Source organism: Gopherus flavomarginatus, chromosome 11, assembly GCF_025201925.1.
Source record: "Gopherus flavomarginatus isolate rGopFla2 chromosome 11, rGopFla2.mat.asm, whole genome shotgun sequence".
Classification (NCBI taxonomy): Eukaryota; Metazoa; Chordata; order Testudines; family Testudinidae; genus Gopherus; species Gopherus flavomarginatus.
In genome coordinates, this window is record NC_066627.1 from 43,534,195 (window position 1) to 44,672,940 (window position 1,138,746).

General features: G+C 42.3%; 7 protein-coding genes across 15 annotated transcripts; 4 read left to right on the forward strand and 3 right to left on the reverse strand.

The window, feature by feature from the left end:
* Positions 1 to 70,660: 70,660 nt before the first annotated feature.
* Positions 70,661 to 789,312, forward strand: CDH4 (cadherin 4). Of its 2 annotated transcripts, none has more exons than XM_050917772.1 (16): positions 70,661 to 70,801; positions 73,987 to 74,098; positions 534,261 to 534,484; positions 549,742 to 549,921; positions 637,015 to 637,170; positions 647,495 to 647,639; positions 665,808 to 665,980; positions 716,572 to 716,709; positions 742,581 to 742,766; positions 753,851 to 754,104; positions 758,499 to 758,641; positions 767,368 to 767,601; positions 769,120 to 769,353; positions 778,483 to 778,622; positions 784,514 to 784,678; positions 786,306 to 789,312. In XM_050917772.1, exons 1-16 carry the CDS (start codon positions 70,742 to 70,744, stop codon positions 786,510 to 786,512), a joined length of 2,751 nt encoding a protein of 916 aa, XP_050773729.1. In that variant the 5' UTR covers positions 70,661 to 70,741; the 3' UTR covers positions 786,513 to 789,312. The 2 variants fall into 2 exon arrangements, with proteins under 2 accessions (XP_050773729.1, XP_050773730.1); XM_050917773.1 differs by having other exon boundaries at positions 549,745 to 549,921.
* Positions 789,313 to 877,014: 87,702 nt separating this feature from the next.
* On the reverse strand, positions 877,015 to 949,747 carry TAF4 (TATA-box binding protein associated factor 4). Its single transcript, XM_050917768.1, has 16 exons — positions 949,411 to 949,747; positions 946,207 to 947,424; positions 913,822 to 913,994; positions 913,143 to 913,262; positions 911,143 to 911,259; positions 909,951 to 910,073; positions 908,228 to 908,317; positions 905,281 to 905,523; positions 900,318 to 900,465; positions 898,534 to 898,648; positions 896,939 to 897,108; positions 895,256 to 895,386; positions 892,762 to 892,887; positions 891,383 to 891,439; positions 891,162 to 891,281; positions 877,015 to 878,548 (listed from the first exon to the last, which is right to left on the reverse strand). Exons 1-16 carry the CDS (start codon positions 949,733 to 949,735, stop codon positions 878,381 to 878,383), a joined length of 3,444 nt encoding a protein of 1,147 aa, XP_050773725.1. The 5' UTR covers positions 949,736 to 949,747; the 3' UTR covers positions 877,015 to 878,380.
* A 26,278-nt stretch (positions 949,748 to 976,025) lies between these two features.
* Positions 976,026 to 991,677, forward strand: LSM14B (LSM family member 14B). 3 transcript variants are annotated; one of them, XM_050917803.1, is made up of 10 exons: positions 976,026 to 976,359; positions 981,488 to 981,651; positions 982,085 to 982,220; positions 982,947 to 983,063; positions 985,363 to 985,518; positions 985,713 to 985,790; positions 986,627 to 986,788; positions 986,985 to 987,135; positions 988,876 to 989,061; positions 991,055 to 991,677. In XM_050917803.1, the coding sequence occupies exons 1-9, from the start codon at positions 976,239 to 976,241 to the stop codon at positions 989,045 to 989,047; spliced, it is 1,257 nt and encodes a 418-aa protein (XP_050773760.1). In that variant the 5' UTR covers positions 976,026 to 976,238; the 3' UTR covers positions 989,048 to 989,061; positions 991,055 to 991,677. The 3 variants fall into 3 exon arrangements, with proteins under 3 accessions (XP_050773760.1, XP_050773761.1, XP_050773759.1); XM_050917802.1 differs by having other exon boundaries at positions 976,033 to 976,359; positions 985,363 to 985,530; XM_050917804.1 differs by lacking the exon at positions 982,947 to 983,063 and having other exon boundaries at positions 976,032 to 976,359; positions 985,363 to 985,530.
* Positions 991,678 to 995,218: 3,541 nt separating this feature from the next.
* On the reverse strand, positions 995,219 to 1,005,391 carry PSMA7 (proteasome 20S subunit alpha 7). The gene is made up of 7 exons (XM_050917823.1): positions 1,005,229 to 1,005,391; positions 1,000,953 to 1,001,079; positions 999,326 to 999,450; positions 997,789 to 997,911; positions 996,490 to 996,609; positions 995,775 to 995,837; positions 995,219 to 995,441 (listed from the first exon to the last, which is right to left on the reverse strand). Exons 1-7 carry the CDS (start codon positions 1,005,322 to 1,005,324, stop codon positions 995,349 to 995,351), a joined length of 747 nt encoding a protein of 248 aa, XP_050773780.1. The 5' UTR covers positions 1,005,325 to 1,005,391; the 3' UTR covers positions 995,219 to 995,348.
* A 406-nt stretch (positions 1,005,392 to 1,005,797) lies between these two features.
* Positions 1,005,798 to 1,035,486, forward strand: SS18L1 (SS18L1 subunit of BAF chromatin remodeling complex). Its single transcript, XM_050917805.1, has 11 exons — positions 1,005,798 to 1,006,129; positions 1,011,878 to 1,011,954; positions 1,014,306 to 1,014,390; positions 1,016,278 to 1,016,422; positions 1,021,109 to 1,021,306; positions 1,022,359 to 1,022,523; positions 1,023,964 to 1,024,065; positions 1,024,686 to 1,024,778; positions 1,030,579 to 1,030,698; positions 1,032,920 to 1,033,047; positions 1,033,326 to 1,035,486. Exons 1-11 carry the CDS (start codon positions 1,006,061 to 1,006,063, stop codon positions 1,033,350 to 1,033,352), a joined length of 1,209 nt encoding a protein of 402 aa, XP_050773762.1. The 5' UTR covers positions 1,005,798 to 1,006,060; the 3' UTR covers positions 1,033,353 to 1,035,486.
* Positions 1,035,487 to 1,039,223: 3,737 nt separating this feature from the next.
* Positions 1,039,224 to 1,080,168, forward strand: MTG2 (mitochondrial ribosome associated GTPase 2). Of its 6 annotated transcripts, none has more exons than XM_050917798.1 (8): positions 1,039,224 to 1,039,264; positions 1,039,983 to 1,040,195; positions 1,043,494 to 1,043,641; positions 1,047,661 to 1,047,776; positions 1,049,111 to 1,049,329; positions 1,051,148 to 1,051,286; positions 1,051,706 to 1,052,055; positions 1,075,570 to 1,080,168. In XM_050917798.1, exons 2-8 carry the CDS (start codon positions 1,039,989 to 1,039,991, stop codon positions 1,075,735 to 1,075,737), a joined length of 1,347 nt encoding a protein of 448 aa, XP_050773755.1. In that variant the 5' UTR covers positions 1,039,224 to 1,039,264; positions 1,039,983 to 1,039,988; the 3' UTR covers positions 1,075,738 to 1,080,168. The 6 variants fall into 6 exon arrangements, with proteins under 6 accessions (XP_050773755.1, XP_050773754.1, XP_050773753.1 ...); XM_050917797.1 differs by having other exon boundaries at positions 1,039,240 to 1,039,297; XM_050917796.1 differs by lacking the exon at positions 1,039,224 to 1,039,264 and adding an exon at positions 1,039,366 to 1,039,800.
* Positions 1,080,169 to 1,093,781: 13,613 nt separating this feature from the next.
* HRH3 (histamine receptor H3) lies at positions 1,093,782 to 1,100,479 on the reverse strand. Its single transcript, XM_050917801.1, has 3 exons — positions 1,099,578 to 1,100,479; positions 1,096,990 to 1,097,156; positions 1,093,782 to 1,095,658 (listed from the first exon to the last, which is right to left on the reverse strand). Exons 1-3 carry the CDS (start codon positions 1,099,822 to 1,099,824, stop codon positions 1,094,765 to 1,094,767), a joined length of 1,308 nt encoding a protein of 435 aa, XP_050773758.1. The 5' UTR covers positions 1,099,825 to 1,100,479; the 3' UTR covers positions 1,093,782 to 1,094,764.
* Positions 1,100,480 to 1,138,746: the final 38,267 nt, after the last annotated feature.

A 1,138,746-nucleotide genomic window follows, 5' to 3' on the forward strand; every position in this document is an offset into this window, starting at 1 on the left:
CAGCCTGGCTGAAAATATACCCCCTAAATGTCTGCTTGCTTTGACTCATTTATTTATACAAGGCTTGAACCAAAATCCACTGATGTAAATGGAAAAACTCCCACTGATCACAATGGGCATTGGACCAGGCCCTTATAGAAACCACAGTATTAAGATATCCTTTGTAACTAATGCATATCCTTCTAGAGATGCATGGCTCATCCATGCTCTTCTAGAGCAAACTGCATCATTGGCCTGAAAATGGGGACTGGTGGGTATAAATAAAGACTTTATTTATAAAGTCTTGTACTTTATATTTTCTGATGTTTTTTGTCAGCTGGGAAATTATTTGGTTCTACAGTGATCATTGTATTATGTATAACTTCTAATTATTTCTAGTCCCCAAGCATATTTCATTCTCTCCTCAGCTGCCAGGGCCCGTTCTAGGGCTGGGCAAGGGCAGTTGTCCTGGACACCAACTTTATATCTTTTTTTTGTCTCACTCACTGATTAGTTTTATTTTTTATCTGGATTGGCCAGCCTGCCACCCCTCCCTCCCCACCCCCATTTTGTTTTGCCCAGCCATTCCACCTAAATCATTTTCTGCCCTGGCAAGCAAAAAGCCTTGGGCTGCTCTTTTCAGCTGCTTTAAAGTAACTTTAGTTATATCCTTAACAAACAAAACAAAATAATATGACTAAATACACTAATTCCTCCTCCATATTTGACATTTGTGCAGATATTGTCTGTGTAAGGCATTAGTGTGCATTACATATCTCCATGCTATCTGTGTATTCCCATGTGTTTTAGCTGCTTTAATACCTCATCTATGCAAGAGTTATTTTACAATAGGCAACATTGCTTCACTCTGAAATTTCTGTCAGCTCATTTGTCTGGTGGGGTGAGTTTTGTTAGCCAAGCTTCTCTGCAGTGGTTATTGGGTAATATTAATCTACCTATTGTACAGGCCATGCTCCTCACTCCTGTCTTTCTGTAAGAGTCAATGGGCTTATTTGTAGTTTCAGTTTACTGATTCATCACCAGGTGTTAGAAATTCCCTTCTGCACTGGAACTTTGAGGCTCCTATCAAAATCACTTCTTTGGTGGGTTCCCCTGTCTTTTTAGAGAGGGGCTGTGTTTTGGTCTCGGAGGTAAGAACCATTGTTTGTTGTTGGGTGGGGAGGAATCTAGAGATGCAAACGAACCAAAAATTCCTGAGGTAATGATGTTCTGCCTCATCATTTTACTGCGCTGAGCTTTGTGTTATATCTTCAGTTTGGTCTTCATGTAAATGTGCTATCTGCTTGTCTATTCAATGCACCCATTGTCTATAAAGGAAGCGTCTTTGCTATCAAGTTACATATGTTCATGACATTATGTGCCTTCTGGCACATTATTTCAAGTTCACTTTGTCCTTAGTTCCACAAAGAAAACTAAATATGAAAGGTCAGTCTACTTTCAGTGGCTGCATCAAAATAATGTTGTGCTACTTTTTCTTGGAGCGGAAACCCCCCCCCACACACACACACACTTCATGCATTTTTTCGACAGCTTTAGAAATGCTAACATGCTAGCTTGTTTAACAATGATTTATTTTTCTCTTTCAAACGAACATCATGTTCTGAACAGAATTTGCATTTGACAGCGTTGTTAGAATTGTATCACTTGGGGGAAAGAGTGGGGATTAAAAGAGATTCTGGATGGCAAAGTGCCATCATGTTAAATCTAAATGGTACAGTGTCTGATTGTATAACAAGTGAAGCCAATGGGAAGACTCCCAGTGACTTCAATGGGCATTGGGTCAGGTTCGTTAGGCATGGCCTCATCGCAATGTTCTGTGAGTTTTACGTTCTTTCCAAACCTCAATACATTTTTGAATTGCATACAGATGACGTATGGTGAGCAAATTTGAAAATCTAGGTGTCTAAATGAGAGCTAAATTCTTTGGAATTTCTGCCCCCATTTGTGGCTACTAAGCCCTCTTGAAATTCTGTCCTAGTACGTGCAAAACTGAACAGTTGAAATATGGTTGAAAACTAAGTGACTAAAATGCTTAAATGGGAGGCTTTAAGGATGTCTCACTTTTATAAGCTTTATTCCTGTGCCCTGCAGGTTTAAAGCTTAAAACAAGTCACTGTACTATCAGAGACCATTGGCTGAGCCCATGGTTAGGCTTTTGTATTCAATTTTAGCTGGCATTTCTATTTCCAGGAAATCCAAAGCAACTAGAGATTGAATTCAAGCTCTTGAACAAACCAGGAAGAGAATTATGACTGAAGTTAAAATTTAGGGAGAAGTGAAAACTCACATAGATACGGTGAGCAAGAAGTTCTGAGCTATTTGCTATTTTCAAGTAATCAAAACAAGTTCTGTAGTATGAGTGTCATTATTATTGCAGACTTTTTCTAGTACATCATGTATAATAGATGAGGATCCTTTATCGTAGTGGAGACATCAGAATTTATATATTTTATTTTGTATTCCTATTCCACTGACTGTTATTTTCCCCAGCATTTCAGTTGCTAAAGATGTCAGAATCCGTTAGTATGTTGTATAATATGTACAAATTCCTTTCTGTGTGACTAAGTCTGAAATAGAAGCTTTTTTTATATTTTTATTTTTTTGATTCAACTAAATTGTTCTGAAATGGTAAACAAATGGAGTCTTTGGAATAAGAGGAAGTCATCTGAGAGGCATGCAAATGTGTTGTTTATTATTATAGCAAGAGATCAGGTATAAATGTGACAGTTAATCCTTGACATTCTCACTCCGACTCATCTGGAAATTAAATAACTGATGAGTATTTGCATTCACGTTTGAAAAGCATTATCATTACTAAGTTCCCTCTCTCCTATGCAAACAACATGTTGGACATATTTAAAATATAGCTATTAAAGCACATCTCTTAACAGTGAAATGGAATTACACTGTAAGAAATTGTCCAGTCTCTTTGTGCATCACCGTTATTGACTGGAAGAAATCAGAGCTGTACAACTGAGTGTCACTGGTGGATGTGGGTTCCATTTCAGCTGATGCCATAAAGTGTCATAAAGGGCGAAATCCTGACTCCTTTGAAGTCAATGGGAGCTTTACCTGTGAGTCCTAAAAGACTAGGGTTTGATGATTTGAAATAGTTCATGCTATGCATAGTTCATGCTATGCATAGTTCATGCCTCACAGTCTAACACTGATAAGGAATGAAAGGTCTAAAAAGATCTGTAACTGGCACAGGTGAGCCCTTAGTAGTAATCAAATTATTCTTCCATTTTAATTTCCATTGGATGGGATTTTAGCCTCCTGTAAGGACTGCAGGATAGGGACCGCTTTTTAAACATTTTAAAATATCAAAAAATCATCTAGTTATTAAAATTATTACCTGAATCTAGAGCCTGCTGTTAAGACAACCATAATGTTTAGTGAGATTGGGTTAAACGTTCAGTTACACTAATGTAATTATATAATTGTGAGCAGAAATATTTATTTTAATATATGCTAACTAAACATTTCTGGCTTTATAGATTAATAGATAATCCAATCTTGTTTCTTGTCTTTAAAAGAAAAGAAAAAATGTCAACAGACACTATTTTCTAAAAGAATGTGCTAGGTCAGTTAATGTTTATCTGCAGTATGTGCTCCTCTGATGTCTCCATGCAGGGAATGATTTGTTTAAAGTAGAAAGGAAAATATACCAAGGTACATAATGATGTGAAAAGATGAATCATTTTACTGATGTGTATCTAACGGGATACTCTCCAAGGGACACTCACTCCCAGCCATGAATGCAAGGGTTACATCTGGCTTGTTAGCCATGCATGTGTTTCATCTAATGTTCCCTTGAACACACTAAGCCCTGGTCTACACTGGGGGGTAATCAATCTAAGATACACAAGAATAGCGTAGCTGAAGTCGACGTATCTTAGATCGACTTAGAATCACTTACTTCGCATCCTTGCAGCGCAGGATCAACGGCCGCCACTCCCCCGTCGACTTTGCTTCCGCCTTTTGCAGAGCTGGAGTTCAGCGTCAATGGAACAGTGCTCGGGGATCAATTTATTACATCTACACTACACGTGATAAATTGAGCCCCGATAGATAGATCGATCGCTACCTGCCAATCTGGCAGGTAGTGTAATCGTACCTATGGATGCAATGACTTCCCTGGGTGAATTGTTCTGTTGCCTGATTGACCACAGGGAAATATGTATAGAATTGTTTTTCTGATAGTGTATCTGAATTTTCCCTTTTCTGATTTAAAATTAAGGGCCAGATTGTGTCTTCCCTGTCCACCCAGGAGAGTATGGGAAAATATTTACTCCCATTACAGTCCTGTGTCTTGCATCTAGGAGTGGAAAAGTAAGTAGGAGCTGCACACCCACTCAATCTCTGTGTGGAGCAGGTAGAAAGTGGGGCAAAAATGGATGGAAACTTAGCTCTACCTCCCTCCTGCCCCCATATTCACTAGCTAGTGCAGCTGAGCCAATGTGACAGGGCACAGGAGTGTTATAATTTCCTCCTGGTAAAGGCCAGGAGCAAATTGCTGTTCCCTTCCCTCCAAAGTAATGAGGTGGGGAGGAATTGTGATTTGGAGGTAAGGGGGTCTGTGAGTCACTGTACATCCTGCAACTAGCTTAGGTAGCATCCCTTACTCGGGGCTTTGCATAAGGCTACAGTCTAGTTCTAAGGAATCTATATCTTGCCCCCTTTAAATGCCCTGCTCAATTATTGATAGTTCTCTTATCCCCTCTTTGTCACTGCTTTTCTACAGTTACATAGATATGTGCATATCCATTTCCTTCAGCCTGTCTTGCTAGGACATGCAAGGTATCCACTTTATCATTTTCATTGCTTTTTTTTGAACGGTCTCTAGTTTATCGATGCTCCTTCTACAATGAAGCTCCCTAACACAAAGATACTATGTCAGCTCTGGGCTAAGTTCACATAAGTAAGAATTATGACCTCCAGGGTCTTACAAACCCTAGTCCCAAGGCTTCACAGTGCTGACCACAACCTCCTGTCAGGGGCTGAATGCCCTCACCTCCCACTGAGTTTATTGGGAGTTGAGGGTGCTCAGCACCTCACAAGGTTGTGTCTTAATGTAACCCCCAGGTTAGCATTATGCTACAAGTGCACACTCTGCATTCATGTTTAATTTCCTGCTGATATCCCCATTCTCTCATTTGAACTTTCTGTTTGGAGGGATTTTCCCTTCATGAGTATTCTCCGTATTAGAAAAATTAGGTTAGGTTGTCTGGATAAGTCATAGCTGGAACACAAAAGCAGATACACAAGTTCTCCTGCTCTTCAATAAATAAATAAATAAATACAAAGAGTTCCAGCCCAGAAGCCAAAGGAGGACGACATAGGAGGGAGAGAGGGACAAAAGGAGTCCCAGAGAGGGACAAAAGGAGTCCCAGAGAGCCTTGAAATAGACTGGAGCAATGTCTCATGGAGTTGCAGTGCTTGTGCTTTAACAGTGCATCAGCAAGATGACATTGAACAGTAAAAGTGTGAAGGTAGCATTGTAATGTCAGAAGGACCTTCCATAGTAGTGACTTTGTAGCAATTTGCAGCTCCCCTTCAAAATTGAATGGCTTTCGTTCTGCAAAGCTGAAGATCACTGAATTGGATAGTTTACCTGTATGAACATGAGGGTTGAACATGTAGTTGCTTTTCTTTTCATATTTCCCTTCTAGTGTATTTTCTTTACATTTTTCACGTCTAGTGTGTGAATAAATAATAGCTTAGGCCTTGAGCCAATGAATGCAAAAACTGGCTGGATTTGGGCCCTCGCCCAGCTATTCCAACTAGTGTCATTAAATGAGATGATTGTAAAATTAAGTAATACACCAGGACGTTTCTCTAGTTCTTGTACATTGCAGATGTACTCCTCTGCACTTTAGTATAGTTCTGAAATGTAATATTAACTGGGAGAGGTGCAGAATGCTATCAGCAAATGATTCATAATATTAAATGCTAGTCCAGTATTACAAAGCAGCATCTCTTCTAAACTGTTTTTTCCTATTAGTAGCATTAACATGAATTGTAAGCAGAGTCAGTGCCATGCATGCAATGGTTTTTATAGAATATTAGCTCCATCTCATAATTAAATGCTCTATTTTCTTGTAAACAATAAGTCCATACAAAGATCATAGGAAAAAAATGTCTGAGCATAATTGTTTATATAGCTATAGCAAAAGGATCACAGCATTATAAGTCAGCAGTGCTAGAAATGTTAGGTCTTTTGCGTTGTCCTTAACCTGATGGTGTAAAGCCACAGTCAGCTATGGGCTTTTGAACATAACAGACTGTCTCTTCATAGCTTTTGAACACTATACGGCCAGGACCCGCCCAGTTAATGAAAGCAAGAATGCATTTCTCTCAGTACAAAGGTACTTCAAAAAGGGAGGGCTTTTTTGTAATCAATTTAAAAGCTAGACCTGAATGAGTATTAGATTTTTTCCTTATGCTTAATTAAGTCTAATGAAACAATGTATATTTCTTCCTGTCACCTGCGGTGTGATTATGTTAAATATTTAATTCTTGTGAAGGATTAAGCTACACATCTAATCTATATCTAGCAATCTGTTCCCTCTCTGGAGTATTTTTTATTTAGTTCTGCTTTTGTATAATGAGTTCCATTTCAAAGGAAATTGTTAAATACATCGACAGGAAGGGGAACATGTCACACATGTTTGGGGAAGAGAATACTGCTAACTAGGCATGCAACATGTAGGCTTCACTGCATCGGCAAGATGGTGCAGCATAGATGCTTCATTCTGCCTTTCCACAAGGATAAAATGACTCTCACACACCAAAGACACTAAATCCAGACTCTGTGTGTGTTTTAGGATCTTCAGTAGGCTCTTCCTGCACAGCACAGCCAAATGATTAAGGACTTTGAAAATAAGAACACAGGGTTCACATTGAAAATATCCCTCACAGCATGCACACATTTCAAGGTTGCACATTTCTTAGACTTGTTTTCCCAAGGCGCTGTCAACTGTGTAATAGAAAAATGTATTTGTACATCTCTTCCCCCACCACCTCATGCTGCTCTGAAACTAAACAATGCATTTCTACGTATCCAGTCACCCCTTGGGAAGAAATCACTTTAAAGGAAAGGCCAGGGACATGTTTATGGAAGCAATCTCTTTATAATATGGATGTTTTCAGCTGGTCTTAATGGTTTCCTCTGATAACAAGTAAAAGGGGAAAAAACAACACTTAACATATTTATTACAAATGGACTAAATATAGTATTACATGTCCTATTAAAAACAATGTGAAAGTAGTTCACTGGGGCTTTGTTTGCATTAGCTATTGTTTGCATCTAAGGACAAAAGACAAATTCACATAATTATTTTCCAACTGTATGGGTCTGTGTGTGTGTAATGATTTTTTCATAGCATATAAAACCCTTTCTCAATAGACCTTAGCAGTAATAGCTACTTCTTATTTACAACTCAGGAAGAAGGTCCAGCAACCAGATTTTATTATGCACAGTGAACTTTTAAAAATTAAATTAGCAGGACTAATGTGGTGGCTCATAGTAAATTAATTAGTTCTCAGACTTTTGGAAGAGATGATATCAACTGTTCTAGATTTCATAACATCTCTCTTAAAAAATTTCAGGTAAAAGTTTACTGTTGTATGTTAGTTAAGCAAACACTTGCTTTATGAAAATCTGCATTTTCCTAAGGCAACAAGGCTAAGGTGACACCATAAGAGGCAGCTGAAAATGAGGAAGGAACCCTCCAGTTCAAATAGAAAACCCAGTCAAGTAAACAGGAACTTTTCATTTGCTACAATTTTAAGTAGTTTCAACATTGTGCTCTGCATTTAAACCCACATGTTTTGATCTACAAAAACATTCCGAGAGGGCTTCATTAAATGGAGCTCAGTAGCGTAACTTCAGTCAAACAATAATACTCAAACAAATGAACACCCCCACTGGCATGCTGCTGTGGAGTGGTGGGGAGAGGGGAGTTGGGGGAGTTACTGCAAGAATGTCTTCCTGGCACCTGGTAGGCTAGAACGTGTATATTAAACAGCCTAACTAGCTTTTCAAAAGTAACTTTGCACTTATGTAAAATTAATAGGGTATTCATTATAAAATCCATGCAGCATCTTATTAAATGTGCTCTGTCATTGAAAGTAGAAGGTGGAGGCTTTTTAAGCTAGGGTTTTGTTGCCCTCTAGTGAATGAGGTCAGCATTATGCATGTGAAATTATTTTGATCACTGCATAATTAATGTGCAATGAGTTGGTACAAAAATGCAGTTGAATTGCCTCCAATTCTGGCATGAATTAGTTAACACGTAGAAACCCTTTTTAATTTTTTTCATGCCTTTTTCCCCTTTCCTCCGTGAAAATGCACAGTTGTGTGGCTATCACGATAAAGCAAGCTAGCCAAAGACAAGGAGTAAATCAATAAAACAGATCTGCAGCACAGTAGCTTTCATACATTGGTATATACTTAATATGTCTCCTGAAAAGAATGCCTAATTATACTGTCATGCTACAAAATGCATTTTCGATTGTGATAAATTATGCCATCATTTACTTTCAGGGAGCACACTGAGATTTATGAAATATTACTGCAAAATTATCTTGCCAGGATACAAAAAAAAAGCCAAATGTAGTCATTGGCACCAGGGAAAAAATAACACAGTAGTAAAAAAAGAAGAATTTGTAAAATATTACACAGGCTGAAAATGTGCAGTCTTGGGGTCAAATTCTGTTTCACATGCCCTCCTCTGTGTGCGTCTGCGAAATGGCATGAATATCAATGATATTGCTGCAATGCTTGGAAAAGGATGACCGCCCCAGCCCTGGCAGTTGTGAAAACCCACTGGGCCTGAAGTTCTCCACTGCCTTGCACCTGGTATTTTCATTTACTGCTGAGTGTGAAATTGGTGCTTCCAAATCATACAGAGGTAGCATTTTTTAATTGTTCTTCTTAACCCCTGAGGACAGGACAAGAAGCAATGGGCTTAAATTGCAGCAAGGGCAGTTTAGGTTGGACATTAGGAAAAGCTTCCTAACTGTCAGGGTGGTTAAGCACTAGAATAAATTACCTAGGGAGCAGAGCCGGCTCCAGCTTTTTTGCCATCCCCAAGTGGTGAAGTGGGGGAAAAAAAAAAAGATAAAGAAGCGATCAGCGGCACTTCGACTGCAGCTCTTATCATGCGATTTCTTTCTTCGGCGGCAATTCAGCAGCAGGTCCTTCCCTCCGAGAGGGACTGAGAGACCCACCACTGAATTGCCGCCAAATATCCGGACATGCCGCCCCTTTCCATTGGCCGCCCCAAGCACCTGCTTCCTTCGCTGGTGCCTGGAGCCGGCCCTGATAGGGAGGTTGTGGAATTTCCATCACTGGAGATTTTAAAGAATAGGTTAGACAGACACATGTCAGGGATGATCTATATAGTACTTAGTCCTGCCTCAAGTGCGGGGGACTGGACTAGATGACCTCTCGAGGTCTCTTCCAGTTCTATGATTCTATGATTTTAGACTCGCTTTGCACAGGTGTAAATGACTATACGAGATTCAAGGCTGTTAGAGGTTCGGGCCTGAGAAGAGATCTCTCTGTAGGCACTTAGGGTTGTAAGGCATTGTTGTGGGTCTGCCAAGGAGTCATGGTCCACATCTTTGTAATACTCATATTCTCATTAACCTGAAAACGGTTGGCTTCCCACAGCCCCATGGACAGAATATGTCTACTCTGGTCATGGGCTGTCTACATCCAGAATATGGGCACACATTAATGCTGCTATTATTGCACATATATGCCTGTTCTTTTATTTGGTTGGCTTTGGCATGAATTGTGATTCCAGAGCTTTGACCCATAGTCCTCATTTCTGCCAAGACTTTTTCTTTTTAAAAGTAATTTTCAAGGCTTAACCCTGTTTTGTGGTTGTCAATCAAAGCTGCTGTTTGCATAGCTCATATGAGATCACATAATGGCTTTATTTGTAATTGTAGAGAATGCTCCACCATTATGAACCCAATCTGGTGCCATTATGGGCCCTATCTTTCAACCATTCCTGCAGCATTTTCTCCTTCGGAATGTGGAACAGCTGCACAACTGAGCATGTACTCCTTTGTGTTGCTGTGGCATAAACAGTCCTGAATGTAATCAAATAAAAATCTTCACTTCCCTCTGCAAACCATCATATATATGCTCCAAAGCATATGCCCAAATGGGCAGGAAAATCAATTTTCCCATTGACTTCAATGGGCTTTAGATCAAGCCCCATATTCCTGAGCAAGGCAACAATAGTCTTCTCTATCTGGTTAGAGAATACAGTATTGAAGCTGACACTGTCAAGGACAGAGATAGTCCAGAGTGGTTTGGAACTAGGCCAACCAGAGGATTACAGCTTGGGATATGGAGCACAAAATGACAACAAAGCCCTTTATTGAATAGTCTGGAAGATAAAGAGAAATGCAGAAACAAGGAGATAAATGAAAAAGGAGTAGTATTTGCTGTGCACCGTGAGAAACACAGAAAAGAAAAAATGAATATTCTCCACATAGAACAGGACCAAGCTAAGGGGGGAAATGTGGTTCTTCAGACCACTGAGAGGATGTTACAAATAGTGGGCCAAATCCTGAATACTCCACATGGGCTAGACTCTCCTCTCAGATAATTGATGCATATGTGAAAGGTTGCCACTGAATCCAACGGAGTTACTTCAGGTTTACATATATATGCACAAGTAAGTGTAGAATTTTGCCCAGAGGCTTCAATGAGAGTTTTGACTCAGACAGGATTTTGGCAAGGTATACGTAGGTAAATATCTAAACTGACAGTGTTCATCTCATGAATGTGTGTGTGTGTGTGCTCACACAAGGACTATAACTATAGTGTTGCTTTTTATGTTGGTTTCACTGAAGTTCTATAGTACTCTGAGGAGGCTAGCAGTGGGTGTGGTGGGGGGAACCTTTGATCAAAGGTTATTTATTATATGCCAGATTCTGACCCAGTTCCTCTGAGCACTACCTTATTCCATGAATGGTTTCACTGATTCCAGGAGAAGTACCCCAGGGGAAAAGGTACTATTCAACATAAGGGTGGTTTAATTGGTTCTCCCTAAGTAACAATCCATTCACCGAAGAGACTTCTCACCTACATCCTCCTAAAATTAAAGTACATCTGTACCCTGTAAGCATCTGAAGCAGTTGTTACATGTGCCATGGCAAACTCAAACAACTGAGACTTGTTCCATTCCCCTTTCAATAAAAAGTAGCTTGCCTTGTCTGTTGCACCATTGGGAGAATTCCAGAAATGACACAGAAGTCCCATTCTAATTTCCCACCTATTGGTTGTTTTTATTTGCTCAGCTATTCATTGTAACAGCATTTCCACTACTGCCACACAGTAACAGCATTTATTATGATATAGTACATAGTATAGAGCTAGTAATGTCAGTATATGAATTTCTTTTACAGAACCTATAAAGGAGAAGTAAAATATTACATCTAGTATTGACTTAATTAAATGTTAAACCAAAGAGCAAGCCCTGATCTTAGTTATACCATTATAAATGTGGAGTAACTCCATTGACTTTAGTGGAATTCCTTGAAATATGGATAAATATAACAGATCAGAATATGGCACATTTTTTATTTATAGTTAGGCTTCTTTTTCTTTTGATTTAACATTGGCAGGCCAGATTCTGTAATCTCTAATAGCCCCATCTAACCTTAATGAACTGCTAACAGATTAAGGTATTACTTGTGATGGAAGTGGAGCTGCTCTGTAAAAATTTGTCATTGCTCTTTGTTGACCTATTAATTGGGAAGTTTACTATATGAATATATTGGTTTAGTTTAAGAAAGCGTTGTGAGGAAGGGGAAAGAAGTCTCAAGATAAGCCACTAATCAGCAAACACTTCAGGGCTGTTAAGTGACAATGGCAAAGCCATTGGCTCTGGGGGCTCTCTGATTCAATCTCTGGCTGAGCCTATAGGTCTGGTTTTCTCCAGAAAGGCACTTCCATTAAAAAAACTGAAAACCAAAAAAAATGTATTTTGTAATGCCAAAACTGGAAACATTTTCATTGCCAAACACTGAAAATTTTGAGCATTTGATTTTTTTACAAAAACCCAAAATTTTTGAGGGGGAAAAAATCGGTCCCTCACCAGCTCTAGTGTGTTTCCAGTTCCTAGCACACTAGGTCTCTGGTCTCAGTTGGGATCTCTAGGCACTAAAGTAGTACAAATAAATAATAATAAATGATTGTGCCATCTTTTAAAATCACTACTGTTAACTTCATTAAACTCCATGAGAAATTTTCCGCAAAGGTTCATATTTAGTTCTCTCTCTTCTTGCAATATTTTTCAGCGCTTTATGCCAATTATTTATCTTTCTTACCTGGAACTCGGAGGATTGTTTGAACTTGATCTAATTGGTATTTTTTATTATAAATCTAGGGCAAAATATTGCTCCCAGCTACACTGGTGAAAATCCAGAGTAAGCCTACTGAAGTCACTGAGCTTAATTCAGTTATGCACTTCTGTAACTGAGATTTGAATCTAGTTTTTCATTTATCATTTTAACTAAATTCTAGCGCTGGTCAGAAATTTTCCAATGGAAAAACATTCTTCTGTAAAAAAAGAACAAAAAAGTGGATTAATCAAAAGCAAAACATGTCAATTTAGACAAAATTTTGTAATGACAAAAAATCAGAATGGAGCATTATTAAAATATTAAAAAATCAAAATCAGGATGAAATCTTTCAGTTTTATCAAAACAAGACATTTCCATCAATACAAAAAGGACTTTTTCCTTCTTCGTTTCTTGAAAAAAATGCTTTTTTTGTTCTTTTTTGGAACAGAAAAAAATTCAGAATTGTGAAAAAAAACCCATAAAATGGAAAATCCATTTCCTGCCCATGTCTACTGATTTCCAACTGCTAGAAAAAGACTAGGACTCAAAATAAGGCACTGTCTCCATGGTAAGATGCAGCTAAACCTTATATTTTTCAACCAATAACAAGAGAATGACTTCATTTTGGCATTACTACTTTCCAGCTTTGACAGTGAGCTCCCTACCTTCTTCATCCCCACCTCCAATCAAAACCACACAGCCTGCATTTTTTCAAAAATTCAGACTTTTGTGTGACCTATTTAATGATTCCCCAGGATGGAAATGGTATAAATTCTTGCATGCACTAGATGCACAGTCACGCCCCCAATTTTCTTTTAAAAACAAAGCCTCATTTTTATCGGACCCTACCCTAGCACATGCCAACTCTGTTTTTTACAATGTGGAGTTGGATATTCACCATGATAATAATGAAGCTGTATTCCCTCAAGGAAGTAGCATGTAGGTCTGTGTCTTATCTGACAGGTAATGGTTGCATTCATTAAAACAGGTTATTCAAAAACAGCATCCTTTGACAGGAAAGATTCTATAAACAATGCATGTCAGCCTTCACTGTCTGTGGCAGTGCAAATGCATCTCCTTCCATGATTGACTCCAACTCCCTTATATGTGCTCAGATACTATAGTGATGAGAGCAATATATATAGAATAGAACAGAATCAAGGAGTGTAAAATAATGAATACGTTCTAGTCACACACACACACATATATATGGATGTATATATAGATATATATGTGTATATGTACATAGAATCTTAGAAAAATGGGGCTGGAAGGGACCTTGAGAGACTGTCTAGTCCATCCCCCAGTGCTGAGGTAGGACTGAATAAACATTGACCATCCCTGACAGGTGTTTATCTTACTGTTCTTAAAAACCTCCAATGATGGGGATTCCCCAGCCTTCTTTGGTAGCCTATTCCAGTATTTAAGTATCTTTACAGTAATAAAGGGGTTCCTAACATCTAACCCAAACCTCCCTTGCTACAGATTAAGTCAAAAACTATTTATTTATCAACCTATAATCCTCAGAATTCTTGCAAATTTTTTATTCTTTTGGTTCCAATATTTTTCCAGGTATCGACATTAGGCTGCATGAGCTATAATTCCCCAGATCCTTTTTGACAAGTACTGTATTTGTTCTTCTCCAATCCTCTGGGACTACGCTGGTTCTCCATGAGCCTGGGTGGTGGGTATATTAAGCCAGGGGAGGCTCAGCCAGAGCCCTGTTTGCGGGTTTGTTCGGGAGAAGTTTTTGCTTTATTATGCCCCATTCAAGTTCCCAGGCAGGTGAGGTGGCAGTATGTGCTTTCAGCTTCCTGGGTTCATCAGTAATCTTCCTGGACTCCAGAGAGATTACTGATGAACCCAGGAAGCTGAGTAGCAAATACGCCTCCACGGCTGCCTCAGAACCTGAGTGTGCTTTGTCGGGACGAGAGTCAGACGCTTTTCCCTGGGGCGGCTTGGGGTCTGGAGAGGGGAGGAGCAGCGTGACTGCAGCTGGCCCTGGGTTCCTCCGGCTGAGGGGAGGGGTGCTTGGGGCTCCTCTGAGAGGGGGAAGGAGGCTCGTGGCTCCGGCCACTGAGGGGGGTGAGCTGAAGGGGTGGAGCCGGGGGCTAGCCTCCCTGAAAGGGGGCTCCACTCACCACCCATATCTATCAGTTGTTGAAGACAATCACTGACAGCTCTAAGATTGCTTCAGCTAATTCTTTAAGAACCCTAGAGTGAATTTCATCAGGATTTGCCTATTTGAATACATCTAACTTATCTAAATAACCTTTAACCTGTTCTTTTCCTATTCTGGCTTGTGTTACTCCCCCCTTGTTCATATTGTGTTAAGCATCTGACCACAATTAACTTTCCTAGTGAAGATTGAAGCAAAATAGACATTAAACACCTCACTTCGTGTCATGTTATTAACTCTCCTGTCCCACTAAGTAGTGGACGTACACTTCCCTTCATCTTTCTCTTGCTTTTAATGTATTTATAAATCTGCTTCTTTTGGCAATTTGTGTCCCTTGCTAGCTGTAACTCAGTTTGTGCCTTAGCTTTTTCTGATTTTTCTCCCTTCATGCTTGTTAGTACATATATAATTATAGCCATTTATATCATGGCGGAGTGCAGCTGAGGCCATAGTTGCATGTGTGTGTGTATGTGTGTGTAAAATAAACCTACCATGTAACCATCAAGACATGATTCAGCTTCAAAGTTACTGCATTCTTATATTGCCTTCACTCTCACTGTCATTCTCCCCTACTGCATGTTCTCTCCATTTACTAGGGGGACGCACTCAGCTTTTGTCTTGTAAATCATCATGCGAATTCATACTGCTATATAAGTGGCACTGGTAGATTGCTGTGGCCCATGTATTGTGAGCGATGTGCAACATTTCATTGTTGAAGCACCAAAAAGAAAAAAAAAAAGTAAAGAATGTGCAGTATCATTTGGGAACTGGCACATAGCAATTATATCATCCTACATCAATGGGGAGTGCAAGGCCCGCACCCACATGTCACTTGTGGAAAAGAAACAAGAGCATTCGGGGCCCATTCTTCTGGAACTAATACCCAAGATTTGCCATCAGACAAGAACAAAAGAAAGAAAGTAGGAAGGGAGGGCTCCTCAGGGTACAGGTTTTAGTCTAGAGAGGATAGAGCCAGTCCTGGGCACTTTGTAATTTTGCTACATAAGATACAATAATAGAGGTGTGTGTCCCATAACACAATAAATACCAGGTTGGATGCACTCTCAAATCACAATTAATTACTCTTTTTAACCAAGTTTTCTGGAAGTAACATTTGTAGACCAGTATTGGGAAAGGAAGACAAAGATGAGTGACCTAAGTGCTGTGACCCTGCCTATTGATCCATAGCCCAAGAATGATTGTTATTGACAAAGTTGCAGATAGATGATTAATGAGCTTTTTCTTTCTTTTTCATTCAGAACCAGAGACTTGGCCACTTGAGAGCTCTTTTATCCACCGTTTCCCGAAAGGAGGCCTTCCTTCCTTTAATATGCATCAGAGCCTCAGATCTATCCATGATGTACTCAGAATAATTCAGAGAGGCGAGGTAAAAGTGACTTTAACATTCTCTAGAGGCATCTGCCTCTGTTGTGCCTGTGTTTAAAGAAAATCCAGATGGCGCTCTAGACAATTTAAACATACATTTATTCCTGTCAAATTATACATGATTATATCCAAGAAACGTACACCGCATTTTTGTGGTTTTAGGGCAAACCATTTTTTTAAAAAATGTGTTTTAAAACATATTGGACTGAAAGGTACACAAGATATGTAGAGAGATAGATATAGTTTGTCAGATCGGATAAATAGGGTCAGCTCCCATTTAGGCAACAAAATAGGTAGCCAAATTTTCAAAAGAGCTGAGTGCTAAATGGAAACTGAGCTCTTTTGAAAATTTGGAAAATTCAGCTCTTACTCCAGACTCTTTTTTATTACTGTAGTAAGAGAGGAGAAGCAGCTTACCATAGCTGTATTTGTCCTCAGACCAGACTATCCAGCTATCTCTTGTTGGCAAACTGATTCATGAGAAGCTAGGACAATTTTACTTCTTATACAGATAGAAATGAAGAAACCCATCTTTGCACTGATTCCTAGCCTCATGCTTTTCCTGAAGATAGTTTATGTTGTTACTGTTTATGAATATTGCTGCCTGTCCTGCTTTAATAATCCATGCCATTAATCAGTGCTGCTCACCTTCAGCTATGTGCTTATATCTCTGTCGGCCATCCACGCCCATAAATATCACCACTGTATATCACCATAAAAACCCCCATAAATCAATGCTGCCAGTCCATCAGTTCTGAGAGAGGTTTGTTCTGAAATCCAGCACTCAGTGTGGTTTCCAAAGGGCAAGTTCAGGTTAAAGCAGGATAAACTCACAAATTTAGTAACTGGAATAGCTGTGAATTTCACTGTTACAATAACTATAACATTATTTAAGGAAGAAGACCCAGAACTGAATCCAAAACCCACTGAAGTCAATCGAGTTTTTCCATTGATTAAATGGTCTTTGGATTAGGTTCCTAGAAAGCTATCCATTGTGGGTGCTGTGGTCTTGAAAATTTGGTGCCAATGGTTGCTATGGGTGCTGAGCATTTTCAAAACTCTGGCCTCAGTTTTGGGTGCTGAGTACTTAAAAATCTGACCTTATATACAGAGAAAGGGAGACAGAACTAATCTGTGATATCTGTGAACGATAAACAGTTCTTGTATATTGAAAGCTGTGCATCATTTTAAGTTAACGGGATTCCTTACAGGCTCTGTAACGCTGGGTCTTCAGCAGTCAGTCTGCAGTCTGCAGAGAGCCAGTCAAAAGCGAGGTGGGTTGAGAGTGCCTTTTTGCCTTAGGGAGCAGCCTGCTTTGCCTTTCTCTGTTTTTGGTTCTTGTATGTTAGGGTTCTGGATTCTAAGAATTAAGTATGATTACATTGCAACCTTCCAGAAAGATTATATTATGTTTTTATCCAACTTCTCTGTGTGCATGCTTTGAACATAACACCAGTATTCCTAATAAATACATGAAAGATTGTGAGGTGCTCAGAAAGTGTGGTAATGGGGACCATATAATTACTTAAGATAGATGGCTAAATTACACAGGTTTCTTTTCTAATGCAGTGGGTTTTGTTGTTGTTCCTCATCTTCTTTTTAATGGAAATGGGAAGTTAAGTGATTCATCTTTGGAGAAAGAAGAAAAGATTGTTGTCATCAAGACTGTTTAGATATAGCATTTCAGAAGTTTGCAAAACATCAAACTCCATGAGGTTGAACCATCCACCGTAAAAAGTGAGAAGCAACTCATGACAGACCATGCTTGAGTGATTGTGATGTTAAATAAAGTCACTCTGAAACCTATCACAGATTGCCTGGTAAGTCTTTGGAAGAATACCTGACAAGCCAGATTGACAGAGGTTACTACATGTTGAGTGCTATTAATTCCTTGAATATAAAAGGGCTATTATTTTCTAGTGTTATTGTTGCAAGAAACTGTGTATTGTGGTCAGAATGTCCTGGCTTTGGAAAGCTGCTGAGCTCTTTTATTTTCATATTAATTTACAATGTCCCTTTTCTATGGGGAGATGGTTTTATTTTGACAAAGTACAGTAACACTCAAGAACTCCTAATATCTAATGTATAGAGAAGGTCATGAATTCATATCCAAGCAGGTGCAAATATTATAGTCTATATGCCAGAGATGGATGGCACTTACTTGTGGTTACGCTACACTGCTAAGGAAGACGCTAATCATAAAATGTTACTTCTCAGCTTGCTGAAATTGTAAAATGGATGTAACATTTCTTTCCATTGAAAGATCCAATTAGGGATGTGGAAGTGCATGCTATACAAAGCTAGGTTTCCCAAAAGCTAGAATAGCTTCTCCGGAGGAAGAAAATGTAGCACTTGAGACTTGGAGAACAAATAATATTTGCAAAGAAATTAATAAAATGTTGCGGCTCTCCGTCACCCTCTCTTTGTGTTTTCACAATGTGCGTTCCCGTGGATGCCAGATTAAAAAATGAGCATTTCCTCTGAAGTTGCTGCTAATGCATCACATCACATTGTCCCTATTGCAGGTCAGGCCCACAATGTAAGGGCTGGCTTTAGGGTTCCAGAGAATCACAAGTGCGGTTATTCTTGGAGGACCCAGTGGTCTTTTCCATCTCCCACTCATTACCTCAGTCTGCTCGAAGGATGTATGCAAGCAGCCTACATTGTGTTTCTCCGACATTTGCCTCTCATCCAAACCACTTTACAAACAACAGGGAATTAAGTCTCATCAAAGTCCTGGAAAGTAGCTGCTGGAAAGGCAGGTGAGTAGGGCTGAAAATGAGAGTGATACGTGGTATTCAATGGGAGGTGGGTCAAGGGACAGGGAGTCTCTTCCACCCCAGCCAAAGGCCAGGATATTTTGTCTTTTATCACTCCCTCACTGTAAATCGTGGAATAGATAGGCCAGTTGAAACATACTAAACAGAGGGGTTTTTTTAATAAACATGATTATTTCTCTGTTCTCTCTTTCTCTCCTTCTACTCTTACTTCCTCACTTCTTTCTTTTTTTCTTTAAGACCTCTCCCTCTCTGTCCTATATTCATTCCCTGCCTCCTTTCCCTCTTTCCTCTCTTTCTCAGCCTCTTTTGTCTTTTCCTCCTACTGTCCTCTCTTGGAACTCTCTTTCCCCAGAATACATCCAGCCTGGATCCTCTCCTGTAGTGTATAGGAATTGTGTGATATCCCTTTAAATCATTTGTAGTGTGTTCAAACTATTTAAAGGCATGCTGCTGTATTACTATACACTACAGCTTCCCTATATTATTTTCCTCCATGCAGTGAGGAGGAGGTGCAGCAGCAAGGGAGAGCAAAGATTTGCTGCGGAGCTCTCTCCCCTTTCAAGTGAGGGAATGTGCTCTACCTGACTTACTGAAATGCAAGGTCGGAGGAACTTGAGATACGAACTTGTGTGGGAGAAAGGCTGTTCCTTAGCTAGCTATCAGGTAAAGAGTTGTCCCACTCTCCTCATTTACATACATAGTGGGGAGAAGGAAGGGGTTGTCAGAGAAACAATGTAGCCCACTGCTTAAAGCAGGATTCTGGGAGCCAGAACACTCTTCCCGGCTCTGCTACTGAGATTAAGATCGTCTCACTTTGTGCCTCATTTTTCCCACCTGCAAAATGGGGATAGCAAGAGCTGCCCAACGTTATAAAACTCTTTGCGCTCCTCTGATAAAAGGCATAAGTGCAAAGTGTCAGCATCAATGTTTCATTTGCTGACCTGATGATGAGGTGAGTTCAGGAAGCAGTTTAGCAATCATTGCTTTTGTGGGATGTCAGACCTTTAACATTATCTTAATAAAGTTGTGTGGTTTCGGAGAAAGTAAAATATTTCAGATTAACAAAATCAATGTGGCATCCATGCACTATGACTGGTAGCACATTAATTTTATTAATACCTTGGTTAAGGGGGGAAAAGACCTCAAGCATGTTCTATTCTGGTCAGATTGCAATAATTTCCTTTGACTTCTTTCAGAGATATGCACTCTTTGTTTCCTTTTTGCTTAAGATTGCAGCGAATTCACTTTGTGTTTAGAATTTACAGATCTTTAATAGAACGATCAATTTTTTCTCCCTTCAATCAGCTCTCTCCAGCATCCAAAATACTGAAGGATCCTGGATATAAAATTGCCTGCAATGCACAAATTTTAAGCATCTGATTTTATATTGCAGCCTCTATTTGCTGAAACAAATAGGCACAAAAAGAAGCTGCTGCCACAGGCAATTTATGTCACCGGTTTCATTCCACATCTCCATGGATAATTTATAAGGAAATTCTTTAAAATTGTCTACATAGTGCCTACATTTGGGTATGTACTTTATATAACTTGATGCTATTTTAAAAGTAACAGACCCCCAAACTGTATAATACTTACCTTTTGGTGAATGAATCAAATGAATTCACTTGTGAGATTAGAATAGAAAAGAAAGACAAAGAATATTAGTCAGCAGGAAAAGCGACCAGCTTCCTGGGAAACAGGATAGGTGTTTGTCTTGTGGTTGGTGCAAGGGTATGTCATCTGGCAGTGAAATGCAAAGTAGCTGCAATATTAGTTGGTTAGGCAGTTAATATTTGTGACTCAATTTAACAAAGAAAATACATGGCATTAACAGTGTTCAAGGAAAACAATTGTATTTTAGACTGATTGATTGAATAATACGTCAAGCAATGTTCACATCAAACCCGCAGTACAGAGCTATACTTTTTTAGGGTATGTCTTTGCAATCTGCAGTAGCGAGCCTTGCAGCCCCAGTCAACAGACTGGGGCATGTGGGTTTCACGGGAGCACTCTAAAAATAGCTGTGCAGATAGCACTCTAAGGTGGCAGCTCAGGCTCTGAAGCCTACCCACCTCCCAAGGCTTCAGCACTTGAGCTCCAGCCCAGGCCACAACTTCCAAATGCTGCCTACACAGCTCCCTTTAGAGCGCCAGCGTGACCCCACTAACCCAAGTCTCTTGACCCGAGCTGGGAGACTCACTGACGTGGGCTGGGAAGACATACCCCTAGAGTCGTAATGTTTGGTCCTGAAATAAACAAGCCTATGTCAAGTAAGGGCTTGTCTACATGAGGCAAATTTACAGGCATAACTATTCTAGGATAATTATACTTTCAAAGTGACATAAGTGACTGGAAAAAGGTATTCTTTTTCTGGAATACAAGTGAATCGTGGGGAGTTAGGCCCATATAACTTTAGTGGTATAATTATGCCAGCTAATTTTCCTCTCTAGACAAAGTATCAGGTTCTCTGTCTACTACTTAGGCCTGCTCCTGTTCCCATTGGGTAGGCTGTATTATTTAGGAACATATCTGTGCTGGGGATAAGGCAGACCTGCATCACTCAAAGGAAGGACTGACAGCATTCTGCCACTGGACACTCCAGGAGTTTCCTGGTGTGTGGCCAAACATACATACTCTTACACCCTTTAAAGAGGTGCAGTGTACTTTAGCGAGCTGGCATGTAAGGAGACAGGAACGTGGCTCTGTCTACTCCTGTCCCTTTGGGAGCATCTTGGTACTAGATCTGTGCCACCTCAACTCCCGTGTGTGTCTCACTCACACACACACACACACACACACACACACGGATTGCATGTGTCTCACTCACACACACACACACACGCATGCACGGATTGCAGTTCTGTCTGGATCTCACATGCCCTGCAGAAGGTGAAGGTAGGCTCCTTACTTCTTCCCCCATCACTATGCACCTGCATGAGGACCATCCAAAATCTTTTCCTGTGTGATTGTGATCAATGTCAAAATTGCCATGGACAGGCCTGGTGCTACCATTTAGGCGACTGAGGCAATGGCCTAGGGCACCAGAATTTTTTGGGGGTGCTATTTTGCCGGGGGGGCGGCACGCGGGTCTGGTGGACCTACTGTAGTCATGCCGGTGGACGGTCCGCTGCTGGAAAGGCTCCGGTGGAGCTGCCACAGTCATTTCGGCAGACGGTGTGCTGGTCTAAAGGCTCCGGTGGACCTACCGCAGTCATGCCTGAGGCAGGTCCACCAGAGCCTTTAGACCAGCGGACCGCCCGGCGGCATCACTGCGGCAGCTCCACCGGAGCCTTTCCAGCAGCGGACCGTCCGCCAGCATGACTGCGGTAGGTCCACCGGACCCGCGAGGGGTGGCGAAATGGCCGTCCGCCTAGGGCGTCAGAAACCCTGGCGCCGCTCCTGGCCATGACATTTTTGATGCAGGATTTAAGTCCTAGGAATGAGCAAACCTTAAAAAATTACCAGTTTGGGTGAGGATTGGAAAGCTTGAGTGTTGATCTGAACCATCCAAAGCCACAGAATCTGCATATGTAATATGATAGCTTACGTACAATTTGCCTTGCCATGGTACCAGAGGCAAAGTCACTGTATTGGAGAATTCAGTCGCTCCTAGGCAAGGGTGTTGGAACAATTTGTATAGTGGGGGTTCTGAGATCCACTGAACCAAACTGTAAACCCCGTATCTAATGGAAACCACTTCAAGCCAGGGGGTGCAGCAGCACCCCTAGTTCCAGCACCTAAGCTCGTAGGCATTCGTAGTGTTTGGATTTCTTTAAGGAATGTGCATTTCTTGGACCTGTTGTGGAATGCCATAAAAAAAGCATTTTCATTTCCCACTGCAGACAGTGAACAAACACTAAAACCTGATCTATATCTGCTCTAACTACTGTACTTCAGTTAGGTGTATGAGTGGTTTTTTTACTGAAATAGTTTTATTGCTACATTAGTGTGGGTGCATATATACTCTTATATACCAGTATAGCTTATTTCCTCTTCTCTTACAGAAATAAGCTATATCAGTATAGTGTCTTCCACCACATGCGGTTTTCCTGCTTTATTTACACCAGTGTAATTAAACCAGTACCATTTTTGTATGTAGACAAAGCCTTAGCAGATGATTCAGAACTTAAAAAATGCTAGGTTCCAAATGAGGTTCTTGTTTTATCTGAACCAGTTTTTCCATCTGAACTGCTTCCAAGTCTCAGTTTACTTGTAAAATAGATCTACAGCAAACCTAAAAAATAAATAATTTAAGCAGCATTATGTAAAGATTCAGTGCCAAATCATGAAGTAGATTGTTACTTCAGGTGCTTCGTCAAAAGCAGCCGACTTGACAACCAGAAGCACACTAAATATTAATAAAAAGCTCAAATATGTAATATGCAAAATCTAGTGCTACCCTTGCCATAGTTTTTCCAAAGCAATTAATCTGGCAGGTCAGGAAAAATCTATTATATTGTTTCTGCGTGGTTAAGCTGATAAACAATATTTAGTTGCTTTTGGATAAAATACTTAAGAAACAATATAGCCCATAACCACAGTTTTCAGAAATGACTATGATTTTGTGTCTCAGTTTTGGGTGCCTAACTTGAGACAGTTTACAGGGGCTGGATTTTCAGAGGGTGAGATCTCAGCACTTTCTGAAAATCAGTTTCCTTTAAGGTATCTCACGTTGGGCACCCAACATCATTAGTCGCTATTGAAAATCTTAACAAACATTGGATGTGAGACACAGTGCTAGCAGCAGCACCCTGATTACTGATGTTGTTTCCCCACTGAGAAGGCTGCAGGCTGAGCTGGGAGCAGTTAACCACTTTCTGTTGGGGTATTACGAGCACCTGGGTGGTAATTACTAGGCTATTGATACAACCCGCAGTAATTGGGAGGACAGAAGTGGGAAGAACAGGACGTATGAGAAAGGAGCTCAGAGAGAACAGTGTGAAGAAGAGACATGGTATGGAAAACTCTTGCTGGAATATGGCTGTATCATGTTCTGTTTGAAAAAGAACTATGGCGTAAAAGGTACATGTGGTGAAGAGAAAACAGCCTGGGTGTGTTTATGAGTGCGTGGTGGTGGAAACAGGCAGGGCAGAGTTACCACACTGGGCAGTGGAAGGGGCACCCTTAGAAGAGGGTGGTAAATTTTCAATGAGAATACAAAAATAGTTTTTTTGCCTATTAGTTGCCCTGCATTTCTCTGTGTGAGCAGGCACTTACAGGTATACAAAATGTACTTTATGCATAGACCAGTGCCTCATTTGCACATGCAAATGAGTGTGTTTTGCCGCTGCACATGCAAAAGCGACAGCTATATTTTAGAGAGAATGTGGAAAATTTGTCCCATAGAATTTTTATGGTTTTGACATGTTTATATACTATGACCTTTTTTAAATTATTGTAAATGTATAAAGATTATAGGTGTTTGTGTACACTATACTTTAAAAGGAGAAAATCAATTTTTCATTCCACCGGAACAGCTCGCAATACAACTGGAATATTACCTGAACCAAGTAAACAAAATTATCTTCCAACCTGAATAAGAAAAATGTAGCAGAAAGTCTTTATCTTTCTATTTTCAACTTTATTATTATCTAAGTTTGACTGGGATTTAAAAGAAAGAAAGGAAAAAAGAATTCCAACCAACTAGAGCATTGTTGGAGGAAAGCTAAAACGAGCCCTGTAAAAGACCTAGTTTAAAATTTAGAAAGGGAATGTTTTTCAATTTAAATTACCCGTTTTGTGTTGGAGCGCAGCAGCTGGGCGGCTGTCATGAAAATTGTGCTCCTCATCAGTACATTCTTTCTGTGGTCCAGGCTAATAAATGCACCTTTTCTAATGTACTCTCCCTATATACCTATCACTTCAGTCTCTGAGCCCCTCGCATATTAATGAGTTTATCTTCACAACCTCCCTGTGAGACCAGGAATTATTGTCCTCCCCGTTTTACAGATGGAGAACTGGAACACAGAGGGTATGTCTACAAAGTCCATGGCAGCGAGCCTCACAGGCTGGGTTGACAGAGTTGGGCTCATGCTAAACAAGCTGTGTTGCTGCTGTGGCTCGAACTCTGTGGCCTAGCAAGGCTGGTGGACTTCAGAGTCCAGGCTCCAGCCTGAGCTGCAATTTCAAAGCGCTGTCTGCGCAGCTATTTTTAAAATGATAGCTTGAGCCCCTCGACCTGGGCTGGAAGGCAGGCTGCTGCAGACTGTCGATGTACCCAGAGATTGCAACTTGCCCCAGGGTCACGCAGGGAGTCTGTAGCTGAAAGGGGAATTGAATCTCACTCTCTTGAGTCCCTATCCAGGGCCTAAATCCCAGACCCATCCCTCTTCTGTATGTTTTTTGTAACTTGTTAGCCTGGAAAGGCTCAGCTCAGCAGTAGCACCTCATGTTCAGGCTGTGGTCTTGATCTGACTGTTTAAGTGCCTCAGGTCCACACAAGTTCCAGGACTAATTCAGAAGTCCACAGGATGAGTCAATGGTTCGATTAACCAGCCTTCTTCTTAGGGATGTTCTGCGCCCAGGTCCAAATAGAGCTCAAAAGTGGGGATTTTCTCTGGCATTTTCAGAATCAAACATAAATTATTTGAAATCTGCCCCCAGGGCAGCATGGAAGCTGTTGGTCTTTCTGGGAAAATACACTCTAGGAATGGAGAAAGCCAGAAGCAAAAGACCTCAATGACTGCTCCTCTTTTGTTTCTTAAAGTCTCCTTCAAGGAACTCTGTATCTGAAGTTTCAGAAGGCCTGTGGGTGCTGAAAACAGTACAGCAGAAGAAATCCTCCCCTTATGATGTCTTCTAGAAACCCTCCCCTTCTGATGTCTTGAGGTGGTTTCCAGTCCTGGACTCTAAAAGCTATTGGGACCAGGCTTCACCGTGCATGAGGCTGGGCAGAAGTGGTGGTGCCCAAAAGCAAAATATATTTGTTTATACAATTTGAATGGAAAATATGTAGTAGGAATAGTGTGCAGCAACAGCACCTAATATTTGGATCCTGCTAGATTGCACAAACTCCTTTGAGGGGGTCAGGTCTGATCGATACTTTTTAAGAAGCCTTCAGGAAATATCAGGGTTCTGTGGATTCAGAAGGTGGCAGTCTTCCTTCTTTGACAAAATTGCCCCAGTATGACGCATGTAGGTGTACCCCCACTGGTTAGTGTGTATATGTGTCCCCCTCTCTGTGCCTGATCTATAGAGGAGGATGGATCTGTTACAAATGTCAGACTTGGCTTTTTAGCTCAAGTTGTAGAGACACTCATGTGTTCATCTCTGAAGGCCCCTGCTTGAATTCCTGGTGTTGACCCAGCTGGTGTCATCATATAGGCCCTGTGCTGGTAGAAGTGCCAGAATTCAGATCAGGCCTCAAAATGAGGCCTTGATGGCTTCTGAACATGCAAATCCCCTGCCACATTTTTCTAGGAGGGAGGTTTTAACTGTATTTGGTTAGTAGTATGTTTGTCTCATTAAATTTCCCATCGTACTTTCAGTGGTATTTGCTACTCTGCATTTCCTGCCCTAAATGTTTTGGAATGGTAGTAACTACATTTCAATAGTGAAGGAAACCAAAAGGATGACTTGTTTGTGACATTATCAAATTTTGATGTTAGGACTACAGGGCCAAATTCTTGGCATCAGTTGGCACAGTTCAAATGACATGAATAGAACTGCACCAGTTTATACCAGGCATATCTGCTCATGGAATTGTGTGACAAATACCATGTCAATGCCTCATGCTCCAGAGGAAAATTGCTCCCTTACAATAATTCACCTGGCCAATTATGAGTTGCTGTCCATAAGATGAGAGGTGCAGAATTCCTGCTGTGATCAGATACACCTCAAAGCATAATGTGATTACCCCTATCCTGCCATGTATGACTCCATAACCTTTTGCCATAGTGAATTCTTCAGGCTGATCTATAAAAGCGAAAAAGTGTATGGTTTTTTTTGTTCTTAAATTATACATGGGAAATGTCGTTTTGGTCCCTCTGTATATCAGACAGTTTCTAAGCATGAACTGTGCATAAAAAGGTCTATGAGCAAGATTTGTGGTGATAATACATAACGTTCAGCAATTATCTTGGTATTTCTGCAGCAGTTAACCATATAGACAAAGAATAAATACTAATTAACATGCATCTTACGTATCTAAAATTGCATCTCTTAATGCTTTGAAATTATGTTTCACATCCACATTTGTTTTGACTTAAACATTTCAGTACAGAATTTGTTTTTCTATCCTGTGTTTCCACATGATGGTTTCACCCCCATGAGCTTTTTGTTTCATGTTTTGCCTTGGAGTTGCTTTTGGATTGATGTGAAGAGGATGATGGTTATAAAAATAATTTAATCGAACTGCAGGCTATTTCCTAGACATATTTTTAAAGTGATTATTTTTACACAAAAATAATGTATTCCACTAGTCAGCAAAAGTTTGTCTGAACTTATTGTTCTTTTGTGCAAACTGTAAGCATCTGCCTCCTTGCCCTGTTTTTTGTTTAAAACAAACAAGCAAAAAAACCCACCATCTGCTTCTCAACACTCCAAAGGGGACATCACTGTCCAGTGGGATTTTTATCATATGTTTGCCTGTTTTATGAACATCTAAATAGTTAGATAAGAGCCAAGTGCATCTATTTTTGTCCTTAAAATAGTGCTTTCATTTATACATTTTTTAAAAAAAAATCTTGGGGTTGCTAGGTGGTGGTTATGAGTTTTCATATATAAGGCCGGGCACTTATTGTATTCTAATCGGAAGTCAAGATTTTCAGAAGTGACTAGTGATTTTAGGTGCCTAATCTGAGATACTTCAAGCAAACCCAGTTTTCAGCATGTGAGTACTCAGCACTCTCTGAAAATCAGTCCCTTTAAGGAAATCAAGTGAGTACTCAAAAATACTAACCACTTTTGTGGGGGGGGAGATAGCTTAGTGGTTTGAGCATTGGCCTGTTAAACCCAGGGTTGTGAGTTCAGTCCTTGAGGGGACCACTTAGGGATCTGGGGCAAAAATCAGTACTTTCTCCTGCTAGTGAAGGCAGGGGGCTGGACTCAATGACCTTTCAAGGTCTCTTCCAGTTCTAGGAGATAGGTGTATCTCCTATTATTAAAATATTGGTATATCTCCTATTATTATTATTATTATGAAAATATTGGTCTAAAGCATTATTTTCATTTTGAATCTACTACAGTTTGTTCCTTATCAAAACTGAATGCCTCTTGACTTTTAAAAAGTATTCACATACTACTTAATGTATCTTTTGGTACCACCAATTTCATCCAGATTTTTTTCAAAATGCAATTGTATTCAATTGCGCATTTTGGGACTGATTCTGCAACCTTTATTCACATAAATATCCCTTACTCTCACTGATTTCAATGAGACTTCTTATGTAAAGAGTATTTATGCAGGGGAGAGCTGGGCAATATTATTCAGCTGAATTTTTTTTCCATCAATAAATGCAGATTCGGTTGATCCAAAAATATGCAAAACATTTGGGGGGGGGGACCTGATTAAAAAGCAGAAAAGAGCTAAGATTTCATTTATGCATTTTGGAAATATTTTAATATTTCAATTCAAATTGACTCTTCATTTCAATAGTTTTTAAAAAGCTTGAAAATCAAATGTTTTGTTATGGGTCGATCTGCAGCTAATTTTTCATTCAATTTTTCAGAATTGCCAGGAACCAAACCTAATTGTTCTTGAAGCTGTAGAGTGAGGAAGAGTTTGAAGGATCAAGTTCTTATATTGTCATCTTGTTGTTAGTTGGGTCCCAATCCTGGAAACACTTAGGCCTGGGCATAACATTCCTCGCCTAAGTAATTCCACTATAATCAGGCTTCATTTCAGCATCTCATTCATATTCAGCAGTGAATTTAAGCATGTGCTTAATGTCTTGCTGAACTGGAGCTTTGGAGACTAATTGGACTGAGTAAAGTTATGTATGTGCTTAAGGTCTGCCAGGATCAGGTCTCTGGAGATAATCAGCACTGCTTACATGAAAGAGTAAAAAGTAAAACTAAGGGAGCCTGATGTAATTCTGTGCTCCAGATACATGAATAAGAAATATGACTTGCTGCTTTTAAAAAATGAAACTTATATTTGCAGTGGCAGATTAATGCACTGGCCTTTGGGGCCTGTGCCCAAGGGCCCCAGCCAATTTGGGGGTCCCTGGCAGGAGCACTGGAATCTTGCCCCACCATCCTCTTTCCTCCCTTGCCCCCCAAGGCCCTGCCCCCGGCCATGCTCAAAGCTGTGAGTTGTGAGACCCACCCGGGCTGCTGTAAGGAGCCCCAGATCCTCCACCTGCCCTGAGTGGGCGGCCAGGGGGCCCTAGAGGGGCCCCCAGTCCATGTCCTGGCTCCCAGGACACACCACCCAGGACATGTGGAGGGTCTGGGGCTCCCCACAGGGGCCTGGGCTCCCTGGGCAGCTCTTACCACTACCTGGCTCCAGGGGACAGTGCCTCAGGGGGAAGAGGAACTGGGTCCACAGAGAGGGAACGGGCATCCTGATGAGGAAGATCTAAGCCTCCTCCCCCCTACCCCCTGGCTGCCAGCATTACTCTACACCTACCCGTGGCTTGCAGTTTGGGGGAGCAATGCAGCCTCCTGCCCAAAACTATGCCCAGGTTAAAAAGTGGGTGGGCATGGTTTTGTAATGAGGTGCGGAGGCCCCAAAAGTTCTTTGTGCCCAGGGCCCCAGTAAATCTTAATCCGCCTCGTATATTTGCAATGTATGAGGTCTGCTACTATAATTACTACTTTAATACAATATTTTATTGCGGAAGTATTGCAGTAATGGGTAAGGTAACTGAGTGCTGGCCAGTTCTTTAATAGAGGTCATAAATCTACCAGAACACTCGCTTCATCTGATGGCCCAATACTGCCACTTTGTTTTCCTGCATATTTAACATATGCCAGATAACATCTCTAAATTGTTGTCCTTTTTTAAAAGACACAGCCAAGACACAGCCAGGTAAATGCCCTTATGGGTGGAATTTTGTTGATTAATAGTGACATCTTGTGCTCAGTGAGGTGAATACATATTCCTCTCGGATCATCAAGGGAAAATTCCCACAATCTGCTCTCTTCAAAGAGGTGGTATGAAAAATAGTGAAGCTATTTATTTTGTGAATAATAATTTTGTGACTCTCACTCATACACTCCTACATTGTCAATATACAATGTTTTAGACATGTGACCTGCTTACGTATGTGTATATTTTGTATGTGTATAAATATAAATATTGTATAAACACACACACTCATTCAAGCACCAAATCAAAACAGAGCAAATTGCTTTAAGTCCCATGAAATCTCACTATCATTTGGGAGGGGGGGAAGTACCAGAAAAACAAGTTACTATATAGTACTTAATTCTTCCTTGTTATTTAAAATACAATTATATCTGAGCACCTGACTCAAACATGACTGTAATACAGTGAATGTTAGGGGATTATTCATATTAAGGTATGACTTCACCACATAATATCAATAAACCTGTGTGGTCCTTATTTTTACTACAGGTGTTAAGCAGGTGATTAAGAAGTTAAGTAGGATATACACCAGTTTAGTGACATTCTGTCAACAAGTGCTACAGAATCCAAATGGCTCAGATGAATCCTGTTCCTTTTAACTTTTCAGGTCATGTCATTCCTGTCTGTCAGACAAATACAATAGGAATTACTCAGTTTAATGCCGTTTCATTTCTAATTGAATTCCATTTGGTAAATCCTGAATAAATACATTATAACTGCTGCTTTGGTCAAACAGAGAGAAATAGCCATCTTTTAATGACTCCCCTGTGGATTTAATGCCTATTCTATCTGTTAGAATAATGATTCCTACATCACTGGAATATATTTAAAGTATAATAGTTATTTAAACATGCCAAGTCTTTTTACAGCAGATAAGTATTTTTAATTTGCATTTATGAAATCAAAAAGAGGGCCAGAATAACCAGTTGCACTGATATTGGGGATTTCTTTTCCCTTTGATAGCCATAAACCCAAACACTTGTGTGGCACCACACAAGTGTAAATCCAGAGTCATTTCACTATAATCAGTGGACTCTCACTGGTGAACATGGAAGTGGATTCATTTTCACTGTGGTTAGATCCCCAGACAAAGTGTGTTTCGTATTATCTGTTTCTGGCTGTGCCATTGACTCTGACTTGTGTCCAATCACTTAATCTCTAAGAGTCCAGGAATCAGGGCTTGCAGTAGAGCCCATCTCTGGGCAACCTTATGTGCACAGCTGGCCTGTAGTACACCAGCTGCCTGATTTCCCACCACTCAGGTTGTGTAACCAGAGTTAGCTGACCAGTTCTTAAACTCCGCAACAGCAGCAGCAGTTCACTGGCTGTTCAAAGCTTTTGCCCATGACTGTTAGCTCCTGCACCTGCTTGTCCCCATCCTTGTTCCAGCCCTGCTCCTGTCTTCCGTGCCTCACTCCAGGTAACCCGTCTCTGACCCTTGGCTCCAATTCCTAACTTCTGGCTTTGACTCTGACCCTTGGCTTTGGCATCTGACCTTGGGCTCCTATTTCTGGCTACCAACTCCTGTTCCAACCACTAGGCACATATGCCCTTGTCCTGGTTTCTGACCAATTTCTGCCCTGCCCCGCTTCTCACAAAGACTCATAGACTCATAGACTCATAGACTCTAGGACTGGAAGGGACCTCGAGAGGTCATCGAGTCCAGTCCCCTGCCCTCATGGCAGGACCAAATACTGTCTAGACCATCCCTGATAGACATTTATCTAACCTACTCTTAAATATCTCCAGAGATGGAGATTCCACAACTTCCCTAGGCAATCTATTCCAGTGTTTAACTACCCTGACAGTTAGGAACTTTTTCCTAATGTCCAACCTAAATCTCCCTTGCTGCAGTTTAAGCCCATTGCTTCTTGTTCTATCATTGGAGGCTAAGGTGAACAAGTTTTCTCCCTCCTCCTGATGACACCCTTTTAGATACCTGAAAACTGCTATCATGTCCCCTCTCAGTCTTCTCTTTTCCAAACTAAACAAACCCAATTCCTTCAGCCTTCCTTCATAGGTCATGTTCTCAAGACCTTTAATCATTCTTGTTGCTCTTCTCTGGACCCTCTCCAATTTCTCCACATCTTTCTTGAAATGCGGTGCCCAGAACTGAACACAATACTCCAGTTGAGGCCTAACCAGCGCAGAGTAAAGCGGAAGAATGACTTCTCGTGTCTTTTATTTTGCAAATAGTCCCACTGAATTTAATACATTTCTCATGAAATAAGGGACTGCTCAGTACAAGTAAGGATGGTAGATTGGAGCCAACTATCTTGTTTTCACCATCTGTAAAATGGTTATAACGCCACCTGCCTCAGAGTGGTGGTATAGATCCTCATGAGAGCTAGTTGAAAATAATTCCCAACAGAACAGTTTTTTCCACTGGAAAATGCTTGATTTGATGAAATCAAAACATTTCATGGGAATTTATCAATTTCATCAACATTTTCAATGTGAAATTATTGAGGTGCATTATAATTTATATTAGTCATAATATATGTCAAAATGATAAAGATGAAATGGTTTGATAAAGTTGTTTTGATATTTCTGAAACACTTCTATTATTTATTTTAGAAATTTCTTTTCATGGGCAATTTGGATAATTTGGTACAGAAGGAAATTTTTAAAATGTTGGAATTTTTCATGGAACGGAAGTTTTGAATTTTGATCGGCTCCAGCCTTCATTAATTCACATATCCAAGTGTCTGGGTGAAAGATGCTAAGTACAAAGTGTTATTAAGAGATTACAGACCTTGTGTGGGTGTTCCTTTATGCTGATGGCATGGATTAACAGCAATTACAGGCATCTCACAAATATCTGTGAGCTTGTAAGAACAGCATGGGATAAAAGTAGATTGCAACCTTTTGCAGTGAAACATTGCCCTATTTAGAGGAGGGGGTTGCTGTCAGATGGTGACAGATTGCTGTCAGATGGCAGTGCAGGCATGAGCAGGGAGCACAGAGAGGCACTGCAGACCACAATTTTACAATGTGGTCCGAATCAGCTGTGAGCCCGTGTAGATTGCAAAGACCAGATTTGCATATTTTCATTGCTAATTTTAAATAAACTGTAAATAAAATAAATATAATGAAGTATTAATGTAGGGTTCCAAAGGGTACAGCTATTCACCCTGCAGGAGCAAGTCTCAGAGCCCAGGTCAGCTGACTTGGGCTCCTACTGCGGGGCTAACAATAGTAGTGTAAACATTCCAGTTTGGGCTGGACCCTGGTTCCAAAGCCTGGCGAGGAGGGAGGGTCTCAGAGCCTGGGCTGCAGCCAGAAGCCGAATGTCTCCATTGCTATTTGTAACCCCTCAGCAAGAGCCCAAGTCAGTTGACCTGGGCTCTGAGACTTGCTCTTGTAGGTTTTTTTGTTTTGGTTTGTTTTTTTTGCTGAATAGCTGTACTCTTCGGAAACCTACATTAATACTTCATTATATTTTTTTGTTTGTGGGTTGTTTGTTTGTTTGTTTTTTGCTGCCTTATAGCCAACATGGTCTCAAGATGTATTGATGCCATATGTTTATTCACCTTGGGTGAAATTCATTTCTGGGCCGGTATGAGGCCTATGCATCAATTAAATCCCACTTAAATCTTTGTTTGAGGAGAGAAAGGAATGTAGTTCCTGGCTGTGTGACTTTGGACAAATAACATAAGTCTCTTCTTGCCTCAATTTCCAGCTGTAAAATGAGACCAATGCTACTTTTCTACCTCCAAAAGGGACTGTGAGGAGAAATTCACTATCTGTGAGGCACTCAGTCCAGTGATGAGGACCACAGAAACTCGTCTACTGTTTTCACAACACTTCCTCATCCAAATTAGCCAAATTAGTCTTTGAATTTTGCTTTGTAATGTTCTTCATAATGAATCTCTTTGCTCATTCTGCTGTAATAAAAAACAGCTCTCGGTAATGGAGAATCAAAGAATGATGGTAGATTTGTTCTCAAAATGCTGCTTCAAAGGCTAACTGCATACAGAGTGAACTGTAAAACTGTGTATGACACATCAACCAAAACAAAGACAGTGAAGCTACATCCAAACTACTTTCACAACACCTCCAGATATGTTTTTTTCTTTCTCCCCCTCTGCCTTTTGTTTACTACTTTCTGAACATTTAACAACTCCTTTGAATTTTTTTTTTTTTGCCTCCAAGGGTTTTAATCTTTTACTTACGTTCTAAAAGCAGATCACAAGGAAGAAATAATCTCTCTCGGAATTAGCTACAGTATAACCGTAAAAAAAATATTGTGTACCAGAAAATACTTCTTATGAACAAAAAAGGCTTTGACTGATTGTGATTCATTCCATTTTGGAGTCCCTGCTCAGTCGTTTGGAGATAAAGGTTTAAATGTGTCTAGGTGGCAAAACAGCTCATGCTCTCTCTGCCCATATACATCTTCACTAGCCAAAGGGTGGGGATAATTGTTTTAAAAATACATTTATTTTTAATGTAGCGTGACATATTTTTATCATGGCTTTCAGCAAACTGTCATATTTTGAAGCTACAAGTTTCAACCATGCTGGTGGTTCTGCTCCATTGCCAGTGGTACACGTGCGGACATACTGAGGTAACCAGGCATGTGTTATTGATTAGCTTAATTTGTCATTTCAATCTTAAAAAGTGAAGGATTCCAGCAACTGGTTTTTATAAATTTTTTACGTTTTGAGCTGAGGATACTGCTGATATACAGGATCCTGATCCTACTCCCATTGAAGCCTATTGGTACTTTTCACTGACTCCGGTGACACCAGATTCAGATCTGATATGTTGAAAATAAGCCAGTTTTTCCCACCCCTTCTGCTAATACCTGGGCCTTCAGGGTGCATTTGGTAATTGCTTCTACATCTCCTGTCTTCAGGGCTTGGCCTGGGAGAGTCTTCTGAGTCAGAAGCCAGAAAAGTGCCTGACTTACCCATCCCTCAGGGTTCCTTAGCAACTAGATGCTACTAGGTGAAGCCTCATAATTGGAGCACATAGTTGCTAGGAACTCCTAAGGGTTCCTTAGCTACCACACTAGACCTTAGTGCCTGCCTCTGGTGTCAGTGGGAGAGGGAGGGTTTTCTCCTGCTGCTGTGGCCTCCCCATTAACCATATTAGGAGATCTGCCTAATAAACTCCCTCAAAGAGGGGAAGCCATGAGCTGCAATGCCGCCTCCAGATTTAGGAGGCTATAGAAGGTGGTAGGAAACTACCAGCTCCTGCTGAAGATGACAATGAGGTCTGAGTTGGTCACAGAGCCTGGTAAATGACAAGAAGGGAAGGAGAGATGGGGAACTCAAACCTCCAGTTGAAAATTCAGAGCTTGGTTCATGATCATCCCTGTGTGAACTGAACAGTAGGGCTCCATCCATGAACACCATAGCAAAGCAAACCCGACCAGACTTGCACAGTGCTGCTTGTCCTGCCAGTGCCTGTGCTGCATCCCTTCTGTGGATAAAATCTAAGGCAGAGATGGGCAAACTATGGCCCACAGGCCACATCTGGCCTGCGGGACCCTCCTGTCCGGCCCCTGAGCTCCTGACCCGGGAGGCTTTCCCCCAGCTCCTCCCCTGCAGTTCCCCCTCCCCACAGCCTCAGCACACTGCGCCACCAGCACAATGCTCTGGGCTGCGGGGCAGCGCAGCTGCAGAGCCCAGCCTGACTCGGTGCTCTGTGCTGGGCTGTGGCGTGGCTGGCTCCAGCCAGGCGGCGCAGCTGTTGTGTCGCCAGCCACTGGTGCTCCAGGCAGTGCGGTAAGGGAGCAGGAGGGGTTGAATAGAGAGCAGAGGAGTTCAGGGTGTGGATAGGGGTCGGGGCAGTCAGAGGTGAGGGAACAGAGGAGTTGAATGGAGGCAGGAGTCCTGGGGGCAGTCAGGAAGGAGTGGGGGCGGCGGGGGGCAGTCAGGGGCAGGGATTCTGGGAGCAGTCGGGGCAGGGAGCAGGGGGGGGTTGGATAGAGGGGAGGAGAGTTTGGAGTTTGGATTGGGGTCAGGGCAGTCAGCGGGCAGGGAACAGGGGGTTGAATGGGGGCAGAGGTCTCGGGGGCAGTTAGGAAGGGGGGGCTTGGATGGGGCAGTGGGGGGCAGTCAGGGTGGGGGTTCCGGGAGTGGTTAGGGGGCAAGGAGCGGCGGGGGGTGGTGGATGGGGCAGGAGTCCAGGGGGACATCAGGGGGCAAGAAGCAGGGAGGTGGAATAGGGGCCAGGAGCTGGGCCACACCTGGCTGTTTGGGGAGGCACAGCCTCCCCTAACTGGCCCTCCATACAATTTCTGAAACCCGATTTGGCCCTCAGGCCAAAAACTTTGCCTGCCCCAATCTAAGGGCTTGTCTTCACTGCCCTGGAGTTCTGACCACTGGGAAACGGACAGCAGTGCACACCAAAGTTCTGTGCTATAACTCCCATTCATGGACGCTGCATGTGTGAACTAAAAGGTTCCTATTTCACATTAATATAATCTCCTTCAAACATCCTCCAAACTGCGGGACAGTGTCGATCTAGCTCTAAGTATTGAAGGAAAAATCATATGTCTAAGTTGCTGTCATTGCTCACAAGTGTTTCCAGTGTGGCCTGGAGATGGAATGCTGTTAGTCATAGTTACAGAAGATTCTTCTCTAAATGCTGCAGTATTTAGGACCACCTGTCTCCCACCCGTCCCTTAAATCCCGTAACAAAATGGTGGCAGCATGTTATGTTTTGTTAAGGAAGGCTTTGTGAACAGCAGTCTATTAGTTTATATAGTTTGGATTGCGTGTCTCCCAGAGTTTAAAAACCACTGATACGAAGAGGTCTTTACATGCAATGGTAGGCTATTGCTTCTGTTGAAAGGTAGCTGGTGTTTACTGAGGGCTGTGGGGGAGTATTTTTTTTTCCAGGGTGACCTTAAACAGTTATGAAGAATTCTAATCTATGTAGATAAAAAAAAATTCTTCAAGCTAATGAAACTGTGAAAGAAACCCTCCTAGACTTGTAGCATGGGATACTTTATGTGCTTATGAACTGAAATGCCTTGGCAGCAGCCCAAAAGTGTCTTAGAAGATAGAAGCAATTATTGATCAAGACCTTTTGTACTAGGAGACAAAGTTAATAACATTTTATATCAAAATCAACTGTGAATCTTGAAGGCTAGAGATGTGTTCTGAAAATGTTTACTCACCCTTTGCTATCAACAAGATTGTGCTGAAGTGGTTCATATTCACCAGTATGGGACGGTACACATCAACAGAGCATACAGTCTACACTAGCAAAAAGTCCTTGACCAGTCATTATTTGTTTTTTCTAACTTATTGTGGCAACATGTAACTAGTTCTCCAACTATATTGTTTGTTTTAAATTTGATACAAAGAACAACTTTCACAAGAAAGAACAGAGAAATCTTTCTGTGAAGAGGGCCAGATCCTTCCCTCATGTGTTCACATCAAGGGAATCACCACAAATTGTAGTGGGATTGCTCCAGATTTGCACCGTGATAAATGAGAAGAGAATCAAGAACTTAGAGTGCGTTTGCTCACAGATATCATCTGAAAATCAGGCCCTGCCAATACTCACTAACAGAAGATGCATGTGTTTAATTCCCAAATAACTTGTTTGTGCTTCTAGACTTTGTGATTCTCTAGAACATCCAACTTCCTGTCTCCAATATTATTGCCCATAATGGCTGAAACACTTGCATGAATTTATTTTCCATTTCAAACCCTTTCTCTTGGCTACTCACTGTCTGAAGACTGTCATCTCAAATTAAACAAGCTTGCACCTTTCTAGAATTTTAAATCTTTTGATGGGATGTTACTCCTATAAAGTCCCCAGGTGTAATGCAATGCTTCTGGATGGAGAGGTCTGACACAATTTTTCCTTAATGAATTAATTTTTAAAAAGCCTTGCCCTCAGCCAGAAATGAATTCTTTTTTTTTATTTTAAATTGTGTGAAGAATATTCAGCATCTTTTCCTCTGCTTACTTTTTGTGACCTTTGCTAATTGTACTGCAGGATTGACCTTAGCCTTCTCTATGTTCAGTAGGTTTGTGCCATTTATACTGAATACTTTAATGTAGGATTACCTTTAGGAGAGGTTTGTAGCAAAAGGAATTGCTATTCTCCCAACAACCCACAAGACTAAGAGTTTATTTTGTTTGAACATTCTTCAAAAGAATTTTTGCCTTACTATAAAAGAATAGCATTTCTTTGAAAGAAGAATGGCATCTAAGGTTTCTCTGGTAGTTTTTGGAAGTTCTCCCAGATACTTGAAAAATATTGTTTCTTTCAGAAGAATGAATTACAGAAAATTGATCACTTTTTGTGATCTTCATGTTGGAGAACTCTGAGCAGAATGGGCTTTGGGTAAATCAAAAACATCTGAGACATAGGACCCTAGCTCCCATCGAAAATCAATGGGATTTGAGTTCCTAAGTCACTTAGGTGCTTTGGACAAATGTGCCTTTTATCTCATCTCCTTCCCCCATTTCATTGATCCTTTCATTGTACTACCCATTTTCTCAAAAGGCTGTTTTTATAATAGACAAATATGGAGAGGAGGGTTTCGTATTTTTCACCTATCATTGAGTGTATAACACTCCATGAGTGTCACAAGGCATCTTCCAAGTGCCAAGAGGCTCCCAAAAGAGGAGACTCTTCATCCTTCCAAAAGAGTCCAAGAGCAGAGAGACAACTGTGTTCCTTTAGCCCTCAGATGTGTTCAGTTTCTCAGAAGTCTCCCACTAAGAGAACCAAAGGTTTTGCTGCTGAGCTCATTTTGAACCCAATTAACATCTTAGCTTGTTAGAAGATTTTCCTCAAGGCTATTTCACTAGTTCATTTGCTCAAGACCGTGCACAGATATGGATCAGCTTGCCATACTACTTTGACCTGTAAATCTTTCTGCTTCTCTGAGCCCTCATTAAAACTCATAACAATTTAATATTAAAATAGGCATGTTTTTGCTGTGTCAGAAACCAAATTGCAAAGATGTAACTTTCAATCTTTAGAGGTGTTAACGGAAAATCTGTTCACACTAGGCTTTTCCTACCTTGAGACTTAATTTGAAATCTGCCTCAACCTCTTGTGAATATGAAGATCCACATGCAACACACTTGATCACCTGGTAGGGTAAAGAAGGGATGAAAGCTGAGATTCTGGAATGTTTCTAGGACTAGTTATTGACCTGGATATTTGGAAAGTTGAATTTAGATCATTGATTATGACAATTAGGTAGGATTGCCCTCTACCAAACACACAGATAGGACTGCTACATCACTCCCACACACACTCCCGGCACATACACTCTCTGCTAGATTCTGTGCAGAAGAGGCTCCACAAGTTTGAGGAAGAGGCCAGAAGGGTACACCAAAGAAGCTGACAGCCTTTCCGGGGCACCATCCCCTGCTCAGCTTCAGGAGACAGCTAATAGTTGCAGGGCTCCCACAGGAGCTTTTACTGTCTGGAGGGAGTGGGGCCAAGCTGGATGGCGCCTATGTCCATGGATCTGGGGGTGAAATTTCTGGGTTCTTCAGCCTGGCTACTTGCCAACTTAATTGGCCCTGGATCCTGTTGAGAGGATGCATGTTGGAACACTCTGAGATGAAATTCAGACATCTGCCTCTCTGCTCCCCTCTCCCAAGTTTTTACACAGGCTTATGGCATATTCAGAAAAGTGCGCACACACCTGTGCACTTCATTTGCACAGGCACTTCTGAACATCTGGGCCAGTGTCTGTAAGAACAACATGCTGCTTTCCAGGTCCTGTGCTGCTTTATAGTCTGTAGTGTTGAAGGTAACCTGAAGTTCCTCTTGATTCCACAACATGCCATTGGCCATCACAGAGCAATTGTCTCAAGAAACACCTTGTGCATGATATTCAAGAAAGAAAATAGAGAAAATGTAAGATGTTACCTCATTATAAATTATTTTAAAGCGTATTTCAACAATAGCAACGAATATTTGAGGTGAAGTTGGGGTTACTATTAAAACTATTTCGCACAACGTCTGCTGAGTCTTGCCCCATCAAACTCAAATCACGTTTGGCTTTGGGTAATTCACTTTATATACTTGAAAATCAGTCTGTTTCCCAATGAGACTCATAAAAACCTGGGAGGGGGCGGTTGTGGCTAAGTGTCAGATTTTCTTCTCCCTCCAAAACATCTTCTTATAAATAAAAAATCACATTGATCTAGAGAGAAACTTGTAAATACCATTTGATGTTTGTATTTTATAAGATTATTTCTGGAAGTGGATAAGAACTTGGGTAGCCAATTTTTTGTCTGATATTCTTAACTGTGCCTGTAAGATTTTTTTCAAGTGTGTGCTTTATGTGCACATTTGGTCTTGTCATCTCCTATTTCTTGAGTGGAAAAACAGGCTTTGGGCATAGATAATGAACACACTCCCAATTTTGCAGATGCAGTAAGAATCTGTGCTGAAAATCTGAACCTCTGTGTTCATCAGGGGTAGCATACAAGGAGCATCAATAATTATTTCATTGTAACTCACATTAAAAGATTTGAAGCAATACTCACACAATCGATTTCCGTGGCATGGAATATGGAGCTTTTAATACTGACTATTGTAAAAAAAAACTTTAAACACAGCATATATATCTGGCAAACATACTGAAAACCTTTAGTGGCATAAACGTACCATCAAATTAGTGATAAATCCTTATTCTAGCTTTTTAAATTACATTTGATTCAACCAATAGCATAGGGTGGTGTAATTGTGTCAGTCCCAGGATATTGGAGACACAAGGTGGGTGAGGCAATATCTTTTATTGGACCAACTTCTGTTGGTGAGAGACAAGCTTTTGAACTTACACAGAGCTCATAAAGCTTGTGTCTCACCAATGAAGGTTAGCCTTGACACACCTTGTGTATCAATTAATAGTAGGCTTTTAAAAAGATAACTTCTCTAATATATTTGTCACATGATACATTTGTGGTGTAAATGAAATGCTGCACAGTAGCATGTAGAACAATTATATTTGAGTTGTTAGGGGACAGAGGCGCTGATTCTTCTCCTCATTACAGCCACTTAGTGCCATTCCAACCAACTCAGAATCAGGGAAGCTTTGAGTCACCTTTGCAGGCACACCTGCTCAGTTGCACTGATAATTCTTAATGTTTCCATGATTGTTTACAAATGGGTGTAATACACTCATCGTGGCAAAATTCTGAAAGCTGCAGATAGTCCATGATGATGTGCTGCAGAGATACACCTTCAGGCCCGGTGCACCTCCCATTAAAGTTAATGTCAGATCTCCCACTGATTTCAATGAGCATTGGACTAGCACAACCCCTCCGCCCCCATGTTAAAATGGATGCCTCTTGCCAACACTTTCAGATTCATTGTTTTGCTTTTTTATGCCTCAGGGAAATAAAAATAAAATATTTAACAGGACACAATGACAGCGCCTTGGTGACAAATAGACATATTAGCCTGTGACCTGAAAAGACCTGTGTATAATTAATATTGAAATCTGGTGTATGCCTTATATAAGAAAAAATATGTATTCATTGCAAAAGTTCAGAGGCTGATCTGCAAATGGCTCACCATTTTCTGACTTCAATCAGAAATGTAATTTCTTCACTTAATAAAATACTCAACTCAACAATCCTTAAATGCTTGGTCTTTAGAAGTGACATCTCCTGCTGTGTGTGTGAGAGAGAGAGAGTGGATGAAAATCTTAAAGCTTCAACTGGGGAAACGTGCACTAATGGGGAAATAGATCCTTGCACAGCCAGATAGACTGAAAAGCTGTTCAGAAGCGTGAGGATTTTTAGTGAATAGAATTCAGTTTTTCAGTATCTTTTTTGAGTAAGTATGGACTTCTAGCTCTCTGCTGGGTGTAAGTAACAGATACATAATGAGCCTCCATAAAGTAAACTACATCTTAGATGACAGGTGAAAATTAGCCACAAGTGAGCTATGAGTGGCTGTTCATATCACAGGGCAGGTCATTATACATTATACCAAAGGGAAACAAAAGTAAAAGCTAATTCTTTATACTTCACGTTAAATGCTAAGGATTCAATTAAATTCAAATGATTTGTTATGAAATCTGACAGCACTGTTCCCATCCTGGTCCTTGTTTTAAATAAAGAACCTGAATAATTATAGTGCAGTTAAATTTTTTGTTAACATTCTACAACTTGCACTTCTTTGGAGCTGAAGTTTGGGATCTAAGATACAATTTTCATCATGATGAATAATCATAAAAACAGTTCCTAAGCAGGAGGCATTGAATTTTCACCTCAACTGTAACCATCAAGAGATGGGTTTCCCATTAAGGCACCTAACCTTCTTTAGCTTTAATTCTGACCTTTGCAATCAACACATTGCACTACTTGCAGTGTTTGGCCAGAAACTTAAGTAGTGCTGAATGTAGTTATTCAGTGAATACAGTCTCTTCCTATTCAGAAATTATTCATAAGTTGACTTGGTTTCTTTACAAATTCCTTTCTTTTTAAAAATCACAACTTGGAGATGCATACATGACAAAAATATCAAAATATAAGAGATTGGATTGTAGTTGTTTCTGATGTGCAACCTATTCAGTATTTTTGTTCTTCAATATGTCGTGGAAGTGGTTGCATGATAGACTAACAGGTGGCTGGATGTTGAGCAGTCATTATTTTGAGCTGTGATCTCATTAGCTCAGCAAAATTTGATTTGGATAATACTTGAATGAAAGATCTTCAGGGAACACTCAGATAGCTCTGAGAAGTGAGGTTTTTGGGTTTTTTGGGGGGTGGGGATTGTCATCGACTTGTGACAAAGTGACTCAGCAGATACTGCGCCGCTTTGGCTAGTGGTGTTCCAGGGTTTTTCCTTTGTCATCATGCCAACCAGGTCTGCTGGTGGAATCCTTTTGCCTTGTGGACATAGCTCTCTAGCCAGTTCACCTTTGCGGTGGTGTAGCCAGGTTTTAAGTGTAGGGGGAGCAAACATAAAAAAGGCGCCCCTTGGCTCCTCCCCTGGCCACACCCCTGGCTCCTCCTCTGGCCACGCCCCCTGGCACCTCCTGTTTCCCCCCCAGATTAACCCTGGAGCCAGCTCAGGACTCCTGCGGGCTTCCTGGGGGTGCGGATACCCTCCCATCCCCCCCGCGGTCCCGGGAGAGTCTCTCCTGCCCAGCTCTGCAGGTATCCCCTGCTGGGCTGTGCCGCCTGGCCCCACCCGCGAGGTCCTGTCCCCCCCACCCCAGGCTCCAGGCTCCTGTGCCGTGCCAGGGGCCCCTGTCCAGACAGCAAGGCCTGCGCCCCTGCCCTGCAGGCCCAGTCCTGGGTAGCCCCTCACCCGGACCCCCCAGTGCAAGGCACTGGACCCCGCCCTGCTCACCTTCCATCCTGTGCCACTGCCTGTCCCCGGCCTGCTCCCAGCACTTGGTGTGCTCCATGTGGGGCTTGCCAGACAGGCAGCCTTAAAGGCGCAGAGGTTCTTTCGCCTCCCCCTGCCGGCTGCATTAGCAAGAGGTGGGGAGCATTTGGCCGCCGAGCCCTGAGCCGCCACCACAGAAGGGGGTTGTGGCGATGTTGGGGCCGCACTGAGTGTGGGGCGAGCTGGCTGAGGAGCCAGCCCCCTCGCTCCTCCGACTGTGCCTGCTGCCCCACCATGGCTCCTCCGGCCGGGCTGCTGCCAGTGCTGGCCCGGCAGGTGCCACTTTTTGAAAACATGCTGAGGGGAAGCGGCTGCTTCCCCTGAACCCCGCTAGCTACGCTACTGCACCTTTAGTCTCTCCTCTTTTGGGATAAAGCAGGATTTTCACTCAGTAGTTGTAGAGCCTCACGTCAGGCCCAATAGTCCTGGACCCTTGTGTCCAGCATCTTCCCACTCACCTTCACAGAGATGCTGAAGGGGAACCCAGTCCCTCTCTTTTGTGTTTTTTAAACTATCACAGACACTGCATACTAGGCATTGTACACATAAGGAGGCATGGTTGTGGTCCCAAAGACCTTACAACCATAAGGCACCCAAAGGTTATGAGGAAAGGATATTCACAAGAATATTCACAATGGAGCTGGCATTTCTTCTTGGGCATATGCTGGTCACTGTTCTTACATCTTGTGGACCCTTGGATTCTCTGGGTCAGTCTTCCTATGAAATTCAGAAAGCAATAGCTCTCCCTAACATTTATGTTACATGTTTCATGTGGTTTATGTTATTAACAAAAGTGCGGTATAATGAAGACCCATTTCTAGTGATGACTACAAGAATTAAGCTGTCTAATAAATGGCAGGGCTGAGGAGTCACTGGGGATAGTCTTGTAACCAATTGATCTAATAAAAATGTTTGTAACTTACTTTTTTTCAAAAATTTGACCCTTCCTTCCATTATTGAAGAATTTTGAACAGCTGTATTACTGGTATCAATTTTTTGGGGGAGTGGGGGAGGAAAATATCTCTTGAAAAAATCCAAAATTTTGACAAACTGAATCAAACTTGAAACCTGGAAAATTTTGACCAGGTTGAATATATAATAAAAGTCACTTTCAAGATAAGTTCAATCATTTTGACAACTTCATTTGAATATTTAGGCAAAGGCATCACAAAAAAGATGCTCAGTATCCTTGTCCAAGACCAAACAGAACTAGCCTATAAATCCTTTCATTTCATACCACCAACTTCAACACTGCCTGTTTTCACTGAGGTCTTTGGCCCTCTGACCACCACATCCAGGTTAACTGTTGCTCCTTGCCTCCCTTTCTGTGCTGATTTAGCTTTGAGCTGAAATAATAGTAGGGCCTGGTCCAAAGCCCACTGAAATCGGTGGGAATCTTTACATCAGCTACGGTGGACTCTGGATTACGTTTATCGTAATAATCTTCCACCTTAAGCAAGTTGCGAGGTTTTATTTGTTTGTGGGCTTTTTGCATTCTAAAATGTGGCTATGGCAGTTTATTTTTAAAAAATGCTACTAGAAACTTGTTGCAAAATTTGCTGTGAAGGTGAAAAGCACAATGGCATGGCAATTCTGTTCACTTGCCTTTTACAAACCATAAAAATACTCAACTGATTCGTCTATCCAGCTCTATTGTTAAATATTAAGCTCTAAACAAGGATGTCTGTCAATAAACATTGCTGCAATTTGGTACTTTAGACTTGTCAAAAATTGAATACTATTTTTTGTTAAGATACTGCAAGCTACTAGTTGTACACACAATAAAGTTTCCAATGGTAAAATTGCCAGTTACGTGTAGTAATTCATTCACTGTCTGTCAGGCATGTCATGTAGCAGAAAGCTAGGTCAGTTGAATTGGTTTTTAATGGATCCATTCAAAAATAAACATTTAGAATCTAGAATTTGCTTCAACAGTAAAGAACTGCATCATTTGCCTATGTGGAACTAGCAATGTTTTTATTCCTTTTAACCAATTTATATTTTATGATCTCTAGAACAGTAACTTAATTTAAAGTTCATGCAATTATTTGTAAATTTCTCACTTTTTGAGAGAGTTATTAAAATTACAGTTGGCCATAGCAGGACAGAGCTATGCATCACTGAAGAAGTTAGTAATTTACGATGCAGTTGCAACTTCACATTAACATTCTAGGCTGTAATGAAGTTTCACATCAAACAAATTCAAGAGCAATTTTATGATTAAATACTTTGATAATGCTATAAAAGTTTGCATTTCTCTCCAGATTTTCAGCATAGTTATTTTATTTCATGGTGCTTCATTAATCAAACCCATGTGAGCATTGTTGGGGCATGTTCTTTCCAGTGCCTGTCTCTGTCAGTGTGTATACCCTGAGCACTCTGTTCAGAAATTTCAAAGTCATGCATGGGAGGTTTTTCTTGCTTAATATCTAGAGGATTGGGTGCAAATGCTGCCCTATTGTAAAGTAGTCAATTTTCTGAGTAAATTTAGACAGACCAAAACCCATGCAGAATTGAAATATGTAAGAGCTGAGTTCTGCTGTTATTCTTCACTGTAATGTACCGCTGTCCAAACCACTAACAATTTGTGTAACACTGTACTTCAAATACCTTGAAAAATACATGTTAAAGAATTAGACAGTAAAGCAACACTAATGCCTTTTTGAAAGCCAACCTTCGCAACTCTTGGTGTTGAAACAATGGCAAATGAAACTCACAACACTTTGGGTGTAATTTGAGGAATACATAATCCATAGTGCAAAGTCAGAATGTCAACATGCAATTCTGCTTATTTTGCACAGCAATGAACATGTAGGCGATAATGTTAGCTATAGGAAAAAATTAGAAATGACTCGTAGTCAACAGCAGCTAGCCTTCTCAATAGTAGTAAAGAAGCTGAATTCAGTAAAAATCTAAACTACACCAGAAGGGCATTAGGAAGTATGAAAAAGAGGTGAGGAGGGATAAGCAAGATAAACTCTGTTTTATGTGACTAAGGATGTCTGTCCATGCTATCTAGTATCAACTAAAGGAAAAGGGGAAGTGCATGAAAATAACCTATGTGCCTCCGTCATATTTATCACAATATTAGCATCATGGAAAAAAATCATTAAGGCCATATATTTTCCCTTTATCACCTACTTGTCAGTGAATTCAGTGCCTGATTCTGTGCCATTGATTTCAAGGGGTGCAGGATAAAACCCTGAGTGCACAAAAAGGTGAAGGACTAATACCACCACTATCTTGAGTCAAGGAAGGCTGATGAACTAGATGACCTCCTGAGGTTTCTTCCAACCCTAATCTTCTATGATTCCCCTCAGAATTTGTCAATGCAACTCTGTCATTCACAGCAGAATGCCTGCTTTTTGATTCATAGTTTAAGGCCAGAAGAGACCATTAGGTCATCTAGTCTGTGATCTACAGAATGTCAGATCATTGAATTTCACCCAGGTACTCTTGTATTGAGCCCAATAATGTCTGTTTGGCTAAAACTTTTCTTCCAGAAAGGCATCCAGTTTTGAAGTGAAGACTCCAAGAGATGGAGAATCCACCACTCTTTTGGTAGCTGGTTCCATTGGTTAATCTCCCTTATTGTAGAAGTTAGGCACACATTTTTAACTTTGAATTTGTTTGGCTTCGGCATCAATCCAGTGATTCTTATGTCTTTCTCTGTTTAATTAGTCCTTTAGTTCTCTATTCTCTCAGTGAAGGTACTTATACCCTGAAATCAAGTCATTGCTCTGTCTTTTTGATAAGCTGAGTTGATGAGGCAGGGTTTGTCTACACTGCAATTAGGTCAGCTGTGGGTGTCTGTCAGCTGATTCAGGCTCTCAGGCTTAAGGGGCTGTTTAATTGCTGTGTAGATGCTCGGGCTGGAGCCCGGGCTCTAGAACCTTGCAGAGTGGGAGCGTCCCAGAGCTTGGACTGCAGGCTGAGCCTGAATGTCTACACCACAATTAAACAACCCTTTAGCCTAAGTCTGAGTCAATTGGCATGGGTTAGCCACGGTGTATAAATGCAATGTAGACAAAACATAACTCTCTCACAGTAAGGCATTTTCTCCAGTCAACAAACCATTGTGTGGCTCTTCTGGACCCATTCTATTTTTCCACATCCTTTTAAAAATGTGGACACTAGAACTGTACACAGTATTCCAGTATCAGTCTCACCAGTGCTCTATACAGAGGTAAAATTGCCTCCTTACTCCTACTCCCTAGTCCCCTGTTTATATATCCAAGGATGGGTGTTAGCCCTTTTTGCCACAGCCTTGCACCAGGAGTTCATGTTGAGCTTCTATTCTACCTTAACCCCTAAATCTTTTTCAGAGTCACTTCTTTCCAGGATACAGTCTTCCATTTGGTAGGTATGGCCTGCCTTTCTTATTGCTACAGGTATAACTTTGCATTTTCTTTTAATAGGGCCAGCTTACAAAGCATTCTGTATGCCCCCAGTCTTCCATCATTTACCATTCTGCCAAACTTTGTCTCATCTGCAGTGATTTTTGTATTTACTTCCAGACAATGATGAAAATGTTGACTAATATCAGGCCTAGTGTGGAACCCACTAGAAACAACTCCATTTGATGATGATTCCCCATTGATAATTACTTTTTGAGATCAGTCCATAACCAGTTCTTAATCCAATTAATTTGTGACTTCTTTCATGGTTTTTTTTCTTCTGAGCAGAGCATGCCAATAGCACTTAATGTTAAGAAAAAATGTGGTGTTAAAAAGTGGGTATCTTTTTTTAAGGGTGCCTGGCCTCCCTTTTGCAGAACAGTTTCCACCCACAATATTTGTTCCTGCAAAATGAAAGCAAATTAGTCCCTGCTGGAGGAGGAGAGTAGAAGAAGCACAACATACTCTCAGTTGGATAACAAAGTAAGACAGACCATATAAATAGATGGAATTGATTACATTAGATCGATGGCTTGAAACTAGAAGTCATAAAGGTCACAAACAACTTCAGGAAATCACTGAGCCCATGACGTCAGTGACCCCTGTGACAAACTTCCTACCGTAGCTGTGGTGTATCTCTGATATTGTTAGCACTGTGGCTAGTTCCTGTTGCTATGATGATAATGCGAAGATGAAGCACTGCAATTATCTACGTTAAGGGTTTAGTTATATAACCTATAGTGATGATAACTCATTGCTCTAACTAGGAGGAGTGGAAGCGTTAACCTTTTTTTTGCACAGCAAACAGGGAATTAGGTGTGCAACAACCATTAACAATAATGGGAGTCTCCTCCAATTTTCCAGTATCATTTTTTAATTTGGTTTATTAAATAATACTGCACTGTTAAGTAAGTAATGTTAACATTAGCAGGCTGCATCTTCAATAAATAATTTCCTTAACTAAGAGCTAGATAACTAGTATATTTGACAGGTGCTGTTTATCAGCTGTGATGTAATTGTTTCAGACATATAAGAGCTATTTGATTAATAATAAACAAGGTCAAAAATATATACTTTTTATTAATTTAGCATTCTTTAGAATGTTGTACCCTTCTCGCACACCCACTTTTTGAAAAGGGGAACCAGGAAATCTAGAAAAGAGAAGATGGAGCCTTAGGAAGATGAGGATAATCTCACAGCACTAGCCTCACAGAAATGTGTCATGCTGTTTGTGAATTCAGTATGGGATTTGTGGGCACTAGGAAGCAAACGTTTATTACACAGACCAAGTGCTTTACATGTGGCACTCCCAGTGTCCTTTGGTGTATGTACAGCGTTCTGAAAAGGTAAAGTGCAAAATTGTTCTGCCTAAAGTTTGTGGAGCGGAAGTCACCATGCATGATGTTTTGGCTCAAGAACTGTTGGCCCTGAGAAGGAGATTATATGTGGCCAGTTCTGGTATCTTGTGGCCAGATATTTTTTTTATGTTCAGGCCATCACACTATAGAATACAAGATATGATTTATAAAGCAATACTAGGTACCCCTGTTGTCTTTATGCATGTGTTGTATTCTTCCATGCTCCCTCATCAAATTTTGAAGGCACAGAGCCTAAATATCTCTTAAGTACTTATATAGCCCTCATTACCATAGGGTCTGAGTGCCTTACTCAAATGTATTTATCCATGCAACATCCCTGTGAGGTAGAGAAGTGCTATTATCCCCATTTTATAGATGAGTCAGAGACTAGGTAACTTGACCAAGATCACACAGCAAGTCTGTGTGGCACAACAGATGGTTGAACCCAAGTCTCTGAATTATAAGGCTGGAACTCTAACCAGTGGTCCATCCTTTCTCCTAATCAGATGAATGATTTGTACAAAGTATGGAATACATGTATGAACAATAAAGGCACCTGCAAATGTTAGCTAGGAAAACACATGTAAATACAATTTTGTGCAATTAGATACTGGATTAACATATTTAAATGTGGGTTTTCAGGGCACAGGTCCTTGGGCAGGATTTGTGACCACAATTTAGGCATCAGTCTTTGAAAACCTGGCACATTTAAAAATTAATGCTCAATGTATTTTCAATGCAGTAGAGCTACTGAGGTCATTGAGCTCGCTGGCTGCAAATCCCATTAATATCCACATTCTCAGTATTGAGATGTGTGAAACTGAATTCATCGTTCAAAATTTGTACAAACTCCTCAGTTGTCTGATGACCAGACACACAGCTGAGTTAGTCTATTAGTAGAGATCCTATTGCAAAGTGGTATGAAGCACCTTTTCAGCTCTAGCCAAAAGAGAAAACTTTCCCATTTATGTTACTAGGAGCCCTATATGGTTTGGGGCTGGAAGTTTCTCTTGGACATATTGTTTTACTTTATAAGTACCTTAGTCTTTGGTGTTACAGTAACAATATCTCCATTATTCATAAAGCCAGATACATGAAAGGGATATTGGATAGATATTGTTTGATATTTGACATGACTGGCATTTTTATGTTGTATCTTCCAAACTGTAATCAATTTTTCCTGCAGTATCTTGTGGTATGGTACAGAGATGAATATGCATATAAAATATATAAATTCTACAAAGGAAAAATATCCACTTCATGTCCTATTCATAATTCAAACTCATTATTTCTGTTTTTCTTACTTTAAGCTTCTTGCAATTTTAAACTAAAGCTTTCAAGTTTTTTATCCATTTCAGTCACTGTAGCAGGAATTATGTCGACTGTTTAAATAAGTTTTAGTAAGTGAGACTAGCACTGTTTGATAAGTAATATCCGAGTCTCTTAGTAGTGTAAAACCATGAAGGTCTTTAGCTTCCTGGGATCTTCTCTAGATTCCTCCTTAAACATAAGTAGTTGCATTTGCCTTTCTCTGATTCATTACTAAAGGTTAAACGAACTACGAAGTTGGTTTCTGGAACATTAGAATAATGGCTGCCACAACAAAAGCCACAGAGGTGATGAAAGCAATGGAAGAATATAATGTCGAAATTTGTGGAGTAAACGAATGTCAATGGTGACAAGCTGATGAAAAGAAATTAAACATTGAAAATAAAGTCATAATATATTCACAGAAGCAAAATGGTTACCACTCGGACTAGAATTAATTATTTCCAAAGCAGAAAAATTGCTTAGACTGGGAGCCAATTAACAGCTGGTTGCTCCGAGCTAAGTTTCAAACACAATACACGATGATAAGAATTATACAATGTTTTGCACCAAAAGATAACTATAATGATGAACAAAAAGGTCAGTTCTACAGTTGCCGGCAAATTCTGACAATGTGTAAGTGTGACATCTGCTTTGCAAAGGCGGACTTCAGTGCCTGGTTTGGGGATAACAACCGAGTGGGGAGAACAACCGGCAAGCAGGGTTCTGGTTCCCAAAACCAAAATGATGGAAAGACTGATAGAATCAGACCTGGCATCATTGCCCATATTTGGTGGAATACTATTCCCCCATAAATATATCCAGACTGACCATCCATGGATTGTAAGGAAGCTTAGATCAACTCACCAGGATGTCGAAGCACAGTTGGAAGTGACCACAATACGTGTGGCAAGACAGAAGAATCAAACTTAAAAAACAAAAATTCCAAAAGCACTGGGGAAAAATTAACAGCGAAGGCTAACAGACAAGATGTTACACCAGCAATTTCGAAGTGAACTGAACAGATATCAGGTGCTACAATACTTTAGTTTCACAACAAGACATCCATGTTGACATGTCATGGCCCTTTCTGCTGACAGTATCATAGATGCAATAACTGTACCTGGTTTCCAGACAAGCAAACCTAAAGACTGGATAAGTGAGGAAATATGGAACTGTGTGAAAGAAAGGAAACAAGCCAAAGGAAACCTCAACTACTCAGACACCTTTTAGAAAAAGAATTTAAAAGATATTTATAGAATAAAGGACAAAGTAGTACAAAGCAGCATGAGAAGAGAAAATAGAGGATAATATGGCCAAAGAAACTGACACTACTGCTCGTATTAGCTCACCAAAGTTGTAACTGGGAAGCTTACATCAGCCAAAGAACCTGTTAGAGTCTTTCCTTGTTTGCCCTTAGCAACACAAAAAAGAGAGTGATGGGAAGAGCATTTTCATAAGGTGCTAAGCAGACCAACACCACAAGATACTACAGTATAATTCCCATTATCTGAATTCCCTTCGTCGGAAAATACTAGCTATCCAAATCCACACCGAGTCCCCTGTAAAGCCCTATGTTAGTGAACAGCAGTGCTGTGCATCCAAACACTCGTTATCCAAATTAATGTGTACTGGATTGATGTTGACAAAGAAATGAAGAACCCAGAACTAAACATCATAACATCCCACATCACAAAGAAGTGAAAGGTGCAGTAAAAAAACATTGAAACCTTAGAAGACTACAGATGAAGACCAAGTCACCACAGAAATTTTGAAAGCTTGTGATGATGAGACCAGCAATTTAAAACCACCACATTTTTCAGCCAAATATGGGAGCAAGGAAGCCTCCAGAGAGAAATGGCTTTAGAGTCAAAAGTGTACCTTCCCTTTCAGTTATAGTCAATGTCTTCTGCAGTATCATCTCAAACAGAATAAAGGAAATGATATGAGGCAAGGCTAAAAGGAGGGCAACCTGGAAGATCATGTGTTGACTAGATTTTCATCCTCAGAATAATTATCAGAGAGAGCACTGAATGGCAAGAGCCACTCCAAACTTCACAGATTTATGAAAGCATTTGACTACCCGCATTGTGATTCACTCTGGAACATCCTGAGTATTACAGTATGCCAACAAAAATAATTATCAAGATGCAACTTCCACAGTTAAAGTAAATTAGTCTTGAGTGAATGTTTCACCATGGACACGGGTGTCAAACAGGGATGCATTCTCTGTTTGGCATTGCAATTGATTCATTATGAGAAAAAAGTATAGACAAATGAGCTATGCAATCACTGTTTTCTAAGAGCACACTAGAACAGTGGGTCTCAAAGCCGCTCCACTGCTTGTTCAGGGAAAGCCCCTGGCGGGCCAGGCTGGTTTGTTTACCTGCTGCATCCGCGGGTTCAGCTGATCATGGCTCCCGTTGGCTGCGGTTTGCTGCTCCAGCCCAATGAGGGCTGCGGGAAGCGGCGCGGGCTGAGGGATGTGCTGACTGCCCTTCCCGCAGCCCCCATTGGCTTGGAGTGGTGAACCACAGCCAGTGGGAACCACGATCGGCCAAACTTGAGGACATGGCAGGTAAACAAACCGGCCCAGCCTGCCAGGGGCTTACCCTGAACAAGCGGCAGACCAGCTTTGAGAACCACTGATGTAAGTGACATTTGATGGATTCAGATTTACTTCATTGGAAACCTCCCAATTTATCACCCAAGAGGCTTTAATGGAACTCCCTAAGGTAATGCTGTCTCGGGGCTAGAAAACTGAACTGGGGATCAGAGCTGTATTCTATTCCTAGTTCTTCCACTGACCTGCTTTGTGACCTTGAGCAAGTCACTTCATCTTTGCCTCTGTTTTCTGGACCATGCTTTGCCTATTTTAAACAGAAAGTAGGAGACAGTGCTTGTTCGAAGCTATGTGTTTGTGCCTACTCTGTCCCCACCTTTATGTACTAACATTGAAAGAAATATTAATTTTGTGGTTTTATATATTTTATCATTGTTTGAGAATAGAAGGATGACTTATAAACAAAGAGAATCTAAAACCTCTGCTTGTTAATATAATTTCAAGAATGGAATTAACACATAGCATTAAAAATAATCACATGGAATGAAAATACAAAATAAAGAGGAACTACTATTGTGGTTTAACACAGCCCTCCTTAGTACACCCTTTCTAGAGAACTACCAAACAATCAATGAAGAGTCAGTTTGTTTCGGTGAAGTGTACTGTAGTAATCCACTCTTATACAGCAGGAAAACAAATACCCGCTCAGCTTTCAACTCCTGATCTAAATTTATTACAAGGGGGAAATTGTACCTAAATATCAGTGTATTACGCATACAATCCATAGAAAAGCCTGCTGCTCTATCCAGAAATTCTACCTCTTTCTGAAGGTGATTTGGTTCAGAAAACAGACCAACACTGGTGCACGTGCAATCAATGCTGGAACCTGCACCTAGGAAGCACCAAACCAAGCATCACTTTCCCCACCTCCTCTTTCCTTGTTGAAGAAATGTTTGACACGGAGTGTGAGACTTGTGAGCCCTGTCAGTTCTTCCATGCATCACACCATTGGGCTCCACTGTCACAGCCCTTACTCAGGTGTGCAGGAGGGTTAAGGGGGAGTCAGGCCTTCCTTTCTTTCTCAGATTGCAATTGCAGCCATGGTTGGGAGAGCAGGGCCTACTCTCCCAATGCTCCTCATAGCATTAGCAAGCAATTAGTTGGGGTAGAGGAGGGAAGAGTAGGCAGTGGGGAGGGATGTGTTCTGTTCCTGTTAACCCAGCTCACTAGTGGACAGAATGGCAGGTAGGGCACACAACGAGGAGTAAGCTGCTTCACAAAAAAAGGAGTGAAATAACTTCTTCCCTAGAGTAAGAGGGGTACGGGGAGGACTTGTGACATAGTCCATTCGCTATTCTGCTTCTGGGGTAGCACAGTTACATACTGCTCTTACTCAAGGCATACTGCAAAGTGCAGACACAACACTGTGCAAGGTTGCGGAGAATCTCTTGACTAAAACCTGCTGGTCATCACACAAAGGATTGACATCTCCTTTAGTATCCCTAATGACCTTGAAAACAAACCCTGGATTAATCTAAAATCTTCCTGACAGTTCCTTAACCATTACTTTCAAAAGCCATTTTGCTAAGGAAAGTATTTTGACTACCTTTCCTTGTTTATTACAGCTAAGCTCTTTGCCTTCACAGGGGCTATCTGTGCTATACAATACACATGGAAAATAAACATTGTTCTCCAATAGCAACCAACTCCAGATTGTCAGGTAACAGGAATTTAAACTTCCAGAGGAAGATGTTACAGCACATTAGCAAATGGCATAAGAATTCTGTATCCAGCTGCCTTTTCCTTGTGGACTTGACATCCTCAACAGAGAGGAGAAAGAAGGCCAGATTTACATGAGAATGCACTCATGCAAAGAAATTGTCACACTCCTCATCACGGTGCTAAGAACTTAATTCTGGGATCAAATGTGTTGTAGGGTAATCCAAGCAATGTTTAACGCAACTAGGGCCATGTCTACACTTAGAGTTTTGCAGTGCTGGTAGTTACAGCTGTGTTCGTACAGCTGTGTAGGGCCAGCGCTGCAGTGTGGCCACACTGACAGCTACCAGCACTGCAGTGTGGCCACATTTGCAGCACTTGCAGCGCTGTTGGGAGTGGTGCATTGTGGGCAGCTATCCCAGCATTCAAGTGGCTGCAACGTGCTTTTCAAAAGAGGGGGGTGGAGTGGAATGTGACAGGGAGCGTAGAGGAGACAGACAGAATGGATTTTTGGAGTTGACACTGTTCTCAGCTCCCTGCCTTGCAAGTTCTAAGGACTGTGCCTACCTTCAATCATTTTAAAAGTTCTAACTCCCTTCCCCCACTCCTCTCTCATTCACTAAATGCAAATTATGTACTTCTAAATACCCGTCAGACCAGATCAGCAACTGCTCAACACGGACTTCCCCCACCCCCCCTGCCGTGTGAGAGTGCTGTTTCTCTCTTCAAGCAAACAGCTGTGAACGTTCCAAAGTAATTCCCCTGCCTGCCTCCGCTCGCTCAGCAAACAGGAGCTGTGTTTGTTTTTTAAATAAGCAGTCTGGCTGAACTCCAAGCTCTCCCTTTCTTCCGGTTTGTTGTGGACAGGAATTCTGGGATACCTCCTTATACCCCGGAGGTCAATAAAAGCGCTGGTGGGCGTCCACACTTGCTGACCAGCGCTGGATCACCAGCGCTGGAATCCCTACACCCGAGGCTCGACCGGGTGTACAGCCAGCGCTGCAACCAGGGAGTTGCAGCGCCGGCCATGCTTTGCAAGTGTGGCCACATCCTAAGTTGCAGCGCTGTAACCCCCTCACCAGCGCTGCAACTCTCTAGTGTAGCCATGGCCTAGAGGTTACTAACGTTCTAGTCCAAACTCCTAAAGGGGTGTATCCACTCAAACAAATACCAAGTCCATCAGAGCAAAATTTTCTAATTAGAGTCAGTACTATCTGCATAAATGTGTAATTATATAAACAGCCTGCAAAACCCTAATGTCACTAAAATAGCTTTGGACTGGGGCAACATTATATGTAGACTAAACTAATTAAATTGCTTTTAACTGATACATTTAGTTGTGTTGGTGTAAGTCTGTGTATACACTCCAAGTAAGTGTCCTTTCTGATTTTCTTTAACTGGATTTTTTTTTGTCAACTTAAATCACCCATTTCAACTTTTGCATATTTAAAAATGAGATTTTTTGACTGATTTAGAAATAACTAACAGGGATTGAAATGTAATTGTCAGTGTGATTTTGTATGCGGACGAGGCCTTACAAACATTTAGACTTGAAACAATGGAAAAAGTAGAATAGGATTATCCAAGACAGGTTTTTCTTAAAAAAAAAAAAAAAAAAAGCTTTAAAGCAATTTTCTGTAGTTCTCTGCCTCTGATGCTAAATGCTATGCCCCAATCTTTGCATTTCTTTATTCATCTGGACTGTCTGTTTTTCCTCCTGATTTATCCAGTACCACAGAGAGATTAAATCAGTATAATGGACACTTGTTAAATGCCTGCATCAGCCTAATCAGCCTGACAATGCTCTGTTTTTCTTCTCAGTTGTGGTATCATAAAGATGCTGTACTGTATACAGCACCACTCAGTGGCAGAAAGCCTATTTCAAATCCTCCTTTCTGGAATCTAGTCTAAAAAAAGTTTAAGTTTAAAAAAACAACTGGTTTTTCACACTGAGATTAATGCTGCAAAAATGTGTGAAAGGGAGACTCACAGTAGCAGAAGCAATATGGGTATTTGAGCAACATATAGCATATTTTCAGCCCCGAGCTGTTGCATGTCCGCTTTTGTGAACACAGTGTTGTTTTCCCAAAGCACCATTTTTGCCTGTACACGTCTGTGACCCAAACACTTGGTTGTGCCATTCTGTGTCTTGCACATGCTACAGGGACACTAGCCTCATTCGTTGCCAGTATGGTCAATTGCACATACAACAAAGAGCAGAAAATTGGAAGCTGACTTAATGCAGGCTCAACATTCTGTCCTATAGCCACAAAATAGAGTAGAAAAGACCTGAAATAAACAAACATGATCAGAAAAGATACATTTTCATTGCAGGGTATTGACACTGTTCAGGGACAGAACTCATATGGTTTAACGTCCAAACCGTGAGAGAATTTCCTTGTATTACACTGTTGCATTTTTAAATATTTTACATAATAAGCTTACTATCTGTTGGGAACAGAGTGAACTAACCACAGTTATGGGCCAGTTCATGTTGTCTCTGCTGGAGCTACCAGAAAGATTTCTAGTGGTGGTGGTGTGGACTTTTTGTCCACTAGGAAATGAACAAAGGGCAAGTGGTTCTTTATTTCAGCAACTATCAAATTGGATCCAGATCCTGCAAACACTTAGGCATGTGGGGCTAGATCCACAAAAGGACTTTGGCACCTAACTTCTACTCTAGGTACCACTGAGATCCTCAAAACCCCTGCTCAGCTGCTGCCTAACTCTGTAGGCACCTAAAGTCTCTTAAGTACCTAAACTTCCACTGTTACAGTCCCCTAGACACCAAGATTTCTGTCATGGAGCATGTGCACAGCTGCCTCAGTCTATGGACGGTGTTTGGGTGCCTATCTCACCCCTAAGCCTCCATGGGATCCGGTCTCCCCTAGAGCTCTGTGCAGGTTGGTGTTCTCAGGCCATGCCTATCTCCACACACAATGGTCAGAAGAGGAGGCAGTGCTGCTGCTCCCACTATTATGCCTTTTAGCCTAGTGGTTAGATCACTCACCTGGCGTGTGGGACATGCCTCCACCCTGATGTGGAGAAGGGATTTAAACTTGATGTCCCCTCCCTTTTCCCTCCTAGGAGAGTGCTCTAATCACTGAGCTATTCCTGTGGAGGGATGGGACACTCAAGTTCAAATCTCTTCTCTACATCAGGAATAGGGGGTGTCCCCCACATTCAGGTGAATGCTCTAACCAGCGAGATAAAAGTTACAAAGAGTGTATGGGATGTGTGTCCTAACTCTCCCCATGTATTGTGTACAGAACCTAGGCAGATAACTCACGGCTGTGGATTCCAGTGAGTGGCAATGCGCCTAAACTTTCAGTGTTACAATATCTAACTCTTTGTGGATCTAGCCCTTAAAATCCTACTGACTTGACTGGAACTACTGCTTGTGCTGACCTTCTGCATAGGTCTGAATTTTACCCTTTACGCAAAAATCCTATGCACCACTTCAGTCTCATTTGCACCCTATTTTGAAGTTAGGTGGTGCATAGGTGCAGAAAGGTGAATTTCATCCTTTATGCATGTGAATAGTGAGTCCCCTGGGCAGGCTGTGAACCATCCTAGAAAAGAAATGCTGTATAGCCCATTCTCAATGCCCTTGGCTATCCGGTCCCCATGAACTACACTTGAAATTAGAATTGGCCCTTTTGAACTTCCTGGTGACAACAGCCAACTTCTTGACAAACTGCATCATTTATAGCTTTAGCAACAAGGGAGCCACTGGGGGGAACCCTTTGGGAAACATTGCAAACATATTCCAACATTCTTTACAACTAGTTTTACAATCAGGAGAGAACTTTAATGCCTGAAAATATAAATATATGTAAACTTTATTTTTTAGATATCACAAAACAAATCTCTTTTTAAAAAAAGAGCCAAAGCAATATCAAAATTGTTTTGCAATCTGTCGTAAAGCTTCACTCTTCAGGCACATCAATGTCACCAGCTAAAGGATAAGAAACATTGATTTAAATTAAAATCATTGTCAGGTTCAGAGATGTATAGATTTTAAGGCTAGGAGGAATCATTATGATAATTTCATCTGACCTCATGTATAATATAGGCCATAGGACTTCACCCAGTAATGCCTCCATCAAGCCCAGTAAGTTCTAGTTGTTCTAGCACACATCTTTAGAAAGATATGTGATCTTGATTTAAAGACTTGATGGAAAAGATATCCCATTACTTGGTAAGATGTTTCACTTGTAAATTACCCACACAGTTAAAATTTTAAAATGTACATTATTTCCAAAGTGCTTATTTTCCAATTTCAACTTTCATCCATTGGATCATTTTATGCCTTTCTCTGCCATATTTTGTTCAGGTTTTCTAAGGAGGAGAAAATAGTTCTGGAGTCATTTTAAGCCAGTTTTAAAATAGCCTTCTCTGATAAAGTGTCTCTCTGACATTTAAATTCTCACTCATTTAAACTTTGCAGCTCAAAAGCCCTGTTTTTCCCCCGGTTTCTGCTTAGTGGAAAATGCTTCTTGTCATGTGAGCTTTCAGTTTGCTGTGCTGAGTAACAAGTAAAATATTTGCTTCTGCACCCCTTGAACAAAAAGGTCTCATTACATTCCAGACTTTTTTCCCCTTTAGTGATGGCACTATCGGTTCATCACTTCAATAGATCACATTATGATTGTAAATAAATTGGAAAAACAGTAGTAGAAGATACTGTACTGTAAATCCCAGTCTTGTTGTACAGCACATAGTCTTTTAATAATTCCTATCAACATACTGCATTTCCAATCCTGTACTATGCATCAATTGTTCCTACGCAGATTTGTGTGTACAATTACTCAGATTCCATGCATGCACTGGGTAAATTCTCACACAAATGCAACTAATTAGTCATTTGTACATTAACCTTGCTATTTGTATGCATATTCATGGAAATTCTGCATGCAAATTAAGTAGCTAATATATATTAAAAACACTCTCTCATTTAACAAATAAAGGCTGCAACACATTTGGAATACAACAATTTAGTTGTCTAAGAATATACAGTGGCTTGCATATGGATCCTTCCAATGACCGCAATGTGCAATTGTTTTCCGAACAAGATTTAGGCTCTACCTATTGCAAGAGAATTCAGAATAAACTGCTAAAATGAAATGTCATCAAAATCCCCAAATGACTAATAGATGGATTCCAGGATCTAGCCTGTGGCTTGAACCAAACAAAATTTTGGATCATTGTTAAAGGCAAATAATTTACTCATTTAAAATAATATGCATTCTCAAAGGCTAAAGTGCTGTAAAGTATTTTTGTGTCCCTATGGTCTCCTCATTGGTTAGCACAGCTAGCAGAGTCCAAAGAATACTAAGAGTGGCCTGAGCTCCATGTAACAGAATCACCTGTATTTATTACAGTAAGAGGGTACAGAGGCAGCTCCCCTTATGTTGCTGGTACAAACAGTTTCCCCTAGAGCTTGCAAACACACATTTTGAACTTCCTTTCAGAGATACTTCCTGAGACAGGGGTCCTTCTCATCTCTCGGGAGTCCCAACTTTCTAGTGGCTGTCCGTGGATCTCTTACAAAGGCATATTACCCACATTTTATTTTCAGTTGTGCCCTTCAAACCCTTAGGCTTGTAAGTTCCTTCGTGTGAAGTACCTTGTCTTCCATATTGTTTTGGGCTAATGATGTTGACAGCTTCAGAAAATTACTTCATATCAAACCAAATAATGGTAGCTTCCTCTGTGCAACTCTTAACATCAGCTCTTCACAATAAATGCATTTAGAAACCCTGCTCTGGTGCTAAATTGATTGATGTTCACAGAGGGAAAGATGTTAAGGCTTAAAAGCCAGTGAGTTGCTGGACACCTAACTCCCATGTGTGGCTTTGAAAATCTCCCTGAGAAACCACATATAATTTTCAGAGAGGAAAAAAAATATTTGTCATGGATATTCTAGGTCTGGTCTACACTTACAATTTGATATCGGTTAGAGGTGTGATTCTTTGCCAATATAGCTATCTTGTTAAAAGCCCTAGTCTAGGGGGGAGGGATAGCTCAGGGGTTTGAGCATTGGCCTACTAAACCCAGGGTTGTGAGTTCAATCCCTGAGGGGGCCATTAAGGGAACTGGGGTAAAAATCTGGGGATTGGTCCTGCTTGGAGCAGGGGGTTGGACTAGATACATCCTGAGGTCCCTTCCAACCCTAATAGTCTATGATTCTAATAGTCTATGATTCTAAAAGTGCCTTATACCAGCAAAGCTTATTTCAGTTCCCAAACTGGAATAAATTATACCCATATGAGAACTCTTATGCTGGTAAACGACAGCCACACTAGATAGGTTTACCACTTCAACTATACCAGCAGAGTTAAAGAAGCGAAACTTTTAAGTAAATACTGGCCCTTATTCTCCTAGCTGAATCTATTACATGTTCAGGACATGCAACACACATGATTTTTGGAAGAATCTTTCATACAAACTGGGAGTGGTAACAAAGTCCTATAAGAACACTGCTTCTCAGCTTGTACCTGTAAATGGGTTTAGAGCTGGGCACAGCAGAGAAAGCATAACCAATCTAGACTGCTGTGTGGATGGGAAACTGAGGCACCCCACCTCGGCATTGGTGGGTAAATGCGAAGACACCTACACTTAATGCAGATATCAATGTATTTTAATGTTCACAATGCTACACACCAAAATGGTTTCAGGCAACCTGGGAACAGAAACCCAGGACTTTGCAAAAGCACCTATGGATACCATTACAGTGTTTGGTAACACTTGGAGGTTGTATAACCCAAGCCAAAAAGGGATTTAGGCATACTGCCTCCACATTGGTCAGTGACCAATCCTCTGGCAGTAATCTCTGGGGGAAGGTGTGATGTTTCGCTCCATAGTCTTTACAAAAATATACTTATGATATGAATATGACATAACTGAAATGTACTTCATGCAAAATCGGTCTTTGGAAAGGTTTCAAGTATCAGAGGGGTAGCCGTGTTAGTCTGGATTTGTAAACAGTGACAAAGAGTCCTGTGGCACCTTATGCAGCTGATGAAGTGGGTATTCACTCATGAAAGCCTATGATCCAATATGTCTGTTAGTCTATAAGGTACCACAGGACTCTTTGTCGCTTTTTATTGGAAAGGTTATAATTTACTGAATGTGATTATCCAATTTGTATGCCTGTATCATTTCTGTATCTGAAGTTAGGAATATTGACTATGTATCTGTATTTCAGCTATAATAATTTGGGTGACGCCCATTGCTAACACTTCAGGTATAACAATGGAAAAGCCAGACAGGACTGATGACCCATCAGTGAGGACAATGGACTGTGAAAAGGCTTGGCCTTCCTGGGGATGCTCCATACTGCCAATGACTCATTATTACGGAATCAGGTGGTCTTGTCACTTGATACTAAACATTATCTGAGACTTCTTGTAACTTTCCACTGGAAGGGAAGGGGGGGTCAAGTTTGGGAAACAAAGGATTCCCGCCGTGTGTAAATCCTATTTAAGGGTGGGGAGGATGACAAACGGGACTCCTCCTCTCCATGGCCTGTCTGCCCAAGAAGAAAGACTGCAAAAGCCACCGGAAGGGACAAGGGGGTGGGTAAGAGTCCAGACTGAGAGAGGGGTACAGTCTGAAAAGAAATATAACTGGAACTCTGAACCACAGAACCTTTGCAACCTAAGATAACATTTAGGGTAAGAAATTACATTTTGTAACCTGTTTCTTAAGTATATTGAGCTTAGCTTGCTCACTTTGGTTTATTTGCTCAGTAATCTGCTTTGTTATGTCTTTTATCTCTTATATTCACTTAATATTTATAGTTAATAAACTTACTTCTTGTTTATAATATAACCCAGTTTATGTAGTTTCTAACTGGGGGAGGGGGCAAGATGTTGTGCATATCTCCCTCCACGTTGAGGGAGGGGGCAAATTTCACAAAACCTTTGGGTTTGTACCCCTTAAAGGGAGTGGGCATCAGAGTGTTGGGGCAAGCCCCTAAGGCTGAATCTTTCCAGAGCAGATCTCTGTCTCTCTGTGCAGCTGGGAGTGGCCGTGCCTGTGTGATTGGCTGGAAGAGGCTTGTGAGCCTAACCCAGCAAGGCCATGTAAAGGGGACCCAGGCTGGCAGAACAGACTGACTCAGTGGAATCCCTGCACGTCAGGTAACACCTCAAAGGGCCCAAACCCGTCACAATGTCCTTCTCTTTTCTATTGCTACTTTTTATCGAAACTGTCAGTTTGACCATAACTTGGGGCGGGGGAAGACTGTAATTTCCCATGATGGTGGAAGAGGCTGGTTGACAGCCATGTCTGCGTACTGAGGTTGATCCCCAAAGTCCTTTTCGCTTAGGGAAAATCAATTAAACAATTGTATGTTATCTTGACAAATACCCTTCCCCACTAAGGCTATTGTTACAACATGAAGGCTACTGTGGATTCCCAGAGTTTTAGGCCTATGTGATTAGCTATTCTGATACAGCTTTGTTTCTGAGGTGACGGCACAAGCAATTCCTTCTTGCAGCCTACTTGAGAGCACTTTTTCTATCAAGCACGGTTTATGATGAGTCAGTGTTTTGGTGATATTTGAGATAATCAAGACATCTCTTTAAAATAAATTCACAGATATTATTCTGTTTTACTGGCTAAACATCTTAATTGTCGCCCTGAGTAAAGGGAAGAGAACAGCATCCCTGAGCAGCCCAGGAAGCAGGTTGTAACCTGTTGCGTGGTGTACACCTGTAGCAATATATTTCTTGCAGTGTGCTGGTACAGCATTTGGGGCATGTGGAGCGGAGTCAAAGCTCCACCCATTCTCTTCCCCATCCTGCCCATTCACAGAAGGAATAGGGATCATAGCAAGCATGGTGGAGTCGCTCCGGGTAGCTGGTGTGGAAGGGCGCCTTACTCCCCTTTATCCCCTTGCACAGTGGCACAAGCCCAGCCGTAATCTAGCTCTTAGCAACATGACCAGGTGCACTAACATGAATTAAAATTACCTACGTGGCCATTTTGTTTTCAGTCAAGTTATATCAACTTCTGGCTGTAGTGAGCATATTCAGGTTTGCCTGAGTGGCTTGCAGAGGAATCTTTTCCAAAACTTTTATTTCATCCCCAGTGCTAGAGGGACATGGGGATAAAAATAGCCTAACAACTTACCTTCGGAGAGCAAAACAAATAGAATAGCTGGCTTGTAAAAATATCACTGCTTTAAACTATAATCTGTCATAAGGTTACAGATCTGAAACAAGTACTGTTTTGTCTGCCTTTGGCTTATTACTTTTTTTTTTTTGGTGGAGGGGGAGGGTATCAGAGGAGAAGGAGGGGAGGAGTGTAAGGTGATACCTGATTTACAAAACTAATTTAAGTAGAAAAAACAAGATCGGAAATTTTACATTTTTGCAAGCATCATAATTTAATTCTACATTATGTCCATATTAAGTATGTTGGTGTGTTACTTTACCTAAGGTGAAAATGAGTTGGAAGTAGGGTTTTTTAATTGTCTCTAATATAACCAGTGTTGGAATACTGCCAGGCAATACCTATACTCAGGGTGGATTAACGCAGGGGCTTTAGGGGATGCAGCCCAGGGCCTCAGACTAAGGTGGACCCTGCAAAAATAAATCCATAATTATATCCAATTCAGTCGGCACCAACCTGTTGATTGAGATCGACTGGTTGATCCTGAAGCCTCTGCCAATCGATCGCGATCTCCGGCTGTTAAAAGTCCAGCAGCACAGCAGAGCTCAGGCAGGCTGCCTGCAGGCTGTGGCCCAATGCTGCTCCCAGAAGCAGCCAACTGCTGGCACATCTCTGCAGCCCCTGGTGGGAGGGGGACAGCCTGTCTCTGTGTGCTGACCCTGCCCACAGCACCATCCCTGCAGCCTGGCTAATAGGAGCTTTTGGGATGGCGTTTGTGGGCGTGGGCAGAGCACAGAGATACGCTGTTCCCCTCCCGCCAGGGGCGCGCAGAGACGTGCCAGCAGCCGGCCACTTCCGGGAGTGGTGTGAGGCCATGGCATGCAGGCAGGCAGCCTGCCTAAGCCCTGCTGTGCCGCTGGCCAGGAGCAGCCTGTGATAAGCCAGAGCCTACACCTCACACACCCCTGTCCCCCAACCCTCTGTCCCAGGTCAGAATTCCCTCTTGACCCAAACTCCCTCCTAGACCCTGCACCTGCTCCTGCACCCCAACGCCCTGCCCCAGGTCAGAATCCCCTCCTGCACCAAACTCCCTCCCTGAGCCCACACCCCTCACTTGCTCCTGCTCCCCAAAACTCTGTCCCAGCCTGGAGCCCCCTCCTGCACCGAAACTCCCTTCCAGAAAGAAACTAATATAACAGCTGTTCTAATGTAAGAAGTCGGCTATTCTGATTTAACTTAACTACATTCTACATGTTTTCAGACTGAAATGTAACTACATAATAGCTTTATGTTAATTAAAAGGCAAGTTTAGTATAGCATTAATATCCTCAATGCCATAATTATGATCATTTTGTTTTAAATTAGGAACAAGACTTGTATACGAGGGCCCTACAAAATCTAATAACCCCGGGCCCACAGAAGAGTTAATCCAGCCCTACCTGTATTGTTCAGTAAGGAGACCACAGTGCCATTCCTAATAGAAGGCCACCATCAGTCCTTGGCATGGTTGTTTCTCTGGATCTCCAAACTCCTCTTTCCTTTGTTATTGCTTTTGACATGGACCAAGGTTAGTAGCGATGTCTCTCCAGATCACATCAGGACTCAGCCACCTGTCTCATACTTTCAGAACGTGAAAACATCAAATTTATATGAGACCCAAGGTCATGATTGCACATTGTATTAGACTCATAGACTCATAGACTCTAGGACTGGAAGGGACCTCGAGAGGTCATCGAGTCCAGTCCCCTGCCCTCATGGCAGGACCAAATACTGTCTAGACCATCCCTAATAGACATTTATCTAACCTACTCTTAAATATCTCCAGAGATGGAGATTCCACAACTTCCCTAGGCAATCTATTCCAGTGTTTAACTACCCTGACAGTTAGGAACTTTTTCCTAATGTCCAACCTAAATCTCCCTTGCTGCAGTTTAAGCCCATTGCTTCTTGTTCTATCATTGGAGGCTAAGGTGAATAAGTTTTCTCCCTCCTCCTGATGACACCCTTTTAGATACCTGAAAACTGCTATCATGTCCCCTCTCAGTCTTCTCTTTTCCAAACTAAACAAACCCAATTCCTTCAGCCTTCCTTCATAGGTCATGTTCTCAAGACCTTTAATCATTCTTGTTGCTCTTCTCTGGACCCTCTCCAATTTCTCCACATCTTTCTTGAAATGCGGTGCCCAGAACTGGACACAATACTCCAGTTGAGGCCTAACCAGCGCAGAGTAAAGCGGAAGAATGACTTCTCGTGTCTTGTTTACAACACACCTGTTAATGCATCCCAGAATCACGTTTGCTTTTTTTGCAACAGTATCACACTGTTGACTCATATTAAGCTTGTGGTCTACTATGACCCCTAGATCTCTTTCTGCCATACTCCTTCCTAGACAGTCTCTTCCCATTCTGTATGTGTGAAACTGATTGTTCCTTCCTAGGTGGAGCACTTTGCATTTATCTTTATTGAACTTCATCCTGTTTACCTCAGACCATTTCTCCAATTTGTCCAGATCATTTTGAATTTTGACCCTGTCCTCCAAAGCAGTTGCAATCCCTCCCAGTTTGGTATTGTCCGCAAACTTAATAAGCGTACTTTCTATGCCAACATCTAAATCGTTGATGAAGATATTGAACAGAACCGGTCCCAAAACAGACCCCTGCGGAGCCCCACTTGTTATACCTTTCCAGCAGGATTGGGAGCCATTAACAACTACTCTCTGAGTACGGTTATCCAGCCAGTTATGCACCCACCTTATAGTAGCCCCATCTAAATTGTACTTTCCTAGTTTATCTATAAGAATATCATGTGAGACCGTATCGAATGCCTTACTAAAGTCTAGGTATATCACATCCACCGCTTCTCCCTTATCCACAAGGCTCGTTATCCTATCAAAGAACGCTATCAGATTAGTTTGACACGATTTGTTCTTTACAAATCCATGCTGGCTATTCCCTATCACCTTACCACCTTCCAAGTGTTTGCAGATGATTTCTTCGATTATCTGCTCCATTATCTTCCCTGGCACAGAAGTTAAACTAACTGGTCTGTAGTTTCCTTTCATTTCTCTCCATATGTCACTTTCTTTTTAGTATAGGCTATTTTCCCGCTAGCACCTACCCTGAACTTCTTACTCAAGGAAACCTCTCACTGAACTCAACCTCCCATGGAAGTAAACGAAGTAACTGGGTGGAAGTCTTTCCTGAGTAAGCAATTCAAAGCTGGGTGCCTGGATTGGGACAGCATATGCCTCTTGGCTTTGTTTTCCCTCCTCCTGTCCATTTAATTTGTTGTTCTCATGCTTTTACATATTCGATGCCTGCCTGACAATGTAATTGTGCACTGTGGTGTCCCTCCTCGTCGATCACATCTTCCTGTATCTCATTTTCTGCCCTCAGTAATGCAGCTTACAGCTGATACTCATCTTCTTTACTCAAGGTTCCATTGTCCCCTTGAGATGCACGTGTGACTCCCATTGCTGTCAATAGGGAATTACACGTGGGCATCAAGGGGAGACAGATCCCCTGTGTACTCCATTCTCCTCATTATCTTGGCACAGCCAGTTCTGTAAATGTCTCATCTCTGAGTCTTTTATTCTCTTGAGTGTTGTGTAGTGTAGCAAGCTGGCTCTCAGGATCAGCAGTCTTGCTCCTGAGGTGTTTAGCAAGTTAATTTAATGTGCACGTGTACATTCTTGAATACCTTCATCCGGCCAAACCCATGTCTTGTACTGTTCACACATCAGATGATAGATTTTTCCTATTTCCCTTTTACACAGGAGTCTTCTTAACTAGTTCCCTGCAACAGACTGAAGGGGGGGGAGGGAGAAAAAGGAGGATAATACAAAAATATAGTTAGTAAAGCTGAGAACAGCCCCTTGAAATTGCACACTATCACTCTCCTTTCTAACCCTTAGATTCAAATAAGTGATGGCAGTTCAATAGATATAAACAACTTAACTGGATGATTCCATTTTCCTAACGATCTGAAGGGTCACCTTTTTATGGACACTTTAAAATTAACAGAGAGGAATGGAGGTAAAAACAGCTAATCTGGTTCTAAAACTTACTAAAGAAATTTGAGGTAGGGAAATGCGGGGGGGGGGGGGGGGAGAAGACCCAGACACTATCTGCACTTGCATTGTCTATACTATACTATGTATGTATTCTCCTTCCATGATCCCTCTGAAAACACTAAATATGGCCCTAAGAGCCAAGATAAAGAATGGATCACACAAGTCAGAGTTATAGATCCCTAAATGGAAACTATTCCAAACAGATTGTTGGGTGAATTAATGAAAAATTCCAGTCACAGGAATTCCAGTCACTGTCTCTATTCCTCAAGTATAGAGACAGTGGCCACTGCTTAGAAATGAAGGTTGGCAAACATGAATTAAATGGGATATGAAAAGAGGCCAGGCTTTGCAAGCAGTGTAATAGTGCACAAATTGAAACAGTGGGGCACTGCATTCTTCCAGATCCAAAATGCAAGGAGGTTAGAGAAGTATTTTCTCAAGTCATTTAAAAGAGCAGAAGACACTTTGTTAAAAGCAAAGAAGAAAAACTACCTGTTAGTTCAGGTTATAAATTAAAGAAGCAGCAGTAGATTTAAAAAAATGAAACATGCCATCAGATTAGAAATCTTCTCTAACCATATTGGGGGGAAAAAATCTGCTCTGCTTTTCTTCATGATGAGTTGTGGTGTTAGACTTATTTTGATAATACTGTGGAACTTCAAATGTTAATAATATGCTGGGGGGAGGGAGGAAGGAATATGGACACAGCAACAGCTGTAGTCCAGTTAGAGACAACAGTATGTAGATATTCACAAGAGAATATTCACATTTTAGCAATGATACAAATCCGCTTTCTTAAAATCTTAGAAGTAAAAACAAGCTTGTCTTCAGGGCTCTTTAAACTTTATGTAGCAGCAGCAACAACAGCCCATGACAAAATTATGGAAGGGCAAATTTAGACTGTGTATGTTAGGTGAGATTTTATTTTTTTTCCCCTACCACGGGGTCATGTGATTATGGAATATTCTGCCAAAAGTAGTAATAGCAAGTGCAAATTTAAAGTAGCAGTGGATATTTACTTGATGTTACAAAATATATTCAGATTATCTCCTTCAAGCAGGGTAAAGATTGTAACCTACTAAGATGGGAGGAAGGGACTAATTTTCTTTATATATGTATACAGAGGTTAACCTAACAAAGCCCTGGTCTTTGATTAACATGATACTAATAAACATACCCAATAGCAAAGGATGCACTAAGTGGACATGTGTGTCTCTTTCTTATACGTGTATCCAGTGGAACTGTTTAAGGACTAGACTTTGAACCCTGCATTTTGCACAAGCAGCTATTGGTATGCAACTATGTGTGCAAATCAGGAGGTCGGGTGCCCAGCTATCCAATTTGATCTTGCAAACACTGGTCAGATCTGCTCAAAATGTGTGTCTGATAACTTTCGTTTTATGTGCAGTTGAACTGCATGCACAAAAAAGAATGACCACAGTTGGATGCCTGGTTCAAGCTGGCTGAAAATAATAAAATAATAAATGATAGTGCTTATCATTGCTTTACATTTTCAAAATACCGTACAAAGTTTCCCTCTTCTGAGGGAGGCTCCCAGGGCCTGATTAAATTCTAGTTTTACAGCAAGGTAACTCCACTGAATCAGTGGAGTAAAGGCTAATGATATCCAAATTAGACCAAATGTACCAGTTTCCCTTAAAATTAAGGAAATAAATAAGGGGCTTGTTGGAGTTGGTCCCAATCAGACCCGCTGAGGATCTGGCTCAAGACTTATTACTTTAATACCTGGTTTTAGAACTGGCTTTCACACAAATTACTTTGATCACAGGAATGAACATGCCTATTTTATTCAATCCCCCCGTCTCTACCATAAATGTAATTAGAACAAGCATAGGGCCTATGCTTCCTCTAGACCTGGGTCTCCAGCCAAACACAATGGATGAAACCTCAGAATACCTGAGTTAATAGTAATGTGTTTATCCCTTTGCTAAAACTGAATACAGACAAACTTTACTCATTTGTAAACTCAGCCCTTCTTTTTTCATGAAGTCTCTTCTTTTGGAATTTCTAATATGGCCATTACCACATCATCTTAACTGTACCTATATAACATTTTTTCCACTCTCAAAATATTTCAGTATAAGCAACCACTCTCCCAGCTTTGCAGGAAGGGAAGCTATTCCCAACCGGTATTTGTACTGTGATTTCTGGGTCTGGTGGTTTTTCTTCTGTTTTCTTGTAGAGAACATTACACTGTGGTGCATAACCATTAAGGAGGGCAGGTTAACCTAATCCTTTCTCAGATGCAAGCTGGACTTCTGTGAACACAACTGTGTGCTTTGTTTGTTTTTCTTTACACAGTGCAGATGCTTTTAAAGTGGTCCTAGACTTTTGTAACAGCCAAGACAGAAGTACATTGTACTTCCATTTAGGATACTGCCTAACTTCGAACGCTAGTGGACTTGTGTTGAAGGTATTCACCTCTACCAGACCAAAGGCACTTATGCCCAAGTACACTGAATCGTATTTAGGGACACTGCAGATACATCCTTTAAATACCAGTGGTTTCATAATGCTCAGTGACTGTGTGATAGCCATTCCAATAATGAAGTCCTTTGGGGCTCCTGCGTGGAGGCTGGCGCTCCCCTGGTGATCACTACTCTTTATTCTTCCCACCGTCGCTTACCCAAATGATCCGGGTGAGACCCAGCAAGCCCTATATCTAGTGCAATGCACACGTGGAACAGGCGTGCCTCCTGCAGGGGTCAGCCTGGGCCTCGGTGCACCGCGAAAGCTGCCCAGTGCTACCCTCGCCTGTGTCGGGAGCAGAAGGGGGCTGCGGAGCGTGGTCCCGGCTCTTCGCTCCTGCCGCAGGTCAGCGCGGGGAGCAGAGCGAGGCGGCTCCTTTAAGGCTGCCTGTCACTCCGAGCCGTGTGGGCCGGGCTTGGGAGGCGGCGAGTCGCCAGAGCTGCACCGAGAGCGCTTCACCTGCAGTTCAGAGCGGGCGAGCGGAAGGGGGGGACGGGGAGCCGGGGGAAGCGAGGCAGGGGCGCCGGGACTGCCCAGGCAGGCTGGAGGGAGGCAGCCCGGGCGCTGGGCAAGCGGCGAGGAGGAGTGCCAGCCCAGAGTCGGAGCGCAGCCGGGGAAATGACAATTGGCTCCGGAATGCTACTTCTGCTGCTGCTTCCCTTCTGTGGCTCGGAGAGGGTAAGTTGGGTGCCCGGCTCCCACGCCGCCGAGTGGCCCAGAGGATGCGGCTGGGGAGCGGGGGCTCGCCCCGGGGTGGGCTCGCCTCCTTCTGCCATGGGGGGCAGGGGGAGCCTGTTGGAACACACACACACACACACACACACACACACACACACACTATATATATCTATCTGCATACAGCTGGGGAGATGCGCGTCTGGCTATCCAGGCACAGAGCTGCCTGCAGCTAGCGAATCCCACACGTCTCTCTGTGTGTGATTGTGTGTGTGTGTGTGTGGTTCATCTCATGTTCGGAGCAAGTGGCAGCACCTGGCTTGTTGCAGAGAGTGGGTGCAACAATGTCAGGTCTGTGTGTCTCATGCCGGAGCGCAAACACACACACACACACACGCATTCACACGGCTCTCTCCCGAGCCATTCATAGGCACTGGCAGACAAAACCTTCTGTACGAGGAGACTACATGGAAAGTGAGGGGGGGGGCTGTCTGGCAGAGGGGTAACAAGGTACCCTTCGGGCCAGCCGAAACGAAGATCCCCATCACTTCCAGCTCAGTGCAGCCAATTCTTCTCCGGGGGAGGGGCAGTATTGCTTTAATTTTGCAATAAGGGGAAGGCTCTGTTCTAAGGCGACCAAATGCGGGAACTTCAGAATTGAGGCTCAAACGGGCGCTTGGACCCCAGCATTTCCCCCTCTCGGTGTGTGCCTGGGTGTTACAGCGACTCCTGAGCGAGTGAAAGGCAGGCAGTGATCAGCGGCAGAGAGAGGACCAGGCACAGCCGGGTGGGCTAACCGGGCAGTGGAGCAGCATCCTTAACTTCTGAGTTCCGTAGCTTCGGTGGAGTGATGTCCGCTGCCTTACAGCCTTTGCTGTGTGCCATTTTTATGGCGTACTTCGCTTAATTTCACATCTACCATTTGTCATTACAGGGCTCCTGTCAGTGGAGCTGCTGGGGGTGGGGGGATTGACAAAATTTGCACAGGCTTTAACGTGCCTTTCCGACGATAAACTTTCGTGGCTTGTGTGCGCGTTACTGTTGTGTTGTGAAACAGCCTTCGTTGTGTCCTCCGGATCTGCAGCACAGAGCTCACTCCTCGGTGTGCTCCAGAGCATTGGTAACGCACATGATTTGCAGCAGACTCTGTAATGGAGTCTTCCGAATTGAATGTTGTGGCTCCAGAGTGCTGAGCGTGGAGTCCAAATCCTCCCCAGTCGTTCCTTTGCCGGCACGGGAGCTGTTTTTATAACCTCCCTGTGCCGGCTGTGTCATTTACGGTACATTTTAACTGGGCCTGGTGTGTCCCACGGGCTAATGGCTTGAAAAGTTTGTTTTCCATTTCTCAATGCGATCCTGTCAAATAGACAAAACAAACGAACCGCTCAGACTATATAATATATAAAGCATCTGTCGATCACATGGATGCATTCTTACAATGTTGCCTGGAAAATGTTGTTAGTGTGGGGTAGGGCTTGTTCTAGAAGCCAGTGGCATTGTTTATTTTTCAGGCTGAGCGCCTATGTGCCAAGTTCAATCTGTGGGAAATGTCCATCAGGTCCCAGTTATCAGCCCCGGGGGCGGGGGAGAGGCTGGGAGGACAGTGGCGTACTCCCCACTGCAGCGGCACTAGCAGGCACACTTCTAACAACTGGGCGATTTTAAATTCAAAAGCTATTCTCTTCACTTCAGTCAGCCCCTTTGAAATGTTTCCTAATTGCAACATCTTGCCGGAGACTGTCGGAGTCCACAGAGCTGCTGCTTTCTTGCACTTCGCATGCTGGAGCTGGCATCTGTCTCCCAAGCGTGATTTCTATCAGAGATTACATTGGCTTTTCTTTCTGCTTAGTAAGCTCGTCTGAAAGGACAAGCCGAGTGTGTTCCCTCCCCCTTCTTTTTAAATGCAGCTTTCTCTCAGTTCATAATTATTTAAAAATCCACCTTTGTGGAACTGATCTCATTTCCTGGCTTGAGGGGCTCCGTCTGCATGGGATTGTGTGTCTGTGTTAGGATGGAAACCCTGCCTGGGTTAAAAGTTACACGTTCCCTGGGTATCTGATTAGTTGGTCTTTAGCCCTGATCTGTGAGAGCCGAGAGCCCCCTGGGTTCTTACTGTGTGAAATCCATATCCATTAGCTAATGCTCGGGAGAGAGCTTTTCTTTGCCCCAGAGCTTCAGACTGTCCCTTGCCACCTGCATTTAATTGCAGACAAGGAGCTTTATGGGGGAGTTGTCCCGGCCGATGCTTGGTGCTTTGGCCGAACCTGAGCAGGGGCAGTTATCCAGCAGTCCGAGAGCATCACATCGCCCCCTTCCCTGCCCTAGATTCGGGGTAATGCAGGGAGCACCGCATCTGGAGCCCAGTCCTTCGTCTGCAAAGAGGAGTGAAGGAAAGAGAGAGTAGCTTGCAGCAGCCAAGTTTTCAGGCGGCCTTTCCCTTTAAGGCGGGCAGGTTTGGGGCTCCGCAATGCTAATAGGCTGCCTTGGCTCGAGGCAGCAGGTGTGGGGTCATCCTTAGGGGGTCTGTTCTCGATTAACCTTCCTGTGCATGTGCTTGTGTTTCAGGCTTGCGTGCACCCTCGCTCCCTGCGAGGTGGTTATTGCTCAGCAGTTCTGCCCTCATTTGCTAGGCGAGGTGCCCGGTGCTTAACGTCTCAAATGCAGAGCAGCCGCGCACTGTAGCTTAGCTGAAACTTGAAGAGACTTTAGGGGGATGGGGTGGAGTTGGTGGGCAGGGTAATTGTCAAATTCAGACGAGTGCTCCTCTTCCCAGTTCTTGCTGAATTAGTTTTAATCACATTCCAGTCCGATAGTGTGGTGCCCCGATCCTCCTTAAGCAAAACTCCCACTGATCTTTAAGGTTGCAAGATCAGGGCAAAGGATTGGAGCACTGTTGTCATTGATGAATTGCTGATCCTCCTCTCCACCCCTTTTAATCATACCCAGTAAACCAGGCTTCCTTTGAATAACGATTCCTTATTGTATTTCATGCCACTATTTTCTGTTCAGCTTAATTTTTTTAATATGGTCTGGGTCCACTCCTATAGACTCCTTGTCAGGTTCACCGGATCCATCTTTTATTGCACATTGCTTTGTTGTTCAGGTTCCCCTGCTCCTCAACACTTGAACAACAATATCATAACAAACACAAGTCATGTTGTTTGTTTCCCTTTGGTTGTTCTCTGCAGGCGCACAATGGGGATCTTACAGTCAGACCCACTTGCAAGCCTGGCTTTTCGGAAGAAGATTACACAGCTTTGGTTTCGCAAAATATCATGGAAGGGCAGAAGTTACTCAAAGGTAAGTGGAATGAAATGATTCCTAGATGCTGTAGTGAAAATCTTTTATGCTCATTCTTTTTTTTTTCCTTTCCTTTGTGGGGGAGAGGCGCTTAGAGATCTGAGAGGCAAAAGGTCAGAATTTTCTGGTTTTGCTGGTGAAATTAGAATATCCATAGAATAATGTTTGTAGGAGGATGAAGCATGAAGTGATTTACCTGAGAGTAGTAGTTTGTGAATTAGATGAATCATTCCATGTCCACATATTGTCTGACTCAGGTGAATTATTGGACGTCATCCATTTCACATCTTTATCTCCCACTCCCCCATCATTTTGCTGAAGCTTTAGATTTGTTTTTTTACAGAGTATTTTTATATATGAAATTCAAAGATCCTTAAATTATCTCTACTTTGAAATGCATGATAAAGCAGACGTTGTTGTTGGAAATGTGGTAAACAAGCCTACAGACATTCTGTTCACAAATGTGGCATTCATTTTCATTACTGCCCCTGTGACAACATGAAAACACAAGCAGGAAGAAACTACCGATTAGCTTGATAGTAATTGCAGGTTTATAACCACTTTTGTGATTGTAAACTCTAAAACATCTTCATAATCCAAATGACAATAGATTATCCTGTGTATTGATCTGTTTCCCTTTAAGTTAAAAATAATTTAACTTTATATTTGCATGATATAGGAAATGTATCCTTGTTTTACTGCAGTGGCAATTTTTTCAAGACAAAATATGACACCTCTGTACACTGGTAATCTCTTACAGATGCTATATAGGAGTTTTGTAATCATGATACATTGAAAAGGGCTAAGCAGCACAGGGGGATTTTTCATTAGAGATACGGGATAGCTGTAGTTCTCTTTCTGGCTTCATCGTCTGGAACTGAGCATTTTGCTTCAGTGATATAACCCTTTTACCTCTCCATGGTCTGGCAGTCAGTTTGGTTTTTCAGCCTAGTTGTCTTAGTTCCGCTGTGCAGGAATTTACCTGGCTGACCCTGGCATCAATTAGCAGATTTTTAAAAAAATTTATTTGAAGGATAACTATACAGAAACGTCACATAGGCAAATCCAGGGATACCATAAGGCATAAAGTAGTAGAGAAATGCTACCAGTTGTTTACATAGCTAAAATTCTTTTTTTTCCCCTGCTACCAAAACTGTAGGATTTTGTAGATCAGTCTGTGAGCTGAGCATTTAGATTTTGACCCTTTGGCTAAGGGAACTCGTTTTAATTTACAGGGTTTTCCAAATATTTCTCTCTACTTTTCATCTTATTAAATAATAATGTCATTAGTCTGCTACTTTGGAGGAGTATTTATGACAATTTGATGTTGATGAATTGTACTGCGTATCGTGTAGGTGAACAACAGGGATGGTGCAGAAGGTCAGTTTAGAAGAGTGCAAAGTTATTGCCAGCTAAGCCAATGGAGTAGCTGTCATTTCATTTCAATAACAGATGTCATCTCTAAATAAATATGAAATTATATTTACACAGTCAGTCGAGTTGAATAAAAAACATGTATAGAATGAACCCTGGTTTTGTCCTTTAGAGTCCAGTTGAGCTCCCACTGCAGTTATGGTAAAACTTCCATTGACTTGGAGGAGAATTGGCCCTCAATATGTTATTTAAATATATATGTAAACATATATACACATCATATGTAAAATGTGTGCCATGTAACATTGCCAGGTGTTATGTCAGTTGTAGAACATTTTGTCAGCTGTAGGAGAGAGGAAAAAAGTGCAAATATTGTGTTTGCCAATAGTTAAAGTGTCTTCTTTACACCTTTGGAATTGTACACTCAAATACATGCTGCTGTTTATCATAGAAAAACAAATATATCTAATTAATTTGTATAATTGAGGGGAAAATCTGCTGCATAAAATTCCACTTTGTGCTTATGTTGTTCTTATATATACTCAAGCATGCAAAATTGGTAGTTTTCCAGTTTTCATTTAATTTTACTTCCTAACATTCTGTGTCTGCAACATAAAATGTTTACCTCTTTCTTTCCATCTGAGTGAAGTATTCCACAATAGTTCAGCCCAAAAATGGGTTCCTGTTGCTTATATTAATGTGTTTGATGGATTGGCATATGTACCATTTCACACTATCTAGCCAAGCAAAGCTTTTCTGCCAGTTACCACCATCTTGTCAACAGTATTCAGCAAGTCTTCAGGCTCAGTGGGACTGTTTGTGTGAGAAAGGCATTTAGATTTTGGCCTGCCAAGATTTTTGGGGAATCAGGGGAGGAAAAGAAAGTTTTTTTTTTTTCTTTTCAGGTGACTGTCAAAAGATGAAATGTACCTCTATGACGACCAACGCAAATTCTGCTTAGCCCCAGGGGGTAGATTATCAACTGATGTAGTTTGCATTTGACTTCCCTGGAGCTCTGACAATTTACACCATCTGAGGATTTACCCCAAAGGATTTATGTGGTCCAATAGGCCTTGTGCTGGACCTCAGAACAGGAATGAATTTCAGCCAACCTTAATAAGATTCAGTGTTAATAAATGAAGCCTATTCCAGGCTACTTAAAAACGGTGAGATGATAAATACAGCATTTACGTGGTAAGCTTTGTAGTACATGGCCCACAAATATATATGTTATGAATACATGTATCAAAATAAAAGTGCTCCTAGCGTTCCTGGTTTGAATAAAGTTAAATAGATAATGACTACTTATTATTGAATTATTCCAATGGAAATAGCTTAGCCTTAATTTGACAACAAAAGCTTTAACAGAGTCCTTGTTTTATTATCAGTATGTCATAAGATATTAACTACTACTTTGTGGCTCATCTTATTTGCCTGAGTCAGCTCTCTGACTTCCTCAAAACACACAGATTCCAGCAGGAATTATTTGTTACACAGTAATTAATATGTTTATGATAAATGGATGGAAGAAATGCCATGGCATTTTTGTTTTATGTCTAAATGAAAAGCATTTGCATTCTAAAAATTTCATGGTAATTAGGCTTTAAATAGTTTTCCCCAATAGGGCTGCAAATACTCTATATGGCAGCCCATTGCAAATGCTGTAGCTTAATATGGGGTATTAGCTGATGTGATCTGTAAAGCCAGTGGTTCCCTTAGAAATGCTGCTCCTTTCTTTTTTACGAGTTGTTTAGATGCAATCATATATATTTTTGTTGTTTTTGTTTTCAGGATAATAAACTTACGGTCATGATCACTGTTGCATGATAATGTCTAAAATAGGATGGTTAAAGTATTTTTCCTTAGGCTAAAACTGAACCATCTCAAAGCTGCAGTGTAGCAGAGGACAATTACTGTGCTGGTATCTTTTTCCTCTGCTTTGTTAATAATTAATGTTAACTTAAACTGGTGAGAACATGTATCCGGAGGGGTTGGCGGCACTGAGATGCACTGCTACCCTGGAGGCTAAGTTCAGGAGCAACCAGAGGGGTTTGATCCCTGGGTTAGTGGGGGTCAGGTGTATTGGGGTGGTAACCTTTAAGCCTCGTAGAGCAGGCGGCGTGGGTAGCGAGTAGGGTGCTGGTAATAGTGGGCTGTGTCATTGAAAGGTGACTTGCAAAAGTAAATTAAAAAATTGGTCTGGTGCCCTTTTTTATGCTTCTTTATAAAGTCTGAAAGGTTGAATTGTGCTTTTTTTTTAAAAAAAAATCTGGGTTTTACATTAAAAATTCAGGCATTGTCTGCACTGTGAAGACTCTGCCTCAGAAACTAGTGGAATGATGACATCACAATTCTAGTCTATTTAGGTTCTTACACAGCCTGCACCCCTGTAGCATCTGAACACCTCCCAGAAGCACGATAAGTTTCACGAGTAGTGTCTGCCATGTGTGATTCTCACAAGAGTTAGGAGGCTGAAAGCAGAGCAATTGAGAAAGAACAGGAGTTTTAGTGAGACTGTTTAAAACTCCTCCATGTTTGTTGTTGTTCACATCTAGTTAACTTCAATGACTTATGTCCTGTCCACACACCACAGCTTATGTCAGCATAATTTATGTTGCTCAGCGGCGTGAATAGACCACCCCTGTGAGCTGCATAAGGTACATTGACACAAATGCTCGTGTACACAGTGCTATGTCGGCGGGAGAGCTTCTCTCCCCCGACACAGCTTCTGCCACTCATGGAGGTGTTCTTTGTATGCCCGTGGGAGAGAGCTCTCTCCCAGTGGTGTAGTGCATCTTCCCTGGACACGCTGCAGCGATGCAGCTGTATTGGCGCGGCTGTGCTGCAGTAGCGCTGTACATGTAGACATTGTCTTATACAGATCTCGCTTATATCCATGCGGGAAGAGGAATAATCTGTACCACTACAAGACACCTTTTTATCAGTATAACTGGATCCATACCAGGGCTTTGACTGGTATAACTATTTTGATTTTTTTTTTAAAACCGCACCCCTAACTGAAATAATTAAACCAATACAAAATCTGTGTGCAGGCCTGGCCTAAATAAAAATTTGGATAAAGTATGTTTTTCTTAAAGGCTCTTACTCTTCACACATTCATTTAAGGTTTAAGAGTTCCTAATAAACATCTCTAAGACACCCCCCTCTTCCCCCAAAGTCTTCTGCTAAACCAGGGAAGATCAGAATTCACATTCCTGATATTTTCAAGGTGTAAAACAAGCAAGAGAGAAAAAACATAACAAACCCATCAGGCCTCCTTTAAGTAATAGTAAAAAGCAAAAATGAGCAAATTCGCAGTTAAAAAATTTCCAGGTCACATTTCAGACCAGCCTCTAATGTGCTTGCTCCAAACTCCTGTGTATATAATAGATGTGGGGAAGAGAAGGTGGGTACTCTAGTGCTAATACACAAAACAAAACCCTACCAAAACAAAACCCTACTAGAATTTGTTGAGAATTTTTTGACACACAAAGCCAGTTTGTCAAAATGAAAGCATTTCTATGACAATGAATCAAGTTTCAGTTCACGTTTCATCAGGGCAAAACATGTGGCTAGTCAGGGCACTCATGTACGATGTGAGAGATTCAGGTTCAAGACCCATCTCTGCTTGATTCAGAGCAGGGGTGTCATGGTACAATTCCCCACTCTGAGCCTTACATCCAAAAGATGGGGTACCAGCATGAATTCCTCTAAGCTTAATTACCAGCTTAGAACCTGTAGCGCTGCCACCAACCAGGAATTCCAGTGCCTGGTACACTCTGGTCCCCCCAAAACCTTGCCTGGGGAACCCCAAGACCCAGACCCTCTGGATCTTATCACAAGGAAAGAAAACCCTTTCCCCTACCGTTGTCTCTCCCAGGCTTCCCCTCCCTGGGTTACCCTGGAAGATCACTGTGATTCAAAACTCCTTGAATCTTTAAACAGAGAGGACAATTCACCTTCCGCCCTCCTTCTCTTTCCCCCTCCCAGACTCTTCCTGAGAGAGACAGTAATCCTGACACAGATAGAAATTAGCCTCTTTCTCCCCACCAATTCCCTGGTGAATCCAGACCCAGTCCCCTGGGGTCTCACCAGAATAAAAAAAACAATCAGGTTCTTAAACAAGAAAAGCTTTTAATTAAAGAAAGAAAAAACAGTAAAAATTATTTTTGTAAATTTTAAAAAAATGTAATAGGTACAGGGTCTTTCAGCTATAGACACTGGGAATACCCTCCCAGCCTAAGTATACAAGTACAAATTAAAATCTTTTCAGCCAAATACATATTTGAACTTCTTCCAACCAAATACACATTTGCAAATAAAGAAAACAACCATAAGCCTAACTTGCTTTATCTACCTAGTACTCACTAGTCTGAACTTATAAGAGCCTGTATCGGAGAGAAACCTGGTTGCACGTCTGATCCCTCTGAGCCCCCAGAATCAACAACATCCAAATTCTAACAGCACACATAGAAACTTCCCTCCCTCAAGATTTGAAAGTATCCTGTCTCCTGATTGGTCCTCTGGTCAGGTGACAGCCAGGCTTACTGAACTAGTCAACCCTTTATAGTCAAAGAGATATAAAGTACTTCTGGGCTATTAACTTTTCTTATCTGTTTATGACAAGGGGTTTCCCCTAATTATCAGGCTTTTGTCTGTTCTGGGATGGGGGGGGTGTCTCATAATCCATTGATTAGATCACTCACTTGGTGTGTGAGAGATGCAGGGATTTAAAGCTGAGACTCTCACTTCCCAGGTGAGCATTCTAACCACCGGCTATTAGCTGTTCCAGGGTCTGTCTGTCTTTCTGGCTCTCTTTTCTTTTTCATAAAAAAATGTTGAAAGGTAACTTCAGTTTTTTCCCCAGTGTGGAATGGGGAATAATTTTGAACTCTTGAAAATTTTCTGTGAATGGGAAAACCACTTCTCACCCTGCTGCATAAAGCAGAGCAGACACATTTCTCCTCTGGGGGAAAGGATATGAGGGGGAAGGGGAAACGGCTTCACACAGCAAATATTAGGCATGTTTCTGAATGCGCCACTGGAAGGAGCTAAGATACTGTGGTGATGGTATAAGAACCTGGATGGAACAGAACAGTATTCTTGGGGTGAAATATATAGCAACGAGTATATGCCCAAGGATTCACTGGGCATAGTGAGAGGGAGTGTGTGTTTAAATGTCTGGTGGCCTCATTGCACGACAAACATTGATGAAGACATTCTTGTCAAAACTCAATAATTTCTGCTCCATTGTCTTAGGGTAGGTGTAAACTGGAGCTAGAGGTGGAATTTGGAGCTCGGATAGACATAGACACATTTGCTCTTATTGATGGCAGCAGGAGGGGCTATCTGCCCCAAATACTATTCTGTCTGACCCCTAGTGAGTACTCAGGCAGCTAGTCCCTTCTGCCACTTGCACTGCTGTGGCTACGCTTCTACTTTTAGCATGTCTCCTTGAGCTGGAAATTACCCTCCAGCTCCAATGTACTGTAGATGTTCTCTTAGTTTACAAGGCTTTTATAATTTTGTGCTCTGAATGTGAATAGGTGACATACATATCTTTCCTATTACTCCGAATTTAATTGAGTTCACTGAAGTCCATTCTACTGTCAGTCACTTTAGTCCAATCTGAATTTAATTTATATTCATTCCCAGTGCCCAATTGCCTGGTTTAGACATCAGTGAGCCAGTCAGTCTGGCTGAAATCTAATGCTTGGGTCCTGCATGGGTCCCTGCCCCTAAATTTCCAGTTCAGCTGGATAAGCCAAGGCCAAAATGAGGTGAGGGAGTACATTCAGGTATTGCAGGGCTACCTAGGAGTCCCGGATGCTCTCCTACCGTTTACTTAACAGTGCTGGCTTTTCAGTTCTCAAAGGACAGTTGTCCCTGGATCATAACACTCCCTAACTTGTGAGCTGACTCTGCTTTAGGATTTTCTGGCTTGAGTGGGGTTGCTGTATTTTTGCCTAAATCCTTTGCATTAGTTCTTTCTTTCAAAAACAGCTTCCCCCCCCCAACTCTTTTGTTCGCTATCAGTCACATCTAGCTGCTGCTGCTGGAAAGATAATAAGAGCGATAAGGATTGCAGCTGTAATATTCCATAGCCCCTGAAATGTTTTAACATTTAAAGGACTTGGCTTCATAGGAGTCCCTGGGCCATAACCTCCTGTTGTAAGGCGCTCTGTTTAATTACTTTTTATCGTAGGCAATTTTATGAATCTGCTCATTGGTGAAAGGAAACTACTAACATAGTGCAGTGGTTTGAGCATTGACCTGCTAAACCCAGGATTGTGAGTTTGATCCTTGAGGGGTCCACTCTAGGGATCTGGGGCAAAAATCTGTCTAGGGATTGGTTGTGCTGTGAGCAGGGGATTGGACTAGATGACCACCCAAGGTCCCTTCCAACCCTGATATTCTATGAACATGATATGCTGGAGGCACTTAAAGCAGTGGTTTCTTCCATGCCTCTTCAGAGGAAAGAAAGAGATGAATTTGACCAATGTTTTTAAAAAATGGAAACAATTGTTTAGCTGAGGCTTTTAGACTTTTTGTGAATGCTTTGTACTCAAAAAAATAAAAACCTGTGAATGCAGCATCTCCAAAATGACTCCTGGGATTTGAAGTTGTTCATGTGCATTGTGGCTTCCTTGGTGGCTTTTGGCTTCTAAAGCTTAGTGGGGAAGGAGGAGTCCTGGCCCACTGTCAGTTTCTGGAGATGTTCTGCCCATGAAGCTGAAGACAGGTAGAATGCAGTTAGTGCCACTGAGGGTGGGTTCTTAGAGGCAACTTCCACAACACCTTCTGGAAGTGCGGCATATATGCCTCTTTCCCCCTCCATGCCATCAATTCGTACAGACAGGTACACAGCCATCGCCCCATCTTCTGCCATGTCATATTATGTCCCCTTGATGTGTCTGGTGCTAGAATTTCCAGGAAGCAAGGGGAGGGCTACTTGGTCCCCTATTCAGTACTAGCCACAGTCTGCCCTAGTGTGTTCAGTGGGGAATTCCACTACTGCCTGTTCTGTTTCCGATACCCCATCTGGTTTACTGTGACCGTACCTTCCTAGTGGACTAGGCTGCATGCTCCCCATTTGGAGTGTATTTGAACAGAAAAGAATCCAAACGTAAGTGGGAATTATTGAAGATGATCATACCCCGTCCTAATACATTTTACAAGGTTTTATATTAAAACCTGAAACCAGGTGAATGCTCGGTGAGCCTCAGGACTCTTTCCTACATGTTGACTAGTCTTCTACCTTTACATTTTGGGAAGGGGACTGTTTGTTCATCCCCCTCTTTCTTGGTCTAACTGGTAGGCAGTTGGATGGCCACTTTTTCTCCTGCAGTCTTCAAGGCACATTCCAATAGGCAGATCCCCTCCTCCTTCAAGCCCAGGGTTTTCCAGAAAAAGGTGCTCCCCACTTATCCTACCCAGAAAATGCTTCTCCAGCCACATAACTGCCTCTTTAAAGGTATTTATCTTCACCTGGGATTTGTTGCAAGTCAGAATGCACCACACAAATAGGGAATTCAAGGGAAGATGCAAGGCTGGGGCCAATACATTGATTCACTGAATATTTCAGGATGGAGGCTGCCATTGCATTTTATCCATATTGCACATTATGCTTCAGATCATAGACCTAATATGAAAATTGTATATCAATTTAATGAGACCAGATTATTTATTAAGAGCCTGCAGATTAAGCCTCTTTTATTGTTAAATGAATATTACTTTCCAGATCAGAGTTTCAAATCTAAGTAAAATCAATTTTGCTCAAATTCTGAAGAAGCAACTGATCCTTATCTGAATGACTTTGCTTTTTTGACAACAGACTCAGCTTTTCCTCTTTTTCTGTAATTTGACTATTCAAGAATTGCACTGCTTCAAAGTAGTTATGCCCGACTAGGTGATATTTAGGAGAAGGATGAAATGAAACAGCAAATTCTGGTGAAGAAAATTCTGTTTGCAGCATTTTTTTTCCTGGTATGCTGAGATGGGGTTTAGTTATGCCTGGGACAATATTGGGACAAATTTGGGATTTGATGTTAACCTTTATAATATGTGTTTTTTTATTTTGGATGTCCAAGTCACTGACATCAACATCTTCTAGTCTCAAGAAGACATGGTTACCATAAAGCTACATCTGTATTAGCAAAGTGACCTGTTGCTGACCATGTTACTAAGCAGTGGTCCCATTGAACTGCTGCTAACGGTGCGGAATCTCTAGAATGCTTTCTCAAATAGTGTATAAAATGTTATTGTTTAATCTATCCACACTAATAGTTAAACACTTTTCTCTCCCACCAGTTCACATGGACCCATTGCTGATTCCTATTGTCTCCTCCACAGACATCCTGTGGGATGTTGGGCAAGTCGTGTAGTCTCTTGGTACTCCATCTGCTCACTGGGGTTGATAGCACAACTCTGCCTCAGAGAAGTATTGTGAAGATAAATGCATTAAAGATTGTGAGGCACTTGAATGCTGTCACAATGGGGGCCATATGAGTACCTTAGATAGATAGTCACCAGTGAGTCAATTTACTAGTGTTACTAGGGTTAAAAATCTGATTCAGAAGAAGTATTGATGATGGGATTTTCTAGGGGAGCCTCAATCATTTTATTTTTTCCATAGACCCAGAATTTAATAATACAGAGGAAGAAGGGTACCTACATTTAGTTCAGTTCATGGATACTGGTAACACGTTGGAGCACTATGCCTAGTCCTAAGTGTTTACAGGATTGTGTCTAGAACATGCTTTGGATAGAAATGGTAAAACTCCAATTTTGCAATGGCTCAGTGAGTTATCCTTTATAAGGGCCAATGACTAGAAATGAAGTTCTGTATGGGCCTGATCCTGAGCAATTGAAGTCAATGGGAGTCTTCACGCTGACTCAGAGGCAGAAGGATCTATCTCTGTGTATTTTCTCTATATGGAACTGTATTTTGTAATTGTAAAAACCCTGTGGTTAACTTTTTGATTATATTTAGGTACTTCCATGGCCCACATCACCCTTGTATCATATAATGTCAGTTTTTTTTCCTGATACTATGAGACATTTAAAGTTTTTCATTTGTTTGTTTTGTTTTTTTAAATTGGCAGAAGGGCTTTGTGTAGATCAAATAGTTTTAAATAGAAATATTGGAACAGCCTGCAAAGATAGATGCTAGCAGGCGAATGGTACTTGTCTAGCTTCTAGCAAGGGTAACTTCTAGCGAGGTAATAATTTAAACACAAGGGACTAAAATTCTGCTGTGCGTCACCACTAAAGTCCAGGGGTAACTGTGGGCATGATTTGTCTCCCAGAGTAAAAGAAACATCAGACTTAATCAAGAGCATGCAGCATAAAGATTTTGTTTTGAACTGAATTAAAAGGAAAACATCTGTTTTTCTCCAAATATTTGTCAGTAATACTGGCTGCTTTATTTCCTTCAGCAGAATCATTCCCAAGTGAATTTCTGTGAAATGCATAAAGTTGTTAGTTGAGCAGAATTCCTTTCTGCTGCAGTCTTTAATGTTGTTCTTGCTGATATTTGTCTGCAATAGAACTGCATTCATGGCCTCTTAATGTTGCTTATTTATTTATTTTAAATTGCAAGTGCACGGAGGGAGAGAGGAGAAACAAATGTTTTGGCATCTGGACCATACAGTCATTAGAAGCTGAGATTTTCAGCTACTACTGCTGCCCTCCCTTCCCAACAGATCACATAACTCCAGGACACTGACTTTTTGCATGCCAGCCCTGTCTCTTACTTATCCTCTGTTCCCATCTGGTGCAAATGCTCAATTATTTCTGCCTTACCATCACCTGTCTCCTGCCTCTGCTCCTATTTGTCACCCTTTGGTAACACCAAGAGCCAATAACAGGGACTAGTTCAATGCTCCATTTGCTTTGTTGGGGCTAGGTGCTATGCTGAGGGTCAGGTATGCTACAGCCTGTTAAAATTTCTACTGGTGTAGCAGTCATTTTCTGGAAGGCCCAGTTGAAGGGCTGGAAATACTCATGTAGGGCCTGGGAATCCATTTGTGTCACCCATGCAGCGGAAAAATAAAAGTATAAATCCTTTCCATTTAAATCAAGAGCCAATCTGTGTGTTATATTGGGATTCAGAAGCATTGCTATCGTTAAGGCTTTTGCCATTTCCTTTATAAACCACCATTTTGTAGCTGTTTATAGATGAAGCATAAAAATGAGTTCCAGCCTAAAACTTTGCTGGCCTGAGTTCGTCTAGTAGCGATCAGCTCTTTTATATTTCCTTTGAAATAATTATAAACATAGCAGTTAGTCAAAGATAAAAAGCCAGGATTACAAAAATTGTCACTTACAAAGCTATTAATCGGCTAAACCAATCAATCAATCCCTGCTATGGAAAGTCGACAGAAAGACACCACAGAGGCATGTCAAAGAAGCAAATAAAACTGTTTCTTGTCTTAGAGGGTAATGTAATTTGGGATTCTTGGCATGCAAAGCAAAACCACCAAGAAATATAGTAGCAAGTGCTTTAATTAAATACAGAATCATGGTTTAGCAATTCTGTGTTTGTATAAATGTGAAAACCCAAACACTTGACTAAGCGGTTGCACTTGAATAAGTCCAAATCAGTACTGATTTACGGCATAAAATGTAGCAAGCTATTTATCCAGGATCAACTTATTCAGGAAGTAAATAAATAAAATAGCTGTGATATAAATCAACCCTAAGTGCTTGCTCCTACATATGCTTGCTACTGTGGCCAGTCCTACTGTGAGAAGTCCCATTGACTTCAGAGAGACTATTCATGCACAGGATCAGGCTCTTAGTATGACAGCAGGTAACCATCATCTGGTGGCTCTTCATTGCCTTGTGGAATGCTGGGCTGGTTTGGATGATGCTGCCAAACGTGCTGCCACTCAATGGCCCATCCCACTGCGGACAGGCTGGAATGTTCATATGGTGTTTGTCTTGTGCTTCGGTGCCATGGGGTATGGGGTGGGAGCTCCACCTCGTTAACTGAGCTCTGGCTTGTTCAACAGCTTGGATCAAGACCACTTTCCTCTTTATTGTTGCCCTTGCACATTCCTATCCACCTCCCTCTTTCACGGGACACCTCTATCAACTAGTTCTCTAGCTTCCTCCATAAACACATTTGCCAGTCTCAGACACCTTCCTTATTGCATCACACCCCTGTCCCCAAACACACAGGTGGGACTAATTCCCCACCTGCTTATTTGGCATGACATAGAAGTTTGGTAAAGAGGGAATGGGGAACTTTTCACAATGAATATTGGCCGTATATGTCATGGTGGGAGGGGAGATGTCTGATCGTAGTGGGCAATTTAACAGATTCTCCCTATCTTCCCCTAGACCACACAAATTTGGATTTAGTGAATCTAAGGCTGCACTCCCTAATGACCACTGCTTGTCCTAGAGTATGCCAGATTTGAATTCAGCAGGGACTGGCTTTCAGGATTTCTGGGCTCTGCCACAGATTCTTCAGTGGGAAGTTGGAGCCATATACCTAGCCTGGGAAAGGTATAAAAATATTTGTTTTTATCTGACTATGGTGTGGGGGAATAATTTGATTTGGGGATAGCTGTTTATCAAGTTCATTCTGCTCCCCTATCTCTGAGTAGTTATCCCATTTCTAATAAATTGTCCTGTTAAGTAGGAAATTAGTGAGAATGTGTTACCATACATCTATAAATCCTCTGCACAACGATGAGTGAACAGATCATTCTCTGCACTTCCATTATAGGAGCAACCAAACAATTTGGAGCTAACTTAAAGAGTGCAAGCAAGAGCATATTGAAGAAACTCACCTTAAAATAATGAACCCAAATCTGAGCTATTTGTATAGGGAAAATATCAGCTGACTCCAAGTCAGAGAGCCCACCATCAGGCCAAACATTAGGTGTTTGATCTAAACTGTGAAATCAGGAAATTCAGAGTTCAAGAAAAAACTCCATCCAAAGTATGCTCTGTTTTACTACCTCTGAGAAACCACAGTAATTGCTGTGTGGCTTTTCTTTTTCTTTCTTTCTTAAGCCTGCATTCCTGGGACCCATCAATATCTCAGTGTTGCTGGGTTGGTAAAGAATGGAGTTTAATCCTCTGTCTGCTGAATTTTATGTTTGGTCAATTTCAATTAGACCATGTTGCTTTTAATGTGCGTTAGTATTTCTCTATACCAACTCATAGTACCTTGGTGCACCAACTTATGCTTGGATTTAGGTAGACTTAAGGTAAGCTTTTAGAGAGAGATACAAATCGTAGAAAGTGGGAAATGCAACCTCACTTAGATAAGAACAGTGCAGATCCTTAACTTGAACATGTGCTAGGCCTTGCATATGAGCTCCACATGAACTGAAATAAATCCAAATGTCAGGTTACATTTGTCTTTGCTTTTCATGGGTTTTGTAGGGCCACAGTGACACAAAATGTGATCTTCTCATTGAAATTTCACTATCTAGAAACACACATCCATGAGAGGCCCCAGATTGTCATTTCAGCCTCATGAATTGCACTCTCAGCCTTTAAAATGCCTGCAGAAAACCTAAAAACAGATGCAAATATTTGCAATATAAGTACACCCTCCTAATATGCACATTACTTTGTTCATGAAGACATACACAAAACACTTCACTGAGAGGTTGATATTGTGAGCATTTTTCTATTAATAAAGAACCAATGTACTTGCAGTTTCATCATTCTGAGATTGTAAATGAATAGCGAAGACACACTAGGATGGTGTTGTACTGCTGGTACAAATGTATACGATCCTCGGGAGGATCTGTTTTATAATACAATTGGTGTCTTAAATGAAGTTCAGGTGAGAAGAGTGGAACAAAGCAAAGCATTTCCCTTCTACCCAAACAGCAAATGAGACATTCGGGTAGCAGTGTATGTGGCATTTTGTATTACAAAGAATGGCATAAAACAATTCCACTGTCAGGACAGTGTGCAGGTAACATTTGTTCTCACTCTGCAATCCCCTTCTGTCAAAAGGGAACAACAGAATTAAGTTGTGGCTTCTCTACATGGCCCCTCAGTAGGGTGCAAAGCCATGGCTGGAATTCTGGGAGCCATTGTACCCCCTAACCCTAGCTGCCAGGTGTGCAGAGAAAGGATTCCCACCGCCATGTGCACTATATGTTTGCACAACACCTACCACCAGGGGCCCCAGCTTGATTAGCCTCTAGGTGCTACCGCAATATCTGTTATATAGTAGTGATATTTCTAAAAGATGTGCAACTCTTAGCTGGTTCAGAGGGCTACAGTAGCAATGGTCGTGCCTGCTCCACACCTTATTTTTCCATGATCAAAGAGAAATCTGTGCACTTAGGAGAGATGGGAGCACAGGCAAAGACTGGGATTGTGTGCATGGGGGAGGAAGTGTGCATAAGAGAGGCTGCTTTTGAGCCTTTGCTCACCATACTGGACCATACTGAGGATTAGAGCTCAAATAATCCTGTACAAATATGTGGAGATAATTAGCTATCACAGGGCCCAGCCTGTTCCCAGGATTCGCCTTTGGCTGAGCCAGCAGGGGAAGATGTGTCTCTCTCTCTCTCTCTGTATCTTTATGGGGCCTAGGGAGGAGCTGCCCCTTGCTCCCCGTTTTCTTCCCCCTCTACCTTAGGTTACATGTTGAGCTTCCTCTCTTGCTGGTGGGAAGGGAAGAGCAGTCCCGCTCTGTCTTGATTGGCCAGTTTGGATGCTGCAAGGGCTCCACTGATTGCTTCTCTGAGAGCATAAGAACAGCTGTTCTGGCATCGGGCACCATTCTGACCAGTTCCAATTGCCCCCCATCAACCTTCACCTCTGATGGGTGTGGGTTCTGGATGGTTGTCCAGGCTGTCCTGCCTCACTGCCTAATTTCTTTAAACGCTCTGGTTTAGCGGATTGCCCGTTTGGCATTGTGAAGTCCTTTTCCCAGTCTGGGTTTTTCACTTTCCCCAAATCCGAATCGAAGCCTAACCAAGGGGAGGATATTTGGATTGAAGGAGCCATTATTTATCTCAACATCCACTGATAGCCATTTGATTAAATCAAAGCCAGATCCCATGGTAGTGTGTGGGCTGGGAGCATGTATGCCTCTGTATACAAACAGTGGGTGGTACCATTGGAGGAGTGAAGGGCACAGCAATGAGAAATGGGTCACTGGGGACTTTGACATTTGCCAATAATATAGAATATTGAGCACCAGAGAAACATATATGCAATGTAGTGTCTTGATGGCAAGGCATTTTCTCTGCATTGGACCAGTTATCTGCTACGTTGCTTGTTCTCATCAGACCTTTATATTCTGTAAGCTTTATAACATTCCTGCCTGTGTTTCACCATTACACTGATTTGTGCCTGTGTCTCATTCACCTGTTGTAAGTGTGTTCTAGAGAATGTTTTTTAGCAGAAGCTCACTGCTCTGTTCGTTAAAGGGGAAAAACTCCCCGTTGTTAAGCTCTAGAGACACTCATTTGAGGAGAAAAAAGTAGGGAGAGTGGTTTTCCAGATGGAAAATTATAGAATTTTCTTGCTCCCACTGAAAGTACTCTCCTAGGGGAATGGGAGAAGGCAGCGTTTCAGGTCCTGAAAGTATTACTACTTGTCTTTCAAGAGCCTAATTTTTGCTGGCTGGTTGCTTCGCTCCCCCGAAAACAGAAGGTTTACACAATTACATGTAAAAGGCAACTGTTACGCTTGTCTCCAGAAGGCTTAATTTTTTGTTCCTACATTACAGGGGTGAATTATTCTTTTATTTGTTTCTCCTACCATGGGACTCTAAACAGTTTTCTTTTTTGGTTGACTCCACGTCCCTTTTGGCTTGTGACCCTCCCAGAAGGATAGAGGAATGTGGGTAAATGACATAAAAAGAATTGAGTTTGAGTTTTGTTTTGTTTTTTGTTTGAGGCTGAAGGAAGATGTAGTGAAGAGTTACTAATATAATGATGAGAGTAAAGATCAGGGTTGGGTTGAATTTAGTGGTGAAATCCTTCTTCCCTGAAAGAAGGTTGCCATTGAAAATTGTCAGAATGCACCAAAACGTTTCTTGATGGAACAGCCCGACTGCAGCAACAGACTAAACCAGAGAGCTCTTAGTGTTTAGCTCAGTAAAGTGAATTGTGGGACTTTCCAAATGACTCATTCAAATGAGTTGTAAAAAAGCTACATAGTGGACAGATGCTATATACCATGAAAGAGAGCACACTCCATTCCTCAAGGGAGAATTTGACCCCTCCTGAGTAAACGCCTAAGTAGTTGAGTGTTTCGGATAGGGAGGTCAGAGGGGTTCAGAGACTGGACTGCATCCTAAGTCTCTTGTGGCTGCTTCTCCACTATTCTACACTGGAATGGAGGTCACTATCTTTGTGAATCCACAAGGAGGGTGGGAACTTCCATATAGATAGATGCAGAGCACTTTCCTCTGACCCATCCCAAGCAGAATCCTCCCTACTGGTTTAGGTGTGTTCTGGCACAGAGGGCCCCTGCCAGGCTATCAGCTTGCAAAATACAAACATCAGCTTCTGAATGAGGCTAGCTCAGACTTGAATCTTGTCCCATTTTGGAAGCTATGCACTTGACACATCGAGGAAAACCCTGTGAAAGTGATTCAGGAAGTGGGGCTCGTGGCTCGGACTCAGTACTGAACCAGCATTCTAATATAGTGGTAGGGGTCAGTGTTCTGTCAGAAGTGCTGCCTTTATGGTGAGACATAGAGCAGGGTCCTGAGCACACATGGTCATTTACGAGCCCACTACAATTATTACGGCAGTATGGATATTAACTCCAACACCCTGGCAGAACCCCATGGCCGATAATGGCATTTTCTCTCTCTGAATTCTCCCTCCATTTTCAGTAGAGTGTGGTATTCTTTTCACTTCCTGCCCTAAACTCCTACACAATGCTGCTGTGTGCTGTTCAATAGCTGCCATGTTCCACCCCAGAGCAGAGCACTGGTGGAGGTGCTCGCTTCATCTTTGTGACGGGGTAGCACTTCCACTGTTCTAAGTTCTCCTCCCAGTACCTATAAATGTTTATGATGTAGTCATTCCCCCCTTCACTGTTAGGGTTGCCAGCTTTCGACTCACACAAAACCAAACACTCTTGTCCCATCGCCGGCCCCTCCCCTCCGCGGAGGTCCTGCCCATACCCCGCCCCTTCTCTGAGGCTCCACACCCGCTCACTTTATCCCCCTCTCCCCGTCGCTTGCTCTCCCCACCCTCCCTCCCTCATTTTCACTGGGCTGGTTCAGGGAGCTGGGGTGTGGGAGGGGGTGAGGGCTCCGCCTGGTGGTGCAGGCTCTGGGGTGGGGCCAGGGATGAGGCATTTGGGGTGGAAGAGGGGGCTCCAGGCCAGGAGTTTGAAGTATGGGAGGGTGCTCCGGGCTGAGGCATTGGGGGTTGGGGTGTGGGAGGAGGTACAGACTCTGGGCTGGGGGTGCTGGTTCTGGGGTGGGGCCAGAAATGAGTTCAGGGTGCAGGAGGGGGTTCTGAGCTGTGGCAGGGGGTTGAGGTGTGGGGGGTGGTGGTGAGGGCTCCGGCTGAGGTTATGGGCTCTGATGTGGGGCCAGAGATAAGGGGTTTGGGATGCAGGAGGGGTGCTCTGGGCTGGGACTGAGGGGTTCGGAGAGTGGGAGGAGAATCAGGGCTGAGGCAGGGGATTGGGGTGTGTATGGGGGGGCAGGAGTGATGGCTCTGGTTGGGGGTGCAGACTCTGGGGTGAAGAACCTTTTTTCTGTCATGGGCTATTGACCCACAGAAAATAATCAATCGCAGGCCACTCTGCCACTTGGGGCGTGGGCAGAGGCTTGGGGCTTCCCCTTGCAGTGGGGTGGGTTAGTGCTTGTGGCTCCAGCCCCATGAGGGCGAAGAGGGTGCCGAGACTCAGGGTTTCCCCACCGCAACAGGGCGAGCCGGGGCGTGTGGCTCCTGCCCTGCGGGGATGGGGGGAGCGGGTGCGTGCCATGGGCTGGATGAAATTAACCACGGGGCCCGATCTGGCCCATGGGCCCTTGGTTCCCCACTCCTGCCCTATGTGTAGGAGCCGGAGCGGGGACATGCTGGCTGTTTCCTGGGAGCCACGTGGAGCAGAGGCTAGCAGGGAGCTGCGTGGTGCCACCGCCAACCGGACAGTCCACGGCCCAGTCAACAGTGCTGACTGGAGCCGCCAGGATCCCTTTTTGACCGGGTGTTCCAGTCCAAAACCGGATACCTGGTCACGCTATTCACTGTAGCTTGAGTGGTACCCCTTCCAAACCCAGTTCTGTCTTCTAAGAGCAAGAATTTAGCACTTAGCATATTTTTGTTTTGTTGAAAAAAGACATGTGGCGATGAATGCCATGAAACTGCGTGCACCATGAAACTACTGAATCTGTGCTCGGCTACTGATTTCTAGTAGCCTCCGTGATAGGCTAGTTGTAGTACAAATATTTTTGCCCCAAAGAGTTTACAGTCTAAGCATAGAGAAGCTTTGTGAAACGATACAAACACTTGTTTTTTTAAAAAATTGGGCAGCTCAAGCATGCATCCAAAAAACCTAGGTCACATGCTCAAAAAAAGTTAATATGTTGTAAATGTCAATTTAATGCAACCCCAGCTAATAAAAATACCTCTGGAGGCATAAAATTTAATGCCCTTAAAATTAGAGAAGCCTTTGAGGACAATTTAAAGATTGGAAGGAGGGGACTTAAATGCTCATGTTACCTGTTTGTTGTTGGATGCTAACAATGGATGGAATGAGCCTACACATTTGAGTGACAAGGCAATTTGGCTTAAATTCTTCTTTGAGTATAATTTTTAATCACTTATTTTAAGTGCTTATGAAATGTGTCAGACTTACGGGACTAGTAAATGAATTGCCCTATCTATCAGGGGTGTGATCCAAAACATGTTGAAGCCGACGGAAAGACTCCCATTGACTTCAGTGGGTTTTGGACTAAGCCATTACACAACAGGAGCAGCGTGAACGATTGTGCAGTATTTCTTGCCGTGCCCTGCCAATGAGCCCTGTTACCCTCAGGCTGTAGTTGTGTTGATCATTTAAAAGTTTTGTGCATACTAAACTTTTTTTTTTTACTTGTTTTTTCTCTCACATATACAGGCATGGCTCTCACTGAGGTCAGTAGGAGATGCATGCATGTTTCTGGGGGCTGAATTGGGCACTTTTTTCTTGTCTGCTCTGCTGCGAACTTCAAAAAGGAATGCCAATATTAGTGGCAGTCTGAGATATGGGCAATTAGTAACTGGGCTGTAACCAGCCACACATGTCACAGAGCTCACTGAAGAATCATCAGTTGGTGACAAGACTTTGCCCCGTTTGGCTTGACACATGACAAATAGTTGTATTTCAAATTCCCCTTTTTTGCCCAGTGGCAATCCCATTTTTTGGCAATTTTGTGGAAGCACTAGCCATTGCAATTAGGAAAAAAAAATCAAGCAAACTGTGACCTTTGTGTTGGCCCCAAGTATGACTCATTACTATTGATAGCACGTATGCTGATGATTTTTCATTATATACAACCAGATTGGACGAAGAAATTCATTAAGAATGTTTTTCAAGAGAGATTTTTTCCTCTTTGTGTTTGAAGGAGGGAGGGATTTATTGCAAAACTGAAAGTTCACAGGCTTAATTTGCCCAAGAACAACAGTTGTTCCTCTTGCATCTTTGATATGATCATGTATGCATTGGAACCTCCTGTAAATGTGGTTCAAATGTATTTTAAAGGGCTTCCTTTTATGCTTCCTTTTCTCATAATCTTCAGAATTATCTCATCCAACAGACTGTCAAAATTACAAATGGCTCATTGCCCTTCCCTTTGCACTCCAAAACTCATCCAAGATCCCTCCCAAAACTTCCCAATGCTAGATCACTCTGTTAATTTAAAACAAAAATAAAAATATGAAATTATAAGGCCAGATTCTCAAGTGATGTAAATCAGTGTAGTTCCTGCTATCAGTGAAATTAAGTCACTTTACATACATAGAAAATTTGGACTATAATATTCCTGCCGGTATTTTGTCCTAATAGTTACTCTATGCTAAGTTGGCATGACTAACAGTTCTTCCTCTTAGTATCTGATAGAAGGCAGCATGGTACCAGCATTGCTGATTCGATACAGCAAAGGCCATTTTCCTGATTTCTGTGTGTGCTGGATTAAATTACTCTGCAGGCTGGATTGGAGCCACGGGCTACAGTTTTACAATATAGTATTCTAGCCCAGGGCATCTAAGCGCATCTCCCTACTTGTTTAAAAAGCTTAATTTTATTGCACATAATCTTTTTAGAATTTGTGTGTCAGTCTCATTATAAACATAAAGCTTAGAATTATTAAAAATAGTTTGATAGTCCAGTGAATACTCGATAAAATGATCTATTAATTGAACAAGGGACCATAAAAGGGTTGTGGTTAACATGAGAATGCCATTGGGATTTGGTTCTCGTGATAGCCTTATCTTTAGATTTCCTTTTTGGAAATTATAAGATAATAAAGAATGCAGAGAGTTAATGGAAGCTACTTGGTGTTATGATATTTCATATGTGAAGTGCAACATCACTACTGAGGAGCTACTCCTCTGGCATATATGATAGCTATTGTATGTTTGATATTGGAGCTATTGTCTAAAATTAATGGGAAATGGGCTTCCATATCTCCTGTGTGGCTTTGAAAATCGCAGTGGTAATTTCTTGGCCACTCAGGCTAGATTTATCATCAAAGCAACATTAATAAAACACCGAGGCAATTTTTGCTATAAATTACAGCTGTACAGTACAGTATCTAGGGAGTAAGGGTTAGTGGGGTTGGTTAATGGCCCCAGAAATAACTGTATGGATTTGGGTAAGGCCACATTCTTTTGTGCACTTGCAAGAGTGCTGGCTAATTTATTTTAGGGTGTATCAAGCTCCATTGCCAAGACATGAGATGTCATTCTAAGATTGGATAGCCTTCTGATGTCAGCGGGCAAGTCTCCACTTGTGATGGTTCATAATCAGCACTAATGATATGGGATCATGGGATAGCTCACAAATAACAGATGACCTCAGAAGCATGCTGAAGAAGAATAATGTCCGAGTGATCTTGTCTGAGATCCTTCCTGTACTGCGAACACAGGAAGCTAGAAGACAGAAGATTCTGGAAGAGACCCGCTGGCTAGGTAAGTGCTGTAGAGTTTTGGTTTTGTGGGACATTGGTCCACCTGCCATAGGTAGAGGGGGCTGTATAATCTGGGTGGCTTCCACCTCAGTAGAAGAGGAGCCAGTCTCCTCAGGAACAGACCGACTTGGGTAGTCAGAAGGATGTTAACCCAATAACAAAGAGGAGGGTAAAAAGAGTGTAGATATGAGCATTCATTTAGCACAGAATCAAGATGTTGAGAACAAAGTTAGTCAAGGAACCAACGGACATGAAGAGAAGAAATGCTTTAATTGCCTATACGCCAATGCTAGGAGCTTGGGTAACAAAAGAGAAATTGGAATTGCTCTTTTTGATTTTTTTGGGATGAGATTACAAGTTTGGTTGATAAAAGTAATAGCGTTGATGTAATATACTCAGACTTCTGTAAGACATTTGACTTGGTAATACATTTACATTTTGAATAAAAAGCTAGATCAGTATAAAATTAACTTGGAACATATTAAATGGATTAAAAACTGTCTAACTGCTAGATCTCCAAATGTAACTGTAAACAGGGAATTATCATTGAGCCTCTGTCTTTCTAGTGGAGTGCTGCAGGGATTGTTCTTGGCCCATGCTATTTAACATTTTTATCACTGACTTGGAAGAAAACATAAAATCATTACTGATAAAGTTTGCAGAAAACACAGAAATTGAGTGAGTGGTTTATAATAAAGAGTTCTTGTCACTGATATAGAGTGATCTGGATTGCTTTGTAAACTGAGCAACAGTATGTGTTTTAATATGGGTAAATATAAGTTATGCATCTAGGAACGAAGAATGTAGGCCATACTTACAGGATGGGGGACTCTAATCTGGGAAGCAGTGACTGAAAAAGATTAGAGGATAATGATGGATAATCCTCTGAACATGAGCTCCCAGAGCAATGCTGTGGCCAAAAGGGGGAATGTATCCTTGGATGAGTAAACAGGAGAATCTCGAGTAGAAGTAGAGAGGTTATTTTACCTCCATCTTTGGCAGTAGCATAATCGCTGCTGGAATATTGCATCCAGTTCTGATGTCCATAGTTGGAGAAGAATGTTGATATGTTGGAGAGGGTTCAGAGAAGTGTGCTGTCTGCCGGGGGCTGAGTGTGCTGTCTGCCGGGGGCTAAGATACAGGATGTGGACTTGAGCCTGAATACGATCTTAGCGGGAGCGGGAAAAAATCCATTGATTATCCTTCATGTGGGAACGAACGATACAGCTAGTTACTCACTGGACAGTATCAAGGAGGACTATTTCAGACTGGGGAAGAGGCTTAAAGACATCGAGGCTCAGGTGATCTTCAGTGGGATTCTGCCGGTTCCTAGAGCGGGGCGACGAAGGAGGGACAAGATTATGGCGATCAACAGATGGCTCAGGGAGTGGTGTTATAAGGAGGGCTTTGGTATGTACGGTCACTGGGACGCATTTACGGATAGACGACTGTTTGCTCAGGATGGACTTCATCTCAGCAAGGAGGGAAATAGGATTCTAGGATGGAGGCTCGCCGACCTCATCAAGAGGGCTTTAAACTAGAAAGTTGGGGGAGATGGTTGGGAAATGTTCGGGAGATCTCCACGCCAGAACATAACCTGGAGAGGGAAGTAAACAAAGTGAGCGGGGATACCCTTGTGGCCCCAAGATTTGATCCAAGGAGGAATAGTGGAGTAGAAACCAGAGTAACGGGTGGTGCTGGTGGCAGACAGTTTGTGCACGACGGGGGAAAGAATGTCACTGACGCCAAACACCGAAAATTAAAAGGTTTGTACACTAATGCGAGGAGCCTAGGTAACAAGATGGAGGAACTGGAGTTACTCGTGCAGGAAGTCAAGCCGGATATTATAGGGATTACCGAAACCTGGTGGAATAGTACTCATGACTGGAGCACGGGTATTGAAGGCTATGTGCTGTTCAGAAAAGACAGGAAGAAAGGCAAAGGTGGGGGAGTAGCCTTGTACATCAATGATGAAATTAAATGTAGCGAAATAAGATGCAATGGAATGGATAACACGGAGTCCGTCTGGGCAAAAATCACGCTGGGTAAAAAAGCAACTAGAGCTTCCCCTGAGATAGTGCTTGGGGTGTGCTACAGACCGCCGGGATCGGATTGGGATATGGATAGAGACCTCTTTAATGTCTTTAATGAAGTAAACACAAAGGGGAAATGTGTGATTATGGGGGACTTCAACTTCCCGGACATAGACTGGAGGACGAGTACTTGCACGAATAATAGGGGTCGGATTTTTCTGGATGTGATAGCGGATGGATTTCTTCATCAAGTAGTTGAAGCACCTACGAGAGGGGATGCCATTCTAGACTTGGTGTTGGTGAGCAGTGAGGACCTCGTAGAAGAAATGGTGGTAGGGGACAACCTTGGTTCGAGTGATCATGAGCTGATTCAGTTCAAACTAGATGGAAGGATAAACAAATGTAGATCTGCGATTAGGGTTTTTGACTTCTCGAGGGCTAATTTTAAAGAGTTAAGGAAATTAGTTAGGGAAGTGGATTGGACGGAGGAATTAGTGGATTTAAATGTGGAGGAGGCCTGGAATTACTTTAAGTCACAGCTGCGGAGACTGTCGGAAGCCTGCATCCCGAGAAAGGGGAAAAGAACCATGGGCAGGAGTTGCAGGCCAAACTGGATGAGCAAGCAACTCGGAGAGGGGATTAGACAAAAGCAGAAAGCTTACAGGGAGTGGAAGGAAGGCAGGATCAGTAAAGAAAGCTACCTTGCTGAGGTCAGAACATGTAGGGATAAAGTGAGGAAGGCTAAAAGCCGCATTGAACTGGAACTTGCAAAGGGAATCAAAACCAATAGTAAAAGGTTCTACAGCCACATAAATAAGAAGAAAACAAAGAAAGAAGAAGTGGGGCCGCTATACACTGAGGATGGAATGGAGGTTAAGGATAACCTAGGCATGGCCCAACATCTAAACAAGTACTTTGCCTCGGTTTTTAATAAGACTAGTGAGGAACCTTGCGATGATGGAGGGATGATAAACGGGAATGTGGATATGGAAGTGGATATTACTGCAACTGAGGTAGAGGCCGTACTTGAACAGCTTGATGGGTCGAAGTCGGAGGGCCCGGACAATCTCCACCCGAGGATATTAAAGGAACTGGCGCGTGAAATTGCGAGCCCGTTAGCGAGAATTTTTAAGCAATCGATAATCTCGGGTGTTGTGCCGTATGACTGGAGGATTGCTAATGTAGTTCCTATTTTTAAGAAAGGGAAAAAGAGTGATCCGGGTAATTATAGGCCTGTTAGCTTGACGTCTGTAGTATGTAAGGTCTTGGAAAAAATTTTAAGGGAGAAAGTAGTTAAGGACATAGAGGTCAATGGTAATTGGGACGAACTGCAACACGGATTTACTAAAGGTAGATCGTGCCAAACCAATCTGATCTCCTTCTTTGAGAAGGTGACGGATTACTTAGATAAAGGAAATGCGGTAGATATAATTTACCTAGATTTCAGTAAGGCGTTCGACACGGTTCCGCACGGGGAGCTGTTAGTTAAATTGGAAAAGCTGGGAGTGAATATGAAAGTTGTAAGGTGGATAAGGAACTGGTTAAAGGGGAGACTCCAGAGGGTCGTATTGAAAGGTGAACTGTCGGACTGGAAGGAGGTCACCAGTGGAGTCCCTCAAGGATCGGTCTTGGGACCGATCTTATTTAACCTTTTTATTACTGACCTTGGCACAAAGAGCGGGAATGTGCTAATAAAGTTCGCGGATGACACGAAGCTGGGGGGTATTGCTAACACGGAGAAGGACAGGGATACTATTCAAGAAGATCTGAACCACCTTGTAAACTGGAGTAATAGAAATAGGATGAAATACAATAGTGAAAAGTGCAAGGTCATGCATTTAGGAATTAATAATAAGAATTTTGGATATACGTTGGGGGCGCATCAGTTGGAAGCGACGGAGGAAGAGAAGGACCTTGGGGTACTGGTTGATAGCAGGATGACTATGAGTCGCCAATGTGATACGGCTGTTAAAAAAGCAAATGCGATTTTGGGATGCATCAGGCGGGGTATTTCCTGCAAGGATAAGGAGGTGTTAGTACCGTTGTATACGGCGTTGGTGAGACCCCATCTGGAATACTGTGTGCAGTTCTGGTGTCCCATGTTCAAGAAGGATGAATTCAAACTGGAACAGGTTCAGAGACGGGCTACGAGGATGATCCGAGGAATGGAAAAAACTGCCTTATGAAAGGAGACTCAAAGAGCTTGGCTTGTTTAGCCTGGCCAAAAGAAGGCTGAGGGGGGATATGCTCGCCCTATATAAATATATCAAGGGGGTTAACGTTAGGGAGGGAGAGGAATTATTTAAGTTTAGTACTAATGTAGCCACGAGGACGAATGGGTATAAACTGGATATTAGGAAGTTTAGACTTGAAATTAGACGAAGGTTTCTGACCATTAGGGGAGTGAAGTTCTGGAATAGCCTTCCGAGGGAAGTAGTAGGGGCAAAAGACTTTCCTGGCTTTAAGACAAAGCTTGATAAGTATATGGAGGGGATGTTATGATAGGATCGTCATTTTGGGCAATTGATCTTGAATTACCACCAGACAGGTCTGCTCAATGGTCTGCGGGGAGATGTTGCATGCGATGGGTACTGAGTTGCTGCAGAGAACTCCTTCTTGGGTGCTGGCTGGTGACTCTTGCCCACATGCTCAGGGTTTAGCTGATCGCCATATTTGGGGTCGGGAAGGAATTTTCCTCCAGGGCGGATTGGCAGGTGCCCTGGAGGTTTTTCGCCTTCCCCTGCAGCGTGGGGCACGGGTCGCTTGCTGGTGGTGTCTCTGCAGCTTGAGGTCTTCAAACCATTTTTGAGGATTTCAATAACTCGGTCCTGGGATAGGGGTTGTATAAAATTGGATGGGTGGGGTTCTGTGGCCTGCCTTGTGCAGGAGGTCAGACTAGATGATCAGATTGGTCCCTTCTGACCTATGAGTCTATGAGTCTATGAGTCTAAGATCCACCAGAAAGTTGAAAGGATTAGAAAACGTGCCTTATGGTGATACTCAAGGAGCTCAATCTGTTTAGTTTAACAAAGAGAAGGTCAAGGGGTGACTTGATCACATGTAGTTGTTCCCCATGTAGGTATTTACAATTTTATAATGGGTTCTTTGTGCTGCAGAGAAAGGTATAACATGATTCAGTGGATGGAAGGTGAAGCTAGACAAATTCAGGCTAGAAATAAGGCATACCTTTTTTAACAGTGAGGGTAATTAACCACTGGAACAATTTACCAAGGGTTGTGGTGGTTTCTCCATCACTAGCAATTTCTAAATCAAGAATGGATGTTTTTCTAAAATATCTGCTCTCTGGAAATTGTTTTGGGGCAGTTTTATGGTCTGTTGTACAGGAGGTCAGACTAGATGATCACAATGGTGCCTTTTAGTTATGGAATCTATGGGCTCATAGCAAAATTTTGCACATTCTCATTAGCTGGCCATGGATACTGCTGTGATCTACTTGCCTGTTACCTGGGTTTCCCACCGGTCTGAAAGAAAACCCAGCCCTGGTGAAAGAGGACAGAAACACTGTTAGTGAAAACACAAACCGTGGCTAGAGGCATTAGTAATGATAGTGAAAACTCGACTCCTTCCAGCTTGAAGATGAATCTAAGTAGGTGCTGCTTAATCCACATATGCAAATGAAGTGAAAACCAGGCTTCAGAAATTTTAACAGATGGAGTAAAACTAACTGTATCTTTCTTCCCCAGCACAAGTATCTAATCACATTGTTTTCTCACTTTAATGGACTTGTATTATATCAGAAAGACAGCCCAGACTTGAGGTTATCTTGGTGTTCCCTTATTGCTTTTCAGCTCTATCAGTGTATTGAAAAAACCATTTTTTCTCCCAGCTTAAGTACAAAGCTGACCAAAATTTTACAATTAAAAAGTGTTATCAAGTCAGAATAATTTTCATTGTGATAATCCCTCATGCGATATAGAAACGTGGTTCATTTGATGGTTTCGATTACAAAACAAAAGGTGACAGATCGGGGGGGAAAAATGCTTTTTAACAGTTCACTCTGTTTTCTAAGACTTAGTTCCAGTCTTGCAACATCAGCTAGTGTTGCAGAGCAAAAGGCTTATCTATTTATTTCTGAATATATTGTGGTGGTAATCTAAAACTCCTTCTCTCAATGGAATCTCTATTCGGGAAGCTGTAACCTATCCCTAGCAAGTTACTTGATTTCTGAAATTTTTTTTTTTTAAGAGACTGATTTGTTTGTATTTTGATAAGTTTGATCTTCTAGTATGATAAACCGCGTTCTTCATCCTCGTTTGTTGTGGATGAACAGTGCAGACCAGTGATATAGGACATGTGATGAGCACTACAGTTTTGCTATTTAAATATAAGTTTAATGTTTTACAATGCTGAAATGATAACCTATTTAGGGGAAAGTTGTAAAACCAATCTCTGTCACATAAAAACCCAAACATGTTAGAACAGCTTGGGTTGTATCATATAAATCTGTTTTGTTTTTTGTTTTTTCAACAGAAAAAAAACCCATCATGCTTATGTGCTAACCATTACGCTAGAATTTTATTCCAACAATGTAGCTATACGTGTTTCCTAGTGTAAAGGTATAGCAGAGGGAGAAAAAAATACCACGCGTAAATTCTATAGGCTTTGCACATCTTTAAAATGATCTTAAAATATTTGTAAATGAAACCTTTCAGAACAGATTTACTATGAGGTAGAGGGAGAATAAGTAGCTTGATCTTGGTGTTAGTGAAATTTTGTTAGCGACATAATCCTTGATTAATTGGAATTGAGTGTACGAGTAGGAGTTATTGCACTACAGCAAATACTCATAGCAAATGCCTTTTGTCTTTTAATGGCTGTGGGATCAGCTGTTATCTTAGCCTCTTGGGTCCTGTGCAGGGTGCTGACTAGCAGAAGAAAATAGGTGAGAGATAATTGGATGAAAATGGGGACAAAATGAAAAAGCAGAAATATTTTTAACCTTGCACAGGTGTTGGGGCTCAGTCCTTCTCCCATAAAAGTCTATTGGCGATTTGCCTTTCGCTTCGGTCAGAGCAGGATTGGGCCCTTAATAAGATTATACTCATTTATTAAGCCATTATCAAATTAAATCAAAGAAAGTGGATTTGTGTCTAAAATGAGCTTTCTTTTGAACTTTACCTGCCTCTGCAGTACTGTAGTTGATTAGCAATGACAATGATTTCTTCCTGTGTGTGGCGGTATATTTGCTGTTTTATTTGTCCAGGAAATGCAACTCTTTAGAGATGTGTGATTAATCATAGGAATTATTATATTACATGCTCAGATGGGAAGCTGGAAATTAAGGGTATGCATGAGGAATTACATGCATATATGATGGAATATTAGATTGACTTTAGAGTTTGCCTATGTCAGTATTATTTTGTGTTTCTTAAATCCTTGTGAGAGGGCCAAGTTCTGTTAGCCTTACTCAACAGCATTTTCTCCTTTTCTTAAGAAGTGATTGAGTAAAGTGGGCAGAGACTAACCCTTATAATAAGACTCATCTTTACATGCAGTGAAAGATCAAATCCAAACCTTGCTTGCTTTACTCACCCAAATATCCTGTTGAAGTTGGGGGCGGAGAGAATAAATCATGCAGGATTAGTCCTAGTGAACCTTTTCAGAATAACTTAATTTACCAGAGCTGGGGCAGAGAACTATTAGCATTTAAGATTGTGCTAAAGATCTGTGGTTCTGAACCAAAATAATAAAAAAAAATTGTATTCTGTTTTTTCTCTTCCCCCATGTAGAAATAAGTGCTTTAGAATTTCTGAAACATCCACCAGTATCATTTCACTGCTGAGAACTGGGTAACTGTGTAAAATTATATTGACCGGAGGGGACTGAGATATAGAAGTGGCCATGTGCTTAACTGTGCAGGAATCAAACTGTTTTACTGATAACATTTTATTGATTCATCTCCTCTCTCTGTTACAAGTAGCCTGAAGCTGCTCAAAATGAGCTGGCAATGTTTTTGTATTGTGGACATTGCAGCATTGCAGTTCCTCATAGGTATTGCAATTTTATATATGGGCTTGCAAACTCACATAATTATCATGATTTGTAATGACTGAAACTGCAGATGGGGCTTCCCAAGGTTTCAGTTCAAGCTAGGTAGCTGGTAATTCCTCTTTTCTGTTTAAGAATCTGTTGTCCCTCCTTTACTCTGCAGCTGTTGACTTCTTTTGCTGTAAAAAGTGGAATCTTGTCCCTGACCTTTTTAATGAAGATGGCTAACATGGTTGAAATCAACTTAATAAGGCAGCGTTCAATACACAGTACCAATGAAAAATGTTTTCATATGGAAATGTTTTGAGATGTTTGCATGTTCTACAAGGGATACTTTGTCTTTTTCGTAAAAGAATTGTGGTGTTTTACTAGAGTGTTTTTTTTAAAAAACCTTTTTATGGCACATCTTTAAGAAAACGAATGGCTTCACAAAATAACAATGGCATATTGTGAGTTCAACCTGCATGCATTGACTAATTAAATTCTTCTGGAGGAGCTAATTTGGTGTATTTTATTTAATGAAGGCTTACTTAAAATTTTAATGATGTGTGGGTCTTTTCTTTTCTCTACAATGCCATATTGACACATGACATATTTTTACACAGGCTTCATTGTAGCATGAACAACAGTAGTTGAAAGTGTGAGCACTTGATGAAGTATCATTAAATTAGCTTATTGTAGCTGCAGATGTTCAGTTCTACTAGTTTACTGTGGTATGAATTGATCATGTCATACTCAATAGTTTTTCAATCTACACTATTCTTATTGATTATACTACTTTCTCTCAGGTGTTTTATCAACCTGCTGGCAAGCCTGTGTCTTTTGCAGCTCGATGGTGAAACCTCCTTTGCCTGTTTTTGTTGGTTTTTTCGATTGTAAATTCATTGAGAAAGGGACTGTGTTTGTACAGTGCCTAGTGCAATGGGGCTCTGATCCTTTGGCACTACTGCAATAGAAATGATAAATAATAATGCAAACAGATACAAGCTGCTTTTGAACATGATGTTGCCCTCCACTAATGGACACCCAGACAAACTATAGGACCTATTACTACTGATAGCTATAGGACTGCAGCTGAAATACTACAGACCTGCATTTGTGGAGCAGAAGAAACAGGGTTCATATCCAGCTTGTTTGATACAATTGCCCATCTCCAGTAGCACACAGAGTACTTATGCCAGTGGCCCCCAAAGCAGTGCCCGTGGGTGCCATGACACCCGCCGGGGCATTTATGTGCACCCGCCTAGTGCCTAGCAGAGGAGAGAAGCTGTGGCCCCACACCTGCCAGGAACAGAGAACTCAGGCTGCGGGCATGGTGTTCTCTGTTCCCAGCAGGTGTGGGGCCTGCCTAGTGCCCAGCAGGAGAGAGAAGCTGTGGCCCCGTGGCTGCCGGGTACAGAGAACTCCGGGGCTGTGGGCACCGGTGTTCTCAGTCTCTGGCAGATGTGGGGCCGTAGCTTAAACTGGAGAGAAGCCGTGGCCCTGCGCCTGCTGGGGACAGAGAACTCCAGGGCTGCAGGCGCCGGTGTTCTTGGTCCCAGCCAGGCGCGGGGCCATGGCTTAAGTCAGAGAGAAGCTGCGGCCCTGGGTCTGCCTGGGACAGAGAACTCCGGGGCTGCAGGCCGGTTTTCTCAGTCCCAGGCAGGCGCAGGACCCACCTAGTGCCAGGCAGGGGAGAGAAGCCTCGGCCTTGCGCCTGTTGGGGACAGAATACTCCAGGGCTGCGGGCACCAGTGTTCTCTGTCCTTATGGCTTCTCTCTGGCTTCTCTCTGGATTCATATAGTATGTAATATTAAATATGATAGTGTTTGTATTATTTAATGTAAAAATACAAAACAAGCCTTGAAAAATTGTTGGCGCCCACCACACTCTTCTGAAAACATGAATGTGCTACTGGTCACAAAGAGGTTGGGGACCACTGACTTATGCCATGAGTGACCATAGGGAATGGCAGGGGAAAATGGTAAGCGACTATTCCTCAGGCAGCAAAACTTTCAGCTCATTTGTCCCATTAATTCCAGTGGGAGATTTGCTGTGTAAGGGCCAGAGGGTTTAGACCTATGTAAATACTAAATCTGTTGTGAAAGGGACGCAGGACTAATACATCTAATTAAACCACTGAACCAACGTTGGAGGTGCCATTTTCCAAATGAGGCATAAAACCAACGTTCTTGCTACCAGTGTTTATTGAAAAAAAAATGGGTCTTTAAAGAGCATTTAATTTTAAAAGGAATCCTATGGCTATGTTTACAAGTATAAAGGGGTTGCACTGTCATACTCTAATTTGATTTACTAGTAATGTTTCAGTATATTTTGCAGACCTAAATGCCCTCTGGTGTTTCAACTGCGTATGGTATTCCTCATTTCCAGACCTAACCTATCATTGTGCTGGTAAGCTGCTGCCACATTTCACTCCAGAGGTGGCTGCATTGCAACTGTGGGTGACGTGATTTGTTTTACATTTCGTGCAATCAGTTAGTAAAGTTTGCAAAGAAGCCATCGTGATGAAGTAAGATGTAAGAAGTTCATTATCATAAAATTGTATCTAGTCTCTGAGTTCAGGTTCACATACCATGTTGCTGCTTGCTGTGTCTCTCCACTCTTCAGTCTAACGGAGAAAGTTATAACAAGAACCAATGGCTGGAAGCTGAAGTCAGAAACTGAAATTAGGCACTTTTTTTTTTTAACAGTAAGGGTGATTAACTACTGGAATAAACTACCAAGGGAAGTGGTGGATTCTCTAAGTCTTCAGACCAAGCCTGCATATATTTCTGGAAGTTATGCTTTCACCAGGCGTAAGTTATTGAGCTCAATACAGGAGTCTGGGTGAAATTTAATAGCCTGTCACCTATTCAGCAGGTCATACTCGATGATCTAATGGTCTCTTGTGGCCTTAAATTCTGAATTTGCCTGCCTGCCTGCCTGCCTCCTGTCACCTGAGAGTTCAGAGTCCTGCAAATGTCAGTACCTTGCTTCCACATAGGAATGGAAGAGAAAGTGGACAATAGAAAGTGGCTTGGTAAGGATGGGTGCTTTGCATGCCAACGTTGGGGCACTGGTTAATGCAGAGTACCATAACTGTGTTAGGAAACACAGTAGAGTTTTTGAATTGATCAGAAACTTGAAGAAAATGGTGTATTTCTATATCATAAGTTCGCTTTTGTCTTGTCCCCTTTAATTACCCCTTTTAACAAAATACAAACCAAATCAAAGACTTTTGAAACTTACTTTTTCATCTGCATGGTCACAGAAGTGAGTGAGGGAAAAATACTGCTTGCTTCAAACATTTTCCTTTCGAATAAGCCATCAAGTATGGATTTGGGACAGCTTCTCTATTTTAGTATGAGGAGCTTCTGTTTAACTAATGTAGTTGGAAAGGACTCAGTGCAAGGATGTCCTTCATGACTCAGATATTTCCTTTAGCTTTAGGATAAAGGGGTGGAGAACGTGACATAGTGATGGCTTTATCTTTTTTATCATAGTAAAAAAGATTCCAATTAGATCTTGAGGAACACCTTAAGAAAAATATCACTTGACAGTAGTTGGTAGGCAGTTGGTGGACTGAGACCAGCGCCTATCATGTGACTAATTGTCTCATTGTTTCTGTATGGTCTTCCATTTGTCTGTATCCATCTTTTGTCTCTTGTCTTGTGTTTAGGTTGTAAGTTCTTTTGGGGCAGGGACCATCTTTTTGTTCAGTGTCTGTACAGTGCCTAGTGCACTAGCCCTAGGTGCTACCACAATGGAAACTAATAATATTTGTTATATTAATTAAGGGAGTGGCCTTGAGATGTGGTTCTTGCCTTCCTGTTTTTTTGACATTCTAACAATGGATAATCTCACACGTTTACAAGATGATGTAGATGCATTACAAGAGAACCAATGGTCAATGCAAAGGACCAATCCTGCAATTCAACGCAATGGGACTGTCGTCGTTGTAGTACACTCAGTAATATTTGCATGATATTTTCATGATTAAAGACCTGAATTAATCCCATGGCACTTCCTGAGTCTACAATTTCTGAATTAATTTTTTATTAATATTTTAAACTGTTTTCACTACTGCTTCCATCTCCTCTGTTTCCTCCCATTTGGAGCCTCGAAATGTGCTTTGGAGGCGCCAGTTTAATCTTGTGCAAATGCATCAACTCCCATCAATATCAGTGCTGATAAATCATCAAAAGTACAGTTGCTGTGGTTATCAGCTGTTCTGTACCATCTACTGGGAATGACTGGGAGTCATTCCTATTTTTACCCGGGTGCCTCCAGCCAGCCTCACTTGAGGCCGGCCAGGAGCACTCACGGGCTGATGATGATGACAGATAGCAGTCATATTGTACCGTCTGCCACCGGGGAGGGGAGGGGAGCGGATACTGCTCTTCACTGCCGCAGCATCGTGTCTACCAGCAGCATTCAGTAGACATAGGGTGACATTGAAAAAAGTCAAGAAACGATTTTTTCCCTTTTTTTCATGGGGGGGAGGGGGTACATTGACGAGCTGTACCCTGAACCACCCCGGACAAGGTGTTTGACCCTACTGGCATTGAGAGCTCAGCCAAGAATGCAAATACTTTTCGGAGACTGCTGTGGACTGTGGGATAGCTGGAGTCCTCAGTACCCCCTCCCTCCCTCCCTCCATGAGCGTCCATTTGATTCTTTGGCTTTCCGTTACGCTTGTCACGCAACACTGTGCTGTGGACTCTGTATCATGGCCTGGAGATTTTTTTCAAATGCTTTGGCATTTCGTCTTCTGTAACGGAGCTCTGATAGAACAGATTTGTCTCCCCATACAGCGATCAGATCCAGTATCTCCTGTACGGTCCATGCTGGAGCTCTTTTTGGATTTGGGACTGCATGGCCACTCATGCTGATCAGACCTCCACACTGGGCAAACAGGAAATGCAATTCAAAAGTTCGCGGGGCTGTTCCTGTTTACCTAGCCAGTGCATCCGAGTTCGGATTGCTGTCCAGAGCGGTCACAGTGATGCACTGTGGGATACCACCTGGAGGCCAATACCGTCGATTTGCGGCCACACTAACGCTAATCCAATATGGTAATACCGATTTTAGCGCTACTCCTCTCGTTGGGGAGGAGTACAAAAACCGATTTAAAGAGCCCTTTATATCAATATAGAGGGCCTCGTGTGGATGGGTACAGCGTTAAATCGGTTTAACGCTGCTAAAATCGGTTTAAACGCGTAGTGTAGACCAGGCCAAAGTATTATGTATAAATATTAATATTAACACTGAATATGTGAGACAAAGAGTTAATCTGTGGGGGCTGGCTTTACATGTTCTGACTTTTCTTTAAAAATGAAGTGTGATCCTGGAATCCGAGCAGTTTTATGTCATAATGCTTAACTGTCTGTATAATGTTGCATCTGATGAAGTGGGTATTCACTCACATGCTCCAATACATCTGTTAGTCTATAAGGTGCCACAGGACTCTTTGTCACTTTGTATAATTCTTAATATTTGAATAAAATTGTGATGTGCTGTAAATTTACATTGTGCTTTACAGAATGTGGACAAGAGATGTTCCCTCTCATGAAGAGTGTGTAGCCTAAATAAGAGAAGAAAAACACAACACACAAAAAGACACAACCAAGACTGAAGACATCAGAAGAGAGAGGACCTGGAAATTCCTTGAAACACCACACCTTGGGAGCAGGTGTTGCATCTTCTGGGAAGAGTTACAAAAGTTCTGCTGTTGCCCACAGACCCAGTACAAGAACTTTTCTGTTCATTTCCTCTGACACATCTAGCACTGGCCACTGTCAGAAAACAGGTTACTGGGCTAGGTGGACCATTGTTCTGACCCAGTATGGCTGTTCTTATTTTTTTTATGTTCGACTGTGGACAGTGCAGGGTTTAGACTTTTTTTAGCTGCCTTTGGGAAAGGCACCTCTCCAGAGGAAGATCTGAAAGAGGTCAGTTTTACGAAAGGATTTGTAGCAGGAGAGAGAGGCCATTTGGCTTGATACATGAGGACAGGAAGACTCAGTTGGCATGGTAGAAGGCACTGAGAATGGGAAAATATGAAAAGAGGATAAGGCTCAAAGATTGTCAAGAGCGTAGAAATGGTTAGGGTAGGGTTGCCAACTTTCTAATCATGGAAAACTGAACACCCTTTTCCTGCCCCTGCTCACTTCCTCTCCCTCCTTACTCTCTCATTTAAACCAGGCTAGAGCAGGGGTTTGGGGTGCAAGCGGGGTGAGGGTTCTGGCTGGGGGTGTAGGCTCTGGGGTAGGGCTGGGGATAATGGGTTTGTAATGCAGGAGAGGGCTCCAGGCTGGGGCCAAGGGGTTCAGATTGTGGGAGGGGACTCAGGGCTGAGGCAGGGAGTTGGGGTGAGGGAGATGTTGCAGCATGACATACTGTTTGAAATAAACGTAAGCAAGAAACTCCAAGGTGTTGACCTTGATATATCTGAAGCAATGGAACAACTGGACAAAGCAAAGTCATACCTACAGTCTTACCAGTCAGATGAGGGATTTCAAAACATTCTGAAGAATGCACTGAAGTTGGCAGAGGAACTTCACACTGGAGCTATTTTCCCACCCCTTCAAGAATACAAGAGTCACTGTAGAAGAAGAAAACATTTCAATTACGAGGCATGGAATAATCCCATAAGAGACCCCAAGCAACAATTCTAAGTTGAATTCTTTAACCAGGTGTTAGATTGTGCTATACAGTCAGTTGAAGAACATTTCATGCAGCTCAAGGAACACAGCAGTGTATTTGGGATGTTGTATGATATTCCAAAACTCCTCGCTATACCTAAAGAAGACCTACACCAGCAATGCAGGGCACTAGAGACAATGTTGACACATGATGACATGCGCGATATTGATGCGAGTGATCTAGGTGATGAACTGAAAGCCGTTTCAAGATTCATTTCAGCAGGATCAACTCCATAGGCTGTTCTGGAATATATGTGCACAAATAAGATGACCACCCTTTTCCAGATGCTTTTGTTGCTCTGCGCATACTTCTAACACTTCCTGTAACAGTTGCCAGTGGAGAACGCACCTTCTCCAAACTGACATTAATAAAAACACATCTACGCTCCACAATGACGCAGAAGAGGCTGGTCGGCCTTGCAGCCATCTCAATAGACCATGAGCTGGCCCAGACTGTGGACCTTCAGGAAGCAGTTCAAATCTTTGCAATCAAGAAGGCACAGAAAGCACCACTTTGATTATTCAAAAAATGCCAGTGTTTACTATGCAGACAAGAAAAGTTACTTTTTCTGTTCAGGCATTTGGAAGTTGTGTTACTTAAAATTTTTGAATAAGATATTTTCAGTTGTTAGCTCTCGTTTATTGGGGTAGGTAGCAGAGCAGTACTATGAGAGGAGTAGAATAGGAAGAAGACAGTATTGAGACCTTTCAAAGTTTTTGGCCCAAGTGAGGAGACATGGAGGCATGATTTGAGCTCCCCGCCTCATGTGCCAAAATGTTGTGGGCTGGCCCTTTTGGCCACTTCCCAGGAGCCATGTGGAGCCGGGTAGGGAGCCTTTTAGCCCCACGCCAAGTGGACCTTTAACGGCCTGGTCAGCAGGGAGCCACCAGGGTCCCTTTTCGACCAGGAGTTCCGGTTAAAAACTGGACACCTGGCAATGTTAGGTCGGTGTGAACAGGGGGCACAGAGGTATGCAGGGCCTTGTGAGTGAGGATGAGGAGTTTGAATTGATGTGTTAAGACACAGGAAGCCTGACGCAGGTGAAGCAGTAGCAGTGAGAGATGACTTTAGCAGTCACATTTTGGAGATATGAGTAGGGCATGGCCAAGGGCAGGGAAGGCACACCAGAGAAAGTTGCAGTAGTCGAGGCAGGAGATCATTAGTAAAGTTCAACAAAGTAAGAGCTCACATGTTATCAGCCTCTGATGTACATCTTACTCCGTCCCATTTAATGATTTGTAACTGAAAATCTTTAGTTAAATGAGCTGGTTTTTCTATTCCTTTTCTCTCTGCTCTTTCTAGATGAGGAAATGAAAGGATTACTTTATAGACATGTAATCCAAGTGTCAATGTTCTGGTTTATTAGAGAAACCAGCGCACAGTTTGTACTTTTTAGTAGACTATCAGAGTGATACTATTCTGATCACCTGCTCAGCCGTGCCTTTATCAAGCACGGAAGCGTCCTTAGTCTGAAGGGAGATAGGATTTCCAGAGGTTTGAAAGCCTTACCTGGATCTGAGGCCTGTGACTGATTTTGTTTTGAATACAGTCCAGACATTAGCCGTCATTTCTGTGCTGATTACTTTGTTTTAGGTGTTAGTTTACATCTTGCTGACCATTTCCGTTAACATGTCAGTGACAGGTTGTGTATGTGCCTCAAAGCACGGTGTTTGCAATCAGTCAGAACAATGGGACATGGATTCATCATGGTAAATGTGTCATTTAGTAAGTGCCTACTAATCTTAAAGTGTAGGTTGAAAATCAGATTGAAAATTGGGCACTCTAAAGTGTATTGGATTGACCAAAACCTGATTTTTTGGAACCTTTATTTGAAATGGCTTTTTATAGAAAGCTTTCACTGAAAGTCATTCAGATTTGTGGGTTGTCTCCTGCCCCCTCGCCCCACTTTTTTTTTTCTTTTTTTTGCACTATTAGGTCAATACTTAGACTGACTCTAGAGACACTTTTAAAAAAATAGCTAGAAGAGCTCAGTTAAGTGTATTTCTTGCATTTGAGAGCTGGTTTAATTGCTGATGCAGAGTTCTTTTCTGCAAACCCATTGATGTGACCTTAAAGGAAACTTTTCGGGTAGGTGATCTCCATTTCTGAGAAAATAAATGTACGTCGCGTGTGCCCAATTTACCCTGAGAGGTGGGTTCTGTTGAGTTCTGAGGCTAACGTGTTTATTTAAGGGCAAGAGTTCTGAGATGATACTTCTTCTGTTTAGTAAGTTTATGAAAAGAAACGCATGATGGTGTAAAAGCTTTTTAACAGCACTGCGCATTGGCTTGGTTCGGGAGACATTAAAAACTGTAACAAAAAAACAATGAAAAAAAGAATGTCTGCCAGATTGCATGCAAGTATCCCTGGATAGCTGATTGGTTCATTTTTTACATGTTTATGGGCAAATTACAGAGGTGCATCTGTTCCTCATCTATATAGAGTCAAGCATCTCTAGTTTTTAGGACACTCTTTGACATTCTTTGAAGATTTAATGCGGAGCAGAAGATTGGTTACAATTACAGATACCCTAAACTTTCAGTGAAATGTTCCTGACTGAAGACTGTTTTACTTTTGCTCCCAACTTCAATGAGGCACAATATAAAAATCATAATAACTGAAACAACACACAGCCACAAAAGCATGTTAACACATCTTTAATATGAAACGATGTTTGTTATTAATGAAGACTCATTTGTACTATATTTCTTTTGCTTACATGCTCAGGATATTGTCTCCTTATGGGAACCATAAAATAGTGGCAGCATTACAGTGCACTGATGACTAGCACATGAAACAGAACAAGAACATTTTGGCTGGCCACAAGCTTATTCTTTTTAAAAGTCAGGTATACATATGCTGTTATCGCAGATACAAACTAGGCAATTGCAATCAAAGAAGGACCAGTTGCTACTTGTGTAGTTTTGTGCCTGCAGTTAATAGTGAGCACAAATACTAGCCTTTAGGTATCAGACAGCCTGGTTTGCATGTGCAGTCAGGCAGTTAGATAACCTCCAGCTAGCATTTGCAACAGCAAATTAATTCTGCCTCAATTTTGTGCTGACAAAAGTAGAGGCTTTTCTTAAAAATCACACCCTAAACGTGAATGACTTTAATGCTATCACGCTCATTTTTCTAAGTTCAGTCATATAGTCCAGGAAAATACATAAACCCTTCTGAAACTGCAGCCAGAGGAAGCTGACAGTAGCCATCAGTTAGTGGATTTTATTTAGTAATTGCTTCATCTATTCAATACTATTGAAAACACCCTGGAGCAGAATATAGCTGCAGGGGAACAACACTCTAAAGCAGCCACCTAATTAATGAATCTCATTGCCACTTAGGCAGCATTATACAATTTGCCTTGCTTGTCAGAATAGATCTGTTCTTACCAGGTTATGTGCTTGCTGTCCATAAAAGTAATACTATTGTTTGAAAAATTAGTGAAGTGGATTTGAAAGACTGGTATGTTAAAGCTCCACAAATGAAGAAGATTGTGTCTCTGGCTTGTGTTTACATTGCTGACATTACAGGTAGCTGAAATAATATACAGCTGCACTACACAACAATTGAAAATATAAGCTAGCTCAGCTTTATCTGTATTGCAATGTCCAAAGTTGTTCATTGTATTCAGATGAAGGGAAAATAAAGCCATCTCAACCAGTGGTGGAAGGCAGGTTCACTGTTTTCTTATGTAAGTAAGGGAAAGCAGAATAATGCATTTGAGTCAGAAAAGTAAAAGGAAAGCTCCTGTGGATTTTAAGATTTCCCCACTCAGCTAAGAAAAAAAGAGAGAGAGAGCAGTCAGATTATGGATTGTATCCAGGTGTCATGATTGTTTATGGCAGAATGAGTAAGGCAGTAGTATTGCTGTGAATGAGTTGCTTGCCTTTCCCTATCTGAAGATGGTTTTAAAAAAAAATGTCTAATGAAAATCGTGAGGTCTATAGCCAATTGTGTGTTAACCGCTAGCGTTAAGAAAATCAAAGTCATGCTTAAAATATCAATGCCTGAAATTGCCCTCTCAGCAAAAATTTAACTCTTGCCATAAGGCAGAGCTAATATTTTTAATTGCATTAAAAAGTGATGTATCCCTTTTTTTTCCAAGTTACAGTCAGAATCATTTAGTGATTAATACATGCAAAGGTGTTTTATAGCTATCAGATTTTTTTTCCTCATGTAAATTAATGGCTATGATAAAACATCAGACGTCTAAAGTTCTTGATCACACTAGGCACTCTCCCTCACCCATATCTGTAGGCCCATGAGGGCACATGGTACAGTCTCTGCTGCATAAGGGCCCGATACCCTCTGCAGTTTGAAGGATTGAATTTCCTTTCAAGTTTGTGACGGCTTTGACACTTGTCTCCCTGGTTCTGTGTGGAGCTTCACTGAAGTCATAGGAGCTCTGCACAGGCTCAAGGCATCCACCCATGCAGAGCTCATTGCAGGAGAAGAGCTTTAATTTGAGCTCCTCTGATTGAGAGTTTGCCCTTTATCCTGGCCTGGACTCTGGCCACTTTATTCTGTTCCACAAAGTGGCCCTAAACTTTGTATTCTTTTCCCCTGGAGGATCTTTCCTGCCTTAGGCAGCTAACATAGTGCTCCTCTACTGCACTGCTGTCTCTGTACCCTAGCAATCCCCATATGCTGTATGAGCCATTTGGGAATGACCAGGCTTATGTAGGTTTGCCCCAAGATCGGGGGGATCAAGAAGGACCCTTTGATGCTTTTCTTCCTCAACTGTGTCTAGCACTCCTTGTCTACAGCTGGGAATCTTTTTACCTCGAGGTAAACCTAACACACTTTCTGTCGCCATTGGAATAAAAAAATAATAAAGGTTTGAAAATGCTGATACGTTACATTACATCCTGCAGAATCACAACTATGTTAAGTAAAGCATTTTAATGCACTACTAATTATTACTTTATTCTGGTGTGCATTTTTTGTGTGATAACTACAACAGTAGTTTATGGTATAATCTTTTAATGTTTCCCAATGTTTTGGTGGGTTTTGAAAGCCAACTAATATGTGCATGTGGCTGAACTTTGCCTTTCTCTTTAGGGAAAACAGAGTGAATATATTAAAGCAGATGTGATATGAATAATAATTAAGGAGTATTAATCTGGGGCTCCTGAGATTCCTCTACTGTCAGTAAATTCCTAGTTCATTTATTTATCTCTACTCTGAGTTACAGGTCAAATACAAGAGGCAATACAATATTATTCTGCTTTGTTGCTTCAGTGTTGGCATATAATGTTGCACATATATGAAATTCTAATAAGAATTTTAACATCAGAAAGTGGTACCTGTACCAGTGATTCCAATAGCTCACGTAATCAATGAAGCATCCTTTGCCTATGATTCAAGTAATAGAAGAAATATAATTTAACATCTGTGGTTATGTACTAGGAAATGATATTTTCCTACTGTATTCAGTCACTATATTTCTGTGGACATGAGCACAGTTGCTTTTAGCACTGGGCAACCTTTCTCAAGCTAACTAATGTCTGGTTTGGTTATTAGCTGGTTGAGAGACAATTAATCTGTGTGTGTAGGTTGCCAGGGTCAGATTAAGGTACATGGACTTGAATGATCAGTTGTCTTGTACAATTAACATTCCCTACCAGCACCCCCAGAAGTTATTTCCCTCCCCCTCCCCCCAGTTATTTCATGCATATCTTGAGTCTGGCCAGCAGTGATTATAAGTTACTGTGTTTCAGAATTCTGAAATTTGATAGGACAACAAGCTAATATCAATAACTAATAAACTGTTGAAAAGTACTGTTACAATTATCATGCCGTGTAGTACAAAATAACCATTATTTTTATTTGTCTTAAAGTGATTATTATGCTTCTAATTATAAGGCTCACTAGTCCATTTAACAGTACTCCAAATAATTAGAATCTCTTTGTAGTTCTTTTCCCTCTGTGTATTTTCCTACAATAATATAAATATTTTGTTGAATGATTGATTGCCTGTATGTGTGTGAGAACTGTATTTCATTGTACTCTAAAGGTTTCCTTTTTTTTAACTTTGGCACAAACACTATGTTGGCAGTTTTTTGGGGACAGTGGTATGGTTTTATGTGTACCAGAGAAAATTCCTCACATAAAGACGGATGTGGATGAAATCCTGGCACGCTAAAGTCAATAGCAAAGGTCCTATAGACTTCAACAGGGTCAGGATTTGTTTTGTATGATGCATTTTGCAAGAGTGATTCATGGTAGTCTCAGCACTAGAACCAACATGGTGGCTTCTGCTATTCACCTAGGAGTATCTTCTACATACATGATGGTCAAAATTTTCTAAAGTACCTTTTGCCTCTGGTTGCCTAATCTGAGACACCTTAAAGAAGCCTGATTTTTAGATAGATCAGAGTACCTGTCCCCTGAGAATCAAGCCCTTCAATGGTGTCTCTTGTTGGGTACCCAAAAAATGAGGTACTCAAAGTGAGGAGACACTTTTAAAAAAATCTTGGCTGATGTCCATGAAAGCACAAAAATGCAAAGGGAGGGCGGGAGAAACTGTAATGCTTTAAGAAATTGAATGAGATCAGTGATTGCTCTTTGTTTTATAGTAACGAAAGTAGAGTTGTGAGCATCTGAATCAATAGGTAAGTTTGCGTAAGTTCAGATAGTGAAAATGCTTGAAAAGATTCAGCACAATGTCATTAACTGAAACTTTGAGATAATTTCTGAAAATAACAGGTCTGCCAGAATGTCAGTATTTGAAATGAGAAGATTACTAAGAGGGAATTGGCAAGTAATAAGGGACCTAAAGAGACATGAGAAGTTAGCAGTTTCATTTTACTCTGAGATAGGAAAAAATTGCTTAGCACCACTTATGGCATCTTTCTTTCAAGAATCACACAGCTAGATGAACCAACCATCATCTCTTGAAGGTAGGTAAAGGTTAATAATCACTTCATTCACCCAAAGTGCAGCCAGCTCTGTGGTGGGGCATAACCGTTCAGCAGCAGACATCATTACAGCACAACAGCTCAAGACATGAAGTGCAGGAGAATAATCTATTCAGCTGAAACTGTAGGAGAAAGCTTTGGAGGCAGAATGTACTGAAATGCAATTAATTAGATCTGGATACTGCCACTCCTATGGAAAATTCTATAGGCTGGATTCCCTTACTCTGGACAGCCATGGTTAATAGTACTTAGGCATCTTTGTTGAAGTCTGAGTTTGATTAATTGCCCCAAAGAGTATCTCAGATATCCAAAACCCTAAAGCCAGGTGGCTGTGTTATCCACTTGTAATTTTCTCCTGTAAACCACATACAACTGCCTTAAAGTGTTAGAGATTCCTAAACCAGTCTGGAAAATCACTAGTGTGTTTTACAGTGAAGACAAAATGAACGAAAGTGCTTCATGGTTCTGGATGATGGAATCAATGGGCCTTGGTTTTTCTCATCCATTTTTAACACCAGTGTGTTACATGGAGGAACTGCACATTTACATCACCGTGAGGAAAAAATGCACAATGTATGCAACTAAGTAAGCATTATATGAACTCATGGTGATATAAATAATTACATCTCTAATGGTACTAGGAGCTACTGCTGTAGATGACAAAAAGTTCTGCGAGTTTGCAGTGTTGTAGCCCTGGTGTTCCCATCATATAAGACAGACAAGGTGAGTGAGGCAATATCTTTTATTGGACCAACTTCTGTTGGTGAAAGACAAGCTTTCGAACTACACAGATCTGAAGAGTTCTGTGCAGCTCAAAAGCTTGTCTGTTGGTGAAAGAGAAGTTGGTCCAATAAAATATATTACCTCACCCACCTTGTGTCTCTAAAGTACTGTGAGAGTAGCGTTGAAGCTTTTGCAAACATAGATCCTAGCCCCACAGAGTTTATGGTCTAAGGCCTGGATCCTAAAAATGGGCCCCTGTGGGGAGGATCTGTTGCAGGATCAGAATCTAAGTTAGAAAAGAGAGACCAACACCCAGGGAAGCAGTTCACAAAGATCAGGTAAAGGGACAGGCAGTAAGCAGAGTATTCCCTGTGATTGCTAGAAAACATTTTCAAGGAAAATATTATTTGCTCACCCTGATGTACAATATCATAACATTTTAAGTGTGGTAACTACATTTATACATAACTCCTTGAACTTCAAGAATGAGGAAGTCTTCTAATGCCCTGTTAGAGAATACGAGCAGATAAACCTCCAGATATTAAATTCACTGCTGTTTTTCCACTTGGTGCCAGACGGCTCTCAATAGATCTCAATGCAGCTCCAACGGTTTATGCTGTTTAATAAATCTAATCTGCAAACCAGGTCACGTAAAAACTAAAAACTTTTCTTCTAATTACAGTAAGATTTTATTGAATGCACATTATACATATAGATCATAATACTTATTAAAAAAAGACTTAAGATTTTACAGTTCAAGATTTTACAGGCAATGAGAACAGTGGAAGTCTAATGCTTTCTGAGAATCATATCTGCATTAGCAAGATAAAGGACAATTTAGGAAGATTACAAAAGCAATGATTTAGAGTACAACATAAAAATCTGCTGAGAACTAATTCGCAATGCCAGCTGCTGCTAAGCTTCTTAATCTTTATCTAGTTCAATTAAAATCTGAATGTTTGGGATTTCATTAACAACTGGGGACTTGGAAATTACATGCACTTTTACACTGTATTCAACTGCTTATGCACATTATTGGAAGTTTCCCAAAATGTCTTCAGGTAGACTGAGATATAATTAAAACTTAAGTACTTAAAGGATAATGCAGAAGTAAAAGCGGATTATTTTAATTTTCTCTGTCAGATCCAATTGACAAAAAAATCTTGTGTATGTAAAAATGAGTTGTGGACCAATAAATATCACAATGTAAGTGAGATTTGTCAATGATGTGCAGTAGCTATGCAGAAGGAGATAGGATTCCACTGGAAAGCTAAGGAAAGTTTTGGAATATCCTAATTGCTTCCTATACTCTATGCGTTTTTTTTTCCTTTGGCGATAGAACTTTACACCTACTGTTTGCTTCAATAGATATGTAACCACCTTGCTATTAATTAATTATGCATTTCAAAGGATCTGCAAGTAGGCCTTTCTAAAATTAAGCAAAGTGATGAACAAGCTTTTAATCACTTAATGCTGTGTATAAAAAAAAAGTTAATTTCCATTAATTCCTCAAGAGTAAGTCTTTAAAAAAAATTCAAGGTTAAAAGGAACCTCAGTTTTTATTCTCTTCTCCACCTCAGTTGTCTTTCTGTTTTCAGTGGGAGGTTTTACATGCTTTGACACCAACCATTTCAAATAAGTGAAGTGAAAGACACTTTGGAATGTGCTCTCATTGCACACTGATTTTGGCTGAGGCCCTAAGCTGTCCCAAACTGCAACAGCAGCCTGATCTAAAGCCCAGTGAGGTCAGTGTGGGCAGGAATGAACATTCTTTCCAAGCACCACTATGAGTTCTATGCTTTCTTCTTCATCCCCTCCCCTTGCACCTGGGGCCAGCTTCAGCTTTTTTTCCGCCCCAAGCGGCGAAGCCAACAAAAAAAAGATAAAGCCACGATTGGCGGCACTTTGGTGGCAACTCTACTGCACCGCTTAATTCTTTGGCAGATATTCAGCGGCGGGTTCTTCACTCCAGAGGGAGTGAGGGACCTGCTGCTGAAGACCCAGGTGTGCCGCCCCTTTCCATTGGCTGTCCCCAAGCACCTGTTTCCTTTGCTGGTGCCTGGAGCCAGCCCTGCTTGCACCCAATCTGTGGAGGGCAGGATCTAGCCTTAATGATGCAGTCAGTCTGAAGAAATATTCTTCTAGAAGAGCTGTATAATCTTATCCTACTTCTGTAAAATCTATCCATCTATCTTGGGAGTTTATACTTCTGCCCATCACCATAGCTTCTGATCGCCTTCCATGAAAAAAGATGAAGCAAAATCCTTAGTGGGAAGCTCTTTACCCTTTCTGGGGTAAAAATTCTGTATGAGGTATTCTTCTTTGGCTTGGTTGATTTTGTTTGTTACAAGTTTGGGTTTTATTTTAAAACATTTGTAGGGAGGAGAAGTGGGGTATAAGGAAGGCTGTTGAATATGAAGCAGTATCCTATTAAACTTGACTTTATTTCCAGTGTGGGTGCTTTACTATTTTGAAAGCTCTGAAAACAGTTGATTTTTTTTTTTAAGCTTGCCTACATCAGTGGCAGGAATTTTTTGTGTTTGGTTCATTTGGAAATAGGATGCTATGAATTCAAACAGGCATGAGATCTTATACTGTCCATTTTGTGACATTATAAAGAGGTTTCCATCACACTTCCCCTCCTTAATACCACTATCAGAACACCAAGTTTCTCTTCACTCTGCGTGTGTGTGTGTGTGTGTGTGTGAGAGAGAGAGAGAGAGAGAGAGTTACACATCAGCTATTCCTTTTGCATAGATATTTTTTGAGACTTATCAAAGTTTCATACTGAATATTTAAGAGGAGGCAGTCAACTTGAAATCTGACTTAAAAAAAAAAAGAAAAGATCACTTGCCCTGAGTCCTCCTGCCAACTGTTGTGGCTTCACAGATACATTTTCTTATGCCTGGCCTACACTAGGAATTTACATCAGTATAGCCATCTTCTAGGGGTGTGAAAAATCCACCCCCTGGAGAGACAAAGCTACACCAATCTAACCCCCTGGTGTAGACCGTGCTAGGTCAGTAGAAGATTTCTTCTGTTGACCTACACTGATGAGAGAATCCTTCCTGTCGGCACAGATAGTATCTACCCTGAAGCACTACAGGATTTTAAATGTGAACAAGCCCTAGGTTTTTTAAAACACTTTCTCCTCCTCTGTTACTGATTGAAAGCCCCAAACAAACAGGGTGACATGAAAATGACTATACACAAGTGCTCTCAAATGCATAAAGTATACAAACTGAAAATAGAGAGCAATAGTTTCTCTCTCAACTCCCTAGTTCCGCTGTTCTGTGGTGTGACTTGCAACAAGTGGAGAGAAAATATTTTCAGAAATAAGAGTGATGTTTAGGTAGATAATATTCCTCTCTGAAATATTTAACAAGATCAACTACAGGAGAGAATTGGTGTAAGGCCCAGGAGTGCTCTGGACATACATGATATGTTCTGCCCTTGATGAGTTTTAGGACAGTATGTCAAAATGACTGACTGAAAAATAATGTAACTCTTCTTAATGCATTAGTTGTCGTTATACCAGTTCTTGACATAGGATGTTTAAAAAATGACATTTCTGGCACTGGATAATCAAGATTTTGTTTCCTCTCCCTTTGCCTGGGTTTTTGGTCCACATTTGTGAACGCATAGGGGAACATTCAAGCACCAAGGCGATTGTGCAGTTTGACTGCAGAACACAATTCTGTTCAAGTGAATGCAAGTCATTCTCTGTCCCTTCCTCCATCATTTGTCTTAGTGGAAACAAGAAGTGGCAGGATCACTCAAAAGAGACAAGCTCTGCTTTCAAGAAAGAAACAGTCTTTCTATTCAACACAAAGTGTAAAGCAGAGTTCTGTCACCTGGGGCACCTAGACTAGAATTTTAGCTATTGACGGGGGACACTGGGCACAAATGCGTGATACTTTGCGATTCAGTAAACATTTGTAGATAGCACTGGAGTCCTCCTTTCCATGAAATATGGACTTCCTCTGAGATAGTCCTTTTCTAAACAAGCAGATACCATTAAGTAATGCGTTCTCGTATGTGAAATGATGAGGACAAACGTTTGTAAATGTATTTTATTTTTTTCATATATGTTGGGGTTTTGCTGTGTGAATAGTAGTAACACCTGCAATCTTATTAGGGCACCAGCTAGTTTTTGCTATGGATCAGGGCCAACGTTTTCAAAATTAAAGTTAGCCACCTACATCCATAGTTGGGCACTAGTGTAAGAGTGGTTTGATTTTCAGAGCTGCTGAGTTCTCACCGCATAGAATCATGGAATTGTAGGACTGGAAGGGACCTCGAGAGGTCATCCAGTCCAGTCCTCTGCACTCATGGCTGGACTAAGTATTACCTTAGACCATCCCTGTTATTATCTAGCATCCCTAGGCCAAGACATACTCTCCCTCCTTCTGTTTGTATAGTTCCCCACTATCCTGTCCTTGTGTGATGACTGCAGTTAACTAGTATTTTACAGTTATATAGGCATTTCTTACAAAGTATACTTCAGAAATGACAAGCTCAGTTACAGCAGTTAGACCTAGAGCCACAGTAAGGGTAGGGGAAAAACACACTGTGCAAGCAGCCGTGGTTGGAGGCAGTACCCCTGTATATGGGAGATTAAAACATAGTGTTTGTAGTTGCACGGAGGAAATGCTTGCTGCTGGCTACTCTTTGTCAAAGGTACAACATGCTTCCCCTGTGCCAGCTTCCAGAGACAGACTGGTGTGGGGAAAGCTTTGGATACACCCCAATCAAAACATGACCACTTGTGGGGCACTGTGAGCTGTCAGCAGTGCTATTGCCCACACACGTTGCACAGAGGGAGTTCAGGTAGCCATATAATGGGTGTTTCCTGCATGGAAGCACCAGTGGGAGAAAGACTTGCCTATATACCCCTTCTTCCCCAGCTCTCTAACGCACCCAAAGAGGGGACCATTTTGGCTGAGAGCCCCAGTGCAAACTCTAAAAAAAGCACCATGGCATCTTCAATGTCCACACAGAACAGATAAAATATTGGTATAGAATATCTTGCCGTAAAGACCCTTGTACAGTGGACTGCATGGAGTGGAATGTATCCGTATTGCAGTGCTGCAGCGAGCAGTCATTTCTATCTGGATTTGACAGCGTGGTTTGAGGAAGTGGTGGTCATGCTTCCGGCTCACTCTGTTTGTCATATAGAGATGCTTCAGCCTCATGATTATTTAGCTTTCATCACTGCTTTATACCCCTTACTCCTTTACATTCTTGCTTAGATTGCTCCGCACTCAGAGCACAGAGGCAGATGGTATCATGTTCCCATACAGCTTAGTTGTCTAGTGAATGTACGCTGTGAGGGGAGAAGGTAGGCCACAGTTTCCTTTTAATTGGCAGGTGACCAGTGAATAGTTCATGTAACATTTCTGAGCACATCTTTACATATAAGCTTTTATTCTCTGATTTTATAAAAGGCTTTTAAGCAGCTACTGTGACAATCTGGATATGCCTTTTGACTATTTGGATTTACCCCTTTCAGAAATCTAGGAGCTGTATCAAAGATTTAAATAAGCCATTGTGTATTTTCCTTTTTGCAAAGAGAAGACAGAAATAAATAAAATGAAGGATGCTGATATATCACAAATGGATACAGTAAATGTGTCGCTAGGGAGACATGTGGGAGTTCAGCCCTGGAGATAACTACAGATATGGTAAGTATCTGTACATTTGGTTTCAAATATAAAAATCTGTGCCACAGGTTGATCCTGTAGGAGTAATAAATACACATTATCTGTAATTATACTCAAACTTCGTAAACGTTGCCTTAATAACATTCATTGCACAAAGTTTTTTCTCAGATATTTTATTTTCATTACACTGTCAGGCATTTTAATTCCAGCTGCTCTGAATTTTGTTTTAGCTGCTGTTTCTGTCAGGAATGCATGGCAAGCTGTCCCACTCCTATTCTCCCTAGGTTAAGTCCATCATTTTCTTACATTGACTTTGGAGAGTTTTAGAGGCAGTTTGGAAAGATTTTTATTTCTGAGCCACAGTTGAATGAATTATTTTGGAAGATTGCAAGCTAGGAATGTTCAGCCTCTTTTTTAAAAGTACAATTTTGGAAGCCCTGGCGCTCCATCCATTTTTGGGTAAAGAAGTCACTTTATACCAAAAGGAGAGCTATGTTTACACTAGCATAAATATTATGACTTTTGAGTGCAACATTCCTTCTAAGTCATGGACTCATTTCTGTAACAGAATTTTAGAAGGGCTCCCAGGCCTAAAATTAGCATCCTATTGGGCTCCATTCTGATCTCACTTATACCATGTAAGTTAGGCATAATGTCAGTGGAGTTATACCTGTGGAAAAATGGTTTAAGGAGATGAGAATGGATGTACTTTTGTTTATGTGAATTGCAGGGAAGCTGTTTTAATATGTTACACAGTAAGAAAACTAAATTTAAAATGTTTGTTTACCCGTATACGTTACAAAATGTATTTTAATGTAGTCTTTATGCTAAGTGTTTTTTTTAAATATAAACCTGTGATCATCAAAACTCTGTTGTGAAATAAAGTAACCATCACGTTTGGATGTGTTGGACAGTAAGCATCACTTGTTGTGGGACAATAAAGCAGGTGCATCAGCTTTCAGCATTTCCATGACTACAGAATGAGCAGGTGTCAGCCGGACCTTGAAATTGTTACTGGTTTTTTTCTTTGCTGAAGTGAGCTCACATATTATGATGTCCCAAGGTCTTAGGCAGACAAGAGTTGATATTAGCAGGGCTGACAGTCTTCTGAAGCATGGTACTCAAATGCAGACCCCAAGACACATCGCTTGTGCCCATTCATGTGTTGACCGCATGGTTTGCTCTAGGAAGGTACTCGGTTCTTGGTTCAGTAAATATTAGACCATATATTTTCTGTACTTCCTCAACAGCAACAAAATACTTGTGTGAAGGAGAATTGCAACATAAGCTATTGCATTTGTCCACTCTTCATATGTCTCTCCTTCCCATAAGTATAATCCATCACCTATTCTTCCCTTACAGAACAAGCAATGATGAAGGGGCAGGAATAGGGGAACAGCAACTCAGGTGCAGGGACAGGAGAACCCCAACATATGGTCCATTAAATCACAACACCTGGAAAAGGGGCACTAATATGAAGACAAATACTGTAATTTAGGTAAAGCCCTGCAGATTTTAATACTCCACAAACCTTACAGGCAGATTCCATGTGAGTGTAATGTGCTGGTTTATCTGACTTCAGTGGAGCTGGGCCAGTTTACATGACCAGAGAATTAAGTCCCTATTCTTAAATAGAGCTAAAAACAACCATAAACAGAGAGAAGCAAAAAGAATTTTGGTTTAGGGACAAATCCTGGAGCCCTTACGCAACTAAAACTTTCATTAGGAACTATGACAGACCCATAATGTTGCAAGTTGTCCTTACTTTATACTAACATGTCCAGAGGTCTTTAAGTAGTAGGTATCTTTATATCCTGATTGTTCTCTGTTAAAATACAGTATGTGCATAGTGAGGTAGATTAAGGATTGTAGGCCAAATTGTGTTCTGGAATACCTTGTGCAGTCCCAGTCAACTTCACAGAAGGTAAATGGAGGCAGAATTTCCTCCTCCTCTGCCTCTATTTATAACATTACTTTTAGATTTCCTTGGTCTATTAATTTATCCCAGATTATTAATATTTATAGTTAATTTAATTAAATAGGGTTAACTTTAACAAAAAAAAATAGTTCTTAGTCAATTTTTAAAAGCCAGCTCATAGGAAGAATGAGAGTTGACAATATTGCCAACAGAAAATTGTGCCAATTAGGGCTGTTAACTCATGCTATTCGCTAAAAAAAATTAATTATGATTAATCGCAGTTTTGATCGCATTGTTAAACAATAGAATACCAGTTGAAATATATTAACTATTTTTAGATGGTTTTTCTACATTTTCAAATATATTGATTTAAATTACAATTTAAATTACAGAATACAAAGTTTATAGTGCTCTCTTTATATTATTATTTTGATTACAAATATTTGCACTGTAAAAAGGATAAACAAAAGAAATAGTATTTTTCAGTTCAACTCAGACAAGTACCATAATACAATCTCTTTATCGTGAAAGTGCAATTTATAAATGTAAATTTTTTTTGTTGCATAACTGCACTTAAGAACAAAACAATGTAAAACTTAAAAGCCTATAAGTCTACTGAGTCCTACTTCTTGTTCAGCCTATTGCTAAGACAAACAAGTTTGTTTACATTTACAGGAGATAATGTTGCCCTCTTCTTATTTACAATGTCATCTGAAAGTGAGAACAGGCATTAGCATGGCACTTTTGTAGCTGGCTGTCATAAATGGATAGTTAAGAGTAATGGAACAGAAGTACTTCATATCTCTTTTGCCTGGAAAGGGTTAACAAGAACAGTGAGCCTGGCTGTCACCTGACCAGAGGACCAATCAGAGGACAGGATACTTTCAAATCTAGAGGGAGCGAAGTTTTGTGTGTGCTGTTAGTTTTTTGGTGGTGGTTCTCTCTGGGGGCTCAGAGGGATCAGACGTGTAACCAGGTTTCTCTCTAATCTCTCCGATACAGGCTCTTATATGTCCAGAATAGTGAGTACTAGGTAGATAAGGCGAGTTAGGCTTATGGTTGTTTTCTTTATTTGCAAATGTGTATTTGGCTGGAAGGAGTTCAAATGTGTATTTGGCTGGAAGGATTTTAATTTGTACTTGAATACTTAGGCTGGGAGGGTATTCCCAGTGTCTCTAGCTGAAAGACCCTGTACCTATTCCCTTTTAAATTTACAAAGAATTTTTACTGTTTTTCTCTCTTTAATTAAAAGTTTCTTGTTTAAGAACCTGATTGTTGTTTTATTCTGGTGTGAGACCCCAGGGGACGGGGTCTGGATTCACCAGGGAATTGGTGGGGAGAAAGGCGGGAAGGGGGGGAGAGAGGCTAATTTCTCTCTGTGTTAGGATTACTGTCTCTCTCAGGGAGAATCTGGGAGGGAAAGAGAGAAGGAGGGGGGAAGATGCATTTTCCTCTCTGTTTTAAGATTCAAGGAGTTTGAATTGCAGTGATCTTTCAGGGTAACCCAGAGAGGGGAAGTCTGGGAAAGGCAATGGTGAGGGAAAAGGGTTTACTTTCCTTGTATTAATATCCAGAGGGCCTGGGTCTTTGGGTTCCCCGGGCAAGGTTTTGGCGGGACCAGAGTGTACCAGGCACTGGAATTCCTGGTTGGTGGCAGCGCTACAGGTTCTAAGCTGGTAATTGAGCTTAGAGGAATTCATGCTGGTATCCCATCTTTTGGATGCTAAAGTTCAGAGTGGGGAATTATACCATGACACTAGCATTGTGAGGTATTTATGTGCCAGGTAGGCTAAACATTTGTTTACCCCTTCATGCTTCGGCCACCATTCCAGAAGGCATGCTTCCATGCAGATGACTCTCGTTAAAAAAATGCATTAATTATATTTTGAGTGAACTCCTTGGGAGAGAATAGTATGTCTCATGTGGGTAAAACAGAGCCGTCTGCCATATTGTAGCAGTCTTGGATGATGACCCAGCACACATTGATTATTTTAAGAACACTTTCACTACAGATTTGACAAAACGCAAAGAAGGTACCAGTGTGAGATTTCTAAAGATAGCTACAGCACTCAACCCAAAGTTTAAGAATCTGAAGTGCTTTCCAAAATCTGAGATGGACGAAGTGTGGAGCATGCTTTCAGAAGTCTTAAAAGAGCAACACTCGATGCGGAAACTACAGATCCCGAACCATCAAAAAAGAAAATCAACCTTCTGCTGATGGCATCTGACTCAGATGATGAAAATGAAAATGCGTCAGTCTACACTGCTTTGGAGTGTTATTGAGGAGAACCCATCAGCATGGATGCATGTCCTCTGGAATGATGATTGAAGCCTGAAGGGACAAATGAATCTTTAGCGCATCTGGCGCATAAATATCTTGCAACGCCTCTTAAACAGTGCCATATGAATGCCTGTTTTCACTTTCAGGTGACCCTGTAAACAATAAGCAGGCAGCATTAGCTCCTGCAAATGTAAAAAACTTGTTTGTCTGAGTGACTGGCTGAAGTAGGACTGAGTGGACTTGTAGGCTCTAAAGTTGTGCAATGTTTTATTTTTGAATCCAGTTATTTTTTTGTATATAATTCTACCTTTGTAAGTTCAACTTTCATGATAAAGAGATTGCACTACAGTACTTGTATGAGGTGAATTGAAAAATACATTTTTTTACAGCACAAATATTTGTAATAAAAAATAAATATAAAGTGCGCACTGTACACTTTTGTATTCTGTGTTGTAATTGAAATCGCTATATTTGAAAATGTAGAAGAGAACCAAAAATATTTAAATAAATGGTATTCTATTACTGTTTAATAGTGTGATTAATCATGATTACTTTTTTCCATCACTTGACAACGCTAGTGCCAATAGGCGTTGTGAACAGCACCATTCTACCTGTATTTTTTTCCCTTATGAGTCATACCAGAAAATATTTAGTTTGAGAAAAGTGGTCTGTGTGTCAGGGGTAAAAGCATAAGTAGCGTGTGGTCTGGGAGTTGTTATCATACTATAATTACTCCATCTTTATAGAATTGTAAAGTAAATAGTCACGTCAAACCTGTGCAACTTGCTGATGCATTAACTAAAGCTGCCCTTGGGCTCCATTAACATACGCATGCTATCCTTATTGATTCCCCTTCTACTATTTGTGCTGTATTTGGGGATTTGCTGCACTTTATCTTAGTGCACATCTTACCTACTTTCACCCTAAGTCTCAGATTTAGCTGTTTTGCTCGTGCGCATAAGAGAGATTGATTTGCAAACAGACAAAAAGCATATTGTGCATTTAAATCACAATGTGAATTCTGCATCCTTTGTAGGTCAACTGCATGAAGTAAGTTAAACATATATATATAGCTCCTTAGCTGACAGACATTGGCATTGCTCCAGTTATGTCAATGGAGCTATGCTGATTTGCACCCACTGACAGTTTGGCCCATTGTAGTATTATTGTTTGTTTGTTTGTTTGTTTTGTCCAGGGTGTGTTCTTGGCATATCAAGACAGTTGGCTTTCTACCATTCATTCGCATATGCCTCTGTATTTCCTTACCCCTGCAGTGTACATGTGGGTGCATGTGCTTCTGTCTGTAAGTAGGAGAATGGAAGAATAACTATGGCATGAGGCCAGTGTTAATGATGCACTATGAATCTATAAACCGATGCAAAGGTGAAGGCAAAGGGAGAAAAGTAGGATGAGAATATGCAATTGTCTCTCTCCAGCAGATTGAGAGCTGACATACAATAACCTCTGCAAGCCTTAGATTCATGTTAACGTGACTTCTCAGGTAAAGTCTATTGTGTTAGGTGCAGGGGCGGCTCCAGGCATGAGCGCCCCAAGCACATGCCTGAGGCGGCAAGCCGCGGGGGGAGGCCTGCCAGTGGCCGTGAGGGCGGCAGTCAGGCCGCCTTTGGCAGCATGCCTGCAGGAGGTCCACCATTCCCCCGGTTTCGGCAGCGGGTACGCCAAAGGCGCCGGAACGGCGGTCCTCCCACAGGCATGCCGCTGAAAGCCGCCTGACTGCCGTGCTTACATACATAGAGCCGCCCCTGGTTAGGTGCATCAGCAGTCTAAGCCAATCCATTAAACCAGCTTGCTATTATTTCTTTTCTCTCATTAAAGAAAGCATTTGTCTCAGATTTTCACCCATCGCTAGATAAATATTGGCTTTTTCAATTTTTCAGTGCACAGAGATCCTCTTGGGAGTCGAGCACTCGTTCCCTATCCTCCATAAACTCTTCTCTAAATAAATGCGTGTTTACTGAGCAAAATGGAGAAAGCTGTTAATATGATGTGTGAATTGACAATAAAACAAAGTCATCTGATTGGCAAGACAAACGCATATTGTTCATGAAAGCTCTGAGTAAATGCCACGTAAGCCCAATTTTATTATGGGTAATTTTAAATATTGTTATTGTGAGCGGTCAGTCCACTTCCTATTAGAGTAGAGTACAAATGGCAGTCAATCTCACTACTATGGTGGTGGTTAATCGCAGATCAGTTGGCATAAATCATGGAAGACAAGTCCTTGTTCTTAGGGAATGAGCTATTTTTTAGTATAGAAATTATACTATTCCAGTTTCCTCTATAGACCGTAGATGTCTCATTGCTCTTAAGAAGTGCAAGGTGCCCAGGATGGCCCATAATACCTTTCAGCATCATTGGTCTTATTTACTGTAGAGTGAAAATTGCCTGATTTACATGAATTAGCAGAGGATTATGTCTAAAGTATCTAACCTGCAAGGTTGCCCAGAAGTACTGTCAAAATACCCTTGGGGAATTATTTAGGGCCCAGTTGTGCATTTGAAGGGTCAGTGCATAGAAGTGATGCCTCAGCAGCAATGCAGGGAATAAATCATGTTTTATGCAGGCATGAGTCCTTCTCTGCTTCCCACTTTTGTTCCAAGCGATAAACTGACCAACAGTCACCAATTCTCTCTTTCCCCCCTTCACTATAATGGCTCAGCCATGCTACCAAGGACATCAGGAGCTCTGTTCTTTGCTGCTACTCCTCTCACACATCTACTTGGGGTGGAGAGTAGGGGGTGCACAAACCCACTTTCCCCTATACTCATAGACACAGGAAGGCCTGCAGGGGTATGATAGTGAGGTGCTACTTCCTGTTTTGTCCCCGAGTGACGGCCCTGGTCCATCACTTAAACTGGACTGTCTGGTATGTCTGAACAGTTTGACCAGATGGTAGTGCTTGATCTTCCATTTTTTAATTACCCAGAGCTCCCATTGACCTGAGTGAAATAGGCTCATAATCATGTAGAAAGGAAGGATTGTCTGACGGCTAAGGTGCAGGCCTGCCAGGGACTATCTTTTTGTTCTGTGGTGTTACAGTGCCTAGCACAGTGCAGTCTTGGTTCATAACTGGGGCTCCTGGGTGCTACAATCATACAAATAAATAGTGTGTGTAATACGATTCCAGGAATGCCATGCTGAAGCCTAAAATGTCTATACAGTAAGTGTTTAGTGATGGAAACAGCTACAGTTAGGGTGACCAGACAGCAAGTGTGAAAAATCGGGACGGGGTGGGGGGTACCAGGAGCCTATATAAGAAGAAGACCCAAAAATTGGGACTGTCCCTATAAAATCAGGACATCTGGTCACCCTAGCTACAGCCATGGCTGAGAGTTCTTTTCATTCACATTATCATAAGGTTTAATCACCACTGGGTTTTGCAGTCTTTTACTACCCAGGTTTTAAGTTCTCAGCCATTTCTGGCTTTTTTTACAGCCATGACTTTACTGATTACACCTCTGTGGCAGCATGGGCTTGGGAGATGTGGGTTCATTTCCCTGCTTTGCCACAGATTTCCAGGGTGTCCGTAGGCAAGTCACTTAGTCTTGGATTTGGTCTTTCTGTACACCTGTTCCCGCTCTGAAAAATGGGGATAATGGCATTTCCTTTCCTCACAGGGATGTTATGAGGATAAATACATTAAAGATTGTGAGGTGCTCAGATACTGTGGTGATAAGGGCCGTTCAAGTACCTTGGATAGAGGAAAGTTCTTCCATTCTTATGCAAGGTGAGTAGTATATTACTCCATGAGTAAGTCCCATTGACATCAGCATGAGCTAACATGTCACAAGGTCATTCTTAAAAAGGCATCATGCAAGTCATTCTTCCTCTGTGATTTCTGTGGACGTTGGGATTAGAGAATTCAGGCCAAGATCCTTGGGAGAGTCTCGGTGACACTCAAGCACAAACCCACAAGTGAAATATTAAATTCATATTTCCCTCTTTATGAAAGGATATTTTTACAGATTATGGCTGCTGTTATCTAGGTTGCCCCCCAAAATCATCCTCTGAAGGAAGGGACAAGTCTTGCCTACTAGAGGAGAAGGACGAGTGTGTGTAATCAAAAGCTGACCTTCCTGGTTAAAAAAGCCTGTAATTAACAAAGTTTACGACTCAACACAATTGTCGGGTGTTACAAAGAAAGGAAGTTTGTCCTCCTAAATCAAGTCTAGGGTGACAAAACAAATTTATTGTTTCAAGTGAGACTGAATACATCTTTGGGGGAGGGAGAGGAGGAGGATGAACTCATCAGCCTCTGAGCTATTAGATTTTTAAAAGATTGCCCTTTTTCATCTAATACATGCTGCCTCTTGTGAGGAAATGAATCGCTTTATCTGTTAGAGGTAGAGTACGTTGTCTCTGGCTATGGTAACTTAGTAGGCTGAGTGATGGTACTTGGATTTGGTTGAAACAGACTGGTTCATAAGTACAATTCAGTGCTAAACTACAACGTTAGAGTGAGGCAGTGCAGCAGCATGTGCTTTTTCCTTGTTGAAGAAATTAGCGAAAACAATGAGACAGACCTAATCCAAAGCCTATTGAAGTCAACAGAAGTTTTTCTGTTCACTTCAGTGGACTTTGGATCAAGGCCAAAACTGTATACAGGATTTTGCTTGAGTTTTTCATTAGATCGTGGAAATTATGTGGCTGATTATATGGTTGAGTTAACCGAGAGAGAATAATTTCTATAAACATTCTATAAGCATTTATCAAAGACTGGGGGAGGGTGAGGGTTAAAGGCAAAGCAGGAGCTCAAGCCCCCTACCTGAGCCAAGCAGAAAAAAGTACTCTCAAATACCAAAAGCTTCTTGCCATAGTTTTTTCTTTCTCATCATCCCATCAGATGAATGGAAATGTAGCTCCCGTGGCAGAGAGATGTGGCTAGGAATCTAGCTCAAATCTTGTAGGTTGCCTACAGCTTGTTTCTTGATGTGCTCTCTGGGCATACCTCTTGGTTCTGACATCATTGCTGACTCCCATGCTCTGTCCTCCACCATGGCTGCACATGGCCACCTCTAGGTTGCTAATGTGGAGGGAGAGTTGTGTCCTAGAAGCATGAATGTTCACAGACTTTCAGCCCTTTCTCAAGAGTTCATATTGTGTAGAGCAGTTTACCACTCTGCTGTCCATTACTATGGAGCATCCAGTGCACAGTATTGGAACAGTGGGCAGGTTTGGGGCAGTTACTTACTAAGTTGCTGCTTCTCCGCTCCAGATTGGTCTCTCCAGCCCAGTGCTTTGCCCTCTGCTGACATAAGGGGAGCAGAGCATTGGACACTTGAAGACATAGATCATTTTAGAGTTATTGGGAAGTATACTCAAATTATTCCTGTGGTGACTGAGGCCTTGGCTACACTTGGAGGTCTGCAGTGCTGGGAGTTAAAGCTGTCTTCGTACAGCTGTGTAGGGAAAGCGCTGGAGTGTGGCCACACTGACAGCTACCAGCGCTGCAGTGTGGCCACATTTGCAGCATTTGCAGCGCTGTTGGGAGTGGTGCATTATGGGCAGCTATCCCACAGAGCACCTCATCCCATTTTGGGGACAGAAGGGTACGGGTCATTCCGCTTCCTGTCCCAACACCCCATGATGCATCGCTTTACATCCCAGCAGTCGCTGTTTTTCCGTCCACGTTTGGCGCCATTGTGACTCTTCCAATGGTTTCTGTGCAGCACGATTTCTGTGGGAAATGGAGCCCGAATTGCTGAGGAGTATGCTGACGAGTCTTGCCAGCACATCACGTTTGGCAGTTGAGTTATTCCTTAAGCTCCAAAGTGATGAGGAGTCCAACGATGATTGCGAATCGCCTGACACGTACGACACGACATTGCTTGTGGCTTTCACAGAAATGCTCAGCACTATGGAACGCCGCTTTTGGGCTCGGGAAACAAGCACTGAGTGGTGGGATCACATTGTCATGGAAGTCTGGGATGACGAGCAGTGGCTGCAGGACTTTTGGATGAGAAAAGCCACTTTCATGGGACTGTGTGCTGAGCTCGCCCCCACCCTGCGGCACAAGGACACGAGACTGAGAGCTGCCCTGCCAGTGGAGAAGCGGGTGGCTATTGCAATCTGGAAGCTGGCAACTCCAGACAGCTACCGATCGGTCAGGAACCAGTTTGGAGTGGGAAAGTCGACCGTTGGAATCGTTTTGATGCAAGTTTGCAGGGCCATTAATCGCATCCTGCTAAGAAGAACCATGACTCTGGGGAACGTGCAGGACATTCTGGATGGCTTTGCACAAATGGGTTTCCCTAACTGTGGAGAGGCAATAGATGGGACACATATTCCTATTCTAGCACTACCCCACCTAGCATCCGAGTACATTAATCGGAAAGAATATTTCTCTATGGTTCTTCCAGGTGCTTGTGGATCACTGTGGGCGTTTCATTGACATTAACACAGGCTGGCCTGGAAAGGTGCATGATGCACGCATCTTTTGGAACAGTGGCCTGTTCAGGAAGCTCCAGGCCAGGACTTTTTTCCCAGACCGGAAGATCACAGTAGGGGACGTCAAAATGCCCATTGTGATCCTTGGAGACCCCACTTACCCCTTAGTGCCTTGGCTCATGAAACCGTATACAGGGAAGCTTGACAGGAGCAAGGACCGGTTCAACTACAGGCTGAGCTGGTGCTGAATGACTGTGGAGTGTGCTTTTGGCTGTTTAAAAGGGCGCTGGCGATCTCTGTATGGGAAGCTAGACTTAGGGGAAAGCAGCATCTCTGCGGTTATATCCACGTGCTGTACCCTCCATAATATTTGTGACGGGAAGGGTGAAACATTCAGTCAGGCATGGACCTCCGAGGTTCAACGCCTGGAGGCTGAATTTGCACAGCCAGAGAGCAGGGCTACTAGAGAGGCCGAGCACAGGGCTACAAGGATTAGGGATGCCTTGAGGGAGGAATTTGAGGCTGAAAACCAACAGTAATGTTTGGTGCCTGGCACGGGAATGAAGTGCAGTGGTTACAATGTTAGTAGGAATCTGTTTTTCCTAAGCTGATTTGCAGTGCCTGTTTCTTTTCCTGGGCTAAGGTATCTTTGACTTTCTGCAATAATAAAGACTGTTTTCAAAGCCAAGAATTCATTTATTGAAAAGAAAATAACTTTTTTGACAGACACACAACATTTTGGGAACCTAAAGGGGTAGGGGGGTGGAGTGGTGAACTGTACAGTCACAGGTTTGAATATGTCCTGTCTGGAGTGCTGTGCAATGACTGCTGCACTTCAGGATGAAAATACTGCATGGTGATGGGGGTTGAGTGCAGAGGGTAAGGTTCATAGTTCTCAGGGCTGACTGGTGAACGTACAGGTGTTAGAGGCAGCTGGTGGTGGTAAGAACCTGGATGCTGGGGAAGGGGGTTTGGAGCTGACATTGGGGCACAAGGGAAGGAGCTTGGGGACGGTGCGGTAGTGCTCTGCTTGCATGGCTACGAGCGCCTGGATAGAGTCTGCTTGGCAAGCCAGGATGCTTATCAGCTGCTTTGTGCTTTTCTTCCTGGCCTCTGCGTTTCTCTGGCGGATCCTGCTTTCCCTTTCCCTCCAGTTCTGCAGTTTTTTATTCTCTCTGGCAGAGTGATCCATAATTGTTTGCAGGAGGTTGTCTTTGCTTTTTCGCAGCTTCTTCCGCAGGTTTTGCAGTCTTTGAGCTGCTGTTAACATGGGCAGTTGAAAACTCAAGGTCGCTTGTGGAAAGGAAAAAAAGGCAACAGTTAACAGAAGCAGCATTGTTTATATCTCAGACAGTTATTCCCACACAGTGAAGGAGTTTACAGTCTTCATTTTAGCATAATTTTCCCATACCAAAGAGAGCACACGTAACCCACAGGAGCCCCGAAATGGTGAGTAAGGGGGACTGATTGCTTCAGGGCTGTGCAGGGGTTTCTGTGCATTGGGGAAAGCAAACTGCTGCAGGGGGCAACTACAGTGAACAGTCTCCCAACATTTTCCACAGGAGTTAATCCTGGAAGATATCTCGCTGCTGCGGGTCACCTGGGAAGAGCAGGAGGGTCTTCTACAGCAATGCGGATTCTGCCCTGGCCCCTATGCAGCTTGCCTGTGTGCAGCAATGGTCCCCCCACCCCTCGCGGCACAGTGGCACGGACGCGTTAGCCTGACTGGGACAAGGACCACAGTGGCTCTCCCTATAAACTTGTGCAAGTGCATTCCCCACGCTCTGGCTGAAACTTTTGAAGAGATTACCGAGGCCGATTACTGCGACGTGATAGACCACATCAATGGGCTGTTCCACATCTAGGCATGCGTGCATGCAGCCCTAACCCTCCCTCCTCTCCCGAAACATTTCCATCCTGAAAATAAAAGCCACTTACCAGGAACCCGCTCCTCTGCTTGTCCTTCACCAAGTACCAGCTCCTGCGACTGGCTACCTTCCTCCTGGCTTGAGAAGAGCCCCTGGCTGCATGCCTCCTGGGACTCCGGGGTGTCTCACTCCACCCCAGTACCCTCACTCTCGGTTTCCTCCTCCCCTTCCTCCTCCTCCGCCTCCACCTCCTCTCCCCACTCTGAAGTGTCCATCGTGGTCCTCGGATTGGCGGTGGGGTCACCCCCAAGTATCGCGTCAAGCTCTTTGTAAAAACGGCAGGTCGTGGGGGCAGCACCAGAGCGGCGGTTTCCCTCACGGGCTTTGCAATAGGCACTCCACAGCTCCTTCACTTTAATCCTGCACTGCACCGCGTGCTGGACATGGCCCTTGATATCTGCCCATAGGTAACATAGTTCCTACGGCTGGAGCGCAGCTGTGACTGCACAGCTTCCTCTCCCCAAACACTGATGAGGTCCAGCAACTCGCCATTGCTCCATGCTGGGGCTCGTTTGGCGCGTGGAGGCATGGTCACCTGGAAAGATTCACTGATTGCACTCCACACCTGGCTGAGCAAATAGGAAGGGGATTTTTAAAATTCCCAGGGCATTTAAAGGGCGGGTCACCTGAGGCCAGGGCAGTAGAGTGCGAACTGATGAGCAGAGTGGCCGAGCAGGCATTCTGGGATACCTCCGAATACCTCTGGAGGCCAATAACAGCGCTTTTGGTGACCACACTGGCGGAGCAGTGCTGCATCACCAGCACTGCAGTCGTTATTCCCCAGGCAGAGGTGGAGTACATGCAGCGCTGTATCCAGGGAGATGCAGCGCTGTATGCACCTTGCAAGTGTGGACGGTGAGTAAGTTGCAGCGCTGTAAAGCCACCACCAGCGCTGCAACTCTCCAGTGTAGCCAAGGCCTGAACCAAACTGTAGAGGGGCCACTTCTGAGGCTGTGATCTTGAGGGCCGGGAAGAGCATGTAGCATGCATCTTAACTAAAAGGGAATGTATCCTTGTGAGCTGCTGGAATGACTCTGCAGAAAAACAACAAATATGGTCGCAGTCAGCAAGGACTCTCTCTCGTAGGAATGCTTTTAATGAGAAATCCGAGTATGTTAATGTAAGGCGTGAGGATGGCTTTGTGGCTAAGGCAGTGGTCTGGATTCGGAAGATCTGGGTCTGCATTCCCAGCTGTGCAACAAACAGACCTCAGGCAAGTTCTTTCTATGCATCAGTTCTGTCTGTAAAATGGAGAGGATACAATTTATGCATGCCTGCAAGGTGCTCGGATACTACCATAGAAGAATCTAGTTGCTGCTGCTTTTATTGTTATAGTAAACAAACCATGGCAATTCCCCATGTTGGGTTCAACCCAGTCACATGACCCTGGGAGTGCAGTCCTGCCTTCCTAAAGGCATTTTCCCAAATAGCCCTCCTGCAGCCCTTCCCTTGAATACTTGGGCTAGGGAGGAGAGAAGCTTCGTTTAAATTAACCTCTTACTCCCTGGGGCTATATAGGATCTTTACACCTTGTCACACCACGTAATCCGTTCTTCCTCCCCTTTCTGTTATTTTATGCAAGCTGAATAAAATATGGTATGTGTTCTGGCAAGTCTCTAGGCTCCCTTGTCCTAAATTCTTTCAAACAATACTTGGACTGCAATGTCTATTAGTAAGCTGAGATCGTGGGGTCTGACTGGACAAAACAATGTTGGGAACGGCATACCAGAACAATGAAGTGTATTGCCGGGTTGACCTCATTAGCTGTAGTCTCGCTCTCCATTGCTGTCTCAAGGATTTCACCATGGAGAGTATATTTCTGTATGCCAAAATCTGTCAGTGCAGTCAAAGAGATTCTATTGCAAACTTCTGAAAGAATGTGTCCAAGAAAATGGGAACAAGTCTTAATTGCTGATAACCTAATGAGCACAAAATATTTCTGTGCACATTCTGGTTCTGGACAATACAATGCTTCAGAACTGTCAAACTTTTTTTTTCTTGCATGCTTAAAACTGGGAAGACTAAGAAATTTAACGATGGATGATCCACTCAACCACAGACTGTGATGTGTGCGTGCGCACATGCGGGTGCATGTGACTGAAAAGCTGTGTGTGACTGAAAAGCTAGTAAACACTAATGAAATGCATTTGGTGCCGTTGGTGAAATGGCTAAATATCAAAAGAGCAAATATCAGGTACTGATATTTATGGAGAGGTAGTGCTGAGAAATAGAAAACTCCGTGTCAGAGAACACTTGCCTTTCTGTGTCTGTTACGACTTATTTTAGGTTGCTGCATTGCTGAAAGAGAGACACCTGAATAATGGCACCATAGGTGTTTTCTTTGGTAGGAAAAGGGCACAGCTTTATAGAGGCATGATTCACACAAACTAAAAATGTGCATATAAAACCAGCTTATCCTGTCCCTTAGAAAACTGTATCTGACACTGGCATGCCATTCAGCAAGCCATAGACTGTGTTCCTGAAGACCTCTGTATCCTGGGTGAGTTCTGCTGTGAACAAGATCCTATCCCCCAGAGTAAATCATCTCAATCAACTTGCCTTGATCTAAATCTATGGCAGGTGGGATTTCCACCTCAGTATATCCAAAGGTAGGATTCAACCTGCTGGGTCTGCATTTCTGTAGCCATCCCCTACCTGCATCCTGAAGAACATGGGGCTGCTTCCTCACTGCAAATTAAGATTCCTGTCCATACCAATTGGTTTGTACGGCCTCTGTTCTCCTACAGAAAATCAGCTTTGATGAAAGATGTGCTGTGAAGAGTTTCTGACACCCACGTTTATTGCTTTAAAATTTTTCATGTGTTGCAGCCTTGTCTTAAGAGCAGGAAGATGATGGCATGGGCTGGTGGTAATACTGTGAGGTGGGTATTGCGATTGTATAAGTGGGGAAGCCGAGGCACAGACTGGGGTGAAATGACTTCCTTTGGTCTATCTGTGAAACTGCAGCAAAGCAGTGTAGACCCAGCCAGATCTCATGATTCATAATCCTATGCTTTTACCACAATAAGCATCAGCTTTGATGGCAGTGCTGTAGTTTGGATAAATATTATGACTACTGCATGCTGCAAATCTGTCACTGTCATCAGATATAGGTGCAGACCATCCAAAATGGGTTCAGTCTCATTCTGTAATGTGGGCTAACTGCTCACCTGTTTACTTCTAATCCCCTAAATTGGTTTGTTGTCGCATTTTCCTCCAGTTTCCAGAAGCAGGACACATAGCCTCCTGAGAGGCTGCTGTTGGTTCCACTCCATGTATTAGACTGTAGGGGCTGCTGTAAGAGTGAAGCAGTGAGCATTTTGCATCTTCTGTGGAAGCCGAAAACATTGCCGCTTGGATATGCCAAGACCCTAATGTTCCTGGGAATTACTGTTCCAAGGTCACTTGTATACAACAACTTCACCAGCATAACATGCTCCTACGTGTGTCAGGTCAGCAATATAATGACCCAGGATTTTGAAAATATAGCACAACACAACTCTCTTCAAGGATGGCTCATTAGCTACATAAATGAGGTCAGACAATATTTGGGTGTCGCTACCATTATAAGTGAGATACATGCATTGTTTGAAAAAAAACTTAAAAGGCTAAATATGGGTCAAAGCTTTGTTCAAAGCATCCAGACTAGGGAGAAAGAAAAAATAATTAAGGTGACACTGTCACAGACAAGAAGGATCCTAAAACCTGTTGTCCAACAGGTAAATATGGTTGCTTCAACTTGTTGTAGCCAAGTAGCTGTATTTTAAGCTGCATTGCATGTAAGTCCTCTTGGTCTGTAAAGACCTGTGTTTTTATTGTTTAGCTGAACACTATGCTTGTCTTTTTTCATTTCCTAATACGTAACACCGTAAAGCTTAGATTCATGAACATGTATTTCATAATGAATGATCTGCTAGCTATCAGAAAGGATTCATTTCACTGCAACAGTGCTATATGTGTCTTTGGTGACTTCTTTCAAATAGGCTTTGTGGAGAAATTTTTCCTCCACCATTTTTTTTATCCCCAAGGTCAACGGGTGCTGTGACAGGTTTGGGCCCTTTGGGGTGTCATCTGATGTGCTGGGGTTTAACTGAGCCTCCTTTCCTTCAGTGGAAAACACACTGAAGATAATGGTAAGTGTCTGCTTATTAAAATTGATCATTTGTAATGTATTCTGTCCATTGTAAATATGTTTTTATCATTCCTGCTCTGAATATTTACTTTTAGGGTCTGACTATTCCTCTAATACTGAAGAAGAAATTCAACAATTGTAACGATAGCTTAAAGCAATAAACTGCTGTACTCAGTCTGTGGCCTGGTCTACACTACGCGTTTATACCGATTTTAGCAGCGTTAAACCGATTTAACGCTGCACCCGTCCACACAACGAGGCCCTTTATATCGATATACAGGGCTCTTTAAACCGGTTTCTGTACTCCTCCCCGATGAGAGGAGTAGCGCTGAAATTGGTATTACCATATCGGATTAGCGTTAGTGTGGCCGCAAATCGACGGTATTGGCCTCTGGGCGGTATCCCACAGTACTCCACTGTAACCGCTCTGGAAAACAATCTGAACTTGGATGCACTGGCCAGGTAGACAGGAAAAGCCCTGCGAACTTTTGAATTGCGTTTCCTGTTTGCCCAGCATGGAGCTCTGATCAGCACGGGTGGCGATGCAGTCTCAAATCCAAAAAGAGCTCCAGTATGGGTCGTACGGGAGATACTGGATCTGATCGCTGTATGGGGAGACAAATCTGTTCTATCAGAGCTCTGTTACAGAAGACGAAATGCCAAAGCATTTGAAAAAAATCTCTAGGCTCTGATGCAGAGTCCACAGCACAGTGCTGTGTGACAAGCGTAACGGAAAGCCAAAGAATCAAATGGATGCTCATGGAGGAAGGGAGGGGGGACTGAGGACTCCAGCTATCCCACAGTCCCCGCAGTCTCTGAAAAGTATTTGCATTCTTGGCTGAGCTCCCAATGTCTGTAGGGTCAAACACATTGTCCGGGGTGGTTCAGGGTATATCTCATCAATTTACTCCCCATCCCTCCCCGTGAAATAAAAGGGAAAAAAATCATTTGTTGACTTTTTTCAGTGTCACCGTATGTCTACTGCATGCTGCTGGTAGACACGGTGCTGGGGCAATGAACAGCAGCATCCTCTTCCCTCCCTTCCCCGGTGGCAGACGGTACAGTTCAGTAGGACTGGTAACCGTCCTCGTCATCAGCCCGTGAGTGCTCCCGGCTGGCCTCAGGTGAGGTCGGCCAGGGGCGCCTGGGTAAAAACAGGAATGACTCCTGGTCATTCCCAGTAGATGGTACAGAACGGCTGGTAACCGTCCTCATCATAGCAATTGGGGGCTGAACTCCATCAGCACCCCCCCCTTTCATGTCTAAAGAAAAGATTCTGTACTGCCTGGACTATCATAGCAGCAGGATGCTGTGCACCTCTGCCCTCCACCGTTTAATGCCCTGCCTGGACTATCATAGCAACTGGAGGCTGCCTCCCCCTCATTTTATCTCACTAAAAAGTCAGTGTTGCTTATTCCTGCATTCTTTATTACTTCATCACACAAATGGGGGGACCCTGCAATGATAGCCCAGAAGGGTTAGGGGAGGAAGGAAGCAACAGGTGGAGTTGTTGCACAGACACCCCCTAGAATGCCATGCAGCTCATCATTTCTGCGGGATCTGACACGAAGCGGCTGTGCTCTCTGGTTCTCTGATACGCTGCTTCTCTAGTACACTTGCCCCAGATTCTAGGCAGGACTGACTCTATTTTTAGATACAACATAAAGGAGGAAATGATCCAGGGGGTCATTCCCATTTTTGTCTTTGCGCCCCCGGCCGACCTCAGTGAAGGTCAGCCAGGAGCACCCATGACAGCAGCAGACAGTACAGAACGACTGATAACTGTCATCTCATCGCCAATTTACAATGGCACAGCAGACGGTACAGAACGACTGATAACCGTCATCTCATCGCCAGTTTTCAATGGCACAGCAGACGGTACAGAACGACTGGTAACCATCTCTGCTACCCTGCAAAGGCAAATGAATGCTGCTGTGTTGCGCTGCAGTACTGCCTCTGTCAGCGGCATCCAGTACACGTACAGTGACAGTGACAAAAGGCAAAAGGGGTCCATGGTTGCCATGTTATGGTGTCTGCCAGTGCAATCCAGGGAAAAAGGGCGCAAAATGATTGTCTGCCATTGCTTTCATGGAGGAAGGAATGAGTGACAACATTTACCCAGAATCACCCGCGACACTGTTTTTGCACTATCATGCATTGAGATCTCAACCCAGAATTCCAGTGGGCGGGGGCGACTGTGAGAACTATGGGATAGCTACGGGATAGCTACCCACAGTGCAACGCTCCAGAAATCGATGCTAGCCTCGGTACATGGACGCACACCACCGAATTATTGTGCTTTGTGTGGCCGCGTGTATTTGACTTTATACAATCTGTTTTACAAAACCGGTTTATGTAAAATCGGAATAATCCTGTAGTGTAGACGTACCCTCTGTGTGGTATCTAAAGAGGGCCATAAGAGCACAATCTCCACATTGGAAGAAAAAAATAAACTGACATGCTTTGACTCACTGTCCATGCCTGTATTTTCTGACAATTTATACATGCTAGAGACAGGAGAGAATAAGAATAACCAACAAATCAAATAACAGAACATTGAAAAGGTCCAATTAATACATTTTTACAGCCATCTCTCACAGAATGGATGAGTCATTAAAATTCTGATTATATGTTCTCATGAGAATGATTGTAATGAGAACAGGAACCACCACATTATAAATCCATTCTCCTGGTGATAATTGTAACTAGAACAGTAACTGGTACAAATGTAATTCATTAATTCATTCTTATGACATTTTAAAGACTGCAATTTTGGTTGTTATTGCATGCCCATTTGATGCAGTATCTAGGACTTTTCTTGTGTTTATGAAGTTAAAATTGAAATAGATTGTAACACATGTAAACTTCTCAGGATTCTGCCTTATCACAATCACCTTTCTTTGTAAGTTTCTTCTTGCAATTAAGATCAGGTTGAAATAATGTAAAATATTAGTCTTGATTTGTGGTGCTCAGGTCAGATGGCTAGTTTAGCCAGTCTGAGATCAATTTCCTATTGGACTACATCCAGGGATCCTTGTTAGTCTAATGTCTTGATTCAGTACTTCTTGAAAACATCTGATCTGAGTAGCACAAGTAATTAAAAGACAATCTCAAACTGAAAATATCTATTAGGGTGAGATTTTAGTCAGTAAAAGAGAGTAGAGAGTTAGTTACACTGAGTTTTTGTACAGCTAACAGTAGTAACTGATACTATGTACAGTGATATTTTTTTCCTGCTGTTTTCAAGTGCTTTATAAAAAGAAGACACTGTTACATACCTGCTGGTCACAAAATTTATTGCGATTAATTTAACAAAAGAGCGAAGAGAGGCATTATCAGATTTTAGGAGGTAGAAGTGTCTAATATTTAGGGCTATGATTCTTGATGTTGTCTGCTGTTATCCTTCAAGGGCCTGATCCCCATCATTAACTGATGGTCCACACTATTTCACATAAGATAAGTGTAATTTTGATAGCTAGCATTGGACATGGCTTCATTATATTTTATTTTTGACTGTAACAACAAAATATCTTACATTTCTCTCTTATTGGTGGGTCAAAATGGCAATATAAAACAGAAGTAATTACAAGTTTTCCTTGGGATGTTATGCAGTATGATTGGAGAAAAGGGAATGTACATCAAGTAATTATGATTTGACCCATTCCCTTTCAGTGGGAAAAACTTGCAGACCTTTGTATGACTCTTCAGTACCAATACAGATGTAAGAGTAAAATCCTAATTCCATTGAAATCAATGGCAAAACTCTTATTCCCTTCAACGGGAGCAGGAAATGTAAAAAGAAATTTACCAAGAAATGCAGAAAGTGTGTGTAAACAGAAGGTCCATGTTTCTTAACCAGGTCTCTTGTTTAGAATCACATGTACTATTTTTGCCAAATTGCATATAATACATGGAATTCTTCCCATGCTCTTTGTTCTCTTCTGCAGCTGATAAATTCCATTTCCTGTATTAGTTCATGCTTTACTACTGCAACCAGCTTTCTCCACGTTTTCAGCATGGAAAATGTATCCTGTACGTTGTCCTCATAAACTCCTCCATGAGTACAGAAGATGTTGTAAAAACAGATTTTGGATTTGACTCTGAGCTGTGGTGCAGTAAATCCTTCCTGCCACCAAATATAGAAAAATACTAATGATCTTTAGAGAGATAAGTAGCCCTGATATTTTTATAATCATCAGACTGATCAGAGCAGTTCAAAGTTTAGATAGCACGTTCATGTCTTTTTTTGGTGCTACCAGGAAATATTTGAAGAGACCCAGATATTTCTTTAAAGATGTGTTTATTGGAACTTTAGTGGCACTGCCGTTCTGAATTATAGTGTTTAGACATTAATTGGCCTTGTTATTAAACAGTAAGGCATTCCCATGAAATGCCTATTTGTTTTTACCTTCCTAAAACCAAGCATTCTTCATTCTGTCTAGCAGTATATTGAGATGTCAATCACTTGAATAAAATACTCTATTTGGAATATAGAAGTTTATTGCTCCTAAAACCAAACAAACCCCCGTCAAACTGAAGAAATTCTCTTCACGGCTTCATAGCTTTTCTATTTGTAAGGATTTTTAATACTGATTTTTTTTTCAAAGGAAACAGTGGAATAAATGAAGCTACAGTTGTGACAATTCCTGGATGCTATTATTAAAATTCCAAGAGTATAAGCAATAAATTGGTACCCATGAGCCATAGATTAATGGAACACTAATAGTAAGCTATTCTACAAAAAAGGTCATTGAGTAATTAGGAAATGCTTAGTGCAATGTCAAAATGCAGTTTAGGTTGGTTAAAATGATGCTCCTGTTGCAGCACAACCATTGAAAAATAATTTTATGCACAGACCTGCCCCTGTGGGTAGTTTACTCTGGCAATATATGCTAGTTGATGCTGAATTAGTAGTTAAAGGGGCTGAACTGTTAAACTAGAAAAATGGAAGCAGCTGTTATGTGCTGTGCTTGGATAGCATATCAAAGTGCAGCGGAAACAAAGTGCCACCCATGATTCTGCTCAGGTCTCAGGTTGATATTTCAGTGGAAATGTATAATATTATAAAGTTTTATAGTCCCTGTATCAAAGTGACTAAAAATTAAACTCTGGGCTGTTGGGGAAGCCTGGTGTGAAAGCATTACTGCATATCACTAAAATTCTACCCATTAGGAGTGTGCTTGTTCTACAGAACATATGACTCTGTTACAACCCAAGTTAGAGAACCATGGCTCTTTAGCTGATGCATTTAGCTTTGCAGATGTGCACTGCACACAAAATTAATACTGAACTCAATGAATCCTGTAGGATCATCAGAGGGACTTTGAAACTGACTTCCATGCTGCCATTCTACTGCCTGATGGGGACTGCACCATCATCAGTGAGGTGGGAGGGCTTTAATAAAATGGAGAGACAGAAACAGGTGCATAATCCAGGACATCCATTACATGGACACATTCTGCTACCTAAGAGGCTGAAGTCCAGAAATAGCTTTGCCTCTAAAAATCTCTTAACCCCAAAATACCACTGTAGAAGGCTACAAAGTAACAAAATGGCAGGAAGTCCCACTGACCTTGGAGAATCTGTTTTCTTCAGAACAACCCCTTCAGACACAGACCTCAAATCAAAACACTGGTATATTCTCAACTGAACAAGAGGTTGGGTGGCAAAGACTGGGAGGCAATATGATCAAGCTGAAGCTGAGGAATGACCCCTGATGTGAATGTGGAAAGCGTAAGCGAATGCTTGAACGTTGCCTGATGTAGTATGCTCTTTCAACTTCCTGCACCCCCCGAAGAACTATTCAAAATAAGAGACACCACCAGGTCTTGACTGTGGTTTTGGAGTGATAAGTTATGAAGATGAGCGCTGTAGGTCTTCAGTTCAATTCTCAGTGTGTCAGTCAAGATAGAGGCCATCACAACATTGCATGTGGTATTCATGTGTATTAGGTGAAATTAATTAATATAAGAATGACATGGTAGCAGAGGGCATTAAATTAGCTGAATGAACCCAGTGCCTGATTGCTAGTTGCTCAGTGCACACACACAGCACTTCAGAATATTAGGAAATCTAATCAGTTGTTTTAAGGACTATCTTCCTTGGATGCCTGGTGTTAGATATTGTTGTTCTTACAATACAGAATTGTATTTGTCTTGAGATTTAAAAAAAATGCAGTAGTCTTTTGTCCAGCATGGTCTATATGCAACTTTCCTAGCTGCATAAGCTGTGGGTAGCTGTAGATTCTGCCTCTGTAGGAAACTGACCTATTCAGAACAAAGGCCGAGTTCTGAAAAGCGAAAAAATAAATTTACGGGACAGTCACATAGCCTGGTGCTGTGGAACAACCCAAAAGTAAAGGCTTTCTGTTACTTATCCTCTGTTATATTGTGGGCCATATCCTCAGCTGGTGTAAATCAACCTAGCTCCACTGAAATTCATATTTTCCTGATGAAACCAGAGGGAACTACTTTAATGGTTGGTTTTGGAATATCTTGATTCTGAGAATCATCCGGTCTAAATTCCTGCAAGCTTTGCTGAGTTCTTGTGAACTGGCAAGGACTCAACCAACAAGTCAGGTGCATAGGAATTGCTAATACCAGAACAATGTAGTGATTCATCTTATCTAATCTATTGCTATTGTTTTTATGAAGCTACAGCAGAAACCCTGTTTTACAAACTAACTGAGGTGTTCATAAAATCAAAAAAAACAAAAGTGTACATCTCAAAATTAAAGTAGGCATGGTGTACGGCATTGCTTTCTTCTTGTCCTTCGGGCCACTGCAAAGCAATTTTCCAATGCATTGAAGGCATCGGAATGCAAAGGAATGTCATTTTGTTCTTTGGCGACATCACTTGTGTTACGTGGCGTTTTTTGCCTGGTCTGGAAAAACTGGTCATTCATAAGATTGGTATTCATAAAATTGAGGTTCACTCTATTAAAATAGCAGATCTTCACTGCATACTATTTTGATGCCTTTTAATATGAAGACTTATGCAAAGCTTGTTACTGCCAAATGCAGAAAAGATGTGGGAAGTGCCTGAGTTATCACATAATGTTAACCTCGAGAGGCTTAGCATCTGGGGTGAAAAGTCCAAATGCTGCAGATTTTACCAAGGCAAATCTCTTATGGACTTCAAGGGGACACACAAATAGTCCTTGTGCTAATAAACCTGATGACTGATACTAAAAACTAATGAGATAAAGAGATTTTGTTGCTTAATGTTATGATAATATATTAGTCACCATAATAAATATATCTTGGAAAGTCAGCAACACTAGACAGATATGACTGTTGAAAAATGTCATTGTATTTATGTGATTTGATATTTATTTATATACAGTATGTACTGTGTAATGTTTTAGGCAATTTGTTAACGGATAACTAAAGAAAATGGCCAGTACAATAACTACATGATTAGGTTTTATTATATAATTAAGATATTGAATAAAAGGTTACAGTTTACTTAGTTACAGCAAATCAGACTTACATTTTTTATTTAGGTGTGGTTTTAGGATTAAGTCACAAACTCAGCATGGCAAGGTTGGCGAATTTTTGATTTGATGATACATAGCACCTTTTATATGAACACACAAAATGTGATTATTGGTATCCTGAAAAAATCACACCTCTGGGAGATTACCAGGCATGGGAAACAGCTGGAACACTTCTGATCTTCCACAGGTGTGGTTGTCTGTGAGTAACAATACCCAGTCAAATGTGTAACAATACCGTTATTGTTTCTTTATTATACAAAGAAATTAAATAAAACACTGATCATTCAAAAACCAGCAGTTAAAAAAATTGTCCTCAAGAAATGTACCAAAAGTTAACCATGTACAAATGAATACCTGGGGCAGAAAACTCGAATTTCCTTTGTTTAGGCATCTATAGAAGTTGTTTTTATTCATGAGTGTGGGGTGCTCTGTAGCATTTTCCTCACACTGACAAAGGCTTAGGGTTAATTAAGGACTTGTCTACATGAGAATGTTGCATCATTTTCACCTAAAGTGTGAAATTAAACCAGTTTACTTAAATTGATGCAAACCCCTATATGGACACTTATTTTGGTTTAGTAGTGGCTTTTTAGGTTTGCTTAAATCATTTGGGAACAGGTTTAAACTAAACCAAAATAAGCCACTCCTAAACTGAATGAGGAGTACACACATGGGGTTTGCATTGGTTTAACTAAATTGGTTTTAAAACAGGTAAATTAACTGCTACAACTTTCCTATGCAGAGAAGGCCAAACTTCCATTCTTAATGTAGTGCGAGCAAAAGCCTCTTTACAAATGTTCCGTTCTATTTAGTATGTAGCCAACAGAAGTGTGCAGATCTTAGCCAAGTCCATCTCATCACTGACCTCACATCTATGATAAGATCCTGCTAGGAGTATGGCCTATGTGGGCATCATGCAGAAGTCTAAATCCACATTTTTCTAAACTATAAACCTGGTCCATACTTGGTAACCATCAAATTTCTTTCTTAAAACATCTTGTCAATTATTCCTCTTCGTTGTGGCTTCTTCCTTTGTATTAGTTTCTTGTTGGTAAAGTCAAATGTCCAAACGCTTCCAACACAGTGATTTGAAATAGATCTTTCTGATATGAGTCTATTAAGAATGCTTGTGCAGACCTCAGTGCCCAAAACTGTATCCTATGTTCATTTGTAATTACACTGCATTACATTGTTTATGTTGAAGAAAGCATTTCTCTGGGTGCCAATTATAGAATATCAAGCTTTTATTGCGTTGACACACAGTACAATGGAGCAAAAATTACTATTTTCAATCAAGCATTCTGCTCCCTGTTGACTGGAAAGCCCTAATGTCACATTGCATACTGCAGACTCCAGAAATGTTGCAGAGGGATATTTTTGTCTATTCAAATACTTGCTAGAGTTTTTCCTTATTTTGTGTTCTTATCTGTCAGCTGTTTCAGTATGTTAGCATATTTTCAAATGCAGCTTGTGTCACTTTATACTGCAATCCTAATGGATTTCACAGTGTAAGTGATGTTGGTCCAGGTCTGTATTTTGATGGGACATTTCCAGGGAACACACCAAAAGAAATTATTGAGACACTAGATCAGAGGTTGGCAACCTTTCAGAAGCAGTGTGCCGAGTCTTCATTTATTCACTCTAATTTAAGGTTTTGCGTGCCAGTAATACATTTTAATGTTTTTAGAAGGTCTCTCTGTATAAGTCTATATATTATATAACTAAACTAGTGTTGTATTGTAAAATAAACAAGGTTTTCAAAATGTTTTAAGAAGCTTCATTTAAAATGAAATTAAAATGTTGATCTTACGCCGCCGGCCCGCTCAGCCTGCTGCTGGTCTGGGGTTCTGTTCACATAGGCCGGCAGCGGGATGAGCAAGGCCTGCCACTGGGACCCCGGCTGGCAGGGGTCCGTCAGCCAGAACCCCAGACCAGCAGTGGACTGTGCAGGGCCGGCAGCCAGGACCCAGAGGTCTAGGGCTGGGCTGGAATCAGGGCTGGGGGCTGGAAGTGTCAGGGCAGAGAGGGGGCTAGGTATGGGTGGGGGTGCCAGAGTCAGGGCTAGGATTGGGGAGGGATGAAGGAGTCAAGCAGAGGACTGGGTGTGTATGAGGGAGGTACAGGGCTCAGGGCAGTATCCTGGGGGGTGTGCGGGGCTCAGGGCAGAAGGCATGGTGTGTGTGTGTGGAGGGGAGGGTCAGGGCTCAGGGGAGAGGGCTGGGTGACTGCCCCCCCTGAGAACTCCCAACCCCGCTGGCCCTTGTCCTCTGACTACCCCCTCCTGGGACCCCTGCCCCCAACTGCCCCCCAGGACTCCGCCCTCTATCTAAGCCTCCCTGTTCCTTGTCCCCAGACTGGACCCTACCCCCTACCTGTCCCCTGACTGCCCCGACTCTTATCCACACTCCCATCCCCAAGCAGACCCTCCCAGGACTACCATGCCCCATCCAACCGCTCCCCGCCCCCTGATAGGACCCCCAGAACTCCCGACCCATCCAACCCCCTGCCTGCCCCAACCCCTCTCCACACCCCTGCCTCCTGACAGGACCCCCAGAACTCCCGACTCATCCAGCCCCCCCAGCTCCTTGTCCCCCGACCACCCCTTCCAGAGACCCCCCCACTCTAACTGCCCCCCTCAGGACCCTCCTTGCTCCCGGTCCCCTGACTGCCCTGACCCCTATCCACCCACTGCCCCCTCACAAACCCCGGGACTCCTATGCCCCATCCAAGCCCCCCTGCTCCCTGACTGTCCCCTCCAGAGGCCCCCGCCCCTAGCCACCCCTCCTGGGATCCCACCTCCTCATCCAACCCACCCTACTCCCTGTCCCGACTGCCCCCACCCCTTATCCAACCCCCACAGCCCTGGGCCCTTTACCTTGAGGCTCCACACAGAGCCAGACACGCTGCCCCGTGGGAGCGCACAGCCACGACCCTCAGAGCGCTGCGTGCGGTGGCGGCATGGCTCCAGTTGAGCAGGGAGCGTGTCTGCCTCCCCGTGGAGCCAAACGCTGCCCCGCGGGAGCACGCAGCCCCAACCCCCAGAGTGCTGCGCGCGGCAGCAGGGCTCCAGGGGAGGGGAGAAGGCAGCGGGGGAGCCAGCAGCTTGCTGCGCTCAGCACGGCGCTCCAGCCCCGGAGCGCGGACCCCGCGGCTTGCCGTGCCCGGAGAGTGGGGCCATTTGCCCACCTGGTGCGCATGCCTATGCTTCTGCTCCGTGCCCCCCGCGGGGGGAGCAGAGGGCAGAGGAGAGCGGGCTGGGCTGGGCAGGATTTTTAATGGCATGGAGTCCCGGCACGCTCCAACGTGCCATTAAAAATTGGCTCGCGTGCTGTCTTTGGCACACGTGCCATAGGTTGCCTACCCCTGTCACTAGATAGACCTCTTCCTGCTGTCTGTGCTCCAATATGGTGTTATATTCATGCAGCTAGAGGCACTAATTGAGATGTTTAAAGTGGACTATGGGACTTAGCCACACAGTTCTCAGTTAAATTATGGCCTTTATTGCTGAGCCCTGAAACCAAACTCTTGACCAGTTATGAGCATTACAGATCCTCTAGCACTTTTTGCAGGAGAGGAGCAGTTCAAGAACCAGCCAGCCAAGCATCTAGAGAGAGAATACATGGTACCACCATACAGCCCTGTCCCACCCCACCCAATATCCCATCTCTGTGGCCATCCCTGATGCTTCAGAGGAAGGAGAGTAATAAAAAACTCTCTTATAATACATTGGGGAGATCCCTTCCTGACCCTTGCCAGTTGCCAGCTGAAACCCTGATGCATGAGCTTTAGGAACATAAGACATAAACCAGCAGTGAGCCCCAGGGCTGTTGAGTCTGCCCCCCGACCATCACAAGAAACCCCCTCATACAATTGCACTCATAAATTTGTCCAACTGTCTCTTTAAAACTAATTAAGTTGTTCGCCCTCACAGTTCCTATTGGGAGGCTGTTCCTCACCCCTCTGATAGCTAGGAGCTGCTTTCTAATTTCCGACCTGAATTTGTCCATGATACTTTATAGCCATTTATTCTTGTACCAACTTTGTCCTCTAACTAAAATAGTTCTGGTATTTACCCCCTAGTGTATTTTTAGAGAGCAATCTTATCCCCTCTCATCCTTCTTTTTGATAAACTAAACAACTCAAGCTCTTCCAGTCTTCTCTCATAAAATAGGCCTGCCATTTCATTGATCATTTTAGTAGCTCTTCTCTGCACCTGTTGTAAATTCATCTTTATTGAACTTGGGTGACCAGAATTGTACACAATATTCCAAATGCGGTCTTACCACTGATTTGTACAATGGGATTCATCAGGGTTTCTCAAACAGGGGTTGCAGCTTGTGTAGGGAAAGCCCCTGGCGGGCCGGGCTGGTGTGTTTACCTGCCCCATCTGCAGGTCCGACCGATCACAGCTCCCGTTGGCCGCGGATCGTTGCTCTGGGCTAATAGGAGCTGCTGGAAATGGAGGCCAGTATGTCCCTCAGCCACGTCGCTTCCCGCAGCCCCCATTGGCCCGGAGCAGCAATCCACGGCTAGTGGGAGCTGTGATTGGCTGGACCTGCAGACGTGCAGGTAAACACACCAGCCTGGCCCGCCAGGGGCTTTTCCTACACAAGCGGTGACCCCTGTTTGAGAAACACTGGGATTAATACTTTTCATCCAGATTTTTCTCTATAATATTCCAATCCTCCTTTGTATTCATGATGCCTCCCAATTTTGTATCATCAACAAATTTCATCAGCACACTCCTAATTTTTGTGCCAAGGTATTTAATAAAAATAATGAATAAGGTTGGCCCAAACTGATCCTTGAGGAACTCCGCTAGTAACCACTCTTCAGTCTGATAGTTCACTTTTCAGTGCAACTTGTTGCCTTCTCTCCTTTAACCAATACCTTATCAACCTTCCAATGCTTGTACTGATCCCCATCTTCCTGAATATAACAAATATTTTTCCATGTGGCACCATGTCAAATGCTTTCATGTCCTCTTAAAACTTTTTACTGAGAAGATATCTTAGAAGCTGCCTCAGCAATTTTTTTTTATTGAGAGTCTAACTGCTATCTCGATTTCTGTTGTCATTTTTATTTCATTGTTTTAGTTTCCTAATGTGGAAATACAAAATATAAATCCCTATTATACTAGTTATTTCTAAAAAACATCTGATAAAATAATTTCTGGTATATTTTACATTTCCTATACTGAAATGCTGTATATAGTCACTGAATAACTATTCTTGCATTCAGTACTGCAAGTTTAGTATTTTTAAACTGACATTTATTGCTTTCATTTTTGTAAGGAAGTATGGCTGCTATTAATAAAGAATAAAAATTATAGTCATCGTTTGAGAACTTCTGAGGAAAAATTTCTTTCGGCAGGTAGATGTGTCAGAATACAGAGAACACAGGAATGTTCAATTGTATTTCCTCCTCTTACCAAGTTTACACACTATTATTAGGGATAACTAGTTGGTAACTGCTTTATGGCATGTTTTGGGGGAAGTTATATTATCGAATTTAAAGGTCATGGCCATTTAAGGAGGGCTTTAAACTAGGTTCGACAGGGACAGGTGAGCAAAGCCCACAGGTAAGTGGGGAACAAGACCTGGGAGATGGGTTGGAAACAGGAGGGAGCACGGGCTATAATGGCAGAGAGGAAGGAGGGTCAGGGCAAAGCTGGGAGGCAAGATCAAACCAGTATCTTAGATGCCTTTATACAAATGCAAGAAGTATGGGTAATAAGCAGGAAGAACTGGAAGTGCTAATAAATAAATACAACTATGACATTATTGGCATTACTGAAACTTGGTGGGATAATACACACGACTGGAATGTTGGTGTGGATGGGTATAGTTTGCTCAGGAAGGATAGACAGGGGAAAAAGGGAGGAGGTGTTGCCTTATATATTAAAAATGTACACACTTGGACTGAGGTGGAGATGGACATAGGAGACGGAAGGGTGGAGAGTCTCTGGGTTAGGCTAAAAGGGGTAAAAAACACAGGTGATGTCATGCTGGGAGTCTACTACAGGCCACCTAATCAGCAGAAGAGGTGGATGAGGCTTTTTTCAAACAACTAACAAAATCATCCAAAGCCCAAGATTTGGTGGTGATGGGGGACTTCAACTATCCAGATATATGTTGGGAAAACAACACTGCGGGGCACAGACTATCCAATAAGTTCCTGGACTGCATTGCGGACAACTTTTTATTTCAGAAAGTTGAAAAAGCTACTGGGGGGAAGCTGTTCTAGACTTGATTTTAACCAATAGGGAGGAACTTGTTGAGAATTTGAAAGTAGAAGGAAGCTTGGGTGAAAGTGATCATGAAATCATAGAATTTGCAATTCTAAGGAAGGGTAGAAGGGAGTACAGCAGAATAGAGACAATGGATTTCAGGAAGGCGGATTTTGGTAAGCTCAGAGAGCTGATAGGCAAGGTCCCATGGGAATTAAGACTGAGGGGAAAAACAACTGAGGAAAGTTGGCAGTTTTTCAAAGGGACGCTATTAAGGGCCCAAAAGCAAGTTATTCCGATGGTTAGGAAAGATAGAAGATGTGGCAAAAGACCACCTTGGCTTACCCTTGAGATCTTGCGTGACCTACAAAATAAAAAGGCGTCATATAAAAAATGGAAACTAGGTCAGATCACGAAGGATGAATATAGGCAAATAACACAGGAGTGCAGAGGCAAGATTAGAAAAGCAAAGGCACAAAATGAACTCAAACTAGCTATGGGAATAAAGGGAAACAAGAAGACTTTTTATCAATACATTAGAAGCAAGAGGAAGACTAAGGACAGGGTAGGCCCACTGCTCAATGAGGAGGGGGTAACAGTAACGGGAGACTTGGAAATGGCAGAAATGCTTAATGACTTCTTTGTGTCGGTCTTCACTGAGAAGTCTGAAGGAATGTCTAGTATAGTGAATGCTTATGGGAAGAGGGTAGCTTTAGAAGAGAAAATAAGAAAAGAGCAAGTAAAAAATCACTTAGAAAAGTTAGATGCCTGCAAGTCACCAGGGCCTGATGAAATGCATCCTAGAATACTCAAGGAGTTAATGGAAGAGGTATCTGAGCCTCTAGCTATTATCTTTGGGAAATCATGGGAGACAGGGGAGATTCCAGAAGACTGGAAAGGGGCAAATATAGTGCCCATCTATAAAAAGGGAAATAAAAACAACCCAGGAAACTACAGACCAGTTAGTTTAACTTCTGTGCCAGGGAAGATAATGGAGCAGGTAATCAAAGAAATCATCTGCAAACACTTGGAAGGTGGTAAGGTGATAGGGAATAGCCAGCATGGATTTGTAAAGAACAAATCGTGTCAAACTAATCTGATAGCGTTCTTTGATAGGATAACGAGCCTTGTGGATAGGGGAGAAGCGGTGGATGTGATATACCTAGACTTTAGTAAGGCATTTGATACGGTCTCGCATGATATTCTTATAGATAAACTAGGAAAGTACAATTTAGATGGGGCTACTATAAGGTGGGTGCATAACTGGCTGGATAACCGTACTCAGAGAGTAGTTGTTAATGGCTCCCAATCCTGCTTGAAAGGTATAACAAGTGGGGTTCCGCAGGGGTCTGTTTTGGGACCGGTTCTGTTCAATATCTTCATCAACGATTTAGATGTTGGCATAGAAAGTACGCTTATTAAGTTTGCAGATGATACCAAACTGGGAGGGATTGCAACTGCTTTGGAGGACAGGGTCAAAATTCAAAATGATCTGGACAAGTTGGAGAAATGGTCTGAGGTAAACAGGATGAAGTTCAATAAAGATAAATGCAAAGTGCTCCACTTAGGAAGGAACAATCAGTTTCACACATATAGAATGGGAAGAGACTGTCTAGGAAGGAGTATGGCAGAAAGAGATCTAGGGGTCATAGTGGACCACAAGCTTAATAGGAGTCAACAGTGTGATACTGTTGCAAAAAAAGCAAACATGATTCTGGGATGCATTAACAGGTGTGTTGTAAACAAGACACGAGAAGTCATTCTTCCGCTTTACTCTGCGCTGGTTAGGCCTCAACTGGAGTATTGTGTCCAGTTCTGGGCACCGCATTTCAAGAAAGATGTGGAGAAATTGGAGAGGGTCCAGAGAAGAGCAACAAGAATGATTTAAGGTCTTGAGAACATGACCTATGAAGGAAGGCTGAAGGAATTGGGTTTGTTTAGTTTGGAAAAGAGAAGACTGAGAGGGGACATGATAGCCGTTTTCAGATATCTAAAAGGGTGTCATCAGGAGGAGGGAGAAAACTTGTTCATCTTAGCCTCCAGTGATAGAACAAGAAGCAATGGGCTTAAACTGCAGCAAGGGAGATTTAGGTTGGACATTAGGAAAAAGTTCCTAACTGTCAGGGTAGTTAAACACTGGAATAGATTGCCTAGGGAAGTTGTGGAATCTCCATCTCTGGAGATATTTAAGAGTAGGTTAGATAAATGTCTATCAGGGATGGTCTAGACAGTATTTGGTCCTGCCATGATGGCAGGGGACTGGACTCGATGACCTCTCGAGGTCCCTTCCAGTCCTAGAGTCTATGAGTCTATGAGTCTATGAGTCTATTTATCACTACATATTTTGACTTTTTCTTTGAGATAACAATCCAGCATTGGCTGAGGGATGGGCTATTTTATCTAATAGTTTTTTCTATTTTTTAATTTCTCTGGTTTTATGATAACTTGGGTATTTAAAATCTTAATGGGCTGGAACTTTACATGCCAGCTGCTAGACTACTCTTAAATTCTGTTCTGGGACCAATAGTTCTCTCATCTTACATTTTATTCATATACCGTTTTTATTCTATCATGTTCTTTATTTTTTTAATGTTTCCCATTTCTTGCTTTCCAAATTAACGTGCAAAATAATGTGTCTCTTGGAGTCCTTATTGGGCCACCCAGATGAGAGGAATACAGAAGTTAACCTTCCATGTTTTAATAATAATAATAATTAATAATAAATACATAATTTGTCACCTCCTAATTTTTATATTATTATTATTATTATTATTATTATTATTATTGTTTATTAATTTGTATTGCAGTAGCACCTAGGAGTCTCAGTCATGGACCCCATGGTTCTGTACAAACACCGAACAAAAAGATAGTCCCTGCCCCAAAGAGCTTTCAATCTAAGTATAAGACAAGAGACAACAGACAGATGATGGTACACAAGAGGAGAAAATGAGACAATATTGGAATATGAGTTTCTGTGCTGTTGGATTTTATTGTTCAAGTGATAGGAGGATAATTGTTAGCATCTGGGAAACTGCTCAAAGCCTCAGACCCTTCAGTAGGAGGCTTCTCTAAGAGGCTTATTCTTAGGGGGATGGGAAGGCCCTTTAAGAAGCCCAATGATGATTTGGAATTTCAGCTTTCCTAATACATTCATGTTTTCCTTCATTCACATTGGGCCATCTCTGGAAGCACTGGAAAAAGATTGTGGAGCTGGAGAGAGGGGGCTTTAGTCTAGAGTTGCAGGAAAGCAGTAGAAATTGATTATAGTGACTTGTAATCCACTGATACACTGGAAGACTTAATCAATGGTTACCTAAAATTGCTTTTTTCAAGACATGGCACTACAATGTAATAAATCACCCTCAGCTGGATTGTGAAGGGGAGGCTTTCATGGATCTCACTTACAGATTCCACACCTTGCCCCTAAAATCTATATACCGTTCGTGCACTTTTTCTAGATTGCCTGTGTGATTGAAATCCGTTGACAATGTCTGCATTCTTTAACAATCTGGGGGAATATTTGTGGATATACAGTTTCCCTGTAAGTACTTAACCCAATTTTGATCAATTGTTGAGCAGAAAGATTTTCTGTGTCTGTTGTTTGGTTTGTGTAAGAAACAATCTCGTTCAAATATCAGCTATATACATATGCCTGCATTAGTTAGTGTTTCTGAGTGTCATTAAATTTTATTGGCTTATTTAAAGTAATAGCAATGAATGGTTTGCTGCTGTGAAATCTTAAATGGAATCTTAAATGAGTGCAACACTGTCATAAATGGATAGTTAAGAGTTAATAGAACAAAAGTTCTTCATGTCTCTTTTGCCTGTAAAGGGTTAACAAGTTCAGTAAGCCTGGCTGTCACATGACCAGAGGACCAATCAGGGGACAGGATACTTTCAAATCTTGAGGGAGGGAAGTTTTTGTGTGTGCTGTTAGTGTTTGGTTGTTGTTCTCTCTGGGTTCTGAGAGTGACCAGACGTGCAACCAGATTTCTCTCCAATCTCTCTGATACAGTCTCTTATATGTCCAGAATAGTAAGTACTAGGTATATAAAGCGAGTTAGGCTTATGTTTGTTTTCTTTATTTGCAAATGTGTATTTGGCTGGGAGGAGTTCAAATGTGTATTTGGCTGGAAGGAGTTCAAATTTGTATTTTGCTAAAAGGATTTTAATTTGTACTTGTATACTTAGGCTGGGAGGGTATTCCCAATGTCTATAGCTGAAAGGCCCTGTAACATATTCCATCTTAACTTTACAAAGATAATTTTTACTGTTTTTCCCCTCTTTAATTAAAAGCTTTTCTTGTTTGAAAACCTGATTGTTTTTTTTTTATTCTGGTGAGACCCCAGGGGACTGGGTCTGGATCCACCAGGGAATTGGTGGGGAGAAAGGAGGGAAGGGGGAGAGAGAGGTTAATTTTCTTTCTGTGTTAGGATTACTTTCTCTCTCAGGGAGAGTCTGGGAGGGGGAGAGAGAAGGAGGGGGGAAGGTGAATTTTCCTCTCTGTTTTAAGATTCAAGGAGTTTGAATCACAGTGATCTTCCAGGGTACCCAGGGAGGGGAAGCCTGGGAGAGGGAATGGTGAGGGAAAGGGTTTACTTTCCTTGTGTTAAGATCCAGAGGGTCTGGGTCTTGGGGTTCCCCGGGCAAGGTTTTGGGGGGACCAGAGTGTACCAGGCACTGGAATTCCTGGTTGGTGGCAGCGCTACAAGTACTAAGCTGGTAATTGAGCTTAGAGGAATTCATGCTGGTACCCTATCTTTTGGACGCTAAGGTTCAGAGTGGGAAATTATACCATGACAAACACGTTGGATGTTTTATGTCTCATATTTTTTCGTGTGATAAATGGGACTGGAGAAAGAGGGTCAGGTTTCAGGAGGTACCGAGTTTGATGTGATACCAGGAGCTCAAGAATAATAGCTGATAGCCAGGCTGCTACTGAACAAACGCAGGCCTCTTAGCATCTAACACTGGCTTCCCAGCATGTTCAATAAAGATCTTCCCTACAGTTCTGCCTGTTGCAACAATTATTGTGCCAACTAAACAGATATGGCCTTGTCTACTCAGGTGTTTCGGAGTGTCTCCCACCATTCCTGTGGAACAGCTCAGCCAGGCCTAGTAACTGCAGGAGTATTAGGGTAGACTGACTCCTAACATTTTTACCTCAGTGTAGTGTAAACTTACAGGTATTCTGCACCTGCTCTAGGATGCTATGCCAGACAGAGACACAAACACAACAGTGCACAGCCCACGTAGTACTCTCAGGGAATGCTATGTGTGGATGTGGTGCACCCAAAATTGGATGAATAGTGTAAGCTCTCTTTACCATTGCTAATTGCACTGACTCAGTCATATGGATATTTTGCTAGTGTAGATACAGACTAGATGCTCCCTAAAGGTTTCCGATCCAGTTACGGCTCTAACTCAGCCTAGCTTAGTTTTGTGTGTTCATCCGTATGGCTGCAAGCTGTGGTTTTTTAATATGGTCTTTTAACAGCGAGACAGACAAAAAGAATTCAAGCCTCTACGTACCACTTTAAGCAAAAATTCTATAGCTGGGAAAACACCTGATGCTATGGTGGTGTTCTGGTTTTCAGTAAACTCTTATATGAAAAAACTTAGTACACAGTTTAAATGGAGAAATCCTTCCAGAATACAGTTCCTTGTGAGATGTTTACAAAACAGAGATTGTGGCTAACTCTGTACTTCCCTCATTTGGGATTATAGCAATGACTCTCTTTAAAAGCAGTGTATGGGTTTGGGGTTTTTTATAGAGTTGTGTGGAGGGGGAATCCTGTTTAGGCTGCTGCATGCTTACCCTTTCTCATAGATTCTCGGTTTCCTGACTCTGAGATTGTGGGAATTGTACAAACTATAGCACTTCCACTTAGAGAGAGTGGCATTTTCTTCATGTGTTTTCAGACAAATAAAAGATGAGCTGTTTTATATTTTTACTGGGAGCAGGGAATTAAGAAACTGGGGAATAGGTTTTGGTAAATACTGCAGACTGACAACTATGGAATTGACGCACACTGTCCTTTTCCATGACTGTAAATATCTTCATGCTGCTTAATTCTACAGTACTGTTAATAGGAGACTCGTAAATAGAAAAAATCCACAGTATGTGTGCTAGACTCATCAGCTTCTCTCTCTCTTTTGTTTTTTTTTTTTTTTTTGACTGTTTGCAGCAAACGCCTTCCCCCCCAAAAAAAAGTTAGTTCAAGGGTAAAGAATAGTCAACAGTAATGGATCTAAAGCTGAGAGCTTAGATTATAACATTCAAAGCCCTTGAATTGGAGAATTTCAGGATAAGGAGACTTGACATAAGGGCTAAGCGGGTTTTGGTTTGTTTTTTGTGCCCACAGCATCAGTAGATGGCAGGGTGTTTGCCAAAGTGAAGATATTTAATCCTGGAGTCTTGAGCTCATAAAACATTTAAAAAATGCAAAGGCAGCACTCAGTGAATGCCCTTTGGCACCAACAACATTGTGTCAGGATTATGGATTGCTGCCAGTCGTGCATTTCAATCTGAAAAATTGTTAGTTATAACACATCGATTGTAAGGTCAGGCCATATCACTTATACGACTTATATCAGTGTTGTGAAAAAAGGCTCCCTGATTCTGATTATCCACACTCTGCAGTTACCATTTTCAGCATAACTCTCAAATGATTTCATAAAAGAAAGAATAAAAATAAAATTGTAGTCCCCAAATGAATGTATATGCAAACGAGCATGTACACAGTTGCTTACATCCAATGGTTTTCCTGTTTATTGTTCCCTGAGACTCACAAGTCGGCATTTTACGAGGCCAAGCGAAGATTATCACTGAAGGCAGAAAGAATCCTAATAAGTCATAAAATGCTTTCCTTAACCCTTGACTTTGAAACCTATATTTAGCAAGGAAAATAAAAGGTATTAGTTGATATGAAAATGCAGGCAGATTAGGGGGCAGAAGTGACATTTGCAATAGCGTCTTAGACCTTTAAAATAATCAGGCTTGTAGCCCTTGTAGGAAAGAATAGCAGTTTTACGCTCCCATGTAAGTCAGTAAAGAAAGCTTTGCCTGAGTTAAGGTGTCAGGATCTCAGTGAATAAGAGGGAAGAGTGGAATGAAAATAGCTGGAGCAATGGCTCTGCTTCCCCCTGTATTGCTGCTCAGCTCTGCATGCCAGCCACTAGGAGGGAGAAGGAATAGGATGATCCTTTAAAAGGGTATCACAAATTATTTCTTCCCCAGACATGTTGGGAATGCCAAGAGGCATTGTGCTTTACTCTTGGCTGTGCCTGCAGGAGCGGCGCCAGGGTTTTTGATGCCCTAAGCGGGGGTCCTTCTGCGCTCTCAGTCGGCGGCAATTCGGTGGCGGGGGGGTCCTTCCGCGCTCCCGGTCTTCAGGGCACTTCAGCGGTGGGTCCCGGAGCGAGTGAAGGACCTGCCGCAGAATTGTCGCCGAAGACCCGGAGCGCGGAAGAACCCCTCGCCGCTGAATTGCTGCTGAAGACATGGAGCGTGGAAGGACCCCCCACCGCCGAATTGCCGCCGAGGGCCGCAAAATGCCGCCCTCCCAAATCCTGGCATCCTAGGCGACCGCCTAGCTCGCCTAAATGATAGCGCCGGCCCTGTGTGCCTGACAGGCACAATATAGCCCATAATCTTTTTGAAATGGAAGACTACAGGTAACCTATATGTTTGAGGGAAGGTTTAAGAATATGTTGTTTCTTTAAAATGTACCTGACATCTCTTCCAATTCACATGTTTAATAGAGAGGGAAAAATGTAACATAGGATGTGGACTCCCACGATCCATCTCTGTGCTGACTAAATATAAATATCTACGACAACTTGCGCAAGGATGCTTTAATGGCAGCTGTCAGAGATGTTTAAAATGGATTAGCCCTTTTCAATTTTCCCTCTAATAATGAATATTTAGAGAGAATTTTAAAGCTGTTAGCTATTAATTATAGTACCTAAAAATATGATCACGTTCAGTCAAGGAGGAATCAGCACACATCTGTATGCAGAAACACGTTCTGTATCCAGCTCTTGTGACATACTTTTATTGTTTTGTATTTTCTTTGGAAATAAAATAGAAGAATTTATTTTAATAACACCAACAGTAGTAGAGCAGCATTACCCTTAAATGGCATAGCCATACGGAGAATATTCACAGTTTGGAGATAAAATAATAGATAAAGGCCAAGACATTTGTCTGTTAACGTTACATTTAGTAAAACTGAATTATCACAAATTTAATTCCATTGCAGACTTTCAAATTTCTGCTCACAAACCAATATTATTGTGGAAATATAAACTTAGTCTTTAGATCACTAACCGTGTATTCCATAGTCTTTTTATTATTATTATTAATATTATTATTCTTTGTGCAGATAAGAAAAATTCTCCTTCTCAATTCCTTTATACCACTGAGGGTTACTTGCACACACTGGAAATAAATAGGTTATATTTCTACAGTTAAAATAAATGTTGCTTCTGTGGAAATAAATGACTTATTCCAACAAAAGAAAGCTGATTATACTATTGATAAAGAGGCTGTCAGTCAAGTAATTCTCATTTATGTATTCAAAAATCGTAAGTAATAGCAGAGCAATAACAAAATGGCAGTAGCTCTATTAAATCTTGCTCTTCAGGATAATTTTTTTTAACTCTCTGCTGGAAACCGTCTTCTCTCTGTATCTTGCAGTTGTTCCCCTGAATAAGTAGTTTCCGTAGATTGAGGGTGTTTCTCCCTACCACCACCAACATACATACTTTTGGCATATCTGGCAAAATGACATATGGTATCTGCTCAAATCCAGCTGACCCATATTATACCTTTGGTGTATATCTACACTGCAGTTAAAACCCCGCAGCTGGCCTGTGCTAGCTGGTTTGGGCTCATGGGACTCAGGCTATGGGTTTGTTCAGCTGCAGTGGAGATGTTTGGGGTCAGGCTGGAGCCCCTCCCGGAGCTTGGGCTGCAGCCCACACCAGAACTTCAGCATCTCAATTAAACAGCCTCTTATACTAGGAAGAGAGCCTAAAACAAAAACACGCACATGCAGCCGAACATCTTTCCACACCTCTGAGCCTGAGCCCCGTGAGCCCGAATCAGCTGGCACAGGCCAGCTGTGGATGTCTAATATCCTCACAATAGTCCTGGGAAGTAGGGAAGTGTTGCCAAATAGATAGAGCGCTGGACTGGGACTAAGGAGACCTGGGTTCTCTTGATGGCTTGGCCAGAGGCCTGCTGGGTGACTTTGCACCACTCACCTCAACTCTCTATGCCTTAGTTTTCCCCATCTGAGAAATGGGGATAATGATACTGACTTCCTTTATAAAGCACTTTGAGACCTACTGATGAGAAGTGTGATATAAGAACTAGGTATTATTATTATTATCCCCATTTTGCAAATGGGGAACTGAGGCACAAAGAGGCTAAGTGACTTTTCCAAGGTCACATGGGGAGTCTGTGACAGCAGGAAATTGAGCTCTGGTTTCCCAAGCCATAGGCTAATGCCTTAACCATTGACCAACTTTCCTTTCTTTGACTCAGCACAGTCTATGGCTATTAAACCACACAGTCTCACAAGAGGAACATGGTCAGACAAGTCATGACTCTTTAGCTTTCCTGCTGCCTACTCACCAACTTCAGTGTGCCCCTCGTACATACTGGATAATCCCCAGCCTTTCAGTCCGACAACTAAGACACCTGCTAATTAGGTTGTTTGGGGAAAGGCAGAAAGCTGGGCAAATCTACCAGGTAGGAGAAATTCCTTCTCAACTCCAAATATGGCAGTTGCAGTCACTGGTTAGAGTAGTGGAGATGGGAACCCAGAAAACAAATGCAGGACTAGGCCTTTATGCTGATCCTTCAATGAAGCACATCCTAATAGTCTTGTCAGGGCCATACCAACATCATAAAGCGAGGAAAAGGGGATGGAAGAGACCTCCCACTTGCCACCTACAGATCTGAAAATGCTCCCCTTGTAGAGCTGGCACTAGGAAGTAGGAGAAACTGAGAGCAGAGGCGCAAAGCAGAAGGGTGGTGGAGAGGCAATATTATGTCACGGTCCCACTTACACTTATTATTTTTACTTTAGATTTGACATTAATAAAAGAACTCCCATCCCATAGCTCAGCCTGCACTGATCATTACACTTACAATAGCCATCCAGCAGCAGCAATACTAATGCACAATATATTAACTGCACGAGCCACCAGCCTTAAATAATCAAAAGGATCAATAGATTACTTCGGCCAGCAGTCAGTAAGAAGAGAGAAACTCCCCCAAAGCCTCTCTTCTCCAAGTCCTAATTGTCAACCTGCCTGCAGCTCCCACTGAAGATGATGAGTGTTGTGTGACTGCAGGGCTGGCCGAGTGGCTGCTCTAGATCCAAATGGGTTTATTTTTGTCCAGAAGGCTTTTCGAGAATGAAAGAGTTAATGCTTCTCTTCCTTGAACATGTTACCCCTTAATTCAAGGCACTGGGTTTTGTTACTCCTCTGTAATAGTAAGCTATTGTTATTATGCACGTACTACACAATTAAGTTTAAAAACAGCCCACACAAAAGAAATAGCAAGTCACGATGTTTCATGTATAAACTAAATATGCTTTGGGAGGACAAAACCTGAAATTAAAAAAATGTGCATGTTAAAAAGACATCACTGTCGGAAAAAGAGTAAAAACAGTAACATGCTGACTTTGCCAAAAAATCCTACTCATTTAGCCAGATGGAGGAAGCTCTGCAGACATATCAGTTGAGGATCTGGCTCATAATTCCAAAATTAAAACAAAGCCACAAAAGTTTTTAATTTTAATAATTTTGCAGTTTTGTAACTTCCTAAAGGAAACGTTCCACTGCCTACTTTAATAGAGTCATGTTCAAGAAACAAAGTCAACATAGCAGTGCTGCTAGAAAGAAACCTTGAGGTGCTGAAATGGCAAATAAGAGATTGTGCTCAAGTAAAGATCTGTGACCTGTAACAGATGTGAGGGACTGCATATGTGACGTACTTTGACTTCACATCATAGACTGGAGAGAACCTTGCTGAGCGCTAATTAATTGTTGGAGTTTTTCCTAAAGAATTCCTACCTTCAAATGGCCTTGAACAGAGATTTTCTACATCTTTCAGTGAAGTCAAGTTAGTATTCAAATAAAACTAAATAGAACAATGGCTAATTCCATGGCTTGAGCCCTGGAAAACTGCGAGTTTTGGCTTTAAATGATATAGTGGGAAAAGTCTGATTTGATTTTAAATGAAATCTGTCTGTTTTGATGCATTAATTGTACTATAAAGTATATTATACTATGTTAATAAATTTCTAAGAAAACATTTTCTGGTGAAGTGAAACTTTATTTAAATATATGTTAGTGCTGGTTGGAAAATGTGCATCAAAAATGTTTGACAAAAAGGCGAGCAAAAGAATATTCATCCTGTACCTCTTAATCTTTAATATCCCAAATAAGCGACAGTATGGGCCAGACTTCCAAAGAGTTGTAACTTGTGCCCAATGTTATGATGTTGATGTGCTCCATTTGGGAATTGCAGAGTGAGCAAATGACCACAACCAGCTGTCTGTGGTTGGAGTTACTCCATTTGTGAATACAGCCATGATGCTTGCCCACACAAGGCAAATAGCATTGCATGTACACTTCACATATATCTCCACCAGGTCTCTAGGCATTTTCACGGAATCAAAAATATAATAAACAACAATTCTGATTAAAGAATTATTTGGAAATTCACAACTCCGTCACTGGGAAAGTGAAAATGCAATGTACTCATCGAGCTAACAGTTATTGTAGGACTTACACAAAATTGTTTAGTGCGCTTGTGCTCCCTCTGCTGGCTCTTAACATAAAGTAATGTAATTACCTAAGGTTTACATGTAGCACTTGGTATCTAAATGTTGCATAAAACCGAAGAGTACAAAAGCCCACAACTAAGAGGTACTTTTCCTATTTCTGCTTCTCTAAGCCTAGGAATGTGTGTGTGTGTGAGAGAGAGAGAGAGAGAGAGAGTGCGCGCCAGGCTCAGTTCAGTCCTCTGCAAGAAGCTCCATATTCTGGATTGTATCACTAGGAATACTCTCTCAGTGCCTAACAGCTAGACCTTGGCTGCATCGTAGCTTTGGGGATCGTGAAGGGGCTCTGAGGTATGTTATGTTCTAGACCTTTGTGGTTTAGGATCAGGCCATTGAAACCTGCTCTGAAGCAAATGGAGAGTCAGTAGAGTTTGCGAAACACACGTTATGTGTCTACATCATCTTTTGTCACTATTGACATTTGCTATTATGTGGTATGCCAGCTTCAGCTTTTCTAACTGAGTTGTGGTCTGAGTGACTAACAGTCCTTAATCTGGAACAATGATGGACTGAATCCCTGTGGCTAAGTTCTCAACCCAGAAGGGTGGATGCAGCCTGCAAGCTCTGAATGAAGGAGAAATAAAGTGAATAGATTCTGAGGCCCGAAGGGACTATTGGGTTATCTAGTCTGACCTCCTGCATAACACAAGCCATGGAATTTCACCAGTTACTCCTGTGCTGAGACTAATAACTTGTTTGACTAAAGAAAAAAAAATACTGTATTGTGGCAATCTTTGTGTCCATGGTAGAGCTGTTTGAAAAATCCAGTTCTATTTCCACAAAATTTTGAACACAACAATTTCATTCAACATTTTTGTCAGCAAATACTGACTTTTTGATGGAAAAACATTGAAACAAAAAGAAAATTTAACTTCAAAAGGAAATAAAATTTAAATTCAACACACAATGACATTTTCCTCTTTTTTTCTTTTGTTTAGAGCCCTGTCATCGAAAAATAAAAATGTACCAAAACTGAACAACATTTGCAAAATATTTTTATTTCAGGAACAACAAAATTTTGATCCAGAAATTTTGACCAGCTCTAGCTGAGGGTTATTGGTGAGTCCAACAAAACCAAGAAGCTCCACACCATCTTGACTCTGTGTGATCTGATTCCCTTGTTGACTCGTGGACACACATTGCCATGTTTCTCAGAATGTTTGTCCCTTCCGGCCCACGTCATTGGTGACGCATCTGGCATAAGTTCAGCCCAGAAGAATTTCATCGAACTGCTGGTTTTTTTGGGTTTTTTTGTCAGGCACTGGTAGATAGATGGACACATTATCAGAAATCTAGAAGAGTCCTTGACTTTGAGTATTTGTGAACTGTACAAGAAGATATGGCAGACAAACCAATTTTAGAATTTCACCTTTAAATGGAGTTATATTGATTTAAATAACGCAGTGTGTAATAGTCAACAGACTAGACTGGCACCATAAATATGTTCTGTCTCAATATAGTTTATGACTAAGATTATCAAAGTCAGCTATGGGATTTCAATGCCCATGTGTGTAAATCCTTGAATGGTTGATTTGAAAATCCCAGCCCAGCTTTGGAGTACTCCTCTGTGTTAAAGACCACATGGAAGTTTAGACAATAACCCCTACGCCTAGGTCAGTATTTTATCTGTCAGTAAAACCAACTGCAGAAACAGATTTCCAGAAGTGTGAATGCCTTTTTGCACATGTGCAGTACCTGTTGCTCACACAGAAATCTGAGATGTTAACATAGCCATGTTTTGGTCTTCAATGGCTGACAGTCTTCTAAATTTGAAAACATTTAGCTTTCAGATACATAAATGCTGTAACAAACATAGCTCATACTGAACGCACCAACTCACTGCACAATCTTGGCCTCTCCGGTCAGTTGTTTTCTTTCAGAAGACAAGCTGAAAGAGCTGGTGTTCCTTTTTATCAGTCTTGGAATTTAAAAAGACGTTATTAATAAAAAATCCATTGGTTTAGTCTTATTGATGCTTTATTTTATTTTATTTTTGCTGACGGTGCTAGTATTTTGATTAGCACTATGAGAGAAGAACCCAATATATCTGCACAATAATTTTGTTACAATACGCAGCACTTGAGCTAGTACCAGGACTTAAAGCATTGGTTTGTTGTTTTCCACATGGACTTTGAAAAGACGTGAGCATCTAATTTACTGCAGGAAAATGGTCATTTTGCTGAAAATTATAAAAACTAATCTCAGTTTAACAAGTTCTTTATTTAACAACTTTATTTAGTTTTCAAAATCACACCTGCTGGGTCACTTCTTTTTGTTCAAGGAATGATAAAACACTACAGATTTTGTGATAAAATGGGCTCAATGTGCTATATAAATACAAAATGCCTGCATATATTTTTAAAGAAGGTTCAAGTAGTGCTATTAATAATAAAAGGATTTAATTTTGCAAAATTTTGATTTTTTCCCCTTGCATAATTCCCTGGGGTGTAGTTTTGGCACTGAAGAATGTAATCTGCAAAAGCCAGCCAGCAAGCTCAGTGGGGAGCTGCCAATGGGAAATGCCAACAAGAGGGGTGTGGCCCGATCTCTCAAGGGATTTGGGCATCTGTCTCCATTTGGAATTCACAGTTGTGAACCTCTGTTGGAGTTAAGTGCCTGTAACAAGGCAGCCTGCCTTTAAGGGCCAAGAGGCCTTGAGTCAGTCAGCTCTGTTCAGTAGACCCCCATCCTCCATTACATGTGTGCAGGAGTTAGAACTTAAAAGGAGGAAATGCTGCAGTTGAGTGCTGGCTGTGGAGGCAAGAAGCTGGGATTGAGCTAGGAACTCACTGAGGCTGTGGCTTGCCAGGGGTTCTTGGTAGGAGAGTAGACCTGACCTGGATGGCTGGGAGGATTAGAGCCCAGGAGGAGCTGGCAGTGAGACAAGTTGTTGCTATGGGGAGCTCACCTGTAAGGAAGGGGGCTGAAGGCTGAGCCTAGTGAGGGGCCAATTACTCTTTGTTTTGTTGCTGTACTGGACTTGGACTAAGGGAATCTATTACCTCAAAAGGGGTTGAATGCTTTAAAGTGCCTTGGCTGGAGGGTCAGCTCACCTCTACAGCACGAGTGGGCTGAAGATCGTTGTGGGGAAATTGAGGCGGAAGTGCTATGAATCTTGCTGCAAGAGGATGCTCTGGGACGGTGAGTAACACCCTTTCTTTGGTGGGGAGGAGCCTACAGTTGAGGAGGAGGAGGCGGACTTATAACCATTAGTCTAATGATAAGAGCACTTGCCCAACATGTGGGAGACCTGAACCCAGATCTCCACTCTGCTTCATTTGGAGCAGGGGTTTAGACCCTTGCCTCCTGACCCTTAGGTGAGTGCTCTAACCACCGAGATGTGGGATATTCTTGGGTGGATGGGTCTCCTCCGTCTCTTCCGTTGAAGCCATTCTACCTTGTATAACTATTTATATACACATAGGGCCGGGGAAAGAGAGAGAATGACCCTATAGCCCAGTGGTTAGGGCACTCACCTGAGGTGTGGGAGACTCAGGTTAAGTCCTTGATCCAATAATTTCTAGGCATCTAGGGAATTTTGTCGGTAGAAGCATGGACACCTGCAGGGTTAGATGGCAGCTGAGCCGAGTAGTGAGGATCTCAGTTTTGGATGTAGGTGCCTAAAGTGGCTGTGATGTGCCTATATGTCTTTGCAGATCTAATCCTAGTTCAATCCTGGCCTGTGCATGCACAACAGGTATGGTGCTCTGCATGTGTTTCTGAATGCATAATAGTTGCGTAGGTACTTCCACTCTTTTATCTAACTCATTCCCTTTAAAGTATGTAAGGGGTAGGACTGTACCTGAAATAAAAAAAGATGTCCTAGAAATTGTAATTGTATTCTATTACATGGATTTACTATTTATACTTGTTTAAAACATAATTTGCATTGGACTGTATATTTTAATTCAGGGTAATTAACTTGCCTTGAAGAACAAAAATCATTTTAATAGAAATCTTGTCTTTGTGGGTCTGGAAGCACAATAGTTCATTTCATGAAAGATTTTTGGTGGAATGGATAAAATGTTTATATGATAAAGTTTTGCATTTAATTAAAACAAATCTGATTTTGCACATGCTGGTTTTGAGGTAAGAATTTTAATATTTACAAAAGTGAAATGTAATTATTTGCCATTTGTTTCAATTCTATATTTCATTCGATCTCCTTTGAAATGAAATGCCATGGTTATAAAGAAAAATATTTTGCTGCTTAAACAAATCCATCATTTTTGTTTCCAGGGCTGAATTCTGGGCCCTACTGGAGTTAATGGGAGAGATAACATTGAATTTGATAGCACCAGAATTTCACCCCAAATTCTTGGGTGACTGTATCTGTCTCTGCATGCATGTTCCTTCTAGATGTCTGAAATAAATACTTACAAATAAACTAACAGTGCAAAAGACTGAAAAGAATTAGAACAATTTGTAGTGAAGCAGGCTCACAAAAAGCATAGATAACTTGATCAGGGGAAAAGAGGCAATGCACGGTTTTAAATTTTTTTTGCTTGATTCCATTGTATTGTCAATACCATGGTATTGTCAGCACTTCTGCCATGCATGAGGCCTGCATTTAGTTTGCCAGCAACTATAGTTTCAATTCTCCTGAATCTTCCTGTATCTAGTGGGTGCAGCTAACTTACCCGCACCTTGACGCAATGACTTTGTTTCAGCATATCTGCCCAAAGCCCAGCAGTCTAAATAAACTAATTGTCAGATGATCACCGTTACAGATCCATTAGACACACTTTCAGCCTAACCTTTATAAGAGTAAAGCAAGCAATGTGTATGTTGGAGGCCGAGGTTGATTCTTTGGCTGGGTTTATAACAAGTACAGGGCAAAAAGACACCAGCTTTAGACAATGCTTACTCACCTTTTAATTAGGCTTTTATATTTAAATGATGAGTCTAGACTAACATATTTATGGTTGTATCCTGTTTGAATCTTACTTCATCCCAAATGCAAAACAGAATTAGTCATTTTAGGTAAAGCTTCCAGGTTTAGTTTAGTAAATGTGAAAAAAGAATGAGTTCATGAACCAAATCTTGTATAGTCAGCTATCTTGGGAGTGAGAGAGAACTCAGATTTAGTCCTGACTACAGATTTCAGTGTTTTAGAGATTAAAGTAAATTTAGAATTTGCATTATGGTTTATTTACATCTCTTAACATCTGGACTACTGCTTTCTCTAGAGAGAAATGCAGTATCTTGAATTCCGAAAAAGTGTGATCAAATGATCTTCGAAGAAAATTCTTGTGCAAACATTAGAATAAAGCCTTCTGAGGTTATTACCTGTGAATTATGGGGTGTACCATTTAAAATCAAAGTGTGTGTGTCACAGGCTGGCTGGCCCTTTAAGGAGAACTGGGCCCAGCATCACCTGTGAGGGATCAGCTACCTGCCAGCTGAGACTGATCAGCTAGGGAGCAAAGGATTATAAAGGCAGCAAGTGTCTCCCTGGGGTAGAGCGCTATCAAGAGCAGAGAGGCTGTGTTAAAAAGCTCTTGGGTCAAGAGGAAAGAGCTGCAGGAAGCAGATTGGCACTTGTGGCAGGCCTTGGAGCATGGTGGCTTGGACTGTCTCCACAGCAACTGGGAGGTGTATCAGCTCAAGTAGACGTACACGTGCTAGCTTTGCACGAGCTAGTGCCTAAAGTGGCAGAGTGGTCATGGTACCATGGATGATGGCTAGTACAATCCTGCCTGATGCCTAGATACATTCTCAGGGGGCTAGCCCAAGCCACTGCTGTGCTGCCATGGCCACACTGCTACTGTTAGGCACTAGCTCAAGCAGAGCTAGCATGTTTGCCTATTTGAGCTGGGAATCGCCTCTCCCAGCTGCTGTGTAGACATACCCTCATCAAATGACTGATAGGGTGGGTACACGTGTAGGGAATAGGTAGACCCTGAGTTAGGAGAGAAGGGACAATTGATATGCTGAAATTGTGGTGTATAGAGGAAATAAAGCTGAAGCCTGGAGAAAAAAGAGCTTGCAGCAGACTTTTTAGCTTTGATCCCAATCCTTCCTGGGCTGGAGAGACAGGCCAGCAGTCTACAGCGTGACTAGAACAAGTGACTTTGTTTCATCCTTGTGTTTTCCCAGTACTTCATTATAGGCATGGGTTGGTGATACAAAATTGGACACTACCAGCCTCCAGAACATAATTCTATTCTGAATACATGCAAAAAAAGAAACTAAGTTAACGTTTATCAGTTGAGTGCAATAGAAAGTTTCTGTAGTCATAGCGTTGAAAACTACATGAGTGAAATTCTGGTGGCAGTAAGTCAGTGAGAGTATTGCCATTGTCTGCACTTGGGCCAGTGCATTGGCTGAGAGCAGGGAGAGGCTGTCCCCAGGGTCTGGCTTAGGACTCTTCCCAAATTACTAACTGAAATTAGTCTGGCTCCAGTTTGGCCTGGATTTCTTGATTGGCTTAAGTTTGCTTGATTTGGTTCAAATAGTTGTTTTTAATAAAATGGCAGTCAGTTCGACCTCGTGTTACATGTGCCTTCATTTGCAGCCTGGCAGTCGGCAAAGAGCCAACGATCCAATAATTGAAACTCCCCCGAAAGGAAAAATTTTCTGCAGCTGCCACTTTTCTTTTCTTTTTTAAAATATGGCATGAGTACTGAGGTGCAGTGTTTTGTTGAGCATCCCATCGTGCTACCAAAAACCATCTCTGAGTGTTAATTAGAATTGGAGAGGAAGGATTGTTCAGTGGTTAGAGTGCTGGCGTAGGTCTTGAAGACCCTGGTTCAGTCATCTGCTCTGGCACAGACTTCCTGCGTAGTCTTGGACAAGTCATGTAGGCCCAAATCTTTGAAGGTGTCAAATGCTGAGTGAATCTCTCTCTGTGCCTCAGTTCCCCATCTGTAAAATGGGGATAATAGTGCTTCCCTACGTCATAGAGTGTTGAGGATAAATACCTTAAAGAGTGTGATGGGCTCAGGCCCTGGGGTAATGGGAGCTCAGGCACTAGGATAATGGAGACCCTAAGTAACTCTTGAAAGCTATTGAGACCTTGCTGCATCAATGAAGGGATTTCTAAGATGTTAATATTTATATTTGGAAATCTGTTTGTACATTGTGAGAGCAAGACCTTTCAGCAGAGAAAGAGAGAGAAAGAGTAGCCGCCTTTCAACCCTGAAGAAGATTAGTACAAAGGATTGAGCATTCTCAACTCCCATAGACATCTCACAGCAGGGTGAACTTACAGGAATGGGCCCTGGATGTACAATAGGTGGAATGGTTTCTGCTTTAGAGATATATCTAGCTTTGAGAAAGAAAGAAAGAGGTGTACTTGCACAAAAGGCTGTTCTCCCCTTCTAGCTCAAGTTGGAATCATGAAACCGATCTGCGAGACAGACAGCCATGTGTAGTTGTTATAATTTAAACGGAGAAATTTGCCAACTTTTCCACCTTCTAAAAGTTTAGAGTTGTTTGTAATCCCTTGCAGAAAATCTCTTTTGTTCCCCCAACAACTCTTTTAACAGCAGTCGTTTGATCTGTTGTCTATCTAAGCTTATGGCTAATTACTCAATGAGGAACTTTTTTTCCCAAGGCCTTTTTCCTTTTAAGCATCATTTCACAGGGGTGAAATTTCTTCCTCTTTTGATTTTGCTCCATCACAGCCTAGCTTTCATCAAGATATGCGTCAGAATCTGATGGGAACAGTTAGTGCAAAACGAAGCCTGAATTTTTTTGCCTTGCTTGATAAAGTTGAAAGATGAAGCTGTCATAAACAGATAAGTAAGAGTTAATAGAACAGAAGTACTTCATATCTCTTTTGACTGTAAAGGGTTAACAAGATCAGTGAGCCTGGCTGTCACCTGACCAGAGGACCAATCAGGGGGCAGGATACTTTCAAATCTTGAGGGAGGGAAGTTTGTGTGTGTGTTGTTAGTTTTTGGTTGTTGTTCACTCTGGGGGCTCAGAGGGACCAGACATGCAACCAGGTTTCTTTCCAATCTCTTTGATACAGTCTCTTATATGTCCAGAATAGTGAGTACTAGGTAGATAAGGCGAGTTAGGCTTATGTTTGTTTTCTTTATTTGCAAATGTGTATTTGGCTGGAAGGAGTTCAAATTTGTATTTTGCTGAAAGGGTTTTAATTTGTACTTGTATACTTAGGCTGGGAGGGTATTCCCAGTGTCTATAGCTGAAAGACTCTGTAACATATTCCATCTTAAATTTAAAAAGATACTTTTTACTGTTTTTTTCTTTCTTTAATTAAAAGCTTTTCTTGTTTAAGAACCTGATTATTTTTTTATTCTAGTGAGATCCCAGGGGATGGGGTCTGGATTCTCCAGGGAATTGGTGGGGAGAAAGGAGGGAAGGGGGAGAGAAAGGTTAATTTCTCTGTGTTAAGATTACTTTCTCTCTCAGGGAGAGTCTGGGAGGGGGAGAGATAAGGAGGGGGGAAGGTGGATTTTCTTCTCTGTTTCAATATTCAAGGAGTTTGAATCACAGTGATCTTCCAGGGTAACCCAGGGAGGGGAAGCCTGGAAGAGGCAATGGTGAGGGAAAGGATTTACTTTCCTTGTGTTAAGATCCAGAGGGTCTGGGTCTTGGGGTTCCCCGGGCAAGGTTTTGGGGGGACCAAAGTGTACCAGGCACTGGAATTCCTGGTTGGTGGCAGCGCTACAAGTACTAAGCTGGTAATTGAGCTTAGAGGAATTCATGCTGGTACTCCATCTTTTGGACGCTAAGGTTCAGAGTAGGGAATTATACCATGACAGAAGCATTTGGGAAAGAAAACGATAGCTTTAAACCCCTCACCTCCATGAGGAAAAGCACTAAGGGCCTGGCCAATGCAGGAGAAATTTGAGCTGCATGCTTCATTTACTACTTTGTGTAGATGCAACAAAGAACTTAGTTTAGGCCCCCTTGGTGTCCTCACAACCCATTGCGCTGTAGGCAGAGTGAAAGCAACAAGCCCAGTGTTTACAATAGAGCAGTGAACTGGGAATTAAGGTGGTTTAAAGACAAATGCTTGTAGAGGAATTGTGCAATATGATCCCAGGTTTGTTTGGTTTCAGGTATCCTATTTCTTGCAAATGGGACTCTGAATAGAATGTGAGTAAAAGAATCTCCTTGACTTAGCTTGGAAAAAGGAAAACAAAACCCAAAACCTCCAAAACACAACAATTGGGTGAACTGTAGTTTTCCTGGATGGATGCTTACAAAAGACACATTTAATTATTCAGTATCTTTAAAAAAAAATGTCCTGTCCATCACAGTGGACGATTCAGGGTATTTATTTTTTTTCAATGAGATGAAAAGATTGAGAGTAGAAAGTCACTGACCTGACTTGGAATTAATGAACTAGCACTATTATAAAATGAAAATATTGACATGTTGCTTAGCTTAAGCTAAACTTCTGAAGTCAATTTTTTCTTTACATGCATTTATCTGATTCTTGGAGAGAGGAAAAAAATGGAATATGAAAATTGAAAAAATAAGGTAATGAAAGGACCCTGAAGCATTATGTGTAGGTGAGTGAGTAGGAGGGACTGTAATGTCCCATGCTACGTAGTCTTTATACCTCAGATTCTGAAATCCACAGTTTGGTTCATCACAGTCATTTACATAGCAGTGTGCTGTTGCATCAAAATAAATTCATAAACAAACAACGGCAATATAATTAACGTAATGGGACAGGAGAAAAAGTCTGATTTAAAAGCAAAAGCTTCTGTTTGTACAGATCTGTTTACAGTGACCAGAAGAAAAAATACTGAAGAAGCACTGTAGCATTTAACTGAGTTTATGAGAAATGCCCAGTTACACTTAGGCACAACTAATCTGGGTGTGCAATTTCAGTAACCGTACATGCTAATTAGGTGTGTACTTGGGCTTCTGTCCATTTGGAAAAAAATCAGATGCTTGATGTTTTTTATTGATGTTACACTCTCTTGTTTTGGTTTAGAACGTAAGTAAGTGACGGAACCATGTTCTTCCGTATCCCACTCAGAGGAAATACTGGTGCACCTCTACCCCGACATAACCTGAATTCAGATATAACGCGGTAAAGCTGGGGGGGGGGAGCTGCGCACTCAGGCGGATCAAAGCAAGTTCGATATAAGGCGGTTTCACCTATAACACGGTAAGATTTTTGGGCTCCCAAGGACAGCTTTATATCAAGGTAGAGGTGTATAAACAGATGTTTAATACCATAAGAGTTAGAATGGATTCAAACCCTAGCACCACCACCTGTACTAAAACAAGGTGCCATATCATGTAGGCTAAATAATCTTAAACAAAGGGGTGGGGAAATCATGGTAAATTAACAGACGGAAGGAGAAGCCCTATGAATGCAACGGAAAGATCAAAAATAAGTTGCTTAAAAACTAATGTTCAGACTATATTCCCTAGTTCATAAACATTCACTGTGCAGCATACCAAAGTTCAGGCTTAATTTTCTTTGGGCTGCATTATAGCTTTTAGCTGGAGCTCTGAGTAGGTGGTGTTAAGGAGGTAGAGGGAGCAGAGTATACCCACTATTATACTTCTTCCAAGTGTGTAACATGCACTCCCCGGCTGAAGGGTGGAGCCATTCCCCACATCCTTCCCAGTGGCTACTGCCCCAGAGGCAGCTATGATGGATTGCAGTTGGAGTAGGGAGGTTCTTCAGAAAGAGAGGCTTCTTCAGCTCTCCGTGTTCTTTGCACACATGCACTGCCTCAGTCTAGCACTTGGTCTTCTATTCCTTCAACAAAAATGAAAGAATTTTCCTCACTTCAGGGTATATATTTTGCACACATATTAAAAATAATATTTTGGTATTCTATGTGTAGATGCTGCAAAGAAAAATATGAGAACAATAAAGTTTCTATGCTGGGTATTGTCAGCGCAATGTTATATATTCCTCACCACTTGAATTCCCAAAGGGCTACACTGTAATCCCATAATGGCAGTGCTCTTTTTCTCATTTATATAAAACTATCCCATAACTCTTGTTGCCCCGTCTTTAGATTATGTATTATTTATATTGAATACTTAAGAATTCCAGTAATCAATGGGTAAACAATGGGGGACCCTATTTTGAAGTGAACATCAGAGGTCTGTTCTGGTATATTTGGGGGTGCAGAGAGACTCCCTAGCATCCTTTATCTAAGAAGTTGACAGCAGGTTTGCTTCAAGAAAAAGGCATCTCAGCCAGGCTTGGTTGAAAATGCTGGAAAGCACTTTGGGAGAGAGAAATTTCTTTAGACAGGAGCATAAACTTGTTAGTTAAATTTAGGCTCAAAAATCCATGTTATGATTTTGTTTTATATATAACCATTTGTTCCCATCTCTCACACTGGGTTTTATTTGAATCTCTATTTCTTAAATGAATTTTCTGTTTTATAATTGAAATCAAGTGCTGTGCATATACCGGATCAGTGATCAGGGACTGGATACCACAGAGGGACCCTTTGGTGGTGGGGGGATCAGGATGCATCTATTGTTGATCTGTAAGGCAAAGACAAGGCTGGTGTAGCACAGAGTGCTTGAGCAGATGACAGACTGGTTGTGTTAGGGAGCTAACACCCTTGTGCGAGAGGCAGGCGGTAATAAGATGAGTCACAGGCACAGCCGTAGGTCACAGTAACTACAAGGATTGCAGACCATGGACGCTTGTGAGCACTCAACCCTCACTCCATCCACCGTAAACGCACACATTATCAGATGCCTCTTGCAGTCTTTAGCCTTGGGTATTCATTTCTGACCACTCTAGAGTGAGCTTTCCTTCCTATCTTAATGTTTTCATAACATTACAGATTGACTACATATAAAAGATGCACAAGAAACTGAGATACAACCATGGCATCAAGATTGCAGATCAAATGCCAAGAAACCATTGAACCTCCAAAGAAGAACAATAAAAACATGATTTGTTTATTCCTGTTCTTGAGAAAAAGGCTACACCTTGGTTAATTCCCCCAAAATGAGAACTTGCAACAGAAAAGGTTTATTTTGATTTAATGGCTTAACATGTATCCAGAGATCTGCCATATACAGTGTGTGTGTGTGTGTGTGTGTGTGTGACTCTAGCAACGGCAGATATGGTCTGAAAGCTGCTTAGTAAAACTGTTATGGAGGGAAAACCACCATGTCAACTGTACAAGAATTCTGATTATATCCTGCAGTTTTTGTTTTGACTGTATTATGCAAGCCAGTGCATACACTGTTCTGCATGATTGTTAGCTGCAGGAAGCTGGTATTTTCATTTATCTGCATGCTACCAAGTTTCTCTCACACATTCCACACCTGCTCTAGCTTGTTCAGTCACTGCAGATTAGTTAAAGCCAATTTTTGGCCTTATTACACTGGGATCTTTCCCTCTAGGGTTCTTGGGCAAGAGGTTATGAGAGAGTCCAAAAGCCAAAGGTCTGCAAGTTACATCCTTACAGGAAATTTGAGGTATTATCAGGTATTTCCCAAGTGGAAATGATTTGACTTGATGGAGAACACTGGGGGGACAATATTTAAATAGGGGTGCATTAATAGGATCCTATTCTTGAATGCTTACATCAGCATTTAAGAAGACTTTCCAAAGCACTAGACAGAAGTGCCCATGTCCTACTGACGTAGATGAATCTTGTGCGTCTAACTCACTTGGACCTTAATTCCACTTTTAGTGCACAGATGCCCATTTTATACATCTGTGCCTGTTGGAATACTTTCATCCATTTGTACATTCCAAGGCCAGAAGGGACCATTGTGATCATCTAGTCTGACCTCCTGTATAACACAAGCCATAGAACTTCCCCAAAATAATTCCTAGAGCAGAGCTTTTACATGTCTTCCTCTCTGAATGGCTCTAAAGGCCCAAGCTGGTTGACTCAACAAACCAGTATTCCTCTCCTTAAATTGCCTCTCCTCCACTTTGACAGAAGAAAATGGGGGGATTTTGTTGATGAATGTCATTGATTCATCAGTAATTTATTGTCTGTGCAATAATTAAGTAAAATACAAATGACATTCCCCCCCTAAAAGGGGAGTCAGTGAAATTGTGCATACTGTGGGATCCTTTATAATGGCTCCTAACTACCTGACTGCTCTCTGTAAACATCGTGGAGTTAAGGGATTGACTCACCAATATAGTTTTTCCAAAATGACTTATTTTTTTGTTTCAGAGTTTAAAATGATTTTAGTTTGAAATCACTGATGTTGAATGGTGTGGTCATGATTACAAGTATGGTCCAAAATACCGATTGCACCAGTTATTTAGAGCATAATTCAGTGATGCGTTTTAACAATATTGTTTTACCAGGAATATAATGAGAGTATTTTTTTTACATAGACATTAAACCCTTTAATGAGAGAACAAAATGTAATTACTACATAAAACCTAGTGTAAAACAAGCTGTGTTGGAATTAATACTACATTAAACTAGTAAGTTTTTCATTAAACAGATCAACTGCCTCCTCACCAGAGCTGTGGAAGGAGGTTATTGCAATTTTCTTTATTTTATATGTATCCCTGGATCTCAGCTTAGTCAGTTTATGGCCCTGTTGGCTTTAACCCAACATGTTCCACTGTGGAGAAAAAAAGTCATCAAGCATTCTTACTTTACAATATGCACACCTTTTAACTGCCCTAGTTGTTAAGGAATTAGTTTGTATTTCATTAAAAAAACAAAACACAGGATGGCTGCTGATGTATATAATCTGTTTTCGGTGTATTCTTGGAACAGGAGTGTAATGCTGTGTAGTCCAACAGTTATTGGAGTGGCCCTGTGTTTCTCACTGTTCTTTAAAGATAATATAAAGGTAGAAGAAAGCAAAGGTGTTTGTCAGCTTGCTTCACTTGTTGCATTGCACTAACGTCAGGGTGGTGTTGCTATTACTGTAACATTAGTGTTGAGAAGGCTCTTTTGTTGTGAGCGCTGTCTTTGGATGCATGTGTGTACCATTCAGACTGGAAAGGGACATAAATAAGGTAAGAATCAAACTCCATGTTCTGATCTCCAATGGCTCATAAATTTTTCCAAAACTTACCTTTTGGGCTGAAAATTCTAATGCTAAGCCTCCTTCCAGAAGTGACTTTTTTTTTTTTTTTTTTAGTTTGAAGAAAATCCATTAAAGCTGCATTTGACGTATGATGAGCGTGACAAATACTTTCTTTCCATGCTTTCGTTAAATTGTTCAGATGCTTGTTTGTATTCAGAAATTGCTTGGAAGGAGTACTGGATGGCTCAAGGGATAGAGAAATGTTCTCTTCTAGGTCAGGGTTTCTCAACCAAGCATCTGGGGGCCCCTGTGGGGGCTGCGAGCAGGTTTCAGGAGGTCTGCCAAGCAGGGCTGGCATTAGACTCACTGGGGTCCAAGGCAGAAAGCCAAAGCCTCACCGTATGGGGCTGAAGCCCAGTGCTCTGCGCTGAAGCCGTAACCTGAGCAACGTAGCTTCATGGGGAATTGCCCTGCTTGCTGCCTCCTAATCTTGGCCCTGGCTTTTATATGCAGAAAAACAGTTGTTGGGGGACAGATGGGCTGTGCAGTTTTTATAGCATGTTGAGGCGGGGTGGGGGGGGGGCGCACCTCAGAAGGAAAAAGGCTGAGAACCCCTGCTCTAGGTAACTGCTTTAAATCCAGTGCAGGCTAGGAGTGACTGAATGTTAGTGCCATTTGATAGCTAGTAGTCTATGTTAAATGAGTTTAGTGGCCTCTGTTCTCAGTAAACATGTACTCACATCACAATTAAAACTAATTGGTAACCTTGTTGGCATTCTCAGCAGTATTTCCTATACTTAGAATGGGAAGTACAGAAAATATTGTGGTTAACTGAATGACTGCACGTAGTAAATGTCCATTGTTAATGGTGCTTACTGTAACTGAATTTCATCTGCGGAATATCCAGTGATCAAAATGCTGCTACAAGCCTTTCCAACAAATAACTCAGAATGAGTTGTAACTAGGGCTGTCGATTTAATTGCAGTTAACTCATGTGATTTACTCAAAAAAAGTAATCGAGTTTTAAAAAATTAATCACAATTAATAGCAGTTTTAATCGCACTATTAAGCAGAATACCAATTGAAATTTATTAACTATTTTGAATGTTTCTCTACTTTTTCATATATAATGTATTCTGTGTTGTAACTGAAATCAAAGTGTATATTTTTTATTACAAATATTTGCACTGTAAAAATGTTAAAAGAAATAGCATTTTTCAATTCACCTTGTACAGGTACTGTAGTGCAATCTCTTTGTTGTGAAAGTACAATTTACAAATGTAGATTTTTCTTTTTGGTTACGTAACTGCACTCAGAAACAAAACAATCTAAAACTTCAGTGCCTACAAGTGCACTCAGTCCTACTTCTTATCAAGACAATCAAGTTTGTTTACATTTACAGGAGATAATGCTGCCCTTTTCTTGTTTACAGTCTCATCTGAAAGTGAGAGCAGGGATTTGCATGACACTTTTGTAGCTGACATTGCAAGGTATTTACATGCCAGATATGCTAAACATTTGTATGCCCCTTCATGCTTTGGCCACCATTCGAGAGGATATGTTTCCATTTAAAAAATGTGTTAATTACATTTGTGACTGAACTCCTTGGGGGAGAATTGTATGTCCCCTGCTCTGTTTTATCCGCATAATACCATATATTTCATATTATAGCAGTCTCAGATGATGACCCAGCATGTTGTTCATTTTAAGAACACTTTCACTGCAGATTTGACAAAATGCAAAGAAGGTACCAATGTGAGATTTCTAAAAATAGTTACAGCACTCACCCAAGGTTTAAGAATCTGAAGTGCCTTCCAAAATATGAGTGGGACAAGGAGTGGAGCATGCTTTCAGAAGTCTTAAAAGAGCAACACTAAAGAACCCAAAGCACCAAGGAAGAAAAACAATCTTCTGCTGGTGTCATCTGACTTAGATAAGGAAAATGAACATGTGTCGGTCCGCACTGCTTTGGATTCTTATCAAGCAGAACCCATCATCAGCATGGATGCATGTCCCCTGGAATGGTGGTTGAAGCAGGAAGGACATATGAATCTGTAGTGCATCTGGCACGTAAATATCTTGCAATGCTAGCTACAACAGCGCCATGTGAACACCTGTTCTGACTTTCAGGTGACATTGTAAACAAGAAGTGGGCAGCATTATCTCATGCAAATGTAAACAAACTTGTTTGAGCAACTGGTTGAAGGAGAAGTGGGACTGAGGGCCCTTGCAGGCACTAAAATTTTACTTTTTGAATGCAGTTTTTTAAAAATAATTCTGCATTTGTAAATTCAACTTTCATGATAAAGAGATTGTACTACAGTACTTGTATTAGGAGAATTGAAAAATACTATTTCTTTTAGTTTTTTTACAGTGCAAATACTTGTAATAAAAAAAGGCTATAAAGTGAGCTCTGTACACTTTGTATTCTGTGTTGTAATTGAAATCAATATTTTAAAATGTAGAAAACATCCAAAAATATTTATATAAATGGTATTGTATTATTGCTTAACGGTGCAATTAATCGTGTTTAATTTTTTTAATTGTGCAGTTTATCTCGATTAATGTGTTTAATTGTTTGACAGTTCTGGTTTTAATGGATTAGTGTGTGTATATATATAAAAAAATCTGTGAAATCCACAAGATTCAGAAGAGCAAACAAAGGCAGCTGGAGAGGGTTACTTATGCATTTTGCAAGCCATTTTATAGCTGCTGAATGGGCACCATACAATAAAACTTTACACATTGCATTCTAAACTTGTAAAAATACCAAGTTCTGTGGGACATTGGAGGGAATATATGCTTGTTTTATCATTATTTCACTCCCTTTTTGCATTGAATTTGTAGTGCTTCTGGGAGCCAGTGTTCAAAGCAATCAGCTTACTCTGTTCGGTTTGATACAACAGCCTGGCTCTGTGGCTGTCTGCGGTTTCTGCCCTCTGTACTTTCATTTTCTGAACTTATCTCTCTCTTGGCTCCTCTGGGTCAGTTTTCCCACCACCCCCAAAATTCATGGGGAGTCCATGAAAGGGGTATGTATTCCCCATGCACCTTGGAAGATAGCTCTATGTGGGGAATCCCACTGCCAGGAGGTTATTGGGTGTAGGGAAGGCATAGAGTTACCAGCTGTCCGGTTTTTGACCCTGATGGCTCGGGTCAGCACCGCTGACCAGACTGTTAAATGTCCTGTTGGTGGTGCTGCAGGACTGAGGCTGGCTAGTCCCTACCTGTCCTGGCTCCACACTGTGCCCTTGAAGTGTCCAGCAGGTCCGGCTTCTAGGTGGTGGGGAGGGGGGGGGGAATGGGACTCCGTGCACTGCCCCTGCCCTGAACACCAGCTTTGCACTCACGTTGGCTGGGTACCGCGGTCAGTGGGAGCTGCAGGGGGGCAGTGTTTGCAGGCGAGAGCAGTGCATGGAGCCTCCTGGCCCTCCCGCCTAGGAGTCAGACCTGCTGACCACTTCTGGGGCGCAGTGCGGAGCCAGGACAGGGAGGGAGCCTGCCTTAGCCCTGCTGTGCCACTGACCGGGAGCTGCCTGAGGTAAGCCTGCACCCCAACCCAGAGCCCCCTCCTGCACCCCAACCCCCTGCCTCAACCCACAGCCCCCTTCCGCACTCTGAATCCCTCATCCCCACTCCTCAGACTGGAGCCCCCTCCTGCATCCAAATCCCTCATCCTCAGAGCCCGCAGATCCTGTTGGAGCCCTCAGACCCTCCAGTACCCCAACTCAGGGCCGTCCTTAGGCATAGGCAACATAGGCATCTGCGTAGGGCACCTGAAAATTTGGGGCATCACTGGGTCTTAGTGTCCACCCACTTGTTTTCCTATCCCTGTTCTGACCTTTCCTGCAGGCTCCCACAGATGGCTGCACTAGCCTGGTGAGTCTTCCTTGGGAGGGAATCTAGTAGTTAAAATTGAAAAAACCTCCAGCCTGCCAGACCTATTAGCACAACATTGAAACTGTTAAAGAGACATTCAAGGGGTAATAAAGCCATTTAACAGGCATTTGCCAACCCCAAGGTATATACTGACAGATTTCAGAGTGGTAGTCCTGTTAGTCTATATCAGCAAAAACAAGGACGAGTCCTTGTGTCACCTCAAAGACTAACAAATTATTTGGGCATAAGCTTTTGTGGACTAGAACCCATTTCATCCGATGTCCATGAAAGCTTATGCCCAAATAAATTTTTATACTGTCAGTTTCTGACTTTACTGACAAAAACAGTTGTGCATTAATGTAATATTTACACAGAACATGTCAGTCTACAGGACCTTAGTTTAAAATTTGCTTTAAAAATATTTCATTAGTGAGCTGGTGAAGATTATAAAATCACATTTCTAAAAAATGCTTGCATAGAGTTTTAGATGCACAATCATCTTTAGCCTTAAATGCGTGGATCTTCAGACATACAGTTTTTTAAATAAATCCTTCAAAAGACCTCCCTTATCTAAAATACACATTTTAATTACTATAGTTAAAAAAAAAAAGTGCTTCCAAGTCTTCCTGTCCTTTCTGTCCACCCCTTCACCACCTCTCCCCCCACTCCCCACTGAAGAGAGCCCTTAAAGGGACAACAGTCCTTCCCTTCCAGATAGCTGGACAAAGAGTTTCCCTTTCTTTACTTCTGACTATCCGAAGAACTAGTTTTAAAAGAACCCTCCAGCAAAATCAGTACCTTAGTAAGACAAAATCCTTGTTATACCTAAAATCTTTGGAAACATATTTTTTTAAAGTTGGTGAAATTTCATAACCATGTCTCTTGTTATGGAGATCACACAAAGTAAATTACTGTTCCCTTTTTCTAAAAGCAATGAACATTGTTATGAACACACTAAACCTCTCTGATTAATTTAAAAGAATGTCTTTGTTTCAGTGAATTAAATATGTAATAATCTGGAATGCTGGCTTAAGATTTGAGTACATTTAAAATATAAATTCAACTTAGAAATACTGAATAAGAAAATGTAAAACAGAGAAGAGCTGCATCATGTATTCCATTATATGTAATGTTTTATTCAGCAGGACAGCTGACTCACCCTTACTATGAAGTTTTTGCAAATAAATCTCTGACAAACTTCAGGGCATATCAAAAAACCTGTGACTGACATTTTTTATTCCCAAATTTTAGTGCTTTTAATTAGGTACTTTCTTCATGTCCATTCTGCATGAGGGAGAGGGCATGGAAGTCTCTGCGGGGAACTGTGACTCTCCGCCACCATGAGGCAGGCCGGGCATCTCATTATCCTTTGTTGTCAAGTCCCTCCTCCCCCTCCCCCACCAGGCTGTGAGCTTGGGCTGCCATCTGGCACAGGGGCACCAGTTTAATAATACTGCGTAGGGCCCCATAAATCCTAAGGACGGCCCTGCCCCAACTCCCTACCCCAGCCCAGGGAAAGTGAGTGAGGGTGAGGGAGAGTGAGCCACCAAGGGAGGGGGAATGTAGTGCGTGGAGGCGGGGCGTTGGGGAAGGGGCAGGGCCTCAGGAAGGGAGTGGGGCTAGAGTATTCGGTTTTGTGCAATTAGAAAGTTGGCAGCCTTAGGAAGGCATGGTCAATGAATCCACAAGTGTGACTTTACTCTGGATCTCACCAAATGCACAGCCTCTCCTTAAGTGGAACTTTCACCTTGAAGCACATTGGTATGAAATTAATCTTATATTTAAGAGAAATGCCCTGCACTTGGACAATATCTTTCCAAACTGCTTTTGAAACTATTGCTCTTATCTGTTTGAATGAGTTTTGTTCCTCACAATTCCGCTTGTTCTGTGTTTTGGTCCTGCAGTTAAGTCTGTTTGGTGAGGGAGGATGTCTTTTGGTTATGATGCTGGATGGTACCTTGAGACCTGGGTTTAATTCCCAGCTGCACAACTGACTTCATGTGTGACCTTAGGGCCAAGTCATGATATCCTTACTCGTGCGGAAAAATGTCTTATTCCACAAATAGTCAGACACCGCATCCACATAACTGTTCAGCCCATGTAACTGATCAACCCAAGATAAGGGGGTTCACAACCTAGCCCTTAATCTTGCTATGCCTCGGTTTTCCATCTGTAAAATGGGGCTAGTTCTTCCCTCCTACAGAGGGGTATTGTGGATAAATGTGAAAGAGAAACATAAATTATTATTAATAAAATCATGTCCAAAACAATGTATGATATATCCTTGATATATTTTTAAATAATTGTAAAATCCTCCTTTTAATACCTGGCAACGTATATTCACTTGCTCCATTTCAAAAAGTTAAGATCAGTTAAGATTTTTAATCTTTTCACTTCACACCCCTTGCTGTTCTTCTAATTTCTGCTTTTCAAGCACTTATAAAAGTTTGAGAATAAAGACTAGAAAAATAACAACAAAGCTATTTTCCATCTCTGTAAAAATCCTTGATTTTTTAATTGTGTGTGTGTGTTGCATTGGATGAATGTGCATATTGCCATTGCAAATGCCTCCTGGAGTTAAATGGTTGCTGTTCTCTGCAGAGCACTAGAAGCTCTCTATTTTCCAATTACAAATGGGAGAATCCGCAGGGTGATATTGGATTAATTGACAGCCAGCCATGCATGAGTGATCCTGCACTTCCAAATGTAAATCACAAGTGCTTCGGAGCAGTTAGTAAAGATTTTTATATTTATTGAAATTAATCCAAAATTCAAAACTGTGTCTGTGCACAGGGAAGAAATAGATGATTGTTAAACAAAATTCAAGGCTCCATCTATGCGGCAGAGAACTTCAGTGCTCGCCTTTTTAAAATCATTAGTAGAGTAATTGGTTTTTTCCCCCCTGCTTTAGCATATATCTGCTTTAACATCACGGTCTAAAATGGGAAGAAAAATGTGCCTTAAGTGTTTTTACTTAAGTAATTACATAGTTAGATGTCTAATTTAAATAAAATTGCTTGATTTGTTAATAAATTGTTTAAATTAATAGAAAAAATGCTCCAGTGGTTCTTTTAATACTCTTTCAGTTTAAAATAGTATATTACAAATACCTGCTGTTGAACATACACATACCATGTTTAATTTGACAGCTGAACTTCTGGAAGTAAAATGCCAACAAAGATTTTAATTTAAAAAAAAAAGAGAAGCTTGGTTAGAAGCATTTCTCTGCAAGAATAAATCAGTTGAAAAAAATCACACTATATCTACAATACATATAAGATTAGACTTTTTATTGTACAGACTAATTTGATATTCTAGAAAGATGTACATTTGAATATTTAACAATAGCAACAATACAAGTGAATAGATTACATTAAAAGTATTACTTTTGTATAATTTGTGTTCATTGATGCTGATAGCATGCTTCATTTCATCACCCGTTTATACAGAGACTGCAAGATGTTTCAAATCTCATTAAGCTATTTATTCATTATAATGAATGATTTTAATGTACTGCATTAGGGTTATGCCATGCTGCACTGTTCAAATATCCATCTTACTGTACATATTTTAATGTTTGCAGCCAAATTAATACCTTTATTACTGCCTCAGTGGTTGAGTGGACACTGTTTGTACATTAATCATAGTTGTCTCAGCTTCACCCACTCCTTCTGTGCTAAAGTTTGTACTGCTGCATTTTGTGATACAGATATAATAATCTAGCTGTCCTGGCTTTTGCATGTACAGCTAACTTTCTGAAGCCAGTAATCGTGTGTCATTCAGGCGTCACCAGATCCACAAAAGATATGGCATTTCACTTCACCTTACAAAAAAGTGCAACTGATTCTTCAAGTGAAATCTGCAGTCCTCTGCCCAAATCGTTTAAAATGTTGTCTGCACACAGCAGACAGGTGATAATATCTTATTGTGGGATATTAGGCTGTTCAAATAAAATTCTGTCATTCATAAATCCAATCTGATCAGCAAATTATATGTATTTTTAAAAACATATATACTGTTAAATGCCAAAATCTGGGTGGCTGGCATGGGTAGTGTACCATATTAATTGTTAACATTCCAAAAAGGGGCAGATGTCAGCTGGTGTGACTGTACTGGTGCAAAAAAAGTGTTCCGTTGATACAATTTTAATATACCTCTACCCCTATATAACGCGATCTGATATAATGTGAATTTGGATGTAACGTGATAAAGCAGCACTCGAGGGGGGGCGGGGGTGAGTGCTCCAGCGGATCAAAGCAAGTTCAATATAACGTGGTTTCACCTATAACACGGTAAGATTTTTTGGCTCCTGAGGACAGCATTATATTGGGGTAGAGGTGTAACTAATGTGTTTTGATTGCCACTTCCTTCCTTGGCTTTTTAAGACTGGTTCTCTTCCACCCACTCAGAATGGCACTGGAAATACTGGGACTATATAAGAGATGATAAGAAATAGTTCAGATGAAGATTAAAAATAAGAGAGAGCCAGAGAGAGAGGTAAAGCACTATTTGATTGAAAAACTCAGAGTTTTTGTTGACTAGGCTTCAGATAATAGCTGACTATAGCTGCAGTTCCAAAACGGTACAAGGTCTTCAGGGGAAAGGTTCTGTATGCTGAATAATCTGATTATCTCCTGGTTTTGTCATCGGAAACTCAAAAAAACTAAATGCAAAAAAACTAGCATTGATAGTGGTAAAATTGTGCACTCAAATGTTCTTAGAAAAAGTAAAGTCTCTCCTATAATGTTCTCAGCCTCATTATTGCTACATCTTTGCATTTCATAATTGTTCATTTAATGACTGTGAATAAGTCTTTCTATGTAACACATACCTCTTATAAAAATAAAGGCATTTTTTCCTTTAAAAATGTATTTTAACTCAGTAAAGTAACAATGTAGAAATGTAGGCAGGAGCGGCGCCAGGGTTTCTGGCGCCGTAGGCAGAATTCGGGGGGGGCAGCATTTTGTGCGCTCCCCACGGGGCGCACGGGAGCTTCCGGTTCCACTCCCATCGTGCCGCCGAAGAAGGACCCTCGGCCGGAACGCCGCAGGCGACAGCAGCAGTCATTGAGCTGCTCAGTTGCCTGCTGCTGTTTTCCAAGGCACGTCGGCAGAAGGTCCTTCTTCGGCGGCGCAACGGGAGCGGAACCGGAAGCTCCCGTGCGCCCCGTGGGGAGTGCACAAAATGCCTCCCCCTGAATCCTGGTGCCCTAGGCGACCACCTAGGGTCGCCTAATGGAAGCGCCAGCCCTGAATGTAGGCAGGAAATTCCTTATATTTAACAGCAATCTGAGAAACAGGATGCTTCTTTCATCCAGCCACCGGTGCTCCAGGCAGTGCGGTAAGGGGGCACAGAGCAGGGGAGGTTGGATAGAAGGCAAGGGAGTTTGGGGTGGTGGTCATGGGGTGGGGGTGTGGATGGGAGTTGGGGGGAGCAGGAGGTTGAATGGGTGTATGGGTCCCGATGGGGCAGTCAGGAAGGAAGGAGGGGGGGTTGGATGGGGCAGCAGGGGGCAGTCGGGGCAGGGGGTTCCGAGGGAAGTCAGGGAACAGGGAGAAGGGGGTGGCTGAATGGGGCAGGGGTCCCGGGGGGGCTGTCAGGAATGAGAGGAGGTGTTGGATGGGGCGGCGGGGTCAGGGGACAGGGAGTGGGTGTGTGTGGATGGGGCAGCGGTCCCAGAGGGGACATCAGGGAACGGGAGTGGAGAGCAGATAGGAGGTGAGCCATGACCCCTTCCCCTAACCAGCCCTCCATACAATTTATGAAACCTGATGTGGCCCTCAGGCTAAAAGTTTGCCTGCCCCTGCACTAGACTATGTAGGATTCCAGTCTGTACCAACTCAACTTTTTGAAGGCTTTTTCTCTCCCTAATGCCTAATAGGCCCTCCTGTATCTAGAAAAGCTCTTAAAATCAAATAATTATTTATTTATTTTTAGGGATGGGGAGATGTAACAAACATGGCTTTAAATTACAGGCTGACAAAAATTTCTCTAACTCCAGCTCTATTTTGAACCCTGAAGCCCTAACCCTTGCAAAATAGCTTGATACTCATAAAAGCTCTGATTTACCTCCAACTCTAGCTTGTCAACTAGGGATGTCAGTATGATGTCCTGTCAGAGTTTAGATCAAAACGACCATGAACCCTTAGCACTTTCCAAATGAAGTGTGAGCCTCTCTTCCCCCTTGTCCTAGTCTTCTTTCAGTAATGCCACCGAAAAGTCAAAGAAAATCCCTCCCATCAGGAAAGGAAGATGATGTTGTGTTCTCCTTAGTGTATTTGTAAGGTGTTTGGATACACTGGTGATGGACCCAGTGTAAAAATCTAGAGAAAGGGGTGAGGTAAGTTAGAACCATTGTTATTTATTTATTAAAGGCCAGATACTGCAAAAATTAGCCTCTGCACTTTTGCTAGGCTACTCCTGATATAAAAGCAGTTCTGTAAAGTTCCATTAATGGGGTTATAGGACTCTCAGCACCTTGCAGGACCAGGCTTTCAGAGGGGGAATTTATATAGGACAACTGCATGTAGCATTGGCATTCCACTGAGCATGGTCAGGGATTTCCTAGAAATCCTATCACTGGGGCAAGTTCTTCCCTAGGTGACAGAATGTCAGTGAGCCAGGGAAGAAATGTAAGGAGGGTAGCATCTCAAAATATGGTCCTCTTCCAAGCTGACAGCTTTGTTCAGAGGTCAGCTAAGAAGAGCAAAAAAGAGGTTATGTGGCCTGAAGATGGAGTGACAGATAAAATTTCTTTTTGGTTTATTGAATTATAATGTCAGTTTTTGTGTCCCATTAATCTTATGAGATTGGAAACCTGCATTTGAAATAGGAAGAAAAGTTTTAAGGGGAAAGGGCCAAAATTTGTGTTCACATTCACCCTGTGCAGCTCCATTAACTTCATTTGTGTTGCACTGAGTGTATGTCAGTGCACAATTTGGCCCTAAGTGATTTAAGAAAAAAATAGCTTACCACACTGTGTAGAAGCTACATGAATTCAAGTGCTGAGAATACAAGTCATTAGTTTTCCCCGGAGATGAATTTATTCAGCAACCAATGCTGCAGTCCACAAACAAAGGAGTTTGTTTAGCTCAGCGGGAGGTACAGAGATTTCTGCTGCGGCAGTTTGCCAACAAAATGTGGGGTGTATTTTCTGCTGAGATTGGGTCCTGCATTTGAAAGAAAATCAGAAATACAGGCTTCATGCATGTATTTTCAAAAGGGTTGCATGACTGTAATTATTATGGAATGGATTTTTAGGTCTCATGTTTTCTGTGTGATTTGTTTCATTTAGGCTCTTTGCTACATCTGCAGCAAAAAGGTTAACTTGCTTCTTTGTGACCTACAGTTGATGGTACACCGACAATTTGACTATCTCGTATCACTAGTTACAATCAGAAACCTTACCTATGTAATCAAAGAGAAGAAAGTTCTTTAGAAAACTGTACCAACTGTACACGATTATTTTTGGTGTGCATTGCGTTAAACAGAAATAATTGGCTTTTTCATCTTGTCAACTATGTGAGAATTCTCTCTTTTTAAGTTTGGAGGAGAAATGCATCTAAAGCAGTATCTACATTTTGCTATCTGAGGTGGTATTTAGTGGTTTGATAATGGGATCTGAGAGATGGGAACACCTATGGGAACACCTGAGTTCAAATGATGGCTCTGATACTAATTTCTACTGTGGCCTTGGGCCAGATATAATCCTTCTTCCTCAATCTGCCCCCGTCTGTCAAATTGGGGTGATACTTTCAAAGCTGACTAGAGTAGTGTGAGGGATAATAAGATATTATCTAAGGGCCAAATCCTACCACCCTTACTCATGCTAAGTAGTACCTGCTCCACAAATAGTCCCATTGCAAAGGACTGTGCATGCAGTGAGGGACTACTTAACGCAGAGATAGCAGGATCTGACCGTAATGGTTTTGAACATGAATGTTCTATGTATGTTTATTAGCAGTTATTATGATTTGCTCTGGATTGGCTGAGGTAACGGCAGACTAATTCTTTATTGCTTATATTAGAACAAGCTGCCAGAATTAATACTACATAGATGCACAGTATGTTGAATCTCTTGACAGACCCATTATCAACATTTGAGCTGGCTGTCCATTAAAACAGCAGTGAAAAGAAAGGAGAGTTCTGTTAGCAAAGTGGATATTACCTGTAAATGGTAAGAATAAAATTTATGAATTGGAAAAAAAATCAAAACCATAGTTCTTTAAAATCTTGGGGGAGTGGGGATCTGTAGTGCTAAACATATAAATAGGAGCAGGTCTGAGAACCTGATTCAATTGAGTAATTAAAACCAACCTTGGATGGGTGGTAATTTCTTTCTATAGGGCTATGTCTACACTGGCAACTGAACAACAAAGCTTTTATCTTTCAGAGGTGTTTAAAAAAAAAAAACACCATCACCCACGAAAGACAAAAGTTTTGCCCAGGACAAGCGCCGGTGCAAATAGCTCTTTGTCGGCAGAAGTGCTCTCCTGCTCACAACGCTAATGCCACTTGTCGAGGGTGAAAGGTTTTTGTTGTCAGGAAAGTCGACAAACAGCGGCTACACTGCACACCGTTCAGCGACACGGCTGTAGTGATACAGTACTAGGAACATATCCTATACTAGTTAGCTGATTTCCTTAAAGTTCTACCAGTTGTGTCCCTGGACCTGATCCTGAACTCCTTGACATCAGTGATTTCAATAGGAAATTTGGGTGCACGCGATATGCAGGTCTGGGTCACTTTCCTCTGCAGCCTGGGGCATGTCACCTGCTGTTTTAAACTAGAGTAAAAGGTGGATTCTCTGTAACTTGAAGTCTTTTAATCATGTTTTGAGGACTTCAGTAACTCAGCCAGAGGTTATGGACCTATTACAAGAGCGAGTGGATGAGGTTCTATGGCTTGTGATGTGCCAGACTAGAAGATCAAGTCTAGATCAGACTATATGATCAAGATGGTCCCTTCTAGATTTACAATCCATGAATCTATGTGAGATTGTTTAATTTGTTAAATGGTGTATGTATTCTCTCACTTTTTTTTTTTAAATTTGAAAATTTCATGCCAGCTTGTTACCAGGTAACCAGGCTCCCATGCAGGGGAGCAAGAGAACATTTAGCTCCCATTTGCTGTCCTGTGTTGGCTACCTAGATCAAAAATAGCCTTTGTGCTACGCCCCATCTTGTATAGGTGAGTGGGGAGTCCTTCCCCCATCCACTGGCCCATGTAGCTCAGCTGGTGTGATTGGGGAACTAATCTGCACCAGGCAAAGGCTGGCACAGATTACACCATTTTAGAACAAGCGGAGAACCGGGAATTGGATCGTGACTCCGAATCACAGATTGGTCCCTGGTCTGCTCTTGGAACAGTGCAACGTGTGCTGCCCCTTGCTCAGGGCTTGTGGCAAACCCACAGGTCATTCCCTAATGTGGAAGGCAGGTTTGTCATATTTGGCAACCTTTTTTTCTAATTAAACATCCTGTTGTTTGTTTGTTTGTTTTTTTTTGTTTATTCATTTATTTTATGAAAATTAGTCTATTTCTGCAGCCTAAACCAGGAACATAGAGGTAAAAAATCTGCCATCTCACTTTTATTTCTTTCCTCACTTTCAAATGGAGAGTCTTGCATTTTTGCAAATAGCTTTCATGGCTACTCCATGCTGCTTCTGTGCCCCACAGATATGGATGCTACTCCTGATGCTCAAGTGGGAAATATTTTCTCTTCTGCTTACATAGGGACAGTGTCATGGCGACTTTAAGCAATCGTCATCTCCACAGCAAAAAGTCTGGACCAAATTCATCTCATTTGCACTAGTGCAAGGCCCCTGAAGTCAATGGAATCCCTCCTGATTTAGAGCAGGATAAGTGAAAACAGAATGTAGAATGCTCATTCAAATCAGTGTGTCTTGGGGATAACCCTGGCACTTGGAGAATCTGTGACAGATGATCATGCAGTGAATTGGTGGGTGCTGGGTTCTTTCAAAGGTTGTTTTTAACATCAATCATCCAGGCAATAGCTTTCAAGCAGCCCTAGTTTTAAATGGCCAATAGGGCCATGAACCATCCTCCCTTTCTGAGGGTGCGTTCATAACTATTGGGCACAGGCCTACTGAAGACTGTTCAGAGTCAAACAGTAGGTGTGCTTCAGTGCGGCCCATACCCATTGCTACACCCCCTAAAATGGACACCCCCTTTTGTGGCTACCCTAGCTGTGCTGCCTGGTGAGATAGGGCCTCAAGGCCATAGCCCACTTCCTCCCTGCCCCTGTTTTGGAGTGGTTCACTGTCCTGTGTCGCTAGCAGAGAGTAAGGTTGACAACTTTCTATTTGTACAAAATCAAATACCTCTTCCCCACCCTTTCCCTGAGGCCCCACCCTTAGCCCGCCCCTTCCCTGAGGCCCTGCCCCCACTCACCCCAACCCCCCCATCTGTTGTTTGCTCTCCCCCACCCCATCACTTTCAGAGGGTTGAGGTGTGGGAGGGAGTGAGGGCTCCAGTTGGGGGCGGGGCTCCAGGGTGGGGCCAGAAGTGAGGGGTTCAGGATATGGGAGAGGACTCTGGGCAGGAGGTTGGGGTGCAGGAGGGGCTGAGGGCTTTGGCTGGGAGTGCAGGCTCTGGGGCAGGGCTGGGGATGAGGGGTTTGGGGTGCAGGAGGGGGCTCCGGGCTGGGGTAGGGGGTTGGGATGCAGGAGGGAATGTGGACTCCAGCTGGAGGTGTGGGCTCTGGGGTGAGGCCAGGGATGAGGGGGTATGGGTGCGGAAAGGGGCTCAAGGATGGAGCAGGGGCAAGGGGTTGGGGTCAGGGCTGGCTCCAGGTTTTCTGCCACCCTAAGCGGCACAAAAAAAAAAAGCTGCAGCAGCGCGATCGTGCCGCTCCACTCTTCCGCGGCAATTTGGCGGCAGGTCCTTCACTCTGAGAGGGTCCCACCGCAGAATTGCCACCGAAGAGCCCGACATGCCACCTCAATAGCGGCCGGAGTGCTGGTATTGGCTGCCCCAAGCACCTGCTTCTTTAGCTGGTACCTGGAGCCAGCCCTCTTTGGGGTGCAGGCTCTGGGAGGGAGTTTGGGTGCGAGAAGGATCTCAGGGCTGGGGCAGGGAGTTGAGGTACGGAGCTTCCCCGGATGCCCCGCACCTAGGAGTCTTAGGGACATGCTGGCTGCTTCTGGGAGCTGCACGGAGCCAGGGCAGGCAGGGAGCCTGCCTTAGCCCCACTGCGCGGCCAATCAGACTTTTAACGGCCTGGTCAGTGGTGCTAACCAGAGCCACCAAGGTCCCTTTTCGACCGGGCAGTTCGATCAAAAACCGGATGCCTGGCAACCCTAGCAGGGGGCAGTCCTTGCACTTAGGTAAGGACAAAGACTGCAATTGTGCCTGGACCCTACATGTAGGAGAGAGTATGTAAGGAGGGAAGGCTCCTTGCTGCTTCCCCTCCTTTCGGAGACCAACTACAGTCTGACCCCAAGTCACTGAGCAATGATCCAGGTTATTTAAAATTTAAGTCAATGACCAAACTCCCAATAATTTCAGCGGGGGTAGGATTATCCCTGCCTAAATCTACCTGCTGCAGAATCAGGATCTGTGACCTTGAGCTTGATTCATTTTGTTCTCACTTAAGATGGTGTAAATTAAGTATAGTTCCTCTGAAGTAAATGAAGTTACTCTTGACTTCCAATAGCATAGAATCAGCCTCTGACTGCTTGGGTAGGAGGAAGAGGGGCTGCAGATATTTTCTATTGGAATGAGATCTTTTGAGCCAGCCTTAAATTCTACTTTCAGTCTGGCACTGGGGAAAGTATATACTTTTTTATGGTCACAGAAAAGTTCCAGTTATTTTGCTAGGTTGATGTCAGCACATTGTTGTTTTAAAGCTAACTTGACTATTTCATAGTTTTATATCTAAAGATCAGCTAAAACCCCATGTGAGCCAACACAAACCAGAACACCCCAAAAGAGGCATAGGTTGACGTAGTTACTCTATTATCTTGCCAATTTGCAGACTAAATGTATCTGGTAAAACAGTTCATCCAAATAGAACCAACATCATTTAGAGTGGGGGAAGGTGCAGAGCACATTTATTAAAGGAAAATGGAAACTATCAGTGCTTTGCTTGGGTACCTGCAGAACTCATTAAATCTGACAACTGCAGCTGATAAAGAAGGCCCAAGTGCAAACATGTGGCCCTACTGGATTGTTGAATGAACCCTGCTGGGAATAACAACAGTTTTCATTGGTGACTGATTAGGCACGGCACTTCTGTCATGTCTTGTAATGGACCAGAATGACAGCCTCCTATGTCCCATAAAAAACAAACAAACAGTTAAACGTTTTTAGCAGACTGAGAAAAATTTAGGAATCAATGAAATGGTTTCTCTGAAACCCTGGATGCTGTTTGTATAACCTTTCAGGACAAATGATCTGTATGGCACTGGAGACTCAATAGCAGTTTGTGGCAGAGCTCCTTTTCCTTCTTGAAGACAAAGGAAGTATATAATTGACAGAGTTTTTTAAATGGTTTATGTGTTTGCATCTGGTGGGTCTGTGGTCAGTGCAACTCAGTGTGTGCTCCAAAGGGAAAATAGGAGAAGTACCTTCTCTATGTAAAATGTAAAAAGCATTGTACAATGGCATGTCAGACTATAACAAAGAGGATGGTGCTTGTCCAACGCACATCACACATCTGGCTTGCTATTTTAAACGAATAGGTGCATTTTACTGAGACATGCTCCTGAGAGTGCAAAGAAATGTGGCATGGAAGAGGTTAAATCAATATACAGATTTTTCAGAAATCTATTTCAAGAAGAATTGCAGCAGGTTTTTTTTCCATTTTCTAGAAAGGTAATGGAAAATAAATGGAAAAACTACGTAACACTTCAGGTATGATAACTCAGAGGACACATGCACACATCTTGGGTAGGTTCTGAAAGCATTTAGGGATAAGCATATCCAAAATCGCGGGGAATGTGAGGGGCACTATGTAAATTTTTATACCAGTACATTCAGAGATGTTCCTAATATTTGCTAAGATCTGAGGCCTCCTTATGTGCATTGTAGTAAACATTTTGGGGGTTAATCTAGTAACCACTGAGAATTCCATTTCTCATGGCACTCTTCTTGTCATAAACAGATAGCTAAGGGTTAATGTCTCTTTCACCTGAAGCACCTGACCAGAGGACCAATCAGGAAACCGGATTTTTTCAACTTTGGGTGGAGGGAATTTTGTGTCTGAGGTCTTTGTTTTCTGTCTGCCTGTTTTCTCTGAGTTTTGGAGAAGTAGTTTCTGTTTTCTAATCTTCTGTTTCTAAGTGTAAGGACAAAGAGATCAGATAGTAAGTTATATGGTTTCTTTTCTTTGGTATTTACATGAATATAAGTGCTGGAGTGTTTTGATTTGTATTCTTTTTGAATAAGGCTGTTTATTCAATATTCTTTTAAGCAATCAACCCTGTATTTTGTCACCTTAATACAGAGAGACCATTTGTATGTATTTTTTCTTTCTTTTTATATAAAGCTTTCTTTTAAGACCTGTTGGAGTTTTTCTTTACTTCAGGGAAATTGAGTCTGTACTCACCAGGGAATTGGTGGGAGGAAGAAATCAGGGGGAGATCTGTGTGTGTTGGATTTGCTAGCCTGATTTTGCATTCCCTCTGGGTGAAGAGGAAAGTGCTTTTGTTTCCAGGACTGGGAATGGAGAGGGGGAGTCACTCTGTTTGGATTCACAGAGCTTGTGTCTGTGTATCTCTCCAGGAGCACCTGGAGGGGGGGAAGGGAAAAAGGATTATTTCCCTTTGTTGTGAGACTCAAGGGATTTGGGTCTTGGGGTCCCCAGGGAAGGTTTTTCAGGGGGACCAGAGTGCCCCAAAACACTCTAATTTTTTGAGTGGTGGCAGCAAGTACCAGGTCCAAGCTGGTAACTAAGTTTGGAGGTTTTCATGTTAACCCCCATATTTTGGACGCTAAGGTCCAAATCTGGGACTAAGGTTATGATACTTCTATCACTGTTGTAAGACACAAGTCCCTGTTGTTTTGTCTTCCTGTCCAATGTCTGCTCCCTATACCAAGAGGACAGATGCACAGACAACTGTAACTTGTTATTGGCAGACTGGTAAAAGATTCCCCATTGTGACCCTGATACAGATTTAACTTTCTAATTTCAAAAGAGTATATATTTAATATTGGTAATTGCCAACATAGACATTCACAACCTTAATTTCCGTGATATGTCCTAACTTCCGAGTGCTTGACTTTGCAATCTTATTATTCTTTTCTTGCACAGTCCTTTGAAGCAGTATTGTTGAGTGATAATCCTATGGCATAGTTAAGCATTATTTTATCAGCACACAGCGGATGGCCAAGTGGGGGCCTATTCTAATCAATGGCAAGATGAAGAGGGATATAGGGCAAAGTCCTGGCTCTACTAACGTCAATGGCAAAACTGACTTCAATGTGGGTAGGATTTCACAGAGTGAAACTCTGAAGAGTTTAGTTGATTAATAGCATGCAAATAACTTGCAATTAATACATATAAAATCATGTTAGAGCAAATGATTACTGTTAGAGCAAATCAGAAAATGTTAGTTAAAAACATACATTGTAGGTGGGGCAGGAAGTTCTGCCTATTATTAAGGTTGCTTGACATATCATTAATAAGACCCTGTTTTCAGTTATGACTTTGTCAAACTTTAACTTTTAGGGATGAAAATTTCCATGTTTGGGGGTAGGAAAATCTAAACGATTTGCTTAAGTATTTCTGAAATGAAACATGTTTACTTTCTGTGAAAGATGTTTTGTTCTGGAATTTTAATTCTTTTTTTAAATAAAATTGAGGGAAAGTTGTTTTTTTTTAAAAAGCTCTCAAACAAAATGTTTCATTTCAGATTTAAAAAGGTTTGTTTGATCCCTCCCCAATTTTTTGTTTTTTGGACCTGCATCTGAACCAAATATTGAGTTATTCAGGCAGCCGTATTTGCCTTTTGCTGTCCTCATGAAAATCCATCCTCATTTGTCCAAGTTATAAGCCTTTGAAAAATTGTGGTTCGCACATGCTTACTAGAGACTTCTTAGATTGTGGAAGCTAAATTCCCTTAAGATTCTATCGCCACTAAGCATGCTCCAGAATAATCTGTTCTGACCAAGAGACAGTCCTTTCTCTTCCCACAATCCCCTGCATCATTCACTACATGCCTTGTAACTTCTGCAAGAAATGAGGTAGAGGTTCTGTGGCCAACAGCTTCTTGTACTACAAAGCCCGGATTCGATCTTGTGCACTGAATGAAGTGGGTTTCTGGGGAAAAAAAATATGTGAACATGTAATTGCAGACTGTATCATAATGCATACACATAAGGGGGCAGAGACAATCGAAATTCTGACCTTTCCTAACTTTTGTGTGCTTGACTTTGCAACCTTAATAATGTTCTTTTAACATAGCTTATTTTTGTATTATATAGTATGTCGGAAAAACTGTGAAAATTTTCCAGTGACACTTTATACAGAAAAAGTTTTTTCCCCGTGATTGCTGACTCGAAAATTCTGAGAAACAGTTTTTCCAGTAAAAATTTGGCAGGAAAAAAATACCAGCTTTTAAACCAGTATTCAGTATCCACATGCCAGAACTACTGCAGTCATGGCAATCCTGTCAGATGAATTGAGTTTTCCTAGTTACAGTTTTGGCTCTGATTCTATATATTTAATTGGTGTAGGATCTTATATTGTACATGTCTCTAGCATCTGATCACTTAGTCTTTTAATTTAATGCTAGTACTCAGATCATCTATATACACTTTTTTTTCCCCACTGAGGAGCACGAATGTACAATTAGTACGGTGTTACTCATCTGAAGGATCATCACAAATTCTTCTCTTGTGTGAATTTTATTCATTAAGCTGCTTCCCAAAATCTTCACCTCCTGTGTGATTAAAGAAAGCCTTCTAGAGAGCTAGAACCATTTTATAGATAGGGCTATTTATACAAATCCCCATTAATAGTCTAGAAAGAAGGGATCACTGTGTATTTTTATTAAAAATTACATTGTACTTAATGAAAGCCAATCATTGTGATGTGAATTTAGAAAATCTGACACCTTATTTTTAGGAAATGAAGTCCCCATGAATATTAAAATTATCATTTTTCATAACAAAAAGTGATATAGTCCATTGAAGTAGAGCTGAATTTATCTTATGATTGTACTTGTCATGGCCTTGAGTATTTATTGAGTGGTTTTAAAAGTTCATTAAACTCAAGAGATTAAATATTGCTCTGAACAGTGCTCCATAAAAGAAAAAATATAGGGCTATTACTTTGTAAAATGTTGTGCTATGTTGTTAATTTAACTCCCCTGAGTTCTCATCTTCTGATTCAAAAGACATTTCCTCGTGCTGTTAAATTTGACATTTTCAAAGAATCTCGGACTGTTTCTCAAAGCATTCACCAGAAATTCAATATGGCACATTCATTTCAGATGGAGGGAAAATTCCACTTCAGCCAATGGCTCTTCTGAAATGTCAAGTGCATTAATCTCCTCCATTTATCCAGCTACCATTTTGCCATGTCATTTTATTTACTGAAAACTGGTTGTACACCTATCATAACCTTAGTCCCAGATTTGGACCTTAGCGTCCAAAATATGGGGGTTAGCATGAAAACCTCCAAGCTTAGCTACCAGCTTGGACCTGGTACTTGCTGCCACCACCCAAAAAATTAGAGTGTTTTGGGGCACTCTGGTCCCCCTGAAAAACCTTCCCTGGGGACCCCAAGACCCAAATCCCTTGAGTCTCACAACAAAGGGAAATAATCCTTTTTCCCTTCCCCCCTCCAGGTGCTCCTGGAGAGATACACAGACACAAGCTCTGTGAAACTACACAGAGTGACTCCCCCTCTCTGTTCCCAGTCCTGGAAACAAAAAGTACTTTCCTCTTCACCCAGAGGGAATGCAAAATCAGGCTAGCAAATCCAACACACACAGATCTCCCCCCTGATTTCTTCCTCCCACCAATTCCCTGGTGAGTACAGACTCAATTTCCCTGAAATTTCCCAGTGAAGAAAACTTCAACAGGTCTTAAAAGAAAGCTTTATATAAAAAGAAAGAAAAATACATACAAATGGTCTCTCTGTATTAAGGTGACAAAATACAGGGTCGATTGCTTAAAAGAATATTGAATAAACAGCCTTATTCAAAAAGAATACAAATCAAAGCACTCCAGCACTTATATTCATGCAAATACCAAAGAAAAGAAACCATATAACTTACTATCTGATCTCTTTGTCCTTACACTTAGAAACAGAAGACTAGAAAGTAGAAACTACTTCTCCAAAGCTCAGAGAAAGCAGGCAGCCAGAAAACAAAGACCTCAGACACAAAATTCCCTCCACCCAAAGTTGAAAAAAATCCGGTTTCCTGATTGGTCCTCTGGTCAGGTGCTTCAGGTGAAAGAGACATTAACCCTTAGCTATCTGTTTATGACAACACCAGAAAAGCTTTCCCTGTTGTCGGTGTAGGGAGAATTCTGAGAAGTTAATATATATCTGCTACCAAAAATTGAGCCTTCTTGAACCAAGAACATTTTTCATTCTGTTGAAGCATTAACAAAATACAATAGACGATTAAAAAAAACACCAGATTATGCTTTCCAGCATGATTAGGCTATGATATTTGCCATTTATTTTACTTATAGTTTCTCACAGAGCACATCTGAATCTCCCTTGGAAAGTCCTCTTTATCAGCTCATTTAATAAGGTGGGGGATGTTCATTTCATTCACATTGCTCATTCTTTGTGACAACCACAATGTTAGAGTTTTATTTACCTGCAAGCTGGTTTTGGAAATGCATACAACCCTTGTATATTACAGAAAGGGATTGCCTGTATTTCAGTCTAGGGGGAAAACAACTTTTTAATCTCTTGTCCACAAGCAGCTTCGACTTCAGATTTGGCTGTTCAGCACAAAATCTGAGCTGTCCAAATCTTCCAGTTGTGCTCTCATTCTCTCAAATTGAGTGATACGAAATATTATTCTACTGTGATTGTCTTAAAGGCATTTCTCTGCATTTCTTTTCTTGCAGACTGTTGTATGCCAGGGTTTCTCCTTTTTATTCTCTTGTTGTCAGTGTGTCTGATCTCTCTTAGTTTTGCATATTTAAAGTTGTTCTCACTTTATTATAAGAGTGAGACTGGGAATCAGAACTGAGACTGTGATATTATTTCAGATTCAGGTAAAAATTCTAATCCCCAAAGAATAGTTTGCGTAATGCCCACATGGTTTGTAATCTCTCTGGTTACAGAGAGTAATTCTAACCTGATCCTCTACTAGTGTTATGTGCTGTTGTTGTTGAGCATTCCCTGAGGATGTGTCCATAGACATTCCTGGTTCTTCTACAGGCTAATAGAGAATAGTCTGATGGGGTTGAGGAACACTCTTATCTTCAGTAAATCCTAGAATGTTCTTTGTTCATAGGCTTCTTTTCATGACGTTCATGGTAGATCCACTTTCTATCACAGCATTGCTACAGGGTCATTGAGAAGAATATTTCCACCCAGAGGTATCTATCCTGAAATATGGGTGGCCTGGTGGTTAAAAGCTTTGTTGGATATGCATGCGTGCTGTCACTTATTGTGTATTTTATTTTGATATGAGGCAATTTTACAGACAGCTGCTGGAGTATGGTTCTCTTATTTTTGTCACCATTCAGTAAACACCTGTGTAAAGTGGTCTACCAGATAATTAGTAGTTCATTGTAATGAAGGGCCAATTCTTTTTTTTTTATCACTTAGTCATTGTTTAAAGCTGAAATTCTGGACCCATATGAATGCATTACTGAAAACTGGTAAATCTGGTGGCACTGGGGGTCTATAGATTTGCACGTATAGATCTGATTTTTCTGCAACTTTGCCTGCAGACATGGAAATGTTTCCAACTTGCAATTTGCCATCCCCAGAGGTAAGTTTTCAGACACGGAGACCAGGTTTGTCTTTTTTTGGTGTGTCTTTTGTCATAGCATTTTCTAGCTTTTGCAAAGCCTCAAACAAGAGATCATCTTCTTACAAAGTAAGGAAAACTTCAGTCACAGTGAAGCTTAATTATTTGTGTATACAATGTATTTAATTAAACTTCTATATCTTGAGCTTCTTAAGAATTCCCCTAGCTCAAGTACTTCACCCCCTGCCTCAGTGTTCTCAGTATGTTACAAATGGGTGGCACTCACAATTCTAAGCATTACCTCTGGCCTGAGAAACAACCCGCCATAGAAGATGGACACCTAATCCAAAGCTGACTTTATGGCATCAGAAAGTTGACATAATCTTTTAGGACTTGGATAATTAGACTTTGAAAATGTGTTTCAAATTAGATTCAACTTTTAAAAGTAGGGATGATCTTGTGTTTTGGAAGCCCGAATACCAACCTCAAGGCTGTATCCACAGTAATACCTTGGCCAATTAAATACTCTTTGGTTTCTGCATCAGCCAAATACAAGAAACTCCAATGAATTCTTCTGCTTTTATCGCATTCCTTAAGTGGCCTTTATTCCTTGTGTGGTGCCACCAGCTGTGCTATATTTTGAGTCTATTGTGTGAATAAGGGGGGTACATTTCCCATCTTGCACAAAACTGTATGCAGACTCTTGCTTATCCCTGGATCTCTCAGATTTCTCTGCAAGCACAATAAAAAACCTGTGACACTCCCCCAAGACTCTGCAATTGTCTCTATAGTTTGATCCAATATAAAGGCTATTTCAAAATTTTTCAAACTAAAATTGTGTTCCATGACCGTGGAAGTAATTTTAAATGAAGTGGCAAATTTTGGGATCTTTTCAACATGCGTTTTACAGAGCACTCTTGTAAGCACTCTTCTTACGGACAAAGTTACACATTTTCTGCTTCTATGCATTTCACATGAGCATTAGAACAGTCATGTGCATGTAAGGAATCAGTTCCAGTTACAAAAGACTGCCATTAGCTGCTCATGGTTTGTGCAAATTATATAAAACATTTAATCTTTTTGACATGAAACCCATGAATATTTAGCTTTCCACAAGTTCTGGAAAGTATGTTTACTTCTAAGTTTTTAATATTCATTAGTGTAAATTTTCTGTGCCATGTTCTTTACTTTTAGTTAGCCCAGAGCTTTCAATATTACCCTCTATTTATTCAAGTTGATGGAGGATTTTTTGTTTGTTTGTTTTTACCCTAAGATCAAACTGAGTGGTTTGAAGTGCGTTCCAGACCCTTTTCAAATATATATTTGTATATCAACCAAGTCTGGGTGTATATAGCTTTTATACCAATGTATGTAAAATTACTAGTGTGTAAATCAAGGGTTGATTTGAAAATTAAATTGTGAGCCCCTGGCAGAAGCAGCAAAGTGTTCAATTCCAAGACTATAATGAAGAATTAGAGAAAGGCCCTTCCTCTAAAATCAAATGAAATTGTGTTTTGCAGCAAGTAATCAAATTGTAGTTTATTTCACTACAAAATTTACTGTGGCTTGGCTGGCAAATTAAACTATCATTTGTCTTGCAAAAATAACTGCCTTTGAACTATTTGAATGAGGCTTTTTAGTTGGCCTTGTTTTCCCTCTTTTGTTATCAAACAGTGTTTTGCAGAAGCAGCTGCTGCTGAGTTTGCAGGCTCTCAAATTTACTACAGGGCCTACTCTGGCTTGGCTAGAAAATTTAAACTGTTGCTGTGTTTTCTGCCTTGTCAGTTATAATCAGGCAGTTACAAAGTCCAGACTCATACCCAGTTGTGCAGTGAGAAGAAATCCTATTAGATAGGTTTGTGACAGCTGGATTGAAAAGATGGAGTTTGCGTTGGATAGAAGAATAGTGATTAATCAACGCAATTAAAATAAAGATGAAAACTGTATGTTGTCAAAGTTGTATAGCCTTGCCTTTGGGTCAGATTGTATGCATCCATTCTCCAAACTTACTGCTTAAGTGAAAGAGGATTTCTCCTTTAAATGAATAGCTGCCCCAGGCTGATAACTACTATAAAAATATTTAATTGGGAACCCAGGAATAATCTACTCGTTATGAAAACTAGAAAAAAATGAATTGCAAATATCATGACATGTTCCCATTTCAGATTCTACTGTGTATTGTTAGCAGTTATGTTTCTTATATGCTTTATTTACTTCCACTTCACTGAACTGAGGGTTCTTGTTTGTAAAAAGAAATTATTTTGAATGTTTGAATATACATCTCCCTTGGAAATTTCATATATTAATCAGATGTTACCTTTTTTTGTGACAAAAGAACTGTGTGGTAGTCTAAATTGTTTCAATGTTGTGATTGTAAATATTTGTATCTCCTCCTTAGTTCATTGGGTAAGATGTTGGGCCCTATGTAAGACACCAAAGTGATTCTGAAGGTTTTGTTGTGTGACATTTAATTGCTATTCTTATTTCTTAAACATTCAAGTGCTGTCACTTCAGAATACCATTGCTGCAGTGGCCCAATCCTGCAAGGTGCTGAACTCTTTGGGGCTTGATCCAGCTGTCAGTGGGTTCTTTGATTTCAGCAAGTGTGGCATTAGGCTCTCAGCATCTACCAGGATTGGACCATTAATGCCTATGTCTTAATTGCTCTTCCTGATTTTATAAGGGTTTTATAAGAGTTCTGTGGAATTCAGTTGGCTGACAGTTGAGGAGGCTTACAAGAATGGTTTGCCCCTTCAATTTGGCACCAGCCAATAGTGTTTAGCCTTGTAGAAGAGTGAGATGCCATTGGCCAGCGCTACATGCCCCTTGTGAGTGGCTCACTTTGGTCAATCCTGTAGCTGGCCGCATTGGATAGAAGTGCTTCTCACTCTGTGACATCCAGTTGCATGTTCCTATGAACTTTCTGCGTATAGGGTTCATTTCAAGGCTGTTTCTAGTTGTCCATCATGTTATTTACTGTCATGCTTGTGAATCTGGCTGAAGCTTTTTATTATGTCATTTTTCATTTTTACCAATGCTCACTATTGACTGAAATGTTGGGCAGAATGGGTACAAACATATTTTTCCTTTCTGTAATATACATTACACATAATGTTATGCGTTTTGGTAGCATGGGAGCAATTTCCCCATCTTTTGTCACTCCTGTAGCTACTGTGTGTGGAATGTAAGATGACAGGTTGCACTTCTTATGTTTGTGCAATTCCACACATCCCATCAAATCTCACTTTATTTGCCATTTTAGTAAGTGATTGTTTTTAGTTTGGAACGATGACAAAACGCACACATTTTCATGTTTTAAATGCAGAATTACATGGAAACTACTTAAGCGGTGACCCACGTGATTTGTGTGCAGTCCACTGTTGCAATTTTGCATACGGGTTTGGAGCCTTAGACAGTACAATGTAATTTCCATCGAAGAAGCTGTTTGATTTGTTGCTCAAGGGGATTCTGAAGGCTGTTCCTGTTGCAATCAATGGACGTTTGGCCATTATTCAGTCTGAGCAATTAAGCCAACAATGAACGCTCCTGAAAATCCCACTCAGTGCTCTACCATGCAGAGAAACTGCTTGGAACTTCCCATTTCAGATGTGGTTGGGGTCTAGGAGGCATGAGTGAAGGTTACAGAAACCCAGAAATGGTTGATGTGAAGGAAAAAAAAAAGGCACTTTCTCCTTTATTAAGCACTATGACTGTTTAATTCACCGTAAGTGCTTCTGCTTCTGACATTCAAAATAAATTAATACATTTATCCATTAGACCTGCCTTCAGCTTAAAAAAAATGAAGGTGGTGGGGGATGAGAGAGTTTATATTACATGTAATTTTTCAGCATTCCTTTAAGCTAATAGATTTGCTTCAGATGAACTGTACATGAGGCTGTGAGGTTTGCCATCATGCTGGCTTAGAAACATTATAATTTTAGATTCTGTTTGATGAGAATTTAGTGTATCTAATAGAGAGGATTGGTATGTGAACTTAGTTTCGTTTCACTCGACATAATGATCCATTTCATCTAGGAAGTCACATGGAACTTGATTTACAGCCATTTTTCCCCACCAGAAAAATGATTAAAGTTTGCTTTAGAAATTTGAACTTTGCCCATTGTACAGGAGAGAGAAAATAATTGTCCAGTTCATCAATTGCCATTATATCCATTTAATGCCTTTTGCAGAGTAAAATGTATTTAGCAATTAAATTTGATGCTGTACATAATTCTTTTATCAACCAATTGCCCTTTCCTTGGTACTAATGCGTTTCTGAACCTCTAATATGTTTATCAGTTGTGGGGAAATGTATCTGTCTGTACAAATAAATATGAATTTTAGCCTTTAGCAAGGTATTTCAAGGGGAGGATGAATATATGTTGAAACTTACTGATTATGCAGAAAATGGCAGAACAAAACTGGACAACAGTGTACTACTGGCTTTGTATGTGTTTGAGAGACATAGCTCTTTAGCTGCTGCTTAGGATGGATGCTGTTTAACTATGGAGGAGTGTGTAATGTACTAGCTGTGTGTGTGAATGAATGGTGATGCCCTGTAGTCTAGGGCAGCGGTTTTCAAACTTTTTTTCTGGCGACCGAGTTGAAGAAAATTGTTGATGCCTGTGACCCAATGAAGCTGAGGATAAGGGGTTTGTGGTGTGGGAGGGGGCTCTGGGCTTGGGGTACAGGCTCCGGGTGGGGCCAGGGATGAGGAGTTTGGGGTGCAGGAAAGGGTTCTGGGTTTGGGAGGGGCTCAGGGCTGGGGCAGGCAATTGGGGCGTCGGCTTACCTTGGGTGGTTCCTGGTCAGTGGTGCAGAGCGGGGAGAGGGGGAGGGCCTAAGGCAAGCTTCCTGCCTGTCGTGGCACTGTGTACCGTGCTGCATCTCGGAAGTGGCCAGCAGCAGGTCCAGCTCCTAGGTGGAGGTGCGCAAGCAGCTCCACGTGGCTCTCACCTGCAGGCACCGCCCCCCGCTCCCAGCAGCAGATGCAGAGCAGATGCTTGGGGCGGGGGCAGTGCGCGGAACCCCATGTCCCTCCCGCCTAGGAACCGGACCTGATGCTGGCCACTTCCAGGGTGCAGCGTGGTGTCAGAGCACGTAGGAACTAGCCTGCCTTAGCCAGAGCCGCCATGACCCAGTGCCTTCCAGTCCATGACTGTAGTTTGAAAACCACTGGTCTAGGAGATGTCTCTCAGAGAGGTTATGAGACCTGCAAGTACTTTCAGACTCTAGGAGTCATTGTTCAGCTCAAGAGGCAGAGGGCTTATCATTCTGTAGCTGAAGGTCAGAAGGTCTGTAGCTGAAGTTCCAGCTCCTTGGGGGCCAGATTGTGAACTGTAACCGCCTACTCACCTTGGTTAATAAGTAGTGCCACTGGAATCAATCGGACTACCTGTGTGAGGTGGGAGCTTACCAGAATGAGCAAGGACTTCACAATCCATCCTGATCGCGTGTGTGTGTGTGTGTGTGTGTGAGAGAGAGAGAGGCTCATTTGTACTTGTATGTCTGCAGCACATGGGTTTGGTACAAAACATATTTACTCTTATTCCATAAAAAACTGACAGGCAAATTGTTGCTTTTTTAGGCACCAATCCTGCACAGACTTGTGTATGTGCTTAGCATTAAGCTTGTGAGTAGTCTGACTAGATGCTTAATGATCAGCAGTTGCCAAAATTGCTGTAGGATTGAAGCTTTTGTTATCTGTTGTGCTGACTGCCTTTATGGTGCAAAGCAGTTTTAGACAGAGAGGGTTGTGACATTTTACAAGCATGGTAACTGTAGCATAGGGTAGACACTAGACATGTTTCCAATCAACCAGGCCTCAATCCTACACCTAAAACCACATTGGAAGTACTTCAGTGATGACCCACATGGTCTGTGTGCTCACCAGAATGATTCTCTGTGAAGTTTTGGGGCTTTAGACAATACAGTGTTGTTCTCCCCAAGAAGTTGTTTGATTTATTGTTCAGAGAGAGTCTTTAATTTTACTGTGTTTTCTACAATTCAAATTTTTTTTTATTCTTGGTTCTTTGAAATAAAAATAGGACTCACCAGAAAGCTTCACATTACATTGACACTGAGGTTTTGCCAATAAATTTGGGGTTTTCTCGAATTGGCCATTTGATTTTGCTAGAAGATTATGGGAGTGAATTAAAGAGACATTTTCAAAAAAGGGCATTGATCCATTCACATGAAGGATGGTTGGATAGATATAGCTGTATTGTAAAGCTGGTTGAAAATGTTCCATCAGAACAGTTTTTTTCTGTTGGAAAATGCTAATTTGATTAAATCACAGTATTATGCGGAAGCATATGTATTTTGTCAAAATTTTCACAGCAAATTATTGAAACATTTACTTTGACATTTTGATAAGGTTGACTGTAAATGAGGTAAAAATGTTTTAGTTCGGTAAGGTCTAAATTTTTTGCTTTGACTTCATCTTTTTGAGTTTTCTGTTACATTATATTATGAAATGTAATACAACAAAGCCAAAATGGTACAGTGAAAGCTATATGCTTTGACCCTATCAAAACAAAATATTAAAATTAGGTTGAAACAAAATATTTTTGGAATATTTCATTTCATGTAAAATTCCAACATTTCAGCTTTCCATCCCAATTTAAGAGGAATCCAAAAATCAAAATATTGTAAATTTCCATGGGATGGAAATTGTATATTTTGACCAGCTCTAATAAATTGGCCACGCTATTTACATCTGTCCTAAACAGATAGTTAAGGGTTAATGTCTCTTTTACCTGTAAAGGGTTACAAACAGTGAACCTGGAACACCTGACCAGAGGACCAATCAGGAGACAAAATACTTTCAAATCTCCGTGGAGGGAAGTCTTTGTTGGTGTGTTTTCTTTGTCTGTTGTTCTCTCTGGGTTCTGAGAGTAACCAGATGTACCTACAGGCTCTCTAATTTTCTGTTCAAATAGTAAGTACAAGTACAAAGGCGGTTTAGTCTTTTTGATTGTTTTCTTTATTTGCAAATGTGTATTTTGCTGGAAGGATTTTAATTTGTATTTGTGCTGGGGGGAAGGCTTCTCTCTAGTGTCTATAAGCTAAAAGACCCTGTAACATTTACCATCGAAATTACAGAGACAACTTTTACTTTTTTTCTTTCTTTTATTAAAAACGTTTCTTTTTTAAGACCTGATTGATTTTTTCCCCTTGTTGAGGCTCAAGGGAATTGAGTCTGTACTCACCAGAGAATTGGTGGGAGACAGGGAGAGAAAGAGGATGGGGGAAGGTGCATTTCCCTTTGTTTTAAGATTCAAGGAGTTTGAATCACAGTGATCTTCCAGGATAACCCAGGGAGGAAAAGCCTGGGAGAGGCAACGGTGGGGGAAAGGGTTTACTTTCCTTGTGTAAGATCCAGGGGGTCTGGGTCTTGGGGTCCTCTGAGAAGGTTTTGGGGGGACCAGAGTGTACCAGGCACTGCAAGTCCTGGTTGGTGGCAGCACTCCAAGATCTAAACTGGTACTTAAGCTTAGGGGAATTCATGCTGGTACCCTATCTTTTGGATGCTAAGTTTCAGAGTGGGGGTTATACCATGACAACATCAGATTTCTTTAGCCTGTGGCACCCAGTTGCAAACCTTCCAACTCAGGATTCAGAGTATTTTGTCAAATGATCTAGAAATAGCAGTTGTAGTATCCTCTACATATACATAGTGAAAGTTCTAGTTTAAAATTCAGAGCACAAAACCGTAGAGTCAGATTGCATCATTTCAATTTTCCAGGGTCACATATTTGTGCTTCAGGTATAGTACCATACAGAAATGCAGCTTATTCAGATCTAATTTAAATGCATTTATAAATTTTCCTACCTCAAAATTAATTTTCATATTAGATGTTTATCACTCAGTGTATTTGTACAGGTAAATTGTAAATTAAAACAAACTTTGGTAGATCTAAAACATAATGAAAAAATTTACTATTAGGGAGTTATAAAAATCTTAATAAAAATCAGTGGAATCTGGAAATTGTGTGTAGTCTTCAGTTAATGTAAATATCTCCACATGTTATTTTTAATTAATGAAATTTTATTGATGCAATTAAGTGACTTATAACCACCGTTAAACTGAAGTAATAGGGACATCATGATTTCATTATTATTGACGAGAATGCCTGCAGAGTTGTGATGTATACCGGGACCTCAGAAATCTACAGGTTTGAAAATCAGAAGCACATTATTTATAAGCTCACTAGCTTTATTTTTGTCCCCTGATTTGTCTTGTCTTGTTCATTCTTCCATTTTCTACATGGTACTAACAATAAGACATTTTTTTTCCCTTTGAGTCACTTTTTATTTTAATATCTAAAAAAACAATGCTGACAGCTGTTGAAAATCCTTAACAACACCGTCTCTTTTGAAGGTTGGGTTAATTTGTTTAATTTTCACACCCATCACTCTCTGCTACAGTGGTGGTTTACTTTTGCATCAAAGCATCAGATACATTTCACACTTCTTAACATTTCAGAAATGACCAGTGACATTAAAACAGTTTTGAGTTCATTCTTTGAGACTTGATTATAATTATGAGGGTTGAAAAAAAAAAAAAGATTATTCTTGACAGAGAAATGGCAATGCTGCCAGGTGTGAGATGGATTGGGGGAAAATGTTGCTTTGTCTTCACCTGGTTTCTTGGAATCACTAGGTGTGAGTGCTCTTTCACAGGGTCAACATAAGAGGCATTACTCAGAGTTTGTAATCAAACTTCCCTATCCTGCAAAAACTGTATAGTGTTTAACATTACACGTATGGACAGTCCTGCCAAAGGAATGCACATAGACAATTTTCACGGGACTGGGCTTTAAGGCCCCAGTCTTGCAATGAGCTCCAAGTATACGGATCCCTGCACCCACGGAGACACCCATTAAAGTCAACAAAACCCTGCATGGAAGTCATCTTAGAAAGCTCCGATGGGTGGGAATCGCCTCTCTTGTTCTGTTTGTACAGCACTTAGCCTTGGTCCCTGACTGGGGCTCCTAGGCACCACCACAGTAAAAATAAGAAGTAGCAAATCCCTTCATCTTGCTCACTGGAACTTCAGTGGAACTACATTGGTGAGTAAAGCCAGTAGAGTTTAGATCCATGTTAGAGCAGAGCAAAGGAAAGAGGCAGCATGTGGAGAGGATGTGGATTATGGTAGTGAAGGACTGTGAAGTTTTCTTCTTTGATCTTCTTTTTCTTGTGTCCCCTGTCTTCTGTCAATATGTTATGCTGAAAGGGGCTAATGGCTGCCATCAAGAGGCAGGGGCATAGCCATAGGTGGGCTGCCCACCCACTTAGCATCCAGGCCCAAATCTGAGCAGGGATGTAGTGCTGCCACAGCAGCCCGGAGTGTCACTCAGGCACCTGAAATCCAGGACGAAGCTATGCGCCTACCCTTCAGAAAGCTACGCTCCAGCAGCTCTGCCCTGCCATTTTCTGAGCCGCCCCATGCATGTGCTCAGCTCAGCAGGTGAAGCCCTGTGTCTGGAGGCACCAGGGCTAGGAATAGAGTGTGGCGTCAGGGGAGAAGCTGAGCGAGCACAGTCTGTCATTGCCCGTCCACCCGAAAGTTTGAGGCCCACCCAAATTTCCAATTCTAACTATGCCACTGTCAATAGGGTCTTTGATTGGAAGATAATCGCAGATCTCATTTAATACAGTGGGTGCCAAACATTCTCCTTCAGGCTCTGTGGAAGAAGCAATTAAGTCCTTTTTATGTAGTGAAAGGGCTGTGAACAATGGCACCCCTTGCCTCAGGCACTGGTTTGCATGGCAGGTCAGAACGGAGGGATTTCCCTGGTTGGAAATGCAGGGGCTTGGATGTTGGTTTGCATGCTTGTGTGTTAGAAGCTGAAAGCCAGCAGAAGTAGTTGTGAACATGACCCTCAGAGGAAACAGACAGACAAAACTTCTTGGGCCCATAACTCAATGGAGCGGCAGCCTTTGGGATTTCTGAGTAAAGAAACTGCTTTTTTGTTCGTTTCTTATGTGTTCAGGGGAACAGGACTTCGTGTACATTTTCTGGAAACCAACACGATTACACCAATAATATTCCTGACTCACATCATGATTGATTTCTCATCCTAATGGAAACAAGGCTCCAAATATTGGCTGACTGCTCAGGCTAAAAGGGCAGCAATATGATAGACAGAGCAAAATCAGCCAAAAGGGCATGTTCGTGGAGAGGTTATCATTGGAAGGCTAATCAAGAGAAAAGGGGTTTGAAGGAGGAGAGTATGTTTTCCTGGCACGCAGTATGAGTGAGGGCACTTCAGCTGTAGCAGACAGCATGGAAAAAGAGGCACCAAATCACTTCTGGGGAAAATCTAGGAAACAGAGTCTCGAGTTCACAGGGTGGAGGAGACAAGCAGGGAAGTGACAGAAAACCAGAGAAAAGATGTAGGCAGGGCAGAACTATGGGGAACCTGGAAGGTGAAGTTGGGAGTACGATTTGTTCCAGCAGATCTGATGTGATCAGAGCAGTGGACGAGAGTTGACTCTCGAAGCAGCATGTTAGGTGAATTGGTACAAATTGAGTATCATATCAGGAGTGGCTGCAGTAGTTAAAGGGGGAGAAGGTCAGGGGATGTGGTGAGGCTCTCATGGAATTGCTCAGTGTAGTAACTTGTGTGTAAAGTTAAACGTGTGTAACTCTTTGCAAGATCAGGACCCAAACTTTTAGAAGAAGGGATACATTTCAGCAATATTATGTAGGAAGAAGTATCAGGATTTGGCAGCACCATTCCCACTGCAAAACTGTTAAGCAAATGTCTGTTAGAGAAGTAAACCTGTGAAAAATAAAACCATTTTCTTTGTACTTCACCGAACCAATTAAAAAAAACAAAGAAAAAGAAAAAAGCAGGGAACCCTTCCTACATGTATTAGAAATCTGTTTTAAAATCTGTTAACTTCCTTCAACAGAAAATATATACTTATGTTGCTATAATGTTTTCTCATTCGTTTCATCTAAAATATGTGAAACCTGCTGTTTCCTAAATAAGTAAAAGCAGATGGGGCAGACTTAAGTGCTAGGTTTTGCTGATCGCTTCAGTTCTGTTAATTCAGTTCTCACCTACTTTAATGTCATTATGTTTGAGATCTGCTTGAAAGTCTCAATTTGGCAGGCCTCACAGCTGCAGCATAGACTGGGAGAGTTGATAAAATAGTTTTTAAAATAAATTTTGAGAAGTAGTATAAGTTTTATTTCATCTTACCGATCTTTGTTCTATTTTGCTTTATTTTGTTTTTGACCAGAATCTTAATTTTGACATGACATATAACACACCCATGTAATGTATATTCCAGTATGGCCAACCTCAGGATTTCAAAAATCGTGAGATTCGTTTAAAGATTATTTTAATAATAAATTTGGAGTGATTCTTATTTGTTTCCTGGTTTCCAAGTCTTCAGAGTGTGGTCACTTCATGTTCTAAAACAGTGTTTCCCAAACTCGGAACGCCGCTTGTGTAGGGAAAGCTGCTCCAGGCCAATGGGAGCTGCAGGAAATGGCAGACAGTACCTCCCTCAGCCTGCGCCGCTTCCAACAGCCCTCATTGGCCTGGAGCAGCGAGCCGCGGCCAGTGGGAGCCGTGATCGGCCAGACCTGCAGACGCAGCAGGTAAACAAACCAGCCTGACCTTACAAGGGCTTTCCCTACAAAAGCATCATCCCAAGTTTTGGAAACACTGTTCTAAAGCCTTTCTTCGCAATTCAGAAGGCCTAGAAATGTACTTTTAAAAAAAAATGAAAGAAAGAAAGAAAGGTAAGATTTTCATGCAGTCTGTCACGTTCACGAGCTGTCGTGACACTCACTATAAGAGAGCTAACAATACTGATATTCAGTAAGGCTAACGGAATTCTGTGGAATTCAGTTCTTTAAATGGTTTTCTGAACCAAACCCTGCAGTTGTATTTTCAGGGCCTGGAGACAAACGAGTCCTTTTACCTTTCATTGGATTGCTGAGTTTGTAACAAGCCCCAGGACCACCTCTTTTTTTTTTCTTTTTTTTGTGATGTCTTTGGAGAGGGATTGTCCTCAGATGTTTTGGAAAGGAGTGGACAATGGTCTATGGATGGAGAAAGGCTAGCTGCAAGGAGGGAGTGTCACTGGTTTCCCAATTTTATGAACAACCCCAGATCTAATGTTTCATGAGCACAGATATATTGAACCTCAAATCCTGGCCAGAGGGAAGTCTGTGGCCAAATCCCCATTGACTTCAGTAGGGCCAGGATTTTACCCTAATGCTCAATTAGAATGGATTTGAGCTTTGATGCAAATATCTTGTATGGGGTAACATTGATTCAGAGACCTTGGGTTGGGAGGGCGGGGGTGTCACCTTCCTCTTCAGCATGGAATATGCATCTTCTGCTAGGATCATCTGGGCATCTCTCACTTAATCAGTTCCTCACCAAGGCAGGGGCCTTGGGCATTAGTGCCACCTCGGTTTTGTCTGTTCTGCCTATGGCAACACAACAGTTTTATCTCCTGAGTAACAAAATCCTTAACTCAAATTATTGGGTTCAATAGAGGGGTATCTGGGTAAAACTTAATGACCTGTGATATACAGGAAGTCAGACCCAGATGATAAAATGGTCCCTTTTGGCCGTAAACTCTGGGAAATTGTGTTTCTGGCATTATGATGGATATGACAATATCTTGCAATATCCTGGGACAAACCTTATGAAATTAAGGTAAACCTCACTGAATTAAGTTGAAGTATTTTCGGAATCCATTGTATTAAAAATGCAGGTGTTTATTTACTGTTGTGGGATTGCATAGGATTTATTTAGGAGAAAGGACAGGATTAATGCAATCTCTGGGAAGTATTAGGCACTTCAGTGGACTTCTGGGGACAATACGTCTGAAATGGATTTCCTGGGAAATACTTCAGGTGAGGGGAATGCAAATTACCCACTCTGGCAGAGGGGTCCTTTGGAAGCTGTGCTTTGAGCAGACACCCATTGTCTGACTCATTGCCTGTTCATGGGCTCATCAAGGACCCAAACTGAATAAGTGAGTGACTCAGAGTCATGAGTGTTCTTGTTCTGAGCAAAGGATGTTATAGTCAGGAACAGAGGACGGAAGAGGATAATGTAAGGGCCGGATCAGATGATAAACAGTCACATAAAAAAGAATCTGGCACATCAGAAAAGGGCAGACCAATAAACAGGGACAAGTTTTTAAAGTGCTTGTACACAAATGCTAGAAGTCTAAATAATAAGATGGGTGAACTAGAGTGCCTTGTGAAAAAGGAGGATATTGATATAATAGGCATCACAGAAACCTGGTGGACTGAGAGCAATCAATGGGACACAATCATTCTGGGGTACAAAATATATCGGAAGAACAGAATAGGTCGTGCAGGGGGAGGAGTGGCACTATATGTGAAAGAAAATGTAGATTCAAATGAAGTAAAATTAAACGAATTCACGTTCCATAGAATCGCTATGGATAGAAATTTCATGTTCTAATAAAAATATAACATTGGGGATCTATTATCGACCACCTGACCAGGACAGTAATAGTGATGATGAAATGCTAAGGGAAATTAGAGATGCTATCAAAATTAAGAACCCAATAATAGTGGGGGATTTCAATTATCCCCATATTGACTCGGAACATTTCACTTCAGGACGAAATGCAGAGATAAAATTTCTCGATACTTTAAATGACTGCTTCATGAAGCAGCTGGTACAGGAACCCACAAGGGGAGAGGCAACTCTAGATTTAATCCTGAGTGGAGTGCAGGAGCTGGTGCAAGAGGTAACTATAGCAGGACCGCTTGGAAATAGTGACCATAATACAATAGCATTCAACATCCCTGTGGGGGAAGAACACCTCAACAGCCCAACAGTGTGTCATTCAATTTCAAAAGGGGGAACTATACACAAATGAGAGGGTTAGTTAAACAAAAGTTAAAAGGTACAGTGGCTAAAGAGAAATCCCTTCAAGTTGCATGGGCCCTTTTTAAAGACACCATAATAGAGGCCCAACTTCAATGTATATCCCACATTAAGAAACACAGTAAAAGAACTAAAAAAGAGACACCGTGGCTTAACAACCATGTAAAAGAAACAGTGAGAGATAAAAAGACTTCCTTTAAAAAGTGGAAGTCAAATCTTAGTGAGGCAAGTAGAAAGGAGCACAAACACTGCCAGCTTAAGTGCAAGAGTGTAATAAGAAAAGCCAAAGAGGAATTTGAAGAACGGCTAGCCAAAAACTCCAAAGGTGGTAATAAAATGTTTTTTAAGTACATCAGAAGCAGGAAACCTGCTAAACGACCAGTGGGGAAACTAAATGGATTCTTTGCTTCAGTCTTCACGGCTGAGGATGTTAGGGAGATTCCCAAACCTGAGCCGGCTTTTGTAGGTGACAAATCTGAAGAACTGTCACAGATTGAAGTGTCACTAGAGGAGGTTTTGGAATTAATTGATAAACTCAACATTAACAAGTCACCGGGACCAGATGGCATTCACCCAGGAGTTCTGAAAGAACTCAAATGTGAAGTTGAAGAACTATTAACTAAGGTTTGTAACCTGTCCTTTAAATTGGCTTCGGTACCCATTGACTGGAAGTTAGCTAATGTAACGCCAATATTTAAAAAGGGCTCTAGAGGTGATCCCGGCAACTACAGACCAGTAAGTCTAACGTCAGTACTGGGCAAATTAGTCGAAACAATAGTTAAGAATAAAATTGTCAGACACATAGAAGAACATAAACTGTTGGGCAATAGTCAACATGGTATCTGTAAAGGGAAATCGTGTCTTACTAATCTATTAGAGTTCTTTGAAGGGGTCAACAAACATGTGGACAAGGGGGATCCAGTGGACATAGTGTACTTAGATTTCCAGAAAGCCTTTGACAAGGTCTCTCACCAAAGGCTCTTACGTAAATTAAGCTGTCATGGGATAAAAGGGAAGGTCCTTTCATGGATTGAGAACTGGTTAAAAGACAGGGAACAAAAGGTAGGAATTAATGGTAAATTCTCAGAATGGAGAGGTGTAACTGGTGGTGTTCCCCAAGGGTCAGTCCTAGGACCAATCCTATTCAATTTATTCATAAATGATCTGGAGAAAGGGGTAAACAGTGAGGTGGCAAAGTTTGCAGATGATACTAAACTACTCAAGATAATTAAGACCAAAGCAGATTGTGAAGAACTTCAAAAATATCTCACAAAACTTAAGTGATTGGGCAACAAAATGGCAAATGAAATTTAATGGGGATAAATGTAAAGTAGTGCACATTGGAAAAAATAACTCCAACTATACATACAATATGATGGTGGCTAATTTAGCTACAACGAGTCAGGAAAAAGATCTTGGCGTCATCGTGGATAGTTCTCTGAAGATGTCCACGCAGCACGCAGAGGCGGTCAAAAAAGCAAACAGGATGTTAAGACTCATTAAATAAGGGATAGAGAATAAGACTGAGAATATATTATTGTCCTTATATAAATCCATGGTACGCCCACATCTTGAATACTGTGTTCAGATGTGGTCTCCTCACCTCAAAAAAGATATTCTAGCACTAGAAAAGGTTCAGAAAAGGGCAACTAAAATGATTAGGGGTTTGGAGAGAGTCCCATACGAGGAAAGATTAAAGAGTCTAGGCCTCTTCAGCTTGGAAAAGAGGAGACTAAGGGGGGATATGATACAGGTATATAAAATCATGAGTGATGTGGAGAAAGTGGTAAGAAAAAGTTATGTACTTATTCTCATAATACAAGAACTAGGGGTCACCAAATGAAATTAATAGGTAGCAGGTTTAAAACAAATAAAAGGAAGTTCTTCTTCACACAGTGCACAGTCAACTTGTGGAACTCCTTGCCTGAGGAGGTGGTGAAGGCTGGGACTATAACAATGTTTAAAAGGGAACTGAATAAATTCATGGTGGCTAAGTCCATAAATGGCTATTAGCCAGGAAGGGTAAAGAATGGTGTCCCTAGCCTCTGTTCATCAGAGGATGGAGATGGATGGCAGGAGAGAGATCACTTGATCATTGCCTGTTAGCTTCACTCCCTCTGGGGCACCTGGCATTGGCCACTGTTGGTAGACAGATACTGGGCTAGATGGACCTTTGGTCTGACCCGGTATGGCCGTTCTTATGTTCTTATGAAATTGAAACAACAGGAAAACCATGTTGGGGTGTGAAGGAGTGCTCATCTGCCAGAGCCCATGTTGGAGTTGGGGTGATCCCTGGCAAATTTATTAGCATGCATGTAGATTTATTTACTGTTTTAGTATGTTTTCTCTCTATTGCCATTACCTTAAGAATAAAATGTGCTTGCTTAGAGAGATGTATGTGATAGATTAACTATGGTCTTTACACAGTCTCTGATGAGAAGGCAAGAGAAGTCTGCTTAGGCAGCCTGTCTGTTGCTAGAGTTATCACAGTATAGAGAGGGGACTGTGTGGCATGGGAATACCTTGGTCAGAAAAGAGAGAGAGACGTGTGTCTCCACTCAAGAGACGCAATGTCTGGGAGCCGTAAGCTGAGAGTGAGCGCCCTTGCTGGATCATAGAGGGAGAATACGGGTGCAGTTGCCCTGAACTGTGGCACGCATAATCAACTGTGAATGAAATGAATATCTATACTTTTTATAGAGTAACATTTTTTGCTATTTAAGCCTTCCTCTGTCTTTATATATGGTGGATCAAATAAATTCCCAAATTATTTTGTGCTGGGAAAATCACCCCAGAGTTAAACTATTACTCTACTGTTCTATATATTCTTTTGTCATATGTGTATATTGAAAATACTTCAGCCTTAAAATTTATCTTCCTTGAAGAATTAGTTTTGCCATCTGGTAATCATGGGTGAAACTAAGACAAACTTCTCATTCTTGCTGAGTGAACTGTGAGGGTTCTTTCCCCCACACCCCCTCCTCTTTTGTTTCAATCCAACAGTTTTAGTGAGAAAAGCAACAAATAGCCAAGATGGGACTGGGCTCCCATTAGCAGGACCCTGAATTTATCTAAAGATGTGTGATGAGAACAGCAGGGGTGGATAGCTCTGAAGTTCTCCCTTCATTGCACTTGCTGTATCTGTTCAGTTTCATTTATGTGCACAATGCCCATGGAACTAATACATTTTAAGATAGTGGAGCAACTTGCATTTTCTTAATGGGACTCGTGATAGTCAACAGTGCAGGTCTTTTGAAGTGTTAGTGTAATGAAAGCTCTTTATGATTGGCATTACATCTCCTTGGTTGCCTTAAAGGCTCTCTGCCAGATGGACTACATGGAAAACAGTTTAAAAAGGGACATGGATTCAAAATAACTAGCTATTTGATTGCTCTCTTTGAAATCCATTGTGAATCCAGAATGCTTCATCACTAGTTAACATTGCATTTAGAGTTCTAAAGTAGTTCATTATAGAAAATTAGTGGAGAGCCTTCATCTGAAGGGATCAGGCTTGAATGTTTTCAAGATATTGTAAGCTGCAAGGCACAACTTTTAGTTGCGATTAGTTTAAATTTATTCCAATTGCAGTTAGTTTTCAGCTTGTCACTGTTAAAGAGAGACTTGTCTGGCATGGGACACAATATTTTAGGGTGCAAATATTTTTCCACTACAGAATGAGGAGTCAGATTTTCCATTGATGTAAATCAGCTGAGCTCCATTGATTTCAATAGAACTGTGCCAGGTTACATCATCTCATCCTGTATTTAATAGCTTCACATGTGGAACTCAGTGAGATTATCGCACATAGAGTGGCTACAAAATCAAGCCCTTAGTTATGGGTAGAACAAATTGGTCACATCTTTATCCAAACAGACAGCAGTAAAACCGGAGTAATGCTCTTAGAATAATTTTGAACATCAGATTTGTTACTGTGTTTCTTTTCAAAGGAACTAAAATGTGGTCTCCTACTGATAAATATAAATGAGTAGGCCAGTGAATTTGCATGAAATCATACCTTTTTAAAGATGCAAATTGAAAATTAAGCCTCAAAACAATAGAATTCTCCTGGGTCTTTCAGAAAGCTTTATACATTGCTCATCAGACTCTGGTGCCCGGTTTGAAAAAAATCATTTCACAATGAGCTCCATGAGAGAGCTTCTGGAGCTACTTTCTGTTCTGGGTACAGGATACTCTGTTGAAAATATTGTATAGTCATTTTCAAAATCTGGAAAACCCATTTAGGAAAAATACCTTTATGGGGAAGGACAGTACTGTGAGAGTTGAATTGATGACACTTGGTCTGGGGCTATACATTAAAAGCCAAACATTGGCTGTGGATTCATAACACTGCTCTACAGCCAAAAGGCTTCTGAAATAAATGTAGTCCAACTTTACTAATTCTGGGTCACTGAGAATGAAAATGATGCTTAAAATTGTTGATTGACTCTAGTTTTCAAGATATGCTATTGGATCAGTATATACGACCCTTGACTTGGGAATGGCTGATGATAAGTGAGTTATAAAGGGAAGGGATCTCAATTTAAACCAGAAATGACTAAAATACATCTTTGACTGGATCCATGAATAAATCTATGACTGGGTTTGGACAGTACTTGCTTTTTAGGCAAAACAATGAATGATGCTATGACATTATTGGCATTACTGAAACTTGGTGGGATAATACACACGACTGGAATGTTGGTGTGGATGGGTATACTTTGCTCAGGAAGGATAGACAGGGGAAAAAGGGAGGAGGTGTTGCCTTATATATTAAAAATGTACACACTTGGACTGAGGTGGAGATGGACATAGGAGACGGAAGTGTGGAGAGTCTCTGGGTTAGGCTAAAAGGGGTAAAAAACACAGATGATGTCGTGCTGGGAGTCTACTACAGGCCACCTAATCAGGTGGAAGAGGTGGATGAGGCTTTTTTCAAACAACTAACAAAATCATCCAAAGCCCAAGATTTGGTGGTGATGGGGGACTTCAACTATCCAGATATATGTTGGGAAAATAACACTGCGGGGCACAGACTATCCAATAAGTTCCTGGACTGCATTGCAGACAACTTTTTATTTCAGAAAGTTGAAAAAGCTACTAGGGGGGAAGCTGTTCTAGACTTGATTTTAACAAATAGGGAGGAACTTGTTGAGAATTTGAAAGTAGAAGGAAGCTTGGGTGAAAGTGATCATGAAATCATAGAATTTGCAATTCTAAGGAAGGGTAGAAGGGAGTGCAGCAGAATAGAGACAATGGATTTCAGGAAGGCGGATTTTGGTAAGCTCAGAGAGCTGATAGGTAAGGTCCCATGGGAATTAAGACTGAGGGGAAAAACAACTGAGGAAAGTTGGCAGTTTTTCAAAGTGACACTATTAAGGGCCCAAAAGCAAGTTATTCTGATGGTTAGGAAAGATAGAAAATGTGGCAAAAGACCACCTTGGCTTACCCTTGAGATCTTGCGTGACCTACAAAATAAAAAGGCGTCATATAAAAAATGGAAACTAGGTCAGATCACGAAGGATGAATATAGGCAAATAACACAGGAATGCAGAGGCAAGATTAGAAAAGCAAAGGCACAAAATGAACTCAAACTAGCTATGGGAATAAAGGGAAACAAGAAGACATTTTATCAATACATTAGAAGCAAAAGGAAGACTAAGGACAGGGTAGGCCCCACTGCTCAATGAGGAGGGGGAAACAGTAACGGGATACTTGGAAATGGCAGAGATGCTTAATGACTTCTTCGTTTCAGTCTTCACTGAGAAGTCTGAAGGAATGTCTAGTATAGTGAATGCTTACAGGAAAAGGGTAGGTTTAGAAGAGAAAATAAGAAAAGAGCAAGTAAAAAATCACTTAGAAAAGTTAGATGCCTGCAAGTCACCAGGGCCTGATGAAATGCATCCTAGAATACTCAAGGAGTTAATAGAAGAGGTATCTGAGCCTCTAGCTATTATCTTTGGGAAATCATGGGAGACGGGGGAGATTCCAGAAGACTGGAAGGGGGCAAATATAGTGCCCATCTATAAAAAGGGAAATAAAAACAACCCAGGAAACTACAGACCAGTTAGTTTAACTTCTGTGCCAGGGAAGATAATGGAGCAGGTAATTAAAGAAATCATCTGCAAACACTTGGAAGGTGGTAAGGTGATAGGGAATAGCCAGCATGGATTTGTAAAGAACAAATCGTGTCAAACTAATCTGATAGCGTTCTTTGATAGGATAACGAGCCTTGTGGATAAGGGAGAAGCGGTGGATGGGATATACCTAGACTTTAGTAAGGCATTTGATACGGTCTCGCATGATATTCTTATAGATAAACTAGGAAAGTACAATTTAGATGGGGCTACTATAAGGTGGGTGCATAACTGGCTGGATAACCGTACTCAGAGAGTAGTTGTTAATGGCTCCCAATCCTGCTGGAAAGGTATAACAAGTGGAGTTCCGCAGGGGTCTGTTTTGAGATGTTGGCATAGAAAGTACGCTTATTAAGTTTGCGGACGATACCAAACTGGGAGGGATTGCAACTGCTTTGGAGGACAGGGTCAAAATTCAAAATGATCTGGACAAATTGGAGAAATGGTCTGAGGTAAACAGGATGAAGTTCAATAAAGATAAATGCAAAGTGCTCCACCTAGGAAGGAAGAATCAGTTTCACACATACAGAATGGGAAGAGACTGTCTAGGAAGGAGTATGGCAGAAAGAGATCTAGGGGTCGCAGTAGACCACAAGCTTAATATGAGTCAACAGTGTGATACTGTTGCAAAAAAAGCAAACATGATTCTGGGATGCATTAACAGGTGTGTTGTAAACAAGACACGAGAAGTCATTCTTCCACTTTACTCTGCGCTGATTAGGCCTCAACTGGAGTATTGTGTCCAGTGCTGGGCACCGCATTTCAAGAAAGATGTGGAGAAATTGGAGAGGGTCCAGAGAAGAGCAACAAGAATGATTAAAGGTCTTGAGAACATGACCTATGAAGGAAGGCTGAAGGAATTGGGTTTGTTTAGTTTGGAAAAGAGAAGACTGAGAGGGGATATGATAGCAGTTTTCAGGTATCTAAAAGGGTGTCATCAGGAGGAGGGAGAAAACTTGTTCACCTTAGCCTCCAATGATAGAACAAGAAGCAATGGGCTTAAACTGCAGCAAGGGAGATTTAGGTTGGACATTAGGAAAAAGTTCCTAACTGTCAGAGTAGTTAAACACTGGAATAGATTGCCTAGGGAAGTTGTGGAATCTCCATCTCTGGAGCTATTTAAGAGTAGGTTAGATAAATGTCTATCAGGGATGGTCTAGACAGTATTTGGTCCTGCCATGAGGGCAGGGGACTGGACTCGATGACCTCTCGAGGTCCCTTCCAGTCCTAGAGTCTATGAGTCTATGCAATCTGAAGCTGGTATTGCGTCATACATGATATGAATTGCATCATGTTATTCCTAGAAGTCATGGATGATGAAATCATAACGAAGCTTACATCACTCTGCTGAACATATTGCCCTGTATCAGCTCTAGAAATCATACAGTGTGGTGCTCTCTTATTTGTCAGTGTTTGATTTTGCAAAGGGACACATTTCTGTTTAGCCAAAGTGAGCAGAGATGCCTCGTACTTGTGTGAAGAGTGCAGATAACTTCTGCTATGTTTGTGGTGGAGTGACTTTTGCATCACAAAAGCACAGTATAACCACTCTGGTTAAGAAAACCTATCACCTTTATTTTGGCTGCAAAATTGGAGATCAGGACAAGAGGTGGGCCCCACGCATATGCTGCAACACTTGTACAACAAATCTTCGCCACTGGTTGAACAGGAAAAGGAAATCTATGCCTTTTGCAGTGACAATGATTTGGACAGAGCCAAGAGATCATCCCAGCAATTGTTACTTCTGCATGGTGCCTCCAGTTGGGAAAAGTGTGTCAAAGAAGAAAAAGTGGACTGTTCATTATCCAAACATTCCATCAGCTATACGCCCAGTACCCCACGGAGAAGGACTGCCGGTTCCTGATGCACCAGAATCATTCTCACTTGAGTCAGATGAGGAAGAGGAAGAGGATGAAACTTCTGGTCCTGAACCATCAATGTCACAGGACCCACATTTTCTCCCATCCTTCTCCTCTGAACCACACCTCATAACACAAGGTGTACTGAATGACCTTGTCAGGGATTTGGAACTACCCAAGAGTAAGGCAGAGCTGTTGGGCTCCAAACTACAGCAGTGGGATCTCCTGGCAGGGGCAAATGGAGCCCATCAATGCTTGCAGACTATTGCTGGACAAGAGATGCTCCATTTAATGAATACAAGAGACAAGCCAAGAAGCACCGAGTAGACACTGAATAGGACTAAACTATGTACATAATAGTTTTTTGCCTTTTGTTTCATAATACATTTTATTTATATAACCCTTTTGCTGATTTTTAAAATGTTACATAAACAGGGCAGGTGAAATATTATCATGTAAAGCAACCATAAACACATGAAAAGACCTAGGTTTACAATTTATGATTAAAAATCTACTATCTACACAATATACATAGACATAAAATGTAAAAACTTAAATGTCTTAGAAACAGTAGCCAATCAGTTATTTTAATTGTCATATTTGAATTCAGCACATCAAAATACATAATAAATAGCACATTTTATCTCTGAAGCAGACACCTTCTCAAAAATTGTAGACCAGTGTAATAAGAGAGAGCCTAATTCTGATCTCTATTTGCCCCGCAGTTGTCTCTCAAACCTAAGGGCAAATTGGTTTTTGTGTCTCCCCACTAAGAACAGCTTCCCTCTTCGCCACAGCCTTCTATGCTTTGGATGAGGATTCACTGAGCTCCTCTGTGACATCATCTAACTGCTATCTCTGTGTTTTGAGAGCATCTCCTAACATAAAATAGAGATAAGGAGGAATCTGATTTGGAGTTACTTCACTGCTTTCCCACTCCCCCCAAAAAGAGAGGATTTTAATTAAACTGAAGCAGTTCCTCAAGTGACATGCCCCAAATAGAAGAGAGACTCTGATATAAGTGTGTGAGAAATAGCCTTTTTACGGAATTATAGTCACATAGGCAAAGGGAGAAAATCCTTTAAGCTGTTTTATTCTCCTGGAAACACAGTTTGCATTAACAAGGCTCCTGTGAGGTAGCTTACTGCTGTGGTGTCCTGTTTCTTCCATTGACTGCCACTCTTCATGGGAGATGAGTGCTCTACAAATGTGGGAGTGCCGATAACAATGGATTTAAAAATGTAAATCCTGAAGGTAAACTGGAAATGTCTTACAAGCGTCCAGTTGGCCATTGGGTAAGTTTGAAATGAATCTCAAGATTGAATTTTAAAATATTCTCAGTGTTTGAGCTTTATAGCACATTGCCATTAAAATAAGATATTTAGAGGCAATGTATTTTGCTTTTGTGCAATATAAAAATTTATATTTAGTTGCACATGGCAACTGCTGATCACAGAAAGCAACTTAGCTATGAGAAAAGAAGACTTGAGTGTAATTTTGATTGTAGGTGAAAGATTCCCATTACCTGCCATGTCGTATTCATGGGGTTTTTGTGTTTGTGGATAGCTGCAGTTTATTACAAATTAAATTTAAATGTGCCCTGGACAATCTTGGAAAGAAGTCAGTAGTTAATGCTGCAAAGACTCACTAGAAAACCATTCAGCACATCTCTAATTCACATTGTTATCAATTCCCTTCATTGACAATTTGTTAATAAAAATGACCCTCTAATAGATAACTTCAATTCAGACACCAGGTAGAGTAATTTCTCTGTGTTCATCTGAAATTTTAATAACCTTAAAGTGTTATAAGTACATCAGTACATTATTGTACAGGGCTAGTAGCAATGGAGATGACTGGTTTAGTAAATGTGGCTTTGCTGCTTGTTTTTCACTGTAACAGAGACATACTTTTAACTTGCAAATTCCAAAGTCAATTCCAGGTCAAATACAGGTATTTTTACCAAATGAAAGATAAAGGGACGCAGATCTCATTTATATACTGTTGTTTTCAATAAAATAAAATGTGCACTTCAATCCGTCTTTGAAACACGCTTCTCTTTTTCTGCAGATCAATGTTTAGCTTATGTGACAGACCCAAACCAGTGGGGTACAGGAGTCTGGTAGAGGGCAAATATACTGGTCACTGGATGAGTAGTTTTCTGTTCCCTGAGTGACCAGAGCAGGGGCTGCACTAGAGTAATCAGGAACCTGCTAGAACCAATTAAGGCAGACAGGCTAATTAGAACACCTGCAGCCAGTCAAGGCAGGCTAATCAGGGCACCTGGGTTTAAAAAGGAGCACACTCCAGTCAGGCAGGGAGGAGCCAGAGGAGAGGAAGTGCGTGTGAGGAGCCGGGAGCAAGAGGCACAAGGAGCTGAGAGTGAGAGGGTGTGCTGCTGGAGAACTAAGGAGTAAAAGCATTATCAGACACCAGGAGGAAGGTCCTGTGGTGAGGATAAAGAAGGTGTTTGGAGGAGGCCATGAGGAAGTAGCCCAGGGAGTTGTAGCTGTCATGCAGCTGTTACAGGAGGCACTATAGACGGCTGCAATCCATAGTGCCCTGGGCTGGAACCCGGAGTAGAGGGTGGGCCCGGGTTCCCCCTTCACCTCCCAACTCCTGTTCAGACACAGGAGGAGTTGACCCAGACTGTGGGGAAGATCACTTAGGTGAGCAAATCTGCCAATAAGCGCAGGACCCACCAAGGTAGAGGAGGAAGTTTGTCACACTTAGGAGCCTATCACGACCCATCATCACATCCATAAGATATCTGTGTGTGAAAGTGAAACACCTCTGTGTGAAACACAATATGCTGCAGACTTCTCTTCTCTGTAACCTATCCCTGAGCACTAGGTCAAATGGCTGACTGACTCTTGGGTGCATTCAGTCAATCACAGCAGATTCCCATGGTTGAGACAGACAGGGATGGGGCATAGTGCAGCTTCCCTTGGATCAATTTCAGAAAGACTGTTTAACTTTTTAAATACTCCAATTTAAAGTGTTTAGTTTTAATGAAGTTAATGCATTGTGCTTAGAATTTAATTGACTGGGCATATGAGATGAAACCTGCTCCCAACTCCTCCCTCCACCCTCAAATGTGATTTCAAATGATTGGGGATCTATAGTTTTAAATAAATGAAACATAATAGCTCTCTAATTCCAAATGATATGTATGCCTAGAAGTTTTAAAAGGTATAGTAATAGTTCACCAGCTTTTGAGAAATATATTAAGGATTTATACATTTTTAAGGCCAGAAGGGTGTGTTAGATCGGGGGTTCTCAACCTTTTTCTCGCTGAGCCCCGACTCCCCCTCGCAATGTTCTATAAAAAACCCATGGCCCACCTGTGCCACAACAACTGTTTTTCTGAATATAAAAGCCAGGGCCGGTGTTAGCAAGCAATGCAGTTACCTAAGGCTGCATGCCACAAGGGCCTATGCAAAGCTAAGGGTGTGGCTAGACTTACAGCTGTACAGCGCTGGGAGTTACAGCTGTCTTCGTACAGCTGTGTAGGGAAAGCGCTGCAGTGTGGCCACACTGACAGCTACCAGCGCTGCAGTGTGGCCACATTTGCAGCATTTGCAGCGCTGTTGGGAGCGGTGCATTATGGGCAGCTATCCCACAGAGCACCTCGTCCCATTTTGGCGCCGTGGGTTGTGGAAAGGGGACGGAAGGGTGCGAGTCATTCCGCTTCCTGTCCCAACGCCCCGTGATGCATTGCTTCACATCCCAGCAGTCACTGGTTTTCCGTCCACGTTTGGCGCCATTGTGACTCTCCCAATGGTTTCTGTGCAGCGCGATTTCTGTGGGAAATGGAGCCAAAGCTGCTGAGGACTTTGCTGATGAGTGTCGCCAGCACATCACATTTGGTAGTGGAGCTATTCCTTCAGCTCCAAAGTGACAGTGAGGAGTCCGACGATGATATCGAGTCACCTGACGCGTATGACACTAAATTGCTTGTGGCATTCACAGAAATGCTCAGCACTGTGGAACGCCACTTTTGGGCTCGGGAAACAAGCACTGAGTGGTGGGATCACATTGTCATGGAAGTCTGGGATGACAATCAGTGACTGCAGAACTTTCGGATGAGAAAAGTCACTTTCATGGGACTGTGTGCTGAGCTTGCCCCCACCCTGCAGCGCAAGGACATGAGATTGAGAGCTGCCCCGCCAGTGGAGAAACGGGTGTCTATTGCAATCTGGAAGCTGGCAACTCCAGACAGCTACCAATCGGTCGGGAACCAGTTTGGAGTGGGAAAGTCGACCGTTGGAATCGTTTTGATGCCAGTTTGCAGGGCCATTAATTGCATCCTGCTAAGAAGAACCATGACTCTGGGGAACGTGCAGGACAATCTGGATGGCTTTGCACAAATGGGTTTCCCTAACTATGGAGGGGCAATAGATGGGGCACATATTCCTATTCTGGCACCACCCCACTTAGCATCTGAGTACATTAATCGGAAGGAGTATTTCTCTATGGTTCTCCAGGCGCTTGTGGATCTCCATGGGCGTTGCACTGACATTAACACAGGCTGGCCTGAAAAGGTGCATGTTGCACGCATCTTTTGGAACAGTGGCCTGTTCAGGAAGCTGCAGGCCGGGACTTTTTTCCCAGACTGGAAGATCACAGTAGGGGATGTCGAAATGCCCATTGTGATCCTTGGAGACCTCGCTTACCCGTTAGTGCCTTGGCTCGTGAAACCGTATACAGGGAAGCTTGACAGGAGCAAGGACCGGTTCAACTACAGGCTGAGCCGGTGCCAAATGACTGTGGAGTGTGCTTTTGGCTGTTTAAAAGGGCGCTGGAGATCTCTGTATGGGAAGCTAGACTTAGGGGAAAGCAGCATCCCTGCGGTTATATCCGCGTGCTGTACCCTCCATAATATTTGTGACGGGAAGGGTGAAACATTCAGTCAAGAATGGACCTCCGAGGTTCAACGCCTAGAGGCTGAATTTGCACAGCCAGAGAGCAGGGCTACTAGAGAGGCCCAGCACAGGGCTACAAGGATTAGGGATGCTTTGAGGGAGGAATTTGAGGCTGAAAACCAACAGTAATGTTTGGTGCCTTGCACAGGAGTGAAGTGCAATGGTTACAATATTAGTAGGAATCTGTTTTTCCTGAAATGATTTGCAGTGCATGTTTCTTTCCTAGGCTATGGTATCTTTGACTTTCTGCAATAATAAAGACTGTTTTCAAGGCCAAGAATTCATTTATTGAAAAGAAAATAGCTTTATTGACAGACACACAACATTTTGGGAACCTAAAATGGCAGGGGGGTGGAGTGGTGAACTGTACAGTCACAGGTTTGAATAAGTCCTGTCTGGAGTGCTGTGCAATGACTGCTGCACTTCAGAATGAAAATACTGCATGGTGATGGGGGTTGAGAGCAGAGGGTAAGGGTCGTAGATCTCAGGGCTGGTTGGTGAACTTACAGATGTTGGGGGCAGCTGGTGGTGGTAAGAACCTGGATGCTGGGGAAGGGAGTTTGGAGCTGACATTGCGGCACAAGGGAAAGAGCTTTGGGATGAGGGGGGCCGGCATGGTAGTACTCTGCCTGCATGGCTATGAGTGACTGGATAGAGTCCGCTTGGCACGCCAGGATGCTTATCAGCTGTTTTGTGCTTTTCTTCTTAGCCGCTGCGTTTCTCTGGTGGAGCCTGCTTTCCCTTTCCCTCCAGTCCTGCAGTTTTTTACTCTCTCTGACAGAGTGATCCATAACTGCTTTCAGCATGTCTTCTTTGCTTTTTCGCGGCTTCTTCCTGAGGTTTTGTAGCCTCTGAGCAGTGGATGATACGAGCAGTCGAGTAGTCAATGACACTTTTCGAAAGGCAAAAATGGCAACAGTTAACAGAGGCTGCATTGTTTATAATCTCACCCAGACAGTTATTCCCACGCAGTGAAGGAGTTTACAGTCTTCACTTTAGCATACTTTTCCTATACCAAACAGAGCGCACATAACCCACAGGAGCCGCAAAATGATGAGTAAGGGGGACTGATCGCCTCAGGGATGTGCAGGGGTTTCTGTGCATTGAGGAAAGCAAACTGCTTCCGGGGGCATCTACACTGAACAGTCTCCCAACATTTTCCACAGGAGTTAATCCTGGAAGATATCTCGCTGCTGCGGGTCACCTGGGAAGAGCAGGAGGGTCTTCTACAGCAATGCGGATTCCGCCCTGGCCCCTATGCAGCTTGCCTGTGTGCAGCAATGGTCCCCTCACCCCTCGCGGCACAGTGGCGCAGACGCGTTAGCCTAACTGGGACAAGGACCACAGTGGCTCTCCCTATAAACTTGCGCAAGCGCATTGCCCACGCTCTGGCTGAAACTTTTGAAGAGATTACCGAGGCCGATTACCGCGACGTGATAGACCACATCAGTGGGCTATTCCACATCTAGGCATGCATGCATGCAGCCCTAACCCTCCCTCCTCTCCCAAAACATTTCCATCCTGATAATAAAAGCCGCTTACCGGGAACCTGCTTCTCTCCTTGTCCTTCACCAAGTACCGGCTGCTGCAACTGGCTACCTTCCTCCTGGCTTGAGAAGAGCTCCTGGCTGCATGCCTCCTGGGACTCCGGGGTGTCTCCCCCACCCTAGTACCCTCACCTTTCCTCCTCCCCCTCCTCCTCCTCCGCCTGCACCTCCTCCCTCCGCTCTGAAGTGTCCATCGTGGTCCTCGGATTGGCGGTGGGGTCACCTCCAAGTATCGCGTCCAGCTCTTTGTAAAAATGGCAGGTCGTGAGGGCAGCACCGGAGCGGCGGTTTCCCTCATGGGCTTTGCAATAGGCACTCCACAGCTCCTTCACTTTAACCCTGCACTGCACTGCGTCCCGGTCATGGCCCCTTTTCAGTGTGGCCCTTGAGATCTGCCCATACGTATCGTAATTGCTACGGCTGGAGCGCAGCTGTGACTGCACAGCTTCCTCACCTCAAACACTGATAAGGTCCAGCAACTCACCATTGCTCCATGCTGGGGCTCATTTGGCGCATGGAGGCATGGTCACCTGCAAAGATTCCGATTGCACTCCACACCTGGCTGAGCAAACAGGAAGGGGATTTTTAAAATTCCCGGGGCATTTAAAGGGCGGGTCACCTGAGGCCAGGACAGTAGAGTGCGAACTGATGAGCAGAGTGGCTGGACAGGAATTCTGGGATACCTCCGAATACTCTGGAGGCCAATTACAGCGCTTTTGGTGACCACACTGGCGGAGCAGTGCTGCAATCACTATTCCCCAGGCAGAGCAGGAGTACAGCCAGCGCTGCAGCCAGGGAGATGCAGCACTGTATGTGCCTTGCAAGTATGGACGGTGAGTAAGTTGCAGCGCTGTAAACCCAACACCAGCTCTGCAACTCTCCAGTGTAGCCATACCCTCAGTTGCTCAAGCTTTGGCTTCAGCCCCAGGTGGCAGGACGCAGGGCCTCAGGCTTCAGCCCCATGTGGTGAGGCTTCAGCTTCCTGCTCTGGGCCCCACTAAGTCTAACACTGGCCATGCTTGTTGGATCCCCAGAAATTTGGACCCGCCATTTTCCTCTTTTTTTGTTTTGTTTTTGTTTTGGCCCCTGTTTTTCTTCACAGAACAGAGACGCGCCCTTAGCAAATTTGGGAGTATGAGAGTTCTTTTTAAAACTGAAGTTTACACATGTACGGTACATAATTTCACACAGATCATTTGCAGTTAGCTCTTAGTAAGGAAAATATAAATTGCCCAGTATGCAAAATACTGAAAATGTGTATGAACCAGTATTTTTATAAGCATTACTGTAAGCTACAGCTGAGGGGAATGAAATGCTGTTTAACTTTGTTACAAAACATATGTTTAAACAGGAAATCCTTCTGCATTAATTTTCATTTTCAGCTGTCAACACATACCAATCTTCACTGCCTGTCAGAATTCACATCAATATCTAACACAGCAGCAAAGGAGCACACAGTAGGCTTGGGAGATGGAATGAAACAGTTAAGTGATGGTATTATCATTATCGTTATTTATTAATATTTTATGTTCGCCTCTTGAACTGTTAGCTCCTCTGGAATTGTACTAATTACACATGCTTAGTTAGTGACATCATATGGTGTCCAAAAATGCTGGAGATGTACCATGTTATGAATATGCTCTGCAAGGTTAACTTATGTAAAGGATAGTAGTGAGAGAGAAAGCATGCCAGATTTTAAATTTCACATGCCCTGCTATTATATAAAGTGCTCTTTGTGATATCAGTGGTATTCTGGTGGCTCAGATAGGGTTGTATGATGATAAAAGCTTTCAGTGGTGCATGGTGTCAGCTGGGTCAGGGTAATAGGACGCAGAAGTAACCACAAGTTGTGGTTTGGAGGAGCAATAACTATACCACAGCTTTGTTACATGTGATGCACCATGTTTAAGCTCTCAAAGAATTCTAATAGATTAGAGACGGACCCATTTTTCTTTACAGAACCTGTGATGGTTTGTCCCTAACATGTTATATTGATAGAGGAGCCATTAACACATCATCGCACCAAGTCTGGCTAATTTGGACTGTTTCTCTGTCTTAAATTTGATGATGTTATGTTTGATGTTGCTGTCCAGAATGATGGAATATGCCCGACAAAATATGCTGCAGGTAGATTTTTGAAATCTCACATTCAGCTACCATGGTGCTACTCGCAGAAAACATTTATTGACATGAATGTGATAAGTAAGCACAATTAATAATTTAACTGACAATGTTGATAGTTTCTTGGAGAAACAAATGACCACGGTTACATTGCACCCAGTATTTCATAGAATCATAGAATATCAGGGTTGGAAGGGAGCTCAGGAGGTCATCTAGTCCAACCCCCTGCTCAAAGCAGGACCAAACTCCAACTAAATCATCCCAGCCAGGGCTTTGTCAAGCCTGACCTTAAAAACCTCTAAGGAAGGAGATTCCACCACCTCCCTAGGGAACCCATTCCAGTGCTTCACCATCCTCCTAGTGAAATAGTGTTTCCTAATATCCAACCTAAACCTCCCCCACTGCAGCTTGAGACCATTACTACTTGTTCTGTCATCTAGTACTACTGAGAACAGTCTAGATTCATCCTCTTTGGAACCCCCTTTCCGGTAGTTGAAGGTAGCTGTCAAATCCCGCCTCATTCTTCTCTTCTGCAGACTAAACAATCCCAGTTCCCTCAGCCTCTCCTCATAAGTCATGTGCTCCAGCCCCCTAATCCTTTTTGTTGCCCTCTGCTGGACTCTTTCCAATTTTTCCACATCCTTCTTGTAGTGTGGGGCCCAAAACTTGACACAGTACTCCAGATGAGGCCTCACCAATGTCGAATAGAGAGGAACGATCACATCCCTCCATCTGCTGGCAGCAATTTCATAGTCTTCAAAAAGGCTTTTCGTTTTTGGCTTTTCTTAGGTTCTAAAGGCGAAAGAACAGTTCTGGTTTTCCAGCTGATTGATATTAATTCAACCAGTATCCACAATTAAAACCACTTACAATGGAAATTTGTATAATAGAACTTTTACTGTTGCAATATCTCAACACAACTTATTATCCTGCAGCAGAAAAGGGATTGTTTAGAGTTGATATATTATAAATTGAGTCATGCCCACTTAAGTTCCAACCACATTGCAGCAGTCAGGGCCGTAGCAACAAAGAACGTGGCCCCCTCCGAACATATGTCTGGGGCCCCTTACAATGCAGAAACTGGAATGCAGTATTTATTTTATACAATATACAGAGTTCATATTATGTATACATAGGCCTACAGTGTACATGTATTCCATATTTACGCAAAGCGCTTCTTTCGAGCCTTGTTCTCCGCAAATTGGTTAATCAATGCGTCATATCCAGAGATCTGGCAATCTTGTTTTCGATTGAGATAACTGCAAGCGCAGAAAGCCTGTCATCTGTCATGGTTGAGCGCAGGATATTCTTGATCAGTTTCATTCTGCTGAAGCTCCTTTCAGCACCAGCAACAGTAACTGGTGTGGTCAGAAGAATTCTGATGCAAATGCAAAGATTTGGATATATCTCCTGAAAGCTGTTCTTGTATATGTACGTTAAAAAATTGTTTACCATGTCAAGTCCTCTCTCTTTCTTGATGACACAAATAAAACGATTCAATTCCATTATGAGTTCATTGGCATCAATGTGTCCCATTTTTCTTTCAAAATTTTTGCTGTGATTCTCCAGTTCATTTTCTCTGTGACACTGCTTCAGGCTGTTAGCGTTGTACAGAAATCCAAACAACTTATACCACTCCACGAGTTGGTCAAATCGCGACGAAACAGAAGATATGGCCTGATCAGTGAGAACAAGAAAGAACTGCGATTTGAATTTTTCTTCGGCAGAAAGACGACTCGAATCATCAGCACATTCGTAATCAAACATTCTCTTCCTACGTCGCACCCTGGTTTCTGGAAACACCTGCTCAATACCCATATGCTCTGCTATTTCACGTGCATTTGTGACCACAGAGTTATATCCTGTATTTCAATAGTCTTCCAAAAACTTCATTGTAGCACCGACTTCTGCCTGCAGTACGTCAATTGACACATCTGGTGACTGAATTAATTTGCTGGTTTTATTGACGTGAAATAGTATGTCGTACCACGTGTACACAGTCAGAACAAAAGGCCACGTAGTAACATAGTCTAAAAGAGCACCAGCTTCTGTTGCTGTATTGCCATCTTTCTTTTCGAGCGCATATTCTCGCAAAGATGACAAAGCATTGCACAATTCTTCAAGGTGATAACGCAATGGCTTCACAGCATCAATTCTCGACTCCCAACAAGTGTCCGATAACCCTTTAACAGATATTGGCATGTGTTCTTGAAGTATATCCCAAGGTGAAGGTGAAGAAGAAAAGATAACGTATATTCTGTTAATCAGACCGAAAAAGTCAACGGCATATTTCGATGACTTTGCCGCGTCTGAGATCACAAGATTCCAAGTGTGAGCTCCACATGGTACGTACAAGGCACGGTCATTTATTTCTAGCATGCGGGCTTGAACTCCTTTATTCTTTCCTCTCATATTTGCGCCGTTATCATAAGCTTGGCCTCTCATGTCAGCAATGTCTATTCCTAAGTTGTTTGCCTTTTCAAGAAACGCTTCCACTAAGCCCTCGCCAGTTGTATCATGAACATTAAGAAAACCAACAAACGCTTCACGAATATTGACACCATCTTCACCGTTGCATTCAACAAAGCGTAACACCACAGACATCTGTTCTTCATGTGACACGTCGGGAGTACAGTCCAAAATAACTGAATAATATTTTGCTTTTTTAAGCTGCGCTATGTTGGCCTCTTGAATGTTACTGGCAACAAGTTGAATCAGCTCTTTTTGGATCTGTGGACTGAGGTACTGAACATGTGTCTCTGCCTTCTTAATCCTCTGTAAAAGTTCGCTGAGGACAGTTTCATACTTTGCAAGCAATTTAAACAGTCCCAAAAAGTTGCCATTCGAAGGATCGCCGAGCTTTTCATTACTTCCTCAAAATGCCAAGTTTCTTTTGGACAAGAAAATAACGACATCAACCATGCGTTTGACAACATTTCTCCAGAAATCTCTTTCTTTCAGAAAAGCCTGCAATTCGAGTTGGTCAATAGATGTACGGTTTACTATGCCTGACCGAAGGTCAAACCATTTCACCAGACAGTCTTGATGACCTTTGCCTGTTTCATGCTGCTGAAGTCTTTTTGACAGTGCTTTCCAAGCAGATGTTCCACGACATAGCGGTATGTCGCCAGTGCCAAATAATTTATAACAAAAACAAAAAATGGCATCTTTCTGAACTGAGTACATTAACCATGAACGTCTTATTTTCTCGCCATTTGCCATGGTTTGATAGAAATGAGTACTTGTGAACCTCCGTCTTTCCTCGTTAAATGGAAATTCGTAACTTTCATTCTGCTGCGGTGGGCCACGTGCAACGTCACACATTTCCCTGTCCGATATTATAGACGGCCAATCTCCTGGATCATCAGTCAGTGGTTCAGATTCAGATACTTCTTTCCCGGCAGCAGCTGGAATATCTGTCACAGTTTGTTTGGTAGAACAACTGGCTTCACCTTCGACCTCACTTGAAGCACTTCTGGATATGAGTCGTCGCTGCTAGCGCTGTCCGTTTCATGTGCCTGTACCTGTACGTTGGATTGCAGCGCAAAATAAGTTGACAACTTCGGCATTTTCTCAGGTTCCTTCTCGGCATCTTTTGCTGCCTTTCGTTTACTAGCTCCGCTCTTATACATTCTCTTAGACATCACAAAGCACGCTTCTGCGTTGGAAACGATAAAAAACTAAACAACTAAATTAATAACATTTATCCGCTGACTGCCATTATGAACGCAAATACACATTCTTTGAATGGGTCCAACTAAAATTCGAAACTGACCGACAGACAACTGATGTAGCCAATAGCATTATGATGTATCATAATGACTTCATGGTTTTGTCAGTAAAACCGACATGGATTGTGCAATAGCGTCAATAAATGTCACTTACCTAGTTATACCTTACATTTTTTTTGCCACTTTTAGGGGCCCCCTTCCTTGCGGGGCCCCCTCTGGTCGGAGGGTACGGAGGGCGCTCGCTACGCCTCTGGCAGCAGTGTTTCATGATACTGTTTGTTAGGACAATTTCAGAGCTCAGCACTTTTCCTCTTAGGCAACTATCCAGAGGCTTCCCTTCAACATACCAGTGAGAGCTGATACCTATGGATTATGATTTAAGTTTCCTCTGCAGTGCTGTGCCACTATGCAGGATCAAACCCAGGAAGGCAGGATTCTGAATTGGTTTTGTTCATTTATAGCATGTAACCCCGCTGATTAGCAGACTCCACAATACCTTGCAAACTTTTGCAAAGGGATTTTATAACAGACATTTCACAAGATGATTTCTGACTCTTTCAGCCACGTGCAAGTGGGCTTCATGCCGGATCAGTGGCTGAGCAGTTATTTTCCTCTCCCTTGTTAGACAATCTGCTTTTGCCCACCTATGTTCTTCTTATTACTTTTTTACCGCTGCTGCTAAAGTCTTTGTCACTGCTGAACTTGTTTCTGCTACTGCTAATCTAAATCTAACCAAGATTTGGGTTTCCATTAGGGATATCTGTTTCCTCTTCCTCCCCTACTTGTTTATTTTCTTTCTCCACGGGTACGTGCCCGTTATGTCTGCTGGTTGGTAATACATTTGTGTTTGATGCTCTCTGTATTTGACAGTTTTCTTACGGTATTTAACTTGATGGAAATATTTGTCACAGTGTCTGTATTTGTTTGTCAGCTGTGTTTGTCATAGGAGATCTCTCTCTCTCTCTCATGGTATGTATCTTACTGCCTTCATTTCCTCATATGGTTTTATTCCCAGCATTAGTCTAATTTTAGTCTTATCCTTAGGTTTATTTTATATCTCTTAATGCTCTTCTTAAATTGGCTAATTGCAGACTGCTTATTCACTTGGGGCTGGATTGCCACAGACATTCCTTGGCTTCTAAGGTTTCCTGCTCCCCCCCTACTCAGCTTGCATTCAGCTCTTGCTGTTTCTTTATGTGTTGTGAGGAGAGATGAGGTTGCTTTGCTGTTATTTCCCTCTGCAAGCAAGTGGGTGGAAGGAGGCAAAAAAATAGGAGGAACCCTGGCTTTGTCCCTCCTACTCACCAGCCAGAGTAGCAGGTTGGTTGCACAGGAAGGAATAAGCTACTCCACCAAAAGCGTTGAAGTAATTTATTCTCCCAAGCTGGGAGCAGGGAAGGAATGGGGACTCTCAGGGTATATCTGCATTGCAGTAAGATGCCCACGGCTGGCTCATGTCACCTCACTTGGGCTTGCAGGGCTTGGGCTGAGGGGCCAAAAAGCTGCAGTGTGCCCAAGGATTCCAGAGCTCTGGCTCCCACCCAAGCCCAGATGTCTACACTCCAATTTTATAGCCCAAACCCCCAAACCAAAGTCAGCTGACATGAGCCTACCGTGGGTGTTTTATTGCAATGCAGACAAACCCTCTGTGTCTGAGATTGTTCTCCCGTCTGCTCCTAGGGCGGGGAAGGGATGTGCTGCCGTCCATTCAGGATAGATTTAAAATTACAACCTAGCCCAAGAAGCTCTGTCAATAGGCTGGTGGCTTAGGGTCACTTCTTATGCGATACTTGAGAAATGTGGACTCTTAGTGTTCAGCAGCCCGGTGACAAGCTCTGGCTCCTGCTCTGCTATGTCCCAGGTGTGCTGCATTGCTTTGAATTTCATTTGCTGCACATGTGAGAACCACAGAATAATGCTCTCTTACTTAATGTGTCTGTATTGTCCTGCTGCAAAAAGCCAGTGCATCTTGGCTTACTCTGCATATGCTTGCTTTTACGTGTTCCCCCAGCCTTCTCTTTTCTCCTTGTTGGGCTGCATATCTCTTTGGGGCAGGGACCACGTATATGTGTAACCTACTAGTCAGCATGTGCTACCTGTCCCCTTCTGTAACGAGTCCACAGAGAATGCAAGCCTGTTACTGCTCTTAGCTAGAGAGAGCCTGGCTCTTCAGTTCCAGCTGCAGAGACGTAGGCTTTTAGCTCCGGAGGAACCCTGGTTAATCAAGCTGATGGCCATTACATGTGTACAGCACTGAGCCTGCTTTGGTGCTATTTAAAGAAAATATATTAATTCAGAGGTCCAGCTGATTTGGGCACGTTGCATTCCATGGGATTCTTCCCTTTGAGTATTGCACACCATGTAATGGCATTCGTGATGTACACCTGCTTTCTGTCCTAGCGTGGTGCTCATTTTCCCCCATTGTGTACTTTTCGGGTCATGTTGGGAGGACAGGGGCCACGTTGCATTGGAAAGAACATGCTTTGACATTCAGCTGTTTTTCTGGAAGTTGAAGAACTCTTTATCAAAGATGGGATTTAACTCTGGAGTGACACTTGAGAGTTACAGCAAATGTAACAGTGCTACCTAGAGAAGGTGTGAAGAAAGAAGGAAATAATCATTTCATTATGAACAGTTTGTGGTAAATTCTGTTCAAATTAGAGCAAGGAGCAATGCCAGATTTAAAAACAAAAAATCTGCCAAAGAGTTAGGAGTAGATTCAAGAGGTTTTTTTTCAAAAACATCCTGGCGTGGGATGAAAGCTGTAGGGTCCAAGATGTCCAAGTTAGCCATGGCGGCAGCAAATATGAGAACACATAAGTATGTTCAAGAAAGCTAGTATTTACCTCCCCCACCATTGGATATTTACAGATCACAAAGAGGGGGAGACCCATCTTGCTGATTTTCAAAGGCACCTGATTTTATTGGGTTTCTAATTCCCTTAGGCGTATTTGAAAATTCTCACCCCACCAGGCAGGATTGACTGGGAGCAGAGAAGTCTCAGTCTAGTGCAGGAGGGGAGATCTGTGCATGGAGCGGCTGATCCGTGTTGTGTGAGCCCCCATTTTCCCCGCTCCTTTCACTTCCAGCAAGTGGATTCGGCTGCTTCATTCTCCCGCATTCCTTTGTGCTGCATGGTTGGGGAGGGGAAAGAGAAGAGGGAGTCACATGCTGCATGTGGGCTCAGGCTCTGGGGCTTGTATTGTCAGCTGCTGCCGCCGTTGAGAGATGAGGCGCTGGAGGACATTCAGGGCTGGGAGTTTGGCTCCCCTCTAGTGGAAGAAGAGGAAGTGGGGCGGGGCGTGTGTATCGCACAGCATGCAGGCCAGGTAGTCATTTCAGGCACCTTCTCTCAGCCCTACCTTTCCTACACTTGAGCTAATAGCTGGATCTCTTGTGATGCCCATGATTTGGCTGATCAGCTCTTTGGGGCTCTAGAAGGGATTTCCCCATACGGCACATTTGGCGAACTGCTATGGGGGGGTTTCACCTTCCGTTTGGTATCTAGGAGATCTGGTGTGTGTGCTTGTGTATATTAAGTTACAATTGTCACAGCTTTGGTGGTTTCCAGTATGTTTGGGCTAGGGAGGGTCCAACTGGACCCTAAAACAGAGGTAGGACACTGGTCCTGAGCAGTCACATGGCATGGTGTGAGGGGGTATGCCTTGCCCCCTATCTCTGGCACTGCTTGGGGCTCCTCTTCTCTCATCTCTCTTACCTCCAACACTGAGGAGGGGAGTGTCTTAGCATTCTGGCCACCAGTTAGGGTCTCTTGCCAGGTCTGATGGTGAAGAGAGGGCATAGACTTCACACTAAGCCTTGGTTTATCGTGCACTGGAGCCATTGGTGCCCATAGAGATCCACCCGGGAACAACTCGTTCATAAGCTGAAGTTTTTTAATAAAAAAGGGAAGCACCAGACAAGGGGGTCAGCTTATGAACGAGTATAGAGAGGGAGAGGTGGGACACAGCCCCTCCCCCCAACAGAGGGAGCTTCTGGCCATGCTGCTCTCCCCGCAACCTCCGAAGCCTCTGAAGCAGCTGCAGCTCCGGGGCTGGCAGGCTGCAGCAATGCCGCTCGGTCCTGCCCCCCAGAGTAGGCTGTGGCCACACCGCCCAGCGCACCTGAGCAGCTCCAGCCAGGCCAGAGACATCCTCCCCTGGCCCTCCCCAGATAAGGTTGGAAGAGATGGGATGGGGAGAGTGTGGGGTCCCGGGCTAGGGGTGGGGTCATGTGGGGGGTGGTCACAGGGGTTACTCCGCTGACCTCCAACTTCTCCCCCCCCAAAAAATTTCCCCACCAGTTGCTATCCTGGCCCGTCAGAGTAAGCAGCTGGTGCACTGGGACACTTTGTTTACTTAGGTTTACCTCCGTGCCTGTGAATGCTTGAGATAAAGAAACCATCTCAGCCCGCCAGTGGCTTATCCAGATGGCCCGGGAGTCAAAGTTTGCTGACCCCTGAATTATAGAGTTGACTTATGAATGGGTCATAAAAATTTTCTATTCTTCTTCGAGTGATTGCTCATATCCATTCCAGTTAGGTGTGTGCGCTGCGCGTGCACATTCGTCGGAAAACTTTTACCCTAGCAACTCAGTGGGCCGGCAGGTCGCCCCCTAGAGTGGCGCCGTCATGGTGCTCGATATATACCGCTGCCGGCCCACCCGCTCCTCAGTTCCTTCTTACCGCCCGTGTCGGTCGTTGGAACAGTGGAGCGCAGCATAGCTGACCTCTACTTCCCTAGCTACTCGTAGTTCTCGTATATAGTTATGCAGTTATAATCCTTTTATATATATATTTGTATAGTTATACGTTTTTTCTTTGCTAACATAGTTAGTTTAGTAATAGTTAGCGGGGTTCAGGAAGTAGCCCCTTCCCTGCACCCGGTGACGGAGCCCATGCATGGCTCACCGGGTTTTAAAATGGGCTCGGCCTGCCAGAAGCCGATGCCGAAGGGAGATCCACACGACTCCTGTTTGAAGTGCCTCAGGGAATCACACTTGACAGCTAAGTGCCCCATTTGCAAGGCTTTTAAGCCGAGAACGAAAAGGAGCGGGACTTTCACTTACCCCTCCACCTTTGGCACCGAGCGATGATCAAGCGGCTGGCAGAAGCGCCTCCTCGGCACTGGACCCTGCCGGTATTACCAAGGCCTTTTGGCACCGGCCGTCGCTGGCACCGAAGTCGACTCGGCACCGCTCCCTTCCTCCGAGGTCGAGAAAGCCTACAATTCCTGCTGGTGCCTGACGGCTCCCCGGCACGCGCTGTGGTTGAGCCCCCTGCTCCTGCTGTTTCCGTGCCACCTGCATCGCAGCCAGAGAGCTCGTCTAAGTCGGATTGCCCGGCACCGACACCTGCAGAGGCACCGATGACATCGGCACCGTCGATTCCAGTCCCCCAGGGCCATTGAATCCAGTGCCTGACAGCTCCCCGGCACGCGCCGTGGTAGAGCTTACTGCTCCCGCTGCTTCTGTGCCAACTGCACCGCAGCCAGAGAGCTCGTCTAAGTCAGATCGCCCGGCACCGACACCTGCTGAGGCACCGACAACGTCGGCACCGTCGATCCCGGTCCCACAAGGGCCATCGAATCCGGTGCCTGACGGCTCCCCGGCACGCGCCGTTGTTGAGCTTACTGCTCCTGCTGCTTCCGTGCCAACTGCACCGCAGCCAGAGAGCTCGTCTAAGTCGGATCGCCCGGCACCGACACCTGCTGAGGCACCGACAACGTCGGCACCGTCGATCCCGGTCCCACAAGGGCCATCGAATCCGGTGCCTGACGGCTCCCCGGCACGCGCCGTGGTTGAGCTTACTGCTCCCGCTGCTTCCGTGCCAACTGCACCGCAGCCAGAGAGCTCGTCTAAGTCGGATCGCCCGGCACTGACACCTCTGAGGCACCGACGACGTCGGCACCGTCGATTCCAGTCCCACAAGGGCTGTCGAATCCGGTGCCTGACGGCTCCCCGGCACGTGCCGTGGTTGAGCTTACTGCTCCTGCTGCTTCCGTGCCGACTGCACCGCAGCCAGAGAGCTCGTCTAAGACGGATTGCCCGGCACTGACACCTACCGAAGCTCTGACGACCTCGGTACCGTCGATCCCGGTCCCACGAGGGCCGTCGAATCCGGTGCCTGACAGCTCCCCAGTATGCACTGTGGTTGAGCCTGCTGTTCCCTCCACGCCGGAGACATTACCAACGGCGAGGGATCTCATTGCCATGACAGAGTCGATTCTGCCTGACCCCAGCACCGCCGGTGCGGGTAATACAGTCTCTTCATATGACCGTCCTCTGTCAGCACAGCAGTTCATGATCACGGTCCCGCAGACGCTCCAGGTCCCGTCGGCACACCCGACACCACTTGCAGTCCCGGTACTGTTTTCCTCATCGGTGCTGGTCACACTCGCTGCACCGGTCGGTATCCCGTTCGCCGACTTGCTACTATCGGCACCGTTCCGACTCCCGGCACCGCGACAGGTACCGTGACTCCCGTAGCCTCTCCCCGAGCCTGGAGATCTCGGTCGACCTCCCGGCACCGTTCTTGTTGCAGGTCTGGATCTCGTTCCAGGTACCGGTACGCCTCCCGGTGCCGGTCCCCGGTGCCGAGTTGGGCAAGGTCTGATAGAGTCAGAGACTCTGCCCATGCCTTTTTTTTAGTATCTCCATGGCCATCCAGACACGCATCCGTGTCATCCCACATGCGCAGATCTTATGCTCAGGACCACGATTCTGATACGCCCCCCGACAACCTGAGGTGGAGGAGGTCCCAGAGGTAGAGGACCCGGTATGGGGCCCTCTAAGGGGTACGACTACTCGTCTGTCCGCTCTCCTCTCTGCTCACTAGTCTTTCAGTCTGTTAAGGAGAGGTATTGGCATGGCCAGCGGGCGCCAGCCCCGAAACCGAAGGAGGCTTGGCGAATGAACCTACTTGGCCGCCAGGTGTACTCTGCAGAGGCCCTGCAGCTCTGGGTAGCAAAGCAACAAGCCTTGCTTAGCTGCTATAATTATAGCACCTGGGTGAAGGTAGTTTAGTTTATGGAGTTTCTCCCTCAAAACTCCCGCCAAGAGTTCGCTGCCGTCTTGGAGGACGGGGGAAAAAGATACCCAGAGCGTCCCTCCAGGCCTCGTTCGACGCAGCAGACTCAGCAGCCAGGACTCTGGCCTTTGGTGTCGCCATGAGGTGCATCTCATGGCTTCAGGTTTCAAACCTCCGGCCGGAGCTGCAGTATGCCATTCAGGATTTACCCTTTGTTGGTAAAGGCCTCTTCGCGGCAAAGACAGCCCCAGGCTGCGAAGCCTGATGGACAATAGGGTCCTAATGCGCTCTCTCAGCATGCATATGCCAGCGACCAAACGCAGGCCTTTCTGTCCCCAGCCGCCATACTCTGTGCCTAGCCAGAGACAGGACTTTGGCAAACGGCGAGGCCAAGGTGGTCGCAGACGAACGTCAGGACCCCTAAAGAGCCAAGGTCAAGGTCCCTCGCAATTACCACTGGGACCAAAGACGAAACTTCCAAGGTGCGCCTGAGGGTGGTGTACCAGTCACAGGCCAGGATCCCAATCCCGCTTTCTCCTGGCGTGGCCCCAGTTAATTTCAGATCGCTGGGTCCTGCGCACGGTGGAGCATAGGTACCACCTCTAATTTGTTCCAGCCCTGTCCCCCTTCAGGGACCCCTCTCACGAGCAATTCCTCGTACAAGAGGTGCAGACGCCGACTGACGAAAGGGGCAAGGGGGTTTACTCCCGTTATGCCCTAGTCCCCCACTCGAACGGAGGTCTCAGACCTTCCTAGTCCTGCGCAGACTCAGCCAGTTTAGGATAAGGTTGAAGTTCCGCATGGTATCCCTGGGAACCATTATTCCATCCTTGCCTCCTGGGGGCTACTATGGCGCCCTCGATATGAAGGATGCGTACTTTCGCAACGCCATCTTCCCTCCGCACAGGAGATACTTCCGCTTTCTAGCCAACCGTCAGTACTTCTGGTTTACGGCCATAGTCGCCGCCTACCTTCGCTGATGTCGGATATGCGTTTTTCCGTATCTGGACGATTCGCTTATCCGAGGAGACTCCAAGACACAAACCACTCAGCACGTGGGCATCGTCACGGTCTTATTCACAGGTCTAGGCCTGATGATTACTATAGAGCAATCCACTCTGGTTCCCACGCAGAGGTTGACTTCCTAGGGGCTATCCTGGTCTCCGACCTAGCCGGAGCCTGCTTATCACAACTGCGGTTTTAGGCGATGGCAACAATCATCCAAGGTCTGCAGACTTTCCCAACGACCTCGGCTCGCACTTGTCTCAGTCTCCTGGGTCCATGGCTGCCCGCAAGTTTGTAACCAAACACGCCAAGCTCCGCCTCCGTCCTCTCCAAGTCCGGCTCACCTCGGCGTACCACCCGGACAGGGAGCCAATGGTCATGGTAGTCACCGTTCCCTCAAGCACCTTAGGCTCCCTAGAGTCGTGGCTAACTCCCTCCCTGGTGTGGGCAGGGATGCGGTGCCATCCGCCTCAGCCCTCACTGCCCCTGACGACGGACGCGTCATCTCTCTGCTCGAGTGCTCATGGTCACCTCCGAGCTTAAGGCCTTTGGTCTTCTCGGGAGCTGGCATTCCACATCAATGCCCCAAAAATGAGAGTAGTCCGCCTGGCGTGCCAGGGGTTCCAGCGGCAGCTGCGAGGCCGTGGTATCTCGGTGTTTACAGCCAACACAACGGCCATGTGCTTCATAAATAACCAGGGAGGGACATGGTCCTCCCCCCTTTTGTCAGGAGGCCATCCATTTCTGGGACTTTTGCATGGCCCACTCGATGGAGCTGGTGACGTCCTTTCTCCCAGGCGTTCGGAACGCCTTGGCGCTTTGACTCAGCAGGTCTTTCCTGTCTTACGAGTGGTCACTCTGCCCCATGTGAGGCGTTCTGCTTTCCAGAAGTGGAGATTTTTCCTCACATAGACCTGTTCGCTCACCGCGAGAGCAGAAAATGCCAGATGTTCTGCTCCTTCCAAGGTCTCTCCTCGGGATCGATCTTGGACGCATTCCTGATGCCGTGGAAAGGCCAACTCCTTTATGCCTTCCCACTGTTCCCACTGGTTCATTAGGTCCTACTCAAACTCTGCAGGGGCAGAGCGCGCATCATCATGATCACTCCAGCGTGGTCCAGGCAGCACTGATATACCACGTTGCTCGGCCTGTCAATAACTGCTGAGCCGGGGTGACAGGAAGCCTTCCACCTGGTCAACGTACCGGGCCGAGTGGAAGCATTTCTTCTACAGGTGCAATACGCTCGATCTTGCTCCTACTGAGGTCTCGATCCCCTCTATTTGGCCTGCCTCTGGCCTTCAGCGGCAGGACCTGGCGGTATCATCGCTGAGGGTACACTCGGCAGCCATCTCTACCTTCCAGCCAGGCTAAGGTGGACGTTCCGTGTTCTCACACTCTATGGGTTCGAGGTCCCTCAAGGGCTTGGAGCGCTTGCACCCTCGGGTGCGCCGCCCAGCCCCAACCTGGGACCTCAACCTAGTTTTAACCAGACTTATGTCTCCCCCATTCGAGCCGTTCGCGACCGGCCCTCTGCTATACCTGTCTTGGACGACAGCTTTCCTCGTAGCTGTTACATCGGCCAGACGGGTCTCCAAGCTCAGAGCTCTTACGGTGGTTCTGCCGTACACTAGGTTTCACAAAGACAAGGTGCAGTTATGACCGCACCCGGCTTTCCTCCCTAAGGTGGTTTCGGCCTTTCATGTTACCCACAGCTCAACGCAATGGGTGCAACAATTGCACTCCCTGGACATCTGTAGAGTGCTCGCATTTATATTGCGCTGACAGAACCATTTTGTAAGGTGCCCCAGCTCTATCACGGTAGCAGACCAAAGGGAAGGCTTGCTTGTTTTCCTCTCAGAGGATCTCATCTTGGGTGATGGCATACATCCACACTTGTTATGATTTGGCTCATATTTCCCCAAGCCACATCACTGTGCATTCTACCAGGGCTCAGGCTTCATCTGCCACCTTGCTGGCTCGTGTTCCTACCCACGAGATCTGTCGCGCAGCTCCATTGGTCCTCGGTCCATACCTTTGCTTCGCAGTATGTCCTGCTTCAACAGTCAAGAGATGCTGTAGCCTCTGGCTCAGCAGTTTTAATTCTGCCACATTTCACTCCGACCCCACCGCCTACGTAAGGCTTGGGATTCACCGAACTGGAATGGATATGAGCAATCACTCGAAGAAGAAAAGACGGTTACTCACCTTTGTAACTGTTGTTCTTCGAGATGTGTTGCTCATATCAATTCCACACCCGCCCTCCTTCCCCACTGTCGGAGTAGCCGGCAAGAAGGAACTGAGGAGCGGGTGGGCCGGCAGGGGTATATATCGAGCAGCATGACGGCACCACTCTAGGGGGCGACCTGCCGGCCCACTGAGTTGCTAGGGTAAAAGTTTTCCGACGAATGTGCACGCGCGGCGCACACACCTAACTGGAATGGATATGAGCAACACATCTCGAAGAACAACAGTTACAAAGGTGAGTAACCGTCTTTTTTTACTTATCTATCTTGGGGGATCGGCTTATAAACGAACCAGCTTATGATCAGGTATATATGGTAGTTTTGGGTAACTTACCAGTGAGTTCAGTATTAGTTATTACATAAAGTAATATCTGTGTCTTGTTTCCATGTCAAACCCAGCCTTCAGCCTGCATGATGGGAATTCAGATGCTCCATACATTTTGAAAGTTGCAAAGACCTTAGCCTACAATGCAGGAGAGAACTGCTTTTATAATAGCAAAACGTTAGCATTCTGTGTGAGCAGGCTCTGAAATCGAAGTACAGTGTTGTGCATGTATCACCTAGTGTAATCTCTTCTGTACCATCTGCATACCTCCTGAGGCCTCTGTGTTGGAGACATTTTCTCTCTCATTTGGTGGGGAAAGGAAAGAAGTGGCTGCAAATTCTCTTCTCCTTCCACTACTGATGGGAGATTTGCCAGAGCCACTCCCTCATGATACATCGGTTTTACTCTCTTCTTGTGCCTAGATTAAGGGCAGCATCCTACTAGAACACTTATAAATGAAATGCAGCCGTGCAGGAGGCAGGGAACGGCCTGAGATGTGTTGAAAGAATTCTGTTTGCAATGGAGCAGCCTGAGAGAGATTCAACAGTGGTAGCATTGTGACTGTGAGGCTTTGGTATATCTGAAAAGCAGTCTCTTCAGCCGATTTTCCTGGTCAGTCTAGAATTTCAAGTAAACTCATTTTTTTAAAAGGGGGTGTGTATGTAAAGATGTAATACTAGAAACAGAATTCCAGAGCAAATTGTGGCTCATTCTTAGCTCATGCATGACTTTTGTCTCCTCTTAGAGGCAACTCCAGTTAAGGTTGATATAAAACTACCTGTTAATTGGAGTACCTGGGGAAAATGATAGGATTAATCTCTAAATAAATTCTTAAAAGCTCTGGAAAAAGGGTGTTTGTATGGGTTGCTTTTTTCTTTTAAATCCCTCCCCAAAACCTGAGTTTGCACTCTGCTTTGAAGATAGGCTCATCAGTGTGCGAAGCAGACTTCTGCCTTGAGGCCATTCATAGTGTGGAAACTTGTGAAGCTAAAACAGTTTGATGTGTAATTGCAGGAGGAAATGGAAAACCTGCTGAGCATGGCAGGATGTAGTGCCTTATCACCCTTTATGTGCATCCAGTGCTTGCTGAAATTGCCAGCGGATCCGCAACATCGACAGAACGGTGACATTTTTCATGGGCCGCCGTGTTCTGAATCAACACTGCAACAGTGCGATTAGAGTAGGTAAAGGAGGGGAAACAATCAAAGAGTTGCATGTGACAGATCAGTTTTTAGTCATTCCCCATTCCTTATTGCCTGCTGTCTTGTGTGATATGCAAAACAGCTTCTCCAAACGCATTACACCTTCACATTACCTGAAAATTGAATTTTATTTGGTGGCCTGCATATAATTCATAGCACTCTTCCAATGCACTTCAGTTCTCATTTAGCTAAAAGTGTGTTCTTTATTTGCTTCTGGCAGGGAAACAGAGAAATAAAACTGAACATTCGGCACCACTTACAGTAAATAAGAACCAGGCTATTGAAGTTTTAAGCTGCTTGAATACGTTATTGACAAGAACTGTCCATTCTAGAGTAAGCACATGATGTATTTGAGTATCATCTCTCAATAGTAACTAATGCACTGAATCTGAATACTGAGGCTTAAAGATACAGGCTACTTTTCATACACAAAGAGAATGAATGGCTGCCGAGTATTTCATGTAAAGCAGAGAGAGAGAGAGTAAACTAAGGAAATTTGGTAACGGATGAGGTAACAGTTCGTAACGGATGAGAAAACAGTTATGATAGAATCCTCCTTCCACTGAGCATTTCATTTTTATTAAAGAAAGACCACTGTAAATAACTTGCTGTTTATGATGTTCTGCATCTACAAATCTAATTGTTGGAATAATGAACCATATGTTTAAAAAAAAGAAGGTACTGAGAAAATATCTGAGCTGTGCACATTCCCGTATATCCTAATCTGCTGTTCGCTGTCCAACATTGTTTTGCTTCTGATGAACCAGGATTGTTATCTGAATTATATTTCTCCCTTAAATGCACCAATATGTCCAAAAATACATAATTAATATGCATAATTAACCCCAGAACCGTCTGGTTTCAATAAGGATACTCAAGCAATGGAGAATTGTCGCAAATATTTTGTAACTGAAACCTCCATAATTGGAAGTGCAAGTTTTTTTTAGAATTTAAAGTATATGTATCAAAAATATTTAGGCTCATTTTTTTTCTCTGTTACACCTGTGCAATCCCATGGGATAAGACCTTATCCAGAAAGCAAAGTGTTAATGTAGGTATATACCGGGTATCATAGGAGAGCCAAGGCACCCAAGAAGTTATCAGAAGCATGGAAAAATATAGCAGGCAGTACTAGGAAGCACCCGGCTGCTAGAGAGGAAGAGCAAGGAGAGAAAGTGATGGGAATGTGTCAGCAGTGGCCCCGGAAGACCCACGTTGCCACATCCTTGGGATGGAACACATGTGGCATACTGAGGGATGTAACAATTTTCCAGCTTACATTGGGAATCTACAAATACACTTAAAATTAAGTAAACTGCAAGGGGCACCTGCATGAAGGTCATTGGCCAATCAGGCCTCAGGAGAGCTAATCAGATCCACTCCTGAACTCAGTTACTGCAGTGTAAATATGGCTTCATTGAAGTTATTTTGGTGAAAATCTGGAATTGGCAGTGGAGTTACCCCTGTTTTACACTAGAGTATCTGTGATCAGAATTTGGCCCATCGGCTCTAAGTGTTAGTTTGTATTTTTCCTGGGCTATTTAGAGCCATATTTTCAAAGAAGCCCAAGTTGAACCCACAAAATTTGTCTGCATTTTTACACCTACAGTTCAGCTATATGTATGGTGAAAATGGGTGGGCTGGGAGGCTCACTTCGCAATCCAAAATAATTTTTACCATCTCATAAGAGACATAGGTGAATACTGAAAATAATAATAAATGCCATGCACAGGGCTGGCCCTACTGTTTTTGTCGCCCCAAGCAGCGTGCTGAATTACCACCGCTGATGGCAGGGGCAGTCCCTGCACCGTTAGGGCAGCATTCGCGTTTCCGGGGCGGCGGCAATTCGGCAGCAGCTTCTGTCTTCAGCCGGAAGACAGAAGCTGCGCCACCACACACAGCTGAACATAGAAGCTGCCGCCCAATTGCCGCCACTGCGGAAACATGCGTGCCGCCCTAACGGCACATGGACAGGCTCCACTGTCCGGCGGCAATTCGGCGCTCTGCTTGGGGGCAAAAACACCTGGACTGCTGCCCCTTGCAGATTGCTGCCCCAAGCACCTGCTTGGAATGCTGGTGCCTGGAGCCGGCCCTGGCCATGCATATTCATTTTTGTCTTTCAAATAAACTTGATTCAGTTTTCTTCTTCTCCTAAGAATACTTTATTCTAGTGAATAGGTTTTATAATTATGAATACAATCAAAAACCAAAGGTGAATCTTGAATATTCACCATAAACATTTTTTCATTGCATAACTCACCCAACAGCCCTGTGAATTTTATCTTTGAATTGAGAATGTTATCATTAACTAAGCAATTAATACCATTGTTAGCAACTTAAGTTATCAATTGTATCTTTTACCCATGAGAATTACCAAAACATTAAGTCTAATACATCATTCTTTCTTGACCAAGGGAGAAATTTTCAAAAGTGCTTAAGTCCCATTTTCAAAAGTGAGTAAGGCACTTAAGAGTCTGAATCTCATCAAAAGCCGAAGTCACTTTTGAAAATGGGATTTGGGAATTTATGTCACTCAAGCACTTTTGAAAATTTACACCCAAGTACTCTCTCTTGCCTTCTTGTGTGTGTCCTTCCCAGGCTGGAGATCACATGAACCTGAGTTACAGACCTATCTTTTTTTCCTTGTTTATGTCTATCTCCATCCCTATCAAAGAACTGCACAAAAACCCTCTCTCTCAATAGTGCTTCACCCTGCTGGCGTGCGATATGCCCTCAGAATTTTATTTGCAAAGAAGGTATCCTGTAAACTTTGTGAATCTTTATAGAGCAATCAGGCTTCTAGTGTTGTTTTTACATTAATTCCTCTGTGCTGTCTGGAGGTTCCAAAAGAGCCATCTTCTACTTTATCTTAAAGACAAAGATTTCTGCTCTTGGCACCATTTTCCAAATATTTATTTATTTATTTAGGTAAAGGAGCAAAACTGTTGCTTCAGCCCAGGGCCGGTGCAACCATTTAGGTGAACTAGGCGGTTGCCTAGGGTGCCGAGATTTGGGGGCGCCAAAAAGCGCCCCCCAATTTTTTTTTAAATGGTTGACCGGCCGCTGCTGCTGGGACAGAGAGGCAGCCGGCAGCCCAGGGTGTCCCCCGGGGCAGGGCGCCGCGGCAGTTGGCAGCCCAGGGTGTCCCCCGGGGCAGGGCGCCGCGGCAGCCGGCAGCCCAGGGTGTCCCCCGGGGCAGGGCGCCGCGGCAGCCCGCAGCCCAGGGGATCCCCTGGCCCAGGGAAACCCCGGGCTGCAGGCTGCCACGGAGGCGCACTGACCCTGGGTCAGCGCGCACCGCCGTGGCAGCTGGCAGGGCAGGGGCCCCCTGAGTCAGGGCGCTGCTGGGGCAGCCGGCAGCCCAGGGTGTCCCCCGGGTCAGCGTGCCGCTGCGGCAGCCGGCAGCCCAGGGTGTCCCCCGGGTCAGTGCGCCGCCGTGGCAGCCCGGAGCCCAGGGGATCCACCGGGTCAGCGCACTGCCGCGGCAGCCGGTAGCCCAGGGGATCCCCTGGCCCAGGGAAACCCTGGGCTGCTGGCTGCAGCGGAGGCACACTGACTCTGGGTCAGTGCGCACCGCTGCAGCAGCCGGCAGGCCAGGGGCCCCCTGGGTCAGGGCGCCGCCGTGGCAGTCTGCAGCCCAGGTTGTCCCCCCGAGTCAGCGCGCCGCCGCAGCCCGGAGCTCAGGGGGTCCCCCGGGTCAGGGCGCCGCCGCGGCAGCCGGCAGCCCAGGGTTTCCCTGGGCCAGGGGATCCTCTGGGCTGCCGGCTGCCGCGGCGGCGCTGACCCGGGGATCCCTTGAGCTCTTTCCCATTTAAGTTTGTATATCACTTGGCAATTATTGCTTTGAATATTATTACTTATGTATTCTGTGTCCAAAAATGTTCTAGGATCTCTGCAAATAAAAGAGACTCACTAGCCCAAAGAACCTGTGATCTAAATTAAAAATGACACCAAGTGATAGTGACAAACAATGGGAGCAAAATAAGGAAATGGGAAGAGGAGGATAGAAAAATCAGGTGACATAGTTACTTATTAGGTTCACATCATGTTCTGCAAAATCTGTACAGTTTTTTATATTCCCTTTCCTGTATGTATCTAAACTGTTCCCGAATTTTCTAAACTTGAAGTGATTTTCTGTTTCATTACTAAACAGACCCCTTAAAAAACAATCCATACACCCTTGTGTGTTGTTTTAAACTATTGCGTGTGTTAAAACCTACTAAGCCCCCACTTCTTAGCTTAAGAGCTCGTTTACACATATTTCCTATCTTACTTCACCGCCAACCACCCTTAGCCCAGATCCCCAACCCAGGTGACTGTAAGCCTCTCATCCTCTGATATCTCCACATCTCTTCCATCCCCAGCAATCATGTCCTTATTTCAGTCAGTATTTTCATTGCCCAGAAATGAGAAGTTTACAAAAGTTACTCTTGTTATCAGAGGCCTTGATCCACCTTCATAGAATCTCAGGGTTAGAAGGGACCTCAGGAAGTCATCTAGTCCAACCCCCGCTCAAAGCAGGACCAATCCCCAGACCTTGAAGTCAGTGGAAAAATTCCCACTGATTTCAATGGGTTTTAGATCAGGCCCAGAGGCTCCAAGAGCCACTTCTTCCTCTTCCTCCACAGAAGCCCTTCAACACCCTATGGCCTCCTGTTCCAGCACTCAGCTCAGGCTCTCTGTTAAATAATAAAGAACTTCTGGGGCTATTACCTCAGAACAGCAGAAAGTTTGTTACTCCTGTTTTATTGTCCCATTTGAAATAATTCTTTAAAATGTAGGTTTCTCTTGTGTAAGGTAACAAGTGACTCAGGATCACCATCTAGCCACAACGTGCACGATGCTGAGAAATACGTATGTGTGGTGGTTGTTTGCTGACAGGTAAAGCCCTGATTTGATACTGAATACTGGAACAGACATGAACTATTAATATCTCTAGAGCTCCCAGGCCTCTCCCATTGATGGCCTCCTCTTTCGAATCAAGCAAATGGGATTTGCATGTGAATTCTTACAATGTAACATTCAAGGATTAGCTGGACAGCTCGGAGCACCTTGGAGTTGTACCTTCTGTGAACTTTAATCTTTTATCATTCTTTCTAGCAGAGCAGCACAATAGTGGGATCCTAGGTTGTACTAGCCAGATGTTTTCCTTACTAACTTGGAAGGTTGCTCTCCTATTATTTTGTCAGATGCTTGAATTGCATCTATCTCAAGTGAGGTAAAGTAGAACAAAGCAAAACATCTTAACAGATACCTCCTGCATAAGTGATTGCAGGATAGGGGTCTATTTCTTTAAAACAAACCTGGACCACAATGCCTCTGAGAAACTTGACAACCCCTAATATGGAACAACTTTTTGATCCTATCCAGAGCAGTTGCTGTTACACCAGTAGGATAAGATCTGCCTACATCTGTGCTTTTGTTTAGTGTAATGGTTGCAACATAAACCTAACAAGGCTTGAATACTCAGGCTTAAGCTTGAAAGTCATCTTGATCTCTTAATCAATATTTACGTCAAACAGCTGATTAAATTCAAATAGTTAATTATAGTAAGTGACATGCATTCTCTATCCTTTACTTTTAATAGTGAACAAGAAAAAGGACTGATAGGAATAAAATTTCATTTTTTTTTCGTTTACAGTTGATGCAGCCTCATGGCAGATTAAAAAAAAAAGGTCTGGGGCACAATTTTGTGACCGTGTATTGTGTATAATGTATGTGATTTTGGGTGAGAGGCGCAAGGTGGAAGTTTCGCCTAGGGCGCAAAATATCCTTGCACCGGCCCTGCTTCAGCCAATACAAGATAATGTGCTTTTGCATTCTTAAGCTTAGCTCTGGAGCAGTGCTGCTGACTGATTTACTCTTTACTTGCAGTTTTTCATTATTAGACTTGATAAGAAGCATTCACTTTTACCAGCTTGGAAGCGAAGAAGTCGATCATTAGCTCTACAGCCTGGAGTGGAGGCAGCACAGTTTTCAAAGGACATCAGCAGAAATCTCAACAGTGTCGGGCCTCCCCCAAACATCCACCGTTACATGCCTGGGTACTTACTTTCTGAGGAAAGGCACAACTGGTAGCAAATTGTCACAATCTGCTAATAGTATGTCTTGGAACTATCAGTTCCCCACTGGGGGTATGTCTACATCTACAATTTTGCAGCGCTGGTTGTTACAGCTGTATTAGTACAGCTGTATAGGGCCAGCGCTGCAGAGTGGCCACACTTACAGCAACCAGCGCTGCAAGTGGTGTTAGATGTGGCCACACTGCAGCACTGTTGGGCGGCTTCAAGGAGGGGTCGGGGAACGCGAGAGCAAACCGGGGAAGGAGACCAGCTTCCCCGCGGTTTGCTCTCGCGTTCCCCGAACCCCCCCTGCAAACCGCAGGGAAGGAGACCTGCTTGCACGGGGGTTCGGGGAACGCGAGAGCAAACTGGGGAAGGAGACCAGCTTCCCCGCGGTTTGCTCTCGCGTTCCCCGAACCCCACTGCAAACCGCAGGGAAGGAGACCTGCTTGCACGGGGGTTCGGGGAACGCGAGAGCAAACCGCAGGGAAGGAGACCTGCTTGCACGGGGGTTCGGGGAACGTGAGAGCAAACCGCAGGGAAGGAGACCTGCTTGCTCGGGGGTTCGGGGAACGCGAGAGCAAACCGGGGAAGGAGACCTGCTTGATTACCAGAGAGGCTTCCTCAGGTATGCTGGGATACCTGCTTATTCCACGGAAGTCAAGAAAAGCGCTGGTAAGTGTCTACACTTGATTACCAGCGCTGGATCCTCTACACCCGAGACAAAACGGGAGTACGGCCAGCGCTGCAAACAGGGAGTTGCAGCGCTGGTGATGCCCTGCAGATGTGTACACCTCCTAAGTTGCAGCGCTGTAACCCCCTCACCAGCGCTGCAACTTTGTGATGTAGACAAGCCCTGGGTGTTGGTAGTTTAGGGTTTTGAAGACTTCTCTCCCATCCTGCATTGGCAATAAATTATTGTGTCCAAAAAGACATCAGAAATCAGAGGGCAGGTAATCAGGAGTTATATAGATCTAAATGACTTGTTAAAATTGGTACTCAAGCAGCAAATGCAGGAATGCACACTAAGTTCTACATTATCAACAGAGCCAAAAGTCATGCATTAGCCATCTTGAATTCCTGTGGTGACAGCTAAATTCCTCCCACCAAAGTCATAATTGGGCATTTTATATGTAAAGCGGTGCTGCAGCTGTAAAAACTTTGGTCCAGAGGCATGTCCCTTTTTCATCCCAGTTTTCACTTGAAGATACAATAGTAGCATATTATCTACTCAGTCTGTCAGCAGCAAAGTGAGAATATATAGAAAAGCTCTGGGGTGTTTTACTTTTTTTGGTACACAAATCCTTTGCAATTTCACACTGATTTGCTAAACAAGATTAACAGGTTCTACTTCTCTTATCATAAGAGCAATTGTAATCACATTATAAATCTCAAAAACAGCAATACGGATCACGTCTTTCCATGCTATAAGGGGTATTTTTTGGAGTTTTCTACCATTATAAACTTGGCTTTGATCAAATAACAGGAACATAAAAGGATTTATTTTCTCTTCCCAAATGTTGGCAATTTCTTTGCATTCCTATCTTGATTTAACAGTACGAGCGGATGATAATATACTTAAATAGAAATTACTGTCCAGAAGAACAGCATGGACATTGTTCCCTGGATATTCAAACTTCATTTATATTCCTGGCTAACTATAATATTGAACAACTTCTATTTTTAGTGGAAAATCAAATTAATGATATTGAATATAGAAGCTAGTTTCCCCAGACATCTATTTTTAGGTTTTAGATCCTAATCTCTAATACTTTATGAAATGCATTATAGCAGGTTGCATTTATTTAATGAATAAAACTTACCTTAAATTATGCCTTGCATTAGAATTATTCATTCCTTTGAAGATGGTGGTTCCATTTTGTCTTTTATTTCTTTTCATGGTGGTGTGAACACAGTTGAAAAAATGTATCTTCTGCAAAGAATTCCCATTAGAAATTATGGAAATCTCATGATATTTGTGTAATGTTTTCTTTAAAGATGCTAGTCGTCAGACTTTCTGTGATACTTTAGTTTTATAGGTTAGGTTTTGTTCTTCTTGAAAGTACATAATAAACCAATAGGACACACTTCATTGTAAAAGAAAATATTTTATTTGTGAAGTATTCTCTGGAAGACTTTTATTGGGCACTTGCAAAGTTGCAAAATGGCATGCTTATGGTAATAGCTTGCTATCAATGCTGCCTAGTATTACTGTGTATCATTTCCTGTAGTGGAAACTTCATTGTAGAACCTGGTATTTATATTTAAAATTACACATCCTGAAAATATGCTTTATGGAGGGAATCATCCTATGCTGTAAATTAAGCCACATACTTGGCTGGGAGTAGGCCAGATAAATTTGGAAAGTCAGAGGAATAAAATAAGATATTGGAAACATGTCTTTTAAATTGTGGCCGTGTTGTAGTCAATGAAAGTTTTGATATTGACTTGTATTGGGCCTAGGATTTTACCCTGTATTTTATGTCAGCGTTGTGAGGCAGTCAGGCTGCTGAAGTAATATCAATATTTAACTCAAATGCCTGTCCCCAGATCTTGTGAGAGATTAAAGGAGATTTTGTGAAGGAAGCCTCAGTATGCAGTGAGTGCTATTGCAAGCCGCGTGGTGGGAATGTTAGAGTAAGGGTATGGCTACACTTGAAATTTCAAAGCGCTGCCGCGGCAGCGCTTTGAAATGTGTGTGTGGTCGGAGCGCCAGCGCTGGGAGAGAGCTCTCCCAGGGCTGCACGTAAACCACATCCTCTACGGGTGTAGCTTACAGCGCTGGGAGCCGCGCTCCCAGTGCTGCGGCACTGATTACACTGAGGTTTTACAGTGCTGTAGCTTGCAGCGCTCAGGGGGGTGTTTTTTCACACCTCTGAGCGCGAAAGTTGCAGCGCTGTAAAGTGCCAGTGTAGCCAAGGCCTAAACTGGAATTATATCATTACTGATCTTTTGATTTTATTTGCATTTGTAAGAGAAGAATAAAAAACAGAATTGTGGGGAGGGGTTGTATACGTCTTTCATTACTTAATAAAAACAACAAGGAATCCTTGTGCGTAATGGGCTGCACTCGTACCACTTCAAAAGTTATTTTTCTTCCTTTGGTACCCTGCTGTTATTGATTTATCTCGTTAGACTGACCTCACACTTGGTAAAGCAACCCCCATCCTTTCACGTATTTGTACCTGCTCCTGTATTTTGCACTTCATGCATCTGATGAAGTGGGTTCTAGCCCACAAAAGTTTATGCCCAAATAAATTTGTTAAGTCTCTAAGGTGCCACAAGGATTCCTCGTTTTTGCTGATACAGACGAACATGGCTACCACTCTGAAACCTTTCATTACTTAATGTATCTCAATGTGTTTAAAGACCTATTTACATATATCTTTGGCACTGTAGCTTTGCTTTTACACATTCTCTGTGTGTGTTTGCCCTGTGGGCTAAAGAGACCTTAGTTGTTATGAACAGGTTCCCACTGACCTGAGTGGGTGCTCTGAGTGCAGAATTTAGCATTCTGTGGGTGTTGCCCACAGTGCCTTACATATCAAAGTACTTTACAGGCATTAACTGATTAACTAATCCTTTATAGGTATATCTTTATCTAGTCACATGTGTGTGCACACATACACACAGATATTACAGTCTAGGCCAAACTCAGCTCTAGGTGGAATTTAGTGGAGTTTCACATTCCTGGAGACACACTTAGGAATGCCAACTTTCAAATCCCGCAAAACTGAACACCCTTTTTCTGCTCCTTCTCTGAGGCCCTGCCCTCTGCTCACTCCATGCCCCCCCTGGTTGCTTGATCTCTCCTACCCTAACTCACTTTCACCAGGCTGAGGCAGGGTGTTGGGGTGCAGGCTCCATCTGGGAGTGCGGGCTCTGGGATGAAGGGTTTGGGGGGCTGGAGGGGACTCTGGGCTGGGGCCAAGGGGTTTGGAGTGCAGGGTAGGATCAGGCTTGGGGCAGGTGGTTGGGGTGTAGGAGGGGGTGTGGGTTCTGGCTGGGGGCTGAGGGCTCTGGGGTGGGGCTGGGGATGAGGGGTTTGGGGTGAAGAAGGGGGTTCCGATGTGGGGCAGGGGGTTGGGTGTGGGAGTGAGTTTGGGTATGGGAGGGGTTTAGGGGGCAGGCTCTGGGCGACGCTTACCTCAGGCAGCTCCTAGAAGCAGCTGGCATAACTGGCTCCAAGGCAGAGGAGCCAGTGGGCTCTGCGTGCTGCCTGCACCTTCAAGCGCCACCCCTGCAGCTCCCATTGGCTGCAGTTCCCAGCCACTAGGAGCTACAGAGCCGGCACTAAGGATGGGGGCAGTGCATGGAGCCCCAGTAGCCACCCCTGTGGCTAGGAGCCAGAGCCCGATGTACCGGCTGCTTCTGTATGTGATTTCAATGACTTTATCAATTATTAACTTCTAAGAATCACATGAGATGAGTCTAAAAGTAGCGTGGCTTAAAGAATTTTTCATGAGTGGTGTAGGGGTGCAGAAGTTCCTGAGCTATAATCTGGCTTGTGCAACAAACCTTTGGGCAAAGCATTCATGGCCATGCTCATGCCTGATGTGAAATCACTGACTTAATAATTGTTATACCAGGAATGAATTTGGCACTTAGAGTGACTATTCTGGACCCATTGAAGTCAACGGGGCCAACATTTTAGCTTTATCTTCCCCATCTGTAAAATGAAGGACCCAACATTTGAACCTAGATAGGATAGACCTTGGGGTTTGCGTTCTTCCTATTTTTTGTAGAAAGATGACCTCACAAAGAATAGTTATCTACTTTTGAACATATATAACAGAAAACTGCAGGTTCGTTATGGGTCAGATAAATTAGCTGTTCAGCTGTGCTTATTTTAGTTGCATTACACACATTGGTTACATGAAGAAATTATTTCATGTGAACTATAGACTATTTACAATTTACAAAGCTCAAATTAAAAAAATGAATAATAAGCTATTACTGTCTAGTGATTTTCCAACAGGGCTGTAGAAATACTAGTGCACTTACTAGTTAATTAAAGTGAATTTGCTGCTTTTTTAATTGACTATTGTGTGTTCCAGCATAGAAGACTCTCAGTTTAGTAAGAAAAAAAAGTTTCTTGTCTTTTTGTTCTTTGAAAAATGATGTGTGTGGGTGGAGGGGAAAAGAAATAAATGATTGAGCCGCTTCAAAAATTAAAAACATCTATTGAAGTCAAAATCAAAGCTCATGAAAAATTAATTTACAAATTTACAATTATTTTTTTTCCTCCTTACTTTGGTGTGATGGATTTATTTCAGTCACCCATAAATCTACTCAATCAGAATGCGTTTGTGTAAAAAATTTACAGGACTGTTAACACAATGTTTGTAAAATCATAAAATCTAAAATGCGGGGAAAATATCTCAAAAATTGTTTTGAACTAGCTGTTAAAGCCAGTTAAATAATGTTGAAACACTTCATTCTGTTTGACGGGGGTGATGCATTGCCTTTCTGACATGAAGATCAATCTCATTCTTTGAATACTTGACCTTGTGAATGTGCATTTATACGCATCAGCTATATTAAAAATCTCTGTTGTGCTCTTCTGTTGTGAAGTGATGCAAGGGGGGAAAACCCTAAAATGCTTGGAGCTGGAGCCACAACTTTTATAATGACACACTTGGCTGTTGAAATGAAATTAACATTTCTATCTTCAGCCTTATAGATTCCCTTTTTCCTGACTTTTTAGTGATGGTAGTATATGGAAGGACCAGACATTCCATAGGAAAGTCCTGCACAATGTAAGTCCTTGCCAAGAGCTGTCTATATATACAAGAGGAGGTGTGTAAGCAATTGCGCTTACTGCCATACTTCCCCTGGTTTCAAGTTGTGGTGTTAGAGGAAACTTCACCTCTTGTGCCACATTTTGACCACTTCCTCAGCCCTGTTATGGCCTATGTCTCTTGGTCTTCTGTGATCTGGACGCTTTGCCCTTTCAACCCATCTTTCTCTTCCCAGCCTCCCACTGGACAGGCTGTCTTTTCATGGCTCCCACTAGGCAGATACCATTCCTTCTTCCTGACGTCAGTTGTCCACAGCGAAACATAAAACCTCAGTCTCCCCACTACTCCCTCAGCTCTTTTTGCTGGAGTTTCCCAAGACTCTTTTCCTGGGAATATAGTCTCTAAACTGTCAGGTTGCTCCTTGAAGGCTTACCACACTACGCAATTGTTCCATTCCGGAAATCCTTGCATAACCCGAATTTTACATAAGTCGGAAACACATATTGTGCAAGAATTAAAAAAACCAAACAATTACAACAAAAATATTTCATTTACCTTAATCCTATTGTTACCCCGGTACCTCAAGGCTGCATTTTGTTGGTGGATGACAATGGGCTTAATTTGTAGATGAGAAAGGAAAGGAGGAGACAGGCATGATTTGAATGAAATAATAGGGTGAAATAACGGAACTACAGTATCACTGAAATAATATGAGACTGAGAGGCTGTGAGAGCTCAAAGCCTTCCTTTGTAAGAGATGCTACTGCTGTATTCCTCCCAGGGGTGAAAGTAACTTACAGGACTTACCGGTACTGCTGGAGTCCTGGGGGGGCATGGCCTCAAGATTTAAAGGCCCTGGGGCACCAGCTGTGGCTGGGAGACCCAGGGCCTTTAAATCAACCAGGGCCTCCCAGCTGCAGAGGTAGCTGGGAGGTCCCCAGAGCTCAGGAGCAAATTAAAGGGCCCGGGACTCCAGCTGCTGTGGGGAACCCTGAGCTTTGCGGGGCTGAGGCAGGTATTTAAAGGGCCAAGAGCTCCTGTCGCTGAGGGGAGCTCCAAGCCCTTTAAATCCTGGCCCCAGCCCGGCCACTGGAGCCGCGGCCGGGATTCATAGGGCTCTGGGCTGCCCGCAGCAGCGGGGAGCTCTGAGCCCTTTAAATCTCAGCTGCGGTGGGGAGTTTAAAGGGCTCTGGGATGATCGCAGCCGTGGCAGCCCAGAGCCCTTTAAATCCGGCCCCAGCCCGGCTGCTGGAGCTGCGGATGGGGGGTTTAAAGAGCTCTGGGCTGCCAGCTGTGGCGGGGAGCCCAGAGCCCTTTAAATCCCTGCAGCGAAAGCCGGTGCAGTCCGGCACAGCATACTGGCTCTTGCCGGTACTCTGTACCGGCTTCTATTGGCTTACTTTCACCTCTGATTCCTCCGCACAACATGCTACAGTACTTTGCATTCCCATACGCTATACAAAATTTTCCACAACTCAAAAATTTTATTTATGCCTTATGGAACTTTTTGTGTAAGGTCGAATTTGTTTAAGTCGGGTCTTGCGTAACCCAAGGAGCGCCTGTACTTGTCTCAGGAGCTCGGTCAACTTTCCAACTGGTTCTGCCTGTCCCCAGTAGTTCTTCCCTGCTGCTCTGGACCCTCACCATTCTTCCGAGTTCTTAACTTTGTTTATAGAGCCCTTCTGATTCCTTCCCCAGAGCTGGGGTTAGTTATTGTACTTAAGCCTCCCTAACCTTCAGCTGGGGTCAGTAAGGGTACATCTACATGGGGAGCGGCAGCCTGTGGCACCGAGTCTCAGAGCCTAGGTCAACGGATTCATGCTTGTGGTGCTCAGGCTACCATTCAAGGAATAGTATGTAGACTTCGTGGCTCAGGCTCAGAAGCTTAGGGAGGGGGTGTGGGCTTGAGAGCTTGAGCTGGAAGGTCTACAGAGCTCTTTTTAGAGCAGTAGCCCCAGCCTCACAAGCCTGAGTCTCTCGGCCCAGGAGAGACTCAGTTTGAGACTTGCTGCCATTCTCTGTGTAGACATACCTTGGTTATCGCTGAGGTGCTAGGTCACAGACAACGCTGGGCCCAGCTGCCTTGAGGGGTTAGCCAGCCTGTGACAGGCCAGTCGGATAGAAATAACATCATCTTCCTCTCCTCTGAAATAGTTGCACATCTCTTTGTGGCTTTGGAGCTAGTAGCTTAAATATAAGGATGGTGATTTATACTGGAGTAAGGAAAGAGGCCTTTAGAGGAATGGCTGCTGTATGTAGTGTCATCCTTATCTGGTCTGTTGTCTTGGGACCCGGATCTTGTTTCCTCTGTCTTGTCCGGCAGAGCTGTTTATAAGTTATTTCTGCCCCCACCCTCTACAAAACTGAGATTAAAACAACACAAGCATTATTCTTAGAGAAAAGTCTCAGATTTGCATAAAGAACAGAAGTTGCTTTGGTTTTTAATAATTTCATCAAAAATATTTGTTAAATTAAGCCAAATTTTTCAGTGAAGAAACTTTGTCAAAATATTTTTTGCCCAGCTCTAGAGCCAAGTTCTCTGCCACTGCTTGCCAGATGACGAATAATAGTTTACATGCCATAAAGTAAGTGGAATTGACTCATTTAATCCCTTCACTCCTGCCTGAGAATATATATGTATTCTGGCACAAGTTTTCCTATGAAAACATCACATTGAAGATATTGGCAGCAAAACAGATATGTGTTTTCTATTGATAAATGCTACACAATTAAGAAGAAAGACAATTCAGTACTTTCCAAGCTCAGACCTCTCCTGTGATCTAGAATTATGGTTGAAATCATATGTAGATATTTAGATCCAACATTCCACCAGATGTAAAGAAAGCTCCTGGATGTGTCATTTTATGTCTTGTCCACACTGAAGACCTGCCCTTGGACATGTGAGTTGGGTAGTTATAGGTATGATTCCTCAGTTAGGCACCCACAGCTAAAAATTTGGTCCTTTGACATCCATTATAGGTCATAATCACCTGAATTGTCAGGCTGGCTCTGATTTTCAAAAGTGGACTTCAAACTGGTGCCTCAGTTTTTAGAATCACAGACCATTTTTTCTCATTGGGCCTATTGACTCCTATGAAACTATTCAGAAGAGGAAGGATTCCGGATTTGGGCCCTAACGTGGAAGGACTCTTTCTGCATTTTGTCCCTCAACCCTCCAATTTTTATTCAAAACCACCTGAACACACTTAGATGTGATTTTATTCCGAAGAGAATAGCCAATAAGCAACATTTTCGAAATGCACTGAGACAAGTGTCAAAGTTAGAATCAGGACTCACAATTTGTCAGACCACTCTGTTTATTAGCGCAGCGCTCCGCAATAACATTCAGAATATGTGAGTGGCCATGCAAGGCCCAAACAGTCTTATTTATACAGATAAAAGAGCGGGAATTAGACAAAGGGACAAAGAAAGCAAAACAGGAAAATTCACCTGGGGCACAGCATGCATATCCTATTTCCTTACTAACTGTTATCGATTTAAGGCTAATACTTCACCAATTGCCCTTAAACGGTGCAATTGTTCTATGTTAATGTCTGTATTCCTGACACCTGGATTGCAGCATTCCAACAGTTTTGCTTAAAGGTACAGACAGCATTTCTTTAATCCTTTCTATTCTTACTATATAATTCATTCTACTTTCACACAAGGTATGTCGGAATTGCCAGACCCATGATCCCTCTAGTCCAATCTCCAGCCCGAGTGCTTCAGAGGAAGGGCCCAGAACCCTCACACAATCCGTTCTCCGTGCAGGTGTCATTCTAACCCCCTAAAAACCAGACATTGGCTTAAATCCTGAGTACTGAGTACACAGCGATAATCTAACTGTATGCCTTGCTGTCTTCATTCTGCCAGAAATTTATAATTATAATGTACCAATTGATTCATCGGTGTTCCCTTAAATAGCTATACATACTGCTTTTGGGAGAAAGAGGAATTACACTGTGCTTGATGACTGGGAAATTTATTAAATAGCTGAACGTTTACTTTGACTGGTTAATCAGGTCAACTGATAAGGAGGCATTCATCATTGTGGTCCACCGGTTATTTTCAGAGACACACCTAGGTCAGCTAATTACTCTGAGACATATGAAAGGCCATACTTCAGACAAGAGAATTAAACAAAAAAAATATGATACGCACTTGCCACACTTGTCATATCAGTTGCATTTCCAAAGATGCTTCGTCTCTAGAGTCAATATTTCAGAAGGTTCCCTTGAAAACTCCATTCATTTGATACAGCAGCTTTGAAACTTCACTGCTATTTTAAAGCTCCTCAGACATAATCTACTCTTTAGTGTTGAAACCTGCACGACTGTTATTTAACAGTGATTAATAAATGGCAGGCTGTCAGTACTGGTTGTGAAGTTGCATCAAGCATCCATTGTTCTTTCAAATTAAAACATTTAAACATTTAAATCCAAGACTAGGTCTGCAGGCTCATTTTAATTATTCTTTTTGTCTTTTGGAAATACCTTTCTTCTAATGATCACACAGCTGTCATATACATTGCCTTTAGTCAGAATACATGACAGTACTTTCCTATTAGCTGTCATTATTTTACAAGGAAAACTGAAACGACTAGAGCAGATATATTAATTTCAAAAGAAGACCCTGCTGGCAAAGTTATTAAAATAAAAATATCTGAAGACTCAAATTCATTTGATTTATAGCAAAGAGCGGCTGTGGTATCTCTTGACAGTTCAGGTGTCTGATTTTATTTATTTATTTTATCATCTCCAGAAAACCTTTCTGACACACCCCGAGTCCTGCCTATCTAATTCCACTGCATCAACTCAGGAGAGCTTGGTTCTTTTACAGCCTTCAAGATATTCCAGGATGTATTGAATTGCTCTTTCTTTTTAAACAAAAAAGTATTTTTCCCATTGAGAGAGAGAGATCGTAGTGTTAAGTGGTAATGAAATAACAGACTTCCCCATCCCCCAGTCTTGAATTTGTGCTAACTGCATTGGGTATAAAATCAACATTCTTCCCTTTTTGCTGGGCTTTAGCATTTCCCCATCAATTACTCTCATTCACAGTGGCACCAAGAGTGTATGGGTGCCCTGAAATGGCCTTTTGTGCTTATTGTGCCTGATACAAGGGGCTTTAGATGTAAACACATTTGCTTCTCCTTTATTTTCTTCCCTCTGAGACTGAACATCTCATTTTCATTGGCATCCTGGGACAAGAGAGATAATAGGTTACAACTTATAAGGCCCAGCGATATGGCTGAAACAATAAAGGAATCCTGAAAATCCTATTCTGATGCACTTTGGTGCAGACAACACATGGCCCTTGCAGGGCACTGGGCACTTTCATCTCTCATTGATTTTCATGGGAATCAAGAACTATTGGCACATCTCAGGAAGTGATCAGCACTTTCCAGACCAGGTGCATACCGAGGGAGAATGACAGAAATGAAAGATGACAAGCAGACTTCATTATCCTGCTTCTCAAAGCCCTAATGTGGCAAACCATTCCTGTTCAGCAAAGTGCTGAAGCATGTTCTTAAGTCCCATTGACTTTAATGGCACTTACCCAAATACTTAAATGCTTTGCTCAGTGGGGATAGATTTAAGCACATGCTTAAGTACTTTGATGAACTGAGGCCTAGTGCTGTTTAGTGTCTAAAGACTGGTTATCTATGGGGGAGATTGTATCATTTCTACAATTGAAAAAGAACGAGAAATATATCTTATTCCATGATACACACAAGTGCTTTCCTAATATTGGCCTTTGCCTCCTTCCTAGGGCTGCCAACTCTGACTGAAGCTATTTCAGGAGATCTTTTTTTCCAACATGTCTTAATGTCATTTTCTTTAAATGTCCTATTAAGGTCTCTCAGATTGCTTTTAATAGTCACTGGGAGATTGAAGCCAGTTCCGGGAGACTCCAGGTCAATCCTACTCCCTCCTTCACCCACTTCTTTAAATTTCTGCATCTCCTCCTCTGAAAAATAACTCTGAATTAACTTGATTTTTTTCTTTCTTTTTACTTTTTTCTATGTATTCTTGAACGCTTTCCAGGGAACCATGATTTTGCTGTCAAAGTTCTTTAAGTGGCATTGGCATCCTTTGTTAATGCCAACATGGGTGAGTCCCCTGGGTAAATGAATGAGTTTTGTGGCATAAGTTAAAGTAATGGTTCTTAAAATGGATTGCTTTGGGGAAATGTTTGTTAGGATTATTTTTGGCTGTGTGTGCATTTAACTCATTGCTGTTAAGCCACAGACTAAACAAAAGTTTACTTTTAAGCCTTGCAAACCCATAAATTGCTATGGCTGACTGTAATCCAACACATTTTATCTTTCTGCTGCATAATTTAAATAGGTTTTTTTTATTGTTTCCCTAAGAGGTTTCAGTAAGCAATGATGTGCTCTTCCACAGCAGAAATGTGGTATATGTTTCCCATGACTATGTTTTATGAGCAGAACAGACAAAATAACTATTCAAAAGAACTAAACACAAAGGCATCATGGAGTTATTTGTGGTTACTGTCCAGATCTGATTCATCATACACGCCTTTTTTCCTTTCTAATCTCCTATTGTGTGTCTGAAGTTATTGTATTTACATTTATACTTGCATAGTTTGTCTGGCTACAAACATCTATTATGCTCTCTGGAAATTCTGTTAGTATTTTGAAAGAGACAAAGCAATTGATGTGATTTAATCAAAGATAATATTTTAAAGCTTCCCCCCACCTCACCCCTTTGTTAATAGAATGCACCATAATTTTCAGTGCCAACAAAATATTTTCATTTCTACATTATTACATTTATTCTGGGAGAATGTGCCTCTTAGAGCATGAACTCTAGGATCAAAAAGCCTTAATAAAAAAATTGCAGTATGGGGATAGCTTGTGTAGGACTATTTCAGTGGTATGAGTGATAAAAATTACCTGAAAATGGAGTGTGGGGAGAAGAGAGCGCGATTTACCACCCCAGAATAGCCAAAAACCTGATGCTTTGGGCTTTGGATTGGGTCACGGGAGACAGAGTTTCAAGTCCCTGATTTGTAAAACAAAACTGTTGATTTCCAGCTAGCCCTACTATTAGGAAAACCGTACAGAGTCAGGGGTCTACACAGCCTGCTCGACTGCTATGCTGCAGCGTTGAGTCAATTTCTACTGGTTCCACAGAATAATATGCCAAGCTTAATACAGGGTAGCAATGAGTTCAGCCTAATGCTAGCCTGGCTAGCGTCTGCTGCAAAATTAGTAAGCTCCTCCGGAGGTTTCACACTCAGGAGCAGACACAAGGAGGATGCAGAGGAAAGGACGGATTTAACAGAAGGTCACTTTAGATTGCTTTAGGTGGTTTCCATCAGACTGAGAGGAGATGAAATAATTAAAACTCTTAATAATCATGTTATAGAACTCTCCCATTTTCCAAGTTCTTTGACAAGGACCATTTTCTGCTTCCCTTATTTTTCCCTATTACGTTAACAGAACATGCACAGCGTGAACAACTCTTTAAATAAAGATTGCACTGTCCTTCCTATTAGTTGTTTGATTTTAAATTGCTCGGCCTACGTTTTGTTTTTAATGTCTCTGACAAATGTAAATCATATTTGGTGTACCCTAATTTCTAGCTTTCTCTATAATACAGTAAACCACTTATTTTTCTCTAAAGAACAATTTTTGAAGCAGTTTATTGTGCTTATTACACTGTGATGTTCTGTCCTGGGAGCAAAGCCAAGCCCTGTTGTAAGCGTAGGGTATGTAATTTATTTAGAATATAGGGTTAGAAGGTGTTGGAAGGGTCATCTAGTGTAACTCCCTGCCAAGAGGCAGGATTTGTTGTGTCTAAGCCATCTAAGACAGATGGCTATCCAGCCCCTTTTGAAAACCTTCTGTGATGTTGTTCCCTACTGCACACTTCCTGCCATGGTGTTCAGGACACTGTGCAACATAATCAAAATGAATAAATGGTGGGATTATCAACAATGTTTGGCGTTGGCCTAATTCTGTTCCCATTGAAGCTAATGGTGAAATCCCATTGATTTCAGTGGTGCAAAGTTACGCTATCACCAGGCAGTTTCGAAAATCCTACTTTCAACAATTGGAAATTACCCTCCTTAAAGTCATATATTCAAAATGGCTGAAGCATAGGTGCGACCCACTAGTCAGTGTACATTACAGGTATCCCTCTGTGCCCAGTCCATAGAGAATATTAATCTGTTACACAGCACCTAGAGAGATTTAGCTCAAGATGTAACAGTTTGTATGTTTTAGCTTTGCAGGTCCCCACTTCAGTTCCCATTGTGTTGTCCCAGATGGCTGCTATCCCACAGGCTTCTATGCAATGGAGCACATTTACTTTGCATGTGCAAATATTTCAGTGTGTTTGCGAATCAGATATTTGCATACATTTACACACCCTGAACATGCAAGTTACCCAAAAGCATAACAGAGGAAATTAATAAGTATTGAACCAATGGTGGTCATTCTAAAGGCACTTCTGTAAAAGAGAGAAAGACTGAGATGTATTTCCAAGAGAAGCCATTTCCACACTTTGGGACCAACTGCAATAAAGCGTGAATTGTGTGCAAATGTAGGGCATGATGATAAGATCCCTAACAGTGGGTGGTGGATAAGCACAGATTAGAATGAGTATGACCCTCAAAACTGGTCTGGAATGTAGCTAACATATAAGAATATTTAGCTCAGTGTCTGAAATAAAGGAGCAGCAGAGGTGGTTAACCAAAAACTAACAATTGGAGCCGTGTGATTAGTTCTCGCCCTTATTCGGCACAGATAATTAAGGCACATTAATTGGAGCAGTGTCTGAGATGATGGAGTTATGATTGATAAATGAGCTAGTGGTTATTATAAATTCTTGCACTTTGTCTACTCATGTTGATCCTTATTGCCACTTTTTAAAGAGCTTCTGGGCTCTTTTTGTATCCTTGCATGAAAATATGAATATTTAAGGGCTATTGTTCATAGTGGAGGAGTTTATGGGGCTACAGACAGTTTTTGATGATGATTAAATGACAAAATGAAAGTATCAAATGCAGGTATTTTCTAAGCTGCAAAAGTAATTTATTACGTATACACTCCAGTGGTAGGAGCCTTATTCCTGTTGCACAACGTGAGAAGGAAACCTGAGGAATTGCACAGTAAAATTAAGAAAACACCGCTTTTCTTCCTGAGCATTTGAAAGGTGTAAGCTTTTTGTTTAGGACTTGATTTTGACAGCCACTTAGGGGGCTAAAATGAGTAACTCTCTAAGGGCAGAGTTAGAATATTTTCTATACTATTCTATTCTATAGGTTTTCATACTGCGCTAATCACTGTAGTATCGGACCACTTTCCTTCAGTTCAGTAAGCAAGGTGACTGCACATCTGCCTTGTTTGTTCTCTCCTCTCCTCAGGGGGAAAAGCATGTGGAATGCCTTGTTTTGGAAGTTTGGGGTGGGGAGGGTTGTTAAATATACCTGGTGCTATGTGATGATATTACATAAGGCAGGGTCAAAGAAATGTCCTTTGCACTTGGAGCAGAAAGCTGTGAGGTTTGTCATAGTCAGGGCTGGCTCCAGGCACGAGCACACCAAGCAGGTGCTTGGGGCGGCCAATGGAAAGGGGCAGCACATCCGGCTCTTCTGTGGCAATTCGGCAGCGGGTCCCCCAGTCCCACTCGGAGGGAAGGACCTGCTGCTGAATTGCCGCTGAAAAACAAAACGGTGGCGGTAGAGCTGCCACCGAAGTGCCACCGATCGTGGCACCGATTTTTTTTTTTTTTTAATTTTTTGTATGCCGTTTGGAGTGGCAAAAATGCTGGAGCCGGCCTGGTCATAGTTCTTTGTTCCTTGGGGAGTTAATGCCACAGTTTTGGACCAACCCCAGAGAAGGTGCTGTCTCCTGCACAGATGAGCTTTACTCTATTGTTGAGCGTTCCATTATTCCAGAGGTGCGAAGTTGTTGACCACAGTCTTCATCCCTGGTCTTTAAATGTTCTTTTAGGTATCCTGGGCCCAGGCCTTTGTTGTGGAACTCCCTAGGGTTGACAGCTTTGTAATATTTAAAAACCGGACACTCCAGCAGAAGTGCCGAAACCTCTGCTTCCCTGACCCGGCCCTGCCTCTTTCCCCCAAGGCCTGCCCTCTGGTTGCTCCGCTTCCATCCTCCTCCCATCACTCGCTGCTCTTCCCCCTCTTCCCCCCTGCCCCCCAGGTTGAGAGGGACTCACCATATGGGTGACCAGACATTCTGATAAAATCGGGACTGTCGCAGTATTTAACTCTTTGTCCTGTGTCCTGACGCACTGCCTGTGCCACGAACTGCGGGGGCAGCGCCTGTGGGTGGAGGCAGCACACGGAGCCGCCTGACCATGCCTCCAATGCCTCTGGCTAAGACCCAGAGGGAGATGTTGTTGCTTCTGGGGAGCCACCCAAGATAGGCCCTGCATGGAGCCCACACCCCCTCCCATGCCCTGCCCCAGCCTTGAGCCCCCTCCTGCACTCAAGGTCCCTCCCGGAGCCCGCACCCCCTTCTGCAACCCAACCCCCAACCCTGAGCCCCTCCTGCATCCAAACACCCTCCCAGAGCCCACACCCTACACCTTTTCTCATGCCCCAAACCCCTGCCCCAGCCCTGAGCCCACCCCTGCACCCAAACCAACCCCCAGCCCTGAGCCCCTCCCACACCAAACTCCCTCCTGGAGCCAGCACCCCGAACTCATGCCCCTGCCCTTAGCCCCCTCCTTGGAACGGGAACTGGAGCTGGGGCCATGCGCCCCCGACCCACAGCTGGGGCTACTCCGACCGACTAGCTGGCTGGGGCTGGCCCGGGGTTGCTCTGGTGGTGGGGCCTCGCAGGGCTGCGTGACTAGCCTCTCCAAAGGAGGGGGTCCACCCGTCATCCATGCTGCCCCCCTCCCCCCCCCAGTGCGTCCCGATATTTTATTCTTTTGATCTGGTCACTCTAGACTCGCCTATGGAGCCAGGGCTGGAAGCTGCAGCTGCCTGGTGCAGGTAAGAGGCAGTCCCAGCCGAGTAGGGGCTGGTGCAGGTTATGATCCAGCGCTCACCCCCCCTTGCCCCATCCACAGTAACCAGACTTTTGGTGTCCAGTCAGCAGATCTGACCAGACACTGTCAGGTCCCGTCTTTGACCGGACTTTCTGGTTGAAAACCGGGTATCTGGCCATCCTAAACTGAACAGATGAGGGGTTTAGTGCTGGAGAGGCAATTTCCTATCACTTCTCTTTGGGTGCATCACTCCTGGAAGGACTCAGGCCATTTTAGTATATTACTCTGGACTTCTGCCATCACTCTCAGCTAAGACAGCAGTATCTCATGATCAACAGTGTCAAACACTGCAGAGAGGTTCAGGAGGATGAGAATGTCCTCTCTCCATTGACAGACATCTATCCATTGGACAAGCATTCTTTCACATGCAAATTTCAGGAGCAAAACACGTGCATACACATAGTAAAAATTGCTAATGTGAACTTTTAATTGTTTATTCCGTGCACAAATGTCATGGTGCAAACAAATTCAACATTGCATAGATGTTAAACTATTTATTTAAAGTTCACTATCGATTGTTTTGTTTTGTTCACATGCACACTTGTGCCTGCACTTTGTTGCGTTAACACTTGCATTTATTGTGTGCTTGTTCTCTTATCTCCACGTGGAAGGGAATACACATGCATGTGTACATTTATAAAATTACATATGCCCAAGTGGAGCCTGGACTCTGAAAATAAAGCTCTTGATCTTTCATTTAAAAATTCTTTTAAAATGAAACTTTTCTAATATGTCAAATGAAGACATCTCTGTAAAAGAGATTTTATTAAGAAAGCAAATCAAAATGTGAAAATGAAATTTTCTGAGAACTAACATGTCAATTTATAATAAACCACTTAATGCCAAAAGGAAATTGAAAAATGTAGTCCGCTCAGCTAAAAATCAAATTGAGGATATTATAATAGACTAAGCAATGTCTATCTCACTTTAATATCAGAGAAAATTAGTTATTTATATTTATAAATCTAGGGCCAGATTCTGATCTCAGTTATATCAGTGTAAATCCAGAGTAACTCAACTGGTTTGCTGTCTTTCAGTGGAACAATTTCTTTTCATTTTTAGCTTTCTTAACATAAAGGTGGGAATCATAACTACATGATATTTTTCTTGTTAAATATTGGATGCATTTGGTAAGTGTATGTGTGTAGTATTAGACTAATCAATCTGGCTACAGTCACAATTTTTCTCTTGTAGCATGGCAAAAGCACCTCTCTTTAGAATTGCAGTCTTCCTGGCATTCCATTGCTGGAAACTACATCATCCTGAACTGTGTGGTGGCTTTGTGATGTGCACAAACTCACTAGGAATTAAGGTAGATCTGTTGACTGAAGGCAAAAAAAAATTAGTCTCTGGTCTTTATAGGATTCTTTTATATTTAGAATAAATATAATGGCTTTTGCCTTAAATAACCATGCCTACTGATTGGTGGAAGGTTGGCTTAACTTGTTAGTACATGCCAATTCATTGGGGTGCAATATATTTTAAAAATATCCAACAATATTTTATTATCTTTGAGTATTATTGTGGTCTTTAAAAAGCTTTTGTATGTAAGTATACATACACTCTCCCCCTAGGAGAACTCCTTGAGTTACAAGCGTGTCCCCTTCCTAGTATAAGATGCTATGCAATTGTGCATTCTTCACTCTGCTAGAAGGCAGTAACTGTAAGGTACTTTTCCCCTAGAACAGGGGTGGGCAAACTTTTTGGCCTGCGGGTCACATCGGGTTTTGTAAATTGTATGGAGGGCCAGTTAGGGGAGGGGTCGTGGCCTGGCCCCCATCTCCTATCTGCCCCCCCGGGACTCCTGCCCCATCCAACCCCCCGTTCCCTGATGGCCCTGCCCCGAGATCCCTGCCCCATCCACACACCCCCACTCCCTGTGCCCTGACTGCCCCCATACCTTCGCTGCCCCATCCAACCCCTCCTCTCGTTCCTGATGGGCCCCCCCAGGACTCCTGTCCCATCCAACCACCCCTTCTCCCTGTCCCCTGACTGCCCCCAGAACCTCTGGCCCTGATTGCCCCCTGCTGCCTCATCCAATCCCTCCTCTCCTTCCTGACTGCCCCACGGGGACCCCTGCCCCATTCAACCCTCTGCTGCCCCCACAACTGCCCCGACCCCTATCCACACCCTCGCCCCTTGACCACCACCCTGAACTCCCTGCCCTCTATCCAACCCTCCGTGCTCCGTGCTTCCTGCCCCCTTACCGTGCTGCCTGGAGCACCAGTGGCTGGCAGCGCTACAGCCACGCTGCCCGGCTGGAGCCAGGCCACGCCGCCGCCACCGCGCAGCACAGAGCACCGGTCAGGCCAGGCTCTGCAGCTGCACTGCCCCAGGAGCTCACAGCCCTGCCACCTAGTGCTTTGCGCCGGCGGTGGAGCGAACGAGCTGAGGCTGCGGGTGAGGGGAAACAGCGGGAGAGGGGCCGGAAGCTAGCCTCCCAGGCCAGGAGCTTAGGGACCAGGCAGGACGGTCTCGTGGGCTGGATGTGGCCCCCGTGGGCTGTAGTTTGCCCACCTCTGCCCTAGAACAATAATATCAGTGTCACAGACCCCAATCCTGCAAAGATTTATGCACACGCTTAACTTTACTCACTGCACTAGTGCCATGATCTCTGTGGAAGTACTTGCAGTGCATAAAGTTAAGCATGTGTGTAACTCTGTTTATGCTCATGTCCTAAGGCTGAGGTAATTTTGTACCTGCAAAATTTGTGCCTGTGTTTCTGCAACCCCAGAACAATCTTTGAATGCAAATCTGATTACTTTTGATTCTAGCTACCTGATTTGCATTCACAGTTAGGTAGTTAGACCCACATATTTTCAGATATGTGCCTGCAATTCAGTTGTGACTGCAGATATTGCAGACATAGGTTGGATCCACAAAATAGTCTATTTGTTTGAAAATTTTGCTTTCTGTGGCTGGTGGTGAGGATTGAGAGAAATAATTTTTAAAATGCAGGTGAGAATCTCTTGGGCAGCTTTGGACAGTTTCGTGACTGACATTTCAGAATGAGAACTCTTGTCTTCTGCAGTAGCAATGAGCAAAAAGTTTAAAATCTAATTAACAGAGTAAAATTAAAAATAAAACCACTTTAATAATAGTAGTGATACTTTGATTTTTATATAGCATTTTTCATCTGTAAAGCGGAAAGCACGTTACAAAGGAGGTCACTATTGTTGCATTTTCATTTTATTGATGGGGAAACTGAGGCACAGAGCATTACAGTCTAATGCTCTAAAGGTCTAAAACCCAGATCTCTTGAGTCCCAGTCCACTGCTCTAACCACTAGGACACACTAGCTCAGTTGATTATTAATTGGCAAGATAGTCTTTGTAAAGGTGCAGTCTTTTTGAGATGGGGCTCATCTTAAATATGTGTTTAGGGTCTGTTCTGATCTCAGTTACTACAGTGTGAACTCTGTCCAAGTCAGAATCTGGCCCTCATTTGAACCTGAGTATCTTGAAGACAATAAAGATGTATATGAATTTCCTGAAATGAGAGTCCGTTTTCAAATAACAACGGGGAATCTTTCTCTAAACAATTAGTCTTCACTGTCATCTGCTTTTCTGTATGTCCTCAGCTGGGCTTTCTCACATCCTTCAGAGGTTAACAATGTCTTCAATTAATTTCTATTGTCCCCACCAGGGTGTAAGTCACAGTGAGCAATCTCCAGGGAGAATAGGGCATCTTTTATTCAAGTAATCAAGCAACGTTACAAAACATGAAAGCCAGGCCTTGTGTGGCTGGGGTTCTTCACTAATGACTGCTACATAATAGAGCCACCTGGTGATTTCTGTGTTGCATTGCTCTATAGGAAACCTGAGTTCAAGGACTGTCTTAGGACTCTCTGATAGGATGCATACTAAACATGGTTGAGGAACTCGTTTGCTTTATCTCTAAGTGAGGCCATGCTGACCAGACATCAGTTTGAGTGTCCCCTAGCTCCTGACTGATGGACCAGCAAGGAAGGAGAGTCTCAGAGGAAGATGAGCATAGTGGTGAAATGCAAAATATTGGAAAGTATGTAATTGAAATAAACAGCCAGAGGAATGATGGGGAGTGTAATTTTTGTTCCTTAAGCAAAGGGGAAAAATCCATTGTATATTGTTTATTAAATTGCTGAACAGTTTATACCGTGCCTCCTTTGTACCTTCTCATACAATGAGAGAGTACGATAATGAGTGGCAATGCCTATGAATAAATACATTTAAATTAAATTCTCTTTTCTTCCTTTAGAGAACGCATTGTGATAATGACTGAACTTTGTACAGCTCATCCTGGAGTTCAGGACACCAAATATGAGTTTTAATTTCTCCACTCTGCTCTTGATAACAATTAAATGCTTCTCCTTTCCCTTTCTATAGAGATATATGAATGCCATGGCTTACTGCTGGTAGGGTTTTCAACAGAAAGAGAAGCAAAGATACAGAGGAGCAATGGAACAGTGCCAGTTTATATCAGATGAGAATGTGACCCAGTATGTGTCTATTTGAGCTGGGAGTCTCAGCTGCGGTGTAGACATACCCTTAATCTCTCGGTGCCTCGGTTCTCTATTTGTAAAATGGGGATAACACTTCACTACCTTAGAAGGGTGTTGTGAGGATAAATGCATTAGATTATGAGGTGCTCAGATACCGTGATAATGGGAGCCAAGGAAGTACCTCAGATAGATAGAAAGGCTCAGAGAGTCCCCCTCTGCTTGTAGGTCTGGAAGGGCACAGGCCCCATGTGAGTAAGTCCTTCAGGATTTAGCTCTTCAGAGTAACATTACAGAAAAAATATCTTTTGAAAAAGTAGGGTATTTTTTCCAACCTTACTTTTTATTGCAACCAGAAGCCAAAAATAGTAAGAGTATATAAAATTCACTACAGCTGAACTAACAGGAGAGGAGGGTGTTATATTTAAGCTATTCATTTTTCGGTAATTAAATGGGTTTCAGAGAGAGGATGTTGCTTCTCAAAGAGAGAATCTCTTAATTGGCAGTTATGCAGGGTTAATGAACTACATTAGTGTAAAAAAATAACATACTGAGTGTCAGAACTTGACAAATCAGTCGTTGGAGAAAGCTTCTTTAGAATATCTTCTACGGAAAAATGAAAAGTGACTTTCATTCCCCTGAAAAGAGTAAACCTCGACAAGCTCTGAGATAAGGGGTCTTCCGAAATGAATGCTAGAGAAGTATGGAAATGCTATGTAAGAAAACAGTTTGACTAGGGGATGTATGATTGTGGGGCAGTTGGTTGTATAAAAGGGGCAATACAATGCTGAAAAGTAAATAAAAAGGAGGGGCAGGTCAGCATAGGGAGAGGGCAGGTTTGATTACGCTCTTCTTTAACGTGCTGCTGTGAGGAAATTGGAACAATCACGGTTTGTGTTATTTCTGCATTTGTGAGGTTGTTCACTTAACCTGTGCAATGACCTGGAATACTCAACACCACTGAGACAGAAACAGTAACTGAGAGACTTGTGATTTCATTGAAGGATTTTATTGAACGACAGCAGATTTACTTTACACTTCACTAGTAATTGATAAGGGAGGAATTATTCAGCGTGCTTTCCTATCCCAAGCCTTGAGAGGTGGGGTGAATTTTGAGGGTGCAGAGCTCTTTACCCTCAGTCATAAAAGTAGAATCTGTTTTAAAATGAAGATAATAAATGTCCTTTCTAATAGATGCTCTTTCAGCTTCCCCCCTGCTCCTGTGAATTTCAAGTTTTTAGACTATGGTAATGTTTTTTGACAAGACAGTTGGACAAGAACAGAATACTAAACTGATTAAGTGAAGAAATTTGAAATTTACGTAGAAATTCAGAGAACAGTGGTTTTGGAAATATACATAAACACTGGTTAGGATGCGTCATCTGATTAGACCCTCTCTCTCCAGGGGCAGATATTGCTTTTTTCAGTTTACAGGTTTATTAAGGATTTTGTTCTGTCCTTATGACTCCCTCAGGCTTCACAGCCACCCTAAGAAAAAAGTACATGTCATGTAGGATTCACCTTCTCCCTTAATATTAGCTGTGCCTGTGTGGTCAGCTGGAAACTTGATTTTATTTTCTATAGAAATCTGAATGGGTTGTTGCATGCTTGAAATTCAACTTTAAAGCTGACTTAAAACAAACAAAAAACCCAGAATGTCCTAAATGGATTATCCCAGCCACTTGTATCATTAGAAGGTATCAGATTTAAAATATGAGCATTGGCCTGAAAAAACATTAAAGCAAGGAAGGGTTACTGTCTGTCACCTATTTAGTGCATATTTTTTGCGTGTACGCACACGCACACGCACACACACACACAGAACTATATATCTTTGCCTAGTTATAGCTATTGTATATGACGTATCTAGATGCATAAAGAGCAGTGATACTCAGACTGAGGCTCGGGAGCTGCAAGTGCCTCTTTAATGTGTCTCCTGTGGCGCTTTGCGGCACATGATATTAAAAAACTGTGTGATTTAATTATTAACCAATCAGGATGCTTTTACTATGTTATTAACCAATTGTAGAATACTTGATCAGTCATTTTGCTACGAGATATTAAAAAATAGCAGATGAAACAATGAATTCAGACTACTATGGCTCTTTCGGGTAATGTTGATAGCTAATTTGGCTCTTGAACTACTGAGGTCTGAGTCTCACTGATATAGAGTATCTGTATATCCTCTATATACATGGGCGGTGGATATCAAAGGCCAGGGAAGAGTGAGCCTCCCCAAACAGCCAGGCACGGCCCCGCCCACACTCCACCCCCAGGCACCCTCCTGCTTCCCGCTCTGCAGCTCTTCCTCCCCCTTGCTGTGGGTGTGGCCCGGGCTGGGGCTGGCACAGCGCATGCCACCCATCCGCCCAGTGCTCTGGGACTGGGGACACACTGCCCGCCTGCTTGGTGCTCCAAGGCTGGGGCCGCTGACTGGGGACACACATGGGGTGGCCATGATGCAGGGCTCTGGTGGGGAGCAGAAGGGGCGGGGCTGAGGCCTCGCCTCCCCGAATGGGCTGTTCATGTGCTGCCCATGTCTGTATACGTATATTACTACCACTGCACTTAAAATCAATTTGATTTAATGTTTTCCATATTTAACTTATACATGCATATATTTCTTTGCCACTCAGTGGTAGGGTTGAAAGAACAACTGAAATGTCATAGAAAAAATTAACAAAATAGCTTTAAAGGAATACAACAAGGCTGACAGGACCCCAACCTTAGTCTCAGCTCCTTACAAAAATAAAATAAAATAATTTTAAGAAACCCAGTATTCTTTAAGGAGGTAGATTTTTGAAAGGGCTGAGACCAAATCTTTCTCCCCTGCCCCCCCCATTTTATTTATTTATTTTTGCAAATGCAAATCTGACTTCCGACTGTGGTTTTCTTTCACGGTATGTGCAGACTCATGCAGACTTTACTTAATTGGCTGCACTCTGACGCACCACTGAAAAGTGTACTTGGTCAGCAAGCTTCCTTGAGATGGGCCACACATATCACACCTACAGTTGTGATAGCTATGTGGTAAATTCCATTTATCGTCAGAGGTGGCTCCAGGCCCCAGCACGCCAAGCATGTGCTTAGGGCGGCAAGTTGCGGGGGGTGCTCTGCCGGTGCTGTGAGGGCGGTAGGCAGGCTGTCTCCGGCGGCTTGCCTGCGGAGGATCCGCAGGTCCCACGGCTTCGGAGGACCTCCCGCAGGCACGTCTGCGGGAGGTCCGCCGAAGCTGCGGGACCAGCGGACCCTCCGCAGGCAAGCCGCCGGAGACAGCCTACCTGCCGTGCTTGGGGCAGCAAAATCCCTAGAGCTGCCCCTGTTTGTCATGCACCTTTTACCTCATCTCCTGCACTTGCAAGGACTTATTCTAATGTTTGATGCCCTTGAGTATCGTTAAACAAATCAGATTTATAAAAAACAGCCAAAAATATGTACTCTTTTCCTGCAAAACTGGAAAACAGAGAATATTGATAGTGTGGTGTAAAGGTTTTACCCTAACTCATCCAGATATTAGGCATAAATGGGCTTTGTCACTTTTGAGCAGCGTGGTCACCTCATACTCATGCCAATAAAACTTTTCTACCAGATATCATGTATTCTCCCTACATAGATAAACATATTCAAGCTTTGTGTAGGGCTAATAATTGTTGTTTCTGATACTGGAGGCCAAAAATTGGGAAGAATATATAAACAAATATGAATGTTATCCATTCATGAGCACTGCATACCATCCTCTATATCATATTGTACAAGACCAAACAATATGCAAAGCCTTGGCCAGAAAATTTGATGTTCATTTTTTAAAAGAAAAATATTCCATGCAGTATAGCTACCCTTAGAGTTTTATAAGAGTCCCTTCCTGACACTGACCTAGATGAGTCTCACAAGTTGCCCCTTCCATTTAAAATATATATGGGTCTTATCTGCCGAGGACACAGCTGTCATATAAGATGCTGGCTCTAGGGTTTGGTACCGCTTTTTTTTTTCTTATGGGAAATCAAATGTAAACCATAGAAAGCAGTCAAGAGAAGCATAGTAACATGCTGGGACTCAGAATATATCGGTTTGTAATTACCTTAGAGGAACTACTCTTATTATAAGTTAAACTGTACTTTAAAATGTTATATTATATTTTGTTCTCTGAAGTGAATAATGCTCATAGACTCATAGGTCAGAAGGGACCAATATGATCATCTAGTCTGACCTCCTGCACAAGGCAGGCCACAGAACCCCACCCATCCAATTTTATAACAACCCCTAACCCAGGACCGAGTTATTGAAATCCTCAAAATTGGTTTGAAGACCTCAAGCTGCAGAGAATCCACCAGCAAGCAACCCGTGCCCCACGCTGCAGGGGAAGGCGAAAAACCTCCAGGGCCCCTGCCAATCCGCCCTGGAGGAAAATTCCTTCCTTCCTTCCCGACCCCAAATATGGCGATCAGCTAAACCCTGAGCATGTGGGCAAGACTCACCAGCCAGCACCCAAGAAGGAATTCTCTGCAGTAACTCAGTTCCCATCCCATCCAACATCTCCCCGCAGACCATTGAGCAGACCTAATGCTGCCAAGGGGTAATTGGTTTGGGTAAAGCTAGAAACTAAAGTCCTTGATGTATATACTAGTTTGGGTTAGGATAGAGAGCTGTACTGTGAGATGTTTGTATCCAGCCTTGTTAAAGATCTAATACCCAATTTAGGCCATTTATCATCCTAAGGAGTCAGGAGTGTATTTGGCCCTACCTCAGATTGGAGGGGTGGACTAGATGACCTTCTCAGGTTCCTTCCAGCTCTCCATTTCTGTGATTCTGCCTCTATGCAAGCTTAGTCAGGAACCTCTTGAGCGGAACTGGACAGTCTTGCCAACTTGTGTTTGATGGGTTTTTGATGTAGCTTGGCATCCACTGAGGCTGAGCTGCTACCAGACATATTTTATTCAGAACAAAGATACTGACTTCAGAAACGTAAGAATTAATCAGCAAAAAAGAGTGGTTCTTTTATCCCAGTTGTGCATTTTACGTTTTCCCCTATTTAATAAGCTAAAGCTTGGAGATGTAGAATTCGATTCCCCTATTAGGCAAGTTCTCAGAGTTCATGTAAGTCTTAAAAAATGTATTTTTATGCCTGTACTTCCGAATCCTCATTGAGCCCCAAGAGGAACTTTGATTTTACGCATTGAAAGTTAACAAGAATGTTTGTTTAAAGACAACATTAGGGCTTTTCTTCTGGAGCATGAAGTCGAATGCCCAGCAAGAAGGCTGTGAAAGCAGGTATTTTTTTGTTTTGTTTTTAAGTGGGGTGGAAACTGCATGCTGGCATCCTGAATTTCAATCCCTTTAGAGAAAAAAATGTATATTTATGAGAGACTACATCAAGGAAATCTCATGTACACTCTTGCAAGGCATGACTGAGCTCAAAGTACTGGCAGAGATACTATGCTCTGTCAAAACAGTAAGGATATATCTACACTGCAGTGTAAGCCCAGAGTTAGTAGAACTGGAGTTAGCAGGCCCTTTGTTTGTTAACCTGGGGCTTAGGTGCCTACACTTATTTGTAACCCGAGGTTAAGAATTGTTGAACTTTGGGTCCCCAGCAGGGGTGCGCACAAGGGGGGACAAACAGGGGTATTCCCCTGCCCAATAATCATCTCCACCGCCACCACCACTACCCAGCTTCTGCCCTGGTTCCCTACCCTGGGACTCCTTCCCCTGAGCTCATCCTCCCCCCCATTTTTGCCAGAGTGGGAGCTGGGCTGAGTGTGGCTGAAGGGACATGCCTGGGAAAGGCACTGCAGCTGGTGATCCCACTGAGCCCCACTGGATGCCCCCTGGAGCAGGGAAGCCAGGCAGGCAGCACAGCTCTGCCAGCAGGGGCACGGGGAAGCCAGTCCTGTCCCTTCCTCGCCCGCAGCCTCCAGTGAGTGTTTGAAGCCTGGAACAGGGGAAGACAGGGGGCCGTGGCCTCATCACTTTTAAAAGTGGGAAGGCTATGTCCTCCCACTTTTTACAGACCTTAAGAGTGAGAGATGCGGGGCAAGGGGCATACAGGAGCAAGTGAGGGGCGAGGTCTGGGGGGAAGAGGCAGCGTGGGCAGATCCTTGGGGGAAGGGACAGTGTGGGGGCAGGGCCTTTGGGGAAATGGGTGGTGCGAAGCCACAGTTCAGGTGCTGGTAGCACCTTCACTTTAGGGAACTTCCACCACTCCTGCCTGGGGTGTGCAGGAGGGAGTTTGGGACAATGGGAGGGGAGTAGTGGGGCCCTGAGAGGAAGGAGGGGAGCCCAGGGGGGCAGTGGGGACCTGGTATGCGGGTGGAGGGGCTGTTATTTAAAGTTCTCCTTCAAAAGTAGTAACACCAAACCTGACTGTCCAGGTGGGACCTTCCACCCCTGTGGCTTCCTGGGATCCAGGAACAGAGCCCTGGGCTGGCACAGTTTGTGTTTAGATGGAAGGGAGTTAGGGTTGAGTCTTAATTTGAGCCCTGAGCTCTCATTGTAGTGTAGACATACCCTATGCTATCAAAATAGCTAAAAAACTTGCTTTTCACTGTAAGCATTTGGCATTATAGTTTAAATAAATAACTAAACCACTACTTCAATCCAGAATGACTCAGCTGACCACAAACAACTGAAGACACTTCATAATCCAAAAAACCCCGGGGAGGGGAAGGTAGTAATTAAGGAGGGGACTCCTAGGGTATGTCTACACTGAGATTAAAAAACCCATGGGACTGAGTCTCAGAGCCTAGATCTACTAACTCAGACTCATGGAGCTCAGTCAGCAGGGGCAGGGTGCTAAAAATTGCAGGGTAGATGTTTGGGCTCAGGGACTCTCCTCCTGCACAGAATCTTTTATTGTAGTGTAAACATAACCCTAAGAGGTCCCTCTTTAGTTACTCCGCCCTCTCCCTTTTTTTTTTTTAATTATGAAGTGTCTTCAGCTGTTCATGGCCAGCTGTGTTATTCTGGACTGAAGGGGTTTTGTTTTTATTTTGTTTTTTACTATAAGGCTTAACACTTACAGTGAAAGGCAGGTTTTTCAGCTATTTTGATAGCTGGTTGACTCTTCCTAAATATAAGGATTCTAATTGCTAACCTGGATAGTTTCAGATTAGATTTCTGAACATGGAAAGAAATTGAGGTAATGGATTCTTGAGTGTGGGACCACTAGCATCAATACATATGCAATTTTGGAAAAGTTTCAGGTATCTTTTATATCTCATAGGCTGTCCAGGATAAACAGGTCTTTCCAAAAAGGAGTTTTGCAAACGTGTTTAGATTACCACATTCATCCTCCCTGGACTTTGCTCTTCCCAAATATTAGGGCAAACAGGTTTTTGATTGTGTGATTATGTGGGGAGTGACTGTTGTTTGGAAAGATATTTTTACTCCTGTGCCAGTAAAGGTATTCATTCATGAATGAGCACGTGCATGAGGTCCGAAATGCTGAGCATAATCTACAGTGTTCAGTTGAGTTGCGAGACTCATGAGCACAGAGCCCAGGATTTTGTATTCTGGCCAGGTATCAGTGCTGTCATTGAAAATAAGATATTCAAGTATGACCATCCTTGATCCAACCTTAGTCCTGTTTGAATTAAACAAGAAAGATGACCTCTTAGAGTATATTTAGTGAATTCCTCAATATAATTCCAGAATTACAACCTATGATCACTGCCACGTAACATTTAGTTTTTTTTTTTACTATAAGGAACGATGTCCTTTTAATCAAGGACTGCTAGGAATCATGACTCAATCTTTCTTCCCTGGGTGGAATGTCTGTTGCCTGTGATTCTCACACAAAAGCTATCTGCTCCAAATGGCGCTATGCGTGGTAGTAGTCTTACACTGTCTGCAGAATCACATGTACAGGCAGCCGCAGGCTGTATATTTAAGGAGAAAAAGATTTTACTTAATGGGGTCAGATGTGCTAATTCTGCCTGAACCATGGGAATTACTTTATTAGTTTTCCTATCCTGATGCCATCGTTACAATCTAGTGCTCTCCCTTCATAAATGAGAAGGGTAGCCTTGTCTGTGACCTCCATTAATGTGTACAATAAAGTCTCCCTTTTTAATACAGTCCTCAGTAGGACTTCATTCTCCTATGAGCCATTCTTTGGTGATAGTTCAGGTGAAAGTCAAAGATTCCCATGAAAATTGTCAAATGTAGGTGATAACCCCAGTGTCTGAGGCTGTGCCAGCCATTGTTAAGAACATACTAGCTACTCCGTTCATTGCTATATAAAGCCCTTTAAAATAACACTCGTATGAAAGTAGCTGGATAAAATCGAACATTATTGTATCCTATTATGACATGCAAAGCACAAGGCTGTCAAAATTAGTTCTATGGAAAGGAAGCTCTGTATATGAGGGATATAGGATCAAGCTGTTTGTCCATCTTCTCTAGTATCTTGCCTAAAAGGCTAATTTTGAAATTGATACACCCAGATAGGGTTGAATTTGCAGTGCACTGTATGGAGGATTAGAGCCAGTATTAAGTGTAAGGTGATTGGCACATTTTATTCACAAGTACTTTGTGGTGAATATGTACCCCATAGTGTTGGCAATGATCCAGAACAAAACCTTGAATGTAGAGTATTCTTTTTGTTTACTACGCATACCTACAAGTGACATATTAAACATGTAACAAGCCTGAGGGGAGCACCTGCATCTTTCTTCACATGCCTAGCTGGTGCTAACTTTAATCCCTTATTTTCTACAAGTAGTTGTAGACTAGTTGTGTTTGATGGTCTGGACTGTCAAAACGAAGTATCAAGACATTTGTAATAGTAACTTTTTCACTAAGCTCTGCATTTCTTGGAGAAGATTTTCCGTTATGACAGAAGCGCTGGGCACGGCAAATCCTCCTTCGGTAAGTCAGAATGAAGTTACTGTGGAGTAAATCTTATTTAATGCCTCAAAAAATAAGAGCACATTCCTAGTTTGATACATAGGGATGAGAAATCAGGTGTCATTTCCAAGGGTAGAAAAGTATAACAAGAGACAATATGAATAACTAGTGCATATAGATTGAAGTGTTTGTCTTCTGAAAAGCCATGCTTTATCTTCCCCTATAACATAATGGGTTTACACACAATTTTATTTTAGTTCTTATTCCCTGGTGCTGCAGAGGAACTAGCAAGATTACTTCTTTACTCCACCACTCATTTGCTTGTGTTCTTGCATCCCTTCCCCTACGCTTCATGTGCTGCTTTAATGGTTAGACTGTAAACTCTTTGGGGCAAGGACCCTGTCTCCTTATAGCTGTAAAGCACCAGATACACTTTTTAGACGTATTTATATAGCAGTGACATAAGCATCGTCCTCTGTTTAGCTGGGCTAAAATATATGCTGACGGAATTGCTTCTTTATAAGGCTCCCGAAGTAATAAGCTGCCCTTTGCAGCAGACTCCTGTAATTTATCTCAAAACTCCACTGAAACCCATCATAAAGTCCCTCTTTGCAGCACACCTCTCTGTAACAAATCAAAGGTTTCACTCTCCTTCCAAAAAATTAGATTGAAACTTGCGCTCTGCAAGGGATCAGTATAAGGCCTATGCACTATGTTAATTGATCCGTATTGTATAAATATTTCGTTGTACTCCCCCAACTGTCACTTTGTAGTCATCTGTAGTCTCTTGCCTTATATGTAGATTGTAAGCTCTCTGGGGCAGGGGCCATCTGTTTTTTTCTGTGTTTGTACAGGACCCAGCACAAAAGAGCCTCCTGGCCCATAATTAGGGTTCCTAGGTACACTGGTAATACAAATAATAATAATGTAAGTCTTTATTTTCAGGACGCAAGTTGTGCTTTTGATGGTCTTGGGGATGAATTTCACACTAATGGCCAGGAAGCAAGGTACATATTTAATTGTAACAATACACATAAAGTGGGATTCTCAAAAGTACTGAGCCATTGGTCTAATGTCTCTTCTGTTAAAGTCTGTGGAAAGACTCCCATTCACTTGAATAGGAACAGAGTTAGGCCAATCCTGAATGCTTTTGAAAATCCCACCCATGGCACGTAAAGATACAAGATATTCAACAATGAAACGAGATCATTTAAAATGCCATTCATATATGCCATTATCATGGTCACCACGCATATTATGATATTGTGTCTTCGGGGGGTATGTGTGCTGTCCCCTCTGCTATGTTTTGTATAATTAATACACAATATTAACAGTAAATTATAAAAAAATTATATCCTGTGCTATGGCAATTGGTCCTTCTGCCCTTGTGCCTAATTAATTATTGTAAGAATGTTTGTTAATGTACCTCCCTTATGGAGTGGTTGGTGGGGATAAACACCTGGCAGATCCAAGGTAGAGACTACACAAAGCATGTGTGCAGTAACCTCAGTGGGTAGGTCTACACTTCAATTAAACACCCGCAGTTGGCCTGTGTCGGTGGGCTTGGGCTGCAGGGCTTTAAAATTGCAGGGTAGGCATTTGGACTAAGGCTGAAAACCCAGGCTCTCAGTAGCATGGGCAGCAGCAGCTGAGGCCTGACTGAGCTACTGCCCTTTGTTTCCAGGTGGGTTTGTACTCTGCACACTCCAGCCTTATCTCCACTGCCGCTGCCCATCCTACTGTGACTATGCTACTATTTATACTTGCTCTAGCTCTCGTTGAGCTACCATGAGTATGTTAACATGAGCAGAGGAATCACACCCTGGGAAGTCTATGAGGTTATGAGGCCAGACGCCCACTGCTTCCCTTTTCTGTGGGCCACCTAATCCCATTCAGTTACTTTTATCCATCACATCACACTGCAAACCTATGTTGGCTTTTGTTCATTCGTTTTTTTAAGCGATTCTGTTTATTTAGCTTGGGTCAAAATGCTTCTTTAGTTTTAGACTGTAAAGCTCTCCACTAATTTGTCCAATAAACTCAGTTACAGGTGTTGCTAATTCGCTTCCAGTCCACGTTTTTTATCTTATTGTTAAATTCTGTACTATAAACTACTGAGAACATTAGATCTTTCTAACTGGTTGAAAAAGACCATCAGGTTTCTTGGGATCATAGATACTTTAACGTTCTCCACTCTCTTGGTCTTGGAAAATGTTCACTTTTCTGAAATGTTCTTTTATAATGGAATAGTACATTATTATTGGTGTTCCTTGATACAAAAGAAATTCAATACCTCCAGGGTTATAAATATCATTGATTCACACAGACTAGAGAAAGATACTGCAATATTTTTTAGATTATTAAGACGTTTCCATTTACTGTAAGATGGGAAGAGTTATGAATTTTGTAATCATTATGCCCTAGGTGACTCAGGTTAAGCAATCAAAATTTCTCTTTAAAACATAATTATGATTGCCTCCAACATTTCATTCACTTTTTTCCTCCCTGAAAATATTCTTTTGAATGCCTTGAGCATTTTTTATATCGGCTTTTAACAAAACTTCTATGACCAATGCTGCAAGAGTGTGAAGTCTTGGTAGCTGTATGGCAGATTTTTATTATATTTTTTTCTCTGCAAAGCTTTAATGAAATTGTTAAGCACTTCAGGATGTCACAGCAGGAATTCAAGCCAGCAGGAAATGTATAGATTTTTTCTCCCCCAGTAAATGTGTAGGGCAAAGAACACAAAACTTTTCAGTATTCGTTTCTGGTACCTAGAACATATGTTAAAAATGTTCATGACCAGCAGGCAAAAAAATTAAAGCATATTTGCAGCTGTTTAAATGCTGTAGGCTGCCTACTCTAAAATTTGATAGATGTTTTAATAAATGGTGTAAAAGAACTACAGACACAAATCTGATGGGGAACTTATGTGTGTGTGCATATATATATTTATATCCATACATTCGTTGGGGGTTTCAATATAACTTAAAATATTAAGATCCTGCATTTCAAGAGTACCTAATTTTGGCTTCTGTCTATGCACTCACAAATAGTGGTGGGCACAGGTGTTTGCCCCACAAACCTGATCCTCCGCTATTGCTGGAGGGGGATCCTTCAAGGCACTTAGTCTGTGGATGAAATCCTGATCCTACTGAAGTCAATTGCAAAATTCCCATTGAAGTCAATGGAACCAGGGTTTCACTCCCATTTTTTTAGACACAAAGAGGCCTCCTCTAAGCTCATGGCTTCAAGCATTTTTCCTTACTCCGCCATTGTCCCAAAAGATGGTAAAGTCAGGTGAATGGTTCATGTCCCATTATTACATATCTATGGAGCAGTGGTTCGCAAATGGGGGTTCACAAAATGTTACAGGGGGTTCTCAGGGAAAAATTACCAAATGGCAGACAGAGCTGTCCCTAGAGACTTCGGGCAGCACGGGGCCAGCAGTCCAGAGCTCCTGGACTTCCAAGAGCTAAGCAGATCAAAGCAACCATATTGATCAGAGTGAAGAGATTTAAACTTCAAGACTCTTTATAAGAAATGGAAAGGGAGGTAGATATTTTTTGCTGTTTTTAAAATTAAATAGGCAACTAGCATGGTTTTTTAAATTATTATGAAGAACAAGTTTAAGCTTTGTTGTAACGTGTGTTGTTTGCCTGGACTGTTCAAGACTGGAATGCTTGTGTAGGACTAACTCTTTGAGTTGGCTTCTTAAATACCTTCATGCTGTTTCACATCTGATACTCCTTTATGAAACATAGGAGCCTTCTCTTGTAACAGACATATTCAAAGTGATACAAGCTATGAAAGTGAGATCTTGGAAGAGTGTTGCCGTTTTCATAATGTAATAAAAATACTGTAATGATAAATAATTAATAATAAATAGTGTGCAATAAGCATGTCATAAAAACACATTTTATATTTCCAAGATCACTGCTTTTATAATTTATACTCAGGTAAAGGAGAAATCCCTGGAAATATTCATTTTTAGCAGGGGGTTCATGAGACACGACATTTAAGTGAAAGCGATTCACAGGTTGTTAAAGTTTGGGAACCGCTGCTATGGACTAAATTAAGGGCTTGTGAAGGATGGGGAGCTAATAGCTCTTGTTGCAGAAACTGACTTTCCACTGAGGACTAGATTTGTATACCCTTACTCATCACAAATTGCATCTTACTCTGTGCGTGCCCCCATTGAGTAGTTTAATTGACTTCAGTGAGGGCTGCTCCTCTGAGTAAGTGCTTACCAGTAGGAGTAAGGGATTCACAGTCTGGCCCTAAACATGTACAGCCTGGGTATTTGGAATGGAAGCTTCCTCATCACTGTCCTGCAAATGGGCCTCAACCCTGACCAGAGGATGAGAGCAGGAGTTCCATCTCTGTGATTCATTCAGTGCTTGGTCTGTCTTTTCACGTTGCCCCCAAGGCTGCCATTTGTGACAATGGCTTTTATGATCTGTGGAGATGGGAGCCCTGTAGACAAAGAGATACTTGAAGCTGAGGCAACATAGCAGGTAGCAGCACAGGAGGGAAAATGAGAGGCGCCATTTTGTTGGGCCTGAACCCACTTTTTCTCACCCCCAGTTCATTATTTCATTATTCAGCATTATTTCAAATCCAAAATAAAATTCAAGAAATAAAAAAAATCTAAATCTAAACAAATGAAGCTAAACTTAATAATAAAGAAACCTAAAGCTGAGACATATATGAAAAGATAAAGCAAAGATAGCACCAGGGAAACCCACACAACTAAAGTTTTGTTCCTAATGTTTATGTTCCCTTCAAACAGGAGCCTTCTATGAGTAGACCTTTCTCTACAGGAATTGCTTATTGTCCCTCATGCATGTCAGTCATTTAATTAACCTTTCAAATGTCTCTTCAGTCCCACTCTAAAAGGGCAAAGTCCTGTGGCCTGTTTTAATATTTAAAATGAAAAACTGATGTTCATCAATGATGTTTCATTTCCTGTAGAACCATGTGCCTCAGAGCCATTTTATCTGCAGGACCTGATATGCATGAGGATGCTTCAGTTATATTAATATCCACTTTTTGACAATCCTGTACCCAGTTTAGGCTGATTAGGTTAAAAGGAGATCATCCAGAGTGTGGTGATGATTCAACATTTCTGTTATTTATCCACAGCAGGCTCAATATATTCACAGCAGGAGAGCTGGAAAAAAAACGGAGAAATATCCTGCTCTGTTACTAACAGGTTTAGGAATGCTCAGTAGGGCTGGTATCTGCAGTTTTCCTAGCACAGACATTTAAAACATTGTAGGGAAAGTGAGTACTCTTCACTTTCCCTACAATTGATTGTCTGTCTGATAAGCTCATATTGTAAAAACGACATATACAGGCACAAAGGATCAGATTTTGATTTCCTACAATAGTAAGTGAGAAAATGTCCGATCACTAAGAAAATAGGCAAATGATTAACATTTTTAATTCCTTTTAATACCCTTTTAAATAATGATTAATGCTATGAAAAATATTTTTATAGAAACTGATGTTTCTTCCTCAGATTATACCTGAAATAGCGAATCTGCAGAATTTAACAGTATAGAATGAGATTTTCAAAGCAACTGGGGGGGCTTAGATACACCTTCCATTAAATCCAATAATAGAAATATGTGTCTAAATCCCCCAGGCTTCTTTGCAAATCTCAACATAATGTATGAATTTCAAAATGTAAGTTCAGTATAATACTACTTTAGCTGTTTGTTCCTGACATATTTAATAAAAATTACCTCTGTGTGGTTCTTAATTAACTCAGCAAAAATATTGATCATTAGATATATTGCATGATGCTTTGTAAAACTCAAGACTGTATTAAAATGGGGCTTCCACCGGAAATTTGCAGATGTGACGCTAAACAAATTTGGTGTCGTGTTTAAAAGTAACAGCAGCTTGGAATTCAGAGTTAATAATAACTGACATCTGGAAAAAATAGCTATTTTCAAAGATCTTTAAGTGTCTGATGACGTGATTTCCAGTAGGATCAAATTCTTCCTTCTTTTCATTTGTGACTCTCCTATTAATGTCAGTGGAATTACCACTCACGGTTAACAAATACAGGAGTAGGGCTCTATAGGAATAACTTCACTTAGACTAAAATGCAGTCACCTCGGATGAAGGGTTTAAGTCACCGACAAGGCCACAGGAACATTACATGACAGTTCAGGAAAGAAAATGTAAACTTTATCCAGTTAAAACTGCAGGGATAACTTTATATACTCTGGGCAGAATGGACTGGATACATAAAGGGAGTTAGGAATCTAAATTCTGTTTAGGCATTTAAGTCCCAGTTTTGGCACCACTGCAAAGCATGACCTCCCCCCGCTGCCTAACTCTGCTTACACTCACTAGGCACCTACTTTTCTGCCAGTGGACATGCACGCTGCTGCTTCCCTCTTGGCATCTGGATGCCTTTCTCCCCCTCCTCTGCCCCAGAGCTGTTGAAGCCTGCTGAAGCTCTTCCACTGTGGATGATGAGTCGCTGGAGCAGGGGGACTCAATCTGGATCTCCAACAACCTGAGTGTGCTATCACCCGCGAGGCTCTGGAGTTGTGCTCATGTTTGTGCATGTGTTCTCTCTCTGCCCCAAATGACCCTTTAATTATGTATCTAGTGGAACAGCTTCAGCAAAGAGATTGAGGGAACCTAGTGTCAGAATATCCTGTAGCCCCAATGGTCAGAGTACTCACCTGAGAGGTGGCAGATTCCTCTTCAAATCACTCTTCCCCCTCTGCTGGAGGAGAGATTGAACCAGGGGTTTCCCATGTCCCAGATCTGTACCTTAAACCTGGGGCTAACAGTTCTAAGAGCGAGGTGGTTAGAGCTGCCGGTATGCATCTCATACGAAAGACTTTACCTACAGTGGCCTCCATTAAGAACTTCCCATTTGTGCTTTTTACTTAATCAACATACTCTGAGACAGTACAGGTTAAAATGAATCCAAAATCCAAAACTGGAACCATAAGATTGACTGTGAGGACATAGTATCCAGTATCGCCAGTTAATTTTGTCTTCTTCATTCCTACTTCACTCTACCATATCTCAACATACACATATTCTTGGTGAACCATGCTGCATGAAAAATTATCAGGCATTTTCAGACTCTTCCTTCTCTTCCTCTTGAAGGAGGTGAGGTTTTTTTTGAGCTTCTCTGTGGGAGGGAACTCTCCATAGAAGGTCTTATTTTAAACACATCATGGCAGGGCTCTACATTAAAGCTGCTGTATCTGAGAATGGCCACACTAGATCTCTCTAGTTATAGCTCTCTTATTCCAGAGAGCAGCTCAATTATACAGAATAAACTGGAAATATTTAATTTTAATTTGATGACTCTGGCAAAAGTTTGTTCTTCAGCAGTGAAGTGATCACCTGTGGACACACAGGCTATATGTGGAAATTACTTGAGTCAAAAAGATTTGTTCTCTTAAAAACAATTATTTTCAATTTAATTTTTATAATTAGGCCTGATTGGGAAAATCATCCAGGCTGTGGTCATCCTCTCTGTTTTCTTGTCTCCACTTATGGTTTGGTGTTGACTGCTTCCACGGGTATGTGCTTTTTAGCTAAAGAGATTTTGTACTACAATATTATTGCAATCTCAGATGTCCACAGATATGTTTTTAGGTGATGGTTATCAAATATAGATCTTACTTGTCTAAATAGCAGTGCAGTTTTCAAAATGAATTGGCATGTCCTTTCTAGGACTTCATCATTGATGTGTGTGACAGCTCCTGATGCTGTGATGCCTGAGATACCAAGTTGTGCTCTGTATTTTTTTCTTGTCTCAGCAAATGGGACAAATGCCAGCTTCCTGTCTACTTCCAGCCCTTTTTTATGCCCCACAACTGATTGTTGTAGCAAACACTTAATTGCTCGCTCTCCTAGATGTTGTGTTCTTATACGATACAGGCTGAATTAGGAGGAGTCTTGCATAAGGGTCTCCACAAATACTCACTCAAAATTATTAGTGTGAGATAAGATCAGTTCTTTTCCCTCACCAGTGCAGCCCATTGCAAATAATCAAGATCTTAACCCAAAACACAAACCAGAGAGTTTCAAAGATTGGGATAGCCATGGGGGAGACACAGCGAGTCACCTATTCAGTAAAGAAGCTTTTCTAACTTATTTAGAGACCAAAACTAATTTTAGCTGGCCCACTCTCCCTGCCCTGATACCAGTGCTTTCAAGTTGGGTACTATGTTTCTCAGCTTTCTAGAAAACCAGTTTTATACAAAATGTTAACTTTAATAGAAGTGATGGTATCTAGTCAATTAGGAAACAAAAAATGGAGTTTGATCTGAAAAAGAGGACCAGCAACCTGTGTGTAGCACAATAAAAGAAAATTTCTTTGAGATACTATTTCAATGGTACCTCACAGCAGTCAGGTTTAAAAATAGATATAGACTGAATGGGAATAAATACTGGAGAATATTTGGTGAAAGAAGAGATTTTATGCATATATGGTGATGACACCCAGTCATTAGAGGGTATTGGATGCAATCCGTAATCAAGTATCACAAATGGTTGGATGTTTATTACCAAATGATCCTTTAATAATCCTTCTGGGGCTTCCTCGTGGAAGTGGTCACACAAATGGAAACGAAAAATTAATCTTTCATCTGCTAGTAGCTGCTCTGTTATTGGTAGCCTCTCACTGGAAAAAGAAAAATAGCCCAACCATGCTTCAAAAAATATGGGAGGCTGTGGTTATGGAAAAATTAACACCAGTTACGTACCCAGCAAAATGGACAGAGAAGAGATAGATAATTAGATACTTGATTTCTTTTTAGTCAGTATTCAAAGTACATTCACCTACAAAAATACCAGCATACCTGTCCAATTTTTTAAATATTGCCATTTGATAGACATATCTGGTCTGTTAAATATGTGGATACAGATATTTCACTCAATTTAATGAAATCCCTGTAAACAACCCAGGTGTTATGATGCTCTCTGTCTAATATGGCAACACTCTGTTAAATAGAAAGATCTATTCATATATAATGTGTCTTTAAACAAAAGCTAACTGTTGTAATGATTGTTTTGTTTCTGATATTTACATGGCAAGGATTTGTAATCTTGGTAAAACTTCTTACATAAATAAAAAATATATATTAGTGTATGTACACATTAAGGACCAGATTTTCGAAGGTCCCTGGAGGCATTTGGAAATGCAGATCAAGTAATTGTGGTCTTAAGCAGCCAGTTGAATATGCATTTACTGATTTGGGTGCAAAGTTGTATGCTTTTGATCATGCATTGCCAGAGGCATGTTGAAGGTTAGTCCCTAATAAAAGTGGACCACTATTGAAATACCTGATCCACATAATGCTCCCCAAAGCATAAGTCTGAGACCAAACCTAAAAATTCATTGCCCACACCTGACAAGGACCATGCACCAGCTTGGACTAAGTGGTGCACAGATGTGTGAATTCAGCCCCTAGCAATATGTTCCCCTTTTCCCATAATAAAAGAGATTGACTGCTGGGGAAAAATAGTACATATGTCTATGTTGGCTAAGGAGCAGCTAAGGGGAGAAGTGTTAACATTTAGATATGTTTGAGTGATCCAAACACTGAGAAAGATGAATGGAACAGTAAAGGGGGAATAAACAGGATTAATGGGATGAAATTAAAAAATGAAACATTTAAGACATGAAAACCTTTCAGAGAGTCAGGTCTTTTTGAAATAGTCTTTCAAGTGGAGTGGTGGAAACTCTGTTTGTTTGGTACATTTAAGATTAGATTGGACAGAAGCACAAGCTAATGTATACTAGGGAAAAATCATGCTTTGGCAGGGAAATGGACTAGTTGACCTATCAGTTCTATAGTACCTGAATTCATTGATACTATGAAAAAAATCATTAAAAACCCTTGATTATCTGGCTCTGAAAAGGGGCATTCGTGATGCCGGATTTTAAAAAAGAAGTAAATTCCCCATCAATCACTAAACTCCCTTTAGCTGTCTACTGTAAAGATTGTAGCATACAAAGAGTTAAAGGAAAATGATACGAAGAATGCCAAAATAGCCCTTTGGTTGGTTAATTTGTACTGTCCCCACAACTGTCAGCCAAGAATTCTGCCACAGAGTAAGACACTGACTGCGGGAATAATATGCATTGAAGCTCTAATATATGGATCCTGCAGCTGCCAAAGTATCCCTTTTAGAACCCACCAGTATGCCAGTTTGCTTTGTAATTAGATTGCTATTTTAAGTGGCAACATTTTATAGTCTCCAAAATATAATTTGTATATTTGTGTAGGAATTCTTGTAGTTATGGTTTTAACGTAATTGAGTGGTTTTACTGTGTGTTCGACTCTACAAAGTTTGAGAAAAGAAATTCTCTATACACCGTGCTGCTCATATTTCCTAAAAGTCCCACCGGGTTTTCAATGTTTAGCCTTTATAGACCTAACCTGCGCAGACAGGCAAAGAAAGAGGAAGATGATAGGAGAGTGTAGGATAATAGTTAGTTTTTGTTGGAACATATATCCACATTTCTTCTGCAAGGAAAAAGCTAAACTTGTTTTTAGGCAGCAATTGGTCTTTGTTGGTAGATGCATCCTACAGGAAGGTGAATCTTAGTAAAGATTACTTAATTACAAATATCTGAGCGCTTGTCTTCACTGCAGTGCGATATCGGCTCCACTACAATCGATGCAGCAGAGTGCTCTCCCATTGACTTAATTAATCCACCTCAAGGAGAGGCAGAAGCTTTGTTGACAGGAGAGTGTCTCCCATCGACACAGCACAGTGTAGACACCACATTAAGAATATGTAAGTTATGTGGCTCGGGGAGTGGTTTTTTTACACTTGAGTGATGTAACGTACGTCAACTTAAGCAGTAGACAAGGCCTAAGTCTTCCAGTTTCTTTGGTCCATTCTGGGCAGCTGAGAATTCCCTCTTGTACACAAATCCCCTGCATAAAGCTGCAGTGTTGACTCTGTGCCATCCATTCTCCCACCCTTCAGCTATATGGGGCAATTCTGAACTTGGCTGAAGACATGACAGGGATTGAATGTATGTGCCATGGGGAAAGTGGCAAGGACAGTGCCAGATCCATAGGATAGTCTCTAGGGAGCCAATCTATACAGAATATCTTAAAACAGCCATCAGTTTAAAGTTACTCGATGAGCCAGTTCAGTTTCTTCTTGGTCCAGTGCAGTAGAATGGTAGCTGCTTTCTGCGTCTTTCACTTACTAATCGTGATGCTACACTACTGCGCTGCACTTCTCTCCAGTCATGTGCTTTACAAAGCTGCTTCTGAAGCAGAAGTCAGTGTGCAGTGACGGACCTGAGTGGCATGGCTTGTGTCCTTTCTTTATTCCTTGCTATGAGTCACCTTCTTGATGTTCACACTTTTTATAACTGGAACAAACATCCTGAATGGCAGGCATGGGGATGTCTTGTGCAAACGTCTAATAACTTACCAAAGAAAGTCCATAATTTTGTCTGCCTTTGTAGTAATGGAGATGTGTCCTAATTAATATTGTCCACTGTCCTTTTAGGAAGGGTTAAGGAAACCAACATGTTATCTTTTCCCTTAAAAAAAATTAAATACTTAAATACAGGCTATTATTCTCTTTTCATCTCCCTGTGAAATGCCTCAGGGCAAGGTTACAATAATTATATGTTATGTTACCCAGGTACACAAAGCTCCATTATAATTTGGCTCATTTTTGTAATGTGCATATCTCATAGGGAATCCGAGTAGCTATGGTAGAATGTAAATGTATTAAATGTTTCATTACAAATGGTTCTGTTATGCTGGCTTTCCGTTTTAAGGAATATCAGTTCATTTTAAGGATCTCTTCTTAAGTACAGTACTAAAAGCTGCTATGGTTTTGTAATTGTGGTAATTTTAACAGATGGTAAGTGTAAAGTGGTTTTTGTTGTTGTTTTTTTTCTTAATGGCATGTTGTAAAGTTAACATTTCTAGGTAACAAAATACATTGTATTTGTGGTATAATATTTTGTTCCAGTATCCTTCAATATCGTTTAATACTCAATTCTAAAAGAACACGTGGATACATTTTACTGATACCACTTAATGCTACTAAGTTTGTTACTCATCCAGGTTTCTACCACTTCAGTTACTCTTCTCAGCTTCTTCCCAACTGCTAATCGTGCTCAACCTTTGCCTGTATTTGATCTTAAATCTATATCTAATGCATGTACAGTGGGCACAGTCTTTTAAACTTCAGCACAAGGAAAGCAGAGTAATGGAGCAGGACCCATGTATAATGTTCCTTAGAGGAAGAAACTATATTACTGTTGGAATAAAGTCTTTTAGAGACCTTGCCCTTTCTAGATAAAAATAAACATGTCACAATGGGAATTAAGATCTTCCAGGGCAGAGACACATCCGAATAAGATTTTTTTTCTTGCTAGCAAAATCTCCCATCGTTAGGAAAAACAAATTTGAAGAATTAGAATAAAGGATTGCTTTAATTCTCATTGATTTGTTTCTTCAGACTTTGCAGCTTCAGAGAATGGATTAGTCTCTGCTTTGTTTCCCAGCTGGAGCTTTTTTCCATATAACACACGCATCTCTGTGTGTGCTCAGCAATATGTCAGAACCAGCGGAGGTTAACTTAGATCATTCCTGTTCATCCTGGCCAGACTTGGGTTCCTATCAGTTGTGTTAGATGATGATTCCCTTTTGGCTGATGGTAGGACTACTGAAGGCTTTGCTTTCCCCTGATGCTTGACTCACTATCTCAGATGTTAGAACATCTTCAAAGCTGCTAGACTGTGTTCCTGGATTCATCTCTGATCTGTGTACTTTAACTTGAGAACTGCGTTACAAATATAGAGCCCAAACCTCCAGTCCTCAGCCAATGCTATCTTCGATTTCAGTGGGAGTTAGTCTCCTTACGCTCTGCTCTTCTGACTGTTTGTAGGCTCTGGGACAAAACAGCTCTAACACGCAGTAGCACCAAAGCTCAGTTCATTACAGTTCTATTAAAAAGGAGATTATGTGGTTGAAGGCCGAGGGAGGTTGGCTTTACAGCAGAAACTGTGTTTCAGCTGGAACAGGAAATTCTATAAATGTGGGATTATTTAGACATTTTAAGTGTAATTAGTATTTTTTTTATGCTGCAGGCTGCATAGCGCTTTAACTTGATTCTTTAAAAGAGTGTTTTATGTACCTTAGATTTGCTATATGTGCTTTGACTCTAAAAGGTTTCCAATCATTGCCTGTAAAACTTTGCTGTGGTGCTGTAACTATCCGTCCAAAGCCATGAGCATTTCTACAATTTTGAGCATAATCTTAGATGCTGCACGCAGATCCTTATGCAAGTTTTCAGTTTGACAAGCTTGAGTGAGGCTGGGGATAGCCCAGACAGGAGATATTCAGCACCATTTGGATTGCCATTGGACTGTAAACAGCTCTGATATTCATCACTTACATTTTTAGGCCGAGTTAACTGTGTTTCACATAGCTTCTTTTCCCTGTGGGGTTTGTCTCAATAAAATTTCATGCATAGCAGCGTCTCTGGACAGGATGTGTGTCTGTGTTTTCACTTCTGAGCCTGTGGTCAAGCTCCTATGAAGAGAAAAAACTTGAATACTGCACCTGACTCCACTTTATATAGAGGAAAGAAAAACAAAAAGGTTTGTTCAGGATAGAGCAGTGAAAACTTGCAATAAAATACAACTCTCTGTTCTTTTCATTTTGAAGATGTTAGTCTTTAAACATTTCCATGTTATCACTGGTCCAACCTTTCAAGGTGTTTGATAAGGCACCTACCTTCTTCTTTGGTGGACAGCAGATCAGTGCAGACATAATGGTGGAATATCCCTCAGTGTTAGTAATTCTCCAGGAAGAGATGCAAACTCCATCTATGGCATTGGGCAGGTTGTGTAAACATCTGCCATTTTCCATCATTCTTGAACATTAACATGGTCCTCCATTTCTACAAACTGTGTGAAGAGGACCCACATGTGAGATGCCCTGCATTACATGTGAGCAATGTGCTCGTGGGGGCAAAGCCAAGTGTAGTGGCCACGTTGCGGGGAGGGGTTGTTCCATGGATAGAGCATTTGGAAGACCAGAGTTCAGTTCCCTGCTCCACCTCAGATTTCCTGCGTGACCTTGGGTTGGTCGGTTAGAATGAGTGCAGTGAGAAGCAGAAGTGTGATTCTATGAGTGTGATTCTCCGCTCAAGGAGATATATTCATAGCTCTCATCGAGTTTGTGTGCTAAAATTGAGTGAAGCTGTGGCAGAGGGGGAGGGACTGGTCACCCCGAGTACCTGTCAGTCTTTTAATGCCTGGAGACTCCAAAGGACTGGAGGTGACTGGAGAAACCAAAGGTCCCTCCACAGTGGAAGGTGTGATTCAAGGATCTCTTGATGTCCACTGGCAGAGGTCATAGGGGTACAGAGATCTCCTGAGTTCACCAAAAGGGGCCATGTAAGATCTCTGCTGAAAGCATGAGTCACACTGGTCATCATAATCATTGCGAGATATATGTGCAGATAATGTGTCAGGAGTTATGTACGTATACTGAAAATTATGTTCTTAAGGCCTGGCAGATAAAGGCAGGTCACTCAGAGATAGCGTGCCTTGAGACAAACATCTCCAGAGAGGATATAGGAGACACTTATCTCCCTGGTTGACCATTGTGTATCTTGCAGTGGAAGAGTCAAACGCTAATTTAATAGATTGCAAGTGCTGCAGGAAAAAAACCAAACACAGCAGGGGTTATCCTGCCTGTGAGCAAAGACAATGAATGTTTGGTGGTGTACCAGGCATGCTTCAGTCTTGGAAGAAAAGCTGTTGCTGGGCTTGATCTCAGGAGGATCTCAGCTCTCTGGTTGAACAAAAATGGGAAGAGAACTTGGGGCAAGCTATCCTGTAGAAGACGGGGGAATGTCTCGTGAGTTAAGTTTGGGCTCTGGAAAGCATGTTATGATTTTGTTTTACATGTAACTATTTGTTTCCAATATTCTCTCTTACTGTTATTTGACTCTTTGTTCTTTGCTAATAAACTAATTCTTGTTTTTGCTATGAATATATCCAAGTGCCGTGTGTTAAGTAGAGCCGGGACCCTGAGCTGAAACTAGCTAGCTGGTGTGTGCTATGCCTGTGGAGGATCTGAGAGTTCTGTGAGTGTTCTGCGGAACACAGCTCAAGCTCCCTCCCTGGCACATGCTATTGCAGTGGCTTCTCCCTGCTCCTTGCCTGGCCTGGGTCCTGGCTTCTTTTTCTGACGCCCGGCACTTCCACCCACGGTGACCTCTGAGCCGGGACACAAGGGGTGCCGTCCCTGGGGATACTGAACAATGCTGCTAATGGGCAAGGAGTATAAAATCCAGTCCACAAGAAACAAAAAAGTACATCAACACAAACACTTGCAAAAGAATGACACACCCAAGGTAACAGTTTAACAAAAGGGCCTTTATTTGGAGCAGAAACAGAGAATCTGGGGAAGGAAAGAGTTAGGGATAACTAGTAGGTCAGGGTTAGGGTTAGGGATAACTAGTAGGTGCTGAGCATCAACAAATTCCCCGCCTCCCAGCATCCACAACTCTTTCCAGGCCCCAGCTTTTTCTCCCCAACCTCCACTCATCCCAGCACCTTCCCAGGCAGATGGGAGCTGGAGATGAATGCTGCTGTAGCACAGTGAACGGCTTAAGCAAAAAGGGTCCCTCTTACAGTGTGTCCGACCCTGGTGGGGCAGGGTTCTCTGCTGGTTTCCTGGCCTGGCATCCTATGGGGGTCTCGGCTGGCTCTCTATATTGGTTCTCTGCCACTCTGATGCTGGTCTCCTGGGCTGGGAGCTGCCTGGCCCATGGACTGGATCCCAGAAAGACCCTCTTTGTGCAAGGGGCCAGGGGGAGTCAACCAGAGACTCCCTGAGCTGCTCTGCTTCTCACAGCTCCCAAACTCAGAAAACTTAGTAAAACTAATCTCTGTCCCCAAGTGAGACTGTCCTCTCTCACTGAGAGAGCTCATCACTGACCCATCAAATTGCTTGACCAGAGTACCCCTGTCATAACATTTCTTCCCAGATCTGGACCTTAGCGTCCAAAATATGAGTGTTAGCATGAAAACCTCCAAGCTTAGTTACCAGCTTGGACCTGGTACTTGCTGCCACCAGCTAGGAATTATACAGTGCCTAGCTCACTGTGGTCTCCCCAAAACCTTCCCTGGGGGACCCCCAGACTCAGATGCCTTGAGTCTTACAACAAAGACTTGTTTCCTTGTTACTTCCTCCCAGGCTCCCCTCCCTGGATGACCCTAGGAGATTCCCTGCTTCCAGTCCTGGAAACACAAGTACCGAGAGATCTAATCTCTCTTCCCCCTCACCCAGAGGGTATGCAAAGTCAGGCTTAGTAAATCTAACACAAAGAGATTTTCCCCCTGACTTCTTCCTCCCACCAATTCCCTGGTGAGCTGCAGACTCAATACCCTGGAGTCCCCACTACTTGGAAACAGAAGATTAGAAAGCCAGGAGATAGAAAAATCACTCTCAGAGCCGAGAGGGCACAGACCCAAGACAAAGAACAAAGAACTCACACCCAAAAACTTCCCTCCACCCAGATTTGAAAAAGTCTTGTTTCCTGATTGGTCCTCTGGTCAGGTGTTTGGTTCCCTGTGTTAACCCTTTACGGGTAAAAGAACATTAACCCTTAGCTATCTGTTTATGACAACCCCATGCAGAAGCCTCCCAGCTGGCCTCAGCAGGAGTAGTCCATTCTGCCCTCACTTCTGACTCCAAGTTTGCTGGGAAATGGTGTCAGAGGGCTCTGGTAGCCATTATTGTTACAGTCCATCGAATACAACCCCTAGAGGCTCAGCTTTGGTCTACACTACAGACTTATGTCAGTATAACTATGTTGCTCAGGAGTATGGAACATCTACACCCCTGCATGATGCAGTTATACTGACCTAACCCCCTGTGCAGACAGTGCTTTGTTGCTGGGAGGGCTTTTCCCGTCGAAGTGTTATACCAATGTAATAAAAACCAGCAGGATCTTATTAAGAGGGATAAGGCAAAGATGCCACATTTATTGTAAATATAATAATAAAGCAAAAGACAAAAGTAAACAGCGTTGTTTGACTAATTCCCATTACTACTTATTCCTTACACACACACACACACACAATATATATATTATGTTCTTAAGGCCTGGCAGATAAAGGCAGGTCACTCAGAGATAGCGTGCCTTGAGACAAACATCTCCAGAGAGGATATAGGAGACACTTATCTCCCTGGTTGAATCAATATATATATTCATTCACACAATCATTCATTCAAGTTCTGTATAGGTGTTACAGTTACCACTCTAAAAGTTGCTCATGCCAAGTTACTGGCCAGGTATCTTGTTCATGAGGATGGAGCCGAGTCTGTGTCAGATGCACCTGATGCTCCTGGGGGCTGGCAGCAGAACCAGAGACTCCCAAGTCCTCAGTCTTTGGAGTTCATTCTTATAGGAATTAATTCCTATGGTAATCTATGGGAGCTGTTTCATCCTGCTATTGCTGACTCAATCAGCAGATGGCACATTCCTGGTGGCTCCACATTGTCTAAAGTGGCACATTCCTGGTGGCTTTACACTGTCCAAAGTTTGTATTTTTCATCCTTTCAGGTGATGGGGTGGATCCCAGTTTACCCTCTGGGGGTGTCTGGTGGTCCACTTGACACATTCTTTGGCCGATGGATACGCGCTTTTTAGGCTGGCACCTCCGTAACCATTCATGCACATTAAGCATTCATTACCATACATTCCATATCTTAACCATATTTTAATTTACTGTCTCCACCACTTTTGGGGTGTGTGTTAATTCATATGAGACTCCTGGCCCTGTAATTACAGAGGGTGGAAGTCTGTTTGTTTACATTGTGTCAATTACAGCTTAAGGCTAGCATAGTGTTTACATCAAGAACAAAGTCAATTAACTTGTTTGTAAGTTTTACATAGTAATAGAGTATCTTTCACAGCACAGATACAATCAATATTTTCTGCAGACAAGAGCTTACAAGTTTTAACAGAAGAACTAAAAGATTTTTGTACTTGGTGAAACTGGGGGGTCTCTATCACTTGAGGGAATCACTGTTAGTACCTTCTTTAATATCCCTACAGACATATCTACCACCTTTCGGGGAGGTGGAGTACTTACGCTGACAGGAGAAACTCTCCTGTCAGTGTAGGTAATGTCTTCACTAAGCCTACAGCGGGGCAGCTGCAGCACTCTGTGTGTAGACAAGCCCTCAGTCCAGAGTTCCAGGAGCTGGCAAACTCCCAGGGCAGGGTACAGACTTGCAAGCTATATGTCCCTTAATAAGGAGAATAGTACAAAATAGAGGGCATTGCTCGGTGCAAACCCAGGCACCAATCACTGGATCACTACACGAGCTGGTAAAAAAATAGCAACTTTTTGGTGTGAGAGAGTTTTTGCAAAAAAAAAAAAAAAAAGTCCTTTTTTGTCAAATAAAATAAGAATGGAATTTGAATGTTCTGACCAGCTCTGACCTTCACGTAAGCTGACTGTATGTCTCAAAACTCCTGTATATGATATGAGAGGAGTAGCTTCAGATGGCCTAATGAACTGTTCAGGTGAATTTGAGTCATGGTTTAGTCTCACTTACTCTGTTTTCATGCAGCGTGGGAGCAGCGGTGACTTTCCCTCACTGTCCATAAAGCATTGGAGTCTAGAAAATCTGTACCACATTTGGAGTATCAAACCCCTAGATAAATCTGGCATCCAAATCTTTATGGGTTTTTGACAAATGCATCATTATTCAACTTCACTTTTAAGAGTGTCCCTTTCTGTATGAAATTCAGAATAACCAGCTTCTAAGTGAGTTCCAAATGGAGGTTTTCATTGTCTGCTGAGGAAATAATGAGTTGCTGTGGTAACAGATGTGTATACAGGACGCAAATCTATTTATTTATGAATGTAGTATATTAGCAGTAAATTTCAAAATTATATAAAAAATAAGGAAACATTTTGAAAAAAACAGTTCAGTAAAATATTTAAACAGTTTTTAAAATTTTATAATTAGGGTAGATTTTAACATTTTCTGTTATTGATTTCAGTATGATACAAGCTAACGCTGGATCTGAGTCAGAGCCTAGTAAAACGAATCAAAAGACTCACCTTTATTCAGTGAGCTTTGGATCAGGCCCATTGTGCTGTGAAATGAATGCCAAAAAGCTTTATCCTGGTGTAAGTCAAATAGTTAATAAATATTAATACTACAGTCCTTTATATTAGTTCTCAGTTATCCACTGTTTTTGGCTAAACTCTGTCCGTCTTCCACTTGGACAGAAGCAGGGAAAAAATAAACCACGGATTGTCTGTTATCTACAGCTGTTTAACTCAGATGTATATAATCCACTCATGCGAGTGAAAAAAGGTCTCATTAAAAAGTTGTGGAGGCAAAATTGCTAATAGTGTTGTATAATAATTCCCATTTATGTGCCATCTTTTGTTCAGGAATCCCCAAGCTATTAAACCTCACATCACTCCTGTGAGATAAGTAAATATTATTGCTATTACTTAAATTCATTTTATTGAATTATTTTACCCATTTCACAAAAGGAAAGTGGAGAACCAATGAACATTAGGGCCAAAATTTCCCAAATCGCTCGCTGATTTTGAGTGTCTCAGTTTGGGTTCCAGAACTGAGACATCTTGGGCCTGGTTGTCAGAATGAGTTGGGCACCCACAACTCCGGCTGACGTCAGTGGGAGCCGAGGGTGCTCAGGTGACTCAGGATGTGCACCCAATAATTGATGCACTCAAAATCAGAGGCTGCTTTTGAAATTTGGGCCTTAAATGGCTTATCTGGATGCACCTTTCTTTGAAAATCCAGGCTATAGTTTAAACTTATGGGTGAAATTCATCTCCACCTCCCTGTAGAAAACCCCAAAATAGCAGTGTCATGCTATAATTCCCCACTCTGAACCTTAGCATCCAAAAGATGGGGTACCAGCATGAATTCCTCTAAGCTCAATTACCAGCTTAGTACTTGTAGCACTGCCACCAACCAGGAATTCCAGTGCCTGGTACACTCTGGTCCCCCCAAAACCTTGCCCGGGGACCCCCAAGACCCAGACCCTCTGGATCTTAACACAAGGAAAGTAAACCCTCCCCCCCCCCGTTGCCTCTCCCAGGTTTCCCCTCCCTGGGTTACCCTGGAAGATTACTGTGATTCAAATTCCTTGAATCTTAAAACAGAGAGGAAAATCCACCTTCCCCCCTCCTTCTCTCTCCCCCTCCCAGACTCTCCCTGAGAGAGAAAGTAATCTTGACACAGAGAGAAAATTAACCTCTCTCTCCCCCTTCCCTCCAACCAATTCCCTGGTGAATCCAGACCCCGTCCCCTGGGATCTCACACCAGAATAAAAGAACAATCAGGTTCTTAAACAAGAAAAGCTTTTAATTAAAGGAAGAAAGAACAGTAAAAATTATCTTTGTAAATTTAAGATGGGATATGTTACAGGGTCTTTCAGCTATAGACACTGGGAATACCCTCCCAGCCTAAGTATACAAGTACAAATTAAAATCCTTTCAGCAAAATACAAATTTGAACTCCTTCCAGCCAAATACACATTTGCAAATAAAGAAAACAAACATAAGCCTAACTCGCCTTATCTACCTAGTACTCACTATTCTGGACATATAAGAGACTGTATCAGAGAGATTGGAGAGAAACCTGGTTGCACGTCTGGTCCCTCTGAGCCTGCAGAGTGAACAACAATCAAATTCTAACAGCACACACACAAACTTCCCTCCCTCAAGATTTGAAAGTATCCTGTCTCCTGATTGGTCCTCTGGTCAGGTGACAGCCAGGCTTACTGAACTTGTTAACCCTTTACAGGCAAAAGAGACTTGAAGTACTTCTGTTCTATTAACCCTTAACTATCTGTTTATGACAAGCAGCCTTTGTGTAGGAAACTTCTCAGGTGCTTGGGGTGACAAGTCTGCTACTCTCCAGCGCTTTTACAATAATTGGAGAAGTAACCCTGCAGATGGGTGTGCATTGTGAACTTTACTTGCATAATTAGAAGCCCACTGGGCCTACCTTGAAGCCATCACCACCCCAGCACTTGTCTGTGAAGCCTTAAGCCATCTGTGTCATTCACAGGAGATGTAGGCTCCCCATTTGTTCCCATTCTCAACTTCACACCACTGTGGTTTTCATTGGAGGTCTTCCTTGTTCCTTACATCAATGAATGAATTTCACTCTACATGTATCCATTAGAAATTTCTGAACGATTATAAGATGGTTTGAATGCTAACCCAAAACAATAAACACAAACCAGACAATGCCATTCTGTGAACACTCTGTGTGTGCCCCTCAGTAATTTGTTTACATTATTGTTTTTATTTGCCAAACAATGAAAATATTATTGGCCTAGTTTGAGAATGGAAATTAAATTTTAATAGGATATACAGTAGTAATAAAGAAAAAGAGCCCACAAACAAGGGTTCTTCCTTGATAATTAAAAATTACAAAGTCATTACTCAGGCTTGCTTTCTGAATTGCTGAGTTAATTAAACTGCTTGTTTCAGTGCAAAGTCCTTACAGCATTCTCTCATTAAAATTCTACATTGTCAAAATGGGTAAAAAAGCGTCTACAATGACTAATTTTGTTTAAACATTGTCTTTACTGTAGGTCTTATCTCATTCCACAACACAGCTCACTTTGAAGAGACTTAATATATATTTGCCGAGCTGAGAGGGCAGAGAAAAGAAGTGACCACTTTTTGTAATATGTGTTCTTTTTCATTTAGATATTGAGAAGGAGATACTGGTACTGTGGGATACTAAAGCTCTTGTACCATAAAATGATATAATAATGAAAAGTATTACTTTTTATGGCATCTCTATAGTATTAGGGAGAAGCATTTTTCAATAAATGTTAATCTTTAATCTTTATAGATTGCATTTTGTAGGAATAACTGGTCTGTAAAAGACTTGTCCTGCAATCTTAAAAGGATAAAAATATAGTAGAGTTGGTACCACAGAATACTTTATGGGGAAATATTATAAACTTGTTTAAGAAATATATATACATATGTCATGGGAAATATATATAAAAACTAGGGCTGTCAATTAATCGCAGTTAACTCACGCGATTAACTCAAAAAAGTTAATCACAATTAAAAAAATTAATCGTGATTAATCGCAGTTTTAATTTTACTGTTAAACAATAGAATACCAATTGAAATTTATTAAATATTTTGGATGTTTTTCTACATTTTCAGATATATTGATTTCAGTTACAACACAGAATACAATTGAACAGTGCTCACTGTATATTATTTGTATTACAAATATTTGCACTGTAAAAATGATAAAAGAAATTATATTTTTCAATTCACCTCATACAAGTACTGTACTGTAATCTCTTTATTGTGAAAGTGCAGCTTACAAATGCAGATTTTTTTGTTACATAGCTGTACTCAATAACAAAACAATGTAAAACTTCAGAGCCCACAAGTCCACCGAGTTCTACTTCTTGTTCAACCAATTGCTAAGACAAACAAGTTTGTTTACATTTACATTCACTTTCAGGTGACATTGTAAACAAGAAGTGGGCAGCATTATCTCCTGTGCATGTAAACAGACTTGTTTGTCTGAGCAATTGGCTGAACAAGAAGTAGGACTGAGTGCACTTGTAGGCTCTAAAGTTTGACGTTTTATTTTTGAATGCAGTTATTTTTTGAGCATAATTGTGCATTTGTAAGTTTAACTTTCAAGGTAAAGAGATTACACTACAGTACTTGTATTAAGTGAATTGAAAAATACTATTTCTTTTATTTTTACAGTGGAAATATTTACAATAAAAAATATAAGATGAGCACTGTACACTTTGTATTCTGTGTTGAAATTGAAATAAGTATATTTGAATGTGGAAAACATTCAAAAATATATAAATAAATGGTGTTCTATTATTAACAACACGATTAATCATGTTTTTTAAATCACTAGAGAGCCCTAATAGAAACACTTTGCCCCCAATTTTAGGAAGCACTGCTATTTTGGACAGCACTTAGGCAGGTACTTAAGTGCTTCCCTGAATAGGGGGCTTTGTGAACGGAAGCCAAAAATGCTGTATTCATTTTTAATGTTCTACAAGCCATAATTCCAGAATACAAAGCTTGGGCCTGATCATGCAGCCCATATCCACACATGTGCTACTGAAATTGATGGAAAAGCAGCAAAGAGTCCTGTGGCACCTTATAGACTAACAGACATTTTGAAGCATGAGCTTTCCTGGGTGAATACCCACTTCGTCAGATGCATTATATGCAGATGTATTCACCCACGAAAGCTCATGCTCCAAAACGTCTGTTAGTCTATAAGGTGCCACAGGACTCTTTGCTGCTTTTACAGATCCAGACTAACATGGCTACCCCTCTGATACTTGAAATTGATGGAAGTATTCTTGAAAGTAAGGTCTACTCACATGAGCAAAGACTGCACAATTGGGTCCTGAATCATTAAAATAAATAATCAGAAGTATAATCCAAATGTTGTTTTGTTCCTTAGTTTATCTTCCCACATTAGTCTCTCTTAACTTCTTATGTGATATCCAAATGCAGGCCTCAGTTCAGGAAAGAACATAACATGATTAAGTCTGCTATTGTCAAGTCTTGGCCTAAAGGTGGAAGTTTAAGTAAATGCTTAACACTAAGCACCTTTAAAGTATTGTCCTGAATAGGATTGCCTCCTGAATTTCAGCCTTATCTATTAATGAAGCTCCATCTTTTTGTATATTGTTTTAGTGTATATGGCTTTGCACCCGTTAAGAAAGTCTTGGTTGCACTGACATTAAGGTTCCATTTACAAATGATGAGTAAAGATTTAATAAAACTTATAAATATTTTAAGTATGTGACACGCAAGTAATGATGGTTATATGCCAGAGTTATAAGAAGCCTACTGATTTGTTGGGCTTCAGAACAATATAACAATTGATTAAGCATTCATTAGAACAACCAGTAATAATTTATTAACACTATATAAATCATTTATAAATGTAATATTAATATAATGCATGTAAAGTATTTATAACATAGAATTATAAAGTATAATAAAAAGTTTGACCAAAGTTTGTCATTTTAAAAAGCAAAAGTGAACAAAAAATGTAGCTCTGCTTAATGTGCGCTCTTCTTTATTTCTAGGTAAGTGTCTCAGGTCTTAAAGAGTATGGAAGTTTCCTTATGTACGGTAAATCAAAAGATATAAGAACATACTTCACTGTTCCAGTTCTCTGAGCACTGGAAGGTTGGATACCCTGTGGAGAAGTAAGGCCTGTATTATCCTCAGTTTTGATATACTTTTTTTTATGGTTTTTCAGTATTTTCTGAGTTTGTGACCACATGTTCATCTCCAATTTTGTGCCCAGGCAAAAGCTTGTAGGTTTTGTGTTCTCCACACAAACGCTTTTTGAGGGAATAGTTTGTGCAAAGTGGACATGTAAATTCAGAGACCAGCTTGATGCTAGCTGAAAATGGAGCCTTTAATTAGAGCGGAACAAACTTTGGAATTTGTTTTCATCCCAAAACAGGATGAAAAGTTGAAATGTAAAAAAATTTGGAACAGAAATTCTGAAAAATTTTGTTTTGATTTGAAATGTTTTGATGTTTCTGAATCAAAACATTTTGCTGTTCTGGATATTGATATTTTTCACTTTGTTGAATTGTCTTGACAGGCTTCCATTTGAGTCAAGTCAGCATTAAACAGGAGCCTGGAGTATACGGGAGAATGGGGACATCTCGCTCTCTGACTGGGTCTCCTATGATGCACCACACAGATTGGTGTACTGGGTCCACAGTGCATTGTGGGAGATGTTGTTCTTCAGGTAGCCTGGTCGCTAGGAGACAATATGGGCTTGAACTACAACTCCCATAAGGCAATACATTAGGAAAATACAGCTTTAATTTTTTTTTGGAACTGATTTGAAACATTTCCAGTCCAATTAATAAAACAAAATTCCAGTTTGGGTTAAATAGGCATATTTTGTTTTGATTTTCCTGACAGAAAATTGAAGATGTTCAGCAAAATCAAAATTTTCCTGTGGGAATGTTTGCTTTTGTGGAAACTGCATTTTCTGTCAGAAAATTCCCGACCAGCTCTACCTCCAATGTTAGAGGGAGGAGGTGGGAGGGATGGGTGTACACGTGTTTCAGGGCTTAATCCTACCAGTGGGCAAGGGGTGATTCTACTACATAGATGGAATCCACAGCTGTTCTGAACACACACTGGACTCACTGGTGAAGATCCCCAGTTGCACCATTTGGAAAGCTACGCATTCTGCTGCCATGTAGTAGAGGCCCATGTTGTCCCCACCTCAGCAAGCTGGAGAAGTGACCCTAGACAGAATCCCCCACCCTGTACTGTTGCAGAGCCATGAGCTCCTCTGTGTTGCATGCATCACCTGTCCTCTGTTGCATGGGTGGGCTTTGGTTCGTATGCTGCGAATCCTCACCGCAGCCTGCAGGGCTTTGCACATTCAGTGGTGCTCTGAGATCCATGCAGCAAGAATCAAGCCATTGTGAGTGAAAGATAATGCTTCTCTAGTCTCCTTGGTTAAAGCAAACTGGAGTAGAAAAATGGTCAGTGGACAAGAAAAAACAATTGATGTTGACTGTCCTATCTTAGAAACAGTCAAAGCAAGCTATTAGCACTATGTTATCAATATCTATAATAACCTCTGGGGGAACGTCTATCTAGTGTTTATTTTTTCCACAGTGTATCGTATGTTTGTTATTGCAGGGTGACTCACCTGAGCTGTGCTGCTGGCATTAGGGTTTTCTGTTAGACAACCACTGAAATATTTTTAACTATTATCATTTTCACTGGTGGCAATTAATTATGATAGAGGCATACAAAGTTTTTGCATGCTGCCTGTGAGTATTTTTTTTTTCAGTGCTGAGATGTACTGTTTGTTCCAGGGTAGATTAACTGGAGGAGTTCATCCCCAAAAAATTAATTTCAAGATTTTGTAGGGTGCCATGTGGTAGTTGCCATCTCGGATTGTTGTTGTTTTTTTCCAGAGAAACAGTGCGTTCACAGCCAATTCATCCTCTTTCATTCACACTGTGAGGGCTTGCCTTCAGTGCGCCGTAAGCCTAACGTATAACTCAGCTGTTGCCTCTGACCCAATTTATGTGCACCCACAAAAGTCTCTATCTTAAATTAAGTGCTGCTTTAAATTCGAGCTGGCTGTCCCATCAGGTGGTGGGGGCTGAAGGTCAAGTGCTGCTGATGCTGGAGTTAGGATTGCAGTGGGGACTCAGCTACTGTTTTCTGCTGATACCAACACCCTCACTCAAGGTAGGCTAACGTGAGTGTAGATAAATCCATCTATCACTGCAGTGAAGAATGTTGTTTATGAGATTGAATGTTAGTCCCTCCATCTTCCACTGTGCTTGGGCCAAAGACAACGTGTTCACTCAAATACCAGCAACCCAAATGCCATACCGAAACGCTGATGATATTTATTGTATTGGTGATGAAAAAGCAGGGGTAAACTGGTCCAGTAAACAGTGGCTCACTGAGATGCTACTTTTCTGTGGAGGTTGCCACCTGGTGCTACAACACCTGAGCTTTCATGTAAGAGTGTGAGTCTTTAGCCCTTGTGGTTTCAAAGATAACCACCAAATATAAACTGAGTATAAGTGATACAATGACGTCTACCTTAGTCTTCAGTCAGCCTGAAACAATATCTCTGAGAGGTGTGAATGGTTCAGAATCCTCTGTGTGGGTCATTAACAATGCAGCCTAATTATTACAATTTAAGTGTCAACACTTTCAATTGTTTTACTGCTGACTGAAGCATACAGTAAAACCAGGGGATGAACATATTATTGATATCTGCACAATCTGCTCCTTCTGGTGTCACAAGTGGCAGAGGTTGGTTTCTGAGCAGAGCCAGGCAACAATACCACTACTCTCACATGCCCCCGCTCCCAAAATTCAGCCTCTCCACAAAATATTACTAACCAATAATGGAAGGGGGGGAGGATCCTGCTGCCAGTGCTCTTAAATTCACTGCAGCATGAATGATCTGACAGGGATTGCTCCAAGGATGGAGCATTTCCTTCCTTCACCCTGAGACTGAGTTCATGCTTGCTGTAGTACTTTAGAAGATTAAAGAGCAGAAGCTCTCCATTTGCTTTTGAACCCAGATTTCTGAGATGGGTCAGTACAGTTTGCACTCAGGCTGTATAACAAATCCAGGTGCAGTATTTTGTATTTTACAGTTAAAATCAGGTGGCTATAATTTAAAATAGGCTTTGGGATATTATTTTACACAAAGAAAGAGCTGAGAGATAAATACCCTAGTTCAGCTCAGATGTAAATTGTAATTGTGGCTTTACAGTGTATGTATTAGAATATTGACCTGAATTGACACTACAAATATAATTACATTGATTCTTTACTGACGGCTATAAACAATGACATTTCCCTTGATCTCTGAACAGAGTTAGTTATAAAAGACATGCTCCACTTCTATAGATTCACGCATTGCATTCTCATCACTTTTGTCTCTTACTCCCTGAGGGCTTGATTTAGAAATGTCTGATTTAATGGAGGGAAAAAAAGGATGAAACGACAAAGACAGCAGTTCAGAGCATTCCTAATGTAAAAGAAGGTGTTTCTTTTTGATTATGCTGCTCAGAATTCATTGTTTTATATTTTAATATTTTGCCTAGTAAATATGACCTTGGGCTATTTTCATTGTTGAAATTATTTTTAAATGTATATCTGCTTTCATTCTTGGAGGGACTGTTACTGACGTTAAGGCATATTGAACTGATTTGATTTAACCTATCACACTTTAAAGTTCCCATCAGGTGAGCAAACTGAAAAGAGCTTTTCTAAGGAAGGGTAGAAATTGGACATGGGAACCTTGGAAATTGCAATTTTACTACTGGCAAATTTGAGTCATAAAAATCAGAACTAATCATGAGTACAACATATATGTTTTCAGAATTACTGCTCTCAACCTACCCTGGTAGCTTGGCCTTTCATTGTAAATTCTGTGGGCAGACCAAAGAGAATGTAAAAGTTGCAGGTAACTCAAAGTGCATGCAAATTTTACGTTCTCCCTTGCCTGTGTTTTTAGTGACGCAGAAGGTCTAGTTAACATAATAGCTGAGTGCAAAAATACTGATACATTTCAGCAGACAAGACTGAATTATATCTGCTGTAATGGGACAGATACTGTTTTATGTGATTGTCACAAAACTATTATGAAAAAGCAATAATAGACTGTTGAACATACCTCTGCTAGTAGACTTGGCCACTGAAAGAGGAAGTTTGCCTCACTATATCCTGCATGTGTTTTTCTTCTTTCTTTTTTTTTCCTGACTACCTGTGTAAATTAATAAAGGTGGGAAATTGTTGTTTTTATTATTATTATTGTACTGCATTGTAGAACCTATTATCTCAAGCTAAAATCGGGGCCCTATTGTGTTTGTTGTTGTACATGCACAGAGATTTTATAATCTAAACAGACAAGACACATACACTGTGAGACAGGAAGTATAATTCTTCTCTAGAACTAGTCAAAAATTTTCATTTTTTTTATATTGAACAATGGGGTTCCACTGATGACGACAATTTTCACAAAAGAGCCACAAACCATTTTTGTGGAGTTTTCCATTTCAGAATTATGAGACAATCCGACTTTATCACAATTGAGTTTGTTTTTTTTCTTCCCCCCTTTTATCCTGCACAAGAAAAAGACAAGAAGGGGCAGAGGGAGGGAAAATGCTTTTCTCCCTTCGGTTACTTTCATTTTCATCTCCTTCACCTTTTTCCGGGAGGAAATAAAATAAAAGAGAGTGGGATTTTTTCCCACCAGAATGAAATGAAAGTTGTTTTCAAAATTTGTTATTGAAAAACAAAATACCTAATGAAAAATCTCCAGTGAAACAAAAACTTTTGTTGTTGCTGAAATTTTTCAAAATTTCCATCAGCTCATTTTATAGTGGGAAACTGGGGCACTGAGATTTAAGGCTGGGATAATCAAAAGATTAAATCCTGTTAAATTTCAGTGTGAACTGAGGTCACCCAGAAAGACACATAATACAAATTGAATCCAGATCTCTTGAGCGCCATTCCAGAATGTGAACCACAAGACCATTCTCCGTTGTATTAAGAACAATGACTGCCTGACTAGTAATTACTTGAAAGTCTAGAAAACACCAAAAATATAGTCACAAAAGTATTGCAGTTTAATAAAGCCGCATTAGATCAATATTGGCCTGCTGCATATTATTGCCACGCGTAGATATTAATATTGGACAAATGGCTAAATACAGGTTACTTCTGATTTCTATACTCTAGGATATAAAATGTGATTGTCGCAGTTTATTTTCACCCCCATGCAATAATTTCTTGGAAAATACAAAAGTCCGGCCTGCCTGAGCTCCCAGCTGGGGAGGCTCCCCCAGCCCCCCCCCAATTCCCCCCCTTCCCGCAGAGCCCCAGCGCGCCATGCCGCCGGCACCAGAGCAGCTCTGCAGCTCCTGCCACTCTGAGCAGCATGGTAAGGGGGCTGGGTCTGGGCTGGGAGAAGGCATTGGATAAGAGGCAGGGAGAGGTTGGAGGGGGCGGTGGTTCTGGGGGGGTCATCAGGGGATAGGGAATGGGGGGGTTGGGTAGGCATGGGAGTTCTGGGGCTCTTTCAGGGTGGTAGTGGATGGGGTCGGGGCAGTCAGGGGACAGGGTAGCAGGGCGAGTTGGGTAGGGGGTGGAGTCCTGGGGGGCAGTTAGGGTAGGGGGGTCTCAGGAGAGGGTGGTCAGGGGACAAGGAGCAGGGGGAGTTGATGGGTTGTGGGTTCTGAGGGGGGCAGTCGGGCAGGACGTGGGTTGGGGTCGGATGGGAAGGGGGAGACAGGCACGTGGGGCTTGTACTCACCGTACGGTTCCCTACTAGGTCTTTGGCGGCACTTTGGTGGCAGGGCGGGGGGGTTGTCTTCACTCACTCTGGGTGAAGGACCTGCCGCCGAAATGCTGCCGAAAACCTGGAGCAAGTGAAGACCGCCCCCCACCCCCACCCACAGCCGAAGTGTCGCCAAGGACCTGGTAGGGAACCAGTTATTAGGATTTTGGGAACTCATCACTGGGTATTTCCAGCAACAATTTCTCTGACTTCTTTATAACATTGTCAGAATCATTATCCTTGAGTATATGTGCAACAAGATCAAAATAATTTGTAACTCAGCATGCTAAATATACTGTCAGTTCTAAGATTATAAGAGTGATCATTCTAGCAGAATGCTATAATCAAGCCACCATGTTGTTTAGCTTTATTTAAAGATGTTTTTAAATGTTTGTTTTTTACTCTTATTTTAGCAAGCTGCAAAAGGAGTCTTTGTCAAACTAGGTTAGAAGTTTACCAAACACTGATAGTGTCTTTTGTGATGAGACAAATGCCTCTAACTACCTAAACACAGCTGTACTGTAAATCAGTCAGCCTTTAATCACAATAACAACAGTTGCTGACAATACATTAAAGGATTTGTAAATCTCACCCATTTCAGGAGCCTGCCTGCTTATACTTTTAGGAGCACAAGTAATAAAGCTGCTGGTTGTGTGAGCTCTTGTACTGCTGCTTATATATTTTTAAAAAATTAGCAGATGTGAAAACAAGTAAAGGTAATTTTTGTATAAAAATTGGAATAGTATTTGCCAGTGCATCTCATTAGAAAGATTGTAGAGCAAAGCAGAGTTGTCTTGATTATAATAACTATCTTTCAGATAATGCAGCATTACATTAGCACTTTACAATTCTGTTTTGTAAGTAGATTTTTTTAATTATTTTTATTTTATTTTTAGTTCTTCACTGAAGTCTGAAATCTAAATGAAAATGGTCTGTGCTTTTGACTATGACAAAGAAATGCTGCTGTTTCTGTCTGTTCGAATGCTGCTTCTAGTACAAAGTTTGTGATGCTGTTGGGGGGAAGCCATCAATAACTGACACAGTAGACACTGACATGAAAAATGTAGCCAGGGAGACCTTTTATCTCCAGAAAGATGGACAGCTCTTTCTATAGCAAATATAATGGCAGATGGGGATAGAACATCTCCTGACCTTTCTGTAAATACTTCTTAGTGCTGTTGAGTATTCAGCATCTACAAATACTTTTGGCAGCAATTTCCTTCATTGTCATTTAGCTAGGGCTCTGATGGTGTGTGTCTGATATCTGAGCAGTTGTAAATGATCAAAACATGGAGACCTGGGAGAAGGGTCAGAAATTGAGGGGGAGCATGAGCTGTTATAGCAGGGATAAAAGAAAGACAAGACAAAACTGGGGTGTGTGAGTGTCAAATCAGTATCTTAGATGTCTGCATACTAATGCAAGAAGTATGAGAAATAAGCAGGAAGAACGTGAAATGCTAGTAAATAAACACAACTATGACATAGTTGTGTCATGGTAGAATTCCCCATTCTGAACCTTAGCGTCCAAAAGATGGGGTACCACCATGAATTCCTCTAAGCTCAATTACCAGCTTAGTACTTGTAGCGCTGCCACCAACCAGGAATTCCAGTGCCTGGTACACTCTGGTCCCCCCAAAACCTTGCCCGGGGACCCTCAAGACCCTGACCCTCTGGATCTTAACACAAGGAAAGTAAACCCTTTCCCTCACCGTTGCCTCTCCCAGGCTTCCCCTCCCTGGGTTACCCTGGAAGATCACTGTGATTCAAACTCCTTGAATATTAACACAGAGAGGAAAATTCACCTTCCCCCCTTCCTTCTCTCTCCCCGTCCCAGACTCTCCCTGAGAGAGAAAGTAATCCTAACACAGAGAGAAATTAACCTTTCTTTCCCCTTCCCTCCTTTCTCCCCACCAATTCCCTAGTGGATCCAGACCCAGTCCCCTGGGGTCTCACCAAAATAAAAAAAAATCAGGTTCTTAAACAAGAAAAGCTTTTAATTAAAAAAAGAAAAAAACAGTAAAAATTATCTTCGTAAAGTTAATATGGAATATGTTACAGGGTCTTTCAGCTATAGACACTGGGAATACCCTCCCAGCCTAAGTATGCAAGTACAAATTAAAATCCTTCCAGCCAAATACACATTTGAACTCCTCCCAAGCCAAATACACATTTGCAAATAAAGAAAACAAACATAAGCCTAACTTGCTTTATCTACCTAGTACTCACTATTCTGAACTTATAAGAGCCTGTATCAGAGAGATTGGAGAGAAACCTGGTTGCACGTCTGGTCCCTCTGAGCCTGCAGAGTGAACAACAATCAAATTCTAACAGCACACACACAAACTTCCCTCCCTCAAGATTTGAAAGTATCCTGTCCCCTGATTGGTTGTCTGGTCAGGTGACAGCCAGGCTCACAGATCTTGTTAACCCTTTACAGGCAAAAGAGATATAAAGTACTTCTGTTCTATTAACTCCTACTATCTGTTTGTGACAAGTTGGCATCACAGAGACTTCATGGGGTAATACGCATGACTGGAATATTGGTATAGAAGGGTATAGCTTGCTCCGGAAGGCAGGGAGGGAAAAAAGGGAGGAGGTGTTGTCTTATATTATATATTAAAAATGTATACACTTGAACTGAGGTTCAGATGGAAATAGGAGACAGACTTGTTGAAAGTTTCTGGGCAAGGACAAAAGCGGTAAAAAACAAAGGTGATGTCATGGTAGGGGTCTGCTACACACCACCTAACCACGAAGAAATGGATGAGGCTTTTTTTAAACAACTAACAAAATCATCCAAAGCACAGGACTTGGTGGTGATGGGGGACTTCAACTACTCAGACATCTGTTGGAAAATAACACAGCAGGGCACAGATTATCCAACAAGTTCCTGGAATGTATTGGAGACCATTTTTAATTTTAGAAGGTGGAGAAAGCTACTAGGGGTGAGAGGCTGTTCTAGATTTGATCGTGACAACTGTGGAGGAACTGAGTGAGAATTAGAAAGTGAAAGGCAGCTTGGGTGAAAGTGGTCACGAAATGACAGAGTTCATGATTCTAAGGAATGGTAGGAGGGAGAACAGAAAAATGAAGACAATGGATTTCAAGAAGGCAGACTTTAGCAAACTTGGAGTTATTAGTAAGATCCCATGGGAAGCAAATCTAAGGGGAAAAATAATTGGGGGCGGGGCTTACCTGATTAGGGGTCCTATATAAGGAGCCAGGCACTCAGGCAGCGGCACAGTCAGCTGCAGCGGCACAGGAGGCGGCGAACAGGGGAGTTTCAGTGGGAGTTTCCAGGGGGAGGTTGCAGGGGAGACCAAGGCAGAGGAACCAAGAAGGCAGACTAGGGAAGAGGCAGGGGTCTGCCAGCAGCCCTGCGCTTGTCGGTGGCCTGCGGTGCGGTGTGAGCTGTGGATTGCCAGGCACAGAGTTGCAGCGCTACGATGGAGGCAGAGGCAGCAGGTGCAGACACACTGAGGATGACTGGGTGCGGTAGCTGCGGCATGTACATGGTCCTAGAGGGAGCACCTGAAAGGAGTTTCATCTGCATGAAGTACCGCCTGATAGAGCTGCTGGAGGAAAAGGTAAGGGGACTGGAGATGCAAGTGGAAACTCTGGCTGAGTTTAGAAGGGGATTTGAGCAGATGATGGAACACAGACATGATGAGGCACAGGGGACAAGCTCAGACGAGCAGACCGAAGCGGAACCTAAGGACTCTGAGGAGGGACTGCTGGGTGAGGAAAGTGGACGGTGGAAGCATGTCACTAGGAGAACCAGGCAGAGGAAAAGACGGGCCAGCGATGGACAAATAGAACTCAGGAACAGGTTTGCTGAGTTGGGAAATGAAGATGGAACACAGCAGACTGCTGAAGGAGAAAGGGCGAGGAAGAAGAGGCAAGCAGCTAGTACTGCAGAAGGAGGGGAGCAGTCACTGGAGGCGACATCAAGTACGAGCCCTAGGAGGATTGTAAGGGCGAATTCAAATCAAGAGGAATCGCGGCCAGCTGCTGTGGGGGATAGACCGCAGAATCGCACTGTCACCAGGAAAAGGCAAGTCTACGTGATTGGAGACTCTTTACTGAGAAGAGTAGACAGGCCTGTAACTAGACCTGATCGGGAGAACAGAAGAGTGTGCTGTATGCCAGGGGCTAAGATACAGGATGTGGATTTGAGGCTGAATACGATTTTAGCGGGAGCGGGAAAGAATCCATTGATTATCCTTCATGTGGGAACGAATGACACGGCTAGTTACTCGCTGGACTGTATCAAGGAGGACTATGCCAGACTGGGGAAGAGGCTTAAAGACATCGAGGCTCAGGTGATCTTCAGTGGGATTCTGCCGGTTCCTAAAGCAGGGCGACGAAGGAGTGACAAGATTATGGCGATCAACAGATGGCTCAGGGAGTGGTGTTACAAGGAGGGCTTTGGGATGTACGGTCACTGGGAAGCGTTTACGGATAGACGACTGTTCGCTCAGGATGGACTTCATCTCAGCAAGGAGGGAAATAGAATTCTAGGATGGAGGCTCGCCGACCTCATCAAGAGGGCTTTAAACTAGGAAGTTGGGGGAGATGGTTGGGAGATGTTCGGGAGATCTCCACGCCAGAATATAACCTGGAGAGGGAAGTAAACAAAGTGAGCGGGGATACCCTTGCGACCCCAAGATTTGATCCAAGGAGGAATAGTGGAGTAGAAACCAGAGTAACGGGTGATGCTGGTGGTAGAAAGTTTGCGCACGACGGGGGAAAGAATGTCACTGACGCCAAACGCCGAAAATTAAAAGGTCTGTACACTAATGCGAGGAGCCTAGGTAACAAGATGGAGGAACTGGAGTTACTAGTGCAGGAAGTGAAGCCGGATATTATAGGGATTACCGAAACCTGGTGGAATAGTACTCATGACTGGAGCACGGGTATTGAAGGCTATGTGCTGTTTAGAAAAGACAGGAAGAAAGGCAAAGGTGGTGGAGTAGCCTTGTACATCAATGATGAAATTAAATGTAGCGAAATAAGAAGCGATGGAATGGACAAGACAGAGTCTGTCTGGGCAAAAATCACACTGGGTAAAAAAGCAACTAGAGCATCCCCTGAGATAGTGCTTGGGGTGTGCTACAGACCGCCGGGATCGGATTGGGATATGGATAGAGACCTCTTTAATGTCTTTAATGAAGTAAACACAAAGGGGAAATGTGTGATTATGGGGGACTTCAACTTCCCGGATATAGACTGGAGGACGAGTTCTTGCAAGAATAATAGGGGTCAGATTTTTCTGGATGTGATAGCAGATGGATTTCTTCATCAAGTAGTTGAAGCACCTACCAGAGGGGATGCCATTTTAGATTTGGTGTTGGTGAGCAGTCAGGACCTCGTAGAAGAAATGGTGGTAGGGGACAACCTTGGTTCGAGTGATCATGAGCTGATTCAGTTCAAACTAGATGGAAGGATAAACAAATGTAGATCTGGGATTAGGATTTTTGACTTCTCGAGGGCTAATTTTAAAGAGTTAAGGAAATTAGTTAGGGAAGTGGATTGGATGGAGGAATTAGTGGATTTAAATGTGGAGGAGGCCTGGAATTACTTTAAGTCACAGCTGCGGAGACTGTCGGAAGCCTGCATCCCGAGAAAGGGGAAAAAAAACATGGGCAAGAGTTGTAGGCCAAACTGGATGAGCAAACAACTCAGAGAGGGGATTAGACAAAAGCAGAAAGCTTACAGGGAGTGGAAGGAAGGCAGGATCAGTAAGGAAAGCTACCTTGCTGAGGTCAGAACATGTAGGGATAAAGTGAGGAAGGCTAAAAGCCACATTGAACTGGAACTTGCAAAGGGAATCAAAACCAATAGTAAAAGGTTCTACAGCCACATAAATAAGAAGAAAACAAAGAAAGAAGTGGGGCCGCTATACACTGAGGATGGAATGGAGGTTAAGGATAACCTAGGCATGGCCCAACATCTAAACAAGTACTTTGCCTCAGTTTTTAATAAGACTAGTGAGGAACCTTGCGATGATGGAGGGATGATAAACGGAAATGTGGATATGGAAATGGATATTACGGCAACTGAGGTAGAGGCCGTACTTGAACAGCTCGATGGGACGAAGTCGGAGGGCCCGGACAATCTCCATCCGAGGATATTAAAGGAACTGGCGCGTGAAATTGCGAGCCCGTTAGCAATAATTTTTAAGCAATCGATAAACTCGGGGGTTGTGCCGTATGACTGGAGGATTGCTAATGTAGTTCCTATTTTTAAGAAAGGGAATAAGAGCGATCCGGGTAATTATAGGCCTGTTAGCTTGACGTCTGTAGTATGTAAGGTCTTGGAAAAAATTTTAAGGGAGAAAGTAGTTAAGGACATAGAGGTCAATGGTAATTGTGACGAATTGCAACACGGATTTAGTAAAGGTAGATCGTGCCAAACCAATCTGATCTCCTTCTTTGAGAAGGTGACGGATTACTTAGATAAAGGAAATGCGGTAGATATAATTTACCTAGATTTCAGTAAGGCGTTCGACACGGTTCCGCACGGGGAGCTGTTAGTTAAATTGGAAAAGATGGGAGTGAATATGAAAGTTGTAAGGTGGATAAGGAACTGGTTAAAGGGGAGACTCCAGAGGGTCGTATTGAAAGGTGAACTGTCGGGCTGGAAGGAGGTCACCAGTGGAGTCCCTCAAGGATCGGTTTTGGGACCGATCTTATTTAACCTTTTTATTACTGACCTTGGCACAAAGAGCGGGAATGTGCTACTAAAGTTTGCGGATGACACGAAGCTGGGGGGTATTGCTAACACGGAGAAGGACAGGGATACTATTCAGGAAGATCTGAACCACCTTGTAAACTGGAGTAATAGAAATAGGATGAAATACAACAGTGAAAAGTGCAAGGTCATGCATTTAGGAATTAATAATAAGAATTTTGGATATACGTTGGGGGCGCATCAGTTGGAAGCGACGGAGGAGGAGAAGGACCTTGGGGTACTGGTTGATAGCAGGATGACTATGAGTCGCCAATGTGATACGGCTGTTAAAAAAGCAAATGCGATTTTGGGATGCATCAGGCGGGGTATTTCCTGCAAGGACAAGGAGGTGTTAGTACCGTTATATAAGGCGTTGGTGAGACCCCATCTGGAATACTGTGTGCAGTTCTGGTGTCCCATGTTCAAGAAGGATGAATTCAAACTGGAACAGGTTCAGAGACGGGCTACGAGGATGATCCGAGGAATGGAAAAACTGCCTTATGAAAGGAGACTCAAAGAGCTTGGCTTGTTTAGCCTGGCCAGAAGAAGGCTGAGGGGGGATATGCTCGCTCTATATAAATATATCAAGGGGGTTAACGTTAGGGAGGGAGAGGAATTATTTAAGTTTAGTACTAATGTAGGCACGAGGACGAATGGGTATAAACTGGATATTAGGAAGTTTAGACTTGAAATTAGACGAAGGTTTCTGACCATTAGGGGAGTGAAGTTCTGGAATAGCCTTCCGAGGGAAGTAGTAGGGGCAAAAGACTTTCCTGGCTTTAAGACAAAGCTTGATAAGTATATGGAGGGGATGTTATGATAGGATCGTTAATTTGGGCAATTGATCTTGAATTACCACCAGACAGGTCTGCTCAATGGTCTGCAGGGAGATGTTGGATGCGATGGGTACTGAGTTGCTGCGGAGAATTCCTTCTTGGGTGCTGGCTGGTGACTCTTGCCCACATGCTCAGGGTTTAGCTGATCGCCATATTTGGGGTCGGGAAGGAATTTTCCTCCAGGGCGGATTAGCAGGTGCCCTGGAGGTTTTTCGCCTTCCCCTGCAGCGTGGGGCACGGGTCGCTTGCTGGTGGTTTCCCTGCAGCTTGAGGTCTTCAGACCATTTTTGAGGATTTCAATAACTCGGTCCTGGGATAGGGGTTGTTATAAAATTGGATGGGTGGGGTTCTGTGGCCTGCCTTGTGCAGGAGGTCAGACTAGATGATCAGATTGGTCCCTTCTGACCTATGAGTCTATGAGTCTATAATTGAAGACAGTTGGCTGTTTTTTGGAGACATTTATTAAGGGCACAAGAGCAAACTGTCCCTCTGCGTAGGAAAGATAGGAAGTATCGCTTACCCAGGAGGTCTTCAATGATCTAAAACTCAAAAAAGAGCCCTACAGAAAGGGGAAACTAGGTCAAATTACAAAGGATGACTATAAACAAGTACATAGGGATAAACTTAGAAAGGCCAAAGCACAAAACGAGATCAAACATAAAAGGGTAACAAGAAAACATTCTACAAATACATTAGAAGTAAGAGGACGACCAAGGACAGGGTAGGGCCATTACTCAATGAAGAGAGAAAAACAATAACAGAAATATGTGGAAATTGCAGAGGTGCTTAATGACTTCTTTGTTTCGGTTTTCACCGAGAAGGTTGGTGATGGTTGGACATCTAACATAGTGAATGCCAATGAGAATGAGGTAGGATCAGAGGCTAAGATAGGGAAAGAACAAGTTAAAAATTACTTAGAGAAGTTAGATGTTTTCAAGTCACCAGGGCCTGATGAAATGCATCCTAGAATACTCAAGGAACTGACTAAGGAGATATCTGAGCCATTAGCGATTATCTTTGAAAAGTCATGGAAGATGGGAGAGATTCCAGAAGATTAGAAAAGGGCAAATACAGTGGCAATCAATTAAAAAGTGAAATAAGGACAACCTGGGGAATTACAGACCAGTCAGCTTAATTTCTGTACCCAGAAAGATAATGGAGCAAATAATTAAGCAATCAGTTTGCGAACATCTAGAAGATAATAAGGTGATAAGTAACAGCAGGGATTTGTTAAACAAATCATGTCAAACCAACCTGATAGCTTTCTATGACAGGGGAACAAGCCTTGTGGATAGGGAATAAATGGTAGATGTGATATATCTTGACTTTAGTAAATTTTTTGATACTCTTTTGCATGACCTTCTCATAAACAAACTAGGGAAATGCAACCTAGATGGAGCTACTATAAGGTGGGTGCATAACTGGTTGGAAAACCATTCCCAGAAAGTAGTTATCAGTGGGTCCCAGTCATGCTGGAAGGGCATAACGAGTGGGATACCACAGGGATCAGTTCTGGGTCCGGTTCTGTTAAATATCTTCATCAGCATTTTAGATAATGGCATAGAGAGTACATTTGTAAAGTTTGCAGATGATACCAAGCTGGGAGGGATTGCAAGTGCTTTGGAGGATAGGATTATAATTCAAAATGATCTGGATAAACTGGAGAAATGGTCTGAAGTAAATAGGATGAAATTCAATAAGGACAAATGCAAATGATTCCACTTAAGAAGGAACAGTGAGTTGCACACATACAAAATGGGAAATGACTGCCTAGGAAGAAGTACTGAGGAAAGAGATCTGGGAGTCATAGTGGACCACAGTCTAAATATGAGTCAACAGTGTAAGACGGTTCAGAAAAAAGTTAACATCATTCTGAAATGTATTAGCAGGAGTGTTGTAAGCAAGACATGAGAAGTAATTCTTCTGCTTTACTCTGTGCTGATTAGGCTTAACGGTAGTATTGTGTCTGGTTCTTGGTGCCACATTTTAGGAAAGATGTGGACAAATTGGAGAAAGTCCAGAGAAGAGGAACAAAAATCTTTAAAGGTGTAGAAAGCATGACTACCAGGGAGGATTGAAAAAATTAGGTTTGTTTAGTCTTGAAAAGAGAAGACTGAGGGGACATGATAACGGTTTTCAAGTACATAAAAGATTACAAGGAGGAGGGAGAAAAATTATTGTTCTTAACCTCTGAGGATAGGATAAGAAGCAATGGGCTGAAATTGCAGCAAGGGAGGTTTAGGTTGGACATTAGGAAAAACTTCCTAACTGTCAGCATGGTTTAACACTGGAATAAATTGCCCAGGGAGGTTGTGGAATCTCCATCATTGGAGATTTCTAAGAGCGGGTTAGACAAACACCTGTCAGGGATGGTCTAGATAATACTTCGTTCTGCCATGAGTGCAGAGGTCGGGACTAGATGATCTCTTGAGGTCCCTTCCAGTCCTGTGATTCTATGAAAGTTTTTAGGTTTCATAAGACTTTGTGTGACCAGTTTCAGAGGAGTTCTAAGCCGTGGTCCATTCTTGGAACTCTGGGAGACCTTCAAATTTGTGCACATTTTCTCTGCTTGTTTTTAGTTTGGGCTTTCCTGGTACTCATATATATATATAATTTCTGAAGTATTACTGGGACACAGTTCAGTATTAGTTAAATATTGCTCTTTTACATTTGATAGTGGAGCACAGAGCCGTTCACCACTACATCACTGGTTTAAATGCAGTGTGGGTCAATGAGTAAAATTTGCCCACTGCTGGTTCTTCAGTGGTAACATAACTGGCAGTCTCAGCAGAGACCAGGAATTGAATGGGATGAAATTTAGCTGTCTGTTCACTTCAGCAAGCAGGAAGATCCTATCCAGATGGTGGTTTGGGGTATGTGAGGCTGAAATTTGACATGCCCACCATCCATGCTGTGGTTTTTCCTGTGAATAAACAGAGGATTTCATTCTCCAGGGTTTACTGTGCAATCGATTCTGCAAGCATTAGTTCATTTAGGCCTTGATCCTGCCCAGACACTGAATGTTCTAGTCATGATCTGCTAAAGCACATGCTTAAACTTAAGCACTGGGAAATCCCATAAAAGATAAGCACATGATTAAGTACTTTGCTGGACTGGGTCCAGAGTGCTGAGCACCTTACAAAATATACTTGTGATGGGGTCTGTTTACCCCGCACTAGCCCAGACAGAGTTAAGCCCATAGTATTGACAGCAGAAGTCCCACCTTCCTGGCAAGACTGGGCATGTCCAAGTGCTCTAGTAGTATAAAGGGAGGGAGACCAGCTCATTCTGGGCTGGAAGCTGCCGGGAAGGACCTGTCTGGGAAGCTCCTGCGGAAGGCCAGCCACAACCCCTGACTGCGCCAGGAATTGAAACCATCCATGGCCCGCCTGCACCCCGGAGTCTGGAGGAAAGCCTGGAGACGACTGGCCCTGCCGAGCACAGAGGACCTGACATCTCATGGGAAACCCCAACAGAGACTCTGGTAGGAAGTGACCTAGGGAGGGTGACAGAGTAGTACCTCCCACCTGGGGAAACTATGTGTGTTTTGGTAGGACCCCCCTGCTGAGTCAGTGGCAAGCCGCTACGCCACTGTTAGGGCCTGGGTCGGGGCCTGGTGGAGTCAGGTGGGCCTGGGTCCCCCCTACCACGGCTGCCACACCCCATAAAGAACGCCCCAACGCTATAGGCTCTGGCCACTAGGCCATGCTGCCTTACATCAAAGCGCTACTTTATGGACTCTGGCCGTTAGGCCCCGCTGCTGTGCATCAACGGGCAGCTCTATAGACTCTGGCTGCTAGGCCACACTACCCTGCACCAAAGGGTGGTGCTACAGACTCTGGCCACTAGGCCATGCTGCCCCATGCCAAAGGGTGGCTCTCTAGTCTCTGGCCTCTAGGCCGCGCTGCCCTTCACGGAAGGGCTGCTTTATAGATTGTGACTGATAGGCCATGCTGCCCTGAACCTAGAGGCGTGGACCGTCACAATGCTCTTAAATGCTGGGAGAAAAAAGTACAGGGTGGTTTCCATTTAAGACGTAACACGGCCTTTCTATATTGATTGCAGTACAGCAAAATGCTGCAGTTACCTCAAAAACCCTGGGAGAGTCAGTCATCGCTGAATTTTTAATAGTGTCTGCTGTATTACTTTACTATGATTAGCCTTGTGACATATTCTATAGCTTTCAGGCAATCTCTTTGAAATAGATTTCCATTTTAAAAAATATAATGCCATGACTATACTAAGGGGTGAATTATCAAGTTCAGAAGTCAGGAATATCTTCACTGGCATGTCTTTTACATAAAACTTTGCACAGGCAAGTTTTTGCAAAATCTAATTCAGGCATAAAGCATTTTAGTGTAAAATACTATTTGCATTAAATTGACCCTGTCTGTGGTGTCTATGTCTTATCAGAAGTACTCTAGATGTATTTGTGTGTATTCAAGGGAGCTTTATGTGTCTAGAGGAGCTTGATCAGCTGATCAGAAAATCTGCTATTGTTCAGGGGTCCTTGAATAAATCATGAGCATCAGAATAAATCATGAGCCAAACTCAGTCAGCCCTGTAAACTGGGTTATCCAGGATTTACCCTATGTAACCGTCAGAAGATTCTAGCCCTTTAGGGATACATCAGCCAATCTGCCTCTCTCCTTCCCTGCCTCCAGTTGCACCCTGCCATGTTCCCCATTCCCATTGACTCCCATGCTTAGCGTTGCTCCCCAGGCACTTTGTCCAGTCTTAATGACCCGTGCCCTCAAGCCCTTTGTCCCTGTGTCTTTGCCAGCCATTCCTGGTCACCCGACACACACACACACATCAACTCCCAGTCTGTTTCCTTCTGGTCCCATCACCTGCCTCCAGTCCTGGCCTTCCCCTTACGCATCTTGTCCCAATCTACTTTGTCCATTTCCCCCCAGGTCATTCTTGCGTCCCCTCTGCATTTGAATCAAGCTCCTGAGTATTGTCTGGGTGCCAGCCTGAGGGTATTTAGAGCACAGGAAAGAGAGTCTCCCTTTTTACAGTTCCAGGACTTGGCCCTGGCATGGCCCACAGCAGCCGAAATGAGCAATTTCAGGGAAAGTCCCACTTAGCTCCAGGCTGGAGCATGCTCAGTGCAGATAGAATCTTCAGGGTTTGTAGTTTAAACTCTAGGAAGTCTCTCCTGAGATCAGGCTGAGATTTTTCAAAGGTTCATAACTTGACCAAATTTGAGCAGACATTCACAGGAACAGCCAAAAGCACCCCCCATCCTCCCCCAATTTCAAGTCCCTGTTCCAAACCATCAGGCACTAGACGGTTTCAAAGAAATATTGGCCAGAATTTTTTTAACGTGGGCAAAACCTGTATCTCGCTAACCTCATTCTAGGAAACAGCTGAACCATTTTGGCTGAAATTTTGCAACTAAAAAAAATATTCATCTGAAGCAGGCAGTCAGCACGGAAAATTTCAACCCAAGCAGTTAAGTGTTGGCAAAGTTATTTGCAACTGAATAGCATTTTATAATGGTGTTGGGCCATCTTGATAGGGAGTGCTAAAAGCCCCATTTACAGCACTTACACACAGGCCTAAAGTGTACAAGATTCATTGGGAAAGGTACAATCTGCATGAAATATGGACTAGACTGTTTGCAACATTAAAATTTTTTGTTTAAATGAGTTATGTTGCATAAAAAAAAGAAACTTGACTTCACTGAACTGTGACAGCAGATGTTCAGTGCACATTAGTGTGCAATGAAAGTTAAATTTGGCAAGGTCTTTGTTTTCTTACCTCTATGAAAAGAATTGATTGGTATATTTATTATTCTAATTACACAATTGGTAGGATTGGATGTAGGCTGTAGCTGATTAAGAGTTATGACTCTGTCCTGAAATACAGTCCAGCATAAAGTGCCAGCTTCTATTTCCCTTTCCAATGCAAAAAATGTTTTCTTTTCCACTCCCAGCTTGGTTTTATTTAATAATAATGAGGCAGTCACACCTGTAGTAGATTAGAATTGATTGTGTGTGATTCATATTTTGCTGGACCCTCTTGTGGCATTATTATTTCATGAATTTCTCTACATTATCTGTCATGCATTATCACTGGGTTTTGCAAACACCTGTAGCATTAGTTTTTCCTACGTCTGGCAATATGAGGCTTTTTAGAATTTGCATGGCTAAAATTGACCAAAAAAGGTAGATTTAAAAAGTACATCTTAATATACACATATTTGGTTAACCAGTGATAAGGGGGGAAGACTGCAGTGTGGATGTTTTTCCATGGGAAAAAGATACATTTTTAATCAGTTAAATAGATTAAGAGACAATCACAGATTCTGTGAGTTTTTAGTTTAAAAAAAAAATTTTTTTTTGTGAATTGAAGCACATGAAAGAAGTTATATTAGCTTGTTTGGTGTTTAAAAGGCCCTGACCCAAAGCCCATTGGAGTGAATTAAAAAGACTCTCATTAAATTCAGTGGGTTTTGCATCAGTCCCTAAAACTGTGTTATAAATCAGAGATAAAATAAAATAGGGGAGAGTTCTGTTTTTAATATTGTACCCAGAGGTACTGCATTATATGATCTTGGAGAATGTACTTTAAGGAATAATGACAAGTTAAGTTGATTGTATTTGCTGGCCCCATTGATAAGTCTGTGGGGCAAAGTAGCTATGCATGAGTTTGGATGTACTTGATGTAAAATTGAATTTGATCGACTGGAGATAAGTAACTGTTCCCTCCTCCTCTTTATGCAATTGGAACACCTGGTAACCAGTGGAAGTGATGTGGTTCTTCTGTGTGAGGGAAATATGGTGTGTGGAGAGTCCATAGACCTGTGTGCCTTGATATCTCTACTAGAGCGTCCATGGACAGGGATTTGTAGGTTGGCTAAGGAAGGGGATCTGGTGGTCTCAGACTAGATCTAGAAACCAGAAATAACTGCGTGTTAATCCCAGCTTTGACACTAACCCCTCCTGCAGCCTTCGAAAAACCTCATAGGCTCAAATATTCAAAAGCACACCCAAGTATGTGTCTATTTTGTGCAAACAGGGCAGATGCATGCAAGTGCTTCAAGGTGGGATTGTACATTTCCATGCCTATGTGCTGTGAAACATACACTTCTTAAGGCCCGGACCTAAACATCTCTGCCTTCGGTTCCTTCTCTGTTTTTTAGAGAAGATAATTATAGTTAAAATATTGTATCTCCATAGCATTATGTGAGGCTTTGTTAGCTAATGTTTAAAGATGAAAGGCATCCCAGATCATCTGTGGTGCTGGTGGTGTTGTTAAATAATAAAATTATGAATGCACTGTTGGAGCAATGAAAGCCAAACATGTAATACATGAACATTTGGAAAGTATATTAAGTTTTAGAACTAATAATTTTTAAGCATGTCCCTTAAATTTAAATATCATCTACCAACTTAGTAATTTATGAATGTGTGACAGGTTGGACTCCTTGGGATGCCACCTGATGTGCTGAGATACCACTGAGTCTGCCTGTTCTGCCAGCATGAGCCCCCTTTAACCTGTCTTGCTGAGCCAGGCTCTTAAAACCTCCTCTAACACGTACACACAGGCAGGGCCACATCCAGCTGCAGATCAGCTCTGGGTAGACTGAGCTCCTGGGACTTGATTTAGCACTCAGAAGTCCACCTCCCTTGGACTGCAGACCGAAAGATATAGTATGAAATTTGCCCCTTTCCTCAGTTTGGAGAGGTGTGCACACGTCTTGCCTCCGCCCCTGTTAGAAATGACAGAAACTGGGTTTAATAATAAACAAAACAAATTTTATTAGCTATAAAAGGCAGATTTTAAGTAGTAAAATGGGTAACAAACAGAACAAAGCGGATTACTAAGCAAATGAAATCAAACACACAAAATAAGCTAGTTTCACGAAAGAAATTGGTTTCAAATAGTTTTTCTCACCATAGATATTATTGCAGGCAGGTTGCAAGATTTCTGTGGTTCAGAGGACCAGTTATATTCCTTTTCAAACTGGACTCCTGGCTGTCTGGACTCCCCCCCCCTTGCCTTCAGTTTTTCTTCTTGGGCAGACAGGCCATGGAGAGGAGGTGTCCTGTTTGCCTTCCTCCTCATCCTTAAATAGGATTTACATAAGGCAGGAATCCTTTTTTTCCCCAAACTTGACCCCTTTTCCCTTACAGTGGAAAGTTACAAGAAGTCCCAGGTAATGTTTTAGTATCAGGTGACAAGTCCACCTGACTCTGTAGGATCACAGCGTCCATGAGCCAGTAGCAGTATGGAGTGTCCAGAGGAGGGCCAAGATTTTCACATCTGTTGCCCTCACTGATGGGCCATCCGCCCATAGGCGCCAACTTCTGCTGGCGCTGGTGGGTGCTCGACCCCCGTTTGCCCCCAGTCCCGCCCCGACTCCACCCCTGCCATGCCCCCTCCTGCCCCTTTTCCCAAAGTCCCCACCCCCACTCTGCCCCCTCCCTGCCCCTATTCCGACTCCTTCCCCAAATCCCCGCCCCGGCCTCGCCTCCTCCCCGCCGCCTCCTCCCCTGAGCATGCCATGTTCTGACTCCTCTCCCTCCATCCCAGAGCGTGCTACAGGTGTTTGGCACCGCGGGGACGCGGCATGCTCAGGGGAGAAGGCGGAGGAGGAGGTGAGGTGTGGCGGGGAGTTTGGCTGACAGAGGGTGCAGAGCACCCACCAATTTTTCTCCCCAGAGCACCCAAGAGTCAGCGCCTATGCATCCACCCTGTCTGGCTTTTCCATCGTTGTACCTGAAGTGTTAGCAGTGAGCATCACCCAAAGTAGCATAGTTGAAATACAGATCCATAGTCAATATTCGTAACTTCAGATACAGGAATGTTATAGGCATACAAATTGGATAATTGCATTCAGTAAACCATAACCTTTCCAATGATATCTCACATGAGCCATCTGGCATAAAGTAGATCTTAGTTATGTCACATTCATATCATAAGCATATTTTCATAAATAATATGGAATGACACATCACAGAATGCTTTCATACCTCATGTATGAAAAATAGTGTAAAGACCCCGTCAAGTGAATTTCACTCCAGTGCAGAATAAGGATTTATGCAAAACTTCAGCAGAACCTTAAATGGAGAGAGGGCTCTAACTGTACATATGCCTTGTGTTGACCTTCCGTACTCAGATGAATTTCACCCATAATGATGAATTTCCATCAGAGAGTAAATTTAAGCAGCTACTGAATAACAGCCAGTATCTTTCTACCTACCCTGACTGAGATAATTGGGGGAGATTTCATCTGGAAAAAAATCTACAACAGAATCATATGCTGTTACTCTTAATAGTACTCACAAAGACCAAATCTATAACCTCAGGACATTGATACTACAATACATTGGAAAGAACTATTTTCACTTTTCTTATGTATATCATGTATAATGAGTATCTGGAATGTTTCCACACTGCTGATAAGCCACCTGTAGCAAAGTAGATATAATTCATTTTATCTTGATTTCAGAGCTGTAAGACTTGTCTTCTGGGACTTCAAAACTTAACAGTAAACCAAACAACACCCTTCACATACACTGAATTTCCTTTACTTCATCTTCATACCAAAGTTTGCAAAGCTGCATTCTCTGCACTGACATATCTTTACTGGAGAAACTGTTGGTGGTGATGACTGTTATGAAGATTAATCAGTTCTCAGATTATAAAAAGGCAAAAATTAAGGACCTGATGAGAGTGAGTGTGAGAAAGAGAGAGTCTTTAAGGAAAAGAACAGTCTGATGATTCCGTAGATGGCTTTGACACAATGAATACAGAAGACTAAGACTTTGTAAAAATGAGATTCAGTCAATTCAATTGACCATATGTTCATCCAAGCAGTACATGTCCAATTCATGTAATAGGCTTCATTTTGTCTAGGGCACACACGAATGAGAGGTTAAATAACAGGGTCAACTAAAATGCACATTACGACAGTGTTACTTGTGTTATGATCCAGTTCTGCTCTTATGAGCCTTATGAAAGACAAAAGCAGACGTTCAGCTGGAGGCAGGTTGGATGAAGTAATAGTGAATGTGTTCATAATAATTTTTAAGATTTCTTATCTTGGCAGAAGATTAATTAAATGGACTTAAGCAGTTTTTTAATAGTAAATCTCAATTAAAAAGATAAACAAAGAAATACATCATGCAACTTATTATAGAAGTATGTCTTGAAAGAAATTACTTGTATTTGCTTCTTTGAACAACATGGTAGGCTAGAGGCTTGATCTGGGCCCTGCATTCTATTATTGGCTCTGTCAGCGACTCATTCTTTGGCCCTAAGCAAGTTACTTCACCGCTATGTGCCTCAGTTTCCCCAGCTATGCAATGGTGATGATAACAAGGACTCTTTGGGATGATCTGAGGATTAACTGGTTAATGTTTGGACAGTGCTTTGAACATGCAAATTTCTCTATAAGTGCAAAATATTATTACCATATGGAAGAAAGATACTGTAGAACAAAGATGAAGAATTTGTTCATTGTTACTCATCTTCTACAAACTGGCTGTTATTTAAAATGTATCATGTGCACAATTCTCCTAAAATCATTCAGGCATGATCTCTGATGCTCTTAGTCCTGTTGAATAGCACTTTACTCCACAAGGGTGGCAGAATCTGGCCCTTACTATCTTTAATAGAAAACGTTGATTAAGTCTCTAGTCTGACTCTGCTAAGAAGAAACCCTGCTCATCCTCATTGCATAGAAGAGTCAGGAAGCAGAGGGGCTGTGTAGGGGCTCTCTGTAACCCCTGCATGCCCTGCTGCCAGACTCCACGGTGACCCAGTGAGCAGGAGCATATATCATAGGAAAGTCTGTTTGCTTAGGTTGAGGGAGTTGTATTGTTTTGGCTGCTAGATCTGAGAGTTGTGCTCACCCACTCACCACTCCTGCTGTGGAATGAGTGGGCTAGACGGTTTGTATGGCATGTGGGAATTTCACTTCTAAAGAATATGTGCATATTTAGGCTTTTTTAAATTATGCAAAGTACATTTTTCATTTTCATTTTAAAATAACACAAAGCCCATGAGATTGTTCAAGTCCTGCAAGGCCCATGTGGTTAAAATTTTTGTAACTCCACATATATAATTCCACACACACAATGCATGCTATTTCATTCCTCTGTACATGCATAATTACTGCACATACCATACTTAGGTGTCACAGTAAGTGTGTGTACAAACTATTGGTTTTGTGTGCACAGATCCTGACTGGGGGCATGCAGTCATCATAACTGTGTGAGCCAACTAGGGCTTGAAGCAGTATAAGTCAGAGGCAGATGCTTACAATGCGAATCCAACTCTATGAATCTGAATGCAGTAAATCTGGTCAAATGTCATAGCGGTACAGTTTCTAATTGCTTTAAGCCATTTATCATATCAATGATGAAACAAGCAAATCAGATCCCCAGAGACTGCACTATTCCTAGTGCTTTCAGTGAGATCACTAATGATTCAGTTTGTGAAGTCCGCTGGCCAGATTCTGCCCTCAAATATGTATATGCAAAAGCCTGTTGATTACAACAGCAGCTATGCATGCATATTGCAAGGCAGGATTTGACACAGTGGTTATGTCTGCACTGCACTGCAGTTGGGAAGCGCAATTGCAGAACATATACGCAAACCCTAGCTAGCTTTGACTGAGCAAGCTTGCTAAAAATAACAGTGTAGCCACAGGGGGCATAGAATCATAGCTTATTAGGGTTGGAAGGGACCAAGAGATCATCTAGTCCAACCCCCTGCTCAAAGCAGGACCAGTCCCCAAATGGTCCCTTCAAGGATTGAACTCACAACCCTGGGTTTAGCAGACCAATGCTCAAACCACTGAGCTATCCCCCCAGGTTGGGCAAGTCCAATTCCACCCAGGGCCTAGTTATGTATTTGGGAAGCTAGCCTGTCCCACCATGGCTTTCCTGCTATTTTTAGTGAGCTAATTCAGTCAAAGGTAGCTCAGGCATGTCTACACATGCTACCATTGTGTCTCCTGGTTGCAGTTTAGACATACCTCTGATGATGGTGCAAAAGGGCAGTGGAACAAAATGCCACTGGCCTATTTTTTGTGCTACTGATCTTAGTCCTCATCCCCCCCAGTTTGGATTAAATTTTGCCATAGAATAATAATGCACCCGCACTTGCTGTTTAAGTCACTATGAATTTGCTCATAAATCTTCAGTTAAAATTTTGCCAGCAGACTTTACATTGCAGTAACTGAACAAATCATTGGCAGCAATGGTAACTGTAATTCAGGATGATCCTACCTCATTTTCTCAAGATGCAGTAAATGGTGCCTGTGTATTCCAGAACATTCTGGACTACAAAGTGTTTCTTGAAATATAGAATGTAAAATTGAAATCGTAGTCTGTTGATTCAGGTGGTTTTTTTCCTATCGGCAAAACAAAAGAACAAAACTGTAAACAACCTCACAATATACTGAGGAATGATGATTTGCTGTAATTTCCACGCTTCCCCCTTCCCCTATTTGTCTGCAAATGCCAGCCAATTATAAGTAACATTTTCCTCAGTTCTAGGTATTCTTCGTGCAGATATAATTGAGCTGTGTGTTTTAGGTAGAGATGTCACTGGCACTGAAATTTAATGGACACTTCTACATCAATCCATCTGATTCACAAGCAAGTTATAGTGCCTGCCTGATACAGGTCACAGAATCCCCCCTTTTCTGTCACCAGTGGGAAAAATAAAAGCACTACTTGCAATTATAAATAAATGAAACATAATTGCATTTGAATTTTTGTATCCTGGAAAGGAAGGTGAATAGTGGCCTATTTTTTGCCAGCAGTTTTGCCCTCGGTATATACCCTTCCAAAATTTGGATGTTCCTTTCACACCTGTATCCATTGGGATGGAGGCAGATGGGCAACTGAAGACTGGTCCCAATCTGGATTGAGGTCATGGGGTGAGGAGCAGGAGAACATGTGAGAGTCATACACAGGGTAGAAAAATTCACTACCTTGAGATTGTGAAGTTTGCACCATCCCATACTGTTGGGGGTGGTAGAATTTGATCACCGATATAACAGGCATTTTATGTGCCAATGTAGCGCACAACATTTGCACACGGGTGATATGTAAGTGCTTAGTGCCTGATTTATGCATAAAGATTGCTTTTTTGCATTAGTAAATTTGTATTTGCATCTGAAATTACATATTGAAATGAAGTGATCCTGCATATTCTGGCCAAATTTGGGAAGCAGTTTGTAAAGTGTCCCTAAAGTGTGAAAAGTGAGCATCCTCTGCTTATCATCTTGGGTCTTAGTCCATTGACTACCCCATGTTAAAAGATAAACCCATGCCTAAATGTTGTGCTGGATCCGGCATTGGTCAAAAACTCTTGCTTTTTTCCATTTTTTCCTCTCATGCTATAAATGCTAATAAAAATCAAATTGGTGGATTTCTCACCCCCTTCAGTAGTCAAAAGTCCCATTGCACTTCTTACTGGCGACAGGGTTGGCGGTAGACTTGGGTTAATAGTGCAAAAAAAAATTCAAGTATTCATTTGAATTTTTAAAAGAATTCACTTTGGCCATGATTGCATCCCTTTGGTATTTGCTTTCTACAAATGTTGGAGCAATCAGGTTTTACTGATGCAGAGCAAAGCCAAGATGCCTTTGGTACAGTGCAAATCTAACTGTACAAGCCTTAGAGGAAGAGAGAGAGAATTTTAGAAACCTCTACTAATGATCAGAAATAGCACTTCCACAGAAATCAGTGCCCTGATCCTGCAATGAGCTCTGCATGAAGTCAATGGGGCTCTGTGCAGTTCCCCACTGAGCACATTGCAGAATTGAAGCCTGATATTGTAATTTTAAGACCTGCTACCTCCAGCCCTTCAGCAGAAACGCGCAAAATGTCACATATCCTGTTAGAATGTTTGGAATCTCCAGTTTGGTATAAAGCTGCAGGGGGTGGGAGGGAGATCTGCAAACAGGAGCTAGGCTCCCAGTTGTCACTGAAAGTCACTGGATGCTGAAAGCCTCTCTCTCCTTTGTGCTTTTGAAAAACCTCCCTCTCAGTCTGTTTCCAGCCCTGTGAGATCTCAAATTGTTCACTGCCTTGAATTGATCCTAGACTGACACTGCTCACTGTGCTCCTCAGAAACTCACACCGTTGTAATTTTAGGGAGTGAAGATTTCATTGTTTTTCAAAAAGCGGTCTGCATGGATTCCTGGCAACCATGTTCCTGGTCCCTAGAATTTGCTTGCTGATTTGTTTTTGCTCAAAATAAGAATACAGTGCACACATGTATGTATTTATATATATGTAAATAAGCTGAAAGTAACAATAGTTTGCCATCAAATAATAACCAAAAGCTTTCTACCCCACGCAGCTAAATTTGCAGCTCCTGCTGTTGTTAACATTAAACTGTTTTTCCCAGGTAGTGGTCTTGCAATAAAGAATCTTACTGTTTTGGACATCTCTGACTTTTCTACCAATAAAAATGCTCTTATTGTTCTGCTAAAGGAAAGATGTCAAACTGGCTTTGTAGTGTTTAAACAACAGGCTTCTTTGATGGTTTTCTGTTTTCATCACATATATATTATTAAGGCCCAACTTCAGGTGTTGCAGCATATTATTCTGCGGAAATACAGTATTTCCCTTATTTAGCAACCTGTGCTCTGATTTTGGAATGCCACCTAAAATGCTCCAGAGTGATTGTTAGCTTGTGTGCACCATTTTCAGTGTTAAAAAAAGATGTGGCAGTAATCGTAGTTCATTTTCTCAAATGGGCTGATCAACTTTTTAACAAGCTGGAGTTCAGGCAGAATTAAAGTATATGCTTTACAATATAAAATGTGTAAAAGAGAAAGCAGTTTCTGACACCTAGTATAGTATTCATTAAAGTTTAATTTGATTTTTTTTTAATATCATGTTAAAGTGTTTCTGTCTTGGAATGACTGGATTATGGTTAGCATAAATCTGCCATGTACATTGCAGCTTCATTTTTATTAGCTTTTATTTAACATGGTAAAAGGTAATTTATTTGTATTAATGGAATCATTTCCCCCCACCCCTCAGTCTGTAACAGAGCCTCGGTTGAATATTGCACTTGTATAAAAATGTTCCGCTGAAAGCCATGAGCTTTCTGCACTTCTCACCTTTTTCCTCGCTACTGTCTGCAGTAGGTGTTTTAATTGACTGTTTTGGTGCCTCTGTGCCCTTATAACCTGCTTCACTGCGCCCCTTCTGAGATTCTCTGTAACACAGAAGATACAGGAGATAAATAGGTAACACCTAACCTTCTGTGTGCTGGTCCTTTCCAAACACCGACGTAGTTTCAAGCCAATACTGAAGCCAGCTCTTGTTGGTGTGGGCTCTGGGGATCCACGGCTGCAAGAATTCACCTGCCATTACATGTCTTGTAAGCTTGGAGGCAGAGTATTGCATGCTTTATTCAGCTGGTTATATCTGATTGATGTCCTGATATATGATACACAAATTGAACAGGAACTGATACAAGCCTACCAAATAACCTGTGATAAATTTCAGAATACTTTCTAGTACTGGACTGCACCCATTGTTAACTAGCTTTTGGATGGCAACCTTTCAGATTGCCCAGTGCATGAGCTAGACTGTTGTAAACTATTCAGGAGTGACTGATACAACTGACGGGCTTTTAGGGTAGTCAAGGCTTCTGCAAGGGAATGAGGAGATTTGAATTCTAATTGGTTTACTTTCTTGTTGAGAGAGAGAAAATGCATCGCTACTGATACAGAATACTTTACCTCATTCTGATTTATTCTCAGTATGGACATGTATGAGCACAAATAACAGGTAGCAGAAGCAGGCCAAGTATTATACTCTCCATTTTGCAGAAGGAGCAACTGAGGCAATCCAATTCATAAGTGATGTACTGTAAGGTGATGCAACTAGACCAGGGGTAGGCAACCTATGGCACGCATGCCAAAGGTGGCATGCGAGCTGATTTTCAGTGGCACTCACACTGCCCGGGTCCTGGCCACCGGTCCGGGGGGCTCTGCATTTTAATTTAATTTTAAATGAAGTTTCTTAAACATTTTAAAAACCTTGTTTAATTTACATACAACAATAGTTTAGTTATATATTATAGACTTATAGAAAGAGATCTTCTAAAAAGATTAAAATGTATTACCGGCACACAAAACCTTAAATCAGAGTGAATAAATGAAGACTCAGCACAGCACTTCTGAAAGGTTGTCAACCCCGAACTAGACTCTCTCTTATCTTCTTACCAATGTGTGACTGGGTCGTGGCCGAAGTTAGACTCCTTTACACTCACACTCAGTGGGCCAAATTCTAAGTGAAGGGCGAGGGGAGGGGAGGGGAGAGGAAAGGGAAGGGGAAATTACACACTATAAGTGGGTTTGAGTCTAAGTTTCTGCAATGTACAGGTTTGTGGCACAAGAAGGAGGTGGACAGTGGTCATCCTTTAGTATTTACCAAGTTTGCCTTAGATAAGGTTACCTCTGAAGTGAGATTGGTATAGGGAATGCTTATAATGATCCAAATACTGAGGTAACATATCTAGTCAAAGCAATTGAAATGTTTGAAGCATGACCCCTGTGTTAGACTACCTCTCAACTCATTTAGACTCATCTCTGAATTTGGCCCATGGGGAGAGAGCCTGTGCCAGAGCTGGGAATTAAACAGAGTTCCTCAGACTCCCAAGCCTGTGTTATAACTACAAGATCATTCTTCCGCTCCTTAATTCTTCTCCTCCCTAGAGTCTACTACCCAGGCTGTGATGTTTGCCCTGATTCCTGATGAACAAAGTAATGTTAGCAACTAGTATTGCACACAGTCTCACAGACTTGGAAACTGATACCCTGCAGCTTGGGGGCGGGGGGAGAATAAAGACAGGGAATTAGTGTAACTTTTCCCTACCTTGCTAGTAATTGCTGCTGGATCAATGCATTAGCAAGACTCTGCTATGAGGACAATTGCAGAAGCAGTACAGAATAGGCACTTCTACTGGGAATTGACACAGTCATAGATGTAGAAAAACTTAGCAGTAGCATAGAAAAAAGGATTACATATCTTTTAATTATAAACCATTGATTATACTTGCAGAAACAGTGTCAAAAATGAATATCATATTTTAACCTCAAAATATTGTCCTATTTCTATTAAAACAATGGCACTGTTTGTTGTTATAATTAGTAGTAATAGTTATATATATATTTTTGGTAGCATCTAGAGACACCAACGGGGTTCAGGGTTCCTTTTTGCAAAGCATTGTGAAAACACATAGGAACAGATTTAGAACCCTAAAGCGCATAAAAATTGAAATAGACAATTGGTGTAATAGTATATTGTAAAAGATTGCCAAACTGACCCAGAATCTGGGATGGGTTCTTTTTGTAGTGGCAGCGATATGGATCAAAATAAATAACTACATATTGTGATTGGATTTAGAGCTCTGCAGGGAGTATTTAAATGAAAAAAAAATTGTTTTCATTTTTTTCCCCCTGCTTAGACAGATTTTCAAAGGGACCTTAACCTTTAATTTGGACTGGCAAAGGTAAAACTGCGAGGTCAAAGTTGGACGCTGTTTTGAAAATTTGACACATTAGTATTTGGTAATCAAAAAAACTACATTTAAGGCATAAAGGCGTTGGCAGTGTCCTTTCAGAATTTGTGTAAACGGTGTTAAATGTCCTATAATAGTTTGTTGTCACTGATTATTTTTCTACATTCAGTTTTAACATTTCATTCATATTTTATATTTTCTATTAGCACCAAAGAGAATGACTTTCTGCATCTCACCCTAGTCCCTATTTGGTCCCAGCCCATAGTGATCATATAATAGGTCACAAGTGCCAGTCTACACAAGACTGAAATAATAAGGGTGTGTTAGTTCCAGATTGAGATACTGTAGTAGAGGTTTGTAGAGAAATCTGTGGAGCTTTCATTTTCATTAATACTGTAATTATCTACACATTTTGCAGAATTAAATTATAAAAATTGCTAAGCACAGGTGGTGTTTTGAAAAAATGTATGTTACACCTAATATAGGAAATACCGGCACACACATGAGGGAAGAACAGAGTAGAATCCACTTTTGTTGCATATTTGACATTTTAAAATAGTGTATTATTTCCAAACTTCCTAAAAATAACTTTTCACCAAACTGTATAACTGTACCAAGACGACTAGTTTTCTGTGAAATTGAAATTACTTACATGTCCATTTCAGTGACTAAGTTCAGAAAATTATCAAATGATGTGTTTTAATCCAATTACACTCTCAGTAGAGTGAAACTTGCCTTAGACTTAGCATATATACAGCTAAAGCTTTGGTCCCTGGCATGAATTTTTTATTAAAAACTCAACAGTGTTCAAAGGCCTGTCAAGTTATCAGTTATTACTTATTTGTAGTCTCAAAGAGAGTCTTCAGAACAGAATTGGGTGGACTTTACAACGTGTTTAGCTATAGGAAATTAAGAAATATCAAAATGTATTTTATGTAATTGTGCTAATCATCTTAATTTTTGTAGCATATGTACATAAATACTTGGGAGTTTTATGAAGCCAAAAAGAAAGAAAATTAATAGTGGAACCAACTATTTTCCTTACATGAAGTTACAACCATTTTGTTGAGAAACTTTTGCATGGATTGCAAGTTTGGCAGGGAGGTTGCCCTGATAACAGGATGTGCCTTTTCCCATCTTTAGGGAAACTGGCCAAACAGGGGCAACTCTGAGCCTCTGAAAAAATCTGAGTTCACACATGCTCTATAAAGATTTGTTAGAGTTTGGCTGTTAAATTCTCCAAAGATCCCATCTGTACTAAGCATGCTGCATTCCCTCAGAGCTCCAGTGTGTGACCAGATTGTGCATGTGTCATCCACACAGAGCAACTGAGCCAGAAGTGAAAGTAAGCCGGTACGCCCTGGTACGGCGTACCGGCAAGAGCCAGTGCGTTGTACCAGGGCGGCCCAGCTTCCCCAGGTGGCAATTTAAAGGGCCTGGGGCTCCCAGCAGTGGCTGGAGCCCCAGTCTCCTTAAATTGCCACCAGAGCCCTGCTGCCAGAGCCCTGTCGTAGAGGCGGCAGGGCTCTAGGGGTTATTTAAAGGACCAGGGCTCCCTCTGCGTCTACTGCCCTGGGCCCTTTAAATAGCCCCTGGAGTCCCCAGGTGCTGCTGCTACACCGACAGTGGAGGGAGGGAGGGAACTTACCGGTACAGGGTGGGCCAGGGATGGCTCTGACTCCCCCCATCCCTGCCCCTTCCACCTGAGGCCCTACCCCTTCCAGGGGCCAGAGTGGCCCCAACCCAGTAAGTCCCTGTTTCTACTTTCACACCTGAACTGAGCATGCTCCATCCCGGAGCTGTGTCAGGTTAGCAGCCTTTCACTGCAGTTTCTCCTCCTGTCCGACAGGGGCCACTGTGACAACCTTAATTCTGGCATTTCGTAATTTTTGCTTGCTCAATTTTGCAATCTTAACATTCTTTTAATATCATTTTGTTGGATGTAATATAAATGTATACTTCTTTTTGACTTCTCTATTTTTAGGTTATTTTAAACTATTTTTGCTAGTGTTATATTTAACCTTGGCCATTTCTGTGTTTTTAAATTGAAAAGATGTTTTGTCACTTTTGGATTTATGAATCTCCTCCTCCCCACATTTAGTGAAAAAAAGAGCACTTCATTTGCTGATATTTTTTTGTGTAATACTTTGGTAGATCCAAAACGATACACTTTTGAGATATTCAGACACTTTGGATAATGTGCAAAGGCTGTTTTCGCACAGATGTATACGGTTTCTAATATTTTTACACTGTGTCACTTACATCATAAGTTTTAAATATCCGAAAGAATTATAATGAACAGGAACTAATTAAGAAATAGGTAATAAAAGAGATTATTCAGGTGCTGCTGTTTTATTACCCTCTAATTATGATTAAATAATTCCTGTAAAAGTCTGGCTCAAAGAGAAATATCTCACAGGAGAGTTTACAGAATACTTTAACAGATTCTATTTATTGTATGATCCCAGGGTGACTATTGGATTTTATGCTGTCATATTAACTTATTGTGTCAATGCTATGCATTGTATCTATGAGAAATCTGGAGGGCTTTTTTATATTGCTGTCCAACAGACTATAGAGTAAATAGTTGGATTGAATTTTTTCAACCCCAGCTTATCTGTTTTTAAAATTAACAAAATAATATGGCGATATCTTAAGGCTCTGCTTAGAAGTAATCCTGTGTAACCTTTTCCATCATTTAAGCTTATGCTTGCAAGGAGAGAGCTGTGGGTTTTTGCCCACCGAGAGGATTGGGAATAATTGACATTTAAAAATTTTTAAAAAGTCCTACAGATCTTTCCGCCAGTTTTTCATATGCTTTGTGAGCCCTCAGCACTCTTATTTGTGTAATTTTGAGGGTCTGCCATTATTTTGCAGAACAGCTTATGAAATCTACCTCTCACAGATTCGTGCATTCAGAAATTCACACTGTGAAGCAGCATGGCAGATCAGGACGCAATGGCAAACGGATATTGCACTGACAGGTACTTTGGAGATGCCTGTGAATAAAATTAATTAATTAAAATATCTAAAGAGACAAACCCACACTCACACCCACAAACACACACCCAGTCAAGTGGGGATGGAAGCTACCAAACACATTTGCACGCTGGTGTGCCTTAGGAATTCCCATCACTTTTCAGCCGTTCTGTGGGGCATGCTGAGATGCAGCCACAAGGAGGAGTTCTCCCACAAAGTGGGATTAGGCCTAGGCCCAGATGAGTGAAGTCTCCTTTGTTTTGAGGCTGCTGTCACTCAACATGAGTGGAGTACTGAGTACCGTGATTGGGTCTCGAATGACCAGGGAGTTTGGCTGCTCATCAAAGGCACAGACCTATCCAAGCACTGCGCAGCCAATGATGCAGTTGACTGAATATCCATGCAGACTGAGGCACAGGATGTGGGTATTTCCTCTCCTGCATCATCATGACTAGTTTCTCCTCTGGTCCTGTTTGCTCCATCTGCCCTACAGTACCTCGGAATCTAGCAGTCACCCCAAAGGTGGCCATTGAGGAGTCATGTGACCTTAAACAATAATTTTAGCAACTGAAGCGAGGGAAGCAAGTCTGAGGCTGCGTGTTGTTTGTCTATTATTGCTAGCGTTGCTCTTATGGCAATTCGTTCGTAGGCCAGTCTGTTTTCCACTGGGATCTCATAGCATGGCAAATACTAACTCATTCTGGTGACCTTAGAATAAAATAAAAGCCATGCAAAGCACAGCAATCACGTGGCCAAACAAGGTCACTGTAAATAGAAGTGTAGGCAAACTGTAAAGACAGTGACAAAAGAACTTCAAAACGGCTGTGTGGAGGCTTATCTTAGCCATGTGTAGAAGACCTCACTAGCTGCACTTCAGTCTGTCCTCAGACAATCCCACCATGCCCTTCCTTTGTGTTGTCTTTGCTAGAAACAACTGGTGGTCTGCTCCCTCCTCTGTCATCTTTAGTTGATAAACACCAAGTAGCCACCAATTAGAACCATTATTGCTCTGAAAACATGGAAGGTTAAGGTGAAAAGTGCCCCCTCCCGCCATCACCCTTCTGCCACTCCATTGATGTCGACATGAAATAGTATCAAGCCACTCCCTACTAACATTTTATTTCTGAGCCCTCACAAATAATAAATCTTCTGCTTACTCTGACAATCAAAGAACCATCAGGTTGCCAACTCTTATGATTTTGTCATGAGTCTCATGATATTTGGAGTTTTTTCTTAAAGACCCAGGTTTTGGAGTCAGGTGATTTAACTCAGTTTTCATTTTTTAAAAATGTAAGTTTCTTACCTCTTTGATTGTGGAGAAAAACTTGAAATCCAGAAGGAAAAATAAAAAAATTGGGGTTCTTTTTATCTTTTTTTTTTTTTGGCTTATCTAATGGTCTATGGGAGGGAATGGGGAGGAAGCTGACTGATGATATTTGATTACTTGCGGCTGGCAACACTGCAGTGCCAATACTATGTGCCAAGCTTTAGATATAGAGGAGCAAGGCAAAGATTTGGCACAAAGACTTCACAGTCACCCTGATTGCAGAGAAATGTTTGCATAAAGTTTTAATATAGAATTCCAAATTTTGTACACTGGGAAACAGATATATTTTGATAGGGAAAGAACTTTCATTATGAATTGATTTTCCCATCTTACCAATGGTTCTGCTCAGCAATATAACTTGCCACATCACTTATAACTCCAGTAATTTATTCTTCTGTAGATCCAGGTTCCATTGTTCCCAAAGGAGGAAAGGAATGAACCATTCCTCTGCTTTTTATTTTCTAATTGAGTATTGCAGTATACAAAATAATTGTATGCTACACTCCCTAGCAGAAAGTGTATTTCAAACCCTGCATTACAACTGCATGCTGCAGTAATTTCTTTATGGGCCAGATTTAATGGCAAAATTAGGTGAGAAAGTATGCTCCAGATTTATATGCACAATCATTGTGGCTCCAAGTGCAAATTAGGGTTGTTCTGTGCACAAATACACCCAATTAGCCATATTTATATATGCAGTTACCTTGACTGTTGCCTGTGATTACTTTGATTTCACAAATTAGGTACACAGTTTTAAAATACAGCTGTACATGTGATGTAGGAAGTATTATAGTTTGGTGCTGGATTAGATCAGAAGTCCCATATCGCTCTTGGATTGGCTCCTTCTTTGAGTGATTGCTCATATACATTCCAGTTAGGTGCATGCGTGCCGCGTGCACATTCGTCGGAAAAACTTTTACCCTAGCAACACTCAGCAGGTCGGCTGGGCGCCCCCTGGAGTGGCGCCTCTATGGCGCCGAACATATACCCCAGCTGACCCAGCCACCCTTCAGTTCCTTCTTACCGCCCGTGTCAGTTGTAGGAACAGTGGAGTGCGGCTTAGCTGACCTCCACCTTCCCTAGCTACTCGTAGTCTCTTCTAGTTATTCATAGTATAGTTAACTGTTATTGTATATATATAGATATAGTTCATTAGAGTTAGTTATAGTTCATAGTTATAGTTGTTAATTAGTAAGTGTTGCGGGGTTCGGGGGATAGCCCCTTCCCCGCACCCGGTGCCGGAGCTCATGCCTGGCTCACCGGGTTTCAAGCAGTGCTCGGCCTGTCATAGGCCGATGCCAACAGGCGATCCCCACGACTCCTGTTTGAAGTGCCTAGGGGAATCGCACTTATCCGGTAAGTGCCAGATTTGCAAGGCTTTTAAGCCAAGAACAAAAAAGGAGCGGGACATTAGATTGAAGCAGCTCCTGATGGAAGCGGCCCTGACACCGTTGCCCTCGGCACCGAGCACGAGCCAGTAAGTGAGTAGAGACACCCCTACGGCACTGGGCATCGCTGGTACGCCTAAGGATTCCCGGCACCGGCCACCGCCGGCACTGAAGTCGACTCCGCGCCGCTCCCTCTCCCTGAGGTCGAAGACGGCGAAGGGTCAGACGGCAACGCCAGTGTTGCAGACAGAGACTGCACCTAAGACTGACCGCCCGGCAGCAATACCTGCCGCGGCGCAGCCAAAGCCGGTGCTGTCGACTCCAGCCCCACGAGGGCAGTTGAGTCTGGCACCTGACAGCTCCCCGGCACCGGCCGTGGTAGAGCTCACTTTACCGTCTACCCTGGAGACTTTCTCCGCGGCAAGGGACTTGATCGTTATCACTGAAGTGGCACCGCTCCTACCCCCAGCACCGCCGGTGCGGGTATTGCAGTCCCTGGGCAAGCCAACCCTGACCAGACCGCCGTCGGTCAGTGTAGCGGACCGGCACCGATCAAGATCACGGTCCCGCCGCTGCTCTGAGTCGAGACATCGCTCCCGATCTCGACGTCGCTCCCAATCCCGGCACCAGTCCTCGCCACGGCACCGGTCGGACTCCCGGCACCGGTCGGACTCTCGGCACTGGTCAGTCTCTCGCTCACCAACCCGCTACTTGCGGTACCGCTCCAGCTCCCGGCACTGTACCAGGCACCGTACCTCCCGGAGCAGATCAGGGCATAGAGACTCGAGATCCCGGTCGACCTCCTGGCACAGGGCCAGTCGCAGGTCCCGGTCTCACTCTCGGTACTGCTATGTGTACCGGCACCGGTCCCCACGATCGAGGGGTACGAGGTCAGTTGGGACTTCGGCTCCAGGCTTTGCTGCTCCACCTTGGCTGTCCAGACACATGTCCGCATCCTCCCAGGCAGACAGCTATTACGACCGGGACCGGGATACAGAGGTACCGGCGGGGATCTTCCAGGACTCTCAACCGCAGGACATAGGACCTCAGCAGTGGTCCTTCTGGACACCCTGGGCATACCACCAAGTCCAGGGTGCTCCTCTGGTCCAGACCCAGTCTGCTGCCTCAGAACATCGGGCACCAGAGGCCACCATTTCCCGCCCCCCCCGCGGTTGAGTCGGAAGAGCACGTAACACATCCTCCGGACTCCCCGGGGCAACTGGAGCAGGAACCGTCCCAGGAGCAGAAGGCCGTCCAGGACCCCCTCATTCCCGGGGTATCCTCCTCCTCACCGGATGAGGCTGTGGCAGGGACCTCATCATCAGGGCCCCCGCCGATAGACCTCAGGGCCCATCAGGACCTCCTGCGTAGAGTGGCCCTCAACATCAACCTCCCAGTGGAGGAGGTCCCGGAAGTCGAGGACCCCGTGGTGAGCATCCTCACTGCGGATGCCCCCACCCAGGTCGTGCTGCCATTCATCAAGACCATCCAGGCCACTGCCGACACCCTCTGGCAGTCTCCAGCCTCCATTCCACCGATGGCAAAGGGAGTTGAGAGAAAGTACATGGTACCCTCTCGGGGGTACGAGTACTTGTACGTCCATCCTCCTCCCTCCTCCTTAGTTGTCCAGTCGGTCAACGAAAGGGAACGACATGGCCAGGAGGCACCGGCCCCAAAGTCCAAAGAGGCTGGACGGATGGATCTTCTGGGTCATAAGGTGTACTCAGCGGGGGCCCTACAGCTCCGTGTGGCCAACCAACAGGCTCTACTGACTACAACACTTGGGCAGAGGTGGGTAGGTTCTCCGAGCTGCTACCCTCGGACTCACGCCAGGAGTTCCTGGAGGAGGGTAAGAAAGTGGCCAGGACCTCTCTCCAGGCCTCCCTAGATGCGGCCGACTCAGCAGCCAGAACCTTGGCCTCGGGGATTACCATGAGGCGCATTTCCTGGCTCCAGGTCTCTAACCTACCTCCAGAGCTGCAGTACACCATCCAGGACTTACCCTTCGATGGCAAGGGTATGTTCTCGGAGAAGACTGATCCCAGGCTGCAGAGCCTGAAGGATAACAGAGTCATCATGCGCTCGCTGGGGATGCATGCCCTCGTAACCCAGCGTAGACCCTTCAGGCCCCAAATACACTGCCCATATTTTCCACCTCGCCAGAGGCAGGACCTCAGTAGAAGGCGCGGGCGGGGAGGGCCGCAGATGCCAATCCGGTTCCCAAGGAGGCCAAAACCAGGGGCCCTCTAAGGCACCACCGGGCCCCAAGTCCAACTTTTGAAGGTGCACCCAGGGACAGAGTACCAGCCTCAGGACAGGACCCTCTCCCTCCCTTCTCCAACCACCTCTCCCACTTCCTCCTGGCGTGGTCCCAATTGACATCAGACCTTTGGGTTCTGTGCATAATGAAGCAAGGATACCATCTCCAATTTGCTTCATCACCACCCTCCTGCCCCCCTTCCCAGTACCTCTTTAGGGACCCCTCTCACGAGCAAGCCCTCCTACAGGAGGTCCAATCTCTCCTCGCTGCAGGAGCTATAGAGGAGATACCTTTAGACGAGAGAGGAAGGGGGTTCTACTCCCGATATTTTCTGATTCCCAAGTCCAAGGGAGGCCTCAGACCTATCCTAGACCTGCGGGGACTCAACAAATGGATGCTCAAATTGAAGTTCCGCATGGTCTCCCTGGGAACGATTATCCCGTCCCTGGATCCTGGAGACTGGTATGCTGCCCTCGACATGAAGGATGCATATTTCCACATTGCCATCTTTCCACCGCACAGGAAGTACCTTCACTTTATGGCCAACCACCAGCACTTCCAATTCACAGTCCTCCCCTTCGGCCTCTCCACAGCCCCGAGGGTGTTCACGAAGTGCATGGCCATCGTTGCCGCCCACCTCCGCCAGCAACAGATACATGTGTTCCCGTGTCTGGACGACTGGCTCCTCAGGGGATCCTCTCAGTCTCAGGTACGGCAGTATGTCAATATAGTTACGGACCTATTCTCCCGGTTGGGCCTACCCCTCAACACCGAGAAATCCACCCTGGTCCCCACGCAGAGGGGCAACACTGGACTCCACTCAAGCCAGGGCCTACTTGCCTCAGCCCCGCTTCCAAGTGATCGTATCGATCATACGAAGCTTACAGGCCTCCCCAATCACCTCAGCTCGCACCTGTCTCAGACTCCTGGGGCATATGGCCGCATGTACTTATGTGACAAAGTATGCCAGACTCCACATGAGACCCTTCCAAACGTGGCTGCATTCGGTCTTCCGCCTGGGCAGGGACCCTATAGACGTCCTGGTGACAGTTCCCCCCAGCCCCCTTCGCTCCCTCGATTGGTGGCTAACTCCATCCCTGGTATGCGCAGGGATGCCGTTCCATCCACAGCCACCATCGATGACCTTAACGACGGATGCGTCATCCCTCGGTTGGGGGGCCCACCTAGGTCACCTGTGTACCCAGGGCCTTTGCTCGTCCCAGGAGCTGACACTCCATATAAACGTCTGGGAGTTGAGGGCAGTCCGCCTTGCCTGCCAGGCGTTCCAACAACATGTACACGGCCATTGTGTTTCGGTGTTCACGAACAACACAATGGCCATGTACCACATCAACAAACAAGGAGGGACCCACTCGTCTCCCCTGTGTCAAGAGGCCATTCGACTCTGGGACTTCTGTACAGCCCAGTCGATAGATCTAGTGGCATCCTTCCTTCCTGGGGTCTGGAACGCGCTGGCAGATCGGCTCAGCTGGTCCTTTCTATGTCACGAGTGGTCAATAAGACCGGACGTCATCCATTCACTCTTTCGGAGGTGGGGATTTCTCCACGTAGACCTGTTCTCCTCCCGCTCGAACAGGAAGTGCCAGGAGTTTTGCTCCTTTCAGGGTCTCTCTCCGGGGTCGATCACGGACGCATTCCTCCTGTTGTGGAGGCACCACCTGTTGTATGCCTTCCCTCCGTTTCCCCTAGTGCACAAGGTCCTGTTGAAGCTCCGCAGGGACAAAGCACACCTGATCCTGATCGCACCTGCGTGGCCCAGACAGCATTGGTTCACCACACTGCTAGATCTGTCCGTGGACACTCCAGTGCCCCTCCCTCTCCTCCCAGACCTGATCACACAAGACCACGGCAGGCTCCCTCACCCAGACCTGCGAGCCCTCCACCTCACGGTGTGGCTCCTGCATGGCTGAACGCGGCGGAGTTGAGCTGTTCCGCTCTGGTTCAGCATGTTCTCCTCAGCAGCAGGAAGCCTTCCACCCACTTCACGTACTTGGCAAAGTGGAAACGCTTCTCTTGCTGGTGCGCAACTCAGGGCGTTACTCCTTCGGAGGCCTCGATCCCCACGGTCCTAGACTACCTCTGGTACCTTAAGCAGCAGGGCCTGGCGACATCCTCTCTGAAGGTGCACTTAGCAGCCATATCCACTTTCCGGCCAGGCGAGGGTGGCCACTCCGTGTTCTCCCACCCCTTGGTCTCTTGGTTCATTAAGGGCCTAGAGCATCTCTATCCCCCTGTACATCGCCCTGACCCTACCTGGGATCTTAATTTGGTCCTAACCAGGCTCATGCTCCCACCATTTGAGCCACTAGCGACTTGCTCGCTCCTGTACCTGTCATGGAAAACAGTCTTTCTGGTGGCCATTACATCGGCCAGGCGGGTCTCCGAACTGAGCGCATTCACAGTGGACCCGCCCTACACTGTTTTCCGTAAAGACAAGGTACAGCTGCGCCCTCATCCGGCGTTCCTCCCTAAGGTTGTGTCTGCCTTCCATACCAACCAGGACATCTTCCTCCCGGTCTTCTTTCCGAAGCCCCACTCTTCTCGGCGGGAGCAGCAGCTACACTCCTTAGATGTGCGCAGGGCACTCGCCTTCTACATTGAGTGAACAAAGCTGTTCTGAAAATCTCCCCAACTGTTTGTGGCGGTCGCGGAACAGATGAAAGGCCTGCCAGTCTCCTCCCAGAGGATCTCCTCCTGGGTGACTGTATGCCTCCGCGCATGCTATGACCTAGCTCATGTCCCTTCGGGCCACCTCACAGCGCACTCTACTAGAGCTCAAGCGTCATCAGCAGCCTTCCTGGCGAGCGTGCCTATCCATGAGATATGCCGTGCAGTGACCTGGTCATCGGTCCACACCTTCACCTCGCACTACGCGCTGGTCCAGCAATCTAGAGATGATGCAGCCTTTGGCGCAGCGGTTCTGCATACTGCCACATCTCACTCCGACCTCTCCGCCTAGGTAAGGCTTGGGAATCACCTAACTGGAATGCATATGAGCAATCACTCGAAGAAGAAAAGACGGTTACACACCTTTGTAACTGTTGTTCTTCGAGATGTGTTGCTCATATCCATTCCAAACCCACCCTCCTTCCCTGCTGTCGGAGTAGCCGGCAAGAAGGAACTGAATGGTGGCCGGGTCGGCTGGGGTATATATTCGGCGCCATAGCGGTGCCACTCCAGGGGGCGCCCAGCCGACCCGCCGAGTGTTGCTAGGGTAAAAGTTTCTCTGACGAACGTGCACGCAGCGCGCGCACACCTAACTGGAATGCATATGAGCAACACATCTCAAAGAACAAAAGTTACAAAGGTGAGTAACCGTCTTTTCAGAGCAGAGCCAATTGGAATACGACCTTGTGGCTCACAGTTAATCTTCCATACAGGACAGAAAATAAAAATTGAAACCAGGCAGCGTTACCACAAGTGAAAACATTTTCAAGCTGTGACGGTAGGCCAACTACCATACTTTGAGCGAATGTATTTAGCAGCTACACAGTGAAGGCTGCTGCAGGTCAATACATGTCTCTGCAGTGTAAGTAGGGTCAATATAATCACATTTACAGCTCTCCTGAGATACTTGCATGGAGGTGCCTGACTCTTCTCCTTGAAGACCCACTTTCTTCATAGTATGCTGCCTAAGAGTGATTCCATGAATTGCTATAAAGGTTTAATAGAAAAGTTAGGCGTGGAAGGATGTGTCACCTCACTGCAAATAAACACTTGTGGTAGTGAGTCTTAAAACCAGGTCTACAGACTTGGGCTTGCTCTATTGTGCTAATAATAGCAGTGTAGACATTCCTGCTTGGGCTCTGAAACCCAGCAAGGGGGGGTAGGTATCAGAACCCAAGTGGGAACATCTACACTGCTATTTTTAGTGCCGTATCATGAGCGTGAGTCTGCAGACCCAGGCTCTGAGACTTGATGCTGCAAGTTGGTTGTTTTTGTTTTGCTGCAACATAGACATGCTCCAAGTGTGCTCTAGATTAGCATGCACCATCATTATGGCTGCATGTGCAAATTCAGGTAATTCTGTACACAAATATACTTAATTAGTCATATTAGCATATGCTACTACCTGTCTTGTGCATGCAGTGACTTGGTTAAATTTAATATATGGTCCCTCTTGAAAAGCACACTTAGATCCCATTGCTACCAGAGGAAAGAGATGGTCCAATGCCATGGATGCTCCCCTAGGACTCAGGAGATGGAGGTTCATGTCCGTACTTTGCTTCAGAGTTCCAATGTATCCTTGGGCAAGTTACAATACTTGCGCTCTTTGTCTCGGTTACCCATCTGTATAATGGGGATAACGGCACTTCCCTACCTCCTTAGGATGTTGTGAGGATAAATGCATTAAACATTGTGATGCATTCAGACACTATGGCATAAGGCCATAGAAGTTCCTGGAAAAGATAGCTCCATCATTGGCCAGTGGGAGTTCAGGTTACCCAGCCCTTCTCGGGATGGGGCCTGGAGTGAATGGAAACTGGAATTCTAAGAGAGATCAAGAGAAGGCTTCATAGCTGCTGAGGTAGAGAAGTCCATTGAGCCTCATGACTTGGCAGCCTACTTGCCGAATAGAGTCTATAAATTGGACATAGTAACTTTCTTCCACTCGCATGAGTCAGAGAAGCACAACTTTTAAGAAAGGATTTAGATAAAATTGCTTATTAGTAAACTAAGGATTATCTGGGATTTTAAAGTTTGTTCTAATCCGTAGTGTTGCTCAGGCGTGGAAACTTGAGGATGTTTCAGTCCTTCACCTGTAAAAAGCTGCAGATGGCTTCACTGGAGTGAAACCTGCTTTCAGCTGAGGGCTTTTACAACTACAGCGGAAGATTCAAGTTTTCAAAATAAAACAAAACCCCACTCCTCCTACAGTGTAGACATACACCATGTGGCTATACAAGTGCAAAAGAGTAGTAGTGGTGGTGGTGTTTTCCATCAGACATCAGGAACACTCCCCCCATTTAGAAATATGACAAATAAACTTGGATTGAAGTCAATGGGCCTCCCTAAATCTATGTGCACTTCACAGCTGTTAGTTTATCAGGATAACACTTCCAAAGGAAGTGTCCAGGCAAGGCAGCTTTTCTAGTCCTCCACACTGTATAGGCTGTAAACTCTCTGCTAAGAGGCTTCCACACACCTGGAGCACTTCCAGATGGGCACCTGCAACTGAATTAATTGAACATTCAAGCTGCAAGAGGGACACTGTCTAAAGAGTCATTAACGTATGAGCATAGTGTGCCATAGGAGAGTTAAGATTCCCCCTCAGAAAATTCAGCTGAGATCTCCCCACTGCTTCCAACATATTCAGATCATGTCTCCCATCTGGCATGACATGGTAGGAGTTAATAGCGCTCTGTAAAAAGATAATAGGAGGTAGAGAGTGATACTGTTTTAGCCATGGCAGCAAAGCTGGCTAAAAAGTTAGAAAGGAACCAGCTGGGAAGAGGGAGAACAAGATTGGGGTGATCTTAAAGCTACAGCTTTTACTTCTACAGCTGCTGTAGCAATACAAGACATTTGTTATTGCTACACCCAGAGGGTCTCCTGCCTAGAGGGAGGAGCATGTTGTATTACAATCCTGAAACTCATCCTTGCATAAAACCCATCTCTCTTCCCACCTTCCCCCACTTCTGCTTCTTGTCTCTCTCTTTCTTTCTTTAAGATGACTGTACTTGGTGGCGAAACTGTTACCATTCTTCTCTGATGTTCGCTGCATTCTATACATGCATAATTTCTGTCTCCTTCTATTACATTATTGAGTAGGCATCACATAGGGCTAGAAAAAAATCTGTTTTTCAAGGTGGAAAATAGGGTGAATTTCTTTCTTTTACATGGCATAACCTAATGACATGAATATTATGCGGCTAATATCAGGAGGTTTTTTTCCCTTGCTCTCTATATTCAGTGTATGCTGTGCTTAAAATTGGAATTTTTGGAAGCATGAATTTGGTTTCTATTCCAAAAGACAGAGGGTTGGGATTTGTTTTGTAATTTGCTAGAAATTTAGGTTGATTTAAATTAAGTCTATTAGCATGTTCAACTTTAGGAAGGCATGAAATAATGCAAGTTATTGGTTTTTTCTAAAAAATAAAATAAAATTGCTTTATTTAGTGTTTGAACATAATCACCCTGTTTGTACTTCCAGCTGGACATACTGGATATTTTGAAGACATGAGTATTACACATTAGATGTAAATGTATTTGCACTGTGCCAGTGCAGTATTGCTGTGTGGATTAGAAATATTGTTTAGATTGGTATTCAAGCAAATGGTGGATAATAAGAACAAATGTGAAACTGTCTGTGTTGGCTGAATTAGCAGTGGATGAAGAAGAGTACTGCAGCAGGAATAAAAAGTGACAATACAAATGCTGAGTATGAGATATAGTACAGGCAAAGATGGAGGATATTGCTCCTAGAATAAGGCACTGCTCACTGTGAGTCTGGGTCAAAGAACCTTTCAATTACTACAAGTAACAACATGTATCAGCCTGTTTTGATAGCACAAATAAGTCTGAAGTGAAAGAAATTTTCAAATTTTGTGAAGAGCAGATTGTGACTTGAGAGACAGGCTAGATGCTACTGGGATGATTTTTATTTTCTTGTAAAATGTGAAACTTTCCCTTTACATTCCTTTTCTGCCTTGGATGTCCATTACTTAAATATAAAGCATTCAGAAAATGTGGTGCCATCTTCAGATGCCCTCCTGTATATTATCATACTAGTGAAGCTGATATGTTACAAGCATCCACATCTCCTTCAATAGTAAGAGGAACATGCCTAGAAACTGATTATGATCTTGAAGTACAACATCCTCTTATGCCTTATATTTTGGTCCTTACAGTAATTGATAGTGGCCTTTCATTGCCCTTCTTCATGTCTACATTTGACACCCAGATCTGACTGTTCAAGGCCACAATTCTGCAAAGCACCTAAGCACATGCTTAATTTTAAGCAGAATCTTAAATCAATTTTTGTTCAGCAAAACATACTGGCACAAGCTTATGTCCAGTTGATGTCAATGGAATGTAGACACATTCTTATAAGTAAAACATGCTTAAATCCTTTAGTGAACAGCAGTAGGGCTACAGAATGTCCACACCAGTGATAGTAAGAAGTAGTTCTCTCTTTAATACATGCCACATTCATAGGGCACAGAATAAAGGAAACACTGGAAGAATTTGTTGTTGCCATGGAGCAGCTTCATTGCTGTAGAATGTGGGTATTTCAGCTCCTGTGAAGGGGAGTATAGGCTGAGGTCTATGCTTGACCATTGCTCTCCAAGCTTTCTGATGATTTTGTCTATTTCCTTTATCCCTCACTTTTTCTGCTTTACCTGGGTCCCATTATACATGTGTTGGTTGTTCTCATTCTGTTGTAATGTGTGTTATTTGTATAGCACCAGAACATGAAAAATGAAATCATTGGCAAGAGAAATTGTAACAACTGAAAGAAAATGTTGGAAGCCAGCTAGTGGAATTCATGACCACAGGTCTTCAGTGAATGAAAGGGCCAGATTATTGGCCCCAGTGTGGTGCTCTGATGGCAAAAATGGGCCATAAAGCTTGCTTAACCAGCTTCTTGAGGTTTCCCTTGGTGGCAGCCTCTGGTGTAGGGGGGATGTTGGTGGTGAAGCTGGGGTGAGGGTTGTGGCTGGAACACCAGGGTGTGGCCAGAGAGCTACTCTACTCCAGCTATCTCCATGTGCTGGAATGGCCCTTTGATTTGTACAAGTGGTTGCCCCTTGATTGCACCTCCCCACAGGTTCTACACAGAGCACAGTTTCGCTGGACCCCAAAATTGGGTCCAGATACCATAGTTAGATTTGTAAAAAGCTGGATGATTTTAGGCCAAGATAAGGAAACTAAAACTTGATGAGTCCAGAGAAAAAGTTGATTATCAAAAAGGGCCTCGGTTTCCGTCTACCCCCTCATTTTTTCAGTTATTTAGGTCCTTATGTCGGGGATTGTTTGTTTTGTTTTTGGCCTTCCTGTGAAGCCAGGGACAGGACGCTGATAGAGGCAGGATATCAGACTGGAAGGGTCAATAGGTATCCCTCTGTTCTTGCTTCATGGTAATGGCAACAAGGGCCCTCTCTCACACTGACCCAGGGACAATCCAAGTGCTAGCAAATGAAGGTCTGCAGACCAAGTGCACAGCAATGTCCTGCAGCATAGCTTTTGCTGAACCTCCAGAATATGAAGCAATAAATAAAAGCATTCCCTCAGTGAGGGTTGTCCCCTATCTTTCATATTCCTCAGGAGATAACCGTTGCTATGGCAACATCTCATTTACTTTTTTTCCCCTTTTTGATAATTATATTAAGCACAGTGTAAAGCCTGCTTGTTGGTGCATATTTGTATTGCTGCCCTAGAGCTGCAGCACACTCTGCACCCACAGTTTTTAAAATATAATCCATTATTTTTGGCAGCAGACTGGCTTCTTATGCTGCCCGGTCGCACTGCTTCTTTCTTTGGAGGGACCTGCTAGTCATGGAGCCCTGTGAAATATTAAACTACAAAATGAATGTGTGTGTTTATGATTTTTTTTTCTTTTTTTGGGTCATGTGGCCATTCCCCGCCACTATTCTCCAGCCTGACCTGTTACTGTTTTATGCTCAGTCTAAAAATAGAAAGATATTATTTTTAAATCCTAAGTAATTCCTCATGTTCCCTCATACCCCTGCTCATTTGTCCCATGCATGCTGCCCAGCTAAATCCAAGGCATCTTTCATTATTATTTAAGATTTGTAGGGCTTCCTGAATTATCTCTGCAAGGGCATTCATTTAAATGCTTGCCAAAACTTGCATTGGCCTGGGTGTATAGGCAGAATATTTCCAAATATTGAAGCCAGAATGTGTAATGCAGTGCGCTCCCCTATTTGAACATGATTTAACTGTTTTATGTGCTTGCATACCCATTTCTGTAGGCAAATGCAGGTTTTTTATATGCAGGCACAAATGGATGTACTCACAAATACTGTGGACTCCTTGAAGGAGACCCTCTGAAAGTATCACAGTATTTTCGGGATCTTCTGTGTGTGATTGTACCCCTCTTGATGTTGTTGTTCTGGGATGATCTACTAATCTGGTAGTGATAGTTTCAGATTCTGTGTGTTTCTGTCCATATATAAACTAAAAGGGCCTGATTCTCATGATGCATAAATTGTGTTTGCTCTCCTTTTAAGGCCTCCTTTCGCTGCTGGTATGGGGTAAAGTGACCTTTCTCTAAATGAGAAGCAGATCCAAAAAGAGTGAGTGCTAGTAAAGAATCTTGATACGTTCAAAGAGGAGCCAAAGCAACATTAGGAGAAAGGATTCATGCTGGGAAATTTTATGGCAGAGTATAACTTTCCATATCCCCATCAGAACAGAACAGATTGAGAGGGTAAGGATGAATAAACCCGTAAGCAATTTTAAACCAATGCTATTGAAGGGAATGAAAATTGGTTTGGAATTGTCAGAATTTGGCTCTTTAACCTAACCCATTTTGCCCACATTTAAATTAAATACTTGTGTTTTATGCAGCTGAGCTAGGATCTTATCTGTCTTAGTGCTTTCCACATCATCCGACCGTCGCTGTAGTATGCAAGCACTGTACAAGTAAATGGGACTAGCACTGGGGACTTGTAGTGGATTTCATAGAGGATTCTGTTCTCCACCCATCCCATCTTCTAGGAAACTGTATGGGGCATATGTGTGGGGCGTTTTTTTAAAGTTTTTTGTTTGTGTTTGTGTATTCTGTTTGTTTGGTTTTTTTAAATCATCCAGCTATGTTGAAAGGGTCTTGAAGCATGTTCTAAAAGCTGCTTCAGCATCTGAACCTTCACTGTAGTGCTGAAGTCTCCTGGACTTAGAACTTTTTATCTCCAGCTCTCCAGGACTTTTCCTTGGCTTTGTTAGCTGCATTGTCTCAGAACATAGGCAGCAGAGCCAGAGGGCCACTTTTTGGCTGGATTAGATCTAAGTGGTGCTATGATCCTGGGCACCAGGCTGCAACACCACTCATTCAAATTTAGCCCGGCTGCCACTCACTCAGATTTGATGAACGGGTGGCTTAACCAAATTTGAGTAAGACCCGGTGTGACCTCACATGTGGGGTAGCAGAGTGGTGCTGCAATCCTGTGTGCCCGATCATAATGCCACATGCTCAGAGTTGGAGGAGTTGAGTGCAGGGGCTCATGGGACGGTCGGGAGTGTGTGTGTGTGTCAGTCTGCTGGTGGTGGTGAGGTGCCTGAGGAGGGAAGAGGAGGGTTAGGAAGGTCCCCTTGTTTTAAATGGTGCTCCACAGCTTCTGTCCCAGAGGAGTACAGCTGTCTTGTTGGAGATGTCATTGCTGTTATAACCAGCTCTTGGCCTACTAACAGTTTTTGAAGATTAGGACTCAGGGTTGGGATGAGCAATAGAAGCTATTGAGAGCCAGTGGAATGTGTGATCTTCTATTTTCTGCACAATCTGAAGCTTCTGTACTGATTCCATCCACAGCCCCAGATATAGTGAATTACAGTCTCGAGTCTGGAGGTGGTTAAGTAGTCAGAGGCTTGTCTGTAGTCAGAGGCTTGTCAGAGAGGAAGAGGCAAAGTCTCCTCACTAGAGGCTGGTCTACACAGCAGTTAGGTCAGCTTAACTACATAGCTTGAGGGCTGTGAAAAATTTCATGTGTAATGTAATTAAGCTGACCTAAGTCGCAGTGTGGGCACCGTTAGGGCAATGGGAGAATTTTTCTGTCGACCTAGCGACCACGTCTTGGAGAAGTGGATTCACTACAGCAATGGAAGAACCCCTCCCATTGCAGCAGTAAGTGTCTACACTACAGCTGTGCAGCTGTGCCTCTGTAGCATTCCTAGTGTAGACATATCCTAGGTGAATGTGGAAGAAGACATCTCTTGCCACTGATACCACCTAGGTGCCCAGTTAGCGATGAGTCCAGCAGGACCTAAGACTTCACACCATTTTCACAAATGGGTTTGTGATTGCAGCTTTTGTCTCCCAAACAAAAGCTATCTACTCTCAGCAGATGTTCTAGCAGCTAATTTAAAACATGTTTTTTGGATATTATTTCCTCAATAGTGTGTACCCATAAGAACAATGCGACTGGGTACGGGATTATTTTATATGTCTTCAGTGCCAGCAGCTAAATCAGTAACCTTAATTGGCTTGGCAGTTCCCCATTAGTACCAGAATTAAGTGGCTTCCAGATGATTACATTGACTTGGTTGCACTATTATAGTAATAATCAAACAAACAGGCCATTCCATTAAAAGCTTTTTTCCAGGCTCTTGAAACCCATTACATCTCTGAATTTCTTATGCAATGAGTTACATCAAGCGGCCTGTCAAAAAGCAAGTGAGTGTGGGAGGAGAGGAGGTGAATTTGACCATTTTCTGTTGTACCAAGTTAATTGCAGTATATTCTGGTACTTTGAAAGTTTAAAAAGGCTGTTGTCAAACTGAAAAAGTATCAAGAAAAACTGGAAAAAATTTAAGTGACCTGCTCATCTAGATTTCTTTGCTATTTACTGTAATTATACTAATCTGGACACATTCATCTGGGTTAATACAGGATTGCTGAGTAGTTCCATAGGTATTCCAGTGAGATACAACAGTAAATAATTGGAGAATATTTTAAAGTTTGATTTTTTTAAAATTACCACATTAACTAAAAAGAGCCCATTTTCATATTTTAGTGGCTACATGTTGAGCTGAAGATATTCAAATTAAATGACATTTGCAATGATTAAAAAAGTAATTATATTCGGTTTTCAAATAGCAAATGCTGTTATGTGAGAGTCAATATAGTTCAATATGACCAGGATAAGCAAAAGAAATGTGGAACTTCCTTCCAGTGGTAAAGTTTTTAGCAATAAGCTACTTCTAGTGGATGGGGAAAAATGCTAATTTTACTCAGTGTCACTTCCCTCTGTTAATTTCAAAGCCCTAATATGTTATCTTTATGACACTGCATGTCTAGCACTATTCTCTGTTTAACTTTAGAGATAAAAATAAATCTAAAAAAGTAGATCATAGTACATCTGTATTTGTTGGTGTGAAGAAAAACAGCTAAGAAATACATTTTAAATAACTAAGTAAAATGGCATCTTTACAGCTGTACAGCAAAATAACACTAACCTCACACATAATTTCCTTAAAATGCTGCTTTCCTTAACATTGTGCGATTACAAGTAATCTTGGAAGTGTAAATTGGCCTTTTGTAATGTTTATTTCAGTTGAACTACAGAAATGGCACTTTCTTTTACCTAATGCTATTACATTAAAAAGACAAACAAACCCATTTGTCATGGCTTGCTGTGCTAATTTTTCACAACTACTTGAATTATACTCCGTGTTCCTATGCAGTTGGAGAAACTTCAGCAAGGGGTTTTGACCTCACTTCCTTTCCGTGATCAGCCGAGTTAAAATTAAAATATCAAACAAAACAATTTCTGTAGCAAAATTGCAAAAGTTAATGGAGTTGAATCTGCATTTTCATTCATGTTCCTTTTAAGTCAGTTCTATTAATATTATTTTTTAAAGACAAAAAAATAAAATAAGCCACTACTCTTGATATTCTTTGATGTAGCAGATAAAAGAAAATGGCAAAGTTTTAAATTAAATCTACTGTATTCATATTTAATTTGCATTTAATGCAGTAGTTATTGTATGTTAATTAAATGAGAGATTATCATTAAAATATATTTACAGAGGCTTACCATCTTCATGTTTGTCAGTGGTGACCTGACAGATTTTGATGTGATCTTATTTGTGACACAGAGCCAAATTCTGTGCTGACCTTCACCCCAGCTAAGCTAAATTTAGTGGCTATGGGCCTGATTCTGCCCCCCTATTTTCATGCTGATTAACAGCATATCCAGGAATAATCCCAGTGATCCCCAAAGGACTGCTGGCACACTCAAGGACTGCTCAACATGTGTGAGGGTAACACAATGCCTCCATCACTTACATATATGGACTTGCTGAAATGCATGTTACTCCGTGCTTGAATTTGGCCCTATATAACAACACACCAGCAAAATATTGATGGATGTGGGATGATCCATGTACATATTGGGGTAGAGCCATTTGGTTCTGGCTGTAGTCCATGAAGTATACTCTGTGGCCAGTTGTGAAATTATGGAAAGTAGGGAGCTATCTCTGGTAAAGCAGAATGGGTTTGCGATTGAAATAATATCTGAGCTGGGTAAAACCTTGTTAGGGGTTGAGTTAAAACCTCATTCAAACTGATGTGTGAAGGCACCCTTCATAGAAACAGTTAAGAGGTAACAACTTAAAACAAGGCCTAAAAGAGTCTGTCCATATTGTGACTGTGTGTGTGTGTGTGTGGTAGGGTTGCCAGGTGTACGGTTTTTGATCAGAATACCTGTTTGAAAAGGGACCCTGGCGGCTCCAGTCAGCACCACTGACCAGGCCGTTAAAAAGTCTGATCAGCGGTGCCATGGGACTAAGGCAGACTCCCTGTCTGCTATGGCACCGCGCGGCTCCTGGAAGCAGCAGCATGTCCCCCCTTCAGCTCCTAGGCCTACGGGTAGCCCAGAGCCCCAGCCCAGAGCCCCTTCCCACACTCTGAACCCCTCATTTCTGGCCTCACCCCAGAGCTCGCACCCCTAACTGGAGCCTTCACCCCCTCCCATACTCCAACACCCGGAGCAAGCCCAGTGAAAAAGAGCAAGTGAGTGAGGGTGGGGAGAGTGAGCGACAGAGGGAGTAGGGATGGAGTGAGTGTGGGGCGGGACATCGGAGAAGGGGCTGGGCAGGCGCGGGGCCTCGGAGGAGGGGCGGGGCAAGGCTGTTCAGTTTTGTGCTATTAGAAAGTTGGCAACCCTAGTGTGTGAGTATGAGAGAACACACAGAAATGGGAACAGACAAGAAGAGAGAGATTATTGTTGTAGCCATGTCAGTTGCAGGATGTTAGAGTCACAAGGAGGGTGAAGCAATATGTTTTATATAGAAATAGCCCAATAAAAGATATTATCTCACCCTCCTTGTCTGTCTAAGAATGGAGGGAGGCAGAGAAAAATAAGCAAGAAAGCCAAGCAGTAGCTTGTGAGTACAGTTTGAGCCTTCGAAAAGGCAGAGAGCGAGCTTTTGGGTCGGTTGGCTAAAGAGGCTTGGGGCTGTAAACCAAGAGACTACTCCTTTTGATTTTGGTTTCTCCTGCATTCAGAGAAGCAGGACTTCATACATTCCTTGTAGATAACCAAGATTGCATCAAAGAAAATACCAGACTCTGTCAATTTCTACTTCCAACTGGAATATCCTCAGGGCCCTGAAATTTGACTAGCCACTCAGATCAAAAAGGGGAAACACTAATGTTCAGTCTCTATTTCACACTGCTGAGCTGAAATGATTCTAAACTGCCACCTATTACACTGCCACTGCTTGTTTCAATAGGAAAGCTAAGGGAAAGCAAACTTGAAAAGGGGCTGGTAATCTGATAATAGATATATTTTTTTAAAGATATGTACACTATGGCAAATTATGCTTGTTACAAGCTGGATCAATACTTGCAGCATACCATAGAAATGGCACTTATGGCTACTTAGTGGAGCTTAATTAGTATTCACTAAACCAATGTTAAAATGTATGCTATGCTTTACACTGTCCTGACTGTATTAACGTTTAAATACCCTATTGTGCACTCTTCTATTTCTGCTCGTATTATAAAACTGTATTCTCCAGAGTTCACAATGATTAATTTATTGTAGAATATGTACAATGCAAGGATTTAGTAATTCATTGTGTTTAATAATTACTTAGGAGCCAGGCTTTTTATTTCATATCAGCTCTTGGGTACTGGGTTATCCAATATTAGGTCAATCATTCTATTACTGCAGTAGGGCTTCCCTCCTCACCCCCTCACTCCATTCAGTTTCTCGCCAAAAAGGACTAGAAGAATTTCCAGCACACAAGTCCTGTACAAATTCATTTCACATGTCATCCTATATATTTTGGCCACTGGAACAATTGAGAACTGCATCGGGTGCTTGACATGTCATTTGACAAATCTGCACTTGGCATTTGCAGTCAAGAGTACAGTTCTGGCCTACAAACAAAAGCTTTTCTCAGCAAACTGACTTCTGTTTTTCTTTCTTTCGTTTTTTAATAACAGACACTCTTCACTTGCAAGACACATTAGCCATCACCAGCATAATTTAAACTCAGCCTCTGAATTTAGCCTATGGAAAATGTTACAGTAGAACCTCAGAGTTATGAACATGTCGGGCATGGAGGTTGTTCGTAATTCTGAACAAAACATTATGGTGGTTCTTTAAAAGTTTACAGTTGAACATAGACTTAATACAGCTTTGAAATTTTACTGTGAAGAAGAAAAATGCTGCTTTTAACCATCTTAATTTAAATTAATTAAACAAGCACGGAAACAGTTTCCTTACCTTGTCTAATCTATTTTTAAACTTTCCATTTTTTTAGTAGTTTATCTTTAACACAGTAGCGTACAGTATTTGCCTTTTCTTTTTTTTTCTGTCTCTGCTGCTGCCTGATTGCATACTTCTGGTTCCAAATGAGGTGTATGGTTGACTGGTAAGTTTGTAACTCTGGTGTTCGTAACTCTGAGGTCCTACTGTATACAGACCTCACTCAGTTGATCAGAGCATAGGTCCCGACTCCGTGGGTGCTCCAGGGTTGGAACATCCCTTGAAAAGAATTAGTGGATGCTTAACACCCACTGGCAGCCAGCTGCCCCCTCTTCTCCAGTGTCTCCAGCCTGTCGATCAAATCCTCTCCCTTCCTCCCTCCCAGAACTGCTGCCCACCGCAGTCAGCTGTTTTGTGGTGTGCAGGAGCCTCTGGGAGGAAGGAAGAGGAGCAGGGACAGGGCGCACTCAGAGTAGGGGGCGGAGCTGGATGGGAAAAGGCAGGGTGGAGTGGGGACTTGAGAGAAGGGGTGGAATGGGGGCAGGATGGGGGTGGGAGGTGGGGGCAGAGCAGGGGGTTTGAGCACTCCCCAGGCCCAGAGGAAGCTGGCACCTCTGAATCAGTATTTATGGAAAGTCCTGTATAACTCTAGGAAATAATGGTAAATCCCCCCACCCTTTCCCACCCCATATAAGCTAACTTTTTACCCTCTCCTACAACTGTGAGTAAGTTATTAAATACATCACAGCTGAGCTGGTAAAATGATTTCATCCTGCTTCCAGGCTTGAATATGATATATTTGCCTATCTAAAATATTGAGGAAAAGAGGAAAATTCTCCAAAGGCTATTGGGCAACTTTTCTGTTAGCAGGATGCTGAAAAAAAATCTGGTAGTAAAAAATGTATGTTGAGTTTGGCTTCCATGGTGTCTCTGGAAGAAGCAACCTAATTTGCAATCCCAGTCTGTTTTTTCTGAAGTAGAGACAAAAACAGTTACAGCTTGTACTCTCATCCCAGAGCCTCGCGTTTCCATCTGTTTTAGGTGCTCATATAGAACCAGTTACTATGGTATCTGAACATCTCCCAATATTTAGTGTGCAGGAGGTGTAAGGGAAGTCTGTTATCCCCATTTTACACATGGAAAACTGAGATACAGAAAGAGTAAGCCCGAGATTTTTAGTTGTATTTAAGCATTGCTTCACTCAGTGTTGCAATACCTAACTGGCCTAGGATTTTCAAAAGCAGCTTAGGTTCTTCAGTCAGTTAGGCACTGCAACGTTGAGTGGAAAACCTGGGCCAAGTGACTAGACCAAGGCCACACAGGAAGTGTGAAGCAGAGCATGGAATTGATCCCAGGTCTTCCACATCCCAGGACAGCAACCTAACTACTGGATCATTTACTTCTCTTTTCACAGACTGTAGTGTCAGCTTGCAGTGTTGCCAACTCTCATGAATTTATTGAGAGTCTCACAGGATATGATGTTTGATCTCAAAGCTCCAGCTCCTGGAATCCTTTGATTATGTGATAATCTCAGCTTTCCTTAAGAAAGATGAGACTTGCCCTCATGATTGTGGTGACAGCTTGAAAATGTGGCTAGAAGGCAAATAAAAAGAGGCACATATTTATTATTTATTCATTATTTTTAAGCCGGTCTCATGAGTTTTACAACCTGACTCACAGGTTTTTAACTCTCGTTGTTGGCAATACTAAGCCACTCAGAGAAGAGGCATTTCTCTTTTGAGAGAAGAGAAGACTCTGTTCCTTGAGCCTTAGATATCTGCTATTTTTAAGATAGTGTTTTAGAAAAGAGAGTACATTCCTAGGAGTGCTGCGGATATGAAGTTAGTGTGTAGGGAACTGGTAATGTTGCCGAGAACAGAAATAAATGAGACTGGCCTCTTTGCTCCTGAAGATCTATTTGTTTGGGTTTTTTTTTTTTAAACCTTGGCACTACTCTTCACTCTTGCAATCTGAGATCAAACGTTGTAATTTTATGCTAGCAAATCTAGCGATGGGTCTAAAGAAATAATGAAATAAAGTAATCTCTTCATTTCTTTGTTTTCCACAGTTTAGCCTTTAAACCTAGTCAAGGAATTTCAGAGACAGGAATACACTCTCATTATTGTAACTATTAGAGGCAGAAAAAAAGAGTTAGTTCTGATAGGTAAAAATGTAACTCGATTCCTTAACTATACACAGTTAGTAATTTTGACTAATGGTTTCTGGACTCGTGCAATTCACCATTCATCAGAATGCTAGTTTCCCTTTCTTTGCTGTTTCTAAGAATTTATCTTGCAATCAGATGGGCAAAGGCAAGGTAAGAGATTTACTTTGTGGGGTGGTAGTTGTGTTAAAATTAACTTTGTGGCCTCTAGGTAACGTTTTGTGCTCTAAGAAAATGCATTCTTCATAGCCTCTGTCACCATACACTGCACAGGGATTGGGAGAGAGCCTGCTGGCTGCTTAATGTGTATTGACAAGTACTAAAAGAAGCCATCTGTACCTTTCCATATTGAGAGGGATTGTGGCTCTAAAATGGGCAGTAACAATGGGAGAGTAGGCGAAGTATTTTATTTAAAGTAGGGTTTTTGTTGTTGTAAGATCCTTGTGAGTAGGTATAAGGTGCAGAATAAGCCTTATGGAAAAAATATTTATAGTCATTGAAATATTGAGAAAAAACACAGGTTCCAATCCCCACAGGTTTGTAGACCAGTATCTCTATTCTGTATGTTATGCCAAAATGTTTGACTTCAACTCTGTTTTTTAGAAAAAACCCTCATTTTTTTCCCCCCAGAAAACACACCACTAATCTGAAGTTTTAAATGAGGGTTTCAAATACTACTGCTAATGATAAAGCACATTTCACAATAGTAGTACGTTAATTGGTGCATTACAGTGGATTTCCAGCAGAAGTGTATATTATGTTCTCAGTAATACCCCATTAGCACACCATAATTAGTATTAGTGCAGTGAATTCCAAATGAATTAATGCCATCTTGCAGCTTATTTTAATGTCTCACCCCAACTCATTTGCACCTCTGGCATGAAACTGGCACAATAGTCCACAATGCTTAAGGATGTATTTTCATTGAGATTATAGCAACTATTAGCTTGGGATCAGAGCTCAAATGAAATCTATCCTGATCCTTTTTAAAAATAAAAGCTTATTTTATCCCATCTGTGGTCCATTTAGCTGTGATGAGTGCACCAATACGAGTGTCAATTAGAGCCAGCTATGGTGATGAATTTCTTAATGTACTGAGTTCACTGTCAGAAAGTAACCTCTTGTGGTCGTGACTGGCCTAGCTAGCATCTGAACTACTGACCTAAAGTTGAAAAGGGCCTCGTATCCCATTGTCAATTCCATGACCCATGCAGTGCCAATGTCGATAAAACCAGATTACCCGCTGCCTGTATATCCAAAAGGAATGATGGGAAAAGGGAAAATGAGACGGCAGGAAAACATTAAACAAGCTAGAAGTGGTTTCCCCTGATGGGCTGGGTCTTCAGTTAGTGGCACCAATGGTCTATACCGATTTATAGAGCCCATAATTTGTGTTTTAAGTAGCAGATCTGATCCAGCAGAATAGGAGAGGAAAATGATTATTCAAAGCATCAGGAACACTCTTGTTTGTTCTTTACTGGATTAAATATAAAATTTAGATCAATATAAAATATGGAAGGCGGCAAATAGGATAAGAGAACTTTATCTCTCCCTCCCCCTCATGAGATGTTTTTATCGTTCCAATTGTTCTTTCCCCATATCTTGCTTTTCAGGACCCAGCAATTTACTTAATGCAATATGCAATCCCTCTGTCACTTCTCCATGCCCTCTTCACATTTTTGTTTAAAGACGGGTAATGGAGGATCAGCAAATAGAGTGTATTCTTTTTAAAATGACCCGTATTTTAAGACCCTTGGAAGTGAGAAGTACATAATCTGCCAATTAAATACCTCAACTTGGGAAACTTTTAAAAGACCAAATGTTACCTAGTCATGCGATGCCAGATAAATAATAACTATGTGAGACATTATCATTTAACAAGTTGATCAGTATGGCTTATTTGTAATAATGAATGAGAATGGTTATAGAGCTGAGGTATTTCAGAAAATAGAAGAGATTAATCTTGTTCAAATTTACAAATGGATCCAATTTTCTATGGGAAGAGATGGCATCAGACTGGATCAGTAAAATGGCTGTTTAGACTTAGACCTGCAAAAGTTTCAAATGCAAGTACATCATATCAGAAGCAATTTTGAGTAATTGTGAAAAAAGGTACATACGGTTAGAGTGGACTAAGGGAACCAAACGTACTGTGTGAGGCTACAAATGGGATCACTTTATATGTTGTCCTCCCATTTTATGACATGGTAAAGTGTTTTACATTTTTGTTCCTTGTTGCTGGAGAAAACGTTGATTAGAAATGATTTAATCCATTTTATGTCTGTTCAGAAAAGAAAGAACATTTAAAATGTATGATTGCAAAATTCTTTACTAGAAATTCTTAAGGAAAATTATTTGAAAGCAGTCAGTAAAATGTCAAATATAGTTTCTGTATCATTGCAAGACCATATTTTAAATTAGAAGTCACAATTTTTTTAAGAGGAGGAGGAGAAAAATAAAAATAAACTACAAGGAGACATGGGAGAATGCATTCCCATTCGGAAGCCATGATGATAGTATTCTTCAAAATATTTTTTATCTGTGAGAACCCATGATCTTTCTGGCCCTTTTATGGTACTGTATAATTGCATACCACAGGGTAAATGATTCTATCCTTCCATACCTGAAAATATAAAATCCAGCTTTCTGTAATTATTCTGTTTACAAATTTTATTGAAAGCCAAAAAAAAAAAAAAGACAATGGAAAAAATTGTCATGTGACACTGAAAAGGTATAGGCTGGATGCACAAAAAACATTGGCCCTGATAATTTCCAATGCATAAATATTTATATCTGATGGTGAGATTCATAGATTCATAGATTCATAGACTCTAGGACTGGAAGGGACCTCGAGAGGTCATCGAGTCCAGTCCCCTGCCCTCATGGCAGGACCAAGTACTGTCTAGACCATCCCTGATAGACATTTATCTAACCTACTCTTAAATATCTCCAGAGATGGAGATTCCACAACCTCCCTAGGCAATTTATTCCAGTGTTTAACTACTCTGACAGTTAGGAACTTTTTCCTAATGTCCAACCTAAATCTCCCTTGCTGCAGTTTAAGCCCATTGCTTCTTGTTCTATCATTGGAGGCTAAGGTGAACAAGTTTTCTCCCTCCTCCTGATGACACCCTTTTAGATACCTGAAAACTACTATCATGTCCCCTCTCAGTCTTCTCTTTTCGAAACTAAACAAACCCAATTCCTTCAGCCTTCCTTCATAGGTCATGTTCTCAAGACCTTAAATCATTCTTGTTGCTCTTCTCTGGACCCTCTCCAATTTCTCCACATCTTTCTTGAAATGAGGTGCCCAGAACTGGACACAATACTCCAGTTGAGGCCTAACCAGCGCAGAGTAAAGCGAAAGAATGACTTCTCGTGTCTAGTTTACAACACACCTGTTAATGCATCCCAGAATCACGTTTGCTTTTTTTGCAACAGTATCACACTGTTGACTCATATTTAGCTTGTGGTCCACTATGACTCTTTCTGCCATACTCCTTCCTAGACAGTCTCTTCCCATTCTGTATGTGTGAAACTGATTGTTCCTTCCTAAGTGGAGCACTTTGCATTTATCTTTATTGAACTTCATCCTGTTTACCTCAGACCAGTTCTCCAATTTGTCCAGATCATTTTGAATTTTGACCCTGTCCTCCAAAGCAGTTGCAATCCCTCCCAGTTTGGTATCATCTGCAAACTTAATAAGCATTCTTTCTATGCCAACATCTAAGTCGTTGATGAAGATATTGAACAGAGCTGGTCCCAAAACAGACCCCTGCTGAACCCCACTTGTTATATCTTTCCAACAGGATTGGGAGCTATTAATAACTACTCTCTGAGTACGGTTATCCAGCCAGTTATGCACCCACCTTATAGTAGCCCCATCTAAATTGTTTTTGCCTACTTTATCGATAAGGATATCATGCGAGACCATATCAAATGCCTTACTAAAGTCTAGATATACCACATCCACCGCTTCTCCCTTATCCACAAGGCTCGTTATCCTATCAAAGAAAGCTATCAGATTGGTTTGACATGATTTGTTCTTTACAAATCCATGCTGGCTATTCCCTATCACCTTACCACCTTCCAAGTGTTTGCAGATGATTTCTTTAATTACTTGCTCCATTATCTTCCCTGGCACAGAAGTTAAACTAACTGGTCTGTAGTTTCCTGGGATGTTTTTATTTCCCTTTTTATAGATGGGCACTATATTTGCCCTTTTCCAGTCTTCTGGAATCTCTCCTGTCTCCCATGACTTTCCAACGATAATAGCTAGAGGCTCAGATACCTCCTCTATTAACTCCTTGAGTATTCTAGGATGCATTTCATCAGGCCCTGGTGAGTTGCAGGCATCTAACTTTTCTAAGTGATTTTTTACTTGCTCTTTTTTTATTTTATCTTCTAAACCTACCCCCTTCCCATAAGCCTTCACTATGTTAGACATTCCTTCAGACTTCTCAGTGAAGACCGAAACAAAGAAGTCATTAAGCATCTCTGCCATTTCCAAGTTTCCTGTTACTGTTTCTCCCTCCTCACTGAGCAGTGAGCCTACCCTGTCCTTGGTCTTCCTCTTGCTTCTAGTGTATTGATAAAAAATCTTCTTGTTTCCCTTTATTCCCATAGCTAGTTTGAGCTCATTTTGTGCCTTTGCCTTTCTAATCTTGCCCCTGCATTCCTGTGTTGTTTGCCTATATTCATCCTTTGCAATCTGACCTAGTTTCCATTTTTTATATGACTCCTTTTTATTTTGTAGGTCATGCAAGATATCGTGGTTAAGCCAAGGTGGTCTTTTGCCACATTTTCTATCTTTCCTACCCAGCGGAAAAGCTTGCTTTTGGGCCCTTAATAGCATCCCTTTGAAAAACTGCCAACTCTCCTCAGTTGTTTTTTCCCTCAGTCTTCATTCCCATGGGACCTTACCTATCAGCTCTCTGAGCTTACCAAAATCCACCTTCCTGAAATCCATTGTCTCTATTTTGCTGTACTCCCTTCTACCCTTCCTTAGAATTGCAAACTCTATGATTTCATGATCACTTTCACTCAAGCTTCCTTCTACTTTCAAATTCTCAACGAGTTCCTCCCTATTTGTTAAAATCATGTCTAGAACAGCTTCCCCCCAGTAGCTTTCTCAACGTTCTGAAATAAAAAGTTGTCTGCAATGCAACCCAGGAACTTATTGGATAGTCTGTGCCCTGCGGTGTTATTTTCCCAACATATATCTAGATAGTTGAAGTCCCCCATCACCACCAAATCTTGGGCTTTGGATGATTTTGTTAGTTGTTTAAAAAAAGCCTCATCCACCTCTTCCACCTGGTTAGATGGCCTGTAGTAGAGTCCTAGCACGACATCACCCTTGTTTTTTACCCCTTTAATCCTAACCCAGAGACTCTCAATACTTCTGTCTCCTATGTCCATCTCCACCTCAGTCCAAGTGTGTACATTTTTAATATATGAGGCAACACATCCTCCCTTTTTCCCCTGTCTATCTTTCCTGAGCAAACTATACCCATCCACACCAACATTCCAATCATGTGTATTATCCCACCAAGTTTCAGTGATGCCAACAATGTCATAGTTGTACTTATTTATTAGCACTTCCAGTTCTTCCTGCTTATTACCCATACTTCTCGCATTTGTATATAGGCATCTAAGATACTGGTTTGATCTTGCCTCCCAGTTTTACCCTGACCCTCCTTTCTCTCTGCCATTATAGCCCACGCTCCCTCTTGTTTCCGACCCATCTCCCACGTCTTCATGTTCGCCGCTTACCTGTGGGCTTTGCTCACCTGTCCCCGTCGAACCTAGTTTAAAGCCCTCCTCACTAGGTTAGCCAGTCTGTGTGCAAATAGGGTCTTTCCCCTCCTCGAAAGGTGAACGACATCTCTGCCTAGCAGTCCTTCCTCGAATCCCGTGGTTGAGGAAATCAAAGCCCTTCTGGTGACACCATCTTCGCAGCCAGCCTTTCACCTCCATGATGCATCTGTCTCTGCCCGGGCCCCTTTGACAGGAAGAATCGAAGAGAATACCACCTGCATTCCAAACTCCTTCACCCGTACTCCCAGAGCCCTGTAGTCACTCTTGATCCGCTCAGCGTCACACCTCGCAGTATCATTTGTGCCCACATGGATGAGTAGCATGGGGTAGTAGTCAGAAGGCTGGATGATCCTCGACAATGCCTCTGTAACATTTCGGATAAGGGCCCCCGGCAGACAGCATACCTCCCGAGATGGAATGTCAGGGTGACAGATGGGCGCCTCCATCCCCCTCAGCAGAGAGTCTCTGACCACCACTACCCTACGTTTCCTATTTTCAGTGGTGGCAGCAGACCTCCCAGCCGTAGGGGTACGAGGCTTTTCCTCCTTTACTGTAGGGGGTGATTCCTTCTCTCCTGTATCAAGAAGAGCATAACGGTTACCTATTACCACAGTGGGAGGGTTCGCAGCAGGGATGGAGTACTGCCCGCTGCCAGAAGTAACCAGCTGCCAGTGCCCACCCTGAGCCATCTCCTCCTCCACCAGTGGTGTGTCATATATTGTAAACATACTTTAAGAGGCAGTGTTAAGATGACAGTCCAATATTCAAACAGACAAGAAAGAGATGGTTCTCTCTCTTTTTCTACCAATGGGCCATACCTATCTAAAGCTCCTGTATCTGATTTACCGCTTTGTTACCTCAGAGGTAAAATCAGTGGTTACATCAGAAGACTATCAGGCTCCCTGACTCCGTGGATGTTGATCATGGAGGACTTTGGGTCCTAATTGTGTCTTTGGCACTGGCTCCACCAATGCTGGATGTGACCATATGCTCCCCACTTCACTTCTTCCAACTAGTGTCCCCTTTTATGGTCATAAAGATATGAAATCTCACAGTTTTGTACGACATTCTCACTCATAATTAGAGCCTGAGCAGGATCTCTAAGTATGAGCAGCAAGGACCATAAAGAAGATCATTCACGTAACCCTTAACTGTCTCTCTGATAAAAATGTAAAAAGGAAGGAAGAAAATGCTGGTCAAGTATGCTTTGCCATTATTTAAAAAAACATAAAAAAGTTCTGCAGCTTAAATAGCTGAGCATATTGGCAGGTCCCCACATCCCCCTCTGACTGGTGACAGAGGCTGCCATTGCAGTTAATCCGTGCCAGAGGTGGATTAATATTCAAGGTTAAAAATAAACAAACAAACAAAAATAACCCATCCAAAACCTAGCTGCCTCCAGCCAATTTCTGACTTTCCTCAATCATGGGTGAACTGGAGAGACTTGTTGACGCTGTAAGTTCACCTCCTGATTACCTCTCTACTGTCCAACCCACGTAACAAAGCATGAAAAGGCTCTACGGCCTGGCCAAATTCCTTATGAATAGGTTGTTCTGGTGAAAAGCCAGGGTCCATGGATTTATGTTGCATGGAAGGCTGAGAATTGTTTCAGATGAATGGAGCTCTAAATCATTGTGCTTTGAGTTGCAGGAGGTGACTGTACTACAGATATTAAGTGCTAGCTTTAAGATTAGTTCTTGTAATAAAGAAAACCAAGTCCATGTTCTCAACAGATGGCAAATGTTTTTGTCTTCTTTGTTCCTGACTAAATAGATGATATTCCATTTAAAAAGAAATCTCGAAACTAATTCTTGATAGTACTTGTACCAATTTGTTTTGGACTCCAAACAGTGATTATTTCATTTGTTTATTTTTGTTTGCGTCTGATTGCAAATATTATCTTAAGGGGTGTGTCTTTGTGTCTGTTTGAATATTGGACTGTCATCTTAACACTGCCTTTTAAAGTATGTTTACAATATATGACAAGATTTGAAAATGAGGTTTAATGCACCTAGTGGTCTTTCTTTTACAATGAAACAGCCCCCCACCATATACTCAGTTATGTTTGAAACAGTAAGTGTCCTGATTGGGTAAGAAGCCCATACAAATTTCTTTGTGTCCTAAAATTAATCATCAAAAGTCAAATGTAAACTTATGATACATTAAATGCTGATAGAAAAAATGATATAAAACAGTTGAAAGGTTTATAGCAATGGAAACCATATTTCCTTTTTCAGAAGTACATTCTGTCTAATAACTGATGATCAAACAGACTCTGTGATTGGTCACATATAAAGCTACAAGTGCAGAATACTAGATTAAATTCAGCAAACTGCACAATTCTAGCTGATTAGCATACCAAGGAGGAAACTGGTGAATTAATAAGTTCTATATTTTCTCTCTTTATGAAAGAGACTTTTTGCTTGCTGTGCTAGACTCTACTGTAACTTTTCTCCAGCCTGTTGAGAGCACAAATATGGCTGTGTTGTGGATTTTTTTCTTCTTTTTGTAACTGTCAAAAGTTGAGAGAGAACTGCAGAGAGTTTAAATGGCGCACAGGTTTTATGTACCCCCAAACTTGCTAATCAGTGCAAGGGATTTTAAATAATAAAATTTCCATGGATTTTAATGAAGCAATGGCTCGATCCCCTCACCCACTGCTTAGAACAATTAGGGGTCCATCAGGTGACTAATTTTTAAACTTCCTGTTTGATTCATGACAGCAAAAATCATTCCTGGATGAATTTTTTTAATATTAAATATAAATCCAGCTCACTGCTGATGGGGCTCCAGATGGTCATCATGAGAACCTTCACTTTTCACTCGTGCCTCTTCACAGAGTGCCTGGTCCCTTTGAAAGCCAATGGAGCCTTTCCATCAAATACTGTGAGCTTTGTATCAGGCCCAGTGTCCACCCTGAGTTGGGTACTGATTTTCTTCTCCGGGATTACATTGTTACTGAGTCATTGTGGCACAGAGTAAAACAGAGGCAACAACTGACTAAAATAAAACCTTGATTTAAAAAATTGCACATAATTAGTAGATATAATGGTGTTTTTCATGAATGAAGACTGATAAATGAGTTATGGCATTTTTAGTATGGTAGAAAGCATTTTGTCCCACATTAAGTGTATTTTTATCACATAAAATGTATACTTTTTAAAAAACAGTTTATATAAACCTTAAGGAATAGTCAGTATTGATTTGGAATGAAGAGTGGCATAATCTTGTTTTTTAAGAGGATTCACATGATTTGCAATTATATGACACAACTTGAAGCTATTATGCCTTCCCTGCAGCCACAGACCATAAAGATTGATTATACATTTGGAGCGCTATTAAAAGAAGATATCACGTAGATATTTTTGTGTCTTTTTCTGCTCCTTGTAGCTACACTTTTGCTTTCTCCCTTTCAAAAATACAAGTATTCATCATGTATATTTCATAGAGGTCACATGCAGTAAATACCAGTAATAATAATACTTATCACTTATATATAACTTTCAGTCTTTGGAGTGCTGTACAAACATGAATGAATCAACTCTCAGAACAGCTTTGAGAGCAGAGTTGTGTAAATATTGCACCTAACAAAAATATTCATCAAGGATCATATTTGTAACCCCCGTTTATTCACTTCCAAGAACATTTGTTCAAACAAGTTGCTTATAAGATCATTCCTGCACAAGAAAGTGTTGCAAATATACATTTGCCTGAGTATTTGCAGCAGAAGTGTTTAGTCACTTTGATACCTCTTTCTGGGGCTAGAGGGTCATCCAATGAGGCAGCTGAAACAATACCATGTGACATTAGGTGGCCAGCCTCATAGCTCCAGATATAAACAGGACATACTCAAAAGTAATAGTTCTAGCAAATAATTTGCTATGTTGGTCAGACTGGGCCATTCATAGTGATTCAATGAGCTGGTACTTTTTTCTCCACATACTGAAGCTTGTGCTGTGATCGGTGGTGGCCACAAGGTTCAAGTGTTCAGCAGCAATTCTGGAAGTTGAGTCGTATTTCATCTCACACAGCAAGGCTACCTCCAGTCAAACCAGCGGCAAATGAGTACTTGGTACATCAGATTAGGAGAATCAAAGGAGGCCAGATGTTGGCGCTGGCCATGTTGCATCCCTGTGTACAGTTGGCTATAGAAACTGACTTGCCTGATTCACGTGAGCCCGATAAGCCAAATGCAGCTTGGGGTGGACTTTGACTTTTTTGATAACTTGTCATTTTAAATCTAAGTTTTCATGTACAATTTTTTTAAAAAGTTACTAGTTATTTTGATTGCAAAGTTAACTTTCAAAATGTGAACCAAATGTCACCAGTGGTGTATTTCATAAATTACAGCCAAATTACAGAAATGTGTTTCTCTTTTCATTTCATTTGGGTTTTAATTCTGAAGAATAATGATGGGAATTGAAGTGTCAACATTGTTTACTATTTCACTGCTGTTCTAATCACACAAGAAACAGGTGGCATAATAATATTATGAAGATCTGCGGAATATGCTTTGAGTAACTTTTGTATGTACAAAAGCCACTTTTGTGCATACAAGTCATTCTTATAGATTCTGTCACTATGTGTGCACACTGAGGTGCTGGTTTAGTTCATGACATTTTCTGTGTGTATATATGGGCACTGTTTAGAGCTAGAGTTTTGAAAATCTGCCCCATATTATCTGGAGAATGGCAATTAATTTCTTAAGTGCTCTATGAACTTGTAATTGAAGTAGCCCCTGTCTGGTCCAGTGAGCACGTCATGACAACAGAAGCAAATAGTTCATTTATTGGGAGATCGTACAATTGAATTAGTGCAAGTGACTGTGTAATTATTGTATTATAACATGTTAGCTACTGCAAAGTAACACAGCAGCTGGCAGGTAGAAAAAGAATTTACTCGGGACTCATAGTTCAGAAGTTGAAGGATGTGTGGTTTATTTAACAACTGACTGCAACAGGAAAAATCTTCTCGAAGTCAAAGCCCCAAAAGTAAATGAGGAAGGATTCATGTAGTTCAAAGATTGAAGGAAAGAAACACTGTGCAGCCAAAGCCCAGTGTGGGAATGTACTAGGGAGTTCTGCCAGTTCTCCAACTATTTGTGTGTTTTCTGTACTACTGCTGCATGTTGCCTATTAAAGTTTATCAACATTCTCCCAAAAAACTCCCACTAACCAGTAACCATAGGCTTTGCTATACAGTTGTTTGAAACCATAGCATTAGCTACTGAATGCCACTGGATTCTTAGCAGTGTTTGCTGGGCTGTGTTTAGAGGACAGGGTTTTAACACGATGTTTGCTGGAGAGTGTGGAAACCATCCAACCAGTCACATGCGACAGTCTGTTTTTTTGGTCCAGTGTTTAGACACAGATGCAGTAAGTTTTACTAAGAGTTTTTAAGAATCCAGACCAAGCAGAAGTATAGTAATGGAGTAAGGTGCAAAATGTGTGTATATTTATTTGTACTGAAAATTGTCATAGAGGGGTTAAAATTACATTAAATGCTGGTTGCAGTGTTGTTGTAGCCATGCTGGTCCCAGGATATTAGACAAGGTGGGTAAGGTAATATCTTTTATTGGACCAAGCTCTCTCTAGCTCAAAAGCTTGTCTCTTTCGCCAACAAAAGTAAGTCCAGTAAAAGATATTACCCACACACCTTATCTGTCTCGTAAAGGCTGAGACATTTTTAGCAGATTCCTGTAATATTAAATTAGTCCTCAGTGGTCATTTTTGTTTATTTCCCCCAATTTATGTAAAATGTGAAAAAGTGTCTATCTTGACATCTCAGCACCTTTGTTATATACTTGAAATACAAACGCCCGCCTAAATACAAGCAAAAATACACGTGGAAGCCTCCCCACAGCCAAGGGGGTTGGTTAAAAACACTCGAATCTCAACACTTACTCAAGAATATGTTATGCGTGTGAGTTATCCCATTGAACTCAACTTCACGCACATGAATAGTTCCTGATGTGCGTGTTTTCAGGATCAAGGTTTTACTGTGCACGTATTTACATTTTAATTATTGTTGTTTAACATTTCCATTGCAGTAGCACCTAAAGGCTCCAGCTAAGTTTTATCACTTTGTGCTAGGCTCTGTACAAACATGTGTGATGGGGAGATTAACTCCAACTACAGTTTCCTGATAGGGAATATTACTGTTTTTAATAATGTGATAAAGTTGGAATGAGATTTAGAAATCAGGCTTTAGTGATATATTAACCATGTAAAACAATTGTTGCTAAATGAATGGCTATATTAGCACCAAGGTAATTCAAAAACAAATTTCAAGCTGTGACCATAAAATTGTTCTTGAAGTAGGTTAGACATGATTTTTTAAATTGGCTGGTTTGAAATGAGGACAACAAGCAGACATTTCTGTTTGAGAAGGCTGGTGTATTAATATTTCATTTCATTAAACTCCTGAAGAAGGTTACCTTTTAACATAAATTAATATATTTGTTTTGAAATAAATGCATGAACGTCAAAATTCTGCAATGACAGAATATTGAAAAATAATAGAAATGATTCAGGAGCAAAATCTCAGAATAAAATAGAAAAATGAATTAGATGCTGATCAGTTAAGTTTCAATATGTGAGTGGTCACGCTAAGTTCAGTGAGACTACACGTGTATAAAGCTAAGCAGACATGTAAGTGTTTGCAAGATCAGGGCCTAAAAAATTAACATATCGCAGAAATAGGCAATTCAACACACATAGAAATTAAAACAAAAGAAAGTAGAATGAACATGGTAATGAGAAAACTATATTGTTAAATATCCCAATATACTCCGTCGTTTAATCCTGAATTTGAAATAGCAGATCTAGTTCTTCAATATGGTAGACAGTGTCCATGTTCTAGAGCAGTGCTTCTCAAAGTTGGGCCACCGCTTGTTAAGGGAAAGCCCTTGGTGGTCCAGGACGGTGTGTTTACCTGCTGTGTCCGCAGGTTCAGCCAATCGCGTCTCCCACTGGCCACGGTTTGCTGCTCCAGGCCAATGGGGGCTGCGGGAAGCGGCGCGGGCCGAGGGATGTGCTGGACACCCTTCCTGCAGCCCCCGTTGGCCTGGAGCAGTGAACTGCAGCCACTGGGAGCCACAATCGTCCGAACCTGCGGACACGGCAGGTAAACAAACTGGCCCGGACCACCAGAGGCTTTCCCTGAACAAGCGGCACACCGGCTTTGAGACCTGACCTGGGTTGTATTTCTGGCTCTGACACTGACTTGTTGTGTGACCTTAGCCAAGTCACTTCCTCTCTCTGTTGCCCCATCTACCTTTTGCCTCTCTTGTTTAGATAGAGACAGATACTTCCTCTCACTATCCATTTGTACAGTCTCTAGAACACTGAGACCCCAATCTCAGTTTGAGTCTGTAGGCCCTTGGGTAATATAAATAATAAGAAGAATTGCAGCAGTGTTGCACTGGCAGTGACTCCCAACCTACCTCTTCCACTAGCTAAGTAAAGAAGCTCCCTTCCACTCCCCACCCCCCACCAACCCCTTGGCATCTTTAGCAACAAAAGATGTTTTTAGGCATTAATTTTATCACAGCACAGTGATCAGGGTACAATGATGGAAATCTGAGCCCTACCCCCCAGTGTTTTACTGGAAATAAACAGCATTCAGAAAGTAAGGTCCAGACTGGAAGGGTAATTAAAATAGAAAACTAATGTCTGTTTGTTGTGGTGGGGAGAGGTTGATTTTTCCCTCCTTTTCTGACTGAAAGCATAATAAATGAAACCAATGAAAAGAGACATGCTGATCAGAAGTTTTGAAAAGTGCGAGGAGGCTTTAATGAGATTGACAGACGTATTGGAGCATAAGCTTTTGTGGGTGAATACCCACTTTGTCAGATGTGCATGCATCTGACGAAGTGGGTATTCACCCATGAAAGCTTATGCTCGAATACGTCTGTTAGTCTATAAGGTGCCACAGGACTCTTTGTCACTTTTTACAGATCCAGACTAACATGGCTACCCCTCTGATACTTTAATGAGATTGTGAGGGATTATAGTCCTTCATAGCTAGAGGGTGGTTGCACAACTGGTTGAAAGACCATATTCAAAGAATAGTTATCAATGGTTTGCCACCACACTGGTTCAGGGTATATCTAGAGGCATCATGAAGGGGTCTAGACATCCTGGATTTGGTACTAGTCCATATTTTCCTTAATGACTTGGATAATGCAATATAGTGTGTTTATAACATTTGGGGGGTGTCAACAGGCTCGAAGGGGTTGCAATCACTTTGTTGGAGGACAGGAGTAGAATTCAAAATGACTTTGAAAATTAGAGAATTCGTCCAAAATAAACAAGATGAAATTCAATAAAGACAAATGGAAAGTACTATAGATACGAAGGAAAAAAATGCACAACAACTGCAAAATGGAGAATAACTGGGTAGGTGGTAGTACTGCTTGAAAGGATCTGGGGAGTTATAGTGGTTCACAAATGGAAGATGAGTCAGGAGTGTGATCCCATTGTGAAAAAGGCTAACATTATTTTGGGGTGCATTAACAGGAGTGTTGCATATAAGACACAGGAAGTAATTGTCCAACTGTTCTCGACATTGGTGAGGCTTCAGCTGGAGAGCTGTGTCCTATTCTTGGTTCCACACTTTAGGAAATATGTTGACAAATGGGAGAGAATATAGAGGAGAGCAACAAAAATGATCAAATGTGTGGAAACCTGACCCTGGAGGAAAGGTTTTCAAAAATTGGGTATGTTTAGTATTCAGAAAAGAAGACTGAGGGAGGACCTGAAAACAGTCTTCAACTATATTAAAAGCTGATATAAAATGGATGGTGATCAATTGTTCTCAATGTCCACTGAAAGTAGGACAAAAATAATGGGCTTAATTTGCACCAGGGGAGATTTAGATAAGAATATTAGAAAAAAATTACTAATTATAAGGGCAGTTGAGTTCTGGAATAGGCTTCCAAGAGAAGGTGTGGAATCCCCATCACTGGACGTTTTTTAAGAACAGGTTGGACAAACATCTGTCAGGGATAGTCTAGGTCAGAGGTGGGCAAACTACGACCTGCGAGCCACATGTGGCCGATGGGACCGTCCTGCCTGGTCCCTGAGCTCCCGGCTGGGGAGCCTAGTCCCTGGCCCCTCCCCTGCTGTCCCCTCTCCCCTGCAGCCTCTGGGCAGCATGGCTGGCTCCGGCCATGCTGTGCGGCTGCGAGCTCCTGGCTCTCTGAACGGCATGGTAAGTGGATGGGGAGCGGGAGAGAGGGGGGTTGGATAAAGGGCAGTGGGTTCCGGGGCAGTCAGGGGATTGGGAGCAGTTAGATGGGGTGGTGGTCAGAGGACAGGGAGCAGGGGGTGGTTGGATAGATATGGGATTCGGGGTGGGGAGGAGACGGGATGGGGGTGTGGATAGGGGTCGGGGCAGTTGGGACAGAGAACAAGGGAAGTTGGATAGGAGTGGGGTCCCGGGAAGCGGTGGTCAGGGGACAGGAAGCAGGGGGGTGCTGGATGGGTCAGGGGTTCTGAGGGGGGCAGTCAGGGAGTGGATGGGGGCAGGGGCCAGGCTGTTTGAGGAGACACAGCCTTCCCTACCCGGGCCTGCCATACAGTTTCACAACCCAGATGTGGCCCTTGGGCCAAAAAGTTTGCCCACCTCTGGTCTAGGTTAACTTGTCCTGCCTCAGCACTGGGGGCTGGGCTTGACAACCTCTCAAGGCCCCTTCCAGCCCTAAGTTTATGATTCCATGACGAATGACTAAAAAAATCAAACCGTTTTCTTTCTCTCCTACCTTTGCCCTCCCTCCCTTCAAAAGTCTATATTGAGTGACCTGGAGCCAAAAGTGATATTGTAGCACCAGTCACTGAAATCACAGGGCTATAAGTTATGTGTCAAGTGTGCTTTGGTTGTACATAGAGCGACTGAACGTGAACAATAACATTGCCCAGTGAGTCACCTGTCTCTAGCAGTTTGCTGACTGCTGTCCCAGAGGTGACTGAAATAGACAGGCTTCAGATGAGTGTTTTTTGGCAGCCTGCTGACCCCAGACTCTGGTACTAATATCTAATCAGTAACCATCTGTTCAATGCAGCTTTAATGACTAAGCAGTTTTCTAACTGTCAGGGATGACCTGGAGAAACTCAGCAGGGAAATAAAACCATCAGCCACTGATTGGAATAGTGATGGTCATAATTTAGTGCGGTGTAGCAGGAAACCATAGTATGCCTGCATTCCCTGGCTTGCTCCTCAGGGATATTGTCAATCTGATGTTAAAGCTTCTTGATCAATATGGAGTCAATTCTGCCACCGTTTGTTATAGGGAGCAGTACTTACTATTCGGAGTAGTCTAATGGAGTTCAGTGGTACATATCACTGAGTATAGGAAAAGGTAGTCAGATCTGTAAATGATGAGGTATTTAAAAAAGCTGATATATTCTCTTACATTCATTACATTAGTGCAAATCTGGAGTAACTTCCTTGAAGTCCATAGTTTCTCTGGATTTGCAGTGGTGGAAATGAGTTGAGAAAATCTGGGCTATTGAAACTAATTGTGTGTAATGGACCGGTTCTATATTTGATTTGTCCACTTCTTCTTTCGTTTATATAAAGGCAAAGCATTTCCCTCTTTAGTGTAAAGCCAGTTTACTCATTTCCAAACAAAATACAGACAAAACACAGACTCTCAGCAGCGGCACATCGTAAACCATGGAAGCTAACATTTTAAAATATGGATCCTTTGTCAGTTGCCATCAATTTATGAACACAATTTCCTAAACATCTGTTCAGCCATTACCATATTAAATCTAAGTTACCACAAATGTCTGCATATTAAAATAGATATATACATTTTAAATACTCTAATTGAGTTTAAACATTACTTCATTACCCACATCATAGGATACAAACACGAGGGAAGTAATTGTGCAAATTGTGAGCCAAATCCTGCTCAGTGCTTATTAGGGTCAAACTCCCACTAAAGTTTTACATAAGTTCTGAGTAAAAGCTTCGGTATTTCATCCCATATGACTGAAATGCAGCAATAGCAATAGACATGTATTCCAGGGGCTTTTTGACACAGAAGCTTTCTGAACCAAAGCAATCTCATTTTTGTAGATCAGTCATGGATATGGATGTATTTCTGGTCATGTCTGATTTTTGGAAAACATAAATGGATTTGTCATAGCGAAAGATCAGAAAGACCAATGGGACTGTATTAAAAAAAATAAAAAAAACATTAAAGATAAGTCACTTATACATCTCTGTGTTGGAACCTCATATCTTTTTAAATCTCTAGTTCAAGATCCAGATGTTTTAAACAAAGTTTACTCATGGTTTTACGGGGTAATTTATAACTGCTGTGTCTTCACTACCTTCTTTGGTAATGTAGAGATGATAGATAGCATGTAAAATAGCCTTTTCTTTCTGGTAAACAAAGAAGTTGTCCTTGCAACGTATGCAATCACTTGCGCATTTATTCCAAGATGCACTTCTATATCTATTTATATATCTGGGTATCTTTATTCTAAGTAGCTTTATAAATATTTAAGGCCATGAACATCTATTTCAACAGGACCATAACTGGTGAAAAGCTAAAGAAGGACTGTATTTTTGTTGAAGATTCCATGACCATTAGCTTATTAGGTTCCATCTACACTGTACACGTTGGTGTTGTCATAAACAGATGGTTAAGGGTTAATGTCTCTTATACCTGTAAAGGGTTAAGAATCTCAGTAACCTGGCTGACACCTGACCAGAGGACCAATAGGAGGACAAGATACTTTCAGATCTTGGTGGAGGGAAGTCTTTGTTTGTGCTTTTTGTGTTGTTCGTTGTTCGCTCTTGGGGCTAAGAGGGACCAGACGTACACCCAGGCTTTCCCAGTCTTTCTGAATCAGTCTTTCATGTTTCAAAATTGTAAGTAGTAGCCAGGCAAGGCAGATTAGTCTTATGTTTGTTTTCTCAACATGTGAATGTGTCTTTTTGCTGGAAGGATTTTTACTTCTGTTTGCTGTAACTTTGAATCTAAGGCTAGGGCGGGGGTCCCTCTGGTCTATATGAATCTGAGTAGCCTGTAAAGCATTTTCCATCCTGATTTTACAGAGATAATTTTTTCTTTTTCTTTCTTTAATTAAAAGCTTTCTTTTTAAGAACCTGATTGATTTTTCCTTGTTTTAAAATCCAAGGGATTGAGTCTGAACTCACCAGGAATTGGTGGGGGGAAAGGAGGGATGGTTAATTCCTCCTTGTTTTAAGAGCCAAGGAGTTTGGATCAGTGTGAAGCCTCTCAAGACAACCCAGGGAGGGGAAAGTCTGGGAGGAAAAGGAAGGGGATGGTTAATTTCTCCTTGTTTTAAGACCCAAGGAGTTTGGGTTTGGGTTCCCCAGGGAAGATTTTGGGGGAACACAAAGTGTGCCAGACACTAAATTCTGGCTGGTGGCAGCGTACCAGATTTAAGCTAGTAATTAAGCTTAAAAGTGTTCATGCAGGTCCCCACTTTTTGTACCCTAAAGTTCAAAGTGGGGGAAAAAACCTTGACAGATGTGTAGGATATATGTAGCTATAGACCACAGTGAAAAGCAAGCTGTCTCCACACTGCGTGTGCAGCTACACGCATCAGTGAAAGGCTGCCTCCCCACTGCTAGAATCTTTCCCCATGGCAGGAAAAGGCTTAGCAGCAACCTGTGGCAGGGGAAAGCTCCAGCAGTGAGAGTTGCCAGAGACAGCAGGCATAAAATGTTAGCCAGACACCTTGTATTCTCATATATTTTCAGGATCAGCTAGTTTGTCACACAGGGTAGTTGGTTGTTAATGTGCTACTTGTAAAGCCTAGTGGTGTGGAATGGATTACGGTGTTTGTATGCTATTTCAGATCCTTCTCTGCAGCATTCCGTTAGTGTCATTTCAGGCCAGCCATTACGTGCACATTCCCCAGTGGTTTGTGAGGGGAGGTTGGGTATGTCTATACCAGGGGTAGGCAACCAATGGCACGGGTGCCGAAGGCAGCACCGAGCTGATTTTCAATGGCACTCACACTGCCCAGGTCCTGGCCACTGGTCCAGGGGGCTCTGCATTTTAATTTAATTTTAAATGAATCTTCTTAAACATTTATAAAACCTTATTTACTTTTCATACAACAATAGTTTAGTTGTATATTATAGACTTTACAAAGAGACCGTCTAAAAATGTTAAAATGTATTACCGGCACATGAAACCTTAAGTTAGAGCGAATTAATGAAGACTTGGCACACTGCTTCTGAAAGGTTGCCGGCCCCTGGTCTATACGCGCAGTGATGCTGACACAAATATCAACCTTGCCTAAAGAAATGGATATTTTTCATAGATGTTTCCTGCTAAAGAGGCAACTTCCCACCGTTAAAAGGTCATGTAGTGCTTTGCCCATTAAATTTAGACTCATTCAGACCTGTATGCCAACTAGTCCTACTGGGTTGCCCCAGGGACTGTGTGGGGAGCCTTTCCCAACTTCACCACACACACAGTGGACTCGGGCAGAATTTCTCTAGCATCCCTCCTGACAACACAGATTAGCACAGTTAGGGCTCTGAGATCCTGAAAAGGCATGACCAGCCAAGTTAGTGCCTAGAAACAGACACAGGATCAGGAGAACTGTATGCTGTACCTTTTTGATGCAGATGTTAGCAGCACTACCCAGTGCGCTCTTCTGCGCTCTCTGGCTACAGCCTACATGCCAAGCAGAGAGACCCATGGCAGCAAGTCTTAAAGCCCAGGCCCACAGACTCGGGCTCGTGCTACAGTGCTAAAAAATAGCTGTGTAGATGTTTGGGCCTGGGCTCTGAAGCCCACCCTCCCATGCCGCCAGGCTTCAGAGGCCAAGCTCCCATGTTAACCTGAAAGTCTACACAGTTATTTTTAGTTATGTAGCGCAAGCCCAAGTCAGTGGAGTGTGCGTTAAGTGGTTAGCACACATTGTAAAGGGCCATTCAAGGCCACTTCACCTTAAATGGTCCCTTAGTATATGTGCTAACTACTTATACTGAACTATCTATTTGACCTTGTATTTAGCTGTGACACTCTGGGTACCTTTCCCAGACCTGAGGAAGAGCTCTCTGTAACTCTAAAGCAGGGACAGGCAAACATTTTGGCCTGAGGGCCACATCGGGTTTTGGAAATTGTATGGAGGGCCGGTTAGGGGAGGGGGTCATGGCCTGGCCCCAACCCTCTGTCTCCCCCCCCAGGACTCCTGCCCCATCCACACACGCCCCGGGTCCCTGTCCCCTGACCATCCCCAGAACCCCCGCCCCTGACTGCCTCCTGCCATCCCATCTAACCCATCCTCTCAATCCTGACTGCCCCCCCCAGAACCCCTGCCCATCCAACCACCCCGTCTCTCTGTCTCCTGATAGCCCCAGTAACCCCTGCCCCTGACTGCCCCCCACTGCTCCTCTCATTCCTGACCGCCTCCCCCCTGGGACCCCTGCTCCCATTCAACCCCCCTATTCCCTGCCCTCTGATCGTCTCAACCCCTAGTCACACCCCTGCCCCCTGCCTAACCCCCCAAACTCCCCTGCCCTCTATCGAACCCCCCCCCCGCCCCCTTACTGCGCTGCCTGGAGCACCGGTGGCTGGTGGCGCTATAGCCGTGCTGTCGTCACTGCGCAGCACAGAACACCGGGTCAGGTCAGGCTCTGCAGCTGCACTGCCCCAGGAGCTCACAGCCCAGAACATTGTGCCGGCAGCAGAGCGAGCTGAGGCTGCAGGGAAGCGGGAACTGCAGGGAAGGGGCTGGGGGCCAGCCTCTCAGACCAGAAGCTCAGAGGCCGAGCAGGAGGGTCCCGCGGGCCGTACTTTGCTCACCTCTGCTCTAAAGCTTGTCTCTCTCACCAACAGAAGTTGGTCCAGGAAAAGATATTACCGCACCCATCTAGTCTCTCTAATTTCCTGGGACCAACATGGCTACAACAACATGGCACATAGCTAGATATCTCCTTTCAGAAAATATGTTGTTGTCAGTTCTCATTCCATCCACAGGTTATGAGCTGTGGAATGTAGATCCTGATTAGCGACACGTGAAGCGATTGAGGCTGTGTCTACACTACGGATCTTACAGTGGCACAGCTGTACTGGTGCAGCTGCACGGCTGTAAGGTCTACTGTGTAGCCGCTCTACTCTGACAGGAGAGAGCTCTCCTGCTGGCATAATTAAACCACCCCCAATGAGCAGCGGTGGCTATGTCGGCGGGAGAGCATCTCCTGCAGACATAGCACATTCCGCACTGGCGCTTCTGTCAGTGAAACTTTTGTTGGTCAGGAGTGTGTTTTATTCACACCCCTGACCAACAAAAGTTTTACCGACAAAAGTGCTAGTGTAGACCTAGCCAGAATTTATCTTTTATCTGAGGCTAAATCTTCCCCTCAAACTGCAACTAGCCTTTCAGTGCAGTTTAATTAAAATGGTTTTCTCCTTCATTTTCAATGTTGTGCATCTCTGCGCTTCCAGTTTACCACAACATGAAATGTCAAAAGCGAGAGACTGCTCTTGCAGGATTTCCAGCCCAGCTGGAAGCAGGAAGTGCCAGAAATTTTAGGAGAAAGCCTGTTCTCACCAGACTGCCAGTGTAATTTTGTAGAACCAAGTGGTTCAGGTCGGTTGAATAAGCTTTGGATAAGTATCCAGGCTTCTGAGCACCTATCTGAACTGAACAGCCAACCTGTTTAAAGTCTGCCCATCACTGCTCGAGACTAGATGTAAACCCATATTGTGCTTGCTAAGATAGTAGGAGGTTTGGCATGCTTGTATCTACCTACTTAACAATTAGCAGCATATTAATTCCAATCACCTAGAAAATAATCTATGATTTGAAAGCAAACTAAATAATGGTATTTTCAGTAAAGAGTAAAACATTACATTTATCTTCAAATATCCTACCTTAAATTCATTTTTATCAGAGCTGAGTGAATAATTCATAACAAATATTTTGTTTGATCCATTTTCTGTTTTATTTCCTCATGAAGAATTGACCTCGAGCAAATAGTAAAATTCCAACAGTTGGTCAGTGTTCAAAATTATCTGCAAATTTCGTTAGTGCATAATTCTGGATTTTCAAATCATGTGTGGATTGTGAATATTGCCAATTTGTGTATTGTTGGGTCACTGTGCAAATCACATACTGTTGTTTCTTTTACTGGATTAGATGTTTATATGATTAAGCAGTACAAAGCAAACTGTGGAATTTAAAATCAAATTCTATAACCTGAATTTTGTTCAGGCTCAAAATTTGCTTTTTTTGGTGTGCATTAGCTGTAAAGCATGAGCATTTAAATGTTTGTTGAAAGAAAATAACTGTCATACATCTGGCTGAATTGGATATTTGTTTTCAATTTTAAATACAATTTTTTTCTCTTTCTCCAGCTATCATTTTTATTGTGTCTTAAGTGTATATATGGAATCAGAGTACATTAGTTTCAGCTATATCTGTAAATTTAGTTGTATTTACCATTCTGTAGTTTTCTACAGTGAAATTCTTTTAGAGGCATGGTTTTTAGCTATATACGGCTATGTTGAGCCCTATTCAGCTATAGTGTGTGACAACAGTTCAGAGCAGAGAGAGAGCGATATGAGATAGGGGTTACGCTGCCCTTCAGCACACAGGGAAGCACAGTTCTGTTTCCTGCTTTATATCCAAAAGGTCTCTCTTGCCATGTAATCTGTTTGTAATAACACAGCCATGTCAGGGGAGCCAATCAAACTTCCTTTCTTAAATAAATAAATGCAATTCTATAGGTTGGAAGGAAATACAATATGGAGTAGAATGAAATTCAAACCTTAGGTATGCTTTAGGCACTTCCAGAGCCTAGAACTCCTTTACTAGGTGAACTCTTGGGAAACTGTTGTCCATCATTTGGCATAATGGAATACTTGGACTGAAGTTTACAGGATCCAAACACATCTTGAATCTGGTACTTTCTAATCAGTGCCCTTGCTTGTTCTGCAGAATACAAAAAGCAAACGAACAAAAAACCCTCTTAAAAGTGTCAATTACAAAGCATAAATGGCATTTATATTGCTTTGTTCTCTTACAGGCCAATAAAGAATTTAAAAATAAAATTCCCTCTGTGTAATAAACACACTTTAGTCTGCAATGGTTGGCTCTGATTCATGTATTTTAATTAAAGGTTTTTAAGGTTTAATTAAAATGTTAAATGTTACTGTCTTCGTAACTAAAAAAATAGCATTGTTAGTTAGTTCAATTCTGTAACAAAAAATACAATCGAATGCCTATTTTCTGGTCTGAGGTCGTAACAACAGAATATCACAAATCTCTTCTAAATGCCCATGGTATGGGTAGACTTTCAAAAATTTAGGTGCACAACATTGTGCACACATTTGCATGTGTCATTTGCTTGGTCAGTCATTGCAGTTATCTGAATTTGCATGTTTTATACCATTTCTTACTTGGGCAAAGTAGGCATGCATTATATATTTTTACACATGCAGTAGCATATTCACATTTTTAAAAAATCTGGCCATACTCTGTATGTGTACTATACAAGAGCATATTCTAAGTGTCCCATATAATGTAATAAAAAAAATTATCTGGATAGTGCTGATGTTTTAGCTGCTATACTACCAGGAAGGATTTTCAGTTCCATTAACTGTGAACATATCTGATTAAACTACATGATTCTGAAGTGAAAGTTTTATGCCAAGACTAAAGACCAGAATTTTGAAGGTTGTGGACCCAATGTTCTGTACCCTCTTTTTTTCTCTGCTCCTTATTTTCCAAGGAAAATAAAATAATAACTAACAGGTAACAGTGACAATGAACAGACGTTTTCTGGGCGGGGGGGGGGGGGGGCGGTGTTTACTGTTTTTGCTGCATAAGTTGTTTGATACCAGACACTGTAAGATCTAGATGCACAATAGCCATTTGTCTTCTAAAAGAAAAATACATTTTGCAAATCTGCTTATATTTAGGTGATGCAGTGAATGAAGGCTTACCCTGTTAAAGGTATCTACAAACTATCTCTCAGGTTGTCGCTGCTTGCCTGCCAAAGAATGTTGGAACAGCAGGAAAAATTGCTGATCCTCAACTACCCACTCTCTGCTTGTCACTGAGATACCAGTAGCAGTTTTGGGTCACTTTTCTCCTTCATTTCCCTGAACTGGGCACTGTGGCATTTTGCTTATTCTCAGTTTTTCTCTTGGTAAATTGTGCACTTCCATCATCGTAACAAATTTTTGGTATTCATTAGATGATGTCATGATTTCCAGGAGCTGCATATGTTGTATTGCTAGGTGGTGTTTGGCAATGTCTGGATCCCCATCTGCTACCTCCATTTGGCACTTTGTGCCTGGACTTCAAACTCTAAAATGTTATGACATTGTTTCCTATGCTTCTGGGTGCCAGGTGGATGAAAGCCTTTCCTTGAAGGATGTGCATGTGCAGGGGAAGAGAATAAATAATTTAGAATGGGCACAAGTCCTTATTGCTAAGGATTGGATATGTTATTGTTTGGTTACTGAACACCATCCATATGCCAGCTACTTCCTGGAGTGTTACTAAAGGATGGTGCTAATTATTTATGGAAAGATGATAGCTATTTGGATACTGTTGATTGTTGAATATGATAATCTGTGTTTATTCTGGTAAATTGCACACATTCCTTACATTGTATAACTAGTGCTTTTCCATTACTGCCTCTTAATCCGTCACATAGATGCATGTTTGTATTACGTAGGCAAATTTGCCAGTATGTATTTTTAATTTTGTCCATGTGAATCATATTTTCAGTGTACATTGTGTCATGTATATACAGCCAGCATTAGGCAACCACCTGCACTTCTTTTATTTAAATGGGCCATTTGTCATATCAGTAGCTCATTTGGTAAATAAAGTATTAAAGCAGTTTTTCGTTCCTTCCCTCAGATCGTCATAATCATCTCCCTCTTCTTAGAGGTCTTCTTTATCTGACTCTCTCCTCCTCTCTACCTTGTTAGGCCCACTTTTCCCCGTCTCCTCAGCTTGGACCAGCTCCCTTCCCTCTCGCGCCCCTCCCCCCGCTACCCTGATTTCTGCTCTCACAGAAGACGTCTTCACGATCAGCCTTGACCTCTTTCATTTGTTCTTGTTTCTTGGGTACTCTCTCCCCCATGCCTGTGCTGGGATTGGTGATTTTGGAGATGAGTTTTCCAACGGACTTGCTGTAACACAATGATTGTCTATATCAGCACCCGTGCATGTTAAACACATTGAGTTAGATCCTTGACCCCTCTTCACATGCTTTATTTAATCCATCTTAACCAATCCTCTTCTGTAAGGGGACTCCCTGGATGGCACAGAGGCAGCTATATTCCAGCTCCCTTTCTCAGCAAAGGGTGCTTATGTGGGACAAAAGAACACCCCTACATCACAGGGATTCCTACTATAATATATAGTTTATATAATATAATAATAGAAATGATAAAGTCAAAATGAAAAGTTTTGACCTTATTGAAACTAAGCATTTCAATATTAGCATGTACAAGAAGTAGAGACTTCCTATGAACCGTTTTGATTTACTCGAATCAGCATTTTCCAAAGGAAAACTGTTATGTTGGAAAAGTTTTCAGCCAGGTCTATCCAAAATCATTTCCCCACAAGTGGCCAAAATCCTGTTCAGTCACATGGGTATAACGCCCCTTGCATTACTGCCCTGTGACAGAGGGCAGATTTTAGCCCACATTTTACTTTTCATGCTTGTGCCCAAAAATTAGGTTTTAAAAGGATGATGAAGTGGAGAAGCTGATAATCTGTGGTTTGCAGACAGCATGAACATTTCAGCACTGACCCATTTCCAACACATTATTTTTAGTGTATGACGTTTCACATCACTCTGCTTTGAGATCTAATGTGACGCTACTCATCAATTTAAATAAAAGAAAGAGCCCAACATTTTTTCACAGTGAATACTTCTTATACGTCTTCTGTATAGGATCATTCTGTAAGGACTGAGGGCGAGGGTAACATTTGTTATTCTTAGGCCCTGATGTTTCCCATATGATACCCATAAAGCTGTATGAATGGTTCCTATAACAAAACATCTCTAAATCATTTTATATTTTAGCAGTCACTGCTGAGAAGCCCAAGGAATTTAAGCGCAAAGAACAGCAGAATACAAGTCTGTCGCATCTTACGTGCATTTAACATGCACTATTTCAGCTTTATGCGGTCGGCAAAAAAAAAAAGAGAAAAATAACAATTTTAATACTGTACCTGTAGTGCGGGCAATTCCGCCTGCCATTACATTCAATGTAATTTTGACTATATGCGATTTTCGCTTTACGCGCTGACCGTAAGATGCGACAGACCTGTAAGGCAGATTTCTATTAATGGAAAGGACAATAGGGCTGAAAAATAGAATGTTGGGGGGGGGTTTCTGTGAGTTTTTAGGTTTGTGGTAGTCTCACGCACATCTCTTTGATGGCAAGCTAATCACTCTGACCCGGGGGCCAGCGCTAATAAACTCAGGACTATTTGTACCAACCAGGAAGAAGTTTAAGAGTGGATTGGATATTTGCAATCAGACTGTATTGGTGAAATGCTTATTAATGAATACATCTTCATGGTATATCACTACATGGCCAAATTGTGAGTAAGAACTGAAGACTGTGGGATTTTGCCCACAGATGGATACTGTGCTAATAAACAACAAAACAACATATCGCATAACCAACTAAGCAACCAACCAAACTCCTCGCTCCCCCAACTTAAACTTAGTGTGTTGTGAAGATTTTTCTTTTTTAGGGCTAGATCCTGTAGCTAGATCCATCCATTGACTTCAGTAGGGCTTCATGTGAGCACAGCAGTGCACGATCTAGGCCATTCAAGGCAGGGATTATCTTTTATCTGCACCCATTATGTTGAAGGCATTGAGGCTACACACAGTGCATAAAGTTAAGCGTTTTCAAGACTGGGATCTAACTTTGGAATCTTTGGGAGCTGTCACACTATAAATGTTACTAGTATTAATAATAATTTGAGGTCCCGAAGGCCTCTTAACAGGTGAAAGCAAAATAAAGCACAGGCTTGTTTTTCACCTACAAGGTTCTATAGGCCTTGCAGAAGTAAATTTTAACTGAAGCTAATTGAACAAAACACCTTTCCTCACTAAGCATTTTTAAAAACCTAAAGAAAAAAGGGGCAGTGTGTGTAATGGGCAAATGGAAAGTGACAGTCTTTGCCACTTGAAGTTGCCAAAGTGAGAGTGAAATGAAGTGGGATGCAAAAGCAAATCAGTGAATGATAATACCAAAAGAAAAAAAATACTGATCTTTTTATGGAAACCATTAAAGATCCGATCCAAACCTTAGTGAAATTAATAGGAGTCTTTCCAAGATATTGCAGTAGGCTTTGGATCAGGCCCTTAATGAAAAGCAGGTGGTCGGTGTCAGCACCAGTGCAGGGCAGACAGGTTATGCCAGATCCTAGGGCCCACTATGAATGCTTTAATCCACCTCAACCCCGTCCCGTTCTGTAAGGGGTACCTCCAAATGCATAGAGGCAGCTATATTCCATTAAAAGCAGAATTGGTTTATAAATGTCTGCGGATCCTCAGTCCTGATAATTTGTTTTGTGGATGCCAACATGAAAAAAGAAATAAAAAACCAATCAAACACCCTTCCCCCAACCTTATGTGGTGGTGATAATGCTTTGCAATTATACGGTGTCTCTTATCCAGTGATTTCAAGCAATTTACAAAAGTGGGGATTCTTAGCCCTCTTTTATAAATAAGAAAACAGAGGCATAAAGAAGATATATGAAATGCCTAAGGTCACACTGAGTCGGTGGCAGAGTTGGGAATAAAACACAAGTGTGCTAAAGCCCCAATTCCTGCTCTAACCATGAGACAGTTCTGCCTTAAGTAATAACCTTCACTACTTGAACTTTCACATTTTAAACAAAGTTTTAACTGCTAATAACCGGTGACTGACATAAACATAAAAACTGGAAGTCTTCTGAAGCCTCCAGATCTTAAAATTCACTTCTCTCAGCTCTTACAAAAATGATAAAAGTGAACTTTGCACATGTAAGCAGAGTCAGGATGAGCTCTACCCTGACATCTGGTGGAAAGAATTTCAGATAATGTTTTGCATAGGCACACCTACCCCATCCCAGGCTGCTGAGCTGTGGGACTGCTTTGTGACAGAAATGACTCAACCTCAGTTGGGTGGTACTTGCTAGACAAGGGACATGGGTTCCAAAACCCAGTGAATTAAGAGAGGCTGGGGACAGGTATCTGTGCCTGTTGGTGTAGACTCCTTGTGGAGCCAGAAGCACCACTCCTCTCTCCACTGTGGAATGTCAGAGTTGAGTTGATTTTTATTCCCTTAAGAATCTAGATACAGGTTACTGAGCTGAGATCACTAAGAGTTGAAATCACTAAAGAGCTGGAATTACTGAGCTGAGAGCACTGAGTACTGTGCTAACTAGTGGGGGAGCCTGAAGCTATACGGTGGAACAGAGCAGCTGGCAGAGTGGAGTGGAGCAGTTTGTGGGGATGGCTGGAGCAGATCACGGGACAGCTGGTGGAGCAGAGCAGCTGGCAGAGCGGAGTAGCTGTGGGACAAGTGGAGCGGCCCACGGAGCGAGCGGAGCCAAGCAGTTTGCGGGGACAGCTGGAGCAGCTCACAGAGCAGAGCGGCTGGCGGAGCGGAGCAGTTTGTGAGGACAGCTGGAGGAGCAAAGTGGAGTGGCTGGTAAAGTGGAGCAGTTCGTGGAGAAGGCGGAAGCAGAACCCCGCGGAGAGGCAGGGCAGTTGGCCCCAGACCACGTAAGGTGCCCCTTTCTACCCAGGCTGGGGGGAGGGACCTCTGCAGACAGACTCTCGAACTTTGGGGCTGCACTGACCCAGGAGAGAGACTTTTGGATTGTGGGACTTTTGGGACTGTGGGTGATTTGGGGGGTTGCTGGACTCAAGAGCCCAGGGAAAAGGACACGGCCCGATTTCCTGGGGTCAGTCTTTGCTCACGGTTTGGTCTATGAACTCTAGTTGAGGTGTTTTCCCAATTTAATGCTTGTTGTTTATCTCATGTAATTAAACCTTTTCTGCTACACCGAGACTCTGTGCTTGCGAGAGGGGAAGTATTGCCTCTTCGAGGCACCTAGGGGTGTGTGTAAGATTTTCCCAGGTCACTGGGTGGGGGCTCAAGCTGGTTTGGCATTGTGTTATTGAAACGGAACCCCTGGATACTGAACCTGGCCCTTGTTGCTGCCAACTCAGAGGGGCAGAAGGGTTACACACACATTTTCTTAGCAGAATTGATGAGGTGAGCCAAAATGCTGCTGTGCCAATAGAATGATCAGTAAACTGTCTGCATATTGCATTGAACTGCTCAAGATGTAAAAGTGTGATCACTCTCTTGTTTACAAACCATAGGCATCCAGGAACAATGTACAATGTGTGTTGTGGTAACTATGCCTTTCTCACCAGCATGGTCCCAAATTGTCCTGCTCTTAAATATCTCTACTTAGCCACTAAATGAAACTTTAATATCCTGCAGAACCATCTAATATCTAGATGTAGCAAGAATCAAAAAGTAAAGTTCCAATACAAAGAGAGAGTAAGGGAGGGGGAGGGGAACAACACTGGGAGCTACATACTGTCATGCTGAATTTTGTTGAAATGTGGCTGTATGGCAGGGTGCTCATGGTTTGTAAATTTCAGGTTTAGCTACACGAGATGTTGTTCAATTATTTTACGTGTTCGTGGACTATTTGATCTTGTTTCCCCAGAGCCTGGAACCCAAGGAAATTCACTCCCTGTCTTTCAACTGGTGGTTGAAATGTAAAACTCGAAAATCAGAATGAGCGTTTTCATTAGCCTTGAGATTTGGTTTTGTACTTTTTCCAGAGTTTGTTCTATACAGTTGTTAACTCTGTGAAGGAACTTCAAGGGAATAACAGAGCACAGAATTCGGACTCTGAAAGAGAATTCTTTTAATAAGGCTGTTTGGTTTTATAGTCATTACACCATTAAACCTGAGCGTTCTGCTCAGTGGGAACTGCCACCAGAACAGAGAGTGAATGCCTAATTGAATTGAAAAACTTACTAGTTTGGGCAAGAGTTGAATTGCTTCCATCTTGTTCTGTTTTATTGCTACTGTACTAAATGCTAATTACCGCTCTTCTTATGGTAGTGTAAGGGGAACTTGTGTATCCTTTTTAAAGTGCTCCAAAACTGGACATGTACAGGTTGTTAAGAGGTTTGGCGTAACTTTCCAGGAAAACATCTTATTCTCTAGTTAAAATGCAGATGGAAAACAGCATTTAATTGTTGGAAAATATATTGTGTTAGCTTCAGAGGAGGCAAATAAACCCAGCCAAATCCATGTATTTATACAACCTTTGCATTTTAAGCACAGAATATCAATTGCTTATCCCTAGATTTCTATTTTAATGTTTTATTGCTTGGTTATATAAATAACATAGATATGTAATGCCTTGGCTGTCCAAAGCCATTCTGTTCTTTCACTTCCTAAATTTATTATTTGATTGTTTGGTTATGTTTTTTGTGGATTTACTGGTAACACTTTTGCACAAAGGTGTCTCTTTGCTTTGTGTGTAACAGAGAAAACATAAAAATGTACAATCAGGAAGTTTTATAGTTGGCCAAAGGAATGACCAGCTTGAAATATGATTTACTGGTTGCTGATCTCATTGCCCACGGAAGACATGCTGCTATCCTACAAGGGATTAAATCAAATAGTTTTAAGAGAGTATCTGAAACTGAGAGATTGTAATGGCACATAACTGAATTATTGGTTATAGTTCTGAAGTTTGATACCCATTTTAAGTAGTTTATTTTACTTTTTAACTAGACCTCTGAAAAATGCACCAGATAGTCTGAGTTCCTCTTTCTCTGCTAATACTTTTCTTTCCTGACTATTTAACTACTTTAGATTTGCCTCTGAACTATTGAAAGGGCGGCTTTTGTCTGGAGGCAATAACATCCTGACATCATTGAATCAGTTCTATTTGCGTTTTGTATCTACAGTGCATTTAGCAACCATTGTGCCCAATTCAGTTCTGTTGTAAACTCCAGTGGAGTGTCACCCCACATACACCAGGACTGATTTTGGCCCATTGTTTATCATTTAGTGAGGTACAATAAGCAAAGTTGGTTCTTGCAAGAAGGACCACAAGGCACAGGGCTTGAATGGGCTCAGCTTGTACCAAGAGGTGGTGCAGAGCTACATCAGCGCCAGCAGAGTAGAGAGCCTTGCAAAGCTCCAAATACTTGGCAGCCCATTACCTAGATGAGATGAAGTTTGCTCTCTGCCTCTTCCTGCATGACTTTGCTGGCTAGTCCATGGAGGAGGAGGGGAGGATGGCTTCTCTTCCTCCCTGACCGACCCCCTTCCACGTGCTATGGTGAGGGGAGCAGGGAGGGAGCAGCCACTGTGTTTCACAGACATAGTTGAAGTTGCAATTCTCTGCACACACAGGGGAGGGAAGTAGCACCTTGTCTGCCCTGTCTCTTTTGCACAGCCAAACAAAATCTGGCCTACCATGAGAATACTAACTAGACATTGATTTCCCACCAGAAAATATATATTTCCCCTGTGTCTTTTCTGTGCTTTGCAATGTCATCTCCTAAATATATCATAATATGCTGTTTATTCTGAGATCTTTCCTTTTGGATTGCCTTCCTGTAGCACTTTGATATCCATTTGGCGATTTATTGGTCAATGTCCTGTGGGCACAAACATTGCTTTCAGTTTTAGGTAAAGGAAGTATTGTTCACTGGGTATCAGTTAATTCTTTTAAAATGATGGGTCAGGTGCTCAGCTGCTGTAAACCATTGTGAAACTATATCTGTTTATATCTGTATGAATGGAGTCATTTCAATGGACAATTGCCATCTAAACTGCTATATTTACTTACCAAATGTCTTAGGTAAAATGAAACACTAGATAGAAGGAACAGGGGTGCCTGTAGTGATATAACCTCTTATGCACTATGAGAAGCCTGAAGTCCCCTCTCCTCGCTCAGATCATCTTAAATTCATTCACTTCCTACCTTTAAGCAAGCAGTTGTTATTTTTTAATTGCAGCTGCCTATGGGTCAGATGTAGCTTGGGCTTGAGATTGATTGGGTCCTCCAGAGAGAGCCAAACTGAACAGAGGATAGTCGGCAGGAGTAAACTCAGGCCAATTAGTTCCCACTGCTATTGGCAATGCTATGGGATAGCCGTTTTTTATCAGTAAGACTGCAGCTTGCATGAATAGGCCTCCATTTCTCATAAGCAGATCAATGATGTATAAAATCTTCTGGTATATTTGGAATATTTTTCTTCTTAGCTTATTGCATGTACTAAATTTGAGAGCACCTTTCATTGGTTGTAGCTAATATTTTCATTCAGAATATTGTGTTAAGTGTTTCACCTGAAACAGTAAATGCATTTTTATGGCATGTTTCACTGCCATGCGCTTGCATGTAAGAATCAGCCAATGCTCCAACTAGCAGTCCTATATATTTTCCTGATTTGGCAAAGTAAATGATCAAGTTTTCTAAAGATGGATTGAAAGTTTTGTAATGTATCTAAAAGATCATCTAAAGCTTCAGGATGAAGACCCTGTTCAACAACTATGCTCCTCTGGCACAATGGAACTCTCAACAAACAGAATAATGTAGATGTGATGGGGTATACGTATCACACAAGCTCTGAGCAGTTTAACGTAGGCCAGAAGGAGCCAACTAACCTTAATGCTGCACCTGGAGGGAAGCCAGGGATTGATGAGCACTAATGGCAGATGAAGGCCAGCTGGAGGAGGAGCTGGGATAAGAGTGTAAAGCCAGGAAGTGAGAGCAGGAAGACGCTGCTGAGAGGAGGTCTGCAGTCATTCCCTAAGGGGACAAGTAGGAGATGCAGGGAAAGCATAAGCCCCGGGGTCCTGCCCTGGACTAGGAACATTTACAAGAAGCTGAAGTAGCCACATGAAGCAGAAGATGCTCCAGTGGTAAACCCAGGGATGGAGAGGCGGGGTAGGAAGGAGTCCAGAGAAGCAGCAACCAGGACTGAGACTGAGAAGACCTAGGTTGCGAGTCATAGGGTCTCTGAACTGGAACCCAGAGTTGTGGGTGAGCCCAGCTTCCCCCACCCTCCACTGGCAAAGTGGCATATATCTGGAGCTGGAACAGAAGACTGCCTGAGTTGGCATACAGACAGCTCGTCCAATGGGACACTGTTAGCCCAGAAGGGAGGGGCCATCTAGTTCCGACCAGGTCACAAATAGGGAGCATTCCAAGTCATGGAGAGAGGGGCCATAGCATGAGCAATCAATGGAAGAGGGCACCAGTTGAGGAAAAAGCTAATTCCCAGACGGCAGTGGGAGACAAAGCTTTCTCTGGAGGTGATCTGAGACTGTGGAATGAACTCCTCCAAGGGCCATCACAAATCTCACCACTTTTCACTCCAAATGCGTAGCAAATTTCTTTGCCCCTGCCTTCTCTAACATAAACACATAACAGGTATATTCATATATTTAAAAATAAACCCAGAACCTACCAAACAAGACACCCCACTACACATGTTTCTCCCTCTGGGGAGAGAAAGAGAGAACAAACAACATGTGACAGATGTTTAGTCACGTTGCTTAATGCACTACTGAAAGGCGCTCGAATACTACGGTGATGAGTGTGGTTTAAAAACCTTTTATAGAATAGAATGTATTACTCTCCTTTAGAAGGCATTAAAGCTTAGTAAATCAAGACAGTTGATTAAATTCAGTCCGGAATTAGTATCTGAATACTGAATACAGCTCATGATGTTTTTGTGGGAGAGAAATGTGTTGTTGGTTTCTTAAATTAAAAGGCACAGTGCTACATAAGACGCATGTACTGGATTCACCCATGACAGAAAGTGCATTTGCCAAATGGTGGGCAGAAATCCAGCTGTTGGCAGGAGCTGGTGTGGGCCAAAACTGGCTGCTGAACTTGTGCATGTAAACCCATGCAATGCAATTAATTGTGTGCCTAAGGCTGCATCCCCGCTGGGAAACTGGCCGTGGTTCTGCAATCAGTTTCCAACAACTGATCTAGAGAATGGTATCAGGTAACAGAGCACTGCTAGCAGGTGCCAGCCAGGATGTACAATGCTTTGTATTTGACAGAAGGTTGTTGAAAACCAGGGGTTCTCAAACTGGGGGTTGGGACCCCTCGGGGGTTGCAAGGTTATTACATGGGGGGTCATGAGCTGTCAACCTCCACCCCAAACCCCGCTTTGCCTCCAGCATTTATAATGGTGTTAAATATATAAAAAAGTGTTTTTAATTTATAAGGGGGGTTGCACTGAGAGGCTTGCGATGTGAAAGGGATCACCAGTACAAAAGTTTTAGAACCACTGTTGAAAACTCACCTCAAGACAAGCTGACCAGGCACCCTGACCATGCTACTTGAAGCTGTTTTCAAGACCGGTTCTGGAAAACTGTTTCAGAACATGGCAAGTTTGCAGTGGGCATGGGCACAGTGTTTAATGCACATTTGAGCAGGCAGTTCAGGCCCTGGTTTTGATCATTTGACCCTTTACGTATTATCTGCGCGCCTCCTCAACTGAAATTGAAAATCAGGGCCTTCAGCTCTGCCAAATGAGCTAAAGGAAATCCTCCATCTGACTTTACCAGCAGGAGCTGCAGCATGCTCTGCTTTTCTCAGCTGGAAGTCACTCTTACACAGCATATATGAGAGCAGATATGGCATCATTAATGCACCTCAGAGAAATGTATTCCAGTTCCCATTGATTCACAGTACAGAGAATTACTTGTCTGTTTTAAGAACATAAGAATTTCAATAAAAGGTTTATTTGCCCACACACCACACACCCCTACACTCTGAAAGAAAAAACATGTATCAGTTTATAGAACATCCTATCTCAGATGCCCTTGGCACCTAACAATAAAGTGCTTTGTTTTCATTGCAGTTTTGAGAGCTTTGCCAACCAGGCTTTTTGAAAGTGGAGGAAGTAAATGGGGAATTGATACTTAGCCTCATTAAGCAATGAGAACCCTGTGGCTGGCTTGAGGGTGCTGGAGATTGAGAGCCTCAGTTTATCCAGTAAGCTTGTATCCCTTAGAATGTGATCATGCAAGCTTCCTTATCCTGTTCATAGAATTGGAAGGGACCTCATGAGGTCATCTAGTCTAACCGCTGCTCAAAGCAGGACCAATCCCCAGATTTTTACCCCAGTTCCCCAAATGATCCTCTCAAGAATTGAACTCACAACGCTGGGTTTAGCAGGCCAATGCTCAAACTACTGAGCTATCCCTCCCCCTGGTTCTTAGCAGAACCCTGGAGAAAGTATATGTGCACCCACCCAGCATAGCTGTTGCTCTGCCAATCACGATCAAGACATTAAAGCATATTATGAAATATATTTTATGTCTTAACAGTAATGAAAGGTCACTGGCCTTAATAAGAAACTTGAGAAGACTCTTGTAGTTAACGTGCTGCTTAGGGATCAGTTCCTGGATCAGGCACAGATTCCACCTGTGATGTACAGAAAATCAGTTACCAGAGCTCATCAAAAGATGGGAAAGATTTTCACAAAAATTTCTATCACTTTTCTCATTGGGAAATTTTGAAAATTCAGCTTTTTTTCTACCATCTCTACTGATTTACTGCCTGTGCTTCAGTTGCCTACCTGCAAAACGGAACTATTTCTCTCCTTGGCTTGCCTATTTAGTTTGCAAGGACTATACGGCTGTACAGCGCCCTGTTCAGCAAGGACCTGATCTCAGTTGGAGTGCTACTGTAATACAAATAATAATAGTACTAAGTAACATACTAAGATTTTTTTTTAAATATCAAGAATTGTGCTTGTGTGTCATCAAAGTATGTATATTATATAGAGAGAAAAATGGTTATTTGAAGTGAAAAAGTTCTTTATCCCCATTATCAACCACTGTCAGTTGAAACTAAGCCACATTTTCTGTCTATCACTCACAAGAGCAAACAGACAAGGTTCAGCACTTTTTGCATTAAATAGCCTTTTTAAAAAGTGCTTCTTACTCATTTTCAAGGAGCTCTCCAATGTAATGATTTTGCTTCAGGTTACATGAATTAGGCTTTTAATGCAATCATATTATATCACTGGGTAATGATAATACTGCATTCCCAATGGAATTCTGCAGCCCTGGGACATGTGTCCCAGCATAATCAATGTTTCTGATCATTATATGATATAATTATATTTTCTACAGACCATTGGTATATAAATCTATAAAATCTCACCCCAAAATTAACTTTTTCCCCTTCTAGATAAATCTAGGATTTCAGCCAATAGGAATGACCCTGTGAATTAAGATCAGATATATTATTTTAACTATGCAGAAGATCTGTAGCTAATTTACACTTTAATGCATTGCTTTTATCATGTGAAAATAATGAATAAAATATGCACCACAGTCAGATCAGCTGTTTAATGGAGATGGTTTTCCTTGTTGACGTATGTGTTGTGCTTACAGGGTGTGATGAGCATGTTTTAATCCATTGGGCATGCTATTACCCACTCTGCAGAGACCCTATTCGGGGCTTGTGTGTCTCTTAAGTCTCACTTAAACTTTATTTTGAGCTAACGTGGGACTTAAGCATTGTCCACGCCATGTGCAAGTTCTTTGCACACAGGAGAAAGTTTTATCTTGGTGATACATAAAAGCAGGTGGCTTGACTGCACTGGAGACAAAAAGTTTCTGTTTATCCAGACATCTTGGGTGAAATCCAGGACCCAGTGAAGTCAGTGGGAGTTTTGACATTGACTTGAAGGATTTCACCTCTTCTGGATATTTATCAGAGAACAGCTCTAGGTGTAAGAAGATATGTTAGTCTTTATGCCTATTTTATCCCTGGCCTCTTTGCCAAGATTGGTAACTAGCACCATCAAAAAGCACATGGGCCTTTTGTTTTGAAGACTCTTTTGTGCCAGGAATGGGATCTGAGACCATCTACTAATTTCACATAGGGAGTGGGGTCAGAGTGTGGGGGCTGGCCCCATTCCCCACACCCACCCAGCACTCTTGGGTTGCGGGGTCAGGTCACAGGGGTTTGCCCTGCTTCGCCTACCCGGTGCTCCCCCATACCCCATCCCTGCTTCCCGGCAGGAGCACCAGATGGGTAGAGTGAGGCAAGCCCCCGTGCCCCAACACAGCTCCCTGGCAGGAGCGCTGGGAGGGTCAGCGGGGACTGCAGGTTGAAGGAGTGGGGAGGGGCCCCCACCTTCTCTGGCCCAGGGCCTCACAAACCCATAATCTGCCTCTGCCTTCAGGTTGAAATTTCTGTGAAAATGAAATGGAATGCTCATGTTGAACACACATTACTCCCCACTCATACTAACACACTCACTCATCCTCCCACATTTGAGTCATTTAGAGTCTGCTGGTGCCAAAAAGTATTTTTATAAAATAAAATGGCTAATTAGATCACAAACGTTCAGAATCTAAAAAATAAAATTGTAAAGTAAACAGCTGCGCACTTGAGGTTCATCCAGTCGTTCTGTACAAGTTGCATCATGACCAGAACAAGACTTCCAGCTCACAGTTCTTCACCCTTTCCATCCCCGATCCAGTCCAGTTAAAATGCCTCAGAGGCTCATGCCTTGCTTAAAAAAGAAGCAGAGAATTGGTAGGAAACTGGGGAGGGGGAAGACTTTTTCCATAGAAACTTCCAGTAAAAATGTATTTTTGCACCATGTTTAGTAACATTTTATTTTAATTATACCTGTTAAGCTATACTGCAATGTACCCTCTTAAAGGAGGGTCTAAGCAATTCCTTTCAACACTGGTGGGGCAAGATTATCCCCCTCTCCCATTCTCTAGGGTGCACAATAAGGTTTGGGGTTTTTTTTGGTCCTACAAAACCACAAGATGTTCTTGAACACTATCTAGTGGTACCTTATCTTTTAACTATTTACATATATACAAAAAGAGCGGTCCTGTAGCGCCCCTGTCCCTTACTATCTCTGTGTGGATCACTCACTCTGCAAAAGACTCTGTGTTCTGGGCCAAGAAGAATGGGGTCAGTGTCACAGGGGCTGCTGTTTCTACATGCGGAATGTACCTGGTGTAGAATCCAAGGGCCCCAGTCTAGTCCTGAAAGTTCAGTTTAGTCCAAACTGCTATCCACATTTGCAGTACTTGAGGGCTGGATGCCTGAGGAAATAAGTTAGCCAACAGGGTCGATTATAGCCTGGGCTGGGGGTGTCTCCTGTTTTTTTCTTGAAGTTGCTAAGCAGCTTTAGAGCTATGATAACTCCTGCTCCCTGTGTCACTCAAGCAGAAGGGATAGAGAGAGACCAGGAGCAAAGTGTACACATGCATAAGCCATTCTGCAACTCCATCCTGTGCAGTCAGGGAAGTGTCCCCTGTATGCACGTTGAGTCTTTTGTGTAGCCAGCATAGGCTCGTTCGTGGGGCTTAGGTTCTCCAGAAAGCCATTTAAAATGTCTTGAGCTAGATAGGGTTCTGCTTGAGCGTAACACCATGTCTCTTGTATACTGTGCACTTATGTCTTGTTCTGATGCAGAATACTCTTTATTCTTATTTTGTATTATCATCACCATTGATATTACTGTATGAAGCCAGTTAAATAAACAAAAACAAACCAAGCAACAATTCTGCAGGTTAATAGTGCACATTACAAGAGACCCTGGAAGACCCAATGATCATTGTCAGGTTTTGGGGTTGCTTTTTGTTTTAATTGAAGCTGCTGAAATTACAAGTGTACCTATCAGCAATGGTTAGACAAGTCTTAATTTCACACTGCAATCATCAAGTCACTCACTTGTGGTCTTTCTTCCTCATTTAAAATGTGGGTTTAAAAGGAGAGAGTCACATTTATATATGAATATAGGCCTGTGTGTATGTGGGAATTTTTTTTTTCTGTTTAATTCTTGTTGTTTGTAATACAGGATGCAAAACTTAAATAACTTTTTCTTCATTAGTTTTATCCTTTAGCATTGCTGGCAAATGTTGATTTGTTCCCCCATTACAGGATTTTTCCAACATACTTTGCAAGTTTTATTTTCCACTGTATGCTTATTTCTTTGCCCATTGATGATGTGCTGCTCTGATGATCAACACCATTGATGATGCTAATTGTAGATCTAGGCGCGGAGACTTCCCGAAAGCACTCTGTGAATAGAAATTCCATTGAAATCAATGGGAGAATCAAGACAGAGTGCTTGCAGGACTGGGCTTCGTGTGCTTATAGGAAAGGATAACATCGTGGAAAAGGATAACAATAGCTCAAACATTTCTGTAGGTCCTACTCAAATGTGTTGTTTTATTTATGAAACTAGTACATAACCCCCAACATCATAATTTCGGATGGATAATGGATATTGTCATCATTGTTTCACAGCTGGCAAAACAGAGGTAGGATTGTGATTTGCCCAAGACAAGAGGGCATTGGGCGAGCTGTGATTCAAACTCAGGTATTCTAGATTCTCAGTCCTGTGCTCAGACCACTAGTGCATGACCCTTTACTGTACTTAATTTATGAAACTGCAGGAAAACAATATGCCCCAGGTCAAGTTCTGTCCCTGTCTTCATGCAATTCCTAGTGATCTCAATGGAAGTTGCAGGTCTAGGCAAGAACACAATTGACCCATTGTCATAGGTGCTTTGGAGAAATGCAGTTTTCTTCAGATAACTCCTGGACCAATCTTCGGTTAAAAGTAATGGAGATGCATTAGAAATATAAGGAAAGGGCTAGCCTGGTGACACAAAAATGGTGGCATGATGTATTGGTTTGTCAAGACTCTCAGCTCTAGGAGGGTATATATCAAAGTAAAAGCTCCAGACTTCCTAGAGGTAGTAGTGATAGCAGCTCTGCTCTTGCTGATTGATTGCTGGAATTGAATTAACAGCCCCGGTGGAGAAGCAGAATTTGTTCTACGTGCTGATAGGTATGTGCTGTACTGAAATGAATGCAATAGTTGGATATGTTGGTTATGGAAGGAAAGATGGGTGCCGACACCCAAGGGGAGGGCAGTCCTCTTCTGTTTTTGATCCTTTGGTGGCCCTGCTGTCAAAACAACTGTGCAGGGGAAAATACCAGAGTCTTGTTGGAAAACTTAAGAGTAAGAGACAGAAGTTGATTTTTCCAAAGATTTCACACTGACACAGATCCGGATGGAATGTGTTTCTCTCTGTGTTAGGCCTAATAAGAGCATTTAGTTATTTATACAGAAAAGCTGAGATTAGTTCATAAAGAAGTATTAAATTACCACAATTCTTCCTTTTTTCTTTACAAGGAAATGTGGAAAGGAGCTCTAGGATCCCATGAGGAAGAACCAAGCAAATAAGAGTGAGGATCCCTTTCATTGCCAAAGCCAAGATTTCAGAGAAAATGTGATTTAATATTTTGATCTTGGAAAGCATTCTGCTGCCACCATGAGTGGTGCTCAGCTTTTACTATAAAAATGCTGGCTGTAAATTGTGGGATGCTTTTTCTTTCTTTTGGGGGGACATAATTTTAGGGCCAAATTCTGCAGGTACTAATGGGAGTTTTGCTTGAACAACAGGAATAAAAGCTGCAAGATTTAGCTTCACCAGGAGAACTGATGGCATTATTTCAGATCTCTCCTATTTAATTTTTCATTTCAATCCCGTATTTTACTTCTCTCTCAAAGTACACTAAGGTCAGTGGGATTTGTAAGCAGCTGGCCCCTCTTGAGAGCAGGCTGTGTATTTATTTGTTTTTTGTGGGTCTGTCTGTGTACAGATATATCTGAATTATCTATTTAAAGAACTGACCCAATTCCTATTGAACTCATTGGGAAGACTCCTTCATCTATCTATAAATCTTATACCAGGCCTTAGAACATAATAGAATATCAGGGTTAGAAGGGATCTCAGGAGGTCATCTAGTCCAACCTGCTGCTCAAAGCAGGACCAAGACAGATTTTTGCCTCAGATCTCTAAGTGGGTACCTCAAGGACTGAACTCACAACCAAGGGTTTAGCAGGCCAATGCTCAAGGAAGAATGTAAGGAGTAAGAATGACTGGGAACAGAGTGGGAACCTACCTTATGAACACTGTTTTAGTAGTTCCCTAGCGAAACAGGAAGTAAGGGAGTCTCAGGCATGTTAATTATATACAGCCTGATGTTGCAGTTCAGGAGGTCATAGAGGTGGATGAATGGACTTGGGTTCAAAATGTAACTGAACAGAAGTTTCCATGTGAATGGACCATAATTGCCTTTTTAAAGGTGAGATTCTGAATAATCTTTTCACTGGTTGGAGGCAGGGGAAAACAAGGGAGTAATATATTGTACTTTAGTGAACATTGTAATAAATAAAAAGGAGCTCTTTAGTAACTGGCTCAAGCTTATTCCGCAGTAAAAAAGCTACTACAGCCTGACTGACTGCCAGCCATTCCTGCTAATATTAAATATCATGGGTTCAAAGTGGGAGAAATACATGATACGAAAGCAACTTAAAGAAGAAAACATACACAATAATTCTGTTCTGTGTTTGTGCAGTGGCTAGAACAGTGGGGTCCCTGCTCCATGAGTGGGGCTCCTTGCTACTACCACGCTATAAATACTACTACCAAAAAATGCAGAACAGACCGAATTAAGATTAAGCTTGATAAGTTTATGTAGGAGACGGTATGATGGGATAGCCTAATTTTGGCAATTAATTCATCTTTGATTATTAGCAGGTAAATATGCCCAGTGGTCTGTGATGGAATGTTAGATGGAGTGGGATCTGAGTTACTACAGAGAATTCTTTCCTGGGTGCTGGCTGGTGAGTCTTGCCCACATGCTCAGGGTTTAACTGATCACCATATTTGGGGTCGGGAAGGAATTTTCCTCCAGGGCAGATTGGCAGAGGCCCTGGAGGTTTTTCGCCTTCCTCTGCAGTGTGGGGCATGGGTCACTTGCTGGAGGATTCTCTGCACCTTGAGGTCTTTAAACCACGATTTGAGGACTTCATTAACTCAGACATAGGTTAGGGGTTTGTTACAGGAGTGGGTGGGTGAGATTCTGTGGCCTGTGTTGTGCAGGCAGTCAGACTAGATGATCATAATGGTCCCTTCTGACCTTAAAGTCTATGAGTCTAAGATGGAATAATTGAGCTTATTGCAAAAATTTCATGTTTTCATTATTTTTCTAAATGTATGATAAATTGCAGGTATTTATTTCTGAGCCATTTAATCACAAGGGATTGTCAAGACAACCAGAGTAAAATGTATCTTTGATGAGTGCCTTTATTTGTGGCAAAAGAAATTCCAAGAAATACTCTTTCCTTTGAGAGGACAAATCATAGGAACAGAAGAGGGGTTAAAATACTTTTAAAAAATTAATATTTTTTTCAGTGTTTAAAAAGCTTAGATAGGGTCCTTCAGCACTGTGTAGGTTTTGAGAGAGCAAGAGTAACGGGAACTCATTTAAATTCCAAATGCATCCCCATCTGTGTAACCAGCTTGTTGTTATTGTACTCTGCAGAATTGCTGGGCATGGATTAATTTTGTTGACTGAATTCAGAGAGTGAATTGTGGAAAAGACTGAACTTTGTTGGGGTCTGGATTTTCCCTGTTCTTTGACAGGAAGGCAATAAATGCAGAACAGCCCTGAAAATGTTTTCACGTAAAATTCAGTGTCTGTTGGCTGAGGGCAGAGAGAGGGCACAATTTGCTTTAAGTGATGTCGCTACACTTAGCTCATGGAGGAGTGAGTGGCTGGGAAACTCTACATGGTGTTCAAGCTCCATCTTTTTATTTAAAAATAAAGGAGGCATCTGTCCATGCACGGTAGCCGAGATGGAACATTAATGAATGCAACACAGAAATCACTAGGATCAAAAATGAAATTAATCCCTTAAATATGCTATTCTTGTTCTGGGATGCTAGTCTCTGTTCCCACTTGTGTGTTTCTCTGTTTCACATAAAACAACTGGAGTTAATGTATAAGTATTGGCAGCGTTAAGACTTCCTTTTGCTCCTGAATCTTGGGGGAAAACAGCAGTGAGCTTGTGAGATTTTTCCAAGTAAGCCTGAAAAGAGCCTGTTCACCAGAGTTCTTATTCTGGTTAGTATCTATTTGCAAGTAGCCCAAGGAAGCTATGATTGAGCTACACGTACTAGTTAGGAAGGCAGAATGTCAAGTCCAAAAATGTACTTTAAAACTTGGCTGTTAGAACAGCTTGGTGATTCGGTGTGGTGCAACTAGGGTGACCAGATGTCCTGATTTTATAGGGACAGTCCCTATTTTTGGGTCTTTTTTCTTAAATAGGCTCCTATTACCCTCCACCTCCTGTCCCAATTTTTCACATTTGCTGTCTGGTCACCCTAGGTGCAACAATGCTGTGGAAAGGGGAGGGGAGTCTATGCAACCAAGATGTATTTAGCCCTCAAAAAATACCTTCAGTAAATCTTTTAGATGGAATTTAAGAACACGTTTCCTCTATATTAGCTAATTATTTTAATTCCATGTTTCTACCTACAGCCAGCTCATTTAGGAGGTGGATAATGAATGCCTGACACTTACAATGGATTATTTTCCCTGGGTTGTGAATAAGGGGATATTCAGGTAGCCCAAAGGAAATGATTTTCTACAGTGCATAATTAGCCTGTGGAACTCACTGACACAATATGTCACTGGCAAGATTCCAAAAGCTATTGGCCATTTTAAATGGACAATAAGAACATCCAGAGCTAGAACAGAAAGTACTAAAAATTAAAATATCCTTCCCCTCCCCCGCCACTGGAGTTTTGGAAAGGAAATAAATCCTGATACTTCAGTGCATAAGACAAACTTTAATTAATGGGGGTTAGGAAGAAACTTTCCCTGTTGGCAGATTGTTCCGTAACTGCCTACAACAGGGTTTATGGCGTCTTCTGGACTATCTAGTTCTGGCCATTGTGGGAGAAAGGTTGGTGAACTAGATGGACTCTGGGTTTGATCCAGTCTGGCAATTCCTACTGCTTGCTTTTAAAAATATATTTTCGGTCACTGGGAGCAGTGGCAAGAAAAACAATGAAAGCCACAGGAAGCTGAAATATTGGTTCGTAAGAGAGCAGGTCATCTCCTGAGTGCCCTCTTGTGGCCAGAGGTCGCTCTGCGGTACCTTGCCTCTGTTTTGCCCCTTAAGAACTGCATGCAGTCTTCTCTCTGGCCTGGAGCTAGTTTAATAACAGAAACAGTTCAAAATAATCCTCAGGGTCCCAAAATAAAGTCCATCACCACAACACAAAGTTCGTACTTGGCTCTGGCATTTATCACTACCAGAGCTCTTCCTGTGACTAACTCTGTTCCTATAGCGAGTCCTACCAGCTCTTCCTAGCTGGAGCTCAGCCTTTAGGCTCAGGCCCCAACCCAGTCAGGGCTTCCCACAGGACAGAGTTGCCAGGTGTCTGGTTTTCAACTGAAAAGCCTGGTCGAAAAGAGACCCTGGTGGCTCTGGTCAGCACCACCGATCAGGCCGTTAAAAGTCTGGTCAGCAGCGCAGAGGGTCTAAGGCAGGCTAGTCCCTACCAGTCTTGGCACTACGTTGTGCCCCAGAAGCGGCCAGCAGGTCCGGCTCCTAGGCGAGGGGGTGACGGGACTCTGCACACTGTCCCCATCCCGAGCCCCAGCTCCACACTCCCATTGGCTGGGAATCGTGGACAGTGGGGGCTGGGCTGATCAGTGCTTTCGGGCAAGAGCAGCGCTTAGAGCCTCCTGGCCCCCCCACCTAGGAGCTGGACCTGCTGCTGGCTGCTTCCAGGGCACAGCACAGAGCCAGGAGAGGTAGGAAGCCTGCGCCGGTGACTGGGAGCTGCCTGAGGTAAGCCCGCGCCCCAAACCCAAGCCCCAACTCCTTGCCCCAGCCCTGAGCCCCCCCCAAACTCAGAACCCAGTCCTACACCCCAAACTCCACACCCCCAGCCAAAGCCCACACCCCCTCCCGCACCTCAACCCCCTGCCCCAGCCCTGATCCCCCTCTTGCCCTTGGAACCCCTCGATCCCAGCCCAGAGAACTCTCTTGCACCACAAACCACTCATCCCTAGACCCACCCCAGAGCCTATACCCCTAGCCAGAGCCCTCACCCTCCGCACCCCAACTCCCAGCCCAGAACCCCATCCCGCACCACAAACCACTCATCTCTAGCCGGAGCCCTCCCCCCCGCACCCCAACTCCCAGCCCAGAACCCCCTCCCACACCCTGAACCCCTCATCTCCTTCCCCACCCCAGATTCTGCAACCCCAGCTCAGAGCCCATATGCCCTCCTGTACCCCAACCCCCTACCTTAACCTGCAGTCCCCTCCTGCATTACAAATTCCTCAGCCCCGCTCTGCAGCCTGGACCCCCCTCCTGTACCCCAGAGCCTGCAGCCCCATCCCAGAGCCCACACCCCCAGCCAGAGCCCTCACCCTCTCCCCCACCCAAACTCCCTTCTCCAGACCAGTGAAGGTGAGTGAGGGTGTGGGAAAGCGAGCACCAAGAGGGGGAATGTAATGAGTGGGGGCAGGGCCTTGGGGAAGGGGCGGGGCTAGGGTATTCAGTTTTGTGCAATTAGAAAGTTGGCAGCCCTGCCACAGGAGCCTCTTGCTCACTGGGCTCCGGTCTCCAAACTCCCCCACTTTCTTGCAGGAGCCATTCTCACTCCCTCGAGTTTCCTGGCTCTGTCTCAGCCAGGTCTGTTCCCTTCCAGTTCTGTCCTCACTGAAACTCCCTCTGATCCCTTGTAGCCCAGGTGCAGTCCTGCCCACTTAACTGGCCCAAAGGGGAACTTACTTTAATCACAGAGGCCAGCCAAGCTGCAGCATGGGACGTTTGCAGTTCCCTCTGCTATGAAAAGCCTTCTTTAAGGTACACTTGTAGCTCTCCTCTTAAAAAGGAAAATATGTAACTCAGCTTCTCAGTCCTCCAGACCGTTTTTCAAAATGCTAGTTGGTGTTGGCCTGTCGTTTTCATTGTTCCCGTTACGCTCCTTTGAGTGAGTCATTTGGCTCTTTTGTGATCTGTTGGTAGAGAGAAATGTTATTTAATCTGGTAAAATGCAAGGAAAATGAGTCATCCTGTAGTTTTTGTGGTGCTTGGCTGTAGGTGTTGGGATCCTAAGAAATTAACTGTTTTGTGGTGCAACCCAAGTCAAAGCTGACTCTCTCTTTGGTTCCTCAGCTCCCTCCTCCCATACTTCTGTACTTCTCCTGCTGTAGATTACAGAGCTTTTTCTGTGGTTACTAACCTCTTTCCACACTCTCAGTGATATTGTCCTGGGATCTAGGCGTCTGGATATAAGGGAAGGCTTTGGGTACTTGTGATTAAAAGGCAGGCTCACACAGCATGATGTCTCCTGTGTTGTTGGCTACTTCCAAGAGCCACAGCTCCTCCAGCCCTCTGAAATGTGGTCCCCTAGGTTGGTACCTGTCCAGCCATTGCTTCTGTTTTTTCCGGGAAGGGCAGAAGGTAGCAACGGCAACTCTTCCTGCTAAACTCCCTCCCATCCCCCACACGTTCTCTGCTCTTACACTGCTCACCCAAGCTTTCCTCCCTCAGTCATGATCCTTGCCAAAATGGAATCCTGTCTTGTCCCCAGGACATCCAGCAAAGTGCAGGAAAGCCAGACAACTACTGTGTCCAGACAAAGTGCAGGAAAGCCAGACAACTAGTGTGGAAAGATAAGGCAACCAAGCTAATGGTCACAGAATTCACTCTTCAAGGCAGATTTAATCATGCCTAGAAATAACATGGCACACACGGTTTTAATGAATGAAAAATGTGGAACAGGTTTTATAATAATTTTCTATTTGCTTTTGAGTTGTACAAGCTGCATGACTCTCCAAAGACATTTCTCTCTGTCAAGAGATGAATGCCCTTGGAATTGTTAAGGGCAACATTTTGCGAATGGAGAGATGTTAGCCCTGGGCATTTTGGCAAAAGTGCAATTTGAATAATTACATTTTGCCTTTCAGTATCCATGTGGTTTTGGAGGAGGGAGTACCGACAGAAAGTTCTTTCTCCTTTCCAGCTGATAGAGGGATGGGGCTTCAGAAGTATCAGAAATAAACTAGCCACAAGTGGCTATTCTATGCAAAGCCCTCAAATGCGGTTCAGAGAGAGTACCCTGGTACAAATCCCAGCCTCTTCTTTGGCCCTGGCGTGGCAGTGACGGGGCATTGCTCCTAGGCCTTAGTGATGGGGTCCATAACTCTCTTCTCTTCTCCCAGTGGTACATCTGGCTAGCAGGTTCTGTCCTCCAGTGCAGGCGTCTGGTATATATTTCAAGCTCTCGTTTAGCCAACAGGAAGGTTTGGTTCCTGTGCATCCTATCACAGGTCCGTTCTCAGAGCTGCTGATGAGCTACGACAGAGCAGCACAGTGAGGGCAGCAGTAATGAGCAGGCAGTTAGCTCTCAGACACTGATCTCTTATTTCTTGCAATGCCTCTCCCCATGAAAGTTAAAAATGCCATTCACTTTACACTAATGAGGAAAATTTGTATTGTAGTCTATGGACAGGGATTTGCTTATTAGAGACAGTCATTTACAGTGGACAAAAACAGACTCTCCAAACAAAACATACATTTCAATAAATGTAATGCAGCAGGTGTCCTTAAAAAGTGTCGTTTACTGCCATAACTGATCGTTTGTTTGTAATAATTCTCCATTCCAAGGGTAAGGAATACTGCAAATACCATAAATAGTGGTGAATAATAAAAGAAAAGCCCCCTGTAATTTGTACCACATCTATAATAGGTACTTTCTGGGCAATACTGGGAAAGGAGCAAATGGCAAGTCTCCAAATAAGATGATGGAGACACAGCGGGTGGATTTCCTGGGCTACAACCATGTTCTCTCCTCTGCAGCTGTGGAGGACCCTAAATGTAGGGGCAGAGCTGCAGTTCTGCCCCACAGGGGCAGGATTTTTTTGTAGCTCTGCAAGCTGCTCATCCTGATATCATAAGATGTAGAGTTGATGCAGAGGCATGTCAGAGGAGGAGCAGGATCTGAGCAAAGTCCAGTGGGTTTAACAGTGACCATGTTGCTCTGAAGGGAGTAACATTTCTCTGTATTTGAACTTGGTGTGGGTTCAAACTTCAGGATCTGACTGCTAAAAGTTTACTAAAAATATTTGATTTAAACAAATTCAACATTAAAAAATAAAGTTTACATTTAAAGATCTTCAGTTAAAACAGCTTCTCTGGACACTGATAATAGCCAAGAAAGAGTTGCCAGATTTATAATTTCACTCTTACTGTCAGCAGGAAACTTTCTTTACAAATAGTAGTGATAACCATTGTGGTGTAAATGTGGATGCAATAATTGAAATAATGTATAAAGCAAATTAAAAACTCTGTTGTGAGAAAGGAATCAAATGAAAGTATTTTTAGTAAAGCAATTTTAAATACTAGCTGAGTTTTGTTTAGCTAGTTAATAGTTAGAATAAAGAGATACAGATCAGATTTATTTTCATATACAAGCTCAAAGCTATTTTTCTTCACATTATATTGTTCATACAGGAAAATGGAATCTGGTAGATTTGATGAATTATTATCAAATGCAAAGGTGAAATTGGCGAGGTGTTCTAAAAAAAGCTATAAATACTTAAGACTGCTTATTATGCTGGTCTGTCACAGATTTGCACTTAATATAAATCTTGTTACAATTGGCCACCTTATCCAACAAGCACATTTAATTTCTGTGTCGGGAAGTACAATTTATGTTTAAGCTATGAACAGGTTGGCAGGATGTTCCTTAACCTTGTTTTGGAAATGCTAGCAATAAATTTAGCAAGTGGCTTGAATCAAATCAAGGTTTTATGGAAGTTACATCTGTCATTTTTAGAAAGAATAGAGAAGTTTGAGAATGAGGCAGAAGTATCAATTAAGTAATAGTTGAAACTAGGAAAAATGTTCTACAGGTTTAGAGTACACTGCTCTCAGACTCCTGAAGATTAAATCCAGATTGATTTAAGAAAACTTCTAGCCACTATTTTAAAACCTCTTTGGCTATACCTAGTTCCTTTAAGTAATTTGTTCATATGCTCCCCCCCATCCAACAACCCAAAACGTAATAAAATACATGCAGGACTTCCCCTGTTGGTACTTTTGTTCCATCTATTTGAAATGAAAGCTTAAGTCTACAGTTGACCAGATGATGAAAATTCAGTGTCATGTCAACTTTTAAGGTTTCAGAATTTGTTTTTGTTCCAAAACCTTTTGAACATATTTGCAAAAACAGAGTTGTATCTTTTCTGACTGAATCCTGAATTTTCCAGTTTGGGAAGATGTGTGGGTAGGTAGCATGATGATTAGGACATTGGCCTGGGATGTGCTGAATGCGGTGTGTGTGGGGGGGTGTCTTTCTCCTCCCTTCCCCCCCCCACTCCATCTCCAACAGAAACTTTGTCAAAACTGATACATCTTCATGAAAGGGCATAATTTGGTGAAATTTCATTTCACTAAAAATGTTCCAGCTAGTTCCGGTCAAGTCTTCTGCTGGCAGCAAATCTCTAGTCTTTATTTACCTCCTATATTATGAGAGTGTAAAATTTTTTGTACGCTCTTGTGTATGCAGTAGTGCAGGAAATACCAGACTCCGGACTTTCACCAAGCCTTCCATCTGTGGAATGTGAGTAAAGTAGAGGAAGAAATAGGAAAACTCCTGAAACAGTCAGAATAAAAGCAGTGGCTGACTCATTGCCTTCACAGAGGCCGTCTTGAGAATTTCTATGGACTTTAGGGAACCCAGTCATGCCTCTGATCTAGCTATCTGATTGCAGTTACCTCAGCAACCTTTTTATCTCCACTTCACTGCAAGCAGGGCTTTTTCCCAGCCCCTTAACAGTGTCATCTTAGCAGCCAGAGTTGCTCCAATAACTATTTCCATTAACTTCTACTATAATATATTGTTTCAAAAAACAAGCTATTCATTTCGGAATTAAGAGGGAATATCTGACCACAAATACTGATATACTGCTGGGTGTATGAGCCTAGGTAACAAAAGTAATTGACCTGCTCAGTCAAGAAGCTATCTGTCCATTTCCCCTGTTTTATGACCAGGCCTTGACAGACAAAGAGATTCTAGCTAACTGTAGTATTAATACCGTGTTCACAGGCCTAGCTGAATTCCAGGATGCAGGATCTTTTTTTTGTCAGCCACATGTGTTTGCAATATCATCCTGATCTTAGCATAAGATGACCTTATACTTTCTGCTAGTGAAGCTCTGTACTATTTCTGCTATAGTTGAGTTCTCTACTCCCTCTTTCTCCAGACATGCCCAGTATGCTAGGAGAGAGGCAGTGTGGAGCCACAATGTCAACTCAGCACCATCCAACTGGGCAGAACCACCAGGGAGCTGGTTTAGCCAGTTTTCAGGCTGCTTTGCAATGATGATAGTGAAGGATCCAGAGCAATGTCATTACATTGTCCAAGATTCGTCTGTACTAGATTTTCAGAGAGAGTGAAAAATGCAAAGGCATGCACAAATATATTTTGCAAGTGCCATTTTGAATGCTCACTGAAAAACACTTTATCTTATTTTGAGTGACTATTTAGACCCCAATCCTGCATCAGGAGAAGCCAGTGTGGAGTTACTGGGACTCTGCGTGGACATAGGAGTTCATGCTGCAGATCATGAGACAGGCACAGGGAGCAAAAAGTTATTGGCAGGAGTTAAAAATTAAGTTTATAAACTTGGCCAAGTTGTTAAGAAATGAAGAACCCTATGTGAAATCTATAATTCAAGGTTTTGGCAAAATAAAGTGAAGGTTCATTTAATTATATTTAATCCAGACTTTACTAAATTGAGCAAATATTTTAAACCAGCTTTCCAGAATGGGTGTCGGGAAGATTCATGTGAACACTGTCCGTGGGCCTGATCCAGTGACACATTAAGTATATGGAAGTCTTTCCATTGCCTTCACTGGGCACTGGATCATGTCCAGGAGTCTAAGAAATATTCAGAATTTGGATTTGGTTGAAATAAGGTTTTAGCAGTTTGTTAAATCTTAGTAGTTTAGTAGGAATAGTACAGAATTGTTAGGTGTAAGGTGCCTGAACTCTGCTCTTTGCTCAGTCAAAGTTACTGCTAATTCCACTGGGTGGACAGGAGCATTGTGTGAAACTACCTGGAATTAATTGGTGCGAACAAGTTCATACAAACTTCTGTGAAACAGAAATTGCAAAATTTGCATAATTCTATCCAGAGTTTAATGGCACAAATTGGGAACATGTATAAGTTTGTCACTTATAACCAACTTGCTTTTTACATAAAATTTGATAAGTAAGTGTGCTGCTTGTCTTGCTCACAATAATGGTCTACCTAATTACGATGCTACCAGAAACTATTGGTATGGGCATAACCTCAGGAAGAACAGAAATAAGATGCATATGTCAATTCAGTAAGAACATTGACATAAAAACTTCATCAAATGATTTATATCCAAGCCAAAAGCTGCCTTGAATTATATCCCAGGCACTGAAAGATTGCAGCTGAGGGAGTAAAGTTCAATTTCTGCTCTCAGTTAAACCAGTGCAAGCAGAGTGGAGTTACGTATTGGGGCAAAATTTGACTCAATTGCTGATGTTAACAAAAACCACTGTGCTATGGAGTTGTCCATGTTATAAGTTAATAAATTGTGGTCCCCAATCTATTTCCTTTGAAGTCAATGGGAGTATTGCACATCATGTGTAAGAACAGCAGTATGTCCATTATAAGGTTAAATATCAGAAGCTTTACAGTAGTTTTACATTCTAAGATTCATTAGTCTTCCAAATGCCTCCTTTAAATGTCAGCGATTATTTTAGAGCTATTAACTCACCAGATAGTTAATATTATAAAGATTTCTGTAAGAGTTTTAGATCATGTTATTACAAAGTACATGAGTTAACACCTTGTTTTGGTTTTAAAATGTAGCATTTCCAATCCATGTTTGACATGCTTGGGGCTATTCTGAGTCCTGATCCTTAGAGGGAACAAACTACAACATTAGGTTTTAATATTTTATTATGAAAGAGTCAAGCTGTTTACAAGCTGTGTAGCAAAAGTGTGTTTTGTCACAGTGCAGTGTTTCCCCCAAGATTAAGTACAAGGCTGTACATAATGGAATGGAGAATTTAGCTCCTCTCTAACAAAGACAAAATAACACAATTGAGGAAAAATTGCATGTTCTGTAATTTGAATAAAAGTGCACTGAAAATATTTCCATTGGACACGTCCTATTTTAAAGTTATAGCATGCTCCGATTTTTATTGATCCAGAGGTTAGAGTATTAATACAGCCTGTGTAATATATGCTATATTTAATACATATACACACGTATATGTTATACATCCTGATTGTATATTGACAGTGTTGAGAGAAAAAGAAAAAGCTTTTACAAACCTGATCCTGCAATGTATTTAAGCATATACTTAAATTGATGTTAACAGGATTTAAGCATGCGCTTAAAGTTAAACACAAATTTAAGAGCTTTGCAGAATCATGGCCAGATTCAACCAAGGCTTTATGAAAGGTCCTGGGTAGTCCTGAGGGGTCCTTTACTGCCACAGGGAAGGGTCCATATAGTAAGAATGGAGCAGAACTCTGCCTTTGCCCTTTTCTACACTACCACACCCCAACATACTCCCTACATCTGTATTTAGATTTGCGCTAGCATGGGATTTCTCTGATGGTGATTTGCAAACAGATTATGGCCCCTTTGTGCCAGTAGATTGGTGCGAAAGGGTTGTAACTAGGCTTCAGAATCCGACCCAGTGGCTTTTATTTTGAGGGAGGGTGGAATGCCTATATAGGACGCTGGACTGGTGCTGTGCTACTCTATAAAAGAGTGCTTGATGCATAATTTAAACATGTTCCCAGAAATGTCATTCTGGGTTTTCCAAACCAAGTTTCGATCCCTCCCCCATTTTTTTGTACACTTTCTTCTCCAGCGCACCCTGAAAGGTACATTTATTTCCCAGATAGCACATCTTAAAAAATGTATCCATGTAGAGCGGTGATAACGCTAGTTCTCTCTTCCTCCATTTCAGTGCACAGGATTGTTATGCTTTAATTGGGTTTTCTATTTAATAGTTTCTTAGGACTCAGACAGTGATTACTGCAATTTTAAGGTTGGATTGTTAACATCATCTCCAATAACTTTCTTAGAAATGTCACCACTTGATATTTTTTCCCGTGGTAATAAAGGGTGACCATTAAAAACTGAGCAAGGTTAGTGATTGCAGCACTGTGATTATATACGTTATGAATTACAGTGAGTGAATGTATAATGTATTACAATTTCAGATTTAGATAATAAAGTCTTAGCTTGGATCCCTGTGGATTACTAAGGTGTTAAATGCTTTTCTTTCTGTGATTTTCTCATATTTCAAATGTCATAGTAGCATTGCTGTCAAGATCTATTTGACATTCTATAACACTTCCTCAAACACAGCCTGTCTCTCCTTCTGACAGAGAGCATGCTTTGAATGAAAGTTCATTAGTCTATTGAAACATTTCAGTTAATTGCTAAGCTCATACCCAGAATTGTGAAGTTCATATTTCCATCTGTGCACAAGCATAGCAATAAAGAATTTTTTGGACAGGTTAATTTGCCTAAAATACCATGTAGTCAATCAGAGTAACAAAGTTGTTGATGAGAGCATCTGTCAAACTGTAGCTTTCATCAGAGCTGTCCCTCTCTGCTAAACTAACATCCCTGGCTCCCACAAGTTGGCAGAAATACAGCAAACAATAACAGCAGCTGCACTAGAATAATGTTATTCTGATGCTAAACACCAAACAGCTGGGTGTTGCATTGGTAAGAATGGTTTTATGGTTCAGCCTCTTATGAAAATAAAATTCACTCATTCAGCTATGGTATTGTTTTAATATTTAATTTAGGTAGTTTATATTATTTACATTTTGTTAATTTTACGTTTCATATAATTTGCTGGAAAATAGCACCCACTTTGAAATTTGTTTGTGCATGTGCATATAAAGTTTTCTTTCTTTCTTTCAAAAAAAATTAAATGTATAAACCAAATGTATTAAAACAAGCTTTGTGTAAAAGCTTGGAACTTTCATCCATATTTCAAAGATGTAAACTACACAGCCTGTAGTGTGCCATTAATTTTCTGACAATCAAAAACATAATTTAACAATTAGGTTCCAATCGTCTGCTGCATTTCTCTCATCGGCAGTGTGTATGGTGACTAAAGCCAATATTTGTTATATGTCAGAAATGCATCAAGTGATAATGGAGGCAGGAATAGTATAACTTTATTTTGATACTCATAGGGCTATGTTATGCTTATGTCACTAGTGTAAAACTGAAGTGAATCTGCTAGGTCACTGCACTTACCTTAGATTTACTGTACCTTGGGGTGAGCCAGAGCGGAAGTGACAAGTTGTAGAACTTAACGTTGAAGGAGAGTGCTTCGGCTGGTAGAATCCTTAATTAAGAAACTGTTTATGTATTTTTCACCTGTGTTGAGAATTACTGAGCCCGATTTTTAACAAAGACTGTGAAATGTTTCCAGTGAAATTTATGTTTGTGTTGTTTATGCATGTGAAAACACAGATACACATGCAAATGCACATCTGCACATGCACAATATGCAGTTGTGCACAAAAGTGCTCTTTTATGTGCATATTTACTAGTATTTTTGCGTGTGCAAATTTGTGGATGCAATCTAGAATGCTCCTTTGAAAAACTGACCTATGATTTTCAAGTGATTACACTGCCAGAATAAATGCTAATACTACTGCTTAATATATATATATGTCACCATTTAGCATACAGTATGCTACTCCTGGAGGAATTATGTGCCACTGTGCAATGCAGAATTTTGCAGAAATTAACATGTGTGCAGAGTTTGCTTTCTCCCACAGAAATGGGCTGCAGTGATGCTGACCACCCCTATGGCCACAGGACTCGGCAGAGCCCAGCTCACACATAGAAGACACTGCTGGGGGGAAGAGGGGAGTTAGAGGGTTCCTGGCAGCTGCAGTTCCCAGAATGCCCCGAGGGAAGGAGAGGGCAGCACACAGGAAGCTCCATGCCTGGGATCAAGCATCAGGCTGTTCCTCCCTCTGGATCCCTGGTCTTTGGGAAAAGGAGGGTGGGCTTGGGTGGGGGGGGGGAAGGGTTATAGGTATTTGGCCTGGGGGGGGGCACAGCTAGACTCTGTGGGGAGAGGGTTTGGGTGTACTGGCCCAGAGGGGCACATCACGGCTGGGCTACGTAGGGGAGTGGTTATCAGTTGTCTGGTCCCATGTCTGGGCTCTGGAAGGGGGAAAGGGGACAGAGAAACAGGAACTAGGTTGTCATAGGGGTTTCTTTAACTCTCTACTCCCTGGGGAATTTGTTGTGTGTCTGTATTGTTACAGACATACTTGCCGCCAGATATTTTGAAACAAATTACCAAAATAATTGAAACTGGCATGATCATGTAGTGTTGTTTTGACAAATAAAATTTGGAGAATATTGCAGAATTTTTAATTTTTTTGGCACAGAATTTTAAATTTTCTGGCGCAGAATGCCCCCAGGAGTGTGTACTACTACTTAGATCAGATGTCAAAGTAAAGATAATGAGTCCATGATGAAATAGGTTAATAAGTTAATTGAACATTGTAGTTCACGAGAGACACAAGGTAGGTGAGGTAATAGCTTCTATTAAGTCGACATTTGTTGGTGGAAGGTATAAGGTTTCAAGCTTCCAAGAACTCTTCTTCAGGTCTGGAGAAGACAGCTAGTCTGGCTGAACTAAGTACAAGTTGAGACAGATTGTTCAAAGCGTAAGGGGTTAACACCTGTTGTGGGAGGCCACTTGAAGTGGGCGATTGAGGGCTAGATTGTTAAGCATAAGAGTTTACACATGCTGTAGGAGACCACTTAAAATGAAGTGGGCAATTAAGGTTAGCAGACAGTGCAGTGTGTTAGATTGTCATAATGAGCCATCAAACCAGTCTCTGTAATGAGTGCATGGTTTTTAGTGTCTAGCAGAATTATGAATTTGAGTTTCCAGACTACAGTAACATTGCAAGCAACATTGTAGTTTATGGACAGATTTATGATGGGCTAAGGTAAAGCTGAGTTCCACTGACTTTTATTTTTTGTTATTATGGAATAGTTTTATTTTCTTGTAAAGAAATTCTACTTTTCTGTTTTCTATTGTTCATACAAGGATGAGCCCCTGTGATCATTCTCATACAGTAAGAATGTGTAATTTTTTTTTTGCACTTAATGCTTTTATATTGCAATTCTGGGCAGGTAATAAGGAGGCTGATATATTACCTGACATATCTTCATTGTTCACCTTTTCTCAAGGACCTCAAAATATCATTACACTAAAACAAATCTTAATGGGTACAAACTGAACTACTAACAATGTGATTACATAGTTAAAGCATACGAAAAGAGATGAATGCTAATCTAATGGAAAGTGATATTATGTGTGATTTGTTTTCAGTTGGTACAGTGCATTAAGAACATTTACAAAAGGTACATTTTAAATATCCTGTGGTAAGGCGGAGTACAGATTTACACAGACTTAATACAGCTACTTGGGCAGCTTTTAGTAATATGAACAAATACCGTGGGCAGCTTAGAGAGAACATGACAAGTTGATTAAACCTGGGGCCTCCACTGGAAATCAATCTGTGTGTTTGGGAGAACGTGTGAGCAGCTAGTTAAGATTCACTAGCTATCTGACTGAACAGTATCTAGGACAATGGGACCTTCCAGCTCCGTCATACAAGTAATAATTAATAAGAAAGACCCATGATCTGGGATGAGGCATTAGTTCCTGGAAGAAGCAGAGCTAAAAGTAAGGGGGGGAAGGGAAAAGCAGAGGAAAGTTCCCTCTCCACTCCTTGGCTTGGAGTAGCAGCATTTTTCCACAGCTCCCCTCCTCCTTGTATGAAGCAGTGAGAGCTCCCTATCTGTTTCCATCTACTTTAAGGACTAGGCAGTGAGGTAACCAAGTGGCAAGTAGTAAAGGAGAGCTGTTTGACTGAGAGGACACAAAAGACCTCTCAGAATTTTGCTGAGTAAAGGTGACATGTATTTTTTTAAAGGAATATACTCCACAGTCTCCAGGAGCATGAGTGTGTAGTGCCTAGTGGATAGAGCACTAGACTAGAACCATAAAAAATAGGCACAATACTACTTAGCTAACCGAGATCGGTCTTGTGAGACTTGATTTGTTTGTCAAAGCACTTTGAGATCCTTGGCCAAATGATGCTGTAAATGTACCAAGTGTTATTACTGTTACAGTCCCTCCGGACACACATCTTCCCTCCAGCTGCGCCCAGCCACTTTTCCATTATGGCTGGGTTCCCTGGCATTCTCTGCGGTGAAGACAAACATGTTTGTGTGTGTGTGGGAGGTGTGTTGCTCTATAACCTCCCTCCCCAGGGTTCTATATGCCTTGTTACTGCTGCATCCTAATATTGAGAGGAGAAAACAATTGAAGGCAGATTCATAGGGCTGTACAATCAATATGCCATGTGTTGTTCTGCTTATCTCCATACTTTATAGGAGAGTGGAGAGAAAACATTTGGCAGGGGAAGATTTCACCATCGCGCCATAAGAAAAGGGCACCATTCAGGAGGAATAATTTCCAACAGCTACTCAATATTCTGTAAGGTGGAATGCTGGAGGATTCACTTAATGTGTTTTTTTAATATTGACAGAACCACTCACTAGTATTACAGAAAGGTTACAATGAATATAAGAAGATCAGGAAAAATAAGAGGTTGAGAACGGAGAAAAATGGTCTGACTGTTATGCATACTTCCCTACAAATGCAGTGAGTTTAGGTCTCATTATTTCCTATGACAGAAGCGTTTGTTCTTAGCAAAGTCCATGGTGAATGGTAGAAGGCTTCTTTGTAATTGTGACTTCCCAGGAAATGTGAATTTCACTCTCAGAATGAACCTTGAACTTCTCAAATTAGAGAAGAGAGACATAGGCCCACCCGCCTCCTCAGTCCCAGCTCTCATATGTCCCCCAAAGTGCTGAGTGCACTCAGTGGGAGTGATAACTCACAGGAGTGGGCCTACCAGAAGAGAGCCATATCTTTTCATCTGTGTTCTCAGGATAATCCAGAAAACAAACATGGGGAAGTGGCGACTTTGCTGTCTTGCAGCAGCCATTTCATGTCCGTATTACAAGCATCTGCTGCTTCATAACATAGGGCCAAAGCTTTACAAAGCTTCTGACAGTGTTGCCAACAAAATTTATGATTGCATTCATTAACACATGCAGTTACCAAGTTTGTGTGTGCAAAGGCAGAGTTTTGCAGACATAGTGAATGACTGCGCATTTTTGCAGGTGTGCCTGTTGCACCATGCTTGGAGAAATTAGACAGAATTTCCCCAAGTTAAAAAACTAATAGTATTCAAAGCCAATGTGTGGTGTTACCTTATCTCTATGCTGGCGTGCAATTTCCCCCCCTTCACTTACACCTACTTTAAAGCTGTATAAGTCCATTGACTTCAGTGCACTGTTTTCTGATTTTCCTGGTTAACAAACAGTAGATTCAGTATCCTGAGCATAGAGTTGACTTGATCTTTCTTTAAGTGAAAGATGAATTGGAGACAGCTATCAATTTTTAAGGTTTATCTACAGCTTTGATTGTTTAAATTGAGTTTCATTTATTCCCTTTAATTTAAAAGTAGAAAAATTGACCAGTTGTTAATGACTAACTAGAAAAGACAGGGCTTGTCCCTTTTTCTGCTTCTCAGTCAAGGGGAGAACAGCTTCTTGTGAAACGTAGGTAACGTTGCTAATGTGTATTTTGTCTAACCCTCCCATTGGCCTTCCGGGTACCATTAAGATATAGAGCCACGGACTGCCCTCAGTCCACGTATGCCATTCCTCTTGTTTAACCTTAGGGGCTGCGTGCAGGGATTTTGGCTAGTGTGTGACAAAAGCAGTGTCAAGAGTTAGAGGTTTGGATAGATATAGCCTTATAGAACTGACCTTACTAAAATAAATACTACAGTTGTCAAAGAGACACTGAAAAAACACCAGTTCACCAAGTACTGAACTCACAAGGGCTCCAGAAATAGATGCTTCACAGCGACTCACTGAGCTAACACAGTCCAGGTAGCAAACCCATAGATCTCTGCTCAATACCGACGCATTAACTGGCTCAGATGTGATCATTTAGTGCTTATTGCAGCAGTCAGAAAGAAGAGAGCTTCACCCATGCCCATTTCATTGGGAGCAGGAGAGAGGGGATGGCATAGGAACTGGAAGATATAGTAGTTCTACACTAGTGGAGGATTCATTTACATTAGGGCAATCATACTGTCGCTGAGCTATGTCGTTGTTAAGATCTTGTGCCAGCAACTGTACTGCAGAATCTGGGCTGGTTTCTTTAAGGCAGTGATCCTCAAACTTTTTACCTCAAACCCGCCCCCCCGTACCCTTGTCAGTGTCCCCCTCCCCCAAAGCTGGGATCAGAGCTGCAGCTCCAGGAGTGGGGGGGACTCAGACGGGGTAAGGAGGCCACGGCTGGGGCCACAGCTGGAGGCAGGGGTGGGAGCAGTGCCAAGGCTGGAGGCTGAGGCCAGCAGCCAGGCCCCTGGGTGCATGGCCAGCAGGGAGTGGGAGGCCGGCAGCCAGGGTCGAAGCCAGGAGCAGAGCTTGGTGGCACGCCCTTCCAAACCCCCGTGGGGGCTGGCCTGGACCCCACCCACACCTCCCTGAACTTTCCTCTACTCCCCCTGGAGGGGGATGTCCCACAGTTTGGGGACCTCTGCTCAAAGGAGCCCAGTTTGGCTAATATATTTATAGATTTTAAGGCTGGAAGGGACTATTCAATCATGTAGTCTGACCTCCTGCATAACACAAGCCGTAGAATTTCACCCAGATACTCCTGTATGGAACTCCATAAGTTGTGTGTGACCAAAGCACATCTTTCAGCAAGGCATCCTGTCTGGATTTGAGACATGAAGAGATGGAGGATCCACCACTTCCGCTGGTGGTTTGTTCTCATGGTTAATCAAAGGCTCCACAGGCTACCAAGTGGGGGTGTGGAATCCCAGTCATTGGAGATTTTTAAGAACAGGTTAAACAAACACCTATCAGAGATGATCTAGGTTTACTTCGTCCTGCCTCAGCACAAGGGGATGGTCCCTTCCAGCCTTTCATTTCTATGATTCTACAGTCACTTTCACTGTTAAAAATGTGTGCCTTATTTCTCATTTGAACGTGTCTGGCTTTCACTTCCAGCTAGTGGTTCTTGCTATGCCTTAAAGAGCCCGTTAGTACCTGGTATTTTTTCCCTGTGACGATACATGTACATTAAAGTGAAATTGGTTATGAAAGCTTGAATTGCGTCTCATTCTAGACCAAAATGTTCCTAGCGTACTTATACATTTTGTATTATATTAGCATACACACTTTATAGATACATAAGTTTTTGCTGCCCTATTTTAGCCAAAAGCTTATTTACCTTGAGACACTAAAGGTTATGTTAGAGAAGAGTGACAGCTTTACTTCCTTTTATTGTCCATTGTGGAAGCATTACAAGTTTGATTCTAAATTAATCTTTATTGTGTTCTTAAATTTCCTCTGATTCCTTGACGTATCCTGCCATCTCAAACTTAGCTTTGTTGGCTACAATCAATTTATTATTCATAAATTCTGTTTTGACAGCAGTAGACTGGATTCAATTACTACCGAAAGGCCCAGTCATACCAGGCTACGTTGGTAGAAAATGAATTGTTCAGTGATGTGATCTGTCTTAGTGAACAATAAGTGCTTCTTTGATAATTATATATACATGCATCCACAACAAAAAAGAACGCCTCCTGTGCCCCCAGAAAGATGGTCAACTCAGGGGGAAAATCAACAGATTACTGTTAGCAGTGGTATCCTATAAAGGCTCCTAAAATCTACTGCTATTGCCATGCTGAAGTATGCCTGCAGCCGTAGCACAAACAGCAGCAGTGGACTGCAATAATACAAATACTTGTAGAAAAAGTTATTCCCTTTATTTGGATTTATGTGTAGCATTTTTCAGATAGCGATCTGTAAGATAAACAGGCTTAAAATAAGTCCTCAACATCACAGAGCACCGTGGAGAGAGACTGCACCATTTGGAAATGTGTTTTTTATTATTTTTATGTTTAAAAAGGACAGGAGTGAGTAGCTTTGAACCAGCGTAGGTTATTTTTCAGTCTGACAGATGAGAATCGACTGAAGGAATTTTGAAGGCTGCACAGGGTGTCTGTCAGAGTAATAGCAAGTTTTGCTGACAGCCTCAAATTTTCACACATGCCTGGACTCTCACACATCCTGTCCGCCAAGGAGAAGACTAAATGTTAGACTTCTTCATCAGACTAGATTCCATTCCAGTATAAAACTATTTCTAGTCAGAGCAGAAATAAGGGGGAGCTATGTGGTACAGATACTAAGCAAGTGCATAAGGCAGGGGTCGGCAACCTTTCAGAAGTGCTGTGCCGAGTCTTCATTTATTCACTCTAATTTAAGGTTTCCTGTGCCAGTAATACATTTTAACGTTTTTAGAAGGTCTCTTTCTCTAAGTCTATAATATATAACTAAACTATTATATGAAAAGTAAATAAAGATTTTAAAATGTTTAAGAACCTTCATTTAAAATTAAAGTAAAATGCAGAGCCCTCCGGAACAGTGGCCAGGACCTGGGCAGTGTGAGTGCCACTGAAAATCAGCTCGCATGCCACCTTTGGCACACATGCCATAGGTTGCCTACCCCTGGCATAAAATGTGCTGCTTGCTTCTATAGAATGTACTGGTAAAAGTCCTACTTTGCTCCTGTGTCTTTGTTTAATTTTTTTCTTATTAATGTTTGTCTTAATATTGTCTTCACTCCTTCTCCCTCTCAGGATTACGCATTCCTGGTAGCACTGCTTTTGAGAAGGCAGCTAATGCAATTTTTACAGTCCTTACAAAGCAAAGCATTTCACTCCATGGCCTTCTACTACTGTGCTTTCTGGAAGGGACAGACATTTTACTTTGGAGCTCTGTTCTTGTGAAACGATCCAGAGGTTATTGTTTTCAAGCAAGCAAGGTGTTAACTCCTTGCTTAGATTTCACATAGGTGTTACAGGGCAGAGTGGAGTGGCAGAAAGGGAACTGAAGTTCTAATTAGGCTTTCTGAGGGTGAACAGGAAATGTTATGAAATTGTTAAAGGAGGCAGAGGATAGCTTTTGAGAAGGTAGAGGTCCATGCTCATTTGTCGCACAGCTGGTTTTCTCTCCAAACTAGGGGGTGTTTTTCTTTTTTTTTAATATAAAGACATGCTGCTCCATGTTTTCAAAAATGTTCAACAGCCACAATTGGCAATGGATTTTCAGAAGAAGCTCAGCTCCTGGTTAGGCTCCTAAAAGAAATTACCAGGTTTTCACAAGTGTTCTCACTGAGAATGATGGAAACTGCTGCAAGCTTGTTTGAAAATCCAGCACTTGTTAGTTGCCTAAGTTGGCAGCTGTTGGGTGTTGAGCTCTTTTGAAATTCTGGCCCAACATTCTTCAAGCAACACATTCTCGAGAATAAAACTTTGAGGAGAAAAACTGACTTCTACTTTCTATTGCTGAGCCAATTGGTTCATTTCGCCAGTTTACAGTGGATGGCTCAGAGACCAATAATAATACGTGGCTGTTTTCATCAGTAGATATCAAAACACTTTCTCAAAGAGGTCAGTATCATAATCACTGTTTCACAGAAGGGAAAACAGAGTCACAGAGATGCAAGTGTCCTGCCTAAGGTCACCCACCAGCCCTGTGACAAGAGTGGAACCCAGGTCTCCTGTCTAGTGCTCAGGAGAGAAGTTTGAAGGGTTAATTATTCATATTCTATGTTATCTATTAATATGCTAGGAATAACAGCCGCACTATTAAAAATAAATCATTAGGGCCAACTTTTTGTAATTATTTGTGAATTTTCCCTTCATGTCTGTATCCCAGGCCCTTCTATACCCATCACTATTGGTTGCATGAGCCTTACATGAACCAGAAGATTAACAATTCACCTGGGATTCTTAGCTAGATATATTTCTGAATTTTTTTCCCTCTATTAATGTTTTATTACTAGTAGAGACAAGCCAAATTTGTGCCACGTGCTCAGTTACTTTCTCGCTATCACTCACACACACGCAAACAAACACATATATATTTTAAACCATAAAGCTTAATCTCATCTCTGATTTCAATGGATGTCTGCAAAAGAGCAATATTTGTATTTCCTAAGAGTTCAACTGTTCCTGCTAGACTTGCCTCACTAAATCATCATTCTCCTTTTTTGTGACATATTCGTTGGCTACTGTAACAACGGGTATTATGATGTCTCAAACAGAGGTATGAGAACATTCTGTGTGGAATATGCTGAAAGATCATATAAACTCTTTGATCCTTGCTGCTACTAGGATCAGAACTGTGCAAGCTGCAATCATGTGTAAATATATTTCTTGCTAGTAGGTTTTTTGCTTGTCTTCTCTGATCAGCTTGGATAGGGATATATCTGTTTGTGACCTGTGTTTGAGCTAGAACCTTCCAGATTACTAAATAATGGATGAAATTTTGAATTAAAAATATATTTAATCCATAAAATATTATTCAAGAAATACACAATTCAACTAATATTAGTCAACTAGCTCTAGTTAGAATTGTATAATAAAACCTTACTACCTAGAGTACCTGGAGGCAACCTAAGGGCTGGTTTCTATGCAAATATATTTTTATAATGAAAAGAAAGGATAGAAAATGATGAAAAAGAAATGTAGAGATAATGAATACAGTATGTGTTGCATTTATTGCCATTCTTAAGACTTCCCTCCCCCCTAGCTCTAAGTGGTGGTAGCTTATCTCCAATATAAATAGAGTCTTCCAGCCCTTCATTTTGTGGTAAACGGGTCTAATGGATATTACAAATTCTCTATGCATAGTTTGGCCTTTGCTGCCTTCTCTTTGTTTTAAACTGATTATCTTGTACTTCAAATGATGAGTTTTCTAGCTAATAAAAGGGCTTCTGGAGAGGTAAAATGGAATGTGTAAGGACTCACATTCTGCCAAAAAGGCCGAAAATATTTTCTTTCATCAGCCAGGCCAGCACTGATAAAGCTGTAGGAAAGGGATAACTGCTCAACAGACTGAGGAACAGGACATCCTGACTGTGCCTGGTTGAGCGAAGTATAATATTCATCATGTACCAAGTTGAACTAAAGTCAGTCTTATTTACCACTGAATAATCCAGTCTGCTGAACCACTGAGTCACAGGGCACAAAGAGATCTCATTTTCACAGAAAAAGCCTTAGAAAGATCCCTGAGTCCCATTTTCCACTCTCTAGGGACAAATGCTCCAGCTGAAAGGGGAAAAAAAGGGGGGAAAGGGGGAACCTTCCTTTGTATTTCCTAAGAAATTAAAAAGGGAGGTGCATTTGCCATTTTCTGTCCCTCTGAGTCCATCCAGGAACCTCAGTGACTAAGTAAGTCACATAAACACACATATACACAGATGCTTTCAGGAATTCCTCCTTTGATTCATCATCCTTGGAGGCCCCAACTAAGCACAGCAGGTCATAACTGATAAGGGAAGCAAAGGGACAGAAGGAGAAATGTGTGGCCAGCAGAGTTAAGGACAAAAAGGACAAGAAGCCGTTTTTAAAATATATTAGGAACAAATGGAATCCTGACAATTATCTGATGGAAATATTAATGTAGAAAAGGCAGAGGTGTTCAATCACTATCTGTTCTGTATTTAGGGAAAAGGCAGATGATGCAGTCACTTCATATCATGGTGATCACACTCTTTTCTTTCCACTAACATCTCTGGAGGATGTTAAAAAGAAGCTATAGTGGTAGACATTTTTAAATCATCAGGCCCAGATAACTTGCCCAGAGTTTTAAAAGAGCTGGCTGAGGAGCTTCCTAGACTGCTAATGTTGATATTCAATAAACGGTGCATTGGGGAAATTCCAGAAGACTGGAAGAAAGGTAATCGTGTGCCAGTATTTAAGAAGAGTATTATGGATGAGTCGGGTAATGACATTGATCCTGGGCAAGATAAGGGAATGGCTGATACAGAATTCAATTAATAAAGAATTAAAGGAAAGTAATGTAATTAATGCAAATTAACTTGGGTTTGTAGCAAATAAATCCTGCCAAACTAACTAGATTGAGATTACAAATTTGGTTGATAAAGGTAAGAGTGTTGACATAACATATTTAGACTTCTGTAAGGCATTTTATTGGTACTGCAGTACTTCTTGATTAAAACCTAGAATTATACAAAATTCATATGGCACACATTAAATGGATTAAAAACTGGCTAACTAATAGGTCTCAAAATAGAATTGTAAATGGGAAATGGTCATTCAGTGGGTCTGTTTCCAATGTGGTCCCACAGGGATCAATTTTTGGCCAAACACTATTTCATATTTTTATCAGTGTCCTTGAAGAAAACATAAAATCATCACTGGTAAAGTTTGTAGACAACCGAAAAATTGGGGGAGTGGTAGGACAGGTCACTAATTCAGAACAAACTGGATTGCTTGGTAAACTGGGTGCAAGCAAACAATATGTGTTTTTAATATGGGTAAATATATACATCTTGGAATAAAGAATGTAGGCCATACTTAAAGGGTGGAGGGACTTTATCCTGAGAAGTAGTAACCCTGAAAAAGATTTGGGGGCTGTGGTGCATGATCAGCTGAACATGCACTTCCAGGATGATGCTGTGACCAAAAGAGCTTACATGATCCTGGGATGCATAAAAAGGGGAATCTTAAGTAGTAGTACAGAGGTTATTTTACCTCTATGTTTGCCACTGGTGTGTCCACTGCTGAAATACTGTGTCCATCCTACAATTTAAAAAGGATGTTGGTAAATTGGAGAGGGTTCAGAGAAGAGCCACTAGAAAAATTAAAGAATTAGAAAACATGCCTTCTAGTGATAGACTCAAAGAGCTTGATCTATTTAGCTTAACAGAAGGTTAAGGGGTTTATAAGTACCTACATTGGGAACAAATATTTGATAACCTCTTCAATCTATAGAGATAGGTATAACACAATCCAATGGCTGGAAGCTGAAACTAGAAAAATTGAGACTGGAAATAAGGTGTACATTTTTTACAGTCATTAATTAACCATCGCAACAATTTACCAAGAGTTGTGATGGATTTTCCATTGCTGACCAATTTTATATCAATATGCTTTTCTAAAAGCTCTGCTCTAGGAGTTTTTTTGGGGAAGTTCTATGGTCTGTGTTATACGGGAGGTCAAACTAGGTGATTGCAATGGTCCCTTCTGGCCTAGGAATCTATGCAACTATGAACAACACAGTCCGCTGAGAAGAGGCAAAGCTAAAGCAGGGCAACACAACTGAAAGAAATTTGCATACTCCTGGAGGGAGAGGCAGCTGTCACAGTCTGAGACCACATACTGAGAGAACAAGCACAGGATGGATTCAGAAGACTATGAAGCAGTGCTCTGGACAGCCATAGCATCCCATGAACTTGGCAGAACAGGAGAGTTCTGAGGAACAGGACTGTAAATGGAGATACACATATCTCATAGAGCTGGAAGGGACCCTGAGAGGTCAAGTCCAGCCCCCTGCCTTCACTAGCAGGACCAAGTACTGATTTTGCCCCAGATCCCTAAGTGGCCTGCTCAAGGATTGCACTCACAACCCTGGTAGCTTAGTAGCTCAATGCTCAAACCACTGAGCTATTCTTGTCGCCCCTCCCCCTGTTCTCTTTATGTCTTAAAGAGAGTGAAACATCCAGGAAGTACTTCCCTTCCAGTTCCAAGCTATTGCCATGTATCCCCCTTCAAGCCACACTGGAGGAGGCTTTCAACCACATTGTTGATTAACTCAGAAGGAATGGGAAAGGGAATGGCATGTGTCCATGATGTTTTCAGTAGGACTTCTATACAGATTTTAATTTTTATATTCTGATTCATGGGACCTGTGATCATAGCTATACTCATCAATCACGTGTAGTGGCTACTATCTCCAAATATCTTCAGTCTCGTAAGTACAGCTAGGAAAAAAACTGTCCCTCTTTTTTGCCTCTTAATTTCCAGTTCTTCAGCTGACTACTCTCCCTTCCACAGATGCCACTTTCTTCCGTATACTCTAATGTAATCCAAATATCACACTGAGTTTGATGACCCACTTTGCTAGATACTGAAGCAATTCCTTAAATTTTCTGATAAGGAAATCAACATCAGCATAAAGTTGATTGCAGCGTCTGCTTTCCCCCTCTAATGTCAATGACACCATCATGTCTGGCTCCACTGATAGAAACGAAAAAAAAGGCCTGCTTCTTGTAATGTGTTTGAAGTTAAGCTGCCCATTGCTTAAGAATGGATTGTGGATATAGAATGTTGTTACTATTAGAAAAAATTATAGACACACAGCACATTTCTAAGTAGATTTACTACCTTCTATAACATTTGGCAAGTGTTCATGGAGTTCATCAAAAGCAATGAGTTGAATATGCTAGATCAACATTAATTTATAATACAGCTAGCTTACCCCTACCACACTTGGGGTAGTCAATACAATTATGATCCAGACTGTAAAGTGTCTAAAATATATAATGTGCATTTTGTGCCATCCTAAGCTAACAGTAGCATAGGCAGTTTCTCAACAGGCTATTGATAATAACCAGTGGCATTATCTACTGGTGTGGTAATTTAACATCTTATGTCTCCCTGAATTAATGGATTTCTCGCTATGGCTGTATATAATTTTCTGTGTTTTATTGTTTTCTTTGTGTCCTAGTGAGATACTTTGAGCCTTGCAGTTTCCACTATACTGCAGTAAAAGAAAAATCACTGTTAATCGAAGTGTAAACGCTTGAAAAAAGGAATGAATGTTTTTTTATACTATAATAGCCTTTACTACATTAATAATGTGATTCATTGTTGAAGCAACTCTCATCTGAGATCTCAGAGCTCAGATCTGTGTGTCCTGACTCCCAGCCCCCTGCTCTATCAAGTGGACAACTCTCTCTTTAATATGTACTGAAAAATATGGGTCAGATGTCAGCCACATGTCTGAGGATGTACAGTGTTCACAATTCAGCAGAGATGCTGCTTAGCAAAGGCTCTCTGCCGCTATTGTATCCTGCAGAGGCACTTTTCCACTGCAGCTTTCTCCATGGGATGATTGAAGGGGAATTGCCAGCTAACAAAATGGCAGGGTGAATTTCTACTACATCTCTGACACATGGCAATAGTGACCATTGCCCGGCTGCAGATGAATGTGCCTGTTCCTGCTCTCCATTTGCTGGGTGAAAATTTTCCACCCTTCACACCCACCCAGGCCATGCCCATGTAATACCTTAGTGCCAAGTTTTTTCAACAGTCTTCAAACAGTGCTGCATTAACACATGCCAGTGAACTTCTGGTGTGCTCCAGCAGGGTCCACATGGGTCAGTTAGAGCGTGACATCCTAGCACATACTAGAATTTACACTCCTCTGATGTGGATTAGCACATGGCGTAGATGAGTCCTTTGTGTGAAGAAACCAGGGTTTGTTAACTAACTTCTTAGAAAAATTGTGTCTTTGAAAAATACCAAACCTATAATATAATGCTTTTAATCTTCAAAGTACTTTACAAACATTAACCAATAAATAATATGTTACAGTTAATATATCAAAGTGAAACAAAGCTGGTGGGCAGTTCTTCTGCATCACATGAAAGGAACTATGTTCCTGGCCTGGTCTGCTCTTGCCTATTTATTTTGCCAAGCTAAAGGAAAGGATCTTGTAGTGAATCTTCAAAGAGGTACAAGTTCTTTGTTTTCTCTCTCAGTAACTTGGGGTTGTTTTTAAAATGTCAGAATCAGGTTGTGGCTTAGGGTTGCCACACTTTCTGTTTTTACCTGGGCACTCTGGGTTTCAGCCCTGATGTCCGTTTTTTTAATCTGGGGGGAAGAGGCAAAGCAGGTGCGGGGCCTTGGGAGGGAGAGCCAGGGACAAGGCTTTGAAGGAGAGGTGGAGCAGGGGTAGGGCCTCAGGGATCCGGTTACCAGCCATTAGAAAGATGGCAGCCCTACTGTGGTTGGAAAGGTCTACACTTATCCAGCATCATCTTTGTACTGTTTCAGCTGTTAGGTCAGTTATTTTACCCAAGCAAACTTAAATCTGTTCTGAAGTCAGTATCTTCCTAAAGGAATATGGGATGTGTTATCATATTGGATGGAAAACTTTGGGAGAGCTGGTGGGAAAAGAGAACTATGTATCTCAGTTTCACCTAAAACCCTTTTAGCCTCCTCAGATGTTTACTGGTTTCTGAACATTGTTGAAACCCTTGTACCTTGTACACAAAAATTAGGGAATGGCAACATCCCTAAGTAATCACAGGGAATCAATGGATCTCAAAGGCCAGCATTTGTTTTTGTTAGCTTTGCAGTACTAATCAGTCACATTAGACATTTCTCAGGTGTACTTGGTGATGAAAAACACCTTTTCAAATTAGTCCCTGAAAAAAATAACATACAGCAATTAGCTTGCTAAACTGGTTTGCTTGCCAAAACATAGTAATTCCTTTCTGACTTACTTAAAGGGCTTATATATTTTTTCTTTATAAATCTAGAAATTTATTGGCACTCTAACTCTGTGTCCCCAAACCAAAAATGTAGACTTAAGGTGGGTTATAGACAACTGCTTTCTCACTGCAGTAACATACAACTTAATCTGAGAATTTTTAGTAGCCTTGCCCTCTTCCGTAGCCCTCAAGCATTTACAAAGTACCCCACCTCACACATCTATTTTAATCTAATTTACATTAGAAGTGATGGTGAGATTTAAAGTAAAAACGATACTATCTTTCCCTCTATAATAATTGTTTTTAAAAATAGTCTTTTAAACTGTTACCTTTATAGTCTTTAAAAATATTCCAATATTATGGCACATTTAGTCTGAATGAAATTCCTTAACAGTTTCCATAAACCTTCCTATATCTTCTAGTTAAGAAAATAAAGGCTATTACTACACAGAGTTACAACTATAAGTATAAAGCTGACATAAGAGAGAGCTTGAGGGCAAATCCCTAGAAAACAAAGGAGGTCGATACTGAAAGCTCAGTCCTCAACAAATCAGTTTATGATGATCTATGAACTTCCTAAGTCTTAACAGAAGATGCTTCTGGGTCCCTTGGGAAACATTAGCACTGATACCTGAAGGAGGGGATGTTGTAACTGTCCTTTCTCTCCCAGCATGTACCCTAGTTGTCCTAGCTACTACTATTTTTTTGGTGTTTTTGAAAATACATCCCTGTACTTAGGGATATTAGAGGAGTTGGGGAGCAGGCTGTCTTATCATGAAGGCGCCTTTGCTTCTCTTCCTTACATATATCACCCTTAGCACATGGTGTTCTTCCGTTTCTCTGTCTGACAGATAGCTCTGTGGTGGTTTTTATTTTTGTGTTACACGAAGAACTCAGCTTTGAGAAGAGCAGCTAGCGGCTGGGAACCCAGCTGCGGTTACACTGAGTAGCACTTACTCATGCAAACAGACCTGTTAAAGTCAATGCGATGACTCACGTGAGTAAGTGGTACTCAACAGAGCTGAACTTAGCCCTTGTGTTGCAAGGAGAGGGAGAAGACCTTAAAATAGCTGACAGACTCTTGAGGTTAAACTTACTTTGCTCAACCAGAGAAATGTTTATATCATGGCATATAGACATGTTTTTTTTAAATAAATTCCAAGGCTTGGCACTTTAATTGGCAAATATTCAATAATTTTAGAACTGAGTACTCTTTTGAGAAGGTAAGTTTTGGTTGAGTAAAAATTCTAATTTTTTTTTAAATCAGTGCTGATACGTTTAGAGCACATCCACAAGTATATCCAAATAAATCAACTATTACCAGCACAGGCAGGTGGCTTTTCTACAGGAAGAGTTTGTTATTTCTTACCTAGCTGGAAAAAAGATGCTTTTCGTTTCCCCTTGGAAAAAAAGCAGCTCAAAATGCCTAATAACATAAAGAAAAGACATCCATTATCACATGTAAGTCAGTGGGAGAGACTCTTTAGAACAGTCTGGTAGCTGGGTTTTCATATTCAGATATTTTCCTATTCATAGAAATTCTTTCATCATCAAGTGAATGTGGTGCTAATTAATTAAATATGAACCATTGATTAATGTATGAAGAGCAGTGAAAGCTGTGGCTAACGGATTGGTCTATTTTCAGAGACTCTCAGTTCTATATTTTAACTAATAACTTCTTAATATTTTATAGTTCAGCTCTGAATTAGCAGAAATCAACAACCATTTTAAGGAGGATGAAAAGCAGCCTCAGCGAGCTGCAGTAACTGGGCACTTGTGCATGATTGTCGGGGATCTATATGGCTGTAAAGATGGAAACCAGAAATAAAGTGAAGGGAAGGCAAGATAGCACAGTGAAATAATAACTTAGCTTATGACTTTGGTTTCAAGTACAATTAATTACTTTTGGAGCATGGTGAACAGTATTAGCTAAATTATTATGGGTCAGTGTGACATTCTGGGGACTGTGTCATCACCTGCCCTGTAATGCCTTGCTGCAGTAGCTCCAAACCTGGATCGCTCACTTGGCTTACACTCTGGCTTTTACCAGCCTGGATTACTTCTGCAGGGTGATCCCAACATATTCTCAAAAATGTATGTTCTGTACTGTCCAGCCCTCTTCTGGGCAATCCAGAGATATTAAGTCTGTTGTCCCTTTAAGGGGACAATACACAACAACTTGCTACTCAGACAATTTAACTTAAAAACACTGAATTAGTTTCAATTAAAGGATAAAACAAGTTTATTTAACTACAAAGAGAGAGATTTTAAGTGAGTACAAGTAATGAGGCATAAAAGTTAGAAATGGTTACCAGAAAAATAAAGCTAAAATGCTTCCTAGTGCCTAACTCAACCAGCTATACTCGATACAAAGTAAAAGTCCTTAACACATCCTTCTGACAGCAGTACTGAGCAAACTTTTCAGGTCAGGACCCCTCGCTGAAAATCCCATGACTCTTTCTTTTGTTGTCTTAGGTACAAAGAGGGAGATGGGTGGAGGAGAGACAACTTGGGGTTTTTTGCCTCTCATTCTCATAATTCAGTCACCCTTTGAAATGCATCTTCCTGAGAGTGGCCTCTAGATAAAGTTCTTTCCAGCTGAGAGCAAGGAGCCAAGGAGTCTGGTGCGGGGAGGTTTGTTAAGTTGTTTGCCAAGATGCAGACCTGTTTGTTCCTGCCCCTTTTCTTTGCCAGAAAATGGCTACTTGATAGGTGATAGCCCGTCAGCTTTGATGACACCTGGTCAGGTGTCAGCTTGTCCTTTGTCTTTGAGAAACAGACCTGTAAATACACTTCTGTCATGATTTCAGAATATGTTCATAACTTTACATGTAATATTGTTGCATACATTTTGCCATGATATTATTGACCAGTGAGTTGTTAGTTTTCAACTGATACTTCACAAGACATATATTGTACAAAGGTTATTATAATAGTGTGTACAGTGTGAATACAGGCATGCATTTGGTCCCAGACAGTTGGCATTATCAGACCAGGTTGGAATTCCCATGAAGCTACTGGCAAAAAGTAAGAAAAGCCACTCAGAGCCAGATCCCACTCCCACTGAATTCAGTCGTTTTGATGTCATTGGGAACTGGATCGGGTCCATTCTGCCTTCTGTTATGTTCCTCGGTGAGAATGCAGGGAGAATGAGAACTCATGAAGATGATGAGGAAGGGGGAGAGGGTAAGAGGCCCACCACCAAAACAGCCTCTTTTTTTAATCAGCTGCTGACATCACACAAATTCCAGGCTTGTTCCCCTGATTTCACGTCTGTGTGAAAATATAACCCTGAAAGCAAGTTGATTGAATTGCCTGAGCATGCCAGTGGCATTCGAGGTCTTTCACATATATCCAGGAGGAAAGGTGAGAAGTGGGCCATGAGAACATTCTGCTGGCAGACCCTAAAAACTGGGATCATGGAGAGCAATCCTCCCTGCTTATCTTTTAAGAATTCTTTAAATGGACAGGTAACCTTGGGACAGAGGGGGCATATATTAGCAAGGCCACCACATGAATGGAAAATGTGAAAGCTATTAAGAGAACCTGAGCAACATCAATAACATATTTCATGTTGCTTGTCATACAGATATGTTCTTATTTGCTGATTTATAAAGTGCCATTCATATATATCAAAGTACTGTACCATCGCAGCAGCAAACAGCATTACAAAACCACTAAAGATAGTTCAAGCATGTATGTTGCAAGGATAAAATGGATTATTGTGAGCTTGTGTGGCCACTTAAGGGCACAAGCCTTGGGTTTTTTCATGCAAATGCAGGCTTTCAGAAGGGGTGCATTACTGTGGGTGGACCTGTTGCACTGTATTTAGAAAAAGCAGTTTCAAAAAATGAGTAAAATCACTGATACGGAGATCACGAAGAATGGAAATTCACCAGCACAGTATTTTGTTTAAATAAAGACTTCAGATTTTGGCCCATTGTAAAGAATGAGAGGGACTCTCATTTTCTATGTAATAGAAAGAAATTGTGCACTTAAAAATAATAGTGAAAGAATATCTAAATCAGTTCAAAACAGATCCCAGGAAAAATAATGCAGCCATCTTTTACTTTTTTTCACTGAAATGATCCACACATCCATTGGCTCATGAGTTAAAGCTATACAAATGTAGGAAACAATGCCATGAAGCCTGTATCAAATTCAGTCTGCTGCATGACCAGTTACGAACAGGGTTGTCAAAACTTAACATTACATTTAGAGCAAAAAATTTTTGCATTATGGTATTAGTGCAGTGGCCTAAAGTGAAAGCCAGGAACTACCACCAAGGAGATCTCTGTTCAAACTCCAGGTGCAGTCTCTCTGTACCTAAAATGATACGAGCCAAGAACATTAGAGAGGTGGTGCAATTAGCTTGAAGAGAGAGATTTAGCTTTGTGTTGTTCTATAATGGTACTTCTAGAATCAGGAGATCCACAGGAAAATATAATTAATTACATCTGCACAGAGGGGGACAAGAGGTTACATCAGGTTGTATGGGGTACTTTTATGTCCCAATGAAAGATGAGCCTGTGAGTACAGAAGTATAGTTCTAGAACTGAAGCAGTATGTTGAGTTCCTGGAAAAAATAAAATAGCATTGCAAGAAAGTGCAGACAGGAGGATTCATAAAATAAGCTCCCAAATGAACTAAGCTCATAGGGTCTGATCCAAAATCCCTTGAAGTCAATGGTAGTTACAGATTTTACTAAATGTACAGAGGAAAAAACAAGTCTGAAGAAATCAGTCTGAGCAATATGTGACAGTCAGTGGTTGGTTATTGGATAATAATGTACTTTGTGTTTACTTAAAAAAAAACAAAAACAATAATATGTGACCTTTTGCACATTCTACAGAATTCTCTTGGTATAACATATTCACATGTTTTTCAGTTGTTTAGAGGTCATTGTTTAACAAAAGTCTCTTCCTTTTTTAATGATTTTTGTAATAACATAAGAAAATAAATTAATAACAGTTAAACGGAAAACACTGAAAAAAATGTTCATGCCTGCTGGCCAGATTCCAACTCGTGTAATTATATTCTGCACTCTGTTATCTAAATTCTTACCATAGTTTCAGCTCAGTGCAATCTTCTCCTTCTTTAGTTCCTGGCTTAAACTTTTAATTTTTTTAATTTTATTTTAGTTTGCATTGCATGGTTATACAGCTGCTACATTTTATCACAGAGGTGGCTGCATTTCAGTTGTGTGAGCAGCGATCCTTTTTTTTTACTTTGTGTATACATCAAATGTTTTGGAATACGAAGTGCTTTTGGATCCTTCTGTTTGAAAGGCTCTTTAAATGTAATATACAATACTAAAAAACATAGTATTGATCGTTATGCTGATGTGCAGAATATAGTAAAAAGTTAGATAAACTTTGGAAAACAGAGACAGCTGTACCTGTGGTCAATGTATAGGACTGGACCTCAGGAAATCAGGGTTAAATTGCAATCTCTTCCACAAGCTTCCCATGTGACCTTTCGCAAATCACATACTCTCTCTATGACTCATTCTTCCATTTGTAAAATAAAATTCCTTTCTCCCATCTTTTGTCTATTTAGATTGTAAACTTTTCAGGTCAGAGACTGTTTCTTACTATGTTGGAGTGTAATATTTAGTACAATGGGGCTCTGATCTCAATCTGGAGCCTTCACGTGCGACTGTTATAGAAATCATAAATTAGAAATTGGGGGCTAGTAGATATAAAGAGGAGCCACAATGTATCTGATACAGGGGTTCTTTTTTGTTCTACTCTTCTGCCACTTCCCTTTGCAAATGAAAGCGAATGGTTGGCTAAATAAGAAACAATGAAGTACCATTGCAAGTGATCAAACACAAGGGCAGTTTTCTCCATGTTAATTTTCTGCTGCACAATGTGAACATCTAAAGTCTGTCTGCTGCCAATTCCTAATCCTTCTACACCCCTTCTCTATTCTTTTTTTAACTGGGGACTGCAATATGCAATGCATGTGAATGTATATAAAATATGTACAGCCAGTACCCGTACAGTACAGCTATTCCTCATGACTATCGTTCAGTTTAAGTGATGTCCTTCATGTTATTCCCAAATTAACCTCTATTGTAAGTTAAACCTGATGTTCTCTCTCTTTTACTGGTGTGAATTATTTACATTAGAACTGTTGATTCATCAAATTGAAGTTACAGAAACTTTTATTTATGCTAAGAGATTAATCCCAGATCCTATTAAGTCTTAGTCTCTGTTCTTCATTTTGGGTCTGTGAATCAAATTTAATCACCCGACTTCTAGCCTTTGAGAGACGTGAATGTAAAATACAGTAATAGGTTTGCATATTATAAGAATTAATTCTTGGGAGAGTGACCTGAGTTCAAGAACTACCACAGAATTCCTGGTTTGTGGGATATTCAGTTGATCTAGAGATGGTCCTAGCCTTGAGGTGCTATTATGGAACTGTATTTCTCCAAAATGTGGGATTTTTCATACAGAATTGTCAGTAGCTCAGCTTTATGCAGCTAGTAAGCAACACACCCACACGCTACTAATTTAAATGTGGCAGAGGTTCCTGCATGATTGTGTTTGCTTGAAAAATCATGGATGCCCTGATTAAGCCTTTTGTAAAACATGACTGGGAGAGCAAGTCCTCAGCCTTAATAGCACTCACCACATTCACCCCATTATCAGAAATGAAAACATGGGGGAGAAATGATATTGTAGACTACCTGTCAATCTTACCAGTGAGCTTCTCTGGCACATTCACTGCAGTGTGGGATTTTCCATTCTAGACTTGCAGACTGCTGCTTGCTGATGGATGCAGCTTAGTGGGCATGAAATTTGCCTGTCTGAGGGGAGAGAGAATCCCCGTGTGTGTACACAGTGGTTGTGCCATTCCCAAGGGTGTCTGTCTCTAAACAACTCTTTGTGTCTCTCTCTCTGCCTCTCCCTTTCTCTTTCCTTCTCTTGCCTACAGTATAACACTGTTGGGGAGTGGGTACAGATGACAGATTTTTTTTTCAGTTTTAATTATTTTACGTACATTTTATAATTTATTTTACATGTAGCTTCTCAGAGTCGGTGCTCCCCAATCTGCCTCCTGTTTGCGTAATCTACACAAGAAGAACGCTCACATGTTGCTGCCGTTTTCATATGGAAAGACCATCCCACAAGTATGAGGATGAGTTTTCTATCCATGCTGGAGCAAAGGGGTTGGAAAGCTGCCCTAACTAGGCAGCTTGAGGATTCACCTGGAGTGGGAGGATTTCTGTCTGGCCTAGACCCAACATAAGTGGCTTTATGGTACACATGCCACCAGAAAGGATGTACTGGGGGCATGCCAGAGGGAATAGGTGTGGCCAGAGCACAATGAATCCCAGACATTCCCAGCTGGCGTAATGGCCCTTTTAGGGGGCTATTATTACATACAGTAAGTTAGAGCAGCATTGAGGCTGCTGTAATTAAGCCGGGTGCCAAACTGCCTTTCCACCTGGTAGACCTGAGGTTTGTGGAAGTCCACAGGTGATATACAGTCATTTTTGCCTCCTTCTTGGGTCCTACACCAAGCAGCATTCAACCAGAACTAGGGATCAGGGCCATAATGTCTCTGTCCCAATTAGGGAAAGAAGAGTAATTAAAAATAAGTAGATGAAAATATGTTCACAGAAAGAGGTAAAGCTGAAACAGACATAGAGAGTTGAGTTTTCTTACCAGGAAGACCATCATCACACAATGCTCTGTATCACACATGCTCTGTGTTTCCTCATCCAACATGTTAGATTGCGTCAGCTTGAGGGCCAGATCCCGCTAAGCTTCAATGTACAGAATAAGCCTTGGGGTTCTGTATTCAAAGGCCTGCTTATTGAAGCACCGAGTTTGGTTTCATGGAATCACTAGCACTGCTTGCAGATGCTTCCCCAGGGCCTTTTCCCCTTTGTGACCCTTCCCCCACTGACACTTTAGAGCGTTGCGTTCCTCCTGTGTCCTGTTGTAACCAAAACCCACACGCTGTTCCCACCATCACTCTGGCTCACCACCTCTCTTTGAACTGTGTGTAATGGTGGTGTCGTACAGGGACGCCTCGTTTTCCTCTACACTCATACCCCAAAGGCACAGTTGCTGAGAAAGAGAAATATTTAATCATTTGAGGAGAGCCTAAGCCAAACCCCAAGATACAGCCACCCCTGAAATTCAGGGAAGTGCAGAGCCAACTGTTGCAGCTCTAGCTCCACTTTAGCCTCAGTCTGCATTGTGGTAAAATATATGTAAGCATAGAAGAACTCTGCCAAGAATACTGCCTTTGCAGTTCATATATATCCAGGGTGGGAAACATATTCTTGCTTTATCTACCCGCAGGTGTTTTTCTATTGAAGTACATGCACGCCCAAAGTCAGCATGAGGCCTTTTGTGAGATATACAGACACCCAGGCCCTGAAGCTCTGCTTCTTTTCATTCTTGCCACAGACAAGACAGTGGTGCTAGACAATTGTTGATATCCTGCAATGGAAAAAGAAAACAAGGGCCAGCTGATAAAATGCACCCTGTATATAACCATTTTTAACGTTTTAAAGAGGGAAGAATGTCACACAGAAAGATTTTCTACAACATTTTCCTCTAATTGATGTGCTAGAGGCAAGTCTTCAGTCTTTAACTTCTCCTCCTCCATGCAGTGGCACACGGCAGAACTCTGCCTTATTTCCACGGATTCACCCGTGTTTAGTAGTGGCGTATGGCACTGTTGTTGTGATAAATTCCCTAATGTTAAAGAAAATACTTCTGAGATCATTAAAAATGACGATGAAGATTGTTCAGACACTCTGATATGTTCTTTAAAGTGACTTTTGTCCGGCTATCCATAACATTATGCAGTACTAATAATGGATGGTTCATTTGTTATTGATGAGTCTGCTTTAACTGAAGTTTAGGTTTGTTAGATTTCTTTTTTAATAGAGATTCAGGATCTAGTTTGTTTGCTCTGCAACATGCAAATGAGAATAATACTTAACATATATAATGCTTTACATATTCAAAACACTGTGGAAACATTTACATTAATCCTTGCAACATCCTTGGGGAGTAGGTAAATACTGTAATTATTATTTAACCTCATTTTGCAGATGGAGAAAATGAGCTACAGTATTGCCAACTTCCAAGCATTCAGAAGTCACAAGTCAAGTCCCCCCAGAAACATGAGGTTGGCTTAGAAGTATTGAGATTTTAAAAATAATAAATTTGAGATTATTTTTATTTGTCTTCTGGCTTTTGAGCCTTTATGAGTCACATTTTCAAACTTTTCTACACAACCAAGAGTCTGGGGTGCTGGAACTGGGGAGGCTGGGGGGCCATAGCCCTCCCACTTTTCGAAAGTGGACAGGCCTAGTCCATCTGCTTTTTGCCGGGGTAGACCCCATGAGGACCCATCCCCTGCCTAGGCCAGCACAGAGCCCAGCCAGGGAGGCCAGGGAGTTGTGGGACCCGCATGGACCCTCCACCTGACCGTGGTGCACAAAGGCTGAGAGCAGCCCCCAGCCTATGTCCCTACTCGACCCAGAACAGATGGAGGGTCCATGACTCCATGCTGGCTCCCTATAGTTGCCTGCGTAGCTCTCCCCGACCTGGCTCGAGCTTGGGGACGGGGCTTGGAGCCATGGCCCATCCACAGTAAGAGCCACAACATGGGCAGCTGTGGGGCACCGCGGACCCTCCATTTGCCCTGGGTGGGGGGCCTGGAGGGCAGGGACAAAGGCCAGGGGCTGCTCTTGGAGGGCTCCCTGCACCGTGGACAGATGCAGAGTCCACAGTGGCTCCCCACAGCTGCCTGTGTGGCTTTTATCATGTCTGGGCTCTGGTTCGAAGGGTGCCCCCTCCAACCAGGGCCAGGTTCAGGAGAGCTGTGTGGGCAGCTGTGAGGAGCCTAGGTCCCTCCATCTGCCCTGGGCGAGCGGCCTAGGGGGCGGGGACATGGGCAGGGGGCTGCTTTCAGGCCCCCCCACACACCCCGGTCGGGTGGCAAAGGCCGGGCTCCCCAGCCCTGCTCTGGCTTCTGGTTTGGCTGGAGGTGGGGCCTTGGGGGACCCCCACCTCCTCACTTTTTGGAAGGCTCCAACGCCCTTGCCAAGAGTGCTAGAAATCTCCCTTTTTTTTTTTTAGTGAAAGCTGTAGGTCTCATATAATTCCTTGACTCCTGGAGCTGGGGCCCAAAGAAGAACACCAAATATCATAAATCTCGTGAAAAGAGGCTTCATCTTGCACATACTGAAGCTGGTGGAAAGATTGTTAACCTCAGTGGGCTCTGGATCAGGCTCTGATTTAGCAATAGCAGAACTGAGATTAGCATTCAGGAAAGTCTGGATCCCAGTCCTGTGCACACAGTCAATTCAGCCTCTAAATCAAACACATTGAAACCGTGGTCCTGTAGCTCTGAAATCAGAGGGATATTTGCCAGTGTCTTTAATAGGTGCAGGGTCATGATCTGAATGATGCCTATTTATGTAGCATTTCAATATTTTGATGCTTTGGCCACATTTTTAAAAAATGTATGATGTGTGTATATTGCTCTGCATAAACAGAGAACTTAAAAAACAAATGATAAACTGTAAGAGCTGGTAACACATCAAGCGCTATTGTTTTCATGTTGAATTCTTTATCATTATTATTTGGAAGACCACAATAAGTCAGAATCTTTAAATAAATTAAAAGATAAACAGTAGCAGTCAATTGCTGGTTTCCCTTCAGATTCCAGCTCTTTGAGAAAACCTTATTAAGGATATTATATGTATGCTAAAAAGGCAGGCAAAATAATAACTAGAAGCCAGTGCCTTTTAAAAAATAAACATAAAATCTAGTAAATATCAGATATTGACACAGGCTCCTCTAAATTGGTTTACAGATAGCACTGATGATGTGGTCCTTTTTACTTAATACCATTTTATAAATAGATCCCTATGTAAATCATGGACACAGTTGACAAATGTCATGGTTGGTCATGGTAGAAACATCAGATTTGATGGCTTGTCAGAGATAAATGTAAAAATTGTATTAATACTGGACAAATTATTTATCTAACTTTATAATTATTGAAGATTATACAAGTTCTGTGAAGGAAAAAAAAGAAGAAATGAATATCAGCCTACCCATTACTATGTTGTAAAAGCAGCAACGAGTCCTGTGGCACCTTATAGACTAACAGATGTATTGGAGCATGAGCTTTCGTGCATGCATCTGACGAAGTGAGTATTCACCCACAAAAGCTCATGCTCCAATACGTCTGTTAGTCTATAAGGTGCCACAGGACTCTTTGCTGCTTTTACAGATCCAGACTTAGACTTTTACATATCCCTCTGATACTATGTTGTAAATTTTTTTCACTCCAGGAGTTTGCATACTTCCCACTGACCTCCTCCCCTATATAAATATGCACATGGGTAGCAGTGTTTGCAGTAAAACTGCCATTGATTCTTTACACTGCTGCAGCCAGTATAGCTTTACCATATAGGTTATGGATTACACTGAAATTAAAATCCCAGTAGCATTGAAAATGTGTAATATATACATGGTCAGGTAGTTGTGTGCCTAAGGGAAGGCGATATGTGTAGTGTTTGATCCAGAGGTCACCTGGATTCTGTTCTCACTGTTACTGTTTTGCATTGTGCTGCTTGGGCATATCTATCTAAACTGGACATGATAACTTCCATCTTTTTAAATTGCTTTGAGAAGCTTGGATGAAAGGTTTGTAAGTACAAAACATTATTGATAATTAATTATTACCTGATATGCGGGGAGTTGTTACAATTTACTTGAGTTCATACCCCTTACAAAATTCTCTGACAACATGGAATAGATTTGGTCATATGCACACACATTTGTGATAATGTGATTTAGGGAAGCTGATAGTAAAAGACAGTAAAGCTCCCTAAGTAGTTGTGGTTATTAGGCACAAAAAAGCCTGATTTTTCTGTCTTTTACACAGTTGTAAATCTGAAGTAACTCCACTCAAGTAAATATATATAAAATTGGTGTGAGATCATAAGTCTGAGTATTTTTAAGGGGTTAGCTTTCAGAACTGGTCTTAAGAATATAGCCATGTGTTCCTCCAGGAGGTTAGTGAGAGTCATGCAGCTAAATTCCTACATACCTTTTTCCAAATATACCTCTTTCATGCAGTGTGTCTGCATACTCTGTAATCTTTCTGTCATTCAGGACTGAAGGCAGCTGAAAAGAATAGTAAGTGGAACAACAATTAGAGAAAGTGGAATTGACCGATTTGTATAGCATTGTGTGTAAGTGGCTGCAAAAGAAAATCAGAGAACAATGGTATCTTATCTGTGATGTACTGGAACACTTTATAAAATAAAACATCAAAGGGAGAGACTTCTAGTCATGGAGTTATCACATTGTGTCTACATAGATTTGAACTAATTTGTCCAATTGTAGTATTGCTATTCATGAGGCTATTCAGAGTCACAAAAAACGTTTCCAGTCAGTTAGAATCTTGACATTCCTATGAGCAGCTTTTGTTTCAAGCTAGAGCTGATTATATGGCCTGCATTACTGCAGTATCATGAGGTAGGGAAGTACTGTCATCCCCATTTTATAGATGGGAAAGTGGGACACAGAAGAATTGACTTGCTCATGCAAGAAGTCTTCGGGGGAGCAGGACATTGAATTCAGGTGTTCATAGTATCTTGCTAGTAACTAACCACTGGACCTTTCTCTCCAGTGGTATCCACTTGACACTATTTCCAGACGGACATTCAGTCTCTGACTCACTCTCTCACTCATACACACTTTGAAGTTGTTAGTTATTTTGAGTTTTTGAATAAAAAAATTGTTCCTGACTTCTGAATTATCATGTATTTTCCTTAATTAAGCCCATAATAGGGGCTTTTGGAGACCCTAACCAAGAAGCAGCAGCTTATGGGATGAAATTTTTCTGTGTTTAACTTATTGGTTATTTAATACATATTTAACTCTAAGTGGAAGGCTCTGGGAGGCTTAGTTCATCCACCATGATGATTAAAAGAAACACTCTTGTTTTACACCATAAGATACTTTCTGGACCAGTTCTGTCTACAGTGCTGAGCATAATTGGGCCTAGATTCTTGATTGGGGCCTCTCAATGCACTTAAAATATAAATACTGAATAATAAGCATAGACCATGCGTAGGTCACCAATAAATAGGGAAAAGAAATCATTCAGTTACTAGATTCTCCTATGCTCCTAACACATCACACTGAGTAGGAGCCAAATGTACCCATTTCCTGGGGTTTCTTTTATTGTAACATAAGTAACCACAAACATTGATGTGTGATTGGCTATGTCTAATGTTTCACCTTGCAGAAGCCTCCATTCACTGCTCCTAGTATGTTGCCTTAGACAGACTGTCAACCACTTATATTCTTGGTTTGGGAACTAATCAGACACATCTAGTCTTACAAGGTGAGTCAGGAGAATAGCCTCTATTGTCATTCAAGGTCGTATAACCTGGTATCCTCACAGACATTTACCGTTTTGTCTAGTCCTGGCTCCTTCATAAAATGGACAGTACTCCAATACAGCTCATTCTCCTCTTCACTTTAAAATTAAAAAAAGCAATTATCTGCAAGAGCTCAAAAAATATAAAAGCTAACCAATTCACAAATTAATATTCCCTATTCCTTAACCTGTGAGGAGTTGTTTGTATTCTCATTGAAGAGAGAATTTTATGGAAAGAGTCCTTCAGTGATAAAATAAATTAGAAAGCAAACAAAGAAAATAAAGATGGTCTATTTGTCTCATAATATCGACATTCAAAATAACACAGGTAACATAAGAATTCCTGCTGTCTAGCCAATATGGGAAAGACTATTCAGTCAGTTACTTAAAAAAAAAAATCATGCAAACCAAAATAGTGGTGTTGCATGCTGTGTGAAATGTGTGTGTCTGTGAGTATTTGATTTATATGTTCATTGTACATTACAGAGAAAGAATTCAAGGTAAATCAAAACTCCTTATTGATTTCGGGGGGGGGGAAGGTGTAAACATGGCAGAAGGTTATTTCAATCATTTTGTTTTATGATCCTCTTAACCAGTGGAAAATTAAAGTGGATAATGTGAAGAGTGCTATTGACTGACACAAACTAGTTGCTTTATTTCAGAATGGACTCTCTCCTAAAAATATGTTGATATTCCCTTGACACTATTTTATGTTGCTACATTCTTTCACTTTTTCCCTCACTTAGTAACATTGTGAGTTTAAAATGTCCTTTGAGTTCAAGAATGCCATCCTTCAGCTCATCACACATAATACTGTCCCACATAGGGGACAAGTCTGCTCCCCACTGGGAGCAGGGCCATGCTCATATTGTACGATAACAGAAACCAAATTTTGTTGTTTAAGGTAAATTCCAAATCAGCTAATCCAGTGATCATGCAGTATATGAAGAGAGGAGAGGGGATTTTTTGTTTGTTTTTGGGGTTTGGGTGGGGGGATAAACTAAGTGAGAGAGCGCCTGTAGTGCAGATTTCTGCTAGCATCCCCATGGGGCAGATATCTAATATGGTACAGTCAGTGGTGTGAAGCAGCAGGACATTCTCGGTAGCTGCCAGGGCCCATAGAAGAACTGGTAGAAAGGATATGACACAGTAGGCGTTGTAAGCCCCATCATATACCTGATATATCAGGAGACTAATATCCTTGCTAGTGGGAAATAAAGACAGACTAGCATGAAGGAGGACAGTGTATTTCAGAGGGGACAAACTCCCAGTCCCCAAGACACAGGCAGGTAAAATATGACAGGACTGAGGAAGATGGTCAAAGCCTCCTACTGGCCTTCCACGCTCTCAGAGAATAACCTATCCTGGCCTGGGTGAAAAAAGCCTGAAGGGAGTGTAAGGCAGCAATAACAGGGAAATACAATAAAGGAACACAAAAACCTCAAGACTTCTCACTGCACAGTGAAGCTGCGAGAGAAGAACGAGAGGAGAAGAGAGCACACTGTGATAATCAAACGCTGAAAGAAGAACCAGTCTCAGTAGCAGCTACAGATCTTCCCCACTGAGAGAGCTTCTAGGCCTGAAGAAAAAAATGACAGAGGAATGTAGCTAAATTCATATTGTAGGAATGAATAAAAAGAGAGCCTTACATGAACCAAAAACACGACTGGCTTAGACACAGTGAGCTGAAGAAAGACCCAGAGCTAGGCAAGTGTTAGCAACTCCTTAAGGAAAATAATTTTGCCATCAGCCATGGCACATCCCATTTTTTTAAACTTAAACTGGGGGAAAATGATACTGGGCCAGTTCCTCAAGTTCTTACTCAGGCAAAGCTCCCACTGGGTCAAATCCTGAACCTCCTCGCTCAGTTTTTACTCAGTTTCTTCCAGCTGCTTTCTCAGATAAGCTATTTAAGTCTATGAGCATTTGCTTTAGTAAGGACAGAGTAAAAACTGAATAAGCAACTCAATGTTTGGCCCAGTGATTTTAATTAGTGTTTTGATTGAGAGAGAATTCAGTAAAGACTTTGGGTTTGCGACTATAAAGAGCCAGCTCCTGAAGTCCTGACTCCATTTTTACTTGATCTTCTTTCAGAGAAAATTCTATTGACTTCAGCAAGAATTTAGCTGTGTAAGGGCTGAGTCAGGACCTCCACTCTTGGTCCACTGAGGATAACCAGTGTCTTAATCTGGTCACTCCAATTGTTTTGAAACTTCAGAGAGGAGGCATAATTGTTATTCGTGTTGACAGTTTTTATAGAAGCTTTTATTTGTCTTTGAGTTCTGCAAGGCACAAATGCATTTCCTTCCCCTAAAGTGTGGACATTATGTGTGCAGTCAGTATGTATATTGAATTGGGCCAAAGCACACAGAGAAACTTCCTGTGAGTCCAAGAGAGAGAACAATCCCCCTCCCCATTTATTTTCTTTTGTCATACATATATGCCTACCTATTTGAGAGTGTCCTTAATGGGACTTAGAAACAGCAGATGTCCAACTGAGACCGGAGAGATAGTGTTTGTGCAAAGTTGTCACACAGACACACGATTTTGTTGTTGATGATGATTTTTTACAATCAAAGCTCTTTCTTTTTACTTGTTTTAAGTAGCAAATATGAGTGCTTCCCACTAGGGACCAGAAAAATTTTGTTTAGAAACATGAATCTTGTTTTTGAGTTTTAAAAGCATAAAATGTCCCTTAAACATTTTAAATCAATTTTCTTTTCACTCTTATAATTCAAACCCCACAAAATGGATTTCTTTCAAGTTTTCTTGTATGCCAGGTTTCAGCCCAGCGGGACTTTTTATGGATGAAAATGGGGTTTTGTAATGGAATGCATGACAGATCCTTTACTACACTGTCACTAGGCACAATGCTTTAATACATAGTATGAGATTAACTCTTATTTTAATAAAGCATCTTGAACAGAGCAAAGGAAACATTTTTAAAGGATTAGTCATTAGCTTTGTCAGTTTGGTGATCCCAGAAGTTAAGAATATTCATCTTTTGTTTGTTTGTTTTTGGTATTGAAGCCAACTTTGCAGTAATTTTTTTGAGCTCATGCTCAACAAAAGAGTGATGCCTTTGTCTTTCAAAGCATTAAATATTTCAGAACTGGGCCTCCTACAAAAACTTACTTCTTGTGGAAGCTGTAGTACTTCTACAACCTTCTAGGATTCATACAGTTTCATCTATATGTCGTTCACAAGGCTTTGCAGGCAAAAAGGAACTCTATTTATATACTACTTACATGAGATTTTGGAGGACACTGGGAGAATGGAGTTTGAGTTTAAAAGGAACTGTTTAATGGCTAGTGAAGCTAATACAATAATTTCTAAAGTCACCAAACTAAATTATGGTTTGTTTCCATGTGGAATGAATGTGCAGTTACAGAACGTCCGAGCAAATGGAATTTTGTATAGACCATCACCTTTTACAGCTGAAGAATTATTCCTTCTTTGAATGGAGTCATAAAGAGCCATGATACAACCACAAAATATTACAATATCATGATGATGCAGTGTACTGTATTGGTGCCTCCTCATGGCAAGTTTAGGAGGAGTGAGCAGAGGAATCCAGAGCTGCAGGCAGAAAAAGCGGTCTTTAGTACCACTTCTTTAGAATGTAATAATGAGTCAAAAGAATCAGTTGTTGCGAATCAAAAATCTGTAAATATAGGTCTTTACACTTGGTTTGAAACTTCGGTGAAGTGCAGTATATATTCAAAAGCAGGGTTTTTTGCTGCCTCAAGTAAAAAAAAAAACGAAACAAAAAAACCTGTGGGGCAGCTGGAGCCAGGGTGCAAACTTTCAGCTAGCAGGACTCCCTGCGCTGCAGACATGCCCCAGGCAGTGGAGTGCGCACCCCAGCTAGCAGCGGGGAGGGGGAGGGAGCGGGAGGAGACAGAGAAGGGGGGCGGCCAGGGCTTCCTTCAGTCAGGGAGCTCACCACTAAGCCCCTCCTGTAGCGCTACCTGCTGGGAGGGCTCCACGCCACTCCGGTCAGCGGGGAGGGAAGGACGCGGGCTGCTGGGCTTGTTGCAGACCTGGCACCGGCTGGGGCAGATGGAGCATGCAGATGGCTCCCAGCAGGGCGCTCCCCTCCTCTGCGCCGCCGCCCCTTACAGGGCGGCCAGAGTGGCGAACAAAAAAAAAGGAAAAAAAGGGCAGCTGTGCCACCCTAGGATTGGCCAGAATGCCGCCCCTTAGAATCTGCCACCCCAGCATGAGCTTGCTTGGCTGGTGCCTGGAGCTGGCCCTGTTCAAAGGGATCTCTAGTTGCTCCTTTTCTGAACATGTGGTGAATTACTATGGCACTTGAAATTACCCTTTGTGGAACACTTTTGTTCATACACCCACCTCTGAAGTATGTGGTCCTGGCCACTGTCAGGGACTGGACACTGAATTATATCGACATCTGGTCTGGTCCAGTCTGGAAATTCCTATATAATAAAAATATTAGTCGAGTTCAAAAAGGAACCAGATATTTATATGGATAACAAAAACAGGCAAAGTTACAGCAGTAAAGATTATAAAAATAAATAAGAGTTTTTAAATAAATCCTCATGTTCAGACCAACCTTTAATTAAAGAGGGGGGCTAGGAACAACATTCCCTAGTAGGCAGATTATTTCATAATTGACTACTGAAAGCCACTTTCTTACCCTTCTTCTGAAGCAGCTGGTATGGGCTACTGTTGGAAATAAGAGTCTGAACTAGATGGACCACGGGTCTAATTTGGTATAGCAATTCTTATTTGGCAGATCCTGATCTGACATAAACTCATGTAAATCTGGATTAACTCTCTGTCAATTTATTCCAGATTTATACCAGTGTATCTGAGACCAAAGACTGATCCAAAATCAGAAGAACATGAGATTAAAAATCCTGCATACAAAATCCCACACAGGTGTTACTTTGTGGGATAGGTATTTTTTTTCTCTATTACACACTGAAGTGATCCAGCAATTTTTTAATTAATTCAGTGCTGTAAATATAGTACGATGTTTGAGACTTGTTTTTTGTTGGGGACAGCAGTGGGCAAAATACATGTGACACATTTTGCACATCTGCAGTGACCTGCACTTAGTGGTTCGAAGTGGAATCCATACTCTTATGCAAGCTTGTCCTGAAGGCAAGTATTAGCTAAACTAACTAGATGTAATCTACCTCCAAATTTCTGTATTTCTCATTTTTGTAGAAGCTGTTCTTTTTAAAGCATTCCTTAAAATAAGCACTAATTTAAATTGTACAGTTAGCTCACAGTCAAATGGCTGGTAGTTAACTTGACCTGTGGTTTCTCTTTGCAGCGCACTGTTGTTTTACTGAAGTTGTACAAAGTAATTCCCATCAGCAGGTGACTGAGAATGTCCAGGTTTTGCTTTTCAATTAATTATGAAACAATCTGTTGTCAGCATTCCCAGCAGATAGTGAGACTTTGCCATTCAGAATGAATGTGGATGAATGTGGATGTACAAAGACTCCTGGGAAGAAAGACTATAATGAAATTCAAACTGAACTGAATTGGAGAAAAGGGCAGAGTGGGAAAAAAAAGAATGAACACATTCAGATCCTGGACAAATAGAAAGGGGGTGATGAATCGTTTAATTCAAGCAGGCAGCATGGCGACTGAACTCACAGGGATTTGGTGTGTGAGAGAGAGAAGAATGTGACATCTCTCAATGTAAAATGTACATTCAGGCTCCATAAATTAAATGACTTGGAGGTGTGGGGAAGAGGAGGACAGTGTAGGTATTTAAGGGCGGCCACCACTTTCTAGAAATTGTCACCAGGAGAAATGTATATCTATGTATGTATAATATGTAGATGTGTGTATATGTATAGTGTGTGTGTGGTAAATACATACTAGAACTGGTTGAAAATTTTCAAAATATAAATTTTGTAGTCAAAAAGGGGCACTTTTTCATGGAAAAAATTCTCATCATTTGACAAATTCTAATTCACACATAATTGATGAATTGTTATAAATAATACATCTTCAAAGTGCTTTTGCAAACACTTAACTAATAGAGTTCTTACCTTGAAAAGAGATCAGACACACAAACGTAAAGGGTAAAATTTTCAGAAGTGTCTAGGGGCCAGATTTTTAGAGATATTTAGGCACGATGCAGATAGGTGCCTATGTGCTTCTGAAAATCCCACTAGGCAACTAACTCCCACTGATTTTCTGTTAGACATAGGCTCTCAAGTACCACAGTCACTTTTGAAAATAAGACTTGCGTTCCTAGGTCACTTAGCCCTTGTAACATTGAGCAGAACAATGCCTAAATACTTTTAAAAATCTTAAGGTAGTTTTGAAAAATGAATGCACACTCTGTAAGATAAATATAGCATTATTTGTTTTTAGCTGAAGTTTTCTTCTCTGTAACTTCTGAAGTAATTTTCATCCTTTATTTTCCTATGCCAGAATGTTAGTTCCTGCTCAGAAATTAGCAGAAAGCTATGAATTGCATCTATTGCTGTTTTTAGCACTGTATATTGAAATCCATAATTAAGACTAATCTTTTAAATGTGTGTGTGAAAGAGGGACACAGCAAGCTCAGAATGGACTTCTTATTCAAATTAACAAAAGAAATCAAATTTGAACAAAAAAAGTAATTGCTGAACAAAGGCTTGGTAATTAAAATTACTTTTGTAAGCCTGTTCATTTTGGTATTGAATGAATAAATAAAATTGCTGTTTGCCTACAGATCAAAATTGCTGTTCACAACAACCATTTATAATTTTGGATAAACAATTTTCCCATAGCAAACGTTGAAATGCAATGGAATATTGCTAGGTTATAAAAAAATTAATAAATAACCATTCGTATTTTTTGATACCATGGATCTAAAAGTCTTTCAAGATATTAGTCATGGTGGGGATGTTGTTTTTAAGGGCCTCAATTCAAGAGAACATTAAGCACAAACTTTAAGTCCATCCTGATTTGCAACAGCACTTAAGAAGCAAGCACTTAATTTTAAGCACATGCTTAGTGTTGTCCTGAATAAGGATACTGACTTATATCAGGGCCAGTGACAATGGTAATATTTATGGTTATCTTGAGGGGTGATGCTATTACTTTTCATGAAAAGTCATCACTTTAATTTACTAAATTGAAGAAGTTCAGAAAAGTCCAGCATTTCATCACTGATAAAACTGCTTTTGTTTCGTGTTGATGTTGCTTTTTGCCAGATCATATTGTCTACATATTTTCTGTAACAAATTGAGAATATATTTTTATCACTGTGATGTGTGTGTGGCTTTAGTTAAAAATCAACTCTGATTTTAATCTTTGTAAAAAGACATGCATGCTCAGATGTAGAATTGGGCTATTTCTCTCCTGGGTGGTACTGTTGATTGTTTTCCTGATTCTCACCTCCCTCTGCTAAACAGTACCAGTAGCTACCTCAGAGAGAGAATATCCCAGATGTATCCTCTTATCAAATGATGAATGCCTTTTATAAAATGTCCTTTCCAGGGGCTTAGGCAGTCTGGAGAGATTCACAATAATACCTGAAGATTACATTGAGGGTATGTAAGAGCTGGCAGACAAGCCTATGTTTATTCATCTTTTATGAGGCATGTGTGTAGCCAAGGAGAGCAAAGTTGTCTTATGATCCACTGGGGTCATATAATATCAAATGTGTCCATGACCTTTGAGTGTATAATGTGAAGGCTGCACTATTACTGTGTTCAAAGACTATACTATTAACTGACATTGGCTGCAATCATTTTTCCTCCTCCCCCCTTTTTTTTGAATCCTCTAAGATCACATTGGCCGACAATGAGCATTACTTTTGAACAAAAGGAATAATGATGTGGGGCAGCTACAGAGGGACGAGATTGATCCAGGCAATCATATTAGGGTAGTGGGCATGACAGAAAAGTGATTTTAACTAGGGCTGTCAAGCGATTAAAAAAATTAATTGTGATTAATCGTGTGATTAAAAATATTAATCGTGATTAACCGCACTGTAAATTATAGAATACCATTTATTTAAATATTTTGGATGTTTTCTACATTTTCAAATATATTGATTTCAATTAAAACACAAAATACAAAGTGTACAGTACTCACTTTATATTTATTTTTATTACAAGTATTTGCACTGTAAATAAACAAAAGAAATAGTATTTTTCAATTCACCTAATACACGTACTGTAGTGCAATCTCTTCATCATGAAAGTTGAACTTACAAATGTAGAATTATGTACAAAAAAAACTGCATTCAAAATTAAAACAATGACAAATTTTAGAGCCTGCAAGTCCACCCAGTCCTGCCCCTTGTTCAGCCAATCACTCAGACAGACAAGTTTGTTTACATTTGTAGGAGATAATCAGGGCCATCTCCAGGCTTTTTGCTGCCCCAAGCAAAAAAAAAAAAAAAAAAAAAAAGCCGGAGTGCCGCCCCTTGAAAAGTGCCGCCCCAAGCACATGCTTGGGACGCTGGTGCCTAGAGCCGGCCCTGGAGATAATGCTGCCCGCTTCTTGTTTGCAATGTCACCTGAAAGTGAGAACAGGCATTCTCCTGGCACTGCTGTAGCCGATGTCGCAAGATATTTACGTGCCAGATGTGCTAAAGATTCAGCTGTCCCTTCCTGCTTCAACCACTATTCCAGGGGACATGCGTCCATGCTGATGATGGGTTCTGCTCGATAACAGTCCAGAGCAGACCGACGCATGTTCATTTTCATGATCTGAGTCAGATGCCACCAGCAGAAGGTTGATTTCCTTTTTTGGTGGTTCGGGTTCTGTAGTTGCTCTTTTAAGACTTCTGAAAGCATGCTCCACTCCTTGTCCCTCTCAGATTTTGGAAGGCACTTCATATTCTTAAATCTTGGGTTGAGTGCTGTAGCTATCTTTAGAAATCTCACATTGGTACCTTCTTTGTGATTTGTGAAATCTGCAGTGAAAGTGTTCTTAAAATGAACGACGTGCTGGGTCATCATCCAAGACTGCTATAATATGAATATATGACAGAATATGAGTAAAACAGAGCAGGGGAAATACAATTCTCCCCCAAGTAATTCAGTAACAAATGTAATTAACACTTTTTTTTTTAAACAAGCATCATCAGCATGGAAGCATGTCCTCTGGAATGATGGCCGAAGCATGAAGGGGCATACAAATGTTTAGCATATCTGGCACATGAATACCTTGCAATACCAGCTACAAAAGTGCCATGCAAATGCCTGTTCTCACTTTCTGGTGATATTGTAAATAAGAAGTGGACAGCATTATCTCCTGTAAATGTAAACAAACTTGTTTGTCTTAGTGATTGGCTGAACAAGAAGTAGGACTAAGTGGACTTATGGGCTCTGAAGTTTTATATTGTTTTGGTTTTGAGTGCAGTTATTTAACAAAAAAAAATTGACATTTGTGAGTTGCAGTTGCATGACAAAGAGATTGCACTACAGTACTTGTATGAGGTGAATTGAAAAATACTATTTCTTTTGTTTATCATTTTTACAGTGCAAAATATTTGTAATCAAAATAATATACACTTTGATTTCAATTACAACACAGAACACAATAGATATCAAAATGTAGAAAAACATCCAAAAACATTTAACAAATTTCAATTGGTATTCTATTACTTAAGGCAGTGATTAAAACTGTGATTAATCGCGATTAATTTTTTTAATCGCGATTCATTTTTCTGAGTTAATCCTGTGAATTAACTGCGATTAATCGACAGCCCTAATTTTAACCCAAAAATGAGAGTGATGGAGCTGTAACTTTGGAGATTGCTCTCTTGAGATCTTTCAAATAAGAGAATTTCAACTAATGTTGCATCACTTTATGTCACTGATTGCACCACTCTGGAAAATATGGGTGCCTGCAAGGCATTGAGCACTAGTCTTATCCAGCAAAGTGTTTGAGCACATGCATAACTTTCAACCCGTTCAGGAAGGCACTTAAATACATGCTTAACTTTAAGCATGTTTTAAATCCTATTGAAATCAATGAGAGTTAAGCATATTCTTAACTTTAAACATATACTTAAGTGTTTGCCATGAATAACCCCATTGATTTAAAATCTCATATGATTAAAGTCAACACGTGCAAATATGCTTTGCTGGATCAGGCTATGGTGCTCAGCAGCTCCACCCAGACCCCAGTGGCTAAATGCTACAGTATGGATATATATTAGAAAAGCTGCCAATTGTGGGATATCTCATGTCTTTCTCCGATGACATTTTCAGCAGGGAATCAGTCTGTTTACTGAGATAAAACTACAGGGTTCTGGAAAGTTACAATTATTTCTTTAGAACTTTGGTAACCTCTTGAACAATAACTTAAGGAACTAGCACTTTCCATGTAGCCTTGTCTTTATTTTCACAGAGTTTGCATCTACCATAGAATTTAGTTATGCTATGTCATCTAGAAAGTTGTTTTTTTCATATGCATTCTCAGTATTATTTTTTTTCTTTTTTTCTTTTTTTTAACAATTAGGACTGTCAGTCCCCTCCCCAACTCCAATTACAGAAAGTTTTTAATGAAAATACTTTTTGGCAGCCGTGTTTGAGTGACCAATATGGAACGGGATGTGACATTGCTGCATAAACAAAATTTATAAATATGTGCACGACCCAGTACTACAACTAAAATAAAATATCCAGATGCCTCTTCATTTTGACACATTGCATTGTAAGGTCACAAACTGAGCTGAAGACAGAACTTGAAGTATGAAAATATCTAGGTTGATGTAAACTGTTTTTTAACCCCGTGAGTACCTCAGGACAAATAGCATTGACTTGGAGAAAGCACTTTGTCACTGTCAATGCATTCTGTCTGTAAAGGGACTGCTTTTAATGATGTGGCCCTGGGCCACCCCCAAATTGACAGATAGAACCCCATCAATGTGTCCTTTATCTTGGTGACTCTTTTTAAAATAACCAGAAATGTGGGTGAATATTGTAACTAGCATCTTTCTTTTTTAGCTAACTTTCCATTGTATTCATTTAAAACCTCTTCAGTGAAATGCAACATGTTGAGATCATGATCACTGGTGTGAAAACAGGAAGTTTTTTTTATAGTTTTGCTTCTTGTACCTGGCAAGAAAAGATGTCATTAAGAAGACTGGCAATCTGCACCTCAAATGAAATGTCAGCTCTAATTTTCCACATGAGCATCTACATCTTTGTTAAGGTCCCGTTATCTACAGAGCATGTGGACCGGGTCCAAAAGAATTATATTTTAAATATTTGTCTATCAGTTTTACATCCTCTCTGCTTCTTCTGGGGTTGAGGCAGGGAGGGTTTGTTAGTATGAAGGTTACTTCATTAGTTTGATTCAGCATGTCTTGGATTCATAGTGCTTTCAAGAGACATCATGATATAAATTCAGAATGTGTTAGGAGGATGCCCACAGAGCAAATAACACGAGCAAATTATCTCCCTGCTAAGGGGGAAATAAAAATTACATGTCTACTGCAGACAATATGACAAAATAGGGTAGTGTGTACGGGGGAATCTCCTGTAAATATTGCACACTAATGCACAGTTCAGATTTTGAATTAAAGCAGCAGAACCCATTAAAAGTATACTTTTTTAAAGTGTACAATGTTCAAAGGGGAAAAAAAACCTTAAGAGCTAAACACTGTGGAAACACATTGAAGCCTTTAAAAACGAATGCTTCCTAAGACAGTGAACTTGTAATGTATTTTGCTTGCTCATTTATAATTCTCTACTGAACTCCAGCAAACTCCATATTGGTGAACTTGTTAATATATTGTACTATTTATGTTTCTAAGTGTTATCCATTTGACAGCTGGAGAGTTTTAAGTAAGAATGTACCTCTGCAAGTGTTGCTATGTCTAATTAATTTGAAAATTATCCCTATGCACCATAGTTTGTCTTTGAAGTTTTACCCAGTGTGGTTACTATTTATGTAGATAGATTTTGATTTAGATGCAGAGGTTCCCATACCCTATTGGTTCATGTATCATCTTATTGAAATAATTTGTTGTGAAGTGAATGGATAGAACATCAAGCTTATGTACCACCAGAGATACATGGATCACAGTTTGGGAGCCCCCTGGTTAGAGAAATGTACAGTAAGCTTGAAGTCCAGAGGCTATAAGTATTGTAATGGCCAGGATGTATAACGTTTTGTGATGGGTCAAGCACTGTCTATTGTAGAGAATCGAGTGAAGAAATATGTGGTCAATTAAATATGGCCTGACTGGACACCTATACCTGATAGCATGATTGGGCCCATAGAGGCTTATCTGAAAGTGATCTCTATGGCTATCTCATTGACAAATGTGGAACAATTACACCCCAAGGCATACTTCTTACTAGATCAGGGATCGGCAACCTTTGGCTTGCAGCCTGCCAGGGTAAGTGCCCTGGTGGGCTGGGCCAGTTTTTTTACCTGCCGCATCCACAGGTTTAGCCAATCACGGCTCCCACTGGCCGCGGTTTGCTGCTGCAGGCCCATGGGGGCTGTGGGAAGCCGCGGCCAGCACATCCCACGCCGCTTCCCACAGCCCCCATTGGCCTGGGATGGCAAGGCCGAACCTGCAGACGCGGCAAGTAAACAAACCAGGCTGGCCCTCCAGGGGGCTTACCCTGGCAGGCCACATGCCAAAAGTTGCTGATCCCTGTACTAGATGCTACATATCTCTGATTTGCATTCAAGTGTTGGGCGTTTTGTTGCTCTCACTTGTTTATATATTACATCTCATCTATTTTCTGCCATCCAAAAAAATGCTTGTCTCTTGGGCCAAAATAAATATATGATATGCCAGGATACAGAGGGAGCATCCAACAAAGACAGTGAGGGTTGCCTTGATAGAATGCAGCATGTCTATTTAAACCAATTAGACACATTATCTTCTGCCTCAGCTCAAACATTCAAGGAGTCTGGAATCCAAATTTGTTAGGGCCTTTATTAATTATATATGAGTATACATACAATTCTGGCTGAAAAATATGTCCATTCCTATGCTGAGAGTGCACATTGTGATTGAAATAGACTCCAGATCAAAGTAGGACATAATTATCTGTATCAAGGTTGTCTCTTCCCATTGTGTACATTAAGCAGCCATATAGTAGAAATATTTCTTTTAACATTCAATAGAGACTAGACATCATTGTACCATGAATAAGTTTAACATTGAGACAGTGGGAAATGCTTAACTACATATAAAAGGATGATGTTTTGGGCAAAATTTTCATACGTGATCTCTGTTGCCTCAATGCTGCTGTGAGGTCTGTGCACATGCAGTGAGATTTTAGAAAGTATTTAGGCACCTAAAGGCATTTTCAAAAGCAGCTAGACACCTAAAGCCCATTGAAATACCTTTAAAAATCTGGCCCATAGAGCTTACTTTAGGATTGGGGTCTCATAATAGAAATTAATAACTTATTGTGTACAAAAATCATGATGGAGGAAAATCAGACACCAGAAGAAATCTGCCAGTTGAGAGAGCTCTTCAGAGAATTGGTTCTTTCAGATTAGGATGTTGAAACAAAACACTCATTAATGTAGGGATAGACATGTGCACACGTACTATTATTACATATTTGATTTGATTTATGTTTGGTGAAGGCAATGTGTGGGACATTTAGGACCACATTCAAACCAGGTGCAAATAGGAGCAACATCAGTTTACATTTCTGCTTATGAAATCCTGCTTGGAGAAAGTTACGTTAGTTCAGGTTGTTCATGAGGCAATGTTTTTTTTCTGCATAGAAGGACAAAAAGAATCTTAAGCTGGAACTGAACATTGACCTACGGGCAAAATGTACCCCTACCCAGCCTCCATGTGTGTGCTGAAAATTACACATGCACAAATCTGTGCCAGGACTTTGCAGATGCAAACACTTGCTAGTATCTAACACTTGTGTGCATCCTTTTAAATAGTTTAACACCTACATGTGGGAAAGTCTTCATGTGGGTTAGCAAAACACATTTAATTTTGTAAGTGGTAATGCTGACACCTGCACTCTTTAAAGGGCTCTCACAAATGTTAGTGCACATGCAAAGTGCAGATGCAGGTTTCTGCAGACTGAGATTAAAGAGCCATCCCTCTTTAAGGATAAACCAGATTCTTCCTCAAGACCACACTTGAATTTGTTATTAGAATGAGTAGGACTTCAAACCCTTCCTAGAAGCCAGTATGTAATCACTCACTTTGCCGCCTTATTATTGGGAGGGAAGTATACCAAACAGCGTACGTAATATTATCCCTTTTTTACCTGAGTGGCTAATCAAAATTTAGGGCCCTGAGGATGTTCTAGTTGGGGGTAGAAATTGATGACAGAGTCTAGTATTTTATCTGAAGCAATCTTGTTTATTTACATGGGAAGTACAAAGTCCTGCTTCTCAGAATGCAGGAGGAATGAAAGGCAAAAAGAGTAGTTTCTTAGTGTACTGGCCAAAGCTTCTTTTCAACCAACACTTCCAACCTAGAAACCTCTCTTTAGGTTTCTCTCAGGTTCACACCATAATTACAGGCTTCCACTTGACTTTCTTGCTGCCTTCATGAGTCTCTCTTGTTCTGTGTTATCTCTCCATCCTCCCCCCTTCAGTCACCACCCTACACACACACACACTCAGCCAAAACAGTAATCAGCACAACTACGTCCAAAACTCCTGGGAAGGCTAACGTAACTCTTTTGTTTTAGGTGGGGGATTGGGATTGTTTTACCCTTACAGTTATATTAACTGAAGGGTGTGATCACATGCATCAGTGTCAATGGAGTTTTAACTCAACAAGGGTTTTGGCCAACAATAACAATAGATATGAGGTGAAGATCTTCTGATACTGATGTCCTTACACCCACATACAAGTAAAATAGGATCAGAATAGTGCACTAATTTTACACTGCAGAAAGAGAACTTTTTTCCAAAATCTTAGGCCAACTGTGGACATAACATTAGCATCTGAAGCCAAGTCTCAATTTTATTGTAGTCAGTGGCAAAACTCCCTTAAGTGTGACCAAGATTTGACCTTTATTAATATGTTCATTTCACTAGAAGTCATATGTGGAAAGAGCGTGCATTATTATTATACATGAAAAAGTAATATTGTCATGCTTCCAGGCATACTTTTTGTTCTGTGTACAATTTGGTGTGATTTAATGTGATGTGAATTACCTACAAATTGTATGCAGTGCAACTAAGTAGCTCTTTTCAGTGCTCAGTTTGAATTTTATCCTTTTGATAAACCATACAGCACGTTCTCTCTGAATTTTTAAGGTTTACTCTGATGTATAAGAATAAGGTTAAGTTACTATGAGGATGACAAAATGTGTTAGACAATTCCTGAGTTTTCATAAATGGGGTGTGTGTGTGTATACGTGCACATTATATAAAATAAATGAATCATTTACTTGGAAAACCCTTGTCCTTCGGGGGAAGGGGGAAGGGAGAATAGTATCAGTGTTGTCTACCAAAATCAAAAATGTCTCCAACACATGAAAAAGTTATACATCACTATCAGGTCAGTAATGCTATATTAGTGCAATATTATTATTTTTAAAGACAAAGGGCCAGATTTTTAAAAGTATTTAGGCACTTAGTGGTTTTTCAAAAACACCTAAGCACATGAATACCTTTAAAAATTTCTCCCCTAGGAGCCTAGGTCACTTTTGAAAATGGAAGTTAGGATTTATGCTCCTAAGTCACTTCGGTGCTTTGGAAAATTTTACCTGAAGTCTTACCCTTTGATACACGTGGATACAATACTCGACCTTGGGAAAGCAGTTATGCTTGCACATGAATATGCAGTAGCTGACTTCACAAGATACAAAGTGATACATGTTTGCAGGCAGAACTGACTCCATTACAATGGAAACAATAGTTACTTTTTTAAAATGTAGTTGTTCTTTTATTAAATCACCTGGTAAATTTGTAAACATTGGAAAGCTAGGAAAGAGACGCATTTTAACATAATCAGATTTGTCATTTTGTCCCTTTTGCTATATATTGAAAGAATTATTGGAGTTGAAAGTGTTCTTGTCATAGGTGTACAGCAACTGTGATCCAGCTTTAGTGCTGCTTGTTCTTTCCGGAATGTATTCTGTAAATGACTGATGTACTCAGAACTAGAGCTAACTCTTTATTCAGACTCAGATCTTATTAAGGGTGTGATGAGGTCTAGTGGTCTGATCACAGGACAAGGATTCACTCCTGAGCTGTAATGTCATTTCCACTGTGTAACAGAATATGCCCCTGTTTTCACACCCTACATATTACTGTAATGTTTCTACAAGGTGTGCCTTGTGAGATATCATTTAAAAGCTCGTAACTTCCTGATCGATAATGTCATGGCAAAAGGCATGTAGCAACATTATATGTAAAGTTATGAACACAAGTTGAGATGGTGACTAAAAGTACGTTTCCATATAAGTCTGGGGAGTGGCCAAACCAGTTCCTCAGAGCCAAAGGGCAAGCTGATGCCTAAGCCTGGTGTAAATAAGACTGAGGAACTATTACGTGCCAAGTGGCTACTCTTTGGCAGCAATGGGGCTAGGAGCGAAAATCTACTTTTTAGCAAAGAAACAGCTTAGAATGTCTTTTCAAAGAGACTCTTTGGCTCCTGGTTCCCAGGTGGAAATGTTTTGAAGAGGGGGACTGAAATTATAAAAAAGAGGGACAAACACCACAAGGTCTCTCTCTCTTTCTCCCTGCTCATCGCATTCTCTACCCTGAAAAGACAAAGGAAGCAGCCATGGGACTCTGGGAAAGGGTTCCTGACCTGAGAGTTTGGTCAGTAACCTGCTGAAACATGTGGTGAGAAAACTTTGCTTTGAAGCTATGATAGATGAAGGAAGGGGTAGCTCCCTTTTATGGACACCCAGACAGCCAGTAGCTATAAAGTCCCTCTTAGCAGCTTTTCTCTAATTGCTCTACCTGAAAAGGGTTAAAAAGTCTCACTGCTATGCATAGGTAAAAGGAAGGGAGTGGGCACCTGGCCAAAAGAGCCAATGGGAAGGCTAGAGCTTTTTAAAATTGAAAAAAAAAAAGACTTTGTTGTTCTCCTGGGGAGAGGCGGACAGGACAGCAGCTATGCTGTAAGAAGCTTGGGCCAAGTGTGAAAAAATCATCAGTATCATACCTAGAAACTACTCATGTAAAACGCCAGATATGTAAGTAGATCAGGAAATGTCTAGAAAGACGCGATTAGGTTTATCCCTTTTGTTTCGTTATGGCTTGTGGATTCCTCTGTGCTAACCCAGGTGCTTTTGTTTTGCTTGTAACCTTTAAGCTGAACCTCAAGAAAGCTATTCTTGGTGGTTAATCCTTGTAGTTTCTCTTTTAAAATCTAGCAATAGCCTGAGTTTCCAGATGTATTTTCTTTTTTAAATTATTAATCAAATTTACCTTTTTTAAGAACAGAATTGGACTTTTGTGTCTTAAGAGGTTTGTGCACATTGTTTAATTAGCTGGTGGCAACAGCTTATTTCTTTTTTCTTTCTCAGCTCTTCCCCGGAAAAAGGGGTGGAGGGTGAAAGGGCTTGAGGGTACCCCACAGGAAGGAATTCCCAAGTACACCTTCCTCGGCTCTCAAAGGGGTTCTGCACTTGAGTGGTGGCAGCAACTACCAGTCCAAGGTCAGAGAAAAGCTGTAACCTTGGTAGTTTAATATAAGCCTAGAGTGGCCAGTATTAATTTTTAGAATCCTTGCAGGCCCCTACTTCCTGCAGTTGGGATGCCAGAGTGGGGAATTAGCTTTGACATGGTGACAGCAAGCTAATATAGTTTAAGCACCAGTAAGCATTTTATCTTTATTTTTCTTGTAACCATTTCTGACTTTTATGCCTCATTATTTGTGCTCACTCATTATCTATCTCCTTGTAGTTAGTAAACTTGTTTTATGGTTTTAGCTAATCCAGTGTGTTTAAATTAAGTGTCTAGGTAACTCCATTTGGGGTAACAAGTTGTATGAATATTATCCCTTTAGAGGAATAATAGACTTAATGTGTTTGTGCTGTCCAGGACATAGGGGGAAATCTGGGACTGGGAATGTGCTGGGGTCAGCCTGTGTTAATCTTTAAGGCTGGTAGGACCCACGGCTGACTGTAACACACACAGGCATATCTTGGAATGACTTACATGCTGAAGGCTGTTTTTGAGCAGTCCAGGTTGGAGGCTCCAGCACCCTAGTTTATAGGACAGGGGCGACACAGCTACTTATTGGTCTGGATTGTACCCTGATATGTTGCACACTGACCCTGAATCCCATGTAATCAAACAAGTCATTTGTGTTCTCTCCATTTGTGCAGTGGTAATACTTACCTCACAGGCTCTATGCTGAAATATGTCAGGTATGAGGCATTGCATAGCACGCACGCTTTGTAATGTGAAGCCAGGAGTTGGAAAGGGTACAACTGAGGACAGAATTGGCATGAGTCAAAGTCTTGGTGTAGTCACATGACCTGTAAAGAAAACCTCCCCTCTGAAACACTGGAGAGGACAATATTAGCAGACCGGTTCCTAGGAATCACATTGGAAGTTCACTTAGTGCACTTCCATAATAAATACAGTTGTGAAAACTTTCCATTTCAAGACTCAATACCCATTGAAACTCAAGTTTTCTCAGTTTTCATTACAAATATAAAGCCCAGGATTGCTGAAAGGTTCATGAGCCTACGCTGAGTTTCAAGTGATTACTTGTCTCTCCATAGGTTGCCAGAAGGTATTTGTTATTTTTGTTTCAAAACATATGAAACTTGGCAGTGTTGGCTGAGTTTTGCTTTTGGGCTTCTCCCAAACTCAAAAGGTACAAAACTATATGAAACAATTTCCTCTCCTGGCAAATTAAATTGAACCCTCTGTGAATGAAACGGCTGTACTTTGTAATATCACTGTATGCATACCGACACAGGGAGAACCACTGGTACACACTTGGCTACTGGTATTTAAGGCATTCGTTATTGCAGGTTTGTGATATCCTACTTCAATGATGAGTGTTGTCTGTCAATAATTTCCTCTTTCATTAGCCTCTGCAAACAACTGTATTCATTGCAGAACTGTGTCATCATAGTCCTATGTTTTTTTATTTGTAATCATTATCTACAAAAAACAATGTTAAAAGAAAGTTAGTTAGGTTACAATGTTTAGCACTCTTTCTCACCACCTCCTAGACAAACTCTCTGCGTCCAGGTTCCCCACTGCAGTGCGCTTCTGCTTTGGGAGTGGCCCAGCGCTTTTGAAGGTTCCTGTACAGTTATTATTTTGGCATTTACTAAATTTTTGCTGATAATGTAATAAAAAGGAAATGTCAATTTTTAAATGCTTGTAGCTCAGCCAAATCTAAACAGAATTTCATGGGCCAAGTAAATGCACTTCTGTGCCTTCAGGGTTTTTTCCCTGCTGAATTTCAAAGGCCTGCTGCAAACAATGGAGGTGGCAGAGCTCATAAAAAAGGTCACAAGAATCTTTTATAATGGAAATGGTCAGGCAACCTAAGTGTTGGAGTTGGTACTAGCTCTCCTTATAAATAATATATATAAAGAGAGAGGGGGAGGAGTAGAGCAAGAGTGATCTATTGCTCCTGCTAACGTTCAGTAGTATCTTTTCCCTGGAAAAAAAATATACAGCTGAATATGGGAAAGTACAAAAAATGTGGAATACTTTTCATCCAGCTCTTGAGAAACTCGGTGTCTTTTTATAAAGATGGGAAAGATAGCTCATAGTACATTAAAGCGAGTACAGTTACTGATTCATTCAGCAGTGGCAGAAATTCATTTAATCTCAGTTTGATGCTATATAAATTTTTCTTCCCACAAAAATAGTATATGAATATGAATTAATATGAATGTAATCAACTGTAGAACTCTTTATATTTAGTATACAATAGAGTTGTATATACCTTCCTCCTCCTTACACAGCATATATACCCAGACTATATTATATATGCTGTGTAAGGAGAAGGAAGGTATATATAACTATACTGTATACTAAATATAAAGCGTTCTACAGTTGATTACATTCATATTAATGTTCAGGCTTAGGAAGTTAGAAAATAATAAAATGTATTATGAAAATCTCATTTTACATGACACAGGCAAACAAAGCAAGGTACAGGCTATGACTCCATCCTTAACTTTTTCCGTATTTCTTAGCTTATGTAGTATATATGAACTGTAACATCACATGCTAATGGGAAACCCTGGAATACCCGAATGAGGGTGCAGTGGCAATCTTAGCCCTGAACTTCCTTACATTTGTCATATTAGGTCCCCCTGTGATGATGGTAATAGTAGTTGTAGTAATCTAATGATGACAACAATTAGTTAGGTATCAGAGGGGTAGCCGTGTTAGTCTGGATCTGTAAAAGCAGCAAAGAGTCCCGTGGCACCTTATAGACTAACAGAAGTTTTGGAGCATGAGCTTTCATGGGTGAATTCCCACTTCGTTGGATACATGCATCCGACGAAGTGGGTATTCACCCATGAAAGCTCATGCTCCAAAACTTCTGTTAGTCTATAAGGTGCCACGGGACTCTTTGCTGCTTTAACAATTAGTTAATAAATCATACAAAAATAATCTGTTCTAATCCTGGAGGGCCTCAGAGCCTAGATCTGTGGTGGGTCGACCTGCTCAGGAAGTCACCTTACAGCTACACCACAACCCCTTCAACTGTGTGAGCAAGTTGTTGAGCCTCCTGGGAGGATGGCACATGTAAATGAGCTCCCTGCCTTTGTGTACTGCTGCTCCTAATTGTAAGGATCTTCAGTCTTCCTACTTTCATTTGCGAAGACAGTGGGAGTTAATTCCACCCTACTACAATAGTAATTTATAGGCATGGCTATGAGGATGGTTATGCTCAAGGCTGCCTTCCAATTGTCTCCCTGCTCTATTGTCTTCACTAATTTAAGCCTTTGCAATGTCTGGAATGTACAGGAGAAGCAAAGAATTCTGCATTTAGGATTTAACTGGAAAAGGAAGGAGCTGAGTATCCTATAGTTTAAATGTACTTGGATTTGGATTTTCAAACCAGCCTCAGCAATTGCACCTGTCTCTGTGTGTGTCTGCTGATTGTGCCTGTACATTGGGTATACAACTGTGCCATTTAGCTTGACTGATTAATACAAGGAAATGCCCAGTTGGACACAGGTTAACAGGCACATTTACAAAACAATGCCAGATAAATTGGTTGGCCGTATGTGCAAATTTGCCCTTTTATGATTTTACACATATAGGATCAAGTGTTCAGAATGGTTTTAACCCAGCCTTTAAATTTGTAAGTACACATTTCCTGTGTTCATCTGATTTGTGTAAACAAAATGCATAACTGCATGTGAAAAACTGAACATTTAAAGTCTGCCTATTCAGTATTTGGGCTAAAATTTGGGGGTTTTCCTCAATGCATTTAATCATGAAGACAATCTTAGATGATAATTTTTAAATTCCTGGTGCCCATAGATTTAAAAAAAGAGTAATTTAGGATAATTGTTTTAATAATAAAAAGCTTTGCTATTTTTCATGGCTGGTTGAAATCTGTTTACATCATGTTTCACATTGTCCAGAGAATTCAATGTATTGCAGAATTCATTTGCCAGTTTCTAACATCAGTTATTCTTCACAACAGTAGAGACATTGAAATAGGAGATTTAAGAACAGCAGGTGAAAATGATCTGATACAACAGCATCAGGAGTGGGGTTTTGTTTTGTTTTGTTTTGTAGGGGGAGAAGACAAGGGAGGTTTTCCAGGTGGAAATAGACTAGTGTGATCTCAGACTGTAATTTTATGCATTTTCTGCCAAGATGCGGCGGGGCTTGCCAGATTTTATTAAAAGAATAAGAATTTTCACAAAACTCCCGTAGATATGCAAACTGTTCATAAGTCTATTGACAGTTGGCAACCCTGCTGTGCATGCTGGAGTGCTATATATCTGCCTTCTTCACATCTGCTTTGCTAAGCTATGAGACATCAAGTGAAAGTAGCTTAAGGTTTCAAGGAGACTTACAAACGTCTGTAAATAAAATGAAAAAACAGCCTTATTTTCCCCCTTTTTAGAGATTTTTCTTTTCACATAAAAGAATTTTAATCAAATCTTTAAGTCCATGCACAGCAGTGCAAAGTAGGGGGTCTGTTCCTTCTCTCTTAATGTAATTCCCATTGACATTAACATGGACGACATGCGTAGAGTTGGGGGAGCATACACCAAATGCTACAGTACCAGGAGAAGCATTCTCCTACTCCATTGAATTCTGATTAAACCAGACATATTAGAAGTAGAATTTCTTTTAAGGAATGAGTCTATCACAGTAACTGCTATTATTTGTGCATAAGTAGAGCCTTGGAAAAATTATTTTTGATTCTGAATAGAAAGTCTATCGATCATTTGCAGTGGAAGAACGCAAGGCAGAAAATCGACGTATCTCCAAGTGTTTCCCTTTAACAGAAAATGGTCAGCTTTACGTTCCATTTTGTAAAATTTGTCCTATCAGCCAACAAGCTCAATGAGGTTCCTGTATTTGCTATGCTGCGATACATTGTGCCATGGATTCTGCTGACCACAGTAGATAAGTTGCACCTCTCCCTTTTAGTCCAAGGAAGTGACATTTAACTGGTAAAATTGAAATATGGTGTCTGGGATTTAGTGAAGCAAGGCAAATCCTTTCTGTAAGCTGTAGAGGTGACCTCTGAAACCACCTCCCACACCAAACCTCCTGCTTATATTTCTGACACCTGATAGAAGCCAGTGGAAGGATTGGTGAGAGGGCTCTTACATTTTTGCTCTGTACTCAACTCTTTAAATAGAATTTTAAGACAAACTAGGAATCTTTCCTGTCTGTGATTTGACTCACTTAGAGGGGCTTCAGTGCCCATGAAAAATTACAGTATTAGTGCAACACTCTAACTTAGGTGAACAGAGCCATTAGCAAGATTTGTTCCTACTTCCTTAGCCAGTGGATAAATAGTGAGCTACCAAGTTGCTGATACAAGGGATAGTTTTATCATCCATTTTATTTTAATTTTGCAAAATGAGCCTAACAAATATTTGTAGAGAAGATTTAAAGTACAAAGGAGAACTTCGTTTAAAAATAGATTTTGACTGTGTAAAATAGGTTAGTACTACCTTTGAGGCAAACAGACAACCCACTTAAGAATTAAAAATTTCCAAGCAAATGATTTGGAAAGACTTCCCTCTTGAAGCATGATCAAAGTAAAATCTTGACAGGTAGCATTTATCACAGGTAGTACCTTTTGCTCAGTAGGTACTCGATGAAGCAAAAGAAAAAAAATTAAAACAGTGGTTCATAGTTACATGACTAACTATTGTATTTAGAGCATAAAAAGGAGACTTTAGAGAAGTAACTCAGTTTGTATTGAAGCTGCAACTCACAATGTTTTGAAATGCTCAAGCTGTTGTTACACAACAGAATTTCAAGTACCCAGAATTGTTAAAATTAGAAATGGAAAAGCACCAGGAGGTCATGTTGTCCATCCTGTCTTCCAGTGCAGGACTGATTGGTCACTACAGTTCATTTGCTAGTGCCTTGACCAATCTAGTTTTTAACGTCCCATGTGATTGGGCTTCCATCATTGCTTTTGGGAGACCATTCCACAGTCTAATGCCCTCATCCAGCAAAGCACTTAAGCAAGTGCTTAACTTTAAGCCTGTGAACAGTCCTGTTGAAATTAATGGGGATTACTTAAAGGTTTAGGAGAAAATTTTCAAAGGCCTAAAGGATAGATAGGCATCCAACTCTCTTTGAAAGTCAATGGAAGTTGGACACCAAACTCCCCTTTGTGCCTTTGTAAATCTCCCAGTAAAGTTAACCACTTGCTTTAGTGCCTTGTTGATTAGGGGCTAACTTGCTAGGAAACTTTTTCTTACATTTCCCTTAATTTATTTCATCCCATGACTATTAGGTATAGCTACTTACGGATGCCGCCCATATATTTAGTTTGTTCTCTCTCTTTTTTTTTTTTAATTCCCCAATGGACTTAGTGCTCAACATTAGCACCAGGGTATCCCCTGCCCTCAGATCAATATTTTTCCACATTATTTTTTTTTAAAGTATAAGGGCTAGTCTACATGAGAACACACTAATCCGAATTAACCTTTGCAGTGGATAAGTTAAACTACATTAAACCCCATGTGGATGCCCTTATTCAGAATTAAAGAATTAAGGCCACCTTATTTCTGAATAAGAGCATCTCACACATGGGATTTAATGCAGTTTAACGAATCCACTGTTAAAGTTAATTCAGATTAATTTTCTTGAGCGTCCCTGTGTAGGGAAGCCCTAAAAATTGACACTAGAGGTAACCTGACTCTTTGATAGCTGGATCATATAAACTAAAGTAAGCTCATGTGGAATTAGAAGGGCATCTGTTGTTTATTAAAACATTTCTGAATTGATAGTTTGCGTAGAACTCTCACCTTATTTTCATAAAAAATAAGTTGGTGTAGAGGCAGATTCTGGTTTAATTTAGAGTGCAGTAAATCTGGAGTAAGTCTGTGCTGAATTCAGTGCAATTACTGTAGATTCATAGCAGCATAACTGGCATCAGAATTTCACCTCCTGACTTTAGCCTTTTATAGCAGATTAATGGTGTGCAGCTAATCATGACCCTCTGGATCAAAAGTATGCGAGTTTAAGAAAAGCACTGTTAACATTTTGTGGGTATTGTGAATGGTTATAAAATATAGGTGCAGTATATGGAAGGTGTCCAAAAATCCCTATTTCAACTTATCAGATCCACCAATCTTGACTAATGGGCATTCTTCTCCACGGATGAAGAACAGGGTCTCAGAACAAAGTATGCTGATTATATTTTTCCTGCTGAGAAGTGATTTCTCTCCACATTTCACTGAACAACCTAGTCTTAAAATAAATAGGATAAGTTGAACAAAAGGTTTATTGACCATATCTGACACTACAAATCCACCCATAATGCAGTTATAATGCACACTCTAGGTGGGCACCATGTTAGTGTATCTGACTTGTGAAAATTCTGTTTAGAGCAGGAAAATTTCCCTTTCTGCTCCACCGTTCAGAACTGATAGTCTCCAAACAGCAATTCTCTCTTTCTGTCTCCACCCTCCGCAAATCCTCTCAAATACAGTAAAGAGCTGTCTGCTGTTTGAATCCCATGGGAATCTGCAGTGTGGAAACCACAGTGTCCTGCGCACATTACTCTAGGCACCTATACCCATAACTGATGTTAAAGATTTAAAATGATTAGGGAGGTGTGGTTGGAAATTGCATATATGAGCATTATCCTTGGAATGCTTTTAACATTTTTGCTATAGGTTGCAAGACTTCACTCTTCAGAGGAGTGAGTCTAGACCAGTAGCTGCATTCAAATACTCCAGAATGCATTTGCAATGAAAATTGAAGCTTTTGGGTCAGCTTTTTCTTTTGCAGATGTAGACACCTAAATAAAAGTCATCTGATCATCCAAGGTGCTGAGCATCCACAGCTCCCATTAATCACTGTGAGAGCTGCAGGGATTCAGCATCTTTAGAAATTGGGCTGCTTATATTTAGGTGCCAAACTTTAGGAAATGGAGTTTGGTCATTTTGCCCTAATATTCAGTTGAATTGATTTGCTTTTCTGATGAGCCAATCCAACAAATGTGCCATTGACTTGTGAGCGAAGTGATGCATGAGATCTTGGCAGAGTATTTCATGAGATGGTGCACTCTTCAAGTGAGGGCACTGCACTGGTTTCTCCTTTTAATATAACTTCGAATTCTTTGCTTCACTGCTGTCTTCGGCATTTTACTCCACATGTTGTCTGCTCTTCTCTGCAAGTGGAGTTCTGCTCCCATTTAAGTCTCTGGAGGTTTTACCACTGCTTTCAATAGAAGTAAAATAGGGATGTGTGTGGAGAGATTCCTTTTAAAACTCTTTGGAAGAGAATAGGCTTGTACTGCAGCTGACCTCTTCTCCTCCTCCCCATTTCTAAAGAAAATATTTTATTATCAACTTGCCAGCACAAATATTCACAATGTGACTTCACTTGCGCTTTCTCCAATGTTATAATCACTTCAGTTGAACTGGATTTGATACCTATATTTATAGATCCTGTAATTTTCTTCGTGTTAATGTTCTCCAGGTCTGTGCCAGAAGGTTTCAAGTTTCTTATTAAACCTGGATACTTCCCTTTCCCATTGCTTTTTAAGATATGCCCATTAAAATCCTTTTCTTGGCTTTATCCCTATAGTCTCATAACTTTACATATCTTGAAACTGATAAGGCATTTATCTGTTCCAAATCATTCTTCATCTGTGCAATTCTCAATTTATTGTCCTCTATTTTTAGGTATTCTCTGTTATAATCAGCAAACTACTGCTCCACATAGCTCATTTCTTCTTTCAGATCTTACACAGAAGGCCAGATTCTCCTCTTTGACATGCATGTAAGTCTGGAGTAATTTCAGCGGGGGCAGGATTGAGCCAATAGACATCAGGGTCGACAAATTGGGGATGTACATGAATATATGGCATATGTCCACTTCTCTGGAGCTGGTATATTGTGCTGTAGAATGTAAGCTTTTATTTATTTTTCTAAAGTAAATCTCTAGCCCTTATGTTTTTGAAGGAAACCTTCAGAATACAAATTACGTGTCACTAATGCAGTGAGGTCTGCTTGAGTCTGCAGAAAGCCTGAAACAATAGCTCTCAAAGATGAGAAATACCCTTATTCACCTTAATGAGTGTTAGTTCCGATACCCAACAAAAATCATTTAAATGCTATTTCCTTGCTAACAAAGCTAGTAAAAAAGGAGAGGAACGAACATGTTAAGAAGATCTTCCCAATTTATTTTAAGTGCTGTCTCCTCTTGATCACGTTACTGGGCGGTGTTGAGTGCACTTATTTTATTTCCCCTCAGTCAAGGAGTCTGGTAGAGCCAAGCAGTGAATACAAAGGGAGCCCAAGCTTGGAGAAGGTCCAAGGAGCCCAGCAGGGCTTCTGAATGCAACTGAAGAGAGTCAAGCCCAAGTTACCTAGCAGAATTCACGTGTGAACTTCTGCAGTCTCCCATGAGTGGAGGCCTGATATGAACATGTCAAATGGGTGAAGCCTGGTCTATGGGTGTAGCCTCATTTGGGAGTGGAGCTTAGGTGGGTAACACTGTTGGATTTTTTTCACAGTTGAATCCTGGCATGGAATAGACCTCCAAAGCTGTTATTCTCAATATATTCCAGTATAACTGATTGCATCCCAAAGGAGAACAAATCATTCCTGGCACTAGTCCTTGTGCCTCCTCAAAAGTTATTCTTATTTAACTGATTCACTAATATGATGAAATATTCAAGTCAATTATTTAAGCAGTTCAGGCTTGTTGCTCCCAAGTAACTGTGTGGATGGGCTCATAGATATGGGGATGTGCATCGTCCCTAGAGTCATGCACCCATTGAGCAATCTGGCCTTTAAAATTATTGCTATCTTATTTAAGAGGTTGACTACATTCATAATAGATCTGGAACAGAAAGCAAACTAATGTTTTCCAGCAGAGATCTACAGCAGTCTTGGCTTCCTAGCAGTGTGAGACTTCCAGATTTATATTTATACTCTATAGCATTTCATCTTCAACCTACTATTCATCTTCAACCTATTATTAGACTATGCACTTGCACTTGTTCCGGTATTGAATTCATCATTGCACAGGATGGTTCTCTTTAGGGCTTTCTAATGGCCTGATCCAGAAGCCCACTGAATACATGGAAAGCCTGTCATTGACTGCAGTGGGCTTGGGGTCAGTCCTTAGAGATTTTTAAACCGAATACAGCAACAACACACAACCAGTGTAGACACAGCCTAAAAGAGAAAATTCTAGAACAGAATGAAATGAAATGCAGCAAAGGTAAATTGATTTTGCCTCACCAAATACTATTGAAAGTTACGATATTGCAGGCAGCACTTATTTTCTGCATGCATTTCAAGGCTTAAAAAAGTATCAACTCCTCTTTGTCAGTGTTTTGCTGAAAGGATCTGCTTTAGATAACTGGACATGCCCTAATCCCTTTTTAGCCTACAAAAGGAAGAATGAGAAATAAGGATAAGAAAATTATTGGAGTCCCTCCAATCCCAATTATTTGCTTAGATGTATTTTTGGCCAACTTCGCAAATCTTCACATATTGAACTAGGAAATTTCTGAGACCAAGCTTACAGACTTCAGAGGTCCAGTTCATTCAACAAGTGGAGGGGAGGGCAAATTTGCAAGATCCTGCGTTCTCAAAAATTCTTCTGTGTTTAATGCAACAGTAATAGTAATGACTTATAAAGTTGTCTATATTGTACTTAATGGTTAGATAAAAGGGCCAAGACTCCTGCCTTCTATTCTCAACTTTGTTACTGACCTTCTTTTATTTGTTGACACAATCTATAAAACTCCCAAGTTAACTGCATCTCTGACCCTCTACTACAAGGATTTTTTCTTGTACCTTCTTCTGTAGCATCTGGTATTGGCTGCTGTAGGAGACAGGATACTGGGACTAGACTGACCACAAGTCTGACCCAGTGTGGTGATTTCTGTGTTCCTACTTACTGTGTCCCTTGGGTCAGTCTCCACCCTGTGCCAGCTCCCCGGTTTGTAAAATGGAAAAAAAATAATGATTACCTGCTTCCTACAGATTCTGTAATACTTAATTGATTGAATTTACACAAAAATCACTAGACAAAAATACTGAGACCAGAGTAGAATTAATATTTTTAAAGTACTGTTAAATCTGCTATTTTCCCTTCATTAAACGTATTATTCCCTTAGATCCAGATAAACAGGGAAGAAACACACCTGAAAATGGAGGGAAATGAATAATTCTGAGCTCTCACATTGCAATTTTCATCCATAGATATCAAAACACATTGTAAAGGAGAGTTGCAATATTCCCATTTTACAGATAAGGAAACAGACAAAGAAAGGTAAGAGAATTTGCCCAATGTCACAGAGCAGGCTTTTGGCATAGTTGACTCAGTGCCCCAGACACTGGATTAATGTGCCTCTGAATGCTGAAGAAAAACATGGGAAGAATACAAAGGGCTGAAAATAGACCTTTTTTTTTTTCATGCCCACGTACATTATGATCTATTTCAACATGTGTCCACCAATCCTATGTCTTAGTACCGGGCTGTGCAGGCACCGGGCTCCATGGGAATTTATTGTGCCCAGTATACTTACACCAGAGATGAGATTGCCTTTAGAAGTCTGACTGCTCTCCAACGTGTATGTTCATCTTTCATTAATATGTATGGCTTGATACAAATAGCAGTGATACAGATAAATCAGGGCAGAACTGGAACTTGTATTAGGGTTGGAAACTCAGAATTTCTGTTCCGCAGAAAATTCTGATATTTTAAAATTTTCTTTCATCCCAAATTTCAATGAAAAGTCAAAATTTCCCACAAAATGAAATTTCTGAAAAATTTCATTTTGGAATCATCAAAACCTTAATAAAATGGTTCATTTCAATAAGATCAAAGCACTTTCTTTCAACTTTATCTATTATGTGACCTGATCTGATATTGAACTGTTCTGTCAGAAAATGTTTTACCACCTCTGCTTAATATATTAATATGAACACCTCATCACTGAAATAAATGTAACAGAATCTTCTGTATATTAAAGCATTTAGCTGGAGCGCAGCTGTATATTGGAAAGTTGGCAGAGCATTGTGCACAAGTCTTGCCGTGAATATTTCAACACTTGTAAGTTCATGATTGAAAAATTAAACATTTTTGAATATGTCAAAGGCACCTGCCTTCATTAAGAACCAAATCAGGGAAAAGTGTGAGAAGTTTAAAAAAAAATCTAATTGTGAGTTAACCAAGCAAATAGAATCAGGTAGCTTCAGACATAACCATATAACATATTTTCAAACATGCCAATAGCACTCACCTTTGGGCTGAGATTAAACCCGAAGGGTAATGTTTTCATAAAACTATGACTGCCTTTTAACAAGTATCAGAGGGGTAGCCATGTTAGTCTGGATCTGTAAAAGCAGCAAAGAGTCCTGTGGCACCTTATAGACTAACAGATATATTGGAGCATGAGCTTTTGTGAGTGAATACCCACTTCGTCGGATGCGTGCCTTTTAACAGAGGCTTAGCAATGAAAGTCTCTCCTCACCCTATAACTACATCACTGGCTACAATCATAATGTGCTACTGGTAATGGACATTCTCTGCATTTCCAAAGACCCATGTAGCATGCCAGGGCTAGGCACACAAAGTCAATCAAATCCCAAATGAAACGAGGTCTCCCTATGATTGCCAGCCGGAGCTGTTGAGAAATGTCCTTAATTCCCAGCCCTGGTTAGAGTGACTGGAACACAGGTTGAAAATAACATTATAGGGTGTATATTTCACGGTGCTTTAAAGTGAGAAGTCTGGAGTAGCTGGCCACATAAGCGGCTTTCACATAAACACTTCAGTTCTGCTTCACTGAAAATGGCTTAGTCGCCGATAAATGAAGCTACACACTTTGACATGGCAGAGAGTGCTATTCATTTTGTGTCTTACAGTTAAATTGTCCCAGGCAAGGTAGGCCCACCCAGTATGCATCTTTCACACAGGTGCTTTTTCCTAATGACCCACAATGACTTTCCTCTATACCCTTCCTGAGAAGGCAAGTTAAGGAGAAAACTTATTTTGTAATCTCATCTATCGGACCCTTCTCTGGGTGGGACTGGAGCTAGCTGTGTGCTATAGGCAGACTGTTATCTGCTGTGAACATTTAGGCCCTGATTTTCAATAGGTCATGTGTGTAATTTTGCATGTAAAAATCCATGCAAAATTGTGCTTGCACTTGTTGTAATTTTGTGCGCAAATGTGGTGTCTTCTTGCAAGGGGCAATTCTGTAAGTAACATAGAGACCTCCTCTCTCCATGCAGCAGCTGGGATACTTGAGTTGAAACTCCTCCTGAATGAGGGGTGAGGCATTTGCAATGAAGGCCTCTGGAACCTGGAACTTGCTTCCAGCATCCCTTAGGTGCAACAGTCTGAATCAGCTGACCTTCAGGGCCTGCTGCAAGCTCTGTTTTTTCAGTCTTTCCAAATGAAGTGGTTGAGGAAGGTGTACATGGGGTCAGACAGATACTAATAGTTAATGCCAAGAGGTTAGTAGGATGAGAAAAAAGTCATTATTGAGATGGATACATTTCCCTGTATATGTTTTTATATTGTACGTGCATCTGAAGTTTAGGCCAGGTGCTTTACACAAATTGAAATAAATACATCAAATAAATATACAGAGAATGTTGCAGAGATGGAAATTCTGGCATAAATACAAGTGTAGAGTGAAATGCTGTCTGGGCACTTCCATTTCACCCCCAGGAATGTGTGTTGCTGGAGTCTCAGGAACTTTCTAGGGCAGATTCTCTGGTCTGGAGCAGTGCAAATATGCAACAGCTGCATCTTCCCTGCTGGGGAGTCTCCCAGTGTAGCAGAGCCCCCTGCAAGCACAGACCTGGCATAGCAGGTCCTAAACCACCTTCCTGCAACCCCCAGATTAGGTGACATGTTGAGGTGAGAGGATGTGTAGCCAGATGCATGCTACACTGCAGCTGTTCCCTGGTAGTGGATCTCCCCTTTAAGGGCACAGATAGATGGCATAGACTAGTGCAGTCTTTGGGCTGTTCTAATCTACGCCGGGGCTGCTGGCAGCATTGAATTGACCCTCGAAGTGGGAGCCATGACTGGCTACTCCGCCAGGCAGATGCTGGGAACAGCTAAGCATCTGGCCCTATAAGTTGTTCTTATACAAGTAGATTCTGCCTGTCTGCTGGAGTAAGAGAGACTTTTATCTCCTTTACTCTGGTTTCCTTTGCAGGTAGTTATGTCTGGTTCTGCACTGCACATCCCGCTGCTGTGTGAGGTGGGATAAATGATGAGCACTGATTGCAAGGATTAGTAGATACAAAATATGTGGCATCTAAATGATTTTGACATGGATGCTATTTAGAGTGTAAATTCCTCTTAGGTGAGGATGCCTGTTTTTAAAATTACTTTAGCTTTTTCATCCTAATGGAATGTTATATCCAAAACACAGATTTGGTTTCACTGCAGAAGGCAGCATTTCAAGTGTTTCTGAAATAGTTAATGTAGCCTTCTGTTGTTGTGCCAGGTCCTACAAAAGGAATGCGCTTACAAAGAGCAAGTGGTAAGATACAGACAAGGGGATCGCCACTGGAAGGGGTCAGTGGCCTCTTTTCATGAGTAATTTCATATCTCAAGGGTTTCATGCTCAAAGATTTTATTCTTAGGGCAGTAGACAGTCTAATTAAATACATTATTCCATTTCATTTTCTTGGTTTCGTGTGACTCCTTAAATGTGGCTGACTTGGTGCAGGAAGCTGTTGTACTAGCTGTGGGGGAAGAAGAATAAAGTTATGTTATCTAGAGTGAAGATGAGGGCTGGGATAAGAACCACCATCATGGGTCATCACTGGGATTGAACTCAAGACTAAGGTTGGATGAATATATGCCATCAGAATTATTTGTTGGAAAATTGGTTCTTTGACCAAAGAAATGTTTAATGGAAAGTGTCTGCTTTCTGATGGAAGTGCAGTGTTTTGTCAGAAGACCAAATGCCCAAAAACTGAAATATTTCGGTTTTTGAATTTCAACTGAAAATTTTCTGTGAAAAATGTAGAGGAAAAGCATTTTTAATTATTAATTCTGTTCAAACTTTCCAGGGGAAAAAATGTTTTTTTACTAGCTCTTGCAGTTAGACCACTAGCACCTAGACTCCAGGACCTCTAACACTTAGAAGCATCAGCTTCTACAGCTTGATCAAAGGATTAATTCCATTGTCTGCTAGCTGTAGTAGACTCATAACCCATATGAACCAGCCTCATTGAATAGTAGTTTACAAGAGCAGTAAAATACTTCTGTCTTTCCAAAGTGATCTGTGACATGGAATTTCAGTCCTCAATATTAGCCCATTTTATCTTATGCAGTTCACTATGGCAGTCAGTAGCAGATGTTATTTACATGGCTAAGTCTATGTGATACCAAGATCAATAGGAAGGGAGGAAAAAAGTATAGCTAAAATTAAAAAAACTTGTAAATGACTTTGTTGGCTGCTTTTTGAAGCTACAACACAACATTTCACTTCATCGCTGGCTAAGAAATATAGTGTGGATACATCTTGCATATTTTTTATATTTTGGAAACATCCCAGATGTTAGCCACCCCTCTTCTCAATTCTTTAAAAAAAAAGAGAGATTAGCAAGCACTTTATCCAGGGCATATGAACTGCCTATCAAGAATATTTTCAGCAGTGCACCAGTGATACACTGCAGATAGTGCTGACAGAAGCGAAAGCGAAATGTCATACTTTCAGATCCGATGCGCTCTAGAGTTGGAATAAGGCCTGTGCTGCCTTCAGAGACTGACAGCTAAATCCTTCATTCTTTCAGCTTCCAACATATGGCATGAAGTAGGGTGTGAAAGATAAATTTCTTTGGATAGGCGCAGAAAATGTGTGCAACATTTTTACTGCTTGGCTGCATAACAAGATCAAACCAGCCATGTTTTCTAAGACCAGAAATTTAATGCTTTGAAGTCATACATCCAGATTGGTAATGTTAATAACACAGTTGATACTTGCTTAGAGTCATTAGCAGCTTACTCTGCCAGCCTAGCCATGGCCACATGGAGGAAGAGAGTCAAATCAGCCATTAGACATTCCCACCCCCTTTCAGTTGTCAGAAGTTTCTCATTTTTCTTGTACCACCATGATTTTGTCATTATATAGGAGAAGAATTCCAGATATGATGCAAACGTCCTTTCTGGAGTTTGGAACTGTCCGTGGTACCAGTATAATCTTTTCTTGTTAGCAGCCTTGTGCACTAGCTATTTCAGGATATTAACGTTGGCCTGCTTGCTTCAGAATGAAACCAAAGTCATAGAACTCATTGTATGTTTTAATATGTGTTTAATATTGTTTTGTTTAAGGACCACACACAGTTAGAACAGCAGTCCAGGTAGCAAATAAAGGAGTTACCTTGATTGGCTCAAGATCAACTGATGCTCTGTAATGCCAATATTACTAGAAACATTAAAGGTCAAGTGTGCATTTGGCTGGCTGAGGTTTATTTTGAGGTGAACTAGATACCAAGCTTTTGCAGATACAATAGCCATGCAAGCATGGGATGATGTTTCAGTACATGATGGAGAAAGAACATGAGGAGCAAATGCAGAAAGCAAAATAAACACAGGAAAAGCAATAGTACAGCTGAAATTTTACAGTGAAAAAGAAATCAATACACCGCAAATTATAATTTCACATCTATATTTTATAATGTCCATTTCATAGGACAGGAGTAGTGGTATTTGTAATGTGCTGAATCACAGTGAGGTTTCCTGCAATAGCCTTCAGCATGTTATGTTATCAAAAATAAGCCCTGACTATATACCAGTATAGCTCTCACTCTCATTAGGACATGTTTGTGCCAGCATCTTCTGCTGTGTACGTTATATGTTAACCTCATTCTAGGTGCTGTACATCTGTTGATCAGATGTAAAATAGTTTATTTCTACTTTGCTCCTTTAAAGTGTTTTTATAGGCCATAAATGTTTCTCTCTAAAAATGGGAATTTAACCTGCAAAACATATGTGAGTCTGAAGGATGGGAACAACGCAGGTAGATATCAGGGCAAGAACTCTGATTTGGGCCCATGATTAATTTTAATGGTTAGGCTGCTGGTGTGTGTTGAGACAACTGCTTCAGTGTTTCCATGTGTGCCCATGTCTGACTGTATCTATGTATTGTCTTGTGTTTTATATTTAAATGTTAAGCTCTTTGGGATGAGGCTGTCTGTCTGTTCTGCCTTTTTACAGCACCTTATACAATGGAGTCCTGGCCTTGACTAAATCTCCTAGGCACTATAATGATAATAAATAATCATAATTTCTGTAGCACACACAAAATATTGTGTCAGAGGGATAGCCATGTTAGTCTGCATCCAACGAAGTGGGTATTCACCCATGAAAGCTTATGCTCCAATACGTCTGTTAGTCTATAAGGTGCCACAGGACTCTTTGCTGCTTTTACAAAATATTGTGACTCAAATTGTGCAAGTGTCAGGTCTCAGCCCTTTAAAACATTTGCACTCCAAAATTTTCACAAGCATGTGCATGCGCACAGACACACCACAACCGTTGTGCATGCAAAGCCTTCACTTTCAGCTGCAAATTTGTGATATAGGTATCCAACTTGTATTTGCAAAATCTGAAATGCAAGTAGGTTTATGTTCCAATTCAGTATGCACAAATCAGATACTTTTGAAAATATAGCATGGTTACTGTTTTGTCTGTTTACTATTTTATAGCACTAGCGGGGCTACGAGATTACAGATTTCACAAAATATTGTGAAGAGGATTAAATTTGTGCCACTCTTTTCATTATCTTTGCCATGAGAAAGGACATATTTAGTGCTGTTATGTATTCTCATTACAGTTTCTGTCATGGGAATAATTTATTAGAATTTTAGTGTGAAATATGGTAGCATAGGCTGAACTTTGACCTTCTCAGTATTCTGTATTTTAATTGGATGACCATTCCTTTCTTCCATAAAGGTTACAGAGTTTGTAAACAGAGAAGTGGACTGGCTAACCAAAGAAATTACAGAATGTGGATAAGGTCAAAGCAGAGCAGCCCATTTCTATAATTCAGAAAATATATGGACCAGTCAAAGTCTGGTGTCTTAATCTTGTAATACATATTGCAATGAAAACAAATTAATTGTTGTGAAATTGATTGTTGTGACATGGAATGTAATAAGAATGGGAAAAGGTATAAAGTCATTATAGCTTTAAGATTGATTCTGCACAATTCCTGTCCAGTCAGCTTTCTAGCTTTCTAACCAATCAGAATAGGAACTTTGACGCTGAATGTTCTAACCAACTGTTTACACAGTAAAATAATTTTCAGATTTGTTAAGGTAGTATTTCAGTAGGGTGGCACCTAGGTTACAGACTAGTATTAGTAATAGACATGTATATATTGATAGATTGTTCTTCAGCTCGGAAGATTCCTAAGCACTTCACCTGTGATATACATCAATTGGTGTTACCATATTTATGGTACAAAAATATAGGTTGAGTGTCATCGAATTAGCTGCTCAGAAATACCAGTTTTAGGGGCTAGTCCTTGCCTTTCTCTCCTCCCTTCCCCGGGCTTAGTGTGGGCTGCCAGAGCCTATGCAATGTGTCACGGAGCCCTGTGTGTCATGGAACTGTGCTCTGCAGAGTTTTCTGGTATCTGTCATGTGTTGAGGCAAGGCTGATAGCTCTATGTTGGTAATCCATTCCTCTCTGTAGAGGAGGAGGCAGCTCCCGTAGAGGCTACTGTAGACCTGAGTCTGCTGATGCTATGCAAACAGGGAGGGCATAATTCTGTTTTCACATACCTGGTTTAAATCAGGGATAATACCAATGAAGTCAATGGAAACACACAAGTGCAAAACCAGTATAAGTGAGAGTAGACTCAAGCACAAAATATACTAATGAATATGTAGACTGCCTAGTCATACTGGTGACCAAAGGGGCATATACCTTTCACTGTAGGCATCTTTCTTTCTCCTGGTTTTGGTTACAAAGCTCCCAATACCCCACTCCATTCATCTTTTATTATTATTTCCATTTCTACCACATTCTGTGAAAATGCAAGCGTCACCGAAACAAGAGAAAAAAGAGTTTGTTTCCTTTAAGAAGAAGAAGGTAAGACAGAAACACCTTTTGGATTTTTTACAGTGAGTAGAAGTGGCATGAATCTTTCTTACAATTATGGGGAAGGAGAGACATGGGTTTCCTAACCTCAGAGTAAAGGGAAAGGAGTTTGTCACATCCAGTTGTGACCGAAACAATCTCTGCCATCAGATGGGTATTTCACTTCCTTTCTCGGTTATTTTTTTTATGACTTTGTGCAGTTATTGCTGCGGAAAGGTGCCAGATTGACAGCTCTGGGGAAAGGAAGTAGGTTTTCTAACCACAGAATGAGGCCGTAACAGGTAACAGTGATTAAAGCTTCCTCATGATGCAACTTCGTGTCCTGCAGAGATCACTTTGAGGTTAGTTCACTCTCCGCCATTTCTATTGAAGCCACCCTGGAGGTTAGTGATTAGTGCCAACTGTGGTATGAAAACCTGTCCACTGGGAAATGGCTGAGACATCCAGCTAATTTCCCATAAATGGTCATTGTGCTGAATAGGGATAAGATGTTACCAGCTTTCTGTCACTGCTCACCCAGCCTGGATATGACCTGGAAAATGAGATATGAAGGACTCTTTATCCCATTACAATCCCCAAAGCCCCCACCCTGCCCTTCATTTTTAATTCAGCAAAGAGAAATTATTGCTTAGAGAATTATCTGTCTCCTTTTTAAATCTAGCCACGGTGTATTAATGTTGTGACTTTTAGGAAGGTTGAAAATGGAGCCACAACAGAGCCTGCTGCTAAATGCAGTGGCAATGTAAGCAAAGAGATAGTGTAGGTAATTGATTTCTGCAGCTTCTGTATTTGCCATTGAATGGTAGCAAAGCACCATTGCAGGGCACATACAGTATTGTTTAAAAAAATCAATGTTTTCAGTGTCAAAGGAACCACAGTAGCAGCAATAAAACCATAAAGGGGATTATTCAGCATCCCCGAGAAAAAAGATAAGGAACAAACGCTGCTATTGGTGATCTGGTGTGCACCTAATAAAACCAGTTTTAATAATTCAAGTATGAATGCCCATGTGATGGGTTCCCCCCTTAGAGACACCACCTGATGTGCTGAGATACCACTGAGCCCACCTGTTCTGCCAGTTTGGGACCCCATTTTACCTGTCTTGCTGAGCCAGGCTATTAAGCCTCTTCCAGCGCACACAGGCAGGACCGAACCCAACTGCAGAACAATACAGACAATGAGATAAGCTCTGGGAAGGCTCAGTTTAAGGGACTTGCCCCAGCACTCAGGTGTCCACATCCCTTGGAGTGCAGACCCAAAGATATATTAGGAAATTCACTTCCTCCCTCAATGTGGAGGAAGGTATGCATAACTTCTCCCCTCCCCCCATTAGAAATTACAGAAACTGGGTTTAATAATAAACAAATTTTATTAATTATAAAAGGCAGATTTTAAGTGGTTAAAGGGGTAGCAAACAGAACAAAGCAGATTACTAAGAAAATAAAACTAAACACACAAACTAAGCTTGTTTCACTAAAGAAATTGGTTACACAAATAGTAATTTCTCACCCTAGATATTGTTGCAGGCAGATTACAGAAAGTATTGAAAGGCGGATGCACTGGTCTCCAGCTTCCTCAAGTATTATTACTCACAAGCTGGACGCCCTTCCAGCATAGGCTCAACCCTTCTCCCCTCAGTTCAGTCCTTGCTTCCAGGTGTATTTCAGTGTCTCTTTGGGTGGGGAGGGAGAGAGGAATCATGATGATGTCACTCCGCTGTCTTATATAGCTCTTGTGTAAGGGTGGGAACTCTTTGTCTTCTAGTGGAAAACCACGGGCATTCCAAAAGGGGAGGAAGGGTCCAGTACCAGGTGACTCGGACCCATGTCTCTGCATGGCTGTGGCTGCCATTCTCATAGGCTGTCTCCAGTGTTCACAGGAAGACTAAATTCTTTCATAACCCATTGTCTCTGCTAATGGCCCATTAGCTCTGACTGGCTTTTCCATTGTTGTACCTGACGTGCTGGTTGGGGGTGATACCTAAAGTAACACATTTGAAATACAGATCATAGAATATTAGGGTTGGAAGAGATCTCAGGAGGTCATCTAGTTCAACCCCCGGTTCAAAGCAGGACCAACACCAACTAAATCATCCCACCCAGGGCTTTGTCAAGCTAGGTCTTAAAAACCTCTAAGGATGGAGATTCCACCATTTCCCTAGGAAACCCATTCCAGTGCTTTACCACCCTCCTAGTGAAATAGTGTTTCCTAATATCCAATCTAGACCTTCTCCACTGCAACTTGAGACCATAGCTCTTTGTTCTGTCATCTGCAACCACTGAGAACAGCCGAACTCCATCCTCTTAGGAACACCCTTCAGGTAGTTGAAGGCTGCTATCTAATCTCTGCTCACTCTTCTCTTCTGCAGATACATAGTTAATATTCTTAACTTCAGATACATAAATGATACAGGAATACTAAATAGATCATTCAGTAAATCATAACCTTTCCAACAATATCTCACATGAGCCATCTTGCATAAATTATATCTCAGTTATGTCATATTCATAGCATAAACATATTTTCACATAGAATATGGAGTGAAAAGTCATAGCCCACTGATTGCATTATGCTAGACATCTCCTTGTCTAGGTGTTGTGTCTTACCCTGCCTGCATATGGAAGGATTCTGAGGGCTATCTCTGTCTTAATAAGTTCTTCAAGTGATATCCAGCTGGGTTTTTTCAGTCATGGTAGTATGAAGTCCCATAAGGACAAATATATGCCAAGGTTAATCTGTCCTAATATGTGAAAACTCAGAACATCTCCCTGTTACAGTTCTGAAAGGAAGAAAGAAAGAAAGAAAGATGGCTCAGTTATCAGTTCAGGGATGCATTTTGTGTGGATTGGACAAGAATTAGGCTGACAGCTAACTCTCATTTCCACACACTCTGTGCTACAAATCTGCTCCTGAGAACTGAACATTTATTAGAGATGGTACCCAAATATTTAGTGAAATATATCAACGTTCCGAGTAGAAGATTCAGTTGACATATACAGCATAAACAATGTGCAGGAGGTCAGACTTGATGATCATGATGGTCCCTTCTGGCCTTAAAATCTATGAAATAGTCCTGAGGTCCTGTCTAAGTTACAGAAGCCCACCCAGGCTATCATGTGGACCACAATGTTGCCCAGTATCTGCTGGCTGGCGTCCCCAGGCCAGAGAGCCAAGGGCAGTGGGCTGAAGAGGGCTGAAGGCAGGAGGAGCAGCAGAAGGAGATGCCTGCTAGGCCTAAGATGGAGAACCAGAGTCAAGGGCTGGAGAGGGCTGAAGGAAGAGACAGGAGCAGAGACCAGGACCGTGAGGGAGTGAGAGAACCTGGAGTAGTGTGGGATGCTCCCAGCACAGAGACTGTGGGAGTTCCAGCTGTGAATAGTGGGTTTGCACCCCAGAAGGAAGGGCTGGGATGGTTGTCTTGGCAGGGGGATGGAGGTGTGGTAGAAGACACCAGGGTATGGTAAGAACAAGGTCAGGCTTTGAGGATTCCATGCGCTGGGGGTAATATGGACTTTGTTTGGGGACTTTTTTTAGGGACTCTCTGCACTATGTTTTGATAATAAACTAAGTTAATGGGCCAGAGGATAAGCTGGCTTGGGGACCCAAGAGGAAAACTGAGGCCAGCGGATACTTATAGGGTGGCCCGAGGCTATGAGGGGCTACCTGGCAGGAGGCCACTTGTTCATCTTGCCCTTGTATTTTCTTATGGCATGGAGAGCTATGTTTGAAACATAATTTCTCAAAACAGAGCTTTAATTCTATGATTCACACTTCTAAAATTAAACATTCAAGTACCAATAATAATACAAAAAGTAAGTGTTCTGGCTCATTCTAAAATAATCCAGCTATTGAACAGATTAGTGTTATTTTTGAAGAGCAGCAAATATTTTCCATAGAACAATAGAAACTGAACATTGTCACTGTCAGTTGTATGTCTGTGAGGGTTTTTTTTAATGCTGAGAGTTCTAGTTTCATGATCATATATAATTATGCATTTACAGAAAATTACAAAAGCATACAGAAGTACTAACGCATATGGATGCAGACATGGGATATATATATTAAACCATAAGTCTCCTACTTAGGTCTGGAACAGAGAATCTGGGTATTTTACAGTAACTGATTCCCATCTAAGTGTTCTGATGGGGTAAAATGTCTTTTATCTCTATAATAGAGAAGTACAGTAGTGATTGGGTCTTGTATCTGATATTACACCCACTGAAGTCAATGCCAGCACTCCCATTGACTCCAGGTGAGCAGGACAACTCACACAAGGAACGTGAGCAGGGTTGAGTGAATTTCCTTGAAAAAAAAATAGCCTTCAAAAAATTCCCCCACAAAAAAGTTCTGCAGAATTTGACATTTCCCAGAAGTTCCTATGATCCTAGGAATTATCTGTTTTAGCTCTGACCCTGCAATCAGATCCATGCAGGTGGACTTGTGCACCCATGTAGACTCCACTAAAGTCAACCAAGCTCTGTGTAAACAAAAGGGGTCTTCACCCATAGATTGGATTGCCTGATTGGGGCCTTTGTTTACACCTTTTTGTAATTGGAAAACAGAACTCGAGAATTTGTCGAAGCTGTATGCAAAAATTCAAATTAGAATCCAGTTAAATCCAGTTGCATCGCTCCTTTTAAATGAGAAGACATGCCCATCCCTATCCCGAGACTGCGGGCAGAACTACTTAATCCTGTGTTTATGAATATTTTCCCATTTTGTATTTCATTGCTTAACCTTGTAGGCATTCTGATTTTTCAATTAATTATTCCACTGTATATGAAAGTCTTGCACAGCCTTGATTTAGTGCTGTTGAAATTAAACAGGGAGGCAAAACCACTATTGATAATTACACAAATTTCATATATCTGTGTATATATCTTAAATCAAGAAAAACTCTTTGTTTGGACTGGTGCCACAGATTTGATAGTGTTTAGTAACTCTATAGGCTATGGAAATTTGGAAAAGTCTCAGCATGCTTATTTACAGTTTACCATTTCCCCCCCCCCCCAAAAAGTACTTTGAAGGATTTTGCAATTAATCTTCTGTTTCATTTGATGGGAATTTAGAATTCTTGATCTACATCTCTCACTTGTTGCATAAAGCAAATATACAGGAGAGCATTTAGCATAACATGTCCTTTATGTACTCTAGTATATATGCTATTCTTACGAATAAAGGTATTTCTAGTATAAGTTTCAATCAAGAATAGAATCGAAGAAATGCAGCACTCTTAATTCCAGGTAGATCTTTAATGATACAGGCATTGTTGATGTGCTTAAGATATCAAGGGAACAAGACTATCCAATTAAATGAACATTAAAAAAAAATTCCCACTGTTCTCTGTGACACAAGCAATCCTGTTAAAGTTGTAATATATAACGAGAACCCATGGAATCCTGTGTCACTTCAAACAATTTTGTAGAGACGATGTTTTTCATCTAAAGCCCTAGTAAAGTCTTACCTGTACATATGCCCAATCAGTCAGACAAAAAAGACAGACAGTCTTTCCACAAGCTGTTGTTGCCAACATTGGCAACAAACGGTGGTTCCAATGCTACTTGTTGGAAGACAGAAGCTTGAAATCAGGACATCCTTTCCTAAACAAATGAGCTTTTAGTGTCCTGTGTCTTCTGTGCTACCTGTCCTGCAAGGTATTGTGTGTGTCCTGTGTGGGAGGGGGAATTGAGGGCATGAAGCTGAGGGCCCACTCTGCAGAATTGGGGCTTTACAGTCAAGATCTGTATAAGAGAGCTGTATTCCTTTTTGTGATATGCCTAGCATCAAGTCATTAACTTATTATAGTTATGGGGCTTCGTGTTCCATGATTAAGCTAGATAAGAACTGATCCCAATAAGTTCAAGTTTTGTACACTTCTGAAATCCCGATGCTTACTTTTCTTTTTAACTTTTATGTTTTTAACTTCTCATTTGACGTGGAGATTTTTATTGTTTCCTCTGATGACGCTGGGAGCTTTATCCTGCTCCCACTAAAGACAATTGTCCAAATTCTGTGACACTCCTTTCCTGTCTTGGAAAAGGGGGTGGAGCAAAGCCACCATTTCAGCTCTGAAACACTGGGGCCTGCTGAGAGCTGCTTGCTCTAGGTTAGAGCAGCTAACGACAGCCCCCAATGGGCTGCTGTGCTGCCAAGAATGGTTGGAGTGCAGTCTGTTCCAGCCACATCCTTCGCTGCCAACTCAGCCCTTTCCTTCCCATCCTCACCTCCAGCACCCTCTGTACCACTGGAATGCTCCTTATTCCTGGGGAAGATCCAGCCAGTGCCATTCCAGTGGTAGAAGAGCTGCCATGAAGCAGAGTCTGGCCTGTTGGCTTCAATGGAAGGCATATTGTCCTTAGTCCTCCTTCTCTGCCTCACATTAGATGAGCACCCAGCTCCTGTGATTGCACCCAGCTCCTGTGATTGCAACTTTCTGTTCCCATAACATCAAGAATATAAAGACAAATCAAAGGATAATATAGCAGGAAATCTTCTTTCTGAATTTGGTTCCAAGGATTACATTTGCTGCTTTCACAAGTAATCCCTGGACTGACCTTCTGCACTGGAGCACATTGTAAGTAAGGTGCTTGTAAGATGATTCCTGCGGTGTCTTTATAAATCTTAGCAATACATGACAGACAGCAGTTAGCTGAAACAGCAGGCAGTGAATGGCCTGTGGGACACTTAAAAAGGGATACTCTGACATGCTATCCATCAGAAAAGGGCTGTTTTTGTATCACTGCAGGGGAGAACAAGGAGATGTGCTAAATAAAAGTTGGATTTAATCATAGTCTGACTTCATAATATCACTCTCACCTCACCCTCTGGATTGCAACTTCCTAGTGAAGAGCTAGTTAGTTTTAATGATAGAAGCTTAGAATCTTACTGAAATTTAAATTAGGCTAATGACTAGTGATATGGCTAAAGGGTATAAGTTACAAAACACAAATCTCTTATGCAAACGTGTATGTGTTCAATACCACACATGAAAATCCCATTATTTTGTTTTCATTCATTTGAAGCCCCAAATCAAACACTAAAATCTTGTTAACATTTACAAGGTTGAAAAACACACCATTAAGCCTATGTTGGCTTTGCTTGGCAGAAACTGTCTTGGAAAGACAAACTCCCATCTTCAAACATACCAGATACTAGCCTGAAAGCTCTTTTTCTTCCTTGTCTGGTTTAGGGTCAGGATTTTCAGAAGGGGCTCAGCATTCACAGCCGGGGCTACATTTATAGAAGAGCTCAGTGCCCACAGTTGGGGAAAAGATTTTCAAAGCACTCAGCTCCCATTCAGGCACCTAATTTAGTGACCAGGTTTTTTTCAAGAATTCAGGACACTGGTGACTGAGCTCTTTTGAACAACTGGCCACGTATGTCACAATGGAACACGGAGCACTTTTGAAAATCTGACCCTCACTTAGGTGACGGAAGTGACACAGCAGGAGCTGCTGGAGCTCTGGTCTCTTGACAGTCTGGCCCCAAGTGTCTGCAATAGGCCTATATTGTACTGGCAAAGACCTGGAGATTTGGAAATCATGTGAGATAAACCCTGTTGTTTTAATATGGGTATTCAGCTAAGGCCTGGTCTACAGTGGGCGGGGGGGGGGGGGTCGATCTAAGATACGCAACTTCAGCTACGAAAATAGCGTAGCTGAAGTCGATGTATCTTAGATTGACTTAGATTGACTTACTTCGCATCCTCGCGGTGCAGGATCGATGGCCACTGCTCCCCTGTCGACTCTGCTTCCACTTCTCGCTCTGATGGAGTTCCAGAGTCGATGGGGAGCGCCTTTGGGGATCGATCACTACCTACCGATCCGGCAGGTAGTATAGACATACCCTTAGAAGAAATTGGGAAGCACTGAAGTTTTAATTCATACACACAGAAAATACCTTGTGAATGAGTGGAGGATGTCACAGATAGAACATGCCTGACACTAAGCCTCAAAAGGAATGAAAAGTTGTGTCACCAGCAATCAACACCATTTACTCCTCTTTCCACAATCAGACACTTTACAATACCACAAATACTAAACACTCCCTGAACTTTTCTTTCTCTTTTTGGCATGCATCCCCTCAAAAGTGCCAACTCTGTGGGTGCTCCAGCACCCACAAAAAAAAACTAGTCAGTGCTCAGCACCCGCCAGGCACAGCTGTTCAGTGGCACTGCTGATCAGCAGTTTGGAGGTGCCACCAAACAGCAGTTTGGTGGCTCAGTGAGGGGTTTGGCGAAGGGCAGAGAGCAGTGAGTGGTGGGTGGGCAAGCGCTTCAGGGAACAATGGAGTGGGGGCAGGAAAAGGCAGATTGAGGGTGGGCCTTGGGGGGGAGGAGGGGGAGGGAGGGTGGGAAGAGTCCGGGTGAAGGCAGGGCTTTGGGGGAAGGGGTGGAGTTGGAGGGCAGGGCCTTGGAGGAGGGGGAGGAGCAGAGGCGGGAAGAGGTGGACTGAAGGGGGGGCTTTGAGGGAAGAGGCAGATTGGGGGCAGAGCCTCAGGGTAGAGCAGGGCTGGAGCACTCCAGGGGAAAAGGAGAAGTAAAAAGGCACCTATGCCTCTCCCCACTCCCTTGGTTGGTCTTTCCACCTGTTCCTTCATTCAGTAAAAGGCTATACAGGCAGTTCTCACACTTCTGACACAATTGGTTCCTGAAAATTGCATCGTAAGTCAAAACATTGTAACTCAGAACCGCAATCCACTCCATTGCAGGACAGAGTGTCATAAAGTCGATACCAATGGTCGTAAGTAAAATCAGGGTGTCAATTCAGAGACATCGTAAGTGCTGTTCGTCTTAAGTCGAATGTCATAAAGTTGAGGACTACCTGTACACTATCTGGGCTGGGGGAGCGGTGGTGGCATTGGTGGGTTTATTGGAGGGGCTGTGCTCACATATCTGATCTGTGTGCGGAGAGAGCACAGAGAGTAGGCTACTGAGGTGTTTGCTGAGCCTGTAGCACATCTGGATCAACTGCTCCTGTGACCAGTGGTGTTAGGAGGCCCCACTGCAGAAGCAATGCAGGGAGGTAGGTTACAAGAATCTGCCAAATACTCTAGCCATGGAAGCCCATTTCCAGAGAGATGTCGGAGAGGACCCAGGCTTCCACAGCTCTTCCAACCCCTTCTGCCGCTCTTCTCTGCTTCACAGCCTAGATGAGTCCAACTCTCTCACCATTAATTGGAAGAAGGAGACCCTAATGGTTAAACTCCACTAAAGTATCAAAAGCTAGAAGAGGAGAGTGAAACTATGCTGGCAAATGGACTTTTCAGTTTCTACTGCCAAAAAACTGAACTAAAATGAAAATTGCCTACGCCTGCCAGTATTAAGAGGCACGAAGCCTTTACGTGCTGTGTTTTTGAATAACGCATGAATTGCTCCGTCTCACTGACATTTAAAACAACATAGAAACTAAAATCTCTTTTATGCCCAGTCCTTGTAGTTCAGTGTGTACAGCAATTCAGACTTCCATGAAAACATCACTCGGGTGGGATACTAATGGCCGGTCCAATTCTGAAGTAAACATATTTTTCCCATTAGAATCAAATGTTTCTCGGTATCTCTACAAGCTAAAGTGTGCATGCAATAAAAACCACTGATGTTTATGAGGTTCTTTAACAATATAGCAGTAAGCATCTGACTTTTAGTATTTTAATTTCATATGGGCATTTAATTGCATGGTACATTCAGTGTCATACTTGAACTGAAAAGAGTTACATTAGAGCACCATATTGAATATCTTGTCATTTGTATAACAGAACTCTTTCCTTTCTCATGACTTCCTATTTTAAGATGATGACGTTGTGAGTCAATTTGCCTTCTTGAGTGCACTTAGAAGATTGCAGTATGTACGAGCTGTACCCGGTCATCTCAGACTAATGCTAAGCCACTTAACACCTAACACAAGCATATTTTTTAAAAAGGTGAAATAATAATAAATTAAAGATCAGCTTACCCGGGTACTCAAGATGCTGTGCAGTAAAATAAAATACAGTACTGTACAATATTATATTAAGAAGAAATAAAACCTTAAATTTCAACCAAATAAAATCAATGGAAGGGATCAACAATGACAATAATTTAGAAGGAAAGACGGGCCAACAGAGAGAAGAGATGGATGCCAGAGTCAAAGAGTTCTATATCCTAGGACCAGCACAGCAAAGGATGACTGATCTTCCATGTGATTATGGTATGCCTAGAAGTTGAGTGATGCATGTCAAGAGGAGGCTCAGGGAAGAGATCTGTAACATAAACAAGGCCTACCCCTTTTGGAACTTTTAGAGGCAAACTTTTCATTATCAAGTTAGTCTGGCCCATCATGGCCAACCAGTGTTTTCTAAACACATTGGGTGGACGTACTATTATTATTAAATCTAAATCAGGATATAGAAGCAGTCATATTAATGCTAAATTGTGCACACCTTACCCTGGCAAAACTCCCAGTGAAGTCAGTGGGGGTTTTACCTGTGTCAGGATTGCAAGATTGGAACCGTGGTATCATAAAAAAGTCCCCAATTTGTTTTGTGCCTAATTATCTGTTTCATTATCCTGGCTTTACTTAACACCATGGATAACAATAGAGTTATACTGTGGTAAAACTTGTGTAAGGGCGGGGGTGTGTGTGTGTGTGAATCCAGACTGGATTGGTTGGTTGGGTTTGGTTATTGTACATGTGTTTATAAAAATGCATGTTAGGATTGTAAGGTAAACAGTAAACACATTCTATTGTAATCCATAGGTTGTAAATTTTGGGGGGCAAGGAGTTTGCCTTTTATATTGGGTTGTACAACATGGAGCACGCTATCAGCTCTTAACAAAATAATGGTAATGTTAGTTCATAAATGAAGTGCAGTATTGAGTGACTCCTATACCAGTGTTTATGGTCCACTGTGAAGATTTGTGTAGAAAACATGTGCTGTAAAGAAAAAAATCTGGGTTTGGGGGTGTTTTTTTGGATTTGAAAGGTATGTGCAATTGTCCTCAGGCGAACAATGTATGTCCAGTGCCTGAATACAGAATTGTGAATCGTGTTACCGCTGCTTCACAAAAGCAATGGCATTCTTGTTCTCCACATTTCATAGTACTGGCATTTTTTCATTGCATACTATTTGTTTTCATTTAATATGAAGTGAAAACCATTAATACGATGACACCTCAGAGAGAGAAGCTGAATGGCACAAGGAAGAATTTTTTCCACATGACAGTCTGTTGTTATAATGGGTGGGAATGAAAATGAACACTCTTTCTGAGTTTCCCAATTCTGATATTCAGATGAGGTGTGTGTGATCCAAGCTCTGCATTCCTAGTGGTGTCCCATTTGCTCAGCCTGGTCCCAGGCCAGATGAGAGACCAGGTTGAACCAGCAGAGTGCTAGTTATCACGCTCCCTACTTTTTCCTCCAAAAGACCTGACTGCATTTGACCTGGCAAACCCTTTCCATCCTTTAAACCTCTCTAGACAGAGGGGGAGCAAAGAATCCTCACAGACACACTTGAACTCCAAGAAGCTCTGCATGGGTGCAGGAGTCCACTTGCAGTACTGGGGCTTTAGGTTCCCGTCCTTTCAATAAAGATTGGGAGAGTGTCCTCTGGCTTGGCTTACAAGTTCTCAAACTCTTCATGTGGCTAAGGATATAGGCTTTCTATTCAGAGAGTTTTATTTCACCCTGGGAGTAAATGTAGGAATGACCCATAACACCCTGACAACCAGAGGTGAGGCAGGCGGTAAAGAGAGAGACAACCAGACCTGTGTTTTGAAGATTTCAGTGCCTCGGCAGCCCAGTTACTCCAAATGTAATGGAACACACATCTGAATTTGACCCATGCACATCCCTTGTTTCTAGGGGTCTCTTGAGGAGTTTTAATAGGACCAGGTAAAATCTATTCTTAGACATTGGCAATTTATTTCTAATGCCCCTTCACTGAATATATAAACATTAATACTCTTGCATACCAGCCACACCCTGATGCTGGTGCATTGGGCAGATTCTGCATTTGTCATCAGTTTATCACACTGCCTTGTATTGTATGTACCCACCCTCCCATATCAAAGAGCCGAGGAGGAAAATATCCCCATGTGCAGGGACAAAATATAAATTAGTACAAAATCCCATGCACGAAAGCATTATTGTGTCCTCAGATAGTATTATCAATGACTGGGATCCAATGGCTGCTGATACATCCCACTACTGTCAGATAGATGTGCTAGAGGACTTGGTGACTCATGAACAACATTCAACAGCAAATTGACAATTGGATAAAACTGATAGTTCAGCCAAGTAGGTTCCAAAGTGCTTTTACAATCTGCAAAATTAATCAGTGGATTGTCAGACAGCTACAGACTTATTACTTTTTAATGGCAATTTTTATTACTTGCTAATTATAAGGTGAAAAGGCGTGAGAGGCAGCTAGTATTATAGTTCCTTAAGTAAATTAGAGCAGAAGGTCACCATAAATTGAAAAGTTATTAACTTCATACTTTGCTGGTGATATAAAGCTTATCATTATAAAACATAGGAATACATATACATTCCTTTTTTTTAATGTCCACAGATGGCACAAGCTAATTATTCTCATTTGTATAGCACCTTACACCTCTGTAGATTTTTTTTTCCAGAATATTGAAATACAGATGATCACGTCTGTTTTTGTAGCTGTGTGAGAGTTTTTTCATTAACAAGATCAGGCAGGACCATCTGTGTGTTCTAGTGAAAAGTTTACCACCAACAGTGAATTCCAAACTTTCAAACAATGGATGAATGCATAATTTGTCATGTGTAAATACAATGCATTGGTTCATTGTCCATGTAGCTAACTCACATATTTCCAAAGACATTTCTGTCTTGAAAGGAAAAATGAGTCACACTGTAAATTATCTTCCTCGTATAAGCCCCAATTCAGCAAGGTATTTAGGTATGTGCCAAACTTTTTAGGTATGTGTGTGTGTGCGATCCCAAGGAATGTACATGTGCTTAAAGTTAGTCATATGCTTAAGTATCTTGCTGAATTGGGATCATCATGGCTTAATTTAGGTTTAGTAAAACAATTATAATATGTTAACTTTGGATACACCTGACAATGAAATCAATAATTGGTTCTTTCTCTTTCCTACCACAGAGAGCACTTGAAGGCAGAAAAGTGGCTAAGTGCTTAGTAAGTGTGATTCTTCATGATTGTTGCCCCTCAACTGCCCTTTCATTTTCACACTACCCAGCCACCTCCCCTACTTCCTCAGATCTTGTCTTTCACTGCTTTGAGAAAAATAATGGTTTTTTGTTTTGTTTTGTTTTTAACCTCAGGGTAACTAACATCTGTGAATTATTGCCAGGTAAAAACACAGTGAGGACAGGCATTTTCGTTTTATCCTGCTGTAAATTAGGGGAGGTCAACCCTAGGTGAGGGTACAGTGCTAACTTTGCCTAGTTTACCTTCAGTAAAACTAAATTGCCTTGTTTTCACTGTGTCTTACTATGGGATACTTCATGTGCACTAGTTACTAGTTACTCTGAGGTAAAAAATTAACGTTTTTTAGCAGTGAAGACAAGGCTTCAGAGTTTTACTCTCACAAGACTCTTATCCCTGGTCTACCCTACAGTTAGGTTGGCGTAAGACAGCTTACATCAACATAACTCTGTAAGCATCAGCACTAAAATGTAGGTCCCTCCTGTGTAACTCTCCCACTACACCAACTTAATAACTCCACCTCCACGAGAGGCATAGTGCTTAAGTAGATATAGTTAGGTTGACACACTGGCTGTGATTTGCTGCTCCCGGCCAATGGGAGCTGCTGGAAGTGATGTGGGCAGAGGAACTTACTGGCCGCCACTTCCAGCAGCCCCCATTGGCCTGCGGCGGTGAACCGTGGCCAGTGGGAGCTGCGATCGGCCTGACCTGTGGACAGGGCAGGTAAACAAACTGGTCTGGCCTGCCAGGGACTTTCCCAACACAAGCAGCGACCCCAGTTTGAGAAACACTGGTATAGAGTATGTTTTTTCCATTGATACCCCTTTTCTTTTGTAAACATATTGCTTCCTAATGGCTGCTTTGCCAATGAGCTACTTCCCTCTGGGTTGATGCTAGCCCCCACCTTTCAAATCACTCGATTTATTGGCTGGTGCAAGGATAGTCCTGTTACATAGACTCATAGACTTTAAGGTCAGAAGGGACCACACATAAAGGCAACCACATAATAATACTCATAAATATTTAGGTACCAGTCTTCTCCTGTGAGGGACTATGAGGGAGCACATTTTCAGGATCTGCTACATTTGCAAAAATTGGGTTTTTACTGTTTTGGTTCATGCTCAAATGTGCTTTGCAGCACAGACACAGCACTTGCTATGATTCCTGTGGCTTACCCTTAATAATAAATGGAGATATACCTATCTCATAGAACTGGAAGGGGTCCTGAAAGGTCATTGAGTCCAGTCCCCTGCCTTCACTAGCAGAACCAAGTACTAGATTGTGCCCTAGCTCCTTAAGCGGCCCCCTCAAGGATTGAACTCACAATCCTGGGTTTAGCAGGCCAAAGCTCAAACCACTGAGCTATCCCTCCCCCTTCTGGCTGTGTTTTTAATGATAGACATGCTTCCAAGTAACGCTCAACTTTTTGCTTTCTCATTCAATGCACAGGCTAGGGAAAGATTGAATGTTTTCTTGTGATAAGCTATCACAGGAAAATGCACACACAATGCTTATTCTACCCTTTTATGACTTGAAAGACACCAACAGCCCAAAGATCATTCCTGTATTTTTCCAAACACATAATTACAAATCTTTTGCAGAGTAACCTCTCTAAACTAAGAAAACAAAAGTTTTCATCTGTGTACTCACCCATAACATAAAAAGAGGAACCCTGGTTACTTTTCAACAAAGGCTCCCAGCCTAATAGTTGTGTTGTAGGAAGATCAATAGTCTATAATGATCTAGCTTTCTGCCTTTATATAAGCTGCAGGATATTGTTGCTATGGGTTTGATTACTTTAACTCAGTATTGTGAGATGATAAACTACCTTTTAATAGAACATTAACATTAATCTAAACAAGATTAGTGGTGCAAAGCATTGTATGAATAAGTTTGCTCAATTAAAACAGATGGTCTTCCCTGCTGAATTCTGTTATGTTAATACATCCTCATTCTCCCCTCCCCTACGCACTGTAGCTGAGCTCAGCCGTGTGCTGCAGCTCCTTTGATCATCTTTTATTCTGTGAGCTTTTCAGAAATTCATATTTATCAAATTATTTCTGAATGATTAACAAAAGATTTGTACATTTTCTTCTAATTATATGTGTATCATTAATCTTCACTATTTCTTTTGCCCCAAGCATTTTAGAGAAGGTGGAGAGTGATATGATTCAGCAATTAGAATTGGCTTTAAGCATCATTAAGGCTGTCTAAAATGGGGGGAAGAGAAGAAAACATCTAAGACTGCAGCAGCAGCATTAATGTGTAGTGTTAGCCAAAATTAATGATCAAACTTTGCATCCTAGCATCTTAATATTGTCTCAGGCAAAATGGCTTTAAGTTTGGAAACAATAAGCGGTTGAAATCTAATCACTAGACTCCCCCCCCCCAGACATGCTTTTACTGTTCATTAATAGAAGAAACACCGTTTTGTTGCTTCAGGTATGAAGATGTTTGTTTGTTTGTTTTCCCCTGGTCGAAAACACAGCAACATTCTCAAATATATTAGAAAGCCTTGAAGCTTTTTGGAATTGTTTAACTTCTTGTTTCTAAAAAAATCGACAGGACAAATTCATCCCAGGTATAATTCTATTTGATGCTAGTGGTCTTAATAAGCCATATTCAGGCTTCGTGTAAGCAGACACAATTTGACCTCACCCAGCCTTCACCCTGAGACAAGGAATAGAACGTAATGAAATGTGAGGGGAATCGGAAGTGGAAACATGCAACAATTTTAGAAGGATTTCTGCTTCCTTTTCTGGCTATCCTGAAATCTTCTTGCATCCTTTGGGCCAGCTCCTGACCCTCATCTATGCCAGTGTCGGAAAACTGCCTTAATTAGAAGGCTGAGGATTCCCCTGGCATGGGAATATACCCAGGTGCAGCAGAACCAATGTTGCTGGCAGTCAGGATTGATCTCTAGCTGCATAACACCCCCTTGGGGTTCATTATTAGCTTGTGTAGACTAGCCCTGAGGTGGGTCTAAATTGTACTGGTCACTGGATTGGCTCATGTCTGCACCCAGGATGAAGTGAGCAGAGTTTGGAAAGGTGATGTGACAGAACTTGTTTCTCTCTCTTCATGTTCCACATTGAGCAGAGCTTAACCAGAGGATGAGGCATTTTTTCTTCCCTCTTCCATCCCCCTCCCACTAATATAATTTCAGTTTGAAATCGAGAGAGCTGTGGACAATTACGAATGCAAAATGTAACGGAGAGATATTTGAACCCAGACTCGTCTCTAAGGCCTCGTCCAGACTAGGGGAGGAAAATCGATCTTAAATACGCAACTTCAGCTACGTGAATAACGTAGCTGAAGTCGAATATCTAAGATCGAATTACTCACCCGTCCAGACGGCGCGGGATCGATGTCCGCGGCTCTCTGTGTCGATTCCGGAACTCTGTTCAGGTTGATGGAGTTCCGGAATCGATGTAAGCGCGCTCGGGGATCGATATATCGCGTCTAGACTAGACGCGATATATCGATCCCCGAGCAATCGATTTTAACCCGCCGATACGGCGGGGTAGTCTGGACGTGGGCTAAGACTCCCAGGAATACCAAGTGTCTCCAGAGTTCAGGGTTTTGCCTATGCAATAGGCACCTGGACACAGTGGTTAATCTATTGCATGGGATGTTAAAAATTTGTTCCCACTATTTTGAATATATGTTAATAATCATGCAGTCAATCCCCTGCCATCCTTTGGATATTTGGCCCTCTATGTTGTGTATATTTTTGTTGCTGCGTAATCTGGATTTGAAAAAAAAGTTTACTTTTAATTTAAAAAGATCAAATTGCTTATCTTCTGAGTCCTATGTTCACAAATAAAGAACTGATTCATAATGGCCTGATTGATACTGTATTCAGCATTAAGAAAACAAGCACAAATGATCATTTTTCATATTTGAACAGGTCTCCATTGTGCAATTTGTGGTAGAGGTGTGACTCATTTTCTGGGCCAGACATCTTCCGAGATTTGTATGCACAGCTCATGTTGGCATCAATGGGAGCTATACATCTGAATCTGTCTGGATCTCACAAATAGGATTATGTGGTGAGGGACAGCTGTTAATTAATGGTTCTCATTGAAGAAGAGGTGATAGACGCCAGGAGCATCACTCATTCCTCTCTGATTTAAATAATATTAATTTTAAATGAAGTTTTAGTGAACAGTTTTGGATGATACAGTCCTTCATCTGAGAGCTAAGAATTGCTAATGGACAAGTGGGAGCATTGGCTTTTCATTGTTAGTGTTTCCTCAGCTTTATTATGAAGGATCTGAAATTACTTCAGTGCATACATAATTCTGAAAGATCAGCCATCCACCAAAGATAAGCAACCAGGAAATGATTGAAAAATGGAGAAGGTGTTTTATGTGGAGGTGAGTAAACTTGAGAATATTCACCTGGAGAATAAGCTTTCTTTCCACGAAGTCTACACTAGATTTTGTGAACTTGAGAGTTAGCTCGCTGAAAATATCCTTTCAGATTTACAGCAATACAGAATCCAGGAGACCCGATGCAAATCCTCAGTTAATCATGTCAAGAACAAATAATCACCTCACTTGAGAACTCCATTTGGGCAACAGGAGTCATGTGGGGTAGTAGGGAGAAAGCCTAGTGACTACTCCTCTAATAACGGAGCACATATGAAAGAGGATGTTCGGTCACTTGCTGCTTAAGCAATCAGCCACAACAGGGAATAGTGATAACATCTAATATCACCACTCCACAGGTGCATTGTGCAGCACAAATACACTGGAAGGAGGACAGCTTAAACACTTGACAGCAGTAATAAGCAAGACAGCCTATATTTTTCTTTTCAGAAATCAGTAGCTGGGGGGAATCTTCCCATGTTACTTGTGTTCTTCCCTTTTTTATTATTATTATTTTTTATTTTTTTATTATTTCAAGTAACTTTTGTTGCTCATGAAAATGAGGAAATAAATGCATCAACCCAGGCACACTCCAAACCAGTAGGTGCATTCATCCTGAATGAGTCTCTCACAGAGGCAGCATCTCAGCATTGTGGGTCCATCCGCTCTTATCAAATGTCCAGAGCATCCCTTCTACCTGCAAAGTGTGATGTTCTCAGCTGGTGTAAATGGGCAAAGCAGAGGATACAATCCCCTATATTTTGAGGGTACATCTGTTCTGGGAAGGCCTTGGTCAGTACCACAATTTGCAACTATCTGCTAGACTCACCACTGAGACTCTGTGATGAATGTTAACAAGAACAGCGTGCGCCAGGTGTAAGCAAGAGGGAAGGCAGGATGGGTGAAGAAAAGGGGTAGAGGAGGAAATGAGGCAACAGAGGGAACAATGGCAGGCAAGAAAAAATGGATCCAGATCAAGAGTTTATTCTCTGAGGGAAGGAAGGTTCAGTGCATGGGAGCTCCTCACGGTAGAACAGTATTACTCTTTACCCACTTCTGTAAACCAGCTCTGAACAGCTTTACTTATCAGATTAGCACACCACTTTCTGACCAGCATCTGCTTGCCAGAGGAGATACGTGAAAGGGAAGGATGGGGGTGATAGTTGGGAGGATGTATTTGTGGCATAGTGCAGGGATTCAAGATGCCAATTGAACAGCTATTGTTTTTAAATGGTTTGCTTTTATAAAGGTTAGCAAAACCTTAAAATTAGCCACCCAGATCTGCACCTTCAAAATTCCTTGAGGTTTGGGCCAATATCAGAGCTGGTTATGGCTAATCAGAGTTGATTTGCCCATCCCTTATTTAAAGGCCTGATATTCAGACAAGTTAGGCATACTAGCTGTGTGTGAAAATCAGGTGATGATAACGAATGGCTAATAGATTCATTTGTAGTGTAATTATTTGATTTCTGCATATAATCCTGATGATAGTGCATGATATTAGGCACATAAATATCAAGCTCTGAATCTTTAAAATGTGATAGGATATATCCATAAATGCGCAGTATCAAGGCATGGCATAAGTCAGGATACAATTGTGATGTCAATGAGGACTAATCTGAATAGCTGGATGAAGATCATGGCTGCTTTTGACTATCTATCAGTAACTCATTACTTGAAGCTACAGGCTGTGGGCTATTACAATCATTTACATGTGCCCAAAAGAGAAAGGTGGTTTCTCTACCCCTGTTTAGAGAAATAACATACATGCACTGCAAGCCTACTTAACTGAACTGTTTCTGGGACATTTGAGTAATCAAAGGACAACTGGGTGAGTAATTCACACTGGGGAACATAATCATGTTTCAGACAGGGTGTTTTACTTAAATGAAAGTTGAATCAATGGTTTGTGCTGCATTTTTTTCAAAGTGGGAGCTTTGTCATGTCAGAAACCAGTAAAAACTTGAGAGGATACTGATGGCTTTTCAGTTGTGTCCTTTGCTGGCAAGCATCCAAATCCTCCTGCTTTTCTTTTTTAACTCTTTTATTTATTCAATAATATAGTTTAGCACTTTTGACTTTTTGAAATTTTAATTTACATGCAGAAGTAAAATGTCAATAAAATTCTACAACATTTTATGGACTGGGTGTTACTGTCCCTGCTTCTTTGTGAAATCTTTAATGAGAGTTTTATGTCAAAAATTTCCAGAGGATAATTACCTTGAAATAAACTATTTCATTTGTATTTAGAAAAATAAATAGATCATGCATAGCATCTTCCACTAGAAAAGACGTTAGCTATGCTACCATTTCCTGCGGCTAGAAGTATGGAACATGAGACAAATACTTGGAAGGTTTCAAATTTTTGGTCAGAGTTCTTCACGAGACATGTATTGATTCCATCAGCATTAACTCTGCCAACTGATTAGTTCACTCATAATCCTGTAATTAAAAAAATAAATCCCAGATTGGCTCAGTCTTGCAATCCTTACTCACCCATCTAGTTTTTACACACATGAGCACAGTCACTGACTCTGCTCACGCAAGTAAGGGTTGCAGAATTAAGGTCCTGATTTTTCTACAAAGGAAACCCAGATGGGTTTTTCCCCACCATTTCACTCTAGAAAAACAGTGTGATTAATGAAAAACTTGAATTAATTGGAGAGCACGGTGATGTAAACCCCAGTGGAAAGAAACTCCCCATTCTTCTTTATCTTTGCATAGTAGTGCAAACTGAGAACTGGTCCAGAATGAATAATTAAATATCAGGTGATTCCTCTCATTGCCTTCAAAGCGTAAAGTTAAGCACCTAAATTAATGCTGAAGTGTTTGCAGGATTGGGGCCTTAATTTTCTGTATTTGGAACAGGAAATAAGAGTAGGATTCAGTGCCCATATTAGAGATGACCTCATATCTCACATCAGACATGGAACCAAGAGGGAAGTACATAAAGACGTCACTGCAAAATAATCTTCTTTCATATGGGGACATGCAAAACACCATTAAAGGTTGCCATTCAAATTTGTCATCCACTCTGTGGCCTCTGATGATGTAGATTGAACCAGGGATGTCCCTCCAGAGGAAGATCTTCAAGGGCAGTGGTTCAGTACATATTCCATGATGTGAATGTCTTCTCCACATTCACATATCAGGTGAACCTTCATTTTCCTTTTGTGTAGTAGGCAGTTCCAGTGCCTGTGTGAGGTTCTGATGCAGTTTGCTCTAATCCATATCTTACATGGCATAGTGAAGCCCAGTGATTGGTCTGTAGGATCCGTGATCAGGTCTTGATTGTTGCCCCCACCATTTTCCCACAGCCTCTGCTACATGTCTTTTGTTGATAGACCCAAGGTTTTAAGAGCTTTGGCTGCTAACCAGAAGGGGTTCCTGGACTTCAGGTGGTATCTTGGGGTGGAGAGGTTGGTGATCTTCATAGGTGGATGAGACTGGTTTGTTATCATATTCATGTATTATTGCTGCTTCAGTTTTTGACGGATGGTGATAAGGTATGTGCTAGGACAGGAAACCAGACTGTTGGTGTTAACTTCAGCTTTCCTGTGACAATTTTTATAGCAGTGTTCAAATGCATGTTGATAAACTTTGTACGCATTGCCCATTTTGGCACACAACATTGAGCTTCTTAGAAGACAAAGGCCAAGATGGCTGACTGTAAGGTGTGAGCATCTGTCCACCAACTGGTCCTGGTTAGTTGGTGAATTACATTGCTCGTAGCTGTTATCTTGGCAGCAGTCTTCATCAGATGTTGGCAGTATGTGAGGCTGCAATCCAGAACCACATATTTCAGGAAATCCTCATGCCTGAGCGTGATATTGCAGAAGGTGATACTAAGGCACTTTTTTGCATGTTTGTTGCTCAGGTGGAACATGGAGACAGCTGTTTTTTGAGGTTTTGGTTATAGTTCCCATAACCAATAAGCTGGCTGTCCCATGAAGACAAGCTGAGCTCAGCCTTGGTTGTGACTTAGCGGCAGTCCCTCAGCCTGGCCCGTGATCTAGCAATTTAGCGGAAATTTGTAATCCTAAATGGGTGTGATGGAGCTTAATTAGAATGACTGACCCCAGATGTGGAGGACTACTTAAATGGAACTGAACTCAGTCAGAGGGAGGAGACCCACGTAAGAGGAAGAAGGATGGTGTCCTTTCTGGAAAAGGCCTGGGGATGTCAGACTAGAAGAGAGCCACAGGGAGCATATTAGGCTCCTGTTGGAGAAGTCCTGAGATAGGGAGTTGGGTTTGTAAGTGACAGGGAGATCCCTGAAGTAAACTGCTAGACTCCCTGGGGAAGAAAGGAGCAAAGTTGGAAATGCTGCTTGGGAAGAAGCCACCTAGAAGGAGCTCTGCAGGCCCAGGAATAGAGATAAGGCAGAAGATGTTATTAGTTGAAAGATATAAATGGACTTTTCATTACTCGGGAAGGGGTTTAAACTTTTATGTGACTTGGCCAAGGGAACAAGCCACAGAGCAACCAGATAGAGAGTCAGGAGAAAAGACAGGTGAGAAAAGGCCATGGCAGGGCCAAGGAAATGGCCAGCAGAGGCATGAGAAACAAGGTCCCCCTGCACTGGAACAGCTAGGTACAAGGGTGATCCTGAGGTGAGGATCCACCATAACAGTGCTCCACTGTTTTTTTCAGATCTTCTCTGAGGATGCATTCCGCGGGGGTAAAAGTGCTCCCTTGATGGCAAGCCTGAGATAATCCACACATCCAAATGTCCATGACTGGATCAATGGTATGCCACTGATATAAATAGTCAAGAGCAATGGTGCCAAGACAGATCCCTGTGGAAGCCCGCAGCTCAGTTAAGGAGGTTTGCTGATCTGTTCCATTAGATGTAATTTGTGGTTGGTGAGCATGACTGTCAGTAGGTGCAGTGTTGTTCTGCTTTGTGCTATTTTTGACACTGGTGAAAGCAGGCAGTCCTGACAACCCATGTCATATGCCAAGGACAATGCACAAAGGCCACTGCATTGATAGCTGGGTTTGATATAGGTTGTTTGTGCAATTACCCAATTGCAGGTGCTTCATCTCAGTCTAAACCTAGATTGCTTTTTAGAACTATAGTCTTCAAAGATGAGGGTAATTCTCTGCAGTAGCATCCTTACCAAGAGCTTGTGCATTACGCATTGTAATGACTTTGGCTGGTAGTTTTTCGGATCATCAACTGCTCTCCATAGTTTCAGGGAAGCAGTGACCTTTGCCTGTTGCCATTTTTTGGGCAAAGTAGTAAGACTTGATAACACTCTCCCCAGCATTGTGCATTGCATGTATTTAACCTTCAAAATAAATCAACAAATCATATCAACCAACCAACACAAAGGGGAAAAAACATACCCCAAGCCAGGTGTTTTCCCCCAAAAGTGAGAAGAGACAGACTCCATGAAGTCTACTAGAGACTTCTCTATTGCAACAGATTTTACATGAAAGATGCTCAGAAACTATGGTGATGGGTGACATCCCAAAACCCTAAGATAAATTCTATGTTTTTCCCTGCAAATCTTTCAGTTTTTAGGAAATAGCTTTAAAATATTACTGGATGGATAGAAACTTTAGTAAGATGGTAATTACAAAATCTAGAAATAATTAGAATCTAAGGAGGAAAAAATAAATGTGTAATAAAATAAATATGGCCTCTACATTGTGTATTTTGTGCATTGTATGTGAGTCTTACAGATAAGGCCAGCCCTTTATGGGTAATAAAGTTTTTATGGGCATTTTTCCAACAGCAGTTATTTGACCCTTTGTCCAGTGCCAAAATGTGTACTCCCACAGCTGTATAAGGCGTTGTCTGCTGCTCTCCACTGACAGCATTTCAGTGCTGCTGTATTTTATGCAGTTTATGGAACTCAAGTGGTATATGATGTTTTGGTTTCATCAGGTTAAAATGGTGGAGAAAGAATGCATGCTTTTTGTAAGAGGCCATGCACTGCAAGGTGGGATATTGCTCAATAATGGCTGGCTGTTATGAAGAACAGACAAGGTGGGGGAGGTAATATCTTTTATTGGACCAACTTCTGTTGGAGAGAGAGAGAAGCTTTTGCCACCCGGAGCTCCTCTTCAGTCGTGAAGAATTGCATTCATCCTACCAAATAAACAGGGCTGGCTCCAGGCACCACTGAAGGAAGCAGGTGCTTGGGGCGGCCAATGGAAAGGGGCAGCACGTCCGGGTCTTCGGCGGCAGGTCCCTCAGTCCCTCTCGGAGCAAAGGATCTGCCACCAAAGAATGAAGCGGCACAGTAGAGCTGCTGCCGAAGTGCCGCTGATCGCAGCTTTATCTTTGTTTTTGTTTTTTTTGCTTCGCTACTTCGGGCAGCAAAAAAGCTGGAGCCGGCTCTGCAAGTAGAAATTTATGAATGTGTGTTATGTTTGTTGTTAAAAAGAATCAGTCATTCATTTTTAAAGGAAAAGAGAGAATCTGCCTGGTTTATGGTGACTTATTACTCTCTCGGGAGTTTCCTGACCACGTCTCACTATTTATATGTCTGGCTTTACTCAGCCTGAAGTCATCTACCTAAAAATAAGAGTTGAACAGGAAACTAAGGTTATCCATAGTGGTCTTTGCCATCAAACCGGTGAATGATATGCCGCAGCTTGTCTTCTCCAGTATGCCTGAATGAGCCTGCTGCTAATTGTTATATTATTGGCTGAACACACAGCCTTATGGAGAAAATTTGCAAACAACATAGCCTGGAAAGCCAGGATTGGAAGTGGTATCTGACTACAGCCACGGCTCAGTAATGAACCCAATCCAGGAGTTTTTTGCACCCAGAAGTCCTGCTGAATTCCTGTTTGGAGCATGCAAAGAATGCAGGATGAGGCAGGATATAACCAGGCTGCACAATGCAATATGTGGTGGATGCTACCAGTAGGTGTTTACATGCATCTTTATTGAGAGAAAACAATGTTTTCTTTTTGGATTCTGGGTTTGTGTACTTTTGGAAAGCACTTGGCAGCCACAGCAAATATGTTTACAAAAAGAGCAGAACTGGTAAAGTTCAAGTTCCTGTTTGGATTCAACCCCAGCAAACTGAAGCTGAAACTGTGCCAGACGTTTGAAGCTGCCAGACGACAGTTCATCTCAAACAGAAAACTGAAGCGGGAGAAAGAAATTTGTCAAATAAATTCCATGTGGAATTTCAAGCAGTTTAATTTGATTCACTACACTCAGAAATGTCTTGGATTTTCCTATTGTTTCTTTACTTGATACCTGTTGTGATCTCACTGCTTTTTGCCACATTTATCACATCCTCTAATTCACTGCTTTGGCACCCCCTTGGTGTAGCTGACGATGTTATATTAGGTTCTGCAACATCCAACAAGTGAGTTTAAGGCCAATAGGCTGAATCCTTACTTATGATTTGGTCCCGAAATAGTAAGGTTTGGACAACTGTCAATATGATAGACATTTTGTAGATAGAGGCAGCCTCTTCTGTGCAATCTGAAATCCATGAACTAGTCTCTGACAGAGTGATAAGGCAAAACTGGCCTTTGTTATGCTCTAGGTTGCTGACTGTGTGCCTGAAATTGAACCCAACTGGGTCAGAAAGAAATCTGCAAGCTCTATGGGCATGGTTGTCTTAAATGTCAAAATAGCTAAATCCAGTGGATGCTGAGCACTGCTTTATTCAGTGCAATATTAATTTCCACTGAAACGTGAAGATTTTGTACATGCTTTATAGTGAAAGTCAAAGAATACTTTTAGTCGCTGTGCACATAGTCAAGTTGAACGGCACGGCAAATGTAGGCACTCTATCCTAATTCATTTGATGAGGCGGTTTGCAAATGCTAGTATTCGTGCTTAAACCAAATTAGTCGGTATTCTCTTTTCAGGTGGGAACACAAGGCCTGATTTTCTTCTAGCTTATTATGATCTAAACAAGTGTAACTCCATTGATTTGAATGAAGTTAATCCTGATTCAGACTAGTGTAAGTGAGAAGAGCATCAGGCCCATTGTTCTCAGAGCTTATTTGTAGAACAAATCTACTAGGAATTCAATTTCTTTACTTGGATCTCTATTTTTTCTTCAGTGACTTGTGCATCCTCTATTTCTAGGTGTGTGTGTGTGTTTGTGTGTGTGTGTGTGTGTGTGTGTTTGTTTTGAAGAGGATGCAGAAAGGAAAGCATGAAGCTACCTGACTTGATACCTTCTCAGGACCATATTTTCACTCTCCCTTTCTCCGAACTCCTGTGCTGGAAATGGGTCTCTATCAAACCTCCCTTTCTTAAAAGTTCCTACAGCACTCTTGTTTTATTTTATATACTAACCAGATGGAAAAGGTATACATCTGTGGCATCCAAGATAAATCTCCATCAGGTTAGCAAATGAGGTCTCAGACAAGTCAGGGTCTAGAAACAGTGATGTTACTGCTGCAGATAACTTTGTGTGACGTCCCCATGGTACAAGCTGGACTTTTGAACAGCAGCGTCCCCTTAATTGTCCAGACCAGGGTGCCTCTTACACGGCTGTGCTAGTGAAAAGCAGCCTCTCCAGGCTTCGCTCACACAGCCATAAGCATGTAAAAGTACACCAGCAAAGTTACATGAATGCTCTGCCCTGAATCCCAGTCTTACACCCCAGAAATGTGAGTCTTACAATGCTCAAGACCACCATGATCAGTGTAAGCTCAATAATCAGTCCACAAGGCCATCAAAGGGTAATGGGTATACACCAGCCTTTGTTAACCTGAGTAGAGATTCCCTAAACACATTTCAGTCAAAACACACTGGTTTAGATAAAGTACTAAAAGAAGTTTATTAACTAGAGGAAGATTGGTTTTAAGTGACTACAAGTCAGACTTGGTTACGAACAAAAATAAAAGGATAAAATCACAATCCAGTTCCTAAACTTTACCAAGGCTAATAATTCGAAAAGCAAAACAATTTCTCTCACCAGAAGCTGCAATACATTTCACAGGCTGTCTCTTTTCAGCCTGAAACCGCTTCTCCCACAGTTCAACGATGCTTCTCTTCGTCTTCCAAACAATCTTGCTTTTATATGTTGAGATGGGGGAGCACACGGAACCAGAGCCCTTATTCCTCCTTTTTATACCCCAACTCCTTGTGCTGGAAAAATCCTTGCTGGGTCCTGGGGTCATTGCCTAAATACTCTGCAAACCATCCTTCGATGACTTGCAAATTCTTATTTACACTTCCTGTGTACTTGCAGTTTGTGCTGGCTCAGAAGTGATGCGTAAATCCTTTGTTTGCAGTTAGCAGGCAATAGTTTTCTAACACCTGTGGACAGTGCTTTGTGTCTCTGAGAGGCTAGTTTGTGGGCATCCCCCAGACTCACAATATGTTTCAGTAACAAACGTATAGCAGAGTCTCATAACTCCATATACAACGTTTTAGCACACATTTTAACAGGACTATGATGTTCAGTAGGTCATGAGTTTTCAAATGATACCTCACAAGGCATGCTTTGCACAAAATATATCATAACCATACAAAAGTGGTGAACATGGGGTACAGGGTGTCATGCTTTGCATGGGATGTTTGTGGTTAAATTACTTTCATTTACTCACAGAGTATTAAAATTATTATTTCCCAAGTATGTATCTCCATACTGTCTGAGTTTCTCACCCTGCAACAGCTATTGACGTTTATAACATTCCCCTGAATAGATAGCTTGACAAACCAAGTGTTATGAAAATTAGTGCTAAGAAGTAGAACCTCAAGTCTTTTCCTGCAAATTAGCTGTACAGAGATTTATTTACTCTGTACTGTAGTCATAATAATTAAAACACATGCCACTGCAGGTAGCTCTCACATCTTGCCCTTTACTCTGAAGCAGAGAAAACTCATTGATTAATCCATGAGGTCAGTCAGTCCATCTTATCTGGAGAGTTAATCATAGAGAGTTCCTGCAACAAAGCCAAAAGGAATGTGGGTTCATTTACTGCTGCTTAATTGAAGAACTCAAACTGTCCTGTACAGAGGACAGAGATTTGTTTCTACTTAACAAAATGACCTCATTAGTGCTGTAGTAAATTTCAATACTACAGCATGAAGGTGTGGAATTTTAAGAGGAGCCAGGTTCATACAGTGATTGGCCATAAAATTTCAGCGTTTGCCAACAACTAGCACAGAGTTACCGAGATCTTTCCTATTCTAAGAATGAAATCAAACCGGGCTAGAGGGGAAAATGTGTTCTATGGTACCATTATGTGGTAACTGTTAGGCATGTGTTGATTCTTTGATGGCGCCCACCATATTTGCTGAGCCTGATTCACCACTGGTTACTCCAGCTTTATGGCCATGGAACTCCCATGGACTATGGGGGACTTACACCTGCATGAAATGAGATCCGTGCAGTGGCAAATCAGGCCCTTGTGTGTCATTTATGCTCATTGTACCATGACATGAACTGTGACTTGATGTATCTTTCTTCAGAGAAACTGAAGTATTTTTCCCAAACACTGGATCTGCGGGAGCTCATCTGATCAAGCTCTGTAGGCTCCACCCCCATGCCACTTATTCCACCAAGCCCCCCACCCCCACCCCCATCGCTTGCCCTTATGGCCAGTAAAAAGTGATGACACATGGCCCCCTGACCTCCTCTGTTCTGGAGCATCTGGTGGCCAGCAGTGTTCCCTCTAATTTTTCCCACCCTGTTTGACAGGAGGTACACTGGGAAATTGTTCAGGAGCAATAGGTAATGACTGTTAGAAAAGGAATTTGTCTAATGTAGAAGTGTGAAGCCTGAGGTTGCATATTTGTTTATTTTAAGTGTAAGTTGTATATGTTTGCTTTTTCTTACTAGTTCATCTTTGAATCTGTGATTTTTCTATTAAGTAAACTTTTTTTTAAATCTCTAGCAGTACCCTGGAGTACAAACTGTGTGGAGTGTGTATCCCAAAGTGAACTGATAACGGGGTAGGTCTCACTCCTGCGTGGGTGATGAACCAGAGGGGGAAAGTCTGAGTGCTGGTATTTAAGAACTTGGGGTAGAAGGATTTGGGGAGACTCAGGACTGGAAGGACTGTTGGGGGTCATGCTGCAATAATAACTAGGTTGACGGAAGCCAGGGTGGGACCTTTGTGCTTGTAGGCTGACTGCTGGCATCAAGGATCTGAGCCTAGCAACACAGGCTTAAGGCACCCCAAAGTTACAAGGCAGGGGGTAACCGAATCCCTTACTGGTCTGTCACCAGCACAATGTTACCTATTGTCCTTGAACAGTGTCCCAGCACAATGTGTTAGTGACCCTTTGATTTAAAATAATACTACACTGTAGTCCTCTGAGTAAAGCTTTTTATCCCCCGTGGTTTCAATGCTCCACAGGTTGGAACTGAAGCACAGGTCTAGAGTAATCCTAAATACCAGTCCGTGAGTGTGGGCCTTGGGAAATATTGTCTTTGCCAGTGCTCAGTTCTAATCCCATAAAAATAAATGATACTGTTGAAAGCATCCACATATCGACTACTAGAACATGTCAGTTTTTATATAGAAATTCTTCTACTCTTGTTCTTTTCTGAGCTAACCTCAGAGCTGACAGCGTATGTTTTGCACTGCAGTGAGGTAGATTGATTGATCTTAAATAGAAAAGCCTTTGGGGTCTACAGCTGATACGTTAGCTCTGGAAAAAAAAACCTGAATAAAGCATGTTAATGTACAGCAAGGAGCCTGGCTTAACTGGACCAACTCCTGGCTTACTAAAAATTAGTTAGAGGATGTCTGGCTGCTGCTACTGTGATTCATCTTTTCTATTATGTACTATAGTCACTCTCTCCAGGGTGCCTTTATTCCCCTCCAATTCCAAAACCCTAAGTGAAATATACATTTCCTTCATTAAAAGCGCCTATTTTAGTTGAACTGTCTTAGATGGAAAATAGCACAGATGAGAATGAGAGACAGGTGGGCATCTTCTGGGAATTGATTTTTATTTACTATAAGGCTGGCTTGGTTTTGTTTAAGTGGGAATTAGATTTGATACTATATCCGCTGTTTTTTAAATGCACTCCCAGCTCTTCATAGCAGTTGGCTAACTACAAGAGCAACAGGGTGGTTCAGTTTCCTTTCCAAATCCAAATTTCAATGTGATAAAGTGTGTTGTGCCTGTTCTTTGCATCTGGTCACAGTATTCCAGTGGGAACTGAAATCCTGTATAGGCAAGAGCTGTCCAAAGTCGTCATAAAGCTAGAGAAGGTGTTGTAGGGATTTAGGCAGTTGGGCCTCTATCCAGGTCTCACAATTCCTGTATTTATAGTTTAACACCTGTGCATACGCAGGGGTTACAACTTGCATCCATAAAACCTATGAACGGTATTGGTTTTTGTGGGTGCAAAACATACTTTATCTTAGTAAAATGCACACAAAGTTCTTAGAAATTGTATAGGGTGTGCATCTGTGTTTGCACCTGCAAAGTGAGTACACAAATGTGTGTGCTCAAAACAGAGGATGATCTTTGAAATTTTAAATCTATTTTTTTTAATTCTCTATAATCAGAAAAAAGTGGTGTTTTTTTTTACCAGCCATGTCAAATGGAATAAGTTTTGCCTTTACTTGTTACATGTTTACTGTTTTAGTAGCGTAGCCCAGTGGTTCTCAACGTTTCAAGACTAGTGTACTCCTTTCAGGAATCTGATTTGTCTTGCATACCCCAAGTTTCACCTTATTTAAAAACTACTTGCTTACAAAATCAGACATAAAAATACAAGTGTCACAGCACACAATTGCTGCTTACTTTGTTACTTTTCCAATATAATTATAAAATAAATCGACTGGAATATAAATATTGTACTTACATTTCACTGTGATTGTTGAGCATATTTTTTACTTGTGAGCCTTGTCTGAAGCCCGATGCCTGGGCTGAAGCATGTAACTTAGCTTTGCTGGGCCCCCTGTGCTGTGGGGCCTCAGGCAGTTTGCCCCTCTTGCCACTCCCTAATGCCAGCCCTGAACTTGTGATCCCCCTAAACCTATCCCATAACTCCCCTGGGGGTTGCCACTCACAGGTTGAGAAACACTGATCTAGATAAGTTAAGTAACCCTTAGAAGAGCCTTGCGTGCCCTCAGGGGTACACGTATCTCTGGTTGAGAAACACTGATGGAGCCAGTTGAGAAGTGGGTGAAATCACTTTAACCAAGTATACTATACGTTACAAATGTGATGCAATTTGTGCTGTTGTACATACTGTATATGTGGATTCATTATAGCTGAAGACTACAGGAACATAAATAAGAGTGTGTTTAGTACAAGGTCATACACTAAAGTGTAAAGGAGGTTTAATTTGACTCCAGACCGGCAAATATTAGTGACCATAAGCACAAAGACTGCATATAATCTACTGGAACAGTATGCGTAATGTCCACGACAAGGTGCATATTGCCACCTTTTGCAATTTGCTGTCTAACCATTTATATGTAAGGTGAGCATTATTCATTGTGACAGCTGCTAGTATGCAATATTTCAAGCCTATATTGACATATGTGGAAGAGATTCTCAAGAGACAGAGAAAGAAAGATTGATCAAGGAGATTAGTTAAAATTGCCCCAGGTTACAATATTATTGACTCCGACAGAGCAAGGAGTAGGAACTTCCTTGCTTATCACACAAATGTTTTCTTCAAATCATACACTGGGATATGTTTTTTTCACCACATTTATTTTTTTAAATCAGTTGACTATTTGTGGAAAGTTCTAGACTGACAGCTGGAGAGGAAGATTCACAGAACAGGAGCAGTATAGACTGCAGCAGCGGAAGGGTCGCCACCCTGCCAGTGAATGTGTCTCAGCAATGATTGTGGGCTTCTCTAGATTACAGATTACTCAGTCTAATTTATGTCATTCGGGGGTGTGACCCACCCCCTGAGAGACGTTATTTACACCAACCTACGCGCTGATGTGGACAGCGCTACGTCGGCAGGAGATCTTCTCCCACTGACATAGCTACCACCTCTCAGGGAGGTGGTTTTATTGTGCGGACGGAAGCACTTTCTCCCATCAGTGGGGAGTGTCTTCACACTGTAGCGCTTCTGGCATAGGTTAGCCCTTGGAGCGACCATCCATAGGGTCAGAGGATAGATTGAGCAGTCCTTCACTTCCCAGCTGTGGTTCCCAGCACAGGATTGTGTGAATGGAAGCACTTGTGCTTTTGGAAATTGACTTTTTTCATACAGGCCTCCCATCAGATAGGGACAGCTTTCGGATACTGCTGGACCTACAAGTGAAAAGCATGAGCCCATATTTTCTTCTAACAGGTAACAAAAATCTGTGATTTAAACCACCACTCAGGAAGAAAAATTAGAAAGAAAAAAAAACAGATTCAACATTTGTTGCAGTTGATCAATTTCAGTGACTATACTGGGCATCGGATTGGGCCCATCAAGAGCAAGTTATTAGGAATTAACCATGTTCTCCCTGTAAAAGATGGAGCCATTTCAGATCGGCCTCTGTGATCAGCATCTGGAATTCTCACCTGTCACATTAGTAGATGGAGTGGTGATTGGGGCTCCGTAAACATTCACCCAAATTAAGATGCACAGCTTTTTGATTTTGGGAGCGATGGAGGGTTCATTAGGATAGGGAAATGGTGAGATTTCCTAATAAGAGTTATACATTTCAAATAGAAATACAATTTCAAAAGGAGATTATAGATATAACCTTCCATAAACTGCTCTTTTTCCATATCCACTGATATTTCATTCGGCGTTTTTAAACTCAGGACAGTTAGTTAACAATCCAAACTCTCTCTTACACACACACACACACACACACACACACACACACACACACACACACACACACACACTTACTTTATATGCCATATCAAAAATTGTTCTTAAACTGCATGTTGTCAAACCTGATCACCAGGGATATATGATCATTACACACACTTACCAACAATGTCGTTTGAGTTGCTGCTTTTCCTTTTACCAGTAGACTTTGTTCTGCCCACAATGCTATAAATATTAGATAAAGATACTCAGAGTTTATTAGTGTAATATTTTAATGGGGACATTCTTGAAAATGTAATGCATAAAATTAGTAACATCAGATTGATATCTTGCAAAAAAAACCAACAAATCATTGTTTTTAGCTGGTTTTGGTGCTATCATTTTTTTCTGTTTATGCATGATTTGTCTTCTATAAAGCAAGGAGGGCTTTGGGTATTTCATTGTCTGTGTGAGAAACAAATCCAGTTATGGTATTAGATTATAGCATTAGACTCATTACAAACAATCCAGGGAGAAAGAGGTTTTTTTATTTTGCTTTTATGTTGCAGCTGCTGTAAATGGAATGGCATTGCTGAGTATTTTTTATTTTGTTTTAAAAACCTAGTATTACTAGTCAGATCTCTCAATGCTATAAAGAAGACTGTCCCACCTGTACAAAGTACTTTTTAGAGATAATAAAAATTGCATAGAGGTAAATCTCATTCCATCTTCTCTTCAGCCTGGCAGCATTAGCTTTTGTAATTCACACCAAAGAATCCCAGAAGGGCTCCAGAAAACTAAACTTCTCGTATTTTTCCACAAGGTTTCTTAACAATACGGTGGGTAAAACAACATATATTTAGTGTTTGTCCATTTCCCTTTTCTCCTAGGCTAAGTAAGGAATGTGTTTTTCAGGGAGAGGGATCGATATGCAGAAATCTGCTCCCCCCGCTTTGTGGCATGCAGGGGGAAGTCAATTAACATGTTCATTTCCTAGGTTTGGTATAATCATAAAGGGGTTAATGAGGCAGTGTGATCTACCAATTTGAACAAGAATTTCAGGGTTCTGTTCCTAGCTTTGCCATAGGTTCACAATGAGCCTTGGGGAATTCACTTGACCCCAGTTTGCTCATATTTAAGATGGGTGTAATACTGCTTAGTCATATAGGTACCATGTCATTGCATGAACACCAATAAAGGTCTGATCAAGCAACCTGTGAAAATTTGGCCGAAAAATGTGTTACACACTCATTGTTTTCAAACAAATAAAACTTTACAATGAGACACACTCCATTTTTGTTAACATTACTGATTAATGAACATTGCTAGATTGTAAGAACACCACCTATAAATACAATGTATTTACTTACAAAATACTCAAGAATATTTGCTAGTTAGATTGGCTGTCTGACTGAATGGTCTCACACCTTTTTTCAGAAGATAGATGCTGTCTGGGGCAATACATTGCCCACTGATACTTATAAGGGGAGATTAAAATTGTTATGTATAGTGACCTCTTTTCTGATTACGGAGTCTTTAGCTTAGCCTCCTCCAAATGGCTTATGAAAATAAGAAAATGGCTTATGGGAATATGAAAAACAAAGGCTGTTAATGTATATCCTAAAGACCCAGTTCTGCCATCATTCCTTGTACAAAGATTCATTGAAATCAATAGGAGTTTTGAATGCAGATGCATTGTAGCATTGGGCCACAAGTATCAAAGCAAGAGAGCAAGTAATTAGCTAAAGATCTCACAAAGAATGACTATGAAAAGAGACACCTTTACACTATAAAGTGTCTTATGCACCTTATGCAGGGTAGTAACGCGAGAGCACTCCATGCCTGTAAAACTAAACAGGCTTACATTAAAAGAACTTCATTACACAGGTGCTGCAGCTTCAGCTAGCATTCAAGCCTTGTGCAAACAGACTGGCTTGTTGGTCTCCAATTTTTTCCCTCCTTGAAACAGTGCTCCTTCCTACAAGTTCCATGCAGATTGCTATATATGTAGTGCTAAATAAAGGCACCGTTTGTACAGAGATGAACTTGTCAGTTGTATCTTCTGGCTTCTAAGCCCTATCTTCTGAAAAGAAAAGGGGGCAAATACAATTAAATGGCTAGTGGACTGTTCCATTGTCACTGGTAGGGAAAGTGGGGTGTTTGGGGGGCAGTTAATGGATCAGAGTTTGAGTCCTAATATGGAGTGTACTTTTGCATATTAGAGTAGGTAGGAAAATTTGTAAGATGACTCTTTCAAGTCCTGGAGAAAGAAGACTGCTTTACCTTATCATTGTTCAGCCTTTTGGCTAAAACCAAGGGAACTGTTTACATTGATAATATGGTTGCCTTTACTGGGCAGTATGGTGGACAGTAGTGCTCCCTGGGGGACAGTGCCCTGAACTGCAGGTTGCTGTCATACCATGGGCCAACTCCTGGCAAAGGAGCAGAGTCATTCCTGGACATGTGGCACTGTCTGGCTTATCAGAAAGTAACTTGTTGGTTAAATAGGATTAAATGAGAAAAATGTATCCTGTTTTGAACTCAGAAGGATAAGGCTTAACTCTAATTTTTTGGTGAATAGTGTCTATGGCCAAATTAAATGCAAGCAGACTTTCCCCTACAAAACTAAGTCTGAGGCATTTTGGTGCCCAACAAGTTCAATGTGTAGACAGAAAATCTTGCGTGTTCATTGTGTGATCATTTGAGCCTGTCCAGTTAGCTTAACAAGCTAAATAATAAAAGAAAAGGACAATTCATGAACTTGTTGAATTTTTACACCATTTCCTGTTTGAAGAAAGATGCAACTTTTTTCTTCCTTAGATGTCAGGCAGTCTGCTGCAACTTCTCTGCCTGGCATTCAGTACCTATTTCGCCATATCAGATTTGTCATATTGCCTCCTTTCATAGAGCAAGCAATTAAAAATGATGAGGGTAAAGGGTTAAACCTAAAAGCCTGCTAATGAGGATGCCATAGTGGTTTTCTTTTCATCCAGCATTTGATGGTGTTTTCAGCATAAGCTTTCGATAAGCATCACTGAACATTTATCCACAGTATATTAAAAAAAAATTCCATCCTGTAAAAATGATAGATGGTGGGGCTCTGCTGTTTATCTGAAATCCTAATTACTGATGCTTCTGCATTTGAATGTTAAATTCATGCATGTTTCTTAGACTTCAAACTGGTCAAAGAAAGATAGATCCAAGTCCACAGCGATCTGAGCTTGGTAAACATAGCCACTGATCTTTTGATTGCTTTTTTAATTCAAGATTTGCATCAACTGCAAATGGCATAAATGTAGAGCTATCTATAGGAAAAAAAAGATCAATGTTATTGGGCACTATGTATATTTTAAAGCTTAATTCTGTATAAATTAAAGCAAAATGGGGAAGCAGGAATTTAAGATGGATTGGTGTCGTATCTATTACAATCGAGTAATGTGCTTTTTCCCCCAAGATAAATGCCTGTAGAAATTCTGTAAAAGCATGCTCTTTGTGCGGTGAGGAGTGTGTGTATGTCTAATGATAATAGGGTTTCAGAGTGGAGTGCTCGCAATTCTTCTATACAACATGGAAGCATATTTGCTTTTTTGTGTGCTAGTATGTATAGTGTGACTGGAGCAGTAGCATCAGCTATGGTGAAGGTCACTTAAGCGTTTCCATTGTAGTGTCCAGCTTTCAGTCACCAATGACCTGTGAAACATTTCCCCCTGGCTCCCTGAAACTTCCTACAAATGAGGAAGTTCCTTCCTTCTTCTGTAAATTCTGTGAAAATTGGACATGGGGAGGAAATATCCAAAAGGATCTACTCCCAGAGATTCCCCCACAGTATTTTATTGGTGGCCAAAGGTTGCTGTCCTGCAAAAAAATGATATCCACCCACAAACTGCAAATCCTAGGGACTGTGTGGATTCTGTGACACCCTGCTGCATTCATTTGTGAGTAACATGCACTTTGAATGGAGCAGTGCATTGTAGCATTCACTGCTTGTCTCCTAAAGTGCACCCTGAATGAGGCAGTGTTCCATAGGAGCATCACGTAAAGTGCATTTTATAAGGTGCATGCTGTATTTTTTATTTGAAATGTAATATTATTTCATACAGTATATACAGACATCCTGATTCAGGAAAGCAATCAACCCAGTGCTTAACTTTAATGGACTGTAATTTGTAATATATATCTAATAAAAAACGAGGAGTACTTGTGGCACAAAATATGCAAAACTCTGGCCCAATATGACAACCTCCACCTAAGGTGAAGCAAAAACTCGCAGACAATCTTATCCATCCCCCACGCAAGTTCGTCTCCTTAGCGACCATAAAACATTAATACCTTCCTTTCAATCTTAATGAGTCTGTGTGATGGGCTTTTCCATTAAAAATATTTGGATTTAATTGTTGTGAGATAAATTTTCAAAGTATTTAGCTGTACAACTCTCATTAAAGTTTGACTTGTCTGGCTGAATCCCTCTACTCCCCTTTGAAAAGTTACCTGAGAGTCCACAGCAGAGATTATACAGCAGTTGTGATCTAAATAGCGGATAAAACTATCCAAGAGAGGATTTTTTCCCAGCAGTGTTGTTTGTGCTTTCCATAATTTATTGAAGCAGTTTTTGTAATGTACAATTGTGACATTGCCCCAAGCTACAATCTGGACTGTGAAATTGCTGTGCCCCTTAACTATCTTGCTCAGAGTACTCCTCTCACTGCTCTGCTAGTGGCAAGCAGCTCCTTCAGGTTTTGTTCTCACACAGCCATTAGTATGTGAAGGCACACCCAAAGTTATATGCAGGCTCTCTCAGCCACTCACAAACTGTACATGGGAAAACAACGAGGAGTCCTTGTGTCAGCCTTAGAGACTAACAAATTTATTTGGGCATAAGCTTTCATGGGCTAGAACCCACTTAATCAGATGCATCAGGTTGCATCTGATGTAGTGGGTTCTAGCCCACGAAGCTTATGCCCAAATAAATTTGTTAGTCTCTAAGGTGCCACGAGGACTCCTCATTTTTGCTGATACAGACTAACATGGCTACCACTCTGAAACCTGTATACAGGGAGACACCCCCAAATTCCCCCAACCCCAGCCTTGCACCCCAGAAATACACATCTTACACTGCTCAAGACCCCCTTGACTAGAGTAAGCTCGTTAATTAGTTCATCATACCATCAAAGGGTACAAATATGCAACAGTCTTTGTAACCTGAGTACCAAACCTGTAACCAACCTTCAATCAAAACCACACTGGCTTGGATAAAAAATAAGTTTAACAACTACAAAAAGATAGATTTTAAGCAATTATAAGTGGTATAAGCATAGACATTTAGAATTGTTTACAAAAGGAAATAAAAGATTAAAAAAACGCAACCTATTTCCTAAACTTTATCAGGTTAAGTCAAATTTGAAGCAGCAAGACTTCTCTTACCTAAAAGCCTACAGCATTCTGTGCCAACTGGAAAGCTTTTCCAGTTCGGTCCACTCCCCAAATTCAAATATTTTTGTCTTCCAAATGATCTTGTTGCCTTCAGTATAGGTGGGGAAGGAGATGTGAAGTGATGATGTCATTGTTGCTTATTCATTCTCTCCACCTGGCATTTAGGAATATCCCCTGACTTGGGTGCAGACACTCACTCTGTGGTATATGTGAGATTTGTAGCATCTCTCAGGTGAATTGCAAATCTTTTGCTAACGCCTTTTGTATATGCGAGGCTTGACATGTAAGGTTTTTGTTCACTATCATTTATTACCTCTGAGGGGCTGGTCTACGTGCATTCTTCAGACTCACAACATGTTTCAGTAACAAACATAGAACAAAATTTCATAACTTCAAATGCAATGATGATACACACATTTTAGCAGGATGATGATGCTCAACAGATTTTAACTTTTCCAGTGATACCTCACAGGGCACACTTTGCACAAGATTCAGGGCTTAAATTTAGCCGAAGTCCACCAGAGCGGACCTCCAGTAAATATTTTCAAACCTGTGGGAGGCGCGAGGTTTCGGGGCTTCAGCCCCTGTGGTGCACACCACAGGAGCTGAAGTCCTGAGCCCCGGCACCTCCCCTTCCCCCCACAGGGGCTAAAGCCTAAAGCTCTGAATTTGGGGGGAGGGTCCTCTGGGAAATAATCATTGAGAATTTAAATTTTCACAAGATTTATCATAATTTTGTAAAAATAGTGACCCATAATAGTGTAGATTGAAACATGATGATTGTGACATCAGATGCAGGGCATAAATACATTGGTATGTATCAGAGGACATGATGCATAGATGAGCCATGAAAGTGCTACCAAAAGCATTAATGTACTGTCACTCAGGGCCTGATCCTGAGAGGGGCTGAGTGGCTGCACCTCTCATTGAAGTCAGTGTCCTTGGCATCTCTCAGATCAACCCTAGATCAGCACTTTAGGGCATATGTAAGTAGTCCTAAGCGAGACCCAAATGGGCCAGATGGTGACTCCCTGACATTGGTAAACAGGTACCTCTATAGCCCCAATGGAGTCAGTAACTGTTGACCAGTCTGAGTGAAGGATTCACAGTATAGTCCTCACAATAAGGTAACTGCAGCCCTAGGTCTCTCCTCTGAAGCTAATAAACTGATACTAAGGATGAACTTGGCCTAATATACTTACTTATTACTCAGGCTGTTTTGCTGTACTGAGGTCCACATACTGTCCTTGAAGTCTTCTGTCTTTTTGCCCTTCTAAGATCTCAGTTGGGGAGGACTTCCTTGTATTTAATAAATCTTTGTGTATTTGTCTGCTTGTTGTATCTGAGAGGAACAAAGTGGAGCAGAGAGGTTGCTTGTTTAAAAAATTAGTCTTAATTTCTCTCAGGATTCTCTCTGTCTAGTCAAGTTTGTTTTAAACTAATGGAAGCAATTAGTGAATCACAGAGGGACTTTGTCTAAGAGGTAGCCATTTTCAGATAATGGAGCATAAAAGTCGGCACAGTGACATATGACACTAGAGCAGCATATTGGAGCAGTGCACTGTGTCTTAAACAGATGTTTAAGTATTTTGAATATTGAATCAATATGTACATATAGGAAGGGATTGTTCACATTGTACATTGTGTTTTTTTAAATTTAAATGAAATCAAACTAAGTGTTGAATTGTTTATAAAAGACAACCATTACAGCTTCTTTCTGTCTGTCTGTCTTTCTTATATATCAATTTTATCACTGTGCCTGTTTGGATTTTAGAGTTTACAGTTAAATTACTGTGACATACTGAGGTCCCTTCCAACCCTGATATTCTATGATTCTGTGATACGTAAATCAGGGGCTAATAATGCTCCCAGATTTCGTTTGTACAGTACATTGAGTGCTGGGTGGGAGCAGTATAAAAATAAATGGCAATAATACAGCTATAGTACACTCAGGACTTGCCTACACAAACATTTAAGCCATGTCTACACTACCGCTTATGTCAGCAAAATTTATGTCGCTCAGGGGTGTGAAAAAAACACCCCCGGGAGCACAGAAGTTCCGCCAGCATAAATGGTAGTGTGCACAGTGCTATGTCAGTGGGAGAGCTTCTTTTACCCGCATAGCTACCACCACTCATTGGGATGGTTTAATAATGTTGATGGGAGAGCTCTCTCCCGTCGGTGTAGAGCAGCTACACGAGAGCTCTTACAGTGGTGGAGCTGCATCGGTACAGCTGTGCTGCTGTAAGCTCTCTAGTGTAGACATAGCCTGAGTTTGCAGCAAGCTGGAGTGCAAGTCTACCCTATACTAGCCTGCCAGTCACCAACTGCCTATGTGGGCCCAGCTGTGCACTAATAGTGCTTTGAAACAGGAGTAGATTAAAGTGCACTAAGGAACTGTTAGTGTACATCCACAGTAGGGTGACCAGATGTCCCGATTTTATAGGGACAGACCTGATTTTTGGGTCTTTATTTTATATAGGCACCTACTATCCTCCCACCCCCATCCCAACTTTTCACATTTGCTGTCTGGTCACCCTAGTCCACAGGGTCTACACGGACATGCTGCAAACTAAATATATAGACATGCCTGGAGTATGTTCTTACATACTTACTATGGCTGAGAATTGGGGGCAGATTGTCAAAAGCTCCTAAGGATTTAGGACCAGGAGTCTCATTGTAAGTCAGTCTCTAAATCCCATAGTGGCATTGAAATCTCCCCCTAAAATGCTAAATACTTAATAGTTTTCTGGTGATAACGTAGCTTGGGTTGTGAGTGATGCTGTGCAAACCTTACATGTTTATACTTATTGAGACTTTAGAGATTCCTCATTATGGGCCTAGCCTAAAACCAGTGGACAGATCTTCTTGATCTCAGTGGAGTTTGGCTCAGTCTCTATATGTATATGCAGTAATTCAAAGTGATCCCAGGATTTTAACAAGATGTAATGGGCCTGAATTAGAACTCTCACTCCAAAGAGCCACAATCTTTGAGAACGTTGTGATTCAGTTCCACATTAGAACTTTGCGGCTTGAGGCAACCTCCAATTTTTATTGACATCATGTAAGGCCTAATTCTGCAGTTGTTCCTCATCCCTTAACCCAGCAAAACTCCTGTTCATCTCAACAGAAGTTCTTCTTCGAGTGATTGCTCACATCCATTCCAGTTAGGTGTGCGCGCCGCGCGTGCACGTTCGTCGGAAACTTTTTTACCCTAGCAACTCCAGTGGGCCGGCAGGTCGCCCCCTGGAGTGGCGCCGCCATGGCGCCCAATATATATCCCTGCCGGCCCACCCGCTCCTCAGTTCCTTCTTACCGCCGTGTCGGTCGTTGGAACTGTGGAGCGCGGCATAGCTGTCCTCCACGTCCCTAGCTCTCCTTGTTCTCTATCGTTATCTCTATTGTAGTTGTTAATTAGATTGTTAAGTGTAGATAGTGGTAGTTAAGTGATAAGTAGTTTGTAAATAGTTCTTCGCCGGGGGCTTAGCCCTTCCCGGCACCCGGCACCGGGCTCATGCCTGGTTCGCCGGGCTTCAAGCAGTGTGCGGCCTGCAAGAAGCCCATGCCTACCAGCGATCCCCACGACGCGTGCCTGAAGTGCCTGGGGGAATCGCACAGATCCGACAAGTGCCGCATCTGCAAGGCTTTTAAGCCAAGGACTAAGAAGGAGAGGGATCAAAGGCTCCGGACTCTCCTTATGGAGGCGGCACTTGACCCGGCGGCTTCGCAGGCCGGGATGTCGGCGCCGGCACTGGATCGCACCGGCACCGAGAAGACTCCCCGGCACCGACCTTCTCCGGCACCGGGGACAGAGCCTAGGCCGTCGAAGTCCATTACTCCGGCCAGGCAGACCCGAGTGGAGCGCCCGGCCTCAACATCGGCCGCGGCGCCGCCGGCACCGTCGACTCCGGGCCCGGCGGGTCCGTCGAGTCCGGTGCCGCCAAGCTCCCCCATGACATCTGGGGTCGAGATAGTGGTGCCATCCACACCAGAGACCTTCGCCTCGGCACGGGACCTCATAGCCATGACCGAGCCCACTCAGCTACCACCCCCGGTACCTCCGGTGCGGGTCGTGTCCAGAGGCAAGCCTATGATGTCGGCACCGTCTCGGGACTCACGTTCTCGATCCAGGTCCCGACGTCACGGTCGCTCCAGATCCCGCCGCCGCTCGCAGTCCCGGCACCGCTCCCCTCAGCGGTACCGGTCGCACTCGCGGCGCCGGTCGACATCGAGACGATCGCGGTCAGACTCCAGCCGCCGTTACCGGCACCGCGATTCCAGGAGCCGATCCAGACATTCGCCGCACCGGTCGACCTCCCGGCGCCGAGCTGGTGGCAGGTCCCGGTCCCGGTCGACCTCCCGGCACCGAACCGGTGGCAGGTCCCGATCCCGGCACCGAAGCGGCGCCCGGTACCGGTCCAGATCCCGGCACCGTGACAGAACCCGGTCCCGGTCCCGGCACCGATACGACTCCCGGCACTGGTCCCCGGCACCGAGACGATCGCCCGTGCCGGCCCGCGCGGACCCTTACCATCCAGGGTCCGCCCCGCCATGGCCCTCTAGACAGCCGTCCGTGTCTTCATTAACGGACAGTGGGTACGCGCTGGGCACCGACCGGCAGGCGGCGCTGTTCAGTGAGCCTCCACAGCAGGACCAAGGCCCGCAGCAATGGGGTTTCTGGACACCCTGGGCATATCATCAGGCCCAGGGCCCCCAACAGCTCCCTGCTAGGCCGGCGACTGCGGAGCGCAGGGCACCTGAAGCCTCGTTATCTCGCCCCCCTCCCTCCCCGGATGGGGAGGAAGGGTCCAAGCATCAAGACTCCGCTTTGGCTCCTGAGGCAGAGGCGAGGGCCGAGGGAGACCCCCCATTAGACACTCTCTTGCCGGGGGTCTCCTCATCCTCCTCCCCTGATGAAGCGGTGGCTGGGACCTCCTCCAACAGCCCCCGCTGGACCTCAGGGCGCACCAGGACCTCCTCAGGCGAGTAGCCCAAAATCTGAGTCTGCAAGCCGAGGAGGTCTCGGAGGTAGAGGACCCTATTGTGACCATCCTCTCGGCAGACGCTCCCACCAGGGTCGCCCTGCCGTTCATACGAACCATCCAGGCCAACGCCAACACCATCTGGCAGTCTCCGGCCTCCATTCCTCCCACTGCGAAGGGCGTCGAGAGGAAGTACATGGCTCCTTCTAAGGGCTACGAGTACCTCCACGTACACCCGACTCCGTGTTCCCTGGTGGTCCAATCTGTCAACGATAAAGAGCGTCACGGCCAGGAGGCTCCAGCCCCCAAATCCAGGGAGGCCAGGCGGATGGATCTCCTCGGCCGTAAGGTGTACTCGGCTGGGGCGCTGCAGCTCAGGGTCTCCAACCAGCAGGCCCTGTTAAGCAGATACGCCTTCAACTCCTGGGTGGCAGCAGATAAATTCAAGGAGCTGCTGCCATAAGATGCTCGTCAGGAGTTTACGGCCATCTTAGAGGAAGGCAAGAAGGTCGCACGCACGTCCTTGCAAGCCTCTTTGGACGCTGCGGATTCGGCTGCCCGTACCCTCGCGTCGGGTGTAACAATGCGTCGCCTCTCCTGGCTGCAGGTTTCCGGCCTTCCGCCGGAGCTCCAGCACACTATACAGGACCTTCCTTTCGAAGGCCAAGGATTATTCTCGGACAAGACAGACCCCAGACTCAAGAGTCTGAAAGACAACCGAGTCATCATGCGGTCACTTGGGATGCACACACCAGTGACGCAACGCAGACCCTTCCGGCCGCAGCAACAACAACAACAGCGCAGGCCGTATTCCCAGTTCCGCCAGCGGCAGGACCTTAACAGGCGCCGCGGCAGGAACGGAAGGCGCAGGCACTCGGGGAACCAAGGGGGGCAAAACCAAGGCTCCTCTAAGCCCCCGCCTGGACCCAAGCCTTCATTTTGAAGGTGCGCCCGAGGGCGCAGTAACAGTTTCCCCAATGGATCCTTTCCCCCCGTTTTCCAACCGCCTTTCGTTTTTCCTCCCAGCGTGGTCCCTAATAACATCAGACCGCTGGGTCTTACGCACGGTGCAGTCGGGATACCGCCTGCAGTTTGTTTCATTTCCTCCTCCCCGCCCCCCTTCCTCGTCCCTCTTCAGGGACCCCTCTCACGAGCAATTCCTTCGGCAGGAGGTGCAGACGCTCCTCGGCAAAGGAGCTATAGAGGCGGTGCCGGAGAACGAGAAAGGCAAGGGGTTTTATTCCCGCTACTTTCTGATCCCCAAGGCCAAGGGAGGCCTCAGGCCTATCCTCGACCTGCGAGAGCTCAACAAGTACCTGGTGAAGTTGAAGTTCCGCATGGTTTCCTTGGGGACCATTATCCCATCCCTGGATCCGGGAGACTGGTACGCCGCCCTCGACATGCAGGACGCGTATTTTCACATTGCTATCTGGCCACCCCACAGACGTTTCCTTCGCTTCGTTGTGGGGTCTCTGCATTACCAATTTGCAGTCCTCCCATTTGGCTTGTCCACGGCCCCGAGAGTGTTTACGAAATGCATGGCAGTTGTTGTGGCGCAGCTTCGGCGCAGTCGTATCCACGTGTTCCCGTATCTGGACGATTGGTTGATTCGGGGCACGTCGGAACAACAAGTCTGCAGCCATGTTCGTGTGATCACCGACATGTTCGCCACTCTGGGCCTCTTGGTGAACACAGACAAGTCCACCCTGGCCCCCACACAAAGGGTGGAATTCATCGGGGCCGTCCTGGACGCCACTGTGGGCAGGGCCTTGCTGCCATTGCAGCGGTTCCAGGCCTTGTCGGCAATCGTGCAATGACTACAGACAGCCCCCTTGACGTCAGTGAGGACGTGTCTAACCCTGTTAGGCCACATGGCGGCCTGTACTTTCGTGACCAATTACGCTCGGCTCCGCATGAGGCCACTCCAGTTGTGGCTCATCAGTCATTACAGACCGACAAGACAGCCACTAGATATGTTAATCACGATCCCCCAGAGGGTCTTAGATTCTCTCGGCTGGTGGCTGGACCAGTCAGTGTTGTGTGCGGGTCTCCCCTTCCACCCATCTCAGCCCTCGGTGTCCCTAACAACAGATGCCTCAGATCTCGGCTGGGGGGCCCACGCAGGGACCCTGAGGACGCAGGGCCTGTGGTCCCAGGAGGAGGTGGGGCTACACATCAACATGCGGGAGTTGAGAGCAGTCCGTCTTGCTTGTCAAACGTTCTGTCATCAGCTCCAGGGTCGTTGTGTCGCGGTGTTCACCGACAACACGACGACCATGTATTATATCAACAAGCAGGGCGGCACCAGATCCTCCTCCCTGTGCCACGAGGCGATACGACTCTGGGACTTTTGTGTAGCCCACTCCATTCACCTCATGGCTTCCTTCCTCCCCGGAGTACGGAACACGCTGGCGGATCGATTGAGCAGATCCTTCCTGTCACACGAGTGGTCCCTTCGCCCAGAAGTCGCCCTCTCCATCTTCCGGAGGTGGGGTTATCCCCGGGTGGACCTCTTCGCGTCCAAGGGGAACAGGAAGTGCCAAGCGTTCTGCTCCTTTCAGGGCAGGGAGCCCGGGTCGATAGCGGATGCCTTCCTCATCCAGTGGTCGACCCACCTGTACTATGCGTTTCCCCCATTCCCGTTGGTCCACAGGGTCCTTCCGAAGGTGCGCAGGGACAGGGCTCACGTGATCATGGTAGCCCCGGCATGGCCCAGACAGCACTGGTACCCCATGCTGCTGGACCTGACCATAGCCGACCCAGTTCCCCTGCCCCTTCATCCGGACCTGATTACCCAGGAGCACGGGACCCTCTGTCACCCGGACCTGCAGTCGCTGCACCTAGCGGCGTGGCTCCTGCGTGGCTGACTGGCTCTGAGCTGCGCTGTTCCACGCCGGTGAGGGAGGTGCTCTTGGGCAGCAGGAAGCCGTCCACAAGAGCGACATATTTGGCCAAATGGAAGCGCTTCTCCTATTGGTGCGTGGAGAGAAATCTCCGCCCTATGGAAGTTTCAGTAGCCGACATCTTAGACTACATTTGGTCCCTCAAAGGGCAAGGTCTGGCCATATCGTCGTTACGAGTCCACCTAGCAGCTATCTCCACCTTTCACCCGGGTGCGGATGGTCGCTCTGTTTTTTCCCACCCGACGGTGTCTAGATTCCTTAAGGGGCTGGAACGTTTATACCCTAACGTCCGTCCCCCTGCTCCAACCTGGGATCTTAACCTGGTGTTGTCCCGGCTCATGGGGCCCCCCTTTGAGCCGTTAGCTACTTGCTCCCTGCTTTACCTCTCTTGGAAGACGGCCTTTCTAGTAGCTATCACCTCAGCTAGACGGGTGTCGGAACTCCGGGCTCTTGTGGTAGACCCCCCATATACGGTCTTCCACAAGGACAAGGTGCAGCTGAGACCACACCCTGCTTTTCTCCCCAAGGTGGTCTCAGCCTTCCACGTCAACCAAGAGATATTCCTCCCGGTTTTTTTCCCGAAACCTCACTCCTCAGGCAGGGAGCAGCAGCTCCACTCGCTTGATGTCCGTAGGGCTCTCGCGTTTTACGTGGAGAGGACTAAGCCCTTCCGCAAATCCCCCCAGCTTTTCGTGGCGGTAGCGGACCGCATGAAAGGGCTTCCTATCTCCTCCCAGAGGTTATCCTCATGGGTAACGTCCTGTATCAGGACCTGCTATGACTTGGCCCACGTCCCTACGGGCCGTGTGACTGCGCATTCTACCAGGGCGCAGGCGTCGTCGCTGGCTTTCCTTGCCCGTGTGCCCATCCAGGAAATCTGTCGGGCAGCGACCTGGTCATCGGTCCACACCTTTGCTTCCCACTACGCCCTGGTCCAGCAGTCTAGAGAGGATGCGGCCTTCGGATCTGCTGTGCTCCATGCCGCGACTTCTCGCTCCGACCCCACCGCCTAGGTATGGCTTGGGATTCACCTAACTGGAATGGATGTGAGCAATCACTCGAAGAAGAAAAGACGGTTACTCACCTTTGTAACTGTTGTTCTTCGAGATGTGTTGCTCACATCCATTCCACACCCGCCCTCCTTCCCCACTGTCGGAGTCGCCGGCAAGAAGGAACCGAGGAGCGGGTGGGCCGGCAGGGATATATATTGGGCGCCATGGCGGCGCCACTCCAGGGGGCGACCTGCCGGCCCACTGGAGTTGCTAGGGTAAAAAAGTTTCCGACGAACGTGCACGCGCGGCGCGCACACCTAACTGGAATGGATGTGAGCAACACATCTCGAAGAACAACAGTTACAAAGGTGAGTAACCGTCTTTTTTGTGTTAGTAAGAACTGAGCTTCAAGCTACTGCACATCTTCCATTTTCTATGGCATCAGTCACTGGGCCTGAGACTACCAAGAACTTCAGAGCCAGGGCCACAGAAAATTCCTGTATTTGGTTCCTGTGTCAGTGTCCCTCAATGTCTACGTTTGATGCAGACTATGAACTCTTAAAGGCAGGGATTGTGTCTCCCTTTCCAAACCTCTGTAGAGAGCTGTTCAAAGTTACCTACCCATAATAACCAAAATAAAGATAACAATAATGTAATATTCTCTAGACAAACGAAGTCATTATTTTTGTTTGAACTTCTAGCAGTGCAGAAGATGACCATTCCTATCATGTAAAAAATATTTGGTGTGTCGGAGGTGGGAGGCACAGGTAGCTGGAGAGAGGTTTAAATTGAAATATTCCAGATGAGACAGGCATAAAAGTCATTTACTGCAAACCAAGCAACAATGAAAGGTGAAGTTGTAGAATAACACACTGTATAAAAAAAAAACAGTGAGGAGCGCTTTTCCCTGGGTTTTGGAATAAACAGTAATTAAATCATGTAAAATGTGACAGTGAAATTGCTTAAAAACAAAATCCTCCCACTATAATTGCTTTGATACCCACATTTTTTTTTAAATGCTAGGTAACTTTATCCAGTGTTTTTATCAGCAAAATGTGACACTTGCTGTTGGTGCCTCATAATTTATGGCAGCATTAGCTGACAGTTCCAACAGCATATAGATTTTAAAATGTACTAAAATTGTTTAAATAAATATATAATCTGGAAAGCCTTTGTAAGCAGCACAGTTATGAAATGATCTCGATACTAAAGCCATTTAGAGATACACTTTGCATAATGCAGCAGAAGGATGGCCCAGTGGTTGGGGTGCTACTCTAGGACTCAGGAGACCTAGATTCAGTTCATTGTTCCATCACAGGCTTTGTTGTGACCTTGGGCAAGTCACTTAGGGCTTGTCTACACAGGGACACTCAGGATAATTAATATGAATTAACTAAAGGTCTGAATTTAAAGTGGATTAGTTAAAGCCTAGTTCAGAATTAAAGAGTCCTCAATTTGGTTTAGTTTAATTCACTTCCAAAATGAATTAAGCTATAGTGAATTAAAGCCAATTTAATTCTGAATGAGAGTATCCACACAGGGGTTTAATGCCGCTGAGCTAATTCACTTTAAATTCATACCTTTAGTTAATTTGGATTAATTTTCCTAAGTGTCCCTGTCTAGACAAAATCCTAAGGGTATGTCTACACAGCAAAGAAAAACCTGCGGTTGGCCCATGCCAGCTGACTCACCAAGACCCTCCCACCGGGAACCTGGAGCTCAGGCTCTAGCCTGAGCCCAGAAGTCTATGCAGCAATGAAACAGCCCCACAGCCCACATCCCAGGGGCATGGGTTTTTCTTTGCTATGAAGACGTATTTTAAGTGTCTCTCTGTCTCTAGTCACTGTGTAAAAAGAGGTTATAATAGCACTGTCCGACCTCTTGCGGGGTATTAGGAGGATAGATACATAAAAGGTTGCGGGGTGCTCACATAGGACAGTGACGGCAGCCATATAAGTACCTAAGACATATAGCTGTATATCCATTTGCAAACACTTGAAATGTTTTCACTGCTGTAATGTGTTTCTTTTGATAGCGTGTATGTTTTTTTCTGGTGGCTTCTTGGAGCAGTCAAAAATATTGTGCTTTGCTGGTTCAAAATGTATCTAATCTGTCAATTGTGTTGCTTAATTAATATCATAGAAATCATAGAATATTAGGGTTGGAAGGGACCCCCTGCTCAAAGCAGGACCAATCCCCAAATGGCCCCCTCAAATATGGGGTGATTTATTTTGTTTTTAACCTAACATTTGTGATATTCAGCATGGCATGCATAAAAAGTGCTTCTCACTCTCATCTTTACATTAATTCTACTTAAAAATACACAAAGATTTATCAGTAAGAGAACTTTGATCTGATTTTTTATAGAGAGAGAGAGAGAGAGACTGTACATTGCAGTTTGTTTCAGAGTTCCAACTCTTTCACTTGACTGTAATATGCCGAACAGTCAGATCAGCGAGAGATTACAGTTCTGTCTGTGTATCCAACTCCAGCAGAGGGATACGTTTAAAATTTTTCTTTGTGTAAAAACTATTTTTTTATTATTTTGATAATGGAATTGTTACAGGTGTTTAAATTTTAGTTGAGCATCTATACATATCTGTCTCGTAGGTAAATTGTTGAATTGTTGGGCAAAAAAAAATACATTTTGTCTAAAGAATACCCACAGTGGGGTAATAGACTCTAGTTGAATGTAAAAGATAATGGTGACAAGGGAGAAATCCACTTGTAGAAATGGGGAACAGCTGTGTTTTAGATCGAATGAAACTGTATCAAATACTTTAAAAATGGCCCACAACTTCTTCCCTGGGGATGGAGATAAAGCACAAGAGCATTCCTGAAAGGTCAAAGAAACAGTTAAATCATTTCCTTGATGGTTATTAGAGATATAGAGCATGCGGCTGAAAATTAAATGTCTGAAACTTGTGTTTGATTGCTTTTTTTAATCTGATATGCATATTCTCTGTCTCTTACCTCCTATTCTAGTGAAATTTAGTGACTGTCCTGGGAACAACGGAATTCAGTTCGAAACCAACAACTTGGACTTCAAAGTGAGGACAGATGGGACCATATATGCTACCCACCAGGTGCAAATCCCCTTGAAGCAAACAGTGTTTATGGTAACTGCATGGGACCATCAGACCCTGGAGAGATGGGAAGCAATGGTCAGATTACTGGTTGGGGAGAAAACACAGCACAATGGACACAAGGTAAAGGCCTTTAAGGCTGTCTTTCCTTGATTAAAATTGCCTCTTGTGGTGTTTCATGGACTCATAATAATGTAGAGCTGGAACGGACCTCAAGAGGTCATCTAGGCCATCTGCATGCACTGAGGCAGGATTAAATATACCTAGACCTACTTCCTGTTATGTTGCCTATTTCTCACGGAAGTTGCACATCATATGAATGTGAACTATATGTATTGTACAACTGTATTTAAAGGGCAGGTTTTCAAATAAGAAGTGCCACAAGCCATGGCCAACATCTTGTGAACAATTCTTTAGCAGTATATTCTCCTGCTGACATATGTGCTTTCACTTAGTGTTACTAGAGCGGAGAATAAACTTCTCAGTTCATACTTTTATAGTCTTAAGTGATCACCTGGTTCTGATATACCGGTATATAGTGAAGCTTTTTAGTCTATAGAATTTTTCCTACTAGAATTTCTTTGCTGTTAATAGTTAATATTGTCCCTCCACTGGAAATAAAGCCCTCGAATGAATGAATAGCAATAAGACCCTGTGATCGACTGCCTTCCAGAACTTAATTGCAACCTTTTCTCAAAACACCCAAGGTCACATTTTGCTCTGTTGCAGTGAAGTAAATCTGGAATAACACCACTAACTCTGTTTCCGCTGGTGCAGCTGAGCGGGGAATTTAACCCATGAAGTTTTCTACAGTGATTTTATAATAATAAATTTCTTGCAGCGAGCAATGTCTATCTGTCTCTAAAGCCCCATGGAAATGCAACGTGCTCCCACAGTGAAGATCAAACAAGGAGATTTTAACTTGTTTTCTTTGAAGACAGCAAGGGCTGGAGCATTGTTTCTGGCTCAAAAGCAACACGCTCTAGTGCCCTCAGTGGCCAAAAGGGCAACCAGGCACAACATGGCACCTTTGTGGCAGGCATTCAGTCTGCTGAGCATCAGTGTCCCTTCTCCCTGGAGTTAAATAACTCAAGCCAGTTCCAATGCCTTAGAAAACCACCAATACATCGCATCTCAACTGTATTAATTATTATATATTTAACATCATAGATGTGCATGGTGACTAAAAAAGAAGGAACAGTCCCTGCCGTGCAGTCTGAGGGCTACGTCATGGAATTTAGGCTATGTCTACACTATGAGAGAGGGGAGTGATTTCTCCTGCTTGGGTACGCAGGCTCACATTAGCTCTCAGTGAACTACCATGAGTGTAACTAGCAGTGTAGCCACAGGAGCAGAGGCATGGCTGAGCCATATCGAGTACATATCTACCAGTTTCACGCATGGCCCAACTGAGCCTCCACTGCCATTACCAGTGCTACCACAGCGACACAGCTATTTACACGTGCGCTAACTCAATGAGAGCTAGCACGAGCAAGTGTACATGAGCAAGGGACTCGCAACGCTAGCTCATAGTGTAGATGACAATGGTACAGCGCCAGCCCACCAAAGGGGCAGCTCAGGGAGGCCACACCCAAGTGGCGGGAAAAAAAAGCCACAATTAGCGGCACTTCAGCAGCAGCTCTACCGCCGCCGCTTCATTCTTCGGTGGCAATTCGGGTGCCAGTCCTTCGCTCCGAGAGGGACTGAGGGACCTGCTGCCGAATTGCCGCCAAAGAGCCGGACATGCCACTCCCTCCGTTATCTGCCGCAAGCACCTGTGGTCACAGTCCTGCTTCCTTCCCATCCTTTTTGGGACAGTTTTCACCTGCTGGGAGACATAGTAGAAAGCACTTAGATGGAGTTGTTTTCTGTAGCCACCCAATGTTTTCACCCCAGAACTTTTACAGGGCTTTGAGCCATGTACATATACCACCTCCTCCATCTTCTGCAGCATTGCTCTGTCTTGTACAAGACATAATTAAGCCGTGTACATTACATCAAAAGAATCCAGCTAGGCAAAATTTTTCAGAGAAAAATGCAGATACACCTCAATGTTCCACGAATTTGTGTTGGTTTCACTGAATTGTTTCAGTTGAAAAAAAAATAATCCTAAGAAATCAAACTGTTTCATTTTGACATTTTTCCTATTGATACATTTTACATGTTTTGGTTCAAAATGACTTTTTCTTTCAAAAATGTCCTTTAATTTTATTTTAGAAAATCCAAACAAAAATATACAAAACTCTTGAAATCAAATCAAAATGTTTCATTTTGGAGATGCACAAATTTTGTTTTAATTTTTGATTCGCTAAAAATTCAGAAAATTTTCATTTTGTGTTTGAGCTTAAAAGCGATTTAAAAAAATTCAGAGTTGCCAATGAATTGAAAAAAAAATCTATTAATCACAAAGCTCTGCAAAAGCCCATTTCTCTTTAACAGTGATTTAAATATTGGGGAACAAAGTAATGCAACCTCTGTACTACAGTTTCTTCTCACTCTGGGAAAACCCAGAGAATGCACATTTCTCCTGTAGTAAAATATTTGACTGGAAATTCCTCTAATGTTAATATAAACTGAACTGTGGTTCAAGATAGAACGAGCCACAGCCTTTTAAAATTCATATCGTTCCTTTCTAAAAGCCTTATTAGTGTATAGTTTGAGGCTGAAAAATGGTGGAAAACAAGACTAATGACAAGGTCACAGACAGTTTTATTGTGCCACATCGCAGGCATCTGACTTGTGTTTTATTTAAACCCTTATGCTTTTTGCAAACAAAATAAGACTTTGTTTACCAAAGAAAGGAACAGCATCATGAGATTATTTTCAAAGATAACAATGCGGTGCTAAAGACCAACACTATCCAGTTTCAGGCCACGACCCTAATATACAGCATTTCATGGCTTTTACGGGAAAAGATTTGAAATGTATTTTTATAAGATATAATATGACTCAAGCAAAAATGCTTTTACAAAAACTGTTTTAGGGACTTTTCTGATTCACCTGCAAGACTTCAAATAAATATCAATAATGTTTCCTGAGAACAACAAACCATTATGTGTGATCTGTGTTGCAGTATAGATGAGTGTTTCTCAACCTCTTTGATACTAGGGACCGGCTTGCTGCCTTCCTAAATTGTGTCAGGGAGATTTTAGGGACCGACACCGATCAACGGATCAATTGTTGAGAAACACTGATGCAGACAATCAATATCATCCATTTTACTTTGTAAATCTGTGAGCGATTTTGTGTAGGTGATCTGTTGCTCCTGGATCATTAAAAATTGCTGGCATTAAGTCTCTCACCCAGCCCTCCGCTGTCAGAGTTTGCTGACATTTATCCCTACCACAGACTTCCCCTTTGGGGCTGGTTAGCAATCACCTGTAATTCCTCCTGCTCCTTGGGGATTGCAGACCAACTATGGCTGACTCTTGCAGAGGTATACTGGGCAAAAGAGAAATGTCATAGTCCTCTGCTTCTCTGCCCCTTCCCATCCCCACCCCCACCCCACCCACCAGCCTATTCATTGAAAGGGGAAACAAAATTTGTTTCAGAATTATCATTGAATTAAAATTCCATAAGGAAATTATTGGCCTACCTGGAGAGGGCACCATTCAAAAGTTAGCTTGTCCTAGTGCGTACTACAGTGCAACCCTTACAGAGAAGAAGGTTGATCCAGTGGTTAGGGCACTAGCCTGGAACTGAGGAGACATAGGATTAGATTCCTGCTCTGCCATGCACTCTTGAGGTGTGGAGTCTTGGGCAAGTCACGTAAAATGGAGATAATAGCACGGCCCTACCTCTCTGTAGTGTTGTCAGGAGGCATTCATTCAAGATTGGGAGGCTCTCAGATATTGTGACAACAGGGGCCATAGATGGAGCTTAGACAGAAACATCATGGTATTTGAGAAGCCTTCACAATGGATAGCGTGCTGGTAGACTGCTGCCCTGCAGTGGGGCTGCCACTGAATTCAGAAGGGCACTGTGCTGCTGCAGCTGTTCACTGGAGAGTTAGAGATTTTGTTATTACCCAGGTATCTCAGTAACAGCAGCATGGTTACTCTTGCTGAAAACTGACATTTTTAAAGCTGAGCAACGCTTACACTATGGCTCTGTTTCCTCTCTTTTGTTTTACACCCATAAAATTTGCTAATTACCTTAGAGATAACATAACCTCATTCTTGAAGAATCAATAAGGATGCTGCATAAACATGAGGTAACAGCTATTTATCCTAGGCATAGCTGGCCTGACAAATTTTCAGTGTTCACCACTGTAATGCAAGGATTTTAACTACAGAATCTAAGTTTCATTAGATTATGATAAAAGTCAGGGTAAGTATAAAACCCATTTTATGAGCCAGAGAGATTTTTTTTTCTCCTAGCAACTACTTGAAGGTAAACTTTTTTCTGGTGAGTACAAGTGGTGTTAGTAACTGTAGGAATTTTTTTTTTTGTTCAGTCTTGCAGGAAACCTGATAGCAATTCAATTAGAAAATGCAAATGAGGTCACATATTTCCCACTGGAGTGCTGAATTACCCCAGAGGAAACTGAGCGATATTCTAGCATAACAGTAAATACTTAAGATAAAGTTTTTCACACTGTTCTCATCTGACTGGCTGTTGTTGCAATTGAAAGTGTCAATGGGACCTGTGGGTATAGTTTGCAAACAAGAAATTGTTGTTTATGGAACTAATATTAGGCCCTTATAGCTCACGTCAGCATTTATGAAAAGATAAACTTGAGTGGGATAATATTCTAGAAGAAAACAAAATCAGCTTGCTGGCTTTACTTATCTGGAATTAGCTATGCATTGTTGGCTTTGCTGAGAACATGTACTGGGTTTTTCTATCAAATGCATATTCAATTAACCAAATGCAAAGGACGAAAACTATATGCTTGTAAACAGTGATAGAGCTGAAGATGTCAGTCTTCAGAATACCCCATGTTTCGTATGTGTACACCATGAAATCTTCCTAAAGACTATGGATGATTCTGTGTCATTCTACTTCCAAGCCTTCCATACCTCCCCTTCCAGTCTACACAAAGTGCAGTTTCTGAGATCCTCATCACTATCTATCATGCCAATCCTCTCCACCCACTTCTTTGAATCCTTTGAAGTCAGTGGACCTGTGTTGATTTTCACCAGCTGAGGATTTGGCCCATAAAGGGCAAGCTGAACTTTTTCCCCCCTTATACATATGTGCTGAAACACATTAAATCAGTTGTGACAGACTGTTTTCTCTTCATTTATTTATTTATGTATTTAATTTTTTCTGTAATTATTACTCTATACATTAATATTGATATCACAGAAACAGAGAAGAGAGTTCACCTCAGAAGGGGTTGGGGATACAAGAGGTGTTATGGCAACCCTTGTTGCTGTCAGTAACTTATCCAAGGAGAAATCTGTTTTTACTTCAGTTATTCTCTTTGTAAATCCTACTATCTTCCTGCCCTGTCCTCCCCAATTCTCATAACTGAAGAGGGATTTTGTGAAATCAACGGAAATTGTGCAAGTAAAACCTTGCAAATACATGAATATCCACCAGCACAAGCAAAAAAGTAGAGATATCTGTGTCTGAAAAATCAATACTCACATAAGCCCTGCCTATGTTGTGCTACATCCCATCTCACTTGGGCATTCTTTCAGGAACCAGATGTAGAATCAGCTGCTACACGCCATGAACATGAAAATCTTGTGGAATCAGTGCCAATTGACTGTTCAGGCTATTTTCCCGAGTTACAGCCCTTACGTTATCGTCTGTGTAGTTTTACCCTTGCTAACTGTCTAACATGTTTTCCACCCCTGGGATCACGTATATAAAAGACTGAAATACCTCAACAAGAAAAAAGAGACTTGTTCAGAATAGGGCTTGTTTACGCCATCCCCAGCCAGGGTGTGCCTTTGATGAGTCTGGGGCAATGAAACATACCTTTCTCTGTTCTCTGGATGGGGCGGGGGAGAATACAGGGGGAAGATCCCAAGCAGAAGCGGGGGTAGCACTGTACGCACTGCGTATTTTCCTCTCCCCGTCCTGCTGGGCTGCAGAATGTGTATATGGAACACGGGGGAAATGCTGCTTCATTCTCTTTCCCTCCCTCCCTCCCATACCAGTCTCTTCCCCCATGCACAGGGGATGGGCTAACTCACATGGCAACAAGGTAATGAAACTTGTCCCTCTCACTCCTGCCATTGGATGGGGGCAGGTTTGAATCATGGAGACTGGCAGAGGGGCATTCTGCCTCCCTAAAAATTCTCTTGTGCTTTTAGATGTATCTGATATCCTTCTTTCTTTTCTTTCCTAAACTGGTTTACAGTGTTAAGAAGCTTTTGTAGTTCTCCACAAAGATGATTGTATATGAGTTATTAGTTAGAGGGAACCAAATAGCCTACACAACCCTCCAGTTGCATAACATGCTCACACACTTGTTGTGACTGCAGAATCCTACATTTGCATGCACACGGCATTTTTCATGCACAACACAAACAGCACGTGCATACGGCCGGTTGCACAGTTTGTTCATATAAGCGCACCAGTTTCCTCATGCCAGTGATGGATTTTGCATGCATAATACATGTGTGCGCATTTTGCAGGGCACAGTCTCTTCCTTTAAGGGAAGATGGCTCTGTTAGAATCTCACTCAAACTTTTTCTTGTCTGTCAGCCGATGTGTTCTGAAAGTCTGTGTGGCTTGCCAAATCTGACAATTTTTCTTACTAATTGACTCTAATGTGATCTGTTCTATACAGCCACACCGTTAACTGATAAAAAAAGAAAGTAATGAATTTTTGTCTAACTAGCTGATTTAATTTAAAATGTTTTATACTGTAATTGTATGGTTTCCATAAACTGAGAGGTAATTTTGTTTAATGAGTTCCTAACCAAACATAACATTCTTGACTGTGTGTAGCCAGATTTGATAAAGGTCACAAATACTCCGATTCCACTGTTTGCCTTTGTAAATAGCCATGATCAAACAGCTTGATTTGGCACTAGAAATATCCGAGCTGGATTGGTTCCCCCAATTCCTGTTTGCACCACAAATTATTAATATAGTTTTAGGGGCAGAGGGGGATCTTCTCTGTATCTGAACACTGTTCATTATCTTTAAAGTGGAAATATACTGCCAAAATCACGTCTTATTGTCAATTAATGGCTTCTCTGCAAAAACATTAATTTAATGCCCCTGCTGAAGTACTGTGCACATTGGAACATCTTGCTGCTAAAATGCCAGTTTTCAGAGCACTTTGACACAAATCATTCATGAATAGCAATTTATGCTTTGATGCTAATGGGACGTGACATGAAGCTGTCTTTGATTAAATTCACCACAGAGCTTACAACTATTTGTAAATATAGCTGATAAGTAGCCATAATAGACTTCCGATAGGAAAACAACAGAGAAAAACAGCTTGTGGATTCCTCACCTGCATAGTTGCAACACAACAGCTTAAACTAAACTAAACTGACTGCAGGAGATCTAAAATTGGAAGGGTCATCCATCTATCACATTTTCTCCCCTGCCTTCAACTTTGGCGAATTTAGCAATGACCTAAATACAAAAGAATCAATTACCCTAAAATAAATTCTCCTTTTGTTCTGAAAACCTTTCATTATGCTGCGTGAAAACACAAAATGAAATCACTCTCACCGCTGAAAGATCAAAAGTAGAAAAAAGGTGTATTTTGGAGAAAAGGACCTTATTCTTCTCCCTCTGTTACCATCACTGATGTCAGCAAACTGTTGTCTCCTCAGAACAGAATTCATGCAAATATTTATTCAGCACCATTCTCATGTTCTCTTTGTTAAAGTACTTAGATATATTTTCATTGTTTTATTTTGTGGTTTGGTAAATAGCATTTTCTGCTGTCATTCCCATAGCTACCCTGGAAACCAGCTAAAATGCTTCAGAATAAATACTTTTAAATAAATATGCTAGGAGAAAGGAAATGGTGCCACCTTTCAAAATGTGTATTGGTGTGCAGGAAGAAGAGATATATGTTGGAGGATGGTATTGGAGATTGTTCTCTAGAGACTTGTCATTTATTTTAAAAAAATCTAACCTCAGTAAAATATTGGGTCTGACAATAAAAACATAACAAAAAACAGATTATTTATCTTCTGAAATTTGTCTGACCCAAAGCTATAAAGAGGCAATGAAAATAATAAGACTAACAAATCAGAAAAACACAAGCAAGTCATAAATAATATTGATATTTTGGAAATGAAAACACTTTTCCCTTTCCTCCCACCATGGTTATTGTTTATTCACGAAGCAAGAGTAATATATTTCAGCACTGAATGGGAAATGTTTCATTTCCAGGGCTGATCGCTATAAAATTCATAATCTTTAAAGAATACACCTAAAGACACAATATTATTTATATGCAGAGAATGGCGGCTTATTTACCCAAATGTTAGTGCAATCCAAAATGTTCAGCTAAGCAGGAACACAAAATATATTATATTATATTATGTAAATAGGATTGTGATACGCTCTGCTGGATAATAACTTCCAGATGTCTCTGTAGCCAGAGGCTGACAGATATCAAAGACAGGTTGGCTGGAAGGGGAGAGGTGCCAGCTGGCTGGACTGGTTACCGCTAAGTGTAGCGGAAGGTGAAAGCTGGTGTTACTTAACACACACGGATTTTGTTTGTGGACTAGTGAAAAGATTGTGGCGCAGCTTTCTCTTTGCTGTCTGAGATGGTAACTGTGGTTATTGGAATCCTTCGAGACATTCATCTTATGTGAGTTATTTCCTTCTTAGGTCTGTTTTGTAAATGGGAATTGAGCTTAGCACAACAGGCCACCCATTAAAGTTTGACAAGCCACAAACTAACAATAGCAAGCATTTAAACACAGGGTACTCCTGGCCTTTGCAGTCAATGCAAAATGAAAATGAGGAATCTCTGAGTTCTTGAAGTCAGGAGATAAACAGGCAGAAGCCCAGTAAAGCCAGAGCTCCAAGGAACCTCTTGTGTTTTAAGCATCATCATCTAAACTTGCTTAGACTTTGTCTACATTAGCACATTTGTCAGTAAAAGTTTTGCCAGTCAGGGGTGTGAAAAAACACACCTGCTCTGACCAACAAAACTTTCACTGACAAAAGCGCCGATGAGGACAGCGCTATATCAGCAGGAGACGCTCTGCTGCTGACATAGCTACAGCCACTTGTTAGGGGTGGTTTAATTATGCCAGCAGGAGAGCTCTCTCCCACCGGCATAGAGTAGCCACACAGGAGACCTTACAGAGTGCAGCTGTACAGCTGTGCCACTGTAAGGTCCGTAGTGTAGACAAATTAGTTTTAAACTCTGGAAGTCACCTAGAGTCTCTTCTACATGAGCATTAAATACCAGTATTCTGACGAACACTTAGTGTAGACAAGGCTATACAGCCCACACTCATTTAAGTTGATGGTAAGAATAAACCAGGAAACATGGGTCCCAAGCTTACTGCCATTGAAGTCAATAACAAAGCTCCAGTTATGGACTTCAATGAAACCAGGCACTGACACATAGATTGTCCTGGGAACAAAGGGAGTTTGTCTAATATTAAAGATTGAAGGCAGGGACACTGCCTTCTGTATCTCGTTTAGTTCTGAGCACCATGTTAGCATGTAGGACTTCACCCAGTATCCATTGACATCAATCTAAGGACACATGTTGACTTCAATGGGCATTGGATCAAGTAACAAGTAACAGTATATTTTAAAAGTGAAAATATTGTGGGACAATTTATAAACCTATTAACAGTAAATATGCTGCAAGGAAAACACAGAAAGTAGAGGACATTTCTCCTTGTTACAAATATAGGGCCGGGTTCTGCCACCTTTATGCAGTGTCACAGGCTGGCTGGTCCTTTAAGGGTTTAGCCTGTAATGGATCATCTATCTCCCCCACCCACACATGTACACACATCTGCTGGAGATCAGGTGGCTCAACTTAGTTATCAGACTCAGGTGGGGCAGTGCTGGGGGCTTTCCATAAAGAGCTGGGTAAGCCCAGCTGGAAGTGAGGAGTTCTTATTTTCTAGGAGCAACCTGGAAAAAGGCTGAACTTCAGAAAGGGGAGAAGAGCAGAGAGGCTACTCCCAGAATGAACTGGGTCTGACTGGAGGCAGGAACCCTGATGAGTGGCTCCTGCCTGACCTGCTTAGAAATGGGAGGAGTATGCCAGCCCCTGGGTAGTGGGAGTGTTTCAGGCACAGGAACCTGTGATGAGGCATGGAGAGACTACAGCGTTTGAGGTGTGTCTGTGAGGAAGAGGTGGCTGGGCTGAAGGTTTGGTTGTTTTCATAGTTTTGGATGGACTTTAGTAACCGGCTCCGATGCCCCATAAGGGGCTGGACACTGTAAAGTGGTCCGGTTGGAGGGCCGGGCCGCTCCTACAACTGAGGTAGGACAAAGCACCGTGGGGGAAACTGAGGCAAAAGTTGCTGCAGCGCTACATGTGAACACAAAAGGGGTGGGCTGGGATGGCAACTTTGCTACACAAACACACTGGTTTTACTAAGACTGCTTGAAAAGTTAGGGGGCTACTCAGTGTAAGCATGTGGGACTCTGGCCCTCCCTGATCAAGCTCTAGAAGAGAAGGGTAACCATTGCTCCATTTTAAAATAACGGGAGCGCACAGTGAATACTGAAAACGTGATTTTTTGGTATTTGGCTTTTCATGGGAAGAAATGTTACTTTATTAACAAAAAATTACCTGTATGATTATTCGTAGTACAGTAGCTCCTAGGACCCACAGTCATGGGCCAGGACCCCTTCATACAAACACAGAACAAAAAGATGGTCTCTGCCCAAAAGAACATACTAACTAAATAATACAGATAACATTGCTAATTCACAGTCCTTTCAGGAGCAGTTCTTAATAAATCTGCCCTGATACCTTTGTACTAACTACACGTAGAAACCACTGGGAGAAAGTAGAATTAGATTCCTGGTATGGCATGTGTTTTCCCTCCTGTTGCAGAATGAGGTGCACTGTAAATATAGTCCAGAGGACTTTGTTTTCATTCCTCACGTGGTCATGATACAGGGAATTCACCTAAATCTGTCTGAAATACACCATGGGGTATCCCACTCATGCCAACCCACTAGGGACCCTAGAAACAGCTAAAATAGATCCAGCGATTACAGAGTAATGATCTGCAAAGGGCAAATGTCATGCTGAATTTGTATCCACTAAGTGTGTAGAGAATCAGCAGGAGAAAAGATGATACTATTGCAAATGTAGGCCCCAAAGTAAGTGGCACATTGTGCCTGTCCCTTATTCAATTGCATGGGGGTAGGGCGAGTACAAGGTGACCATCTGCCTATATTCACCCCAAGCACAAAGGTTAGGAACATGCATAGTCCCTGTTTTTGGGGGAACACAGGGATTGCACAAGGCATACATCACTCCATAAAGGATGATAAAGTGGAGTGATGCCCCCCACACACCCCAGCCATGCTGAACCACAGAGCTGTTTGGTTGTAGGAGAGGACAGCACGCTGAGGAGGCAGCTCCTGAGGCAGTGTCTCTCCCTGTGTTTATAGCTGTGCAGCTTTCTCTGCCCTCAACATAATTTGGCCCTACATAAATAAAAGACAGGAGGGCCCAGGTCTGCATTCCATTCTGGCCCTTTATCCTGCTCCAGGGAATGTAGCAAGTGGAGGGAAAGTGGTGTAGAGTAGCATAAATTCTGCTGGGGGTTGGCTGATAGTACAAATAGCCACACGGCAGCCACCATCACATCTTCCCCCCCTTCCTGCGACAAACACAGCTCAGGTAGAACAGAGAGCCAGGCTCAGAATATGCTCTGAAAGAAAATGAGGTGGTGGGGAGATTCAAATGGAACTCTCAGTATTAAGAGAGTAGAAAGGAAGGATGCTCCAGTGGTTAGGTTATTAGCTATGTTCAAGCTCCTCCTCTGGTACAGACTCCCCGCATGACATCAAGCAAGAGTCTCCGTCCCTTCGTTCTGCATCTGTAAAATGGGAGTAACAGTGTCTCACATGGATGTTGTAAGAATAAATACGCTACTGGTCGTGAGGTGCTCAGATGCCATGGCAATGAGGCCGGTGTAAGTATCTAAATGGATAGATCATATCTCTCTGAGTCCAAGGGGTTAGCTAAACAAAAACTGTTTCACAGCGAAAAATTAAATTGTGAGCTGGATTAGCAATTAGTATACTTAAGCTTCCATATTTACATTCCACATTTGAGTTGGGCATTAGATCTGTGCACGTTCAAAAGAACACGCTAGATTGCTGGTGTTTATAATTGATCGTTGTTGCTATTCCTGAGAAATTCTTGGATATTTCAGTCAGAAGAATGAACAGGTCTGGCATTCATTCTCACCAGACTTTGTTACAACATTTGTCTCACAGTTTTTGAAACAGCAGAAAAACATGTTCAACTTATTTAAACAACACAGGAGAAATTAAGGCCGTTAGAACACATCAACAAATGAAGATGAAAAAGAGTTGTTGAGTTTTTATAAATAAGATTGTTGTTGTGAGGCCCTTTTTGAAATGCTGCATACCAAATTCAGAGACATGTCGACAATGTATTCTAGTGTACGAAAACATCATCAGGGCAACAAGGAAGCTAGTCACTGTCTAGTCACCTGCCAGCAAAGACTAAAAAGGCTGATACTGCCTTGCCGAGCTGACACTAATTATTTCAGTATACACAGAGGTCTGGGATTCGTGTTAATTCTCAAGTCTGTCTTTAGTTCAGACGCGTTCCACTGTGTGAACTCAGCAGAGCACAAATTATTTGACCGTTCCTTCATAATCTGTCCCCACACTCACATGCCAATTATGCAAACGGATCCAAATACCTGCTCCTCAGAGGAACCCCGCTTGGGAACTACAAACCAATTAAAAATTAAAGAAGAAAAAGAAGTATAGACTTCCCCATAGCTGGCATCTGATAGGCCTATTCTAAAGACACACATTTCCGAATATTTTCTTTATTTAATGCTGCCTCTGATCAGTGGTTGAGGGAAAGCATCTGTGATGTTAAAGTAGAAGGGACCTATTGAAAATATTGTACTTTATGAATGGTTTACTAGTGGTAATGTCAACGGCACCTACTTTATCCTAAAACATACTGGAAGTCCCTCCAAGAGCCACACTATGATGCTGTTCCCTTATTCATCACTTGCTAAAGTTAGTGCTCTTGCAAATGTATCCCAATAGTGATCGGCAAAGTACTGATGCTACAATAGTGGTGGTGCTTTTGAGTAAAGGCATACAAAACCATGACCATGTCAAGTCCTAAGGCTGATCACTATAGTTACCAGGATTAGTGTTAGAGTTGGTTGAAAATTTTCTCACTCTGAAATTTTTTGAAGGAAAATAGTCTACATATTTTGAAAAATTAGCTCATTGTTAAGGTTTCTACTAAACATTTTTTCCAAATTTCTCTCAAATACATCAAACATCATTGAGGTCAGAGGGCATTTTGGGTGCACAAGGAATACAGCGTCACAGCCAAGGTCAGTATCCATCCAGCATGAAGGCCCAGTTTTTAAAATGGTAACCTATTTTTAGGCACTATTTGCATCATTCAAATTTGCACTCATATTTTTTGAGCCAGCAGTGACTTGCAGGTGCAAATCCAACTCACTGTGCACCTAGTAGTGTGATGTCTAAATAATTTAATTTGCCCACATAATTAATTATAATCTTTCCCTATATATCTTATTCCGTGCAGCATCCCACAGTGAGAAAAATTAAGTAAACTGATCAATGTAACTTTTGTGGCAGGAGTAAAATTGTTGTGCTACTCATCACTAATGTGTAAATATATTCTGTGACTCCAGTGCAAAAAGGCACTTAAGCATTTGCTTAACTTTTTGCATGTAATTAGTCCCACTGAAGTCAGTGAGGCTGCTTATGTGCTTAAAGTTAAGCATGTGCATGTTTGTAGGATTGGGCCTGACTCACTTCTTAAGAAAGCCTGATACACATTATAGAACAGGGATCGGCAACCTTTGGCCCACGTCCCACCAGGTTAAGCCCCCTAGTGGGACGGGCTGGTTTGTTTACCTGCCATGTCCACAAGTTTGTCCAATCGCGGATCCCGCTGGCCACGGTTCGCAGCTGCTGCCAATGGGGGCTGCGGGAAGCGGCACGGGCCAAGGGATGTGCTGGCTGCCACTTCCCACCGCCCACATTGGCCTGGAGCGGCGAACTGCGGCCAGTGGGAGCTGCAGTTGGCGGAACCTGCAGACGCGGCAGGGAAACAACCAGGCCCACCAGGGTGCTTACCCTGGTGGGCCGTGTGCCAAAGGTTGCCGATCCCTGTTATAGAAAATAGCTAGATGCACAAGATAACAAAGCTCTTTGCTTTGTTCTCAGAACTCGCACATTTTCCTAGCTCTGATCATTTTTCCACAATTTGATTTTTTGCAGTGAGGATGGCAAAAAGATTGAGAGTCTGGGGAAACTATCATTTTTGTCTCCACAAACATCCACATGTGGCCCCTCTGAGATGCTAATGAGAATTTGTAAAGCTCGGGTGTGATTCCATCAGTGGCAATGGCATTTTCTGTTAAAAAAAAATAAAATAAAATAAAAGGCCAGTGTTTGCCAGGAGGAAAATCAGTAATTTTCCTAAATTGGCCAAATGCAAAATTCTTCAATCTTTATCTCAGTTCCTTTTTGTCTTTACAAAAACCTGCAATAAAACAAAATATCCCTCACAAAACCTTGAGAACCGCCACATGCAGTGAAAAAGAGAATGATTGCAGGCTGTGAAATATTACAACATTTTGCAAAAGCCTTCACTGAAGGCATATGTATATATTCCAAATCAAGTTATTTTATGTACAGAAAGAAGGAGCTTTGATAATTAACCTTTTCAACACCAGAGCAGAAGAATTGTCAAGCCCTGATTAGTTAGGACAGACAGCTTACTTCCACAAAACCATATACTGAAAGGTATTGATACTCTTTTAAAGCCAATGAGTAGGTTAACATGGTACAGTGGAGTTAAAACACCTCTGAGGAGTTTTGTTATTTTTGTTTTTTGTTTTCCCAGTAGATTATGTTTACTCAAAAATTGCACACTTCTTTATCCAAGACGCTCACAAAGCTTTCTGCAATTGGTATAATGAAGACAGTACATTCTGGAAAGCAGTTTGATTTGGTAATGACCGTTCTATACAGTATTGAAAATGAAGTGGCAGCAAAGATGCCAATAAAGTCTATTATGCCTCTGTGATGCAGAAATGTTTGCTTCATTTTAATAACAATAATTTTTACAGCGACGCATGAACATTCCATTTAAGCAAGCATCACTGTGGCAATAGTCCCAAGAGGTGATTTTTTTTCCCCACTTGGAAAAATAACTGACTGCCTCTTGCTTTCTTTTTCCTCAAAAGCAGCAAAAAGGGAAGAAAAATGCATCTACAGATCTTGCATCGCAACCGAGTGACACATTAATACCGTGGCGCCAGCCCCAGAACTCTAACGGGCTGAGAAGGCAAAAGAGAGACTGGGTCATCCCACCAATCAATGTGCCAGAAAACTCAAGAGGGCCCTTCCCTCAGCAGCTGGTTAGGGTAAGTGCAACTATTGAAATAATAATAATAATAATAATGTGGCTGGTCTGGTACAATAACAGGTGCACTCCAAGTCTGTAACACCGGAGATCTGGCGTCAAACACAGCCTCATTTCTCTCTCTGCCTGAGCCAACGTCTGTCCTGGAGGTAAAGCACTTACAATCTGAAGCAAATTCATGTCTTCCTTCCTCTCAAATCCAACTCAGATGGAGTTTAATCACCTCCTTCTTGCTAATCCTGGGGGGGAGAAGTTGGCTCCACTCTCCAAAATGGCAGGTTGCCAACCCTCTCAACTGGATAATGACTGCAGGTGTGAAGCCAGGAATGGTGACTCCTAAGTATGAAAGGGTGTTAGATCCTGAACATCCTTTCTCAACTATCAGTCAGAGTCAGGATCCAGATGTATGTTTGCCTGCGTGAGAAGGGTATTGATGTACAAAGCTATATGAAATCCTTCGTTAACTAGCTCCTACATTACGTTGCTCGTTTCTTCCCTTACTATGGTGTTCATAGAGATCAGCTCATAGCCCCATCGGACATTATGTTGACATTTGGACAACATAATGTCCAAATGGACTACAGGATGCATTTGATTGCTGTTGATAAATGGACTACAGGATGCATTTGATTGCTGTTGATAAATGTAGCAAAATTATAAATGCATGCGACTGTTTGTTTTATGAGCTCTGATTTTGGTTTCCGGAAAGGAAAAATACTAGCTGTCAAAAAAAAATGTAAATAAAATGAAGCCTCACTGACTGATATTTTATAATTCTTCCTTTAGAAGAAAATTGTGACATAATTGCAGAATTTAAGAACTAATTTTGAAAAAGCAGTGGTGTGTAATTTACACCCCTTGTCAGGAAATTCACCCCGCTCTTCTTGAAACAATGCTTGCCGAGCCCTTTCCTGGATTAAAATGAATTGCTGTCATTACCTGTTCCACACTGATTAGCTGATACTTTGCGTGGTACTTGGAAAGAAAGAGTAGTTTGCTCAATCCCACAGAAGTATCAGGAAACTTGATAAATCACGTAATGTCTGAAAGAAGCGCATTCACAGCCCACCAGATATCAGGTGCAATTGTGTTGTTGGTACAGTATCTCTGCAAGGAGTACAGAGATGATTTGGGACAGAATATTATTGACAGTCAGCTATTTTAATACCTGATTTTCTTTTTAAAAAAGAGGCTTTAATTTCATTCACTTTGCTGCACACTTTTGCAGATACTGTCATGCTGCAGTTACTGTGATGTGGGGTAAAAATAGTACTCAAGGATTTATGTAGCCATACGTGTGTGCAATGGTATATGTTGCACATATGAATGTAGGTGCCGAGTACATTTAGAGCACAGGCCTCTCTTTGTGAAAATCAGGTCCATGATGTACGACACAGTATTAAGGACCAAACTGTGCCTGTCAGCTGCTGAGGTGCATGAGTGGGGGAAGGGTGCAAGAAGCCTTCCCCCTGGCATTCAGCATCCTCTCGCCTTTTAATGTGATGTCCTATTGATTGTAATTTGAGTTCCCCAAATGAATTAAAGGGAGAAAAACTCAATAACTCAAAAACCTCACTAAGCAAAATGGATAGTTTGGGTTACTTCTGAATTCCTGTCAGCAAGCAGGCTAATTGCAGAAAGAGATCCCCCCACATTGCCTTCTTTATGAGTTTTGGCTGAAGAGTGACAGGAGGCTTTGGCTCCAGCTTATTAAACCTTGGCATACGTTAATGTTATCAGGTTACCTACTGCAAATGTATAGGTTCATCGTGGTTAATATCTCCCACATACTTGTCATGGTCTGGAGATAAGATTGTAGAACTCCAGAATGTGAAGTCATGTTCACAAATGGGGAAGGCAATTGTTATCTTTTATATAGGTACGGAGGAGTAAATATTCACACCTTAAAGAAACACCAGCCTTGGGGAGAACCAGCTAGACTCAGCAAACCCCCTCATGGCTTCAAGATCTGCTGTGCAGGCAGTAGTACAAAAATAAAAATAAAATAATATAAATGAAATCAAAATTTGGACAGAGAGGGGAGGAAATGATTTAAAATACTGTGATTTTTTGTTCTGCCTCATGCAGTGAAGAAGGAATTGTAATGGAAGGGAAAGTCACAGCCTAGCACAAATGGCACAGCTTGATTGAACATGAGAATGCCTGATGTTTCTGGTTTGTGTGTTTGATATTTGATGGTGTTCAGTCTCATTTGTGGCATCCAGTCCCTCGACCCATTTGATAGCCCCTATAAGTGGGGGTTGAGTGAAGTGAGTGCTAGCATGTGTTAAAGGTTCACCAGTTAGACTCTGCCCTTTAATTGGCGAGAATAGGACAACCCCATGTTTTCAAAGACCAGAACTGTGTACTTATGTAAATCCACATGATGTTCAGATTGCTCTACGGCATTCTGCTGTCTAATAGAGCTAGGTGAACAATTCTGGTCTGATTTCAAACACTCCTGCTGATTGGGTGTTGGGTTTTCTGTTCCCATCTGTTCACATATTAGAGCAGAAAGAGCACATGAAGAAATACAGCATTGAGTCCAACGTGTGAAAAAAGTGCGTGTCAGAGAATGCAATCGGTTTTGTAAAGCTTTCAAAACTAGCAATAGCTCCTAGACCCTGCACTTGCCTTTGGTCTAGAGAGCGCTGTCTGAGCTTACATTTTAGATGCAAGTATAGCTAATGAAAAGTTGTCCATCCATTATGATATCTATGAGTAGTCTTGTACATCCAAGATGAGGTGTCAAATGATATGAAAACCTGAACATTAAAAAAGACCCAACCTACTAGATGTACAATTTTATCCCACTGCTTGCTGGATTCTGTTTGCATTTTTATAGGTCAGACTAATTTGAAATGCATAGGCAAATCTTTCGTGTGCCCTCCTACTCCTGCTTGCTATTGTGAAGGGGAAAATTCCATTTTATGGAAGTTGATTAGTTACTTGTCAGTATATTTAGCAAGGCTGTGCCTGAATGAAGTTTAAATCATAGCAAAGGTGAATGCAGCTTGATGGGAGCCATGTAGGGCTGTATTTTGAGCTATCTGGTTCAGTTGGGATCAGCTGTAATTCTCTGCTCGTTAAAGTGTTTCATTCTGGCAAAATGAAAAAGTAAAACAAAAAAGAACCGCCCCCCCCCCAAGCTTCTAAAAAGTTATTCCTGGGGTGGGCTGGAGGAGGGAATAGAATTCTTTCTGGTAATTACAGGGTTTTGTTTTGTTTCTTTGAAAGAACATCATGTCTGTTCATATGTGTCAACCACTAGAAGTTTGATTGTATTTCAGTCGAGGGCAATACAATAAAAAAGAGAACAAATATCTGTTTGGGTTAAAGTGACCAGACAGCAAGTATGGAAAATCGAGACATCTGGTCACCCTAGTTTGGGTCTGGCTGCTAAGAAAACATTAGGAATACAGAAACAAATTGTAGGCCAGATCCTGAGCTGGTGTAAATCTGATCCTATGTGAATGTGTGAATATAATTCGCAGATGTTAAGGCCAGAATAGACCACCAGGACTATTGCGTCATAGCCCATAGAATTTCAACTGCTCCTTCATGCAATGAAGGGAATCATCCTTTCATTCTATGTAAGCAAACACTATTGAACCCAATAACTGGGGCTGGAAGTAGAGCATATCTGTTTGAAAGCATCCAGTCTCAATTTAAAAACTCCAGATGATGATGAATTTACCACATCTCTTGGTAATCTGTTCCAGTTGATAAATACTATCACTGTTTAAGCTGGATCTTATTTCCAATTTGGTAGTTTCCAATTTCAGCTTCTAGTCATTGCATCTTACTATTTAGTTTGTCACCTTGAAGAACCCCCATAATATTAACTACATTCTTTTTGTGTAGGTACTTGCAGATCACAATGAATTCAAAATTCCAGCCCATGTCATTCCCTGTTTGTGCTCTGCAATACCAAAGAAGAGAACTGAATACAGTTCCTAGCTACTGTCTTTTGCATATTGGCCAACAAGGAGTGAGTAAACCCTGGTACTAGGAGAGTACAGTCATGGAATATGAATGTTCCTCCAGTTGTATGGGAAGGGACTGTCATTTGACAGAACTCAAACCTAATGGTATACCATGAGATTGATGAAGTACTTTCTAGCCCATTACTAACCAAAGAGGATATTAAATACTTTTACTAGAGATAACGATTTTTAAATCAGCAAACCCAGATAACTTGCACCCAAGAGTTCTAAAAGAGCTGGATAAGGGAGATTTGTGGCCCAATGATTTTTAATATACCTTGGAATATCAAGGAAATTGCAGAAGAATGGAAGAGTGCTAACGTTGTGCCAAAATTTAGAATGGGCAAGTGAGATGACCTGGTATCTATAGACTGGTTAGCCTGACATCAGTATTGGACAAAATAATGGAAAAGCTGATATGAGATTCAATTAATAGAGAATTAATTATATCGTTATCCTTTAATATATGGTCAACATGGTTTTATGAAAAATAGGTCTTGGCAAACAGGATTCGATTCTTTGATTAGATGACAAGTTTGGACAACTAAAGGTAACTGCATAGATGTAATATGAACATTTAACGTAGTATTGCACAACATACTGATGAAAAAATTGGACTATACGATATCAGTAAAGGAACCCGTTAAATGGATTAAGAACTGGCTAGCTGACAGAACTCAATAAAGAAGTTGTCAACAGGGAAACCTCATAGAATGAGGGTGTTTCTGGTGGGGCTCTGCAGGGAGTGTTACTAGGCCTGACAATATTTAACATGTTCATCAATGATCTGAAAGTAAATATAAAATCACTGCCGATGAAATTTGCAGGTGACACAAAGATTAGTGAAATAGTAAATAATTATGAGGACAGAGTAGTTATACAGAGCAATCTGGATCAATTGGTAAGCTGAGTCCACTCAAATCAAATGCATTGCAAGACAGCCAAATGCAAAGTTATACATCTCGGAACAAGGAATGCAGATAGTATGTACAGAATGGGGTGGGAAGGGCTGTATTCTGGAAAGTAGTGACTCTGAAAAGGCTCTAAGGGTCATTGTGGACAAGCATCTCTACGTGCACAATGTGCTGCTGTGGCAAAAAGAGCTAATGTGATCCTTGGATGTATAAACAGGAGAGAAGGGAGTAAGAGTAGGGAGATGGTTTTACCTCCATATAAGGCATGAGTGAAACAGATACTGGAATACTGCATACAGTTCTGGTGTACACATTTTTTTAAAAAATGTTGAAAAATTGTAGTGTGTGCAGAAAAAAGCCAGAAACATTATTTGAGGGCTAGAGAAATGCCTTACAAGGAGAGATGTAAAGAGCTCGTTCTGTTTCATTTCTCAAAAAGAAGATTGAGAGGTGGCTAGATATGTGTGTATCTCTTCATGGGGAGAAAATACTGGGTATTAGAGGGCTCTTTCATGCAGCGGAGAAAGGCATAACAAGAACCAGTGACGGGAAGCCGAAGCCAGACTAGTTCAAATTAGAAACAAGGCACACATAAGAGTGCATCATACAGAAAGCAGAACTCCAAATCCCTGACTCCTCCAAATCTACAATCATTTTTGTATAGAGCCCTGCCTCCTTCCCTTATTAGAACATTGGACACTGTTAACTCTGCCTCCTTGTGTATATGCACTGTAGTGCAACCTTTTATTGCTTGATCATATACTTTTTTCTCCACAGGATCCAGGCCGTATTCACTGTGTATGTTGGATAAAGAATGAGGCAGTGCTGCATAGTGAAATGGCCAAGTGACCAGGGCACTCTTTCCTCATATGCTTCAATTTTTGCATTGTGTGTCATGAAACAGGTTGGTCTTTGTAGCACCAAACCTCATTTTCTGTAGAAAGTGTCTCGTGTGTAATGAGTGAGGCTGGAGGTTTCTAGAAGATGGTTGGTCTTGTGCTTATTATACTGAATGGAGACCCATGAGATTTGGGTTGTATTCCTGCCTCTGAGGCAGGCTTCCTGTATGACCTACCACAAGTGACCAAAGCTTGTTTAGGGGCCCAAATGTGGATTTAGGAGCATGTTTAAAAAATAAACTTGTATTGGTATTAATGTTATTAATGTTTGTCAACTTTCCATAGATGTATTATTAACTCTTATTCATAGCCTGTACGGTTACTTTTACAAGACCCATTTGTGTCTGAACAGCCTCTAATCATGGGTGCATTTATTTTGTAGATGCCTATTTATGAAAATCTTGGCTTTAATCTCTGTGCCTTGCTTCCCCCTCTGTAATAGGGATAATTCTTCCCTCTCTCAAGGGATGCTGTGAGGATAAATTATTTAGTGTTTGTGCGGGGCTTGGATGCTATGGCACTGGGAGGCATAGTAAAACCTGTAAAGAAAAGAACTCTCCATTCTGTACAATATGTGGATGATGTGTGGTAAATGAAGCATGGGGCCACATGCTGAACAGGGAGGAGAAAGTATTAAACCGTTGCCTCGTTCCCTGAGTGCCCTCTCTCTTGTGCACTGAATGAGGCCTATGGAAAAAAAAAAGTATGTTACTGTGTAATAAAAGACTCTCATAATGTATGTGCACAAAGGAGTCGAATTAAGCTGCCCATTTCTGGGGTTCAACTGAACTACATACACTGTCAATATATTAAAGCTCATCTTTGTTCTCCCTTGATCCTGTTTGACATCCCAGTCCTCTTGTTTCAGGGGAAACATCTGCTGCAAAGAGCTCTAACAGGCCACAAATGCATCTGCGGACTCGTGTGGCAGAGAGGTCTCCTGACCTCACTCTCATTTATCTGCTACACCAGCAGCAGCGCGGGTGGTGTTAGAGCTTGTGTGTCATGTCCATGCCACCTCAGTAACTGCCAGTACTGGGATGATCCTCCAGGGTGTAAGATCCTGATTTTAGGCTTTAATTTAACTCTAACTCCAGATTCCACCAGTATTTGTGGTGCAAACTGGTTATACTACTCCCAAGAATCTGCCCTAATTTGGGCAGACAACATTAACATTGTCTTTTTCACAGCCTACACTTCACTTTACACCCTGCACCTTCTTATGAAGTAGTTTTTTTGTTGTACAGAATTCCTAATAGACCCTGTATTAGCTAGGTTTCTTTTCACTGTGAAATTGACTATTCAGAATCCATTAACTTCTAGCTGTAAGAGGAATACACAACACATAGTATTTGTCTGCAGTCAAGAGAAGGTTTTTTGAGCAGAGGCCTATGAAGGGCTTTCCAAAGGGACATCAGACTGTGCTTCCCTTGAGGGAGGGTATTGATGGTCTCAGTCAAGAAAGTAGACCCAGTACTTTCTCGCTACTATTTGCCAGCCATGAAAAAACATGGATCCAGCTCTCAGGTTGCAGCCAGGAACTACCCCAGCACTTCTGTAACCTCAGTGAGTGTCACCAGCTGAAACTGATGCATTTGGCCTCTCCAGTCTCCGTTGTGGAGTCTAGAGGCAGCCAGCTCAGTCCAGACCCGAAAGATCTTCTCATGAAAATTCCTTAGAGTGAGAAGAACTTGACCTCATCACTGAGTTATGACAGACTGGCTGGGTGAGGAGGAGGCAGGGCCATTTTCACACCAAGCCTACACACAGTCTGGCTGGACATGGAGGGAAGCATGTGCTGCATCTCCCTATAGGATACGCTCCAGCAGGCATCTTCCTGTGCTGCAATGTCTCTCCTGCCACTTTTGTAGCGGCAATGCAGAGCCTGTCTGTCTGTTGCTCGGGGCTCTGCCTTTCTGGCCCCATCCAGCCCAAAGTCTATACAGAAAAAGATTAATAGCAGCAGGATTTCAGTTTTGTTAAGCACAGGCAGCCATAGCCCCAAGCTATGGTGTGGGATTGTACCATGTATGTTTTGTTATCAGAATAGCACCGGCAGTACCCTGACTGAATGAAGAGAGAAAAATAATTCAACATACTGCTCTTCTTTTGACATGTCCATTCAAAACTCCTCATAAAAAAAAACAAAAAAGACAGAAGAAAGTAGGTTCCTAAATATGCACCATAATATATATTCATAAAACTACAATATGTTCCTCCATTTGCTTTCTCCCCAGAGTACAAAGACTAGATGTCATTTTACATTTCCCGTCATTTCATAGAAGTATGAGGCTGGATCCTCAGCTGATGCAAAGCAGCATAGCTCCATTTAAATTGATGGAGCTACACCAATTTACACCACTTTGGGAAATATAATCTGGGCTGAAGAAAGCAGAAGCCCAGTTTTCGGTCGGGCATTACATGTACACATGCAGCGGTAGCGATTGAGAAGTGCAACTACAGCATAAAAGCTCAATTTGAAATTTTCTTACAACAGCATTCAAGCCTATACTGTAATTATACATATTGTATTTCCTTGTATTCAGACCTTTGGGGAATTTATATTGTCCTTGCTAATGCCAGAAGGACTGGAAAAAAGCAGCCATTTAATGATTCAGCTGTCTTGGGCTCTATGATTTAATCAATCATATGAAAGAAATTTTTAGACCCTTTGTGTTTAGAATTCTCGTCTGAGCAGAGAATGTTCCTTTTTTGAATTGCTTTAATAGCTGTATTTATGCAGCTGAAAGTTCCTTAAGAAATGAAAGTAAAATCAAATTGCTGAGAATGCCTAGATAATTTATTGGAGAATATTCAATTAGAATATATTAATATTTCAGATTTCCATCATTAATTTAATATTCAGAGATTTAATTTAGTCATTGAATTGCTGTAGTGCCATGTGGGGGTGAGTTGTTAGGCTGAGTGCTTAAAACACCTGCCACAAATGGGTGACTCTCAGTTTGATTCCCAAGAGCACAAATGCTTTTCCACTGACACAAGTCTTCCAGCAGAAACCTACACACTAAATCTTTCTGAGGCACTGAATTTTCCATAATTGCAGAATGGAATAATATCTTCAAGGAGAAATACATGCAATATCTTATTTATTTGTGGATCAAAGTTCAGTCTGGGGAAAAGATAAATGAGGTGAGGTTCCAAATTTGACTATGTATTATTCCAGAATTTCATTTTTCCTATTATTATTAATATTAAGGTAGCATCTAGGAACCCTGCTCTCAGCTCAGGGCTCCAACATGCTAGGCACTGTACAACAAATTGGGAAAGAAGACAGTCATTGCCCAAGAGAGCTTACATTGGTGTCCCTACAAAATTTAACCTACATAATTTTTGTGTCTGCAAATGACGTGTGGGCACATATATATCCATTTGCATGACTAACAACCAACTTATTGCTATAAATCCAGTAATAGGCCATGCAAGGGCTAATATATGTGCCTGAAAGTCATTGCCAAGGCAAACTATGGGCCTAAATGTTGCAAGTACAAATAATGCCCTGCGGGAAAGGGGCAGGGCACTGAAAATTTGGGCTTCATTTACAAAGTGCTTTACACCCCCTAATGATCCTCAGCAAAACTGGGATTGGAGGGTATAGACTGGTATGCCATCCCCACCCTGCGTACTCTTGCTGGCTGAAAATTATCACCCTTCTATCACTTTTTTGTCTGTTTCATTGGATTGGAGGGGCAGGGTTCCACTCCAGGGGCTGATCTTCCCAACCTGCCTCCATAAATAATAATTATCATCCTTGTTTTGTAGATGAGGAAACTGAGGCAGAAAGATTGAATGATTTGCTCAAGGCCACAGAACATTTATTGTCAAGGCTGTGGTGAGAACTCTCTAAGTATTGGCTCCCAGTTCTATGCTCAGCTTCCTAGATCACATCCGTCTCAGGATGAGTTTGTTTATTGTTAAGCACTTTGAGAACTTTGGATAAGAGCAACCCTATATTCTGGGTTTATAATTGGTATATCCAGTTATTTATCTTATTCTGTTTTGAAGCTGACTGCTAGATCTGTCTTATCTGCTCCTCTAATGCAGAAAGGTGGCTTTAACTGAGAGGTCAAAGCTGTCCATCCAGCATGATCAATGACTAAGTGCCCAGTGCCCAATCCTTGATTATTCTGAACTGATTCATACACTCAAACCCTGTCTGGTAGATCCAGTTCCAGATGAGTTCACCCTGAAAAAAGGAAAAGTGGGAAGAGCTGAAAGATAAATACCCCTCCCTCAAGAAAATCATATCAGGCGTATTGTAAAGAGTTTGTCAATCACTCTGAGAAGCAGTTGGATGTAGTAGTCCATAGCACATATTGCAACATATTATATTCCCCATCCTTTTAAGAAAGTGAGATAAGTCTAATCATCATTCAGTACAGCTGTCATTATGTACAGAGACAAAGAAAGGAAGGCATAGTCCGTGCTAATGTTCACTGCTCATAAAAGCTATGCAAAATGTATAAAGTCAAAGTGTATAGAGGGAGGGTAGGTTAATTCAATAAGACAAGGATTTTGTTTTGCTGATGTGTTGCCAAATAATAAATAAATAAATAAGGCTGAGACACAAGATGAGGCAAAGAACTCTCAATCTGTCCCTTTGTTGGAATAATTCATTTCTTAACACCCCTCACCCACTTTGGTGGCAGTTTGCTGTGGTATTAAGATTTCTTTGCTGACTTGAAATGGATTCTTAAAGAAACGGTGGAACCTGAAAGATGGTGCAGTTATAACCTCGCCGGCAAGACTGTTTCTGAAATGTGCTGGTTTGTGTCTGTATAGCTTAGGGAGAGCAGAAAAGACCACCCACCTTTTTTCTATTACATCTGTTTCTTCTTTCTAATCTGTATTGCTGACGAATTAAATCCAGCACCTTGGAATTTCAGATGTCAGCTTTTAGGATTCAAAGAACTTACTCTTGGGTTAATTTTAAGCCTTCGCTACTGGAGTTAATTGTTTTATTTTTAGCATTTGAGATTTTCTGTTGTGAAGGTATGAATTCTTTTACAGCCTTTCCTAATGCAAGCTGGTTGAGGTTTGTAAGCCAGGTGGTTAGATGATGGGCCACTGAAGTGTGGCTGTCTAACATTTGCCATGGTTTGATTAAAAACTCTGTCTTGGTCTACACTAGGAACTTATGTAGATATAACTATGTCACTCATGGGTGTGGAAAATCCTAACCCCTGGTGTAGACAGTGCTATCTCAGTGGGAGGGCTTTTCCCGATGATGTAGCTCCACCTCTCGGTAGATGTTGTCTTCACAAGTGTTACAGTGTTGCAACTGTCCACGGCAGCATTTAAGTGTAGACAAGCCCTCCCTCTTTTTGCAGTTGTTCTTGATGAAAGTCCCTGTGGGACAGCTGATCACATTTTTTATTAAATTTGGTATTTGGTCATGTGTCCATTTGAGACACTTTATATGCACACACTGCATTATATTAAGGGACACATTTGTGGCCAACCTCAAGGCAATTGGGGCTTGATCCTGCACAGTACTAATCATGCTGGTCATGAGTCAGTAAAGCTTTTAAATGCCTTCTTAACTTTCATCCCTTAGGAAGTCCCATTGACTCCTTCAGGACAACTCCAGGGCTGAAAGTTAACCATGAGTTAAATGCTTTTCTCGATCTAGCCAATGTCAGCACTATGGCTGGATTGAGCTCTTCACAAGCACATTCTGTGTTGTGCACAAAATAACTTGCCCATGGATTTCAAGGATTTAGGGACCATGTTGCCAAATTTGCACATGCAAAGGGATGTTTGCATACACAGTGTAAACATGCACCCACTTTAGCAAGTGCTTTTAGTTTCATTTCCAAAACTGGACGCACAAAATCAGAAGCCGGCAATGCAAATTTGGCCCTAAGACTGTGATTTATGCCCATAAAGTTACGAAAAGCTAAGTTTAGAATGTTGCCATTAACCTGTAGAAGCTTGTGCTTGATTTGTGTATGTTTAGCAGCATGTCGATGGAATCCCCATGTCTGGAGATTCTTGTAATACTGTCACAGGGTGAGCCTGCCCTTTCAAAATGTTGGGGTTCAGACTCAGCTATGTCAGGTTTAGTCCACCTCCTCCAATCCCGTGCTTCTTTAGCTGTCTATAAAAGGGAATCTGTTTTTTAGTCTTGACATCCATTTTTTAAAATCAAAACATTAAATGGCCTTAAGATGCATTTGCGTCTGCATTCAGTTCTATAATCCTTTCGGGCTTTTTTGCAATTGACTTATTTGTATGATTTGGGCTTCAAGGCTTCATGAGCTGTAACGTTTATTTAAACAAAGAAGCTAATTTTATTTTCAGAATGTGTGGGGTGATTAAATATAATAAAGCAGAAAGAAATGCAAGAAATGGTTTTATTGTTTGTCCCTGAGAAACACAGCCAGGCATTGCATCTCCAAAAAGATTTGACTGCAAGACAAGATTATACCTCTTACCCACAGGGAATAGTTTCTTATTCTCTTAGTAGTTCCAATGAGCCACTCGCAAAATAAGGTACTACTCGATTTGAGTCAGGTGGCACAATCTTCTGGCTCATGCAAAACCAAATGGATCTTCATTTGGCATTTACAGTCACAGTAGTCTGAGAGCTAAAAATGCAGCTCGCCTGGATGTCCATCCTCAGAATGGGACTGATCTGTGAATACTTAGGGTCGTACCTGCAAGAATATGATCTGGTTGCGATATTTGCAAGTCACTCCTGCAAGTTTAGCAGGCAAAAGCCAATACTTCTGGTTACATCATTGCCTATCCAGAATTGACCATCGTTCTCAGAACTTTATTGGTGGAACAGCTCGTAGGTGAGTGAGTACAAGAATTTAAGAGAAACTGTGGTAAAGTAGATGGACAAAATATTTGCTTCAGCCACATGTCCCCATACAATCCTATTTGGAAGTTCCTGTAGTTGGGAAAAAATCTGTTCAGTTATTTGAAGCCTGGTGATTTACAGGGAAATGATGATACAATTTACTTATTGGTAATAGCATTCCCTAGTGTCTAACAAAAAAAATCATTTCCAGGGTAGAAAAATCAGACATCATCAGAACATAAATCATTTACTGCAGGCTATAATAGTTATTTACGCATTTGACAGCAAAGAATTGAGAAGTAAGGTGCCAGTTTTCTTTCAGTGATGGAAAATATATTCTAATGTGTCTGTGAAAAAATATTGCAAGAAAACATTCAGATTCAGCTTGATGGCAAAAAGCACTATTGAGTAGCATCTGTTTTTGCAGAAAAGCTCCCATCAGAGAGGAACTTAAACATCAGAGCAAACGTTACAACAACTGTCTAGGTTTACCAAATATTTTGCACCCAGCATTATGTTTATGGTGCAGTTTTTTGTACATTAAAGAAAAAGGCAATTTGGAATTTATGAAACAGCTGCTGGGCCTTTGGAGCATGCAGGGGACAGAATGACACTATATATATTTCTGAAGTTATTAAAGGAAAATAATTTCTCCATTATTCCCTTTGAATTGCATCTCATACAGAATCCGCAAGCATTAGAGAGAATATTTTCTTATCACTTTTTGATTAGACATGAATTCAAAATTTAACATTAGGAGATAGCATGCTATTAGGAAATCAGCCACTTCCTTCTCTAGCCATCCACTTGTTAAAAGGCACCCCCTTTTTTTACCTCTTGTTCCTAATGAGACTTCCTCCTTCTCCCCATGATTCTTTATTTAAGCAAACTTAGCTCTTGATTAATCAGTAATTAGAGAAGGAGTCACACTGATTTTGAGTCTCTAATATCCTACTTTTCAAGTGAAATTCAAGACTAAAATGTAAAGGCAAGCCAGGTTATCAATATTACACCATTTCTAAGCATATGAATCTGCCTTCAGAGCCAAGTCAGATCAGGCAATATATAGGCTCAAATTTAACTAATCTAAGGTGGTAGTGTCATGGTATAATTCCCCACTCTGAACCTCAGCGTCCAAAAGATGGGGTACCAGCATGAATTCCCCTAAGCTCAATTACCAGCTTAGTACTTGTAGCGCTGCCACCAACCAGGAATTCCAGTGCCTGGTACACTCTGGTCCCCCCAAAACCTTGCCTGGGGATCCCCAAGACCCAGTCCCTCTGGATCTTAACACGAGGAAAGTAAACCCTTTCCCTCATTGTTGCCTCTCCCAGGCTTCCCCTCCCTGGGTACCCTGGAAGATCACTGTGATTCAAACTCCTTGAATCTTAAAACAGATAGGAAAATCCACCTTCCCCCCTCCTTCTCTCTCCCCCTCCCAGACTCTCCCTGAGAGAGAAAGTAATCCTAACACAGAGAGAAAATTAACCTTTCTCTCCCCCTTCCCTCCTTTCTCCCCACCAATTCCCTGGTGGATCCAGACCCAGTCTCCTGGGGTCTCACCAGAATAAAAAAACAATCAGGTTCTTAAACAAGAAAAGCTTTTAATTAAAGAAGAAAAAACAGTAAAATTATCTTTGTAAATTTAAGATGGAATATGTTACAGGGTCTTTCAGCTATAGACATTGGGAATACCCTCCCAGCCTAAGTATACAAGTACAAATTAAAATCCTTTCAGCAAAATACAAATTTGAACTCCTTCCAGCCAAATACACATTTGAACTCTTCCCAGCCAAATACACTTTTGCAAATAAAGAAAACAAACATAAGCCTAACTCGCTTTATCTACCTAGTACTCACTATTCTAGACATATAAGAGCCTGTATCAGAGAGATTGGAGAGCAACCTGGTTACACGTCTGGTCACTCTCAGAACCCAGAGAGAACAACAACCAAACACTAACAGCACACACACAAACTTCCCTCCCTTCAAGATTTGAAAGTATCCTGTCCCCTGATTGGTCCTCTGGCCAGGTGACAGCCAGGCTCACTGATCTTGTTAACCCTTTACAGGCAAAAGAGATATGAAGTACTTCGTTCTATTAATTCTTACTTATCTGTTTATGACAGGTGGTATATCATATAACTGTCATAATTCTCCCACCGTCTCTCTTGTTTTCATTGCTCCCTTGTTCTCTCCAAATAAGCATTCAATATTTCTGCTAGTGTCTTAGTCCATCCTTATCCTAGCTGATTAAAAGAATAAGTACTGTTTAACATAAGAACATAAGAACGGCCGTACCGGGTCAGACCAAAGGTCCATCTAGCCCAGTATCCTGTCTATCGACAGTGGCCAATGCCATGTGCTCCAGAGGGAGTGGACCTAACAGGCAATGATCAAGTGATCTCTCTCCTGCATCCATCTCCATTCTCTGACAAACAGAGGCTGGGGACACCATTCCTTACCCATCCTGGCTAATAGCCATTTATGGACTTAACCATCATGAATTTATCCAGTTGAGGAGTTCCACAAGTTGACTGTGCGCTGTGTGAAGAAGAACTTCTTTGTATTTGTTTTAAACCTGCTGCCTATTAATTTCATTTGGTGACCCCTAGTTCTTGTATTATGGCAATAAGTAAATAACTTTTCCTTATCCACTCTCTCCAGATCATTCATGATTGTATATACCTCTATCATATCCCCCCTTAGTCTCCTCTTTTCCAAGCTGAAGCGTCTTAGCCTCTTTAATCTCTCCTCATATGGGACCCATTCCAAACCTCTAATCGTTTTAGTTGCTCTTTTCTGAACCTTTTCTAGTGCCCATATATCTTTTTTGAGATGAGAAGACCACATCTGTACGCAGTATTTGAGACGTGGGCGTACCACCGATATATATAAGGGCAATAGTATATTCTCAATCTTATTCTCTATCCCCTTTTTAATGATTCCTAACATCCTGTTTACTTTTTTGACCGCCTCTGCACGCTGCATGGACATCTTCAGAGAACTATCCACGATGACTCCAAGATCTTTTTCCTGATCTTGTTTCGCTTCCCTGTGTGTATGCTGAGCCTTTAGGACCTGATCCAAAGCTGACGAGCTCCCATCAGTTTCAGGTTTGGGTCTAGGGTGACCAGACAGCAAGTTTGAAAAATCAGGATGGGGGTACAGGGGTATTAGGAGCCTGTATAAGACAAAGCCCCAAATATTGGGACTGTCCCTATAAAATTGGGACATCTGGTCACCCTCTTTGGATCAGACCCTTGTATTCTAGCATTATAATAATGTCAGGTAATTATGGAGTTACTATGCCGTGGTGTGAGGAAAAAGTCACTGCAGGTGTGCAGCTTAATGGGGGAATGAATTGGATAGTGGGTATTCATAAGTACAGAGCACAGAGTACGTTGATGAGGGAAAAGAACAAATGCTGAATGGTATAATATTGAAACTAAAGTCAGGGAAACTTTATTTTCCTGGCACAAATACACTCGAGGATCCCAAGGAGTTAATCAGGATCTGAGTGTGTTTTCTGGGCCAGGTTAATGAGTGTTCTCACTTACAATTCCTCTTCTTCTCCTCTGTGATCCTTCACTGAAGTTCTGTCTGTGCTGGCAACTTCAAATCATTTCTCAGGCAGCAAACTGTTCTCATAAAGGTGGTAATGCTGGAATGGATTCATCAAAGGGAGCTGTTAATTGCACACAACAGATTTTTTATTTCAATTTTTTTTCCCTGAGATAAGAGACTTGACAGATTATTTAAAATATCCACAAATGCTATAATGACTGAATTTCTGATCCTGGTAAACTGGCCTAGTGAAGACTCCCAGGTATGGAGGCTATTCAGGTCAACCATTTAGTTATACGGATTGCTCATAATACTAGCTTGAGGTTATGTCATGGGAAAACCTATACCCAGACACCTCAGAACAGCCACAGTAAAACACTTCTGCTGTCCCGTTTCTCCTCTCTGTCTAAATAAAAATTATTTCATCTTCTTGAAGAAACCATGAATGGAGGAGTTGGGGACAAGATGGGACATGTGGGAAGAAGGATGCACCCATGGTTAGGGCAGTAGACTGAGGCATGAGAGACATGGATTTATGTCCCTGCTGTGCCACAGATTTCCTGTGTGTGACCTTGGGCAATACACTTAGCTTCTTTGTGTCTCAGTTTCCCATCTGTAACACTCCAGGATAGGCCCAACAAAGAAAGTAACAGAACACCACTAGCCATCACCTTCAGCCCCCAACTAAAACCTCTCCAGCACGTCATCAAGGATCTGCAACTTATCCTGAAGGACGATCCTTCACTCTCACAGATCTTGGGAGATAGCCAGTCCTCGCTTACAGACAGCCCCCCAACCTTAAGCAAATACTCACCAGCAACCACACACCACACAACAAAACTAACCCAGGAACCTATCCTTGCAACAAAGCCCATTGCCAACTCTGTCCACATATCTATTCAAGGGACATCATCATAGGATCTAATCACATCAGCCACACCATCAGAGGCTCATTCACCTGCACATCTACCAATGTGATATGTGCCAGCAATGCCCCTCTGCCATGTACGTTGACCAGACCGGACAGTCTCTATGCAAAAGAATAAATGAACACAAATCAGACGTCAAGAATTGTAACATTCAAAAACCAGTTGGAGAACACTTCAACCTCCCTGGTCGCTTAGTTACAGACCTAAAAGTCGCAATTCTCCAACAAAAAAACCTTCAAAAACAGTTTCCAATGAGAAACTGCAGAACTGGAATTAATTTGTAAATTGGACACCATTAAATTAGGCTTGAATAAAGCCTGGGAGTGGATGGGTCATTACACAAAGTAAAAACTATTTCCCCATGCTAATTTTTTCCCCCTACCACTACTCACACCTTCTTGTCAACTATTTGAAGTGGGCCATCCTGATTATCACTACAAAAGTTTTTTTTTTCTCCTGCTAATTGCAGCCCACCTGAATTGATTAGCCTTGTTAGAGTTGGTATGGCAACACTTGTTTTTTCATGTTATCCGTGTATATATATCTTCCTACTGTATTTTCCACTGCATTCATCCGATGAAGTGGATTTTAGCCCATGAAAGTTTATGCCCAAATAAATCTGTTAGTCTCTAAGGTGCCACAAGTTCTCCTCATTTTTTTTAATGAGGCTAATAACGCTGTCCTCCCTCACAGGGGTGTTGGGAGGATAAATACATAAAAGATTGTGAGGAGCCTAGATACTATGGTAATGGAGACCACATCCGTACCTTAGCTAAACACAACAGCATGGGGAAAGGGACATTGCTCAGTGCTGATCTTTAGCCAGCACAGATTTCCTTATCATCTCTGGGCTAGAGTTTTAAAGGCATTTACCCATCTAAAGGTGCAGGTAGATGACTAGTGGGTGCTGTTCAAAATCCCGTTAGGCACTTAAATACTTTGAAAGGTCCAGCCCTGTGTGGCTTCGGGTCATCTTTCCCACCTGCTCTCCTTATGTGAGAGGAGAGGGAATTGGCCCTTAGCATTTAAAATGAAATCCAGGACCAGCTTTTCTTGATATTTTTGTTGTCAGATATTAAAATTTCAAAAGGTCTTTTTTTTTCCTAAATGAAAATATACCACATCCAGCCACAAAGCAGGAGTGAATCTCAGTGGGAAGGCTCGCTCCCCGGCACTCTGGATCATATTTCCTGAGGATACTTCCCCACCGTTTGTCATGGAGCTAGTGTCTGTTCTCCCAGTCCATCCTGGAACATTGAATATGAAAGGAAAAGGATTCAAACACAAACCTCTCAAAAATAATAACGGCCGCAAACAAGAAAAATCCGTGCAGCGTCCGCACATTGGTTTCCTTTGCTGCCCCCACCCCTTCAGTCCTGACACAGAGAGCAAAATCAGTATGTAAAACCTGCCAAGTGGCAAGTTCATAGAGCATGGGAGGAGTAGGGGGAATGCAAGAATGTCAGTACAGTTCTGGTCAGTTCGTACAGCCACAATTGAAAGCAAGACAGTGCTGTCAGCGCTCCCAAGCCAAGCATCTTGGGGGATGGGCAGAACTGCATGCAGTTGCAAAACCATTGCTTGCTACTTTAAACAAAAAACTTGTGACACCAGATTCCATCTTTTCTCCAGCAAGGGATTTTACATTGATTTTCCACCACTCCTCGTCCCCTCTGTAACTTTGTATCTACATGACGGTGATGTGTATAGCTGCAGCTTTCCTTTTGTTCACTGTTAATGTGCATGCATCACTGGGAAAAGATCTATTTTCACTTCACTTGTTTCATCCAGGGAGTGGGACTGATTTTATTTATTTATTTATTTTAGGCTGTCTCCATATGTCCTAGTTGTTTCAAGAGCTTTCCCTTGCCTCCATCAAAACTACAGGCATAACAATTTCTCTCTTCCTCCCATGCATGAGGGCTCTTTTCCACTCATTCCTGAGATAAATTTCCTGGATTAGTTCCTTTTTATTCATGTTTTTAAAATGCAGGAGAAATCATATATATTTGGAGGGTTGCAGGGAAAGTTTGTAGAAGTCAGCCTTTGTACAAAACTATTTGGGGCCTGATCTAATGCCCGTTGAAGTCGATGGAAAGTTATCCCCTTATTGAGGACAGAATATGTCCCTTTGGCTCTAGTTACACTACAAAATGAGCTATGATCTGAATCAGGTTTGAAGAACCATTCCTGAAGATGGGTCCTGGTAGTGTGGTTTTGCTGAACAGGGTTGGCCCAGGTTAGGTCACAATGTTTTTTTCCCCAAGGAAATGGTTGTACAATACTCTTCTCCAGTTTATCCAGGCGTTCAAGATGGGCCTTTGAAAATGAATTCAGGATCCTTTTTGGATGCATAAACAAGGCTTGAATGTATGTGCCAGCAAAGATTAGAAAACCTTTCTGGGATATCTGGCTCAGCGCTAATCTCTCTTCAATTGATTAAACATGTAGCTGCTGAAATAATAATTCTCTCCAGTCATTCTGACCCACTCACTTCTGCAGTGTTCTTTCACATTAATCTCTCCCATAACTCTGCTTCTGCCTACATCTTTGCCCTCCGCTATTGTTACCCCTACCCCTGTCCTCCTCCTATTCCCTATGGTCATTCTAGGCTTGGCTCCTGTCTCTTCCCACATTTAGTATTCCTACCCATTTCCATCTCCAAACGTCCACTCTTGTTACCTGTATGTATAGGACAACCTCTCCACTAATGTATGTCAAATTCTCTCAATCTCCTCCCTGGAATGGGAAGGTATCAATCCTGCCAACCCCAGTCATTCAAAAACATGAGTCAGGCCCCTCACCAAAATCATGAGATTTGCTTAAAAATAATTCCTCCTCTTTTCTCTTCTGCCACAGAGGCTAGAAACTTACTTATTTTAAAAAGAAAAGGCTGAGATTCTCACATATTCACCTGACTTGGGGCAAAATATGAAAGCTGGCAACACCTCAGTATGGGCCTTAAAGACTTCCTTTCTCAGTCTTAATGGCCGAGCATATCACATTAAAATGTCTCAGCAGTCCATGATTTTGGGGCACATGCTTTACAAGTGAACAAATTGCTTCTAAGGGATGTTGAAATGTGCGACTTGACAATGCCCCTTTAATTCTTTTATTCAGATATATATGAATGTGATTGCGGAAGATACTTATTCCATTCAGTTTGCTGATGAAGGATCAAGCAGCTCCTATGGGCAAGATGCTTTTAGCAGCCTTTCAGCCCCGTTGCTACTAGCATCCACTTGTACTGATGGCAAGAGCTAGAAAATGGAATGTGAATCGGAGAAAACATGGGGAATAATAGGAGGCAAATGCAGAAACCATTTTCAGTGAGTTATACTAAAGCCAAAGATCTTCCACTTCATAGAAAGATTATTTAAGTTTCCTGCAGCTTTCCAGATTATGACAAGCTGAACAACTTGTTCTGGCTTGGTGCTCAAGTGCCATATGGTACTACTTCAGCAGTTTGATGTGATATTATGAATAAGAGTGCATGAGTAGTGAAATTGTTTTATTTCTTTGAACCATATTGCAGTACTACTTTCTGCAGTAGATACTCTAAATGGAATTCATTTTTAATAAGCGGGGGGAATAGATCAGCAGGTTTCAACAGCATCCTTGCAGGACATTGAGGGGAGGGTGGAATTCTGAATTGCCAGTCTGGTGGTTGGGAACCCATTTGATAGCAGAGTCCTTATGACCTGTTCATATCCTAGAGGTCATGTACTCTTTTTGGACGTTCATTAATGTGACGCTAGTGTCAACTCGAAAGAGAACTATTCACAGACTTCTCTTTATGTCCTTCCTAAATAGAGGCTTGCAACTGATAATGTCCATAAGGGTGGATATTAACAGTCAAGACTGAAAAAGAAAATATTTGGTTCATTGTGTAATCTCAGCTAAGCAAACAGGTATATGAAAATACCACAGGGGGTAGGTGCATAGCTGTAAATGCACAATGTGCAAATCCAGATAGGTAACATCACTCTTTTTAATGTATATCTTTCTACTAGAAATGGTAAGCTTTCTCATAAACTGATGTAATTTTTATAAAACTGCTAATGTGCAGCAGTGAGAATGTTTGCAGTATTTTACAGGATAATGTACCATGGACAAAAATATCTCTCGGATCACTTGATTTATTAGCCATACTGCACTTATTCCACAGTTAAAAAATGTGAAATATGGGTATGATGCAGTTTATGCATTGATTCCCCATGTGTTTTTGGTAATGCTATAAACTTCTCAAACATTAACAGTAACAGAGGAGGAGAAGGACCTCGGAGTGTTGGTTGATCACAGGATGACTATGACCCGCCAATGTGATACAGCCATGAAAAAAGCTAATGCAGTCTTAGGATGCATCAGGCGAGGTATTTCCAGGAGAGATAAAGAGATGTTAGTACCATTATACAAGGCACTGGTGAGACCTCATCTGGAATACTGTGTGCAGTTCTGGTCTCCCATGTTTAATTCAAACTGGAACAGGTACAGAGAAGGGCTACTAGGATGATCCAAGGAATGGAAAACCTGTCTTAAGAAAGGAGACTCAAAGAGCTTTGCTTGTTTAGCCTAATCAAAAGAAGGCTGAGGGGAGATATGCTTTCTCTCTACAAATATATCAGAGGAATAAATACGAGGGAGGGAGAGGAATTATTTAAGCTCAGTACCAATGTAAACACAAGAACAAATGGATATAAACTGGCCATCAGGAAGTTCAGACTTGAAATTAGACAAAGGTTTCTAACCATCAGAGGAGTGAAGTTCTGGAACAGCCTTCCAAGGGGAGTAATAGGGGCAAAAGACATATCTGGCTTCAAGACTAAGCTTGATAAGCTTATGGAGGGGATGGTATAATGAGGCTGGTCTTTGACTATTAGCGGTAAATATGCCCAATGGCTTGTGATGGGATGTTAGATGGGATGGGATCTGAGTTACTACAGAGAAATCTTTCCTGGGTGTCTGGCTGGTGAGTCTTGCCCACATGCTCAGGGTTTAACTGATCAGCATATTTGAGGTCAGGAAGGAATTTTCCTCTAGGGCAGATTGGCAGAGGCCCTAGGGGTTTTTCGCCTTCCTCTACATTGTGAGGCACAGGTCACTTGCTGGAAGATTCTCTGCACCTTGAAGGCTTTAAACCATGATTTGAGGACTTCAATGGCTCAGACACAGGTCTGATACGGGAGTGAGTAAGTGAGATTCTGTAGCTTGTGTTGTGCAGGAGGTCTGACTAAATGATCATAATGGTCCCTTATGACCTTAAAGTCTATGGTTCTATGATTAAATAATCCTTACAAACCCACCTGAGGAATGCTAAAGAGGAGTGAGATTATTAGGTTAATCTTTATATTTTATATTAGTATTTATTCTTGTTTACTTGCATTTATGTAATAAACATTTTCATTCATATTTCTCAAAGCACTGTCCAAAGAACTATTATTCCCATTCAGTCTCTGGGTAAACTGAGGTTCAGATGTGTTACATGGCTTATTTAGGGTCACACAAGTCAGTGGCAGAACCAGGAATAGAATGGTAATTTATAGAGAACACTCCCTTTGTGTATGTTAAATACTAGCTAGCTATTCAAAATATTTTCATTGAGGGTTAATTTATAGTAAATTATGTACACAAGTAAAAAATTAGTGTCTAAATGTTTGCTATGCGCAGATGTTGAGGCTAAAAATGTCTGTTATTCATTAGATGCTTTCATTTATATGAATCATATTTGACACAGGAGAGTATTACTGAGCAATGGGAAAATATCATTACTGTACAATGAAGACTGGAACTGAGGAGGGGATGCCCCTTCCACTAACACTTCAAAGATATACATATTCTCTGCTTTGCCCCCCCAACACACACCAAGAGGCCCCTTTAATACCAACAAACTTTATTTTGATTAGGCTTTATGCGCCTAGGAATTGTTGATGGAAAAGGCTCTAAAAATGTTTAGCGGTCATTAGAGGAAAACTGAGAAGATAACTGCAGTCCTAGGGAGTCCCCCAACAAATATGGTCTATAATTGGCTATTTTATCAAGAAAGGGGACAAAGCTTAATGCATTTGTCCCACTACAAGCTTTTTATCAAGATGCACAAACCAAGGGTTCCTTCCTGGCTAGTATGGTAATGAGTACATGGATACTGACAACAGCTGAGCATCCAGCGAGTATAACTGACAGCCCTGCAGAGCCAAGAGGAGAGACCAAGTGATTTTCTGGCATCAGGGGACTAGAGCTTGTATAGGCTGAAATGTTGACATGCAGAATCCTTGAGAGGTGGGCAACTGAAACACAAGCTTTTTAAAGATATGACGCTTTTGTTTTCTCTCCTGTGGCTAAAAGAGTCTTGGCCTTGTGAGGTGGGTCTCGGTGCAGGCTGAGGCCTAGGGTTTTGTGGGGTTATTTGTACTGCTTGATTTGATCTTGTCTTTGCTTTTGAATATATTTTATTGAAGGAACTTAGACCTCTCTGGCCTATCCGAAGCAGACACCTCTGAGGAGAGACTGCTGGTCAGCCACACTCAGGTGCTGACTAAAAAGGATGAGCCTTAAGTTCTTGATATTGTTCTCGTTGTACTTGGCCAGAAACGTAAGAAAGTTTTCATGACCTCAGACAGGAGATAAGTTTGAGGCAGGGAGGAATGTCAAGGGGACTGTAACATATGACTGTCACATATTTATTGAGGGCCAAGTCTTGGTCCCAGCACCAAGACCAATGGAACAAGAGGGATGTGTTCCATGGGTACTGGAGTTGGAAGTATCTTTCCCAAGTGTGGACTGGCAGGAGACAGACTCCACAGCTGCTTCTGCAGCCTCAGGGCCACAATTGCTGCTGTGTCCTTCCATCATGGATGTGGAGATTGCCTGGTACACCTGCATAGTTGTGGATTCACTGACCCTGGCTTTCACCCTCTTAATCTCCATATCTTCTATGACAAGAGAGAGCCCCCACAGAGCACCTTTCTGTTACACACATGAGGGTGGACCACCAGCATCCTAAATCCTGCCCTGACCCACACAGAGGAATCGCATTGATTCTTTTGCACTGAGGCCTAAGAAGCTCATGGAGTAGACAGGATTTTTCCCTTTACAAATTTAGCAGTTACCTTACTAAATTTCAATCAGTATACTTAAAATGTACAACTGAGTCACAGCGGGATCACGGACAAATTTTCAGTAATTGGTGCATGCAAATGCATGTCCAAAATTGTATCTGCGTCTTTGACCTAATTTTGCATGTGCATTCACTGAGCATGATGATGAAATCATGGTCATTGCACATACAGGTGGGCAGTCAGATGTGCAGCGGGTTACTTGTGTGAGCATTTGGCATGATTGGGTGTGCAATCATAATAAATGCACGTATAATGGCATGAATTGAAAATCTGGACCTATGTTACTTACCATACATTAAAATGCATATCTGGGGGCATTAATGCAATATCATTTCTTTGACATAGACTTTTTATATAGAAAATATCAGATTTTTCAGACAGCATTTGTTGGATTTGGCATGTCCAGATGTTTCACTGTATTAGATTTTCAATCCCTAAATGACTGGCTTTTGGGCCAGAATGGTGCTTTAATTTGCAAAGTGCAAGGTGCCCTGATGTCACAGTTCCAACTGATTTTCACTTGCTGTTTTTGCATTGACTTTTTACTCTGAGGTTTCCTTTTCTGTTGCTGTTTCTCATTCTTAATATATTCCCAGTTGGAATTTAGTTTGCGAAAGATCTCTGTGCTGATTTGGTATTTTCTTAACAGTCGTTGTATCCTTTTATGCATCGTTCACGCACAGTAAGAACATTTTAACCTTTTCTTAATGATTAACATTTCCATTCCCGCTGTTCATTAATCTATACTGGGAAAGGACCGTGATGTGTCACGTTGGGAGGCTGCTCTTTTAGCCATTATGTTCCTGCTCTGTGGAATTCCCTGCCCACAGAGATTTTAGTAGGACATCTACTGCTTCCCTTTTGAAGTCTGAACTTAAAACTGATTTATTTATTTTGTAATAGATAGGTTAGCTTGCCATCCCAGGGAGTTATCTCCTTTTGTTAAGCTCTTTGAAGCACTAGATGTGCTAAAATGTTATATAAATCCAAGTAGCTGTTACTGTTCTTGAGTTGTAAACGGTGCCTAGCACATTCATAATACAAGTACACAAAACCTATTGCAACTGAATTATGGCTGACACCTGGGAAAATATAAAATGAGGAATTAATAGAAATTCAGCTGTAAATTTTCCAACGTGCTAGAAGTCCAGTCTCCCTTTGTAATGCAAATTTCACTTGCTGCTTGAGCTGTGGAGCTAAGAATGACTACTTGGGGCTCTAGCAACCTGACTTTTGGCCTTGGCTAGCTAAGGTGTTAGGCACTTCAGGCAGAAAATTTTTCATGAGCCAGACTAAATCTACATTGTCCCAAGATTTCCAAAAGCAACTAGTGATTCTGGATGCCTGCTTTTTGGATGCCGAACGTGAGACCTCTTAAAGCAGGGGTGGGCAAATTTTTTGGTCTGAGGGTCAGATCAGGGAATAGAAGTTGTATGGCAGGCCATGAATGCTCACAAAATTGGGGTTGGAGTGCGGGAGGGGGTGAGGGCTCTGGCTGGGGGTGCAGGCTCTGGGGTGAGGCTAGGGATGAGGAGTTTGGGGTTGGAGAGTGCTCTGGGCTGAGAATGAGGGGTTCAGAGGGCAGGAGGGGGATCAGGGCTGAGGCAGGGGTGTGGGAAGGGGAACAGGTTCCGGCTGGAGGTGCGGGCTCTGGGGTGGGGCTGGAGATGAGAGGTTTGGGGTGCAGAAGGGTGCTCCAGGCTGGGATCAAGGAATTTGGAGAGCGGGATCAGGGCTGGGGCAGAGGTTTGGGGTGTGGGGAGAGGCTCATGGGTGCAGGCTCCGAACGGCGCTGACCTCAAGCGGCTCATGGAAACAGTGGCATGTCCCTTCTCTGGTTCCTATGCAGAGGCACAGCCAGGCGGCATTGCATGTTGCCCCATCTGCAGGCACCACCCCTGCAGCTCCCATTGGAGTCCTTAAGAGCCAGAGCGGGGCCATGCCATGGCTTCCAGGAGCTGCTTGGTGCGGCCCCTGACCCAGTGCCCTGGCTGGAGTGCCAGAGCAGGGCAAGCCCCAGACCCCGCTCCTCAGCAGGAGCTTGTGGGCCATAGTTTGCCCACCCCTGCCTTAAAGGGATCTGATTTTCATAAGATGCCAAGCACTCATTCTCTGAAAATCAGTCTCCTTAAAGGTGCCTCACATTGGGCACACCAAAATGGAGGCACACAAAATCACTAGCCATCCTTGAAAATGTTGGACAGCATCCCCCCACTTAAATGGAATACAGGAGTGTTCTATTGGAATGAAGCATGGGACTGGGCCTACTCGTGTTTCAGCTCTTCTCTGATAGCTGTAGTTTTTATATATACAGCTGTCCTCTGCTGTAATTTGATATGCTAGTTCACTCGTATGTCTTCTATTGGCTTTCGAGGTGAAGTTGTTTCTCTAGTTTAGCATATGGTTTCCAAGTCAGAAGTCCTGAGTTAGAATTCTGTCTTATATACTTATACAGCCCCTCACCATATTATCTGAGCATTTCACAGTCTTCAACACAGTTGTCCTCACAAAACCTCTGTCAGGTAGGATGGTGCTATATCCCCAATTTTATGTGGAGCACAGAGGGACTAAGGGCTTGCCCACATAAAATTGGACTATGGCAAGTTAAGGTGTGAATGTACCCCATTAACGATCCTTGGACAGCCTGCTGATGTGCATTAACAGTTCATTAATGTGTTTTGAGCTTGGCCTGTTTCAAAGAGGACTAGATCAGAGTGCTCAAACGAAGTGCTAATGCACCTCAGCAGGATGCACATGGACAGTTAGATTGCAACAGGCTACTGCAGGTAGGGTGACCAGACGTCCCGATAAAATCATGACCGTCCCGATATTTAGGTGTTTGTCTCGCATCCTGACCAATCTTTCGTTAGGATGCAATTTGTCCTGATATTTCACTCTGACGGCAGCACTGGGATTTTTTTTGCTTTTTTTTGCTCCGGCAGCAGACCGCCCACCCCCATGTGTCCCGATATTTTCTTCCTCTCATCTGGTACCCTAAGTGCAGGATAGATTCACATCCCCAGCTTGCTGTGGTCTAATTGTTTGTGTAGACAAGCTCTGCGTGACTTGCCCAAAGTCACACAGGAAGTCTGTGGCAGACATAGGTTTCCCAAGTTCTTGGCTAGTGCCCGAACCACTGGTCCAGTATTTGATTTTGGGCATTGAGGCGTGGGTAAATAATAGGTCTCTTGAGTAGGGCTGCTTGAAAGTTTTCGGTTGAAACTGGTTGAGAGTCCCTTTATTCGATACATTCTGAATTAAAAAATTAATTTTATCTTTCTCTGATCACAGCAGATCATGGAGTGAAATGGTACAGCAATTGTGAATGGGATTTTCAAAAAAGTTCTCAGTGTTGGGCTAATTCTGCTCCAGCTGAAGTTGATGATAAAATTTTCATTGACTTCAGTAGGAGCAGAGTTAGGCCCATGCTGAGCACTTTTAAAAATCCTGCCCCCAAATTGGAGAAGACAACTTCAGAGCTGCATAGGAATGTGTCACGCAAAAGGCTAGGCAGCCTGGAGCCTTCTTTAAGGGACAGTAACTGTCACTGGATGTAAGGATTTTTAAAATTCTCAGCCACTATCAGTTTGTTCATTTGGGTGCACTTTTTTATTTTCCATGACGGTATGAAGATTTCAGTGTGCTCTTATGTCTTTGTCCTGCTTCTGCATGCACAGCTAATTTCCTTTAGATTTATCTACTGGCAGACCTGCATTTGAACAGATTGCTGCGTTCACGGCTTCACTATGTTTTGAATATATGTTTGCCATGTTTGGAGGGCAGAAGGTTATGAAGGGATAGCACAACTCAGATACATGCTCTCTGCAATGAGGCATTGTTTAACCTTCAGCTCTTTGATTTCATCTGTAATGTAGAATCCTATGATGCATCTAAAGCTATCGGTTATATACCATGTAAAAAAAAGTAATTTTTAGAAGTTTTTTTTTAATTGGATAACAGAAGGAAAAAAAATCTGATTGCTGCAACACCTTGTTTCTTTATTTTAATTCATTAATTGGCAGGTATTTAATATCTATTTAATGAAATGTGAGAGAGTCTTTATTAACACTTTGTGTATAGAATGACACGGAGTTTTCTTGTCATTCTCCAGAACAGATTTGAAGCCTTTTTTAGAAATGCTGTCTGACCATAAAGTGTCCAAAATTTCAGGGTGCATTGTGTGATTCATTAAAGCTAACAATTAATAGTGGCTCTATAGGAGGATACAGGCAGCGTGAGTTCTCTATGATGTCATTTCCAGATGCTTAGATATTTGAAATTTTAAAAAACCTTTTATACGTGCAATACTGAAATTTAGTTTGAAACCCCAAATGAGACACTTTAGTTCTGTTGCTCAGCTTTACTTGGAAATATGAAACTCTAATTTGATTACAAGTAAAATTAGCTTGGAATTATGGGTAATGTATAGAAGACTCTGTCCTGGCTGGAGGTACTAGTGTGCAAACCTGGTGAGTCTGGTTTGGTGTCAATTTGTATAAAGCTGATACCAACTGAGATGTACTTTCAGCACTTCCAAGATGGTGGACAGAGGATGCAGGAAATGGTACGTGCTGGCATGAACATCCCCCATCACCCAAAAACCCTTAGAGCACCAAAGAGCAAAAGAATAAAGATTGGGTAGCCAGTGAAAGAGAGAGAAACAAAAAGAAGAGAGGGCAAGTGAGGTCTTCAGAATTTTCTCCCAAGCAACTAGTCAAGAAAGATTGAAGAAAAGAAGGGTGAGTTTAATACCTTTGTAGGCTACCTTATACTTTCTGCAAGGCTATGCAATAACATGCTTATATAACTCTTATCTCAGCTTCCTTCTCCCTGGCCTCATCTGTGAGTTTACTTCATCCAACTATTGCATCTTGTCATTGTCCTAAGCCCTGGTCTATCTATATTCAAAGTTACACTGTTGCAAAATCCAGTGTGGATGCTCTTAAATCAATTTAACCCAATTCAGTTCCTAACCAAATTATGCTAAATGGATATATGCCAGGTTTAAATCTGTAGTAAGTGTCTCCATGCTGGGTTTTGTGCCAGTTTAATTAAATGGATTTTAAAGCACATCTTTAGTTAATCCCATGCAATTTTGAATATAAACAAGGACATAGATTGTAACATTTGAGGTCTTTTTAATCTATATACACACAGTGTATAGCACAATAAAGCCCTGGTTCTTGACTGCAGCATCTAGGTGTTACTGTATCATTTATTATTCCCAAATCAATAACCTGGAAGCAAATTTTGCTGTTCAGGTTGGTCTCTAATACTTAGCAGTGAAATACTTGCAATTACCAAATGTACCTGAGCAGCAAAAATGCATCCTCTTCTAGCATGTCACCCAACATTCTGAGATTATACTAGCCCGAAAGATTTGGTGGTGTTATTGCCTATGAACAGAATATGATTTTGACACACTTTTCAGACAGGAAACAGAAATCAGCTGCAATTCCTTATTGTGGGGTGTTCGGTTATTGATTGTGGTGATAAGTTCCATAAGTATGTAAGTATTAGGAATTGCTTCTATGTTTATAATTCCATTTTCTGGAACATACTAGGGATGTGCCATCAAACAATATTTAGGTTTAATTTTTCCTCTGTTTCAGGCTCCGTGCTTCTTTGGGGGACTAAAAGCCAGGGGATGATGGTGCTTAATATTTATTCTTTTCTGGAAGAACTGTTCTGAAAGGGTGGGGTGCGGGGGGAGGTGGAATTTAGTATATTCAGTTCCTTTCTACCTGAAACTCATTTTATTTACACTATTCTAGATTGACTTTTGAAAGGCATAGGAAAGGGAGTTTGCAATTCCCCACTGGATTGAATTGGTATCCTATGGTTTTAAGTGGTTTGTCCAAAGTCCATCCCTCAGGATGGTTTAAATGTAGGCACTCCACTTGGTCTCTAAGGGCTTGTCTACACTACCACGTGGGATCGATCTAAGATATACAACTTCAGCTATGTGAATAGCGTAGGTGAAGTCGATGTACTTAGATCTACTTACCGCGGTGTCTTCACTGTGGTAAGTGGACAGCTGACGCTTTCTTGTCAACTTCGCTTGCACTCCTTGTTCTGGTGGAGTACCAGAGTCGACGGGAGAGCGTTCAGCAGTTGATTAGTCGCGTCTATACTAGATGTGATAAATCAACCGCCGCTGGATCGATCGCTGCCTGCTGATCCGGCGGGTAGTGTAGACAAGCCCTAAGTGAGGATAAAGTCAAACTTCTCCTAAAGTGCATTTCAAAGTGGCTCACTGGGGGGAAAAGGAGAATTTTGCGTTCACATCTAACCAAAATTTATTTTGTAAAGACTTAAATGTGATGACAAATAGAAGCTTGTGTGTAGTGTGTAAATTAGCTCAACTGCTAACATTCTGCAGAGAGGCATCCTTTGTGCAAAGCTAAAAATGTCAGAGGCTAGAAACAAGAGACAAATGTACAGTAAAATGCTGAGACTTTCCCTTAAAAATACAAGTGGTTTCTATATAAAACTTCCTGGGTTTAGAATATTCAGGTCCAGGTTCATGACTAGTTGAACCCTTGATTAAAAAAATTAAAAGGTGGTGTGAAACTGACAGAGTAAACAACTTGCAAATGCATTGTAAATATGAGGATGGAAAACCCACCCTGGGTAACCAGCTGTGCATGGGAGTATCATGATAGCCTCTAGGCCCCCCCGCCCCACTCTTTCTCCATGCCAGCCTATTGAGAAGGCTGCACTATCCCAGATGTGTTCAGAGCTGTCCTGTCTCCCCACTGCATCTGGTCTCCTTGCCCCTTGCAGCCCACCTTAGGGCTCACAGATGAAACAGTCCCTGAATCTAGTGTCCACATTTCTTCCTAGCCATCACGCAAGGTCTACAAGAAGGCAGGATTGATTCTCCCACCTCCCCACATAGGCCATTCACAGTCTGGTCCTAAAAACATGTGTCCTGGTAGAAATTGAACTTTCTTATTTTTCCTGGGGGAATAGGTGGGCGAGGGACAAGCAATATCAACCCAAACTCTTCAGCTTTGTGAGGGATTTAACATACTGTTAAATCAGCTTCCCACAGAACAAGTCAGACACATTGGTGCACCCCCAGGAGAATAATAATACTCATCCTAACCAGCTAAAGCTCAGAACTTGCTTAAATTTCAGCATGTTTTGTAAGTGCCTTGCTGAGCGGGGACGTCCCTCTGGTTGGAATGCACAAGATAACATTCTCCCACCTTTATACGGGATCTCTGAGTTTGCTGTTTTAGAAGAGCATAGCTGCTTAGTCTGGGAACACTCAGAGCATTTGAAAAAACCATAGGCCGTCATCATATCCAACCATTCAAATCTCAAAACTGAATCTTTGCATAATGGCTTTAATAAATGTTATATCCATTTTACTATCATAGGTATTTCAATTACAAGGTGATTATGTGTTTGCAGATCATCCAGTGCATTTCATTTAGCAGTTACACGCACTAGGGGATGCATCGAATTAAATAGCCTGTATATAGAATTAAAGTAATCATCTATCTGATTTGATGTATATTGTATCTGATTCAACAGGTGATGTAACTGCTGTAACCCAATTCTCCACGCAGTGTAATTTTTTTCCACTGTGTGATCCCATGAATTTTATTAGTGTTATTTGTTAATGTATTCATTTTAGCATGATTTAAATAATAGAGAGAATTATTCGGCCACAGGAACTGATCAGGCTGTGAAATTAGGTTTTGATGGCAAAGTTTAAAGAGGACTATGGGATACCGTAATGGAGCTATTGGCTTTGTTAGAGAACGGCCGCTTCTGAGGCATATTTATTAGCATTGCATCTGCAGTGGCTGCTTGCAGATCTAGGGAAACCCTCCTGCTCGATGGCACAACAGTAGTGACAAGTGCAGCAACAGCAGAAGTACTGCCCCCTCCTCCCCACGCACATCTATACCAGCAAAGAAAGAATGTGCATTGTAGGGCAAAGCCTTCCTCCACCCATGAACATGGGTAGGAGTTGGAGAGGACACAACATACAAGGATGCAAACTCTTATTTCACAGTGAAGCCCAGCTGTGCAGGAGCTCTTGTGCATGGAGGTGGTGGTTAGGGGGCAGAGCAGGAGCAGGGGTTCCATTCCTCCCTCCATGCCAGGCGCGGGGGTGTGTGTGGAGGATGTGTGCGTACAGGAGCTATGAGGTTTAGTGGCACTTGGAAAAGGACAAATTCTTTTTTGGCTCCCACAAAGCCCTTAAGCCGCAGCCCTGCTCTGACACTAAACATTTTTGCTGTAACTGTAGTATTGATAGTATCTCAGCATTTGGGGTGAACCAGTGATGGCATTCAATTGGGGTCAGCTAGCTGAGTGCTTTCCTTTTTTCGTATGTGTTATCTTAGTGAGGAGTGTCAAGGAAAGCAATACCAGTATTCAACTTTCACGCTACATAAGTCACCGTTATGAGTCAAATAAAGACATGAAAAAAGTATCCTGAGGTTTCTGGTGTTCTGATGTAGCACTCAGATATCATGCTGGTGAAAGAGACCACAAGAATCCTCAAGTACCTCCAGGCACAGTTTCTAAGCAGTGAAAGTGTCAGGGCTGTGTTGTTTGATATGTCATCCAACAGAATAAAATATTTCCAGTTAATGTTAGAAACATATCTTGCTCTAACCAGCTGGTACCAAGAGGCCAGCACAGATGAGACAGACTGCATCCAAAACTGGTTCAATTTTATGTTTACTTTGTGAAGAGACTCCTGGAAATTGCAATGCCTTTCACTTTCCACCTCCTATGCTAGCTGCAGCAAAGGAGGAGAGAGAAGTTGGGTGGAAAAGATAGCTCAAATCGCCAGTCCTCATACTGTATGTGTAAAATAGAGAACACAGTGCCGCCTTGTTGGCATGATATTGGTATTCCATCTAGGACATTGTTCTGTCCTTCTAAAAGTCAGATAATAGCATAAAAGAATAGAGATGGGCCAGACTGGGAATCTCAGGTCTGAGCAACTCTGAGTGTTGGTGCAGGGGGAGTGAGATCAGAATCCATAGATCTGAACACCTGTTCTCCCTCTCCTCCTCTGTTTTGGTCCAATGGTTGGTCTCTGGAGCAGCTTCTGGTATTGGTCTGGATGGGACTGAAGACTTGCTAAGCATAATAGATTTCCACATTTTGGGAGGAATTCTTATGGGGACTGCTAGTGAGATTTCAGTGTCAACAAACAAAACTCATCCTCAGTTCATTCTTGAATTATTTCTACAATCAAAAAACATATCTAGATACAAATACCATCTCCTCATCCCATTTCTAATAAATACTACAATTTCCCCCCTCAAAAGCATCTTTCTGCAACTGTTTTCAACATTCTATCATCAGGTTCCTGGCTACAGTAATTTTAAAAAAAATAAAAAATCCCTCTGCAAAGCAAACTGTAGCTTTGATTTCAAGCTGTGCAAATCATTGTCTGAATAGTAGTGGATCAGCTTAAGCAAATGATACTTTTTACATCCTTGTAGCACAATTTCTATTGCTGCATGAATGAGTCTGAGAAACTGCAACAGGTGTTAGGGCAAGTTGCCTCCAGATTGTTAGTTGTTTTATAAGCCAGTTTTGTGGGTGTGTGTCTTTGCGCATGTTCGCGTGTTTAGCTCATTCGGTGGAAGGTTGACCCCAGTGAAGTTGTAGGAGCTGTATTTCAGGATAATTATGCTAATTATGTTTGGAAGGATTTCTCATTAACTCCCTTCCATCTATTTAAATGGAGTAAAACTTGGAATTTTTCTCCTTTTGTTCCCTCCCACCACTCCTCTTTCTTTGTACAACATTGCTTATCTAATCAACCACTAGTGTTTTCTCTTTGACAGGCTCACAGCTGTAGTGACACTTCTCATCTCACTTGCATCAAACAAGTAAATGGCTTTCATTCGTGGTACCTTTTGTCTGATCAAATAGGTAATTACTATGTGAAATTAAAGACTTCTTTAACAAAAAGGTTCCATATTGTTCTTGACTGGCAGAGGGAATACAAAAAAGAAAGTACAGTGATTGGAATGCCATGCTGAAACCAGCCCCATCTCTGAAAGCAATCAAAAGTGTTATTTATACACACTCCACTCATTTGAGTGAAAATACAAACTAGGCTGAGCCAGACTGACAATCTATCTTTAATCTACGTTCCCTCCATACTTTTTTTTTAACAGAACGTCAATTTATGCAAATAGAAAATATGACAGCAAAGTCCTTATGCGTGATATGCATTAGTAGGACAAGCAAAATTCCCACCACCAGCAGCATCTTTGAATCTGCAGGGTATTCTCTCTGATTGCCAAATGCTAACAGGTTAATTCATGCTGTAACTTTTGGTACCATAGGTTCTTTTTTTCTTGAAGCAGAAAACAAAACAAAGCGTCTTTCAGAATATGAAAAATTCCATTTATCCAGGAGCATCTCTTTAAAGACAACATTTCATCTTCCCCTCTCTGTCCTTTAATCATTTGCTCTGTCTGTGAATAAGAATCATTCCCTCTCTTTGTATTTCACCTCTGGGAGAGGTAAGCTTACCACCAAAGTGTCTTCAGTCCCTCTTTTGTGATAGTATATCATGCCCGATGACAAAAAATGGAATGGACCTTTTCGTTTCTTCTCTCCTCCCCTCCCCCATGTGTATCTTTAATGAATGCCATAAGGTTTTGCATTCAGCAAAACTAATCGGAGCCTAGTTCCAGCAGCATGAGCCCCAGGAATAGAGGTAAAGAGAAGGGTAAGTATGTAAATATCCGTAACTGTTTGTCTTTTCGTTATTAACAGCACATGCCTACCAAAGATCAAGTCAAGGTCATATTTGAGCAGGTATTTGTGACCTAGAATTTTGTAACAATATTTTTGCCCCAAGCTTTTGAGCATGGTTGGTCACCAGCCAAATGGGGAAACTTTAAAAATAATCTGTTATCTTCAGGTTCAACTCTAAATGTGGAAGTTTGGGCTAATGGGGATCAATTGAGTTCTTAGAACAGAGGTTGCCGGGCAGTAGGATTAATACCAAAATATATATTATATGTAAAATATATAATGGACACAGTTTGTGCATATGCTGGGTATACACTCAAACTCCATATGCAGTATGAGCCGTATTCTGAAATCCTGACTTAGAGTATGTCTACACTACCCACTGGATCGGCAGGCAGCAATTGATCCAGCGGGGACTGTTTTATTGCGTCTATTCTAGACGTGATAAACTGACCCCCAAGCCCTCTCCCATCGACTCCTGTACTCCAGCGCCATGAGAGGCACAAGCAGAGTTGACTGGGGAGCAGCAGCAGTCGACACACTGCAGTGAATACACCACAGTAAGTCGATCTAAGTACGTCGACCTCAGCTACGTTATTCACGTAGCTGAAGTTGCGTAACTTAGATCAATTCCTCCCCCCCCCCCCGCCCTCCAGTGTCGACTAGGGCTGACACTGTCATATCTTCTTCATCAGGTTAGTTCCATTGACTTCAGTTAGACTAAACGTGGAGTTATATACTACTCTGTATGAGTAAATGTATCAGAATCTGGTCCTACATGACTATGTAATGGATTGTTTCTAATATTGTGAGTGCAGTATAAATTATATGCAATATGACTGTGTAGTAGATATAGTATGTACTTGTGCTGGATACAGTATACTGGACTGTAATCGTGCCTCTCACCTCCGGAGTGCCTCCTAGTGTTCAAGTGGAGTGTTGCCAAGGTTTGCTCCATCTAATGCTCCCTTTAGGTGTTCTGGTGCCACAACAGTCCTTTGTCGTATGTAGCCTAGACCTCTGGCTGAGTCACAGAAAATAGGAAACTCAAAATTTAATGACCTTCAAGCCCATCTCCTGGCCTTTATGTGGTACTTGCCATTCTCGCCTTCTTTTATTCTTTTATTCAATCCTTCCACCATTTTCCCTTGGCTGCTTCTACCTTTACCTCGCTCACCAGCATCTTCACAAGATGTGCATACTCTGTTGCCTCCACTTTGACTTTGTGATTCCTTGCAGCTTCTCCTTGGGCCAGCTCTGGAGGCGTTTCCTAAAAGCCAGTCTCAGCTCTTCACTGCAGCAGCTGTATTGTCCTGCTGGTGGCTTTCTCTGCCCCTTGCTTTAAGACAGTCAGTATCTCTCTCCTTGAAACAGGAGTTCCCTCTCTGCCCTTTTTCTGGGGTTCATGTCTCAGGCGTCTTGCCTGAGGTTAGCCAGCTGCAAAGCTTTTACCAGAACTTTCCAGCTGAGCACCCTTCCATCTTTCCAGTCTGGAGGGCTCAGTGGGCCAGCCTCTCCAGGTAGTGTCTCCCCTGTTGGGAAGAAGGAGGCAGCTTTTATGCTGTTCCACATCCCCCAACTCCTCTCTAATTGGCTGGGTGAGAGGGGAGCCTTACCCTGCTCATTCTGAAAGGCTCTTGTCCCTTAAAGTACAGTAAAAGTATTCCTTCTCCAAGCATTACTCATTCTTGGGCTTGCTTCCTCCCTACTCCTATCTCCATTAGGCCTCTCAAAGAAACATGCCAGGTGGTGGGGTGGGTTGACACTAGGTAGTACTGTCCTAGATGGCAGACTACCCCATCACACTGAAATATACAAGAGGTGCTGTTCACGTGGGGTACTATTCTGCAAATGAGCTCACAGCACCAGCAAAGAAGCTTCTCAGTCATATATTCATGGAGCTGTAAAAGCATCTTCAACTTGCAGAAGCCCGCCAGCTGGTCCAACAGCATATGGGCAGGAAATACTGGTCATGAACCCTGTACATGGGACTGTGGGTCATGAAGCCACGCAGTTCATGGACTCATTTGCCATTCTTCTGGCCTGCATCTTCCGGGCCTTCTTCTCCCCACTGCAGGGTTCTCACTGCATGGGATTGAGTTTGGAGTTGTATTAGATCCAAGGTGTTCATGAAAGATCAAACAGCAGCAGGCGTAGCCAAAACCAGGCATTTTTCATCTGTCTCTGGCTAAAAGCAGGCAGCCTTTTCTCTCTGATACAGGCTGTGCATTAGGACTAGTCAAGCGCTCAAACTAGAATGCAGCTGTCCAGATGATGAGTAGTGCATTGCGTGGAGAGCAGATAACACCATGGCTCCCACAGCTGTGCTGGATTCCGGTGGAGTTGAAGGGGCTGATTTTAACCTATACCGCACTAAATGATTTGGGACCCCAGTCACCTGAAGGGCAGTCTCCCTTCCTGTACCATGCTGCCAAGGCTGAGATCAACAAAGCCTGGAGCCGAATGTATTTAAATGAGAGTGTGCTGCTGGCTGGACATTCTGCGAGCATATGTCCTCCTCTTTGGAATATGTTTCCTTCCTTAGTGTGACAAAACCAAATGTGTTAACTTTCCGGGCATGCTGAAAACCCATCCTTTCTTATAGGCTATTGATAAGGTTAGGGGTTCAGAAGTGGAGGGGCTGGAGAGTACAAAGGGATCTCATGATATGGTTAGGCAGAGTTTCTTGAGCTTTTGTGGGAGTCTGTTAACTGCAATAATAGAAATGCATACAAAGTATTATGTTTCTCTCCGGTTCTTGGGAGGTGCCAGAGAAGTTTATAAAATAAATACATTGTCTAGCTGTACTGGATGTGGGGCAGGGTGACCAGACAACAAGTGTGAAAAATCGGGACAGGGGGTGGGGAGTAAGAGGAGTCTATATAAGAAAAATATCCAAAAATCGAGAGTTGTCCCTATAAAATCAGGACATCTGGTCACCCTAGATGGGTGTCCCCAGGCTTGGTGGGCCAATGATTTGATCCACTATGGCAGATCTGATATTCCTATATATAAACTGAAGCTATTGTTAGTTACTGCTTGATAAAAACTACCAGGTGGCTTTCAGGTCTGTTTGAAAAGTTAGTCATTTTTAACTTATGGTTTTCCCTATAAGCCTTCTGAGTAGGTATTAGAAATAATGTTGAGAAATATACAATATAAAAAACTATAACAAAAAAAATTACGTGATAGTATCCATTTCATGATAGTTTGGGAATGGAATGAATGGATAAAAAGGCAATAGAGAATAAAGAGAGCAATACACTTCACTTAATATAGCAGTAGAGATTCTGTTTGCTATAGCTTCTAGTATCACGGCTTAGCCCGTTACCAGGAAATCTGCACTTTAGCAGTAGAAAGTTTGATTTCTAACCTTAAAGATACAATCTGTTTTCTTGGATTTGTTTCAAGCTTTGCAATGCCAGCTGCATAAAATACCACTAAGCTCTTGCACAAAGAGACATTTGTAATCATTTTACCCTGTAGCAGAAAAAAAATCTCCATTTAGACACTCGTTTTGAGTTCACAGACACATTAAGGACAAACTTTAGATCTTAATGAGGTATAGGTGTGTGCTCCCCCCTCCTGCTTAGTTCTGTTTTCTGCCCTCCTATAGATTGTACTATATTTCAGAGCATTAGGAGAAGAGGTGCTGAATCTTTAATGTGACATGAAACAAAAGAAAAACTGCACTGCAACAGAAATGAACTTCAGAATTGTGACCTCTCTTTAAGGCCTAATCCAACCCTCATTGAGGTCAGTGGAAAAGCTCCCACTGATTTCAGGCCATAAAAGAAGCAGTTGGTTATGTTGGATTTTGTCCTCCTTTTTAATATAACCACTTGCACTGCTAAGTATGGATTTTTATTTACAGATTTATAGATATGAGGGAATGATTTCCCTACAGCACTTTGCATTATATCAGCGCCTGATATAATGGTTGGGACTAGAGGCAGCTGGAGGATAACAATTCCGTTTTGTGATCGTCTCAGTTACAAGGCTAGCAGCACTTCTGACCTCTTTGAGTGCACTCCCCTCAGGTGTTGGGCCCCTAGCCACAGGGCCGGTGCAACCATTTAGACAAACTAGGCAGCCGCCTAGGGCGCCTAGTGATTGGCGGCACCTAAAAGTCTCCTCAGGCGAGGAGGTGGAGTGGAGGTGAGCTGGGTGGGGGAGCGCGCGGGGAGGGCTGCCTGCAGTAACGGGGGTGAGGGGAGGCACACAGGGGAACAGCTCCCTGCCCGAGCTCACCTCCACTCTGCCTCCTCCACTGAGCACACAGCCCTTGCTCTAAGTCTCCTCCAATCGGCGCCGCACGCCTGGGCGGGGAGGAGAATTAGAGCGGCGCTAGCGAACTCAGTGGAGGAGACGGAGCCGAGGAGAGCTGGATGGGGGAAAACCCAGGCAGGGTTAGCTTCCACGGAGGGAGTCTCCCCAGGCAGGGTTAGCTGCCGTGGCGGGGGAGGGGGAGTTCTCCCCAGGCAGGGTTGGCTGCCGTGGGGGGACGGGGTGGAGAGGGATTAGCTGTCGTGGTGGTGGGGGTAGCTGCTGCGGGAGGGGGCTCCCCAGGTGGGGGGCTGAGTTAGCTGCTGTGGGGGGGCAGGGTTAGCTGGGTTGGGGGTGCAAGGCGGAAGTTTCGCCTGAGGCGCGAAACTTCCTTGCACCGGCCCTGCCTGGTCATCATCTCTCTTGGGATGGAATCATGCAATTCTCCCACTCACAGAGTGGCTGCAGTCTCTTGGTACCGATCATGATTATCTCAGCAGGTCTGACTTCAGCTCCGATTCCACAGTTGTGTTCTCTTCAGGAGCAATGACAGTGGAAACCGGTGACCCAACAGCCTCTTTAAAGCAACGTGTTATTTATTTAGAACCAAAGCATTTAAGAGAAAACATTTTAAAACAAGAAACCAATCTCAACACGTTTGCCTTGCCCTGAGGCTACCCATTCCCTGGATCTGGGAGAATGTCCAACTTCTTCTCCCTCCCTTCTTAGAACATTCTCTGTCAGCCTGTCACCCTGGACAGCCCTTGAAATCTGAACTCTCCCCCTCTTCCTCTCCTGAGAAGGCTTTTGAACTGGATGTGTAGGCTCCCTGCATGGTAACACAGCTGTGCCACTTTGGGCCGGAGTGTAAAAGTAAATCATTGCCCTGTAACTGTCCCTCAGTGTTTGTGGGAGGCTTGTTTATCTATAGCTAGACTGTTGCTTTCCTGCTTGTTTTTTTCCCATTGCTCGCTGTTAAGCTAGATCAATAGATTCATGCAGAAAAGTCTTATAACCCCATATTCAGTAACTCCTCCTCACTGAGCAGATCCCATACCATGGTCATCAAATCGTTACATGTCAGTATTCTCAGCTTATTACACAGCAGCGCCATGTTTGTCACAGCAGCAACTTTTGAGGTTTCAAAATTTGTCTTTGTTACAAGTTGGAATGAAAACAAAACTTATCAAACACTTTTGTGAACTGGATTTGTGTCCAAACGTACATTTTTGGATCAAAGAGATCAAGTATTTGATTTTTCCCCCTTCTCTCTCTGGTCAGAAGTGACCAGAGAACCCTAGATCTCAGAAACCCTCCCATCAAAAATGTCATTGAAATTGATATGCCTCTGCAAACATTTCAGCTTCAACAAAATAGCAGATTTTGACAAAAATACATTTAGTCTGCAGTGTTCTGATGTGCTCTAGTTGGGATGTATGTAAACAAATAGTTACAGCAGTCAAAAGTAGAACATAACATACCTGTTAAGGCGGTAACTCATTTTTCCCAAGTGCAGTTAGCAGTTTAAATACTTAAATTCGAGCATCGCAGCACATTTCAATCAGGTGGTATATTCAGTATAACTGCAAAGCTTATCATGTTGTTGCAATCATTTCATCCCTTGAGCCAGATTTTGATCCCTGCTACACTGATGTAACTGAGAGCAGAGGCCATGTGTACAGATACAGAGAATCCTTCCTTATTTTACTATCACAGCAGCAGTAGCTGGGCATTCTCCCATATAATTATTTAGGGCCAGGTTATACCATTCAGCACAACCCTGCAATGAAATTTGCACTTCTAGCTGGCTTATTTCCCCTCCTGAACTGTATCTTGGCCTAAGGGGCAGTTGTAGTCTAGTCCCTGCTAATGAATACAGTTTTAATGCTGAAGAAACCCTTTAAATGAGTGCTGTAGCCTGTGCAAATATAAAGCGTTAACAGAATATATTTAACTAAACAAACTGTTAAAATGAACATCAAAACCTCATTGTAGCAATGTGAATCTGGCCAATGAAAATAGAAATGTTAGGATCACATATATAAAAGTTAATGAGGGTTCAGTATAAATCAATATTTACCAGTCAGCCTAAGTCTGCTTTGGCAGATTTTTATAACTAGATACCAAAGGCTCTGGATTTTCCCCCAGAACTGTGATCACAGTCTTTAGAACTGTTAGAAGCTTCCTTTGATTATGTTAAAAACAACCAAACTCACACAACATTACAGTACTTGCATCGGAACAATGTTCTTTGTTTGGCTGCTTGGCTTTTGATTCACTTCAAATGTTCGCAAAGAGGAGGAGAATGAAGAACATGAATAAAAAGGCTTTTAAGCCTATATCCTGCTGAAAAGCAACCTGAAGCTGATGGCCACTAAACATAAACCTAGGCCCACGTATTTAAAGGTATTTAGGCACTGCTGTGCACAGCGATGCGGCACCTAACCAAGTGAGGAAGCTAAGTCTCATTTTCAAAAGGAGTTTAGGCACTTTGAGCCTAAATCCCATCGACTGTCAATGGAATTTTGACTCTCAAAGTTCCTACATTTCTTTTGGAAATGAAATTGAGGCTATGTGCACACTACAGCTTATGTTGGTATAAGTTGTATCGTTCAGGGGTGTGAATAAGCCACCCCTTGGACGATGTAAGTTAAAATGACCTAAGTGGCGGTGTGGACAGTGCTAGTTCAGTGGGAGAGCTTCTGCTACTGACACAGCTACCGCCGCTTATGGGGGCTGGAATGATGAAGTCAAGGGAAGAGCTCTCTCCCATCAGCTTAGAGTGTCTGCATTAGCACTAACGCCAGCATCTTCACTGAAGCCAATGTCACCAGCTTAGAAGCAAAGATCCTCATGCACCAACTCCACTGGGCTGGACATTGTGTGCGGATGCCAGACTCTCACCTTCCAAAACAAGTCCTCTACTCTCAGCTCTCCTATGGTCAGAGATCCCGGGGTGGTCAGAGGAAGTGCTACAAAGACACACTGAAAGCCTATCTTAAGAAAACTGATGTGGACATTGGAAGCTGGGAGGAGCAAGCCATTAACCGACCTCAATGGTGCAACATCTTCCATCAGGCAGTGGCCCACTTTGAGGAGAAGTGCCTTACCCTCAAAGCTGAAAAAAGAGAGAGGAAGATGGGGGGGTGGGAAACAAAAACTTTCTCCCAGCAGGCAGCTGACCCACCAGGAAATGTCTGTACCTACTGTGGGTGGATCTGTGGTTCCAGGATCGGACTCCTGAGTCATCTGAGGACCCATATGTAAATCTGTGGTAGAGATCATCCTTGAATCAAGAAATCGCCCGTGATGCAGTGTAGCCATACCGTTAGACTCTTACATCAGTTAGGCCTTGCAATGCTGAGTGCAGCAAGACCTAAATACATTTAAAAATCTGGGACCTGATGGCTTAGCCTTTTTGTACATTACCTTTTATGTCTGCAGATCTTCTCAATAGCCAGTGTCAACTGCTCTGGAATGTCAACAACACTATAGATTGAGGTTACCACACTGGTTGAAATCCCAGTACTGCCTGAGAACACTGGTAGCTGAACAGTGACTCTGAGAAGTGGCATCATTTTTGGATCTGGTCTTAGTGAAACACTTTTTCTATCAAAAAGAGAGGTGTTATCTCCTGGGAAGGAAGGAAGAAATTAGAGCCAGGTGGTTTTTTGTTTGTTTGTGGATGTATGTTGGCCACAAAGTCAAAGTGACTGGCACATGCATTAAAAACTTGGTTTTGGCAGGTTTGAATCATAGTAATGTTTAAAGCTAAATTAACCCATGTATCCCCAGAAGTGATGGCCTGCCTAACTGCTCATCCAAATGGGAAAGGGCTAAATTAAATAAGAATTCTTCTCATAAGAAATTAGATTTTTGTTTCATTTGTTTTTCCTTTGTTTTTCGGTGCAGAGGAAGGAGCTGGGCAGGGATCTGTTTCTGTCCCTGTTGGGCAGTCTCCGAATGAAAAATGAGTCCTGTGTTTGCAAGGCAGAGCAAAGACATAGCTCGCATATTTCTAGAACATTTGCTATAAGCACTTAAATCGTGTTTAGAAATGACATAAAGAATATTTTTCCTAAAATGTTTGCAGGATTGAAGCTGTTTGTAACTACTATCTTTATGAATTTATGATTCTGTATTATTCTGGAAGTGGAATAGTTCCTACATTTGAGTGATGTGGATTTGATAAAATAGTATTTAAATAGTCCATGGTGAGAAATGTTATATTGAATAGAGAAGAAACCTTCAAATATTGCCTTATTTTCACCATCTATGGGATTATACAGTGCTTAGGTCAGTTGGGCTATATTAATCCTATATTTTCCATGCATTGATGGTTTTAATAAAAGGCTAATGCTCACTCTTCATTTTACAGTTTTAATGCTTTTTTCCCCTCCCTCTAATACATAGCAGTGGCTTTTCCTAGCACGACTAGCTGGCACTGCTTTACCTCATCACTCTGTACAATTCCTTCCTCTGTTCTACAGTAGGAACTGCAGTACATGACCATTGGGAATAAGGTTAGCCTTGATTCTGCTTGAAAAAGGTTTCTTCCTGTAGTATCCCAGCTCACATTTAAATCTGCCTTATATCTTCATCTGCTCCAGGATCAAATAGTCTTGTGTTTGCCATAGACCAGACTCACTTAACACTTACTACCTCAGGGCTCAGTTCTGCTTGGGGGCAGAAAATGATGCATTAGGGGGTGGGTGGGGCTCATTTAATACAATTTAGTATCCAGAGAGGTTACAGTTACAGCACTGCCTTATCTATGTCTCCTAGCAGACACATTCTCCAAGGTAATGGCAGCTGAATACCTATTTGCATACTGTGCATAAGGCTTAGAACCACTGCAACAGAAGCTTCCAGTGTATATGTGTGTCTACTTACATGCCCCCTTTTGAGTGTTGCAGACCCTTATGAACAGGTAGTGGGTGCAGATGCTGACGCATCCTTCCAAGCACAGTGCAACTTTAACTGCACTGTGCAGCTGTTGCCAGCACATCTGCTGTGCATGTATGCAAAACCCAGCAGGTGTGCATCTCCCCTCCACAAGGTTCTGCGCATTGCAGGATTGTGTTTGCAGCTCTCTCTACAGCTCTTCTCATGAAAATAATCTATTTTTTATGCAAAGGCCTGTTCCTAGTACAGATAGGAGGGTGGTAAGTCATGCAAAGATTTCCAGAGGAAAATGCAAAAGAGATTTGTCCCAGGATTTAGGACTAGACAGTAGCTGTTCAGTAAATCACTCCATAGCTTAGATGGGAAGAGCGTAAGGAAGTACAAGATGTATGCCACTGCCAACCAAATGCAAATTCTCCCCCCTTTTGTCACTTCACTTCCTCTAATCTTTTGACTGACATAGGGCTCTAACCTGCAAACACTCACTACCAAGCATAGTACTTACCCTGAATACTCACTCAGGCCTGGTCTACACTATGCATTTATACCGATTTTAGCAGCGTTAAACCGATTTAACGCTGCACCTGTCCACACAACGAGGCCCTTTATATCGATATAAAGGGCTCTTTAAATCGGTTTCTGTACTCCTCCCCGACGAGAGGAGTAGCACTGAAATCGGTATTACCATATCGGATTAGCGTTAGTGTGGTTGCAAATTGACGGTATTGGCCTCCGGGCGGTATCCCACAGTGCACCACTGTGACCGCTCTGGAAAGCAATCTGAACTCGGATGCACTGGCCAGGTAGACAGGAAAAACCCCGCGAACTTTTGAATTGCATTTCCTGTTTGCCCAGCGTGGAGCTCTAATCAGCACGAGTGGCAAATCCAAAAAGAGCTCCAGCATGGACCGTACGGGAGATACTGGATCTGATCACTGTATGGGGAGACAAAACGGTTCTATCAGAGCTCTGTTACAGAAGACGAAATGCCAAAGCATTTGAAAAAAATCTTCAGGCTATGATACAGAGTCCACAGCACAGTGCTGTGTGACAAGCGTAACGGAGAGCCAAAGAATCAAAGGGATGCTCATGGAGGAAGGGAGTGGGGACTGAGGACTCCAACTATCCCACAGTCCCCGCAGTCTCCCGAAAGCATTTGCATTCTTGGCTGAGCTCCCAATGCCTGTAGGGTCAAACACATTGTCCAGGGTGGTTCAGGGTATATCTCGTTAATTTAGTCGCCCTCCCCCCCATGAAAGAAAAGGGAAAAAAATCATTTCTTGACTTTTTTCAGTGTCACCATATGTCTACTGCATGCTCCTGGTAGACACTGTGCTGGGGCACTGAACAGCAGCATCCTCTCCCCTCTCTTCCGCGGTGGAAGACGGTACAGTGCAGTAGGACTGGTAGCCGTCCTCGTCATCAGCCTGTGAGTGCTCCTGGCTGGCCTCAGGTGAGGTCGGCCGGGGGCGCCTGGGTAAAAATAGGAATGACTTCCGGTTATTCCTGGCAGATGGTACAGAATGGCTGGTAACCGTCCTCATCATAGCAACTGGGGGCTGAGCTCCATCAGTCTCACCCCTTTCATGTCTAAAGAAAAGATTCTGTACTGCCTGGACTATCATAGCAGCGGGATGCTGCCTCCCCCTCATTTTATCTCACTAAAAAGTCAGTGTTTCTTATTCCTGCATTCTTTTATTACTTCATCAAACAAATGAGGGGACCCTGCAACGGTAGCCCAGAAGGGTTGGGGGAGCAGGGAAGCAATGGGTGGGGTTGTTGCAGGGACACCCCCTAGAATGGCATGCAGCTCATCATTTCTGCAGGATCTGACACGGAGCGGCTGTGCTCTCTGGTTCTCTGATACGCTGCTTCTCTAGTACCCCATATTCTAGGCAGGACTGACTCTATTTTTAGATACAACATAAAGGAGGGACCATTTTTGTCTTTGCGTCCCCGGCTGATCTCAGCGAAGGTCAGCCAGGTGCACCCATGACAGCAGCAGACGGTACAGAATGACTGATAACCATCATCTCATCGCCAGTTTTCAATGGCACAGCAGACGGTACAGAACGACTGGTAACCGTCTCTGCTACCTTGCAAAGGCAAATGAATGCTGCTGTGTAGCTCTGCAGTACCGCCTCTGTCAGCGGCATCCAGTACACATATGGTGACAGTGACAAAAGGCAAAACGGGCTCCATGGTTGCCATGCTATGGCGTCTGCCAGGGCAATCCAGGGAAAAAGGGCATGAAATGATTGTCTGCTGTTGCTTTCATGGAGGAAGGAATGAGTGACGACATTTACCCAGAATCCCCCTCGACGCTGTTTTTGCACTGTCATGCACTGAGATCTCAACCCAGAATTCCAATGGGTGGGGGAGACTGCGGGAACTGTGGGATAGCTATGGGATAGCAACTCACAGTGCAACTCTCTAGAAATCGATGCTAGCCTCGGTACATGGACGCACACCACCGAATTATTGTGTTTTGTGTGGCCGCATGCACTTGACTTTATACAATCTCTTTTACAAAACTGGTTTATGTAAAATCGGAATAATCCTGTAGTGCAGACGTACCCTCACTGATGGTGAGCACGGTACTTTTTAGTGCAAGTGTTCACAGAATCTGGTCCATTGATTTGTAAGCTCCTGAGGATAGGGACCTTTTCTTAGCACATTTGTCTTTAAATAATCATGCACATCAGTGGCACACTCAGAAGCGGCGCCAGGGCTTTTGGCGCCCTAGGCGCAGGGCTGGCTCGCTGGTCCCGTGGCTCCGATGGACCTCCCGCAGGCGTTCCTGCGGACGGTCCACTGGTCCCGCGGCTCTGGTGGACCTGCCGCAGGCATGCCTGCGGATGCTCCACTGGAGCCGCGGGACCAGTGGACCCTCTGCAGGCACACCTACGGGAGGTCCACCGGAGCCGCGGGACCAGCACACCCTCCGCAGGCACGCCTGCAGGAGGTCCACTGGAGCCGCGGGACCAGTAGACCGTCCGCAGGAACGCCTGCAGGAGGTCCACCGGAGCAGTCGGCTGCCCTCCCAAATCCTGGTGTCCTAGGCGACCGCCTAGGTCGCCTAAATGGTAGCGCCGGCCCTGGGCACACTAGTAAGAAAAATCAGCAACTAACCTAAAATTTCCCAGCCAAAGATTAGCATGATTAATTAGCTTAATTTGTGCTTTATATTGATTACAATAGCAAACTGGTATATTAAATGTGTACTTAGCAATATCTTAGAGTTACATGTTATTTTATATTGATTCTTAGAGATTTTGTTTCTATATTCTGTTAGTTTCTGAATCAAAGATTGTATACCTGTAAGTCACTGACTGGTGCATTACATGAATGCTTGTCAATCATATTGCTAATTCCTGACCAAGAGTTGACCCAATCTCTCTTATATCCCAGGAGATTGCAATGATGCGGTATTAAAACATAATCGTGTTAGTGGATCTGAAGAGGGATGAACTCCTGTAATATTAAACCCCTCCTTGTTGTACAATAGCTTAAGTATCTCTGAGTAAAATATTTTGAAACATGGTGAGACCACAAATAATTCTAACTCTTTATTTTTTATTTTTCAGCAAGGAAAAAAAAATGCAGGGCCTAAAAGATCACTCAGTGATACTCCACTCAGTGATGTTTTCTGCCACAGCTGGCAAATGTTCAAAGGCATTGGACCAGATTCATTCCAGAATTAAATTTAAGCTGAAGCAACTTTGTTCTTCTAGGTTTTGATTCTCAAAGCTCCTAGTCCCAAATTATCACCAGAAAAACATGCAAAAAATAAACATAAAGGGATCAGGCTATCTGAGCTTTCAAACAGAAAGTCAAGTCAAACCTGCTGTCTGTGCTCCCTTCACTTGCTATAAATGGAGCCTCAAAATTACATTATACTCTATTATAATTCTATTTGTTTTCCCAAACCTGTAATTTCTCTTCATTTTAAAGCTGTTTTAAAGAAGCTGTTTTCTTTGGCCATTGCACAAAGCAATCTTAAAATAGAATAAACTGTGTAAGAACACCACACAAATCAATTCTTGGGGTGAGCTATAATGTTTTTTGAATGCTTCCTCACATCTGGTGGTTGTAACCAGTGTTTAATGTAGCATGCATGCCAAGCACTGGAGCCATCCCACAAAACTGGAGTTTAGATGCAGCAGTTGAAAGCTAGGAGTTTGTGGTTAGTTGTTGAACTCCAGACAATTATAATAGTAAAGAAGCAAGTACAAATAAGAGGAGGAAGGAAGAGGCACAAATAGCAGCAGGGATTAAAGAGCTAGGTTTTTTTTTCTTTCTCAAACTGGCATTGCAATAATTGGTCTGGCTTGACTTTCATCATCTCCTCATTGATAAATAGAGAAGTATCATTCAGATGGCATGCCGTAAACTGACAAGAAAATCAAATGGACTTTATATAACATGCCTTAACTTGATCAGTGAGGAATAGCCATCTTTACAAGCCAGAAAACAAAAACTATGCTAGTGTGCAACATCATGAGGGATTTTGCAGGCACAAAATATAGCCAATCAAATGTATGTTTTTAAACAACCGTAACACAGCCAATGTAGTATTACCGTGAAGTTGTTTTACTCTGTAGCAGCAACAGCAGAAAACGATACTGAATTCTCCAGTGCAATGCATTTGCTTTGCCAAGGTGCATTCTTTTAAGCTGTCCCAGTGTTATGTATCGTTGCTTATAATGCAGATCTAAATTCCTTACTATATAACATGGATCCAGTTTACAAAAGCAGACTCCTGAATTGCTAATGCAAAATGCAGGTTGCATGCATGGGTGCAAAATGACAATGGTATATACAAAATACGCACTTCATCTTTCCACATTAGGGCTACAATCTCTAATTATTATTTTATTTGCACTGAGTAGTGCCTAGGAGCTCCAGTCATGCATCTGGATCCCATTGTGCTAGGCACAAACACAGAACAAAAAGACAACAAGAAGTTACTATCTCAGTATTAGTTGTGTCTATCCACAATAACTTCCAGGTGATCACCATTAAAATATGTATATTTATTGATGTCTTTGGGCTAGTTAATATTACCACAGTATTCATGGAATCGTGCAGAATAAATAGCAACAGATATACTGCTGCCAGAAGTGAGATCTTAATGGTTCCCATTGTAGGATTATATATATATATATATATATATATATCTCTAAAAGTTCAGACATTTCACTAAATGGTTTTATGATGTATATGCAACTTTGCTGGTGATAATAAAGCTTGATGGTAATATAATAGAAGCCACAAATAACATTTTGTAGCCGTCTTCTCTGTACCCCACTGATCTAGAAGGTTCCTCTCACAAACCCAACAGAAGTTATTTTATAATGGCATCTTAAAATCTCCTGATGAGCAGCAGTTATAAGATGCATCCATCCTGGCAATCTTTTGGGGTTCGATCAAGTGTGGCTATGGCACTTGTGCCTGGAAAGATTATCCTACATTTTTTCTTAAAGTCCCTTATCCTAAGTCACCAGGACTTGTGGTTTCCTAACAAAACATTTGTTATGCTGATTCCCCTGGCAAGTATGGCAGGAGCTTCACAACCATCAGAGTCAAAAGAAGAATCCCTTCCGATGTGTCCCCAGAACTGGTTAAACTGGATTTGACAAAACAGTGCTCTTATCTCATAGAATCATAGGGTTAGAAGGGACATCTGGTGTAATCCCTTCAAACCAGAAGCCACTGAACCGTGGTGTTTAGCCACATGATTTAACACAAAAAAGTCTGTGCACTATTCCTTACAATACACCATTCATTTCTTCAAAGGGAAATTTCCAAATGTATTCATATTCTACAAACTCCTTTAACTCGGTGATTTATCATGTCTTCTCAAAATACATCATTAAGTTGATCATTTGCATTTACAGAGGCAGCAAAGCTGGAGCTAGAAACTCATTTTATGATATTTTAGTCCCTGTTTTCTATGGCACTGTTTTGCCATGATTTAGTACTTGTGTACATCAGTTTTAAGAAAGTGACACATTTGATGTCCTCATTTTTTCTCTTTTCATTGCTGATTGGTATAATTTATATGAATGCCTTAAACCCCCCACTGTGTGTAGACTACTTGGAATGCACATATAATTACAAACCCTTTTTCCCAGATTTGTGTGGAAAAACTTTTTTAAAAGCTATTTTAGTTATATTGATGAAATACATATGCATTTTTGGGTGCTCGGCTATTTAGTCATTATTACATGGTGTGTCTCTCCTGATAAGCATTCTCAAGGGGCTGGGAAAGCCAAAGTAATACAAAGTGAATAAATAGCATCAAGATTACAATATTGTAAAGCATAATGTATAAAAGGGGAAGAGTTTATTGCTATGCTAGCGGCATGACTCACGTGGTTTATGTTGCTGGAGTTGGAACTTGGTTTCCCAGGCCAGGTTCCTATGGTTTAATAATGCTGGAAGAGATCGATATCCATGGTGATGAGCAGGTTGCTGTGCCTAGGAGAAAAGAAAAAAATGTTGTTTAGTTAACGTTAGCTCTGGGCCACACAGCTTTGCAGCATGCTAGTTCTTGAGGGGAGCATGGCTGCAGCAGTCTGTAAAAGCGCAGCACATTGGCATATTAAGGAAACAGTTCAACTGTCCACAATGTACAAAAACGAGGATCAAGAAAACAAATAAAATATTAAGGCCTTAATTTTCAGCAAGGCCTGAACTCAGCCTTTGAGTTCTCTCCTGCGAATAATTGTGGGTTCATTGTACAACATTCATGTAGATGTTCAGGTACCCTTCCCAATCCTACCAGGTTATGCATGTGTTTAACTTTTCATTTGTGAGTTCTCCCACTGACTTCAGCAAGGTTAGCTGTGCTTAAAGCTAGCCATGTGCTTAAGACCTCACTATACAGAGAGCCTTAGGGCCAGATCCAAAAGCTTATCAAAGTCAATGGAAAGGCTCCCATTGATGTCAACTGGCTTTAGATCAGGTCCATAAGACCTTCAGAATCAATTACATCATTTTTTGGAAGGCACTTGGGGCTGATGCAAGACCATATGGAACACGTTTAAAATGAAATAGTCCCTCATGTAATATATGCTGTGAGGTCTCCGCTATCTTCATGCAACATAACCTGGTGGTATGCGCCTTGCAAATCCAGAGTAGAAAACATCTTTGCTCCATGGAGTTCTGCAAATATTTCTTCTGTGTGAGGAAGAGGATGGCTGTCAATCACAATAGCTTTATTTGGCTCCTTTAAGTCCACACAAAGGTGAATGCCTCCACCCTTCTTCTGCATCACTGCTATAGGTGAAACCCATTCCGAGGAGTTAATCTCTTCAATAATGTCCTTTTGAACAAGTTTTCTAAGTTCCTCTGAAACAGCTTCCCTGACTGAAAATGGTAAGCACCGTAATTTCTTTCGTACAGGCATCACATTATTCCGCATTTTAACTGTTTGCAGAAACCCATAAGCACAGCCGAATTTCTCCTCAACCTAGTGTGTGTACCGCAAGAGTGCTTTGCTGAGGAAGATCAATTCGTCCATTAACTACCCTGAGATTTAAAGCAGTCAATAAATCTCTGCCAAGGATAGGAGTGCCTTTGTGGACAATGTAGAACTCTGCAGTTACACAGCAATCACCAAAAGTAACTCTTGCTGGCAGGCAGCCATGTACTGGGATATGGTTTTTCAAATAGCACACCAACTGAAGTTTGGGTTCAGTAAGAGGCACATCTTTAAAGTAATGCAAATAGATGGAATCAGGTAGTATAGATAGTGCCGAGCCAGTGTCCAACATTAGCTGAATAGAGTACGATTTGCCTGAGGGTATGGCGGAAACGTTTACAGTGCATTTTATCTGTTCTGAAATATGTGCAGTAGTGGTTTTGTCCATGCTCAGTACAGTAACATCTAGTATTGTAACTGCATGCACCTGTTGATTGAACTGCCTACTGCAACATACTTTAGCAGAATGCCCAATCTTTTTGCAATGGTTGCACTGAGCTACTTTTGCTGGACATCCTATGTAGCTTGCAAGATGTTGTGGGGATCCACAGCGAAAGCATGATTTTACTGTATTTTGAATTTGCTGATTCATTGGCTTTTCATTAGTTTTCCTTCTGCAATTGTTTGTCTGCAGTGATAGTGAACTTTTCTGCAAAGGAGTCACAGCCTGGACTGTGCTTCCTGTATCCCTGCTCATTATTTTGGCTTCAGCTGTAGCTGACTCAATCTGAATAGCAATGGTTATTGCTTTTTTTTAGTGTACATTGTGGTTCTATAAGTAAGCATTCTCTTACACGAAACACGGTTGTTTTCTCAATGAGCTGGTCTCTAATCATCTCATCTGCCATATTCCCAAAGTCACAAGTTACAATCAGACTCCTCAGGGAAGCAATATACTGCATTATAGTCTCCCCCGGTTTCTGCTCACACTGGCGAAATCTGTAGCAATTAACTACTACATTCACTTTTGACACAAAAAAGTTCTTTAATGCAGTGAGTGCAGTCTCATATTTATCATTGGCAAGGGGAAAAGTGTAAAATATATGCTGCCCTTCTGCTCCAAGGCAGTGGATTAGCAGAACACGCTTTCTTACTTCAGAAATCTCTGTAGCACTGATTGCACGCAGATAAGTCTCAAACATATGGATCCAGACAGTAAAAGCAACTGAAGGCTCACCTGGGCTTTGCAGAAAGGCTGCAGGTGGATTCAGAGGCAGAAGATCCCATCCTCGTCGCCAAAATGTTGTATCAACCAGGCAAGGTACTAACAAACTTCAACAGGACTTTATTTTTACAGTGGAAACCTTTTTACCAAGCTGCTTCTACACCCTCTGTAACTCTCACTCTGCCTCCTCATCTCCTCCCCCTTCCTTCCAGTTTTCTGTCCTTTCAGACTCCCAACAACTAGCACTCCCAGTTCTAATAATTTCAAGCAACATCTAAATACCACAATCAACTGCCAACTAGTATTTACTTGAAAAGTAGCAATCACAAAAATTGAAAACCAAGACCAGGCATAAGGCTCTGTCCTCCTGTGGGTTCTGTAGGGCACACCTGAGGCTAATAAAATGGCTCATTTCATTTGCAGCGCAGATTCTGGAGTTTCCAAGAAGCATCCCTGTTTCAAAGAATATGTTCTGCCACCTGCACATCTTCATTGGCCCTAAAGAATCTCCAGAAGAGGGAGTAATCTGGTCCAAAAGAGGTGTTTTTAACCAATTGGCCCACAAATGCACATCCTGCTGTTCCTTTTTTTTAAACACCGCCTTTGCATGCAGAAAACCTTTGTCGCTTGTAGCATAGATAAACTGCTGTTCAAAAGCATCGGCCTTCATGGAGGCACAAGGCAAATAAGTGGTCACATGTCTGTTCTATAGCTGTACCAGTGTTCAAATTAAAAAGCAAACATTAGCCATCAAGCCCATCATGTTGCTTGGGGACTCTCCCTGGGGTATATGCCCTCTAAGACCCTATGAAATTAGTTTGGCAGCTTGTGAAATATGTAGTCTAGCTTCCATATGTCTCCCTTCTCAACACAGGGAAAAGTCCATGTCCTCACACCTTCAAGGCACATCTGGGCAGCACTGGCCACAGGTGAGGAATACCTACACCACAAAGCAAGGAGTCAGGTAGCTTCAGTGGTGTGTGAACTATTGTTGATCGTAATGACAAATATAAATCATACATTGCCGCATTCAGGGGTATACAAGGCATATTGCGTGTTATTGAATTGTTCTCAGCTAGGCACTGTGTACGAGCAACGGTTTGGTCCTTGTTCGGTGCTTGATTTTATGACAAGGACAAAATGTTTAAGAGCTGAATGGCATGTTTTTCCTTTCTGATGTGATCTCCTTGCTTTTCCTTGAATAATGTAGACTTCTTATATTGGTGTTGTGTGTAGTCTTTTATAACATTAGCCTTCAGTCATCTATGCAGTGACCTGGGATGACTTAGACACATATATTTAAATACACTTTTTTGACCCTATTATTTATTAGCCACATACATGGAGTAACTGTGCCCCAGGTCTTTGTGTGAGGTACCTTAGGATGAAAATAGGTATGAATTCAGCTGCGTTAGAGGAGGGAGGGGAATAAAATATGAGCTCAGTGTTTGCCAGTCAAAGCATATTCATTTGTATTACATGCTTGTAAAGTGCTTTGAAGATGTAAAACACTATATATATGCTAGATATTATCTGCAAGCCATACTCCTGCATAAACCTATCTTCACAGGTCAAGGTTAAGCAATTGGTTGAGCAATGACCATGGATAGCAAGGCAGTGCAGAAAAGTGAAAGCCCCCTCCATAGCCCTCTCAGAGTTCAGTCAGCAAGAACTGTGTCTGGTTGACAGAAACTGGAGGATTTGGCAAGCAATGGCATTGTTTTTCTCTGTTTTCTTTCTGCCAAGGAAGAAGCCAATATGACTGCTTTGATTCCTTCCTTTCTAGTGTGCAAACATCTCTAATAATGTCAGCACCATTTTGGGCATAGAGTTTGTTAGTCAGTTTGATTCCCCCCCTGCTGGTTTTGCAATAGCAACACAATCCAGGAGGATGCTGAGCACCAACAGCTCCCATATATTTCAGTAAGAAACTATCAGAGCCTAGATTGCAAGGCATTGCAAAGAATATATGAACAGTACCTAGTACCTTTCTTACAGAGAGTTTGTTAACTTGACAACAACAAAGTGATGAAGTGCAAAGTATTTTCTCTGGACATTAGCAATATTTAGTTACAATAGGCAAGATTTGGGACTTGAATTCTTGAGGACGTCAGTGTAATAACTTACTTGTTTGCAACAACTAAGTTTTCCAAAATCACAGGATTGTTCCCTAATGTGTTAGTGAATCATGTGTTTATTATTCTTGTCTGCAGTGCAGGGCATCTCAGTGCCTGGAAAACCACTCGTGTAATAAAACCATTGCAGATTTATCATTTTAATAGAATAACAGTTTTGTATAATGTTGAGGATATTACTCTCTAGTATATGACAGTGGCAATAATGTGAGAAGATAGGCACTTTTATGGCTCAAATTATTACCATGTTTGGATTTTCAAATAACAGATTTACTTTTCCATTATCATGAAAACAAAATGAAGACTGATAAACCAGATAAGAGCCCAATCCAACCACATGCCCTGGAAAGTTGGCTGCTAGTGCCAGGACAAGCCAGGCTGTTCAGAAGGAAGCCACCAATGGGAAGCTAAGTTGAGAGATCACCAACTGAGTCTACTCCTAGTTCTCAGCCCTTCAAACTCCCTATTAGAGGCTAGACAGAAATCCATCTCTAGGCAGTGTCTTCTTTGTGCCACCATGGATGGGGAAGCTAATGGGCTCAGGACTCTTTGAGGTACAGTTCTCTGTGATGGAAGCAGAGGAGTACAGGGAAAGCCTTATACCCAATCCTGTTGGCTCTTCTGGTAGGGGGAGAAAAGGGTCCAAGCTTTCATCTTAACTGTTCTTTTTATTTAATTCAAATGCATTTAGAATCCGATCCAATCCTTACTGATTTCAGTGGACATTGCATCAGTCTATTAGAAAGCCTCTGACTATAATGTGCCGGGAATCACTCAGGTTGCAGGATATCCTATAAGTTGCACTGTCAGCACAGTGTGGAAGCTGTGGTGACTCTTCCAAAGTTGTGGGTTTCATTTCCTGACCTGGGTTCTGCCAGGCCTGGCTGACAGGTTTAGTGGGGCTGTTGCCCAGCTCCCTCATTCTCAGCCAAAACTAAGAAACGACAAGTGGGAGCTCTGCCACGTGAATAACAGGAAAAGCTGTAGTTTGTTTGGTTGAGCTCAAACTCATGAATACTCCTTGAGGGTCATATCGTATTAAAGTATTACTTGCAGTCCAAGAGAAATAAAACACCTCTTATTATCTTATTCTCTGACTGAACTTACTGTGAAAATACTGCATTTCCCTGTCTTTGATAACATGCAGCCCTTTCTGTCTGCCTTTGATACTTCCTATTAAATTGATCTGATGTTCTCTAATGACTTTCCCACTGGTTAGCAGACTTTCATTTGTATTGCAGCCTTCAGAAATAGTGGGATCTTTTCATTTGCTGCTCCAGATCATTCCTTTTCCCTCTCTTTCTCTATTTTTTCTTTCCTTATCTCTTATTTTCCCCTGCCACCATATGGCAGGAAGTTTTATGATGATTTAATAAGGGTTACACTACACTCGACATTTATTATTATTATGTATACATATTACATTACACTAACCCAGTAAGGGTTATATTACATTTTCCTCAATGGACTTACCCTGTTTTTATACTGAAATTATATACAAGGGGTCAGATTGTATGACTCTTCCTCAGCCTGTGGAGCACTTACTCAGGGGGAATAGTCCCACTAAGGAGGAATAGTCCCCTGAGTAAGTCCCCATTAACTTGAGTAAGGGTGGCACAATCAGCCCCATATTGTTCCCATTCAGCCTATTCGGTCTGTACTGCTGGGGAATCTCTGAACATTTGAAAATCAATGGAATAATTTTCTTTTCTTTTTTTTAAGTAGGGCTCGCTCATACTCTGTTCCTGAACCCAATTAAGCGGGGTCATTCAGGACAAGAGCACCTTATGTTCTCTGGGTCTGTTGCGTATGGGAGCCAGGTCCCCAGGCACACAGTGGGATCTTGCAGCCCCCTGTACATCACCACCAAGCACATCTCTAAAGCAGGTTTCAGCAAATCACAATGGGATCTAGAACGTGGGTCATGGGAGCCGGTGGTCTGTGCTCAGCACAGAGCCAGTAGACCACTAAGGTCCAGGAAGGGCTTGGAGGGTCATGCCTGCTACTCAGCCCCATAAGGTGTGCTGGTAGTTTTGGCCCTAACTGTCAGTACAGTGCATCTATTTATCATCTCTGGCAAAAATCACCAAGCCCTTACCTGATTCCCACGGGCAAAGCCCTTTTACTGCAGCATTGCTTGTGGGTTCAGTATGTGGGTCCCATTTGATATGCCAGAAATATGTCTTGGAAATATAAAAATTCTGTTGTTTCCTTAGGATGGGGATGTTTCCCTTTGTGTTTAGAGGAGCATCCTCAGCTCACATCTCCCCTTGGCATGTTGAACATTTGCGTTCATCATTCCCATTAGCATAACCAGGAATGTGTTGTTGGAATAATAAACCTTCTCCTAAATTGGGATTTATTAAGGGTCATTTCCCCCAACCCGCTCCAAACAGCAGAATAGGTGAATATATTTTACTGAAAGAGCATTAGCAGATTCAGGGTAAACTCTTCCTGAAGTGGAATATGATGTTCTGTGATAAGTAAATGTGGCACTTTGCACAGCGTGACTCAATCAATGCAGACTAAGCTCTTTCTAAGCATGGGAGAGAACTGCGCGCGCGCACACATACACACACACACACACACACAGAGAGACAGGGTAAGCCTGCCAGTGAAACAGAAATTAGCCCAATTCACTTCAGGGTCTACAGTGGCAGAAGCTAGATAATGTGGATGCTGCTGCAGGGTGCCCAGCATTGCCATGTTACAGGGAGCTATGGTATGACTTGCCCCCAGCTGAGGAACCCACGGGAGGCCAGCATGCAAATTGGTAGTATTGGCACAGGAGGGGACATAGTTAATCAGGCAATGAAACCTAAGAATATTTAAGCTACCATTGCCTAGTATAACTTGTTCTTTTAACCATAAGTGGTGCAGAGGGCAGGGCAGAGTTATAAGAAAGAGATTATTATTGAGCACACATTGAAACCCGTGTTACATGCTGAGAGTCCTGGGCTTGTCTGGTAGCAGCCTGGCCCAGTTCACGCTTGTAACTTTGATGTCTTGCCAAACTAGGTCCCTCCTGAAACCTGACCTGCTTTATCCATTTCCCCTCATCACACTACATGTTCCCTGGGGGAAGATGGTGAGTCAGCCTTTGCCTGCCCTGCCCCAAGGATGACTCCTTAGCCCTGGTCTACGCTACAGGGTTAGGTTGAATTTAGCCACGTTAGGTAGATTTTATAATGAATGTGTTTACAAAAGCAACCCTGTTCCGTCGACCTAAAGGGCTCTTAAAATTGACTTTTGTACTCCTCCCCGGCGAGGGGAGTTGCACTAAAACCGACCTTGGTCAAATTTGAGATAATGCAGATGCAAAATGATGTTATTGGCCTCTGGGAGCTTTCCTCTGTTAATTCTTTAAATGACATACTTTTCACATGAAAGATTTCTTTCTAACGTCCATCCAGCTTTGTCATCTTCTTTAGGGCAGAGGGCAAAATTCAGAGCCTGTGTAAGGGAGGGCAGTTCCACTGAGGTGAGCAGAAATGCGCCCGCTTACACCAGCTCCGAATTTAGTCCACCTTGTTTCCATTGTGACATCAGATGCACTTGTGATGGGAAGGGCTTTGTACGGGTCTGAACGGAATGTCCGTACTATAGAATCAGAGCATCTCCATGGCAGCTGGCGTGTGGGTAATTGGTACATTTTGAAAAGAGAAAACGGTTCATGATCCTTCTAAAGGAAAATAAAATAAAATAATGTCATTGCCTACTGACATTTGTTCAGTGAATTGATACTGTTTGAAAAGGCAGGTATTAAATCTGGGAGCAGCATGTTGAGTGTTATAAAGTAGCTAGTGGTTTTATCCTAATAATATAAAATTCCTGTCATTCAGCTCCCACTGATCTAGAAGTCACACATGTTTATTTTAGATGGCAGTCATTAATTTATTTGGAATTACCCTGCATGAGAACTTGGAAGGAAGTCACTTGATATGAAGTGACAAGATGATGTCAAAGAAAGAGATCGTGATGTAATCAAGTAGCAGGTGGATGTGCAAAGCATGTTCTTTCATTCAACCATAATGTTCATTAGTAAAATCCCTTCCTACTATTTTCCTGCTTTTAATAGTAGGAAAGGTTCTGACTTAGGTAGCTGATAGAGCAATAGGTTAAAGCATTGCCTGAGGTCTGAGTTCAGATCCTCACTGGGTTAATTAGGGGCAGGCTGGGAAGCACTTACTCACCCAGGTAAGAATTTAGCAGTGTTTCCTAGCAAACAGAGCACTGTGCCAGGACTTAAAAGATCTGTGTCCTATTCCTGGCTCTGCCTGCTGAGTGAACTTGGCATATTACTTCACCTCTTTGTGCCTCCTGCATGATGGGGATGATGATACTGATCTCCTTTGTAAAGGACTTTGAGACCCACTGATAAAAATGTGAGCTAGAGATTCTTATTATTCACTTGTGAGTAGACCCACTGAAGTCCTTGGGACTACTCACATGAGTAAATGCTCACCAACAGGCCGTAGGGTGTCCCTTAATGTTCATGAAGTAGTATGAAGATATACAGAGCTTCCTAAATGCTCCGTAACATTACTTAGAAACAATTATTAAGAGAGCCCTGGGACTAAAATAATATGGGTATTAAAAGCCAGGACCATAGGTCATTAACATGGAAGCTTGGACAGTGTCTGCCTACCCTTCTGCCTACGTTAGTGAAAACTATAATGGTCATGGGTTTTGTGATCACTAAAAAGTCACCAAATTGATCCATAATTTAAATGAATTCAAAATAAAGAAGAGCAAATTGCATCCGGGGGAAAAAATCCACATAAATTTGGAGTCATCTGAAAACTCTGCCAATATATTAGGAGATGACCAGATGTTCTAGTGAGTCTGAGACAATCTGGATTTCCTTTAACTGTGCTGCTGTCCTGACATTGTCTGAACACTGAAATGTCCTGGCTTTTGCTGCTGCTGAGTTGTCTCCTTCTATTACCCTGCCAAATGATTTTGAAACCCTGACCCTTTTCCCATGTGTGACATGTACATCATCAAACATCCCGGCTGTCAAAACCAGCTGTTGGCCTAAGGAAAGGGCAGCCCAGCATAAGGAGAAAAACAAAAACAAACTCTTGAAGTGTTCACAGATCCTTCTGATGATGATGCAAGATGTTCTCAGGGACTTCTGTCCCTAAGATTGCCCAGGACTTCAGATTTGGTCAGCTTAATATATTGTTCAATAATTAGAAGGCCATTGGTGCTTCCATATTCCAAGTCAAAAGAACACAGTGAAGTCATTGCAGACTTGTTATTGCTGCATAGTAGGAAGTTGGAAGAGGTTACTGATGTGTTCGCCTTCTCTCCCTAGAGAGGTAAGAAAGGACAATGCTGGGATTCTTTTGGTTGGCTTCATATTATAGTCTGCATCTGTCGCTGATCATCAGTGGGAACTCCGAAGTGCTGACCAGCTCTTTTCACAACTCTCTAAATAATCAGAAAGACACATAAAGTAATAAAAAGAGAGAAGGGGAAGAGAGTCCATATTAAAGACATTAATAATGTGAATGGAAGTCTATATAAATAATGCTTTGGAACATACTGTCAAGTATTCGTTTAATATACAAGTTATTTCCTTGTTGACTAAATGCTAGCACCTTCTGGGGGATTCATGAGCCAGCCTTTTATCTCTGCAGATTTAGGGACCACAGTCTGCTCTGAATTACACCAGTGCAGCTTCTGTACTTCTTTACCTTAAGTAAAAAATGAACATGCCATTAGCACTTTTAGTTTAGGTTCTAATCCTTTAGGTCTTGTCCGTTTGATTCATCGTGTCTGGATGAAAGCAGAAAAAACAATGTGACGTTCATAAGAGCAGGATGCCTTGGATTTGGTCTGTACTATGTAGTGGACATATGGTTTTTTCCCCACAAAATTACTATGTAATTTTTTTCATATGGGCCTGATCCTGCAAAGTGCCAAATGTCCATGTAAGTTGAGATGCTTGGCATGGGTGGTGCGTATAACAGGCATGGGGAAATAAAAAAGGCTGGCCATGCAAGAGCCAAATGCCAGATGCAACATGGGTCACGTCCCTTTGGAGGCCTCCTGGCCCGCTGCTTTTACGCTGACCAGAAGAGTGAGAAGCTTCCTAGAAGTAGGGGAGCCACTGGCACCCAGACCATGGCCCTGGCCACACCTCTGCCCCGAGGCCCTGTTCCTGCTTAGTCTCTTCCCAGAAGGCCCTGCTCCCACTCCTCCTCTTCCCCCTGCCAGCCCTCAGCATGGTGCTCTGGCTTTGCCTGCCCGCGGGCGTCTTCGGGTAGTCCATGGCACTGCACTCAGCCAGGCGGGGCGCCCAGGGCCAGATGCTGGTGGGACGGTGTCAGCACGGCTGTGAGTGCAGTCTAGGGGCCCATTCCCAGCGTCCCTCAGTAGGGAGGTGGTGCTACCTTAGCTCAGTTGGAGCCCAGGGGGGTGGGGCAGCAATGAACCCTGGAGAGGGAGCAGTAAGGATCCCAAGAGTGAGTAGGGTGGTAAGGACCCGAGGGTGGGTGACGGGGCAGTGAGAGCCCATGGGGGGTGGGGATGAACAGTGAGGAGCCCCACAGCAGAGCGTAAGGCCAGGGCTGGGCAGCGGAGCGGGGGGAAAGAGGTGGAATGGGTGCAAAGCCTCAGGGGAGGAATCTGAGTGGGGCGGGGCCACAGTCTATGCGCTGATGCCCTCCACACACACACACACACACACACACTCACTCACTCACTTCTAGGAAGCTTCCAGCGCTCCATCACCTCCCCAAAGGAAAAACTCACACGCCTCCTGTGATGCTTGGTATTCGTCTAACCACGGAAGCCCTTGTGTATTGGTCACTTTCTACCTTCTACATGCTGATGCTATGAACCTGTGAATTGCTTTTTCTTGAAAACTAAAACGCACGTGCACAATGCTACTTCTCAAAGAGAGAAAATGAACATTTCTGAGAGCTTCTGGCACTCCTTATTTTCAGACTTTCACACATTGTACGAACAGGGAAAGTTGCAGCTAAGAATCATGACAGTTCCCCCCCTTCTTTCCTTCATAGTATAGCAACAGTTCATTTCAAGGCACACCAATAGCATTCCTGCTGTTCAAGATTATAGCTCGGTTGGAAAACAAGTCATTCAAGTATCCTGGCATAAATATTTTGGAGCATTTTTACATTATGGAGGAGGGGAATCTCTGGTCTCAGACACTATTTTTGTATGCCTGGCATGTGAAAAATGGCTGTTTTTCTATTTTTGCACTGAACTTTTTTTTTAACTGCTTCAGCAATCACTGCTTTTCATCCGAAATTTCATAAGGGTTTTTAGTGTGCAGTTATTCCAGAAGCATCCACAGATTATAAACTCCCTAAGTATCTATTGACACAATAGTTCAGTGAAGTCATTTAGAACCGTTACAATCAACACTGTCAATGATCCATAGATAATAGGTCATTAAGAAATGTTTGAACTGTACTTTTCAGTCCCAGTTGTAAGGATTCCAAGCCACGTGGAGCTTGTGCACATTTTGTGCAGAGACCCACATCACTTTCACTGAGATGGGAGTCTCTCAGGAGAGAGAGGCACAAAGAAAACTACCAGACAGCAAATACATCTGTAAGACATCCAGATTTTAAAGGGCAGGATGGCTGACATCACTGACGTCCCCAATAATAGCGCTTTGTAGTTATGTAGCTCTTTTCATCTGTGCATCTCATAGTGCTTTACAAAAGAGGATGGGCATCCTGGTCACCATTTGACAGATGAAGACGCTGCAGATGGGGAGGAGTCAGTGGACAGGTGTGGATAGGAGCAGAGTGGAGAGAAGGCTGAGAGGTAAATAGCTGGGGGGTGGGTATATAGCTGTATATAGAGATTATATAGATACAGAGGGGAAGGGGGTTGTGGGGTATATAGGTGCAGACAGGGGGAAGGGAGGGCTGCTGAGGAGTGTATAGGCACAGAGAGGGAGAGGAGCAAGAGGTGGAGAACAGGTGGGTAAATAAGAGCAGAAAGGGAGGGGCAGGAGCCCTGAAGGTTGCATTAGAAAGATGCAGGGGAGAGGGAAGGGCAGGAGCCAGAGAGTATGAAGTGGATTGGAGGATAAGTGACTTGCTCAAAGGTCATGCAGCAAGTCAGTGGCGGAGCCAAGAGTAGAAGCCTCACTTCCTTTCTTGTGCCCTATCCACTAGACTATGCTACCTAACAGTTGAGGGGCGTGGGGAGTTATAGCTCAGTCTTGATCCATTTTTAGAATGCTATTTAAAATGTAATTTGTCTCTATTCCCCCTGCTTTAATTCCTGGGTCCCACCCACTCACGTTTTAATTCAAGGTAGAAACTGCAGCCTCCCCTAGAGGTTGTTTCTTTGTCCTCAAGAGGGAGACACCCCCTGGGGAAGTTCAAATACCTTGACCAGAAACATATCCTGTTAATCATCGACAAGCTGGTTTTACAATACTATGCAACATTTCCTTCTAACCCTTATGGCCGGTGAGATATGGACCTTAAACCAAGACGTCAGCCTTTTGGTGCTTTCCTTGCCTATTTAAAAAATCAGCAACTTTTCTTTCTCTTCCACAACCACAAAGTTTGACCCCTGCTGATAACCTAAGAAGCAACCGCCACAGAGAGGTGGGAGGAAGGGGTGGGTCACAGCTTCTACCAAATCAAATTAACATATAAACAAACATTTCCAAATAAGAGACCCCAAGACGGGTCTAATACTGATATTTATCATTTTTAAATACACCTCTACCCTGATATAACATGACCCGATATAACACAAATTCGGATATAATGCGGTAAAGCATTGCCGGGGGGGGGAGGGGCTGCGCACTCTGGCGGATCAAAGCAAGTTCAATATAAAGTGGTTTCACCTATAAAGCAGTAAGATTTTTTGGGGCTCCCAAGGTCATCGTTATACCGGGGTAGAGGTGTATATGTATACATGTGCGCATGCACACACACACACACACACATTCAACTAGCAGAATTGTGTTTGCTTGTGCAAATCAGCTATGCAGTCACCTTTTCATCATGCCTGTGTAATATCCTGATCTAGTACTGTTATATGATATACTTGGCCTGGTGTGTGTGATCCTCTTTCTTTTAGTGGCTTATCCCAGCGACTAAACAACCTGCTACAGTGGTGGAGCTGTTAGGTCCCCTTTAGTGCATGTGGCAGAGGCTTGTGCTTTGGGTTCTGAAGCTCGTGGTTCAGTTCCCACTTACAAACAGGCTTTGTGTCTGTGTGTGCAACCGCAGTGCATTACGTTAGTGCAATTTTGGACCTGACTATTTTAATACTTGGGCCCTATGTCTCTGGTCTCATTTGTCAGCTTGTGGCATAGGGGCCTTTCAAGGCTATTAGATGACAACTTAAAAAGTTCTAGCTTGAAATCTTGAATGAGCACCATTCTGTCCCATTGTGCTCTGAGAGATCTTGTGGTAGATTCTCTGATAACTAGATATGTAATATATAATTGTATCTGCTAATGTCCTTTGAATGAGATGGTATTACTAGAATTTTTGATCAGTTAGCTTAAAAAATACTAAAGGCCAGATTTTTATAGCCTCCCTCTGATTGGATCACACTTTCCTGTGTAAAAAGTCCCATTGAAATCACTGGGTATATTCAACATGGGTAAAGATAACAGAATCTAAACCCAAAATACTTGTTGTTTTCAAATAGTGCCTTTATTTTCTTCCACACTAGCATGACCAAGAATGCCAGTGCAGCCTCCACCATCATTCGAGGATAACACAGGAGACTTCAAGTGGGATTTATCTGTTTACATGCAAAATCTCTTGAATCAGTGAAGGCTCAAGGACTGTGATTCTGGAGCTGAGAACAATAAGGCCCAGCTAGTCCCCACCAGCTATTTAAAGAGCTCACTCAGTTCAGCCTCTTTAATGGGAATTTTCTTTCATAGACTCAGGCCTGGTCTACACTACGCGTTTAAACTGAATTTAGCAGCGTTAAACTGATTTAACCCTGCACCTGTCCACACAACGAGGCCCTTTATATTGATATAAAGGGCTCTTTAAACCGGTTTCTGTACTTCTCCCCGATGAGAGGAGTAGCGCTGAAGTTGGTATTGCCATGTCGGATTAGGGTTAGTGTGGCCGCAAATTGATGGTATTGGCCTCCGGGTGGTATCCCACAGTGCACCACTGTGTTCGCTCTGGAAAGCAATCTGACCTCGGATGCACTGGCCAGGTAGACAGGAAAAGCCCCGCGAACTTTTGAATTGCATTTTCTGTTTGCCCAGCATGGAGCTCTGATCAGCACGGGTGGCGATGCAGTCCCAAATCCAAAAAGAGCTCCAGCATGGACCGTACGGGAGATACTGGATCTGATCGCTGTATGGAGAGACAAATCTGTTCTATCAGAGCTCCATTACAGAAGACGAAATGCCAAAGCATTTGAAAAAAATCTCCAGGCTATGATACAGAGTCTACAGCACAGTGCTGTGTGACAAGCGTAACGGAAAGCCAAAGAATCAGTTGGACGCTCATGGAGGCAGGGAGAGGGTACCGAGGACTCCAGCTATCCCACAGTCCCCGCAGTCTCCGAAAAGCATTTGCATTCTTGGCTGAGCTCCCAGTGCCTGTAGGGTCAAACACATTGTCCAGGGTGGTTCAGGGTATATCTCATCAATTTACCCCTCCTCTCCCCCCGTGAAAGAAAAGGGAAAAAAATCATTTCTTGACTTTTTTCAATGTCACTGTATGTCTACTGCATGCTGCTGGTAGACACGGTGCTGCAGCACTGAACAGCAGCATCCTCTCCCTTCCCTTCCCCGGTGGCAGACGGTACAGTGCAGAAGGACTGGTAGCCATCCTCGTCATCATCCCGTGAGTGCTCCTGGCTGGCCTCAGGTGAGATCGGCTGGGGGCGCCTGGGTAAAAATAGGAATGACTCCTGGTCATTCCCGGCAGATGGTACAGAACGGCTGGTAACCGTCTTCATCATACCAACTGGGAGCTGAGCTCCATCAGCTCCCTGCCCCCTTTCATGTCTAAAGAAAAGATTCTGTGCTGCCTGGACTATCATAGCAGCGGGATGCTGGGCTCCTCTCCCCTCCACCGTTTAATGTCCTGCCTGGGCTATCGTAACAGCTGGAGGCTGCCTACCCCTCATTTTATCTCACTAAAAAGTCAGTGTTTCTTATTCCTGCATTCTTTATTACTTCATCACACAAATGTGAGGGACACTGCCACGGTAGCCCAGGACGGTTGGCGGAGCAGGGAAGCAATGGGTGGGATTGTTGCAGGGACACCCCCTAGAATAGCATGCAGCTCATCATTTCTGCGGGATCTGACACGGAGCGGCTGTGCTCTCTGGTACACTGGTTCTCTAGTACACTTGCCCCATATTCTAGGCAGGACTGATTCTATTTTTAGATACAACATAAAGGAGGGAATGACCCGGGGAGTCATTCCCATTTTTGTCTTTGCGCCCCCGGCCGACCTCAGCGAAGGTCAGCCAGGAGCACCCATGACAGCAGCAGACAGTACAGAACGACTGATAACAGTCATCTCATTGCCAATTTACAATGGCACAGCAGACGGTACAGAACGACTGATAACCGTCTCTGCTATCTTGCAAAGGAAAATAAATGTTGCTGTGTAGCGCTGCAGTACCGCCTCTGTCAGTGGCATCCAGTACACATCCAGTGACAAAAGGCAAAACGGGCTCCATGGTTGCCATGCTATGGCGTCTGCCAGTGCAATCCAGGGAAAAAGGGCGCGAAATGATTGTCTGCTGTTGCTTTCACGGAGGAAGGAATGAGTGATGACATTTACCCAGAATCACCCGCGACGCTGTTTTTGCACCATCATGCATTGGGATCTCAACCCAGAATTCCAATGGGCGGGGGAGACTGCGGGAACTATGGGATAGCTATGGGATAGCTACCCACAGTGCAACGCTCCAGAAATCGACGCTAACCTCGGTACATGGACGCGCATCACCGAATTAATGTGCTTAGTGTGGCCGCGTGCACTTGACTTTATACAATCTGTTTTACAAAACCGGTTTATGTAAAATCGGAATAATCCTGTAGTGTAGACGTACCCTCAGTACTTAATTACAGCAACTCTGTGAAGCATCCAGTAATGTGAAGGGCAGTAAAGTCACACCCCAACACTCTTCAGGTTTGAGTTTTCCCACATAAAATTTAAAAGAAGAAATCTTTTTTTTTACTACTTCACCAGTCTGTAGGACTTTTTTTTTAATGGAATGTCTGGCTTCCATATAAATACATAACTTTAAATAAAACTAATCATTATAAGACGTGTGAAGCATGTTTTAAAGAGATGCTTTGATTCATGAATTTACATTCATATATCTCAAAAGATTATTAGATTCTGTTGGGATATATGATAAATGTTCTATTTTAGTATTAAACATGAATATTTTGCTAGATAAATTTGTAATTCTATTTACATTTTGCTTACATTTCTGTTTCTTGTAGAAATGGGAAGTATGGGTAGGAAATGGAAAACAAATAAGTGTGTGTACATGCATGTCTGTCTATCCACATAAATATAATTGGTGACATACTGGCTTCACTGAAAACAAAGGGAGCTTTGCCATTAACACTCAGCGGAGCTAGGATTTTACCTAATGCGTGTATTGTAGGCAGAGCTGTTAGCAGCACCTTTAGTTAAGTTCTCCCAGCACTTTCTATTATAAGACTCTATTTTCAGTTGCTTATAACTTTGCCAAACTTTAACCATTCAGTCTGAACTTCTCCATGCCTGGTGTCTACTTCAAGCAAGAATTCTTTTTTTTTTTTTTTTAAGTTTCTGCTAAAACAGTTCAGTGGTTTCTGAGAATGAGATTCTGAAACCTACATTGTTTTGTCCGTGTTGATACATGGTGATTTGTATAATATGTATAGTAATGTCTATAAAATTATTGAATTTCCTAAACAAGAATAAAACCCTATCAAAACCCACCTGGTAATCTTTCATACAATATGAGATCCTCTTGAAAGACCTGATTTTGATTTTGGTTACTCGGCTGTAAAAGCCTGATCCAAAGCCTGTTGAAATCAATGAAAATCTTTAATGATTCAATGGATTTTCAACAGGCTCTTAACTGGGTGTAATTCCATTGTATTTAATGAAGTTACTCTGAAGTTACAGCACTGAAACTGAAATCAGTGTTGTTTAGGTTGCGGTGGCCCCCTAACTTTGCTATGTATTGACTAAACACATAGAACAACACCTACATTTTCTCCTGGACTCATTCCATTGAGCAATTTTTAAACCTGGAGCTGTGTCTTTCCAGGGTATTGCGCTTTGCTGTGAGGCTGAATAATATGCCTTCAGAGGAGTTTTTTCTGCAATATACATAAGGTTGAGCTCTTATCTCCTCTATATCCTATAATTCAAAAATCCAGGAGTTACTCAGGATGTCACTACTTATAGCTAAATCCTCCCTGCTAGTGCTCTAGGGGGATCCAGGGGCACTGCCTCTTGCCGTCTCTGTTGTTCCAGTCCTGATTACCATGGAGGATTGCAAAGAAGTGGCTGAGAGGATGCATATTTGGAAAAGGAGCTGCCTTCAGCGTTGGCTAATGCTTGCTATAGATGGCATGGCCAACCCATGTCTGGCTTAATATATCCCTTTAAGTCCTGTTGTGCCATCCAGCCCAGTACCCAGCCTCCTCCTTGGTGCTCTTTGGACCACTTGGTGGTAATTCTGCCCAATTGCAGTGCAGGAGCATAGCGGCTTCCTAAGCCCATTCTTCACTAGCTCACCCATGAAGTACAAAGCAAAATTTAGCCATCGGGAGACCAGTTAAAACCACCTGTCAGTAAAGTTGACCAACTGGACACAGATTAAAGAGATGTAGCCAGCTTCTTTGATTTTATGTTTGCATCAGATGGGAATTGATCCTTCTCATTACGTGGATGGTTTGCCCATGAGTTGTTTGGTTTGCTGTTGTGCTAAATCCTTGGGTTCTGGTTGGTTGCATATTTGGTCTGCTAGTTTCTTTACTTCCATTTTACTGTATATTCTTTGATGTTTACAGTTATGGACTCATATGGCTTATGAATCATGTTTTACTAAATTAACACGTTAAAAGGAATGTTTTAGCTGAGATGAGTGTGTGAGATTTGGATCTGAACTTCCCCAGGCTCTGGGGCATTTGAATCTGGGGTTGTAGGCCTATCTGATTTTCAGAAACAGTGGGAGAAGTCTGGGCATTGTAGTGTGGGTTTTATACATACAGTCTCTCTCTCTCTCTCTCTCTCTCTCTCTCTCTCTCTCTTTTTTTCCTCTTTCTCCTCTCCTTCTGAGTGCCCAGAGCACTGAAAAGAAGCAGCAGCAAACTCTCCGCAAAGGGAGCACTTTTTAAACCATATTCTTATTTTGTATTACAACTCCTCTCCATTAAATCCCTATATACTCCTGAAGCCAAGACAGAGTCTATTACTGTAGCTGCTATCTGCTTCTGGAGTCACATGCTGTGGCACAATGTGCAGAAAAGGCCAGAATGCATGGTTATGAAAACTGTGAAATAGAAAGACAGCCAGGTAACAAGGAGCCAGTACATTGCACCACTGAGGGGAAGGCAGATCCGGGAGTTCCCATGCACTCCTAATTTCTTGGCCAGCAGAAAAACAAATAGGTCACACAGATAACAAGTTTAATCTACTGCAATACACTCCCTGCTGGAAGATATAAGATTCAGTGTGGGCAGCTGTGTATGCCATTCTCTTAATTAGAGGAAAAATAGTATCCCACAGCCATAGTCTCTAACCAAGAGAGATGATCAAAGGGCAATGGTATCCTCAGAATAAAGAGGTGGCCAAAAGCTCAAAAGGCTGGGAATGGGGCCATAAAAAAGAATTAATAGGATGCCTTTCCAAAGCAACACTTATTTTTGTTTGATTAAATAAAAAAAACAACTGCAACCATTATGCTCAACACAGCATTTTAAAAGTTCACATGCTTACAAACATCCCGCTATGCATAAACTGTGATTCATTTGGGATGTTGTTAATTAATATTGGCATTGCTTAGCCTCCCGCTGCTGGCCAGCTTCTTGCTCAAGAACTGTTTCATAATTTTTTTTTTAAAAAGCAATATTTCATGTTGAAACAGTAAAGCTCTTCTTCAGAAGTTTGACGAGTCTATTAAGGCAGAAAAGATGGAGGGAGCAGGATGTCAAGTATTTCCCCCCATTGGTTACACTGAGTTTCCTTACTATTGGCAACGCAAACAACCTGACTCTTTAGCAAGCTGATGACCACGAGTCGCAGATTCAGAGGTGTCAGCTTTTTGTTACCCTGATTTTTAAGTAAAATTCCCAGTTTCCAATGGGGAAAAGCTGCCATACGCTACTGAAACTCAGAATGTTGCATCAGCCAACCTGATGGCAGCTTTTTTTATTTTAATTTCCTTGTGTCAACTAATGGACATGGAGTCTATTTCTAAAATAAACAAACCTCCTTTTATTAAAGCTCTGCATATGGCTGTTTAGCAACTAAGCGCTAAATCCATGAAACAGAGGAAGAGTACAGCAGTAGTGGATTAATATATAAATGGATTGTTTTTCCCCCTTCTCTAAAGCCTCCTTTAGTGCTGACTGACAAAATAAAACCTGAAAACTTTCTGTGTGCTAATTGTTGTGTTCCTTGGCTTCCAGCCCATTTGCTGTCCATCTTCCACTGCATTGTAAAGAGTTTCATGTAAGAGCTTTTTTCTTCTGTTTACAGGCATACCGTGTAGCTTATTTCAAAACCACAGATAGGTCTGAGGGTCAGAAAAGTGTCTCCCTACCCCTTATTTAAGAAAAAACAAGAGTGCTTGAAAACATCATCCCCAAATAGCAGCATGCCACATTCAGCAGATCAAAGACTCGAGGGCTGTCTTTGTGTTTTTTCCTAGAAATAAACATGAAGGGACAGCCAACACTAAGCACCACGAAATTATCAGCCTAGATCCTCATCTGTTCTAAGTTGATGTAGCTCTGCTGAAGTCAGTGAAGCCACGCTGATTTGCCACAGCCAAGGATCAGTCCCATTGTGGAGCTTATTAAATGTCCCCGTGAGGATTCTAGCATGCGTCAGACCATCATCTCTGAACTTGTATCTCAGGAGAAGTGTGATTAAAAAAAAATCTGTTTGTTGTTAGTGTGCTCTGGGGAGTGGATGTGAGAACAAGTGATTGATGCACCTGCGTGACTTTAGTCCCACATAATATTCCAGTTCAAATTATATAACTTAAACATCTAACTCGAGATGTTTCTGGAGACATCTGCAAAAGAAATGAATCAGTGCTTGAGCCCTCTTTTTATAGCATGACCTGAATTTAAACAAACACACACATTACTGCATTTCTGTAAAGAAAAAATCTCTAAGAGGTTTTTCTGTCCGTCACGGATGTTTTTACGGGGTTGTTTGTTTGTTTGTTTGTTAGCAGGAGAGAGTAGGTGCGCGCAAGAACAACAACAAAACATTTGGTTAAGCCTCATTTCCCCTCCCCTTCCTCTTCAGTTTCAATTTCATCACTGCTGTTACTAGTAAGCAGTCTCTTACAGTGCCTGGAAAAAACCCAGAGCTGTGCATGCGTGATTTCATCTTGCTAGTGCCTGAGACTGGGAAGTGCCAGTGATCATCAACAAATCATGAAACAGACTTTGCGCTAAGGGCCAGATTTGCAAGGGAATGGAACACCATTTATTTATATATTTATTCATTTGTGTTTTGGTACAGATGGCTAATGTGCAAAAAGCTTACAATGTGAGTATAAGATGATAGCCAGCAGGTGGACATGGCAGACAGACAGACGGGGGGAACACAAGGAAGCAATCAGACAATAAGAGCTCAGCTTCCATTTAAGCACCAAAATAAGTAGCCAGATTATAAAAAGAGCTCAGTATGTTTGGGGGTGGGGATCTCTTGAAAATCTGGCCAAAAAACTCTCAGTGGAAACTGCTGAGAAATGAGCACTTCTGAAAATCTGACCTGTGTTCAGACACCTCAGGGGGAACTGAGCTTTTTTGAAAATATGAACCCCTGAGTTGTTTTGAAAATCTGGGCCCACATGCTATCAAATGCACACATTTTATTCCTATGATCTCTTTCACTTACAGTAATATTACATTCAGTTGTAACTGTAATAGAAAACAATTCTGATGGAAGTACAATTTCCAAGTTAAAGTGTCCCTTTACATTAACTATGACATGCAGACATTTTATTGTCATACCTTCCAAGGTTGTTCTCAGTGATTCACTTTTGTTCTCAACATTTTACCTGTCGTCTTTGTCTTTGTACCTCTTCTAGCTGAGGTTGAAAGAGCTAACTGTGGATCAAACATTACTAAAACAATTAACCGTTGTCCCTTAGATTAGAATACTAGTTAACGTGACGATAAGTTGGAAGGGAAGTTTAGCAGCAGAACTTTGAGTTAAAGTTTGTGTAACAGAGAGATCTGTAATGCAGAAGGCCCGATGCTGCTAATGCATAGTTATGTGAGTAACTTTTATGAACTCAGGATTGCTGCCTAAGAACTAGAATTAGTCCCTGCCAGCTGCATTTACTGTATTTTGCTAATCCATTCTTACAGACACCACAAATAGCACATTTCATTGTGCTTCTTTATTGATCAGGGGAAAGATTCAGTTTGACAGCAGTTTCAGAAAAACCTTCATGCTGTCCAAGATGTGGTAGAATCATTAACTATTCTAAGCTGACGTATGGAAATTTAGCATTTAATGTTTGCCCTGACACACTAAAGCAGCACCATGCCAAGTTACCAGCTGATGCCCAAGAGTTTAAATAAGTACAAAAATGATATCTGAATATTTTCTGGTGCCACATTTGGATTTTAAAATTCATGCTTTGATTATTTTTGTTACACTTAAACTCCTTTTGGCAGGGAAGAAGGGGGTTGAAATTTCATTGCATTGCTCACTGCAGTTGGAATAAATTAATAGGCTTTTGCAGCTTTTTGCAGTTGTATTTGTACAACTTCATCTTGAAATAATTTTAATTTCAGTGACTAGGCTTATAATTTTTTCAAGCATGTTATACAGTTGGCTGTACATAATTATGTTTTACAGCCTTAAGCACTTGCAATCTACTTACCTAAACTATTCTACTCTAAACATGGCATTTAAGTGATGGTGAAGGAACTGTCTGTAATTTACCAGTTCTGAAATTAAATGATCGGTTAATACATCAAAAATACTTCAAAAATATTAACAAGGAGAGTCAACATGTCTGTCAGACAGAGTACAATTATCTGGAATTATAATGACAATGCATTAGGATCTTGAATCTTACTGAACAGTATGATCTCTACATATACAAAACAATCAAATATCTGATTTGCAAGGAAAATCACAGAGCAAGCTTTTTGCTTCTAGCAGTCATCATTTTTGGAATGCCCTTTCCCTGGAAGAGTTCTGAGAAGTAGATGGTATAAGATTACTGTATATCCTTTTTCAATATATTATTAATAGTAACACTTCCCACTTTAAAGCATCTTTCTTTCAATGATCTCAAGGCATCTTTGAAACATTAACTAAAGGCTTGTCTACATGGTGAGATAATGTGTTCTATAAGGGTGTGATTTCTAAATTGTACTATCATGTTGTATATTAATTGGTCCATGTAGACCCTTCTGGCATGCACTAAAGTTTCCCTAGTGAATTTTAACATAGTACGGTTTCAAACAGCACTCCATTAAAGCACACCAGTAGAGTCTACACAGACCAATTAATGCACAATATGTTAGTGCACATTAGAAATCACACCGTTGTAGAGCATATTACCCTATGGTGTAGAGAAGCCCTACACTTCAAAACACCATGCTGTAGGTAAGGGATGTTACTGTGCCTGTTAGTGAAACACAGCTGCACGTACAAACACATGCCTCATTTGCAAGTGCATTTCTTGTAACTGCATGTGCAATTTGGGTACTTGCATGAACAAATACTTGTCTAAATGGCCATCTGTTTGTCCAGATACCTGGTTTGCGCCTACAGTAGTGGGAAATGCATGTACTATTTAGGCACACAGGCTTTTTTGCACATGGTCCTTGGCTTCTAATCTTTTGCAAATCTGTCTCTCTAAATTTGAAAAGGAAATGTTGAGATTCTCTCATAAAAGGAAGTGATACGGGGGGGTGTTGTATAGACACTCTAAAAGCTGTAGGCTCACCGTGTTTTTAAAAGGAGAGGGCTGTATGCTGCAGTATGGTGCAGCAGTCCTGTGTCCCATATTAAAGTCAAATAGATGGGGGCCATAACAGTAAAATGTAAGTCTTGCTAGAAATGAACTAATCTAACAGACTGATAATTCAGGTTAGAGCAAACTGGACCACCAGCTGGTGGGGGGAATAAAAAAACAGAAACTTAGTTAATGAAACAGAAAAATTTGCCAGAGATTCAATCATATGAATACATTTCAAATCAGTGAAGTTCGGCTAAGTTTGAAATTTACTTCTAGGCAATCTCCCACCCCTAATTAATGAAGCAGTTCTGCAGACAGGAGCAGAGACTGATGGAGTCTGAGGACATCTGTATAAGGGGGATTGGTTGGGTAAAGATACCTTTGAAAAGTAGACCATGAATGTAAGAATTGCAGCTGGTGAGTGTGACCCAGGGACCTCTTGGGGACGACAACTGGCAGAGGGCACGGGATACACAGGGGCTTCAGGGATACCCTGGGTCAGATATATGCACAATAGTTCACCGAAGTGTAGGATATGAGGTCTCTGCCAAGAGCCCATTAATCGTCATAATTACTGTGAAATGTATATGTGGATAGTATTTAAGGAGTTATGAATCTATGCTAAAAATTATGTTTGTAAGGTTTTGGAGTTAAGGCAGGTCACCAGGAGGTTACATACCTTGGAAATGTTCCTTTCAGACAGGAAACGATGCCTTTCTGCCTGTCTGGTCATTGATGTATTCTGGGCCTCGCAATACGTGCCTATCCGCATACTGAAAAGGGGGCAGAACGAAAGACTGTGAAATGTCCTAGAGAGGAAATTTTCAGGGTGAAACAAACAGCAGAGGTGCAAGGAATATTGTGGGGTGCAAGAAAACACACAGGATCCTTCACCTAGGAGGCAAGTAACAGTGTGCTTGTCTCATGAAAGGAGGGTCACAGCCAAGGATTTTGGGTGAGCAATACTCTATCGGACACGAGAGTATTTTATTAATTAAGACTAGGCTCTAGAATGCGTGTTATGGTTTTATTTTACATGTAACCCTTTGTTGCCAGTACTTCTATTTGCTGCTACTGAAATCTCTGGGCTTTGTTAAGCACAGAACTGATTTCGCTATAAGTATTTCTAAATGCTGTGGCATTAAACAGAGCAGTGATCCGAGGTGGAACATATAAGCTGGGATATCTTGTTTCTTTGGAAGCATCAGATCTATAAATACTCTGTGTGTCCAGTGGACAAGGGGCTAGACACTCTAGGGAGGTACTCAGAGGGCTTGAGGGATGCAGTGTGCCAATTGCTAAACTGTAGTGTGGCAGCAGGACTTACAAGGCCTAAAGGGGAGTGCTTGTGTTTTCGGTGGGCAGTGGAGCTGGGTAGCTGACTGATGCCAGGCACAGACAAGGTTTTCCACGCTAAGGGCCCGGGTGGCAAAGTGTCTCACAGCCCTGGGTACCCCCAGGAAGCATCACGGTGAGTGGAAGGTAGCTGGGGCAATTGTCTGTGACAAAGAGGAATAACTGCAATAGGAACCAAAAGGGTCTGTGAAGATGAGGAAGGAAGAGGGTTTTGCAGAGAATTGTTGACCTTAGATTGTTGAAGTGGGATAGTACTAGAAAGGATCATAGGGGAGAGAGGAATAAGAGGCAGAGATCAGTAAGGGGAAATTATTTTAGGAAAATGTAATTTGCAAATGGGTAGAAGGGATTAGGCTAGATTCAGCAACAGTTGCCTTCAGAGGAGAGCAGGAGTTGATAGCTGGAAGTGAGTGGGATGGAGAGAGGCCATACAAATTCCCATTGCTTACCCACACCTGTAAATATTTCTGTAATCAGGTCCTTTGCACCACTCAGTTGTTATAAAGGAGCTGTAATCTGGATGCAAACACTTATATAGTTTGCAGACATGATACCAAGTTAGGAGGGGTTGTAAGTGCTTTGGAGGATAGGAATAAAATTCAAAATGATCTGGACAAACTGGAGAAACGAGCTGAAATAAATAGGATGAAATTCAATAAGGACAAATGCAAAGTACTCCACTTAGGAAGGAACAGTCAATTGCACACGTGCAAAATGGGAAATGATTCCCTAGGAAGGAGTATTGAGGAAAGGGATCTGGGGCTTATAGTGTATCACAAGCCAAATATGAGTCAACAGCTTACCACTGCACTGTTGCCAAAAAAAGCCCCAAAAACCGAACATCATTTTAGGATTTATTAGCAGGAATGTTGTTAGCAAGACAATTCTTCTGCTCTAATCCATGCTGATAAAGCCTCAGCTGGAGTATTGTGTCCAGTTCTGGGCGCCACATTACAGGAAAGTTGGGGACAAATTGGAAAAGTCCAGAGTAGAGCAACAAAAATGATTAAAAGTCTAGAAAACATAACCTGTGAGGAAAGTTTGAAAAAAAAATGGATTTGTTTAGTCTGGAGAAGAAAAGACTTGGGGGGGGGGGGAGGAGACATAACATTTTTCAAGTACATAAAAGGTTTTTACAAGGAGGAGGATGAAAAATTGTTCTCATTAACCTCTGAGGATAGGACAAGAAGCGATGGGCTTTAGTTGCAGCAGGGGAGGTTTAGGTTGGACATTAGGAAAAATTTCCTCACTGTCAGGGTAGTTAAGCACGGAGGTCGTGGAACCTCTGTCAGTGGAGGATTTAAGAACAGGTTAGACAAACACCTATCAGGAATGGTCTAATTATTATGTAATCCTCCCTTGAGTCAGGGAACTGGACTAGATGACCTCTCAAGGTCCCTTCCAGTCCTACAGTTCTGTGATAGAATCAGCTGTAACCAGCTTTTTGATGCTCCCCACCCCTTTCCATGGTTAGAACTCTGGTGCAAAAGAGAGTCTGGCCCAATGTTTGGAGATGTGTGAAGAGTGATATTCCCAGAATGGTTTGCCTGTCCCAGACTAAGAGGCACTCTACCACTATATACTGAAAATTGGTTTTATTATGTACCTCATAGTATACTTTATGGCATACCTGAGATCAGTTTTATTTGCAATGTATATGTTCTTGTGATGTATATGGTGTGCATACATGTGCATGCTCGTATGTGTGTGTGGTGCAAATGGCATGTGTGTATATTAGTGTACACTGTGCATATAATGTTTACAAGTGTGGTATGTGTGAGATGCGGACAGTGTGTATGTATGTTTTTGCACAGTGCATGAGGTATATGTGTGCATGTGTTTATGCACCATACATACAGTGTGCGTGTATGGTACATATGACATGAACGGATGTGTGTTTGTAGCCTTGTGTTTGACGTTTGCTCATTTGTCAGTACTTTTTATACTTTGTTCTCAGAGTTACTGGAGTCCCAACACACTTTTGGCAGTATAATTTAAGGAAGAAATGCTGCTCTTGGATGTCCATGATCAGCGGCCTTTGTCCGTGGTACAAAGAAGCACAATGTTCATCCAAGGGCAGAATTTGGCCCTAAGAGATACGGTATGAAAAACAGTATTTCATCTGAGAAGTTGTATAGTATCTCAATGAAAGGACACTGGGATCACAGCCATGTCTCAGAAACTGCACCAATGAAGAATAAAACAGGCAGGATTTAAACATGCATTTAATGCCCTCTAATATTGTCCCTATGATAGATATTTTCTTTTAAGGAGAATTACACTTTCAACCATTTCAAGTTTAGCTCGTCCCTTTGTTAATGAATGACATCGCTTTTCCATATACTCTACGCAATGTAATATACGCTATAGGAGGAAAGTATCTTGTTATATAGCTGGGATCATTAGAGACTTAATACAATGTTCAGTGTAAAAGACCACTTAGGGATGAGGGTATCGATACAATGACAAAAAGAACAGGAGTACTTGTGGCACCTTAGAGACTAACAAATTTATTTGAGCATGAGCTTTTGTGGGCTGCAGCTCACTTCATCAGATGCATAGAATGGAACATACAGTAAGAAGATATTTATGCATACAGAGAACATGAAAAGGTGGAAGCACCCATATCAACTGTAAGAGGCTAATTAATTAAGAGAAGCTTTTATCAGCAGGGGAGAAAAATTTCTGAAGTGATATCAAGATGGCCCATTTAGGACAGTTGACACGAAGGTGTGAGGATACTTTAACATGGGGAAATAGATTCAATTAGTGTAATGACCAAGCCATTCCCAGTCTCTGTTTAAACCCAACTTAATGGTATCTAGTTTGCATATTAATTCAAGTTCACCAGCTTCTCATTGGAGTCTGTTTTTGAAGCTTTTCTGTTGCAAAATTGCCACCTTAATGTCTGTTACTGAATGGCCTGAGAGGTTGAAGTGTTCTCCTATGGTTTTTGAATGTTATGATTCCTGATGTCAGATTTGTGTCCATTTATTCTTTTGCATAGAGACTGTCCAGTTTGGCCAATGTACATGGCAGAGGGGCATTGCTGGCACATGATAGCATATATCACATTGGTAGATGTGCAGGTGAATGAGCCCCTGATGGTGTGACTGATGTGATTAGGTCCTATGATGGTGTCACTTGAATAGATATGTGGACAGAGTTGGCATCGGGCTTTGTTGCAAGGATAGGTTCCTGGGTTAGTGTTTTTGTTGTATGGTGTGTGGTTGCTGGTAAGTATTTGCTTCAGGTTAGGGGGCTGTCTGTAAGCGAGGACAAGTCTGTCTCCCAAGATCTGTGAGAGTGAGGGATCATCTTTCAGGATAGGTTGTAAATCTTTGATGATGCGCTGGAGATGTTTTAGCTGGGGGCTGAAGGTGATGGCTAGTGGCGTTCTGTTATTTTCTTTGTTGAGCCTGTCCTGTAGTAGGTGACTTCTGGGTACTCTTCTGGCTCTGTCAATCTGTTTTTTCACTTCAGCAGGTGAGTATTGTAGTTTTAAGAATGCTTGATAGAGATCTTGTAGATGTTTGTCTCTGTCTGAGAGATTGGAACAAATGCTGTTGTATCTTTGAGCTTGGCTGTAGACAGTGGATCGTGTGGTGTATCCTGGATGGAAGCTGGAGGCATGTAGGTAAGTATAGTGGTCAGTAGATTTCCGGTATAGGGTGGTGTTTATGTGAGCATCGCTTTTAGCACAGTAGTGTCTAGGCAATGGACCGCTTGTGTGGACTGGTCTAGGCTGAGGTTGCTGGTGGTGGAAACTGTTGAAATCATGGTGGAATTCCTCAAGGTCTTCTTTCCCATGGGTCCAGATGATGAAGATGTCATCAATGTAGCGCAGGTAGAGTAGGGGCGTTAGGGGACGAGAGCTAAGGAAGCGTTGTTCTAAGTCAGCCATAAAAATGTTGGCATACTGTGGGGCCATGCAGGTACCCATAGCAGTGCCACTGACTTTAGGGTGACCAGATGTCCCGATTTTATAGGGACAGTCCTGATTTTTGGGTCTTTTTCTTTATATAGGCTCCTATTACCCCCCATCCCCATCCCGATTTTTCACACACTGTCTGGTCACCCTAACTGCCTTGAAGGTATATATTGTCCCCAAATGTGAAATAGTTGTAGGTGAGGACAAAATCACAAAGTTCAACCACCTCGTTTGCCATGACATTATCAGGGATACTGTTCCTGATGGCTTGTAATCCATCTTTGTGTGGAATGTTGGTGTAGAGGGCTTCTATAGTGGCCATGGAAGATCCACATTGGCCATGGAAGGTCACCGATGGATTGTAGTTTCCTCAGGAAGTCAGTGGTGTCTTGAAGATAGCTGGGAGTGCTGGTAGCATAGGGCCTGAGGAGAGAGTCCACATAGCCAGACAATCCTGCAGTTGCTATTGGTACTTCCACCTTTTCATGTTCTCTGTATGTATAAATGTCTTCTTACTGTATGTTCCATTCTATGCATCCGAAGAAGTGGGCTGTAGCCCATGAAAGCTTATGCTCAAATAAATTTGTTAGTCTCTAAGGTGCCACAAGTACTCCTGTTCTTTTTTCTGATACAGACTAACACAGCTGCTACTCTGATACAATGACAAGATTCTTAATCTCTGCCCTTCCAGCATACACGAAGTAATATCCCAAAAATTAATCTAGGCAGATTTTGTAGCCCAAAACATAGACATTTAGAGTTTTATTGTGTTTCCAGTGTTATACATTGTTATCTGCTTGTAAACAGGTCTAAAAGTTTCATTTAAGGCTGAGGATAGTGTCTCTAATCCCACTGTGTGTGATCAGTGATATCTGTAGGCATGGTACAGAGTGTGAATTGAAATGCACTGCTATTTAAGGTCAGGAGAGCTGGACAACAGGGGAAAAGACATAGCTTATATGAAAGTAAAGGTCACACCGAGACAAATTATATCCCATGAGAGTGGAATAAACTTCCCTTCATGAAGATACAGCAGTGTCGGTTTCTTAATGTTTACCTTTGTGCTGCCCCAACACTGTGATACCAAGAGGAATGCTACATGTGCTGAAATGCCTGTATATTGGTTGTGCAAAGACTGATATGATGTGCCATTTGATTTTTTTAAACCGCTTGGACCAGACCCCAGCTGGGGTGAATCGATGTTATTCTGTGGAAGCCAATGGAGCTATACACTGTTTTACACCAGCTGAGGACTGGCCTCATTAGTTACAGTGTTATAGTTAATCGCGTTAAGGTTGATATTTGCTAATTCTTCTAACCTCATGTAACAAGTGCTTTTATTCTTCGCACAGTGCCACCCCCAGGAGAGTGCTGGTCTCTCTCTGTCCTACATGGGCTTTGTGATGGAAGCTAATGGAAGGCTCGTGGATGTACCCACAATAAGGACACACTCTGAAAAGACTTCAGGCAGAAATCCCAATATTCTTACCTGGTTTTTACTTAGTCCTCACTCATGCATAGCTGTCACTGACTAGCTGCTTGAGGAAGGGTTGCAGGCCTGAATTATGAACAAAGATGTCAGGTTTTAGTCCATTATTGGTAAAGGAAAATGTCCTCCAGTAGCATGCAGGTCAGTGACTTTCCCATCATGACAGTTACTAGTGCTGTTTCCTGAGCTACCAGAGTAATTTCATTTGGTTTCAACTTCCATTATGCAAGATGGCACTAATTAAATGGATGGAGTCTCCAGGCCCCCATCATTTAATAAGGAGCCCTGGTATCTTGCATGATGGGAGGTCAAACTAAATGAAATAGCCCCAGTAGCTTAAGAAAGGGTCAAGTTCTCTGCACCTGGAAATGGCTGTTGCACCATTGGAGGTGCCCCTAATTACATCACCAGGGACTTTGTGCCCTAGTAACTCCCTTGATAAAGCTCAGACTAGTAAAGGTGGGATTGGCAGTTTTGGGTATCTAAATTCTTGCTGTGGTAAAAAATATTGGTAACATGCTGCTATGTTCTAGATATTTCAATACTGTTCTTTTTCTATCCATCCTCCTTCCCCCCCACCCGTATTTTTCACTGTTTCCGCAGTGTGGTGCAGTTTTTCAATTTGAAAACTAAATCTATTGCAAAAGAACTGGAGAACAGTACATATTGCTTTAGAAACTACTCTTCTGTATCAATTAAGATTACATGTGGAAGACCCATTAGCTTTGGTCACTTCCTGTTACAGATGCATTAGCTTTTTGACCTTCATAATAACAAGTAATGAAGGTTGCTTAATTAGCTAATCATGAAGACCATGCAGCAAATTACAGTATATTGAATCTTCAGCAGGAAAGAAAAAGAGATCTGATGGCAATGGCATCAACTGTCAGCCATTGCAGGTCCCTATCTCCACTCTAAACCCTAGCACCAGTAGATAAGAGTACAGCAAGCTTAGATGCCATATGAGTCCAACAGTCATTTAGTCCTGCAGCATCCAGACTGCTAACTCATGCTAAAACACAAGTGCTCTGCAGCTGCAAACGGTATTTCAGCAAAAGCTAAAATGCAGCTGATAGCCAGTGCAATTAGTATTACCACTTTACAAAGTCTTGTGGCCTTGTAATATCTCTCATGATTGTATTGGAAAAGGTGATTTTCAATAACACATTAAGGTCTCTTGATTAAGTCTGGTTTAGACTCTCCCTTTTCCCTTCTGCTTGGTGTTACATCTTCTGTATCTTCCCCTATATCATACACAGGGAAGAAAGACAAAACCTAAATAAACAAACCAGAAAAACCTGGAGTGAAAGACATGAATAAAAAGAATAACTAGGAGGGGTGAAAATCAAGGGACGCACATCCACACAGGCTCTTGCTCACGAACAGAAACTGGCCTACTGGGAGGTTGAATTGGGGAGAGATTGGCAGAAGCCAAAGAATCTGAAAAACCTTGGAAGCTCAGGTGCAATTCCATAATTTAGTAAATTTTCATTGCTACCCCATTCGGAGAGTCAGTGAGAAAGAAACAGAATTCTACTGGTAAGTGTCAGCTTGGAGGCCAAGCAGATTTGTGGTTAGATTACTGGTGCTTACAGAGAGTACCTGTAGTTGCTTGAAAGCTGCAGAGAAGTATGGTAGTAGCCATGAGGTTTATTTCTTTGTATTTTAGTGTTTAGAAGCATCTCCTTTCACGTACACAGATCATATAAATCAGATGTAAAAGCAGAGGTTTTGATGCAAACGAAAGAGGTTCTTGAGCCCCAAAGGCCTCCAGTATATATTTTTACTCTCCTTTGCTTTAAGCTAAATCAATTAAAAAATCTTACAGGCAAGAGTTTCCAGAGGATTCAACCTCACATAAGAGGCATCAGGCCACTAGGGCTAAGGGAACACTGGGCTAATGGACAAGACCTTCACAGTTAGGTTTTGGGGAGGGGGGGGTTAAGTGTTTTGAGCTCTTCCTTAGGAATGTTGATAGTAGCTACATAGAGACAGAAGAAATCAATAACTCAATTCCATTTGGTATTTCCAACCTTTCTCTGTTTGTCAGCCCAATTAAAAGGGGTAAAGGTTCCCTCCCAGTCAGCTTGTTTGTAGACCATCATTACGGGAAACTGGGAACACACTACATATGATAATAGCTTTATGTTCTAGAGTTGGAAGGCCTGAGTGCTACCTCTAAAACTACTTCTGCTGTAGTTAATGGGAATTCTCCTTTAGCTCAGGTATGGTAGCACTTTTTCTTTCAGATCTGAGGGTCCTTTTTTCAAATCCCAGCAAAGACAAATTCCTCAGAAGACAGTTGCAATTTTTTCTTTTTCTTTCTTTCTTTCTTTCTTTCTTTCTTTCTTTCTTTCTTTCTTTCTTTCTTTCTTTCTTTCCAGTGTCTCCCTTGCTGCCTGGGTAGCAGCTTGAGGTCACTGGAAGGTGTACTAATAGAGGGCAGAAGTTAATAAATATTATCTTAACCCAATGGCTCTCCACATTTCTCTCACTTAATTATTCTCTGTCCATTTTATTTCGGCCATGTTTACTGAAATAAAATGTGTTTAAAAGTCAGCAGGCAATAATATGATTGGAGATGCGGTGTTAGAATTCTGCCTTTTTACTGATTTGTAAAGAGATTGTTACATTACAGCTGAAAATGTTTACATGGATGATTCTTAAACACTGCAAATTCAGTTTAATAAAAAAAAAAAAAACCTTAGTAGGAGTCTCAATGAGCAATAAGATGTAGCTGAATTAAAATATTTGCACTAAAATTAATGAGCCAAACTTAGAATGCTTAAATTGACTCTTAAGTGTGCTAATTTAAAGGATTTGAATATGTTTGCATTTCTTGGCATCCATGCAACACTTTGAATACATGAGAGATATAGCCTTCAATTATTTTCCATTTGGTCCTTGTAATGGGCAAAACAGCTCAGAGCTTAATAATAAAATATATTTATTGTTTAGCATTGACATTGTTCTACATGGCCATTAATAATTATGCCGTGTTGTGTAAAATAGAAAATCAGATTCAAGTATCTGGAAGTCATGCAAATATTAATGTTACAGTTTCATCTTTTACACTGAGTTTTGTGGGATGATATATCATCTTATTTTTCAGCTTGTTAGTAGAAACTGAAACGGGATAAATTGATCATTTTACTTTGCCTAGATACATCCCCAGCTGGGTACGCCTTGCCCATGACCCGTAAATGACTCATTTTGTATCAAATGGCAAATATTATACAATGACAAAATAAGTCCAAGTTAACTTCATATTGTATCATGATATAGTATATTTCACAGAAGCTCTTCTGACCGAAATACAGTTGTGTGTCATTACATGGTATCTTGGATTATACATGATCGGGTAATTCACCAGCTATTTGGTGTCCCCTGAATTGCCAACTATACAATTCTCAACAGCCCACTGTTCCTTTTATCCCCAGTCATAGAGCAGCAGGTTAGTAACTGCAAGACCCAGGGCAGGAATTAGGAATACTAAAACTACAAGGATATGATCAGTAGAAACAGATGATAGTAATAGTAAAACTTATAGGAACAATACAGCTGAATGTTAAATCTTGATGGAGGTTTATGTCCCTTAAGATTTTACCTAAAAATGTGACATGAAGTCCTATATCGGTAAAGGATAGTTAGCATGTGAAAGGGAAAGTCCACAAAAATTCAGCAATGCTAGAAACCTCAAGATCATATCTGATGACAGAATTACATGAATTTTATATCAAGGTTTACATCATACATTTCTGTGTATTTTGGCCATTATGTTCGGAAAATCTTTAAAGGGGAAAAGGCTGTTTCTGTTTTTATTTACACTGATTGTACATCTCTGTCATTCCATTGATCTCCAGTTATTCTGGATTTATTATAGTGTAAATGAAAGAACAGAATCAGACTCAAACTCTTTCCAGTTATGAGTTGGGAATTAAATTATTGGACTTTATTTTGGCTGGCTCAGCAGGGGTTGAACCTACCACATGAGGCAGCTTACTGAATGACGCATCTCATTAAGCCAACAGGGAGGTCTGACTGGGACTCGGGATACCTGGGTTCAGTTCCTAATTTGCCACAGGCTTTCCTTTATGGCCTTGGTCATGTCACTCAATCTCTCTTATCCCCAGTTCCCCATCTGTAAAATGTAGATAACATTTCTCTACCTCACTGGGGTGCTGTGAGGAAAACTCCACTCGTATTTGTGAGGCGCTTAGGATAAGGTGAGGAGAGCCATGTCAGAACCTAGATATACAGAATTATAACATTTGTCCTGATTCTGAGTCTGACAAACTCCCCATCGATAGTGCATTTCTTGATGTGGTTAACAATTCCAAAGGCTAAATTCCTTCCCATGTGTTTGTGGAGAGTGAAAACCCTTTTATAAAAAATGAATGTATTACAATGCTCACCAAACACCATAAGTTAACGGTAATTTAAAGTATACATTACTTTAACCAGGTCTTCATACATACTGATACAGTGCCTAGCACAGTAGAACGTTGAGGATCCTGGGGGGACCTCTGTGACTGCCAAATGTTTTCAAGATTTAACACAGTGTATTTGTTTTGCACAATGTAGTATAATTATCTCATAGATTTTCTTAGTACAACTTGATAACTCATATGTATCTCATGGTATATTTCATTTCCTGGATCTGCAGTGATTTACTTACAGAAAGTTTAACTCTCATTAATGCTAATGAAAGAAATCCATGGAAAGAAGTGCGTGCATATATATTGGTCACATACGGAGGGTTTCAGGATAGTAGCCACCGCCTCCCAATTTCCTGCATCTGATAAACAAACTCTCATCTCCCCTTCAGAAACTACTTTTGCTCACCTAGAATGGAACTTCTTTTAATTCAATTATTTGTGCCTACACCATAGTATTCCAGAGTGTGAAGACTTTTCAGAAAATGCACTGTCATATCAAAGAGATACTAACGTACACTCATCTATAAAATGGATTTATGTGATGTTCCCACTAATTTATTGCATTCATAAACCTGGCTAGAAAAAAATGCCTGTTTTTCACATTGACACTTGTAAGACAGTTTGTGACAGAGTGAGGGTTGGTAGTTTGTTTATTTGTACCTTGTACCTTGCATTTTCCTTCAGAAATAGCCCGACATTACAAGAACTTCTTTAAATGGCTGGTCTAGAAATTACCTTCAGATTTAAAGCAATACAATCAAGGTTGCTAGGGTAACATCTTAACCTGCCTTTTTATTTTCTTCTATCTGTTTCCAAAGTTCATGTAATTCTTCATGTCATATCTGATTTTGTTGTGTGTTTCTCAAGGTGGGAAGGAGGCTGGGAGGAGTGGGTTTTGAAAGCAATGCTGTAATGCTCTTTTCCATAAGAAGACGTTCATATGTAATGCTAGCAGTCCATCAGGCATTAGTAACCCTGCATTAACAGCCAACAAGCTTGTATTAGGAATGAAATAAAGGCTTCTGTTTTCAGAATAGCATGCATATTGTTTACATACACAGTTAGAATGGTTGAAAATGCAATCCTGATGATTACAGAGAATTGTCAAAATTGATTAGTGGGTGTCTAGTGATTTACAGATGCCCAGCTCCAGACACCTAAAAGGGGCTGGATTTTTAGAGGGCAAGAATTTGGCACTTTGTGAAAGTCAGGCCCCCTTTCAGGTGTCTCAGTTTAGATGCCCCCAAATTAAAGTACCTATAATCACTAGTTGCTTTTGAAAATTTAGGGTCTGTATGCCTAGGCAGCCTGTTAGAATTCTAGGCTAAGATTTTCAAAACAACCTGAGGGAATTAGGTGCCCAACTCCATTAGACTCCTCTAAAAAATCCCAGCCCTAATTATTTGCATGCATAATTTAATCACCGTGGATGCATGAGCAGTTGCATAAATTGTGCATGCAAACAGATGCACTTTTGAGAATCAGGGCCAGAATGTCAGAGGGTTTTGCTTTCTAGGTTCCAAAGGATCATTGTAAACAAAAGTGAAAAAAAAAATGAGTTCAAAGTTTATGAAGGATCTTTTTTCTGCAGTCTAGTTTCAGGCCCTTGGTATGCAGATCTCCTATCAGAGTTAACAGCATTGCATGTAGAAGGCTTGCAAGATTGGGCCTTAATGTCCTCCTAACTATATAGCATGAATATCTGTGTCACTAACCCATTGTCCATAGCTTACTGATTATCTTTAATTATTTATACAGATTCGTTCTGATAAGGACAGTGAGATCCATATTAGGTACAGCATCACTGGAGTAGGAGCTGACCAGCCACCTATGGAAGTCTTCAGCATTGATCCTGTGTCTGGCAGAATGTATGTGACACGTCCAATGGACAGAGAAGAAAGAGCTTCCTACCATGTAAGTGTATGAAAATATATATTTTTTTTATGCATTGTACATTTATCCCCCAATCCACAGCTCGTCTGCACTAGAATAGTGCAAAAGGACTTTGTAGCTAGAATACACGCACAGATTTGGGTCCTTCCCTGAGTTTGGGGTCTGAACTCACACACTCAAAGTAAAACTATCAAAATTAGTAGATTTCCGCAGGTTTCACTTCATCACTGAATGTTTTGTACAATTTAGATGTAGAACTGTGGATCCAACTTGTCTGCCCAGAATTAGGGCCCAGGTTTGCATTTCTAGTTTATGAGGAAATGAGAAAGCATGCGAGTGTTGCCCAGTTCAGGATTTATTGATCACATATTTTGCACAGATCAACTCCTTTCTGTGTGACTGAGAAAAGGATAAGGCATGGTTTTCATAACAGATTTGCATGTTTTCACTAAAGGTGTGATTCTGCATTGATTTGGTTAAATCAGTGCATTTTGTATATGTCTACATGGGAGCTGGAAGGTGTAATTTCCAGTTCAAGGAGCCAGACCTGCACTAGCTGTGATCAAACTAACATCCTAAAATTAGAAATGTTGCCATAGTGGTGCTAGTGGGCAAGGGGCTTACCTCCCCAAGTACATGCCTAGCACCTTGGATAGCATCACTCTTGAAGCACCTATCTCCTCACACCACTCGCTACTGCCACACTTCTATTTTTAGCACATTGGTTCTATTGACATGGATTTGTCTCCTTGAGCTGGAATTTACACCTTCCAGCTCTAGTGTAGACATACCCTTTATGTGTAGATTCTCTGTGTTGTTTTAAATGTGCTTTATATCAGTTGGCCCTTGTTAAATAGGCAGCATAGCTATTGCCACTGAAGCCTGGTAGTGTAGAGCAACAGAAGGAGGTTTTCCATCACTGTAGGAACCTCACCTCCCCGAGTGATGGGTCAAAGCTTTCTTCCGTCAATCTAGCTGTGTCTACACCGGGGGTAGGGCTGTGAAAAATGTCACACTGTTTGTGATGTGGTTAAACCTAAGCCCCATTGTAAACATCTTCTCTCAATCTATTTCCACCTCTCTGAGAGGTGGATTTGCTACTCCAGTGGAAGAACCCCTTCTATCGCTGTAGTGTACAGCACTGCGGCTGTGTCACTATAGCGTTTCTAGTGAACACATAGCTTAAGCCTGCTTTAAACTGATGTAGTGTCCGCACACAATGTTACACTGATTTAGGACATATCTACACTAGAAAACTGCTGTGACACAGCTGTAGGATAGACACTACAGGAGGTTTTCTGTCGCTGCAGTAAATCCATCTCTCCCAGAGACACTAGCTAAGTCAACAGAATAATTTTTCTATCGACCTAGTGATATCTACACTGAGGCTTAGGTCAGTTTAACTGCATCACACAGGTGTGAAATTTTTCCCAGTCCTGAGTGATGTAGTTTAGCCAATGTAACTTGATAGCGTAGCAGTTGTTTAACTGTGAGCTGGTCAAGCTTATGTATAGATCAGGCCTAAAAGAGAAACCAATATCAACATTAGGGTGTCATAGGAAGTTACCGATTCATTACTGCAGTTGGACACGCAGTAACAATTATAGTCATTTTTCATTTTAAATGCTGTGGAAGTGCTCAGACGCAGACAGTACAGTGCAGGGATCATGTAAGATCTTAAGTAGGTAGATAGACTAATATTAAATACCAGGGAATTAATAAATATTAGTAACACCAGAGATGCTTCCATAGACTCTACTGTCTCACAAAATGTTCTATGTGCAGTGTAATTACAGTGTAATTGGTCTTTGTATTATAATCTACAGCACAATTACAGTCACAAAGTATTACAAAGTATAACCAAATAGTAAATACAGTCATACAAACTGATTAAAAAATGATAGTACTCCTTGCATGCCAGTTGCACAAAACTTCAGTACTTCCTGCGTCCATCCATTAGCTCTTTTCTACAGCAGCTACAAAAAGTTGTTTCATGGATTGCTTTGTATCAGCATTGGACACATCCTTTGGTATCATAATAGTTATTGCTGGAGATGCTATAGTGTCAATGCAATGGTCTGGACTACTTCCACCACCACATATTCCTAACTGCTCTGTCAGAGATGCACACTTCGTTAGCGTTATCAAGTGTCCAGTTAACCAGGGTGACAATGCTTTTGGCCTGGAGTAGAGGGATAAAGAAAATGGATTACCTCTTAAGTTGGATGGAGAGAGAAGTTTCCCCTGGGCAAAAAAGAATCAGAAGCAAAATTATTTTATCCTCTGTGAAGAAGAAAAATAATTTTGTCTGCTGTGCCCGTGAAAATAATGAAGAGGATTATTTTGGAAAAGGAATATTTGAGATAGAACCTATGTTGCTTCAGTGTTTCGATATTTTTTCAATGCTGCTGGGTCGTTATAATAGCTCAGTTGATGTAATTCACAAGCTAACCCCTTTGATGGAGCCATTATGATGTCTAGTACAAGATACTTTGAGCCAAAAAAAAATGATTTAGTCGCCCACAATAATGACTTATGTGATCCATAATATGTAACAAATGTATCCTATAAGTATATTTAGACCAGAAATTTCAGGAAAGCTTGGAAAAGGCTGCCGTGAAGTACTGGTATCACTTCCCCAAAAAACAACTTTGATTTCTAACACCTGGAATCCATGAGGACTTCTTTTAATCTGATTCATGGGAGTCTCTTTTCTAGAAGGCAAGAGACCTAGACATAACCAAACAACCACAGCCAAATTAAGGGTTAATAAATGATTAATAGATATAATAAACCTATTACAGGCAGGAGTGGTATATGACACAACAAATCCTGCATTTTAGCATGGGATTAGACTAGATGAAACTTGCTGTCCCTTCTAATCCCATGGTTCTGTGATTCTATGTTTTAAATGGGGGTAAGCACATCAGAAGAAGGTATTTATAGATCATTATAAGACATGGTTATAAACAAACTTTTGATCTATTGGACTTTTTAGCAATTGATTAGTGATTTATTAAACCATAGATTATGCATTTGTTAACCCTGTATAACCCATTTATAAATGTACCTTTATATAAAGTGGTAACCCAAAACACTGTGGTGACGCCAATGTCCCAGAGTTACAGGAAGACAGAAAAGGCACTGGGTGTTTATGTGCATGACTTCCGTATATGGGACATAACTAGATCTGTTTGTGATTCTCTCACTAAGCAATGAAGGCAGAGGTCAGATCTTTAGCTGGTGTTAATCAGCATTGCTCCATTATTATTATTGTAGTTCCTAGGAGCCTCAGGACTCCACTTGGTGTTGTACAAACTCAGAACAAAAAGACTCTGGAGAGTCTTTGAAGAGCTTATAGTCTAAGCAGGCAACAGACACAGGGTATGGGAAGAGGTGTGACCCCCCCCCCCCCAGCAGAGGAAGCAATGGGATGGCCGCAAGCATCATGTTAGATGCAGGATTTATTTTTCCCTTTAGGTGGGCATACTAGGGAGAGGATAGGCTAAATAGGAGGAAAATGGAAGGGAGATGGGACACTGGAGGAGAGGGGGCGGGCAGAGGAGAATAGAGTAAGGGGGCAGGTGTGGAATGAAGCTCAGTTGAAGAGACTGAAAGGGAGGGGCTGGGGAAGATTCAAGCAAACAGTCTATCAGCACAGGGCAGAGAAAGTCCAGTCAAAACTAGTGAAAGTTTCCCATAGGACCAGCAGTCCCTGCTTTGGCTGCTTCTGCCCCTACCAGCAGGTGTGTCTGGCTGGCTTCCCTCTATAGTTTTCTGCCATGCCCCACATGTTGGGGGAGGAGGGGAGGCAGTGTGTGGTCCTAGTGCCCTCAGAGCGGGGAAGTCTCCTGTGCAGGTGTGATGGATTCTTTCTAAAGGGGGGGGGCACAAGGCCTTGCCTCCTCCATAGCCCCACCCCTGCCTCTTCTCTTTCCCCCAAAGCCCCATCCCCTAGCCAAGCTGGAGCCGGGCCAGGGAGCCCAGGCCCCTCCACCTGCCCAGGATGTGGGCGGGGGCTGAGTGCAGCCCCAAGTCCCTCACTCTGTGCAGGTGGAGGGTCCACAACTCCCCACAACTGCCCGCATGGCTCTTACCCCAACCCGGCTCTGGCTTCCGGGCTGGCCTGGGGGCGGGGCCTCAAGGGCCAAAGATCCACAGCCGGGCCATGGTAAGAGTGGACTCTCCATCTGCGTTGGGTGGGGAGCCCAGGGGGTGGGTACACGGGCCAAGGGCTACCCTCTGGCCAGCCCACCCCGAGCAGGTGGAGGGTCTGCAGCTCCCCACGGCTGACAGGGCTCCCTAGGCCACTCTTACCCGGGTCAGGCTCCAGTTTCCAGCCTGGCTGGAGAGCGGGGCCTCAGGAGGAAGAGGAGGGGCAGGGAGCTGAGCCCGTGGCAAAAAGTGGGAGGGTCATGGCCCCTTGGACTTATCTATTCTGGCGCCCCTGCTACTGTGCACAGTTCTGGGACCAGGGATATGCTGTGGAAGGAGTGGCCCTGGCTGGACCCCATGTTTCCTCCTCCCCTGCAATACAGCAGTCCCTACTTTGGTTCCTTCTGCCCCTGCTGGCATCTATGGCTGGCTTCTCTTTGGCTCTAGTGAAGTTGATTGGACTTATGCCAATTTCTCATATCTGAGGGTCCTGCCAATAAGCACCAATATTGCTAGAGACAGGCCTGACCTCGGATCCAGACACATCTGAACTTTGGGAAAATTTGGATCCAGATTCATGTTTGGGTCTGAATTTTACAGCTCAGTTCATCTCTAGGTATTATTAATACCTAATGAAGATTCTTCTTAGTTCACATAGTAGAGTCCTGGGGCCAGATTTTCAGCTGGTATAAATCCACTTGAGATCAGTGGAACTATACTAATCTATACCAGGTAAAGATCTAGCCATTGGGTTTTTAGCATTTAACATATTGGGTTATCTTCTGTGTGCCACAGACTAGCAGTTCAGCTGTGATGGCTATGTATGATATATGCAGCTCCATTTCTTTACAGCCCCACCTGGAGCTAAACCTTTTCGGCATCTCTGTTGGCATCACATGCTGTCCATGTTTATTTTATTTCTAAATAACCTAAAAGCCGATAAAAAAAATCTTCCTGAGAACTAGCGAGGACACATGCCAGAGTTCTGTTTCATTAACTCCCATGTTTTCCATGTATACTTTTTTGTATAATTATCCTGATTGCATCAAGATTGCTCTTTCTAAAGCACTCATCTTTTAATTCTCCACATTAGGAAGCATTTGCCTGATGAAACCCACCTATTTTCCGAGATGAACCATATCAATTTTTAATTATTTTGGTAGTTCTGAAGCAGAACTCACCTGTCAGCTTTTAATATTTCTCTTGAGCTTCAGAAGGATGGATTTTCCAAGGCTCTGATTCATTGCAGCAGTACGTTCTCTGTTACATGGCCGTCTGTGTATCTCAGTTTTTAAACAGTGCCAAATAACTTTCAGGAGATACCAGCGTTTAATTTGGATCACTTCTCTTGACCCTGGTCAACCTGAGTTCTCATCAGCTCTCTGTGTTGTAGGTGATGAGTCTGTACTTGCACTCATGGACAAATCAGTGCCTCCTGGTGCTTTTCTGATTATTTCAGGTGCCAGAACTTCCTATCAAACTGCAGTCAGTAGTGATGGGCAAACAGACTGGTTGGTCTCTCACGTATTTTCAAGCTTTGTTAACAAAACACCATCACCGTAAAACCTAATATTTAGCAGTCAGGCAGCGATATTCAGTTAACATGCTTCATTTATATGCCTGGTTTTAAATACAGATATAGGTTGGAATAGTCCCAACCAGCACTTTGCTTCCATTAACACTTTTATGAAATATCATTCAGTCAGAGATGTCTGGACAAGGGGAGATTGGTTACAGGCTGAGACGGGAATCGTTTAGACTGTGTGGGAGACAAAAAATATTTGCAGTGTTGTAGTCATGTTGGTCCCAGATTATTAGAGAGAGAAGGGGGATGAGGGAATATCGTTTATTGGACCAACTTCTGTTGGTGAAAAAGACAAACTTGCAAGCTTACACAGAGCTCTTCTTTGGTTCTGTGTAGCTCGAAAGCTTGCCTTTTGCACCAACAGAAGTTGGTATAATAAAAGATATTACCTCACCCACCTGTCTCTGGGAGACAAAAAGACAATTAGAAACAAGGAATTTGACTCAGAGAAACCAGTACTAATTGCAATAATATTTTAAACCACATTTTCAAAAGTGTATGTGTAATTCTGGTCATTTGTGCCATAAGACCTTGATTTACATGTTTAATCATGATAAAGTGTGTGCAAATTAGGCACAGAATTGTATTCCTAATTTTTAAAAAAGATCTGTCACTTACTGATCATATATATTTATATTAATTGTATTAGTGCAGAAGTAGTATTTATATTTAACACATTTCACTGTGTTGACTTTGACTAATTACCTTCAGATAGCGCCAGCCTCCAGTGTCATCAATAATCATGATGCTGAAGCATTTGTATGCCAACAGCTACATTTGCACTAGAAATTGTCTGTGGAAAAAACACAGAGACCAGTGGTAGCTGCTGCTTAAATACGTCAATGAAGACTGTCATACTTTTAAAAATATTTGTTCAAGAGGACTGGCCAGCTCTTTGACTGATACAAAATGGAACTATAACTACTTCCACCAGCAGAGGATCTGGACCACTAGCTAGACTTTATTTATATTTATGAATCTGATACAATAGCTGTTGGATTCCAACATTTTCCATTGTTCCTATTTATTATTTCTCTAACCTTCAGCCAAGTCCATGCTCTTCACTTTGCGACAACTTTAATGTTTAATTTTAACCTTAATAAACAGTTACTAAATACCCCTCCAAGAACCCAATCGAAATTCCACCTGATGGTCTCCCTTTTGAATGCTTTGGTGTGCTCCTACCTTCTCTTCTACCCAAGGCTATGGCCTTTCAGACAATGGTTTCTCAGTTCCAGAAGACTTTAGTCCCTTCCTGAATCTGAGTGTGCTCCGTTCCAGTTGTCAGAAGCAAACATGAGAGTTGTTTAGTCACCTTCTTCGCCCTGCCCCCTTGAACAGCTCACATACTATGAAAAAGCACTTAAGTGTATCAACTTCTAATCCCGTCCATTGTCTTATCACAATATCCGTCATATAGCAGATGGAACTTGATTGCTGCCCTGCCTGCTGAGCACTGTGTGAGACTAAATCATGCATACTGAATAAATAAGTCGTAGTCATATATACTTGTGGAGCAAGAAAATTTAAAATATGCTGGGCTTCATGATGATGTGGTATGTCTGTGTTTCCTATTTTGAGAGCTCCACACTAGTTCGAGGGTGGGAGGGATTGCAGGACAGAAGAGAAGATGGAAGAGGGCAAGGAAAGCTCCCTAATATCTGTTCCACCCTGTCCTTCCTTTAAACATGCCTCAAAGCTGCAGGAGACGCCTTGAAAGCCACCTGTCTTCCCTCCCTGCTCCTGCCAAGAACTCTAATGTAGCCAGCCCCAGGAGTGACTCTTGTTGTGCATTGTTATAGACTCAGACAGCAGCCTGCTAGACTTGAGCATCTCTTTCCCAGGGAGTTCATGTCAACTGTAGTTGAAACTAGCAGATGGTCCTGACCCGCAGGTAAGGCACATATAGCCTACAAAAGGATATGGAGGAAGGTCATTGCCAAGTGAGAACAACCAAAAAAGCACAGAAAGAGTAAAAAAATACACAAAAAAAGACAAGGAAAAGAGGCAAAAAGGAGGGGTAGAGAGAGAAAAAAAAATGGTCAGAAAGGAGGCAGTAACAACCACACAAGGGGGATGATGCAAGAGGAGCTGTGAGGGCACCCAGTCACCAATGCAAACCGGAGGGGTGCAGGGGGATCAGCAATGGGACTGCAGTGCTCTGTGTTTGGATTGCATGTTAAATCAAAGGGTGCGTATCGCCAAATTCAATCCATCATGCAAGGCTGAGCTCAGCTGTCCATACTCTCAAGTACTGTTCTCACCATCAGAATTCAGGTTTGAGGCTCTAATGCTGATGTTACCATGGAGCAGGGGAGCCTCACTCGTGTATATCACTGCAGGTTTAGTGAGATAACTACGGTCTTGCTTATTGAATTTTTTTCTTGAGTGAATCAGTAACATATGCATATGTACATGGGCATATGTGTGTGACAAGCAGATAGACGTGCAGTGCTGAGAAATTACTTACTTCTGGAGATTTCAAACAAGAACTATCAAATGTAATTAAAATTTAGGGGGATGGGGAGCCAGATCTGAAAAAGAAAGATACCGGCTTTGCACTCTGCTTTATCTCTGAATAGAGCCGTTTCCGCTCCTGAAAATGCAGCAAGAAGGAGTCCAGTGAGGCTTCAGTTTGAAGATAATAACTTTAATTTTAGCTCAGAATTACTTTTTTTCAAAGTCAATCTGACCTTTGACTTGTAAAAGTTATTGAATTGCTACATCTGACATAATGAAGGATAGCTCTGCTGACACAAGTCAGAGCAGTTTATACGTAGGCATGAAATGCAAATATTAAGAACACTAAGAATCAGGAAACACAAATGAGATAGTCTGTATTAAAAATGAAGTCAGCCTTTTTAATATTTTAAAAAAATTGATTTTTAACCTTTTTTTGAAAAAAAAATGTCCACCCTCAGTCTGTGTGGCAGTTTGCCCTCTTCCCTGGATTAAATCTCAGTCCAGCCTATCAAATATAGCGTGATTATATTAGTTAAACCTTCTTGGAAAACATACACAAAGCGGAAAAATCCCATCAATCATAGTCTTGGCAAAAGCAAAGACTGAAATCAATATTAATACAATTAGCACCCTTACGTGCTATGCATCAGAACTACATACATTCTTTGACACATTGCGCCTGAATTTTAGAAGTGCTGAGCATCTGCAGCTTCAATTGAAATGAATGGGAACTGGAGATGCCAGCACATCGCAACATCTAGGCCATTATACATTAGGAATCCTGTAGGGAAAAGCATGATAGCAGGTGGTATAATATGAGGAATTCACTAAGGGCCGATTGGGCAAGCCTACTTGTGTATCCGGTGTTAAAGTGACAATCCTGTTTTTCTAGACAGCAGTTTCACCAATCTCCTTTTATGTGGTGTTTTCATTCTTCATTCATCAGCATTTCACAATCTGCCCCTGAAGTTTTGAACACTGTCTCTAATTTTTATGTCAGTGCAGGGATTTAACAGTGCTCACTAGTACTGAAATGAGGGAAAATGACAAAATGAAAGCTGCAACGCTCTCCCAGAGCCAGATGTCTCTCCATTGGTCAACTTAAGTCAGGCTCAACACAGGACTTTCATAGCCAGTCCTTCTTCCAAGCCGGCGTCAATAAATACCTTCAGCTCATGACCCATTTAGAGCAGCCATCTGTTGCATATAATGAAGGAGCTATCCATTTTTTCTCACCTGATTACTGATTGTTCCAGAGTATTGTTGATTGCTTTGTTTTATTAATCACTCATTTTGACATACTGTATCTGTCCCTTTTATTCTGAAAACAGATGGTCTCGGTTTCCAGCATTATTATCAATAGTTAGTTCTAATAAGATGGGGTCCCAGTGCCATTTTAACTGAGAACTAAGCAGTACAGTGCTAGCTAGTATAATGTTGCATCACTGATGCTGTAGTTAATGTTGAGACAGGCTTCCCATTCTTAACTATACATGGGTCTCCCCTTTGGAGAAATTGAATAAGCATTGGGCAAGGACCATCTTTTTGTTCAGTATTTGTATCGCACCTAGGACCATGGTTGCTGTACATAACTAGAGCTCTTTGGGTGCTACAGAATACAAATAATGATAATAACAATAGTATCAACAATTATGAGATCTCTTCACTTATTAATTGCCACATATCATTGTGGCCACAAAGCAATGTGAGATTCCATGGTACATGGCTGAAGTTCTTGTGACCAGTGCAAAATGAACCCATGTCATCCTGGTATTAGTAACAGTAAGCAAAACTTAGTCTTTGGAGATTGCCAAGCAACAATTACTACTTTTCTTAAACTACTTTAAAGTAGTAATTTGTTAGCCGTGGAGGAAATGTTTCTTTCAGCTGATAAAAGTATTTGCGTTTCTATTTACTATTATTATTTGAAAATGATTTTTAATATTGGACCCTGTGTGAAATGTTATGTATCCTGCAGCGCCCAGATGAAAACCAGATATCTGGTTTCTACTGGAAAAATGACATTCCTATAGTTTAATTTTTGGAAAGAATTTAAATGGTGAAGTCAACGCTGACATAACTCTATCTTTCATCCAACGAATTCTGTCACTGACATTATGCTTCCACTGTGTTTATTTCCAGCTGAGGGCTCATGCAGTGGATATGAATGGGAACAAGGTGGAGAACCCCATTGACCTCTACATCTATGTGATTGATATGAATGACAACAGGCCTGAGTTTATAAACCAAGTCTATAATGGATCTGTTGATGAAGGATCTAAACCAGGTAGAGTTGAAAGAGCTCTTATGATAAGTCTAAGACTTCAAATATAAAGCACAAGTTGGTTTGATCACATGTTCCATTGACTCCTCTTGATGCTCAGGGATTGTTGTTTTTTGTAAAATATTGATGAAAACTTGAACAATTTAGCTGAACTACCATAAACATTGAAGGGGAGGAGGTGTAGAGTTGGATAAGATGGAAGCTGCATCCAAATCACACTACTTGGAAGTTTTATTTGCAAAAGCAACTGCTGACGCTTTGTAAAATCAAACCTGGTGTTGCCTGTCTCGAATGTTTGTTACACTTACAGTGTTCTACAGTAATATGTAATCAGTACAGTAATAATGATAGAATCCTAAAAAGAAAAGCAAACCCTGCAGAGATCTTGACTTTTACCTGACTGTATGCTTGAAATACTGTAGATCTGGCTGACTGAAACATAATCCAGTCATTTGTAAGCTCAGTATTTACCATCCACTCAGAGTCCAATAAGATCTGTGTCCCAAGTTGTGGAAAAACTGCTCATATGGGACCTGATCCAAAAATCGTTGTAGTAAATTACAAGGTTCCCACTGACTTCATGATGTCTGCTCTCGTGCCATGTTTTTTCTGCTGATTGTGAATTATGCAGAGATCTGAGACCAGATTTTCAAAAAAGTTAAGTGTGCAAGTTCTCATGCACAATCGGTGAGTACCTAATTTGTGTATACAGTTGAGGTAATGGTGCAAACATTAGCACATTTAAGAAGTCTTTGGAAAAATGTAGCCTTTTTTAACATTTTCCTTCCAAATATACTGTTGATTCATTATTGGGGGTAGAGCATAAATAGGCAGTTTACAAGATGGTAAATGGTTTGCTTTAGCTTATTGCTGAATATAACTAATATGAATATATTCATTATTTAATGAAGAAGTGGGGATTGTGTTGTGAAAACTATTGCCACTATTTTTAGGTAAACTGCTATAAAATACAATGCTCCTAAAGCCTTAATGAGATCCCCCCCCCCGAATAAATTTATCTTCAGTTGTTTACACGTAGAAGGGTTAAACGTCACATGACTTTTGGTTTGTGTCAGCAAACATTTATCATTACTTCTCTGCTGCCTGAGGTAGTTGTCATAGAGAAGTCTCCGGAGACCACTGTTTTTAACAAGGTGAATTGCAATCCTGATTGATTGTCTTTCAGCAGTGTGAAGAATGGCTCTTGTGGCGACATGTCATGGGAACAAAATGTGACATTATTTCTTGAGGAAAGAACGTTACATAGCTTCCCTCTTGGTATGTTTGAGGTAGGGATGCACCAAAGCTTCAAAGTTCTCATCCGGATTCTGATCCTCAGAGTTGGGCTGTAAAGAAACTGAACTGATCATTCTAATGACTCTTTCACAGAGAAGGTTTTTTTCCCCTCTGTTACACTAAGGCCACATGGGGCTTCCACATATAAGTTATCAAGATCTGAAGTGCTGATTGAAATAAGCCATGATGCTCATGACATTTCCATAACAAATCAGACTTCCCACATCTTATTCTAAAATAAATCAATATTGAAAGTGTTCCCAAATGTTTAACTAGCCCTGCTCGTTGGGATGAGGGAAGGAGTAAATTGCAGCCCTTTCTTGTTTGAAATCCAGATAAACCTATCAGCCATTAAATCAGAATAGGACTACAAAATACTTGTGCCTCTGGTTATACCAGTGATTTTTGGTATTCTGAATCCCAGTCCAGTATGCCTGCCTTTGAGGCAGGTAAATGGGAAGCAGTCTGTTTTATTCAAAAGCAATTACATTTGCCTTTGATGTATTTGTTTTCCCTTCTTTCTTGTTTAATCAGTATTCTTTTAAAGGTTTGTAATATTTATTGAATTCCTGTTCCTTGCCTCTCTAAACCCATCTGGGGACTTGGGTGTCTGCGAAACATGTCAATAATTGTGAGATTATGTCTTTGAGATAATGATGGAGAGGTCATAGCATTAGGTTGTGGAACCTGTGCACTCCTCACCCACTTCAAACCAAGGCATCACTGTTTTGTTTGGAGACATATATATACCTAAAATGAAGTACACTGCATATTTAGCTAAGCATGAAGCTCCCAGAGACTTGAAAACATATTTTTTCACTCAAGTTATATCAGGACATTACAGTAATAAGAGAGTATGACACTAGATCTTCAGAAATGCAAAAAAACTGCAGCCAGGATTGCTAATTATTCATCACAACGATCGACAAATGAAAGGTATAACAAATATTCCTACAGAAAACAAAAGGCAAAATATGTTCACTATTGATTCAACAATTTATTACATTATATGTGTAGACTCCACAGTTCTGCTTCAAGCAAGCTGAAAAAAAGTCTTATGTGATGTAGCAGATCAGCATTCATTGCCATAAAAGGCTCATTTCACTCCTATTGAACTCCTTCTCGGGACTTTGACTATTCATCTCTGACTAGCCCCTTGATTACTCTTTCTGACACTTGCTACTTAGGAAAGTAACTGTATTATCCTGGATAAACGTTGACTTTAATAGCAACCACTACCCATGGGCCAAAGTCCTGTTGAACTTAGTGGAAATTTTGCTCAAGTGAAAATAGTAAAGAACTCAAGAACTGACCGACGGAAATTTCCCAGCGAGAATAAAATATATGCAGATGAGCAGAGCACAGTGACCTTGAAATACAAGGGAAAGCCCCTGTGAGGCTGATTAACAGGATCACTAGAGCGGATCACCTATGAAGTGACAACAAAGAACTCTGTTGTGCTGTTACAGCACATCCCTGAGTAAGGGGCAGAGTGGAGCTGCCCCAGCCCAGGGGGAGCTGCAGAAGGGGTTGTGCCTCAAGAGGATGCTGCAGCATACACAGAGTTGCCAAGTGCAGCATGCTCCCTTCTCAGCAGCCAGCAAGCTCCAGTGAGCAGAGTGAGGAGGAGCTAGCGTTTGCTTACTCCCTGTCACTTGTGGGGTGGCTATTGCCCCTGGTGAGACAAGCAGGAGGGAACATTCCCTATGATCAGGAGAGCCCAGGCACTGCAAACTTTGCCTGGCCTTTGTTGTGCGTGGTGGCGGTCCAGTCAAAAGATGGCCTGAAGAGTTCTGTGCCAAGAATCCAAAAGAAGGTGCTGAGCTTCATGATGTTGGGAATGCAGATGGGTAGATGAATTGCAAATATGCGATGTGGCTAGTTTATCCTGTGTGTCACACCAGGTTTAAAACTTACACGTCCTTAAAACATAGAAATAGCCTTCCTTGGCCATCTAGACTGACCAAGAGCCAGGAGAAGGCTGGTGCAGAAGGATGGAGAGACTTACTCAAAGACGGTCCAAACTGATTTTTGTTGAACAGGTCTTAATGGAATTCGTGGCACTCTGAGTCCAACAGACTGCCCAAGTTTCCAGAGAATGTACTGTCTGAGGGGTGCCAGTCACCACTGTAATCAGACCTGGACAGGAATGCTGACCGGAGCTCATGTATTATTAATTATAATCTATTATTATCAAGTAAGATTCTGCTCTCCTTATATTGAATAGTACCATATGCCATGTGTAGTCCCTTTGAAATTAATGGAATTACCCCTTGCAGAGTAACATACTACTCTGTATGAATAGGGGTGTCACTCTCTGGTCCTTATACAATCCCCAAATGTGTGCTAGATGCTGTATTGAAATGTATCTCTTTTCCCTTCTTTGATACTTTGCAATAAATTCTTCCTTGCCGTTTCTAGTTTATTTAGTCTAAGGATATGCAGATGAACCATTTAGTTTTTAAAATGCAGGGCCTTCCAAACAAACACAGAACATGAATAGTTATGTGTGATATTTTTCCCCACAGAATCATCTCCTCCCCCTTCCCCCCCCACACACAGACACTCAAGTTGTTTTTGATTTAATGCACCACTGTTTGAAAGTGTATCTTAAAAGGCCATGTTTTACTCACATTGAATAATGTTCTGCTTCTTTGAACTTTGCCTCTATATGAAGAACACAGCTAAGTTTAAAAAACGCTGCTGCAAGCTAGCGCTGAAATTCCCCTGGTCCCTCCGGCAGCCTTAATCAGCGAAGTTCTAGTTCCCTCATAACTGTAGAACTTTCCTTTCAAGAGCTGATAAAGCTATATGGATTGCACAGCTTCTTTTCTGAATGTAGTACGTGCTGCATGAATTCTCTGGTACCTTTAAAGCTTATTTCTGTGAACCAGGGCAAACTAGCTTACTGGGTAATAGCCAGGGGAAAAAATCCTCGTCCTTCTTCTCACCATGCTTCACAGAATCCTCTTGCAAATATTTTTACCAGTTACTGCCTGACACAAACTTTAGCTACTAGAGTTTTACAGCAGTTCTTGTACAGGATTGTGGGATCCTAGGGATATCTTGTGAGAGTAATGTTGGCTGGGAATTGGATTTTCCATTTCGTGGGAAATTCTGTTATTTTGATTTTTTTTCCCTTCCAAAATAGAATGAAAACAAAACAAAAACAAAATGAAATTTCCCGTGAAATGGAATTGTGGCAAAAGTTTAATTTCAGTGTGATCGGAATGTTGTGTTTTGATAAAATCTAAATGTTTCGTTCCAATTTTGACTTTACATATTATAATATAATATTTTAAAAAATTGAAATGAAAAGATATTTTGAAATGGGAAGTCAAAACATTCTGCTCCAACATTCTGCTCCAAAAAGGTCTAACAAGTATCAACCTTATCCAAATGCTTCACTCCAGCAGCTTTTTGTTTTTGTTTTTTCATAATGAAATTTTGTCAAAATTTTGTAAAAAAAACTGTTTCACTTTTGACAAATTGGCATTTTCCTCTGGAAGAACCTCCAGTTGGAAGATTTCCTACAAGCTCTATATGGGAGGCATTTTAATATTAACCCATCCCTTATCTCCCCCCACCTATGGCCTAGGTGAAATGTTGGACCCTCTGAAGTCCATAGCAAAACTCCTATTGACTTCCATGATGCCAGAATTTCACCTCTCCCTATTCGTCATTTGATTTTTTAGCACATTGTTAAGCTGAAGGGCAGAGTTGTCACCAGTTTCTTACTCCTGAATGAACTGGAAGAAGCTCTAAGCATCATGGGTAAACCTCCAAAGGAACGGAACATTATAATTGATACTCTTTAAGTGAAAAATGTTGTAATTAAAATTCGCTGCCTCCTCCTAACTCCATGCAATTCTAATAGTGTGATTCTTGGTATTGATGTCACCTAAAAAATTAAATAGCTGGGAGCAAAATCTACATGTAGCAAATTGAGTTAAAGAAATCTCATAAAAATAAATATTCTATATAATTCTATTTTTAAAGCAGCTTATGCTATTAGTGCCCCAGTTGTTTGTTTATTTTATTTCTATGCTAGCAGAGATTCCCTTGAGAGATTAACACCATGGACTAATGCACAGATGGAGCGAGATACTTGAAAGTCATCTGAATATTAAGAATTTAAATCTTTAGCCTCAATGATTTGAACAGAAAAGCCAATTATGGGGCTGAATTAGTTTTCAAATTAAACTGCAATTTAAGGCTTGTGAAATTAATCCTTTAAGGCACAGAGTTGCATTTATACATAGACTTGTATGAAGCACTGAGGTTCTGAATTCCTGGCTCTTTCCTCTCATTCACCTGATAGCACAGTTAGCAAAGAGATGCTTATCACCCTGAAGGTTGTATTTCCACTTAAATTACAAGTGGGGGGAGTGTCGTAGGTGGTAAAATTGTTGCGAGAGAGGAAATGAAAATGGCACAGGTAAAGTTCCAGAGTCAGTGGCAATAAGAACCATCATTTTTAAATGCTGGCAGGAGACAGTAAGTGAAAAATACTTCCTTCCCTTTTGAATTTGAATTAATCCAAAAAACACTATGTTAAAGCTAATAATCGCGACTTTAATACAGTCAGTGTTGTTTTACAAGCTTGGAGGCAAATCATTTTCATTATTCTTTATTTAAGGCCTTGATTCAGCAAGGCACTTAAGTGTGTGCTTTAAATCTTGCTTAAGCCAATCGGACTTGCTTAAGCAATTTGCTGAATAAGGATGAACTTAAATATGTGCTTTAAAGTTAAGCACGTCTACAAGTGCTTTGTCCTATCAGAGCCTTACTAAATTAGGAGTATTCAGAAAAAGATAAGTCAAAGACATTATAACATACTCATGAACTGGAAACAGTGGGTTACCACTTACCACATCCCAACATCAATGTGTATATGTGACTATATAGGGCCAGGTCTTCATCATATGTAAATTGATATCGCTATATTGATTTCAGTGGAACTACAGTGAATGACACAACTGAGGATCTGATCCACAGCGAAAGAGAGACTTATACTTGAAACTGTATGTCAAAGCACATGTGTAGGATGAGTGGGTGCAGACCCAGAAATATGATGAAAGTGTCTCAAACATATAAGCTGCTTCTTTGACTCTTGAAATTGTGAGTATTATTCTCATTAGTTTTGGACAAAATTAATGATACCTGTACCCTTAAAAATCTAAGCCTGTTCTCTACCAAATGAAAAAAAAGAGACCTAAAATGGATGCAATTTAAGTGTCACTCAGCAAGAGAAGAATCTGCCTCTCTCAACATGAGCCAGATTTATTCACTTCAGTCATTATTACCATTCATGATCAAATTCCACATTACTATGTATACAGTGAAATCTTGTGGGGGATCCTACCCTGCGTGAGAGTGTGTTTTTCTAATTGCATTTTCTTCCTAATCAGCATTAGAGCTAGGAAAGCATAGAAATAGCTAAAGTATCATCATCCTTAAAGGGATAACACTTAAAAACTCATCTGATTGCCTTATTAACAGAATATGATTCAGCAGTTTTCTCAGTCTTACCAGATGCATTATCGCTATGTTCATCATACAGCCAATTTAAATATCTTAATGCTGCCTCATTCTGTTCAGTTTGGGTAGAGGCTAATCTCATCCTTGCATTTTGTAAACTATTAAAAATGGCTTCATCTGACCCACCCTCTTCTCTCTTTGACACGTTGCACATAAATTTAGGACAGACAATATCTTCTTTCAAGTCTTTTGGTCAGCCATGCACCCTTCTGAGATAAGAAAGTGCTCATATACAACCACATTTTACTGCTTTCCATTTTGTGTCAAAAGTGGGTAGTTATGAAATAGTTTGCTTACTTATTTTTTAGTATAGAAACAGCCAGTCCTAGTAGCAATGCAATGAATTATAGGGCTCAGGAAGAAAAAAATCCACATCCAAAAAAATTGGTTGAAATAGTCTTCTGAGACCAGCCTGGAAATAAATTGTAGCAATGCAGTAGCCCATCCACTGCAATGTTTTTACCAAACAACCTCAAATAATGTACCATATACCTATGGGAAAACATAATCAAGACACATTATTTAAAAGAATAGAAACAAATAAATTGATAGCAGTGGAGAGTTGTGAAGCATCTTGCTAACTATTCTTACAGGGGTCCTCCAGCAAGTAGTTAATAGTCAAAAACAATCAAGAATCTGGTCCCTCGTTGAATCTGCCATTGGTTTTGTGTGTGTGTGTGTGTGTGTGTGTGTGTGTGTGTGTGTGTGTGTGTGTGTGTGTGTGTGTGTGTGACATATTGTGCAAGAAAACTATGCAATCTACACAGTTTCACCTTGTAGACTAAAGGACAAATTTTCTGCTGATCTAACTGCATTGAAGTCAGTGAACTTTGGCCCTACCTGGTCACCTAGCATCACCAAGTCTTATCAGACAACAGCAAATGAAAATAACTAAATATGCTTGAAAAGATGGAACAGGTGTCAAACAAATCTTGCATCTATTTTGGAGACATCCTGTGCAGCTGCTGTGACCGATCCAGCAGTTTCCTTCAATATCCTTGAAAAACCTTATTGTCTTAAGTTTGTCTCTTTGGGTCTACTGTACTAAATGCAAAGTTTATATATTATTCTGGGCCAGGATTGTATGCAGCTTCTCTAGGGGAGAGATGTGATGAGAAGCCTGAATGAACAAAAGACTATATCGAACAATGTGCCAGACACGAATGGTCTTTTCAGACAATACATGTGTTCCTGGAAAATACCTAAGGAGAGGTTAATGCAAATCCCTCACCTCTGGTTATGCAAAAATCCAGTCTTCTGAAACTATGCCCTGTTTTTGTCTGCTGATCACTTATTACATGAGACCAATCTCATACGCCTAAGCTGTATAAAGGAAAGATTATCTATTCACTGGTGTGCCATTTCTGAGCTAAAGCTGTGAAAGCTTGTAACCACAGAAAACTCCTTTGTGTGGTTTGAAGGACTGACTCCTACCAGAGCCCTTGTTGGAACTGGGAGGAGATCTTTGGTAAGCTTATTAGCATGTTTGTAGTTTTTTTAATATGTTTCTCTGTAATGCTTTCACTGTAAGAATAAATGTGCTTGCTTATAAAGAGATGTGTGGTAAGCTGTGATTGCTGGCAATTACAGCTGTTCATAACCTTTAGAGAGAAAGTAAAGCACACACATTGGCCTGCTTAGGCAGTCTGGCATGCTGAGAATATCACAGTGCAGGTAATGAACAGTGCAGGTTGGGAAAAACTGCAGTCAGGAACAAGAGAGACATGGATCTCTGCTCAAGAGAGTTGACAGCTGAGGATCTGGGGCCCTGGAGTGGGAGCTTTTGCTGGACCATGGAGGGAAAACATTGGTACAGTTGCCCTGATATATTCTTCCAGTTCTCAATCTGTTGAATATTAGGTACCATCACTGTATTTTTTGTTTCTTTAGTTGCATTAATGGCCTCTCACACAGCTCAATTCTGCAGAGAAATGTGGATAGATTTTCTGCTATGCACTTTAATTTCCACTCTGTTGTGAAGAAAGCCTAACACTTTTTAATTCTATTTTGGAAATTATGAAACTATATGTTATAATTGTATAAACCACTTTCTTAGTGAAAATTCAAGATACACAATGATATTGTGCAGTATGTGTGAAGGCCCAGATTTTGTAGAGAAATGTTTGCATAATTTCACTATTTGCATATGCATTTGCCATCGGACATCTGTCTTTCTGTTTGCATGCACAGTTATAGCTGTGCAATATGTGCGTGTGCAAATTAGGCATGCAAATACATTCATGCTTTTATGCAAATTGTGTTGGTTGCTTACAGTTTTGAATATTTTGTCCTAAATCTCTCTTATTCCACTTTTTGAGTTTACTGTGAGAAGCAGGAGGTTCCATTTATTAAACTGCCTCATAAGATGAGGCTCATCCATTTGTTACTGAAGTCTGTTTTGCCTATCTTCGGGTTTTACTTCATATAACTACTCTGTGGTGCTTTCAGTCTCACCAGGCTGCAGACTACATTTCCAAATCATACAAGAGTTAACCTCAAATCTGGCTGTACCTCCGTGTGATTTGTACTCAGTGCATTCATTAGTTTTCTTTCCCAAGATGTTTATTTTGTTCTTCAGTTCCAGATGACAACCCCCTTTCTGATTTTTTCTATCATCTCTCTAGACCCACTTGTTCTCTTTATTCACATTAGGTTGTCTCTTTGTGCCTTGTCTGAGGTTGACAATCTGATGTCTCCAGTAATTAGGGAGTGACATCCTCTGTGAATTAGGTTAATTGCTTGAAAGGTCAAAATATGCCATTGATTACAAAAAAATAATGGTAAAAGAGCATGCCAGGAGCTAGCAGCTACTCCCCAGGGAGTGGCATCTGAAAGAGAAGTGCTGCTTCTACTTTACTTTTCTGTCTATGTGATGCAGGATACAGTTTAGATTAGACATATTTGCAATTTATTACATCTGCAACAGAATTTCAAGCATCTGTCTCATCTCCATGCCTTGCACTTGTTCATTTAGTTGACACTATTTATTTATTTTGATGACACTACTGCATAAATTTGGTGGTTCTGATTCTCATTTTGCATTTGGGGTAATGAGAATGTAAAAATGGCTTTTTATCATCTATTTAATCCATTTTTTGTGCGCAGTTGAGCTTTAGTGTTAGATACTACAGCTGTTGTCTCTATGCTGGCCTCAAGTTTATATCTTTTAAATTGCCTCTTCTATCATCTTCACTGCTTCGCCATTTAGTAATGACAACTCTCCCAATTCTTCATTCATTACATTGATTATCCAGACAATACTTCATTGATTTGAAAATAGTTATTCTGGCATTTCAGTGGCTTCCAAGTCTTGCCTCTCCTTATTTGACTGAAATAGTAGGGTTTTTTTGTTTCCTTCTTCCTCTCACAGGCTACAGCTCTGCACTCGTGTCTGTTGTCCTTTCCTATGTTTAAAACTTTGAATGATCATGGTATCTGACAAAATACAAGGAGTGAAATCCTGGCCCCATTGACATCAATGACAAGACTCCTGTTCCTTCTCCCGAGAAAGTTTTGAACTCATGAGGGTCTCTAGGTCAAAATATAATGCTTAGTTTAGCCAGGGCTATTCTGATTCTGAATTGATTTTATATGTTGTTAACTCCAAGTGGAGAAAGTACCGGACTGGACTCAGGAGATCTAGGTCCTATTCCCAGCTCTTCTTCTAGGTGACTTTAGTTGCTTCCCCACTCTGTGTCTCAGTTTCCCCATCTGTAAAATGGGGATATGGTCAGTGATCTCCCTTGTAAAACTTCTTCTAAATATATCTTCTGATTAAAAAGTGCTGTATAAGAGGTATTTTGTTTCATATTCATATGTATAGGGTTGTGTAGACCGGCTGACTCACCCCTGCTGCACCTCCTGCTGGTGACTTCCGGGAATTAGCTCTTCCAACTCCGGAGCGCCCTCTGCAAGCCTGTGATCCACCTGTCCTCTGTCCCCCGTGTCCCTCCCAGGTTCCCGGTGCCCTGTTAGCTGGGGTGCTGCCCCCAAGCAGTAACCCCTTTCTCTTTGGGTCTCCCCCTCCCAGGGGAACCCCCACCCCACTATTCCCACCTCGTCTCAGTATATGGCTACTGCCAGTCATTGTCTAGCCCCTGCGCCCTGGGGCAGACTGCAGTATCAGCCTACTCATCACTGGCAAGGTTGGGTTTGGACCTGCTGCCTTGGCCTACCCCTGGGCTGCCTTCTGCAACCCCCAATACCTTTTGGCCAAATGATAGGCCGCAGCCTGGGGTTTTCCAGTCAGGAGCTCCCCAGCTCCTCTGCCTTTCCCCAGCCCTGCTCCACTCAAGTACCCTATGTTCAGCTCCCTGCAACCAGGCCCTTCTCCCTCTACAGGCAGAGGGAGCTTCCTTCTTCTGGCTTCCCTGGCCTTCTTATAAGGCTCTGTTACTCAGATTGGGGCATGGCCCCAGCTGCAGCCACTTCCCCTAATCAGCCAGAGTTTTACCTTGCCCAGCCCCAGCCCTCTGCAGGGCTTTTCCAACCCCTTCCAGGCTGGAGCGGGTGGTCCGCCCCCCTGCAGGTTGTTCTCGGGTTCTGCAATGCTTCATGAAGGACCTGAATTTTGGTGTATCAAACACAGCTGGTCACAGCCATAATGTGCACCATTTACAGGCAAGTGTAACTCTTGCACTTATTTCAGTTGTAAAGGATCCTGGTTAAAAGTGGCAAGACCCAAAATGTCCTACCACTGTATAAGCATGTTTTCTGCTTTCAGCTATTCCCTTGATGGTTTAAAAGAATATCAGCCCTCCAAAACAAGAGCTTCAGTGGACCTAAAGTGCCAATGCCAGATTCTCTGTGAGTTGTTGTGGCTCCATCGGTGCCTTTTGTTTACATTAAGAATCTGTCCCTCAGCATGGAGGCTGGATGAAAATCATGCTCTTGTCCTGCAAACTGGCAGAATTTGACAAGTTGCTTCTCAGAACAAGAGTCTTCTCCATTTCACTTTTTGCTGGAATCACAATGAAATCATCAAGAAGAGGAGAACAAAGGCAAAGTGCAATCTTCATACACAAGTTCGAGATGGACAATGGACGGATTCAGCCTGGAACTGAGATTTTTCCGATGGTTGCTGCCTTCAACACTGAAGCAATATTTAAAAGTTATTATTGTAAATGGAGGAGAAGTATTCGTGTAACTATAGCACCCAGAGAACATATTCAGGTTTGGTATCCCGGTGTGTTCAAATATAGGTCCAGATTTTGCCATCCTTATTCTCCGAGCCATATCTTATTCTGCAAGAGGTTTCCTTGGAATAAATGGTATTCCTTGAAGAGTATGTTGCTATTCAACATATGTAAGGGTTTGAGAATCTGACCCAGGAGGTAGAAGACAGCAATTATCAGGATGCTTTTAAATGAGAAATTGTCAGTTTTAGGAGAGTATTACAAATTTTGTGCCACTTTTAAAGCATGAACTTTCCATCAGTGATCCCTTTATTCTTCTGCCAAACATTGGTATGTAGAGCATTCACTACATGAGCTTTGCAATTTGTGGGGGGAAATAAGGAGGAAGGGGAGGATTCCATCCGTTCAAAGCCATTATTAACTTGGGTTAATGAAGATCTAATGTAATATGTTCATCACTACATGTCTGCAGATAATGATTCATTCCTTTTCTATGGGGAGATGATTAAATTAAGTATCTTGTAAGACAAAATTAGACTGAGAAGGTTAACCAACCTTTAATGATTCTGCAACATTTACCAGCCATTTAAAACCATAAACTGTAAGACACAGCTCAATAAAGAATTAACATTATCACTGAAAACCGCATGAAGTTTTAGCGTGTCTGTTTCTACACAAGAACAGACAGGATGGGGGTTATTTTATGTACTTATTTATTGCATTGGTATGAGGCATAAAGGACAGAGTGGAAGGCTTTTTGTTTTCTGATAAATGCCCCATTAACTCTGCATTAAGTCTAACTAATAAACATCAGTGTTGTTTTTACCCAGCTTAGAATAGAGGTAGTTATGATGCAATTGTAACACGAAAGTATTAGAGGCCATCTTTTCAAAGAGGTCTGAGTGCGACTGTTCTTAGATTTTGGTTGCACAATTGTAAATCTTAACACTGTGAAAACCCAATCTTTACTGCACAGAAATGAGGTTGCACAGATGTGGGAGAGATCAGAGGTTGAAGACAAAGGGAAAGCGAGAGCAGCAATTAGTCTGCAGTTCTTTATTGTTAACATCTGAGCCAGAAAGAATCCACCTTGCCAGTCAGATCTTAGGATGACTTTGCAGAGCTAAACATTTGGGTGCATGCATGTATTTAGGGATACAAATATAATCTTTTTTTTAATTTTATTTTTCCTTATCAAATGGGTATGTACAGTATGATCTTGAGTCACTGAGATACAAAGAACCCCACAAAGCCTGTTTTACATAGTAACTTTTCAATGCAGAACTGTACTTTAGTAATCATTTCCAAACCAAACAATCTTAGGGCTTGGGGAAGTTAATGCCAAGTCTCTAGGATGTGAATATGAAGCATAAAAGCTATTCCGGACTAACCCCCTGTGTAGAAACTCTCATTCTGCACTAAGTGGATTAATCATCTTTACCAGCCCCCGCTCCTCTGGACATAATATATTCTGTAAGGCTCTATCTTGCACTTAATGATTTCTTTATCACTTCCTCTAATCGTGTGCACATCCCACAGAAAGCCCAATCAATCTGAAGGGGACGTTTTCACATAGTGACACTCATAGGGTATGTCTAGGCAGGGGCTGGAGATGTAATTTTTAGCTCAGGAAAACATACCCATGCTTGCTCTGATCAATCAGTGTAGTCGTTGCAGCATTAGCAGTGGGACGGGATAGCTGCCCCGAGTACGTGCCCAGGGTATCAGATGGAACCATACTTGGGCAGCTAGCTTGCACCTGCTGCTTGCGCTGCCATGGCTGCATTGCTATTTTTAGCATGCTAGCTCAGTCAGAGCTAGTGTGGGTATGTCTACCTGAGCTGGAATTACCCCATCAGATCTAGCGTACGCATACCCTCTGTCTCAGGTAGGCAGGAGATAAGGGCAATGGATGCCTTCCTATTTCATATATTCAACTGTCATCTGGTTGAAATAAATTTGCATTACTTGACAAAGTAATGTCCAGAAGGCTGCATTTGTTGTAAAATGGAAGGCATGCACTCTCAGGTTCAGATTCTTGGTATCTTCTTTTTAATGGTAGATCAGCTATGCCATGTCATACGTTAACTTTGACTCAGTTGAGATATGAACTTGGCACATTAGTTTTGAAGAGCTAATGTACAGTACTCTTGTCAGCACTATCTGTGCATGATAATTCAATCAGTTGCTTGGGAGAGTTCAACAGGTGTAACAAACGATTTAATATTGACATGATTTACTAGGTGGTATATTTTATTTAATAGATATTGTACCTGAAGTGATAGGAAATGTTTCTATTTCAACAGGTAATCTACTGGTATTCATAGGTTATGTGTAAATTTTAGTACAATTATATCAAATACATCGTTCAGATGATGTGTTTCAGCATGTGATACACTACCTGGGTTTGGTCAATCTTCTGTGCTTCATCAGTTCATGTGTTCTCTTTTAATGAGGTCTGGCTTGTTCATTGTGTTCTTGCACTTGCTCTTCAGATCAGAAGTGCACTACGTTCATGCCTATACCGTGCTTTGCAGAAGTAAAGTGTTGAGTAGTCGTATTAATTATCAGAAACCCATGACAGCTTCAAATCCTGTCTTGGGTTACGAGGAAAAATGGTTTGGTCGTCTCATTCTAGCCCTGCATCTTAAAAACCACCTTGTAATTCATCATGGTTGGCAGTGGCTGACCCAGAAGTGGAACAGTCAGGCTTGCAACACTTTAGCAAGGCTGTTTGGAACAGCTTTCACAGTGTCCGTCCATGACATCAGGTGGATAAGACCTGTTGGATGATAATGGCCATTTCTTTGCATGCACAGTGGCACACGGCCAGCACTGTTAGTCTGTTATTTTCATTTCTGTTCAATTCAAACACATCACTATATGGGCTAGATTGGGCTCTCCTCACATTGGTGAATCCTTACTCATATGAATAGCCCCATTAACATCAGTAGGAATCCTCACCTGAGTAAGGGCTGCACAGTCTAGCCCTATATATGTGCCTAGATACTGCGATGAGTACTGTAGAAATAGATATATTTTATTTCAATTTAAAATATACAAACAAGTATCCCTATGCAAACTATGTAGATGAGCTGACAGTAGTTAGATTTGCAATCACAAAGATGCCCAGTACCACAGCAGCTTATGCCCATCCCACTCCACCTAGATTTATACAGAATATGTGTATGTGTGTGTGTGTTTGTGCTATTCACTTCAGCAGGCCATATTTTAACAATGTACCTTTTTTTAACTGAACACTACAGTACTCTGAGAAGGTGTCCAGCAAGAGCTGTGTCTTGGTTAAGATGGAGTAAATATGTATAATACTGATTACAGAATACACACAATAATGGTAGAATTGTCACCTGCCCTTAAGACAGTGCACCTTTGCACATGCGTCACAGCATGGAGAGCAGAGCAGATTCCATAAAGCTGTTCCCGTCCTCCAACAGAGCCAGGCAGGAATTAAGTGGGCAGGTGAAGAGAATGGGTACATTGGTTGCACCCATCCACATACCAGGCAGCAGAGCAGAGATGGCATAGAGGGGGAAATAATCCGCTACTAATGTATACCTGGTATTGGATGGTGGAATGCTATCAGCTTACTTCCTTCTTGGAGCAAAGAGGGAACCAGAGAAGGAACTGTGACTTTCTCAAAATCTACAGAACCCACCCCAGCTACTTGCCACCCTTACATGTGGCAACTTGTTATGCTACACGCTAGGCATTAATGTCAACTTCCTCAAACCCTTTTTGCTTCCTGCTAATTTGGATCTCACAATGGAAAATTATCATATTCACACATGAGAATCAGAGCAGATTGCAGCAAGAGCCACAGCTGCTTGGTTCTCGGTTCACATCATAAGAGGCATTTAACGGGTCTTGTGTGTCCTTATGAGGTGCAGGTCAAGGACAATTGATATAATCGGTTTTCTAGAACTGCAATGTATAAAATGTTATTTTATTGGTCAAAGTGCTGCATCAAGGGAAACAAGGGTGAAGGGAAAGAAAAGCCATGAGGCCCAATCCTACAAAGCCTCACCTGAGTTGTCATTCTTCTTCACAGGAGCTGTCTCAAAGAGAACAATGGAATTACTCACATGAGTAAGAATTTGCAGAGTCTGGGACTTTGTAAATTCCTGCACCTAGGCATCTCTCACTAATATGAAAGAATCTCCTTTGCTTCGTATCGGCAACGTAGTGTACCAAACAACTTTTATTTTTGAACTGTTATGTTTTCTTACACCAAAAACTAAATCATAAAATTTGTTTCTCTAGAGCCTGGTGTTTTGGATTCATGAGTGTATTACAGTGTGTATTATAACTCCAAAATAGATTTTATTTCCTCTTCCATTTTCATTAACCATAACTTTTGACATTCTGCTCAGAGATTATTATCTCTATGGAATGCATTAAGATAACATAAATTTCAAATCAAACATCTTGTGCAACATGTTTTCTATTGAAATTTCTTCTATTAGGTATTTATCTAAGGATGGATTCTTTGCTTGTATCAGTTTTCTCATCATTACTGTTTTTATAAGAGAAAAAAAGGAAATGCTACAAGAGAAAGGAGAACAAATCATAACTCATGCAAACTTATTCCAAGTCAATGTTGCTTTCCTCAGCCCAAGTTTATTGATCAGAAAAATGTTAAGGTTGTTGAATACTTTGTTTTCATTTCACAGATGAGGGCCAGGCTTATTGTAGAAAAATAGGACTTGCATGTATCACAGGAATTTGCCTTACACATTTTTTAAAAAGCTAAAATAGCAAAATTCACAGGGATCTGTAGTACCATAGAGAACAAAGGCAGCTTGGTTGTGCAAGCTGGAAAGAGTCCCGTAGGACTATGTGCACCTGCACAGGGACGTGATACTGTTGGGGAGCTTCCTGCTGGCACCCCCAAAGGTGGTAGCTATCCAAAAGTGGGGAAAAGCAGTGTGATTAACTGTGGTACACGCTCCGGTGGCTAGTATAGCTGGCTGAGTTCAGAAGGGCATGCATGCTGCCGCCATTGAAAGAATGCCCATTTAGAGTGAGCTGGAATCCCTGCTGAGACCCCTGAGCGCGCCTCCTCCAGTGTGGGCCGTGGATTGCCAGTCATAATCTGTCCCTCACTATGCATGACTCTCAAATGAGCAGCGTAATAGCGATGCCGTCCATTTTTCTACTGATTTTTGTTTGTTGCTGTGGCCAGTAAAATTGGTCCAGCCCTGCTTTCCCCTTTCTCTTGTTTGGGTACCTTATCATCAGTTACATATATTATTGCAGATCATTATTTGTAAGCAGTGTGTGCCCATCTTTTAAGTCATTCTTTCCACCCAATAATAACAAATGTTAGGCTGCGGTGCATCAGCTATTGGGGAGGTGGGGGGTCATAAGACCATGCAGCTGCAGGAGTCCATCCAATCAAGCAACATCCTTTAATCAATTATAGTGATAATTTCCCTCTTTAACAGAACACCCTGCTGCCAAACTCCAGTGATAATAAGCCTGTCATTGTGCTCCTAGCAATATCTGGAAAATAGGCTTTTTGCAAGGCAAATGAAAAAGCTGATGATTAGCAAGAAACAAACCAACGATTCAATACATTGCTGGCCACACATACCAAACCACTGATTTCCCTCCCTGCTGGGCAGCAGCTGTTTGGTTTGCTCTGCAGATAAGCCTTGTTTTTGCCCTGAAATGGTGCTGGCACTGGAGAGATGGATTCTTTTATTGCAGGATTTGGAGGCATGGGACAAGCCATGCTGTAGTGGTGCATGTTGGTGGATCCTTCTGTAGTTGCTGAGAACCCTGGAAGACCTTGTGCTGCTAAATTCTAGAAAAAGTCTCAATAGCAAGGTAACTGGGCTTATTTTTGGAAGGAGAAATCTATACCTCTGGGAGAAGGCACAGGAAGCTGCAGAGGGCAAGTGTTGCCTTAAAACATACAATCCTTTGAAAAAACTATAAGGCTGGCGTTAATAATGAAACAGGGGAAGCTTGGTTCTATATGATCATTGTCCTTCCAGCATATCCAATCCAAACAGGGATAGTATTTTCACAATATGCTTCTTGGGTAATTAGGTAGATTTCAAATGAGATGTTCTTGCCTATAACATTTCTGAATGAAGTGCAGGTTTCCAACTCACCAACAGCACATTATGGCTGACTGAAAAGGTATTGATGTTTTGTTTTCTCTTGTTTCAAGGGACCTATGTGATGACGGTGACTGCAAATGATGCTGATGATAGTACTACAGCCAATGGGATGGTGAGATACCGGATTGTGACTCAGACCCCACAGAGTCCGTCACAAAATATGTTTACCATTAATAGTGAAACAGGAGACATTGTCACAGTGGCTGCTGGACTTGACAGAGAGGTGAGTTTAAAGGAAAAAAATATAGATGTTTCTGGTTGTCACTGATTTACTGAACTGTAAAATCCAGATTCGGATTTACACCCAAATTTTCTAAAGTTTGGAGCGATTTGTATTCAGAGTGAAGCCATGAGGTTCAGATCTGGATGTGACTTGCACAAAGTCCAGAGCTGGGGATCTTCGGGTTCTGGTTTGGGCCTTTTGTCCTAATCATCAGCAGTCTATGAAACTGTGGGATAGTCTTAAAAGTTTAAAAAGCCTTATCCTTGGATAACTTAAACGAAGCCATGGAAAATAAACTGTAGAGAACAGTCCTTCACTAGCAGGGGGATGGACAAAGGTCTTTCCCATCTCTGCCTTCTACGGGACTTTACATGTTATCACTGGAAACAATTAGAGCACCATTGTGAACAGTTTCTTAAATATAATGCTAGATCCCAAACATTACTTCATTATCGGGCATTAAAAAATTCACCCACTAGTGTCAGAGAGCCAGCATGGTCCCCACTTAATCGTGATTATGTTGACAACATTAGGAAAATGTCTACTGCTGTATATTAAGGCAAGTGTGCTTTTGTTCCGAGAAGCATTCTTCTCTAAATAGATCTTCTTGCTGTCATTATAGAATATGCAAATGTTCCAAATGGAAAAAAACTATGTTAAATCATAAAAACTACACTCCACCAGCACAGATTAGCTAAAGTGAGTCTCACAAGCCCCCTCCCTCCACCTTCTTTGGAAATGCACTTCTTATTAGATAAAGTCAGGGTGAATCTAAAGGTAGGCTTTCCAACCTCTCACATTAAAAATGATCAGATTAGCATGAATGCTAGGATTTTCTGTCCCCAGAATCAGTCACTAAGTGGAACAGAAAAGGAAGTGGAATTTCTTGCCCCTAAATTAAAACCAACTGGGTTAGCCTGGGCAGTAGAGATTTCTGTCCTCAAAATCCATTTTAGCTGATGGTGGAGGAAGAATTTATGCCATGTCTTTTTCTCCATCATCCTGTGATTGGTTGGGTTACCACCTTTCAAATGTCAAACACGGCAGTCTTATTTTCTAAACTATATAAAAGTGATTGGTAGTGCTAGTTGTTTACTGTACTGTGATATCCCACTGATAATATGATGAACACTCTAAAAAAACACAACAGGATCCATACCCTGCTATAGTTAAATTTACCAAGGTATTCATGGTTTTCTCCATTTTAAATCTAGGTGGCAGTACCACAGTGGTAAATATTGCAGTGCAAGTCCAGTGTACCATGTTTTTAATGGATGCCTTCCAAAAATGAGTTCAATTATCATCTTTTTCCTCCCTTAACTATGCAACCCATTTCTCTGTCTGGATAGAGACTAAGCTGGTAAGAGATCCATTCAAAGGACTGGTGAACTGATTGGTTATCTGAGATGCCAAAATTGTAGGCATGGGAGGATGCTGAAATTTTCCATCACTGTTTCTCCATTTCATTCAGTCACTACAAACTGCGTTCAATGTGTGTCAAGGCATCTAGGTTCCAATGCACTCTGTTGAGAGTTGGCTACTGAACGCTTTACTGCCAGTGTTTCAGTCAAATACCTCAGGCTGCCTTTTGCTTCAAGGCTACACTGAGGCTTCAGGGTTCCATGCCGCTTCCATGCATTTCAGTTAGCCTGGGAGCGGAAATCCTAAACGGAGCCTCAGAGCAAGGGAAGGTGGCCACTGGTGAACAGGCAGAACTGGATAGAAACATTGACAGCAGCAGGCACAAGGGGGCCCCTGTGGCAGTCAGAAAGATTTGGAATAGAAACAGGGGGTGCTGGATGGAGCTGGCATAGAACTGGGGCTCCCCCAAGGCGCAGCCTCAGCTAGTGCTGACCCTGAGGGAGAAGGCTCAATGAAACTGCTGTCTGTGGAGCTGGTCAGATGAAAGAAGAACTTTCAAGAGACTGGATGTGAAGACAGGAAACAGAGCCGAGGAAAAAATACAGCACTGTCGTTTGCCTCTTCCACAGTCTGATCTAGGCGACTTTGCAAACATGACAGCAGGCATTTCCACGCTCCTTCTATTTACACAATCAGAAACTTAACTGAATCATGAGCAGATAGCTTATCCCAGGCAATGCAGGAGCCTGTTGCAGATTTGTGGTAGAAGAGAAGTTATAGGCAGCATAGGAATCACAAGTAGCCCTCCTAGGAATGACAGGACAGCAACCAGGTACCCAAAGCTGGATCCTAAATCCTAAGGAGGAAATCCTGTGGAAATCAGTGGCAAAACTCCAGTTGTCCTACTGACTTTTAGGTCTTAGAGGTTCTAGTTTTTTTAGTAATTTCAGTGGCTTAGGGCCAGGGGTGCAAGGCAAAGGAAGAGCAAATCAACTTAAAAACTCACTGGCCAAAACAATCAAAAAAACAAAGGCAGAATCTTTGCTTCCCACTCCCTACCTTTATCAGCTAGCACAGGGATGGGAAAACTTTTTGGCCCAAGGGCCACATTGGGGTTGCAAAACTGTATGGAGGGCTGGGTAGGGAAGGCTGTGCCTCCCCAAACAGCCTGGTGCCCATGTCCTTTCCTCCTCCTCCCACTTTCTGCCCCCCTCAGAATCTCCAACCCATCCAACACCCACTGCTCTGTAAATGTAACTGTCTGAGCCTTTGTATAGATGAGAATCAGGCTCATATTCGAGGTCTAACACCACCTTGCATTGGATAAAATAGTTAAACATGAGTGGTAAAGGTGAGATGGAGAAGGCATTTTAGCTCATCTGGTTCAGCATTTCTGTTGCCTGAATGTTCCCTACATTATATTTTTAGTGCTCTCTCAGAGCCTTCATTTAAATATTAATATTGATAAATACTGGCTTCTTGGTAATATGTAGATAAATAGATTACATTTGTTAGTCGCCAATAAATGATCAGCTTTGCAACTCAGTTTGTGTCGTGTGGAGTCTTTCATCTGACTATCAAGATGGAAGACCTGCAAGAAATCCATTTTGAGGCACATTCTGGTAATTTAAAGCCACGTATAAACTCTGATTTCTCACAAACTGAGGAGGAAATTAAAAACTCGGCCTCTAAATGTGCCTGACATTGAAGATAGCAAAATGAAAAGCAAAGGTATTAAAATATTGATGGCTTTAAAGTTATCTTACCTGGTTCCCATTAATCTGGATGTAAATATGGTTACAAAGCTCTGTGTCCATTCATTCATTATGACTGTGCTTAATTGAATGGATCCCCAAGGAAGATAAAGAAAATTGGACTGCACTTCATAAAAATTATTAGAGGACAGTTTAGCAACAGTCTGATTTAAACTCCTGCCTGCAAAAGGGTAAGAAATGCCAAAGGTGGAAGAAAAGAGCATCTATCCCATTGAACTAATAGGAGAGAATGATGGGGTTTTAGAATGTGAAGAACCAAAGATTCAAAGGTACATTGAAACATCGAGGCTAACATCGGCAAATTAAAATCAAACACTTGCTCTAAAATAGGCAAAAGTGAAACAGATGTAAATGGCTGTTGGAGAACATATTAAGATAAGAGAAAATCAGGCAGTGACTAGAGCATGGAATATTTGGATTTGCAAGAAAGGCCATAAAAATGGACATGGGATGGACAGGATATAACTAGACTGTAGGGGAAAAGCCATGCTCTTTTATTTGGTTTATATCAAGCTGCTGCAAAAGCTGCTAGCCAATTGCTAATCATTTTATCTGCTTAATTTAGCAGTATGTCCAGATTCCAGTCCTCGTTCTCTCTTTCCTGCACCACCCAGGAGATAAATGGGCCAAGTGCATCGCATGGGAGTGTGCCACAAACCCGCATCTCTTTCCTATTCTAACAAGTAGCATTTCTCCCTGCACCCATGGGCTAGTGACCAGGACCACCAAGTGTTTATTCCACACACTCACCAAAGCTCAGAATTGTCCCACCAGCCAGGAATCAAACCCAGACTGTCGCTCTGAAGGCTGGTGTGCCAACTACTGAGCTCTTGATGCAGTAATTCAACTCCACCAGCTACACTGATTTATCTTCTGGCAGAATATCTATCTCAGCAGCACAGTAACCTTCATCAGGTCTACAGCATAGGCAATAGCATCCTCTGAAGAGCTCCCGCTACATATTTTATGAATGAGGTCTTTGAGCATGTAAAAAAAAGATACCAAAAAGAGAAAAGGAACTGGCTGATTCCACACACGGCTGGCAGGCCAATAATTGTCGAGACATCTCAAATGTCACCCAGGCTTATTTGAGATAATAAGTATTTCAGCTCTGCCATGATTGTAGTGAAATGGTGCTAACTTTTTGAGATCTCCTTTTGGAAGTGGTCTTTTTCCAGTGCATTCTTCTCATCTTAAAAATAAGTAAAGAAGAGAGTTAAGCTGCTTCTTCAGATTTTTCTGCATGCTTATAATTCTTTTTAAAATGATTGGAGCAGTGCTGCTGCAAATGCTTTTAAAAATACATGACAACCAGTTCTGTGATTACCACCCTTGGCTTACTGAAAATGTGATGTTGCTAGTCTCTTTCTCAACAAAGTGAAAGATAAAAGGGAGTGCCTGCCAGCAGCTGAGCTTGTGGCTTATTTTATTTATGAATGAAACAGCAGGATTTTTGGGGGTGTGAGAGTAAAGGTTCTTCTCCCTGGCTGGAAAATGTCTGACCTCTTCCCCAGTATGTCTTTGTTGAAACTAGAATTTTTGGGGAGAACAGAATTTTGGAAGGGTGCATTTAAAAAACAATGTCCTTGCTTTGTGTAATTCAGCTAGGCCAGTGCCAGGGTTCATTTGTGCCCTGCATGGTAACTATTCTGAGTATGTAGGTGAATGAGAATAGTTGTCTTCTGGTAGGTTAGGGGTTTGTTATAGAAGTGGATGGGTAGGGTTCTGTGGCCTGCTTTGTGCAGGAGGTCAGACTAGATGATCATATTGGTCTCCTCTGACCCTAAAGTCTATGAGTCTATGAGTCTAACTGCAGGAGCCGTATTGTTAGAAACCCATTGGTAACTTTCTTGGAGAATTATTGGGCTGGATGCTCATGTGCACTAGAGTTTTGCTCAGTGCCTGTAAGGAGAACGAGGAGGGAGAAAGGACATGATATCTCCAGTCCTGGGGACAGCTGGGGGCTGATTCAGCCTCTGTGGCAAGTTAGAGCAGCCACAGAGCTGCTCTAATTTACCCCCTCTGAAATGGTGCCCTAGGCACCATTCCACTGGCCTAAGCTTGCTGAAATGCAGTGCATTCCAGCCATGCCCCTTTTCTCTCCTGGCCAGCCCTTTACACTAGGCACAGGATGTAGATAACCTAGACTGGCTTCACTGGCTTTACGACACCAGGGAATCCACTGTGACAGGACAATCCAGAGCAGAGCCTTATTGGCAGCTTTAATTCCCCTTTATGCTACTGAAGCAGCACAAAAGGGATTTAGCCTGCAGTTAGGATCTGTTTTTTATTTCTCGCCCTGCTTATCAGTGTGCTGCTATCCAAGCCTATGCCTCCTTCTCTGAATAAGACTATAATAACATCTGCTGCAACATGATACTGAAGGATCTTGACATGATACAAGGTATACCTCGGCAAATCTATGCAGATCAGATGGGTAAGGGTGTATAGAGAGGGGTGGACAATGAAAGAGAGGAAAATAACATCTAATTTGCTTGTCTGTGTTATAAAAATTTGTTTCATATTTTCCTCACCAAAATTAGCCCTCTCAAAGGAGCAGCAATGGCTGACCTAAATTTGGTAAGGGCTTGTCATTCTATAACAAGCACCTTTAAAGATGAGCTGTATTTTCCATGTACTATCTGAGTCCTTTGCCTTAAATAAAGAGATATTGCTGTTGAATAATTCCTTTTTTATTTCTCTCCATTGTTTTCTTTTCAACGAAACCTAAAACAACTAGGCTGTGTCTGATTTTCATGGGCCTAAAGGACGTTACAGGTCTGTCGCATCTTACATGCATTTAACATGCGCGATTTCAGCTTTACGTGGTCAGCAAAAACAAAAACAAAAAAAAGAGAAAAATAACAATTTTAATACTGTACCTGAGGTGCAGGCAATTCCGCCTGCCATTACACTCAATGTAATTTTGACTATACGTGATTTTCGCTTTATGCACTGACTGCGGAATGTAACCCCAGCGTAAGATGTGACAGACCTGTATTCAAAAATGGAGCCCTGAGGTCAGGACATTAAAAACACATGCAGAAAAATACTCCTGCAGTTGCATGCACAAGGGTGGAGATTTGCAAATATGTTGCTTGGTGTACTCTTGCACATGCACATGTATTTCTGTGTGTTTCGATCTTGAGTCTCTGTATTTGAACATGTGGCCTTAAGGTTTCCAGGATGCTTTATCTCCGAGTGCTGTGACTAAACACTGGAACAAATTATCAAGGGAAGAAATGGATGCTTCATCTCAGATCAAGACTGGATGCCTCTCTGGAAGACATGCATCTGAAGAAGTGGGTATTCACCCATGAAAGCTCATGCTCCAAAACGTCTGTTAGTCTATAAGGTGCCACAGGATTCTTTGCTGCTTTTACAGATCCAGACTAACACGGCTACCCCTCTGATACTCTGGAAGAAGAGCTCACAAGTGATTGCACTCAAAACAGGGGTAAAGAGGTGAAATTCTATGGCCAGTGTTAAGAGATTAGACTGAATGACCTAATGATCCCATCTGGCCTTAAAATCTGTGAACCTATGAAAGAAGAAAAGTTAAAATAGAAGTTCTCCCCTAATGCAGTCATGTGGTGAGCTGTGTGCCAATTGTCTGCCATGCTCCATCCGAGAGATTTTTATGAAGCACGGAGAAGCCCTGTGTGATGAAAGCCACTCTATAATTGTCATTTATCACCAAATACTCTGGATACATTTTAATTCTGCAGGTCCATGTAACAAAAATGTAAATACTGAGGCTTTATATGTTAATATGTCTGAATATCATTACTTAAAAGATCAAACAGATTAAAATATTCATTTATGAAATTATCCCACTTCCATAGCAGCAGCATCTGTCAAAGGAAGAGCTGATTAGCTGTAAACTGAATTTAGCCAGTAAATGTATAGTTGATTCGAGCTTATATTTCTACATTGTATGCAGGGCTGATTTGAACTTTTTCCGCAAGTCCAACACGCATTTCATTTTCTCATTAGGGATCAGAATGACCTTCAGTCAGCAAATTATTGTGAGGAGTGCTACTACTCTTCAGTGAAGAGGGGTCGGTTTATTAACCCCATTTAGTGTCTGTGGAAACACAGTGTACACTCAGTGTAGAGCCACTCGTAGTAATCTGTAGATGTCAGGTGTTAGGAACCCATTCCATGTACTCTGCATTCAGCATTGCTCCACAGAACCAAACCCTCTGAAGTTGGAATTCCAATATTTGGAAGATGTATAAGGAGGCTCCGGTCTGAATGCCATTTGCCCCTATTAACAAGGGGGTATGTCACTGAAGTTTGCAGTCCTGGGTTCACAGTGCCCAGAAGTGTAATTTTCCACCATCTGTGTTTGCCCAAGCTGTACAACTCTTTTTTTCTGATGTAGCCCTTTCCAGTCATCCTAGTGCTCTCTGAACTAGATCACGGCAAGGCACTCTATGTGAGATCATCCTTGAAGATGATTTAGAAGCTTCAGCAAGGGTAGCAGACTCCTGCCAGCTTACTTAGCAATATTAGCTATAAAGATTATGTTTTACCTTTCCTTCAAATCCTGTCCCGGTTTTCTGTTTGCCTCTGGTGAAGTTCAAGGTGAGGATTTTGATAGCAGAGTGGTTTGGGTTCTGACTACCTTAGGGAGAGACTGCATCTTTCCTATGAACCATCATGGAAGATGCTGAGACACTTCTGTAAGTCTTCCCTATATTTTAAATCTAGAGGGCTAGATTTGGGGCATACCAATCCTCAGATCTGGATTTAGCTCTCCCTGTTGGTCCAGAAAACCCTGTGTTGGTTGAAATTAAAGAAACCACATTTATTATCTATTTATTTAGACTTTTGCCTGATGAGGGAGATGATGTGCTGAGATGGTGTTGGAGGGGACAGTTTAGTTGACATTGGTCAATATATTATCTTCTTTGTTGTATTTCTAATGGACACATTTTATACTTTATTAAATAAGACAAATTTAAAATGGCCCTTTAAAGACCAGGTGAGGGAGCAAGATGGAGGATAAGTGACTGTCCACTCACCAAGCCAGCCACTGGATGAATCAAGTAAAGATGAGGAAAGTAAGGTAACAGAAACATCATTCTAAAGTGTCTGACAAGATGTATGTCTGGTCTGGAAATATTCGAATAAATGGTAGGGTTAGGAGTGCTGGCTATGACTCATAGAGTTAAAGGTAGCCCTAGAAAACCCCTGTCTGTCACTTACCATGGTGAAGTTTCACAGGTACTGCAATGATAGCTGTCGTATCAGTGACTTAAAGAGAGACTGGAGGAGCTTTCAGCCATGGAAGTAGTCAGAAAGAGAGAGAGAACTGGAGCACGAGCACAAGTGTCCCCAGAAAAGAGATTTGAAGATCATAGGAGAAGCAGATCATTCAACTGAAGCAGAATGAAAGGATAGAGAAAAGGAGATTTAAAAGCTGTGTCAGCCCTATGAACAGAGAGAGAAAGGATCCACAGAAATTAGTTAGGCTCCTTCTTCAAAAAAGAAATGTTCCCAGGACTTCTCCTGACTTCGCTTTCTGCCTAGAAGAGAGCAGGGCTGGCACTTCCATTTAGGGGACGTAGGCGGCTGCCTAGGGCACCAGGATTTGGGGGGGGCGGCATTTTGCAGCCCTCTGTGGCAATTTGGCGGTGGGGGGTCCTTCCGCGCTCCATGTCTTCGGCGGCAATTAGGTGGTGAGGGGTCCTTCCACGCTCCGGGTCTTCGGCGGCAATTCTGTGGCGGGTCCTTCACTTGCTCCGGAACCCACTGCTGAAGTGCCCCAAAGACTGGGAGCAGGGAAGGACCCCCCTGCCACCGCATTGCCACTGACCAGGAGCACGGAAGGACCCCTGCCTAGGGCATCAAAAACCCTGGCGCCGCTCCTGTAAGAGAGGCCACACCAGCGCATTCAATTCTAATATCAATAGTTATCATTTCACAAGCCTCTTGCAATCAAGTGAAGGAAGAAGGTGAGCTGGACACAAACCTAATGGGCTAAAGAACAGTTCGTCATATAAACTACAAAGCCCTGGTGGAAGTGTGAATTTCAGGCAAATAGCTCACCACAGCCCTACTTCCATTCGCTAAGTATACTACCTGTGTTTAAATGCACATGCTGCTAATATCACTACAGGTTTTAGGAAGTAAATAATACTGACAAACACATATAAACACTAATAAAGACTAAGTAAAACAGAACAAAGCACACACATTCAATCACCTACTCTGGACACACTGAGAGAGGAAATCACTTAGATGCCAGCCTGTATCTTTGGGAGCAGTTCTGCATTAATAGGTCCATGTGACATTTTAATCCTTGACTTCCTGTGGTCATGCTGATGAAAAGGAGATGCGGGGCTGCACACTTTGGACATGCTGAATCAACAGTACATCAACCATTCTGTTTAGCTAGAAGAGCTGCTGTTAGGTTTATGGGACCCACGCTGGGTGAACCATAATCTGGTGGTTTCCATAGGATTATCACATACATTCTTGCTATTTCAATCATACGCTCTGCCTGCAACTTGCTGAAGTGGCACAACATTGGTACAACACTCACCAGCCAGACAGTAAATAAGAAGTGTCTATGCAAAATCTCCAGCTCACAGTGCATTTTGTGTTCTGCTGTAACTCTTTTTTTTTTCCATCTTGAACTTTTCTTTAATAATTCCTTGCCACATTCAGTCTATCTAGCTAGGTATTTATACACTCGATGTGCTACCTGAGCACTTTACATGTGTCAAGGTGAACACACAGTGTTCTCAGGGTCTCTTTCCATTCTGCAGTCAGTGGGAATTCTCCTTGTTGTTTAGGTGTGGAGGCAGGGTAGAACTGGCAATTCTGTTGAAGGATAGCTAGGTCAAAGAAGTGCATGCCGATCGCTTTGAGAAGTTAGTTGTGAACCAGTTGCCAAGAAAGTTCTGTCTCCTCCAATCAGGCGTTTCACTCTTGAGGGCGTTCCAGTGACATGCAGCTGCCATGAGAGCGAATGGGTAATCTGCCTTCTGGTCACACTGCTTTCCTTAAAATAGAGATTGTCCCATGCCATCGACTGCCTTACCCTTGGTCTGCTTTTCCCCCATGTCTCTCTACATCAATGATGGCTTAATTAAGAGTAAAAAGCAGAGGTAATGCTGTTGCTCACATGGTGATGGTGAGTTTGATTGTTCTATAGAAAAGTTTTCAGCTCAGGTTTTTGGGTCATTGTAAGTCATTTCTGATGATGAGCAGAGGAGTATGGTGACATCTGAAAATGGACAGAAACAGCTGGCATTTAAAGGTATCTTGAGAGCCAGCTTACATCCACCCTGAGTAATCTCCATCAAGGATGATTTCTTAGTACTTGGCTCAAATTGAGGGAATTTTCTTCCCAATCACATAGTGAGTCTAAATCTAGTTGCTGGCTAACAGTTGTTTTCCCACTTTTTTCACTCCTTTCTCTTTGAGCTTAACTCTCTTCCACTGCACCTGGTCTCATTTAGGTCTTGCTGGCATTAAGATATTGCATCCTTTGGCTCTGTGCATGCTCTTGCATGTTAAACTGTAATGATGTCTTGAGTCATTAATTTTTTGTGAAAACTCATATTCAGGCACCCAACTATTTCTTTTGCCAGACAAAAAGTACTTTGACCTACTGAGTCAAAATATACTTTTGAGTCTAATTGGATTCCAATTAGCAAGTTCTGAATGAGAACTGAATAGATAGTCTCGGATAGCTCTAAGTTCCGGTGCAAGTCCGGTTGCACTTGTTTCAGGTTGCTCATGAAATCCCAGCATCAGCTAAAGTGGGTTGTTTCATGTCTTATTCAGTAGTAAGATCCCAGCAGACTATGGGGCGGGGAGAGTTAAGTATCAGAGTGGGAAGCATACCACGTCCTTATCATAATCTCTGTGATTCAGACCTGCATTTCTTTTTCCATTTGAACTTGTCTTACAGTGGAGAATAGTGTATCATTTGAGTTTTAGTCAGAAGAGTCCCTACTCAGCTCAGACAGATTTAAAGTTTTTCCTCTGGTACATCACATAGTTTCTGACAGACCCTTCCCCTCTCAGAAGGGATTATTGTATAAATCTGCACCAGGTCAAGTGAAATAATTAAACACAAGCTGGCTCTGCTAATTAACTTATCCACAAACCATTGTCTGTTATTAACATTTTAAAGAGGAACTAAGTTAACTCTTTACTTTCTAGAGCTATGTACATTCATTTTCAATAGTAAATCTCTTTAAAATGTAGCCCACAGCTATATTTAAGGATACAGAGTTCCAATATTTAAAACGTACCCTTTGGCTACCTGGTTTATAGAGGTCTTATCATTGCAACTCTGTGTGGCACAGGAATAAATTTACAGTCCATGTCAGCATTTAGCAGACATTTTTCTCAGCCTAATGCAGGGGAAAGGCAGCTTAAGCACAGAGAAGAGCAATTGCAACTCCACAATGTCTGGGGAGTTTGACCTTCCAAATGGAATTTTTTTATCCTATTTACAAAAATGAAAAATACAGTTGTCGAGGACATGATGGTTGTGAATTGATTCTGCCACTCTTTACTCACACTGGGTAGTACCTTACTCCTCAAGTAGTGCCACTGATTTTGAAGAATAACATACTGTACAACATGGGAAAGAGTGGCAGAATCTGGCCCTTTGAAGGAGGGAAAGAACTATTCACACTGGACAATTGTAGGCACTATTAGCATATAAATAATTAACACTAATATTTAACATTAGGCACCAGGGATTGAAAATTTTGTCCATAGATGATAGGTTTTAAATGGGTAATCTATTCTAGTCTTTTGCTGTAAGCATGAAGGTGCTTATACTTCTTTTTCCATAAACACATGTAATCTTTCCTTAGAGATCTAGGAATTCGAGTAATTTTAGTGGCAATTAGGCAGTCTGTTCTGTTGTCCATTTGACCTTACAGTCAATTTTTCCCCTAATATCTAAGCTAAATCTGTTCTTTTCCATTATCATCCTATTACTTCTGTTTTTAAAACCAATGTTCAGTGTGAAGGTAATGAAAGAAATCATGGGTATGTATGCCATGTGCATATATATCACTTGGCACACAGAGTTGGTATTTCAAATTGGTCATTTATTCACACAGGATAACATTTTATATTTCCACTGCCACATCTGTAGTTTTCAGTTCAAATAACCATATGACGCAGGTGCTGACCCTAAATCTAACTGCCAAATTCCAGTGGCAGAATGGATGGTTGAAATTCTGTGACAAGTGCTCTCTTCTGGCCTTAAATTCTGTGGACCTATGGAAAAAAATCAACCAGGCTAATCTGTTTCTGGATTGCAATTTCGCATGTATACAAATATGGAATGCCTGTCCATTAGAAAGAACAGTAAACAATTTTAAATGTTTAAATAAGAGGAGAGGAGCCAATTCCTCAGCTGTTGTAATTCAGCAGATCTGATTTACACCAACTGATGATCTGGCACAGAGTCTGTAAATTAATAGTTTGTAAGTCTTGTGTCATAGCTAATAGCTGGTAAATTTCTGCCTTTCAAAAGAGAAGATCTAGTATTGCATAAGAAAACATGTACCAAAGACAAACTCTTATTTGAAAAGCATCATCTTCCTTTCTACCATAAGTGATCTTTATAAGGATAAAGCGAACATTGGGACATGCTTCTTATGTTGCATTGTGTGCAGTCCACACCACCCAGAGAATGATTACTTTGCATTGCAGTGGTATTGGTGTAGCTGTAGTGATCTGTTATGTTTGAAGTATCTGTATTTATTTGTTTAACTCCCATGGGAGCTTAATGCCAAGGTGAAATAGTAGTTAGAAGAGCCCTCTACACAATACTCGTTCTCCGAGTGGTTTGTTTTGGAGATATGTATTTTTCTAATTCTTTTAGCCACTAACTCCTAGCCTTAGAAATGCTTTGATCTTGGCTGACTCCATCTTTTTTGTAGCCACTGCATTGCTGAGTAGCATGATGGGATTTGGAAATGTATTATTAGATTTGTAATTCATGCCTTTTTCCCCCGTTGATCTTTGACAGCAGAAGACGTGATGTTTAGTAAAAAGATAAAGCATGGTATTTACCTTGTAAACCAGCAGGTGGACGTGGTTTGATTGACCACATATTAGAGACTGAAGAGAAAATAGGAGAGGGATTTCCAGTGGTCAACAATAGAAAACGTACATGTCTCCGGACTGTCTGTACATTTTACATGGTAACTAAAGAGGCAGCTTCCATCAGCATATACTGCACAGGAATTAATGATTTCACAATCCAGGGGAAGACAACAACTTAACATCGGCTGCTTTTGTTGATTGTCGTGATGCCCTCTTAGCTGCTTTATATGTGGTTTCTGCTGCTGCTATCAGTGGATCCGCTTCACATATGATATTTAGATGAGCACTAAATTATTCACATGCCAAACTGAAGAAAGCTATTCCATTGTCCATAGTAAGAAACTACTGATATCACTTAAATGACCACTGCCTTTAGTATTAGCATCTAGAAGGAACTCTCATGGATTTGGAGATGATTTCCAGCATAACACTGCTGACCTCGGATCAGGACATATTTATAGAGGAACCCAGTATGAAAGTTGTCAGGGTTCCTTCCCCACTCTGAACTCTAGGGTACACATTTGGGGACCCACATGAAAGCCCCCTAAGCTTATTTCTACCAGCTTAGGTTAAAACCTGGTACTCTGCCACCACCAAGTGATTTAATGAGAAACAGGGAAAGGACCACTTGGAGTTCCTCTTCCCCCAAAATATGCCCCCAAGGACTTACACCCCCTTTCCTGGGGAGGCTTGAGAGTAATATCCTAACCAATTGGTTACAAAGTGATCAAAGACTCAAACCCCTGGATCTTTGGACAGTGGAAAAATCAGTCAGATTCTTAAAAGAAGAGTTTTATTAAAAAGAAAAGGCAAAAATCGTCTATGTAAAATCAGGATGGAAAATAACTTTACAGGGTAATCAGATTCAAAGAGCCCAGAGGAACCCCCTCTAGCCTTAGTTTCAAAGTTACAACAAAACTGAGATATCTATCTCCCTCTAGCAAAGGAACATTCACAAGTTGAGAAAAACAAAGATAAAACTAACACGCCTTGCCTGGCTGTTACTTACAAGTTTGAAATATGAGAGACTTGTTCAGAAAGATTTGGAGAGCCTGGATTGATGTCTGGTCTCTCTTAGTCCCAAGAGCGAACAAACTCTAAACAAAGAGCACAAAGAAAAGCCTCCCCGTCCTCCCGCTACCCAAGATTTGAAAGTATCTTGTCCTCTTATTGGTTCTTTGGGTTAGGTGTCAGCCAGGTTATCTGAGCTTCTTAACCCTTTACAGGTAAAAGGATTTTGGTGCTTCTGGCCAGGAGGGATTTTATAGTATTGCATACAGGAGGGTTGTTATCCTTCCCTTTATAGTTATGACAAAAATGTTACTTGTAATTTTTGATAATAAATGAGCTTGAATCAGCTTCAACCTATTCACCCAAGGACATAAGAAATGATGTATATCCTTCTGTGAACTGATTCAACTAGATTATTTGGGTGAAATCCTGGCCCACTGAAATCAATGTCAAAACTCCCATTGATTTGAATGAGACCAAGATTTCACACTTTGTGTCTAATCTTCCCCCTTTTCCATGTTCTCAGCCCCCGCCCCCTTACATTTACAGATTAATCAGTTAATGTGTGTACAGCCTGTAACCAGCTGGGTTTCCCACCCTGGCCTGAACCTTGACTATTTCTGGGTTTTTCTCTAGAATGCCCCTCTGCCTTAAAGAGCTGCTCAAATTCTTTCATATCTGGCTGGAACCAGTAGGGCCATCTTGATCTGACCTCAGAAAGAATCAGCAAATGTGATGGCAGCTCTATGAAGATTTCAACCATCTGACATCAAAAAGTCCTACATTTCTTTAGAATATGCCATTGAACAGCCCATTGAAATGTACTGGGCTACAAGTGAGTCAGATATTATTATTACATACCTTTGTATCCTGATAGTTTGACAGGAAGACTGAAATCTTGATCCTACAGCCTCACCATCTTTCATTGTCCCATAAAGATGTGCTAAACAGGGAACTATCCCAGCCTGAGAGGGATTGAGGTTCCTTGCACTCTTTCTCCCATTTCTGGGCAAGGCACAGTCTGGACATTAATATATAATTGATTGTCTGCATGGTCACATCAGGCCATTTCATGTCTAAGCAGCCTTAGTCCAGTGTGTGGAATGTCTTGAATCATTGCATAAACACAGATTTTTCCCTACCAGATATGTACAGTGTATGTTTACTCTGAATATAGGCTAGGGTTCTCAGAGGAGATTAAGGGAATTAGGTACCCAACATGTAGTGAATTTCAGCTGGAGTTGGACATCCTTGTGCATCTTTGAAAATCCCATCCTTAATACTTTGTGCTTCCAGGTATTATGTTGATGGGTACCTTAAAAGCACATCCGGTATACAAAACAAATGGTACATTTTAGCTTGAGACATGTGAATGTAAGCAGAAAAGTCAGAGGAGGTGATTACATTTCATTTAACATTCTTCACCCCCTTCCAGTGCAGTGAACTAATGTGTAGAGTATGCTGGCTTTACTGTACATGCATTTTGCTCACGGACTCTCCAGCAGCAGACTGGCTTGCTGCTTATTTTGAAAGCAAGATTATTTCTATTCAAGGGGAGTGCTGTGTCATGATCAGTGGTGATAATATTGAAAGCCTGCTGTTAGTACATTATCATCTAACAGGATGCAATTACCTGATAAACTGTGACACTCTCTATAGCTGGGCACTGGTTATATTCCACTGGGAGTCCAGTTCACAAAGTATAATCCACTGTTCAAAAGTTCCTTAAGTACCACTGAAATATGCTCTAGTGGTTCCCTGGGTTTTATAAATAAAAAAAATAAAGCAAGAGATTCAAGGCGCAGGCACTTGTCTCTGTGACTTCTCTCTTCTCTGTTCCAAACCAAAATAAAACATGAAAGAACAATCTGAAGGACCTTGTGGCATTTATAGAAGGAATAATCACAGAGGCAGTTATCAAAATCAGATATCCTGTTTTGTACTTTGTTTCATTATAAATAAGAATGAAATTTGTTCTGGGGTGGAAATTGGGTTTTAAGCGCACTTTGCAACATGTTGTGAGTGAAGCATAATGGATTAATGAATAAATACTGCATGTCTCTGCCATTAACTGATTTTTGTTTAGCTGCAGAAAGGCCTTCTCATATTTCTCCTCTTCTTATCCGCAATGGATAAATACTAGAGAGACTGACCATTTATTCCTACCCTTTGTTTCCTATCTTTTAACCAGTTGCCAATCCATGAGAGAACTTTCCCTCTTAGCCCATGACTGCTTATTTTGCTTAAGAGCCTTTGGTGAGAGACCTTGTCAAAAGCTTTCTGAAAATCTAAGTACACTATATCAACTGGCTCTCCTTTGTCCGCCTGCTTGTTGACCCCCTAAAAGAATTCTAGTAGATTGATGAGGCATGATTTCTCTTTACAAAAACCATGTGGACTATTTCCCAACAAATTATGTTCATCTATGCTTCTGACAATTTTGTTCTTTACGATAGTTTCATCCAATTTGCCCAGTACTGAAATGAGGCTTACTGGCCTATAGTTGCCAGGGTCACATCTGGAGCCTTTTTTAAAAATTGGCATCACATTAGCTATCCTCCAGTCATTTGGTACAGAGGCTGATTTAAATGATAAATTACATACTGCAATTAGTAGTTTTGCGATTTCATATTTGAGGTCCTTCAGAACTCTTGGTGAATACCATCTGGTCCTGGTGCCTTATTACTATTTAATTTATCAGTTTGTTCCAAAACCTCCTCTATTGACAGAAGCCAGTTTGGGACAGGTCCTCAGATTTATCCCCCAAACGTAATGGCTCCTATGTGGGAATCTCCCTCACATCCTCTTCAAATAATTCATTTAGCTTTTCCACAACAGCCTTGTCTTCTTTGAGTGCTCTGTTAATACCTTCATCATCCAGGGGCCCCACTGATTATTTGGCAGGCTTCCTGCTTCTGATGTACTTAAAAAATTTTTGCAGAGTGATCTCCACTGGCCTATGGTGATAGTCCTAGCTGCCAGGCAGCCTATTGACTGTAGAGAAATGAGGGAAGAGACAATATCTGCCACTCACCTTCCTGACTATAGAGGAAAATAGAAACACTGTGGAAATGACAGGGAGTAGGATAAAGATAGAAGGAAATGGGGGAGTTTGGAGAGGTGGAAGGAGAGAATGAGAGATTTCTGGGGGTGAGGGATTAAAGAAGTAGGCATAACATCCCTTTCCTTGCTCTCTGTGATGGTGCTTGGAATGCTTTGAAAGCAACGGGAGCAAGACCTCCAGCTGATACATGAATGGTGCTGACTCAGAATGGTGGCTACAGTCTGGGACATCCTGGGTGGAAGGAAGAGTTAAAGCATTGATAGTTTACAGTATCCTCGGGGCTCCATCTGAAATGGGAAGGGTGCTCTACAATTGGAAGAAAAGAAGTTGAGTAAAGACTAGTCAAGTAGCCGAGGACAGAATTTGGCCCACACTTTGTCCTAGATACTACTGAGTTAAAGCTTTTGCCCCTTCTCACATTCCCCGTGAATTCTATCAAAGGATGTGACCTCTATGTTTAAAGGAATATAGAAATCGCTATTCTAGATCAGATTAATGATCCATATAGTCTGGTATCTGTCTCTGACTTTGCCAAGTACCAATAGCTTCAGAGGAAGGTGTGAAACCTCCATAACAGACAACTGGGCAGAGATATATCTTGAGGTGGACATTTCTTACCCCAAGGAGTTAGAAGTTGGCTTAAGCAAAGTCTCATACTAATTCAAGAGACAAAATGATTTTCATGCTTTCTTGACTGGGTTTATGTGTCTAAGCAACAGATGCTGCAGAGGTTCCTCCCCTGAATCAAGATAAAAGTTATGATGCTGGTGAAGAACTTGTTAGCATGAGCATCCTGCTAATTTTATGCTGTCTGAAATAGACACCCACAGGTATGAAGAAGAGTTCTGATTAGTTTATCACTGATTAGCTAAGCTAGAGGTGGTTTGGAAACCAATGGACCTTCTGTAGTTTCCCAGTGGAGATCATAATTATTTCCTAAATGCATGTTCCAACTCCATCAGGGTTGCCCTGATAATTTTACAGTGTAAAATTTATAGCAGATAAAGCATATGAATGGTAAGCTAATTTATGCAACAGCAACCCTCTCCCAAATCATTAAATCTATATGACATTTTTAATGTCTGCTACAGCACAGTGTTTCATATTATGTTCATTTCTTTTTCAACGCATAGAATTTTTCTGAAGTGGTACTGGTAAAGGTTCGATATTGCCTTGGGTGTCACCCCATCACAGGCACTCTAATCATGGTTATAATCCCATTGGGTAATGAAACAAAGAGAAGCTGTGTCTGAAGAGAGGATTGCATGTGTGCGCATGTATGCACACAACTAAAATAATCCAATTGAACTATGTAGTTATTCTGAATTATATCTATTTGAAAAGACAGGATATCATAAAGACTGCTAATATGGTGGAAAATTATATTAAGCTGAGACAAGACAAAGTTGATTATGCCCTAGGCTAGTCCCGATGTGCCTGGTGCTAGTCATTTGTACATATTGATTGATCTTAAATATAACAGAGCATATGAAGGAGGTTGGGGGGGTGAATAGTTATTGACTTCATCTTCAGCTGTTTGGTATGCCATCCTGAGCTTTTGCATCCAGCTGTCTTGATTTACAAGGCTCTAGATTAAAAACTCTGATAACAAAATAAACGACAGGTAAATGTGCCAGTCAGAGAGAAAGCAATCTACATTCATTGTTAGAAGTTGATTGTTGCATTTTTTTAACTCTAAAATTAAAAAAAATATTGGATTTTGATATTAATTCTGCATTTAAAGTCTGATCTGAAGCTCACTGAAAGGCTTCGATTGAGATGCAGCGGCTTTTGGATCAGTTTGTCAGATATGTGCTACGGGTCCAAGCTTTCATTTAAATGACGTGACACTGGAACAATGTGTTTTTCTGAAGTTTGGTAAGAAGAAATTATTTTGTTATGTTCCATTAACTATCAGGGATTTTTTAATTGACTCATTTTTCACCAGCACAAACCTCAGCCTGAACTTCATTTTGGTTCATCGTCCCTCCCCTATTCCGCAGCTGTTTGTGAGCAGTAGGTTTCTGATAACATTCTTGAGTCGTGCTCTTATTCCTCACATGGCTTATTAAAGTGGCGTTTGTGCTTTAGGGTCACTTGCCTTGACACCATAAAGCCCTCCTTTTCATCGTGTTATAATTCAGCTGTTGTCACTCGCATGAGGCCAAACTGTGGCATGCAAGTTGTCCGCTAGGATGTTTTTCTTATAAACAAAGCATTTTGAAGAGGCAAGAGTTAGATCTTGAACAGACAATAAAATGGATTTTTGGTGGTTTGGTAGAGGAATTGTTTACGGCCCGGATCGCGTCAGTTCATACATGCTCCTCTGTGTAGATGTCCCATTGACTCCAGTGGAGCTCCATACCATTGTAAGCAATCTGCCTAGAGGTATGAGTTTGCAGGATCAAGGTCTAATCCTGAAAATTGACATTTGGAATGTGTTTTGTTTTTAGTGTAGATTATATATTTTGACGTTCTTACAAGATAAGGTAAGAGTGCCTACCTATGCATGGTTCTAGGAACCTTTGATGATATATAGAAATACCCCTGTTGTAATACACACTCCCTAGCTCAGGGGTTTGAGCATTGGCCTACTAAACCCAGGGTTGTGAGTTCAATCCCTGAGGGGGCCATTAAGGGAACTGGGTTAAAAATCTGGGGATTGGTCCTGCTTGGAGCAGGGGGTTGGACTAGATGACCTCCTGAGGTCCCTTCCAACCCTAATAGTCTATGATTCTATAGTCTATGATCTAACTCCTCTCCCAATACAGCCAACAATTGTCATACAGAAAATGCACAGTGATAAATTTCTCCACCGCTCACCACCTCTCCAAAAGCCAGGGAGAGTAAACGGACTTTGCATCATCCCTAGTGCATCAACACATTCAGGCTATTTCAGGACAGGGAGAGGAGTGGAAGTAGTAAATTCAAAGGGCCTTCATAGAGAGTGACCTGCTGGTGTGCTCATGGTGAGCTTTCAGGGTGCTCGGCTTATCACAGGATGGGGCCCAACGGGTTTGATCCTGTGGGATGCTGTGCAATCCTGCAAGGTGCTTCCATTCCTACTGACTTCAATGGGAGCTTAGAGCATGCAGCATATTGTGGGATCTTTTCCAAGAGTTACATCAACGGTTCTTTGTGATTCCTTTATCATGAACCAATGGGGTGCAATCAAAAGAGAGTAGGACAGTATTAATTGGCCATTCAGGTCTTCACTGTACACAAATACTCAGTTGCACAGAATGGGTGAAAAAATGGCTTTCAGCCAGTAACGTATCTGCTTCAAATGATCTGTAAAATCAGCACTTGGTGCCACAAAAAGTTTATTAGGAAACTGAAGCTTCCCTATTGTGTTACTGTTCCTTTTCATGGTTATAGATCTTCATAGCACTACCAGGCCCCAATCCCTCAAGCACTTCTGTAGGTGATTAACTTCAGGCATGGGAGGAGTGCCATCGAAGTCAGTGAGACTATTCACACGTACAAGTCTTGGCAGGATCAATGCCTAACTTAATGCCTACTCTTGAAGTGCTGATAACCACCAGACTTGTCTAGTTGTGCTATTGTAGCTCACTTTAAATTTAGTTCATCCTAGTGCTTGATTCTGAAAATTGGGCAGCGTGGAACTGATTCTGAAATTGGATCGGTGACATTCAGGTCTTGTGTACGATTTAAACAACTTAGATTTTAAAATGTACATTTAAAATGGAAAAACAAAATTAAAAATTATACGTCATTTTTTTCTGCTGCAACCTCTTTTCAATTCCCGATTCCTCTTTTGACTGTCTAACGCCTCTCAGAAAACTTTGCAGGAAACATTCTGTTTAAAAAGAGGGTCCTTGGGCAGAAAAAAAGCCCACAAACATAATTGCAACCATGTCTAATTAGGCAGAGCTATGTAAATGTAGCATTTCTACATGATTATAAATGTCAGGAGAGTGTTAGATAAGACATGAGAGTTTTGAGTATCTCTTGTGCACCTAGTCTAAAATGTCCTTATTGCTAATCCTATTCATCTGGAGTTGCTTCCTAATTAGAATATTTATGGACTAATAAGGAGGTGAACAAGACACTCCAGTTCTGTTCCAAAGGTAAGAGAAGGGATTCATTAGACTCAGTATCTCTGTTTTGATTGCTGTACAATGTAATTAATGTTGTCCTACACAGTCTTTTTAGATTACCTTAACAAATATTTAAGAAAGTTTCTGTGCTTATTCTCTGTCTTTCGAGTGAGTTCTAGTTCCACTCAAGTCAAAAGGACTTTTGCCATCAACTTCCACTAGGAACAGGATTTGGATTTTTGGGACAGATTTTCAACATCCGGCTTCCCCTTATGGCACTTGGGGAAAACAAGAGACTTTGGCCAAGGTGTGAACTCTGTTGGGCACTGAGCATTCCAGAGGTTAAAACAGATTGAAAGAGGAGAGGGAGTTTTCACCACATTAGGAGGCACTATGGAGCTTGAGAAGCGGGGACTGTGGCAGAGTGCTGCTTAAACAAGTTGGAGGAGTTGTAGAGAAAAGCTGATCGTAAAGTGAGTGGCAGGCGGTGGTGACCGCTGCCACTCAAGCCAGGGCAAGAGTGGGAGCTGTGGAGGAATGCTGATCACCAAAGTCCAGAGAAAAGAGGGAATGCCCCTCCGATTTTTTCAGAAGAAAGTTAGCTGAGCTTATGGTCCCCACTCCCTCATCTCCTCTTACTTTCACCTCTGATTGCGTCTGCAAACCACTGCACGGTTCTGCCTGCAAAGTCATGTCTATAATTTTTTGCTAAACTGTGGGCAAATATTTTTTGTCCCCGCTGTGACAGGCCTCAAAATCAGCTCCTTTTCAATGTACCTGCTTGCAGCAAAATCTGATTGCCTGGAGCTCCTCTCCTGCATGGAACCCCTTCCCTCTAGATCTTCAGCAAAGGATGCTCGTGAAAACAATGTTCTGTTGCTTTAAGGGTGTTTTCAGGAAATTTGTTAAAATGGCAAGTTCACATTACTTCAAGTCTTCTCTGTATAAATTATAATTAGGCATAAGGATCTCATAGCTAAAGATAAATATAGCCTCATTCCACTGCTGATGGAAATCATTATCAGCCATTATCAACTTTAATTAATATATTCACATTATTCAAATACAGGTAGAAAATGTTCTTTGGTGTCAAAACTAAAAAGGTACGGTACTTTGCTTCTGTGTGATATGAAAAGCAGCTGACGCCTCTCAGAAAACTTTGCAGAAAACATTCTGTTTAAAAAGAGGGTCCTGCATAATAGATGTCATGCTTATATCTTCTCCTCCATTCTCCCATATAAGATTTGAAAAATACAAGTGGACCTTTGTTGCTGAAGAACATATCATCTCCTGAAGTACTCCTCCACTCGAAGATGTAAACTGTTGTTTGTGGCATCAGTCATCTCCACAGCAACCAGCTTTGAGGCCACAGAGCATACAATTCAAGGTGCCTGGAGTGAGCAGAGTAGCAAATGTCCTTAGCTATGAAAAATGATGAAAAGGAAATGCAAAAAATATGGGCTAAAGAAACCTTAACTGTTTCTAAATGGACATTTTCCATTAGACATCAGCAGCTTTTAAAGAAATACCAAATATATCACAATCCAGCTGAAAGCTTCCGTTTGTCAATTTTGTTTGATTGTTTCTTTTTATGAAAAAATCAGGGCCCAATTCTGCAGGATGCTGAGCAGAAATCAGCAGGAACTGGGTGTGCTCTTGGGACAAGGTTTAGATTTTAGTACTCCACTGCATTTGAAAAGGGAGCTGATGAATGACAACAAGCCAGATCCTCAGCCCCTGCATATTCCTGTGAGCGATGCAGAGGGACCTTAAATCTACCCTAAAAGGAGTGAGTAGAATTCCTCTTGTTTTAGGGGCTGACCACCAATGCAGGAACCCAAGACAAGGGGTCGTGATGCAGCTAAGAGAGGATAGGGCTCTCTGGAACTCTCCCAAACCTGCACATGTTAGAGCTACCATGTGGCTACTGTCACTTGAACCAGGAGCTTGTTTGACCTTGTTTGGCCCCCAGGATAGGGAGAGGCATAAAAATTGCTTAGAAGCAGGTGTGCTGGAACAGTTTTATAGTGGAGTGGATGATGATGGAAACCATGTATTTATTATTACTACTTCAAGCTAGGGGGTGCAGCAGCACCCCCAGCATCCATAGGTTCTGCACCGCTGCTTAGAACCACTTTTGCCCATATCTATCAGCTGTGCTAAACGTGAGCCTAACCCAGCGGAGGAGCAGGCCCAGCATTTAGAAGTATTTCAATAAAACATTTTAAAAAATCAAACCACTATCTCAGTTAATTTAGATGGAATGGAGTGGCCCAAAGATGTTAACAGACCCCAGCCACTGTCCAACGTTCAGCAAGGTTGGGGTTTGGTGTATGGAGACATCAGCCTGCTTAGCACAGTGGCAAACACACAATTAAAAATCCTTTTAGATGTCTATTTAAATACAAGTATCAGAGGGGTAGCCGTGTTAGTCTGGATCTGTAAAAGCAGCAAAGAATCCTGTGGCACCTTATAGACTAACAGACGTTTTAAGTGGGTATTCACCCATGAAAGCTCATGCTCCAAAACGTCTGTTAGTCTATAAGGTGCCACAGGATTCTTTGCTGCTATTAAAATACAGAAAGAAAGAAAGAAAGAAACATCAAAGCATTTGAAATGTAAAGTATTAAATAAGGCATTCGTTTTAACAACATCCCTTGTTCCCTTTTCCTATAGCCTGAGAGAGTTTTTAGAAGACAATTAAAAGCTTGTTTGATGGTCTTTTAGATGGTATCATAGACGGTAATAACTGTTTTGGGGGGAGAAAGAGAAGAAATTAGTTATGATGGACTAGAGCTGATGTTGTTCTATTATTGTTATGCCGAACCTGTTTCCTAGAAGACAAAACAAGACAAACACACACACAAGAGAAGAGAAAAGAAAATATAGACAATGCGGTTTCTGTCTCTGGTGTTGACTTTCACTTGCAACCTCATTGAGGGAGGAAAACAGGCACAGGTCACAGTCTTATCTGCCACTCTGGGACTTGGTAAACTTGTACCAGCATCAGGTTGTTTAGGGCATTGCTTTTAGTTGTCTCTTTCTGGTCACAGGCTTACAGCAGTGTTGCAAAACACAGAGTCTTTGCCAGCTAAGCCAGATTTTTATTAGGCGGAAGGGAAAAGGAGAGGGATAGGAAAGGGAAGGAATAAGGTGGGGAAGGAAAAGGACACAGGGTGAGTAAAGGAAGACAAAGTCTCACATCCTAGGTGGTGTTCAGGATTCAGCTGGAGTTAGTGGACCTGATGGTATCATCTGGTCCTTCTCTCTGGCCCAATCTGGTCAGGACATCTTTGAGGATTAGGAAGCAGAAGGTCTGGGATGGTAGGGGTGGGAGCAATGATTGTGAAGCTTGCTTCAGTAGCCAGTTTTTCTCCCCAAAGTCTCTTTCTTAAGGACCCCAAAAGGGAGCGATGGGTGAATGGTCCATCCCCTGATTATTCTGTCCACTAATTAGTCCTAACATCCAACATACCAATTTTGGTGTATTAATTTTCAGACCTCAGTTCCTCTTGTTTACCAGGCATGATCTTAATGCTTAGATCAGAGGGCCTTTTCGTTTGGACTAATTCCATCTCTGTCTCCCTTTCATACTTTTTCCCATCAGCATTTGTTATTATAGGTTATTGTGATATTTTATGAACTTTCACTTACTTTTTACAGTTGAGCTTGCAATTAGAGTAGATTTGTACGCCTCATTATTACAGCAACTCCCTCAACTACCAAAGACTCCAACCTCATAGGAGGGTCTTAGCACCTCACAGGCACAGGCTGAGTTTTGTCATTTCCAAAGCAAACTAAAATAAAACTTGAGTTGTGGTACTGCCGTCTAATCTTTGTTTTGTGTTTTCCCCTATTCATAGGCATCGGTAAAACTTTTAGTTGTATTATAGCCTCCCCTGATGAATGTTGAAAATAGGATCGTAGTTACATGTATTGTATTTTCCACTTGTGCTTCCTGAAAGTGACAGAACTTTATGTGGTATCATCTAAATCAATGACTCCATGGGCTAATAGTTTAGTTAGAGACCCCGAGGACTCAGACTAAGGACCTGTTATGGATGATTTAAGTTAGCGCATTGTTTCTTCTGTCACATAATAAATTTCAAAACCTGGACTATACTGACATTTGCTACCAGAAAGGAGAAATGAAAAAATCTATATAGCTTCCATAAACTCGGAACTAAAGCAAGCAATGCGATTGGTGGGGCTGAGTTGCTGCAAAGATAAAACCTTTTCACCTTTGAGATACAAAAGTGACTGCAACTCATGATAAAACTAAATACATTTCATGGTCCCACCTTATTCCTTGCAGGGGGCTAATCTGCTTCACAAAAACCTTGACGCATAGTTTAACACAGCCTGCAGCTTCTACTTAGGAGAGACCCATGCCCAGGGTCTAAATCCCCTCACATCCTGCCTAAAGAGGGTGGTCCTACCCGGTCAGAATAGCACATAATCATATAGCACTGCTGTAAAGCTTTCATTCTCTGTACTTTCACAAAATAATTTTGTCCAAGAAATGGAGGAAATATAGCATGCACCTAATTCACATGGGAGTTATAAAGTATAATCACTATATTGTTTGTAAAACTCTTTGAGAACCTCATGTGAAAAGCACGGTAGAAGATTAAAATATTATTACTATTTATTTATTTATTTATTTATTTATTTTCCTCTCAAAAAGTGTCAATGGCACATCAGTATAAATTGCTTGCAGGCTTTTGTATGGTTATAAAGGTAGCCTAATAATCCTCCTACACCTGTGCATCTCAGGAGTAACCTCATTAAAGTGAATGGAGTTACATTATTGTAAGCTGAGTGTGAGAAGAGAATTAATCCTAATGAGTTCAGGTAGCTCCTTACAAAATTGCTGTTGGGATAGGAAACAAAAAGAGAGCCTAAAGAAAATAAAAATGTGGTTTTTGAGACTTCTGATTTCAAGGTTTTGCTTATTTAACTCCTTAGCATGCTGGGAGTTGAGATTTCAGAATATGAGATATATTTGGAGGGAGAGGATGCCACACTGGCATTCTCCAGGGTGAAGATTATTTCATTCACAGTTTCACCTCCAGACCAATGGGAAAATATTCAAGACTTAAATGATATGTCTACACTGCAGTTAGACACCCACGGCTGGCCCATGCCAGCTAATTCAGGCTCGCAGGGTTGAGGCTACTGTTTAGTGGCCGTGTAGACGTCCGAGCTCATATGGAGCCTGGGCCCTAGGACCCTGAGAGGTGGGAGGATCCCAGAGCTCAGGCTGCAGCCTGAGCCAGAACATCAACACTGCAATTAAACATTCTTTAAGACATCTGGTCTCCATATCACCATTTACAATTTGCCTCAAACTTTCCAGGAAAATTCCACCATCGAATAAGACTATTTCCAGCACCTCTGAAAATCAGGCCTGGGTGTCTCAAACTGGGCTCCCCAGATTAGTGGATACTTTCAAAAGTATGATCCTGAATCTCTCTGTGTCTCAGGTCTCCATCTGAAAAATGAGCATGATAATACTTCCCTACCTCACAGAAGTATCATGATGATGACACTGTTAATGCTTGTATCTATAAATAAATAAAATAAAATACACCACCATTATGTATGTCATTTTAATAAGCATTCAGTGAAGGATTGAATATGATCAGGTCTCGAGTTAACCTCAATTAATTATTTTGTCAGAATTATATTTTGTGCATTTTTTTTCAGTTTAGACTTGTTACATTTGACTATTTTAGAATATATACTGCTAAATTAAACTTTAAAATTCAGGGACACTTTGCTTCCCATATGAAATTCAGGTTTTTTATAAAGGAAGGTAGCTAAAATTGCAGAAAGCTTAGCTACAGAAACTCCCCCTTGCAGCTACTGAACAGGAAACTTCAGTGTTTCTCCAGTCTTATAGCCACATGAATTACATTTCATCATGTAAATATGATTGGCAAGTTCCTCTTCGTTACCTTGTGGCAATGTGAAATTAATTCCATATTACAAGACTCTGGGATCATGTCAATGGATGTCCATGGTGCTGATTCTTTTATGAACTTTGCCCTGCTAAGATGGAACCTGCTTACTGGTTACTTAAAAGCCTTTGACACTTGCAAAGATCCTATGCATCCCTTGGATTACAAAAAGTATGGAAATTAAATACTGTTTGATTAAGGGTCTGATCTGAGAAAATTAAATCCTGCCTTCAATTATTGAAATAGCTTGTGGCTACTGCTTGATTCTTTATACTTATAAAAAGGGCCCAATTTATGCTGCCAAAAGTATCCCTTTATGCTTGGAACATTTTAGAATTAAAGGAAACCCATCTAAATCTACTTCTTCCTTTTAAATTAATAAATGTACCCTTGCCTGCAGTACATTATACCTCACAACACGGAGTGAGTATTTTTTAAAAAAATGTTCACACTAAGTTCTTTTATGGTAGTTGACGTGGTCAGTTTGTTTCATGTATAGTAATAATTGCTCTCATTGAATAACGATCTTACCTAGATCATAGGGGTGATTCTAGAGAAGGAGACATCATTAAAGTTGACGGGCTGATATTGGGGGGAAAAAAAAGTCTTATTCATCATGAAGAAATCTCTCACTTGCAACATGACTCTGATGGGGAGTATAAACCCCACGTCACCCCAGAAAGGGTTTAAATGAGCCTGAAACTTCTATTGACCTTACCTGTTACACCTGGGGAAGACATGGTTAGGCTGAAGGAGGAACTTAAAAGTAAGAGTGCAATGCAGTCAGTGAGAGAGGAAGTGTTCTCCAGGGAGGAGAGACTGGATGTGGACCTGATTAATGGGGAAAGAAAAGGGGTATGGCTACAGAACCAGGATTAGCTCCTGCAGTTGGCCCTGCCAAAGGGCAGGACTCAAGGGAAGCATCCCTGTGGTTCTTCTTCCAGCATGAATTCCAGCCTGTTCTTCAGCGATGATATTCTCTGCTTGTAGCTTCAATCTGTTCAATGTGACTTTCAACATTACTTTGCTGCATCATTCATTACAGTCTTAAAATTGTTGGTCATTGTTTCTACGTCTTCCCCTAGAGCAGCGGTTCCCAAACTTAGTTTGCGGCTTCTTCAGGGTAAGCCCTGGCGGGCCATGAGATGCTTTGTTTATCTAAGCGTCTGCAGATATGGCCACTTGCAGCTCCCCAGTGGCTGCAGTTCGCTGTTCCCAGCCAATGGGAGCTGCAGGAAGCCAGGCCACCACTTCCCACAGCTCCTAATGGCCAGGAACCAAATTGGATCTGGACCTTACTCGGGTGATCCCTACTGATTTCATTAGTGTTTCTCTAGAAGAATTTGGAAGAGAATTTGGCTCATGAAGGCTATGCTCCCCACAATGGGAAGAGAAACGGTCCCTTGCCTTCAGAGCTCTCTTTTGACAGAAGCTCCTCTTAGTCTTTTCTGACTTTTAGTCTTTTTTCCAATAACAATGTCAATCACCGCCTCTCTCAGCAAATCGACCCAGGGAGCCAACGTGGGCCTGCCAATACTGTATAAAACAAATTGTAGGGGAAATACAGTAGGGAGAACCTCACATTGTCTGTTCAGTTATTTTACTATTCCCACTAACCTTTCATTTTGCTGAATTTAAATTAGTCAGTTGCTTTCTCCAATGTAACTTGTTCCTTCTTTCTTTGGACGTTCTCCTGCATTCGTTATAAGGTATAAGCATATGTGATATGCCATTAGCAAGAAGCAAGCAAAGCTATTTAATCAAAGTGAACTAATTTATTAAATATTGGATGACACCAGATTTGCAGCAGTATGGTTTGTTCATTCCATACAAAGTCAATGCTCCTTAGCTTCTCAAGGCTTGTGGTGCGCTACAAAGTGCCATAATCTTTAGGATCCAAAATCCTAGACCCTTTGGTGCTTTGTTAGAAACAAGATAGATAGAATATATATACATATCAAATACCTTTAATGAAATGGATTGGAAATATTTTAGTGTGTTTTTTTAAGATAGGTGCATTAACACAAGACTGTAGGGATTTAAAACTTATAACTCTGCTGCATTTTTTCAGCTACCCATGAAAAGTGGCACCTTGATCATGGCCTCTCTCGTCTCCCTACAGAAGCGAGAGGGACAATATTATCAACATTCATTGACCTGGATTTATCTTATTCTTCTCTATTATCTCTTTTAAGCAGCCCAGCCAACAGAGTTGGAGAAAGGAGGCAATTTTCCCTAAAACTGAATCGTGTCAAGTTTTTTTTCCTTTTTAATCAAACCAGAGACACCCGAAAACAAATCAGGCTGATAAAAACAGAAGTCAGAATTGCGAAGAAAACAGCTGTAGCAGCTAAATGGCTTAAAGCAGAGAAAATAGGGAAACAGCATGTGGGACTAATGATGGGTGGTTTTCAGGTTTCAGAATACATTAAGGCATTCTCCCTGTTTATTAAATTACTCTGGCAGCATTTGACAGCAAAGGTTTTGCAGATTATGAAAGTGCAAGGGACATAACTAGGATTTTTTCAAACTAAAGCATGGCCTTCGGGTAATCTCCGAGAAGTTACATACTGCAAGAAGGATTTGCTTTGCAGAACTCCAGAGGAGGGCAATTTTTATTTTAAATATCGTCATTCCCTTTACCTTCTTCATGGCACCTGATTAGGTTTTCTCGAACACTCACTGCCATTGTCATAACAAGGCAAACGCAAACTGTCGGCAGCATGAATGCAACTCTGACATATTTACTGAAGGGCATCTGCTGACAACAGTTGCTGTATGGCCACCTAGATATTAAAGTTTTGTTGAGTATTTGTCTGCCCTGGAAAAGCTGGAAATAATTCAGTAATTTTGCAAAAGTTACCACAGCCAGAATCTTGTTCCTCAATCCTATTTTCAAGTGGTTTCTAAAATGAAAACAGAATCTTCTGAGCATAAAACATACAAAATATTGACATCAGTCGAAAGTGGCAGCTCTTAGATTTAAGTTGCTCTTTGCTTTCTGCTGAGGTAAGAAGGTCACAAAATATAGTTGACCATCATTTAAGCCTCTTGCACTATTACTTTTCAGATGCCTTATTTTGAATCTCAGGCCCACATGCACAGTGCAGATTTCTGAAGCAGAATATTTTTAATATGCTAATTTTGGAATTATTTTGGAAAGTCATGAAACAGATGGCTGGGCTCCCCTATTGGAAACAGTTCCACGGAAGGAATTCCAGCATTTGCAAAGTCTGAAAACTTGATGGGGCCTGGACTAGTTTAGGTCCAGATCTTGCAATCCATTGTGCCTGGACAAATTGATTTGACTGTACAGAGACCCCATTGACTTTGGCAGGGCTCTGTGCAGGTGTGGCAACCCATCTGCAGGATTGGGGTCTTAATTTTTAAGGGGATACACAAAGGCATCTGAAAACACTAGTTTCTTTTCTCTCTCTTCCTCTCCTCCCTGAACACACACATACACACACCTATAATTTGATAACAGACCAAATTTTTATTTTCAATTTGCTCCATGCTTGCTGTGCCTTTTGCCAAGTTTCAGTCAATAAACAAATTGTATGGCTTTGTTATAAAACCCCTGAAAATAGAAAATGCTGACACAAACTTAACTATAGAGGCACAATTTAGAAAGTAGGTGCTTGTGTCAACTTTGAAGAATGAGATAAATTTAAAGGTGCTATTTAGCGATGAAAAAATTCTTTGGGTTTAACAGCTTCTGTTTTTCAACGCAGTCTACTGTTTTTCAGGCAGCCATGTGCAAGTAATGGCATTCTCCTAAACCAAACAAATAGAATAAAAAATGATGTAGCCTCTAACCTCACCCTTTGTAACTCATAATCTAGAGCTAAGATCAGGTAAAAACAGAACATGCTTCGCTATTAACCTTAGATACAGAGCATTTTTGAAACATGTTTTCGCCATCTATGGTGCCTGCCCAAGGTCAGAGCATGATAGATATCTTGGAGGGTATGTGGGGATTGACTGACTACTGTGATTGTGGTATTTTTCAACAGGCTCCCTTCCTAGCAGAGAAGTGCCTTTTTCATATATATTGCTTGTATGTTTCACAGGAACAGGATGTGTCTGCTGACTTTTTGGTTTGCTTTCCAAAACTTTGATCACACTAATCCAGAGTTTCTCAGACTGAGGCCGCTGCTTGTGTAGAGAAAGCCCTCGGCAGGCCAGGCCAGTTTGTTTACCTGCCCCGTCCGCAGGTTCAGCAGATTGTGGCTCCCACTGGCCACGGTTCGCCGCTCCAGGCCAATGGGGGCTGCGGGAAGTGGCATGGGCCGAGGGAGTGGAAGCCGCGATTGGCTGACCTGTGGACAGGGCAGGTAAACAAACTGACCTGGCCCGCCAGGGGCTTTCCCTACACAAGCAGCGGCCCCAGTTTGAGAAACACTGAACTAATCTATTGTCTGGAATTCCAGGGGAAAAATTCAACCCACTTTTAAGTGTACCAATTGGGAATAGCTGGAGTCCATCCCCCTCCAGCCACTTCCCTTCACCAGGGGACAGACCCTCAGTATTGCCAACCCCAAGCAGTAAAAATCATGAGTGAGACCCCGAAAATCATGTGATAGGCTTAAAAACCATGCAATTTTATGATGAATAAATACAAAAATACATTAAATAAATGTGGGGCTCTTTTTATTTCCCTTCTTGTCTTCCAGCCTTTAGTGAGCATGTTTCTGAGCTTTTACCACACTCACAAGGGCTAGAAACTCACTGATACTTTTTTGAGGGGAGATATTTCACATGCTCACATGATTCCTGGAATCAGATCTTCAAGAAAAATACCAAATCCAATAAATCTCAGGATAAAATCAGGAGATTTCGCAGCGTTGTGCCTCTGACATGCCTTGTGTACTGGAGAGTTCAGAACGGGAGGTATAGCAGCCCTCAAAGCTGTCTCCAGGCCTGCCAGGGACTCTCGTCTACTATCTGTGTACTAAAAGGAGGTTGCCATTCCCACACCAGCTGAACAGCGCAAAGGGAACAAACGGGCAGAGAATCTGCTCCATTGTGTCCAAACCTGCTCAGGAGCCAGAGAACAGAACCCAACAAGGGTTTTGCTGTGTTATTAAATTTATAATCTCTATAGTGAAAAAGATTAATATTATTTCCATTTTCCTTCAGATAACTCTTAAAGCACTTCATCATGCAAAAGTACTGGAGTTAACATAACATTATCGAAATGATATAAACACCAGCCGAATGAAGAACTGTGCTTTCAGAAGTAACCATACAAGAAATCTTTAATGTTAAATCACATGTATTAAGCTGGATTCACATTTATATTTAAGCGTTTGACACCTATTCCCAGAAAAGCTGAAGCAGGAAAAGAAATGATCAAGTATCTGTCAATTCAGAAGGTGTTTTTTAAAACAAGAAAGTATTTGCATATCACAGCATTTTAAAAGACAGAGTAATAGCTTAGGAAACAAACAGAGATGTATAATATAAGGTGTGAGAGTGTTTTACATGTTTAAAGCATCAAGGGAAAGTTTGGTTTTTTTTAAGCAGAACTTGTGATTATTAGTCACACTGATAGCTGAAACCTATTTATTGAAGGTCAGCTCTCAAAAACTTTGCAGTGTTAAAATGAAAATTCTGGGCTAGGTTGTGGCCTCTGGAATTCTACCTGTTACAAAAAACCCTGACATACAATGTTTTCAATGCTTTACCAAGATTTATGGAGCATTTTTTCTGGCTGACGTGGTATTGCGGGCTGAACCCCCCTGTGATTTGGCCCATGAATCAGAGTGAACATTCAGATTGCTCATGTGAATTATTTCTAAGTAAACATTTTGTGTCTCTAGTCTCTTTTGAGTCACAGTAAAAATCAGCACTTGAATGTGGAAATTCGCCACTGTGCAGCAGGCTAGCACAGGGAGGCATTTGCCCCCCTAAGTCCCATTCAAGTCCTCAAAGTAAAGTTTAGGTGGGTGTTCAGTGGTGATTAGGCTCTGGGCTGGTCCTGTGTGCAGGAGTGAATTTCAGCCTGTGTGTGAATAGCAGAGAAAGTTTCCCATCTAAAGCTGATCTGTTTATGCCAGCTTTTCGCATGTACTTCCTGTAGGTGAAATATTACTTGTTTGAGCAACATTGTAATTGAATTGCATTGAGTAACAAAGCAATGTAAATCAGTCTGATTTGGTCTTCACTTACAAAAACAGCAAATGGGAGGAGCGAGAATATGTGAGAGTGTTCGTATAAGTTGGATTTAGGTGGTCCATAGGTATTGTACTGGCCCCCTTCATGGGGTGAATTTTATCCTGTGGGAGTAGAAATTTTAGGGAATAAAAAATAACATTATTACCGTAAACCACTGGTATCTAGTGTGACACTCTGTAGCCCTCTTGTAGCAGGGAACTTGGAGGGAGGAGCACAGGTTGCAGGAGGGAAGAGTTTGAAGGAGGCACCAGGAAGTCAGTCTGTTTGCATATGGCTTTAAGGCTAGCTGCAGTGGCAGCATTCTGTAAATAGTTCCCTTAATAAAGACCCAATTTAGTTTTAGAAACATGGAGTCTCTCATGTTTTTATCCAGCACGTGGTAAATGAAACACACCTTTGGAGGGGCTGGGCCACATACAGAGGTTGATGATCCTGCTCGTGACTTGGCAAACCTGGCTGTATCTTTTAGCTCAGGCACTAGAGACTTATGCTTTAAGAGCAAGCGGTCCCAGGTTCAATTCCCCCCTGCCAACAACCTACCCAAAGACATGACCCGTCACCATAGTGAAAAAGAAAAAGGGCAGATTTTCAAAAGGGCTTATGTCATAAACAGATAGCTAAGGGTTAATGTCTCTTTCACCTGAAGCACCTGACCAGAGGACCAATCAGGAAACCGGATTTTTTTCAACTCTGGGTGGAGGGAATTTTGTGTCTGAGTCTTTTTTTTCTGTCTGCCTGCTTTCTCTGAGCTTTGGAGAAGTAGTTTTACTTTCTAATCTTCTGTTTCTAAGTGTAAGGACAAAGGGATCAGATAGTAAGTTATATGGTTTCTTTTCTTTGGTATTTGCATGAATATAAGTGCTGGAGTGCTTTGATTTGTATTCTTCTTGAATAAGGCTGTTTATTCAATATTCTTTTAAGCAATTGACCCTGTATTTTGTCACCTTAATACAGAGAGACCATTTGTATGTATTTTTCTTTCTTTTTATATAAAGCTTTCTTTTAAGACCTGTTGGAGTTTCTTTTCTGGGAAATTTCAGGGAAATTGAGTCTGTACTCACCAGGGAATTGGTGGGAGGAAGAATTCAGGGGGAGATCTGTGTGTGTTGGATTTGCTAGCCTGATTTTGCATTCCCTCTGGGTGAAGAGGAAAGTGCTTTTGTTTCCAGGACTGGGAACAGAGAGGGGGAGTCACTCTGTTTGGATTCACAGAGCTTGTGTCTGTGTATCTCTCCAGGAGCACCTGGAGGGGGGAAGGGAAAAAGGATTATTTCCCTTTGTTGTGAGACTCAAGGGATTTGGGTCTTGGGGTCCCCAGGGAAGGTTTTTCAGGGGGACCAGAGTGCCCCAAAACACTCTAATTTTTTGGGTGGTGGCAGCAAGTACCAGGTCCAAGCTGGTAACTAAGCTTGGAGGTTTTCATGCTAACCCCCATATTTTGGACGCTAAGGTCCAAATCTGGGACTAAAGTTATGACATGGTGTGCAGCGGTTACGGGATAGACAAAATCCAGAAGCCAGTAGGAATATTATATTTTTCTTTTCTCTGCTAAGGGCTTTTTAGCAGAGAGAAACAGTTTGGTTTTAAAAGGGAACCAGAGAGAATTTTTTTTTTCTGCTCTCTGGCAGTTTGTGGCTTGCATGTTAAGCAAGAAGCCATTACCAGACTGTTAAGGGTCTTTTGTCACACAATAGCTCTCCCATTGAGAGTCATTACCAGCACTATATACATGCAAATAAAGTGGTTTTTCAGGTTTACTTAACATTGAAGATTAGCTAAAGGCACTGTTGCTAGGCAGACTCTAGGAGGCAACAGAGCCTGCAGTGCAGAAGATAAACACCGGAGGGCACCCCAACCCAAGAAAACAGGAACCATGACTTCTAAGGCAAAAATTGAGGCCGAAGAACAAATCAAAGAAGCTGAACACAGGCGACAACTGGAAATAAAACAAAAAGAGATGGAGATGAAAGAAAGAGAAGAACAAATCAAACAGGCAGCACACAAAAGAAAACTAGAAGAAGAAGAGTTGGCCCACCGAAGGAAACAAGCAGAAGATGAGTTGGCCCACAGAAGGAAGCAAGAAGAAGAAGAGGCGGCCCACCGCCGAGACATGGAAAAACACCAAAAAGAAATGGAAAAAACAACAAAAAGAAATGGAAAAACAACAAAAAGAGAATGAAGAGAAGGAAAAACAGAGAAAACATGAACTGGACTTGGCAAAAGCTGGGCTGCATGTGCCAGCCAACCCTAACAACCCGGCGCCAATTATTGCTCCACAGCACAGGAAATTTCCCACCTACAAGGCAGGTGATGACACCGAGGCCTTCTTGGAAAATTTTGAAAGAGCCTGTCTTGGGTACAGCATCCCCGAAGACCAGTACATGTAGAATTGAGGTCACAGCTCAGTGGACCTTTAGCAGAGGTGGCAGCTGAAATGCCTAAGCAGCAAATGAATGACTATAAACTTTTTCAAACCAAGGCCAGATACAGAATGGGGATAACCCCAGATCATGCCCGTCGGCGCTTCAGAACCCAAAAGTGGAAACCAGATGTGTCATTTCCCAAACACGCCTACTACGTTGCAAAAAATTATGAGGCCTGGATATCAGGACACAATGTTAAAACCTTGGAAGAACTGCACCTCCTCATACAAATGGAGCAGTTCTTGGATGGTGTTCCTGAAGACAACACACGGTACATACAAGATGGAAAACCCAAAGATCTCGCTGAGGCGGGGGAGATTGGAGCCAAATGGATGGAAGTGGCAGAAAGCAAGAAAGCTACTGTCAAGGGGAACGATTACCCCAGGGGGCACACAGACCATAAACCCTACAACCGAGGACAGCCAAAGACCCCACATACCCCCCAAGTAAAGCCACAGACACCCTACTCTTCCACCTCACCAGTCTCCAGTAACTCACCTCGGCCCAGTGACCCATCAGATGGAAGATGCTTTAAGTGTAATGAACTGGGACATATCAAGGCCAACTGTCCAAAGAACACCATGCGAGTGCAATTCATTACCCCACCATCACCCCAAAGATCCCCAGGCCCGGATGCCTCTCAAATACCCTTGGAGCGAAGGGAAAATTTGAGAGTGGGCGGAAAGAAGGTTACTGCGTGGAGAGACACGGGGGCACAAGTGTCAGCTATCCACCAATCCTTCGTTGACCCCAAATTCATCAACCCAAAGGCCAAAGTTACAATTTACCCCTTCATGTCACAAGCTGTAGACTTGCCTACAGCTCAACTGCCTGTCCAGTACAAAGGCTGGTCAGGAATGTGGACTTTTGCAGTCTATGACAATTATCCTATCCCCATGCTACTGGGGGAAGACTTGGCCAACCAGGTGAGGCGGGCCAAGAGAGTGGGAATGGTTACACGTAGCCAAACCAGGCAAGCTTCCAGACCCATTCCTGTTCCTGAGCCGTCCACAGAGGCCCCGTCTGTGTTACCAGAGACCCAGACAGAGGTAGTGGATCCAGATTCCATGCCTACCACTGAAACAGCCACAGCATCTCCAGTCCCAGGCCCGGAACTGGAACAGCAACCAGCACCAGCAAGTGCAACCACATCTTCAAACTCAAAGCCAGAGGGCGCCAGCGAGCCAAAACTGGCAGAAGCAACAGACAGCCATACCCAAAAGGCTCAGCCAGAGCCTGAAATAACCTCAGGTGCACCAGCGGAGAGCGGTTCACCAGCAACGGAAACAACCCCATCACCTACATTGCTTCCAGAGGGACCAAGCCCAAGTCCACAGTCTGAGGAAGAACTGGTGACCCCAGCCTCAAGAGAACAGTTCCAGACTGAGCAGGAAGCAGATGACAGCCTTCAGAAAGCTTGGGCGGCGGCACGGAGCACCCCACCGCCTCTCAGCTCTTCTAATCGATCCCGGTTTGTTATAGACCATGGACTTTTATACAAGGAAATTCTTTCTGGTGGACACCGGAAAGAATGGCAGCCGCAAAAACAGTTGGTGGTTCCAACTAAGTACCGGGGGAAGCTCTTAAGCTTAGCCCATGATCATCCCAGTGGCCATGCTGGGGTGAACAGAACCAAAGACAGGTTGGGGAAGTCCTTCCACTGGGAGAGGATGGGCAAGGATGTTGCCAAGTATGTCCGGTCTTGTGAGGTATGCCAAACAGTGGGTAAGCCTCAAGACCAGGTCAAGGCCCCTCTCCAGCCACTCCCCATAATTGAGGTCCCATTTCAGCGAGTAGCTGTGGATATTCTGGGTCCTTTCCCAAAAAAGACACCCAGAGGAAAGCAGTACGTACTGACTTTAGTGGACTTTGCTACCCGATGGCCGGAAGCAGTAGCTCTAGGCAACACCAGGGCTAACACTGTGTGCCTGGCCCTAACAGACATCTTTGCCAGGGTAGGTTGGCCCTCCGACATCCTTACAGATTCAGGGTCTAATTTCCTGGCAGGGACCATGGAAAAACTGTGGGAAACTCATGGGGTGAATCACTTGGTTGCCACCCCGTACCACCATCAAACCAATGGCCTGGTGGAAAGGTTCAATGGAACTTTGGGGGCCATGATACGAAAATTCATCAACGAATTCTCCAATAATTGGGACCTAGTGTTGCAGCAGTTGCTGTTTGCCTACAGTGCTGTACCACATCCCAGTTTAGGGTTTTCACCGTTTGAACTTGTGTATGGTCACGAGGTTAAGGGACCATTACAGTTGGTGAAGCAGCAATGGGAGGGGTTTACGCCTTCTCCAGGAACTAACATTCTGGACTTTGTAAGCAACCTACAAAGCACCCTCCGACACTCTTTAGCCCTTGCTAGAGAGAACCTAAAGGATGCTCAAGAAGAGCAAAAGGCCTGGTATGACAGACATGCCAGAGAACGTTCCTTCAAGGTAGGAGACCAGGTTATGGTCTTGAAGGCGCAACAGGCCCATAAGATGGAAGCATCATGGGAAGGGCCATTCACGGTCCAAGAGCGCCTGGGAACTGTAAACTACCTCCTAGCATTTCCCAATTCCTCACTAAAGCCTAAAGTGTACCATGTTAATTCTCTCAAGCCTTTCTATTCCAGAGACTTACAGGTTTGTCAGTTTACAGTCCAGGGAGATGAGGCTGAGTGGCCTGACGATGTCTACTACGACGGGAAAAAAGACGGTGGCGTGCAAGAGGTGAACCTCTCAACCACCCTGGAACGTCTGCAGCGGCGACAAATCAAGGAGCTGTGCACTAGCTTCGCCCCATTGTTCTCAGCCACCCCAGGACGGACTGAACGGGCATACCACTCCATTGATACAGGTAATGCTCACCCAATCAGAACCCCACCCTACCGGGTGTCTCCTCATGCCCAAGCTGCTATAGAACGGGAGATCCAGAACATGCTACAGATGGGTATAATCCGCTCATCTACCAGTGCATGGGCATCTCCAGTGGTTCTGGTACCCAAACCAGATGGGGAAATACGCTTTTGCGTGGACTACCGTAAGCTAAATGCTGTAACTCGTCCGGACAACTATCCAATGCCACGTACCGATGAGCTATTGGAAAAGTTGGGACGTGCCCAGGTCATCTCTACAATAGACTTAACCAAGGGGTACTGGCAAGTACCGCTAGATGAACCTGCCAAGGAGAGGTCAGCATTCGTCACCCATGCGGGGGTGTATGAATTCAATGTCCTTCCTTTCGGCCTTCGAAATGCACCCGCCACCTTCCAGAGGCTGGTAGATGGTCTACTAGTTGGACTGGGAGAATTTGCAGTTGCCTACCTCGATGATGTGGCCATTTTTTCAGACTCCTGGCCCGAACACCTCCTACACCTGGAAAAGGTCTTTGAGCGCATCAGGCAGGCCGGACTAACTGTTAAGGCCAAAAAGTGTCAAATAGGCCAAAACAGAGTGACTTACCTGGGGCACCAGGTGGGTCGAGGAACCATAAACCCCCTACAGGCCAAGGTGGATGCTATCCAAAAGTGGCCTGTCCCAAGGTCAAAGAAACAGGTCCAATCCTTCTTAGGCTTGGCCGGATACTACAGGCGATTTGTACCACACTACAGCCAAATCGCTGCCTCTCTGACCGACCTGACCAAAAAGACCCAGCCGAATGCAGTTAAGTGGACTGATGAGTGTCAAAAGGCCTTTACCCAGCTTAAGGCGATGCTCATGTCTGACCCTGTGCTCAGGGCCCCGAACTTTGACAAGCCATTCCTAGTAACCACGGATGCATCCGAGCGTGGTATAGGAGCAGTGCTCATGCAGGAAGCAACAGATCACAACTTCCATCCTGTCGTGTTTCTCAGCAAGAAACTGTCTGAGAGGGAAAGTCACTGGTCAGTCAGTGAAAAGGAATGCTATGCCATTGTGTACGCCCTGGAAAAGCTACGCCCATATGTTTGGGGACGGCGGTTCCAGCTACAAACTGACCATGCTGCGCTAAAGTGGCTTCAGACTGCCAAGGGGAACAACAAGAAACTTCTTCGTTGGAGTTTAGCTCTCCAAGATTTTGATTTTGAAATTCAGCACATCTCAGGAGCTTCTAACAAAGTAGCTGATGCACTCTCCCGGGAGAGTTTCCCAGAATCCAGTTGTTGAACAGTGTTCTTAAAATGTGGAAGTCTGTTAGTTATATACTTAGTGGTATATGTAAAGGTGCATGTGTTGTACTAATCTGTTTATTTTAAAGTTCTAGGAGGAAATCACCGCCAGTGAGCTTCCTCACTGTCTGCAATTTGGGGGGCGTGTCATAAACAGATAGCTAAGGGTTAATGTCTCTTTCACCTGAAGCACCTGACCAGAGGACCAATCAGGAAACCGGATTTTTTTCAACTCTGGGTGGAGGGAATTTTGTGTCTGAGTCTTTTTTTTCTGTCTGCCTGCTTTCTCTGAGCTTTGGAGAAGTAGTTTTACTTTCTAATCTTCTGTTTCTAAGTGTAAGGACAAAGAGATCAGATAGTAAGTTATATGGTTTCTTTTCTTTGGTATTTGCATGAATATAAGTGCTGGAGTGCTTTGATTTGTATTCTTCTTGAATAAGGCTGTTTATTCAATATTCTTTTAAGCAATTGACCCTGTATGTGTCACCTTAATACAGAGAGACCATTTGTATGTATTTTTCTTTCTTTTTATATAAAGCTTTCTTTTAAGACCTGTTGGAGTTTCTTTTCTGGGAAATTTCAGGGAAATTGAGTCTGTACTCACCAGGGAATTGGTGGGAGGAAGAATTCAGGGGGAGATCTGTGTGTGTTGGATTTGCTAGCCTGATTTTGCATTCCCTCTGGGTGAAGAGGAAAGTGCTTTTGTTTCCAGGACTGGGAACGGAGAGGGGGAGTCACTCTGTTTGGATTCACAGAGCTTGTGTCTGTGTATCTCTCCAGGAGCACCTGGAGGGGGGAAGGGAAAAAGGATTATTTCCCTTTGTTGTGAGACTCAAGGGATTTGGGTCTTGGGGTCCCCAGGGAAGGTTTTTCAGGGGGACCAGAGTGCCCCAAAACACTCTAATTTTTTGGGTGGTGGCAGCAAGTACCAGGTCCAAGCTGGTAACTAAGCTTGGAGGTTTTCATGCTAACCCCCATATTTTGGACGCTAAGGTCCAAATCTGGGACTAAAGTTATGACAGCTTAGCGCCCACAACCTGGGGCAGATTTCAAAAGGAACTCAGTTCCCATTTATGCACCTAAATGAAGGGATCAGGTTTTGAAACACACAAACCTACCCGGTCATTGACAGAACAGTGAGAGTGCTGGATGTTCTGAGCATATTTTGAAATCTATCTGCTTCGTTTAGCTTCCTGAGTGGGAGTTAAGCAATTTGGAAACCTGGCTGTATATTGAGGTGTGTCTAAGTGGGAGCTGTTGTGTGCTAAACTCTTTTAAAAATCTGTCCTCCTGAGCTTTATTTAAGTGGTTGATAATTAGATCTCTCTGCAGAAACTATTTTCAGTACAGACAGACAATTTTTAAAAAATCTGACTTTCCTGATTGGGCTACAATATTTATTATATTCACAAGGCCATTGAATAACGCGAGATACCTTATACCTGAAAAGCAAATACCAAGTTACTATTGGCACAAAAATAAATTAGCCAAGGAGGATTACACTAGGTTTACTTTCATTGTAGCATGAAGCAGATGAAAAAAATACATAAATATCAGAAGAGAAGATGTAAGGATAGATGGATAGATAGATAGATTAACCTTTATATTACCGACCTTGGCACAAAAAGCGGGAATGTGCTAATAAAGTTCGCGGATGACACAAAGCTGGGGGGGTATTGCTAACACGGAGAAGGACCGGGATATCATACAGGAAGATCTGGATGACCTTGTAAACTGGAGTAATAGTAATAGGATGAAATTTAATAGTGAAAAGTGCAAGGTCATGCACTTAGGGATTAATAATAAGAACTTTAGATATAGATTGGAGACGCATCAGTTGGAAGCTCTGAGGAGGAGAAGGACCTTGGGGTATTGGTAGATCACAGGATGACTATGAGCTGCCAATGTGATATGGCCGTTAAAAAAGCTAATGCGGTTTTAGGATGCATTAGGCGAGGTATTTCCAGCAAAGATAAGGAGGTGTTAGTACCATTATATAAGGCGCTGGTGAGACCCTACCTGGAATACTGTGTGCAGTTCTGGTCTCCCATGTTTAAGAAGGATGAATTCAAACTGGAACAGGTTCAGAGACAGGCTACTAGGATGATCCGAGGAATGGAAAACCTGTCATATGAAAGGAGACTCAAAGAGCTTGGCTTGTTTAGTCTAGCCAAAAGAAGGCTGAGGGGGGATATGCTTGCTCTTTATAAATATATCAGAGGGATTAATATTAGGGAGGGAGAGGAATTATTTAAGCTTAGTACCAATGTAGACACAAGAACGAATGGGTATAAGCTGGACACTAGGAAGTTTAGACTTGAAATTAGACGAAGGTTTCTAACCATTAGAGGAGTGAAGTTCTGGAACAGCCTTCCAAGGGGAGTAGTGGGGGCAAAAGACATATCTGGCTTTAAGATTAAGCTTGATAAATTTATGGAAGGGATGGTATGATGGGAGAGCCTAATTTTGGCAATTGATCTTTGATTATCGCCAGATAAGTATGCCCAGTGGTTGGTGATGGGATGTTGGATGGGATGGGATCTGAGTTACTGCAGAGAATTCTTTCCTGAGTGCTGGCTGGTGAGTCTTGCCCACATGCTCAGGGTTTAGCTGATCGCCATATTTGGGGTCAGGAGGGAATTTTCCTCCAGGGCAGATTGGCAGAGGCCCTGGAGGTTTTTCGCCTTCCCCTGCAGTGTGGGGCATGGGTCACTTGCTGGTGGATTCTCTGCAGCTTGAGGTCTTCAGACCACAATTTGAAGACTTCAATAACTCAGGCATAGATTAGGGGTTTCTTATAGAAGTGGATGAGTAGGGTTCTGTGGCCTGCTTTGTGCAGGGGGTCGGACTAGATGATCACATTGGTCCCTTCTGACCCTAGAATCTATGAATCTATGTGAGAAGAAATAGGAAATTTCAACACCTGTAGATTTTCTCTTTCTTTCTCCAATAATTCCCCACTCAGAAGCAATACCCCTGTAACCTTATATTGCTTTAACAAACAAGGTGGTAAATTTAGCCAGACACCCACTCCTAGGAAAGTGGTAATTAATTGGAAAATATTTGAACTGTGCTTTGAAAATGTAGGTCTGAATTTTGCAAACTCTGTCCACTAATGTGGACTAATTTAATCACATAATTACTGTATTTCTGGACCTTGACATACAGTTCTCAATTTGCATGCATTATAGGTGTATATTGGGAATACAGCTGAGTGCATAAAACAACTGTGCACGTGCTTTTGAAAATTTGGACCGTAAATCACGTATAGGTTTTATTTATTGTTGCTGTTTGCCTCAAAAATACCCAATTCCTTTAGAGCCTCTTTGTAAATATATTCTACTCTTGTTTATAAACTCTCACAACAATAACTTGTGCTGCCAGGTTCTTGGAAAAGGTATCTGTCATGCCAGTCTGCGTCTTGATGGAGATTGCCACATGTAAAAACTGTAATTTCGTTCAGGTCACAGATTCCTTTGTTTTTGGTCATGTAACTTGCCAGCTCAGTGATATTGATTTGTGTTAAGAAAAAGGGTCATAAAAATAGAAAAACTCTCCACTTAAATCCTTGTTGCAAAAACATGTAGTGATTTTTGGACAGAAAATTGTTCTGTTTTTTTTTTCAAAATAGTTTGTTCATAGAGCATGCCAGGCGATCTAATTTTCTGCTATCCCCTTACTTTACAAGTAACTTCAACATGATCCAAAAAGACTCTGTTTTGTTATATTTTTAATCACTTATTAAAATAATACATAAGATATGTGATATTTTTACCGGGATGGAAATACTAAGTTTATTTGCAGTGTTGTTGTAGCCATGTTGGTTCCAAGATATAAGAAAGACAAGGTAGATGAGATAATATCTTTTACTGGACCAACTTATTTTGGTGGAAGATGCACGCTTTTGAGCTCCACAGAGCTCTTCTTCAGGTCTGGGGAAGGTAATCAGAGTGTCCAAGTTAAACACAAGTTGAGACAGATTGTTAAGCTTAAGGAGTAATACAGGTTATAGGTGGCCACTTGAAGTTAAGTGGGAAATTGAGGGCTAGATTGTTACTGAGGGTTTGAAGCAGGCAGTATGTTGTGTTACAAATTATTGTCATGATCCATAAAGCCAGTGTCCCTATTGTGTCACTGGAACCCCTATGGGGTATAACCAAACAGATCCCATATTTGATGGGGACCACATACTGAAATAAATCTTTCCCATACCCCCTATTCTAGCCTTCACACAACACCTCAGCCTTGCCAAGCTCATCATCAGAAACCAGCTCCTCATAGACCAAGACACAGCAACTCAAAGCTAGACCCTGCCAGAACTTCAGATGCAGAACCTGCGACATGATCCACTGCTATGATGATTAATACTCCCCACAACATTCCTTTCAAGAATCCTGGGTTCCTACACATGTCTCTCACAACATGTGGAGTATGTCATCCAGTGCACCAAATGTCCCCATAACAACTGGGTGGATTAAACCAGGCAATCAATACTCTTTCAAATTAGCTTGCACAGAAAAATGATTATCGACAAAAACACTCTGTCAGCCATGGATGAAAGCTTTTCACAAAGTGATCACTCCATATCTGATCTTTCAATACTCATGCTTAGAGGAAACCTGCTCAACACCCTCAAAATGCGAGCCTGTGAACTTAAATTCATAACTCTGCTAGACACCAAAACCCTGAACCATGGATTTCCTTCCCCAGACCTGAGGAAGAGCTCTGTGTAGCTTGAAAGCTTGTACCTTTCACCAACAGAATATAAAGTGAGCCATATTAAGCCTAAGAAAGCATCCAGAATTGGTATAATATGCAGTATGAAACATTTCACATTTTCAGAATGAAGCTGATGGGAAGTGGTAGTTTATCCTATTACTGATGTTAATGGTCTCACCCCTTTGCAGACAACCAAGCTATGCACCACTTAAATCCTCCTAAACCCTCAAAGTAGGGTTTACAATGGGACTTCAATGATATAATCGGCCTTGTGCTGGCCCTGTACACAGTACAGAAATTCAGATATAGGCAAATCACTTAGGCATATGCTTAACTTTAAGCATGTTAGTAGTCCCATTGAAGCCAGTGGAAGTGGATCCAAACCTAAGGCCTCAGGTTTTACAAACCACATGCTCCTCTGTTTTGTCTGTCTGTAGGTTTAATACAACTCAAAGTTCCAACCAGAGTGCTGTAGCATTTTCCATTTGTTAGAAACTTTCTTTAGCAGTTCAGATAACACACATTTCCTTATCTACTCTAGATTCAGTGGGCTAGATCCTCAGCTGGTGGAAATCAGTGTCCCCTATTGATTTTCAGCAGAGCTTTATACCAGCAGTTTGCTTCTCACCCTATGTCCCTGATTGACAGCTACATCCAAGACAGGTCTTTTTTTTTATTCCCTGGGTCTCTCACTATCTGCCATTAGGACATGCTTCAAGCCTCATTGACTTTAGCTGCTGTATAGTGCTTTTGACTGGGTTTGCATCCCTTACCCTTGTTTTTGTATCCATTGCACTTTTGTTTTCTCTCTTCCTCTTCCTAGCTTGAGAATAATCTCTCTGTGGGTGGGTTGTTTGCGCACTGTCAAATTTGTTGAGCTTGTGCTGCATTTTTTTCATTGTCCAGCTTCGTACTGTATTTAGTTGGCTTGTTCCCTGTTTTTATTTTTCCTTCCTTTAATATTCTGTGTTTGGGTTTTGTTTGTGTGTTTTATACTATGGGTAGATGTTTCACAAGAGGCACCTTATTAAATAAATAAACTGTGCTATCAGTCTGGTGTTACCAAGAGAGGGCCTTTTGGTATCTCAAATGAATGGCAGGTTCTGAGCTCTATATTACAAAAAGAAAAGCAAGATAAAGAAGTATCAAAACTTTTTAAAATGATACTTTCTGGTCCCTTATCTAGTATTCTGTCAGATGATTTTTCTCAAGAAATGTTCTTCAAAACAACTTTTGGTTTAATAAATAAACAAACAAATAAACCAAGAATTAAAGATAATGGGAGTTTTGCAGGTTTAGGTCTAATAAGAATTTATACCATCTAGATTTTCAGCCGAGCCTAGTGTGACCTTATCCAAGGTCTGGTTCCTTCTTGGAGTTCAAAGTAAAGTTTGCATTAACAGTGTCATGAGTTTCTGAATTGCTTTTGACACAGAAACCAAACTGCCTCTGTAATGCCCTACCTGGAGGCAAGACAGAAAGACAAGAGCAGTGAGTGGCTCTGACAGTCCAAGGTTGTTCCAATGGATAAACCTGTAAGTGGTAGCCTCTAAGCCCAACAGCTATTGAAAGAGTCGGGTTGCAAACAAGGTAAAATAGAAAACTGCAACTTAAAAAAAAGAAAGAGAGAGAGAACCCACGAATGAGGAATGTTTTATCTCCCTGTTCTTTCATGGAAAGTAAGGAACATTTTTCTTCTGCTACATTACTGAGGCACTGAAGCCTTTATAATAGTGTGCAACAGCTATGCCATCAAATAAGAAATGCTTTAAATTGCTTTCTTCACATCTCGCTGCAGTGATGAACATTGGAAGTGGTGTCACCATTTTAAATGCAGACATTGTTGAACTGTGGTCTTTAATATGGACTTCCATCTGATTTTTCTAATTTTTGTGAAATCTGATTACTTTAAAATCTCCCTCCCCCCAATCCTCCTCCTTTTCCCACTCTCTCCATTGCTTAAACCTCTTTAAAAAGATAATTCAGCACAGGCGCGTAGCCACGGGTGAGCCTGGGTGGCCTGCGGCCCACTCACTTAGCATCCAGGCCCACCTAAATCTGAGCAGGGGTATAGTGCAGCCCAGAGCATCACTCGGGCACCTGAAATCCAGGACGGAGCTATGTGCCCGCCCTTCAGAAAGCTACGCTCCAGCAGCTCTGCCCTGCCATTTTCTGAGCCTCCCCATGTGTGTGCTCAGCTCGGCAGGTGAAGTCCTGTGTCTGGAGGCACCAGGGCTAGGAAGAGAGAGTGGCGTCAGGGGAGAAGCTGAGCTAACACAAAATAAACGAGAAGTCCTTGTGGCACGTTAGAGACTAACAAATTTATTTGGGCATAAGCTTTCATGGGCTAGATGATGAAGTGGGTTTTAGTCCACGAAAGCTAAGGTGTCAGAAGGCCTCCTCAGTTTTTTTGCTGATAAGATTAACACGGCTACCACTGAAACTGGAACTAACACAGTCTGTCATTGCCCATCCACCCAAAAGTTGGAGCCCACCCAAATTTCCACCCCTAGCTATGCCACTGAGTCAGCTAATGAGCATTGGGCTGTGTATAAAACTAATATCGGTCATGTAAATTCTTTCTCTATTATTTATTATTTAGTTTGAGAGAGAGAGAGAGATAAATAATAAATAAAGAGAGAGCACATTCATTCATAATGACACTGTGCTTCTATTCTACAGCACCTTAGGATCTCAAAGCGTTTTACAAACATTAATGGACTATGCCTGGGAGAAAGGCACTATTATCCCTATAAATGGGAAACCTTAGGCTTAACCATAGTTTCCTGGCACACAGTCCTGTGCCTTGACCAATTCCTCCCTGGTATGTTTTTATACAAAAACAGGAGGCCTCATCCCAGGCAGTATGAATTAACATGGTCCCACTGCTGCCTCCAACATGGGTTTCAGTTACAGTGGGCCAGTGAAAGCTGGTTTGTGATGTCAGGTATTGTTACACCAGTCAGCGAGTTAACACCTGTCTTTGAAAGCCCCCAGAGTGAGGCTGAGGCTGAAATTCTGGCCTCCATTTTACACCAGCAAGGAAGAAACAGGCAGGGAAGTTCCATTATTGCAACAGTACCTGAACAATGAGAAGGAAGCCAAATCAACCTAATCCTCACTAGAAACTTTCCGTTTTCTTAGGTTGAAATAACTACTTGTAACATCAGCGGATGGAAACAAAACAGGGTTTCAGCTCATTTTCACCACAAAAACATCATACCTACATGCACTTTAGCATGCCAGTGGCTCTAGCAATGTTCGTCTCCCCATTCATTTCTCTGCGTTGGCTTCCCTCACTTTCCTTGTCCTGACCATCTAAGCCCTGCACATACTAGTTCCTGTGTAACACTCTGCCTCTATCTTTCACTCACCTCAATCTCCCCTTTACTTCCCCAAGTCACTCAATTAGTTGCCTTGTGTCTTGGTTTTTCTTCCATGTAGCTTCATATGCCTTGAGCCCACTGAACACAATCCAGCATGCCTCCATCTTTTCCTTCTTGTCATCCCTCCTCAAAATGCACCTTCCCCAAATGACCTATACATTCCAGTATCTTTCCCACCATAGTACAGATGTGTGAGCCAAAGAATGGCAGCATGATGTGCTTAGAGATTGTGGCTTAATACTTAGCTTCACCTTTCAGTCACACTGGATCACTTCCTCATTTTTTTCACATCATTTATACTGCACACACTTCATGCCAGGGAACTGGTTTTCATACCTGTCTCTAGCCTGGTTTGGATACTGTTAGTACTATATTGATCAATAACAATACATCTTGCAGTTCCAAATGGAAACTTGTCACTGGATGCAACTATAAAGGTTAGGAGTTTTATCTTGGTTAAACTGAGTTAAACTGAGTAGATGATTCTTGTGGTGTTTTGTACACATACAAGGTGAGGGCCAATTTCTGTGCCAGTCAATATAGGTTCTTACACCAACTTCATCACTATAGAATATGAGTGATTTCCAGGAGTTTGTTCAGTGACAGATATCTGATATTCACAGTTCGTTCTTTAAATTAACCAAACTGTTTGGTGCACCCAAAAAGTTTAGGTTTGGTTTAACTCGAGTTTGCAGCAAGCATTGAATCGGTACATTTTTATTCATTAAAGTTAATCTACTCCTTCCTGATCACCCATGACTGTTGTGAGTATTAATAAAGGAAACAGATTAGCGCTTGGTGGAAATTCAGTTCTAAATGATTCCCAGTAAGGATGGGACTGAAAGCACATTGCTAATAAAAAATAGCACAGGTAAAACAATAACCAATAAGTGATTTGTTACATTATACTTTCTGTCCTTGTTAAAATCCCCCTTACCGGGAATGTTAGCTTTTTCTTGAATTGCTTTTTCATATGTAGCATGCCTTCCCCACTGACCTTGCTGAGTTGGCTAAGCATAAATTTGTCATTTTTGTGGCAAAATTTTTGTGTCCTATATCTTTTTTTTTTCTACTGCTTTAATATTGCCCTTCCTTGATTAAGAAAAAATGGGCATCTTAGGCTGACATTAATTCTACCATCAAAAGAGTAAATTAAAAAGCTCCTTTTTCTAGGCTGCTTTATACAAATGTCACTATACATTTTTAAATACGCTCTGGGTTCCCATGCTCCAGTCTTTTGAAATGAAAACCAAGTCAAACTTCCTTATGCTGCATTTCAGTGATAATGGGTCACTTACAGAGCGTGAACTGGAGAAAACACGTACACACAGAACAGTTCTGTGTGGAACACTCTGCTACTCACATACATTGTGAAATGCTTTAGTTCTATTGTAGGGAAAATGTTGGATTAAGAATAACACATTTTAAGTTCTTTCCTCATGTCACTGTCACTTCAGTAAGGGTCCGGTTATTAAATCCTTACTTAATTTGGCTTGAGTAGGGGATAAATGAGAACTTAGTAAGAATGCCAAGGTTTGACTATAGGAGGAAAATCATTCACCTATGATCCGCACATAGGTATCTTCTCCTTTGCATGTGGGTCAGAAGACTGCATATGCGAAACGGGTAGGAAGATGGAGGTCTGGGCCACAGCTCATCCCATGGTTTTCCATAAGAGAGGTCAGTTTCCCCCTTCCCCGCTATCAAAAGTGAAGTGATTATAAAAATATGATTTACTCTTCCATGTTTATGCTATGTGTTTCCTTTTTATTTTTCATTTGTGTTGGACAATGAAAACAGACTAGTTGTTTGCACTTTTATTTATAGTCATTTGACTTTCTGCTTCTCACAAAATAACATGTGGTGGCAACATTTAGGTTTCAAACCCTGCAGAAGAATGATTGACTCCCAATTGTGATTGAGTTTCACTTCTGTTCAAGTGTGTAATGAAAATATTTCTTCCAATCCTAGGTTTTATAAAAACCAATTTATCAGAGCTGGTTGGAAAATTGAGGGAGAAGAGGTTCCCTGTGGAAAATTTCAACAAACATTAAATGTTTTCAGCAAAACTTCCAGTGGAAAAACTTCACCTTTCTGTCGAAAAAATGTCAGTTTTCAGTAGCCAAAAACTGCTAAAAAACTGAAGAAAATATTCTGTTTTCAGCCAAAAAAAGACACTTTCTGACAAGGTGAAAATATTAAAAAAGCAGACACTTGCAAAACCTTTTTGCTTAGTCAACTACCACGTTTTTCATAAAAATAAAAAGTTTTGAAGGTAAATTTTGCCCAACGCTGTGATTGACATTTTGAGTCCAAATAACTCTTGGTATTCCTTTAAGCTACAAATATGTGGGGTGGAATAACTCAAGACATGTTAAATGGTGTTTTTTGTCTTTTTTTTTCTCTTCCAGAAAGTTCAGCAGTACACAGTCATCGTTCAGGCTACAGATATGGAAGGAAATCTTAACTATGGTCTCTCAAACACAGCAACTGCAATCATTACGGTGACAGATGTGAATGACAACCCACCAGAATTCACTGCCAGCACTGTGAGTATCAATGCATCAGCACAATGATCCATGCACACACAATGTATTTGTAACTCATGGACATTTGATATCCCTCGTTTCTGTTTGCTGGTTTGGCAGACAGAATAAAAACTTGATAAATAACTGTGTAACAAAGACTTTCAGAGTGGGGGGAGAGAGAGAGAGAGAGAGATTCCTGAACTAGCAATGCTGTTTGACTACTAGTTTCACTGAGATACTGAAGAAACTAAAAGAATGTGGCAAGGATAGTTTCTACTGTCACTAAGGAGCTTGCAGTGGTGTCACAGCAAGTGGTTGTAGACACATCAGACATATTACATATGAGCTAAACCCTGAACTATATTTTGTAGCTTGGATTAAATTTCAAAAGAAGAAATAAATAGTCTGAATGGTAATCATCCGTACATATTTCACTGATAACTTAGTCATCCGTACATATTTCACTGATAACTGTAACAGATGTCTTTGTTGTGCAGGCAGTAAATGCATTAAACCATAGTGCATCTGTTTTTAATTAGCTCAAAATCCTTCATATACTAGTGCGATATGTGTTTATCCGATTCTGCTCCAAGACCGTTGGTCTAACTTCTTTGAGTAGGAAAAATAAAGAGATTGCAGTGGACAAGGTAGTTTTAAGGAACGGGGGGCGGGAGGGTGGGAGATAAAAAGGAAATAAAATAATTTAATTGATCTCTTTACCAAAAATAAATGCAGGAGTTAAAGATATATCAGGATCTCAGAAAAGTGAGGTATTCTGAATGTATGTAATGATGTCATGCTGAAATAATGATAAATAATGAATTATTAGCTTTCGGTTGTTTACATTAGTAATAAGGTCAGCTATTAAGAAAATCAAAATTTCAGTCGCAAAGGAAAAATAAGTCTCAAAATGCAACCAAAGCTCTAAAAAATCATCTTGAGCATCCTACTTGAACATCATTGTAGATATGGGAATATAGTCCAAAGAGATGGAACAGTGCCTTTTCTTCACCACTGAAAGCCAGAATTGTCCTGTGTATCATGTCCCTGAGTGCTCTTGTAGGTATATGGAGTGGGTTCGTACTACCTCTGTATGGTACTGAATGATACTATTCTATACGGTACATCAATATTTGTTAGCACAGAGCCGAACTCTGGCCTCAGTTACACCCATGAAACTCTGCTAAACTCACTGAGCTTCTACAGGTGTAATTGAAAGCATAATTTGGCTCATGATTCCAGACCTGCAAGGTGCTGAGTGTTTCAGAGAAGGTGCTTAGTCCCTTCATCTTCCACTGATGTTAGAGAAGAGAGCGTTTCACAGGCACCTGATGAAACTCAACATTTGCCATGGAAGTAACTCAGCTTTCAGTATCTGAGGTTGTTAGCCTAGAGTGCACAGAGTATGGCTCACCATAGGGGGTGTGTCATGATGTTTGTCATGGAAATACATTCAATGGGATATTTTCCATGTAGTATATTAAAGAATGTATTTCAGCATATGACACATGCAGTTCTAGTAGAACCATAGAAAGCAGAGCTGGATCTTGGGTTATCTAGTCCATTCTCCTGCCAGTGTAGGATTGCTTCCTCCTATACAATTTGTAGAGTCTTATCCAGTCTGGTTTTCAATATCCCAAGCAATGAGTCTTTCCACTACAAAAATATATGTGCCCCAGCATACTAATACTTTGGGGGAGCCTTATGCTGCCAGGTAAATACTTCTTCCCCCTTAATTTGAGTGAAAAAGTGCTGACATCTAGTGGCCAAGTTGTTTGCAAAATGGACAGCATTAAATTAGGCTTGAATAAAGAGTGGGAGTGGATGGGTCATTACACAAAGTAAAACTGTTTCCCCATGTTTATTTCCCCCCCATGCTGTTCCTCACAACTTCTTGTCAACTGCTGCAAATTGACCATTCTGATCACCACTACAAAAAGTTTTTTTCTCTCCTGCTGGTAATAGCTCACTTTAACTGATCACTCTCTTTAGAGTGTGTATGGTAACACCCATTGGTTCATGCTCTGTGTGTGTGTGTGTGTGTGTGTGTGTGTGTGTGTATATAGATTATAATCTATATATAATCTTCCTACTGTATTTTCCACTGCATGCATCCAATGAAGTGGGTTTTAGCCCACAAAAGCTTATGCTCAAATAAATTTGTTAGTCTCTAAGGTGCCACAAGTACTCTTGCTCTTTTTGCGGATACAGGCTAACACGGCTGCGACTCTGAAACCAGAAAAACTGGTACCTGTCTCCAAATAAAGTTAATAGAGGAAATTTAAAGTGACTGGTAACTCCTTGGCGCTAACATTAACCATGTTATGAGTAACCATATGGCTCTCTTACAGTTTTCTGGAGGAAACCGTGTATTTATATTGTGAGACTTGTGAGATAAAGGAGCATATGTTAAAAATCCAGAACTGAATTTGACAGAGGGGAGCTCATGTAAAATTGCATTCAGGTAAATTCTGGGTATTTAAAGTCTCAGCATGTATCAGATCCAGAAGGGATAAAAGCTACTAAGACAATTATCCCTAGAATCAGGTTAAATGGATCAGAAAATTCTACTCTTCCCCTAAGCAGGAATGATTTGTACCGTCATTTCTCTAATTTCAATCATTGGAGAAAGAGTTTTGCAAGGGCAAAAAGGGCCCTTTATACAGTACCAAGTGGGACTGTGCATAATTCAAACCTGAGGATATTTTATAGTGATATTACCTCATGATTCTCTAGTAAATGTGATCTTTAATACTGTATCCTCCTGGGTATAGTAAAGATCCCATTACTGGTGGGTACAAAAATGCCATCTGATCTTTACCTTTGGCTGCCACGGGTAAAATCATCAATCCGATAATTCTCATTAAACCTGAAGTGAACTGCTTTGCTCCCCCTACCAACTCTGAAATGTATTCTTATGCCTCCCTTGTGCTTTAAACAAAAAAAAAGTTCCACTAAATCCACAGCTTTTTTAAGGGTAAGAAAGCATACCATGCCTTTTAAAAGATAGTTCTGCACTAAAATATAATCAAAAACAAAATAGGCTGAACAATTGAAATGGTGGTTTGCTCTTGGAAAGTTGCCAGTTGAGAGGAAATCAAGGATGATATTCAGCGCAGAAACATACAAAAGCACACCCTATAGTGTTCCTAAATTACCTGTCATTCAAACTGGGTGGTTTTAGACTTAATAGTTTCTGGCTATAAATGTAGCCCAGGAGGATGCTGCAACATGCTGGTGTTACAGCTCATGTGTTCAGCAGCAGGAATTAATGTTACTATGTAAAATTTAACAACTGGAAAGGAGGAGAAAATCAACCACAGTGGTGGTCAAAAATCAGGCAAATTGTCTGCTTGTAAGACGGATTTTACTATAAATATATATCAGATGAAGTTTTAGACCCAAGTGTCAGATTTATGCATGTCAGAGTTACACACCAAGGCCCCAAAAGGTTATATTATATTATGATCAAAAAAGGTTTTGGTTAAAGAGCACCAAAAAAAAAGTCACAGCTGCACTGTCATAAAAGCTTTGTGCTAAATGTGGAATGAAAGAGTAGTAGTAAAGTCAGGCAAGAGCGGTTTAAAACTATAAAGTGGAAATGGTATGATAAAACCCAGAAACAATTGGTTTCTAAGTTAATACCAGACCAAAGTATTTATCATATCCCTTAATATATCACCTGGAAGATAAAGGCGAGGGTCTGTAGAATGATGAGAAAAAAAGAACCTTGCCTTCTCTTGTAAAGGGCTCTGAAGCCATATGGGAGAGGGATTTGCCATCTCCAGGAGGAACGAACTCTTTAACTAGCATATTCGTAATTGTTGGGGACAGCCAACCCTACCTGCTTCTTTTGTATCTTATCTCGCATTGTGGCAGCAGAAAGCAGCTGGCAGTGGGTGTGCATCATGTTGGATTCTTCTGCGTTTAGAACAGCTGGATCTACACTGAAACAATATGTCACCTAGTGCAACTATTGATCATCTTAGATAGAATTGACCCAAGGCATTACTGGGTAACTAAGTTTTTAGTGCTCTGAAGCTGTGCAGTACCATGAGCTGCTGAAAACTCTTCTGACCAAGGGATGGATATTTGCAACCCATTCTTTTTTTTTTCAGTGTTTTTCGTGTGAATTTAGTGCTTGTGGAAGGTTAACAGAATTAGGGATTAAAGTTTTCTGTCTGCAAAAGATGTAAGGGAACAGCACTGGCTGTTGTAACATTCTCCATGTTGCCTGAACAATGTGCATCACCCAGTCCTGGATGGTTCTCTGCTATGGATCAGAGGGGTTTTTTTAATCTTCTTGCTCAGTCAGTCTTTGCCCCTTCTGCTTGGAGTGCCAACAAAAGTAGCAATTAGACCCAATTCTAGTAGTGGTTTTTGTGATATGGATAGCTGTCTATTGGGAGCCATTGGTCAGATCTTCAGCTGGAATAAATTGTCTTAACTTCACTGAAATCAACTGAACAAGACTGAAAAGGTGCAGTAGGGAGTTTTACCAGGACAATTGACACGAAGACAGTTGCAGTAAACTGAGATATTGCAATCAATATACAGTATAAGCTCAGTTATCCAAACTTCCTGTTATCTATAACAAGGTCATATTCCCTGAGATATTTTAATTATATGGAAAATTCCCTATAATATACCAGACCTTTATTATCCCCACTTATCCAGTATCCTTCATGATCAGAAAGGTTAGAATTGTAGCACATTTCCACAGAACCTTAACTATGCCTCTGGCCAGACTCTCCTCTCTGATACAGGAGGTGCATTGAATCATGTCACAGAAATTAGCATTGATTCTGGGAGTGATAAATTGATGAGTGCTGTGTTTCTGAATTGGGATTTGGGAGCACAATGTTGGCTAGTCCCAGGTGATCCTTATGTATGTAAGTCACTGAAATGGTTGGATTTTCTAAGACAACACTATTTGCCCACTGAAAAACTGGATTTAATTACAATGCAGTGTATAACTACATACTGGACAATGTGCCTTTCTGCCGTTCTACTCATGACACAGTTAATAGCCATCCAAGGGTTTCCACTTTAAGTAAGTAAATGCTTAATCAGAGAGGAGGAGAAGTTAAGGGAGTTCCATGCCCACACTTCATTCACATGAAGTCTATTTTTATCATATTCAATCAGGAACAATCAGGCACAAAGTGGCGATGCAGATGAATTTGCATGATCAGACTTCTGTGACTTAAATGTTAATTAAAAGTTATTTTAAATTTGCCTACTGTGCAGAACTTGTTTTTATAGTAGCCCATGGAAGGGAAATATTATTTAGCAAGGCTGAAGTGCTCGTGATTAGCAGAGCTGTGGATTCTTGGGAAAACTTGCCTTGCAATCAAGATGTCCTTTAGGAGGAAAAAATAGAGAAAGAGAGAAACTGGGCTATTCGAGTTCTCTAAGCTCCTGAGTCTTAGGAGGTCTTATTTAAAGCTACTTTAAAATGTACCATTGGGCACTGCTTTAAGAAGCTGCTATTCCAGTGCTGAATCCAAAGCAGAAAGGAGCCTATTAGAAGGGGATGCCTCTGGAACCATTTTCCTGTCAGTCCTCGCTCTCTGATCATAGCCCTGATTATAATTTGAGGGGGCTGCCCACACACCAAATCAGCCTGTCTCCTGCACAGGTGTGCAGAAAAGAAAAGGGAATGGGGACAAAGAACTTCTCCCACTTTGCATGCCCAGCTTAGGCACCATTCACAGTGGGAATCCTTGTACTCGGGGAACACAAGGACTGTTATAAGGGCTTATCTACACAAGCAAGTTATTCTGGAATAAGGTAGGATGTGAATTCAAAGCAGAAAGAACTGTTCTGGAATAACACCAACAAGCCCTCAGGTAAGTACGATGAACACGTCTATCCTCTGCAAAAGAGGCAGGACAGAGAACAGGCCCAATCCCACTCTGCTTTGAGCAGAAGAGTTGGCTAGCTGGAGAAGGGAATGCATACATATTCATTACCAGTGCACTGAAACATCTCATTGGAAAAAAGCAGTCTCTGGCAGTTCTGCCAAATTGACTGGATGATTTTTCACATGGATATTTAATTAATGGCTTCAGATTGGAATCATATCAGGCTGCTAAGTAATATTATATTAGGAACCTGTTTTTCACACTTGGCTGAAGCAATTGGATCAATCAAATGTCAAGTATGACTAATGGCAAAAAGAGACATCTGAATCAAACAGGCAGCCATGTGGTCTGTTAAGGCAGAGAACGGTGAATCAGCAGACCCACCTTTTGTTTTTGCCTCTGCTACTGACTCGCTGTGTGACCTTGGTCTAGTCCGTTAATATGGGTGCCTGAGTTCCCCATTTGTAAAATAGGGATAATGACACTTACCTAACTCTGAAGTGATGGTTCAGGACACTGACTGGTGCGTCTCATGCTAAAGAGCAGTCTGCCCCAGACTGGGATGGTAGAAAACAGTTGTGTCCATACTTGGAAAAGATTTAGGTCCTAGATGTTCAGAACAACGTGCCTTATTTGCTAGTGCTTATACCATGACTGCATGTGCAATTGTGGTGCAGCCCTCTATGCGGCCATTTCCATATGCATTTACCATGATTGCATGTCAACTACTCAGAAAATGTAGGACTAAATTTGGGGATCGATTTTAAAATAATAAATATTAATAATTTATATCACTGAAGTGGCACCACCACAACTTAGAAACAGTTATCATAAGAGACAAAAATGAAGATAGAGGTGAACAGCACAGATCAAAACTGGCAAAGAAAAAGACTTTCTGTCATCATGAAGAAATCTACATTATTGCACTGATTTATAGATAAAAGCTAACAAGGGAGTTCTGTAAGTTTCTGCCAATGAGATTTATTATTAAAAATCAATTGCGTTTTCATGGAAAATCCCAGCTGATTATAGTCTTCAACTCATTTTTCACTCAAAATGAAGTTGGAACAAAGTACACTGCAAAGTGTATGCAGTCACGGAGCTGTCCTCTTATAACCTGTATTCAAGTGAACCCAGCATGCCGAGGTGGTTAGGCTACTACTGGAATATATTCTTAATCTCTTGCGCATTTCAATTAAATATACAAACAATGAAGTCTAGAAACTGCAAATCAGGTTAGTTCTTCTGACTAAGAATTCAGTGCTTTTAAAGGGAAATGGTCTTTCTGCCCTTAATTATATTCCAGGTGCCCCTGAAAACCTTTGTCATAAATAATTAATTAGAGCAAGGCTGTTGGTCCAGAAGTAACAGCAGCAAAAGGCGAGAATGGACTCTTATCTGACATATAGCCTCGCCTGGGCAACTTTGGACTAATGCCAATAGGATATCTTTATTGTCCTTTAAATCCGGGTCTGCACAATAGCTTTCATATTGGCACACTGGCTTTTGGGGGGACAGTTAGAGATGGACCCTATCAGGGTTCCCTCCCCACTCTGCACTCTGGGGTGCAGATGTGGGGACCCACATGAATGACCCCCTAAATTTATTTCTACCAGGTTAGGTTAAAAACTTCCCAAGGCACAAATTCCTTTCCTTGTCCTTGGACGGTATTTCTGCCACCACCAAGTGATTTAAACAGACGTTCAGGGGAGCCACTTGGAGCCCTATCTCCCCCAAAATATCCCCCCAAGCCCCTTCACTCCCTTTCCTGGGGGGGCTTGAGAATAATATACCAACCGATGGGTTAACAAAGTGAGCACATACCAAATGCCTGGTTTTTAAGACACTGAAAATCAATCAGGTTCTTAAAAGAATAATTTTATATATATAAAAAAGTAAAAGAATCACACCTGCAAAATCAGGATGGAAGATAACTTTACAGGGTAAATAAAAAGATTTAAAACACAGAGGATTCCCCTCTAGGCTCAACTTCAAAGTTACAAAAACAGGAATAACCCTCCCTCTTAGCATAAGGAAAATTCACAAGCTAAAACAAAAGGTAATCTAACACATTTCCTTGCTATTACTTACAATTTCAGTAATTTTTAGATATATCAATTCGGGATCTTTTTAGGAGCTGGGTTACCTGTTTGGTCTCTCTCTTTGTCCCAAGAGGGAACAAACAAAACCTTTCTCTCCCTCCCCCAAATTTGAAAGTATCTTCTTTCCTCATTGGTCCTTCTGGTCAGGTGGCAACTAGGTTAATTGAATGGATTAACCCCTTCGAGAAAAGTGATTCTGTACCTCTGGCCAGGAGCGATTTATGTTACTGCATACATAAAGATTGTTACCCTTCCCTTTATATTTATGACAGACCCAAACCAAAACCCCAGGTCTGACCACAAAAACTTTGGAAATCTGAAGCATACACTGATCTGACTTGCACTGATGTTCCCACCTTCTTGTAGAATGAACAACACTCTATAAATCAACACAAATTTTGGAACTTGGGTTCACTTCCTCTGACACCTTTAGGAAAGCATTTAGTTTGTCCAGGCAAGGCCTCACCCACCTCAGACTGTGGTTACTGAGCATAGGGTTCATGGGCAGAAACCCGGAGTAATGCAGGGGCCTGGGTTCCCCTACTGGCCACTGGGAAAGTGGCACAGATTTGGAAATGGAGCAGCAGACTGCCAGAGACAGCAGATAGACAGTTTGTCCATGAGATTTTGATAGCCCAGAAAGGAAGGAATATAGAGACCTGGCCAGAGGGCTGAGTCACAAAGAGGAATCACCCCAATTTAAGAGAGAAAGAGACCAAGGGGTGAGCAGCTGAAGAAGGGGGTGTCAGACTGGGGCAGCGCTAATCTCCAGATGTAGCCACAAGGTGATGCCACAGCTGTGAGTGCCTCCAAACTAATTAAAGTGATATAAGTGTAATGATCCCATTATACACGCACGCAAACATGTGGTCTCCCTGATATATTTTCCTTACAAATAAAAAACTTTAATTGAAATCTAAATTCAGTGCCTTTTGGCCTGGTTATTTGTTTTTAGTATATTTATTGCCCAATTATTCCTAAATTAGGTATCCAAGGTATTAAAAACTGGCTGCCATTTTGCTCCAGGAGCACTGATTCCTCACCGCTATATTGAGCTTAGGTTACTAAGAGACAGTTCAAGGCTCTATTTAACCTGATTCTGCCCTGTATCAAATTAGAATCAGATAGTCTGTTCCCTGTAAATGGGTCAGTCACAAGGCAAAACCATCAAATGTAATCTTGAGATTGGGCGGGGGGGTGAGATAATTTTATTTCTTTTCATTTATACCTGCTCTGTGGTTAAAAGAAGAATTAAAATGAGGTCATTAAACTTTCCTTGGAGACAAACCCCAGACCTCAGTGGTAATATGATTAATCAAATGTAAAAGTGAAGCTACCCTCAATGAATATAACTCATTTTTATAAAATATCTAATTACTGTAACATAGTCTGCTGCAGAAAAGAAAAGGGGAAAGAAATTAATTGCAATAACAATTCAGGAAGATAAAGTTTTTCTGAATTAGTTCTATGCAAGAAGCTAAATTGAGTTGATTAAGTAATTTTGGTTTCAGGAACACCCTTGATGGAAGTTGTTAATAATGAATTTTTCAGACCTTGGAGTTGTAAATTGCCAAAGACCATTTAAAATATGGAAATAACAAATTTCATTACAGATTTCAATTCCCTGTTGCACCCCTTCTCCCCCACCCCCCAAAAAAGGCAGTAAAAATGCTTGCTTGATCACTCTTAAATTGGACCCAGGTATTTCTTGGTTTAAAATCAAGAATAATGCAATTGTCTCTTTCTACTCTAGAAAGCACAGTTTCGGCCAATTAGAGTTACAATGCCAGACAAGAGGTAGAGCCCATGGCACTATTCATTCCCTGCTTCACAACACATAGGTGGTCGAAATCCAAAAATTATAACATAACCTCAGTGAATGGATACATCATAAGTAGGTGCTCAGCTGTAGTGTACAATACTAAGAGCTTTTCTGCCCTCTCACTGCCTGTATCTAATTCCCATTAATGGGAATGAACTGCATGCACGTACCCTAGTAACACACAATAATCTGTTGGGGATGTTTGATATTCTAGCATGATGGTTTTTGTTGGCTCATGCAGCATTTTCAATATTATCAACTTGCTCACTAAAGCTGTATATTGAAGTGATCGTACACATTCTGTATAGTATAGTATCACCACATCAGCGCTCACATTATCTTGTCATAGACCATTTGTCATGAGCTATTTCATTTGCAACATCTGGCTGTGTTACATCTCCTACTGTGATAGCTCATTTAATAGTGTCACATCACAATTTTCCTTCTCCATTTAATATATATATGGGGTCTGGAGTAAGAAACCATAAAACCATACCCTTGTAATATGCATTATGTAATAATGTGGATGAAATGTCCAGAGTGTAAAAAAAGATGCCAGTGCCAAAGTGCAATGAGATGTAACAGTACCAGTTGTTGCCGACAGAATGTCCACAATTGAATTAAATGATCGCCACCCTACCTACATTGAGCGGTAAGTCTTGCAGCAGAACACCAGTGTTCTCCATCCAACTGATGTGTATCAACTAGACACCACTACCACAGCCTGTGGTGCACAGCCGGCTCCAGGCACCAGCATCCCAAGCAGATGCTTGGGCGGCAATCTGCAAGGGGCGGCAGTCCCTGTGTTTTTGCCCCCAAGTAGTGCGCGAATTGCCACTGCGGATGGTGGGAGCAGTCCGTGTGCCTTTAGGATGGCACGTGCGTTTCCACGGCAGCAGCGATTCGGTGGCAGCTTCCATGTTTAGCTGTCCGCAGCAGCGCAGCTTCTGTCTTCAGCTGCCACGGAACGCACGAGCTGCCCTAACAGCACACCGCCTGCCCCCGCCTTCCACAGCGGCAATTCGGCACGCTGCTTCGGGCGGCGAAAACAGTAGAGCTGACCCTGCTGTGGTGCATTCTTTCTATCAAAAAATAGCTTTTGAGAAAGTTTCATTGGTGGAATAAAGCCAATATTTCCTGTTGGTTCTCAGAACTCCAAATCATGGGGATTTGAAAATAGGTATTTAGACCCCATTCAGCAAAGCATTTATTCACATGCTTACCTTCAGGTATGTGTTTAAATCACATTAACTTCATTGGAATTTAAGCGTATTTTAACAGTACTTTGCTGAATGTGATGGAGTTACTTATGTGCTTAAAGTTAAGCATGTGCTTACATGTTTTGGGTGTAAATTGGTATGGCTCCTCTAAAGCATTAGAGGGAAGTCAGTTTACACCCGCTGAGGATCTGGACATGCAAAATACATAGGTACATTCAGCTGTACATTCAATTATCCATTTTGCACATGCACACTTATATTTTGTGTATGTGTAACTTAGACACCTGTTTTTAGAACCTTGACCCAAAGTGTTGGCATGGCCTGGAAATTTGGGTCACAAATTAGGATTCTTAAAATCTTAATTTCTTGAAGGCCATATTATATTATTCTTCAGTAAAGTTTGGACAACATTTTCAGCTGGTCTCTGATTTTGTGCACCCAGTGTATTGTGTGCAAATGAGGATTGCAAAACTGGACACATTTTGAGAACACAAAATAGTTGGGCCCTTAAATGCTCAGGTTGCTTGTGCAAAAAGTTTGTTTGCACACCAAAGAGATGCACAGGTTTTGTGCATATGTCCAACTGTATGTGTTAAGTTAGGATCACCAGATCAAAAGACAGGTGTGAAACTTGCTCAATATATGCTACAACTTTGATAGTTCATTAGACCTTCCATGAAAGGATGAGTTCGCTATTGACCTGAATACAAATGCCTTTGAATGTTAGCAGGCTTCGTCAGAGAATGATTTTCAAATGGGGTCAACAGCTCAGATCTTAATTCAATACCCCCCTTGTACTTCCAACTGTCATAGGTGTTTAAATATTGCTTTGCAGTTTAACCACAGAGCAGTTGAGATTTCAGATGTTTTCTTTCCAAACTGTCTCATTTGATCAGTTTCAGGAGGACAGTATCAGCCTAATTTTCCTAGTCAAAAATGCCATGTAGCCCCCACCTGGACCTTTTTTTAAATCTACCTTCAGCATCAATTCATAATTAGGAATTTTGGAAAACGACTGTATCTCTTGTGGTTTTATGATGCGTTGCTTTATATCCTTTATATTCCACCATGCCTGGTTCCTTTGCTTTGTAAATCAGGGCACCACACCAAAATGTGCTGTAGCATTATAGGCCTAGATTTGACACAACTGACAGAACAGATTAAAGGCAAATATTCATTTATAATAGATTATTTTAGTAATTCTGATTTGAGTCTGAGAAATCTGGATGCATATAGTAAATCCATAGTCTTAAAGGGCTAAAAATGAATCTTCTCTTTCTGAAATATGCTCACTTCTTTGGCTGGGCTTTTTTTTTTTACACACAAAAAAAATTCTTCAACATCCTGTTGACCTAGTATTAAAACCTAACTGGCCTAAAAACAGTTGCTTCCCAGGGATGCCATTATAAGAGGATATATAGTCAGAATTCTGTTAAGCACATCTCAGTTATAAAATCTTCAGTGACATACTTAAATAAAATAACTTAGCAAAGGATTTATTAGTGCTGTGACTTTTCTTTTATCAAATATTTCTAACTGTCCAGGATGCCTTAACATTTCCCAATTGCAGTGAAAAGGGTCAGAACACAGAGTACGGGAAGAATTAGAAATGGAGAGGCCTTTCAAAAGGTTTCACGTGACTTTTTTAAGTACGCTAGAACTTTTCAAACTGTTCAGCTTTATGCAATAATAAAGTAATCTAACTGCAAAAGAGAAAGTACCATTCTCCTGGCACCAAGCATCAGATACAGATACGCACACACACACACCCTGACACAACACCTCACAGCCTTCCTCTCTTCTCTTTCTTCCCCATCTCTTCCAATGTATCTGTCTCTCTCTTTCTCTTTCTCAGAAAAGACCCAGTCCTCATCCTCCTTTTCTTTCTAGTCCTCTCTCTCTCTCTCTCTTGTTCTCATTCCAAGGTCCATTCATTATTTGCCATTTATTTGATCTATTTATTTATTCTTTACTACTTCACATTACTCTAAGCAGCCAGGCCTTCATGTTTACTATTGTTTTACCCCTTATATTAGCCACTCCATCAAAACATTGATGACTTTTCCTTACATTCACTTTATGTTTGCATTTTGCAGCTGGGCCTACATTTTTTTTCTACTGCATGTTGATACACTAAATTTTTTGTAGCAACAAGCAAATAGTGTTTAAGTCCCTTTAACGGCAATAGGACCTAAGGATGTGCTTTACTTTTAGCTTGTGTTTAAGTGTCTTGAACAGTGATACTTCACTAAATTGCGAGCTGTATCACTAAATAGCAGATTTTATGGATTTTCCAGTCTAGTATTGCTGTAAGTTCCAGTCTTAAAAAAAAAAATCCCGTATGTGAATTCTGAAACTAATCTAGGAACAGAGTTTTCCATTGCAGTATGGAATATGGTTGAGAAGAAATCACCATGCAGACTGATTGAGCCTTGCTACAGAGGAAACTTGTTATAAATCTCAATACTAGGATTATGGTGTAGATGAAAAATTCAGTTCCAGTACTCTTAAATGTCTTCCTTTCCCAAATAGCTGCCTTCAGATCCCAAAGGTACATGAACAGTTTCTATATGCCTTAAAATCTGGAAAAAAAATAAATTAAAAACTAATTATGAGAGGTAGGCAGTTAATAAGAAAATCCTAAACTAGATTTATCAGCTTAAGGCCCTTCTTTGTGAAACTTTATTAAACTTGCATGAATTAAAACAGCATGTTCTATACAAATTTCACCAAGAAGTACTGAGTCAGATCTATGAGGTGCATTTCAGTGGCTTGTGGTTTGAACTGTATCACGGAATCTTTGTCTGTCATAGTGGGTTTATAGTCTAAATTGGGGTGGGGGGAGGTTTTGTAAAATCTGAGCAAATGAAGCATATTGATTTGCCACTTTAAAGTATAGGGAAGAAGAATAAGGTTGGGGTCTGTTAATTATGCATTCCAACAAATCAGTAGATTTCATCAGGTTTAAAATTGATTTAAGATGGTTAAAGGAGGATTTTCATGTTAGACTTGTGTAAAAAGAAAGTTTGCATACAAATGACCAAAGCCCCAATTCAGGAAATTATTTTACCATGTGCTTAACTTTAAGCACAAGAATAGTCCTATTGACTTCAATGGGATAGCTTACATGCCTAAAGTTAAGCATGTGCTTAAGTGCCTTCCTGAATTTGGGGGCCAGGTTCTGATCTCAGTTACACCAAAGCAAAAGTTATTCAACTGCGTAACTAGAATGGGAATCTAGCCCCAAAACATTCCTCTTTGATCATTTCTTTCACCATGGTCCTGAGCACATGGGAAGCCAAGTCTCAGGAAAGTAAGTGCTTTATATAAATAGTAATGGCAGAATCTGGACCTAATGCTGTATTTTGAAGAGCTTTGCTTACACAATCTGTTGCAAGGTGAAAGTTACATTAGCACTGCTCCTGAGTCCAGGAGGATAAGATCCTGCAGCCACTACAGACAGAACTTTACAACCAGTTGTTACAGGGCTGGGTTATAACCCAGGGCTGTTTTTAATTCTGTTGATTTTTTTTTCTGGGGATGTAAAACCATTTCGGTTTCTCTTCTTTGAAATCAATGCATTGTGAAACTCTGAGGAGGAAATTGCTGACTGAAGTGTTGCTGAGCCAGCTGATCTGCAACATTGGTTTACAGTGTTTAATGCAATTCATTTCCAGGCTTCATATCGTGTCTTTTGCTTCTCAAGATGGCTATCAGAGAGCTATAAGGCAATGCATTTGTGGTGATGGAGAGACTAACCTGGACCTGAATGTGTTTGTAAAATATGTGCTTTAATTCATGATATTCTCCGGAGGCAGCTCTGGTCTAGGCAGCTGAGCACAGGACCTGAGTTCCAATCCTGGTGCAACCACTACCGTCCTGTGTGACCTTGGGCAAGTCACAGCCTCTCTGTGCTTCAGTTCAGTGCAGGCTCTAGTGTTTGCCTACCGTTGTAAAGAAGTGCTATATCAGTGCAAAGAGTTACTGCTATTTTGCTTTATTAGCAGAATTAAGCTTTGTAGGTTTCTGTAGCCAGTTCCTGCAGTTTTAACATCTTTGCCCTTATTTAAAAGGTAGCATTATTAATTAAACCTGACAAATAGTCATCAGAAATGCACCCGTTTCTTTTTCATGCCATTTGTTCCTCAGGCAAGAAACAAAGGTGGGTTAGACGAGGAAGCAAATGGATTGTTCAATAGTTTCTCATCTAAACTTGAAAATAGAAGTCTCTGTTATCAGATCAGAATTTTAACATACACTGTTTCCATTGAATCTTGAGATAAGATCTTTTACTGTTGAGTACAACCATTGTTAAAGGTCATTGCTGCAACAGCTACATCATTTAGACTGGATGAGATCCCATTTTGGATAAATTCACAATTTTTCTTCCTAACAAAGTGATAGTATCAGGATTTGAACATACAGGAGTGCCAGGTTACAGATTAAAGGCTTTTGTGTTCTAGAAGCCACGCTCTGCCAGACTGCGTGAGTTTCAGTGAGACATGAAAGTCCCCAAAGTCAAGTAGGTTGATTAAAGTAGTACTTTATAGCCTTTTAAATGCAGATAACATACAACTTTCCTGCATGGGGTTAATGTAGAAATTTCTTTCTACAAGTCTGTGCACCTTTCCAAGGACATAATTTTAATCTCTTTTTAAACCTTTAATACGAACATTGTTAGAAGCTCCTTTGTGTTGTAAAGCATTTTTATTAAATATATATGTGGGCTTCATTTCATATGATATATTTATCCAGAAATGGTTATCTTGCAGCAAAGCAGTGTCTCAGTGTCATCATTTTCATAACATCTTTTCATACTGTAAAAAGAATGTAACATCTTAAGGATGAAAAAAATAACTTTTGTTATGAGAAATGCAAAGCTTTTAAAAAAAAAAAAGCCTTCCACCATTCTGTCCTCTTGTCTGTGAATCCTTGACGACTACTCTGGGAGTCATTAATGCAAGGTTAAAGCTGGATCCAAGCTTGGCCTTCTTGAATGTAAGAGTCTGAGATTAAAGAAGTTCCATTTCTAGTGTTCAGAGCAAGGAGGATAGGATGTGCCATTCCCAAGTGCACATTTTCTTCTTTCCAAGTTCTTCATTTGAACTTATGATTCCTTATCCAAAGAGCAAACCATGTTGTTTCAGTTAAATGTAGTTGTTACTTGAGATTAAGGAAAGCAACACCGGCAAAGAACAACAGTGAAGTCAACAGCTCTCAGCAAGTCTGAGATCAAAATGGTTGCTGCCTCTGCACACAGTCAAGGGGTGGGTCTTAGAAACTGAAGGGTGCTGTACTCGGAAAACAAAGTCATCCCACAGTCCTAGCTGCATCAGACAGGGTCAGGGAATGGACCTGAACAGTTGGAAGACATGCTTAGCCTATTGGTGCTAGGCATATTGACATACTAGTGGAATCCTGCCAGCAAGCCCACTGAGTGAAAGAAATAGAAAAGATGCCCTAAACATCTGTAAGTAAATAAATGAACCAATCTCTGACTAGTTTGCTTTTTCCCTAGGCTTTTTTTTCCTCTTTAAATTCTGTCACTCACTGTTCTCTTTATAAGCCCTAAATCAAGACACATTTGTGAATAAACAGGATGGTAGCATGCATACATAATAACACTGTTAATAGACCTTAGAACCTCACTCACAGGTTTCAGAGCTTTTCAGTCAGATAGGCATTTTAATAGCACCAAATGGTGAAGATAAAGCTAGCACTTCCAGATCAGCCTTTAATAGTTGGTGAGCTACCAAATCCATGTTCCTGAACATCATTAAAACAAGGCTGACTCCTGCAGATCATTAAAGAACGTGTGGAGAGCAAATGTATCCAGCCCAAGTAATTCATTTCATAATGGGATATGTGACAGCTGGGCCAATGGAGCAAAACAACAAGTTGGCAAGAATGGTATTGGACTTTTGCAGATTATGCATTGGAAGGTATTTGCCACATGGCATATAACTAGTCTGATGTGTCATATGTACCCATGAAATGAATACTGAATTGATCCAAGTGAATACACACAGAAGTGCAGTGCAGTGTGTGTTTGCGCGAGAGAGACTATAAGAATGAACACTGAAAGGAAAGGACGTTTGCTTATTGGTCACGTGATGATAGGGCAGACAGGAGGTATTCAGTGGACCACTCTGCAGGAGAAGGGCTGTGGAGATAGGGAACAGAATCAGTGTTAGAAAGAGAACATATGCCACTGAGAAGTCCTTTAATAAAATCTGATTAACGTTTTAAAATTGCAAGATCTGCCCAGTTTACACAAAAAAATATGATTTGCATTATTTACATGACTTGATCATCTTACTCAAAATTTGGAGATTTAGGGCCAGATTCTGATTATGGCTGCACCAGTATAAATTTAGAGTAACAATTCTGAAACCATTTTGAGAGTTGCTCCAGATTTACACTGGCGCAGAAATTGAGATTCCAGTCTGCATAGAGACCAGATTAGATAGGATAACTTGTGAACCTAGTGCAGTCATCCATACAGCAAATTATATTGAAAATTAAAGGTCAGAGAACTGATGGCAAGGCTTAAGAAAACAGCAATTAGGCTGCTAGGAAGAGAAGCAAAATTACTGGTAGTAGAAATAGAAAAAAATAGAGGATTATTGATCAAAATACCCAGTTGTCAGATAAAGAGTACAATCTGGAGTTGTTTTACTTCTCTGGGCTTTTCTGAGATGTAGAAGACGTATTTAATCCTAACAGTAAAAATGCAGGCGTATAAACATGGCATAGGAGCAGTCAATTACTATGACATTTGCTTGTTTCAATGCTGAAGCTGGGCAAAGAACTCTCAGTTAATGATGTATAGGATAATCTAACCCTTTTTCCTTTATACAAATTGCCAACAAACTGCAGTTTTTATCAATTTATTTAATATTCAAAATTCTTTGCTAAAAATTTTGTGGAAACAAATTTCAACTTCTGGAGTGATCATAAACTGTTCCCTATGAGCATTCCTGTGGGTATTAGGTATGCGTGATTCAATATTCAGGGTGTATGGTTGCTCACTTACCTGGCAGGGCATTGGTTCTGTGTGGATAGCCTAACCCATCTAAACTGCTTCTACCCACAACTAATTCTGTGTTGTAATTATGGTTAGAGATCAGAAATTCACTTTTTTACTAATATTCGTATGAGCAAGTCTTTGTGATAGCAAACCTTCATGAAAGGCAAAGAGAAAGAGGGGCTAACATGGAAGAAATGAAATTCCCTGTAGCAGTCACCAAAATGAACCTGAATAATTTTTCTCTCTATTCAGCTATCTCACATCAGCAAACACTGGGGGTACATCTACACTACGGGATAATTCCGATTTTACATAAACCAGTTTTATAAAACAGATTGTGTAAAGTTGAGTGCACGCGGCCACGCTAAGCACATTAATTCGACGGTGTGCGTCCATGGTCCGAGGCTAGCGTCGATTTCCGGAGCGTTGCACTGTTGGTAGGTATTCTGTAGCTATCCCATAGTTCCCGCAGTCTCCCCCACCCCTTAGAATTCTGGGTTGAGAGCCCAGTGGCTGATGGGGCAAAAATCATTGTCGCGGGTGGTTATGGGTAAATGTCATCAGTCATTCCTTCCTCCAGGAAAGCAACGGCAGACAATCATTTCGTGGCCTTTTTCCCTGGGTTGCCCTGGCAGACGCCATAGCACGGCAACTATGGAGCCCATTCAGCTTTTTTTTTTACAGTCACCATATGTGTACTGGATGCCGTGGACAGAGGCGATACTCCAGTGCTACACAGCAGCATTCATTTGCTTTTACATGATAGCAGAGATGGTTACCAGTCGTTCTGTACCGTCTGCTGCCAGTGTAATTTGGCAATGAGATGATGGTTATCTGTCCTTCTGTGCTGTCTACTGCTATCATGGGTGCCCCTGGCTGAGATCGGCCGGGGCCACAAGAGCAAAACTGGGAATGACTCCTCGAGTCAATCCCTCCTTTATGGTTTCTAAAAATAGAGTCAGTCCTGCCTAGAATATGGGGCAAATGTACTAGAGAACCAGTGAATCAGAGAACCAGAGAGCACAGCCGCTCCGTGTCAGATCCCACAGAAATGATGAGCTACATGCCATTCACGGGTGGTGCCCCTGCAACAACCCCAGCTGTTGCTTCCCTCCTCCCCCAACCTTCATGGGCTACTGTGGCAGTGTCCCCTCCATTTGTGTCATGAAGTTATAAAGAATGCAGGAATAACAAACAGTGACTTGTTAGTGAGATAAAATGAGGGGGAGGCAGCCTCCCGGTGCTATGACAGTCCAGGCAGGACATTAAGCAGTGCGGGGGAGAGGAGCCCAGCATGCCGCTGCTACGATAGTCCAGGCAGTGCAGAATCTTTTCTTTAGACAGGAAAGGGAGGGGGCTGATGGAGCTCAGCCCCCAGTTGCTATGATGAGGATGGTTACCAGCCGTTCTGTCCCATCTACTAGGAATGACCAGGAATCATTCCTATTTTTACCCAGGCGCCTCTGAGGCCAGCCAGGGGTATTCAGCAGTTATCAAGCACGGGCTGATGATGATGACGGATAGCAATCATATTGTACCGTCTGCCACCGGGGAGGGGAGAAGAGCGGATACTGCTCATCACTGCTGCAGCATCACGTCTACCACCAGCATTCAGTAGACATAGGGTGACATTGAAAAAAGTCAAGAAACGATTTCTTTCCCTTTTCTTTCACGTGGTGGGAGGAGGGAGTAAATTGACAAGCTATACCCTGAACCACGCTGGACAATGTGTTTGAACCTACAGGCATTGGGAGCTCAGCCAAGAATGCAAATACTTTTCGGAGTCCTCAGTACCCCCTCCCTCCCTCCATGAGCATCCATTTGAGTCTCTGGCTTCCCGTTACGCTTGTCACGCAGCACTGTATAGCCTGTAGATTTTTTTTTCAAACGCTTTGGCATTTCATCTTCTGTAACGGAGCTCTGTTAGAACAGATTTGTTTCCCCATACAGCGATCAGATCCAGTATCTCCCATACGGTCCATGCTGGAGCTCTTTTTGGATTTGGGACTGCATTGCCACCCATGGTGATCAGATCTCCACGCTGGGCAAACAGGAAATGAAAATCAAAATTTTGCAGGGCTTTTCCTGTTTACCTGGCCACTGCATCCGAGTTGAGATTGCTGTCCAGAGTGGTCACAGTGGTGCACTGTGGGATACCACCCAGAGGCCAATACCATCGATTTGCGGCCACACTAACCCTAATCTGAAATGGTAATACCGATTTTAGCGCTACTCCTCTCATCGGGGAGGAGTACAGAAACTGATTTAAAGAGCCCTTTATATCGATATAAAGGGCCTCGTAGTGTGGACGGGTACAGCGTTAAATCAGTTTAACGCTGCTAAAATCAGTTTAAACGCGTAGTGTAGACCAGGCCTGGGAGTGGCTGCAAGGAGCGGCTTGGTTTTATTCCACTGTGCTTCAGGGCTGCCCAGAGAATTCAGGGGCCTGCGGTCTTCAGCAGCGGAGTCCCCCCACCGCCAAATTGCCACCGAAGACGTGGCACTTCGGCGGCAGATCCCTGGGTGGAAGGACCCCCCCGCTGCGGGTCTTTGGGGCACTTCAGTGGCGGGGGGTCCTTCCACCCCGGAACTCGCTGCCAAAGACACGGAGCGGAAGACGCTCTGGGGACCCGGACCTCACGAGAGTTTTCCGGGGCCCCCGGAGCTAGTGAAGGACCCCACTCCAGGGGCACCAAAAAACTCTCATGGGGGCACCTGTGGGGCCCAGGGCCTGGGGCAAATTGCCCCACTTGCCCCCCCTCTGGGCAGCCCTGCTGTGCTTGGCTCTACAGTTCAGAGTAGACTTAGGAGATTCTGCAAAGTCATAAAGTCATTGTGTGAACTTATCATTCCCCAGCTTCTTTCCCTTTCCTCCTTTGAGTGATGCTTGTACATATGTGCTGTCAAGTACTGAGCAAGACAAAAATAAACTTCAGGGTTAAATGACTTCAGTATAATTTCATGAAGCCTGGAAATCAAAATGAATTATTACCTTTCCAGCACCATATGACTTCAGCCAGGCCAACTCTAGAGGCCAGTGCGAGAATCTTTCACAGTCATACCAATATGAAAACAAAAATGGAACCTACATAACTTCAGATGAATAGGACAGGTTTAAGAAATCATGGTAAATTGGCAGTGCAATTATTTATCTCATAATGTCCGTTCAGACTGAATAACAATCAATTCCAAAATAACTAGCGAGAGAGAGATTTAAAAAAGGACTAACATGAAAAGCTTCATAATGCAGCAATAGAAAATGAAGCAAAATAAATTACAGATGAATACAAGTAAATGTTACAATATTAGGATAAAGTGAAGATGTAGATGATGATGAAATATCTTAAGCAGTGAATATTTTAGATGATATATTATTCCTGTGTGATGCCTGCTCATAACTGACACGAGATTTCTCTCAGATGTGATGCTTGTTGAAGACCTGGGTGAAGCTCTACAGTTTTGCACTGTAAGAGGCCACGTGCATCTTTTTCTTTGATTTCAGTGCATATGGGTTTGCACTTCTTGAATTTCAAGCATATACAATCTTAAAGTCAACCTCAGTCAAAACAGATGTGTTTCAACCTGGTTCCATGTTAAAATCGTAAATGAGTCCAGGGTCAATGAAAACTGTACGTGGGTTCATTTGAAAGGCTCCCAAACTTTAGCTTTCAACACACCTAAGCTGGGCATCAAGTTTGTCCTTACATCTAAAATGTAGGTGTGTTCCATGTGGTTTGAGGTTCTTTAATGAAAGTTTTGAACAGCTGTTTCATAACAATCAACTCAGCTCAAAAATAGTCTTACCTCATCCTCATACCTGCAAACAGAGATGATGCAAACCCCAGAACAAGAAGCAGCAGGCACTTTTGGATTTCAGCAGTGGCCACGGGGAAAGAGGGCCTGTTTTGATTCCCACAAGCATCCTTCTGACTGAAATTTTGCTTCCTCATTGAGAAATCTCCTTTTCTGTTTTGTTTGTAGTATAGTTCTTTCTGGTGGTGTTCTTCTGAAAAATGTATCAATTAGAACACTAGGAAAGGGGTGGGAGCAGTCTGCAATTACATGGATCCACTGTGAACACATTGGTGTTGCAGAGACTGTTCTCATGCACACTGTTGATTCACATTACATTAGAATGTCCTGTCTCTATTCTCATTTGGGCTGTAGTCCTTAGAGGGAGGCAACTGCTTGTGGAAACTAGCCTGGAAGAGGAGACTAAAGTTTTGTTGCTAAGAAAAACCAATTCCCTTCATAGGTTAAATAACAGGTTCTCTGTAACTTTCCCATCGTGGATAAGTCTGAGTTGCCTCATTTTGCCTAGAGTCATAAAATGGCACTGATGAGTGCATTTAGGGCCTGATCTTGCAAGTGCTTTCAAGATGGATGAGCTCTGTTGACTCCCATGTGTGTCAGGTGGAGTCCGTGCAGAGCACACTGGATGATGGAGATCATGGGACAAGCTGGAATAGGGTGTCTGTTTTCCGAAAACATTTGTCTGCTAATTATTGTACTCCTTTTACCTGACATTATAAAAATCACACTCACGATAAAGCAGCAAGTATAGGGCAGGCGCTACTGAGTTGTTTTTGTTGTTTATTCCAGCACTTCTCTCTGGACCCCTCACTATTTTACAGTGTTGGAGCAGCGATACTCCTCTCGCTATTTGAAAATCCCTTGCACTCTTCGTTAAAGAAAACTTACTAGTCCTGAGGAAAGCACAGTAAAATATCGCACTGCTCATCATTCTCTGTTACTTCAGGAAAGGGAGGAAATCACGTTAAATATGTTTGAGCATCTCCAAACTCCCATCCGTCCAGTACCAGATGCCATTTAATTTCATTACTTAATTTTATTAAAGGCAAACAGAATCGTGGGCATGTTACAGCACAGACTTACATAAACAATGGAAGAGTGTCAGATAGATCGGAGGGCTGAGGCAGTGGGTTACAATGAGTACTGAGCCACAGCTGATAAAAAATTGATGTAAGTTGATATAGCTCCATTGACTTCAGTGCACCTACTTTAATCTGGCCCTGTATGCATAATGCTGGTCTGGCCCTGTATGCATCATGACCAATTTCCACGGAAACCCCTGGATCTTGTAAAAGGTTGATTACTTCCTCAGATGCCATCAACTCCCAATGACCTGAATGGACCAAATCCTGAAAGACACTTAGTACTTGCTGAGCATTGTGACTCCCACCCTTATGGAAAAGTCTCACAGAAAATGATAACCTTCCTGGAGGCTTCTTTTAAAACACGTCCTAGAGAATTATATCTGATGGATTAAAATAACTCTGAGAGAGAATATTGTTCCCTCTCAAAGTCTAAAGGCTTTTAGAGTTATTTCTATAAAATTCTATCGATTTCATCCCTATTAACTTCCATAGGATTTTTCCGTAAAGGACTGACTTCAGTGGATGGCACAAAGGCTCAGCCTCTTACAGGATGTAACCCATTGGGAGTAAAGGATGTGCAGTATCTTGCAGGATTTGGTCCACTGTTATAGCAAAAAGTTCTATCAATGATTTGTTCTGAATGAGTTCATCCTACTTGCTCCCACGAAGAGTTAAATGAATAGCAGACCAAATTCTGAAGTCCACAGTTATTTCTTGTACAGCCTTTATGCAAGCAAACTCTTTCTAAAGGCAATGGGAGTTTAGCCTGAGTAAATAAAAGTTGGCCGAGGGCTTTAAGATTTGAGCGATAGGATAGATTAAATCTTTAAATTTCTCTTAATTCATGTGACTCACATGGGCTCAAGACAGGAATTGGCAGTGACCTGGGATATGTATATTACTCAATTTAACATGCTTAGTTCCCTTGGAATTACAGCAAATATGATACCTTGATTTTAACACAGTGCAGTCAACTGCCGAAGCAAACCAAAGAGCCATCAACTTGTCATCACTGGCATGCAGTACAACATTAATCTAATCCAATGGGATATAACCATTAGGGATTTAGCAAGAGACGCTCCTGCCTAACTAATCTCCTCAAGTTCTTTTGAGCAGGTTTCAGACAAGACTGATAATAGAAGTGTGCAGATGACATGATCTAATGGATTTTTCAAAAGGCTTTTGATAAATTTCCATATATTCCCCTGCTTAAACTGAATGCTGCAGAGATTCCAAAATGGGCATGAGAATACATAAAGACCTGGCTACATAGTGGGAAACAAAGAGAAGTAGAGGAGCAATGATATAGTTTGGAACTAGAATTAATAAGTGGCACCCCACTGTTTTGCTCCACTACCTAATGGACGTAGGCAAAAATACCATCTGTATTTGCTAATGAAAACTTATTTAGGACAGGGGCATAAGTGAAAAGAAAGCAAAATGCCATTAAAGATATCACTAAAGGGCAAAACTACATTTAGATTGGCACATGGCAAATTAAAACTTTTTGCTGTCAGGTGTGAAATGTTATATATTGGTGGCAAGTATATATAAACAAAAATGTTGAATGGTGTCATACTAGAACAATATTACTTTAAAGGGAATCTTCAGCTAAATAACAAAATAATTAGTTGTTGTAATTAGCATACTTCTGCATAAATACATATAAAGGGCCAGATTTTCAAAAGTGTTCTGAGCCCACAGTTGGGGCCTGAGTTTCAATTTCAGAACTGGGGCCAACAGCTCCATTGTTTGGCCAGTGTTTAATTTGCTGTATGCCCATCTAAGTGTTGATTCGCAATTGTTGTCAACAGAAGCTTCAGTCTGCTGGGCATCGTTTAGGTGTCTAAGAGCTTTTGGACCCTAAAGGCAGGAAATATGAACTATCAAGGGTCCTTGACCAGATATATGATAAATCAAGGTTTTGAAAGCAGAAAATTGAGAGGAAGGCAGATAATGCATCATAATATGCATAAACTGGATATGGTTCATGAAAACGAATAATAGAATTAACCTACAGGAAAGGCTGATGCAAAAAATCACTAGAAAAATAGTAGGTAAAATCAAATCAAAAGCAGAAAGAAGAAAAATTAGATAAAATCAAGCTATAAGATTGCTTCATTTGAAAGCTGAGTATCTGAAAATGTTTTACATCAGAGGTCGGCAACCTTTCAGAAGTGGTGTGCCGAGTCTTCATTTATTCACTCTAATTTAAGGTTTCAGGTGCCAGTAATATATTTAACATTTTTAGAAGGTCTCTTTCTATAAGTCTATAATATATAACTAAACTATTGTTTTATGTAAAGTAAATAAGGTTTTTAAAATGTTTAAGAAGCTTCATTTAAAATTAAATTAAAGTGGAGAGCCGCCCGGACCGGTGGTCACGACCCGGGTAGTGTGAGTGCCGCTGAAAATCAGCTTGCATGCTGCCTTTGGCACACGTGCCATAGGTTGCCTACCCCTGTTTTACATTAAAGGTACACAGTCAAATTTTTAACAAAATCACTTTGATCTGACATTTTTCATCTCCTATTATCACAATCTGATTACTATAACTGAACACGATTACTAAGAGGGGGAAATCTCTTTTTTTTCCCCAATTTGCTTACTTTGCACATCTGACAACAGTTTGGCTGTTTCTCTTGGCTAGTTAGTCAGTTTCACGCATTTGTTTGTGTAGGTCTTTCAGACAGCGACAGGGTGGGGAAAAACATTTAAAGAAAAGAACATGGAATTGTAAAGCCACAAGTGCCAATGGGACTCAGGGGCAGGTGTAGTAACTGAGAATACTTTTAACTTTTATTTTACTACAAGTACCGTCTCTCAACACTGAGGTCCAGTTCCTCAGCTGATGTAAATCAACATAGGATGCTATGCTAATTTAAGCCAGCTGGGGATTTAGCCCTGCAATCCTTAAGAACTCTTCATAACAGTTCCTGTCTTTTAACTGCAGTATTCCGGGGAGGTTCCTGAGAACAGAGTGGAAGTTGTGGTTGCAAATTTGACTGTGATGGACCGGGACCAGCCTCACTCCCCCAACTGGAACGCCGTGTACCGCATTATCAGTGGAGATCCTTCAGGTCATTTCACCATTCGGACGGATCCAATTACCAATGAAGGCATGGTAACTGTGGTGAAGGTAGGTGACTTCAGTGGGCGCCAAATCGAGTCAGTCTTTGTGACCCTCTAAACTATTACTCCCAGGAGGATTCCCAGAAGACTGCCATTATTTCATGTCTTCTTTGCCTGGGAATGTCAGTGCTTGAACCTCCATCTGCTATCTCTCTCTGTAGCATGTGACATGCATACTGTACTACAAACCACTAATTCTTGGTTCACCACCCTCTCATTCTTTGACTGCACCACCATAAGCCCTCACAGACACTCACATGATGAATGTAGGACCCAGTCTCTGAGCTGCACTTCAAGGTACTACTCCTGTTTATCTTACCATTTTCTGGCTCCAAACTATAGTGGAGATTGTACTCTGTAGCCTTGGCCAGTCTGACATATTCTAGGATTTGGAGCGCACCACACTCCATCGAAGGTTGGAGCATACCCATCTGCGTGTGAGATGGGCAGCAGCACAAAACCTGGACACCTGATATCTTATGAAAGCAGAGAGGGAAGCAGGATTGTTGTCACAAGGAGGGATGAGGTTGCTGGTGGCAAAGAGGAACGGGGACAAAGTCGTCTGTAGCTGGTGCAGGGAAGGTTTTAGTTTAATAGAGTTGCCTGAAAAGTTTGGGAGCTATTGCTTTACTGATACCAAACCATCAGTACACTTTGTGGGCCAGATATGCAGCTAGTGTAACTCAGAGCAGCTGCATTGACATCAATGGCTTTATTCACATTTATACCAGCTGAGGATCTGGCCCAAAGACTCCTTGAAAAACAGGTCCCTGGATATTCTTAACCTACAGCTTGTTGCTTTCAATATTGCTGCAGAAGTAGGAAGTGAACAATGTGAAGTTCAGAGCTCTGCCTCATCCACTGTCATCCAGTTTCTACAATCTCCTAAATGCTACAGCTTGGAACCTGGAACCTGAAGAGTTTTTGGAATAAGTATCAAATTTCATTTCCCTTCATCCCCTACCCCTCCAAAGAGCACGAGTTCAGTCTTCATTTGAGGGCTTGCTTCACATTCACTTGCATAAGACCAGCAACCCCAGGCAGGGCCGGCTTTAAGCCAATTCCACCAATTCCCCCGAATTGGGCCCCGCGCCTAAGAGGGCCCCACACCCAGTGAGAATCCCTTCCCTGGCTAGAGGCGCCTTTTTAATTTTTACTCACCTGGCGGCGTTTCGGGTTTCCAGCAGCACTTCGGCGGCGGGTCCTTCGCTTGCTCTGTGTCTTCGGTGGTACTTCGGCGGCGGGTCCTTCAGTGCCGCCAAAGACCTGGAGCGAGAGAAGGACCCACCGCCGAAGTGCCGCCGAAGACTCAGAGCACCTCCTGGTGAATACAAGCCCCATGTGTTTTTTTACAGGTGTTTTTTGTTGTTGTTTTGGTTTGGTTTTTTTTTAGTCATCCTTGTCGGGGCCCCTTCGAAACTGTTCGAATTGGGCCCCGCGCTTCCTAAAGCCGGCCCTGACCTCAGGCAGTGAATGCCTCTGCAGATATTAAATACAGTCAGAACACAGCTACATTCATTCAACATTCAGTGAATCAGTTAGTAGATAAGATTCCTACGGATGTTCCCACTGACTCTCAAGAAAGTGAAAGAAGCATGAATAGGCTGCTGTGATCTGAAGGAACTTGCCCTACGTGTACCATGCGCTGCACCTGAAAAGATTTATTTATGTTGTCAAGGACAAAGCCTCTACCTTTTGAAAAGTGTGACCTTCTCTTAACAAAAAAGTTTTTATAAATACAGTGTAGCAGCAGCACTAAAGTGTAAAGAGCTGCACAATTAAAGAATGACTCTGTGGGTGAAAAAACACTCCCTCGTAGCTAACAAATTGCAGTCATTCTTAATACATACACTTCGACTATTAGGAAAAATGACATCAGTGAAATGCCATTCAGATTACTGTGGTAGGAATGTGTGAGCTTGTCCTGTTCTTTGCCCCTTAGGCTGTGTGTTTGTGTCTGCAAATGCCACTTTGCTGAAACTTTAAAGGAAGCATGATGTTACTTGCTAGATGGTATTTCAGCAGGTCTTTTTATTTATCACTTTTATTGCTCTCTGATGATGACTGACAGCCTTATCTCCTGCAACATCAAAATACCTTTTCAGATTTGGTTGGTTTAGAGAGGGAGAGGGGGTATTCTGCTTGAAAAACAAAAACTCAACATGGCAAAATGAAACAATTTAACTTTTTTCCACCTCGGCAGCTGATCTGAAGTAGAAATGCCAACACTCATAACATTTTCACTAAAAGGAAAAAGCCCTTTATTCCTAATAAAGCATAAAGTATCATGACTGTAGTTTTAGAGCTACATCAAAGTGAAAACCAGGGGATTTACATGATCATCCTTGCTACACCAGGACTTTTGCATAATGAACCATCCCTTATTCAGAAACTGCAGGCAAAAAGTAGGACAGATTTGTCAAGATGCCATTGATGCCAATGCTGATTCTCCATTGCTATATAACCAATAGTGATCACAATGCAACAAATCACACCAAAAATCCTATTGTGTCACACTGAGCTCAAAGCCTGGAATTATATAGAATGTCTTTAGTAGATAACCTCACCTGCTCCTTCATACATCCTAAGTTTCTCACTCTTATCAAACTGGGAGACTTTCTCAGTGCTCTTCACCAGGAGAGTATGAGAGAAAACTGCCTCTGAGTGTTCTTGGTGGGGAAGGAAAGACTCTGGATTTCACCTTCTTCTTTGAAAATTGTTGAGCATTTTCAGTTAAGACAAAATGTTTTATTGTTGGAGGACTGAGTACAAACTGACCTCAGACCCCTCAGTGATCACTGCTTGTGGCATCTATTGGCCAGTTCTTTCCCACCACCCAAAGGCACAGGCTCACAGACAGACGCTTGGGCTGAAGAAGTATGTCATTGATTCGCTGCTTCATTGAGTGATCAGTCCACCAAAATAGGGCACAGCATGGGGTTAAATGCAAGTGTGCCCCCTTATTCATACGCTGTTACAAAGCTGTTTGTTATATATTGTATAAACACTTTTTTCTGCCTAGAACTAAGATTAGTTCGTTAACACAGTTGTTTACGTGATTGCTGGCTCATCTTTTTATCTAGCTGTTCTCCTTCCTTGATAGACAAGCAGGCATCTTTTTGCATGTCGCAACACCCAAAATATACATTCTACATGTTACATCCTACAGCATCTGAGTAGTCACCTAGGTCACATTACATTCTTTCTACTCCCTGGTTGGACCAGTGAAACTTTTTAAACAAGAGAATAACAAATAGAGCCAGATAGTGAACCTTATACTCACAATGGTGACTAGTTTAGAACATATGTGTCCCCTTGAACTCAACAGGACTAATTACAGGCACTGATTTTCTGATTTCCCTGGGGGCGCTCGATCCTGACTCGGCTCCAGTCTCTGCCTCCAATACACCCCTTCCCCCCACTGCCCAACCCCACTCTGCCTCTTCCTGCCCCCACTCTGCCCCTGTCCTGCCTCTTCCTGTCCCATTCTACCCCCTCCCCTGAGTATACCTCGCTTGCTAGTGACTTAATAATAGGCCATCTTGCAATCTGATTGCCTGGCTTTGTATTCCAACTTGTCAGTAGGTTGGAAAAGCCACAGAACAGAGAGGTTTACAACTTTCAATCAGAAGTAAGAGCCCTACCACTGACAAAAGAAGGTTTTTTTGATCACTAAAGGCCTGCAACCACACAAGCTATAGAAAAATCTCCTATTGACTTCAGTGGCAACAGAGACAAGCAAGATTCAGAGGGGCACTGGACATGTATATGGAGAGCAAAAATACCCAGAAAAATCCTAATTAGTGATTAATCAAATTTTGGATGGGAATTAAGCCTCATGCTTCATGAGGTGCAAATAAATTGCTTGTGCTTTGGGACATTTGGGCCTGGGTATCATCAGTGTCATAGAGAGTTAAAGAATATATGCTTGGCTTAATTCTGCCTGTGGTTTCATGGGTGCAACCCTGGTTTGCGGTTGCACCCATGAAACTAGAGAAGAACTGAATGCTGTTTAACCAAATGGGTGAGGGTGAGTCACTCTCACAAATTTGAGGTAAGTGTGGAAGTTCATAATCTAACTAATAAATGTCTGGGGACATAACCCAGTTTTGGAAAAGAGCACTTCAGGGATAAAGGCAGTTCTAATGTGAATATCATTTATTATATTCATATGCTGTTAATTCTAGCTCACAAAGAGAAATGTAAATATATTATAGGCAGGACTGGTAGCAGTATCTATTATTAAGGTTGCCCAAGAGCTCTCATTAGAAGACCCTGTTTTCAGTTGCTTATAACTTTGCCAAGTCTGAAAGGCTGAAATTTTCCATGCTGGATGTCTGCCTCAGGCTAAATTTTTTTGGAAAATTTCAGCCAAAACAGTTCGGCCATTTCTGAGAATAAAGCTTGGGAAAAATACATTGTTTTGCCAATGTTAAAAATGTGGAGTGGGTGGGCTGAGATTTATTTTCTTGTTTGTATTTTTTTTAATTTATTTATTTTTGAATAGTTGTAGCACCCCATGCTTTGGAGAAGAGACTTGAAATTTGGCAGAGGACTGGCCTTTCTGACAAGGATGTGCTTTTTGTCATCCTCATGAAAATCTGTCCAAATCTGTCCACATTATAAACCTCTGAAAAATTGCAGTTTGCACATGCATATAGACTTGTTGGCTATTTGAAGCTAAATTCCTATCAGATTCCATCTGCACTGGGCATACTCCAGCCTGGGACTGAGCAGGACTTTCCCTGCAGTGTCAGCTCTGGGCTACTACGGTCTGTGCCCTGTCCAGGTCCAGATACCTGAACTGAGAACAGGAAGTCTGTCTTTCCTGTGCTCTCAGTAACCTGCGGCTGAGCCCAGGCAATGTGGAGGAGGAAGCTACCTGCTTGAAATGCAGAAGGAACAAGAGATGGGCCTGGGTGAGGAAGCAGATTGGGACAAGGAGCCCAAGGGCAGGAGGGCAGAATCTGGAAATGGGAATTGGGGTGAGGTGGAAGATTGGGACTGGCTGGGCAAGGAGACTCAGACTGAGAGAGAAGGAGGTGGGGGAGAAAGGGAGACAGATCCGATGAGGAGCTGGGGTGCGGAGAGAGAACTGGAATGGGCTGGGCAAAGAGACTTGGACAAAAATGCAGGGAGTGAAGGGACGACAATGAGAGTGGCTAGGTGCCTAGGAAGGGGGATTGGGTCTGGGAGCTAGCGAGGATGGGGAATGTGAGCAGAAGGGAAGCAACTGAAGGCCAGGGTGGAGGGAAGAGACAGATCAGATGAGAAGCTGGGAAGAAAGGAACTGGCACTGGCTGGGGACAGTGGGATGAAACGAGGACATACTGGGCGAGGAGATTGGGATGAGAAACTTGAGGAGTGGAGACTAAGCCTGACTAGGTGAGGAGAATGCGGCTAGGATGAGAAACCAGGGTGAAAAAGAGATGGAACAAGGTTGGAGAGGATGAGGCAGAAGGGGTTATGCTCAGGGGAGGATTTGACAGAAGAGACTATGCCTGCTACAGCACAATCCCTTCCAGAACTTGGAATGGAACCCTGGATCCCAGACTCTCACTTTCCTCTGCTATCAGCAAATATCCATGAAACTCATGGGCAAAGCGATGGAATTTTGAGATTTTTTCAATTTGCTTTTTAAAAAACAACCCATCCTGGACAATGATCCCACACTTTCACAGGCCTTGGGTGGCAGGCCAGTCCTTGCCCACAGACAGCCTGCCAACCTGAAACATATTCTCACCAGTAACTGCACACCGCACCATAGTAACGCCAGCTCAGGAACCAATCCATGCAATAAACCTCGATGCCAACTCTGCCCACATATCTACACCAGCGACACCATCACAGGACCTAACCAGATCAGCCACACCATCACTGGTTCATTCACCTGCACATCCACCTATGTAATATACGCCATCATATGCCAGCAATGCCCCTCTGCTATGTACATCGGCCAAACTGGACAGTCTCTACGGAAAAGGATAAATGGACACAAATCAGACATTAGGAAAGGCAATATACAAAAACCTGTAGGAGAGCACTTCAACCTCCCTGGCCACACTATAGCAGACCTTAAGGTGGCCATCCTGCAGCAAAAAAACTTCAGGACCAGACTTCAAAGAGAAACTGCTGAGCTTCAATTCATCTGCAAATTTGACACCATCAGCTCAGGATTGAACAAAGACTGTGAATGGCTTGCCAACTACAGAACCAGTTTCTCCTCTCTTGGTTTTCACACCTCAACTGCTAGAACAGGGCCTCATCCTCCCTGATTGAACTGACCTCGTTATCTCTAGCTTGCTTGCTAGCATATATATACCTGCCCCTGGAAATTTCCACCACATGCATCTGAAGAAGTGGATATTCACCCACGAAAGCTCATGCTCCAAAACGTCTGTTAGTTTATAAGGTACCACAGGATTCTTTGCTGCTTTTAAAAAACTGAGGAAGTTACAAACAAAAACCTACATTAAAAATCATTAATGCTGCAAAGTCAAGCACTCAGAAGTTGGGAAATGCCTGAATTAAAGTTGCCTGTGCAACCTTACATTACACCCCTCCCCTGTGTGTATGTGTTGTGGTTGTTTTTCAATTACATGATCACCTACTATTTTCCCACAGGACCCCTGCGTCATTCACTGCACAAGATGGACCTGCTTGCTCTGTGGATACATTGGGGTTTTGTAGAGAAGAAAATTGTCTCATGGTTAAGACAGTTGAATTCTAGCCTGGAGAACTAGATTTTATCCCTATCTTAGCCAGAGAGTTCCTGTGTAATGCTGGGCAAGTCAGCTAAACAAAACATTTCACAAGTGGACGCTAATTGTGCATTACTCACTTTCTGGGCACCCAACTTGAGACCCTGATCTTTTTTGCAGAAGTACTGAGCACTTGCAGCAGCAGCTGAAGTCAGTGGAAGATGTGCTTTAAACGTGAGAAGTGCTAAGTCCTCTGAAAAAACAGGTCCTAGGCAGCTCAGATTGGGCACCCAAAATTGGTGAATACTTTTGACTTTACTCCTCTGTGATTTAGTTCCCCATGTGCAAAATGTGGATAATAATATCCCCTCCTTTCACAAGGGTGTTGTGAAAATAAATTCATTAATATTTGTGAAGCACTCAAGCTATTGTGAAATTAATAATTCTGATGAAATTAATAATTCTTGTCTTCAGAGCCAGGTCTGAATAAAGAGGGAAAAAAATATTCAATAGCTGCTCATTAATTGAGCACTATTTGTCTTGTTCTCTGACTGAGACGGAGGTCCTGTGGTAGAAATACTATGTGATCATGTAATTAAAGACTATGATAATGCAGACATACAAGGGGGCTAAATTAAGGTTGCACAGGCAACCTTATATATATACACACATATATATAATAAAAGAAATACATGAGGAATCAGATTCTGCCTGAGAGATATTCTCATCCAAGATGTTACATATTTCTGGGCTATTGCTCCTGCTGTTTGGCATTTTCAGTGACATGAAGGTGGAAAGTGTTAGCCCACTGTGAAGAACTGAGAACTGGAGGAACAAACCACTACGAGGTTTGTCCCGTCACATCTGATTAATGCTCACCCATTGCATACCCATTTGCCATCCATATGCTCAGATAAACCATATGTTACCCCAGAGACATACATAAATGAAATAAAGTTTGAGGTTAATATCAATAGTAGCAGATTATTCTGTTTACGTGCAGCTATTATACTGAAAACTGGATTGACCTCCGTTCAGGCAGGGAAGTGCAGTTTGCATAGCTTGCCATCCTAGTGCGTATGCAGCCCTGAGGAAGGGCAGGCAGCATTTGTGCCACTGGGTTTCTTCACAGAGATCAGCTCTAAGCTGAAGTCAGGGCTCTATAAGAGTCTCCCCAATGGATGCTGTCCAGGGAATGTTCTGTATTAAGTCTGTGTAGGGCTGAAATGGCACTGACTGCTATGGAATTCTTTAGCAATGGGAGGATTAGCACAAGGCACTTCAGTCAGATACAGAGCCCATATTTCACCTTTTTCTTCCCCCTATGGAATTTTCTCCACTGGCCTCTGTGTTTCTGTGGTTTGAATTCGGGCCTAGCATTCCCTTTGCGTACCTAAAACAAGCAAAACCAGATTCTCTGCTAACCAGGAGACTGAGAGGGCTGTCTGGGAGCCAGTTGCAGCTCTCTGAGTCTCTGACCAACCCCAGGTGCAGATTGGAGGCTGTTCTAACCTGATCCTCAAGGGATCATCTACCAGCTGGGGATTACCAGAGTGTGTCGCAGTCCATCCTCTCGTCCCTGCCCACCTCTCTCTGCCCCTGAACAACTCCCTCCAGCCTCAGTGCACTCCTCTGCTGGGCATGGGGGCCTCAGGGAGAGAGGCATAAGAACCAGCTACACCCGTCTGCACCTGCTGAGGACTCCCTCGTTCCAGGGGAGGGTTAGGATTTGGCAGTCGGTCTCCACTCCCTTTGTGCGAAGGGTGTGGAACAGAGCACAGAAATCAGTAAGTTCTCAGCATGGTGGAAGAAATATTAGAGAGAACTGATAGTGGCCTTTAGTGTCAGCACTGATAGAGGATCAAGTCTGATCACTGTCACATTCTGAAGGTATCCTCTCCAGCCCAAGCTAAAGAAGTTTTGGCTACAATACTGCCTTGTAGGGAAGAAGGTTCTAAAAGGGATGCTCAGGAATCCTTGGCAAGGATGAGGATGAGTGAGAACAGACAGGTTAGAAGTTGTTCCCCTGGAACCAAGAGCCAGGCCAAAACTGAATTCATTAACAAATCTCTGCTTCCCATAGCATATCAGTGCAGTGTCTTCTGCTTTATGGGCCCCGTCCCTCAACATATCTTCATCTGATGAGCTACAGCCCACAGAACGGTGGGTTGAATGTGTATAAATAGTTTTTTTTAGTTTGATATATTTAGCCAAAGGCAAGTGCAGAGGAAAATGAAGTATTAATGAATATGAATTAAGGGGACTAGAAGGAGAGTTTGGAGCTGGAAACACATTAGCTGAACAGTTCCAAAGCCTCAAATAGTGTTGAAGTAAGAAGTTTTAATGTGCCTCCTTTCTTGAAAGCAGCGTGAGTACCTGCGCCAGTGCTTGTGGGTGTTCTGAGTATCAGTCTATGTGAGTTCCTTTTATTTACTAAGGAAGTGTTGGACCTGCCTATCAAGAAATCATTTAGTAATGGGAACCCTGCACAAGCACTTCAGTCAAACACAGATTCCAATATTTTACCTTTTGCCATTTTTCCTGCATGGAATTTGTTTTTCCCTTGTGGGCTTTAGCCTCAGCCCAGCCTTTCCATGGTTTGAATTCAGCCCTGGCATTCCTGTTTCTTACATGGAACTTAGGGGACAGAGCCTCAGCTGGTGCAAATCAGTATAGCTCTGTTGAAGTCATTAGAGTTTCGCCAGTTTACACCAGCTGAGATGCTGGCACTCAGCCTCTAGAGCCAGTCAATAGTCGTCACATTGGAAGACATATTAGAGGGAATTAATATACTTCTAAATTAATAAATTATGGCAAAGCGTGTTTTAATGGGCAGAGATGTGATCCTGCATAACTCAAGCCTCCCTGGCGTATGATTAGAAGCTACCCTCATAATAATTACAGGAACGGTATAGAGATTATTATTACTTGCAGTTCAATCAGTTATGCCAGGTAAAGCTTTTTTATTCCCTCTCACTTCTAAGAGATGCACTGCTTTTGTGTATGTTGAAATGAGAGCTACAGCCACCCGCTGGCAAAACATACCTTTGGAGATGTGTGAGTAACCGTAAAGCATCATGCGCGACTAGCTTTCAAAGGCGCCAGTGGGAGCCAGAATGATTTACTGAACCAGCTTTAGTACCTTGCACCCCAACCTTCCCATATAATCTTACTTGAGAGGAAAGTAGGAACACTGCAGGCTCAGGCGTCCACGGAGTCTGACCCAGTTACTTAGCCAGCAGCTGTAAATGCTAATAACTCTGTTAAGTACCTGTCTGATTCCTTTGAACATGGCTATGCTTGTTGCTTTTATAGCTGCCCTTGGTGGGAGCGGTTGCTGAAATCTGAATGCTACAGGGGGGCAGGTCTGTGCTACAAAGGTCTAGTAGCATAGTTCTGTCGGACGGGGTGGGAGGAGGTGTGAGCCCTGACTGACAGAGCTGTGCCCGCAGGAGCCCCTAGTGTAGACACAGTTATACCAGCAAAACTGCACTTTTGCTGGTATAGATTATTTTGCTCGGGGGGACTGGAGTCAGCTATGCTGACAAAAGCTGCATCCACACTAAGAACACCTTGCCAGTATAGTATACTGGGCAGGAGCAGCGGAAGCATCTTAAAAGTGGGGTGGAGGGTCAGAGGTGCCCGAACAGTGGCCCCGTGCCACCTCAAGGCCCCGCCCCTTCTTCCTCTCCCTGCCCTCACGCCACCCATTCCCCCGAGGCCCCGCCCCCACACCACTCCTCCCCGAGGCCCTACTCCCATGTCGCTTCTTCCTAGGGTGACCAGATGTCCCAGTTTTATAGGGACAGTCCCAATTTTTGAGTCTTTTTCTTATATAGGCTCCTATTACCCCCCACCCCCGTCCCGATTTTTCACATTTGCTGTCTGGTCACCCTATGTCTTACCACTAAGACTCTGCCCCCTCCCCCCACCGTCTCCGTTCCACCCTCTCCCCCCCACCACGTTGCTTGCCCTTATCGCTGGTAAAAAGCGGTGGGCAGGGCCCCATGGCTCCCTCTGTTCTGGCACCCCTGATACTGAGATAGTTGAACACTGGCAAAGTTGAATACTGAGCACCTGAACAAAACTTAGAGAAAATCCTTCCTAGTCTTTCCAATTTTTTTATCCTGTTTTCTTATTTCCCAGAAATCTAAGGGCCAAATTCTGACCTCATTTACACAAGTGTGAATCTGGAGTAACTTTGTTTGCTGAAGTGGTTATTACTTTGGATTTACACCTTTGCAACTCACAGCAGAAACTGGCCCTACACCCAGAAATTAGATTACACAGTGACCTATGGTATTGTCCCCATTCTAAATCTTCCAGCTTTCCACCAGCAGGTGGATTTTATTCTTCACATGGGGTTATCTTGTGTGCTTGTTTGTTGTAGGCTGTCGATTACGAAATGAACAGGGCTTTCATGCTGACAGTGATGGTGTCAAACCAAGCTCCACTAGCAAGCGGAATCCAGATGTCCTTCCAGTCTACAGCAGGAGTCACCATTTCAGTCACGGATATCAATGAGGCACCCTATTTTCCAACGAACCACAAGTTGATCAGGCTGGAGGAAGGGGTGCCCACGGGGACGGCATTGACAACATTTTCAGCTGTGGATCCTGATCGCTTCATGCAGCAAGCAGTAAGGTGGGAAACCAGATGTACAAAGGAGGTAGTATAAAATCAAGAGCAAGAGTTAGGATGTAGAAGACTGGGGGTATGCATCAGTCAGAGCAATCAAAGCAACAGTGTGCACCAATCAGAATCTACTGCATAAACTATCTTATATAATGTAATTATAATACCTGGCACTTCTCTAACACCCTCCATCCAAAGCTCTCAACACACTTAGCAGCCTTTAATATTCAGGACCATACCAATGGGTGAGATTCTGAATGGGGCTATTTGTGGAGTAAGACACTGTCAGACCCCGCGTCACATAAGTGAATCTCAGAAAGGGTCTAATTCTGAGCAATGCTGAGAGCCTTCACCCATCCCCACTGAAATCAATCATCATTTGGGGAGCTACGTCCCCTTAATCAGTATAAAATGTATTTATTATTCCTCAGATCAAGGCCCCACCGTACTAGATACATATGCATGATCATAGACAGTCCCTGCCCCAAAGAGCTTTCAGTCTAAATAGACAAGACAGACAAAGGGTAGGTGGAAAGAAATAATATTATTCAAATTTGCAGGTGTCACAAAAGGATTAAGGGCTAGATTTTCAAAGGTATTTAGACACTTAAAGATGCAGGTCGGCAGGATTTTCAAAAGGGCTTATCTGTATCTTCAGGTGCCTAAATACCTTTGAAAATCCAGCCCCAAGTGACTTGTCCAATGTCACAAAGAAAACATGAGGCAAAGCTGGGAACTGAATCTACTTTTCCAGAGTCCCATTCTAGTGAATGAATCACAAGACCATTCTTCATCCCCCTTTCAGGAGCACCTGGGCACCTTCCAGATGTATGTTCAAATTCCACCGAACTTTATGGGCCTGACTTTTAAAACAGTTAGGGCTTGCATCATACACCTGCTGCTCTGCATAAACAAAGTAGGCCAGTGGTGGGCAACCTGCAGCCCATCGGGGTAATCTGATTGCGGGCCACGAAACATTTTGCAGACATTGACCGTCCACAGGTACTGCCCCCCGCAGCGCCCAGTGGCCGCAGTTCTCTGTTCCCGGCCAAAGGGAGCTGCAGGAAGTGGCAGGCCCCAGGGACGCGCTGGCTGCCGCTTTCCACAGCTCCCATTGGCCGGGAACAGAGAACCACGGCCACTGGGAGCTGCGGGGGGCAGTGCCTGCGGACAGTCAACGTCTGCAAAATGTCTCCCAGCCCGCAGTTAGGTTACCCTGATGGGCCGCATGCAGCTCACAGGCCACAGGTTGCCCACCACTGCTTTGAAGGGTCTTCATTTCCCTCCCTTCCCCGCTAAAGTCCATTTTTGAAGTCCATAGAGGAGAACAGTTCCCATTCCAGTCAAATACTCTCTCTGATCTGTTTGGACTGTAATCCAGAATGAAAATTGCTAGATGTAACATTCTCCTGTTTTTGGGAGAATGACAGGCTGGTCTGAGCCATTCTTCTGCCTGCCTGACGCATACATAGGACCTTGCATGATTTTCTCTAAATATCGACAGCAAGTTACTTGAGCAGTTCTTCATAGCATTCCCAGGACACACATTTCATTGAAAATTTGGATCCAGCAACACACTATTTTTAAATGTAAGTGTATCTCTCTCTCTTACCTGGGTTTCATCAGGGCAGAGTGACTCCATGGCTTTGCAAGAAGCTACAAAATATTGTTAGGCTCAGTTGAGACTTTCCCCAGCAGTTTTTGTGAACAATGCAAAATGATATTTTGGTTTGTTTTTGTCTTGACTTCCCAGCTGGCACTGCTGAGTTAGACCAAAAAAAAAACTGCTAGAGGGTAAATATTCAAAGCAATGAAATGAATGGGAGATACATATGTATACACTAATCTCCTAAACAGTTTTCAGTTAACTGAGAACAGGATCCAGCCGCTATGTCTTTGCAAGCAGCCTTTATAGTCTTTTATTAAATATAATTTTCCCAAAGGAAAGATCTGGGCTTAAGAACATCCCCCAACAAGCCACAGCTTTTGTTAGTGCTCATAGCCTATGTCACATTTCAAATTATCTTCTTTAGCTACAAACAAATCCATAAAGGCAGCATTTTAGGCCGGATCACTGATCATTTTCAGCAATGAAACGGCACAGTGACAACAATGCTATTAAAAAACAATCGCCTTAAAGCACATAGCTCCATGCAACGTAACAGTTTCGCTTGGCAGGGGCTTGCGCAGACAGTGTATTGTTGTTTGAGTCCAGACTGGACTCAGGCTGCTCAATTGTCACTTTGAGTTCCAACTTCAAACAAACCAGAATCTGAAAGTGAAATTCATGGAGTTTCACATGCTTGCGTTTCAGGGGACCTTGAATTTTGCGGAATGTTGTTGCAAAAACCATCAATAAGCCCAAGTTGTCTCTAACATAAGCCCAGGTGAGTTTGCTTATGTCAATAACATATAATATGGTCCTTTCTACTGCTCCTGAACACATGAGAGATAGCAACAACAATTCATTTTAATACAAACGCTAGAAAAGTAAGCCAAGTAGAAATCATGAGCAATAAAGAGAGATTTTAAAAGAAAGTGCCTCTGTTTAGAACCATTTGGAAAAAGTTTGACTGGAATGTGCCAAGCTCTATAGAGCCAACCCGGTAGAATGCTAACAAACTTGAGCTATGATAAATTGGTAAAGAGAGTACGTCGGTGCTGGGACTTTGGGTGCAGGGGGGTGCTGCAGCACCCCCTGGCTTGAAGTGGCTCCCATCATATACAGGATTTACCGTTCAGTTCAATGACTCTCAGCACTCCCAACTGTAGAAATTGTTCCAGCACCCGTGGGGGAATAAATTCCACAGTTAGGGGCCCTCCAGCTGAGACTGCCCTGCCTCTGGTCCTACCAGAGCAGCCCTGGGGATTGCCAGAAAATGTGCCTCAGATGAAGCTGTGCTGAACCACCTGGTCCAAATTTCAAGACTGCAATGCTATGAGGAACTCCGGGGACCCCTGCATGGTTCCTGGCTTTGCCGTGAATCTTTCCGCACTGATCTAGTGAAAAAGAATGAATTTGTTTTAATGCTCTTCTCGGATCTAGTACGACCATGTTGTTTAGCTAGATATTTTAGGACTGATCATTTGCCCGTATACTGGCAGGCAATTAAGTAAGCCTCATAATATCCCTCAGATACATAGGTAAGTGTTGTTATACCCATCTTATATGTGGGCAAACTAAGGCACAGAGAAATTATGTGACTTGCCGAAGGAGATGCAGTGTCTCAGAGCCAGAGCCAGGAATAGATTTTCCAATTTCCAGTCATGCGCACTAACTACCAAAATACACTCCCTTCTGTGATTGCCACAAAGTATTACTCTTTGTTCTCAGGACTGTATTGACCCTATCAGCTTCCATAGGCTCTAAAAGTTTGTCCTGCATGCTACTAAGGTCACAGAATTTCAGCACTTCCATTGCAACTCTTTCGTCTCACAAAGCCGGCTCCTCAGTAGCTCTCATCCCAAATTCCCTGCCTGCCATTACACTGATGCTCTACTCTCCACATCCAGTGCACAGCTGCACTGGCTGACCATGTCCTCACATGCTGGCTAGACACTCTGCACCTGACCATCCATCTCCCTGTCTGAGATTTAATAGGGACAGTTCCAATATTTGGGGCTTTTTCCTATGTAGACTCCAAATACCCCCCACCCCCTGTCCTGATTTTTCACATTTGCTATCTGGTCACCCTATTCCCTGTACATGCACACACATATACACACACACCTCCCAGCAGCCACTCCAAAATGGTACACCTAAAATTGCTTCAGCCTGGCCTCATGGGCCTATTGGCTAATACAGCTGTGAGTTCCCATTATACACCACTGAGGTAATTGTATCTGGTTCTAATGTAAAATATATTGATTGGCCAGAATGATGTCAGTCTTAGGAGTACCACCTTGTAGTTTTGGTCCTTCCAGCACTAATTCCTTATGGGATGCGGGGTGGACAGGAAGTTATATCCAGTGTTTCCGAGCAATCTATATTGTAGGAGGGCAGGAGTAGGAAATGGGGAAATAATGTCTCCTTTAGTTTGAGCTCTTGAGGAACAAACACATGAATGTAGTGACCATTTCGAACTCTAACCAGGGCCCTTTTATCTTTATTAGCAACTTGCTGTAGAATAGGCTTGTTGCCTGTAGCAGGAAGCTGGAGCATAAGTGGCACTTAGCAGAAGGCAGAACCTTTAATGGGAAGGAAATGGGAAAATTGAATAATTGCAGAGGTCAAAAAAAATGGCCAGCAATAGACACTCAATTAGTGTTTTGTTTGTCAACAAAACCAGTTATCCAAAGCTCCTTCAAAACAGGGGTCAGGAGTCCAAAAAACCCTTATTTCAAGCCATATTAAGGACATGTCACTGAAAAGACTGCCATATATTTATTTCCTTTCTCTGTAGATACTCCAAGCTGTCAGATCCTGCAGACTGGCTGAACATTAATGCCACAAACGGTCAGATCACTACTGCTGCTGTCCTTGATCGAGAGTCAGTCTACATTAAGAATAATGTCTATGAGGCCACATTCTTGGCGGCTGACAACGGTGGGCCCAAGCTTCCCATTGTTCATGCTTCAATAATACTCTAATGTGATGCATTAACAGGAATGATGCCCTGACAGAGTTGTCAGTATAAGTTATCTTTTTCCCAGGTTTTATGGTTAAAAATGTGAAAGTGGGACAGGAAATTGCTGGAGTAAATTAAATGTGCACAGCATTCAGAGAGTGTTATTAAGGGAAAGTGAGGGCAAATGGAAAATTAATTTGGGAAATTCTGTGTAGCAGTGTAACCTATATCTAAGGAAATACCAAAGAGGTCTGAGCTTCATGTGCTGCAGAACACACCAATCTTCATTATCATCCAAAACCCGCAGCTGAGAATGTGTAGGAAACATTCCATCAGGAAATCAGAAACAATTGGAGGGAACAGAGAGGATGGTATTAAAAAGAAACTGACCTGTTTTAATGTTAAGATGCTATAACTTTCTTAAAACTGTCTGTCTCATCTGATCTGATCTCTCTCGCTCTATCTACATTTCTAAAGTGACCAGCCATCACCATAGTACCTAATGTGCTTTAGTGCTTAGTGACCAGTACAAAGCTTCTTCCTGAGATTAGAGAGATAAGGTGGGGGAGGTAATATCTTTTATTGGGCCAACTTCTGTTACTGCAAGAGGGGGAGAGATAGCTCAGTGGTTTGAGCATTGGCCTGCTAAACCCCACAATTGGGAGTTCAGTCCTTGAGGGGGCCACTTAGAGATCTGGGGCAAAAATCTGTCTGGGGATTGGTCCTGCTTTAAGCAGGGGGTTGGACTAGATGACCTCCTGAGGTCCCTTCCAGCCCTGCTATTCTAAGAGACAAGCTTACACAAGGCTCTTCTTCAGACCTGGGAAAGGTACTCAGCACATGACTCACAGCTAAATACAAGGTGAAACAGCTAAGGAGTTAACACATATTGCAAGAGACCATTCAAAATGACATGGACAGTTAACACCTCTAGTCATCATCTTGAGATGTCAGGCTGAAGTCCTGAGCACTTGTAGTCATTAAAGATAGCACAGCACTTTTAATAAAATTAGTGGTGTCAACCCCAGCATCCTGACCCAATGCAAACTCAAGCGATTAAATTCTTCTGATCTTTCATTTCTCCTAGTTCCAAGGAGAGGCCAGAGATAAGTGAAGGTGGCTATGTTTGGACTACACCCAGATACTGCCACATTATTATTTAATTTATTATTCCTTTAGATTTGGAGCAGCCACTATGGATGCCCATTCCAGCATCTGGGGACTAGATTCACAAAAGTATTGAGCTGTTGCAAGGATGAGCCTCACTTTTAGGCACCTAGGAAATCACAGGAACACACTGTGATTCACAAAGCCTGATTCGGGCACCCAAGCACCCTGTACAATGAAGGGGGAGAGATAGGTGCCTTAGATTGTGATTCACAGAAGCCAGCATGCTAGGCCAGGAGCTGCCTAAGACAGACAATGGGTGATGCTGATCAGAGGAGGGTGAGCTAAGCCCACCCGTCTCCCAGAGTTAGGAGCCTAAGAGCAGGAGGGAAGTTAGTTAAACAGAAATCAAAAGGTACAGTGCCAAAAGTAAAATCCCTGCAAGCTGCATGGAAACACCATAATAGAGGCTCAACTTAAATGTGTACCCTACATTAAAAAACACTAAGAGAACCAAAAAAGTGCCACTGTAGCTTAATAAAGTAAAAGAAGCAGTGAAAGGCAAAAAGGCATCCTTTAAAAAGTGGAAGTTAAATCCTACTGAGGAAAATAGAAAGGAGCATTAACTCTGGCAAATGACTTATAAAAATATAATTAGGAAGGCCAAAAAAGAATTTGAAGACCAACTAGCCAAAGACTCAAAAAGTAATAGCAAAAAAAATTTTATGTACATCAGAATTAGGACTCCTGCTAAACAACTGGTGGGGCCACTGGACGATCGAGATGCTAAAGGAGCATTCAAGGATAAGGCCATTGTGGAGGAACTAAATGAATTCTTTGCATTGATCTTCACGGCTGAGGCTGTGAGGGAGATTCCCAAACCTGAACCATTCTTTTCAGGTAACAAATCTGAGGAACTGTCCCAGATTGAGGTGTCATTAGAGGAGGTTTTGGAGCAAATTGATAAACTAAACAATAAGAAGTCACCAGGACCAGATGCTTTTCACCCAAGAGTTCTGAAGGAACTCAAATGTGAAATTGCAGAACTGCTAACTGTAGTTTGTAACCCATCATTTAAATCGGCTTCTGTACCAAATGATTGGAGGATGGCTAATGTGACACCAATTTTTAAAAAGGGCTCCAAGGGTGATCCAGGCAACTACAGGCTGGTAAGCCTGATTTCAGTACTGTGCAAACTGGTTGAAACTATAGTCAGACATATAGATGAACATAATTTGTTGGGGAAGAGTCAACATGGTTTTCGTAAAGGCAAATCATGCCTCACCAATCTACTAGAATTCTTTAAGGGGGTCAACAAGCATGTGGACAAAAGGGATCCAGTGAATATAGTGTACTTAGATTTTCAGAAAGCCTTTGACACGGTCCCTCACCAGAGGCTTGTAAGAAAAGTAAGTTGTCATGGGATAAGAGGGAAGGTCCTCTCATGGATTGCGGACTAGTTAAAATATATGAAACAAAGGGTAGGAATAAATGGTCAGTTTTCAGAATAGAGAGAGGTAAATAGTGGTATCCCCCAGTGGTCTACACTAGGACCATTCCTAGTCAACATATTCATAAATGATCTGGAAAAAGGGGTAAACAGTGAAGTGGTAAAATTTGCAGATGATACAAAACTATTCACGATAAAAGTTAAGTCCCAAGCAGACTGCGAAGAGCTGCAAAAGGATCTCACAAAACTGGGTGACTGGACAACAAAATGGCAGATTGAAATTCAGTGTTGATAAATGCAAAGTAATGCACTTTGGAAAACATAATCCCAACTGCACATAAAAAATGATGGAATCTAAATTAGCTGTTACCACTCAAGAAAGAGATCTTGGAGTCATTGTGGATATTTATCTGAAATCATCCACTCAATGTTCAGTGGCAGTCAAAAAAGCGAACAGAATGTTGGGCATCATTAAGAAAAGGAGATATAAAGAGACAAAAAAAATCATATTGCCTCTATATAAATCCATGGTACGCCCACATCTTGAATACTGTGTGCAAATGTGGTCGTCCCATTTCAAAAAAGGATATATTGGAATTGGAAAAGGTTCAGAAAAGGACAACAAAAATTATTAGGGGTATGGAACAGCAGCCATATGAGGAGAGATTAATAAAACTGGGACTTTTCAGCTTAGAAAAGAGATGACTAAGGGGGGAATATATTAGAGATCTATAACATCATGAATGTTGTGGAGACGGTAAATAAGGAAGTGTTATTTACTCCTTCTCATAACACAAGAACTAGGGGTCACCAAATGAAATTAATAGGCAGCAAATTTAAAACAAAAAAAAGGAAGTATTTTTTCACACAATGCACAGTCAACCTCTGGAACTCCTTGCCAGAGGATGTTGTGAAGGCGAGAACTATAACAGGGTTCAAAAAAGAACCAGGTAAGCTCATGGAGGATAGGTCCATCAATAACTATTAGCCAAGATGGGCAGGGATGGTGCCCTCTGTCTGCCAGAAGCTGGGAATGGGTGACAGGGGATGAATTACTTGATGATTACTTCTTCTGTTCATTCCCTCTGGGACACCTGGCATTGTCCACTGCTGGAAGACAGGATACTGGGCTAGATGGACCTTTGGTCTGACCTAGTATGGCCATTCTGATGTTCGGCTAGCCATGCTCAGCTGTGAACCCTCTTTGGGGTTAGGCTTCTTTTTTCAAGAAGCCAGAGGGTTGGGGGTGGGGAAAGGGAAAGAGGAGCTCCCTCATAACTTTTAGCCGAGTGGTTAGGGTACTCTCCTGGTCTCCAGCATCCTGGTTGAGTGTCCTAATCACCAGGCTACAGGCATTTCTCTCTCTCTGCCACAAATGGTTCTGTAACCTGCTCCACTGTGGATAACCACTTAGTTATTGGGGTGAGGGAAAGAGAGAGAGCACACGCATGAGCAGGACTCTGTAGCCTGGTAGTTGGAGCACTCACCCGGGATGTGGGAGACCCCTGATCCAGTCCCCCTGCTCCATTGAGTTAAGTGTCCAGTGTAACAGCTTCAACAGGGAAGACAGATGGGGTCTCACCTCAGAATATCCCATAGCCCTATGGCTATGGTGCTCCCCTGAGAGATGGCAGATCCCTGTTCAAATCCTTTCTCTTCATCAGCTGGAGCGGGGACTTGAACTAGGGGTCACCAACCTTCCAGGTGCATACCCTGGGCTAAAAGTTATGGGGGAACCCCCTACTTCTGGCAGCTTTCTGTGAACTTGCCTGGGCAGATGTAGCATTTGGCCTCTGATCATGCCTATCAGACTGGCCCCACACATGACTTAGGTGATGTATGCCTGTCTTCCTTTGGTTTGTGAATTGCTTTGGGGCTTTGGCGGGAAGATGGGTGCCGGGGTGCCTAGTGGGAGGCAGCAGAGTCCAAACAGCTGCCTAGGGAACTTTTTACTGCAAAAACTTAGGTGGAACCTAAAACTGGGACATGGGCCCCCAATCTGGAGTTTAGGTGGCTACAGGCAGTCTCCTAGGGCACTAACATTTGGGGGGCAGCGACCGCGGCAGCTGGATGTTCGGCCACTGCAATCAGTGGTATTTCAGGGGCGAGACCTTCCACCACTTCCGTTGGGGGCACCATTTTGGGGGCAGGACCTTCCGCCGCCTAGGGCTCCAAAAAGGCTGCCGGTGCTCCTAGGTGGCTAAGTACTTTTGTGAATTTGTGCCTGGGCACCCATCCCATGCTTTAAAATACCCAATACCAGCTTAGAATTTGTGGCTCTGATATCTCTCCGACCCCCATCAGCAGGTTCTCTGGGACTGCTGAACCAAAATGATTTTGCCTTTCCTGCCCCGCCACAGACACCACCCTTTAAAAGTTGACTGGCAGGGAGTTCTTCAGGCTTCAACGCCTCACCTTCTCTCTTCTCTCGAGCCATTATTCAGCAACTCCAAGAGCTGAAATCTGAATTAATTCCTTATTTTGAAAAAATAATCTGTTCCTGTTCTGGTGCAACCATCAAAACATACAACACTCCCTGATTTAAAATGCTGTTTTGAGTGCTTCAAGTAATGGCTAAAGTTTTGTCTATGTTAATTGACTCCTTTCAAATTTCTTCCTAAGTTCCATCTGCTGTGTCATCACATACTTATCAAAGCAGGTCTGGGGTTTTTTCCTTCCCTGAAGGAAGAAACAACATTCTGTTAAATCCTTTTGGATATTATCTGTATGTGATTTATAAGCTGTTCCACTCATTGGACATGATTTCTCCCTGAACTACAATAAGGAGCAAAAAGTGCAGCTTCTATTTAAAAAAATCATAATCAGTTTAATGTTTTTATTGCAAGTGGTTTCCCTTTTCAGCCTCCCCTCTGCTCCATCTAGTTTCAGGTGCTTCTGTGGGGGGTCCTCTGGGGTTGTCTGCCATTACACAGTGATAAAGAGGGGGTGAATGGTTCCCCAGCACCAGGTCAGTTTAATTTGTTTTCACCAGTATTTGTCAGCTCAGTGTTACAAGGCCCCATGGAAACGTCCTTGTACATAGGGGGGCACTTTAAAGGCATTTGCTCTCTCCTGAATGGAGAAGACCCACTAGGCAGCAGATCTATGGATACTCTAGGAAATACCTCCAAAGGTACAATGAAATGATAATGGGGAAACATCACATTTTTTGTTCACTCCAGAAGCTGCTGCCTGTGTCGAGCAGGCTTTTCCAATGCCTTGAGGCTGTTAGCTAGAGCAGGCTTTTCAGAGCACCCATTACAAGGAAAAGGAAAAGACAGTGGTCACTCGCACTGTGGCTAGATGTAGAGTTGTCACCTCTACTCTTATGTTTAGAGGTACTAAATCTTTTCCATACCAGCTCATTTCTATTTTACCTCTCAGATCAAACCTGGGAGCCAGATTCTCCACTGAAGTAAAATGAGCTGTTTTGATTTACACCAGCTGAGGATTCAGCCCAATGATCCTTTTAGGGCATCAACAGCTCCCTGCCCTTTCCCTTAGAGTAGCTGAAACAATTTGAAACTATCTGTTGTTTGATAAAGGGAATTTCTATAAATTGTTTTAAATCGTTATTATGACTGTTTTAATCTCTCCTGGGGTTGCTCCTGAATGCACTTCAGGGACATCAAGATCCAGCTGAATGAGTAAATGGGCACAGAGCCACCCACTTGCATACATAAATCAGCATTTGTGCAGGCACCAGGGCCGGCGCTTCCATTCAGGCGACCTAGGCGGTCGCCTAGGGCACCAGGATTTGGGGGGCGGCAATTCGGCGGCAGGGGGTCCTTCCGCTCTCCAGGTCTTCGGCGGCAATTCTGTGGCGGGTCCTTCACTCGCTCCGGGACCCGCCGCCGAAGTGCTCCGAAGACCGGGAGCACGGAAGGACCCCTGCCTAGGGCGCCAAAAACCCTGGCACCGCTCCTGGCAGGTACTTGCAAGTATCTGTTTTGCATGTGCAAATGAAGATTATGTCAGTCACGTCTGCATTACTGCCTCCTAGTATCAGAAGCTTATTTTAAAGACCCTTTAAAAATGTGTCCCTAAAGATGCAGAAGCACATGCAGAGTCTGTAGTCAGTCCTGAAGATATTCTGGGCATCATGTAAACAGGAAAAATCTCCTCCGCTTTTCCACAGACGATACTAACCATGACTCTGTTGCATGTACAGCCTTAATAGGCCCATGGGCTTTCCATCTCTCTGCAGCAAACTCCAGGGCTGATTAAGGATGTTTGTTCTAAAGGGAGACCAATGCAGAGCTCCATGGGTGAAAGGATGGTGTCTGTGATAAAAGGTTGGGAGGGAGAATGAAGGAATCGTGGGAGAGGAATTTTCAGGGCTCCACTGGGGACTTTGAGACCCCACAGTCAGCAAAAACAAACAGGGAGCAAGTCCTTGTTTGATAGAGTCCTAAACTTGTTTGATAGAGAAGTCAGCTCATTTTGCATTTTGAGCGACTTATTTGAGCTGATTTTTTGAACAGCTAAACTTGTTTGATAGAGAAGTCCTAAACAAACAGAAAGCATCATGGAATGATGTTTTTATGCCAGCTCTAGGAAGAAGGGACTATGAATTGAAAGTATAAGCTTAAAAAAAATTACTGAGGCAGAGCTGGTTGAGAAAATAAGTGGTGTAGAGGCCTGGAACAAAACCGCCTGCAGTTCAGGGGTGGGGGGAAATGAAAAACATTGAACCATTTAAAAAAAAATGAGTTGTTTTTCTTGCTAGAGGGGTGGTTATTCATGCATGCAGGGCTAGGAAAGCAGAAGAACCAGACCTTTGCAGAGGATTTCACAGGACAGTGACAGCTTTTAATCTTAAAAAGTAAAACAAAAACTAAGAGCCTGATCCATATAACTTTACATGACGGAGTCTTACTCAGGCAAATAATTCAAGTGAAGTCACTGGGGCTACTCCTCTGAGTAAGGATTGCAGGACTAGGACCTCTGTGTCAGGAAGATGCACAGCACCCCTGCTACTTGGAACAACATTTAGAATTGAAAAGGAAGAGGATATATTTAGTGGGACTGTCTATTTTTGCATGGTTCAGGTAGAATCATAATGTGTTTTTGTGACAGAGACCATCTGGACCAACACACAGGGGGTTGAACCAAGGACTTCATACTTAAACACTGATGTCTCTCCAGCTTGAACTAAAAACATAAGAATGGCCATATTGGGTCAGACCAGTAGCCCATGTAGTCCAGTATCCTGTCTCCCACAAGGGGCCAGTGCCAGATGCTTCAAAGGGAATGAGCAGAACAGGGCAATTATCAAGTGATCCATCCCCTGTTGTCCAGTCCCAATCCATCCTGACCAGTGGGTTACACTTCTTTTCATTCTTGACCTCACATCGGTTTCTTATTCCTCTCCCCACACTCCACTGTCTTTCTTCAGCCCTCCCCCTCTTTCCTCCCAAACAGAAATTAGGAAAAGTTATTCAATTCCACCCTCCTGCTGGTTTGGGGTTGAATAAAATGAGACCCAGATCCTGGCTGTGGTTTAGCAAAACTAAAACCTAACTAACCAGGTTATGCAGAATGAAACCATTGCAGTTTCAGCCCTTCTCTGGAGAATTGAGCCAAACCTGGAACCATTGATTTGACTGTCTCCAAACTTTGGGGCTTTGGAGAAAATGAGACCTGGACCCTGAACTTTGGCTTGCCCAATTCGGAACATTTCTGTTCCCCTACCAACTAATTACTACGAATAGCTATCATGTTAATACCAAATATCTTTCCTTAGGGACTCCTCCCTTCTCGTTAACTCTTCCTCCCTCTTACTGAATAACTTGCCTGCCCATTATGATGGGGACACACTGTAACTACACAATTAACCTGGGAATTGTGTAACAGGGGGTCTAGTGTAAAATCATGGAACAGCTCCATTTTACTCAGTGGAACAAAACAGCATTTTTCATGAGAACTTGGCAAGTTTTAACGATACGTCTTGCAAGATGTCACACAGGGACAAGGAAATTGCTAGGAATCTAAGGGGGAAACAAAAAAAAATCCCTCAAGCCTCATCCATGCTTTAGTACATGGGGCTGTAAGGTTTTCCAAAGGCGTGGAAGCTAGCGTAGTTGTGCATGCCACTTCTTGTGCTGTATTTGTCATTACTCGTTTGAATCTGCCTCTCCCATTCAGGTATCCCCCCAGCAAGTGGCACTGGCACGCTGCAGATCTATCTAATTGACATCAATGATAATGCTCCTGAGCTTCTGCCAAAGGAGGCACAGATCTGTGAAAAGCCAAACCTGAATGTCATCAACATAACAGCCGCAGATGCTGACATCGATCCAAATGTTGGGCCCTTTGTCTTCGAGCTGCCAAGTGTGCCATCTGCAGTCAGGAAGAACTGGACCATAACAAGGCTAAATGGTAAATGGGGCAGGCAATCCGGAGGACATTTGGAAATCCTGTGCACTAATGAGGACCGCGTACAGTTTCAAACTTCCCTGCTTCTTCATCTGATTTTTTAAACACATTATGCCCAACATTATAGACAAGATAGCTAATCAGAAATGATTTGTATCAGACCTGTAGCATAATTCTAATTCTGTAGCCAATTCTATTGGCACTTGGCTTTTTTAATGCAGTTCATAATTATGAACAGTTATCAGGACTGAACTGGGTATAAATCATCCATGATGGCCAAGGGGAAAAAAGCTATTATCAGTCTTCCTTATGTTCCAGTGTAGTTGTCATGAGCCACAATCACGATCAATGTTCATTTCTCTGACCATAATTGCTTAAAGGCAGCCTTTTAATTTACCATGGAACCAGGCGGGCTAGGTAAGTGTGAAGATTTCCAGTATGTGAAGGATTTTTAAATTGCGGTATGCAACCTCAGTTGGCTCTAATTGGCCCACTTACTGTCAGTTTCCATGTAGAAGGAAAGAAATGGACGTGTCATGGAGACCGAACTGTCCTCTTATCTTAAAAGCTGATCCCTCAGGCCAGGTTTGAGACACTCTGCCAGGGTGGCATAAAACAGCTGCTTGCTCTGTACTTGTTCAGTGGCTGAAAAGAGGGATTCAGGCTCGGCCTACACTTAAAAGTTAGGGTGACATCGTTGGTCGGGGTGTGAAAAAACACATCCCCAAGTGCCATAGCTCTGCTGGCCTAACCCCCAGCATAGACACAGCTGTGTCAACAGAAGAATGCTTCCATCTATGCAACTGCTGTTGCTCGGAGATGTGTTTTACAGTGACAGCAAGACCCCTTCCATGTGTGTAGGTTGCGTCTCCACTATGAGGTTATGCCGGCATAGCTATGGTACCGTACCTATGCTGGTGTAGTCTCCGTAGTGTAGACATAAACTCAGTCTCCTAAACTGCCAATCCAGCACCTCTTGCAGTCATTACATGTGTAGCAATAGAAAGGAAAGACAGGAAGAAATAAGATGGTAGGATGTCTGGGATAGGGCTGTGCAAAAATATTGGGGCAGGAGAGTATATGAGCAGAGCCCCAGCATAGTGGCCCTGTTACAGCCCGGAACTGGGGAGGTGCAAAGGCATTTTATCACTGATTTCCCAAATCTCTCCAGCCAGTTTTCAACATTATCATCTGTGCTTCACTAGTTCCTTGCCATCAATTTTTAAATTCAAGCCACTGACCACTGGTTTACTAACGACATCAAGCAGGGTTAATGGTACAGTGAACTGGCATTACTTTGAAATGAAGCATGCGAGACACATCTTGTTCAGGCTGCCCATTCACCAAGACTTCAGGGAAACAGTCTGAAGCTCAAGTGGTTCAGATGTGGAATAGGGTATTGTACCCTGGTTAGCCTTTTTCACTGAACTAATCTGATAGTGACGTTTCCAGTGTATCAGTATTATTTTTAGCACCCGTCAGAGCTGCAGTCACTTCTCTGTCTGTTTCTGTTGCCCCCAGGTGACTATGCCCAGCTTAGTTTGCGAATAATGTATCTGGAAGCTGGCATGTATGATGTCCCAATTGTCGTGACGGATTCAGGGAACCCTCCCTTGTACAACACTTCCATCATTAAAGTGAAGGTGTGTCCATGTGATGAGAATGGAGACTGCACTGCCATCGGGGCTGTCGCTGCAGCTGGCCTGGGAACAGGTGCCATCATAGCGATCTTGATATGCATCATTATTTTACTAAGTAAGTGTTGCACCAGGTAACACGTGTGCAGAGATCTAAAGTCAGAATCATTCTGATTGAAATTGAAGGTTTATGAGCATATCCCTCCGGTAGATCACAGAGCAACCAAATTCCATTCTCTCCTAGAGATTTGACCAATTAACTGCACTTTAACAATTCAGCTGTGACCAAGAAAATGGGTCGTAAAGCCAGGACTGTCATTTGAGGTGACATAGTCTCCTTTTAAGTTAGCAGCTGCGTCATCAAACAATATGAGAAGCAACAAGTTGGAAACAAACTCTTGTGCAAAATATTTACAGTGAATCGTGATCCACGTGATGCTGAACTTCAGATGCCTTTATTATTTATTTATGTATTATAGAGAATTGGTGCCAGGCAGCCCACTCAAAACACCTCTGTGTCCATCCTTCTGCCAGGTTACCCTTATGTGACATAGTTCCCGGAAATGCTGTTGGCGAAAGAGGTCCTCCTAGGATTGATGTAAAAGCATCAGTGTTCCACTTCCCTTCCTGCTGCCTCCTCCCTAGTCTCACTCTTACATGCTGAAACTTTCAAGGTGCATACCGGCTTCATACAAAGGGTGGAAAGTGCAGACCACACTGCTGGTGATTCACTCCCCTGCACTCAAACCGCCATCACTACAATGTAAGCATGATGGACTGAATCACTAGCCCACAACACTTTGCCCCAGATCCTTAATGATGCCTCTGTCTGCCTCTTTAGGCACCTACGTCCATCATTTAGGTGTCATTTATATTTTCAAAGCTGCTACTCAGCTGTCACCTAATCCTGGAGGTGCCTAAGTCCACTAGGTACTTAACATTCCTCCAGTCATGATTCGCAAGCCACTGAAGTGCTGATGCCGCTTCCCAGCTAATCAGCCCCTCAGAGCCCTGGTTCAAGATGAAGAGCCACAGGCCCTGAAGTCAGATTCTCAAACCAGGCAGGGGAACGCCTGTCTTGCCAGCCAGACCCAATCCTACAGATCTGTGCTCAGAGCCCACCTAGCACCCGTTACGTGCCAGCCCCAGCATCAGCAGAGGCAGGCCACCAATAGGGACCGCAGAGCACCTGCACAAAAGACGCAGGCGGCAAAGAGAAATGTATGGTGAGCATGAGAGAGCTATTGAGTGTGAGTAAGAGACAGAGAGAGGGAGTCGGTTTCACCTGCAAGAACATGTGCTTCCTAAACAGCTGACCTGGCTTAGGTGCCGAACTCCAGGAGAGGTGATGTGGCTGAATATCCCAAGGAGAGGGCTTGGCTGCCTGCAGCTCATCAGCCAGGCACACCAGATAGCCACATAGGCACCTAAGCTCCTCTCCTTCCCTCCTCCCCACTCCTCTCCACAGCTTTTCACTCCTGGAGAGCTTAGGCAGATCCCCACTGAGCCAGCTGGTTTCTGCAAGTCCCTTTCTTAGGCACTTAACTATCCCCATGCAGCTCAGAGCTGAAAATTCCACTAGGGTTAGGCATCGCAGTGCTGAGTGGAGCAGTGTGTAGGTGTACCTTTAAGGATCTGGGCTTTTGTGCTTTTATAAGGCCTGTCATTCGAGTATCTCAAATGGATTTGCAAACATGAAGTCTCACAATAACTTTGCAGATTAGGTGAGTTATATGATTAGACCCATTTTATAAATGAGTTAACTGAGGCACTGAGAGGTTAAGTGACTTGTCCCAGGTCGCACAGCAAGTGAGTGACAGAATACATAATAGCACCCAGATCACCCACCTGTCTGTCTGTCTATGGTGCATTCAGGTTGCTGCTCGTGGCATTTAGAAACCAAGTCCCTGACTACCGGTTCCTGCTGTACCTATTTCAGGTGTTGGATTTCAAAAGAATGACAGATATTCCCATCACTTGTAAAAATTCAAGTCTGAAGAACAGTCAGGAAAGAGAGTTGAAACATACATTGGATTCTTTAAGACAAAGACATAAATATTCACCCCCTCAAGCTGGCTGAACCAAGCAAAATAAAAATGGTCCAGCTCACATTTTTAAGAAGCGAGTGTACAAGTAGATCCAGTCTTTACATCACTCCTTTGTACATACCTTTTTTTAGTAGGGAATCATTTCATAACAGAATTAAGCTTGATATATCTGGCAAAAGATTGGACTACTTGGCCCAGAATTTTACAGGTATTTAGGGGTTCTGCCGTTCAGTATTGCAACACCTAACTAATTTAGGAGGCTAAATCTCATTTTCAAAAGCTTAAATCCCACTGTTTTTCAGTGAGAGGCTCCTAAGTGCCTACATCACTTTTGAAAATGAGACTTAGGCACCTAACTCAGGCTGAGTGAAGCAACACCTAAATGCCTCTAAAAATCTTGATTTCTATTTACTATAATTTACTCCACACGCAAGCTAACCACCTTCATTCATTTGCAGAGTTACAGTTTTTGTGGCTGGGTCTAGGAATGGTAAAAATGGAATTCTGTCGTTGTGTTCTATTCTAATTCAGGGTCTCGTACAGCCCTTATCACTCTAGTATCTGAGCGCCGTTGTCATATTGTCAGCAAGAAACATTTGCTATTCACAAGCCTGCTGAAAGAGTTGAGAGAGGCTGTATCATAGTGGTTTAAGGGGAAGATGCCCTGTTTCTAGCAGTGCCATCATTCCTGGGCTTGCATGAGCACTAACATTAACTAAATGTATACACATTTAAAAGTAAAAATATCATTATAACTTCAAGCAGGAGTTGGCACAGTAGGGACAGATAAAAAGAAGCACTGAAATGTGCAATGAGGTAAATATTCATCAGGAAACACAGGATGAAACTGTGGGACTCCCATTAAAGTTAATGGGAGGTCTGGTGCTAAATCACACTTAATATTTACCCCCAATGTATTTAAATGGAAAGCAGACAGAGCAACTTATGCCATGAATGTTGCCTAACATATATATGCTATGGTACATTAGAAGAGTAGGATTTCATTGGCCATACACTCAGCCCTCTAGGGCTTGAGTTTCAGTGATGGGAGCATACAGTTGTATATATAATTTATACTTGCAAATGCAAAGCTGGAGCATTAAAGCAGGGTATTTGCATCTGCATATACCCAGCTATGCACCTAACGGTCCACATGTGCATGGAAAAAAGTCTAATGAAAATGCGGTATTTGTAGAATAAAATGTGATACAGATTTGTCACACTCAGCTCTGAAAATCTGTCCCTTATTAGTTACACAGGGTACAAAGGATTATCTGGTCCCTACATCTAAATTATTAATGCTTTTTTATGGCCACCTCTTCCAACATAAACGTAAGCTGCAAGTATAGGGAGCTGCCCCTGCATTTGCACATAGTGACAGGCAGTGGTGTGTCCATGCACAGTGCCACTGTGTGCAGCATGGTTGTCCTTTGTAATAAGCAGGTGTGCTTTTTGCAGGTGCGTGATGTGTGTGTGTATGCAGGCCCGATTTAAGCCCCATCAGCTGAAATGTTGGCCTTTAATGTTGATTTCATAAAAAAGACTGAGGGCATAGTAAAACTTTGAACCAGAAGTAACAGATGCAATAGACCACAAGACTTTCCTTTTGCTGCCTCCTGTATAAATCAAACTCCAAAGTGTGATTTAAACACTTGAAAATTCTATTGACTAAAATTAACTTCAGCTGACAGACACTTGATTTAAGATATTCCTTTTTCATTGTCAGATACATTAGCCCATTTTAAATTATGGTTTTTATTACAAAAGCTTATTTTTACATTCATTGTCATTCTAATTGACTTTTTTAATGTTCAAGAGCTGCAAAGGCCTCTATCAGTGATGGAAAATGTAATTTGCGATGAGAAGAGCTTTTCGGTTACATTGTCCTACTGTCTCACCTCTTTATTTTGAAAGATATGTTTTATGCTGTGACCTCTGAACGATGGTGTGGAAAAAGGCACATGTGATTTTTTTGTTCTGTAATTCCATTCTGGAATCAGGCAGGTCAAGCTTTATAAGTTAGACCAAGCAATAGGATATACTAGCTGCAGGAGCAGATTTGCCATGAAACAAACCGTGCGGTGGCATGGGGCACCCAATGACAGGGGGGCCCCCAAAATGCAGGACAAATATCTGACAACCTGTCTCTGAGTCCTGGCCAGTGGCGCAGCAGAGCTCAGACAGACTACCTGCATGCCATGGCCGGTGGCCCCACACCGCTCCCAGAAGCAGCCAGAGCTCAGGCAGTGCATGGAGACCCGCTGCTCCCCTCCCCGCGAGGGGCACGCAGAGACATGCCAGCAGCAGGGCTAAAGTGGCTCCCTGCTCACTCTGCCTCCCTCCATCCATGCCATGCCACTCCCAGAAGTGGCCAGCATGTCCCTGCAGCCCCTGGGGTGTGTGTCTCCACGCGCTGCCCCTGCCCCAAGCACCGACTCTGCAGCTCCTATTAGCTACGGGGGACAGCGCTTGCGGGCAGCAGCATGTGGACACTGCCCTGGCCCACCCCACCTAGGAGCCACTGCCAGAGTAGTGTGTGTGCCTGTCACTTTGGGAGTCAGGCTGCACGAGGTAAGCCCCACCCCGCTACACCAAGCCACCTGCCCCAACCCAGAGCCTGCACCCCGCACCCAAACTTCTTCCCAGAACTCGCACCGCTCACCTCCTCCCGCACCGCAACCTCCTGGCCCAGCCCAGAGCCTGCACCCAGCACCCAAACTCCCTCCCAGAGCCTGCCCCCCACACTCCCTTCTGCATCCCAGCCCCCTGCCCCAATCAAGGTGCCTCACTTTATTTTCATTTACTTCCCATTACTTATAATATAGGAGGAGGATGAATTAAAAAAAGAATGAAAAACAGGGTTGGGGGGGAAGTAAGAGAGAATGTTCTTTTTCTTGGCTGGGGCCCGAGTAGGGGACGGGCGACAGTGAAGCTGTGCACAGGACACCACTAATCCTAAATATGCCACTGACTAGCTGAATAGGAGACACTAGCTGTGGTTGCAAGCAGTAGAAAGTTTCTTTCTTTTACCTTGGTGCAATGTTTTTTTCCCTTCATACCTGATGTATTTTCTGCCACACTGAGGAAAGAACTATGCAGTAAAAAATTGTGAAGGGTGAAGACAATAGATTTCAAGAAAAACTACATGCAGAGTTAAAATGGATCTAACAGCAGTAATACAGCTTCCCATTCTGTCAGCTGAATAAAAGGACGAAGAAAGAGAATGCACGACATCTGCTATTGACACTTTGAAGGTCTTTTTTTCAAGGTAGCTGTAAAGACATTAATGGCACCGTTTTTCCAAAACATGATGGAAAAGTAGCATTAAAAAAAAAGACCCTGCTAACCATTATAATATTGTCTTTGTGTGCCAGGCAGGAAGCTTGTTGTGAGAGACTTGAAAAAAACATGACAAGAAAAGGACTTCAGTCATCTGCTAAATAGTCAAGAGGTTTTACATGAGAGATAAGAGTTACATTTTTTTCCAGTTTTTATTTTACTCCAGAACAGATCTGGGATATGCTGTAAAGAAACACAGAACTACCTGAAAATAGTTCTGTTAGCTAGCAGACGGATGGAAGGCAGTTGACACACAATGGCAGTTATTAGTTGTCCAGTCCTCTTCTCTTCACTTCAGTGAATTCTTGTTGGGTATAAATACTGTAGCGCTCAGAAGAAAAGAAAGAGGAAGAACTCAGAGCTTCCTAACCACTTTAGATGAAAGGACTTCGGATAGCTCGCCTTGATTACAAGTCCCTTGGAGTCCGCACAGCCCAAGTTTGTCTCATTTTCCCTCTTGTGCTCAGCGAAGTGATGCTGAGGCACCATGAGGAGACAAGGAGAAAAAATGTTTTAAAAACCACAGCGAGACAGAGCAAAATATGAAATGTTCATTCCCATTGCTCAGCTAAATACCCGGGGAGAGCTAGAGCCTCCAAATAGAATTTGAAAACCCTGCATTCTCCCTGCAGATGTCTCTTCACTTGGGAAAAAGATGTGTTCTTAAGGCAAGTTCGCTAATATGTAGGAACTAAGATGAGGTAAAATTTTAGTGATGACAAGGTGATCTGTGGTTTTTATATGAGTTAGCAGGGTGAGGCAAAGACTATAGCAGGGGCGGGCAAACTTTTTGGCCTGAGGGCCGCATCCGGTTTCCAAAATTGTATGGAGGGCCGGTTAGGGGAGGCTCTGCCTCCCCAAACAGCAAGGCATGGCCCGGCCCCTGCCCTCTATCTGACACCCCGCACACTTCTCACCCCTGACGCCCACTCCCCGGGACTCCTGCCCCATCCAACCCCCCTGTTCCCTGACAGCCCCCAGACTCCCCACTGCCCCATCCAACCCCCCATTCCTGACTGCTCCCCCAGGTCCCCTGCCCTTCTCCCTGTCCCTTGATCACCCCTGGAACCTCCCACTGCTCCATCCAACCCAGCCCCTTCCTGATTGCCCCCCCCAGGCCCTTGCCCTTCTCCTTGTCCCCTGACCGGCCCCGGAATCCCTGCCCCTGACTGCCCTCCACCACCCATCCAACCCCCTCTCTCCTTCCTGACTGCCCCAGCTGGGACCCCTGCCCATTCAACCCCCATTCCCTGCCCTCTAACTGCCCTGACCCCTACCCACACCCCTGCCCCCTGACCACCACCCCAAACTCCCCTGTCCTCTATCCAACTGCCCTGCTCCCTGCCTCCTTACCGCACTGCCGGGAGCACCAGTGGCTGGCAGCACTACAGCCACGTCACCCAGCGCACCAGGACAGACAGCCAGGCTGCCCAGCTGGAGCCAGCCACACCACCGCGCAGCACAGAGCACCGGGTCAGGCCGGGCTCTGCAGCTGTGCTGCCCCAGGAGCTCACACCCCCACCACCCAGAGCATTGCGCTGGTGGCGGGGCAAGCTGAGGCTGCGTGGGAGGGGTAACAGCAGGGGAGGGGCCGGGGGCCAGCCTCCAGGGGCAGGAGCTCAGGGGCCAGACAGGAGGGTCCCTATAGTCCAGATGTGGGAAAACTACACATAGTTTTTCCCACATCTGGACTATAGGGACCTTAGGGTGTATCTGAGTCTGCTAACTCATGTTAAAACTACAAGCTGCCTTATCGTCACTAGAATTTTACCACATAATAGTTAGCACATTAGCTATCACCAGTTAAGAACACTTTTTTTCCTAGTGAAGATAATGTGACAGAGCCGTAGTCTGATTGTTCTTTTCTCAGCTGTATATCAAGTATTTGAGTAAAAACTAGAATAATGGTGAAGTTTTTTTAAAGCTAACAAAAAGAGAGGTTGCATTACCTAGTGTTAGTGGAGACCTGTGAGAGTCCTTAGTGCTGCTAATTTGTCTCACTCTGTTGTTAGCCTTTTTGGAAAGTACAGCCCCTGGGAGATGGGGCTTTGAATAACAAGGTTATGGAGCTAGGAAGCTGGCATCGTGTTTGTGTAGCGCTGTTTAAGTGGCAACCATCTTCCTGTGATTTAAGAATGATTTACCTACCTGTGTCACTGTAGCATCTGAACCAGGGAGATTAACTACAGCCTGGCGTATAAAAACTGATGCCTCAAGAACTTAACTCTGTGTTACCAGAATTTGTCTTGCACTTTCTTGTGCTGCAAAACCCAGCACCACTCCCTGAAAGGATTTGAAAGATCCTTAGGTCCGTTCTCCAAGCAGGCACCAGAAAGCATATCTGAATGCTTTAGTTAATGTGATTTTGGAAATATAGAAAGCCCCTCCCACCCACCACCCAAAAAAAGAAAGAGAATGAGTCCAAATTGAATTATATGGACTAATGTTATCCACCCTATTACATCCCTTCTGAGTAAATTGCAGATCATTAAGGGGGAAAAAAGATCACAGCAGTGTCATCTTATAAACTCAAAGGGCATTATTGTTCTGCCACTGAAAATCACCCACTCATGGGAAACTGCTCGGCATTAGACTGTGGCTTGGTTGCTTCTTAGATCTTGAGGCCTCTTCCCCGTTCCTTCATCCTCCAGTTCTTGCAGTCACTTGCGTTTTAGAATAAACACTTGGAGAAAGCTACTGTTCTCCCATTTTCTGTTCATTTCCTTTTGGATTGTGCATGTGACTCATTTCAACCTTGGCCTCCATCAACACGCTGAAAGGAATATGGGTAGCATGGAGCTTTTGGAGGAATCTACCCCCCCTCATGCCATTGAACTATCCGTTTTATATTCTTAACATGCAATAACAGGTTAGAATTGCATGAAGCTTAGTAGTAGAATGTAAGTATTGGGGTTTGTAATCCATGCTAAAAGTTACAGCATTTGCAGTTTATTCCAGGCTTGTTTGGTTAAAATGTACACCTTGAAACATTCAGAGGATTCTATCTCTGGAACTATTCACAGCAAGAGCTGGGTGACATTTGGTGTGTTGATTTTGGTGGCTTCCTGAAGCGGTTCCATGTTGTATAAAATATTTCAGTGGTCATAGTGCCAGAGAAAGAGAATAGGAATGACACTGTCACATCCCGGTGAGGGCACTCATGGTGGGGGGAGACCAGGGGGTCCAGTCCCTGCTCCTCTGGATATTTAATTACTTATACAAAGTGGAACAGCTTCAACAGGACAGCTTGGAAGATATCCGTCCTATAGCCTGTTTGGGGCACTCATCTGGGAATGGAGAAACCTGAGTTCCAGCTCTTGTTCTAGAGTGGGCATCTGAAGCTGACTATCCCACATCTCAGGAGAAAGCCCTAGCCACTGGGCTATTGAGTATTGAATCTAGCCCTTCAATTGTTTTGGTTTTATTTAAAATACCTGAAATGAAAAGTTTCATTCAACCAGGAATATAATTTTTCAGATATTTTTGATTAACAAAATATGCTGAAAAGTTTGGGTTTCAGTTCTACCCATAATGATTGTTTTTTCAGTTTTTTGGAACGACCAGCAAACCAAAAAGTCTCTTGTTCCCACAGTGCTATTTACAGAAGCATTAACCGCTAACACTGCTAAATAAATGTCGCCTTAGCAAAATGGAACTAATCACACAGAGATGGTACATACCTCTGCTGCTTCTGGATGTATAAATCAGGATGTGGCTCTTCGTTGGCAGCCACATCCCATCTGTTATGGAAGCAGGGGAGGGGAAAGATTAAGGTGTTTTAACATGCTACCTTCAGCCGACACAGCTCATCCTACGATGTGAAATCTCACTACTCTGGCTCCTGTCATTCATTGTTGCAGCCATGGTCTTGCTGTTTGTGGTGTGGATGAAACGCAGGGAAAAGGAGAGGCATACGAAGCAACTTCTGATCGATCCCGAAGATGATGTGCGGGACAACATTCTGAAATACGATGAAGAGGGAGGTGGAGAGGAAGACCAGGTGAGGAGAGCTGAACACTCAGCCTGGGATCGCCCAGAATAATTTCTCTGCATCTTACAAACCTCAGAATCTTCATTCTGCTCCCAAGTGTGATATTTTAGATAAGAAGTGGCTGCCAGTCTCATCCTGGCCAGGGAGTAGCCACGAGATATATATTAGCTGTTACAGAGGTGTATTAGAAGTTACAGTTTATATTGGGTGGGTCATTGATTTATATGCACAGCCTCAAGATCTTTCCTCATTTATGCCTGTGCAACTCAGTGCTTGGTACACTCCTTGTCCCCCCAAAACCTTCCCTGGGGAGACCAAGACCCAAACCCCCTGGGTCTTAAAACAAGGGGAAATAAACCATTCCCCTTCCCCTTTCCTTTTCCCTCCCAGATTTTCCCCTCCCTGGGTTATCCGGAGAGATACTGTGATTCAAATGTCTTGAATCTTAAAACAGAGAGGAAATTCACCTTCCCCCCGCCCCTCCTTTCCCCCACCAATCCCTGGTGAGTTCAGACCCAGTCCCCTTGGATCTTACACAAGGACAAAATCAATCAGGTTCTTAAAAAGAAAAGCTTTTAATTAAAGAAAGAAAAGGTAAAAATTATTTCTCTAAAATTAAGATGGAAAATGTTTACAGGGTCTCAGCTTTACATAGACCAGAGGGACTCCCTCCCCCCTAGTTTAAGTATAAGTTACAGCAAACAGAGGTAAAATATCCTTCCAGCGAAATACACATTTGCAAATCAAGAAAACAAATATAAAGACTAATTTGCCTCCTATCTAGTACTTAATATTTAGAACATGATAGACTGTTTCAGAAAGATTGGAGAAAACTGGTTGCATGTTTGGTTCCTCTTAATCCCAAGAGAGAACAACAAACAGAACAAACAGCACAAAATAAAGACTTCCCTCCACCAAGGTTTGAAAGTATCTTGTCTTCCGATTGGTCTTTTGGTCAGGTGTCAGCCAGGTTCACTGAGCTTGTTAACCCTTTACAGGTAAAAGGGACATTAACCCTTAACTATCTGTTTATGACGGAGGGGGTCATTGATTTATATGCACAGCTTCAAGTTCTTTCCTCATTTATGCCTGTGCAACTCTGTTGGCTTCAGCGGTGTTGCATGAGCATATATAAGAAGCAACGTGTTCCATTGTATGTAGTTGGGACAATGCAGCATGGATAGGACATTTCCAGGCATGTTGGACAGTGATATGGGTCAGATGCAGCATTTATCTACATAAACCTATCTAGTGGGGTAAATTTGACAAGCCAACATATTGACACTAACATAAAAACAAAATTTCTATTATTTCAATAATTAAAATTGTGTATCTCACATTTAGATGGCTGAATAAAATCAGATAGCAGCTACCACCCTCCCCTGGGTTCCATGGCCCCAGGGTTTTCTTGAGCCTTGGGCTTTTTCTGTATTTCCTTAATAGTCTCTAATGTGCCTTTCATTTCTCTTAATTTCTGGCCTTAATTTGTAAGAAATGCCTAAAAATGTTTGGGGGTTTTCTTTTCCATTGTGAAGCTGATAATGGCAAAGCTTTGCTTCATAGGTAAGCCTTATATGTGAGTGGGTATTGTGTGCTGTGTTCATAGAATCATAGAAGATTAGGGTTGGAGGAGACCTGAGGAGGTCATCTAGTCCAGCCCCCTGCTCAAAGCAGGACCAACCCCAACTAAATCATCCCAGCCAGGGCTTTGTCAAGCCGGGCCTTAAAAACCTCTAAGGATGGAGATTCCACCACCTCCCTAGGTAACCCATTCCAGTGCTTCACAACCCTCCTAGTGAAATAGTTTTTTCCTAATATCCAACCTAGACCTCCCCCACTGCAACTTGAGACCATTACTCCTTGTTCAGTCATCTGCAACCACTGAGAACAGCTGAGCTCCATTCTCTTTGGGACCCCCCTTCAGGTAGTTGAAGGTTGCTGTAAAATCCCCCTTCACTCTTCTTTTCTGCAGACCTAATAAGCCCAGTTCCCTCAGCCTCTACTCATAAGTCATGTGCCCCAGTCCACTAATCATTTTCATTGCCCTCCGCTGGACTCTCTCCAATTTGTCCACATCCTTTCTGTAGTGAGGGGTCCAAAACTGGACACAATATTCCAGGTGTGGCTTCACCAGTGCTAAATAGAGGGGAATAATCACTTCTCTATCTGCTGGCAGAGCACCTACTAATGCAGCCCAATATGCCATTAGTCTTCTTAGCTACAAGGGCACACTGTTGACTCATATCCAGCTTCTCGTCCACTGTAATCCCCAGGTCCTTTTCTGCAGAACTGCCGCTTGGCCAGTCAGTCCCCAGCCTATAGCAGTGCATGGGATTCTTCCATCCTAAGTGCACTTGTCCTTGTTGAACCTCAGGACCGACCCCTTGGGGCACTCTGCTTGATACAGGCTGCCAACTAGATATCGAGCCATTGATCAGTACCTGTTGAGCCCAATGATCTAGCCCGCTGTCTATCCACCTTATACTCCATTCATCCAATCCATACATCTTTAACTTACTGGCAGAATACTGTGGGAGACTGTATCAAAAGCTTTGCCAAAGTCAAGATATATCACATCCACCGCTTTCCCCATATCCACAGAGCCAGTTACCTCATCATAGAAAGCAATCAGGTTGGTCAAGTATGACTTGCCCTTGGTGAATCCATGTTGACTGTTCCTGATCACCTTCCTCTCCAAGTTCTTCAAAATGGATTCCTTGAGGACGTGCTTCATGATTTTTCCAGGGACTGAAGTGAGACTGACTGGCCTGTAGTTCCCCATATTCTCCTTCTTCCCTTTTTTAAAGATAATTGGCTTTTTCCAATCATCTGTGACCTCCCCCGATCACCAGAAATTTTCAAAGATAACGGCCAATGGCTCTGCAATCACATCAGCCAACTCCCTCAGCACCCTCGGATGCCTTGCATCCGGCTCCATGGACTTGTGTATGTCCAGCTTTTCTAAATAGTCCTTAACCTGTTCCTTTCTGAGGTCCCTCACTGAGGGCTGCTCACCTCCTCCCCATACTGTGCTGCCCAGTGCAGCAGTCTGGGAGCTGACCTTGTCTGTGAAGACCGACGCAAAAAAAATAATTGAATACTTCAGCTTTTTCCACATCTTCTTCACTAGATTGCCTCCCCCAATCTGTAAGTTCCCACTCTTCCCCGACCTTCTTTTTGTTGCTAACATACCTGTAGAAACCCTTCTTCTTACCCTTCACATCCCTTGCTAGCTGCACTCCAATTGTGCTTTGGCCTTCCCGATTACACCCCTGCATGCTCGAGCAATATTCTTATACTCCTCCCTAGTCATCTGTCCAAGTTTCCACTTCTTGTAAGCTTCCTTTTTATGTTTAAGCTCAGTGAAGATTTCTCTGTTAAGCCAAGCTGGTCACCTGCCATATTTGCTGTTCTTTCTGCACATTGGGATGGTTTGTTCCTGCGCCCTCAATAAAGCTTCTTTAAAATGCAGCCAGCTTTTCTGGACTCCTTTCCCCCGCATATTAGCCTCCCAGGAAATCCTGCCTATCAGTTCCCTGAGGGAGTCAAAGTCTGCTTTTCTGAAGTCCAGCAGAGTATGTATTTCTGCTGATCTCCTTTCTTCCTTTTGTCAGGATCCTGAACTCAACCATCTCATGGTCACTGCTGCCCAGGTTGCCAGTCACTTCTACTTCCCCAACCAATTCTTCCCTGTTTGTGAGCAGCAGGTCAAGAGGAGCACAGCGCTAACTGGTTCCTTCAGCACTTGCACCAGGAAGTTGTCCCCAACACTCTCCCAAAACTTTCTAGGTTGTCTGTGCACTGCTGTCTTGCTATCCCAGCAGATGTCCAGGTGATTGAAGTCTCCCATGAGAACCAGGGCCTGTGATCTGGAAACTTCTGTTAGTTGTCCTAAGAAAGCCACATCTACCTCATCCTCCTAGTCTGGTGGTCTATAGCAGACGCCCACCACGACATCACACTTGTTGCTCTCGCCTCTAAACTTAACCCAAAGACACTCAACAGGCTTTTCTCCAGTTTCATACTGGAGCTCTGAGCAATCATACTGCTCCCTTACATATAGTGCAACTCCTCCACCTTTTCTGTCATGTTGTATTGTGTAGAAGGGGGAGAGTTACAGATAAAAAGAAAATATTGATATATACTATGTGTGGAATTTTCAATTTGTGTGTGTATAGTATGATCATGGTACATAGATCATAGATCTAATGTACAGCTGTAAATTGCTTATGCATTTGTTCCTGCCTATCTCAGATTATTTTAGTGACTTTTAGAAATGTATTAATTTTCTTCTCTCCGACCCCTGGCAGTTGCACTCACAACTAAGGTCCCTGGCTTTTCAGGTGGAGATATACCAGAAATAGTCTCATTAAAAACTCTCTAAACCATTTCCAAAATAGATCTTCTCTAAAATCTGTTGTTCATATAGAATACATAAAGCTGTGAGGTGGTATAAATGATTTATCAGCATTTGTTTGTTGTGGGCTGCACAACTTCGTACATACAGATGCGCAATGTCAAATTAACTGTTGATGTGAATGGATTCAACTCTAACAGAGTCAATGGAACTGAGCTCATTTATTCCAGAAGTGAGTATGGCCAGGAACTGTAATACAAAGGGCAAACAGAACTGCCCTAGAATCTCATTTTCCTTTAGGTATATCACTATTCTGGCATCACTTTTATCGTAAAAGGAATTTTTATGGTTTCTATTATGGTAGTGCTTAAGATCCCCAGTCACGGACCAGGACAACATTGTGCTAGGTACTGTAAAAACACAGAATAAAAAGACAATCCTTGCCCCAGAGAATTTCCAATCTAAGTATGAGACAATACATAGGTACAGATAGACAGGGGAATACAAGGAAACAATAAAACAGTGTTGGCATCAGTGCTGTACTAACGTCAAAACGCTGGACTTATGAACTCAATCAGAGCCATTTAACAGAATCCAGAGTCAACTCCAATAGTCTGCTTCCCCTACATTTACAGAAGCCCCTCGGACATCCATGGGAAAGAAGCTTCTCACAGTCCAAGTTCTTATGCAGCACAAAAATCCTCATAATTAGCATTTCTCTTGCTTTCTTCTTTCTTGTTTTTAATATCATGAAGAAATTCTTTATAAATACTGCTCCTGTCGATTTAAGCATCCCACATCCAAGGGCAGTTCTCTGTAGTAGGAACAGGTTAACCAACAGAACAAAGTAATAAATATTCAAACCAGCTGAAAAATCTGGTTTCAAGCAACTGTAATGTGGTTTTAGGAAGAATTCTTTAAAAATAGCAGCAAAGAAAGTGCAGCAAAACACCATTACAGTTATGAATTTGAAATATTACCTAGTGCTTGCTACATGGTAAAATCTTAGTCTCATTTTTACAGTAATAGATCTATAGGGAAGAACCTATTCATCACAAAAGATCTATATCCATACATGCTATTCCAGTTTGTTTTTAATCTTTTAAAATACAGAAACATTATTGCAATAATATAGCTACCAATATTGATTTTCTTACAGTAAATTACATATTTGATCAAAGTGTTGCACATATAGCCACAGCCACACATGTGCAATAAATCCAAGTTGTTATCACAAATATATAGGCTATTGAAGTTAAATACGCACAGTGTTTCAAATATATTTGATTTAACTTAGGTGTTAAATTGGTTGTAAATGGGGTTAGTCTCATGGAGCACACACGGGTCAGTTTCATGAGCTATTTATAGATTAGGTTACCACAACTAACGATGCCATATAGATGATGGTGAAATTTTGCTATTGACTTCAGTTGAAACAGAATTGGGGCCATCACGTTATTTATTTGCCAGTGTAGTGTAGACGTTCTTGAAAATCTCAACAAAAAGCTCTAGGTTTCACTCTGTGCATCTCCATTTGTTACAGGATTATGATTTAAGCCAACTTCAACAGCCAGAGACTGTGGATCATGTACTGAACAAGGCACCTGGAGTCAGACGAGTGGATGAGAGACCCATTGGTGCTGAACCCCAGTATCCTATAAGACCAGTAATCCCCCATCCTGGGGACATTGGTGACTTTATTAATGAGGTATGTTCTTTTAGGCTTTCTCTATCACTTCTCAAGGCTTGTTCAGTCATCTAATGTCGCTGATACAAAATGCTTGGAGTAAAATTTACCAACACATTTTCAGTTCTCGCCATAGGCCAAAATTCTGCTCCCATTACTCAGGCAAGTAATCAAACAGAAGTCAATGGATATGATGGAAACAGGACTTGGCCCTGCAAAGACTTTAAAGCCAAAATAAGCCAAAATGCAACAATGAAGCCCAAAGTTTATCTTCTACTTTCACCCAGAATGCATGTAGCTTTTCATCTTCAAATAACTGTGCCCTAATCCTGCTCCCATTTCAGTGCCTAGGACTTTCGCAATTGCCTGAAATGAAAGCAGCATCTGGTTCTGACCAAGAGAGGGTTTTTTACAGATGGAGAAGCTGTGGCCAGAGGGGTTACATGACTTATTCACAGCCACAAAAGCTATCAGGAGCTCCTGCCTCCCAGACCCCTATCAGTTTGCATGCCTCCATTACCATCAAGCACTGTTTAGCACCAAAACCTTTTCATAAAAGAGAAATGTTTCTCATAACTGAGCAGAGCACATTAGATTATTGCAACTTTACTGCACTTTTAATTCTTTTTAAATATTTATCCAATAATTTTTTTAATGAATGATTGTGTGTTTGCGAACCAATCAATGTGTTATTTCCTCTGAGACAAAACACAATTCATTTCATATGTCAGAAATATAAATGTGGCAGCAATTTAATTCTATCATATACCAATTTCTGCTGGGTTTTTTTCTTATTCTTCTAATTAAATTCTCTCTCCCCTTCTTTTCACTGATGTTTACATACTTCTGTGTGCAGACACATTTCCACTATTATTCAGTCCAGTAAAACTAATTCCACCCACTTGTACCTTGACTGCAGTTTCTGGAAATAATTAATAAAGAGGAACTTTTGCTATAGATTAGGTACTTTCCATTATGTTAGTTTTCCCTTATACTGGACCGGAATTAAATCAGTATCTATATCCCAAGACTTCTAGCCTAGCCCAGCCCAGCCTGTCCCCAACTGCAGCCATATAAAAGGGTCTGTGCAGAGTGAACCACAGAAGAGGCCTTTCTAAAATGTGCCAGAGACTCACCTAGTACAGGTGAAGCACAAAATTTCATCCTAAAAGTTTTGCTGGCTCAAGGCCACCCACCCCTGTTGAAATCTGTCTGTCTAGGTACTTACAGTCCCCATTATCACAGTCCCTGAAGAGTTCTGTTAAGTTTAACAGTGTGATATATTGAACAGTGTTAGAATTGCAAGGTATCACTTTATGAATTGTGGGAAAGTGGTGTCCCTGGTTCTGCTTGCAGACTAGAGGGGCTCTGTAGTGAAGTGTGTGATCTGAGAGAAGCACTCAGTTCTGCAGACAGACAGCCTAGAGTTAGGTGGGATGACTTTGTCTCTCAGTTTTTAGGGAGCAGTCTGCTTTGTCTCTCTCTGGTTTTGGGTTCTTGTGTGTTATCATTCTGAATTCTAAGAAATAAAGCAGGGTTCCATTACAATCTTCCAGGAAGCATATTTATATTTTTCTCTAACTTCTCTCTGTGTACACCCTGAATGTAACAAACAGCATCTATTACTACAGTTTCTTTGTAATCCCAGGGCTTGAGAGCAGCAGATAATGACCCTACAGCTCCACCATATGATTCCCTGCTGGTCTTCGACTACGAGGGGAGTGGATCTACTGCAGGCTCCGTCAGCTCCCTCAACTCCTCAAGCTCCGGCGATCAGGATTACGACTACCTTAACGACTGGGGGCCTAGGTTCAAGAAACTGGCAGACATGTATGGGGGAGGCGAGGAAGATTAAACTGACCTCATGTTCTTATTTAAAAAAAAAGGAAGAAAAACATTTTAAAAAAAGACGAAAACAGGAAAAAAAAGAGACAATGAAGAAGCAAGAACTGTACAGAAGTGGCAGCTTTTTTAATTAATATCCCCTGCTGACTGTATTATTTTTAGTGGTGATTTAGGAGGTTTTTCTTTTTGTTTTTTTCTTTTTGTTTTTTTAATGGGTTTGGTTGGGGTTTTTTAGAACATTGAGCTGTCTAGCATGAACACTTGTCTCTGCTGCATTTTTTTTTTAATGTCAGCTGGGATATCACTCATTTATCCGCTTTATGACTAAAGAGAGTGAAAGGCACTCTGTCTTAACTTGAATTTCTTAGAACAGAAGCACTGTTTTTAAAATATATATATATATATATTTGAAAGTGCCTTTTGGTACATGTATCAGATTCCCTTCAATCTCAGGAGTGATCAGAACAAACATACAAAAACAAATGTTTCAACCATCTTGAGCAGCACTCTCTATGACCCTAAGCCAGTTCTAGCTGGGAAGGAGTTAACAAAAGGAACTGTGGAAATTGTTTCTTTTTTGCCTTTTTTTTTTTAAGTGGGTGACTTGTTTTGGGGTGGGAGGAAAAAATCTTAACAGCCATCGTTAAGCCTAAGCAGGTGGTGAATTAGTCATATTGTTGTATATAATTCAGTTTTATCAGATGCAAAATATTGACTGGGGTTTCTCCTGTAACCTGGTCACACTTGATGTAGCTGCATAGAACTATAGCATTGATAAGCCTTTGGTTATTGCAACAAAGAATCTTAAACAGACCTTGCATAAACCCTACAGTAAATCATGAGATGACCAAAGGCCATTTGTTTGTTTTTTGCTATCGATGTGTTCTTGGCTCCCACAACCTTTTGAGTAGTGTAAATAAAAGCTGGGTTACATGTTGCTGTCATGCATCCATCATGATGCTTGTTAGTATGAAAATCAATGCTGTATTCTTAGCTTAACCATACACAGGGACATAGCATAATCAGTAACTCAAGACTAGGGCAGTGTTAATAACACGGACAGTTGATCAGTGCATTACCATGATATTAGGATAAAGTAGATGTAGTACAATATTAATGCCTTTGAGCATTAGTAGCCAAAGGTCAACAGCATCATGTAACCCAACTAATGTGTGTCCTTTATATTTGATGGGTCGACACTTCTATCTATAGTAAATGTCTTTTGGAGAAGAAAAGCAACAAGGACCTAGTAAGTATTTTGTGGTAAACATGCTCCAACGTTGCCAATTAAGCAAGAGTTTTGCAGCATCCAGACACAATGTCTATAAATGGTAGCATACTACCTAGTTTATATGTAGGGTCAGTTTAACCAATAACAAATAGTAGTTAGCTTTTATTATTATTATTATTATTATTACATTTTTCCTTTACTGATTTGGACTAGTGGCTTTATGTCTAATGTTTGTAAAATGATTTAGACTGCATGGATGTGTAATATAAACCACATTTAATGGATTATGAGCCACTTAATTCATGTGCTATGAAATCTTGGATTACCTATGTTTTATATTTTGCAGACAATTTTGCAGTGGGTTCACTAAAAAATTGTAGAAGTGCTTAGATATATTTTCACTGAAATCCAAGAATGTGCACAGTATCAGAAGGTGATTATCCAGGGGATGATCATGCTTTTTTGATATGTAGATTGAATGCTGAGAGTTAAACGGGGGGGAAGCGGGAGAGAAAGTGTGTGTGTGATAATGAATAGACATTGTTTAAGAGGGAATACTAGGCTGCAGGATTGTGTCTATAGATTTTTAAAATGCTCCTAGTGCATTTTATATTTCATTGTATCATATTTTCTATAAAATGCAATTTCTGTAAATTAATGAGCATTTGAAATGTGTCTTGTCTGAAATGGAATGTGTTAAAAGTATGCTTGAGAGGACTCAATCTCTATCTTTTATATTATTAATTACCAAGTATGCCGGGGAGAGGCGGGAGAAGGGAGTTTGGTTGGCGTATCCTTTCACTATCCAGGAAGAAAACAAAACAAAAAGCGTACATACAAGTTTCTTGAGGAGAGAAAATTGTGGCAGGTAATACCTCAGGAAACAATGAGAAGTCCAGTGGTAACACATCACTGTTGTTCAAAAGGTACTGGTTGTCAGCAGATGCCTCATCTGGGATGAAGTGCAGTGCATGACAAATTCAGTATCTGATGCCTTTCAACAATATTTACTCCATAATTGGGAACGCAGCCTTCTTCATCTTGCCACTTGCAGAGTATGAAAACCGTAGTTCACTAGCACCAAATACCTCACCCCTCCAGCCCCATGTAACACACTAGCAAACTTTTCTATACAGCATCCGGCAAATCAAGTAGTTTGTACCTGCTCTGATACATGGGGAAATAACAGCACTTGTACAGCAGCCCATTTTGAATTGCAGTCTCCTTGCAGAGATTGGGCCTATGGTCTTTATCCATGTACTGTCTTGATCCTCTTTCTTTCCAGAAAAGTGTTAGACTTGAATGGATTATAACCAGGATGGATGATGCACCTGCATGGAAACTGCCCAATCGCAACAAAATTAATGAATAAAAAACATGCACTTAGTGTTTCTCAATTAGTACATCTCAGTTGTTTGAAACCATTATTGTAACCTCCTTTTCATCAGAGGAGGAAATAAAAAAAGGGGTGGAGGGAGTTATCCAGTTTATAGACATGAGATGCAAGCAGTGCCCAGTTCTCTCTAGCTAGCATGTTTCTTTCCCTCTATGCAGACAGCCAGTCCCTGGAAAGCTTTAGTCTAAGGGCTTGTCTACATCAGAAAGTTGCAGCGCTGGTGAGGGAGTTACAGCGCTGCAACTTAGGAGGTGTACACATCTGCAGGGCACCACCAGCGCTGCAACTCCCTGTTTGCAGCGCTGGCCGTACTCCCGTTTTGTCTCGGGTGTAGAGGATCCAGCGCTGGTGATCCAGCGCTGGTAATCAAGTATAGTCACTTACCAGCGCTTTTCTTGACCTCCGTGGAATAAGCAGGTATCCCAGCATACCTGAGGAAGCCTCTGGTAATCAAGCTGGTCTCCTTCCCCGGTTTGCTCTCGCGTTCCCCGAACCCCGAGCAAGCAGGTCTCCTTCCCTGAGGTTTGCTGGGTGGTTCCGGGAAGGCGAGAGCAAACCGGGGAAGGAGACCAGCTTCGCCGCGGTTTGCTCTCGCGTTCCGCGAACCCCGAGCAAGCAGGTCTCCTTCCCTGAGGTTTGCTGGGTGGTTCCGGGAAGGCGAGAGCAAACCGGGAAAGGAGACCAGCTTCGCCGCGGTTTGCTCTCGCGTTCCGCGAACCACCCTGCAAACCGCAGGGAAGGAGACCTGCTTGCTCGGGGAACGCGAGAGCAAACCGCAGCGAAGCTGGTCTCCTTCCCTGGTTTGCTCTCGCGTTCGCCGAACCCCCGAGCAAGCAGGTCTCCTTCCCTGCGGTTTGCAGGGTGGTTCGCGGAACGCGAGAGCAAACCGCGGCGAAGCTGGTCTCCTTCCCCGGTTTGCTCTCGCGTTCACCGAACCCCCGAGCAAGCAGGTCTCCTTCCCTGCGGTTTGCAGGGTGGTTCGCGGAACGCGAGAGCAAACCGCGGCGAAGCTGGTCTCCTTCCCCGGTTTGCTCTCGCCTTCCCCAAAACCCCTTGAAGCCGCCCAACAGCGCTGCAGTGTGGCCACATCTAACACCACTTGCAGCGCTGGTTGCTGTAAGTGTGGCCACTCTGCAGCGCTGGCCCTATACAGCTGTACTAATACAGCTGTAACAACCAGCGCTGCAAAATTTTAGATGTAGACATGGCCTAAGTGAATACCAACCAGGAGTCAAACCTGATGGTCCCCAGTTCTAAGTTACGCTATGCAAACCACTTGGTACCAGTTGGCTAATGCAAATAGTCTAAACATCTGTTCTGGAAGGGTTGGTGTTGCCTCTTGTGTCTTTGGTGGTGGTGGTGGATTTTCCAAAATAAAAACAGTATGATAGTGGTACATGTAAAAATGCTGAACTATGATAACAAGAAGTTGAGGTTAGGGAGAATGTACAATGTAACTATGTACAAGTTAATTTGATTATCCCAATGAGTGGATTTACAATGGAGACAATCAAGATATTTATCCACCAACAGTTAAAAGGACATTGCTAGGGTTAAGCGTGTCACACCATTTAGTGTTTACCAATCCAAAGACTAACAGAAATCTTTCAGTGGTTTAAAATAAAGTAACCTGTTTCCATTAGAAATTTTAAAAATAAACAAACATTTCCCTGCAGCATTTGCCCCTCCAAATATTACAGCTCATGTTAGGGCATATGAGCCCATTCATGAAACAAATTAATCTGTTGTCTTCTGACCAAATTCTACTCACACTTTCCCCATAAGACCCCAATGATGTCCATGGGGGTAACTGTGGAAAGAATCTGACCCATTGTCCAAGCTGTGGGACATGCAGAAGGGAAGCAAGCAGCATAAATAGCAAAAATAAATTCACTTTTTACAGTTTTTCACCTTTATTATGTTAGTTGGAGTTTGTAAGATAGGCAAGGAAATTTGCTTATATTTAAACTGACAGCATCCCTTTAAAAAGAAGTTTGTCTCAAAGAGGCCTTACGGGGACTTTTTTGACAAACTTTGTCTTTTGCCAAAAAATTCTGATTTGTCAAAACCAAAACTGTTCACGATACAGGTTTGGGTTCAACAGATCTTCTGATGTGAAAAGTTTTGGGGGCAAAAAGTCCAAATTTTTTAACTGGAAAATTTCAATTTTTTGAGTCTTTTTGTTTCAAAATCTTTGTTAAACTATTTTTTTAAAAGAGGAAAATGTCCAAATAAAATATTTCTATTGACCTGAAACACCTCCTTCCCCCACCCTCCAAAAAATGTCAGCTTTTTGGTTCGTGCAACTATGAGTTTTGACTTTTCATTCTGATTCAGGACAAGAAAAGAATGTGGATATGTGAACATTTGCCAGGGATGGGAAAAACCATTTCCCACTCAGCCTAGTACCAAACCGTGCCTCTGAACCTTATGATGATGGTCAATGATGGGACATACTATTTTTGTTTAGAGGCAGGATATTAGAGGCACAGGTTACCAGCTATCAAGACGCACCTGTAAGTTGTTGGTTTTTTTAACAGCTAATGTATTGGGGACACTAAAGTTTATTCTCTGAATAATCTGCATAACAGTAGTAGACATACCAAGCTAATTAATGAATGATGTGGAGTCCAGACATACGAGCATGGGCTCCTTCATCCTCCACGTCCCATGTGACATGGGAGATGATTGACAGAGCGCTGGCTTCAGGAAGAATGGAGTGTTACCCCCTCCTGGTATCCTCGTTCTGTGATTTCCATTTTCCCTACTATGCCTCTTACAACTGCCAATAAACACTGTAGCAACCCCTCACCTCTGTCTAGGGGAAGAGGCCAGCAAGAGGCATGCTGAATGCAATGTAGAAGCCACCCTGCCTCCCAGAGACCAAGGTTACATATAGTCTCTGAGCCAGAGATCATAAGTATCTGAAGTCACTCCCCCACCTGGGACTGCCTCATGCCAGAACATGGCCAGTGACGTAGCATTAGTAAGCATAACTGTCAGTATCCAATGTATTTATTATGTAGCTTGTAAATATTAAGCATCAGTCAAGGAAATTATTTCCAACAAAGCAAAACAAGAGATGCCCTCAATGAGAGATTACGGGAAACTGACAGTAAATGGTTTCAGAGTAGCAGCCATGTTAGTCTGTATCCACAAAAAGAACAGGCGTACTTGTGGCACCTTAGAGACTAACAAATTTATTTCAGCATAAGCTTTCGTGAGCTACAGCTCACTTCTTCGGATGCATAGAATGGAACACACAGACAGGAGATATTTATACATACAGAGAACATGAAAAGGTGGAAGTATGCATACCAACAGGAAGAGTCTAATCAATTGAGATGAGCTATCATCAGCAGGAGAAAAAAAAAACCTTTTGAAGTGATAATTAAGATAACCCATAGAAGGTGTGAGGAGAACTTAACATAGGGAAATAGATTCAATTAGTGTAATGACCCAACCATTCCCAGTCTCTGTTTAAGCCTGAGTTAATTTATCTAATTTGCATATTAATTCGAGTTCAGCAGTCTCTCTTTGGAGCCTGTTTTTGAAGTTTTTTTTGTTGCAAAATTGCCACCTTCAAGTCTGTCACTGAGTTGTTAGAGAGGTTGAGTAACCTTTGGTGCTATTAACTGTCCTTATGTACTACTCATAGTTCTGTTTCTGTTTTTTGGACCAGGAGAGCTACCTTTGATTGTTTTAAGGCAATGGGGTGAAATTCACTCACGTGCAGAGGCCAGCACAAGGTCAATGTACCCCTTAAGGCCTGATGCAGCGGTGCGCAGATCTGAATTCACTACATACGGTTTCAGTGGGAATTAATTAATCCATAGTTCCCTCACACAGGGGTGAATCTCACCCATGAATAATTTCTATTGTCTGTGAAGGATCTGTAGAACACACATGCAGCAGTTGCAACTTTGATTGGCCTAAAAAACAATATTGAAGACAACTTATCCTGAAACTACGGGACCTTTATTTGTAATGTCTCTTGGAACTCTTCAGTGTAAATGTAAAAGTGTTGGGGGAAACAATCTGTGTGTTAAAAGCATATGTTTAAAAACAGCAACGAGCCAATGTAGCTTTCTCCCAAGCAAAAATCCTTTCAGTTTCACATGGAAAGAAACAGGTATCTCAAGTACACACAAAAACCACCTACAATTGCTCACTGCAATGTGTACATACTGTAGTTATTTGCTCAAAGCTACAAATGAAGTAGGGGAAGAAACAAAAAACATGTATAATTGAAGTGCTTTTTTTTTCTTTTCTTTTTGCATGTTTCCTTTTAAAATGGACAAACTGTGTAGCAGCCCGCATGATTGTGGTTGTTTTCAAGAAGACTTCTAGTGTTCTGATGTATTCACGCCGAAATGCAAAAGCAAGTGCATCAGTTAAACAAGTTCAAAAACCTTTTTTTGTAACCGTCAACAGCACAACTATTTTGTATTGTTGTTTGTACCATTTTTGTACCAAAAACAAAAGAGGGAAAAAAAGGGAGGAGAGTAAATGTTTTCAATGTGTTTTTAGTGCCACTGCAATCTTGGTTCAAAACTGAGTAACAGCTTTGCTGATTTATTGTGTATCAAAGCTGAACTGGTGCATTAGCGCCTAGCTCCGGTGTAATAAATAAAATCCCCCTTTTAATAGTCTCACTTGTTTTTTTTTTCATATACACAGCCCCTGTTCATTTAGCAAAAAAATACAGCAGCTACTAGAGTTCAATTCATCTCCTGAAGCAAGAAGATAAGGGTAAGCAATAATGATCTTAACTGTGGCCATGTCTTGCCGTGCTTGGGCAGCTGCCCTGGGCCAATAGTAAAGGTGGTGTCAACACTTCTTTTGCAAACCCCTGGTTTTCAGGATATTCCAACCTTGTTTTGTTGTTGTGCTCATTGAGTGCTCATTAAAGTGATCCCTTTACAGTGGGCTAGCACAAGGCGTAACGCAGGCAGGTGCTGTGTAACCTTGCCCACCATGTTCTGGCAATAATCTGTGACCTTCAAACCTGCCAGCCCACTCCTGGCCTCTCGCTGAGCATTAATTGGGCAGATGTTTTTGCACTGCCAGCAAACACATTGTCACTTGGAATGGATGGAGGTCAGCGTGTCGCATAGCGTCTGGTGCCTTCACACTCACAGTCAATGCAGAATCTCCAACAGGCATTCAACCAACCCCTTATTCTATATACACACACACCCACACACACACGCACAGAGCTGTTTCTTTTGTCTGGTGTGTCAGTAACAGAGAGAGCCCATGCACAGGAGTTTCTGAATGTCTCCTAGCACTAACTCACACAAGCACAGCTACTATGATATTAAGGCATTTGGGGCTAGATCCACATAGCATGATGTTGACGTGCACTAGGGACCTTTTAGTGCATGCTAGCAGGGTCTATGCAGACCAATTAATGTGCAACATGTTAGTGGGCTTTAGAAATCAGACCCCTGTGGGGCGCATTGCCCCACTGTGTAGACACGCCTTTAAGCACCTAACTGCCACATTAGGAGGCAAAGTCCAGCATTTAGGTACTACTGAGATCCTCCAAACCCCTGTTCAGCTGCTGCCTCGCCACGTAAGGTCCCTATGTGCCTATACCGCTGCCTGTGTGTGCTCACACAGTTGCCTGCATCCTGATGGCATTGAACTGATCAATACCTAGCTCACACATAAGCCTCTATGGGGGTCTCAAGTTAGGTGGTTCCCTGACTATCTTGCCTGCAGGACCTGACCCAGTTCATGTTCTCAGAGCTCACCTAACCCACACAAAAGACACTGGTGGCATTGTCACAAGGTGTAAAATCATTGTGATGCTGCCTAGCTGCAGGAATGTGCACGAGTGAAGTGTTGTTGCCCCAGCTGACAGTATGTTGATGCCAGTAGCTGTGCCAGTGATAAACTAGCCCAACTATAAAGTAGAGTATGAAGGACCCAGGCTCATAGACAAGCTCAGTAGAAATAGTAAATATGTTACCCAAATCTGCAGCCACAGTCAGCAAGGCAAAGTATCTTTTGTTCTTCCAGGGGCACACACACACACACTGTTGTAATTGTGCTACTAATGTGACCATAGGACCTGAAGTACGTTCTGCGTAAGCTCAAATGCTTGTCTTTCTCTCACACAGACGCACCAGCTGTTGGGCCAATAAAAGCTATTACCTCACCCACCTTGTGTGGCTAATATCCTAGGATCAACACAGCTGCAACAGCACTACAGGCCATAGGCTTTGTCAGACCTGCTTAGACTATTGCTCCAAGTTCCTGAATGTCCTTCTCGGGCATGGCCAATGCCTGCTTCAAACTAGCATTAAAATCACACACACACATTTACAAAATTCTGATCCAAATCAGGCCCTGAGCGCCTCCAACGTTGTCAGGCCCATTTGCAGCTGGTCTCCAGTGCCAAAGTTTGAATCCACCCATTTGCATTTTTAGCGAGGCCAACATGGCTAAATCCAGAGTTTAGCCAGGACTATCTCCAATATTTTCCCAACAAACGCTCAAGGTGAGATACCTTTTATTCACCCACCAAAGCATGAACTGATGTTACAGGGCCCCTTTGCCTAGTCTTGGACCAGCTCTGCTGTCACACCAGTTTTACACCGTTGATCAGTACACCAGTTTACTCTGTTGCCTTCAGGAAGATGAGGCACATGCCTGCAGTTGCGTAAGTGCTTAAGAACCTTGCTGACTCAGCTCCTTGATAAGAGAGCACTTCCACCATTCTCAGGAGCTATTTCAGGCAAGTGCGTGGAACCCAGTTGGCTCATTTTTTTAAGCAATCAAGCGAACTGAAAAATGTTATATATCCCAATGTGCTTTCCCTGAGTCAACTGTGTATACTTGGTTCACTGGTTTTCAAACTGCACTGCTCAGTTTCTTAGAATTATCTTTACCTAAGGAATTTATGCAACAGTTGTATCACAAAAATCTAGTTCTTCACCATCTCTAGGTACTTGTTTGGGCTTCGCCACCATTGTAAGAGCTTCTTATCTGCCCCAAAAACCCTGTCCCTGCAATGACGTGGACATGTGCTTAACTTTAAGCGCTGACTGGAGCTTAAAGTTAAGCATGTGCATAAAATTCTGGAGTGAGCCCTAAAACTTTAGCTTAGTCCAAAGGAAGATTTTTTAAAAAAAATTTTTTTTTGCCTCAGTGTTCCAAATGCAGCACGTTCAGCCATCATTGGCACTGACATTATTAGCAGGCACAGTGAGATGATTATTGATTATTCTGTTGATTAACGAAAAAAATCAGGATGTTTGGTTTCCTCTCCCGCTTCCCTCCCTCGCAAGGAAATCCTCGCATTAGAAAAAGAAATCAAATTTCTAAAGGCCCAAAGTGGGTGGAAAAGAAAATAATGAGACCCATGGAAAGGTCCCTTCAAGTGCAAGGTAGGTAGTTGTGAGAAAGCAACAGTTTGATTATGCAGCCAAAACACTCATTTTTCATTTGGAGAGCTGGCAAATTAAAGGCTGTAGCTGGGATTTTCTAAGGAGCCAAGGAGCGAGCAAGAGAGAGAGAGAGATGCCCAACTTCCATTTAAAGTTAGTGGGAAGTGGAGCCCTTTGGCCCACTTTTGACGTTCTCAGTCTTCAGCACATGGCCATCAGTTCACTGGCGTGCGGGGCAGGGGTTAAACCAAGTTGCTGACTATTCACATCATTGTTTCTAGAGGCTGGCTCCTGACTTTAGCTACACCACTGCAAATTCATTGACTGCAATCACTGGCCTTGAGATTTACAGTGCTATCCTTGAGATCAGCCTCTGGCAACAGAGAGCCAGGGCCCATCCTTTAGAACAGCCGCTAGTGAAATGATCAGTTAGTGGAACGGGGAGTCAGTAAACCCACTGAAGGGACCAAAGCTGAAGTTCGGGCTGAATGAACCCACCTGAAAATATGCTTGTTCATCGGACTATTCCAACTTGTCTATAAGTGGTAGCTCAAACTGCAACTCGTGTCAGAGATAATTCTTAAGTGCTCTCTCTTCTGTGTCTTTAACAGAAAGGCTGTCAGTTGCTTAGTTTTTAATTCAGTGCATTTGCAGCGGGAATGGAAGTGACATGTTTCGTGCAACTTATTAGTGAGAGATGCAGCAGCTCTGTTAATACCAATGTAGATTGAAAGGCAACAAAGACAAGTGAGAGTATTCAGGGGGGACTGAATTTGCAAGCTTCTTTTACAAGCTTTTGCCTCTCTCCAGCTTACAGCAGCGATGCCTCAGCCACGATTATTATTTATTACTGTCTCATCTCCTGATTGCTGTAGAGCTTGCACGGGGGGATAGAGTTAATGAGACATTAAAGATTTGTATTTTGATGCAACGTGTGCGCGTGGGGGAAGGGGGTTACAGGAAACTCACAGAAATAGCATCCTCACAGGGTAAGAGGCCGAGCCATGAGTCCTTTTTTTGGATTCTCCCCAGCCTCTCATATTGGGGATTAAAACGTCCACCGAGTGGGGCGCATACCTGGTCTGAACAGAAACGCCCACTTCCCTATTGCACATGGCTGTTTGGTTGCTTAGAAGTCTGCATTGTTTTATAACACACAGTTTCCTCCTGATAGAGCTGTATTATCTCTCCCTCCCGCCCCACCCCACCCTTGATTAATGCACAGCTTCACAGCATTCATCTCAGCTCCACAGCCCAATCTATCTATCCTACTTGTAGGCCTTTCCCCCCCTCCCCCCTCTTCCCTCCCCCTGGCCCTTTAATGAGAAAAATATTTTTATTTTTTGCTATAATGCTTTTTTTGGAAGCAGCTGCACATTGGTGGCTGTGAGTAATGACAGAAAGCCGCTTCCAGCTTCAGTCCATCGTCTGCGGCACACAGCTTTCAGCACATTAGCAGCAGGCCCCATGCTGGCCTACCTATGGAGGAAGTAGCCAGCCCGCAAGCGGTCTGTGATGTCCCTGCATTGCATCCTTGCGAGAAGCCCCCCAGCTCACCCAAATGACTCTTTCGGATGAAGGGAAAGTCTCCAAAGCGGCGGTTATTTCTGCTGAATCGCCAGTCAGGTGACTGCGATGAAGGGAAAGCAAAGGGTAGGGAAAGCGTTCAGGCATAAGAAATCAAACCTCTCCCACATCTGAGCAGCTCATCAGTGATGCAGGATCTGGTTGGAAATCTCTTTATGCAGTAATGAGGGATGAGGACCTTTTTAACCCAGCAGCTGTGGTTTTTAAGGCCACATCACAAGAAGGCTGCTTCTTTTGCCAAGGCATCTTTCCCTGATATTTGGCAAATGGAATAACTTTGCGCATCATCCATCCCTGAATGACTAAGATAAGGGTGCTGGGAGGAGTGGAGCCTGAAATTGCCATCTTTCAGCTGTCTGTTCAACTCAGAAAGGTGGGTTTAATCTAGCCCGACCCAAATGGCCTCCTAACTGACAGTCTTTGCTCACCAAAGACTAAAGGAATTTCAGTGGTCAGTCAACAAGGCTCGAAGGGGACCCTTGCCTTAAGAAGCTCCATGATTCTGAATTAACTAGCAATCCATGAAATCAGAAAGAGTTTAATTCTGTTTAATTCTGGATTAATGAATCAAGGGCCAACCTCACCCAGCTCTTATAAGCTGCTTTCACATTCTGCCACTGTAATTGTTGTCGTTATGCACCCCAACTCCTTAAAGAGCAGCAAGCAGCCCTTGATGGGAAAAAGTTTGATAAAACATTCGATTTTAAAACAATTTTGCTTATAGTGGTTCCATGCTTGGGGGTTTGTCTGGCCTCAGATTTTTTTGCTAGGCATATTTGCATGAAAAGCGGCCCTTTATTACATAAGAATTCATTTACTCCTGCTGCTAAGCACCCACCTGACGTTGTAATCTGCTGCAGGGGCCATGCTTATCATGTCAGTGAGCATGGTGCCATGGCTGGCTTTGTCCAGCATGAGTCCAGGCTTTCATACATTCATATTAATTCACAGCATGACCATGAGGCTAACTTCAAGTTAGCCAATGCGCACACCTGTGTGTGATGGAATGCACAGCTGTATTCACACCCTACACACTAGTGTAATAATCTTTGTACAAGATAGTCCTTGTAAGGTATCATTTAAAAACTAACTCACTGGTCAGTAATAGCATGGTGAACTGTATATAGCAACATTTTCATGTAAAGTTATGAAATCACCCTTGTATGCCATTAAAATGCACATACCACCCTATCCCAATTAGGTACAACGGGTCAAGCAAGCTTGTCTTAAACAAAGGGATATGTGTTTATCTCAGTTTGCGTATAAGCTGTAAACAGAGTCCTCAGACAGCACAAGGGAGGCAGAATGAAGACAAAGAAAATCTACAGTTCAGCATACACAGGTGAAAAGAAACAGCATAATACCACTTCCCCTGCGTCTGCTTGTGCTCAGTTGAAAAGAACTTTATCTGGAGGGAGGCAGGTCACTATCAGGAAAACGCATTTCACAGGGTGTCTGAACTATAAAAGTAAGGGGCAAAACCAGGGGCGGCGGGGATAATAGGGCAGGGAAGGCTGTCTGCCCTGCCTCAGCCACTGCTGCTGGATGGACTTCTGCCTGAGGACATTTTTATTATATGCCATGCAGGTTCTGGGGCAGCTGAGGAGCTGGTATCTGCTACAGATTCCCAGGTTCATCTCCCTGGGTTCAAGGGAGATTACAATGAACCCAGGAAGCTGAGTAGCAGATACCACCTTGTCAGCATCCCAGGAACCTGCATGACACATAGAAAAGCTCAGTGGCACCTCCAGCCTGCTTGCCTCTGCCTGGCTGCTTCTCTCCTCCCCGTTACCTCCTCCCTGCCCCAGATCAGGACACCTTTCTGTCCTCCCACAGGTTCATTGGCCTCTGTATACCATGCCCCCTTAAGGTGGGGAGAAGCTGCCTGTGTCCAGAGGACATGGAGCACCTGAGGAATTGGCTCCTCACTAAGACCCAGGAGGAGTTGTGAAGATGCGATAAGTCAATGGCACAGCGCTGGTGGGAGCCAGAGCATGGCTGGTGTTTGCTGACAAGCAAATGCACCCTCCTTCCCTGCAATCTGGCAGACCTGGGCTCAAGTCCCTACTTTGAGTCAGGTGGAGTAGAGATTGGACCCAGGTGTAGCACATCCTGGGTGAGCACTCCTCTCAACTTGCTGGCTTCTATGAATGCCATTCTTAGGCAATTAGCATTTTCTAGCATTCTACAGGGAGCTAGATGCCTAACTCAGCACTGGGATTCCAGAGAGTGACAGGTGTCCTCGCAATGCTGAGCTTAAATCCCTTTTGTAGCTCTAACCTTGAATGACTTGCCAAGGATCACACAGGAAGTCTGTGGCAGGGCAGGTTGTTGAACCTGGATCTCCTGACTCCCAGGCTACTGCTAATTGCTAGATCATCCTTCTCTTGTGAAGCTCAGAGAGGTGCATAGGCCTGAGCCAGGAGTTAGTATCTGATCCTAAGTAAAGATGGCAAACTGTTTATTCCTGGTGAGGAAGTAGGAGCAAACAGAATAATGCCTTGATTGTTCAGAGCCCTGGGAGCATTTATAAGACTACAGTGGGGAAAAAATATCACCTTTGACTTGTCATCTGAGCCAATTTAATAGGTGCACATGTCACTAGGAGAATAAATATGGAAACCCTCAATGTCTTTTGAAGAGTCACTTTCACGGGTACCTTCTACATGAAATGTGATGGGGCACATTTTAAAATGCTGTGCTTATCCAGAACAAAAAGGAAAAGGAAATCAGTAAGAAAAATTTTTAATGATATTGGTGAGCTGTTGTGATAGCTGCTCTGAGGAACATGGCAGTCTCCTCGGGTTATATGCTGCTCTGCTTCACAACCATGGACACCAATATGATTGATATAGTACGGTTCAGACTGCCACTCTGGGAACTTGGTGTCAGATCCAAGACCAGAGAGTTATTTTTCTCTGAAGGCAATAAGTTAAATCACTCTAGGAAGCGTCAACACAAGAAAGCAGCAAAGAATCCTGTGGCACCTTATAGACTAACAGACGTTTTGGAGCATGAGCTTTCGTGGGTGAATACCCACTTCCTCAGATGCATGTAATGGAAATATCCAGGGGCAGGTATATATATGTGTGCTAGCAAGCAAGCTAGAGATAACGAGGTCAGTTCAATCAGGGAGGATGAGGCCCTGTTCCAGCAGTTGAGGTGTGAAAACCAAGAGAGGAGAAACTGGTTCTGTAATTGGCAAGCCATTCACAGTCTTTGTTCAATCCTGAGCTGATGGTGTCAAATTTGCAGATGAACTGAAGCTCAGCAGTTTCTCTTTGAAGTCTGGTCCTGAAGTTTTTTTGCTGCAGGATGGCCACCTTAAGGTCTGCTATAGTGTGGCCAGGAAGGTTGAAGTGCTCTCCTACAGGTTTCTGTATATTGCCATTCCTAATGTCTGATTTGTGTCCATTTATCCTTTTCCGTAGAGACTGTCCAGTTTGGCCGATGTACATAGCAGAGGGGCATTGCTGGCATACGATGGCGTATATTACATTGGTGGATGTGCAGGTGAATGAACCAGTGATGGTGTGGCTGATCTGGTTAGGTCCTGTGATGGTGTCGCTGGTGTAGATATGTGGGCAGAGTTGGCATCGAGGTTTGTTGCATGGATTGGTTCCTGAGCTAGAGTTATTATGGTGTGGTGTGCAGTTACTGGTGAGAATATGTTTCAGGTTGGCAGGTTGTCTGTGGGCAAGGATTGGCCTGCCACCCAAGGCCTGTGAAAGTGTGGGATCATTGTCCAGGATGGGTTGTAGATCCTTGATGATGCGTTGGAGGGGTTTTAGCTGGGGGCTGTATGTGATGGCCAGTGGAGTCCTGTAGGTTTCTCTCTTGGGTTTGTCTTGCAGTAGGAGGCTTCTGGGTACACGTCTGGCTCTGTTGATCTGAGCCAGACGTGTACCCAGAAGCCTCCTACTGCAAGACAAACCCAAGAGAGAAACCTACAGGACTCCACTGGCCATCACATACAGCCCCCAGCTAAAACCCCTCCAACGCATCATCAAGGATCTACAACCCATCCTGGACAATGATCCCACACTTTCACAGGCCTTGGGTGGCAGGCCAATCCTTGCCCACAGACAACCTGCCAACCTGAAACATATTCTCACCAGTAACTGCACACCACACCATAATAACTCTAGCTCAGGAACCAATCCATGCAACAAACCTCGATGCCAACTCTGCCCACATATCTACACCAGCGACACCATCACAGGACCTAACCAGATCAGCCACACCATCACTGGTTCATTCACCTGCACATCCACCAATGTAATATACGCCATCGTATGCCAGCAATGCCCCTCTGCTATGTACATCGGCCAAACTGGACAGTCTCTACGGAAAAGGATAAATGGACACAAATCAGACATTAGGAATGGCAATATACAGAAACCTGTAGGAGAGCACTTCAACCTTCCTGGCCACACTATAGCAGACCTTAAGGTGGCCATCCTGCAGCAAAAAAACTTCAGGACCAGACTTCAAAGAGAAACTGCTGAGCTTCAGTTCATCTGCAAATTTGACACCATCAGCTCAGGATTGAACAAAGACTGTGAATGGCTTGCCAATTACAGAACCAGTTTCTCCTCTCTTGGTTTTCACACCTCAACTGCTGGAACAGGGCCTCATCCTCCCTGATTGAACTGACCTCGTTATCTCTGGCTTGCTTGCTAGCACACATATATATACCTGCCCCTGGATATTTCCATTACATGCATCTGAGGAAGTGGATATTCACCCACGAAAGCTCATGCTCCAAAACGTCTGTTAGTCTATAAGGTGCCACAGGATTCTTTGCTGCTTTTACAGATCCAGACTAACACGGCTACCCTCTGATACTTAACACAAGAAAGGTTACAAAACTGTCTAACTTTGAAGGGATGGATGAAGGCTGCCTAACTTGTTCATCATAGTGTCCAACTTCCAAGGAAACATTCATATATAATGAGACATGCTCCAAGAGCGCTGCTAACTGCACTTTAACTAAGGATTGTTTTTCATCATATTTCAAACATATCATATAGGAAGGATTTCAGAAATGAACATTTCTGCTTACAATTTAGTATTTGGATCTCATGCAAGAATTTAATTTAAAATTGATATCAGTTTTAAAAGTTTTTTATTAATTAAATGACTTTATATGATAGACTGTCTCACGAGTACACTTTTTGAAGTCAGTGCTTTTGACTTCCAATGGGCGTTGAGCTCCTGATTGTTCTTTGTTCCACTGAAAATCTCCCCTTAGTTCTTTCTAAATTCTTTTAAGAATCATAATCTAACATTAAATGAATATACCAGAGTTGCAATAATTGTCCTATCTATAAAGCAAATGCATTCTGTTAAATTGATTATTGATTGGTTATACTGCCTTACCTTACCACCTGAGCAAAGAATCTCATAGGCATTATATACATATGGAGTCAGTGAAACTCATGCCCTGCTGGGATGGGAGGTGGAAATAAATGGATAGGCAGCATGATACCCAACTGTGGGGAAAGGGAAAGTGCTGATTAAGAACACAATTGCAAACCTTCTACTCTCTAAAAAGCATCATGAGATCTCTACTGTCCATGCAGACAGGACAGGACTTCCATCTTCAAAATTTTTTTCAATAAAAGTATGCAACTCCATTTATCCACCTTGTGACGATGATGAGCTGAGTTAACCATGTCTGGATTACATTCATGTCATCTCAAGGAGCACAATTATTTCAAACCCAATGTTCAGACTATGAAGGCATCCCCTCTGGTTTATGATTGTGTATCACTGGCTCAGCTGATGGCACTTTAACCTCAGACAGATTGTTGCAAGTAAAAAATCCAAGGATTAATGTCCAATGTGGAAGCAGTGAGAGGCTGTGTTGTTCAAGGTGCCAATCTTCCACGAAAAGGTTAAAATCACTTTCTGTTCATCCCTGGAAGCTACCGTTGCAGAAGATCAAGGTCTCATGTGATTCTTCAGAAATACTAGAGAATTGTCGTGTCCCTACCAATATTTCCATTCTCGTTAAAATGGGTTAATATCCAAGGCTGCATGAATGCTTTATTACTGAGTTCATAATGGCTACTCCATTAATCTCTAAAATGCTACACTGTCTATAACTCATTACTTGATAACGTACTTTGAGTTACCTTGAGTATGAAAGGTGCCGTAACAAATTCCATACCGTGAAAACTTTGTGTGCTAGCATTCAACCACTAGGTAAAGTAGAGAGCATTTACAACCTCAGTGAACGCTTTCATCAATTGCGTGATTTATTTTTAACTTACAATACCTAGCCTATTAAATGTAAACCAAGTGTGTAATTACTGAGATCAATTTACAGTGCTACTGAACTTCCTGCTCTCCAAACATCCCATGTTACTGTCAGAAACAAAACATGCTGAATTGATACAGGCAAGGTCTGACCAGGGCATGTTGTATCATTCTTTATTTAACCAAGAACATGCACATAAACCATTCCATGTAATTTCCTCACAAGACAGTCCACCAGCAATAAATGGCTGTGTTGTATCTTTTCATTTTATTTGGGATATTAGATCCTCATTACTAACGTACAGGTGGTTGTGATTTAACCAATGCAGTATGGAGCGACATGCAATGTCCTTAATGATGTGTCACACATATATTTGTGTGGTAAGATATAACTTTACCAGGTGCCTGTAACAGGATTATATCATTGCTACTTACTTTTTTAAGGCAGGTACTGATACCTTAAAGGTGCTTGATATATTTTCTCTCTCTCAGACACTTCGCTGTACAGCCCAGATTTTCAGTATTACACACAATCACTTGTGAGTCTGCTCACTCAGTCGCTTAACAGGTCATTTACCACCTAATTACTACAACTGTGCTAATTGTAAGTACAAATTGGACACAAATATGTATGCATTTCAGTAGCCATCATTTTTAAAACATGTGACTGTGTGTCTTGTAGGTAGGACCTGAGCTGTCTAAGGTCCTTAGCTTTTAATATCCAAGATGTAACCATATACCTCAATATTTTGTCTCAGGAAGGTACACTACTATAAAAACCTTGCACTAATAGGGCACTCTTGATGCAAGGTCTTAAGGCACCTGATAACCATTAAGTAAACAAGATTCACAACAGCCCAGTGAGAATAGTAAAGCATTATTGTCCCCATTTCATTGAGATAGAGAGAAATTAAGGGATTTGCCCAAGATCAGTAGCAGAGTTGGAAACAGAACCCAGACTTACAGCCCCTTGCCATAAATCAGCAGACCTTACAAAATATAAAAGTACAACAGGATGGAAATGCATTGAATAAATATAGCACAATATAAAATATTTAACCTTGGAGAACATTAGCAAAGTGGTTTCTTTTGAGATTACATTTGTGTCCTTGTAAAAGACACGCAATCAGGAAGAAATATCCATCACAGAACAAGCCCATATCATTTCAGCACAGTGGCAGCTTTGACTCAGGAGACCCAGGACAAGTCTCACATGAGGTCTGCCTGACCTCCTGCACCTGAACACTGGAAGATCCCATAATCCTAGAGTGGAAATTGGTACTAGAGGTGTGGCCAATGGGTGAATAATGCATGTACTGTTGCCAAATGCTGGCTAGGAGAGGTCTTAAAATACTCATGAACAAAATAATTTGATTGAAATTGTAGAACATGCTCATTCTGGTCTCATTTGAAAGCACTGCAACTTTCCCTTTTCCTAATGAAAATTGGTGCAAACTGAGTGCAAGGCTTTACTACCTATATTTAGGTTTTTGCAGGAGGACAACTCCTCACTTCTGAACCCTATACTAAACTGCAGACAGGAGTGTTTTCCACACTGTGTCTAAAGGAGGAGATCTCCTACCCCAGCCCGGTATCATGTCACCTGGTTCTGCAATAATAGGGATGTTGTTTGGAAGAGGGGAGGTGTTTGGTTGGGGTTTTTTGTTTGTTTTCTTTTCATCTCTTCCTGAACACACTTGATATCATGCAATAAATGCTAGAAATTAAGAAAGACTGGTCTTGATTGTTAGTAAATTACTCAATGGCAGCCTAATTGATGATAGCAAGGTTAGTCATGAACTGAGAGGAAGATGGAAACAGTAAATCCAAATTAAAAAGCAGGGCTGGTTGGGGAAAGAGACATGGTTTTCATGAGAATTTTACCTTTTCTACCCCAGTTCAAAAATTTTCTAATTTTGACATTTTTCAACCAGCTCTATTAAAAAGGAATTTGGTAGGGATAAAAGATGGAATTAATTAGGCAGAGGAGAAAAAGGTGAGGTGAGAAACTTGGAAGGGGAAGGGAGAACATCAGTACAGCAGATCAAAAATTCAAAACTAATTTTCATCAAAAGTTTCCAAAATTTCAAAGTAATTTGCATGCTGCAGCTGTCAAAACAGACGCTCTTTTTCATTTACTCAAAACAGTTTTTGCTAACTAGTAGGGCTGTCAAAAATTTAAAAAATTAATCATGATAAATCACACAATTAACTGCTCTATTAAACAATATTAGAATATCTTTTATTTTAATATTGTGGGTTTTTTTATGCTTTCAAATATATTAATTTCAATTAAAGCATAGAAGACAAAGCATATAGTGCTCACTTTATATATTTTTATTACAAATATTTGCACTGTAAAAAAGAAAAAAATAAATAGTATTTTTCAATTCACCTAATACACATGCTGTAGTGCAATCGCTTTATCATGAAACGTGAACTTACAAATGCAGAATTATATACATAAAATAACTGCACTCAAAAATAAAACAATGTAAAACTTTAGAGCCTACAAGTCAACTCAGTCCTACTTCTTGTTCAGCCAATTGCTCAGCCAAACAAGTTTGTTTACATTTGCAGGAGATAATGCTGCCTGCTTCTTATTTACAGTGTCACCTGAAAGTGAGAACAGGCGTTCGCCTGGCATTTTTGTAGCTGGCGACGCAAGATATTTATGTGCCAGATACTCTAAAGATTCATATGTCCCTTCATGCTTCGCCCACTATTCCAGAATACATACGTCTGTCATAAACAGATAGCTAAGGGTTAATGTTCGTTTACCTGTAAAGGGTTAACACAAAGAACCAAACACCTGACCAGAGGACCAATCAGAAAACAAGACTTTTTCAAATCTGGGTGGAGGGAAGTTTTGGGTGTGAGTTCTTTGTTCTTTGTCTTGGGTCTGTGCCCTCTCGGCTCTGAGAGTGATTTTTCTATCTCCAGGTTTTCTAATCTTCTGTTTCCAAGTTGTAAGTACAAGAATAGTAAGACAATAGATTTATATTGTTTTTTTTTGTATTTACATGTGTGTAGTTGCTGGAATGTGTTAAACTGTATTCTTTTGGAATAAGGCTGTTTATTCACTTTTTTTCTTAAGCAATTGACTCTGTATATTGTCACCTTATTACAGAGACTATTTTATGTCCTTTTTCATTCTTTTATATAAAGCTTTCTTTTTAAGATCTGTTGGAGTTTTCTTTAGTGGGGACTCCAGGGAATTGAGTCTGCAGCTCACCAGGGAATTGGTGGGAGGAAGAAGTCAGGGGGAAAATCTCTTTGTGTTAGATTTACTAAGCCTGACTTTGCATACCTTCTGGGTGATGGGGGAGAGAGGTTAGATCTCTCTGTGCTTGTGTTTCAAGGACTTGAAGCAGGGAGGGTGGAATCCCTTTGTTTAGATTCACGGAGCTTGCTTCTGTGTATCTCTCCAGGAACCCAGAGAGGGAACACCTGGAGGGGAGGAGGGGGAAGGGAAATGGTTTATTTCCCTTTGTTGTGAGACTCAAGGAATCTGAGTCTTGGGGTCCCCCAGGGAAGGTTTTGGGGAGACCACAATGAGCTAGGCACTGTATAATTCCTGGCTGGTGGCAGCAATTACCAGGTTCAAGCTGGTAACTAAGCTTGGAGGTTTTCATGCTAACACCCATATTTTGGACGCTAAGGTCCAGATCTGGGAAGAAATGTTATGACAACGTCCATGCTGAAGAAGGTTCTTCTCAGTGGCAGTGCAAGCTGTTGCACGTTCATTTTCATCATCTGAGTCAGATGCTTCCAACAAAAGGTTGATTTTCTTTTTTGTTGGGTCAGGTTCCGCATCTGAGTGTTGTTCTTTTAAGACTTCTGAAAACATGTGCCACACCTCATCCCTCTCAGATTTTGAAAGGAACTTCAGATTCTTAAATCTTGGGTCGCTTGCTGTAGCTATCTTTAGAATTTTCACATTGGTACCTTCTTTGCATTTTGTCAAATCTGCAGTGAAAGTGTTCTTAAATCAAACAACATGTTCTGGGTCATCATCCAAGATTGCCATAACACGAAATATATGGCAGAATGCAGGTAAACCAGAGCAAGAGACATACAACTGTCCCCCAAGGAGTTCAGTCACAAATTTAATTAATGCATTATTTTTTTAACAAGCATCAGCAGCATGGAAGCATGTCCTCCAGAATGGTGGCCGAAGCATGAAGGCAAATATTTAGCATATCTGGCACGTAAATACTTCCCAATGCCATCTACAAAAGTGCCATGTGAATACCTGTTCTCACTTTCAGGTGACATTGTAAATAAGAAGCGGGCAGCATTATCTCCTGTAAATGTAAACAAACTTTTTTGTCTTAGTGACTGGCTGAACAAGAAGTAGGACTGAGTGGACTTGTAGGCTCTAAAGTTTTACATTATTTTATTTTTGAGTGCAGTTATGTAATTAAAAAAACCCTACATTTGTAAGTTGTGCTTTTACGTTAGAGATTGCACTGCAGTACTTGTCTGAGGTCAATTGAAAAATACTATTTCTTTTATCATTTTTACAGTGCAAATATTTGTAATAAAAAATAATATAAAGTGAGCACTATACACTCTGTATTCTGTGTTGTAATTGAAATAAAATATTTGAAAATGTAGAGTAACATCCATAATATTTAATACATTTCAATTGGTATTCTACTATTTAAGAGTGTGATTAAAACTGCGATTAATTTTTTTCATTGTGATTAATTTTTTTTAGTTAATCGCGTGAGTTAATTGTGCATTTTAGTTATTTTATTTTTTTTCTTCCCTTCTCTCCATCCCTTCTTCCTTTTTCCTCTGAAAACAGGGGTTGGGGGGGGGGAAAGAGGGGATAGGACACAAACAATAAACAACCAAAAACTGAAAAGACAAAGAAACTGCTACATTTGTTGTTTTCCATCATTTACAAAGAAACAGAAGGTTGTGAAACAATCAGAAAAATTGAGCAACTGATAATGTGCGATTTTAAAAAACATGAGTGTCTTGAATCTCATTGAAAACAGTGAAAATAGTGTGAGGTGGCCTCCAGCTTTATGAAGAGCAGCCTCACTTACACCTGCAGATAGACTGTAGGGAAATGGCAGCCATCTTGGTGGCTTCAGCCTCATTGACAGTAAGAGGAGGCTGTGGCCATTTTGAATAAAGGAAAATTACTGAGATAGGAGCCTGTCATGTTTTCATCGTGAGACAGGTTAAAAAAATCCCCAAATCTGCAAGAAAATCACATGTTGGCAATACGGCACTGGGGACAGAGGGGGAGATTTTCAAAGGCACAAATAGGAGTCAGGCCACCAACTCCCACTGGCTTTCAAAGGGCACTGGACTGTCCCTTTGTGCCGTTGAAAGTCAGATTCATTATTTACTATTATTTATTTGTATTGCGGTAGAGCCATGGACCAGGGCCCCAATGCACAACCACAGTAGAGCAAGAGAATCCCTTCCCCAAAAAGTTGACAATCTTCGCTTCCAATGTTGTTATTTAAATTCCTCTTCCCTTCAATCACCCCACTGCCACAAAGGCGGCAATTTGAATTTTTTTTTAAATGTCATTCCTTCTTCAGGAAAATGGCCACAGACCCATAAATATTTATTTGCAGCCAATGTAATCTCTCTTCCCTTGAAATACTGTCTCCTGGCTCAGACAGTGACATTGACACAGGCTTGGTATTACCATGCTATCTAGAAGTGGATGCCCATCTTCAGTGTGTAACAGTCCTGGCTAGTCTCAGATAGAAGCCATTGCATTATAATTTAATCTATCCCTCAACGGTTCTAGCTCTCAAGATTGCTGTTATTTTACACCTCAGCAGAAGTTCACCGCGAACAAAATGAGGTTGCAATCCTCTCAGGAAAGCTGGCAAGAGTCACAAATCCATCTTTGAGGAAACACATTTAAGTTTAGGTCCAAATAATTAGTTCTTTGCCCAGGCCTTAAGATAAGCAGACTGTGTATGTTTGTGCTAGCTGCAGAAAAACTTTCCAGAAAGACACATTATGCTTAGATTTCTTTTACATGTGCTTCTATAAACAAGGGCTTCAGAAGGGAGATGTCAGCTGAGATCATTCCACTGAGTGAGTTTGAAAATGACTCTTCATTATCTTGCGACCACAACATGATACATAAAGTGAGAGCTACACAAGGCTATGAACTCATTTTAATTTTGCTGCCTCCGGTTTTTGTGTGTGTGCTGGGAAAGCACATGTAGATCATTTAACAGCAAAGTGATTGAACTGGTACACACACCAATTGCTTTTATGTTAGGGGTCTGTCTTAACCACAAAAAGGGAGAGAAAAAACAAGGCTTATGCACTGGACTCTAGTAGAAGTCATCCCCTTGCGCTAAACTGAAGGTCACCTTGGATTAGAAGTACTTCTACTCCACAAAATCTTTATTCTGCCTGCAAATGTGTTGCAGTAATATTAATAAGTAGCTTGTTGCTTTTGCTACTCTTTTTCTCCTCAGTGTGCCTTCAATTTATCAAAAGTCCTACATAGAGAGGGAGACTACAAACTGAGAATTTACCATGGATGTGTTCTAGCAGATAATCCAATCTGACAACACAAAGCGATGGATTTGATCTCTTTACTTCAGTAATAGCAACTGATCTCCATTTTAGGAAAACTGCTAATGAATTAATGATCTCTTGGCACTGCAGTTGTAAACAGAAAGGCAGTTAAGGAAACCACCTTGAATTCTGTCCAGATAATTTGCCAGAGAATGGGATGAAAATTTCAGGAAATATGACATGGTGTGACTATTTTCCAATTATTTTTGTTCTGTCTTCAAACCTTTTTTGTATAATAGTCTCTTTATGGACAATTTCATCAGTACAAAATAAGACTAGAGTATCAGAGCAAAGTGTAGGATTACTGGACATTGGTAATAGGATGCAAACAGAGCCTTTGACTTGTGGGTTATAGGTTCAACTCTGGCCAAAGTCAGCAGTGAGTGAAAGATCTGAAGACTCTGCAGGATGAAAGAAAACATCTGCTAAAGAAAAGAAAAATGCTCAGGAGGGAGAGCGGAAAGTTTAGTAATACAGAATTCAGGAAGTCATGGGACAGGTTAAAGCTCAAACCCTCTCCCAGAAAAACAAATTAAAACAGTCCCATAACACCAAGCTCCTTATTGCCATTTGAAAGATATCGAAGTCATGTCTACCCTCCAGAAAATTGCTGTACTGGCGGGATTGAAAATAATTCTTTTATGGCCTTATTCCATGATCATGTGCGGTATCAGATTTTGACTTGTGGGGCTTTTCCCTGATCATGCATATCTCTCTCTCTCTGCTCAGTATGGTGCAAGTATCCCACTTACTGAAGCCTGTGCATGCCCTGCAGACAATTTCCACTATTCAAGCACTTGTTAGTTTCCCCTTTCCCACCTCCTCCCCTGACCCCAGAGTGAGAGAGCCACAGGCAGGAAAAAGACCAGCAGAACATTTCAAATGCAAAACAAATAAAAGATTTGCTTTCCATAGATACCACTTGCAAACTTTTGTCACTGGTGACCTGCTTTTTTAATGCCAGTTTGGGAAGTGACTATCGCATCTGTACCCCAGGAGCAAAGCAGGGAACCATTTGTGGCTCAATCCCTATTTTTTCCATCCTCCCGTGTGTTACTCCAGGAGGTGGGGAAAGTAACAGGTTGCTAGTCTATACCAGGAGCAGATTACTTCTCCCTCTGTATCAACTCAGCGGTGCTATTCAGCACATTGTGGGGGAAGGCAGGGTGAAGCCAAAGCTATGCCTCTATTTGCCCATTCATCCATCAGCTCACACAGAGGGGAAGTAGTGGCTTCTCGAAGGCTGCTCTTGGCCTTTGCCCTGTGACCTACGGTGAAGAATTTGTGCCCCCGTGGAATACCTGTGCAGCATCACAAGGCCTTCCATCCCTTTGTTACGTTTTGGTGCACTTCTCAAAATCTTGTAATAATTCCTTCCTATGTAACATTAAAAACAACCATTCAGGTATTGAGAGCAGCTCCTCAGCTCCTTCAGAGCAGAGTGGGAGCTGATCTGATGTGCAGTCGAATGACTCCCTTGTCCATAAGACAGTTCTCTTATTTGGTGCTTGAATTACTTGTTTTCAAACCACACACACATTCACACTCACTCACACATGTACACGCGCCCTCCCACTGCCCTCTCCCCCATTCCATTTGTATTTTGTCACTGCTGAAGATGTTGATTCAGTCTGTCATGCTTTTTTATGTAGGAACATTTCTTTTCAGACATGGGACAGCACTTGCCAATGGGACATATCTTGAAAGACTCCGAGGGTATCCAGTTATATTATCATTTGTGTCTGCATTAACATTTTGATTGTCAGAGCCCTCTTCACTTAGTGTTTCCATGTTGTCAAGGTTGTTGAAGGGAGTTCTGAGCTGCTGGCTCATAACAAAATTACTAGTGTCCTCACCATTTCCTTCAGTGTCCACTGAAGCATTGCTGAGTGAAAAGGGTGGGAAATGAGGTTAGACCTGAGAAGAGGAGGCATTAAAGTGTGTTTCAACGCTGGAAAGTGACTCTATACAAATGACATTGGGGAGTTCCCTGCCACTTTGCCTCTAGATGGTTTCAATATCAAAATCGATCCCTGTGCAAGTGAAAATATCATTTTTCTCATTGCCAGCCCTGCAAACTCAGCTGGGGCTCAGAGTCCAGCTGGGTTCTTCTCTTACAATATAGCACCACCCATCAGAACGATTCCACAGACTTCATTTCTAACTTAAACTGTAAGTTATTTGGATCAGGAACCATTGTTTTGTTCTGTGCTTGTACAGCACCTAGCAAACTGGAGTCCTGGGGCTTTGGTGGCTGTCCCACAATATAAACAATAAATTCTAATGAATTAGACTCTTAGTAATGCCTGTGCAAACTCATTGACTGGTTAGAACTTGGTAAACAATCTTGCTGATGATGCACAAGAAAAAATGGAACTCACTTTCCTCTCTCTCTCTGCAGCATTGGCTATGTGGTCAGCTGTTGGTTGTGTGTGGGTTTACTGAGGTGCTGTCCCAGCTCTGAGCAGATAGTGGAGATAGCAGATCTCAATTAAACTGCCCAATAAATCCACAGACTCCGTTTTCAGTGAAGGCACCCAGCCAGGTTTATTGTCAACAAAATAAAGCTGGGTGGAGGAATAGCTCAGTGGTTTGAGCATTGGCCTGCTAAGCCCAGGGTTGTAAATTCAATCCTTGCGGGGGCCACTTAGGGATTTGGGGCAAAGATCAGTACTTGGTCCTGCTAATGAAAGCAGGGGTCTGGACTCAATGACCTTTCCAGGTTCCTTCCAGTTCTAAGAGATAGGTATGTCTCCAACTATTCTTTTTAATAACACCTGGCAGAATTCTACAAGGATATTAAGACATATATGCTCATGACAATGGACACAGCTCAGTCAGTGGTGGGACTTTCCACTGGTCCTAGGATGGCCAAAGATATTCCTTCTGAGATACATCTTTATATCCTAACGCAAACAAGTTAGTACTTCCCTTTTGACATAGTTAGTTAGTTACTGCTCCCTGATGTTGCTAGTTATCACCCTTCATCTTGTACATGTTGGTTCAATTAAAACATCTCTGTTGCATACTGTCATCCTGACTTTATCTTTCAGGAGGAGTCAGCACGTTCCTGTTATCCTTGGGGAATGTTTTTCGAACCATTCTTGATATCGGGATGTTCTAGTACCACTTGATATCGGGATGTGTTTGTGTAAACACTCTGTGGCTAGCACTGAAAGGTAACAGTACCAAAAACTTATTTTTTGGTCACTACAGCGAGATGAGATTCTGAGTACACAAGGTGCAAGTCTGAGCTGTTGCCATTTTCACATAGTCATTTTTCAGGCTAAAACTGAACCTTAAAGACACATGGGGAAGTTATGGAAGCCCATCTTTTTGTGCAACTGAAAGTTTATTTGAAAGAGGTACTGCAAAATACAACGTAGGAAATAATCCTGGATTGTTAAGGGGATGATTACCAAGGCCAGTGATTATCAAGGCATTTGACCTGTGCATGCTCACATTATGCACTGCCCCTGTTTATGCCTAAAACCAATTGCCATTTGCATATGCAAATAGTCATTTGTACACATAGATCAGATAACTTACATGCCCTACAACTCAATATGGGTTTATACACACAGGAGTTGATGAGCTTTCAGGGTGTGCCTTCAAATTTTGCAGTGGCATTTGAGAGAGATCTGCTGAAAATTTGGTCTTTTCAGCCTCTCCTTTCTCCACTTTGACGAGGGCCACTATTCTCTTGGTACTATCATGACAAGGTCAGTTATCGGAATCATAGACAATCATACTTATGATATAACCCAATATTTCATAGAAACTCAGAAGAGCTAACTAGTCAGTTCCACAAACACCTCCTGTGATGTTCCAAGTTGAAGCCCTGTCCGAGACATTAGAAAGTCCCTCCGGGCGACTCAGAAAATGATTGCTTTGTTCAAAATAGAAGTTTAGATCAGTGGTTCCCAAACTTGTTCTGCCGCTTGTGCAGGGAAAGCCCCTAGCGGGCCGGGCTGATTTGTTTACGGGCCGCATCCGCAGGTTCAGGCGATCATGGCTCCCGCTGGCAGCAGTTCACCACCCCAGACCAATGGGGGCTATGGGAAACAGCGGCTAGTACGTCCTTCAGCCTGTGCCACTTCCAGCAGCTCCCACTGGCCTGGAGCAGTGAACCGTGGCCACTGGAAGCTGCAATCGGCCGAACCTGCGGACACGGCAGAAAAACAAACTTGCCCGGCCCGCCAGGGGCTTTCCCTGAACAAGCAGTGGAACAAGTTTGGGAACGACTGGTTTACATAAACTATACTTTAAGGGTGACATTCACTCCCAGTCAGAGGATCAGCACAGACCTATGCACCACTTAACTTCCATTAAACACTATTGAGGACTTAAGTAGTGCCATGGCCTTGCATGGAAGGGAAATTTCACCTCTAATTATGCACAGAAACTATGGGCACAAACAAGGCACTTGTTTGCACATTAACTCATTTGAACAGGCTGTCATGTCCATGTATCCCCCTTTGACAAACGACTCATTCAATATTCTGAGAGTTACATACCATGCAATAGAGTTTTCTTGTCCTCTTTCAAACAACACGCACACAAAGTTAAATAATACAATTAAATAGGAAAGTGGGGAAGAGAAACGAATGGGGCCAGAGAGAAAAAAGATATATTTTCACATGAGATTTGAAAAGAGCTGGGGAGTCAATGAGGCAAGGAGAGATACCACTTCTTTTCAGCGGTATCCAGCCATCAGGAGCTCCACAAGCAGCCTCAAAGATTATTGTATTTACCACCAGCATTTCCATCAGACACTGTCTATATCTACAGCATTGTTCTGTATTCTCCACTTTCCTGGGAATCTGTGTGTGGCCATTTTTGGCTTAAGTGCTTTTGTTGGCCTTGTTATTTCCCAAATTAAATCAGCAGCAAGCAGAGGAGTTCACTTCAGATAACGGACTAGTTGTTTTGGCATGTCCTTGATTTCGCTGGAGGGTTCCCTCGGCTCCCACAATGTACCTGGTGCTCCAGAAAGAGCATTCTAATTAGCACATAAGATGCATCACGCTCTCATTGCTTCCATAGCTAAGCAACGTGCAAGTCATAAGGCACTAGCAGCACAAATTTTACACAAATTGCTCAGTTTTCCTAGCTTTGAATCTGGTGCAATGGTGTAAAGGACAAGAGCAGCTGGCCCTGCAATTTTTCAGTCTTGTTCGGAAATGAAGGTGTAAGGCGATGAGTTTTAGGAAGAGTGCATTATACCAGGAAACACCAGCCCTGTAACCAGGCACTCTCACTGATATCACGTCCCTCACCCTTCTCAAGGAGAAAGGATTTTCCTATCAGAAGAATCAATCAAATCATTTATCCTCACAAATTGTGCAGTGAAGGTTTGGTGTGATGACATGGGAATGTGATCTCCATGTACCCAAAACTGAGATGTCCATTGGCCACTGAAGCTAGATTAGTCACATGGTTATTACCACACGTAGCTTTATTCCTATGGGTAGTTATGGTATTGGTCTTTACTGCACATTCTATTTTTCCCTCGTATCCTTCAGGTAGCCTGCATATTGCAGGTCTGGCATTGAGTCAGTGGGACACAGCACTGAAGGGGAAGTGCCTGAAGCAAAGATCCAACCTGAAATCTACACACATGGTTTTTTACAGGTGCCAGTGTTGACCCTTGCACAATTTTTAAAAAGCACACAACAGGTGGTAACACCTTCACAGCGCACTCTTGTGAATCTGCACAGACACACATGGAAGGTGATCTTCCCAAAAACCAAGTGTAATGCCTGGTCAGCGTGGGGTAAATTTTCAAATGCACCTAACTGACTTAGGGCCTCAAGTACCTAATGTAACTTTTGAAAATAAGACTTGGGCTCCTAAAGTCTCATTGGATGGCAATGGGACCTAGTGCATAAAAGAGGGGTCACAGAAGTGGTGTCTTTGGCCAAGAGGGAGTGGAAAGTCCTGCCGTTCACTGAGCCACTCCACTGTCACTGGCATACGTGTGCTAGAGTAACTGTAGACCTTGATTCAGGGAGTCAGTGCTATGCTTTATCGGCACTAACCCTCGCTGAGCGCATTAGCCACTGAACTGAGTCTGTGGTCTTCTTAGGCAGTTCGAGTGGAGTCTGCTGTACTGGCTATCTGGCCAGAGTTGGTGCAGCACACAGAGAGAACATACACACGGCCAAAAACTGACAGCACTTGATAGTTGTTAGCCACACTTTCGGCAATGGAGGGAACACAATGAATATTCCTAATTTGTTTGCAACATGTAAAGGCAGTCAAGCCATAAAGCTAACTTTTTAAAAGGTCCTTTAATCAAATTAGGTTATTACGATAGCCCCTGCAGCAAACTGTAAACTTGCCAAGTCTCCTTTATTCAAGTGCAGCCTCTCATTTAACCTTAATCTCCTTCCCAAGTGTATAAGGCTCTCTTCCTTTTTGCTTAAAGCTGATTGAGTTGGAGTTTTCATCAATATCAGAGATGCAAAATTGGCCATGGGCTTACAGAACTGCTTAGGATGCAAGACAGCTGATAAACGCCAATCAATTGCAAGGGGAGGGTGCTTCAGATTTCATCACTCTCCTGAGGGGGAAGGAGAAGCTGCTGTGCTTGTGTGACACTTCAGTAAGTGTCAAGTCTATGCCCTTGAATAGTTTACAATATTGGCAAGCTCTAAACCAGATCTAAGACCCAACCCAATGGCCTAACAATTTGTGCACTGCACCATCATGTAGGAGACCCAGGTTTGATTTTCTGTCCTGATCTTAGACCCAGTCCCAGTCCCTACTATCTGACCCAGCAAGAACTAGGAGTTTTATAGATGGCACACTCAGCTCCTGAAGAGGAGAAAGAGTGTTATGTCACTAGAGCGTGACTCCTGTGTATTGATGAGCTCAAGATTAACTGGAAGGATGATGGCCACAGCCCAAGGACTGTATGGGTGAGGGGAGATGTATTCCCTGGGAGGAAACAACCAACATCTGGTGGGAAACCACAGAGCTCTGGTACAGATTAACCTGGTAATGCTGTAGAATGCATCCTCAAGGTTAACAAATCCCAGGATGCCCTCTGGGCTCCACACTCCAACTAGCAGAGGGTTACTTATTAAAAAACATGTGAATTTTGTGCTGGTAAAATGTGGCAGATTGGCAGTCTAGCAAACTGAAGCCTGTTGTTTGTGCACAGAACAGGTGCAATATGAACAGCAGCTGGGCAAGCTTCCCCAACGCTGCACCTTCAGGCTGCCTCCATCCCGCCCCAAACACACACGCGGTCCTGCTTGTCTCTGCAGAGGTGCTGCAGTGTTGGATGATTTGCTGGGAACTAGACTGAGCCTCCAAATTCTCTTTGTGTTCCTCCCTTCAGCAGTTTCTTAAACCCTATTAAGAATGCCTAATATCTGGTGAAGTTCAGTAGAAATCCCCTGCACTTCGAGTACAGCATCTTATCCCATACAAAGCTCTCTTTCCCCTCCAGGTTGTGTGTTGCCAAGTAGTGAGAAGCAAATGCTGCTGCTCTACCTTTCTTTAAAATGCAGACAGGTCCAGGAACATGTGCCAGCTCCCCAGAACTTCACTGACTTCCTTTACTTTGCTGAGACCCTAGGGGGAGCTAGGAGGAAGAATTTATTCATGTCTTTTAAAATGAAATAAAGAAGATCCTAAATCCCCAAGTCTAAGATTTCCATTTCCAGCCAAGCCAGTGAGGCCACCTGGCACCAAACTCCAGCTTCTCGAGTTCATGGTGACATGCACTCGACTGGGTCGTGCTGGTCTTTTGGGCACCCTCCCAGGCCAGAAAACACTGCTCCTTTTTAACTGTACTCAGACTAAAAAGCTAAGCGCTAGCTAGCAGTGGGGGTACACTGAACACAATTCTCCAATTGCTCTTACGCAGAGCCTGCCAAGAAGGCTTTAAGGTAAATGCATTTCATTTCTGTTGTGTATCACAATAAGTCAGTCACAGACTGATAAGCAATAGGCTTAAAGATATGGAGATATAGAGGGGGGATCCTTCAGTTATGGCTTTAAACAAAAACATTGCTCCGAAATTATTGCCACCAATATTCCCTCTTCTCTCCATTCAGTTATTTTAAGAAAACCGAGGGGGCTAATTTCTCCCTGTCTTTCCCTTGTCCAGCACACACTCAAAGTCATCCCCTGGCCCCTCACCTTTCACCAGACAGCCTTCCTTCCCAGGACTACCACCCACCACTTCTGCCCACATTCGCCTTCCTCTAAGGGTAACATACCATCACACCAGTCGCTTTGAGACCTGTCCGAAAAGGCGGAATGTAAGTATTCCACACCACAAATGCTTTAATTTCCACTATACAAGGGCACTAGGGAACTATTGCTTTTTAAGAGCATAAAACCAGCCTGCCATGTTGAAAACTTCATGATCGCCACAATTCTGACTCTTGACTGGAGAGGTTAGTAAGGGGAATTGAACCACAATTCTGCAGCCGTCAGAACTACATGCCAAGCTACTCTCGCCTCCTCCTACCCAGATATTCACGCTCACCCCCTCCCAGCCCAGACAGTCCAAGCTGATTCCATATTATTAAGAAACAATACGAAGTCTCTCTCTCTTTTTTGTTTTTTGTCCTAGGCAAGGAATCAAATCAGCAGCTCTGTGTTTCTCGGGCTGCTAGTGTACCAGGGGGACATATTATTCACACGGCTGCTGTTGAGAGGTTGAATCTGTACATACTACACTGAGGTACAAGTAATTACTCTGTCACTTTCTTCTTATTTATTTATTTTCTGCCTGGCATTGCTGTGTGTATCTGTGTCGGGGTGGGGGGGCTGGTAGCAGTGTTGCTTATGGATTTTCGTTTTTAATATCTGTGCACAAAGCTCTATAGCCCCTACCACCAGATTTTTCTTGTCACATGACTTATTGCCTTCTCCTTATTCTCCCCCGCCCCCCACTCCTGGCCCAATATTTCTCTCTTTGGTCATCTTCCACCTCCCCTGATTTCTTAGCCCTTTCTTAAGGAGGCAATCGTGGTCTAGTTCAGTGGTCCTCAACCATGGCGGCTGTCGAGCATCTGCCGAAATGCCTCCGAATTTCAGTGGCATTTCAGCGGTGACATCTCTCGATGACTTCGCTTGTCGGCGGCAAGTGGCATCATCGAGAGGCATCATCGCTGAAATGCCGTCGAATTTGGGCGGCATTTCGGCTGATGCTCGACCACCGGCCAGGACGTGGGCATATTTAGATGCCCTCGCAGGCGCCGCGTTGGGGACCCCTGGTCTAGTTGGTACAGCAGGGGAGAAAGGGTCATAGGAGATGGGAATCTATTAACACAGATGCTGACTTACATGGTGACCTTGTACCAGTTGTTTGGTCCAGCTTTTCAGAACCATGTTCACATAATTGCATGCACAAAAACATAGGCACTGCACACACAAATGAACAGTTAAGGTCTAGGACTGTATTTTCAGAATGCACCTAATTTCCACATCTATTACCACTGGAACTGCAAACAAAAATGTCCTGTTAGACCTTTAGCTCATCAGTTATCTAGACGCTATTTACTGCAGTGTAACTCCAGTGAAGGCAAGCACAAATTAGGTGCACAAATGCATGTGCACACCTCTGTCATAACTATAAAGGGAAGGGAACAGTCCTCCTGTGTACAATACTATAAAATCCCTCATGGCCAGAGACACCAAAATCCTTTTACCTGTAAAGGGTTAAGAAGCTCAGGAAACCTGGCTGACGCCTGACCCAAAGGACCAATAAGGGGACAAGATACTTTCAGATCTTAGTGGGGGGAAGTCTTTTGTTTGTGCTCTTTGTTTTGGGGGTTGTTCGCTCTTGGGACTAAGAGGGACCAGACATCAATCCAGGCTCCCCAAATCTTTCTGAACCAGTCTCTCATATTTCAAACTTGTAAGTAACAGCCAGGCAAGGCATGTTAGTTTTATTTTTGTTTTCTCAACTTGTAAATATTCCTTTTTGCTGAGAGGATTTTACCTCTGTTTGCTGTAACTTTGAACCTAAGGCTAGAGGGCGTTCCTCTGGGCTATATGAATCTGATTACCCTGTAAAGTATTTTCCATCCTGATTTTACAGAGATGATTTTCACCTTTCTTTCTTTAATTAAAAGCTTTCTTTTTAAGAATCTGACTGATTTTTCCTTGTTTTAAGATCAAAGGGGATTGGATCTGGACTCACCAGGAATTGGTGGGGGAAAGGAGGGGGGGATGGTTAAATTCTCCTTGTGTTAAGATCCAAGGGATTGGATCGGTTCACCAGGAACTTGGTGAAAAAGTCTCTCATGGCTACCCAGGGATGGGAAGGTTTTGGGAGGAAAGGGGGTGTTCCAGACTGAGGAATCTGGATGGTGTCAGCGAACCCAGATGTAAGCTGGTAGTTAAGCTTAGAAGTGTTTATGCAGGTCCTCATATCTGTACCCTAAAGTTCAGAGTGGGGGAGGAACCTTGACAGCCCCTATTTCTGAAAATCTGGCTCTTTGCTGCTATTTATACATGCAGTCACAATAACCATGCATGCAAGATTAGGTATGCATTTCTTCCCACCCAGCACTTGTAATTCTGAAAATCTGAGCCCTAATCTCTATGTAGGTGAGTACCCTCATCACTAAAATAAGGATAATGGTACTTACCCATTTTTGTGAAGCAATCTGAGTGCCTCAAAGAAAGGGACTATATCCAGGTAAGGGATTAATACTTGTTAGGTATGAGGGTATGTCTACACTACAGGATTATTCCGATTTTACATAAACCGGTTTTGTAAAACAGATTGTATAAAGTCGATTGCACATGGCCACACAAAGCACAATAATTCGGTGATGTGCATCCATATACTGAGGCTAGCGTCGATTTCTGGAGCATTGCATTGTGGGTAACTATCCCGTAGCTATCCCATAGTTCTCGCAGTCGCCCTCGTCCATTGGAATTCTGGGTTGAAATCCCAATGCATGATGACGCAAAAACAGTGTTGCGGGTGATTCTGGGTAAATGTCGTCACTCATTCTTTCCTCCATGAAAGCAATGGCAGACAATCATTTCACACTCTTTTCCCTGGATTGCACTGGCAGACGCCATAGCATGGCAACCATGGAGCCCGTTTTGCCTTTTGTCACTGTCACCGTATGTGTACTGGATGCTGCTGACAGAGGTGGTACTGCAGCGCTACACAGCAGCATTCATTTGCCTTTGCAAGGTAGCAGAGATGGTTACCAGCTGTTCTGTACTGTCTGCTGTGCCATTGTAAATTGGCAATGAGATGACAGTTATCAGTCGTTCTGTACCATCTGCTGCTGTCATGGGTGCTCCTGGCTGACCTTTGCTGAGGTCAGCAGGGGGCGCAAAGACAAAAATGGAAATGACCCCCCGGGTCATTCCCTCCTTTATGTTTTATCTAAAAATAGAGTCAGTCCTGCCTAGAATCTGGGGCAAGTGTACTAGAGAACCACTGTATCAGAGAACCAGAGAGAACAGCCACTCAGTGTCAGATCCCGCAGAAATGATGAGCTGCATGCTATTCTAGGGCGTGCCCCTGCAACAACCCCACTCATTGCTTCCCTCCTCCCCCAACCCTTCTGGGCTACCATTTCAGGGTCCCCCCATTTGTGTGATGAAGTAATAAAGAATGCAGAAATAAGAAACTCTGACTGTCTAGTGAGATAAAATGAGGGGGAGGCAGCCTCCAGCTGCTATGATAGTCCAGGCAGGACATTAAATGGTGAGGGGGAGGCAGCCTCCAGCTGCTATGATAGTCCAGGCAGGACATTAAATGGTGAGGGGGAGAGGAGCCCAGCATCCAACTGCTATGATAGTCCTGGCAGTACAGAATCTTTTCTTTAGACATGGGGGGGAGCTGATGGAGTTCAGCCCCCAGTTGCTATGATGAGGACAATTACCAGCCATTCTGTGCCATCTGCCGGGAATAACTGGGAGTCATTCCTATTTTTACCCAGGCACCCCCAGGCTGATGATGAGGATGGCTACCAGTCCTACTGCACTGTACCATCTGCCACCGGGGAAGGGAGGGGAGAGGATGCTGCTGTTCAGTGCCCCAGCACCGTGTCTACCAGCAGCATGCAGTAGACATATGGTGACATTGAAAAAAGTCAAGAAACTATTTTTTCCCCTTTTCTTTCACGGGAGGGGAGGAGAAGTAAATTGACGAGATATATCCTGAACCACCCTGGACAATGCGTTTGACCCTACAGGCATTGGGAGCTCAGCCAAGAATGCAAATGCTTTTCGGAGACTGCAGGGACTGTGGGATAGCTGGAGTCCTCGGTACCCTGTCCCTGCCTCCATGAGCGTCCATTTGATTCTTTGGCTTTCTGTTACTCTTGTCACACAGCACTATGCTGTGGACTTTGTATCATAGCCTGGAGATTTTTTTCAAATGCTTTGGCATTTTGTCTTCTGTAACGGAGCTCTGATAGAACAGATTTGTCTCCCCATACAGCGATCAGATCCAGTATCTCCTGTACAGTCCACGCTGGAGCTCTTTTTGGATTTAGGACTGCATCGCCACCTGTGCTAATCAGAGCTCCACGCTGGGCAAACAGGAAATGAAATTCAAAAGTTTGTGGGGCTTTTCCTGTCTACCTGGCCAGTGCATCCGAGTTCAGATTGCTTTCCACAGCAGTTACAGTGGGGCACTGTGGGATACCACCCGGAGGCCAATACCATCGATTTGCGGCCACACTAACCCTAATCTGATATGGTAATACCGATTTTAGCGCTACTCCTCTTGTTGGGGAGAAGTACAGAAACTGGTTTAAAGAGCCCTTTATATTGATATAAAGGGCCTCATTGTGTGGACGGTGCAGCATTAAATCAGTTTAACGGTGCTAAAATTGGTATAAACACATAGTGTAGACCAGGCCTGATAGGGACATGGTGAGGACTAGGGTAGTTGCCTGCATTGAGGATGGCCTTCTGCCTCAGTGAACGTTTCTGTTACACAGAGACCGGCTAATGGTAGTAATGGCAGCGGTGAGATGTACTAGTCTATAAGGCTCAGATTTATAAGAGGTACTTAGGTATCACTCCAGTCAGTGTTGCAAGGCCTAAGTGACTTAGAACACCACGTCTCATTTTCAAAAGTGACTTAGGCTCCTTTTGAAAATGGGAGTTAGTAGTCTAAGTCACTTAGGCCCAGATCCTCAAAGCTATTTAGCTTCCTAAATTCCACTGAAGTCAATGAGGGTTTGGTGCCTAAATACCTTTGAGGATCCAGACGTTAGGCCTTGCAGTGCTGAGCAACTTTAAAAATCTTAATGCTTAACTGATCAGAATTTCTTCTTGTCATCCCTAGAAGAAAATGACAAATACAAAGACAAATTCCCTGACCCAAAAAGTTTAGACTCACTAAAGCTCACCAATGACCATACTTCTTCCTCCTAGTTTGACCACTGCAGGTGGTGATATCTTGGTTTTATTTTCTGTCTAGAAGAGAGCACTGCATGCTGCGCCCCAACCTCCTCCACTGAATTTATTTTTGCATCTGCTCATCTAAAGGCAGTGCCACTTCATTCTAAAGGAAGGCCTTTGGCCTAACTTCTAAATAACACTTAGCTAAAGAGAAATGGCATCGTTGTGATGTTTACCTTCTTACTAATCTTACAAAGCTCATAACGGTTCTCTCTGCTTCACTTTCTTCCCTAACGCTGCAAGTACAAGAGAAAACAAGCTCACAGGAAGCAACTGAGATATCAGCTAAAGCACAGCAAGTCCAGCCAACTCTGCTGTACGATAAAGAGCAGAACTGAACTCCAAAGAGAAAAGGCTCAGCAGCAGATGGAGTGGATTATCAATCCCCAAACTAGCGCCAAAATGATACTGATCAAGTGTCAGTATAAAAGGGACAGTTCCATTTGCAGTTGAAAAGCTTCTATCAAGTAGAGAGAGAGCGCGAAAGGTCCCATACCCCAGCAGAGTTCTGAAGGAGCCTGTATGAAAACCTGGAATTAACAAATCTGCAGCTTCAGCTGACTACTATGTTACACTGAAGTTTAATTTTGAGGTCCCTGATTTAATTACCATGACTTGGGACTTTGTTTCCAACACCACTTGGCTTATGGCTGTAATTATACTTTATGGAGATGTCAGTGCTTCAGGCTGGGATTTGAACTTGTGGGAATGTTAGCCAGTGAAGTCACTGCCCCAACAGACTGGAGGAGGAATCCCCTGCTTAGTTGAAATGAGGAGCATAACCTGAACATGGGCTTTCAATGCCCAATGAATGGACTTTAAGTCAACAGGAATGTTAGAAACCCAGGCTCTGTGGATGAAACTTTCTCACATTAGCCTTGCCATCTGTGGTATCCTTAAGGGCCTGATTCTGCCCAGCTGCTATACAGGGCACAGGGGAGCCTCCTTCTGTACCCCCCCCCACCCCCAGGAACAGGCACAGTGGTGATCCTTACACCCAGGGAGCCCAAGGCCTCCGTGGGCTAATGCATCTGGCCCAGCTTGTCCCTGGCAAAGGGACAGGACCATGATGCTAAACAGATTCTGCACCCTCTTCAAGAATGGTTCTATGGCTGCTCTCCCTGGAGCCCCTGCAGACACTTAATGCCTATCCTCTGGCCCAATGCCTACTGGAGTTTCCAGGGACACAAATCATCTGCAACTCAGGCACCAGCTTAATGCCAGAATCCAGCATAAAGGTTCTATAGTACTGGGTGCCCATCTACTGAGAGCACTGCGGGTACCGGGGACTGAAGTAGCCTATTCAGAAAGGTTAGAATATCTTCAGTCAAGCAGCACAATGCTGGTCGCTCCCATTGTAATCTGTGTAGAGCGCCGTGCGGGAGCCCACAGTGCATCAGCAGATAGGCCCAGGGTGATGAGAGCCGTGGCCACCCTCCTCTGGGAATCGCTGCGGGCCCTAAGCCAATTCACTTCAGGTATTTGTTGCTGGAGAAGTCCTACGACAAGCTTACCTAGGAAGATCAAAGTACAAACCAAGATTGGGCCCAACTGGACTCTCGTTCCCATGGAGTTACTCTCAAGTTACACCAATGTCAGTAAGAGATCGATCAGGTGCAATGGACCCATTGGACATATACGTTAAGGTCCTTTACAGCACTCTGGCAGCATAAAGCAGCCTTCAAGTGGGAATAAGTTACACCCACTTTAAGGCCCCATTATGCGGCCAGAAGATGTAAAAGGGCTTCAATGTAGATGAGAACCAGGCCCATCATGTATGGACCAGGATCGGTCTAAACTCGTTATGTTGTATGAACCTAGCTTTGATATTAAACACATATTGAGTGCCATCTTTGGGCTTCTGGCAAGGCACCAATACAATGCTGGGTGTTACAAAGTTTGGTGCCCTCTGTTTTCTTGCATTTACATTTTATTTCCATGTCTAGCTACAGATCAGATTCATTAGAAACAACTGGCATGATTATTTATAGTATGCACTTCTGCTAAGTGGGAATCTGAGTATGTGCACTTGCCACTTCCCTGTCATTTGTAGATATCATCTTAAGTCTCAGTATTCTACAGTGAGATGTCCAGCCTCCTTTGTCAGCAACCCTAATCCCCTGCAGCTGTACGTACAGCACGCAAAAGAAGACAACTTATTTAAACATCAACAAAGAAAGCACTATTTCCCACATGCACAAAAAGTGACTCGGCATTCAAATAAATTCTTGAAATCTTTGACTTAGAAGCTGGTTTGCTGCAATGAATGGCAAATTGTACCCCAGACACCACCTGTGAATGTTTAAGCTTGTCTGAAACAATATTTTCAAAAGGCAGGAGAGGGAGAGAAAGAATTCCCAACTAGAAATCCTGTCACTACAAATATTAGCAATTCAGGAATCATACCAAGGATTATGCACCATGCCATCATGCAGAAGGAAGATGGATTTCAAGATAATAGGAATGGAACATGTTGCTTTTCCCCTTTTTTTTGCTGATATTCAATTTAGCAGCCACTGCAGAATTTACTTCCCATTCAAAGTTTTTGTTTAATAACCACAAAACTCTTGCTAATTTAGATTAGATTTTTGGCATGCCTGTGAAGTTGGTGCACTTCTACAGCCTCTCTTAAGATACTATGTCTCCATCTGGACTAAGAAAATGAGACGTGTTTAGCAAATGTTGGTAAACAGGTGTTACTTAACACATTTTTAAACACCACTGGGCACCTAGACAGACCCTGATGTGTAAAAATGTGTTTGTTTGTTGTGTGGTTAATTAGCATGTGCACCACTACCACATTTCCTAAACACATGTAATTTTCCCAGTCTAGGCAGGATGTCTGGGATATTGTATACCTACCCACCTATTATCATCACCTTCTAATGGAAGTCAATGGGGATCCATGCAGGGCCATAATTTCCTATTGAACAAGAAGAGCAGCCACCTGCCCCGACTGCACAGGCTATAATAAGACATATAATGTTCTATTTGCTGACCCATCTTACCCTCCCTGCCGCACCCAAAAATATTTGAAATTATCCCACTGCCTGTGTGGCTGCAGTTTCAGGAGTTGAGCTGAATCCTTTCCTATCTTCTCTTCTCCTGGCCACTACCCCAGAAATCAAGGGACAGGAGATCTTGCAACTCTAAATACAAACACCCTCCCATACCCCAGTATATGGCAGCATCATTCTATCCTCTCAGCCACTCCAAGGTGACCAGCTAAAGTCTGGACAAAGCACACACCATATGTATGCTGAACACATCGAAGTATATATTTTAACATGTCCGTATTGCCCAAGGCTGTGGCATGAAGTTTATTGGCTTGAGCGAGCCACGTTCCCACTGGTGACTGGTGACATCCAAGGGAACAGGCAAGCATTGCAGCACATCACAAAGAGCAACAAATTCAGACTCTATCAGGCAAAAGGGAGATGTAAGTTCTGGACCCACGGATCCCCTCAAAGACAATGCCCTGCTGCTATTCCCCTCCCCACTTTTAAAACTTAGGGATTGTTTGCTCAAGCACCTCCCCTGACTGTGGGGGTATCACAAGCAAAAAAGAGGAAAGTCTCTCAGTAGCTGTCTCTGAATGCATCTAGGACTTTGCTGACCAAAAGTCTAAAGCCAGCACCCGGAAACTAATGCTGATCTCAAAGCACCAGTATAATACACTGTCTGCCTGAAGCAATCTGAGGGCAGACACATTCTGCACCAGCTCAGGTGTTCAAATGAATTCAAGGCACAGCCCCATTCTGGTGGGCTAGTCACAAGAGGAGAAAGAGGTACATAATTGTAACCCAGATGGCTGCACCTTTCTTGCAGAATTCAGGGGGAAAGCAGTCTTGGCCATTGCTGCTATTTAAGCAATTGCAGCTTTTTGTTAACATACACAAACAGCTATAATACAATAGAGTATGTGGATTTTATCATGGCAGTACACTTACCCACAAAGTTAATTTCATACTCAGTTAAACAAACAGGAAAATTCAGTACAAAATTATCTCCTGCACATTACAATGTGCACATATCCACATATCCTATAGAACAGAAACCCAGGGCATTGCTTAATTACAGATGGAGGTGTGCAGGCTCCAGGAGTATAAATTTAGTATGCAAATCTCTAGGTTTTAAGCATACAGTCAAGGTACATAAGGAGCATATTAATGTTTTGTGTATCAAGCCCCGCTGTTTAAACACACTGGCTAGACCCCCTCTGAAGGAAGGAACACAAGCTCTGATTTATTTGGAATTCTCTGCAATAGCTGAACTTCAATTATTTCCTTAAATAAAGTATCGTAAGAGCGAATCTATGACAAAACTTGAACGTTATGATACCGATCCTCTGGTTCAGTGGCAGAAAACAAACAAACATTCATGGCTCCCTTTTTATACACTATAATTCAGATGCCAAGAATTGCAAATTGTTTACCTATATACCAAATCCAGATCAGACACAGAAGCACAGCCTTAGGGCCTTTAAGCAAAACCGAATTCCTTAATTACTTAACAAAGGCTCAGTCACATCTTTACTTTATTTTTTTTCTGGCTGTTTCCTTGAAAAACATGAATCCTGACTACTTTCCATATGGCACGCTGCTAAAAACCCTCATTAGCAATAATTTTGCCAAAACAGTTTCCTATCAAATTTAGAAATAGGATGACTAGTCAATTTCTGCATCTTAACAGTGCCATAGAGGATTAATGGGAAGTGTTGTAATGTGAGCACTGGTGCCTGATAAGTGTTTGGGCTGTGTCATGAGCTCCCTTTGAAGCATACATCAAAGATAGAATCTCAAAAAGAGTTTTCTGTGGGATGCACATGATATCCAAGCTTCACAGAACAAACACTTTTAGCAATTACAAGTAGAGAATGAGCAAGCAGAGCAGTGGAAATTTATGGTACTACTCTCACTATGCAGCACGCTCGACCCTGCAAAATCTGACTTGTTTCCATTAAGGATTGGGCGGGGAGAAGGAATGCACCATCCATTATTAAAATTATCTGATAATGTGTACACATCCATGCACAGCTAGTTAGTGGAAAGCAGGACACCCATGGGGTAGTATTTATTAATATTCTTAAGGATTTTTATTTATTTTTTTATCTAGAAAACCAACCTCCACCACTGGGATTTTAAAAAAAAATCACATTTTTAATAATAACTGTTAATAAAAGAAAAGAGTTGCACTCCATTAAGATAGCAGCAGTTCAGTGTGCAGAATATTTCCCTGTCAATCTTTAAAAGCCTTCTGTCTAGGGTAAATAAGACTAGCACACAGCCGGTTTGGTGTAAGCTGTCATTGTAGCTTATGCATCAGTTGGAAAAAACCCATAACACTGGCAGATCTCTGACTGCATAAATAAAACATGCTTACCACTTGCCATCAGCTAAAATAAATAAATAAAAATAAAGCTGCCTTTTCTAACTTTTCTTTTTTCTGATCTATACTTCTTGTGCTTGCAGGATAAATTCAGGTTAGGACTCCATGTTTACAGAAATCAAGCTTGGCTCTAAGGGAAGGATAGAAAGTAATCAAAATAAATCCAAAAAGTTTGAGGACGTCTGGAAATGTCGTACTTAGTAAAGAGGAGTCCTATTTGAAATCCTGCATCTCAACGCCCCCTTAGTTAAGGGAAATTCACATCCAGGCCCAAATATCCTGGCTAGCCTACATCTGGACAGGCCAAGATTTTTACAGGTGATTAGTGATTCTGGGTGCCTCCATTCTGGGATGCCCAACTTGAAACACCTTGAGGGGGCCTGATTCTCAGAGATTGGTTATTCAACACTTGCTGAGCATCATTAGTCACTTCTGAAAGTCTTCCCTTGATGGCCAAACTGGACCTCAATCTCCAATCAAACGTTCAGAAAACACTGACCCTACACTGAGTTCCATCTAGCCAGTGCCTTGTACTCATATTGAGCCCCAACTGACTTCAGTGGGGAATCTAGTAGCTGCCTGCCTAGAGTTGATTGCAGAATTGTGAGCAAAGCCTAGATCTGAGCTTGGTCACTCAGACTTAGCCCTGCTTTCTACCCAAGCCAATTAAATAGTCACCCATTAAATAGCTGTTTCTATTCTTCATTTCTTTGGCAACAGCTCTCCAGGATTCACTAATGGAGATATGTTCAGCCCCAGAGCTGGATGTGTTTAGGGTGACCAGATGTCCCAATTGTATAGGGACAGTCCCGATATTTGGGGCTTCGTCTTATATAGGTGCCTATTACCCTCACCCCATTTCCTGATTTTTCTTACTATCTGGTCACCTTAGATGCATTCAACAAATCCACACTAGTTCAGAGGCAATGACAGCATTTAAAAAATGTAGTTTTGTCAGTAAACTTAGCGTGTTAGCCAGGCATGACACTATGGGCTAATATCAGATGTGAGTGCAATGGACGCACTCACAGAAATGCGGACAAAATCTATATATGCCTACACACTTACCACCATCAGATAGTCCCCTACCAATCTGCATGCGCAGTTACCCATTTTGCATATGCAAATGCCTATGTGCACAAACAAGAGGAGTGCAAGAGGCAGGTACGGGTTTTTTAGGTCTATCCATTGGGCATCTGCACCACCACGCCCCTTCAGAAATGTGGTGTACAGAAATCAGATACTTGCCTCTGGCAGTCACTTCACTGCCTGCACCCCATCCCCACCCCCTAGAGTCAGCTTTCATCTAGTCACCTCAGTGGGATGCAGACCTCAGTGTATCTCAGGGATCGGCAACCTTTGGCATGCGGCTTGCCAGGAAAAGCCCCTGGTGGGCTGGGCTGGTTTGTTTACTTGCTGCGTCCGCAGGTTCAGCTGATCGCGGCTCCCAGTGGCCGCGGTTCGCCGCTCCAGGCCAATGGGTGCGGCAGGAAGCGGCACGGGATGAGGGATGTGCTGATCGCCCTTCTGGCCACCCCCATTGGCCTGGAGCGGCGAACTGTGCCCAGTGGGAGGCTTGATAGGCCAAACCTGCGAACGCGGCAGGAAAACAAACTGGCCCAGCCCGCCAGGGGGCTTAACCTGGCGAGCCGTGTGCCAAAGGTTGCTGATCCCTGGTGTATCTAAAACAAATAATACCATCAATTTTCAGTCAAATCCTTGGCAACTGAGAGTCTCGGACAAATGCAATAAATTGGTTTGCCATAAATTACATTTACTATCTAAGCAGTAAATGCATCAATACCTGCCCTTTTAACTGCCAATAATGCCAGAAACTCCCCTTTTTAGACACCTCCACTACTAAACATCCAGGGGAAGAATCAGAATCTCAGTAGTAACGTAAATGTGTGTGGAGGTTACATTTACTAAAAGATCTGATTCAGATGACGCTTTGCTTCAGCCTGCAAATCTGACTTACTATCCGCCTCAGAGACATTCTGTCCTGCATTGTATTTCATTTCATGAAACTGAAGCCAAGCCAAAAACAGAGGCAGCTGGCTAGACTGGGGTACCTGCTGAGTAATGGATAGTGCTCTGGCTTCACATTGGAGGGAGGTGCAGATGAAATTGCTATCCTCTCATGTAAACCTCTAATCAGATCTCCCCTGAGAGGGATGAGATTGCTTTCCAGGGAGGTCAAAGAGGATATCACATATTAATTATATTATATCAGCTTTATTCTCCATTCAGTACACAGAGAATTTATACACACACAGCTCCCATCAGGCTACCAGGAGGTACTCTTGTAAAACCCTTATGCAGCAGCAGACCTCCAAATGTGCGAAGTTGAGCTTAAAAATTGTGTAATAACACCGTGTGGTTGCATCGTCCAGGAGACATGCTGGTGAATTTGTTTTGGGGAGGGAAGGAGGAGGCAGCAGGCAGGCTACCAACACTTCTCCTTTGTTACTGCATGGCTTGAATATTGTTGCTCATTATTTCCAGGGCCCCCCGAGGGCATGCTACACTCGCTCCTTCGCTAACATAGAATTCAGCAGCTCTGTTTCTCACTGGGTCCATCCCTCCCAGCTAGTTTTGAATCAGCTTTAGTATTTGATTACATAGAAAACAACCTTTCTTGGCATAAGGCAGGATGGGCCAGTGGTTACTGCACTAGCCTGGGACTTGAGAGAAGTGGGTCCTGCCACCAATTTCCCTTGTGACCTTGGGCGAATAAGGGGCCTGAGTCACAGATAGGCAATCTGTAAAATGGGGATAATAGCACTATCCCCTACACAGGGGTGTTGAGGATAAATGCATTAAAGATTATGGGATGCTCACACACAGTGATGGGGGCCATATAAGTAACTAAGATAGACTGAGGTACTCCTGGGGGCATTTAGCACCAAAAAAACTAAAAATTCTGCAAAATGCTCCAAATTTTAATTATCAAAACAACACTACGTAATCATGCCAGTGTCAATTATTTTGGTAATTTATTTCAAGATACCTGTCAGCAAGTATGTCTATAACAATACAGCCACACACAAAAATTCCCCCAGGAGTAGAGAGTTAAAGAAACCTCTATGACAATCCAGTTCCTGTTTCCCTGCCCTCTTCTGCCGTGCCCAGAGCCCAGCCGTGGGGCCAGACACCTGAGAACCCCTCCTCTGCATAGCTCAGCCATGCTGCACTCCCCAGCCAGTACACCCAAACCCTCTGCCCCCAGATCCCAGATGCGTGGCCCTCCTGGGCCAGATACCAGCACCCCCTCCCCCAGATCCAGCCACAGGGCCCCCCCTTGCCCAGATAGCCACACCCACCCCAGAGCCCAGCTGTGTCCGCACCCCAACATCCCAAACACCCTCTTCCCCCTCCCACACTGAGCCCAGGGATCCAGAGGAAGGAATAGTTTGATGCTTGGTCCTAGGCTTGCACGGAGTTTCCCGCACGCCACCCTCTCCTTCCCTCAGGGCATGCTGGGAACTGCAGCTGCCAGGAGCCCTCTAGCTCCCACTCCTCTCCCCGGAAGTGTCTTCTATATGCGAGCTGGGTTCTGATGGGTCCAGAAGCCCCTAGTGGTGGCCTGCAACACTGCAGCCCATTTCTGTGGAGGAAAGGAAATTCTGCGTGCATGTTAATTTCTGCAAAATTCTGCATTGCGCAGTGGCGCAGGATTCCCCCAGAAGTAGTGAGGGTGCTACTTCAGAAAGAAGAATCAGAGGATTGTGGATATGCACTCACACAGCCAGACATTAAAGACAGCATTTACCAATGGTGACCACACATCAGACCCTGCACTTTGAACCTATTCCAAAGCCCATGGAATTCAAACAGAAAAACTCCCTTTGATGTCAGGTCTTTATTTCCTATGCTAATTACAGGGAATGGTATAATAACTGTCTCCCACATACCATATACATTGTGAGGTTATTTTAATGCAATCAGGGGACAGTTGCATGCCTCATTTGCTCATTTACTCACAATTGTACATGAAAACTGATGTAGCTGAGCAATGAAGACAGAAAGTGCTAGTGGTTAATTCCAGAGAATAGCCCATATAATCAGCCCTCAGGATTATTGCTGGTCAAAAGTTTTCTGGCAATGTTTTTTCTGCCAAAAATGGTTTTCCACCAAAATGGATGTTTTTATTTTAAAAAATCTGTTTTCTTTGAAATGTCAGGGTTTTGTTAAAGTAGGCTTACAGGTAGATTAGGCAACTTTTTCTCTGAAGTAGTAAGAGAGTCATTCAACCCACCTTGCATTTAATTTTCTACTTTATATAACATCTGGCAAGTCCAATATATATTTCTCTAAAATGTGGGCTGCTGTGAATGCAAGTTAAAAACAGAACTACAGTAATTGATGTCAAAATTCCCTTTCTGCGACTGATCTGATGATATCAAATGAAATCACAGCATATGTCTAAGAGCAAGTCCTCACTCAGTAACAGTCTAAAATCCTCCCTTATTTGAGCAAGGGCAGGGAACAGTTTTCATTCTATTTTGCCACACTTATTAGTTCCTTCTAATGTGTCAGTTAGGGTCTAGACATTTATCTTTTTTCCTCTCTCTATTTTCCTCCTTCTATCTCATTCTTTTTTTCTCTCTCTCTGTTCCCCCCACCCCCGCCCCTTTTTAACTCTGCCTGGATCAAAGCTATCCATCAAACTCCATCTAGTTAATAATATACAACCATTTTGATTTTATGGAATTATATAAGCAAATCAGGCAGTGCAGCAAAGAGAACAGCAGTTCTCCATTAGAGAGAGAGCTGCCTGTCATTAGCAACCTCCACTCCAGAAGTGACAAGCACATGCCTGGGCTGATAGTGCTGTCCCAGGCTCTTGGTGCCTTGAGTGGTCCCCTGTGAGTCTGGCATTGAAAGTTAGCCATACCCGGAGATGTCTTTTCCCCTATAATTATCATCACAGGCTTGGCTACATATTCAATCTACCAAAGAAAGAACGATATGAGAATAACTTCAGGAGTTTGGCTTGAAACAACAAAATCAAGCCCATTCAGTGTTCAGATAAAACAATCCAGGCTGAAGCCAGCTGTCACAGGCATTCCTCGTCTGCAGATGGAACGTTTTATCATTCTGGGGTTTTGTTTTCTCTTTCTTTCTTGTTTATCTTAATCTGTAATCAAAGCCTGCATGGCTGGACACATCCTTGATAATGGAGCCCATGTTAGCATGTCTGATATTAATGATTCAGAAGTTTGAATAAGGTGTTATAGGCAGGAAGATCCAGAGAGCTGAGCTCAGCGGAAGAAGCCTTAATGTCCTGAGTTCTAAACCCAACTCTTGCCCTGACAGAACAATTCCAGCCTATAAATCAGGGGTTGGCAACCTTTCAGAAATGGTGTGGCGAGTCTTCATTTATTCACTCTAATTTAAGGTTTCACGTGCCAGTAATACATTTTAACATTTTTAGAAGGTCTCTTTCTATGGGTCTATAATATATAACTAAACTATTATTGTATGTAAAGTAAATAAGGTTTTTGAAATGTTTAAGAAGCTTCATTTAAAATTAAATTAAAATGCAGAGTCCCCCGGACTGGTGGCCAGGACCCAGGCAGTGTGAGTGCCACTGAAAATCAGCTCATGTGCTGCTTTTGGCACGCATGCGATAGGTTGCCTACCCCTGCTATAAATCATAGTGAAAAGAACTGAGGCTTCAACCGGCTTCCCGACTGAGAAAATGGTGCACAGAGGAGTTCCCTTGGGATCAGGTACCCACTTACATGAGGTTACTTTGTATCCATTGACTATGCCAAAAACCTTCTCCTAAGAACTCAGCTACATGCTACTTTAGATGGAACCCCAGTGGAGCACATCTTCTACACGGTGCCCAGGGTATGCAGCCCCATGTATCAGCTTTTTAGACCTGGTTCCCTTCTCCCCCTCACACTGAAACATGTGAACCAATCCTGCTAGGGATGGCAGCCTTTGTGCCACGAGCATAGGACAGAGCATACCACTCTGTTTGTTCCCAGAGAAGTTCTAGGACATAAAGGAGAACTCTTGACGAGCAGGCAAGCAAGGTCCACAAACAGACTTGTGAGTAAAGATGACTTTGCAGAAATTTTATAAGGCAGATTGTATAATTTAAACAGTCTTCATTGTTCAATTGCTTCCTTGGAGCTAAAGGCATCAATACAGACATTTAAAAGCCTGTATTTTTATCTAAATGGTCTGAATGTCCTTCTCAGAACAGTTCCTATCACGCTTGTCCATGCACCAAGAACAATCCCATACTTTGAGTCCAAAATGGCTTCCATTTCAGAGTCAGGGAAATAGAATATGTGAAGTCTCCATGAGAAAGCACAGAGTGGGGTCCCTGCAGCACGTTGCATCAGCTTTTTGCCTCATCACTCAGTGGCAGCTGCCTCTGCAGACAACTTAGAAATTTAGAAGTGCAAGTCCGCGAACACAAAGTTACAACCTGTCACAGTGCAAGCTACACACACTGTAGTTACATGCTTATTGCTGCACAAAAGTATAATCACCTTAGCTCCACTTCAGTGAGCTCATTTTGAACTATCCAGTTCCAAAGGAATGGTTGGAAGATACCTAGCCACTACTTGGTTACTTACATCTAGTTTATCCCAATGGAATTTCATCAATTCTCTGAGAGGGCAAAATTTCTGGGAATCAAGACCTGGCTCCAAAGTTCTCAGCTTCAGAGATTTCTAAATGAAATGTCAAGATGTGGAGTAGAAATTGCTTTGCTTTGCAAAACTGTACATCATAGAAGTTAATGAATCTCCTCAAAGACTCAAAGTCATCTTCAATATTTCATCTGCAGAGCTTCCTGCAAGAGTGCTACTTAGATTCAAACTCCCAAGAATCATCTCCAGTCTTCAAGAGATTTCTGTATCAGAAAACACCCGGCTGACTTCACCCATTCAAATAGTTCCTCCTTTTGACTCATTGTTATGAGTGCTGAGATCTCATTATCCTTGAAGACTACATTTTCAATTTTGTCAATAACCCTCCCACTCCAATGCTGTGGATGAGTCAATAATTCAAGCTGGGTCTAAGTAGAAATTTCTTAGCCTGTTCTACATGACTGATCCTTTTCTGAGTTTTACCAGCTTGGTCTGTTAAGGATCTTGCCTTTGCTATCTTAGTCTAGTTAGTTACTGCTTTCCTCAGAAAATTCCAAAGTATGCATACATACTTTCACAGCCTTGAGCTGTACTTCTACCTTGCACAAGCTACATTTAATTTGAGATAATGTCCATGAAATAGAGCATTATCACAGGGTCATGATTTGTTTCTGCTGTTACATAAATGCTGAAGCAAAGCCAAGCCTCTATTTTAAGAGCAGAAGACACTGATCTTCTGACATTGCACCATTCCAAAGACATTATTTGTGATACAGTAAATTATTGCTATAGACACGGTCATTTCAGTGGCTGAATTTTGATCACAGAAGAATGGTACTTGCTCATACCTCCCTGGTGACTAGATCATTATTTTCCAGAATTCTGATTAGAATAGATGCACTGGCACCTAGAAACTAGATAATGGGAGCACTTAAGATAGTGCCTTAGCCAAGATGAAACTGACTTTATTGCAGAGTGTCTACATGAGGCTCTGGACATCATTTAAGTGTTGCCCGCCTCCCCCACTCCCACCCAGTGCAAGACTAGCTTACCTAAAAGTCTTTGTTTTATAAACAAGCTAGCTAGAATTTCATTTCTGTAGCTTGCTAGTGACTTAATAATAGGCCATCTTGCAATCTGATTGCCTGGCTTTGTATTCCAACTTGTCAGTAAGTTGGAAAAGCCACAGAACAGAGAGGTTTACAACTTTCAATCAGAGGTAAGAGCCCTACCACTGACAAAAGAAGGTTTTTTTGATTACTACAGGCCTGCAACCACACAAGCTAAAGAAAAATCTCCTATTGACTTCAGTGGGAGCAGAGACAAGCAAGATTCAAAGAGGGACTGGACATGTATATGGAGAGCAAAAATACCCAGAAAAATCCTAATTAGCGATTAATCAAATTTTGGATGGGAATTAAACCTCATGCTTCATGATATAAGCCAATTTCTATTAGAAATTGGGATAAAATCTATGTAGGGGGTTCCAATTATTCCACATTTGCTACTGGGGGATTCTTACACCTTGCTCTGCAGCATCCGGTCCTGGCGTCTGTCAGAGGCATGATACTGGACTTGCTGAAGCCCAGTCTGGTCCAGTGTGGCAAGTCCTATGTTAATACATATCTAGGCAAGGCTCAGTGCTCCTGTAGTATTAATCCAATAGTTTCTTTAAAAAAAAAACAGTAAACTCCCCAACTGAGCTGATCCAACCCATCAACAAACAGAGCAAGCCATGAACTGCCTCAGCTTTCGCCCAGAGCAGATTTGCGAAATTGCTCACCACCTGACAGCAATGGGATCTGCTGGGTGTGGGGCAATATTGAAACTCTGTCCCTTAGGGCAGTGTTTCCCAAACTTGTTCTGCCACTTGTGCAGGAAAAGCCCCTGGCAGGCTGGGCTGGTTTGTTTACCTGCTGCTTCCTTAGGTCCGGCTGATCCCACTGGCAGCTGCTGGAAGCGGCGCAGGCTGCGGGACGTACTGTCCACCGCTTCCAGCGGCTCTCATTGGCCTGCAGCAGCGAACTGCGGCCACTGGGGGCCGCGATCGGCCAAACCTGCAAATGTGGCAGATAAACAAACCGGCCCCACCTGCCAGGGGCTTTCCCTACACAAGCAGCATCCCAAGTTTGGGAAACACTGCCTTAGGGCATAATTCTATGGGAATTATACAAATACAGAGTGATTAGATATTACAAATTTGATGCTATGTATACAGCAGCAGTAATTTGTTTCCAGATCTCTAATCTACTCAGTGTCTCTAAGAGATCCTAACTGGACTTAGAGATTTTTAATAAATGGGGCATTAACACTAATACTCTCTTTTTTTACCTTTAGCAGAGTCACCACATTTCTCACTATTAATACAAAATATTTCACAATGTCTCCTCATGGATCAGGTTCCAAGACTCATCTTCTCAGAGTCAGTTCAATCCCATAACTTGGATTAAACTCCTGTTTTACCTAGTGCTTCAGATACAAAACAGTGCTTAAGAGTTGACAGACTATCATGGGAATATTTTTGAAACCCTAGCAAAACGTATGCATTCAATTCTTCCAGCAACAAATGCTTTCTTTAAATCAAATCAAAGTAGTAGCCCTTTCCTTCCACTCTAACAAATTTTTACTTGTGACATACACACAAACATATGAGAATCAAACAATATGAATGGGGAAATGGGTTTAGTGCATGTAACCTGTATTGATGAGTGAATGTCAGTGTTCAGAAGTTTGGTTTAATTTGGTAGCCAGGTGCTTACTTCAACTTTTTCCACACTAACCAGACATTGTAGTTCAAGAGTGAGTCAGATATCATGCAAGAACAGGCTTTCGTAAGATTTCCCATAGAGCCCACTTCCAACTGATCTGGAAATATTATTTAAAAACCAGCTTTTCTCGTTGACTGGAAATCAGGAGTTCTGTGCCTTATTCCCAGCTCTAGATTTGTGGGAGCAAGTGTTTATGTGATCACTGATTTGATAGTGTAACTGAAGACTTTACCACATTGTGTATGCACAAGGGACCTGAATTAAGGTTACACAGACAACTTTAATCCTGACATTTCCTTCCTTTCAGGTGATGGACTTTGTAATTCTTTTTGCATAGTTTTTTTTTTCCATGTAATATATACACAGAGAGACAACATATCATGATTACGTTAGATATGCTACATGTGTAAAGGGACTAATATATCAAAGAGGCCACTTTCACGTTAGTTTGTATGTGAATCAGTATATGATCACACATAAATTCAGTATGTAAAACAGATGCTACATAAAAAGCATTTGACATTCCATATAGTTTTGTTCCACATGAGCAGCACTGATCTCTCAAATCAAGGGCATTTCAAGGTGCAAAATGAAGCTTGTTGCAAATTTACGAGTCTTTCCTGTCTCTTCGAGGCTTTTCTAGTGCTTTAACTTAACAAGACTGAGGTTAAGGTAGGTGTGATAGGCATTTAATTACAAGCACACTTTATTCCTCTGACAAGTTCATGTATGAGTTTGCCTGAACGAGAGCAATTTCAGTCCCAGATCAGTACCAAGGCATTTGCTGAAGCAAAGACACAGAAGTGAGGCCAGAACAATTTAAATAATAGTCAGAGAGAAAAAACCTTTGATTGCAAGTTCAAATGTGGAGGGCTGGGGTTTTTTTGTGCGCAAAACTAATGCACTTGCAAAATTCACAGATTCAATTACGGAGGAGCAGAGAGAAATTACCCAGAGCTTAAATGAATACTGCAGTCACAGTCTTTGAATTTTTAAATGAATTCATTTCATCTATGCGTGTACCCCTTTTCACATTCACTATTTGTGAATATTCTAGCAGGGAATTTGCTGGCAGGAATGTTACCAAAACCAGTGCATTTTAAGCCAATATTAGAGAATAGGCACAAATAGTAAATTTTAGATTCATAACTGCAAATAATCGCTCTGATTCAGCAACAGTATTTAACCATCATGACTTGTCTGGAATTACTCACATGCTTAAAGTTAGGAAAACACTTAAGAATCTTGTAGCCCAGCAGCTCCACTGAGCTAAGCACTTACTAATGGACACTTCTTGACCCAAAGGCAATCTAATTGGAGGCAAGATGCAACAAGTATGTTTGACTAACACAAGAGAGAATGGAGAGGAGACCATGAAAATAAGATTGAATGATTCCAGGGGTAGCTATTGCACAGCCTAATCATTCTTTAAGGACATTTTTTGTTAATAAATAAAATTCTTTGTTTCCCATTGATGCGCAACCAAACTGTCCCTGGAGGCAACACAGCAGAGGTGGGTCTTGAGGGCAGAGCTGAAGTATTCACCCCTGAAAACTGATTGTAAGAGTAACAAAATGAGCCAATCAGGGAGCAGAAGCATGGCATGGGACCTACATGTGTCCAAACAAAACAGCTAGAATGCAAAATACTTGCCACAAACTATTTGCCGACAATCTACAGGCCCAGAATTGCTCTCTGAACCCCTTCAGCAAATTACTTCCAACAATCAATATGTTTGAGAAAATCGCAGTCTGCTCGCTGACAATTCATGAGCAGAGAAAAGGGCAAAACTCATCAAATGAATTATCCATGCATTCTAGTCACTGAGCTCAGGATAGAATTGTTTGCAGGTCATCAGCGCTACGGCTGCAAGTCTACTCTGGTTACAACCCAACACTTCATCCTCAGGGGACACAGACAATATCCATTGCAGGAGTAAGACCTTTGCAGCTATTGAGGGAGCTTGCAAAAGTCACTGTCCTCAAGAATCCAGGCGGTGCACAGACAGTACCCAAAATGACCACAAACCTCCCATTGTTAATATAACAGTACAATGACTAAGAGTACGTCTACACTACAGCATAATTTCGAATTAACTAAAACCGGTTTTATAATACCGATATTATAAAGTCGATTTTATGCGTCCACACTAGGGCACATTAATTCGGCGGTGTGCGTCCATGGTCCTAGGCTAGCGTCGATTTCTGGAGCGGTGCACTGTGGGTAGCTACTGTAAAAGAATGAGGACAATAATGTCGATTTGCGTCCACACTAACCCTAAATCGATATAGTAATATCGATTTTAGCATTACTCCTCTCGTTGAGGAGGAGTACAGAAATCGATTTTAAGAGCCCTTAAAATTGATTTAAAGTGCATTGTAGTGTGGATGGGTACAGAGTTAAATCTATTTAGCGCTGTTTAAATCGATTTAACTGCGTAGTGTGGACCAGGCCTAAGGCACAAGCACTTCAGGAGAAACAGCCTGGTCCAGTAGACCTGAGTTCTATTACTGGTTTTGCCTCTGACCTTGTTCAATTCATTTCCTCCCACCATCTCTATTTGGATTGTAAGCTCTTTGGTGCAGGGACCACCTCTTATCGTGTATTTGTACAACACCTAGCACTATGATGCCCTGAACTTTTAAAATTTCGAAAGGGTTTGTGCAGCCACGGGTTCGCCTTTCTCAATCGGCTCTCTGTCTGTCAGCAGCACTTTGTGCTGAAGAGCCCATGGAACAATGTGAGTGCCAAGGTAAAAGGAGAGAGGAGACGCACCCAACATGGCGGCATTTGAACTGCCAGACACAAGTATAGGTTAAGAGCCATCCCCAGATCTGCAGGAGATGCTCATGAATATTAATGAAGGTGTGATGTAGTGAGTCTTTAGCAGATTCCATTAGCACTCAGAGAGGAAGGAAACATATTTATCCCCCATGACAGGCAGTAACATATTTATGCCCTTTCTGAATTTAGCCTTACACATCACAGTTTCTTTATCCAACCAAGTGTTACACAGAAATGTAAATTGAAAACCATGTAAAAAAAATGGTTTTTCCCCAACTCAGACAATTCACAAAACATTTTGGTCAACCTAACTCCACATGTTTTGGCCAAAAAATAAAAATCAGCAGAAAAAATTCTCTCAGCTTTATGGAGAACCCAGCTGTGGTGTCTTTTCTGGATGTTACAGGACAAAAGTCGCCCACTTGGTGAGAAGAGGTGGCAAAGATACAAAAGCTACCTGTAGGATTCTAACTGCCCTCATGATTCTGAAATCAGGGACAAAAGTGGAAAGCTATGAAAGTTATTAAGACAGAGACAAAGAGCAGCCTTGCCTAATAATTATGGTCTTAACTTGAAAAACTTTGATTAATGTTCTGATTACCAAGTGTCTGATCCAATACCCATGGAAGTCAATGGAAAGACTTCCGCTGACGTCAGTGGGCTTTGGGTTACTCGCTTACAGCCAGATTTTGAAAGAGTGGCCAGCACCCACAAGTGAAGCCCGAGTTTCTGAAATCCACTTAGGCTCCAAAGCAAAGTGGAGAGACTTTCAGAAGTTCTCAATGGAAGCGGCTAGATGTTGAGCATTTTTGAAAGTCTGTCTGCTTCATCAAGGTACCTAAAAGGGGGCTGGAGCTCTTTTGAAAGTCCAGCCAGTTATTTAGGCTAAATGGGAACAGCTGGTTGCGCCAATCTTTAAAAGACTGGCCCTACGTGTTCAGAAAGCTGGCTTCTCTTCTGTAGCTGTGAATTAATAGTAGTATCTGGACAGCAAACAGCCTGATCTGCAGCTAACCAAAAACTAATATCTGTGCCCGCAATTCATTTACAGGCATCCAAAAATTGTCTGCATGGGAGGTTTTTTTGGTGCAGACTATGATTGCCAACAGGAAGATTGCACCTCACTGCACCTGAAAACTCACCTTTATGTCTATAATGAAATACCAGGAGAATTTTTTCTCAGTTGAGCATGAAATCCTGGTACTAATAATTCGAGCCTGGTTTTGTCGGTTCTTGGAATGCAATAGTTTCCCTCACCCTCCCAGATAGCCGATTCTTCCAATAAACCCTAGGACTCCTGCTGTGAAGATAGCTAAAGTCAGAAGGGCACAGTGGGGCTTCTTGTTGTGGAGTGAGAAGGGATCTTATGGAGGCCTGAGTTGTTGAACTCCAAGCAAACCTGCAGGGAACCGTTCCCATGAGAAGTTTTAGTGAACCGAGTACTGCAGGGCTGCCCCAACTCTCCTCTTAGCAACCATCCAGTGACAGCCTGACTCTCACCCTTACTTTACAAGATGATTCATGCCTTATAGACATTTCAGTGCAGGTTCTCACTGCCCTGGGGCCTGGGTAAATCTCACAGTACTAAATTAAACCCAGCAATAATGTGTAAATTGGAGACCAAAGTGTGGACGTGCTCTAAAAAAATATTCCTGCAGGCAGATATTCCGGTTGGGAGACCGTAGAGACAAACATGGTTGTTGTTTTCTTACACCTTCCAGAATCCTCCCAAAATCATCCTGGCCTTTCACAGAAGAAAATTGTGGGGTGGAGGGGAGGAAAGCACCTGTAAAGAACAGTGTTTGCATTACACAGGCGCCTCCAGTGTGTGCATATACAAGTGACGTATATAGCGTGACCCAGGGAAGCTTGGCAAATCGTCCAAAGCAAGCCAGGGGACGTGTCCCAAGCCAAAGAGAAACATGAAAGCAGAAGTATGTACATCAGCAAGCGACATGGTTGCATCTGAATCTTGCCATCTTTTTGGAAGTCTCTGCCTTTTGATTTTGTGCAGTGACAGAGCAAGCCCCTTTTACGTACACAAACTTCAGCCCATGCTGTTAGAAAGTCCCTAAGGAATGAAGGACATGGGACATTAAAAGCTTTTTTTTTTCAAAGTGTATCTTTTTGCAGAATATCCATTATCTTTGCAGTTTTTGATGCAGAGAAGGGAGGATGTGCACCACTCACTCTTGATTTAACCCCTTCTCTTCCCTTACTTTTCCTTGAAAAGAAAAATCCCAAGACTAACTTTATTTCTTATCTGTTTTATTCTTAAGTTGTTTCTATGGAAACCGTGCATGCACACACACACACACACACGTGATCTAGCTGTGGTTAATGTCAGTTTAGGTGTCATTTCCTGGGTTGTATAACCCAGCTGTAATCCTGGCAAGGTTTATAAGAAGGGGTGAATTGGCCAAGCCCTTGGGGTGGAGGGAACACATGTATTCCTTACTGAATGATATTTGATAGAAATCATCTCCCCAACCCCACAACAGTGAGATTTACACCTATGACTCAATCAAACCATCTGAAAATCAATTTCTCACTGCAGCCTGACAAGATCCAGAGAGTCCATTGTTCCTTTTCTGGGCAACAGCCATATATCTCAGAGAGTTTATTGTATGATGAAATACAAGCTATACAGAAGGAAGTGGCACTGAACAAATGGCTCTGCCGTGTAATATATTCAAAGAAGTTTGATTTAAATCTAGGCAAGAGGTAGGTGGAAGTCCTACAATCTGTTCAGCAGGAGTCTTGCCCTGCCAAGGATTTTAAAGTTATTCACAACTAAATCAGATAAGATGCCAACCTGAGCTAAACTGCATTGGGGAAAAAGACAACAGAGGAAAACTGTGCGAGATGCATCTTGTTTTATCCTCTCTGGATTTGAGGGAAGCAAGTTAGGCTACAGGAGCAAATCAAAGCTGAGCATCTTTCAGTGGGTTTTCTTGAGCTCACATTTCTCAAGCTGGCAGAAGCACATTACTAGGGCACATCTCTAATTTCCTTTATTTGGATTTCTATTTGCTGGCATATGTACAGTCTCCCCTTGCAGTAGGAGGAAGCATATGTTTGGACTCTTTTCTGGGTCACAATACACTGCTGTAGTGGGAAGAACTAACACAGGATATTTGGTGTGTCTCTTGCAAAGTTATTAGTTAGGCAAGTAAAAAAAAATCTGTCTCTAAGTAGCCTTCTGCTGATTGGGTGACCTTAATTAGGCTTTAAAATGAAAACGGCTAATAGGAAAGAATGATATGCCTATTCCTTCTTGGGTGCTGGCTGGTGAGTCTTGCCCACATGCTCAGGGTTTAGCTGATCGCCATATTTGGGGTCGGGAAGGAATTTTCCTCCAGGGCGGATTGGCAGGGGCCCTGGAGGTTTTTCGCCTTCCCCTGCAGCGTGGGGCACGGGTCGCTTGCTAGTGGATTCTCTGCAGCTTGAGGTCTTCAAACCAATTTTGAGGATTTCAATAACTCAGTCCTGGGTTAGGGGTTGTTATAAAATTGGATGGGTGGGGTTCTGTGGCCTGCCTTGTGCAGGAGGTCAGACTAGATGATCATATTGGTCCCTTCTGACCTATGAGTCTATGAGTCTATAATTCATTCATTTAGATCTACTTTAGTCAAACGCATGTGATGCGCTCAGTGCAGGAGCAACTGGAGATATTCTACAGGCATGTGTTATCTAGGAGGTCAGAGTAGTTGATTAATGGTCTCTCTTCTGCCCTAAAAGTCTATGACCTCACTGAGCTACCATCAGGCTGACGGAAGATCCCATGTTGTCTCAAAGAGATGCTACAGGTAATCTCACAAAGATTTAGATACCGAAAAAGGCTGAGGCAGCTACTGTCCCGCACATAAGGGCTGAATATATTGTTACCCAGGTCATCATCAGCCTCCAGAAATACAACTTTATTCCTCACTAGCGCTGTCAATCCCAGGAATGCAAGACTCATTCTATAACCCAGGGTCAGGACTGAGCACCTCTCTCCAAATGAGCCTGAGGACTAGCCAACCCACCCTGCAGGCCGATTAATGAGCTCAGATGGGTTGCAGCAGGAGCGCCTGATTGGCCAGCCCACCTGATCTGCTGGCTCCCCTCAGCCAACCTACTTTTAAGCTCAGAACAGCAGCAGCAGGCTTCTCTCCTGCTTGTCCTGCCTCAGCTCCAGCCTTCTTCCTGGTTTCTGACTCTAGCTCCCACCTTTGGCGTTGGTTTCCAGCCCACTCAGCTCGGTTCTAACCATGTAACAGGACTGCTGGTACCCAAGCTGACAGGAAAAACGGGCTCAGAAGTAATTTCAGCATGACAGGTGACAGTCCCAAGGAGGTCTCTGTGACCCAACCCATCACATCAGACCCATCCACTGGGGGGCGCAGTGGGTGGGGAGTCTCATGCTTACAGGTACCTCTAGCAAATGCCTCCCAAGCTTCAGAGATCCACCACAGCTCAAAATGTAGACTAGGTCCCTGCTTGCAACACGACACACCTGCACAGGTCAGCAGTTGAACCCAGGACCTCTGGATGTAAAACCACGGGCCTCTGCTGTGGAAGCTAAAGATCCCTGTTTCCACAGAGTCAAACCCCTACATGTGGAGTAGCCACTACAGGAGGGCAGAGACTCCTGGTAAGCATGAGTCATACTTCCCTTCCCTTTGTTTTCAAGGCAGGGGCTCCCAGACGTCCCCACCGATCCCCCAGCCAGCAATCTGATCAGAGCCCTGTACTCATTCAGCTTCGTAGCCATTACACACCTGTCTAGAGGAAGGACGGCATATTACAGGTTTAGCGCATTGCCCTCCCCAGTCACAGCGACACGCCAGCCCCTGACCAAAGTAGTGCGGGGGAGCTGTGGAAACTGTTTCTTAAGTACTTTTATTTATTAAAACCAACTGGAAGTAAAGAGTGGGAAGGGGATGGAGCTTGAGGGGATGTGTCAGACGTTACTGCATTTGTGCAAACAGCCCAGAAACAGAGAATAAGGGCACATTCACACTTGGAGCTGAGGGTGAGATTCCCAGCTCAAGGAGACATAAGTGTGGGGTAGCCACAGCAGCACAACCAGCAGAAACGACTGGCTGTCCCAAGTACATGAGCCTAAACCTCAGTCCTATTGACAAGACTACTCACATGATTAAAGGTACCAGCCATGCTTAAATCTTTGCAGGATTAAGGCCTAAATGCCTGGTCCTATCAGCTGAGAATCTTGACCAACATTTTACTTGCTTTATATTTTAGTACCTGTAATGCTCTTGTTTATTACACAAAACACTTCAAGTTTTATTTCTTTTATTTTGACACTAGGCAGTGGCTAATCTCTGAGTGTTTAAAGATGTTCAGACATTCTATAAACAATATTTTCAACAAGCATGTCTACCAGAATTGTTTTTAATATATTCTCTGGTTTAATGAGATTTCAGTGTCAGAATCCTACTACAATATGGAGTAAATATAGCCAAAAAAACTGCATGCATTTTAGAATACATATAATCTACATATGATAAATATATGTAATAATTAAGATGCTGAAAAGATTTTTTTAATTAAGTGAAAATATGTAATGCACAATGAAAACTTTAAATTAAAACTGCAAATATTTTTAAATGTTTAGCCCCCAGTATGTTATTGTCTGCCTCCTATTCTACACGTTTCTTCCAGGCATCTTGACAGCTAGCAATGTTAGCATTAAAATGAATCTTTTTAAAACAAATACAGCCTCATGTTACTTACTGTAGTTGTGAATTAATATCACTTACTCAATGTCTTGATTACATTCATCATAATGTAATCATTTTATTTCCCAGTGGTTTAAATACATAAATAGCTGCAGCATATTTATTACGTTTGCATTTTAATATTTTCTTTAATTAGGTGCCAGTGTATTACAGACTATAACATAATTACACAGAGGGAGGGCATGTTGTTTATGGTTCCTTCACATACTTGGGATTTTTTTTTTTGCTTTAATCTTCGTAAGGTGCCCCCAGATACTATATACCTTGAAATCTATAAATAATATGTCTTAATAGACTTCATTAATACTCATGGTTGTTTATACTCTGAATAAATAAACTTCAGATGAGGGTGCGGAGTCTCATTTAGGCCACATCTACGCTACAGATTTTTGCCAGCAGAGCTGTGTCAGTCAGTGGCGTGAATTGGTGTGATCCCTGACTGAGAGCTGTGCTAGCAAGAGCCCCTACCACAGACACAAGTCTACTGGGAAAACTGATGTAACCCCCAGCTGTTCACTGTACCGACAGGAGGCTATTCAAGATGGGGTAAATCTGCCTTGTGGCTTTTTACACTGGTATAACTAGTTTTGCTCAAGAGGGGGTTGGAATAATCTATACGGGTAAAAGTGCTGCTTGCCTATAGCAGGATAGCTGTAGCAACAAAGCACTCCTAGACGATGCCCACACTATGAGGACACTAGTGGTATATCTATGAGGCTGTAGCTCTACTGGGATAGCCCGGTAGTGTAGACACAACCTATAGCAAGGGAAGTGGTCTTTCCATCATTGCAGGAACACCACTTCCCTGAGTGACAGTAGCTAGGTCAACCCTGGGGGTTGTGTCGCCATAGCTACAGTGCTCAGGGTTATGGCTTTTTCACACCCCTGAGCACAATAGCTATGTTGTGCTAAATGTTAAACATAGACCAGACCCTCGTGAAGATCTCCACTTACACCAAGGCCTTGTCTACAGTAGGAAGTTGTATTGCTTTAACTATATCGATATAGGAAGAGGAATCATCACACCAATATAAGCCTGTCCTGAACTTAAAACTTATACTGGTATAGTTATGTCAGGTGGGGGTGAGGCAAGTCTACATTAGAAAATTCTGTTTGCACACCTCTGTCAGCAAAGGGTGTGCAAACTCCACAGTGTAGATGCAACATACCAACAAAAGAATCTTTTGGCCAACACAGTTTGTTATTCAGAGGTAGTTTAACTATACTGCCAAAAGAATGCCTTCGATAGCATAAGCTGCGTCTCCACTAGCAAGCACTGTTGGCATAGCTATATCAGCAAAGCCTTTTTGGTATAGACTAGCGTTTCTCAAATTGGGGTCCAAGGGTACCCCAGGGGGTCCACGAGTCATGTCTGGAGCTGGCCAAGCTGATCAACTCCTTCCCCTCCCTCTCAGTGCCTCCTGCACGCCATGGAATAGCTGTTCCTCAGTATGCGGGAGGCTCTGGGAGGGAGGGGGAGGAGAAGGAGACAGGGCTCACTTGGGTGAAGGGGCAGAAAGAGGCAGGGAAGCGGAGGGGCAGGGTGGAGCCGGGGTGGGAAGAGGTGGGGTCTTGGGGTAAGGGGTGGAGTATGGGTGGAGCCTGGGGCTAAGTGGGAGGCTTGGGAGTCCGTGAAAAATTTTAAATAAAAATGGGGGTCCTTGGGCTGCTAAAGTTTGAGAATCACTGGTGTAGACTGTTTTGTTTTGTATAAGCCATAGAGCAGGAGTAGGCAACCTATGGCTCGCATGCCGGTGGCACGCTAGCTCATTTTCAGTGGCACTCACACTGCCCGGGTCCTGGCCACTGCTCCGGGGGGGCTCTGCATTTTAATTTAATTTTAAATGAAGCTTCTTAAACATTTTAAAAACCTTATTTACTTTACATACGACAACAGTTTAGTTATATATTATAAACATATAGAAAGAGACCTTCTAAAAATGTTAAAATGTATTACTGACATGCGAAACCTTAAATCAGAGTGAATAAATGAAGACTTAGCACACCACTTCTGAAAGGTTGCCGACCTCTGCTGTATCCATTTGGAAATGTAGGGAGGCCAATTACTACCTTGCAGAATTCCACTGGACGAAACACCAGGGCTGATCCTCTGACACTTCCCTAAGAGGCAGGGCCGGTGCAACCATTTAGGTGCCCTAGGCGGCCGCCTAGGGCACTGGGATTTGGCGGGCGCCATTTTCTTTGGCAGCGACCGCGGCAGCCGGATCTTTGGCCGCCCCAGTCGCCACCAGCATTTAGGCAGAGGGAGCTGGGGCAGTGGAGCTCTGGGATGGCCACCTGCAGCAAGTAAGGAGGGGGCGGCACGCAGGGGAACTCCCCACCCTGACTCACCCTTGCCCTGCCTCCTCCCCGAGCACGCCGGGGGCAGGGATGAGCTGTTTCACTTCTCCCGCCTCCCAGGCTTGCAGTGCCAATCAGCTTAGAAGCCGCAAGCCTGGGAGGTGGGAGAAGTGAAGCAGCGACAGCGTGCTCGGGGTGCTCGTGCACGGAGCAGGGGTGGGGAGTGTGCCTCAGGATGGAGCTGCTGCAAGGGGGTGCCTCAGGGAGGAGGGGGGAAGCTGCCGCAGGGGGGGCACCTCAGGGCGGGGGCGCAAGGTGGAAAACATCCTTGCACTGGCCCTGCTAAAAGGAGGGATTTGTAATGACCATGAGAGATCAGGGATCTCAAAAGATGACACCTAGCAGCCTAGCTGTCCCTGGTAGTGAGCTGGTCACTAATATCAGAGGGAGGAAGGCCCCTTGCTCATGTCAGCTGCCAACTCCATATTCTGCAGCACCTAAGCTTTCCCTAGACCAGGGGTAAGCAACTTATGGCATGTGTGCCAAAGGCAGCATGCAAGCTGATTTTCAGTGGCATTCACGGGGGGCTCTGCATTTTAATGTAATTTTAAATTAAGCTTCTTAAACATTTCAAAAACCTTATTTACTTTGCATACAGCAATAGTTTAGTTTAATAGACTTATAGAAAGAGACCTTCTAAAAACATGAAAATGTATTATTGGCTTGTGAAACCTTAAATTAGAGTGAATAAATGAAGACTCGGCACAGCGCTTCTGAAAGGTAGCTGACCCCTGCCATAGAGGGTCCTCCAGCTGAAGAGTGTTGATTTCACCATACATGCACAAACTGATGAAAAAAATAGTTCCATAGATAATAATTTAAATGTACACAGAGGAAAAGGAAGAAAAATGTTGCTTGAGAACTAATTAGTCTGATTTATTGCTATTTACTTTGTATAGTTTGACATATGATGTTGACAATTTGTGTATTACTGTTTTATAAAGCTTTAATTTTTTGAATCTCGATGTCTTCTGTCATTAAATAATTGTCTGAACACCCCCCCTCCCATCCGCATGGTCTGATTCCCCCATAATTTCCTGCAGCTGTGAAAATTTAAATTGATGAAACAACTTAAAATCCATAATTTTGTACAACTATGAAAATTTAAATTAAAAAAAACTTTAGAATCAATATTATCTGTCAATTATACAAAGTAAAAATTGAATTCTGCCAAGACTACTTCTGTGTCTCAAGGTGTAAGCTTTCCAGCAGAAGCTTTTATATCAAATATAACATGCATCTACACTAGGGACGGGCAAACTTTTTGGCCTGAGGGCCACATCGGGTTTCCGAAATTTTATGGATGGCCGGTTAGGGGAGACTGTGCCTCCCCAAATAGCCAGGTGTGGCCCGGCCCCTGCCCCCTATCTGATCCCTCCCCGCTTCTTGCCCCTTGACAGCCTCCCCGGGACTTCTGCCCCATCCAACCTCCCCATTCCCTGACAGCGCCCCCCCGGGACCCTTGCTCCATCCACACACACCCCATTCCCTGTCCCCTGACTGCCCCCAAAACCCCCTGCCCCATCCAACCCCTCCTCTCATTCCTGACTGCCCCCCTGGGACCTCCACTCCCATGCAACCCCCATGTTCCCCACCCCAACCCCTGTCCACACTCCCGTCCCTGACCACCACCATCCCAAACTCCCCTGCCCTCTATCCAACCCCAGGGCCGGTGCAACCATTTAGGTGACCTAGGCGGTTGCCTAGGGCGCTGGGATTAGGGGGGGCGCCATTTTCTTCGGCAGCGACCGTGGCGGCCAGATCTTCTGCCACCGCCGGAATTTAGATGGAGGGAGCTGGGGCAGGGGAGCGCAGGGAGGAGCAAGTGACCGGGGGTGCGGGGCGGCAGGCAGGGGAACTCCCCACCCCAGCTCACTCCTACCCCGCCTCCTCCCTGAGCACACCGTGGCTGCTTCACTTCTCCTGCCTCCCAGACTTGCGGCGCCTAAGCTGATTGGCACCGCAGGCCTGGGAAGCAGGAGAAGTGAAGCAGCCATGGCATGCTCGGGGTGCTCGTGCGCAGAGCAGGGATGAGCTGGGGTGGGGGGGTGTCTCGGGGTGGGGGTGGGGAGCTGCCGCAAGGGGAGCGCAAGGTGGAAGTTTTGCCTAGGGCACAAAACATCCTTGCACCGGCCCTGTCCAACCCAGCCTGTTCCCTGCCCCCTTACCGCGCTGCCTGGAGCACCGGTGGCTGGCGGCACTACAGCTGTGCCGCCAAGAGCAGCAGGACAGGCAGCCACGCTGCCCGGCTGGAACCAGCCACGCCACCGCGCAGCACTGAGCTCCGGGTCAGGCTGGGCTCTGCAGCTGCTCTGCCCCAGGAGCTCACAGCCCCGCCGCCCAGAGCGTTGCACTGGCAGTGCAGTGAGTTGAGGCTGTGGGGGAGGGAGAACAGCGGGGGAGAAGCCGGGGGCCAGCTTCCCAGGCCAGGAGCTCAGGGGACGGGCAGAAGGGTGCTGTGGGCCGGATGTGGCCCGCGGGCCGTAGTTTGCCCACCTCTGATCTACGCTGAGGGTTTGTCAATATAGCTATTGGCATCATTATAACTGTGTCCACACTAGGGCTTGTACTAGTATAACTATGTCATTTTAAATAAAAAATAATCTCTCCCTTGACCAATATGGTTACATTGGTATAACTTTCAAGTGCAGACCAGACTTAAAGTGCTCTTTCCATCACTGTACCAGTGTAAAGTCTGCCTTAAAGTAGGTGCATATTATTGCCACCTACTTAAAGGTCCCGTTACACTGTCAGAGTGGAGTAGAGAGGCCTTTGTTTAAATGAGAATCATGTCCAAGGGTGCTAATTAAAACTATTTTGCAAATGCAAATCCTTTCCAGTTAAGGATGCAAGAGTAAAGCGATAGGGTCAAATTCCACCCTGATAGGCAGGTGCACAGCTCCTATTGGAGCCAATGTTGCTCTCACTGAAGTTAGTGTGGAAGCAGATATAAGTTCTTGGGAGAAGACAGGGTGAAGTACATGCACAACCGAGAGAACCAAGGGCCCCCCTTCCTATATAGGCCTAAGAGGCAAGATTTGTAGAGCTGAGCTCTTCTGAAAAATCAGAAGTGAAATTCTGACTTCAGTGGGGCCAAGATTTCACCCCAGCCTTTATTTTGGTGCCTAAACGGGAGCTGAGCCCTTCTGAGAACTTAGTGCCAAATGTGGGTGCTAAGCCCATAGTCTTCAAAATACTTTGCATAACCTGAACAGCCTGCAGAGACAAAAGCTGAGTATGCAGAACATTCCATGGATGAAATCCTGACCTCCATTCTCAGAAATGGGAATTCTGATATCAACATCACTGGTGCCAGGATTTCACCTCGGGGGCTTGCTGACATGCTCTAAAACCAGAGTCCAAGAACAGAGTTCCCTGTGAGCAAGGAGTAACTTCCATTCTCATAAACTTAAAAGCAACAAAGAATCCTGTGGCACCTTATAGACTAACAGACGTTTTGGAGCATGAGCTTTCGTGGGTGAATACCCACTTCGTCATATGCATGTAGTGGAAATTTCCAGGGGCAGGTATACGTATGCAAGCAAGCTAGAGATAATGAGGTTAGTTCAATCAGGGAGGATAAGGCCCTGTGCTAGCAGTTGAGATGTGAAAACCACAGGAGGAGAAACTGGTTCTGTAGTCGGCAAGCCATTCACAGTCTTTGTTTAATCCTGAGCTGATGGTGTCAAATTTGCAGATGAACTGAAGCTCAGCAGTTTCTCTTTGAAGTCTGGTCCTGAAGTTTTTTTGCTGCAGGATGGCCACCTTAAGATCTGCTATAGTGTGACCAGGGAGGTTGAAGTGTTCTCCTACAGATTTTTGTATATTGCCATTCCTAATATCTGATTTGTGTCCATTTATCCTGTTCCGTAGAGACTGTCCAGTTTGGCCGATGTACATAGCAGAGGGGCATTGCTGGCATATGATGGCGTATATTACATTGGTGGACGTGCAGGTGAATGAACCAGTGATGGTGTGGCTGATCTGGTTAGGTCCTGTGATGGTGTCGCTGGTGTAGATATGTGGGCAGAGTTGGCATCGAGGTTTGTTGCATGGATTGGTTCCTGAGCTAGAGTTATTATGGTGCGGTGTGCAGTTACTGGTGAGAATATGTTTCAGATTGGCAGGTTGTCTGTGGGCGAGGACTGGCCTGCCACCCACGGCCTGTGAAAGTGTGGGATCATTGTCCAGGATGAGTTCTAGATCCCTGATGATGCGTTGGAGGGGTTTTAGCTGGGGGCTGTATGTGATGGCCAGTGGAGTCCTAACCAAGAAAGAAACCAACAGGACTCCACTGGCCATCACATACAGTCCCCAGCTAAAACCCCTCCAACTATTTAGAATTTTTAGATTTAATTTGCATTGTTTGCAATTTGGGGGATGGGGGTTAAAAACTTTTTCAAGAATATCTGAGAGTTGCACATTCTAGCTACAGCATCAGAAATAACCTTGAAATCCATTCAACAAGCAGACAGGGTTTTTACCATATGTCTCATTTAAGTAATTCATTCCCTTAACATCTCTACTTTAGACCTCTTTTCTCCTGTGCCAACACAGAACCCCATGGCTTTGGTGGGGAACTGCAGGGGGATCTGCCCACTCCGAACAGCTGCTAGGACTGGAGGCCTTAGCTGGCACTTACATAGCCCCCTTTACCCAGGGATCTCAAAGACCTTTGCAAACACCCCTATGAGGCAGATTGATATGCTTTTGCATTTCTGCCACTGAGGTTTACTAGCCCAGATGTTTGCAGCATGGGTAGAACTCATCTCTGTGCAGAAATTCAGCAGCAGGCCCAAGGCACCCGGGTGAATTCCACCCGCAGCGAACATCCAAGTGTGAGGTTTTGCAGAAGCCAAAATTTTAAATGACTGCATGTTGGGCACTATTGCTGGAAGTGTTTGTGCACTCAGCTAATCAGGGAGCAGAAACAAGTCGACGTGACCTATCACAAACAAGCAGCACAGCTGGAACAGAGAACACTTACGAAGAACTGTTTGCAATCAACCCACAGAGCTGAAAAAAATTGGCACAAAGAACTATTTGAATTATTTAAAACCACAAATAAATGTGAGGCAGCCACTTGCTGCTAGTCAACATTCTGAGAGCAGGGGAAGAGGCTAAGCCAATCGGATATGTCACTCATTGTCAATTGTTCCCTCTACTATTGTTATGACAGTTCTACAGGCACCAAGAGGCTCAACTGCAGTTGTACTGCCAGGGAGCTGGTGCAGGGAGAGGCAAAGCATTGCAAAGCCAATGCAGAGGAATTGGCCCAGTGCCTCTAGCAGATCCCACAAGTCTGCGTAAATCCTGGGCAATATACTGAGTCTGAAGGCCGAGCCACCTCCTGCATCTGCGGGAGAGACCATAGATCCCTGGGGGATCTACTGAGTCCAGGGCTAGGCCACCTGTTGCAGCTGTGGGGTTCAAACCCCTCTTCATCCAAGGAGATAACATGGGATAGGGAGCCCTGGACCTTAGTTATGTTTCTCAAGTCCCTTTGTGCCAGGGAAGGCAGTGGGTTTGTTCTCAGCTTGCTGCCTGGGTTAGCATAGCACAAGGAAGCACCAGAAGAATGAGTGTCAGCTGGTTGATAACTCAGATCCCAGCTATGCTCAATTTAATGAGCGATAACATCTGTGTCAATTATCCAGGTATAAAGACAGGCCTCTGTGTGCTAGAGGCCGAAAGGAATGGTTTGGTTTGGGCTTTCATCCAAGCAGGTGTTATTCCCCCAGAGTTTGAGTGCTGGCTTGGTTGCCTGACAATGCCTACAACTGGAGTTGCAGCTAACCAGCTCTGCTAAGCTTCTTGTACCTTTCCTGTAATTAGTACTCTCTTGTTCGAGACAAGCCTGTGCCCATTGTTTGGATTTGGGTAGTAAATATAACTGTATATTGGACCTCAGAACAATACCATTCTCACTGGCCAGAACCTCCAGACTTACAGCTTCCTTTATCTGGGATAAGCACTGAGGCCTGGATCCATAAAATGACTGCAGTGTTGCAACACGCAGTGGCATGGTTCCTTACCTTTAGGCACCTAGAAAATCACAGGGACACTGTGATTCACAAAGCCCGAGTTAGGTGCCTAGACTCCCTGTATAATGAATGGGGGAGAGAGAGAGATGTCATACAACGTGATCCAGAAAAGCAAGCGTGCTAGGCTGGGAGCCTCCTAAGCTAACCAACGGAGTGGCCAGCAAGAGGGGTGTGTCCTAAGCCCTGCTTCTTCAGAGAGGGACACCTAGGTCCAGGCCAGAGAGAGGTGCCTCTCTCTGCTTAGCAATCCATGAATGCATAGCTCTGTCTCGGAGCCAGATGGCTTAGGCATCTCAGTCGTTCCTTGCAGGAATGAGTTAGGTGCCTGCCTTGCTCCACAGAGAAATGGCTGGAGAAAGTGGTGGGGGTGGGTCTCCCACACTCCAGGCAAGGGCTCTACCCACTGGGCTAAAAGTTATCATGTCGATGGCACCATCGCCTCCAGCAGCCAGATTTTAAATGGGACCTGATCAGGTAGGTGTTCTGAATACGATTTATTCAGCTGAACGCCTGCTTTCCCCTGATCCATGAATCACCCTGGGGCTTAGGCAGGAAACAGGAAACTGGATGCCCAGGATGAGGCAGCAGTGTTCATGCCCAGAGGCAGACATATAGGCACCAAGGGTACTTTCACTCAGCAAATGTAGACACTGAGTGAGTTTAGGTGCCTACAGGCGATGATGGAATTTTGGTGGATCAGAGTTTAGGTGCCTAGGTACCTTTGTTAATCAGGGCCTGAGCCATCCACACAATCAGCTCTATCTGCTTGATCCTACAGGATCCCTGTGGATTAGGGAACATGACAGCAGACAGGAAATACAGCAACTGTGTAAATTACAGCTGAGTTCTTGTTATTGTTAGTTTTAAAGAGCCCTGGATGATTGACGGCAGCCTTGTGGGTTTAGATTTGGCTGTCTTAGTTGGTTCCAGCCAAATTCATACTTGTAACTTGTCAACCACCTGAAGTTCAAGTGTTTTGTTCTCCCTTCATGGCACCTCTTCTCCATTCCAACATTCTATTGGAACCCACGTTTCTCTGTTATTGGGCCCACTGACATTATTGGCAATAGTGTGTTTCTGAGAGAGGGAACCACAGGACTAGGCTGCCTGGGTTCTCCTCATGGATCTGCCACAGATTTTCTCAGGAACCTGGTTGCTTCCTTTCCTTGATTTTCCGCTCTATAAAATGGGGATAACAAAACCGATTACCTCCCGCAGGGCACGGGTCACTTCTGTATGTGGAGGCATAAGTCATTACTGCACGTGCAGCCCTTGCAGGGGCTGAGAGGAAAGGATCTAGAGAAACACACAGTATTCAGGATCCACGTCCTTGAAAAGTCATGCTGTATAAAATAAATTATAGCAAGACTCCCACCTGAGACTGTAGAATGCTGCTGCAGGGCCGGTCTATCTGCCAGTGCTAGTATATCTATTTTAAATAACTGGCTTATCAGAGAGGTTGCTGCTTCCTTGTTCCCTTTATAGCTTGGCTGTAGGGTAGGGAGAACATTCTTGATATTCCTTTGCTCTGTGTGCCTCTGTCCTTTGCCCTGGTTTCTCCTCTTAGATGGCAGTGGCACGCTCCCAAAGCAGGGCAATCAGGAGAGTTAGCTCCCCTACTAAAAAGGGCATGGTCAGTTCCTGTACGCGCAGGATTGAATGAGGCACAGTCAGGTTTTCCCAGACCCCATTGAAAGCAGCATCCCAGGACCAGGCATTTAAGCTGAGGGTTGGAAAGGGACTTCACTCACATCTCTATGAACGTCTGATTCCGAATGCAATGGTTGCTCAGAACACATCCCGACCCTTTTACAGCACCTAGAAAGCTGGCATAATTCGCTACAGTTGGCCTCAGCCTGCCTCCCTTTGCAGACAGAGGGCCTGCAGCTTTGACCATTCCTGTCCTCAGCTTTCTTCTGTGATTGGCTAGTCTTGGGAAATCTGCTGGGTTGTTCTCTCACGTTCATTCTCCAGAGGAGCAATAAAGCAGAGCAGGGCATTGCCATTGACAATGTAATGACCATATCCAGACACTAAGGGGGCTTCCAGGCTCCCTTTATCTGTTCACCGCACTAAACATGCAAATCCAGCTGGGGACGACACTGCAGAATATATCAGTGGTGATGAACAGGGACAAGTAATCCTGAAGTGGTACGGACATTGCCTGAAGGAGATGGTCGCCATGCAATCCTACACCAAACACAGCTTTAATTTGACATGCTGTGTACTGAACGAGCAAGCTCTCATTTCTCATATGTCACCACTGTCCACCCCAAGTAACTGTCCATAAATCACCCTCTGATACCAGACTTAGCAGGAGAGTTGGGAACCACCCTGGCTGCATCCTAATGAGCAGAATTTCACAGGAAGACATCCCTGCATCAGCCCTCATACACAGCTAGGGTTTCATCTCCAACACCAGGGGCTAGAAATTCTGCCTTTTTTTTTTTTTGCTTTCTCCATAAATTGGCATGAGACAGTGGCTTTGCGGCCCAGTTTGCATGCTGGGCACCCAGCCCACTTGATGTGTCCACTCTATTTTGAGCAGCTTTCTCTATTGCCTGGGAAGATTGGTTTTGCTGAAACAATGGAGTTTAAAATTGCTTTGCAACCCACAATAAGTGGGTTTTATGTTTTTTCCTCTGTGTTTTTCTAAACACACACACACACATTTCAAGAGCATGCAAATGGATATACAGCTATCTATCTTGGGTGTTTATAATGACTCCAGTACCCTGGCATCAGAGCCATTCACAATCTGTACTGTATTTCTCTTCACAATATCCCCAGGTGGTAGGGTAAGGGCTACTTTACAGATGAGGAACTAAGGCAGAGAGACTAAGAGACTTACCCAAAGTCACACAGGCAGCCTGTGGCAAAATAGGAAATGGAGTCTCTAAACGCTGGGCCTCCGTCCTCTCTGTGAAATGATTCCTACACACCTCCACACTCACAGCTCCTAGGCACAATCATATCCTTCCTTAATCCCCCTTCATATCATGCTCACTTTACTCCCTCGTCCACAATTAGCAAGATGGAGCTTCAGAGCAGGGGGAAAGACCTCAAGATGTGTCATGATACAGCAGCCTTTCCTAGAAACCACTCCCCATGCTCCAGAGGAAACTGCTGTGTTTGGCTTCGGAAGTCACCGATTCTGCCCTAGAAAACATGAGGCATTTGGCCTCTGTCTCCATTTCTGCAGCAATGTTGGAAATTGAATGGGGAAAAAAAGATGAGATAGGAGGGATTTATTTTCAGTTTCTGTTCATTATAGTGAGAGAGCAGGATGCTACAGAAAAGATCTTTATCCTGCAAATACTTAAGCATGTGCTTAACTTTACTTACATGACTAATCCCATGGACTTTAATGGGACTAGTCACCTGGGTAAAGTCAAACATCTGTCTATGTGTTTGCAGAATTGGGCCTACATGGTCAAACCTGTATGTTCATTTTTATTTCTCATTTCCTTTTATTGAGGAGACATTACACCCTCTCCAGTCTCCATTACAAGGACACATGACAACAGAGTTACTGCTGGTCACTCTTCTCCCTGTCCTAATAAGCCCAGTTTTACTCACAGAAGCTAAAGTTATGCAGCAGAGAGGCCTTTGGAAAAGGTGTAGGCTCTGCTAGTAGATAGTTGACATCATGACCTTCGATATGGAAATGAACTAGATGAAGCATTCTAGGGTCTACTTCAACCTGCTAACATATGTTAAAACTGAAACTGCCTTTCTCAGTCGGATTCTACTCCACCTTAACCAGCATGGGATGAAAAGCCCTTTCTTTCTCCATAGTGAAGACAAGGCCACACATTGACTCCTATCACAACCACATGGCTGCAATGCAACTTGGGAGAGTAATGAGAGTGTCTAACACAGCTGGATACCACAGTTCACACTGTGCTGCTGTGCACGGCTAGCTAGAGAAACGTTAAGGTAAAGGCTCTCCAGCCACACGCTTATACCTAATGGTTTTTCTTCCACTCAGGTCAGAACACCTGCAGCCAGAACCTACAATACTGAAGCTGTGCAGAAAGGACAAGGGCAGGCTTTGTATTGGCTTATTGGGCCAGATCCACCCCAGTGGAATTCCACTGGGATTAATGGAATCCTACTAGGGCCAACTGTGTCCCTTTGTCCATGCAACACCAACAACCGTGCTGCACTGTCCTTAGGTCTTTGCTATTCAGACTGATATGAGGAAATGACCTTCCTTCAGCCCATTTTCCATTTTACAGCTCCTACGTTTGATGTTTGCATTCCAAGCCAATCAGCTGAGCTCTCTACTCCATATTCAGCCTAAAGTGTAAACAGTGAGTGACCTCCCTTTAACTCCATGGAGTTGCACTTCATTTATAATTTGGCCCTTTGCCACGTTTTATACCCCTTCTCTCAAGTTCAATTAAACACACAACACGGAGTACCCAGGCCTAAGGCTCAGTGATTAACTGGGATAAGAGAAAGATTCATGCAGAGGGGCTGTAGCAGAGCTGAAAAGCTGGTGGATTGCAGGTTTATAACCACTCTTTCTCAAATGGCTTTTAAACCACCGTGTGCCACATAAAGAGCTTCTTTGCAAGTAGGGTATAAAGGAGAATGTTCCTTTGCTTTTCCTGTCCACAGGCCAATAAAGAACCTCGCCCACTCACCTCTCCTCTTTATTTGATAAAGTGAAAGGCAAGACCACAAGGGGTTTTTTCTGTTTAATTGTTTGTATTACAATAGGGCCTAGAGCCTCAACCAAGATCAAAGCCTCCTTGTGCTAGGCACTGTACACTCACGTGTCTTCACTACCGGCTGGATCGGTGGGCAGCGATCAATCCAGCAGGGATCAATTTATCACTTCTAGTCTAGATGCAATAAATCAATCCCCAAGCGCGCTCCCGTTGACTCCTGCACTCTGGCTCGGCGAGAGGTGCAGGCAGAATCGACGGGGGAGCGGCAGCAGTCGGCTCACCACGGTGAAGACACCACAGTAAGTCGATCTAAATATGTATTCACGTAGCTGAAGTTCTGTAACTTAGATCGATCCGCACCCCCCCCCACCCCATTGTAGACCAGGCCACACATAGTTAGAGACAGTCCCTTCAGCAGTCCATTCTTCCCCATCCACAGAAGGCTTTAACAAAGGGATGAAAACCACAAACCATAGGATGACACTGTTCAAAAGCTCTCGGAACTGGCTATATTCTGCTCCCAGTAAAACTCCTATTACCGCTGACTTCAGTGGGACAAGCGCTAGGCCAATCCTGACTGCCTTAGCAAATCTGCACCCAAAAATGTCTCCCTGCTATTTCTGCACAGTTACACTGGTGGTAACCTTTAGCATGCAAGGTCATGGCTCCCCATTGTGTGTGTCACCTCCCTCTCCCTTGTGCAGGACAATGCTGGAGGATTTTATTATCCTGGATTATTTGTGACTGTATTTTCCTCCCCCATTTTAGACAGCTAGAGAAGCCTGCAGTTACTGCATTAATGTCATCTCAATGAGATCTCCCTGTTTCGGCTGGCAAGCTGCTCTCATCCACAGACTACGTGAACTGCTAATTAACTCTCCATTATGATTTTTAGCAAAGTAAAGCAATGTGACACAATTCAATTAAAATGACAAAAGGAGGATTGAGCTGACATATGTTTCCCACAGTGGGTTTTTTCTAGTCAAGGCAGAGGATGAGCCCATCTCACTAGTGTTGGTGTCAGGGATGACGGGAAACTTCTGGCTGCCCCAAATCAGGCCATTGATGTATTTTATTTCCCTGGGAGAGACTTTGTCTCTCTGGTGGAGCCTGGAGAGCCCTCTCCTCTGCTGTACAGACCCAGCATGTCACAACCACAACCCTTCAGAGCCCTATCAGTGACACTCCTTTCAAAGGCCTCAAAGATGGCTCGAGCGATGTGGCTGGCTGCATCTGGAGTCTCTCTGAGGAGATGTCGCTGATTCATTCCCACCAGCTGAGCTTGAATCTGCCTTTTTTCCTGGGGGTTTCTCTAAGCTCTCAGGAAAGCCCAGTTTTTCCATCATGTCACCTCCTTCCTCAAGCCCCACACCACAATCTTTCCATTGCCCCTAAACCACATATTGCTGCCAGACCTCTCCCAGCATTTCATCCCTCTGCTTCCAGTTCCTCCTTTCTACCGGCCCATCCACCTCCAGTTGTCCCTTTCTTCCTTCCTCCTCCTGATCCCTCCTTACGCTCATTTCTTCCAAGAATTCTTCCCAGCACCAGCTGCCCACCAAGGGCCCAATCCAGTAATGCACTTAAGAATATGCTTGACTTTAAACATGAGAGTAGTCCCATTGATTTTAATGTCAGGAGTGGTGAAGGGATTTGTCTACATAGAGAGTTATACCAGAATAACTACTCCTGATTATCTCCCTGTGTGGACGCTTTTACTCCAGAATAAGGCATGCAGATGTGGGTAAAAGTTCCTCTGATGAACTCCATCTCTCTGCCCATAGCCTAAGTCAATAATGACACCTGGGCTCTGGGATTCTGATTGTGGGAATCTAGGAAGACAGTTCTTTTGATGTGTTATTCTGGGATATGATATAACAGGGGTAGCCCCAGAGGACTGGGGTGCATAACCCACCATGTCCAGACTCAGTGGCTCAGGAGGAGAACTCCTACCCGGGGAAATTAAGACAGCATTGACTGAAATGGATTAATATAATTTGGAATTAGCATTCTTATTCCAGAATAAGAGCATCCACACAGACTCTTCCACTTTAAATTCACACCACAACCTTAATCCGAATTAATTTATCAGTGTAGAAAACAAGCCCTTATTTGTGCTCCCTTTCCCTCCTTCCTCCGGGAGGCCTATATCTGTTTATGGAGACGTCCCTACCTCGAAGGGCACTATAGAAGTGCAGTATTCTCATCCCTACAAATAGTGGTTCAGGTGTGTATCAGCTTCCGTTGCAGTCCAACCAGCATCCCCTACCAGGCTCAGCTCCCAGTGAATCATAAAAGTAAATACACATAAAAACCCCAAATCTCCCTGCACTTGCAAACGTCTCAGATTAAATTAACACTGTACAACATGCCAATGAGACAGGAGGTAGCTGGAGCTATAAAGAGAGAGAGCTCTGCCCTGCTCGACGGAGCAAGGAACACCCTACGGCACTGTTGCCCCTGGTTGTGCATAGCGGGTTGTGCAGGAAGGAATGCTGGTACCATTATTTCTGGGAGCAGTGTCTGGTTCTCCCCGCAGCCCCTGTTTAATTAAACATGTTAAGAAACTGCAGTGGGAAGTTTATTGGCTTTTTCCTTTCGATGCACTGCCGCTCATTAAAAAGTAAAGAGGGAGTGTTTGCTGGAAACACGTCTTTCAAATAAGTCAATTTAAATAATTAAAAGAGTGCCATTTATTTTGTGTGTTGTTTTTATTTTCCTACCAGCATTCTTGTTAGTTTAGTTCAGGTTTAAGTTGATTGGTGCAGGATGCGTGCAGGGGGGTGGTAGTAGGAGGCTCTGCCCAGACACAGACAAAACCAGATTTTGATTGCTCATCCTGCGCTCTTAGGCCCAGAGTCAGTGTTGCCCTGTAGACGCTTTAGGTCTCTCTGCGCTGCAATAAAACACCCCTGGTGGGCTCAGGGCAGCGGACACAGGCTCGCAGGGCTATAACATTGCAGTGTAGATGTTCAGGCTTGGGTTGGAGCCCAGGCTCTGAGACCCTCTCCTCTCACAGGGTCCCAAGCCTGAGCATCCACACGGCAGTTTTATAGCCCTACAGCCTGAACGCCGCACCCTCAGTCAGCTGACCCAGGCCAACTGTGGGTGTTTTATGGTAGCACAGACATACCCTTAACGCCAAAGTAGCCGGTGCACTGGGATGATAGAGCAGGAGCTCAGCCCTGCCTCTGCTCATGGATAGTACTGGCTACTGCTGCCGGGGCATTCTGGAGTGACCCCAGAGATGAAACTGCATGGTTAAGCAGAAGGTGCTCAGTACCCCAGCATGGTGGTAGGGAGTTCTGTGCTACTGGAAGTGCTGTGCTCCAGCTGAGATGTGAACACAAGGGCCTCTTGACCAGGAAAAATCCTAGAGCACTTTCGGCATGAGACAGAGCGTTGACCGCAGTTTCCTGGTTAAATTCCACCTGCCCAATTACTTACAGCCCCTCTCAGTCACTGCCTGTTCAGCTGGATACAAGATCTCACTTCTTGTCCTGAGCTATTGCGTTTAAACAGTTGATCTGGTTCACCATGGGGGTAACCCACTGGAATGAATCTTACAAAAAGTTTGTATTTCAGTTTTTAAAAGAGCTTTGGGATCCATTAGATCAGTGGTTCTCAAACCCGGTCCACCGCTTGTTCAGGGAAAGCCCTGGGGGCCGGGCTGGTTTGTTTATCTGCTGTATCCGCAGGTTTGGCTGATCGTGGCTCCCACTGGCCATTGTTCGCTGCTCCAGGCCAATGGGGCTGCGGGAAGGGGGGCCAACACATCTCTCAGCCCACGCCGCTTCCCACAGCCCCCATTGGCCTGGAGCAGCGAATGGCAGCCAATGGAAGCTGCGATCAGCCGAACCTGTGGACTAGGCAGGCAAACAAACCGGCCCGGCCCATCAGGGGCTTTTCCTGAACAAGCAGTAGACTGGCTTTGAGAACCACTGCATTAGATAAAATAAAAAATTACAACGGATATAAACTCCCATGCTCCAGAATACAAGCCAACTACTAATTCACTGGGGTCAGGAAGAAACTTCCTCCATGGGCATGCTTGTCCATTATGGAAGTTTTACACCTTCCTTTGAAGCTGCTGCTTCTATTAGGATCTTGTCTCTAACAGTAAGATCATTAGTCTGATCCAGAAGCCTTACAGATGCAAGAGTAATCACTATTACTCAGGCAGAAGAATGGCAGTTGAAACTCGAGAAAGGAAAAGAAGCTGGGGCCAGACCTTCACAGCTCAAATGGAAACACAGTCTGGAACCCTAACATACTCCAGCAGAGTTAGGACATATCAAATGTCTATAAACCAAATAGCACCACAAGGTGATTCAAAGGAGATAGCACTGGCAAGTTAGGTTCAAGACAGCCTCCTCCTTTTCCTCAGCCCTGTTGCACCCCTCCCAACCTGTAGGCAAGAATCTATATCTGAAAACCATCATCTCCAGACTGACATTTTGACACAGCTGCCATTATCAATTGTGCCAGTGTCAATATGCCAGACCTGTCAGACTGTATACCTCCATGTTCGGAACAAATGAATCCTGCTGTCAGTCTGATGGAAAATGGTGGGGTGAACTTGCAGCGTTTCTTTTGGGCTTACATGGTTGTTTATTATTATTATTATTACATGGCTCTTACGTAGCATAAGAAAATAAGAATGGTCATAGCGGGTCAGACCAATAGTCCATCTAGCCCAATAATTGGTCTTTTGACAGTGGCCAGTGACAGAGGCTTCAGAGAGATGATCAGAACTGAGCAATTACTGAATGATCCAACCCGTGATATCCAGTCCCAGCTTCCAGCAGGCAGAGGTTTAGAGACAGCCAGCGCCCAGGGTGAGTATCCCTGACCATCTTGTCCAATAGCCTTTGATGGACTTATCCTCCTTGAATTATCTAAGTCTTTTGTGAGTTCAGTTACACTTTGGGCCTCCACAACCACACCCCTGGCAATGAGTTCCACAGCTTGCTGTTGCATTGTCTGAGAAATCCTTCCTTAGGCAGCAGGTTTAAAACTAACATTAATTTCATTTGTTCTTGTATTATGTGAAGGGGTAAATAACACTCCCCTATTCACTTTCTCTGCACCATTCACGATTATACAGACCTCTATCATATCACCCCTTAGCTGTCTCTTTTCTCAGATTAACAGTTTTAGCCTGTTAGAAGTTACTTGAACAAGGTTCCTTGTAGTTTCAAGTATATTTATGACATACTATACAAATATAGTCTTTTTATAAGGAGGCATCTTAGCCTTTCCCAGACAACTATCCTTGCCTATGCTAAGCCGGTGGAAGTCAGATTTTCCAGAAAACCTCTAATTTTCCAAACTGAGTTCCCATTTAGGCACTCAAATAAGGGCCAGATTTCCAGAAGAGCTCAGCACCCAGCAGTTCCCATCGTGACGCTTATTGTGGACACTGAGCCTTTCTGAAAATTCTAGTCCTGCTGTCCAGCAGATTTAAACAGCAGTAGCTGTTACACACAGAAGTACTAGGAAAGTTCACTTTAAAATACTACTGGAATTTCTCCTCTCTAATCACTTATGAAAAATCTCCATAGGGACTTTCTAAGGATTTTTTCTGCATTCAAAAGTGCTTCTTCCTCTCAGCGGTATGAACAATTCTACTTCTTCAAAAGAAAAAGTTATTTAAACTTAGTTCCTCTCATGTAGGTGACCCACCTCTTCCATACAACCCTGGTCATGCACTTTCTTTGGCTTCCAGGGAAGATTTTGTCCATCATGCCAGATGCCCACTCATTTGTCCCCACCACATCATAGGATATCTACTTCCTCTTCACTTTGCCTCTGGTCTCCCACCTAACGAGCTAGCTCTTCCAAGTGCTCCAGAAATCGCAGTCCTCTTTGCTCAAGAGAGCTCAATGAAAATGGCTGGCTAGTGTGAATGTCCCAGTTCAAAATCTTTTGCTCTTACATGAGTCAAAGGATTCTTCCCACGCAAGCAGTAGACAAAGCACTAGAGAAAGCAGAAAATGCCTTGTAGACAAGCGTTACACTGGTCTCTTCACCCACGGGCTAGGGATATGAGCCACGGGACTATGAAGATGTACCTAAATCCTATGACGACCTAAGCACATGAGTTTCCTTCACTCATATGAGCAGTCCTATTGACTTCAATGAGACAAGACACATAATCAAAGCTAAGCACACGCATAAGTGTTTCCAGGGTCGTATTGAAGCCAATTGTCCAATCGTGATCCAAACCTGATGTCAAGATCTCCTTGGTTAAAAGATAACAAGTTTCACAAATTAGTTCCCAGCTCTAGGCATAAAGGACTGTATCCTCAGCTGATGTAAATCAGTGTTGCTCCATTGAAGTCCACGGAAGAATGGCACTTTACAGCTCAAGATCTGCCTTACACCCGCTCAGTCACATGTTGCTCTGCTCATACAGGATTCAAGCTCTGGCCGGGGAACGCCAGGCTCCAGGCCTGCTGAAAATGATTTATGGATGCAGATGACAATGCTCTTTCACTTACTGTCAATGATGTTCCTTCTCCCTCTACTACCTTCCTCTCTAAAACAGCCTATGTGATCAGTGGGCTTAATAAACCTCTCTTCCTCTGTCAGTCTTGATAAAACTGTAGCTGGTTTTTTCTATTAGCAAATTCAGTCAGGCTAATACCTTTACATTTCAAGTTGTGGGTTCCACTTTGGATTGTGTCACATCTCCTAAGTATCTTAAAGTAATACTTGATGATATTCTCCCCTTCAGTAAACATATTGATTACATTACAAATAAGATTACTGCTGAACACAGCCCTTCACAGAGAGGCAGACGGTGCCTTTGCCTCCTCACCGCCAGAGATGCTGGAGTTTATTTGTTAGAGAACATCTTGATTACTATGATTTATGCTGATTCTGTTCTTCCCCATCTGCAAAGGAATGGGACACAATAGACCTTGCATTTAGGGGTGATTATAACACACCTTGGGGGAATGTATATGGTAAAGAACTAAAGGGTGATGGACTTTAACCTGGGGAATGAAATAATTCCCTAACGATGTACCGACTCTGGGGCTATTATGAACTGGAATTGATGCATCTGCAGAGCCTTAGGGCTGTAGGCATGACAGCATTTGCGGCCAGTCAGAAAGCTCCAGGTGGACCAGAGTCCTAAAGCAGTTGTGTAATATCACAGTATTTTCTTATCTTTTTGACCTGCATTCACACTTGCGCAGCAGGAGTTGTGCATGCTCAGAAGGTTGTCAGCAGTGTTGGAAGGGCAGGAATCCCATGAACAGACGGAAGATGGAGCACTTGTGCCTTAGCTCCTCTCCAGCTGTGTGTGTGGATGGGGTCCTACAGCCATGGAAGCAGGAGCAGGGTCATCTCTGCTGCATGCTCCGCTCCCCCTTGCTCTCACTCGGCAGAAGCCCTTCTGCAGGGTCCCAGCTCAGCTGTTGGAAGAGGGATGCCAGGGTACATTAAGCCAGTTGGGTTCCTCCCAATTCTCTCCCTTACGAGCCAGCTGGGTAGCAACAATGCTGTGGTAACTTGCTGTTTCATCCCTGTGCTGAGGAAGCTTTGGGAAGTGATTTTGGAGACAGCTATGCTAGAGGGAGCCCCTGAAAGCACGACTTCTACAGGAACTGTAGGACTGGGAGGATCTGGGAGGAATGGGCAGCAGAGCAGAGGCAACAGGAGTACTTATGGATATCCCTTGTCTTCTGCAGGACTCAGGAATCCTTGGGTAAGGGGCAGAGAGAATCCCTGTGTTCATCTGTGGACCATGTTGTCCACAGACAACATTTTGATGGACTAAGTGGGCCGAGAGCATCAAGAGCATACAGCTACAGGGTCACGTTAACAACACAACTTTCAAATAAAGACAGCTCAGCCTGCTTAGCCCCATGGCAAAGACCCTGGACAACTCAGGCCAAAGTTTGGACATTTACTGATTAGGCTACACACGAGAAAATGAATTAAAACCAAGACATAAAAGGCATTTAAAATGGAGACTGGTCAGTTTTGCAGAACATAAATCAGCACAACTGTGGAGGAGAGTCCAATGAGTTGCCTCTTTCCTACATGGGTTTATTCCCACAGAGAGGAGAACAGAGATCTTTGTTTTCATCTGAACAAGACATACAGCAAAGAGCCTATAGATAACTGTGTGACTCTCTCTCTCTCTCTCACACACACATACACGCACACAAATTACACAGTAAGTGCAAACAGAAGCATTTAAACTAACTCAAAATAAGCAGAAGGTGGCTGGTATTTCCCAGCTAATCTAAACTGGCAAAGAACCTTGAAAACAGTCACCAGAAAGAAAAATGCAACTTTGCTACAAGAAGGCCAAACTCCCCCAAAGTCCCCAAGCTGCACTCAGTAGCACTGAGTCTGGAGCGTGTTTGTCTTTCCTGGGTGTCTAGGCTTTGTCTGCTTCTACATTTAAAAGCCTTTATTAAAAATAGTCCAGAGATATTTGGAAGAGAAATTACATTCCATTTCTGATGGCCACAAATGCTTCATTTGGCTCAAATCCAATCTCTGAAAAACCATTGTAAGGAAAATTTGCATTTTCTTCTCTCCAACCAGACAGATTCAAAACTTGAAGAAATTAGATTTGTTTAAAGAAAATGGAATCAAGGTGTTAAAAGGTGGAGGTTAAAATGTTGATCTTGTAAGCACTGTGCATTATGACATTGATTTCCTTACATCTCTACATCACCAAGTGTCCCCTTTCAGTGTTTGCATCCTGTTTTGTAGATGCTTGTATTCTTGTAGCGCTCCTTTTATTCTGCACCCTTATCAGTTCCCGGCCTAGCTTTTAAATTGGGTTTCACTTGTAAACTCGCAGACATCTGCTAAACTCAGCTAGTCTAACCTGCATAAAGATTTAAATGCATAAATAAATAGTCTTTTGATCCCAGCATGCTGAAATACTTAGGGACATTCTACTTTTTATTTATTTGAAGATTTTTGCCAACTAAACTAATCTCCCTCTGCCCACACACACACACACACACACCTTTTTCCCCTTCCCCTTTTCTTTTATTTAGAGCGAGGTAGATGAATAATTTACATTATATCTTGCATAAAGTAGAAAAGCTTTTTCCTTGCATGCAAATTCAAAAGGACTTTTTTTCACCAATGACGGATCTAGAGAGATTGTGAAATCAGTTTATTTCTTCATTCCCCGATACTGAATTTGATTATTTTACATAGGCTGACAGCACCATCTGCTGTCCAAAGGCGGAAATGTCCCATTCTTGTCCATATAGGTTCTTATAATGCGCTCATCGCTATAGTCTGAGCTGTCGGATGACAGGAAATGCTGGTGTTTAAATTCACAGGCCTCTGTTCTCTCCTCTGATCACATATCAGCACGTCAGCCAATATTGGATTCCTAAGCCATTTGGATACCAGATGTGGGTAAAACAAGCAGAGCTGTGTATAGGTTCTGTGTACCTCTGTTTTTCTACCTGGGAGGTAAAAGGATAAAAAATAATAAAAAGTTGTATAGCACTTTCCATCGCAGATTCTTCAGCATTAAGGAAGCTCGCACCTGGGAGACAGGAATGGCAAGTAGTATTGTCCCATTGCTCCTGAGTGACTCTGAGTGTGCTGATCTGGGCTCTGAGACTCGCTGCCAGGTTTTGGTTTTGGTTTTTGGTGCTGTGTAGACACTCTCAGATGCCCCATCTGTATAAAAGGCGGTCAGTGTCACCATGCCCATTTTAAAGCGCTTTGAGAACCATGGAGGAAAAGCAATATATCAGAGCTAGGTATTATTATTGGTAAGTGACTTTGGTGCCTGTGAAAGACAATCAATTGTCATACCTGGAGCAGGCAGCATTTTATTTATTCAAAGAGTGGGGAAAGCGGGGGCAGTAGCATTACAGCTTGTACTACCCCGCTCCTCTGCCTCATCCTTGCCCTGGTGGTATTACCTGTGGGTGTGACTGTCAATCACTCTTTGCTGGTTCTACTGAGACCATTTCTAGGTGTGCAGATCAGGACAGCATTCTCCCTGGAGCTTTCTATGCTATGAACTCGTGCCCTATCATAAATGAATAGAGGTCACAACCAGCTCATTTCACATAGGCCACCAAGCAGCTGGCACATAACTCTTATCACTCACCACCAGCTTTGGGCTAGATTTGAACCAGAGAGCTCGAGGTGAAAGCCAATATTCCTTTATTGAATTTCACTCCTATCCCTTTAACAGAACTTCCTGACTTTGTGAAATTTGTTTAAGGAATTACCAGTCTTGATCCACAGGCTTTCTTGGTTAGTGAGAGATGTGGGCTGTTGCTTATGTTACAGCAAATATTTGGGTGGGGGGCGTGGGGAAGAGAGAGGGGAGGGACTTTTTTTTTTTTTAAGCTGGTACTAGACTCAACGTAATCATAGAATCATAGATTATTAGGGTTGGAAGGGACCTCAAGAGATCATCTAGTCCAACCCCCTGCTCAAAGCAGGACCAATCCCCAAGTGGCCCCCTCAAGGACTGAACCCATAATGATCTGCTATTTCAGAAATAGTTCCCTTCATGAAAGGATATTTTCCTTTCCCTTTTTCTGCAATGGCATATTTTCTACTGCTTCCTGTTTTCCACAATGCAGCTAAGGTCACATCTTGTTTGGCTTGTCCCTGGGAGCTTTCCTGTTTACACATCAGTAAGACAACTTGTGTAAATGAATGAGCGGCATTTGGTTCCTTTGGGACGCGGTATGTACTCCATATGGGTAATGAAAGGAGTTAATGGGAGAGAGAGCAGTTAGTGCAGCTGGTTGCACCTGCTGGGTGAGCTAGACTCAACTGAAGATGAAGCCCAGTTGTGGGGTGGAGCTGGGTGCTGGGAATAAAGGGAGGAAGCCTAGATGAGAAGGCAGCTACAGGGAGAAGGGAAGGATTCAGCAGTACCTTGCAGGTTGACAGAGTAGAGGAAAGGCCTAGAGCAGCAGTACTTGTTGCTATGGAGCAAGGGGAGCTGTTGCCCCCTGCCATGTCATAGGTCTGTATGATCCACTGTATCTTCCACTCCTCCTCTCCCACAAATGCTGGATATATCACATAATAAACTGCTGACCCCTCTTCCTTGGATTTTTCTGAAATGATACCCCCTAGAGAGAGGCAACTGTACAGTAAGAGTCCAGCAAACAGCTGAGGGAAAGGGCCTGAAGGAAGGCCAAGATAGGAAGAAGTGGAGGGAGGAAATGAGGAGTCAGACAGCAGACATTAGCTGCTGGCCACAAGGTCATAGAATATCAGGGTTGGAAGGGACCTCAGGAGGTCATCTAGTCCAACCCCCTGCTCAAAGCAGGACCAACCCCAAATAAATCATCCCATCCTGGGGTTTGTCAAGTTTTATAGACATTATCAAAGTTTTACACGTGTCTCAGTCTGAGAGGTTTCTGCAGCACTGCCACTTAGCCAGCCAGTCCCAGCTGTAGCAGTACATGGAATTCTTCCATCCCAACTGCATTTGTCCTTGTGGAACCTCAGATTTCTTTTGGCCCAATCCTCCAATTTGTCTAGGTCACTCTGTACCCTATCCAGGTGCAACTCTAGACATTTTGCTGTCCCAAGCACAGAGGGTCCGCTGGCCCGTCTGCGAGATGTCCACCAAAGCCTAGAGACCAGTAGAACCTCCACAGGTAAGTCTCCGAAGGCACCCTGCCTGCCGCCCTAGCGGCGAACGGCAGAGTGCCCTCTGCGGCTTGCCGCTCCAGGCACGCGCTTGGAGTGCTCGTGCCTGGAGCCACCCCTGACCCTATCTACTTCTCCCTACAGCTTAGAGTCATCTGCAAACTTCCTGAGGGGGCAATCCATTGCAGCAGCCAGATCATTAATGAAGATCTGGAGCAAAACCGGCCCCAGGACCAAACCCTGGGGCATTCCGCTTGATACCAGCTGCCAACTAGACATTAAGCCGTTGATCACTACTTGTTAAGCCTGACGCTCTAGCCAACTTTCTATCCACTTTGTAGTCCATTCATCCAATGGATACTACTTTAACTTGCTGGAAAGAATACTGTGGGAGACCTTATCAAAAGCTTTGCTAAAGTCAAGGTATATCTTTTTGCTGAAGTCAAGGTCCACTGCTTTCCCCATATCCACAGCACTAGTTATATCATAGGAGGCAACCAGGTTAGTCAGTCATGACTTGCCTTTGGTCAATCCATTTTTGGGGTGCAGAATATTATATACAGGAATATTATATGCACATTAAGTCCCCTTTGCCATGCCAGGGTGGGGTAAAATGTCCTTAGAGTAAAAGAATCAGGTTGTGTGCGTGGGTGATATGTTGTTTTGAAAACAGTGTTCTCCCATAGAGATAGGGGCCAAACTTCTAACTCTTGTGGAGTGTTGGTCTCCTTGAAATATTGAAGGTATTTGTTTTCAGAAGCTTAGCCTACCACCCAAGTGCAATGTTTCGGTTTGTCCTAGAGATCATACTGCTCTGTGCATGCTGAAAATATACTTAAAACTAAGATTGCTCTCAGTAGCTTATTTTGCTATTGGATGGAATGGCACATAGAACAAATGCTGTGAAAACAAGTTTTACTGTCTAATTGCTCACTTCCTCCTACAAAGTACAGTGCATAGAAGGGTGTCAAGTGGACTCCCCGCTGGAGCATCTCCTTGTCACTAGGCATGGTGTTGCAGGCAACAAGTGCCTCTAGCAACAAGTGCCAACAGCTGCTCTGGCCCTGCATTGATCTGCCTAGACTTGTGACTCAGCCCTCCAGCCAGGTCACATTTAGTGCCACCCATTCTGGGGTAAACAGGGAGTCCAATAAACTAAACACAAACAAGCCTAACTTGACCCCTTTCCTGGGCTCGCTGCTCCACAGACACTCCACCCCGTCCCAGACTCTGCAGGGTCATCCTGCCACTTTTGGGCAGAGCTATGCCCCCCAGGGCTTTCTCCTTAGAGACATAGCTCCAAACGCCGTAGTCTTTCTCCCTCTTGCATGAGAGGGTTTCTGCACTGCCTTTTCCAGTCACAGAGGAGTGCCCAGGCCTTCCCTCTCTTCTAGGTTCCACTCCAGTGTTCCATCAATGCAACCACACTGCCTCCCTTAACTAAAAAACAAGACACTATAAAAATGTAGGGCTGTGCTATATTTTCAAAAACCACAGGATCAGGTTGAACTCACTTCCGTTTACAATTTGTTCTGCAGGTTACAACCAATTTTAATATTGAAGCTTGGCACATATTTTCAGGAGGCCTTCTGGAGCCTCCATCTTCACATCCAAAAACCCATGCTTGAGTGTGCTGAACTTTGGGCCTTTATATACACACACTGGAACTTGAATAGCAAATAACCAAGTCATAGTACCTTAGGCCACACACCCACACACATGCACAAAAAGTAGGGCTTTACTATCTGGGCAGACATCTGAATATGGAAATAACAGTCATATTACAATCATTGTATTACTTAGTAGCTCAACCAATTGTCTAACTTAGACAAAAACTTTCTGGATCATATTAAAAAGCCTAATGACTACTGCAAATTTTGTGGACATTCTGAGGTTTGTTCATGGGACCCCTATTTTATTATAGGAAAACAGGTTGAATTCAGAGCACCTTATTAAATTCTAATTGTTTTGCTGAATTTTCATGCCAAATGAATAGTATCAATAGTTCAGGTCCATTACAACTACATACTGCCTTCCGTACTGCTTAGGCTAAGAAAATAAAGTCAAAGTCATTCTCTCATTTCTTTATTGCATTGCAGTTCTCTCTATAGTAGTGGTTCCCAAACTTGTTCGGCCACTTGTGCAGGGAAAGCCCATGGTTGGCCAGGCCGGTTTGTTTACCTGCTGCGTCTGCAGGTTCGGCCAATCGAGGCTGCCAGTGGCTGCAGTTCACTGCTCCAGGCCCACTGACCTAGAGCAGCGAACCGCAGCCACTTCCAGCAACTCCCATTGGCCTGGAGCAGCAAACCACGGCCACTGGGAGCTGCGATCGGCCGAACCCGTGGACACGGCAGGTAAACAAACCGGCCCAGCTCGCCAGGGGCTTTCCCTGCAAAAGCGGCGGAACACATTTGGGAACCACTGCTCTATAGCAGTCACTTGAACTCAGATTTCCCTGGTTTATTTTTTCCTACATCTCAATCACATGACACCTAGAGACCTAAGGACGAATTGCAATATAATTATTTGCATCATTCCTTTGTTGAGATTGTAGATGCCCTCCATAAGGGCGAAGATGACATATTATTGAGATTGTGTCTGGAATCCCCACACGGGAGCAGAAAATCTTCTAAAAAACATTCAACCGCTTATGATCCCCAAAATACACATATGCACTCACATGTGCCACATACATGGGCTGATAGCCATATGCTAAATTGAGGGTCCCTGGGCTAAAGTCACATTCATTCAGCAAGTCGGACAACTTTGTCTGCTTGCTTCTCCATTAATCCCTCTCAACCAGAACTTTTCTCCTAATATCCCAGACTTCTGAGCAACTTCATAGTTGCCCGTTATTTAAATAATCAACATACTAAAACACATTTCCTCCCAATCCTGGAAATGCCCACAACCCCTCTTCTCCTTCCGCCCCTCCCACCCCCCAAAAAAGACTAATAACCCAACATCCTGATTAGGTAGTATTCAGTTCTGCACTCATGATAGCTTTAAGGTCCGGTACCTCAAGAGTTCACAGCTCTCACTGGTCACTTTGCACTATTGAAAAAGGGAGATTGCCAGTGGGATAAAACAGCACATTTACAAGCCCTGAGAAGTCCTAAAATATTTACTTTGCATGTATAGAAAAAGGATTTTGGGGCCTTTCTAAAGAGGGTTTTAAAATTTCTCTTCAGTAGTCTGTATAAGTGGACTCACGCTACTAAGGGACCCCAATGGATGGAGAGAAATAAAAAAGTAATTTCTTTTCCCTCCATCATACAACTTAAGTCTCTCCAGAATATTTCTACAACACTTTTGCTGCTAAATATGGTATATACAAATATGCTACAGCATTGGGTAAGGTACATTTGTGATGACTTTCATTACTCAAATATGGATCTCCCACTTGTAAAAAACGTGGACATAGCAAACCCCTGCCAGTAAAACCTCTGGGCCAAGCCTTACCATCCCATATTGTGCTTTAAGAATTAAACATGAAAACTGAGGTGATATTTAAATTAGTTTCTTCTCCACTTACCTGCCAAGGCCTAAATTCCAGTTTCTATGTTTTTCCTTGCAACTCTAAATGGCATCTAACATTTAAAATAGGTTTTTTAATGTTTAAAGGAATGTTACGATAATGCTTTGGCTCTAAAACAGTTTCAAAGTTTTTAAAAGCTAATTTAAAAAAAAATTGCAATGAAAGTAGATGTCTGGATTTGTTTGATTTCCCACCAGTATTTGTGAAATCAGCATTGAAATAGAGCACAAAAACCAAGAGGAACTGCTTTAGCCCCAATCAGACACTTGCTCAGGGGAGTAAATTTACTCCTGGGAGTCATCCCATCGAGTTCAATGGCACTACACTCATCTGCATATAGTTTCTCACAGGCTTAAGTTACTGCAGTGTGGTGTCCTAAGTTGATATTAGCCAACAGTGAGTTTGGGACAGTAGCCTGCAATATCTGCACTGACAGTTTCATCCACCTGCAAGGATACCTGCTGAAATGAACAGGACTCTGCATCGGTCTGATGGCAGAACATGGGCCTCACTAATGGAAACAAAAGGGAATTTGTGAGCAATCTTTCTGCACTGTCCAATCTGAATAAAATCCAAGAAGTGAATGGACAGCATTAATAGTGAAAAATACAATAGATTTTAATAACCTAAAACACAGAAAACACACTTAAAGAAACCTACCTATTTGAAAATAAATTCCCTGACACTGTTTTTAAAATTTAGCACCATGTTCTCTTTTGAGATACACACATGCCTCTCGTTGATGTCAATGACAGTAGCACATGCGCATCTGAGGGCAGTCTGGCCCTCAATGTGAACATAATAAAGTTCTTCATAAAATACTAAGTCAAAATAAAATGTCACGGTCTCTATACAAGACTTCCCTGCTACAGATATTCTATCCTTGATCTTTACACAGCAGAACGCCTTAGGTGGACAGTAAAATTTCTGGATTCCTAGCAAGGGTAGTTACATGCCTTCAAAATATTGGTTAAAGCAAGCAAGCTTAAAAGAAATAAAGTGCATCATTGGAAGGTAGCATCCTCTCACATAGAGGGATCTTATTTCTGTGTTAAGAAAAATAAATCCAAGAGGAGGAAAGATGTAGAGAGTGAAAATGCATTAGCAAATACAGATAAATTTGTTTTTAATAAAGGAGTTAATTTTCTTTCAATCCTATATAAAACAATAGCAATTAAAAACTTCATTTTTGAAAGTAAAATATTTACATATGAACAAGTAACTGTGCAAAATTTACATGAAAAAAATGGAAAGACAGGATTTCCTAAAAGACAAAATAAAAGGTGTAACAGTTGTCAGGTGTTGATAAAAATACTGATCAGCATTCAGTTTACACGCAAGAGAGTTAAATTCTAACATGAGAGTTCACACGAAGAAAGCCAAAGTATTTACAGTCATAAAAGTACTATCAATAGACAATTTAATACAATAACCTCTGAAAATATAAAGAACCAATTAGTATATTTGTAATAAAAAAATAGGTACAAAGAAGGGACTTTGCTCTGGACATCTTTAAAGTAGGCCCACAGCTTGCATACAGTCTTTTAGCAAAATAATTATAGTTTACATAGCCATTTTTTGTGTTATGTGCCAAAAATTATGTACAATTACTGACAAAATACACCAACCATTTTTCAACACTTGATTCACACTGAGAAAGAGTCTTTTTGATGATTCCTCTCAACTTTGATTTTATTTAATCTAAGCTTTCACTTTAGCTAAAAACACAGTGCAAGTAAAATATATTTATGCTGAAAAGGTTTTTCTCTCTCCTTTTTTTCCTTTTTTCTTTTTTCAAACTTTACAGCTTTACAAACTATAGCAAATAAAATGCATTTTTACAGATGCTGATAAAAACATTCAGAAGTAACCCTCCTTTATGGGATTTCAGGGCCTCTAATAAGCAATGTGATTAAAAATTGAGGTTATGTTTCAATTAACTGTATATCCCTCTAGAATTTGAACCTTTTGGGGAAAGATAAATATTCTTAAAAATCAGTTTGCTTTGCTAACTGTTTAAAAAAAGCTAAATGAAATGAGGTCATCTGCTGTAGACATATACCTATATAATCAATTTAGTTAAGTAAAACTGAACTAAAATGCACAATTAATGTTGAAACTGCTACAGGTATGACAAAGGGTAGCTAGTTATTTGCTAAACGATTCCATCAGTCTTTATATATGGCTTGTTTGGCAAGAAGGCCACTCAATCAAGAGATGAGTTAAGTTTAATTGTCCATTTATAGTATCCACAGGCCTTGTAAGTATCCTCACTGTTAAAGAAATGTATTCCTCTTGTACTGAAGAGTTTTTTGTTTTTTTTATAAACAAGAATAAAAAACTGTTCCATGTAAAGAGGTGGTTGTTTTTGAAACAATATCCCATTTGCTTGTTACAAAAAGGCGTAATCTGCAAATATATAAAAAAAATGTCCTCAGGCGTCTCTCCATCAAAAATACCTTGATCTTTTCCATTTTACTTAAGGAATGCTTTGTATAGCAATAGTGAATGGCTTGTCTCTCGCTCATTTTCTAAACAAAATATGAGGTCCCTGAGGTTCACCCGCGTTATCCTTTGTCGTGTAAATGGTCTGGTTGTTCCAACTCCAGAGCTGCCTGGGACTGGTGTACTTGTACTGGACCCCTAGAAGTGAGAAGAGAAGCTAGAGTCAGAACATTTAAACATCTACAGAGAATGTTTCGTGACAAGAACTTGTGACAGTTCTACAAACAACAGACGTGTGTGATATAAAGCAAGGGACTTCTCACAGGAATTTATCCAGTACTGTGCCCCTTTATGTTACCCAAGGTTTTCAGAGCCTAAAACAGTGGTAACCTAACTGTTCCTCTCCAGGCATCGTCAGGAATAAATCAACAGAGGCACAGCTCATCCGTCTGATATACAATTGATACAAGCCAGAGTGTTTTTACCTAAAATTGCTTTATTAGATCTTAAGCGCGAGCGCACACACACACAGTTGCAGTAGATATAGAGCATTTCAGAACATCTGTATTTATCTAAAGTTAGATGATTTTGAGGGATCAGCAGCCAGGCTTCAGGGGGACCCTACTTCCATCTAGCTGCTGGGGAACTTAGCTGTGAGATCCTTGCCCAAAGAAAGCTTCTTCAGACTGCTCCAAAGCAAATTCTTTCATCTAATCTTTTATAACTAACTTCAAATAAAGCACATAACCTATAGTGACTCCTATGGAGTCACCAATTCTCCTAATTTCAGCAAAACTATTTATCGCTTATCAAAACAATAAAAAAAAAAAACTTACGTATCAGAGGCGCTCAAGACCAAGGTTGGTCATCCAAACATTCCTTCTATTCTCACAATATGTTCACTTTTTATCCCATGCTTCCATTTGGATAGCTGCATGTTCGCAGTTTTGCTATTTGGCCTTGCCTCTCAGGGCCTAAGATTTTCCTAGCTATGTGATGTTTGGTTTTCAGCTGGTAGTCGCTAAACATACAAAGTTGCTGACAGCTGTACTTTCAAATTCTGGGGTACATGCAAGAATGTCAAATTTTGGATAATAATTAGACAGGAGAGATATTTTGTTCTCAAACAGCAGCATAGCTCAGTTAGCAGACTGAAGCACCCATTGTTCTAGTATACAACCTGCAAAAAATCTAGTTCTTTTATCGTCCACATCATCTGTTGGGAAAAGCTATTCAAATCATGTCCCTAAACACCTCTTTAGTAGATACTGGTACTGCACAGATGTAGCTATATAATAAAGTTTTCAGAAGTGCCTGAGTGACTTAGGCTCCTCAGTCCCATTTTAAAATTTGACTTAGGATGAGATCCTGACCCCCACTCCAACCCCTTTACACAGTGTAAAAGGACCTTTGTGGTAAAGGGTCCCTAAAGACTTGTGTCTGGCAGAGAGAATTCCCCCAATGCAGGGACTACAGAAGTCTGCCATAAAAAAAGCTGCCTTCTGAGGACTCTTTCGCAAGCCTGGGTGTGCTGAAGGCAGGGTGTGTCAGGGCATAATTTAGAAAGGCCCCCAGGGCTGTGTATGTTATGCCAGGGGCACCAGAACAGCCCATGATCAGGAAGGTAAAGCACCTTAGCCCACTGCTGCTGCCACCCTCCTCCCCTGAGGGGCAGCACAAAAATCTCACCCTTAGGAAATTAATTCCTATTGACTTTCAATGGGATTTAGGCTCAAGTCATCCAGGTGCTTTTGGTTTTTAGATTAACTTTTCTTGAAAGTTCTGTCAGGTTAGCTTCAGCTCTTCCCGCCAAGTATCACAACCTGCTTGGTATCCTGTGAACAGATTAGTCAGGTGGAATTTATTTAAAACACAAAAGTGGGGAACAGAAGACAGATTTAACTAAAGAACAGTTACTTGCCCTACAGTACCTGCAGTTCTACAAGATGCTGTAGTCAGTATGGCTCCCTGTGCTGGAGGGCATGCATAACAGGTGCATGAGATAGCGGTTGTGTGTGGTTTTTTTTTAAACACTATCCAGCAAGGCACCCCTTCATCTGAGGCTACCCCTGCTCCCACTTGAGGGCATAAAGAGCAAAGTGACCATGACCCTCCCCCAGTTCCCTTTCAGTTAGAAGCCCATGGTAGCCAAAGACTCCAAGAAGTAGGGATGGAGGGCAGGTTGTGGGATCCACACTGACTACAACATGTCAAAGAACCATAGTTACTGTAGGGTAACAGTTCGAGTAGGTGTCAGGGTGGATCCCACTGGAAGTGGGTGGTGAGTAAGCATTACATGTACCCTACGGATGGTAGAAGTGAGGAGCTCCAGCTGCATCAGTTGAACAATGACTGTAGTACTGTTCTCCCAAGGTTGGTGTCTGACCTACAAGCTAAATCCAAGGCACAGTATTTGACAAACAATCGGTGGGTTACTCCATGCTATTGCCTTACAGATCTCCAATACTGGCACTTTCCAGAAGCAAGCAGACAATGTTACTGGTGCTCTGGCGGAGTGTCTTGATTTTAGTAGGAAAGGTGCACCAGCCAGCTGGTAACAATAAGATACATTGTGTTAGCCATTCTGTGAAGAGATGGCTTGACCTTTAGAATGTCTGGCTACATCCAGGCAGCTATAAATGATCTCAGCCCTGGTATCGAGCTGTACTCCAGGGCTTCTCCCCCTGGAGGCAATGTCATTGGCCTCTTGGGTTCCAACTCTCCCACTGGACCACTAGAAGATTTCAGTTCCCCTTCTGGGGTGCATCAAGGTCCAGGCCACTTTCCCAGTGGCAAGTCTGGTGAAGGAGGGTGGGGGGAGAGGACACAGGCTCACCATCTACTCCAGGTCCCAGCCCAGGGGCCCTCTACACAGCAGCCATCCACCACATTTCTTTAACTAAACTGCATGGCAGCTACACTTCCCTGGGCCATTTCCCCATAGCTCTAGCACATTCTTCACCCTTAGCTCAGAGCCTTGTTCTGGATGAGTCCCAGCAGCCAGCCTGGAGGTCCTTCTTGCTTTCCCCGGTCTCTGCCAGCACTGTGCTGTCCAAGGTCCTGTAGCTCCCTCAGCCAGCCACACAATCCATACTCCTCCAGCTCCAGCCAGAAAACAACTGATTCTGGCCCTACAGCTCCTTTTAGATGAGGCTACTGGGCCCTGATCTGCTGCTCCATGTCCTCCCTAATTGACTGCTTTCCCACAACCACTCTAGGCCACTCGGACTTCTCAGGACTTCTCTTCTACTCCTCTCTGGGACATGGTATGGCAGGACCACAGGGCCTTCCAGAGGGCCTCAGAGGGTCTGTTATACCTCATCACATGGCTCCAAGGGGGATCTGTGCAGGAACCATTTATGGTTGGTCAAAGATTGTCTGCTCAGAAAGTCCTCTAGATTGTTGCCGACTCCTGGGATATGAAAGATCACGGATCAACCCACTCTGATGAACCTGATAGCCTCCAGACACAAAACGCAGGTGTCCCTTTGTTTGCTTATGTAGAGAATAGTTATTGTGTTGTACGAAGATTGGCAAGAACAAATTTCAGCAGACTGGCAGGCATGCCCTACACAGACCAGTCCGATAGCTCTGAGCTCCAGGATGTTCATATACAACTTCACACTGTTCGCTGGCGCAGCTGCAGTTGGTCAGCCCAATGTCATTTGTGGCTGTGCTAGGAGAGGATCTCTGGTACCTGGTCTAGGGTTGCTCTCAAACTGTAATGGGGAGACATCCCTGCTCAACGCTGGAGAGAAAGTCTGGTGATGAGAAATAGCATTCCTCAAATAGTTGTGCTGAACAGTCATGTCCAGCTTCAGTTGTGGGCCCGTCGCTGCACTGATATCATTGATGTCTCTGGATGGAGATCTTGAAGGATGAACCTCAATCCCACACTTCTTGCAGATGCGGGTGCTTTCATTGGTACTGATGCCTACAGTGCCAGCTTACTCACTGCCACTCCTTTGGCAGATTACTTAGGTGCTCTAACCTTAGAGAGCAAACGATGCATCACTCCTTAAATGTTTGGCACAGTGTGTCATCCTTATACTGAGTACCAGCATCAGATCCGATGATATCGGTCCCAGAGGAGCCAATGCCAGCTCTGATGGTACGAGTGTGGAAGTGATAGCCTGCTTCAGTCTTGAGACAGCAGTGCCTGATGTTGACAGCCCTGGTACCCGTGTGATCATCATGGATGTGGCTGGTATCAGTTTTGCCAGAATTGTTCTGCCTACCTTCCTTTCATTGCTAGATCATGCTGTGGTGTCTGTCTGCTTGGAGGAGCACTCGCTGAAGATAACCCTTTGGGTTCCTTGAAACTGGGTCTAAGGTGACATCCATCAATTGATCAAGCAGGTGTAGTTTCAGCCACGTGTCCCTTGACTTGCGAGTCCTCAATGAGAAAGATTTACACACCAAGCACTTCTCACGGAGGTGTTTGTCTCTCAGACAGAAAAGGCACTGACTACATGCTTTAATGAGAGGAACGAGTCCACTCTGTCAGGTCAGGCTTAAATACTGATGGTTTAGAGACTACCTCGGCAGTTGGCATGAGATGCCTTACCCAACCCCCCATCAAGGGAAGTAATCAGAGAGTATACTTTGTGTGTGTGTGTGTAAAACATTCAGATTAGTGAATAAATCGAAGAGGAGGGTCAAGTAGTATTTCTTCAAACTCATCTTCTAGATTCTGTTTGAAGCAAAGAAAGGTAGCAGGTTGGACACTCACTAGATACCACCTGTGGCAGTCAATGGGAAAAGGGAAATGCAGGAGGGTTGTGGCTGCTCTGTCCCTTAGGCCCTTGAATGGAAACATGAGGCTGCACTGGATGCACGTAAGGCTCCACCAGACACTGCTATTCCAGAAAATCCAATCTCACATGCATGACACGCACACACACCTACCCTGGGATCCATGCTGACACACATTCAAAGAAGAACACCAGTTTATTTTACGGGCAAGTCTCCAGAGTGGAAAAAGAGGCTGTTGTGCTAACTCTCTGCAACAGAGAGTTTCTGTGTGATTAAATACTGGTTTGGCTGCAGTGGGAAGAGCATGTTTCTTCGACCCAGGACAACATGAAGACACACATACAGCAATAAGAACAGAAAAAAGGGCAAGACAATGGCAGGTAAAAATTAAGGACCCCATTGGAGAAAGCCTGGAAATGGCAGAGAATGTGCCAATGCTATGATGTAAAGAGGCTTTAAAGGCAAAATTGTATCAAATATAGCAGTAGAGAAAAAAATTAGGGGAAAAATGTTATGCTATAATTAAATATAATACTGAGACCAGAATAGTCACGTGTTTAAAATGTTACAGCAAGCCACAGTAAAATGCAATACACCATTTTAAAGCTCACTGATTTACATTATGCTGTCAAATATGAACAGCAAAAGCAAACAAATTTTCCATAAAATGCCTTACTAATAAAAAAATTGTCAAATGAATTTAATATTACCAGTTTTATGGAAATAAAAATACTAGAGCTTGTATGAATAACTGGACTACAAAAACAAGCTGGTGCACATGGATGGATGTCAAGTGTTTCCTTGTTACAGGCTAAAAACATTCAGATATATGTGGGGAAGTGCTATGACCAGCAGATGGCATTCATAGGCCAAGTAGTCTGCTTGTGCCTTAATTTTAAAAAGGCTTTATTGTCTTGACTGCTACTGCTGCTTCATAATAAACACTTCTAAAATACGTCAAAATAACCTTGCAGGTGGGACAGAAACGCACTACACTTTTAGAAGAATTATTTTTTAAAAATGCAGAGAGTGGATTTTCTTTTTGTATGTTTTGTTACCATTTCATTTTACTTTATTTGAAAGGCAGCAACGTTTTATTGTAATACTGCAAACAGCATATTCTGTTTATAACATGCTTATAGGTAAATAGTCATATTTTCCTAGATCACTATAGTACCAAATAACCCATCACAAAGGTCTCAAGTATGTTCCACTGGTGCGTTCAAATATCAGCTATACCTTTTTTAAAAAAATGAAACTATAGGGCATGTTCTGGAGAAAATGTAGTACAATAAAGATTCAAGAAAAATTACACTAATTTAAAGCCTTGTGAATGAGATCCTGAGAAATGGACTTTAATACAATCCCCTAGACTGTAAAGCAATATATTCATGCTCAGACTACATTACTGATTAAGAAACTAATGTGTGAGATTAGTGTTCCCTAGCAGGTACTTTATACTGTTCAGTGCAGCTCTTCCCAGGTCCATACAATTCTAATCATGAAATCAGACTTGTGCTTTTCAAGCAGGTTAACAATGTTCATTGGCTCACCAGATAAATAATCATCCTCATTACGGGACTAAAGGGCCAGATTTTCAGAGGTGTTCAGGAGCCTTAAGATGCTGATAGGCACCTAGTGCAGATTAGACACTTCTGATGTTCTAGTAGGTGCCTACCTACATCTTTAGGCTCTTAAATACTTAGGACCACATTTTAAAAAAGGTAAGGAAAGTGACACCTGTATTACATAATATACAGAGGTTAACACTGTAAGAGGTGTGGCCACAAATGTTTGAGTTGTGGCATACAAGGCATTAAACGGAACTTTTTGCTAACTTTTAATTAAATGAACTAGTCAGGTATGAAATACCTCAACCGAATGCAAACTGTATTACTGAATTCTGTAACACCACAATTACTATGCAGAGGTGACTTTACATGTAATTAAGATTCAGTATTCCTTTGGCATCAAAAGCTCACATTTATAAATCTCTGTCTAAGTAGTGACAAACCTTATTTTCCACACTTCTTGTAATATGCCCTAACTATAAACTGTATACAAATGGTGACAAGTGGAGCTCAATTTAAAAATGTCACGTGAAACACAGCAAAGGCACAGCTGTGACTCTATCACATCAAAAGCAGCTGGTTCTTAATTAATCAGACAAAAGATTAGATTTCTAAGGGAACCTGTTTCTAATTGGTTAACCAGTAGCTGATTAATCTGAGAGAACTAAATTAGCCAGGTTTAGTCAGAATACATCAGGCATTTCCAGTGAATGTAAAATATATTCCATAACCTAGATGGTACTAAGAGATAAGGTTGCACAGTCAAGCATGTAGAAATAGTGTTAACATTGTAACTGCATGTGCCAGTGACTATTCCTGCACATTATGACAATCATATGCTTTAATTACATTTTTCTCAGAGCACATTAATTTTTATAGTTTTAGATAAGAATGTAGCATCTTGCAATTTTTACTGTTGTGTTTACACTGTTATAACTGACTAATATCTTTATTGGCTTAGATTTTTACATACATAATTTGTTTCTCCCTAATTTATGTATTTTAATAATCCTGAACACTAATATACTTCTGTCAAAAGGTGCTTAACATGCTAGACAGGCAACTTTTATTTGTATGCTTCCATGGGTCAAAATGTCATTTACAACTATCATATTTGTTGCATAACCAATTCCATGTTATAACATAGTATGTCATAGAATTATTACGTCAAAAGCTGAATAACATATATAAGAAGATGAACTATTCTGAAACAAAGGTCTTATTTTCATGCAAATTCTTACCAAAATAGAATACAGGATGCTTAATACAGAAAGTGATATATAGGAAGATCTATTTAACTGTTTATATGCTGCTCTCAGTTTTGCATGAATCATCAGTCAGAGAGCAACTTCTGTCATCTACACGTCAAAACTTATAGCATAAACCCTTAAAACTGTGCCAACTCCAAGAAGCTGCAATGCTCTAAGCTGTAATGCTTTAAAAGAATTACAGAAATTGTACTTTCAACAGGAAACACTGACTATTTCCTGTTTATTAACAAGTCTGCAAATGCATCAGAGCCTAGATCACACAAAGTTACCAAAAATGGAGTACATTGCTGACAAAGTCAAACACAATTCTCCCCAGCATCTTCTTCCTCCCTCCCGCCCCCAAAACCTAGTGCAACTGTGCCTGGCAGAAAACGCAAGTGAACAGTTAAAGTTTTAACTACAAAAAAGATGATTGAATTGATTGTCCTTAAGGTCAGCAAAATCTAGCGTTCGTCCAAAATTGTTTAAAAAGAATTGGCTAGTAAATATTTAGAAACCATATCGATTTTATAGATGTTCCTGCTGCCTAATTCAGTGATGATTTCAAACTACCTTGCTTAGTCATTTTAGCACGGCAGTGGTTCCTAATGGCATTAACTGCTCCAAGAGGAAGTTACTTACCTTGTAGTAACTGGAGGTTCTTCAAGATGTGTAGTTCCCTATCTGTACGCACACACCACATGCACAAACAGCTGGAGAATTTTGAAAGCAGTGTCCGTTGGTCTGCACATATGCCCTTGCTCACCTCATGCCTCTGACTCAGTAGATGAAGGTGTGCAGTGGACCAGCCACCTCTCCAGTTCCTCCTCTACCATGAATCAGAGAAGATCCAAAACAGATGGGAAAGACAGTAGGTAGTGGAATACAAATAGGGATTGCACATCTCAAAAGAACCTCCAGTTACTATAAAGGTCAATAGCTTTCTCTTCAAGTTCTAGTCTCTGCATGTATTCCACTGTGGGTGATTGACAAGCAGTACTCAAATAGGAGGAGAGTGTGAGGTTGTAAATGGCAGAGTACAACGAAGAACCGTCGACAGAGCAAAATACAGCTTGAGATGCATTTTGAGATTCCTTGAGAGCATCTGGCCTGACCCTTTCCGCTACAGCGACAAACAGTTTAGGAACTTCCTGATCAGTTTTGTTCTCTGCAGGTAAAAGGCTAAGACTCACTGAACATTGAGGGAATGGAGCCTCCATTCTTCTGAGGATGAGAGAGATCTTTGAAAGAACAAGTGTGAACTAATGGGTTCAGACTTCTTTGTGGGTGAATTTAGAGTGTAAAAACATTATGAGACTTTATCCTTATGGAATGTAGCATAAGGAGGATCTGCCATTAACACTCCAAGCTCACCAACCCCATGGCTGAGGTGACAGCTAACAGGAAAGAGACCTTCATCAACAGGAGCAAAAAGCTAATGCTTCAAAAGAAAGCTAAGTGAGCACTGAGAGAACAAGATTCAAGTCTCATTGAGGAACAGGCTTTTTACAGACAGAAAGGTTCTGATCAGGCCTTTCTACCATGTGACATTAGGTATTCCTCATGCTGAGAGCTGTAAACCACAGGTCCTTTTTTAGGGATGAAATTACAGATGCCAATGTGACCATGTAAAACTTGAGTCTGCAAATAAAGTAGCTGAGATGGCAAAGGTTGAAATGGGTCTCCAGCTACCTCCCTTCTTTCTGGGTAATAGGAAGTATGTTGAGTAAAAACTACACCCTTAGTACTGAAAAGGAACCCACTCTATCACTCCTTGCTATAAGAGAAATTCCACGTCTTGTCTGATAATGTCCTTATGAGAACAGCCCCGAGAGGAGGTGGAGATGAGGACTTTAGAGGGGGTAGGAACGTAAACTCTATCATATAGCAAGAATGGATGACATTCAGCACCCATCCATTGTTATTGCACTCCCGATGTTGAAAGAGTATTAGATTACCTGCAAAGGGTACATAGGAATCAGGAAGTGTTGGACTTAATGGTTTGCCTCTCTTGAGCTGTCATCAAAAACATTTAGCTGAGAGCTGGGATTGGGATAAGGAACCTGCTGCAGATGGTCTGCAGATGGTGTGGGGAAGTGAGTCTTTTGAACCCTTTTAGAACCCTTTGTCTCTTATGGGCTATCTTAAGGTCTCTGATGGAAGAACTGTTAAACCATTAGTCTAGGATTGTATGATTGCTGGTGGAATTCTCTTTGGGGCAAGTGTAATATTCCTAGGGAGCAGAGGGGTAGTCCTGGAGTCTTTAAAAGTGTGTAATTAGTGATTAAATAGATGAGTCTTATTGAAGGGTAGGTCATCAGCCTTGTTCTGCACCTCCCTGGGAAACCCCAAGATACGGAGCCATGACTCCCTGAGCATTAAAACTGCAGGAGTCATTGTCCTGAACGATGCATCAGCCATATCTATTGTGATTGTACATTGGTCCTGGCAACCATTTTGACTTCCTCTTTGAGAGCCTGGAAATGAGCTCTGTCTTGCTGTGGGAGAATGTCAGTAAAGTACATGAATTTGGAATAGTTAAGGAACTCGTACTTAGCCAGCTATGAGGCACTTATAGCTATCATGAACTGGAGGCTAGAACAAGAAAAGACCTTTCTTCCCAACAAGTCAAGGCGCTTGCCCTCCTTGTCAGTCACAGTAGATCGGGGCAGTCTTGCCTAGATTTCTCCATGGCAGCCTGGATGACTGAAAAGCGTTAGGAGCAGCGAGAGAACAGAAATTGCATCCCTTTGGCTGGGACACAATACTGTTTCCCTGCCATCTTGGAAGAGAAGCGCAGTAGCTGGAGTATGCCAGGCCACTCTAGCTAGCTCCATGAAGGATTTGTTAACAGGGAGTGCTATTAGACTGGAGCCGGAGGATTGAAGGACTTCCAGGAGCTTGTGTTGAGTATGGCCAAAAAGATGGATCAAATGGGGATCGAGGAGCTCCCCATACTATCGGGTATCAATGGCTACAAGGCAGGTGATGAGGTGGAGGAAGGTCCCAAACTGGGCCAGGTCTTCTGACTGGGAAGGTGTGTCTTGGAGGAGGGAATAATGGTTCATCAGGCAAGACAATCTCCCAGTGAGGTGACAACCAATTCTGGTTCCAACGGTAGTACTGACGGTGTCACTGGAGGGAAAATCATAGCTGAAAGATGGAATGGGAGACAAACTCCTCCCAACGGCTAGCTCCCCTGGTGGAGTTATAGCCTCTCTCAACAGGGAGGGACCCAGTGGAGCAGGAAACTCCAGGTCTGGGAAAGCCAAGACATCCTTAGGAAGAGCATAGGTCTCTGCTCTTTCTGGAGTGAGAGGGGTCCTGTTCGCCTGAACCACTGGAGATGCAGTAGAGACAGTCTGCCACAGCCACTGAAGACAAAACCAGTACTTCAAATAACCAAGGCTCTTGGTAATCGGTCTTCACTGGTGCCCACAGATACCAGGGTTTGCAATGTACTGGAGGCACCTGTGCCACTGGATTGTGATCCAGTGTTGATGGCGCCCTAGATATGTGAGCTTTCTCGTCATGTCTCCGAGACTTCGTACATCTTAAGTTCTCTTGAGCTGAGTTTAAAAGACTTGATTGGTTTAGGCAGGGTTTAATCCAACTTCTTCAAAGTAGATCTGGAGACTTAGCCTTGTGCTTGTGAGAATGCTCCTTGCTCTCCTGGTAAAACCTCACCGAGGGATCTGTGGGGATAGACTCCCTCTCTCCTGAGTTGGACGTTGTGGCAGGAAATGCCCACTCCTTACTGAGTCAAGCTGATGGGGGAGGGGAGCTTTGAAGGGTATCCAGCCTGGATCTGAGTGCAGCTTCATGGCCTTTTCCATTAGGTGCTTCCTAAGGCAAAGTTTCCATCCTTTCCATGTGAGGAACAAATGGCAGATATTGCACCTTGCTGCAATGTGGGCTTCCCTGAGGCAGTACGAGCAGCATTAATAGTTGTCAGTGACTGAAAAGGATGAGGGACAGGAAGCACAAATTTTGACGCCTGGAGTTATGGGCATAGTCTGGTACCCAAGTAGCACCAGGTCGGGGAGACTGACTAACCATAAAACTCAAACTATCAGATAAAAAAACCTTTAAAACTTTAGAACTATAAAGACTATTTACAGATATCTAAATAAATAGTCACAGATAAAGGAGAAAGCTGAAGCTTTGGACACTGGGGGTTCTAACCCGGACCCTATGGTGGTGAGAAGGAAATGGAGAGGTGGCTGGTCTACCTGCCTGGTTCCTTTATCTCTTCGGTCAGATGCTGAGGTGAGCCAAGGTGCATGTGTGGACCAAAGAACACTGCTTTTTCGAAATTCTCCAGCTCCAGGCACATGGAACATATGCATACCCACAATGGAATACACATAGGGACTCAAAGAAGAGGGGTGCATCAGCTGTAGCTGACAGCATACTTTCCCATGTGGGTAGGCAGACACACTAGCTCTGCTCCAGCTAGCACCCTGAGAGTAGCAGTGTAGACAGGACTGGAATGGATGGTACCTTGGGCTAGCCATCCAAATACAGATCCTGGATTGCACTGGTATTTTTAGCATAATTCAAGCAGAGCTAACATGCCTGCCTACCTGCACCGGGAAGCGCACTTCCAGCTGTTGTGTAGACATACTCAAAGAGGTGAGCAATAAAGAAAGTCTACAGTTTGGCTACTGTTAACAAGGTAACTGACTGCACTGTCTCCCCTGGTCTCTCCTCTGCATCATTGGAACATGTATCCTCCTAGAGATCTAACCTCTGACTTCAGTTCTGGAAGATTCCCCTTCCCAAATCCCTTTCAGGGGATTCCAACCTACTGTGGGAGAGCCATAAAGTTACAGGATTTTATTTATTTAACACGCACACACCTCTTGGTAGAGAGAGAAATTACCACGCGGAAAGCAACCACTACCACCTCCTCTTGCCAATTTGCCTCCTCCAACATTGTGGAGGCTGAACATGGCTGGGATTGGGAGGGCCGCATGCTGCAAGGTCAACAGTTCCAAAGTTTCCTCTCTTGGGCCTGATCTACTGTGTTCTACTATGTTCTGCTCATGGAAGCAGTGCTAACATTAGCCCCAGTCTTTGAATCAAATATTCTTTCTGCACTTTAAAATCATTTCTGCTGCTCAGGAAACTTTCAACAACAAGGGAAAAAATAATAAAGGGAAATACTGTTGAGGAGGCCAGGGTAACAAAACCCTAGCATATTTGCATACAAGAGTTATAATTATACTGTACCTCTGTCCCTGATCCAGATCCTGGAGATTCCACTTTTCTTTTCTTTCTAGGACCAATCGCAGCTAATGCAGTTAAGTTGGCATCCCTCTGTCTCATTTGTGCTAGCTCTTGTTGCTGCATCTGTGTTTTTCAGAACAAAGTTACAATTCAATTTTTTTCTCCCCTTCTGATTTTCTGAGACTATTTAGATTGTTAAATGACATGCTCATCTGAACACATACCTCCTTGGCCTTCTGTTTCAACCTTAGCTGTTCTGGGTCTTCTTGTCTAGACCGAGACTGTATATTGGTAAAGGGTATAGGAGGAAGAAGTACAGAAATTAATAAAATTGCAAAAGAAGTGGACACTGAACTATATGTCGTTTCTTTAAATTATTTCATTGGCTTCAATGGGAGAAGAGGGTGCTCAGCACTTCTGAAAAATCAGACCACTTTGTAGATAGATATGTCAAGTTATTTTTAGGTAACTTAGGGCACCCAAGTTTGGAATTTCTTCTCTTAATGCAAGTCTCCTTAAGACTTTATGAATCATTACACATATGGCACCCAGATTCTATGGATTTCTACGGCACCCATCACAGAAGGTACAGTTACTAACGATATACATTAAATCAGTATTTCACTTAGGAATCCAAAAGTCGTTGCTACATTCACTGTTTCAGTATTTCACTTCGATACCTGAAAAATCACTGTTTTCATTTCTTTATTCAGAATCAGCATCCAATTAATACAGAAGAGTTACCATTTTGCATTTGACTTAAGTAGACAAATTGCTTCCATAAAAATTCTACTTCACTGTAACCGTGCATCAACAATATGCAGCAAGGAAAAAGAGCATCCCTCTTCTGATGGACATAAATGGCACCCAAGTATCTGAATATTCATGTCTCTTGCTACCTGTGTACGGGCCCAAACTAAACAGACTGGAGCTTGTGATATATTTCATTCACAAACACAGATTAAATCTATGCCTGCAAAAAGGGAACTGGACCTTGACCTTTGTGAAATGTTACCTCTCTGGCCTACTATTACCCACCTAACTGCCCGTGCAAATCAGGTAACTGCTCGAACAATGACCAGTTAAATGGCTAACTGGCCATTTGCACTAGCAGTGACTACAGTTGCTTACACAAATTGGATAACTGCTCGCTTAAAGAAACAGAAAAACCAGGGTCTAAGAGTCAGCAAATCCCTTCCTCTAGCCACTAACTATAAATATTCATTTTCCAATTCAAATATTGCCTCATGCAGATTTATTCTCGTTTTCTTCTTTTCTCAAAGCAAGCAAGGAGATTAATCTACAATGGAGGACCAGTGACACTAAAAATATTGTAGAAGTCTCTCTCTTGCTCAGAGCACGACTTAAATTTTAGATTTAATTTTTTTTTTTATTTATGGGAATGAAATGGGGCAGGGAGGGGGCTACATTACATGATTTACAGTGGAAAGCATAGCAGATCCCTAGCTAAAATATGTGCTCTCTAAGCTGAGATTAGAAACAGAGTCCTCTCTTTCACTGCATGTCTTATAGAATAAAAGGCACCTTATTCTTTTGACGTCAAACGTGACTTTGCAAATCTAAGTAAAGTTGAAGCACTTACCTTTGCTGCACGCATTAAAATTTCCCTTTCTTGTTCATCTTTTCTCTGTTTTTCTATTTGATCGAGTTGTTCAAAGAACTTGAGCTGTGCCCGAACATCACTTGCTTGCTCATATCTTTCATCATCCTGAAAATGCAGCAAAAATGCATTTCATTACAAATCTTAAAAACAAAGCTAGAAGCTGGTCCTGTACAGTTTAAAAAGATCCCATGCTTTTAAGCTCAAATGCTCACTTAGTCTTTTTCAAACACCAAGTTTATCTTTAACCCAGTCAAACTGGCTAAAATCCATTAAAAAAAAAAACAACAACAACAACAAAAAACCAAGCACTCTGTACTGTTCTGTGATCTCAGTGTTTGACTTAAGTAATATCACATAACTTTGGCCTTTTAAACACGTTTCATAGAGGTGGTTTTTTTTAAATTGCGCTCTGTGAGGCACAGTGTTCTATCAATTCTTACATGAATCATATACGGAATTCACATTTATCTGAGTCTGTAATTCTCCATAAGAGACTGACTTCTATCTCCACTCCTAACCCCACTGCAGCAGTGACAGATGAAGGATGTTGATCAGACCAGCAGTGGATGATCACTTGCTTGGAAGGAACATGATGATCATTCAGCCTCCAAGCACCTTCCTAGAGCACATGTGTGGATGGGGTAGAGGTGGGAAGGAACAAACAGGAATATTCACCTCCTTTGGCTGCTCAGAGGCCAACTGAGGTAAAGCAAAGGAACAGAATGACTCCATCACAGTCCTTCCAGAGTAGGCCCATCATTTTTAGTGCCCCAAGATGCTGCCCCATCTGCCTTGCCCTACAGGAAGTTGTAGATGCAAGTGCTAGGATTCCAGGTTTGCTAGGTGTATGTCCAGACTGCTACGTTTTTTTTACTTGGGGGAGGAGAGATGGCAATGGGAGGAGATGAAGTTTTCCCTCCTGGGCAAAATTAGAAAGCTGTCCAGTGTGTTTTTTTCCCTCAATACTCCTCACAGCATCTTGGGGGCCTGCTTGATTAGAACAGCAAGGATAAAAGATCAGAATTTGAAAAGGGGCAGAAGTTGATAAACTCAGCTATTTTTGCAACATGCAACTAACATCCAGTGTGGAAAAGAGGCTTCTGGAAGCTAACTCCTAGAGTTACCTGAGCATGGGACCTAGGAGATGACTGGCATAGACCTTGTTAGCCTGTGGGGTGGAAGTAAGGTCTTAAATCTTGTACAGATTAGAGCACCTCATCTGTACCATAATTCTCCCTTGTGTTGAGAGGTTGTTTGGATTCAGCACCTAGACTGAATCTCCTGTCCAGGTATGGAGGGTTAGGCTAAGGGAAGGCTTCCCTCCTTTCCTCGTGGCCGTATGGTTTATGGCCAGTTAATCCCATGCTGGACTCCATTAATATGTGACAGGTGGGAAGGGGGACAGTTTCCCATCCATTTAAAAAGTTTATAAAGTCGCAGTCTGCTACTTTAAATCCACCCACATATCTTGTTTGGGTCTTCATTCTCCTTTGTTGATTATCTTAAATTTATAATATCTTTTTATAAAATATAGAAAATATCACTATGTGCATACTCTAGTCTAGCTTATTTAGATTCTCAAGAGGAAATCTCAACTCTGACAGGCTTCATATCAAACCTCCTACTTTTAAAAAAGTTAGTTACTGCAGAACATTCTTTTTAAATTCTATAGAAAGACTATTTCATGGAATAAGTATGTTTGATTGTTTTGGACAGGTACATTAACCAGGGTCTACACAGTGAACACAAACTTTAATTTTTTCATAATTAGGCCAGGTTATTTAATTAAACTTTTTGTACACTGAAACATATATGATTCTTTCAAAAGGAACTGCAATAGATAACTGTTCTGTAATAGATTTCAGTCATCCAACAGAGCTTTCTATCTTGTCCACTCAAATGATCCATGGCATATGGCCAAGAGAGAACCGCTAATTCTCAAGGCAATGTCCTCAAAAACACAAAAGCCTAGGCAAGCTAGTTTGCCATATCATCACACTGCAACCTTCCTTCTGTCTGTCCTCCATTCTGTCCCCTTTGTGTATTGGGAGCTGCCATTTTACTGCCTGTGAAGTCAGCTCCCACAAAAGCCGTAATAGTAGTAGACAAGATTGGGCACTCAAAAATAATACTACACCTGTACCTCGAGGTAACGCGACCCGATATAACGCGATAAAGCAGTGCTCCGGCGGGTAGGGCTGCACGCTCCGGCAGATCAAAGCAAATTCGATATAACGTGGTTTCACCTATAACATGGTAAGATTTTTTTGGCTCCCAAGGACAGCTTTATGTCGAGGTAGAGGTGTACTTAGAGATTTTGTCTAGACCCACTCTTGTTCTGAGGATTGCAAATGCTCCTTATAAGCAGCCCCAAGTTTCAGTGCAGTCCATGATCAGATCTGAGTGCATTTGCCCAGAGGTGAGAGCATAATTTGCAGAACACTACCAATTTGCACAACTAAAATTTAATTACCTTATAAGAAACATTCTTCTGTTGGGCAGTCTCCGATACTTTTTCTACAAGATTCTGTAACCTTTGTTGTGTTGCATGCGATACATAGCTAACTACATCAGGATGGATTTCCGTTATCCCATGTTTTTTACCTGTGGTTAAAATTGAAATGATGCTTTTAGTACCACTCTGTTGCAAAGACATATTTTACAATACAGTAGCTCCTCACTTAAAGTCGTCCTGGTTAACATTGTTACATTGCTGATCAATTAGGGAACATGCTCGTTTGAAGTTGTGTAATGCTCCTTTCTAATGTCGTTTGGCAGCCGCCTGCTTTGTCTACTGCTTGCAGGAAGAGCAGCCCCTTGCAGCTAGCTGGCGGGGGCTTAGAACCAGGGTGGATTGGCAGCCCCCATCAGCTCCCTGCTCCCCTAAGTCCCCTGTGCAGCAGGTGCCTGCAGTTCAGCTGTGTCCCTCCCCCTACTGCCATGTTCTGCTCCTGCCCTCTGCCTTGGAGCTGCTCCCCAAGACTCCTGCTTGATGTGTGGGTAAGAAGAGGGCGAATGTCAGGGTGTCCTCCTACCCCCTGCTCCTGCATCACGCTTACCCCATTTTCCATAGAGCAGGGCTCAGGACAGAGGGAGCTTGCAATAGCTGTGGTCTCAGCAAGCTGATCTAATTAACAATGCAGTGTACTTAAGCAAAATGCACATATCTCCCTCCATTCCTGCTGCCTTGCAGAGTGAGAAAGTTAACCCTTGAGGGCTCAGTCAATTGCTAGTTCATCATTTAGCAGTAAGAGAAGTATCTCATCCTCTGACTCCTCCACCTAAACCAAGCTTCACAATCATCACCACTGTGTATCAGTATTAAATTGTTTGTTTAAAACTTATAGAGTGTGTGTGTGTGTGAGTAAGTAAAATATAGTCTTTTGTCTGGTGAAAAAAAAGTGTCCCTGGAACCTAACCCCCTTATTTACATTAATTTTTAATTTTTATGGGGAAACTGGATTCGCTTAACATTGTTTCGCTTAAAGCTGCATTTTTCAGGAACATAACTACAATGTTAAAGTGAGGACTTACTGTACAGCTAACTCAACTTCAAAAATTTGAAAGTAATTCACAAACAAAAAATAGAGGCCTTTATGTATTTCTCAGCCAAGATTTAACATGTGATTCTGTAGAGAAGGTCTCACTCTACTAAATTTTCATAAGCACTGCAAAATATGCCATAGAAGATTTACCAGTATGCTATGAAGTATTAGAGATAAATAAAATTAATAAAGTTTTATGATGTAGTACCATTGCTCTAATTACTCACTAATTACAAAAGTAATTTACAATTTATAATTAATTAGTGTGAATTATTATATAGCTGGTGAAAATGTTTTTCCAGTTTTTCCCCAATATTTGTTGCTATTTTTTGATCAGCTTATAGTGTAAAAAATTCAGCAAAAGGTTTTCAGTCAGATCTAGTGATGTATTTATTTTGCTATAAAAAACAAGCAACTCTTATCCAAGAACCACAGTTTTAGGAGCTTTTCAAACACGTGTGTTATTTTTTCTAATATCAAGTAGCAGTTGCAAATGATACCAATGCATAAAACTATTCAGGCACATTTAATTATTTTTAAATTGATTTTTAAGAAAACAGATTTAGTGAAACTAGTGTTTATAACAACTAAACTAGCAGGTGTCAACATACCTATTTCTAGTATCCTTCTTTGCAAAGATGCTGGAAGTAGGAAGGTTTCGTCTTTACAGGACCTTGTTAACGTGCCCACTAACTCAGAATTTGTTGCCAATATCCGTGCACTCTCTTCTGATAGGTTGACTCCAGCCATTGATGCAACATCATTAATATCATCATCATCCCTTGGAAAGAGAAAAATTGTTACAACATATTTAGGACATGTATAGACATGCTGCTCAATGCAACTGTATATAAAACAAGCTCTACAACTCTGCTGCATAAGAAACTGACCTAAAAGCTCTTCAGTTGTCAGTACCTATACCCAATCAATTCTACTACTCCACAAAATAAAATTGGAATTTTAGAAGAGTTCATTTTCTTGCTGCTTAATGAAATCAAACTTAGAATTAACATATCCTTCAGAATTACACACTCTACCTATTCTCAAATCAAAAACCCAAACTGCATAAAGGAGTAACTCTCAAATCCATGGACATGCTCGTTCTGGGCCCAGGAGGTTATGAACTTGTAACCACAGAAAAACACCTTGGTAGGATTTGAAGGACTGATCACCTGGCAGAACCCATTCTGGAGCTGAGGAGTGACCGCTGGGAAGATTAGCATGTGTGTAGTCTCTTATTGTTTTTAAGATGTTTTTCCCATAATGCATTCGCTTTAACAATAAATGTGCTTGCTTAGGAAAAGCAAGCATGGTAACTTATACCTATGGGCAATTATGCTGTTTATAGCCTCTGGAGGGGGAGGGGAAAAAGTAAAGCAGGTTTTGGAAGTCTGACAATGTAGGCAGGGAACCCCAGGGAAAACCCCCAGTCAAGAGGGAGAGAGGCATACATCTCTGCCCAAAACAGGTATTGCTGGGGAGCCTGAAGTGGCTGTCCTCAGGACCATCGACTGGAGAAACACAGGTGCAATTGGCCTGAACTGCGACACTGTTATAGCTGTCTTTTCCCCATGAGTACAGACAATGATATACACTTCACATTTATCGAAGTAAGAACACTGCAAATCTGCAGTCAATAAAGTAAACTTGTAAATCTGGCTTGATCATACAAAAACAGAGGATGCAAAATGTTTTTTTTGTTCCTTAAATAGTTATTCAGCTTAGAACTAGAACCCTGAGTGTGCTTTCACAGCCTTGCCCTGCTGCTCTCACAGGTCCTTTCTTCCACCATCCTGGAGGTTTTCACATCTTGTAGAAACCCAGATTACATTGCTTCCACAAGACAGCAACAGAATGCAGCCACTACTATGGAAAAGGCTGGGTGGCAGATGTGTTCAGCATAAAGTGGAGTGGAGGAAGCCTGAGCACAGCAGACAGAAGGAGGAATACTTTCTATTTGCCGCCCAGACAGAACATCTGAGAGCATTGTTTTAGGTACCAGTAAGCTAAGAGGCCAACAACAGCTTGGAGGGGAAAAAAATATTTAAGAAACAAACGATCACATAGAAGAAGCCTCCTCAAATTACTTCCCCCCACACCCCCAAATCTATATAGCCCTGACCCAATGCACCACTGAAGTCACTGAAAAGCCTGTGGTTTCAGAGTTCAGGCCTGGTGTACAGAAACAAGGATTTTGGTTCCTTACCTAAAAGAACCTCCCCCAGGTTCTTTCAGTTTATTCTTTTGAGCGGCAGCTGCTTGTGGTGAAATAGTGGACAGAGCTTTGTTTCCAGGTAATACTGTTGGTTTTACCACAGGTACTGCAAGAAAATAAAGTCAATATTTGTAAAGCTCCATCACAAATGATGTAGATAAAACATTTTAGCTCAACATTTTAATTATTTTTGGGTAGGTTCATTGTCAACTTTGGCACAAAGGTGTTTTTAAAAATGGTAGCAGTACAAAAGTAAAAAAAATTGACATTTTTAGTTATTCTTCTTTCCCAACCATTTTTGCTGAACTTAAAAACCCTCCTCTGAAGCGTGTCCTCCCCGAGCATTAAAGCATCATGCATGAAACAGTCTAGAAGTAACAGATATTTCAGTTCAGTCAAAGATTTTAAACTGATGTTCACACAAGAAACTTAATTGCCACAAGCCCTATTTACACTACAAATAATCACAGGTATCTATTCTATGGCCTGCAGGCCATATACGGCCCAAAAGAGCATTTTATAAGGCCTGAAGCTTGCTTTAACACAATATACCTACAGCCGATTCATCAGCATTTTGTCATCAGGTTTGTCTACACTGGCAAGTGAAAGACAAAACTTTTGTCATTCAGAAGTGTTTAAAAAAACCAGATACCTCCTCAAAAGTTTTGTCGAAGACAAGCATCAGTGTGAACAGCGCTTTGTCAGCAGGAGTCTCTCTTGCCGACAAACAGCGGCTACACTCCGCATCTTTTAGCGACATGGCTGTAGTGGCACAGCCGTGTCACTAAGAGCAGTCTAGTGTAGCCATAGCCTTAGTTTACACAAGTTTGTAAATAGGCTGTTTATACTCACAGTATTGTCTAATACATACAAAACAAGCTGAACTTAAAACAAACATCAATACCAGTGACTTTAAATCTTATTAAAACTATGTAAAATCTGTTTGGCTCACACAAGGTTGTGCTTAGATTAATGTGGCCCTCCTGTGTAATAAGATCGGGCAACACTGCTAGAAAAGACTTAGTTCTTACATAAAATACACTTTTTCTTTTTTAATTGAGATGTATTGAGAACAAAACCAAACCACTAGCTATGGCAACATGAATTTACTACAGTGCCTTGTGCAAAATTAGGAACCAGGATTTTTGCTGACTTCTAGTTTTATTCTCTAACTAGACAGAGGTTTTAACAAGCAATAAACAAATTCTGACTTTGAATGCATTTATCTAGTGGCTTCCTCTGAACTTCATAAAAAAAGATTCACACATATCTAAGGAAAGAATTTGGTTCTGAATGATTTAATAAGACACAGCAGTACCTGCAGTGTTGCCTAGTGCAGTGTTTCTCAACCTTTTTGAGATCAGAAACCAGCTTGCTGCCTTCCTAAACCATGTCAAGGAGATCTCAGTGACTGGTGCCAAATCAACAGACCAATCATTGAGAAACACTGGCCTAGTGGATAGAGCACTGCACTGGGACTCAGAAAACCTGGGTTCTACTTCCAACTCTGACATTGGCCTATGGGTAATCTTCAGAAGGTCCTTTCATCTCTATCTCTCTCAGTATCCCCAGCTTTAAAACCCTCCTTTGTCAAACCCTTTGAGATCTTCTGATGCAAAGTGCTACATTATAGCTAAGTATTAAAAGAAAAGTAAAATTTTTCAGCCATATTCATTCCTGAGTAAAGTATCAATCCTGTTTTAGAAGTGTATTAAGGGTCACTTAAAAAAAACCCAACTATTAAAGATCATAAGAGCATTAAAAATCTTTTTTACCTGTCTGAAGTTGGTTCAGTTGAATTTGTTGAGGAGCTGTAAGCATAATACGATTATGTGGTTGCCGCAATGCTACCATAGGGGTTTGTGTCAATGTTACCTGTGGAGGCCTTATCAATGCCCCTCCTTTTTGAGACTGTTGGATAACCTGCCAATAGGTTGACAGAAAATAATGTTAAACTATTTGAGGAACAATGATACAGAAGATGTTAATCAAATGGATATACAAATCCTTATGCCAACCTTTAGACTGGTGAACAGACGTGTTTGAGCAAAAGCAAAATTAGAAGTGATACAATCGTAAAGTATTTATTTTTAAACCATCTTTAGACATACCCTATTTCATGGAAAAGGAACAGCGTGGTTGCTGCAGTTTAAATTTCTTCTCTATAGGCAAAAGTCAAAAATAGCCAATTTCTAGAGATATTTAGGGTCAAATAGTCAGCTAAAGTCTCTAAATTTCCATTTACATGTTCAGATTTGGGTTAAAGTAGCTGAAAATTTGACCCTTAGATTAAAAACCTGACTTTAAGACAGTTATTCATGTCTACCTTTCAGAATCACAGTCTCCTCCTCAAAAACAGATGGGAAACATTTCAATTGGTGGACTCATGAACTGAAGACAAGTTTAACAGGAAGCTTCTCTTTTTAGCCCACCTGCTAACTGTAACCTGTCAAACTGTGATTCAATGCTACCGTAGAATGTTATACTAAAGAAAGTGATTTAGCATGAACGAGCTTTCTTGTCGCAACTAGAATTCTTCAGTTTTCAGCAATCCTTTACTACAAACTGCCACAAAAAGATAGTTTACAAACTCCTTCCAGACCCAAGATTGTAACTTCCATAATTCTTTGACTCTGGCTTTAGCTTTGGCCCTATATGTTCCTTTCTAAACAGTTACTGGACATATAGTCTGACTTCTCGTAAGTCAAGCAACAAGTATTAAGGACTAAATGATGAATTTAGCACTCTCTTCTGTAGGCTCCAAATGCCTTAATAGAAAGTCAACACACCAGGTAATACGTTAGTCAGACTGAATCTATCTGCCATTAAATATTTATTTCAAGACGGTATCGTAACACTATTTTTTACTGGATTGTTACAAGCAACTTCCCTTTAGATGTGTTATTGAAAATTCTGAACAACAAAAAGACTTATGTATCGAGTAAAGGTCTAATACCTGGGAACTTCCAAGTCTTACCTAGTCCTACCATAAATTTGCTATTACCTTCAACAAATCATTTAACATCACTATGCTTCAGTTTTCTGGTGTGTAAAACTAGTTATAATCTAAATTACTTCCTTGTCAGTGCTGAGGATCACTTAATTTAAGAAATCTCTTTGAAAATGTGAAGTGCCAGACGTTTAAGTCATACCTTTCTTGAACAGAGGAAAACCAGTTATTTAAATGGAGAGAGTATAGCAGGATCAAAGATTCTTCTCTTGCACAACAAATCTATAGTCCTCTGGATGAATTCTAGGAGTTTACCATTTTCTCCTGCAAGGAAGTTTGGACTACAGGCTAACAGAGTTGGAGGCAGATCATTAGTTGAGGGACATATTTGCTGAAAATACTGGTTCCGATAAGAGTGCAATACCCTAATTTTGCAATCTGCCTCTTAGTAATCCTAGGAGTTAAGCAGCGAGAAAGCCATTTATACATTCCAAAATTCTTGTCGTGAATACAAGCTGTTAAACTTACACCAGGAATCTTTACAATTACAGTTCTTGCAAACTTGAAAGTCCAAAACCTCCTCTGGAGTGAGAAGTGTTGAGTAAACCTTTTGGATATGATTCACATACTGGTTCTAAAATTATTTCATAATATACATTTCGTTATACCATATAGGATTGCTAATTTTGACAACACATCAACAACTTGGTAGATAAAGACAGAATGTCTATGTCCTGGCTGGATCGTAGGTCCAGCCTATTTTTTAATTTTCTACCCATCTATGAAAATATTAGTAAGAGTCTAAAACATCCATATGGAGATATTTCCTATTCCCAGAACCATCCATAATCTTTCCCTTTTTTGAGTGTAGCTAGCTGACAGCAAGAGATGCTTTTGGTATTCAAACATCTGAAAGAGGCAGTTTCCTATTTGTTAAGATGAAGTTGCTATAGCTTCCACCTAGGGCACAAAAAGCAAAGTGGATTTTAAATCAGAAGGCATCACCATCATGAAATAAAAATTTTCGAGAATGATGGTCTATCACAGCCCTCTCCAGAGACTTTGGTTAAATATCAAATCTGCTGCCACCGATCTACAGAACAGCTTCTAAAAATTCAATCATATCTTCAGAAACACTGCAAAGGCACCCCCTGTAGATAATTAGTTTCACGTTTCTTTTGCTAGACGTGCTCAAGTCCTCCACAAGTTACCCTGCACTGCTACATATTGGCATGAAGACCAAACAACAGATATGCACATATATTCTAGTAAACTAGTAATTGTTTCATCCCAGCAAATATGGTCAGTATCCCATTAAACAAAATAAGAAAATAATGCACAGATTATGCTTAATTTCTATTTTGCTTTCTCAGACTGTGCAGATAGATCATAGTGAATCATAGAAATGTAGGCCTGGAAGGGACCTTGAGAAGGCATGAAGTCCAGTGCCCTGCACTGAGACAGGATGAATTCATCTGTCTAAGAAAACAAATAAATAATGCCTTTACACAAAGATGCTATCAGTATTACCATTTCTGTCTAGAATTTGAGGGATGGGAGGGCAGGGGGCAGAAGTAGATTCTAAGCAGACATCACAATAAATATCAATACTGGCCAATACTACTAACATAAATGCAGATTATTTATATAGATCAAAGCCAAATGGAAAAGCAACAATTATACATAAAAATGCTTTGCTGCCTTAAGGAGAAGAGATTCTACATCATCAGATTTTGTTTCTCCCTATCCTGCTTTCACTACTATTATCTTTATGTGCATTTGTCATAAACAGATAGTTAAGGGTTAATGTCTCTTTTACCTGTAAAGGGTTAGCAAACAGGGAAACAAACACCTGACTAGGGGACCAATCAGGAGACAAGATACTTTCAAATCTCGGTGGAGGGAAGCCTTTGTTTGTGTTTTTTGGGTTTTGCTTTGTTCTCTCTGGGCTCCGAGAGTGACCACACGTACCTACAGGCTCTCTAATCTTCTATTCCAATTTTGTAAGTACAAAGGTAGAAAGGCGGTATAGTGTTTTTATTTGTTCTTCTTTATTTGCAAATGTGTATTTGGCTGAAAGTAATTTAAATTGTATTTCTGCTGGAGGAGGCTGTTTCTCCAATTTCTATAAGCTGACAGACCCTGTAACTTTTACCATCTAAATTACAGAAATAACTTTTACCTTTTTTCTTTCTTTTTATTAAAAGTTTTGCTTTAAGACCTGTCTGATTTTTTCCCCTTGTTGAGGCTCAAGGGAACTGAGTCTGTACTCACCAGGGAATTGGTGGGGAGAAGGGAAAGGTGAATTTCCTCTTTGTTTTAGATTCACGGAGTTTGAATCTGTATTGCCTCTGGGTGAAGGGAAAAGGGGGGGGGGGGGGAAAGGTATCATTCCTCTCCGTGTGGTGATTCAAGGAGTTTGAATCACGGTGATCTCCTAGTGTACCCAGGGCGGAAAGGAGCTGGGAGGAAGGGAGGAGGGAGAAGGAAAATGGTTTATTCCCCTTTGTTGTGAGCCTCAAGGAATTTGGGTCTTTGGGGTCCCCAGGGAAGGTTTTGGGGGAGACCAGAGTTTATCAGGCACTCTACTCTAAGTCCTGATTGGTGGCAGCACTACAGGATCTGAGCTGGTAATTAAGCTTAGGGGAATTCATGCTAATACCCATATTTTGGACGCTAAGGTTCAGAATTGGGAATTATACTATGACACATTCCAATAACCTGACCAAAGCAAAAGAGGAAGCATGGCCTAGTCATTAGTGTTAATGTGGACCGGGCCTGGAGACCTCCAGATTTGTGCTCTGCCACAAAACTTCTTGTGTGACCCTAGGCAAAATCCCTCTCTCTGGGTACGTTTATACAGCCTGCGAGAGCAAGCGTCCCAGCCCAGTTTGACAGACTTGGGCTAGCGGGGCTCGCAGTAGCACCGTAAAAATAGTTACGTAGACAGCACTTGGAAGTTGCAGCTTAGAGCCCCAGAACCAGCCTAACCCGCAACTTCGAACTGCTGCTGTCTACAGAGCTATTTTTAAGGCACTAACACAAGGGCCACAAGCGCAGAGTCTGTCAAACCAGAGGAGGCATGCTCCCACGGGCTCTGTAGACGTACCCTCTGTGCCTCAGTTCTCCAGCTGCAAAATGGAGATAATACCACCTTGCTACATCACAGAAGTATTGTGAGGATAACATTTTATTACTGTAAATATACTATGGTGATAAGTGCCACTTTAGTACCCAAAATAGATGCGAATGCTTTTGTATTTTCTATGGACAATTCAAAGTTAAACATAGACATGTGGCAAACTGGTCTATTGCAATATGTTGATCAAGTCCCTTAGAATGGTATCATTACTGTGTTATGATGGGCTTTTGTTAAATGGAATATTAATATTCTTTCCTATCGCTGGTTAATACAAGCTACCAAATGACCTACATTCCTAAAAAAAAAAGCCACAAATTGTGTAACCTAGATTTTAAAAAACACAAAACCCTACTTTATTATTACACACGCCTAAAATCTGGGTCAGTTTTTGTTTAAAACAGTTCTAAGAATTTACAACCTGGCTATGCATTGATTTAAAATCAGCAAATTCTTTCCTTTTTAATAATTAGGAAATGATAGAGGACTTTAATCATTGCTGTATTTAAAATAATACATTATTTTCTTCTTAGCAGTTACCTTCTTTAAATGTTCACAGAAAGGTCTCTGGCTGAGCTAAACTGTTAATTTAAGAAGAACAGTCATTATACTTCATAAGCCAATAGATGATGCACTTCGGTTTACGTACCAGTGGTGTAGGTTGCCCTTGTTTGCCAACCCCAACTTGCGTAGGCTGAGTTAGACTAATTACAGGCTGTTGGAGAGTACTTGTTACAGTGGCAGTGGCCTTCCCCGCTGTGCGCTGAACTGAGCTGCTCAGCATCACTGCTGTCAGCGCAGTTGTTGCTTGCGTTGTGGGCTGCTGCTGTTGACTTTGCTGAATGAAAGCTGCCGAGTCTGGGGTTAACTGTCTCAAGGCAGGTAAACTCCTCTGAAGAAAAGAGAAGGAAAGAATTTACTTTCGCATAACTAAGGTGAATTCTGGTTAAGTTAACCTTTTTCTGAGTACAAAAATCCTAGATCACCATAGAGCTCTAACGGGAATTATGCAGATATTAAAAAGAAAAAGAAAAAAGAGAAATCAGTGCATTTAATCTTAAACAGTCAAAAACGTGAGTATGGTTTTACTGTTAAAACATCGTATGTGTGACCCAAGGACCTCTGGATACCATCCAGAAGAAGACACGGGTACAAGGATCCCCTGGGTTCATCAAGAAAATGTAATGTAAAGTCTAATAAAAGCCTCTGTCATACTGGTCATCATAATCATTGCAAGATGTACATATGGAAAATGTAAGAAGTTACGTATATATGCTGAAAATTATGTTCTCTAGGCCTTGAAGTTAAATGCAGACCATTCAACAGTAGCCTACCTTGAGACAAAATTCTCCAGATAGGAAGTGGGACACATGTCCTTGGTGGACCACTGTATGTCTCACAATAGAAGTCTATTAGCATACTGAGTCAAATGCTAACGAAGAGCTTGCAAAAACTTCAAAAGGAAATTAACAGGAAAAGTAAAATAGGGAGTGTGGGAAATCCAGTTTTTCAGATGAAGATCAAAGTGCTACTATAGTGTATCTGGGGGCGCAAAAAGACACTTCCACTGGTGAAGACAAGGTGCCAGCAGGTTTGATCTGACAAAAGGGGCAATCTCAGCCATCCCGGTCAAAAATACTTGGGAAAGGCCTTCGGGTATCTTGTAGAAGACAGGAGATTGTCTTATGAGTTCAGTTTAGGTTCCAGAAAGCTTGTTATGATTTTGTTTTATATGTAACCGTTTCCAATATTCTTTTCATCATTTAAATCTCTTTTCTTTGATAATAAGTTTATTCTTGTTTTCACTATAAATATAGATCCAGAGTTGAATTCTGCAAGCTAGTCTGTACTCTTCCTCTGAATACTCTCAGATCCCCTCCTCTCAAAGGAACAGGGGCTGAGCATGCCAAAGGGATGCTCTGAGGATTTAGGAGTCCATGTGTGCCTAATCACTTTCTGATATGGAGATACCGAGGCCTGGAAGGTGGAGCATGTGTTGCCAGAGGCTGGTGGAGTCAGTATGAGGAAGTCTTGTCTGTGCTAAGGGCAAGTGGTAGCAAGGTACTGCCAACCCCGGATTAACAGGGTGACTTGCCCCAGGAACTGGTGAGCCTGGAGCTAAAGCAATCTGATTGAAGAATGGCTCCACCCAAGAGGAATGAAGTGATTCCTGTGTAAAAAGGAGTCAGGCTTAAAGTAGTAATAAAGCACAGCTGGGGAAAGAGATGGACAGAAAGTCAGAGTAGGATAGGAAGCTCAGACAGGGAGGAAAGCTCTCTAGCAGGGAGGGAGTCTGACTAGACAGGAAAGAGACTGAGAGAACAGACGGAAAGCAAGAAGCCTCGAGGTAGGAAGTGGCCCGGGAAAAACTGCAACACAGGTAAAGGAGCAGATGTCACTGTTCAATACAGGGCCCTGGGCTGGAACCCAGAGTCAAAACGTAGGACTGGGTTCCCCCTACCAAGCCCAGTGAAAGAGGTGCAGGCTGAACCTCAGATAGGCTGAGAAACTGCCCCAGAGAGGGCAGAAGGATATGTTTTGTGTTAAGACTTTTGAGATATTTTTAGTCTGGACAGTTCTGACCCCCAAAAGGGGTAAACTTAAGATGGTGACCCAGCCAGAGGGCTGAGTCGCTGTATGCTCCTTGAAGATTTTAGAATCCCAAAAACCATAATTTTCCATTTGCTACATAGATCAGAGATTTCCTTATATATCAAAGGCAGGAAAAGGCTGTAATAACAATGTTAAGAGCTTAGCTATGCAGCCTTAAGAGATAGGAAATGCCAAAGCGAAGGTTGCACATGCAACCTTAACTCTGTCCCCCCTTAACCATTTATACACAGTCAAACATTGTTGCGTGCACCTGATCTTCCCAAGCCTCCTCTTTTTGTAGTTTTCCTTGGTGCACTTTGTGTAATTTTAGATTGCAAGTTCCTTGGGGGCAAGTATAGTGACGTTCAACTTGTTTTGCGAGGTGTCTACCACGCTTTTCAGTTCCGGAGACAATCATGATTATGTAAGTATTTATGAAAAGTACCAGCTAGACGGCCCTGGAAAGTAAATGTTCTTGTTTGTCCATAAAAAACAACAGCAGAGGCACCAACAATCCAAGTTTCCCCATACTGCTCCATCAGAGTACTTCAAGCTTGTTCCTCTGAGATCACGTCTAGGAATGAGAGAATATATCAGTCTCCATGCTTTTCAATCCTTGGGTCTACCTGCCAAGGCTGCACACTAATGGGTGAATTGCTTGAAGGGTTTTGCACCGTGGAGAGATAAATGGCTTTGATCATTGTAAAGAATATTTATGATCCAGATTTCTCACAAAAAACTAACTGAGCCATTACAGTGGAACCTGTGATCATTTAGTACAGTTAATAAAACATTGTGGGGGGGGGGGGGGGGAAATCTCAGGAGACTGGGAAGCAAAACATGTATTTGTGTATTTTAAAGAATCTTTTTAAAAATCTGATCAGGTAACAGGTAAAACATGCACACATATTGTTCTAGAAGAGCATCTTTCTCATTAAATTGATGTGCTCCTGCTCAGATGAGTAAGCACTGAAAGATAAAAGAATATGGGGCATATGAATTACCTTCAGGAAAGGCACAAGGTAAGGTTGAGGTGAAGAATTAAGTTCTCGGTACAGCCTACTAGTAAAATCTTCTGCTTCAATTTTTCCATCCTATAAAACAAAATAGATATTCAAATTCACCAAATAAATGAACTTTGGATGTTAAGGCCCACACCTATTTCTAAAGGTCCACTAATTTATTAAAGAGAAGTTGTCATTTCCATCATGCCTGGCTATTTTTATCTATCATCAAGAGTATTATGGTCATATACATTTTGTAGAATCCAATTGTGAAGTACAAGTTACACCAGTCTCAGACAATTAATTCACCTAAGCAAGATCAAAAATGCCACAGCCCTGATTGATTTAGAGAGTGGAAACGGAATTGCAACATTACTTGAAAGTTTTATTATAATAAATAGATCCTAACACACAACTTTCCTTTTGGTCCACAAAAAGCAAATCCAGTTTTAAACTTCATAGGCTATACAATTTTGCCAGGTACTCTACAAATACTAAAAATTTCATCTTTTTTTAATATTGGTATGCAATGTTATTGTCCAAAAATACATCTATAATTAAGAAATTGTTTATTTTCCATACTCAAATACAGCATACTAATGGGCCTTTAATTAAAAAAATCCTTATACTTGTTAATACCACCTTAGACCAGTAAAGCGATTAGAATTTAAAACTCTAATTTAAATATTCACCATTCATACTGCATTCTTTTTGCATTCCACTCATCTCATGACATTAGGCTAATCAGCTGCACATTCTAGTACAGTGGTTCTCAAACTTTTGTACTGGTGACCCCTTTCAAATTGCAAGCCTCTGAGTGTGACCTCCCTCCCCCTTATAATTAAAAAAACTCTTTTTTTATATATTATTTTCACTCTCACTCTTGCCCGTCACCCCAATCGGGGTATGGGCCGCCAACCACAGATCTCCAGAGTCCTCTATCCTGGGCCATTCACTCTAGCTGGTTCCAGGTATAGCCCATTTTTTTGCTATCAGCCTGAAGGTCGCGCCGCCAGGTGTTTCTTGGATGGTCTGGCCAGAGGATCTGGCTTAATTCCAAGCACTTCCTGGCATACTGACCTAAGTGTCTCTCTCACTTTCTGCTTTCCAGTTCTTTTTCAGCTTCAGCTTCAATCTGGCCACCACTAAGTCATGGTCGGACGCCGTGTCTGCTCCTCTTCTAACTCTAACGTCATGCATCTTCGAGTTGAAGACCGTTCTTTTTCCAGGGTAAAAGTCTCTGTTGTCTCTATTGTTGGCGTTTCTGTAGCAGGTTGATTTTTTACGAGGTGGAGTTGCTAGCCCCACGCCCAACCCTCCTCCTTTATCCTGACTTGGGACAGGCAGATGGCCCCAAAGGACCTCTCTGGTGGAGTTATATATTATTTACCACCATTATAAATGCTGGATGCAAAGCGGGGTTTGAGGTGAAGGCTGAGAGCTCGCAACCCCCTTCCCCCATGTAATAACCTTGCAACCCCGAGGGGTCCCGAACCCCAGTTTGAGAACCCTGTTCTAGCATAATGGTATGATATCTGCATTGCAAATGCTATAGGAAACTGTTGGGTTTTAAAAAGTCCATTTTAATTCATAAGAAAAACCATATGCAGAATATCTATTCATCTTAGGTTTTATAAAAACCTGTTTTTCATAAAACAACTTTATTAATTAAATTTAGCCAGCATCTCTTGATTTATCAGTAGTTTTAATAAGCTTTTCTTACCAACAAGTTTTGTACTAGCTCTTTCACGTTAGCTGTAGTCTCTGACGACTGTTTTCCAGATGATGCCAGTTTTATTAATGTGGATAGAAAATTCTTGCATTTCTTCACATTCTCCATAGTTTCCTATTGGGGAGGGAAAAGTAAGTTAGGGAAGATAAGAGGAAGGCAAGATGTGCCTCTTCAGTTGGAAGTTTACCAGACATGCTTTTTTACATGACGGTTTAAACAAAATAAAAAAAGCAAGCAGCAAATATTTTATTCCTACTAAAAAGTTCTGTCATATGGGAAGCACTGGTTTCAAAGCAACCTGGGGACTTCCAGTTCCTGCTGCCCTGAAATATGAAAGCACCATGCAGGTGATACTCTCAAAGGCAGGGTGCTTCCAAAGTGGTGGCATGCTCTAATGGTTGCTTACAAAGAAAGAACCCCTTTGGCTTATGACCTGGTTGTGGTCTTGAGGCACAAGGTCCTCTGACCCCTTAGATCTTTCTGCTATAACCCACAACACACAGAATATTAGCGAAGATTTTACATACTAGATAGTGTGAAGTGTAGAATAAAATTGACAGAATGTTTGCAGGTGTAGCGCAATGAAACATTTTATATTTCAATTATTAAAACATAGTAATTTACAATGATGTTTGAAGTTGGTGTGCACATAAGATATTTGGGGAATGGAAGTCAAGACCACACCATGTAACCTCATGCTTAAATAGTGTATTATATATGAGAAACAAGTAGGTATTGGTGATTATCTCCCTATAGAACAAAGGGCACTCCAGCTTGATTCTCTCTTATGCCATCACTCACTGCCTATCTTGAAGATATATGATACATATCTTGAACCAGTAATTCTTGAGTTCTAATCCTATTCGGACATTGAATAAATTGTCACAGCAAGTGATTTCCCCACGTCCCAGAGAGCAGTCAAAGTGCTTTGAAAAAGGAAGAGTTCTATATAAATGCTACATTACCAACCATAAAAAAAAGGTTGTTACAAATCAAAATTCAGCTCATACTTGCTTAAATGTATCCTAAATTATATTTTTTCTCCTAAATTTCATTATTTTCTATGAGACCAATAACTCAAGGGAAACTCAGCCTTGATGTTAATTTACTTACATGTATGTACAACAGGTGTATAATGAGAACAGTAGCACAGGATTTTAAACATATGTAACCATGATCTTACTGTGGCAGCTGTAGAGGTTGCTGTTGCTCCTTGAACAGTTCTCTGAGTTCCAGTCTGTACAGCTGTCGCTGTACCTAACGCAGTTGTTTGTGCGGTACCACCCAGAACAATTTGAGGCTGTAGAGAATACAGACATGGGTTATCCCTTTTGGAGTGTGCAAAAATCTGTCTTTTTGTACAACATAACCAAAGGAGAAGGAATAACCAAATCACTGAATTATGGAACATCCTTCAAAGCTGCTACAAAAAACCCAAACTGGTACTATCAGCCATCTGTCGCTGTTCAGAGAAAGAACCACCAGATGGCAGAACACACTACATATTTAAACCTGAAAATACTGAAAGTTGATTAAAGAATGCATGATTTTCGGTTACAGAATAAAAGGAAGTGTAACACTGAACAAGAAAACATGCTCAAATTCCAAAGCATTATTAAGCTAGTGCTGTATTTCTGCTACCTAGACATCCAAAGTTGTTTACCTGTTTCCCTCAACAGCCATTCCTCCCAAAAGGAGGATTTTAAAAAAATTTTTAAACAAGGCATAATGGGCAAAGATTTCGCTCTCAGTTGTTTCTATTACCTTCTGGTTGAATAGCTTGGGAGAATAATTTTCTTCATAAAGTTATACAAAAAACTCATTGAATATGCTTCTAAAATTAATCTAACCGAAAAATGCAAGTTTTTTTGTATAATATTTTTAATTTGAACGTTCCTTTAAAAAAAATGGCTGCAGTGGTAGAACCCTTCATCCAGATTCTGAAGTTTAGGGAGAACATGCAGAAGAGGGAGAAGAGCTCTTTCAAATAATTTAATAGTTCCAAGCATTTTTTTAAAAAACAGACAACACACCAAACAATGCAGAAATAATGTCTTTAATTAAAGAACTAAAGTTATAACTAGACCCTTCTTTCATGTACACTACTTGCCTGTTGGCTTTCAAGGTGTATTCCTAAACTACTGATGATAATCCCTTTGCATCAAGAAAATAATTACACATTAGGACTAGCTTTCAGCACTTGCATTAATAGCTCATTTATAAAACGTTACTCTTCTGTACTATACAAGGTACACAACAGAAGGCACTCTAGACTTTTTAAAGCAATGTTTCATTGTTTTTTGGGAGGAGGGGAAGGAGAGGATTACCCAGTTTACATTGCTGTTGGGAGACTAGAAAAATGAAGTGAAAACCATTGTGTGTTCACTCCAAAAGGCAATGAAGACAGAGTGAATTTGCACATCCAGCACAAGAGTAGTGAAAATGAGGGAGGCACTATTGCATAAAAGGCGGCTCAAATCTGAAAAGGTCACTACAGAGTCTTCCCCCTCAGTATAGGCTTAAAGGGGAAAGAAAGCATAAAAAATGAAGGTTAGGATGTAAGAATCATATGGTATCAGTCCTGCATATAACACTCCATCCCTACTTCCAGATTTTCTTGGTGGTGTGGTTAGAAAGTGTGGGTCACCCTATTTATCAGAACTGTACTTAGGACAGAGTCCCCGAACCCCAGTTGAGGAGGCACCATGAGATATATTGAATCCCTGTGGATATATAAACCAAAAGCAGAAGAGCTGGAGGCAGGAGAAGATAAAGCAATGGTATGAAAATGTTAGAGAGGAATTACAGGGGAGGAGGAAGTTTATAATAAGAACCCTTTAAAAAGCTTAAGCAGAGACAATAATGGATCTATAGTCCTGTAGCATCAAAGAGTGTTTCAAATCCAAAGAGAAATTTGTGTCTATTCCTCTGGAGAAAAGCACAGGAGGTACTTTAAACAAACACAGAACTTTCAAAAAGAAAGCTGATTTTGAAAGGAATGTTGCTGAGTAGCTGAAGTCCAAAATCTGACATAGTTTACGATTATCAGACATCTTAGGGAGTGGAGGAAAATGTCCTGTGTACTCTAAGTGCTCACCCAGAGATATTCCCAAACAGTATTTTACTCCAAGTTCTTTTAGCAATTCAGTTTCATTGTTCATACCTATGTTTCTACGAACTCACCTGCACTACAGGAGCACGCTGTAACGTTGTTGTGGGCTGTACAGTTGTCTGAGCCTGAGACACCTGCTTGATTATAGTAGTTGGTGTCACCTGCCGTGCAATTATAGGCGTTCCAGGAGCCTACAAAAGAATCCAAACTATGTTAGAGTTTGAACATAGGAATTGCAATACAAGACCAGAAGAACAGTTCATCTAGTCGGGTACCCTGCCTCTGATGGCAGCCAATAGAAGATACTTCAGAGGAAGGTGCAAAAAACCCCGTAGCGGACTATTATGGAACTACCTGCCAATAGGCTTTTTACACCCTATTTAATGTAACCATGGTCTCGTATATAGAAATACCTAACCCTTGAAACAAAAAAAATCATACTAAGCTCTTGGCCTCAATGATTTATTATGGCAATGAGCTCCATGGGTTAACTATGCATGGTCTAAGTATTTTTTTAAATTAGTTTTAAATGTACTGCCAGACAACTGAAGTGAATATCAGTTTCAGTGAAGAACGGCCAAAGTGTAACACATCAGGGCTGGGGCGCTGTGTGGTGAAGCTTACACAGCACTGCCTTGACATATTACTGCCTAAAACCAGCATTATTAGTCCCTCACTTTCCTAATGGCTAGATTCACAGCCACATATTTAAGGAAAATGATTCTTACTTAGGTAAATTAATAAACTCACCGGCACTGTTGATATCTGTACTGGTGGTGCACTAGTAGGTGTTGCAGGACGAGGAGTCATGGTATTTTGGGGCTGGGATTGGGCCTGTGCCTGTGCCTGCGCCTGCATGTGTGCCAAGGCTTGTTGAGGGATCATCAGTAACTGTCCATTTTCGCTACGCACAAGGACCATGCCTGTGAAAAAAGAAAGAGGTCAAGAAATATTCTGCACATGCAAGTGGCTACAGAACAAAAAGGGAGCAGCTCTAAGTAGCATTAAAAAGACCAACAAATTTGACATTAGCATGTACACTGGAATGTATATCCAACTGCGAATAGGCTGATTTTCACAAAATTGGTGTATAAAATTTGAGAGAGAGAAAGAGCAAATATCCCAACACTCAACATAAAATCTTGATTAAAACTAAAGAACATTTCTGTAGTAAGTCTATCAAGTTATGGTACAATATTACATGCATATAATATACAATACCATAAACATTCCACATGGCTAAGTATTAAAACTAATAATCCTGAAAACATCTTACTTATTCTTTTCTGACTTTAAGGTGTTCACTTTTTATGAAGGGCTTCAATTGAAAGAAAATCCTGCCATTAAACCAGATTCCCATTAGCCTGGTTTAAAAAAGGTTATCAGAAACAGTAACATTTCTCTAACTTCTAAATTAATTTTCCATAACAAATTTAGCAATGAAAATGGTTATAAAATCATAATCTCTCTCAAGTGCATCTGTAACAGATGGTACTGTGCTGCATTACACCCTAGAAGATAAATAAAATAGAGAGGGCAATGAGGCAGTCATGCCCTGTTCAGTCACATAACCAAACACTTAACCCAACTGGATAGTTGTGAAGAACCAGATTGTAAGTGTTAGATTTTTCAGATGGTAGCTGTTGTGTTTGTTTTTGTAACCAGGGCCTGGGATATCTAACCAAAACTTTTCCCAAGTGCTTATTAATTTTGTGTGCCACAGTCAGGCCAATGGGAGCTGTAAGTCCTCAGCACCTCTGAAGAAACACAAGGAGTCAAGTTAGGGACCCAAAAATAATGGCAAAAACACCACACACAACAAAACAAAACAGTTAACATTTCTAAAAGTTTTGGCTTAAGTGAAAAACTGCACCTACATTTATTTGTACACCACAAAGAAACAGAAGTGTTAAGACCAGAAAACTAAGTCTTAGGCCTAGTCTACACTACAAAAGTTGGGCTGACATAAGCTGCCTTACATCAACCTAACTAAAATGTAGCTTCCTACCAATAAATCACTCACTACACCAACATAATAACTCTACTCTGTAAAAGGTGTAAGCGCTTAGGTTGATTTAGTTAGGTCAATGCAGTGTCCACATAGACACCGCATTGTTTACATCACGCTGCTCCCTTTCAGACTGTTCTGGCTGTCAGCACCCCACAATGGCAGGGCTCAGACTGTCAGCACCTCACACTGACAGTGAGATCAGTGCAAGCGCTCATGGTGAGGATACGCACTACCAATAGGAGTGTAGTGTGGACATGCAAAAACAATTTAATTACTGCGGTGGCTGTACATTGACATAACTTAAGTCAACTTTCTTTTGTAGTGTGGACTCAGCCTTATGTGTCACTCAGCAAATAAGTTAGAGCATTCTAGATCTCCATCTACAGCTGAAGATCTGTTAAGGCACTTTTAGAAGATGAGACTCTGAAATGATCATGTTCTAGGTTGCTTTTCAAAACAACTGAACACATGTAGATGGACAAAGATGTCACATCATTTTCTTGGCATGTTTCCAATCTAGTGCTCTCAAACTATACACAGTTGTATAATTTCTCCACCAGATGACTTCAAAGATAAAGATGACATTGAATTCAGACTGATTTTCCCCTATATATCCTCACACTGAAATTAAAAAAAACCAAAACACTGATCTCCAAGAGTTACGTAGTTACCTCTCTTTATAGAAGCAAATCAGCACAAAAAGAATTGAAGATAGTTTACATCAACAAGGAGCCAATTTAAATGATGTCCCTCAACAAGTGTCCAGTTATGACCACTGCACACGAGTTATACCACAAAACATTAATATTTTAAGTGTATTTTGCAGAAGAGGGAAAATTACTAGTTTTTTCCACGGCTATAATCTTGCAAATCATGGAGCTAATTGGATTTAGTTTCTACATGAGATTTCAAAAGAAAAACACTTTCTAGCTAATCAATTAAAAGCAACATAAAACCTTTCACTTGTGTCATAACTTATGTTTTATCCTGCTATGTTTATGCTTGTGGAGCTTCGAGAGATGGTAAAATGACTGCTAAACTTTGATGCAAGTAATATCTTATAAAAGCAATGCTACTTTGGTACAGGAAATTTTGAAAACTCAACCAAGTCAAATTCTCTGTTCACTTTAACTGCTGCCAGAACCGCCACTGAATTTTTTCTCTCTATCACCCTTTATGTACAATACTGATCACTGCAAAAATGGACAACTTCAGAATGTTTTTGACTGAGTAAAAAATGATACAATACAAACTTGTTCACATCCTCAATGAGTATTATTATGTATATATTCAAGTGTCACCACACAAACTGAACTTGACATTTTATTCCAGTGTGTAAATGTGAAATATTGGGCAAAAGACGGTTACTCACCTTTGTAACTGTTGTTCTTCGAGATGTGTTGCTCACATCCATTCCAGTTAGGTGTGCGCGCCGCGCGTGCACGTTCGTCGGAAACTTTTTACCCTAGCAACTCCAGTGGGCCGGCAGGTCGCCCCCTAGAGTGGCGCCGCCATGGCGCCCGATATATACCCCTGCCGGCCCACCCGCTCCTCAGTTCCTTCTTGCCGGCTACTCCGACAGTGGGGAAGGAGGGCGGGTGTGGAATGGATGTGAGCAACACATCTCGAAGAACAACAGTTACAAAGGTGAGTAACCGTCTTTTCTTCTTCGAGTGATTGCTCACATCCATTCCAGTTAGGTGAATCCCAAGCCATACCTAGGCGGTGGGGTCGGAGTGAGAAGTCGCGGCATGAAGCACTGCAGATCCGAAGGCCGCGTCCTCTCTTGACTGCTGGACCAGGGCGTAGTGGGAAGCAAAGGTGTGGACCGATGACCAGGTCGCTGCCCGACAGATTTCCTGGATGGGCACACGGGCGAGGAAAGCCAGCGACGACGCCTGCGCCCTGGTAGAATGCGCAGTCACACGGCCCATAGGAACGTGGGCCAGCTCATAGCAGGTCCTGATACAGGACGTTACCCATGAGGATAACCTCTGCGAGGAAATGGGAAGCCCCTTCATGCGGTCCGCTACTGCCACGAAAAGCTGGGGGGGATTTGCGGAACGGTTTGGTCCTCTCCACATAGAACGCGAGAGCCCTACGGAATCAAGCGAGTGGAGCTGCTGCTCCCTGCCTGAAGAGTGAGGTTTCGGGACAAAAACCGGGAGGAATATCTCTTGGTTGATGTGGAAGGCTGAGACCACCTTGGGGAGAAAGGCAGGGTGTGGCCTCAGCTGCACCTTATCTTTATGGAAGACTGTATACGGGGGGTCTACCGTGAGGGCCCGGAGTTCCGACACCTGTCTAGCTGAGGTAATAGCTACTAGAAAGGCAGTCTTCCAAGAAAGATAGAGTAGGGAGCAAGTAGCTAACGGCTCGAAGGGGGGCCCCATGAGCCGAGACAACACCAGGTTAAGATCCCAGGTCGGGGCAGGGAGTCGGACGTTAGGGTATAGACGTTCCAGCCCCTTCAGGAATCTAGTCACCGTCGGGTGAGAAAAAACGGAGCGGCCATCCCCACCCGGGTGAAAGGTGGAGATAGCCGCCAGGTGGACCCGCAAGGACGATATCGCAAGGCCCTGTTGTTTGAGGGACCAAATATAGTCCAAAATATTGGCCACCGAAACTTCCATCGGGCGGAGACCTTTCTCCACGCACCAACAGGAGAAACGCTTCCACTTGGACGAGTATGTCGCTCTAGTGGAAGGCTTCCTGCTGTCCAAGAGTACCTCCCATACCGGGGTGGAGCAGCGCAACTCAGAACTGGTCAGCCACGCAGGAGCCACGCTGCTAGGTGCAGCGACTGCAGGTCCAGGTGACAGAGAGTCCCGCGTTCCTGGGTGATCAGGTCCGGGTGAAGGGGCAGGGGAACTGGGTCGGCTATGGCCAGGTCCAGCAACATGGGGTACCAATGCTGTCTGGGCCACGCCGGGGCTACCATGATCACGCGGGCCCTGTCCCTGCGCACCTTCAGAAGGACCCTGTGGACCAGCGGGAACGGGGGGAACGCGTAGAACAAGTGGGTCGTCCACGGAATAAGGAAGGCGTCCGCTATAGACCCGGGTTCCCGGCCCTGAAAGGAGCAGAACGCCTGGCATTTCCTGTTCCCCCTGGACGCGAAGAGGTCCACGCGGGGACAACCCCACCTCTGGAAGATCGAGAGGGCGACGTCCGGGCGAAGGGACCACTCGTGCGAGAGGAAGGATCTGCTCAGGCGGTCTGCCAGCGTGTTCCGTACTCCGGGGAGGAAGGAAGCTGTGAGGTGAATGGAGTGGGCTATACAAAAGTCCCAGAGTCGCATCGCCTCGTGACATAGGGGAGAGGATCTGGTGCCGCCCTGCTTGTTGATATAGTACATGGTCGTCGTGTTGTCGGTAAATACCGCGACACAACGACCCTGAAGCTGGTGATAGAACATTTGACAAGCAAGGCGGACCGCTCTCAACTCCCGCAAGTTGATGTGCAGCTTCACCTCCTGCGGGGACCACAGGCCCTGTGTTCTCAGGGTTCCCAGGTGGGCCCCCCAGCCGAGATCTGAGGCATACGTCGTTAGGGACACCGGGGGCTGGGGCGGGTAGAATGGGAGCCCCGCACACACTACGGACTGGTCTAGCCACCAGCTGAGAGAGTCCAACACCCCCTGGGGGATTGTGATCAGCATGTCTAGTGGTTGCCTTGCCGGCCGGTAATGTGCGATGAGCCACGACTGGAGGGGCCTCATACGGAGCCGAGCGTAACCGGTCACAAATGTGCATGCTGCCATGTGGCCTAACAGGGTTAGACATGTCCGTATCGATGTCAAGGGGGCTGCCCGCAAGCGCTGAACGATCGCCGACAACGCCTGGAACCTTGGCAACGGCAGAAGGGCCCTGGCCACGGTGGAGTCCAGGACGGCCCCAATGAACTCCACCCTCTGCGTGGGGAGCAGGGTGGACTTGTCCACGTTGATCATGAGGCCCAAGGTAGCAAACAGGCCGGTGATCCTGCGGACGTGGCTGCAAACCTGTAGCTCCGACGTGCCCCGAATTAACCAATCGTCTAGGTAAGGGAACACGTGGATACGACTGCGCCGAAGATGTGCCACAACGACGGCCATGCATTTTGTGAATACCCTCGGAGCCGTAGAAAGGCCAAATGGGAGGACTGCAAATTGGTAGTGAAGGCGGCCCACCACGAATCGAAGGAAACATCTGTGGTGTGGCCATATGGCAATATGAAAATAAGCGTCCTGCATGTCGAGGGCGGCATACCAGTCTCCCGGATCCAGGGATGGGATAATGGTCCCCAGGGATACCATGCGGAACTTCAACTTCACTAGGTACTTGTTGAGCTCTCGCAGGTCGAGGATAGGCCTGAGGCCTCCCTTGGCCTTGGGGATCAGAAAGTAGCGGGAATAAAACCCCTTGCCTTTCTCGTTTTCCGGAACCGCCTCTATAGCTCCTTTGTTGAGGAGCGTCTGTACCTCCTGTCGAAGGAATTGCTCGTGAGAGGGGTCCCTGAAGAGGGACGAGGAAGGGGGGCGGGAAGGAGGAAATGATATAAACTGCAGGCGGTATCCCGTCTGCATCGTGCGTAAGACCCAGCGGTCCGATGTTATTTGGGTCCACACCTGGAGGAAAAACGAAAGGCGGTTGGAAAACGGGGGGGAAGGATCCGTGGGGGAAACTGTTATTGCGCCCTTGGGCGCACCTTCAAAACGAAGGTTTGGGCCCAGGCGGGGGCTTGGAGGAGCTTTGATTCTGCCCCCCTTGGTTCCCCGACTGTCTGCGCCTTCCATTCCTGCCGCGGCGCCTATTAAGGTCCTGCTGCTGGCGGAACTGGGGGTATGGCCAACGCTGCTGCTGTTGTTGCGGCCGGAAGGGTCTGCGCTGCGTCCCAGGTGTGTGCATCCCGAGGGAGCGCATAATGACCCGATTGTCTTTAAGACTTTTCAGTCTCGGGTCGGTCTTTTCTGAAAAACAGGCCCTGGCCTTCGAACGGGAGGTCCTGGATGGTGTATTGGAGCTCCGGTGGAAGGCCAGAAACCTGAAGCCAGGAGATGCGGCGCATCGTTACCCCCGAGGCGAGGGTACGGGCAGCCGAGTCTGCAGCGTCCAAAGAGGCCTGTAATGAGGTTCGTGCAACCTTCTTGCCCTCGTCAAGAATCGCCGCGAATTCTTGACGAGCCTCTTGTGGCAGCAGCTCTTTAAACTTGTCCGCTGCCACCCACGAGTTAAAAGCGTAGCGGCTAAGAAGGGCTTGCTGATTGGAAACCCTGAGCTGAAGGGCCCCAGCCGAATAGACCTTGCGGCCGAGGAGGTCCATACGCCTGGCCTCCTTGGATTTGGGGGCTGGGGCTTCCTGTCCGTGACGCTCCCTCTCGTTCACCAACTGCACCACCAGGGAACATGGTGTCGGGTGAACGTGGAGGTACTCATAGCCCTTGGAGGGGGCCATGTACTTCCTTTCGACGCTCCTCGCCATAGGGGGGGATGGATGCCGGTGACTGCCAGATTGTATTGGCGTTGGCCTGGATCGTCCTAATGAAGGGGAGGGCGACCCTGGTGGGAGCATCGGAGGAGAGGATGCTGACGATGGGGTCCTCGATCTCAGAGACCTCCTCGGCTTGCAGGCTCAGATTCTGTGCTACTCGCCTGAGGAGGTCCTGATGTGCCCTGAGATCTAGCGGAGGAGGGCTATTGGAGGAAGTGCCAGCCACCGCTTCATCAGGAGAGGAGGATGAGGAGACCCCTGGCAAGAAAGTGTCCAGCGGGGGGTCCGCCTCAGCCCTCGCCTCTGGCTCAGGAGCAAGATCAGGGTCTTGTTGCTTCGATCCTTCCTCCCCCTCCGGGGAGGGAGGGGGGCGGGACAACGACGCCTCCGGCACCCTGTGCTCTGCCGTTGCAGGCCTAGGAGGAAGCTGTTGGGGGCCCTGGGCTTGATGGTACGCCTAGGGTGTCCAAAACCCCCACTGCTGCGGGCCCTGGTCCTGTTGCGGAGGGTCCTGGAAGAGGGCCGCTTGTCTGTCGGTGCCCAGCGCATATACGCTGTCCGCCTGTGATGACACCGACGGCTGTCTGGAAGGCCATGGCGGGGCCGACCGCGGCTGGTAAGAGTCTCCGCGGTCCGGCACCGAAGATGTTCTCGGTGCCGGGGATCGGTACCGGGAGTCATACCGGCGCCGGGATCGGGACCGGGTTCTGTCTCGGTGCCGGGATCGGGACCTGCCACCGACGCGGTGCCGGGAGGTCGACCGGGACCTGCCACCAGCTCGGTGCCGGGAGGTCGACCGGTGCGCTGAACGACGGCAAGACTGGCTCCTAGAGTCCCGGTGTCGGTATCGGCGGCTGGAACCAGAGCGTGACCGTCTGGAGGCCGATCGGTGCCGCGAGTACGACCGGTACCGCCGAGGGGAGCGGTGCCGGGACTGCGAGCGGCGGCGGGATCTCGAGCGACCATGGCGTCGGGACCTCGATCGCGAGCGTGAGTCCCGAGACGGCGCCGTCATCATGGGCTTGCCCCTGGATGCTACCCGCACCGGAGGTACCGGGGGTGGCGGCTGAGTTGACTCAGTCAGGGCAATGAGGTCCCGTGCCGAGGCGAAGGTCTTTGGAGTGGATGGGACCAATAGCTCAACCCCAGATCTTATGGGGGAGCTCGGCGGTACCGGACTCGACGGACCCACCGGGCCCGGAGTCGACGGTGCCGGTAGCGCCGCGGCGGATGTCGATGCCGGGCGCTCCATTCGAGTCTGCCTGGCTGGAGTTGCAGACTTCGATGGTCTTGCTTCTGCACCCGGTGCCGGGGAAGGTCGGTGCCGGGGAGCCTTTCCGGTGCCGGTGCGATCCGGTGCCGGTGTAGAGATCACGGCCTGCGAAGCTGCTGGGTCAAGTGCCGCTTCCATTAGGAGAGTCCTAAGTCTCTGGTCTCTCTGCTTCTTTGTTCTGGGCTTGAAAGCCTTGCAAATGCGGCACTTGTCCGACCTGTGCAATTCCCCCAGGCACTTTAGACACACGTCGTGAGGGTCGCTGGTCGGCACAGGCTTCTTACAGGCCGCACATTGCTTAAAGCCCGGCGAACCAGGCATGAGCCCGGTGCCGGGTGCCGGGAAGGGCTACAGCCCAGACCGGCTAACAACTATGTACAATATTATTTACACTACAAACTAATTAACTATACTTAACACTAACTAACAACGGTAGTAACAACGGTAGTAACAAGGAGAGCTAGGGACGTGGAGGACAGCAATGCCGCGCTCCACAGTTCCAACGACCGACACGGCGGTAAGAAGGAACTGAGGAGCGGGTGGGCCGGCAGGGGTATATATCGGGCGCCATGGCGGCGCCACTCTAGGGGGCGACCTACCGGCCCACTGGAGTTGCTAGGGTAAAAAGTTTCCAACGAACGTCCACGTGCGGCGCGCACACCTAACTGGAATGGATGTGAGCAATCACTCGAAGAAGAACAAATACATTTCACCCATTGCTTTGTCACATCTTACACTAACCAGATCTGGAAAGAAGCAGTGAATCAGTATAGCTGAATAAAGATTAAAACTGAAAACAATCAAACTCCTGCTGTACTTTATAAACAAACCAAATGCCACATTCAAGACAAATGCAGTGTCTTGTGACAAATTATGAAATTTAATTTTTTTACCAACTGATAAGGCCAGATGAAATTATAAATCCTTCAGTAACAAAGGCCATTACCTTGCAAGTGCATGTGATGGACTTAGTTCTTAAAATTCACAACTTTTGAACTCCCTAGATTTTTTGTCTCATCCAAAAAATATAAAATTAAGTTTAACTTCTGTTCCCCATCCCCCCAGAAAGAGAAACTGTGAGTGACTCCATCCTATAATAGGCCTTCTTGGCATTGCACTACTAGTACAAAGAGGGTTTAAAACAGTCCTAAAGGGGTAGCTGGTGATTGTCACCTTGCCTGGGGGGCTCTCTAGACTAGGGTGACCAGATGTCCTGGTTTTATAGGAACAGTCCTGATATTTGGGGCTATTTCTTATATAGGCGCCTATTGACCCCCACCCCCATCTCGATTTTTCACACTTGCTATCTGGTCACCCTACTCTAGACAGTACAAAGTCAACATAGACAGTTCTATCCAACTTGTTCCAGGCCCCACCTCAGTATAGGGGCCATGCTCATTACATGGCTGGAGTGTGCTGTACTTTTATGGTCCTAGGCTGGCAGAACCGCACTTAGGACACCATTATCATAGAACATTAGGGTTGGAAGGGACCTCAGAAGGTCATCTAGTCCAACCCCCTGCTCAAAGCAGGACCAATCTTCAGACGGATTTCTACCCGTTCCCTAAATGGCCCCCTCAAGGATTGAACTCACAACCCTGGGGTTAGCAGGCCTATGCTCAAACCACTGAGCTATCCCTTATTGTCAACTAGGGCTGTCAAGCGACTAACAAAAAATTAATCACTATTAATCATGCAATTAAAAAAAACCAATCATATGATTAATCGCACTGTTAATATTAGAACATTAAATATTTTTGGTTGTTTTCTACATTTTCAAATATATTGATTTCAATTACAACATAGAATACAATGTGTATAGTGCTCACTTTATTATTACAAATATTTACACTGTAAAAAACAAAAAATAGTATTTTTCAATTAACCTCAGTACTGTAGTGCAATCTCTGTCACAAAAGTTAAACTTACAAATGTAGAATTACATACAAAAAATAACTGCATTCAAAAATAAAACAATGTAAAGTTTTAGAGCCTAGGAGTCCACTCAGTCCTACATCTTGTTCAGCCAATCACTCAGATAAACAAGTTTGTTTACATTTGCAGGAGATAATGCTGCCTGCTTCTGGCTCACAATGTCACCTGAAGGCGAGAACAGGCATTCGCATGGAATTGGTATAACCAGCGTCGCAAGATATTTACATGTCAGATGCACTAAAGATTCATATGTCCCTTTTTGCTTCAACCACCATTACAGAGGACATGAATCCATGATGAGGACGGGTTCTGCTCAATAACAATCCAAAGCAGTGCAGACTGATGCACGCTCATGTTCATCATCTGAGTCAGATGCCACCAACAAAAGGTTGATTTTCTGTTTTGGTGGTTCAGGTTCTGTAGTTTCCGCATTGGAGTGTTGCTCTTTTAAGACTTCTAAAAGCATGCTCCACACCTCATCCCCCTCAGATTTTGGAAGGCACTTCAGATTCTTAAACCTTGGGTCGAGTGCTGTAGCTATCTTTAGAAATCTCACATTGGTACCTTCTTTGCATTTTGTCAAATCTGCAGTAAAAGTGTTCTTAAAACGAACATGTACTGAATCATCTTCCAAGACTATCAGAACATGACATATATGGCAGAATGTGGGTAAAACAGAGCCGAAAACATACAATTCTCCCCCAAGGAGTTCAGTCACAAATTTAATTAACACAACTTTAACAAGTGTCATCAATATGTCCTCTGGAATGATGGCTGAAGGGGCATATGAATGTTTAGAATATCTTGTAGCCAGCATTGCAAGGTATACCTCTACCCCGATATAACGCTGTCCTCGGGAGCCAAAAAATCTCATCGCGTTATAGGTAAAACTGCGTTATACCGAACTTGCTTTGATCCACCCAACTGCACAGCCTCGGCCCGCCGGAGCACTGTTTTACCGCGTTATATCTGAATTTGTGTTATATCGGGTTAGAGGTGTATTTACCTGCCAAAGTGCCATGTGAACACCTGTTCTGACTTTTTGGTGACATTATAAATAAGAAATGGGCAACATTATCTCCCATAAATGTAAAGAAACTTGTTTGTCCTAGTGATTGGCTGAACAAGAAGTAAGACTGAGTGGACTTGTAGGCTTTCAAGTTTTACATTGCACTCAAAAACAAAACAGTTAAGTAACAAAATATATATAAATTTGTAAACTGCACTTTCATGATAAAGAGACTGCACTAGCAGGAGTTCTCAAACTGGGGGTTGGGACCCCTCAGGAGGTTGTGAGATTATTACATAGGGATTGCGAGCTGTCAGCCTCCAAACCCAAACCTCACTTTGCCTCCAGCATTTATAATGGTGTTAAATATATAAACAAGTGTTTTTAATTTATGGAGGGAGGTGTCACACTCAGAGGCTTGCTATGTGAAAGGGATCACCAGTACAATAGTTTGAGAATCACTGCACTACAGTACTTGTATAAGATGAATTGAAAAATACTATTTCTTTTATCATTTTACAGTGCAAATATTTGTAATCAAAAGTAATAAAGTGAGCAGTGTACACTTTGTATTCTGTTCTGTAATTTAAATCCATATATTTGAAAATGTAGAAAAACAGCCAAAAATATTTAATACATTTCAATTGGTGTTCTATTGTTTAACAATGATTAAAAAACTGCAATTAATTTTTTTATCACGATTAATTTTTTTTAAATTAATCGCATGAGTTAACTGCAATTAATCGACAGCCCTACTGTCAACCTATGTCAGAACAGCCTTAAGACTCCTCTGTTTCACACTCCCAAGACTGGAGGTGGTGAAAGAAAGGAGGAAGAGACAAAGACACCAAATGGAGCTCTGGTTCACCTCAAGATCAAGCCCATTAAGTATAATTCCTTGTTCTGAGAGCTAACAAGCAGTAGAATTGGAATGTGCATATGCATTATATAGAATAACTATATTAACTGCCTGAAACCAAGAGTTGTGAGGCATACCGCAAACAAGCAATAGAATGCATACCAAGAAAGTTTGACTTCTGGCATCATGGAGGCAAAAATAATTGTAGGCGCAATTTGTATAAAAGGCTAGAAATTCACATTTAGCAATTAAAACCTTGAACCTGAACAATGGAGAAGCTCTACCTCTTCTATTACAGTCCACCCTACCTGGCTGTTGAAAGCTTGATCCTTAACAGCAAATTCAAAGAGCTTGTTTATGTAATAATACAAATTTTAATATAGTTTTTGTATTAGTTTAATATAGTTTATCTTTTAAAAGTAATTCAAATAACTGGTCAAACTTACTGGTCTAAAGTTAGTGTGTTGATCTAGCTGGTTGATAGTTACTCCAGAGAAAGACATACTGTGCTATTGATACAAGCTAAGCTTCCTTGTATCTGGGTTATTACAGGATTATTTATAAATTGTCCTGTTTGTCTATGGTGCTATAAAAATTAATAATGTTAATGTTAACAAATTACTGAAACAGCCTGTATCAACATAAGACTAGAAAAATATTGTAAGATGAATCAGGTTGTAATCCTGCTACAATCCTATACTAAAATCTAAATGGCTGAAATTACTAATAATTGCTTGTTAGTATTTTGATAATTTATGAACATACAAAATTATTCAAAGTAGTTTCAAAGAAAAAAATTTTAGTGTGGAAATCTTAGCCACCAAATAAAGTCAATCAGTAATACAACGCTAGCATACCTGGTGTTCATATGGAGTCTAGACTAAGAGAAAAGTGTGGGGGGATTTTCAATTGACCTAGTTTAACTAATCAAAACAGGACCCTAGTTGTTATAACTTGCTAAAAAATCAAGCTGAAGGTGTAAAACTGTGTCTACATAAGTGTAGAGTGTGGTTTTCAATCAAGTTAAATTGGCTCAATAGAGCAAACTTAATTGGAACAAAACCCAACCTTTTCTTGTTTAGACAGAGCCCGCTAAGTCTAAACTAAGGACACGTCTATGCTACATCACTGCAGCTGTAGTACCATAGCATATGTGCTTCCTATCAACATCAAAGGAAGAAGTTTTTCCCATCAAGGTAGTTAATCCATGTCTTCAACAGCAGGTAACTATGTTAACAAAAGAATGTCATCTACATTTGAGGTTAGGCTGATCTAACTACAGCACCTAGGGCACAACATTTTTCACACCCTGGGTGACATAGCTGTTCAGTCTAATTTAAGTGTAGACCAGGCTTAAGAAAAAACTACGTTATAAGAAATCACCACAAAGGGCTAACAGCAACATGCATGTGAGAACAAAGCAGAGGTGGGGAATAACAGCATTCTGAATTATATAAGGAATACAAACAAAGTCATCATCAAACCATAATGTTCAGGAACGGAGATGAACACATCCCTAAATGAATGGAGAAGGCTAGAGATAAGTTAAAAAAAACACCACATCTTGGGGTGGGAGGGGGTAGGGAGTGAGTTAAGAAATGACAGATTGAAGAATGACTGAATAAACTTGAGCCAGTAATGGAGCAGTGTCCAATTTTTACTCGCAAAGCCAAGATGTTTCACTATGGTCTCTCTTACAGCATAACCTGATAGCACAATACAGAGCTGTACAATGGATGAACATTCAATGTAGTGAATCAGAGAAAGGACAGAGTTACTAGAGCGCTTCCCAGAGAAACAGTGGCAGGGGCAGTAGGGACCTGCCACTGTGGCAATCCACAGAACCCTCATTTCTTCGTCCTTCAAGACCTTGGCTCAACATTGGCCAAAAAGCCAGGCACCTATATTGTACAAAAAGCTAAGTTGTACACAGTAGGTGTGCCCTTTGAAGTTGCTGTTGGAACAATTTACCCATTGCCAGTGTTGATCAGGGCCTAATCCCAAACCCTGTCATAGGTGCATGTGTAAAGACTGTTCTCCTATCAGAAGTAAGCCAAGCTAGTAAGAGGAAGAAAAAAAATGAAAGTCTGCCTCATAAGGAAGAAGCCTGAGGTAAGTTCAGAGGAACCTCTGCTTCTGATCATGGAGGCAGAAGATTGGAAATATGATAGCAGTTCAGTAGGTACACTACCACAGAGCACTGTCAAACAAGGTACAAGGCTAGCCTTCTGCTCTGCCCACAACACTTGGAATCCAGTTTTCCTGATAAAGCAGTGGATTTCCATAAAAGAGAACCCCACACACACTAAGGTCAATAGGTATCTTGGGCTCTCCAAGAAGGATTGAGCCCATGGTTGTAAGGTGCTTGAGATACTCTTTTCAACAAAAGGCACTAAACCATTTATAATAGTATTTATACTAATCAGACTCGATCCAAGTCTGAAATCCATAACATTAAGGAGCAATGTCGTCAACTTTCTAGTATCCTGATATTATAATCACAACCTTTTATTAGCATTATTGAGAAAAATCAGAAAGGTCCCTTGCGAGCTGTATCTCATTTTGTGCCTTAGCCTAAGAGACAATAAGAAGTTCTTTAGATACATTAGGTACAAGACTAGGTTCAACCGTGGCCAAGAAGAACTGTCATCACTTGGCTAGACGACTAACACATGTTAAATAAATAGGTACAAGAGAAAGATAAAGGAAAGTGTAGGTCCCTATATTTAGTGGGGGAAAGAGCTAATAACTGATGACATCAAGAAAGCTTAGGAGTTTGACTATTTTGCTTCAATCTTCACTAAAAAGGTTAATGGCAGTGGTTCTCAAACTTTTGTACTGGTGACCCTTCCACATAGCAAGCCTGTGTGTACGACCCCCCCTTTTAAATTAAAAACACTTCTTTACATATTTAACACTATTATAAATGCTGGAGGCAAAGTGTGGTTTGGGGTGGAGGCTGACAGCTCACGACCCCCCATGTAATAACCTCATGACCCCGAGGGGTCCCGACCCCCAGTTTGAGAACCCTTGGTTAATGGTGACTACATACTCAATACAATTAACGTTAACAAGAGGCAAGGAACTCAAGCCACAATAGGGAACGAACATATTAAAGAATATTAAGATAAGATAGAGGAATTCAAGTCATCACAGTCGAATTAAATTCATCCTAGAATACTTAAAAAGCCAGCTGAAACAATTCTGGAATGGTTAGCAGTCACCTGTGAGAATTCTTGGCGAATGGGTGAGGTCCCAGAGGATTAGAGAAGGGAAAATATAGTACCTATCTTTAAAAAGGGAAATAGAGAGGGCCATGGAAAGATACTGAAACATATTATTACACAATCAATTTGTAAGCACCTTGAGGATCATAGGGTCATAAGGGGCAGCCAGCGTGGATTTGCCAACAAATCATTCCATGTAAACCTAATTTCCTTCTTGACATGGTTATTGACCTAATGGAAAGTAGCAGACATCATATCTTGAATTTAGTAAGATTTGACACAATCCCACATGACATTCTCAAACAAACAATCTAGATGAAATTACTTAAGGTTGGTGCATTACTGGTTGAAAGATCACATGCAAAGAATAGTTAATCAATGGCTTACTGTCAAATTGAGAGGGCATATCTGCTGGGATCCCACATGGGTCAGTCCTGAGTCTGGTACCATTCAATATTTTGATTAATGACTGAGAATTGAGTGGAGAATATGCTTATAAAATTTGCAGAGAACACCAAGCTGGGAGGGGTTACAAGCACTTTGGAGGACAAGATTAGAATTTTAAATGACCTTGACAAATAAGGAGAATTGGACTGAATTCAACAAAACGAAATTCAATCGGGACAAGTGAAAGTACTACATTTAGGAAATAAAAGAAAAAAATCAAATGCATAGCCATAAGAAGAGGAATAACTGGCTATGTGAAAGTATTGCTGAAGAGGATCTAGGAGTTATAAACTGATCACAAATTGAATGAGCCAATAATGTTATGCAGCTGTGATAAAGGCTAACGGCATTCTGTGGCATATTAACAGCAGAGTTGTCAGACACAGGAGAACTCAGCACTGGTGAGGCTTCAGCTGGACCAGTGTGTCCAATTGTGGGCACCACTTCTTAGGAAAGATGTGGGGAAATTGGAGAGTCCAGAGGAGAGCTACAAAAATGATAAAAGGTTTAGAAAACTTGACCTATGAGAAGAGGTTAAAAAACTGTGCGTGTTTAGTCTTGAGAAAAGAAGACTGAGGTGGGGGACCTGATAATAGTCTTCAAATATGTAAAAGGGTTGTTCTAAAGAGGACAGGGAATCAATTGTTCTCCATGTTCACTGAAGGTAGGACAGGACGTAATGGGTTTGATCTGCTGTAAAGGAGAGTAAGGTTAGATATTAGCAAATCTGTCTAACTATAAAGGTAGTTAAACTCCGGAATAAGCTTCCAAGCAAGGCTGTGAGATCCCCATCATTGGAGGACTTTAAGAACACGTTTGACAAACACCTGTCAGGGATCGCTTATGTCTAATTGATCCTGCCTCAGTGCAGGGAGCTGGACTTGTTGACCTTTTGAGGTCCCTTCCAGCCCTACATTTCTATTTTAAAATGGAAGAGTATCATAGCTTTTAAACAGCTTAAATGAATAACTGCCTTTGATTTCTATTCACAGAGGAACAGATGGGGGAAAAAAAGTTTAATATTGGCTTGAGATGTAGCTCTAAAAAAAGTCAAAAGAACACGATATTGTAGAGAGCCCACACAAATTTCATATTAAAAAGTTGAGTCTTGCTCTCAAGCCCTAATTATGACATAAAACTATATCCATATTACCAAAGCCTCACAAAACAAACATCTGACCACTAGACTGTTACCGCAACAAAAAAAACAAAAACAAAAAACCACCACACACACACACAGACACGACTGAATTAGTAAAACATGTAGTCCACAAATCATATTCTCCTGCTGTCAAACCTATCCAGCTACACACATCGGAGTAAAACTAACAAGTACCTGGAATTAGATCAGGGTCCTACTAAGGAGTCATATGGAATGGGGCAGTTTAACATTAAAGTAACTATTTATACACAATACACTTAATGTGCCAGTCCTATCACTCTTTTAGGGCTATAGGTCTTCTACAGAGAATACTCCTTTAAAAAAATTAAGAGTTTTGTAGAACTTACACTATTCCCCTGGTTGAAATTTTGGGCAAAGGACTTCAAAGTCCTGTGTGCTTTGTTGCAAAAAAGACTGGAGTCTTCCAAAATCTATGGGGTGCAAGAACAGTGACAAAGTTTTGGTCTGATACCCGTGCAAAATGGCTTAAAAGAAGATTTCATCAGGTCTCAGAGGACCAAGTTAAGATTCCATTGGTTTGTTTTCTTAGACATCTGATGAGTACTGAAAGGAGCAGAGCCTGGCTACCTTTGTAAAGAACTCTTGAAAATACAAGGATAAATAGCAAAGATGTCACTTAATTATTTGATGTGTCCAAGACTGTGCACAGGAACTTGAAAACAGCTGAGACATGATGGTTTTCTAAACATGAAAAAGAGCATGCTCTATATTTGACAGGGAGGTCTACAAAATTATTTGTTCGCCCCTACTGCACCAGCTAGAATATTTAGATAAGGTAGATAACTTTGAATTTATCAGAACTACTCTAGAACTACTATTTCTGAAATCCAGGAAGGATGGAAGTCAGTTGGCTCTCATGAGTAACCACGCTCTTGGAGCCTTTGCCTCAAGTTCTAGGCCAACAAGCTGAGATTCTGGAGGCATGGAACAAGTGGGCTTTCCTTCAGCAGATCCTTATAAGCAGCAAGTTGCCGTGGACCATAGATTGACACAATCAGCAAATAAGGGAACTGGGGACTATGGCCTTGCCTTCCTTGATTTTCCAAGCTACTCTTGCTAGAAGGCTAAGTACATAGACATTTTCAACAAAAAAAGAAAAAACACCCATAGTACATTTGGCTCTACAATAGCCTCAAGCCAAAGATTTGGATTTTTTTACCCTGGGAAGCATTGTGGAAGGAAACATACATCTTTGACACATGAATGGACATTTTCTGGTCAAGTTCCCAAGCTCCAGCTGAAAGTGTCTTGTGCTTAGCCAGTCAGTTCTGTAGTTGAACTTCCTCTTGAATTACTTGGATAAATAAGGTCTTGCTCTCTAAGAATGTGAATTTTCTAACTTAGCAGATCAATGAGAGGCTTTCAAGGACCCTTCAGGACCTAGTTTGCCGTCACATTGGCATAAAATGGCAACTGAACTACACTGAGCATGCTGAAGTAGCTTGGGAAGAAGTTGAAAATGCTATGTAGGTCACGGCACTCCATGTATGGCACAATGGACCAAATTTTGCAACAACTCCTAAATTACTGCAGTATTAATCTATTGTATTGTTCAAAATATCCCCAATCCACGCAAACATACACAATTGTGGCTTATAATTGAAATAAATATTCATTGTTATAAAAAAATATTTTCAACAGTGATTTCTGAGGATATGTTTTCCATTATGCTCTCTGAACAGCCTGGCTTCACTCCCTATTCCCCCAAGGAATGGGGAAACTCATAGCTGACTTCTGCAGCTTATCTCCCCAGCTCCTTGAGCCTTGACTATTCAGCTATTTTCCAGGCAGCTCAGCTCCCCTTTAACCTCTTTCTTCCTGGTTACATAGAACAGTGCAGGGTGCATGTACTAGAATCTAACTCCCCCTCATGGGAAACCTGGAGAGCACAAGGAAGCTGTCAAGCTAGTCCCAGAAAGATAGCGACACCAAAAAAATATATATAAAAACAGGATATCAGGTGTCCGACTACAGCAAAAAGAAAAAAATCCATGGCAAACTAAAGTGACTGACAAATGAATGGGACAATTCACACCCCTAAGAACTATTGTTTCATATCCTATGTAAACCCAGGAAGATATGACCACATCAGTTTACACTCAGGGCAGGTCTTCACTAACAAAGCTAAAGAGCTGGCACGGTGCACTGTCTTAACTGGTGCTTTACAGTGCTGAAACTTGGTGTGCGCAGGAGGGTGTTTTTTCACACCCCTGAGAGAGAAAGTTGCAGCGCTGTAAAGTGCCAGTGTAGACAAGCCCCTAATTTAGGTTTCACAACTATGAAGGCTAGAAACACAGCTCTTTAAAAATGAAAGCTGAGATTCTGAAGCACAATTCTGTGGCATTAGGATGACTTCTGTGGCAAGTTCCATGGCCACAGAATCACAGATTACATAGGGCCCCAACTACAGTTCACTCAGTCTAATTTTTGTAAATTAGAGACAAGTTTGTATAATGCAAAAGTAATTTTCATAAGTTTGTTTCTCCTAATTGCTCGATGTATAAAAGTAGACTAATTTCACACCAAAGGCTTTTTCTCACTAACTCTACACAAGAACTTCATTGCATGCATACAGCTTAATTTACTATATTGCTTACCAATTCAATAGATGAATCAAATATGGGTTGCTAATGAAAATATATTAAGAATTAACAGTTGAAGCAAATGTCAATGTTAAAGCACCAAATGATGACCACTCTTGATGGTGGACTCATTTGAAAAGTTTTGCTTTCCAAGATGAGGGAGCAGTGTTGGTAGCCAGCCACTGCAATTAAAGTGAATGTTTAAAATGAAATACACAAGTTAAGAGGGAAGGTACTGTACATCTGGGGTCAGGCTTGGCTTATAGGGGGGGTTACAGGTATCTCTTCATCCTTGCAACTGATACATACATATCGCATAACGGGCATAGACCCAGATTGGGGTGTGAAGGTTTTTGAAGTGTCAGTGGATAAGTGGGCTCAGGTACGCCACCCATGGAATGAATAAGGAGTCCAAGTCAGTATTGGTGTAGCGGATAAGTACATGGGTGGGGTGCGTCCCTTGGTCTGTCAGGGAAGGAAGTGGGTTATTTCCCTAGTCAGCGGTCTCAGTTATTCAACAAACGCCCCAACTACAGTCAGGGCTTGGCTACGCTCGAAACTTCAAAGCGCTGCTGCGGCAGCGATGCCGCGGCAGCACCTTGAAGTGTGAGTGTGGTCCCAGCGCCAGTGCTGGGAGAGAGCTCTCCCAGCGCTGCACGTACTCCATCTCCTCATGGGGATTAGCTTGCAGCGCTGGGAGCTGTGCTCCCAGTGCTGTGGCACTGTTTACACTGGCGCTTTACAGCGCTGTCTCTTGCAGCGCTCAGGGGGGTGTTTTTTTCACACCCCTGAGCGAGAAAGTTGCAGCGCTGTAAAGCACCAGTGTAGCCAAGGCCTCAGTTTTGAAACTATGTTAACAGCTCTCCAGAAAGGTATGCTACCTGGAAAGATGTTAACGTGCTTTCAAGTCTTCTTCCAAAACACCATGCACCTTTCTGTCAAGCTATAAACAAACGGATGCATGTTTGGTTTTATTCTGAAATTCACAGAGCAGGTTTTTCTGTAACAAGTTCATGCTTAACATGCCATAGTTGTACATTATTAGCAAAGTCCAAGAAGGCAAGAACTTAGAAGGCAAACCACTATCAAGAGGTAAACCAATTTTTACTTCAATAATTTTGACCTCAATAAACAAAGTAGATTAAATTTATCCCTGGTGTAACTCCACTAACTTCAAAAGAGTTACATGAGGGAATATGACCCAGTGGTATATGAATGTAATTTCTTCTGAGGAAGGGCGAATTTAATTCACAAGTGGGTCACCAATTCTTTTAATATGTTAAATTGCACCTGTGGTTTTGCAAACCAGCTAGTTTTCATTCCATGCTAAAGCCTTGTCTACATTAGAGAATTTTAGGAAAACTTTTCACTAGTGTTACTTGTTCTGCTACAGTGGCAGGACCCATACTGTAGACAAGATTCCTCTGACTTGTAGCACTTTTACCACGGCACCAAATAAATATATAGCTGAACCAGTGGTGGCATCGCTGTTCCCTCCCTCCACCACCGCCTCAAGTTCCCTAGGCAGGCACAGAATTTCACATTTTAGCAATTTACAGCACTATACTGCTCCTGGAAGTTCAGATACAAGAGAGACCAATAAGACCTCTGTCAATTAGAAGTAAAATTAAACTATTACATGGACATGATACATAAATGTCTTTATCATAACAGCAACATTATTCAGTACCATCTCTTTTTAAAATAGAACTAATTTTAATAAAGAAAAAACACTCACTAAAAAAGTAAAATCTTCTCTCCACATCTGTAAAAATGTTTCTCATTCTAACAACTCATCAATTAAGAAACCGTAAAAAAGAAATTTTTTTTAACCTAGATTTAACAAGGGAACAATGTGGGGGTAATGAGTAAAAAAAGACTTATTTTTTTCTCTCTTTTTAAAAGGGAACATGGAAAAGAGAATTAGCTGGTATACTAGGAAGAGAGGAACAAGACAATATATTTGTGTATGACACATATTGCATGGATAGGAGCCCTTTTTGGTTTCCTGTGGTAGGACCTTTGAATGTGTCAGTGTACATCTTTATTAGAAAGTCACCACCACCACACCAAATTTGAGCTCCTTGTACTTCTACAATGTGCTGCAAATCTCTATCACTTCATTCTTTTCTCCAAAACAGTCTACTAATCACCTTCTTTAGATTTTCCTCTCCCCTGTCATTGCAATTTGTTCTATGCTGCTCCTTATGGCTGGAACCCACTCCCTGACCAGGTCCACCATGCCCCATCCTCGTTTCTTTCAAGTTCTTTCAAGAGGCTTACCAGTCCTAGCTTTTCTTCATGGAAATATACACACTTGATTATTAATAGTTACTTTTCAGAAGTTAAACATTGTTGGTCAGTAATCTGCTTTTTGTTTGTGACCCATCACCTAGCCTCTCTTTCTACATTGATATTTAGATGGTATGGCTGAGATTCCCAAACATTTTACTAAGGCAACCCACCAACTGCATTCTCTCTTTTTCCAACCCACCATTACATATGTACACCTTTCACCCCAGGAACCAAAACCCTAACCCCAGCCCAGTGTAAAGGAAAGGCCCCCAGGGAGGGGTGGAGGCAGAGAGGAAGCCCACCCTGCACTCAACTTGCAGCGATGGCTCTTGCCTGCTCCTAGTGTGATGACTGGGCATGAGGTCACAGCACCACTCAGGCTTGGCCCAGCCACCCATGTGTGTGATGGAGGGGCAGCCAGGACAAACCTGATTGGTTCTGCAACTCTGTGCCACAGGTCTCAACACCCAGAGTGCCCCATGGCACTGGAGGTGCCGCTGTGGGGTAAGCTTGCTCTCCAACTTCTCCAACCCCACCCCACCCCCAATTACCTTTCCGGGCCTCACCTCTGCACTGAGTGAGGAGAAGTGGATGTTTGCCTAGAGCCTAGTAACAGGTTAATCCAGCCCTGCATATGGCAACCCACCTAGAACCTTTCTACGATCCACTGGTAGGTCAGGTCGCACCATTTAGGAAACATTCCCCTATGAGACAAGGATAATATTATTTTAGCTGTCTGTACAGTACCTCACATACTTTTAATTCTCTATGATAAACTCATAGCATCAGTTTAATAATTCAGCAACTCAAGGGCATATATTAGGATAGTAATGTTTAAAAGTTATATAGATTGCTCTTACTAGAAGAATGAAGTACTATATATGGATCCATATAAACTCTTCCACACAAAGCATGACAGTGTTTTAAAATGATACAAACTTCTTACATAATACAAACCAAGCTCTCTCTTGAATTTGTATCAGGAACAATGTATCACTGAAAAATGTTTCTCAGCAATACTTGGTCAAGGAGCAATGCTGTAAAGTTAAAAGGGAGATTGCCAGGTAGATGAGGTTCAAATTTTACATTTTTGGTTCTTTATTTGAAAAAAATTACCCAATGTCACTGATAAAAATAAATCCAAGCAAATAACCAAAGGTGGAAAATTGTAGTTCAGAACTACATAAAGACCCAAACCAGAATCCAACCCTCACTGTGCTAGGGGCTGCACAAAGAGTAAAGACAGTCTCTGCCCAGAAGAACTTTATTTGAACATCTCCCTACAGTGTTAACCTATTGCAGCGCTATGTTAGTGCCAGCTTACCAGAAAGTGAAAGACCAGAAACAAAAATGACACTGACTTGTTTACCAAAGATGATCAAAATGTAATAAATAAATAATGAAAAGGAAAGTCACCCTTTACATTTGAACGTTAATAATCTAGTAGTCATCTAACACTGATAAGGAGACTGATCTTTTAAAATTATGATTTTAACCTGACAGCATTACATAGGCAGGAACAGTCTTTTACTCCATATTTGTCACTACTTTCAGAGGGGATCTGGGAGACCGCAGGGATCATTCTGTGCAAATCTCATTGCAGGATTGGGACCGATAGGTTTCAATCCCATCTGAGTTCAAATCAATTAGTATTTTCTACTTTAACAAACATTTAGCATATCGAGCTAGTCAAAGTAAGGGTTTGTATACATGAGAAAGTTTTACCAGTTTAGCTCAGTGTGTCATTTTAAACATATTTAGTTAAACCAGTGTAAAAGACTGAACAGTTATTTTAATTTAAATCAAACTTATTTAAGTGTAGATTAAGCCTTAATCAAAATAAGCATGTCCCCACATAGCATTTTGCACTGATTTTGCTAAAGCCTGGTTTGCACAGTTTTCATACTGGTATAACCAGACTATTTAAGTGTGTGATTTTAAAAAAATTAAAATAAAAAACAAAACTAGTTATACTGGTACAATCCCTACTGTGAATGTAGCTATACCATAAAAAGTACCTTACAAATAGTACAGCTTAGTCCTGTCCCGTTCCCTTACAGGAATTAGGTTTACGCTGCCCCGCACTAGGGAGGCTGTACTACTTTAACTGTACTGGTATAAAGCACAACTTTTGGGATTTAGATAAGATCTAAGTCAGTTTGAAAAAATAATTTAAATTAAACTAGTGTACATATCATGCAGAGCATTATTTTTACTCAAGAAGTTCAGTAACATGGGTCAGATACAGTGTTCCCTCTAATTGTTTACATCCAGGTATGGAATGAATTTTGTTATGTGCATCAATATGGAGGTGATTTGTCACACATCACCTCCATGTTGGTGCATATAACAAAATTCATGGAGTGGTGGTGGGGCCCAGGGGTTTGGAATGTGGAAGGGGGCTCAAGGCTGGGGCAGAGGGTTGGAGTGCAGGGGAGGTGAGGGCTCTAGGGTGGGGGTGGGGATGAAGAGTTTGGGAGGAGATTCAGGGCTGGGGCAGAGGGTTGGGGTGTGGAGAGATGAGGGCTCTGCCTGGGGCAGAGGGTTGGGGTGTGGGAGGTGCAGGCTCTGGGGTGGGACCAGAGATGAAGGGTTTGGAGTGCAGGCTGCCCCGCTGCTGCAGTGGGGAGAGACGACTCCCTGCAGCCCTCTCTAACCACAGCAAGTCGGGGCCGGGGTAGAGGCCTCTCCTGCCGGGGCAGTCCCAGCAGAGCTAGGCCAGGGGACGGGCTCCTCTCCCAGGCTGCTCTGGGCTGAGCCAAGGGAAGAGCTCCTCTCCTCTGGCCACAGCAAGCCCGGGACTGGTCTGTGCTGAGGGAGAGGCGCCTCTCCCTACTACAGCCCTGAGCAGGGCTTAACAGGCAGCTGCATAGCCACACAGCTTAGAGGGAACTTAGGTGAAATATCAGAATGGATTCCTAGTTTTAATTTAAGACATACATCAGGGAAGGAAAGTATTCAGAAGGAGGGAGGAGATTTCAACAGGATCCTCATTTCACTAACGCTCATTGAGGTCCTGATTGCACAACGGACTTGGCCCAAGTGTACCCATGTGGCCACAGGTAGACCCCATTGGACACCACAGAGGCTCCACCAGGCGCAGGGGTACACCTAACCATACACAGAATCTTAACAGTTGATAATATTAGGTGTTTTAGCTGACAAAGACTGTCAAAAAGATATTTTCTCCACTACTAAGGTCACTAGGAAACTTTTTTTTTTTTTACACTATATTTCTCAAGTGACCAACTGTTTCTATAATGCTACTGCTTCCGTTACTTTTTCAAGAACGGAATATAAACTAATTAGCATGACTGACAAGTAACTTTGTAACTGAATATCTCAAAATCAAACATGGATGTTCAGACATGGTCAAAGAGAGATATGCCCAGCCCACCAAGGCTGAGTTTGACCCCAGGTGACTAAAACTGTCAAGAGTGTTTTAAACTAAGCCCTTTGACATTAAAATGTTTTTAATAGAAGAACTTCAAGTAGTGTAATAAGGCATTCTGGGTCTTTATTTGAAATGAATTCTATATATAGCTCATGCAATTAAAAAACTTTAAATTTTTATTTACAGACATGGAAAGAAACACTTTTCAATAATTAGAACTGAAAGTGTTCAAAATACTCAATAGATCAAAACAATCTCTAGAGTATTTTGTAATAATTTATTTGTCTTATCACCATGTTGGTCGACCAAAGCACATTTTTTCTGATTAATATGAAGTGCTCACATTTACATTTTCCATTGCCAGGTTAGCTAAAATAGAGTACGGCAGTTGAGTTGTGAACTCAAGTTGAGAGCAGCATCCAAATTTTTGGTCCTCAGGCCAGAAGAGTTTGAGTGCCTTTCAAAAGTGGCCCACTTAGATTCATGGAAATAGAAAATTATGGTGACTCACTGAGCACACACACTGTTGGACAGTTCCTGTGCTAGCAGTGGTGTGCAGAAAGCCTCAGAAGTACCAACTAACCCACATTCACAGCTCTTGTTGATCACTGGCATCTGCACGGCCCTTAAACTGAAGGGGTAAGTAATCCCCAAAACACCAAACTTCAACTGAAATTAAGCATGTTTTAAAAAGAGAATCCTAGTTTGTTATGAAGACTGGCGTGAATACAAAATTTTGCATAACTACTCTAACTCTAAAATGGAACTGTATTATATACAGCTCAAGATAACTAAATGCTTCCACAAGTTAGTTTTGAAGAATCACAGTTATACATCCTATAAAGCCCGGTCACTGAAAGTGTCAATTTGTATTTTACTGGTCAATGTAAAACAATGTATTGCTCGGTCTCATGATATGCTGTTTAAAAAAAAAAAATAAAAGAAAATCACCCTCTCAACCTTAAATTCTTCTGGGGCAAAATTTAAGGTTGTCATAATAAGGTAAGATCTTTCAATTTTTAACAAGTCAAACTTTTTTTTCCCCTTACTCTTGAAATATATGGTAAACCTGATGGATCTACATATAAAAAGACACTTCAAATCAAGCAAAAATGTTCCTTTTGCTGATATATAATTTGAGCAGTTTTCCCCCCAACCCTTTTAAATGTAGAACAGAGGAAATTCATAATTCTCTCTCTTGGAAACAAATATCATCCAGTGATCGAGCAAAGAACTTCCAAGTTTTAATTTTGGATTTGACATTGACACCCCTAACGCCAATGGGAAAGTCACAACTTTTCACCCTGAGTTTCCCCAGCTTTCAAGTTGACAAAATACATTCACTTACCAACCAGGGGTTATGAGAGGATTAACATTTGTAATATGCTTTGAAAGTGAAAGTACTACAGTAAGCTGCTATTATCCTTGCTTGTTAGATATCTTTTTTTTTAAACCACACAAAATATGGCCATGCTAACAGTTAGCAGCATAACACTGGTAGGCTATAGTATAGTACACAAAAGCTGTAAACAGGTGGGAACATTTGGACTTGCTCACAAGTTGGTGGGAATTAGAATTGGAGATACACACAAAGTGTCTGAAGGAAGAATGCTAAATATTGGAATGTATCTTTCATCTGAAAGTCAGCAAGTTTTCATGTGTATTCACATTCACAGAAACTTAAATAGACAATTAAGCATTTCAGAGATGCCTACTTAAAAAAAAAAAAAAAAAAAAAAAAGAGAATGGACCCAAAAAGCAATGTGCTCAGCTATAACAAGTATCAAGCGTTTTACAATGAAGAAAACTATTTAGATCATTTTATTCAAAATCTGTTAGCGTCCCCTTTTTTCTTTCCAACCTCTTATGCTTACTAGTCTAGGATACCAATCCTGGAAAAACATTAGTAAATACATGTCTTTACTGAAGTCAGTGGGACCATTCATCCGAGTACAATCACATGTACATAAAACGGTTTACAGGATTGGGACCCAAGTCTCTCTCTATGCCTTCATGCCAATTTGATGACAATTATTGTGGTGCACCCAGCTGATTTTTGGTGACAAAAATTTGGATTTTTAAATATAAAGAAGACTTTTGCCAAAAAATATATACACTACAGGTGTGCAAGCTGCTTTTAATGGCTCCAGTTCAGGAAAGCATCACTATTCAAGTCAATGAGACTTGAGTATATACTTAAAGTTAGGCATAAAATACTTTTCTAAATGGGACCACAATAAGCAGAGGTTGGAAAAAACACCAAAAACCAAAACCAAGAGAAGAAAGAATCTTCCTCCAGCAAGTGACAGAGCCAAAACCCATATATTGCTGTAGAATTTAAACCTCCATTTAAAACAAATTAATTACCCAACCTCTATGGTTTTGAAGAAAACCATCCAAATGTGAGACAAATATAAATGGATAATGTCCTCTTCAGTATACAGATTACATAGGTGCCAGTGGAAGCACTGGAGCTATAGCTCTATCAAGCAGCAGCAGCAGCGTGAAATTAACATTAGTCATTTTCACTAGTGCTATTCAGAACCCTACAACAATGAAACTCCTCAAATCAGGTCAGTTTCACACTGATATTGCTTGGGAAAGCTACCAGTGGTGGAAGCCACTGGAGTTATTCATAGTGCACGAAGACCCAAAAAAACCACCCCAGAAGCTAGGTGACAGAATACAATACACATCTGCGTCCCCATTTCCCACACTCAACTACTAGCAGATACTAGGAAATACTGGGGGAGGAGTAAAGCTATAGAGACCCTCTATCATTACCATCTGACGGTTGTTCTATGACCTATATAAATATTAATTTGTGGCATCAGTTCAGTGACTAGTGGACAACTGCGATATACTTGTTGGCAGTCTCAGCCAAAAGAACAGAGGATTAAGTGGGCACAGAGAATATCTACCACACTCCCATCACCCAGGGGTGATTCCTGCAGATTGATGTGTAGGGAAGCTTTAATGGTTACTACATTTTGCTATACTATTCTGTGGACAAGAAGGACCTTTAGTCTTCAGCAATTTTCATAAGTACTAAAACTCAAAGGAAAAAAAGTGGGGTTTCTATATTTCACTTTTGCCTAGGCTGGGGGTGGGGGGGGAGAGGAGGACATGGGGGGAGGGGAACTCTCCTGATCTACCAGCTCTGTACTGTTTTAATTCAATATATGCATATAGTACCTCCCCTCCGCCAATGCTGCATACCTCTTAGCAGGCTTCTTAGGCTCGGTCTACACTACAAGCTAGGGTGTGATCCCCAGCTCACAGACACACTCATGCTAGCTCAATGAGAGCTAGCTCAAGCATAAACAGTAGTGTAGCCATGGCAGCATGGGCAGCAGGAGCATGGCTTAGCTGGGCCATCGCTGCTACTGCCCATAATACCACAGCTACACTTTCATTTATTACACAGTGCTAGCTGTCACTGAGCTACTGCGAGTACGTACCTGTGAGCTGGGAACCACATCCCTAGCTCATAGTGTCGACTAAATGCCATAAGAAGATAGCAGAAGAGAGTAACAGTATAATATACCTGTGATCAGAGAAACCTGTTTCATTTTTTGTTAAATTCCCAGGGCTGACAATACAGTTATGGTAAGAAGATTGTAGATTTCCATTGCGGTCAGTTTTGAGAACCTGTTATATACTAATGCAAGTGAAAATACTGCTTTGCTAATCCTAAAACTAACTTTTTCAGAGGGAAAATAAAATTTATAGAAGTGTGAAAATCATTAAAAAACATTTGCAGCACCTGCCAATTATGATCTCATATATGCTGCATAGTTCTGTTCTACTTGTAGACTTCTGTTCCATCTATGAACAACTAAGATACTTTTCTGTGTATCTGAAACAACTGCCATGATGTTTTAATATCAATTGTCCCAGCTATTACCAGATGAGTGCATAAAAGATCTCCTCACACTATTTACTTCAGAACAACGCAAGTAGTTAAAAACATAAGAAGACTTATTTTGATTCATAGTGCATTTTATGAAATTATCTTTAAATAAACTCGTTGCATACTTGACAGAATCATCCTTTCTGAAGTCAATTCAAGAGTATTTTCCACATCTCTGCTAAAGCCAAAAAGATGTTTTTTTAGGCAATTTTTGGAATTGTATAGCAGTGCTTCAAATGTTCAGGCTACAAGTTACAAATCTGGGCTGCTGGAGAAGAGAAAGTGCAGATATACTGCTTTTCATATACATACACACATTGTGTATATATATTATGCACACACTTCTCCCATCCTCTTAAGATCTTGGTAAAACAAAAATGAACCCATTATTAACCAAAACTAATGTTGATAACCCTGTTTCCTTGGGGAGGGGAAAAACAAATAATGTGGCAGAACCTAACAGCACCACAACAATTAATCTCCCTGTTTTCACATATTTCTAACTTGGCCATTTTAAATTCCATCTAGCTAAAAACTGATACACCATACAGGTGACATTCCAGCAGCAATATATTTTAAGAAGTGTAAATCAACTAAACCGTTTGTAAAGGTAAAGGCAGACTACCTCAAAAACACTTTTTTAAAGAATCTTTTAGTAAAGCCACAGGTTAATAAAAATATTGATATTTTTGTATTCAGTGTCCTTTATGTGGAACAGTAATTGGACATTTGGGTGTGGGGACTGGAAATTAAACAACTAGTTTATTTTGTTTGGAAAATAAATACAGAATATGCGCTACACCAGTGGTTCTCAACTGGGGTACATGTACCCCCTGGAAGACCTCTGGGGCACATCAACTCATCTGATTTTTGCCTAGTTTCACAACAGCCTACATAAAAAGCACTAGCGAAGTCAGTAAAAACTAAAATTTCATATGACTTGTTTATATTGCCATATATAGTATACACTGAAATGTAAGTATAATATTTATATTCTAAATGATTTTATAATTACACAGTAAAAATAAGTAATTTTTCAGTAATAATGTGCTGTGACACACTTGTATTTTTTGTCTGATTCTGTAAGCAAATAGTTTTTAAGTGAGGTGAAACTAGGGGGTATGCAAGATCAATCAGACTCCTAAAAGGGGTACAGTAATCTGGAAAAGTTGAGAGCCACTGTGCTACACAACAGGCAAATTTTTCAAAAGTGGATGCTAAATTGTTGTTACTTTATGCACACTACCATTTGCACATGCAGCTTTTGTTCTCTAGTTATATCATGCATAAACTCCTCAGACTTGCATGAGCAAACTATATTAGCATACAGCTCTCCAATTTTTACATGCAAATGTTGCTTGCAGAGACTAATTTGAGGTTTTGTACGTGCAAAAACTTTGATGTACAAACTTTGCTGGAGCAATTTGACAGATGGGTAAAACTTCCTTTGAAAATTTGGTCACTGTGCTGTACTTCAAAATTCAATTAATTCATTATGTTTTTGAATTAGTTTATTCTCCCCTCATACATATATGTAAACTCCATTAAAGTTAATGGCACTTAAGTGGATACTGAGCATGAGGGGGAGAACCCAAAACATCTAGGGTTAGATTTTCTCAAGTATTCAGCACCCATAACTGGGACCAGATTTTCAAAACAGCTCAGCATCCAGCCAACTCCCAGTGTGCTCAACAGAAGCTGCTGACCAAAAAATATAGTTCTTTTGAGATTTTGGATTTTTGTCAAATTTAAATTTAAAGGACTTAATCTTAAAAATTAAAGGCTAGATCCTGCAAAGTCCTACTTTGATTTCACTGGGACCATGCACAGGAGTAACTTATGCATGCTCAACCATAAAGATTGGGCCCTTGTTGATAAATGGGGCACATTTTAGTAAGTTGATAAAAATGTTAGTGGTTTAAAAACTACTTTATTAGCACTGCTGATCATGTCCAGTAGATGTTTTCCATAATTAATTATACTATGTAGTACTGCCATATTGCCACTATGGAGCTATATACCTAAACGTTACTACCATCAACTGTAAACCATAAGGGCAATTTTATTAATATTGCAGAAAGGGATAATATCTTCAAATCCTGAAAAGTATGATGCATTTTTAGTTTAGGTTTTTATTGTTATTACTATTATTAAAACAGGCTCCAACTTAAAAACAGGGATTCCAAAGGTTTAAGACTTTTTGATAAATTTAAAAACAGTTTTGAAACTTCAGCATATGAAATATTCTTGCCAGGCAATATCTTTCTATGCAAGAAAAATGTAGATTTTTAATATCCCAATTGTGATTTAAATATACAGAATGTTTGACAGACTTAACTGAACCATGCAGTGTCACATACTATAAATGGAGTACACCGCTACGTCGATATAATGCCACCCGATATAACACGAATTTGGGTATAACATGGTAAAGCAGTGCTCTGGGGGGTTGGGGGAGGAGCGCGGGGCTGTGCACTCCAGTGGATCAAAGCAAGTTCAATATAACACAGTTTCACCTATAACGCGGTAAGATTTTTTGGCTCCCAAGGACAGCATTATATCAAGGTAGAGGTGTATTATACAGAAACATAGTGTACAGTAAGATGTGGTTGCTGGTATCTTAGTAATAAGTGCATCAATCTAAGGTTGGGTAGTAGTTTCAACAGATATCATTTTTACTGCTCTATTGAAATGAATTGCATATGCACCCCATTGATTTCATTAGGTAGTAATAATAAAATTTAATTGGCTGTTCTTTGTATAGTAATATCACCTAGCAAAACGACAAAAAAAACCAACCAGGGATATTTGACAGAGCATAGACCAGTTCTCAGAACAGAGGGCTTTTTTTATACTGCCTTTAACTCACTCCCGAGCTTGGTTCCCTGACTAAGCGCAATGTTAGTTACTACAGGCGCTGCAACCCTACACACAACAGGGTAAGGTAAGGACAGAGTAAGATTGCCTTTGTATTGAAGGTCCAGTGATAAATGATCATCATCATGAGCTCCAAATTTGAGATCATAACTCAGATTTCTAATGTTATTTTAATGTATTTATGGTAAAAGAAGGTAGCTTCTCTCCTTATGCTGTACCTGCTGCTGCACTACCAAGCAATGCTCCTTGTATGGTACAGGGGGGCATACAGGGACAGGGAAAAGAGGAGCATGCTAGGTTAGATGAATTACTGACAAAACTGCTTTAAAGTCAAAATGCATCTTGTGAAAATGAAACAGCAAGGTGCAGTAAAATAGCATTTTAATCACATTTGTGTCGGCTTGCAGCTTTGTTCACACTTGCATTTTAGTAAAAAGGAAAATCTAAACAATAGTAAGACTTCTAAAATAATTGTGTCAACATGCCTTTGTCACCTGAAACAGCATAAAAATCAAGCCATATCCCATGCCACTGTCCAAAAGCAAGTGATATCTGAGAGCAAAAGCTTCCCCATGATTTACAACTAAATCTAGATATATTCATCTTCCTCTCAACAACATATACAGCCACTAAATAAAAATCTCTAGTCTTTACTTACCTGGCGGTAACTGAAAGTTCTGAATATTAGTTGGATTCTGAGGTGCCTGAGGCAGACGAGGTGCTAAAACTGTGGGAGTCAAAGTTGCTCTGATACCACTGGTAGTTGCTGTTGGAGTCCTTGGCAGACTTTGTGCCACTGTACTGGCAGTGCCCTTAGCCATTCCTGTAGGGGTACCAGGAGCTGCAGGAGGTATCCCACCGGGACTGGGGGCCACACTGGAGAGCCCAGCTTGCATAGTTTGCCCAATTATCATGTTACCCCCTGTAGTACTGGGCTGGCCACTTGCAACTAGTGTCTGCTGCTGGGATACTGCATGCACTATAGTTTTAGGAGACTCTGATTTGAGGAGCTGTGTGACGCATGACACACTGGAACCAGGTTGGCTGTTCACAAGTGATGTTTGGAGGGAAACTCCAGAACCCACAGTGACCGCAGCAACAGCAGGAAAACTCCCCACACCGATGGCTGAATTGAGGAGCTGTGTGATGGGTGACACACTGGAACCAGGTTGGCTGTTCACAAGTGATGTTTGGAGGGAAACTCCAGAACCCACAGTGACTGCAGCAACAGCAGGAAAACTCTCCACACCGATGGCTGAATTGATCACAGTATTGCTCCCATTCTGGGTGGCTGCAGCAGCTGCAGCTACCGTGGGTCCTGCTGTGTGAACTGGTGGCCTCACCAGTGCTACAGTAGGCCCCCCACCTACAATGCTTGGTGGCGGTTGCGAAGAGATTACTGTGGGTGATGAGGATGAGGTGGAGGACACAGCAGTGCTGAGGAAAGAAGTCTGGATGACAGTGTTAGAAGCTGATGGCAAAACAGCATTAACTGTATTTCCCTTCCCCACAGATCCAGGTCCATTGTTAACCAGAGGGGCAACAGCAGGTGCAGCAGCAGGATTAGCAGTTGCAGGAGTCCCAGAGAAAGCAGCACTTCCCGAATGGTGAGAGTTCATCACCACATTACTCCCATTCAAAGTTTGCACCGTTGTGGTCTCAATTTTGCCATTCCTGGTGGATAAGGCAGTTGCCATGGTACTGATAACCACTGATTTGCCCTGACTGAGGGTCCCTGGAGCAGCAGCAGTTTCAGATCCTCCTCCTGCTGCTGCTGCGGTGGTGGTGCTGGTGCTGGTTGTAGTGACTCCATCCAGAGTTGAACTCTGAGACCTGGTGTTATGATTAATAACACCCCCTTGCACTCCTCCAGCTCCTGAAACATCAACAACAACAAGGTTCAAAGGAGAGAATGTGCAGGAGGAGAAAAATGTAGAGGGAGTGTGTTCCTCCACCCTCCCAAGCCTGCTTCATGCCCTCCCCCCATGCTGCATGCATTGAAACAAGAAAAAAGGTGGTGAAAATACAAGTCCTCTTCCTCTGTGTAAAGAGGTTACCCTGAGGCCCATTTATTCCCCATACGGACACCTGGCAGCAGTGATATTAATTATTGCACCCCTATGAACAAGAGAAAAAAGGGAAGACAGACACACAACAAGACAGGATCTGGACAATAAAGGGGGTTGAGGGTGCTTCTTTTCCCTACACTTTCTTCTCTCCGCCATTCCAGGCCTGACATTATGTTTAACAACATCCTTTGCACTCCAGTTCCCGCAACTAGAGGGAAAAGAAAAAAAAGAGTGGGAAATAAATCAATAAAGAGTTCTCCCTGTGCCCTCTATACCTTGCACACTCTACCCCCAATCCTTTCATCTCCTATAGTAGAACCTAGTAGTATCATGGAATTCAACTAGTACAACAGTGTAAAAAGTAGGGGATGAGAGCTGTTAATCTGACAGAAAAAGTTTCCATAAGAGGACTTCGTCCATACCAGGGCCTGCTGTTGTGATTCTGCTCCTCAAGCTCCCACAACCATAAAGAAAAATATGGGGAGAAAACAGACTTGGACACTGAGGACACTACAATGTGGCCTCCTGCCCTGAGACCTCCTCATCCTGATTTAATGAGGCTTGGTATCATGATTAACACCAGCTTTGGCAGTCCAGGTCCTGAATTAAGGAGAGAGAAATGAGAAGGGAGCTGTCAGAGATAACCCTTATAATGTGTGTCTCAGTAGCTAAGAGGACCCTCCGGTAAGATCCTCATTACAGACCTGTTATTATTAATGTCAGCAACCTCTTACATTTCAGCAACAAGAAGCAGAGAAAAGTGTGTGTGGGGAGGAAGGGACAGGGGGCAGAATCACAGATAGATAGTGGGCAGATAAGGATATTTTTCCCTTCCCTATAAAACAAACCTCCCACCTATTCTCAAAGTGAGACCTAATATTATGATTAACATCATTCCCTTATAACCCAGCTCCTCCATCAAGGGGGCAAACGTTCACAGACGGATATAGAGAAGACATTCTAAGGAGGAGGATAGGGGTTGTGCTCTGAATCCTTCCCCCCCCCCACCCCAAATACCAGGACTTTGTGTTGCCACAACACCCCCTTGAGGGAGAAAGAGGAATGAAAGGTGTTGAATGCCCCCTCCAAGCTCCTGCTACAAGAGGGGCAAAGGGGAATATCCAGAAGGGAGGCATTTTTAGGGTCTTCTTTCCCTTGAAATCCCTCCTCACTTCCTCCTCTACAGGAAACGGGTGTCATGATTAATAACACCCCTTTGCACTTCAGCAACAGAGAAGGGGGAGAGGAAGGAGCACTCAGACAGAGATTGGAAGGCACTATTAAGTGGGAATCCCCCCAATAAACCCCACCATCCAATGTACACTAGCAACAGGGAAGGCAGAGGAACATTCAAACAAACTGGGGGAAAGCCATTATCAAAGGGATAGTTCCCCCGCACTGGTTCCCCTCCTTGACCCCTATGATTAAGAGCAGCCTTTTACACTCCAGCAACAAGGTAAGGAAAAAAGAGACTGATAACCCATCAGTGCCTGTTTATGGCTCTATCATGGGGGGCAGTACTCCCATATGACAAGAAACACCTCATCTACACCCCAGGAGCAAGGAGGGGGAGGAGGAGCACAGTCAGACATACACTAAAGGGCCTGGTGTGGGGGAGGCTCTCCCCAATATGATTTATACCACCCCTTGCACTCCAGTTCTTGTCACAACAACAAGGAGGAGGAGAGAGGGAAAAGGGGGGAAAGCAGTAAGGGAGGGAGGCAGTCAGAGCTTGGGAGTGGGGGGAGGGGAGGCCCCTTTCCCAGAGAGCCCCCCACCCCTGCCCAGGTTACCTGCTTTTGTGATCTCTGGGGCACTGAGTCCCATCTTGCTGCTGCTGCTGCTGCTGCTGCTCTCTGTTTGGACATTAGCATTGCCTCCTACTACTACTCCTCCAGGGCTAGGGCTAGGGCTGCTGCTGCTGCTACTGCTGCTCACAACATGGTTCCCCAGCAGCCCCCCAGCGGCCCTGAGGGGCTCCTGCGCCTTGTGGTGCTGGTGGTGATGACCGGAGGCCGCCAGCTGGGACTCCAGGGAGCCCACCAGGTCGCTCACCACCTTCTCATCCACCTCCGTGTTCAGGAAAACCTCATCCAGCAGATCCGAGCCCGCCGCCATCTTTTTTTTGGAGGGTTCCTGTGAGCTGTTCCCTCCTCCCCTTTCACTCCTCCCTCCCACCCCCCCAGGCTGCCCTCTCACTGCGCAAGCGCGCAGGACTCGGCTCACATCAGCGGCCGGAGAGGGATTCCGCTCGCTGATGATTGGCCGCCAGCCGCCTATAAAAGCCTGGGCAAATGGCTGCGAAGGCTTAGTTGGGAGTCGGGCTGCGGCGGCCCGGACGCGACGCTGCGGGAGCAGCGGGGACAGAAGGTCGCGGGTGGCCGGACAGGGAGGGTGGCCAGGCTAGTTCGAGCTGCGGGAGGGGGGCCGGGGGCCGCATGCGGGGAGCGGACTGAGGGTAGAGCCGGCAGCTCTTTGTCCGCCTGAGCCCAAGATGGCTGCATGTTTCCCTGCGTCTGGCCCTTGTCGCTGGAGCGAGTCTGAAGGGCGCCCCACACCTGTGCCAGCTGCGTGTAACTGATCCACCGGGAGGGCGGGGGAGGAGAGGCGGCCTCGGGCCCCACGCCCGGGCTCGGCAGGGGCAGCGAGCAGCAGCCGTTGGGGGGCCAGGGGCAAAGAGCCCCCGCAGAGGCAGCGTGGCCCAGGCGGGCTCTGGGGGGCAGGGCGGGTACCCGCGACACTGCGCCCCTCTCCTCGGGGATGGGGCCGGCTCGTTCCCAGCGCCTGTGCCGCCTGCCTCCCCTCGTTGCGGAGCGGCCCTGGGGAGAAGGCGAGCCTGGCTGCAGGCGCGGGGCTGTGCTGCGGCTTCCCACCTGGGCTCCACGGGAAAGCAGCCACCCCTGGCCTTTTCCCCTCGGTCAGTGAGTGCCGCTGCTCCGCGGGGATTTCAAACGCCTCTAAGGGCTACTGGAGCTCACTGCCCCGCTGGCTGGGCCGGCTACGGGAGCTGGGGGTGGGACGGAGCGAAGGAGGGGGCGCCACTAATCTATGTGCAAGGCAAGGTGCTGTGGCGCTTCCCTGAAAGTGAATTTAGGAAACTGACTCAGCAGACTGGGGGCCTCGGGGTGGGCAGTCCCTTCAACCAGACAGGCTAGACTAAGTGAGCGCTGTGAATGCGTATACAAGGGGGAAGGGATTGGGGTACTGGGATTTAAAGCCTGGAAAAAGAAACTGGGAGGTGGCTGTGTTGAAAGCTCAACAGCAACGTGGGGGTGGGCTTAGTCAAACGTCTCAACTGTTAAACATCTTATCCACAACTTCAGCCTTTCAGAGGAAACTAAAGCTTTGAATCCAGAGTAGCTACAGTTTAACGAAGATTGCACCATTGTGACAAATAGTAAATGCTGCTCCAAATTACAGCCAGAGAAATGCATTGAAGTTGTTCTATTTTGAACAGTTCTGCAGAGGATAGTACCCATTTAATTTATAAACCCTTCCCACAAGTGCTTGGAGGGGACAGTAGTCTTTAGCAATACTGAATTCGTAGTAGCTATGCTTCTCCCTAATCTTACAGAGATACTAAAGTTGCATTTGAACATTGTGTATCATCATAAGCAAGGAAGCTCAGCTAAGGTAAAAATGCAGCCTGTCCTTTAACTGTGATAAATTAGTTACTTAACACTACCTTCACTGTCCAGAGTAACAAATATTAATTGAAAGATAAGATTCCTGCCATAGTGTCCAGTCAATTTTATGCTACTGCTCATTAAAAGGTATATGGTAGGCAAATTAAGGTAGTAACAACTTGTTTCAATATTACAGATCAAGGTTTGTCTTACCTCTGGTTTGTTGTTCACTTGAGTGACTAGATCTTAATGTTGAAATTTGTTGCAGTAGGATAGGACTCAGATCCTGTGTAGTTCAGTATTGTTTAACAGTGCATGGATCTTCGTGTCCTAATGAGTCACGATGGGCTGCAAAGATGGAGACATGTCAGAGTGACACTCAAATTTTCTCCAAGGCTTCTCTACTTCAAATAGGATAGAGACAGTATTGAATACATAAATTCCTCAGTGTTAGGGTATCATTACTTTCTGCATTATACATCTCCTGTGATCCATGTAGCCAGCACTTCTGTTGCACGGAGTGAGTCACTTGAGCAATGTTTAGCTGTTAGGAGGCAAGAAGGGAAAAACAGAAACCCCCTGTGTATCTTAATCACAAATGCCCCTCCCTAAAATCAGCTGGCCAGTCTATAAAATGGTAAAGTCAGCTATCCAAATTCATGTGAAGGGAAGACAGACAATTAACTGTCTTACTCCCAAGTAAGCATGTTTGCAACTAATATTTGCCTTAAGAGGTACTGGATCTCTTAGGAATACACAGCTTATGATTGTAAAGTCTTGCTGCTTCTGCTTCCAAAATTAGTGACCAGTTTTTCCTGTTAATAGTTGGAGATATTCATATTGCAGAACTGTCTATGCTGTCATTCTTATTCTTCCCTCCCAGACAGCCCTTATGAGAATTCTAATCTCTTCACAGAGAATTTTAAAAAGTATTAAAAGTGATTTTCTCACTTCTTCAGACATTTGAATGTATTAAGCCGTGTCTAAATTCCCCTAGCCAAACAGGTCAGTTAACTAGCCTTTAAAATGAATGTGTCTTTCTATCCTTGTTTTCAATGATTTGATATAAACTTGCCATCCACCATTTCAACACCAGCCTGAAAGAAGGAGCAAAGAAAGGACCTGTTTCTTCATACATCTTCCAAGCTTTATTTCTAATCAATATTGGTTGAACAGAACAGCTGTAGTATTCTAAAGATGAGTGTCATCTTAGGGCTTGTTGCTTAATTCCAGCAATAAAACATAATGGCCATACTGGGTCAGACCAAGGGTCCATCTAGCCCAGTATCTAGTCTTCCAACAATGGCCCATGCTAGGTGCCCTAAAGGAAATGAACAGAACAGGTAATTGAGTGATCCGTCCTCATCACCAGCTTCTGGCAAACAGAGGCTAGGGACACCATCTCTGTCATCCATGAACTTACCTAGTTTTTTTTTTAACGCCTGTTATAGTCTTGGCCTTCACAACATCCTCTGGCAAGGAGTTCCACAGGTTGATGCTGCATTGTGTGAAAAAATACTTCCTTTTGTTTTAAATCTGCTGCCTAATTTCATTTGGTGACCCCTAGTTCTTGTGTTATAAGGAGTAAATAACACTTCTTTGTTTACTTTCTCCACACCAGTCATGATTTCATAGTCCTCTATCAAATCCTCCCCCTTTCCAAGCTGAAAAGTCCTAGTTTTATTAATCTCTTCTCACATGGCAGCCGTTCCAGACCCTAATAATTTATATTGCCTTTTTCTGAACCTTTTCAAATTCCAATATATCCTTTTTTAGATGGGGCAACCAGATCTGCACGCAGCATGGATATATAGAGGCAATATGATATTTTCTGTCTTATCTGTCCCTTTCTTAATGATTCCCAGCATTCTGTTTGCTGTTTTGACCACCGCTGCACATTGAGTGGATGTTTTCAAGGGAATGATCCACAGTGACTCCAAGATCTTTCTTGAATGGTAACAGCTAATTTAGACCCCATCATTTTATATGTATAGATGGGATTATGTTTTCAAACATGCATTACTTTGCATTTATCAACAGCAATGCAGTGGCAGGGCTGCTGTCCTTTTAAATTACTCTTTTACAAGCGAATGGTATCTTCCCATGCTGCTGCCTTAGGTAGGCATACCTCCATCTAGGCATTACCCACATTAAAGCGCTTTACAATTCAGTTAATCAAAAAGGGGTAGGAAATCTGGAGTAGAGGTCCAAGTACAACCCAGAAATGGGATAGTGATTATTAGCTTACAGCAGCTGCCAGAATGGCTCCAAGGACATAAGAGGATAGATGTAAATTATAGCACCCCTGATCACATCAGGATGACAAAGGTAGCCAAAAGCCATCTTTTCTTCCCCTTTGTCTACCTGGGCTGAGTAGAGCCTCAGGTTGTAGCCATAATGGAAAAAGGTGAAAGTGAACAATGGAGGAGAGAATTGGGGTAAGAGGGAAGAGCTTAAGTAGAGGCAGAATTAAAATAGCAATAGGGAGGAGCAGATGAGATCTGACTTAAGGACACGGCAAGCTAGCAGGATTCTACATTCTTCTACTGCCAGTGTTTTTAGGGCAGTTAGACCCTCTAGCTTATGGTCACATGGGCCCAGATCCACAAAAGGTTCGTAGGTGCTTAAGTTCCTGTTTTGACTCCACAAAACTACTGTCAAATCATGTAGGCACTTAAGTTTCCTAGGCATCTGTGTTTGTCTCTGGACATACACACAGGTACCTTCCTCCAGGCATCTGGCTGCCTGTCTCTTCTCTAAACCCCAGGAGGATTCATGATTGCCTAAATTGCAGGCAGGGCCCAATCCAGTAAGCATGCTCAGAGACTGCTTACCAGAGTGGATCCCATTCAGAATCTGACCAGAGGAGGTGGTGCCGCTCACCTTAACTTTTAGGTCAATATTGAGTGCATTGGACCCCCTCTGGAAGAAAGGGGGGAAATTGAACCTGGATCTCCAACATACTGTGCAAGTGTTCTAACTAAAAGTTAAGGTGGGACACACCCACCAGCTGTTTTATGCAAAGTAAGGCTGGCACCTAACTCCTCTCAAGAAACAGTTTAGGAACCTAAGCCACTTTATTCCAGCCAGCAGGTTCCCTTTGTGGATTGCTAGGCAGAGCCAGATGCCTCCCATGCAGTCTAGACTTAGATGCCTATCTCAGAGAGGAGCCGGGCTTAGCACATAGCCACTCTAGTCAGCATCTCCCGCTGGCTAGCTTAGGCCGTTCTCCACCAAGTGGAATGGCTTTTGTGGATCACATTCCTAGGTGCCTATGCACCTAAACTTAGGCTTTGTGGATTGCAGTATTCATGTGATTTTTCTAAGTGCCTAACAGGCACCATTATGCTCAGTACTGCAACCCATAAAGCCCTTTGTGGATCCCACCCGTAGTGAATTAGAAATAAAATCCAGAAGTCGTTTTAAACACTTGACAAGGCTCCTATCATATGGTAATAACTACCCTATTGGGTAAGTAACAGCAATACAAAATTTAGATAGAAACCCATTTAACTTGTATATTACGCTATAAGCAATCCTACAAGCTCCTATCCTTTCACTCTCTCCACATGGTTTGTTTTTCAGTGGAAGGCATTTATTATGTCCTTCAGTGTAGGGAACCATGCCTTCTCTATGTTCTGTGATGTGCCTACTGCTCTTTTGGATGCTGTAAAACAATAAACAGACTTTAAAATCAGTATCACAGTGGGAATTTCCTTGTAATACATTACTCATTTTTGGTGCCACTGCCTAAAGTCCAAAATTCTACATACAGTAAGAACTACGCAATCCACCTCACAATTAAAAAGGAAAGGTCTTCACCTCAGTCTGCAAGGATCAATCATACAGGTGAACCATGGAAATTGTTGATGGGAAGGACTGGAATATCAGTCCTGCATCTTTGACCGAAAGCCTTGCTTTGTGCTCACAAAAGTGTTTCTTTATAATGTACTTCCTCTCTTAACTGCAGTTATAGCACAGAGTGACTGATCCTATATTATTTAAAGCTTTAAATACTAAAAGCAAGTTCCCTTCAGACAGCCTGCAAAGATCATTGCACATAGGTATTACCATGAGGCTGAAGGTGTTGGAGTTGTTTAAGAATCCTTAACCAGGGCCTAAAGCTCATTACAACAATCTATTTTATAACAGTGATCAATTAGTGGAGAGAGAACATCTCTGAGCAAAAGATGCAATTTTCAAGTGTTTCAATGGAGAAGGAGTCATTTCTGATCATAAACATATTGAATATCTGTTAGTGCCTAGTGAAAAATGATCGACGTGATCAATCACAGCTGTAGCAAAAGTCCCCATCAATAAATGGGTGAGTTGTGGAACAGCCAACCTCCTACTGATGGGTTGTGTTTGTTTTACACACACAACCCACCCATTGGTGCTTCCAACATATACAAGTTGGGTTTTAACCATTGACACATTCAGTCCATAAATGCAATTGAAGCTGACAGAATTTCAACCTAATTAGATCATAGTAACCCACCTGGATCAGTGTATCAACTCAAACCATGCTACAAAACACACACTGAGCACTAAGGGTGATATGCCAAACGCTTGGAAAACTTTGTTGGTTCTGATGACTAGTTACACATTAATACGAACTGACATCTACCAGAGAGGATCTGAGCCACTCCAATTATTCTAGTAAGATGTTCTATTTAAAAATTATGAGCTCTGTATACTAATATTGACATCATGAAGTCAATCAGACTTTGCACTTACAATCTGATTATCTTAAAGTGCTCTGTATAAATAAGTACCGTAAAACACACTCAAGTGATTTGGTCAGGATTGCACACAGAGATAGCAACAGAACTGAAGACAGAATGCGGGGGTCTCCTGCCTCAGTCCTCTAGTTTGACTATTAGATTATACAGCTTCTCACTGATTGAGACATGTTGCACCTCTGATGTGTGTATTGGTGTATGGAATTCTTTAGAAGCTGTATTATACTAAATGGAATGGGTGCCAACTAAGAGGATTCCTGATAACCTAGCTGGAATTTACTGCTATATATTAGTGTGAAGAAGTTCAGCCCATCAATCCAGGTAATAACATTCTCCTAAACTGGGCTAGTATAACTATTTCACAATTTACAGCAAATAAGTACAAAAGAGGACAACTCACTAGTTGCAGGCAGCACAGAAGTGGGTTTTAGTCATTTAAAAAACGGTCATAGAATTAAGGTCTCCTGTTTTCAAAATAAATGTTTGCTTTACTTCAGCATGTTTGTGCTATAAAAGCCTCTGTATTTTACCTAACAACAATAGATCATGACCGTATGAGAATGTTCTGTCCTATTGATTTCAGTGTCCCAGTTTTTTTATGCTGTTCAGCTTTTACAGAATTAGGGATCTACTTTTGCAGAAATATTTCTTTTTCCCACTTTTATTAACACTTTGTTCACGTCTTCAAGTAGATACAGGATCTAGTGACAAATTTAGGTGTGCTGTGCCAAAAAGAGGGACAAAAAGAATATAGCTCCTGTTGAAGATGATGCAGCTGTACACCAATATGCCCACATGTTGGCCAACCTGAAAGTCCACGTGCTGATTTTTTCTGCATGAGTCAAGTGACAGTCTCTGTACAAATAAGTGTATGGTGCATGTAGATCAGTTCCATGCAAACACAAAGATTATTATTATACATATATTAGAAATACAATCCTATACTGACACACAGGAGGAAAAATTACAGGAAAAGACAGTTATTTTACTTTCAATTTTGGAATAAATGCACACACTACAGATATGCCCATGAAGATCAAACAAGCAACTGTTTAATTATAAAGATATAATGGCTCTGGAGGCTCTCTGGTGACCTCCAACCATGGAGAGCAGAGCTTGATTAGATAGCAAAATCAAGAAACAACCACCATTTGTGATTTGTTTCTCTGTATTAACTTATGTAGATTCAACTGGGTATGGAATTTTTGTTTTACAATGTCTTTAGTCTGGTTTTTTTTTACCCCCTTTGAAAATAATTCAAATAAATTATCACTCTTAACAATAATGGATTAATAAATAGCAATGGTTAGAGCTACATATGATCCAGACAAGTGTAGTGAATGCTTCTCTATGCACTGTTCTAGATCTGACAGATTTCCAGTCTTGCCATATTTTAGGATATGACAAATCATTGCTAACCATCGAGGTGCTGAATTTTTATTTGTGAAATAAACAGCATATGAACATACAGAAGATTCCTGGAAGTGAACTGTGCAATCCCTTTCTATTGTACTCTTACCCCACCCACTCAATCCCAATTTGCCCTTTAGAGACAGCATTTATCTTGACACTTGCCTACTTTACTAGCTATAGAACCATACCTTAGATTGCAACTGAATGCATCAGGTACAACAGATATAGCATAATACCATGATGTAGCAAGTACATCATAATCATTCATTCATGCCAGCTGAGCATACATACAAGTGACAGAAGATTCAGTGGAACTCCAGCACTGGCATTAAAAGAACCATCCTCTTTATACGTTAAGGCTATTTAGTTGCAGGGATATAAGATGGGATGTGGTTTAACAAAACAACCTAATCATTTTTCTTGAAAGTATGAGAAGAACCTCTTTCTTCAGAAAACTCAAATTCTCTAACAAAGGCAATTCATTTAGAGAGCGATCCTTTAACCTGTTCCTAAATGCTTTCAGGGATTTATAGTTCTCATAAATGTCTAAGGGTCTTCTCCTTTCTAACAGCTCTTAATCAGGGCTGCCCAGAGGATTCAGGGGGCCTGGGGCAAAGCAATTTTGGGGGCCCTTCCATAAAAAGTTGCAGTACTATAGAATACTATATTCTCGTGGGGGCCCCTGTGGGGCCCAGGGCAAATTGCCCCACTTGCCCCCCCCCCCCGGGGCAGCCCTGCTCTTAATTTAACTCCTCACACTGCTCTCTTATTGCTTGCCAAGGGAGGAAGTATCAAGATCTGGAATCATCTGCAGGGGGCGGGAGTAGAAGAGCTGGGAATATTAATGAAAGAAGCAGAGTGCCAGCTTGAGAAGATTCCAAGGATTCCAACTACACATTCAAACTGCCATTAGGATTTTTGTTTGTTTCAGAAGCCTCAACAATTCTGGAATGTCTTGCATTTCTAGTAGCCTACATTCTATCCATGGAAGGCAGGTGATGCTATTGAAGATTTGAGTTTTATCTTGTACTTTAAAGTCCTATATCCACAACTAAAAATTCTTGCTGAAGTCAAGATGTTTCATGGAAGTGATTAAACTATTATCCAGGTAATTATTCCAACATTTTATAGTCCTCAGACTCACCAACACTGATTTCAACAATTTCAGATATTGGTGGGGGATAACAAGTTACGGTATTAGACAAACTGAAAATATTTGCCTCTGAGCTAATTCATATAATTTCTGGTAACTGTAAGTAATCAGTCTTGCCAAACCGTGATCCTTTAACCATGTTGTCTTGACCGATAACGTCTTACAAGAAGCGAATTCACTCACCCACGCAACTGGGTCTCACTTTATTATTGGAGTCAAGTATCAGAGGGGTAGCCGTGTTAGTCTGGATCTGTAAAAGGAGCAAAGAATCCTGTGGCACCTTATAGACTAACAGAGGTTTTGGAGCATGAGCTTTCGTAGGTGAATACCATCGCTTATTTGCACCGTGGTGTCTAGGAAGTGGACCTCCTGTGTAGATTGGTCCAGGCTGAGGTTGATGGTGGGGTGGAAGCTGTTGAAATCATGGTGGAATTTTTCCAGAGACTCCTTCCCATCTTCATCATCTGGACCCATGGGAAGGAGTCTCTGGAAAAATTCCACCAATCTGGACCAATCTACACAGGAGGTCCACTTCCTAGACACCACGGTGCAAATAAGCGATGGTCACATTAACACCACCCTATACCGAAAACCTACCGACCGCTATGCCTACCTTCATGCCTCCAGCTTCCATCCTGGGCACATCACACGATCCATTGTCTATACAGCCAAGCACTGAGGTACAACCGCATCTGCTCTAACCCCTCAGACAGAGACCAGCGCCTACAACATCTCCAACAAGCATTCTCAAAACTACAATACCCGCACAAGGAAATAAGGAAACAGATCAACAGAGCCAGACATGTACCCAGAAGCCTCCTACTGCAAGACAAACCCAAGAAAGAAACCAACAGGACCCCACTGGCCATCACATACAGTCCCCAGCTAAAACCCCTCCAACGCATCATCAGGGATCTACAACCCATCCTGGACAATGATCCCACACTTTCACAGGCCTTGGGTGGCAGGCCAGTCCTCACCCACAGACAGCCTGCCAACCTGAAACATATTCTCACCAGTAACTGCACACCGCACCATAGTAACGCCAGCTCAGGAACCAATCCATGCAATAAACCTCGATGCCAACTCTGCCCACATATCTACACCAGCGACACCATCACAGGACCTAATCAGATCAGCCACACCATCACCAGTTCATTCACCTGCACGTCCACCAATGTAACATACGCCATCATATGCCAGCAATGCCCCTCTGCTATGTACATCAGCCAAACTGGACAGTCTCTACGGAAAAGAATAAATGGACACAAATCAGATATTAGGAATGGCAATATACAGAAACCTGTAGGAGAACACTTCAACCTCCCTGGCCACACTATAGCAGACCTTAAGGTGGCCATCCTGCAGCAAAAAAACTTCAGGACCAGACTTCAAAGAGAAACTGCTGAGCTTCAGTTCATCTGCAAATTTGAAACCATCAGCTCAGGATTAAACAAAGACTGTGAATGGCTTGCCAACTACAAAACCAGTTTCTCCTCCCTTGGTTTTCACACCTCAACTGCTAGAACAGGGCCTCATCCTCCCTGATTGAACTACCTCATTATCTCTAGCTTGCCTGCATATATATACCTGCCCCTGGAAATTTCCACTACATGCATCTGACAAAGTAGGTATTCACCTACGAAAGCTCATGCTCCAAAACCTCTGTTAGTCTATAAGGTGCCACAGGATTCTTTGCTGCTTTTATTATTGGAGACTATCATCCAATTTGCACTCTCTACTATAAGGGCCAAAAAGAGATCCCTATTTTCTGTTAGAACAACATTTAATCATTATGGCTACCTTGCTGGAAGTCTGACTGTCAAGAAAGTGACTGCCAGCAAAACAAGTGAACTCTAGATTGAAGGTAGTCACTTTTTATTACAAAGTGGTCAGTCCACAACAGAAATCCCACTCCCACTCCACCCCACCCCCAAGCAGAGTATTTACACCAAAAAGGAAGACTGCTAGAGATTTCATGAAGCGCACTAAGGATTTCACTATTGCTATCGATTTTACGTGGAAGGAGCTCAGTTATGAGCACCAGTATGAAACCTTAGGATAGCTACACTACTATTACTTTTGTGCTAAACAGTATCAGTATATTAGAAAATGTGCCTCCAAGTACTCACAAAAACTGGAACTTCCTACATGATGCCATATCAATTAAAACATCAAAGTGGTTTGGTGCAGAAATTCAGTAATTTCCCCCTCCTATGCCCTGCCCCTCCCAAAAAGTGTAATACAGAAATGTGGGAGTTGTCAGGATAAAATACTACATATGTTACTCTGGAAAAAACAAAGTTACTACCTAAAACTGATAACTTTAATGATACCATCAACTTGCTATTGGTAGAGATCCAAACTTTGATGCACCCAAATAAAAAGATTTAAGCGGGTTCCTAGATGTCATCAGGCACCATCTTAAGCAACCTTAAGCATAGAGTTATGTACTGCTTTTCTGTGATTCTACTCATGCCACAGAAAAAAAGTCCTCAGGACAGAACAATACAATACCTTACCAAGCTCAGTCTTAACCTTTCTGGATTTCTTCCCTAAAAAGGGCAGAATATGTCCTTAAAATTTAAACTATTTCAACAATTGACAAAATGCTTGAACTTGGTCTTTGGATGCAAAGGTACAACAGAGAGGGAATAATGTATTAGGGAAGTATTATCCCCATTTTACAAATAGGGAACAGAGATACAGAGAGTATGTTCACATAGCTGCTGGGAGCATGTCTCACAGCCCAGGTGACAGACTGGTGTTGGTGGGGCTCAGGGTAGTGTACAAAAATAGCTGTGGAGGCATTTGCTTTGATGTTTGGGCTCAGGCTCGGAAGTCCATGCTCCCTCCTCTAGGCTTCAGTGTCCAAGCTCCAGCCTGAGCCAGAACATCCACATTGCTATTTTTAAACGTGCTACAATAAGTCTGTCAGCCCAGGCTGCAGTTCCCAGTAGCCATGTAGACATACCCAGAAAAGCTAAGCGGCACAAGGTCACACAGGAAGTATGTGGTAGAGCACAAATTCAAAGTAGGTTTCCCAAGTACTAGGCTAGTATCTAAACCACTGGACCAACCTCCCACTCTAGAAAAGCTTCTACTCAACATGCCTGCATGCCTCCCTCCCTCCTACAGTGACTGATTTTGCCAGTTCTAGAACATGATCATCCTTTTATTCCATTTGCTTTCTACCATCCTCCGTTCCCACCCACATATCTCCCAACCAAAAAAAAGAGGAAAATTAGGAAAGATTGAAAGTAAAGCGTTGACTTGCTTTTCATAGGTAAGTGTCTAAGAACAGGTATAGCTTCATAACTGACAGCATCAATCAACAGTTGCTGTAGATGAATACATTCATTCAGCAGAACCTGATATTTTATTTTTTGTATTATACCAGTGTCTAGGAACCTTAATCAAGATTAGGACACTGAGGCCTGGTCTACACTACACGTTTAAACTGAATTTAGCAGCGTTAAACTGATTTAACCTTGCACCCGTCCACACAACAAGGCCCTTTATATTGATATAAAGGGCTCTTTAAACCGGTTTCTGTAATCCTCCCCGACAAGGGGAGTAGCGCCGAAATTGGTATTGCCATGTCGGATTAGGGTTAGTGTGGCCGCAAATCCATGGTATTGGCTTCCGAGCGGTATCCCACACTGCACCATTGTGACTGCTCTGGAAAGCAATCTGAACTCAGATGCACTGGCCAAGTAGACAGGAAAAGCCCCGCGAACTTTTGAATTTCATTTCCAGTTTGCCCAGCGTGGAGCTCTGATCAGCACGGGTGGCGATGCAGTCCCAAATCCAAAAAGAGCTCCAGCATGGACCGTACGGGAGATACTGGATCTGATCGCTGTATGGGGAGACAAATCTGTTCTATCAGAGCTCCGTTATGGAAGATGAAATGACAAAGCATTTGAAAAAATCTCCAGGCTATGATACAGAGTCCACAGCAGGGACTCAGCACAGTGCTGCGTGACAAGCGTAACGGAAAGCCAAGGAATCAAATGGACGCTCATGGGGGGGGGACTGAGGACTCCAGCTATCCCAAGGTCCCTGCAGTCTCCAAAAACCATTTGCATTCTTGGCTGAGCTCCCAATGCCTGAAGGGTCAAAAACATTGTCCAGGGTGGTTCAGGGTATATCTCGTCAATTTACCCTCCCCCTCCCGATGAAAGAAAAGGGAAAAAAATAGTTTCTTGCCATTTTTCAATGTCACCGTATGTCTACTGCATGCTGCTGGTAGATGCAGTGCTGCAGCACTGAACAGCAGCATCCCCTCCCCTTCTTTTCCTGAAGGCAGATGGTACAAAATGGTGGAAAACCGTCATCATCCTGTGAGTATTCCTGGCTGGCCTCAGTGAGGTCGGCTGGAGGTGCCTGGGTAAAAATGGGAATGACTCCCAGTCATTCCCAGCAGATGGTACAGAATGGCTGGTAACTGTCCTCATCATAGCAACTGGAGGCTGAGCTCTATCAGCCCCCTCAGCTCCTTTCATGTCTAAAGAAAAGATTCTGTACTGCCTGGACTATCATACCAGCGGGAGGCTTCCTCCCCCTCATTTTATCTCACTAAAAAGTCAGTGTTTCTTATTCCTGCATTCTTTAATACTTCATCACACAAATGGGGGGACACTGCCACGGTAGCCCAGGAGGGTTGAGGGAGGAGGGAAGCAATGGGTGGGGTTATTGCAGGGGCACTCCCTAGAATGGCATGCAGCTCATCATTTCTGCGGGATCTCTGGGGCTCTGACCCAGAGCAGCTCTGCTCTCTGGCTCTCTAGCAGACTTGCCCCATATTCTAGGCAGGACTGATTCTATTTTTAGACAAAACATAAAGAAGGGAATGACCCAGGCAGTCATTCCCATTTTTGTCCATGCGCCCCCGGCCGACCTCAGCGAGGCCAGCCAGGAGCACCCATGACAGCAGCAGACGGTACAAAATGATTGATAACCGTCATCTCATCGCCAATTTACAATGGCAGACGGTGCAATACGGATGGTAACCATCTCTGCTACCTTGCAAAGGCAAATGAATGCTGCTGTGTAGCACTGCAGTACCGCCTCTGTCAGCAGCATCCAGTACACATACGGTGACAGTGACAAAAGGCAAAACGGGCTCCATGGTTGCCATGTTATGGTGTCTGCCAGGGCAATCCAGGGAAAAAGGGCGTGAAATGATTGTCTGCCATTGCTTTCACGGAGGAAGGATTGAGTGACGACATTTACCCAGAATCACCCGCGACACTGTTTTTCCACCATCATGCATTGGGATCTCAACCCAGAATTCCAATGGGTGAGGGAGACTGAACTATGGGATAGCTACGGGATAGCTGCCCACATGCAATGCTCCAGAAATCAACGCTAGCCTCGGTACATGGACGCACACCACTGAATTAAAGTGCTTGGGGTGGCCGCATGCACTCGACTTTATACAATCTGTTTTACAAAACCAGTTTCTGTAAAATCGGAATAATCCCATAGTGTAGACATACCCTCACAGAGACATTGCACAAACATAAAATAAGAGATTCTCTGCCCTTATGATCCTTATAATTAAATTGAGCAATAGGTGGCAGTATATGCAGGACAGTCTTGTACCTGAAAATACACATTATGGCTTACTATTGAAAGGTTCTGATGAGTATCTAATGGCCCAAAGAGCTTTTGTCAAAGCTTTCAGCATGTCTACAATGCTTAGATGAAAATCCAGACTCCATTAGTTTTTGAGCTGGAAGAACTGGCCAATTGTGTGAGCATGCCTTTCACCCTTTATTAGATGGTGACAGAGATGGTTAAATCATCAATCTGCTATGTTCAAGACCCAAACTATAAGCCTACCAAATGGTTTTATCAAACACTATGGGCCACTACAGAATCTTTCATGGCAGCACCAGACTGATTTCAATGACATTATGAAGAGAAGTGGATGCAAGAGGTGTTGAACCATATAGCTAAGGTAAAGAGTGTAGTGTGTATCAATTTACTCAATTCTAGAAGATGCAAGCGAGGGAGAGAGAAATGTACTAAATTGTATCTAATAATTTTCTAAATTTGGAACCCCAAAAGTAAATGGCAAAGTCCTATCAATTTTCTTGAGACTCTGCCTTTTTTTCCTTCCTTCTCTTTGTAAATGTTATTATGACATGAAATTGATTAAAATAATAGCACCATAGCTCCTTCACAGAGCTGGCTCAGGCAATGAAAAAATCATAGTATAAGAGGGCTATTAAACAGGTGTTTTTATTAATGTTGCAACAGTCTAAAATGTTCGTGGACTTAACTTATAATAGTTGGAATAACTTACTTAAAAAATAAAAACCAGAACAACTTGTGCTTTCAGGCTGGTAGAATCTGACTGTTGGAGAATAATCAGTGGGCCAACTTGCAGAGTAAAGTGCTGTTCATTGAGAATAACATTGGCTGAATCTGGCCCCAAGTAAATTATAACAAAGCAGGTCAGACTTAGAGCACTAGGCTGGTCCCTACTGAAGAAACAGGCATGTGTTAGTTTGCAGATTTAGGCATACAACTCTCCTTCACCCCATCTTTTTAAGAGGAAATCTCCTTTTCTGATGGAGTCTGAGGATCTTCCCATGTTTCCCTCCCCCGTTTTTCATGCTTTAGCACACCCTACACTTTCAAAACTTCAGAAGGAAAGACTGATCGAAATATAGAATAAAATACAATAGGCAGCAAAAGAAGAAACTAGTGTAAGTTTAAAAAGGAGTCAAACAAATTTTACACCCCTCAAAATACATAATGGGGTACAAACGCCAATTCAAAGGAGATGATACACCCAGGTGGACTTTTAGATTCTTATGTTCTAAATTGTCTCTTTATAGTAGTGCTTTTCTTCATGAGGTTGCTCATGATACTCCTATCATGATTGCAGAGTCACAACAATACCTGTAGTAACTATTAATTAATTTTTCAGAGAGGACAGCCAACCATGTGTTTGTGTAAACAGTCTATGTATGTGTTGCTGGATAGGTGGTAATTTGCATAAAACACTATTTTAAAAAGAATAGTAATGGAGGTAGCAATAAAGAATGTGTAAGTATAACCCGCAGTCTTTTGTCAGAAAGTCAGATTGTTTTTGTTTCCCTTAATTATTGTCCACAGAGCAAAACAAACATCCAGTTCTCCTGCAATAATCAGTTCAGTGAACTAAGAAGTTTATTGTGCCATTAGTATTCCTTGAACTTAATATTAAGCAAGCTAAGTACAATTTTACTACTTGGTAGCCTGGCACAGTTGAAGCATGAACACACAGTACCCAGAGAACAATAAAGTTATAAATCAAAAGTTAATGTCAAGTCTACCATGGCATCCCACTGCAACCTGAGAATATAAAATAGTCTTAATACTACAGAACACTTACATACAATTAAAGTCATTAGTAAAACAGAATTTGGTAAGCAGAGAGAGGCTTCCAAGACAATAATCTTAAGTTTTCAAAACACGTATAACACAAGTAAACAAAGGGGATTTTAAACTTAGTTTGACTTACTTATTGTATTAGATAGTGTCTGAATTACCTTTAACAGCTTCACACCCCTCCTGGGTAACTTGAAAAAAAAACAACAACTTTCTAGTAAGCCATTTTGCTTACATCACTGGGAAGACTGGCACAAAAACAAACTTCTTAAATTAATCTGCTCTTGTTACTTATCCCCTATCTATTCAGCCTAACACAACAGCTCTGAAGGACCACTTTAAAGAGTGAGGGAATAAGTTTCTCTCCATTCTTTGGTCTCCCTCTGAGCAGGACCAGTGCCAGGGTTTCTCGCGCCCTAGGTGCACGGCCATTTCGCCGCCCCCCGCGCTGATCCCGGGGCTCCGGTGGAGCTGTCGCAGGCGTTCCTGAGGGAGGTCCACCGGAGCTGCGGGAGCAGCCGACCCTCCGCAGGCATGACTGCGGCAGCTCCACTGGAGCCGCGGACCAATGGACCCTCCGCAGGCACGACTGTGGCAGGTCAACCGGAGCCGCCTGCCGCCCCCCCCCGGGCAAAATGCCGCCCCCTCAATAATCCTGGTGCCCTAGGCAATTGCCTAGGCTGCCTAAATGGTAGCGCCGGCCCTACCTCTGAGATTCCCAACAATTATGCTAAATTATGGAGTGAACCACAAGTCCACTAGAAACTGAAGTCACTATATACCACCATCACCTCTGGAATGCTATTTCTACAAAAACCTTGACAGGCTACATCAAGCTCCCTCCATCATTACTTTTCTTCTGATAATACAGAGATTTTCAGTGTTTCTGGGCAGGTAAACATAAGTTGTATAGAATCAAAAACTCACCCTCTTCCTGAGGTTTGGCTCTATTAAAGAAATTAATAAAATAAAGTTCATCTCAAGGCTTTTTCCCATGCTCTATTTCTTCTGAGGTTTCTATCTCAAGATTACTCAACCTGCATCATATCTTCTCTTTTTTGTAGTGCCACACCCACCTCTATTATACCTGGGTGGAGTAATGAGCCATCTATTCAATGAGACAGTAGAATCAATGTAACCTTTTACCTGTAGACATCAGTAAGGAACACTGCCATTCTATTACAGGACAGTTCTAGCCTAACCAGTGATTCTATACAACATCATTATGGGGTTCCAATTCACTGTTTCTCACTGATTTCTTTTCATTTTAACTCACATTAGCACCGTGCACGCCAAAACCAAACTGGGTTCTTTCTAGCTCATGCATCATCAGTAATTAAAATTATTCAGGCCAATTAATGCCCTTGATTACACCTGTGCAAAGGTGTCTTCATATGATGCCTCAGTGACAACTGTGAATCCAAATGACCTTTCAATAGGTTGGCATAGGTAGCATTATGGGCATAGTAAATTACTGCTAACGATTATGAGTGAGATGGAAAGAACCCAGGATATGTCTGTGTGGGTGGCAATTAGGGGGAAAAAATCATTTTACTTGTAAACTAAGGAAATTTGATGTGGAAAGCAGTGAGAAAATATGAATACTAAATCTTATATGTTATTAGAGCCACTTTTCAGGGCAGAACTGCACTTTAATGGTCATTAACCACAAAACCCTTGTCTAGCTGTAAGAGTAATGTGAGGTATTAATAAGGGCAATAATACAAAACACTTTGAAGTAGTAAAGGTCACAACTTACAAATGCACATGCAAACTCTAAGGTGCCACTACATTAGGGAGAAACAACAGCAACAGTTGACAATTCAGAAAGACAGTGCAGGGATTGAATTCTAATCAGAGACTGATCTAGAGTTTGGCTTCCACAAGATAACAATCAAATAAAATAAACAATCTGCCTCCTGAAGCTTCATTAAAACCCTCCTGTTATTACGGTTATTGTGTTGGGGACTTATTGCTATTCCCAGCACCTTGAAACAGAGAAACAATTTGAACCCACATCCCATTTAGAGATAAGCTGCATTTTTATAGTAAGTATAAAATACAAAAAAAAAAAAAAGAAAAAAACACCACCCTGGCATAAAAACAATGAGAACTTACTGACATCCTCAAAGGCATTTTTGAAACATACCTTTTACAACACATTCACGAACTATTGTAGAGAAAGATCAAGCTATGGATCTTGCAGCAGGTGTTATGCTTGGAAAGAATGAAAATGATGCCTAGTTCCACATAAGATGGTCTGCTCCCCCACTGAATAGAAAGGAAGAGAATCTACTAGTGACTTGCAGGTGAGGTGAGAGAGATTAATATCTCTGGCTCCAGCACTGAGCCTATTGTAGAGAATTAATGCTCTTCAGGTCTCTACATTGAAACATTGAACAAAAGAACTCTCTTTCCCTTTTGTCCTCCTTACTCACACTTATTGTATGAAGTGCTTTCTTCTAACAAGAGGAATGGGTGGCAGGATCCTACTTCATCCTCTATTTAAAACTTGGTGCCAGTGAACTAGTGTTCAATGCAACTGTGACTCATCCTGCTCAAAAAATTGGTCTAATGTAGAAAGAAAAGTAGCAATATTATTTTTAGAGCTCTTTGAAAGGTTTTTGAGTTTTCAGATAAAATAAGTTTTTCAGAATTTGGTATGTAGGCATCTTTATATGAAATACTGAATTTTTCTATTCTGTTGATGTTCCACAGAGATTAATATATATGTGCTCACTAACATGTCTTTGGGCTGGTCTACACTACGGTGGGAAATCGATCTTAGATATGCAACTTCAGCTACGTGAATAACATAGCTGAAGTCGAATATCTAAGATCGGATTACTCACTCGTCCTCACCGCGCGGGATCGATGTTCGCGGCTCCCCCTGTCGATTCCGCAACTCCGTTGGGGTTGGTGGAGTTCTGGAATCGATATAAGCACGCTCGGGGATCGATATATCGCGTCTAGAGAAGACGCGATATATCAATCCCCAAGCAATCGATTTTAACCTGCCGATACGGCGAGTAGTTTAGATGTAGCCTTAGACTTGTTCTGTAGAATCATCAATAAGGAGTGAGTTTTCATTTTCCACTCCCTTCTATTCCCTAGTCTCTGTACTGAGGCTACTTGATAAGGTCACTAGTTAGCATCAAATGCAGTGTTCAAAAGTGTCTGAAAAAAGTTGTGGGGGCATCGTCTCATAATCAGGATGTACTAGCTTTGGTAAGATAGCGCTTCAGTGCACACCTCAGCAACCCACTTTGCTTTTTCACTTTTGCCAGCTCTGTGACCCTTTGTGATACTCCACTACCTCCCCCCCACAATTTAAATGCTGGTCCAGTGTGATAGTGGATTTGTAATCTGGACACTTGTACACAAGGAATTGGATTTAGAGCATGAGTTATCACTGTTACATACTGTAGATATCTTAACTAAAGAGTGGAGCTATTGGAAACCGGCTGTAGGGCAAAAATTCATGGACTTTTGCCATTCCAGTTAATGCAGATCTTAAGCTCAGAAACTTTTTATTTACAGACTAGTCTTCTGTAGTATTGCATTTCCCACAGATGAGCTTATAAGATGATAAAATAGAGATGGGGTGGCCATAACTTCTCAGCCTTCAGCCTTAGGTACCACATCTCTCTTTCATTCTTGTTTCTTTACTCACTTTCTGCCTGAAAACGTCTTGAAATCCTGCCTCTGTTCTATCTTCTTTTAAGTCAGCAAAGCTGTGAGAGGAGCATAGGTGTACTGAGACTCACACCACAAGTGCTTTGCAGCCCAAGATCGTAAGAGCAGAGCAAAGCAAAGCAAACTATGTAGCAAAACACACAATTGCAAGTTTTCCCACCTTGAACTCAGGTGCTTTAGGCCTAGACTCAGGACTCCCCACTGTTCTTGAAAAGCTATCACTGCATCCTAATTATTTCCAGCCTCAGGTTCTTTGTCTTCAGTCTGTACCACCATAACTGCAAGGCTGAGCTGAGTCAGTCTTTTATATCCCATTCATTTTACCAATTAACCCACCTTTTGAAAGGATCTCTTTATATTAACAGCCTCCCGTCCTGTGAACAATCATCATCTAAATATCCAAAATAGTTTAGTCAATCCTGCCTCACCTGATTCAGAACAACTTCAGCATAAAAGATGCTCAGGCTGTTATATTCTTGCATATTTTTAACAACAGTTATGGTTCATTGTTTAGAGACTTGAGACTCAGAACTCCTGGGTTCTGTTCTTGGCTTTGCTACTGAGTTAAAGTTGGGTATGTCACTCTGTACCTCATCTCCCTGTATGTAATATAAATATAAACACGTTAGAGAGGTGGTGTTAGGATGAATTAATTAATTATTGTAAAGCACTGTGAGATCATCTGACAAAAGGTAGTTACGTATGTCTAAAAAGTATTATTTTTATTAAATGAAATAAATATAGGGTCCCTCCTTTCCCCATTGCATTAGGGGTCCATAGTTAACTTGAAATCTAAACAGCTTCAAAGAAGAAGTTTAAAGTAGTTCATTGAATGGTCTCTGTAGATTCCTTTTCATAAGATGCACCAAAAGTGCAAACTGAACCTGTCTAGGATGTACCATTGGCATACCCTGTGAATGTGAACAGTCCATCACAAAAACCTCCAATTACAGGTGAGTAACCTCCATTTTCAGACACTATTCTTATTTAATATATATAGCACCATAGCGTGTAAAGGCCCCGTTTGGAATTGGGACTCCATTGTGCTAGGCACTGTACAAATACAAAGTCAAAAAAAATCACTGTATCAAAAATCACATCCCCCTGCCAATGTTCATAGTTGTACAATCACATTTTCTATTTTAATAAAACTTTTTCTCTCACCTCTTGGTGTATAAAAGACACATATACACAGGCACCAAAACCACAGATTAAACAATCTAGAAAATAAAAAAAAATTTTCTCTCTAATCTCTGGTTTTATTTGTAATAATATTTGTAATAATTTTTTTAATTGACAGTGTCCCAAAATTCCCTGCCCATGTTTTCATTATTTCCATCTCCCCTCAACATAAATTATCTTGTGGGGCAACTGATGTCCTATTTATAGATAATAAAATCACTCAGACAAGATTCCACCATCTTCCTATCTATCTAAATTTATCTTGTCTTCTTTAATCTAGGTATTAAACTCATCACTGTTATTTCACTGCTTTACAAGCAAACTAGTCTAGAACCAGTAGTTCCTTGCTGATTGGTTCTCTCAATCCCCTCTGCCCTATGAAAGAGAGGGATGTTTTCATACTCCTTTGAGGTTTTTTAAAAACAGTTGTGGGAAAGCTATGGTGAGAAACTGGGCTCTTATTAGCTCGAATCTCTTATTTGCTCCTATTATCAGGAACCTGAAATTTGACTCATCCTGAATTTCTGCATAAAATCAAGCTGGACAATGAGAATGCACACAGTAAGACCTCAGTAAACTGAGCAAAACCAGCCCCTCCTGGGCCCAATGTTGCACTGAAAAACCTGCTAGCATGCTATATAGACCGTGGCTGTATAAATAAAATGATGAAGGTGTTGGGGCTATTTAAGGTTAGCTATATTTTCATGTACCCAGTTAGGCAGTTTTTGTTTACCATGTTTTCTTAGTATATCATGTATGGATAGTAATCTGGTTTAATGCTCCTGTTTTTTTATTATATTTTTGAGCAGCGGTAGGGTTTGTACAATTACAAATTGTAACTGCTGTAGATTTGTTTTTCTTTAGAGGTGCTCAGATACTACAATGATGAGCACAGTAGAAGAACCTAATAGCATACAATGGAATTTTGGAATCCTATATTATTGTTCTAGAGGCAAAATCTAATCCCCTGTGTTGAAAACCTACTGCCTGGTGACTGTACCTATATGACTTCAGTTAATGTGTTATCAGCCTATATTAAATAAAAGTTTTCACCTTTCTAAATGCATTATTATTCCAAGTGGTTTGAGCACTCAGTTATGACCCTGGCTCTGACACTAATAGCCTCTGTGGTTTGAGGCTTTTCTTTCCCTTTTTTCCATTTCTTTATTAACTTTTCTATTTCTTTCCTTTCATCTCCTTCTTCCATTGTCTTCTTCTCCCTCCACTTTCTTTCTTCCAAGTTACTACTATTCTCTCTGTATATCTACATTTTATTTATTCTATCTTTACCCCTTGCATTTCTTTTTTGAAAAAAAAAATCCTCAGTTTTATACAGACTGACAGTATCTTTTTTTCTTCTCTTCTTTCCTTTCTCTCTTCATTAGCCTCCACCCTTCTCTTCTCTTCCTCACTCCTATACTTTGTTATCCATTCCCTACTCCATAGCTAATTATTGAACATTGTTTCTCCATCCTTGCTCTCCTTCTCTTCAGGCACCTTCATTTCTTTCAACCCATTACTCATTTCCCCCACTGTTCTACTTCTTGGGCTCACCCATCTCTTAATTCCTTTATACCTCTTTATATGTTATCTGTCCCCTTTTTCCCTCATTCACCCTAGAGAAAGTTCTTCCTCTCACTTTCAACTCTTCTTTCTCATCCCTTCTTGAGCCACCAGCCTTTCCTGGGCCACCTCTACAGTTTCTCCAAGCCACCTCCCAATCACTATGTAGCAGCACTGAGGAAATTAGGGCCTCATCTCTCTCACCCCCATACTGCAGCACTGGAAAGAGACTGGCTCTATGATATAGACCCTTCCTCTCTCTTCCAACTGCCACAATTGTCCCTCTATTGCAGTTGTCCTGCCAAGCTGCCTATAACCGTTACCAGTTGCCACAGATTTCCCTCCAATTGCCACAGGTTTCCCTTCAGCTTCTGCTATCACCAGCTTCCATGGTCACCAGTTGCCATATGTTTTCCTCCAACTGTCTTCAGCTACCACAAGTGTCTCTCCAGCAGACAGCCAACAGCTGCCACTTGTGTTCCTCCAGCTGGCACTGTTACAGATTTCTTTCCAATGGACATTCTGTCAGCAATTCCCATGTCCCAACAACTCACGCTGCCACAGACTTCCTCCTAAATGCCATTGTCATCAACTACCATGTGTCCCTTCAACTGCCACTGGTCGCTTCCAACTGCCACTAACACTAGTGGCCATAGATGTCCTACATACTTCCACTGTCACCAACTGCCACAGATTACCCTCCAATTGCCATTAACTGTCATCAGCTACCACAAGCGTTCCTTCAACACAGTCACCAACTACTACTTCCTGTCACCGAATGCCACAAGTCCTTTCAACTTTGCCACCAGTTGCCACACTGTCACCAACTGCCACTTATATCCAACTTCCACTGTCTCCAACTGCTTCTGTCATCAGCTGCCACTGGTTGTCCTCCTACTGTCCCAAATGCCATACTGTCAAACTCACATCTGCCATAACTGACCCTCCACTGTCATCTAATGCCACTATCATGGGTTTCCCTGCAACTCCTGTTAACTGACACAAACTTCCACACAGATATATTCAGTCAACACACACACTGTCAACATCCAATCTTCTGACACTTAAGGGGCCAATGGCTACACTGTAGATCCCCCTGAGCGACATAACTTATGCCAGTTTAAGAGCTGGAGAAGAGCTCTCTCCTGTCGGCTTAGAGTGGCTACACTAGAGAGCTTACAGCAGCACAGCTGCACCGCCATAAGCTCTCTAGGGTAGCCATAGCCTTAACTAAGCCTACAAGGGCATTACAAGTGCAAGCTGTCATATTTCTTTTCACTAATCTTCTATGATCTCTGTCTTTTGTCATCCAGAAGTTTCTGTGGTAATTCCATCGCACAAATGTTTGGCCACATTGTGCATGAGTTTATTATTGTGTGTTTCCCTTCCAGTGTGAAGCTTATGCCACTTTGTTCCATTCCTTTTTACCTTAATTATTTCCCACACATGATGATGGTCTTTCCTTCTCTATTGTTTTAAAACAGGGAGTTTAAAACAACTGTGATCACTTTTTTCTGGTACAGGATGGAAAACTGGAATCACAAGTTTCCATGAAGGCTGGAATCACAATGGCAAGAGTCTTCTCATGTCTGCATGTTCGTGAGAAACAAAAGGAGGTGGATTGAAGAAACTGGAGGCCCATAAGCCATCATCGCATTTCTACAAATATGTAAGATTGGAAATGAGGACTATTAGATCAACAGTATTGTGAAGACTGGGGACACAGACTGAAAGAGGAAATACTTGGTTCTCCAGACCTGGCTACATTTTCTCTACTGTCTCATACAGAATAATGAGCCCCGCCCCCAATTCCTCTGAACTGACTTCATTATTAAATTTTCATTATTTCTGCTTGCCCTATTTTTTGCAGTTTTACTTTTCCAGAGACCTCAGTTAGATGCACCTTAAATAGGAGAGTTAAATGAATTTTCTCATTTAGGAAAGTTTCTAATTGGTAGCTTTCAAGGATATAGGTATTTAAAATCAGAAGTGTTGTGCTTCAGTATAGTTATATCTTCTATTTAGAACTAGGTTATTGGAATCTAATCCAAACATCAGTGGAAAGGTTTTTAATACCAGAAAACACTGATCAAAATTAAAAGCAACTTTTATTTTCAAATAAGTTGTTTTTTAATTCACATATCATATTCAGGTTTTTTATTTTGTCCATTTTTACATTTAATTACAGGGCTTCATCAGTGAAAATGTAACATGTGTGTGTCTGTGCGTGCATGCGTGTGCACACACGTGTATTCCAGGCTCAGAAAAGAGATGTCTCTGCTCTTCATGCTGAAAGATCTCTGTTCTCCATGCTATATCAACCATAAAGCACTGTGGTAAAGGGGGAGAACTGCTCTCCAAGCCATGGAGCACAGCACTGCAGTGCCTTGGGAAAGCGGAAGAAATCTGTACATGCCATTTAATGTGGTCCAAAAGGACCTTTCCCTGTTGTAGAGCTTGTGGAGGGCAGGGGATCACATAGACCTTTGAGGGATCTGTGCACTCTATATTGTAGGTCACTCCATATTACAGGGCACTGGAGGGGGCACCACAATCCCTGAGGGGACGGGCTCTTCCTGCTGTAGGGCCCTAGGTGGGTCTCTGCTTACTGTGGCATTGAAGGGAGCATGGGGGTCACTACAGACCTTGGCTACGGAGGTGAGGTCCATGCTCTCTGTTATAGAACAGTGTTCCTCAAACTTTTGCATTGGTGACCCCTTTCACATAGCAAACCTATGTGTGCGACTCCCCCTCCCCCTTATAAATTAAAAACACTTTTTTTTGTATTTAACACTATTATAAATGCTGGAGGCAAAGCAGGGTTTGGGAACTCCTGTTATAGAGCCCTGGAATCTCTGCCTACTGGAATCCTGAAGGACTAAGCAAGGAGGTACTCCAGGGCCTTGAGGCGTTTAGATCTTCCTATTGTGCCCCTGCAGCTCTCTGGGGGAGGCTTCTGTTTTGTCTCTACTGCAGAGCTCTCAGGGCCTTGCTGTGCTGTAGAACTGGAGGGGGCCACTGTGGGGCCCTGGGTGGGAAGTGGTGTGCTCTGCATTCCCAGCAGCAGAGTGCACTGCTGGCATGGGGTCCACAGGGCCCCGGTACCTACAGTCCATGTTGCTATGTCTGCTAATCTCATGGCCTGTCTTGTGGCATCCTTAAAAATGCAGCTTCTGGAGCGATGGCAAAAGATGAGAATTTAAATATTCAGAAGGAAGTGTCTAGCCTCTGCGGCTGTACAGACAGGCTGGAGGGTGTGACCCAAGTGTCACCTCAAAGCTTAACCCCAGAAGGCAAACAAAGAGAACCCCAAACGTGTCATCTTAAGAAGTCCATGATCTGGGCTGGCCTGACTAGTAATTGTTTAACGCTTGTGGTGGCTGGGTGGGCTTCTGACCCTGAGGGCCTGGCGCGGAGGAGCGCGGCGGGTGGCCGCTGCAGGAGTGCATGCTGGCCGCGCGCTCCGGCACAGCCCTGCGCCGGCATCGCAGCCGGGTCAGGCGGGGGATCCCGGACCGCGCTCTCTGCCCCTCGGCGCAAGCAGCAGGCGCACGTGGCACCCACTGCCGGCAGGATCACGTGACTGCCGTCTGACCCTGTCTCTCCTGTCTGGTCAGGGATGGAGAGAGGCGCATGCGCGCTCTCGCAGCGGCCCCCGTCTCCCTCCGCGCTATATAAGGCGCCGACGGCGGCGGGGCTCCCGACTCCGCAGTGTGTGAGGGGGCGAGGCTGGGCTGGCGCTGCAGCTACCTGAGCGGCCTCTCCCCCGCGTCTAGCCAGGGCCTACGCCGCCGAGCGGAGCCACCCGCCGCGTTCTCCTCAGCCCCTCGCCAGGCCGCGCGGCCGGCCCCGGCGGAGCCATGAGCTCGGGCACCCCCTACATCGGGAGCAAAATCAGCCTCATCTCCAAGGCGCAGATCCGCTACGAGGGCATCCTCTACACCATCGACACCGAGAACTCCACCGTGGCGCTGGCCAAAGGTGAGGGGCGGCCGGGCCGGGCCCGGCATCCTCCGCACGGAGGAGGCGGCGGCGGCGGGGGTGGCGTCTCCCCACAGCGCCAACCGCGGGCCTGGCCCTGGGGGGACGGCGGAGTCGGGCCTAGGCATCCGTCCCGCTGCTCGATGGAGAATTGGGTCGGTGGGACCCGACGCCTGGTGCGGGGCGGGACAGCGGAGTCACTCGGCCTCGGCTCGCCTCGGGCAGCCATGGGGGGTCTGCGGAGCGACGTGCCCGGCCCGCTGGCGCGGAGAAGGCTGAGCTGGGGCCGGGAAAGCTGCCGTGGCTGGCCACCCCCGGACTCCCCGACAGCGTCTCCCTGCCGTGGCTCCGAGGCTGCGCCCTCCCGATGTTGCCTGGAACTCCACTTCAGTCCATGTCCAGTCTCTCCCCGTGTCTGGGATGCTCCTTCGCCCCCCACACGTCTGGACAATGAGCCGAGCCTCCTGGCGAGGGAGGTGTAAACAGGCAGCAGCTGGAGCTAAGCTGCTCTGCAGGGGTGCTCTGGCGAAAGCCCCAGGGACCTCGCAGCTTGGTTCAGTCTGGGGCTGGCTGACTCCGGCTCTGAAATACCAACCTGCCCAAGCTCAAGTGCGGAGGCAGACTGAGGAGCAAAGCTTTAATTACAGCCGGCGTTGGTTCATTTAGCTGTGGCCTCTTTCATGATTCAGCATTTGATTGATTACTTTACGGTGCCAGAGCTACCTCGTACAGTATAGTGAGCCTGGCTTGTAGAGCAAATGGTCAAATGCAAGAAAATCAAATATTCACAAGAGAACTAACTGCTGGATATACTGCACCGTACTTGGAAGCTGGTGGGAATATTACAAGGCCTTTTTGGGACACCTGTTTAATTTCTCAAACATAGTGCAGTAATGCAGCTTTTTTGTGAAGAAAATATGTGAAAGCTCTGCTAGTATCTTAAGTTCACCTGTTAGTCTTAAACTGCCTCACTTCTTTCTCTTATAATAATTTAGTCATAAAACTCTGTTCTAACAATTGAATTGATTTTTGTCCTACTTCATATACTTTCTATTACTTGGATGATAAAATTCTGCAGTGTTTGGACTGGGTGAATAACAGATCAGAGTGAAATAGAAGAATCTAAATTTCTATTACATTTTTGTGTAAAATAATATACGAACCCTAAATCTTGGTTCTTCTTTTTAATACTTGTGATCAAGAATTGGACTAAGTTCAAACTGAATAATGCTCTGAAATAGTAATCTCTTGTGCAGTGCCCTTAAATCATATGGATAATTAATCCTTAGTCTATTTACCTGAGTGTTTGACACTTGGGCTTTTCTGGTTCTCCTATCTTGCAGACTGCTTCTTCACTTTTTTGCTATCTGCCCTTGGGCATACCGATCTTGATTCTCTCCTAGCCTTTGGCTGTCTCATATTTTCATCTGCCACCTACACAAGTGACTCCGAAACTTGCTTCTGTCTAGAATCTTAATTCTGTTTGCGGTCTCATACAGTTTCTCAAACCAGATTTTTTCCATGTTGCTTTTCTAAACATCATGCCACTATTCTTGTATTTCCAGCCTCTTGTCTCAGAGAAAGCAACAAAATTAAAGATACAAGGAAGAGACAAAGAAAACCAAAGCTTACGCATCTTCACATTTCACCCTTTCCTCATTTTCCTAATGGTGGGGGGGAAGACTTTGTGCCTTTGTAATGTCTAACTTTCCTCATCTTCGCTTCTTCCTCTCCAGTCTGAAAATGTTACTTCTAAAAATCATTGAACTCTGCTTGTTTCTCAAACTTTAATCCTTCCTCTAACAATCTTACTGCATCAGATTCAAGGACCTCATCTTTCAATACTAGGAAGTATTCAGGGGATCCAGACAGTCTTACTTGGTCCACAGTCCCTATGTGCCAGACTGTGGATAAAGAAAATCTAACTTGGATGTTTGAAACCTACTTAAAATTAGTTAGTTATTTTGAATTTCAGATATCTGACTAATTTCAAATATTGAGATGTAGCTGATCGGGATTGACCTCCACACAGGCATACATGTGTCTAAAGCTGTGTACTTCATCACATCCTTTACAAACCCTAAGTAACAGATTGTATGTAAGGAAGCTAGGAGAAGAGAATGGAATTCAGTTGGATCCCAACATGGCTGGCTGTCAGCTGAAACAGCAGGGCTATGGCTGCTTGCTCCTTTAAGTAGAAGTCCTAGCATCCATATATACACAAATGCAATTTTTTTACCCATGTCCTATCTACACTGCTGATTCAGAGCCTCCTTTGTAATGAATGGGATACAGCAGTCTCTTCTGTAGCCTTTGTTTTCCACTTAGCACTCACTACTTCAGAGCTTAAGTGGACTACCTTTCACAGGACCTCTGTACTAAAAGAATGTCTTCATATTTATTAAATTAGTAGGGAAAAATACATGCTGTTTGCCTTAGAAATAAAGCTATAGGTCTTAATATTTTGGATGTTGGTCACTTTTAATTTGGTGCACTGCCTGCAGCATATTGGCATCTGTGTTGTAACTTAATTTCTTTACTGGCAGATTCATATTCCATTATTAAAATGCTACTTTATAGGTTTTTTCAAATCAAATTTTGCTTTTTTTCTCAGACTAAGATTTCTTAAATTACAGGATTTATGTCAGTGTTTTCTGATGCCTGACCACAATAATAGTGCTGCAGTCGTACTTAGACCTATGCCATTGTGACAGAAGTGTAGCTCATAAATAAGACCTTGATTTGTGTGGAGAAGTGGAGAAGCATTTTGAACTCTGGACAGAATCTCTCAAATTGCAGGTAGCTAGCAAATGCTAGCAATGTCCATTTAAAAGACTTGCAATAACAGACTTCTAAAATGTTAGGACACCTAGGACATTGGACAGAACAGTATGATCTCAGCAGTACAGAAATAATCATGTCATCAGGAACTAACCCAGACATCTATAGAAACTCCTTTCCCATCCCCTTATTGTTTTGGTACATATACACCTTTACCCTGATATAACACAACCTGATATAACACAAATTCAGATATAATGTGGTAAAGCAGCACTCAGAGGAGGTGGGGGGCTGAGCACTCCAGAGCAAGCTCAATACAATGAGGTTTCACCTATAACGCAGTAAGCTATTTTTGGCTCCCGAGGACAGCATTATATTGAGGTAGAGGTATACTCTCAATTTTCTCAAACTGACATTTCTTTTGTAGCGTGCCTGGAAGGTCACCACATTTGGGCTATTTCAGTCCAAGGCAGAACCAAACTATAGAGTTCTGGGGCTATCACAGAACACCCTGCCAGCTGCTACCTCTGAAGGGATCCAGCTTGGGTAGCTGCTGACTGCCGGTATGCCATTGGGAGAGGCAGTCCCTCAAATAGGCAGGTCTCAGGCCATTTAGGCTTTTACACATCAAAACATGTTAAACTCCACCTGGAGAATGATGCACAGCCTTTGCAGGTCGCAGAGTACCCCTAGCTTGTGGTATTGAGGTAGCTTAAAAGGCTTTTGCAGACTCAGCAGTGCTGGAACAGAGAGGAGCATTAATCAGTTACTAGTGTCCTAGTCCTGGTCCAAGGATGTGGCACATCATGTAGTGCTCTGCGTTGACCTGTAAGGAGAGTGACACTAGTCCTGCTCAAATATGAGCAACATCTTAGTCTGAGCTTCAAGAAACTGGAAATCCAGAAGTCCATTCAGTGCAACTTTGCAGTGTAGTGATAGCTCAGTGTTTGCAAAATGTAGTTAAGCTGTGTTTGAGTTCTTTGCTTAAGATGTAAGGCAGGCAGTATACGTATTAATCATGAAATCAGTGGCATTCCACTCTGGGAGTAGAGAGAGGTGAATAATGTATATTAACTTGTGCTTTACCTGTACCTACCACACTCTTTCATGAAAAATTAAATATAATGTCATTGTTTGAACTCTAAAGCTTTAAATGGAGTGGGGCTAGAGCTGGGTGAAATTTTTTTGATTAACTTTTTCTGTGAAAAACAATTTTGGATTGACCAGAAGTATTTGTGAATTTGTGTTGAGTTCATCAAACAGTTGTGACCAAGTAATTTTTTTTTAAAAAACCTCCATCTTGATGATGTCAAACATTTTGTTTCAACTATACATGACTTTTTTTTGGTGGGAAGGGCATTTTTTACCAAAAGCAAAGGAAAATTAGCTTAACAAATTACTTGTAGGGGTAGGGGGAGAGATTTTAACTTGTCTTCCACATTACAGGCCAGTGGCCTTGCCATTGGGCTATGACAGATTCTGATATGAGGCTTTCTCAGTCTCTTGTGTAGCAGCTGTTCACTTTTTTACTAAACAAACTAGTCATTGGAGCAGGAACTAGGACTTGAATATCTCACATTCTAGGGGAGGGCATTAACCACCAGACAAGAGTCATCCTTGCTTTTTCCCTATTCCAGTGACAGTTGTAAGAACAGCCCAGGTGAGTACCCAAACCACTGGACTAAAGGCTATAAAGGAGCTGCTGCTCCTAGGTGTTACGTGAACCTAATTCTCCTTTGCTTTTGACAGGTTGCCCAGATTGTTGCTGGGGGTCAAGCAGATGTTTTTGACTCTTTGGAAAGATTCAGCAAATGAGAATGTTTGACCCTAAACTATTTTTTTGGCATTGCCAGCGAACAAAAAGTCCATGATTTACTCAGCTGTAGTTGGGACCTTGCTGCCTGAGACAGCCCTTCTTGTGCTATTCTGCCACAGTTGTGTTTGGAGGAACTCAGGCTGGATTCCTCAGTTTAAGAGGCTGACAGTAGAGCAGTCTCGGGTAAGGGGGCGGTGGCGGCTCATGTTAGAAACAGGCCTCACCAATACCACATAGCGCAAGTCATTGACTTTAAGAGTCACCTGTTTACATGGACTACTGTTGAGGTGGGCTTTGGAAAAATCAGATGTGTGGGGGGTTAGGAGTTTGTTCTAACTGTGACCTGACTTCTGGGGGTGGGGGTTGTGTGTATATGTATGTTAAATATAGCAGGGATCCTTAGAGCCTTGAGTACATGCCCTTTGCTGTGGCATAAAGCTAAACTTCACCCGAAACTATATAATGCTGGAAAAACAAGTTGCAGTACTAATAGAGGCTAATATCTACTACTTTCTCTCTTAAATGCTGAAGTGCGCTCATTTGGTACTGAAGACCGTCCCACAGACAGACCTGCTCCTCCAAGAGAAGAGATTTATGAATACATAATTTTCCGGGGAAGTGACATCAAAGACATTACTGTATGTGAGCCTCCTAAAGCTCAGCATACTCTGCCTCAGGATCCTGCCATTGTCCAAGTAAGAATTTCAATTTAAAATGGTGGTAGAAAGTTTTGAGGCAAAATACTTGCAATTCAAAGCTTGACCTGAACCACAAGTCTTCAGGTTAAAAGGCGGTGTTAAAAAACTAAAGGTCAGTGTAAATGTTTCCAAGAACTGTAATCATTCAAGTGGAAACACTGGTTTTCAACCCAATACTTCCTTTAGTCTTTGTGGCCAAAGTATTGCAGCATTGAAAACCTAGTAAGCAGTCCAGATTTTAATTGACCCAGGTGAAATTGCTGTGTAAGTTCTTTAAATTTTTTCATAAATTGACATTTTAAACAGTCTTGTTACTTTTAATACCTTAAAAGCACTAAATCCCCAACTGTGAGGATAGTGGAGAAACAGGAAATACAAGAATTTGAAACTGTAAGTGAAAATGTACTTACACTGTTCTCTTGTTATGCAGTCTTCACTGGGCTCTACCTCTACATCATCCTTCCAGCCACATGTGCCTTATAGTCCATTTAGAGGCATGCAACACTACAGCCAGCTTGCTGCTAGTTCTTTACTTAGCCAGCAATATGCAGCTTCTTTAGGTTTAGGTGAGTAAAAGCTTGAAGGTGTGCTCTTTGACATTGTACCCCGTCTTTAAGGCATGGTTTCACAACAGGTTGTGCCTTAGTTGTTACTAATAACTACATTTTCTGAATTGATTGACTGTATCTTCTGTCAGCAGTTAAAACAACCAGCCTTATGAAGTATCAGAGGGTAGCAGTGTTAGTCTGGATCTGTAAAAGCAGCAAAGAATCCTGTGGCACCTTATAGACTAACAGACGTTTTGGAGCATGAGCTTTCGTGGGTGAATACCCACTTCCTCAGATGCATGAGGAAGTGGGTATTCACCCACGAAAGCTCATGCTCCAAAACGTCTGTTAGTCTATAAGGTGCCACAGGATTCTTTGCTGCTTTTACAGCCTTATGAAATGAGGCTTAATTGTAAAAATGTTAAAGTAAGAAATTTGTCTGTATAGAGACAGTAAGAACAGTAAATGAGTCTAATAGCATGTGTTTGAAAGTACTATACATATAAGCTTTAAACATTTGGTTATTGGCTCAGTGAGGTCATAGTCTGTTTCTAGTTTGATACCCTGCGTATTCTGCACTCTGAAAGAAAATTCTCAATACCATAGGAAAGGACTCCAAATATGTAGCATCTCAATACTATTCTAGGTAACTTCTTGTATCTCTTTCCAAGTCCTCAGCATCTCAACTACCTTGCCTTATTTGTGTACCTTTTTTGCTTTCTCTTCTCCCTTCTGTCTCTTTAGAGAAACTGGTAAGCCCTCCAACATCAGCAGCTGCTTCCAGCCCTAGCTCTTCTCCGTCTCCACAACCTGTTTCAGAGCCTGACATGTCTTCAGAGCCACATCAGCTCTCTCCCAAGGGTAACAGCAGTTTGAGGACTCCAAATATTTGGAAGAACTTGCATGGTGTTTGCAGAACATTCTATTCTGCTTGTTAACCCTCTCAAAATGACAGTACTTATGTGTAACTGTAGCAAAACTGATACATCGTTCTTAGTTCTTGCTTTGTTTCTGACCATTTGTTAGAGTTCTGGCTTACTGGTACTGTAGAAGAATTGATTTGGGGGCTGGGGAAGGACAACAAGTACAGATGGTGCTTAGTCTTCATAGGGAAGGCTGGCTGCAGAAGATGTTTGCTTGTTGGGACATAATAAATATTTATTGCCAGCTTACAGAATGGCATGAAATGGACCTTCTCTTTCTGTAGAGGAAGGAATGATGCTTAGAGCCCTGCAAATCCATGGATATCTACTTTATATCTGTGGATATCCACAGATTTTTGTGGATCAAATGCAGATACAAATTTTGCTTCTGGGTAGGGCTATAATGATACACCAGAACTTAATAACTGCTAATTAGCTAGTCCTTAAAGAAATACTTGAGCCCTCTCCATTTGTTATTGGAGAGGAATTTTTGAATGCATTCCACACTTGACATGGGCCACTGTAAATAGCTCTCTGCTTCAGTAGGTGTTGCATGAATGCAGTATTCATGCTTTACTGATTATCAAACAAAAGGGTCAATCTGCATTAATGGAAACTGTCATATCTGAACAAAGACATGACAGTTGGTTGATCTTAAATTTTATGCACTATAGGGAATCCAGTTCAAAAGTAGGCTGAAGGGAAAACTAGATTGAAGAGCTTTGCAGTGTTTTCAGGGCAGATAGTGTGGGTACAATTCACGTGTGCAGGTAGCTGTCATGAATCTGCTTATAATCCACACTTAAATGCTTGGGTCAAGTTGGAAAGCAAACGTGTGTAGCTTCCCCCTCCTTTTTGGCCCATATCTATCTCTCTCTACCATATCAAAGATCGAACTAAAGTACACTTCAAAATGATGCTTGCTGATAGTAACTACAGGGGAGGCTTAATATCTAGACATACTCTAAGGGTGATGTTTCTGGTTTATTCGTGGGAAAGTCCTAAGTGTGTACTAGATTAGTATGTGGCACAATAGAGAATTCTAGAAATAGAATGCAGATTCAGGATGCACTAAAATAAGCAATGGCTTGGCTTGTGTAGTGTAATGCATTTCTTGATCTTAAACTGAACCAGTTGCATGGAAGCAAATATCTCTCCTCACTTATGCAAAACTACCTAATGTTCTGTTCATCAAATTTTATGTTCATATAAAGAATTAAGTGTGAGATGTCTCAAAGTACCAAACATAAACTTCTTTGCAACCATAGGGAATGAATATTTGTCTGAACGTTTATTTTAACTTTCTAATATGGCTTGTTATACTTCACACCATTGAGATAAGTGCCTAACTGTGTTGTAGTGTAAAAAAAAAAGGTCGTGAAACAAAAGTCCAGGAGGTTGGTTAAGGTTGAAGTGTTACCCTCTTAACTCCTGTACTGTGTGCTTTAATATCTAGGAAACATTGAGACTGGACTAGTTTCAACTTGTTTCTGGGTTTTCTTGGTAGGTTTTCTAACAGTACCAAACTACTTGATGTAGTATCCTTATGGAAGGACTTCCAAATGCATATGAACATGACTTGTACTTGATGGACCATAACTACTAGAGCCATTAAACATTTATTTTAATAGATCTGACACTGATGCCACTTTAATCTGGTTCTGCATATCAAAAAGCTGTGTACAGTAAGACTAAGCTATTGATGCAGTAAAGATTATGCACACTGAGACACTCAACTGCTTTGAAATTGAAGTACTTTCAGGAAAGTCTGAAGCAAGCTTCTTTTAGCTAAAACAAATATATTTATTCTGTAAAATCCTACACAAACAAGAATACCTAATGAAGAGAAATGGGAATTTGTATATTTTGGAAGCTTATTGCATATATAGTGACGTCTTAATTTGATATGCCTAACTTTGTCCTTACCAATTTGCTCCTTTATCGTAATAGTTAACTTGCATTCTTCAAGGGTAAAATTGTTGACTTGATTTATGGACCTGGGCTCATGGGCCAAAACTTGTATGCCAACACTTACTCAAATGTGTAATGAAACGCATACCAAACCCCCATAGCAGAATAATGGAAGTGCCTAGGAGGTTCTGCACGGGTATTGAAATCTATTTTTGATCATGGAGGTAGTTGGGGTTCATGAGCACTGTTGGTGTTATTCTTTCTTGCAGTAATTCCTGGAATGCAACTAAAAACTAGTTGTTGTAATCATCCCTTTGTTTTTCCAGGTACTGGCTTCCCATTGGTTCCCCCAGTTCGCAAAAGCCCCATGGTGGAGCAGGCTGTTCAGACTGGTCCAGTTGATAACATGAATCAAAAAAAGCCACCCCCAGCAAAAGTAGTTTCCGGGATCCAGCGCAATGGAAGGCAGATTCCACAAAGTAGTAAGACAAATGGTATTACCAAAGTCTTGTTTTCAAATGGTATTTGGTAGGGCTTCCTTCAGAAAAATGTTGAAGTAACTGACAACAGTCCTTAAGCCTGCTGGATAAGTTAGCATACCTTAAGTTGAAAGTTAACTTTGTTTCTAACCCAAGCATATCAGAATAATCTTCCTTTCCCTGTTTCTTTGCTGTAGATACAGTTCAGCCACCACCTGTGCAAACTCAAGGCCAGGTGAATGATGAAAACAGAAGACCTCAAAGGAGAAGATCGGGTAGGCTAACTTGACCTTAAATATGTAAACTGCCTTATAGAACTCCAATTCTCTGCTCCATGTAATTGAGAATACTGGCTAACGTAAGATGCTTGTGAGCAGCACCATGTTAATAGTAAACAATAATAAAATAAAGGGTACATGGAACAAAACAGCCAAAAGAGCATTCAGGCATGCAGAAGTAATGTTTCCTTAGCTCCAGAGGTTCCTCTGCAAGAATCTTGTAGAGCCATAGAGAACATACCAGGGGAGAATTGCTTCTCCCCTGAAACTCTGGTATACTCATGTAAACTTGATATCAGTTGTTGTCGTTACATGGGTTACCCCTCACACTGTGTAAGGATCTTCAAAAGGGATTTGAGGTAGCCATAACCAGCCAGACCATGTTATCACAACTCATCTAAGTTGTCTTCCTCATGTATTGTAGAAACCCATGTAACTGGTTCTAGCCTTGTACAGATTTCAGGAAACCCACACATATCCCAATGTGTGTGGATTTATGGGGTGAAATTCCTTGGAAAACTTTTCATTTTTTCCCCCCACCGACTGCTTGGCATTATCTTTATAGTAGTTGAATGCAACACTGTCAGGGAAAGTTGGCTGTAGTAATCTAACTTAAGTTAGACTTAACTGCCAAGAATGTTTTCCGAAAAGTTAAAGTATTGCTCTAATGTGTTTCTACAGTGAAGTTCAGACGTCTCTTTCAAAGAGGTGTGACATAATCACAGGACTGGAAGCCAGAAACTCCTGAGTTCTAATCCTGGTTTTCTCTGGCCTTGACCAAGTCATTTAACCTTCCTACGCGTTACCAAGTGTTTAAACTCTCCTGCTTTCAGGAAACAGGAGAACCAGAACCCGTTCTAGAGGACAAAATAGACCAGCCACTGTGAAGGAAAACACAATAAAGTTTGAAGGTGACTTTGATTTTGAAAGTGCAAATGCACAGTTCAACAGAGAGGAACTTGATAAAGAATTCAAGAAGAAACTGAACTTTAAAGGTTTGTGTCTTTTATTAAATGTAAGTGGCTTTACTAATTTTAAGGATGGCATATAGACCAGACCACCTCTTGCTCTGAGAAATTACATGATTGATTAAAATAGGGAAGAATCTCAGATCTAGTTTGAGGGAGGAAGAAATTGATGGCTCTTCAGTATACGCAGCAAGAAATTGTGTAATTAATCTTCTATCTTCAGATGACAAAGCTGAGGCAGGTGAAGAAAAGAGTGATCCTGGAGTAGCGACTCAGAATGATGGCAATGCAGATGAAGACCTTCTTGGACCCAATTGCTATTATGATAAATCAAAGTCTTTCTTTGACAACATCTCTTCAGAACTAAAATCCAGGTAATTATCTTTCTGAAGCTTGTCTGTCTTACACCCCTTAGTGCTGGCAGTATATTAGAGAGGTTCTATGCTAGGCAATGCCTAGCCATTTATCGGAACACAGATAAATGAAACACTGCATCTTGAAAGGCTTCTTGTATTCTGAGAAGTTTTGGATGATCAATAACTAGGCTTTGGGAAGGCATGTGGCCCTAGAATTTGACAGCTCACTAGATACTAGTAAACTTACAAATAGTGATATCTTTTTATGATTTTAGAACAAATTGCAGTCTTGGGTTTTTTCTTTTTTTGGGGGGGAGAGGTGGGATTCATTTGACTTAAACTCAGATGTGAACAAGTGCTTAAGGTTATGCTTTTGGCATATCAAATTGAACACAAGACATCCAAATGGTGAACTATTGGAATATCATAAACTAAAATATCTTTTAGACATTCTAGAAACTGTTTTAAAATATCCTTAAACTACTTTACCCAATTTTTTCCACTTAGTCTTTACTATTTGTCCTCCAAGTCTGAATCCGTTCCATTAAGATTATGGAGAGTTGTTTGCTGTTCTATGCACAAGTGCTGCAGTGTTTGTAGGGTAAAGTCTAAATCCAAGTTGTTCCATGCTTCCATTAGAATTTCCTAAAGATAAATAAAATCCTTAAATTAAGCAATTAAAACATTGGATCTAAACTGTGTCCTTTAAATGTCTGTTTAAAAAAAAAAGTTCTTGGGTTTTAAAATAATCCCCTGATCACCTATCCATTCCTGTCTCCTTACCAGACGGTGGCTAGATTGCCCTTAACTTGTTTCTGAAGTTCTAAACCCCCCTCCTCTCCCATTACTGTATGCTGCATTTCCTTGGCTAACAGCTGCATTTTTATCCTAAGTCACTAACTGCACTTTTTTCTTCCTATATAAATTGTGCAAAGTAATCAATGTACACCTTTATCAGGGGGAGCAGAGGGGAGAAGGTATAGAGTAGAGCTCTGTTGTAGAAGTCAGACCTCTTATGCTTTAAGCCAGGCTCTACTGTTGAATTTGTGTGGGCCTTACGCAAATCACTTCATCTGTTTTCTTTGCACACTTTCCCCTATTTAGACTGTAAGCTCTTGAGTCCAGGAACTGTTCTTGTACAGCAGCTTGCACAAAAGCCCTAATCTTGGTTGATTCTAGGGGCTGCTGTAATTCTGAATCTTTAAACAATGAGACTGTGCACTGAAGCCCAACTTTGATAGTCTCGTTTGTTGACAGTGGAACTAGGAAATATAATTCTTCCATACAGTTACTATAAGTAGTATAGTGATATACAGTTAGCCTTTTTGTGGGGAAGGAGTTACTTTCTTTCTAGTTACTAAAGCTAGTCTAAAACAGGAACTTTTCCTGGTTGTCTTGATTGAAACTTGGTAGAACTTAATTGCTTTAAAGGTACCAATAGCATTTCAGGAAAACAGGTGGCAGGTACTGCAGCACTATGGAAAGTGCTGTTCAGTCCCTTTAAGGCCCTTGTGATTCCTGCTTCCAGTTGAAGTGAAATGGTAACTAACAAGATATGACCCTTGAGCCATCCCTTAATATGTGACAAGTCCAAGGCAGTAAGGGTGCAGAGAAAGCAGGGTGCAGCATATCAGTCTTTCTAGGTCTCTGTAAAACAAATGATTTCTTCGCTCCTGCACAAGTGGGACGGACTTTCCCAAAAATTATCTTCTGAATAATGGTCATGCTTGACTCAAGCCTGACTGCAGTCTTGTTCAGTTCCAGGCGTACAACGTGGGCTGAAGAAAGGAAGCTTAATACAGAGACATTTGGCGTATCTGGCAGGTTTCTTCGTGGACGTAGCTTTCGTGGTGGATTTCGAGGTGGAAGGGGTAGTGGAGCAGCACGGCGAAACCAAACAACTCACAGAGCTGGTACTGGAAGAGTGTAATAGAGGCAAGTTTTGTGGCAAATGCTGTGGCTTAATAGCTGTTCAATCTTTACCTTGGCTGCTAGTTTTGCAAGCAGATCAAAGGTGATTCCTTATGGATTCACCTTTCATCCTCTCATCATATTGGGTGGTATCAGGATAGAGCAGCTTTAACGTCATTGTCGTGCCACTCATGGTTATTCTTTACTGGGGTTGACATTCTGGCCAAGTCTGAATAAAAGTGGCCCTTGCCTTCCTCCCAGGATAATGGAATGCTCACTAAATCACAAATGCAACCTCAATGTTTTGCAAGTGTAGCTTGATCAGGGGAACAAATCTCAGATTGGTGTTCCTGTAGGCATGGATGGGAAAGAGGTGAGATTGGTCTCCTTTATTTGATGCCTAATACTCTTTCTTTGCAGGCTCTAAATTCCTCTGCCATGAAGATGAAAATTATGTATATAGGATGAAACGAACTGCTGTACCAATGTGGGCTAAGAAGTCCTTGTTTATTGTCTGAAAGTCAATGACAGAAGTTCACGTACTACTGCTTGTATTTTGGGCTTCAGCTTAATTTGAACCAGCATCCGAGAGCTGGAATATTTTTGGAAGCGGGAATGTGTTCAGGGTTATCTTCTTGGAGTCTTTTTTTTTTTTCTTCCCCCAAAGTGCAGGCCAACTTAAAATATGGTTCTTCTTTCTGGGACTCTATAAAGTTGCTGTCATTGAAACAAAGTAAAACTCCCTTTCTGTACCCTGAAGATCATCATGCTATTTTAACTTCCTTTAAAAGAGAATCAAAGCTAACTGGAAGTAAACCAGCTAACTTGTTTGTTCTGAGCAACCAAATGTACCCTTCGCTGCTGCTGATCTCTCATTAAGGCAGCATAACTTCAGTAGCATGTGGTGTCTGGAAATACAGATTTCTGCTGCTGAAGGGGTTGTGTATAGTGTGACTTGAATACTGGGTGGCTGCTGATCATGTGATAGTGTAAAAGTGTACAGTTATTTGCAGGTCCACTACTCTTTCAGGGGTACTGCATGATTCCATGCAATGGCACAAAATCAGTCACTTGGGGCGCTCTCTGAAGTCCTCTTTGGAGGAAGAAGCCCAAAGCCTCTAACTAGCCCAGTTCTATGTAGGGAAGAGTGCTATGCTGTATTTCCTCACTCATAAAACAGTGCTAGAACAGCAAGTGATCTCCTACATGCGGTGTGAAATACTCCATGAGATGTTCTTGCAGTAGCTTACCTGTAAACTAAGCAAGAATAAAGATGGAGAAACCTCTCAAAAGGAGCAATTTGAGGGATGGCTTATGACTTATTGCCCCTAACAGTGCCAGATTGTGTGAACCGTAAACACTGCAAACAGCTTTATGTACACTCATAGGCTCTGTGATGGAATGCTATAGAATGTTGCTTTCCCTAAACTAATAGGGCAGCCCATGTAATGAAGCTTATCAGATGGGTGTTCTTAATTTGTTTTCTAACCCCCCAACTGTACATAGTTCTTTTGTTAGAGGTGTGGGGCAAATTGGGAGGAGGGGTTATAAACTCGTTTGCATGAATAAGTGGGTTAAGCTTAGTTATTAGGCATGTGTTCCTTTCATGGTTGATGGGAAATTTTGTTGAAAAAGCACTTTGATAACTGAACCCATTACATAGCCAGAATTTTAATTTATGCATTGACTAAGTTACTGTAAAAGCTTGGCTTTATTTTTGTTAGGACTTCATTAAGAATTAGAACAGAGCTGCCCCATTGCAATGGAGAAATGTAAATTGTAATAAACAAACATGTACCTGTTTAACATGTCTCCCATTTTTGTTCCTGTAAATGGCTAACAGTTGGTGGTTTGCAGGAGTGTTACTCAGTGGCTTAATCGCTGAAACCTCTGATTTGAAATAAGCCAGAGCCCTAGTATCTAATGAAGGATGGGCGTGGTGTTAATCACAGCCAGAAACATCTAACTTTTATTTGTAGGGAAAAACTCAACCAATCTGTACTTCCTCCACAGCTTCATACTTCAGTTCCTTCCTTCAGTTTGGATGGCTGCTTCTCTTGCTTCAGTGGGAATGAAGATTTCAGCACTTGTCTTCTCCTGGGAGAAACAATTAGAAGCAGCAGCTGAACTCTTATTTTCTGTACTGGATCAAATATTACTGTTTCAACATACAAATCTAAGGTCTCTCCTTTGTGTTTTCCTGTGAGCTTAGCCGGAAGTGTTCAGCTATGACATTTATTTATCTTTATGCAAATATCCTGAAGTGGGAACCTCATGCCAGATCAAATTCCTTTGATTTAAAAAGGAAGGGGAAGTAGCTAAGCTTAGCTATGAAGGTCCTGGACTGGCTTATGCTAAACTTATGTCTTAGCACTAAACACCATTGGCTCAAAAGAGGGAATCTACATGTCAGTCCTATTCTAATGTAAATCTTTCACCTTGTGGTTGGACTAGTGTTATCATTTGACATATAACATCTGCTACTGTTGTGTATTATAGCACATGGATTATTTTACTTACTAGCTCATTGCACTCTATGTGCTTGTGCCCTAGAACAGGGTTTTGCTTATCTAAATGCATAACTTTTACGTCAGGCAGCTGGCCCTAGCTTCCTTGCATTTTGTATTAAAAGTAGGCTAGATGACTTTACTATTACGCCTCTAGAATTAAAACCATTTTTGAGGTGGGGGGGCCTGTACCACTCTAAAATTACTAAATTCTATTAACTGCAGCTGTCTCACTTAAGGATCTGAACATACTCATTTGACTAGATTTCATCCATAAGTGTCTACCCTTCTCCACTCAAGCTAGCTGTCACTAAGCAACACCATGCTAATAATGCCAATAGCTACTACTGTCCTTCATATTACTTAAAGCACAGTGCTAGTACCAGCTTCCCCAACCCCCACAGGCTGTCCTCTCTTCACAGCCAACAGACAGAAGACTGTATTTCAGGAGCATTGCTTCACTAGCTATCTTTAGCCCCTTCACTGGGAGTAGCTAAACTCAAATAGTCCCAAAGCAGTATCTATGTTAAAACCAAACTTAAAAAAAAAAAAAAGCTGAAGCATGTTGGGAATCCTTTGAGTTTCGGGAGGATTAGAGACAGGCTCAAAGCATGAGCTAGCAGCTCTGTTCCTTGTTAATTGTACATGGTGACACGCTCAGGATTACCTAGACTAGCACCACATGCTCAGTAACTTTAGGTGCCTTATGCTATGTTCCCATGACTGCTTGTTGGGCTAGTGCCTGAAGCTGGACGTGCTCACACATGCAGTGCATGTGAGATCATGCTGTGCAGAGGATGACACTTAGCTCTACACAATAGCATCCTCCATTCTGTCTGGGGTCCTGGGAGGAAATAACTCATTAAAAGGGGGTTGTGCTGGCAAAAAGTTTGGGACCCCCAGGATAGACTCAAGGAGCATGATCTATTCAGCTAGCTTAATAAAGGGAAGGTTACGGAGTGACTTGATTACAGTCTAAGTGCTTATATGGGGAGTAACTATTTAATAATGGGCTCTTCAGTCTAGCAGAGAAAGGTCTAACACAATCCAATGGCTGGAAGTTGAAGCTAGGCATCAGCTAATCATCCTTCACCTTCTAAACTGAGGGAGTGAAGAGAGGTTAGCTGGAGCCTCTCACTGATGATTGTCTTTCAGCAACAGAGAGAGGTTTTTTTTTTTTTTCATAAAATGGTTTGTATTTAAGTATGTAGCCCTTTCACTTGTGCAGGCAACAGCAATCACAGGTGCCCTGCAAAGGATTTTTGTTTTGAAGGAGTCAGTGGTGTGGGAAGTGGGTTAAGAACCAAACTTTTTTGCTCATGTTTCTACCTTAGACAGATTAAGAATTTCAAGTTTTGTCTGTCCTGGTTTTCTGAACAACCCCCAGGGAAGCTCTTAAACCATGGTGGTTGTGAGCTGTAAGGGGTAGTTTACAGACAAACTTGCAGACTTTAAACTCAGTCAGCTTCCTGAAACAGATTTTGCTGTAAATCCAGTTTTGGACCCTTCAGCATTAAGGGGTTAGTCAGTTTAGCTAAGGTCAGTAACAAACCAGCCTTAGCTAATATGAATTTAATCCCCTTTTTTACTCCAAGATGAATTTCACACATAAACAATTTAATGGGTTTCAAGTCACATTATTTTGGTGGAAGTTTGTAGACCATCCCTAACAGTAATTGAATGAGTTGGGTATTGAATCTTGAATGCAAGTTTCCTTTATCTGGTGTTAGTTGGGGGGGGGGGGGGGGGGTTTAGGATTTTCAACCTGCTCCATTGCCTTTGTGTTACTAGACTGCACAGGGAGTGGAGATTGGCTCTGCAGCCCCTGTGGTGGGGATTCCCCTAGCACGCACAGAGATGGCTGGTGACACCAAGATGTGGTTGCATTATCTTGCACCAGGAATTTCCAGCTGGTGCATAACTTCTTGAAGGCTGACTTGAAAATAAAAACAAATGAAGAGATTTTTTGTTTCTAAAAGTGCATTTTAGGCCTTTGTGTCAAAGAAACAAGCGTCACTTCCCCCTCCCGTAGCAAATATTGCTGTTAAAGGTGTTCTGCAGAGAACTTAAGTTCTCATTCTGTACTTCTCCAAGTTGACTGCACAATGGGTTGCAGGATCAGGTAATCATTTTAAGATAAGCTGCATTTTATGATCAATGTAAAAAGACAGTTCTCTGGTCCCTGCACCTCCAGTTTTGAGGCACTCACTTGTTTTCCTCTTTCTTCATTTAAACTACTACTCCCTATTGCATTGTGGAGGGAGTTGAGTTTTATTTTCCATGTACTGGGCAAACACTACAAATGCTATTGTTCCTAATTCAGAACTCATTTGTTCATGCCATCAAAACGAGATGAGTTCTATACCCAATTGTGTAGTGCATTGTTATGAAAAACATATGAAAACATGCTCTATTGATACAGAACTGAAAGTAGCTTGATGGAACATCACACTGAATAAGATGAGCTATCTTCCTGTTCTTTCTAGAGGTGATTTTTATAAATAGAAGTATATGAATAGAGCTGTTCTCCTCTCTGAAATAAAATACCCTTTATTACTTAAGCAGACATTTCTTTCTGTCTCTAAATATATTGCATTCAGTCCACCTTGTCACCTGTGACTACAGACTTTTGTTTAAACACACGTTTCATTCCAGGGCTGCATTAGGTACTTAGCAGATTGAGGGACACAGCAATGATTGCTCATTAGCCTGTGTAATAAGCTGCTTTCATAAAGGATGATGGCATGGTTTTGATGGGTGGTGGCTGCACACATGGACATTCAACATCATGTTATATCATTTCTCAGGACACCGCTTTCAGAAGGGCAGAGGATATAACTAAGCTGAGCTTGTACAAGAATGGAAAAAGTGGACACTTGGCCTGAAAAGTTGAGCAGACTATATGAACGCTGCTGGAACTACAGTGGGAATAGACAGGAGGGAAGAGTAGTAAGAAACTAGAGGAAAATCTCAGCTCCCTTTCAGAAGCAGAGACTGACTGGCCTTAAGTAACTGAGAATCAATCTCTGGAAAATGGTTGATGCTTGTTATTGCATCATGTGCAAAAAATGTTTGCAGCTATTTAAATACAGAAACGCTATTATTGGTCTATAAATCCACTAACAGGCAGTTCAGGATAGTCGCTTATTTACTCCAAGTCACATTCAGATAAGTAGAACTTGCATTATCTCAAAATGAGGGTCAAATCTACCACATAAGCTCACTCTAGCATGTTACATGCTTTCACAACACTGAAGTGTTACAGTGCCTGCTCTGCTGATACAGCAGCTAAATCTATTCAGCCTAGCTGACTGTTTTTATTATAGAAATGACTGTCAAGTGTGACTTTAATTTATATTACCACGTACGAGGAACTTTTGTAAAATTAGGAGTATTGTCAAATGAGAAAAAGAACCACTGTGTTGGGACCTGTCTTTTATGGCTTTATAATTATGCTATGAGATAGCAATCTAGGATTATGAACAAGCCAGTTTGCAGGAGTGATGGTGGGAAATAACTATTGAACAAGAACATCAGTGGCAGGGTTCAAGAGATTATAAATAAGAAAGGTGTGAAGATACCTTTGTGCCCTTTAATAGATTACTATCACTCTATTGTAACCAGCTGCATAAGCCTAGTTTAAAATCCAAGGAACAAGTAGATTTATTTAAAATAAAAAGCTTAAAAAAAATCAGTAGGTTTATTGTAGGTCTCAGAGGGCACAGTATGAATAAATGGAATGCCTACATCTCTATACAGAATAACCCATGATTTGAATTAAAAACAAGCAGCTATGCAACTGGATTTCAGTCATCATGATGTTTTCTTCTGTTTTTTCTTTTCATTCTCTTCCTTTTCTTTTTCAATTTCAGCAACATACTTCTCAATTTCTTCAGGACTTAAAATCTTTAAAAAAAACAAACAAACATAGGTGACCCTTAAGATACCAACAGACTTTACTGGAATGTGAAAGATCTACTTCTGATGAGAAAATTAAGTCAATACTGTAATATTGTGCAGGGGTGAGTGTCTGTCCGTAAGCAAACAAATACTCTGAACATGCTGAGCTGTTTTGGAAACTTCTTTTGCCTTCGTATTAGTTAGAAATACAATTCTGCATCTGCCCTGAATGGAGAGCTGCTGTAGCAGTCAATAGGAATTCTACATGGAGAGCAGTACAGAAACAAGCATCAGCGGAGTAGTGAAGGTGAACAATATCATTGAAACAACAACAGTTACCTTGAGTGGCTGATCTCTTCTCATCACGGCCAGCTCAATGTTTTTCCCACCTGATTGCACAACCTGAAGTAGTCAAAAAGTTGAAAGGTTTAGAATGAGAAATTCTATTCCATATATTAATTCTGATTAAGTCTCCCTAAGCGAGTCACTGATGGGAACTTTAAATTTCTCTTTCCGTTAGCTCAGAAAGCTGTGTATTTCATTACAAAGATTAGCACTGCAAAATAATAAGCCTCTTCAGTCTAATGAGCTCTACTCCAACTCAGTGCGTAGATTATATATGCTTCCACCAAGTCCAAAGCACTGGGAATTGCAGGGTTATTCACTTAGCTCAAGTTCTAAGTGCATACAACAGAACACAAGGAATAAACTAGTGCACATTGTTTAAGTGTGTTCAGAATGAATGTGTGCGCCAATATCCAAAGCTTAAGTCTGATTTTTAAAAAAATTATTCTTCACAAGGAAACTGGTAGATTATTACATATAGTCCTGGTAATAATCGGTTGTTCAAGAAGTGTTCTGTAGCTCAGTCCTACAGCCAGTATCTAGCGTCCTCAGACTATAATGGAAAATATCATTTTTGATAAATTCTAGAAGTCATGGCTGACTTATGGTGAATGAACTGGGTATACTTGAGAAACAGCAGCATTATATATATACACACACAAGCACACAGACAGAGGAAACTGTCAGCAGGTTGTTGAATCAGACTTACTTCAAGAAGAGCCTTGATGACAAGTTTAATGGTCAGATCATCTGTTTCAATGGCTTCATCAGTATAGTTTTTCTCCAGGAATTCACGCACAGACTTGGCTCCTCTCCCAATGGCATTAGCCTAGAATAATTGCAGAAAAGGGTAGAACAAGTTTGGGAGGATTTAATACTTTTTAAAGTACACTTCACCGAGAAAACACTAACAGAAAATGATGCAAATACCCAACAGACTGCATACCCTGTTGTGCATATAATGATCCCAAGACTGGATTAATAACCATTCAGAAGATCATTGCCACTCACCCACAATAAAAAACAAGTGAAGCCAAATCACTATAAAAAAAAGTGTTGAAAGGTACTTCAATGACACATAAGCACGTGTGCGTTTTCAGGAGAATGGGGTAAGATTTCCAAAGTAAAGTTTTATCCTATGTGCTGCTAGCCCTACTAAACTTTGGTCACTACTTTTAAGTCTCAACTCTAATACAGAGGGGAAGGGGTGGAAAATATGAAAATCAAGTGTTTTATACATATTAAAAAAGTGGGCATAAACATGTGGGCCAGTATGTAGTTGGTACTAAATTTTGTTATTTTACCGAAGTGTGATCATTTTTGCTGACATTATTAGGCAGAAGATAAAATCTTACAATTCACATAGTATCATAGAGATGAAAGACACCTATTAGATATGGGGTATTCAAACTTTTCTGCCCCTTGACCACATTTGAACAGACATTTTTCGGTCTAATGGACATTTTCGCTCCCATTCCCAGCTGGGCAGACCATCTCCATCCTATTTGTAGTCACCTAACATCCACACTAATATATTTGTTGCTGTCTTGGAACGTTTTTGCAGCTGGCAAGCTAGCACCATGTCAACAGACAGCTCTCCACTGGCTCTCAGACCACATAGTATAAGACGAGGGACAGCAACCTTTCAGAAGTGGTGTGCCAAGTCTTCAGTTATTCACTCTAATTTAAGGTTTTGCGTGCCAGTCATACATTTTAACGTTTTTAGAAGGGCTCTTTCTATAAGTCTATAATATATAACTAAAGTTTCATTTAAAATTAAATTAAAATGCAGAGCCCTCCCCCGCCCCCAGTGGCCAGGAACCGGGCAGTTTGAGTGCCACTGAAAATCAGTTCATGTGCTGCCTTTGGCACACGTGCCATAGGTTGCCTACCCCTGGTATAAGAACTACCAAGTCCATCTCCCAACAAGATATGATCTCCCCAGAGGATAAATTAGCTGCTGAATGACATTTCATTTAATCTCAGCCAGTAGAAAGAGTCAACTCACCTTCCAAGCATGGTAAGTGCCAGAAGGATCAGTCTGATAGAGCCTGGGAGTTCCATCGAAGTCAAATCCCACAATAAGGGCAGAGATCCCAAAAGGTCTGCGGCCATTACTTTGAGTATATCGCTGATGAGAATCAAGACAGAGTTTATTTCAGAAACTTCTCTACAACACATATGGATTTCTAAAAGTAGTAGTTGTACAAAAGTTACATAGAAAGTTTATCGTATTTCTTATTTGTTACTGGGACCTTTTCTCCCCTTGTTGTGGTTTCAAGATAATATTTCTTGTACTGCAGGTCACCCATAAACTAAAGCATGTAAGAGGATGGTTCCAAAATAACAGCCTTAGATACTTCTGAATTTACTACTACCACATTAAAAAAAAGTGAAATATTGTTGTTCTTGTTTCACATTAAGGCATTCAGAGGTATCTAGGAATGTAACCTTGTGTAAATTGATTAGCAGATGTGATGGTCACAGAAAGAATGCAAAAAAGCAGCTTTACCAAGCTGTACTGACATGAAGGCTTAGAAAACCCATTTAAAAAAACCCCAAAAGACATGGAAGTGAAGCTGAAACATGATAATTCTTACAGAACAGTAACTTTTGTGATAAGTCCAATAGCTGCCAAGATCCCAAGACTCTCAGAATTTAAATACTCTGATGAGAAGTAGGCTACTCCATAGCTGGTGTTGCTTCACAATGTTAAAGAGCACCCACATTCCAGCTCTGTCAGGATAGAGGCCCAATCCTGCATTCCTTGCCCAATTATTTTCGCAAGAATTTGGGCCACAGGAAATACAGAATCAGATCTGCTGCTTGTAAAACGAGTTTTTTAAATATCTGTGTGTCTGTCAGAATGAAAAATAATTACATGTGAGATTATTCCCTTGCAGTAAAACAAAAATCCAAAATAAACTTTCATGGAAAGAATGTAAACACGTTTTGCCTTTCCAATACATAACAGAGCTCACACTAAAGATGGACTATGCACAAACTGGACTCTTACTAAATAGTGGAGATCACTGAGATTAATGCATTAGTAAGAGATTAAATAAAAATGCATCATGGAAGGTACTACTTGTCCATTTTGATACTGTATTTAATTTTAAATTAATAAAAGTTCCAGTGTATTAAATGTATTTTATAAACATGTCTTAATAGGTTGCACTACAGTATTCTGCTAGTAAATCTTGGTAAGCTGGAGAAACCAATCTGTTTGTGTGAATTAAAGATGGCAGATCAGCATGTTTCTACTGTTAATACATAATAAGTGCAATAATGCTGTCCCAATGAGCATTAGTTAATCTTCTGGATTTGCCCATCTTTGGGAAAAACCAATGACATACCCTGTTTCTCCCCTTTGTCTGAAGCTACAGCAGTAGTATCCAACCAAGAGATTCTAATCTGTTATCCTGGCTTTTCACTAGTGTAACAGCAGAATTTGGACCAAAGTTAGGTTTTATTTACCCACTGATTCTCCGGCACCATATTTTTACAATGAATGGAGAAACACAGTACAGAGTTGTCTAATATACCTGTTTCAGGCTTGCAATGTAACGTGTGATGTATTCCACGGTGACAGGATCCTCCACAGTAAGTCTATGGCTTTGACACTCCACACGAGCCCTATTTATCACTATTCTGGCATCAGCTGTGAGCCCTGCAATGATAATATGATTCACTATGTGCTCAAATGTGTACTTGGCACCAGATAGATAAATAAGATAGACAGTCCCTGCTCAAAGGGGGCTCAGAATTAAATTTAGACAAGAAGGATGAGTAACAAAAAGGGGACATGGGTCACAATGACAAGATCATGTAGTTAGTTCGGCTTGTCATGAAGGTACAGTAATTTTTTATAAGTAGCTAAGATGTTAAACCAAATTTTAATTTCAGTTTTAATATTTCATGCTTGCAAATTAGAGACAAATGCTCAAACAAGTGTCCAGAATATTTGTTATCAGACAGTATCAGCAGACCAACTAGAAACAGTTTAGCAAAATGTCTATCCTCAAAAAGATTTCTGCTATATTGCTTATATACTGTACTGCCTCATAATGAGCACAGGTGACGGATCCATATTAATCTTGTCCAGTCCTCCTGGTTAGAGGTAAAGCTTGACGCTGCTGTTGCCATAATAGATATATAGGATTAAGAACTGTAAAAAAGTTAGTTTGCAAGAGTGACAGATGTGTCTAAATCTAAAGAGGAATACCTGGGCCTACTGATTTGGATATCTGTACAAAGAGTAATAATTTACAACTGTTTAGTATTTTAGAACAGTAGTGTTACTAACAACTTACATTGACAGTGAAAGGATTTTGACTTGTCATTTACTTATGCTGCTTATTTTTCATTACTCTCAGCTCGGACAATGAAAGTCAATTAAGTCACTTTCAAGTTCTTAGAGCTTCAATCATTGTAGGCAGTAATTCATTTAAAACTAGTCTTTCTTCTGATCGTTGGTTTTATAATAGCTTGTAAAATTTAACCTTGAAGTCAGATTCAAACGTAGAGAGTTCCTTTAATTTAGCCTTTTTCATATACATTGTCCATTTTATGGACGATCAAATAATTTTATCTGTATCTGTTTGTTCACCTCCCCTCAGCCACAATGCACACCTCTGCCAAAGCTGGAATTAAAACACAGGAATTCCCTGTTTTCAGCCTCATGTTTAATCCATTGCATCACACAAGCTCTGAACATAAGGACATTTTCCTCATTAAATTGCTGGTTCTACAGAATTACTCTTTAGGCATTCTTATTCAAAGGAAATAAGTAAAGACCTAAATACAATCCCTCCTCTTCTCCCTTCCACCAATTGTCCAAAGGAATTTTATTTTCACCGTGGTTCTCAAACTTTTCTACTGGTGCCCCCCTTTCACATAGCAAGCCTCTGAGTGCGACCCCCCTTATCAATTAAAATCACGTTTATATATTTAACACCATTATAAATGCTGGAGGCAAAGCAGGGTTTGAGGTGGAGGCTGACAGCTCGCGATCCCCCTTCCAATAACCTTGACACCTCCTAAGGGGTCACGACCCCCAGTTTGAGAACCCCTGTGATATCACAATGTTCCAATAATTAGCTTTTAATTCCAATGCCTGTTTTCAGGTTAACAGATGAGTATTTAATAGTCCAATTGTCAGACACTGCATACCTGCAAAAGCCATGCAGACATTGTCATCAAGGGCGCAGATCTTCCTCACAGTTCTTTCATCCTGAAGTTTTGCCATAGATTTCTTTTCCACACCAAGAACAACAATCTCTTTTCCTCGTACTCCAACCTTCAATGCATTCAAAATCAATGACAGTTAAGATACACCCAACAGACCTATACCAGGCATAGACTTTTCTTGAAATGAGTACAAAAGTATTAATTCCATCTGAAGCTTCAAATGGTTTGCTTCATGTTGTAGTCTGCAACAAGTTGGAAATTAACTTATGTAACACAGCAGAAAGTGGCCCATGTACCAGCAAGCGTGAGGCTTTATCATGAATATGCCACAGAATAATTCTCTGAGCATACATTAGTGTTTATAATGTAATTGTACTTTATACCTAATGTAGTTGCATCTTTATACTTAATTCCAAGCTGAATTAAGAACACTGTTGCTGCTGTAATTGAATACTTGTTATAGTAGTAAGTCAGAGCCAAATACAAGCTATTGCTCCTCAGGTCCAAAATATACTAAGATTGTTGCATAGTCTATGGTCCTTACCATAAATGCAGTCCATCCATACGTTGCTTCCTCTATATACTAAACTCTCAGGGTATGTCTACATCTACAATTTTGCAGCGCTGGTTGTTACAGCTGTATTAGTACAGCTGTATAGGGCCAGCGCTGCAGAGTGGCCACACTTACAGCAACCAGCGCTGCAAGTGGTGTTAGATGTGGCCACACTGCAGCGCTGTTGGGCGGCTTCAAGGGGGGTTCGGGGAACGCGAGAGCAAACCGCGGGGAAGCAGGTCTCCTTCCCCGGTTTGCTCCAGTGTTCCCCGAACCCCCGAGCAAGCAGGTCTCCTTCCCCGTGGTTTGCTCTCGCGTTCCCCGAACCCCCCTGCAAACCGTGGGGAAGGAGACCTGCTTGCTCGGGGGTTCGGGGAACGCGAGAGCAAACCGGGGAAGGAGACCTGCTTGCATGGGGGTTCGGGGAACGCGAGAGCAAACCGGGGAAGGAGACCTGCTTCCCCGCGGTTTGCTCTCGCGTTCCCCGAACCCCCCTGCAAACCGCGGGGAAGGAGACCTGCTTGCTCGGGGGTTCGGAGAACACCGGAGCAAACCGCGGGGAAGGAGACCTGCTTGATTACCAGAGAGGCTTCCTCAGGTATGCTGGGATACCTGCTTATTCCACGGAGGTCAAGAAAAGCGCTGGTAAGTGTCTACACTTGATTACCAGCGCTGGATCACCAGCGCTGGATCCTCTACACCCGAGACAAAACGGGAGTACGGCCAGCGCTGCAAACAGGGAGTTGCAGCGCTGGTGATGCCCTGCAGATGTGTACACCTCCTAAGTTGCAGCGCTGCAACTTTGTGATGTAGACAAGCCCCCAGATTATCCTATGCACTCCTTCTCCCACCTCCCCTTTCCCAACGTTAGGAAAAGGGGTTTGTTTGTTTTTTAAAGCCATATTCTCACCGCTTTTCACACAGGGGACTGGAAAATGTGGTTCTTTCTTGGCAATCTGATTTATGATGATCCAATAGATTTTCCAACTTTACCATATTACAGATTATCACATAATGAGAGCTACAGCCAAGATTACATTGGACACTTCCACATTCTCATTACTTTCTGAAATTCTCCTTTGGACTTGAAGTTTGTTATTCTCATCCCCAATGCAAATATTTTGTTACTGAGGAGTTAAAAAGAGATGCACAGTTTTTCAGCATTGTCTTTTTGCTAAACAATAACCCTGAACTTTATAAAGTGGTAATGTTTTGCAACCACTGTGCACTGGTGTAAACAACTATACAAGGTTCAGTGCTCTGGTGAATCAGGCCTTCAATTTTTTTGGTATTCCTGTCACCTAGAACCATTTCACACCCTTTCTCCCTCGCCCGCCCAGGGTAATACTGCCCAGTTAGTTTGATCTTGTAGAAAATTGTGTGTAGCCAAAAGGGCATGCAGCAACTGTCAGAACTCATTTCTCCACACACCATTTGCCTCAATGACTTGTAATGACCTGCTTACGTTTGTAGTAGTATCACTGCCAGATACAACTATTCAATAAAATATAAGCTCCCCAGTGTGTTTAAAATAAGTTTGTCATCAAATAATTTTTTAGATACAGGTTATGTACTTTACCAAAAAAGCCTTTATATATAATGTACCTGTAAAGTGCCAAACACACCTATGTCACTGTACAGGTTAGTATTATACACTCTGGCAAAATCAAACTCATTTGGGATTCATTTTTAAAAACAGTTTTAGAAAAATGTCTGTTTCATAATTTTCAGTTTGCAAACAGACACCACCATCAATTTGCATTTACACAGCACTTTGTGTTTTCAAGCAGCACAGACATTTAATCATTGTGAAGTGGGCATTATTCCCATCTTGCAACTGAGGAAATAGAGTCAGGGATGTTAAGTTGTGTGCCCAAGGCCCCATGGCAAGTGAGAAGCATGGAAAGAAGAATTCATCAGACCATGCTCTGAAGCGTCCCTAGCCTCTGTTTGCCAGAAGCTGGGAATGGGTGCCGAAGGATGGATCACTCAAGGATTACCTGCTCTGTTCATTCCCTCTGAAGCACTTGGCATTGGCCACTGTCCGAAGACAGGATACTGGGCTAGATGGACCTTTAGTCTGACCCAGTATGGCCATTCTTATGTTCTAGAAGATCTTCGCTCCCAACTCCCAAGAGCAATCTTCTAGTAACTTGCCATATACAATGGGCTCCTGCAGACTTTACGGTGGCAAACTCCTATCAGATGTCAGGAGTTTTATTATTATTGGAGCAAGGTTGGACTCTATGCTCTGGAGTGGACATATTTAACTGATTGGATAGTATATCATTTCAGTTACATTCAATTATCTTCCTAGGATGAGGAATCTTGTTTCTATTATATTTCGAACTCCAGCATTTTTTTTAAAGCTCTCTCTTTCAGACAGCCACAGCCAAAGGGGCTCTGCCTAGTGGGCTTTACTACACAGACCAACCCACACTACACACGCTATGGCAGGGTCAGACACCCCCAGTGATGCCAGCTCAGTCCAACTTAGGGTTGGGGAGGCGCAGAGTCTCAAGGGCCAAATAGCAGATGGGCCAGTGTCCCAGGGAAAGTGTCATGGTGCGGGGTCTTCCCAAGACAACGAGCTCTGCTCTGGCTCATGGGAGCTTCCTGTCCTGTCATACCCTGCCGCGGATGCTCTCACCACACACAACCACTGCTGGGCATCTACTCCCCACTACTGCCCCAATTACCCCCACACCTCCAGGCATCCACTCTCCACACTCCTGAGCTCCCTCAGACATCCCAACCCCCCCCCTCAGGCCCCCCACTACTGCCCTCATCCCCTGCCCCCCACCTCTCCCAGCCCCCCTCCCTCAGGCCCTCCACTACTGCCCCCATCCCCTGCCCCCCACCTCTCCCAGCCCCCCTCCCTCAGGCCCCCCACTACTGCCCCCAACCCCTGCCCCCCACCTCTCCCAGCTCCCCTCCCTCAGGCCTTCCACTACTGCCCCCATCCCTTGCCCCCCACCTCTCTCAGCCCCCCTCCCTCAGGCCCCCCACTACTGCCCCCATCCCCTGCCCCCCACCTCTCCCCGCCCCCCTCCCTCAGGCCTTCCACTACTGCCCCCATCCCCTGCCCCCCACCTCTCCCCGCCCCCCTCCCTCAGGCCCTCCACTACTGCCCCCATCCCCTGCCCCCCACCTCTCCCCGCCCCCCTCCCTCAGGCCCTCCACTACTGCCCCCATCCCCTGCCCCCCACCTCTCCCCGCCCCCCTCAGGCCCCCCACTACTGCCCCCCACCTCTCCCCGCCCCCCTCAGGCCCCCCACTACTGCCCCCAACCCCTGCCCCCCACCTCTCCCCGCCCCCCTCCCTCAGGCCTTCCACTACTGCCCCCATCCCCTGCCCCCCACCTCTCCCCGCCCCCCTCCCTCAGGCCCTCCACTACTGCCCCCCACCTCTCCCCGCCCCCCTCAGGCCCCCCACTACTGCCCCCCACCTCTCCCAGCCCCCCTCCCTCAGGCCCCCCACTACTGCCCCCAGCCCCTGCCCCCCACCTCTCCCAGCTCCCCTCTCCCTCCACACTGGCGCCCCCCACTACTGCCCCGGCCTCTTCTCCCTCAGGTTCCCCCATCTCTGCACACACACAGCCCCGCTCGAGCCCTGCCCGCGGGCACCCGCTCCTCGCTCGCCCCGCTGCCCTGGGCCCTAGGAGCGGCGGCCATTCCCAGGCGGCGCGGCGCGGCCCTCACTCACCGCGGTGGAGCCCTTCTTCACCGCCTCCTGCGCGTACTCCACCTGGAAGAGGTGACCGTCCGGCGAGAAGACGGTGATGGCCCGATCGTAGCTCATGACTCCGGCCCGCGAGCTGCACAGCCCGGAACCAGCAACCTCCGTCCCTCCCTCCCTCCCTCAAAACCGCACACTCATCCCCCGCCCTGCGCGCGCCGCTTCCGGAGCCGCGCCACTCACTCTGCACGCCGAAGGCGGCCCTTGCGCCAAATGAGTAGGCGGATCTTCATCCTGGCGTAGGGACTCGGCCGGAGGAACGCAGGCAACCCGACGTGCCGGGCAGCATATCTACGCCTTTGGCGTACCAAGTTGCTGTCTGCCTCCCATGCGCATTTGACGTAGGCACTTGCCTTTTCATAGTGGCTGTTTCCCCCACGCGCTTGGCGTACCCTGCTTCTTTTCCTACGCACTTGACGCACTTGGCCGCTCTTGGCAAAGGCAGAAAGATGCTGTTCGCCTGCGACAGGAAATCCAGCAGCAGGGACGCACCATGTGCAGATCAAAGGGGAGGAGGGGAAGAGGGGGGGACAACTCGGTTGACTTTACTCCTCCTCCCCAAATCTCAGCAGCTGGCTCCCCACCTTGCATTGGGATCAGAGGCATCAGGGCGAGAGTGGTGCATGCAGGCTCTTGGTGCAGTGCCCCTGGCTCATTGCAGGGCACAGATTGTACCATCTGCGCTGGCTCCCCTCCCCATGCACTGCGGAGAATCTTTGCACAGCAATAGCAGCCAGATAATAACAATATTATTAGAGCGTAGAAGCAATATATTATAGACACATTAAAAAACCCCACCATGTCGGTTGCCTTTGCTTCTGCTCGCCCGAGAGGCAAAGGGGAGGTCACCCAGCAAACTATCCAGAAGGTAAAAAAGCATGCTTTTATACAGACAAGAAATGTTATTTATATATTCCCGCTATGGTGCTGTGGCTGGGGAAGGAGGCTTAATTCTAAAGTGATCACGAAAACTAGTGAATTTGCAAGGGTTGGTAAGATGGACAGCTGGAGGGGGGGAGTAGGAGGAGGAGGTGGAACAAAGCAAAGGTGTTCAGATCCCTGCAAAAAGAGAGAGAGAAGGAAAGCAGCCAGAGGAGGATCTGCAGAATAGAAGATTCATTGCATATTCTCTTTTGTGCTTGAAAAGAAAAAAATGCCAGGGATAAATTCCAAGCAGGGATCTGCACATTTTGGATGGCATATCAGCTCTTAAAAAAAAATGTCTCAGTGAATTGACAAGTTTTTTTTTAAATGGTTGCAGGATTTTAATCTTTTAAAATATGGAGGGAGGTACTGAAGTGTGGCAATAAAGATGCTTATTGCCATCCTCCAAAGGTTTTTTATTAGGAATTGCAGTTGTTCATGTGTAACATTAATCAGGCAAAGGATTTTCTCTGCAGACTCAGCCTGGGTTTCGTCTAGAGGCCAAAAGCTGAGGGTACTGAGTTTGGAAGTTACCATGGGTATTTGTAAGAAAATAACAGAAGGGTGGGGAGATACATACTTGCCATCACTAACCCTCCACCCTCCTGGGGTCAGGTACCTGTGAGATAACTGTAAACAATGGAAGGGGTGTGGCGATGTCAATAAGGAACACGTCTGTGTCCTCGGTCTGGTTTACTTAAACAGTACCTGTAATTTCTAATTCCACTGTGTATTTTATGTCATGCTTTGCTTTGCTTTAGAAATTCTGGCTGGGCAGGAGTTTGTCTAGTCAGTGCAGTGGAACTAAGGAATAAAGGTCTGTGGCCCATTTGTAAATTATAATGGCGAACACACACACACGCACAAAAGGTGTCAGTGCTAAGAGAGTAATCAGTTGCTCATCAACATTTCTTCCAGAGCCAAGCCATCATCTGTTGCCAGTTTTATGTATTATAGGGGAATTCATCTCAGTGGAGAATATGATCAAAGTACAGGAGAATGAAAGCAGGACAAGCTACCTTAAAGAGAGTTAAGAGCCTGGTGTACATCGGTAAATACCAGGAGATTCTATCTGAAATTCATCCACTTGTGTCTTGGTCTTGCCGCACATGTGATATTGTGATCACACCCACTTACTTTTAAATGCTGAAATATTTAGGCACCAGTGGTTAAGGATGGAGTTTTATCCTTAACTCTGGATGTTTGTGTATTTAAGATATACTTTCACAATTCATAAAATGACTTTTGATTGATTTCCATGAAAAAGGACATTCAAAGAATTTTCATGATTCTCTCAATTTTCAAACCATTAATATTTTGGAACTGAAATCTGTTTTGTTGCAAATATAAAAAATACTCCCTCTATCAGCTACACTCAATGACTTGTTACTTTAGGATTGCTCACGTATGTTGAGCTGTTGAATTGTTCATGGAGCAATTTTCTTTTTCAAAATCTCTGAAGTTTTTGTCTGGAAACGAGCACATAAATAACTCAGTGGGTTTTATAATCACTGATCAGAAGTCAGGGTCAAAAGTAATTGTGCGACACTAATTTTGGGAATCTGCAACAGTGCTCTCTTTAGGAGCCAAAACTGTATACCAGTTAAATAAAAAAAAATCACAAAAAAGCATAATTTTTACTTGTGTTTAAAATACATAATCAACTAATTTTCATCAGACATGTTACTAACTCAATTTCAATGGCTCCTTCAAAACCTTTACTAAGCCAATACTACATTACTTACACAAAACTTTCCTTGAAGAAAGTGAGAGTTTTTGAACCACCAGGATTGCAGAATTGGGATTGTGTACTTAACATTAGCTCATGAGCAGGCCTGGGCATTGACGTTAACCCTATACGTACTCCCCTGCATCTGAGTTCAGAACTTTGTCCTTTTTTAACATAGTAACTGTCAGGACACCAGAACTATTCTCTATTCTTTTTGTAATGAGCAAAATAGGAGATACATACTTGCCCTCACTAACCCGCCACTCTCATTATCCTATCCAAAGAGCCCTTTTATTTGTGCAGCAACCTTTTGTAGTACCACCAGAGTGCCAGTACTGGTTTTGAACACACATCCATAGGTGAGACTTGATCTCTAAGCCTACTTTCCTAGATGTGAGTTTGCTATCAGCTGAGACATTTATTAGTGATACTTTAAAAGGTTTTCTAGCATCTTATAAAATAAATAATGTTTTTCAACAAAGTTACCCTCTGCATTCTGCTCTGCAGAGCTTTGTTTTCTATTTTCCACCAATTCTGCACTGGGAATTTCCATTGACATCATGAATGCAGAACATGAAACAAAGAGCTTCACTGTGAATCGGACAGGAGTATTTTGCTTATATAGATTCTGTGCCAAATCTGGGTTCCCATGTGTGTGTAAGTACAAACTGAAAAACATAAAGAAGAAATGTGGATCACCATGACTCTGACTCCTGCCATGACTCTGACTGCTCCCATTACCTTCTGGGAGGTAGGTACACCCTGAAGGTCTGCCACATCAGGATACAACAGAACCTCCATTCCTCAGACCCTTCATGACAAGAGTCACAGAGGGATGTTGTGAACCCTAGCAGGCAGGGTATGTGGTCTGCAAGTACACCGCCATGCCTGGTAATGACACACCCCTATGACACACCCTTTCTGTCTGCACAAATACGGAAGCAAGAGAAATCTTGAGCTGTGTGTGGGGTTGCTGTTGGCTAGAATACAGGAATATGATAATGCTGCTTTTGCCAATTTTTCCATGTTTGGGCCTTTGTCTGTATGTAAATTTGTCAAGAATCATTCCTTAAATAGAACAAGCAGATATATGGATGAATTAATACTAACTTTTTGTGGAAAATATTTCATGACTGTTTCACATTTCCTGATGATAACGTAAATGTAAAAACAGGCACAATCATGCAAGCACTTAATATCAGGAGTAGTACTTACAACCATGCACATCTTCATGATTGACTTTAATGAGACTGCTCACAGTAGTATAGACTATGATAAGTAAGGTGCAGATCCTCAGAGGTGTTTAGGTGCCTAACTGCTATTGATTTCACTGAGAGTTAGGCAACTAAATACTTTGAGGATCTTGGCCTAAGTTGTTTGCTGGATCAGGCCCTAAGTTTGTAAATATTGCTTTCTCTACTCTTTTATCTCTCCATTCTTTCACTTGTAGAAAGTTCACCACAAATTATCAAGGAAATAATTAAAAATACTATAGCAGACCTTAAACTCACTAAGAAATTGGTGGAGACAAAAAAAACCATTTTAAAATAAGCAAAATGTGAATTTTAGGCAGTGTAAGTTGTACGATGAAATGCTCTCTCTTGCATTTTGCCCAGGAACACTCATTTTTTGGAAACAAGTTAACCACTCTAGAACTGGCTTAAGGCATAGACCAGTCAATTGAAGTTTTTGATCTATTCTACATGCATCATCTCACTGGTGCATGGTTATTCAAAATTTTTCTCTATCTCAGAACTACTTCAAAGAGCAAAAATACATTGAGGGATGTAATTCTCCTGTGAATGCAGTTTCAATCTAGTCAGTGATGCAGATTTCAAACTGTGCTTCTTCAAGTGCAATATGCTTCACATGCTAGCTTCTCTGAAATTATTTTATGTGAACTTAATCTCTGTAAAAGTATGTTTACTGTCTGGCAATGATGAGGTTACACGGATATTTTTTAAAGGTATTTTAGAATCAGATGCAGATATTTAGTGGAGAAAGTGCCTCTGCTCGGCAACAATCTATCTGGTGTTAAGGACTAACAAAGTAAACCCATTGATTCTGTAGTGTTGTATACTTTAGCTAAATCCTCTAAAAATATATCTGCCTATAAACGTACTATAAAAATGCACAGCAAATGGCTCAACAAAGACATGTGGATAAAGCTGTATTTTGGCTAAACTTCTCTAAAATCCAGCACATAACTTTTAATTAGAACAGAACCATTTGGTGGCTTGATGCCCATTTAAAACAACTATCATTAGACTTATAACTACTAGAATATAAGATTTTTTAACAGACTCCACAGTGAGGAGCTATAAAGACTGTATTTTTGGCCCTATTAAAGCTTTTTACTCAGGTTCAGAGTTTTGAGATAAAGGAGATTAATTTATTTGATTAAAATGGTTATTAACCCACTCTTTGCTGTGATGCCTCCTGTGCTAATTGTGAAGGATTGCACGGTATGCAGCTGCAGGCTCTGGGAATCAGATGGGAATCAGTCAGTGGGTCTACTTGGTTTAAAAGCTACAGGGTCCCTCATGGCCCAATTACACAGCCCTTTGTGAAGTATCTATTTGGTGATCCTTTGTGATTTAAAGAACAGTGAGGCACAGGGCAAACACCTTGGGAGTTTTCAGTGCCTTCAAACTTGTTAGCTTGTCCCCATCATCTATGAAACATAGATTTATATGCAAATACCATGCAGTTAGATTTTATAGCTGTCATATCTGTCAGGTTTCATTTCTTGCATTTTGTAATGGTTACTAAATGCAAGAAAGGAAACTTCCCAAATTCAACAAAAAATGTAAAATTTAAATATGTTCTTGTGACATGCCCATATAGGACTCTGGAGCTGGTGATTGGTGCTAAATCCAGTACGTGCGGGGATGGGAGTTCAATGCTCCCTTTACCCGTAGAGTCCAGACTCCTCCCGTGGTAGCTACATATCTGCCTTTTTCCATATCTTATAGAAGGATCCAGACTAGCCTCAAGGATTGCTACTGTTCAAGAATCTTTCTGGCAAACTGTAAAAATACGTCTTAGTGGGCTCACATGGATGTACAACCTATGTTCTCCTCATCTTTAGGAGATAACGGAAATGCATTCATGAGGACATGGTCCTGGAATGCAAAAGGGACATGGCATAAAAAGGTTAATGTTGACATTTGTTTATATTCATGTGTGTATTTTTAAATCAAACATCCAACACATTTTATACTGTAAGCTTTTGGGAAGGGACTGTTTACTGTATCTTTGTACAGTACCTAGCATGATGGGGACCTCACCTGTTTGAGCCCTCTAAGTTCCACCACAATATTAATGTTAAGTAATAATAATCACTACTTAAAATACAGAAATACTATTGATGTATTTATTTTTTATAGTATTAACCACCAATGAGATGTAAGCCTACAGTATAACTTTTGTGAGCTGTAATTTTATAGAAACATGTTTTAAGTCGTATAAGTTGTATCATCTTTCATTTCTGACTTTTCCTCCATTTAAAATGAACTCAGATTTTGTGGGTTGTGTTTAGTAAACCTTTCATAAAAATTGTACTCTGAAACCAAAGCAATGCACTAAGTATTTTAATAAGGAAGTTTTGTATCCTTTTTTTGTCATATTTTTCTGTTATTCCTATTCAGGCATAATACAATAGTTACAGACTAAGATTAACACAAAGTGGACTTCCCCCTCCCCCGGAGTTTATTTTATAGTAACGTTCAATAAATAAATTTGACTTTTGGGACTAGTTGGAAGTTTTGATTCCATAATAATATTCCTGTTCCTGTCTAGGAACTTCATAATGACCTGGAGGCAACAGACATGCACAAAGAACCTTCAAGCTAAGAATGAGTGAAAGTGGAATATCACAGAAGGAAGAAACATATAGCAGAACTTGGTGTGTTTAAGTCTTATCGCATAGTAACAAGTATTTTGATCATTTTTTTTGTCCAGATGCTAGATGAAAATCACCACTTAATACAGTGTATTATGGACTATCAGAGCAAAGGCAAAACAGCAGAATGTACTCAGTGAGTATTATTTACTTTGGATATTATTCCTGTTCTTACCACAAAGTACAAGAAGAATACTCCGAATAGTGTTGCACAACTGCCACTGGCAAGAGTACTTGGAGTGCTAATTTTCTAACATTTACCATTAGTCAATATGTATACATTATTCTTGGGACACAGTATTTTTTTTCACCTTGGATATTTTGAGCAATGTAGTTGTACAAAATATCAGGATCAATAATATATCGAAGCAAAGGAAAAATTGTGCAGAAATCAAGACAGTAGTGCTGTTGGTGATAAGAGATGAAGAACACCTTCTGAAAATAAGGAAATTGAATATTTCATCAGTTTTCAAAGGAAAATTTTAAAACTGACCATAGTTTGTTCCTTGCACATCACTACCCTCAGTGGAAGAGCAACACTGGGAATGAGGATCATGGCAGTTTTGATTTTTAAAAAACATGAAGAGTAACTTGAAATTTATATGTCGACCTGATCCTGAATTATTTCGCATGCAGAACTCCCATTGAAATCAAGTGTAGATCAACTGCAGGACTGGCCCCATAGACTATATCTGAAGTAGGAGAGGTGAATTGTGGGAAATTTAGAGTTCTGCCTGGAAAAGAGTATTTTCTTTTAGGACCCAATCATGCACTCATGATGCAGGCAAAATGTATAGGATTGGACTATTATTGAATGATACCAAATTTATGCTGTTTTTAAAACATGCCCAATTAATGTGTGAGAAGAGTCTTTACTATATGAAAATGAAAGTTAGGATCTGTTTTGCCTTTAAAGGGTATATTCCTCTTATGAGGCATATACAGGTAACTCTTGTTATGCATGTACAGTCAGGGGAGACACAACATAAGACTTTAAGTCTGTATATAAATCTGTAAGCTCTGACGTTCATAAAGAAAATGATTAGTCTTTAGAATATTGTCCATACTTACAAAAGTAATTATAAGGAAGTGTAAATTTAGGATTAGGGCACTACTTGTTCAGGAGATAAATATCAGCAGGTAGGTAATTATTTTCTAGTATACACAAAGTTGATAATATAGTTTTATCAGAAGGGGATTTAATTTTTAGAGATCTAGGATCTTGGTGATCTATGCCAAAATAAACTGAATAAAGACTTGTTAGTTTCCATCACTGCTTATTGTTCTTAATCATGAAAGCAATGTACTTTTACTGTAAACATGGATTAGATTTCAGTAGGAACAGGCCAAGCCTGCCCAATGAGGGGTCAAGTTGAGGGAGGACAGGCATGAGAAAGCTGTTATTCTTTCAAAAAGGAAAGTGTGTATACGGAGAGGGAGGCATTTGTCTTGTTATGTGCTAATGATTCAAGACTTCATCACAGATCTGAATCCTTTTCTGTAGGGAGATGTGTATTTACTTCCTGCACTGATATTTATTCACAAAAGACCCTGAACACTAAAAATTAACTCAAAGCCTTAGGAGTTCAGGTACCTTCTCTGCACCATGCTTCTCTCCTCCTTTCCATCACTTTCATTCTTGTCACCATTCTGGATTCATTTTGCTACCTCATTTGCCCCCACCCTCCACCAAAAGAAAAGTCATACAGTAAAAGAAGTTACCTGTTTGGTGCCTCTCCAGCTTCCAAAAGTTTGAATTTCCTTCTGGATCAGTGGCACAATTTTTAATGTTTTGTTTCTAGATTCCTTCCTGCTTCTTTCTCATCATGATCTTTTCAAGTTCACTGATGACTGGGAGGAAGCGTGAATGTTTCAGATAGTTTTATTGGATGGCAGTAAGCATGCGAGTTAAAGCACTCTTGAAAGAGTGTTGTTCTTCTGAGCTTCCTTGCAGGGCAAAAAGGTTGTTTTCTGGCGCTCCAGAATTTATACTCTTGAGGACTGTGTTAACATAAAGAAAGTGACTAGTTGTTAGAGCAGGGGACAAGAAATCAAGACTCTAGGCTCAATTCCTGTCTCTGCCACTTATTCAGTGGGGTTTTCTAACAAGAAAGTATGCAGGGTTGTAGCAGACATGCTGGTCCCAAGGTATTAGTGAGACAAGGTGGGTGAGGTAATATCTTTTATTGAGACCCGAAAAAGATCTCTGTGTAAGCTCAAAAGCTTGTCTCTCTCACCAACTTTACTTGCTGAATTTACCCATTTGTAAAATGGTTGTTAAGTATTTTGAGACTTTCTGAAAAGAGGCAGGACAATACAGAAATGGTCATTATTATTATTTATTAAGATGGTAAGAGAGTGGCTAATTTACATTTACCGATGATTTATAGATAGCACAGAGAACCCAAGACTGCAATGAATTCATGAAATGTGATATGTTGGTATTGCTAACTCTTCCCAAAATAAGCGTAATTCCTTATCTTTTAGATACCAACAAATCTTGCACAGAAACCTGGTTTACTTGGCAACAATAGCAGATTCTAACCAGAATATGCAGTCCCTGCTTCCTGCAGTAAGTACCAATATTAACATCAAATACAATGTTAACTATACCAAGGAGACAATTATTTGAGTATTGATTCATGACAAAAAGCTGTTACTAGTTAGCCATTTTTAATATACCTTTTTAGGAAAAAATACTTAAAAAAAAGTTCTGGATTTCAATGGACAGTAATAGAAAAACTACTCTATGCATGTTTTATTGTTTATTGGGGCTATTTTTTTAATCCTGCCACCTGCAGAGCCAGGTGCCTAAATTACCATGAATCAAATTGTACAGGGTTCAACAGGATCTATCAAAAATCTCTAAATAACCAAAAATAGGTTTCCTGTATTTTAAATGTCACTATTGTATGTGCTCAGGCCCTTCTTAGGGTTGAACTAAGTGCTGTATGTGCCACTGGAAACTTCCCTTTCTCATGGTACAAGGCTGCCATTTCTAGTCCTGAAAGGTACCAATACATTGGTCCTTAAATCTGCCACCGGTTCATGATTAAATGTTGCATAATGTTTCCTCATAAACTATCAGCCTGGTTCCTGTTTTTTTGCAAGGCACATGCATGGTGATAAGCCTACTGTAAAGGTCTGGTCCTGCACCACCGAAATCCATGGCAGCTTTGTCATTGACTTCAATGACAGAATCATGCAAAATGCCTATGCCAGATTGACAGCTGTGATCTAAAGATACGGGGTTTGTTTCTGTAGTACTCTTGCAGGAAAAACTCCCACTGACTTCAAAGGCATTTTTGCCTCCATAGGAACTGCAGGATTGAGACCATATTTTCTTAGATTTTGCGACCATTGTGATCATGTAGACCTTCTGCATAACACAGGCCATAGTATTTCCTTGAGTTAATTCCTGTTTGAACTAGAGAACATCTTTTAGAAAAAGCATCTAATCTTGATTTAAAAATTTCCAATGATGGAAAATCCACCATAACCCTTGGTAAATTGTTCCAGTGGCTAATTACCCTTACTGTTAAAAATTGCACCTTATTTCGAGTCTGAATTTGTCTAGCTTCAGTTTCCAGACACTGGACCATGTTATACCTTTATCTGCTGAAGAGCCCTCTTTTATAAAATTTTTGTTCTCCATGTAAGTAAATACTTAAGACTGATCAAGCCTGTTTTCCTTAATATAGCTTATATTTCTTACATAAATCAGAGATCAAAACTGGAATTGTTCTGAAGATGTTTTGTAGACTCGTGGTCAGATTTAATGCCCTTACTCAGGCAAAATTCTCATTGATTTAAATGAGAGTTTTGTTTGAGTAAATTGACAGGATCAGGCTGTATGTTTGTATTTTAATTCTGCAGTGAATTTCTTGCTAACGTAATTGATTTAGAAAGTATCATATACACAGCGCTATAACTAAAAATGTGCTTTATAAAGATTAATTCCGGCAAACCCTTACTTATGCGAGTAGTTCTTGCCCATGTATGTAGTTTCACTGACTTCAGTGATGCTACTGGCATAGGATGAAATTCACCTCTGTGCAGAGGGTCTATCACAAGGACCATGCTTCATTTAGGCTCTAGGGGGCATGTGCCTTACGCAGTCTGCTCTGCATAGGGTGACCAGATAGCAAGTGTAAAAAACCGGGACGGGGGTCGGGGATAATAGGTGCCTGTATAAGAAAAAAGCCCCCAAAATCAGGACTGTCCCTATAAAATCAGGACATCTGGTCACCCTAGCTCTGCACCCGGCTGAATTTCATCTATAAGGAATACTTATGTGAATAAAGGTTTGAAGGATCAGGCCCCAAAACTGTAGGATTAAAATCTGAAGGCACACGTTCAGATGAGTCAGTTTGTATTCATAATAAGGTTAGTTTCAGGGTTATTATTTTTCTAATTAAAACCTAACCAAAAATCTGCTTCCCCTTCTTGTTGTTTGCAGCCACCAACGCAAAACATGAATTTGGGCCCAGGAGGAATGACTCAGAGTGCATCCAACCAATCTCTCCATTCACAGAGCAATCTCAGTGATGCAATTGGGACAGGCCTTCCTCCTTCCTCCCTCATGCAGAGTCAGATTAGCAATGGTGAGCTCTGTTCCCCTTTGTGCTGCTTTATGGTTGCCCAGCAACAAAATTATTAATGCAGAATATACTTAGAAGAGGTCTTTTACAGCTCTGTAACTCACCTTTCAGCCACATGGGAATTTCAGGCACATGTTGAAATATTCACAAAATGGCTACAGTTTATACTGCTGCTTGGATTCTGCAAGGGCTCCAGTCCACTTAATTGATTTATGTAGGGGAAATAAATATGAAACAAAATATTTTAAAACACGCAATGAAAATCGTCAATAAAAAGATATCTCAAAATTAAATACCGTAATAGTTTTAATAATAAACATAACTGAGTTGTATGTTGCAACCCTTTTGCACTCATGCAAGCAGCCCCATAAAGGTCAATGGGATGGACAGGGTGAGCAGGGATTGTTTGCATGAGTAAAAACTGCAAGATCAAGTCCTCAGACTTCAGAGTTTTTCCAAGATAAGTACCCTTTCAAAAATAAAATGCAGTTACATTAGTCTTCTTTTTTTAAGAGTAGCCTTTAAAATGTTGTATAGTATAACGAAATAGCTTACTTACATAGATCTTTTAATGGAAAACTGTAAACTTAAAAAATGCACTTCTGTATGCATTTTTTATACCCATGTTGTTGCAAAAGTACCATGAATGAATGTAACTGAGAGAAAAGAGATTTTTTTTTTCTGTTTTGCATTTTGTTTACTTCATATATTTAACATTTGATGTATGGTCAGTTTCACTATTCCACTTCATAATCATTTAGTTAGTTTTCTCCCTTTGCTTTAGTCTTTCACAAAGTGTTAGAAAGGAAAAAGAACAGTTTTTAAAAATAGGAAAATGTGATTGTTCCACAAACATTGGCAGGAGGACTATTAGGCAGATGTATGTCATGAAACTACTCAACCTTTTTTTTGTTAAACTTACTAGTGTCTCTGTAAATTAATGGATGAGAGTCCTACTTAGAATAGTTTTGCAGTTTAAAGAACTGGACTTTTAAAATTTATTGTGGGCCTTCCTATTGCAGTGTTCTTCCTGCGTGATACTCAGTAACAACAGAAATCCTCAGTCAGTGAGGATTGTTCTGTGCACTAAGAATCTACATTTTCATTATTATTGTTGTTTTTTTCCTTACACTTTTGTGTGTGTGTGACAGCCCTGGAGACTGAAGTCCTCTATTTATCCACAGAACAGGTAACAGCAAGGGCAGCAGCAACGTAAGCTTACCCTGAGTTGCCCCACCAAAGTGCGTCAACCCTAACCTAAGGGGACTCACTTCCGGGGGTGAGAAGGTAGTTCAGTCTCAATGCCCAGTCAATCCTTTGCCTCTGCTGAGAATGTCAGCAAAGCAGTTGATTAGTGCCAGTTGATATTGTGATGAGAACACCAGTCCACTGGGAACTAGACTAAGACTGACATTAATTTCATATAGGGCATTGAACAACCATTGACTGATAGTAACGTTTGCAAACTGGGTACACAAATGTACATGCAATTCTGAAAATGGAAGCTCTAGTATTTGTGAAAGTGATTGAGTGGCAGCAATACAGAACTAAAGTTCTCTGTTTACTTAGCATCACAGGTGCAGCACAGGGGGCAGCAACACAAGCTTCTGCACACTGACCCTCCATTATCCTCAGTCAGGTCTTAGAAGGATCCCCTCTAGAAGTGAGAAGATAGTTCAGTTCCCAACATCTATTCAATCCTTAACATCTCTCATAAGACTGCTAGCAAGCGTGCCAAGTGTGATGCTGATTTTGGTGACGGGACAACAGTCTACTAGGAAATGGACAGAAACTACCACTAGCATTTCAGATAGGCCACCTGATACACCAATTGGAAGTCAGTTATTTCTCAGGCCTTGGATGTACAGCTAAAACCACCGAACTTAAACAGCCAGTCTACAAGCTCTACTGGTGCAGTTTATAAAGTCTGTCAGCCATACCACTTGTGGTCAATCGCAGTATTGTTAATCCCATGCCTTCAAAAATCCTGAATCAGACCCCAGAAATCACAAGGTTGGTTTACAAAAATCGCAAGATTTTAAAAAAATGTTAGGTGCTTTTTTTTTTATTGCCTTCTGTTTTTCAAGCTTCATGTACATTTGGGTCATGTTTTCAAGTTTTTATCTGCAACTGTGAGTGCCAGAAACACTGTTTTTTAAATGAAAGCTGAGATTCTCATGTAATAACATAACTCTGGGATCTTGGGCTTTACGAAAACCAACAAATATTGCAAGAGTTATCAATACTGTAGTTAATTGAACCTGCAGTATTTGTAAGATCCATCAGCAGAAGCACTTTCACTCAGAAAGACTACAAACTCCATTCTTCATTCAAATTGCATGTTGTCTTCTGTTTCGCTGAAGAACAAGTATCAGCTTTATAAGACATACATAACTGTAGGGTCAGACTTCAGCAGCCGTAAACTGGAATAGCTCCACTGACTTCAACAGAACTATACCAGTTTACTCTTGTTGAGAATCTGGCCTATAGTCACTCTATAAGGGATGAAATAAAACATTCTCCAGCAAGTTTTCTCATTTCAATATTTGTAAATACTTTAAGAATACCTAAGGAAAACTGGTATTCAAAAAACTTTAAGACGCCGTTCAGACTGTAAATAAAATTAATATCAATTAAATCAAAATAACATGAAAACATTTTCTTATTTGGAGATCCTGCATGTGTCTCCATATAAATGGTCTTGCAACAACGTGAAACAGTGCACAATAAATATGACTAAGTTTGCAAAAAGTTGTTAAAAGAATTAAGAGCAATACTGGATATGAAATAAGGACGAGGTTCTGCATAATAGAAGTTAGGTATCCAATAACAGTAAGAGCTAAGATAATTAAACATATGATAAGGTAAGTAGGACAGTGCTTACAGCCCCTGAGTACAACCACAGCATATTGATAGCTATTCTTATTGACTGTTGGCTTTTATTAGACTACAGATAATTGACCACAACTTACAGCTATGTGTATGAACGAACAAGGTCAACTTTATCAACTGGGTGACCCTGAGCAAGAGCGAGGCTCCATGCTGCTGCAGAGTTGAATGAAGTTATGAGTTTCTTTCTTGTATCATACAACTGCAAAGGAAAACTGGGAGTTTCTACCCCTCTCACCATCATGAGAGGAGATCAGGAATTCATAAATTGCCAAGTCAGGAAAGAACTGTGGGATCACCCCCAAAAAGTGTGGGTGCCAGGAAATCACTTTGTGTTGTTTATGCTTAAGGACAGGCCTGGTAATACAGAGCTCTACATTTTTGGTTGTTCACTGAAGAAAACTTGTATTTAGTGTATGAGTTGGCTCAGAGGCCCCTATGAAACCTTGTTGTTCTTCTTTAGGGCCCAATCCAAAACCAACTGAAGTCAGGAGGAGTCTCTGTGTTGACTTCAGTGAGCTTTGGACTGGGCTTTTACAGACCTCTATAAAAGCAAAATCAGCTAAGCAAGCACATACAGTGTCCCAGTCACAATTAGCAAGATACTGTTAGTATGAATCCCAAAGGTTGAACTCCTAGCGCAGGGGTCAAGTCAGCAAATGAACTGGGAAGAGAAGGATAATGGTCACGATAGTAGGGACTAGCATAGTGTTTTGGAGAATTTCACCTCTGAAACTACTGGGTATCTTCAATCAAGCTAGGGGAAGGAAGAGGATGTGATAGCTGTAGAGGCAGTACAGAGGCAGGATGAGTGCCATCATCCCCTCTCCTTTCTACTCTAATTAGGTTTGGTGGGCTTGCTGAGGGACCTTCTCCTTTCTCCTTATATGGTGGGCTTGCTGAGGGACCTCTTCCTCCATTTCCTCTTCTCTCCCTCCCCCATTTATGGGGCCTTGTGATACCTCATCACTCTCCTTCCCCATCCAGCTAGCTTCTCTCTCTCACTGCCCATCTGGTGTCAGGATCCCTGGGTATGTTCTTCTATCTTTTTAAACCCTAGCAGAGGAGAAAGTCTGTTTGGTACTGCTGCTGGGCACAGAACAGTTGTGTTTCATGCAACAGCAGCATAGAGGAGCTGCCAGCCGCTGTTGGGTCCTTCCAAAACACCCATTACAAGAGAGGGGTAGCTAATAACCTTCAAGGGAAGAAGGAAGCCGGGGCTGAACCTAGTCAGGGAACACCTGAGCTATTGAAGGCTCGGACACTCCCAGAGTTCTTGATTCAGTTTAGCGGCTGAAGCCGCAGCTGGCATTTGTCAGCCATGCTGAGACTATTAGAGCTGCCTCTGTCTTAGGAAAAGCTGGCAGAGCCTTCTAGTTGCAGAGCCTTCACTTCTGAAATTTGTTCCTGCTTGCCATTCAGCAAAGCCAAGTTTGGTCGTCTTTAGGACAAGGTTCAGTATAGCTTTAAACAGACAGTAGGTGGTAGGTTTGGCTGTTTGTAAGTAATAGGGGTTTTAATTTTGGGAATTGGGGGGGGTAGTATTATTTTGTTATTTTATGCCGTGTGTGTGTGTGTGTGTGTGTGTGTGTGTGTGTGTGTGTGTGTGTGTGTGTGTGTGTGTGTGTGTGTGTGTGTGTGTGTGTGTGTGTGTGTGTGTGTGTGTGTGTGTGTGTGTGTGTGTGTGTGTGTGTGTGTGTGTGTGTGTGTACCATAACAAGAATCCAGGTAAGCACTAACTTTTTTTATACAGCGTAGCTTGTCAATAACACCATCACTCTTCTTGTTGTGATCTGTTAGGTCCTAATCATGTGTCTATGCAGCAGTCAGGCCAGAATACGATGCCCACAACCTCTCTGAGTATGACCGTGAGCAGCCATGGAACTGGGCCTGGTTATAGCCATACCGTGCCTGCATCTCAGAACGTGCCAATGCAAGGCCAGGGGTCAATAGGCAATTACGTCTCTCGAACAAATATCAGCATGCAGTCTAACCCAGGTAAGGTTCCCTTTCCTTTTGGGATTGAAAGGACTTTTCAGTGGCTTCAAAGATGCACAACATGTAAAAATGTGCTGTAAATACTCTCTGTAACCCTGTTCCTGCATGGGAGCAGAGATGCAGGAGAAGAGGTGGTTTTAAGCTACCTTTGTGTTCAGTACTTTCTGGACTCAGAATAAGTCAAAATAGCGTCAGTGTCGCTCTAACTTCCATTCTGTTTCCCATGGCCCTCAGTGTGTGGTGGAAGGAGTGAATATCCAGAGTGCAGCAGCACTCTGGTCATACTGTGACAGACCCAACACATATCTCCCATATGTTCTGAGCTGTGAGAGGGGCTGTTAAAGAATAGTTATGCCAGCTAAAGAAGTTGTCCATGCTGGTGATATTCCTCAGTGGATATTTCCACTCCCTTTACAGGCCTTTCACATTGCTGGAGTGGCACAAAGGGGCCAGAGGGCAATGGAGAATCTGTCGCTGTCTCAAAAATATTCACCACTGAGTAATGAATAGCATATCAGATATTAAAGAATTCTTTCAAGGAAGCAATGTGAAAATCAGAAAAAAAAAATACTATAACTTTAATTTACTTAAATTCTGTAGTCATCAGGCCTAGTAAATAAGGTAGAAGAGGAAGGGGAAAGTTGGTTAAAGAAAAAATGCAGCTGAAGATAAGGATGCAAGTGAAGAAGAATAAATATTTCAGTTACCTCATACAGGGCCCTTTTCTGTAGTCATGTTGCAGAAATTATTTCTGCTATTTTTTGAGATCAGATGTATTTTAAAATACCTGACAGAAAAATAATGGTATGAATTGATTATGTTATCAGCATATGGGTTCAGATTAGAATGTAGAAAAGTTAAATATGCACGCTGGGAAAAAGTAAACAATTTCTGTCTTTTTTTCCCCCCTGTTCCCTTCATAGAGGATTCACTGAATGATGATCTGAATGCAACTTTAAGACTAATCTGGCTGATTTTAGTTATTTTCAAAAAAGAGTAGGAAAAGAATTGTGATATCCCTTTAGAAAACAATTTTACCTTGTTCTATGTAGTCTCCATGATGCACCAGCAAGCGGCAACATCCCACTACAACTCGGCACAAGGAGGGAGCCAGCATTACCAAGGACAGTCCTCCATTGCCATGATGAGTCAGAGCAATCAAGGCAACAGCATGATGGGTCAGCGACCCATGGGCCCTTACAGACCTTCTCAGCAAGGTATGGTGTATTATTCAGTTCCAGAAAGATGGCTACCCCACCATTCCTGCTGTCACAGACAAATATGCCACAGAAGCCATAATGATCTGGAAATGAGGGACCTACCTCAGTGAAAGTTGATAAGACAGGAAATGCCAGACAGTGAAAGGTGCAAGTAGAATGTCAGAAAGGGTTTGCTCTAGTTTTATCTTCATAGCTTTCCATGTCTAAGGTTCAGAAATGAATGAGTCGACAAAGTCAATGAAATTCTTTCAGTTTACTGCAGTGGGCTTTGGATCAGGCCGTTAGTCCCAGTGTGGTACTGTTCTTAATAAGTAAGAGGTCTCGGCAAATGAGATTTCGGTTATAAATATAGATTTATATTTGTATATGGGCCTACATTGGAACTAAGTAAATTATGATTTTGAGTTTGAATGTTAGCATGAGCAAAAAGCTCAAAGAATAAAAATATTAGAAAGAGAAGAACTGTTTGGGTTAAATTTGTAGTGACCCTAAATACCAGCATTACCTTATTTAAGGCTTGGAAATAGGGAAGCATGGTTAATTAGAAATCAAGTGCAAGGTGTAGTCCTATGACTCCCTTTTCTATCTTTGGGTAAGGTCCAATAACCAGCAATGACATCACTTGTTTGTTATAGTGTATAAAAAGCAAGGATCTTTAGTAATTTTTGTCAGAACTTTCTTTAACCCTTCGTGTCACGCTATGATAGGAAGGTACCTCCTGGGCTTGCACCTGTTGTAAGTGTTTTGGCCAATGCTTATAATTGTAGTGTTAGTAGGGTATAGAATATTAGGGTGTGTATGCTTATATAATGATATTTTGTATATAAACCAACATCAAGTGGCCTTTGGATTAATAAAGGAATGTTTGTGTGGAAACTGAGTGGTGATAAGCCTTAGTAAAATTATTAGAAAAATTATTTCCAATAGGCACCAAAGGATAATTTCATCACTATCAATCGTGACTGAAAACATCTTGGAAACCATTATATAAAGTGAAGAAACTGCTAGACCAGTAACGTGATGTAACGTGAATTTAAATTATGAAATTTTGGTTTATTTTCTGATTGGATACTCACAGACATTTAATGCTAACTATATTGTTATGCACAGGATTCCTTTAGGTTTTATGCTATTGGGCAACTCAGGCTAGTAGATTAATTATGTCAACTGGTAGGGTTTTTCTTGCTCCATTATGACAGCTATACAATTCTAATATTAAATTAAACTTTCATTCTCAGATTTAGCAAAAGCAGTTTTCCTTTCCAATGAGAAAAAACATCTTTGAAACAGTTCTGAACATATAAAACTCAAGTGATTTCTCCCAGAAGAAAACACTGTTCACTTCAAAACACTGTTTCACTAAATAATGAAAAATCTCCTGTTGGGTTCATGGGCTACTTAAAACACTCTCTCTCTCTCTCTCCTTTTGGTTTACAGGTTCCTCTCAGCAGTACATGGGGCAGGAGGAGTATTACAGTGAACAGTACAGCCATGGACAAGGCTCATCAGAGCCCATGAACCAGCAATATTATCCAGATGGTAATTTTGCTGAATAATAGTAACTCTAATATTGATGCAGCAGAGCTTGATGTGGTACTGAGTTGTACGACTGCCACATCCAAGAGTTAAAAAATTGGAAACCAAATAACCTGTAAGATTTGTTTCCAACCTGAAATGCCAGCAACTCCTGTTCCCAATACATACGATTCTGTGTACAGATGTTCATCGTAGCACCATTATCAGCTGCATCCTGAAAAGAGCAGAAAGCCTACAGGAGAATCCCTGGGGTAGGGTACACACTCAGTTTAGCAAGGAGTGCTACTTCAGACTTGGCAAATGCATTGTCATTTTCACAGCAAGCTATCTACCTCAGATTTGCCCACTTGAGCTCTTTCTTTCTTTTGGCCTAATCTGTGAAGCTATCTGACTTTAAAGTGTGTGTGTGTGTGTGTGTGTGTGTGTGTGTGTGTGTGTGTGTGTGTGTGTGTGTGTGTGTGTGTGTAATTATTTAATTATGTATAAAACATAATAGGTACTCTCTACATTGTAATACAAACACAAACAATTATATAATACATGTGCCAAAACAAACTATGGCTCAGATGAACCTTTTTGATTAACCTTGTCCATTTTGTCTCTTTCTCACTGTCTGATTGCAGGTCATAGTGATTATGCATATCAGCAGTCATCCTATACCGAGCAGAGCTATGACAGGTCATTTGAGGACTCCACACAGCATTACTATGAAGGAGGTGAGAAGATATATTTGCAATCTGTGCAAACAAAAGCTGTAAGCTACATAAAGTGCTAAGTCTACTTAGGAAAAATATGAAAACTGTTTTATAGCATTTCTGCAGAATTCAAACACTGCTCAGCTGCTAGCCTAAAATAGTTTCCTAAATTGAATGTTACTCAGAAGTGTCTATAAAGTAGAATTTAGTTATGTATAGCAAGTTTTATATTATATATATCTCAAAACACTATGCACAACATTAGATAATGTTAGTGACTATGTAGGTTAATGATTACTAGCTCACATATAAGCCTTGTGCACTAGTAAACAACACATTGCTGACAACAGAACATGTGTAGCTGAACTAGCTGCAGTTATAGTGTTAGATATTAGAAAGTTTTTTACGTGTGAGGAAATATTAGCTATAATACCACAATTATTTCTTTTCTTAAAAAAATGCTGTATGGTGTTTTCATTTAACTTTAAATTGAGATATAAGTGGCTCTTAATATATTAATTGTTAAGGTCAGAGATCATTGTGGGGGAAGTAAACTAAGGTGCAAGAATTAGAAAAATGGCTTAAGATTAGGGAACAAATAGTTGCTATAGATGGAAACTTCTTTTCAAATTGAGGGAGGGCATATTGGTCTTTAGGTATTGTGAAAAGCCAACTGGCCAAAAGCACAAATGAATGGGGCTTCACACCTGTAACTGAGATAAAATGATGGCCTAGTATTTCTTAATTTTCAGACAGCACTAAAATTGGAAGCAAATAATGAGGCGCAGTAGAAGTAAATATAAGGAAGACCCAACAGCTTAAATAATTGGGACTACTGAGATGAGTAAAGGCTGTGGAATCAGGCCTGTTGTTCCTATCAAGTTAACAGGAAACACTTGAGTTATTACTATTTAATGTATAATTAAATATTCAAACTTAAAATTAGAAAGAAGGAAAAAATACAAAAACTGGTATAGGCTATCAGACTGCTCCAAAGTATTATTCTCTCTCCTCATTTCCTCCTCCTCTTCTCTTATTTCATTTCCCAACCCTGACTCACTCTCTTTTTACAGGTCGAGGAAGCTCTTCTCCCTTGAATAACTAATATTTTTTGTTTCATTATGTTTCAAAACAGCAAGTAAACAAATATATAACAGTTATTCTGGGGATAAGCGCCTTGCTGGCCAACAGGGAACAAAGAGGGAAGATAAGAGAGGAGAGAAATGGTTGTGAGTGAAATTAATCAAAGGATTTTAACATGAAAAAGAAACCTTACAATTTCACCATCACCACTATGACAGCCACGTTTCCTTTGCTTTTTAATATGCTTTTTCTTTTATATAAATGTTGGAGTTAGTCTGTTTAAGATGAAGAGACGGTAGCAGGTACCTTTGTTGCAGGCAAATTTTTTAGCACAGGAACCACCTGGAGCAAAGGGATTATAGCAGTTAGAGTAGACAGATTTGTATATTCACAGTACAGTTAATTGAGAAATTATCATATAGGGAAAGATTTTGAAATAGGCACCTAACTTCCCTTGAAAGTTAATGAGAGTCAGGCACCTAAATGCCTTTGAAAATCTGTACCACTGTGATTTTGCAAATCAAGCATGAGAAAAACCTGAATATCACACATCAGCCCCCTGCACTACTGATTGGCTGAGATAATTTAATTTCAGTATAATGAAGTTTATCTTCCTCCTTGATAATAGTGACACTATATCACTGTCATTTCAGCAAGATTCAGCATATTTATTCCAGAAAGGAATAGTAGAATTTTCAGCCAATTTAATGACCCCATTGCCTGAACATTTTTGGGAGCTCAATCACAAGGATCACTTAAATTAAATTACTATGACATCTCATCTGAGGAAACCAACTTTTATGTAGAGACTTCGTTCATTTTGTTGTTTGCAAATTTGCAAACTGGATTTCCCTTTAAATGTTTTAATAGTTCCAATAAAAAATTGCAGGGTTCCATAACAATGAAATGCCTTATTTTCCTTGGAAATATGAATAAAGAATATTATTATTTATGAACTGAAAGCAAATACAGTGGGAGGGCTTCTTGGGATGCCAGCTGTTGTGTCCTGGCACTCTTGTCATCGAGCCTCTCTTCTTTTACCTTTGGGACAGTTTTTGATTAGAAAAGCTCTCCATTTTGAGGTAGGCTGGTTATTTGCATGTTCAGTGATGTAGATGAATAAACAACCTCTTACATCCCATCTGCCCCTACTGTGAGCTCCACAAGAAATGGAATTTATGCAGATCTAGGATTCAACAAATTGCAAATTAAAGCCAATGCACTTTGCATGTTTTTGAAAAACAAAATCTGATTCTAAAGAGTAAAACAGATTTTAAATATAATCTATTTATAGAGCTGGGTTGAAAGTTATGAATATAATTAAATATCTGAATGAAAATAGTAACTACTCTAAGTCATTTTAGGAGGACTCTGTCAAGATATCTGAAATGAGTTTTCTAAAATATCATTTTAGTTTTTAACCCACTATTGTGTTTTACAATAACCCTGTGGAAGTTTGAAAATGAAGTGTTTCCTTACTGATTTTTCTTTATTATTAGACTATTTGCATAGTATAGGGTTGTTCATTATGGATCAAGTTCATCCATAAAATTCTAATGTATAACTCCTATTGAAGCATAGAGGAATTACAGTGTGCATTATAAGGTAGTATTTAATCCTATGAATGCTGGGTGACTGAATTTCTTTTTTTAAAGAGAAGGCAGATTTGCTTTAAAACAAAATCATACAGGGCCAAATCCTGACTCCTGGTATATACATCATATAAACCCTGTTGGCCACATAAAGCAGCTGAGCTTTGTAGTTCTCCCAGCCTACTCTGTCCATCCTAAGACTGTTAACTGTGTTTATTTAGAATAGGGCTGCTCCAGTGGTGAAAAGTGGGAAGAACAGAGGGACCATATCCCCAAAATTTTCATGTGTGAGGGGTTGTTGGGAATTCTTCAGTTCACTGAGTCTTAGTTCCGCTCCTTAGCTAACAGACTCACCCCAGGGAAGGGTAGGATCTTTCTTTTCAGAATCTATATAATTGTTAACATCTGCCTGCATAGCGGACAGGTCACACAGCTTTGGTGGGCTCTATGTTGTGGAGACTTAGGGTATGTCTATCCTGCAATGTAAGACCAGGGTTTGAATTCAGGCTCAAGCCTACCCTCCTTCCATCTACACACAAACCACACTAATCCAGAGCTTGGACCCAGGACTCCACGGGGAAGGAGGGTCCGACCCCGAGTCAAGCTGGGACTCAGGGTTCAAGCCTATTGCTTTGTAGTGTATACGCAACTCCACTGGACTCGTGCTCAGGTAGTCCACCAAAAGTATCCCACTGACTTACTTCCTTTGTCCTCTGGACAGTCAAGTTTGCGGCATGGTCATGTTTTCCCACACTTCACTATGAACAAATGACTAGAGCACCCACATTTTGTGAGGGCACTAGGAAGTCTCAGATATGGGTGGTTGCATTCGGGCCTGCATAATACAATGTAGACAACAGACCCCATTCTGGGGCCTAGGGTTCAACAATGAGTTACAAATGAGTGTAGATGCTCAAACCCTACATTAAACCCAGGATCTGCTAATTCGAATTCTACTAACCCTGGGCTTACACTGCAGTGTAGACCTTTGGGTCAGGGTTTTCCCTGTGAAGAATTGGTTGGTGAAGCCCCTCTAACTTAAAAATAAAAAGGCAGGTCAAATTTTGGGCCACCCAAATTTTACAGTGTCCCTTTTAAATTAATTATACATTCTAAAATTAGCTTGTGTGTAATGAACAATTCTGTATAGGACTTCCTTTTGAGGAACAAGGAACTGCCTCTGACAACTCTCCAATGTCCAGCATATTTTGAGTTAATTATATTATGAGAGTTGGAATTCCTCTGTGCGTGATTCATTATCAGCTGCCCCCTATTGACAGCACTCAGGAAAGGACAGAAAAAGCTGCAAAACAGAAAGTAAATTAATCATGTTATCTCTAGGTGAATTAGACATATTAATCTCCAAAAGAAAACAGTGAGAAAAACAGAGTGGCAAAAAACCGCCATAAACTGAAGTAGTCAATTAATCTTGTAACATTCCAAGCTACAACAATTTTAATATATATATATTAAAATAAAATAAACCTGGTAACCAGTGTCAGAATTCAACACAGTACTGAAGGTAAGTGATCCCTGCAATCTAAAATACATGTCATTTCTGGAAAATCTGTCTTACAAAAACACATAGGAAGATAGAACATGAAGTAAATTTCTTTATTATTTTAAGCGATCAGAGTTTCTCCATTGTGCAGTAATTAATTCAAACCACAATGGTTTAGCCTTAACTTCTATTATGTTTTATTTTCCTTAAAAGTCAACACGACTGATACTTGTTTGCCTCACACCTTGTGTAGTTCTTTATACCTGGATAAAATGGCTGTTAAATGCTACTGTTCTGATTGGGTAACATTTTATACCCACTTTACATCAGTGTAATGACTACCAGCTGTAAAGGAGTGAAGATTCAGGCCCAATGTTTTGGTCACACAGAACCTTTGTGTGGTAATGTTTCTTTTTCAACCCACTTGCTTTTTGTAGATTACCACAAACTAAAGGAAAGCCAAAATATCAACTTAATGGAAAATAAAACTTAGTGAATTAAGGATAAGCCTTTGCAGTTCAAATAGGCTGGTGTATATTGGGGAAATTCTGATCACTCACAAATTTAAAAGTCAGTTTTCTTAAACAATGTTAGATACTATGAATATCCAAATAAATACATGAATATGACTGTGTACAAACTGTAGGATGTGCACTTGAATAGACCAGGGATGGCCAAACTTACTGACCAGAGCTGCATACTACATTCTTCAGAAGTTTGAGAGCCGGGGTGTGCCTGCCGGGGCCTGGGGCTGCAGCTTTTCAGCGGGGTGGTGGGGCTAGGGGCTTCTGTCATGTGTGGCCTGGGGGTCTCGGGGCTTCATCCCCGCAGGGCTTGCCTGCCTGCCAAAGCTCGGGACTTCAGCCCCATTTCTGCTGAAGCCCCAAGCCCTGGCAGGTGCCTCCCATGGGGCTGAGACCCCTAGACTCCACTCTCTGCTGGGCAGAAGCCCTGAGCTCCACCACCTTGCCGAAGGGCTGAAGCCCCAAGCTTCCCCAATCAGTCTGGTAGGCAGAGAATGGGGAGACATGGGAGGCTCCAAGAGCTGCATTTTAACTGTAAAAGAGCCGCATGAGGCTCACAGGCCACAGTTTGGCCACCCCTGGAATAGACTTGGTCTTTATGTGTTATCAAATATATATATATATATATATATATATATATATATATATATATATATATATATATAAAATTAGGAGTGTATATTTTTCCTAATTTGTAATGTGTTGGAAACAAAGTTATTGTGCTCTTTTAAAACGTTTATTTTATTTTTAAATTTTTGATGAAAAGAAAGCTGATGTTTAAAATGTAAGAGGAAAAGGGAGCAGCTGGTGGAAGGGAGAGGAGAGAATGTGCATGTAGACTTCTTAAATAAAACGTTTTTCATACGTGAAACAAACACAGCCTCTTCAAATGAGCTAAAAATAATCAGAGGAATAACCTCCTCTTTACTGATTAGTAAAATATATAGTGGAAGGCAGGGTCTTTTTTAAAGGAATACCCTTTTCATATCAACAAACCTCATTCAGTTATTTTCAGTGTGAACAGCAACTATATTGGGACAGCTGCTGAGTCTGTACATAAACTATATCAATTTTCTCCTTTCTAGTGTCAAACAATATAATTTATTTTACTTTTACACTAGGAAATTCCCAATATAGCCAGCCACAGGCAGGATACCAACAGGGAGCTGCGCAACAGCAAACATATTCACAGCAACAGTACCCAAATCAGCAAAACTATCCAGGACAACAACCTGGATATGGTGAGGAAGTCTTCTTTGGCATGTCTTGTGTTTGCAATCCTTGGTATAAATTTGTCCATTCTGTACCTAGGAACAAACAGATAAATTGTCTATCTCCCTTTGTAGCTCAAGGCACCAGCTTTAACTTATAACAAATGTAGTACCTGGTTCAGCCCAATGGATGTTATCACACATCATACAGGATCTCTAACTCCTTGACATCAAGGGCTGGGAAAGCTGGGTGTTTTACAGGTTTGGGTGGTGGGTTATTATACTAGTGCTCAGGCTTCACAAATGTGAAATTTTTATATAATGTAAAGTGGAAGGAATCCCACAAAATCACTGCCACTTCACATAGATTTCTTGTAATAGCATCTATGCTTTACCATCAATTGCTGAGGAAAAAGGATTGAATGTGATCTGAATATTCTTGCACTAGCGTACTAAACGAGAATTTTTTGGGCCATTCTGCTCACAAAATGATGATGCTCTCCACTACCATGTAAAGAATCCAGGCTTGATAGCTGGTCATGGTCTCTCTACTCAGATTAGGGTACTTTAGAAGCAGCACTTTGAGTCCCTCAGATGAAGAGAGCATTTCATATTGCTGATCAGCAAGTAGTGGTGTTCATGGTCTCTAAGAGCAATGGTCTGAACATGCTCAGGCACAGGATGGTGACCACATCACAGGGCTTTGAGATTGGCATATAAAGCAATAAGTAATAGAAATATCCCTAGGATTTTAGAAAGGATGTGAAGGACCATTTGTGGGAAGAAGCAGCTTTGATTTGCCTGAGTGGCACTTACAAGGTACATTACTTCAGGGTCTTGCTGACCTTGGCAGCATTATAGGTACACCTTTACCCCACTATAACATAGCCGTGGGGACCCAAAAATCCTTACCGCGTTATAGCTGAAACCCCATTATATCAGGGGAGGGGCAGCAGGGCTCCGGCGGTGATTTAAAGAGCTCCAGGCTCCAGCTGCTGCAGGGAGCCCCAGACCCTTTAAATCGCCAGTGGAGCCCCGCTGCTGCAGCCCCAGGGTAGCAGCAGCAGGGCTCCAGCAAGATTTAAAGGGCCCTGGGTTCACCACAGCAGCCATTGCCCCAGACCCTTTAAATCGCTGGTGCAGCCCCGCTTCCGCAGCCCTAGGGCTCCATCAGGATTTAAAGGGCTTTGGGCTCCCCACAGCAGCTGGAGCCCAGGACCCTTTAAAGCGCCGCCCGAACCTCGCTGCAAATTTTATCAGCATATACTCCACTCCATTATCCAAGTTATTAATGAAAATTATTAAATAAAACTGGACTCAGGACTGACCCCATGGTATGCCACTAGATACGTCCTCTCAGTTTGATAGCAAACTATTGATAACTATTCTGAGTATTCTTTCAACAGTTGTGTACTCACCTTAGATAAATTTCATCTAGACAACATTTCTCTAGTTTGCTTATTAGAATGGCATGTGGGACTAAGTTAACAGCCTTCTTTAAATCAAGATATATCACATTATTGTTTCCATCCACTAGGCTAGTACAAACTGATTGTTTAATTTGTTCCAGTGTCTTTCCAGGTATCAAAGTTAGGCTGACTGGTCTATAATTCCCTGGGTCTTCTTTGCTCCCATTCTTAAAGAGAAGTAGTATGTTTGCTCTTCGCCAGCCCTCTGGGAGGTAACCCATCTTCCATGAGATCTCAAAAATAATTGTGACAGTTCTGAGATTGCTTCAATTAGTTTCTTAAATACACTGGGATGAATTCCATCAGGCCCTTCTTATTTTAATACATTTAACTTATCTAAATAGTCTTTAACCTGTTCTTTCTCTATTTTGACTTGCATTCCTTCCATCTTGTTAACACTAATTGGGTTGAGTATCTGATCACCATTAATCAATCTTTTTAGTGGAACAAGCAAAATAGGTATTAAACACCTCAGCCTTCTTGATGTGGTCAGTTATCTCTTTCCCTGTTAAGCAGAGGGCCTGAGCTTTCCTTTTTCTCTTGATTCTAATATATTTAAAGAACCTCTTCTTATTGCCTTTTATGTCCCTTTTAAGGTGTGACTCATTTTGTGCTTTCGCTTTTCTGATTTTGTCCATACCTGCTTGTATTACTCTTTTGTATTGATCAATTCATCTATATTTCCACTTTTTGTAGGATTCTTTTTTGATTTTCAGGTAATTAAAAAGCTTCTGATAGAGCCATACTGGCCTCTTACAGTTCTTGCCATCTTTCCTTTGCAGGTCCTGCACAAGGAGCCTCTTCACAGTATTCCAGCTACCAACAGGGACAGGGGCAGCAGTATGGAAGTTACAGAGCTTCTCAGACAGGACCATCTGCCCAACAACAGAGGCCTTATGGCTATGAGCAGGTAAATTATTTTAATTTCTGCCATAAATGGTCTGGATTAGCCTTTTTCAGGAAGCCCTGCCTTGGAAGAAATCAGCTTTTACTTGCACACAGGAAAAGCTATGAGGTTGAAGACCCAGATCCATTGTCATATACTCACACTGGATTCCCTAGTATTGGCAATGCATTATTGGGCTCATCCAATTTTGTAAGCCAAAATAGTTTCATCCAGTCCTCCTGAGTGCATGACACAGAAATGATATTATCTTCTAATGTGTTGTATTTTGTAATTTTTAACAGGGTCAATATGGAAACTACCAGCAATAAAGGGAGAAGCTCCTGTATCTGATTCATTTCAATAGTATATCCATCTTTTGAACTGGATGTACTGGCAGTTTTGATTAATTGTAATATGTTGGTTACCCCTTAGCACAAAGCAGCGTCTGTATGTGAACAGTGTTCATTTCATGCTGGATATGAAGCAGTGCACTACTGGTAACAAGACAATGCTTTAATGGTTTGATATATTTGGTGCTGTGTATAGTATGTATGTTGATACAATGCAGAGGTTTTTTTCCCCCATTCTTGATGTTTCTAAATAGCTTAGGGGTCATTTGATCAGAGTTTTTATGTGCCCAGATCTGGGAAACAGCTAGGATATTCTGCAATCCAGCTAAATACAAAGATCACTCAGCCACATCTCTGCCCATGCAGTTATTCTAATGTAGGTTATGAACCTATGTTTAACTGGACACATTGCAGTTTAACTGTTGTATATGCCAGCCTCTGAAATCCATGGCTTTCAAATGTACTACTTTACGGTATGAAGACAGGGGCATTCTTTATGTTGAATCAATTTCCACAATAAAAGACAAAAATAAAAACAATAGAAGTAATATTTCATTTGCTGAGGACATTATGCTCAGCAAATTTATATAGCTAATTTCCCATGTCTTCTAATGTAATATCTGCATCATTCCACATTTTTGTAGTAAAAGGTGAAGAGATGATCAAAACCTGTTTTCAAGGAAATATGAATTTCCAGAAGCACCTTTTATAGATCCATGAAAGTATGGTTTAAGTATAGTATATGTCATGGTTAAAAGAAATAAAAGAAAACTCTGGGAATGAAGCTATAAGTCTACTAGAAATCAGTATTGCTTCATATCGTGTTTAGCTGACAAATATGTGACCACATTCCAGTCTTAAATATGCTACTCCAAATTTTATCACAACTTATAAATATTTATGCCAAATTTCCCAGGTAGCCAGTTGTTTGCTCTTTAATTTCTGGTTCTTCCATTGCTCTACTAGTTCAGATTTTCTAGCAAGCATTATAACCGTAAATAAAATCAGGTTATCAAATTGACTTTTTCTGCAGTTATTCATCGCTTTTGCTTTTCTCTAGTAGCTTCATAGAAGTAATTTAGAATTGGTGTAAAAAATCCATCTTTGTTTCAAAGGAAAAATCAGTAATTCATCTTTAACAGTGAACATTCATTATGCATATGGAAAGGTGATTGTTAATGGGATTCAACCATTAAAGGAAAACTTATAGAGGGAGAATGAGAAATATTGGGACAGTGGTACTTAAAAGCCAACATGAACAATAAAAGTAGTTTATATTCAGTTTTACATTTTTTTAAAAATGGGATTTTTACTGCTGAGTAAAATATGTCTAAATTGTCTGTGACTAAAGGGTTAAAATGGCTAAAATTTATTTAATATAATTTTTTTAAAAAAGTGAAATATTACCTTAAGATTAACTGGAACTTTCAGAGTATAGATTTAAATATATCTTCTGTGAGTTTTCTCCTTTTGAGGTGTTTATTGGATTATATTTTGAGTTGTGGAATTTTTATATTCTGAAAACTAACACCACCCAGAAAATTTAGATATCACGCTTCAGGTTTGGATTTGTTTTTCCTGAAAAGGAAAATCTTAATACTTGATAGCTAAATGGTTTATTATTAAATGTTGTTCAAGCTCTGCCCTTGCAGCATTAACACTTCTAATTGCTGATCAGTGAAATGGAGTTAGCATTTTTATTCATTCTTTATTTCTCTTTTCCTTCCTGCTGGTGTTTTCATACAACTGAGTACTTTTAAATATCAGATAAGGCACAGAAAAGAAGTATGAGGGTTTTTTTTAATCTATGTTAATGTTACAGGTAACCAGGAGAATGCAATATTGTTCCTTGCCAGCTTGGAAATATGCCTTTTATGTGGTTTTTGAAAGTGCTAATATAATCCTTTTGAGAGAATATGAACAACATTTAAAAAAAATTAAACAGCAACATTACTTCTATCTGAAATGTCTTACATTAAGAATTTCTTGAATGTTGTGTATATACTGTATTTGAAAGAGCACTTTGGAACTGGTTTGTACATTTATTTCCTAATTTATACATGATTTTTTGGTGTTAATATTTCTAATTGTTAATAACAAAATGTTTATTTAATGTGTTGTCCATTTTTATGTATTAATGTGGAAACAAAAAGTGATGCCAGCATTTTGACCTTTTTCATTAATTGTATCATTTTCTGTTTTGTAATACAGAATGCTTGAAACTGGTTTAGGTTAAAATGAACTGATTATGAAGCCTATTGATGGTATTTTTCCTATGATGCAAAGACTTTTTTTAAAAAGGACCAGTGTAATAACAATGGGAGATTCAGTTTTTATTGCAGACTTTTTGGAAACAATGCCTCATCACACTCCCTCCCCCGATAGTCTTCAGGTAAAGCTCACTGCACGTAAAAACACTTACTACAGTTTTCAGATGTTCTAAGTCAGTGTTTCTCAGACTTTTATACTGGTGACTCCTTTCACATAGCAAGCCTGAGTGCGACCCCCCCCTTATAAATTAAAAACACGTTTTAATATATTTAACACCATTATAAATGTTAGAGGCAAAGCAGGGTTTGGGGTGGAGGCTGACACCTCACCACCCCGAGGGTTCCCAACCCCCAGTTTGGGAATCTCTTCTAAAATTTTGTTCAATCTGCAGAGATCAAGCATTATACACCTCTGCCTCGATATAACATGACCAGATATAACACGAATTTGGATATAACACGGTAAAGCAGCGCTCCGGGGGGGGGGGGAGGGAGGCGGAATGCTCTGGTGGATCAAAGCAAGTTCAATATAATGCGGTTTCACCTATAACGCGGTAAGATTTTTTGGCTCTCGAGGACAGCGTTATATCCTCCACTATCAGAGGGGTAGCCGTGTTAGTCTGGGTCTGTAAAAGCAGCAAAGAGTCCTGTGGCACCTTATAGGCTAACAGACGTATTGGAGCATGAGCTTTTGTGGGTGAATACCCACTTCGTCGGATGCATGTAGTGGAAATTTCCAGGGGCAGGTATATATATATATATATATGCAAGCAAGAAGCAGGCTAGAGGTAACGAGGATATCACTGTCTATGGAGGATAGACTGTAACTTAATGTTGCAGTTAAGTCCCCTGCTTTCACTGATGTCAAAGGTAAAACTCCTAATGATATTAATGGGAGCAGGCTCAGGCCCAAAAGATGGAGACGAAAGCTCTGATATTGCAAAGATTTATGCACATGTTTAACTTTATGCACTGCAAGTACATCTAGTGACTTCAGTGGCAGTCCTTCCAATGGGTAGGTCTGCACAGCACCAAAAGGTTAATTCTGACCCTGAGTAGACAAACGTGCTAGCTCTACTCTAGCTAGCACACTAAAAATAGCAGGGTGGCCATGGCAGCACAAGCAGTTGCTCAGGCTAGTGGGGGGGCAAGCAAGATTGGATTCAGGTGGCTAGTTCCAACCCCCCTGGTATCACTGCTGTTTTTAAGCGCACTACCTTATGGGGAGCCAGCATGCATCTAATGTGGTGGGAAGCATCCGCCCAGCTGCTGTATCACCATATCCCAGGAGTGAAGTTAAGTCTGTCTTTGCCAGGCCAGGGCTCTATTTCAAGAGCCTGATAAGATAACACAAGAGAAAGCACTGACGATTTCAGGGCCCTCAGACAAAGCTCTAGATCAGTGGTTCCCAAACTTTAATAACCTATGAACCCCTTTCACTAAAATGTCAAGTCTCACGAACCCCCTCCTAAAAATGAATACACCTCTACCCCAATATAACGCAATCCAATGTAACTCAAATTTGGATATAACGCGGTAAAGCAGTGCTCCGGGCGGGGGCGGGGGGGAGGAGAAGGCTGCACACTCTGGCAGATCAAAGCAAGTTCGATATAACACAGTTTCACCTATAACATGGTAAGATTTTTTGGCTCCTGAGGACACCGTTATATCAGGGTAGAGGTGTATTTCCAGGGATTTTCTACTTTACCTGAGCCTAAATTATAAAAGCAGTGATCTCAGAAATAGAAAATTTGTTTTTGTGACATGCTTATTACACACTATTATTTATCATTACAGTATTTTTATTACATTATGAAAATGGCAACACTCTTCCAAGATCTCACTTTCATAGCTTGTATATAAATAAGTCTGTTATAAGACAAGGCTCCTATGTTTCATCAAGGAGTATCAGATGTGAAACAGCATGAAGGTATTTAAGAAGCCACCTCAGAGTTCCTCCTACACAAGCATTCAGGCAGGGCCGGTGCAAGGATATTTTGTGCCCTATGCAAAACTTCCACCTTGTGCCCGCCCCCCCCCTACTCCCAGAGCATCACTTACTATAAACGTTCAAAAATGAATACTGCATAATGTGGCATTGTTCATTAGAATTCATATAAGGGGGTCAGAGGAGATGTTCACAACGGTCCCTTCTGGCCTGGGGAAACCTATGAGCAAGGGAGGCTGAGACTGCCCCCAGCTTGCAGGGTCTCTAAACGTTCCCAGGCTCTGAGTACTTCACCCTCCGGGGGTGGGGGAGACCCAGGGGGAAGGAGGGCAGAGCCAGGCTCTCCAAGGAAGCAGGTAAGGATCTCCCTGGGGATCAAGGCTGTCTCCCCACGTTGGCACAGTGCCACCACGGGGGTGGGGAGGGGTTGATGTTTGGAAGTGGCACCTGTGCCAGCCCTTTCCCCTCCGGGGTTTAGTTTCACTTTCCCTCGCGCCAGGAGGTGGCTGCGCCCAGCCCCAGGCACGGCGCATTGGAGGGCAAAGCTCACCTGAGCTCAGGACTGCATCCTGCCTCCCCCAACAGCTCTGTCCCTTGGCCGTGCTGGTCGCTGCACCCAGTCAGCTGTCTCCTCCTTGCTTCGCCACAGGCTCCCACTGACCATCCTGTGTGGTGCCCCTCGCTGCGGGGGCCGGTTATGGAGGCCTCGCTCCCCGCCCTGCCCCACTCAGTTGACTCTCATGATGCCAGACACCGCTTTTTTGTGCCCCCAAATCTTGGCATCGTAAGCAGCCGCCTGGTGGTTACACCAGCCCTGCATTCAGGTCTTGAGCAGTCCAGGCAAACAACACACATTACAACAAAGCTTAAACTTGTTCTTCATAATAATTTTTAAAACAATACTAGCTGCCTATTTAATTTTAAAAACAGCAAAAAAATATCCACCTCCCTTTCCATTTCTTATAAGGAGTCTTGAAGTTTAAATCTCCTCAGTGGGATAGACACGCTTGCTTTGATTGGCTTGGCTCTTGGACGCCTAGGGGCTCTGGGCTGCTGGCCCAGTACTGCCTGGGGTCCCTAGGGGCAGCTCTGTCCGCCATTAGGGATTTTTTTTTTTCCCCGCAAGAACCCCCGCTAACATTTTGCAAAGCCCCGTTTGGGAACCACTGCCCTGGGTCGTTTCTACAGCAGAACCAGCGTCTGACCAGCAAGGAGGTTGTACAGCTGCTTTTGAACACGCACCGGGGCATCTCCGGGCAGAGACCATGCCCGCTACTCTCGCCACAGGACTCCCTCGTCTTGTGTCTGGGGCCCAGCCGCCAGTCCCCCCATACTCATCCCCATGGCTGGGGCCAGACCCCGAGATCCGTGGGCAGGGCCAGGACTGGGTGACTGGAGGCCATCTAATGAGCTGGTTCTTCGCCCAGCCCCAGGGCGCGATGTCGGAGGGGAGCATTAGCCGTCTGAAAGCCAAGAGGGGAGGCACAGCGCGGCTCCAGCCCGCACGGAGCCGTTAAGCGGGGCTCGCATTTGACCGCAATCCTTTTCCCGCGCTTTTCTTACCTATGGGAGGGGGAGGAAGGGAGAGTCCTGCGCGTGCGCCAATCTGACGAGCGATGACGCGTTTGCGTGAGGTCGTGACCTCTGCGTCCAAGGAAACGTGATACTAGTGGGTGGGTCCATCAGGGGGAAGTTCCTCGCAGTTGGTGGGTACTGTGCGGGGTTTGGATTTGGGGTAACGCAGGGGCTGGTTGTGGGGTAGCGCAGGGGCTGGTTCTGGGATAGAGGGGGCTCTGGGGCCGCAGAGGGGGTGCAGGGGCTGGCTCTCTGCTGCTGAGTCAATAGAGCTGGGTTCTCAAACGGGGTTGGGACCCCTCAGGGAGTTGTGAGGTTATTACATGGGGGGGGTCACAAGCTGTCAGCTCCACCCCAAAACTTGTTTTTCCTCCAGCATTTATAATAGTATTAAATATATTTAAAGGTGTTTTTAGTGGGGGGTCACACTCAGATGCTTGCTTGTGAAAGGGGTCACCAGTACAAAATTTTGAGAACCTCTGCAATAGAGGGGCTGCAAATTATATATAGTCCATGTTTCTGAACAGCCGTGCAGTAATGAATGCATGTGCACAGGCATTAGTGAAGGGAAATCAGTTTAGAGGTGATATATGTGTTTGGTGTCTGACTCTCAGAAGGATATTACAGCGGTTGAGTAAGAAAATATTTGTTAAATATTTATCAATCCTTGGACCTTGCCTTTCTAACACATTACATCTTTCGTTATGTAAACTGATTTTTTGCTCTCTTGATTTGCATGTGAAACAGTTGTTTCTAGAGCCACAAAGGTAAATTTTAGTTAGTGGTGTTCCTTTGTCTATAATTTTCACTTTCTAGGTGGATATGCTGGGATCTAAAATCTTTTCATCAAGAACATGGGCTTTGCTGGATGGCTTACGGCAATGGAAACCTGCATATTCACCACATATACAGATTTGCTTATTGCCGCAGCAGTTTAAGAGCTGGCAGAGGATTCTTTCCACAAACTGTGCAAAGTGTGCAAAAAATCAACGGCTGAAACAAAAAAGAGCAATATCAGAAGAGAAGCTGGTAAAGTCTAAACTAAAATTCAGATAGGATAACCTACCATATGTTCAAAGAACTTGCTGTATCCTAAATGAATACACCACTCCCAGAGATGAGTGTTTTGTGTATATTCCCCACTTACCGTTGACATTATAATTAAATATTTTTATGAAATATAATTAACTTTTTGAATAGTGGAAAAAATAGTTGTAAATAAGTATTTCATGTTATAAAAATCTAAGTTCACAGTGAACATTATTCATGATGACTTCAGTGGTAGTAGTAGCTATAGGAGTTGCTTCACTGTAGAGCAGTGGTTCTCAACCAGGGGTACAGGTACCCCTGGGGGTGCTCAGAGGTCTTCTAGTGGGTACATCAACTCATCTAGATATTTGCCTAGTTTTACAACTACATAAAAAGCACTAGCAAAGTCAATACTCACTAAAATTTCATACAGACAATGACTTGTTTATGCTACTCCTGTACACTAAAATGTAAGTATAATATTTATATTTCAAATGATTTATTTTATAATTATATGGCACAAATGAGAACATAAGCAACTTTTCAGTAATAGTGTGCTCAGACACTTGTATTTTTATGTCTGGTTTTGTAAGCAAGTAGTTTTTGAATTAGGTGAAACTTGGGGGTACGCAAGACAAATTGGACTCGTGAAAGGGGTAGAGTAGTCTGGAAAGGTTGAGAACCACTGCAGTAGAGGTTTTAATGATCATAATTCTCTTTTGGGTTGGAAAAATGACATAGAACAATACATTATTGTTTTTTAGACAGTTGCCACTTTAAAGTTCAATTAGTGTTTTGCTTGTATTTTTTTAAAAGAAATTATGTAGCTCCCAGATTGCCTAGATTTAATGACTAGTCAATCATAGGCTTTCTCATTTTTGTTTAGGTGCTTCCGTTTGGTTCTATATTTCAGCTGCAGGGAAATGAATTAATTTTTTGTAATAAGCAATAATTGCATCTAGTTAATTTTAAAACAGCAGTTTGCAATTTTGCCATTTGATGGTGCTAACTACATTTGAAAAAGGAGGCTTTTTAGCAACGGTCACATTTTTATGCTAAACCCAGGGTTATGAGCTCAGCCCTTGAGGGGGCCATTTGAGGATTGGTCCTGCTTTGGGCAGGGGGTTGGACTAGATGACCACCTGAGGTCCCTTCCAACCCTGATATTCTATGATTCTATTCTATGATAGAACCTCAGCGTTACAAACCCTTCGAGAGTGGAGGTTGTTCGTAACTCTGAACAAAACATTTTGGTGGTTGTTTCAAAAGTTTACAATTGAACACTGACTTAATAGAGCTTTGAAATTTTACTATGCAGAAGAAAAATTCTGCTTTTAACCATCTTAATTTAAATGACACAAGCAGAGAAATAGTTTCCTGGACAAATCTTTTTTTAAACTTTCCCTTTATTTTTGTTGTTAGTCTATTGTGTTTGCTTTTTATTTTATTTATTTATTTTGCGTCTGCTGCTGCCTGATACCTCATTTGGAACTGGAAGTATGCTGTGTGGTTGATTGGTCAGTTCATAACTCTGGTGTTCATAATGCTGAGGTTCTGCTGTACTGGTGACTGTGCAAAAGGAATTTTGATTATTGAAGAATTGGATTTTTCTCAGGTGCTTGTGTGTCACTTTACTAGTAACAATTTTTCACCACTCAAGCTATTTAAATATTTTAAAAAATATCTGTTACTAGATTCTTGTATTACCATTTGTAAGTAAATTTTTCTCTACATCATGACACACAAGAGAATACCTATGTACATGCCAATACTTTTATAGCACTTTTCATCTGAGGATCTCCAGAAAATTTTCCAAAGGTTAGTGGATAAGTATAGTTAACTCTATTGTACATAGAGAAGTTAAAATGACTTGCCCAAGGTAATGCAATAAATCAGTGGCAGACTTGGACTCTAATCTAGGACTCTTCACGTTGTCTCCTGCTTTAACCATTGTACCACTGCTTATGGGAAGTATTTATGATCCCCACCCTGCTCTGTTCCCAAGAAAGACCTTTTCTTAAATTCTTGATGTGTTGGAACATTGGACTGTTCTGTCTTATTAAATGAAGATTGAAGTTTGCATGAAGAATAGCATCATTGGAGTAGGGAGTAGTGAACTGATACCAGAAAATAGCCCTCCCCTTCACCCATTATGCAAACTTTAGCTCATGTACTGTATAAGAACCAAATCTACTCATTCCTCAAATGTTTGAATGCTTCATTCCTTCCATTTTGTGCTCATGAGTAGAACAAAAGTGCTAGGTGATACTATTTGTATTGCAAAAGTACACAGAGCTTCCAAATCAGGATTGTGCTAGCTACTGTACAATCATTTAAGAAAGATTCAGTCTCTGCCCAGAGGTTCTCTTCAGAGAGTCTCTTGTAACTTTCCAGCCCAGGTTTGTAGGCTTGAGGTTCAAATATTTCAGATAAGCAGTAAGGAGTTTAGCTGCTTATTACTGCAGAAGTCTAATGCCAAATATTGAGATTCAGTCTCCACTAGCTTGTGCCAGAGAACAGTTTCATCTTTACAATATAATTACAGCTTGCTATTTTTATGTCCTAGTGTTGCTGAGACCCACATATCTTCCTTGTATCATCCATAGTTCAATGCACTTTTTTTTTTTTTTGGACTCTATGCACAAAATGCCTTCAGTTTTTCCTACTCTGTTGGAAAAGTTCTTACAAATTCCAGGTCAGAGTAGAGCTGGAAACTCTCAATGTAGTCAGTTTGGAGCATACTGACTTTTAAATATACTTAGACTGGCCTTTTAAAAATTTCCCATGTACTGTTAACTGCCTAGGTTACTGAGTTTCCTTGCTTCTTTCGGTGGAAGAAGAGGTCTGTGTAAGCTTCAGATCTTGTCTCTTTCACCTTCAGAAGTTGGTCCAGATATTACCTCGCCCATTTTTCTTTTTTTTTCAGTAGATGTTAATTATCATTTTAATAGTTTCCTAATATACGTAATTAGGGAGGATGATCTTTGAGCATCTTCTCTCTGGAATTCTTTGCCAGTGGAAACTCAAAGATGTATGTTAGATGTTTATGTTTTAAGGGTCTCTTAATATGTGTGATTCTGTGTACATCCTTCAAGATAATTGCTAGGTTAATAGGCTTTCTTCGGTTGATGTCTGAACTGTAGCTGTGCTATAGGTTTTGATTTTCAAATGGAAATTGAAATTCCTGGCATTTAAAGATAGCTATGTTTTGTAGAAACTTTCAGGTTGTTGAAACAGAGGTCTGATAATGTTTCACTAAACTTTGGAGAAATCATATGAAACCATCTCTCCATTGCAGACCCGATATTTTGTAGATCATCGAAGAGTGTGTGTGATTGGAGGCCGCGGAGGACAGGGTATTAACTCTTTCCACAGTGAGCCTAGAAAAGAGTTTGGAGGTCCTGATGGTGGAAACGGAGGAGATGGGGGCCATGTTATTTTGAAAGGTAAAAGTTGCATATTCTTTTTGTCTTGTATACTACAGATTAAGGGATGGCTTGTTAAATATTGTCCCTTTGTTTAAAGGTATTTTTGATGTCTTTCCACAAACTGAGTTTGAGTGATAGAACGAATAAATATATATGACAGGAAAATGTTTTTCTTTTTCTTCACTTCATCTGTTGTTTGCAATACTTCCAAGGATAGTCACTGCAGAGGGGATGTGAATGACGCTGATATTCTTACATGATCTAGCTAGAAAATATTTTAGGTCAAACTGATTTGAAAATCTAATGCCTTTTTAATATCGCATAGCATATGCCTCAGAAAATGCTAAAGTACTCTTGTCATCTTCCCACACTGACACAGATGGCTTTACTCCCTGCGTCAGGAGCAAACATTTATTCTTTATAGAACTAACACACACATTCCAGGTGCGCTTCTTTGACCTTGCCTTTAGTAATAAAAATGTGTGGCACAACAAAGATAAAATGCTACAAAAGTGTAAGCTAGATAAATACTAAAAAAGTCTAACAACCTCTTGAGGGAGAAGAAGAACCAATATGACAAATGCTAGTCGTGATTCTTAATGCACTTCTGGAAGACTTTCAGGTACTACAATATGAATGAGAGTGGTATAAGAATCTGAGAAGAATAAAATACACACTTAAAAATGGGTATAGTGTATGACCTTTAAAACAGACTTGAAACTACTAATTGGCATAACATCTGTGGAACATTCAAAACAGAATTTTCCTAGGTTGGTTTAAATTGGTGATTTTAAACTTGTTTTGTGTTTAGACTTTGTAGTTATTTTCCTAAAGAAAGGTGGATTCTGATTGGCTGCTAAACATTAAACATATTGATTTGTAACTAAATATAGCCTTGACACTAAATTGGGTACTTCTTTTTGCTAACCAGCAGGATATACTATATCTATACACATTTATTTAAGCAATTATATAGCTTAACATACATTTCTTAAGATTCATTTTTAATACTTTTTATGATAAAAATGGAAAATGACATTTCTTATTTACTAGATTCCTTTTTTATTCATGATTTGTGTCAAGTTGCATTTGGATGGAAATTAGAATTCATTTAAAAATGCACAAAAACAGTATTTGAACATTTGTTTTTGATTAGTTAAATAAAACTACCTGAAATTTGCCGGATACATAAGGAAAAAAGGAGTTAATCAAAACTAGTTTTGCATTTAAAACTAATTGATTTATTTATAAAAGGAAGTATCTGGAGTCAGTGAGTTGAACTGGTTGTTTTTGGTCACCGTGTCTTTCAAGATTTTAGAAGTAGTAGATCTCATCTTCTCTCACCTTGTTTTTATTCATAGATTGAAAGAGAAAAACAAACCTTCCTGCTTAATTTTCAATCGGTATCTTAACTTTGAATGAAATGCAAATCATTAAGTTCAGAATAATTTAATGAAGTTTGGGGAAAAGGGATCCCTTGGCACAGCAGAAACATGGAATCATTGTCGTAATACCCCCAAAAGTGTCATCATACTGACTTTAACAACTAGAGAGGAGTTATGCTACTCTCTGTTGTAGGGGAAGGCGTATGTGATGCTACCCAGGATGAAGCAGCAGTGGATGCAAAGTTTTTAGAAGAACAGGCAGAATTAAGGCGCAGGAGATCCTGTGTTGATCAGATACTCACTAGTAATCCTCTTAGAAGAATGAATAGAATGGCAAGTTCTCCTCTTATCAGTTTTTTATTTTTTTTCAAAAGGCATTTGATAGCCTTGGTGGCGAGGGGGGGGGGGGCATACACTGTAGAATATTCCTCAGTCCTATGGAGTCCCAGCTAAAGTTGTCAACATCAAGGCCATGTATAGCTGTGCAAAATGCTCTGTAAGGTTGAATAGCCAGATAACAGAGTCGTTCATCATGGCATGAAACAGGGCTGCGTTTTATCACCTCTCTTGTTTGGCATAGCCATAGACTGGATAAAGAAGAAGTGTATTAGCAACACACACTGTTATAGCATGGGTAGATGGCACGTGTCTAGAAGACTTAGACTTCGCTGATGATATTTCACCACTGAGTGAAACACATGAGAAGTTACAAAGATAGACAACCTGGGAAAAGTAGCAGACTACCAGGGTTCAAAATTAGTTATGCTAAAACTTCCTTGAAACCCAGAAGTCAAATAGTAACATCACATTAGAAGGCAAAAGCCATCAAGAAAGTAGAAAATAGTGCACCTACCTAGGCAGCAGCATATTGTCCAATAGAGTCCAAAAGAAGGAAGTGACCCCTAGGAAAGGCCTCCACAGCATTTACTAACCTCGACAATGTGTAGAATCAAAGATCTAGAACACCAAAAGAAAACTACATTTGAATTGAAAATTCCCAGTCTCTGCACTAACATGGCTCCAGGAGCTGAAGAGCTCACATTTTCTATCAAACATTAAATAGAAAAGTGGACACCTTTAAAAATAAGTGCCTATGAAAGATTCTGGGGGTTGGTTGGAAAGACTTCATCCCCAGCAAAGAGATCTGAGAAATCACTAATCAGCTGCTCGTTCCCACCAGAATCAGAAGGAAGTGTTTGGATATATTTGGGGCATGTACTCCAGATATTAACACAGATTCCCCTATGAAGCGAAGCTGTCAAGTGGATACCAACTGATTTAAGGAAATGAGTGTCCAAGAGAAACCTTAAGAAGAATCCTTGGCAGGGAGGGCAGAACACTCAATGTCAACACCATAAAGCAGATGGAAGCAGCAACAAATGGCAGAGGGAAATGGAAGAAACTAGTTTCCACCGTGTGCACTAGTGTTGGCACTGGAAGGCTGTAAAATAAATCAAATATTAAGTCTTTGACGTACCCTTCTGGTGCTTGTAAAGAATCATTTTTTAAAATTTGATATTTAAGCTTAAAAATACTTTTAGCAATTTTAAAACAAAACTTTTTTTTTTAGCGTTTAGTTGCATTACAATACTTCCTTTCATCCTTACACTTCTATGGCATGTTGCATTCTGAAGCATCTCAAGAGTTTTACAAACTACATTGACAACAGTAACTTCATCCATCACAGACATGCCTCTACTTCTGTTGTGAAATACAACTTTTTTTTTGTAAAGAACTCATCAACACTACACAACATAAAACAGGCAGCGTGGAATTCCAAATCCTATTGAGGCTGGGCTGTAGGAAGACTACAATGAGAGAGAGTGTCATTTTGCAAATTGGAATTTGGCCAACATTAATACTGTGCTTTCTAATGACCGCAAGTGATCAGGATCTGATTTTAATACTCCTCCAAAAGGCAACAATTCCAATTACACATTCTATATTAGTATCCTATTGAGTTACTAATTCATCACTACTGATTAAGAAGGGATTCCCTTCAACTGGATAATAATACATAGCACCTATATAGTGCCAGCATTACTTTGGAGAGTGGTTTGGATGTTTCTTGGATGTTTCCCTGTCTTCTACAGACCAAGTCGGATCCAGGATAGCTTGTGAGATTATTATTAGTTGTATTAGAGTAGACTCCATTGTGATGGGTCGTGTACAAACAGAATAAGAGACAGCCTGATAAGATCACAGCTTGTGTGGCATGATTTAAAAAAAAAGTCCAGACTCTTTGTGAAACATTTAAAAGCTACTCTGAAACCTTTAGAAACACAATAACTTGTCAAAGGGAGAAATTTAAATTGATTTTATTAGTCCTCACATTGTGAACTCAGTGACTATCAATGGATTGATTACTGTGAAATGTTCTTTATTGGTTAAGAAATTGGTTTTGAAGTGGGTTTACAGAGCTTTGCATGGGCAACTTCCATTGTTGCTATACTTCATAAACAAGCGCATAAATAAAACAGTGGAGTTTTACTTTAATAGAATTGACATCATAGACCTCCCTTGGACTCTCACACTAGCTGATGGAATACTTCTGTCTGTGCTACACTGAAAAGGATAAAGTGGTCAAAAGATAATTCTACTGTTTTTCTTTTAACATAAGAATGTTTTTAAAGTGTGTGTTTTGCTTTATAGCTGACCAGCAAATCAAATCACTGGCTTCAGTCCACCCATTATATCGAGGTTTTGATGGAGAAAGAGGGAGAAGCAAAAACTGTTACGGAGCCAATGGTGGATGCACATATATTAAAGTAAGATACTGTTGCTGACTACTTTGAAAGTTGTATGTGAGAATTCAGGCCTCAGTCCTGCAAAAGCTTACCTGTGTGAGTAACTTTATGCATGTGAGTAGTCCTAATGGGACTAGTCAAAGTGAGTGTTCATAGCATCTGGGCTAGTTCACACACAGGCATGACCAAACCACTTTGTTCTCATAGTTCACACATCAGAGCCTCTCTGAAAGAGCGTGCTGCATCTCGCTAAAACAAATACTCACCAGCCTTTGCTTCTAGAATTCATATAGGCAGTGCAATCACATGCACAACTTGGGACATGTCCATTTTGATGCCAATCCCTGCTATGCTTTCCAAGTTCATGACTATATATGCTAGCAATGTTGTTTGTTCTGACAGTTTGTCTGCAGATCCCATGTGAGAACAGATTTCACCCTTTATCGTATGGTTTATTAGCACAAATTAAGGGAGGCTTTCCTTGTTTCTAAGCCTTGTCTTCACTAGACAGATATATTTTTAATAAGCTAGGGTTTACGTTGACCAACTACTATATTTAAAACTACAACTTGCCTTGTCTCCACTAAGACTTTAGTACACTAGCTAACACATATTAAAAAGCACCTTTTTTGCCTACGGTAGATATGGCCCTAAGCTTTATACCTGTATTTAGTGTTATCCATAAAGTCAACCAGCAGAGTCTGTTTTGGAGCTTTCAGTTGTTGGGGCGTGACTTTATGTATTGATAATTTATTTGTGGTCATGCCCAAAATCACGTAAGCACTTTTCAAGTAGAGAGGAAGACAAAACCCAGACAAACCGCACACGCGCATGCACACCCCAGCAAAGTGGTAATAGTAATGCATCACGTTGGTTCAGTTTTTTTTTAATTAAACAAATTCCCCGTCTCCTTATATGTCTGTTGCAGCTTCCTTATTTTTTAATCTGTTTTAAAATATAAATCATTCTTACCTTGCTTTTTAGCTACCCAGTATGATCCCTAATCTGCTTATGTTAGTATCTTGAATTGGTTCACCACCACTTTGTGATACCTGGGACTGGGAACACAAAAAGGCCAAAAAAAAAAATATGGTACCATTAAAGTTCTAAATGTCCAACAATTAAACAGTTTGTCAGTGCTGTTTGGGTCTAGAGTGAGAGTGCTTATTTGGCCTCTCCTTCTAGATCTGGGTCCTAATGACTCTTTTTACACTTTCATCCAGCTAGGAGATGGAAGGTTGTGGTGTTAGCTAGACACTGAAAACATCCACAGCCGCCGGGAACAGCTGAATAGTACTGTTAAGTATTTGAACTTCCATAGTTTGTTTTTTCTTAGGACTATCTCTCTTTTTAAGGTTCCTGTAGGCACTGTAGTTAAGGCGGATGGGAAAATTTTGGCTGATCTTGCTCAGCATGGTGAAGAATATGTTGCCGCTTATGGAGGAACTGGAGGGAAGGGTAACAGGTTCTTTCTGTCCAATGAGAATCGAGCACCAATGACAGCTACTCTAGGAGAATCAGGTCAGGAAAGAGTCCTCCATCTGGAGCTCAAGACTATGGCACATGCAGGGCTGGTGGGTATTGCCTTTTTTGTTTTATTAACCTTTAGTATACACTTGCAGGATGTCACTTGACTATCTGATGAAAGAATGTTGCTTTGTTATATTTTGTTGTTCTCTCAGCAAGTTTGTGTGGGAGATGAATGTCAATGATTGCTTAGTAGAGGAGTATCCTGAGTGATATGCCCTTCTGTCACTTTTTTGCTACCGCTTTATATATAACTTGAGGCCATATCTCTTTTTGGTAAAAGGCTTCATGCCAAATCAACAGGAAACGAGGTACAGGCTTCAGTAATAATTGCAATAATAAAACAGTCTCCCATAAATGTCTCTTTAGAATGTCTTGACATAACAGAGGGCTTGAACGTATACAGGCAGCCCAGTTATCATCAGGGATCAAACCCCCAATCTGTGGCACTTAAGGGCTTCTGCCACTGAAGAAGAACTTTTGTACGCTGCTTTTAAAGTAATTGGACAAGCTGTTTCTGGGAGACATGATGACATGCACTGAGACAGCATGTTACAACTAGAAACCATCAAGAAACACTTATGGCTCTTAAATAACATCCCTTTTTAACAAAAACATAATCACCTTTCAGTCTGTCTTTACTTTGCATTGTTATTGGTTTTAAACTTTGTTAGTTTTTTGTATAGGTTTCAGATATGTAAATTTTGCCTTAGTATTTAAGTTTGAATGGTCTGCTAGTGCTAAGTCAATTTATAGTTGGAGCTGTTGAACAAACCCTTGTTTTACAACAGTACATACAGTGCATGTATCTTGCAACATTTGTCTGGTCCAGAAGAGCTTTGTAAAGAAAAAGAAATGAACCAGCATGGCTGGTTCAATAAACTTAGCTGTATCTTAGCCTGGGCAATCTACTCTGGATCTTAAATTGGCAGCACTAAATCCAGCATTTTGACTCCTAACTTGTGCCTATAGAAGCCAATGGGAATTTTGCCACTGACTTTAATAGGAGCATTATTGTCGGGGCTTAAATTGACAAGGTGAATTCGTGAGTGTCCAGATCTCTACTATACTTATTATGGCAGTTGTTCAGAATGATTATCCCCAGCAGGCTGGAAAATGTGATTCAATTTCATGTAAGTGCTCTTGACTCTGCACACACTTGTCTGTATCAGACAGGATATCCTAAAGCTGTTCTAAGGCCATTCCTCCCAGCAAGCATAGACTTCCTAGGAAAGTGTTTCAAGATGTAGGCTTTAGGAGTGAGGAGGAACTAGCCTCAGAGAGAGACTGCAATAGAAGAATAATGGGAATAATGTTAGTTTACCCACAGAGCATATTGTAGTTCTGTTACCTTACAGTCCAAACGAGGAGATTGATTCTGGGGAAGGCCCATTGATGGTAATTACTCCTAGTAGTCATATGTATGATAAGTCTGCCAACATCCACGGCATGGAAAATCCTGTCCATGTTAAAAATGACAAGACTTATGTCAGAATCAAGTAGATTTTATAATGTATGGTCATTATTTTTTGGAATTTGAAAATAAATACATACCTGACAAGTGGTTGACCCACCGGAGATGGGTCTTTTAAAGTAATAAATGCAGATTATGAGTAAGACTTGTTCATGCTTGTATGGAAAGCTCATATTTTAATGATATAATGGAAAACTTAAAAATAGAGAAAAATGGGCACCCAGATATCTTTAGATGTGAGCATGCAAAACTGATGCATTTGTGCATAAATGGCTGTACAAGTCTCTGAGTTATGAGAACTATTAAAGAATTGTCTATATATATTTGCAAGTAATCTCTCTTTATTGTGGTTAATCTGGAATTGTGGCCTTGTTGAATATTTGTGTTCCAGGTGGGATTCCCCAATGCTGGGAAGTCATCACTTTTGCGAGCAATCTCCAATGCAAAGCCTGCAGTGGCTCCCTACCCGTTCACAACCTTAAATCCACATGTAGGCATTGTTCACTACCAGGACTATGAACAAGTGGCAGGTATGTGTTACAAGATTTTGTTTATATAATAATTACTACTTTTAGTTGAGACATCTGATTGTCTCCCTTTATGTCCCTGCTTGAGACAGTAAAATAAAACTGTAAAAATAACTCTCTAGGAGCTTACTAGTTCTAGGGAACTACAAACCTGATGTAAAAGTGAAATAGACTTTAAACCTTGTATTGTATTTCATGTATGTACTTTTGACCTCAGACTTCTGAGCTGAATTCAGTGTCTCTGGTGAAATTACTTGATTTTTTTTCAGGGCTGCAGGAGACAGACAGACAAACTCATGCAATGCCTTCTTAGAGACTGCATTGAAAGGGAGCTGTATAAATAGCTAGACTGACAGACAGACAAATAGAACCTCTTTAAGTTAAACATATTGTGTTCACATTCAGGTCTCTCTCATTTATAGTTGCTGATGTTCCTGGTATAATAAGAGGAGCTCATCTAAACAGGGGCCTTGGATTGGCCTTTCTAAGGCACATAGAACACTGCCGCTTTCTCTTATATGTGGTGGATCTGTCTGTGTCTGAGCCATGGATTCAGCTCCAAGACTTAAAATATGAACTGGAGCAGTATGAAGAAGGGTTGTCGAAGAGACCTCATGCTGTAATTGGGAATAAGATTGATCTGCCTCAGTCGAAGACTAACTTATTACTTCTTAAGGAGCGAGTGGAGCAGAGAGTCATCCCACTATCTGCATTGACAGGAGACAATCTGGAGGCATTATTGTTGCACCTAAAAGATTTGTATGATGCTTATGTAAGTACTGAACAATCACGTAGACAAAACCCAGTCAAATGGTAGGAACTAGAGCTCCCGTGAGCCCTAGGCTGAATGGAGGAGGAAAACAACATCGTTTATTGCAAGATGTTCAACCTGTGGAACTCTCTGCCAGAGGATGTTGTGAAGGCCAAGACTATAACAGAGTTCAAAAATAACTAGATAATAGAGGATAGGTCCATCAATGGCTTTTAGCCAGCTTGGGCAGGGATGGTATCCTCAGCCTCTGTTTGCCAGAAACTGGGAATGGGAGACAGGGAATGGCTCACTTGATTACCTGTTCTGTTCATTCCCTCTGGGGCACCTGTCATTGGCCACTGTCAGAAGACAGGATACTGTGCTAGATGGACCTTTGGTCTGACCCAGTATGGCTGTTCTTATGATGTATGTGTGCGAGAAGCATGGGGCACAGGAAACAACATGCTGTAGATTTATTCTTGATTACTGCACCAAACAAATTGAACTATAAGCATCTCCTATTTTTGAGGCCTTTAAATTTTGTAGGAAAAAGCTTGAGACTTGTGGTGATGTGCGTAACAAATTAGCCTGTCACCTAGGGAAACTAGCTTACAAATTCTGGTTTACAGTAGGTTATATTAGACAATTTTTTGGCCCTGGAGTAATAACTAGTCTTTTAAAGTGATCATGGGTTGCACAAATTGTACTGGGAGCTATATCTGCCTGGTGGTTGTAATAAAGTAGGCTAGGGCTATATTCTCACAGACAGGAAATGTTCTCTTTCCACCTGTTTTCTTTTGTGGACAGTGTTCCTGTTCATTTGCCTTTCATTAAGTCATTTTTTCCTCAGAAGTAGTGTCTTGTGCATATTCTTTGCCCAGGTATATTTTTGTATGTCTGTGAGACTATTAATATTGCTGTCCTGATGGTTGAGCCTCAAGAGGAGAAACAGAAGTTGCTGTAATGGTACTATCCTTTCATGTTCATCATAGGTAGAATGATGACCTTTAATCTCAACGGCGAAGCAGTTTCCACCAAATGTATAAGTTGCCTTTTATGAGCAGATGCTGCTGTTCCTCTATAAAGCCAACACTGGGAGACCATGCGTTGATCTCTTTCTATAGAGAATTCTAATATGCTGTTGGCATCCTGAGAGTAAGACACACATGAGAAGTTAGGCAAGACCATCGTTCTTGGTTCAGCATTTATTTCTAAGGATGATGGACTATAAAAAGAATCAGATTAATTTTTACTTCCAGGCCAATAATCTGAAGTTGTGAACACCCTATTTTTTTTTTTATTATATCAAGAAAACACAGTGACAACCATCAGAGCTTGCAAACATTCCATCTTATAATATACAGCTTCACCTTTCAAGGAATTAAAAGGACAGGTCAAAAGGACAGTTAGAGAATGTTGTTATAATATATTGGACCAAATGGAAACATTTATTCCCTAAAATAGTATTGGTTTTTAACTAAGCTTATTTAACTGACAGTGAAAATTTCATGCTGCGGATATTCTTAAGGTTTAAATTTAACATCAGCCATCACCTCTCCTCTAACTGCAATAGTGAGAGTTACTGAGGAGGATAAAAATCAGCTGCAGTGCTCTTTTTTTAATAATTTTCCCCCCGCTATAGGGAAGGTGACAATTCTCTGAACCTCAACTGATATGCAGAATTTGTGTGCATAATATATATATTCCCAAGGATGGCTAACATTTATGAGGAGCACATCCTTACAAGAGTGGCTCATTCAGCCCAGTCATCATCTTGTGTATGGACTTACTTTCTCCCATTACCATTTCTACACTGCCCAGCCAGTCACCTGTCACTTGGGGGAAAATGTAATATCAAAATACAGAATCAACAGCTGTGTTTTGTTTTTACAAATGGTTTTTTTAGGAAACACCAGGAAGGTTTGGGGCGATCAGCTTTGAAGAATAATCAAGGCAAATCTCAGAGATGTAGCCTCCTTGCAGATTGAGTACCACCTGGATCGATCTCTAGCTATGCCCTTAAGACAGTCTTGCTGGGTGTTCACTGGTGTCCATCACTGGTAGTCTTTTTATGCCACTGAAGCTCTTAGCAGCCATGTGGTTGCTGACCATGTACTGGTATTCCTTGGTGTAAACACTTTGTAATTCGTTGGTCTTCCATTCTAATAAGTCTGGACCAAAGAGACCTATCAAAACCAAAGTGGTGCTGATGATGGAGGGAGTTGCTGGATTCAGTTACACACATTCTCATTGCTGATCTTGTTTTGCTATTTAGTATGGAGCAGATTTGAATTGGGTCCCTAGTTACTCCGATGCAAAGATCTATGTATATAATGTGGAAGAAGAGCTATGCCCCTTATTATTCTTCCAAAACAATTATAGAATCATAGGACTGGAAGAGACCTAGAGAGGTCATTTAGTCCAGTCTCCTGCACTCATGGCAGGACTAAGTATTACCTAGACCAGGGGTGGGCAAACTACGGCCCACAAGCCGGTTCCAACCTGTGAGCCATTTTAAGTCACGCCGTGAGCTCCTGCTGGAGCGCCGTGTCAGGGGCTGCACCACACCTAGGAGCCAGAGAAGGGATGTGCCACTGCTTCTGGGAGCCACTAGAGGTAGGCGCCGCTTGGAGCCTCCACCCCTGAGCCTCTCCCCACCCCCCAAACCTCTGCCCCAGTGCTGATCTCCGTCCTGCTCTCCAAACCCCTCGATCCCAGCACAGAGCATCCTCCTGCACCCCAAATCTCTCATCCCTAGCCCCACACCAGAGCCCATACCCCCAACCGGAACCTGCACCACTTCCCACACCTTTGCCCCAGCCCTGATTTCCCCCTCCAAACCCCTCTGTCCGAGCCCAGAGCACCCTCCTACACCCCGAACTCCTCATCCTCAGTCATGGCCCACCGTACAATTTCTATTCACCGACGTGACCCTCAGGCCCAAAAGTTTGCCCACCCCGACGTAGGCCGCCCCGACAGGTATTTGTCTAACCTGCTTTTAAACATCTCCAGTGATGGAGATACCACAACCTCCTTGGGCAATTTATTCTAGTGCTTAACCACCCTAATAGTTAAGAAGTTTTTCCTATTGTCCAACCTAAACTGCCCTTGCTGCAGTTTAAACCCATTTCTTCTTGTCGTATTCTCAGAAGTTAAGGAGAACAATTTTTCTCCCTCCTTGCAATATCCTTTTTACATACTTGAAAACTGTTGTCATGTCCCCTCTCAGTCTTCTCTTCTTCAGATTGAACAAACCCAATTTTTTCAATCTTCCCTCCGATCATGTTTTCTATGTTATCTTTCATTCTGAGACACAGTGAAAACTGTTTAGCTCACTGCCTGTTTTCCTATCTTATAAAATAGGGAGAACATTTAATTACCTACCTCACATGCTTGTTGTGAGGATTATTAATGGCTATATAGTGATCCAAGCATGGAGCCTATATGTATGCTAAATATGATTACAGACCCAGATGTTTTTGTGAAATTAAGAAAACAAACCAAAGAAAGGTAAGTGAAAAATTTATCCTCTTATGAGAGAGAGGTGGACTATGTCTGCAAGTGCCCCTTACACTTTTTCATACTTCCTGCATCCTTCATGTCCAGCTGCGACGTTAGCATCAGTCTAAATGTGGGGCGCAGCTGTATGGCACTATTTCACCCAGCAGGATGTGGAGCCACTTCAGGCTTTGCTAGTAGGGTTCTTCTGGAGAAAGGAATGGATGGGATTAACGTTGTCAAGAACCAATATGCTAATATTACTTTAGACCAGGGTTTCTCACAACAATTTTTTTTGGTGGCCTCAGACTGTGGCGGTGACCTTGGGGCCAGAGCCCGCCATTCTATGGCTGGGATATGGAGCCTGAAGCCCCATGGCTGGAGCCTGCCACCCGCCATCCCAGGGCTGGAGCCTGACTTCACCAGCCTTTGGAAGGTGGGGAACTCCCTGACTATCTATTCCTCCAGCTTTTCTGTCACCAGAGGTGGCTAGGGCCCAACCATTGCTGGCAACCCTAGGGGAGGGATCTACTGCTTTTCTGACCCCCTCCCCCCCAATCATTGCCCAGGAGACTGTGGCTGTAAGCAGAGTCACTTGTGGCCACATTTGATAAACATTGCTTTTAGACACTGTCAAGACCAAATCTGTCATTTTAAAGCCACTTGTCACTGCTGACCAGCATTCTGGTCATATCAAAACAGGGACTTCCAAGCCTCCCTTTCTGTTGCCATTGTATTGTACAAATCCATGCCACTTAGCAGTGCTACATGTGCTCCGCAAACTCTTTTTAGGCACTTTAAAGCGCAGTATATCTTGTGAATTACAGTTGTAATTTAAGGCCTAAGAAATCTTGAAAGAAAAAAAAAGTGTGTGAATTGTATCCCTGCTCTATTAGCTTTTTCAACTCTTTTCTTAAAAGGAGAGTATCTCGTGTGATGGAACACTCAATAAATTCTTCCATTAGCAGCAAGTCGTGTGGGGTAGTGATGGTTGTGGTTTGTGTAATTGTTTAGTGAAGAACTGTTTAATTGTCCCTGCTATCTTTATCCCATATATTAGTGTGCTGTCTTGGTCTCTTGGTAAGAAAGGTACCATTCAATCCTTCTCATTGTGCTCCAGTTAGAGATGCTAAAATTTAAGTATAGACGCTACCTGTATATGTACCTCCCCAGTTGTTTCTGGCAAAGCAAACCGGGACAAATGTACAGGTCCCATTCAGCTCAATGGCAAAACTCCCATTGATTTCAATCGGACCAAGATTTTGGTCTACAGGAAATACTTTGGCTGTTTCCCAAACCATACTCAGCCTTTGAATGGCCTATTGAAGGACAGCCATGTTGTACTATGAATCTCCTGCTATGATTGCACTTGTAGAATAGATGGGTCCTGAAGTTCTACTGTGCCCTAGCTTTTAAACAGAATTTGGGAACACTTCTGAACTTGGTTTCATCATGATCCTGCTTGAAACATGGCTTCAAAATACTGATCTTACAGCTTGGTCTAGTCCATGTTGGTCAGGTAAGCTGTGTCAGAAACTAGTTTAAGTGGAATCAAGATTAAATGTAGTATTCACTTTGAAGGGATATGGTTCACTTTAGAATCTAATTTCTCTGAAATATATTTATTCTCAGTGACACCTAATATTTCTATAACTGAAAAAAATTAGAAACACTATTTTCCTTTTTTTATTTTCTGTTTTTTGCTCTGTGAGTTTTTCCACACAGCAACACGAGAAAAACAGGAAAATGTTGTCAGACCACCAAAGTTGGCAGGTGTGCACAGTGGAACTACTTTTAGCTCTGGATGGGTTTTTAATGGACTAGCTTTTAAGTTGATGGGGTTCCTGTTAAGGTATGTTCTATGCTGCAATGTAAGCCCAGGATTGGTGTAGAACTGGAGTTAGCAAATCCTGCGTTTGTTAACCTAGGGCTTGAGCATCTACACTCATTTGTAACCCCAAGTTATGAATTGTCGAACACTGGGTCCCAACCTGGGGCTTCAGCATCTACACTGCATTATGCCAGCCCAAGTCCTAGTGCCCTTCCAAAATGTGCCCACTCAAGCACTTTATGCCGCAGTGTGGGAAAACTGACTGTCAAGCAAACTTGACTGTCCAGAGGACATAGAAGTTCTGTCTGTGGGATTGTGGTAAGCTTTTGTTGGATTTCCAGAGCTCAAGTCCAGTGAGGCTGTGCCTTTAGTGTGAAATAGTAGGGCTTGAACCTGGGTTCTGGCTTGACTCAGAATTGGACCCTCCACCACCGTGGGGTCCTGGGCCCCTAGATCTGAGCTCTGTGTTAGCACAATTTGTATGTAGTCTGGGAGGATTAGGCTTGAGCTTGAGTTCAAACCTTGGGCTTACATTGCAGTGGAGACATACCCTTTAAGGCCTATGTACATCGGAGCTTTTTTCCATAACACCAGTTCTTACGAATTTTCTGCATAGTAATATGCAATCAGAGCATAACAAGCAATCCCACCTTTGAGAAATTCTTTCTCTGAAACCTATTTCTGTGCTAGAAGGTTGCTAAGTAGTTTAACAACGTATAATACTGACTAAATTAGTTTTTGTCTATAACAAGTAGCTGATTGGCATCTCAGAGCACAATGTGATGTTCTTCATTGTGTGTTCATATGATTAGCTTCAGACGGTTTCATAAGGGCATGTTTCCCTTCATCCAGTGGAAAAAAGTGCTCAATAGCCCTAAATCTGTTGGTATTTTAAAACATTGGACTAGAAACATTACACTTTTTAAGGCCATTTTCTCTCATCTTTGCTTGTGTTTAGTACCTTTTTCCACAAACAGCTTAGTTGATTTCAATGGGACTCCTCGTAGAGTGAAGTACTATTTAGTATTAAGGGTGACAGAATATGTCCCTAAATTAGCCGAGCATTCAGAATACTGGTGCCCCAATAGTTTATTCAGTCAGGAAAATTTTACTTATTTAGACTCTTTGTAGAACAAGCCTTGCTTTGCAGTGTATAACAGTGAGCAGGAGGCTAGAAAACTTTCAAGTCTTTGACCCATCTCTGATGAAAATCAGAAAGTATCCTCAAGGTATACAAAGTATGATGGAGTTAATAGGGTAAATGTTGGATAAGAACTGGTGATGGAAACTAACTTCTAGCAGAGTCAATGTCCAAGGTACCTGTGCTGTAATCTATATGTTTCAGCTGAAAATACTAGGTTCACAAAGGAAATTAGTCCCACCAGTGGAAATGTAGGAGAAATGAAATTAACTGTTGCAAATAAAATATGCTATCTGCAAAGTTGGCACATACTGCAAGATCTGCTCCCAGTCCCACTTCTTAGTGTCCTTGCATTGCTCCCTTTTCCTACTACGGTAACTTCTCACTTAAAGTCGTCCCGGTTAACGTTGTTACATTGCTGATCAATTAGGGAACATGCTCATTTAAAGTTGTGCAGTGGTCCCTTTTAACGTCATTTGGCAGCCGCCTGTTTTGTCCACTACTTGCAGGAAGAGCAGCCCGTTGCAGCTAGCTGGTGGGGGCTTGTAATCAGAGTGGACCAGCAGCCCCCTCTATCAGCTCCCCACTCCCCTAAATTCCCTGTGCTGCAGTCACCCAGCAGGCTATCAATTGCCAGGCAGTTCAGCTGTCCTTCCCCTCACTGCCATGTGCTGCTCCTTGTCTCTGCCTTGGAGCTGCTCCCAGAGACTCCTGCTTGCTGTGCAGGGAGGAAGCTGGGGGGGGGAGGGCTAATGTCAGAGTGTTCCCCTCCCCCCTGCTCCTGCACCCCACTTACCCCTTCTCCATATAGAGCAGGGAGGGGACAGGGATGGAGAGAGACAGAGAGCGCCTGGGGCAGCAGCTGCTGTCTCAACTTCCTGATCCACTTAAAAAGACAATGCATTTAAGAGTGGGTCAGCTTACTTAAAGGGGCAGTGTGTATGTATCTCTCTCTCCCCTACATGCAAGGTGTATGTCTTTCTCTGCTGTGCTGTCTTTCCCGCCCTCGTGTTCATGCTGCCTTGTGTGAGAGGCTACATTAACAGCGTGTTAACCCTTGAGGGCTCAGCCGAGTGCTAGTTCATCATTTAGCAGCAAGGCATTCCCTGGGAAATATCCCTCTCTCCTCCGCCCTCTAACTTCACCACCTCAACCACGCTTCGCAATTATCATAGCTGTGAACAGTATTAAATTGTTTAAAGCATATACTGTGTGTATATCCGTATAATATGTAGGTTTTTTTGTCTAGTGAAAAAAAATTCCCTGGAACCTAATCCCCCTATTTACATTAATTCTTATGGGGAAATTGGATTCGCTTAACATCATTTCGCTTAAAGTTGCATTTTTCAGGAACATAACTACAATGTTAAGCAAGGAGTTACTGTATATGATCTCCTGTATCTCACTGTTTTCCCCACTGAAGTCCTTGAAGTCTACTTTTTTATCTCCATGTTGCTAGTTCACAGGAACCTGGATGGAAGAGATGGAGATCTTATTTCATCTTCTGAGAATGAACCTCATTTTAATGTGAATTGAAGTTGTAACCAAAGCAGTATTTGATATTAGAAAAGCTTTAAATATATTTTGTTTCAACATTCTGCAATTTTACTTATATTAATGGCTAGTCTCCCTTTTAATTTTTCAGAAGGACTACAGAAATTAATGCAAGAGCAGTTTAGTATAAGCCATATTTTTGTTCAGTTTTTGCAGTCCTCTCTTCCCCCTTGCTGCTGTGTTTGCTCAGTGGTTAGGTTCCTCATTTAATCAAGGAAACTACATTTCGCTACTCCTGTCTAATTTTAACTAGGTCACAGAATAGTAGTTTCCAGCTAGATGATCCACTAGCCCTGTTTAGCATGAGCTTTTAGTTCTTTGTATGAAACTAATGAGAGCTAGCAGAATCTCTGCCATACTCAGTACTGTTTGAAGGAATGTGCTTCCTAAAGTGCTTTGCAATTTAACACTGCTGCAGTTTGCTGAATTCCTACAAACAAAGAGATAATTTCAAGAAAATAGGGTCTGGGATGATTTAGTTGGGGATTGGTCCTGCTTTGAGCAGGGGGTTGGACTAGATGACCTCCTGAACTCCCTTCCGACCCTGATATTCTATGATTTTACAGTATCCAGTAGGTTGGCAATGATTTCTACTTTTTAATAAAAAAAAATGCTGTAGACAGATTTACTTCTTTAATTTTTGTTACTGTTTTGCCTGCTTTAAATTTCTGGTTTGTTTAGTTTCTCCAGGGGCATTGTGAGTAACTTGTTTGTACTGTTGCCGAATGAAATGCTGTTCTGAATGGACAAAATTATCCCTGTATGTGTAGCACATGTACCCAAGGGGGAATGTCTTCAGCAGCTGAACGACGTGATCTCAAAAGCTGTTCTAAACTTGGACAATTGGCTTTTTGTGAAGATACTCTGTAAAGAGGGGCCTGGACTATGATGAGAACAAGGAGTCAGGATTTTTTGAGTTGTAATACTGGTTCTAATATGGATTACTGTGGTTTTGGAAGAGGGGTTTATCTTTGCTTCTGTTTCCCCAGCTTGAAAAAAACGGGGCGGTCACTCATTGCTAGGAGGAACTATCACTTGATGTTTGTAAATCATTTTGAGGGTAAAAGGCAAGGGTTATAGTACCAGCATGCATGTAGATCATGATGTTGCAGCCCTTACTCTTGTACATAGTTCTGTGGAAGTTAATGGGACTATAGGTGTGTGATGGTATCTTTCCCCAATTTGAACCTTAGAGTCCAAAAGTTGGGGTACCAGCATGAATTCCTCTAAGCCCACGTCCACACTACAGGGTAAAATCGATGTTATTAAAATCGATTTTATAAAGCAGGCTTTATAAAATCGATTTTGCACGTCCACACTAGGGCTACTTACATCGATGTTGAGCGTCCATGTTCCCTGGCGTCCATCTTTTCCCTGAGCGTTGCACTCTGGGTACCTATCCCACAGTTCCTGCACGGGTCCCTGCCCTTTGGAATTATGGGTTACTAGCCCAGTGCATGATGGGATCAAAGTCCCCGTCCTGGGTGGTTCTGGGTACAGCCCTTCCTGTAAACGGCACACAGTCAGTTCGCGCTGTTTTTACTGGCTGCAGTGAGGGAAACGCCATTTTGCAGCAAGCATGGATCCAGGTCTGCTCTTGTCCTTGATCGCGAATGCTGTAAATAATTCACGCATTCTCGTTCTATCACTGCTGACCCATGATGCAGAAATGCAAGAGAGAATGCTTGAATGCGGGGACGACAGCGATGACGAACTGGAGAACGAGTTTTCTGACTCCCCGGGCCCCTGCACGTTGGAGCTCCTGACGGTTATGGGTGAGGTTCTACCCGTTCCGCGCCACTTTTGGGCACGGGAAACAAGCACTGACTGGTGGGACCGCATAGTCCTGCAGGTGTGGGACGATTCGCAGTGGCTGCGGAACTTTCGCATGCGTAAGAGCACTTTCTTTGAACTTTGTGACTCGCTTTCTCCTGTCCTGAAGCGGCATAATACCAGGATGAGACCAGCCCTCACAGTGGAAAAGCGAGTGGCAATAGCCATATGGAAGCTTGCAACGCCAGACAGCTACCGGTCAGTCGGGAATCAATTTGGAGTGGGCAAATCTACTGTGGGGGCTGCTGTGCTGGAAGTATCCAAAGCAATCATTAAGCTGCTGCTTCGAAAGGTTGTGACTCTGGGAAACGTGCAGGCCATTGTGGATGGCTTTGCTGCAATGGGATTCCCTAACTGTGGGGGGGCCATAGATGGAACCCACATCCCTATTTTGGCACCGGAACACCAGGGTGCCCAGTACATTAACCGCAAGGGGTACTTTTCGATGGTTCTGCAAGCCCTGGTGGATCACAAGGGACGTTTCACCAACATCCACGTGGGATGGCCAGGAAGGGTTCACGACGCACGTGTCTTCAGGAGCACTACACTGTTTAAACGGCTGCAGCAAGGGACCTACTTCCCTGATCAGAGAATAACAGTTGGAGATGTCCAAATGCCTATAGTTATCCTTGGGGACCCAGCCTACCCCTTGATGCCCTGGCTAATGAAGCCATACACAGGCAGCCTTGACAGTGCTCAGGAGTTGTTTAATTACAGGCTGAGCAAGTGCAGAATGGTGGTAGAATGTGCATTTGGCAGGCTTAAGGCGAGATGGCGAACGCTTCTTACTCGCTCAGATCTTAGCCAAACCAATATCCCCTTTGTCATTGCTGCTTGCTGTGTGCTCCACAATCTCTGTGAGAGCAAGGGGGAGGCCTTTATAGCGGGGTGGGAGACTGAGGTAAACCACCTGGCCGCTGATTATGCGCAGCCGGACACCAGGGCAATTAGAAGATCTCACCAGGATGCTGTGCGCATCAGAGAAGCACTGAAAAGTAGCTTCCTCATGGGCCAGGGTACAGTTTGAATGCTGATTTTCCTTTCAATTGATTGCTGCCCTCCCCGTCTATGCGGTGTTGCTGCTGCAAGATACTTTGCCTGCAGCATTCCTCAATTGCTTGCTTAGGTTACTTGCGAGAGCTGTCCATTGGAAAACATATAATTCTGTATTTCCCAATTATTACCTACCTCCACCATTAGCTGCTTCCGTCTGCTGCTAGGCACAGTACCTGCAACCTTCCTTAACTGCTTTTTTATTGAAAATAAAGTTACTACTATTTGTTACAAGAATTGTGTTCTTTATTTAAAATCAGACCCTTTCATCAATCAAGCATCATGCTTGTTGTTACAATACTGTGCATGAAATTTCATAACTCAGCGTTCTATGGGGGACGGAGCGAGGGAGGTTTGGAGGAAGGGGGAGGGAGGTTTGAAAGAAGAAAGTGCATCAGAGAAGACAGAACAAGAATTCTCATGGACCAGGTTACGGTATGGCTGCTTTCTTTGTTTTCCCTTTATTACCCATATCCCCAATTGTCAAATCCTGATGCTGATAACTAGCTTCCGTGCAGCTTTCCAAAGCTGCTTGCTTTAGTTCATTACCAAACTACAGTCACACTGCCTTAATAGCATGACCTGAGAGTAAAAATAGGCAAAGGTGCCATGGGAGAAGTTTGGATCATTAGAGGAGGGAAAAAAACAGGACACAAAGGGCTTTTCAATCTAATGAAAGCCTTCTGGTTGGAGTGTCCGCAGCAGTGGAGGGGGCTGGTGCAGAGAGCCTTCCCCCACGCGTTCTTACACGCCTGGTTCTGGAAGGTGTGGGACAGGGTGAGTACTGAGGGAGGTTATACACGGGCTGTAGGGGCATTCTGAAACCACGGAGCTCTTGCAGCATATCGCGGAGGATGTCAGTCTGATCACGAAGAAGATCCAGAGTTGCTGCTCGCCAGCGCTGATCTTCCTGCCACCTGACATCATTTTTGGCGTCCCTCCTGTCTTCGCGTTGGTCCCTCCTGTCTTCGCGTTGACTGGCAGCCTCCCTGTACTTTGCGACCAATTGCTTCCAGTCTCCCTGCAGAGCTCTCTCTGTACGGGTTACTGCCATAATTTCGGTGAACATGTCCTCACGCGTCCTCCTTTTCCTCAGTCTTCTTATGATACCCCCCCCACGTAGATGAGAAGCGAGAGGGAGGCTGGAGAAATGTGCAGCTGTGTGTGGGGGGGTGGGGTTTGGAAAGAGTGATAAAAGAATCATGAGACACATTTCACACAACCATGCATACAGTCTTTCTCCTCACTGACCTGTGCCTGTTACCGAACCTTGAACATTTTACTTTACCACAAGGTCACCTTAGGATTCCTTTAATACTTATTGCTTGTGGCTGAGGACAGAGAGTTCTGCTCAGACGCAGGTTAGGGGAGCACACAGACCGTGCCCGGAGAAAATGGTAAGTTAATAATGGCTAGTAATCCCTGTAGTAGATTGTACTGGTAATCAAGCTACTCTCCTTCCCTGCTTTGCTCTCGCGGTCCCCGAACAAGCAGGTCTCCTTGCCTGCGGTTTGCTCGGTGGTTCGGGGAACGCGAGAGCAAACCGCGGCGAAGCTGGTCTCCTTCCCTGCTTTGCTCTCGCGGTCCCCGAACAAGCAGGTCTCCTTGCCTGCGGTTTGCTGGGTGGTTCGGGGAACGGGAGAGCAAACCGCGGCGAAGCTACTCTCCTTCCCCGGTTTGCTCTCGCGTTCCCCCAACAAGCAGGATGAATCCGCCCTGTTACAATGGAGACTTTTCTAAAAACCACCTCATGGGTCACTGTTTTAGGAAAGGTTTTTAATCTACTTGGTCAGTGACTCTAAGTACAGGTAGTGATTTGAAGCACCCAGTAAAAAAGGCTTACATTAAACCGAAGCTTTTAGTAAAAAAAATTACACTCACCAGAGGACGGTCCCTCAGCTTCATTTTCTGGAGTACTGCCTTGAGATGGCTGGCAGGGAACCTCAGTAAGGGTGAGGAAAAGATCCTGGCTGTTTGGGGGGATAAAATGCTCTGTGCTCTCTGCTGGAGCCTCCTCCTCTTGGTCCTCATCATACTGATCATCGCCATCAAATAAATCTTCCGTAGTTGCAGGAATCACGACACCCACCTCTGAATCAACAGACAAGGGGGGGTTCAATTACCAGCTTAGAACCTGTAGCGCTGCCACCAATCAGGAATTCCAGTGCCCGATACACTCTGGTCCCCCCAAAACCTTCCCTGGGGACCCCCAAGACCCAGACCCCCTGGTTCTTAACACAAGGAAAGTAAACTCTTTCCTTCACCAGTGCCTTTCCTAGGCTTCCCTCCCTGGGTTACCCTGGAAGATGACTGTGATTCAAACCCCTTGAATCTTAAAACAGGGAGGGATGTTCCTTCCCCCTTCCCCTTCTCCCTCACCCAGAGGCAATACAGATTCAAGCTCCATGAACCTAAAACAAAGGGATTCCACCCCTCTCCCCTCCTTTCTCTTTCTTCCCTGTTAAGTACAGATTCAATTCCCTTGAGCCTCAACAAGGAAAAAAAAAATCATACAGGTCTTAAAAACAAAACTTTTAATAAAAAGAAAAGAGAATTAAAAAAATCACTGTAAATTCAAGATGGAATATTACAGGGTCTTTCAGCTTATAGAAACTGGAGGAAAAAAAGCATCGTCCAACAGAAATTCAATTTAAAATACTTTCAGCCAAATACACATTAGAACTCTACCAGCCAGATACACATTTGCAAATAAAGGAAAAAACATCAAAAGACTATAACCGCCTTCCTTACTAAATACTTACTATTCTAAATATATAAGAGACTGTAGCAGGGAGATTGGCAAAAAAACCTGGTTGCATGTCTAGTTCCTTCCAGGACTCAAAGAGAACAAAGCCAAACCCAAAAAAACAAACAAAGGTTTCCCTCCACCGAGGTTTGAAAGTATCTTGTCTCCTGAATGGTCCTCTGGTCAGGTGTTGCAGGTCACTGTTTGTTAACCCTTTACAGGTGAAAGAGACATTAACCCTTAGCTATCTGTTTATGACAAGGTGGGTAAAGTAATGCAACTTTATAAGATACCTTTCAAAAAGGTAAAACTTATTACTGTGAAAGGCGTACAATACAGAGCTCATTACAATAAGGCTTGAGACCAAGCTGAAATCTTTTACTATCATTTGACTTTCAACAGTGAGAGTAAGTGCTGCTGCTTGAACATTAGCTTTCAGGTAATTTGATTCCTTCTCTAGGTTAGATTTTTGCCTCTGGTACACTTTGAAACTATTTTTGTCATTTTTAAAAATTGTTTTACATCCTGCCCTATTTACAGTAATTCCCTGGACACCTGAAATAGAGGGTTTCCTTGCTTTATTCCATGTGCAAGCCCGCTGTGTTTTTCTAGATTGCTCATGAGTGTTGTGTTGGTTTAAAGTTTGAAAAAGAAAACGGCCATGAAATACTACTTCAAAAACAAATACAGAACATTATGATACTTTACAAGTATAAAGATAGGGAAAAGTCAGATTTCTGGCAGTGCCTTTGTTAAAATATATGCATTCAATGTACTTAAGTCCTACATATTTCTTATCTTGTGTTACTAACAAAATACCTATTTAAACTTACTTCATTTCACATAATATTTTAAAGCATTTGCCATCTGTTGAATTGACAGCCATGAAAACTGCATTCCTTTATCCATAGAGCAGACAAAAGTCATGCAGGTTTCCCTTTACTACCCAACCATAGTTAGTATGTTTGTTTGTTCTATCCCTGGCTCCTCTTACCTGCCTGTTGGTAAGACTGTGAATTAATGCCAATTTTTGTTGTAAAGGTGATGGTTTTGATGATGTGGACAGCTGATGAATTGGAGCCGGGCTGGGGCCACCAACTCATTTCACATAAATATTTCTGTAAGCTTAATGTAAGCCTCCCTAAATTTGGACAACAGGGCCCAGATTTGGAGACCTCTTTATGAAAAAGCATACGTATTTATATGTTAATTTGTACATGCAGTTGCTGTAATTGCTTATGCAAGTCAACTGATAGGCATTTGTATAAAGTGAATATGTAATTATTGCATGCAATTATTGATTGTGCACACAAATTAAGTGCAAATCCATGTGCACAACTTTGAAAATGTTGGCCCATGATGTGTGAGCATTTCAAGAGACTGTTGATGTATTAATATCATTGCTCTTTATGAGGTCCCCTTTGTGATATTTATAATGGAAAAGAGGTCTAGTCTCTCTAACAGGTCATACTGAGAGGTGTCTGCAAATCTCAGCTCAAGTTGCTCTCAAGTACATTGTTCCCTGTAATTATCCTAAGCTTTAAAATAATAACTTTATCAAGCTTTTCATTTTGAATGAATGAATGTAGCAAAGGCATAATTGGCCTCACCTCTGAGAGACTTTTTCCTCCTGTTCTACAGACTGCTAAAATGAATGATTGGGGATGAGAATAACTGAGAACAAAAAGCTTGATGGTTACTCTTATGCGAGACCACTGTGGCTCAGCTAGTGAGGATAATAACAGTCTTCAGTGTTCCTAATGTGTTCACCAATCAGGGTCTTTTCAGAACTGTGTCCACATTGTATTGACCTATACTATATAGCACGTCTCAGCTATGATGGAAAATCACTCCGTTCTTTTGTCCATTTAGAATGAACGCAAACAATGTGTGCTACCTGAACCTAATATTTAAGCATGTGTAGGAAATGCAGAAACCAGTTCTCAAGGCTGAAGCTGAGATGCCCAAGTACTGTAGATACAGTAGTTACTCTCCAAAAAAGAAAAAGATGTTTCTTGATCAGGTTTCATTTTTATGGTGAAATACTTCACTCACCAATACCGAAGATGGAGTTTAAGGTCCTGATCCAGCAAAGCATTTTAAGCATGTGAGTAATTCATTGAAGAAAAGTTTAAATTTAAGTATGTGCTTAAGCATTTTGCTCGAGTGTAGCCTTAATTGCCTGTTAAACCCAAGAGAGGGCATATTGAGTGGCCAAAATGTAGAAAGGAGGAGGACATTAATTGGGTTACTATCCCCTAGTTGCTTAATTTTACAAGCAGTTATGGGCCTGATCCTACATCAATTAAATGACATGACATTTTGCCATTGACTTGAATGTGAGCAGGATTCAACCCTGTGTGCCCCTGGCCTGGATTTGGTGCACCTTATTAAGCAGCAGGTAGCTTACACCACATGTGGAACACTGCTGTTGTGCACTGTATTACTCTTAATGGGGTACGAGGGCCACAGAGTAAAAAGCTGCAATCTAGTCCTCAGGGCTACTAGAGAGAGACCAAACAGACCTTCCTTCAGTGTAAGCAGGAATTTAAACAGGAAACTATTTGTCTGGCTCCTTAGTTGAAAAGCTCTTCAGCTGTTCTGGTGCTCCCTGTTTAAGAACAGTTGGCTCAAGCATAATTATCAATGCTGAAAGAGATCTGGCTGTTGTCAGCTGCGTCATCTTTTACAATCCATCATTAAAACTCCTCTTGGGAGCTGAAGCAGATAATAAAGCACAGGTTCGGCTTACAGACATTCTGGTCTCTTCACTTGCTGCATGTACAGTTAATCCTTTAGAAGCCGCTTCAGAATTATTACATCTTTATTGATACAATGCTCCAACTGTGTATTAAGTACTTGTCTGATAATAGGGAGAGATGATCCCTGTCCCAAGGAGCTTAGACCCACATCCTGAGGAGTATTTGTTTACCTAACTCTATTGATCTCAATTGGATTTAGATGCCTAAACAGCTTTGAACATCTGAGCCGTACAGTTGAAAGGCCAGAGTCTGATACCGTGCCCATGAGTGACCCCACTGAGTCAATAAGGCTACTCTGCTATGCTGCTTAACATGGATAAGGAAATCAAAGTGGCTGTGAATAAGGACAAGGTGTGACCGGGGCAGACCAACAGAGAGAAGTGAGGAGAACATAGGAACAGAAATAAACAATACAAGTTAGTGGGATTGCTTGGCATTATAAAACGTATCTTGTTTGTGATTTTTTTTTGAGTGCTGGGTTTTCAAGGGTGCTGGTCTGCTCCATCTTTCCTCAGCCTCAAGCACTCTGTCTCAACGGACTACATACCCAGGTAGCAGTCCCTGGACAAGAAGCAACACCTAAAGAGGAAGGAGCCGGAGGCAGGTCTGGGCCACATGCCCCTCAAACAACAAAGTGATTCTGAGGGAGGGAGCCCAAGAGCTGACTGGTTTGGGGGAAGGTGAGGCATGAGAGAGGGAACAGGCTGAACCGCTCTATAATATTTTTTTATGGGATGGGAGTTGGGTTTGAACATTCCCCGGGTTTTTTGGCTTTTAACAGGCTGGGATGTTGCCCTCCTCTTGTGAAAAATTCAGCCTGTATTTTCTAAATTTCTTCTGCCGTCCTGGAAAACAACTAGGCTCCCTCCCTCGCAGGCCTGTCCTGCTTCTTGGAATGCAAAGAGAGAGGTGCAGAAGCAGAGGACCCCAGACAGGAGAGGCTCTGAGATCTGCTTGAACTAGTTGTGGTGGGAGGGAAGAGGGTTGCCAGCCCAAGCATTAATTGTGTATGGGAGGGCCCACCTTTCCATCCAGAAATCCACCTTCTCCTTGTGCCCCGTGAAAGTCCCAGACAAGGACTCTCTCCTTTCCTCACATCTCCAGCTCCCTCCAATGTGTAACAGATTGCAAAGCTGGTTTATTTAGAGTATGAAAGTATTTTTAAAATCAGCTTTTATACTTAAAAACTGTTATAACATTTCAGTTCTTCCATGACCTGCAACAAAACCCAAGTATTCCACACTGGGAGCATTGGTCACGCATTGTGATGGTTTGTCTCTCACAGTGATAGGACAAGGTTGAGAGGTATGGGGTGGCATTATTTACATGCTAGGTTAGAGACAAAATGTAGGAGCGTGTAGTGGGGACAGGTGGCTGTGGGACAAGTAGGGGATTGGACAGATGGAAAAGTGAAGGGTTGCAGTTTGGGACAGCAGGGGTGCTAGAAGGAAAGTGATTGGTGATGAAAAGCAGAGAGAGTGGTGGGGAAAAGGAGTGAGAGGGGGAAGGTTAGGCTATGAAAAAAGCAAAAATCAGGAAGCGTGGTGATATGCAAGCACGAGGCATATGAATGGAAAATTTGTTAGCATTTTTTGCACTGAATGGTTCTGCTGCTGCTAAGTTTGATGAATCTAGCACTTTTCCTGTGTATTTTCACAAATGAGTCATCAGAATTTTTTAAAGAAAAATTAAACTACCAGAGATGCTAAAATCACACTTATTTCCATATTGATCTCTGCATTAAAGGTAACATGTTTCCAAGAACTTCCCTTTCGTCTACCATTCTATATTTTATTTTTAAAAAATTGAAGTTTAAAAAAAATGAAAATGTTAAGTTTAGTTGATGTGTCATTTTGTTTGACATGTATTTTAATATTGTAAAGAATTTTACGAGCTAGGTATTAATAGTTGACAATCCAGTAGAGGGGAACTTTCTGATAGGTATCTTTGAGGGGAGGAAATAGCTTTATCTACTAGGATGTGATGCCTCAAACGTTGTCTTTGCTGTCCTACTTTCATCAGCCCTTCAGTGAATTTTGTAAAGTGAGCTCAGTAGGATGCCGATGGCTCTAATATAGGGTTAATGCCTACAGTGCTAGGTCAGAGGATGCATTTAATGCAGGTGTGCAACTTAATGGGTTGTTAATTAGATAGAAGGTAAAAAATAAATAGGAAGCACGGAGAGTGCAAATAAGCCAGGGTTATTAAAGATGAATGCTGAGCTCTGAAATGCAAAGCAAATGAATTAACTTACGGTGTAATCTGTGTAACGCCAGCTTTGTTTTTCTGTAATAAATGGAATGTCATTGCATGCTCCATGAGCTTTGTTCTGGTTATCAGAATCTCCTGGACTTTGGCATAGGCAGACTGTAGCCTGTAGCATGGGAGGACACTGAGTCTGTCTGTAATTGTCATTTGCTGATATAGAAACCAAAGAGACATTGAGTTTTCATTAACAATTACATTCATCATCATGAAAATGGCTTTGACGTTTTCATTATGCAACAGGCACATCTTGTTTTACCACATATCCTTGTCCCTCAAAGAAAGGTTCCATAGTCTTTTCTTTATCTTCATCACTGGCAACTACAGTTATGTCTACCCCTGGCTAGTTTTCCCCACTATGTTCAATATAGGGATACTAATGCCTGCTCTATGGAGTATTGTGTAGCTTAATGTGTTTTAGAAGCATTAAAGACTTAAGATTCTCAGATGGCAGGCTGTGTATGTAAATTATGGTGGATGATTTGGCCACCTGAGCGTACTTCATTTCTGAGTTACTTTATACATATTCCAAGTATCGTTCCATAAGTGCCCATGTTTCTGAGCCATGCATCATTGCTGGCATGACATAGGGCAGGTAGTCTATCAACCTTCTTTTCTTCAAGTTGAGTGGGTGCTTTCTCTTCACTCTCTCATGCAGATGCAATTATTGTATTTATCTAATTTTCCTGGTTTGAAAGAAAATTGTCTAAGTCATCCTTAATAGCATCTTATTTTTTTATTATCCACTGAGTCCTATTCTTTGGCTTTGTTTGAATTAAACATCTTTTTGATTTTTCTGAATACTCCTCCTGATTCTATATTGATTACTGGTTAGGTTCAGTTCTCATCTCACTGCTCTAAGTGCTTTTATGATCTTTCTTGTACAGGTGAAGGCGCAAGACTAGCAATGCAGCTAAGCTGTGTAATTCGGGTTCATAGGTGTCACAGGCATGCCCACTTGCTCAGTTTAAGTAAAAGATAATGGGTGGGGCCCTACCATCGGTCCATTTTGGTCAATTTCACAGTCATAGGATTTAAAAAATCATAAATGTCATGATTTCAGCTATTTAAAACTGAAATTTCACAGTGTTATAATTGTAGGGGTCCTGACCCATAAATGAGTTGTGAGCGGGTTGTGGTACTGCTACCCTTTCTTCTGTGCTGCTGGTGGCGCTGCCTTCAGAGCTGGGCAGCTGGAGAGTGGCAACTGCTGGCCGGTAGCCCAGCTCTGAAAGCATAGCTGCCACCAGCACCAGTTTAGGAGTAAGGATGGTATGGCATGGTATGGTATTGCCACCCTTACTTCTGCGCTGATGCCTGCAAAGCTGGGCCCTCAGTCAGCAGCTGCTACTCTGGCTGCCCAACTCTAAAGGCAGCAGCGCTGAAGTAGGTGTGGCATGGTATGGTATTGCTGCCCTTACTTCTGCGCTGCTGCTGGCAGGGCGCTGCCTTCAGAACTAGGCAGCCGGCTAACAGCCGCCACTCACTGGCCACCCAGCTGTGAAAGCAGTACAGAAATAAGGGAGGCAATATCATGACCCCCATAAAATAAACTTTGTAACCTCCCTGCAACTCCCTTTTGCATCAGGACCCCCAGTTTGAGAAACGCTGGTCTCCCCAGTATAGGGTAAAAGCATACAAAAGACCAGATTTCATGGTCCATGATGCGTTTTTCATGTCCATAAATTAGGTAGGGCCCTAATAATGGGTAATATTTGCTACTGTGTTACACCAGTGTAATACTGGTATAACGTCTCTAATTTTGCCACTAATGCAGAACTCCATATTGTAAAAATGTAGGGTGCTTTTTGGACAAAGTAATAAATGGGAAGTAATACAATCTTCAGAAATCATTCCCATGTGTGAAATGAGAATCCTGTCTTTATACCTATTTGGGAAAAACAGGTCTTGTTTTAATTGTTTAACCAGTTAATTCAGTACATACTACCTTGGGGCTCAGGTCCAGTCTCCATGGTTCATTCATTTCATGTTTTCTCATGGCAGGGCTAATCTTGGGGGGTTTTATTGTGGACAGCTGCCCACTGAGAACTGGAGCAATATTGCCATACTCCATAATTTTAGTGGCATTACACAGGTATTATGCAGTGGTGAATAAGACCCATTATTTTTTTCCCACCTTGATAAAGGGTTGTAATATGCTCTAATATCACATTTTATAGCTTGGTCTTTGCATAAAGTAAAACATTCCCCATATGTGGGTCTTATGCACGCTGGAAACATTTTATGAGGACTAAATTACCTCTTACACCATTTTGAAACATAAGATGTTTGTAAACATTCACCAGGCCCTAACACCACAGGGTCCTAGCCCATGACTTGGGCTCCAACTAGGGTAATACAAACGATGATGATGATAAAAGATGGAGTAGAAGCTATTTGCAGAACTAATGAAACCTTTCAGTGTTACTCTGGAATTTGAGGGTTTTTTTTAATTGTAACTGTTACTGTAAAAGTTCCTGGCTAACAAATGGAAGGTTTTTATAGACAATAAATATTAGAAATTTAAAATGTAGGCTTTTGTGGAGTTCTGGCCTGTGAACTGAGACAGTCACAATTTTCAAAAATTTAGTTAAAACTAACATTTTTATTTCACTCTTGATGCTTGCTTCCTGCCATTGTTAATTACCCTTGAGATTAACATTACTGCTTTGCCTGAACATGTGGAACTGCACCACCACACAGACACATAGTAATCAACCATTCATGGAATTGTAGCTATTTACTGTCTACATCTATGATTCAGTCTTCCACTAAATGTGGAAAATGCTTGTGGAGGAAAAAAAATATTTGCAGGAGGCAATGTAATTGCTAAAACGGTAGTTGTCAAGAAGACATCTGTGATATTACAGATGAAATATCCATGTTTTGATTATCTTATTCATGAAATCATAATTGTTTTGTGACTATTCATTTCCTGTTGTTTCCCTGTATTATAAACCAGAAAGATGAATCTGGCCAGCTACTTTGCTTTGTCCAGATAGGGGACATTTATCATTTAAAAAAAATAACCTAGTAAAATGTCACTTTATTAAATTGACATTCTACTGGCTAATTTTTTTAAATAACAACCTGATTTGCTTTACCCCAACCAACCCCACATCCTAGCAGAAAAATGCAATTCAAGTTTTAAGGCATCAGTTCAAATAAAACAATTGTTACAGAAAGCTCTGCCCACAAACATTCTCTCATTAACAATAATTTGTCTGCCTAGAAGGTCTAATCCTGCAGCCCCTTTTCACAAGAGGGCTAATCTGTAATATTGGGCCAGTGGTATCTTTCATATCTGTCTAAGGTGGTATTTAGCTTCTGTTACTATAGTATCTAAGTGCCTCACAATTTGTAATCTGTTTATAATATATAATTGTAATCTATCTAAGTGTGATATAGAAATACTAGACATTCATTCTTCATTGCCATAATGACAATGGCATTGTTACATCCACTGCAAAATGAACACCTCACCCTTGCTTTGCCACATATCTCTATCCTCAACCTTCTGGAGTCTTTGCTGCTTCTGGGAGACAGGATAGTGTTATTAGCCCCATTTTACAGATGGGGACAGAGGCACAGTGAGACTAAATTACATGCCCAAGGTCCCACAGAAAGTCTGTAGCAGAGCAGGAACTTGAACCCATTTCTCTCAAGACCTAGGCTAGTGCAGTAACCCCTCAATCACCCTTCCTCTCTCCAAGCATTTTACAGACATTCGTTGTAATAACTAGCCCATACATTGCACATTTTCATCTGTCGATGTCCAAGTGCTTTGCAAAGAGGTGAGGAAACAAGCAAAGTGAAGTGACTTGTCCAAGTGGCTCCCAGTTCTGTACCTTGGACACCAGACCAAAGCTGCCTCCCTAAAACCTGAACTTCTCTTCACCCTGGTGAAGAAGGTTTTAGAGAGGAGTTAATAATTTATTCATGGAATTTCACCTTTTTTTTTTAAATGCTCAGGAGCTGTCTGTGAACAGAACACAGACAGTGCAAATGCATTCCCTTTTTTTGAAGATGTTCAGGAGTCTTTTCAGTAAATAATTCTTGGCCTGTGGATCAAACTGTAATTATTGCAATCTAATACCCAAGTCACACTAACCCATGCAAATTATTTAACTACCTCAGTTTTTAGTTTTTTAAAAGATTTTTCACTGTATCTCTAGGGGCTATTGGCACTTACTTAAAAAAAAAAGAAAAAAAGAAAAAAAAAACCTGTTCAAGTGATATATGAAATAGACCAAAATGGCATAAATTTTAAACTGTGTTCAATTGTAATATTTGCAGTTCATACTGTGTCAGTTCTATTGATTATCCAGTCAGGCAGAAGAAACAATTCCACATGACTGACTTACGAGCTGAACTGTTAGTTAACTGAATTGCAAAATTTACAATTGAGTGCATGGTTTGAAATGTGCTTTTAGTGAATAATTGAGCATTCAAACTTAAAAAAAAAAAACCTTTACCCTTGTATTTGTACTAGTAAAGCTTGAGTGGATATGTGCTCTTGAAAAGTAGATGTAAAAGGGTTACAAACATAATTGAAGTAATGTTCATTTTCACATAAGAGATTTTCAGAAAATATTTTCCATAAGTCTCTCAAATCTAGTAGATCATCAATATACTCATTTTGCTTGCCAACTCAGTTGTATCCATCAGCACACCACCACCTATTCACACATTATATTGTATGTATTTCATTAGGATAATTGTAACTTATTCAAGTTCACATTTTGGTTTTTTGAGGATTGTTGTAGTTAGTTTTTCAGTGGGATGCATGATCTCATCTCTTGTTAGGGCACCCTTCTGAGTGCTTATTATTAATATTATCCCCAATTTACAGATAAGAAAAATAAGGCAGAGAACTGAAATGACTTGGATGGAAACAGAGTTCAGGCTAATGACCATAACGATAATTTCTGGCCTTAAATCTATGAATCTTCACTTTCCCTGCCCCCGGCCATATGTCCAGTGCTTTACTGTTCCACCTCTCACAAGTCAAGATGAGTGAGAAAGATGATGATCATAATGTTAATTCCTCAACTTATGTGATGCAGCAGTCCAAGCCCTCAGAAGGGAAATAAGTTCTCTGGAACCACAAGTTCAAATCTCTACAGAGCTGTCTCAGCTCTTCAACTTCCTTAGACACATACATTTGTTCCATATGTTACACTGTGCATGGAAAATTTCAGATGAGAACTTCTCCTCTATTGAGATACCTGCTTTGTGTCAACACTGGAAGTGTTGGCATCTGTGTCCTTAGCCAAAGTTTTGATTCCTCCTCTTTGCTATACAAGATGTACTGAGCTGGTTGTCATCTGTACAAGTTGACTTCCTGCTTCTCTCCAGCCTAGCAGTGATGGCACGTCAGTGGTCCTCTGTCTATATAGTTTTGTAAAGTACATTGGGATCCTTCAACATGAAGGAGCGGATCTTTTTAACTCCAGAGTCATCCACTAATATCCATTTTCATCTGGCATCCAGGCCCCCAGACTGTCCCCTACCCCCAATAAAGGAACAGGTACCTCCAAATCTCTAGAATGTCAGTAGATAAATATTTGACAGCTGTGTGCTCTGCAAGTGGCCACACGATAAGGAGAATGGAGCCCCTGACCCCACTGGGGGTGGAAAGTGAACGTGTATTAATGCATCCAACTGTCCCTATGGGCCTCCTCATTTTTTGTCCGATGGAGAAAAATAAGATCCCTGTAGTGAGACTGCATGAAGGGTCTGGGCTAATCTAGCTGTGAGGCACCAAGTTGATCCTTGTATCCATGCAAAAGCATCTATTTGATACAGCCCATACTTGAAAACGGAGTAAATCTATAATTTGGAAGGACTGGCAAAGCAGAGGCTTCAGGATTTCCCAGTTTTGTCCCTTTTCCAATGCTAAAGCAACATTATGACTTGCTACCTTCTGTGGAGTGGCAGTGCTTACAGCTAAAACACATCCTAACATCTACCTTTGTTCCAGATCCCCTAGGGCCGTCAAAGGCCCAGAACTACTTGGAACCTTAGAAATGCTGCATAAACTCCCCAGGCCCATGTCTGTCATGTGTGCTTTGCTAATGAAGAGGAACTCCATTGGTCTGGAGTTCTTTGTGGAAGCATGAGGAGGGGGGTTATTGCAGCCCTTAAAATAATCCTATTGGCAAAGTATTATGTAAAGTTAAAAATGCTTCTGTGGATCTTAGGCTATGCCTGATACAACACAAGATTTTATTTAAACTGTATTAGACACCACGAAGGTTGTGGTGCAAGACGGGGGCCCTTGTCCGCTGATGTTTGTTGGTGCTGTAACAAAAGAACAAAGAAACCTGCTGCATATGTTGTGGGACTGTCCAACAGTCAGGCAGCTGTGGAAAGAGGTGGACACAGGACTGAAACTAGTAGTTGGCTTCAGCAACCGCACCTCAGCTGTAAATTATATCTTAGGTTATGTACCTACCAGACGAGGTTTAACTCCACAATCGAGACTTTGGTTCCTAAGGGCTGCAATGATCACCCAGTGCATGATTTTCCAAAATGGAAGAGTAGGCTTATGCAAAGAGAGAGCTGTGCTATTTGGAACTGTCTGAGTCCGCAGCCGAAAAAGGAATAGCTTATCGATGTATAGAGCCATTATATGAATTCAAAGAAATTTTGACCCCATTTCTAGATACATTTTGTTTGATTACAAAAATATTGAAATTGCTCAAAGAATACCTGACCTCCATTCCACCTTCCCACCTCTTTTTTATTTCCCCTTTCCGGTCTCCTCCTTCCCACCTCTTCCTTTTCATGTGTGTCGTCTTGTTTTATTACTGCTACCCCCCAAGCTCATGTGTAATGTCTGTGCTCTCATCTGGTCTTGCAGCTTTGACAAATTGTAAAATTGTGTAATTGAATAATTTTCTTGATGATCCCAAGAAGTGTACAGTAATTGGAAACACACATACAAGCTACAAGTCATTTACCAGTTTGCACTTTTCATTCTGTTTCTTTATGAAAATCAATACAAAATTAATCACCAAAACAAAAAAACTGAAGGAGTGTCCTGGACTGGACTTGACTTGTATAACATCTCTTGAGTAATAGCTAAAGTTCATGTTTCTAGAAGGTACAATTTAGATTTCAAGACCCAGTAGTATACATACTATTATTTTGTCACAGTCTATTTAAAACTACTGTTACACCAAACGTATAAAATAGCACTTTAGTTGTAATGGTCTATTAAATTTGTGCTTGTTGGTGTGTAAATTATTTTCTCAATAGACGGTAATGACTCCACTTTGTCAATCCTCAGTCAATTCATGAAAGCTGCAGGGTGCATATGCAACCTGATGATCAGCGAATTATGCATGCAATTCCTGTTATTATTTATTGTTAAGTAAACAAGCTCTAATACCCAATGCTCGGTATGAGCTTTTACTTCACTCTTAATAGCTAAAGTGTTTACCAGAACAGCCACTTCTCTTCTAGCAAAGAGCTGCTTGTTTTGTGAAAGGCTGTGGGATATATTGAGTATAAATATTACTGAATAAAAACCTTTCATTTTGTTCAGTGGGATTCATATTGCTAAATCCTCCAGCATCACACTAAAAAAATTAGTCCAAAGTCTGTTAAAAATCCAAATGAGATGTGTTAAAATAAGGCCAAATATCCAGGTGAGGGATCCAGATGTGTACTTGCAAAAGAGGTCCCGCATTGGCTCATGAAATGGGTATGTTCATGCATATGAGTGCCTGTGCATTGTTTGTACATACATGGACCTCATTTACCATCCAGAACTCACTTCCTGTTATCTTTGGTGTACGATTGTACATTATTGCAGCTTGCTCAGGGATTCTTGAGTGTCTAAAAATATTTAATTGCAGCTTAGTGAATGCGAAGTCTGTCCATGCATTTGTGTGGTTGCACCTATTCTGTCTACAGATGAAAATTTTCTCCTAACCACATTTGCACAGCAAGTAATTTAAACCCTTAATGAGAGACAGCTCTGGTATGAGTGACTCTGGCTTCTATTCCTGATTGTTGCTGATTTGCTGTGTGATCTTAGGCAGATCTCTTCAGCTCTTTATGCCTCAATTGCCCCATCTACAAAATGGAATAGGAATTCTTACCAACCTCAAACAAGCACTTCAAGACGTGTGGGTGAATAGTGCTATATAGTTACGGAGTATGATTAACTTCAGATGAGGTTTTTCCAGATGTGATTTTTTTTTCTCTCTTAATACTACAGCCTTAACTACTACTTGGCATGTTTTTAAACTGAAGCAGGTTCCAAAATTTTACAAATGCAATCCAACCAGCAACAAAAATGCTATCCTATTTTCCTCCCACCTGCATAAATGTGGACATACATAGCCAAACCTATAATATTTATTCATAAATTGGATTAAAATATTAATTCCCTATTGGACTCAGACCTTGGAAGTGGCTTGTAAATTACAGAGCAAAAACCATATAGTCTGCCCATAAATTCCTGAGAAGAAATGGCCACAATGGAACTCCTGACGTACACTGAACTATGGCAATAAAAGTGCTGATCTAATGGACAATGTGAATTTCTTACTTTGCAGCACGAAGAGAAACTCCCAAGTATATTCCAGTTGGATTTAGGACCTCTGCCTTCAATCTCTGTATTATTATTATTATTGAATATATTTGTATTACCATAGTTCGTAGGAGCACCAATGATGGACCAGAACTGCATTGTTCTAGGCACAGTACAAACATAGAACATAGTCCCTTCCCCAAGGAGCTTTCAATTAAACCAACATTTAAAGGACAAGTATGTACATGTCTCCCTTATTAACATCAGAAGACTTTGTTTGAAGCCAACTGTGGAATGATAGTTTCAATATGATATTATAATACAAAGGATTAATGATGATATATTTTAGATTTTCATCTTGGAGGATCCCTAAAAGCTTCTTCACATACAGGAATCACTTAATCCAGTACTGAAATTTAGCCACTTCTGAGAATGAGGATGGTGGATAAATTTGCTGTATAACAGCATAGAGGAAAAAGGGAGATTTAATCCAGTGGCAAACTTGGGATCCTTACTGCCCATAAAGCCGCCTCTCAAATTTTGAGAGAAAGGATGGGTTTAAGATGGATTGGGACTCGGGACTAGGTGGGGCCTTTCCCTCAGCTCTGCTGTAGTTTTCGTTTGTGACCTTGGGCAAATCATTGAATTGTTCTATGCCTCCACTCCCCATCTTTAAGTGGGGATACTACTGTTTTTTTGTCTACCCTTTGTCTGTCTTGTCTATTGAGATGGGAAGATCTTTGCAGCAGGGACGGTCTCTTACTATGTATAATGTATGTACAGTCCTTAGCACAAAGGGGTCCCAAGCTCCGGGGGGCCTCTAGGCACTATCCTAATGCAAATACTAACGTAAAAAAGGAGCTGCATGCAGTAAACGAAGTGGATCTTAGTATCCTTGGGATAAGCCGTGTGTTAACATTTAAAGGACAAGTCCTGCAACCCATACTCAGTTTTTACCTGGGGAAAAACCCATTGAAGTGAACAGAGTAAAGGCTGCAGGATCCAGCCTAGATTTTAAAATAACATTTGGGTTTGTCAGCTTCAGCCTCAGAATCACTGAGAAATAACATGTTGACTCTAATCTAGCATCCTTCCATCCTAGTTCTGTGATGTAAAACCAATGTTCATTTGCAAGCAAGGAAGGGAACCATTCGGCATCCTGACAAATCAAAATATAATCACATCTTCCTGATTTCAAAGAACATCCTGCTTGGCAAGTCTCATTAATTATCCCAGACAAGTGTTTTTCAACAAAAGCCTTCTCATTTGTTGCCCTTTCTGCTGCCTCCTGCTTGAGCTAATGAAGCCTCAGTGATATATTTGGAATAATGGAGCAATTTATGTAACCCCAGGTTAGGAAAGCACAAGTAAGGAATCATGACTAGAGAAAGGCATTAAGGAGGGGCTGCAGGGGCAAAGCTCCTCTCTCTGTGAGCAGAGACATCTCATTATCTGTGATTAGGGAGGAAGTATTCCAGCACTATTTTGGGGTGTGGGGGGGGAAGAGTAGCTGTGTTTTAAAAATGTTGTTTGATAGCTTGTTAATATGCAGACGCTGCTCTGCAAAAGGATCAGACTGAGACCTCATTACTGTGGCTTTTACATTCTATAGTGTTTGTAGTTAGAGAAAGGGATTGCTACTACTTCCCTCGGGTAATTCATTTAGGGCCTGATTCTTTGAAAAAAAATGTATGTGCACATTTCATGGTCGCAGAAATGTCTGTGTTTGCCAGCATTGGCTGCACAGCCTGGATACTTCTGCATGAAAAGAGTTGTTTAGCGAGCAGGCTGTGTGCTTGCACAAATGTCTGGTTTATGCATGCCATCATGGCAACTCCTCTTACAGGTGTTTGAAAACCAGGTCCTCTGGGCCTCAGTTTCCCCCTCTATAAAATAGAAATGGGAATACCCTTTTCACAAGTGGGTAACAAAGATTAGCTGGTGTGTATAAAGTGCCAGGAGGTAATCCTGAGACCATTTTTTTACCCTGTTCATATGAGTAAATCTGCAGAAGACAGCAGGATGAATCGTGTTTGCAAGAGCTACTTGCATGAATGAAGGTTGAGGGTCAGCCCCTAAAATTCTGTTAGACTAGTTGAGGAGTATGCTTTACTGCCTATAAGTAGTTATTATTTATTTCCCCCAATCGTGTATGGTGTATACAGAAAGCTCCTTGGTTCCTACCACTCAGTGTTTTCTGCCAGTCAGTCTCAGACAGACGTGTATCTTCTAAAGACTAAAATCCAGCATAATGGTAAGTAACCCTTGAGGGCATTTTTGCATTAGTCATCAGCCACTTTGAGGGAAGCTTCAAGCACAGCTGTGTCTCTCATGACACTTGTTTGGTATGAAAACCAGGGCTCGAGTTTGACCTCAGATACAGGCACGAAGAGCTGCTTTTCCTTTATTTCTGCAGTTCATTAGCTTGCATTGCAGGCAGGAAGCAGTGTAAGCACATTCCCCACGCAGTCTATCAATGACTAAAAACACTTTTCAACCTTCGCCACTGTAATTCAATCAGAAGTGACCTCAGAACTGTGTGAAATGCTGTTAAAAAAAGAGTTTTTCCTGAAAGGCAAAGTTTATTTTTTTTCCCCCAAAGTATTTTTCTTTCCAGCCTGAAGCAAGAACTGTTCTGGTTGAAAATTAATACTAGATTGTTCAATCTGACGTGTCCTCCTCCTCCCAGTCAGCTCAGATGCCAGAGGAGGTAGCTTAGATCTGAGCAGTAGCTATAAAACACCTAAATGACCAGGAATTACAGGGTAAAATCTCAGCACAGTTGACTCCTTCCAGCTTGCTAGGTAGATTAATTTAAATTCCTTGTTTACTGTGTGTGGATCTTTCTGACAAATCCTTAAAAACAAGTATTTATTATTAAAGAGCTCATGGCATTTTCTGCAAGAGAGAATTTTCCCCAGGTGCTAACTAAAATTTCCTTTCTCTCACGTTGTAAAGGGTGCTCCTGGAGGGCTAGCTCTGGCCTTGGTTGGTTTTAACACAACATTTGAGAATGAGGAACACTCATTTCAGAATTTCTTGGGAAGATGTCTATAGGCGTTACGTGTGTATGTTGGGGGATGGGACAGAGGGGGAATTAACACTGACTGAATACACTCCATCCTCCAGAACTATTATGTGAATTGTGTGTTCATTTCCTGTGATTACACATGCCAGTCAGCTCACTGCACATATAAATTAAGCATCCAACTGCCAATTAGGCATGCAAGAGTCAGACCAATTCAAAACATGATTCTGTTGATCTTTTGGATTGCAAGTACCTGCTTTTGTATTTTATGCATGCTCTATTTGGCAGTGGGGGCAGGGGTTAGTTTTCATGTTCTAAATAGTATGATGATAAATTCTGGTCTAGACCTAAGAACAGGAAGTAATTTTTTTAATCCCCTCATTCAAAATAGATGAGGATTTTCTTTTCTGAATTGGGGGTATCAATGCATAATGTGTTTAAGCAAGTTCTTGGCTTTAAGCACCTGTTCACATGCCTTGTTGAATAAGGATGTACTTAAGCATGTGTTTAAAAGCTTAATTGGGGAGCGATAATTTTTTTAGTAAACAAACACCACAGAATATTAAACAGTGTGTTTTTTCAAGCTCATTCCTCTCCTGATGTGCTGGACCAAGCCCCTAGAACATTCCATGTGTGTTGCATCATTATGGAGAAGCTGAGATCTGATCTCTTCAGGAATTCTTCCTTTACTATCTACCAGTTTGTTGCCCTGAACCTTGGGGTACTCAAAATCCAAACCCAGCTCCAGATGACAAAGGCCCTTTCTGTATGACAAGTGAACCAAACCCCTGGATTAGAGCACGCCAGTCTTCCGGATGTTTGGAATAAGATTCAAAAGTTGAGCCTTGATACCATCTCCTGTAGAGATCAGGGATGGTGGGCTCAACCCAGTGGACTCACTTGTCTTCTTTTTGCATTTAATATGTTGAAACTTTTAATTTCTTATAACATGGCATGATTGTATTAAATGATATAAGTCAGGTTTATTTCCACACACGCACACACACAGTCAATCTTTTTTGCTCATACCCCAGCAGGATTCAGGTATGCTGCAGCATGCCAAAAGTCCTGAAAATCATGTTTCCCTGGAAACTACTTTAGAAAGAAATGACACTTTTCTTATATTGGATTTTAGAATTTATATTCGATTTGGGACTAAGTTTCCTGAAGATTCACAGTACAGCAATGCTCATGAAAAATTAAAATGTTGTCTCCATCTATCCGAGGAAGGCAGCATCTCTGCATTCTTTTCTTTAAATGTAGCTATAGGATTTATTTACCTCATGTCCCTGGTCTTCACTCTTCGTTTTATTATGGATGAATAAAAATAAAGGCCATCTTCCCAACAGTGCTTATTTGGAAGTGACCCTAACCCACTTTCCAGCAGTGTAGAGGAAGGAGGAATGATACGTGTGGTTTATAGGAGATTGCAAGCAAAATTGTTTCAAAATGTTCCCTCTTATGCACTAGCGTACAGGATTGAATGACTAATTGGGAGGGCTTTTCAGGGCTTTGGTTTTCTTTAGACACTCTCCATCCTGGGTCCACAGTGAACCAGCAGGAACTAGTTACGCAGACGAGTTGTGCTAATGAATCATATTTTTGGTTGGTGCTCACACAAGGGGGACCAGGAAGCAGAGGGTCAGTGCATTACAATTTGAATCCATTTGTACATTTTGTCCTTCCAAAAGTTGTGCTACTGAGAGATTCTCCCCTGCACATACGCACTTTCCTAGGCTACGTGCAGTGTGAAGCTTCCTGAAAAGTTTGGATAAGTGAAGCAGATGGATCAGGCTTAGGTTCGCTAGGACAAGGTAACTTTACTGGATCAGACCATATAGTTTGAGACCTTGCCACTGGCAATGATCAAAACCTGATGCAGAAACCTGTTCCCATACATTATAATATACCTGCCTAATTATGCAATTCTGTACATGTAATGGGGACATGGTTTTCTAGTGATCAGCTCACACCCTTAAGCATATTTTACTGGACCTATTAGCCAGCATAACTACAATTATTACTGATCATAGCCATTTCAAACTCCATTTATAGTATATAACATCTCATGACAGTGAATTCTGAAGGCTGACAACAGATGATGTGAAGCAGCATTTCCTTATGTTTACTTCACTTGTCCTTGTGAATGGCATGGAGCAGGAGTATGCACACAGATATCTGGAATTTCTGGCCAGCTGGCCACAACTTTATTTAACACTCAGCTAACGCAGACAGGATAACTTCAGAGAGGTGACTCATCCTGGCACCTGTAAAAATGGAGAACAGGGGAACATGTGCTCCAGGCCATTCTCAACCTCCCCAGAGGCTTCCATTCAGAGCCTCTCCCACCCTTGATGTTATGTCCAAGGACCAAATGAGCTCACCCAGGGTGGGATCCACAAGGAACTTTGGTGTTGCAGTGCTGTGTGCCGTGGTGTCTAACTTTTAGGTGGCTAGAAAATCACAGGAGCAAAACTGTGATCCATAAAGACCAAGTAAAGCACCTAGACTCCCTCTCCAATGAATGGGGAGGATAGGCACCTGGGAATGTCATCCACAAATACCAGCATGCTAGGCAGAGAGCTGCCTAAACTAGCCAATGAGAGATGCTGACCAAAAGCATGTATCTTAAGCCCCAACCCTTGAATTCAGTGCCTCAGCACTTGTCTACACACAGAACACTATAGCAGCACAGCTGAGCCAATGCAGTGCTTCAGTGTAAACACTGCCTATTCTGATGGGTTGGTGTAGCAGGTTCACAAAGTCACTCAGAGACCCTGGGTTTTGTAACCACTGATGTACTTTATTCTCAGGCTTGTTCCCACCACCTTTTCACCACGTACAAGTAATCCTTCACAGTCTGCAGGCAAAAGATACCACTCCCGACTTCCATTCCCTGTCTTTTTCCTTTCCTCCTGCTCTTCCCTGGCTACTGTCCCCTCAGGCTTTTATGCAGCCCCAGGCTAATTAGGTAGCAGCTGTCTCCGCCTCCCCAATTAGGGCCAGATTATCTCAACCCCACTCTAATTGGTTCCCCTAATGAGGAGCAGGCATGACAGAGGGCTGAATTTGCAACCCTTTGCCCAGAACTCTGTCACACATCTTCCCCAGTTCTCAAACTGCTAGGTTCACCCATCCACATCCTCTCCCGGAGTGGGATCTATGGGAGAGTCCTTTCCCCTCTCTCAGGTCAGTCCCAGGGTTTTCTGTGTGGGTGTTCTTATCCCCCACTCACAGAAATGACATTGTGTGGTGGGTGGATGTGGCCAGGGCTGGTGCAACCATTTGGGTGACCTAGGCAGTGGCCATGGTGGTGGTGGGGCTCTGGTGGGGGCGGGGCCTCAGGCTGAAGGGGTGGGGCCAGGGGCTAGCTACCCCAAACCACATCATTCTTGATTTTACAGACCTCCATCATATCTCCCTTAGTCATCTCTTTGCAGAATAGTCCCAGTCTTTTTAATCTCTCCTTATGTGGAAGCTGTTCCATACCCTTATTTATCTTTGTTGCCTTTCTCTGCACCAATTCTAATATATGTTTTTTGAGTTGGCATGACCAGAACTGCATGCAGTATTCAAGGCGTAGCCGTACCATGGATTTATATAGTGGCATTATGATATTTTCTGTTTTAGTATCTATCTCTTTCCTAATGGTTCCTAACATTGTTCACTTTTTTGACTGCCGCTGTACATTGAGCAAATATTTTTAGAGAACTATCCATCATGATGCCAAGATTTTTTTCTTGAGTGGTAACAGCTAATTTAGACCCCATCATTTTATGTGTGTAGTTGGGATTATTTTTCCAAGTGCATTACTTTGCATTTATCAACGCTGAATTTCATCTGTTGCCCAGTTTAGTGAGCTCCCTTTGTAACTCTTTGCAGTCAGCTTTGGACTTCACTATTCTGAGTAATTTTGTATGATCTGCAAATTTTGCCACCTCATTGTTCACCCCCTTTTCCAGATCATTTATGACTATGTTGAACAGCACAGGTTCCAGTACAGACCCTTGAGGGACGCCACTATTCACCTCTCTGCACATTGAAAACTGACCATTTATTCCTAGCCTAAGTACAGACTTAGCTTCTATTTAACTGACTTGTTGCTTAGTTTGTCAGGTGCAGTAGGTAACTGAATGGATCTGGGATTCAGAACATTAATGCTTTTTATTTAATTCAATACAAGCTCAATAAATTCAGCCCCCCCAGGAAGGGGCACTTTACAGAAGAAGAGTCCTTAAGTGACCTTATTATGTTCCCTGTTGCTGTGCCCTGGATCTTGCTTAATAACCTTTTAATGTGTCTGGGAATATGGTGCAGGAAAAATCTCTCTAGGCTCTTTAGTTTTTTTAATAGAGAGCCCAATCCTGCTGCACTGGTTCAGGCAAAGTCCCATTGATCCCACAGCTCTTATTCAGACTCAGAGGCTTTGTAGGATGAAAAGACCAGGGAGCACTCTATTCAGTGTTCCCTGATTCTGTTCTATTCTATAGTTACTCACTTAGCAATAATAGAAATACAGTGGGGGAAGCAATCTCATGCATCTAATTAATTTGCAGGAGATTTATCTGTTGACCACAAGCAGATGAGACAGCTGGTTTGTATATCCTTTGTCCTAGTTTTCCTCTCTGTTTAAAGATCTGGGAGATGAAACATCTATGCCAATAAAAATGTTGCTCAGCTTACGCTTTCTTCATAAACCCACTCCTGAATGTAGAAATCGTTAAAGGCCTGCTGGTGTGGCAGTGAGGAGTGCTGCCTGGGATGCCTTGCACGACAATTGTGTTAGGTTTTGTTAAAGTACATAACTGATGGCTGTTTTGAGTTAGATGTCATTGGCAAAAGCTATTTATTAGTAAATGCATGGCCCAAGCTTTCATAAATAGCCTCTAACTTGTCCATTTTGGTGCACAATAGTTTGCATGCAGGAAACATACATTTGCACTTGGGAATGGGGGGTTGTGTGTAGAAATAAGGCCATCAGATGGCTTTTATCCCACTTGTGCAAGAAAATGCCCTTTTGTGTTTGTGAATATGGGAGATGTAAGCCCAAAAGCTGTGAGCACTATTTTAGGATCCTGGCTGAAGCTTCTTGGAAAGTGTCATCTTTTGTTTGAGTGAAGGCCAGCTAAAGTAAGGGCCTATGAGTTCTGTTTTATAGCCAGTTTAGCAATATTTTAATTGTCACTTGGTCCGACATATTAGTCGGTCCAAAAAGTCCAGGTCTCTAAACTCTGGACTGGGGATGAAGGATCCATAATCAGAGATTCTTTATCACAGTGTTTTAGATTCTCCACTTGATTTGACCCTACCTATCATAGTAAGGAACTAGCTCAGCCTCATTGTCTGCATCATTGTCAGCATCTGGATCAGAAGGAGGAGCAGCGTGGCTAAAAAGATAGCAGTCAGGTAGGAGACAGCCCAAGGAAAGGAAGCAGTTGTCCTGGCTGTCATTCCTATGCTGAACATTTCAATATTGGAGACCATCACCACACCATGGGTGAGGATGCTTTGCCTTCTGGTGCCATTCGGGGCTGCCTATAACCCATTCTTTCTGAACAACCGTAGCTATGTCATCTATGTCACACTGGAGACAAGGCTATACATCAGGTCATGAGCCTTTGCTGCTTTCCCCACCGAATGCACATGATTTTTCAAATGGATCAACAGCAGCACCCCCTTCTGAGCTTTTCTGTCCTGCATTGGGTCCCATTGCTGCCTTCTGAGCAGAAGGCTTCCAGTCAGTGATTTCTCTAGACCTTCCCCCGGGGGGTGTACAGCGCCCCTGAATTTCCTCAACACCCCCCCTAGTTTTGTGAGCTAGTTACATACCAATTTAGTGACTGTTTGGAAATCTGAATTCAAACTGAAACATTAATACACACTCAAAAGCTTATACAGTGTATGATAAAATATGTGTATCTGAAAAAGTATATTAGATTTGAAAAGTATGAACATAGACTAGCTTCCTTGCTTCCTTATACAGCTGTTGTTTTTTTTGATGTCAGTGCATTCATGATGTTGGCCAACCTAATAATATCAAATGTTGATTTGTAAGCGAAGTCTAAATGATCTCTCCCTGACAGCTAGTGATGAGCTGGGGCTGCGGGGCCAGATTATATTTACATTCACACCTAATCTACCTAGGTATCCAGCAAACAGAGATGTGTTGTCCAAGTGATAGATTTTGGCTGGGGTTGGGTTACAAACCACTTGAGTGTAGGGGCGGGGGGGGGGGATGAAATGTTGTTCTTATTATATGAGTAAAGGGTAGTAGAACTGTACGTAGCCTGTGATGATTTGAAGGTATCAAGAGAGAGGGTGCAGATCTGTCCCTGTCCACTGTTTAAAGACAGAGCTGATTAGGCTCCATAGATAGTCTTTTGTTCTGTTAAGTGACCACTGCAGCTGAAATCACTGATAATCAGGTCTAAGTGCTTAGTCCTGTTGTGGGGACAGTGTTCCTGTGGGACAGCGTTTTTGTGGAAGAGACAGCCCAGACTGCACTAGCAGCGAGGTTCCCCCAATGAGAGCTCAGCTGAAATGACTGAGAGCTGGTGGAACCTCAAGAGACCAACTCGCAGAGGTCACGGACAGGTGGCAGCAGAAGGTGACTGCGCAGGGCCATTGGCAACAGAGCGGTGGAGTGAATGGTGGCACAATGAACAGACGTGGCCAGACCAAACAGTGAGCAGGTGGAGGAACGAGCAAGGTGCCTTCTTGTCCCCTACCTGGAAGGTGTACTCACGTGAAAGCACCTCTGAACTCTGAGTCTCCACTGACCAAGGACAACACCGGTGAGTGGAGTGCGATGGAGGGAAAAGTGAGGGGCATGTTGAATAAACATTAGTTTGTTGGACTATATTTTAGTCACTTTGCTCCAGGATGCTAGATTTGTGACTGGGAATGGAAACTTATATAAATATGTTTCCTAGTAGGCCAAGGTTTTTAAAATGCATTATTTGCCAAGGTTGTTATCTCACATTGTTGCTATCTTGGGAGGTCATTATATTGAGGAGTTTCTGTACTAAACATTTTTATTATTATAATTAATTTTTACATAAGAATGATCATACTGGGTCAGACCAATGGTCCATATAGCCCAGTACCCTGTCTTATAACAAAGGCCAATGCCAGGTGCTTCAGAGGGAATGAACAGAACAGGTAATCATCAAGTGACCATCCCCTGTTGGCCATTCCCAGCTTCTGGCAAACAGGCTAGGGACACTCAGAGCATGGTATTGCATCCCTCCCCATGCTGGCTAATAGCCACAGATGGACCTGTTCCCCAGGAATTTATCTAATTCTTTTTATAATCCTGTTATAGTTTTGGTCTTCACAGAATCCCCTGGCAAAGAGTTCCCTGGGTTGACTTTCTATTGTGTGAAGAAATACTTCCTTTTGTTTTTTTAAAACCTGTTGCCTATTAATTTCATTGGGTGACTGCTAGTTCTTCTGTTATGTGAAGGATTAAATAAAATTTCCTTATTCACTTTCTTCACACCAGTCAAGATTTTGTAGACCTCTATCATAACCCCATTAGTCATGTCTTTTCTAAACTGAAAATTCCCAGTCATTTTAATCTCTCCTCCTGTTTCATATCCCTGATCATTTTAGTTGCCCATCTCTGTACCTTTTGGAATTCCAATATATATATTTTTAGGATGGGTGACCAGATCTGCACACACTATTCAAGGTGTGGGCGTACCATGGATTTATATAGAGGCAATGTGATATTTTCTGTCTTATTATCTATCCCTTTCTTAATGATTCCCAACATTGTTTGCTTTTGTGACTGCTGCTGCACATTGAGTGGATGTTTTCAGAGAAATATCCACAGTGACTCCAGGATCTCTTTCATGAGTGTTAACAGCTAATTCAGATGCCATCATTTTGTATATATAGTTGAGATTGCTTTCCAATGTGCATTACTTTGCATTTATCAACATTGAATTTAATTTGCCATTTTGTTGCCCAGTCACCCAGTTTTGTGAGATCCCTTTCTAGCTCTTCGCAGTCTGCCTGGGACTTAACTATCTTGTATAGTTTTGTATCATCTACAAATTTTGCCACCTCACTGTTTACCCATTTTTCCAGATGAATATGTTGAACAGTACTGGTCCCAGTACTGACGCCTCAAGGATACCACTATTTATCTCTCTCCATTCTGAAAACTGATAATTTATTCCTACCCTTTGTTTCCCATCTTTTAACCAGTTACTGATCCATGAGAGGACTGCCTTCTTATCCCATAATGGCTTACTTTTCAAAAGTCAATTTAAATTAAATACATTTTTTTAATTTTTTTTTTTTAGAAATCTAGATCTGTTATGTGTTTTGGTGTAACTTGCATTTTCCTTATGTTAAATTTGCATAATCCTAACAAAACATTTACTTTATTCATATCTCTTTTATATATCTCATTGGACCTGACACCCCCCCTGTAAATTCGAACACCCCCCCTAATTTCAATTCCTGGGGAAACCACTGCTTCCAGTCACTTAGATGACACTTGTCTGAAGGCTCTGACATGCCCTTGTTATGTCTGATTCTTGTGAGCAGGCACCATATATTCATGATTCTTCCTCTGGAATTCCCACAGAGAACAAGATACTTGTGAATTTCACTCTACTGTCTAGTCACATGAAAATGCAAATGTACTAAATTGCTACAGTGAGGGCAGGGAGAAAAGGACATCCTTTCTGAGATGAGATCTTGTGTTCTGCAGCAGAGAACTCCAATGAGTCCTCTAGCAAAGCCAGGGTAGATCAGACATGACACTCCCAATATTTCTAAGATTAAAAAAGAAGAAAACAAAAACTCTTTTTTGGGAGGCAGGAGAAGGAAGTGGTAGAAAATCTAGGCAATCTTTAGATACCATGAAGTATAAACAAAAAAACAAAACAACCCAACCCCCCTTTTCTCCCTTAAGTTATAACAGTGCTTCTAAAATATCATGGATAAGGTAATCACAGCTGCAGGCTAGTAACTTTGTTCACATGGGTACTTTCTCTCCACTCTAAGGAGACCAATGCAGTTTTTGATTTGACCTGGGGAGATAATGTTAATGCAATCTTTTCAGACCATGATTTCATGAAACTAGTGCTGTAAAATAGCTGGACTTCAAAAAGAATTGTACAGTGTGCTCACTCTATGGACCTTATATGCTCTCCAGTTCCTGTTACTATATGGCAAAAGAAATCTGGCTGTTTCTGGAGCTGTCTCTCCTATGATACAGCTGGGCTTAACTGTCTCCCCGTGCAGATCACTGTGCACTGACTGCTTTTCAAACATGTTCTGTACTTTTTACTAACACCTTGTTTTTTATAGCGCATTCAGCACACTTTATATAAAAATAACTTTTATTGAGTTTCTCTGCAGCACAAGGAAAGCTACAAGTAGACTTTACAATACACAGCCCCACAGGTCTTAGTACACTTGTTATGTTGATTGAAAGATACATTTTTAACAAGTATGTAATAGTCACTTAACCAAGACTATTACAGATCCAAATACTGTAGACACAAAACAGAACGTCATCAATAAAAATTGACTTGAAATGGCACTATTTATATAATCAACAAATGTCACCGGAATGATTGGATTATATCATTTATTTTACCCCTAGCAAAGGCCAAGAAACACAGTTATCTTTACAGCAGCTAAGTGTAATTAGGAATCACAATGTCAGGGTTTTTTTAGGGCTACTTTTCAACATTTTGGGTTCCTATTTGCAAATGTAGTTTTCAGGGTTCTGAACTCTAGTTCCTTTCTACAGACCTGTTCAATCTGAGCTCTTGCTGTGATAATTAATTATTATGTATTTCTATTATGATAGTACCAAGAGGCCCCACCTGGGATCAGGAGGTACTGTACAAACATATAGTAAGAGACAAACCCTGTCCCCAAAAATATTACCATCTAAACAGGGAAGAATGACAACAGATAGGGAGGGAAAGCAGAGGTAAAATGACTTGGCAAAGGTCATGCACCAGGCTGGGGATAGATTTCCCCAGGTTTCTTGAAACTAGTGCTCTGAACCACAAGACCATAGGCTGGGACTTACTGAAATGGACAGCCATGGAACTCCCTTATTCCAGGGGTTACCACTCTAAATCAATTTCAAAAAGTGTTTCTAAAATCTTAGAGAAGAGGCTTAGGCCATTCACGGGGCCTCACCCAACAGCGTTTGCTCACAGGGCGGGTTGTGAGTGTGAAGAAGTTAGTAGCTGACTCGTGCTATAGTTCAATGAAAAAGTATAGAGGTACTGCCCAGTTCCCACCAGTCTTACCTGAGTCCCCCAATCCCATAACAATCCAGAGTCTTGCTGTATTTCTCATTACTGTTATGCAAGTCTATTATGACGGTTATTATAGAGCGCACCTGTGAATCAACATGGTGTTTTGCAAACAGAGATGTGATATAGCCAAATAGCCTACAGACTACATAAGAAAAGACATACACAGGACAGCACTTCAGGAGTGGTGGGTATAGGGGGTGAAAAAGAGAGGAAGGATTTCCTGTAGGGGTGAGATTTATGGAGGAATTTGAAGGAGCAGTGGATGCCGGAGGGCTCAGAGCAGAGAGGCTTCAGGCCCATGGAGTCAATCATAGCTGTAGGTGGGGAAATTTTTCAGCAAGAATCATGCAAGACTAACACCAAGAAACACAGTTATCTTTACAGCAGCTAAGTGTAATTGGGAATCACAATGTCAGGGTTTTTTTAGGGCTACTTTTCAACATTTTGGGTTCCTATTTGCAAATGTAGTTTTCAGGGTCCTGAACTCTTGTTCCTTTCTACAGACCTGTTCAATCTGAGCTCTTGCTGTGGTAATTAATTATTATGTATTTCTATTATGATAGCACCAAGAGGCCCTGCCTGGTATCAGGAGGCACTGTACAAACATATAGTAAGGGGCAATAGTGAACTGATGTGTGAACTGGTGTCAAGTATCAGAGGGTAGCCGTGTTAGTCTGGATCTGTAAAAGCAGCAAAGTGCATCCAACAAAGTGGGTATTCACCCACGAAAGCTCATGCTCCAATACGTCTGTTAGTCTATAAGGTGCCACAGGACTCTTTGCTGATGTGTGAATGTAGTTTGTTCTGTTCATGTGAACTTTAGTGGGGTCAATTTTGTCTGTTAACCATTCTAAGAATGAGACGTACTTTTTATTTACAATAGGCAGCTGGAGTGAGGTGGTCACTGCTTTTCATGCTAATATTGTCTCATTGCTTCCTTGTGCTCCCCACATCTGTTTTGTCTTGGCTTGTCTGAGACTTTTAGATTGTAAGCTCTTGGGGACAGAGAAGGTCTTTTTGTTTTATGTGTGTGTATACAATGCCCAGCACGGTGGGGTCCTGGTCGGTGATACGGTTCCCAAGGCGCTATCACAATACACATAATTATACATGGGAGGTGTTTGAAATGTTTGCTCCTTCTCATGTATGTGTAGTACACTGGCTAGGAGAAGAGAACCTCACACTGATGGCAAATATCTGGTTTGTAAATGGTTAAATCAGGGGTTCTCAAACTTTTTTTTCCCGCAGACCACTTGAAAATTGCTGAGGGTCTCGGCAGACCACTTCATGAGCTTTCCAAATGTTGTTTGTATCATTAGCTAACTATTGTAAAGTGCTTTGGATAAAAGCGCTATATAAAAAATAATAATAAACTTTTTTTGTTCTACAAATAAAAGCACACAACTCATATTTTCATATCAGTAGTTTAACCTTTCTAATGCAATGGATGTGCCCTCTCTCCTCTGCCACAGCAGACACAGAGCTGAGGCTGGGAAGGGGGGGGGGGTCTCTCACTCTCTCCCCACCACAGCAGCTACAGAGCTCCTCGGCAGCTGCAGCCCTGGTGCTGGGGAAAGTCACCTCTTTCTCTGGCCCCCACAGCCGTGCAATTCCCAAATTCCCCCATCCCCTCTTCTCACCCCACTGTCCCCTCCCACCTACCTTCTATTTCCCCCAAGGCCACCACCTCCCGCGCCTGCACGGCTCCACTAATTAGGCCCTTTATTCTCTCATGTGCGGCTGCCCAGGCACGCACCTTAGAAGGAACTATCGGTGGACCACCTGAACGGAGCTTGCGGATCACTGGTGGTCCATGGACCACAGTTTGAGAACCTCTGGGTTAAACTATATATTACTTACAGTGGGCAAGATTAGTTTTACATTTTGGGCTTCTTTTTTGTAATAAGTACCAATCCCATTTGGCTGGCTAGGTGGCAGTAGAGCTCTTCTGTGCATGTGTAGGGGAGTGAACACAGACATAAGTGCCATGGGATTAAACACACATCTGTCCATTCAGCCCATTTTTGTCCCTGCAGAGGGCATGAGAAGTTAATACTGAGCACCCTTACTCCCCAAAAGTGCTATCATCACATTCTTCAAGGGAAATGAACTACTGTGGTTTTGCAAAATATGACAAAGCAATAAGACAGCTCCTCAAATACATGGATGGATTGACTCACTTCCAGCAGTGTTGGAGGGAATTGTGAGGTTGGATCTTTAGCTTCTTGGGGCACAGGAGTTTAATGAAAGCTCTTCTAAAACTGTAGTGGCAGAGGGGATACAGGACAGGGTTAACAGCAGAGTTGATCCACAGGAGCCAGAAGGAAGTCTCATACCAGTAATCAGGGATGCAGTGGCCATGGCAAGCAGCTCGGATGATCATGAGGAGGGTGTATGGTGCCCAGCAAAGCCCAAAAATGCTCACTATAACTGCCAGCGATTTTGCCACCTTCTTGTCTCTGGAGAGCCTGAAACGCTGTGTGATGCTCTGGGAGACCATCCTCATCCGTTTCTCTAAAGACATTGTAGATGCTGAGTGTTTATAGCTCCTCTTGTTGAAAGACTTTGATTTCCCACTATAGAGCCCAGAGCTCTTTGAGTCTGTCTGTGAGTCTTTCACACTCTGATTGGCATTGGCAGCTGCTTGTTGTGTTTCACATTTGGGAAGGTCTTGGGTTTCGGCTGCCTCTTTCTGGTCCCACTTACAGCATTTCAGGGAAAGCTTTCCTTCCTGGCTCATTTCCATCTCTTCCATGAACGACTGGCTCTGTACTTCGTGGAAGATATCTAGGCGGATTTTGGTGCGTTTCTGAATGTTCAGGTAAATGCTTAAGTTGAAAAACAATACACTGATGAAGGGAGTGAAAAACTCTAGTGTGGAGGCCGTCATGAGAAAATACCAGTTGTAAAAAAATTCAGCATAGCATTCCCCATCAGGTATGATGCTCTGCCCTGTTACGTATTCCCAGCTGATAATTGCAGGTCCATAGAGCAGGAAAGCTAAGACCCACACCATTACCATCTTCAGCACTGCTTGCTTGGTATTACCTTGCTGAGCTCGGTATGTGACCTGGAGGGGAAAAATCTTTTCTTAGATATGACCAAATACATCAACTGGCTTAGACTGTAAAATTTCTGGCAAAGTTGCTATACAATATCTCTGCAGTGTAACAAATCCATGTGCTGGAGACAGCAGACCCAATCACTAGATAAATCACACTCCCACAGAGAAAAGCTCGGACATGGTCCTTCAACTCCAAATCATACTTGGCTCATGATTGGCTTAGAACAGTCCTGAACTGAGTTAGTACCTTTCAAAGAGATTTCACCTTTTATGTCAATGGATCATTCTTGATACATATCTCAGCCCAAATTTGATATCTGCTTTTTAACCCCATTTCATAGATGGGTAAAATGAGGCAGATAGAGATTGTTATTTGTCCAAGACCACATCCTGAGTCAGTGGTAGAGCTGGGAATAGAATCCAGGGAGTCTCAATGTCTAGTCCACTGCCCCAGCCACATGCCTATGGTCTCCCTGAATGCACTTTGAAATTGTTAGAGGGGCCCACGCCAAACTCCTGTGTCCAACAAATGTGAGCTTTGTTGCAATTTGGCCCCAAATTGCTGAACTTTATGCATTGGGCCCCTCTGTAGATATTTTGTACTGTACTTGTCAAGAATCAGAGGGGTAGCCGTGTTAGTCTGGATATGTAAAAAGCGACAAAGAGTCCTGTGGCTCCTTATAGACTAACAAACGTATTGGAGCATAAGCTTTCGTGGGTGAGTACCAATGACTTGACAGATGCATTTGATGAAGTGGGTATTCACCCACGAAAGCTTATGCTCCAATACGTCTGTTAATCTAAAGGTGCCACAGGACTCTTTGTCGCTTTGTACTGTACTTGGAACCCTTCTAGCCTGTGAGTTGCTGTTCACCTCCTGGAAGGCGCTGAGCACCCTCAATCCCCATTGTACTAATTGTGCATCTAGGACACTTGGCACCTTGCAAGATTCTATTGCAACCTGTGAGCCAGTTCCTGAGTGAGACTGACTGTAACTCCCACTGAAATCAGTTTGTTTAATCTGGAAATAACCATTGCAAATTGGTAATAAACTTGTTTACCCCACTTGAATTGACTGGCTATCACTCAAACACCTTCACAGTCAGCGTTTGAGGGACAATTTGCTTCATGGGTTCTGAACCTTAAAGGATTTGAGACGCACCTGAAGTCAAGGTTTGCAAGTGAACTATATGTTTCCCAGGAATTTTTCCTTCCCATCACCGACTAAAAGATTCATAATTTCCCAAGGAATCAAACAGCTTTTATTTAGCACAGATGATTCTAGACAATGAAGTGAGGGGGAAGGCTTTTCTCATCTCTGACATGTCAGTACTTACCGCTCTTGTCACAGAGAGGAATCTGTCATAGCTAATCAGTACAATGTTGAAGACTGAAGAGGTGCAGAGCAGATAATCAATTACCAGCCAGAGCTTGCAGAAGCTTTTCCCAAGGGCCCATCTTCCTGTCAGCACATAGGGCACATACAAGGGAATGCAAAAGGCACCTGCAATGAGAGGTGTTTATATTTGAAAGGGCTTCTGCACCATGCGCAGGTGCTTGAAAAAAGTCACTCATTCAAATGAATGCTGAGAATAACTGTTGGTGTATGTGATGTCATTTGCAAGTCTGCTCAGTGGCCTTGGATGGCCATGTTGTGTATGGGCCAGCTTGTGGCTGGTGTTGCTTGGGTCACAGTGATTTCCCAGTGAGAGTCTCTTCAAAAGCTAATCTTGTGACACAGCAGCAGCAGCATAGGCTGGAAAGATAGAAAGGAGCCCGCTAGGTGAGAATTCTGGCCCATGAACATCTAGGCTGTGATTTTGAAAGAGGCCTAAGGGATTTGGGGCCTGGATTCTCAAAGACATTGGTGCCTAGCTCCCATTGATTTCAGTGGGAGATAGGCACCTAAATACCTTTGAGGATCTGGGCTTTGGCTGCATGACTCCTATGAAAATTAATGGAAGTTGGGTGCCCAAATGCCTCAGAAAAGCTTGAAATCTGAGTTTTAAAGGAAAGTTGTAAAGCAAGGCAACAATTTGGGTTTTTACCCATTACAGCCTCATAGTGATGCATAAAGAGAGACTCCTAGTTCTTCCTTTAAAAATCAAAGCTTCCTTGGCTTGTATTTTGACCTGAGCTCCTCTTTGCTGGAGGACCCAGGTCAATTCTTTTGGAGGGGCTCAACAGTGCTCTCATCTGAAGGCCTGATCCTACAAAAGCTTACACAGGTGAATTTTCATGGGTGGCTAGTTGAGTTCAGTGCATGTGCGTTTGCAGAACTAGGTACTCGGGTTGCAACTTGAGCTTCTGTTTTCTCTGCTCCCTAAATGAAGAGGAGGAGAAGATGAGTACCCTCTCCCTGCGACTGGCACATAGGGAAAGCTGAATCTCAACTTTCTGCCTTATCACAGTTAACATATCCAAACCCTGCAATGATTTTGCCCAAATTCTCCAGCAACATGCCGGAAGTGAGGGCTTGATAGTTCTGTCAAAATACAAATCGATTTTGAAAACAATCATTGAGCTCATCTGTGTATCAAAGCAGCAAGGAAAGACTGAATCAAGGTTTTTCTGGGCTTTGCAGCTTAGCTCTAAACCAGGGGAGGTTCAGAGGCACTACCTAATTTGTCTAACATTCTGAACCACATAGAAGCACAGTTCAGTAACTCTGGCGTCCTAGTTTTGCATATAATACATTAATAATATCCTTGCTTATCAGTGTGACTATGACAGAAGAAAACTGTTCTTGTGTCTCTGAAGTGTAAGTCTGAAGGGTGGTGGGCGGCTGGCTGGCTGTGTGTGTCTAGAAGCTAAAGCAATCTCTCGGTTTGATGGACTATAATCCTTCTGGGGTGTTGGGACCATTATCCATTCTGAGCTAAACTTCAATAAAGAAATCCACACCGTTCCTCCTGCTTAACCCCCCTCCCACGAAGATGCGTGTCGCAGCTACTAATCTTTGGCTCGGGGGATCGGTCAAGGCTGCATTCAGAGCCCATCTGAACTCAGCCCTTTGCTTTCAGCCTCACAAAGCCGGTCTCTGTGACTTAGCAAGAGGAATGGGCGGGTGCTCCTTCTCCTTTACTGAGGCATGCAACTTGTTCTCCAAACATCTGGCTAACTACAAGTCTGCGCGGTTACCCCCACTGCACATGCATCACCACTAAATAACCCCTTGCAAGACCAAAAAAAAAAAAAGGTGCTCAGTTCCTGTAGCGCTCATTTTGCTGTCCACCCCCACCGACGTAACTAACAGACCAAATCTCCTTGGGCTCTGGTTTTCCTTTTAACAATGCACATCTCTCCGAACAGCAGGCCCTTGTGGCCAGCTCAGATCAGTGTTGCCATGTTAACTGGGTATCACCAAACGTGTAAATAACTGGACTTCAAACGGCGTCTTCTTTCCAGAACAGGCTGCAGAGGGAAGTGCGTGTGCCCTGTAAAAGGTGTCTGCTTAGCTAGCGGGGTGCACAGCCGTATCCAGAGTACGTTGTGGAAAGAAGCTGCGGTGATAGATAGTTTCCAGCTGAAGTCCAGTACTTAGAAAGGGGAAATAACCCATGTTTTATACTGCCCCCATTATTACAGTGACATTTGTTCTGCTGTTTGAAACCGGTTAGCTGTGGGTGACAACCCTTTGCAAGGGAACAGCAGGCGCTCACGCATTTGCAAAGCTTGCCTGGAAGACCATTTTTACCTGAGCCACAGGGAAATGGCTTGACCAAGTCCCCTATTTCTCTCTGGAGTGGCTGATAACGCAGCCCCTAAAATAAAGCCCAGCTACTGGGCTCTTTGCCGCTATCTTTTAAACACGCACAACTTTCAGCCCGGCCGGGAAATCTGTGTCCGACTTGCTGTTCCTGGGTCTGCTGGCCCCGGGAACCCCAAGCTGGGTGGGAAAAGTGAAACCGATGTGGTACTTTACCTACTAGGAAATCTGAGATGGCCAGGTTGAGGAGGAAGTAATTGTTCTGGGTCCGCAGGCTGGAGTCCACTACGAAAGCCAGCAGGACCAGCGCGTTCCCAGCCACGGTGGCCACGATCAGCAGAGCCATGAGCACGGCCAGCGAGATGGTCCACGTGGCCCCGAACCTGCCCAGCAGCTGGTCCCCGGCTCCTTTGCCTTCGGCCGCCGAGGCGTTGAGGGGCCAGTCTTGCAGGCTGCTGTCCATTTCAGCACCACGCCGCTCAGCGACTCAGGCGGCAGCACCGGTCCGCACCATGCCGGAGGCAGCAGGGGCTGATCCAGCTTGCCAGCGGGGCCCGATTCTTGGGCAGAGTTACACGCAGCCCCATAGGCAGCGGCGGCTGCCTTGGTCCCCGCTGTCTCTGGAGCCCCTGAGAGGCATCAGCCCGATGGAACCAAAGCGCTTCTGCCCGCAGCGCTCCGCTTGCAGGGGCGGGGAAGGAGCAAAGGGGGCTCACCCCCGAGGCGTTAGTACTCGATCTCTCTCCGCGCCTACTGCACCGGGTGGGCTCGGTGCCCGCCGCTCCCCTGAGTGGCTTCGTGATGCTCTGACCAGCCTAAATCCGTGCGCTCCCGCTGGCTGCCGGGTCCCGAAGCGCGGTGTGGTTGGAGGACCAGGCGGTGGGAGGCAGGAATCACACCGCCGCCACTCTGGGTTAGCCAAGCGCAGCTCCTAGTGTAAACGCTCCGCTGCTTCTGCAGAGCTGAGGACCCAGCGGGAGGCCGCGCGGTCACTGGCTGGAGTGTTCAGCCTCTCCGGCCAGCTGTTTCCCTCCCTTTCCGACTCCGTGTCCCCGGCCCTGAGAGCTCCCCGCCAGGAGACAACGCGGAGAGCTTGGCTTCTGTGCGCGGAGGAGACAACTGGCCCCGTTTTCATGAGGAAGGAACAGATCCAGGCTTAGAAATAATTCACTAAGAATTTGGAGAATCAGTGACACTGGACATCCTACCTGATCCTTCCCACTCACCGTGGGTGAAGTTGCGGCGGGATCCATAGGGTCCCACACTGAAAATATCGGGAATCCAGCAAACAGTAGGAGACAGGTACCTGCCAGGGTGTAGTAAACCCCAGGGCTTTAATGGGATCCTCCGTATACAATATGCATAGGAATTGCTGTACCAGATCAGACCTATGGTCCCTCCAATACAGTGTCCTTTTTCTGACAGTGGCTATCATCTGTTTCAAAGGAAGGTGCAAGAAGGCTGGACAATTATGGAATAACTTGCCCCTCTCAGTTAGTGGCTCTCTAATGCCCCGAAGCAGGAGGGTTTATAACCCTTCCAATGTTTTAATCCAATCGAATATGGATGTCCACAATAGCCACAGAAAGATCCCATGTCGTTTTGAATCTCACCATGCTCTTGGCCACAATGACATGTAGTGTCAATGAGAACCACCCATCCTGGTTCTTCTCTTATAGGTGTAAATTAGGAGTAACTCCTCTGGAAGTAGTAGAATTGGCCACTAAAGCACTACCCACTCAGCAGGAGAGAAAAACATGTGAGATTCCTGTGATACTGGATGCTCTGTTGCTGGCTAGTCTCAATCTTTCTAAAACCAAGTTTGGAACATTCTTAGAAGGTCAGTTTTCATTAGAAAGAGACAAGCTTAATGCTTCATCATTCCTCCAGGTTACACTTTTCACTTTATAATAAGAATAATCTTTACTCTGCTAGTGTCTACTATATGGTATCTTCATTGTAGAAGAATCACCAAGTACAATAAAACCTATTTGCAGAGGACCTGATCCAGTTCCCATTAGGAGTCTTTCCATTGACATTTACTTCAGTGGGGAATTGGATTGGGCCTACTAAAATGCAGCCACCTCTGGGGGAGAGGATGCCAGCCAGAGAGGCAACTAATATGCTGCAGCAGAGGCAGGAAATGATTGGCTGAGAGCCCTGCACAAACACTTATTCGCTAGAAAAATTCTTAACTATGAAATATTATGTAAATTGTTAGAGAATAGCAATGAAGGACTAAGACTAGAAAACATCATGAACCCTAAAACATGCATGATACTAATGCTGTAGGAGACTTGTGGAATTCTCATAATTCAAAAACGTATTTTCACATAGTGATGTGTAACTGTCTGGCAGAGTTCACCTGGGAACCCACACCACCACCTTATTAGCAGCGGTCGATCTTGCTGGGAAAGGACTAAGAGGATTCTGCTGACACTGTGACTCATTGCTTTGCCTGGATATAATGAAGGTGGAAGTAGCTCTCTGAAGAAAGCAGATCAAGAGTGTGGGCTGAGCAGTCTTGAGGGAGGAACCCTTTGGATCAGTCAAACCTAGAAAGAAGGCTCAAGCTGATCTTAATGGCCCCAGTCCAGCACAGAACTTAATTATGTGTTTCACTTTAACATTACTGGGACTATGTGTATGCTTAAATTCTTTGTTGGGTTACAGTTTATGTTACAGGATTATTTTCTGCATTTAAAAAACAAACTGAAGGATAAACTTTGGACTTTGCATACTATGTGGATTGTATTTGAAGAACAGATTGGAAAGGCAGCTCAAGGATATTATATAAAACATCTTCAATGTTCATGAGTGAACAAAATGTTCTGCTGCTGTTTCTTCCTGGGGTCTGCAGTAGTGAGAGAAGCTTCCCCATATGTATAGGAAGTAATTCAACTCAGTACCACAAAGCCTGAGAACAGAAGGGTTCTGCCCAGTCATTTCACAGACCTGTCAGAGGATGTCACTGTGTGCTTGTCACCACCAGCACAAGAAACTGAATAAGATTAAAAGCAAAGCGGGAAAAATACAGAGAAAATGCACCATATGTGAGATAAAAATATTGCTACCTGAAATAGTCCAGGACCGCAGATGAAGGTGGCTGTTTGTGCATTAGTTAGACTCCAAATAACTTCATGCATGACTACAGGGAAGCTATGAGAAGACCAGATTTAAAGATAAGTTTGACTGAATATCAGTATGTTCCAATAGATCTGCTGCTATATTTAGAACAGGTGATCCCTTTTCAATACTGGGTGTTATATTGGCACTAATGTGAGTGGATCTTCAGATTCCTGTGAGCGTTTGATCATAAACTGTTTAATGAACAAACAGGCCAGCTTCACTTTGCTGCCATTTGAGGGGGTCATATTATTTGTCACTTGTAAATATTCAGGCAGCCACTGGGTATTCATGAAAATGTTTACGATCTCCTAATGATTCTGGGTCTGTGAATTCATTATTAATGATCTGTTATTAGTTATTCACTATTGACCATTCATCACTTGTTGTTCTCCTGCTCACAAAGATTCCATCATCCAATCAGGAAACAGAAACAGTACTGGCTGATTAAGGTATTTTAAGATGGTTGCAAACAATCTGCAGATTGAATTATGGCCTAAATTCTTAATGACTATGGCTAACCCTGACTAATTCTCCCTGCAGTATTAATTACATAACAGTTAACATAGTAAAGCAGACTATCAGTGTAGTTGAGTATCTTGCTCTAGCAATGACCTCTATCTCCTACTTCAGAGAAAGGCAAGAAATTCCTAAAAATGTGCTTGGGACAACTGTGCAATATCTTGGCAGTAGGAAAAAAATTCCCTCCTGCCCCCGCAGGTGATCAGATTAAACCCTGAAGCATGAGGGTTAATAGAACTTCTAGCTTTCTGACCTACCTGCCCATCTAGTGCATATCATAGACATGTACATATAAGGTGAAATTCAGCACTGTTCAGAAGGTTCATGCTAGTCCTATGCATGATTTAAGTGCCACTTAGTCCTTTGGGGCTTATATACCACTCAAGTCCCAAGGGTCCAAAATGGGATTTAAGGGATGCATAGGGCCTTCCTTGCGTGGGCCTTCTGCACAGTGGTACATTTTACCAATAAATATTTAACCTCTTTAAATAAATTTTCCCTAGGTGATGAGTTCCACAGGTTGAAGAATTATTTTATACTTCTATCCATTTTGAATTTGCTACCCTATCAGATGGACATGAGCCCTAACTCAGATAGCAACTCTCCTGAGCTCAGTTCTCATTCTGGATATAAGCTTTGCAGCTGGCACCTATCTTTGAAGAGGGTGCAAATGTAATGCGTGTGCCCTTTAAGACCGCTTTACACTAAAAGTGCAGTGTAGACAAGCCCCTAAGCCCTGTTACACTTGAAAGTTATTTTGGATTAAGGTAGGGTATGAACTTAACGTGCTGGAATTCTGAAATAAGAAGGTCCATCTAGGGAGCTATTAAGGAATAGCTACTGCAGTTAATTTACTCATGTAGACAAGCCCTTAGTATAAATGAGAAACGGCTTCCCAACTTCCCTGATTTTTAGGGAAGTTAAACATTGAATGTATCAACTGGTCCTAACCTTTGGGGTTGGTGGTTGGGAACCTGTAGTCATGCCCTCACACATGGCACTCTCATAGTTTTGCACGTAGCTTATTGACATCAGCCTGTCTGTTTCCATTGTTTTCTGTATTCATTCCTACATCCTCATTTTTAGTTGCCTTTGACACGCTTCCTTTGCTCAGCATCAATCATGTTCATGGTCTCTGCTGTGACTCGCACACAGACTTATGTGCTGGGCATGGCAGGCACTGCAGTTGCTCTTGTGCTTAACACAATTCTCATTCAGATGAAAAAGTGACTGACTGATTAGCCTCTGAGGCACTGTTGATTATCCATCCTGCTTATCCAGCCTTCCTGGTGGAAATCTCTTCTCCCCTCCAGGGCTGATTCTTTGATAGTGCTTCTTATTCTTCCTGTTTCCAGTGTTTAGCATCTTGGAGTCCCATTTAATCCCCAGTTTTCTGCTGAGTCTTCTAGATAATATTTTTATTTGGGCTAAAACCCACAAAAGCTTATGCCTAAATAAATGTGTTAGTCTCTAAGGTGCCACAAGGACTCCTCATTGTTTTTGCTGATACAGACTAACACGGCTACCACTCTGAAACCTAGATAATATTGTTGTCATTTGAGGAAGCCATTCAGGTTACAGGCTCTATGCATTCATGCATACCAGGTTTCTGAGCCCACCATACATGCCTCTATTGCATCTCAGTGCTGTTTGTTATCTCCTTCATTTATTTGCAATTCATGAAGACTTCTGGCAGATGTTTACCAGTGCCAGGATGTCAGATGCACAGATGGGTTCATGCTGTGAAACCTGCCTGCAGAATCTCAATAGCCCAAATTAAGGGACAAACACCTGAGATTTTGTTAGGTTCTTAAAAAGATAGGGATCATCTAAGAAATTTAGATCCAGGGTTTTGGGCTGTGATCATCTTTAGGATCCAATAAAATATTCTTGTGATGTTCATTGGCTTCAAGTGGAATTTCTATCATATCATATTTATACAATCTACTTAGACTTTATTCATTGAGAGACCCTTTTTCCTTCTGAGGAATAGATAAGAGACTGTTCCTAAAGTCCAGACAGCATCATGTTTGCCCTGAGATATCTATTATGCACAATAATCATAGAGCTGAAAGGCATCTCTTGTTATCTTGACAGCTCAAGTATTGTTGTTTAAATGGACAGCTTCTCCTACAATAAGATAGCCCTGCTTTGATCACTAAAACCACTTCTGATTTCATCTTAGTATGCATATTCTCCAGGCAGCTTTTCTTAAAGAATGTGTGAGCTGAAACCTCTCACACTCACATACCCATCACAACCCAAACAATTAGAAATGGGTCTAAACCAAAATTCTAGATCCAAACTTTGCAGTGTGGGGAAGTAATGGAACTGGATCAGAACTTTGCAGCTTAACTTCATCACTGTATTTTATTCTATTTTCAGAGGGCTTGTCCACACTTAAAAGTGCTTATTCTGTTATAGCTTATTCTAATTAGGCAATCAAAATAAGCTCTGTGGGTATAAGGCACCTTTATACCAATATAACTGCATCCACATTAAGACTTTTACTGGTATAATGGTGTCAGGAAAAATCACACCCCTAGCCAACATAGTTATATCAGTAAAACTGTAAATGAGTGTAATGTAGTCCAGCCTCTAGTGATGGTGTCTTTTCCCCCTTCATGAATAAATAAATAGGAGAGACCTTCAAACAGAGATTGAAACTCCTCCTACTCCTGAAGTAATGGAACCCAGAGCAGTAAATAAACTGAATAAGGCTCTAAAAAGGCAGCTGCTCCAAATTAGCACAGGTAAAAGTAAAGCAGTTCTCTCGTTCCTTTCGTTAGTGAGTTCACACATTGGCTTGTTGATTTATTAAACAGGTGAAAGCGGGCTTGAAGCAAATAAGGGGCATGATGTTGACTTCATTTGAGCACTGCCTGCCACTCTAAATTCATCTGTTGTTAAATGTTCATAGAACTAAGCTTTGTTGCCGGTTTAAAAACGGTTTCCAGTTTCTGGTGTTTGGCTTGTTACAAACAAGCATGGGATCACAGCCAATCAAACTCAATATCTGGCAGTTGTGAGTAGCCAATACCAAAACTGTGGGACACATTTTAATGAGTGAAAGTGTGCCCCAGTTCAGAGTGGGAGAAACTTGTTGCCATTATTTACAGTTGAGCAGTCCTCTAGAAAATGCACGGTGAAGGCAGTGACCGTTATAATAACCAGTGGAAACCCTCTCTCTGCCATAAGGGCAGCAAAGAATCCTGTGGCACCTTATAGACTAACAGACGTTTTGGAGCATGAGCTTTCGTGGGTGAATACCCACTTCCTCAGATGCATGTAATGGAAATATCCAGGGGCAGTTGTATATATGTGTGCTAGCAAGCAAGCTAGAGATAACGAGATCAGTTCAATCAGGGAGGATGAGGCCCTGTTCTAGCAGTTGAGGTGTGAAAACCAAGAGAGGAGAAACTGGTTCTGTAATTGGCAAGCCATTCACAGTCTTTGTTCAATCCTGAGCTGATGGTGTCAAATTTGCAGATGAACTGAAGCTCAGCAGTTTCTCTTTGAAGTCTGGTCCTGAAGTTTTTTTGCTGCAGGATGGCCACCTTAAGGTCTCTCTGCCATAGACACAGACGGACAAAGAGGTAGGGTAAATGCAGTAGTTTGGCTGTGTGGGAGGAGGATCTCAGAAGTCTTTGCTGGGAGGGCAACGCTCTTGTCTGCTACAGAGCTGGGCTCCATGGGAGGAGTCACGCACCCTAGCAACAGACGCATCGGGTGATGGGAAAGGAGTAGGGTGTGGACAGTGGATCTGTGACTAAGTGGATCCATCAGCCAACCTGTCCCCTTCTGTGCAATAGGGCAGGGGAAGGGATGGTCCTGCTGGCTCAGTAGCTTTAGAGGCTATTGCAGCCCTGAGGCTGCAGTCGCAGTGTCTGTACACCTCTGCTGCAGCTCTGTAGCTTGGAGAAGGCAAGATTCCGACCTGCCCAGCAGAGTTCCCCTGTGTGTATAGCCTTGTTATTTGGGCTGTTCACAGGAAGTGGGATTTGGTCCAATAATAATAATTGCATTTAGACAGTGAGCACCTGATGATGTGCTTGGAGCCCTGAACAACATCCTGAAATCAGTGTAATGTACACGAGAATCATCAAGGGGTGTTAGCATTACTAATACTTTCAAAGACCTATAAAGATCTTCTTGGAGTCACTCCCCTTGATGAGTGTCTTCCCTTCCTCTAGCTATGAGTCTGATCCTGCAAATCCTTGCTCATTTGAAGAGTCCCCTGCTGCTGTGGCACTACTCAGGTGATTAATGGTGTGCAGGATTGGGCCCTGAGTGTAAATCACATGGACGGTAAGCCACAAAGCACATTTTGTTTAGCGCAGACCCATCTCTGCTCAAAACAAAAGAGAGGGGTTCCCCTTGCGATGAGTGAGCTGTAGTTTTACCGTTCCTTATCTGTCTCCTGAGAAGTTGGGGTGAGCGTGAAGCAAACTTTAGAGCAAGAGTTGGTTAAAAGAAACCACCTGTGCTTCTTTCGCTAGTGGTGGGAGTTCAAACTACAATGGCACCTGCACAAGGACTTACAAATCCCAACCTGTTTTTTTATTTCTCTTTCTTCCTATTTCAAACAACGAGCTATTTTGCCCTTCATCGTTGTCTGAACTTACTTGGTTCTAAGAAATTCGGACATCTTGGCAGCCATCTGACCAAGCTATCAGCCACATGCTAAGGAGCACCCCCAGAACTACAGCAGAAGGAGAAGCCAAGAGGAACCCTATAGTTGCGGCTTTGCCAGGCCATTGTGCTTCTGCTCCTGCACAAACAGAGAATCAAAATGTGAAAAGGAGTCTTTTAAATATAGCATCGGAGAACATTTCCCTTTATGTTACAGCCTTTTCCAGAGAAATGCCTATTCCTGAGTGTGTTTCCCTTTTAAAAAGATGGCTGCTGAGCACGGAGCTTTGAAGATTTATTAGAATTGAAAAATTGTAAGGGAAATAGTATGACAATCCAAACACTGATGGAACGCAATGAAATCAGCCATTGGACATGCTTCATTCGCTGCTTCAATCAGGTGTCAGAACAACTTCTATTAGCATCAAAATGCGTTTCTTCCTTGCCAAGTTCCAAGGTACTCGAGACAGTAAGGTTAACACTTGACAAATATGGCAATGACAAGAGCAGCCCTCCATGAAATACAACAAACTTCTCGGTGGGTTTTCAAAATTATGATGTCCCACCTTGTGAGTCTAAGAACAGCATTTACCTGTATGCATCGAATCAGCACCTTCCCCAGAGCTGCAGATGTAACAAGCAGCAACACACAGTGGTATGACCCACATATGCCTAATCAGGAATATAGATACCCAGGCCGGGGCATGGTCTTCTATCCAAGCCCATCAGTGGTATTTTTAACATCTTCACACAGAACTGATTGTCTAATGAGGCCTGCTGATTTAGTCATAGAGGTGTAGTGGTGGCAAGCCAGGCAGTATGACCCAGTGGATACAGCACTGGCCCACAAGCTCTGGGTTCCATTCTCAGGTCTGCCACTGAACTGAATGCAGGCAAGTCACTTCACTGCTTTGTGCCTCAGTTTCCTTTGTGTACAGTGGAGCTAATGCTACTTAGCTTTCTTTGTAAAGCACTTTGAGAGCTACAGGTGGAAATTCTTACGTAAGTGCATATGGTATTATTATTCATCCATCCCTCTCTTACTGCAAGTTTAGCACTATATGCTATTTCCTAGTGTTTTGCCAAGTCTAGAATTAAATGTCACAAGGCTTGAGTCTTCCAGTACTTGCAAAGCCTCTACATACCCTCAGATACAGGGGGATCAAGTCCATGCTGTTGTCTTCCTTTTCAGAGTCTTTTTTCTGTGGCCCATGGCTGACCAAGGAGTGGCCCAAAGCCTGGCCCAGATTTTCGTAACTGCCTGTATATGTAAACTGTTCACAAGCCATTACCACAGCTGTATGAATCCTCACAGTAACTGTACCTGGAAATCCAGCATGCGCACTTCAGGACATGCAATTATATAATCATAGCAGCCAGTTAGTTTCATGGGAAGAAGGATCAGGTGACGGTGACTATGTTTTGAAGAAGAGGTAACTGGGGAGATCCTAGCTGTGAAGAACCAAAGAGTTCAGGACACTTAAACTTCTCCATCCCCAACAGACTAGTGTGTATGAATTGAATTTGAATGGGAGGATTCCTGAAGCAATAGATACACTGAGCAGCCACACTAGAAGAAGTTGAGGTGTAGGACATGGCTGAAGAAAACAATGGTGAAAGCCAGAGAGACCCGAAAAAAAATGATCCTAATTTGGCTGTAACCTGAAAAATCTGGACACAAAAAAATGTTGAGAAATGTACCATTTGGCACAGGAAGATTGTGTTTGTGCCCGATCTAAAGCCCGTTGAAGTCCACTGGGAACCTTTCCTTTGATGTCAGTGGGCTTGGGATCAAGCCTTTTGGAAACTAAATCTTTAAAATTACAAATCAGCTTGTCTTCAGGTAGAGTCATGTTTCTTGTTTCTTGCAAACAAACTGCGCTGTTGTTAATATGCTGAGTTCAAAATCTCTGGAGCAGGCAAACTCCACAGGACAGGATGTGCTAGGATGTGAGATAGTTCTTAATGGGGAAATACTGAACAGTATTTAAACCACTAGTCAAGGCCAGGTCAGCTCTGCACTTTTAAATACACAGTTTAGAGCATAAAAACAGTACCAATAATATCCTCTGTGCAGCCATCTATTTGGAAGGATTTTGTGTCAGCCGCTAAGCCCAACAATGTTCTCAAAAAGGGAAGGCAAGGTCTGAATAACAAAGCATAGGGGCCACTTCCTGCTGCTGAAAATGTTGCCAGATTCAGGTAACCATGCTGAGGGAGCAATCTTCCCATTTCTATTTAAACAGTTTCTAGTTACACCAGTTATTCCACTTAGGATCCATTTAAAACAGCAGAGTTGAGCTTAGATTTCTGGTACTCCAAGTGAGGCTAAGCTATGTTTGATAGAGGTTAATTAGGGGAGTTTTATCAGGACTAAATAGATGCTGATCTCAGAAGATTTTGCTCTCATGCTGATGTAAGAATGGAGCAACTTCGCTGATGTCAGTGGAGTTACTCGGGATTTACATTGCTGTAAGCACGAGCAGAATCTGTCACTCAAAGTTTAATACAAAGTTCACAAATACAATGTCACTCAACAGTTAGGGGGCTGCAGTTTAACTCCCACACATGTAATTGGAAGTTTTCTTTAGTACCAGTAGAAAGTACATATGGGAGAAGTCTTGCAAATGTCACCTTCCCACCTTTCTGCTGATTCTGATACCACAGGGGCCCCGGAGCAGAAAGCTCATTGGTATCCTCATAAAATATTTAAAGAACTTCCTGAACTAATTAAGCATATTATTTGCTATATTTACTCATGTATCTCTTATACATATGAAAGTTTAACTCAGATTAATTTATTGCTGCCAATCAAATCTGTGGGCTAAATTCTTATCTCACATACAGTGGTGCAACTCTATTGACCTAGACCAGCATATACCATATGAGAGGACCATTAGGCACTTGCTATATAGGTTGAATTTGAGATGGAAATAGAGGAGCAATATGCCAACAATCCAGAGGTCTATAGTAAGAGGAGGCCCTAAGATATAAACTTTGGTATCAGAGGCCCGGTATGAGGCCTGAGGCCTAAACTAAAGTAATGGTCAAGACTTTGCTAACATAAAGCAAAGTTAAGCTGTGAGCCAGAGGCAGGCCCTGCTCACAGAAGCTGGCAAGAAAAGGGCTGATGCTGCAAGAAGATATGTACCTAATAGGTACTGAACACTAGATATCAGAACATTCACATACTTGCACGTTGCACACAGATAACAAGGAACAGACTGACCCATCCCAATGACAGGGCCAAAAGGGTAATATGATTCATAGAGTTGTTTTGTTCCAACAACATGTACACGGTGAGAGGCGGCACCTTACTACATAGAGGGGTTGTACCTGGCTACGTAGAGGGGTTGCACCTCATACGTCAGGAGTGATGTGTAACTTGTTTGTACCTGTGTATAAGAATGCATCCCTGGGGCGGTGTCTTTGTCAGGCTGAAGGGGCAGTGGAAAGTCCCGCCACTGACTGAGCCGAGTCCATTGACTGTGGACACATATTTATAGTATGCCCTGAATTAGACTAAGAAATCTACGGAGAACTATCATTGTGTCCAATATGGCAATAAACCTGGCCGACGTGCCTTCATACCTTACTAGACTCTGTGGTCATTGGGGGTTCTCTTCAGGTCTGCTGTGTCAGCTAGCTGCGCAGAGCTGGGACAGCACACAGAGGGAACACACGCAGCCGACTGATATTGACATTGAAGAGAGCAGAGCACCATACCGGTAGCATCTGACAAGGTCTATGAGAATCTATCCAGTTCCTAGTGGACAGCTATCTACATTGCAAAATCCACCATCCTTGCTGGCAGTCACAGCAGAAAGAGCAAGGATTGAATGAACATGGAAACTGAACTCCCCTCCTCATACACACACAGGTGGTCTCTGCAGATCAGGAATGCGGTGTAGAGCCGGGGTGGTAACCAAAAGCCTGCATTGCCATCTATTCTGTAGATAAACAAAGTCTCCAGGGCTGTCAATTCAGTACATTCCTGTGAACACTTGAACAGGGTGACTTACCCCTTGAAGTGCCTGAGGCAAGCCAACCCTGCTTACCAAACAGGCACACCTGGGAAGGATCATGCTCCCCCTATAAAAGAGCAGTAGGGAGCACCAAAGGGATTGTAGAGCTCTCTAAGCAAGTAAGCTAGCTCAGGAGATGGTTTTCCTACAACCCAGGATATAGACCCCACCCTGTGGCAACCAGAAAAGGGTTATTAGACCAGCCAGTTACCTCCTCAGCTGTGACTAACTGGCAGATTAACCGCAACTGGGATAAAAGGCTGTAGCTCCAGCTGAACAGCCCCTCTGCTAAAGGGGCTGGGAGCTACCCTGAGAAAGCTGCATGGAGAACTGAACCTCTAGGGAGAGAGGACTGGAGAATGGACTTCTGCAACGGGTGCCGGCAAATAGGCCAAGGTAGGAAGCTGCCCAGGGAATCAGTGAAGGAGTGTAAGAAATGAACCCTAGCTGTTTGGTGCAAGGGCCTTGGGCTGGAACCCAGAAGGAAGGGTGGGTCTGGGTTCCCTACCCCCTGCAGAGTGGGAAGTGGAAACCTTGAGAATAAAGGAGCGAGGACTATTGTGGCTGGACTGAGAGCAAAGACCTGGTGTAGGGGCAATGAATTTTAGGCTTTTTGTTCCCCTTTCCTGTTCACCTGGAAGGGGTGTGACTCCAAGCAACCTGTCTGGAGGGTGGGGACCAAGAAAGAAAAGATTGCTGAGCTGTGCCTGATAGACAGAGGGGCTGCTATGCTGTTCCCAGCTTTGAGAGGGCCAACCCCCCTTGTGAGTGAACCTCTGACAACGTGCCTAGCTTGTGGGGGGCGGGGAAAGAGTTTGAACCCCCTGCAATCTCTAGTTATACCCTCCAGCTGAGTATTTACACTGGGACTAGGCTACGATCTTTACTGCTGCCAGGAAGGGGTTAACTGATGCTTCATGGACCCAGCCCTGGTTTGGTTTCTCTCTGAGAGTGGAGGCTCTTAAACCATCTCAGGAATGGACAATCACATACATTTCAAATTCCACTCTGAGGATAAGCTGCTACTGAGGCATGTGACTTGCGGGTGACATCTATGAGTCTGCAGACACATTGGTCTAAATCCTGAAGTCCTTATTCAGCTCCCAGGCTAACCTCTCGGCATAGACTTAAAGATTTCACCCACTGGTAACTTGTGCTCCTCTAGAGCTGGATGCTGATGGAGCCCAAGTCTGGTTGAATTAAGAGACTTAAACTGGCTTAATGTTACTGTCAGTATATAAGCTAAGCCTTGAGTCCCCAACTCAGACCTGTGCTTGGGTCCCTCCCAATCTTTCGCAGAGTGTGACTGAAGGCCAGGCCTGCCAGGGAATAAAATTCAGCATGTTCTCATGGGTTAAGAGCTGTCAGGAGGAGCTGTTTCCTGGAAGCCCTTCCAGGAGCCACAGTCCAGCGCTGGGCTAGTGCTGTCTCCTTGCTGACCAAGCTGGGAAGAATGATGTGAAAACAGGCCTGGGAAGGGCCCGAGAGGAGGCCTAGAGGGGAGCTACAAAAGGAGCCTAGGGTGGTGGTTGTGTATGGGGGTGCCGGGGAGAAGCCCTGGTTAGTGACAGGCACTGTAGGAAATAGCCAAAAGAGAGGATGGAGCTGGGGTAATGCTGGTTTAGAGGACAGCTGCCCACAATTTAGGGCTGGAGGCTGTAGTGAAAGATGGGTGCAGGTCCCTCTAGTGCACTGAGGGAGGTGGTGTGGAAACCCCTGGACTGAGCGGGAAAGGCCTATTGCTGTCAGGGGAGTGCTGAAGAATTATTTGTTTTGCCCCAGAGGGGGAGGTCAAAATGCCAACAAGCTCTGACTCTGCTGCCCTACTGGAAAGAGAATGGAAGGAAAATGGAGATTGTGGGTGCTCCCTGACACTGGACAATCCAGGTGCTGCTGTGACAGCTGCCTTTGCATCCCTCCCCCTGCAGAGTAGTGCTGTGGGCTTTAGTCCCTGGACTGCAGCCAAGATCTTTTATAAAACATGTGTCTAACCTCTATAATTGTAAGACACAGGGATCCCTCCTGACTTCTGAGCCAGCGTGCAGGTTAGATGGTAGTCACTAAAAAGGTTGCTCAATGTAATTATCAAATACCTGCAGGAGCTTAGCGTTGCCATGCAGCTCAATAGGACTTGGGATGTCTACACTGCAATGAAACAGCAGCAGCTGGCTGGACCGCGTCCGCCGACTTGGGCTCGGGCTGTGGGGCAGTGTAGATGTTAAGACTGTAGCTTGAGCTTTGGGACTCTGAGACAGGAGGGCCCCAGAGCCCTGGTTCCAGCCTGAGCCGGAACATCTACACGGCAATTTTATAGCCCTGCGAGCGTGGCCTGAGCCCAAGTCAGCTGACATGGGCTCTTTGGAAAATGACAGTCAATGAGCGCTTATGGTCCATTAGCAAAGCAAGTTTCTACTATGAGAAAAAACACTCCTATGTAGTATTAAAATGTCTTATTTTGATCCTGCTGATTCTATTGGATTCCTTGTCTCTTCCACCCCTCAGTGATTCACTTTCTGACCCTGGCTTCATGCCTTGCACCTCTTCTCAGAGGGCAAAACTGGTGTGTGTGTATGTAACCAAGTCACTTTCCCGTCCCTGCACGGAACATGAACAGCCCTTACTCTCTTCCATTGTCCAAACCCATTTAGTTTAAAAACCAAACCCTGGCCAACCAGGGATTTTCCTGCCTGCTAGCTTCTCTAAAGAAGTCCCTTTCTCAACCAGCTAATGACAATACAAAGCCTGCCCTTAGATCTATCTAATAAAGGCAGATGGATAATGATTTCATTGAGCCTCTGCCTGGCTAATGGATTCTTTTCTATTAACTATTGCTCTGTGTCATGATCTTTGATTCCTCATCTACTCAGACTTTCCTTTGATGTTTATTGCATGGTGGCAGAGACTAATACAGAGAGTAATACCAGGTGCCTAGCTACAAAAACATTCTAGAGAGGAAATAACAGGGACCTGGTGACAAGATGCAGACAGGCAGCTTGGAAACCTCAGCTCAATGCAGGCAAAGCCTGTGAAACTTACCGAATATTCTAGTCCACGTGGATACTTTCTTCTGGTTTCCTAGAAGCCCTCTTTCCACTGGGAACAACACCCTCCCTGCTTGCTGTGAAGAAATGATAGCCCTGTTGGCCAGCAGGGGATGCTGCTGTAAAGAGCAACCAAATTCCTCTTTCTCTGCACAAGCCACCTCTGACTTACTTGTGTTTGGATTGAAGTGCACGTGTCTGGGGGAGTGGGAAATTCTGTGGGGGAGAGGGGGGGTAGGAGGGATGGAGAGGAGTGCCATGTCCCTCTATCCAAAGCATGTTGTTTAAGAGCCAGGGAGCATCCAGAAATACCTTTTTTACCTTCAGTGTGCATCAGCTAGCATACAATGATGTGGTTTTTCACACTAAGAGTCCTCTTTTTTCCCCACCCCCCCAGGTCTTCCTAGAAGGCCTCTAGCTTCCCTCTCACCCACACCAGATTTTTAGGACTCCTAGGCCCCACTGACTGAGCTCTTTTGACAATCTGGCTTGGAGTTAATGCTCCACTGACATGCTGTGCCCTTGGCCTAGATTTCATTAACTAATTGGGCTGATACAAAGAGACAGAATTTCTATTACCCCAGCTCCAGGCAGGGGTGATGGTAACCCAGAGAGAAGCCTGTGTGCAATAAGGGGCCCCTAGGTGGAAACAGAAGCTAGGTGTTGCCTTGCCACATGACCTGGCTGTGAGAGGAGGGAGCTGACTCTTACTCTGGTGTAAAATGCATGGTACTCAGTCTACACGAGAGGTTTGCTCTGGAGCAGATACACTGGTGGCTGAAATCTGAGTGCTGCAGACAAGGCCTAAGACGACATATTTGCTATGCTTGGTAACATGTCAGTCCAATTGCTTTGCAAACATTAAGTATCTCAACCAGCTCACAAAGTTTGCCTCCATTTTGGTAGCCAATCTGCTAGTCCATTGGTCAGGCCAGAGTACACTATGGTGCCATGTTGGGGACCTGGGTTTGGAAGTGACTGCTGACCTCCTCGCTTGGCCAGGCTGGGGGTGGTTTGGAGATAACATGCCTAAGGCTGCTTATTTTTCTTCTTCCCTGAAGCACTGCTGTCTGAAAAGAAACTGTTTGAATCTGTGGTGTGATGAAGGGACTGAATTAGACACACATCCTAGGAGAGCAAAGTCATTTTCCAGTGGCGCCTGTCCCTTCCATTAAAAAGGAAAGGAGACTCTTTCACAGCCTGCATACCACTCTCTCCCTGGCCCAATGATTTAATGCACTAGGCAAGGTGAAGGCAGCAAATGCAAATATTAAAATATATATGGAGTTATTCCATGGCCAGTCATTAGTGATGCCAGCCACCTATTGTAAAATTGTGGCCATTATAAACAAATTCTACTTATTTTGTCATTTCGCTTATGTCTCAGCTCTGTCAGTGCTGTGTGGAACATTGCCTATTAATAGTGAATGACGAAGTGGAAATAATTCCCCACTTGTCTCTTTTGTTCTTCTTTTCTTTCTTCCACAGGACACATGAGACAAGGGCAGGCTTGGATTTAATATCATACAGAAACAAAACTCAGGTGCACAATTTACATTGGCTGTATCAGCTAATGAAGGCTGGATAGGTGTCAGGCTGGTAAAGAATTCCTTTGGCTTGATAAGTCACTTGGGAAATAGAAGAGAACAGCCTGGGTTGGAATCAGTCGAAGACCTGCTTCTTGATTGCTTTCAAATTCTCTGGCTTGATATCAATAGCTCATGGCCCCAGGGCAGCCTACAAAGGCCCATTTGGCAATTCTGAAAATGCAAGTTTTTCTGTTGCTGCGGAGCTGATGAGAGCCAGGAAAGGCAGGGAGTTGCTGTCTGCTGGGTGGCCCTTAGGGTATTGCCATGTGAAACATGTCAGTAAGAAAATAAACAATAGCAAATGGTGGCTGCTGAGGGTTCTGAGCCAAACCTGGGAAGCACACCCAGTGTGGCTTTATGGGGAGGGAAGCAGGCTTGCTCTGGTCTCCAGTTCACATGCAACCTCACGGATGGTTAAACACCTTTTTGTGAGGGAATAAGGGACATATGACTTGCAAAAAAACCCTGGCATTCTCCCCTGGCACAGGAATGGCCCTTCCACGAGCAGGCTGTACATGAATGGGGGAGTAGGCTAGAAGGTAATGATGAGACCAGCAGGCTGCTGCTTCCCCTTTCCCAAGACAAGCGTTGGTGGCTCTATAGAAGATTGAGACATGAAGGGCTATTGTAGGACAGAATTGCTGGAGCTCCAGGAGTGACAGAAGATTTGGGTTACTACCTATGGAGGCTTTAATGCCCAAGCCATGCTTCTTGGCATAGGAGTGTGCACCAGTGCTGTAGGACATTGGTCGTGAATAGGCCTAAGTAAAAGCAGGACAATTCACAGACTAGTGACGTCAAATGACATACTTCCCTTTCCCTGAATTCCTCCCATTCTTCTAACAATGATGTCTGGAGATCTCTAGAAAGAGAACGCAACCAAAAGTGCAAGAGGAGACTGAAAGAACGAACAAACCTTCTGAATGCAGCACGTGTATGTCTCTAGCTAAATGAAGTTGGTCAGTTCCTGCCTATCGCAGACAATTCAGGGAACCAGCTGCCCTCATTGGCTTCTAAAGCCATTGGAATTACTTCAGCTGGCCTCACAGCCCTGGTATCTTCACTGCCTTCCTTGCTCCCTCTGCTTATCCAGGCCCAGATCCCATGCCACTGAAATCGATGAGCGCTTTGGTATTCAGTGGGTGCAGGATCTAGCACCTGCTACCTCTTGGTGTCTCCACAGAGTCTTGCCACTTCTCCGTTCTGCTTTTATTACCTGGAAAAGTCTCCTCGTCATTCACATCTTCATATGAATTCTCTAGGTAAAATTTACCAGTGATGCAAATGATATGAGTTACAGCTTGGCTTGTGGATGCATCACATGCTGAGAATGTGGAAAGGATGGGGGTTGTAGCAGGAAAAGCAGGTACCAGGAGGTTAGGAATCTACTTTCAGACAATAAATCTTATGTATTCTGTTCCTGCTGTGACTTTACCTTCTCCACCCATTTACCACTGTGCAGCTTTTGCCACCATGCAGAGCACCTATGAATTTGGCCCTCCATTTGATTTCAAATGTCAGCAGTAAATATCCTCCTCCCTTGACTCCTCTTTTCAATTTCCCTTTGCTTTGATATAATTTTTAAGTTGATAAAGCATATGGCTTCTTTAGAAGGCCACTATCTGCAATATTAGATGACATTTACCCCTTCTGTTTTGTAACATGGTCACCATTGTCCCACACCACAGTGTAACACGATAGGAAATGCAGAGCATCAAAACTAATTTTGTTTGTTCAGGTACAAGCTGAATTGTCCGAATCAATTTACAAGCTGTCACTCTGCAAACAACGGATCATGGAGGCAGCAGGATCTGTTCCGAGTGGTTATTTGAAATAACATCTATAATTGTGGTTGCTAGTAATGAATTATGGAGAGAGCTTTGAAGAGCTAACATTTCCAATGCCCAAGACTGATGATTTATGCTCCTTCTTGTGTATGCAGACAGGCTGAGGACATGAAGCAGCGATGACGTATGAAATGTTATTTAACACTTACTAAAATTGCATTGCTGTTTTACAGCACTCTAACTGTTCCAAAGTGCACACTCAAAGTCAGGAGCAGGTTTGCACATACAAAAGTGTGCTCATCCCTTTGCACACATTTGTCTTGTGCATGCACACTAGGGGAATTTGCACACCTAAGTCAGGGTGTGTACGCACCTACACTGAGGGGATATTGCATATCCAAATTAGCTGTGTAAAAGTGCACATTTTATTGAAAATTGGATCTAAACTGTGTAATTCTGGGAGCATCCTCTTGAGGTGGGTATCATTTGTTTTGCTGTCAGGGAAGGTATGGACACAGATTAGAGTCAACACTTCCAACAATGGCTACTGATTTTTGAGTGCCTTAGCTTTTGGGTATCCAACAGGAGATTTGTTTGACCTAATTTTCACAGGTGCAGAGCACCCATTGCGCCCATTGACTTTCACTGGCATTCTGAATGCTCAGCATTTCTGAAAATCAGACCCAAGATGTCTAAAGATAAGGCCCCAAAAATCAGTGACCACTCTTGGAAAATTTGGCTGAAGTCTACCTTGTGATTTAGTGGAATAAGAACAGAGGAGATTCTGACTCTATCCCTATAATTAGCTGAGCAGGTCACCCACTGACTCTTCCAGTAGTACTTTTCAACTTAGGTTTACAAAATGCTTTGATCCCTTTATATAGGATTTGCTTCTTGCACCCTCGAAATGCTGTTACCTCTGGAGTTGAGTATGGCAGCTGTGTTTAACAGTCCTAATGCGATCTGCTCCAAAGGTTAAGGCAGAGAGTGGAAAAGAATGAAACTAGTGGGGGAGTTTAGTTCAACAAAAGCCATAGTTGCCATGTGGGGAGGCAAGAATTTGAGAAAATTCAACCAGTCACTGGCTCAATTTGAAACAAGACAGAATATTCCATATTCCATTTTCATTCAAGCAGCATGAGGGAGATTAAAAAAAGAAATTAATTTTAATAGCACTGACTAGATTAAGCAGACCTCCCTTGACCCTGCTGTAGCACTGCAGTCATTCAGAAGCCTCTGCCCTGAATATGCAACTTCCTCATGGGTCTGTGCTTATGGCATTGTTTCTTTGATAAAGGTTTCATGGGATGTGCTTCAAGCATCTCTTTGGTGGCATTTTTCATTGTGTTTACTCTTAGGGTCACCCCTGTCAGAGACTCATGGCAAGCCTCTTGCAGTTGAAAAACTGACAGCGAACAACAGACAGAGGATTGTGCCTGTAATTGCTCACTGTAATTATCTGCCATTGTGAACCGAATTAGCATGGAGTTGGGGAAAATATTTAATTTGTAACACTTAAATGTTTCAGAGGTGTAGCCGTGTTAGTCTGTATCCACAAAAATAACAGAGTCCGGTGGCATCTTAAAGACCTTGTAAGGTAACTCCTTTCTCCATGTGCCAATATATTTATGCCTGTATCTGCAATTTTCACTCCATGCATCTGAAGAAGTGGGTTTTTTTGCCCACAAAAGCTTATGCCCAAATAAATCTGTTAGTCTTTAAGGTGCCACCAGACTGCTCATTGTTTTTACGTAAATGTTTGTGCCTTTACCTGAAAGCATAGTAGTCCAAACAACACTGCCCTCTATGGAAGAGTGAAGGTGCGTCTTTAGTGCATTAGGGCCTGACTCAAAAAAGCAGTGTTATAGTGCACACTGGCTGGATTGCCTGCATACTGTACTCTGCAATGGTCAAATCAACCCCTTTCCTCCTAGGGTGGCTCTCCAGCTTTTTCATTCTGCTGATCACTTGGAAAGAGCAGAGACCCTAGACTGTGATTCCCAGTGAGGGTCTCAAAGCAGTTTGTTTCCTTTGAGTCATTTAGATTTCATCAGGGTCTGTCCCAGACTTTAGTTCCACAGCATCCCTGAAATGTGGCCAGTGATGGGCATAGGAAAGCAACAGCTTGGTAGATAACTGGGACAAGATTTCCTGCATTGCATGCACCCTTTTTATACCTCATTACAATGGCTGCATGCACAGAGCAAAAAGTACCCAGGAGTGTACAGCCACAGTAACTGTATGGGCAAATGGACATTCACAATTGTGAAAGTCTGCACAACACTGGCGGGTGGGGGGGGGGGATAAGGTTTCATTGGGGTGGGGGGACAAGGACCTGGAGAAACCCTTCTCTAAATGTCATGCTTACTGTGTATGAGCATTAGCAACTCGGAATCTCTGATGTAAAGGCTTCATCTAAAAAAGATTGAGCTGACCCTGCTGAGATTCAGGCCTGTAGTTACATGGTCCAGCTGAGCTCTGCTCACTACAGCAACCAAGGGAGTGACAAAAGAGAGCTCTTAACACCAGCTTTTCATTTCCCATGTAAACTGGGGCCAGACTGGCCCCCTGGCACAGGTGAGAGCGGGGCCATTATCAGAGTGTTTGCGTGTACCAACTGAGTGGCATCATACTGGCTAAATTACCTTTACACCAACTGGAGAATCCCCTAAAGCAGTAGCATTCCTTGCTGCCACTGAGAGTATCTTTCCCACTGCTTTGTGATGCCAAGCAGCTGGAGTGAGAGGTGAGATTATGGCTGTATTTCAGATACTGTGCTGGGTCTCTAAGCTATGCCTGTTACTGCACCATAGGGAGCCTGTGCCCTGCCCCTGCCTAGAGTGACATTTATCATCCACTCTGATCAACAGGAACAGCACTCTTCTGCTTTGGTATGTCCCCCCCAACTGCCGTGTTATCCCCAGGACTCTGCTGCCCCCTCTTCCCCTTTGCAGTTAGGGAGATGCAAGAGCAGGCAGTCCCAAAGATCTGCCACCAGCATCCAAAACAGCAGCAGGACTCATTGAGGGATGGCATTGTGCCATCTTCACTGTGCCTCAGGGACCTTGTGGGGAGGGATCACTTTTCAGAACACTGCAGAATATACAGCAGTGCCTAGGCCAGTCTGGAACAAGTATCTGCCCCTCTGCCCAAAGCTCCTCCCCAGAGCCAGCCTCCAAGGTACACACCTCTGAGGCAGGATAAACAACCTTGCTCTAATGCTTAGTTTGGCTGCCAGTTTCACTCCTCTAAATGTAGTTCAGCTGGTGCATGACCAGGTGTGGAGATGCATAACTGGATCCAGCAGATGGCGAGTTCAATCTCTTAGTCTCTCACCATCTGCTGGAGCCCCAAGCTGTGCTTGTGTCAAGTGAAATGAAGGAGATGGAATCATCCTAGTCTACAGGACTGAATAGCACAAAAATGCTGCTCTGTTGGGCCTGAGTAATGCTGTGGGTTGAGGAAGGGCCCAGGACACGGATAGGAAGTCAGCACTTTGTGCTGGAGATGCTCTTTGGCAGAGCTGTGTGTGAGAGACTTCCCCTAGGCCCTCCTCATCTGCTGGGCCCAAGATGGGACTATAAATCCTTTATTCTTGTGAGCCTTAAATGCACTTGGTGATATTAGAGGAAAAATAAAATGAAGCTTGTAGACTTCACAGGCTGTCTAGGATCTGGAGACCTTCTCCTCCGAGAATCCAAAAGGAATAAAAGAACTACAATGAACTGATTTATGCCCCTGTGTGAGCTGCACTGTCCTAGTCTCGGTATTCTAGTTGCATGGTATTTTGCTGTTTGATACAATTCTGAACAAATGAAATCTTGATGCCAGTAAATCCCCATAGATGGGTACTCTCCATTGCTGCTCAGCAGATAGAAACACTTCTGCATCTGTAACAAAAAAGAAACGGGGGCATAAAAGCAGGTAAAGATAAAGGGAGTCCTTAGGTACCACTTTGAAGTGGGCTGATCTCTGCAGCATATCGCAGCTATGTCCAAATAATGGACAATACCTTGGTTACGTGAATGAACTTAGCATTATGCACAGTTTGTGATATATTGGCTTTAAAGAACAGCCACAGCAAAATAAGAAGCAATGCAAAGCAGACGACAGCCTCACATCTAGGATTTTGTCAGTGTGTCCAGAATTATTAAGCAAGTTACAATGGGAACTTTATTTACCTAACCTTTTAAAAAAAAAAAAAAAAAAGGTGCTGAGGACATATGGAATGAGACCAGAATCTTTAATGGTTGATTAAATTTAAAAAGCGTAGTCTATTTTTCAATAAGAGCTTTAGTTGCAAGATCAATGACCTGAATTGGGGGGGCTGTTTGCAAAAGCCTAAGATCTAATTTTACCCAGGCATTCAGCTAGGTTTTGTTAGACTGATATTGTCCGCAATTACCCTGGTACAGATGGGGGGAGCTGTACCATGGTATAGCAATATTTTACATGGTGGAATAATGCATCAACTGTCAATTTTCTTTTTGAGTTGTTCTCAAATAGAGGGTCCTTTCCCTTTGATCTTCATGTAATTTTTGTTGCTGCTGGTTGAAAATGAAGACATTTTAAAAAAGAAATTGCATTTCCATTCTCCTTAATCTTTATATTTCAAGCGCAACTGCAGGCTGATGACATGGGGGAAAGATGATTACAGAAATAAGGAAATTAAGGTCCATCTTTGGTAGAATAGTTCAAGGACTATGAGGGCAGGAGGCGGAAGAGGGGAACCAGGGCTAGTTGAAAGTGGTTATATGAAATTGTACAGAAACAAAATCTATGGTATTCAGATGCATAGCAATAATACTTGGCTCTTATGCAGAGCGGTTCAAATATAAACTTTATCTTAGCAATGTTAGATGAGTCAACATTACTTTCCTCATGTGGACAGATGGGGGCATGAGAGCAAGTGGATGAATCTGACCTTGGTTAGGGTTGGGACCTGGAGGGCTTCCTGGCTCAGGGTTAGGATTGCAGCTGGCGAGGCTCCTTGGCCTAGTGTTCAGGTCGCGGGCTGGTGGGGCTCCAAGGTTTGTTTGTTAGGGTAGCTGTGGGAGGGCTTTGAGGCCAAGAGTTAGGGATCTTACTAGCTGGAGTCCTCTGCCAAGGCCTAGGGTTGAGGCTTGTATGGCATCCCTTAGCATAGGGTTATTGTTGTGGCAGGTAAGCCTTTCTGTGAAGCATTTATTCTGGGCAAACATAACATATTCCTGACCACCTCGTGCCCCTGCAGATATTTGTTCCATGTTGTATAGATTGGGGGTGACATTATCCTACCTTGGCATATCCTGAATTCTGGGCTTGGATGATATGGGCCTGACTGGCCTCTGGCATAAGCTGAGCAGCCCTTGGGGCATACCATAGCCATCTCAGGGCTGCCCTTCAGCCTCAAACAGCCAAAACTCCAAGCCTTCTGGCAACACCCTTCCTCTCCAATACACCCCAGGATGCTCTGGGCTGGAGAAGTCCCAGATGGTGGGAGTGTCAGGGCACAGATGTTCCCCCTGTGAAATGCTGCTCCTCGTGCTTTTATGTTGTGGATGATCTTAAGCAATTTGTTTGGGTTTGGGTTTTTTTTGGTATAAGTATAACAAATGTGATTTTGAAGTATCACTCCAAAAAGACAACATAAAACATCAAACTATCACATGAACACCCCCCCCCTCCCCCACATACTTCACTTCCCTCTACACACACCAAGAAAAACAGATGGGGCAAATAGCTACAAGGAATAAACAATGTTTCATCTGCAAATTTGGAGAACTTTCCTGAGCCCTCTTGACATGAGAGCCTGTACAACTGCTCTCAGATTGTTTATTTCCCAGCCAGGGGCTGTCATCAGAGGAAACAAGTGGTTGCATCACTTCCTTTTGGTCTCAGAGCAAACACATTAGGCAACCAATTATTCTGATGCCACCTACAGCATCACAAGTCAGGAGGAAGCTTACTACTTGCTACTTTTTTTTTTTTTCTTCCAGCAATGGGAGCGCAAAAAGCTGCTGCTCTGTTTAGCTGCTGTTTGACTAGTTACAACATTGAAGGCAAAAGAAACAAACAAGCTCCACTGTTACTTGTAGCAAAAATTTGAGGTGGAGTTTGAAAGCCCTAAAACTAGTCTCTTGTCATGAGACTAGTAGCTCATCCTTAACTCTAGCGTTGCTACGGGTATCATTTTAATAATGTAAGCACTAGATTGGTATAGGACTACCCAGGGAGTGGTTGTTCTGTTTTCCGATAAGCACTCTTACATGAAATAATGACTGCACTTACAAAAGGAGGGGGACAGCCCTCCCATGCTCTGCTTCCCTGGGGCAGCAGGGACAAGGGCAGCCTTAGAAGGTTGATGTTGAGGGTGGGGGTGGGAGATGATCTCTGTTGCTGGAAAAACTGAACGTGTCATGGCAGATGAAGTTTGGCTTGGCCTGCCACCAGTAGTTTAACTAATGCTTTTGCACCAGATCAGCAGCAGGTAGCACAGAAGAGGACTGCAGGATCTAGGACCCAATTCTGTACATTGGAGGTTCAGATACTCAGCACCTAATAGCCCCTGGAGTCCAATCTATCTGTCCTCCTCCTTCCACTACAATCAATTATGACAAATTCAGGAGACACATAAAAGCCTTCAAAATAGGGTGACACCTGTGTAGAGCAGACTCTAAAATGGCAATCATGTTATGAGGGACACTAATAACACTTTGGTTCAGGGCCTGACCCAAGATCTTGGATGTGAACAGCTGTGCGCTCTGGGGCTGTTTGAGCTCACTTTGAGATTTTACAAATGGCCTCATAGGCTCTGAATGGGCTGAATCTGAACCCCACAAAGCTGAAAAAGTTCAGATTGTCTCCAGACCCAATCTTGCACAGAGCTGAGCATCGGAACCAAATTCACCCAAGCGCTGAGAAGGCCCAGGCCCAGCTATGAATTCTGCCACTCAGGCCCACCTGTGATTTAACACATTCCTTTAAACCACGTGAGAAGCACTGAAATCCACACTGCAATTATTTCATCTCTTTATTCTAGAGCTGAGTGTCAGTGCTTGTCTTGCATGGCAGATCTTTAAGGCAGGGGGTGACAAAGAGAGATGTGCATTGAAATGGGAATCGTACAAGTACTTTGTATTGAAGTTATCTGGGCTTAAGAGCCTGCTGTGGGTCACACAGCAGCCTGATGAATGTCTGATCTGATGAGATGTTTGCTATGGAAAATACACAGTTCATAAAAACCAACCTCAGAAGTCGAGTCTGACCTGTATAACACAACAGCAAGCTGGATAAACCTGCCTACCAGAATTTTTCCTTGAGTGTATAAGAACTTTGCTCTTTTATCTGCTTTCCTCTTGCAGCCTGGGGGCCCATAGCAGGCAGAAAGGAAACTGCTCTTGGAAGAAACTGAAGCACACACTTAGGGTATGTCCACACTACGGGATTATTCCGATTTTACATAAACCGGTTTTGTAAAACAGATTGTATAAAGTCAAGTGCACGTGGCCACACTAAGCACATTAATTCGGTGGTGTGCGTCCATGGTCCGAGGCTAGCGTCGATTTCTGGAGCGTCACACTGTGGGTCGCTATCCCATAGTTCCCGCAGTCTCCCCCGTCCATTGGAATTCTGGGTTGAGACCCCAATGCATGATGGTGCAAAAACAGCGTCGCGGGTGATTCTGGGTAAATGTCATCACTCATTCCTTCCTCCGTGAAAGCAATGGCAGACAATCATTTCACGCCCTTTTCCCCTGGATTGCCCTGGCAGACGCCATAGCACAGCAACCATGGAGCCCGTTCAGCTTTTTTTTACTGTCACCGTATGGCTCCTGGATGTTGCTAACCAAAGCGGCACTGCAGCGCTACACAGCAGCATTCATTTGCCTTTGCAAGATAGCAGAGACGGTTATCAGTTGTTCTGTACTGTCTGCCATGCCATTGTAAATTGGCGATGAGATGATGCTTATCAGTCATTCTGTACCGTCTGCTGCTGTCATGGGTGCTCCTGACTGAGGTCGGCTGGGGGCGCAAAGACAAAAATGGAAATTACTCCCCAAATCAATCCCTCTTTTATGGTATCTAAAAATAGTCAGTCCTGCCTAGAATATGGTGCAAGTGTACTTGAGAAACCAGTGTATCAGAGAACCAGAGAGTACAGCCGCTCTGTGTCAGATCCCGCAGAAATGATGAGCTGCATGGCATTCGAGGGGGTGCCCCTGCAACAACCCCACCCATTGCTTCCCTGCTCCCCCAACCCTCCTGGGCTATCGTTGCAGTGTCCCCCCATTTGTGTGATGAAGTAATAAAGAATGCAGGAATAAGAAACACTGACTTGTTAGTGAGATAAAATGAGGGGGAGGCTGTCATAACCTAGTCCCAGATTTGGACCTTAGCATCCAAAATATGGGGGTTAGCATGAAAACCTCCAAGCTTAGTTACCAGCTTGGACCTGGTAAAGCTGCCACCGCCCAAAAAATTAGAGTGTTTTGGGGCACTCTGGTCCCCCCAAAAACCTTCCCTGGGGACCCCAAAGACCCAAATTCATTGAGCCTTACAACAAAGGGGAATAAACCATTTCCCCCTGTCCTTCTCCCTTCCAGGTGTTCCCTCCCTGGGTTCCTGGAGAGATACACAGAAGCAAGCTCCATGAATTTAAACAGAGGGATTCCACCCTCCCTATTTCCAGTCCTGGAAACACAAGTACTTCCCTCTTCACCCAGAGGGTATGCAAAGTCAGGCTTGTAAATCTAACACACACAGATATCCCCCTGACTTCTTCCTCCTACCAATTCCCTGGTGAGCTACAGACTCAATTCCCTGGAGTTCCCCACTAAAGAAAAACTCCAACAGGTCTTAAAAAGAAAGCTTTATATAAAAAGAAAGAAAAAATATATAAAAATGGTCTCTCTGTATTAAGGTGACAAATACAGGGTCAATTGCTTAAAAGAAATATGAATAAACAGCCTTATTCAAAAGAACACAATTCAAACCACTCCAGCAACTACACACATGTAAATACAAAATAAAAACCATATAAATCACTATCTTATCTTTTGTACTTACAACTGGGAAACAGAAGATTAGAAAAGCAGGAGGCAGAAAAATCCTCTCATAGCCGAGAGAGTACAGGCAGAAGACCAAGAACAAAGGACTCATACACAAACTTCCCTCCACCCAGATTTGAAAAAGTCTTGTTTCCTGATTGGTCCTCTGGTCAGGTGTTTCAGGTTACTCCTTTCCAGGTAAAAGAACATTAACCCTTAGCTATCTGTTTATAACAGAGGCGGCCTCCAGCTGCTATGATAGTCCAGGCAGAACATTAAACGGTGCGGGGGAGAGGAGCCCAGCCTCCCTCTGCTATGATAGTCCAGTCAATACAGAATCTTTTCTTTACACATGAAAGGGAGGGGGCTGATGGAGCTCAGCCCCCAGTTGCTATGACGAAGATGGTTACCAGCCGTTCTGTACCCTCGACTGGGAATGATTGGGAGTCATTCCTATTTTTACCCAGGCACCCCTGGCCGACCTCACCTGAGGCCAGCCAGGAGCACTCACGGGTTGATGATGATGATTGATAGCAGTCATATTGTACCGTCTGCCACTGGGGAGGGGAGGGGAGAGGATACTGCTGTTCACTGCCTCAGCATCACGTCTACCAGCAGCATGCAGTAGACATAGGGTGACATTGGAAAAAAGTCAAGAAGCGATTTTTTCCCCCTTTTCTTTCACGGGCGGGGGAGCTATACCCTGACATTGACGAGCTATACCCTGAACCACCCCAGACAATGTGTTTGACCCTACAGGCATTGGGAGCTCAGCCAAGAATGCAAATACTTTTCGGAGACTGCTGGGGACTGTGGGATAGCTGGAGTCCTCAGTACCCCCTCTCTCCCTCCATGAGCGTCCATTTGATTCTTTGACTTTCCGTTACGCTTGTCATGCAGCCCTGTGCTGTGGACTCTGTATCATGGCCTGGAGATTTTTTTCAAATGCTTTGGCATTTCGTCTTCTGTAACGGAGCTCTGATAGAACAGATTTGTCTCCCCATACAGTGATCAGATCCAGTATCTCCCTTACAGTCCATGCTGGAGCTCTTTTTGGATTTGGGACTGCATCGCCACCCATGCTGATCAGAGCTCCACGCTGGGCAAACAGGAAATGAAATTCAAAAGTTTGCAGGGCTTTTCCTGTTTACCTGGCCAGTGCATCCGAGTTCGGATTGCTGTCCAGAGCAGTCACAATGGTGCACTGTGGGATAACGCCCGGAGGCCAATACCGTCGATTTGCGGCCACACTAACCCTAATCCGATATGGTAATAATGATTTCAGCGCTACTCTCGTTGGGGAGGAGTACAGAAACCGGTTTAAAGAGCCCTTTATATTGATATAAAGGGCCTTGTTGTGTGGAAGGGTGCAGTGTTAAATCGGTTTAATGCTGCTAAAATCAGTTTAAACGCGTAGTGTAGACCAACATTTAAAGTCCAGTGCGGGAAATCACCTAGTGGAGAACAAAGCGTTTGAGATTGAAGCCCTGGATGGGAAGGGATTTGAGAATCAAGAATGGGAAAGCTGGTTCAGAGTTATTTCAACAAAGTTTGCAGCTGGTGTGTGTGTGTGTGTGTGTCTGTGTGTGTTGTGATAAACTCAGAAAGACGGTTGCTGGGGGACGGGTAGAAAACCAGTCTGAGAAGGTTAGAGTGCTCTTCCCTAACAACTGAGGAGGGGTCAATCGGGTTCAGCTGAGAAGGGGTTACCAGAGATCAATTAGGATTAGCTGAGAGAGAGTTACTGAGGTCAACTAGAATCAGCTGATTCCAACTAAGGGCTGCCTGAGACCTTTTAAAACCCTCCCCTGTTATGAGAAGGGGAGGAGGGAGAAAGTCAAGCTACCAGTAGGTGACTAGTAGCAAGGGTGTAAGCCTCTCCAGGAGGGGAGGCTGCATTCCCTCCTCTAAGGGAGAAAAACAAGCCCAAAACACTGGCTGAGAAAAGGACAGACAGACAGACAGACGGATGGACGGACTCCCCCTGTGCAGCCACGAGGGACTGTTTTACCCTAAGCCTGTCTCACCGAGGCAAAAAGCAGCTGAGGCTGGTGAGACTGAGAATGTGCCTTGCCACAATATAGATAGATAGCTGCAGCCTCATAGATGGGGTATTTCCCCCCTTTCAGGGTCAAACATTCAGTGAACTGAACCGGGCACAACCAAGGGAAATGGTGTAAGCTCTATTTACCTGAGAGGAAAGTGGAAGTCACTGGTCACTAATAATTACACACATACAGACCCCTCTGCCACCCCAAATATCTCAACACTTGGAGTCTAGAAAGTCAGATCTGGATTCTGTGTCTTTGCCCCTTTCTCCTCTTAAAAGCCTATTTTCTCCTAACCTTGCTGATCAGGTGCTACCTAAGCATCTGCCATATCTCATTTGCCTTTTGCTACAGCTCTGCTGTTGTGTCTGTATACACAGTTGGTCACATGAAAAGACACAACTCATGCCAGTAAAGCTCAGGTCAGGCATAACACATAGCAAACAATCTTTTCTGCAAGCTTTGATCTCTGATCACCTTCAGAGCCTAATGGTGTCAGATCTCTTTACTACAACAACCACTAAAATGAAATCTAGTTATTCCCCTGCATGTTAATTAGCCTAGACTGGAACTCCCACTCTGGGGTCTGCCTGTGGTTGTCCATTAATGATTTATTCTGCAGGGAAGCTGACTGAGATAGTCCTGTCCCTGTCCGAGACTGGCATGGAAAAACTTCACTGGCTAATGTGGTCTGCCTATGGCATCCAATTCAGGGCAAGCCTGGCCTGGCCTGGTGTGTCTTGCCTATAAAAGTTAAATGGATTCTAGTTACTCCTCTCAGTTCTACATTATACTGTGTGATTGATACATGTGGTGTGTTTATATAACTAAAAAGGGCAGGCTTGACTTCTCAGTGCAGGTGTCCAGGCACTTCATCAAAATGTGGAAATACAGATCCCCAGGAGATGAGTCTAAGAGATAAGAACCCAGACTAGATCAGAACAGTAGTTTAATCTGTGGTTTGAACAAACAGTTTCAGTGTCTGTCAGATCCACTAAATCTAAAGGAAGAGTCATGCCTAAGTAACATCCGAGTACTGTGATCTCACCATAAACAGGCCTCAGACTTGGCTTGACTGGTCCTTGAGGAATAACACCTGGCATGTGGAGTGGCACAAGGCTGGTTTAGGTAGCCCTGCACCATCCCCAGGCAGTCACCAGGTAGGGGCATGCAAAGGTAGGAATGGGAGCAGCCAGAATACGTTGCACTTCAGCTCTTCTAACCTGCAGTGAAGCCCACTGGTGGAAGTGGGCAGCTGTCACATGTTCAATAAATGCTCTGCTTATGCTGGGGACTGCACTGGCCCCTGGCCCAGCCCAGAAACTTGACAGTGGGAAGATCAGATAGCATAAGCCATGGCCCCTCCTGGGTTGTGCATCCCTAAGCTGTGCTGGATCTAGCTCTAGCTGTTTACTAAGTATTTATTTTCAGGGGTGGAGGAGAAGGGGTTTCCCCCAGTGGAGCAATCCTTGAGTTGTCTCTTCATTGCTGGAAATCCTCACTGAGTGCATGGTGGAGTCACTTCCTCATCAGTCACTGACCTCCCCAACTAGAGACCATTTACTTGAAAAATTAGTTTTGACAGTCTGCCCCCAGGCTGAGTGGTTGTGTACAGAATGCAGTAGTAGCACATGGTGCGGTTTCCTCTAGGCCCAGGTAAAGGCCTACGTCAGTTCATTACTATATCACAAGCGCAGTGTAGCTGTAAGACCACTGAAAATGCTATGGTCTGCAACCTAAGCTCCAGCCTTCTCCTTCGTGGGAGCTAGGTCACTACGGCATTTGTTTCCTGAACCTTTTTTTTGTTTAATGATTTAATTCAGATAATGCAGGCCTGAAACTGAATCACATTGTGGTCAATGAGTGGCTTCCTGTGAATTGTCAAACATTAATTGCTTTCATGTAAACAACATGTTTTAAGCCAAAATCTCAACCTCCATTGTCCAGAAAAAATCCCTACTATCTGTAAATGAGCATATACTTTCAAAACTAGCTTCCAGAACTGTATGTGTAATAAATATAGATGTTGTTATGCCACCAGCGAGGCTGAGGTGGGGAAAAAAGTCTGGCTGTTTGACTTAAAAAAAAATCTAATTCCCTCCGCCCCATTGAATTAGCTCCAACTAAGAATATTTCTAAGCCTGAAGCTGGCCACCGTCAGACAGTGTTGTAAAACACACCTTTGTTCAGGTTATTCGCTACTGTGTACCCCTAGCACACAGCCAACTGGCAAGGCATTCTCCTGTCTCTGCTTTTAAAGTTAGGTAAGTGCTGCTGCCTGGAATGATGGTGTATTTGTAGCCTATGCTTGAGGAAATAGTCTTGCTTTGAATCTAGCCATGTAGACACTAGGGTGGTGATATCCTTGTAAAGCCTGGTGACAGTAGTTTAATGAATGTTGAATGCATTTTCAAAAAAAGAGCTTAGGGGATCATGGGATTTTATTGGGGCATTCAGGTGCCGGGGAAAGTTCTAGTTGGCTTGAAAATGGAGGACAAAGAGAATTTGTTCATTCAGTGACCGTGTAAAGGAAGCTGTTACTTATTTGTCAACTGCAAAATTGATCTACCTGCCTTGATTACTAGAGATTTAATTCTGCATTTACTGTAGCTAAAATTCCAAATGATATTCTCCTATGGTGACCTGGCTCAGTCAATTTCACTTTTCAGTCACCGGATACACACATGGCAATCTAAATGACTCCTGATGGTTTAACTAATACAGTAATACCCCCTCTCCGCAGAATCCTTTCTTCACTTCTGACAGCCATTCTTGTACCTAATAACTTGTGTTCACATTTTCTAAAAGCAACTCTTTTAGACAAAAATAATGCTGGACTTGTGAGACATCATTCTGAATATCAATGAAGGTTTTTCTTTTCCTTCCTTTTTGGGCTAAAAGTAAATATAGTCAGCTGTAACACAGAACCTAATCGAGGAAGAATAATTGGTGCATGCTGGTAACTTCAGATCTGGATCCAAACTTCAAGTAAAAGAGAGACTGAATCTGGGGATTTTGTTCATGCCCTTATTTCTTGTCTATTTTTCTACCTGCTCTTGTAGAAAAAAAATCCTGTAGCATTTAACAATGAACCTTTATTTAGATTTTTTTTAAACCAACCTGTAGCAGTATTAGAAAATTATCTAGCATGTGTAAAAACTCTAACACAAAAAAGCCAATTTCCCAAAACTGAGGAAAATTATAAGTGAAACTGATTAGAGAAAAAATGTAGATAGAAAAATGGAAATGCAAATTGGGAGTTCTTTAGGAAAATTTTAGATGGCCAAAAAGCCATAATTCTACCCCTTCCCCCCGCTGCAAAAAAAAGACAACTTTGGCTAAAAGCCCATTGTGGTTCAGAGAAAAAGAGAAAGCAGAAATTCGATACAGAAAAGCAGTATATAATAAATAGAAAAAGGTGGAAATACTGATAAGGGAAGCTGAAGAGATCAGGGAAAAATCTGTGGCTAGCAGAGCTAAAGACAATAAGGAGTTCAAATATATTAGGAACCAAAGAAATCTTAGCAAGGGTGTAGGCCCATTACTAGATTGAGGTAGTAAACTTGTCCTCTGCAGGAAAGGCAGAAGTAGTCAATAAATATTTCTGTTCTGTATCTGGAAAGGAGGATGTTGCACTCATATCACACGGGGATAATAAAGTACTTTCTAACCCATTAGTAACTGAGGAAGGTGTTAGACAGCCTCTACTAAACATTTTTAAATCACGTACCTAAGAGTTTTAAAGGAGTTGGCTGAGGAGAGCTCTGACCTAGTGATTTATTTATTTTTATTATTTTTTTTTAAATCTTGGACTAGTAGAAAAATTACAGAGCACTGTACCTTTCTATGTTAATTTCTATAAAACTCCAATTAAGTTCCCTGAAACCCAATTAAATTTATATATAACTAAATTGGTTTTATCCCTATTAAATCTATAGGATTTTTCCATAAGTAGCAAACTTCTCCGGTTGCAGTATCTTAAGGTCTGGAGGGTCTGGGCCTTGCCAACCTGCTTACTAAAGAGTCAGGGTGCTGCAGAGTGACCTCTGGCTTCATGGGGGTGCTCAGTAGGGCTCTAGCCCAGTTACAGGTACCTACAATAAACAATGGCAGCTGTGAATTAGAAGCTAAAAACCCATTGAGAAGTTCTAGTGACACCCTAGAATTAAGGTTGCCAGGTGTCCAGTTTTTGACCAGAATGCCCAGTCAAAAAGGGACGCTGATGGCTGTGGTCAGCGCAGTTGACTGTGCCACTAAAAGTCCGGTTGGCCTCAGCATGGCAGACAGGCTCTGTACCCAGCTCCGTGTGGCACCTGGGCAGTGTGTGGATCCCCCTGTCTACTCCTCTACCAAGGAGCCAGAGGGACATGCTGGCCACTTCCTGGGAGCTGCCTGAGGTCCCCTTCCATGTCCCAGCCCCCTCCTTCACCCCAACCCCTTCATCCCTGGCACCTCCAGCCAGAGCCCTCATCCCCTCTTGCACCCCAAACTCCTGCCCCAGCCTGGTGAAAATGAGCAAGTCAGCGAGGTGGGGGGAAAGTGAGTGACAGAAGGAGGGGGGATAATGATCAGGGACAAGGGCTTCAGAGAAGGGATGGGGCCTCAGAAGGGGCAAGGGTGTTTGGTTTTCTGCAGTTAGAAAGTTGGCAACTCTACCTAGAATACATGATTTCCCCATACTCATAAATCCCTCTTTGTCTGTTAAAGAGATGAACAAGGGTCACTTGTTCTCCAGGAAGTAGGGTGGACAAGCTGTCTTCTGAGAGAATGACATCATAAGCTAAATTCACCCTTGGTGTAAATTTGCAGATTTCAGTGTGAATCATTTGGCTACATGGTCTTTGCACAAGCCAGCCAGCAGGAAGATCTGATGCACAAAAAAAACCTATCACTCTGTTCAGCTCTGGTTTTATCCATTCCAGAGCCTTTGGCTGTATCTCGACAGCAATCACTGGGGTGTGGTTGCAGTTTGAGCTAACCTCCTTGAACTAGCTAGCTAGATTATAAAAGTAGCTTGAGTCCTGGACCAGTGAAGCTGACTGCATGAGCTTCTTGTGAGGGTATACAAACCTGCCCAGAACCCTTGTTAATCGCTCTTGGGCTAACCCACTCTGAAGTTTGCACTGTTATGGCTTTGCTGCTCCATGACCCAAGCTAGCTAGATTAAAGCTAGCTCAGGTTTGGCAGCTTGAACTGCAATCACAGCCAGTGACTGCAGTCTAGACGTACCCTTTGGGGGCAATGACAGTGACTGGAAGCCAGCTGAGTTTTAGCTCTGCCACTGGTCTCTTCCACTTGTCCTCTTTACTATAGTCTATCTACATGTCTCCCTTCTTATGTTCATAATCAAGATGTTTTTGTAGGGAGTCACAGTGATAAAGTATCTGAAACAGAAAAGAAATCTATTTGCAGACTGACCAAGGGCACAGCCTTTAGCAGCTGTATTTGACTCTTACGTTGCTAGGTTTAAGTTCCACATCCTGCACTGCATGGGATGTTATACACACTGAGCAGGGTAATATGCAGTGTTGATGAATGAAGTCCAAAGGCCTGGTTACCCTTCCCCCTCATCCCCAGATATTACATTAGTTACTTCCATAGGAGTTATTGTATTCTGCCGTGGGATGATTGGATCCGTATATTTAAACACTTTGGAGTAGTTTGCATCTGGATCTTAAATTTGTAATAGGTCTGCTTCTATAATAGCCAAAGCCTCTGACGCTGAACTTCTGAGAAGTTTAGAACTGAATTCAGGATTGAACTTTGCACCTTGAGAGTTGTGGCACAGCTGTGAATAGAACCAGGAATCCTGACTTCTGGACCCCAACCCCAGTCTGTAGAATAAGGTGAAAAAATAATTAACAAATCCCTTGCTCACGATGTGTCTTCTATAACCTCGCTGACTAAAGACATTTAACTGGCGTAGCATCAATAAACAGCCCTGTGCCTTCTAAACTTTCCAGGCCAGGTCCCACCGCACAACTGGGATTGTAGGAATATAATAGAACCATGCTTCTTCAATTACTGATTAATTCAAGGCAAGCCCCTAGATGCTTCAGTGAGCAACCACGAGATAAGAAAGGAGCCGTGCAGCAAGCAGAGGTTGTCATTCAAAGGACAGCTGTGTGATAAAGGGAAATGCACCTCACCATGACACCCCATAGAAAGTGACACAGGGAACCACTTTGTGAGCAGATAGTTGTTTATTGCAGGTAACCTGGCATCTGGTCAAAGATGCTACATTAATGGTATATTTTGTTTGTATCATTTGGCATTCAGGCAAAACTACATTTCCACTGGTAACGCTGACTGTCAGCCAGGTAGACACACCCACAACCCAGAGTTTTGCTACAAAAGCATTTTTCTTCTGTGGCAGGATAGGAACAACTTCCGGGACTCCTATCCTAAAGAGGGTCTTGGGGACGAGAGTTGGATTGAAACTGGAACCTTGACTCCAAGGGTGTGTGTGGGTGCTTTTTCTGACTCAAATCTCCACAGATGCCCCTGGCTGTGTAATTTTGGCTCCAGGTTGCGCCCCAAACCAAAGATGCCTATTTTCCAATTCTGGCTCAGAAGTGGTTGGAACGTTGAGCTTGCAAAATACTGTTAGAATGGTTCTGATGGGATTTCCAGTGTTTGGAGCCAAAATCTCAGAAAAGCAGCTTGCTAGACTTTGGCACGGTTGAGTCCAACCTTGAACCCACTTCTAGCTTAATTGAGCCCAGCTGGAAATATCACTGCCTCACCCCCTCTTTTTAGAGGACATAGGTAGGAGTCAGAAGGACACCTGGGTTATATTCCATGATCTTGGGCAAGTCAGGGAGCCAAAGTTTTAAAATTTGGGTGCCTGAATGTAGGTACCTAAATAACAGACCTGGTTTTAAGAGTTTTTGAGGATCTGCAATTTCCACTGAAGTCTCCTCCATGGAAACCCAGAGGGAGTGGAGTGTACGCAGCACCTCTTAAAAATTTGACCACTTTAATTTAGTTGCTTAACTATATAGATTTTTTTTTTAGGTGACAAGCTTTCAGCAACCAGCTTAGAAATGTTTGGCCTTCACATCTCCCTGCCTCACTTCCCCTATTTGTATAAACGGGGATAATGGCACCCACCTACCTCTCAAGGGTGTTGAGAGGCTTAATTAATGTTTGTAATGTAAATTGTGATCTTCATATGAAAGGGGCTGTGGCAGCAGAGAATATTAGTTATTTTGTGTAATCTGCTTCCCAGGATTCAGAAGTGTTTGAAAGCCGCCACTTCAGAAGCACTCAGAGAACAAATGCAGTCTACTTAGTGCACTCATTTGATGCTGGATATTTTACAAACCTCTGAAAGACTTTTCAATGCTTAATCCCGTCTCAATTAGGATTGTCGATTTTTTTCCAGGATCTTTTAGACATGACTGGCATGATGGGGTCTTTACAGTAGCTCAGTAGGTTTGTGCTCAAGCATTTCACCTGGAGCATGAGTTTCAAATTCTGCCTGACATCAGCTGTGAAAATGGACTGATGGTCACATTTTAAACCCGTCAGAAAATTTTACCACATTGTGAAATCTCTGCAGAATCTGGTAGTTTTTCTCAGCAGGGAAATTGTCGAAACAACTCCCACCATGTGTTGACAAATGGAATTTAAAATAATTCATGATTAATCATTAGGCTTTAATAGCTCTCCATGAGGGTTGCTGACTTTCTAATCCTACAAAACTGAACACAGTAGCCCTGCCCCTTCCCCGAGGTACCACCCCTGCTCACTACATTGCCTCCTTCCTTGGTGGCATGCTCTCCCCCTCCCTTACTCACTTTCACTGGGCTGGGGCAGGGGGTTGGGGTGTGAAAGGGGTTGGGGGCTCTAACTGGGGGTGTGGGTTCAAGGGTGGAGCCAGAAATGAGGGTTTCAGGGTGTGGGAGGGGGCTCAGGGCTGGGGCAGGGAGTTGGGGTGCAGGAGGAAGGTGAGAGCTCTGGAATGGGGCTGGGGATGAGGGGTTTGGGAGGCAGGAGGGGGCTCCAAGATGAGGGGTGGGGCCAAGGGATTTGGAATGTGGGAGGGTATGGGATGAGGCAGGGGATTGGGGTGTGGGAGGAGGTATGGGCTCTGGGCTGGGGGTGCTGGCTCTGGGGTGGGACTGGGGGTGAGGAGTTTTGAGTGCAGGAGGGGGCTCTGGCTTTGGTGGGGCTCAGAGCTGGGGCAGAGGGTTGAGGCATGGGGCTGCGGCATTGGCTTACCTCGGGTGTCTCCCAGTCAGCAGGGCTAAGGCAGGCTCTGTGCCTGTCCTGGCTCTGTGCTGCACCACGGAAGCAGCCAGCAGTTTCTGACTCCGAGGCAGGGTGGCCAGGAGGCTCCGTGTTGCTCTCGCCCACAGGCACCAGTTCCAGGCTCCCATTTGCAGCAGTTCCCGGCCAATGGGAGTGCAGAGCTGGTGCTTGGGGCGAGGGCAGCATGCGGAGCCTCATGGCCCCCCTGCCTAGGAGTCGAACCTGCTGGCTGCTTCCAGGGCGCAGCACAGTGCAAGGACAGGCAGGGAATAGCCTGCCTTAGCCCCAGTGTGCTACCAGCTGGACTTCTATTGCACTCTTTCCCCCCCGCGCTTTTTCCCTTCCACTAACTGCTCCTTCCTTTTATGGAATGCAAGATTTGCTCCATCAAGTCTAATATTCTCTATCCAGAAATGGAGAATTGATACCGCAGTGGAAGTGAAACTGCCTCTTTTGTTCTCTGCCACAATGTACCTAGACAAATGTACAGTGCTGGAAATAAGGGCAACATTCCTTCCTGACCCCTAAACTGACCACTTAATACCATGAAGTATGAGATTTATGTACCTCATCTTAGCCTGTATAGCCTGGATAAAGTAATGTATGTGTGGGAGTCTATTTTAACTTTCACCTTCCTCCAACACCCCTACCCCCAGCATGTAAATTGTGAGTTTAAATTCTGATACACTCAGACAGGCTTTCTCAGACCCACTTCCTGATGCGTAACTTTGACCACTTTACACTTGATATCTGAACTTGATCTAATGTATCTAATTAGCCAGCGATGCAGTGGTTTTTAAAAAAAGTGGTCAAACTAACCAAAAGTAAACTCCATAATTCTCAGATGAGAAGTGGGCAATCTTTTTACTTCCATTTTCCCTCAGCTACACTACTGCAATTAACCTCTATTGACTTTAGTCTCCAAAAACACAGGATCAGATAAGGGATTGAATTAATCCCTGGTTTGATTCGATTGACTTCGGCGGAGATGAATTTGGTCCAAGGAGTCCAATGATAACTTCCCATGTGGCAGTATTCTTGTCAGCTAGAGTCCGGACTTCCTTATTAATTCTAAATCAGAAACTCTTGCTGCCAAGCTTGCCAAATACTTTATATTCTATTCATTTTTTATCATCCATGGTCAGCAGATAAATTAGAAGGCACTGTTGTGGCATGCCAGTGGTATGTTATATCCTCTCCGAACTGCAACAGAAAACAGAGGTCACCTGATATCTATTCAGTGGAGAAGTGAACTAGACAGCACGTGCAGGAAGGAAGAGGATTGCGCAGCCGGGCAGGGCAGAGCAGGGCAGGGCAGCATGAGTCTGTAG

Excerpts from the sequence above, each read along its gene's own strand:
- CDH4 (XM_050917772.1), top strand. The coding sequence starts at position 70,742 with ATGACAATTGGCTCCGGAATGCTACTTCTGCTGCTGCTTCCCTTCTGT. Across the intron at positions 549,922-637,014 it reads TCCCTCAGCAGCTGGTTAGG|ATTCGTTCTGATAAGGACAG; the intron begins GTAAGTGCAACT and ends TTATTTATACAG. Across the intron at positions 767,602-769,119 it reads GACCATAACAAGGCTAAATG|GTGACTATGCCCAGCTTAGT; the intron begins GTAAATGGGGCA and ends TGTTGCCCCCAG.
- TAF4 (XM_050917768.1), bottom strand. The coding sequence starts at position 949,735 with ATGGCGGCGGGCTCGGATCTGCTGGATGAGGTTTTCCTGAACACGGAG. Across the intron at positions 908,318-909,950 it reads AGCTAGTACAAAACTTGTTG|GATGGAAAAATTGAAGCAGA; the intron begins GTAAGAAAAGCT and ends TTTGTTTTATAG. Across the intron at positions 895,387-896,938 it reads AAGAAGGATACTAGAAATAG|GTAAAAAACATGGGATAACG; the intron begins GTATGTTGACAC and ends TTTTAACCACAG.
- LSM14B (XM_050917802.1), top strand. The coding sequence starts at position 976,239 with ATGAGCTCGGGCACCCCCTACATCGGGAGCAAAATCAGCCTCATCTCC. Across the intron at positions 986,789-986,984 it reads GAAGAAACTGAACTTTAAAG|ATGACAAAGCTGAGGCAGGT; the intron begins GTTTGTGTCTTT and ends TTCTATCTTCAG. Across the intron at positions 987,136-988,875 it reads TCTTCAGAACTAAAATCCAG|TTCCAGGCGTACAACGTGGG; the intron begins GTAATTATCTTT and ends AGTCTTGTTCAG.
- PSMA7 (XM_050917823.1), bottom strand. The coding sequence starts at position 1,005,324 with ATGAGCTACGATCGGGCCATCACCGTCTTCTCGCCGGACGGTCACCTC. Across the intron at positions 1,001,080-1,005,228 it reads TGAAGAAGGGCTCCACCGCG|GTTGGAGTACGAGGAAAAGA; the intron begins GTGAGTGAGGGC and ends AATGCATTGAAG. Across the intron at positions 999,451-1,000,952 it reads TGTCTGCATGGCTTTTGCAG|GGCTCACAGCTGATGCCAGA; the intron begins GTATGCAGTGTC and ends TTATCATTGCAG.
- SS18L1 (XM_050917805.1), top strand. The coding sequence starts at position 1,006,061 with ATGTCGGTTGCCTTTGCTTCTGCTCGCCCGAGAGGCAAAGGGGAGGTC. Across the intron at positions 1,021,307-1,022,358 it reads CAGCATGCAGTCTAACCCAG|TCTCCATGATGCACCAGCAA; the intron begins GTAAGGTTCCCT and ends TGTTCTATGTAG. Across the intron at positions 1,030,699-1,032,919 it reads AGGACAACAACCTGGATATG|GTCCTGCACAAGGAGCCTCT; the intron begins GTGAGGAAGTCT and ends TTTCCTTTGCAG.
- MTG2 (XM_050917798.1), top strand. The coding sequence starts at position 1,039,989 with ATGCTGGGATCTAAAATCTTTTCATCAAGAACATGGGCTTTGCTGGAT. Across the intron at positions 1,049,330-1,051,147 it reads CTATGGCACATGCAGGGCTG|GTGGGATTCCCCAATGCTGG; the intron begins GTGGGTATTGCC and ends TTTGTGTTCCAG. Across the intron at positions 1,052,056-1,075,569 it reads AAGATTTGTATGATGCTTAT|ATAAGAAAAATAAGGCAGAG; the intron begins GTAAGTACTGAA and ends CCCAATTTACAG.
- HRH3 (XM_050917801.1), bottom strand. The coding sequence starts at position 1,099,824 with ATGGACAGCAGCCTGCAAGACTGGCCCCTCAACGCCTCGGCGGCCGAA. Across the intron at positions 1,097,157-1,099,577 it reads CATCTCAGATTTCCTAGTAG|GTGCCTTTTGCATTCCCTTG; the intron begins GTAAAGTACCAC and ends CTCTCATTGCAG. Across the intron at positions 1,095,659-1,096,989 it reads TCCTCTCTGTGACAAGAGCG|GTCACATACCGAGCTCAGCA; the intron begins GTAAGTACTGAC and ends TTTCCCCTCCAG.